This window comes from Eulemur rufifrons, chromosome 7, assembly GCF_041146395.1.
Source record: "Eulemur rufifrons isolate Redbay chromosome 7, OSU_ERuf_1, whole genome shotgun sequence".
Lineage (NCBI taxonomy): Eukaryota > Metazoa > Chordata > Mammalia > Primates > Lemuridae > Eulemur > Eulemur rufifrons.
The window spans coordinates 4700630-5854062 of record NC_090989.1 but is presented as its reverse complement, the minus strand read 5'-3'; the positions used below and the strand labels follow the sequence as shown (position 1 = coordinate 5854062).

Genomic DNA, 1153433 nt, shown 5'->3' with positions numbered 1-1153433 from the left:
GTGGCCAAACTCTCACAGTTGGTAAACCACAGGGCTCAGACCAGCTTGAAAACCTAGTTTCTTCACCAGCCCTTGGGAAGCACCAGTCCTAACCATCAGACACCAGAGGGAATGAAGACACCTCCAGGTGCCACTGGCCAAGAAGCAGACAGGCATCGTGTGTCTCAGCAGATGCCAGCCCCAGCGGATGACACCTGAGCACCAGGTTCTCCCTGTCATACCAAGATGCTATCTAAGACCCATGGTGATCGGATGCCACCCTGAGGACGAGGGCGGAGGCAATTAACCCCTGGTTGACTGAGTTTACCCAGAGGTAACTGAGTTGACCTTAAATTATCAGTACTAAATATTCTTTTAGGAGGAGGTCAGGGAGAGTGTGAGATAGAATTTAAAGTCAGGCATAATAACCATATAAAAATAAGAGCTGTTCCATCTGTTGCCCACCTGAGTGCTGTGGATTGTGACATACTTTCAGGGCGGTAGCTCCATGCCAGGCACTGTGCTGAGTCATTCGCTCTGATTAGACTGTTTAATAATTACTACTGAATGGATCATAGATGACTGTTGTTTCATTGTTTTGGATGAGAAGCTCAGGAAAGTCAAGTAGTAAATGGGCGGATGGGTGTTTCTAAGATGCATTTCCCTTCTGAACTTTGAACAACTGAAAAACAAAAGTAGAGTCAGATAGACATGACGCTGTTAGCTTTATTCGCTGGGTAACAGGGTAGAGAGAACGTGTCTTGGGTCTAAGCGTTAACCCTCCCGCTCCTCCATCCACCCCCACCTCCACGTCCAGACTTAGCCCTTGCCCTGGATCAGGACCCTGGAACACAGGCTCTGAGGGGGAGTGTGCTGCAGGCGGTGACCGCGGCAGGGCTCTCGGGAAGAAGTGAGGGAGCAGGACCCGGCAGAAGGAGAACTTGGGCCGTGACGGAGATGCAGTGGGGGCCTCGGCTGAGCCCGGGAGACTCTGAAGCCTGGATGGCATTTCCGAGATGCCTCGAATTCAAGTGAAGGGAGCCAGGCCTGTGTCTCCAGCACCAGTGAGTCACTGGATGCAGACTTCCCCAGGGAGGACGTGCAACCTTGCACGGCAGCTCCCTCTGGCTGAGGACAAAGCTGAGGAGCCCAGCTGTGAGCCATCAGCAGGAAACACTCCCAGCCTCTGAGAAGATGAGTGCCCTGAACTGGGGGCGGGAGAGTCGGCCACACACCACTGCAGCCGCTGCAGCCCACCTGCTGCACCGCGTCCTGCACAGTGAGCTGGCCCCACCGGGGAGGAGTGCTCCAGGTGCTGTGGCCTCTTTTCCTGAAGGAATCTACAAAAGGTTATTGGGACAAACTACTGACGCCATGCTGCTGTGGTCTTGGGACAATGACTGTTACACTGACCTCCCTCCTCTACTGCCCAGCCTTAGCTGTCCTCACCCTCCCAGCACTGCTAGGTCTAGACCGCTGTGGTCCAGGGTGGGGGGCGGCCCAGATTCCCACCCTGGGGTGCTTTCTGCAAAACGTGCTGCTGCACATCTCCGTCTGCTGCCAACATCGGGCCCGGGAGGACTAACAGACACCCCAGTGGATCACGTGGGTGCCGGAACTACTCTCCCTTCCTTCCATGTGTAACGGCAGCCTCTTTTTTACAATTACGGCCAATTAGTCCTGCCAGAATGGTGACACCGTTTCCTGCTGCTGGCTATGTGGCACACGGAGCCTGAAGTGTGAGGGAAGCAGTCATAGCTCAAAATTCAATGAGATTCTCACTGTCTCCCTTAGCGGAAAGGGGCCCCTCTGGGAAGCAGGACCTCCCCCTGCAGAGTCTAGCGTTGCGAGGAGGGGAGGCACAGTTCCCCAAATGTCACTGGGAGCAATGACAAGTAGGGCTGCCGCTCCGTCCACCCACTGAATGCCATGCTGTCATACCTACGGTGGACACAGTGCCAGGTCTTGGTCATGGATTTAGAGACAATATTGCATCTTGGAGCACAGCGCCCATCCTTGCAGGCGGGCATCGCCAATCTGACTCTTTACCTGTGTCTTCAAAGGGTTGCTTCACTGCCGTCCGGTCAGAAGCTGCAGGGCAGTGCGGGATGTGGTAGGGCCAGTGAACCCAAGGTCGTTTGCCCACCGTCAAACCTCCTTTTTGTAAAACGGATCCCGGGGTCCAGTGACATGTTATGTAGGATCTGTGTTGGTGGAACAGACATTTTTTAAACCCTCACACAAGCAAAGTCAAAATGACTCTGGAATGTGAGTTAACTCCAGCCTCATTCCCTCCCCGGGCGGCTGCTTGGTCTCTAGTAACTGTGTCATGTTAGGGTCCGGGGTCGGTCTCTGCTGCCTGCAGGCTGGGTATCCGCGGCAGTCGTGGCCAGATCAACCTCGGTGAGTTGGAGACCGTGCTGTTGGGTCTGTGCATAGCCTCCTTCCCTGTCACCACACGGCTCTGTCCACGCACCTTGTGCCAGTACTGGTGTGGGCAACTCGTGAAGACGACTGATCTAGGTGGGCTGAGCCACTCTGCCTGCTTGGTGGTTTGACGTCCCTTCCACGGTGGGTGAATGCTCTCTGGAAGATGCTAACATAGGACACAGAGATCTTTACACCGAATGCCCTCTCCCATAAGGGCCACCCACAGATCTCCTTGTGCCCGATCTCTGAATCTTTCTTCTTCCAAGCCACTGAACAACCAGCCACTCACTACTGCCACTTGGGCCACTTTTGTTTCTGCTCTAGGTGATGACAAGGACACAGCTCAAAGCTCTTCCTGTTGGGAGGAATTCCCCCAGCCCTGGGTGCTGTAGTGCAGCAATAGTCCAATTTCAGCCGGTACCGCATAGCAAGCTGACCCGTCTGCAAACCAAACTTAGCCTTTTCTCTCCCCACTCAGCAGGTAGTAAGGAATAAGGCCTTTCCTGCCACCATGTGTGACAGGTGTGAACTGAAGGAAAGACACTGGTTTAGCAGTGGTGGACGACCTGGGCGTCTGGGCCACCTGCCTGTGCCACTTACGTGTGCCTCCTTGCCCCGCCGGTGCCTCACCTGCCTGTGCCACCTCCGTCATAGGCATCATTTGCAGGTTGCTGGCCTGGCCTTATCAGTTAGTGGGTCCTGACCTGAACCGGGCTGTGATGGGCAGTTGTGGCTGTGTGCCCAGGTTCAGGCAGCAGGACAAAAGCTGCTCTTCAAATAGTGCCACTTCCCTGCTGCAGATGGCCCTGTGCTTGCTCTAGACTGAAGGGTCTGCATTGTGGTTCTCCTGTCGAGCCTCGTCTTAAATGGCACATGGCGTCCTTTCCCACGAGGGTCTTCCAGGCCGCGTGGGCCAAGCACTGGGGACACTTGTACCACAGCCTGGACCTACTGCCCTGCCCCTTCCTTCTCCAGGTGTCGCTCAGTGCTGGCGCCTCCCGTGTCTCGTGGTAAAAGTGTTTGAGCGATGTTCCCAGTGTGGGGCACGCTGCGTCCAGAGCCCAGAGACATGTGCGGGCTGTGCGCTTCCTTCTTAGGGTGGGAGGTGTGAGATGCAACAGTTTATATTTCACTTTAGAGGGACGACCCAGCAAGCCCCAGACCACGGGAGCCTTAGAAACTTACTGCTGTCCTGGGCCCCTAATTTCATAAGGGTTCTCTCCCACCTTCTGGGGCACAGACGTGGCAACATACTTGCCACCTTTTGTTCATTCAGTCAACTTAACATGTCATCCACTTGGCAGAGCAGCGTGATGATCCGCGGAGTGTCCAGACGGTTCAGGTCTTCTCTGTTATGACGGAGGGCAAGGGAAATTAACAGCCCCGGAGCGAGCTGTAAATAAATACCGCTGTGCATCCCATGTGAACACGAGCTGCTTCCAATCCTCTCTCCTGACAAAGATGGAAACAGCGTGTTCATCGGACCCTTGGCTGTGAGCCACGTCTGTGCCCCTTGGCTCGAGCGGGAAAAGGTGCCACGTGGGGCTCAGCTGCTGCATTTGGAGCTACCCCTTGGGCGGGTCTACAGTGGTTCACTTTCACCTTCTCAGACACACACGCCTTGGAAGGAGCCCAGTGGGTGAATGACACGGGGGTGTGACGGAATCCACTGCCCCTGCAGTGGTCTGCAAAGGTCTGTTTTTCTCCCAGACACAATATTGGATGTGGTTTGCTACCTTGGCCTGCAGGCAATTTCGTACGTCTCTGCTTGGCCTTCCCCCCTGTGCTAGCTCTTACCCCAGAACACGAATCCACGTGGAATGTTAGTGCACGAGGCTGGCATAACTGAGCACCACAAACCGGGCAGCTCAAATAGCACAAATGTATCGTCTCACGGCTCTGCAGGACGAAGTCTGAGATCAGGTGTCGCAGGGCAGGTTCGTTCCATGAGTCTCCCCTAGCTGCTGGCGGTTTGCCGCAACCGGTGGTGTTCCTTGGCTTTTAGAAGCATCACCCAGACCTCTGACTTCATCCGCACATGGCGTTCTTGCTGTCTGTGTGTCTCTGTGTCTAAATTTCTCTTTTTATCGGGACATCAGCCATATGGATTAGGGCCTACTCTAAGGACTTTATCTTAACTAACTATATGTGCAATGACCCTATTTTTAAATACGTTCACACCCTGAGGTGTGGCAGATCAGGGGTTCAGTATGTGATTTTTGGTTGGGGGGGGAGCACCATTCAGCCCATCACGGGTGGGTTCCGCCAGCCACCAGGGACGTCCCCTGCTCTTGCACACGGTGGGCAGGGAAACACCCGCAGGGTGAGTCTGTGGACCTGCTGGGCTGGGCCAGGACCTTTCTCACCCAGGCCCAACATGCCCCCCTCGACCAGGGACACACTGGTGACGCACCCGGTCCCCAAGTATCATTGTTACCTGTGCACAGCCGTCCTCCCTTCAGTGGGCAGTCACACATGTAAATGGCTGGAAGGCCCTTTGGGGGTGAACACCAGATGGGTTTGCTGTGGGGTTGTGGGATCCTTCCTCCCAAGAACAACCCTTTCCTCAGTCAGTGGTCTCAGCCCCGAGAACCAGCTCAGGGATAGAAACCAGGCAAAGGGGTTGTGACTTGTTCCTGCAGTGGCTGCCATCAGCGTGCTGCTCATCCAGCCTTGATTTGGGTTGACTGTGCAGAGAGGGAGACGCACTGGTCGACACGTTGGTGGCTGCTGGTCTGTCTTGGTCCTCGGAGTGCTGTTCTAGGAACCGTCCCCAGGGCTCTGCGTGGCTCAGGCTGCTGCAGCTGCTCCAGTCTTGCCACCTGTTACGATGCCTGCACCCACCTGGCTGCTGATGGTGACGCGCGGCCACCTGGCTTCTCCTCCCCATGGCTGCCAGGGAGCCCAGTCCTGCCACAGCACTTCCTGCTGTCAGCCGCCACTCAGCTTCCTAACAGCGCCACTGCCTCTCAGCTGGGATTTCTTGCCACTTTGTAAACAGAGTGTCCTCAGGTCCTTGTGCGGAACACAGCTGGTGCCGGCCACTTTCTGGGACTCGTGCGGTGTGTACTTTCTGGCGTGCACCCTTTTCGGAGCCTTTTGATCCTTCTCCCATCTTCTGTCACTGCGATTCTGGCGTTTCTACTTCACTTAATGTGGGTCATGGCTTCCTCCGGGTTCCCGAGAGCCGTCCCATTAGGCCCCTCTCCTGGGGGCCTTGCGGGGTGTCCAGTATGTATCGCAGGAAGGTCCTGTGTCAGTAAACTGCCCCTGGCCTAGGTGGACTTCTCGCAGGGTGGACGGGCATCAGGCCACCCTGAGGCGGGTTCAGACGGGCCAGGGGGTGGGGGGCATGCAGGCTTCAATCTTCTCTCGCCTTCCTGAGGGGAGAATGTGCGAGAGGCGGAGGGGAGAGGGGCACATCTGCTGGACACCCCCAGTGAGGGGAGGAGTTTCTGCTCTATGGGCAGGCAGGCACACGGGGGAAAGAGAAGGCGGGTCTCCCAATCAAGCCCAGCAGCGGTGGCGTTGCTGATGTTTCCTCACCCAGCATCCACTCCCACCTCTGAAAAGCACCTCATGTCCTTCTGGAAAAGCCTGTCTCTTCCACAGTGTGGCCTTTCTGGGGCTGTCCTTCAAGGCACTCTGCTCGGCTCTAGCTGAGGGGCAGGCACGTGACCCAGAGACCAAGCAGGGACTTGACACCTTGAGGGGAATCGGACAGGGATGGAGAAACATGGTGGAATCACATTCGTTCCAGCGATCATGCCTGAACTGGAGGCTCGGGGAGTTCCTGCTGCATGGACCCCAGGACCTGTCCTGCCTCGTTTTGAGCTGCCCAGTGTCCCCCACATTTTGCTTGTGACCCAGAGTTAGCTGCTGTTGTTTATATCATAGCCAAAGAGCCCATATTGGCTACGAAGTCTATCCTAATTCCTTTGCAGATCTGCGGTCTTCTTTACTGACTCCAGGTGGTTTTGGAGAAAACTTACTGCTGATGGGGTGAAGGAGGGAGTGAGCCAAGTTCTTTTTAAAAGAGATAGTAAATAGATTCAGACTGAGGAAAAGTGTCATTATGCTGAAATAATCATTCCTTATGAAGTACTTTCTTCTTTGATGATAAATTTAGATGTTAGGCAGGCATGGTGGCTCACACCTATAATCTTAGCACTTTGGGGGGCTGATGTAGGATTGATTGAGGCCAGAAGTTCAAGACCAGACTGGGCAACATAGTGAGACCCTATCTCTACAAAAAATAGAAAAAATTAGTCAGGCCTGGTGGCACGTGCCTGTAGTCCCAGCTACTCAGGAGGCTGAAGCAGGAGGATTGCTTGAGCCCAGGAGTTTGAGATCGAAGTGAGCTATGATTATGCCACTGCACCCTAGCCTGGGTGACAGAGAGAGACGCTGTCTCAAAAAAAAAAAAAAAAATGTAGATATACACTTGATTGTGACAACTCCTCTTCAGGCATCAATATCAGTTAGCATTGGTGTTGACCACTGAAATTAAATTCAGTCTTCCATCTGCTTTCAGTTTCTCAGATGCCACCGGGAGGTTATTGTAGATTTTCTGGTAATGTTAGCATTTTATTATGATCATATATTCCTTTTGCATTAAAAAATATGCATATGTAGGATTATCATGTGAAATTTTCTTCTTGGTAAACTTTTACAAGCAAAGGGAACCCACTGTTTGAAAATGCTTCTCCTATTCTTCCGTTTTGCTGACTGATATTTTTTGACACGCTTTTTTTATTGGTGTAGCTTATTTATCCATAAAACTGAAAAAGAAATGAGTTACTGCTTTTCTCAGTACTCTGGCCTGGAGAGAGTTCTATCTGTGATTAGTTTGTTGCTGGAGACATGCTGTCCCCTGAGGACTGGATCTTAATAAAAATCTCCCCTGAACGTGTTTTTCTCTCCACCATAAGGGAATATAAAACCCTTTATTTTCATATTGGGGTTAGAATCAACAAAAATGGAGATGTGAAAATGTTAGCCTTCTATTCTAGTTGAGCTTTTTTTTTTTTTTTTTTTTTTTCCCAAAAGAGCATTTGATTCTTTCTTTTAAGACACACAGTGAATATAATCTCTAATGCTACGAAAGCCTCTTTCTAAATGTGAATACGTGCGTCATTCCAACTTCCAGAAAGTTTCAGTCCCAGCTATGGAGGCCCACATGTTTATTTTCTTGGCAATCATCCCAGGCATCCATGCATTCATTCCCCACCGAGCACCTGTCCGTGACAAGCAGTGTCCTAGGTTCTGAGGATACACTGCAAACAAACAAGAACATAGCTCCCCGCTCTTGTAGAGTACAAACAGTGTTCTCGCTAATTTTAGCCTGAATTATGAAGGCAGAAATACAATTTCATTTTATTCACGAAGAAACTGTGGCTGGAGGATGATCATTCATGGATTTCATAATTAGCATAATTCAGCCTTCGCTTTCTGTGTTCCAACTTTAGGGTGAGCATTCACAGAATTACTGAGTCACCAAAACTTACTGAATAAAATGAAATGTGGGTGTGTATGGGGGTGGGAGGTGGAGAGGGGACCAACGCAGGGATGTTATTAAAGTAAAATTTCGAGTCTTTCTCGTTCGGTTCCCCACCCTGCAGTGCCATCTGGTGGTCAGAGGAAGGAAGACATTTCAACCCATACCGAAAATTATGCGAGTTCAAACATTTGGTCTTTGTCGCGGTGAGGACCATATAATTTATCATCCAAACTCGGATAGTTTTGAATGTAAAAAGATAATTTCCCAGGCCAACAAGCATAAACTAAGATGGTCAAAAGCAAACCTAAACTGATGCAAGAGTAAAAATTACAACATATTGAGCATTTATGATGTGCCAGTGCTTTACATGTGTTATTCCATAAAATCCACACAGTAACCCCATGAAAGGTGAGTTCAATCATTATCTTCATTTTTCTGTTGAGGACATGGGGCTTGTAGGGTTTCCAGATAAAATATAAGATGTTCAGTTAATTTCAGATAATCAATGAACAACTTTTTATGATAACCATGTCCCAAATAAAGCATATCCCAACATAAGCAATGAATAATTTTTAGTGTAAATATTTCCTAAATATTGCATGGGACATACTTATGCTAAAAATATTCATTGCTTATTTAAATTTCAGATTAAACTGGAGGGTCTGTTGTTGGTTTTGTTTTTTTTCCTGCATCTGACAACCCTAGCTTAGAGAGTTTGAGTAACTTACTTATGACCACAGAGAAGGCCGGGCAGAGCTGGGATTGCCAACCAGCTCTTGCTTAGAAGGACGCTGAGGCTGTTTCTGGTGACAACAAGCACACGTTTGGTGGAAAGGCAGAAGCCCAGCTACTTAACTGTGCTCCTGCTTCCCAGTGTATGCGTGGGGAAGGACCGTCAGTAGCAACATCATGGTTTGTTTTAATTCAGTGAACTTCACAGCATTTTGGGGCAGAAGTTGCAGTTGGGCCAAAAGAGGGGCCAGACCCACGCACTGGAAGGTGTGGAAGATTTGTGAAGCTTTTCTCATGGTCAAGCGGACATGCCACGTGGAGCACAGGGCACTGTGCGCTGGGTGTGAAGGCTGGAGCGACCCGTCCTGATTCCTGCAGGACTCCCCCACTCACTTCCCATCAGGGGTCCCCGAGGAGGGGCACACGCTGAAGCCCAGGTGACTGACGGCTCCCCTGAGCAGGGGGTGGGGTGGGCCAGCCCAGCCAGTGGCCGGAGGCCAGTCTCTGCTGCCAGCCTGGGTCTGAGCTGAGCCGCTGACTTCTAGAAGGTGTGTTTGCAGGAATGCTTGGTCCACAAATCCTTCTTCTGACACCTGCCCTCCTCCCACAGAGGGGCCCTGGAAGCCAGTTTTGTACCTTGTGCTCCGTGCCCTGGGCAGTGAGAAGAATGCAGGGAGACTTTGAAGTCAGAGTTAGGGGCAGAGCTCCTGGCTACGGATGGCACAACTCTTGGCAATACTTATGGAACCATTAGAGTCCCAGTTTAGTCTCTGTAAAATGAGTATCATAGTACCCTCCTCTCAGCACTGTTGGCCCGACTGAATGAGACTGCAGGTACGGCCCCCTCCGCAGTGCCTGGCATAGGAAAACCACCATTGCACCCAGGCAAGTCAGAAATTTGGAGCACAGACCCTCAGGAAGGGCAGCTGGAACTCGCAAAACCAGCGCAAGTTCAGGTGGAAGGTGTTCTTTTTCTGGGAAACCTCCTTTCTGCTCCTAACGCCTGTCAATTGATGAAATCAAGCCCACCTGGATTATCTAGGATAATTACTTTTACTTCAGATTAAATTAACGTTAATCACATTTACAAAATACCTGCACAGCAAAACTTAGATTAGCATTCTATTGAATCATTGGGGACAATAGCCTGGCCACGGGGACACAGAAAACTGACTGTCTGTCTGACTGTCATGAACACTGTCCTACTGTACATTCTTTTATATAAACCATATAAAAGAATTCCTGGCTGTTTTCTTAGAAAAGGGCATCACTGAATGAAAGGTCATGCTCATTTTTAGAAATTCTGAATCGCAGGGATCAGAGTCAGCAAACCTTCTCTGCAAAGGGCCAGACAGTGAGTATTTTCGGCTTTGTGGTCCCTGTGTCTGTCACGGCCCCTCCGTGCTGCTGCTGTAGTCCAAGTCAGACACAGATGGCTCACGAGCGCGTGGGGGTGGCTGTGTTCCCACAAAACCTCGTCCACAGAAACAGATGCAGGAGGGACGTTGCCCACTGGCTGTGTCTTGTCGTAGACCAGTCGCACAGGGGTGTTTTCAGAAAGTGCTAAGTGGAAAGGGAAGCTGGCCAGAGAAGCTGCCTGGGGCTGGTCTAGAGGACAGAGACCGAGGACAGAGCCCTTCACGAGGGCTCAGAGCCAGGGCAGGAGAGCTGCGCTGAGAACCGCGTGAAAACCACAACAGCCGCTGAAACCAACGCGCCTTCAGCAACGCCGTCACCGTATGCTGGGTGTTCCTCCTTCCAGGCACGTGGGCGTCTCTGCTCCTTTTGAAGGTAACTATCGCCATGGGGTTTGCTTTGGACAGGGAAATACGAGCAGAAATAATGTGTTACTTATGGGAGAAACTTTAAGAGCCAGCACAGGATTTGTCACATTTTTTTTTGTCCCAATGCAGCAGTTTTAAGATGAGGTTTCTATCAGCCTGGGTGTCTGAGTCAATAAGGTGAGCAGAATTCCCTTGTCCACCCATGGCATGTGGGTAAAATATAAACTTTGGTTGTGTTAAGCCAGCAAGATTTTGGGACTATTTATGACCGTGACAGAACCTGCCCTGTCCTGACTGATACACCTAACAATGACACTTAACTAAAATAACATCCCTTGTTACCATCTATCTTTTGTACCCGACCTTAGTTGTCTCACTCCTTCTGCTTCCTCTCTCTTGCTTCCTGGGGTCACCTCCCAGATAAGTTACCTGCTCACTAAGCCTTTTTGTTTTATCAGGGCTTTCTTTCTTAGAAACCCAAGCTGAGACCATCCTATGCTGTGTGAAGAAGGATAAGCTAGTGTCTAAATGAGACCTTAGTTTCTGAATAGAATTTTGTGTGTGCGTGTGTGTGTATGTGTGTGTTAACAATGAAATATAATTACACTTGCCATTTGCTGTGCCTGGCACTTCACAGACTGCAAATCTAGCCCAATACGATCGCACGTGGTAGATATTGTCGCTTTACAGATGAGAAACTGAGTCTGGTGGAGGTTAAGAGACTTGCACCATTTGTGCCCCCAAATCCATGTTCTTTCTAATTACCTAGGACCCCAGCTTTGCCCAATAATTTCCTATAGTTTTCCAGCTGTTATCCATGTATCTACCGGTATGAGTTCATGTCTAGGTCTGGCTGCTGCAACAGATACCAAAACATCAGCAGCTTAAACAAGATAGAAATTGATTTCTCTCTACAAAAAGCTACACGTGGGGCAGTCCTGCTCTTCAGAGCTCTCGAGGGCTCAGACTCTTTGTGTCTACCGCTCCCTGGGGTGTTGTTTCTGTGCGTTACACTCCACTCTCCAGCCAGTGGGAAGGTGAGAAAAGGGAAAGAGAATAGAATTGTCTTTCAGGCAGGATCTATGCACATCCCCTTGATCAGAATTTGCACCACGGCCACACTTACTTCAGGGAGAGCTGGGAAACGCAGTCTGTCTGTATTTTGCCCAGGTAAATGTAGGGCTTCTAGTGCCATAGGGCAGGGAAATGGGTACTGGGGATGCCAGCAGATATCTGAGGGGCACCCGTTGTGTATGTCGCTGTGTCAAGCAGTGTGTGGAAGATGAAGATGGGCACGTTGTAGTCCCTGAATTCAGAAGAGGCCAACAATAAAAAGTTTCCTTAACAGAGAGAGAGAGGGCAGCTGAGCTGTGGGATGGCAAGAATACATTAAATGCGGAGCACAGATATCCAAGTCAGCAGCTCTTGGCCCGGAGGATGCACAAAATAAACAAACAAGTAAAGAAGGGAAGGGAAAGGAATATTAAGCCAGTTACAGACTTGGAATATGGACATCCTAAAAACAGCCCTTTGGAATCTTGGGATATTACAAGGAACCCCAACAACCCACTGACCCGGATTTGGATTCCTGAAGCAAATACGCCAGGTAAGAAAGGGAAGTGAGACACGAGAGAAAGGAGACCGGGAAAGTTCCCTGGACCCCAGTCCTTCCCGTGACTGTGGGGAGCAGCTGGAGAGCCGAGTTCAGTCCTCACTTGCACATCGGTGTCCCAGGGCTGCCACCAACAGTGCCACAGCCTGGGAGGCTTAGAACGACAGAAACGCGTCCCCTTACAGTTCCGGAGGCTTGAGGTTAGAAATCAAGGGGTCGGCAGGGTCGTGCTGCCTCTGAAACCTTAAAGGGAAGGTTCCTTCCGTGCTCTTCCTGCTGCTGCCCAGACGGTCCCCCTTTCTGCCTGCGCCAACGTGGTGTCTCCCGGGTCCCTTCACACGTCCTTCCTCTCTGTGTCTCCGCCTCGGAGCCCGAGTCTCCCCTTTTCTAAGGACACCAGTCACACCGGATTAGGGCCCACCCTAAGGGCCTCCTTTTAACTTTGTTACTCTGCAAAGGCCCCAGGATCTCCAAGTAAGGTCACATTCTGAGGTACTGGGTGTTAGGGCTTCAGCATGTCTTTTTGGGGGCAAACAGTTCAACCCATGACAGCTTGCTTGATGGATATTAATGGCTGAAGTCAAAGTAAATTTAATTCTCATCCTCAGAAGCAAGAAAGATTCCACAGCTAAAGTCATGGTAGCAACCAGGGAGTTTTACCAGCCCTTTGCACAGTGACAATTGCCAAAAAAAATTAAAAATAAAAATAAATGAATATATCAGCCACGTGGCCATTTCTCAGCGGCGCACACCTGCGATGCGGCAAGCCATTTTGGCATGTTGAAATGAGAGTTCTTCAGTAAAACTAAAATAGAGTAGATTAGATTGTGATGTTCCAAAGGCAATTTATACTTTTTTATGCTTCGGGATTCTTTTTCAAAATGTGTTTTATTTGTCTTTGAAAATCTCAGTTGACTTTCGAGGCCCACTTTTCGTTTGCTTTTTGCCCAACTGTCAGTGTGTGAACCAGCACGCTATGCTACGCACAGTGTAATCACTGGGTGGGCAGCTCCTGGCCTAGGGCCAGGGTACCAACAGAAGGCCCCAAAACTAGTGCTTTTAGAATATTTTGCGCATTTTAAGGCCCTCTCATTAGCAAACATCACTCTTTCCCCATTGACAAAACCAGATTGTTCTGGCAAGGCCTCCTTGTCACCTGGTGGGCAGCTGAGGCCCGAGGTCAGGCTGGGAGCCTGCTTGTCTGGGACGTCTTTGTAAGCGTGGGCCACCCCTCCTCACTCCCCCACACTCCCCACTCACAGCCTGAACAATTTGAGGATGTGGTTATTTTAAAAGATAACCCCCAAATTCTTCCATACTCTTCCACTGAGAGGCAGGTTTATTTAGAGGTCTAAGTCCCCTCTCCCTGTGTCTGGACGCTGTGACTGCTTGGCCAATAGAGTACCCTGGGTAGGCAGACTTTTCATATGACCCCCGATGACGCATGTCCTCACATAATCCCCTGCCTTCTGAGTGCAGGAGAGCCTGGGAATACAGTGCCATGTCACTCTTGTGATTTTGCTGTGTTCTAGAGCAAAAGGGCCTTGTCTAACCACATGAGCCTTTTAATAGCAGAGAGTTTTTCTTTGGTTAGAGGCAGAGAGGAAGTCAGAGATCTGAACCAGGAGGAGCTGATGGCTCATTGTTGCTGGCTTTGAAGATGGGGGAGCTACATGCCAACCAATGTGGGTGTCTTTAGGAGGTGAGAGCAGCCCCTAAGTGAATTCAGCTCACAAACTGAATGAACTTGGAAGTGGCTTCACTCTCAGAGCTTCTAGAGAACAACCCAGGCTAGCTGACACCTTGATTGTGGCTTGATGAGACCCTACGCAGAGAACCCAGCCAAACCTGCCTGGACTTCTCCCCACAGAGCTATGAGACAGTAAACGGATATCGTCTTAAGTTTTCTGATAGCTTAAGCCACTAAATTTTTGACAGTTTATTATTTGGCAATAGAAAACTGATACAGTGACAGTGTGTCAATTTCTAGGTCCAGGCTGTTGAGGACTAGAGCTTTCATTTATTGTTTCTTGGCGCAGTTGCTCCTGGAGCCGCTGCCATGCTGCGAGGAAGCTCAAGCAGCCCCACAGGGGGCCCCGGGGGAGAAGAGTCCAGATCATCTGCCCAGCCACGACAAAGCCCCTAGTCAGTGGCCAGGACCAGCTTCCCAGCACGGTGGATGAGCCACCTTGGAAGCAGGTCCTCTAGCCCCAGGTGATGGGGGTGAAGGCCAGACAGCTGACACTGTGAAGCAGGACAGGCCTTCTCCACAGAGCCCTGCCCAGATTGCAAAATAAATGATTCTTCCTCCTTTAAGCCACTAAGTTTTGGGGTGGTCTAAACAGACGGTGAACTTTCTGCTGCTTGCTCTTATACCACAATTGCTAATTATGTCTCTGGTGATAAGATAACTTAAATAAAATCATCAAAGTCATTGCCTGTGACATTCCTACCCCCCATTCCAAGGGGCAAATGCCCCCTGCAACTTTAAGAGCGCACTGTTTTGGCCCACTGTCCTCATGGGGTTTTGTGACTCAAGGAGAGTGCAATGGACAGAGAACATTTTGCAAATTCTTAGCTATAGGGGGATTTATCAACTTTGTACCCAAATATACCACCCTCACAAAAACGACAATACGCAGTGCTGTTGAGAGTGTGGTGAAATAAGCCATCTCTGTCACTGCAGGTGGGACTGCAAATCAGCATTGATCTGGAAAACGACTCAACTCTATCAATAATTTTAAAGTGATCAATGCTTTGACATATAATTCTAATTAAAGGAGCCTAATATAAGATATAGTACCAAAGGCAAAATAGAAGGAAAAAACCCCAACAATCCTCTATGCATAAATCCATTAATCTCAGTATTATTTGCAATATTGAAAAACGGAACACAGCAAACGAAATGCTTAACCACATGGATATTCTTACAGTGATTACACTGCATTTATAATGATATTTATGTTACGTATCATAATGTAGCGTATTATTATGAAGCCATTAAAACAGTGTTCATGAATGGCTTTTAATGATATGGAGCAATGTTTATACTGTAGCGTTAAATTAAAAGGATATAAAATTTTATATATAACATTGTATTCCACTGTATAATACATGAAAATATATGATTACTGAAGTGAAATATTTCTAACAGCTAAAAGATAGGTGTAATTTAATGTTCAATAATAAAGAATCCTTTAAATAACTAATGGTACATCCATAAAACATAATATTGTTTAGTCACTTAAAATTGTTTCACAAGAACACAGAAATTTATGGGAAAACATTGAGGCCATTTGGTTAAATGGGTGTATTATTAATGGTTTCCCACGGATGCTGTTACAAAGCACCACAAATTAGATGACTTAAAACAGCAGAAATTTATTCTGTCACATTTCTGGAGGCTACAAGTCTGAAATCAGAGTGTTGGAAGGGCCAGAAGCCCTTTGAAGGCCCGAGGGAGGAATTCTTCCTTGTGTCCTCCTAGTTTTTGGTCACTGCTAGCCATCCCTGGCGCTCCCTGGCTTGAAGCTGCATCATTCTCATCTCAGCTTTGTCTTCATGTGGCCTTTTCTCCCTGTGTGTCTCTGTGAGCAAATTTCCCTCTTTGTATAAGGACCCCGGTCGTAGTGAATTAGGGCCTGCCACACTCTGGTATGACCTCACCTTAATTTAACTAATTACATCTGCGATGACCCTTTTTCCACATAAGGTCACATTTGGAGGTTCTGGGTGGATGAGAATTTTGGTGGAGACTTTTCAACCCAGTAGATGAAGTGAAAAATGAGATTTTTCAATATAAAATTACAGTAAAAAGTTAAAAATTACACACAACACACTCAGATGCATAGATGTACACACACAGAGACACACACATGGAGTGGAAGACTTTGTCACAAACCCTTCATTGAGGGTTTTTCTGAGTGTCACGGTTGTGGGTTCTGCTTCATGACCTCTGTGTATTTTTTTTGAATTTTTTACATTTTCTACATTGAAAACATACTCCTTCTGTAATTAAAATAACATGAATTTTTTATTTTTTGCCATTCAACTTGTCAAAAATGAAAATAACCGATGGTGTTGAGCACACTGGACATGACTTGCTAGGCGGACTATAACCATCTTGGGTGAGTCTTGTCTAATATTAAATATTTCAGACTTCTTAAAATGTGCATGTCTTATGACCCAGCAATTTCATTTTCTAAAAAAAATAGAGTTTATTTTTTAGAGCAGTTTTAGGTTCACAGCAAAACTGGGCAGGAAGTACAAAGTGCCCACGTACCCCTCCGTCCCCACCCACGCACAGCCTCCTCCATCAACGCCCCCGCAGAGCAGCGCATTCGTCCCACGGAGGAACCTGCACTGACACACTGTATCACCCAGAGTCCACAGTCCACTCAGGTTCACTGTAGGTGTGCACTGTGTGGGTTTGGACAAATGCATAAGGACACGTGCCACCATTACAGTGTCAGACAGAGCAGTGTCACTGCCCTAAAAGTCCTCTGCGCTCCGCCTGTTCATCCCTTGCCTTCCCTGACTCTGGTAACCACTGATCTTTTTACCGACCGCACAGAGGCAGTTGCATTTTTCAGACTCAATCGTAAGAAAGCATTAGGTGTGTCCTCTTTGATTCAGCTATGAAGTGTTCGCCACCACGCCCAGCGAAAAACCCGCACCGCAAACTGCCCGAGGCTGCTCTGTGGGAAGCTACTCAGGCGAGTCCTGTTACCTCCAGTTGATGGGACTAAGCTTAGTCACTAAAAATAACATCTTGAGTATTTATTGATGGGGGTTTGGGGTGAATGTTTGTAATATGTTAAGTAAATAAAATCTGGATACTAAACAGTGGGTACAATACGAACGTTTTAAAACAGGTACATGCCATGCCGTTAAAAGTGCTTGTCTCTGCGGGGTGGTCTTATGAGCAATCTGTTTAAAAATTTTCCTCCTTTTTGCTTTCCTGCATGGCCTAATTTTTTTCTGTTTGACTATGTATCACTTTTGTAACAAGGCAAATCATAGCGGATATTCATTAAAAACTCATAATGCTTATCTGTGGGTGATATTGAGATTACAAATGGTCTTTGTTTTCTTCTTTATATTAAGTTGAGCCTAATAAGAAATTGCTTTTTCTGTAGGCGAAAAAAGTTAAATATCAGCCTTTTAAGTTATTTTAACCTATTACCTAATATTTTCTAAATATTCCACAGAGATTGTGTACCTAAATTCCTCATATGCCTGAATTCCTCAAAAGGCTCCTGTTGAAAGATTTGTATGGGGTAAATATAACATCATGGCTGTCATACAAATCTACAGTGAACTTGTTTCAGAGATTTTGTTTAACTCCCCAATTAATGAAGGAACGAGCAAGATATTATAACAGACTCAGTGGAGAACTCAAAGAATACACATATATATGACATCGTGAATGCTGAAAATTTACAAGTAGAAGCAAAACTGGTCAATATCTGCAGGGTAAGAATCAACTGCGTCTCCACCAAAGTTCACTTGCATCTCTGTGTGTGAGAATCATTTGCATTGCTCTCCGTGTCTCACAGCTCAGAGCTGTAAATCGCTTAAGGCCCTATTAAGTCAGATAGCCCCACAATCTTCTTTGCCCATTTCAATTTCTTTTCCATAGCTTTTCCCGACATTCCTTTTCATAACTGAAGATAAAAACCAAGCTCTTGAGTGCGTCCTCTGGTCTGGCTTCTAGGGGTCTCATCTGAAGCCGCCCCTGGCTCCTTTCTCCTTGCTCAGGACCCACCCACCTCTAGAATTTCCTCAGGGGTCCCCGGCCTCCTTCCGGCCACCCTGCTGCCCAGATACCAAGGCATATTCTCATCCCAGTTAGCCTAGAGGTTCAAATTTTTTTTTAAATCAATAAATGACCCATAAATATTGCTAAAAACTAAATAATTTATTAACTCAGAGGGATCTTCTGAAGGGGGTTGTCTCTCACCATGCTCTTGCCTCAATTTACTTATTGATAAAATGCAACTGATGAGCTCATGGGACTTTGAGAGGCTTCACTAAGGCCAATAATGTAAAGGTTTCAGAGTCATGACCCAGCATACTGTACATGCTCCAAGAGTGTTTGCTGTTGTTTTTGTTATCATTATTAACTATCATTATTATTATTGCTTTTTATTATGATTTCTAATACACCCCTATCCACCCTTCAAACGAGTAACATATTCATCAGGCCTTGCCTGGCAAGAGCATTTCTGGGAAGCTCCTAGCACACCCTCAGTGAAGGGGACCGTGTCTTTCTCTCCACCAGAGTGCAGGCGCTGCGAGGGCCGGCACTTGGCTCAGTTACATGCCTGGGAGACTGTCTGGCAAATATTAAGCGCCATCGAAAGATTCACGGCATGAAATTAGTGGGCATTACAACTAACCCAGCCTATGGGTATTAGGAACTTAGCAGTGGACTTGGCTATGTAACTGTGAAGGGGATGCCCTCTGCCAGCACTGACGTGGCCAAACTGATCACTGAATTAATTACCTAAGAGTGATGAAAGTTACATGCAAATTAATAAGGATTATGGAAACTCATTATGTGCATAAACAAACCCACAGAACCAGACAAAAGACCAGAACTGTTAACCTAAAATTCTAGAGTTCTTTGAGCAAACCAAATGGATGGTTGTATGATTTTAAATTGATAGGAATAGAAAGGAAAGTCCAGGCCATTAACATAACTTGTGCTTTCAGTTCATTTTTCAAGTGGACTTCCTATTGCTTTCTTTTCCTGATTAGATTGACCTAGAGTGACAACTCCTGAACGTGTGATATTTTTAGCTGATTGCTAATGTCCAAGGACAATGCAATTCAGGAATGCAAATGATTTCGGTAAGGAGTAGGCAGAGAAACACAGAGCGCGGATAAAAAACTCAGGCAAAAAAGTTATTCCTATTATAAGTGGCTTTTATTTTAATACGAAAGCTCTGAAGGATAAAATATTTATAATTTAGTATTGGTGATTATACCTCTCAAAATAGAGATTTTCAGATTTGGTCATTTTCTGTGGAGCAAGAAGAGCTAGTATCTTAGCTTGGGGTGCCACAACAAAATACCACAAAGAGGATGGGTTAAACAGCAGAGATTTACCTCTTTTCTCACCAGCGGTCCAGTCTGGACTCATGTCTGGTGTGGACTTCCTTCCTGTCTTGTAGGTGATCTCCTTTCCCTGTGTGCTCACCACACGGCCTTTCCTCGGTGCCTGTGGGCGAGGGGGAGAGCTAGACCGATCTCTCTCTCTCTGTCTCTTCCTATTTTTACAAGAGCACTAATCCATCATGATACAGTTGAAACTGCAGGAGGTTTCTGTCTAGGTCCACTGGATTGTCACACAAAGACCCAGTTATTGAGACAATGAGGATTGCCAAGGAAGAAAGGAATTTTTTAATACGGCAGATGTCTTGTAGGGAGAACGGGAGAAACTGCCTCAAATCCGTCTCTCTGACTCATGGAGATCGTGGGCTTTTTGAGGAGCGGCCATGTGCTTCGGGGCAGGCTGAGGGGGTGGCATCATCAGCTCCTCTGTCTTGCAGGAAACCCATCATTTCAGGCAGAGGTGGCTCACAAGCACTTTGGGAGGCCCAGGCGGGAGGATCACTTGAGGCCAGGAGTTTGAGTCCATCGTTTCTGGGAAACAACTCAAGAGGTCAAGTATTCATAGTTCATTAAGGGAAAGGATTATAAAAAACACGTAAGGGTCATTGAAATTTGTTCATGGAGCCAGTTACAATGGGGGCTCCACCCTCATGACCGAATTACCTCTCAAAGGCCCCATCTCCAAATACCATCACATTGGGGGTTAGGGCTTCAACATATGAATTTTGGGGAGACATGCAGAAGCTAACAAATAATGTCCTAGTTGTAAAAGGGAAGATGTTTCAATATGACTTTTTTTTTTTTTAAACGGCGTGGTTGTGGTTTTCTGAGGTTCCACACAGCCAGTGAGGTTAGGGGAGGTAGCCAGGGTTCACCAGATGTGAAGTTACTTGGGATGCCTAAAAAGGATACAAATGAGACCAAAATGTCCAGTTACTATGCAGCAGGAGAAAGAAATCATTTTCCCCTGTCCTCTTAGGTTCAGTGCCTGGGGCCTGTGAACTAAACTGATATTTGAAAGACAGATTAACAGGAGAAAAAGGTTGATGTCAAATGCATGCGGGAGCCAACAGAGAAAGTGAGTGTCTCATCCAGTGGTTAGAGTCAAAGGCTTGTATTAATGTATCTAAGTTGGCAGGAGAAGGGGAAGGGGGAGAAAGGCTTCTCATGGGAAGAACAAATGGGTTTCTTTAGGAGAGACAAACGGGTTTTTAGCAGAACGGATGAGAAATAAAAATGTTGGTGATAACATTTGCAAATGGTTTTTCTGTCCTCTTCAAGGTCATGATGCTCCCCTGGAGAAGGGGTTTTGGGCAGGTTTTATTCTCATTCTCTTTTCTGGGAGTAGAGCCACCCTGAAGAGAAATTTATGGCAGCTTTACTTCCCAGAAGTTTCTGCTTTTAGTCACATAAGGGAAGTTCTGAGAAGGCTTTTTTTTTTTTTTTTTTTTTGCATCTCTTGAATCTCAATTGTTTCCAACTTAATCTCTGTGCCAAAGTGGCATATTTTGGGTGGTGTGTTCTGATCCCCTCCAACGGAAGGAACAGGATTCTATCTCCTCTGCCCCCATTTATTTGCTTTTGGGTCTTACTTTATTTTTATTTTTCAATTTTTTAAATTTATTTTTTACCTGCATTGCAATGCATGCAAATGTGTCTCACTTTATGTGAGCTACAATGTATATAGTGCCTATTATGTGCAGATGCCCTTGACTCTGAGTCCCCTGACAAGATTAAAATGGAAGGGGGGTGACAAGCCAGGTATTCACAAAGACCTGATAAAAAAGCAGACAGTTGAACACAGTGCTGACTCCCAGGGTTTGAGGAGACAGGCTTTTCCAGAAACAGTCACGGGCTCTGCAGAGCCAAGGCGCCGGGAACCTGCCCTCCCCAGCAGTTCTCAGGCGAACGTCCACAGCACACTGTGCTTCAGTCCCAAGGCTGTCACAACGTTCCAGAGGACTTCACCCTCAGGACATTTTTTCTTTCTTAAAAGGACTTGTTCCTGTGGATATCCAGGTGGCTGGCTGGGAGAAGGAACCGGTTTCTCCAGCCCCTGGGCCTTTACAGGCCGGCTGGCCAGCCTCTGTGGGCGCTGGTGGGAGCCAACAGTGGGGCCAGGGTGGGACTGAGCGGGGTCTGGGCTCTGGAGGACTGGAGGAAGTTTGCCAGGAGGAAGAGGAGGAAGAGGCCGTTGAGGCCCAGCCGGGAGGACGGGCGGCCGGAGACCCTTGCACGCCCAGCCTGGGCCTGCACTTCCTGTGTCTGCGGCCTGTGGGGCTGGCTGATGATTAACGAGGAAAGCTGCCCTCTCAAGCGCTCACACCTTCCTGGTGTGTGGGGCCCGTGGGGGGGCCCTTCTGTGTGTCTAACACAGCCCGTGACCTGACAGAGCCACTGCGTGAGAACTTCCGGTTCCCAGCTGAGGAGGGATCAGGATCTCTAGTGGCCGGACAGAATCCGTTCCCACCTTTGTGTGGAGAGCGGACAGCAGCCAAGAGGCCTTCAGGAAGCGGAGGACCTTCGCTGAAGCCCCGAGGAAGAGATTTACCTGTCTGAGGTAAGACAAGTCGGGTCTGCGGCCCTCCTGTGCCGGGCCTTTGCCTCCTGGGCTTCTCCACAGGCCCCGGAAGGCGGCTGGGTTCCGGGGAAAGAGCTGGGAGTTCACACACGTGATCTTTGTCTTGCAGCTTCCACAGAATTAAAAATTAAAGGAGTGGGCTTCTCTGAGAGCTCAGAAATGTGAGACGATTTCTCATTAGTGCGTGTCACTTGGGGATGGGCTGAAAGCTCAGACTGAGCTGGAATTTGGGGAGTCAGGAGTCAAACGCTGGAAAATCACTGTGACGCAGGACCCATGCTGTCCCCTGGACAGACTCGTTCCTTTCCAAAGGGAAGGGCTCATGGAATGCAGAATCCTTCTGAAGTTTCTGGAAGTTCTGAGAAGGCGGGCCCTGAATGGAGGGGCACACGGAGCTGGAGTCTTTGGGAATTGGTGTGGGGGTTAAATCCTGCATGTTTCCTACAATCTGATAAGACTGAGGACTTTAAGAAGACTTTGCAGTTTTTTAACTCAAAGTAGGTACTTCAAGTGTTCCATAATGAAATGAATGAGAAGTTAAATCTCGGGTCCTGCTCAAACTACCCCACAGAGATATTAATGAGCAATACCTGGCGTATGTTCTCATTTAATCAAAGCAATTTATCTGGTTTCAGTTAAACTTGAAGTCAGCTTTGTGACAATGTCCCAACTGCACACACCCTTCAAATGCCACCCTCTCATAAATCCATGTGGTAGTAATCTTGTGACTCAGTTCCCGGGGCTCCCAGCGTGTCCCCACACCGCCTGCCCTGTGGGTTCTGCCGGACTCTTCTCTCTCGCAGAGATTAAATGTCGTGTGAGGCTGTTGGCAGAACGAGCGTTTAATGAGTTAAGTGATCTGTTTTCCGTCTGCGTCTGCCTCTACTTGCTTATCAGTGACGAGAAGTATTTCCTGATGGACCTTAATCTATTGCTGCAGTTTCAACAATGCCAGGTCCACGCTTGGTATGATTGCTTTCGGTAAAATGTGTAAACTTTCATAATGAGACGGCTTCACTTTTCCTCCTTTCTCTGCCAGAGCCTGGAGTTCCAGGTGACTGGTAGAGCAGTTTGCTTCTGGAGTTGTGTTAATTGAAGCTTGAAAATTGGTAAATGATTTATTTGGCACTTAATGATCCTGGATCTCGGGTCAATCTCGGGAGGCTGCGATTTCATTTTGGTTGTGTGCAGCTGCTGCCTGACTTGCTATTGCAATCTATTTTTAAGGATTTGCTGAGTCTATTTCAGACTATTACAAGGGGCTAGGTTCCACAGTGTGAATGGTACTGCGGCACAGTTATTTCAAACCTTAAATTATGGCATGCATATAGTTTAGTGCACCTGCTCACTTTTGCTTTCCAAAGACATGATAGAAACGAGGGGTGGAAACTCCACGCTCCTCCTCGAGAGCAGTGAATGCCCAGAAACGTGCCTTCGTGCATGTCCAGCATGGGGTGTGGGCTCGAGCATCTTTGCGACCCTTCTCACTCTCACTCTCACTCTGTTTTATTCAGCAACTCGGTGAGATATCCGCGGGCTGATGTGTGGCAGTTGTTTCCCATCCTGATTTCAGTTCTCGTATTTCTGCTTCTGGGTTGGCTGTGGGGTCTGCCTTCTAGGGCCTGCCCGAGAAGACAGATCGGAGCCCTGGATGTGTGTCAACACATTATAAAATCTCACTTTGGGGTCTCCGATGGGACTTGGCACCTCCTATTTCAGAGAGACAGGTGGCTTCCCCTAGCAGGGCTGTGACATCTGTGTGGATGCGACAGCCAACGTGAGAACCACCCGGGTCACTGGGCTGCACGCGTCGAGGGGGTGGAGGGCTGTTTGAAATGAGGAGACCCTTTCCTGAGGCCGAGGAGCATTGTTTTTGCAGACAGGTCCTGGTGTGCCAGCACAGAGGTGATTTAGCCCTAAATGTTCCAGTGAGACCAAGCAGTAGTGGCGAGTGCCTTGAATAGGCCAGTCCCAGGGGAGAAGGGAAAGGCAAAGAGAAAAAATGCAGGGCTGCAGGGGAGCAGGAGGGTCATCAAAGAACAGAGGGGATTGGAAGGAAGGACCAAGAGGTGTACACGGCAGAATCCTCAAAGGCAGGGCAGCCGGCCAGGCCTAACCCAATCCACCTTGACCTCCCTAACTCTGACCTTACCCCTCACCCCCACACTCTGCCATGAGCCCTCTCTGCACTTCCTCAGATGTGCCAGATATGGTCCCACCCCAGGGCCTTTGCCCCTGTGGCTTCCTCTGCAGGGAGAGCTCTTCCCATAGATGTCGGGGGAGGTGGCCATGGACCCACCTCATCACTGTCCCTAGCGCAGCTTCTCAGGAGCCTGTCTCTGACCACCCTGCAGAAGTGATAGCCAACCCACCCCCCGCACACCCCCTCTTTCTATTTTCTCCACACCTTCTGCCACCTTCTAATAGGCTGTGTAATGTATTTATTCATTGTGCTGCTTGTCTTCCCTTTGGAGAATGTGAGCTCAAGCGTGGCAGGATGGTTTTCTCAGTGACGAGGGACTGAAATGAGTAGCAGCGAGCCCAGGCCATGCAGTCTGGTCAGCAGCTCAGAGCTAAGGCTGCTCCCTCTGCACCCCCATGTGTATGCGAGTTTACCGGGGAGTGAGATCATTAATTCAGTGATTCTCAGACTTGGCGAGCACCAGAGTCTCCCAGGAGGCTTGTTTAAATACGGATTGCTGGGCGCATCCCCCAGAGGTGGTGGTCCGAGGTGGGACCAAGAGCACGCTTTTCTGACGCATTCCCAGGGGAGGATGCTGCCGACCACCCTGAGACACGTGGATGCGCCGTGTCCATGGGCACACGTGAGCTGGCAGGGCACAGAAGACCTCTGCAGGGCAGACACTCATCAGTGTGGGCTTTTACCTGCTTGCTTTATTTTCCCAGGGCGAGGAAGACCATGCGGAGATGCAGGGCAGCTGGGAAGGCTTCCTGACCGTGCTGGGCGTCCTGGCCGGGCTGGCAGGTAGGGGTCACCTGGACTGTTCGTGGGCACCCAGTTGGACCATGCCCAGAGGGGCTGCCGGGGCACGCAGCTGCCAGAGCGTCTTCCTTAGGCATTTCTCGCTGCGTCCCTTCCCTTGGCCATCTCTTCGGGGGGGTCTGTTTCCTCCTGCAGCATCCGGACTCCAGGTGCTCTGGAACCCCCACCATCATCACTGTCCTGGGAGCCTGCCTCAGGTTCCTTCCCACAAGTTCTTGCACCTGTTGAGATGTCCCCTCCCCCACCTGGGTTTTCACCTGAAGAGGTCTTTTTCTGCCCTCCAAGGAAGACCTGCCTCATACATCACCTCCGCCCTGAAGCCCACCGGACCCTGTAGTTCTCAGGCTGAGAATCCCGGTTCCTGTTTATTGACTGGGTGAGGAGCCTGTTGCCTGCGGCGCCTCCCCTCCCTCACCAGCCCAGGTGTCGGTGGGAATGGACTCCAGGGTGTGCAAGGCCTGGGTCTCCTGCACAGACTCTGCTTTGCAAAAGACACAGCGTGCAGGCTGGAGGCTCCTTGGTGGGGCTGGAGTCTGTACAACCAGGTTTAGCTTTAAGTAGCTCTTGTCTCGGTTCCATTGCTGCAGGGGTGTGAGTCTTCCTGGGCTAGATTATAAACCCCTCTTGCGTTCTTTACTGCAGTGATTTGAAGGCGTGTGTTGAGGAATAATATATTAAATACATACAGGAAAGGGCACATGTCCTAAAGGTTTAGCTCCATGAGTTTCCACAAACTGGGCACATTCGTGTGATTGATGTTGAGACAGAAACATTCCACGAGCAGCTCCTTCCGGTGTCTTCCCGCCCCTCCCCAGAGGGACCATCGTTCTGACTTCTCACTGCACGGACGAGTTTTGCTTGTTCTGTACTTTACGTGTGTTCTCTATTTTGGATGGCTACACAGTGTGTTTTAGAACTCTGGTCCAATAAAATGGAATAAAATAGAACAGGAAATATCAGAGTGTGTTGCATGCAGAACTGTTTTGTGAGATCTTGGTTTGGATGCATTTATACATTAGTCTATGAGCGCCAGGCTGTGGTGTCAAACTGCGTTTGGGGGCAAAGATGTTTAGAAGTCGTTATGGTAAACAGTGCAAGGCGCTCCGGGGGTGCTTGCAAACAACTGTTTGCAGAGTGGAGGGGAAAACAAGGTCCCTGCTTCTGTAGAGCTTAGGGGCTGAGGGTGGGGTTAGCAAACCACCCTCGATATACATCTTGGGCACAAGGTACCATAGGGCCCTATTTTGGTCATGGTGACGAAAATCTCTTCCAAAGGTTTGGTGGGCAACTGATGGACTCTGGGTCTGGTGTTTCTGAGACTTTTTCCTGGGGAAGCTGAGCCTTAAGTACTGTTTTGAGGGCAGAGAGGCCCTGGCTTGAGGCCTGGAGATGGTTATTCTCAGAGAGGAGAGTATTATGGGCTAATTCCAGAGCCCCCAGGGAGATGGGGTCATCCCCAAATTTGTAATGAGCACTGAAGCTCTCCAATGATTCATCTTGGGAAGTCCCGTGAGCAGAGTCGTCTTCATTTATAGACTTGGCTCCGAATAGCCAAGAGCAGCCTCTGTGTGCACCCACATGGCGCTTCCCAGCCCGCCCCCCTCCACCCTGCCTACCGTACAAGGGGCTATACAGGACTCAACCACCTTACTGTTCACTCAGTGAGTATTCACTGGGCCCTTGTTATACACCGCTTAGTCGTAGGCCCTCGGACAAGTAAAACCAGGCGTAGTCCTTACAAACACAGAGCTTAGAGCCTGGTCAGGAAAACAAGCATGAAATTGTGAGCAAAAATAAATATAAAACCTCTCTGTCACAATTCCTTTGCTGCTTTGAGACCCTGTTCTAGAATAGTAGGCTAGATAGGGTAGTCTGGGAAGGCTTCCCTGGGGAGGAGATGATGGGGCCAGTAGCTGAGGAGCAAGCGAGGCTGGCACTCCAGGCTGGTCACCGCATGTGCAAAGGTCCTGAGGCCAGAAAGAGTTGGTGAGTTTGATAAATAAAAAAGGTCCAGTGACTGGAGGGTGGAGTTTGGTACAAATCGAAGCTAGGGAGAAAGTTGATGTGGGGCTAAGTTGGGTCTTAAAATGTGATAATGTTAAGGATTATCTGTTTTTTATCCTAAATGATGTTGATCTTTCAAAGTGAGAAGGTGGAGGTGGGGAAGGGGTCCCAGCTCAGATTTGTGTTTTGAGAAGCCCCCTCTGGCTGCCACAGGTTAGGGTGCTGGGGGTGGCTCAGTGGGACACTGGCTCCTCCTGCCACCATCAGTGAGATCTGGGGGTCTCGGGCCAGCCCAGGACCCTCCCTCGCTTCTTGGTTTCCTTCTGTGGGTCCCCACGTCTGACACATCCTGACTCCCATTTCCTTCGAAGCTGCGTCACCAAAGCCGTTCTCCTCTTCTGCTGTCCGTTTCATTTCCCTTCCTCCTTTCTGACTTTCCACCTCCATCTCCGGCCCGACATTCTCACTCATTACAAACTCCAGGGAAGACATGAGAGGTGAGGGGTCCTCAGGTGTAGCCAGGGAGGCCAGACAAGAAGATAGTGGAGAAAGAGGTGAGTGGGTGTAGACCCTTATGCCCCGGACCGGGAGCTAAGAGCGGGCGTGGCAGAAGAATGACACTTGTATTTAGTGTCAACTTACGGAGGACAGGCAGGAGCTACGGAGGCTGGCAAGCGTGCTACCGTGTGGGTGATTTAAGCTTTGCAGATGTTAGGGTGGAGTGAGTGGAAGAAAGGGAATCTTTGCAGTCCTGGTGGGCAGCCAGTCGTTCACCAGGGTGCCGGGTAGGGCAGGAGAGAAAGCGGGAGGCCAGGGCCACAGATGTGGATTTGTGAGCTGGGGAGAGTTGTCATGAACCGGAATCTTCCAAGTGGATAACCTCCTACAAGGGAATCACAGGGACGGCAGAGGCTGGGACCTGGTATTGGGTGACAGTGTCTGGTGGCTGCAGGGAGGGTCCCGGGTGGGAGCTGTCTCACTGCCCTGCCCCGTCTGCCTCTTTGCTCTACAGAGGAGAAGGGGGAGCAAAGGCTAAAGGGAGGTTTTGAGGTGAGGTAGGCCACTGATAAAGGTCTTATTTGCTGTTTTCGTGTATTTGCTCTGTGTAGGGCAGGGTTACACATCCCACCGCTGATAAGACGCAGAGGAGAGAGGAATGAGGTTCAGGACTTCAGATTACCAGAAATACAGCCTCGGAGTCTCCAGGGATAGCCAGAAGGCAGTTTACCTACAGTAAGGGCAGCTCGGTGTTTAGGATTTGGTACCTGGTACCGCCTGTTTAATTGAAAGGTCAAATCCAACTCAAGGACTTTCCTTCCTTCCTCCCTTTCTTCCACCTCCCCAGCTGCAGCGTAGGGTACGGAGGCTGCATGTGTTAATATCTGATGATTCCTTGGTCACACGTGCAGTCTGTGGGGTAGGTAAGGACTGGCTTGGGACCGAAATAATCTCACCACCTCACACAACACAGTGGAAGGAACTACAGTTTCAGAGGGTTTGCTAATTCTGCTGGAGTTGCCTGGGCGGAGGTCCTTGGAGGGCCAGCCTGGGGCCCCTCATACTGTGGGGCTCTGACCATGTGACCGCCATGACCCGAGGCAGGGGTGGAGGAGGAGCTGGGTCATTATAGCAAGGAATGAGAAGTGGCTTGTCCTTCTTTCCGTGGGGTGTAGTTTTGGCTATTTCTTTTTTTCCCCCTCTTTCTCTTCCTCCTCTTTCTTCTCCTTCTTCCTCTTTTCTCTTTTTTATTTCTTTCTTTCTTTTTTTTTTTTTTTTGAGGCAGGGTCTTGCTTTGTTGCCCAGGCTGGAGTGCAGTGGTGTCATTATAGCTCACTACAACCTCAAACTCCTGGGCTCAAGTGATCCTCCTGCCTCAGCCTCCTGAGTAGCTGGGACTACAGGTGCGCACCACCACATTCGGCTAATTTTTCTATCTTTAGAAGAGATGGGGTCTCGCTCTTGCTCAGGCTGGTCTCAAACTCCTGACCTCAAGCGATGGTCCCACCTCGGCTTCCCGAGTGCTGGGACTACAGGCGTGAGCCACTGCGCCCAGCCTCCTTCTTCTTAACATGCACTTTGGGGTTCACCGAAAGGGCCGAGTTGGCCCAGTGGCTGTGGCTTCCCTGGGGAATCGGTTCTGACATTCCTTTCTCAGATTTTTTTTTTTTACATCAAAGATCAAAGGGATCTTGGAGCAGGGAGACCTGCCCCAGGGGTCGGGCAGAAGACCTGATCTGAGTTGTGTTTTAGAGTCACTGCTTCTCTCTTCTCCTGTCTTGCCAGGGACAACACAAAGAGTAGGGATCATGTTTACCGGGACACCGGGTTGGCTTAGTGAATTCCGCCTTCCTCAGTTCTGCCTCTGCCGAGCCAGGGCCCCTCCTCGACCCTGGCCACCATGCGGGTCCTGCTGTGGTGGGTCCTGCAGCTCACTCTCTCCCACCAGCGAGTCCCCCCGAGGGAGGCAGGTCCGTCCCACTGTGTGTTCCCTGCACTCAGGGGAAGTGTCAGTGAGTTACTGTGTGTCCGCCAGGATGGCTCCTCCCCAGAAACCCCGAGGGCTGTGGTGAGACTGTTTTAGAACCAGCTTTATCACTGGGCCTTGCAAGGTCGGAAGGAAAAGGGGTGCTGCACTTATCTGGGGACACCCGACCAATGCATATGGCAGGCTACCTGGCCACAGCCCTGGATCACGCAGCACCAGAAACTAAGAAGAATGTGTTGGAGTCTTACCGATGCAGGGTTGAGAAGAAAGCAAGGCGTGTGGTCCGAGTGACATCAGAGGGGAAAGAGCATGGAATTCGGAGTGGAAAGGTCTGATTGGGTCCAAGCTCCTCCACTGCTATGACTTCAAGTCCTGGGATAGTGCTAGGCGACAGGGTTGTTTCCTTACGGAGGCTCAGAGGAAGGGTCTGTTTCCGGCAATCTCTGGCCTTGCATAGCTTGCAGATGTATCACTCCAATCTCTACTTCCGTCTTCCCATGTGTTCTTACCTGTGTGCTTCTGTGCCCAAATCTCCCTCTGCCTTTCTCTTGTAGGGACACCTATGATTGGATTTAGGGTCCATCCTAAATCCAGGTTGATTTCATCTTAAGATCCTCAACTACTTGCATCTGTGAAGACCGTATTTTCAAAGGTCACACTCTGCGGATCAGTGGACGTGAACTTTTGGGGAACGCTACTCAACCCAGCACAACCATGGATTGGGGGGAGTGGAGTGGAAAGGGGGGACGCCAGTGGCTTGTGTCTGCTGGAAGAGGGGATGCCTGGTGCTAGGACCAGTAGGACTCATGTAGTCTGAGCCATCGAATGGGGACACCCATGGCGTTACAACTGTGAATACAGAAGGGTGAAACCATACAGTTGATTTACGTAGATTAATTCATTTAGCAACTGGAAAACTTGGTTGTCTTCCAGCTTCTGGATCCAGTTATGAAATTGTAGAAGGTCCCAAGAATGTGACAGTCCTGGAGGGCTCGGAGGCTCGCTTCAACTGCACCGTCTCCCAGGGCTGGAAGCTCATCATGTGGGCTCTGGAGGGCACCGTGGTGCTGAGCGTGACGCCCACAGAGCCCATCATCACCAACGAGCGCTTCACCTCCGAGAGCTACGACATGGGCGATACCTTCGTGTCTGAGATGGTAATCCACGACGTGCAGTTCAACGATTCGGGGCAGGTCAGATGCAGCCTCCAGAACAGTAACCGGGATGGATCTGCTTTTCTTTCGGTCCAAGGTGTGTATGCAGGTGGCTCCAACTCGGAGCATCTGGAGTCCGTTGGGTTAAATGTCAGAGGGCCGGCAGGGACCTTCTGAAGTCCATGCCGTATGGGATGACACACGGTCCACCTTCGGTTGGTGTTACACTTACAATTATGCTGAACTGGCGAGTGTTTTGTGTTTTGTTTATATGTCACCTCTTTCCCCTCTCCCTTACTTCCTTTTTTCATGTATGATCAGCCTCCAGCTGGCAATAGGCTTAGGATTATTCTGAACGGACTAATGTTTATTAATTTGTTGACTTCTCTCCTTTCTTCCTCACTCCCTTTCTTCCTTACCTTTTCCCAGCTTGGTTCTCTCTCTATTTCCTTCTTTCCTTTCCTCTTTTCTTTATTAACACCGTTAGAGACGAATTTTATCATTTCTCCATCTAATCCATCTCAGTATCTAGTAGCCTTTCTGGAAATACATCCTGCAATTCTTCTGGGGCCAGCTGCAGCCACTTTTCTTTGATTTAGAGATAGTTGGCGGTCGCTGCCCCTTCTCTGGTTTTTCATATACTTGGCTGCATTTCTTTGCTTACTCATTTATCAGCTTTGGAGCATGCTTGAACTTTTCCTCTTCCCAGCGGAATTTCCCAATCTATTTCTCTTCCCTGCCCCCAGCTACAGTGGTTATTATAGCCAAAGGTGTGTGTTCACCAAATACACCAAGTTGTTGAGAGAAAAGACAAGAATATACAAAACTTATAATACGGGGTAACTTATTTTTCATTTTTAAAGATAATTTTGAGGTGCTGAAGATCACGTTGCATAATAAAAAAAAGTAAAGGAGTGCTTTCCAAGGATTTGGAATAGTCTCACCAAAATTGAATCACTGTATTTTTGTAAAGTATATTTAGACTCTAATATAGATGCATTGGAACTAGTAGAATTCCTAATTTCTATGGCAGTGTTTCTGACAAGAGACTACATTATGTCTTTGAAATAATTTCTTGTATCAATTTATTTACTTGTCTAGAAAAAATTCCCAAAGATTCTGTCCATATTCATGTTGCTATCAAATCCGATTTGATAACATTTGGTGGAGGCATTTCTACCTATTTCTATTTGTATCTTCAAAATTCTTTTTTACTTTAGAAATTTAACTGAATTCGTGTACCTTTACTTTTGTGTGTCTTTAATTTTGTGTGGTTTAGTTGGGGCACAATGATATTTTCTAAATAAATGATCTTATAAGGCTACCTAAGACTATTGGCCTAGTTTGCATGACCAGATTTTTGTTACAATAATTTGTAGTATAAGGGAAAGAATGCAGGAAAAGGAATCAAAGTTATAAATTCTGGTTTCGACTTCACCAGTTATCTCCCAGAGAGACTCTTGGGATGGCCCAATTTCTTCATCTTTAAAATTGAGATAAGGCTTCCTGCCCACCTCACCTATTTGCTGTGAGGATCAGGTGAAAAACTGAGGATGGTTTGAAGACTCCAAAGTTCTCTTAATTCTGCACATTAAATTGGGAGCCAGAGCGCTCTAGCGGTTAGCAGTGCACACTCGGGGGCCCGGCTGCCTGGGTGCACGTTCCCTCTTTATTACAATCTGCGTGACCTTGGGCACGTTACTTGATGACCTTGTGTTCCAGTTCCCTCATCATACGGCCGTTGTGCTGTCAAGGGCATGGATGTGTAAAGCCTTCACAGCAGCCACAGCATCACCATGTGGCCACGTGCTGTTATTGATTGCGTTCCCAATGAAAGCATGCCGTTGTGTCAGGCATTTAGGGGTCACTCAAAAAAAAAAAAAAAAAAAATCAATAGAATAAGACACAGTTCCTGTTCTCAAGAACCTCAAAAGAAGAGTGGATAATGCAAGCCACACAAATAATTGGAGTGCCACGGCAAGTGCAGTGGACGGGAGATGACAGTCAGCAAAGCCTCCGTGGGTGATTCCACGGAGAAGGTGCCATTTGAGATGTGCCGTGCAGGTATGTAGGTGGTCGGCAAAATGAGGACACGAGAGAGCAGGAGGGCACCCCTCGGTCAGGGACACACAGGATCAAAGGCATGGCTTATGATTGCTACAATTATGACGTATCAAATTCATCAATCCAAGTGGTTTTGTAGCATCTTTTCCCAGAGCCATAAATCTACCAATTTGTCTGAATACCCTCAACATGCATTTTGATATATTGGTGATTATGGTAGTTTTTGGTGTTAATACAGATGGAAGAACAGGCGTCCAGGGAAGTTAAAGGCTCCTCCAAGGTCATGCGGAGGGAACCCAGAGAGCTGGGACAGAACTTGGTCATTTTGTCCTGGTTTCATTGGTCTGAGTGGCACTTAGTTCCCAGAGGAGCAAGTGTTCTCTGAGCAGCAGGGTCTCCCTCAAGGGAGAGAGAATCTTGAAAAAAGAGGAAACGCCCATGAATTATCCAATGATTGTTTTTCCCTCCTCCTTATGTGTCAACAAGAAAAATAAAGAGAGCTGACATAACTCCAGACTGAGTCATCTAAGATCCATGTGAATACTCCAGTAAGCACTTTTGTGTGACGTGTTTGTCATGCCACCAGATAACCTTTGTGAAAGCCAGTGGGGAAAAGTGGAATCCTGATTGTATACAGAAAAAAAAAAAGTCTCAGACTGCTCCATTGGTCTATTTATGGCTCAGTCCACCAACTGATTGCACACCAAACTCTAGATCTCTTACGGTTTGCGGGCCACAAGGACTTGATTAAGTTCAAGATTCTCTGTTACTAACTGAGGCAATGCCATTCCTCCCAGTTCCTGTCGTCTTAAACCACCTCTCCACTAAACAAAACAAAACAATAAACAAACAAAAGAACAATCACAAAACCTTTTAGATTTAAGGAACAAATCCTTTTTCTACTTATTTTTATTTACAGTGGCCCTTGATTTAGCCAAAGTGCCTTACCTATTTTAAGAGAGCATTTCAGGAAAGGAATAATTGGAAATCTAACATTTCAGAGTGAAAAGATCTTTCTGAGCTGGTCGAGCTCTGAGTAGTCTGGGGACTCCTGGGCACACCCTTAGACCCTTTCGGGACGGCCCGTGTGGTCACAACTGTTTCCATAATGATACTAAGACATGAGCTGCCTTTTTGCTCTCATTCTCACAAGTGTGCATGGGAGCTTTCCACTGCACACTGGAAAGGTCTGGGTAACTCAGTGGACCAGCATTTTCCAAATGACTGAAGTATAATGATACAAAATCACGCAAGGGTAAAAGATCCATTCAGAATGCCAGATAGTGCAATGGATTTTAATGCAACCGAGAATGAAAGTTCCAGACTCCACAGTGCAACCAGCCTTTAAGAAACCATTACTTGTTGAGTATCTAAGAATATCCACAATTATCTGAAAAAGTTATTAAAGCCTCCTCACTGTTTCAGCTACGTATTCATATGAGTTTAGATTGTCTTTACATCTTTCAAAGAAAGCAGTATATGGCAACAGATTGAATAAAGAAACAGATATGGGAATCCAGCAGACAGTAGAGATTTGCATAGGTGTAAAGCAGTGTCACTCTCTTTATTAATTTTTTTGGTTTAAAAATATCCTTTCCAGCCTGAGCAAGAGCGAGACCCCGTCTCTACTAAAAATAGAAAGAAATTATCTGGCCAACTAAAAATATATATAGAAAAAATTAGCCAGGCATGGTGGCACATGCCTGTAGTCTCAGCTACTCGGGAGGCTGAGGCAGTAGGATCGCTTAAGTCCGGGAGTTTGAGGTTGCTGTGAGCTAGGCTGACGCCACGGCACTCACTCCAGCCCGGGCAACAGAGCAAGACTCTGTCTCAAAAAAAAAAAAAAAAAAAAATATATATATATAAAATCCTTTTTCATAAAAATATGTTAGTCTAAATTAACATGTAATGAATTATTATTGTTATGTTTCAATATTTTTAAATAATTATTTAATTTTAATTTTGAATGTGATAAATATTGATAGGTACAGCCCACAGAAATGAAAGGTCTTTGGAGTCCTCGATGACTTTGAACAGTGTAAACAGTACTGAAACTGACATGTTTGAGAACTGCAGATCTGGTCGAATCATCTCACCCGATAGGCAAGGAACAGGGAACCCCACAATTTCCGTGACTTGCCCAAGGTGACGGCAGTTTTGTGGCAGAGCCAGGATTGAGAATAGATCTTTTGATTCCTAGTCTGGTGTTCTTTCCACTATACTGTGCAGCCGGCAGTTTTAGCGTGTTTTAATTGGGACATTTCACTGAGGCTGTGTCTTTCCTGGGACCAATCCTTAGGTTATTTCAGTAATACTTGTAAAAACAAGCGCTATTTTCATATGAGCTATTTACAGTGTCAACACTGCCCTCTGCAAGTGGGTTCTTAACAAAAATTTAAAAATAATTTACCTAAGTTATTCTGATATATGATCTGGGTTAGTTATTTCTGTAATTAGATTAGATGTTGATTTAATTTGTAACAGGAAATATTTTAAGGCAATATCATAGGAAGTTAGGTTCAAAAAATATGTGACCTCCAAAATAAATAAAATGAATCTGACTGACCAAAACTCCAGGGCGGACTTGCCTCCCACTCTGGTATATGTCCTCCTTACATTGAAAAGAAGGTGGAGATTGTTTCCCTTTTTGCCTTTGCTGCCGGGACAGCCCAAGGCAATTTTGTAGCTCCACTTCAGTGATTGTGTAGCCTCCTATGGCACAGACATCTGCCTTCTCTTTCCCATATAATTATTTTCCTCTGGTTCCTGATTTTCATTTGTTCATTTTCCATGTAATTTTATGTTTTCTTGGGAGCAACTTCCCCTTCTTTGAGAACTCAGCAGGTATAAAAAATGACACAGATAAAACCCGAGTTAAGGTTTCCTGGTATAGACACAGCCTTTTGGGGTTGGGAAAATAGGTCTCATGAAATGTGATTTGAAGCAAAAATTAAAAAAAAAAAAAAAAAAGAAAAGAAATAGAAAACCTGGGAGGCACCGTCATTTCTCCAGAATGTTTCTCTCTTTTTCCTTTAGTTATGGGAGCGTTGCTCATTCCCAGTGCTAGTCTTGTGGTCACTGAGGATGAACCTTGTAATGTTACTTGCCGAGCCTTGGGCTGGACCCCACTCCCGGAGTTTTCCTGGGAGGTCGGCGTCCCCGTCAGCCAGGCAAGCAATTACTCTGTGCTGGAGCCCGGAGACCTTCACAGTGCACTGAGCATCCTGGCTCTCACGCCACAGGGCAATGGGACCCTGACTTGCGTGGCTACTCTGAGGACCCTGCAGGCCTACAAGTCTGCAAGTGTAAACCTTACTGTGGTTCAGCCTTCCCCGGGTAAGTGGAGACTGTGCTTTATATCAGGTACAGTGTTATTGCATGCTTATATATGATGTCATTCTCCTTCATTAACAGTGCCTAGGAAAATCATATGGCGACCTTAATTTTCAGGTAGGGGTGCTAATGAAGGCAAATCACATCTGCTGTTAGTTTGATGACCCTGTCAACTCATCTGCTTATTAAATTCCATCTTAATGTTTCTCTCTTTTCTCTTTTTTGTTTTTTTGAGACAGAGTCTCACTCTGTTGCCCGAGCTAGAGTGCCGTGGCATCAGCCTAGCTCACAGCAACCTCAAACTCCTGGGCTTAAGCGATCCTCCTGCCTCAGCCTCCCGAGTAGCTGGGACTACAGGCATGTGCCACCATGCCTGGCTAATTTTTTCTATATATTTTTAGCTGTCCAGATCATTTCTTTGTATTTTTTTAGTAGAGACGGGGTCTCACTCTTGCTCAGGCAGGTCTCAAACTCCTGACCTTGAGCGATCCTCCCGCCTCGGCCTCACAGAGTACTAGGATTACAGGCGTGAGCCACCATGCCCGGCCCCATTTTTCTCTTTTCTAATTGCATTTGAAAACCATTTAGAATCTTGCTGATTGTTTATCATAAAAGAGAGTCAGATTCAGAGACTAATAGTTGAATTAAACATTTTCCTCCAGCTCTTACCCACCGCTGCTCCAGTTTAACCCCACCATCTGAGACAATAGGAAGCAAGTCCTAATATTTGAGGAAGGTGTTCAGGTCCTGCTGGATTTCTTCCAACTCAGTGCAATTATGGTGCTTCATTTTTTACCCAGCAAATTCACAATGTATTTCAAAGTATCGAGTCTCTAGACATTGTTTAACTTGACTAAGTGACATAACTTGAATGTTCACATCCCCCCAAAGAATCTCCTGTAGGGTTCTTGGCATACCAGAAACTGTAACCACGTTTCCTGAAAGGTTGCATAGAGCCTGTGAGCTCCGAGTAGGCCTGGACGGGGTGGGGGTGGGGGGGGGGCGCTGGGGTTTTACTTTAATTTCTTTATTTTCCAAAAGAGGAAGGGAGACCTAGAGAAATGCCATGGTTCTATCCAGGTCACATAGCTGATGGGGGCAGAGCTGGGCCTAGAAGCTAAGAAGAGCTTTTCTTTTGGTATAAACTTTTCCTGCTCTGAAAACACCTTTACTTGAGGTCTTTCAAAGGGCAGAACAAAGCTACAACCAAAGCAAAATAATAGTAGTAATAATAATAAACAGCACTATATAGCACTTACGAGTATCGGGCACTATTCTAAGCCCTTCTCAAATATTCACCAAGTTAACCTGACAGCCCCGTGAGTGGGTGCTGCTCTTAGTCTATTGTCAAGATGGTGACAGGGACAGCCTGGTTTAGATGTTGCCCGTGTCTGTAGAGTGAGAAAATGGCAGGGGCAGCCTTTCTCTAGGATCTGCTCACCTGTCAACTCTGTACACCATGTGAGCAGCCACTTGGGGGCATAGGGGTGTCCTGTGGCTGCCGTAACAAAGTGCCACAGACTGGGTGGCTTAAATGACAGGAATTTATTGTCTCATGGTTGTGGAGGCTGGAAGCCTGAGCTGTCAGCAGGGTTGGTTCCTGTGAGGCTGTGAGGGAGAACCCGTTCTGTGCCTCTCCCTTCCTTCTGGAGCTTTGCTGGCGACCTTTGACATGGCTTGGGTTGCAGGAGCATCACCCTGGCCTCTGTCTTCACCATCACACGGCATTCTCCTATCTTTATCTTTCCTGATACAAACATTTCTGAAGGGTCCAGGCTATTTCTGCAAGATGTCTCTTAATTTCACTCTGCCTGAATTTTTCTCACACACTTTGATTTAGGCTAAACACTCTTGGCAAGATATAGGCAATGCCATGTGGGCACAGGGTGACAATTTTCTCTCTTGTTGGTAGTAAGTTTATGGTTCGGTTAAGGTGGCATCTCCCAGATTTCTTCATTGTTAAGGTACTTTTGGCCTTTATAATTAATATGTAAGCTGTAGATACTGTGGGAGTATCCTGTTTGCCCACAGTCTTTCAACAAATAACTTGCATTCATTATGTCATTGCCTGAATTAACTATGTCTATGGTGGTTGTAAGAGTGATTTCCTGCTTCCATCACTCTTGCCTTGTTTAGTAGTTGGCCTTGTTCCATCGAGAAGAAACTTCCCTGGGAATCCCTTCAGGTTGGCTCTGGTGTCCTTCTGGCATGCCCCTCTTAGTTTTTGAGCACTTGGTCCAACGAGATATCCCAGACTCAACTTTGTATTCCCCTGTCCCAGCCTGGAATCAGCCATTTCTCCAAGGAGCCAACCTTAAATATATTTTAAGCTATCTAAATATGATAAATTATGGTCCAGGCTTTGAAAGGGAAGATTTAAAAATTTGCATTGACACTCAATGGGTGAAACTGTCTAAAGCGCACGTCTTAACAAGGTAATGATGTGGCCAGAGCTCCGGCCTGATTGGTGGTAGCCCATGGAAATGGATTTTAGAGATTAGCTTGCCTGCACCTTTTTTCCTTTGTAGGGGAAGGGAAAAGGAAGGGACACTTCATTTCCCTTAATCAGGTTTAATTCAGCTGAATTCTTCTTGGACTAGGGCTGGCGCCTTAATCACGGTAGCTAGAGGCGTGACGGGCGGGGAGCTAAGGCCAGTGGGTGCCCTGCGGTGAGTCTGGCTTTATTGGACTCATTTGGAAAAGGGTAATTTGTTTCTAAATTATTCATCAAGGTCTGGAGCAGCTGGTGCTGGCTGCGTGTTGTGTGTTTTATGGAAGTTTTATTAGCCGAAGACCTCATTGCAGCCTTGGCTCGCGGAGCTGGTGACCAGAGGAAGCTTTAAGGAGCACGGCCAGGCCGGGCTTACAGAGAGCCAGTGAGGCTGGGCCTGTTTTGGCTTCTTCGGGAATGGGATAAACTTCGATTTTTCCACCCATTTCCTAGAAGTGCAAGAAATTTGTTTTCATTTCCAGAATGAAGCCTGAATGCCATTTAAAACAGAATGACAATAGTAGATTAGGAAGCCTGACCAGGTGGTCAAGCCAAAAGGTTGTAGAAAGTCCTTGCTGGTTCATAGTTCAAAAGGCTTCTTTAAAGAAAAGCATATTGAAAGGGTGAACACTTATCTTCAGATCTGTTTTTCTAGAAAGCAATTGTCTTTTTAAAAATTTATTATTTTTAATTTCAACAGGGGTGGGGGCAGGAGTATTTTTTGTTACAGAAGTAATATGAGCCTTGCTCATTGCGGGCACACCTAAAACTGGAGAGGGAGGACCCCTCGCGCCCCTGTCAGTGCCATCTGCGCCCCTCTGGGATGTCCTCTTTGTGCACTTATTTGTGTCTAAGTTGCGGAACGATTAAGTGAAGCGGTATTTCTAGCACCATGTAGGATGTGGTGATTTCTGGTTATAATCTCATTTTTTTGAGAAGTGACAATTTGGAAGGCAGGGAAGAGTGGTGGAAGGACGGTTCTGTGTCTTTGCTCTGGCGCCGATGGTGCAACTTTGGACAAGTCACTGACCTTCGGGCTCAGTTTTCTCACTTGTAAAACGGGCAGGAGGAGAATAGAAGTTCTCTGTGTGTCACCGTCGCTGGAGGAGCCTTAACACATGTGCAGATGCTCAGGCCGCTCCCCGGAGGTTCTAGTTTTGTTGGTCTTCATGGAGCCTGGGAATTGTGATTTTAAAAAAAGTTCCCAAGTTACTGTAATGGGCAGCCAAGACTGGGGGCTACTGGGCTAAAAACGCTCTAAGACCCTGCCTTTCATCCAGCCTCATCAGGTGCTCCTGCCCACACAGACTTGTAGACGAGACAGCCTGGGTTCGGATCCTAACTCACCCACTCATTAGCTGTGTGACTTTGGGCAAGTTACTTACACTCTCTGAGCCTCACTTTTCTCATCTATGAAACTGAGATAATAATATAGGGATGTTGTTGGTGTGAGAATTAAGTGGGTTAAAATGCCTAAAACACTTAGAACTGTCCCTGCCCCAGAGCACATAGGACAGGAGAGTGAGCGATTCATTATCATTTATTTTATCGATTCAGAGATCTCCTGTGTCCCCTCCAATGGGCACAGGAACATCCTTTGCACGTGCTGCTGGTGACATTTTGTGTTAATACACTTGAGTTTAAGAAATTTTATGCACTCTTAAAAACTCTGTGCATTCCTTTGAGAGCATCTGGGAAATACTATTTTCCTTTTCTTCACAGATGGGGAAAGGACAATCTCGAAGCTGAGATTAAAGTACACAGTAAAGTCAGTAATGCGGCCCTAACAGCAAACTGGTGTGAAGGAACATAGGGAGGAAGGCAAGTGGTGTTGAACTTGGAGATCTAGCACCACAAAGTTCAGCCTCTTTGTCCTGGTGTCTTAGCTGCATAATGAAGAGGTTGGATTGTGGATGAGATCATTCCAAGAGTCTGTTTTTTCTGTTCACTGTCATGATCTCTGACTTATCAATATATGGCTATTATTTATTTTTTCAATCTACTGTAAATGCACTAATTTAAAAAAGCCTCATACTAAAGAAAAATATCCATGATATATACACATACACACATATATATGTATATATATAGAGAGAGAGATAATGTGTGTATACATATGTAATATATGATAAATTAAAATGGTTATCAAAATAAGAAAGGTTCACCTGTGTAGCTCCAGCACAAAGTCATGCCTCTTCCTGGCTCATACACGACACTTTGGGCTCCACTGGATTAGAGGGAGACTTAAGCTTAAATCTCACCTGGGTGTGAAACTCCCTGGGAGATTTGCCTTCCAATGGAGTGTGGTCACAGCAAGTAGGAAGTGAAAGAATGAGCAATGTGGTTCCTGGTACCAGTTGCCATTTGGGTCAGAGTTCAGGCCCTGTAACAGTGTAGGCATCACTTTGCTGAACTTCGTGGTTAAATCTGAGGACAAGAGAGTGTGTAAAGCCACAATGTCATGGACTCACCTGTAGTGAAGGGGCCCTCCCCTTCCTTTAAACAGGCACTCCCTGAGGATAAAGTAGTGCTAGATTAAAGGTTGTTATGTCCAGACCCAAGAAGTTGACACAAGGTCGGCACGCTAATATGCTAATATTTCTCTCCAGTGGGGAAGAAAAGGCCCTGCTAGGGAATGTTTGAGTAAGTCAATAAGCATGTTGTCTTATGCCAGTGAGAATTTCAAGCCAATCTCTTAAATCTTGATCTAGACCTTAATCTTTAACCCCAGCCTGCTCCCTTATTGTGAAAGCTTGTGGTATTTTCAAACTTCAGTTTGCAAAAGAGTCCATGAAACTAGATTTAGGATGATCGCGGCAATCTTGAACTCATGCATTGTGCCTTACAGCAGTGGTCCTCAACTTTTTGGCACCAGGGACCAGTTTCACGGAAGACAATTTTTCCTTTTCCCACAGACCCAGGGTGTGGATGGTTTGGGAATGATTCAAGCCCATTGCATTTATTGTGCAAACCTCTCTGCGAATGATGATCTGTATTTGCAGCTGCTCCCCAGTGCTAGCATCACCTCCTCAGCTCCACCTCAGATCATCAGGCATTAGATTCTCATAAGGAGCATGCAACCTAGATCCCTCGGATGCGCAGTTTACAGTAGGGTTCAAGCTCCTATGAGAATCTAATGCCACCGCTGATCTGACAGGAGGCGGAGCTTATGCAGGGATGCAAGTGATGGGGAGCGGCTGTAAACACAAATGAAGCTTTGCTTGCTTGCCCACGGCCCGCCACTCACCTCCTGCTGTACAGCCCGGTTCCTAACAGGCCACGGACTGGTAGCAGTCTGTGGCCTGGGGGTTGGGGACCGCAGCCTTACAGCATTCTCCAAACTTTCACACACACTCCTGAACAGCCCGGTGGGATAAGAGCTATTTCTGGCAGACAAGCCAGATGCCAAGGTAATAGGGCACGTGAACAGCGGCCATGGGATTTGATGGGCTCCACTGACAGGAAGCCCAAAGCTCTTGGCCAGTCACGAAGCTTCCACACAGTGGTCTGATTTCAACTCCAGATGGTAGATATCATTATATCGTATAACTTATGATATCGTTATGTGTAGGTCTGGGCTTCATCATTTTATTACCACACCTGTGGTAGGGGGCATATGGGGACACCCTGTATTTTGGGTTGTTGCTTGGGCAGTGTTGCATTTTGGCTGCATTTTGGGGATTGCCAAAGTGTGGGTCACAAACCCACATCGGAATCACGAGAGAGGCCATTCCAGATCCTCTGACTCTGCATCACTGGAGGTGGGAGTTGAATCTACATGTGCAACGAGGACTCCAGCTGATGCTTGGGAGTCTGCCCTTTGTGGAGAAAGGGGATACACTTGCTCTCTGTGAAGGGACTGGCTTGTGTTAGGGCTCTAATTCTGGGGCTGGGGAGGTGTGGAATGGGAAGGGTATATATACAATCCTGTTCCCTCCCCCTTCACCTTTTTTGGGCGAACCCTTTTCCTGTCTCTCTATATATCCCAGCTCATGTCAGAAAGATGGTGGGTAAAGTGGACATAGACAACATTAGGAAAGCAGTTTGGATTTCCTACAATCCTACAATTCTGCTCTGGGAATCTCAGTATGGGGAGAAAGGTGAGCAGTAGGTCTGGTGCAGCTGCGATTGACTGCCTGGTCATAGACTTCTCCATGAAGAGCTGGAAAGGAACTCAGCCTCTTCATCTGTATCTCCATGCATCCATCCATCCATTTATAAATTCATCCATCCATCCATCCATCCTTCCATCCATCCATCCCTTGTTCCTAATATGTTCCAGGTGCTTGGGATATAAGAAGAATAAGACATAGCCTGTGATCTTGAGGGGACTAAGTCCAGTGTAGATAGTAGCAGATGTAAGGAAGAAATGAAAGCAACAACAGTTGATTTCATAGACATTTGAGATGACAACAAATGTGAGATATTAAAAAAAAGGAAACTTGAAATCATTTAGCATTTCTTAATGCCTTAAGAGAAAACTTTGAAAACCACCTCAGGTAATGTAGAGAAGCTTTGCACAAAGGGCAAAAGACAAATTTATAATATATAATTCTTCAAAGCATGGCTTTCCCTGAATTTTAGCACTTGTTTTTGGACAATCCTGTGGATTACTCTGCAGTTAGATCCTTGCCTGTGAGTCAGCATTTGGGTGGTTGAGGAGTGTAGACACCAGGGCATGAGTGATCCTCTCTAACCATTCCTATAACTTATCTCTGAGCATGTAACTCTGACCCAGGAATAGCAAACTACACTTGCGAAGTAAATTTTCAAGGGAAATTCTAAGGAAGAACATCCAAAGGCTGTTTTTCAACTCTAGCTTCTGGTTCCAAAGTGGTGAGTGGCTGTTGATTTCAAAGCAAACCCCCTGTCCTTCATAGGAAATGTATTATTTTAATATTTTCTAATGACTAGCATCTAATAAAATAGTATGCATTTACATTGAGATACCACCCAAGCACTCAGGGTTGAGTGACAGACTTGTGTTGAATAGCAATTCACAGTTAAACAGATCAACTTAAATGTTTGTAGTGTGACTTCAGCGTGGTTCAGTAGGGAGGAGCAAAATGTCAGATAAGGACTTGGGAACATCTGTAGTTCCATAAGCCAGCAATTAGATGGCACTATCCAACAGGACTTTCTGTGACGATGGAAATGTTCTACCTCTGCAGCGATTGAGGATTTGAACTATGTCTACTGCAACCAAGGCACTGATATTTAATCACACATAATTTTAATTAATTTAAATTTGAGTTTACATAACCACATGAAGGCAGTACTGGATAGCTCTGGCTAAGACACGATAGCAAAAAATCAAAATGGCTTTTTCTTCTCTCTCTCCTTCTCTCCCCACCTCTCTTTTATTTCCTGCTCGCTCTGCCTTACCTTACCCTTTTTCTCTCCCAACTGCATGGCTACTGGATGAAATTAGAGGGCAAAGCAGATGCTAAGCAAGGTGGCTCCTGAGGATCTGTGGAAAGTGCAATTGCCGTGTGAGGAATGAGTTTGGCCGTGGGGTTTGGGTGGGGCTGCAGTAAAAGCCACGTGCCTAAGTTCCTTTAGAGGTCACCCTCCCTCCGTTTGTGCTGATTTCCTTTGGGCTCTGGACTGTCAATGGGTTGGGGACATGGAAGCAAGAATCGAATGTCACTCTTCCAGTCTAGTCCAGCAGTAGCTTCCCAATAAGTATTTCTTGACTAGAGGATGTCTGAGCGTGACATCACTCCTGCCACCATGGGAGTTGCCAGCCGGCCCAGCCTCACCTATCTCTCAGGAATGCTAGAGGTGTTAACCAGCTAACACCTGCACCAGGTGACTAAGCAGTTATTTACTGGCAGGAATAAATATTATGATGGAAGATACTGTAGAGTTTTGAGTAATTAAATACACTAAAGGGAAGTTAGCTGGTGACACTTAGCTGTAGCAGGTGGAATTGTAATTGTTGTCATATTATTAGAAAACAATAATTTATAGTGTGGCAGAATCTGTGAGTCTAGACCGTGCAAGTATCACTGAAATATTTTTTTCCTCCTTTTGACCTTATAGGCAGTATTGATAATCCAGATACATCATTGCCTACCTGGGCCATAGTTCTACTTGCAGTATCGTTTTCATTGCTTTTGATCCTGATAATTGTTTTGATTATAATATTCTGCTGCTGTTGTGTCTCCAGGAGAGAGGAAAAAGGTAATTTTTTTGTTCATATAGAGTTGTTTATATGTTTGAACTTTTGCTATGAGCAATTGAAGTTAATGAGCTTGTCAGCTCTTTCCAAAAATGCATTAACCACCATGAGGTCTCACCTCCCACCTGTTAGAATGGCTATTACAAAAAGGATGAAAGACCAGCACTGGCAAGGATGTGCGGAAAAGAGGACCCTCACGCACTGTTGGTGGGTGTGTAAATTGGTACAGCCATCATGGAAACCAGTATGGGGTTCCCCCCCAAATTAACAATAGAACTGCCACATGATCCAGCAATCCCATTGCTGGGTCCACATCCAAAGGAAACGAAATCAGTTGTGTCCAAGTGTTCTCCGTTCATTGCAGCATTATTTACAATAGCCAAGGTAAGAAATCAGCCTATGTGACCGTCAGCAAAAAAATACATAAAGTGCGGTACATATGCACAATGGAATACTATTCAGCCTTAAAAAAGAAGACAATCCTTCTTAGGTAGCATGAGGAACAAAAATTAAAAAACCCAAAAACCAAAAAACAAAGAAAATTCTGTCATTTGTGACAAGATGGAGAAACCTGGAGGACATCATGCTAAGTGAAATAAGCCAGACACAGACAGACAAATACAGAATGATCTCACTTATATGTGGAATATAAAAAAGTCAAACTCATAGAAACAGATAATGGAATTGTGGTTACCAGGGAATGGGAGTCGGGGGTAGTTGGGGAGATGTCAGTGAGAGTAGAAAGTTTCAGGTAGACAGGAGGAATAGTTTCTGGAGCTCTGTTGTACAGCATGGTGGCTATAGTTAATAATGGTGCATTGTATACTGGAAAATTGCAAAGAGGATAGATCTTAAATGTTCTCACCACAAAAAAATGGTAAGCCTGTGAGACGATGGATATGTTAATTAGCTTGATGTAATCATTTTACAGTATATGCATACATCAAAATAGCACATTGTACATCATAAATGTATGCAATTTTTATCAGTTATATCTTAATAAAGATGGGAAAGCAACAGCAACAAAACAAAAACAAAAACGCAAAAGGTACATTGGCTTTCGGAGTCCTTGATAGGAACTATGGGAAGTTTATAGGGAAGGAAAGGACTTTCTTAAGAAGGGAAGCCATTCCTCTGTGGCCTGATGCAGCCCCCTCTGGAAGACCAAGACCTCCCCACTTTTGAGAAGGTGATGGAGTGATGCCTTTCTCTCCAAAGACACTGATTGGTGGATTTTTGTTCTTATTTGCAAGGATATACAGCTATTATAATCTGTTGTTTAGATGCTATGGCTTCTCTAAAATGGTCCCTATGTATCTGAGCACTTTAAAAGATTGTTTCCTATTTTGTAGAATTTTAACTCTCTCGTTGTAGGTGAGTGTTGATGGATGTGTGGTAGAAAGGAAAATAAGATCTTCTGTTAATAAAAAATAGTACTAATAAAATTAACAAAATTAATTACTTATTTCCTTTGAATGAAGTTCTCTGAGATACTCCAAGTTACATGAAATCAGTGGCCTTGTTTGGAGGTTGGGCTCAAGGGTTGGCTGGGCCCATCAACAGTGTGGTGTGCTTGTGGAATTTTGTGACTTCAGAAGTTCAATTTGTGACTTCAGAAGCCAAAGGATGCTTTGTCATGTGGACGGCCCAGGACTTTCCATGTGCTGAGCATCTCTCTGTCCTTATCTTTCTTTCTTTCATAAAAACTTAACCTACTCCTATTGAACATTTCCTACAGTTAAATTATTTTTCTTCAGAGTTTTGATGTTATGCTACATGTCAGTTGACTTGCATTTTTAATGTTATTGACACTAACTGCCATTTGATGAATACTCTTTGTGTGTATGCAGGCACTGGGCTAACTCACTCTTTTACATGGAATATTTCACGAAAACACATGGGTTAGCCTTAACTAGGCTAGTGGTCTAGCCTTAGCTCCTCCATGGATTTGGTTTCTGATTGGAAGGAAGTGTGAACTGTAGGAAGATTAATTTTGTGTTACAACTTCTTAAAAAATTGCAGACATGCATATTTTCTTATATGCCTTTCTTACATGAAAGCTAGCACACTCTAGATATTCTTTTCACTTTGCTTTTTTCATTGACAATATATTCTGGAAATCAGTCCATATCAGTTCATTAAAATTTCCTTCATTCCTTTTTATAGCTGCATAATAATCCATTGGGTGGATGTACCATGGTTTATTCAACCATTTTCCAATATATGGGCATTTTGGATATTTCCAGTATTTTGCAATTACAAATACTTTTGCAATGAATAATCTTGTGTGTTTGTATGTCCATATTGATGGAGGTGTAGCTTTTGGGTAAATTCTTAGAAGTGAGTTGCTAGGTAAAAAGGCAAGTCCATACGTAGCTTTGTCAGCTATTGCCTAGTCTCCCTCTAGAAGGGTTGTACCATTTTGCATGCCTACCATTGGATTGTACCATTTTGCATGCAGGCAATACAAGAGTGCCTGTTTCCCCACAGCCTTGCCAAAAGTGTGTTATAATATTGCTTCATTTTTTGCCAGTCTGGAAGGTAAGTACATAAGAAATGGAATCTCAGTGTAGTTTTAATTCTATCTTATTATAAATGAAGTCGAGTGAATATCTTTTCCATTTTTTCATATGATTAAGGACAACTTTTATATATTTTTGTGACTTGCTTATTTATGTCTTTTCTCCATTTTTTTCTCTCTCAGATTTTTGGGCTTTTTGTTCCCTCTAATTTTAAGGGCCCTTTATATATTAGTGATAATGGCTCTTTATCTGGGATATACTAAATATATCATACATATCTCCCCCTGGTCTGTCAGTTGTATTTTGGCTTTGTTTATGGTGATGTTGCACTATAATAGAAATATTTATGTAGACAACTTTTTAAATATTTTCTTTATTGCATCTTGATATTAAGTCATGGAAAGTCTTTCCTTATATTGAGTTTTTTTTTTCTCTCCCCTTTGGTTTCATTTATTTGCCTTTATATTCTTGATTCAATCTTATGTATGATGTGTGGTACAGATCTAATTTTGTTTTTTCCCAGATGACTAACCAGTTGTCCCAGCAGCATTTATTAAAATGTCCATATTTGGCCCAGTGATTTGAGATGGCATTTTTATCATACGTTAATTTCCATGCACTTGGGTCTCCTTCCAGGCTCTCTTCTATAATTGGCCTGTCTATTCATGCACTACTGTTTTAGTTACAGAGGTTTTATAGCAGTTTTAACATCTTCTAGGGTGAGTTCCCATTGCAGCTTTTTCCTTTTAGTGTTTTCCTGGCTATTCTTTAAGAAAATTTTTTGATTGATACATACTATTTGTATGTATTTTGTTATATTCATAGGTTGTGTCATGATCAAGTTAGGGCCTTTAGGGCATCCATCACCTTGTTTATTTATCACTTCTATGTGTGGGGAACATTTCAAGTCCTCTCTTCTAGCTGTTTTGAAATATAAAACTCATTGTTGTTAAATATAGTCACCCTATTCTACTATTAAACATTAGAAAACTTATTCCTTCTCTCTAATTGTATGTTTGTATCCATTAACCAACCTCTCTTCATCCCACCGTCCCACACCCTTTTCAGCCTCTGGTAACTGTCATTCCGCTTTCTACCTCCATGAGATCAATTAGCACTCACATATGAGTTAGAACATGTGATGTTTGTCTTTCTTTTTTTTTTCTTTTTTTTTTTAATGTGGAATATGAGTGTGTGTGTGTATGTGTGTGTGTGTGTGAGAGAGAGAGAGAGAGAGAGAGGAGAGAATATATTTGTTTTATTGTAAAATTATCTTTTGTCTAAAGAAGTTTTTTTTTTTTATTTCAGCTCATTATGGGGGTACAAAAGTTCAGGTTATATATATTGCCCATGCCCCCCCATCCCCCTGAGTCTGAGTTTGTATTTCTGTGCCTGGCTTATTTTACTTAACACAATGACCTCTAGTTCCATCCATGTTGCTGTAAATGACAGGATTTTATTCTTTTTTATGGCTGCTTAGTTTTTCATTGTGTGTATATACCATATTTTCTTTATCAATTCATATGCTGATGGACACTGAGGTTGATTCCATATCTTTACTATTGTGAATAGAGTTGACATAAACATAGACATGCTGGTATCTCTTTGATACACTGATTTCCTTTCCTTTGGATAAATACACAGTAGTAGGATTGCTGGATCATATGGTAGTTCTAATTTTAGTTTTTTGAGAAATATCCATATTGTTTTCCACAGTGGCTATTCCAATTTACATTCCACCAACAGTGTATAAGAGTTCCCTTTCTGCATATCTTTTTTTGTCTTTTTGATAACAGCCATTCTAACTGGGGTACGGTGATATCTCATGGTGGCTTTGATTTGCATTTCCCTGATGATTAGTGATGTGGAACATTTTTTTCATGTACCTGTTATCATTTGTGTGTTTTCTCTTGAGAAATGTCTATTCAGGTCCTTTCCCCAATTTGGAATGAAATTATTTGTTTTTTATTGTTGCATTGTTTGAGTTCCTTATATATTCTGGATATTAGTTGCTTGTTGAATGAATATGTGAATATTTTCATCCATTGAGCAGGTTGCCTCTTCACTTTCCTGATTGTTTCCTTTCCTGTGCAGAAGCATTTTAGTTTAATATAGTCCCATTTGTCTATTTTTTGTTGTTGTTGCCTGGACTTTTGAGCTCTGAGCCATAAAATTTTTGCTTAGACCAATGTCCTGAAGCATTTCCCCTGTTTTCTTCTAGTAGCTTTATAGTTTTGGGTTTTATGTTTAAGTCTTTAATTCATTTTGAGTTGATTTTTGTATGTGGTGAGAGATAGGGTGTCTAGTTTCATTCTTCTGCATATGGATTTCCAGTTTTCCTGGCGCCATTTATTGAAGAGACTGTCTTTTCCCCAATGTCTTGGCACCTTTTTAAAAAAATCAGTTGTCTGTAAATATGTAGATTTAGTCCTGGGTTCTCTAGTCTGTTTCATTTCTGATATAACTTTATGCCCTGGGAAGCAGAAATTGAAAGGTGAAAACTCCTGTTGATCTGAATTAGATGGGAATTGGTTTTCACCTGGGAGTTATCCCATATGCCACAGATGGGTCAGTCAAATGAAATACACTGGATTTTACATGAAAACTATTGAATAACTTAAATTTTAATCGAGACACGACTATGAATTGTGCAGTGCCTTCAGATTATTATTTTCAACTGTAGCCTTTGTGGAATAGTTGGAGAAATTCTGGTCATTTGGACATTCTGCCTCCCCTAGGCTGTTGTCTGTTCTGTACTAGCTTTGTAAAAAGGTTAATTGACAGTCATTGGCTCCCACAGGATGTGCGGGGGGCAATTTTTAGTTTCCTCATTTACAAAATTGGAATAAGTAGTATTTTATAGATTGATTGTAAGAATTAAATAAATTGCTATATTGAAAGTTTCTGTGATCCATCCTAGATTTTATCCTTTATTTATCTTTGAGATGAAAAGCCCATGTAAGAGTGAGCTGTCCCACCCTACCCCTTCATAGTAAGTCCAGGTAAGGGCTACAGACAGGGCTTGCCATGACCTACTTACAGAGCCCACCTGCCCCACCAGGTGTGATTCACAATGGAAACCATACTATACCTTAACATAAATGTGAAGATCAATAAAGGTCAGGATTTTCCTGTGAGGATTATTTCAATGCTTAAAATATATTAAACATCAAATTTTTCCAGAAATTATTTTCTGGTGCTCTGCTGGTACCCAGAGAATTCTCAGTGTGCTGTCTGGTTAATTGAGGACCAACTGAGAAGAGCTGAGGTCTTGGGATGGCAGCATTCCAGAGAGAGGGACCAGAGGTCCCTGTCCTCCCCATTGTGGGGACATTGGAGGCATTCCCCTATCACTGGGGTATTCCACTATTACCTGACAGTCTCTCTCTTGTAATTCAAATAAAAATCTTTCCAAGGTTCGATTTGGAGTGTGAATTGGTAGATGTTATTAGAACTGAAAATAAGTGAGAACATTATCTAAAAAATAAGGAAGATGGAGTTTTTTTAGATCTCAGTCAAGCTTGATATATGGAAGCCTGGACCGGAAAGGAGAGCTGTAATGAACACAGGCTTTGGAGATGGACGGGTGGGGACTTGGTCTGTGGCTTGTTCCTCTCTGTCTCCAAATTCCAGATTCCCTCTCCATCAGTCCATTGATTAAAAACATTACCGATTTAATGACAGCTTTTTTGGGGGGAGAGAACAATTGTATAAATTGATACCATTGGTTCATACTGATTGGAAATATATCTTAGAGTTAAATAAATATGGTAATACTAATGTAATAGTGCCCAGTCTGTTAAAAATATAACAGTAATGCCTACTCTTATGTTGTAACAATTAAATGAGATATACTTCGCACAGAGCCAGCATGGCACTGGCTCACAGTAGGTGATGAATGAATAGCAGTGATGATTGGTAGTGCAGAGCAGCTCCTCTTGGTGAATGGAGTCTTTAAAATCTTGCTAATCAATTCAAATTCAATATTCACTAAGTACTTACTGGGAACCTACTATATTTCCGGTATCTAGGGATTATTTTTATGATAGTTAATAGTGAATTTTACTTTCTTTATGCTTGGAAGCCACTTGATAATTTGGTGTGGGGAAACTTAATAATACCTATTGGCTCACAAATATGGGGTCTATTAAAATCAGGGAGTCTATAAAAATCAACGAGGTTTCTATACATTTTTTTTTAGAATAAGTATCCTGATTTTTCTAACGTGATGTTGTTCTTTTTTGCAGAATCTAGTTATCAAAGTGAAATAAGGTAAGTGTGAAATCGTATCTATTTTCTGAACACAGAACCAAACAACCAAACAACAGCAACACACGCGCACACAACTGTGGGACTTTACGATTTATGTTACTCAACATTAAGTACTGAAAATAGATAACTCTGAAAAACACGTATGTCCGTCACAAACTCAGAGGGCAAGATTACTTGTGGGGTGAAATAGATGGGTTGCTGTTACCTACCTTTGACTTGCTCTGGCTCACTTAGGGGAAGGATTTTCTTAGTGTTTGGCATTTGCAAGTCTTTCCACAAGAGGACACTGTGCACCGTGCCTGTCATCCTTCCTGCACTGAGTCCAGGCTAGGGCTACCCGCAGAGGCCCCGTCGGGATTTCTGGGGCAGCGAAGAACAGGGAGCCCAGCCGGATGCCTGCCAGGCACATGGAACTGTCCAGGTAGACAAATTAGGCAGTTTGTTCAAACAAGCCAGGAGGGCAGGAGTGAAAAATTCCTCTCATTCCCAGGCTGCCCAAAAGTGGCTGCAAGCACTTTTAAGGTAACTATGTCAAGGACTTGCAACTATATACAATAACCACTTAAAACGTCTGCACTGTTTACAAAGTCATAAATGCACCAAGGGGAGTGGTTCGGTGTGGGTGTTATAACAACCACATCTTGTTTTCGGTATTTTATTAGATAATTTAGATTTTTTTAAGTGCTGAGATTTTAATGCCTCTGGCTGCAGACTGTGAATGAATGTGTATAGCCACCGTGTGACAGACACTATCCATTCCCCCTCTGACCCCTGGTAATAATGAAGCTTTGATTGAGGACATCACAAACCAGCAATTTGAAAACAGACCTCCCGTGGGGCCTGACTCAGGGCAGAGGAGGAAGAGGGAAAACTGACCCTGATGATTATTCTGGCTTTTCTGATTGCTGCTACCAGCAGGATCAAAGCCTGCATTCTTTGGTTCACCATTATGGACTGCACCAACGTCTTTCATTTCTGTTTCCTGGGGTCTTAGGTGATTTCAAAGCACAGTACGGTGATCAGCAGCTCTTCAGGATAATGAGTACAGAAAAACAACAAAACCAAAAATAGTCTGACAGTGGTAGTGATGATAGCTAGCATAGCTATTAGCACCTAATAGATAGCTAATAGTGTAATAGTACCTAACGTGCATGCTAGGTACCGCTCTAAGCTCTGTAGAGGTTTTTATCCTACTTAATTCTCACCATGATTTTATGAGGCTATGTTTCCATTTTGTAGATGAAGACGCTGAGATACAGAGAGGTTAAGTAATATTCCCCGTGTCTCCTGCCCAGACAGTGGGCAGGTCAGAGTGCGACTGGAGCCCTGTGTCGGGGCCTGGCCTTTCATCTCTGTGCAGCCCTCCTCCTTGGGAAGACGGGGCAGCCCACTGGCTGGTCGCGTCCCCCCTGCTTTTCCCTTCCCGTGTATCCATGGTGCTAACCCTAGCTGCTTGAAGACTTCTTTTGGATTAAAATAACATATACATCTCTTCTTATAGAATCAACGCATGTTTATTGTAGAAAAATGCTAACTATAAAGATAGGTTTAAGAAATAGTTTTAAAATCCCCCACAATTCTCTTGTGCAGAAGTAGTTATTGTTACCTAAGTACGTAAGCACGTACATGCACATGTTTACCCACAGATGTGCACATCTGCGTATTGTGAAATTCGCATCATAATAAACATCATTTTATAGCTTGCTCTTTTCACTTGGCACATTCTGAAGATTATTTCTGTTAAATACTTTCCCACACAATTTTGTTTCATTTGATTGATGAAGTTTTTTAATTGAAATGTAACTTAAGTACAGAAAAGTGCACAAATCATGGGTGTGTAGCTCGATTAATGTCCACAAAGCACATAAGTCGGGCCTTGACGGAACATCCTCAGTGTCCCAGGAGCTCCCCAGACCCCCGTCCAATTGCTGCCTGCCCCTCCACCCCAAAGGTGATGTTCCTCTGACACCTTTCCCCACGTGTCCAGAGATTAGATTCATATAAACTTTACGTAAGTGGGATCATAGCGTGTGCTATTTTATATCAGGGACTTGAACATCTGCAGACTTTGGCATTCATGGGGGCTTTGGAACCAACCCCCCCCACAAATACAAGGGAGACTGGAAACTGGGCCAGAGGGTAGGCGTATGCCCAGCCCTAGAGGACACTGTGTTTTCCAAAGTAGATGTATCAGTTTGCACTTCCTCCAGCAGTGCTTGAGAGCTCTCATCTGCGATAATTTTTACAGGTGGTGTGGAATTCCATTTTAGAGATGCATCACCATTTATTTTACTAATCTGTTATTGTTGGGCACCTGGGTTGTCTGCAGTTTTTGCTTTTATAAATAGCTCATGAATTAACATTCTTTCAAGGAAATCTTTGTACCTATCCTTGATTATTTCCCTAGAATAAATTCTTAGAGGTCAAGTATGAATATTTTTAATTCTTTGGTTATCCATTGCCAAACTTCCTCCCCCTAGGAAGCTGCACCGATTTTTGCTTTACTTCAGGAGTGGGCACACTTTTTCTATAGCGGGCAACACAATAAATATTTTTAGTTTTGTCAGCCGTAGGGTCTCTGTCACTCACAACTACTCAACTTTGCAGTTATAACAGCCACTGACAATAAGCAAGCAGGGAGGCATGACTGTGTTCTAATAAAACTTTATTTATGAAAACTGGTGGTGAGCTGGATTTGGCCTGTGGGTCATAATTTCCTCCCCCCTCTTTATTTAATTAGTGGTTTCTGGTTTCTGAGCATTAAGTACTCACTGGAGAGTGGAGTTCATGTACCTATCATGAGAAAGTTCTATTTCTCCCCATCACGGGAATGTGTGAACAGGTAGGCTGTTTATACCTGCTGCACTGAAGCCAGCGGCAGAGCTGGAGACCTCCTGTAGCAAGGTCGGTGAGTAACGATGCTCTGAGTGTAACCATGTGGACCAGGTATCCATTGCTGATTAACACGTGACTTTTTAAAACGGTCTAATTCTAGGAAATCTGCAAGTGTAAAGACAAACAAAGGAACTTTTGAGACAAAGTTAAAAAGTGGAAACGAAAACTATGGTTACAGTTCAGATGAACCAAAGACCACACGTGAGTAGAAAGTGGGGTGGTAGAAAGATCTGGAATGAGAGTGTTGGCAGAAGGGCTGGCTTCCTAGACACCAGCTGCACAGGAGGATAACTTAGCCATTGGTGGTGATTATTTTTTGGATACTTTTTAGAAGAAGGAGAAATTCCAGAACTAGGAATATTCTAGGAGTATGTTAACAGTAAAAATCCACCTTTTTGTCTAAAGCTTAAAATAGAGTCAGGTGGAAACCTGAAAGTTTTAAAACATAATTTTCTGGCTTCCCCCACCCATGTTTTCTCTTTCTTTAAAGGCTTCCACCTTAAAACGTGTGGGGAAGCATTTTAATACACTGGGGGTCATTTCCTCCAAACCTAAACTAGATTCAAGTTAAACAGAAACCCAGCAAGAAATCTGTTCCTCTTCAACTCAACAGGGTGTCGGGGGATGTTGGGAGTCTAGACCCATTTCTGAGGAGTCTTGCTGTGGAATCTCACTTTCCTGCCTTGAGATGACACAGTCACAGTGAGGTGGGGGCGTCTCTGATGGCAACATCACTGTCACAAGGCAGCAGCAGCCTTCAGATTTCAAAGGCTGACGAGGGAGGAAGGCTGGACATGTCGCTCCCCTTTGAAAGGGAGACCTGGCCCTAACGAGCCGCCTGGCAAAACAAATTCCATGGAAAGATTTGCAGCCGATCAACTGTTGCCAAGGGGCCCGAAAACGTCTATTTTCACTAATCTCTGGAGTCTGTTCTCGGCAGCCCCATTCCCTGGGTTACACCAGGGCTGCTTTCCACGTTATACCAAATCATGTGCTTCAGATTTTTCCACATTCCACAAAGTATGAGCTGTTTCTGTTGATAATCTGACCACAGCTTCTTGCAAAGTTTCCTGTGAGTGAATATTTATTCATTAGCATTTTGAGCAATAAATCAAGTATCTTGACTGAAAAATCATGACCCAAGTCAAACCTCTCTGCCTTCCCCCCTGACCCTACTTGTCCGGTGTTTGTTTTTCTTGGTCACCTATTGCAGCTGTGGACTCATCTCTTCTCTGGAGAAGACTAATGTGTCAAGAAAGAAATTGATTTTGAGTTAGTTTTCCATCTTCTCATTTAACTAAAAATATCAAGTTCTAAAAGTATGGAATCCCAAGGGAATTTTTTAAAAGGTCTATTTATGGTTAAGGATTATTTTATGCCAGGGGTGCTACACAGAAACAAACATGTTTCTTTATAAATCGGGAGTGTTAGGCTGTGTGGCTTGGTTTTGGTCACCTGTGACTCTAAAATCATTCTTATGTTGCAGAGATTGCTTCTCCCCGTCCCAAGGCCCGTGAAGTCAGTGTTCCAGAACGAAGTAGCAGTAGACATGCTTACCAGGTGAGCCAGACCATTTCCCCTGCTTTTCGGAATTTTTTTTTTGGCCATTTACAAATCCTTACCTCATGGTAGCTGATTATAAAATGGTGCACGTTGTACAGTCATGATGCAAGAATGTTGCCTTTCCTCACCTCCGTGTCAACTGGTGGGCCAGGAGGGGTGGGTCTGAGATGTGGGGAATCTCTTGCCCACTGTAGCAGTGGCTCCAAGAGCAAGGCTGGTGCCGTGTAAAGCTCTGTGTGCATGTTTTGGGAGGATGTGGCTTGATGTGGGACATATTCCATCTGGATCAGCCTAAGAGTGATCACCCCGTATAATGTTCCATTGGTTCCGTTTGAGCCAAGTTCTCCCAGGACTCTGGTCAACTCTGCCCTCCTAGTGACCCAGCACCCACACGATGCGCTTCTATAGTTGGAAGGGTGCTGCGTACTGGGTTTGAGGACCAGGACAGAGAAACGTGGTTTGCTCTCCCTGTGAGATCTGTGCCCGTGAGCTCTAGAGCTGGAAAAATCCTGCCGGGGGTTAGAATTTTATGGGAGGGGGGAGGAGTCCCTGATGATTAAGGAATGTGGCCGGAACCACCAGGAGGCTGGAGTTGCCACTGAGATGGGGAATGTTGTGGGAAGTGTAAGTTTTGGGGGAAAGATCAGACATTTAACTTGGAGCTTGTAGATTTTGCGGTATGTATTAGACGTTTACAAGGAGACATGGAGTGTGCAGTTGGATGCACACGTCTGCAGTTCCAGCGGGAGGCCTGAGCTGCAGATAATCTTGGTTGCTATGCAGTGTTTTCATGGCTACTGTCCTTTTGCAGGCCAGTTAACTTAAAGATAACAGTCAGCTGGGAGTCCCTGAGGACAGAGTATGCGAATTTTCTGATACAGAGTCAGCACTGGTTATCATGCATGCACGCATTAGAGCTTGTATGCAGAAAATGAGGTTTTTTTTAACATCCAAAATTATATTATGTAAAATAGGTATAACCAGCATCCTTTTCTGACCCGTACAAATGCAACCTCAAACAAGAAGTATTTCCACGTGGTTCTGTGGTGGTGTTCTCAATAAGTGTGGATGTTCTCCCCTTTTCACTTTTGGAAAAGCTCAACCTGCAGACTGGATTTCTGAGAGCAGGCTGGACCAGATGGTCTTGGGTTTGCTCTGCTGGGAGTCGCTCTACTCAGGGGCACGTGCCTGTGCAGCCCCTGACCGTTCTTTCCCGGCATAGACATTCAATCACAGTGCCCGGCAGCTCCGGGGTGTGATGTTCCTCCCTGCAATTAGGATTTGGCTCAATGCATACGTCTTGCCAGGGACGTGCGCCTTTCGGGCCTGTCCGGAGGAAGGCAAGTGCTGACTGATGCTGGATCGTGTATCGGGAGGGGCCACGTGATGTTATCAGTGGCAACACAGGCAGCCAGGCGGAAAGACATATGAGGGGTCTGGGGCACAATAGAAGACGGGCCTCAGTGACAAATTGCTGCTCCCAGTGTGAGCTCTAACTACCCTCCTCAGGCGGGGTGTCAGGAAAATGGAGAGGTCAGTCTCTTTCCATCACGGCTGTTCTCTTTGGCGTATGTGTCCTTAATGCATCTAATTTGGAGCTGGGAGGGTTGACTCTAGGAATCCAACAGGTTTCCTTTAGAAGGACCAGTCTCTGGCTGAGTGGTGGTGGGTGAAACGGAGTGACTGTCATGCCGGGAAGGATGTCACGCATCGGGTCTCCCATGGAGACCGTGCAGGGGCAGGGTTGGCTGAGGGGCTCTCTCCCACCCAGCTCCAAGCATGGACACCCCAAGAACACATTTAAGCCAACTGTTATTTCTGTAGCCTTTCCGTGGTTACCTTTTTGTGTCAGATGTGTTTCTGCTACACAAGCCAATGTGTTCAGGTCTGGGGTGGTGGGGAGAGGGGTAGGCTGAGATTCAGCATAGGGTCATTTCACATAATTCCCTTTGCAACACATCGAGTGTAAATGAGGACAAGGGAACTCTAGGTGCCTTTGGATACAGAATGACGTTTCGGAACTCTGAGTGGATGCTTCTTAAAGCTTGTAGTGTTGTTTTGAAACTACGCAGGGAGAGAAATTTAAGAGGTTTCTGCTACTGAATCATGTAACCAGCTAAATAATCTATTGGTGGAAAAAGAGCAGTGGCCATGGGGACTGGTAACACACACTGGTGTGTCCTGCAGTGGCTGTAGGTCTTCTCGGGTGGCTGTGCATCTCGGCATCACGGTTCTTAAGAAACCAGTCAGGGCTCCCGGAGGATGAATTGTCTCTGCCTGTGCTGGAAACTGCTGAGGGTCATCAAATAGCTGGATCTTTCTAGTTACAGAGGGGGACCTTTAACAGAAGCACAATTCTGGGGAAGTCAGTCTTCAATTATGACCCAAGGGTGCATTTGCCGGCACGGGCCAGGCTCTGTCTCCAGGTTGCCCATCTGGGGAACCTGGACCCAGGATGTGCCCTGGCTGTGCTTCTCGGGAAGCACCTAGAGGAGGAAGGGCTGGGCCCAGGAACCCAGCCACTCCCTTCCCTGTCCTCGGCCCAAAGAGGGCAGAGTCCTTTTTGTGGTCCCCTGACTTCCTGGGAGCTGCCAGAGTCACCAAGCCACAGCTTGCAGAAGCGGGTCAGCCACCTGGTCTATGTTGCCGCTCCCGTGCTGTGCAGGGGGATCCTTCCGCAGGACCCCTTAGTCCAAGGTGGAAGGACAGTGCAGTTGGTGCCTTCTCTTCTCAAAACCTCTCTCCGTCCTGCATGGAGCCTTTCTCCCTAAAGGCCCAGAAGAGGCAGCTGAGAGCTATTCTGAGCTCCTTCTCGTCCGTCCCTTCATCCTCTCCACATGCCTCAGTGTGACTCCAATTTGTCACTGAGACCCCCACGCTGCTGCCGGGTGCTCCCACACCCATGCACCTCTCGGGCCCAGACCTGGTGCCCAGCAGGACTCCTGCCCGAGAAGCCGGCGCGTTAAAGTTCAGGGTGGTTGACTGCAGATTGCACTATTTTGTAGAAAAGGCTGTCGATTAGATGGAAAGACCTTAAGCCTCGAGTCAGCCCACAGCAAACGCTCTCGCCTGCCTTGGTTGCTGTGGAGCTGGTTGGCCGGGTGAACGGCCTCTCCGTGGAGACGCTGCATGCATCGTAGCAACTGGGGCTCCTGCTCTGTATGTCAGGGCAGGACGGCCTTGGCTTTACACATAGTACAGCAACGGTTGAACACCCGCATTTGCTCTCTGTGCGTGCTGGTATTCACCTCTGCTCAACCTGGGGATCTGTTTGCTCTCAGCATTTTCAGAAGTTCTTGACTAACGGATGGGCTTTGACTACGCACAGTCTAGCACAGCCTTCCTAGGTGCCCAGCAAACAGTTATTCATGAAAATGGACACTGTCTTCCACGCCCAGCACCATGCTGCCACAGGCCAGGCACTCTAAGGAGCATGCACGTGCTTATAGACATAGTTCCTTTGCTGCCAGTCGCAATCCAGTTATGACAAAAAGTATTATTAGACCACCATAGAGGAACATACAACCTAAAAATAACATTATGTTTTGGGTCAGTGAAAAAAGTTAAATAATTTCATATCAAATTGCCATTTCACTCCTTCATGGTCTGGGGCACTTTGGTTTTCTTTAAGGGTCCCCTATTTAAATGTGCCCCAAGGCAGGGGAAGTCTGAAGTGGCAGGCGCTGCCCACAGGAGTCATCGGTGAGGCCTTTGGGGTGCCCGGATTTGTGGTTCTCACCCTCCGACATCCGGGCTCGCAAGGGCCAGGGAGGCGTCTGAGCTCCTCTGCTTTTTAGTGCAACTGGATGCAGTTATGACACGTGGCCAGGTGTAAGGGTTACTGGTTACCTCGCCGCAAGATAGGAATGGGGATTTCTGGGAAGGGAAGAGTGGCAGGTCCCCAGACACCAGCGCACCTCCTTTGGGACTTCACCCTGTCTGACGGGCACTCAACGATTCTCACCTGCTCGGCGTCCCAGGGCACTCGTGATGAGCTGAGCTCAGCCACGCTGGAGAGGCTTGTGCTGGACCCTACCAGGGGCTGATGGTGCCTGTGCTCTTGCCCCTCTGCCTGGAATCCTGCAGACTCCTACAGGCAGAGGGGAGTCCAGACGCTGAGCCCAGGAGTCTGCGATGACACACAGCTCAGGCTGTGCATGGCATTGTGAGGAGCAGGCAGCATTTCTGGGTTCTTCGTGCCCCAACCTTCAAAGCCACACCCTCCAGTCCATCCTCCCTGAGTTCTGCACATCATTGTCTACATCTCGAGGCTGCTGTGAGTCTCCGCATGCCACATCTTTATCATGAATCACCCAGCACAATTTTAATTACATCCAACCATTATTAAAACAGAAAATTAGTATTTTTTTTTTTTTTTTTTTTTGAGACAGGGTCTCACTCTGTTGTCCAGGCTGGAGTAACTGGGACTACAGGCACATACCACCATGCCTGGTTAATTGTTTAAAAAATATTTTTGTAGAAATAGGGTCTCACTATGTTGTCCAGACTGGTCTTGAACTCCTGGCCTCAATTGATCTTCCTGTGTTGGCCTCCCAAAGTGTTGCTGGGATTACAGACATGAGCCACTGTATCCAGCCTGGAAACTGTAATTGTAATGTTTTAGGAAGGGGTAGAAAACTCCACTTGCTGCTGCACTAGCCTCCCCTGACTCTTGCCCCTTCGTGTCTTGTTGGTTAAGGTCCAGAACACCATGGAGGAAGCAAGAAGGGATGTGGGGGTGAAACCCTTTGTTGTGCCCCGAAGCTTCCGTGCCGGCCATCCTTAGGGAACTTCAGAAGGGTGGGGCTTGCCTCGGGGCAGTGTCACAGGACAGACTCTGGGTTGGAGCTTTGTCCCACAGAGGGCCAGCGACTGTGGCCAAGAGCTGTGTAGATGATGGCTGGCATAGGTCAGGTCCATCGGGTGACGCTGGGGTGCAGACAATGGGGAGAGACACCACTTCCTAAGTACTTAGCCCCTTGCGTGGCCTGGAGCCTCCTCTCCTGGTCGCCCCACCTGTCAGCCCCCTCCCCTGCCAGGTTCTTCCCGGAACATGGGACTTTCTACTTGCGAAATGGGGCAGTCCTTGTTTCTGCCACCACCTGGATCCTGGTTTTCCCAAGGAAGGCTTGCCAAACACGGAGATGCCCTTGGTACCTATAAATACCTGTACCTTGGGACCCTGCCAGCTTGGTGGGCGTTCTCAACATAGCATACACCAGAAGCACACTGGGTACGTGTTAAAACGCACACTCTCGGGCCTCTTCCGGACTTTCTGGATCAGAATGTCTGGGAGATAGGGCCAAAGAATTGGTATTTTTGCCACGTTTTCCAGGTGATCTGCTTTGGGGAAAATGTTTCTGTGAAAACACAACAGACATGGATAGCATTGTTTCTAAGGAGAGTATTCTCTGATTTCTAGACGTTTTCTTACAACTGTGCGTTTGGAATTACTTGTACCTCATGTCCCTGCCACGCTGACCTTGCTGCAAAGCACAGGGAAGAGTTTGAGATGCTTATGGTGCTGTGATCAATGCTAAATGAAAGGTCTTGGCGCTATGTACTCCACCTTCCGCGTGGCACCGCGCTGGGGCACGCTTTTTAAACCTCCCATATTTTAGATGGGTCCTAAAGTGCATGACATTCGATACAGATGAAAGAAATAGGATTTGAGGCCATAGAGACCCCAGGTTATGCATTAAATAGTAGGAAGGATCAGAAGGAAAAAGATAGATGGGTTTTCAAAACTGACATATACAAAAATATGACATTTTTCTTCTCTGATTATTTCCATTGTGATGGAATCTAGAGTTAGGATATATAATACTGACGTTATTTTCTAGACAAGGGTTTCTGTTGGTAAAATAGAGTTAACTCAGGTGTGACAGCAGCTAAAATACATTAGGACAAAACTAATAAATAAAATTAGAAATTCTTACTAAAAATTATAATCAGTAAATGGGAAAGGCAAGCTTTTTAAATTTTTATATGAAGCCATGGTGTTTGCAAATGTTTGTATCCTGATGAATATTTAAAGCAAATAATCCTCCTTTTCCTCTCCTCTTCCCCTGCCCAAACTCACCGTCAGTGGTTTTTCAGGTTGTTCGAGGAACCTCTGTCTCTATCAGTTTTGGAGGGTGAGCGTATGAACAACCTGAAACCTGGATAGAGCCTGCCCCACTAATCACTCCCCCATTGAGATAAACAGAAACACAGTCTTGATACATTTAGAAAACAGCAGGACAATTGTGCAACCCAGCAGTGAAAACAAAAGCGAACAACAGTAACAGTCTCAAGCGTATTCGCAGCGGAAGGCACAGCACGTTGCTGAAATAGCTCCATCAGCCGTCGGTTTTCCTTGCGTTCTTGGGAGTCAATAAATTAAAACCATGAGCCGGAGCGACTCTATGTTCAAGACTTACTAGCATTGCATTGCCATGTGAATAATTTATCATGCCCAGTTGTATTATTTAAGATGTTAAATGTAGCTACTGTGCCTTGGAATCTGAGCTGGCGTTCTCAGGACTGGCAGGAGAAACACGGTACACACATTTTAATAGGGCCATATGATTCGACAGGCATTGGCCGCTCTGGAGGGTTACCTGGTTTGTTTGGAATCACCTCTCCGAATGAGAGCGCAGAGACTATGCTCCTTCCTGATGAGGCAAGCAGCAGGCACTGCCGGAAGAGACGGATGGGCGATCCATTTGGACTCGATTCTTCAATTTTGCCCCCCTCCTCTAGAAGGAATGTATGTTATTTAAAAAAGTTTAGAAATATTTATTTCCGTTAAAATGCAAGAATTTCCATAGGAAAATTGAAAAACAAAACAACACAGTGAATCTTCGCAGCAATTTGCCTTCATAAAAACGAATATGAGATTCTTTGAATTGGATTGCTCTGTAGGCACTAAACTTGGAAAAGTTCTGGAGTGTGTGTTATTGGGAATAAAGAAATAAAGAAAGGACATGTTTTTAACATTTTTGCTCCTCTCTGCCCCTTAATGTTACCTTAACTCATGTTAATGTTATCTTAACTCATGAGTGAAGTTTCCTTCTCAAGCGAGCATTTGACAGTGATCTTAACCAACAAAGTTGACCTTTTCCCCTTTATTCCCAGGAACCTGATACTCATCGGTCCAGCCCAGCAAGTCGTCCACAGGTTTCTTTTATTAATCTGCCCAGTCCCAAGAAGGTCAGGAATGTGACTCTGGTATAGCAGAGACTTCCCTTGTGCTCCATTTGCACTTGGCTGACGGTTTACAACACAACGATGCCATCAATCCTCTCCGTCCTGACACTGGACTCCAGCTTTGCCAACGTTTCCCGAAGAGGCGACGTGGCAGTCATTGGAACTGATATTTTATATAGAGAGAAGGAACTGATTTTCCCAGATTTCAAAGTAGAATTTGAGTTTTAAAATGTTTCCAGGTTTTAGTGAAGTTCACCAAGTCACTAAGTAAAAGCCGCACATTTATCGTGGTGGTGTTTCTCAGCACTCAGCACTCCCGCTTGCTAATCCAGTGAATGGTCGGTAAGTCTATGATCTACTAGGACTTTTAAAATGTTTCTATTGTCTTAAATCATATTAAGATGATATCTCTGTATGTTTCACATGTGGTGGCATTATTGCATATTATCAGGGAAATAAGAGGATGAAACTTAGGGTCAATCAGAAATCTAAAATTGACGGGCAAATCAGAGCTCCACAGGTTAAAAGTAAGATGCAATTTGAACACTGGTGCACACGGGCCTAAATGTCTCATGATTGAGTGTTTACATGAAGACGTTGGCTTTTATCTGCTTTCTTGTTGGGCTTGTTCTCCTCTCCTCAAACGAATGAAATGTGGATCACACCACAAACTCAATGAACAAACTGGAGACAGGCAATGTGTTCTTTAATAAAGAAAAAAGAAAACACCAAAAAATGGGTATTGCTTTTCTTAACTTTTTTCTATTCAGGTGGCAGTTGAAAGAATCCAGCATTTTCCAAGAAGGACAACAGAGGACTTCACTAAAGCAACCCCCCCCAATCTCCATGTATGTCTTTGCCTCTTGTGTGTTTGCCCCGATTAAAGTTTGCATGAACGTCACCGCCTTTTCCAAATAGTTTTCTTTCCTTGTGTAGATAAACTCCGTGAATTTCACTGCCCACCCCACCCTTTCATGTTGAACCTAAAGGCAGGACTGACGATGATTTGACTGAGCTCTGAACTGGTTGGTGCAGATTTCTCTGCCGACTACTAATTAGCAACTGCTTTGCGTCCCTCATGACCAGCCATGCTTTTGCTAAAGTAGCATGTGACTTTTAAAATGTGTCAGGATTTTAGTGACTTCTCTAAAATTGCTGAGTAAAAGCTGCAAATTCATCACGATGATGTTTCTCAATATTCAACACTCCTGCTTGCTAATCCAATAAATGGCAGACGAGTCCTATACGACCATGATTTATAAGGTACTTTTATGATCTTAAATCATATCCAGCCCCTGCCCTGGACCTCTTCCTATGAATCAGCAACTAACTCAAGGAGTGTTTTCTGGTGTGGCATGGGGCTGTGGTGGGCGTCTCTTTTGATTGGCTGATGCTTGGATAGTATCCATTCTGATTGGTTGGTGCACATACAGTATCAATTCTGATTGAGTGGTGTTCACGCCTTACTGGTTGTCAAATATTTTGAATATCACCGCTGCTTAGAGGATCTGAAAAAAAATGTTAACTCTTCTTGGACTGTGTCCCTAATGTGAGAAAATTGGCTACCTATCTTCTTGAGAGTAGAACTGCAATGCAGAATCTCAAAAAGCCATAAATATTGCCATCTCACTTTCCTAAGTGTCCTTTCTCTGGAAAAAATTACCAATTCAACTGCATAAAAATGAGACTTTTGCTTATTATACTAATTTCTTTATTCCCTGCCAATATGGTTCTGTCTCCCCACCACCATCCTTTAACAAGTACAAGGGGAAGGGAAGGAAACACAAGAAAGTTCATGAGTCTCTTTAGGCAGAGCTAATACATGAACCTCACATTCTTAATAGTTTCTTCTCCTTAAACCACCACGGAATCCAGATCCGAAGACAAGGCAAATGTCATGTCATTTATACCTTTTGTAACCTTTGTGGCACCGACTCTACTGCAAGTGTTCAGTAAATATTCACATCAAACAGGTCAATACTGAGAAAGGCACTAGATTGAATAGAATGAATATGTGCTATTAGCCTGCTATAAGAAAAATGTTTTTGTGGTTATTTTAGGGGTTAAAGGAGTTGCATATAGAATATAATCGAAATTTAAGTTTTGAACTCTGGGAAACAATGATAAATGATTTTCATAGCAGTTTCTCCAACTAAGTTGAATCACCCTCAAAATATTTTTTCATTTATCAGACAATGGAAAGTTTTGTGATGTCTCTTAAGAACAAGTTTTTCTTGCTGTATCTAACTCCAGGAGTAAGGTTTCTTAAAGGGATCCCCTGGCCAGTTTTTATTTCAAAAGAGGTAGATATGCTATTTGAACAGAACTGTCTAGAGCTGTACTATCCTATACTGTAGCCACATGGGGCTATTTAAATTTAAATTAGTTAAACTAAATAAAATGAGGGTTCATTTCCTCAGTTGCACTAGCCACATTGCAAGTGCTCAGGAAGCCACATGTGGCCAGTGGCTACTGTATTGGACAATGCAGATGACAGGCTTCCATTGTTGCAGGAGTTCTTTAGGACTTCTAGAAGGCTGATCTAGAGGCAGCTACTTGGAAATGACCTTGATGAGTCAAGCATGGGCTCTTTTACACAAACACACAATCCGTGTTTTTTTTCCAGCATTTATCTGTGCACTCAGCCAGTTTCTATTTAAGAGTCCTGCAACCCCCAAGGCAGCTCTCAACTGAAAATGGTGTTTTGCTGATGTGGAAAATTCTTCTCTCACTTCTGCAATGCAGAGAGCTGAAGTAGGCTCAGAGGTGGAGTGAGAGGAGCCAGTCACAGCAAAACATCATGGTCAAGGTTGTTTGTGAAACAACAGAAAGGTAGATGCAGCTCTCTGCTAATGACTGGCTGATCAGGCCACAGATGTATTTAAACCAATACCCCTCAAAGCTCTGTGTCCTAAAATCCTGGCCAGGAAAGCCACACATGCCCTTCCCTCCTGGGGTCATTGAGCTTGGTTGGTCTGTCAGATTCCAAGCCTGCCCCATGAAGTCAAGGATCTTCCATCATTTACTTAGGGTAGGTCTCAAGTGGTAATGTCAACACCTTGAAGGCAACAGGTGAGCTTGAATAGAAGCATTTCCTTTGCTCTGTGTGATCCTGACCTTGGAAAATTGTCAGGGGCATTTGTAAAGTCTGATTGCACGTTCCTAGGAGTCTGATGATGTTAGAGGTCAGTGGGAGAGTCAGGTTTCCTCTCGGCCTCTCTGAGCAGCGTCCTTCCTTCTGGGAGTGGGCAGGGCCCTCTCTGGAGTTGGGGTTTTCTGACCTACGGTCCAATAAGGTCAGACAATTTCTTTATGGCCAGTTTTTACATAGTGTATTTTTAGGTTTTATGGCTGGCTTTGGAAAATAAGGGTTCTGGTTTCTAGGACTTGTCTCGGGGAAGAGGGAGTCTAGTTTCTATGGCTAGCTTCGAGAGAGAGTGGGCCTGAGAGACAGGAAGGCAGGAGAAGGTCAGAGAAAAACTTTTGCTTCCGAGGCCCTCATGCCGGGGCGCTGCTTCCTGAGTCCTAACCGAGGGCAGCACGGGGAGGGAGGGAGGCGGCTGCATTGGACTCGAGTAGCTCACACCCAGTTCCACATCAGTGCAACAGCGGGTAGGAGGATGGACCCCTGAAGTCCCTTCTGGCATTTACCTTCACACACACACACACACACACACACTCACACGCACACCCTCCTCACCGACATGGCCCAGCAGTCAGGACTGAGGCTGTTCCGTCTGAGCGTGGGGAGGCATTTTTGCAGATGGGACATATTTAATTCTCACCTCGCACAGGCTGTGTCATGCCACAGGCAGCGACCATGGTGGGGGGACTCACTCTCCAGTGTCCACGAAGCAGGTGCTCCGACCTCGCGCCCACACCTTGCAAAGCCACAGTGGGAGGTGGCGGCTGGGTCCCCAGCTGAAAGCAGCCCGGTCCTTGTCTTCCCCCTTCCCTTGGGGGAGCCCTATCATTTCTGAAAACACAATGGGACTCAGAACCTGGGGACCGGAGGGCAGATTTGCGGGAGTTCTTGCTGGCTCTGTGGCGTCACACGGAGATGTTCACGCCCTGCAGCGTAGCAATGTCGGGTCGACACAGCAGAGAATCGAAAAGGTTCCTGCAAACTCCACGAGAAAACGTGGCACAGGATGTATTGACCAAATTTCTCTTCAGAAACATTAAGAACGTGTGATATTTCACAGGGTAATGTAATTTGGGAACAGCTGGTAAAATGAAGCTTCAATTGCGTGGATAAATAAAGCCTGAGGAAGTTCAAATAACAGCAAATTATTTTCTAAATCAAAAACTAATTTTAAAAATTGCAGTTGATTGAGATTTTTTTCTTTTCAGAAAGTGCAAATAGGCCTGGGTGAGGTGAAAGGTGGTCAGACCAAAGGGTCCTGTCATGGCAGTAGCAGGGGGTGGAAGAATATGCCCACCTCTTCCTCCTCAAGGCCGGCGTGGCATGTGCATGTGTGCATGTGTGTGTGTGTGTGTGTGTGTGTATGTGTGTATACACATGGTATGCGTGTGTATATATGGTGCCTATGTGTATGTTTGTTCCTGTGTCTGTGTGTTTATGCATGTATGGCATGTGCATGTGCATGTGTGTGTGCATACATGTATGTGAAGGGCAAGGGAAGTGGGGAGACACTTGTTTTGTGTCTACCACAGGGGTTAGCAAACTACAGTCCCCGAGTCAAATCCAGCCTGCTGTTTATTTTTATACAGTCAGCAAACTAAGAATGGGTTTTATATTTTTAAATAGCTGAAAAAAAATCAAAGTAAGAGTAATATTTCGTGACATGTGAAAATTATACAAAGTTCACATTTCAGTGTCCCACAAGTACAGCTTCACGGGAACGCAGCCCGTGCTCATTCACATACAGTCTGTGGCCACCTTCGTGCCTCAGGGGCAGAGCTGAGTGGTTGTCACAGAGACCGCGTGGCCCAGAAAGCTTGAAAATGGACCGTCGGGCCCTTCGCAGAGAAAGCGTGCTGGCCCTGTCTCCCCAACACCGATTTATAATCCTCACTTCATCCTGTTCGTCTTTTGTCTCCATTGTACCAACAAACAAGGTAAGGCCAGGAGCCCACGGTCACAGAGATTTTGGCCCGGTGTTTCCAACTCCAAAGCAGGCATACTGTCTGCTCTCCCTGCTGGTGACACTTCCCCTGGGTCCCCACTGCTCTTCTGACAAAATCTAAAATGCTGCTGTGGCCTAGGAGGCCTAGGATGCCTGGCCTGGCCACGTCCACCCCAACCCTCCCCTGGCCACACCTGCCCCTCCCCACAAATCACACTCTGATCCCTGCAGGGCTCCACACCCTGCCTGTCCCCTCCCTTCCCAGATGCAGAGGCAGCAGCTTGTTCCTTCCCCAGCACATGCTATGATCGTGTGAGGGTGATTCCTATTCCACGTCACTCACGAGTAGTGCACCTCTGATGGGGCTCTAACTGACGCACCCGCTCTGTGTCCTACCGACCCCCAGACTGGGTTAGCACCTCTGTTAACATGTCTCCTGAGACTTCTCCTTCGTGGTGCTGATCACTAATGACATAGTGTTTGTTTGCATAGTTATTTATGGAATCCCTATTTTGCCATCAAATTCCATGAGGGTGAACAGGCTCCGTATCTGCCTTGTCCCCCGTGTGGCCCTGGTGCTGCCTAGATGAGGCACGAACATTCCAGGTAGTCAATACATACATGTAGAATGAGTGATTTATTCCAAAAGCATAGAGGAGACATGAAAACCAACTTTGCATTTAGCCAGTCATTCACATTGTTTTCGGAATCTCTGGGCTGTCCAGGCCCGATGTCGTATAGGCACTTCAGTGGTCAGGAAGTCACTGTACAGTTAGATTCTCTTTTTGGGGTCTGAGGTCCCCCAGAAGTAGGAAGCAGAGGAACGAGCACAGAAAGAAGAGACTGAGCTTGGCGCCAACTTGCTGTGTAGCCTTGGACATGCCACCTGACTCATCTGCACAACACGCTTATTGGTGAAAGGTCTGCTTCGTCTCCCAGGGCACCTGTGGGTGGTTGAATTTCTTGATGATTGACAGGTGCTAGTGACTTTTAGTTGGAGGGAGGATTCCTGGATGTCCTACGATACTTGGGAAAAGCCTGCAAAACTTTCAGATGTCCCCAAAGACATTTGTGTAAATGATAAGTCTGTTTATCTGAGTCAATTTGTCACTATACATATTTTAATAAATATAAAAATATAAAATATATTGGTCACACGTGTAAAGTATTCCAAATTTTCCCTGAATGCAACTACCTTGAAAATCGAGGTGAGGTTAAAGTTAGTTTTGTTAGGAACCTCATCAAGAGTTGTTTGAAAACTATGGAAAACTATGTCACCAGTGGCACTTCCATCTGTAGTCTTTGAGTTTGATAATAGGACACAGATAGATCCATCCAAATTTATAGCTGTTGCATGTCTGGTGGCTCCAAGTACAGATCTGATGACTTCATATGTCTGCTGGTACAGTCCTACTGCAGACTGCATTTGCTAGATCGTAAACAATTCCATTGTATGTCTCCTTTGTATCACATATAATGCATCAAGTTGGAATTTTTTTTTGTCTTGAAGCTTAGGTATATAGGTAAGTTACATCATCTACAAATTAACTTCAGAATAATAAAATGGGCCTTACAAAATAATTGGCATTCAAAATGGTGCTGCATTTGAAAGGGTTGGAGCCTTGAGACTATCTGATTGTGAACATCTTTTTAGCTTTAAAACATTCCTGCCTTTTCCCCATTCTGCAATGCCACATTTGAACTCTAAGGGAGGCTTGGCAAAGGGAAAAGAGAGAAAACCTAAAATTAGCATGTTCAGGTATCGATTTCTTCTCCTTCCATCTGTTCTTCTTAACTGAATATTCACATATTTCTTGAAAATTTTTAGAATAATGGAGGAATATCAGTGATATCAAAGCTCCATGGTAATGATAGTGCTGTGTTCGATGTCCAGTTTGCAAAATAGATTTTTGCAGGTGCTGAATTCAGCATTTAAATGCAACAAAATCTGCCATTTAAAATGGGATATGGATTCCACTTCTGCCTAGGATGTAAGAAACTGGAAAGAACATCACTCAGACTTTAATGAGAAAAAGCCAGATTACTATCAGATCGTGGCTTTTCCTGAACCCATTAGAGAGCCAGAGAGCTGAGATTGAGGGGCAGTCCAGGAGCCAGACATCTAAGGAGGGAAAATCTCCCCCCACTGAAGAGGCAGCACATAAACACTGAAGCAGAACGCAGGAGGAAGGCTCCTGTGCTGTAAAAGGGTTTCCAAGAAACCTGCTAAAATTTTAACAACTTACCAAGGTCTAGTGTGATTAGCAGGACAGCAGAGACAGCCGGCAACTGAAAATCCTTTTTGAAAACTGTAAGATCTGCCTTTGTCTGTGTGTCCGTATGTTTCTATGTCTATATGTGTTAGGTGTATGTGATAATATTTGGTAAATAAAGCTAGTTTTAAAATTTTTAGTAAAACAAAATAGAAATGGCTTCAGAATTATCAGTTAAATATAATTCAAACATGTTTGCCTGGGTCTACGGGTAGACAGATTTATGCTGTATCTCGGCTCCATGTTTTAAGGTCGTAAAACTGCTTCTTTTGTAATATTTTTGGTACTTGCTTGATTTGTCTGTGAGCTTATGTTTCTGGTTTTGAGCCTCTGGATTCTGGGGTCTAAACAAGTGGCCGTGGTGAGGCCTGGGGACGGGCTCTCAGTGCCTGGACCACCAGCTTCCTCCCTGGCCCGGCTGTGGCTCCTGGCTCTTCTGGGAGGGGTTGGTCCCACCGGCATGGTCTTCATAGCTTTGTCTTCTGTCCTGAACGTTACACCTGGTATGTATATTCAGGACCCAGACAGGCTCTGGTCTAAGCCACCCCAGAAGCCATGTTATGTTGCTACTTGACACCTAGGAAGACTGGGGAGGACATTAGGGAGGGTACCCGTGTCGTAGTTTCAAAATTCTTTTTTTTTTTTTTTGAGACAGAGTCTTGCTCTGTCACCCCTGGTACAGTGCCGTGGTGTCATCATAGCTCACTCACTACAGCCTCCGGCTCCTGGGCTCAAGCGATCCTCCTGCCTCAGCCTCCCGAGTTAGCTGGGACTACAGGTAGGCACCACCACACCTGACCTCTTCTGAAAAATTTAAAATCTTAAAGTCATATTATATTAAATTAAGTAATAGATAATTGTAAAATATCTAAGGCATTTGTAAAGAAGTTAAAATACTGAAACATTAATTATTAGACTTAAGTTTAAGTTTATATACTTTGGCATCTTAATTTTATATGGTATAGAAAAGCTAAATACATTTAGATCTGTTAATAAACAAAAATTTGAGGAAACATCTTTCTAAAAAATTATAAAATGGTATTGATGTGTAAATACTGATACAAAACAGTTCAAAATTATTCCCTAGGGCTTTCACTGGAAATTAGGGTCACTAAGAATTAAAACGGTAGTTAATATATGTAATTAAAACTACTAGGTATAAGAAAAACAATTCTGGGTAACAGAATGTGTAAACAAAAGCAAAATATGCTTTTGGTGAGGAAAGTTGGAAAGGCATGAAATGTGTGTTTGTTGAGAAAAAATAATTTCATCTCATTTAGAAATTACCTAAAGGTTGTTTCAAATTGAAGAAATAAAAAATATAGATAAAACTAAATGATTATAGAAATTCAGGAAGAAAAAGAATAAAAAAATTTATAAGGCAGTATAAAAGGTTTTTAAAAATCTTGTGTAGTCAAAACCTAACTGAGATTGAATGGATTTATTTATAATGTTTTATTAAAATTAGCTTTAGTATTGATAATACACTAATACAAGAGTAAAATTTAGTTTTTTCTTTGGAACAAACATTTCACACAGTATTAATAAGAGACAGTCAAATATTTTTGTTCACCTTTTGAGTAAACTACAAAGAAAAAAGAGAAAGGAGAGAACATGCAGATTCTGTCTCATGCTGCCTTTCTCAGTTCTGTTGATGGTTTGGAAAATTCAGTCTTCTATCAAAGAATAAGGGTTTTTGCTTTCTAAAACCTTTTAATTATCACTTTGGCTAAATGAATACTATTATTTTATAGTGACTTGTGATCCTATTTTGGTCAAGTGTTTTAAACCTTTGACATATTGGACAGGCTTCCTAAAATCATTGCCATTTTCAAGTTCAAATTTATGCCTTTTTTTAGAGGTCCCCTGCAGCATCCAAAAGAGAGATAATAAACAGGCTTATTCAATATATTAAATTATGTGGGAGCCATTGTCAAATAAGAAATAATGTTTAACCTTCTTTGAATTATATTTTTATGGATATGTTATTAATATATGTTCCAAAATTGTGTGGGATTCCTAAAATTCCAATGTATCTTGGTATGTGCTATCAGTCATAATTACAGTTTTTATGTTAAATCATTGTAGGCCACAGAAATAACCAAATTTCCTTGTGACTTATCTTTATGACCATTTTAAGTTGTTTTCACAGTTAATTGCTTAATTCTGATGCATTTTTTGAAAGTTCTTTACAAACAAGTCAAATCCTAGAATGTTGTATCTTCCTGAATCCTAGAAAGCTTGAAAGGGACCCTGACAAGCACTTTTGAATACAAGTTTCTGATAACTTTAGGATCATATCATTTGGACTGGGTAAGAATTCCCAGAACTCTAGCGAAGAGAATGACTGGTTTATAAAACTGCTAACCCAAACAGGACAAGAATTAATTGAATATCAAGAAAATGCTTTGCAAGATTTTCATGCTAAATCAGCCAGTACTGTAATTATTTAGATATGTAATTTGAATGAAGTTCATCATCCAAGTCAAATTATCTATGATAACCCATCTATAATAATAAACAGTGCTGTGTGCCTGAATTAAAGCAACAAAATTGGTATTTAAGAGGATATAAACCCAATGTTAAGAGTGGACTCATGGAGAACCTGAACAGCTACAAAGTCCTTCCTGAGTCCTTAATGCTTCCATTATTAAAAGCTCTGCATTTCATGACTCATCACAGAAGAGATAAGATGATCCAAATTAAAATACATGTGTGTTTGTGTGTGGGGGTGAGTGTTCTAAATTACTAAAATGGTTTATAGCCGGGCGCGGTGGCTCACGCCTGTAATCCTAGCACTCTGGGAGGCCGAGGTGGGCGGATCGTTTGAGCTCAGGAGTTCGAGACCAGCCTGAGCAAGAGCGAGACCCCATCTCTACTAAAAATAGAAAGAAATTATATGGACAGCTAAAAATATATATAGAAAAAATTAGCCGGGCATGGTGGCGCATGCCTGTAGTCCCAGCTACTCGGGAGGCTGAGACAGGAGGATCCCTTGAGCTCAGGAGTTTGAGGTTGCTGTGAGCTAGGCTGACGCCACGGCACTCACACTAGCCTGGGCAACAGACAGAGATTCTGTCTCAAAAAAAAAAAAAATAAAAAAAAATAAAATGGTTTATGACCAATGTTTGATTCATCAAACCCATAATGCTGGGAAGACAACCAAAACTTCAGATATATTTCTGGTACCTAATGGGCCATTAGAATATTTATAGAGGGATTTCATTCAATTGTCATTTTCAGTGAATGCTTTCTGGTTGTATAGAAGCTTTCCCATGCAAAAGTGCCAATGCTGTAGCAATAGCCAAAAGGTTATTAGGAAATGTGTCTCTGTCATGGGACATTCCTGGAGAAATCTCCAGTGATAGAGGTACTTGTTTCACTGGACAAGTTGTAATGCAGTTAAATAAGGTATTACAGATACAATAGCTTTAGACAAAGCTAACCGATCTACTGGATTGCCTTGGTCAGAGGTATTGCAGACCGATGACAATCAGATCCACTTTCAGTGGAAAACATAAGTTGATCCCTTACGAGATAGCCACTGGAAGGCCTATGCTCCTAATAATGAAACTCAGGTATCTTCCACTTCTAAACTTTGATGTAGCTAAATACTGCAAGGCTTATGCCAAGGTGTGTTTCCACCAGGTGAAGAGAGCTTTCCATGGTCCACTGACCCGAGGACCATCAAACCCTTCATGATCTAGACCCCAGAGATTGGGTCTTCTGGAAATGACATCGGAGAAAGATTGTCCTTGTCACCCGCACTGCAGCAAACTGTGGGACTTTGAACCGTGGGTTTGTAACCTCACAACTCAGAAGGGCCCCTGCAGACTCTTGGAAATGTACACCCATTGGAGACCTTAAGGTAAAGTTAACCAGGGAAGCTTCTTCCCAGAAGTTGGCATCCTAGAGGTGGACAGCTTTCTCAAGATCACAGATCAAGTCTTCTCTGCTGTCATGAGACTCTTACCATTCAGTTTTCTCCTTGCTTATGCCTCTATGAACTATAGAACTGGAATGGAGTCTCATGTGCACCCATGGGGTATTTTACTTGTGCAGATTTCACAGCCAGCCTTATACATGGACAACCTTGTGCCCTCATAAACGGAAGATAAAGAAAGGGCCAAGGTGGGCGAGAAATGTTAATGCTCCTATGTTGCTTCACAATCAGTCAGAAACAGAGCATTTGTCCTTTCCTCTTGGCCTTCATTATAGGTTGAAGAGAACATTGTCAGGAGGCCTTCACCCTTCTGGATGATACCATGTGTTAGGTCACTTTTTCCATGGTTTGGAGTAAATGAAACAATGATTAAAAATGTATCTCTCATGGTAGAATTTATAGCAGATCCTACTGCAAAGGCTATGGTTCTTACCTTATAAAACTCACATTTCTGCTATTTCCCAGTGGGATTTAAGACCAAATAAGTGCATTTGTGATGGTGAAAGAGTCACATCAATGCCTAAAGTTTTGGTCCACCTCGCAAAGCTGTGTGTCCCCTCCAAAATTAAGAGGTTGACCGAAAGGGAGGAATTGTTAAATTGAGTGTAGCTTAAATCTGCCTTCTTACATATTTTAAGTTTGGTCTAAGTTTCTTTGTATACAGGGAACTGTAACCTAACTGGGTATGTAAACAGACTATAACCTAATCTTATACCAGTCACCCAGTTTCAGACAATCAAAGGCTGCCAACCCTTTCAGCCACGTTCCAATAAGGCCAATGTCAAACCATGACCAATCCAACTGCTTCTGCACCTCACTTCTGTTCTCTGTATGTCACTTTTCTTGTTCTGTGCATAAATCCTTTCTGATCACGTGGCAGCAGGGAGTCTCTTGGAACCTACCCTTACTGGCAGCTGCCCAATTCCAGAATCATTCTTTGTTTAATTAATCTGTTCAGTTTAATTTTTCTGAGGTTTTTCTTTTAACACCACTGACAACCAGCAGATGCAAAAAAAGCTCTAAACACAGGGGAAAGTTTTCTTTTCATAAAGGAAATTTCCATTGGTAAAGGTGTTTTCTTCTCCCTTACCAGGAAGAGGAGGGCTTTTAACAATTCATCGGTAGGGAAGGCATTGACTTAAATTTACATAACAAATATTACTAAATAACCTTTTTTAAAAAAAACACTCTGACTTTTCCTGGTTGTTGTTCCATAACTTGCCAACTCCCCTCTCTCCAGAAGCCCCAAACCCCTTTTCCTTGATTTAGGTTAATAAACCTCCATCATCTGGTGACTTCTTGAGATACATTTTGTTTTCTTTGTGAACTCCCCAGTACACCTTCATAATTAAAACTGTTTTCTTCTCTTGTTAATCTGTCTTTTAACAGCTTGGTTCTCTGGCCCCAATCATTGAACCTAGGAGGGTAGAAGGAAAAGGAGTTTTCCTTCCCTACACTAAAGTCTTAAGTCCCAAACACACAAGAACTATCTAAGACTGATGCAGGCCTAGGATGACAGAGATCCCCCTGCAACGTACCCCAGCCTAGCAAACACTGCGTAACAAACAGCAGCATCTACTGATGGGGAAGGACAGAGCGTGAAGAAACATCTCTGTGGCAGGACAGTTCTGGAGGCTGAAAGTTTGGGATTGTTGCAGCCCAACCAGGTTCATTGCCCGCTGCTCAAGAGGAAGCCAATACACTGAGACAGCAGGGGTTACAGCAGAGAAAGTTTCAAATTGCAGGTGCCATGTGAGGAGATGAGAGGAATTTCTCAAATCCTGAGAATTTGGGAGAAAGGATTTGTAAAGATAGTTGGTGGGCAAAGGGCTATGGAATTGGGTCTGCTGATTGGTAAGAGATGGACTCATAGGGTGGGGCAGCAGAGATTTTCTTCTCAGCTGGGAGATTTCTGGGTAGGGGAAGTCTCAAGGCTGTTGGGTCTGTTCCTACATCTATCCATGGGTCTGGTTGGTGTTAGCCGGTCCCCTCGGAATGCAGAGTCTGAAAAATACTTCCAAGACCTGTCTTAGGCTTTATAATAGCAATGTTATAGAAGCACAAGTCCTTGGGCCTGACAAGGGCAATGTTATCTACAGAAGTAGTGGGGGAGTCACAAACCTTGCACTTGTCAGGGAAGATAATCCCATTAAGCAGTAACTGGTTACAGCAGTAAGGCAGTTAAGGAACAATGGCTGGTTAACTTCTGGGTATACCTATACTTTTATAAAAATTTGACTTTGATTACTATTTGTACCTTATGGCTCTACATTATTTTAATATAGATGGTTTGAAGATCAAGGTGTTGGCAGAGCTGGTTTCCTCTGAAAGCTCTCTCCTTGGCTTGTGGGCAGCTGTTTCTCCCTGTGTCCTCACATGGCCTTCGTGCAGCGTACATACTTCCCTGTCCTCTTTTATGAAGCCATCAGTCAGATTGAATTCTGCCTTAATTATTACCTCATTTAACTTTAATTACCTGTTTAAAGACCTGTCTCCAAATATAGTAACACAGGGGGTTAGGACTTCAACATATGAATTTACTGGGGTGGGGGGGACACAATTCAGTCAATTACAGTAACCATAACTACAACAAACCCGAGTTCAATCCTAACTGGATTTGTTCAACCCCACTTCCCCCCCTTAACAAAACCACCTACCATTATGAGTATTTTCCCTATTGCTACATAGTTTTAGCGGCTGCCATTTTTAATGGCTATATAATATTTCTTTGAGTGGATTTATTGTTCTTTACTTATGCCCTTCCCTATTGTTGCATTTTAGTGTTTTTTGAGTCTCGCTCTGTCATCCTGGGTAGAGTGCAGTGGCAGCATCGTAGCTCACTGCAACCTCAAACTGCTGGGCTCAAGAAATCCTCTTGGCTCAGCCTCCCAAGTAACTGGGACTATAGGCACGTGCCACCACAGCTGGCTAATTTTTCTATTCTTACTAGAGACAGGGTCTTGCTCTTGCTCAGGCTGGTCTCAAACTCATGACCTCAAGTGATCCTCCAGCCTCAGCCTCCCAGAGTGCTAGGATTACAGGCGTGAGCCACCACCCCCAGCCCCAGTTTTTTTTTTTTTTTCCTGTAAGGAAAAATCTCGATGTACTGTTTTTCCATAGTTTGGAATATTCCCTTAAAATAGGTTCAGAAAGAGAAATTGCAGCATCAAAAGGCATGACCCCTGTCATGGGCTGAATTGTGTCTCTGAAAAATTCCCATGTTGGAGCCCTAGCTCCCAATGTGATGGTATTTGAATGTGGGGCCTTTGGGAAGTAATTGGGGTTAAGTGAGGTCATAAGGGTGGGGCCCTAAGCCAATGGAATTGGTGTCCTCATAACAAAAGGGGGATACACAAGAAAGCTCTCTCTTTCCCCCTGCCATGTGAGGACACCAGCAAGAAGGTGGTTGTCAGTAAGCCACGAAGAGGATACTCACCAGCAACCAAATTTGCAGGCATTTAGATTCTAGCCTTCAGAAATGTGAGAAAGTAAACTTCTGTTGTTTAAGCCACCAAGTCTGCAATATTTTGTGTGGCAGCCCAAGCAGACTAATATAACCTGCTTTACTTGCATTACTTTTCTATAAATGCATTAGCCTGTTTTTGACTATATTACAAGCCATCTGTCTTTTTTTCCTGGCTGTTTATATAAACTTCTTTATGCCTATCCCTTCTAAATTGACTTTTCTGTCACTGTAAACTTAAGAGATTCAACTGCACTCCCTCCTTTAAATAATTTACAAAGATAAAGGACATATTGAGGCACTAATATCCAATAATGCAGAATGGTGAATTTGGGGTTTTTAAGCCCATGAATAGCAAGTAGTCTCTCTAAGTCCGATGTTTTCTTTCTTGCTCTTTTTTCAGGTCACCCCTTTCATGCACCAGGAAACATACACATGATAAAAATGATTCAAACCCCAAACATCCAAACCAAAAAAAAAAAAAAAAAACCAGAAAAAAAAAACTCTATAAACTCTATAGTTATAGAAATTCATGACTACTTTCTATAAATATTTTAACAAAGAAATTTTCCAAAGTTTATTTATATGTATCTTAATACATAAAAAGTGTTAGTTCAATACTTGTTGCTATGAAATGATTTGTGTTAGTTTAAAATATAGAGAGGGAAACTTCAATAAAAACACATTTTTCTGTCATGTGAGTCAGCAAATACCATGAGTTAAAATTATATGAAAATTAAAAATGAATGGTCAAGGAGAGATTTACCATGGTTGGATGATTTGACTTCTAAGATAAATCCTTGATTCACGCAAGTATATGGTCTTTATGGGACCACAGAAATATCACATTGATGTAGGCTCAAATTTGCTTCAGAACATTTGCTTTGTTATCTCTGATAGAAGCTTCAAAGTCAGGCAATAAATATTTATTGATCTTCCACAGTGTCGTAGGACATAAAGAATAAAATGTTCTCCCCATAGAATTTTAAAGTTATTGGTTTGTCAAAGTGTTGTTTTAAGGTTGAATGTTGATTACAATTTTCCCTGTGGGCTTGCATTTGAGTTCTCACATGAGCTCATGTTTTCCAAAAGAGAGACACATCTTTGCTTCTCAAGTCTGTCTACTTTATATTTTTCCATATAAGGACTTTTGGAGTTATAGTAAAATGCTCAGATAATTCATAATTGTCACTGTCTTAGTTCGTTTTGTGCTGCTATAATAGAATATCCAAGACTGGGTAATTTATAATGAACAGAAAGTGATTTGGCTTATGGTTCTAGAGGCTGGGAGGTCCGAGAGTGTGGTTCTAGGCCCTGGTGAGGGACTCCATGTTGCATCATCTCCTGATTGAAGGTGGAAGAGCAGGAGAGGGAGACAGCAAGCAAGAGAACATACTGGAGAGAGAGAGAGAGAGAGAGAGAGAGAGAGGAGTGTTGAATTTAGCCTTTTATCAGGAACCCACCACTCCTTCGCTAACTAACCCATTCCTGTGATAAGGTCATTAATCTATTTATAAGGGCTCTGCCCTCACAACCTAATCACCTCTTATGGGTCTCATCTCTTACCACTGCTGCCTGGGGGATTACATTTCCAACATACGAAGTTTTGGGGACATAGTCAAACCTTAGCAGTCACTTGGAATTAAAATTGGCTCATAAATTCAGTTATTTCATCAATTTCCTGACTAGACATGTGACCCCAGTTGTAGCAAAATTGATGGAGAGGAGGGTTTTAGTCTGAGCCTCCTCCCCCACCAGTGAAGGTAATTCCAGGAAGCAGGTGGAGAGTAGGGAAAGTGAGGCAAACAGGGAAGAAAAGTGAACACGAGGGTACGCATGTTGTCAATAGAATACATGAAGCCAGTGAGAGCGGTTCCTGCCGGCAGTGAGGGCCCAAGCCAGCTGGGGCTCCTGCGAGGAGGACGGGACCCCTCCCAGAAAGGTCTACTTGAAGGACAGGGGGCTGCAGCATTTAGTCATCTGTTCCCATTCCCGTTGATTGGAGACAAAACCTCCTCCCTCCCTCCCACACAGGGCACCGTCAGCCTGGCCAGACTGCCCTCTCCCAGCCTCGCTACCTCTGTCAGCTGCCCGAGGACATAATCAGAGCCACCCTCCCACTCCCTCCCGGAAGACCATTTGGAATAATCCCATCACTCCATATATCTCAGCCTCGACGGAAATGCAAAGCCTTTCAGACGGCCCTTTTCTACCTGACTTGTGGCCCTCTGAGGTTGTTTACATCCCTTAATAGGACTCAAGCCTCCACTACTTTCTTATCACTCCAACCTTCCACTGTGTCCTTTGGAATCAAGACTATCCCCAGCAAAATCCCCTGCACCTTCACTCTCTTTGGAGAAAGTTCTCTTCTTTCTCTGAGACCTGTTCTCCCAGAGGACACGGTTGTCTCCTACAGTCCTCTGGAGCTGTGGCTTTTTCCTCTCCCATTCCCTACAGAGTCCAGAGCCGGGAGTGAGGTAGGCATTCTTCTCAATTTTCATGGCCTCTTGACCATTTTCTTCCCCCTTTCCTCAAAAACTCTGGTCCTTTGAGGTGACTGACACTACCATATATGTTAATATTAAATATTAGTCTGGGTTCTCCAGAGAAACAGAACCAAAGGAATATCTATCTATCCATCTATCTATCATCTATCGTCTATCAGGAGATTTACCATAAGGAATTGGCTCATGCTATTAGGAAGGCGAAGTTCAAGATCTGTGGTTGGCAAGCTGGTGGTCCCGCAGAGCCAGTGGCATGGTTCCTGCCCACGTTGGAAGGCCTGAGAACCAGGAGTGCTGCTGGTGTAAGTTCCAGCCCCAATCCAGGACCCTGACAGCCAGGAGGGCTGATGGCATATTCTTCAGTCTGAGTCCAAGTTCGAAGGCAGGCGAGGACTGATGTCCCAGCTTCCAGACAGCCAGGCAGAGAGAAGGAATTCTTCCTCAGCCAGCCTTTTATCCTGTTCAGACCTTCAATAGGTTGCATGAGGCCCACCCACATTCAGGAGGGTGATCTGCCTTACTCAGTCCACCAGTTCCAATGTTAACCTCATCCAGACACACCCTCACAGACACCCAGAACCACGTTTGACAAAATATCTGGGTGCCCTGCAGCCCAGTCAAGTCGACACATTAAAATTAACCATGTCTGTGTAACGTCATATGATCTGGAATTCTTCCATTCTCCTTCTCTCTGGTTTACTCCAACCCAACTGGTCTTGTTGCAGTTTCTCAGCTACACCAAGCTCATCCCTACCTCAAGGCTTCTATCCTTGTGGTGCCCTTTTCCTTGAGTTCTTACTGCTTCTCCAGATATTCAGAGGTTGTTCCCTCACTTCATCCAGGTCTGTGCGTCCCTGGCTCCTGCACAGGCAGAATTCTGTCCTCCACATGTAAAATTGTACCATGTCCCACTCCTGCCACCACTGTTCCCTCCTCTGCTGCATTGTTCTTGATAGCATCAGTAAGTATTTGAAATGAGTATTATGAAGTCATTCCTTTACTAGTTCGTTGTCTGTCTGTGCCCCTAGAAAACTAGCTTCATGAGGGCCTCCCCAAAAGTTTCTCTTGTGTGTTGTTGTGTCGTGTGTTTCTGGCTAGAACAGCTGCTGGTGTATAAGGGGGGTTCAGTATATATTTGTTGAATGATTGGGAAAGGGAAGAGTGTAGACGGGGCATCCGAGTCTTTAATTCAATGAATCCACCTCTTCCATACCTCGTGTGCATGGGGAAGGAATGGAGAGAGATTCAATCTTCTAAATGATTAATTATTTATCAGACTGATCACTGCGTCAGTGAGTTCACTGGGCGAGGGGTCTCTGTAGAGCTGTGGAAAGCAGTGGTTCTGGACTGGGAGGGCTGGCACACTGCGCGTGTCCCAGTACGGCAGAAGCAGGGTCCAAAGGACAGGTCCAGTGGGAGCACCTGCCGGGCTGGTCGGCTGCTGCCTCAGGGGTTTGGGGTCAGGCTTGAAGGGTTCATGGTATTTTGCACCTTTGGTTTCTACTGAACCCATGTGCTTCTTGAATATAATGACAGCTGGAAGAATGTTCTCTCCTCTTCCTTTTCATAAAATGAGGTGGTTCCATGCTGTTATGGCCTGGAGGAGAGGTCACTGAGCATGACCTTCTGATTAAGTCACACATCTAGTAGCTCTTATTTCTGACGCCATCACTAAAGTGTTGAGACATCACCTTGACAGGGCATATGTTGTTAAAAAATACTTATTCACAGAACAGCCCCCTTTGTTTAGGGAGGAGAGGCCAGTAGATGTGTCCTTGGGCCTCCGTGACCAACAGGACTTTTCCATCCCCCACCCACTCTTTCCCGCCTGCGCTTCAGGACCCAACTCGCACAGCAGGACTCAATTCTGTAGCTGCTCCTTTGTTCACGTCTTCAGTTTGTTTGTAAGTTTGACCAGATTTTTTTCCTACGGTTATAGAATAGAAAGCAACTTTTCTTTTCTTTTTTAAAAAATTTTAAAGAGATACTTTGTTCTGGTGAAGTGACTCTGTTGGTACCCTTTTCCTGAATGAAGTGCATTTTGTAGTGCATGTTGACTTTAGTATTTATTTATTTTTTCTTTCTTTCTTTTTTATTTTTAAAGATAAGATCTTGCTCTGTTGCCCAGGCTGGAATGCAGTGTGTGATCATAGCTCAGTGCAGCCTTGAACTCCTGGGCTCAAGTGATGCTCCTGCCTCGGCCTCAGCCTCCCATGTAGCTGAGACAACAGGTGTGAGCCACCACACCTGGCTGACTGTTTTTTATTTTTTGTAGAGACAGGGTCTCGCTATATTGTGCAGGATGGTTGACCTTAGTGTTTCCATCTGTAGTGATCTACAACTCAGCCGCCATGTTGAACTGCATACAAGAAGTGCCTTGGCTGGGTGCAGTGGCTCACACCTGTAATCTGGGAACCCAAAATGGGAGGATTGCTTGAGCTCAGGAGTTTAAGATCAGCTTGAGCAAAAGTGAGACCTCGTCTCCACAAAAAATAGAAAAATTAGCCAGGCGTGGTGATGTGTGCCTGTAGTCTCAGCTACTCAGGAGGCAGAGGCAGGAGGATTGCTTGAGCCCAGGAGTTTGAGGCTGCAGTGAGCAACAGGGATGCCACTGCACGCTAGCCACAAGCCCAGAGGCTCATTGGAGTGTACCGTGTGCCAGGAACCGTGTAAGAACAGCACTTCATAGGCACAATCCCTCCTCTTCCCCTCTCTTTCTGCCCACTTCATTCCAGCTTCTGTACCCCTCATGGCACTGAATTCACTCAGGTCAAGGTCACCAGTGTGACCAGCATCTTGTCAAGATCCAAGGGACCCACACAGGTCCCCTCCCTGGCGGCATTTGATCCGGTTGAACTCCTGCTTCTTCTGAACCGCGTTCTGTTTGGCTGTGGTGTGGCCTCACTCTCTTGATTTTCCTGCTACTTCAAACCGCCTTCTCTACCGCCTGTTTTACAAGATTGCATGTTGGGGAACCCCCATCCTTGACCTTCTTCCCTTCTCTGTTTACACTCTTTCCTTAAGTGATTTCTCGTGACCCCACGACTTTACGTCCCGTCAGTGTGCTGATGACTTCCCGTCTGTCTTAGCCTTGTAGATGCAGCGGCCACCTGGACAGTTCTATTTAGGTGTCTACTAGGCTGCTCAAACCAAAAAGTCTGAAGCAGAACTTTTGACCCCCCCCCCCCCCACTGTAAAATGTGAAGAAAATTCTGGAGTCATCTTTGATTCTTCTATTTCCATTACTGCTGCATCCAGACCCATCTCTACCTTTGTCACTCCCCGGACCATCCACGTGGCTCCCTCCCTGGTCTAAGCCCCCACTGCCTCCTGCCTAGGCAGCTCTCTCAGCTCTCTGAGGTCTCCTGGCTTCAGTCCAGCTCCAGTCTAGCCATCCTCCTGTTCACACACTAACCAGCCCAACCCTGCGCAGCTGCCAAGATCAGACGAGATCGGTGTGCTCAGGGTGGTGTGGCCGTAAAAGCTATGCCATTCTCTAAGCAGGAGGAAGACTCTTCAAACATGTCAATCAGATAATACTTATTCTCTTATTAAAACTGTCCAATAGCTTCTCATTATACTTAAGGGGAAAAAAAAAAAAAAACCCTCTAAGCTGTCTTAACCTGGCTCTGCCCCATTACTCTGACTTCCGCTGCTCCCCGGCCCTGCCCCACCTGTCAACACACACGCCCTGCCGCAGACCCTGCCGCAGCCTCCCGGGCCCACTCGCCTTCCCCACATTGGTTGTTCTTGTTTCCACCCCAGGGTCTTTGTATTTGCTGCTCCTCTGCCGTGAATGCTCTATGCACACACCTTCACATCATTTAGGTCTCACATTTACACTGCCTCCTCGGAGACGGCTTCCTTGCCTGATGGGGAAACTGAGGCTCAAAGGTCCAGTATCTCGAATGAGGCTACCACGCTAGTAAGCAGCGCACGTGTGATCTGAGCCCAGGTGGTCTGACTCCACGTACTGTGTCTTGACCGCTATTTTATCTGTCTTTACTCACTCACCACAGGAGCGGGAGAACACAGAACGGTGTGGGGCTTGCTGGGGCCACACGTGCGAGAGATACAGGGATGGAGGGAGACACGGAGCAGAAGGAGGAAAGGAGCCCGTGAGCATTGCTGGCAGCAGCAGCAGAGCCAGTAACAGAACAGCAGGATGTTAAACAAAATGCAGGGGGATCGATCCATTAACTGCTCAGTATAGCCGAGAATAAGACAGCAGATCAGGATCCAAAGACGGTAAGATCAGGGCTGCAAAACCAACCTGCCGGAGAAGTAATATTTATTTCCTAGGGAAGTAAAAGCAGCGTAAAAACCCAACTCATACTTGTTCCGTGATTAGCATCTTATTCTTGATTTAATGACTCAGGAAATACCCTCAGTAATTTATCACAGGGTGATTGTTATTCTCAAGGATGTCCTTTAAGTGTAAATATTACTATTAAACTAATCTCCATGGGTATTGGTTAAAGGAGAAATATCTGAAACTGGTGACCAACGTGTCACAGGATCGGGACTGAGCAGGGAGAGATGTGGGAATGATAACAAGAAGACTGGATATCGACGCTCCCGTGAGGCCGCTTAGGTGGCATTTTGGGTGCTTCCTACCCTAATCTTCCAGGGAGAAAAAAGACAGGAGGCCCCAGTGATGGGGCCAGGAGAGAGGGTAGTTACATAAGCACTCTTGGACACCAGCATGAGCTTTAGTGCACGCCCTGAGTGCAACAGTGCCCCCCCAAATTCATGTGCATTCAGAACCTGTAGAAATGACCTTATATGGAAATAAGGTCTTTGCAGAGATAATCGAGTTAGGATGAAGTCATTACGGCTGGCCCTAAATCCAACACGACTAGTGTCCCTACAAAGGGGAAATATGGACACACACACACAGACACACACACACACACACAGGGAGGATGGCGTGTGAAGAGAGAGGCAGCGCCACATCTGTAAACCAAGGAGCACCAAGGGTTGCTACAGCCACCAGTGGCCGGAAGAGATGAGGAAGGACCCTCCCCTAGAGCCTTCGGAGAGAGCGTGGGCCCTGCTGACACTTTGATTTCAGACCTCTGGTCTCCAGAACTGTGAGAGAAGAAATGTCTGTTTTTATAAACCACCCAGCTTGTGGGAATTTGTTCAGGTGGCCCTAGGACACTGGTACCACCAATCTAAATATTTGGCCAGCATCAGACGCTTACTATGAGTAAAAATATTTCTTTTCCTTTTGCTGAAACAGCTTATTTTGATTTCAAACAGCAGTTTCTAGTGATCCGTATGAAATGACAGTGCCTTCACAAGGTTCCCAAGTGAAAACCCAAGCAGGGAAGGGTGTGAAAATCCTCCTCCTCCGCCCCTGACCCTGTTTCTCCTCGTCACAGGCAAGACTTTTTTTACTAGTTTCTTGTGATTCGTAAAGGAGAATTTTGTGCATCTGCAGACCATTCAAGGACACGTTCTCTCCCATTTTTAACCACAACTTACAGCGTACTGTACTCTGCATCACACCTTGCTTTTTTCCATTCAAGTGGACATCCTGGAAAACTTTCCATATGAATATATAAAGAGCACCTCAATTTCATTTTTCAGCTGCAAAATTTTCCACTGTGTTCTTGGAATGGTAATTTATGCAGTTGGACCTCTCACGTAAGCCATTCAGATGGCTTCCAATATTTTGCTGTTATCAACAAAGCTGTAGCAAATAACTTTATGTATAGAAATGCCCCTTGACTTAACAAGGGGCTCTATCCTGATACACTCATTGTAAGTCGAAAATTGTAAGTTGAACTATTGCAAGTCAGGGACTGTCTGCGTGCCATTTTATGTGTTAGTGATTATGTAAGTAGTAAAAATTCCACAAAAGTGAAATAGAATCCTAAGGGCATGTGCATTTGTTTTTTTTTTTTTTTTTTTTTTTTTTAAATGTGTTTATTTTGCTGTGGTAAAATATACATAACACAAAATTTTCCATCGTAGCCATTTTTAAGTGGTATTAAGTGCATTCGCATCGTTGTGCAACATCACCACCATCCATCTCCAGGACTTTTCATCTTCCCAAACGGAAACTCTGTAACCATTGCACGCTAACTCCGCATTCCCCTCCCCCTGCGCCTGGCCCCTGCAGTTCTCCTGCCGGTGATCAGCTGCTCTGGGCAGAGCCCACGGTGTCCTGGGGAGTCCTTTCTAACATCTTAAAACCTTTGCTGAGGCCCTAAACTATTTAAGAGAACCTAGAATTAAAATTGACGGTCAAACACAGAGAAGTCTCCTACTTTGTAGTTATAAAATCTAGCATAGTTTCCACTTCATAAAAATGTACACTTGAACTAGGCTTAAGAGTTTTCATTTTCTTCTGGCCAGGTTTACAAATGGCTTAACTCAATCTGAGCCCTCAGAGCTTGGATTTTAAACAGTTCAATAAAAATAGTGACTTCATGCTGTTCATTTTAGAGCTTTAATTTATTTTCTCTGCTTTATGAAATGATGGGCTGGATTCCAAATCCTGCTAAGACCCTGAAATTCCCATTCTGTTCCAATGGATTTGCTTTGTTGAGTGTTTTCTCTCTCTCAATCAATCTCTCCGTCCTGCCTCCCTTTCTCTGCAAAATATAGAATTTAAACCCTAAAAAAAAAAGTTAGAATCTGTCTTCTTTACTAACACACCCCATGAAGTATCTAGTTACCTCTAGCATAAGACACCTTTTTCCTAACAAGAATATTGTAAGAAACAAAAATGTTTAAATATTTAATTGTTAGTAATTCTCTCTTCACATGAGTATAACATTGATTCTAAGGCCATCAATATTCAGTCAATTTTCCATTTGCTTTTGTACAGTCAAGTCTGCCCATTATCTATTTTTCATGCCTGGTTGCTGAGCTTGGTGGCTTACTCACTGCCGTGACTTCGGGCAGTTTCTCAAATGCCCGTCCCAGAGCTGTCTCCGCAGCAGGAGAGAGAAGCTTTGTGTCTCTGGGATTCTGGGGGCTTCCCAAAGCCCGGAATGGCTCACCAGGAGCCTGGGTCTTTGTGGGATCTCATGTTTTAGCTTAACATTTTGCTTGAATTTGCATTCTAATCATATTCCTACTTGTTTTGATATAAAATATCTATTTTCCTCAAACCTTGGAGTAACACCATTGCTTTGAGACACTGTGGCAAGCTGTCTGCCCTGCAATTGTGTGTGTGCGCAGAATGTGGGGGACTTAGCCCAGAGGAGCAGCTGGGTGTCAAGGGTGGGATTTAGCACAAGGTTATCGAGGGCTCCGCACATGAGGGCAAGGACCGGAGCCTGAGCCTCTCTTGTTGCCTCAGGAGCCCAGCAACCTGTGGCCCTGATGGTGACACAGGGGACGCTAGAGTCCCACTTCCCCCGACGTGGCTCCTCATGTGTGTCCACACAAACCAGGGGATGTGAATTAACACCTGGGGAAATGAGGCCACCCAGGCCTAGCCCTGCCAAGACACCCTGTTTGGGTTTTGGGGGATACCTGCTCTGAACATAAGGCATCAGCTGCAAATTTTGAGGTCTCCTTCCTCATCTTAAATGCCATCTCCTTCCTAGGTTCCCTTCATTCCCCTCCTTCAAATCCATATGACACAAACAAAACAGAACAAAATGAGAGGAAGAGAAGGAATTAGATGGAAAATGATGGAGTGGAAAAAGTCATTAGTTTGCAACCACCACTGTAACGGAGTCGGGTGAAAATCACGGGGTGAACAGTGGTTGGGAACAGGATAGTCACCGTCTCAGACTGTCACCCTCAGGGTTACTTATTAATTACAAGGGAAAATGTTCCCTCCCAACGGAGAGGTCTGGTGACACTTAGCACAGCCGTCTGTCGACATCACGGCCGGTCACAGGAGAAGCTGACGTCATGGGCTGCCTGCTCTGACGCAAGGGGAAGGGCACAGCATCAAATATTTAGCATTCAGGCCCAAACCGCTTAACCTGCATGTAGCAGTGAGGACACAGTCAGACAGATCCAGACTGTAGGACATTCCGCAGAAACAACTGGCCTGGACTCCTAAAAAATATTACTGTATGACAACAAACAAACAAACAAACAAACCAGAAACACAGGCAGAGGATCTGCTCTAGGTCAGAGGACACTAACGAGATGTGACAATCGAATACGTTACATGATCCTCGATGGTCTTGGACAACTGGGACATTTGAATCTGAGCTGTATATTCAATAATACTATTTATTATTTATCAATGGTAAATTTCTTGGGTGTGATAATGATATTCAAGTTATGTAGGAAAATTCTCTTTTTCTTGGAGAACTATTTGGGGATGAAGTGTTACAATGACTTCTTACTTTTAAACAAGGGTATCGAGGTGCTTGTTGCACTCTGACTTTTTCCATAGGTCTGAAGTTTTTCAAATTTTTTCAGGAAAAGAATTCACACAGCAACATACCTACCTACAACTCTAACTTGGCAGTTTTAATCCTGTGCTCCAGTTGTTTGTGGGTTCCTCTGTCCCTAGTTTATTTGTGGGATGTTGGCTTTTCTATCTCCTACATCCTACAAGCACCCACAGAGGTTAGTGCATAGCTTTTCACATAGCACGTATGTAATTAGTATCACTCGCATGAGTGCTGAGTACTAACGGCTTACACCCATGCACGGATGAGAGGGGTGGGCTTCCACCCTTGCTGGGGCCATAAAGCGGGTCCCTCCCTGCTGAAAAGAGTAAGGAATTTTAACCCTCGTGGGTCACGAAGACCTTGTGAGTCCTTCCAGTTTGTAAGCCCCACATTTAGGATGCTGGACAGGTTGGCCTTGAAGGCCTGACCTTCATCTGCGCTAGACGGTGGGAAGTTTTCTTTTTTGCGTCCCGTGTGAAGGAGGGAGCCGCACAAACCAGCTGGGAGTCACGCAATAACGAGGCCCTCATAACGCAGAAGGAATGATGCACCAGGCTCCAATGGTGCAGTGTTTACCAGGTTGTTTTTCAAGGATCCTGGGCATACGTACTAGGAACAAAATGCACAGTTAAGTTGGAGAAATCACATTGTTTTCAAAACTGTATATTTATTTAAGGTCTAGGAACATCGTGTGTTTTTCTCATTTCCATTTGATTTGGGAAGCGGTGGTTTATCTTTGCGGAGGGGCCCTAAATCTTCGCGTCAGAGCCCAGCAAAGTCTGTGGGCCTTTCCCATGTTTTCCTTGAGTGCCTGTGGTTTGCTGTCTTTCTGAACCCATCCTGGACGGCGAAGGAGGTACATTGGTTTTTCACGGAAGGATCAGGTCGACTGGGAAGAGCAGGGCAGGGTGGGAAGAAGGAGGCTGAGATTCTGTCCAGCTGGGGCGCTCCTTTCAGCATTGTGGGAGAGCCGTGAGGACGGTGACCCAAGAGAGGAGGCTGCCCCTTGGTCCCTCACCCTGGCTTGTGCTCCCCACAACACAGGCCCCCTTGAGCGCCCCACTCCATTGCACCCCACTCTCCCTCCGAAGCGCCCGAGCTCCCCTTGTGAGGACTGGGTTGGTCCCTCCTGTGTCTTGGTTTCTGAGCATCTGCAGGTTGGGAGATTCCTGCTGCCACCGAGGTCCCCGGTGGGACGGTCTGTTCCAGGGCGAGGGTGAAAGCAGACACCTCACCTTTGGTTGGTCCCACTGCCAGCCAGACGGGCAGCTGACCACCTTCCACTTACCGGCAAAGTGGGTGCAGCTTGCCAAGGTGAGCACTGCTTCTACCTGGAGACAGTGTGGTCAGTTTCACACAATGAAAGGGACATCACTCCTATCACACAGCCTCAGTGTTGCCCCTTGCAAAACTCAAACCATCACTGTGCTCTGGGCTTTTGGCGTCTTCCCAGGATGGGCTTCCCCTACAGGCGCCTCCTCGCTGGCTGTGAATGGGTCTCCCTTTGCCGCTCGGGGAGGAGGATACTGCACTAGGATTGTTTTACCTCCAAACCCTCCCCTACCATTCCAACAGTGGCGGCGGTTTCCAGTTCATACGCTTGGAACGTATTAGGGGTCCCCCACTAAATCCTATGTTCCACTCTTCGTTTGTGTTTCCATTCTCATGTTCTGATCCTACTCTGGGGCTTGCACAGTCCCCCCTCCCCTCCCCGCTGCGTGGACCGATGGGAAGGGGCAGATGGGCAATCCCATAAGGCACGCTGTTGTCTCTGTCATTCTGGGTCCCGCTGCATCCCAGTGACTGACTTATTGGACTACTTTAGCTTTACTTTATATTTAATTTTTTGAACAGAAAACACATTTGCATGATTCAAAATTCAAACGCTATAAAAGGTGTACCTGGCTCCATTCCACGCCTGCCCCGTCTCCTCCTCTTCACCCACTCAGCCCTGGACGCGCCCCGTGGAGCAAACCCACCCACCCTGCTTCTCGGCTCTGGTTAGCCAGTGGGCCATCCTAACAGGGGACCGGGCAGAGTGCCGGGGGAGGGAGCCCAGAGTGTTCCAGAACTCCCCTCCATGCCTTCCTGGCCTCACCGCAGGTGGGGGTGGCTGCATCCTTGAGGGGCCACAGGTCCCCTGGGGGGCTTTCCTTGGTGAATCCCTTCTCATGACTCACGTGACTGCTCCTGCCCCTCGGCCCGGGTGGGGTGCAGGAGGAAGGGGTGGCGGGCTGTAAGTCCTTGGCTGTCTAACTTCCTCTGCTGTTCTCTTAATCCTGCCTACAGGATTGGCATATAATCTCTCCATTAAACTGGTATTCATGGGTTTAGTCTCCACAACTCTTCGGTTAAACCCATCTGAGTGTTCAAAGAGTTTGTGGTCAACCCTGAATGACACGTATGTGTTCCCGATGCCCTATAGGTAACTGCTGTGACTGGTTTTTCTGTATGTAAATATGAAACATGTGCATATACATTCTTTTATTTTATTTCAGCATATTATGGGGGTACAAATGTTTAGGTTATATATATTGGCCTTGCCCCCCCCTCCCCCTGAGTCAGAGCTTCAAGTGTGTCCATCTCTCAGATAAGTGCATAAACATTCTTAATTCCCCCTCCTTATACGAAACGGAGCACACTTTGCACTGTACATTTCCTGGAGGCATATTCGCATTGCTGCAGAAAGAGCCTCCCTTTCTTTTTTGTTCCTCCTCCCCCCTTTTTGACAGCGGCAGAGTGTTCCATTTCGTGGATTTACCGTGGTTTGCTCTGTACATCCTCTGTGGACGGACACTTTCCCACGCCCCTACACCGATGGCTCTCACTCGGGTGCAGGTAGTAACATGGTGTCCGCTCCCAGGAGTGGGGAAATGCTTTTGAAGTTTTCCCCTGCATTGCCAGGTGCTCACGGCTTCTCTGCTCTGACCCTTGTTAACGTCCTCCACGCTGCCAAGAGAGCGCCTTCCTGCAGCACCCCAAAACAATCAGTGGCTTCCTGTTCCCCACATTGTCTTCATAGAGGAGCATAGGTGGTGTCTTTCGCCCTCTGATTCTCTGTTGAGCCAGGGTGGCTTCTGCCTCCCCCGTGCACCACGCGCTCTGCTCCACAAAGCTGCGCCGGGCAGTGAACACCGGGATGGTCGGTTCTGTGTCTTTGGTCACGGTGGTCACTGGGTGGTCACTGGGCCCGCAGAACTTCCTTCTCCTCAGGCTTTGTTCACCCTCACCCTTCACCCCATTCTTCCTGTGGCTCTAGATGACAAAATACAACGTGACATTATGATATAGAATGAATACACTAAAATGTCATATAACTCTAGGTGACTCTGAGACCCAGCTCACAGGGCAGTTTCCCTGAACCTCAAGGCCATTTGTGCTTCCTTGGGCCACTCTGTGTTATGTGCCACAATACACTCACTCATCCACACTTGTACTGTCTTCAAAACTCGTGTGAGTCCTTCAGGGAGACAGACTAGGGTTATTCCCATTTTCTAGCAAGGAGCTGGCACAAAGTAGGTGTTCTAGGATTTTTCGTTGTTGTTGTTGTTGCTTATTTGCTTGTTTTTAAAATAGTGCATTTCCCATTTCTTGCCTAACAGCTGTCTAATCCTTTTATTTCCAGGGAACAGAGACATAAGCAAAAGATCTAAGTTGAGGAGAAGTGCAAAAGGAAAGTTGCAAATGGGAGTCGAAGGCTGAGAAGGAACCCGGCTCCTGTGCCCCCCACTCTGCCTGGCAGGCGCTGTGGGTCCCCGGGAATCTGGCCGGCCTAGGTCTCAGGCCAGCTCCAGCACTTCCTGAACTAATGAAGTTTCTGTCCACACCGGCTCTCTGTGCGTGTGGGTGTTGGTGTGAGTGTTTTGTCATCTAGGGTGTTAGGTTGCATGTCCCCTGCTCGGCCACTGAGTCGGGGAGGGAATCTGTGATAGTGTTTGGGTGTCCCCAGATCTACCTCTTAAGGGATTCAGCAGCAGGTGGTTTGGGGTTCAGAGAGGAAAATAGGTTGGCAGAGCAGTAGGGAAGGAGGGAGGCGAAGGGGAAAGGTAGAGGGAGAGAGCGGCCAGTGGCCACTGGTCTGGGGTGTCGCCCCATGACTTGGGAGGTTTAGCAACTCAGGTTTAGTGGTGCCACAACACAGGAAAACCTAGAATATGAAGTTTCACATTAAGGGCCTGAGTTAGGCAAGAGGACTTATTTTAGTAACTTACCTGAGAGAATATTCGTTTCCACTGGCTGGGAGACTGGTGTTCCATTCAGCAAGGAGAGCAGACGTGATCGGGTGTGCGCTTCGTGAGCCTAGAACCAAGCCAAGTGAATTGCATTGTGTACGCAGTGCTGCACCTGGGGTTTCCGTCCTCTCGGGACGTCGGTGTTCTGGAGATGTGTTTGTGGGTGTGGGTGGGCTCCTGGACAGGGTCTTCGCTGGGTACCCACCACGTGTCTGGCTGGGGCGTGGTGCTAGGGCATGAAGCCGGCCCATTCCCAGGGCCTGTGGTGCGGCGGGGAAGGGCCGTGACTGTCGACCCTCTGCTCTCCTGAGGCCGCCTTGGTTCTCCTGGGAGGTCGGTGTTTCCCGTGCTGGTTAATTAAAGGGAGGGAGAGTAAGGCTCAGAGAGGTCACCCAGCTCCCCCAAAGTCACATAGGCCCCAGAGCACAGGCAGGCGTGAGTCCGACTGACTTAGGCCTCTCCCTCTTCCTGAGGTCAGCAGGTGTGTGGGATGGGGCACCAGAAGGTCTATAATTATGAAAGAAACTCGCAAACTGACGCTGGCTCTGTGGAGACGTGAGCCCCTCAGTGACAGGCTGTCCCCCAGGCTCCCCTGAGCGGACGGTGGTGGCAAGGGAGGAGGGGAGGGGACATGAGTAGGGTTTGAGGACACCTGGACAGGCCAGGGGACGGGCTCCAGGCCGAGGGAGCCACTCAGGTCCACAGAGGCTCTGGGCTGCTGGGAATTCGTCTCCCTCCTTCTGGGGGACGGACGAGCGCCTTTGACGGCAGCGGCCGGTGCCGTCTGTCACTTCACCTTTGCGAAACTTCCTCCTCGGCCCTTCAGCCCGCACGGTCGGAGCCCCAAACAGCCCTCAGCTCTGCGACCCCGAACTGCGCGGGGGGCGGGTGGAGAAGCTCAAAGACCAAGCTACACCAGGCTCATTCAGATGAAAAAAGGAATTTTTCTTTGCTCTATTTGACCCAGGTTTTAATTTATTCATGGGTGGTGACCTCACAGCGTGTCGCCATCTGGCACAGCTATCTTGGAGCAATACTGAATCCCAGGAGCTTAAAGCCTTCTGATCTCCCTTTGACTGTCCATCCTCGGCAGCTGAATAATTCAAGTAAGACTTACCTGTTCAGTTTTCGTTCCAAGGGAAGGAAGGAAGGAAAGAAAATGACCTTCTGGAAAAAAGTGGGAGAATATCTCAGAAGGAGGTTTTAGAGAGAAAAAAAAAATCCCAAAGTATAAAGAACTCAACAAGAGTGTAGACAATTATTGTCCAACACCAAGAAATTCTGCAATGTGACGACCACAGGGACGTGGTGCTAAGAGGACACCAATTTCCCCTTCCTGGCATACAGGTGTTGGGTGTGGCTGTCCCTGCCTCCAAGTTTCCCCAAACCAGAAGAGAAGAGTGTGGGAAGAGGTATACTTTTGTCTTCACGCCTTTTCTAAACTTCAAGAAATAATTATTGAGGCCTTTTTTAAACACATTAATTCCCTTGTCTGAATAGAGATTGAAATTTGTTAACTGATAATTAATGTCTTTTTTGCCTTTTAATTAAAACTTAATTGCCAGTGGAAAGAGCCAGGGACAATCCTCATGCTGTGCCCAGGCGGCTCATGCACTCGGAGCTTTGCTGGCCTGCTGGGGTTCAGAACCGGAGTGGTGGAGGGCCACAGGGTGTCACATGCATGCAGGTGACAAGCTAGGGAATCGGGGAGCTTGGAATAAGAGTTACTTCTTCTATGCAAAATTCAAGGTAAGGCTGAAACAGTCAAAAAGCGAATACCATCCAAAGTCACCCACCCCGTCAGCCACCAGTCCCTGCCCCACCTCCTGCTGGGGGCCCTGCCTTGTGTTTCTGGGGATGACGGATGTGTCTTGGCACAGAACTGCTTTCTCCAGTGTCTTCTGTAAGCAGAAGACAGCCTGGCCACCAGGCTGTCCGACTCCATCGGGACGGTGCCTCCTTTGTGCCCTTCTGATTGTCATTCAGATACCTTTCTTTGAGCCGTCACAGATGGTGTTTAATTAAAATTTCCCCAAAGGATACTGTCCTCCCACCACTGTATATCCCTTAGCTAATGTCATGTGCTATATTCTGTCCAAGGTTGGGGCCGGGGTGGGGAAACGGTGCTCTTTTATGGAAGTTATTTTTTATTGCTGTTTGCATAGCCCACTTACTTTGCATGCGTGTAGGATTCATATTTACCATTTATTGACTCTCACGATGTGTTAGGCACCGAGCTAAAGCCTTAAGTGCTAGTTAGAACCACGTGAAATTGAAGATATTCAACTGTTTGACCTACAAAACTGGACATTTCATATGGTTCAACTTAATGCTGATTTCACTTAATCCTCACAGTAAGTCTATGGAGAAGCAGCATTTAAGTCAGTTTTTGGATGGTGAAGAGCCACGGTTCGGGAGGTTAAGGTGTTTGCAGAGGTCACATGGTTAGCAGGCTGGCGGGCAGCTGTCTGTGCTGAACGGTCTGTGCCGTTCTGCACCTGCTCTGCTCTCGAGACCCTCACCTGTGTGTTTCCAAAGGCTTGGACCGACACCTGGTGCTTTTGAACAGCAGGCAGCACTGTGCTCTGAGCAGGCACCTAAATGAAGGTGGCTGGTTGAGTGTCAGTGACGGGGGCTCTCTGGCATGCAGCAGGGGGACCAGGGGTGCTGTGCATCCTGCCAAGTGTGGGTAGGCCCGACTGATGAAAGTCAATCTTGTCCTGATGCCTGTGGCTTCCTCTGTAGACACGTGGCCCACCTGAGCCCTGGGTTTCTTCCACAGTAGAATCCAAGCATTCAGAGCCTTTGCTGAGCTCCACGCAGATGTGGGACGTTCCTTCTTGTGGATTGACACCCGATGGTCTGACCAGCCCCCTTTTGGAGGATGTCCTGGCCCCATGGGGCTCAGGGCTGGTCCTGGTCATGATGCTGTTGTGCACCCACATCCCCCAGTTATGGTTGATCCAGTCATGGGTGGGCACATGGCCAGACAGGGCTAACATCTGGGCAGTCTGGCAACATGTACACACCGGAACCATGGCACATGAACTGGGGGTTGTGGGTGGTCATCTTCTGCCTACCATGTGGCCTGCAGTGGCTGAGTAGGGCAGTTTGCAAAGAAAGTGGGTGGAAGCCGACCATCCTCACTCCCTGGTTCCCCAGGGGCCTTCCAAGTCGGTCACCTGCCTTCCTGCCCTTGATGTCCACGAGGCACCCATGCTCTTTGGTGTAAGCCAGCTGGGAGTGTTTGCTGTTTTCGGAAATTAGAATAAGTGTAAGCAAGAGAACTCTGTCTGCTTGACCGTTGCTCACGCATGAGAGGAAAATGCAAAGTGAGCCACACTTCAGACCCCTTAGAAAATAAAGTTACAAATGATGCAAATGTGAAGGTGCTTATCTTAATTTGACTCTGCAGGAGATTAACATTTTTAGAGTAGAAAAATTTAGCTTTCATTGTTCAAGGTGAATTTTGCACAATTAAAATTCAAATTACTTATGAAACTGGAAGCTATTGTTAATTAAAACAATTTCAATAAGAAAATTTCCTAGTTTTCCAACTTTAAAAATTTTTTTTGTGATCCTTCTTTGAAATTGGTCTTTCCGTTTGCCTTGAAATGTAGCCAATATTTACCTATTTATTGTGCAGCTAATTTTAATAAAATGGAAATGCGTTATTTTCATTGAACTGCATTGAAGTAAGAATCTGGGTGCTTCCTATAGCAAATAACTATTGCCTATGAATACTTTTCAATCCTGTGTATTTTCATGGGCAATGAGAACATCTATTTTTCTTGTATTCAGGCCTTCATTGCTTAAGTATTTCTGCTTAATTATCTTCAAAGTTTTATCTTCATAAAAGTCACTGAACTACTTGGAAATAATAATTTCAGCATCCACTAATAGAATTATACATGAAAAAATTTTCATCCTGCAATGCTGAAAAGAATCACGACAGCATTAGACATCTATGCTACTCTCCTTTTGTTTTTATAAGTATGAGATCCCATCATTATGAAAAAATAATAATTTATTAGGAAAAAACTGATTGTGTCTATTGCACAATGAGAATCAGATTCTCAACCCATCAAACACTTAGGAAAATTCTTTGAGATGTGGGAATTTCCTCGATCTTTTCTGTCAAGTTGACTTTCAAGGTGACTCATCAACATGTTAGAGAACTTTGAGTGCTTTGGAACTGTGACCAGGTCCTGCAAGGGCCCCTGCTTGACCCAAGGCCTAGTCTGAAATATTAGTGTCTGAATCCACTTCATACCCCTGGGGGCCAAGAGAAGGGCCCATTCAGGAGAGTAGGGCATCTTGTGGCCCAAAGCCTGGCGTTGGCAGTGCATATGGGTGAGAGAGATGGGGTGAGGAGAGAGACACAGAGACACGAGAGACAGAGAGATGAGAGAGAGAAAGGTTAGAGAGAATTAATTTAAAGGCAAGGGCACAGTGGGTGAGGGCGTAGACTATGTGCTGGCTCAGCCCAGAAACCCCGGCTCACCCACGTCTATGCAGGTACCCCCTTCAGCTGCTGCGATATTGGCCCTTGCTCTTTCATGTCTGGGCTGTGAGGCTCGGGCAGTGTGGGCGGAAGAATAATGGCACCTCCCACACGTGTCCACGCATGAACCCCCAGAACCTGCACGTCTGGGACCTTATGTGGTGCACAGGGACCTTGCAGGTGTGGTTAAGGATTCTGAGATGAGGTTTCCGGGGTTGCCCAGGTGGGCCCAGTGTGGTTACCAGGGGTCCTGAGGACAGAGGAGGGGAAGAGGGCAGAGATGGAGCTGAGACGGCAGGGGCGGGGGCAGGGTGATACAGGGTGCACCCCTGGGGTTCAGGTGGCTCGAGAGGCTGGAAGGGCAAGGACACAGGTGCTCTCCTGGAGCCCCCAGAGGGACGAAGTCCTACAGACCCAGTGTAGACTGCTGACATCCAGAACTAAAGAGAACGGATATGCGCTGTTTTAAGCCACTAAGCATGTGGTGATTTGTTACAGCGGCAAAGAGAAACTAATACAGACGGTTCACTAAACCTCAGATTTTTTCATACTTAAAAATGGGGCCAATGATGCTCAGATCATGGTGGGGTTAAATGTCGTAAGGCATGGGGATGTGCTTTAGAAGGCAGAATGAGATAGTTGGCAGCTAAAACCTTCACAGTGTCATCTTTCTTTGATGCCAAGAGACCATCGGGTACAGCCATGGGACCAAACCAGACACTGGTCCCCTGATGTCTGGCTTCTGTGCTGTGCTGTTCCTCTGGCTTAGTGGGGCTTTCCCTGTGTTCAAAAAGCAGCAGGCAAGGACGAGGGCAAACCCACACAAAGATTACGGAGGCTGAGACAGGCTGGCTGAGGCAGAGCAAACAGTGGGGAGGCTTTGGAGCAGCCCCCCAGCCTTGGAGTCCAACCCCCGCCTGCTGGCCCTGGAGCCGTGGCAGTGCCCACCAGCCTCGCGTGTGAGTGCAGGGGAGGCTCCATGAGGACTGACCATTGCTGGGATCCTCCCTGCACACATGCCCTGCTCCGGGGCGCACCCTGTCACGCTCACCATGGCCCACGGGTTTGAGCACCACCCCTCACTCTCCCAACTCTGCTGAGCTCAGGGCTGTGGCAGTGGCTGGGTGGCAGGGGATGAAACAGGACGACAGCGCCATCGGCTCCCACAGGGAAATGGTTATCCTCTTAGTCCGCGTCACAGATGTGAAAAGGAAATGTCATTCTCCCAAATGACATAAAATAAAACCCAGAGTCCCCAGGGCTGACCACGGAAGGAAAATAAAGCCCTGTTTCCTTTTCCAGAGGAATCCACCTTCCCTTGAGCTCTCAGGCCAGACCCCAGCTGCCCATGTGGGGCTTTGGGCACACTGCTCCCCCTTTGCCATCTGTAGGTAAAAATCCTTTCCGTAATCTCTGCTGCTTTGGCAGGAAATTAATGTTCAAAAAGATTACTGAAAAGGCTGGTGCAGATCACAGTGGGAACACAGCCAGGAGGACCTGAGTCTCATGTCTGCGTCAGGATACAGTGCTCGGCTGAGGCTGGCAGGACCCGTCCTGTCCACTGTAGGCTTTGACCTCATCTAGCCTTCTGCTGGCTTGCAGTGAACATAGACACCCCAGGACTCAGCAGCCTGGGGCTCACAAAGTAATGTCACACTCCCTTGCAATGATCAGTTGAGTCGCTTTATCCCTGCTGGCGTGAGGCTGTGATGGCTGGAGATGAGCAGCTGTCTAAGCGCTCCCCAGGAATTCCTGGGCGTCTCTGGAGGGTGGCTCCTGTGGCTCGTGGCTGAGCGAGTATCTGTGTCTGTTCTTCCCTTCCTCTCTGGCTCCCTCTTATTCACAACCGCTGCATGGAAATCATGTGTCACAGGTGCACCACCGTCACCACCCACCACAGGAGGCAACGTCCTAGCCAAGGAGATCTCGGCAGATGTGCTCTGAGCATCAGACCCTGCAGGTGCTAGCTCCACACGCAGGCAGGAACGGCCCCTGCTCTGGTCTGAGCCACTTACTGCCACCCGGCTCCCAAGGCAGCCCTTCTCTGCTCTTGGCTTCAACAAGTGTCCTCTGAATGTGTGTACCAGGCAGTGACTGACCGTTACTCCGTGTCTAGGGTCTCCCCAAGGCGGTTCATGGAGAAGACGGTGCAGCTCGCAGAGATGATGATGCAGGTGGCAAAGACTTGACCTTTTTCCAAACACCAGCTGGCTCCTCGGAGCTCTGTTCTCACCAGGACGCAACCTTGGCCTGTGAAAACTGCAGACTCTTGGCGCAAACGAGTCCTCCCACCCTCCATGCTAAGAGACTGAAATAAACACTAGCGTGGTTTTGGACATAGTTTCACTGGGATGACTCCAGCCCCTTTAAGTTCCTGCCTGGGAAAGGTCAAGGCTGCCAGAAGAATTTATTGTTTCTTCCAACCAATCCTGGTGATAGGCAGGTGGCCCCCTGAACCCCCTCTTAGAGCAGGTACAGTTAGAAACTTGCGATTATAAATCCTTTCTCTGCCCCTTTGAGATGTAAACTGTCTTCTCAAGGATATGAGAGCCAACTCTTTGACATGCAAACATCCTGGGAGATAACGTCCTCTGGTCCCAGTCTCTGTGGGAGGGCGAGGGTCTGACTTTGGTGGGCACCTTGCTCTCATTGGCCCCACTGCCTCCTGTCACAAAGACACGTTTGTGTCTCCTCTGGATTCATGACTATTAGCAAACCCAGCTGTCCTGATCACACGGCCAACCCACCTCGCACCCTCAGTGCCTTGTGCTCTGCATGCTCCAGCCTTTACCAAACCTCCTCAGGGTTGTTTTGGCAAAGCTGAGCTTAGTTCACACTAGGTGCTCTTCCCCACTGCGATAGTTATTGCCGAATAAAGTCCATCCTTACCACTTCGGCCACTGTCTGGTTCTGCTTATCTCTGACAAGTTCATGGAGAAGACAGGGCCATTCCACCAGTTCCTGGCACTCGCACTGCCAACCAACCCCTGCTCCAGAAGACCCGAGAGGGACAGGCTCTCCTTGGTTCCCCCTCACTGCAGGAAGTCTCACTGGAAGCTTCAAATCACAGTCCCTTTGCATGTGAATACGGTGAAAAGTCTTAGCCACCCTGGGGAGGGAGGCAGGGCCTGGGCAGCCAGGCACAGTGACCTCCTCGCTGCCTACACTTCTGGGTCCAGAGCGTGAGAGAGATTCCTTTCTGTCTGCCCTGGGCACGCACACAGGACTTCCTGACGTCTGGGTGAGTGACAGCAGAGCCATCCTGGCACAGCATGATAACTGTACCACACGTCCATCCGGAGAGACACAACTCAATCCTCATCCAGCCGCAGATGACTCGTTCCCAGCCGATGTCCCTGGACCAGCTCTCAGGCAGCCAGTGCCAGTGTCCCCGGATGCCCCTGCCCCCGGTTCAGCCCAGCTGGGAGGATTCTCCACTCCTAATAGGACGACCAGGGTCTCGTAAGATGCAGCTTGTCTTCTGCAGACCGAGGCCCCGAATCACCTCACCCCGCCCTCGCACTGCAGCCTGGCCTCCCGCCTCTTCCCAGCCCCTCACCAGCAGCACGACTCGCTTACTCACGGTCTGAGCTCTTTTCCATGACTGGGCTCTGGGTCTCCCCGTCTCCTGCACCCAGTGATTCCTGGGGAGACCTTCTGGGAAAGGTCTCCCCTGGCTCTTCCCTTTCTGTGTCTGGACCCCACTCTCTCACCAGTCTTTTCTCACTGGGGGTCCTCCCAAAGCACAGTTTACACGCAGTAGGCACCACTGGCTTCCTGCAGAGCCTCCCTCCGTGTCCACTGTGACGCCTCCTTCTCTGGATCACAAAGCCCCTTCCTGTAGCTATCAATGCCCTGGTATTCCAACCGGCAATCCCAGATGTCTCTGGCCCACTCCTGTAGCGGTGCTGGGTCCTTACAAAGTCTCAGGTATTTTTCTATGGCCCTAGAGACCAAGGGGTGCACAGGGCCCTGAGGAATGACATGGGCCTGTGGACTGTGTTAAAGGCATGTCTATGACACACACACATATGTATGTGTGTTTATGGCCGAGTGGGCAGGGAGCCACTTTAATGTCCAGGGTGGAGATGATGCTATCGATGACATTCTGACCTTTAGAATAGTCAGGCCAAAATAGGGGCAGCGAATAGAATGTTATTACCCAATATATTTTTGGGTGATATTTGTGGGCACCTGGTTACAAAGGCTATTTTTCAGATGAGGAATAAAGTTTTTTTTTCCTTGCTAATTTCTGTTCATGATGAAAACGCTCTTGCCTTCAGGGATCCCAGTATATGATGGCATTTAAGCATTTTTCAGCTTTCTTCTCCTCGATTGTGCCTTCGCGGAACTCTCTCATTTACGAGGTTAGTGACTGTCCCTGCTCTGCGGGGAACATCGCCGCGGGTTTGCTGTTTCAGCCCCTGCCTCTGGGCTGCTCCATTAGGGAATTGCATTTTTCTGAAGACTTTGAGTTCCCTGAATTTAATTGACTGAGAATTTTTCTAATTTTACCATATTGGTGATAAGTTCTTCAGCATGATTTAGTATTTGGAATTATTTAAAGCAAGTGTTCCTATTAAGTGGAATGAACATGCCGCTTTTTTATGCTAATGTTCTACGGTCTTGAAATAAGGAAAATGATAGGAATGTTTTACAGGACATCAATTTCGGATATCATTTTTTCTTTATTTGGAAAGACGTTACCGTAGTTTCACAGCATTTTATTGACATAGGCATTAAGCCCAGAGAGTGATAACTATTTACAGTTCTTTTGTGAACTATTTAAACGCTGCATAATTCAGTCCAGTAGGAGGAACCGCGGGGAATGTATAGTGGGTTGTTGCTTTTTGTCCACCCCTTCCTCCAGCTTCCATCCCTGAGATACACACACACACCCCCCACACACATGCATATACGCACACACCACACACACATACAGACACATACACATCACCCACCACACACACGCACCACACACACATACACACACAAATACAGACACACACACATCACACACACCACACACACGCATACACACCACACACACATGCACACACCATGCACATGCATACATACACACATACGCACACACACATGTCTTTGTCTTCTTTGTTTGCCTGGCATAACCCCTGGAACAGAGAAGGGATTTAATTTTAGAGTATGAAAGAACAATGGTTTCTACTATATTAATATACCCAAGAGGGAAAAAAAAAACCCATGATAAAACCTTTAAACTTTCTAACCATACCAACTGCTTTTCTCAGAGGAAAATAGTTGGATTGTCTGAATTCAGGGGATTAGAAGTTAATATTGAGGGTAGCAACTGCTAACCCACCTGTCTCACTGGTATTCTTCATCCTAGATCACTTGGGATCCTCATGTAGATATTTTCTGAGATGCAAGACTCGTTTCATCTCAGGCGGCCCACCTGAGATGGGCCCACGTTGCTTTTTCCTGCAAGCTCCTGTGACCAGGGACTGGCCCTAGAATATTTAGGAGTCTTGCTAATCTCTTCAAGGCCACCGGCTGGCATTTCCCTTGCACCAGCGGGTCCAGGCGTATTGGTGTAGGTCCTGCTGTGTGGTCAGGTGCACAAATTTTGGGTTCTGACTGCTTGTCTCTAGAAAAAAAGGCTTCACAGTTACTTACTGGAATTTTGGGCAAAGTACTAGCTTCTCTGAACCACGTGTTCTTTGTCTGTAAAAATGAGGTTAATAAAATGAGTTACCTCATTAGGTTTGGTGAGCACTAAACATAATGAAGCACAGAAGTGGCTACACAGACAGGCTTCAGGAGGCAGAAACCACTCCAGTTTTTGCCCAGACAGAATTTCATATAGAAATTGATAATGAAGTAGCAAAGTTATTGGCTCATTGACCAGGTAAAAAGAGAACTATAAGGTATCAGAGAGGTAGCAATTGCAGGAAACAGTTACCACCCCTGGGGCTGCGGGGAACAAGGAGAGAATCTGATTATTCAAATTTAGAAGCTGACGGCAAAGACCTTAGGGAAACCAGAGTTCAGACTTCTGTGGTGGTGGCGGAGCTCGGCAGGTGTAGCTTGGCAGGTGTAGCTGGGCTGGGGGAGCTCGGTAGGTGTAGCTCGACTGGTGCAGGTGTCTCCAGAGTCATGAGGTTGGTTCTGCAAATGTTGGCAAAACCACAAAGTGGATTCAGTGGGGAGGAGCTGCCACTGCCAGGGTGAAGGAGTGCACTGCAGCAGGGACAGGAATCCAACAGGAAGGGGCAAGAAGACAGCAGGGACCACACCTCTCCTTCCTCCTCCAGGCTTGAGGGTCCCTACTGAGGCTGAGTCCCCTCTTAGCAGAGCCAGGCAGGCTCAGCCTGGGATGCACTCTGCATTAGTTTCTATAAAATAAATGAATTGTATTTTTCTACCCCCCTTTTTTTGCAAGCCTAGCAATTTTCGGATGCCAGGCATTGTGAATTTCCTATTTTGGGGTGCTAAATTTTATTGTATTTCTTTAAAGAGCATTGGATTATTTTTCTGGCATGCAATTAAGTAACCCATGGATCATCTTGATTCTGTGGGGGCTTGATCTTAGGCTTTGTTATGGTGAGTCAAGAGCAGCCTTTATTCTAGGACTAATGTAGACCTAACATGAACACATGTAGGACCTCTGCTCAGTGCTTGAGTATTTGGGGGTTGCTCCACTTTGGCTGGTGGGAACATGAGTGATTTCCAGCTCTCTGGGAGCCCTGGGAATTTTCACAAGGCCTTTTCCTTGGCCTTGGGAGGTTTCCTCCACTTTGGCTTTGGGGGGTTTTCTTGCTTAGATCAGTATTCCGTCAGAGACTCGAGGGAGCCCTCTGCCGCAATCTCTGCATCTCCCCCTTTCTCCATGGCGTCCCTGGTAAAGGTGATGGCCTCACCGCATTTCCCAGACTACATGGTACCCCACTCTAGCAAGCCCTCCGTCGTACCTCTGTTGACATCGGATGGGGCCCTTAGTTCAGCGTGATGTGATGCAATACCCTGCATCAGTGGGTCAAACACTCGTTACGCCCTCAGACGGCGGTGCTGGACTTGGCCGGATAGAGCCCTGTGGACTGGAAAGGAAGCTCACATCAGAATATGTGTCAATGCCAGTTAAGGTGAATTATTGCCTTCTCCAGGGTAAGAGTCTAATGACCTCAACTTGCAACCAAACGCGAGTCTCCTTGAGAGCGGGTGTCACGTCAGGGGCTCTCACCCTCTGATCCTCCTTCCTGATGATGAAGGAAAGGAGATGTTTGCCGTGTCAGTGACCGTATACCACACACCTGATGCCACGCTGCTCCCTTCTTGCAAAGACACCGCCTCTGGCACAGCAGATGAGGTTGGGGCTGCAACTGATGGAGTTTGATCTACTCTGCTGGCATCTTCCAGGGTCTGTCTGGTTTTTGTAGAGACCAAACTGGTGAGTTAAATAACGATAAGTTGAGGATCAATACCCAGCATCCTTTAGGTGTTTAAGGCTGGCATTAACTGCTGCTGTTCTATTGGAATATGATATTATTTGTTATTTATTATTTTGGCTGAAGTAGGGGAAGTTTCAGAGCTTCTTCTTGACCTTCCCCACTAAGAGAATCACCACAGGCTGAGGACCCAGTGTGGCTGTTCTGCCAACTGCCCAACATGTCTGTTTCCAGTGGACCCACCTGGTGTTGAACCTGGGCCAGGACCCCCTTAATTTAGCCTGCCCATGGCCTCACTCTACCAGGGGGGCTGATACTCTGGGCCCCCAATTTCCATCTGGACTCTGTAGTCAACGATCTTCCAAAGGTGTGGCTGTTCCACCTGCCTAGTGCATTGTTATTCAAGTAAATGGCTGTGGCCCTTCTGAGGAATGACTGGGAAAGTGAACGCTGCTCACTGTGGCCAGGACGTAGGTCGATCCTTTCTCCTGGGCACCTGGTTTCCCGTTCAGTCAGTTGCTCCTGGATCGGAAAACTGGTTCAGATGTAAAACTAGGCAAGGAACAAGGAACCTTGACTTTTTATTGAGATGTCTGCCCTCAGCCTCTCAATGATTTGGCTTTGGTTTCTTGTATAGATTTATAGATCCTTGTGTAGATGTGTTTGTATGGATCAGGGTTTCTCAACCTTGGCACTATTAACATTTTGAGCCAGAGGGTTCTTTGCTGTGGGGGGGCAGTCCTGAATATGTTGTGGTATTTAGCTGCACCCCAGTCTCGACACACTAGATGTCAGTACAACCTCCTCCCTGCTCAGGTTGCAACAACCAAAAATATTTCCCCCAGCTGTGACAACCACAAATGTCTACAGACATTGCCAACGTCCCCTGGATCAATGGGTGTGTGGGGATCACAGGAATAGAGCAAGTGCCACGTTGTCAGCTGTGCTTCTGCCTTGTCTCTGTAGTGCTGTGTTCTGTTCGCACCTGCTAACATAGAGCTGTGCAAGTCAGACCCGGACCTTTGCACTCACTGCAATCACTGCACCCACCTTGCTTTTGGTGGTTGCCTGTGCCACCTGGCCTCTCGTATTTCTGGATCCTCCCACGCCCATTGCTATCGGAGATCCTGGCTCTGTAATGGCTTCCCCTGGCCTGTGGGGGATGGACACCGCCAAGGTGCTCCATGGTGCTGGGGCCCCTCTCGGCAGCACATTCCTTTTGCTTGGTAAAGGTGATGCCCTCACTGCATTTTTCCAGGCTTCCATGCCCTCTCCTCTTATCTTAGCCTTTGTTCCCCAGGGCCACCTGTTGCCATTGCAGTTCTGGCATCGCTGGAACTCAGTCCATGTGGGACACCACTTTCTCCACCCATCCCAGCAGCTTGTTGGGACTGCTCCAGGGGTCTGTCCCAGAGCGTCAAGTCCTGTGTCATAGGATAGTTTTCCCATATCAATGAATGTTCCCCTGTCCGGCTTTATTTTCTGCTCTCACTTGTGTCTTCCTGCCTTGATCTGAGGCTCAGAATCTCTCAGCACAGGCTCCGGCCAGTGTGCGTGGGCCAAGCCGTGCAGCTCCCTTGGGACAGCGCTTTTCTTCCCTCATGGGGCTCTGCACTCCTCCCACCAGCTTGTGGGGTGATTTGAGCCTTGTCATGAGTTCAGCGGTGGCGAGGGGAGGTGGAGCATGTCATGGGATAGGCGTATATCGCCTCTCCAGGCAGAAGCCCCTGTGACGTCTTCAAGCACCAGCGGCTGAGCCTTCGGCAGGGAGGAGGCGGCCAGTCCCCCGGACCCTGCCGGGATCGGAGAAGCCAAGGTCTCCAAGCTCATCCACCCCGACTCAGGATCCATTTCCCCTCCAGCCAGACCCTGACCTTGGCATAGCGCACCTGCTGGTGCTGAGAGTGTAGCCTGGCCTGGGGCTCCGCCGCACTCAGGATTAATCCCTGGGCCTTTCTTCAGCTCCGTCTGCCTGCAGCCTGCAGGAAACGACAGTCTTCCTTTTTAATATGCTGCCCAAGTGGCCCTGGTGTCATCCTTAGCCTTGAACTCCTGCTTGCTCACCCCCAGCCTTGCTTTCTTTCTGTCCCCAGCAGCAGCCATCCCACGCCATTGTCCTTATAATTATCTTCCCCACACATTTCTTGCAGGTCTGACACGTGGCTCCCAGGTGACCCAGCTCTGAGCCCCGTGCCAAGGTCTGCTCTCTCCTGCTGCTCCTGAAGTGACTGTGCCGGGTCAGCTCACCTGGAAGCAGACTCTGGGGCGAGAGTGGAACGCAGGATGACGAAATGCCTTGGAATCACCCGTGTGGGGGAGAAAGGGGCAGGATGGGGCAGAGGGAGAGTTTAGGCCTTGATTCAGGCAGAACAACGTCTCTCTTGGTCTCATAGGAAGATTTGGAGCCGGGATGGATGATCCTAAAGAGTTGTTCCAAATTGGGGAAGGGGGCCAGAGCTTTATTGGATGTTGCCCGCCCTCTGCATGGCGCCGTGACGTGGGTGGGGCAGCTCCCTTTGGCAGAGAACAATCTCCTTGGGGGGATGAACCGAGAGTGCCACCACGGCCCTCTTGCAGCCGAGAGAATGAGCACCTCAGCCCCAGAGTGGAGGATTGGGGTGGCCTGACACACTGTGCCCTGCAGAAGCCAGCCAGCTGCTGTCCAGATGTGTAGTTCAGGACGCCAAAACAGAGCACTGTGGACGGAATGGTAAACAACAGAAACTTAACCATCTCACGGTTATGGAGGCTGGAAGTCCAAGGTCAAGGTACCAGCAGGTTGGTTCCTCCTGAGACCTCTCCCGGTGGCTTACAGATGGCGTCTTCTCAGGGTTGTCCCTCTGCAGGTGTCCGTGTCCTCATCTCCTCTTGTGCGGTCACCAGTCATAATGGACGGGGGCCCACCTTTGAGACCTCATTTAATCTTGACCTCTTTAAAGGCCCTATGTGCAAATGCAGTCGCGGTGGGGGTCAGGGCTTCAGCATACGGATTTTGGGGAAACTTGATTTAGTCCTCAGCACCAGACAGGCGGGCTGGCTCTGCAGACAGCAGCATCGATCTGGAATCTTGGAAACAATTGCTGGAGAGTGAATTGGATGAGTTCACCTGTGTAGAAAGTGGGGACAGGGAAAATAATTAGGGACTCAACAAAGCACAAATCTGAAAGCTGTCAGGCTGCAGAGAGTCGGAAGTCCTATCAGGGGGCCCGCAATGCGGCCTTCTGCGCCTGGCGGCGGCTCTTTGAACGCAAACACTCGCTGGCTGACCTTTCCATCAGAGAGAGGCCGGCGCGGGCGACAGCAGGCTCTGCGGGAGAGCCAGACAGTCCTCGGCAGCGGGGCAGGCCTGGGCACTTAATTGGGCTGGAAGGGACTGCGGGTTATACAGTGACCTTTTCATCAGTGAACAGTTTCAACCTTAAGAATAGCAGCAGCTTCAGGTAAGACTGCGGCACTAAGCAGATGAGACAGACCGAAGTCCGCAGAACAATGGCAGGTGGATTTTACCTGCCCACGACTGTCTCCCAAATCAGTCCCTCTCTTCTATTGGCTGGGGCCTTCTGAAGGGAAGGGTCACCTTGCCTGGTGTCAGGATGATATGGAAAGTCACATACAAAGAACATAAGGTATTTTAGATGAGAGAGAGACAGGGAGAGAGGGAGAGAGAGAAAGAGAGAGGGAGAGAGACAGGGAGGGAGGTAGAGAGCGGGAGAGAGACACAGAGGGCGAGTGTGCGCACAAGCTCGAGCAGACCGAGTTTTCAGTAACTTCCAAGAAATGACAACACATCCACAGGTTATCCCAGTGGCTGATGGACAGCAGCCTCAGCATGTAGGAGAGACGGGGCAGGGCAGGGAGGGGGTAGAACAGCAGCTGCGCCGTCTTATTTGCTAAAACCCAGGACAGCCCACAGTCTAATAGTCCTGTTAATCAATTTTTTTTTTCCCCTTCAAAAAGGCAGTGAAACCCAACCATCTAGGTTTGAAACAGATTCTTTTGCCATAAATTGTTTTTAACATTTTCAAAAGCTGGATTAAAATTTGACAGCATAGAGATTTTTGAAATACCTTTTTTTTTTGTTTTTTCATTTTCAAGAGAGAAAATTCTTACATGTTGGCTTTCAAGCAAAACTAATTTCATGGAACAAAAGAGCTTCTTTCTTACAGCAGCATTCACGCTTAGTAACCACCAGGATATTTATTTATTCAGAAGGAGTCCTGGCTGCCAGTTCGGAGCCGGGCGCTGTGCCAGGTCCGGGCAGTGAAGGACCAGGCGGGGTGGTGTGGCCTGGCCTCCCCTCGCCACAGGCTTACAGCGCAGGAGGCGAGAGATGAGACTTCAGTAAACAAGTGTGCACATTAATGCATCATTAAAACAAATAACTCCTTCCAGGAGGGGCTTATAGAATTATGTTGCATGTCCACATGGGTGGCTAGAACCAGGGTAGCCTGCTGGCTCCAGAGCTACGTCACATCCAGCAGGTGAGCTGCGGGATAGAATCTGCAGGGGAGATTCAAGTTCAAGGCAGCAGGAAAGGAGTTGGGACGTCAAAGAGAGGACCCTCTGGGTCCACGCATTAGGGCACGCCATGCTGAGGCCGGGGGCTGCGTAGACACCCAGAGCTATATTTGGCATCTGGTTGGGGAGCAGCGGAGGCAGAGAGAGGGGGAGCCTACCCATGATCTGGGCCAGTCTCCGTCCATGCTGAAGTAAGACTGCACCATGCGTGCACGTGGCGGGCGCCAGGGGCTTCGAGCCTGAAACAGCAAAGGCAGGAAATGAAGCAGGAGGTGGGTTCTTTTTAAAAGCCTCCACAGCCCTGAGATTGTACAGAAATGATGCATTTGGTAGGAAAGTCTGACGGAAGACAGTAGGTCATCAGTGCATAGTGTCCCCATAAATCATCCCGAAGACAGCCTGGCCCAACTCTGCTCCTGCTAGCAGGATCACACTTCCAAGAAGATGAAAATAATATGTCCCTATTACATACATTTTTTCCATAAATTATGGAGCCACATGTCTGTATTTTAATTCAGCCAGGCTGATGTGTTCCCTGCGATCTACTATATGAAGCTGCAGCTCTCATTCTCCTGAAGTTCCTCCAAAATTTATTTCCCAGCTCAATATATTGAGTGTTTATATTTTTGCTTAGGTTGGCAACATAATATTTTTGTATCCCCGGTGACGGAGATGGACACTGAGAGGTGGTGAGCCTTCGCTCTCACTCTGAGGACTGAGGTTCTATGAGCTTCTGGTTTGAGATTCCATCCACTAGGTGATGCCGTGTTTGGCTAATCTGAGGAAAGTCGTGTGATGGGTGCGTTGAAGCTGTTTAACTAGGACTGATGTCTGTGTATAAATGGCCAAGCAGAGCCTAAAAGGAGGCAGGAGGAGGGAGCCTGGAAAGTTCGGAGGGAGCGTGTGTGCATGTATGGGCGTGTGTGCACCTGTGTGTGTCCTTTGGCTGCTTTAAGCAGTGATTCCCAAACTTGACTGCTTATCAGAACCACACGGAAGGGTTTCATGCCACACATTCACTGTCCTTGACCTTGGGGCTCCTGAGAAGAGCTCCAGGTAGTCTTCGCAATCCTTGGTCTGGTGGCTGGTCTTGTTGAGGCACTACTGTCCCGAGAGAACCCGTGGGGCCAGGAGCTGTGGTCCGAGGGCCACCTGTCAGGAGATGACGGAAGGTGTGCCCAGGCCAGAGAGCCGGTGAAGCTCACCACCAGCACAGCCTGCAAAACCACATGCAGGGCCATGCGGGGGCTGCCACCGGGAGACCTTGTCCTCCACCTTGAGGCTCTGGGTGCCCCAAACCCCCACAAGACAAGTGTCCCCTGGGGGACGGTGTGCTCTGCTCCTCAGAAATTATAGGTTTCTCTCAGTATGGGCAAGCAAGCTCCCCTTCCTCCTGTCTGTTATATGTCACATGTGGTGCTGTGGTCCCAGCTCCTGACCTTGGCCTTCCTCCTCCTCTTCTTCTTCCTCGGCCTCCCACTTCTAACTACCTGGGGAACCCTGAGGACCCCTGCCTGGCCTTTGCAGCTGTGAAACCGGGCAATGAGAGGGTAAGGAGCAGGCTGCCTTTGTCAGCTTGCAAGTGACTCTCGTGGTCAGGAGAGTTTATACATATATGCACATACAATGCATATGCACATTATACATGCATATAATATGTGCAATGTTCATTTCTGTTGCTCTGTGAAATATGAGTTATTTTCTAATAACTCATCTACCAAACTTCCCATTGAAAGAGCTTGTCTGTAGACAGACCCCATGTCAAGTGGCTGTAAGTTAAGAGGACTTGTTCCCACCGGCAGCCACAGGAAAGGCTCTGTCCTACTACTTTGTGCCCACACTCCTGTCCGTGCTGCGTGGCCAAGGGCTCCCAGCCGATGCCCATTTGGGGACGTGTAGCCTTTACTCACTCTCCGAGCTGGACCCGAGGAGGGCTTCAGTGTGGGCTGCAGTCCAGGGCAGGAAGGCGCAGGGGCGCCGAGGCGAGGAGAGAAGAGGGTTGCCGTGCTGGGATCAGGGGGCCCTGCCGCGCAGGGAGAAGACGGGCGCTGGGGAAGGCGTCGGGGGCACTGGGATCGGGGCAGGGGGCCTTTGGCCAGATGGAAGCGAGTCCCCTTCCCCGCGCTGGTGTGGCCGTGACAGCTCGCACGACTCAGGCGGAGGGGCTGCTCCCCTCTCTTGTCAAAATCGTGGACTCCAAATCCTAGTCCCTCCGCTCTTTACAAGCAGGCTGCGGTCGCAGGCTGCGGTCGGGAGAAGGAGCAGGAATGACAAAGGGAAGGGAAAGCAGCTCCTGGGAAAACCAGGAGGGACAGGAGCGTTTTCAGAGCCTCCCGTTCATAGAGAAACAAAGCCCCTTTCCACGGACACAGGAAAAGCATTTTTATCTGTGTAAATCCTGTACGCCTTGAAAAAACTGCACGGGGGCCTCCCTGTGATGATCTTTGTCCCTCTGACTTTTACTTTTGCTTTTTCTTTAATCTGGCGCTTCCTCCTGTCCCTGGCGGAGTCGGGAGCAGGGACCGAGCGCGCTGTCCTTCTCTGCGCCACCAGGTGGCGCCTGGCGCCCTCCGATGCCGGCCGGGCCTCCAGACAGGTGAGTGGCTCTCATTGGCTCTCGGGAGGCGTGATGCCACCAGGCAGCTCTTTTTAAGAGAAAAGCCAGGACCGGTGCAGCAGCGACCCCTGAGCAGCGCTCTCTGTGCCGAGCGGCGGGACCCAGCTGTTGAGTTCGAGCCAACATGAGCGAGGTGAGTGACTCCGCTTGCAGAGGCAAACTTGGGAGCGAGGGCTGCACGGGTGGTCTCAGACTTGTGGGGCTGAAGACCAGATTAATCCTGTCATTATTTGCTTGCAGGACTGATGCTGTTGATAGATTGGTTTGCATGGCAAGTGCAGAAATGCACTTGAATAGCAAGTGCAACTTTTAAAATTAGCCTTAGAAAGGGATTCATTGTTTGCAGCTGATCTAATTGTGACTTTGAAAAGTGCTTTGGGTTTTAGACCTCAGAGGAGAAAGCCGATTGTTCTATTCTCTCCTGAAGATTTGTGCCCCTTCCAGCCCTGGTGTCTTCACGCTTCCTTTGATGCCACCTTTCAGGATGTGAGCAGGCAGGTGGTCGTCTGCGGCAAGCAGGCCCCCGCAGGGAAGGGGAAGGTGGGAGAGGGCTTGCAATTGGGCGGCATTTCGTGGCCCCGCCGTGCAGAAGCGTCGCCTGTACAAACTCCATCTGCAGTTAATCAGAGCAGGGGAAGAAATGCAAACAAATGGGAAAAATCTGCGTGCAGAGATAGGTGTCTCTAAGTCGGGAGGTAGTGTTGGCAGAAGAGGAGCCACAATTTCAAATCAAAAGTCACTTCTCTGAATATATTGCTACAAAATATGTTTTGTTGGGGAAAACTGATAGCTCATTTATTTTCTTTCTCTTCTGTGAGGTAGATTTGGGGTTATTTACCACCATCCTCTCATTCAACTCTATAATCGAGCCAAATACATTTTTATTTCCTCTTGGTTGGCACTTCAAATAATTACTTTTAAAATTTTTTTATCTTCTCTTTCTTTTTTTTCTTTTGACAGATGGGTGATCTTTTTTTGGAAGTCTAGAGTAAAATTAATAGCTTAGAAATAAAATGCCTCCTCACTTCTTTTATCTCTCTGATGGGTGACTTTTGGTATCAACATGGCAGGAAGAAGGGCAAAGCGCCATAAAACTTAAGAACGAGATCTGGGGCTGAGCCCAGGGCTTGAGGTGGGAAGAAGGCGAATGCGGGGTGGAAGACCGGGCGTCTCCTGACAACACCACGGACAGAAACTGCAGCAGCACGGACATGTGCCTAATGGTCTGCGTGCTGACCCTGTCACCAACTTTGAGCCTCCCGACAACTCTGTGCACTAGGCTGCATTATTTTTCCCAATTGACAGATGGGGAAACTGAGGCACGGAGCCATGAACTAACTGGTTCAAGGTCACCAGCTAGTGAGCAGCAGAGCCAGGACTTGGGTTGCAATGCTGGGTGATCAACCGCCAGGTGGATCTCGATGTCCAGATGTGTATGGGATTTTCTGAACAGCTGGGTGCCAGAGAGAGGGCAGGGAGAGTGTGTGGGGGGGGAGGAGTAGGAAGCTGAGATATAGGGTGATGAGGACGAGGCCTCCGTTTCTCACGTGCTTGGGTGAGGGGCTTTCTGCTGGACGCTGCAGAGGTTTCAGAAGCTGCTGTGTTTGTGTCAGCTCACCTTGCTTGCAACAAGAAGGGGATGGCCTTGGAAATGGTTTTCTTTACTTACAACTTAACAGTTTCCTATAGAAGAAGGACTTGGAAACCAGCATAGCCCTGGGAGCCCCCTTTCTTGGGTCAAGGTAGCTACCTGGGATTCTGGCCCAGTGACCCCATCTCTTGCCGAGGCTCCTGTACAGCTGTGCTTGTGAGCTTTCCAGGGTGCTCAGCTGGGTTGGGTTCGCTTAACTGTGTGGGTCTCCAGGGAAAGAGCGTGTCCCAGAGCTCACCCGTGATTAGGGTCACAGCCTCGTTCCTGCTGAACGTGTAATTAGGGCAGCTCGGCAGTTGCCGCCCCACCCCGGCGTTGGACACGTGTGCAGGCTGTTGCGGGAGCTCTGGCCTTAGTGCCTTTAATGAGCATAAAAGCCCACAAGACGCAGATCCCTCCCCGGGCTCCCTCCTGCACCGTCTCCCCCTCGCATCACATGCCGCCCCCTTCTCCCCACCCGCGTGGCCACCACTCCTGGCTGATCTCCAAGTCCCTGGGTGTGTGTTCCTTGGAGAGCAGGAATTTGTCCTTTGACTAAAACTTAAATCTGCTTAAGGCATTTAATAAAGTGGAACACAAGCTCCTTTCTAGGTGGAGAACTGAATTACCCTCCTGTCCCCAGCCCCTGAAAAGTTTTCTTTAGTTGGGTGAATTAAATGTGGCTTCTAGTTTTTTTTTTAAATAACTCTCAGGCGGGAATGGATTTTAGATGATCACTTGCTTGCTCGTGTGACTAATTACCAAGGGGCCAGAGCAATGGACTTTGTCAGACGTCCCTCTGACCTCAGGATTTCTCTGGGTCTGGTGGGCAAGTAGCTCCTGCTGCAGCCTTCGGGGCTTAGAGCCCGCTGCAGCCCCCAAGCTCGCTAGGTGCTGCTCCAGCCCGTGCAGGGGCCAGGCTGGGCAGAGAGGACCTCAATAGCGCAGTGCTCCCTGGGGTCGGCTCTGCTCTGTGCTGCTGGGCCTCCCAGCCTTCAAGGGGAAGGCCTTGAGCTGGCTTTACAAACTGGGCAACTTTACAACACGATGTCTCTTCCGTCCCCTGCAGCAACACTTTTTAGGGGGAATGGCGTGATTGAAAGGAGCAGCGAGGAAAGTCAAGTCCAAATTTAAGGCAATGTGAGAGAGTGGAGGTGGTCTGCGGGGGTGTCTCATTTACATTTCAGTATTAAAGTATGTCACATGTGCCTGGAGCAATGTATGAGATGAACTAGAAGATGATTTAGCAGGGATCAAAATGCAGGCTTAAGAATATTAGCCGGATCAGAAATCCTAACCTCCACGGCCCGAGTTTACGAAATGCATTCTGCTCTCTCCCCATCGACCTCATCGTACACAGGAAAAAAGGCTCCCTTTGTTTAGTGACTTAAGAAAGAGTCCCAGGAACAATGACAGTCAGTCCCATGTTCCTGTTTAGGTGTCTGTTTTTAAGTTGCCTTTGAAAGGAGCTCATTTAGGAGAGCTAGGAGCAAGAGTTTAATGCATGCAGGCAAACATCTGGAGAGTCAGTTTAAAACAGGACACACCATCACCTTGCTTGGGAAGGGTGTGGGGAGATGTTCCCAGTTACATAATCAATTGACAGCTATTAATTAGGCTTGAGACCCCTTTGGGAAAAGTCTCCTCCTAACCCCAAATTTCACTGTCATGGGCTTTCTTCTTGCTTTGGCTTGGATGGGTTGCAACTCGGTGCCAGGGGTATGGGTCTTTCCTTCACGTAGCCTTTGCCATAGTGAAAGGAGTGTGCCATCAAAGGTATGGTTTGAACAACACCAAGGACATTCAAGGGCAAATCTTCAGATACATGTCTATCCTTAGCGCTGAGACAAAATATACTGTCTGTTTAATTTATTGTATGCATGAAAACATACAGTGATCTCTAAGGAAACAAGAAAACAGTGAATGATACTGTTCTGGGCAGAGATTTCCAAGGGGAGGCTATATACACTTAAATCTTGGGGTGGGGGTACAGAAGAGACATAAATTTTAAAACGATATTTGTCAATTGATCAAAAAATATCATACAACATTGATTTGGGGCTTACATAGTTAGCCATCATGGTAACCCAGTGGAAAGACAAATGATACAATGAAACAGTCCTAAGATGAGAATGATCATAGTTTTGTGCTTCTGATGATGTAATAGTAAACCAAAACAGATGCTAATGGATGGGTGGTTAGATTTGTAAGGAACTGTATATTCTAGCCTAGTGTTGAGCACAGATTCTGGGGGTAGCCGCATAATATCTGGAGTTTGCAACTGGCCGCAAAGGTCTAGCAACAGGTCAAATGACAATTCAATTTCTTATGTAATTTTAACTTCATTTGGGGGTGTACCTGCAGCAAAGATGTAGAAAGATCCAGGAAGATCTATTTGGCTTTGTTGAACCACACAATGCCAACACTCTCTGCTCTAACTGGGAATAGTAAGCCTAGACAGATACCAATCACAACTTGAGTTTAAAGTTTGACTTTTCCTAACAGGGAAGAGGCCAAAATTAAGCATGAAAATGTGTTTTCTGGGCCAATGATTGTAAGGGATTACAATAAAATTTATTTCCCTGATCCTGTATTTCATTAACTAATGCTGTGGCTTTAAAAAGTTTCAGTTTTTCTCTTTTGAATGCTAAGAATGACAGAATGCAAGATGGATTTTTTTTTCAGAAAGAAAATAAATGACTCACAATTGATTTTACTAAGGGTTTACTGGAGTAGTGAGATCGAGAGGAAGAGAAAACAAGGATTTTTGTAATGGAAAGTCCCTTGTATTTATGATGAATGCATTCTCTGCATTATTTTTTAAAATTCCAATTTCTGCTCTCGGTGCTTCATGAGAGATGTTATCATAGGTGGAAGACATCACAATTTGTCTGCGGTCCTGCTGTTCTTAGTCCACTTGGCACACTGCACTATCTGGCACGCAAATGATACCATCAGCCCAAGCCTGGGGCTTCTCATTAATTCAGAATGACTTTCCAGAAAGGGCTTCATGCTGGAGGAAAAGAAGGGTTTTAGGGGAGGCACACACACAGGTTTGTTGCTATTATATCCCACTGCTGTTTTTATAAAAAACCCTGTAAAGATCATGCTGTTAAGGCCTTATAGGTTGCATGTTGCTAATTAGGAGAGCTCTGCCTAGACTGAATTTCCTGACAGGGACAATTCTATGTCATCCACTAGGCCTGGCTGCTGGTTTGGCACTCGGTAAATGTCCAGTTACTGAATGAATCAACAGACTGTGGGGTGTGGATTTATGAGTTCATGTAACCAGTGGTCTAAACGTTGAGACCTGTGGTTGGGACACCTTGGGAGAGGACGCGTTTTGTCTTTCGTTCTCCACTCCTGGTTTGGAACCTGCGTTTGCCATTTCAGTCCTTTTAAGTGGGTAATAGGTGTATTGTTAGATACACAAAATAAATGCTCCCATGACAGTGAAAGAAAATGAGAAAAAATGGGAAGAATCTCAACAGAGAGAACTCTTGACATTTGGGAAAATGTCAGAGAAAATATGAGAACGGAGCGAGGGCCGCAGAACCCTAATACCCTGTGTTGCGGTGTTGTCTCCGTTGAGACCACCTGGCTTCAGATAAGTTCAATGGAACTCAAATAAAAGGGACGGGGGCCAGAGAGGCAGAGCCTGTGAGTACCTGGAAACCTGGTTTGCGGTATTGAAATAGAAAACCAATTTGAGTGTGACCAGAGGAGAATAAGAAAGAGTCTAAGCAGATCTTTAGTAAGTTAGCTCCTACTTCCGAATCTCAAGCAGCCTAGTTGTAAATTCCGGCATATTGTTGAAGGTAAAATCTATCTAGCACACAGAAAACAAGTCGTATATATAAATATCTTAATGATCATTTAAAAATTAATTATCAATGACATATGCATATTATTAATATTAATCACAATACATTTCGTATTAATTTATATTTGAATATTTAACTATTTTAATTCATTTGTACTTGAAACAGCAATGTATGAGAATTCATATGCAAAGAGGAATTGACGCAAATTTGTTCTCCTGTGGAGACAGAGATTGAATCGCGCATCTCCGCCCCTGCACAGTCGGATAGGATCTCTGCTTCCCTGTAAATGCCAGGCATAAACTGTTTACCATCCTTCTTCCAATCTTTGAAACGAAGTGAAGGATAGACAATGAATAAACACTTTCCATTCACTTGGGTATAGGTGCCTTTTGGGTACAGACGCGAGAATGTCTGACAGGTCATTGTTTTGTGCCACAAGCAAAGGCAGGTTCCATGCCTATCAATAGCTTAGTCCTGTAATCTCAACATCTTTTTCTGGGCTCTTTTACATAAAACAATTCAGCATGAGTTACACATTCCAGGCATCTATCTGCTCGTATCTGCCTTGCAAATAGCTCTAAATTTATGCTTCAGAATCTCACTGAATTACTTCTCATTCCATTTCTGAAAGGGAAACGCTTGGCTGTATTTGTGGCATTGCTAGTGGAAAAATCAATCACCCACTAAACGCCATTATTTTGCATTTTACTCTTAACCTGCCATTTCATAAATAAAAGGAAGACAAATGAGCCTCATAAAGCAGGAGGGTAATCATCCACAAATTGAACAGCTAAGGGAAAGGAAGCAAAACGTGTGAACTGTTCAAACCGTTCAAATGAGGCAATTTTCCTAGCAAAGGAACTAGAACAGAGGGCAAGGAAGCCCCTTTGCTCTGCGAGGTTTCTGCCCTCGGTTTTAGGGCAGTCTTGGACTTGGACAATACTAAAGTGTCTCTAGTCAAACACACTTTGGACTTCTGTCCAGTAGTCTGAAAGATGTGTCTTTTGAAAGTTAAATATTGTTTATTACTATTTGGTAGCTAAATTGTGATCTGGATTGGTTTTAGATTGCACTGTGTGTGGTGATACAATCCAAATCTATCGTAAAGTGGCACAACAGAAGAAATGGTCATCTGTCCCCATAGCATCACACCTGTAGCTTGGCCAATAATCTAATGAAGTGACTAGTTATTTTAATTTTATATTACCCCTGAAAAGAGGACCCCAGAGGTTGGCAATACCCATTAACAGTTTGTCTTAATCAAATAAAAGTAAAAATATAACAAGGAAGTATGTTCTCCCTTTCTCAAAGATCATTTTGTTTAAACAAATACAAGTATCTGTTTGTCACGTGGCTAAGTTTCAATATTAAGAAAGTTAATTAAGAGATTGCACCTGTTTTACAGTTTAAGATCCTTACATACAGCAGCCCCCCCAGTCTTGGGGTGAGACATTCCAAGGCCCCCAGTAGAGGGCTGAAAGTGTGGATCATACCAAACCCTGCATAAACTGTGTTTTCTCAATCTGACAACTGAGAGGGCTACTAAGCAACTAACAAGTGGGTAGTACAGACGGCGTGGATTCACCGGACAGAGGGACGACTCACGTCCCAGGCAGAACAGAGTGGGGCGGCAAGAAATCTCATCACGCTCCTCAGGACAGCGTGCAATTGAAAACGTAGGAATTGCTTATTTCCGAAAGTTTCAATTTAATATTATCAGCCTGTGGTTAATTGCAGGTAACTGAAACCTTGGAAAGTGAAATCAAGGATTAAGGGGGACTACTGTGGATAATTTCCTTTCAAAGTAACATCCACTGTTTCATTAGGGATTGTTAGAAAAATATCACTTTCTTTTTTTTTTTTTTCCTTGAGCCCGACAAAAAGGCTAATTGTACTAAGGGTTTTCTTTTTCTAATTACATTGCCTCACACTTTTTTGATGTGCACAGAAATCCCTGCCGACATGGGCTGTTCCCCTTTGGAGCCTGAGGGTGGTCGTGCTGGAGCCCCTGCCTCGGGCTCCTCAGGGCTCGCCTGGCACCTGCAGCCTGACGCTGGCTCGAGCTGCCCACAGCCGAGACGGGAGATGACGGTGTGGACCCCTCCTTTAAAAATCTCATCTCTCTATGTTCCGAAGAGTTTTAGATGAAATAGCGACAAGCAAAACTTCAAACCATTATGCTTTAGTATTTTACTCTTAACAACCTGCCATTTCATAAATAAAAGGAAGACAAATTAGGCTCATAAAGGGTAATCTTCCACAAATTGAACATCGGAGGAGAAGGAAGCAAAACGTGTGAACTCCTCAAACCATTCGAATGCGGCAATTTTCCTTGCAAAGGAACTAGACTAGAGAACGGGGAAGCCCCTTTCTCTGTGAGGTTTCTGCCCTCGGTTTTAGGGCAGTCTTGGACTTGGAAAATACTAAAGAGTCTTTAGTCATATTAGTCTTTCCTATCCACCCAAGGATAATGTCAGTATCATCTTCTCTTCCAAACAGCTAAAGGTGATTTGGCATGATTGTTGTCCTCTTGCCTAGAGAAACCATTGTCATCTGTTCTTTCCCCTTCTCTGATTTTTCCACAATTAGCTGTCATTTTTCTAACAATAACTGTCTGATTCAGCATTTCAGGTTTTAGGGAACTGTCTCCTCCATCCTCCCCCAGATCCATGACAGAACCATGCAGTGGTGTCACCGATGATCATGGGTATCAACACTCTTCAACAGTGGTCTCCAAAGTTTTTAACAGTGCACCCTAACAGAAAAAATATTTGAGCTTCAAGTATGTCCATTCCCCAGACTGTGCACATCGCACTCATCATGTAGGTATGCACCCATCCCCTCCCCCACCCCATCCCCCCCAGTCAGAACTTCAAGCGTGTCCATTCGGGGATGGGGAGGTATGGGCAATATATATGACATGAACTGTTGTACCCCCATAATGAACTGAAATGAAATAAAAAAAAAGAAAAAATATTTGATCATGTATGCACAACAAATTTTTATTTATTTTAAAATTATGGGCTTGGTGTGGTGGCTCACACCTGTAATCCTAGCACCCTGGGAGGCCAAGGGGGGAGGATCGCCTGAGATCAGGAAATGGAGACCAGCCTGAGCAAGAGCAAGACCCCATCTCTACTAAAAGTAGAAAAAACAAGCCAGGCATGGTGGTGCACGCCTGTAGTCCCAGCTACTCAGGAGACTGAGGGAGGAGGATCCCTTGGGCCCAGGATTTTGGGGTTGCTGTGAACTAGGCTAATGCCATGGCACTCTAGTCTGGACAACAGAGCATCACTCTGTCTCAAAAATAAAGAAATAAGTAAAAATAAAATTCTGTATATGTGCTAATATATTAAGAGTTAAGTGTTCATGAAAGAGTATGGAAATCTATACTTCAAATAGTCTTTTTGGTAACTGCACTTTGTTTTGAGTCTAATTTGACGGCTGTGGTTTTTAAGCTTGTGTTGGTGGTCGTGAAGGCATCCTAATAATAGGAGGGTTGCTTAGCACTTCCATTGTTTCCTTGTTGTTTGTCCTGGCAGTATTAGTATTATTTTGAATCTATGATTTTATGCAGGAATGTTTTTATCTTGGTAAAAAACATATAAAATTTACCATCTTCACCATTTTTAAGTGTATGGTTCAGTAGCGTTAAGTCTATTGACATTGTTGTGAAACAGACCTTCAGAACTTTTCCATCTTGCAAAACTGAAACTGTCCCCATTAAACGACTACTCCCCATCTCCCCTCCCCCAGCCACTGGCAGGCACCATTCTGCTTTCTACCTCTGTGAATTTGACTACTTTAGGGACCTCATATAAGTGGAATCATACAGTGTTTGTCTTCGACTGTCTCATTTTTACCTAGCATGTCTTCAAGCCCATCTATGTTGTGGTGTGTGACTATGTAGGAAATTTTAGAAGGTGTGTACCTACTGTGGGAAGACTAAAGGTGGATGGAATAATCTGTAAATCCTCTATGATAGAGCAGAAGGAACTGCAGTGCAGCACACGGCGATAATCTGAGAGCAAGTCAACAGGGAGGGTGTCTGGGAGGGTCGCCTTGTGGGACTCCCACTCCTTCTTATCCACCAGAGGATGAGGTCAGTATCAATCCCTTTATTAGCTATTAGTAAAATCTAAATTTTTAATTGATCTTAGATTCTAAACAGATATAAATAAAAATTCTAAAGTTGTCTTCACCATGTGTGGTTGTGACAGTGAAGCACCTACAACCCCAGAGGTGCCATTTACACTGTGGGCCATGTCAATGGCACCCCCTGGACTTGTGCTGTGCACAACCTGTGCAGCTGAATGCGGTAGCTCAGCCCCTCCCTGAGGTGCAGTCAGCCTGCGTAAGGACCATCAACCTAGAGAAAGACTGTCATTTCTACAGTCCCACTTAGAATTCAGAAAATTGAAGGAGGCCATAGTTGTCATTTCATTCAAAGTAGTCATTTTAAAATATGGGACCGAATGCCCAAAGTTTAATCTTGTTCAAAATCACAGAGCTTCTTGAGGAAAAGCCAGTCTAGGTTTCACTTCCACTTTTCCTATCCTATTAAATTTCTCATTTTCTGTCATATTCTGGGTACAACCCAACTTCTTTTACACTTGTCTACTTGTCCAAATTCCACATAGGGCTTATACAAGAAATATATTAGAAATAACCTTGTCTTGGCTATGTTTATTAGTCTTGAGTGAGAAAAGAATAACACCAGAGATCCTGACAGAGCCATTCCTTTCTTCACCAGATCTTCAACTCTGTTTCTAGGGATTCAGATTTTCTTTCTGACCCCTCATGCTACATCCCAACCACACGTAGAGAAGTTGATAAATGTTGGTATAGCTACTCCTGTGGAATATTTCATTAAGAGCTTTTTTGGCAAAGTTTTCTTCTGTCTCGCCTAGTAGAGTTGCCTTGGCTTTGAGGTTACAACGATCACCGTTATGCCTTGCTGACTCTCCAGGGCTCTGTTTGAAAAAGAAAGAGCATTCTGAACCCCAAAGTATAAAACTCTTAGAAAATGTTTGCCCAGAGAATAGAGGCCCTTGCTACAGTCAAAACGATTACATATATAATTGGTATCCACATATTTTGTCATTCATCCATCTTCCTTCCTTCCTTCCTTCCTTTACCTTTCTCCCTTTCTTCTTTACTTTCTTCTCTTTATTTCAGCATACTATGGGAGTACAAATGTTTAGGTTACATATATTGCCTTTGCCCCACTGGAGTCAGAGCTTTAAGCGTGTCCATCCCCCAGACAGTGCACACCGCACCCATTAGGTGTGAATATACCCATCCCCTCCTCCCCCCACCACCTGCCCGACACCTGATGAATGTTACTACTACATGTGTACTTAAGTGTTGATCAGTTAATACCAATTTGATGGTGAGTACATGTGGTGCTTGTTTTTCCATTCTTGGGTTACTTCACTTAGTAGAATGGGTTCCAGCTCTATCCAGGAAAATACAAGAGGTGCTATATCACCATTGTTTTTTTTGGCTGAGTAGAACTCCATGGTATACATATACCACATTTTATTAATCTTTTCATGTATTGATGGGCACTTAGGTAGTTTCCACATCTTTGCAATTGTGAACTGTGCTGCTATAAACATTCGAGTGCAAATGTCTTTTTTATAGAATGTCTTTTGTTCTTTTGGGTAGATGCCCAGTAATGGGATTGCTGGATCAAATGGTGGTTCTACCTATAGCTCTTAGAAGTATCTCCAACCACAGAGGTTGTACTAGTTTGCAGTCCCACCAGCAGTGTATAAGTGTTCCTGTTTCTCCGTATCCATGCCAACATTTGTTGTTTTGGGACTTTTTGATAAAGGCCATTCTCACTGGGGATAAGTGATATCTCATTGTGGTTTTGATTTGCATTTCCCTGATGATTAGAGATGTTGAGCATTTTTTCATATGTTTGTTTGCCATTATTCTGTCTTCTTTTGAAAAGTTTCTGTTCATGTCCTTTGCCCACTTTTTGATAGGTTGTTTGGTTTTTTGTTGCTGATTTTCCTGAGTTCTATATAGATTCTAGTTATCAGCCCTTTGTCGGATGTGTAGCATGTGAATATTTTCTCCTTCTGTAGGTTGTCTGTTTGCTCTCACGGTTGTGCAGAAGCTTTTTAATTTGATCAGGTCCCATTTATTTATTTTTGTTGCGTCTGTGATTGCTTTTGGGGGTCTTCTTCATAAATTCTTTGCCTAGGCCAATGTCTGTAGGAGTTTTTCCAATATTTTCTTCTAGAATTCTTATAGTTTCATGCCTTAGGTTTAAGTCTGTTATCCACTGTGAGTTGATTTTTGTGAGAGGTGAAAGGTGTGGATCCTGTTTCAGTCTTCTACATGTGGCTATCCAATTTTCCCAGAACCACTTATTGAATAAAGATTCTTTTCCCTAGTCTATGTTTTTGTGTGCTTTGCCAAAGATTAGATGGCTACATGAGGATGGTTTTATATCTGGGTTCTCAGTTCTTTTCCATTGGTCTATGTCTCTGTTTTTGTGCCAGTACCATGCTGTTTTAGTTACTATAGCCTTGTAGTATAGCTTGAAGTCTGGTAAATTGATGCCTCCCAATTTTTTCTTTTTTGCTTAAGATTGCTTTTGCTATATGGGGTCTTCTCTGGTTCTATACGAAGCATAGAATTATTTTTTTCTAGATCTGTGAAAACTGATGTTGCTGTTTTAACAGTGATTGCATGGAATCTGTAGATCACTTTGGGTAGTACAGACATTTTAACAATGTTGATTCTGCTGATGCATGGGCATGGTATGGTTTTCCACCTGTTTTCGTCCTCTGCTATTTCCTTCCTCAGTGTTTCGTAGTTCTCCCTGTAGAGGTCTTTTACCTCCTTAGTTAAATATATTCCTAGGTATTTTATTTTCTTTGTTGCTATTTGTCATTCATATTTCTTTTTGTCTTTTAGTTTATGAAATTTTAAAGGTCTTCTATACGTTTTCATCTCTCCACCATATACACTGAGCTCACATTGATGGAGAATCCATTATGTGTTGGACATTGTGCTGCATCGGTGAATAAGACATGGTCCTCAGCCCTCGAAAACCTTATAGGCAAGTGGGGGAGACAGAATCACATAAAATTAACTCTGCTACAGGATCCGTACAGAGTATAAGTTGTTCTTTGTATAAACCAAATGCCAGGGAAGCATTGGTTAATTTGCTAACGTGCAGGGCTGGGATGGGGAGAAAAGAAAATAGTCAGAAAAACCATCTCAAAGGAGTCACTGCTTATAGAAGGCCATACTGCTTGAAGAATAGCACCACAGAACTTTTGGTTGATCTTAAAAGTCATTTATTTTAGAATCATATGAAAATTTAGTCATCTTCAAGTTCAATGCATATATATGTATCTATTGTGATGCTATAGTTAATTTTTAACTGCTGCCTAGTGACAAAAATTGCTTTAAACATGTCAGACATTTTCCCATCCTCATCCATGAATATTTGGGCTCTATTGACTTATTATATTTTTCTTTAAAAGTTTAAAAAAAAGTCTCTTCTGTATACTGGAAATAGATTACATGAAGACAATTATATTTTTGGAATTATACACATAGTTTTATTTTAAAATTTACATGTTCCAGTTGTGAGACTTGTGTGTGAATTTGGCCATGGCTGTAACTTACCTTGTGTGAGAGTCCCAGTGTTTGTCCCTGGTCGGATATCTTTGCGCTCCATATCTCAGAGCTCCTGGTAGCGCTCTCAACCATTATTATTATTTTCTTCTCTTTGAAGGTTGTTCAAGGGATGGGCTCAGCCTTATATTTATAGCTCTGTTCTCACATCTGCATAATTTCTGTCAAAATATCTAGATAATACAGTGCCACATCTCAAATATTATTTCTGGCAATGTTCTATACTTCAGAAATGTGGGCTATTTTACCTCTTTTTTGAAGAAAATTTCTTAAAATAGATGTAGCAATTTGTCAAGCAACTCCACCGAATACCTCCTTCAAGTTCATAGTTAGTTTTTCATCTAGAGTTAATCTTTCTCATCTTTAAAGCTGATTTGTTTCATTTTTTCAGCCCTATTTTATGAATTTCCATGTCATCATTTTTTTGCTGAGTTCTTGGTGAGAGCCAGATTTGGCTGAAATTCATGTGAGAGTTCCCCCACGGTTGAATTTTGGATGAGGCTTTTGAATTTTCACATGACAAAAATATAAATTCAGCCTAAGGTAACTTTAGCGCTACAAGCAGTGGCCTCAGGGGACCCAGCTCAGGCTCCTTATGTCCTGTCAGTATCACAAGGAGGAAGGAAGGCATGGCTGAAGAGTCCAACAGAGCTCCAGAAAAGTGAGGCAATTTCAAAAAGAGCCACAGTTCTGTATCCTTCCCCCTTGCCTGCCTCTGCCTTCAACCTCTTTTGAGGTGACGTAGCTCAGAGGTGGGATGCCCATGAGAGTCTATCATAGGGGGAAGATAGGACCAGTAGCACAATTTGTGGGCCCAGTGAAAAATCAGTGCGGTGCCCTGGTTAAACTTTATTAAGAATTTTATGATGGTGACAGCCACGCATGAGACCAAGTGCGGGGCCTTCTAAGCGTGGGCCCTGCACCACTGCATGGGTTACCCGCCCATGAGGCCAGCCCTGGGTTAAGGTGGCGAGTGGCCTGACTGCTGCGTAATGAGAAAAAAGGAGACAGAGCTGATGAAACACAGTCCATCATCCCTGCAATGTCTGGAGCCTTATGTGGATATATCTTTTCCCCTGTCCAAGCAGAAGCTTTTGAGATGGCCGAGCCTGACTATGGAGGTAGGCGGATTGAGGGACTTTTCCCCAAATCCAATGGAGCTTTCAGGCTGGCTTTGAGGAAGCCAACCTAGTGTGTGCTGCAATAAGAAATCGTCATGTTCAAGGGTCAGCTTGGCTCACACTGAGGACTATTTTGATGACAAAATAAAATTGATTCAAATCACTGGGAGTGCGTGTGTGTGTGTGTGTGTGTGTGTGTGAGAGAGAGAGAGTGAGAGAGTGTATGTGTGTATATTTTTTAAAGGCCCATATGAATGCTAAAATTTAATTGAAAATGTCCTTGAATTCTAATTCTAAACATCTCTACTGAGTATTTATCGTTTATTCAGATGAAAGCTTCCAGTGGCCAGTTTCGTCCTGAGACTTTTCATGCCGTTTTTTGAAGCTATTTTATATTATTTGAGTGGGGAAAAAGACCCCCAGCTGTTTCTTTATTACCAAAAAAGAAAGTCTCTAGCTTCCAAAGCTTGCAACACTCCCTCTTGGAGAAACACAAGAGTAGTACATGGTGCCAAATAAACATCTGCATTTCGTCACAAGGAGTCATTACAGGGAGAGTGGGCATTAGTTTTCACAGGAGGAGTATTCGCAGGAGAGTCTAAGAAGCAAGTTAAACGCGTAAAAGCCAAATCGGGACACACACAGTGAATTCTGGAGTAAGACCTGCTTTTATGGTCTTGGGCCCCTTTTCTCATTATAGATGCATGAAACGTGTGTCTGCAGATCTGATCTTAAGCAGACTCCGGACACTGTATGATGCATTATCAGGTTCCCTGACAATCTTGTGAAATGTATTCATCCCATCTTTTTTCTAAGATGGCCCAATTATTTTCACATGCAGAGTTTTGTGTGCTTTGTAGAACGTGTTCCACAAGGTTGCTTTAAAATAAAGCATGATCCCCACTGTGTGACCAGGTGAACTGAGGCACACAATGTCTGCATCGTTGGTGGCAGAAAGGGTCATCAAAGTCAGGTTTTCCATCTTCTCAGCCAATGTTTTCCCCTCTAGACGGGCAAGATTGAGTGGCCACTGTTCAGACTTCCAAGTAAGTCTACCCAGATTCAAATTCCATCCCTACCCCGCCTCACTTAGTAGTAACATCCTTGGACATATTACTAAACTTCTCCAATTGGGATAGTGGTAGTATCCACCTCATAGGATTGTTTCTACAGCAGCGCTAAGCTGTTGTTATTGTGTTGCATTTGCAGGCAGAGCCTTGTGCCTTGTTGCAAAGAAAGGAAAATGTCTTTGGCAAACTTGGAAGTGACATCTATTCATTCAGCTCTAAATATGGTCTTCTCTTGGATAACAATGGATTTGGCTTGTGTCTTTTCTTCTCCTGCACACCTTTTTGTTCACTTAACAAGGAATCTGAGCACAGCAGTAGGTTATGAGTAGTTCAACTGTGTTAGAGCCCGTGTGGCCATGGTGAGAGATCTTTCAGGATAGATTACTGCTTAGGGACCCACAGGGCAGGATTCTCCTGGCTGTAGGGGCATTTTCATTCTGTGGTTCTTGTTCATTCTTTTGCCTTTATTTGATGACAACTGGCAAGGCATTTTATTAGCTATATGGGGGAGGGATAGGGAATGGAATGCTGGTGTTACTGTTGAAAGCAAAGAAAAGACATGTCTGTCTCTATGGCCAGTTTCCATCATCAGGGGAGACCACATGTGGGTTTTCTGATCTCACTTCAACTTCTCTAGCCTTTGAAGTGTAAAAGTCCTTGAAAAATCACATCATTCTAGGAAGGACAGGCAGGCGTGTTGTTCTCAAAATCATTACATTATGGGTTCCCTTCAGTTCTAGAAGACTAGCCCTGCCTGTTGGTTTTTTCCCTAATCGTCTGTAAAAGGCAGACTTGCCCTTAAATGAGTTAGTTCCAGGCACAGTTTCTTTTATGATGTTGACCTATTATTGACAATTTTCCAACCTCTTTGTTACTCTTGGCATCTTGTTAGTCAGCCATAACTTTTCAGGGACAGGAAGAGAAAACAAATCTCTTCTTTCTTCCTCTACCCTGCTTGGATCTGGTACCTTCTGTGTACTCTGTGAGATTATACTCCTGTGAGAAGCTTTTGGATATCTGTGCCTTGTCCGAAAGCCTACTGTTGTCATTTTCCAACCACGGCAGCTGTTCTGGCTAGCACCTGGCCTCTATACCAGTAGCCTTTCTTCTGAGGCTAATCTAAGGAACTGACACAAATACAGGAGGACAATCAAGGAAGTGGGGTGGATGCAGAAGCATTTCTCTGGGTGCAATTCGGATGCAGAGGGTGGGTAGACATCTTCGTTCGCGCATTGTTCTAGCACCTTACAGATCCATGGGGCTCCCAGCGCTGGCTGAGGGTGGGTTAATGTGGCTGTTGCTGCGTAAGTGGAGATGTTGATTCCTTCATCCTTTTGTCCAACCTCAGGCCTGTGGAGGGTCTACAGATAGAATCAGATACACAGACGTCGTATGGCGCCACTAAACTCTCCCAGCTTCCGCCCACTTCCAGCCAGTTGCTTCTGTGGTCATCAGTATACTCTCCTCTTGTATCTTCCTTTTCTAGAAAAACACAAGCTGTAATTTTTACCTAACACACAAAATGTATCCACTGGAATCAGAGGCCTGAGAGACCAATGAAAATTAACAACTTAGTAACAGGTAGAGGCTGCATCCTTTATGAGAAAAATGATTGCAAGTATTAATATTCTTCCCTTGTATTCTTATAACAGCCACGTGACATACATATTCTATTTTATTTAATTTATTTTAATTCACCATGAAAAAGAGACTGGCTAGATGAAGAAGCTGAAGAGTGAATGATCACTCAGCCACACGTGCGATCTGGGCTTTGCCGCTGGTCTTCAAACTGCTGAGCACAATATGCTTTTTTCTTTACCTTCACTGTACTGCAAGTTGAATACAATGGAAAAGAAAGAGGCATATTTCTTTTTAAGTCTGTTTTACCATGACTTTGCTGTCTGATTTCCTTTAGGAACCAGATTCATGCAATGTGAGCATTTTTATCTCATTTAATTCTCACACCCCAATGAGGTAGATATATTGTTCTTCCCATTTTATAGAGGCAGAAACTGAGGCTCAGAGAACTTAAGTGACCTGCACACAGTCACGACACTGCCAGGTGACAGGGCTGGGATATCCTGTACAGTCTGATTCCGAGACATTTTTTTTTAAAGCCAGAATTATTAAGGTGTCATCTATATATAGTAAAATGTACCTCTTTTAATTGTACAGTCTTATAATTGAGACATAGACTATCTTGTCACCCTGAAAAGTTCCTTTCTGTGCCTGTGGAGTTAGTCCCTTCCTTCCACCCTTAGCCCTAGGACCCACATCCTCCACAGCACGCCCTAAATAAAAGCAAGTCCAATTATGTTGCAAGGTTTTCACACGGTTTTGAGAATAGCATGATCACATAGGCTTGTAAATAAATTACATTATACAGAGCAACAATTTCTAAATGGTGCTTTATAACGAATAGCTGAAGTGTTAGAAAGGACATGAAAATGACCCAGGTTCCTGGTCCTCGTAGCTCATTCCAGAATCTCAGACAGCAGGGGGCATTCACTGAGTAGGAGCCTGTTTGCTTCTTCAGGGCAGCTTCAGCCCGAAACTTTAATTGGGTTTCTGCCCTGATCTTTCTTAAAGTGGCAGAACAAACACCAGCACCCGCTCCTGCTCAGGGGGCTACTAAGCCACATTCAGCAGAGCCAGGGTTGCGGGGAGGCGTGTAGCCACGCGGCAGCCAGGGACGGAGCATGAGTCCCAGCAAAGCTTCTGGCTGTCACCACGCTGCTCTGCCCACGGCTCGTGCCCCTGCGGGGTACTGCCCTCACGAAGGGGGTGAGAGAGTGACATCATACCAGGCAGCTGGGGAAACCTCTGGCTCTGAGCTGGAGAAGGCATTCCAGGCGTGCGGTTTAAGCAGGACACCTCCCTTGTTTCCAGCCCATGGTCAATGTTCTGCCTCCATGCGGTTGGGGGCTCAGGAGAGAATGCAGCCCGTGCCCATAGAATCACACCCCCTACAGAGGGCACGCACCCCGTGTGCTCTGGGCCCAGAGGCTGGGGCACCTCCCTGTCCTGTGGGCCGGGGTGCCAGGGCAGCCTCAGGGGCTACAGAGCAAGCCTGTGCCCGGCTTCCTTTCCTGAGTGTCCTTTTATCGGCGCACGTGGAGAAGCTTGTCCTTCACACATTGCTGTCTGTGCCTATCACTTAGTGTCTAGGGCAGCCGTCACAAAGTACCAGAATCTGGGAGGCTTAAGCCACAGAAATGTGTTCTCTCGTAATTCTGGAGTCCAGAAGTTTCAAATCCAGGTGTCTGGCTGGGCACAGCGGCTCATGCCTGTAGTCTCAGGCCTGGGAGGCTGACGTGGGAGGATTGCTTGAGGCCAGGAATTTGCAACCAGCCTGGGCAACATAAAGAGACCTTATCTTAAAAGAAAAAAAAAAAAGTTATTACAATATTCCTTTCCCAAATACCTAGAATACTTTATTAATACTGTTTTCAACTACCATTTTATTTATTTTGATCACCACTGTAGACTACTCTGTTATATATACTGCATTTTAAGACAGCATTTGTGTTTGTTTTTGTCTAACTTGTGGACAAGGACTTACAGACAGGTGCAAAAAATAAATCCTCTTTTGCAACCCAGAAAAAAAAGAAAAAAAAAGAGAGAAAAAAAAAGAAAAAAAATTAAAATTAAGGTATGTGCAGGGTTGGTTTCTTCTACGAGCTGTGAGGGAAGGTCTGTCCAGGCCATCTGCACCCTGTCTCTTCACAGCCCCTTCCCTCTGTGCATGTCTGTATCCAAATCGTCCCCAGTCGTACCGGATTAGGGCCACCCTAATGAACTCTTCTTAACTTGATCACTTCTGCAAAGACCCGGTCTCTAAGCAAGATGACATTCTGAGGAACTGAGGGTTTAGGACATCAGATGAATTTTTTGAGGGAGGTCCCAATCCAGTCCATAACACGCAAAAGTTGTAGTGGCCTTTGCCCAACTTCAAGGACCATTCAGAACCTTCTGCGCCCTTTGTTTTCAAAGACAATTGACAGCAACACACACCTCCCTGCAGCTCTTTGTTGAGCTGAGTTGAGTAAACAAAGCAAAGTGACTTTATTGGCCTGGATGAGATACAGAGGATTTGAAAAGCTCCAAATGAACTCAACAGAGAGGGCTGGACATTTCACATTGTCAAATCTGTGAAGTTGGAAACTTCCACACAGAGGTCATTAGAGAGCAACTATCCTTTAAGTTGCAACATATACCTGTTATGAAATTATGTGTTTGGCATATGGCCATTTTTATAAAACAGAGACTATGTTTATGTTATGTCTGCACAGAAAATATCCTAAAGTATTAACAAGGATTGACTCTGATCAGTTGAATTAGTTTATTGCTTTCTTCCTTGTGCATTTATTTTCCAAAAATTTCACAATGATCATATTCTACTTTTGCAAATAGAAAACAGTGTTCTTTAAAATGAAAATTGGCACAAAGAAGGTTTTATAGGGTAGAAAATACTAATTTTAATAATATGACTGTGGGATAAGGAAGAAGATGGATTTCAATAAAGGAAATCATGAATACCTGAAAGTGACGGTCCCTTCCTGAATGGTTTGCCTGAACTGCAGTGATGCTAATTAATTCTCTTACCATAAAGGTCAGGATAAAAATGCTAGGAATAGAATATAGTGTTTGAGGCAGAATTTCAGCCTGTGGGTCTTTCACAGGTGAGAGCAAGAGTGCAGAGCAAGCACTAGAAAGGTTAATGCATTGGAAGATCCCATCACTTTATTTTTAAACCAACTTAAAAAAAAAAAAAAAAACCCTTCCAGCTGAAGTTTTCTTTTGACATTAGTTTCTACACCTTTAGGGATTAAATTAATTCTCAATTTTTGGAATGTTAGTAGGAGAATTTCATAGATGATCTAAAAATATCAGTGGCAAGAAATTAAATCTATTCTGTCCTTATCACAAAACGTTGGCATAAAAGTCTCTTCTGCTCTTCAGACAAACTCAGCAGCTTTGATTTGGAAAGTGCCTTTAATGATGCGCCTTTGATGTTCCAGAGAAGCCATTTGCTTAATGACTCTGGTGGCCCAGGAGCCGATACCTGCGGCCCACCGGGCTGCTCCTCTGCCTGCACAGCTCTGCTTCCCTGTTCGTTTAAAGACTGATCGTCCAAGAGACTCGTGATCCTTTGTCACTCAAACATTAAATATAGAAACACATCTTTTTGTTTCTTCATAAACACGGTGATCAAAAGCAAGCACACGAGAAACTTACTGGGGTAATCGGGGACGGTTCTCCATTTGATGTCTCTCCTGCGTGGGGTGCTGATGCTGTGAGGAATATGCAATATCCGAAACTTTGTGGTCCCCAAGTGCAATATATGCCAAAGATATGCAGATTTGTGTTATTTTCTCTAGTTACGACCCATCTGAGGAACTGCTTGTCGAGATGCTGCCCTTTCAGGGGAGCTAGAAACCCCGAAACCATTAGAAATGAAAATACCAGGATGCTACCGCAGGAACGGAAGACAGCACCACGGAGAAAAATAACTTCAGAGCAAATGCATCACTGGGGGGTAGATGGCATTAAGCAGCGCCTGCTAACAAGAGCTTTTGAGCCACTGTGAGAACGAGATGGAGTTTTCCTTCCTTCTTGTGTGAAATCTCTGCAACCACTTGGTAGACAGGGGCCAACAGAGGCCAGATGTTGGGAACAGAGAGCAAAATGCTAACGAGCACTTTGGAACAAATACTTTCCCTGCGCTTCATCCACTTGAAGGTGTCCACTCCACAGTCAACGAGTGATGACTCTGTGGAAAACACCATCGTTGGTGGACGGGTCGTGGAGTCCCCCTTAGATGTGGCCACTGGGGGTCATGGACAATGGTTTCTCTCTCACAGGGAGGGGACTGAGACCCTGGTCAGGGATGTCTCCTGTACCCCACAGCTGGGGGCAGCCGGTGGCTCACAGCCTCCCTCCAGACCTGCCTGCAGCGTGAGATCGGGGCCCCTCGCCTGTGCCCCCCACCCCGGTCATTCTTGGGTCGCTCCTCCCCACCCACCGTGTTGATCTGGTCGCTTTATTCCCTGCCTGCCCCTCCAGCCTGGGAGCCGACCAAGGTGGGAGCATGTGCCCTTCTCCTGGGGCCCCACCCAGGGCCTGGCTCAGCAAGGACAAAAGCAAATGGTCCCGGAGTGAGTCCCCTCCCCCAGCCGTGTCCGGGCATGTGACACCGTGGCCATGGCCTTCACTGCTGATGGCTTTGCACAGTGGTGAATGTGCCTCGTTTTGATAATCTGCTCTGAAAAATGATCTTTTATTTCCTGGCCTGGGAGACACCACAGTCCTGTCCCTGTCCCTGGGGATCACCCCTGAGCGGCAGCAGTGAGAGGCTGGCACCAGGCCTGGAGGAGCCCGTCTCACTGTTGTTCCCGAAGGGCTGAGGAGGAATGTCATTGTGAGCTAGAGGGTCTGTGGGTCCCTGTGTCCCTTGTCCCCTGCAGACCTGGCTGCTTGAGGACACTATTTTCATTTCTCTAATGTTGTCGAAGCCAAATTCTTGTATTACGCTCTTTCCAATCTTTGGTGACCAAATGGGCAAGTCTGCTGGGGAGATGAGAAAGAAGGGGTGAAGTGTGGGGGCCCTGAGGGATCTGGAGATGGCCTATGTCCTGCTGATTCAAGAGGCTCCTTGTCCGCTAACCCTAAGGAGGCTTTGGAAGTGGGGACCCTCTGGTCAAGCCATATCTCACCAAATGAAATATCAGGTCACGTTCTTAGAGTGAAGATGAATTTACCCACTGGAATGCCATAGGTATAGATTCAGAAAATATTCTTGGACTGCAACTTGGATCCCAAATTTAAGCAGCTATAGTTCATATCACGTTTCACACTCTTCAACCTCTGGAATAAAAAATAAATGTCTTTTAATGTGAAACTTGTGTTTCATCCTCAAGATACAATACGTACCACGCTGAGAGATTTTCCAAACAGGCATGATCTGCCTCGTGTTCCGGGTTAGGATTAGTGATGAGACAGGTTTTGGTAATTTGGCTTCTTCCGTGACATGTAAACAGCACACTGATTTTGTGAACACGGACAGCAACGTGTGAAAGACGGGATCCTCCACCGCAGCGTTCTAGAAATCACGTCATAAACACTCACACAATGACGGTGTGAGTTCTTAACATGTAGTCACGGCCCGTAAGGTAGTGAAAGGGTTTCAGTGACTGCATTAGAACAATTTTCCAGTCCTGGGAATTGCTGGGTTGCTCCAACTGTTTCCTCACTTTAGGGCAACACGGTGACTGGTGTTGGGTTGAACCACACTGGAGCCTGTGGCACAAGGACATATCATCGGTCATCTCAATCCTGTCTTTATTTAATATTTTAATATTAATATTTGTTTGATTTTAAAATATTATTTGATTACTGAGTTTCTTCGTGCCCCTTATATTTTGTGCCCGTGGCAAATGCCTCGTTATCTTTACCCCGTGGTGACTATTCCAAGAACACTTGATTTCGTAATAGATTTCACGAGGAAGAATAGAGGACTGACACATAGTCGAGTCCCTTATTTTCAGAGGAAGCATAAGGAAGCTTTTTAAGAGACAGGTCCTGAGAGTGTTTGAGGCTGTTGGCGATGTTCAGGGTGCGAGCACTCTTCTATTCCAGCCCCGCTGCTGAGACAGGAGCATTAATGGCGTGTGCACAGCTCCTAGCTGTAGCATAGACATGGTCAGCTGTAGCTTTGCCTCCATTCTAAGCTCAAAGTACAGAAAGAAATGGATCCAAATCCAGTTATATACCTGGAGCTTAGTGTGGTCTGCTCAGCTAGGGAGGCATCTAATACGAAAGGGCTCTCTGTGACTTTGCAACGTGGTTGAAGAAAGAAGTCACCCAGCCATGTTTGTGTGCTGGGTCAAACACCGCTCACCTGTCACTACAGACCCTCTCTGAGGACCCTCAGGAGTGGCCAGCTCAGCCTGGGCTCCACAGACTTCAGGCAGGTGCAGAGGGACAGCATGTCATCCCTGCCCGTGCTGAGCACCTCCACCTCCACTCCCCCATCCCGGGACTTCCTCCTCGGCCCCGGGCGGGTGCCGGGTGCAAGACCTTGCACAGTCCAGACCCGTTGGGGACCAGTGCTCTGCAGAGCGTCTTAGATCAGTGAGAGACAGGAGCTGGTGGATAAATCGTTTGTGGCTCCCCCAAGGGTCTGTCCTCAGACACAGTTCACACAGCTCTTGCGGGCCACCCCACAAGGGCAGCGTTTGGTTGCCCCCCGCAAGGGCCGGTTTGATGAGGAGTCCTCACGGTAGCTCGCTCTCTGCCCGCTTCCTTCCTCCCCCTCATTCTTGGCATCGCCGCTCTAATAAAATTCTAGACCGACGACACTTGCCTCAGGCTCTGCTTTCTGGGAAGCCAGACTAAGACATATTCTTTGTTATTTTCCTGCAGACCTCAGTGCAACGGGACTGTCAGGAAAGATCACTACAGAAATTATACCTTTAAATGCATTTCTTGCCTTTTTATGGATGCTCGGCAAGTCCTAGGTTATCAGAAGAAACATTTCAAGGCATGAGGATCTTTCATATACTCATTTGTTATTTCAGTTCCTTTTAATTATGGTCTTATGAAATTCTGAAACGCTGTATTTTTATTAGTGAGCATTGCCAAGAAAGGAAACCTCCCTGAGTCCTTGTGTTTCATCCTTAGATGGGTTTCTAGTGCATCCTGATGGTGAAAGAAGGGCGGTATTGAATAAGGCCATTTTGAGGAGAATGTGTCTGTGTTCTAAAGAGCCAAGGAGTTGTCCTAGTTGTGATCATAAAGGCAAGTCTGAGTAGAATACACTGTCCCACAAAGGGACCTCTGTCCCTTGAAAAGGTCTCTGAGGATGACCACAGGGACATTGCTTTGACATGTTTGAAGAGGGAGGGCCAGTCCGAGGGAACAGACACAGAGCTGGCACCAGGGACACTGACTTCAGACGGCTGGAGGAGGAAGGGATTGTCCTTCTAGACACTAGGGTGAGCATGGAGGAGGACGCTGTGTCTGCAGGGGACAAGGTGATACGGAGGGTCCAAAACAGGAACATTTTATGAAAGGGAACTTGTTAGGAGAGGACTGGGGTGGAGATGACCAGGAGAGGACCTGAAGGAGAACCTTGCCAAGCACCATGACAAGGGGCAGACTGCAAGACTCGGGCGGGATTCTCCCGGGAGTGTAATTAGGAGGACACCTGAGCTCTGGTTTTGCTGTGGCTGAAATTCATGCTGATGTTTTGCCTCTATTACCACCCCTGCCCCAGAAGAGAAGGTAAACGAAATCTTGTGTGTTATCAACCTCTGCTGTTCTTCACGGCCAAGGCCATTGTCTCACTCTCTAGATCCATCAGCAAACACCTGAGCAAGTATCTGCTGACAGAATGGTATCGAATGCCACACTCCTGAAGCTCTCAGGTACATGAGTGCTTGGTTTTCTAGGGAATGCTGACAGCATATTTGCTACATCTGCATTAACCTGGTAATTGTGGCTGTGTGTATTTGGCCAGAGAACACTTGCTCTGCCTTCTGCATACTCTCATATATTAAGTTACACAGATATCTAAACTGAATAGCACGGTGGTGGTATTCAGGACACCACCGAGCCATTGCCGAAATTCCTAGGGAGGTGCTCAGAATTCCAGAATCTCATGTCAGGGTTTGTCCTGAAGTCAATTTATTGTGCCCTTTTCCTTCAACACTTGATTTTATTTATTAGTCCAGTTATAATAGATGATGCTTTTGAGGTGTGACTACTTCTGTTTGGTGAGCAACGTGGGTTCTCAGGATGATGAACTCATGGTTGCCGCTGATTTAGGGTGGAGGGAAGAGGTCAGATCTTCTCAGCTCTGGATAAAGTGGGGTGGAGAGAAAAGGCAGGCTCTTCCCCAGAATGCTAACCTCTATCTCCTCGTGAAAAGAACCTTTCCCCTAGTGGCCTTTTGGAGAATGATCTACATTCTCCCATCCATCCATCCATTCATCCATTGATGTTGGCATAGCCTGGCTCTTGGTGCCTGTGTTATTTAAGCACTAAAAAAAGATCTTATAGCATTTCTGCAATCGAGCCGTTGGCTGTTGTTTGACTCTGCTTCTTCCTGTAAGCCAAGTGTTCTCAGAACTCTCAGCCTGTGGTGCTAATGAAGCCGCGTTAACCTTCAAACCCGAATCTCCCTGCCTCATTACTCCCTGCACACAAGAGGGAGAGACATCGGCACAGTGGTTAAGGGGGGAGATGCTAGAGCCAGGTTCTTTGGGTTTGAATTCTGGCTCTGCCTCTTCCCTACTATGTGTTCGAGTAAGTTCCCCTCTGCACCTTGGGATACGATGGGGACAGCCAGGCTGATGAGGATACTTAGGGTTTCCACTTTGTCAGGGACGCTCAAGAGCCCTGGGCCCTGGGCTCCGCAGTGTGAGCCGTGATCACCCCACACCCAGCCCAGCCCAGACTCGCTCCATGATCAGCTCAGTGAAACTCCAACTGCCGGGCCTGGTGTGGTGATGAAACAGTCCCGTGCACAGACCAGACCCCAGGGGAGCTGTTGGAGAAGTCCCTTTAGCTCCCGGCCGTCCCTTGAAAACGTCGTAAGGTCTCAAAGAATTCTGCAACGAGGTGCTTTCGATGACTAGCTCTTTTTTCCCAGCATCATTTCTGATCTAAGACGCTGTCTCCTGTGACATCAATCAGCTTCATTGTGCCTCCATTAAATAAGACTGACACAAGAACCCTGTCTTAGAAAGCCTGAAGAATGACTCCTTTTCTCCCCATGCACATTTCATTCTGGTTTTCCTCTGGTTTCTAGAAAGTGGTCTTTTAAGCAATGAGGTATTCATGACATTTGAAAGGTGTCCATGTTTAATGCATTTAAAGATGGCGGGGCTGTGTGTGCGCCTGTTTTGCACTTGGATTGCATTTAACTTGACTTTATTCTACTCTAAAACATGGTCCTTTTATTCCATGGAATTTTTGCTTTTGCTGAGCCTTCTTTGAATTATGCGGGGAAGGATACAGGGTTCAAATGCTGGAGGAGTTCAGTCACCTGGGACGGCTGTTGCCTCCCTGGCCCCGTCAGATTCCCGTCCTGTGCAGCCGGCTACCAGCTTTGTGACTGAAAAGAGAAGCCATCAAAATAGGGACAGACAAGAAGAAGGAGGCATTTTTACTTGCAAATCTACTAAATTTAAGAAATATGTTATCTCGTTTAAATCATTTCATTCTAGCTAGGGCGGAGAGTGAGGGGTGTTGCTAAGATGTAAAAGGCTTTACTTCGCTTCTTTTGGGGTATCATCTGCAAAAGGCAATAAGCACACGCAAGTTAATTTTGTTAACATAAGTCTTTATCCTTCACCCTATTTGCTTACATTAACCAGAATCTGGAAGCAAGGTTTTCCCAGATGATCCGTCTGCCATTAATCAAGGGGTGACCAGTGATCTGGGAATTTCTCATGACAACACTGAACACCAAAGGGAACTGATTATTATTTTTATAATATTGTTCTTAGTCCTGGACCCAAACTGAATTTTGAGGGTACTTTCCTCCCATAGTGTGGTCACCTGCAGTAATTTTCTCCTTGCCTGGTGCCCTGTCTCCCTTTCCAGGGTCCCCCCAGACAGTTATGTCTCCATAGCGATTCCTGAAGGCAAGGAGGCCTCTGCCATGCATTAGCCGAGATGATGTAGGTCTTGGACGAATCATGCTCCCACCTGCCTCATCTTCTTCACCTGAAAGTTAGAGACTTTATAGGCATATTTTTTGATAATGACCAAAAAGTTGGATTGAAAGAGTGCTTCTCCCTCCGTGGGCTAGAATAGTTTGAACATCATGTTAAGCTTTGAGAAAACACGCTTTGTATGTAATACATTTCACACAGCCCCCTAGCCCTCACACCCAGAGAATCTCACCCAAAGATCCAAGTCTGTGCATAGAATTCTTTATACTTCCAGTCAAGCTGGTAAAATAAAATTCACAGGATAGGCATAAACAATGGCAGAAAAAATATTTCAACAGTAGGAGAAACTCTAACATTAGAGTCTTGTAGTTGATTAAAATTTACTTAAGGCTGGGCGTGGTCGCTCACGCCTGTAATCCTAGCACTCTGGGAGGCCAAGGCTGGAGGATCACTTGAGCTCAGGAGTTGGAGACCAGCCTGAGCAAGGGCAAGACCCCATCTCTACTAAAAATAGAAAAATTAGCCGAGCACAGTGGCACGTGCCTGTAGTTCCAGCTACTCGTGAGGCTGAGGCAGGAGGATTGCTTGAGCCCGGGAGTTTGAAGTTGCTGTGAGCTATGATGATGCCACTGCACTCTAGTTGGGGTGACAGAGCAAGACTCTGTCTCAAAAATAAATAAATAAATAAAATTTAAAATGAATATATTGGAAATAGTGACTAGAATGAAAACATAGCAATGTAATAGCCATCACTGACAAAAGTTTAAATTCTGATCTTCTTGTAGTTGACACAAACTCTTGGCTGTTTCCCTCATGTTTTCAGTGGGGTTATGCTTGATCAACAACAGTCTTCATCCTGGTTCCTTTGCTGCTCAGTGAACTGTGTTTACACAGCAGCAATGTGGCCCAGGGAGGTGATCTGTGTGACTGCAGTGGATCCTTGCCTTGGTCGGTCTTTCTTGCTCTCGTGAGCATGATGCTTCAACCATCTGAGCTAAAGTAACACAGAACTCAATACAATGCAAGAGGTCTTTAAAATAGTGAAAGAGACAAAAATAATCCTAGATATACCTGATAATAATTTCTTTCTCTTTTTTTTTTATGCCTTTAGCGACAAGGTGCTGGGGCAACCAATGGAAAAGACAAGACATCTGGTGAAAACGGTAAGAGGACGTGACTAGTGCAGCCACGTTCTTCCCCCCTGAGCCCTGGGCACGCAGCAGGGGTGGGCGCTGCCTTCCATGCCGGTCTGCCTACTGTATACGTCTGTGCTCCGGTTCACAGTGGAGTTTAGCAGTTCTCAGGGAGCACCGAAGGCTGGTTTCACAAAGAAAACCGAGCTAGCTAAACACAGTGATAAGAACGGTTTCCCTCCCAGAGGAGGACTCCCATTTTGGGCAACATGATAATTACAGTGCAAATATAGTTCTCTGCTTTCTTCATTAGGGTTGGTGAGAATCATCCAAGTTGTTGTGAGGATAAAATGAGATCAAATGAGATAAGTGCTTTGAAAACTGTGAAATGCTCAACTCCTGAAAGGATGCTGGAAAACTCGCCTCAGCCCTCGGGAGCACACAGAAGCAGCGCGGGTCCCAGGGAGGAGCTGGGGCGGCGGGTGTCGCGGCAGCAATGCCCCAGCACACGCAGCTGACGGCTGTGACGGGGCATCACATCCTGCCTCTCTGGCCCTAAGTCGTAGGAACGATCGCCCTATTTTTATGGCTCAGGAAACAGGACTGGTGTTGGGGCTGGGATGTGGCCGCATGTGGCCTGGGGCGGGAAGAACACGGATCCTGAAGGAAATAGAGCCGGTTTAAACCCCAGGTCCCTCATGTTAGCAGCGGCCATGGAGGACAAAGCGTAGCAACAAACAGTCCCCAGCTGTATGCACCAAGGGCTACAGGACAGTTCTGGCGAGGTTAGACTCTGGGTGTTCTAACTTTTAATTAACTCAGAACAAACTCTTCTCTTGTGGAAAACTACTCTTGCTTCCAACGGAATGGAATGTATGCTAGTGCCCACTAATCAAACTGTGGGCAATGCCAGCCTCAAATACCACCTGTAACAATCCCTTAGAGGCCTGAAAGCCACTTTGGTACCTCTGCAGTGAGTCTGAGCTGGGGCCTCAGCAAGACTCGAGTGCAAGAATGTTGCGTCTCCTGCCCATTTGGGGCCATCTTATAGGGCAGGGTCAGCGTGGTGACCCCTGGGGTAGAGGGGCCATCATATCAGTAAGAAGAGAGGTTGGTGCCTTACAATGTCCCAATCAGAGCTGGGGGCAGGGGAAGGAAACAAGGTCTTTCAGGAGCTGGATGGAGCTTACTTTGCTGTCGGGGCTTTTCCCGCCCCCGGGTGTGAGTTGGGGTGGATGTGCGGTGTGGCAGGGGACTCAGAACGCAGAAGAGGGAGCAAAGGATGGAGCTTAAAAGGGAGGAGCAAAATTATAGCTGCTTAAACGAGGTGGGACACAGAGGAGCATCCCCGTGTGGGGTGCTGTGGGCCGCCACTGATTTTCCTGGTTCGTACGTTCATAGTTCATTTCCGTGGAATCTCACACCCTTAGAATCATAGAGGTTTACAGTCGAACTCCTTCTCGGAGATCCTGCACTGTGGCAGTTCTCAAATGCTTCGCTCTCACCACTCCTTTCCGTTCTCAAAAATTCTCGAAGACCCCAGAGAACTTTGTTCATGTTGGTTCTGTCTACGGAGGGTTCCCATATTAGAAATTAAAATGGAGAGCTCTAAAAAAGTTTTATTTATCAATTCATTAAGAATAAAGTAATAAATCTACTACACGTTAACATAAGTAACAATTGTTTTTTTTTTAAGAGAAGTAATTACATTTTCCAAAACAGAAAAACATTTAGTGAAGAGGGTTAGTTTACACTCTTGCAGATCTCTGTGATGTCTGGCTTCGCAGATGCCAGGTGGGTTTTCCTATCTGCTGCGGCATCCACTCTGTTGCCGTGTAGCCTATGGGACATTCCACTGTGCTCTCGTGAGAGATTGGGTTAAAGAAAGCAAATGGCATCTTTTAAGATCAAACTATATCTTTTATAATAATAATGATGATGATGATGATGTGTTTTATAAGATCAAAAATGGTTTTGATCTTGAGAGCTCCCTCAAAGGAGGTGGGTACGCCTAGGGTCATTGTTTCACACTTTGAGAACCGCCGCTCTAGTGCAAGTCCCGTGTCGTGTCCGGGGAGCCTGCAGCCCAAAGACCAGGCAAGCTGGTGGCAGAACCAGGTCTATGTCTCATGAGCTTGATGCCTCTGCACCTGAGCCTTATCCTGGCATCCTGTCGGTCCTTCAGAGCCTGCCTGTGTGCTCGGTGATTTGCACCAAATGGAATTATCAGCTATTACAGACGAGGCTACTTTCTGCCCTTCAAAGGCATCGAATTTCTTTCAGCTGAAAACTGGTCCACACGAGTGGAAACAGTCCTTTATGGGGATGTAAAAGGTAATTGTATGGAAAAATTCAAGATGCTATGAATAAGCCTTTTCATTATAGAATTCAAGGTACTGAAAGATATTTATTTCTGAGTAGAAAAAAGGAAGTAGAGATTATTTGATAGTTACAGAATAATGGCACTGTATAAATCTAAATTATTAATGTGCTATAATTTAATTTCAGGTAAAACTGCTTCTATATATTTGTACATGATACTTTATTATAATATTGGGTTTGGGCTTTTGCCTGTAAAAATGAGTAAAGATGAAAGCCAGAACAGCCCAAGAAAGATGAGGGTAAAACTTCTATAAGTAGACAAAAAGATATTTTCCTAAAGAATCCATGTCACTTAATTTTTTATTCTTAAATTCCTGATATGTGAAGATTATCTTGGAATTTCTGTTTTAACCTAATATTTCATTTTATATTTCATTGAAATTCAAATTATTTTACTCTGTCACCACAGGCATCTGGGGAGATCTATTATGACAATGTATATTTCCTGTTAATATCAAATGAAGCTGTCTACACGTGTTGGAGGAGCAAGGACCCACGAGAATAGAAATATGAAGTCTAAAACATCAAAATGCTATGAGATTTGGGTGTCAGTCACTTAATCATAAAATGAATGTTCCCAAATTTCATTAGTTGTCCACACGAAGCAGAGTGTTCTCATTCCAAATATTATAAATTTAGTTGAGGTCTCCATTCAACATAAAAGCAATAAGGTCTGTGGGAATGCCTTGAAATTATTCGGATCACAAAAGATCCAAGTCACGTATGTTAAAACTTCATACAGAAGGTATTTAAATTGTTGGGCTCTTCTGCAATTTTGTTACATTAAATATTATCTTGAGATTGTCATTGGCTGGGAATTGGGTTTCCCGTAATCCCAAGATTTATTTTTGTTGTTGTTGCTGTCATGGCATTTACTGATATGAAATATGACATATATACACTCTGTACCACCCAGAATGTCCCTGAAGTCCTCATTCCCCCAAGACGTCAACCTCTGCACACACGAGCCAGCAAAACAGATGTTCCCCTGGCTGTAGACTTTGTGGTAGCATCTGCGGTAAGAAGATACATTTTTCAAAAATATTAGGGTTACAATTTTTTTTTTAATTAAAAAAATAAATTTATCAGCATCTGGATGGTTCAGAGATTTTCATTCCTACGCTGAATGTCCTTTGTTATCCGATTAGCTAGGCCAAGGATTTCATTTGTTTCTTGATACAACTTTCTACTTCAGTGAAACAATAGTTTATAGCTTTAGTTACAAATCTCATCATCTGGTTTAGCTGGCTTTATTAAATTCAATCATGCTTATAAATACAGACCCGACCATCTGAATCTAGATTATCCACCACAAATTAGCAGGCTGGACACAACCAAAAGATGTTTTTGTGCAACGATCCTGTGCTGTATATCTTGATCCGTATCTTGACGTGGGTTATTCAGAGAGACTGCAAGAGTTAAATTTCTTTATTGACACAGGAAAGTAGAAAAATACTGGGAGGAAGGAGAGTGGCTGCTGGGAGACTTCCAAGCTGAAGGGAAAATTTATGAATAATAAAGCTCCTGACGGAGCTTACTTTCAGAGCTTGGAGGCTTACCCAGACTAAATTGAATTTCTAAAACTGGGATGGATTTCTCTTGACTTAGTGAGCTGTGATACATTTGTTTCCAAAAGGCTTTGTCTTTGGGGGTGGAAAGCATATGAACACACCTGATTTTAAGAAAAGACTCCCATCAAATCCAGGTTGTAGCCAAGTGCCCCGAAGGAAAGTATTACTCTGAACCACCCGTGACTCTCTCTGCAGCCATGGTGCTTTTTTGAGCTGTGAGTAGCCTGGCCCGGGCTCCAGCTCGATGCGTGCACAGGTGTGCCCCTTCTTTGGAGAGAGGCTGTGGCTTGAGAAGTTTCTAGTAGGTGTGGGGATAGTCTAGGAGTACTTAAGATTTAGTTTGATTTCATATGATTATATGATTGCTAACAGTGAACAAGATAAAATGTTATACTTCGTACTCTCCTCTCCTAGTTTTAAATAAAACCCCAAACTATAGAAGTTTATCTCACCTTTTGATTTTGAAGAAACACATACACACACATACACACACACACACACACACAGCAATTTTCTTATTTTTCTGCCATCAAATAGGTAGAGAGATTGACCGAGAAGGACCTGTGTTTATAGACAGATAGATATGTACACGGCCATTCAACTGAATGTGACATTTCAAATAAAAAATAAAATTCAAATACTTATTCCCAAAGCACTGTCACTATTCCCTACCCCGCCCCATGTTAGCTCTGTATCACCCAGTAGACACGAAATTTTTAGTTGTAGTTTTTGGTGTTCTTGATGTACGATGATCTTTCAAGAGCTATGCACTGACTTGGGCAGATTTTGCCTGGGATACACTTAACCTGTCACCTCTCCTTGGTGGGAGGGTGACTGAGCACTCATTATCTCGCCCAGGAGGGAAAGTCAGTTTTGGCAGAAGTGCCTACTTGGCTGATCTTTTTTTTTTTTTTTTTTGTGCCACTTGCGTGAGAGACGCTGTGTTTCATGGCTGGGCTGTGACACTGGCTGTGTGGGTGGGGGCACCAGGAGTGAGCCAGTCGTGGCCAAGGAAGAAGCCCAGTCTCCAGTCTCCTCTTGCTTCCTTTTTTTTTTTTTTTTTTTTTTTTTTAATTTCAGCTTATTATGGGGGTACAAAAGTTCAGGTTATATATATTGCCCATGCCCACCCCATCCCCCCAAGTCTGAGCTTCAAGCATGTCCATTCCCTAGACAGAGCACATCACACTCATCACGTAGGCATACACCCATCCCCTCCTCCCACCCCCATCCCCTGATCTTGTTCCTGGGCACAGGCCGGCTGGGATGGAAGGCGAGAGGAAGAAATGCAATTTCTAGAAAGGCTACAGAGGGAACGTGGTCTGCACCTGCTGACAGCAGTGATGCAGCTCTGTTCTGCTTCAGATATGGGCTGCGATCAGATCAGCGTTTGAGGATGGCAAGAGGGAAAACCAGGCAGCCTGTGATTCACGTTTTTGCTATTCCCATGGGCTGGTGTGTCCAGGTGTGTGGAATCCAGGTGGGTGTGAAACTCTTGCATCCTGCACCAAGCGTCAAATATGCCAATTTGGCATCAATCTCAATAGTTTAGGTGGAAACTTACCATGCTAAGATAAACCTCTTTGAAAAGGGACAAAGACAACTTAAGAGTATTGAGCTGTGACATGTATCGGAAAGCACCTGGCTATGGAAAAAGCACCTCCCTAAAGCCATCAGTCTCTAAAGCGTGCAGCATTTCCCAGGCCAGAGAGCTCTGAATCTGTTTCCTGCTAGTGCAATAAAATCGCGAGCTGCACAGAGCCCAGAATCCGCCGTGCTGGTGGACTGTGAGCGTTGCTATGAATACCAGAGACGCATGAAGCTTTCAAGGTGAAAATCAAACGGCTCTGCTCTCCATCTGGGATCTCTTGGCCCTTTCTCTTCTTCTTTTTACATATTTGAAGTAACCAGAAAAAAAAAAAAATCAAAACAAGAGCAGCTGAAGCTCAGGAGAAAGACTCCTTTGTGCTTTTGGCTTCAAACGCCCTAAAGAATCTATATTCCAGAAGGAAGGGCTGGATACGCACAGTTGCTTCTGATATTGATCCAGATGGGGAAGGAATGAAATTGGAATTGATTATTAAGCAGGCCTTTAAACCATCAGAGTCTCCAAAAGACCCTGGTCAATGGGTAATATTGTTCGACAAGAGAGTCGATTCCGTGTGAAGGTTATTTTAGGGATTAGTGCTGACAGGGAATTCGGTGCCATCAATCTAAGTTATAAGAGCAACTTTGCTTGTTTTGTCCTTCAGCTTGAATGTTACAATAACTTCACTGAGCAAGTACCACCTTGGATGAACACGAAGCTTCTGATCACTGTCTGGCGTAAACACGCTTGAAGCATTGTCCACAGAAGCAGAGATTCATACCCGCCCCCAGTTATAATTCTTTGCCTCTGTGTGGATTTGCATAGTTTAAAAATGCTCTCCCATGCTATCTTCCCTTCGATTTTGCTCCAACCTTGCCAGGTGGGGCAGGAGACTGTCTCAGGCAGGGTTCCTCGTGAAGCTAGGGGATTTTCCCAAAGTCACATAGACAAGGAGGATAGTTTGGTCACCTGGCCCACTGTCTAAACACACCAGGTTGTCTCCATTTACTTTTTCTCCAAAGTTCCCTCTTGACCAGGGTCTAGTTTATAAACTGGCAGCTTCGGTGGGGCGTGGTCTGGGCCCATGAAACCAAATGAGGTAATAGGTCTACACCTTGGCCACGCCAGAAACCGTAGTGTCAACAGCACCGTTATCTCAGTTTAGTTAACTAGGCTCTGGCAAACGCATGTGATCTCAGACTAATGACAGTGACAGCCACGTTAATTTTCAGAATTAAAACATTAAAGTGATGTACTCATTTACAGGCTTAGCCATATTTTCCCTCCCTTCTCCTTCCTCCCCTTCCTTCATCCTCCTTCTCTTTCTCTCCTTTCCTTCTTTCCTTCCTCCCTTTCTTCCTTCTTTCCTTTTTCTTTTCTTTTTTTTTTTTGAGATTGAACACTGGATAACTTTAGACCAGCTGAAATAGAATTTTATTCCACGCCATATGGGGAAGGCCAATGTACCTTAGTGAAACACTGAAGTTATACATTATGCTAAAGGAATTGCCCTTTAAGATGTTTTTAAGCCGATGAAGCAGCTTAAGCCAGGAAAATGTTGATCATTCTATCCTTGGGAATCCTGCTCCAATTAAGAGATAGGAATGTTTCAGCTTCTGCTTATCAATTATTTGTATGGAAATAATAGTTTTTCACATGCTTGAAAGCATTTTGCTCTCTTAAGTAGGTGAAACACTTATAATCTTATTTATAGAATTAATTTGCACAGCAGGCAGTTTTTCAGAGGCAGGAACCAACCTGAATTTCAGCTTGGACTAAATGATAAGATGGTTTAAATTTGTAGGTTTCATATTAGTGAAGTTCATCTGGGATTACGAAGCGTGTAGAAATGCTAACAGTCCTCCCTGGGAAGGAATGTTCTCAGTAGATAGAGTGGCCTGAATTATCTTCATCAAGTAGAGCCCCCACTCTGTCTAGAGCTGTTCTCCCACCCACATCACCCTGGGGAGAGGAAACCCCCTGCCCTGCCCATGTCTCCAGGACATCCTTAGAGCAACCGCAGAGCTTACTGCAGACCCCAGCGCAGAAGTCTTTAGGGGTCGCACGAGAAAGCTCTCTGCCAGCTAGTCTAGGGCATTCCTTTGGGGCAGGCGCCTGGGGACTGTTTTGAGTTTATGTAAATTCCGTTTCACCGATTGATTGGTTTCTTCCAGCATTCTTAATCAGTAATGAGTTGGAGTTTCCGATCAATACTAATTAATTGTGAAGATTTGGCTCTATCCTATGGACTATCCATTCAGTCAAGAAACGGGTGCTATTTAGCTCTAAGTATGGTTCTTCATTCTCCCCTAAATGAGACTCTCCTTGTTTTCAGGGAAAGACCAATTTTCATTAACTTTAGGCAAGCTGAGAATTTCATTAACTTTAGGCAAGCTGGCTCTGAATCATCTTTTTAAGAGTTACTTCAAAATGTGATAGTGGATTTTTCTGGCCCTGCACTAAAGCCCAGCCTAGCAGACTGGCCGGCGTCACTGTGGCTTTGCGTGTCATGAGCAGGTGCAGCCCTGGTTGCCTGGCCGTGACGCCAGTCTCTGAAGGGTGTCACATGCAAACTTTTTTTTTTAATTAAAAAAAAATAAAGTATGTATCACTCATTTCACAATACATTTTCTTTCCAGCACTTCTAAACTACTATCCTGGTTTAAGCAGATAGATAATTGGAAACTTTTTGGTGTTAAATATTAATTTGAATTTAATTAATTTCCCAAAGGAGGGGCATAAAACTTCCTTACTCCTTTTAGTTTTCCTTACTTTTTCATAGGTTTGGCTAAAATTCCTTGGTCACTTTATATATTGGTTATAATTTTAAATGATCTCTTTTTTGGATCATACCTTGTAGTGGATTCAAGGCCACTGCAAATTCTTTGCCATGTGGAGAGGGAGTTCTAAGTCCCCTCCTCTGGCATCTGCGCAGACCCCGCAACCCTCCGGACCAACAGAATGTGGCAGAAGGCGTGCGTGTTAGTTTCTGCGCCCAGCCTTAAGAAACCGGCAGCTTCCACTTCCCTCTCTGGAAGGCTCACCGTGTTAGAAGCCAGTTGTCATGTGAGAAGTCCAATGCCCTGGACCCATCATGCCGCGAGGAAGCTCAGGCTAGCCACGTGGAGTAGCCACATGGACAGGTGCCCAGCCAGCCACGGACCGTGCCAGCTGGCCTAGCTCGGGTGCCAGACGTGTGGGGGAAGAATCCTTCAGATGGCTCCGGCCCTGGGACCACCTGCCTGCAACTGCAGGGGGTCTCCGAGCAAGAAGTGCCCAGCTGAGTCTGTCAACCCACAGAACTGGGGGACAGTTCTTGTGTTTCTTGCTGTTAAATTTTGGGATAATTCATTCCACAGCAATAGTTAAGTGGAACATAACTAGATTTCTCATCCTTGCTAACCCATCTGTTCTCCTCTCACTCCAGCCCTCCCTCACGTACCTCCTGGACTGTTTCCTACTCTTCGCTGGTTAGAATACGGTTTCTTTGGGCACTAGTAATAACCAAAAAGGGGATATTGCAACACAGTGCAGTCTCTCTTTTCTCTCTGTCATTCATTCAAGAAATGTTCACTAAGCACCTACTGTGTGCTAGACGCTGTAATCAGAACGGCTGATGGACTGTTGGGAGAGAGCAGTGCTGGGAGCATGGGGTGGGAAGTCTGTGATGACATGAGTGTCAGTCATGGTCCTGGGAGAGAATAGCGGGCACACACCAGCTGGGTGATTTGAAGAGCGTTTACTACAAAGGGACTATTTGCAAGGTGCATGCAGGGTGCTGGCAGTTTGCATCTGCAACTGAGATGGCAGGGCCTGAGGGGGAGGAACCAGAAGCCCAGAGAGGGCCACCTGGTGGGCAGCGGCCTTCTGTTGAAGGGCACAGCTGAGCTGCGGCAACTTCGCAGAGACTTACAGGATTGCTAGAGTCAGCAAATAGAGGTACAGGATGCCCGCTTAAGTTTCAATTTCAGATGAACAAATTTAAAAAATGTTTAGTATGAGTATATCCCATGAAATGTTTGGGATGTGTACTTATGCTAAAAATTTTTTGTAACATAAAATTTGAATTTAATTAGACATTCCACATTTTATCTGAAAACCCTGGCAGAGAGGGAGGCAAGGAAATAAAATACCCAGACCTGTCTTACTGCCTTCGATCGGATCACCTCTAGGGCTACCCACCGGGGGAATCCAACCCAAACCACAGAGCAGCGTGGAAAAGCACAGAGAGTGAAGCTGCAGGGGGGAGACATGAAACGTTGCATTGGATCAAGGGCCCTTTTTTCAGACCTTGCCAGTGCACATCCCTCACTGAGCCTATGGGCCGGGTCACCTTGTGCCCCTCTTAGTCCCTGAAAATTAAAAAAAATGTAACCTATTATACTATACGTGATTGTAGCTTTGTGAAAACAAAGTCGGCATGATTTTTGCATGTAAAGTCTGGATTGGTTTCAGCAAAAAGAAAAAGGAGGAAAAGCGGTCCATCGATAGCATCCTTTTATTTTAACTGCGCAGTGTCATTGGCTGGCTTAATATTTTTAAAGGAAGGAAAGCTGTCAGATCTCCTTTTTAAAGATGACAAGTTTGACACTCCTGGAGTGATGAGGCTGTCCCCGTGAAGGTTAATGTGTGTTCCCCACAGTTCGAGCCCCTCATCCCTCCTCAGGTGTCATTAAGGGAGCAAAAGGAGGTGGCCAAAGAGGAGGGGAAGTAATAGAAAGGCAGCTGGAAAGAGGGGGTGAGGGTGGGTACAGAGCCATGCACACCTCCGCCCAGTCTGAATGAAACCCTGCCGGACCCCAGGCCACCTGGAAGGGGGCGGGGGGCAGAGCAGGTGCAGTTCTCTCCAGAAAGTCAGGGTTGTCAGAGCAGGAGGGAGATGGAGAGCAGCTTCCAGCCTCCTGGGATTTGGGGCCACCAGGAACTGAACACGGGTGGGGTGTGGTTAGACACCTCAGTGGCTGGGGCAGGAAGGCACACACCCATGTACCACAGGCTTCCAGAAAGGCTGCCTTCCCAAGGGTCCACCAGGAGCCCCAGACTCTGCTCCCACTGAGTGAGTCTCTAGATGACTCCTGCAGCTGCCCCTGCCCCCAGGAAAGATGGGGAGAAGCAGGGACCATCGGCTGCTCTAGGCGCTCCCTGGGAGGCTGGAATAGCTGCTGCCCCCGCCTGGGGCTTTAAGCGTGATCTGGCCGAGCACGCGGCACTGAGCCCCCCCAGCCAGCCTGTCGGATAGAAGAGGCTAAATCTGCCTCCACCCCTATGGAGAAGCACTAAGGGGCCGATTTGCTTTAATTCAGGTCCTTCTTGGATTCTTTAGCTTCAGAACCTTAAACTTCAAATTTGTGACTGCAAGATCAGCTGTTTAAAAATATGAGAAATGACCACCTCGTCCTTTAAATCAAACACATCTCCTTTTAATATTATCCCTCTGCTTCGCCATACAACCGGGAGAGTTGTTCTTTCCTGCACCATGGGGAAGAAATGAGGGTCAGGGCTCCTTCAATGTAAACTGTATTCTGAAAGTTCAAGAAGGAGGAATAATAACAATATGATAGGATCACTGAATTTAAAATGCAGTAACTTGTAGACTTCACTTTTTCCAGCATTGGTTGGAAGGAAATATTCATTATTATTATTATTATTATTACCGTTTTTTACAGGAAGTGTGGCTTGTTCTTCTGTCCTTTCACTGTTGCTTCCCCCATGAGCAGATTAGCCGCTGTGGCTGAGCACTGCCCTCTCTTCACAGTCTGCTGTCCTGTCCTGTCCTTCCCCTCATTGTCATTGTGATCAAGAAGGCTAACTATTTGCATATCACTAGATTTAACTTAATACGACATTTAAAAACATTATCTTTCCCTTGAAAGTTACCCCCTCTTCTGAACAACTAAATAGTAAGTGTTTCTTCTTATCAACCCACTGGGCTTCTTTTGGGTTCTGGTCATAGTCTTCCAGCTGCCACTTCCTTTTTCCTCTTGGGATCTGCAAATGTGTAGCCCAATGACGGGCTAAAATACGTATTGATCAGATAGACCCAGATGGAGGACCAGGGGAGGAGGAGGATGGGAAGATGATAAGGCCTCCATCACCATGTCTGTGAAAACACTCCTTCCAGTAGTCTGTGCATAGTCTATGAGACATGAAATGGAAGCTTGCTGCAGCTTTTGTGTTTGGCAAGTGGTTTCTTCAATGTTTCTGAAGTGCAATTCTTCTCTCTCTACTATTTTACCATCCCAGACCCTGAAGATAATTGAAAATTGAACCATGCTCTGGCACTCACTTCGAAAGCAAAGCCTCCTGGGCTGTCAGAGTGGTGCTTTAGTGGCAAGGCACAATGTGAGCCAAGCAATTCCTACCTCAGATTCTCCGGTTGCAACCAGCTTACAGAATCCCAGTGCAACCGAGCTGACCTCTGTGGGAGGGCAAACTCATTTCCCACAGCACCGTCCTCGATAATGGTGCTAATCACAGTTAGGTGATGACTCTTCCTCCCTCCAACCTCTCTTAGATTTAGAGTGTCTATGTTTCCATGCAAACATAAACCTTTTGCATGGACTGATGTGCACTCGCCGAAACTCAATTTCCCACCAGTCCATTAAAAAAGGGGGGGGGAGAGGTTTTACAGTGTGCTTTGAAAACGGGCTGTCTAGGCCATCAGAAACAGCCCATGAAGATGCTCTTTGTAGATGATAATGCATTTGCTGGTTGGGAAATATGCTTTGAATGTTTCCCCCAGCTAGCTCTGAGCTCAGTAATTATTTCATAGAAAGTTCAGAAGGAAATAGAGAGATGTTTGGCCTCAAATTTTTGCTGTTTTTTTCCCACAGATTAGCTGACACTGTGCTGCCTCCTAACCACCAGCATGTGGGCATTTTAGCTGATCACTATTAGGTTCTTTCTTTCTCTTTAGCTGTTCCCTGACTGTAACGTCTTGAACCTGCTGGCCTGCAGGCCTGGCCAGTAAACCACGTCTGACTCTTGGTTTGCTCACGGAGGGGTGGCACTTGGGTGAATCCCAGAGTTCTTCTGTCTCTGCCGTTCTCTCTGCTCCTGGTTCCCCTGCAGAGAATTGTTTCCTCTCTTTGGGTCCCAGTGTCTTCACTGTGGGGTGGTACGGTCTTTCGGCTCTTTTCTCATTCTGACACTTTATGATTCTGTGGCTGTCTCTTTCCGGGGACAGTATAGGACATTTGACTTTTGATTTTATTTTCTGTACATGTCAAAGAACTATTGCCTATGAGTCCAGAGGAGAAATAAGATTTTTCTTGGTGGAGGCAGCGGAGGGGAAAGAAGTTACAATGGACAGCATCTGAATAGGATTGTCACCGGCTGTGAACACATGATAACAAATGGTTATGTTTTTGAAATAATTATTTCAACCAATTGGGTGAAAACGGGAAAATTCAGTCTTTTATCTGGAAAAACTGCATTTCCAACCAGCTTACTGCAAAACATGGAAACAGGGCTTATTTCCTGGACATTCCCATAATGTGCATTCAGCTTTGCAAGGAGGCGGCTGGGCCAGGGACTGGCCCCCGGGTGAGTGTGAGTGAGATGCTCCACTCATCATGGAAACACAAGAAAAGTGGATGCCTTCTTTTGGCAGCAGTTGGCACCCCTGAAATTAAATTGTGACTACAATTTTGCAACCAGAAGATATTTCAGTTTTCTTCTGAAACTTTGTAACCATTTCACTTTTGGGCCTAGGCAATGCCACCCGGTGCTCAGCACTGTCGACAACGTGCCTGAGGTTGCCTGGGTACATTCTCTCCAGCCCATGGCAGCTGAATATTGAGTTACAGCTACTTCTTTAAAAATCATCACTTTTTCTATAAATTGAACCTACTGGCACCTTAAACTATGGTACGTGCGGAGGAGTCAAACTGTGATTTTGAAATTATAAGCCAGATTAGTTTGTGGGAGAATAGGACAGAGACTTGGAAGACATGATAAGCTACCTGTAGATAAAATGTTCAGTCTTATTCTGCTCACACACCTCAAAGCTTGAACAAAACTATAAAATCTTGCCAATTACATATCCGAGCTGGAAACAGCCTATTAGTTCACCCTGGCCATCCACAGATGGTGAAATAGAACTCCCTGTCGTATATTTCCTTGGTTCAGCTTAAAATGACTTTAGAAAAGGTCAGATGCTACCGCCCCCAAGAGATGCTTCCCTTCTCTACTAGACTGATGTTAGACTTTTTTTTTTTTATTCTAACACTCTCTCTAAATTGGTTTCCCCATCAGTTTCTTGACATCAGCCTCTGTTAACACTCCCTTGAGCTACTGCCGCCAAAAATGGATATTTTATCACTGCTTAAATTTCTGCTCCAGACAGAAATGTTTCGACTACCTCTGTGGGTAATGAGAATGCTTCAAGAGGTGATGTTTCAATGTTGGTCTTTCGAAAAATTATTTTTTTTAACTATTTCAAATCCGAATAATTTTCAATCGTGTCACCTGACACTGGAAATTTCTTTCTGTCTTTGGAATTCTTGAAAGAAATAAAAATGCTCCACTTTATTTTTGGTCTGTAAGAACTTTTGGGATGGGGAGGCTTCGACGGCACCCAAAGAGGGCAGGGACCTTGCTGTCTTGCCACAGTGTCGCATGAAACAGGTCTTGGTTAAACGGTCCTTTAAGCAGCCCACATCTGGATTCTGCCCAGGTATCCATCCACCTGCACCTGTAGGACAGAAGTCTGGAGCTTCACAACCTGGGAAAGCACTTATTTCCATTTCTTTTTGGGAGCAGTTGTCAGAACGTTATTATTTGCTGCTTAAAACTAAAAGGCAAACTCTGTTCTTAGCTAATCTCTTTGAGTCCGGGGTGCTCTCTGTAGTTCAGCTACTAGTCCAGAATATCACATAATTTTATTCCTTCTTGGGCATTTAATTTTATTCTCCTTTTATAAATATGTGAACCCATCTTCCTGGGAGGAAAGCCCAAAGCTTAAGATGACCCATCTCTAAATAGCTGTAAAATCAGCAAGTGCCTGGCCATGAGCGCTTAAGATAGTGCCATTTAACAGAGCCAATGGAAGTGGTATGTCTTCCCTCCGAGCATACTAAGAGAATGGATGCAGAGGACCATGGCTGCAGGTCAGGAAACGGGAGGGTGTGAAGTTTAATTGCCACCACCTGGCAGTTCCTGGGGCTCAGCACACATCTTTGTTGATCCATAAATCCACATTGACGAACACAGGCACACACCTCTGTGCAGCATCCCTCCCTGCCCCTAGGACACTGCGACACGGAATGCTTGGTCATGTCGCAATGTTCGAAGGGTGTTCTGAAACATGGGAAGCTGGAGATGCGTATGATGATGTCTGTTTCTGCTCCTCTGTTTTCTGTCCACACACAGGAGTGTGGAAAGTGAACAGTGCATGATGCGTGGCTGAGGGGAGAGTCAAGGTTGGTGGCAGTCCTGGGTTGGAGATTTTGAGCGGTAACGGGCATTCGTCAGCTTGGCTACAGCTAGTCCCAGACAGACTTGGCCCTGGCTTTGCTTCACAGACCCCCTTTCAAGGTGCCGATCAGAGGTTTGTACCCAATGCCAAATTCCATACACAACAGACTCATTTACCAAACAGTCTTATGCATTTAGGAAAGCTCGTAATCCCTGCAAATACGCAAAGGACAACACCTGTCGGCCGGGATTAGACGCCCAGGGCCCAAGAGCCAGAGTGGGAAGGTGTCCTGTGACAGTGTGGTCCAGTGGCTTGGTTGACAGCCAGGGCCAAGAAGGACACAGTAACACGTGCCAGGGAGGAAGCCAGACACCCACACACTGCCAGGGAAAGGCATTTTAAATCAGGCAGTGCCACAGAGAACAAAGGCAAGGGAAAAAGGCCCAAAGTCCCGACTTTGGAGAACAGCGTTGGCCCCTTTCTGGTGTGCATGTGATGACGTTTCTAGCCACGCTGCAGTTTCCTTTCCACGCTGTTCACAGAGCTCTGGGGCTCCCATCAGCCTTCCCTGCGCCGAGTCTTGGAACACGGTCCATTTGCCCGGCTTCCACCTTTCCTCCTCGAAGTCAAATTCCCCCGAGAGTTATGGGGCGAGGAGAATCAGAAGAAACTTCATGGGTTCAAGTCAGGGTTTTATATTAATTAGGCTAATTGATGTTCCTTTGAGGCTACTTAAAAATTGTCCTGTAATTATGATTGAATTGGACTTTTCTTTGTATTTAAAACTGGGGACTTTATGAAATTCTCTGCAGGGTTGAAATTTTTAGAGTTTAATCCTTTCAAACTGGTATGGGAATGTTAGAAACCGGGGGCAAAAGTGAACCCTGGAAGGGAGTGAACACCCCCAAAAGGGCAATTTGATGCCTGGTGAAAGCAGGTATTGCAAAAGAAAGGAGAAAACTCCAGTGATTGCAAAGCTACAAAAGGAAGGAATAAATAGGCCTAGAGCAGAATGAAGGGGGTAGGGTAAAGCCTGATTAGAGAAACTGCCTTCCCAGGACCTCTGTCCACTCACATTTATTCTTGCATTGCCAGGCACTTAAAAAGCTATGCACTGTTATCAGCTGGAAGGGGAAGGGCGTGGAGCTGGAAGCAGATGCCCCATAAGGAGAAAAAGAACATGGGGCAGGGAAGCCTGACAGTGACAGTTGGGAAAGGTTACTGAATTTAAAGGAAATATTTCTGCAAAAAAAATCTAGCCAGGCACGTTGGCTCATGCCAGTAATCCTAGCACTGTGGGAGGCCAAGCCTGGAGGATTGCTTGAGGTCAGGAGTTCAAGACCAGCCTGAGCAAGAGCAAAATCCTGTCTCTACCAAAAATAGAAAAAACATTAGGTGGGCATGGTGGCACCTATAGTTCCAGCTGCTTGGGAGGCTGAGGCAGGGGGATCGCTTGAGCCCAGGAGTTTGAGGTTGCTGTGAGCTACGATGATGCCACTGCACTCTAGCCCAGAGTGACAGAGCGAGACCCTGTCTCAGAAAACAAACAAACAAAAAACCACAAAACAAATAAACAAAAAAATCTGAGGTTTTTAAAGTATATTAAATGCTGTGAAGAAATGACTATTCTTATCAGGAATTGGACAATTGAGTGTAGCTGAAGAGAGAAAGCAGGTAGTTCAGGGGAAAAAAATGAACCCATACAATGCACAGTGATGTGCATCTGAATTTTTATTATTGGCTTGAAATGAAATGTTTCCAGGTGAATTATACACTGATTGTAACATATATGTAAGTAGATCAGGCTCATTTACAAGAAGCTGAAAGCCCCAGATAAACAAGAGCTTGAACAATAGAGAAGTTTACTTCTCTTTCATATAAAAGGAGTCTGGAGGTAGATAATTGAGGGTAGTCAGGGTGGTTTCAAGGAGCACCAAGCATCTGTATTACTGTTTTGCCATCCTTGGCATAAGACCTCCACCTTATGGCCTAAGGTGGCTGCTTGAGCACCAGCCATTTCATCTATATTTCAGCAGCATAAAGCAGATAGGAACAAAGGGTGTCTTTCCACTTCATTTTAAGATTTCTTTTTTTCCACTCACATTATATTGAACAGAACCTAGTTATGTGGCCCCATGGAACAGCAAAGAGGCTGGAAACATTTTTTCTGGGTAACCATATGCTTAGCCCCAAGTCAGTGGTTTATAACTAAGCAAAAGGGGTAAACTAAGGCAATGAGTAGACTCAGCCACAACACATTTCTGCTCATGGAGTTTCTTGGAAATGTACGTAGCTGGTTAGCTTGCATGGAGGGCTTTTCTGAAATGTTGGATGATTCATTTGTTATCTCCCCCGTCAGCCCAAAGCAGGCTTTCATTGTCAGAGAGTGAGGGAGGGCAAACGGTGGCTTCTCTGTGGTTTGCAGTTAGGGCAGGCAGCTGCTGACTCCGGGGAAGGAATTTCAGTTCTTTCCATGTGTTCAGAGTGGAAGGAAATACCTGGTGTGCTCTCCTCACCTCCAGAGGGGTTCTCATTCACCCGCTTTGCTTCCATTTACTCTCCAGTAAGTGCTGAAGTATCATCTATGCCAAGGACATGAAAGCTTCAATCTGATCCCTAAAAGCACAGAATCACCCCTTTTCTTTGTATAACATTCCTCTCCTCCCCCAGCCCTGATGTAAACTGAGCATGACCGTAGGAGGTGGTGGGGCAGACACAAGACTCTACTCTTGCTACATGCGGCAGAAAGGGCTTTATTATAGGGCATCAGTGCCTTGAAGAAGTTCTGGGAGGCAGAGAACACGGCCAGATGACACCCGGCCAGGAGCAACGCGTATGGAAGATACCTGAACACACAACAGACCCTTCTAGCAGAAGCCCCGACTGCTCCTAACGCCGCCTGGCACACGGCACTGGGCGCTGGGCAGTGGGACGTCACCACAGCCGCCCCAGGGAAACCCAGTGCCTTGGCGCTGGCCAGGTGGGATCTTCCTCTGTTGCCCCCACCCCAGTGCTCACTGCTGCCTTCTCAGGTGCTGCCAGTGCACCTGCCTGGCCAGACCCACCGCGGGCAGCAGAATTCCATGCCCAGGACAGGTGGGAGCCAGCTTCCTCCGGCTTCCCAGCCTCGGTGGTAGACGGAGGAGCAGGAAGGGGAGGGCAGTGGGCGAGCCCTGCCGCCTGCCGCCAGCCCGGGCAGAGAGCCCTGCATCGGGGACGGCCCTTCACACCTTACAACGCGGGCCGTGCAGTGCGCATGCTCTCCTTGTCCCGCTAAAAGATCTCTAGAAAAAAGCAAGCCCAGGAAAAGATTTGAACCTCGGGAAGGCAAACCTGACCAAAGGCAAGAGTCAAGCTGTCCCCAGTCAAGCTGTTTCTCATCGTACCCCGCTATCTTTATTTTTTTCTTAAAAATGTAGATATTTTGACCAGTGTTATGGGCTGAGTTGTGTATCCCCCCCGAAATCCACATGTTGAAGACCTAACATTCATTACACAGAATGTGACCCTATTTGGAGATAGGGTCTTAGCAGAGGCAATTATTAATAAATTGAAATGAGGTCATTAGAGCGGCCCTAATCCAACATACCTGGTGTCCTTATAAGAAGAGGAGATTAGGACACCGACATGCACAGAGGGACGACCATGTGAGGACACAGGAGAACATGCCATCTGCAAGCCACGGAGAGAGGCCTCGGAGGAACCAGCCCTGCCCACACCTCGACTTTGACTCCCAGCCTCCAGATCTGCGAGAGGCTGTATTTGTGCTTTCAGAGCTGCCTAGTGCATGGTATGTTTATAGCAGCCTGAGCAGACTAGTACAGCTGGGAATGAATTTTGCCTTTCCAATAGAAAAGTTATTATTTTTTTCCGTGATATTTATGTCTTCTTTTTTTATTCCCTTCCTCGGCTTTCTGAACTTGGAGGAAGGCTTGATCCCATTAGTGCTTATTCTTTGTGATCGATTCCCATGGATTTGTGCTCATTTGATTACCTAATGCTGCAGCTGGGCAGTCATTTTATAGAAGCCAGGATGCGTCTAGGTGAGAGGCAGAGAAACAGAATAATTGGAAATAGATGACCCAGAGGAGCAGCGAGTAAACCGTCCCTTTCTGCTGACCAAATTAGGCTCTGCACTAACCAGAACCCGATTGGAACAGGCGAAGATTGTGGGTTTCAGAGCACCTCTATTTTAGGACAAAAGTGAATTGCTCTGTCTTGGAAAAAGCTGTAAGTGCCAAAGAAGGTGCTAACGTGGTAGATGGAGAGTCAGAAGAAACGGGAATTGTGTTTTTATTTGATTTGGAGAACACAGTAGATGTGGAAAGTCCCCTTGCCTGGCCCTGCTAATGCCTGACCTGGCCCATTAATCTCTGCCTCTTAGCCAAGACCTGGAAAATTGCAATTCTCCGCACCAGCGGCCCCCGCTCAATAATACGGAGCCCGCGGGCAGGAGCGAGAGGGGGCTCGCTGGGGTCCCGCGCTGCTCATGTGGAGGGACCCCAGCTCGGGAACTGGGCAGGAGGACACTGGGGCACTCTGCAGGCCTTATTCCAGCTTTTTAAAGAACGTATTCTCTTTGTTTCTTTGTTGGCATTTCATAAAATGTGATGCTCTCTGCCAGCATTATTATGTACTAGGTGTATAAATTTATTTTTATTATTTTGTCTCTGGGGGAATTGCCCTTTTCCCCAACACTAGATGCTTTATTTGAGGCGTGAGGGATAAAAATTCCAATCCTGACTTGCTTTTCCCACCCGCCTCTTTGGCTTCCCGGGACCAAGGGCAAGGGCTTGGGTCCCTCTGCAGGGGACCACACTGGCCCTCCTGAGCCTGTGGGTAGCCCTGGTGTGGAGGAGGGACCCCGGCTAAGAGGGCCCAGCCGCGCAGGGCTAGTGTCAATTAGCTTAATTATATCAAGGCCAACACAAATGACAGATGTTAATTCTTTCAAAGTTAATATTACACTGTGAAAGAAGGTAGGACATTCTAAGAACCTTGGCATTAAAATGCCCCATTTGCAAGGCACACTTAAGTTAAATGACTGTTATTTCTTTACAGCGTGCTAAAATTTAGGTCCTTTTATAGTACGCTGTGTGCTTCGACTCCTAATGAAGGAAAACTCCCACTCAGGACAATTATATCCCAATTTACTGCTTATGCACAAATTTCTGATCACAGGATCAGGCCTTGGGAGGTGATTTGTTTCTATCAAATAAATCTTAAAATATGGAAAGCTATTAATATGTAAATGAAAGCTTTTACCTATTTGTGTGTGTTTGTGGTGTGTGTGGTATGTGTGTATGGCGTGTGGTGTATGTGTGTGTGTGGTATGTTGGGTATGAGCATATATGTGTCTATGATGTGTGTGTGTGTGGTGTGATGTGTATGAGTGTATGTACTGTGGTGTGTGTGGTTTGTCTGTGTGTGGTATGGTGTTTGTGTGAGTGTGTGGGGTGTGTGTGTGTTATATATTTGTGTGTGTGTGGTGTGTATTTGTGTGTGGTGTGCATTTGTGTGGTCTGTGTGTGTGGGGTTTGGTATGATGTGTATGTTTGTGTATGTGGTGTGATATGTATGTATGGTGTGATGTGTGGGGTGTGTGTGGGGTGTATGATTTGTACGTGGTGTGTGTGTGTGTGGTGTGTATGAATGTATGTGGTGTGGGGGGTGTGTGTGGTGTGTTATATGGGGGTGTATGTGTCTATGATGTGTGTGTGTATGTGTGGTGTGTGTGTGGTGTGATGTGTGTGGTGTGATGTGTGTGTGTTGTGTGTGTGGTGTGTGTGATGTGCATGTGGTGTGTGGAGGTGTATGTGATGTATGTGTAGTGTGGTGTGTGTGTGTTGTGATGTGTGTGGTGTACGTGTGACATGGTATGTGTAGTGTGTGGTGTGTATGTGGTGTGATGTGTGTGGTGTGTATTTGTGGTGTGTTGTGTGTGTCTGCGTGTGTATGTGTGTGTGTGTGTTAAAACTAAAAGCTACTGCTCATGATTTATCACCAGCACCTCTAGGCAATGACCTGACATTGTCATCAACTTGGAAACAAATATATTTAAGAGTTTCCTTTCCCAAGCGTAGGGGTTAATATGATGAATTTTTGAATTATGCTTCCTTGCAAACTTTTTATCCTATCTGGGGCTGTTGCAGGATCCATGAATAGCTCTGTCATGCCCTGGATGACTTCTCGTGTCTGTTAATTTCGGAGGAATTTATGTTAATTATTCGAAGTCTGCCACTTAGATTGTGAATGCACAGCTGAGGAATAAGTTTTCAGAAAGTGCATTTTCTCACCTCCCCAGGAGCCCTTGCCTCCTCCTCCTCCCTTGGAGCTGGGTTCTAGCCTCCCCTTGGGAATGTGCTGCCTCCCTGCTGTCTGCTTTGCAGGGGCCCCTCCTGACCACCCGGACTCAGGCACACTGTCTTCGCTTTTGGAATCTCTGGAACTCCGTTGCGTATTTGTGCGTTTCCCTTTCTGCTTCTGCGAGCAGAGACTTCCGTGTGTGCCGTGCTCTCCCGGGCCCCGGAGCACGGCCGGCTGCCCAGGGCAATCCAGCCCAGCTGCCGAGTGAACGAATTCAGTGTGAGCTCTCCCCGAGGCCTGGTGAACGAGCAGATTTTGCAGGCTGGTTGACTGTATTACATGTTTAGACTTGGGCCATTTTTCCCCAGAGCGACATTAGCTGGTCCATACAAAAGCCTGTCAACGTGGCCTCCACCTAAGGAGCAGGAAGTAGTGCAACCTGCAGCATGAAAACAAGATTTGGGCAAGACCGGGATCTTGTCAGCCAGTATTCATGAAGTGACCTTGGGCGAGGTCCCTGTAAAACAGACAATGAGAAGTGAAGCAAGGTAGAGAATACAATGCGATTTTAAAGCCTGCAAATCCCAGAAGTTAGGGTAAGTGCTGTTCCACGCTGAATTGTGCCCTCCCCTGCCAAATTTATACGTGGAAGTCCTCACCTCCAGTATGCAGAATGTGACTGTCTTTGGAGACAGCATCTTTAAAGAGGTGATTAATGTTAAAAGAGGCCATCAGGGCGGGTCCTTATCCAATAGGACTAGTGTCCTATTAAAGGGGAAATCTGGACACAGTGAGACACGAGGGCCGTGTGTCTCACCACGTGAGGACGCAGCGAGGTGGCCGTCTGCAAGCCAAAAAAGAGGCTTCAGGAGAAACCAGCTCTGCCAACACCTTGATCTCTAACTTCCAGCCTCCAGAACTGTGGAAACATAAAATTTCTGTTGTTTAAGCCACCTGCTCTGTGGTGTTTTGTTATGGCAGCAGGAGCAAATGAATACTGGTACCCAGTAAGTAGCTGCTGATGGACTGCAAGGCTGGTTTGAGAAGCTTCACTCCAGCACTGGACTCTGTGTTTATCAGAACAGATAAATGCAAGGGGAATTTTAGTATTAATGTATCAAACCATTTTTCTACCCTTTGGATTTTCATGACAATATCAGAGACTGGTAATAATATTCATTTGGGATTGTCTTCAACTGGTAGCACTTATTACTTTTATATTTATGACTCTCTACCTAACATTTGCCCATCAAATGATCTGTAAAAGAAAATTCGCTTAAGTATACGAGGGAGGATCTATTTAATGCTCAGTGAAGAGTGGTTCTTATTACAATTCCATCTTTAAGACGGGCCATCTGAACGTTTCTCTTATGACATAATAAATCACATAACAGCAGAGGCCACTTTCTGTCCCAGTTTCTGTAAGGAAAAGGCCGTATTTCAGGGAAGTGGCACAGGAAATAGCTGGACTAATGCAAAGCACAAACCTGAAGTGTACTGTGCAGCTTCCTCGGGGAGGTCATGGCAGAACCGAGTCAGGAGACATCTAAGCCTCAGGAAGCATCATTTCTTCATTATGCTGGGGCTGTTGCCAGAGCTCTGTGTCAGGCCCTGCGGGTCTATGAAGTTTCTGCTCAGGGGAGAAGCCGCAGTGCTTGGGGCCATTTTGTAGCTGTGCTCTTTGGAAGGGGGTGGAGAGAGAGGGAGAGAGAGAGCGAGAGAGAGCACACAATATAATAGGTAGGTAGACAAAAACAGGAAGATAGGTAGATGGGTGGATAATAGATAGATAACGTAGCAGTTCATGTCAACTTCGCAGCCTGGGAGACTTTGAGACGAGGTCTTCCAGGTGCTGGAGTTGGCAGAGTAGGGTGACATCCAAAGGGCTTTTGGGGGATCCCCGCGCACCCAGGCACACAGGACACTGCAGTTATGGGGACTGTCCTGAGCTGTAATGGCCAAGCAGTCGGGTTTCCCTTCATCCTCCAGTGGCGCTGGAATCGCCATCTTCTCACATCAAACCAGCTCACTGGCATGAATGTCCTCTTGACTGTCCTTGTGGTCGGCGGGGGAATTTCAGAGTGACCATGCAGAAGGGAAAATGGTCGTGTTCCAGAACCCCGACAGACACATGTACTAACTGCATAGTCCTGGACGGTTTACCAAGGGTTTTGGGGAAATGTTTTTGTTAAAAAGAAAAGGCTTAGATAAGTTAAATTTAGCAAAGAACGATTTGAGAATTGGGCGGCCCTCAGAACCAGAACCGGTCCTAAGACCCCCAGCCTGCGACACGGGCAGCGGCTGGGTATAGACAGAGAACGGCAGTGAGGTACAGAAACAGCCTGCCTGGGCATGGCCGGCGCTTCGCCCTGTTTGCTCAGGTGGCCGCCGGCGGCTCACAGAGGTGGCTGCTGTAACTGGCGGAGACCCAGCTACTTGTCACCAGGATGTTCCTGTGCAGGACTCCGAAGTTTCGCTCCCGGTTAGTTTTCATACTAAGTTAGGTTGCAGCTTGTTCAGTAAGAACTCGAGCATGGAGTCATCCTCAGGCCAAATTCAGTTTAGTTCAGTACACTGCTTGCTCAGACTGACAAAAGCCACCATCGGGACCAGGTGGCCAATGTGTTCTTTCAATTCAGGCAGCAAAATCCTACATAAAAATGTCAGGGAGAGGCCACCCAGCCCAGATATAAACCTTCAGACATATGAAGGAACAAATGGGAATATAAGAGAAATGGTCGTACTGTAGTCTGGAAATGACAATGACACAGGTTTTATCGGTTTCACTAGTTTAGATGTGCCGCTCTCTCCTGGGTAGCGGAGCTGTGCAAAGGTCCCTGGCATGGTCTCGCCCTCCTCGCTATGGGGACGGCGAGACTCTTCTGCATTGTTCAAGCTTCTATTGCTGAGCTGGGGTCGTCGCTGTGACCAGCCGGCAAAAGCAGCTGCCCACACTGACCGTGCAGCCAGCCGAGGTGGAAAGTGCCCCCTCTTCCCTGAATTAGGGGCCAGTGATCTGCGAATCTCACCACTGAGCAGGCGCAGGGACCCCGAGGCCGAGGAACCACGTTACCACACCCGCCCCCCTCTGCAGCTCTGGCCACGTCCAGCCTGATACAGTCTGCCCTGCAGTTTAACCTACTAAGGCATTGATCTTCACGTCACGCTGGGAGGATTTTACATCCCCAGTTTGTAGATAAGAAACCGAACACCAGGGAAGCAGAGAATCTTTCCCAAGTTGCAGAGCCGTGGGGGGCAATCCCCAGGTGCAGCTGTCCCCTGGACGCCGCACCCCGGCTTCCGCAGGTCGCCTTGTTTGGTGTGGGGAGGATCTCAGAGCTCAGTGTTAGGAGGAGTCAGCTGAGGGTGGGACGTGGGGCCTGCGTTCGTCTACTCCCTGGCCAGGTGTTGGTGGCAGGCGCTGTGCGAGGCGTTGCCGGGGCTCCCTGGCGTGACAGCCCGTGTCAGTGGGATTGCGCAGCAGCCCGCGCCCACCCAGGGCTTCTCCAGCTCTGCTGGGTCCCCACAGGCTCCCACAGGGTCACGGCCCTGGGCTTGGTGGGGTGGGGACACATCTGTGCCTCCCTGAGGGTCTCCGGACGCCTGTGCCTGTGTCACTCCTCTCTCCCCCCGAGCCCCGACCTCTTCCTGAGCCTCTGCCCCGTCACATAACAGGTGCCACATCTTCCATCTTCTTCACGGCGTCATCTGTGGGCTGTGCCCCTCTGGCTGGCCCCACAGTGGCTTTGCCACAACACCCCTGTCACACGCCACAGAGGCCTGTTTTTAGACTCTGTGACAACTGTGGGGAAGTGAGGGTGAGGAAACACCCCACAGGGTGGAATTCAGGGGTCACTGCGGAGGGTAACATATCTGTTGAGTCCTCCAGGTGAGAGTAGGTGCTCAACTGCTGCCTGCCATGTTAGTGAATGGATTTAATTGAACACCTACTGTGTGCTGGGCCCTGTGCCAGCTGCTGGAATGGGCAGATAAAGTCCCTGCCCTCGCAGAGCTCACACTCCAGTGGGGGACAGTGAGGACAAAGCAGGAAAGGACAGAGGGAAGTAGAGTACAGGCTGTGATTGCTCCGTGAAGAGCCCAGTGCAGGCTGAAGGTGGGTGTGCCCTGTAGGGCGACATGTTCAGGGACTCCGCCCTCCTGGAACCCTCCAGACTCCCCTGCAGGCAAGGCCCAGGGTTCCCTCTGGGAGTCAGCAGCAGAAACGGCCCCCTGGCACTGCCGGTGGCCCGTACCTCTGCCCTGGAGCGATGGGGCCACCTGGACCCCGTGCCCTTGTCACTGTCCCTAGGGTCGTTCGTGGGGAACCTTGTAGGCTCTGAGGCTCTGAAGAGTGGCTCTAGGGGCGAGTGCCCGGCCGCGGTCCCTCCCCAGACTCTCCTCCCACATCCCTGCGCACCTGCTGAGTCTGAGTGCTCAGCACTGGCCTTCCCTGGCTCCCAGGGCCACGTCGAGCCATCTCCACACCCTTAGATCATTTGCACTGAGCCCTGTGCCATGCAGTCTGCTTAGCTGTCTCTCCTCCTCTGCCTTGCACGTTTTTGTCCCTGCTGGCTCGGTGGGAGGAGCCCTTTGTCAGTCCTGTAACAGCGGCAGACCTGTGTTCCAGAAATAAACAGAAAGTAGCCATTCCTTAAATATCAGTGGTTTCTTTCTTAAACGCTGTAATATTTTTCAAACTAGAGACGAATCAATAAATCACTTTTGGTGAGATTAGTTTAACAGATGATTATTATATTAATATATAATTGATTTTTATGACCTGTCCTCACTCTCATTATATATTCCCTGAATATACATAATTTTCTGTGCCTGCATTTATCATTTCTCAAAAAACAATATTGCTGCTTTCTTCCATTATTGCAAAAGGGAAAAGATGAATCAGGCCCTTCAGAAGCTTCAGGCTGCAGCAGCATTTTCAATGTAAAAGAGAAACCTCCCATCCTAGTTTGAATCGGAGTGAATTTTTCCCCTTCGCAATCGCTATATAGTCCATGCAAAGATTCCTCCGGGGGTAAAAGGATTTGGGGCCACCAACCATCTTATGAAAAATGACAATTTCTAGTGCTGTAGGTGCTACCTAACTGCAGGTGTTGTTGGCACTAACGGGTCTATTGCTATTAGCACGAGCAGTGGGGACATTCGCACTTCAGGTCTGCTCTACACTTGTCCCCGGGGTGTGATAATTCTAATTAGACATTTGTAAAGCATCCACTTGAGCCACAGGAAACTCCTGCCCCTCCCAATTCTCCTACGCCTTAGTACTCCCTGAAGAAAGAGCTGCTGCAAGGAGACCAGCGTGTGGATGGCTACCAATCGCAGGAGGAAAGAGCTCCACTTGTCCCTGTATCATCTGGGCTCTCAGGGATTGAAAAGGATACCCCCAAGTATTCCCCAAACATCGGTGTCCTCAAAATCTCTGCTTGTGTAAACATTGGCAGCAAATCTGAGATGGAAGAAAACAGTTCTTTGATTTAGGTCACGGCCCCATCAGCTCAACAAGGCTTGCGAAGGTAGAGCCAGCGTCCCCTCCTCCTAGATGACCGTGTGATTGGAGGGCTCGGGTGGAACCTGCCTAGTCTCTGGGAAAAGTGAGAGGAGCTTGCTTAAGGATCTGCAAAGGACATGTCACACAATAAGGTGCATCTGGAATAAGTGCTGATTCTCACCTGTCTATGTAACCACCACTCCATCTATCTATTTATGTACCTATCTATCATCTACCTATCAATCATCTAAGGTGGGTCAGAGGGAGGGAGGGAGGGAGGGAGTGGTGACTGAGCAAGCAGAGAGAACAGCTGCCTTACTGCAAGGAACCCCAGCTTCTTCCACTCCCGCTGTTAGAGCTGGTGCCCGAGCGTTACCATGCAAAGTCACTGGGAGAGGAAGTGGATGGACCGTGTCTAGGTTGAATGATGAACTCAGGCTGCCTGGTGACAGTCAGGAAGAGAGCCCACTCCCTGCTCCCCGGCTAGGACTTTTTCTTCTTCCTGCAAAGGCCCCTGATTCTCCTGTCTCCCAGCTGGATGAGCCCTTGGCATGGCCGGCCTCCTGTGAGCCAGGTGCAAGCCCAGGGTGGCAGCAAGGTTCTTGGCCTGGGTCCCAGGAGAGGTGGCTCCTGTCGTCAGTTCTGGCTTGAGCTAACTCCAGGGGCTTATTTGTCACTTCACCTGCAGACAGGGAGTTGGATCTCAACTCTGGCTGCACCTGAGAGCCTTTGTATAAAGTGTAGCTGTCTGGCCTCCCCCCATGAAAGCCGATTTCTCTAACTCGGTCTTGCTGTCAGGAACACCCTTCCCACTGGGGCTGTGCACGGAGGGGCCCTGAGTCTGGGGTGGGGCCCCAGTGCCTGTATTTAAAAAAGAAAGAAAAGGGAAAAAGATGCCTTTGATTTTTCTGATGTTCAGTCTTCACCGGACTGGAGGATTTTTAAAAGCTTTTTCCCTTCTACGATCGGAGCATTTTATTCATGTATTTGTTTTTACTACTTGGCTGCACACTGACCAGTGCTCAGTAAGGTATACAGCACAAAGGGACACCCAGCTCCAGCCGTTACTTCTCTCTGGCTGACATCCCGTCTTCAACGATCATTCCAGTGTGAATTAGTTAGATCCTTCTGCTGTAGCAAGCAAATCGCTAAGCCTACCCCGTAGGAACAAAATGTAAGACTTGTGAAAGTTCAGTCTGACTGTGAAGGTCAGGTGGCGTCTTCGGTCTTGCCGATGATAGAAACTGAAGACCTGATTATCGTAAGCAAATCTCACAGATGGTAGAAGAGCACACAGAAACCCAGCACATTACTTTGTTAGCTCTGAGCTGCTGTGAATATCAGCTACCGTAGGGTCAATACTTGCAGCACATTTAAATTTTACATACATGAGATAGCAGGAGAAAGTAACAGCACAGTTAAGATTTTGACAACTATATGTAGACTGTGGCCATTTGGAACAGAAAAGCATGTGCAGAAAATATATGAAGTGTTGAGACTGTGTCCTTGAGTTTCATGGTCCCTCCCCGATGCGGATTTCAGGCAGTGGAAGGCAGTGATTTCTGAGCTCTGTCCAAACACTCCACTGGGTTTCACTCTGCAGCGGAGCAGAGCGCTTGTCCTGGGTGGCAGCCAAGCCCTGGGCGGGGGTGGCCCTGCACACCGCTCGGCTTCTCTTTCCCAGTGCTCTGTCTGCTCTCCGATTTTCAGCTCGGTGACTGCCTTCTGTTTGTGTGTTTCTTGCTACAGATGGGCAGAAGAAAGTTCAAGAGGAATTTGACATCGACATGGATGCGCCAGAGACAGAACGTGCGGCGGTGGCCATTCAGTCTCAGTTCAGAAAATTCCAGAAGAAAAAGGCAGGGTCTCAGTCCTAGCGGGAGAGCCCCTTCCTAGTCCTCGAAGACACCGAACTCAACCATCATCTGTCAAGAAATTAAGAGAACAACACCCTAGAGAGAAGTCATCCATACACGATACACACGCGCACAGCAAACCTACAATGCATGTACAGAAACCTGTGATATTTATGCCCTGGTAGGAAGGTGTAGACGATGAAGTTGTGAGTAGCTTAATCTCTGTGTTTCTCTCCATTACCATTCCCCCTGCAACTATTTTCCTTGACATTGTAATAAAATGGAGTTACGATGAGTGATTCAAGTGTCTGCCTTTGCCTCTTCCTTTCTATTAATCTGGGAAGTTATAGTGTTAGTGGGGACTGCAAACCAGAAGTCTATTTTCTCCGTAAGAGTTAGAGATGTGATACGGAGCCTTCTGTTAGGAGCTTTTGTGTGAGAGAGAGAGATCCATTCTCAGCCGTGCCGGTCTCATTTGGAGAGTACTCAGTGCCGACTGCTGATGGCAGTACACTTTCTTCTTACCATGGGAGCAGAACCCTGTCTCCTGGGGAGCCGAAGAGTCACAAGTTTCCCTGGGGAATTATGACTGATCCAGGGGAACGGAAGGGGGAGGGCCAGGTATCTGGGTTTGGAGCGTCCCCAGGTTTGCTCAGCAGGACCATTTCCCATCTCCAAAGGGGACGCACCAGCCTGTTGAGGGCCATTCTGCTGCCTGCCTGCAGCCCCTGCACCTGCGCGGCTCCCAAGGTGGGTGCCTTCTCCAGGCTCCCCACCTCCTCTGTGCCCCACACTGTGCTTTGCTACCTTTTGGGGTTACTTGCTGCAACCTGAAATTTGGAGAAGCTCTCACCCCACCTCCTCCCCTGCAAACCTCAAAGGTGAAAAGCTCTGCACACCCCGCAGTGGCTTTGCAGGCGGCGAGGGGAGCTCCATCACGTGGAGAGGACCACGCCACCGAGTCAGGAGCCAGGCGGATGGGTGCGTGCCTGCCTTGGGGCCACATGTGGTGGTGGCCCCCAGCCCCTGGGTCACGTTGTGGCTTTCGTTTGAGCTCTGCCACATGAGGACCTGTTATGGAAGCCACATCTCTCTGACATCCCGAGATACTCCGTGGCAGCACCATGTACACCGTGGGGCGTCACATGTCTTCCCTTTGCCAGCTCCTCAACACGGGATCAGGTGCAGCAGGAAGACTATGGGAGAAGAGGAAGGGATGCTGCTGTGCACACACGCACACGCATGTGCCTGGGTGTGCAGGTGGGAGGTGTGGTGGGAGTGAGGCGTGAGCGGGGCAGTGACTGGGGTGGGTGTGACACTGTTCCTTTGGCAGGGTCCCATTTGTTCCACAAGGGCACAGATGAAGAAAGATTGGCATGTTGGAGATTTACTGTTATAAAAAATCCCTCTGAAAATGTGCGCATTGTCTATTGTAAGGCAATCCCTCCTGCCAGGGATTCTCTGCAGCTGTTAGGAACAGGGAAACACCTGGGTTCCTCTGACCAATTTCCTGTCAGCGGAGAGCTAAGTAGGATCGCTCTGGCCCTGACAGCCAGGCAGGGCTCCCAGAGGCTCCCAGTGGTGTGGTCCCTACTGAAAAGGGGACCACAGATCGAGGGGACACTCCAGGAAAATCTTGCTGAGACAGTGGGTAAAATACCATGAAAATCAGATGGGCTGTGATGTAGCCTTCTTTGGAGTTTCCTGAAGCTACCAAAGTAAAGCAAGCCAGGAACAAAACAAACACTTACACAGTTCATTGTAATTCTTCCACACCTTGTTTTCCAAACACCCTATTGTCCCCTCGTCCTCTATTTCCCATAAAGCAAGTGGGGGGCTCTCCCTACTGGTGTACCAGTATTGGACAGCCAGGGTTTGCCCTGCTCTGACCTCTGGGAGCTAATCTGGTTTATAACAAGAATGCTCCCGTGCAAAGCAGAGGGTTGAGGGACTGGAAACACTCCTTCTGTCTTCAACAGCAACAGTGGCCCGTTGGGGGCCAAAGGGTGAAAGTGGGGTGGGGGCTGTGAAATTTGGAGAGGCCCCTCAATGACTGTGACATGCCTCTTTTGTCCCAATCACAGGACAAGAGTATAACTAGTTCACTTTGAGCCACAGGGATGAGTTTCATTGTTCACTTCCCAGGTGGACTCATGAGAGTCTAGAACTTGAGCTGACAGCGAGGGGGGATCCCCTGTGTGCCCCCTCAGTGTAGGAATCCGCACTTGAGTCTGTGGCCTCGCAGAGCTGGGGGAGTGAGAAGTGCTTGCGGCTGAAGGCTTAGAGGGCCTTTTCCTTCCTTCCCGCGGGCTGCAGCGCTCACCCAGAGAGGAGGAAGGAACGTCCTCAGCATGTGACACAGGTGTCAGCAGTCTGGAGCATCACCAGTCCAATTTCACTTCACTCATGTTTATTAACTCCCTACTGTGTGTGGACTTGGTGCTGTGGCACAAGGCAGGACAGTCCTCATGGAGGTGCTGGTGGGGAGAGACAGAGACACACAGAGGCTGGAATGGAAGGAGGCGCAGAGCAGGGCGCTGCGGCAGAGCAGAGCAGCATGGAGAGTCACTGGAACCTCCCCCCAGGCGCTGCCGCCCTCGGCAGGACACTGAGGGATGAGGGGAGTTCCTGGGTAAGTAAGGGCCGGGGGTGGTGACGTGTCTGGGCAGGAGCCTCGAGGAGGACGCGCTCAGCTTGGCAGTCTCGGAGGCTGCAACCTGGGGGATGTGGCTCTGCTCCCTGAACTTGGGGAGCCCAGGAGGCAAGGCCCCAAGCACTCGAGACTCGGAACTGGATTCCTCTTTGACTACAGGATGGGCAAGTGACCATAGAGCAGCTACCTTCCTCAAGTAGCCAGTTTCCTTAACACTGAAGTGATAACAAAGTCTGCTTGGCAAGGTGACTGGCGGAATGTTAGAAGTTTGAAATGAGGTCAAATGCACGAGTGCCTGGCGCGTTGCAGCTGTCTGATAAATGGAAGCTGTTGTTATTGACAGACCAGAGCGGTGAAGAGGGTCACTCCTGGCCTCCGTTACCAACGCCCTTTTTCCTGATTCTACCCAAGCTTCAGGACTCTTCTTCTCTCGGCTGCAGGAGGTTGGCCCAGTGGTGGGCGGGCACCTGACCCCAGGGGTGGGCTCAACCAGGCAGGGTCTTTCTCTCGTGAATCTGAGCTCATCGTCCTGGGAACTGATCCAGAACAGGAGGGAGATGTTGAGTTGGAGCCGAGGCTGGTATTGTGACAAGTTGAAGCTGCAAAAAAAGCTTCAAAAAAACTTTGTAAGAAGCTGTAACAGCTTGTCTGGGGAGAGCTGGAGGGCGATGCAGGACAGGCATTGAGTCCCAAGATACACAGGCCCAGGAGAGACGCAGGGGTAGCCTGGGTTGAGTTAGTCATTTGGTTGCAATGAACAGAAACCCACTCGCGATTCCTAAAGAAAGAGAGAGAATTATTAGGTCTCACAGACATCCAAAAATAGAGCATCCAAGACACCCAAGGAAAGAATAGAATGCCAGAGGCAGGCAGAATTACATGAGATTTATAAATAAACTGGGGCACAGTGGGGAAGAATTGACGTCTTTATAATATTGTCTTTGTAGCATTTTATGACGTTCAGTAAAGTTTTATAGTTGTCTTCAAATAGTTCTTTCACATTTCTTTTTGTTCTATTTCTAGGTATTTCGTAGTTTTTGTTGTCCTTCTAAGAAGAGTCCTTTTCCAAAGCATTCTCTAGTTGTTTTTGCCGTTATCTAACAGAACTACTGATTTCTGCATATTTAACTCTGTAACTGTTCATCTTACTGAACTACGTAATACCTGATCATTTCTCAGTAGACTTTTTTGGATTTCCAAGTAGACAGTCTTATCATCTGGAAATAATAACTTTGTCTCTTCTTTTCCACTACTTTTCATTCCTTCCTTTATTCTTGTCTTTTTTCCTTATAATTCATCCTCATGTATTGAGGGAGGCTTAGGCATTATTTCAGTTGCAACAGTGATAGTCACAGATAATTTCCTGAGGTGGTCATTTGTGTAGGTTATCTATTTTGAACTGATTGCTTTTAAATTCATAGGATTATATTTTCTTAAGTTTTGGGGGCCTTTCATTGTACTTTTGAATGCACAGATTAATATTAATATTAACCCAGATAAATTAGTATACTTGTAAGGGGAGACTGGACAGGGAGAAAGAGTTTAGGGTTAGAGCTTATTTAGGATTTGTATTTGAGGTGAGGATTCACATTAATGTCATATTAAGGAGACTTCACTTGATTCCAACTCTAATCATAGGTGATGGAGGTAGGGTCTCTTGGCCACTCTGTGCTGTGCAGTGTCTTAGTCAGCTAGGGCTGCCATAACAAAATACCGTAGGCTGGGTGGCTTAAAGCAACAGACCTTTGTTTCTCACAGTTCTGGAGCCTGGGAAGTCCAAGTCAAGGTGCTGGCAGACGTGGTTCCTGGTGAGGGATCTCTTCCTGGGGTGCAGACCCCTTCCTGCTGTGTCCCCACATGGCAGAGAGAGCGAGAACTTCCTCTTCTTATCAGGGCACTAACCCCACCATGGGGGCCCCAGCCTCTCCACTTCATCTAAGCCTAATTACCTCCCAAAGGTCCCCCCTGCTAACACTGTCATCGTGGGGCTCAGGGCTTCACCATGTGAATTTTGAAGGGACATAAACATTCAGTCCATTACATCTGGTTTACCTTTGTGCTTCATTTGGCTGCATAATAAATTGGACTTTATTTACTGCCCAGTTGATTTACGGCACAACTTGGGTTCACACTCACTGCCTGCCATGCTTTTCCTCTGGCTGCTGTTGAAAGTTGGCTCCATTTTCCTTGCGGCTGTGGCAGTGCCCTCCCTCCCGTGCCACCTCGCCCTCCTGGGAGTCATTTGCTCTCTTGTTAGCAGTCACTTAATTGAGTAAGAGTGAAGGGTGAGCAGAGCGCAGCTGCGCTTTGTGTGACCTCCCTGGAGCCAGGCGCCGGCGGAGCAGGGGTAATGACGGGTCTGGGCCGACCATGTGTCCCGGGACGGCGGAAGGCCAGGCTCGGTCAGGCTTCGTGGCTCGTTCAAAGCGGAGCCCCTGCCCTCTTTGCTCTCTGCCCGGTAAAGCTGATTTGAATATGACATTTTTGAAACCCCAGAGAGTAACCACTGTCATTATTTCTCTGTGCCTGCGCTTCGGAGTTTCTCTGGCACCCGGGGGCCTAAAGAGCTGCCGCCGTCACACGCACAAAGGATGGAAACGCGCTTCTCCGTTAGTACTTCCCACGCATCGGCTGGGGTCTTTCTTACAGTCCCCCAGCTGAGCACTCCTTCCCTCGCCGCCTGCGGAACCAACTGCAGGGCTCGAGCCATGGTTGTCTCGCCCAAAGCCAGGCGGAGCCTTCGACTAAGCGAGACGGATTCCTGCGCAGAAACACCCAGGCCCGGGCGGAGTCGCCCAGTTTGCACTGACGCTGGGAGTCCACGCTTCCCCACGGCGTTGAGCATCTTACCGATGCCGACAACATCACCCTGGCTGTCCTCTTCCCTCTGGTGCAGCCGTGGTCACCCGTGCCCAGGCCCTCTGACCAATCGCTGTGGCCTGGCAGCCACACGTGGCATACGTCCGCCCGAGACAGAAGAGCTTGCAGCTGACTCTAACTGCTGACGGGTCCAGAGGCTCAGACAGCGTTGGTCACGGGGAGAGTCCTAGCCCAGTCCACGCCTGGATGCTTTCCGTGGCCATCCCTCCCATTGTGCCATGTCGTACTTTCCTTTTTCTAGTACATTCTCCTGTAGAAGCCAGAGTAATCTTTAAAAAATGCAAATCTGACCATGTCATCTTTTCCACGTCTCCCTGCCCCCAAACTTAGAATCCTTCAGTGGCTTCACTGTGCCCTTAGGATAAAGCCAGCTTCCTTGGGGACCCTCCTGCCTCTGAATACCAGAGTGGTGGTCGTAGATAGAAAAAGAGCCAGCGAGGACCCACACTGCGCCATCTCCCCTCACGTTCTGGATGTTTCCTCCGCATACTCTTCTCCCTCCCGCATCGCATCGGGGCGTGTGAGTCCGCCTCTCCGGCTTCCACTCCGCCCCTCCGGCTTTGTGACTGGCTAATCCCTTTCATCTTTGGCTCTGAGTCGACACATTACTTCCTGGGGTAGTCGAGGTAAAACTGACTGCTGGGAAAGACAAACCCCCAAACCCGGTGCCTGCACCCTGGATTTTCTTTCTCACTCACAGCAGGGTCCAATACTGCAGCTCCTGAGCCATCTCCAGCCCCTGTGTGGGTGGCGGTGCCACAGGTTTGTGATGGGCCAGCCCAGAGGCGCTTACATCAGTTCCACTGGCCTGAACAAGGCACCTGGCCTCGCCTCTGTGCAAGGAAGCTGGGAAATGTAGTCTACCTGTGTGCCCAGGGCGAGGAAACAGGTTTGGGGGGAAACTCATTGTGGTTTCTGCCACAGGCCCCTGCCTTCACCCCTGCCTCCTCCCACACATCTACCCCCTCCCCAGTAAGGTCCTATTCTTCTTTTTTTTTTAATTTTTTTTTTTTTTTTTTTTTTTTTTGAGACAGAGTCTAGCTCTGTTGCCCAGGCTAGAGTGCCGTGGCGTCAGCCTCACTCACAGCAACCTCCAACTCCTGGGCTCAAGCGATCTTCCTGCCTCAGCCTCCCGAGTAGCTGGGACTACAGATGCATGCCACAACGCCATCACGCCCGGCTAATTTTTTCTATTTTTAGTTGCCCAGCTGATTTTTTCTATTTTTTTTAGTAGAGACAGGGGCTTGTTCTTGCTCAGGCTGGTCTTAAACTCCTGACCTCAAGCGATCCTCCAGCCTCTGCCTCCCAGAGTACTAGGATTACAGGTGTGAGCCACTGTGCCCGGCCAGGTCCTGTTCTGGATGGCACTTATTTCTGTTTTAATGTCACATGCAACACTATGATTCTTTGATGAACACTTTTCTCTTCCACTCAGCTCCATGGGGTCAGGGACCCCCGTTTCAGTGGCAGTTTAAGTGCTGTGTAGATACTTGCAGCAAGAATGAATGAATGAAAGCGTGCCCAAGTGTGTGGTATGCACGCTGCAGAAATCCTCCCCCCTGACTATCTGCAGGCAGAGGGACATAAAGAAACCCCTGTGTTTTCATTCAGTAAACACCCAAGGGAGCCCTTGAGTTGGTCAGAGTTCAAAGTCAGCTTGTACGCTTCAGGTTTTCATTTTCTTTTCTAAAGAGGGTCCTAGAAAGCCAACTGTGTTATGGATTTTTTTTGGTCATCTCAGTTTATAAGGGATAGACATAGGGTGGAATTCAGGACAGGCAAGCATCAAGGTACATTTCTAGGTCTTTCTGCATCCACCCCCCCCCCAAAAAAAAAAAAAGCTGAACAAATACTGAAGCCTAGGATGGCCTCAAGGTCAACAGGTGCCTGAATATTACAAAGCCAGGATCCTGCTTGTCATATATTTTAATGTCAGTTTTTTCCATGTAGAACACAGCTCTTCCTCTAACCCACCCTCCCCGTGGGGAGTGGGCGTCCTGGACTTGCCGTCAGCCCAGCCAGGCATTGGCCCGACTCCGTCACTAGCACTGGGGTTGTCCTGGGAAAGAGCCACAGCTTCCTCTGGCCTCAATCTCTTCCTCTGTACAACGGTTATGATAAAGCTCCTAGGGTGGCAGGGAGGGATTAAATGTCACCTGTATGGAATCCTTCCAGTGTGTCAGTTTGTGGCAAGCCACTAAGCACTTTACACGTATTATTAAATCTTAACAGTTGCAAGGGGTATGTACTGTATCCCCATTCTATAGATGAGGAAACTAAGGCTCAGAGAGTGTGAGGCAGGCACTGGGGGCCATGCAGCCAGGGAGGGAGGAGGTTGAGCTCCTCAGCTGGTCTGACTCGAGAGCTCGAAGTCTCCGACACCCATGTCACCCAGTAGGAGGCATTGAATGCCAACGTATTTTGTAACTTAGGATACTTCCTGTCCACTGGGGCACAATCTCCGGTGACCCACATGAGGACTCCCTCAATGACTTAAGTCCTTTGGGGACCCTCCTGCCTCTGAATACCAGAGTGGTGGTCGTAGATAGAAAACGGGCTGCCAAGGATGTCCTAATCCCCAGGTGTGTGAACATGTTGCCTTCTATGCCCAAAGGGGCTTTGCAGAGGAGACTAATTTCAGGATTTTGAGGTGACAGATCGTACTGGACTGTCTGAGCTGGCCCAGCTTTGTAACCAGAAGGCAGGAGGACCCGTGTCAGTAAAACGAGCTTTGATGGTGGAAGCAGAGGTTGGAGGGATGGGCTTAGATCAGGGGTGGAGAACATGTGGCCTTCTAGGTCCTTAAGTGCAGCCTTTTGATTGAATCCAAATTTTACGGAACAAATCTTTTTATTTTTATTAATACATTTTTGTTCATCTTTTATATTTTTATTTTATTTTTTAAATGAACATATTTAAAACACCAAAGAATAAAATAAGTTTCAACAAAATAATCCTCCCAGATTGATCAGCACAGTTAGAACATTAGTAAGCCACAAGGGCTAAGTTGACGGCTGCTATGCTCATGATTTAGTTCTACCTTCCCCCATCCAATCGGCACCACTACTGTAGGAGGCTGGTTGGCGAGAGTTTATGGGGATTGAGTACGCCAGTCTGTTATCAGCTTTTGACAATGGTGCACTGTGTTTCTGTTTGAAGTGGAATTTGAAAATAGTTGCACAGCTTGACAGTATTTTCTAATTCTGTCTGCTTAACAGCCCAGAATGTCAAAGAAGACCAAGAGAACACTAAAGGCAGAAAACAGATTTTTTTAACGAGGCTTGGGAATTGCAATCTTATTTCTGCTAAAGATAGGATGATTTGCTTGCTTTGTGATACTGCAATATCAACATTAAAGAAATTCAATGCTCATCAGCATTATAACACTCATAAGGACCACAAATATTTTAAATCAGAGGGAGAGGCATGAAGGTTGGATTGCAGAAATTAAAAGATGAAAAGCAAAAGCAAAGACAATTTTTTTCAAGCAGCAATAAGACCTGGAAATAAAGCCATTGAAGCAACTTATGAAGTAGCTTATATACTTCGGGGAAAAGGGAAGCCATTCAGTGATGTAGAAACTGTGAAAGAATGTGTTGTCGAAGTTGTAGGGTGCTTAGACCCCGATAACATTTAAAAGTATTAATACAAACAATTACCTCTTTCGTGGAGAACTGTAACTGATTGGCAGCATGAATTAGCCTTCAACTTAACATTATTCATGCAACACCTCAAAAGCAACATATATATTATTCAATCACTTTGGATGAATCAACTGATACTACTGACTCGGTGCAGGTTTTATACTTCATCTGGGTCATAACAGAAGATTTTCTTTGCTATGAAGAGTTACTCACTTTGGGCACTCTTGCAAAGAGAACCCAAGGAATATATATCTTCAACAAGTTTCAAGATAAATTTCATGAAGTTGTACTGAATTTGGTAAATTTAGTGAGTGTATGTACAGATGGTGCACCTTTCATGACAGGAAAACATGGAGGGTTTATTACACAGATAAAAAAAGTATTAACAGATCAGATGCTCTCATTTCTTTTCACTGTATCTTGCATCAGCAAAATCTCTCTGCTAAAGCTACCATTTTAAGTGACACTTGGCAGTAAGTTGTAAGTACTGTTAACTATATTCATGCAAGTGTAACATGGCATCATCTGTTTTGTAACATGCTAAAGTTGACCAACAAGGTATTTTCTGTATCATTCTAAAATGCATTGGCTATTGCAGGGACATGTGTTAACCAAAATTTCATCTCTGTGAGAACAGAGTTAAATTTTATGAAGAACAGAATCACTAATATGAATTATTGCAAAAAGATTTCTATGGGAATGCAGCATTTCTGTCAAAGCATTTTCATGTCAAATCAAAACAACTTGAATATTTCTTTGCAAGGTAAAACTAGTGTATATATGACATGTGGCAAAAAATCCAAGCATTTTGAAAAAAGCTATCTTTTTTCAAAACACTTCCTCTTCAAAACGCAATTTCGGGTGAACATTTTCCCTAGTTAGTAAAGGTCACTGATGAGCAGGATGACATATGTGAATCATTTGAAGAATATGCAGCTGTTATAGACCTGTTAATTGGAGAATACAATGAAACGTTCACTGACTTTGAGAATCATGACATCACACTCAAATTAGCATTTCAGCCTCACCTAGTTGACATCACCAAGGCACTTAAAGAACCACAGATGGAATTAATCGAGCTCTCAGTAGATGACATTTTAAAGTCATTGTTTGATGCTATGAAAGAGCCAATTGAAATATGGAGAAATGCAGTAGAAGACTCACACCTTTGGCAACATGCCCGAAAAATGCTTTCTTGCTTTTCTACCACTTACTGCTGGGAATCTACATTCTCCTACCTAACCCAAATCAAGATGCCCTTAAGGTCACAAATGACTGACACCCATCTAGAAGATGAACTGAAACTGTGGACCCTATGCTGCAACCAAATATTCAGATGCTTTCCAACAAAAAGCAGACACAACAGAGGCATTAAAAGGTTAATTAACTTTAAAATTAACAAACAGTTTTAATTTTTTGAAATTATTAAGTATATAGTAGTTAGACTTTTACAAAATAATGTACATTTTTAAGTATATCTAATTGAAATTTCTTGAATGTGGTCTTATTTGATTACAGCTGAATTCATGTGGCCTCCAACATGAAAATGTTCCTGCCGCTGGCTTAGAGGATGGAGGAAGGGGCCCCAAGCCAAGGACACTGGAAAAGGGGGGACACAGATTCTCCTGGGTGCCTGGAGAGGGAACACAGCCCTGCTAGAACTTTGATTTTACCTTCTAAGACTCATTCTGCATTTCTGAGTCCCAGAACTGTAGCACAGTAAATCTGTGTGATTTGAAGCTACTAGGTTTGTGGTTATTGGCTATAGCAGCAGCAGCAACTATAATACAGTGGTATTTCCTGTGCCATGTCTCTTGTACGTGAACTCTAGGTTTTGGCTTGCAGCTTACCTGTTCTACATATGTTTGTTATTGTCGCCCCTGCTCGTGGGGAACCCCTTGAGAAGAGACACCTCAGTTTTATCCCTCTCTCTAAGGACAGAGCAGATATGTAAGAGGGCCAGGGAAATATCTGGATGCAAGTGAGATGACCCACAGGTCACTGCATCACCAGCCCCGGTCTGGGGCCAGAAGTTGCGGCAACATGATCACAGCACAGTCTTCACGGGACCCCCTGGGACAGGGAGGTGCTGAGGGCTGAGGCAAGCCAGCAGCATCGTGGCGTGAGCCGTTGCTGTGACCTGACAACCGCGGGTGAGCTTTGGAGGCTGGCCCATGGCCAGCATTTGCTGTCACCGCAGATTCTCTCATTGTTCAGGTGTAGCTCAGGCTCTTTTGTGCCATTTGTTTGCAACCAAGCTAGCAGCCTCTGCAACGCCAGGGCACTGAGCCAAGCCCATAACCACTGCGGCGTGCACAGCATGGGCACTGCAGAGCTGCGGCTGACAGGGAGCACCGGGGCTCTGCGCCGTCCCTATTCCTGCCAGAGCACCCCCGGTTTCCCAAGCCCCGACCTCCACTGCAGTCCAGCTCCACGGGGCGTGGGGGGGGGGCACGAGCGGCTCTGCCCATCCTCCCGCTGTGGAGGAACAGAGGGGTGGTGGGGCAGGAAGCAGGTGTTTTCTTGCTTTGAGAACCTCTGAGGAGGGGTGAGGGTGAGGGAACTCCCTGGAGAGGCTGCTATCACTGGGCTCGCCGTGCGTGTTGGGCCCAGGAGCACACACCTTCTGCAGCAGCCTGGGGATACCTGGCTCTCACCCTCGTGTGTCTCTGTGGCCATAAATCAAAGCGTGTTAGTGCTTGAGCTGCCTTGGAGATCCCACCCACTCTTGCATTTTATAAACAAAGCAAAGCTCCGAGAAATGGAGTGGCTTATCCTCGACCGCATGGTCGCGGCCTGGGCATAGCGTCCTTCAGGGCCAGCACATCCCCTACAAAGGTTAACCCACAGCGAGGCTGACGTGACCCAGCCACCCTCTCCATCAGAGGTCTGAGGCCGCGAGAGGCCCGTGGTGGCCCGGCTGCCCACGCACCTGCTCTGTCCCTGAGAGTGGAAGTGAGGGAAAGATCAGAAGCCAACAGACAGCGGTGCGCTTCCTCGCTATTTCAGTCTGAATTTAGGACAGAAGATGGAGGGGAAGGGGCGTGGCAATGAGCCTTTACACTCACACTGCTCTAACCAGCACCTCAAATAACAGTGGCTTCAGCAGGAGGGTTTGTGTGTCTGATGCGTAACGTTCTGGATGAAGCGTCCAGGGCTAGCACCAGGAACAGGACTTCCACCTCGTCTGGCTGTCCTTAGGCTCCTGCCTTTCCCTTCTGGTCTGAGATGGATCACGCCTGTGTCCGTGTCCAACCGCAGGAAGGGGACAAGGTGACAGACTACTGGGAGGGTGGAGACAGAGGGGCAGCGCACGGTCTCTGGCACATGGCCCCTCTTTCGTGGCCTAAGCTAGGTAGATGGGCATGCGTGTGGCCCATGTTCCATGGGCAGTTGACACTTGTCCACTTCTCCTGGTGTGGTGTGGCCTGGGGACGTGTGACGGGTGTGGCAGCAGGTGTCTCCATACCTGTCCTCACCTTCCCAGCACTCGTCCTTCCCGTTAGTGCTGGTGCTTCTCCTGGGCTGCACACAGGGCCGCTGGAAGGGACCACGCTCCTGCTGCTCAGCTCCGTCCATCACCACACCTGGTGGCACGTGGAGGGTAAACACCCCAGCTCCCAGCCCCAAGGCTGTTCCCCCCATAGTGGATGTGAGCTAGTTGGGGGAGCCCCAGACCTCACAGAAGACCCTGCTCGAGGGAGCGCTTTTTAGGGACTGTGCTTCCTTCTCTGTCTCACACCCCTGCTGCCCTCCCCACGCTTCCCCGGGTAACCTCCCGAATAAGCCACTTGCACTCCCATCCCTGCTTCAAGGTTTGCTACTGGGGGAACCCGATCCAAGACATATGGCAAAGGAGACGTGTAGGCATTTTTAGCTAAAACTCCAGGTTCCAAGACTTCTGGATCATATGCACCATCTGTTTTGTTTATATCATAGTTTTTCACAATCTCCTTTTATTAAAAAACCAGCCTCTAAAGATCAAAATGGACAAAAATTGACATAGTTTTTGCCCATCAAGAGGTGTTTCCTTTCCTTGAAGGAAAACCTTGCTTGCGAGGGAAGGAGGGCGGAGTAGGATGGTGCGATCAACATGCTCTGTGTTGGCATTCATCTGAGTCCTGGAGCCATGAGGACGAGGGAGATGTGCTCTCCACCACTCCTGAAGGTGCGTTCCAGCGGGAGAGTTACGATGTCAGCATGTGAGATGGCGACTCAGAGCAGGAGAGCAATGCAAGCTCTGTCACATGGAGCTCACATTTATGAAGAGGTGACTGTGTCCTTGAGAAATGGAGATGTCTCCGTGAGCAGCCTGAAGGCTGAGCTTCCTGGGAAGGATCAGGGGGTGGGGAGGAGGAGAAAGGATGTCCGGGAATGAGGGTCTCACCGGCCATAATGAGACCACATGTTTCTGTGCCACACTCTCCTCCTCCACCACAGCAACTTCAGCCACAAAACCCTCCCTTCTGGCACCCCAGGGATTGCAAATGCGCTTTCCCTCTGCTTTCTCAGGCTGGTGGAACACGAATTTCAAGTGGCTTCAGGGACGTTGCTTTCTTGATTGATTTGTGTGTTAGGACTTGGTGCTCTGCTCTCTGGGACGTGCTGGCATCTGGGGTCAGCTTCGGCATCTCGGGTTAAAGCAGGGATGTGCTCTCTCCCCGTGACCGGGTCCCTGTGTCTTCCACGTGCTGCCTCCTTGTACTTTGTGGGAGCTCCCTCTGCCTCTACCCTCCAGACAAGTCTCAAAATAGTCCTCACTCCCCAAGAGCAACTCCTTGTGGTTGGTCCAGTATTCGTCACCTCAAAGCTCTCTGCCCTCAAGATACCTGCTTGCCAGGGGGCTTCCTGATGTCTTGTGCCCATACTTCTCCGGTGGACACGAGCGGCCCCGGCTGCAGGGATGCTGGACCCTACAGCCTGCACTCAGCAGCATCTGTCTCCTGGCCCCGGTGCTATTCTAGGACTGTGAAAAGCTATTTCAGCTGGAACCAGTTCTGCTTGGAGTGAGATTGATTGCACTGCAGCCCCTCAAAGTTTTCAAGAGTCCTGTCTTTCCTCTTTTCTTGTAGTTTCTAAGCCCCAGGCTATGATTTCCCAATTTTCTGAATGAGCAATTTAACGAGCTGAGTTGCCTTCCAGACGGATTCCATCATCTCTATCTTGCTTTAAACTGGATGCCCAGTCTGGATCAAGCCAGCCCTGTCGTGGGCCTCTTGGCTCCCTCCGCCCTGGGAACACAGTCTTCTCGAGTCTCTCCAGCACAGTGGCTCTCCATGGGGTTCATGGGCTCTACCACTCTGTTTTGTAATAAGAAGTCTGATTTCATCTGTGAGCCAACGGTAACTCCAGTAGGTTGCAGGGATAAGGTGGGATTACCAGCACTTTGTGTGGGTCACTCTATCCTGAACCCACATCTGCTAGAAAGGTCCAGAACTTGATGCACCACTGAGGGTGAGGGGCTGGAACTGCCTAACTTCGCTTCTCTCTACCCTTTCTGACACTCAGGCTTCTCCGTTCTGTCTCACCCAGGTCTTACTTTAGACTCCGTAACAGTAACGGCTGAGTTGCTGGGGATAATCAGTGCTGGCTACTGCGACGCGCAGCCCTGCATCCCAGTGGGTTGACACTCGAGCAGTGCAGTTCTCACTCCCAGACAGTCTGACGAGAAGGTGCAGTGTCCCCGGCAGCTCCCACCCAGGGAGGGACTCAGGGCTCAGACGCCATCCCTTGGTGACTTTGCATCTTCAGGTCACTTTCTTCTGAGAGAAAGAGCTTGGATGCCTGCAGGTGTACAAGTTCCCAAGGGTTTCCTTAACAAATCACCACAAACCAGGAGGCTTAAATAACAGAAATTTATAGTCTCACAGTTCTGGAGGTTTGAAGGTGTCAAGGTGATCAAGGTGTCAACCAGGTGGGGCCCCTCTGAGGCTCTGAGGGAGAACCTGGTCCCTCTTTTAGCTCCCAGTGGTCACTGACAGTCCTGGGCATTCCTTGGCGTGTAGATACGTAGCTCCTGTGTCTGCCTCCATCTTCACACAGCCCTCTTCACCGCGTCTCTGTGACACCTGTCGTTGGATTTAGGGCACCTTAAATCCAGCGTGATCTCATCTTCCCATCCTTAACTTATTTACAGCTGCAAAACCCCGTTTTCCAGATAAGGTCCCCTTCACAGGTGCTGGGCTAGGACTTGGATATAGCTCTCTGGGGACTGCTCTTTAACCTGCCACACACTGTTTGTCAGGCCTGGGAGTGGCACACACGTCCACCCACCTTCACGTGGTCACATCAGGCCGCACAGCACAGCCCTGGTTTTGAGGAGGGCTGGGAAGACAGTCACCCTGTTTGCGCAGGGAAAGGAACTGGAGGTGGGGGGCGCCTGGCCAGTCTCTGACACGGTGGCCCAGGCTCAGGACCACGTCCTCTGTGCTCGATGCCCTGCTGCGGCATGTGCAAGGACTGCCTCATTTTAGTCCTCACAGGAAGCCTCTGAGGTAGACACTCTCAGTTATCCAATTTCCAGATAGGTAAACAGAGGCACAGAATCATTTCATGAATTTCCCAAGGTCATTTGTGAATAGTGGAACCACCGTTCCCAGCTGAGCAGACTGTTTTCAGACCTTTGCATTTTGCCCCGTAGGATGCTCTGCCTCCCACTGCGCTGACTCCTGGACCTTGTCCTGTGGGGTGGTTGTCACTTTCCCTTCATGTCCTCAGACCTTCTTTTGCTCATCTCCGGGGGCCGAGCTGGCCTGAGCTAGGTGCCTACTGGGTGCTGCCTTTCCCCAGACCCGTTCTTTCTCTCACCCTGGCAGGTGTTTCCACTTCCTTCTCCCCACGGTGCCTTGTTCAAAGACACACCCAGAGACGGAAGACACAGCCAAAGTTCTCACCTTCTGGTCCAGAAACTGGATGACTTCAATTGACAGGAATGACAATGCAGATGTCCCAAGCTGATGAACGCAAATGTTGAAGGGTTCATCTGCCAGAGAGGCGAAGTGGATAGGTGGAGCCTGAAGCGCATTCTTCAAGCACAAATATGGACTGCAGAACGCGAGGATGCTGCAAATTTATTTCTATTTTAGCTCTCCCAGAACTGCACTTCAGCAGCTCCGGCATAATCTACACTGAGCTGCAAAACATCAGTTGGCAGCCTGTTTGAAGCGGGTCCAAACTACCTTGTCCGAGCAGAGCCACACAGCATATTTGTAAGCAGGAAGGCCCCAGATCCTTGGCAGGTGGGAGGGAACGGGGGTCACTTCCCCACCCCCTGCTACGCCTTCTGTTCTGGAAAATTTTCTGCTGGCTTGCAGAGGGCCAAAGAGGGAAAAGCAAGCTTGTGTAATTTTGTACTTACTGATTATTGATTCAGATCTGTCTTGGACACACAGCAGATAAAATAATAAATATTTTTTGAAAGAAATAAAGAGCAGGAGAAGGGTGAGGTTGGAGGAAGGGGAAGATGAAGGGGAAAAAGAATCAAAGAAAGGAGAAAAGGCCAGAGGGAAGAGAGAAGAGGAACAAAGTGAGCAGGTAGGAAAGAAAATAATCTCCCTCCAGCTTGGTCTGGAGACAGGAGAGAACATCTCCCACCGTGCCCATGACCAGTGCACAGTCAGGGGTAGGTGACCATCTCTGCTGAAGCTCCGGTCCCCGTGTCTGCAGGTGCAGCAGATTTCATTCAGGAGCTGGAGAGCTGTGGCCAGTCTGTGACGGGGGCGAAGTGAGCGCTCGTTCACTCTGCACCTACCACGTCCAAGGCGCTGTACCAACTGCACGGGGACACAGCGTGAAGGACGCAGTTAGGCACGAGAAGCTCTTGTGTGTCTGCTTCAGCCAGCACAACGTCAGGATGTGACTGTCTGTCTGCGAGGAGTTTGCTTCTAACAGAAGTGACAGACATTCCCACTGATAAGGTGAAAGTGCAAGTTCTTTGAGAGGCAGAGAGATGAAGGATGGGGAGAGAGATCGACTTCAGTGACTAAGGGATGGCTTGGTGAAGCAGTAGGGTCTTGAGGACAGCACAGAACTTGGATGTGTGGAGACAGGGAAGAGGCCACTTCAGGAAGGGCAGACGCAGGCACGGAATCCCTCTTCCCTCGCGGCAAGCATGCAGGGAGCTTGGAGTGGTGTGGTGGAATGTAAGCCTGGAGAGGGAGGCCGGGGCAGGCGGATCACGGGGGCCACTGTGGTGGAGCTGGCTGACAGCCTCCAGTCTGTCTTTTCCTTGTCTTGGGAACAGCCCGCTGACACTTGCCAGTCTTCCTGGCAGCAAGATGTGGACATGTGACTGAGTCCCGGCCAAGGAAACCACAGGGCAAGAAGCCACATGAGCCACTTTCAAACCATGCTCATTAAAAAAAAAAAAAAAAAAGGTTGGGCTCGATGGCTCACACCTGTAACCCCAGCACTTTGGGAGGCTAAGGCAGGAGGATCACTTGAGGCCAGGAGTTCAAGACCAGCCTGGGCAACATAGTGAGACCCTTTCTCTTCCAAAAAAAAAAAAAAAAAAGATCTATGTGCGTCTCTATTCTGTTTTCCTCTTAGAGCTGGAATGGAGATGTCCACTAGGGTGACTTTGGAACTGGTTTAAGATGGCTGCCAGTATCTGAATGTTTGTGTCCCCCCAAAATTCCTGTGTTGAAACCTAATCCCTCATGTGATGGTATTAGGAGGTGAGGTCTTTGGGGTGATTAGGCCATGAGGGGGAAGGCTTTATGAATGAAATTCATGCCCTTATAAAAGAGGCCTGAGAGAGCTCCCTTGCCCCTTCCACCATGTGAGGACACAGTGGGAAGGTGCCATCCGTGAGGCAGGAAACGGACCCTCATGGGGTCAGAACTTGCCTTCACCTTGATCTTGGACTTCCAGCCTCCAGAGCGGTGAGAAATACATTTCTGTTTATGAGCCACCTAGTTTGTGGTAGTTTCGTTACAGCAGCTGAACAGACTGAGACAACGGCAGGGCCCGGGATGGAAGGAACCTGGCCCTTGAGTGATCGTGTGAAAGACTGTCCGGCGTTCAGGAACACTTCTTTTGGATTTAACATGAATGATAAATAAACTTCTATTGTGTGAATGTCTGAGATTTGGGGGTTATCTGTTACAGCAGCTAGCACCACTCTAACTCATACATCATAAATGGCAAGTGGGGAGTCTATACTTTGTCAGCAGGCAGTGGGATGCAGGAGTCCATGTCTGCCCCCTTCGGGGAGGGGAGCACGTCTAAGGTGGGCCAAGTCCAGTGGAGGAGGTAAAGGGACGTCCACAGGCTCCTTACTGTGGAGCCTCAGAAAACGAGTTCTCTGTCACCCTCTGGGGTGGACAAACATCCTGGATGCCGGGCTCTGCTCATTATCTCACAAATTCATTATTTCACCGAAGTGTTGAGCTCCTACTGTTTTCAAGTCCCGACTCCACCGTGTTGAAGGATCAGAGGTAAATGAGATAGAGTTCTTGCTCTTTAAAACATTTCTGTCCAACGAGGAAGAAAGTCAAGATCACACTAAAGTGCATTACACGGTCGGGTGCAAACCTGCTGGACACGAGAAGCAGACACTGTGTGCGGGTGGAAGGTGAGACTGACCAACTGTACCGCCACCTGCCGCCATGCCAACCGCCACCAGCAGCACCACCACTGCTCCCGCCACTACTGTGGACAGGTATCCAGCACACGTGCCGTGCCAGGTGTCACGCTGAGTGCTCTCACGTTCCATCTCACTTAACCCTAACACTGACCCCATGGGGTGGGCACTATGATTATCTCCATTTGAAGATGTATTTAATGCCCTTGGTTGTGTTCTGGATTCAAGGATCTTAACCTGCGCATTTGAAGTTCTCTGAAGCCAATTCTTAAAGCATGGTGTTCACGTAATGGTTTCGGCTGTTTTCTTAATCGTGTTCATCTTGAGTCTTGCAGACAGGATATGTAAAGACAAGCACATTTGTCTGCCAAAGGCAGAATTTCCAGCAACGTGCTGCCGCACATAAGCTCTTAGTGCCATGTGTCTTTTGAAAACTTGGGCGGCAACAGGACTGCCTTAATAACCGTTCATCATTATTGTTACTCTTACTCTGGATAAAATTGTTTCGAAAGAACATAAGAGACATGTTGTTTGAGAGATATTATAAAATGCTTAAAGACTTTACCTACGGAAGAACAGAAAATTGATGCAGATGGTTTCAAAACACCATGTTCTGATCTGAGTGCTGAGTTCCACCCTAGTCCCCTGTGATGTCCATGAATTCCTGCCACATCTCTGCAGGCCCTGCCACTCGCTGACCTTGCTCTACAGCCACTGTGAACTGCTCTCTGTTCTTTTCTCCCAATGACACCCATTTTACCTTCATTTCCTTTCAGCCTCTACCTCTAACTGGGCCTAATTTTATCAGAGCACACATTCCCCTTCTCTCCTGATGCATTACCTGTTTTTTGGTTTTTTGTTTAATTTTACTTTTGAAAATGTTACATGGTTCCACAAAGATTATGACAAAAACAGCAGTGCTCTTCCTGATACTTTCCATCTCCGGGTCCTGTTTCATTCACCCCGCAGAAATCTCTTAACCTTTTCAGCTGTTTCTTTAAGAATTTACCTTCATATTTCTAAAACATACTCACCTAGCTCTTTCCTAATTTTGCAGTTTCAGACATTGCACGGTGACTTCCTAAATGAAGCATGAGGAGTTAACTCTTCTCATCTCTTCCTTCTCCTATTCTCTCAGTATAGTTTATGTTTTGGTCTTTTTGTTATTATGTCTAGGTTAATATAATCCACAGCTGAGCCATTTAACATACTGCCGTTGTGTTTTCTTTTCTGGAGTTAATAATTGTGTAATTTTTCGTTTGCTTAGTTTTTATATGCTTACCACTATGATAATGCTAGACTTTCCACCAAAAAGGTATTTCTCCTTAATATATTCAAATGCCTCAAGCAATCTGCAGTTTCCATTTTGTTTCAGAGACATTCCTTCATCTTCCTGTTCCAACAGGGCTACAGCACAGCTTCCATCCTGGAGTGTCCATTCGTCATCCGTCAGGGAGTTGCTCAAACTTTCTCCTGTGTTGGAGTTCCTGTCTCTGGTTCTCACAGGAGTTCCTGTGCTCTGGTCCTCATATGTTCCTCTGTCTTGGTTATGTTCTTCATGCTGATGGAATACATCTTTGGTGTCCTAATGAGAAAGGGTACCTAGAAGATATTGAACTTTTGCACTGTTGAAGATATATTTTTCTTAACTCTTTAACTGAATGATAGTTTGATTAGGTATAAAATTCTAGGTGGTGAATAATATTTTTGATTTTTTTATACTGCTTTTCACCAGCTTTATTGATATACAATTTATAAACAACAAAATGTTCACTCATTAAAAAGTGTACAGTTTTATGATTTTGATAACTGTATACAGTTATATAATCACTACTACAGGATAGTTCTGTTACTGTAGAACATTTCCTTGTGCCCCTCCATATTTGAACCTCAGGCAACCTCTGCTCTGGTTTGTGTCACTATAATTTTTCCTTTTCCAGAATTTCATATATAAGAAATCATGTAATATATAGACTTATAGACAGAGTAATGTTTTTGAGGTTCATCTATGTTGTTGTGTATATTAATATTTCATTCCTTTTTATGGCTGAGTAGTATTCTCTAGTATGGATATACTGCAATTGTCCCTTCAGCAACCAATAGACAATTGGTTTATAGCAGTTTTGGAATTTTATTAATTGTTCTGCAACAAATGTTTGCATACATGTCTTTGTGTGCACATATGTTTTTATTTTATTTATTTTTCTGTGAGTGAGATTTCTGGGTCATATGGCAAGTTTATAAGAAATGGCCAAACTGTTTTCCAAAGTGGCTGTATCACTTTGCATTTGCACCAGGAATGTATGAGATTTCTGGTAGCTCCACATCACTGTCAGCACTTGGTCATGTTTCTTAAGACTTTGAAGGTGTTTTTTATTATGTTATTGCCTCCATTATTGCCAAAGAGAAATCCAATACCATTCTGATTTCCAATCCTTTGTGCCCTGGCTTCTGCTCTGGAATCTTTAAGTTCTTCTCTGTAGTTGTAGTTTGCTGACATTTTACATTGATTGCATTGAGGTAAGTGTCTTTCATCCAGTTATGCTGGATATTTAATAAGAACTTTCCACTTAAAGTCTCATGTCCTTCAGTTCCTGGAAAATTTCTTAAATTATTTATTCGATATTTTATTACCCCCTATTTTTCTCTGAACTCATTTTCTAGAATATCTATTATTTGGATTGTGTCTTCCTGGAATGATCCTTTCATTTCGTTTATTTTTCTCTTCCATTTTTCATTTCTCTATTACTTTGTTTTGCCAGCTGGAAGATTGTTTTCAATTTTGCTTTTTAATATATCTATTGTACTTTTCATTTTGACATCATAGTTTTAATTTCCTAATTCTAATATTTTTTTGCCTGAATGTAATTGTAATCATACTTTATTCTTGTTTTATTAAAACAGTATCTACCCACGTCCATCAGATATTAACTAAAGTTTTTTTCTCCCATAGATATATTATTCTCTCTGTATTACTCTTTTTTTTCTATGTCTTTGTTTTAGAATTTGTCTTTTCTTTCATGCTAGATAGGTGATTCTCAACTGGATGGAAGTGTGTGTGTGTATGTAGATATTTTATCCTCAAGGGATATTTGGCGATATCAGGAAATATTTTTGGTTGTCACAACTGGGGTGGGGGTCTCCTGGCATCTAGTGGGCACTGGCCGGGGATGTTGCTAAACATTTCACAACCCACAGAATAGTCCGGCCACCGAAAAAGGATTATTTAGCCCAAAATGTCAAAGTGCTGAGGTTGAGAAACCCTGAGATCGTAGATGATTTTGTTAAATGTCTGCTGATATTAATGGTTCATATTTAAAGTGTAGTGCATTAAAAAGCATTTATGGACAAGGCTTGTTGGCTGGTGGTTCAAGGTAGAGGTTTGGCTGGGTCTTTCCATTGCTATGTATAGACCATCATCAGGGCTCAAGAGAAATCTTCAAACTCCTTCTAGAGGGAAGGTGTGGGAGATGCGTACCAGTCTGGCAGCCCATGTGCTCTGAACTGAGGGGGAAAAGGGGCCCAGGGGTCTCACCCTGTAGTGCGTAAACTTTCATTGAATTCTCCTGACCTCAGCTGTGCTTCAGTTTCAGTCTCTCCAGAGAATAAATGTTATCTGTGTGCCAGGTGGGAGTGGGTAGCTCACGATGTAACTGACCTTACATGGGCTTTCAATCAATGCTCCTGTTTTGGGTGACACCTGCTCCCCCAGCAGCCCCCAAGCGGTAATCTCTGCCCATCCTCTCTGTGACCCATTTCTTCTTTCAGACTCGACTCTGCTGTTTTCCCCCAACTGTCTCACACCCATCCCGCTGCCAGCTGCCCCTGAAGTCTTAGCAGATCACCTTGCCTCCCATCTTACTGAGAAGACCGAAGCCCTTCCAACGTATGTAACTAACTTCATCCCTCTTGTGGACATTTCTTAGCCCCCATCTCTCTTCTTGCTCCTGTTTATGAGGAAATACCTGCTCCCTTATAACGGCACCTGTTGTCCTGTGTGTGGGTCTCACCCCTTCCAGCCCTTCAGGAACAAACGGTGCACCACGACTTCACCCCTTCTGTTGGTCATTGAGTTTCTTCCTTATTGTAATCCTCCTTCTCCCTGTAAAAATATGCACAAGTCTGCTGTGTCTTTGAGAACAAAATCATCCCATGATCCTAGTATTTCTGGAAATTCTTATCCTTCTCTTCACGTCCACTCTTGCTTTGAAGTTGTCAGCGTTCATTGGAAGCACTTACCCGCCCGGCGTTTGTGGGCTGCCCTCACGTCCATCCCTCCAAGTGCCACTGGCCACCACCTTGGCTCATCCCACTCAGACAGACAATTCCCTGCTTCTCCACTCTCTTTTCTCTCTTCCTGCTCTTTGCCACTTTCTTCTCTGCCCTGGCTGGGTCTTCCTCTCGCTCTCACGCCCTAACAAATGGGGGTCCCTCAGGCTCTGCACGAACCTTCACTCTGCTCTCCAGATTAATCGCATTCACTCAGTTGGCCCCAAATCTCCCTCACCAGCCTCCTGGTTTGAATTGCTTAGGCTCCATAGAAGGCCCAGCTGAGGGAAAGAGCCCTTTGATTTTAGACCATGTGGGTATACTAATCACATTTTTATTTTCTGTTTTTTATGATGCTTTGATATCTGGGTGCCTGGACTGTCCCTCCCAGGGCTGGCTAGTTCCTAGAGACAGCAAACATGCCTTCCTCACGCACACCAACCAATCCAAAGGCCAAACGCCCACCCACCTCCTTTAGGTAACCAGGCCGATATTCCCCCCGGCCTGAATCGCCCACGGCCAGGTACTGGCCAACTAGGACCACCTCTATAGAGGCCGAAATTGTTCAAACTATCCAATCCTAACCTGGCTCAGACTTGTCTGCTCTGCGTCACCAATGGTTTCCTGTCATTTCTTCAGCCTCCTGACTAGCCCTGGCACTTCTTCATGTGGCCCCGAGTGGCTTCCTGTGCTCCCTTCTCTCGGGAACATGAGTAAATCCTGGGTGTAGCTAAAGCAGGGGAAGAAAAGATGGAAGCTAAAACATTGCTGCCATGGCTACAGATACACACACACACATACATGCTCACACACACATGCATGCACACACATGCACACACATGCATGCACACACGCTCAGGCAGAGGGTGGCATCTTGTCAGCCCACAGCAGCTTCCTGGTGAGCTCACGTTATTACCACGTGTGGAAATAGCTTCTCTTCTCACCTCAGCAGAAAGATTCCGTGTTTCTTCCCTTCTTCCACATCACCTCTTGGCTTTGCTTTGTCTTAATTTGGGGCCTTTTTTAAATTTACCCCTAAGCTATTCACATACTTCTATTTCTCAAATTACCCTGAAATTACATTTTGTAGTCCGTCTGTAGCTGTAGGCCAAAGAAATATGGCCTTTCATTCTTTTCAAGTTCAAAATAAAAGCCAAGTGTTCATTCTGTGACTTGGAGACAAAGGAGCCCGCAGACCTCTCCTGAGCCCAGCTGGCCCATTGTGCTGCCCCCAGGTGAGATCCCGGCTTAGGCTGGTCCGGGCATGGTTATCATTACCTGGGGCGCTTTTTAAAAACACCAGTGTTTGGGCTCCTCCCCAGACCAATTACGGGGCTTGGGCATCAGTGTTGTTTTTACAGAGCTTTTCATGTGATTCAAATGAGCCGCTGGAGCTGAGCACTGTAGCTCCAGTCAGGTTTTTCTTTGCTTTATTGTTCTTTTTTGTTGCCAAGATTTAAATCTCACTCAAGTGGTCCTCAAACTTTAGCATGTGTTAGAATCACCTGGGGAACTTGTTAAGCTGCTCACCCTTCGTGTTTCTGAGCAATAGGGCTGGGCAGGGCCCAAGAAGTCGCCTTTCTAACAAGGACCCTGCCGTGTGGAGCTGCTGCTAGTAGCAGGACACACTTGCACAGCCACCCAATTCCACGAAGGGCATTATTCTGGAATCTGCTTCTCAGAATTAGGGGAACTAGCTAGTCTCCATTTGGGCAGTAAAAATCCTGTCCCAGGAAACCCTTTAGTCCAGGGAAAACTGGGAAAGTTTTTCACTAAAAAGGTACCTCCACATCCTAATTGCCAGAAGTCATAAATGCGATCTTGCTTGGAAAAAGAGCCTCACATATGCAATGAAGTTAAGGATCTTGAGATGAGATCATGCTGGATCATCTGGGTGGGCTCTAAATCTGATGACAAGTGTTTTTATAAGAATGAAGCAACGGGAGATTATACAGACGGAAGAGGAAGTGGCCGTGCAGCCCTGGGCAGGCAGCAGAGAGGTGCACCAAGTGAGGAACGCTGGCGGCCGCGAGAAGCCGGCAGAGGGAAGGACTCAGTTCTGCCCTGGATCCTGCAGAGAGAGCACAGTCTTGCTGGCGCCTTGATTTTGGATTTCTTCTCCAGAACTGTGAGAGGATCTGTTACAGCAGCTACAGGAAACCAATATGGCCGCCCTAACTAACCGCTACTGTTCTAGAGGGTACGCTGGGGGGGTGGGGGTGGGGGGGGTGGGGGGAGGAGTGTTTCTACCTCTTGTGCCTATCAGAAGTGAGACAGTGAGACATTCTAAAAGCACATTGCCTTTATGGAGACTGGATGATTGACTAATGAGTCTATAACCACACTTTCCAGTTAGAGTGGGCTGGAAATCAATGGAGTACAGCTAATCTGATCTATCACCAGTATTGAACATTATCTACGGAAGGTGGTTGAGCAGCAAATGATGTAAATAAACAATCTATGAATATTAAGTGTGCCACTTTGTTATGCAGGGTATGGCAACTTGTTGGAAATGCTGCAGAGTAATTATGCCCTGGGTACCAAATGAGATCATGTAGAGACCTGGAGAGGGTTAGTCGAGCATCCTCGACCCCTGGGAAAGTACTTCAGTCCTAGAGACAGGTGTCGATGGGCTTTCTGTGCTCTGGGAAGGGGCTGGCACCTTCACACTCTTGGAAAGGCTGGGCCACAGCCAGACCCCGCCCTGTCCACCCCAGCTCACTCCCAGATCCTGTGGCCGAAAAGCTTGGAAGACAAAGGGCAAGATACACACGAAAAGCTCCAGAAATGGCAGGTTGCCATCCTACAACCAGACATGGGCCTATTTGGGGCCCCGACGGGCGCGCTGTGTTTTCTGTGTTTGACTTCTGGCTGTTCACCCGGCTGCTTCCGACGGTTTTCTGGCTCCTACACCTTTGCTGAGGTTTGAGTCTTGGTTTCCTCTTGACCCTCATCTTCTGGACTATTTGCTGGTGTGCCACTGTGTGAATCAGCCTGCGTAGGGTGCCCGTACTTACATATGTCCAGCGTATGCTGTTATGTATTGTTCTTTTTTCATGATTATTCATCAGATGTCTGATAAGAACATTTTACTGCGTACAGAGATCACAAACTATTTTTTCTCTTTAAAATTTATTTTTATCGTCTGATTTAAGGTGTACAATGTGATGTTTTGATACACATATACATAGTGAAGTGATAACTACAGTCACATAAATTAACATATCCATCATCTCGCATGGTTATCTTTCTTTTTTTCTTTTTTTTTTTTTTGTGGTTAAGATTACCAAAAATCTACACTCTTAGAAAATTTTAAATAGACAATACAATGTTATTAACTGTAGTCCTCAAGTTATACGTTAGATCTCTAGACGCATTCATCCAGCTCACTGCCTCTGTGTACACGCTGACGTACGTCTCACATTTCTGCCAAACCCAGCCCTGGTAACTGACTTTCTACTCTTATTTCCTTCCCTCCCTCCCTCCCTTCCTTCCTTCCTTCTTTTTTTTTACAGTCCACATAGAAGTGAGATCATGTAGCATTTTTCTTTCTCTCTCTTATTTCACTTAGCATAATGTCCTCTAGGTTCAGACATATTGTTGCAAAGGGCAGAATTTCCTACAAATTATTTAAGGAGAGAATCAGGCAATCTGCTTTTTCTCACTTTCAAAACAGCCAGGCCCAGCATCGGCATACAGTAGGATCTTATCTGGCACTGGCTTATTCAGAGTTCCCCACCATTAAAAATTACTACTGAATCTAAATACTAATGTTATTAAAACTTGGTTCAGCTTTGAATGGAATGGGGCCCCCTGAATGGGTCTCAAAAGCTGGCTGAATGTTCTAGAACAGGAGGCAAGAGGACCCACACACCACACCTGGGAGAGGGCGGTGGAGCCACAAGCAAAGCTCAGTACCGGGCGCCCCTGTAGACACTTGGGGGAACCGGCAGTACCCGACGTCTTGTAGTAGGAAGAATACATAGGGGTGTTTTTGCATCATAGAGAGAATCTATTTTGGGAAACTCAACTTTTGCAGTGACTGTTGGTATCAGATTGGTTCCTGAGCTCATAGAGGAGAAACTCTAAATAATGTTTAATGTCATGTCCAGCCCAGGACATGACTGAGCCAAAGGCCTCAGACGTGTTTGAAATCTGGTGTTCTAAGCCTGTGGTCCCCAAACCCTGGGTCCCAGACCTCTACCAGTCTCGTTAGGAACTGGGCTGCACAGCAGGACGTGAGCAGCAGGCTGAGCGGCAGCTGAGAGAGAGACACTTCATCTGTATTTACAGCCGCTCCCATCGCTCGCATCACCGCCTGAGCTCCAGCTCCTGTCAGATCAGCAGTGGCGTTAGATTCTCACAGGAGCACAAACCCTACTGAAGCTGTGCATGCGAGGGATCTAGATTGTGTGCTCCTATGAGAATATAATGCCTGATAATCTGTGAGCTGAGGCAGTGATGCCAGTTCTGGGGAGCGGCTGCAAATACAGATTGTCATTAGCAGAGAGGTATGATGCACAATAAATGTAATGTGCTTGAATCATCCCGAAACCATCCTCATCCCACCCCTGGTCCATGGAAAAATTGTCTTCCGTGAAACTGGTCCCTGGTGCTAAAAAGGTTGGGGAGCGCTGTTGTAGCCTAAAATGAATGTTTTTGGTTTTAAAGGTAGATGTTGGCTTTTAAGTACTCAATTTAAAGAAACTTAAAGGTAAGAAACTAAGTTTTATAAAAGCTGTGGCACCGCTAAGGAAGAGTTAAGTTTATCTGAGTATAAAGATATTTCTGTGAACACGTGGCTAAATTAGGGAGCTCCATTTTTGAGGGGCATCTAATATATCTTCTGTTAACTGACTCTCAAAGGGACATGTGGCCGTGTGTTTACCCAACACTTCTCACCCACAAGACACAGATCACCATTAAGCAAATGCACAACATTTTTAACTGTCACAGCAGGGTGGAAGGGGAGGCTTTGGGGTGACTGGCATTGTGCAGGTGTCCTTGTTGTATTTTCTGAGTTACATTTCCTCTAAGCTGTCCCCAGAATATGTTTCTATCAGTGTTGATGTTTTATGAATAAGCTGAACAGTCCGGTTGAATCAGATGTTCTTACCTGCTGCTTTTTAAAAAACGAACTGACCTGACGTTTTCCACCTCGAATTTCAAGAGCCAGGTGGATTTTTTTTTTTTTTGGAAGTTCAAATTCTGTCAGTTTGTCTGCTATTTTTAGCTGGGGCTGAGAAAGAAAATAGGCAGGCAGTTATAAAATAGAGTGACTTTTCAAAAAATGTTATTTCTATATTTTTATTTTTAACAGGTTGAATAGAAATTTTCAAAGGCTGCTTCATGTTAGCACGGAAGCTTACAGTATGGAACTTTTCTTAAAAATTGGAATTTAACCAACAGTCCCAGAACACATTTCATTTTAGCTTAAAGTAGGAGAGGAGAGGAAAGGTAGTGGGAGGAGTATGGGTCTGTGCTGGGGCCTACCTCACCTCGCAGGAAGTGAGGGGACGTGTGGCTCCACCGTTGCCCAACCTTTTTGGCATCAATAATCTTCCCTTCCATTTCATTCCAGAAACTGTCATTCATGGTCTTTTTCTGGATCTTACAATCACCCAGAGTTACTCCGCCTACAAGAAGGGCTCATTCCTCACCTTGGCTATGACCTTTGGTTTCGTCTGCTCACTTACTTCTATTGAATGTTCTTTGTTTTTTCTTCTACCAAAACCATCCATCCTATAACCTTACCTTAGTGTTTACAGCCTGTCAGCCCCTTTTTTTCTTATTCTTTCCATGTGGCCTGGATCAGATGATCTGCTGTCTCAACCAGCGTCGTAATGTTCAGTATTTCCTTGAATTTCCTCACCACTCAACCTTGCTTTTGCCTAACATTGATTAAATTCGTGTGTGTGTGTGTGTGTGTGTGTGTACATGCACACGTTTCTCCTGCCTTGATGTTGAGCTTCTTGATGTTACTAGGGAAAGATACTCAGTAATGTTCATTGCTCTCACCACAGACTTACGGTATATAGCCTCAGCTGGGGCCTCCTTCCCACGTGACATTTCTTATCAGTTTTCCCAGTTAATTCCTTGGTGAGCTACCCACAGGGGCTGAGCCAGCCCTTTCCTATTCTCCTCTAGTTTCAAACTTCCTTCTTAAATCTCCTCCATCTCTGAAAGTCAACTTAGGTCCTGATTCTCTGAGAAGACATGACCGTTTAAATTCTCTTGGCCTCTAACACCTCAATATCAGAATTCCCCACAGCCCCTGTTCTCTTCTCTTTTGCTAACATTTTGGAAGATGAAGTATCTCTTTTTCTTTTTTATCACTGGAAAATTCTCAGCCATTATCCCCCTGAATATTACTTCTGCCCAATTTTCCCTCTTTCTTCTTTTTGGGACACAAAATATATGTATGTTTGACCTTCTGTGAGGATCCTATGTGTTGTTTATGCTCTTAACTGTTCTTCCCACTTTTTTCTCTCACTGCAATTTGGGTGGTTTATATTAACTTTTCTTCCAACTCACTAATACTGTGTCCTGCTGTGTCTGATCTGCTGTTAACCTATTCGCTATTGTCTCCACTGTCGATATTATACTTTTTCAATTGGATGTCCATTTGATTATTTATAAACTTCAATAATTTGTCAAATTCTCTATCTTTTTGTCTATTTTATGATTCTTTTCCTTCATTTAAGGAAACATATTAATCAAGTTAAAGTCCTCATTTGCTATTTCTAATATGTAGCTTATCTGTGTTTTTACTTCTATTGAATGTTTTTTTCTCCTGATTGTTGGTCATATGGTCTTCCCTTTTGTGTGTCTAAGAATCTTCTTCTTCATGTACAGTAGAGACTCCAGTTGTTGTTCTCTTCCACCAAAGAGATTATTCTGTTTTTTTTTTTTTTTTTGTTAGGCGGAAAGTGTAAGAGACTATTTGTCTTAATACAGAGATTGAGGTGGGTTGGGTTTGGAGCTGCAGTTTTAGTAAGTCTGAGTTTACATCTGGTTCACGACTCTTCCAGCCTTTTCACTGAGAGCCCATCCAAGCTTTATCTCAGCCCTGCAAGATTACAGGAGGTTTAGTTCTGCCCTTCAGAGGTTCCCAGCTCAGCTCTTTGACTTCACCCCTGTGTTAGTGATCTACTTCTGCATAGCAACAAATTACCTGAGTTTAGAAGCTTAAAACAACAAACACTTATTACCTCATGGATTCTGTGTGTCAAGAATTTGAGAGCAGCTTAGATGACTGATTTTGGCTGAAGGTCTCATAAAGTCAAGCTCTTGGTTGAAGATGCCACCAACGTGAAAACCGGGCTGAGGCCGGAGGACCTGCCTCCAGGCTTAGCCACTGGTGTGGCTGGAGCCTTTCTTCCTTTTTGGCTGCTAATCAAAGGCCAAAACCTTCGTTTCCTCACCATGAAGCCTCTCCGTAGGCTTCTTGTGTGTCCTTAGGACATGGCAGGTGGCTGTCCCCAGCATGAGTGATGCAAGAGAGAGAGCAAGTCACAGTGTCTTCATGACTTGGGCTCAGAGGTCACCCTTCATGATCTCTGCCACATTTTGTTCGTCAGAAATGAGTCACGATGTAGGGTACACACTCAAGAGGAGGGAAATTAGCGCCACCAAAGGGGAGAGTGTCAAAGAATTTGTGAACATTATTTTAAAACCATCACACTTCTGCATATATCTTTCAAAATCTGGAAAATATATTCAGGGGAGACCTGCCTTGTGTTTGAGGTAAACCGTGTACATTCTATTTCTCAGGTACCAAGAGAAGGCAGGAGAATTCACTTTGTGTGGAGAGTCTGGCGGAGCTCCCCCGTCTCCCACATAGTTGCAGAACTCAGCAGATACTCCGAAGCCCGTGTCATCCCCAGTGTGTCACGCCAGCCTCGCTGGCTGCCAGAAGCTTTTCTGGTTCTCTGTTCTCACAACAGGAGTTCTCTGTGTATCCTCATCCTAAGCCCCAATATGGAAATAGAAAATCCCCCAGGGAAAAAAATGGATGCCATGATGATGTCAACTCAGAATGGTTTTCCCACATCTGGAATTTTCGTTCATCCAGTTCTCATAGTTCTCTAAGGCTTTTAAAAAATAATTTTGTAATTTATCCACCTTTCTGTAGTTGTGCAATAGGGGCATGACCTGCCATGACTGCCGCATCCCACCCTGAAGCAGAAGCCTGTCTCGCTCCCTTTTTAAGGAAAATTCTTTGTCTTGTTTCTGCATCCTCTGAGGTCCTGGTCCATATATGCTCTTTCCCTTGAATCTTCCTTTCTTTTTGTTCTTTTCATTTAGCTTGCAAACATCTTTATGTCTTTTCTCTTCTAAACACGTTTTTTAAAATCCTGACACCTCCTTAAGCCTCTCCCCCTTACTCCAGTGTTTGGGTGGCCTTTGCGTCCTCACCTCCTGCGAGGCCCCTTCACACCTGGGCTTCTGAAAGCTCTCTGTAAGGCCCTCACATGCCCTCTTGGTGACAAAATCCCAAGGCTTCCTCTCAGTTTGCCTCACACCCAAACATCCAGCCACTTTTGCTGTTAAAGTTCTCACTCTGGTCTTTCCTTTGGCATTTTTTTTTTTGAGATGCCCCCTTTTTTTTTTGGCACATCTTTTTCCACTTTCTCTGCTCTTTTCTCTTATTCCTGGAAATTCTCTGATAATTTCACTACAACCCAGGGCTTCTACTTCCAGTAGTCTCTTACCTTTCCCTCGGGCAACAAACCTGATTTCAAGTGCTCATCAGACACCTCCACAGAATTGGCTCATTATCACCCTAAGCACAATACTTTAAACTGAAACTTGAATTTTCGTAACTTCTGTTCATTCTTCAAGACTCAAGTCCTGTTTCTCTTCCCCCCGGCATCCTTCCCCGGCCACTCAGGCTACAGGGGTGATGGGAGGCTCTGGCATGACATCATGACATTCATCGTTGGACATGGCATTTTCTTTTAACTGTCTCAACCGGTGGGATTCTGCTCTCAGAGGGACATTTGACAATGTATGGAGACATCGTCTGTTGTGACTATTTGGGGCTGTCGCTGGCATCTAGTGGGTAGAGGCCAAGGATGCAGCTACACATTGTATAATCAACATCACAACCTCCACAGTCAGGGATGATTTAGTCCCAGACGTGAGCAGTGCCGAGGCTGAGAAACCGCGCTAGACTGTGAGCCTCTCAGAAAGCGGAAATGTGGATTCCTGATCCGTGTACCTGGAACACCTCGCACGTTATATACACTCAGTAAGTGTCCATTAAATGTCTGAAAGAAAAGAACCTCATTACATACCTCCTCCTGCCTTACCTACTTTTTTAGATGGTGCTATCTTACTGCCTTTTTGTTTTCCAAAATCTTCTCCATTCTTTATAATCCAGCTCAAACACTAGCACCTGCCTGAGGTCTCTCAAGATTCCTCCAGAGCCCCCCTCTCTCGTCTGTGCTCCTTGGCAATCTGCCCGCAGAGTTTTTCGGCTCTTCTGGAGTCATATGCTTATTTTCATCCATGGCCACCTCTCTAAGCAATTCGTAAGTCCCTCGGGAGCACTGTTGGCCAAATGCTCTTTGATGAATACTGCTCAGGGCCGGTAGGTGCCTCAGGCTCGGAGGTTATTTATTTCATTATTGATGAATTGGCTTCTGTTACCAAATGGTCCCTGGTCTTCTCTCAATTCAGAGCACTTTCCAGACTGTCCCCCCTCAACTGATGCAGAACCCAGTGGATTATTTGGACCCCCTGTTTTCTCTTGTTTGTTGTCTTATGCTAAATGCCTGATTGAGAACTTCTGGGAGGCTGGTAAGGCCTTACAATATTTATTAAACAAATTTCAACAAAATGACTCCCCAAAGCATCTTATGCAACAACACATCACTGGCATTACTGCACATTAATGCACATAATGATGCACAATTTTTATTTCAATGTATAAGTATCAGTATATTTATTTAAAAAATCGAGCATATTGCTAAAGAGACACATTTGGCTTAAAGTACACACCCAAACCATTATAAAGAAGTTCTGAAGTACGGCCATTTATTTAGCAAATACTCTGAGCTGCCATCAGGCATGGGGTGATAAACAAAACATTCTTTCAAAGACAGCACCTTCTTTTCACTGTTTGCAAATTCTTTGATGGTAGATTTGAATTTCTGAAATTGTCCAAAATCAGTCAAAGTTGAGAACAGTGAGTGAAGGGGATTATGCTAGTTCTCCTCTGCTGTTAGAGACAGGGTTTAAATAAATAAATAATTAAGCCTGTATTTTTTTTCTTTGATTATTTATAAAGACGTTCAGAAACCCATTTCAAAATGGCTTTCTATGTTCCAGCATCACTGGAACATAACTTTCACAGTCAAACTCATTTTGATACATCAGTGCTGTCCTAGTCTCATCATCTCTTATTCATACCTTGCTTTGAAAATATGTATGAGCCCCTTGTGAGGAAGGCAACGGTTCCCACTCCCTTAGCGAAGTCTGTGATATTCAGAAGAGCAGGGGAAAAAGAACATTCAACATCCTTCTTGTGAATGGCCTCTTAAAGATTTCTGTTGCTTTAAATGACAGGTCTCCTTTTTGCCGCTGGCTAGGAATCTTCCAGGCATTTTAGATTAGGTTTCCTGTGCTTCCAACTCAAGCATATCATTGAGGAGCTAAATTACATTTAGAAGCTGCATTTTTATCTTAATGATATATTGTTGATTGGCTTTGCACTCAGTTTAATAGAGTAATCATCTTGTTCCTGAGTGGCTATGACATGCTCAGTGCCCCAGGCCGTGAGCCAGAATCAAGATCCCGTGTGGGAAAGTTACCAGCTCTTTGTGGGAGAAGAGAAAGGTGATAGACTCCCCGCTCCACGCCCTCCACTCCCAGCTGTTTGAGCTCATTTTCATTTGGATTCCAAAATTAAGGAATTGTCTTTTCCAAAACAGCAATACCAGTTTATACAAACTGATTTGTCCTCAATGGACAAAACAGGTGGTGTTCGTGCGTTTGTGTTGCCGTAGGAAAGTGGCCAGAGAGTGGCCGGGAATTGAGCACAAGTCTTTTGACCCAGGTCTCCTGCCCCTTCATTACAAGAGCGTTCCTCAAACTCAAGTGCTGTGGGGTCTCCTTTGGAAGGGAAAAGCCTTTGTACGGATCCCTGAGACAAACACTGGAGTTAAATGCCGCCACTTTTGGTGATTGCCCGAACGGAGAACATCATAAATCCAGAGGCTGCGTGAGCATCCAGCTGTTCAGAACCAGGCTTTGAAAGGTTATCATCCAAGTGAAAACACACAACACAAAATATATTAATACATATAATTATAGGATTTGAGGGATCCCTGCAAATTTGGGGGCTCCAGATTAAAAACCATAACCACTTAGAACAAAGAATATTTTGTACCTTTTCTGAGTGAAGATGGACAACTTACCATCTCGATGCTCAGTGTTCTTCAGAGAAGACGCATCGCAGTCCTCAAACCCAAGCAACCAAAAATGCAACCTGGTTTTCATATTTATATCCCAAGCCACCACCTGATGGTGGAAACAGTCCCTGTGAATTAAACATAAACACAGCCAATTCACCGTTTCTTTCTCTTCTCCCTATAGTGGTGTGTAAGTTCAAGGGTGGTGGGTTTAGAAAGGGCCACATCCCTGCGGGAGGGGACACCTTGTCCTTGTATGTCATGGTCTGTTTCTGTGAGCTTCTGAGACATCCGTGTTCCCACTGGACCAGGGGTCACTGGTCCACCCAGATCTTTCTGTGTCTGCTCTGTCCTGAGCTTGAGCCCTCGGCAGATCTCCTTGCCCTTCAGCATCCACTGAGCAATTCTCATCCAGGAAGGGACACTTTCCGGGCTGCCAGGAACTGCGTGGGGCTGTCCCAGCTGTCACTTCTGCTCTCCTGCCTCACACCACCCTGGGTGGGAGGAAAGCTGGCAAGTAGGGCACAGGTTACCTCTATTCTTGGATCCCCAAACTTCTGCAGCTGGGGGGGGGGTGTCTGTCACTTCTCCCTTATATTAGCCAGGGTTCTTCAGAGAAGCAGAGCCAATAGCATCCACCCATCCAGCTGTATCTATGTCCACATCTGTATTTATGTTTATATCTCTGTCTCTAACTGTATCTCTTTCTATCTCTGTACGTATCTGTATCTACATTCAGGTACGTACAGAGGAATTTATTTTAAGGAATTGGCTCATGTGACTGTGGGGACTAGCAGGTCTGAAATTGCCAGAAATTCAGGTGAGCGCTAACGTTATGGTCCTGAGCTGGGGTCCTTGGGGCAGTAGGCTGAGGATACAGGCAGGATCTCTATGTCACAGTGTTGAGGAGAATTCCTTCCTCTCTGGGAAACTTCAGTCTTTTCTCTTAAGGGCCTCAGCTGAGTGGAGGAGGCCTGCCCACATGATGGAGGGTGATCTGATTTACTCAAGATATACTGGTTTCAATGTTGAGCACATCTATAAGATACCTCTGCAACGACATTGAGGATAGTATGTAACCAGGCCTGGAAACCAAAGCCCAGCCCAGAGGGCGCTTAACCTCAACCATCTCACCCCTCCCTGCACGACCTGGCTCCAGAGGACTGGAACCTGCCTGGGGGCAGGGTCCCCTCGCAGGACACCCTCAGGCCCCCAACCATCAGGCTTCCTTCTTGTGCTCCTTTGCATAGGCTGGGGACATTTAGAAGTTCACCAACGGGGCAGGAAAACCTGGCTCTCGCCTTATCCTATGTTCTCCCAAATCTATTAATTCGGGTATAAAATATATTTCCCCAGCCCTTCAGGATTGTAGCTTCTGTGACTCAAAACTGGTTTTGCATGTCATCTTTTCTCCGGGAAGGATCCTGCAGGGTCTCTGCTGCTGCCCCTACACAGGGGGAGCCCCCAGGGCCCAAGCAGAGTCACTGGGAATGAAATGCCGAGGTCAGTTCACTGCCACGTTAAAGGCTGCATTTCCGGGATGTCGCACAGTTACTGCTGTGCACGGGTGAGATCACCTGTGCACGTGTTCACCGGCACCAGAACAACCTCCACCACCATCTGCATCGTACTCATCTTGCTTCTGCTGATGCCTTAATCTGTTTGGGATGCTGTAAAAAACACTGGACACTGGGTGGCTTATGAACAGCAGAGATTAACTTCTCACAGTTCTGGAGGCTGGGAGGTCTGAGATCAAGGCTCTGGCAGGTCTGGCGTTTGGGTCCATTTCCTGATTCACAGATGGCACCTTCTTGCTGTGTCCTCACATGGTAGAAGGGACAAGGGGTCTCTCTAGGCCTATTTTATAAGAGCGCTAATCCCATCACAGGGGCTCCACGACCTAATCCCCTCCTGACAGCCCCAGCTCCGCACACCCTGGGGGTTGGGAGTTCAGCAGATGAGCCTGGGGTGGGGGGTGTAAACATTCAGTTTACTGCAGTCCTGGGTCAATGTCTACCACGTCATTCCCTTTCACTGAAAGAAAAAAAAAGTTGAATGGAACTGAAGGAAACTTCCAACTTTTCCTCAAATCTGAGACAGGAGAGGGAATGTCTCAAGTATTAATTTCTTCAAATATGAGCAGAAATTTCTTGGTAATCGCTGGCTGGCACTGTTCTTTAAGGAAGTTGAATATTTTTGCATCTATGAGGGCCAAGGCTTAATGAATTTGCACCTCTCTGTTTATCAGCCCTTTTCTGTGGTTTGATCCTAAAGCCAAAGCCCATCTATTTTGTCACTTAGATCAATTATTATAATTATGGTTTGAAAAATTAGACTTTTGAAGCACAGACGTAGAATGAGGATCTGGCTGTGTCAGAATTATCGTGAGTCCTGTGTGTCCTCTAGTGAGCTTCTAGTCCGTCTCAGAAAAAGCCGCTTCTGTGAAATTCCCACACATTTCAATTGCTGATTAAGACTCACATAAATCCCAGGCTCTGTTTCTTTGTTCAAAGACATACCATCTTGAATAACCGTCATAGAGGGGGCTCTCAATAGTGTTTGTTGAATGAATAAATGCATGTCAACAATATCGATGCCCATATAAAACATAGAGTAGTCACTGCGCCCAGGCAGGACGCTGTCCATGAGGTTTAAACCTCAGGGCATCATTGGCCCAGGTATTACCATATCCATCTGATTCCTGATCTTGGAAACCATATGGTAGGTGAGTGCCTTGTCCGAAGCTCCAGGGTAAAGCAGAAGCCACCTCTGCCATGGAAGCAGAGAGGAGTACACTGGAAGGTTCCAGAACTGAAAGGATGACTGGAGAACTTGACTCAGAGGAAGGGCAGGGACCATGGCAGGTGCAGCAGCAGGGACGGAGCCAGGGCCTGCCAGTCTGGACCTTGTGGTTGGCGCTCTGGCTACCACAGGGTGCCCAGTGTGTCCGCCGGACATCTGCCTTCGTATGGCAGCCGCCGTGAGCAACTGTCTCCACCATCCCAGCACCCTTGGGTCACTCTCCTGACCGTGAAGCCTGGGAAGGAGCTTCTGCATGGCTGGGTGGAAGTCCCAGGCCCACAGGGCAGCCGTTAGGATGGCACGGCCGCTGTGCCCTCTACCGCGGGTCACACACTGGGGAGATTCCGAATCAGAGTGGGCAAAACCCTCACTGCTTTTCACTGCTGTGTTGCAACTGAGTTATAAACAAATGGAAAGAAATTGGTATAACGCCATGCCAAGCAAAATTATGTGTACATGAGTCTTCCTAGCTCAGAGTTGGGCTTGTAATAAGCACTTGAAAAATACTGTTTATTATCACCCTTATTATTATTTTTAGTATGATCATTATGAATAGTATGGAATTAGCCCAATTTTTAAAATAATAGGCAAAGACTAACTGTCCATGGGCTGGCCCTTGGTAAAATTTGAGAGCAGGGGAGCTGAGCCTGGGGTTTTCCACATTCTGTCCATCTGCCTCCTTCCCTGCCTGCCTTCTCTCCCGTGTCACCTGCTCTCTCCAAGCGCCACCGGGTTCTGGGGTGGTGATCAACTGACGTTTACTAAAGTAGTTAAGGCTGAGAGTGGCTTAAATGCCAGCTCTGCAGAGCTACTTGTATTTGTACCATTCATACTCACACAGATCCTGAAGTTTGCAAGGCCGAATGGATGAATCTTTAATGATGACACCTGACCACACTAGGGATAACTGGCATTCGTTAAATAAACACTTATGTGTTGAGCACTGAAGTCAATGCCTTAAGTACATTATTTCCTGGGCATTAATGCATTTGATACTCATAACTCTTTGAGATAGTTACGTTATTGTCATCCCGATTTTCAGATGGGAAAATTGAGGCTTGGAGTTCAAGACTTGAACCCAGCACTTTCTGACTCCACAGCTCATGCTGGGGGCTGGGAACTGACGACCTCACTTCCACCTACTTTCGCATATTCCCAGCGCTGGTTCCTGACACTGCTGCCTGCCCAGATGATAGCGAAAGTAACTCAGGAGCACTGAGGAGCCCTAATCTAAAGTGCTCTGAGCTCATTGCAGCCAAGAACTAATTTTTTTTTTTTTTTTTTTTTAGCGTGAATGAGAGGAGTTTATTTCCTGGTGGTTACATTTAATTGATATAGAAAATATATGAAAGATAACTGAATCATTGCCTTAAACTATGACAAAAACTTTTTTCTTTTTCTTTTTTTTTTTTTTTTGTGTGTGTGTGTGTGTGTGTGTGTGTTGTTATTTGCTAACATTCAGCGCCTGACTAGCTGAGTTGAGTTGAATGACTTTGCACCAGACCTAACTTCAGCACTTGGGGACAATCCCAGTGGCTTTAAATGAGGAATCCTGTGCCCAACACGCCCAGAGTGTAGGAGCTGGAAGAGTCTGGTTTCCGGTCTTGCCTCTGCAACTAAGTTAATAAATCACCATCTCTAAGTCTCATTGTTTCCTCTGTAGATTAGGGGAAAACAATGTCTATCTCCTAGGTTTGTGGTACAGTCTGGAGAGTATGCAGGGAAGGTGCCCAGCACATAGCAGGCCCACCATAAATGGATGCTGTTAGACTTAGCAGAGGAGGAAACCCAGGTAGATTTTCCTGGCCATCATCAAAGATGGTAGCATTTTACTGATAGTGCTTCAAAATAATTTAGGGAGAGGGTCCTCTCAAAGTCACCGTCATCAATTCGGCCATTATAGATTATTTTCACAATCTGTTCCGGATGGCTTCATTTAAAAGACACCCAGCGTGCATCCCTTGAAAAGATAAACCACGGAAATTATGACCTTTGTGTTCTAAAGCAGCTTTTATCTGGTGCAAACAAAATATTCGCAACGCAGAGGAAGCCTTTTAAGTGGAGGCTGAGGCCTGGCACAACCAGGGCTGATTACCTTGTAATTAATGGGCACCAAGCGCCTCTGAAAAATCAAGTTCAAAGTGAATTTGTCAAATGAACCTTCATTTAAGGAGTTGGAAGCTGTGATTTCTTTCTTTCTCACAGCAACAGGGGTCTCTTACCTTTCTTTTATAGCAGAGTATTCACTCCGTCTTTTACATCTCTCCAAGCCCAGCATCTCTGAGGCTTTGACACACAAGTTGCTTCTCTGGGGGTCAGGGCCTCTGCCCTGGGAAACAGATTAGCCTTCGAGACACACAAAGGTTTACAAAGAGCTCCCAGAGATGCAGGAGGAAAACGCTGGGTTCGACTCTGCCAGTCCCTGAAAATCGTGTTGCTGTGGAGTCTTGTGCCGAGTCCTAGAGGAAAGCTTGCCCTCTGGCCTTTCCAAGGCGAGCAGAAGAACCGGTAGCAGGTGTGGTCTGCAGGGGTTTCAGGGGACTCCAAGCAGACTCTAACTACCCGTGCCGGCCCAGCAGCCCTTCAGTTGCACACGCTCTCGGCTCTCGGCTTCCCTGTGCAGCCTCTCTCCTCACAGCCCGGCCTACCAGCTTATTTCCAAGCATCTATTTTGATTGGGGGGCGGGGAGTGATGTTCCTCTCAGTCACCAACATCTGTGCAAATATTCAGATTTGTTTGGTTTAGTGTGTGTGTTTTTATCCAATAGCATATTTGGCTGTGTCGGGCTTCTAGATAGAATGTTCCATGTACTGATGGGTATGTTTCCTGCCTCTGCTTTCTGGGAGTCCAGAATATACCAGGCATACGAGTGCAGATGGCCTGGGGTTTGTCCCGCCATCCCACACCCGGCCAAAGGCACAGACTATGGAATGTTCCCTGTTCATGGCCCCCTCTAGCCTGGAGCCCCCCTTTCCCAGGAAAGGGTCTGCTTCTCCTCAGCCCTGCGTCGCCCCCGCCTCCGAGTGGCCCACTGAGGCAGGTGCAGGAGCTGCTGTCGGTGCCTGGCCCCCCACCCAAAGCTCTCCTGACCCAAGAGCCCTCCCCGGGGTCCTGCCATGGCTTGAAAGCGTGCACAGTCAACTTCAGATGGAGGGAAGCCAGACTCCAGACTGCAGCCCAGCATATTTTTGGCTCTAGTTAGCTAAGAGCCATGAAATGCTGATTTTTTAAATTTTTCACTTTTTGCCAGAAGCATATAACTGCCTCTTTAAATTATTTCAGCTAACTTATGTTGTTGATTTGTGAATAAACAAAAGTGCCCGCTGAACTGAATTTGTAGGGTGGTTTCACAGAAAAGAGGCAGCCACAGCCGTAAGTCGGAGATCCGTGTTCCAGACCATCTAATTAGGGAAGCCCAGCAGCGGCCTCCGGCCTCCGCACTGTCTCCGGGGAGCTGCAGCTGCGCTCCGTGCACCAGCTGCGTGTTAAAGATTCATGGCTTGTGTGAGTCAACAAAGGTGCGTGCGGCTCTTGGGGAAAATGGAAGGCACAGTTTGGGGTTTAAAATAATTTGCTCTATTAAGAGTGTGTGTGCACAAGTGTGCATGAGCGTGTGTGTTTGTGAGATACGTACAAGTTCAGCAGGTGACCTCTGCCAGTGCCTCCCCCGTCCTTGTCAGGCCCCTGACCTCCACCTTGGGCTCTGGGGCTTCCTACAGACATCTAAATGGAGTCCCATGCCTATAGCTTCTTCATATTTTGCTAGTTGTCATGTTTAGAAAATTAATATCCACTCAGCTTTTTAATGGCTTGTTACCACATTTTATTATGCAGCTTCTGAATATGGAAAAACTTTCAAGATCCACAAAAATTCGTGTCAAGGAATGGCATGTGGGTTTCCTAAAGAGTTCACGGGAGGATGGTGGTGGTTGTCCACACCCCGTGTTTGAGTTTTCTGGGGCTGCCATACAAACCGGGTGGATTGAAACCACACAGATTTATTCTCATGGTTCTGGAGGCCAGAAGTCCAAAATCAAGGTGTCAGCAGGGCCACGCTCCCTCCAGAGGCTGTACGGGAGGGTCTGCACCACGCCTGTCTCCTGGCTTCTGGTGTCGCTGCAGTCCTTGGTGCTCCTCGATTTGCAGACACATCATTCCAGCCTCTGCCTCTGCTTTCACATTGCCTTCTCCTCCGTTTGTGTCTCACATTGCCCCCAAACTTTCTCTTACAAGGAAAGGTGTCAATGGATTTAGGGCCCACCTGGATAATCTGGGATGATACCATCTCAAGATATTCATCTTAATTACATCTGCAAAGACCCTTTTCCCAAAGAAGGTCCCACTTACAGGTTCCAAGTAGACATATCTTTTGGGGGTGTTAGGTAGGGGTGAGGGTACACAGGTGGCACGGACCAATAAGGATAAGGAGTAGAAAACACAACAGCAGCAACTTGAGATTAGGGACTTTTCCCAACCGGGAGCATGTGCAGAAAGTGGAGATTATGACCTAAGGTGAACTTTTCACCTACTTTCCCTCATTAGCACAGTAAAACTCACACCTCTTAGAGCCATGACAGTTCTGGAGCCAGCCCTAAGAGGACAGAAAATGGGAGGGTTCGTTATTCTGGGGATCTCCACCCTCTTCCCCCAAAAGACATGAAGATTCTACCCCCAGCTTAGCATATTATTAGGGATTAGTTTAAAGGACAGACCCTAACCCTGGGATGACGCTGTTCCTTATTGGAGCAGTTGCTCTCTACTGACCTTGAGAGTGTATTATACTTTCTATGCTCTGTCTTCAGGGTCTTCTCCACCCATGGGGACAGACCTGTTCCTCTCTTTAGAACTCACTTTCACTTTGCAATAAAAGCTGCTTGTGTAGAAGTGCTTCATGTCTGTCATTGCTCCATCACACTGGCCCTGCTTGCGATTCTTCCAAGCAAGGAGCCAAAGAACCAGGACAGCTGTCTCTCTCAAAACCCACCCTTACAGGGGAGGGCACAATTCAACCTTCCAACCACAATACACAACAAAGAAGGGCCACAACATTGTTGTAACTCAATTTGCAGGAGATATTTGTCAGCAAGTCAAAGCCTATACCAGCAAGAGCATCACTCTGTGTTGACATGACCCCTTTTCTTCCCTCCAGGATAATGCTTTCAAATTCCCTGCATGGTGGCTACAGGGTGGCCCTCTGGAATTCTCCACATTTGCCTATAAAAATTGGGACTTGAGGATAAATCCTTGAATTAGACAGTACTACTCAGACAATTTCACACTTAAGGGATTTTTAAAGTAAAAATCCAAAAGAATTAGCCCCAATAACAGCATTTTGGCTCCCTAAAGAGTTGCTGGGGAAGCTCTCTGTGGTCAGAAGTGACTTCTTGCTCCTCAAGCCATGTGTGTGGACCCCCCACTGCAGACCCACCAGGAGGGCCAGCTGGGGACTGATGAGGAGACAGCACTGGCTGCAGTGCAGGGGAGGTTGGGAGAGGCACAGGGGACATGCAGGGGCCACAGTACGGCAGAGCTCAGGGAATGGGCCCAACCAAGGTGGACACGGAGCTAAGAAGCAAATGTAGGCTCTGGAACAAAGCGAGTGAGGAAGGCAAACTTGCTCTTGTTCATGCTGCCTTCCAGAATTTTCATGCTACTGGAAGTCAATGAAGATGGTGGCCCAGGTGGAATAATATCCGTCTTCTGGGGGCCTATAATTCAGATTGGGAATCTTCAGTGGGAACCTGGGCTTGGTGGGGGGAGGGCACAACCTGCCATCAAGGTACATATTCATTTGTTTTCTTGCTCACCCTCTCCCTCACCCCTGTGAGGTCAGGGGCCTTGTCTGCCATGTTCACTGTGGGACTCCAGTCCCTATTGTGGTGTATGACATGTAGCAGGTACTCGGTAAATATGTGATAAGTGAAGGAATGGATGGTGACCATCAGGCTTGGTTTATATGTGTTTTGTTCAAAAGTGAATCTTTGATCTTTTTTTGACTCTTATTACTTCCTTATCTCCAGGGCTTTAATTGGACTCCTGTTCACCCTGTTGGTGAGGGAGGGATTCCCACCTTAGGATTATGGATATGGCTAAAGACACTGCACCTGACACTGGACAGTGGAGATTGACAGCCATCTCTATTAGTTGTAGGTACTCACAGCCCAGGGGAGGAGGACGCTGCCATGCAGGGACACTCAAGGACAGAGTGAGTGACCAGGGGCTGTGGGAGGCAGGCTGTGTAGTAACAAGAGGGTGCAGTGTCTCCCGGTTTCTGTAGGAGGATGTGACTGGCTCATTTGAGTAATTCCTCAGGCTGGCAGGTACTGAAAGTCCCTACTCAGGGATAAATAGGCAGTGTGTCTGGTCCCTTGATAAGGAGGGCTGTTTGGCTAGAGAACCTTATCTGCAGGGGCAGAGTGGGGAGGGGAGCTTGTGGTTAGGCCACTGAGGCCCTTCTGATTTTGCCAGCTGTCAAGGAAGCTCATAATATTTGGCCTTAATTTAAACCTTAGACCATCCCTAGTTACAAGAGCAGGCTCCAGAGTCAGTCTGGATGGGGTCAAATCACTTGCCCAGTTGTGTGTCCTGAAGTTACGTACCCTCTCTCTGCCTTTCCCTACCTATTAAAGAGGGATGATAATAGCATCCATTTTACAAGGTGATGTCAGGAATAAGTTGATGCATAAAAGACACTCGAACCCTGCCTGGGATGAACAAAGCCCCTAGTCAATGCTAGTTCTCATGGTGACAGAAGGAACATGGATGTGGAAGCAGACGCACTCAGATCTGAAGCTGTCTCTGCCACTAGGTCTATTTCACTTCTCTGAGCCTCAGTTTCTCCATCTGTAACATGGGAGTAATTGGACATATGCAAGGCTATTGGGAGATTATGGACAAGAAACACTTTTCATGGCACCTGGCCCCTGCATAAGCATCCACTCACTTTACCACAGGTCATTCTATTCATGATAGAAGTGATCTCACTTACCGAATGCCTACTTTGTGCTGGGTGCCAACCCAGGCACTGGCACAGGGGGCCAAGGCCCTGGGAGGGTGCAGGCTGGAGAGTTAGGACAGGTCAGAGCATGAAGGATGTTGTAGACTGTGGGGAAGAATTTGAAATATGTCCTAGTCCAGTGGTTGTGAGCCTGGGTCCTAGAGTTATGGGATGGAAAAAGAATGTAGAAATTACTGATGGGGGAAGGTCAAAATTCACATGACTCCTAGAGATTTGACCACTCCGGCCATTGGAAAACGTGCACATCCTTCCTCCCCTCCCCAAGGCTCTGGTCTTGGCTCAGTGAGAATCTCTGCTGTGAGTACATCCCTCGGGTGTCTCAGGGTAGAGACAGCGTGGAGAACTATGCCAGGGAGGGACACAGAGCCATGCGAGGGTTTGAGCAGGGAGGAATGGGGCAGGGTTGGGGTACAGTGAGTATCTGGCTGCCATGCTGGGAATGGACTGTAGCTGAGCAGGACCCGAGAGATGGAACAAGAATGAGAGGGATGATGTGACCACATTAGGGAAGGATGTCATGAGTGGGGGCACCAAGGAGAGGAGGAGAAGGACTTGTGACTTCAGGGCCTGCTTCCCAACCCGTGTTCCCCCTGTGTGAATACAAGTGCCAACACCTTTGCTCTGCTGTCTGGGAGAATCTCACTTCTGGTACCTATAATATAGGAGTTGCTGCTGTGAATAATTTCTGAAAACAAGTCAAAGTGCAAATACATAGTTTTGCACTGAAAGCCTTGGGAGACGGAAAGGACCTTCAATCCACCCTCATGGGGCAGGTGTGGGGGTGTGGGTGAGAGGGTCCGAGGGCAGGGACTGTGGCCTGGAAACATGGAGGGCTTGAGAGACATCTGTTCTGCCATTATCAAGGAAATATTCCAAAGTGTATCAAATACTCATGTCATTTAGTGTCACTGGGGCTGTGGAGTCATGTCGAGGTTAGAACTGAGCCCTGCGGTCAGAAGTCCTTGAGAAGCCAAGCAAGGCATCAGAATGAACTGCTGGAAGAAGAGCTGCAGCAAAGCAAAGTGAGGTTAAAAGCAGCTCATGGGACCCAGGCCAGATGGAGAATTTAAGAATTCCCTAGCAAGCAAGGGAAAATAAATGGAAACAAATCTCCCTGTAAACAACATTGCTAATTTAAAATGTTTAAATGCTATTGACGATGGGAAGTTTTGTTGTTCTACATTAGTGAATATAAATATATTTACATTTGCTTTCAAGTGTACTTTCCTTTCTGAATCCTTAATTTCAGATTCTACAATCAAATTCTATGGTGCATGGGTCTGAACCTGAAGTAGTGGTGTAGAGTATTCTGTAGTATTTTGGGGGCAGGCTCCGCAGAACTTAGTGATGTACCTGGTGGTGGGGACAAGGAGGTGGCTGTGGTGAAAGTCAGGGCTGGGGAGGGCAGGCCAGCTGCATGGGGAGTAGTGTGGGCAGGTTTGGGGCTCCACGCTGGACAGGCAGAGTTGGACAACTCTGAACAAGAGGCGTCTAGTAGGTAGGTGGAGCTCTCCCAACAAATCCTTTAGGCTCACACTACCCATGCAATTCACGTGGTAGATGCTCAGTCACCTAGGTGCCATCTTCCCTGGTGAGAAAACAACCAAATAACCATTCAGTAATATCATTATTAATTTCTTTTTTTCAGGACAGTGGATTATATTTGCCAAGAAAAGAGACCCTTGTCTTTGGAGTCAGACTGGGTGGAGCTCCAACATAGCTCATTTTCTTGAACTGGGAAAGTCATTTCTCTTAGCCTCAGTTTCTCGTCTGTCACGTGTGGACAGTCATATCTACAACACGGACTCAATGTTAGGAAGCAGCATGACATACCAGACATTCCACCATAGTGATGATCACATGGCTGGTTCCTCTGAAATATCTTAGCATGAAACATCTATATGGCTCTTTTTGAGAAAGCACTGGTTTATTTGCATGCGGTTTAGAAGATGAAAGGCTGCTAGAGTTGGGGGAGCAGGTGCCATGGCCGCATTCTAAATTATAATGCTGTGCTCCTTTGAAAAAGGAGCTGCGGGGCTTCTTCTTCCTTCATAATCATGCCTACCTTCCCGATTGCTTGAGCAGAAAGGCCAACGTCCCGTACATTTTATTAGTCCACATATTGGCCATAAAGGATGGGGCAAGTTCTCCTTACAGGGTCCCGGGGAGGAGTGCCTTGAGTTAACCCATGTTCATTTTCTCACGGCCTTAGCACCTCTACTTTCTTCTTTCTTCTTTCTTCCCACTTTTCCTAGGCAGGGTCCTCTGAGAACAAAATAACCAGATTACATTAGTCTGAGGGAAGATGAAAAGAAACAAATGGTTATGGCCTTATGGTACACTTGGGAAATCGATGTCCTTTTTCCAGGAGTTTCCAAGTTTAATTTTTCTTGTTCAATCTTTTAACATTCTGAACTCGCTGGCAGGCAGTGAATTTCTTTTAAGTCTGCTGCAGCATGGAGCTTCTGCTGGCAGAAACAATGTTTCAGAGCTATAAAAATCTTGGCAGAGTTTGAGAGACATCCTGGTGGTCCCAGCCCATCTCCAAGTGACCACTCCATTAAATCCCAGGAAACAAATATTAATAGTTTGGTCCAGACTCCGTTGACTTCTATCGTAAAGTTGAAATTTATTATACAGTTCAGAAGTCCAACGACCCTGGGAAATCAAGAAGAAATAGAGATGAAATTCCCAGCTCTACACCGTAACTCTTCCAGTAAATGGATCCAATCCTGTCTCTTATTTTGAGCTCAAAAGACCTTCTTTGAAGAATCTAGAAGTTTCTATTATTGATGCTACTTAAAAGAAGCTGGTTGCAAAATCATCAAGTGCTCTATTTGCAGAACAAATGGAGTTTTAATGGCCTGTGGTGCCATTTGAATATGCACGCTAATACGTATTTTTCATTTAGGAAATTAACTACATAGTAACCAAGAATTAATTCTAATGGCTGGCCGTTGATATAGGCAACTAATGTATGTTGATTCTCGACTAGAAAAAGCACATCTATTGCCACATCATTAAGGAAATTAAAGAAAGCTGCTTTTTTTTCTTCACCTGCACCAGCCGACAGGCACCCACGTCTGCTGAGCACTCAAATGCCTTCCAAATGCATTTCCCAGCTTTGTTCAACCAGTCCGTGTTCTGTTTCCCAGTTACTGTTACTCGGTTAACAATATGGAAAGCTTAGACTAAGTGTAAACAGTTGAATACTTACAGCACCTTTAACTAGGTCCTTCCGATGACAATGAGGCCTTGCGGATGTCACAATAAGTCTCCAGTGGGTCACGACCGTGTAGAGCAGAACAACTGCTCCTGATGCTATTAAGTGTGTAGACGTCAAAGCTGGCTGGGTGAGGGGACAGCATACTTTTTGCACACTCGGACAGGGCGATAGTGAAGGATTCTCGAGGAGGAAAAGGACAGCCCATTTATTTTCTATCAAGACCATAAGACACTGGTCACAACCCAGCATCTTCCCTCAAGATCAGCGTGTTGCATGTCACAGCCGCTCCTTACAGAGCCTGCTTAAGACAGTGATTTTCCTGAGAGTGTCTTTGCTTTTTTTGTCTTTCTAACCAAGTGTTGCAACCTTAAATAAGACCACCAGGACTGAAAGTCAGGATACTTAAAGCATCATTTCTTCCCTTAATTAATACATTTTTCAAAAAATGCCAGCTACTCAGGAGACAGAGGTGGAAGGATTGCTTGAGCCCAGGAGTTCAAGTACAGCTTGGACAACATAGTGAGACCCCGTCTCTTAAAAAAAAAAAAAGGGATCTATGTGTCAGGAACTCTGTTTTATGCTGGAAACTAAAAGATGCTTCAGACAGGATTCCTCTTCCCAAGGATGGGAGGCCAATCATGGCTCATCGTTGTTTGAGGAGTCATGACACAGACTCGCAGACTGTATTAGGGGAGTTTACCCTCAGTCTCAGATTCAGACCCAGGACTGAAATCACATTGGACTTAGTTGTCTGTGTCTCCTTATCAACACCATGTTCTCTGTGCCATCGGTGATGCAGCAGTTCTGCAAAGAGTGGTCCAGCAGTCTTGCCCAGATTTTCTGCAAGTTACAATGCGGTGCTCACCAGGACAAGCCACACGAGATTTCTCATGGACAGTGGTACTTGTTTCCATCACTAAATGACCGCTAAAATGTCTGAGGATGAAAACATCCAAGAGAAAGAAGGAGGCAGTGGCATGGCTTTGGAAACTCCCTAAATTCCCCTAAAAAACACCCAGAGCAACTAGGATAACAAAACTAACTGCCCACGTACACTAGCTACCATGAGACTCGGCAAGAGGGAGTCCCACAAATCCTAACACCTGAAAGAGTAGAAGCCCAGGTCACCAGATGCCACCACCTCACACCTTCTGCTAATCATGTCTTGCCCATGAACCTCCACCATCATCTCCCTCCCCTTCCCCTCCTCTCTCCCTCCCTTCCTCTTTCATTCCTCCCTCCCTCCCTCATCCATCCATCCCTCCCTACCTACCTACTTCCTTCCTTCCTTCCTTCCTTCCTTCCTTCCTTCCTTCCTTCCCCTTTGTTCTCCAAAACTGAGGGAGGAAGAGAAACTGACATGTATTGGGCCACTGCTCTCTGCCCACTGGTGGTACCCACCGGAAACTCTCAAATCTCAGGATGGGATTTTCCAGAATCCCTATGGTTTCATCTAATTTTGTTCTTTTCAATAAAGTCAATTTGTGGAATGCACATAACTAAATGTTATTTTTTTGGGTATGCTTGTAAAACTTCTCATACATAAATTCATATGCCATAAAAATAATCTTATTTCTAAATGTGTAGCATGATTTTGGTTTAGGAAATACAGTTTTACACAAAGGGACAAATTTAAATTGAACAGCTGGAGAAACAAGCTAGGAAAAAAATCCTGTCTCTAAATAAAACAGAAGGATTTTATGGTGAAATGTAGCTCAATGAAATTTCAAATGATTGCATATGGACTTTCGTCGTGTTGGTTTGTGTTCCTAAGACATTACCCGGCTGGGATTAAAATTTCAGCGGTCCAGGGCTGGATCTAGTTCTCTGATGTTGGGGGCTTCTCCTTTGCTCTGCTGGCCCTGTCCCCCTGGCCTGTGGACCACATGTGGCCTCCCAGGTGCCCTCCCCAGCCTGTTGTGCCCCTAGTATCCCCGCTTCCCTGGGAGATGTCTTCAGTGCTCACAAGCTTGGACAGAAACATGCCAGAGATGCCCATGTTCACTTCTCTGGCCCTGACTATTCCCTGGAAATCCACACCCACATTTCCAAATACCGGTAGGACAATGCATGGAGACTAGAACTTTGCAGCCTGCATCTAGGGACATTTGATGGAATCCAGGGATGGCCACAGGGAGCCCACAGGTCCTGGGAAGTTTTATGCAATATTGAGTGCGTGTGTCTGTGCGGTGCGCATGCCTGCGTGGGGTGCACATGCATGGTGCACTTTTCCGTATGTAGATTTTTATCAGGTTTTGCAGCATTCCTCAGTGCTCCTCTCCCGCGACAGTAGCTAACGTTCCATGAGGGCTTACCTGGCGCCAGGCATTGGGCCAGGCAGTTTACTTGTATTATTTTATTTAATTACCTTTAAGCCATCTTTTAAGGTTGACCTGTTAGTGCTAGTCTCTCACTGCGGAGATGTGAAGCGCTAGAAGCACAGTGAGATGAGTGAAGTCCAGGGTCATAGTCAGCAGACGCTGGTGATAGGATTCAAGTCCAATCTTTCAGGTTTTCAGTCCAGGGCTATTTCTCCCGTCTCCAAGGTAAGAACCTCTGCTCCTGATCCATGTTCTCTGTGACACTGTGTCATTGTCACCTAACTAGGCCCTACCTGCTCCGTCGTGGATTTGGGTGTTTATTTTGCTTTTTTTCACTCTGCCTCCCGGATGTCTCTCACAGCCTCTTCCAGTCAAGCCCTGAACATGACGTTCACATGGCCTGTGGAGGCTCCGCCTGTCTCAAGACGGGATCACAGCATCCTCCCCCCACCCCAGCCTCCTGCCACAGGCCTCTGCTCAGACCCCTCTGTGGGACCACAATGCACAATGCTGCCCTTCAGCAGGATGTCACACTGTCCCACGGTCAGGGTCACTCTGACCTTCCCAGACACAGCTCTGAAGGGCTCCTCTGTAGACACTGCACACACCACACACACACACACACACACACACTACACACACCCCCCACACACCCACACTACATACATCACACACACACTCTTACACACCAAACACTCACACACTACACACACCCCACACACACCCACACTACATACACCACACACACTTACACACACACACTGGACACCCCTCACACCATACACACAACAGACACACACACTCACACACCACACTCCAAATACACACTTTCACACACTTGACACCCCCGACACTATACACACCACACACACAAACCACACACCAAATAGACACACATCAGACACCTCCCATAGCCCCACCACCACTGTACACACCACACACACGCCACATACACCACATGAACATACTTACACTCACATAGCAGACACATATACAATAGACATTCCCCACACATACACACACCAAACACACATACACACATACACACACACCATACACCACACACACACACAGGCAACACATACACACACACATCAGACACTCCCCCCGGCACACACTCACACACCAGAGACTCATGCACTAGCACCCCCTATATTCCCACACTATGTGCACACACACACACATGCACACACACCCCAGATACCTGGAATATCTTTAGGATCCACTGGGACAGCCCACGGGCATCTGGTACAATTTTATTGACCTTGAGCTTGAAGGCTGAGGTATAGCTGGAATATTGGAGAAGGAACGGGGCGTGACAGAGAAGGCTTTGGGGCAGCTTGGCTTGACTTTCGGCGTGGGGCTGTCTCCGTGCAGGCAGAGATGGCCATCCACAGACGAGGACGCGGTCCCACCCGCTTCTCCCGCGGGCCTCTGTAGTGGACAGGTGTGGGCCCCTGAGATTGCCACGTCTGACTCTCCCAGGTGCTGGCAGACACCCGATGTGGCCCTTCCTCGCCGTCTGGGTCTGGAGGTGGCCTCTGGTTCATCTGGCCAACGCTGTTCATCAGCGACCCTGTGCTTGGGTGCGGCGGGCAGGCAGTACTGAGGGAGGGCTGCGCTGAAGAGAAGTCTGGGAACTCCCCTGGCAGACCTGCCACCCTGCAGTCCCACCTGGTGCCTGAGCCTGGCAGGTGGAGTCGGTGGGCCCTGAGCCCCTCAGGGAGGAAGGGATCAGCTCTGAGGGAAAGGAAGGGGCAGAGGGGCTGGGGGCGGGGGCCTTGGAGGCCATGGGCAAAGACCCCCCACCAGCCCCAGCTTCCATCCTCCCACATCCAGGTGGTGACAACACGTCCCCAAACTCCAGCCCAGGAAGCTGCGGTGCCTCACAGCACATTCAGGCAGGAGAGCCCCGAGCTCCCACAAGCATCCTGCTCATGCAGGAAAATGTCACCTTGTGCCACCTGCTCTTGCTTGCAGGTGACAGTGGGCGATGGTGCTGCTGCCTCCCTTCCTCCCTGTGGGAGAGGCTCGCACCACCTGGCCACGCCCGCACCTCTCCTCTCCCCGACCAGCACCTGTCCCGTCTCCCTCTTTCCACTCCTCTCCGCAGAACTGCCGTTCCCATTGGAGGGGTGTCTGCCTCAGGGTGGGGGGTCCAGGGGTCCAGATGCTGAGGCAGAGACGAGAAGCTGTGGGGCCACCCAGGTGGAAGCAGACGGTGAGCCCTGGCTGGGGTGGCTCTAGAGGTGGCCCCCTCGAGGCAAAGCAGCTGGGTCCACCCCTCCCTGTGCAGGCCCAGCGCCACGTGCAGGCTGCCTTCGAGGGCCTGACCCGGATGAGGGGCACTGGTGGGCCAGCTTCCCTGAGACCAGCCACGCCAGCAGTCTCAGGCCTCAGTCTTGAGGGGGCTTCTGGGAGACCACCAGGGCACCCCTGTGCCTCCCTAGTTAAAACCCTTTGAAACCCCACACACAATCAGTAAGGAAAGGAATGGTTCTCTAGCCCAGATGCCTCATGCCGTCCATCAGAAAAACGAGGTCCCAAGAGAGGTACAATGTCTGCCCCAGTGTAGGGGCACACGGTCCTCGGTGCCTGAGCCAAGACTAGAGCCCTCCTGGTCCACTTGTTGGCCCAGTGCTTTCTTTGGTGTGCAATAACAGACACGCACTCCCAGAGTGCCCAGAGCAGCACCTCCATTGCTTCTGGCTGGCGCTGGGTTATGAGTGTGTGACAAACCACCCGTTGTCACCTTGCAAGATCCTCCCTCTGTCCCTGCCAAAGGAGAACAGCTTCCTCTCATAGGAGCATCAGGATAGGCTGGAGACTGTGCAGGGTATGCGGAAGGCTCTAGAAGTATTGAGCTTCCCCGCAACCTCTCTGACCAGGATGCCCAGTGGCCTGTGAATCCTGGAGGGCAGGCCCCTGACCTAACCCCGGGCCCACCTGCAGCACCCAGCGCAGACCTGGCCCACCGAATGCTTTCTGAACAAATGAACCATTTGCATAGCCGACAGCTTGCTCCTCCAACCTGCTGACACAGGCGTTCCTTCTTCAGAGTTCCCTCGGGAATTAGTGTTATCTTCTCAATCCTTATTTATATCTGAACTTTTGGGGGAAACAAAGCAAACAGTGCTATAAAATGAATGCCCTGATCCCATTCTTCTACAATTCACCAATCTTCTATCTTCCTACTGTGATCATTATGATTTAGCATCTAAAGAAGTCCCGGGAAGCTGGCCTGCCTTAGTCCACTTGGGCTGCTGTAATCCAGTGCCATTAACTGGGTAACTTCTGAACAATGGACATTTACTTCTCATAGTTCTGGAGGCTGGGAAGTCCAAGAACAAGGCACCAGCAGATTCAGTGTCTGGCAAGGGCTGCTTCCTGGTTTATAGATGGTGCCCTCCTGCTGTGTCCTCACATGGCAGATGGGGAGAGGGAGCTCTCTGGGTTCTCTTTTACAAAAGCAGTAAAGCCATTCATGAGGGCTTCATCCTCATCACCTAATCACCTCCCCAAAGTCCCACCTCCTAATATCATCACAATGGGGATTAGGTTTCAACATAGGAATTTTGTGGGGACACAAACATTCAGACCATAGCAAGGCATGAGAAGGGGTGGAGTGCAGGAGGCTTGTTGGGGCGTATTCTTGGGAACACCTGCAAGGAAGGGAAGGAGGCAGGAAGGTCTGGGCAGAGGGAGATGTTGAGCCGAGATGCAGTTGCAAGAGATGCCTCAGCCAGTTGCATGGGGACCTCTGGAACTGGGGTGTCTTCAGGATTAAGGCTAAAGCTGAGGCCTCTGTACCCTGCAGTGACCAGTCCTTGGATGCCAGCTGGAGCAGTCATGGAGAACATCTCAGCTGGGATCCTCGGCTTTGGTTCTTAGGAGGACTGGGTGGCACACACAGTGTCCTCTGTTCTTAGTGATTTGTTAATTCATCCAGGTATGGCAGATGGACTGCAATGTGGTTTTCCCAGCATCGATTGAAAAAAAGAGTGATATTCTCAGCACATGTTGAGGGTTATGGTACGGTCTGTTCTGTGGACATAAAGTCTTGACCCTGTTCTCAGCCTGTCCACCCACGCTCCTCCCCCACACCTGCATTCCAAAGGTCTATTTGCAAGATCAAGACTCTTATACATTAAAAATCCCTCCTTAATGCCCATCCCTCTGTGTGCAACTTCTATCTTTCCCTTGTCACCCAGACTTCTTTCCATGTAATCTGTGCTTCCTGGCTTCACTGCTGCAGTGGTTGTATGTTTGTTCCCTCCAACACTCATGCCGAGACTTAATCCCTGATGTGGAAGTATTGAGAGGTGCAACCTTTAAGAGGAGATTGGGTCATGAGGGCTCAGCCCTCACAAATGAATTAATCCATTCAGAGATTAACATATTAAGGGGTTATCATGGGAGTGGCATTAGAGTGTTCATAAGGGGAGAAAGACAGACCTGAACTAACATGCTCAGCCCCCTCGCCACGGGATACCCTATGCCACCGTGGAAATCGGCTGAGAGTCCCCACCAGCAAGAAGACCATCACCAGATGCACTCCTTTGACCTTGGACTTAGCAGCCTCCATGATTTCAAGAAATAAATTTTGTTTCTTGTAAATTACCCAGTTTCTGGTATTCTGCTCTAAGCTACAGAAAATGGTCTAAGAAAACTACTTCACTTTGACATTGAAACTCCGCTCAACAATAAGAACAGCTGTGGGGAAAAAGGACTCTGTATGTGGGGGGATGTCTCTTCCGCCAAACAAACAAACAGACAAAGAAAAAACCAGACAAACAAAAACAGTCACAGCTGGAAGTTCTGTAGCCGTGTGTCAAGCTCCTCAAATAGTCTGTGGAGATCATGAAACACGAATCCGGATCTAATCTGATCTGAAGTTTCATTAAGACATGAAATAAAAGCCTAGCACTTCCACAATCTTTGGGCCCCTCCAGATATTTCAGTCCCACCACACTTGTGTCTCAGCCCGCTGTCATCTGGCTCCTGAATCTCCGCCTGACTGAAGTCAAGCTTCCCTGTGGTCCAAACACTGCTGAATCCAGAGGGTATTTTCCCTCCTTTTTCCCTCTTGGCCTCTGTGTTGACTTTCACTCTCTTTTGGTGTCTTCCTTTGGAAACTCTCTCCCTGGCTATCGGGACACTTGACTTTCACTCTCTTTTGGTGTCTTCCTTTGGAAACTCTCTCCCTGGCTATCGGGACACTTGAATCTCCTGGGTCTCCTCACACCCCATTTACACTCTCTCCCCGCCCCCTCCCTCTCTCATCCTTTTCCCATCACCTGTTAAAGTGTCACCTGTTCTCTTCCATCCCACCTACTTCTCAGGATGATGCCATCCATTCCTGTGGCTTCGGATGCTGCCTTTAGGTTGCTGACACTCAAACTCCATCTCCAGCCTGGACCTCTCCCCTCTGCCCCAAACTCGGATGCAAACCCCAGCTGCCTTCCGGATCTAGAGCCACCTGGGCCGCTCCAACAAATATGACCAGACACAAATGTTCTCCTGCTGAAATCCTCCCACCCCTAGCAATATATCATTTCGTTGGAGCCATCACTCTTTCAGCAAACCTGAGGCACTAAATTTTTCTCTCCTTTGCCTCTCACCCCATTCCTCCTATTTTGCCTCTTAAACATTTTTAAGAGTTCTCCATTCTTTCAACTAGTATTCTCATCGAAGGCGTTGACTTCTGTAGCTGTTGTACCCAGATGAAGGCCGGGCATGCAGGAAGCTGGGTCCATGCACAGAAGGGGTGGAAGGGAGCTATCTTCGTAGCCGTGTTCTTGGCATGTACTTGGGTAGGACTAGTCTCCCACTCCGTGATGTTCATGTGCACACACACTCTCTCACCAGCTCACACCCATCTGACACAGCTAGTCCTGCCTGAGAGGCTTGGAGATCAGTGTCTTTACTGAGGCTTTCTTGGAGGGACAAGGAACTTACGTTACACCCAGCACAGCGATTCTTCCTTACGATCCTCTTCCAGAGTCTTTCTCTTTCCCTGAGTGCCTCTCCGTGGACATTTCTGCACCCTTCCTTCCTCCCTGTTCACCTCTCTTCTCCTCATCTCGCCACCTCCCCCCGCCCAGGTCTTTCTGGTGCCTTCCATATTTTCCAGATAAAGACATCCGGCCTGTTCCAGTCTCCCACCCTCCTTTTACCCATCACTGCTGTCAGTGAATGCTGAACACATAACATGCTGAGAAAAAGAAGGGCTGTTGTTTCTCAGATAAATGCGTTAGTTTGCAAGGGCTGCTGTGACTAAGTACTGTAGACTGTGTGGCTTACACAGCAGAATTTACTGTGTCACAGTTCCAGAGGTTTGAAGTCCAAGATCAAGCTGTCAGCAAGGTTTGTTCCTTCAGAGACTGTGGGGGAGACTGTTCCAGGTGTCGCCCTCACTTCTGCTGGTTCGCTGGCCATCTTTGCTGTTCCCTGGCTTCTAGATGAACAACCCCATCTCTGCCTTCACGCTCACACGGAGCTCTTCCTGGACACAGATCTATCTCTAAATTTCCACTTTTAATAAGGATACCGCCCTAATGCTGTCCTTACAATTTCATAAATTTTCCACCTCCCACTCCAGGGAATAAGTCTTGGAATCCCAACCTGCCCTGCACACGGGCAGTGTCAGAGGTCAGAGATTTCCAGTGGTGGCCTAAGGGTCCCTGGGCCAAAGCAGGGCTCCTGCCTTTTACAATGAAACAAGCCCCTGGAAGCCTCCTTAAGGTCAGAGCTCTCTGAAGCAGAGAGAACGGCTACTGCTGGGTCCCCCGGCGTTCTCGGCAGGGCTGCCTGCTTCTCCCGAGTGTGTGTGGTGCTTTGGAGGTCGAAGGCTGACTGAGGGCCCGGGTAGCCTCCACAGTTGGCGAGTTTTGTCATCATTTGTTAATAGCGATAAGTGACAATAATAATTAAAATGACCTTAACACTTATGAGGGCTTCCTATGTGCCAGGCATTGGGCTACGCATTTTACATGTGCTATTTCACTTATGTTAGATGTGGAAACAGGCTCAAAAAGGCTGGGACACGTGTCCAAGGAGTGTGACCCCCAGTTCCCTGGCTCTGCGGCCCCCCCATGCACTGGGCATCTGTTGGGCAGTAGTGTGAGGATGAGACTCACGAGTGACTCACGGGAGGTTGGGGGGGGGGCGGGGCTGCCACGTGAGAAACGAGACCTGGATTCTGCCTCTGTCCCAGCCGCACCTGCACACCTGCCTTCAGGTGCCCTCACCTCTGCTCACCGGTGCCCCCGCTCTGCTCCCCAGGTGATTCTGTGCTTCTCAAAGTGGGGTGCCTGGGCCAGCAGCAGCGGCAGCCCCTGAGGACTTATTAGCAATGCAGGTTCTCAGGCTCCACCCTGGGCCTTCTGAATCAGACACTCTGGGGCGGGGCCCAGAAATCTCTGTTTCCTGGAGGCCTCCAGGCAGTCTGATGCACTCACGTCTGACACGTGCTGAGCCCAAATGTCAGGTTTAAACCCTCTGCCAAGAAATGGCTGAGCGGAATCCAGGTTCCTAAAGGGCTGGGCTTCGTGGTGAGTAGGGACGCCCCTGCTCTGCCCAGCGGCCACCACAGACAGCCCCTGCGGAGGGGTAGTCCTGGCCCTGGTGGGACGCAGCCTGCCCCTTCCTTCTCCCTCGTACCACTTCCCATTGCGCTCATCGTTCCATAGTCTTTCCTAAAGCCTACCTGTGCAACGAGCATATTTCCTTCCCATCAGCAACTGTATTTTAATTTTGGTTCTGAAATTAATTTTAATTGATGGAAGCCCTTAAAGCCTACAACGTGTGCTTTCACGTTCCCAGGTGAGTGTCAGGTAGGAATCTTATGGTGAGTCAGTTGACATTTTGCAATTGCTTTAGAAGTTCCAGTTTCTAAACACTGGACTCCCAGGAATGCTGATCACATCCCTTTCAATAATTTATCCTGTGGGAGGGAGTGGCCTGTGATCTGGCCGGGACGGAAAGCACGTTAGATGTGTGCATTTCTTTTTGCCACGTCTATAAAAGGTGCCACCACTGTAGAGCTGTCTCACCAACCACAGGGCAGGGGGAATCCCCAAGCCACCTGGCCAGGTGTGGGTCAGGGTTCGGGCCTGGAGGAGCGAGTGTGGCTGGGAGGGGAGATGGCCCAGCTGTGCCTCCCATCGGAGTCTGTGGCTGTCCTCAGCCCACCCTGCAGTTTGTGGCCAGGAAGGGAGCAGACTCAGAGTCTCAAGTTCCTGACCTGCTGGGACGTTGCCTTCCCACCATGCTGGGCGAAGGGGCACGGACAAGGCCCTTGCATTGGATGCTGATTTTGTTATTATATAATTTTGAAACCCGGAAGCTATCAATTTAACTGGGCTATTTGATTTGAGTAAATGCTCCTTCCCTGAGGGGCTTTTTGTGAGTGACGGGGGTCTTGCATTCCCTGCAAGTCTCCAAGTTGAATGTGGAGCTGATGGGAGCTATTAGACTCCGCAAGCCCACAGGCCAGGTGGGCTGTGGTTTAGGGAAGACAAGGTGTTCCAGTGGTTAGGGGCGTTGACCCTGGAGCTGCCGCTGGGTTTGAATAACATCTCTGTGTCCCCAAGCCAGTTCCTTAATCCCTCTAGGCCTTGGTTTCCTCATCTGTAGACTAGTGGTGATGACGATACCTCTCTCACAGGGATTTTACATGGAATACACGACTTAATATTCACAACATGCCTACAACATGCCTGGCAGAACAAGCACTAGGTAAGTGTGAAAGATAAAAAAGAACAACTCGATGATGTTGATTTGTTTTCTTATGATTTTTTTTCTCCCAAAAGCATAGACAGAAGAATCATTCTGGTTAATGGAATTAACCCAAGGTTTGGAGGTGACATCTGCGTTAGTTTGCTAGGCCTACATGAACAAGCTGCCACAGACTGGGTGGCTTAGAAAACTGAAACTTATGGTCTCACAGTTCTGGAGGCTGGAAGACCACGATCAAGGCGAGTCTTGTTCAGGGCTGGCAGGGAAGGACCCATCTAGTCCAGGCCTCTCTCCATGGCTTGTAGATGGTCATCTTCTGTCTATGTCTTTTTATATCATTGCTATGGTTTGAACGGGTCCCCCAAAATCCGTGTGTGAGAAACTTAGTCCCCAATGCAACAGTGTTGGGAGCTGGGCCTTTGGGAGGTGTTCAGGCCATGAGGGCGCCACCCTCATGAATGAGTTAATGTTGTTATAAAACGTTTGACGGAGGGAGTTTGGTCCCTTTCTGTCCTTCTGCCTTCTGCCATGTGAGGACACGGGATTCCTCCCCTCTGCAGGACGCAACGTTCAAGGAAGCAGAGACCTGACCCTCGCCAGACAGTGAACCTGCTGGCGCCTTGATCTTGACCTTCCCATGCTCCAGAACTACGAGAAACAAATGTCTTTTCTTTGTAAATTACTCAGTCTGTGGTGCTCTGTTATAGCAGCACAAAGGGGTAGAGTCGATTGTCTTCCCTCTACGTGTATATCTGTGCCCCAAATTCTCCTGTTTGTAAGGACACCAGTCATACTGGATTAAAGTCCACCCTACTGACCTCACTTTAACTCGATTACTGCTGTCAAGACCCTATCTCACAATAAGGTCACATTCTGAGCTTTCAGGAACACAATTCAACCCACCACAGCACTGGATCATTCTCTCGGTTCCTGCAATCATGCCCCCTGTCAGCAGTCAGCCCTGGACGGGCGTTTCTTCCTGCCACCTCTTCCTTCTCCCACATGGATGGTTTACATTTTCCTCTGTGCTCTGATGGCCTTGGTCTCCAGGGGTTTAGAATCCTGAAGGAACCCAGTGTCTTCTCACAGATTTTTACAAGAGAGCTGTTCTTCCAGTTTTGAAGTCATCACAGAGTGGTTTTGTCTTAATTGATTTACTTTTCTCTTGTCTCGCCAGACTACACCTAAAGCTTGGCTTTCCAGAAGAGGTTTTCGGATGCTCACATGTACCCAGTGGGCCGGAATCTGGCCATGTGGAGGGTGCTGCTGGGCTGGAGATGCGGCATGACTGTTAATAATTATCACAGGGTCACTCAGAGTCAGCACCTGCTCCCTTGATATAGCGGTGTGGGGTTTCTAAGGAACCAAATACTCAGAATACGCCTTTCTTCTCCCCACTTCTGAGGAGCTCAGATCACTTTGTTGTTAGTGCTAATGCAGCTCCTTGCTTCTCACAGGCCCTTTGTGACACTGTGGCAATTTGGTACCCGGGGAACTGGGTGTGGTTACACTGAGGTTCCTGGAGTCCGGACAGGCAAAGGTGATGTCCTGCAGATGCACCGCGGCTCAGCCAGGAGACAGAAGCAGGGCCAACATCTCGGCACCTGGCCCCGGGTTCCCACTTGTAACCATACTCTACCGAGGCGGACCAGCTTTGAGGCCTCTGTCACTGCCGTGCCAGTGCGTGGGCACTGACGCACGTCTTCGGCAAAGGCTCCACATAATTTTGTTTGATGTGCTTTTTAGTATCTATTGCTGTCCTGAAGTACACACTGGGTTTGCAAATCCCTGACCTTTTTGGATGGCTCTGCATTGGCCGAGCAGATGCCAGGGACGTTCAGTGGGCAGGATCCAGGTGTGCGGGGGCTCCGTGGGTCCAGGTGTGCTTCATCCTTCCACAGGAGTCCCATCGCAGCCTTGAGCCGGAGAACATAAAATGAGGGGCTGCAGGGAGGGGTTGAGGGGATCGAATTTTCACTGCCATTTATGAGCATCAGCAAAGGAGAAATGGAAATGTCAGTGAGCTTCGCCACCTTTGAAATACGTGCATTCTAATGAGCAACATTGAAAACAAACAAACAGAAAAAGCTGGAACCTGTATTAGTTTTCTAGGGCTGCTGTAAACAGTAGAAATTTATTCTCTGATGGTTCTGGAAGCTGGAAGTCAGAAAGTGAGGTGTCAAGAGGACGGTGCTTCCCCGAGACTCTGGGGGGAGCCCTCCTTGCCTCTCCCAGCTGTGGGCGGTGGCGGTCATTCTCAGCGCTCCTTGGTCTGCAGCCGTGTCACTGGGATCTTCTCCTGCCTTCGCATGTGCACTCCTCACATGTGTCTATGTGTTCAAATTTCCCTTTTCTTATAAGGACACAGTCATTGGATTTAGGGCCCACTCTAATCCAGTATGACCTAATCTTAACTTGCTTACATCTGCCAAAACCCCATTTCCACATAAGGTCCCATTCACAGGGGCAGGAGGTCAGGACCTCAACACGTCTTGTCGGGGGACACAGTTCAACCCAGTGCACACTCCATTATCCTCACATGGACTTATTGGTCTGCCCGGCTTTCAGAAGCTCTATTACAAGAATGTGAAGTCTTAGGAAATAGTGAAAATTATCTGACCTTGGGATTTTGAAGTTGGGTTTGTTGCCCTCAGATGTTTTTGTTTGTAGAGATAAAGAAACAAACTTTGGAAAGGGTTTTGGTTTCTAGGAATAAGGTAAGTTGCCTAAGAGACAGCTCCACAGCAAGTTGGTCCCCGAGCTAATATCATCAGAACGGTAAACACCAGATTCCTCCAGCCCAGACCCACGCAGACCCACAGCTGTGATTCATGTCAGTGGCATAAAAGATTCCCCCGTGTTTCTGTGTGTGGACGGGGATGTGGATGGGATCAACCCTGAAATTAAGCAGTCTAGCTAAAGCGCTGATGTTTAATAACCACATCCTTTAGCTTTCATTGGGAATTGACAAGTCTCAGAAAGAAAAAATTGAATAACTTCGGTGGTTGACTCATGTCTACCATTCTTCAGAACGGGCTGTCTATTGTCCAGAGTCACAGCTGGCAATGTCTCCAAAGACCTTGTCCATGTGGCTTCTCTGTCCTCTTGACATCAGAGTAATAAAAGGGATGGATTGTCACGGTCCCCACTGTGTTAAGAAGCCATCTGTGTGGACACTGGGCTGACCACAAGAACAAGAGAACAGCCACTTCATGTTTTTATTGGTTAAACCATATTTAATGAGAAGGTTTTATGGAACCCAAGAATTCTAGAAGTACTGATCATATTGGTGACATTAGGTAATATATTGCATGCTGGTTATATTTATCAGACCATTGAATACTTACAAGGTAATGCAAAATGCAATGGAAAAAACATACCAAAATGACACATTTTAATATCTATGATAAATCATTTGTAATATTTTACTCCCATCAGAATAGAACAATATAGTCAAGAAATTTAGGAACATGGAAGTATTGACATTAAAGCATGATCTTCCACATTTAGAGAAATAAATCATTATTTCTGCAGTAGTACTAAAATCTGTAAAAATATAGGCAATTTGAAAAAAAAATAGTAACCATAATGCTTTATTGACTCTTACTGGAGTAGATGTTCGGGAATTCTTTTGTCTTCTTTCACTGATGTTCTCAAATAGTCCACTTCGTTTGTGGTTGCAGGGGTTTGGTTTCCTGATCCCGGGCAAAGCCATTCAGCTCCCTCGGTTTTGCTTCTCTAGTTGTGAGGTAGAGATCACGGGAAGAAAGCCACACAGGAAGGGGCCCCCTTGGCCACATGCCCAAAACAAATAAGCAGGACCTGGGAGCGGGGTTGTGAGGTCTCCTACGCATGATGCTGTCAGCACCACACTGAACCTCGAACATGCTCATTAACGTCTTCAGGGTGCCAGGGCATTATTGAGTAAATTGCAACTTTAGGCATAAAAAAATAAGACATAACTGAAAAATAATTACAAAGATCATAACAATTTTACATGAACTTTCAAAAAATATAGGTAATTGTAACTTTTTGAATACATGAGATATAATGATCCCCCCATTCCAATAATTTTCCCACAAAGTAACTGAAATGGTAGGTCCTGAAATTTGCTTTTTAGCAAATGGCTTAGTTTAAAGGATGCTTTTTAATGTAAACATGAATTTTTGCATATATATTCAATGCATCTTTGTAGCGTGAATGCAGCCCTCACTGAAACCACCACTATTTGGGAATTTTCCTTCAACTGAAACTGGGGTTGCTGTGAATCAGAGAAAATAGCTTTTGTTGTCACTTAGGACCACGGAAGGGCAAAAAAGAAAACAGCATTGTGTCTTGTTCCCAGTCAAGCTAATGCTTTGCTCCTTCTTTCTTATTCCCTGATAAGAAGCACCTGTGAAAATACTGATTGCACTCGAGCCCAGGGTTATGGACGAGCCTGAAATGCTAACTTGGAAATTTGAACATGTTCATTTCTCACAGATTCAAATGAAATTGGCTTCTTGTGAAGTGTCAGCTCCCTGGGACGATGAACAGGAAACCCTGTAGTCTGACTTTTTCCAGTATCTGCCCCTCCCAGCCCTGCTGGGAGGAAACCTCCCTCCCCTCCTGCAGGCACTTGCATCCTGAATGACTTCCTGGCCGAGCCTGCATTTCTCAGCCCCACTGATTCCTAGAACAGCCTCACTTCGTACTCAAGGTTCAGTGCTGTTGCGATGCAAACTTCACTCTCAGGTTTGGTCCAAATCTCTCTTCTGCTCCCTGAAGAGCAGGTCACACCTCAGCTGCCTCCTCCTGGTCTCCTCCTCCTCCTCCCCTCCCTCCCTCTCTGTCTTCCATGCACTGCATCCTCTGAGGATGAAGTCAGGAAAAATGTTCTCTGGATTCACCAGGTGACATTATCGTCCACTCTGCTGGCTGTTGTGTCCTTTCTGGCTGACGCTGAGAGGACTCTGATGCTCTTCATAAGCTGAGAATCCAAATGTCCCTCATGGGTGGACGCCCACATGGTTCTCTGGAGCCCCTGCAGGGATCTCCATCGCCTTAGCTCCCGCCACAGGAGGTGCAGGAAGTCCTGCCCTCGGCTTCTTGCCCCCAACACCCACCCCCTGCCTGGGAATCCGCAAGTCAGAGCAGCCTTGCAGGAACTCCTGGACTCCTGCGACGTCAGATGGCAGGTGTAGGCTGCTCCCAGCACCCAGGCTTGAGACCCCTCCCTGGTCTTCATGGGGGCAGAATGCTGACCTGCTTGGGCTGCAGAGGGTGAGGGGCAGGGTTGCAGAAGCTGTAGTCCGGGAAGGGCAGGGGGACTCCTCTCCACCAAGGAAAGCCAGGGGGCAGCAGGCTCCCCCTGAGGGAGAGAAGCTTATGGGCAAATCTGCTGTTGGTGCAGGGCATCCTCCTCCTGAGGACCCCGTGGTTTCCGACTTCATCACTGGGCTTGAACTGAAACACACTATCTACCTAAGTATCTTTGCTCCTCAGAAAAACCCCAGGAAGCTGATGAGGCCAATGCTGTCCTCATTTGACAGCTGAGGAAACGTTCCTCAGACCACACCACCGCTCTCACTTAGCATTTCCCTCCGCGATCACTGTCCTCCGGAACTTCCTTCTCTCCTGCATTCATCCGAATCAGGCCTCCTTTTAACACCGAGATGACGACATCCTCGCGGCTCCTGCGGGGAGGCTGGCCTTTCCGATCTCTTCCTGAATGCATAACGCAGCACTAAATTTAATCTGCCTTGTCTTATTATACATGTGAAGTCTATTCATCTCATTTCTTTAACCAGATGATAAAATTTTGAAAGTGGGAATCACATTTTCCAGGACTGACAGTGTCCTCTTGAGTAAAAAATGCTGAACATTTGGTAGGTACTTAAAATATTTCTTGATTGATTGGAAAGGGCAGCTCAACCTCGCGGTGGCAGCTTGAATTATTTTGGTATTTCCTTTTGTCCTTCTTTTCTGGGCAATTGTGATGTGCTTGAAGACATAGATCCCTGGCTGATGGATGCTCCTCACTTCCCTTGTTTCATTTTATGGACAAATATATGACCTTAGGACCCATCCAGGAATGAGCGCCATTCACAAGCACTAATGGGGGAGATGTCTCTATTCTACCTGTTCTGAGACCCAGAAACTTAGCAGCGGACAGTGGCCTCTCCTGTTCTGCATCCTCCCTAGTCTCCCTGGAAGGGATCTCTTGATAATGCCTTACAGCAGTACCCAAGGAAATGGGTGGGAAAGGCCAAAACCACACTAGGGAAAATGTCTACATGGTTCACTAAGCAGGAAACTTTGGCTGTGATATGTGCATAAGATACCCAAATCCCTGTGCACTGTAAGAGCAGCCTGGTTCTGGTTCCGAGCACACATCCAGTCTCCCTTAAGAGTTGGGGCAACCTGAGAGACCCCATTTCTTGCCCTCTTCCTTCCCCCCATCTAGTTCAGTGATGTCCCTCTCCTCTCTCTGGCCTTTCACTGGCCTACCTTGGATGGACGACCACTTGTGTTCTGGCTCATTTAAAAAAGGCAGATTAAAAAATGCCTCTGCACCTGCAGGCATTATTACTCAAAGTACTGACCTTAAAATACGGTGGTCATGAATATACTCCTAGTGCCGTTTGTGCTTCGGCAGAGGTCCCTTAAAGGAACCCAGAGAGGTACCATTTCCTGCAGTCGAGTTCTGCGTGGCTGGCTGCTGTCCCTGACCTCCGCCCCAGGAACGGCTCGCTTCCCCCGGGTGTTTCAGGGGCTGGGTTCTGCCGTCCACTCTGGGTTTTCAGCAGACGAACCTGGAGCCAGTCAGACGTGAGTTCCAGCCTCTACTGTGGACCGGAGATGTGTGACTTTGGTCAGCTCGTCTGATCTCACGATGTCTTCACATTGGCTTCTGCCTCTGATCTTTCCTCTCCATGGGGAGGGGGATCTGGGGGCTAAATTATCAAAGGTCCCCAGGAATGGGGGTGAGGACAAGGACTGCTGTTGCTGTTTAATGGCTTTGTGTCCACTTACGGCGGCTCACTTTTGCACAACACACTGAAAATCGTGTTGCTGCATCTGAGGCAAATATCCAAATATTGATGGGAACGATGAGAAAATCTGATGTTTTTACACACAATATTTGCACATCTACCATGAGTTGGATTGTTTTATATTATTATTGATTTTTTCTGAGAGAATCTGACAACATTTCCATGAAGGCATTCTTGTGGATGTCTATAAGCTCATATCCACCCTTCACTTGAGTTTTAAGTGACAAGGATGTGACATCCTGGTGATCCCTTCTTGGGCTCAGGAAGCCGTGAGCCCTGCCTCTGGTGAGTCTGTTGTGGGGAACAACTGTAGCACCTCAAATAGGGGGACGAAGGGGAGTAGTTAAAAGAGGAAGCGGAAGGCACACCAGCTTTTTAATAGATATTAATCAATGCAAGACCCAAGGTAAAAAGAAAAAAAAAAAGTAAAACTATTTTTAAAAATCCTCATGAAACCGGAGGCATTTGGACAAAGCAAGTCTAAGTCTTTTGTAAATTGCTCATTTGGTCCTAAACCCAAGAGCATCCTCCGGCTGAAAATATCAACTTGAATAGTCACTTGAAAGTTATGAAACATTAGCAGTGAAACTTTGACTAAAAATAGCCATTGCTTACCACCGCGAGAGAAGGTCTCTCTTCACGGGCACTCCGGAGGATCTTTAAATAGTTTACAGCATCAAATTTGCTTTCATCCTAATAAGAAGCCTTAGAAACTTTCAGAAAAATAACCAAAAGAAGAAAACCGACTTCATTGTCTCACAGGGCTGTGTGTGTGAATAGCCTCGTCCGCAAGGGCGGCCGGTCACCCATTTCCAGAACCCGCCAGCCCTGAAACTTTCGTTGGAGCATATATGCCTTCCTCATGGAAACTGGTATGAATTCCTTTCTATTAACCCTGGGGCTCTCTGTTAAAAATGTGTCATTGTTTCTTGTTCATTAAGCAGTTAATTGTCTTTGAGGCTGGAGAGATTCCCATGAGTTTGTAACTGGATCTGGAGTTAGGAGCTGGCTAATCCCTGCAGTCCGGATCCTGGAACTGCCCCTGCTTAAACTACACCTGCTGTCTTCAAAGGGGCCTGCAGTGCGGCTTATTGCAGGTAAGTTAACCCTTGCTTTGCCGTGGGTCCCAGAGCACAGCTTCCCATTGCCCACGGTGCAGCTGAGTGCTCAAAGCCCTGCACAGTCAGCTTGGGGCACATGTCCTGGTTGGGAACCCAAGCTGTGGAGGCACGACTCCTGCCCTGCCACTCAGGAGCAGTGTTGGAGCAGTTACCGTAGCTCTCTGGCTCTCTGCTTCCATTTCAGCATCTGTCAAATAAGGATTGCTATTGCATACGGTTAGCAGGAGGCTTATGAAGGAACTCAGAAAATTTCACGCCAAAATATGACTCCTTGGTATAAAGAGTATTTTGAATTACAGGCCCTTGGAGATCAAAAAGCATCGGAAGGGGCTTTCCCTTTATCTGCATAGAGGGACTGCCAGATCAAAAGAGCAGTGGGCCTCCCTTCCTCTCCCTGTCATCTCAATAGATTGCAGGAAGGAAGATCAAGAATTCAACCAGATCTGGTCCAAATCATTTAAAACATAATACCTGTCTCTCAGGTTAATTTACTAGCCAATCTGTTTCCCCATCCATTCATCCTCCCTAGCATCCATGTATTGCCCCTAAATGGAATTACCTGTATTCCTCATATCCCCTCTCCCCTCTAAAAGGCAAGTATAAAAATATCTGGATCCCACTGGGATATTTGGGTAATCACTGCGATTCTCCCCATGTGCATGGTAAATAAACCTTTCTCTTATTAATCTGCCTTCATTGTGAGTTGATCTTTCAGGGAACTTTAGGGGCAAAGGGGGGGAGTTCCCCTCACCCTTACAGTTACATGAGATAATGCCTGGGTAGGGTATTCTGGATGTCTGGCATGTGATAAGGGCTCAGTCTGCAGTGGCTGTTTCCTCATCTTTTTCATTCCACAAAGCTGTACTGAGACCCTCTTATGCACCAGGCACTGGGCTAGACCTTTCGATGCCAAGATGCACAGATGAGCCTCTTGGTCCAAGAAGCCCAGTCTGGGTGGTCAGCAGAGCCAAATCAGAGTGTCAAGTCTAGGGACAATAGGAAGTCACCAAAAACTGTCTGTAGAGGAGTTATTTGATTGGATTTCCATTTCTGGAGGATAGGTTTTCCAGGAATGTGGAGGCGGGGCTGGAGGGAGGAGGAGTGGAGTCCAGGGGGCTGGTTGAGAGCAGCAGTCAGAGAGAGAACGTGTACCTGGCCATGGTGGTGGCTGGGGGGACGGGCAGGAAGGCTCAGATGCAGAGGAGGAGTGTGGAGTAGACAGCAGGGGCAGCCCCTGATGGCAGGAGCCGAGGTGTCTGGAGGAGAGAAGGGCTGTGGGACATAAGTTAGAACTTGGCAGGTGGCACCAGGTGGAGCCCACTCCTACCTGTGACAGGGCTTAGGAGCAGGAGCAGCCCCTGAGATGGAGATGAGAATTTCTGGGTGCTCAGAATTCCAGCTTCTATTCTTTGTAAGTTCATGACTTTGGGCGAGTGACTACCGGCAAGTCTCAGATTCCTCACATGTAAATGGGGGTGGAAACACCTTCCTCAGGGGCTGTAGTGTCATCAAACAAGGGAACGTATGCACAGAACACAGTGCCAGGGGCTGAGGCATGCTCAGTGGGTCCAGATCCAACACGGGTGAAGTGTCACCGGAATCGCTTGGGGCTGTGAGGATTTAGAGGGCCAGTCAATGACGACTGCACGGTGATTTGAGGTTTCACCAAATGTAGTTGTGGTCCCTATAAAAATGGGTCCTTTGCCTCCCACACAGGAAAGGGATTTGAATGGATCCAAAGTGGGTTCCTATTCTGTCCAAGCTACAGAACTAGTGAGCATGAGAGTCACATGAATAAGGCACATGAATAAAGGCTGCTGAGAGCGGGGGAGAGGCTGGGGTGCAATCTGAGAAATCTGGCTTTGACTCTCAGCGTCACTGCCTCTTCCTCCTTGCGTCAGCTCAGGGAGCTTCTCACCTCCCCCTGGTTGTGTTTCTTTACCTGGAAAAGGGGGGGTGGTCATAACGCTTGCTTTCTGGTCCCTCAGAGGATTACAGGTGACACGGTATATGAGACTTGGCACACAGCGGCTTAGTTATCATTATTAGGGAAAATGAGATGTAATCACAGTGGTTATTATCTGGCACAAAGTGAAAAGCACCATTAGAGAAGGACAAGGTGTCCTGGAAGTTGGGAGACCATTTTCAGCTGAGTTAATCAGGAAAGCCTTTTCCTGCAGGAAATGGAACTTTTGCAGGGCCTGGGAGAAAGGCGGGATGGTGTGGTGGCTTCCCCAGTTGACCTGGCTGAGCTGGAACATTTCCCAGAATTCCATTCTCCGCAGAGGATGGGGTTGGGGCGGGCCACGGGGCCTTTGCATGAGGTTTCCAAGGTGAAGGCGAAGCAGCAGCCATGTTCCTCCAGACCTTTCCCCTGTGCACAGGTCCAGGCACTGTCACTGCTTGTGCCCTTTGTCCTCACCTGTTGGTCCACCTGCGTGGCTCAGCCACTGGCTCCTGCTGAATGCCCACTCTGCTTCTCCAAGCCCTGGGCTGGGGCGGGCTCAACTTCACCTCAGAGGATGCCAACTTCTCCTGCAGACACCGCGCCCCGTCACTGAAGTTGCGTGTGCCTTCACATCTGGGGGAACCCAACTTCAAGTTACCTGCTCTATTATGCCCCCATGGCAGGACCCCCTAGCTAAGCCACTCTCCTTGTCACTGGGGCAGGCACAGGGCCTGTTTATTTCGGGCAGCAGACTTTCGTCCCTGCTATCCCGTGAAATTATTCAAACAAGCCCACCATATCCTCCCGAGGGAGCCAGGGAGCACCACACCCTCTGGATATTACAGAGCCTGCCTCCCTCAGCCCCAGCCCGTTCCCCCTGCTCCTGAGTGTGCAGCCCCGTGTCCCAGCATGGTGCGCGGTGTCCTCGTCCCCAGGCTGAATCTCACTGACCAGCCTGGGCTAGGACTCCCTCCCGCACCGAGAGGAGGTGCTTAAAACAGACTCCCACGAGGATCCCAGTCTGTCCTCACGGATGCCAGTTTCTGCTTGTGGGATGCACTTGTCCTCACCCTCCCCCATTTCCAATCCATCCTCCCTTCCCCACGGCCTCCCCGTGGACCTCAGACACCAGCTCCAGACACAAAGGCGACAGCCTTGCAGAGCCTGCTTAAATAGCTTCCACAATCGCAGGGGTCAGGTCCCTGTAATCATTTCATAAAGGATCAAAGCCCATGTCATAAGAGATTTATTAGAGGGACTTGACTCCACATAATTATGGAAGCTGGTTAGAGGGTCTCCCTCTCTCTCTCTCTCTCTCTCTCTGTGTGTGTGTATCACTCTTGCCTGTTTTGTTTCTCAGGTCTAACCCAGACTTTACCGACTCCAACAGGTACCAGGCTGAAGGACTAACAGGACCTGAAACCATAGAGGTGCAAGGAGAAGGCCTGTTTCTGCGATTGTCGGGGATTTCTCAACGCCCCTTTTCTGCAAGGAGCAGAAACGAAATGTCCCTAATTCAGCAAAAGCACAATTACAGTTCAGATTACTCTCCTCTTCCTTCACTTCAGAGCAGGGCAAAGTCCTTCCAAGGACTAAGTTGGGGGCGTCTCCACAGGGGGAGACTGGCTCTTCCTTGGCTTGTATAGACATGGCCTCCTCTGCAAAGTGCACTGTTCCATTGGCACTTCCTGGTCCAGGCTGGCCAGTCCACCCACCCGTAGGACTGCGTCCCCTCCCCTCCACTGTGTGCTGCTGCACTTGGCTCCTCTGCACCCCATGGGGCAGTGGGGGTGCCTCTGTGAGCCTCAAGCCCTTGGCCCTTGGCCTCCGCCTCCCGGCAGATGCCTGTTCCTCCTCATTGGTGCCCAGGGCTCCTGACTCTCAGATCATCAAACACATTGTTACAGCCAGTGTTACAGCAGGTGGTCCCGAGGACAAACTGAGCGGCATACCAGAGAATCAAAGTTTATTCGAGAGCAAGCTCAGAGGGGTCTCGCCACCAAATTCTGAGCCTCCTCTACTCGATTTTTACCACTTTTATTAAGTTGGGGTGGTCCGAGGGGTGGGATCTCAGGTGGCTAAGGTAATAGGTTAGTTGATGTGCCAGGTAACAGGTGTTTCATGTTATGCTGATGCACCAGGTAATAGATTAGTTGATGGGCCAGGTGATATGTTAGTATTATGCTGATGCAGGTCTTCCGTGAGGGGTGGGGGTCTCAGGTGGCTGATGCTCCACATAATAGATGAGGGTTTTCCTTATCAACATCAGACCTTTTCTTTCCCTTGTGGCTGGTTGTAGGGGGGTTCATGGTTCCTTCTGAGAAACCCCATGTTCATTTAGCTCTTTTCCTTACCCTCTCTCTTTTGGCCAGAAGAGAGCATGTTTCCTTGGGAGGAGCGAGTAGTTTAGAGATCTTTTCATCTTTTCCTTGGGCTATAGCTTAAAAGAAAAATTCCAGACATTAAGAACATGACATCTTTCTTGTTTCTTTCCAGCTGACCTGGTGGCCCTGCTTTGGAGACCCGGCTGGTGGGGGATGGGTGGGCCCTGATCACGGGGTCCTTCACACCCCAGGTGCAGGGTGAAGCAGGTGCAGAGCCAGGGTGGGGCTCAGGCTCAGGGAGGGGCAGTGGATAGCCTGACACCTTCTATACTCAGGCTGAGACCATGGCCTCAAGAAGGGCCATTTGATCTGACATTTGAGAGATGCTTGGGATCTTCAAGAGGGCAGCATTTTGGGGAGAGTGCCAGAAAGAAAACAAGGCTGTAAAGGGAGAGGCGGTCAGTAAGCAGTGGGGATACAGGAAGTTGAGTGTCGCCACTCACTTCTATGAGATCCCAGCAAATAAAGGGGGAGACAGATGGCGGAGACTTTAGGCCCGCAGGGGCACTGGGGTCCAGGCGGGGTGGGGGGAAGGGTGTTTTTAGGATGAGAGAGGCTGGGTGTTGTGGTTGATGGAGGACAAAGAGCCAGGGCAACTGAGATCAAACATGTACAGTGAAAAAGCTCAGTGTTTGGAAGTGAAAAACCTTTCGGAATCTGGGCTATGCTTTTTGCTGATTTGGTGATCTCGGAAAAGATTCTAAACCTCTCTGGGCTTCACTTTCCTCATTTGTGTCACTTCTGGGGATGGCAAGTCTGTGTCAAAAGCTTGTTTTGAAATGTTCTACTATTAATGTGAAAGAACTTTGCATAATATGTGCTACTTTATAAACGGGTATTGGGTGATCACTACACAGTAGGCCTTCCTCGCCACATTTCACGTATGTGAACTCACTGAACTGCATGCAGTTGGCATCTATTAAGTCACTTAATTCTCAAAGTCACACCACAAGGCCCATGCTTTTACTATCCCCATTCTACCAGTGAGGGCACTGAGGCACAGAGAAATCAAATAGCTCTCCCAAGAACACAGAGCGAGCCACTGGCAGAGAGGCTGGCTTGGGAATCTCTGCTCCTAACCCCTGCACAGCACTGCCTCGTGCTGAATGAGCTTTCAGGCTAAAAGTTGATTATTGATTGATGGATTTGCTGAGCAAAGAAAGAGGAAGGAAAACTGGTAGAAGACAATAACAAGGAAGGAAAAAAAGCATAAGATTAACAGACAAAGTGGAAGGGTGACCTGGGAAGGACAAGACCAGCAGAAGACATGGGGCTGTAGGGTGATGGTAATGCCGTTTGAGCCTCTGGATCCAGCCACTCCTGATGCTGGTGAGCTCTAGTCCCAGACCTCTGGTTAAGCCAACAAATTTCCTCTCTTGCTTAAACCAAGACGGGCTGGGTGTTCACCCTCTTGCATCTGAAAGGTGATTCACTAATATGCTTGTCCGTCTTAGAGTCTGATAGCAGAGAGCCGAGGTGGGTGGGCTGCCACTTCATGTAGTACGAGCCCCTGTCCACCTCCTTGTATCAGTGTCCTAGGGTTGCCATAGCAACTTACACCAAGCCGCGTGGCCTAAAACAGCAGAAATTTATTCTCTCTTAGTTTTGGAGGCCAGAAGTGTGAAATCAATGTGTCAGCAGAGCCATGCTCCCTCCCAAGGCTCCGGGGGAGAAGAACTCCTTCCTTCCTCTTGGCTTCCGGCGTTGCCAGCAAACCTCAGCGTTCTTGGCCTGCAGATGCATCACTCTAGTCTTTGCTCCCGTCTTCACATGGCCGTCTTCTCTGTGTCTGTCTGTGTCTCTTCTTTCCTTATGAGCACACAGGTTTTACGGAACGAGGGCCCGCCCTCATCGTCACGTGACTGCATCTGCAGAGAGCCCGTTTCCAGATAAGGTCACCTTCACAGGCACTGGGGTCAGGGCTTCAACATACTCCCGGGGCCCCCAGAGCTGTTGTGCATGGCTGCGCACGGCAGAGGATCGTCTTGCTATGTGCCCACCGGCCCCCCTCCTTCCCACCAGTGTTCAGACAGCTTTCTGCCCCTCAGCTCTCAAGGGAAAAGATGATAATGTCTAGAACAAAGACCAAATTTTTGATTTTTGAGTTCAAAAACAGGCTCTTGAAATCCACCGTGAAGATAACAGTCTAAAAACCAAAGGATTTTTGACTGATAAGAGCTGGACTTTGTTGAGAGACAAAAGGACTTGCGGGTTCTGGCAGGAAAGCTGGAGGAAGCTGAGCACAGAGAGCATAAAATGAGTCCGGGGGAGGGGAGGCACCTGGGGGGACGGGGGTGGGGTGGGGAGCACAGAACATGACGCAAGGGCAGCTTTTCAACTACCTGCAAAGGAAAATAGGACGTCAGCAGGCAACACGCTCAGGAGGCAACGAGGCTGGAACCAAGCTGCTGGCAGGTGTCTTAGAGGAGGCCCCCCCCCGCCCCCCGCCGCCACGTCCTGCCTCCTCCCAGAGTGAAGATGCTCTAGAGGAAGAATCATGCAGGGAGGGTTGAGGAACCCGCAAGCCTCTTAGGATGGGGCCGGGCATGTGGCCTGGACAGCAGACAGCGGAGGCTGGGGTGAGCCTCCAGCCGGGGAGCCTGACACAGCCTCCGGGCCCTGCCCCAGTGAGGAGCAGGCCTCCAAGGTGGACCCGGCACCCAGAAGTTCAGAGCAGGATGCAGAGACCAGGGCAAGGCCCGTGGATGTCAGCCATGGCTGTCAGCCTAGGATCCCCAAAGACCACAAGGGGTGGCTTCATTGAGACACTGGCAGCAGCCAGGGCAGAGGCAGCCCTTGTCCCAGGCCCCCTCCCTGAACCACGAGCTAGTTCTCCTCCGCCTCCCTCCCCCAGATCTTAGATGGCTCCAAAGGCAGGAGGGAATCCAACGTCTGGAAAAGCCTGGACCAGCAGGCCTCTGCAGGGACTTCTCAAAAGGGTCACTTCCCTGCCTGTCACACCTCCATACGGCACTGGGTTCCAGCCGGATCTCTTCCTCTATTTACTGAAGTGCTTCTCAATATAATTTGGCTATTAAAAAAACACATTAACTTTTGAGAAACCAACACTTGCTTTTATTACTTTTATTAAGTCTCATAAATAAGAAATAAATGAGAACATGTGGCAACATGGCAATAATGACTATTTAAAATTTTAAACACGTTTCTTGTAGGGTGATAACAGGACAGTTTCTTTTGAAGCTTAAGCTATCAACGCTGCCATTTAGACATTTGTGGTAGAATCCTTTAGGAGGTGCCTTTAATTAGCTGCTTCTCTTCTACTTTCCTCCTCCTCCTCTTCCTGAAATATATGTGGATATCATTAACTTTATGAACCAAACTGGCTCAAACGATCAGAAGACACGGTACATTCTGGGCAAGAAGCTGCATGATGAAACACTGGAGCATGATTGAACACACACACAGATGCTCCCAGGCTAGGAATTGATTTCCCCATCCCTGGGCATTCAACCAATCAACAGCACTATGGGAGTGTTTGCCTTGTGCTGATAAGTACAAATCTGATAAAATAACCCTTTTCAGCCCAAATGTGGAAACAGTGCTTAGACTGTCTGAGTGGGATGTTTGTTGAAATATTCTCCATGGGCAGGTGTTACTCAGTCTGCATGGTCTCAAGTAAGAGGATTGAAAAGGGTTGCTAATCATAATCATTAACATTTATTGAGAACTTATTATGTGCCAAGATGTCTTAACTGTTCTAAGATGTCTTAACTCATTTCATACGATGTTTCTAAATGGAGCTGCTATTGTTTCCCGGGCTTTATAGATAGGGAAACTGAGACATGGGGAGTGCCTTGCCCATGGTTGTGAGCTTACCCACGGTACAGCCCAGTTCTGAGTTCAGCCATCTGACCCCAATCCCACGCGCGTACCTTTGGGGCAGGTGGGAAGTCAGTGCAAAGGTCTTTGGGATGATGTAAGCAAAGCATGCAACCCCCTCGGAGCTGCTCCATGAAGTCTCAAGTTTGCCTGATGAAAAGACCCCGGTGTGGTGCATCTCCAGGGTCTCAGACTGGTTTCTGCTCTCTGATGGGAAGGTTCCAATGAAACCCATTCTGCTGTATTTATTATTTTTGGTCCAAAGACCAGCTCATATTAACTTTGTGTGAAATGCCATTTATTTTTGGCCCTTGTTTGAAATATTGTACTCAGTTCAAGCCAACGAGTTCTTGCCCCAGGTGTTAGAAGAAACGCTGGACTCCTCTTAGCAGGAAGCCGGGAGCAAGAATCAGCTGCAAAGAGGTAGCAACGGAACCTAAAGGAGGCCAGACTCAGATTCCTGCAAATGTGTTAAAGGTTCCACGTGTATTCTAAGGCCTATAAATATCTTGTCTTCTATCTTTGAAAGCCCTCACTGCTAGTGCCAATGTAAATCCTCATTAGGTTAGAAAGCACGAAAGGATTTGTCATCAAAGATAGTGCTAAAATTAGGGGCTTCCTGCCTGAGCCAATCCTGCTTGCTGAAGAAACCAAATGATTTCCCCTTCCCTGGCTTCAAAGTCCTGACTGATCCACCTTCCCCTCAAACCTGTCAATCCAGATGAAAAGTCCTTCGCTGAGGACCTGCTTTGTCCGTGGCCTGGCGGTTCTTCACCTGTGAGAGGGCCTGAGACAGGGGTAATCCCAGGGCAAGCCTCCCCAACCTGTGCAGGATGCAGCAGCAGTGGGCTGCCCTGCCACTTCCCACGCACTTCTCTGGGCTCCCAGGCCACTGCGGAGGGGACGCCCAGGGCTGCATCGTGTCCCTTTGAAAGTACAGCAGAGAATTTTGCACTTCAAGAAGATTCCATCTTACACTTTCTCATTTACTTCCGGCCAAGATTTACTTGCACTGTGCATTGAGAAGATCAGATAGTATTCAGTAAGCAACTGCTCAGAGTAATCTTAATCGGGGAAAACAACAACGGGGATATTAACATTTGCAGTGCTATCTACTCCTATTCATTCATTCACTCACCCACTTACTTATATATTGCCAAACATTCACTGAACATCTGATACATGCAAGGCACCAGGATGGGTGCAGGGGTAGAATGAAGAATAAGAAGTTGCACTAGCCTCCCAGAATAGAACTTGAGCTGTGAATTTATGTGCAGTGATTTATTAAGGTGCTACCAAGAGAAACCAGGGAGACAGTGGGGGAAGAAGGGTTGGAAAAGGGAAGACGCAAGGATGGGATACCTGGTGAAATTCTGGCTTTGGGCTGATCCTGCATGGAGTCCTGAGCGTAAACTGCAGCGAAGATTTTGTTCCCTCTTGCAGCTGGGCAGCTGGGCTTGCAAACACCTGCACTTGCCAGCCACTGGCGAAGATCTCTCTAGAAGGATGGCAACTTTCAGGCATTTCGACTCTCTGTGCTTGTGGGAAATGCAATTTCCGTAGCTCAAGGGCAGTCTACTGAAGGAAGTTGCAGGAAAAGCACACAGAGGCTGGGATGTGGGCAGGTGGAAAGCATGGCAAGAGACTGGAAGGATCTGGTGGAGCAATAAAGCCCATTGAGGTCTCCCCTTGCCCGGCTTGGATCTGCTCACTGATTCTCATGTTAAGTTCATTTCATGCTGCCAGGGCTTCGTCAAGATGGTGCTTGATTTCAGCTTCTGTGGACGACCCTGTGAGAGGACAGTTAGTGGGACATTGTAGCCCCTGCTGCTGCGGTTGGCCCCAAGGCAGTGTCTGACATTCACCCCCTCTTTCTTCTGCAGCTGTTCTAGGTTCCCTTACCCATCGGAGAGCATTTCTCCTTGTCGGGCTGGCTGGTTTGATGAAGTCACCAAGACCTTCATAGCTGAGAGTGTGGAGCCCTGGTCGCCAGGCCCATTTCCGGTCACGGTTGTTGTAACTTCCGGTGCACAGTTAAAAATAGGTATGGGAGCCACAAGAGACACCCTTGTGAGTCACTTGAGTGCCAGACATGTTCCTTTCTTCACCCATCGCATGAAACCCTGCCTCTTCATGACAGCCAAGGCCAGTCATCCCTGCAAGTGTGGGGACACCTTTATTTGCCTGCTGGTCTGCTGTTGGGAAGACCCCAAAGACCAGGCAGCAGCTGTAGCTTTAAGTGTGATGTGAGCCTTATTGTGTCTCCTGGTAGAAGCCTCTCCCTCTGGTCACTGGGGCTGCTGACCCCACAGAGCCTAAAGTTGTGGGGATAAAATCACAAATTGCCCTGTGAGTCACTAGGACTAGTGGTGAGTAAGGTCACTTCCAACCCAAACTTCAGTTTCTGGACACATGCATCCCACCAGGGACAGAGCACCACCACGTAACGGCTGTAGGTTTAAGACAGATACTGCATCCGGAGGGACAGCACCCCAACCCCACAGGGTGAGGGCCCAGGAGCAGCGGGCAGCATTGCAGAGGTGGAGCTTGAGGTTGGCATGGGACAGCCAAGCGGAGGTGTCTGGGGGCTGTTGGCTGAAGGCTGGGAGCTGAGGGCAGGAGTTCAGGCTGGACATACAAACTTAGGAACCATCAAAATATAGATGGTAACTAACACTGTGATTGACTATGAGACACTAAACTTGCCCAGAGTGAGAAACACACAGAACTGAGGGGGGAAGTCTGGCAACATACACATTTGGTGGAACTCTGGAGAATGAGGACCCTGTCAATGAAATTGAGAAGAATTAGCCCAAGGGACAAAAGAACCAGAAACCAGGAAGAAGACAATTTCTCCAGTGCTGCAAAAGGGGTTAACCAAGATGAGGGTTTCCAAGGGGCCTGGGATCCTGCCACAAGGAAGTCACCTGTGGGCTGGAGGACAGCAGCTGCAGGAGGGGAGGGAGGAGACCAGGAGGAAAAGAGGTGGGGAGGATGTGAGTCTACAGGATGCATCTCTTCTGGATGCTCCTCTGTGAAGGAAGGCACTGTGGTTTGAATGTCTGTCCCTCCAAAGCTCATGTTGAAATCTAATCCCCAATGTGGCAGTGTCCAGAGGTGGGGCATTTAAGAGCTGATTAATCCATGAGTGAACTAATCCATGATTAATCTATTCATGGGTTAATGAATTAATGGGTTATCATGGCAGTGGCATGGGTGGCTTTATAGGAAGAGGAAGAGAGACTGAGGCATGCTTGGTCCCCTTATCCTGCGATGCCCTGCACCACCTTGGAACTCTGCATAGAGTCCCCACTAGCAAGAAGACACTCCCCAGATGTGACCCCTCGATTTTGGACTTCTCGGACTCCATAATGGTAAGTACTAAATTCCTTTTCTTTATAAACTACTCAGTTTTAGGTATTCTGTTATAAGCAACAGCAAATGGACTAAGACAGATGGAGAAACTGAGGACAGTGTCTAGAGTGAGTGGAGGGTGAAGGAAGAAACAATTTTTCATTGATGGGCAACACCTGAGTATATTTACACGTGAATGTGAGAGGAGATACAAGAGTAAGGAGGTCGTGAGAGTCTCGTAAGGCCGGGAGAAGCTGGGGTCCCGAGCGCAGGTGGAGGGTGAGCTGCGGGCAGGAGACAGGCGCTTTTCCCACTGTGCTGGAGAGCAGGCTGGGGAAGGATGCGGCCCGGAGGAGTTTGGGGAAGCAGAACGAGGAAGACACACCTCTTTGGTGGCTTTTGATTTCCTGAGAGTCTGTCCGCTGAGAGTGAGGGAAAGAGACAGGGTGGGAGTTTGGGGAGGGTCCTGAGGGTTTGCCCGGTCCATGTAGAATGTGTTGGCACCAGACGTGCCGGCCCCACGGGAGCCTCAGCTGGCTGCAGCATGCTGGCTGGCTCCACTCTGATCATCTGGTTCACATTTCCAAGGATGAGACACGCTATGCACCTGTCGCCACTGTGCTGTGGCAGGAGCGGTGGCCGGGGGCAGAGGGAGTTGACCGACCACCAGCCTTTTTACCACCACCAGCAAAAGTCCCTTTTCTGCTGACTCTCACGCAAGGATAACCAGCACAAACTTAGAAATCTGCTAAATGGGACGTTCAGGTAGAGCCCTACCTAAAGAGATGTTTTCATTTAGAAGAGACAGAGGGAAGGTCGAGCCTTTCAACACCAGTGTGTGAGGTTTTATGCAACACTCAGGTGCCTCCAGGACCTGAAATCTGAAAATAATTAGGTTGTTTCTTTACCTTCCTTTTCCCTTTAGGGTTAATAGCAAACACACACCAATTAGCTGAGTTTAAGGTTTTATTAAAAAGATTAAAAGCTGTCTTATACGCTGGGCTCATGGACAGTTAGAGTATCCTTCTTAACATTCCACGGTGCACCTGCACGCCTACATTCACAGCACACGCATCTTTGTTGAAGACTCACCAGTTTGGGCCGATGCCTGTGCTGGGTGCCTGGGGTACAAAGAAGAAATAAATGAAATGCAGCCTCAATGCCCGCCCCCCCTACCCTGCACCCCACATGCTTCCAAGAAGCTCAAATATTCATTGTTGAGCCAGAAGGGCCACAGAGACCTTCTGCTTCCCTCAAGTCTGTTTACTGATGTCCAAACCAGCCGGCCTTGCCAGAGCCCTCGTGGGGAGTTCCCGGAGGCGTGGGTGCCAGGGCTGAGCCTCTCGGTGCAGTGTTCCTGCCACTGTGCCACGTGCCTCGCTAACCCCAAATCCTCCTAGGATTTTACACCATTAAACAGACACAGTTGTCATATTCTGCAGAATGGGCACGTGAAACGGGGAAGCAAACACATCTTGGGGATGGGCTTTGGAAAGGACGGACACCCGTTAGCTCCGTAACGAGCGAGTTCCCTTCCTGTGCGCTCCGGTCACGCTTCTCGGAAGCATCGTCGTCATTCTTGGCTCCGTGCAAAGCACTCTTACTCTTCTTACTGGAAATGTCAGCACCTAGATGTTGAGGCCTAACCCCTGCTGCAGAAGTGGGCAGACTGCCATCCACTAACTTAAGGACCATAAAAGAGCTTTAAAAGAGAATCAACTGGAAAAGGTGAGCAGAAATTTCAACGAGGCAGGAGTGCTCTCTTGCCACATGGCTAAACAGTCAGAGGAATAGGTACAGCATTGGGCTGAGACCACATCAAAGTACGATCAATTCTAACGTTTGCATCTTTCCCTGGCTAGGGCTTTACTTGGCATGGGCAGAATGTATCTCCTGGACTGCCATCAGTCACCTTCCTGGGCCACAGCCGAGCCACCTCTCGCCTGGGATGGGGAAAGAGACAGGGGCCTGTTGGCGTGGAGTGGGGGACGTACTGGATTTGGGTTTTACCGAGTGTGGGCAGGGGCTGCATGGAGGACTGTGCTCCTGCTCAGGGCAGGGTCCTGAATGCCGGATCAGGGCCCCACAGCACCATCTCTCTGAGAACTCGCACCTTTGTAAGACACTTACAATTTCAGATCCAGAAACAGGAAATGTCTTTTTAATAGACTGCTAAACCATTTCCCCATAGCGTAGCAAGAGGAGGTCCCCTGTATTTAGTGAGGTGCTCAGACCTTAGGGGAACCTCAGAGGATGAAAGATTGAGGCAAACTCTGAATTAATTCTTTGAGAGTAGCATCCTTGTCCCCAAAGCCTTTCCTTTCACCGTGATGCCCGGGGGGACGTGGCAACCCACCTCGGTGGCAGTGTGGCCCCAGGACTGCTGTTCCTAAGGACATCTGTAAGCATCCCCCAACCTCCCCACCCCCCACAAGAATGTGTGTCCCAGATGTTTTTTCTCCTTGGAAAGATTATCTTCTTGAGGCAGAACGCAGCCCTCTCTGGGGAGACCCAGTGCTAGAGATAATAAACATTGTCTTTTCTTCCTACACCTCGTTTGAAGTTTCTGGGACACAAAGGGCTTTCTGGCTGTGCCAAGCGTGTCTTGAGAGATGGAACAGGCCCTCCCTGCCATGTGTCAAAGTCACTCTTTCCAAGTGTTAAATTTTTCTTTCTTTCTGAGAGATTAAGGAGAGAGGAAGAAAAAAAAAAAAATAATAACGTTCCCACCGACCTGCAAACAATGTGTGAGTAGCTCACACTTGTAAGTCTAAGCTGCAGTTAGTCCTTCTGGAGAGCGGGGAGGGGCTGGCGCTGCCCCCGCCTAGTTTGTCATCATCCAGGACTGTAGAGAGTCAGATTTTTACCCGATTTGCAAGTTGCAGGTGGGCCTGCCGCAGCTTCGTAGGTGCTGGCAGAAGACACGAGACTCCGGGGTCAGACAGTGACGCGTTATTTCTCCCGGAGAGCACTCATCGTGAGCGCCACATTCCCCTCAGTTCCCCTGTGCCCCCAGGACCCATGGGGTGAAGTGGGGTGATGCAGAGCAGTCCAGGCGGACGCTGTGCACAAACTGGGTTTGCGTCAAGGCTGAGGAGCTCTAAGCCTTGGAAACCCCAACCTTTCTCCGCCCATCAACAAATCCTTATAGGATGCCTACATTCACCAGGCACTGTCCAGGAATGGAGGACAAAACAATGAGCTCTGTCCTTGTGGAGGTGGCATTCTAGAGAGGGAAACAGGTAATAGACAAAAACCATCATAAATAAGTAAATTATAGAGTAAGTTAGGAGATGATGAGGGTATAGAAAAAGAGCTAGAGCAGATATGAGGGGCAGGAATGCGGGGGCTGGGGACTGTGGTATTAAATAGGGGGCTCAGGGGGCCTCACGGAGAACATGAGATTGGGCTGCAGATGGCAGGAGCTGCGGGAGCCTGCCCGGGCCACCCGGATGTCAGGGACCAGTGAGGGTGTGAACCCAGACTGCCTGTGGCTAATGCCTAGGAATCTTTTAAAGGAGGCTGTTGGTAAACATGCCCAAACTCTGCCTCCAAGAAAGACATTGTTTTTCTTATCCAGGTCAGCAAGCATCTGCCTTTTGCTGAGCAGGGAGATGCCATCTCTACCTTCCAATGTGATCTGCTATGCAAACATCCTTGAAAGCAGTCCAGAGCAGAAGCCACCAAAGCCCCAGCTCAGAAGACAAGCACAAGTGCAAAGGCACTTGCAGGGAATTGTCTTCCAACAGTTGTGTTCCCCTCCTAAGCTCGACGGCGCTGGGTGACCCACGCTAGGCTGAGGCCCATCCAGTCTTCAGCCCCAGCTTGCCGGGGGTGAGGGGCTCAGCTGGGATCCTGTCCGTAGTCGCCATCCGGCCCTGCCGAGGATCTGGCATGTTGGGGCCATTTCGTAGGTTACCCAAGGGCTGTGCCATCACGAGTCTTCTCATGCAAACAAACGTACCACAGCAAAGAGTTAGTTTTTATGCAGGCTGGAAGATTCCTTCTTGATGTGCGCCCTTGTTAGGGATTACAACAGCTTGGTTTTCAAGACCTACAAAAAAATCTTTCCTTCACTCAGCCTCACTCCTTCTACTCTGTTTGGTGGGTCATTTTAGACCAACGGGTGGAGAAGCAAGGTGGGGTTCAGGAGCCCTTGAGATTAAATTGTGAATATTTAGTCTTTCCGGGTGCTCTTCAGAGAGCTGAGATACGCTTTGGGCCACATTCTTTAGAAAGTTAAAAGAGACTTTTAAATATGAACATACTGTTAGGTTCTTTTGAACCTTTCCAGGGTAGGTGGCCTTTAATAAACTAGTCTTTGGGTTCCTAATCTTATGCCAGTCCCCAGATGGTGTGCACCATTGCTGTGAACTGACTTCTAGGCTTGCAGAGCCTGGGAGATCTCAGCCATGCCCTTAAACATCGCATGAAACTTCTGTCCTATGGGTGATTCAGGGATTGTGGCACCAGGTCAGAGGGACCTTAACTGAGTGGTGGTCTGCTGCTTATTTCGAGAGCAATTTAAGCAACAGTGTTTTCTGTACCTTAAGATAGTATCAGGAGTCCCTGCAGCAAGGCACGAAGACGACGGGTGGAATTAGAGATTACTCAGTTGATCTGGAGACCAGCTTCATGGCATGTGTCTGTTCTGTCTTCTCAACTTTTCCTCCCTCTTCTCTTCCTGGGTCGCCAGGGTGGAGGTGGCATGACAGGCTTGTGAATTGAACAGAAGCACCAGGTTCCTGGGGACAGTACGAGTGCCGAGTGCCGTGTGGCTCGCTGGCCGTGTATTGAGAGGAGCCCTTGCTCACTTCGGGAAGGTGGCGTTTTTCGGGCTGCCAGCCGGCTGGGCGCTGAGGAGGAAACCCTCCATGCACCCGGTAGCTACTGGCTGGAGGATAAAAAAATGTATCTGCATTTCACCCTTCTAAGATAAAATATTCTGTTTGCAGACTTGGGCTAATAGGATGATTCCCCCCTAAGCAAATCAGATTAGAGACAGACAGCAGTCCAGAAGAAATTAATTATTATCACTTTTAATAATGGTCTTGTTAGCACACAGTTCCCCTTTAATCTACAGCTCGGGACCCCTTTGTAGACAGTGATCCCGGGCTTCTGTCTGGGAGATACAGAGGTGAACTTTTCCATACAGCGCTTGCATTTTGAACTCACTTTAATGAGTATTTCTAAGGCAGACGTCTTGAAAGCAATCCATTCCAGAGGCAGACAGGATGTGGGATTTTTTTATTTTTGTACAGCTCGAGAGAAAAATTTTAAAAAGGTCAACCTCTAAGTTGGGGAATATAGAAGTTTTAGGCTGATGAAAGACCGAGCTTTAATTTTGTTTCCCCTACAGAAAGTACCATTTCATTTCTTTTGCATAAAAAAAGCAGTCTGTGAGTATGCAAACATGTCTGCATGGATTAAACTCTGAAACCACGGCAAGAAAAACTGCGCCCCTCATGTTCACGGAGACGCCTAACGTTAGAGCCAGCGGTGGCGTCTTGACACGGTCCTGGGCTCAGGCTGTGTCACTGACTCTAAGAGGAAAATGGGCCTGCCTGCCTGGAAAATACATAGAAGGGAGAGAAGATGGAGAAGAAGGAGGGAAGGAAAGACATTTCTGACTATGTTCCGAGGTTGTAACAATCAGCACCAGTCTACGCGGGTGGGCATTTGATCGCGTTTTCGGGTCAATGCCAAAACTGACAGGAAGACGCAGTTATGCTTCCTGTTTACTGGGAGAGCCTGAGACGGGGCCCTGGGGCCAAGGGAGGATGACTGGCTGTTTTGAAAGCGCACTGGGCAAGGGTCTTGGGGTGAAGAATGCAGTTTATACTCCTTATGAATTAAGTTCTCTCTGAGAATGAGCCACATGGTAGATAATTTAAAGTGAGAGGAAGGAAAATAAAACCTTAGATGTCAGAGCAACAGCCCTTACTACACACTAGCTTCCCTCTGGGTATAGAGGAGTCTAGTGGAGACCACACGCTCTAGGATGGCTTATTGTGCATTTGGATGCCAGTCACAGCACAGATAGAACAAGTCATGGAGGGTGGGACGCAGGGTCCTCCTCCAGGGGCTCCAGCTGGGGCTCAGTGACTCCAGGCCAGGTAGGAAGCATTTTAGGTTCTGCGGGCCATGCTGTCTCTGTGGCAACCCCGCATCTCCGCCATGGTGGCACAGAAACAGCCACGGACAACAGCAAACAGTGCATGCAGCCTTGTTCCAATAAAACTTTATTTACAAAAACAACAGGAGGCCGGGTTTGGCCCACAGGCCATGGTCTGCTGATCCCTGGCTGTGGGCAGGCAAGAAGCAGAGCCTTGCAGGGGGCTTGGAAGGCTCGGGCCGGCCCTGCATTATGACGGAGACCAGCCCACGTTTTGTCACCTCCAGCCTGACAGCAGAAGCAGTACCCTCTTTGCTCTCCCCAGCGATGCCTGAGGGGTTCGGGGCCTTAGTATCTTCTCTGATTGACTGAGTTGGGCTCTGGGTTCAGGCCTGGTGTTTCCAAACAGAAGTACCAGTAGAAGACATGGCCCGGCAATCCGTAGAAGACAAGAGAAGCAGACATGGAAATAAAGGCAGACGACCTTTTCTTTTTTATTTCGCTTAGACAAAATGCAAAGAGTGTCTCATCAAATTAAAAAATAAACAAAAAAGAAAACCAAATTGATTCCCCCCCACCCCTTCACTGACGGCACTCATCCTAATTAACAACGAAAGAAGATCAAATCGAGGACCCGGTTTCTAATGGGAAAGAAAGGTGTGCGAACGTGACTGAAGTTCCCCCGCCCCCAAATCAATGTTCCCTTTCAATTCACAAATCGGCTGATCTCCCCCCTCCCTGTTTTCTTTCTTGACTCTTGTGTGATAGAACTTCCAGTCAGAAGGTTGAATGAGTCCCCCATGCACTTTGTAGAAAATCAGTAAAAATGCAATAGCCTGTGAAGATCATAAAACTGGACTTCTTTCCCAAAAAATCAGATGCCCAGGCAGATGGAGCTCACACTCAGACAGAAAAAAAGCAGGAGAGTCTTTGCACTGTCTGTGGTTTCAGTATTTTCTCTTTTTTTTTTTTTTAATATATTTTGGCAATTTTCTTTAATTATAAATATTGGAATTTCGTAAAAAAAAGGTAGCTTTGATTGAATTGTTTAAATTGTATTTACAACCACGGTCCAGTCATGCTGTTTGTTATACCAGGGTGTACGACTTTGCGTAGGGGTTGTTCCCTTTCAAATGGCCCCGAGAGTCGAGCAGTGATTCCTGGGAGCTGCTCATTTTAGCTGCCTGTCCCAGCTCTGCCCCCTCTCGCTGAGGTAATGTGGCCACGGCCCCCGGCTGCCTCGCCTGTCCTTCTCTCGTGGAGGAGGTGGAAGAGGAGGCTTCCATCGGGATGGGCTCGAGGACCGTGGGGCGCTTCAGGGTCCGAGTTTTCTGAGGTTCCAGGCACGCCTGTCCTAAACTCAGGTCCCTGCTGGTGCCTGGACCACCTCGATTTAATAAAAAGTCCATTCTAAGGTATGGAGGCAAATGTATGAGGTCACCTGGAAACAAACACAGAGCAATTAGTTGGTTTCTTCATTTGGTAAACGCACGCAGAGGTGGAAATGCCACTGTGCCCAGGGGCATTTTCCGAGACACCTCAACAGAGCCCACCACAAAGATGGGTAGAATTGTCCCCAAACCTCTCCTTGGACACAGGAAGGGCTCACTTCCCCACCGTGCACTAACTTAGGCTCTTCGATGTCATACTTGAACCAGAGAAGTGGAGGTAACAAGAGCCTTCAAAGCACCACAATTGAAAAAGTATATGTATCAAAGGCAACAACAGTGTCCACTGGGTACAAACTGGGATGGACTGAAGCCAGCATGTGACTGGGGGTAGCGGGAGGGCACAGGGTATGAGGAGACGGCCAGAGGTGCTGAGGAAAGCATCACGGAGAGCTGGCACTAGTCTTGGCAATTCTATAAAACCACGTGACCTAGGCCAGCCACTTGGTTATGGGTTTCTGTGATGGCATTGAAAACACCTCCTCACCAGGCCTTGCCTACCTGCTACCCTCCTCCTTGTCTCTTCTGTGCTGGGTACAGAGGTAACAACAGCTCAGAGGAGTTGTTAAACAGAGTATTGGTGTTTCTACTCCCTTCTCAACATCCCTCACTTTGGCCTCTCTGGTGCCATGGAAAAGGACCCTCAGGTCTCCTTCAGGAACACCTGCTGCAGGGGGACAGATCGCTGATGGTCTCCAGCTGCATCCCCCAAACGCTGAGCCTACCCTTCCTCTGGGCTGCTCCCAGCCAGGGACGAGCACGACGGGGTCCCCTGGAGACTGCTGCCCAGCGAGGGACTTGCTCACAGGTGACGTGTGCCCAGTGGTCTTGCTGCAGCCATCTCAGAAGCACATTACAGCCTGAGGCTCTTCCTGCCCAAACCCGACAGGTGTCAGACCCGAGTCGTGGTCCCTGGACGCCCCCTGACTCCTCCTGCTGCCTGTCTCTCTATGCTTCACAAGAGTTTCCCCAAGTTTCCCCAAGGAACCCCTTGCACAGCTAATCTGCCCAACACCCGCTTCTTGGAAACCCTGACCTGACACAGATTCTATCAGCATCAACTATTAGAATCGTTCTTTTGAAGGTTGACTATGACCTCTGAGTGCTAAATTCTACAGTTTCTTCTTGGTCCTCATCCTACTTGTATTATTACAACATTTGATGCTGTTGATGCTTTTGTTCTTGGAACGCTGAGCTGCCGTGGCACTATGGTCTCCTGGTCTCTTCCTGTGTCCCTGACGGCCACTTCTCACTTCCCTTCCTGAATCTGTTTCTCTATCTACCTCATAAATACAGAGTTTTCCAGGTGGCCTGCTCTCAGCTCTCTCTCGGGGGGCCTGGCTGCTTGTGGCATCTCTTTATAAACAGCTCTCACATCTACCTTTTCCATTTTGCTCTCCTTCCTGAATTTCAGATGCTTTGCTAGGAATTTACATGAGTGGCTATCCATCCTGGATTTTGAACATCATGGTCTACAAACTCAGCTCATGAAGGCCAGCCTCCAGGCCCCCCCATCCCCAAATGCTGCTCTCTCCTGCATGCCGTTCTCTAGTAATGTCCGCACCCTCCTTCCATCCTTGAAACCTCAGAGTCCTCATTGATACCTCGGGTTAATTCTACTGCAAAATATCTCTGCACTCCTTTTTATTCCCTTCTTGGCCCTGGTTCACTGCTTTAATGCATCCCATCACCCCCTGAAATGCTTGAGCACAGTTAGAGCCCAGCCACTTTGCAACCAACACTGGCCGGCTTGAGCTGGGCTGACCCTAGATCTGAGCTTCTGCTATTTTAGTACAGACAGCGCACATTCTCCGGCCCAGTGCATCCTCATTTCTCACTTCCAAGGCATGTAGACAAGGGGTATTTGTGCAGTGCACTGGGATGAATGCAGGGGGCCTTTCCTGGCCATCTCTGCATCTGAGGGACCCGCCTGCTTGGCACATCTGTAACTCATGGCATACCAGGTGAGAAGCTCTGGCTAGAGGACAGGCTGAGGCACACAGTCCTGGGGCCGAAGGCCCAGGGAGGAGGAGGTGCAGGGGGAGAGATGCGATGATGGCCTGAGCTCAGGGGCAGATGTGGGATGTAGAGGGAAATGAAATCGCGAGATATGAAGGAGACCCGAGGAAGACGGCTTCAGAATTGATGACAAGTGGAAGTGGTGAAGCAGAAGGAAGGGTTGGGGTGACTCCTTCTGGGTTCTAAACTCAGGAAACTGGGGGGACAGTGGAACTGTTAACTGTGTAAGGATGCATAGGGGAAAGGTCATATTTCAATGGCAAAGACAATGGTTTTGGTTTCAGAGGTGTTGAGTCTGATGTGGTTGGGGGACATCCAAGAGGAGGTACCTAGCAGGCATTTTAATCATAATAACACATCTCTAGCACAACGCATCACTCACTTTCTGAATCTAAAACAACTGAAAATTCTTGTATTTTTTTGCTACAAAATATTCCCTACTTTCCTTATTTTCCTGTTGGCTCACAGTAGCCAATCAAGCCTTCTTTGTCCAGGCCCTGGACTCTGAAGGTGCGGGGCTGGGGTTTGCAAGACCCCTTGTGCCACGTGAGGGCTGCCATTGGCCAGCTGCCGTGCTAACAGGGAAATGGAAGTGACGTGTGATTAAAGCCTAGAACCTTAGAAAATGCCTACAAGTTTACCCACTCACAGAGAATAACCAGTATAACAGAAGGAAAGGACTACTCAAGGGTATAAGAGCACTAGAAATAAATAAAACCAAGACAAGCACTGAAAAATGCATCTCATACAATTTAAATGAGCATAAGACTTTCCAAAATGCTCTTATTTTTCTTAACATTTTCTTCCCAGGACAAGAGGGATGGTGACCTTATTCCTGGGAAATTTACCAAATGATTTGCATGTCCTTGTGTTATTACATTGCCATGCCGCTGGGTATTATATACGATTCAGAAATTCACTTAGCATTTTCTCATTGGCTTTTTCAGGATGTCTTTATTCTATTAAGCGATGCTGGGTAGTTATATGATTTCATTAATAACTGCAGCATGTAATTTGCTAAAATGACCCCAGTGACGCTTTGGGTTTGGCTCAGCGAAATCAAAGGCACTCTAATTGAATGTTGGCTTTATGCGGCCAACTGGATCAAAGGGAAGCCCAACAATAAGTACCTAGAAAATAAATTGGCCATAAAACTCTTATAGAAAGAAATTACATAATTTGGCACTCTCGTGAAAAGGGTTTTGGTAACTTGATGCATCTTGACCTTGGCTTAGAAAAATGATGGCATGAGGCTTGCCATTACAGACTCTGATGGTGAGGGTTCAGGAACATCTCTCCATATCAGCTTTGTTCCTGACAGATGCAAGTATTTAATTCTTAAACCTTTATGACACTTTATGGCATTGAAAATTATTGATATTCATTTATGAATATAAATATTCATGGATATTTATGGATATAATCTTCAATTTTCTCTCTCTAGGGGTTAACTATTCACAAACAAATGTCACGAGAGCATTAATAGAGCTGTCCTTAAGAAATAAATCAGAAAATTCTTTTGTAATGTGAAGGCCATCTTGCATGTGAATCAATACACACTAACTGAACAATTTTGAAATTTGTGTATTTTATATATCCAATTTCCTACAGGTGATTGATTATCTGTCATTATTTTTTAAGAGCACAGTAAATAAATTATATTAATTTGCTTTTTTACTTATTGACATGAGTAATATCATTTTTATCATGTTGTTCAAATATCTAAGAAAATGTGAAAGACATTTACCTCCAGGGTTATTTCAGAATGTAGGTCAAGCATGCCTCCCGCTGCTTCTGAGGCCCAACTCAATCAGGAGCACTTGGCATATTTGTAATGTGTTGTAACCGATTTGGGGATAAATCTCTATTCCAGCAACTCTCCATTGAATGCACAGGGCTTATTAAACCCCTAAAAAGCAACAGCATCTTGGTCCCAGCTGGATTACAGAATGCTCAGGGCTTACGTTGGACGGAACAAACGTATTTGAAATCAAAAGACAAGGCTCATAATATCTGCATCCTGCCTCCAGGGGCTCCCTGGATGTAGTGATCCAGGGGTTCAAGTAACTCAAATATAGATTCGTGAGGAATGAAAATCATCCATAATGGAAACAGCTCAGTGCTACGTCTTTGCATACAAGGACTCCTTGTGTTCACATACAGCAGGTCTGCCAAATATCTCTGAGCACCCAGTATCTCTGAGTGATCAGTTGTCAGGCAAAGCTTTGTGAAATTGTAGGGTGCTCTAATTAGCTCCCTTAGACAGTGTGTGTTTCCCGATTAGCACACGAAGCAGGCCCTCTGACTGTGTGTGTGCTGAAAATGAGCTCTCGCAGGAATTCACACATTTACGGGGAAGAAAGCACCGGAGTGATCAGTGGTGAGCTTTGCCCATTAAAATCCCAGCCCACGCGCTCATCCAAAGACCCGCTGGGAAGCTGGAGTCTCCAGTGGCCTGTGCATTTCCCGTGTTCTGCAAATGCCTACATATGCCGGGACAACGCATGCAATCACTGCTTCAGGAAGAGACGTGAAGTGGGAGACGGCAGATGTTGGCGCGCCGGCTTTTCTCATCACCCCCACCCCGCCCTCTGCCTGCCTGTGTCACATGGGAACCTCGACTCCACGTGTGGCGATGAGGAGTAGAGGTCAGGATGACATTGCCTGCATTTGTCTGACTGGTATAGATGTGGGCTCAGTTTCCTTATCCATAAAATGGGAATAATAGCGGAATCTACCATCCAGGGCTACGGTGAAGATTTAATTAGATAATGCACGTAAAACTTTACCTGGATGAGGGGATCTGTCCTCACAGGCCTTTACAGTTTGGTCCAGCCCTCCCCAGCTGACCCACCCCTGGCATGGAGCGATATGCCCCATAGCTAATTGGCCAGGGCCCTCTTGAGATCTCCCACGCATCTGAACGTAGCAGTGACCTGGAGAAGTTCAAGGATCCTTTCTGCTTTGAACTGCAGTCACCACACGAGGTCACCATGCCATGGGTGCTCACCTCCAGCAGGTACAGGTGCCCTTGGCATCCTTGTGTGCTAAATCCGTCTGCCATATGCACCAGCATAACCAAAGTCCACTCTTGGTACTCTGTTTCCAGTAAAACCAGCTCCTGTGGAATTCACTAACATTTTTGGTAATGATTTGCACACTCTATTATGTTACTTCCCTCTGGCTTACATTTCTCCACGTTTTCCCCTCCTTCCCTCTCTGCCTTCTTCCTTCCTTTCCTCCTTCCTCTCTGTCTCTCTCTCCTTTCTCTCTCTCTCTTCTCTCTTTCTTTCTTTCTTTTTTGCTTGTTTCCTTGATTTCTTTCCTTCTATTTTATTTCCCTGGTGCTGCAACTTCTATCCATAAAATCAAAAGGCAAATAGAAGGCAAAGACACAGGTAGGAGAGGGATGAGGAGAGAGAAGGGAGGGAAAATCAGACCAGAAAAGCAGTGGGATTCGGCCCGCCTTGTGACAGTGGGAGGGGCTGGCCTGGCCTCCCCCACGTGCCTCCTCTCCCTGCTCACCAACTGCCTGACTCCCAGCTCCTTCCCGGCCGGCTGAACACAGCTCAAGTCTCCTTCCCAAACCCAGCCTGAATACAGAGGCCAACAGAGTCCCACCTGGGCCTTTGGGATAAGGTCCACCTGCTGACTTTTGTGGGTTGTACCTGCACATCTGCACACCCTGAGCCCATGTGCTCTGCCCCCGAGGCCCAAGGCCTTGGAGAGAGAGGCAAACAGTGAGGGCTAAAGGAGGTGGGGACATCTGTGGGGAGGGGAGAGCTCTGAGGACTGAGTTCAGAGTTGAGATGCTGGGGCAGACGAGTGTCAGAGGAGGCTGAGCTGGATGGGGCGGGAGGGTGGCTGGGGGATCAGAGAGATGGAAACACGCATACATACACAGACACACACAAACACACACACACACACACACACACACACGCACAGAGGGTGGCAGAAGGAAAGAAACAGGCCATGCAGATCTATGGAAAGATGAAAACTAGACACAAAGAGTCACAAATAGTGCAACCCCTGTGGAAAGCATTATGGAGGTATCTTAAACAGATTCAAGTAGACCTGCCATTTGACCCAGCAATCCCATTACTGGGCATATACCCAAAGGAAAAAAGGTCATTCTGTAACAAAGACACATGTACCCGAATGTTTATAGCAGCACAATTCACAATAGCAAAGATGTGGAAACAACCCAAATGCCCATCAATACATGATTGGATTAGTAAGCTGTGGTATATGTATACCATGGAATATTACTCAGCTATAAGGAATGATGAAGATACGACATCTCTATGGTTCTCCTGGAGAGAATTGGAACCCATTATATTAAGTGAAGTATCCCAAGAATGGAAAAACAAGCATCACATGTACTCACCAGAAAATTGGTTTCCCTGATCATCACCTAAATACACATCTGGGAACGACACCAATTGGATGTCAGACTGAGGTGGGGGGCGGGGGAGGGGATGGGGGTATGCCTACACAATGAGTGCATTGCGCACCGTTTGGGGAGTGGTAACACTTGAAGGTGTTGACTCGGGAAGGGGGGGTGGGGAAGGGAGGGATATATACCTACATGATGGGTGCAATGCGCACGACCTGGGGAACAGACACGCCTGGAGCTCTGACTTGGGGAGAAAGGCGGTACAGGAGCAACGTATGTAACCTGAAATTCTGTATCCCCCATAACAAGATGAAATAAAAAAAAAAAAAAGAGTCACAAATAGAGAACAGCAGATGGAAAAGGGGGACCTGGGAACTGAACCCCACAGACAGTGGTAACAAGCAGCAGAGAGAGGGAGAGAGGTCCCAGAGAGGCGGGCACGATGAGAACACACGTGCATTACCGATGATGAAACAGCCCTCGGGGAGCCCTAGAGATTCCAGTGCCCAAGAGCAGCCAGCAGCCTGCCCTCCCTGGGGCGCCCGATTGCCATCCAGGCAGACAGACCAGAGCTGCACCCGTCACTGCCCTGCCGGAGGGAGACGGCCTCGGCTCTGACTCCTGCCTGGCAGGGTGAGGACGAGGTGGCCGCTGTTGCCATGTTATGCCTGATTCCTGGACATAACGCTTCATTCTCATCCTCCTGCCACTGCCCTGGGGGACCTTCAGTGCCACTGTCTCTGAAAGTTCTGATTTCTCCCCTGTCCCTAACCACTCTGCATCATTAACACCCCACCCCCATCCTGAGCCAGAGCAGATTCCCCTGCGGTCCCCACACCCACCTGCAATTCGTGCCCAGAGCTGGCCACCCCCTATTGAGGCCACATCTGAGCCACAGCTGGATGATGGTGTAAAAACTGCTGGATTAAACCTGCCCCATTTTAGCTGAAAACCAGAAACCCAAGACTTCCAGAACTTTCTCAATGTATTCAGATTCATACACAGTTTGAATGTATTTCAGCTTTGGGAGAAGGATGGCAAAATCAATACTGAAACAGAACAAGAATGAATCGATTCAGAAAATCTATAACGCGTGTGCATCCCATTCATCCATCCTCAAGCAACGGCTCCTGCCTGTGCCATGCACCGCACCAGGGGAAGGTGTCTGAAGACCAGATGGGTGGTTCTCCCCGAGAGTGATTTTGCCCCCGAGGGGACATGTGGAGATGTCTGAAGACGTGTTTGGTTGTCACGGCGGAAGGGGGCTGCTACTGGTATCTGTGGGTCCGAGGCCAGGGGTGCTGCAGGACGCTGAGCAGCACCCAGGATGCCCCCCCACAAAGCACTTTCCTGCTGCAAATAGGAACTTTGCTATTTGCAAAGGAGAAACCCTAGTTTAGATGATCAAAGTTCGTATCTCCAAGTGGATCCTCATTTCACTTTCATTTTACTTACAGAATGTTGAATTCAACCAGGATAAGGAATTGTACTCTTCAACCTCAGAATGCTAGTTCATGAGGAGTTATGGACTCAGTTTTTGGAAGAAAATAAGGGATGGTCCCACAGAATGGTGGTCAGAAGACAAAACACAAAGTCTTTCTCCTTCTGCACCGGATGAGGTGGGAGCTGATCACGATGGAAAGAGCACTAGTTAGAGAACTCCACGTTGAAATCCTGCCTCTGTCTCCGAATAGTGCTGTGACCCTCTGAGCCTTCCTGCCCTCATCTCTACTCAGATGAAAGGGGCATGATACTTTGTAAGGACACCTTTAAGCCTAAAAGGGTTGTTCTTATGCTCTGGGCTTTCTCACTTATGAAAACTGGGTAAGTACATCTGCACTGGACATTTGGAGATAAATGTGGAACAAATGAATGCATTCGTGGGGGCCCAATATTCCGAGGCACTTTGCAATACCTGTCTTCCTCCTCCTGTGCAATACTTTGCTAGTCAGAACCTGTGAAAACGCACACCTGTTTTCCCAAGTTTGTGTGGAATGAAAGCGAATCACAGTCCTTAGGGGCTTGAATCTCCTCTGGGGACACATAAAAAAGAACTTTCATCAATTTCTAACAAGGTTTGACATCTACGCTTGGATGGAGCTGGATATTGATGCAAAAGTTAGAAGCAAAGGAGGAGTTCTTGAGTTCTAGCAATTTCAGTGAAAACCAGAGAGATTCGACTTACAACAACATTGCAATGTCAAAGAGCTGGTTCTCAAAGGGGAGCGTAGCGTCCGTCCATACCAGAGGCAGACGGGTTCTAACACTCCTTTACTTTAATATTAATGTTGCAGCATGGTAATGAAAACTAGTAAATGAATCCCTCTTGGTAAATGAATCTTCACTCCCAAACAGCAACCAGGAAAAACCCTAAATAAATAATGTGAGATGCATATCAGAGGTCCATGTACACGGATGCTATTGCCATTCTTGGGTTGTACTTAGGAGGCTTCATGCATTTTTAAGAGCTCATCGATATTATGATCCTCCTACTTGCTGGTGAACTTTAAAAACCGCACCGAGATATGAAAGTAGGGCTTTGAGTTTGTTGCAGCTCACGAGTCTTCTGAAAGAAAGTAGCTCTGAATAAAACCAGGGTTAGAAAAATCTTCCTGGATTTTAGACAAGCTTAGAACTTGTTAGCAGGGATTTTGGAGCACCCACTGGGGAAGGATCCATTAGGTTCAAAGACAGACGCAGGTCCCACATGAGACCCCTGAAGAAACACACATTGGGGGCCACCCCAAGCAGAACCCTGGCTGGGGGCTGGTCCCTGCTCTGGCATGACGCTGGCAGACCCGTCTCAACAGCACTATAATCATGCCAAGGAAGGAGCTGTGTCAGGCTGGAGATGAGAGGGTGCCGGAGAGAGGAAATGTGCATTTGTGGGGTTGTGGGAGGCCGGAGGGATGGAGGCTGGAAACCAGGGGCCAAGGCTGTTGGGGAGACAGGGCTGATCCCCCAAGTCCTGGAGGTCTCTAGCCTGAGGGCAGTGGGAAGCCACGGGGCGGGGGCTACACGTGACAGGGTTGGCTCTATCACTTGAGACAATGACTCGTTTCTTCCTTGCGTGGCAAACAGGATGCATTGGAACTTGGTGCAGGCAGTGTCCGCACAGGGCCTCGTCGGACAGTGATGGTCTTTGCTGTCCCTTCTTACCTTTTTGCGTATTCCCTGGACCTTCATGTTGCTTTGGTTTGTCACGACATCTCACTGGGCTGTGTGTGTGTGTGTACGGGGTGCTGTCTTCCATGAGCTGAGCATTGTATTATTTCTTGGTTTCTTAGACCTTCTCAAGATTTACATATTGTGTCATGTCCTTCGTGTCCCTTTGCCTCTCAGAGGCCTTCCTTGGCCATCCTTCCCAAAATAACCTTGCTGGATTTTATCCCCTTCCTTGATTTACTTCCCTGCCCAGTGCTTAGCATGATCTGAAACTATACTACTTGTTTGCTTGGTTAGTGTCTGTCTCCTTTCCAGCAATGTGAGCTCCTTCAAGGTGGGGTTCTCTGTGGGTCTTGTCTACTGCTGCACCCCCAGCTCCTAAAACAAGGCCAGTTATTCGGGGGGCACTCAATAAATGTCTGCTAGAGGAAGACAGGGAAGCAGGGAGGTTGGGAAGGAAGGAGCAGGGCTATCTCTGGAAGGGCAGAGCCCAGAGCCATGCAGGTAAACGTGTGTGTATATGTGTGTGCACCCATGCAGATGTGTGCTCATGTGCCCATGAACATATGCACATGTGTGCACATATGCCCATGCATGTGTACTCGTGTGCGTGTGCACCCATGTGCACATGAGTAGGCATCAAAGACACTTGCATTGGAAAGGAGGCCCCTTCCACAGCCCTTAGAATAACACTCATGATAGAAATTTCAAAATGGAATGTTAATGATGTGCAAAAGAGAGGAAGAGGATGCCGGCCTCAAGGCTTGGGTCCCAGCTGCCCGACCCAAAGGAGAAGGAGGAGGAAGAGACATGATTGCTCGAGAGAAATAATGTGTGAAGCCTTGGCTTTGAGTTGGGAGCAGCAGTCTGAGCCAGTGTTCCTGCCGGGAGCAGATCTCGAGTCCTCGGGTGGTGAGAGAGATTCAGGTACAAGAAGTTGTGGTTATTTTGCACTGAAGATTTCTAGAGTCTAATTTTGATTCAAGAGCCACATAGACTTCAGAGAGAGTAAACAGCATGATCAAAATGACAACTGAGAACAAGAAGGCCAACTTTAGCCACGACAGCACCGACCTGTAGAGAGGTCAGCTCTCCTTCAGGTAAGGGCCCCTGCAGGTAAGGGCCCTTAGCCTCTCTGCTTTCTGGGGCCCGCCTCTCATTCTCCATCCTCATTTATTAAACACACACACTCAGGAGAGAGTGCTGTACAAGATGGATGGATCCTAAAATTAAAATCCAATAACTGCTTCAAATAACTGGTATCCAGTGAATCAACAAGTTGGCACCAGGCAGTGAGTAAGCATTTCTGGTTGGAAAACCTCGAGTGCATTAGTCTAGGGAGGGGCTGAGCTGCATAACTTTAAGGCTGGGCCCCAGAGAGCACAAGTGCAGAGCTCCAAAGAGGCTGACACGTGCCCCACTGCTTTCGGGCCAGGCTGCACTGGGGTGCATATTTGAAGCTTTAAGAGATGCAATGGCATCTCGATTACCGAGGATAAACATCATGAATAAAGAAGGAGCTGTAATCCAACAGCGCTAGAAACTGGCTCAAAATGCCACCCGAAACCAAGAATGGATATCAGAAGCTCCCTTGACCCAGAGGAAGAAGAGCTGTTAAACTTTCCAGTTACTTTTCAGGGGAACAGAGAGTTTTGTTTATTTTAGCTTGTTTTCTGTTTTTAAAGATGGGAGTGGTCATTGCTTATTGAAGACAAGATGGTCACGTGATTAGCATTTTATGTTATGTCCAAGTTCTAAAAATACAGCAAGTTCGAAGCTAGATTCTGCTGTCTGCCTTGTGTACAGCCATCCACCATTCACGGGGGAGCACCCCTTTACCTGTTGACGAGATTTCCTTTTGATTTGTAAAGGGCAAGAATTGAAAATAAATCACGTTGTCTAAAGTAAAGCTGAAAATGGAGCGGACTTAAATGTTCTCTTGTATTTGACTAATCATTTCTAATAACTGAAATATTATAACCTATCAGTTAGTCTTGTGATTATCACAACCATAATATATTCATTAATTCAATCATGTTTACAAAACACCTACTATGTGCCAGACACAGTGCTGGATATAAACATAAATATATATATAAATACTATTAAATCATATAAAAAATTTCTTGAACACTAACTACGTGACTACCAGGTAATTGCTAGGCCCTGGGAAAGACATATGCAGATGAGTAAGGCATGTTTTCTGTTTTCCTGGAGCCACAATCTGGCCAAGTTCATGTAACTTGGTCCTGATTTGTAGAGAATTTAAAAGTTTGGGATTGTGACTGCTGGTACTAAAGATGGAAAAAAGAAAAACAGGTAAGAGAAAAAAAGGGTCAACCGAAAGAAGAAGAGCTAATAGTGAGTACAGAGGCAGAGGGATCCAGAGATTCTGAAGACTGTGAACAGAAACAGATAGTGAACTGACACCATCTAAAACCAAGAGGGTGCACAGGTAAAGAATGTGATTTAAAAGCACAGGGCTGGGTGTGTGGCTCACACCTGTAATCCCAGTACTTTGGGAGGCCGAGGAGTTCTAAACCAGCCTGGGCAACATAGTGAGACCCCATCTCAAACAAAAAATTAAAAAAAAATTAGCTAGGCAGCCTGGGTGACAGAGCAAGACTCTGTCTCTAAAATAAATACATGAATAAATAAATAAATTTAAAAATTTAAAAAGCAAAGCTCAAGAAGCTGCTCATTTTGATACAGCCTCTAGTCAGCAGGATAATAAATCGCAACCTTGTGTTTTGTGCCCAATGTTGAATTTAGTTGCATTATAAAGGAGCAACAGAAAGGCTTCCAAAGGCTGAAATATTTTTCTAAAGCATTGGTCCCCAACCTTTTTGGCACCAGGGATGGGTTTCATGGAAGACAATTTTTCAACAGACCAGGGTTAGGGTAGGGGGATGGTTTCAGTATGATTCAAGCACATCACATTTATTGCGCAGTCAAACCTCTCTGCTAACGATAATCTGTATTTGCAGTCACTCCCCAGCACTAGCATCACCGCCTCAGCTCCACCTCAGATCATCAAGCATTGGATTCTCATAAGGAGTGCGCAACCTAGATCCCTCGCATGCAGTTTACAGCAGGGTTCATGCTCCCATGAGAAGCTAATGCTGCCACTGATCTGGACAGGAGGTGGAACTTACGCAGTGATGTCAGCGATGGGGAGCGGCTGCGAATACAGGTGAAGCTTCACTCACTGCCTGCTGCTCACCTCCTGCTGTGTGGCCTGGCTCCTAACAGGACTAACAGAACTTGTCCCCAGCCTGGGGGGTGGGGACCACAGCTCTAAAATGTACCAAATGTTCCATAATGATACAGTCATCTAGCGTAGACGAAACAAAGTTTGTAGATATTAGAACTCACCTTGATTTAAGAAATTATTCATATCTATAATTTAAAAATCATTTTACTCTAAATAGTATATTAAGGCAATAGTAACTTAGCTGTGCTCTTTCAGCTGTTCAAATGGATCCAGGCAACAATGCCAGGAACAAAGTCCAGCTTTTTACAAAGTATTAATCCAGCCATATGAACAACATGCCGTCAGAAAGAAGCTCTAAACCTTTAATTATTTAAAGGCCAGCACAAAGGGGATGGTCACTTAACCTAGAAGCTCATTTATGCTCTAAATCACACACGAAGGGGAAATGGTGACCATGTCATCTTAGGTGGAAGCACAAAGCACTAAACTGGGTGACGTGAGAATGAGGTGGGTGCCTTCCGGGACTTCCAAGGCCACTGGAGGAAAATGAAAGCAGGCAGTCGGGAGAGGGGCGGCCGCACACCTGGAGTCCCCGTGGATTCCAACAACCGCCTCCAAGAGGCAACAAAGAAGCCACTCACATTGCTGGGCCCTTTCTCTGCAGCTGCTTCACGTGTACTACGCCACATGTGTCTTACACAACCCCAGTAGTAGGCACCAAAGTTATGCCCATTTTACAGATGCAGCAATGAAGCCAAGCAAGGCTAAGCAACATGCCCCAGGCTCATTTTCTCCTCTCCTGTCCTCTTCACCTTCAGGCTGAATATCCACAGAAAACCACAGCAATTATCCTGGGTTTTTCTGCATTTGCCTTGCAAATCAATGCCAATACCACCAAAAACCTTGAAATATTGTAAAAACACCCATAAATAACAGCTTGTCCTGTCCTTTGCCCTGAGGGGGTAGACAGAAGGAGGATAAATGAAGCCGTCATGCTTTATTGTAAGCTGGCCTGAATCTTGAGTCAGTTTGGAAGATTACTTGCTGGATAGACAATTCTTATTTTATATATTTTTATGCATTTATAAGGCTCATTTCAGCTGGGCCTTATGCCATAAAAACCCCAGGGAATGGCTGTAATTCAAAAGCGAGGATAAATTTTTGAAATGAAACCAACACAATAGTTCAGAAAATGGATAAAATGAGAAATGAAACTGAATTCAACAAGATTGGATAGGTCAGTCCATGAAGGAAAGTCTACAGGCAGCTATTTCAGGGTGGAAAAGAAAAAGTGATTACTCCGGTGGGAACTCCAACTGACCATCAAGCATTGGGTTCACTCTGAAGATGTGTTTTACTTGCCCTGTATAAAGGTTTCCAAATACCCGAGCCAACACTTAAAAACTTGAATTTTCATATACAACCAAGGTTTCCGGCTTCTCTTAAAACACTGACCCATCCTAGGTCCGTCATTTCGAGTTGAGATTAATTGGCAGAGCCTTCTGGGTGGAACCTTTTCCTTTAGACACCCATGGCCTCTGCAATCGCCAGGTCTCCATCGCCACTGTGACCCTGCTTCCTGAACTCTTCACTGATTTACATTACCTGCCAGGCCCTGCAGACCTTAGAGTTTGCGGCTGTCTATTCACATGTGCTCAAGTTGAAGAACAAACTACCGGCTGGCCTAACATTAGCCTGTTACTGACCTTCACGCGGCCAAGTTCCAAACACCGGCTACTGGGAAGACCTCTCTCCTTTCCAAAACCCTCAGTGCAGCAACTTTAAAATACAGTCTGCACATTTTTGACACTCATCAGCAGGGGTGTCTCCTTCTCTTGAATCTGGGCTCTGTGACTGCTTATGCAACAGAATATGGCAGAAATGACCCTGTGTCATTTCAGGGCCAAACTGAAGAAACTGCCTGTTTCCACAGGCTGTGTCTTGGGGTACTTGCTATTAGAACAGAGCCACCATGCTATGAGGAAGCTCAAGCCACTTTGTTGGGGGCGGGGGCGGCACAGGGAGGACACAGCCAGGTCAGTGATCACTTCCCTGATTGAGCCTCCCCAGCTTGCTGTTCTCACTAGGTCCTGACCAGATTTCAGATTCAGAAACAAAAGGAGTGATTGCTATTGTTTTAAGCCAGCAAACTTTTGGAAGGTTTGTTATGTAGCAATCAATAAACAGAACATCCGCTCGGTCTGAACACTGAGAAGGGCTTTCGTAGCACACAGGTGTGAATGAGGAAGATGCAGCTCCCTACGGGACAGTCCCCACCCTGTGGTTCTCACCTGGCCGATGTGCCTTTGGAACTGCCATGTTCATCACTCGTCCTCCATCCTGAGGTTTGGGGGGAGATGCAGTGAACCTGCAGATCCCCGATTCTGAAGGGGTGCTGGAGGTCAGACTGTCTGTGTACTCGTTTGTCCCTGCCGTCAACTGTTCGGATGACGTGTCTGAGATGAAGCACTCTGTGATGGTGAACTTGGCGTGCCTCAGTTGTTCTTCCATCTTGGCGTGTTCGTAGGCCCTGGCCAGTTCTTCGTAGGTGGAGGAGGCACTTTCTGTGGAGACCATGCTGCTTCTTGCTCGATCTACACCAGGAAAAAGAAAAATTGGGATGGGTGAGTCATCATCACAAAATTGAACCAACTCAATGACCCTTTCTGTCTGGTGGCTCTTTCTTCCAGATCACCATGGGATCTGGCAGGAGCTCCAGCTTTTCGCCAGAGGGCTCTGCCCCTGCCACTCTGAGGTCAGCTTCATAAGCCTCAGCAAATTTGGCTCAGGGAGCCTTTGTTTCAACTGACTCACTGGAGTCAGATGTCCCCAGCCTGGGACATTTCCATAAATAAGTAATGCATCTTCCTTAAAAAATTCTGCTTTTAGTGGAACCAGTTGGGGATGCAATGTAAATGAACTGCAGCTCCCCTCCCTGTGCTGACTTGCAAACCAATCTGCGCCATGGAGACTCTCTAATTGGCATGAATGATTTGGGCTCTGCAGTTCAGCTCCTCGGGGCTTGGCGTGGGAAGGAAGAAGCGATGATGCCTAGAAGTGAAGACGTGACTTGGCATGGAACTCGGCCACTGGGCAGAACGGTCCTCGATCCCTGGGACTCATCCTTTGCTGTTGCCACCCTAATGGGGACTAGGCAACAGCAGGACAAAAAGTGGTGCCAATTTGTGCCTTTGAACTGGGCCACATCATCTTGGCCAGAGAGATCTCTGCATTTTAAAGCCACTAAAAATTTTGAAGTCACCTCTGTGGAACTCTGAGACTCTGCTCAGAGAAATAACAGCCATAAAAATAAATTCACAGGCCAACGCTCCACCTTTGGAACACTGTTTTTGAAGCATTTCATCAAGAACAAAAGAAAAATGAGTACTAAAATTTCCTACAGCTATTAGGTTCAGATATAATTTCTTTTCAAAATTTAAGGGGGGGGCGGGGTTTGGCAACCTGGAGCTATTCTTGGGCCCTGTCTTCTCTCTGAAGTGAAATCGAGGTGGTTGATGGCATAGACTAGATGACTTACCTTATAATCAACCCCTGTTTAATTGTCAAACGGATCAGCCTATGTTCCCTATAGAGGGTCTGTGACCTCGTCATGTCACTGCAAGTGCAGTGTCTTAATCCTGGAGAGGGTGGTGGGTCAGACACCCTCACAGTGTAATCAGCAATTATTGCCATCATGTGGGTGAAAATTTAAAACTGTCTCTATTTCTCCCAGTAAGGTGGGAAGTGAGAGCAGAGAGAGCAGCCTGGTGCTGAGGTTCATGACACCCTGCAGGATACACACATTTTGGTTTGGGTTTGCAGAATTTACCGGGCCCTGTACGAAGTAAAGGCTACACAGTTGTGTTGGTAACTGTTAGCTAAACAGCTTAACAATTTGCAAGTGACTTCTCAAAGAGAATAGGAAGACCTTTCTCCCCTGCTCCAAGGAGACCTAACCCGAGGGACCGAGGCGGAGGCGTGCAGGGTCATACCTGTGTCTTGCGAGGGGCTGACGCTGTAGCTGTCACTCTCCTTGTCTACCGACCCCGCAGCCCTGGGCGTGGGCAGCCTCCAGTCTGTGGTGAGCGTGTGTGCGGAGATGGTGGGGTGGGGTCTGTTGAGCGTCCACTGGCTGGCATAGCGGTTTCTTGCTGTGGGCCCCGCCTTTGCATTCCTCCTGGTGGTGGGATCTGCGGAGAGCCAAGAATCACATCTGTCTTAGTCTCCGGAGCAGCATGGCCAGTGGGAGCAAGCATTCAGGGCGGCTCTGCCCACCCAGCCTTGCCCACCAACCCGAGCCCCCTGCAAAGCCAACCCTGACTTTTCCTGTGTGGAGTGTGCTTTTCCTCTGCCTATGTCCTGAAAACCTTCATCTGATACAATATAAACCATGCTGTAGGAGAAAGAATACTATATTTGGATTCAGAAGTTATAGATTTGAGCCTTGCTCTTGGCGCTTAATAATTTTGTCACGCCATAGACATCATTTGAACTTTCTGGCAATGACCATCTGCTGTAAAACAAGGGAGCTCTGCCGTGTGTCCTAACATGGCTTTCTTTCCAAAGTTCTTCTTCCTTGAAGCGTGCTTATGAATGATCATGTTCCCTCAAAAGATAGGTTCATGCCCTAACCCCCAGTAGCTCAGGATGTGATCTTATTTGGCAATACGGTCATTGTCAACGTAATTAGTTAAGATGAGGTCATACAGGAATAGGGTGGGCCCTTCGTCTGATACGACTGGTGTCCTTATAAGAAGAAGAGACAGACACGGGGTGAGGGAGGCTGAGAACTACAGGGCAGTGGAGGCAGAGACAGAAGTGTTACAGTTGCAAGCAACTAAATTTCTGTTCTGTGAGGCCACTCAGCTTGTGATACTTTGTTACAGCAGCTCTAGGAAACTAATACGGGTGTCTCCTGTGTTACTATTGCCTTATGTTTACTCATTGTTTCAATTATGACTGTTGTATTTCCTAAATTGAAAGCTGCCAGAGCAGAGGGACCAAACCCCTTTGTCTGAAACTGTCTAAGCGCTCTGCACATGTTAGCACACCTCTTCGATGGAATTGTCTGAACTGTAACAAAGACATTAGAATTATTTAACATGGAGAACAAAGGGTTAGGCTGGTACCAGATGAGTTTTACTTTCTCTAGATCTGAGACAAAGGCAGCAAGGCCACACAGTGGACCAAGTTCTTGGCTCAGCACTTCGGTGAGTGAAGAAGAAGGATATTCTACCAGCAGAGTAGGCCTCCACATTGCCTGTTCTGGAATTCTGTGGAGAAGGTGAGAGGTTCCATTACCCGGAATGACTTTTCTGAGGCTCCATCCTGAAAGCAACATAAAATACTGGATGGGTCTTTCCCACTTTTGAATTCTCTGCTGCTCAGAGGGGAATTTTATGCAATTTTATCTTTCAAAATGGTCTGGCCACTTCTAAACACAGCAGTGTATTCACTGCTCAGCTGTCATGAAGTTGAGAAGGAGTCAAACCGAGAGGGCTGGCCTGTGACATGCTTGCACTGACTTCTGTATGTGCTCTCACTAGCCTGGAAGTCTCCCTGGGCAAGGCCAGTGGTATTCCTCTTTGGCTCCACCCACAGAGCTTGCAGTCATCCCTGGCATACAGAGAACTGGTGCAGCTATTACATGATAAAAAAGAAAACCCATCCCTTCTGCCTTCCAGTCCAGATAGTGCCTGTTACTTCACCACACCTGGCTTCATCCTGGGCATCTGAGGTTTCTACTGCAGTGTCTGAATGACAACAGCTTGTTTATAATTCCATGTCAGGACACGAGAGGCTGACACTGAAAAGTGGCAAAATGGCTTTCTTTTTAAATAGAAGATTTTCTTCCTTGCAAGTTTCTAGTTATTGTTCTTTGAACCTCATCCATCATTCTATGATGCTGGAGAGGAATGCTAAGATGACAGTCAAATAGATACATTTTAAGATTTCCTGGGTCATCAAAATACTTGGTCTCAGTGCATATTCTCTGGGGCATTGATTTTAAGACACATTTCATCCCTTCTTTGCAAAATTCCACAGAAGACTTTATTGGAATATTTTCTGTGCCTCAATTAGAATGTAAATGAGTTATGCTGGAGCTCTCTAGACAACAAGGTGTGAATGATAATCATGTTTCTTCCCTGAGATGCTAGGAGAGAGGGCCTCAAAGAGATAGGAAGACAATATTCTGGGTAGGAGGCTAAATGTCTTCCAGGCACTATCCACTTCAAAAGTGGAGCTTGTTATTTAAATGCTAATGAATCTTTTCCAGGAAATTGCCCAACCCCTTACATAAGTGTCCAGGGTTCTCATTTTTATTCTTCTTTAAGTTTCTTGCAACTACAACTGTAGATCATTTTGAGCAAGTTTACCTCTGGATACTTGGGGGGGCAAGGGGGTTTGATAGTCATGCTTCAAGGATACAATTATTTTCTCGAACACCCCAAACCCTCACCCATGTTTCCTTCACTTGAGCTCACCTGGTGGGGCAGAAATCTTCACTCCCTCAGTCCCTTTCCTAGTTGCGATCACCCTATTTGGAAAATTCCCTGGGAAAATGGCACGTGCCAGTCTCTATTCAAAGCCAGAACTCTTTTCAAGTTAATTTTACTCATTATCTCTTTTTTCCTAGATGAGGACAGTTTTGCCAGTGGCCTGATAATGTTGAAAATATAGGTCATGATATTATTTCCTTGAACCATAGCCTGCAGGTCTGTTCCGCATTGAACAGGCATCCTAGAGTCAAAAGTGTCTCAATATGTAGAATACCGGGGTACTTGACACATTTCTTTAATAATCAGGTTTTTGGAGCCATTGCTTTGTACCTGAACTGAACCCTGCTGTATCATAGCTTCTGAGATAGCAGCTAAAATAGAATTTTTACTTGGATTCCCCTGGGTAGGCTCCTTTGTGTAATTCACTAGCTCATCTCCTAAGCAAATAAATGCTGGGATTTACTGCCCCTGCATGGAAAGGATTTTGTTAGGCTCCTCAACATTCTAATATAAATAAAACCTGGTGATTAAGCATCATGCTTGCTAAACGGCTGAATAGTTAGAGGGTAAGTGATATAAATAGTTCTCGGCCTTTCAACATGGGGTCTGGACCCGAATTAAGCTTCTGCTCATTGAATCAAATTATTTTAATTATCCTGAATTTGGGATAAGAGAGGATTTTGTGGATAATAGGGTTACAAAACATGTCATGTGTGCTGTGATCACAGAATTAATCTGCTTTCATCCCCTGCTATTGGTTTCCAGATCTTGTAGATGCTGAGGCCTCAGCTTTACATAATGAGTTCACCAGTTGTCCCATAGAAAGGATGAGACTGGTAGATCTGAACATTCCCTCATTTAACTAACAAATATTTACCAAGAGCTTATTACACACCGGACAGCTGGACGCACCTCGTCTACACCAGGTATTTCCCCCGGTACTATCTCCAGTACCTTTCTGGGTGATAGTATAGTTTTCTTCAAAGTCTCAACAATAAAGTTTTAATTTGTGTTGTAAGCTCCTGTTACTTAATGTGCATACATGTGAAGTGTAATCTTTAGTCAATCTTTAGACATATCTAAAAGATATGTCATCCTTTACCCACAGGTACCACAGAGGGGCTGAGCGTGAGAGCTTCGGCTCCAGCTTGCCTGGGCCTGTGCTCTGTTTCTCTACTCACTGGCTGTATACCTGGCCAAGTGACCTCACTGGATGTGCCTAATTCCCTCCTCTGTGAGACTGAGTGGTGTCACCACCCACCCTTAGAGCTGTTGTGTGAGTTCAGTGAGATTAACGTGCTACAGCACCCGGGCACGGTGGCAGGGATCAATAAACCTTGGTTCACCTTGCCCATGGCTCCTGCACAGCAAACACCGGGCCAGGGATGGAGCACAACCTGAACTTATCGGAATGATGGAGGCAGGAGATTTAGTGGGTTGTTCAGGAAGGCTGAAGATTCAATTTAGAGGGTTTAACAGACAACACCCATTAAAAATCATAAAATTAGAAGCCAGAGAATGTTTGTGATGCAGAAAGGAGCTGAATAGTAGAGGTATTAAGAGTGGGAACTATGTCCTATTCCTTTCCCAGCTCAGTGATATATATATCACGAGTGCTTGGTAAATGCTCTCTGCACGAATAAATGACTTCCAGGTAAATACGACCAAAAAAAAAAAAGTCAAGACTAGTACTTATTATTTCGTATGTCTTCACACCTTTTGCAAGTAGAAAAGTTGACCTAAGCCCTCCTAGGTAGTGGTCTTGCTGGGAAGCTCTGCAGAGTGTGCCGGCACAGACTACGTGCATGTTACAAGAGACACCTCTCACCGGGGAGACACACGTCCACCCAGATGACCAGGTATCTCAGGAGACAGAGGACAGACAGATGGGAATGAAAGTGATTGCCCAAGTCCTGTTTAAGCTACTCCACATCCTTCCTTTTCTATTCCCACTGCTCAGCTCTGGGAATTTGCTAGTTGATCACTGTTTATTTGCTGAATGCCTACTGTGTGTCAGACACTGTGGCTGGTGTTGGGGATAAGGACATAAATACAGTGCCAGTTTTCAAGTGGGACCATAATCCACAGGACAGACAGGGAAGTAAACACCATAGCAGACACAGCCAAGGGATGTGTTTTCACACACTGACACAGACAAACAGCAAATTGTTGTGATTTCTCCCATCCTCATAAGAATTTTTGTAACCCTTTGGCAAACTAATAAATGCTTAGAAACATAACTTCTACAGTGCAATCATTCTAGTGTACAAATAACATATTTTAGATGCTCTTCTTAAGAATAAAGAATTCCTGCAATGACAACAGTTCTAACATACCAGAGAGAATAATAACATCTTTTGTAGTTGAGAAAATAGAGGATATGAATGAATCTCTGCAAATATGACAAACTGCAGGGAGAAGAACCTGCTCCCTGGGACCGAGTTAACACCTGGACAGAGGTGACAAGCTCTGGGGCACCAAAAGTGGGCAGGGGACTGGGCTTTAGAAAGTTCATGGGTTTCAGACTCTTGCAGCCGCTGTGGGGACAGTCCCCCACCGTTTCTAATTCTAAATAAAAAATGGAATGTTGTCAGCCCCTTGCACTGTGGCTTTGGAGGAACATTTAATCAAAGAACGATCCTGCAGATTTTTACTAATACAGAGGGTTGTGCAGACGCTAAATGAATAACCTCATTTTTGGGGTATAGGAGAGCCAGAGACTGAAGCATGAATTTGAGTGGATGTGCCTGATGTTAGCAAACATTATTTAATGAAGTTCATCACAGAGGAAAGAAACGTTGCTCTGTAAGCTGTAGTGTTTCTGTGTGATTGACTCTCAGGCTAAACCCCTGGGAGAGCATCCCGTCCCTCCCAGAATGAAACGTACTTGCAGGATGCTGGCTTTTGAGGCCCTACATGAAGAGAATAGCTGTTCTCTGCCTCAGCCCTCACCACTTTCCCTGCCTCGCTCTGCATTCCAGTGACGCTTCCACCCCCAACACGCTGGAGAACCTTGGGAGCTTTTCCCTTCTGCCCCCTCTGCCTGGCTGGCTCTGGTCTTGGTCCGTATCTTCTCCTCCATGGACGTCTCCCCAAAAGACTCAGATCCAAGGCAGCAGCCCCACCACCCCCAAACTCCTGCTGACTCGCCATCACTTCATTCTGTTCTACTTTTGTCTAGTACTTATTGAGAAATGAAAAACACCTCAGTCCTTTGTTTTCCAGCTGCCTTCCCCCACTGGAATGAAATGAATGTCTTTCTGCATCTTACTCATGACATAACCCCATCACGGAGCACTGAGCCATAGATGTAAAGTGAAATGTTAAGAAATATTTGTGAATGCTGAATGAATGCATTCTTAGACTTCCCCAGCTATGCTTCCAACTTTTCAGCCATGAGATACACATACCTGTCCCTCCCACATGCATTCTGCCTGCCACTCACCAACCACTGCTTTATAGTCTCTGCTCTGACTCAAATTCACGTCTCTGTTGATATTTTAAATGCCATCAAACCAACTTCTCATTATTCTGCAGCTGGAAGTTTGCCGGTGCTTTCATTTTGCTGCCTCTCCCCCTGTCTTAACTATTTACGATGAGCCTCTGTGCATTTCTCTGCTGCTAGCTGAACACTGGCAGGGAAGTGGAAATGCGTGTGTGTTGCTTTGTAGCAGAAAGAACTGGTGTGCTGGAGGGATTCTGCACCACTGTGTCACACGTCCTCTCGTGTTGCACAGGACACATTTCCAACCTTTGGGGAAGTGTTTCTCAATGACAGTCCAAACAACCAACATCAGAACCATCCAGAGTGTCTGCTACAATGCAGATTCCCAGGCAAGAACCTCTAGGGTGGAGCCCCAGAATTGATGTTTTAAACAGGTGCCAGGATGAGCTGATGCACACAAAAAGTTGAAAATACTCCCTGGAGCATCTGACCTGCTGTCTCTGTCTTCTTCTTCCTCTTCTGTTACTTTCTTCAACAATCCCCATGCTGACTGGGCCAAGGGAACGCTGACACCAGGGATTCATCAGTCTAAAAGTGCAATCCCTTCAGAGTCTATGTAACCCTTTCCTGACTTAACGGCAAGAAGTGGCTCAGAAACCCATCCGAACAGTGCCCTGAAGTAGTCGGAAGCCAGGCCAGGCAGATCATAAGAGAGAAGCCAAAGCTCTTGAATCACGTTTTAAGAACAAGGCTCTCATACACGCCCCTTTGCAAAGCTAATTCTCTCTCACGACCCGCTCATGTCCTCAGAATGTACGAATGTCATTAAAGAGGAAGGAGGTGAGGTTAGACAGAAGGAAGAAGGCAAAGGCTTCTTTAGCATATTTTAAAAACATTTTTCAAATGAATTTCAATGCCTGTTAAAACTGTTTCCTGTATATTATAATGTTATTTAGTAAGCAGCTGGTTAGTTTCAGGAAGCTCATTGCATTTCACAAATACGACACAGGTTAGAATTCATGAAGAATAGCTTTTAACATTATAATATTTATTTTCCTAATGATAACACACTACTCTGAGAATGTAAATTTTTGCAAAGAAACTGATTAGAGGTTTGAAAGCTAGACATCAAAGCTTCCAAAATGATAATAATCGGGACATCAATTTCTCAGTCTTTAAAGAGATTTAGGGATAATTTCAATGATGAAAAACAAGACTAATTAATAGGCTCTAGATACATATTAGGGGATTTAACTTCATTGCAGTAATTAATTTCCATATATTAGGGATGCAAATATTAATAACTAAATCCAACATAATCTCCATGCTAGCCAGAACTATAATATTCCTCAAACAGTGCATTCAGGGGGAAAATCATAAACTGAGGACAGACAAATCCACAGTTGAATCTTGGTTTCACTACTTATTATATGTACTTTTTGGGCTGCTCACCTAACTTCGCTGAGACTCAGTTTTCTCATCTGTAGACTAGGGTCTATAATATCTACTTTATGAGTATGTATCTTACAAGGTTGTTGCAAGGATAACATGTGTGACATCATTTTTCTAACCAAATACTGGCACATAGGAGACACGCGCTAATGTTGAATACCTTCCCCTTTTCCTATGTTGCCTAAACAAAAAAATAAATAAATAAATTGACCTGAAAGTTCTAGGACTTTTCAGAGTAAACCAATACCAAGAGTTATTGGCTTGAACCAACATAATTTTAATCATAGCTAAGACCAAACAATAAAAACTCGTTATCCCAATTAAAGATGTCATTATACCTATTTGTTTCTTAGGCCTGGGTCTGGAAAGCCCTGCATTTTCATTTGATAGTGACAGAGTGTTAATACGTTTTCATCATTGCTAACACCCCACGTTTTAAGTGTCGTTGACCACTCACTTGTTCCCGGCCGAGCGTCCGAAACATCCACTAAGGGCCCGGTGGCCTGAGACACTGACTGGTAGTGGACCGTGTGGGTGACCGTCAGGGACTTCTGCTTCGCTGCCTCTCCGAAGTCGGCGTCTGTCAACAGGACAGTGGAGCGATCGTCTGCAGGACGGCAGGACACAGAAACCAGACACGTTACCCCCTTTCGGGGACTCCCTGGCCTTCTCCCTCCATCGGCACTTGTGCTACTGTCAATGACAACAACGATAGTGGCCTCCACGACAGCAACACACGTGACCACAGATTCAGGTGCTGTGTCCGCATCACTCTAGAGCTTAGGGTTGACTTTGGAGCATGAGTGGGAAAGGAGGGGTGACCACGAGGAGAAGGCGCTCCGCTCTCTGGGTGCGGTTTCTTTCCGTGAAGCAAGCATTGGTTTGAGGAGCTTGCTGTTGTGGCTGCCCACACGATAGAGCTTTGGACTCCTGTGTTTGTCAAAAGCTCATCTGAGACACTGTCAGCAAGGCCAGCACCACCCAGTGATGGGGCTGCCTGTCAGAATGGGTCCCTTTGGCTGCTGGGATGCTCTGCTTGCAGCACTGGGACTGCACCACTGCAGGGCTCTACACTGGGGCGGGCTCCATTATGAACTTGGCAAACGTTTGCAGGGAGAAAAAAAGAAGAGAAAAATCCAATTTTCCAAGCTTATCGATTCCTCTGTGGTAAAGGATTTGAGGTACCTTCCTTGTCTTCCCACCTTTTGTGAGCTTTCAGCACTCTGGACTATCCCTTAATTGACTTCCCCTAAAATGACTCACCTGTCAGACTCCGGAGTCCCACCAGTGCAGACACTCGGAGGTGGGAGAGGCAAGAGCCTGGGTTTAGCTGGGTTCTGAGCATCTTGGTGCTTGGAGAAGGAGCAGCTGCTTGAGCTACACCATTATTTGGTTGCCTTGGGATTTTCATTACTTTGTGGTGATACTTTTCACACTTTCTTAAGAGCTTTTGTACTCCAAGGGAAACTTAGGTTAGGGTATATGGATTTCTCATAAATTTGCAAGGACTGCAGCCTAGGATGCTGTCCTATGAGTTTATCAGTCAGCCGGGACCATGCCACAGCCTGCCCCGACACCGCAGCAGAGATGTGAAAGTCGTAAACAGCACAGCTAGGCTTCTGTGCCCAAAAAAGGCTCTGAACAGAATGAACCCTACAAAATCCAATTACTCAAGCTCTGGCAGGAAAGGAAAGCCTCTTGAAGTCAGAACAAAATTTCTTGGCAGAGGAATAGAGGGAAGGCTGCCAAGATGTCTGCGAGCATCCCAGCGCGTGGTGCAGAGCAGGTTGACACCACCACGGGCCCCGGGGCTTGGCTTGGAGGTCCGGCCCCTCAGTCATCCCTTGGCCCCTCAGTGAGGGTTTTTCCTTTTTACAGAGACAGTTTCTTACAAGTGAACGGACCTGGCACCAGGGGCTGCCTGTCTACATTCATCTTTCATCAATAACGTGGATGCATCATGGTTTCTAGCACGCAGCCCTTCTAAGAGCACACTAGCTGATCTGCGGGGCTAGGTTTCCCACTAGTATTGGGAAATCTCAGCGCCTGTCAGGGCGTGAGGTTGACCATTCATTCTGGCTTGAGATTAATGTCCCTCTAATATTAGATTCTTGTAGTCAGAGCCCAGAGCGTTTTAAAGCACCGCAGTTCGACTTCCCTAATAATTAGAAAATGCCATCGACCAGCTGTCAGGCATCACCAGAAGGTAAACCACTCTTGGTGATGGATGGTCTTGTGTGCGCTGTGGTGTATCTGCAGCCGAGGGTCATTACTGCATACAGAAGTGAGTGACAGGCTATCTCTGGTGTTGAGCCAGCAAGGACTAGCTCTTGCAGGCCATATGCTGCTCCCGGGATCCACCTAGTATCTATTTTAACAGCCTTATGGAGAATGATGAACAGATCTCATGAGGCTCATTTAGCAAACATGGTGACCTCCACAAGGTACATAACTTCCACATCTCAGTTGCAAAAGTAGCACCTTTTTATATGTTGGTTGGAAGGGTTAAATTAAATAATACAGGTAAGGCCTTGGCTTATAAAATCACAGGGTCAAAGGAATTACATTTTGATTTTTGAACTCATGTTTCAAAGGAAATTTTAGTTTTAATACCCAATCTACTGAGTTCCATAAAAGGTTCCAGGTATACCTCTAAAAAAGAAAAGGTATTGAAAAGCAAAACGTGGTGCCTTATCCTGATGTGAGCAAACTAATAAAATCTCGTGCATTTTAGGGCAAGTAGTGGCTCCTCGTACAACATGGGTGGTGAGTCTTCAACTCAAGTCAGTTAACCGAGGGCACGTTGGACTCGATCAACCTTTCTCTAAGTGCTGCTGTGCCTGAACCCACGTGAATCCAGCGAGGGAAGCCCAGGCTTTAGGATTTCAGAGCCATAAGGCCAAGATGTCTCCACTGGTGGGTGGAGGAGGTGCTCTGCCCAGCTGGCCTCTTGCTCCTGGCAGGAGGTGGCTGTGGTATGTGGTAGGAGGCAGGCAGTTTTGTCCAGACCCCAAGAAAGGGTCACCCAGGGACGCATGCCAGCAAACACCTTCCAAAATAAACAGAGCGAACTTTCAAAAGAGGCAGCTTAGGAACCTGCTGCAGAGTCTGTTTCCATGGATACTGGAAAGCTTGGGGAACCTCTAAGGCCAGGACTTATTGGAGGTAACCTGTCAGTATCTAAGCAGGTGACAATAGCCCATCACCACGGTGATGACATGGCAGTGAAGCAGGTGGCCAGGTGGGGACCCTGGCTCTGCTCCTGTCTGCGTGATCTTGGCAAGCTACACTAACCTCTCTGCATCTCAGTTACAAAAAGAGTACCTTTTTCACATGTTGGCTGGAAGGTTAAATTAAATAAGGCACATAAAGTGCTTATACAAGTGTGTGACATTTAGAGGGTTCTCAATAAATGTTAGCTATTCTATTATTGCAATGAAAATATGAAGTCTCTGTTTCTGGAACAAATGGCACTGTCGAGGCAGGCACTGTGGAACAGTGGTCTCTGAGGGAAAAGAGCCTGGAAACTGTCAAGTCACCTGGATTCCGGGTGATTGAGCCACAAAACCTCCCTGCGGCTGCTGTAAAACCATGACACAAGGGGGCTGGGTGTTTCCCAAAGTGCTGCAAAGGAAACAGTTCCAGGATATTTCTGGGGTGCCAGGGATGGATGGAGGATACCTTGTACAAAGACATTTGTTTGTTCTGCTGTTAAGTATAGTTTAAAGGTTCTCTTTAGTGGAGGCTGCCTCATCAGAGTTGCCGAGGAGAGCATAGAGTGGATTTCCAACCTGTGCGGGCCTTCTGGGCTTATGTGCATTTGACTACAGATGTAATCCTTGCAGTGGCAACAGTAGCCTCCCTGGGAAAGACCCAGAGTGATCAGAGTTGGAGACCTCCTGTCCCAGATGACCACTGAGCTGTGTATAAGTCAAATTTGTAATAAGTATACTTGCAGATACTTATTCTCCACGGTAGCAATTCTCTACCTTCTAACTTTTATACTCATGTAGCGTTCAAGATGCTTTCCCATCTAATATTTCCCATGCCCTAGGGTGTGGGCTGAGAAGGCATGGCTGTGGCAGCCACACTGTGTAAAGGGGCAAACGGGGCACCTTACCGATGGTCTCCATCGTGTCTCTCTCTTCGATCAAAAGCTGAGCTCTGGGTATGTCAATGTGCATTCTCAGGGTCTGTTGTTGCTTGCTCAAAGTGTCCGAAGTCCGAGTATTCTTACTGGGAATGAGATGGGTGGATACAGTAACAAATCCAGTTCAATGTTACATTGTGCCAACTGAGTTTATTGTCTAATTACACAAATTCCTTAGGGGGAAGGGAAGGGAAAAGTACACGATATGAGATTTTTTTCTTTCATTTCACCAGACTGGGGAGGTTTAGAAAATACAAATTATCAATAGAGATTTATTCCATATCAATAGCACCTTTACAAAGTTCCCATTTCTTGTGTAAAAGCTAGATGAAACAAATGCAAAGCGATTTTAAAACCAACAACATTTTCGTTTGTCAGATGTGAGATATTGCAGCAAGGGTGAGGGGGAAAGCAGCTGGATGGAGGTTTTACTAATGGATCCATATGCATATCTGGTGCTATTTTATTATGTTTTAGTGACAAATCACAAACCTTGTTAACTTTCCTGACATTAGTTTAGTTTTCCTGATAAGGCATTTTAGAATAAGGGAAAAAAAAGCAATTACTATAATAATTTTATCTCAAAATTTGTGTACCAGAAAATTACTCTTAGAGTGAGCTGTTCTCTAAATGTAAATGAAAATAGGTAGTAAAACTGCTTGGTATAATCATAGCCAGTTACAGCCCGCAGTAAAAAAAAAAAAAATCCACATTGCACAAAAATTTTTTAAAAAGTCAATAAAGGCCTTAATTAGCAATCCTCATTAGAAGGATGGTTGTTCAGTCTTTACAGAATTATAAGAATTCACTAGATGTTAAAATAATGTTTGCAGAAACATCCTCTAACAAGCAGTAGTCATTTGGACACTTCCATCAATGAGATAATCTATGGCATCTATAAACCCAGATCAACAATTGTCAAAGTCTGTTTTGGAAAAGATTTCTGGAGCCTAGTTCACTGAATGATGGTTTATCTCTGTGTTGGTTACTTCTAATAGAGAACAAGAAAGGGGTATTCCCACTGCATCTCAAATACTTTCCCTTCCGGCCAAGCAATCCACATTGTGTCCCAAGGCTCTGCCTCTACAGATCTTTCCTTGTCAATGAGGACTTGTCCACTCTTGAACCTTAATAATCCTAAGGCCAAGTTCACTCAGATGCCTCCCTAGATGTTTGCCTGATGTGTATACTCTCCATCTGAATATAACCAAAACATCCTGCTTAGGAGTTGACCTTGAACCGGATTTCTCGTTCTGCCACGAGTAACTGGGTTATGTACCTGGATCATGCTAATTACGCAGAGCCCAGATTCAAACGTTTTGGCCTGATTTTTTTCACATGGTCTCTATACTCTTTCAAAGTACTTACTTAACTAACTTATTTTGTTTGTGGTTAAAAAAACAGAGAGAAGAATGCAAAAGTTAAAATACTTGCATGAAAGGAAGAGCATCTTGGGTGATTGGGGGGCTGCATTCATGTCATGCTTAGACAAGCTACATTTCCACACAAGCATATGGGGAACGACTCCTCTGTGAATATCCGCGAGAGCTGTTTAGAAACTTCACTGGGGACTTGAGCTTGTCCTTGCACCAAAAATAGAAGTGTGAGCTAGTTCCTTCTGCTCATCATGAATAGTTATGAGGCAGTCAGCGGCTGCTCTATTAAATAGTGATGAACACCAAGCGCAGGCTATACTTAAACAACAATGAGGGGTCTGCTATCAGACTGGCGCAGGAAGCCAGCTAAATAATGGCTGTGAACCGTGGCGACCGCACCAGGACTTAGAATATGATTAAACCTCAAGAGCCAGGACAATCAAAGCTGGAGGTAAAGTCCTCCTTCTCCTGGAAAGACTGTAGGAAAATGGCCCAAGAAACCTTGAGATTTCAGGGGCCCGTTGCTCTTCCCTTCCTTTGCACTTGTTCTCTTTGCTTAGAACGCCCCACCCCACTGCTCCCCAAACCCTTGTGGCCGGTTCTCGGCCTTCCTGCGGGGCTCAACTCAGACGCCGCAGGGTTGGGCCAGGTTGGGCCTCTCTGCTAAATTTTTTCTCCTCGGTACTTATTACTCCCAAGCGTATGTTACATCAATTAAATATATTTAATTGATTTATCTTATTCATTATCTGTGTCTCTCACTGGAATATACACGCTGCAGGGGCTATCTTCATCTGTTCTCCTTGCATGTCCCTAGAACTTAGGACCGTATTTGGCCACGGTTGGTGCTCAATAAATATTTGTTAAATAAATCATGTTATTTTGAGGGTAAAACGTGAGCTGAGTGGCACGTCCCTAAAGGCTTTGCTTTGGGGCAATAGTGTCCTTCTCATTCTAAAAGGGTTCATAGGTCCCAACTAAGTCATTTCATTATGTTAATATTTGGGGTCATATTTGATATTGTATTGTTATATAGAGGATGCCCCTCGAAAACTATAACAATTGGTCATTAGAACAGCAGCAAACCTTCAAAAAAAGTAGTTTGAAGAAACCTCATTTGTGACCTGGAAAAAGAGTCTGAATGTTTTCACTGTGGAAGCAAAATTGCATCTTTTGTATGGTATAGGATCATGCTAACTATATTAGTTATTAATAAAATATAATCTTGGGTTACCCATTTGTCATTTGGCTGTTGGATTAAAATGAGCGGAGGAGAGGGGGAGGGCTGTTTACCAGGCAGAGTATCTCCCAGCTCAGCCAGTTAATCACTGGTCACTGCAACTCTCCCAAATCTTAGTGTTTCCTTAAGGGTGGAGGGTGGGGTGGAGAAAATGAATAAAGATGTCTGTACAACCTCTCTTCCTCCAAATAAGAATCAGAGCATTCTTTAAGTGTAGAATAACAGTCAGACTGTTAGGAACATAGCTCATTCTAATGCTTGAGTGAGTATTTTTTTATTATGTGTACAAAAACATGAACATTAAAAAAGTTAAAGTAACTTATCCTCTCAATTTGAATCTTTCTCGGCTTAAAATCAGCTCACTCACTAACACTAATCCTTGAACCTTAAACATGTGTTTGTTAGTTTTTTAGAGCAAGCCTGTCTTACCTCTTAGGAGGCTGGCATTTTTTTTTTTTTTTTTTTTTTGAGACAGAGTCTCATTCTGTTGCCCAGGCTAGAGTGAGTGCCGTGGCGTCAGCCTAGCTCACAGCAACCTCAAACTCCTGGGCTCAAGCGATCCTCCTGTCTCAGCCTCCCGAGTAGCTGGGACTACAGGCATGCGCCACCATGCCCGGCTAATTTTTTCTCTATATATTTTTAGCTCTCCATATAATTTCTTTCTATTTTTAGTAGAGGTGGGGTCTCGCTCTTGCTCAGGCGGGTCTCGAACTCCTGAGCTCAAACGATCCACCCACCTCGGCCTCCCAGAGTGCTAGGATTACAGGCGTGAGCCACCGCACCCGGCCAATGTTTTTAATAAAATAATAATCTTGCCTAAACATATAAAAGGACAATCTTTCTGTCTGGGTGTGGTGGATGCAGTCTCTCTTCTCAGGGGTGACACGGGCAGATATCTGGAAGCAGGAAGCACAGCGATGAGAGGTGGCACCATGCACAGGGTCCCTTGGGGGTCGAGGCCGTCTGTGTCCTGCAGGCCCATCTGCCTTTCTGGCCTGGGCCAGCTAATCCTTCTGAAATACCCTGATACTTCTTGGTGGAACATGGTTGGAAAATAAATGTTTCGTCCACCTAGATCACAGAATGATAAAGCTAGGAACAATTTTGATTTTCTTGTATTTTAGATGAGGAAAGCACTTTGCCACGCGAAGTGGCAAAATCACTTGCCTAATATCAGAAAACCAGCCAGAGGCCACCTGAGGCTTAGAACATAGGCTGTGGGTTCCATGTTCTTCTCATGGCACCAGGCTGCCAACTCCCCAGGCTTCCAGAGAAAACAGCAACAAAGACAGGGACAGTAATTCAGTACTCTCTGTGCCAATGGACATGGCTCGCCTGGACCTCCTGGGCCACATTGGAAATAGGGTTGATCCTAAATTGACAAGATGTGTGACAAGGTGTTTGGTTGCTTGACCGGTTCACCTGCCAGGCTTAGATCAAACCAAACTTTCATGAGTAATTCTAAACTGATCCCATACAAACTCAGCTATTCAAGGAGCTTGGAAATCCTCTTCCTTCTCAATCACTTTCACCCTTTGAAGGGAAATCACGTTAACTAGTTTAAGTGGTAGTGATTACTGGTTTTACTGTTCCTAATTTCATGCTGACAACTGTCAACCTTAAAGACCATAATTGATTCCTGCTCCTGTCAACAGGTGGTCTTCGAGGACAGTCATTGCCCTATTAATAGAGGATGCTTTCTAATGTCTTGCTCAGGGGCTAAGGAGGGGTAGGGGTGCATTCTAGGAGATCAGGAGAAGTGGAAAGCAAATCAACCTAACTGAAGAAATGCTGAACATGTCAGAAAATAGCCCCCAGCCTCACGGCCTTGGGGCGAAGGCGTGGAGGAAGGGGCAGGCGAGGTGGCAGAGACCTGGGACAGGGAGGGAGTGGGGAAGAAAAGCTTGGGGCCCAGAAGCTCTCTGGGGGCCGCAGGAGCCCTACTGGGGGTGCAGACTGGTGAGGTGGGATGAAGGTGGCCTAGGGGCAGGGGCTGCCATGGTGAGCAGAAGTCACCCCCCGTCTAAAGGGCACTGTGCACACCTCCAGCACCTTCCCTACCTGGGCGGTGCCCAGTGTGGCCAGGACCTTTCCAGGAGAAATCAGAAAGCCAAATTTTATGTGAAATTGCCTCATTTTAAAAGTCATCAACTTATTTATATTTTTAAAGTCTACATTGGAAAATTTATTTTATTTGGTAGATTAGTCATTACAAGCCCAGTGATTCTGGCGTCTTTATCCATTTTTCAGATGTTTTATCAGATCCGCTCAACACAAGTGCATGTGTGTCTGGATGTGCTCCACGTGACCTATAAATGTCCTCACACTTGCTCAAGAAATGAGTACAGACTTCCGCCAGAGCCTGGACTCCAGGTGTTACACACACACCTTTGTAATCTTCTGGTAAGTTTGGTCTAGCGTGGTTAGATACCCACTATAAAGGAGGATTGTACAGGCTGTCTCAACCTCTTTGCCTCTGCTCTGAGCTCAAGATTCCTGCCACCAATTGCCTGTTTGACACCTCCGTTGGGTGCTTAAAATGAATCCCAAATGCAACACGACCCAAATAGGTCTTTTCATTCTCATCAACACCTCCCTGCAACCCGGCCCTCCAAAAAAACAAGTCCATACCTTGCCTCTATCTTCCCAATCTTTGCAGATGGCACCAACGTTCATCTAATTACTCCCACCAAATGTCTTTCAGAGTTACCCTTAATCCCTCTGTATCACTGTTTTACCTGTGATGCACAGTGTTTTAAAATACAAGATGGCCAAACAAAGATGTCTATGGGAATGCAATCCATGTGCCAATGGTACTTGATTTCTGCCTTTGATCTTCAAAGACGTTGGTGATAGGGGACATGGGCTCTTTGTGAATAACAAAACAGTCCTAATTTTATATGTATAGATGGGGGAGGAAGACAACTGTGATGGAAATGGGAGTGGGAAGAGACCCATCCTCTTCCTCTCTCACACAAATCATCCTAAAATGGCAACATCAAGTTCACCATCAGGGTTCTTGACATTTTCCTTACTTTTTTCCTTGCTCACTTTTCATTTAATCGTTACACTATGAAAGGCTTAAAATACAAATATCCAGGTGAGGTAACATGCCAGTCAATTAATCCATGAGTATAAATGTGTACTATTAGAGTGTTCTGGTTTTTACGGAGTAAGGAGGTTGGACAACATGAGGAAACCGAATATTTGGAGAGGGGCTGAGTGGAAAATAGTGTTCAGAGACATGGAAGGAATGCACACTGTCCTTGTCATGTCTTTGCCTCTCACAAACCCTGTGACGTGCAAAAGTGAAGCTGTGAAGGGTGCCCTGTTGTCTTCCATGGCTGTGAAGCTTCTCTTACTCATTCAATAGCCGCTATCCACCCATGGCCGCAAGGAGGACCATGCCAGGCACTCCTAGCAATGGAAGGTGAAGGCTGTGTCTTCCAGACCTGGCAGTGAGTAGGCAGTGGTGACAGGAGTGGAGGCTCCCCAGGGTCAGCCCATTGCCTTTGAAGAGCACAGCCCATTTCCCACTGTGGTTTTCTTTTAACTCAGCTGTTAGGTGGAAGGCTTGACCTCACAAGGAGTATATTTGGGTGGAAGCAAAACGAAGCCTGCTTACTTATAACATGTCTCTTTCTTCCCAGTTTCATGGGAAACATTCCACTGGTTGAGTGCAGCCAAGAAGACAACTACTTATTGCACATCTCAAAACCTATCTTTCAGTATCTCCATCTATAATGAGGCATATGGATATTTTGGAACGTAAATGGAAATTGTATGTTAAAGAGAAAATGTGTAAGTCAATTTCAGACTGTCATCTTTAAAAAACAAATCATCAAGGCAAGTTCAAAACTGTTCTTTTAAACATGATATTTGGGGTGTTAGATCTTGTTCTTACCTCATGAGCATCTCAGCTAAACTCTTTGCATCTAGGGAAAGAAAGTTAATATTAGTACATGATAAATAACTCATTAACATTCACTTAGGCATTTATGGCAAATATTCTACAATCAGATGACTACTGCCATTTTAAAATATAATCGTATACTCAGATCACTACTAATAAACTACAGTTTTATGGATTCCTTGTTTCTTCTACATGGAACTTTTTTATATCCTTTTTTTAAACTTACAAAAAGATATCAGAACTATTCTGTGGCCATAAAATTCTCAGACATCTATTAAAGGTTTTATTACAAGTGATTTATTAGTCACTTCTAGAAAGCCCAATTTTATTTTCAGCAGTCAGAAAATTAACATTTTGAAAGTAAGTCATTTATATTGTACAACCCAATCCTTTTGTTATCAAAATACCAGAATTAAAAAGCTTATGACACTGTAAATCACTTACAAATCGCATTATTATAGAGCTCTGAGTCCTTTAGGTTGATCAAAGAATTGTATAATAAATGACATATCACTGTTTCTGGAAACTTAGGTGCTTATTTCAAATTCACAAATGAAAACTATATTTTTTTCCTCTGAGGACACTGTTTACCAAGACCTGACTCCCACTCCTGACAGAAGAAATCCTGCCTAAAAATGTTGTAGGAAAAAAAAATATCTACCTTTCTGGTGGCACTGTTTTATAATTCTCATTCAATCTTAAAATATAATTTATTCTTTTTACACATTTTGTCCTGGCAAAATCAATGTTTTCTTTCCTAGAACACAAAAGCCTTCTTTCTGTTTTGCTTTCATTGCTCTTTAAAAAGTCTTGATGCTAAGTATGCGGTTCAGTGCACAGAACTTTCTGGAAATGGACTCAGCTGACTGTATGACTGGCTCTGTAGTGAATAACCACATGTGTTGGAGCATTTCCATCTCATGCTTTTGGGGGCTGACATTTAAAAGCAGGTTGGGGGCACATGCTGCTGCTGCACAATGTGGGTGGTCACAGAAAGACCACCTGGAGGCTGGTCCCTTGAACCTGAGCTCAGTTGCTCACGTCGGCTACGCCAGGTCCCATTGGTAACCTCAGACGGGGCCCGGTTTTGTGCACAGATGGGCTCAGTCTGGAAAATGAAACAGGTCCTGTCTACCCCACCCACATGGCAAAGCAAAGAAGGCAAAACAGCACTTGATTTCCCAGTTCATGTCTTTATATTTATCCAGAAAGACAAAGTAAATATGATGCATTTCCTCTCTCCTTGAATGATTTAACACTTACCAAGTAAATCTGTCTATACTGAATGCCAGAAGCTTGGGATTAATTAGCTCCATGTAATAACCAAGCAGGGCTAGTACAATACTCCAAAAAAGAAGAGAAAAATTCCAAGGATTAAACATCTTACACCAGTTCACATGTTGAGGGTTTCTCAGACTCAACTCTCTTTGGAATCGGCTGCTTTCCTTACTGTGCCCAGCACAATTCCTCCCTTTTCTGTTCTTGGTCAGCCATCAGTTTTCTTTCCTGTGGTCTGTTCCTATCCACCACCTGAGTCCCGCCATGAGCACCAAGCTACCCGCGGTACTGACGAGCTCTGGCGGCAGATTCCCCTGGCCGTCCCTAGCAGGCATCTTCCTGGAGGTTGGGCTCATCCGTGGGTTTGGCCCAGAGCCATTCCAGACAACGGCTCCCTGTACTTGTCACTTTCTGCCACTTCCGCAAGAATCAGAGCCCTACCGGGTGTGGAGGGTTTGGAGACAGGAGCTTCAGGGAGTCCAGGAAGTGGGCAAGATCTAGGATGTGCAAGGCTGGGTGCCCGGTGGCACAAATGACAGGAACAGTGGTCTAGGAGGACATGGAAGCAGCATTTGGGGAGAGCTGAGGTGTCTGTTGTCAAAGTTGGAGGATGTTAGGTGACCTTCTCAGAGGCAGATTTGGAATCACGTTTTGGAGCGATGCCAGCGCTGAGAAGAGGCCTGGAGTTAGTCAGGCTCACATCAGGAGAGCGCAAAGAGGGGATGGCCAGCTCTCGCCTGGGACATACTTTTGTTTAGGGGTGAGAAGAAAATCTGGGACGGAAAAAATTTTTAAAGTCCTGGAACCGTAGAATCTTAAGTGCAATACAGACTTTTCAAATCAGCCTCCTAGTGAACGTTGGAATCCCTTCCATGGAGTCTTAGACAGACGTGCAAATGTGCTGTGTCTACACAGATCCGGAGCTGAAGCCACTGGCCACTTCAAAGAGGGGGTCAATGCTGTGGGCACACATCAAGTGCCCTCCCTCTCACTCCCAGTACTGACCGGCTTTCCAAGTGTGCGGGTCTCTCACCTCAACACGCCCCCGCAGGATCTCCCCTCAGTCCAAACCGCATTTACTAGTCAATGCCCTCTTCCCTGGTCTGCCCAGCTCCAGCCTCTCAGCTCTCTGAGGGTCACCCACGCTGCAGGAAGGGTGACAGGTCTGAAACCATCTTGCTGAGTCACACCTGTACTTGGAAACTTTCAAAGGGACCTCACTGCAACAGCACAGAGCACGGCCTTCCATGCTGGTCCAAGCTGTCTTCTGGCCTCTTGTCCCTCATGTGTGACCTCCAAGCCTCTCTCTGAGTTTCCTGCACTTGCCACTTTCTGCAGAGACGCCCACGATTTTGCCCCTGTAAGGGCCTCAGTTGACCCCACCGCCCATGCAGACACATGAGCTCTGTGCACCCGACGGCTGGCAGCTCCCTGGCCGCTGCACTACAGCTGGGACTGCCTTTCCAGCTCACACTGCCACTGCCCGTTTTCAGGGCCCTTGGTTTTTACCTCCAGACATAGCCCAGTCCCTGGTATACAGAGAAGCCACACAAAGATTTCCTTAGGACACATTTAATTGTGAGAAACGTCTTCCTTGTCTTGGGTTGGAAGCCCTCGATGTACTTTCTGCCTGTATATGATGACGGCGCCTGCTGGAACCACTGGCAAGCTATGCAGATGTTTCCATGTAGCTGCCGTTCCCCTGCTTGGCCTCAGCTTTCTCTTTTCCAGGTTAAATTCTTCTCATGTGGCATAATTTCCAGGTAATTCCCTATTTGGAACTCTCTTCTATAAGAGACATGTGATTTCTTATTTCTTTATTAAGTGGGTCTGAGCACAGACACTGGTAATTTTTGATATCCTCCTAAGCACACCAGTGAGAGAGCTCATTGTATGTGTTGCAAATGAAGTTTTACAAGTTATATAGAAGACTTCACAACTACCCCTATTAAATTTTATCTTCCTGGTTCCAGACTTTCAAAAAATCTCTTAAAATTTGGATTCTTTCCTGTGATTCATTAGTTTTCCCACCTGGATGTGTGTCACCTCCAAGATCCGATCAACCTGCCAGCGTTTTCAGCCATAGCCTGGTGCTCCCACATCCATCAGCCCTGTCAGAACACATATGGTTCCTCCCAGCCTGTGGAGGGCCCTACCATTTCCAGATTGCTCACAAACCATCCTTTCTGTAACCTAGAATAATTAGTCTCGATCTATAATGTGCAGGGTCTATTGTTTTTGGAAATGGCTACAGAGTAGAGATGCTCAGCTTACAACAACGGGGCTACCCAATAAACCCAACAAAAGTTGAAAATATCACAAGTTGAAAATGCATTTAATACACCTAACCTACCGAACATCACAGCTTAGCCTAACCTATTCTAAGTGTGCTCAGAGCACTCGGATTAGCATACAGTTGGGCAAAATCATCTAACGCACAGCCTATTTCATAATCGAGTGTTGAATATCTCATGTAAGCTTATCTATCATATCACATATCAGTAGCCTGGGGGGAAAAATCAAAATCTGGAGTATGGTTTCTATTGAATGCCTATCACTTTTGCACCATAGTAAAGTGGAAAAATCTTAAGTTGAACCATTGTAAGTCTGGGACCATCTAGATAATCATTTTCTAATACCTCTAATTTGCCTTTGATTGTTCAATAGTTATTCCCAAAAGTCCTGGAATCGTGTCTGGAAAAATTTTATTCAGAACCTTCAGATGTTATCCTTTGGCGTCTTGGGACTGGAGTCCCACAGCACTTTTCTGACCTTTCCAGTGGTGCTGGGCATTGGGGGCAATCTTTCCCTTCTGTGAAGTAGCATTTACTGGTGTCTACATTGCACCACTTACCCTTTGGAACCTGTGTGATAGTTCTTTGCCAACATTGTTTGCAAAAAGCAGCATCTCCACGCCCTTCATATGGCTAGTACTTAGTAGGTTTTGAAAGCATAAATCAATTTAAACTATCAGGGCTCTTATTATTTTCTCAAACATCCTGAGTTTTACTCCTCCTCCCATTTCTTTCTTTATTCTTTTTCTTTCTTTCTCTCCTCCCTCCTCCCCTCCCCTCCTTCCCGTCTATAATTCTTGTTCCACATTTCCTGGTTCGAATAGCATTTCTCCTGGTGCACATCAAGCAAAGCAGATGTTGTGCTGCTCTCCTTTCTACCTGCCATATGTTAACATGAGAACAACGTGCAAAGCTTGTTCTTCTTGCCCAGATACAGCTAACAGCCCTTTGTGTTGCCTGTCACATTTTTTTCACAAATTTCAGATCAATCTGAGATTTAGATTTTGTGACATCTTTCCTGAAGCCCCTCGCTACTCCTACGTATCCATCCTTGGCTCTGTGAACACTTTAACGGGCTGGGAAATGAAGGAGAAGTGCCACCAGGATGGTCTAGTGATATTGACACGTGGACGGATGGAGTTTCAAAAGACAACATTTGCTAACACTCCACATGCTGCAAAGAGGGCTAAAAGTGGTGGATGAAAGGAGAATTTGGTGATCAGAAGGTAACTGATCATCTGTCTCTAGGAGAGCAGTTTCATTTGAGCAGAAGGGGTGGAATGAGAGCATTTGGGAATGGAAGAAAGGTAATGTAGCTGAGCATAGAATACTCTTCCAAGTAGTTAGTGGTGAAAAGAATTAGGGAGGACAGTGGGTTGAATATATGCAAGCTAGAAGGAATATATATTTTAATATATATTGGAGAAGGCTGAGGGGCAGTGAATATTGAGATAAAAATGAATACACCAAGTAGCTTGATGGACAAACATAAAATTATAGAGTAGCTACTGATACTATGTTAATGTATCTTCTTATTCCATGTTTAATTGACAAACCTTTTAAAGCTTAGTGCATATCCATGGGACAGCCTATTTGTTACTTGCATATTCCAACACCTGCAGAAGTTTCCTGGAGAGAGGACAGTGATCCAGGCTCCCCTTCTAGCTCTGCCCCAACTCATATGTGATTTTAGATGAGTTCTCCAGTTACTTTTCTGAAGGCTTTCTGTCCCTCACTTTTGATGTCAGCAAAATGTGGCATCATATTGCCAAGTTCATAGTTGACCTTTCTGCACAGCTTTTGAGAGACTAAAACAAGAAAGTGTATAGAAAAGAAAGAGGAGAAAAAAAGGGGGAAATGTTGGCACTCTGTAGATTAATACATGGTTCAATCAATTCTTGGGCAAGGCCACCTCCAGTTGGATTAGGACCACAGCTATGTCCTGCCCAATTTCCATGTTGTTTTTGCTTTTATCTTGGGTTTGCACACGGTATGAAGGTGCATGTCAATGAGGCAGCGAGTGCCACATGATGGCACACCAAATCCCATGCACTGCAGCTGTGCAAGGCTTGAAAGTCTGAATTGTTTTGTATTCTACACATACAAATGTTTCTTTAAAAAAGAAGAATCTTACTTACAGCCACATAACTATGTTTTCATGTCTGAAGTTCTAGGTAAATTCAGGGGAGTATGCTTAGGTTGATACCTCTGCTGGGCAGTCACTTGCACACACCCACAAAAATACATTTTGGGGGTGGCAGATTTGACCTTGCTTTACCCTCCATCAGAAGCTTTTATTTGCAGGCTCCCCACACACTCTCTGCTTTTCTGTGGAACTGAAATGGGTCTCATAAAGTAGCTATTTTCGTGAGGGCTGTAAACCTGCATTTAAGTTTTTACAAGATCCCAAATAGCACTTTCAATCATCAGCAGGCTGAAATGAAAGCTGATTCGAAAACCATGGCAATGTGTGCACTCAAAAAAAAAAAAAAAAAAGAAAAAGAAAAAAAAAAGAAATCCATATATACTGGTAATCTGAGAAGACTGCAAGAACAAACACAGAATAGGACACCCAAGCAAGGCAGAGTTCCGGGGCCAGGCTGACACCCAGGACTGCCCCCCGACTGCCCACTGCCCGTCCCTGGCCCCACCCAATGTTCTACTTAGCTCTACCATTACAAGTTTGGAGTTTTAAAAGAATAACTTTATTAAGATACTAAGGCAGAAAAAGAGAGAGAGAGGAAGAGAGTGAGAGGGAAAGGAAGGAAGGAAGAAAGGAGGAAGGAAACAAAGAGGGAAGAAACACAAAGCATAGAACTAAAGAGTGTCAAGGGACAAGCGTCTAATGGCATCTTAACCACAGTTTGGTCACTTATTAGCTTGGCAATGAAACCGTGGGGTGCACACTTCCTGTTTCTTCACTAACGAACAGCACATTTACGGGGACTCTATCCATTAGTGCTGGGGCATCTTTACTTACTTCGAGGCTGCCTCAAGTTTAAGTGTCATTGGGCTCCTAGATGTATATTTCTCCTTTAGGTAAGTGAAGTTCCAGTTACTTTTTGGTTTTACAAATGAGGAGAGCGTTGGGCTCATTTGCAGAACAGCTAAATGGCTGCTCAGAAGCTGTGACGACTCCTCACTGCTCACGCCTTAAACTGGGACTGCCCAGCACCAAAGCCCAGATGTTCTCTGCAATGGTCTTCTGGAGTTTATCAGTTTTATGATATTAATCCATTTCAAAGCATGTTTAAAACAACAAATACATTTCTGATCAAGAGAAGAAGAGCATTTTCCCAAAAGAGCATGATCAAATTTTGTATCACTCATTGATTTTCATCTTTAATTTATTTGAAGTCTTGGAACTTGGGGGCTGGCACTGCCAGTACTGACTGGTGCCGACAGAAGCTTGCACCTTATTGAGGAAATTCGTACTAAAGGAAGAGGCTTGTAGAAATATTGGAGCTGATTACTTGATACGGGAATCACACTTTTATAAGGTTGGGGCTTCCGGGATGTCGGGCCCAGCCAGTGACTTGCCCTATAACCTTGCACTTCAAAGGATCTAGAAGTTGGGTGGAAATGAGGGCACCATTAAAAGCAAAATGCTTCTAAACTCCTGGATAAGGTTATAGATTAAAAAAAAAAAAAAGTAGCACTTGCAGGCAATTTAGAGTTTAGGAGGTCGCTATGCTCTAAAATTAGTCAAGTACTCAGGAAGAAAGAATATAGGTTGGCTAAACTGCTTCAGTCCCATTTTCTTTCTTTCTTTAAACATTTTTTTACATAAAACAACATTATATTGTATCCACCCAACTAGGTTGTTTGTCTGTATAGCAAAACACTCTTCTGGTAAACGTTTTGGTATTTTCCAGCAATCAAACAAGGTCAATCATATGAGGTTGGCCTTACATAATCACTCTAAAAACATCCGTGAGGGACCCCTACAAATTCTTCTATAATTTAAATTTTCTTATCTACGTGTCTGATCTTGACGGGTGGCTTCTCAGGCAATGCTGACACGTTACTAGAAATGTGGTCCTTACTTTGGACAATTAAAATATCGTGTGCAGCAATTCTCTCCATAGAATCTGTAAATATATTTGAACTTCTTCTAACACAGGCACAGAATCTTTGCCTTATGTGGGTCAGGTTGTAATTGGGTGATTCTACTGATGAACTCTGGGATGTTTAATAGATAGGAATCTATTGCTTTAAGCTGCAGCTCCTCTCTGTGAGTTGGAAATATTTCATGTCATTAATGAACATTTCAGGGCCCTGCAGGGCTCAAAGACAAAGTCCCTTCTGGGCAAGGCCTGGCCTTTCCTTGATTCCCCTTTCTGAGCCCCCTGCTGACTGTCCTTGCAGGGCCACACTTCGCACAGCTACAGAGAGATGAGTCTGTCCTTTGTGAGCCTTGGTCCACGATCGCTGCAGTGTGACCTTCTACAGTTCTGGAACAGGGTCTTAGAAATCTTTTTTCTCCCCTGGACCTAGCCAGACTCTGGTGATGGAGTAGAAGTGATTAATAATAAGCAAATGTTACTACTGGAAATGCTGGGCCCTGTAGATAAGCTACAATGATTGGTTGAATGGATTTATTTCAGTACATCCACAGTGAAACTTGCCATTCGGAAGTGGTATGGAATTGAATACCTTTGCATGCTTGCTGTCCTCCTTTCAGATTCCTGATTTGAGAAGTCTTTATTACGCATGTACAAAATGCAAGACTGCAGGTACCTTGGTACCACAGCAAGCTACTTCTCTGGAATGTTTTGCTCTTTAGCATCTCACATGAAAACATCCTCTTTGCCACAGTGCTTATTTTCTTCCTGCTGAAACCTTTGTGTTGGCGCTACCCTTTCTCTGGCACAGAGAAAACAAAACCATTTCTGGGGAATGAAAGACCAGGTGCTCTGATGTGATGTGCTGCTTTCTTCACTAAACCCAACTAAAGGACCCTAAGCATCTGGAAGTAGAGATGCCAGAGATTAAAATGTTTCCTTAGCCCTTGCAAAGCAAGTAACTAAATTACAAGGAACTATTAAGAATGGAAACAAAGGATGTGTGGGTCTTCCATCATCCTAACCCAAAGGCCTCAGTGACAGTCAGCAGCATCCTTAGCTAGAAATGCCCTTGGCAGGGACACACGAGGTTGCAGAGCTTAAGCTATAAGCAGAATGGGAAAAATGAAACAATACCTGAGGAGGAAAGAGCAAGCAATAGGAGCCAGGGACAGAAACAAAAAGCAAATTTGGCAGAATGGGTAGACTGCTGGAAGGACTGCCAAGAACCTTAACCCATTTGCTGCCAAACTTTTGTGATCAAATAGAAATCATTACAAAGAAACTTCTACAGTTGGTTTTAAGAAATGTTATATGGACAATCTAAAGCCTCATAAATGAAACTAGTTAGATACAGTTGTCTAAAAGCAACAAAGACAGACCCTCTTGGCACCTCAATAACAACTGCCCTGAAGTCTAGGCCACTGGATTCCACTAGCCCTGAGAGACGATTATAAAAACATCCTTTTGGTATTTTAGTGATGAGCACACGTGAATGGAATTCAACACAGTCTACTCCAACACACTGGGCAGTGCTGTACTTTTGTAGTAATATTTTATTTAGTACTTGGGTAGCCTCCCTTTTTCTCTCCACTTGGAATTGAACCATCACTGTTTTTCACTTCTGTAGAATTTGTTTGAAGTCCTATTTTAGCATTCATAACATTTTTTGTTGTTTTGTTGGTAGCTGTTTATGGGCCTACCTTCTACCTAGAGTTTAGAAAGCTCTTTCTTTTCAAGTTGGTATATCGAGCACCTAGTACGCAACACAGGATATAGATATTCAATCAAGTAATGTTGGCAAAATTCAAAGATAATTGGTTAGCCTGATTGAGAAAGGACATTTCGATGAGACTGGTAGTTCATCTGAATTCTTGGGCTGCAGGAGACTTAAATGGACAGACTATTAATTATAAAGTACAGATGGAGAGTGACGTATTTCAAATATCTTAATTTGTTGGCAGAGTGAAAGCTAAGGGATAGTAACATGTATCTGAGTCCCATGAAAAGAACTGCTTTGGATAGGTGAAGACAGCTGAAAATATCTCCATGTTGACGGCTCTAACTGGATTATGGTCAAGTAGAGTATTTATAGAAGAGGTCGATGTTTCTAAGCATATCAGCAAAGTTTGGGGATATTATCGGTCTATTTTAGAGGACGTGCTTCCAGACTTGCTCCTTGAATGTAACTTGGAAGAATATATAGGATACAGTGTATCAATACTCTACAGTGCAGTGATACTAAAATGCAGATACCTTGTATATGCAATTTAACAAGAAAGTAGGTTGGTTAAATACTGTCACCGGTAAAGGGCAAAAGACTCAGGAACATTTCTCCTACACAGTGTTTGTTTAGAAGAACTCCTTGTTCTCACATTGCAGAGCAAGGGCAAGTGAGGGCTGCTGGCCAGAGGCTGAGAATAGCCTCATCACGCAGAACGACAGAGCCGGACACTGTAATCATGGTGCCTGTTAACAATGGATCTCATTTGGCCTGGGTTCTCCACCGTCCATTATTTTTTTCCTTAGTTCGACTGAAACTCTTACACTGGGCTTCAGCTCAACTTTCTAATTTGGGAAAGCGTGTGTTGTCTGCCTCTCAATGCGTTTCCAGGACCGTAAGCCCTCAATTTCCGCTTCCAGGCAATGCAATAATTCTCATTCCCAGAGCAAATCTGATAGGTCTTTTCAGAGAAAGCCATAATTGGTGGCTTTGCTGGAACCACTGAAAATTAAAGAGAGTGGAGTTGAAAAACCCATGTGAAATTAATTTTCTTTGCCTACCGACAGCTAGGATTTAGAGGACATGCCAGAGGTTGCCTTCCCTCGACTTCTGATTTACTGAGATAGGAATGTTTTTGCTGCTCTCTCCTAAGACGCTAGAGTCTTGCTGAAGGACCGTCAGGGAATCAGGCAGGGACCTGGCTGGGAGAGGGAAGTATCATTCCCCTCTGGGCCTGTTCTCTGGCTGTTCTCTCTCCCAGTGGCTGGGCTCCGCAGCAGGGGGCCTTTGGGGTGGACGCAGCCACCAGCCCTTGACCTACCTCTCAGCCTCTTCAGCCTCTGCTCCCTCCGCCTCCTCCGCAGCACCAGCAGGAGCACGAACAGCAGCAAGACTCCCACCAAGATACAGGAGATGGTCACCAGCATCTTGAGCCCTTCGTTGGTCGTCAGCCCTTCTTCACTTTGGACAACTGACTTAATGAGTGGAGGAATCGTACCTGAAAGCAGGGCCACGATGTTAGATGGCTATTAATTAATTAATAGATGGCCATTAATGAAGATGGCATGGTGGAGTTTTTAGGGATGAGGGGTTACAAAAATCTCGCTGTGTGATCCAAGGGTGTTGGAGGTGATGGGAATGAGAGGAACTCATTCTCTAGGCCCTTGCTAACTTATTTTCTTGTACATTCCCCTTCCTTTGCCCAAACTTCCAACTGACTCCACAGCACAGCACATCTTTGAAAGGGACTTCATTTTGCAACGTACTACCGGGTGTAGGCCCTTGAAAGCACAATGCCCCGGCTCGGTACTCACAAAAGCCACATGCATTTACCCAGAATTAAGTGTCCTTTTGACTGTCACCCACAGCACAATTGACAGAGAGACTAGTTGAAAAATTGCAAATCAGAAAAAGAACAATAGGTTTGGCAAATGGACAGCAGAGAGTCTGCAGGGAGACTGTACCAGATACACCGGCTTAAAGAAGCTTAAACCCCTTTTTATTTGGTTATCCTTTTGCTTTTTATCACAGGTGTAAAATGAAATCTACTTTTAAAAAACTGCCATTTTAGAGTATAAGAGCTACAGACAACTTTTCAAAGGGGACCAATCTAGGTCTCTAAAGCAAACTACTATTGATCAGGCAGTGTTAAACAGTGCTATGAAATTCAGTTATTTAGAATCATAAGGAAACACTGAAGGGAAATGAACTCTGAGCTATTATATTTTAAGCTGCCCTCTACCCCGATGCTGAATGCAATGGGTGTAGAGATTTAAACACAGGCATCTACTTTTTATGGAACATGGATTTTGCCATCCTCCATTATGTAAGAGGCTCCATCCCACCATATATTCCATGTAAAATAAGAGCTAGAAAGTCAGTGCTTTAGGAAAAAGAATGCAAAAACAATATAATTTCCCCCAGAGGAAAAATGATCTTCATCTTGCATTTAGTAAGTAGAGCAGGGATAATAGAATCCCTAGTCCCTATGATCTCTGCTAAAGACAAGAAGAGTATGGTTCCAACTTTACAGTGTTTTTGCTGGAAACCCATCTCCAAATGCTCAGAAACCAGGTAAAGGGCACTTAAGGGATAGCTGTGAGAAGGGGTCCACAAAACCAAGACAAAGACAAGGATGAGCGGAAACCTTTGGCTAAGGAAATGGCAGAAGAAAGTCAGATCAAGGGAAGGAAGACTCTGAAAGCGAGCGGTATAAATGTGAGGCTAATTGGTGATGCTTGTTTTCCCCAAAATAAAAAACATCCCTTAGGCAGATGTGACAGAAGATATATTAAAGCTATCTATCCATCAGAATCATTCAAAGAAATCTGTAATTCCATGCAAGGAAAATATATATAAGCATTCTTATTTCCTAGTGTGCTAAAATCCTTTAAGATTTCAGAAATTTAAATGTAGCTCACAGGACTTTTTGGTAATTTGTGAGCCTGGATAAAGTGAGAACATTTTATATTTTTTAGAAGACAAACACTTAAGAACTGCAGAGCACTTTGTGAGTTAGAATCACAGTTTCAAATGCTATACATGTATAGCTGCTGATGAAATTATTAGCTGTGAGCGTATCACCAGTGTACACCTCGAGCTGCGTGCTCTGACCTCAGCACTATCGCGGAGGAGCTCTGGGTCAGAGTGTGCATGTCAAAGGTCAGTAATCTAAGGGAAGAAATACACTTACTACCCAAATGTGTACATGTTAACAGAGGACTTTGGTAAGTATCAAAGTTCTTTATTTTGTAAGACCAAATAATAAAACCACTTTCGGGGGAGAAACCAAGTACTTTGTGACGGGAACACCTTTGAATGAAGTTGCTCACAACTGAGGGCTAAAAACGGAGAAAGGCAGCCCAGGAACAGCATCGGCCTTGAGAAGAGCAGTCCAGGAGCAGCACAGACTCCTCCAGGACCACGGGCCGGAGCCGCAGCAGAGGCCGGGGTCTCGGGTCGGGTCGGGGTAACCAATCCAGAGAGCTTCCGCTAAGGACCCTCCTGCAGCCCTGGGACCCGGCTGGATGTGCCAACGAGAGCCTGCTCTCTGGTGGAGGAGGACTTCTCGCAGAAATGGGCTGGGACAGGAGATTCAGGGCTGGGTCTACACTGTGTGCCAGAGCAGGAAGAGCCAGCTCTGGGCCCTCTGGGACATTCAAGGAGAAATCGACCAACTGAGGATCCCAGGCAGCATCACCCTGAGCCCCTTTCGGTCGTTTCTGAGGGTCCTTGGATTTATGGCCACTCTTTTCCTAGAATGGTATAAACCGTGCTCCAAGGAAGCTCCTGCCGGAGCGTTAACACCAATCCGAATGGACATGGCAGAAGAGGCATCGCCCCTGAGCCTAACGGTGAATAAAGAATTTGGGCATTTCTTGGTTAAATCATTCAGCACCGTGGCCCAGCCTGACCAGGGGGGCATGGGCAGACGGCTTGGAGGGGAGCTACACCAGAACTCCAAGCATCCCGAAGGATTGCACCGGTGTCACCTTGCAAGTAGAGCACCGGATTCAGTCACTGCTGTTGCAAGGGTGAAAATCACTGCAAGGCTGCAGATCAGCACCAACATGCTGCAACCGAGCACTTTCTGAAGTTCCCTCACTAATTAACATCTAGGGACACACTCCCTTTCAGCGTCGTGGGGCTGGGCATTTCTTCAGATGTCAATCAGTGGCCGTTGATACTAGACAAAAGCTTAAAAATTTAAATCATTTATTTTCAGTCCCACAGATGTCAAGAGACACCTCGCCTGGTTTCTGGAAAGTTCACACAAGCACGCGAGTGCGTGCGCACACTGATACTCTACTGTTACTCTGTTTTCCCCAGTGGCCCTGCTTCTGCCCAGAGACTAACATAAGCTCCTTTACCATGGAAAATTGTCTTTGCACATGCAGTTTAAGGGCTTAATGAGTGCAAAAAAGAAAGTTGTCATGGGGGTTGGGATGGGGGGAAAGGGTGGGAGACAACAAAAGCAATGTTAGCTCACGGTCATGGCACAGAACCACATGGTCAAGACTCCTTTCAGAGAAATCACTCCTGCACCAAGACTCCCAGTGACATTCCCTTTGGCCTTCTGTCCCTTATTTCTGGGCACACAGCTGTGGTCATCTGGAGACAATGGACTAGGGACCCCCAGAGAAAACCAACTGAATGCCCCCCCTCCCCCAATCTACTGGGCTCTGAGGGCACTGGTCACACTGTGGCACTGGTCACACTGTGCCCCGAGACACAAACACAAGGGCCACGGAGCCAGCTTACTGCCGTCGTAGTTGAGCGTGGCGAAGTTGGCCTGCTTCTCGGCACAGCCGGCGCTGTTGCACACTCGCATCTGCAGCTCGTACCACGTGGCTTCCTGCAGGTCGTACAGAATGTAGGACTTGGACAGCGAGGTCCGCTGAGCCGTGGTCCAGACCGTGGTCCCGAAGGGCCTGTACTCCAGCGTGAACGAGGTGATGGGGCAGCCGCCGTCATTCCAGCCGATGAGGTTCAGCCTCACGCGGGTGGTGTTGATGCTGGCGAACAGCTCTTGCTCCTTGGAGAACTGGGGCTCTGCAGGAGAGCGCACACAGGGGTCGGTTCCTGGGGTACACGGCTGAAAGCCACCCGAGCCTTCCCACGTTTCCCTCGAGCTGCCTCCTCCACCAGGCTGGGAGCTCAGCCCAAGTCTGGGTCACAGGCCACTAGCAACTTGTCCGCTATTAATAGAGACCTCACGGACCAACGGGCTTTCTCCACCTGGGTGTGAGAGGGAAACTTGGAGGCTATTACTGTGTATCTTAGAGTTCCCTGTAGAGCAATGCTGTTAATATTTCATGGATGGGTTTCCTTCAGAGTTCACACACCGCATTGTGATGGGCTGACCTGTTTTCACTCTCACACGATGGACCTGCCTCAAGAGAGGACACGGTTGCATTTGGGAAGCATCGATCGATGTCCCTCAGTATCCAAACACGTGGTCCTGCAGCCCAGGGACCTGACGGATGCATTTCTGCATACTACACTCTGCACTCAATCCCTTATCATCTGAACACTTACCACTTGTTATCCAAAACCCAGGCTGCAGGCCCAAATAACACCCCTGCCGTCTCATCTCTCACGCCCCTGCCGTCTGAGCCCACCCACTGGCAGGTTTTGGATGTGAGGGACACCTGCAAAGACCTTCTCTTCACCTCCTCACGATAGCCACAGACAGCTACATCCCTCCCTCTTTCTGGCTTTCCCGGGCTGCCTGCGAAGTTCTCTTCTGCAAGTCATTTCCCTGAGGTTCATCATCCACATATTAGATACAATCCCAACTCACACCAAAGTGTTCATGACTTACCCCAGTCATCTCCCACCTGCAAAGTGGGCACAATGAGGTGTGTGAAGACTATAGAAAGAAGGGGGTGGGGTGACTAACGGTGCCTAAAAAGGGCTGGGAGGGCAGATGTCACCATTCACAGCTGCCCACCCTTGGCACCTTCCTTTGGCCCCAACACCTTTGATTTTCAAATGACACTCTTCTTTTTTTAATTGCAAATGAGATAATAATAATAAAAAGAGAATGAGAATGCTTGCCAAGGTCCAGCCATCTCTCTCATTACGCTGTAATACCGCGGAACCCGTGTTAGAAATAACAAAGTTCAAATACACGAGCAAACACATGAATAGATGGCAGAATTTATTCACATACGATTGGAATTTAGGATTCCAGTCCCCACTTCTCATAGGAAAACGGAGGACATCTAGAAGCGAGGGAGGCATACCCACCTTTCCCCAGCGTCTTTGCCTCTATGATTTCACTGATGCGCCCGGGGCCCACTCCATTTTGGGCGGTGAGAGTGAACTTGTACCAAGTCCCACATTTCAGGTTTTCTAAGCGGTAGGAACGCTCGCTTGGGCTGATTGGAAAGCTCCCCCACTGCTCGCTGTTGTCCTCGGAGTACTGCAGAATGTACCCTTCGGAGAAGGAGAAACAGTCACGTGAGCCTCGTGTGCTCCTGCCAGAGGCAGACCGGGGGTTGCATGTCGGAGTGGTAAAGAGATGCGGGTTCTGAGCATTGGAACAGCTTCAGGAGGGAGCATTTTAACACCTCCTGATTCTGGGAAATTGAACCCAGCCTGGAAGGAGTGCCGGGATGCATTCATTAGTGAGGTATTTGGGCCCACAGCAGACGTTATTACTGTGGCAGTATTGCCGGACAGTGTGGTGCACATGAAACCACTTTCTGCTCCTTCCCTGTTAAAAGCCATATTGGGCAGCAGGGAATAAACACTAAGTTGCTAAATAAATATCGGCCTTTTAGAGCATAGGTGCCTGAATCCTTGGGCACAGACACGGCTGAAGCCGAGCTATTTTTAGAGAACCGAAGCCCTGGGGAAGGCATGGCTACCTGTGGGGTAGGGATCTCCTGAGCCAGCACCTGGCCATCTGCTCCTGGTCTGCCAGGGCACAGACACTAGGGGACTGGCTCCAAGTCCTGCAGCCACGCCAACAGTTCCATGGTGACCTGGCTTCTCCTGCCTTTGAAAATGCCCTCCAACTATTCATTCCCCAACAGGACCATTTTTACCTCTTTTATAACAACTAACAACAACTGTGAATAGTGATCACCATCCTGCACCATGGATGAAGACACTGGGGTCCAGAGGGCCAGGGGAAGGGTCCCAATTGCTGTCAGAAAGATGCAAACTGTCAGCCTGAAGCCAGGCTCTCCACCCCGTGATGACGGAAACATCCTTCCTCTTTGCCCCTCCATCCCCATTATCTGCAGCCACAATTTCTGGGGGCAAAGGTGTCACTTCTGCTCTGACTGGCCTGCCTGGTACACAGTGTCCTTGCACCAATGATTGGAATGTCTCACCCTGCCCTGCAGAACTCCAAGGCACTTGTCATCCTCCACACTGCAGTGTCTCCTGACCCCAAACAGGCAGCTTTAAGTGCTCTCCGGACCCCTCCCGTGGAGATCACTCATCTCTGATTCCTCTGGTGGCCATGGTCAACACCTTCCCTCCTCCTTTCAGCCTTCCCTCCCCTCCTGGCCCTCTATAGCCGTGGGGTCCTTTCTCCCTCCCAAGCCTCATTTTCTCTCCTTTGAGTTTCTTATCTGAGCTCCTCAAAGCTCCTTTGATACCTGGCAGGTCACACCTGTGCACTCTGTGATCCCACGGTCACATCCGACCTCTGCTCCAGCTGCCATACATGTCATGCAGACTGCACCTCCCTCCCGTTGCCCGCCATCTAAGCCACTTCTAAAAACCCGTCCAACCCTTGGCGATGGGCCTGTGTGGTTCCATGTTCCCTGCTATCATCCTCAGTGACGTCAGTGTCCATCAGTGTGGGCACACCAGACTTACAACACCTCTCAATGCCAATGGCTTTAGCCACTGCTGCATTTCAGGGACACCTTGGCGACCTTTGTCTTGGATTCTCTACATCACTAAACTTGACTTCACCTCTAAGCCCTTGCACTCTGACACTCTTCTTGTTCTATTTCTCCCCCAGTCCCAGGGTCGTGCTTGCAGAATCCAAACCTCATTTCATTTGAGCCTACAGCCTAGGGTCCCCTGAGGCTTCCCTGCATGTCCCATTTCTGTTTTCCTATGAGAAGGTTCTCTAACCAGCCTAGACCATTTCAACAAGGAGCCTGGTTTCCCTCACTCTTTGGACTTCTAGCCACACTCCTCTTGCCAGATATCAGCTTTGGTAACCTGTGATCCACTTTTCTTCCCAGCTACCCAGCATCATTTAAGAAAGTCACTAAATTGTGATAATTGTGACCACTATTATTTTTGCTACTTATCTGCAGCTGGGTCCTCGATGCTGCTTGGCCATGACTTTGTTCATCTATTAATGACTCCCTGTGCATTTCGCAAGGCAGCTGTTACAAATCCATCCCACGCTCCTCAAACCCACAAACACATCCTCACCCCTAATCATCCAACTATTTTTAAGAAATAGCCTCACCTTTTTCTTTCCTATAAAAAAGGAAAATACCCCCTTCACCCAGTGGAATGATGGTAAATGTTTAACAGTTGGCTCTTGGAGAGAAAAATAAAAAAACCCTGATTTGTAGCATTTCTGATCCCTGTGATGTGTCCCAGCGTGGCTGCAGTCACTGGGTGCAAAGCTGGGAAGAGATGGGACAGCTTGCACTCTGGAGCCGGAAGGAGCTGGCTCCAGAGACCACTGGCTTCACCCTGAAGTGTCCCTGTATTTCCAGCTGACTTCTCATCCTTACTCTTCTCTCAGAAGAAAGGATGTTCTCTGCCTTCCGAAGTCTAAGCCCCTCATCCTCTCTCACCATGTTGAGACCTCTTTTGTGACTCAGCCCCTCTTTCCTGTCTCTTCTGTCTCTGGCCCTGGATCAACTTCCTTTCCTTGGTCTGCAAATTGCCCAGAATGGAGTCTGCCAGCTCCACTTCTGCTAGAATTATCACACTGTCCCATTCTCTTGGTATGAACCTCATTTACATTTACCTGTCATGCACTAATTTCAAAGGCTTTGTGCAAACAGATTGATTCCCATCGAAACCCTAGCTTCTCTATCTGTTACTACCTTATATGTCAGAACAGTAAGTGTGGTTGCTTGAATGAATGGTTGACAGTGTTGACAAAATGGAGAAGAAACAGTATTCAGACTCTCAGGGAGAAGTTTACCAAATGTCTTTTTTTCTTTCTTTTTTTGCATTTGTTAATATTTCACTCTGACAGGATGCACCAGAATAATTTGTGAATGAGATTCTTTGGAAGAATGACTTTAGTTTCAACAAATACCCTAAAATTAGATATATGGTTTCTCGCTTAGGTAACAGAGAAACTAATTATAGGATATATTCTTGGGGAGAGTAAGCTAACACATACCAGTTACTTGATGGAGAGGAGTCACTTATTGGGCTCTGGACAATACAATTATTCAACTATTGTGAAAACCTGTGTCTTATTACCTCTGATGGAACTGCCCCCGTTGTCTCCAGGGAGCCAGGAAAGGGTGATGGAGGAAGACGTGGTTTTGGATACTGTAAGTCGAGGCTGATCTGGTGGCACTAGGTAGGGAACAGTTTTTAGAAAACAAGAATTAGTTTTTCACATCTTTAATCTTCTTGAACAGTCATTTACCAAATCATTTTTTAACAGCCATTTATTAAATAAGTGTTTTAGGTTGCTAAAATATGCAATTCACTTCTGTCAAACTGTCTGTTTAGCTGATATCCCAGTTAAAGAGATAGAATAGAGTGAATCTATTATTTAAAGGAAATTCAAACACATTTCTACTTGGATTCATATCTAACTCATTTCTTCCCCAATTCCTTGAACTCCTGAGTTATTCATCACTAATCAAAATCTTCTTTAAACTGTCTCAGGATACATGCATTATTTTACTCTGAATTTCAGTCATGAAATTCAAGTGAAAAAGATAAAAAGCATCCAGTTAACTGTTCTGTTCATCTCAGGGAGGAGAAAGGGGAAGGGGAAGAAGTAGCTAGTGTGACAAAGAAATGCAAAAATGTCCACCTTTTTAGCTACTTTCCCAAGATGAAACATACACACACACACACACACACACACACACAGCTCTGAACATCACAGCGGTGCCACTGGGCTACAGCAGATGAACTAAACCTTCCTGTAAGATTTGCAGACTATAGTACATACTTCTAAACTATGGGTCTCAGTATAATTTTGGACAGGTTCTGAGGACAGAAACACTAAAGAAATTTAAAACCAGATTATCCAAATTATGCACAAAGCTTCGTATAAAATGTCTTTCTCTTTTCCTCTGAGGGAAGCTTGATATATTGACCCAAAGGCCTGAAAAATTGACCCATCTCTTTAAAGTCATATTATAGTGCCTATCTTCCAAAATGTTCTGGAATTCTCCTGACTTCAATTAACTTGAAATTCAAGATCAATTTTGCAGTGATTTAAAAAATATATAGTCCTTCTCATCCCCTTCCATCCTGCTGAGGACAGTATTGATTTTATTTTTACTTGCTGTAATCTATTAATGTGACAACACCTAAACCCAAAGAAGCATACACTTTGATTTTTCTACCAATAAAACATCACTGTGCATCCCAATCTGAACCCACTCAGTAGCTGTTTGGGATTTTACACAGCATTTTAATATGACAGTCTTTTGAAGATGTTGTGTACCTTTTGTGTATGATATCAAGAAAAATTAAATTGTATTAAATATATAGCTAAATATTATAGCAATTTTCTTAGAGTTTCAGTTAGTGTCATTTTTACATACATTACATATAAAAATTGAGTTAATTAGCAGTCATAAAAGACCACAGTTCAGACTTATTTTTTGTTTGTGTTTTCTGGGTTATACTTATACATATGTAAACAGTGCAATTAGTAGAAGTTAATAAGAGGGACTTTTTAGAGATGCACACATAGAGAAAAAACAGACTAGGCATTTTATATGCAAAAATGTATTGCATCCCAATATCATCTCTGGGACTGTGAGTGCTTTTCATTTACTTTGGTTTGTTTAGTTATATTTTCCAAAATAAATTTTTTTTTGGAATATGAAAATCAGTGTTGGCTGTTTATAAGGGCCACTTTTTTAAACTTGTTCAATTTTATTCTTTGCATGTAAGGCATACGTGCTAAAGATATTACAAAGAGTTCCCAAGTTCTGTACCTTGCACTTGTAAATTTAAAATGATTTCATCAGACCCCCAGTTGTTATTGGCGATGCAGCTGTAGTAGCCGGAGTCTTCCGCTTTCACCGTGCGGATGATGAAGCTCCCATTGCTAAAGATGCTCCGCCGCCCATCAATCGTTACCAGACTGGGTGTCCCGTTACTACCTCACAGGAAGAAAAAGGCACAGATTAAAGAGGTTACAATCCAGATTAGCTGAGATTGGGGAAAAGCATGAAGACTCTCCCTGAAGCAATAATACATTTGGCAGCGTAATATCTCTTGTATAGTGAAAGAATTAGAATATGGTTATACAATAAAAACCAGCAATAGCTGAGAAGCTGAGTTTTTTCATTGTAAAAAAAAATGCTATGCTGAAGACTAAGCCTGTATCAAGAGCATGGATGCCGGCTCGAGTCGGTGGCCCCTTACACGTGCCAGGGATAGTCACACCCTGGATGGGTCTCTCTTTCCTCCACTCTGTGGACACTGGCAACTTCCTCTTTTGGGTAATCCTGGGAATTCCGTCCATGGGCGGAAATGCCAGTTTGACCAAGTCATTTATGGAAAACACAGTCTTAGGATCTCTTATAGATTCACTTAAAGTCACAGTTCTTAATGGTTTTGTCATTAAAAAAATGAAAGGTGTTATCTCAGGAGGGTGATGAATTGACCCTAGGAAAGAAAGAATTCTCTGGCCACCATACCCACTGCCGTGGTGGCAGACTGTCCAGTCACCTGAGGTCATTCTCACCGCAGGCAGGATGCCAGCTTGACCTTGGGGCTTACATGGTTCCTTTGGATTAACTTTAAATGCAATGAGAAAAGTGGTCACTGGATTGAGACAATTATTTCAATAGTTTATGTCTTTTAATGCTTTTGTTTGAAAATAGGCACTCTTCTGAATCCATTATTTCAAATCTCTATGCTCATAAATGAATTTTCAATTCTTTATTTATATCCTAACTTCTTCCTCGGAATAGAGATGAAGCACTTTGAAAAGTTACACAGACAGAACGCATCTCACCCACTTGCTCCCTGCGACCTTGGCTCCTATTAGTTTAATAATTACTATGGAGCGTGAAGAACCAGATTTTATATTAGCAAAGTCCTACTGTATTCCATTTCTTAAGGTTATTTCTCAGAATATTGGAGGTGGGGTTATTGGTTCCTTATCTCTGAAGGAGAACAGATAGGTGTTAAATCTCACCATGATCTTGGGTACATTCATTTCAGTTATACAATTTATCTGATAAGGACAACAGACTTTCACAATGATTGTTTTATTTGGTTAGACTATTTTCCTTGTAAGCATTCTCTTATGAATTTAAAGGCTCTGAATTTATATAGAGGACTGATGCACTAGATCACACCCTTCAGTGGTAAAGATGAGGTTCCTCCGCTACCTTCATCTCGGAAGAAGTGGTAGCTTCCCTTGAGCTTTCACTCATATAAATAAATACAAAATTAGAAGACCACTAGACCCAACACCAGTATGTCATATGCAATCTTTTAGAGTTTCACTAAAGGCATACATTGGGTTACTGGTTACCTGTCTTTCATCCATTTCACTGCAGGTGAAGGGTCCCCGACAGCTTTACAAGGCAAGACAATGTCCTTCATCCATGGAGTGGTCACCGTCCCACTGAATGTCAGGATTCGTGCAGGAGCTGAAGGGCCGCACAGAGCAGAAGCCCAGTTATCCCACAGACTTGTCTACACAGAGATGACCTTCCCAAGTAGAGCAACACCCCAAAATAGCAAGTGAAGCCAATTAGCATCACAACCGTCAGAGCTATTCTCTGGTACCAGGATTATGAGGGATTTTTTTTGTAAGAACACACAACTATGGAAAATCCCCATTATAGCATTTTTTTCTCCTATTGACTAAGCATGAGGAGTCCAAATTAAATATTTGGGGTTTCATAAGCCAAGCAGCTCTAAGCTATGTTTTCTATGAGCACAATTATAATATTTCTCAAAGCACTTTATGAAACAATTTGTCTCAACACCAAAACTGCACATTAAAATATACTTTTAATATCCGAGAGAGTAGTAGACAATACAAAACATAAAATCCCCAAAGACAAGAAGAAGTAAAACTGGAACAACTTCTATTTGTCAATTTTGTGGTACTTTCCTCATTTTATTATATCACCTTGATCTTCAGCACACACATTAAGGAAAATGAATGTTTTCAGAACAGCCTCTCTTAAAGCACAAACATTTGCTTGGGACAGTGACTCAGATGCCCAGGCAGGAACACCTGCTGGGGCATCTGGCACTGGCACAGCCCCAGTGTGGCAGAAGTCCCAGGAGACAGACAGGAGAAAGGCAGGGTGAACCTGCCCAGAGAAGGGTCTGCGCAAAGACCAGAGTGGCTAATGGTGACAGGTTCCTAGTGCTACCTCCTTGAGTGAGTCACAAAAGCTGGCAGAAACACCAAACACAAGTCTTCCAGAGGAAAACCATCTGCCTGACCTTGGACATAGGTTGGGATGCTACTTTCTGGGGTGGGAACAGGAGCCAGAGGCTGCACCCTTCCTTTATTTTAGCCAACAAGCTTCAGGGCCTGGGGACACAGGAAACCCGCGCTCCCTCTGCGACCTCAGCCTGGGGAGATGCACCAACACAGAGACCGCAGTAGAAGCAGCCCTAATCTCATCTTGGACCCACTAAAAAACGGGACCGGTTTTGGGAACCCTGCACCAATTTGGGCTTGAGGGTTTGCATTGGCAAAGGGAAGTGTGGAGAAGGCTCCCCAGGGAAGCCCTGGAATCCCAGGCCAGGCGGGATCCCCAGAGCCAAGTCATTATGAAGCCCTCCTTAATGCCGACTGCGGTCATTAAGACCTACAAGACCGTCTGATACCACCACTGTTTTATAAGCAAAAAGAATCTTAACATTAAAAACTAGCAAAGATGTCATCAAAAAAATAAAGACAATTCCTCAAGTGACATTAGTTTTATGAAATTCATTCTACTGGCTTTATTCTTCCTTCTTTGTTGTGGACTGATAAATATTCTTCACAAATCAACACAGGGCTGCAGTTAGACACATAGGAATCTTTGATCTAGTCTAGGCTAACTGGTTTACGTGGTATGCTCAATTTTTTTTATGAATCTTCCCATAAGATTTGGCATCCAGAAAGTTCTTCCTCCTTCTCTGCCGCTCGCCATTCAGCGCCCCGCTCACTGGTAGCAGAAGTACAGGGTCCTTCCAGCAATGACCTGAATTAAATGCTGGGCAATTGGTTTTTAAAATGTACCTACCCTATGTCCATCCCCTGTAATTGAAAACAATATTTTTACTGATCCATAAATTCTAAAAATCTAGGAACCAGTGGCTCTCAGAGGACTTATGGGTGGAGGGTGATGGCAGAAGGGGCAGAAGAGCAAGGCTAGATGGTGGAAGGCCTTGATCTGTACGCTCTGCGACATCAGGGAGCCATACCATGGTAGCCCTGGGTTCTAGCCATGAGAGTTGATATATCTTCTCTGCAAAGTAAATATTTGAGACTTTTTGGACCATACTGCCTCTGTCACAACTATTTCTGCTCTCTTGGCATGAAAACCCCTATAGATGATGATATGTAATTGAATATGCAAAGGAATGCATGTGAATATGTTCCAATAAAACTTTATTTATAAGAAAAAAAAAAGACCTACAAGACCAGTTCCTACTCCTGTGGTTCCCAGCACTGTGGCGAGAGTCGGGAGAAAGAAGAAATTCTAGAAATCCAAAAAGCTGGATTTGGGGTTTTGAGCAATAAATACTGCACTGAAACCCATGTTTGAAGCGACTTCCTCTGATTGAAGCAGCGTATTCTGAGGTAGGGTCCACATTATTGGACATTGCTGATCTTACTTCGTAATAACTAAAAGATCCTGGTCAGGTAGCAGTAGATTTCTGGCATTGGTAGCTTTTAGTAGTCTTTTTTCAAACTTCTCAGACTGTCCTTTATATGGTGGGGAATGTTCTCAGCAGTAAAATGGGGGTGATTAGGGAAATTCAGCAGAAGTTAGGGGTTTTCAAGCTTTTTAACAGTTACTCACTTTAAGAAATACATTTTACATCAAAATCCAGAGAGTATACATATATTGGGATGTTTGTGTGAATGAAAACAAAATTGTACAAATGAAAACTTTATGTGATGCATTCTGATTATTTCCTACCTTTTCCCTAGTTTAGTCTATTTGATTTTATTCTGTTTTATTCCACTGTAGTTCTTTAATATGTGGGTCATAACCCCTTAAACTAATTCCAAGACTTATGAATGATTTCCCGTCAGCAATTTCCAAAGTGCAGGCTAGATCTACTTTGTCTTCAAGCCTAACACATCCTGTTTCTAGAACTAACTGCCCATTTGAGGCAGTTGAAATTTAAAGGATCCTAGCTGGAAATTCCATGACCTGTGGTTCTCAAAGCAGGCAAGAGAATCACCTGGAATCTTTATTAAAAATTCAAATTCCAGTGTTGACCTTATTGATTCAATGGGTCTTTGGTAGGCTCAGGGAGTTTGCCTTGTAACAAGCATCCAGGTGATGCTGATGAGAACCTCTAGTCCACCTGCCACCTGGACTTCCCTCAGATTCTGGTCCTGTTCTCGGTCACATGGCCACACTCTCTGTGCCTCCCCCTGCCCTAGACTTCTTCCCAGGAGGGGGTTCCTCCAGCACCGGTATGGCGGTTGCACACTACCATGCCCTCCATAAAAGCCGCGGTCCTCTTCTGCAACCTAATCCTGCATTTTGGACCCTGCTGTCTGGCAGCAGAGACAGACTGCTGCTGTTCTGCCTGCAACTCCCAACAACTTCCCGTAGTGATCTCCTCTGCCTGTGGGCACCCGGCCCTCCGGGTTGGCCCTTCCAGTCTTAATGGTTTGCTGGTGTCCGGGCCTCTGGGCGGCGGCTGCCAGACTGAATGTCTGCTCCATCCTGAGGTGGTCCCTAGCTCAGCCCTAACTCTCAGCGAACCTCCCTTGAACATGAGAAGTGGAGCGTGTTTCTGGAGAAGCAACAGAGTGCTGGGGACCACTGTGCATTTCTGGTCCCCAACCTCAGCTGGACTCACAGCCCTCCCTGCTGGGCTCACTGTTTCTTCAGCACCTTCCCTCCTCCTGCCTCCCGCCTCCACTTCCCTGCTATGACAATTCCCTACTGTCCCTCCTCCTCTCACACTTCTGACCCTCCCCCCACGATCCCCAAATCGCCTAAGGCTTGATGGAGGAAACGAAACGGAAGGCATGTCTGGGGGCTCCGCGTTTCCCACCACCTAATCTGTGAGCCCACGTCTCCTTCTCGCAGCCACAGTCCTGTCATCATCGGTTCCTGTCCTGTGTCATCAATTTCTCCCTCTCCACTGAGTCTCCCCATCACCGCACAAACGTGCCTTCACAGCAGCCCTAATGGAAAACACAAAACCAGGACCTTTCCTCGGGTGCGAGCCTGCCCTCCCTCCTCTTCTCCTCTCGTCACTTCTCCTAGGCACTGTGTCACCAGCATTCTGCCGGGTCTTCCTGCCTCCTCACCTCCATCGCGTTCTCACCTGGCCCCGGCTCACTCCTACAGGCCCCTCTGCACCGGCCGGAGCTGCCCTCAGGAAGGTCCACGAGGTCCTTCCGTGGCCAAACCCACGAGAATTTTCTGCCTTGTTCTGCTTGGTCTTCCCAGGCGCAGTCCCCTGACCCCCTCAGATGCTTCCTCCTTTTGGAAGCATCGGTCCCGAGTTCCCAGCATCGTGCTCTCCTGGGTCCCTGCCTCTCGGGCTCACCCCTTTTCCTCTGCCCGCTCTCCCTCCTGTCCCTCCTAGGAGCTGACCCTGGGCCCTCCCCTCCCGGCTCCCCTCCGTCTCTCAGACCATCGCATCCACAGCCCAGCTGTTCGGGAGGTCCAGGTGCCAACCACTCTGTGTGTCTGCCTCCTGCCTGGTGTCTTGCGAGTGCCAGCACGTGTCCCCTGCACAGACACCTCCCAGTGGATGGCTCTTGCACCTCGAGTTGAACACGTCCAAATGTGCACATCTCCTTGCACCTGCTTCAAACGCACGTTGTCCACGGTTGGCCACACCAGTGAGTGACAGCCCCCGTCATGATACTGGGTCCTAGAATTCAGGGGTTCATTCCTGCCGTCTCCCTCTCCAGCCTCCTCCATTTCTGCCACCAAGTCTCATCAGTCCTGTGCCCACGGCATAGCCTGGGCCCGTCCACGTCCTTCAACTCACTCTGTGCCTCCGCCAGTCTCCATGTCACTGGATGGCCACCCAGCCTCCCCACTGGTCCCTGCTTCCCCCACCCTTCCCTCTCTGCAGTCCCTTCGGGAGAGAGAGATCAGTTTGGTCTTAAAAACACACTCGCCATTAACTGTAACAAGTGCGCCATTTAATCACAGAAACTAGGCGGGAGGCAAATGGCAACTCTGCACTGTGCACGATTTTTCTGTAAACCTAAAACTGTTCTGAAAATAAAGTTTATTGCACACACACTCACACACACACATAAATAAGATCATGTGCCTCGTTGGCTCAAAACCCCACGCTGTCTCCCTGTTTCCTTTCCAGGAAGATCTGAAATCCTGAACACAGTCTCTAAGGCCCTACGTGACCAGGCCTTGCCTGCCTTCCCCTGTCCTGCCAGGGCCAGCGTCCTGGACGCCCCACACGCTCAGCTCTTTCCCGGCTAGGCCTTCTGACCTTGCTTTCTTCTTCCCCGTTCCTATCACTGCACTTACTCATCCTCGTGGGGCCAGGTGATCCCCCCCCCCCAATAACACTCTGAGTGAGTGAGGTCCCCTTACAGCACGCACTGCAGTTTGCAATTACACATGTGCTTTCGTGATGCCTTGTTTACTGACAGTCTCCCCTCCAAACTGCAAGCTCCGTGAGGGTGAGCAGTGAACATGTCAGTTTAGATCATCTAAGAAGAGATCTCTGTGCTCACCAAACCTGTTTCCTTTTCCTTATGGCCATCACTGACTTCATTTCCCAGCCCTGCTTTGAAAATGGGTAGGGTCCACGCCTTCACTTTATACAATGCCGCGTGGGTGAGAATAGTGGATGCACTTCCGTGCCTGGTCCACAAAAACCTCCCATGAGCTCCTCCATGCTCTTTCCCCCATCTGTGTGGCTGGAAATGAGAGAACCCAGGGCTGTAAATCACAGGGTGGGAGAGGTCTGGATCCCTGCACCCCTGTGTGGAATGGGCCACCCAGGAGAGCCACCCGGCCAAAGCGACCTGTGTTGGGCAGTCATTATGTGAAGCCACTGAGGTTTAGGGAATATTCGCTTCAGCAGCCAGGCTCACTGGACCAAATCCCTGGTACATGCAGCATAGTGCTTGACATATAACAGGCACCCAGAATGACATTAAATGACTGAATGACATTTAATCTCCCCAGACAAGACCTGCTCCTATGGAAGTAGCCAATTTTCAGTCGCTCCCCTCCAAGTACGCCATGGCCTTCTTTCTATACCTGCCAGTCCATTTCTGTTATGTCTGGAGATGGAACTTTTTGAGAGCACAAAGGAAAGGAAGAGAGAATGTTATTGCTAATCCTACACCTTTTGTTGACGTTTCTTTTTCATCCCACAGTGCAGTTTTTACTTCCAGAATTGTCTTTGATAATCACTGTTTTCTCAATGTTAGGAGTGTCTGGATATCACGACCAAAGAGTACCACAGCCAAACAACTCCACCAATTCAGTTCCCTTCCCAGCTTACTTATTTTCCATCTGTATTTATGTTCAGAATGTGACACCACTCTCTGTTTCCCCTCACTATTTTATTCTGCCTATTTCTTAGCTATCACATTAACTAGTATGTTACCAAGAATTCTTGGAGGTAACATTGGAATCTTGGAATGTACATTTTTCTCTCTTGGGCACTCAGAGGCCGTATTAATAATAAATTGCCAATACTCTGTACTCCAAAATCAGGGGCAACTCCCGCTGACCTGGATTGTGATGTAAGAAAGTTGACTTACTGTGAGTGCTAATTTAGGGGGCCCTGTAAACACTGGATGGTGGAAATTACCAGAAGTATAATAAGAATACTCTGTGCCTATAAGTACTTTTTAAGGACCAGCCTAACACTGAACTGTGAAGATATTACATTCACTTTTAGGAACTTCTTATTCTTTGGTGACTCCCACTTTCCAAGGTCCCTTACAGACTTTGTTTAGAGCATGCTATCACAGATAATAGCTAATGATTTTCTTATATTCATAAGGTCCCAAATTCCATAGATCATAAAATAGACATTTCTTTTTAAGAAGTATGATACCTGATTCTGATGAAAACAGAACATCCTGGGAAAATGCTACGTAGTAGCTTTCACCTACTCCAAGCAAGTGGGAGCTCCTTTTCCTCATTTTCCCAAAGGCACTTCGTTTGTGAAGCCACTTTCCTCAGTTCTGTTCTCTGCTAGGGGAGTCCTTTTCTGATTGGACAAAAGCTCAGGGTCTGCTAAAAGTAACCCAACCTCTTGCACTAAAGCGTGATGTTCTGGTTTACTTAATTTTTAGGGCAATGTAAGTTTTATTTGAGATAGAACAGAGACTTAAAAGTGGTCGAATTACATTGGGAAATGAGGTCCTTACTACCCTTGCGCACCTTTGGCTAAGGGCTCTACGGTGATGATTTCACTGCTGTTGCCTCTTCCAGCTGATGTCACCGCCACCACCCAGACGCTGTACTGACGATTCCGACTCAGGTTAGGGATTCTGTAGGAAAATGAGTCAGGGGAGGCTTCAAATTCGCTGATCACCTGGGAAAGGAGACAAAAGTTCCCACATTCAAAGAAGCATATGGCACAGATGAATTCTCCAAAGGAATTGTTATTAACACATCACCTATCATAACAAACAAAAGTCACAACTCACCTCCCTCTAAAAGGCTGGCTTTGCAATACGAAATATAATTAGTAAGTTTAGGGGACCCAGAGTTTTTAGTTTTCCCTGCAGCAGCTTTGATGGCTGCCAATAAGTAATTTAACCCTTTAAATTATAGGCCATGGTCCTTCTGGCTTTGGCTGAGGTGGAATAACAAGAACTGGATTTACTTTCCCACCTGAAACAACTGAGAACACACAAAATATATGAAACAATGGTTTTTAAGGCATTGTACACCAAGCAATGAATGACGGTGATCTTTGAAAGATGGGAAACAAATGAAGTGAGCCCCACAATTGCAGGGTTGTTGCATTTCTGAAAGAGTTTCCAGGCATGGGACAAGGGAGGGGAGTCAGGAGGAGCCCAGCAGCCTTTCTGAGTTGGGAAGACAGAACGGAGAGACCAGAAGGAAGCCATAGTTCACAGGGAAGAGTACTGGAAAGAGGAGAGCAACATGCAGAGAGAACTCCAGAGATTTGAAGAGGGTTCCACCTGAGTATTCAGCTGAGCAGATCTGTGTTTATATGTGAGGAAACTACCCAAGGCCAGGGAAAGAACCACTTGAAGTAACTGGAGATCACAGTGCCTGACACTCACACAGGGCTGGGAATAGTGCCTGCTCCCACCAGCCAGACTGCAAAACATCAAGATTCATGGACCATTGGGTATAGTACACAAGGGTCTTACCTTGAAGGTAGGAAACAATTAGCCCTAGATTGAACGCCACTCTAGTCCTGCCTAATGATTCTTAAAAGCAAGATTTAGAAAGATCGTATTTTTACTTAATTGTATCCCAGAACAAAGGTCAAGAATATTTATAGGAATTAAAATATCTAGTATTCCAAAAGGTAAAGTTCACAATGTTTGAAATCTAATAAAAAATTTTCAGATATGAACAACACAAGTATCTTTCAGCTGATGAATGGATAAACAAAACGTGTTGCATCTATACAATGGAGTACCATTTAATAATAGAAAAGAATGAAGTACTGATAAATGCCACAACTTGTATAAACCTTGAAAATATTATGTCAAGTGAAAGGAGCCAATCAGGAGAGACAACAAATTTATTATTCCTTTTATATGAAATGTCCAGAATAGGCAAATCTACAGCATCATAAATTAGACTAGTGGTTGTCAGTGGCAGGGTGTGGGAAAGGGAGAATGGGCAATGGCTGCTAATGTGCATGGAGTTTCTTTCCAGGGTGATGAAGATCTAAAATTCAACAGTGGTAAGGGTTGCATGACTCTATAAATACAGTATAAGCCACTGAATTGTACACTTTTAAAGCATGAACTTTATGGTATATGAATTACATCTCAGTAAAGCTGTTATTAAAAATTTCAGGAATATAAATAAACAGGAAAATATGAAGAAGAAATAATTAAATAAATCAAAATTTCTATGATTATATGACTCATAATTAATACAGATATTAATTTTATATAGACAGGGCAATGGAACAGTTATAATTATATTAGCTGTATTATGTTCAAGAACTTAAGTAGACACATGAATGATATAAAAAGACTTAGGTGAAACTTGAGACTATGATGTGTGAGATTTTAAAAAAATGGAGTAGATCAGCAGCAGAATAGATATTTCAGGAAAAAAGATTAGTGGACTTGAACACATATTGATAGATGAAACACAGAAAGAAAACAGATTAAAAAATTAACAGGGCATTAGTGAACTATGGAAAAATATCAAGCAGCCTAACATACATGCAGTTGGGGTCACTAAAAGAGGGGAGGAAGACAGGACAGAAAAAAAATGTTTAAAGAAATAGTGGCTGAAAATTTCCAAATATGATGAAAACTATAAACCCATACAGCCAAGAATCCCAGTGAACTCCAGCCACAAGAATATTAAGAAAATGACACCAAGGCATCTCATAATCAAATTGTTCAAAACCTGTGATAGAGAGAAAATCTTAAAAGCAGCCAGAGAAAATATGGTTATGTGTGTGAGAACAAAGATAAGAATGGCAACAGATTTTATTTTAAAACCAATACAAGTAAGAAGACAGTGGAACAATATCTTCAAAGTACTGGAAAAAAATCAACCTAGAATACTATACTCAACAAACATATTTCAAAATGAAAATGGAAAATGAAATAATTTTTAACTTATACAAAACTCTGAAAAAATTAATCACCAGCAGACCCACACTAGAAGAAATGTTAAAAAAGTCATTCAGGCAGAAGGAAAATGATACCAGATATAAATATAAATGTACACAAAGAAGTAAACAAAAATTGTAATTACATATATAAATAGATATGATTTTTCTTATTTAAATGTCTTTAAAATATAATTGATAGTTTACAATAATAACAATGCAATGTGGGTTTGTAACATATATAAAAGTAAAATGTATGATAATAGGACAAAGTTTGGGAGGGAAGTAAACGGAAGTATACTACTATAAGGTTCTTGCACTATATATAATATGTATTATATCACTTGAAATTAGACTATAGTAAGTTGAAAGTGTTTGTTATTAATCTTAAGAAAACCACTGAAATTATATTATAAAATAAAGCTAATGAATCAACAACATAAATAAAATGGAATTATAAAAAAAACTTAGTTAATCCAAAGGAGGCAGAAAAGGAGTAACAAGGGGAACAAACAGGACAACAAAAACAAAACCCAAATAGCACTATCATAAATTTAAATTTGACTATGTCAATAATTGTTTTCAATGCAAATGGCCTAAACATCTTAATTAAAGATTGTCAGACATGATATAAAAGCAATACCCAACTCTATGTTGCCTACCAGAAGTGTATTTCAAATATAAAATCACAAATAGGTTAAAAATAAAAGGATAGAAAAGACACCCCATGATAACCCTAACCAAAAGAATATGGAGTGGCTACATTCATATCAGACAAAATAGCTTTAAGAGCAAAGAATATCATCAGTGATATAGAAGGCAATTTCATAATGATAACAGGGGTCAGTTCATCAAGGGGACACATATCTGGCTCATAACAAAGCTTCAAAATACATGAAACAAAAGTGATGGGACAATTTTTCCTTAAAAAGCCATGTGAAATAGGTAGAGCTGGTATTGGATCCATTTAACAGACGAGGAAACTGAAGTCCAGACAGAGTAAGTGACTCACTGAAGTCACAATGCCAGACAAGGGCAAAGCAGTGGCTCAAGCTCAGTGCCCTGGTCCCAAGTCCAGCTTCCTCTCACTCCATGCTGCCAATTATGAGCAACCAAACACAAGAAGGACTTGCTTTTACCCTTGCTAGCTGTTGAGTAAACCTCATTTCGCTCAGTAGGGTGCATAAGCTACAACACCAGCTCTGCAATTGAACAGGAGGTTCAAATCTTAACTATACCTCTTAATTGTCACAAAATCCCATGCTTCCTCAATAAAAAATAATGTCTGAGAATCGCCTATTGTCAGATATTTCACTTATAGAACACAGTGTCAGACAGGTAAGGAGAGACCCCCTTGCACAGCTTCCTCTGGTGCATATGTACATATGTACGTTCTCAGGTGCATCTGCACCCCACTTCCCCCCCACCCCCATCCCCACAACACTCGTGTCCTGTCTTCAGAGTATTATGGGAAAACTAGTCCCTCCAGAAGTTCAGAGGGAATCTGGCTTGTTTCCTGGCAAGCCGAAGAGATAATACCAAGACTGTAAGTGCTTGTATTGTGTAATGCTCCAAGGCTATGTTGCTGCCAAATTAATTTGACAAAGCTTAATGACATGCAAATTATAACAATTGCTCTCACTGAACATTAAGCATCAACAAAGCATTAGAATATATTTATAAAACAAGGATTTTCTGTGTAGAGCACATAGCTTTGAGTTAAAACTCAACACTCATGCTCTCTATGAGGTACAATTGCTCCTATGTTACCTCTAAAATACACATTTTACTTAATTTTTGCCTACAATGTAAAGCATGGCTAAAATCAACAATAAAAATATGATTTCGTATGTAACAATATTTGTTTCATCATTTATATAGATTAGCCAAGATCTGAAGTAAAAAAAGGTACATTTATGGAAAATTCCTTCAGTTGGGATGACATTTCTCTATAGATTAGGATGCAAAATAACAGAGTCAAGCTGTTTGGTGGTTCCTGTTGGCTATTTGGGAAAGTCACTTGCACTGCTGTTGCCATGCTTTGACACACTATATTCCCATGATGACTGTCATAATTAGGCACCATTTTCCTGGTCTCAGTAAGAAGGGCAAGCAGAAAGCTTCCAACTGAACAATTTAAACAATTTTCTTTGGAATATATACCTATCTATCTCTGTGTGTGTGTGTGTGTGTGTGTGTGTGTGTGTGTGTGTATTTTTTTCTTTTCTTTGGAATACAGTTACTATCCATGTAACTGGATATTAAAGGTGACCTTTCCTGTTCTCTTGAAGTTTTAGCAATGATCATAAAGTATGAGACTACCCCCAAAGATGCCAGTATCTTTTTCCTAACAAGAGCTGTGAGGCCACCTACGCAGGACTTACTGGCTCTCATGTCCTGCCAATCAACCATTTCTGGGCTCCAAAAGAGGCTGAGTCAGGCATAAGGATTTTCTGGGATGTCTGTGTGCATTCCCACCTGTGGGCAGGACAGAGCTATGAACTCCAAGAGAAGCACCTGGAGAACTTGGGGTCTGCAGGAGTCGGGGTCATACAGCTTGGTAAGTGAGTCACATCCGAGAAGGTGAAAGGGTCACTGCAGTGACGGAGTCTTACTCTGCTCACAGCAGAAGAGAAGGCTGTGCTGGACTGGCTGCCACCTCCGGAGTTAGGTGGGGTGAGAATGCTCACAGGTGGACCGTAGGGGAGGGAGCAGGACTGGATGTCTAAAGAAGGAGGCCCGCAGGCATGAGACGCCTCCAATAGAGGGAGGCAGTGCAAATTGTACAGTGTTTGTTGTAAACAGACTCCCTTAGCGGTAGATGGTGATAATTCAACCATTGGTAGCCATTTTAAGAGGAAGTAGCAGGAAAGGGTGAAAAAAAGAGCAAAATGTGAAAAAAATGATAATCAGAAGCTCATACAGGGTAGTGAAGTAAATCTATTTGATTAAATCCTCCTTAATGCTCAACCAAAAATGCTTGTTCTGAAAAGAAGGGATGATGAATATTGTTTCCTTATGAAACATTTTCCTCCATATTTCAGTGAGTTGTAATAGCAGTGACTATATTTACATTTCATTAATTTTCTTTTTATTGTAGATACCAGGTTTTCCAACACAACAGTCCAATAGTGCACAAGCTGCTTTGCTAACTTCTACCTGCATTTCATCATGGGGCAGTCTCTTCCAAATACCGTGGGAACGTTTGATGAGAAGGGATCATTTGTATTTCCAGATCTCTCTCCTGATGCTTCATTTGGGTTAATATGCAAAGACTTTGCATCATTAAAAAAAAAAGGGGGGGGCAGAGCAGGGTTCACCATGAAGGGCAACAGGCTAGAACATTGCAGCACAGAGAAAGGCAAACTCACAGTGGAGGTTCTTAGGGAATGAAGAACCAAATACGGCACAAGGAGAAGTTTATGGGGAGGCAAGAAAGACACTTTCCTCAATATTTAAATATTTAAGTATATAGATACTTAATTTTCTTCAGGTCGATTTTCAGCTCTCTAGTCTCCTCTTCCTCAGAGTTGACATAGATATTAGTCATCCTAAATTTCATTATGCCTACAGGGTGAGTCAATTTTGAGTGGATTGCTATAACTGGGCTAAACATTTGTTTTAACAAAAGACCGAGGAGTTAGCTCATGACCTGCGGAAACAGAAACAGGCAACCTTCCCACAGCTCCAGGGCCAGGCGTGGACCTGAGCGTGCTTCACGCTTGCCGGGGACTCTGTCCCACGGCTTATTTTTAATTCTGCTTATTTTAGTCTGTCCAGCTTGATGAAGCAGTTGAACGCTCTGGAGTGGGATTGCAAACGGCTCTGCCTCGACCTAAGTTCCTGCGTGCCATGTGAGAAAAAAGTCTGCTCTTTCTCATCTAAAAAGTGTTTGAGTATAGCCACTCTATCAGAATCCAGAGTTAACCTAACGTGTCGTTAATTAATCACTTTTCAGTTGAGCTGGCTCTAAGTGGCAGCCAAGTTACTTCTTTCTTGGTCCATCAGAGAAGGTGGTAGGCGAGAAAGAAGGGCTCCTAGAACATTCTTAGGGGAAGACTTTGATCTTCTGTCTGAGGACACACACTTGAAAAATATAAAATATGCATATATCTTATCTAATGAACTATCACAAATGCTGTACTTACAAATGGAATGTTCACAGTTTTTACTGTGGGAGGTGGCTGAGTGGTCACTTGAACACCAGTATTGGAAGTACAGAGGTCCGGGGTGAGGGGTGAGGGTGAGAGTTACAGGACTCCAGGGGTTGGCCACCTTAACTTGCTAGACTGCAAACAGTTCTCTCCTTTGGGCCAGGAAAAGAAAATCTATGCAAAAGCTCTTAGCTCCATGCCTAGTAATAGTAAGAGCTCATAAATATTGCTGAGTTTGAATTCACAGTCATGTGTTGAGCTCAGTTCCAGTGTGTCAATTATAAGATAAGTTCCTGCCCACAAGGAACAAGACGGCCTGGCAAACAGAAGATTAATTAAAAATGAGGCACAGTAAGACTGACCAACTTCTATGCAAGTCTAGAAATAAAATCATTTATATTCTCTTTCTAAAACTATCCCTGTCATAAATGAGGACATGGATTAATATTTGCAAAGTGCCTGGGAAAATAAATGGAAACTTCATATATTTGATTTTAGAAATATTTATAATAAGCAAGGTTTTACAAGACTTCTGACATGTTTGCCTTCCTAAAACTGTATCCAGAGTGGAAAATGCAGATAGTGGCATAAATCTTGTGACGTCAAGCCAGACCGCTCACATTTCAAGTGTTCTGCCTTTGAAATGTATGCTGTTGCTTCAGGTCTGCTGGATGGGCTCATGGGTTTCCAAGGAAGTCAGCAGTGTGCTGGCCACGACAGCATGAGGCTCGCTGGAAAGGCGGTCTTCCCTCATGCTTCAATGTCAACCCTGAAAAGGCTGGCGCAGTGTCTTCCAGACCTACCTCATCCCACAATTATTTTTGCCTTGTGGCATTGATGTCTTTTTTTCCCTTTTATATTTAAGATACTTTTTACCAGCAGATAAGATACAATTAGCTGTGATGAGCTACTTCAAATGCTCTTTGATAGTTTCTATAAAACTAGATGTTTACCCAGTGATTGTTGAATTCATTTCCAAATCCCTCACCTTATTTAGCTCAATAGCTGAACTTGCAAAGCCCTGGAGAGCCTTCTGGAGACCCTCCATCAGGGGCCATATACGCTTTTCGTTTATTCTCTTTTATGGCCCTTGCCGTTACTCCACTGTGGGTCATGGTCTTGCAGGTGCTTACTGTCTCCCTGGGGTCAGGCTGGCTAAGAGGGGACGTGCCTCACCCCTCCCTCTACTGAACTCCCCAGTGATCCTAGTTTGAGCGTTGCCCAAGCAGGTCCCACTAGCCAGTGAGCAGAAAGGACTGAAAAAATTCTTGTTGTATTAGCTGAGTTTAATAATGACCTAGAAATGATCTAAATACAATAGAAAATAATGAGCAATGACTACGAAGTCTCAGGCTGCTCAGACCAAATGATTCAGCCTGTCTGATGCAAAAAGAATTCTACTTTTAAAATTTTCAATTAACTTTTTAATGAAGAACTAATTCTATCAAAGAAATATGGTGTTTTAAAAAGCTCTGATATCTAATTACCAACATGCAGTTTTTTAAAAACTTGAGTGCTATGATTTTATAGATCACATGTTCACAGCCATGATAAAAAAAATCCTCCCCCAAAGCAGAATAAACAAAACAGATAGCTCTTTTAATTATAGCGTAATGACACTTTCAGAATACATAAAATCCCTTTCTGGTTAGTAGCAGAGAACGGCCTGGATTCCATTAAGAATAGGAAGTTTGCTGGATCAATGTAAGATTTTTAAAATTCCTATGTATAATGCATTTTGATCCAATTTCATTTTATTTCATGATTTCCATCTCTAAGAGAAGCTACTGTTATGGCACAGAGATCTTCCTATAGGCATAGGTTGGAGAGGCCGAGTTAGTAAGAAGAGTGACATATTAGAGCTATTGGCTTTGTCCCAGTCAATTTTGGTGGTTTCTTCTGAGCTTTACTGAGATTACTGTAGCTGCTGTTACACATATGACTATGGACTACTTTTTAAAAAGCTTTTCATCTTTTTTTAATTTATTTCAGCTTATTATGGGGGTACAAAAGTTCAGGTTATATATATTGCCCATGTCCCGCCCATCCCCCTGAGTCAGAGCTTCAAGAAGGATCTTGCTTTGGCTACTTCTTCCAAGAACATTCTCTTGTGATGATCCCCATGTATGTGTAAAACTAGTAACATTTATATGCTTTTCTCTTGTAAAAAAAAAAAAAAAGCTTTTCAAATGTAAAATATTTGATTTTTTGGCCCTAGAAAATTATTATTATAATGTTTTGCAAGTATGTTAAAGTTGCTATCCAGAAAAGGCATGGAAGAAACTAGTTTCTTGGTGCTACTGTTTAGAATCAGAGGCTCCGTCCAGTTAGACTTCAGGCAGGTATTACAATATCCTCTTTCCAACACAATATAACCTTCCTTTGCTACGTTGCGCCTCACCCCTTCTCCACGTCACACCACCTGCCGTGCAAATGACCTGGGTGTCAAAAGTGCATTATTAATTTAACTTGATTGCTATCACCTATTCAATAAATTCTGCACAAAAGAACTAGTTTAGCATCACATAGGTTCTCACATGTAAGAAGGAAATTAGTGAGCAAGACTATTCTTAGTAATAAAAATACTACATACATAATACATAGTGTTGGAAAAACAGCTATTTCCATTAGTCTCAGTTAAAAAATGATTTAAAGCCAATTTATTTCTTTAAATAGTACAACATGTCTGTGCCAGGCCAGGTCAAAAAGAGAAGAGTCTTTCAAAGGCTCCATAAGGTAATTAATCAAAAAGGCATTTTAGCAAAACTATGGGTAGAGTGAAAAGGTCAGAGGTTAGGAGGGAGGGGAAGGGGGAGCACAGAACCTCAGGGAGGTGAAACTGTTCTGTATGATACTATAGTGGCGGAGCCATGTCATGATACATTTGTCCACATCCAAAGAATGTACAGCACCAAGAGTGACCCTAATGTAAATGGTGGACGCTGGGCAATTGTGATGTGTCAACGCAGGTTCATGAATTGTAACAAACGTACCCTCTGGTGGGGGATGTTGATAACAGTGGGCCCAGCGGGTATTTGGGATATCTCTGTACCTTCTGCTCAATTTTACTGTGAACCTAAAACTACTCTAAAAAAATAAAGTCTGTTTATTTTTTTCAAAAAAGGCATTAGAATCTGTGGATACTCAGAAAGCTGTAGGCAGCGGTGAGAAGTGCCTTCAGGGATGTGCACACTGGGCTGTCGGGTCTGAATGAACGCCGTCTTAAAGCCGGAACGCACACGGGCAGTTTATCTGCCAAGTTAGGCAGGTAATCTTGTGAGACCGGGCCTCAAGAGAAATTTCTAGGGCTGTTTCCGTACAAAAACTCCACTGGAATATGTGCTTCTGTTTTCCTTTGCTCTATAAATGACAAGATTGGGCCAAGCTTTCCCCTACCCTGAGAGTACAGGTCATCTGCATTTTGACCCATTGCAGAAATTGAATGTCTTTCCATGTTGAAAATGGTGACTAGTTCACTGGGCATCATGTGAGGCTATTCAGTTGCTATAATTGGTCAAAATGCAGATGACCTGTACTCTGAAGGTGTCTTTATTTTATTTATTTATTTTTACCGTGCAGTGGCTCATGCCTCTAATCCCAGCACTTTGGAAGGCCAGGTGTGAGGATCGTTAGAGGCTAGGAGTTGGAGACCAGCCTGGGCAACATGGTGAGACTCTGTCTCTACCAAAAAGAAAAAACAAAATCAGCAGGGTCTGGTGCCATGCGCCTGTAGTCCCAGCTGCTCGGAGGCTGAGGCAGGAGGCTTGCTCAAGCTGGGCAGTTCCAGGTTATAGTGAGCTGTGATCGTGCCACTGCACTGCCCAGTCTCACAGGATTGCCTACCTAATCTATCTGCCAGTAAGGAAAGAAAACTAAAGTACAGATCCCACAGAAAGATTGAACAGTTATTGGCTAGTTCACCAGGGATAGGTTAAAAGGGAAAGAAGACCATTTTTAAGGAAGAGCTTATAAAAGATAACATAGACTTCCAATCTACTCTCTCAGAGAATAGAAGTCTAATAAATAGATGTAAACATAAGCACGAAAAATTGAAAGAAGTTTTAGAACCACATTCCATTAAAATTGGCCATGAAATGCAAAGGTATTTGCAAGGAAGTTTTAAGAATATACTTCCCGAGAATTTTTATAAGACCAGAATAGATTTTCATACATCTGGGATGCCTAGATGTAGCCCTGCCTCAGAGAAACTTTTCTAGGCTTCTTCCAGCCGTAGGATTCCACGACAAGATGCCGAGGGCTGGAGAAAGTTTGGTTGATCACAAGGGCGTAGAGAGCTGAGCGCAGGCCTCCCACGCAGAAGGATTGGACAAAGATCTCATGAACATGATTATTACATGTGTGTAAATGGAACATGATTGTCTATTTTAAGCCAACCTGTGGTATCTCTATAATTTTCAGATTTGCCATTATTAAAAAAAAAAGGAGATCCACCTTTAGGTCATTTAGATAGAATTATGGAAAGTGATTTCCCTGCCAGTGATTTAAAAGCACAGACATGTGATCTAAATCCTTCTGGGACACAAAGCATCCCCAAGTATATAACACACTTTCTTGCCTTATTAAGCAGCAGCTTCATTATACAACTTAACCTCTTTTGGATGACTCACGGTCATGATCTGTAAAATTTAACTCAACACAACATTTGCTGACCAGCCACTATTTCACCCTAACACCAGGTTTTGTGAAGGCCCCACAGCCACTAAGCATGGTTCCTGCACTTAGGAAACCGATAGGCCACTATGGAGGCCAAACCGTGCCCATGTCTAATGACAATGCAAGAGATTATGGGTATGACAAAGTGAGGTTGAAAATTGATGATGAGGACCACTGAGGTGGGATGGGGCCGGCTCCCCAGGGAAGGCGGTGGGCCAGCCGGGTGAAGGGCTTGGACTCTGTGCAGACCCCTCCTTCCCCTTGCTGAGCTGCATGAGTCTGGCCAGACTGTGCAGTCTCCACTTCAGTACCAGTAAAATGCAGGTAACTGTAACAGCACCTCCTGCATAAGGTAGTCATCAGAACTAACTGATGAGAAGCAGTATTTTTTGAAATGTGGCTCCTAGAAGCAAGTTAGAGGAACATGACAATCATTTTAAAAAGTTAATTAAAATAGAACAGAAAAAAAAATCCACAGAGCAGAAAATATCAGAGAGCATCATGTGTATGTAGTAGGTTTTGCTTACATAGCTATTGTGTGTGCACTGGATTGTGATTACAACATATATCTCCTATTGTGGGTCATAGTAAAGCAAGTTTGAAAACCAGAGGTATAAAGCATTTAGTGCATAGTGGCTAGAATATAGTCAGTCCTCAAAAATAGTGGAATAAATGTATACCATCTTTGAATACTATGCAAAAAAACACACATGCACACAGGCACACACATGCATATGCACACACACGCGTGTCACGGTGGCTGAGATACTGGATGGAAGAAGGTTAGTAGACTATGAAACTGGACAGGGTTAGAGCTGGACTGTGGAACCTACATAGGTCATATTGAGAATTTTGAATGTTTTTAGGTAAACAGTGAGAAGTCATCCAAGAAATTCGCACAACAGAATAACATACTCAGATTCAGAGCCATAAAGAATTCTTGTGACAGGGATGTGGACAATGGATTGGACATTGAGCCTGGCAGTGGAAAGTTTCTCAGTTTTGGATCCCCAGGTGAGGACCGGAACCGAGGCAATGGCAGTTGGAGTGAAAGGAAAGCAGAGGATTAAGAAGTTGCACAGAGAGAATCCCCATGACACAACGTCACTTTGCAGATTTCCTCTCATCAAAATACGCCTTCCTGCCCCTGATTCTTCAGCTACAATTCCTCTCCTCCCGCAAGCCAGGGCTACAAATGTGTCCAGAGAAGCCATCTCTGGCCCCACATCGGAGCAGCCCCCAGCCAGTGCTCCTGTGCCATGCTGCACATACGACTGCCGTGTCCTTTGCCACATTGCACAGAAGGGTGACAACCTGTGGCATTTTCTGCCCTCCCTAGAACTTCTGGGTGCATATTTGAATTGTACTTCCAGGTTCCTTTGTAGTTGAGTGAAGCCACGTGACAAATTCACCCAATGGGTTGTGCTGGAGCATTTGATGCTACTTCAGACCCTCTGGGGATTTCTTTCCCTCTTTCATAAAACCTGCTTGGGCCCTTCCTGGAGTGAAGGTACCACGGAGCCACAGAGCAGAGCCACCACCAACCCACAATGGGCACAAACATGAAAGAAAAACAAAACCAACTATCGGTGGGAATCACTGAGGTTTGGGCTTATTTGTCACACGGCATAATTCAGCTCCTTGTGGTCCATGCATCTTGGGATCTGGCTCGGTTCTCGGTGCAGAGCAGTGCCCTACATATATTTGTGGTATAAATGGATACATGATTTGGTAACCAGCAAGACAGCGGTGGAGAGGGAGGAGAGGAACCACAGGTAACACTAAGTCAGAGGACAAAAGTTCTGTTAGATCATTAGCCAAGCTGGGAAATAGGAAGAGAACGGGGAGGCAAGAAAGAATTTGGTTCTGGGAGTGTTGACTGTGAAGTTCTGGTGGGGTCGTGGTCGGGACACGGCTGGCAGGAAGGTGCAAATACAGGACTGATCAGTTCTCTAAGACTGCCAGAGTTAGCGAGAGAAAAATTGGACTCCTCAACTTCAGATGACAGTTAAATTATGGGAATAGAGTCAATGATCCATGGACATAGTAAAGAATATGAGTAGGGGATAAAGGAAGAGTCCTGGAAATGCCTGCAGGTGAGGCTGAGAGCAGAGGGGGAGAGCACATCGGAGGGGAAAGAACAAGAGGACAATGGGAGCCAGGAAAGGGAGGATTTTAAAAGCAAATATTTGTGTAACAGTGTGCTATGCTGAAACTAAATAAAATAGGGAGAGACTGGGAAGAGGTAAAGGAATTTTACAGCCTGAGGTCCATGGTGACTTCTGAGAGAGGGACATGGACATCGTGATGAATATCATTGTAAATACGGATGCCCAAGTCAGCTGCTGCTTGCCCACTCCATGTCATAGCCCTTGTTTGCTTCTTGAGATTCCCGAACACTTCTGGTGCCCTGAAGCCCCCTCTCGTCCTCAGCCCTCCACAGCTTTGTCAGAGGGTTCCGGGGCAGGCTGGGCGGCAAACACACACCTGCTGTCTGGGACCTTCCTGGACTCACAGGAGACTTGTTTAATTCTAAGTTGTGGGCTACATTGTGGAGAGTTCAACTGCCCAAAGTCATCTTGTAGATAAGAAGGGCTCTGGTATGCTTTCATTTGTTCACGCTGCAACATTTATTGAACACCTACTATGTGCAGAAACTGGATAACACGTGGATCACAGCTGATTGATATGATTTTTTTATACCTTCTGATTCTCATTCTTCATTAATGAGAAATCTGTGCTACCTGACTTTACATTTCTAAGTTCTGTGTAAATGAGCTTAGCATTGTAAAGTAGACTATTTCTGTATCATAGTGCTTATTCAATGTGTGCGTGTGTGCGTGTGTGTGTGTGTGTATAATTTTGCATAGGATGCTTTTACATATGGAGAAGTGTCATAAAGAAAATGCAGCTTAGCCACCTTCTACCTGGGACCTTAACAGGTTATCTTGTTGCTTTGGATTTTCATTGCTTGTAATAGTTTGTGAACTGATAGCTCAAATCATTATATGTTAACATTAATAGAATCTACAGTTTGTGTGAATAAGACCCCGTACAAATGAGGTTAGAGATTTTGCTGTTGGAATCTCTGATCGGGGAGGCTGACGTCTCATGGCAGGACCCTCGCGGTGAGAGGAGCATCATCCACTCAGCACCGTCTTCAGACCACCCTCTTCAGGTTCATTTTCAATTGATTTAACTTGTCTGTTCATGAGCAAAGTTTCAAATTCTAATGCCTTTTACTAAGCTGAACTGAGATAACACCGTGGAATTAACACCTATTATTAGACAGTATACCTTACACATTAGAGAAAAAGGCTTTTGCCTTTAACAAGGTCCTTTTGCAAGGGAGGGAGAGGAATCGGGGGATCCTGGCATCGGCGGGGTTAGCTGAGGGAGTCCTAGAAAGAAGATCAAATAGCAGGGCATAGCGTGTCCTGATTTATCCTCCCGTGTTCTACATTCGACTATGTAGTCATTTCAAAGGGGAAAAAAAAATCGGATTTATGAACGAGGAGCATGCACAGAGCCAGGGCTGCCCTCTGGTGTTCACTCTGACGCATAGGCAGAGATGCGGAGCCCCAGAAAACGGGACAGCATCCAGTTTTCTGACTTTAAGTTAAATTACAGAAACTGAAGATGAAAGCAAAATCTCCCTTTCCAGTAATTTTTAGTTTCTTGTTCATTCCATATTAAAATGGAATAATATATGGGGTTTACATGTACTCACCTCTGAAGAGGAATATATTTATTCTCTCTGATCTTGACTCATAATGGTATTATTTTATGTAAAAAATAGGTCTGGTGTTCTTAAAGGATGTTTGAAGTAGGGGACTAGGAATGTGGCCACAGAGATGGGATCCGACAGATTCGAGGTCACTTTAGTGAGGACAGCCCTGGGGTTCTGGGCTGTCCTTGCAAAACCCAGTAAAGGGCATAGAAGACCACAGACTCCTGTGACTATCGGATTTCTACATCTGCAGCATTTTTTAATAGGGTCTAAAGGCACCACAGAAACACCCGGATAGAAGCTCTGTCATTTCTCACCCTTTCTAGTTGGTTTGATCTCATTACTGCCACTTTCGAAAGGGTGTTTTTGAGGAGGTGCTGGTGGGTCAGATCCTATTGTTGCTGTGTGTGGAGACAGCGGGAATCCCTGGGAAGAGGTTTCTGCTCCATCTTGCAGTCTGTTTGATTCTTTCTCAGAATTTGTAACTGTTCCTATTTTGCTTCGTGTCATTCTTAGGCAGAGCCCCCTCACATGGCATCTCCAAACAGGCGTTTGCTCAGGTAAGCATCAGTCACTAAGGACGTATTTCCAGTTAGCCAGGTCGGGACTTCTCGTGCAGAGATAAAGACGGGATTGGGAGGATGAGATGAGAGTTAGTCACTGGCGTTCCCTTCCCCTGCCAGTCACCTTCCAGCTTGTTCAAGTGGAAATAACAGATGTGAGCCCCACAGCAAAGAGACGAGTGAATGAATGAATAAAAATAAACAAGCCTTCAGATTCTAGTGGAAAATGACTATTCTTTACATCAGCAATCATTTCGTCTCTCCTAAGTGTGGGGACGGGTCGGGGCTAATGAGGAAGTCAGAACCTGCACTGAGGGGTCCTCAGGGGACTGCCGGGTTTTCCCTCCGTGTCTACACTGCTTTGCACCCCTGGGCTTGGATGCGGGATTCAGCAGGTGGGAATCAACAGCGTATCTGAAACCAAACAAGGAACCTGCACAAACATTCTGGAACCCAGCTCTGAGCATTTTACACTGAAGTCCGCCCTCGCGAGGCAGAGGCGCTGCTGCTAACGCACAGGCAGCGTGGAGCACGACTTGATTCTTGCCGCAAAGGGCTGGACCGCGAGAGCCACACTCGGCCCTCGCCCCGGCTCCCACCGTCACTCACACTCCCTGTCGGGGACGCCAGGCCTCGGGGGCCCCCACAGACTCTGGACTTAAAAGATTAATTAATAAATTAGTTTGGGAATACCGTTTGGCTTTAAAAGGAAGGAGGCTGTGACACATGCCGCAACACAGACGAGCTCAGGGTGTACGTGAAACAGGCCTGTCGCTAGGGGACAAGTGCGTGAGATTCCACGTGCGTGGGGTCCCTGGAGTGGTCAAATTCATGCAGACAGAAAGGAGAACGGCGGTCGCCAGGGGCTGCAGGAGGGGGAATGGGGAGTTGGTGTTTACCGAGGACAGAGTTCCAGTTTTGTAAGAGTTCTGGAGGTGGACGGTGGTGATGGTTACACACCCATGAGAATGTGCTTAAGGCCACCGAACTGGGCATTTCACAGTAGTTAAGACGGGAAGTTTTATGTTGCGTCTATTTTACAATAGAAACAAAGTTAGTTTGTGTATTCACTCCACCAACGCTTACCGAGTGACTACCCGTGTCAGGTTCTATGCCAGATGCCAGGAGACACAAAGAGGAACCAGACCCAGTGCCTCCCTCAGAAAATGTCATAAAATTTCTACGAAGGCATCATCCATTCTGATGTGCCATTTCAATGTTTTCCCTTCTCTAGAATTTCCCTTTGTGATGTGCATTTGCATCTGGTTTCAGAGACCGTTTGGCTTTATAATTACTATTCAGCAGTGATAACATGAAGGCTGGTAAGTGCCCCATGTTGAAACAGTGAGCACTTGCACATTTGATCCCTTCCCAGTGACCTGGGCTGAGGGCCGTAACCGTTAGGGTCACAGAAGTGCATTAAAGCCCCTCACTTCTCACAAAGGGGAGTCTGCCTGCTGCCCGGGTGCCACGTGGGATGCGGGGAAGGGGCAGGGGAGAGGGAAGGGGAGGGAGAGGAACCGCGTTTGGTGACGGGTCCAACAGGAAAATCAATAGGTGCTGTCCACTGACTATCCATTAAGGCACAATTAAGGCCTCTGGGTGCTGGTTGTGATGCTCCTGCTGGCAGTTCGGTGGGAACACTCCAAATAAAAAACAGTTCTCGACAACGTGTCCCTTCTAATGATTCAGGAGCATGTCTTCACATGAGGTGTAAATGAGGGCTTTGCTTTGCGTGTGGAGACAACAGAGGAGAAATCAAACCGCTGGCAAGACCCAAGTAGGTGGGAAACAAAGGAGCAAGCCTGTCCCAAACCAGCACCTGTGGCTGTTTCTGGAAAATGCGTGAAAGGCACTTGGTTATTTACCAACTTACTGTGGGGTAGGGGTGGGAGCAGAACACAGTGTACTTCCGGATGACGCCGTTCAGCTTGAGCGGGGGCAGCCAGGACACGAAGACCATGGAGGCAGAGGCCGCGGCTGCCTTGACGCCCGCGGGAGGACCTGGAACTGGAAGAGCCGCGTGTTTAGTCACAGAGGGGACCCCCACGGCACGCGGCCACGCTCCCCGGCACCACCCCGCTCCTGTGTCGCTGGGCGGCTCTGCAAGGAGCCTCGTTGTGGGCTCCGCTGTGTCGCCCAAATCCATACTTCTGAGTCCTAACCCTCGGCGCCTCAGAATGTGACCTTATTTGGAGATAGGGGCTTTACAGAGGAGCAGTCAAGTTAAAAGGAGGTCATGAGGGTGGCCCTAATCCAGTACCACTGGTGTCCTGATACAAAGGGGCAGTTTGGACGCAGATATGCACGGAGGGAAGATGATGTGGAGACACAGTGACCAGACGGCCACCAACAAGCCAAAGGGAGGAGCCTGGGACAGACCCTTCCCTCTGAGCTCTCAGGAGGAACCAACCCTGCAGACACCTGGATGTCGGGCTTCGGGCCTCCAGGACTCTGAGACGGTAAGTACATTTCTGGTGTTGGTGTCACCCAGGCTGTGGCACCTTGGGAGGGTGGCCCTAAGAACTAAGACACTCGGGTCCAGCCCCTGTTTTCCCGGGAGCTTCCCTACCCACCCGAGTCCCTGGTGACGCCCTGCCTCTGAGCAGCTGGGGGTTTCTCTTCCGGGTCACTCTTACCTCTGCTACAGCTCTGGCTTTGAATGAACTGGGGGTGTTCAGAGAGGCACGAGAGCCATCAGAGACCCCACCCTCCCCAAACACTTGTAACAGCACCTCTCTGGGCTCAGGGGAGGCACGGAACTGGTTAATGAGTACGGGATTCTCAGTCCGTGTACATGACAGACTCACCCCTGGAAAGCATCTGGGAAAGCGGAACTCTGCGGTAACAGGGTTAAGCATCGTTTGGGAGTGAGAGTGAATGCACGACCCCCCCCCCCCGCCCCGTTCTTTTGTCTTCAGGTTGCAGAGGGTGGATGGAAAAAAAGGTGGGTGAGACCCAGAGGAGGAGAGAACGTCAGATCCGCCACCAAGGGAAGGCTCATGGCTCTCGCTTTGTTCCTGCCTGGTCTAACTGTCCACATGGAGGGCGGCTCCTCCCCAGATGGGGGTCTCGAAATTCAAACCAATCTAAGTCCCTTGTGAGGTCCTGAAATCTGTGAGTCTCTCATTACTCTGACGACACGGGGAGTGCTCAGTAAATATTTTGGAGTTGAATGTGTATCTCACAATTGTCACCCTGACTCTTCAAAGTCTGAACGACACCAACAACTCTGCCGAGAACTGACTCAGGTTAGTGGTCAAGACCACCGAGAAGAATGCGACACATGGAAAAAAATCAAGACATGGTCTTGCTTTTTATTAGCAAACAGATTGCCGGCAAATGCTCTTACTCTACTTTCGAGAAATGCTGGAAATGGCAGATGATACACGATGAACACAGTTCATGGGACGAAAGATGGCTCAGAACTCTACTCCCTTCACAGTCACCATTTGAAATATACAGTCTTGGTATCAGTGTTTGACAAGTCCCACTGGCAACAGAATGGCTAAAAAGGGGAACACATAAAAGCGATAAAGCCCTGGTTAGTAACTCCCTTGGGAACAAAGCTGGGTTGTCCCGGACATTTGTGTTTAGGATTCCTACAGGCGAGGGCTGTAGCCAAAGCACCCACCACCTGGTTCAGAGCCATGAGGGCAGAACACCAAGGGCATAGTGAGCATTCACCGGATGTTTTCATCCTAACAGACACCACAGTGGCCAACACTCTCCATTCCCGCTGCAAAGCAAGCCACCTGGCTGGTGTCTACCGTGCTAGCGACTCCCTCTGGCTGGCTTCTGTCTAAGAGACCACGTACTTCAGCCACGACCAGTTGGCCGCTGAAAGGGAGTCGGTTGTGTTTGTTTCCAACCTGTTTGTGACTATTACATCTGTCGTGGTAATGTCAGAGGTTAACTTATTATGTAAACCAATGAAATATGAATATAAAAGAAAACTGTTTCTATGACAATTAATGGAACTTCTTTGGAAAGGCTTCATTAAAGGCAAGTTAAAAAGAAAGAAAAAGAAGAAAGGCAGAGAGGAAGAAAAAGAAGGAAGGAAGGAGGGAATGAAGGCAGGAAGGGGGAAGGGAGGGAGGGAGGAAGGAAGGAAGGTTCGTTTATCTACTTTTGGTCAAGACCACTGAGAAGAATGCGACACAGTCTTGCTTTTTATTAGCAAACAGATTGTTGGCAAATGCTCTTACTCTACTTTCAAGAAATGCTGGAAATGGCAGGTGATACAAGATGAACACAGTTCGTGGGATACAAGATGGCTCAGAACTCTACTCTCTTCACCCCAAAGCTAAAGGAATGATCCTGGATCATTTGAATTGAGAATGATTAGAGAATCAATGAATATTTATGTGTTTTAAGTTAAAAGGCAGTGTTTAAGGTATGTCTTAGTCGCTGTCAAGTTCAGCGATTCCTTGCTGTAGTGATTATTTTCATTAACATGTCTGCATAACATCGGATGGAGGGGCCTTTATTGACTGCACTGTCTAAACCCCCATTGGCTCGTCACCCACAGATTTATGATCAATCTTGTGCAATCTTTCTTTGTATGATTACTGGAATTTTGTATAATTAACAGTATAGAAACTTTGAGGAAACAGCTATTCTGGAACAGTTTTCTGGATTGTGGAGCCTATCATTTCAAGGCTAGAATTTAAAACTTTAGTTCGGGTTTGGATTACACCATAATGGTTAAAGGTCTGAGCCCTGGAGCGTCACCCCTGCTTTTGCCCGCTCTACCACTGAGTTCTATGTCCAGGGCGAGTTAATTGACTTCTCTAATAAAACAGTTTCCTCATCTATGAAGCTGGAACAATAATTGTACTTACTTATGGTTATTTTGTTAGGATCATAAAAGATAATTCATGAAATAATTTATTTGGGGCTCTGTATACAGTAAGCCCTAAATGAATTCTAGCTGTCATCTCTAATAACCATCATTATCTCCTCAGATTATAAAAGATGCAAGCCTTTATTTTGTGACTCAACGTTGGATGATAAGCACCAGATATTGAGAGTTGCCGAAGACAGAGATGGCACAGGATGGTCTGCCTGGGATAGAATTTATTGAAACATTCCTAGTGATCACATTGCATCTTGGTCACCTGCTTTTATCTTATGAAGGTTTAGGCAAGTTTGGGTAGTTTTCGTGAATTCCATTGTGGAGTGAATTTCTGACTCCGGGTTTAACTGATTGCAGTAAAGAGTGTAGCCTCCAGAGAACTCTCCCTTCTCCATCCTACCAGTTTGCCTAGACACCCCACTGAGCTGCAGATACTCTCATATGTCCAATTGCCTCGAACACCTCCGTGAAGCGTCTCACAGGCACCTTAGGCCGATTGTATCCACAGGATAGCTCACCACCTTCTCTCCCAATCCTGCCACCACCCTGCCCCCACCTCAAGAAGTGTCCCAGCCATCTTCCCAGTTGCAAGAGCCAGAATCTAGAATTCTCCCCCCATGGTCATTTGAGGAGGCTTTTAGAGCTCTGCGTGGACACGTCTGGTTAGCTGTTGGGCTCTCCCCTTGGTTTGGTGTTGGTCCCAACACTGTGCTCCTTTTAAGGTCCCTGAGAGTGGTCTGCTTCTACCACGCAGAGCCTTTGCACATGATGATCTAGGGCCTTGGGATCCCTCTGTCTGGAATATTTTCCCACCCTCCACCTTTTCCCCAGCAACTCTTACTCATCTCTCATGTTCTACCAAATATCACTTCCTCCGGGAAGTCTTTCTTGATCACCAGCCTAGATTAGGTGAGGGTTCCCATGTTCTCTCTCAAGACTCTTATCTTTCATTGTACTTGTCATAATCTACTCAGGAGTAATTTGTCAATGTCTGTCTCCCCCACCAGCCTGCATGCCTGCCATGCCCATCCTGTTCTCTGCCATGTCTCCAGTGCCTGGGCCAGGGTCTGGAACATACTGGACCTTCAGTACGGATTTCTGAATAAGTGGGCAAATGATTCCATTAGCTACAGTGTGGTAGGCAGAGTTCTAAGATGGTCCCCAACACCCTCACCCTGTGGTGTGCATACCCGGGTAATTCCTTCTCCTTGAGTGGGGGCAGTACCGTTACTAGGATGGATGGATCACACCCATGATCTGGTCACGTGATGTGTCAAAGATGAAGGGATTCTGCAGGTACAGTTAAGGTCCAATTCACTTGACTCTAAGTTAATGGAAAGGATGGTTTCCTGGGTGGGCCTGATTTAATCTCATGAGCCCCTTAAAGGAGCTGGAGGTCAGAGACAGAAGTCAGGGAGAGACTGGAAGCTGTAGAGACACTCTCCTGTTGGCCACGCTGTGGAGGAGTCGAGTGACAGGAATGGTGGGCCGCCCCTGGGAGCTGATGACATCAGCCCCATTACTACAAAATCAATCCCAGCCATCACCAGGGAGCTTGGGAAAGGACCCCAACCCCAGACGAAACCACAGCCCCAGCCTGCACCCTGACTTCACCTGTGGGGCCCTGGGCAGGGGGCCCAGCTGAGCCAGACCTGGACTCCTGACCATGGAAATGGTGAGAGAACACACTGGTACTGTTGCAAGGTGCTAAAGTTGCAGCAGTTTGTTACACAGCATAGGAAATGAATACATGCAGGTAAGCCCTCTAATAATGTATCCTAATGTAAAGCACCATGGTCAGTGTTCTGAAAAGGTGTTGCAGTGGTTTGAAGTATGACTGTCAGACAGCAGCCTGAACCCCCACACAGGCACTGTGGGCAGCTCGTTTTGTCATCATTGTTTTTCTGGTCTTGGTGATGAGCCACAGGCAGGGGTGTGTGTGTACACATAGTCACCATGGTGACCACGTCCATCTGAGCCCCAAATTGCACAGTGGCCTCTTCCCAGATGCCATTATCTTGAAGGGACACAGCCACATTCATGGCTGTCATCTTGCCAAGCAATGCACACACCTCCCGTTTCTCGTCCCAGTCTCGTCCACAAGACTTCAACATTTTTGGCTTTTGTTCTCACTAGAGCAGTGGTTTCCAAACATTCTTCTAAATAGACAGATCCTTTAATCAAAATATCATGGTGGGAAACCAGTAGCTAACACCAGTGGAAGTGGGGTGGCTCTTGTTAAAGTGGGGCTGGGGGTGAGGATAGAGTCGCCCACCAGACCTCTCATCACTGGGCACCTCGGAGCCTGCTCAGGAACCCTTGGGCATTGTAGGAACCTAGTTTGAGAACCACTGCAATAGAGGGATTTTTGAAAGCCACTTGGTAGAATCTCTGCTAGCGCGTTCTGGTCTGCTGTGTTGCTGGCATACTTGCCACCGCACAGGGCATGCTCTCATAGGCATATGACCCTGGAATCCAACGCAGGCCAAAGAGATCGCTGACTGAGTGTGCAGAGAGAGCAGAGGTCACATGTTCCACCTGTGGGCCACCTTCTCACATGTGCCTTCAGAGTCACGTGCATTAGTGATGTACTCAGAAAATATTTGAGCTCAAACACAACTATCTCTATTTGTACATGTACAACATTTACTTTTGCATAAAGGGATCAAGGCTCAAACTAGCTTATACCCGCAGAATGAAAATAACAATTGGAAAATCAATAGATTGCGTTTTGTTTGGGTCCTCCTTCCCTGCTGCTTGGTTCAGATTATAATATCAGTGAATAAAAGGGTATTAGGATTTTACAAATGTTTTAGAAGTCCAAATGAGTTGTCTTGTGCTCAAAAACAGAAAGCCAGATCACGAAATCAACTTTCACGTTCTTGCAGCAATAACAGAGCTACAAGTTCTCATTGATCGAGCAGTTGTGGGAAGAGAATCTGAAACTCGACCAATTCTCACAGACCCCAAGAATATGTCCTCGGATCTGAGACTATGTCCATGGACCTGAGAGTCTGAGACTATGTTCATGGACTTGAGGATATGTCTATGAGCCCAAGAATCCTTAGGTAGAAGCTGAGAAACTACTTAAAGCACAGGAGACTTGTTCTCTAAACACATAGTTCTATTGCAAATAAGCCCTTGTGAAAGCAAACTTTTTGTCTTTATTAATTATAAAATTTCCCTTTTTAGGATGACCAGTGACCTAATAACATAATTTAAACCTTTAGGACCCTTGGAGTTAGAAAGACTAGTATAAGAAATGTGTCCGGCATGGAGGACTCAAATCAAATGTTTGTTGTTAATGTATTAATCATTCCTTACTTGCAAGAACATTGATAAACACTGAAACTTCAGCCTATGCCTAAAATAGTGCCTCACTAAGGAAGAACTTAACAAGTGTTGGCAATTGTCATTTCATTAATACTAGAAATCCATCCATATTTTCATAGTTTAATTGAAATTGGCAGCGTGACCTAAATTTCAACATTACAAAGCTTCTAGAAGTATAAAGAGGATCTGTGGTCTTAATTTGATTAAGCATTTCTTCTCTGATGATTAGCCTTTGTCCCTTCTTCAACCAGATAAAAAATTGCATTTAATTCTATAAACTGCTCAAATGCCCATTTATATTAGCTGTTGAGCCTACAAAAGTGGCTGGCACAGTTTCTCGCCGTTTCTAAATTAGTGAACTTTTCCTGTGAATCTCAGAGATAAACTCATTATTACACTGTTTTTTTCTCTTCCTCCACCCAATCTCTGCTCCACTTCTTTTTGAAAATACCAATTTGTTCTAAATAAATGTTGACACTCAATTCTGCATGCTCTTTGTTGCACGCCACCAGCACGCGTGGAATTCATTACCCGCTCCCTGGGGTGACCGTGCACCCAAGGCAGGGTCTTTCACAATCGAGCGTATCTCCATGTGTTATCAGCACTGGATATAAAAGCAGAGACTAATTCACTGACAAATTAGACTTTGGGCCTTGAGGTCGAGTTTGACATAGAATTCTATGATTTCTAATACTGGAGGATTAATTAAAAATTGATCCCAAATCGCCAATGAATAAGGAGCTGTGGAGAGCCTTCCCTTCTTATTGGATTTCTGTACATCCTTCTAAAAAATGCAAATGTAAAAATTTTTATTGCTGATCAATTTGCTCTTTAAATAATGATTCCAGTGACATTTGTGTTATTGCCTAGCAAAGCAAAAGAATATTCCACCCCCGCTCTGAAGGAGTGGAGAGCAAATAATCAAACACTGAGTGTGAGGTGGGATCTCACTACGTGTCCTGCCAGGTGTGTTCACACATCACTTCAGCTTTTACACATTGACTGTGCAGTCTGATTATTACAGTAATGTAGGAGAAGAGGACAGTCCAGTTCAGAGATCAGGTAAGGTGTCCAAAGTCCCATGGGCAGCAGGCAACAGAGCCAGCATTTGCACCGCTCTTTGTCTATTATATTTTTAAAAATTAAATTATGGCTGTCTTCACTTAGGGCTTAGCTTTGTGGCTATCTCTATTGATGTGTGACTTTCTAATGGCATTATCTTTTGACCTTAGATTTCCCTAAATAATCCGATTTCTTTGAGCAGAACTCGCTGACACCTGCACATTCCCAGGAAGAACTTCCTGTGTGTTCTAGAAAAACTAAAGCAAATGAGGATGGATTTGTGTGCAGGCACTATAACACACAAAGGTTCGCAGAGGTGGTGAAGATATCGTGTAAGGGTGGCTGGAAGGGACCGCTCCAGGCGGCAGGGCCTTGCTTGCCAAGGGGAGCATAGAGATGGGGGTGGAAGCTGTGGACAAGCTCTGATTCAGGGGCAGAAGGGCTGAAGAGCCTCTCCTGGCCTCTGAGCATGTGTCCTTAGCTTTGCATCCACAGGACAGATACGGGATGAAACAACAGCATCTTTGATCCTGCAGTCATGGAGGAGGGACACTGACCTCACACCTGCCAATACTTGGGAGATAATGAGCAACGGGTAAGAGCTCTCCCACCCCGCGCTGCCCAGCGTCCTGGGGAACAGAGCCCTAGCAAGTTGCAGAGGCGAGTCGGCACGGTGTTTAGGTACACTGGTGTCTCGTCCACCGCTACCTCTGCTGTGCTGGAATATTTTAGGAAGGTTCTACAGCGGGAGCAATTTGACATCAGTTGCTCCTTCCTTTATTAAGGTACCTGGAGGCTACTTTTCTCACTGCTGTTATGCTATTTATTAGAACTTAAACTGTTCCTCAAATAGGCTTAGGTAAGCCCCCCTCAGGGTCTCCCTTAAAATAACACAGAAACTTTGCTGTCTGGGTTTTGTAGATTTGGGTAATAGCTACATAACCAAATCCAAACTGTACGGAACAACAAGAATTAATGGTCTGAAACTACGAGCAGTGATTAAAAATTTTACTAAATCATCAGGAATTCTTGTAAGAATTTTTAAAAAATTAGCATAAAGCTCTCAAATCAACGACTTATTCTAAGGTGATTCAATTGGCACAGAATAATAGGACTCAGACCAGCACATTATTTTCAAGTGGAAGGGTGGATTTAATCAGAGCTTACACTAAGAGCTAAAGAGCCGCTAAAATTATTCTAACAGGATACAAAACAGGTATGGCAAGTATTGCAGCTCTGGGAAAAAAAAAAAAAAAAACAAAGGAAAAAAGAAAGAAGGAGAAAAATTATAGGGGAAGAGGAAAACAATGGATTGGATACAGAAACAAAAGCGACATAGGAAGTTGACGGTCTGAATTGCACTGGAATATTTTGGTAGGGCAGCAAAGGTTAGTCCAAGCAAAGCCAAGAACAGCCTGATGAACTAAAGCTTCAAGGTGCTCTCTGACCCAGCCTTTCTGCAATTGTGTCATCCCAAGGATGCGGGCAGAAGCCTGTGTGCCCCTTGGTGTTTAAGGCGGGAGCAGAGCTTTCCACCCACCCCCGCCATTTCTCACCATCCTCTTTGGTCCGGGTGAAGATCTGCTCACTCCTGACTCCGTCTCCCGCGCGGGTAAAGGCCAACACCTGGATGCTGTAGTTGGTGTATTTTTCCAGCCCGTCCAGCTCCAGGGAAGGCTGCGTGGTGGTGACGTTTTTAATCTCGCCCAGCTCTGGAGGACAAGAACAAGAAAACACGATCCCATTACTGAGCTCGTCGATGCTTGTGTTCCCACACTGTCCTAGCTGGCTGGCACTTGCCATCAGCTGCCAGACACTGGAGTTGCTGTTAATAGATGGGACTGTGCACAGTTATTGTGCGATACCGACACTGCGCGGCCATTTGGAAAAGATCCCTCACGCCAAACTGCCCCCGAACACCAGGCAGAACACTGGTGTGGAAAACAGAGCAATTCTTCCCAAGATAAGTGTTATAAACCCAGCGCCAACACCACGGCCACCACTTGGAAAGCCCTCGCGCTGGTAATGTGGCACACTCCTCGCACTCAACACCAGCAAGCTTAGGACCACATGCTGCGCACTCTGTAGATCCATTCTAACTGTTCATTATGAAGCTTCTGCAAGTTGGGGTTTTTTTTTTTTTTAAACAAACTGTAATATACTTGTATTTTTAAGTACCTAACTTGGTCTCAAATATCTGAACTAAGATCTACCCTCTTAGCAAATTGCAAGTATACAAAATAGTATTGTTAACTATAGTCATCACTTTGTACATTAGATCTTCAGAACTTATTCATCTTGCATAACTGAAACTTTGTATCCTTCAGGGGCAAAAAAGAAGACAGTAACTATGTGAGGGGAAGGATGTGTTAACTAGCGTGACTGTGGTGACTGACAGTGGCTACATCTGTCCAAACAAGGTGCACACCTTAAATATATACAATTTTAATTTGTCAATTATACCTCAATGAAGCTGGAAAAATAAAGCATTTAAAGTAGAATAGAATACATCTGTGCTAAGCCGAGTGGCTGAGCAAATTCCTCTTTTTACCTGGAGTGAACTCCTCCCGGCATCACTGCTGAAGTGACATGCGATGTGTCAGAAACTTGGCGTTGGTTAAAAATGCTTCGCTTTGTGGAGTGGGATCGACTAATAATATTCAAAGATGGAACATTATGCACTCTCATCTTTGTCATATTATACATGGCAATTTGAGGAAACTTACAAATGATGTGTTAAGTACCTCCATGGGGGTTTGGCGGTGGGTTTGAAATGAGTCACCTACAGAGCCAGAGAGGGAGCCTGGGAACTGTCGCCTGTGGGAAAGGGCTGTCAGCAGAACGCCGGGTACCCCAAGCGTGCCCGTTACCCCCAGAACATGTGAGGCTGAGAGCAGGGGGGCTCCCTGTTGAGTGGTGGGCTGCAGTACAGGCCACCTCTGGACCATGCAGAGAGCAACAAGGGCTGTCAGTGTCTCTAGCTCTCTGCAGTCTCTGCCTTAGCAAAGGTAGCTGGTGTGCCATGCTTGCATGCAGAGCTCAAGAGCTTTACAGATTTAGAAACTTTTACATCGTGTGTCAAAGATCACACACACACACACACACACGCACACACAATCAGCAGAAATGCAGCTGAGGGGAGGGCCCCACAGGGGGAGTGTGCCCGGAGCTGGCTGTGAAAGCTTGACTAAGGTCTGTGTCCTCATCTCCAAGAAGGGCACAGAGAAAGTGTGATCCTGTTATGAAACAGGGCACAGCTGTGCCCACCCGGCGGTGCTGTTCGGAATCAGACACACTGAGGAGGATGAGGCTGGTGGAGAGGGACAGGGCCATGTGGTGCCCCCTGATCTTCTTAAAGACAGCCACGATGGAAGCAAAAGAATTAAATCTATGGATGAATTACAACGAACTCATTAGAACTAACATTTGGATGTGTACTCATTTGGAGGTTCGTATCATTTTGAGTAACTAATCTGTCAGGAACCGTGAATGGCGATGCAGTCAAGACCCCAATTCAAAGTTATCCCCCAAAGATTTCTAAAACTACTTGAGCACCAGAACCAGATCTTTCCACACGAACACCTCAGTGTCTCTGAAGGAGGGGTATTTTCCTGACCACAGACACTGAGTGATTAGCAGATACAGGAGAAATAAAAGGAAAATGATAAAAAAGCCAAATACAAAACTGTGCTTCATTTGCCATTCTTTTTAACTCTTTTTTTCCTTTATGGCTTAAATATAGATTTCTATCATCAAGCTCGGGATGTTTAAATATATATATATATATGTGAATTAAAGTATTCAGTTGAGGTCATGAGTAAAATAAAATGAAACAAATATATAAAAATAAATGTAGAAATCATATTCTTTCTATTATAAAAATTTTTTAAACAAGATGGTTTTATGTATTTATTTATCATGCCCCATTTTCAAAGGATTTTAAGGCAGAAAACAAAATAAGGGTGGAAATAACTTCTGAAGCACCCCCAACCACCCTGCACACTCCAGTCAGCACTTAAATGTCTCTGCCCTTCAGAATCTACCATCTGAAGAAAGACAGAAGAGATGAACAGTAGCTAAGATTTGGATGAAAATGGTGACTTCTCAAAGTGTACAATTTTCCTAGCAACCTCAAATGAACTGTTTCTGTCAGGCCTTACAAATTATTTAATTTTCTGATTCTGATAAAATACTCAGAAATTTTACAAAAATATTGCATATTTAACCTGCCCTATCAAATATACTAACCAATTTTATTTGATCTTATCACATTAACAACAAAATGCTTTCTTATACCTATTTTGGAAAGTATTTGGGTCAATTACTAAGCACAGCAGTAGTAAGAACCTGTCTCTCAGTCTCTGTGTGTGGTGTGTGTGTGCTATGTGCATGTGTGTGTGGTGTATGCGGTATACATGTTGTGTGTGGTATGTGTATGTGTGTGGTATGTGTGGTATACATGTATGTGTGGTGTATGTGGTATACATGTTGTGTGTGTAGTATGTATATGTGTGTGTGGTGTGTGTGGTATACGTGTGTGTGGTATATGTGTGTGGGTAGTGTATGTGGTATACATGTGTATCAGTATGCATATGTGTGTGTGGTGTGTGTGGTATACATGTAGTATGTGTGGTATGTGTGGTATACATGTATGATGTATGTGTGTGATGTATGTGGTATACATGTTGTGTGTGTAGTATGTATATGTGTGTGTGGTGTGTGTGGTATACGTGTGTGTGGTATATGTGTGTGGGTAGTGTATGTGGTATACATGTGTATCAGTATGCATATGTGTGTGTGGTGTGTGTGGTATACATGTAGTATGTGTGGTATGTGTGGTATACATGTTGTATGATGTATGTGTGTGATGTATGTGGTATACATGTTGTGTGTTGTGTGTGTGTGGAATATGTGATGCCTTTTCAAGGTTAAGCTGGTGTAGTTCTTTACACAGTCATGATGTATTCAATGTCTATGAGAATACAGCCAACCCCCAAGGCCACAGCCTGAGGAGTTTGTGTAAATGCTTCCAGTAATTACACGAAATGTCCCGCTAATTCATAAATGTCATCTCCCAGGGAGCAGGTAGGGAGGGACTATTCATAAACATGTATACGTTGCTGAGGATTTCTTGCTTTCCTTTGGAAATTAAGTGTGGAACTTCTACATTATACATTAATCACATCACTTTGATCTTAATTCCATGAATAAAAGTATGTTTAAAAAAACTGTATGCACTCCAAGCATTCTTTATTTAAAGAATTACATGTTTTTTTATTAGTAAAAGTATAAAGCCACATCATGCATTTTAGAAATTAAGATGCTAACAATGTTAGTAAATATTAGGGATAGTTGAAAATATGAGTAATATGAATCAATGGTCACCACTGGATTCCGGAAACATTTCCAACAAGAACAATAAAAGGAACAGTTTTAGTGTAATACTGCCTTTAGGTAAGTGTGCTAGCGTATTTATTCAAGATGAAAAGCAGAAATCGGAACAAGTATGTGTGCTGATATCCTATGGTATTTTGTCAATAAAATACATGACTTTTGCAAATGTCCATTGTTCTACACTCTGAAATTTTTTTAAAGATTTTCTTTGGGGGGTGAAGTTGTTACAGAATTAACCACTTAGTCTGCCCCTCGGTGGGGCTGCACATCACTGGCATTGTGGTTTCTTATGCATTAGAGTCCCCCTTGTTCACTGCTCTAGAACCTCGAGCAGGGCAGACCAGGCATCCCTGGTGTCTCCTACGAGCTCAGCACAGAGCAGGTGTTCAGTTAACATGTCTGCTGCAGGACCCAGTGGGTAGATCTTTCTAGAAGGCCTCTCAGTGTTGGGTGGTGTGGGGTACTACACTCCGCATCAAGAGGAGTCAGGTCTGGTCCTCAGCCCCGAGAAACACATCTAGTTAGAGATATGAATAGCTAAGGCATAAACACTGGTGTGTTCTTAGCAAATGATGCTTGCTTTGCTAACTTGTCTTCTTTCCTTTATTCTGGAACCAATAATGGAGTCCCCTGCAGCCTTTGAGGCCCATGTGTTCCGCTTACCTGTCTGGGGACAAGGGACCTGCTGGGGAGAACAGCCCCAGGTGATCCTGAGTAGGGATGGGATAGGCTCTTTGCCGTATCTCCCCAAACTTAGAGGCGAGCACCTGCCAAGGGTCCACACCCAGTCGGGGGGCTGAAAGAAGCCCCACATAAGAGGGGTGGCCCCATCCAGGGGCAGGGGGCCCAGGAGGAGTCTGGAAAGTGTGAGCAGGGGGGATGCAGCAGTGGCCGCCTAAGCTCTGGGACAGAAAGAGTGAGGCCTGTCCTATGATGGGCTGCGGCCCTGCCGTGCACCCAGCATGCTCCACAGCAGGCTCAGCGGCTGCAGCATCCACAGCCTGAAGGCAAAGGCACCGCGACCTGCTCCCCTAGGAAACTTCTGGCCCCAATCTTGGCGCCGCCTGAGCAGGTCTCTTATCAAAGTCTTGTGCCAAATGAACAGGATCTTTTGCCCTACAACTTGAAAGACACACACACACACACACACACAAACAAGAGAAAGAACAAAGAAGAGAAGGAGGAGAAGAAGGGGAAGGAAGAGAAGAAAAAGAGAAAACAGAAATGGAGGCTCTGGATTTAACAGCTCCTCCTGGTGGGAGATAACATTCCTCTCCCGTGTTCTGGCATGCTTCCTCAGCCGTCCTGCTGTTCAACGATAGGAACTCGAAAGTTCCCTGCTATTTGGGGAATAGGAAGAGGCCAGCTTTTTGGGATACATATCATAATGAATGTTCTAGGTAGAGATCAAGGTTTTGGTGCTGCCTGCAGAACCTCGACATAGATACTCATCGTGAGGAAAATACACCCAGGTCTAACTTTCCCAAGTGCCACTCCCCTCCTACGCTTTGAATTGCATTTCAAAGGTACATGATGTTTTAGACAGCGTTATGCACCTATTTGCATGTTGGATGAGAGACGACAGAAAAGAGGAAAGTGTCCATTTATAAACAAGTGCCCGCTGCATCCTGAATCAATCCCACGTTAGGAAGGGGATCTGCAAATTCCATCCTGCATCCTTTGGAGAAAAAAAGTCCTAGTTTAATCCTCTTACCTCCGTCCATGAGGTTGGCCCAGTAAATGACCCGGAAGCCCTGGAGAATTCCGTTCAAGGCTTCCTTGGACAGCGTGGACCAGGATATTGATATGCTCTCTGGTGACGTTGCTATGGCTTGGACATTTTCAGGGGGGTAACTGGGCACTGAAATTAAATAATCAGAATTTGTAATAACTGCCAGTGTGGTTTTATTTGCAAAGCAGTATCAAAAAAAGCAACGTAGTTTAAGATTCAGTGTGCAAACAAAAGAAAAAACTGCACTCAATCCCCAAAATAAAAGAGAAAAATACCACTTCCCTATACAAATATTATGGTAACTCGGTAAAATATCATGAGTTTATGCATATGCTCTAAAGGATTCCGTAGACTCGAACTTAATTGCCTCATTTCAAAGGAGGTTATCTAGGCTTAAGTTGAGTACGCTTTTGATTTTATTGCCCGAGTAGAAGACCATTGCTTGTCTGATTTACATTCCCATTATTCTTGCAAGTTATTTAAGTTACATTCACTTTATACAGTACACTCCCTCCATATTTAGTGATATCTGACATTTAAATCGGAAGCTCGCCTAGGAGAAGTGCTACAAGGCAGAAATGTAATCAGTGTTTCCACTGCCTCATCTTCACCAGCCCGCCTTTCCATTCTGTAATAGTTTGTCAGAGGGAAGAGAGACCATGGACTAAGAAACAGGTTTGAAGATTGAAGTAGTTTTAATACTGAGCTTACACAGACCTTCAAGGTTGGAGCTGGGTGACGTGCAAAGTATTGACTGAAACACGCACCTCAATAAAAAATGAGTATTGAAGCAAAAACCAAAGATGTATTTAACCACTATCGCAAAGATTATTAAGATAGGAAGAAGGTCCTCGCGTTCAAATTTCTAGTTGGCTAAGACTTCTTTCCCGGTTAAAACTGCCAGACATTACAGATGCAAGTCATAATTTCCTCCTCAAACCTATGACCCAGGGGCTAACTGCACAAGAGGAAATTGCCGTGCAAGCTTGCTGCCTTCAAATCTACCACTCATGGCTACAATTAACGCCCTATCTTATCTCTCCACCTAAAACATTGTGTCTCTAGACACCAGGGTTCCCTATATTTGAACTTCTAGGTTATTTTCACCGCTAAGGTGGAAGGTGAATTAATTCGTCACGGCCACTAGGGGGCGCTCGGTCACTGTACGAGCTGCTGCGGGAGGCCTGAGACTCGGTTCTCTCTGGTCGCTGAATGCTGGAAATAGAAAGCAATCCAAAAAAAAAAAAAAAACTTCTGAACATTGATTTGGGAGAAATTCTTAGGAAATCGGATTTCTGCATTCTAGTCAGACTTCTGCAGTAGTGGGAAGAGCCTTGGTTTCACAATTGGCAAAAGCCCAATTCTTGTGCTTGAAATGAATGAGGAAGGTTCCAGAAGGGAATGCATTTTGGCTTTGCAATGCAGAGCGAGGTGGGGAGGTCATCGGGACAGGCTTTCCCACCCGAGACCTGAGATCAGGGTCCCTGCAGGTCCCTGCAGGTCTCTCCACCTCAGTCTCTGCAAAGTCAGCGGGGAGCCAGGCTGGGGGGGCCCGAGAGGCACAGGAGCCAACCGTGGAGGGCCGAACTTACCATCCTCGAGGGTGGTGGTGATAATTTCCTGAGAAGAAGGTCCCGTGCCAGCCCGGTTGCAGGCCTGCACCACCAGGCCGTACTGGGTGAACTTGTTCAGGTTGTCCAGGGTGTAAACCTCGCTGTCCCCGGTGGTGTCGATACTGATGATGTTGAACTGGAAGTTCCCGCCAGTGCTGTACTCTCGGTAACCTATTTGGTAGCCACGGATAATCCCATTTTGCAAGTGTTTCTTGGGAGCCTAAACAGGAGAGAAAAGAACACACTAAAGAAGTCTTGAGGCAGCACAAGAGCCAAAGCAACACCCACAGCAACTTAGGGAAACAAAACCAGAGTGACAATCACAACCGTGGTGCTGGAGAGGCAGCAGTGTTCCTCGCAGCCAACACACCCATGGTGCTCGTTCTTCGCCAGACACCCTTCCCGGGCCTGTGTTGTCGCACCCGACCCCTACCACCCTCCTGAGACCACACTCCGATGACCTTTGTTTTACACAGGAGGTCACCCGCGTCCCAGCGGCTGGAGGGGAATCTGAAAGCTGGCGTCTGGCCCCAGTCCATGCTCTCAGCCCATCCTTCGTGCTGCCCTGGTTGACCTGTCCAGCTGATAAGAAAGTTGCAAAAGACATTGTGTTTGTGGCATCTCCAAGGACACTAATGCTCAGCCGTGACACTGATCCTCACGCCTCCACCCTGCAGTATCGATTGAGCGCCCCGCTCTGTACTGGGCATTGCTCTAGGCACTGAGGAACAAAAGTGAGTTAAAAAATGAAACAAAACAAAACAAAAGGATCCCTGCCCTCATGGAGCTTGCAATCTAGGAGACTGTCCCAGAACAACAGTCTTTGCACGTTGAACATTGGCATGTGCAGGGGAATTCTGCACAGATAGGAAGGTAAACCTCTTTCATCAAGCCCTAACTTGATTCATCTTGGAATGGTTTTTGTGGTGATTACAATGAGAAAGGGAGAGGCTGGAGCTAGCTCCCCTCTGCAGAGGTTTGAAAAGGGCCCACCGAGTCGGAGGCAGTACAGAGTGGGCCAACATATGCGGCTTAAAGAAACCAGGCCCTTCTCAAGTGTGGCAGAACAACGTCACCAAGATGACACTCTCAGTCACAAAGGTTTTGTAGACTTTCGGGCAGTGAGCAGATGTGTGTGCATGTGTGTGTGTGTGTGTGTGTGTGTGTACAAACTATGGGTCCTGGTCTCCCAGGGCTGTGAAAAGCTTTCTCTGCCCTGCAAGTGCCTGCCAATGCCTGCAAGTAAACACTTGAACCATGGAGAACTGTGAAGTGTCAAATGCTCAGAGCAGGAAGGTGAAGGCTGCCGCGGGCATCTGGGAAGTGGAGGAGAGTGGTGTGAAGTGGGGAGAAGAGGCAGAGCCCAGGTGGGCTGGGTGGGACGGCCAGGCTCAGGGAAGGAGGTGCGGATGTGGTGGGCGGGGCCTGCAGAGGGTGCCCACCTGCCCAGCAGCACAGGAGGGAAGCAGAAGGGGCAAAGCGAGTCCTTGAAAACCAGCAGAATGTGACAAGCAGAGTGTAGACTGTAAGTCAGAAAAGGGTTTTGAGCAGAGAAGCAGCACTGACGCATTCGGCAAATGTTTATGGATTGCCCCGTAGTAACGGGATTCAATGCCTCCGGCTGTCTTTAGCAGTTAGTCTGAGTTATACAAGACCAGTAAAATCACATTTCTTTTTAAAAGCAAGTTTCTTTATGGTTTTCTTGGACTCCAGTTGCTTTTCTCAACAACCAGTCTGATTTAGTACATCTGTGGTGCTAATAGACATCAATGAAACAATTATATAAACCACTTATTTGTATCCTTAAAACAGTGAATGTTAAGGTATGTTAGTTGTATCTCAATAAAACTGCTTTTAAAAAGGTACTGTGCGTAGCAGCTCTAGGCTATTCATTGTTCTATTTCAATTACAACACTAGCCTCCACCCCCCACCACGATGACCATGACCACCAGTCAATACTCTCCACTCTGCCACCACCTCTGTACCGTCACCATCACCACCGCCAACAGCAGCACGGCCACGGCCAGTGCCACCACCATCACCGCCAGCACCACTGTGACTGCCATCGCCACCACCTACAGCATCTCTGCCACCATCACCACCAACCTCACTACCATCAGAGCCAACATCCCTGCCACTGCCATTACCCAATGCTATGGCCACCTAGGTCACCTCCACCACTTTTACCACTGCATTCATCACTACCTCCACCAACAAACCACTGCCACGACCTCCCATACCTCCACTATCATCATCCCTGATGTCACCACCACCATCACTATCACCACACCCACCTCCCCCTCCATCATTGTCCCAATGCCACCATTGCTGCCACCACAATTACCCCTCCCACTGCCACCATCTCTACCATTTCTACCTCCATGCATTGGACACTGTATTTTTCCAATTATCGTAGTAGGTGCTTTATATATATCATCCCATTTGCTTTCTCAATAACTCCAAGAAGTCTCATTATCCTTCACAGATGAAGAAACTGAAGGTCCAAGGGGTTAAAACATCTTTCTCAAGGTAAATACAGAGGTGGAATTCTAATGCAAGGCTTTTCTAAAAGTTGTGTTTAGTTTGAACCACTCACAGAGCCTTAGATAACTTTTCACCTTTTTGCAAAGCTTGTTAATTCAGTTTGTAAAGTCATAGTAAACAAAGCATTTCTGATTGCAGAAACATTTAATGGATTATATGAAGAGAAAATATTACATTTTTATGCACAAAAGCAAGCAAAAATTCTCACTCTATCAGGCGAAACTAAAGTTCTTTTATTAATTTGTAGGCAGAATAGTCAGATTAAGATTTAGAGATGTGTTTAAATTAAAGAAATCCTTGGGCACATATTTAGAAATACAGACCTCTGAAATACATCCACAAAGGCAGGAATTTTGCCCATCAAGTATAGGGAATTTTAGGGGTTATGTGCAGGTTTTTGAAAGTGAACCGGAGGCCCACTCTGAGTGTGGAGGCTAAGCCAGTCTGGGTAGGGTGTGCCTGAGTGGAGGCACTTCGACCCACTTGTCTGGCAGCTGGTTTCATATCATCCCAAGAGACGTTAGCGCGTGAAACCCTTTACTTGAAAAATTGTTCAGGATGATGCTTTAGAGACATTTGTGCTTAGAGCGTGTGTCTACTTTCAATAAAGGAAGACGGTTGGTGGGTAGGTAGAGAAGGCATCTTCATGGAGAAGACAGTTCTAGAATACTGTTCTGTGGCTGTTAACTAGAACTGAAGAACACTCGATAAAATGGGTGGGAAATAATGACTCACTTTCATGCAACTAAGTGGGGCTAACGGTGGGCTAAGAAGAAAGGAAAAAGAAGAAATCAGGTGAGGATCTTGAAAATATTTTGAATCTGGGTTGCATGATATTATGCTATTAGAGAAGACGTATTTCCTAAGCAGCCACTCTGAGCATGCCCTGGCCTTCTCCAGGTCTCAGCAGTACCTGTTGCGAGATCTGATCTTGAAGACAAATGTCTCCTGGACGTTCCTTGCTGACCTGAGTTCCTCTGTCACTGCCTGAAAAAGAGTGGGGATCCCAACCCTCTTACAAATTCCCACCTTATGAAAGTCCCTGTCAAGGAATGTTGTTTTTCCTCCTTTCAACTAACAACCCCGTACTCGTTCTCTGCAGCCAGCCGAGCTTCCAACTCACCAGGGGAGCCCTCTCCCTCCGTGGGTCTCCACTGTTACTCACCGATCCACACTGACTGCAAGAACTGATCACCCTGTCTCTTCTGGTGCCCACCACTGCATATGAAATGTCTGCCTTTCTACAACATGATTGAAAGCTCTGGAATGCAAGGATTCCCACAGACATGAAATGTCTCCCACTTTTTTCCCAATCCAAATCAGAGCTTCAACACAGTGGACATTCTAGGAAGATGTTTTTGCAGATGGAGAAGAGAATGGCTTTGAACACGTGTGAGGAGCAACAGAGGGAGGGGTAGGCGTGAAGGCAGGTGCAGGTTGACAATCCGCCTGGATAAAGGGCGATGGAAAGGGTGTCAAGCCAGAAGAGCGGCCTGGACTGTAGACCCACGGTCTGGCTGTTGAAGAGACGTCTGGCTTGGCCACTGCGGAAGAGAACTCAGCAGCCCAGTGGGACAGCCGGGGAGGGTGGATTCAACTGGAGGGGCAGCTTCTGTGCTGTCCCCTGGCCTGTGAGCCCCCACATAAGGATGACAGGTCGTTGACGCAGGACTTGGAGGGGCTCGACCTCATTTCCCAGGTTCCATCAGGGCCAAAAATACCTTCCGAAGAGCCAGTTTATTTGGACACTGACATTATTTTTTTCTTCTTCTTAAAAAGAAGGATTTCGGAAAGAGAGTTTGTTCACTTATTAAACCCAGCCAGTGAGTTACCTGTTTTTACAATAAGGACAGAACTGCAGATTTATAGAAAATCTCACCTGGCAAACAGTCCTCTTAATAAAAATTGAGGAGTACTTTGGAAAGTAAGTGTATGGAGAAAAACAACAAACAAACAAACAAAAACAAAGCTAAGGGCTCCCTTTTCTGTACTGGAGAATTCAAAACGAGTCCGTTTCCACCAGGGAAAATGTAGTTATTTACAGACTGCTTTCATAAGTGAGTGTTCTCTTTCTACCTTTTCTCAAATCCCTTTGAATGCACTACAATTCTAGAAGAAGGTCGTGCCCATTCATTGTCCGGTTGCTTGTGTAAAGATTGTTTTTCTCGTGTTGAATTTTACTCTTCCATTCATTTGGCTTTGCATGTCTGTTCCCTGCTGTCTGGGGAGGGCTCCCTCCCCTCCAGGCCTGGCAGGTTCTCTCTCCTGCCGACTCCCTAAGCAGCCTCCTCCATCCCCCAGTGCCCTTTCTCCAGCCTCCAAATCCCTCCCAACCGCCTCCTCCTTTAAGAAACCTTCTCTTCTGATCTCCATGACAACAGTAGCACCATGTCAATTTATTTGCACAGTTTGCCAGTGACTGTATTTTACGTGTCCTCCCCACCAGCCTGCTGCAAGTTGCCTGTGGCAGATTCATCTGCCCTTTAAAGAGACAGTAAACAGCGATGTGCAAAGGCTCACAACACCTTTCAGGATGTGAGTAATTAGAACAGCCTCTCTTCTGCAGAAAACCACCAGCTACATGCTGTTTCTGGCACACCCTCCTCCTCCTGCCCGCATTGCAAGGAAACGGACAGTGCTGGGCGCTCAGGGTTCACCTGTTTCCTGGACTCAGCCAGAAGCCCTTGCTGCAGAATTCTGCCTTTGAAGAACACTGCCTTTCTCAGGCCTGTTGACTAATCCAGTTCAAAAACGAATTGAAAATTTTTCTTTAGATTTCTCATTTCCCTTACATTACAGGGGTGGCGGCTGTCTCTTTCATCTTTGCGCATTTCACACATTTCACGCAGCCCCCTGGCCTGCTGTGCAGCATGAACGCAGCCCCTCCATAGGCTTGCTCCGTGAACAGGAGCATCTCACTGAGCTAACATTAACTGGGGGCCTGTATACAAGGCGCTGAGCCTCAGGGACACCTGCAAGTGAATTGGAGACTAGAATAGAGCACAGGTGCTTGCAACCAGAAGGCTTGCCGGGGGTACTGTGGAGGGGCCCAGGGAAGGCATAAGTGTGCCAGAGAAGGGGGCACTTCCTCTGAGCCTAAGGGACGGCCAGACATTGCCCTGGAGGGGTGATGCTGTAGACAAAGCAACCAGCATATGCAGCTGCACCCAGGTGAGAGGACAAGGACACCCAGAACTGAGAATAGCTCAGAGTGACCCTGGGGCGAGGAATCCCTGGTGACCGTTGGGGTGGGGGATGGTGAGAGCACAGTGAAGCCGGAGAAATACTCAACGGACAGAACCTGTGGAATCTGTCCACTGTGGTTCTCAAAGTCTGCTGTCCCTGCCGGCAGCATCAGCATCACCCGGGAAACCCTGACAGAGGCAAGGACTGGGGACCCACTGAGACTTTCTGAATCAGAAACAGACACGAGGGTGGGGCCCAGGGATCTGTGCCTTGACAAGCTCTCCAGGGGATGCTGGAGCTCCCTCAAGTCTGAGAACCGTTGTCCTAGTCACTGGGGAGTCACTCAACAATTTAGAACTGTGCTTGCTTGGGAAGGGCAATTCTTGTTAATATCTAGTTAAAAAGCAGTGACTGAATTTCTGCACTTTTCAGGTGAACCAGTAACCCACTTCCCTGGTCTCTTCGTCTGCAGAACAGAAGGGAATGGATGCAAAAAATCCCCGCAAGACCTTCTTGGTCCTGGGAGTTACCTGCAGACTTGCCTGCACAGTGCCAGAGCGAGTCTGTCTCACAGTAGGGGTGCGGGTGCAGTGTGGACACACAGGCTGTCTTCACAGATGGACGACAGATTTCGAGGGAGCAATGGCAGAGAGGGGAGAACTCTCATAACACCACCTCAAAGGATATTTTCATTCATGTTTCTCTCCTTAGAGTTGCATTGCAGTGAGTACCACTTCTATGTCCTAGGTCTCGCAAGAGGATCTGCATGGCCACGTGACGCCCTCCCCCAAAGCTGCTGTCAATCTCGGAGCTAGGAGAGAATGAGGCATCCACATTATATGAAATAACAAATGGACACAGGACCTGGCAATGAGAGTGCTTAGAAACAAGGAGCTGCTCAACTCGGGTTTGAGAAGTGAACGATGAGTGGCAGATTATTTGAAAAAGACACTGTCTTGAGAGGCCAAGAAAGTCGACTTGCAGCCTGTAGCCACCACAGCTAATCAGACTTGAGTGGCAGCCAAGGCCGCGTGTGGGCTCTGCCCCAAAACTGCTAAATGGAGAATGTTAGAAACAGGCTCATTATTTTACGGTATGAAATTGAGATTCACTACTGCAAAACGAGACTCTGTGTATTCCATTTCTAAAGCGTAGACTGGCTTCCATTTCATTCATCCAACCAACAGACATCTGTGGAATAGCCACCCTCGTTGGGCCTTCTCTCTGAGCATTGCTGTTCTCCACCTAGCGCACCACCTGCTGACACGCACGGCATTTCTTGATGTCCACAGAGGCCTGTCCGGTGCTTTCTGCCAATGACCTAACAGAGGAATCCAGGCTTTATTTGCACACAAATCAGCCCTGAGAGCTGGTCTCTGGGAATATCCCCACCTGACACCAGGGCCTGCCTCTACCGGACCCTCCCTAAGCTTCTCTTGCCCACTCAGGTCATGGAGAAGAGGAAGAGGTGGTTGTTGCTGCAGCTCAGGGACTCTGGGGTGACTTTTGAGAAAGCCAGCAGGCCGGGAGGGTGACCGCTCAGTGTCCCAGAGCCTGGGGTCGAGTCAGGGAGTGTCGAGATGCCTGAAGAGGCTTGAGGAGGGGATCCCTGGGCCAATAGGGGTGGCAGGGCCCAGTCAGGAAAGAGTCCACCTGGGGACCATGAGGTCCTGGAAGACTGGGGCCGCCTGCAGCTCTAGGCTGTCTGCAGTCAGTGGGACGCAGGGGGGAAGCTCCAGTACCAAGAGAGGTGTGTGCTAGGCTGTGAGCATAAGGCCAGGCCCCAACCGGGTAGTGGCAGCTGAGTGATCCCAAAGGGCTTGGCACCACCTCGCACATCTGCAGGACCCAACCCGGTAGCTCCTCTGCAGGTAATGGGCGCCCCTGGGATGGCAGAGATGAAGGGGGGGATGGGCGCCCCGACCCAGACCTGCTAAGCAAGTCCAGGAGGCAGGATTTCAGAGGCACGGCCACAGGGTCACAGAAAATGCTCAGAGGTGGTTTTGTCAGGTGGGAGCAGAAAACATCTAAGACCAGAAGCTTTGTAAGAAAGCCCCCAGTGGAGGGTGGGCCCTGGCCCAACACTGGGGCCAAGGGGCCAGGCGGGGTGGAACTGAGTGAGAAGAAGGCGGATCCTCCACTCCTCAGCCCACGTGACCATCCCATTGGGTCTCCATGCTCTGAGAGCACCCTGGGGTCCCAGGAGGAGGGAGGAAAGGAAGGGAGGTGAAGCAGAAAGTTCCTTGGGACCAAGCCGTTACCAGAGCAGTTTCCCCCCGGGCAGGGCAGGTGGGGCGGCCAGAGGACCAGGGCAGGGAGCCAGCGCTCTGACACGCTCCCAGGGCAGCCTCTGTCTCCTTGCGTGTCTTTACACTGGAACTTCCTCCGTCTCTCCCCCAACCTTGCTAGCAATAAAGATCCTAGAATCACTAAGAGAACCTGTAAGCAGTGCGGGAAGGGAGGGCTAGTGAGGAGACACACTGAGTCCTGGCAGTGGGTGACGGTGACCCCTGGCTGGAAGGGTCACAGGGATGGGGACGGCATGGCCAGGAGGCAGCTGGAAGCTACGGCAGTCAAACTAGAGAGAGAGACAGACAGACGGACAGAAAGGGGCTTAGTAAGGGAATGACCTGCATCAGTCATAGCACATGTCACAGTCTTTGTGACTTGTGCTAAGTAGGGTCTGTCTAGAAGATCCAAAAAGGATCCAGGTCTCAGAGGGGACCTGCCTACTGAGAAGCTGGTTTTAACTCACAGCTGGAAAGAGTTCCTGAGTGTTTTAAATCTATGTCAGAAGAACTGGTGAGCAGGAAGCCATTTGTGACACGTTTCAATTGGATGTGGCCATTTGCCGAGGGATCATCCCGGTCCAGGAACTGTTGTTGACAAACCCTGGTCTCTGGGCCCAGTCTGTGTGGCCGCTTGTTTTCAGATGGCTCTCAGCTAAGAATGGTTTGTTGCTGCTGTTGTTGTTTACATTTTTACGTGGTCAAAAAATCAACAGAGGAAGAATATTTTGTGATGTGAAAATTACATGACTATGAATTTCCACGTTCCTGAGTACAGTTTCACTGGAGACCAGCTCGTTTACCTGCATGTCGAGAGAGGCTGCCTCCCTGCAACAGCAGCGGGTGGATGGGTGGAGACTGAGGCTGCTGCGTGGCCCAAAAAGCCTAAAATATTCTCTCTCGGGCCCTTCACAGAAACAGTCTGCAGATCCCTGCAGGACAGCATCGTGGACTGAGAGGGCGTGAGGGAGGATGGGGGGAGGGAGGAGAGGCACCACCAAGAGGGAGGGCGGAGAAGGGCGGGGCGAGGGCGGGGTGTGATGGAGTCGGTTCCTCTCTGCCTATCCCTGCTGCGATGCCAAAGTCCTAACTCCTGTTCTATCACAAGACCAGTGATGTCTGTATCAACAACAGGTCTTTGGTCATGGACTTAATTATCTTCCATGTACGCCTTCGTGGGGGTTTGAGTAGGACGGCTTCCTTCTGCGGAGCTATTTGCCTTTGTCTCTTACCTATACTTGGGTAATGAAAGGCTTTAGCCTTAACTAAAGGAATTTTACACATCAACGTACATTAAGTGTTCTGGGGGAGAAGGCTGAATATAATAGGCTACTCTTTCTGCCTCGTCAGAACATGCTGGAAGCATTCAGGCAAGCGGATCTTAGCAAACATTCTGACTTTTTAAAGAAGGATACACCCAGCACAGGTCTAAATGCAGAGAGATTCTGTACAGACCCACTGGAGCGGCATGAGGCATTCCCTGAATCATTCTTTCTTTGGGAATTCTGGCTTTTTAAACTCACTAAGGATCTGCCACCCAAATTTTTCTGTTTATTTATAGAAAGACAAACCTTATTTCCCACTTTAGAGTGTTACTAGCAGGTAAAGCAAGAATGATAATATATTTAAAAAAGGTAAAATTGTTTTATTTCCTATACATCTGTAATTACTCTAGGCACACGGAACTATCATTTTCAGTCTCCACTTATATTTTTCAGAAGAAGGGTCCATTCCATTCCAGGAATTGAAAGAATTTAAATTAGCTTCCAAAGTTTTTAATGCAAAGAGGAGTTTGGCCTCAAAATAATTCACAGGTGATCTTGCAACAGAGTGAGTTAGTTACATGTTAGTATATTAACATCGATGTATTTGAATTACTGAAAGAAGCTTGAAAGCACATATTGTGTTTTTCTGTCCTGCCTCTTGCTGCCTCAAGAACAGTCTGTGGAAATTAGGTGGATGTACGAGGGAAGTTAATTCCTGCGTCCTTCAGTAGACCCCGGCCAACGATGTCCAGCCTAGTTTCAAATGATAAAGGTCATGTCAAGTTTCCTCCCGTGTCTAAGGAGGCATGCCCATGACATAGCAGATGCCATTGGATGTCTTTGTAGTCCTGGATCAGATATGTTTTCCTTTGATTTTTCATTATGACATCTGTGCCCAGTTTACTGACCTATCTATCTTATTTGATTTCTCTGAAAAAAAAATGGGAAATGTCATAAGTAAGTTGGCTTAGTAACTGCTAAGAAAGTTGAGCACATTAAATAGTGTATACTCATCTATTCGCTCACTGGATGGATGCCATCAACTCATTTATAATGCTCAATGCCATATTCACTTCCTATTTATTCACTGTGAGCCAGTAAAACTGTACGGCAGTTTTCTGAATACTTTTATTAAATTACTACCTATCCATCTATTATTAGATTATTTGAAATAAAACTTTTCTTTTTTCATTAGGAAAATGACACGATATTTACACTTAAATGGCAGTGCTACCCAGAGCCGAGGGTGGAGCAGGATTTGTGGCTGGGATCGCAACTGGGTTGCTATTCAAGGGACCACCGTGCTCACCCAGAGTGGGCCCATATCCACCTCCTCTGGGGTTATCACGTCGGGCTGTAAGGTGAGCAGGGAAGAGAATGTGTCACTAAAATGTACTGCTCCTTATTTGTCTATGGCATAATGAACAGGACACTCAAATCAAAACTAGAGAAAAGGGTTCAAATTTCAACAAAGAAAAACAAAGTGACTTGCTGAAGGTAATTTGTGTTAGGTATAGATAAGAGAGTAGTATCTAATTTTCCTAAAGTCTAATCTAGTATTTTTATATTGGATTTTCATTATATACAATTTACTTTTCGTAGATGCATTTAACTTAAGCTAGTCTCACTTTGTGCATAATGTGATGAAATACAGTCAAATTGCATTTTCACACATACTCTCCAGTTTTCACTTTGAGTATTACATACCTATAAATACCTATAACTGTAAGGTTTCACGTGCATAGTAGACTAAATAGGTAATGTAAGTCATTTTCAATATAATTCTGACCATAGGCAATTTGTGTCCCAATGTCCCAACTTTAGGACCTAATCAAATGTAACATGTAGTATTTATGTACTAAAAAAAGACAGACCTAAGGGTGATCATCAGCAAATGTCCAAAATGATTTTTTAGTTGCAACATTGTGGCTTCTACCCATTACTCTTATTTGCACTTCTGATAATGTGTTCTCTAAATCAAGGCAAAAAAAAAAAAAAATACAAACATTGCCTTCTAACCTATTGTAACCTAACAATGTATAACCTAACAGTTATGAAACAGACAAATGAAAATGTCTACACTTAGATTTCCTGTATTCACCTAAAGAAACCATCTTAAACGATTTCCGGTTTGATGACTGCAGATGGCCTTGGTCCTAATCCTCAGTCCAAGTTCAATTCATGTCCTGTCAGGGTCAATCACCTGGAGAGGTACAGCCTCATCAGGCGGGATTGTCACTGCACTTTGAAGCTGGGAACCAAGAGAGCTGCCTGCTTTGGTCCGGAGGCCTGAGGGACCCTTTGTGCAAGCAGGCTGGTGGCTGTGCTCTGGGACACAGAACCAGAGTCTTTGAAGAAAGCCAATCACATGGGTAAACTGAGAGGGATAATCCAGTGGGTAGACGAGAGATGCAGACTGCATCCCTAATGGTGCAACTTAGCAACAGCTGGTTTCATTAAAGGGATATGTATTTTTTATATAATCCCAAAACTAAGATGCGAATTCAGTCACCTATGGCTTTCTAAGGAGTCCCAAGTTTTTCAGGAATAAAGGCACCACTTTGTGATATGAACCTTCTAATATAAAAGGGAACAATGGCAAATGGTTCATGCATTTATTTAACAAATATTTATTGCATTCCCACTGAGGGTATAAGAACAGGCTAGACATACCCTCAACCCTCACAGAGCCCACAGTCTAGCCTACTTTAGGAAGTTGAGAGAGAGCAATATTACTCTATGTGGATGACCAAGAGATTTGAAATCGGTTTGGTTTTTTCTTTTCCTGTCATAGGGGAGAGAGGTTAGACTCGTTAATATGAGAAGGGCCGACAACTCCTTGAGTATTTTTAAGACATGTTGGTCTTCAGGAATTTAAATAAAACTGTTATAAAACCAACACTAGATCCAATGGATTAGTTCATAAAAGCAAATACAAACCTTTGTAATTTTTCATAGCCTAAAGTGGTAGTTAAAAAAAATAAGTAAAATGTATTTCAAGGCCACCCTTTTGAATTGCAATTGATATAGGGAAAAAGGGTATTTATTCACTACTCAAGTTACTCTAAGGTTAAGTTTATGATTTGAAAAAGAAATGGCAGTAGGTAAAAACTTAAATTTTGTGTGTCTTCTCTAATTTTAATAGGGCTGGTGTAATTTATAACATGAGCTTGGAAGGAATAGTAAAGGGAATTAACATCCGTTGAGCCAAAAGACACTCAAACTACAATCCTGGCCCTTCATATTCATCGACCTGCGTAGAAACCCAGGAAACAGAATCAGACGGCCTCAATCTGACAGTCAGGATCTTTCAGACCTCGGGCAAGTTCCTCTAAGTTTGGGGTCTCCCTCAGCACAAAACTGGATGCTCCCACACGCATATCAATTGAGACAAAGCAGCAAAAGTGTAGCGCCGTGCCGTGCCTGGCAGAGAGCACATGCTCCAGAGGACAGCTGTCCCCACCTAGGAAACACCGGTGCTAGAAGGTGCTTCTAGAGCTGCCCTTGCCAACTCGCGGGGCTGTTTCCTGGAGGTAGCGGGATTTCAATGTGGGAGTCAAGTAGAGCTTGAAGTTCATTAAACCATTACCACGGAGGCCACTGGCAATATGGCAATTTTGTTTCTAAATGACAGATTGAGCCATTTTCCCATTGTATGAGCTCATCTCTGAAACATAATAGGTTGTAATGATGCCTCAATTAGTTGGAATTATTAGGGATTGCAGAGATGTGGTGTTCTGGCTAAAAGTATTCTTCAGATTGCTGAAATTTAATTAAATCCCTAAATACTCAGCTTTAATGTTTTATGGAAACAATACCTCTTTTTTGTAATTCTAAATGAGGATTCTGCTCGTTCTAAATAAAATTCTCAGCCAGATGGTGTGATACCGAGGGGCAGGAAAGTGGTGAAATCATTCTCAGGATTTTTATTCTGAGTCATCAGTTCGATAATTGTTCTCAGCACAGCAGTATTTAAGCAATTGAAAATTTCATATTTTGGGGACAGCCTGTGGTTCTACAAAGATTCCTCATTTAAAGCAAAAATAAAGCAACAACAAAAAGTTTACATCAATAGGAAACATCTCTGCTTTAAATTGTTTTCTCTGGATAAGTGTTTTGAGATGTCTATAATAATTAAATATTCAAAATAATGTTTTTATTTTGTGAATGACTATGGCAATACGCACATACACAGGCCAATAACTAGAATCAAACTGTCCTTAATTTGCATAAAAAGGGGTCAGTTCATTCTAAAACTGACCAAAAGACAAGGTGACAGGCATTGTTAAAAGAGACACTTGAGGATAGATTAAAATTGGAATTTTCTGAAAATTCAAAGAATTCTTTAGTTCTATGATTTTCAGGTAACTTTATCAAATATATGCTATCAGTAATCTATAGCTTTAAATAATTCTTTCTTATTTCAAATCAGAAATAAAACATGCTGTAAATTACATTGTATTTGCTTATGCAAACCTGTTTGTTTTTCAAAGGATGAGAAGCAGGAGGTAGAAAATGAAACTTATGTCATTTACTTTATTTTTATTTTATTTAGAACCATTTGCATGGTCTCTTGAGTTTCTGTTAAGGCAGCAGCTCACATTTTTATCTAACTCAGAATATGTAAAAGTATCTAGGAGCCTTTTCTGAGCCTTCATTTCGCATAATATAGACATCAAATATGGTACTGGTTCTTGGACATCTTCCTATGGGCTTACATCTATGATGTGCAGATGCCCATTTCCTATAAAACTCACCACAAATTTATTGGACCATTTCTGCCCTTTACATTTAAATAAATTACAGTAGAAACTTGTGTGCAAAGTGGTTGGTCTGTCTGGTACACTGAGCGTGGATCACATCTTTGGGTGTTACCACTGTACCCCCTGGGGTATTTCACTGTACCATGAGTAAGACCATCACATTTTACAGTCTGCTGTTTGGAGACCTACTAGCTCAGATGCCGAACACTCCCAAGGCTACTGTGAAATGGAACACTTGTCTCTTCATTCCGAACTCACGTAGGCGCTCACTCACTTCTTCCCTGCTTCTGTCATTCATCTATTCACGTGACATGTTCAGAGCTGGATCAGACCCTCTCCCTGCCTTTAAGGAGCCTGCAGAACAGCAGCAGAGATGCACGTAAAACAGACCGCAGAGACCGTGGGATGGGGACCTCACTGAGCCATCGCCAAGAGCAACAGGGAACACAGAGGATGAACTACTAATTCCACTTTGGAGATTCACCTGTTTTCACAGCGAGAGTCACGCACACCTGAGCCTTGAATAAGCAGGACTGGGCAGGAGAGCTGGGCATGACCTGGAAAGATGCCACCTGTGGGCCTGCCACCCGGATGGCCAGGAACCCCTGAGTCAGGAGTCTGAGGTGCTGCAGCCTGACATCAGGTGACCTTGAGTGAACTACCGGATTGTGCCATATTCAGTAGGCCACGGGCAACCATGAAAGAAATAACTAAAATACAAAGGGACAGTTGTTTATTTTGTTCAACAGAAGGTGTTGCTGCAGAAGTGTTGCCTGTGCGAGGACAATTAAATGAATTTAATATCTATCTGCAGTGTCACGAAAAGACTGCTAGGGTGCCCCTTACCTTTAAGAGGTTTAGAGCCTACAATGGCTGTTTTCCCACCAGAACCCCGGAGCTCTTCTCTCCTTCACCCCGCCTTGGCTGCCCACTACTCCCGAAGTTCCCACCCTCGCTGACGGATGTGGGGCTCCCTCTTCAGGGCTAACACATTTCTCTGTCTTCTCTTGCCTCCTCCTTTCTTCCCCCTTCCTCGGCAGTCTCCTTCCACAACATGCATATTCTGAACTTTAACATCATAGAATAGAGGCATGTTGTATGCAGCGTATTGCACTTTACATACACTCTAGGCGACGCACAATAGCACACAATTTGATTGAATCAGTGATGTGCTTTAAAAGCTCATTACATAAATACGCCAACGTGCAATGGAAAGCCGGTGACAGGGCTGTCCTTCCCTCGTTAGGCAGGTAGATCACAGACATGCCTGCCTGCTGACAGGCCACGCCACAAGGGCCCATTACACTGGGACGGATTCCACTCCTCCACGAACACATAGCACGATCCGTTCACAATCTAATGAGAGCCAGGCTTCCTCTTAATAGCCCACAATGTGTTCATCCTTTCAGCACTGAGACGAATTTTAACTGCAATCTACCGACTTTTGCTGGTGCTTTCGACAAAGAGAGAAAGGACACAATGCCTTTGAAAGCCTCAGGAGTTTCCATTTTTAGTCATCAGAGCTAGATACTCTGCAGACAGACACCTCTATCAGGCAGGACCCAAAGAGCATTCGAGGCCACAGTAATGCCTGGTTTTTTCAGTGACAAAGCAGAAGAGAATGTGCAGGGCTAGTGGGCGAAACTTCACAGCATCTTTAATTCAAGACAGAGTGAGTCAGCACCGCGTTTGTAGCATGGCAGGGATGCGTGTGGGGTTACGGCTTGCCGAGTGCCTTTCTTATACGGTGTGTGTGATGCTCGCGGGTGGCGGACGTGCTCACAAAGACCGACGGCACCTCTGCCCACACTCCTCAGCCCGCACTGTCTGCAGCTGCACGCTCATGCCACGCTGCCCGCTGCACACACCACTCATCGGCTGGGGTTGAAAAAAGCTGACACAAAGGGGCTGGCTGCATTGCCATGTGTTAATACCAAAGGTGGTCTCCACCCTGACAAGGAAAGTCCATTTTTGTTACAGATGCTGGTCACTTTATGACAGAGCCAATACTAGAAGGAAAACAAACCAACGGGCAAACAAAGAGGTGCAATGGTTACAAGAAGTGTGTCATCTGAAGACCTCACTGTGGTTCTTGGCTGCCTTCTTCTCTGAGTGAGGATGCAGAAAAAAGGGTGAAGAAAGAAGTAATAAAAATATTGCATGCATGTAATGACAGAAATCCAGAACTAGAACAGTAAGTGCGACCTTACAGAGCTTCTGCTCTGATCATAGCACTCCAGATACAATGGAATTGGGTTAAGCTAGTTATCTCCAAGAGCACATTCAAGAGGACGACTAATTCCCAAGGTAGTTTCACCTACCACGTCAGTGCCACACTACTGTCTGGAAGGTCGTGGGATAGGGGTGCCCCAAAGTGCTAATGTGTGACAAGATTGCACCAGAATCAACACTGCTTCCTTCATTGAGAAAGTTTGCTATGGAAACCACGGCAGCTGAGCAAAACAATGTGCTTAGTGATGAAGCTGTTTACACGACGAGTCAAGCTTTTATTCTCTCCCCCCGGCTGGCAGCCGACACTGAGCTGGCCAGCAGCCGGTCTGCATCCGAGGGCCACACTCGGGTAGCACTGCCTGGGGAGACGGCCGATGCAGCGGTTCATCTCAGCGGCCAGGAAATTAAGGGGCTTTCTTGAGCACATGGCTAGTTAGCGGCTCAGCCAGGACTTCTCTGCTTTCTGCCAGCTTTCTACCACACCACGCTTTGCCACTAAGAAAACGCAATCAGGTGAAGCATTCGCTGGGATGAAGTTAGAGATCACAGTCAGGGACATAAGTTTCACAATTTACATGGTGACCAATACTTAGGACCGTGATCAAGATTCAAAGGATGAAAAAGGACACATAATTTAGTTCTCTGTAGACACAGGATTTGCTGTAAAAGTATTCAAAATATAAATAGAAATATTGATTTTTAAGAAAAGGGATTTTAATATAATTTTGAAAAATAAAAGTTTCTTAAAATGTTAGTGTCTTGTAATCACAGCACTTAACATGAGTGAAGGGCTCGCCCCCTGGGGAAAGTGCCCGGAATACAAGTGTTGGCTTGGTTTACCTTCCAGGTGACCCGGATGCTCTGAGACGATATGGGCTCCAGGTGAACTTCCTGAGGTGGCCCATCAGGAGCTGTAAGGACCAAAAATCCCACAGGCAGGTTAGAAATGCGTTCCAGAGTAGATTGAAAGCTACACAACCACATGTGGGCCCGGACAACACTCCCGTGTTTGGCACAGGGAGGGGAGTTTTCGGTGGCAGTGGGCAAGACTGATTTTGCACAGTCACTGTGTGCAAAGTGTTCCCTGTGTTTACTTGTTCTTCCGAAAATGAATCTTGGGGCCCTGCCATCGTATTCCTGCTCACCATGTCTGTGACAACTTTATTACTCAACCCTGACTTTGAGCAAGTTAAGGGGTACAACAGCAAGTTGTAAAACAAAATTTCCTTTATAAAACTCTGTCTATGATGTGTGTTGAAAATCCTCCTCTTCCCTTTGGAAGCTCTGTTGAGGGATGGACCATTGGGCTTACTCAGTTGCTCAGAGCTACTTGGGGCAAAAATAGTCAGGGTTCTTCTGACTCTGGGTTTCTTTGATCGCTTTAGTTCTCCACACTTTCCGACTGAAACCCCTTGGGAAGCAGGGGCTCTCGACACAGGTGGCAGAAGCAAAGCTGAAGAGACAAGAAAGCAGGCCACTCGCACCCACCTACTTCCAAGGGCTGAGCAGGCCACTGGGGAGTCGCTGAGGGACAATTCCAAATGCTCTCCAGTTAGAGCAGATCGGCACGTGCTAGGTGCATGGCGCAGAACTGAGAGGTATGAAACCTTTCACCCACTGAGAATGTGATCAGAGCCATCAGATGCACACACTGAGGGGAAGACCGCAAGACAAGCCCGTGGGGACCCAGGGATCTGAGATGCGGAGGCGAATGATCACAAAGGAGTCAGAGGGAGAGACCCCTTTCAATCACACAATGCTTTAGGATTGACAATTTTGAAATTACCGCTGAACCACAGAAGAGTCATCCATTTCCGTGGACATTTGCAGAAGGTTGAATAGCACATGGGAGATAAGAAAGCACACGTGGTAGATATTAGCTAGTTTTGAAGAGTTTGGAAATGTTAATAAGAGGAAAGGGAGGGATACCTGAGAGATAATCAGTAGACTGGAGGAGGGCATGGCCAAGGGGAGGCTGGTTTCCTTTCTTTCAGAGGAGCAGGAAGTTTTGAGCCAACGTCTCTATGGAACCAAACACACCTGACGCCGGGGCAATCGGAGCCTTTGCTATGGAGCTTTCTTCTGTCTCCATCAGAGTTTCCTGCCAGTGCGTGGGCCCCCACGGCGGTTTGTCCCCACCTGAGCTTGGGGACCCTGTCGCCACAGTGCTGTGCACACGTCTGCACATCAGACTTTGCACATGTCTGGTCACCCGGCAGACTGTGTGGCATCAGGAACTGAGGCCAGAGTCAGTCCTTGCTCTGAAGGGGCAAAGCAACTTGAGGACGCTGAAACGCTGAGCAGGTCCCCTCCCCAGCAGGTCTGTGGGGCCGACGCTTACCTGGGGTACCGCAGCGTCTCGGATTTGTTCATTTCAAAAGTGCAAAGGCTCCGCTAGCACCAAAGTTAATGTCCGGAACAGAAACCGAGGCAGAGCCTGGCATCCAGCTAACTGCTGTAATTACTGTTAAAGCTCTGAATCTAATTTCTGCTTGCAGGGTCAGGCCCTTTATGCAAGAAACTTTTGATATCGGATCCAATAAAAACCCATGGAACAGATTTCTCTCCCACACGGATAATTCTGTAGTCGCTGAGAAGCACACGCTTCCTCCATAAAAATCCTTCTTGAAAAATTATTTTGAGGTCTGACAGCTGCACTAATGCTCGGTTATTTTAATTTAATTGTGTTAGCAAGAAGTCAGTCTTTTGGGGATCAGCGGCAATGTGGGGACACTGCCTCATCCTGAGTCCCTTGGGTGTGGCCTTGGGTGTGGCCTTTGCAGGATGACAGCAGACAATAGCCACAGCCTCTGTTTTCTTGTTGAGATAGATTCATAATTAAAACACAGGTACTGGCATAGTGTTTACAAAAACGCCCTTGATCCTATCAGAAAACAAAGTCCATGATGTCACGAATTGGGGACGATTTGCTCCCCCAGTCTGGTCTGGTGTTTTATGAAGGTCCTCAGCGAAGTGGAGACAGGGGTCAGTTCCTATTTCTAGGACAGAGCTATCATTTTTAAGAATGTAACATGTTTATTACTTAGCCCACCAATACTTTGGTGGTTTGTTGGTAATTGTGTATTGGTCTGCCTGCTTCCTCAAGTGAATGCACTTGGATCTCTCCTCTCGGAAAAAACAGTGACAGAAACAGTCCAAACCAGCCAAAAGAATATAATTTGTACACACACATTAGGGCTGTGCCCAATATAATTAGGAAGGTTATTTTGGTTTGCTTGTTTTTTGCAAAGGGCACTAAATTTTCTGCTATAAGTTTCTAAAACATGATAAGAAAAACTTTTTAAATTATAAAAAAATTGGTCTACTTTCAGAATGTTAGTGCTTTCCATACAGTTCCTGAGCTGTAATGTTTTCATAAGTTCTCATGTCATTGCAGATGACTTCTTTAAAATTACAATCCCAGGGAGAGTGAATTCCCAGTGCAAAAAGTATTGAGGATCAATAATGGAGAACTATAGAGGTAATGATTAGCAATGAAAATGATTTTCCAAAATAAATGATCTCTGCACTTCTACAGAAGTCAAAACCATTCAATCTGTGAAGCAGTAGTAAGTAAAGAATATATTTACAATTTCTAGCATTTTTGCAAGGTGAAAGGCAAGGCGACTTTTACTAATTCTGTTTGGCTGAAAACACAGCGATGACAGACACGTGCCTCCTAATAGCCAGACCCGTGGATCTCCACTCCTGCTTCCCTCCTGGGCCTTCAAGGGTGGCTGGCTCTGTGTCTGCTGTCCCTCCTGTGCTTGCTCCTCCCTGCCAGTTTGATGCCCGGGCAACCTCCTGCTGCTCGGACAGCCCCTGTGTCCCCACTGAGAGTCAAGCCTCGGGCTCCATTCTGCTCTCAAAGGAGCCCCTCCCTCCCCATCTGTCAACGTCCTGGCTTCAACCTGGGTCTTGGGGGCCACATTGTTTATTGAACTGGGTGGAATCACCCCGGTGGGAATCACCCCTACATTTCTATCTCTGGTTTCCTTATTGGGAGATTTACTGAGGACCTACTATGTGCCAGGTTCTAAACTCGGCAAAGACTGGGGTTACACAAGTGGAATAAATTAATAAAATAGGGAGGTGCAGCTGCACGATCTCACAACCACATGTTTATCTTCCACAGACGTTGGGTGGGTGAGAGGCATGTGCTTTGCTGGGTAAAGGGGACCAAGATAGTGTTCAGTAAAAATCAAAATAAAACAAAGAACAGCTGTAACTATTAAATAAAAATTTAGCTCATTCATTCAACTATTATTTAATTAGGCAACTATTCTCAACCTTGTGGGAGCAGACCAGAAATAGACCATAAAAAAAGTAAATTGGGCCGTGAGCGGTGGCTCACACCTGTAATCCTAGCACTCTGGGAGGCCAAGGCAAGACGATTGCTTGGGGCCAGAAGTTCGAGGCTAGCCTGAGCAAGAGTGAGACCCTGTCTCCACTAAAAATAGAAAAAAAATTAGCCAGGCATGGTGGTGTATTCTTGCAGTCCCAGCTACTCAGGAGGCTGAGGCAGGAGGATTGCTTGAGCCCAGGAGTCTGAGGTTGCTGTGAGCTATGATGGTGCCACGGAACTCTAGCTCAGGTGACAGAGTGAGACTCTGACTCAAAAAAAAAAAAAAAAGTAAATAGACAGCTTACATGGTATATTGGGTGGCGATACATGTTTGAGGAGAGTGTTAGCGGAGGGAGGGGACCAATTGTGCCAGAAAGGGCAGTGGGTTGAATTGTAATAAGGTAGACAGGAAAGGATTATTGAGAAGATGATATCTGAGGAGCAACTTAAAAGTGCCAAGAGAGGAGAGGGAAGAACATTGCAGACCATTCCAGAATAATTCCAGAACTTTCCAGGATAACCAATAATCGTATACTTAGTGTGTACGAGAAACAGCAGGGAGGCTGATGATTTCTTTAGGTTTAATTTCCAAAATTTCTTCGAAAGGAAGATGGAGGAGCATGACAACAGCCCACAGAAGCAGATTGCTGACGGCTGTGTCGGGTGCAGGCCGTGCCTGGTTTTACCCACTGGACGGACGCTGAGCCTTTGACTCTCTTATCGGAGGATACATCGATGCCACACTCTGCCTGGCGTGCACCACTGCCCCCGTGTTTGTTTCCTGTGTGCGTGCCTGTTAGGCCATCAGCCCTCATTCTAGCCTGTCCCCCTCAGCTCCACCTCGACACACTGGAAACTTCCATGAGACCAGAGTCACTGCTCTACAGTGTGATGAGTGGTGATGCAAGGACATAACTTAGCGCCAGATCCACTGGACACCCAGTGACTCCATGTCAGGACCCTTTCATAATCCAGACCTTCCGTTCTTGATGGTCTGTGGAAATTCACTGGTGTTCCAACGAGCTCCCACACAATTGAACTTCCACATTCTATGCACAGATTCATAATGAAAACGATGAAGGGAACAGCCACCCCAAGCTCGGTCACATGGCACTAAGTGACACGCGACCTTCAGGGGGCAGCTGCTAATGGGGAGGTTGGTCTGCGGCGAGGGCCAGTCGCCCATGCCGCATGGCTGATCATGTCAAAGAGACCCAGGGAGTCAGACGCACTTCTGGTCCATTAAGAGCTGATCTCACTGACTCTGACAGTGTCTCCACTTACTCTCTTGACTTCTCCTTCTTTGGGGGGATAAGGGCTGTTAAAGGGAGTTGAGAAGACTGTGCTAAACAGTGTGATCTTTGCTTCATGGCTGTTTTCTGAGGCTAAGTGCATTAAAGTGGTATAATAATGCATTTGTGCACCTTTACATGAAAATAAACAGTATTGTGGCATTGGAACCACAATATTTTCCAGCAGTAGGCAGGGATGCTGTGTAAACCCAGCAGTGATTCCTTCTTTACGACGCTTTGCACTGGGAACAGCAGGGATCCGAAACTCAAATTTCTGTGGTGGCAAGACTTATCCAGAGATCACAAACTGTTTCTGTGAAGGTTGAGATAGTAAGTATTCTAGGCTTTGCAGGCCACATGCAGTCTCTATTGCACGCTCTTCTTCTTTTTAAGATGAAAAAACTATTCTTAGTCTGAGGTCTGTAGGTGGGATTTGGCCCACAGATTGTATTAATAGCTTGCTGACCCCTAAATGAAGGTAGGGTGGAGCTATGGTTCACTGGGGGTGTGTGGCCAGCCTGAAGGGTGACCACTGCATGCTTAACACCAGCTCATTGCTGCCAAGCAGGAACTCAAGAGCAACTCAAAGTTTAGTTGATCTGAAATTTGCAGATTAAAAAAAAATGACACCTAAGTCAAAAGTTGTGCACAACAGTAGGCAGACCCAAACCAAACACACCCATGGGCCTGATCCGCCGTGGGCTGCAGTTTATGACCTGGGACCTGCTCTGTCCATCAGGACGGACTGAGGGCGCCGCAGGCTGCGGGTGCAGCTGCTTCCCGTGGTCGGGCGCTGGGGCTCTGAGGGAGGGTCTTACTCTTTCTCCCTTCGTGTTTTCCCCGCCTTCCAGTCCTACCCTCTCACTTTTCTCTGCTTTTCTTTACAAAGCCCTTGTCTTAGTCCTTTTGAGCCACTATAACAAAATACCCTAAACTGGGTGGCTCGTAAACAACAGAAATGTATTTCTTACAGAAGCTGGGAAGGCCAAGGTCCAGGGGCCAGCAGGTGTGGTGTCTGGTGAGGGCTGGCTCTCCCGGTTCATAGATGGAGGCTCCTCCCTGCGTGCTCTCACGGCAGAGGGGGCGGATGGGCTCCCGCAGGCCTATTTTATAGGGGCATTGATTCCATTCTCGAGGGTCCACCTTCGTATCCCAATCACCATCTGAAGGCGCCACTTCTTCATGTTAGTGCATTGGGAATTAGGCTTTGGCATATTCATGGGGGGGCACAAACATTCAGAAAATAACACCCTTCAAAATTTCAGCATGGGTTTAATCAACCATACATTTTCTCAGTGCGCGCGCGCGCACACACACACACACACACACCCCCACACACACTCTTTGTTCACTGTAAGACCCGTGCTGGACAGTCCTTTGAGCTGTGTTTATAAATATTCATCTCACACATACTGTAGGAGACACCAAGAGCCGAGCCCCTCACAGACCCACTTCCTCAGCCAGGTGGGTGGTGAGAGGTGTGCTCTGGTGCCCAAGACACAGGCCCTGCATTACGGTCCAAGCGAGTGGGTCAATACATCCCAGAAGCTTCCATCTGAAGACTCTCACTGCTTGGGAGGTGACCTCCTATTTGGGGGGAAAGGGAGCTGCAGGGGTGGGAAAAGGTCACCTCAAGATGGCTGCCGTCCTAAAATGACGTGCCTTTGGGCTTCCCTGCTGGGAAGTGGCAGCAGTGTCCACAGCTCCTGCGGCAACTCCAACCCGGGTGTCTTTGGTCAGGGTAGTTGCACTCGGGCCCGTGTGAGTCACACATGGGAAATGACCTTTTCATTTCGGTCATGCAAACCTATGCACCCAGACAAAGACAAGTTCTATCTTTGTAGTGTTCCTTTGCTCTAGTCTGTTCCCTTCCATTCTTTTCTCCTTAGCTCGTCTGAATACTAAAGGAGAGAGGCTTTGGGGGGCTGCCCCAGCCACACTAGGTAAAATCCAAAAGGCCTGTCAGGAGCCAGGGAGGTGGTGTCTGCATCTGTCTGCAGAGATGCCAGGCAGCTGCCCTGCAGACTAGCAACCCGGGGGCTGTTCACCTGGCCTCCTGGCTGGGAAGAGAGATGCTGCCATGGCAACTGCCAGCCGCAGCGGAGGTCACAGAGGAAACGAAATGAAAAGCAACAACAGCAGCATTAATAATGACAATCAGGGAAGCAGCTGCAAGTGCACCCCCGGAAGAATGCAGTCATCCTGGGGCGGCTGGCGGGATCGGGCAGGACTGCAGAAGGGGCGGGGAGGAAAGGAGAAGGCTGAGCAGGGAGTCAAAGATGACATTTTGGGTTGAAAGATGGGGACAGCTTATTTTCCCTAAATATCCAGTATAATAAAACGCCAGGAAGTTAGGGGGTTGTTTAAATAAATAATTCAATAAGATTCTATTTTTGCAGGAGCACATTAACACGCATTTCCCACTTATTTCTGAGAAGTGCAAAGTACTTTTAGAGCTGGGGATTTTTTTTTCAAAGATCAAATATGTCTGTGTAAAGAGGAGAAAGGCATCATTGTGTCCATCTTGCAAACAAGAAATGACGCAGAGAGCATCCCAGCATCGGCAGTGGCTCACTTTCAGACACTTGAGCATAAAGGCCTTTCTGTCCGCCACACTTGAAAACAATGTGCAAGTGGGAACATCTTCCAGCATTAGGAAGTAGGCACTCGTGGGCGGCTCGGGAAGAACTGCACATTTTAACCTATTCCTGTGAGGGTAACATTGACGACACATATCAAAAGAGTTAAAATGTCGCATTGGATTTGATCCAGCCATCCTGCTTCTTAGAATTTAACATAAGAAAATGATGTTGGAAATTGCAAAAGATACCACCAGGATGTTTATTGCAGTGGTGCTTATAATAGTGAAAATTTGAAAACATCTGACACATCCAGCAATATGGGATTTGTTATACAAATGGTGGGAGATGCCATTACAAATTGTAGAAAAGTACTTAAGAGATATATAAGTTCAGTGTCGATTTGGAACACCGTTAACAAGGGTAACAGAGAAGGAGGTGATGGGAAGAAAGTCAAGAACAACTCCTACTGAAAGGAGGTTTGTTTCAACTCTTGGTCATCTGAGGAGGATGTTGATCACGTGAATCGTGATTATGGAGAAACAGGGATCTGAGACTAAGCTTCCCACTGCACCGCAGTAGGGAGTGGCTGATTAGCTCTGACCGTGGGCAGAGCTAAAAGGAAAGGAGGGTTTGGGAGCTGGACACACCTTTCCATCCAAGACGTGAGCCGGGCATCCTCAGCACCTTACGTTTCTCCTAAGAGAAGCCCAAGGGCAGTGGCTTCCTCTACTGCCAGGAGGTGGGCTGACCACCAGCATCTATGCACCACTGCCTAATTGCTCAGTCCTCTGCAAACCAGTTAATTTCACCCCCAGTAACGATGAATGGACTGCAGTGTTAAGGGGTGTATATACACTTGCGCATGTCTGTGTGTGTGCACATGTGTGGGTGATGAAACAGGTTGCAAAAATGATTTAGTAGGTTACATCAACATGCTCTAGGTGGATGATGCAAGCTGTTTTGCCTTTTTCAAAATGCTTATCTCTATCTTGTGATTTTCAACACTGAATATGAAATTCTTTGTAATAGAAGAACGAACAATAAATTTATTTGAGGTTTCTAGTCAATAAAATAATCTGCACCCCTCCTCCCCCTACAGAACAGGTGCCTGCTGTTTCCTAGTTAAATGTTCGTACATCCTCCCACACTGGACTGCACAGGGTCTTAGGCAAGAAACACACTCATGCTTCCCCCCTCAACCTGGATTCCATAAGTCCAAACAAAGGACTTGTAAAACGGCATGATTCTTTGAATCTCACCAGATTGTTAGCCTCATGCGTCTTTCTTTTAAGTCTTGGCTATGAGAACCTTGAACTAAATTCTATTTGAAGAGCAGTGCCTTCAAAGTAAGATGCTGGGCACTGTCTGTGGTTTTTCTAGGGCATGGAACTATGGAGAGCACGCATCAAAGACCTCCACCCAGCGTGGGCAAAGGTCTGCTTCTGCATTTAAGCATCTGAGCCCTCAAGAGTTAGCTCCCCGGCTCCTCTGGAGCGAGATTCCACCCAGCGCCACGCACCTGCTTCGTCCGCTGTGATGGTGAGCTCGTTGCTGGGCTCGCTCTTGCCAATCCGGTTCTTGGCGTACATGCGGATGCTGTAGGTGGAGGAAGGGTGGATATCAATGATGGTGGCCGAGTTCAGCTGAGGGGAAACATCTTTGGTTCTCTGAGCAGAATCCCAGGAGTCTTTTGGGTTTTGTTTTTCAAAAAAGAAGAGATAGAGACGTGAGTTTTTTTTCTCTGCCTTTGAAAGTTCACAAGCAGGAATAAAAAACAGAAAAGAAAGAAGGAAAGAAAGAACAATGACACCCCAAGTGACTTCTCAATGCGCCGTTCCCAGTTTTCTGGCAGAGCTGGCAGTCAGAGGGGATGTGACCTCCCGCACACATCACCCACACTGTGGGGATGGACGGCAGGAGGCCGGCAGGGTTCAGGGAGGGGCGTCGGAAGAAGCACAGATCTGGCCGCTGGGGGAGGTCACAGAGGAGAAATACTGTGGTGGCCGCTCAGGCCAGTGGAGTGGAAAACGACCACTTGTAGGCACTCATTGTACAGGTCGATAAAGTGAAGTGTGGTTAGGACACTCTTGCCTCTCAGCTCCCTACAAATCCCTGGTTCTAACAGGTATTTGAAAATCAGCAAAACCTTGAGCCATGTCCGAGTCTTTCTTTCCCATATAGAGAGTGGTGAAAATGAGATAATCCCACATGAACCTACCTCAATTTCCAGTATAAACCTTGCTTTGCTGAACATATGTCTCAATTCTACTTTTTGAAATCATGTAGCCTCAAATTTTTTGTTGTAGGAATTATTTTCAGCTACAGATAATTTTAACCACAGCACCTGCCTAGTGTGAAGCATCATCATTGAATCTGTGACAGTTTGTACCTGGTGATTTTAGGGCTCAACCAAGGCTGAGAATGTCAGAAAATGATTCTTATGTCAGAGTCTGGGCAGTTGTTGATGGGGGCGGGGATGGTCAAGAGCTGGTGTTGGTGGCAGAAGAGCAAAGAAGCTCCCAAGAGAGTGGACAGAGAAGATGCCCAGGTGTTCCCACCACCCCAGGGCCCTCTTTGGGGGCTCATCACACTTGTAAGTCTTTCATGGATAATCTGTGTTTCCTGCTGGAGTCTAAGCTCCAGGAGGGCAGAGGCCATACTCCCCATATTAAATTTTGCGTCCTTTTGCTAGCACGGTGCCTGGCTCAGAGTAGACAAATAATAAATGTGTGTTTAACAGATGAATAAATAAACGGCAACTACAAGGACCTCTGAGTCTTGGGAGCGGGCTGCTCACCTTGTCACACTAATGGTGAGTGTGGCCGTGCGGAGGCTGCTCTGTCCAGGGGTTAACACAAATGAAAGTGATTCTCTGGACTTGAAAACAAAAGGATGTGGCTTAAAGGCTGCTTTTGAACGCTCTAACTTCTTCCCAAGCAATGGAGCCTAATAGAAACTGAGGATGAATCTTGCAGTTAGGGGGAAAAGCATCCTTTGAGCCAGGGAGACTGGAGGTAGAAGAACGTGACACAGCAAGAGAAGATTCAGCAAAAATTCAAATAAGGAGGGATGAGAAGAATGCGATTTGATAAAGGACAAATGAGGGAGGAGGTTTTATGCCAATGCAGTGGCAGGTACACAGGAGCCTTCTCCACAGAGAGAAAGCCAGCCTCCTGGATAAGACACTTAGGACGACAGGGAGGAACCCTGGTGCTGCCAGGTGCAGAGACACTTGCTGACTAACTACCCCCAGGAGGAGGTGGACACTTGTGGTTGATGGCTCTGCTCAGGCAACATGGAAGTTTCTGGAACTGACAGGGCCAAAGAAGTCACAGCCTTCTTCACTGGGGTTGTGTCTGGGAGTGGCTGACAGCCTGAAGAGGCTTGTGGACATCTGCTGACCACCTCCTCCTGGCACCAACCCCAGCCGTATGAGGGATCAAGGCAGGGAGGCCACAGCTCTCACCTTGCAGTCACTGGGCTTCAGCATCCGTCCCTCGGAGGTTGCTTCAGCCCAGCCCACGCCTTGGCAACTAGTCCTCTTGTTAAACAGTCTTCCAGTGTGACTCATGAACCACCCTTGATGCTACCTTCGCTCTCTGCCTCTAGAAACCACCACCCATGCCCACTGCTGGGCCAGAAGACCTGTTGCAAATCCCTGAATTCCATTCCTTGTCCTTCCTGCCTGTGTCCTTACCAAACACCCCCCGTTCACGCTTGTATCCTCAGGCTCTTGGACTTCTGTGCATACATTTCTGTTTGTGACTTGCTCCTAAGAAGTTTCTTTATTTTGTCTATGGTACATTCTTCCTGGTTATATTCATAGTTTAATTTTCAATTCCATCTTCCCATCAAGGAGTTGTGCTAGGCATTTTAAAACGTGACTTCTGTGGTCCCCAAATCTGTGGGCACATTGGAAGCATCTCAGGGCTTTTTGACAACTGTGTTTTAGACCTATAGAATCAGACTCTGGGGGAAGGTGCCCAGAAACCTGTGCTTTAAAAAAAAAAAACTCTCTGTCTGGGTCATTCTGATGTGCAGTTTGGACAGGCTGTTTTATTTGACTAAATTTTTATAACATCTTGCTGAGGAAAGGATTTTTATTTTCTTTGTGAAGGTAAAGACACTCAGGCCCTGTTGCATAGCTGGTAAGAAGTAGGGCTGGGATTTGACCTGACTTGAGTTATCCCCAAGCTCAAGATCACTTTCCTGTAGAGTATGACCTGCACATATTCTCTGAGGACACCTAATGAGACTGGATTTCAACATTTCCAGACACCTGCTGAGTCTCCTGTGCTTAGAAGACCTTCTGACAAGTTCTTGACTTGGTTACAGATGAGGAGGAGCAATGCAGAGAAAGAGTTTGATGCAATGCAAGAGAAGGGAGCTTCGGCCAAGAAGTATTGTAGCATCTCTGAGTTTGCAGGAAGTAAGACTGAGAGGGCTGTGTAGGTCAGACTTGCAGCCTGGTTTAGAAAAGAGTTACCAGGAGCATTCACTGGAAATGTGGGCAGGATTCCACACCATGCCCCAGGGGGACCAGTGGCATAAGACTGGGGTGGGAAGCTGAGAGTCCCACTCTTCCTCTGCAGTTCCAAATAATCCCTGTGAAGAAGGACTGGGGAGCTCACAGGAGCCAGTGTGGTTATACTGGGTGCTCACCAGGGAGCCCACCTTGGGGGCCAGACACCCCAAGGCTGGAGGATGGCAGGTCACCGAGGACAACTGTAAGAGGGTGGACGTGATATGAAGAAATGCTGTCAGAGGCTGAAGGCCAGAATGAGTGTGGGTCACTGAAAGTTCTGGAGACAGAATTACACAAAAGGTTTACAGATGAAGAGGTCACTTGAAGGACCAGGCCTACTGTGTTGGCTAATAGAAGGGAGGCACAGGGACCCAGGGAAACCTCTGTCTTCTTCTTCATGGAGGAGAATAATCCTCAGGGAGAGAAGGGCTGGAAGAGGGCACCCCGCTGTGGAAAAGCCTTTGTGCTTCCTGGCCTGGATGGTCACATTGCAGGATGCAGGGGAGCTAGCCAAGGTGCTGAAGCCCATTCACCGACCCGTGAGGCGCTGTGGGGAGGGGGAGATGCGGGAAGCCCAGCCGTGGGACAGGCAGGCTGTTCCACAGAAGGAAAGGAAGCGGATGCAGCAAACTGCAGACTGGTTATCTGGGGTCCCCAGGACAAGATGCTGAAAGGGGTTCTTTAAAGGGGCTCATGGGCCCATGTGGAGGACAAGCAGTAGTCACTAGTAGCCAACAATGTGACAACCAAAGCACCCCAAGGAATTGTGGGTGACAGGAAGAGAAGAACATTCTGTATGAGGTAGGCAACAGCTCCATGGTGCCTGCACCTGGTCCGGTGGTACCTGGGGATTGCCACTGAGCACGACCAGAGTGGGAGGGCCAGGGGACAAGTAAAGGGACTTGGGATGTTTCAAGTTTCCTGCAAACAATAAGCCCAGGAGAGTCATCTGTCTTCAAATCCTGGGCAAGGTATTATTTGGCCAAAGAGTTTAGGTGTGGGAAGAGTGCCACTGAATTCAGGAAGGCCTATTTTGGTACAGTAAATGTAAGAACTTGTAAGAGTTGCAGCTGGCCAAAGGCAGAGGTGTGCTTCCTCAGGGTTAGTGAGTCTCTATTTCTGGGATTGTTCAAGCATAGACTGAATGATCACTTGCAGAATTCTCTGTTAAGAATGTTAAGTACTTTAATATGTTGGTAATATATTGCTTTCTTAGGAAACTAACAAAAAGTAGGGGAAAGCATCTTTTGGGGATGATTTCACCATTGCCTAAAACAAGGGTTGAGGGTATAGTGTATGTGCCAGGCACTATGTGGGGTGCAGGGACATAGTGCAGGGCTTGTCAGACAGTCCCTGCTCTCAGGGGTCACTAGGGCCTGCAGGGGGACAACTGCCCAGTGTGTGTTTGTGGGGGGGTGGGCAGACGCTAGAAAGGCAGAGCACTGGGCCTGTCCCTGATTGAAGTAGAGCAGGAAGGATGGGAAAGGCATCCCTTAATCCTGACTGTACCCAGATTTATAGATAAAGAGCTTTCCTGCTTTGGTTATGTAGAGTCCAATTAATTTGTACATTTAAAGATGCTGTTGATGATAAAGATGATTCTTAGATTTCAATTGCATGTAAACTAAATGCAACAAATATTTATAGCACACTCTTCACATACAAGGCAATGTGATGGGAGCTGGACATCCAGGGGCATCCAAATCAGAGTCCCTGCCTTGGGGAGCTTGTGGAAGGCAGGGGACACCAAGGACTCTTACATGGTGCACAAGCAGTTCAACTAACATAGACAATTTTAGGCATTTTATTTTTCATGTATGTTTGAGCAATACTGCAAGCCACCACTTGTTAGACATTGTCTATGTACCAGACAATGAGTAAAGTGTTTTAAATGTATTCCCTTCTTACAGAGTATTCATCAATATCCATGGAGTGCCTGCCACATGTTAGGCATGGTGCCAGGTGATGGAGAAATGGGCTGGGCCAAAGTAGACCGACTAAGCACAGGGAACCCCAAGGAGCTTCCAGTCCAGTGGAAGTGAAATGCATTAATCAATATATTCATCAATAATCATGTGACACATATATGATGACATACAATGGCACCTGCCAGGAGCAAAAGGGAGATGAAGTCATGTGAGCACATAAGAGGTGGGATTGAAGGAGGGCACAACTGCGTGGTCCCAGGAAGGGGTCACCTTCCAGCCAGAGGCAGCAAGCGGCCTTTGAGGGATCCTCACCAGCCACAGTCCTCTGAGGTAGGTCACCCACTTCACAGATGAGACCAGAAGGTGGGAGGCAACCAGGCCAAGGCACAGGGCTGGTGAGACACAGCCTGCCGCTGACATAGCACGGGCTGGATCCCAACCCTGCTGAGCCTGGGACAGTCACCAGCATCTGGCTAGGACTGACCCTCCTGCAAGACAGTGGGGGCCCTGAGCTTCTCTGCTCTGGGAGGCCACCAGAGCACTCTGATCCCCAGAGCACTCCAGCACCAAGGGCTGGGGCTGCCTGAGCTCTCTTTGCCACTGGCATGTTCCAGACCAATTTCTGCTCGAATTGTGCCTGACTCACCTAGGAAGCCCTTTTTTTTTTTTTTTTATAGCAGGCATTTAAGTTTTTTTTAAATTTTTTTTTTAGCCCAAAGATTTATGCCTGACTTTTATTTTTTTAATTTATTTCAGAATATTACTGGGGTACAAATGATTTGTTTACATAAATTGCCTCTGTACCGTGCCCGTCCCCCAGATAGTGTGCACTGTATCCATTAGGTGTGATTTTACCCATCCCCTCCTTCCCCCACCTGCTTGATTTCCAATGAATGTTATTTCCATATGTGCACATAGCTGTTGCTCAATTAGTTACAATTTTCTACTCTTCAAGACCAGTATCTCAGAATTTTCAATTCTGTTTATTTAAAACAAAGGCAAGGTCACCCTCTTCTCCCCTGGCCTTTGGGAAGTGGTTTGTCCTGGTCCCTGTTTTGTTCAGCACTATCTCGGCCTTGCCCACCAGGGTCACTGAGCAGGCCCCTGAGCCCCAGACACTGGCCCTGCTGCATTTCCCTGCAACAGTGTGACTCAGGGCCCCATCGCCCCCTGAGAGTCTTTCCTTGGGCCTCGTGTATGCACCAGCTCATCTGGGGGCTCTACGTGCCACTCTGAGATGAATGACCTGAGATGTTCCGTCTTTTCTTACACGCATTTTTAACTCAGCAAGTCTCAGTCACTATTTCTCAAAACACTGTTCTCGATTTGATCCATCTTCGTTTTAGTCTCCAAATTCTGCTTTCCCGAATTCCTTAAGAGCCACCCCTCCCCCCCCGGGGTTCTTTGCAATCCCACTTGCACAGCCCTGGGCACGTTCCTGCTGAAACGTTCCCTCACTCTTCACCCGCTTTTCCTGCTGCCTCGAGCTGACTTTTCGCTACGGCTTCACCTAAAGGCTATTGAATGAGTCACAGTGTGTAATCTGAAATAACATAAGGTGCCAGGAAGTGGAAAATAAGGCCACTTTTGTGGCCTCTAAGAATCTTTATTAACCCTTCCCATGCTGCCAGTGCTCGAATTCCTCGTATCTTTTATGAGACACGGTAAAAACTCTGACTAGAGGCCACAGCGGTGGTTTTCCACGGGCTGATGGATCACACTGTTCGAAATGGCCCTGCCATTGTCCCTGGAAGGTCATCAAAGGGCACCCCTGCAGTGGCCCTGGCAGCGGGGAAGTTTTATTTATGGGCTCTCGGCCAAGTGCTCCCTGTGCAGCAGTCAGTGTTGCTGGCGGTCCCCGGGCATTTCTAGGAGGTGTCTGCAGAGTGAGTTCTCCTTTTTCTGCACAAACCACCACTACACAGCTCACCCAGCAGAGCCCAGGTGCAGCCAGGGCCGAGCACTCTGGGCACAGGACAGGGACCCATGCCCTAGAGCAGTCGTCCAGCGGGGGAAATGGGAAGTGAAGAAACGGGTGAGAAAAGGTCTCAGCGGGGGCCTGGCTCTGTCAGCAGCTGCCTGTGTGCCCACGGGTGGCAGCAAAGCCACAGAGGCCGGCAGGAAGCACGAGTGAGGTCTGGGCTGGCTCAGAAGCAAGGGGCAGAGCCGGGCTCCCTCTGAAGGAAGCTGGAAGCACCTCGTGCAGGGGGGGACCAGCTTGTTCAAAGAGCACCCTCCGAGCTTCCCTGAGGTGAGGTGTGTTCTTAGGAGTTAAATAAATTAAAAAGGAAAAAAAGGGCTTTTTGAAGTGAAAGTAAATCTGGAGAACATAAAGAACTTACCTGATTTATTTTTGCATTCAATGTCATAGCCGGTGATGGGGCTGTTTCCATCAAACCCCATGGTCCACCTGAGCGTGATTGTGCGTGCTTTGACATCTTTGATCTCAATTTCGGGAGGGTCGGGGGGCTCTGCGCCAGCAACAGAAAGACCCAGGGTTAGTTCAAACCGAGTTCAGAAGAGATAGCGCTGGTGGAAATGCAGAGCATGACTCAGACACAATTTTTCATCATTAGACAAGGACAGATGCTTTTTATCTGGGAAGATATGTTTCCTAATCCCATTTTAGGGAGGGGAATTTCCACTTTCCCGGGACGTGCAATTTCATAGCACTCATAGAACTGGGCCAAATCTAGGTGATACAAATGCCACTATTCTACTTTGGATCTCTAATTGAAAACACATTTTGGTCCCAAATGTTAACCTTCCCTTTTCATTCTGATTGTCTAGTATACAGATTCCTAAAATTGAACAAGAAAGTCCACCACGGTACTTCTGCACACCCAGCGTGACTGCCAGGAGCTCGTCATCTGACTTCATTCTTTAAGGGCTTTGTTCCCTGTTTGGGGGCTGCACTTTGACATAATCACAGGCACTGCATGATACTGCTTTAGTACTGGCTTCATTCACTTCAATTTTTTCTGAGAATTAGGAAGTGCTGGACGGCAAGCTGAGTCCACACAGGTGCCTGGGGCTGGGCTGCACTTCCGTCCCGGAACACCTGTGCATTTTCCCTTGTGCCATCTTCTCCCTACCTTGCACGGTGAGCTGAATTATTCCACGGTCCTCCCCGTAAGAATTGATAGCATGGCAGGAGAAGAAACCGGAATCTTCTCTCACAGTTGGCAAAATCTATGCGTAAAGCAGAAAGGAATTCATCTTATTCAGTAGCCAGAATGCCTTTTGGCTGTAATACTCTCTCCCCACTCTTCCTTCCCTTCTGCCATGCCCAGCATGCACACACACATAAACTCACAAACAGACAACACACCCACACACCGTTACCCACACCCACACTCACTCATTCACACACACGTGCACACACGTATCCCTCTGAGGGCGAATTATTTCAGCACAATGGTAAGTGTGCAGATGGATAGGCCCATGTGCATTGTCCACATCAGTTGCAGCTCCTTAGACTGGGTGTGTAATTTATGTGGGATGTCACAGTCTAACATATATTCCACATATACGCCTTTTTCATGGTATGCCCTTAGAGCATCTAAAGCAGCCATGCCTGCAGAAACAGTTCTGTAAACACTGCAATCAGGGCCTGGAGACAGCACCACCCTCAACAGAGCTCTGCCCAGAGGATTCCAGGATTAGACCCTCGGGAGAGAACCAATATAAATGTTTCAAATCAGATCCTTTTCTCTCCCATGTGTATGCTACAGCATCATCTCCCATCCCTGTAATAAAAGCATTGCTCAGTTAACTGCCAATAGTGTTAAAAAACATAGGAGAACACAATATTTTTTCCTAGCTTTTGTGATCCTGGATTAATGAAAGTTTTTTTTCTGTTGGATTTTTCGAAAGAAGCAAATTATTTTTATTATAATGTTGTTTGTCCCAAAGGCTGTGCCATTTTTCTTTTTGCAGGAAGTTAAAACATGTGCACAGCACAGGCTGTCATTCCTCCAGGATTAACTGCCATTAAGAAGCCCTATTTCTCACTTTTTTATATTATGGTTGGGTTTCCTGCTGTGTTCATAATAATTCTACTCTTAATAATACTTATGATGAAGCACTATTTTTGAAGGCTACTCAGTAATCTCACTGTATGGAAGGGGAGAGAAATGGTGATTCATGAATAAACTCCAAAAGATTATTTGCTACTTATCACCCGCAAGCACCCACTTGTGTGAAAGGACAGACATAGTCTTCCCATAACATTTCTAGAGTCCACTGTGCGGATCTGTCGCGCTCTTACCTGCAGAGTGGAAATCACCTCCTCTCCCACCTCCTTGGTGGACACAAGGTACCGGGCCATTTCGGGGTTGATGATGCGGTCCTCCTTCTCCCAGCGCACGATGATGGGCTTCTCGCCGTGGGCTGTGCAGCTCATCTCCTTCTTTTGGCCCTGAGTGGCCAGGGTGGTATTGGGGTAGGATGTTATCATCGCAGGGACTGAAAAACCAAAAGGGCCCAGCTTGTTCAGCAAAGCGGGGTTCTTGATCCTCCCCGGCATAACACTCAGGGGTGTTTCTTTGAAACAAAATTTATTCGAGAAACTGCTGAGCAAGAATCATGAACAAGATAAAGGGAAGGAGGCAGCAAAATGAAACTTGTCCAAAGGAGCCCTCGGCAGAAACTGCCGTGTGGTTTCATGTTCATGGGGATGCTGTTCTCTTCCCGTCCCTCTATGTCCCTTAGAACAGGAAAGTGATTTTACTGGCTGATGAGTCTAGAAATGAGACTTAACATTAAGAATTAGGCTCTTCCTTCTGTAATCATCTATATTTCTATCATTTTCAACACTGGCGATGAAACTTTCACTGCTAGTCAGTGTAGGTGGATCCCTTGTTGTTGCTAACTAATCCTTACAATTATTTCTCAACGTCCCCACCTCCCACAGTTGTTACAAACCTTGCCAACCTTTATCGGTTACTTGGGGACCTGAAACCTGTCCTTCTTCTATAACTTATAGCAAAGAATCTCACCCCCAATTTAACATAAACCTTTATTTGTGAAACTTCTCAAGTTCTCTTTCTCCACCTCAAAATTATTATGCATATTTCTGTTTTTGGAAATGGAGACGATCCCACCACAATTTCACAAACCACCTAGAAATTCTGAACAACATATAATGAATACCTTTTTAAATGCATACTAAGTTTATAAGAAATTGACAGAAAAACCGTGAGCCAAAACCAAAAGTGGATGTTGAGAAGGCAGAGGTAATATGATGCTGGTGCTTTGACTGTCTGAGAGGCAGGGAGTTAAAAGTGAGACCTCCAAAGCCAGGCTCCTCAAAGGGCTCTCTCTTGAGAGAAAGTATATAACTAAAACATAAAAATAAAAATCCACAGATAGCAAAGAGAGAAGCAAACTGCCTTGGCTTGTGTTATGAATGTAGAAGAAAAATCTCTCCCCTGAGAATCTGCAACTGGCCTGACTACACAGGCTTGGAGTCAAATTCATGCTAAAGAGCCCACATGGGGGTTGCCCTAGTTCAGCGATAGGTCTGAGGAACCTGACAAAAGCAAACACACTCTGGAAGAATGTGTCCCCTCTCCAGGCCCAGTGGCATTCACCAAGATAAAACTGCTAAGCATGAGCTCACAAACCAAAATTATAAAATGCAGGCAAAAGCAATCCACCACGACTGAGATTCAGCCTCCCAAGGACTTCGGGTGATGAAATTGTTAGACACAGACTGAAAAATAACTACCCATAAAATGTTCAAAGATATTTTTAAAACATGATAAAGGAAAAAAGTGTTATCAAAAAGCGCTAGGAAAATTTGAAAAATGACCAAAACAAATCCATATTTGTACCTGCTTTTTACCTCATTTCCCCAATCACAGGAAGAAAGGCCCACCCTCATTTCTGAGGTCACGCTCCCACCGTGCCCAGGGTTGTCTGCCCCAGAGGCCCTCCAGGGCTCCCTGGGCTCTTGACCACAGAAACATTGCGGGTTCCTCCAGGACTGGCACATACCATGTCACACCTTCCCCCATGGCTTCCCAGGGAGGTTTGAGACTATCACAAAAAGTCAAAGATCTACCAGTTCTATAGCCTGGACCCCCACCGAAGAACCTACACTTGGGGGTTTCTGCAGAATCAGCAGCCATGTGGCAGAGATGTGCCTCACAGCACTGACCTTCTAACAAGATGTGGAGCAGGCGAATTGGTGACCAAGGAAAAAGGTACTACAAGTCTTGCATTTGAAAGAGAGTTGCCCACAACCGTTGCAAGATTCCTCTTCCAGGATTTCTGAGAAGCAGCCGATATGGTTTGCATGTTCAGCCCTTCCAAACTCACATTGAAATTGGATCCCCAGTGCTAGATTGGGGCCTGGTGAGGTATCTGGGTCATGGAGGCAGATCCCTCATGAATGGCCTGGTGCCCTCCCTGCAGTAATGAGTGAGTTCTCGCTCTGTTGGTTCACTTGAGAGCTGGCTGTTTAAGAGAGTGGACACTCCTTCCTCTCACTCGCGCTCTCGCCATGTGACGAGCCTACTCCTTCTTCACCTTCTGCCTTGAGTGGAGCTCCCTGAAGCCCTGACCAGAAGCACATGCTGATGCCACACGTCTTATACAGTTTCAGAACCATGAGCCAAATAAATCTCTTTTCTTTATAAATCACCCAGTCCCAAGTGTTCCTTTACAGCAGGGCAAGTGGACTAACACGTCACAACTGCCTCTACCAGCCCCAGCTTTTGGTTCTGATTCCTTCTGTCCCCAGCCTATAAAGAAAAGTGTTTATTTTTATTAACAGCTTTATTGAGGTATAATACACATATGATAAAATCCACCTGTTGTAAGCGCACAATTCCCCTGTACACTGAAAACTGCATTAGCTTCCCAGGATGGCTGTAGCCAATCACGAGAAGCCGGGTGGCTTATGAGAACAGAAGCTTCTTCTCTCATAGTTTTGGAGGCCAGAAGTCCAACATCAGGTGTCGGCAGAGCCACGTTCCCTTTGCAGGTGCTAAAAGAGGACCAGCTATTGTCTCTTCCAGCTGCTGGCGGCTCCAGACACTCCTTGTCTTGCAGCAGCACAACTTCAACCTCTGCTTTTGTCTGCACCTGGAGCTCTTTCCTGAGGCTTCTCTGTCTTCACGTGGACTTCTCACATGGACACCAGTCACTGGATTTAGAACCTGCACTAACGCAGTGTGACACCATCTTAACTAATCATATTTGCAAAGACCCTATTTGTTTTCACAGAAAGCTGTATTCCAAGGTTTTAGGAGATATACTATTCAACCCAAACTAAGTATATTTACATTACCCAATACATATAAATTCATACATACTAATATAACCTGAATACAAGATGCAGAGGTGTATAATCACCACATCAAATCTTAAAGCATTTACATTACCCCAAATGATTCCTCCTGCCCATTTACAGTCCCTTCCCTTTCCCATCTTAAGTTCTAGGCAATTGCTGATCTATTTTCCTTACCTATATCACCTTTTCTGGGCATTCTGTATAAATGGCATCCTATGGCAGGTGTTTTTTTGTGTCAAGCTTTCTGTATTTTTTCCACTAAGCCTGATGTTTCCAAGGTTCATCCATATCGTACTGTGTATCAGTATTTTGTTCCTTTTATTGCTGAATAATATTCCATTGCATGGATATGTAACATTTTGTTTATCCACTCATCCACTGATGCACATTTGATGTGTTTTCACTTTTGGGCTATTATGAATGATTCTGCTAAAAACATTTGTGTACAAATTGTTGTGTTGACATATGTTTTCATTTTTCCAGGGTAGATTCCTAAAAGTGGAACTACTGAGTCATATGGCAATTCTGTGTATAACATCTTGAGAAACTGCCACACTTTTACCAAGTGGCAGCACCATTTTTCATTTCCTAGGTAAGAGACTGAGGAGAGGAGAAGAAGTGAGAGGAGGAGAGAAATTAAGTGAGAATCTTAACTTTGTCAAGATCCAGAGTTTGTGTTGAGGGAACGAGAATGTTCCCCTTCAACCATGTGATGGGGGGAGTCAAACAGTAGCTATTGGGTCACCTGCAAAAGTGAGCTGGCATCTTCCTTTCCAGCTGGACGCGTACTGGCTGCAGAGACCCCAGAGTCACATGGTGCTGCCACCACAGAGGAGCTGGGGATGGTGGCTCCTCTACTGGGACCCCTTCTGTTTGGGCTCACATTCACAAATCAGATTTTTTTTCTCATAAGGGCCGAGAGCTAACTCATGATAACTAGAGATCTCAAAGCCAATAAAAGTGACCTAAATCGGAAAGCTGTAAATAAATCTACAGTAGGCACAAAAAGAAGAAAATATTTATTTCTCAGTCTTCTTCTCAAAGCAGAAACCACGAATCCCACATAGAATTTAGCTTTGAAAGGTGATCCCCGTTCTTTCCTGATTCCTGATGAGACACCCATGTGCTTAAAACAAAAGATGGAGACTCCGGTCGCAGAACCGTGTTCTGGAAATCAATGCATGCTTCATGCCCCCGGTCTCATGGGTGTCTAAAGGCTGTGGCCGGATTTCTCACTGTGCAGTATTTGTGAAAAGGAAAAAGAAATCCATAAAATGGTAGGGCATGAAATAAACACAAATTTCCTAGGAGGACTCGCAAGTGTGAGCATTTCCCAAGTCCAGTGAGCGTGAGCCGATTCTGAAATAAGGGTCTCTGCCCTACCTTAGGAGCTCCTGGCAGGGAGCAATGCATTGTGAAGGCTGGGGTTCCCCTGGAATGTAATTTCCTGGTAATTTAAAACAACAAACTAGAAGAACTGCTGTCTAAAAACTGCAGTGTTCCTTTGAGGACTTATTTGTTTTCTCCTCTTTTCTTTCTTTTTAAATTTTTTTTTTAATTACAAGCTTTATTGTATTCTACATGGGAGGAATAATCTTGACTAAATCATAGACCTCTGGTTTGTTTATAATTTGCCCACCTTCCTGTGCAATAAATGTTCCTCATTTTTCCTCCCATTCTCCCTTGAAAGAGAGCCCCACCAAAATGGGTAGTTTAGTTCTGGTTAATAAATTCAGCATTTAGGTAGAAATGCTCTGACCAGCCCATGTTCTCCTATCCTGCTAGCCTATTTTCAGACCATTTCTTAAAACAATGGTCAAAAGGACCGTGAAAAATGAATCATTATCACGGCTTCTTTGCAATGCTAATGTTTGAAGTCACGACCTTTTCACATGTCACAGTCATGGGTGCTGAGAAGTGACAACATGTCAGTGTAGCAGCCCATTCTGCAAGCGTTTCTGAAGCATTACGGATGGACGGGGTAATGGAACAAGGATTGGTACCAGCGACAGGCTGTGGGCAAATCTTGCAAGCATGGCCAAGGGGCTTTGTCCAAAGAAGGTGTGCTGTGTGCTTCTCCCACAAAATTACCCATTAAGGAAGGTACTGCTTTATAGCATGATATATCCGTTTATAAATTTCCTTCATAAACTATGATATTACCTGATAGCACCTTTTCTGCTGAGCAAACCTGCATTCTTATGACACAAGGAAGCAGCGTCTGAGCTACTTTCTCGCAGCATAAAGATGCGGTGGTGTAGTGTAGCTGCTGCCCCCGGCCAGGGAGAGCTGACCGTGCACATCTCTGCCCAGCTGTGCAGCGCAGGGATGCTGCCTGCTTAGCCTGAAATTGGCAACAGTGGGAGTATTTACACCACTGAAATTGGCAAAGGCTATAAATCAGGGCTTTCTCCATAGCTAATTGTTAAACACTTACCAGAACACAAAGAGTGTTTCACTGTATTAATAATTTGAAAGTATGTTCCCATCATACCAGAGACTGAAAAGTTGGAGATTTTAACTTAAGAACGATAATTAACTTATTCATAAAACAACCCCAAAATATGAACAGTATATTACCATGGTTTTCACAAGTAATTCAATACATTGATATATCCATTGATTTTTGTCACACAAGGATACAGAAAGAATGGAAATTTATATTAATAAATCACTGATATTAAAGATTAGCTCCAATTTTTACTCTCAAGTCTTTAAATGACACTACCAATAATACAAAATTAATCCTAACGTATTTTTAGTATTTTTTAGTTCTTTTGTTCTGTCTCAGTGCTGCTGAAAATACCATTGGAAAGTACCAGCAGCCTGGATAACTCCTAACTAGATGAGATTCCTGTCATGATCATCTGGTTCAATCCCTTCATTTTACAGGGAAGAAAAGAGAAAACCAGAGAAGAACAGGTGTCCAAGGCCCAAATGCAAGAGTCAACCAGGATCTGACTTTATGGGTCGTGTCATCATCATCACGGACCCTGACACAGAGGGGACCAGCTACCCCAGGCTGCCCAGGACATCCTGTGCTTTAGCCTGGAGAGCCTGTGTCCTGGGGGGTCGCTCAGTCCCTCCACTCATTCAGAGCAGAGGTGGCAGAGGGGGCATGAGGCCAAGGATGAGGCAACACAAAGCTGGCGCAACACCCAAGATGGGAAACTGAGGCAGGAGATACTGGGGTTCCCAGGCGAGAGGTCAAGGGAGGGAGATGGTCTGAGACATGAACGTGTTTCTGAAGCTACTTCTTCAGCTACCTTTTCTTTTTACACCGCCCCCCCCAAGATTTCATTATGAATGTGTTTCATTCATACACAAAGCTGCACAGCCACATGTCCACGGCCTGGATTCCACAATTAACATTTTTCTGCACAGATTTGACTCAAAGTTTATTTTCACTGTTGTCAGTAAATCAAAATGTACTGAAAACATCATTTTCATTCTTCTACTTTAAAATGATCTTAAGTAAAAACATGAATCAGCAAGAGAGCGTCTCAAAGATCAGGCTTCGAGCAGCCCTGACTCTGCAGCTCAGGGTGGAGAATCCGGAGCTCACGTCCCAGGAACAGAACTGCCGCACCCTGGACTGCAGATGTGATGTGGGGTTGGCAGCCTTTGGGTTACTGCAGTGCCACTCACACGCGTCACATCAGAGGAGGCGGCGAGAAAGGAGCCTGGCCCCACCTCACGCCACCGTGAGTGGGCAGGACCCTCGCTACCCTGGGCCTCCGTTCTCTGACCTGGCTTGCGGGACAGCCCAGTGGGATCAGGCGCTCCTAACCTGGGCGCATCTCAGAGTCGCTGAGGGGTGATTAAAGTAGACCAGTGCCCCGCCCCACCACAGACTAACCGAGTCAGAGGTTCCAGGGGTGAGGCTTTTGCATGGATTAATTTAAAGCCTCCCAAATGATACTAATATACATCCTGGACTGAAATAGCCCCAACCCAACCGGATGATCTCCAAGGCCTTTTCCAGTGCTAATTGTCTTTTTTTCTTTTCCCCCTTTTATTTCTTTCCTTCTGTCTTTCCCTCCTTTTTTCCTTCCTTTTTCTCTTCTTCCCTCTCTTTCTTCTTCTCTTTCGTATTCTATTTTTCTTTCCTTCTCCCTTTTCTCTTTTTTTCGCAATGTCGTAACAGCAACAGCTGCCTTTTATGCATGCTGGCTGTGTACGAGGGAACAGTCCATGTACTGTGCGAGTATCTAATCCACACACAGAACGACGGGATCAAAACACAGCCATAGAAACGACCCAAGACACGTAAGTGCCACTTTGAGTAGATTCTAAATTATGCTATAAATATAAGTGAGAGATGTAGAAATATCACTTCCGGCAGATTCACTGAATTTACATTTATAGTAAAAGATATCTCTACAGACAGTCAATGAGAAACCAGACAACAAACACCCGTTTGAAGGGGCAAAAATACAGATTAGAATGTAAGAGAATTTGGGGATTAATTTCATACCTGACATCTCCCCTTTCACCTGTATTTCTAAGTAAGGAAACAGAGAACTGAAGGGTTAAAGACTGGAAAAGACTAAACCTATCCCCTTTGTGTCTCTCCTATCCCTAATCCAAAGCTCTATTTTATCTAGAAAGGTTTTTGAAGCAAAAACACCATAAAAATAACCCAGCGAAGTTGTCTTCATTAACCCCTGAGGCAATGAGTCTCTCCCTTCCCTTCCCTTCCCTTCCCTTCCTTTCCCTCCTTCCCTCCTCCAGGGTCTGGAAAGCTAAACCAGTCAAAGTCCACACTACAGTAAGTAAATAATGCATCTGTCCTTCTATCTCCCTCCGAGTTTCGTATCACTTTCCCATGTATGATCTCACAGCAACATACGTGTTCTCAGTAAGGAAGCGAATTCTTAATCCTATTTACCTATAATAAAACAGGATGCGGAGAGTGAATAATTAGCCTAAAGCCATGCACTTAGTAAACGGATGATCTAGGAGGAGAGCCCAGATCTGACTCCATGTGCAAAACCTCTTTGCCTGATTGCAGTGAAGGAGGCCGGGGCTGGGCCACAGGACCCCGGGCATCTGACCGCACGGGTGCCCAGCAGCCTAACTCTGTCCTCGAGGCCGGAGCATCCTTGGAAGCCCCTTGATCTAGGGCTGAGTCCCTTTAGAGGAGACCCCCGTTGTTTCCTCAGCTGCAGGGAGGATCCCAGTCCTCCTGCAGGCTGACTGCATACCTGTGGAGTGCTGCAGCAAGACCAGCTCCATAATTGGCAGGACCCAGAGCAAAACCAAAGTGTGCAGCCCAGTGTTCAGAAAGCAGGAAAAAAGGTGCAATTAAAGTTCTATAATATAAAGCTTTTCTCTTTCTTCTGTGGTCTCTCTCTCTCTCTCTTTCTCCCTCCCTGTGTCATGATGGTTTTTATTTTCCTATTTAACGTCTCTCTCCCTCCAGCATGGGGATACTGGCTGGGCAAGTGTCTATTCTCCTAGGCACCCAGACACGGCCCTGAGATTTGGCACACTCACGGGCCCCGCCAGCTGCCGGCATCTCCCCCCACCAGACTGACTTGCCACATCTTGGCCGAGGTGGGGACGTCGAGTCAGACTTCTCCCGGTTAGATGGGTGACCCCAGTCACCCGGAGGCCCACCCTGCAAAGCCATCCTCTGCAAGTCTGGGTGCTGCTGCCCACCGCAGGGAGGCTGCCCCACCCAGGAATATCACCGGGCCGTCCCTGTGCCTGGTTTTCCCCTCACACTCACCCGGATCCCCAAGGGGATGCAGGGAAGAGGAGGCCTGGGGCCCAGGGTGGGAGAGTGGACAGCTGAGCGTGTGTCCTGGGGCGGTGGTGGGAGGGGGGAGGCTGGCTGTGGAGCTTCAGCTCCACCCACTGTCCCACCGGAATTCACTTGCAAAACACAATTTCAGAAAAAAAAGTATTAAGAATTTCACCATGGCGGCCACAGAACATCAAGTGCCAGTGGAGGACCCTGTGGGACGGCAGTGGTCTCATCCCCAGGACACTGTCCCTGGGGTACCCCCCTAGGTAGCACTGCTGTCCCTAAGAGAGAAGCAGCCTGTTTGCCCTGAGCTGGGAGGAGCAGAGTCTTGGGGAAGACTCAGACGTGACCAACCACACGGGACGGTGAAGTGGGGAGCCCGCTGCTTCTTCCTCTGGTCAAGGCCATGCGCGCAGGGCAGACCTCAGTGCGGGAAGTGCTGCTCCCTGTTCAGTCCGCACCATCCCCAGCCATGCAGCCCTGGCAGGCAGCCGCATCTTCCACCTCCCTTGAGGTTCCTGTTCCTCACACCCCCGGCAGCCGGCAGGAAACCACAGCAGTGTTTTCCCCATCACAGCAAACGCTTTTCTCCCAGAGCACTTCTTTTCCTTTTTCTTCTTCTTCTTTTTATTTCTTCTTCTTTCTTCTTTTTTTTTTTCCCTTCTCCTTCTCCTTCTTCTTCCTCCTCCTCCTTTTCCTCTTCTTCTTCTTTTGGTAAGATATACATAGCATAAAATTTGCCACTTTATTACTTTGAGTGTCACTAAGTACATTGACATCACTGTACAGCCTTCATCACAACTTACTCCCCAAACTGAAACTTGGCACCCCTTAAACAGCAACTCCCACTCCTCCCTTCTCCCAGCCCCGGGCCTGTGGAAGCCCCCCTTCTACTTCCTGTCTCTGCAAATGTGACTGCTCTAGGGACCTCATGTAAGTGAAATTGTACAGGATTTGTCCTTTTGTGACCAGCTCGTTTCATTGAGCATAATGCCAAGGTTCATCCCTGTTGTAGCGTGTGCCAGAATGTCCTTATTTTTCAAGCCTGGATAACGTTCTAAGATATGTATATGCCACACTTTCTTTATCCATTCACCTGTCGGTGGACACTGGGGTTGCTTCCACTTTTTGGTTATTGTGAAAAATGATGCTAGGACCACTGGTGTGCAACATATTGTTCTTTAAAAATACGTAGAACTTTGCTAGAGAAAGTGGACGGCAGTGCTTTGCCTGTTCCTTCTCAGGTGTTTCCAAGGCCAAGCAGCAGTTTCCCTGTTTGTGGTCTCTGCCTCTCATTTTCATCTCTGTTTCCTCATCTGTAAGATCAGTGGGACCTGCAGCCTCCCAAGGCCGTAATGAGGATTAATGAGATTATGTTAGCGAAGCCACTGAGGGTGGCAGAAGAAAGGCCCCACAGAAACACAAAGTGCTATTACCACTGCTGCTGAATCAAAAATTCCTCCTGTCCAAACACTTATTGTTCATAAAAGTTTCAGCAAGTGAGGCTGCCTACTGGGCAACTCTAATCCCTATAAAGAAAATGATTTCTCCAGCCAGGAATTAATAAATTCTTAGCACATACTAAAATATCTCCTTGGCTGGGTTATTATGCTTACATAATGAAGTTGCTTTGATTATAACCATTAATCAAATCCATGTTTCCAAGCTAGAGTGGGATATATTTGATGTTAAGCTTTAACGAGAATGACAACACCTCCACTTCCTGGCAGCTTTGCCAGGGCCTCGTGACATGATTAAATGTGTCAGGGGAAAGACTGAGGACATTTAAGGTTCATATTATATTCACTCTGAAGTTGTTTCAAGTGACATACTGGAAGAAAGTTGATTTATTTTGCAAGACAAGTATGAATATTAACCAAAAGATATTAAAAACAGTATTTTCCTCCAATTCACAGGGAGACAGGCAGATCATTTCTTCCTATTTTTTTCCTGTCTTGTCATGTACACAGATGCTGTATTTCACCCAATAAGAAAACTTCCTAGCAATTATGTAGAAAAAAAAGAAAACAGGGGCTGGGCGCAGTGGCTCACACCTGTAATATTAGCACTCTGGGAGGCCGAGGCAGGAGGATCGCTTGAGCTCAGGAATTCGAGACCAGCCTGAGCAAGAGTGAGACTCTGTCTCTGCTAAAAATAGAAAAATTAGCTGGGCATGGTGGTGCGCACCTGTAGTGCCAGCTACTTGAGAAGCTGAGGCAGGAGGATCACTTGAGCCCCGGAGTTTGAGGTTGCTGTGAGCTAGGCTGACACCACTGCACTCTAGCCCAGGCAACAGAGTAAGACTACATCTCAAAAAAAAAAAAAATCAAAAAAGAAAATCGGAAATAGACTTTGATTTCCTGCCAACAACAATGGTAAAAACTAAATGAAACATTGCAAGAAAATAGACTATATCATCATGAAAAATTGGGTGAGGTTCAAGATATTAATTAGAAAAAATAAATTATGAGCTATGTGTTAGCCAGTCCCCAAGATGACCCTGGCAAGCCTGACTTCTGGAATGCGAACCCTTTATAGTCCCCTCCCACATTTTACCGATTATCTGCGTGACCTATAGACTATGGAGGAAGTGGTTGTACGTCACTGTCACTCTGATAGTACATTATAAAAAGACTGCAGCTTCTATCTTGGGTGCACCAATGCTCTCTCTCTCTCTGATGATCCATTATTCCAGGGAAGACTGTCACGATGTCACCAGGATACCCAGGTGGCCAATGGAGAGGACCTTAAGAAAGACAAGTGTCAGGCCTGCCCACAACCCTGTGCGGGAGCTTGGGAGTGAATTCCTCCCTCTCTCGCCCCAGGCACCTTCCCCCTTACAAAGTATTCAGATACAGCTCTGAGAAGGCAAGCAGTTTCCATGGAAACAGAACCTGCAGTTTCCAAGTGGCTTGGGGATATACACACAGAGTAGCTAGGTCCGAAGCCATGTTCTAACTTTTGAGCAGGTGTCTTACATACAGCTGTTTTTCATGGAGAAACAAAACAGAGAGGGGATACACCATCATCCCCATTAACACTTAATGGGGTGGTGACTTACATCACACTTTGTTTATATCATCAGCTGCCACAGTACGTTGCCTGTGGCTCCTTGGAAACTGTGCTTGTGTTCCCCCCTCCTTGGGGTATCCCAGGGGCTTCCTCCACCTGAATATTCTTGTCCAAGATGGGCCCAATGCCCAGGACTTTGATCTTGCCTTTCACCCTGTCAGCCCCACCGTATTTTTAATTTCTGAAGTTTCACCTTTCCCTTGAAGCCACTCTGAACACATAGTCTCCATCTGCGCAATATTCATTTCCCACCGTGCCCTCTTCATTCAGCCATTGATGATATGTTCCCATTGGCTTGTATGTGACGCCTATGTGTTTTTTATTTGGTTATCTGGATTTGTATCATTTTTTTTCTGCATGGATTAGTCATTTGATTAGGCCAGTATCAAGGACATTAAATGCCCCTTTAAGAACACCTGGAGTAATACTGGTGATGGTAGTTATAGCCAACATGTTTTAGGCCCTATGTACTGTATTAGCTTTTAATCTTTACAGCAACCCTAAGTGGTAGATACTAGCATTACCCTGATTTTATCAGTGCAGAAACTGAAGCACAGAGAGGCTGAATGACTCGTTTAAGGTGATATCGGTGGTAAATGGTGGAGCCAGAATTTTAGCCAATGCAGCCCACACTTTTTCCGCCTGTGTGTGAATTCACAAACAGTATAGTATCTATAGCCTCGCCTATTTTTAATTGTATATAAAATGTCATCAAACTCTCTCCATTCTTTTATATCTTGCTTCTCTCATTCTGTTATTTTTGAATGATATCTACAACATACATATATTGCCTGCCATTTTTTAATTGCTGAATAATATTTCTTTGTATGAATATTCCATGGTTTACTTATTTGGAAGGCTTCAGATGTCCACCATTGAAAATGACACAACTAAGAACATTTTGGCACATGAACCCTGGTCACAAATGCATGGAATCTCTAGAATACACCCAGAGGAGTGAAATTTCCAGCTATGGTATACGTATATCTTTAAATGTATGAGACTATGCCAAACGGCTTTCACAAATGGTTACACACATTTATAGTCTTACCGGCAGTGTTTGTTACTAATTTGTTTAGAGTAGTTATTCTTCAAAAGTGGTCCCTGAGCCAGCAGTGTAGGCATCACCTGGGAACTTGCTAGAAATGCAAATTCTGGGGCCCTACAAGCTGCTTGAAGAAGGCCACCCCCCCCCCCAGCGAGTTCTGGTACGTGCTAAAGGTCCAGAACACTGCTGTAGACCTGTTCATTGTGCCATCCCCCCACCCCACCCATCGCCCAGAGCCTTAGTCTCTAGTGTCTTGTGTGGGTTTTGTGAAATAGCTCAGGACTTAGAATCAGAGCTGACTCTGAGCTTTTTCATTCTGCAAATTTCATAACCTATAAAATTTGGCTGGTATTTATGCTCTGACTCTGATTCCTCATCTGTCAAATGGGTACAGTGGCGATGTCTACTTTAATACAAAGAAGCTAAAAAATCAAATACATGAAAAGTCCTTATGGACTATGAACTATTTGTAATGCTAGTTATTTTTTTCTCTAGCAAATATTTGCATCCATGACTTGATTTCTCGACTTCACTCCACATTCCTCTAAAGCTAGAGAGCTTTTCATATATACGTATATAGGCAAGGACTGTAAGGAAAAAACAGTGTTAATGTGCTGGGATCTTTATGATTGTAAAGATTTAAATATATAGGGTGGTATTTATAAAGCTTGAATAGTAAATAAAACATGCTTAAAAGCAAATTTCACTTAAGTAGGTTCTAAATGAAATATTAATGAATTTGGTAAGTAATATAATGTTCGTATCCATCATATCATTAGAAAATTGACAACACAGGGAAAAGAAAAAAAGGGAAAAGGGGATGTTTTAAATGCTAATTTCTGTTAACTTCTTATGAAGAATGGGGTGATGATATATTTACTTTTCAAGAGAGTTTCAAAGAGATTATTGCTACAGATCGATAGATGGGCCCATATGTGTACATGTGTGCATGTGTGTGCACATATGTGTGCAAGAGTGTGCCTATGTGAGCATGTGTATGACTGTGTGTGCATGTATATATGTGCAACATGTATGTGTATGTGTGGTTATGTCCACACATGTGTGTGTGTGTGCGTGTGCATTGGCAGCATAGAGGGCAGTTCCTGGGCCACTGAAGCATTTGAATTGTATTAAAATCTTTCTCTCAAATTTTATGTGAAAACCAAGACGATGTGTAGGTTCTACCATGTTTATTAGGAAATATATGATTGTACATTTCTTTCTCATTTAGAACTTTCTCAGAAGGGAAAACTTCAAAATTCTGAAATGGTCTCTACAGTCTTGCCCTATTTTGTAGGTTTGCTGAAGGGATCATTTAGAAAGGCTTGGAGATACAAAATAACACCGACGGTTTGCAGACGGAAAAGCACCTCTTCTGAAAGAACAAGAAGCACAGCTCACACCCAGCCTGTGGAAGCCAGAACTGGCTGTCTTTTCTTTCGTAATTCAAAGTGGAGGAAATTCTTGTCACGTACTGAATTGTAGTATTAACGATGCTAAGGGATGGAGGTCGTGTCCTAGCTTTTGAGTAAATGCCAGGATAAGCGAGTGCACACACACACACACACACACACTCCCCTAAAATGTGTGCTTTTTCTTGCTTTGTGATGTGTGTCTGTGAGCCCTGTATCCAGGAGTAAAATCAGTAACAGAAGCGACACATTTGCAGGAATATTTTCAATGTAACTGTTGGCAGGCGTCTCTTCAGTGTCTTCTGTTTATATCTGCGGATACATCTTTAAAAAGGAAGAAGAGGAAGGAGCAAGGATTGCTGGCAAGCAGCACCGTTAGTCAGGAGGTATTTTATGACCCAGAGCCTCTCAGGGGTTTTTAGATTTCAGAGGCTTGTGAAGCGACATGTGTAACTGTCCCTCCCAGGGGAGGCAAGCAGGCACTAATTGAGGTATTGACGGCTCTAAATGAAGCAGAAACCTGCTAGGAAGATCCGGCTCCGACGCAAATGAGCGCTGTGGAGCAGTGCATGCCGGGACCTTAGCGGTTCCATTCACTGCTCCTTCATGCGAGTAAGTGCACCTTAAACACAGGGTCCCCTGCACAAGGTCCCCAGCTAAAGAGCCACAAAAAATGACCTGGTAAAGTATTAAAAACATTTTCTTTGTCATTTCCCCAATTCTTTGTCTCTATGGATGAATATTTATATTGCATATTTCCCCTTATGCACATATAAAACAGATACAGGATATATTTAATGTTTCAAAATATTTCAAGGTATTAAATAATGTTTAATAGCATCACATAGTTTCTCATGAGGAAAGATTGTAGCATTTTTCTCTCTACCCCTTTAGGAGAGTGTTTATGCAACAGACACTGGAGGTTCACCTCATTTGATCTTTTCTATTTGGCACGGAAGCATCTTGCCCATAGAGGCTTCTTGGTGCTGGCAGCCGCACCTGCGTCCTCTCAGAGAGCCCTGGATGTCCAAAGGGGAGGGGACTGTGAGTTCTGAAACAGTGTTTGACCTGTGCGCTAACTGTATCTCTCTTCTGAACTCCATCCGGTTCTAAGAATAATATCAATGCACATAGGTAGCTAGCGCTTGAACACGTGTGACTTTGTGTGTGCCTGTGTGAATAACAAATGAGTTGTAACCAGAATGCCTTCATCTGAAGGCATCATGTCATTAAGCATGTCCCTAATGACAGGGACGGGATGTAAAATTTAATCCACCGGAAACTTCTTAGGGAGAAAGCATATGAGATTGGGGTCAGGGAGGCAGCTTTGCCTGGGGTGGCCAGAGTAGATGTTCTCAGGGTCCGTGGAGGCATGTTAAAGCACAGGTGCTGGCCCTACCCGAGTGGCTGATCCAGTAGGTCTGCGGGGCGTGGGTCCGAGAGTTTGCATATCTAACAAGTTCCCAGGAGACAGTGGTGTTGCTGGTCTGGGGACCACGCGTTGAGACCGCCTGTCACAGAAGAATGAGTGATTCCAGCATCAACCGTATCTCCTGAGCCATTTCAACATGGCCATTTAGATGTGTTATTTCAAAGGAGTTTAAACACTGCTTTTATTTAAAAAAAAAATCCAAATAATGTGTGTAACAAACATCCTTAACCCTTGCTTTACCCCTAAGAGTTACAAAAATATTCAAAAGAAGTTTAGGTGAATACTTTCAGGAAAAGAAAGAAATGGTGTGCATGATACCCAAGACAGGAACCGTAAAGGAAAAGCTTTGTGGATTTGAGAACATAGCGTTTAAAAAATTCTGTATGGTAGTACACAAGCAAAACAAAATTAAAAGAAATATGGCGAACTGGAAAAATATTGTAATGTATAAGAAACAAAGGATTATTATGCCATAACAGGAATTTATAAACATTGAGAAAAATAAAATATTGCAGAAAAAATGAAAAAGAATGCAGAGAGTTCATTTTTAAAAGGAAATGGAAATTTCAATACTAAAATATCAAAATACTCAACTTCTTTTGTTATGAAACGAAATGTTCATTTTTGCCAGCCATTGCAGAGCAGGTTAAATACGAAAAGCGTCCAGTTTGGTGGGAGGTGGAGATGCCGACGCTCAAATCCTGCAGATGGAAATGTCAATTTTTATAGCCTTTGGGGAAGCCAGTTTGACCATGTGAAAAAAAAATGTTGTATGTTCACATCTTTTGACTCTGCAATTCCTTTTCTTGTATTTTATCCTAAGAAACTGATTAGCTGTATGTGTGCAGTTTATGTATAAGGATGCTCAGTGCAACCTTATTGATAATAGGTGCCTTTAAGCACAACAGAAGCAGCCACACATTTAAATAAGTAATTACACATCTACAAATTGAATATTATTCAGCCATTAAACCATTGGAAACTATACTTAAAATTTCAAAAAGATGCCGGTATTAGTTTACTAGGGCTGCCATAAAGAAATACCACAGATTGGGGAGGAATATACAAGAGGAATTTATCATCTCACAGTCTGTAGGTCAGGAGTCCACGGTCAAGGTGTTGACAGGGTGGTTTTCTTCAGGAGCCTCCCTCCTTGCCTTGCGGATGCTGTCTTCTCCCTGTGTCCTCACAGCACTTTCCCTCTGTGTGAGTCTGTGTCCTAATTTCCTCTTCTATAAGGACACCAGTCAGATTGGATTAGGTCCCACCCTCTGAGCAGTGTAAACTTAATTACGTCTTTATAGGCCCTACCTCCAAATACAGTCGCATTGGCAGTTAAGGCTTCAACATATAAATTTTGGGGTGGGGGAGTGCAAAATTCAACCTATAATATTAATAATACCTGTAATACATTATCAATTAAATAAAAAGGGCTGTGCAGATAATAATTTTTTGTTCTTAAAAAGCATGTTTATGAATTTCTCTCTCCCCTAACTTCTCTCTTTGTGTATAAATAAATCTATGTATCTATACAGAGGAATGCAAATTAAAATGTCTTAAAAGATAGTAAATATGTTAACGGTGTCAAGTAACTGGTAAAATTCACATCCTGCTTTTTTTCTTTCTGATTTGTCTGAATCTTTTATAATAAACACATATTGCTTTTCTATGCAGAAAAACAAAACTATTTTGTTTTTGACAAAATAATACAAGAGTGATGGCTTGAGTATAATTTACCATTAACAAATACTCCTGATTCAGATTAAAGCAGCACAGTGTCCACCTGAAAAAGGTTCAGGGAAATGTCTTTCAGCCCTGACCGAAGAGTCTTGCAGAGGCTACATCTCGAGGCTAAATTAGGCCATGAAACCATTGTCAGAGCAAATGGCAGAAAAATCTCAAAATGTTTCCTGTTGGGTCCGTAGAATCGCAAGTTGACCTATTGCTTTCACACACCTTTTTCCAAATATTTTAAAGTGCTGCCTACCCTCGTCTTCCCATGTGGTCAGGGATCCTTCCCCAGCAGGGAAAGCTGGGAAAGAAGCAACATTTCCTGTCCCGCTTACTCGTGAGGGAACGTTTATGTTTAGAGGAGGATGAGAACACATGGAAAGAGATCCCGACATAACGATTCTCCACAGGAAGATAGGTGTCGCCCCATGTGACATGCCCTTGGGCTGTGAGGTGGGAACATGGACAGGCAGCTGCATCCCCCTCTGCACTCTCCCTCCTCTCACCCCCTCATTAAAAACCTAAAATTTTGTGGTTTTAATTTGCATTTCTCTGCTAATTAGCGATGTTGACAATGTTTGGGCATTAGTCTGTCTTCTTTGGAGAAAAACCTGTTCATATCTTTTGCCCACTTTTTGATGTTTTTTTTTTTCCTGTTGATTTCTTTGAGTTTCTTATAGATTCTGGATATTAGTCCTTTGTTGGATGTATAGTCTGTGAATATTTTCTCCCATTCTGTAGGTTTTCCATTTACTCTGTTGATTGCCTCCTTTGCGGTGCAGAAACTTTTTAGTTTAAGTACGTCCCATTTATTTATTTTTGTTGTTGCTGTATTTGCTTTTGGGGTCTTACTCATAAATTCTTTCCTAAGCCAATGTCTAGAAGAGTTTTTCCTACATTTTCTTCTAGAGTTTTTATGGTTTCAGCTAGTACAACCACTATGGAAAACAGTATGGAGGTTCCTCAAAGAATTAAAAGTAGACCTACCATTCAATCCAGTAATTCCCACTGCTGGTTATGTACTCAAAGTAAAAGAAATCATTGTATAAAGACACCTGTACCCAAATGTTTATAGCAGCACAATTCGCAATTGCAAAGATATGGAACGAACCTAAGTGCAAATCAATTGATGAGTGAATAACGAAAATGTAGTGTGTATCTATATATATATGGCTGAGTACAACTTGGCCATAAAAAGGAATGAAATAATGTCTTTTGCAGCAATTTGGATGGGACTGGAGACCGTTAATCCTAAGTGAAGTAACTCAGGAATGAAAAACAGATACCACATGCTCTCACTTATAAGTGGCAACTACACAAGGGATATATATGGTCATAAAGTGGTGTAATGGACATTGAAAACTAAGAAAGAGAAGGGTGGGAGGGGAGCTGAAGGATAAAAATCTACCTATTGGGTACCATGTACACTATTCTGGTGACAGGTACACTGAAAGCCCTGACTTCAGCATGTTACAATTCATCCATGTAACAAAAAACATTTGTACCCCCTAAATTTTTGAAGTAACAATTAAAAAGACAACCTAAAACAATTGACCTGATCCTCAAGGAAGACTTAAAACTCTTCTACTGGCGATGAGAAGCATCCCTTCACCTCCAAGTAAGGAAAAAGCCCTGGATTAATTGTAGGAGCGAGGTTCCGGGGCTTCAGGGAGGCTGCCTGTAGCCACCTGGACAATGAATGATTTTCCCCTAATCTTCTTCCAATGGGGACCCTCCGAGCTGGTTGCCATGGATGACAGTGTGTAGCAGAAGGTTGCTAAGGAACCAGTGGAGGAGGGTGATCGAGAACGTTATGCAGGGTATGTGTCCAACCCAGGACCTGCCCAGCATGGCGACAGGCTTGGAACAAAATGACAAACAGAGGAAGAAAATGGGTGCAGTGGGGAACTGCACAGCCAGGGGCTCCCCCACCTCTGTCCTTCATCTTCTGCCCTCTGAGCCCCTCTTGCCCTTGCTGATCCGGTCTGCTTGGGTTGTTTCAACGATTTCTTATAAACCCCGACCATCCTCTCCCGAGCTGGGTCTCCCATCGCTGCAAGTCAGCCTTCCATTTGGATGGCAAACCATCCCCGCACAATCAACATGGGCAAAACAGAATGTGGCACCTTTCCCCCCAAAATCCCTCCCTCTCCCTATTCCTGTGTCCCAGGCTCAACTTCGGATGGATTGCAGGTCCCCTGCAATGAGTGACCTGCTCCTTTTCAGTCAAAGTTCATAGCATCTTTCAAATCAGACCCGTCCTTTCTAGTCCCACAGCTGTCACCTTAGTGCAGTCCTTAATGAGGATGTCCACACGGGGCTGTGCAAGAGTTCTAACTGTCCTATCTCCTTCCTTCCTTTCTCTATTCCAATCTGTCCCAGACCCCTGCCAGACTCAGCTTCCTAACATGCTACTTCCAGTCTGATATTCTCTTGCTTGCCATTTGCAATGGATTCTTGCTAGCTACAGATTAAGCTCAATTTCCACAGCTTAAAATTTAGGACATTTTATAATCTTGCTACAACATATGTTTCCAGTTGCCAACTAACTCTGCCTTTACACAGACGTTACCTCAGCACTTGCACACACTTTGCAAGTTCTTCCACCTCCTCCCACCCCATATTTTGTGGTCTGGGAACATAGTTTTCCCTTCCTGGGGCTGGCTGACTGGCATGGTTTTGCCTTTCTGAAAATTGTCTCCATTCCTCCAACCTGAATTTCACTTGTCCTTCCACGTCAAACTCATCATGTTCCATCTCTTCCATAAAGCCCTCCCTGACATCACCTCTCCAAGATGAGTTCTCTTCTCTGAACTCCCACAATATTTTAGTGTACGGCTCACATTTATTGCACGTATCCATCTGTTGGGTTCTAACATTGCTTTTAAAAAACTAAAATTTTGAAATATAGACTCACAGGAAATTGCAAAAATAGCAGAGTCCTGTGAGTCCTTCACTGGCTTGGTCCCAGCTGGAGATTTTTCTGTAGCTGTGGAGCAACATCACAACCAGGAAACCAACATCAGAATATTGCTAGTTAGCATTATTAACTAGACTATACGCCTTCTCCATTTTTAACCTGCATTCGTTAGTGTCTCTGTGCTTGTGTGTGTCTGTATGTTTGTGTGTCTGGTTCTATTTAACTTTGTCTCATTATAGATTATTATACTCGCCACCTCAGTCAAATACAGAACTGTTCTATCCCCACAGAAGAACTACCCTGTCCCTACCTCTCTATATCTGCACCAGCCCCATCCCCTCTTTGTCCCTGTCCCCTGGTAGCCACTAATTTATTCTCCACCTTTGCAGTTTTGTCATTTCACAAATGTTTTATAAATATAGCCTTTTGATGTTGACTTTTTCAGTATGCATAATGACCTTCAGATCCATCCAGGCTATGGTGTCACTAAAAGTTCATTTCTTTTTATTGCTGAAAAGTACTAGTCCAATCTATGGCTGGACCAGAGATCTCTCAACTATTTACCTGTTGAAGAACATTTGGGTTGTTTGCAGAATTTGACTGTTATGGATAAAGCTGCTATAACTTTCCTATACAGAGTTTTTTTTGTGTGTGAGCATTAATTCTTATTTCTCTGGGATAAATGCCCAAGAGTATGATTGCTGGACAATGTGGTGAGCCCATGCTTACTTTTATAAGAAACTGCCAAATAACTTTCCAGAGTGGCTGCACCATCTTACATCCCACCAGCAATGTGTGAGAGATCCAGTTTTACCACATCTTTGCTAGCATGTGGCATTTTAATTGTTTTTTTAAAATTTTTGCTGTTCTCATTAAGTGTGAAGCAAGCATTACATTTTTAATGTGTAGTAGACCTACCCCTTATAAATCAGGGCGTGGGCTGCACATTTGCAAAGGCTGTGATGTGTTCTGCACACAGACCATGGTGCTGTAGACACGTGTGTGCTCCCCACACAGCAACCGCCCAGCTGCGCCTTACCTGGAAGTGCTGTCGTGCTTTCCATACTCTGTCAACTAGGCGATTAATCCCCACGTCATCCCTCTCCTCCATCATCCCCTCCGGATTCCCTGAGGTCTAAGATTATGTCTTAACTGTGCAGAACCCAATTGCTATTACACAGTAGCTACTACACAAATACATGTGTGTGTATTTAGTTGTGGGAGACTAAGATTCTGAAACTTTTTTGCAAAGGAGGAAGGGCATTCAAGACAGAGAGAGGAACACAGAGGATACCCTGTGTGGCACGCGGAGCTGGTGCAGGGGCGTCCCTGCAGCTACACTGCACACTCGAGGCCGAGCAGAGATAAGAATGAGGCCACAGTGATCGAACTGAACATGAAGTCGGGGGTGACACTTAAGAATTCCAAGCGGAAGCCATACATTGCAGTCAAAGAAAAAAGCCTGTGGAATGTGTTTTATTTGATTTCTTTAGTTTGAAATGGAGTTTTTTATTTAGTCTTTGATATTCTGTTGGTATTTTAACTTTACTAATTAAATTATTTCAGTCCTCTGTGCCCTTGTTTCTGTTTTGGTCTGTTTGATCTGCCAAAGGTTGGGAGGCATGTGTCGACAGCCCTCGGCATCCTGTGTCTTTCACTTCTCATTGTAGTCGAGCAGAGTTTCTTGTGGGGACACAATGGCAGTGTGTTAAGGCTCCTACCGCACACTGCGGGCTATTGTCTGTCCGCCCAGACAGCATAGGACCATTTTCTCTGTCTGGATAAACACTTTCTCCCTGGAATTCCATCCTGTTTGAAATAAAAATTGTGTCACCTGCCTTTGTGTGTGTGTGTGTGTGGCTTCCTGGTATCTACTGGGGTGGGAATGTGGGGACTACACTTCCAGTGACAACATGAACACACACACAATTTGTTGTATGTTTATATCAAATACTATTACAGGTACACTTATAATTTATTAGGAAATATTTCATTCATATGAAAAGAAATAGAGAATGATACAATGAATATTCGTGGCCCTAGTGGATGAATGACACCACCAAGCAACACCAGGTGACTGCCTGACTCTACTTCTCTGACCCTCAGTGTTGATGGGAACATCAGGGCCATGTGGTCTGGGGCTGTGCAGTGAGAAGCAGCCACAACATTTATTCACCACTGCAGTCTTCTCGTGTGACTTCTCTAAACCACATGGCACTCATCAGACGTGGGCTCGTGCTCTGTTCTAGGGTCAGTTGTTTCCGGTCCACACCTGGCTTACCCAGGTGGAGGTAAACTAGCACGGGTGGGAGCAAGAGAGCTCACCCCGCCCCTTGGCTGTGTCCAAGGCTCATGATATATTGGCCACGGCTAGGCGTGTGTTGACCATGTGATAACAGAGTGTTCATGCTTTGTCTCTTTAGAGCACTCTGTCATGCTTCTAGAATGTTCTTCCTAAAATTATATCTCAGCTCCCATACTATACTCTCAAAAGAGTTAAAGCTTCCTTTCTTCTTTCTGTCTCCCATATGCAGAAGTGAAACTGCACATAAATAAGTTTGTTAAATGCACTTTATTTTAATTTATGTATCTGAAAGTCCAAAGGGAAATGGCTCTTCATACGTCTCTAGCTTTATCTACCAGCCAAGGGAGTATGTGGGGACAAAAAGGAATGCCCCAGGAATCACAGAGATGAGGCTCTTGTGAAACAGCCCATGCTGGCTTGTAGCAGAAATATCCACCTCATAGCAGGGATTTGTAGCCAGGGTTCCGTGGCTTTTGGGTGGTCACAGATGCAACTCAGGTGACTGATCTGTGGCATATGTCGGTAGGTGGTTTGCTATGGCAAGAATCCACAGCTATCTGATGCTCAAAGAAATCCACGACTCCCAATTTTCCAAGTCTTCACTGTAAGGGCACAGATTGGTCCCAGAGTAGCAAGATTTGGCTGTGACCCGACTGAGCACATTAAGGAGTCTGGGGAGGGAAGATAGCAATCTGAAGGGGGTTGAAGATATAGAAGCAAAGAAAAAAGAGCAAACGTGGGTGAGAGAAGGTCTTTCCATGTGCTGGCCAGAACAGAGGCTGTCCTGGCCAGACAAACTTACGCTTGGGGTTGGGTTGGCAAAGCATCCCCAGTGGAGAGTGGGCAGAGCCTCCAGTGTGGGCCGTGCTAGTCAATACCATGACGGCTACTGCTGCCCTCTGGGGATGGCCCTGGGGCTTCACGAGTGGGTTTGTCTACCGAGAGGGAGGAAGGGTGCACTTTGCATTAAGGAATCTGTCTTGCATGTTTGGTTGATTTGAGGACAAATCCACAATCAAGGCACAAGCGCAGTTGCTGAGCTGAGAAGCAAGGACTGTGGCAGTTTCAGCAGAGCACTGAGTGATGCCCTGTAGGTCCTCCTGGGAGGAGGTGATAGCAGTGGCCCTTGGCATTACTGTGGGGTGGGCACTTCTCTAGAAACTTCCATGAGTGTACAACCACATAAAGGGAGCCACATAGTAACAGGCAGCTACTGCTGTTCATAGACCTGACATTCACGTCATCTCGTAATAAATAATCGTGGGAATTCTGGAGACCCTAAGCAAGGACGCCACTTTGAATGGACTACGAGCCCTTTTCTCACTCTCCCGCACACAGGATCCTAACGGCCAATCCATCCCACTCGTTTTCCCAATGAATCTAGTGAAGTTAAATTGCTCATATAATCAACACAATACCAGCGGGACAAGACAGTTAACTGCGAAACAAGGCTTGAAAACGCCCTAATCGTCCCAGCATTTTGTGTTGGATTTTCGGGATGCTGCATTAAGACAGCTGCTGTTGTGTTTCACCACCAGCCAGGAACCCAGCAGTTCATCCTTCCCGGCAACAAGACGGCAGCCCCCGTGCGTGCGTTAGGCTGCTTTCCCTCTGCTTTCACACCATTCTCGCCCCGGGAACACAGATCTGCCGGTGAGGCCTCTGTTATATATTGTGACAGTGAGGAATTTATGTGCTTGGTAATAAAATGATTCTTTTTGGAAGTTGATATTTTCCACTTTAATGTTCATCGTCATGGTGGGTTGAATTGTGGCCCCTGTAAGACACATCAACATCCTAACCCCTGTGATCTCAGACCGTGACCTTATTTGGAAATAGGGTCTTTGCAGATGTAACGAAAGTAAGGGCTCTAGATACAGTAGGATCATCCTGGATCAGGGTGTGTCCTAAGTCCACGGAGGAGTGTCCTTATAAGAGACAGAAAAGGGCAAGACCCAGAGACACGGGAAGACGGAGGCAGAGATGGGAGTGATGCAGCCACAGGCTGAGGAACGCCACGGATTGCGGCAGCCACCAGGAGGCCGGAGAGAAACGGCACAGTTGCTCCCTCAGAGTCTCCAGAAGCCACCAGCCCTGTGGACACCTTGGGTGCAGACTTCTGGTCTCCGGAACTGTGTGAGAATAAATCTCCGCTGTGATAAGCCACCCAGTCATGGTACTCTGTCAAGGGTAGGCCTAGGAAATGAATGCCATCTTCAAGATGACGTAAATAATATGGGAAAATTTATTTCAAGAAACTTTTACTTATTATTTTAATTTTTTTTTTTACTTTATATTACACGTTTTGCTTTCTTTTGTGTATCAAGTTTCTAGGGTACATTTTTCTCACCCCAGAAGCACAGACATAGCAATACTGACGTGGTTAAAAATTGCCCCGAGTGCTAGTGATGTGGGGGGATCCTGCTGGCGCGGCACAGCCCCCGGCACGCCCTGTGCACACACAGGTTTGGTGTCAGGTGCTCACTGCGGGAGGGGAATGCAGTTTGCATGAACAAAACAGCTTTAGAAACAGCTTTTAAGTTGCCACCAGAAGAGATGTCTTAAGAAGTCTTGTTTCCACCGTAAATGAATTCCTTATCTTTATGCATACATCTGGGTACCTCTACATGGTACAGACATGAGTAATACACGGTGACTGCAGAAAAAACCCATTTAACTTATTGATGTTTTATTAATATTTGGGTCCCATGCAGAAGTCATCTAAGGCAGCCACTGCAGAATATTTCTAGAAGCTAAGAGACACCGCTGGGTGGCCAGCTTAGAGACGGAGGGGAGCAGAGGCTAGAATGGAATGGGTTAAGACCGGGAGAGATGGATGGGCTTCTTCTCCATGAACACAAGCTGACTCAAGGCAGGCTCCCAGAGGCAGCCCCCACAGACCCACATGATCACAGGTTGTGCCTTTGGGAATTGTCTGATGTCCCACGCAGAGGGATACAGAGGCTGGCTTCTGGAACAAGGTTCCTATCCCCAAGACAGAACCCCTGGGTCCCTCACCCCATCAACACCTTCTGCTCTGTATTGGTACCCCAAGCCCCTTGGCCCAGACGTTTAGGGTCCACTCAAATCCCCAGCCATGTGGTGCGAGATATTGGAAGACAAATACTCTTTAGCAAATTCTGAGGTTAAGGATACCCAGCCCTGCAGTTTCCAGCAACTTAGCACAGGTTGGAAACACAGCACAGCGCTCTTCCTTTTCCACTTTCAGAACCTCCTCTCCTGCCTCCTCCTTCTACTTCCACCCAATAAGCCACTGATAGTGTCTTCCTGAAGCCCATCGCACGCAAACTGGGGGTTTCTGAGCTCGGCCTTTACCCTTTGACCTGGTCAGACCTCACTGGTCCTATAGCTGCTTGGTCACACTGGCCCCGCTACAGTGTCCATGAGTCCTGAAAGGGGAACTTACCTTCTTGTTAATGTCCCCATGACAAGCCCTAATGACACAGGGACCTCCCTCAGCAAACACTCTCTTCCCTTCTGTGGAGCTTCCATGTGAGGACCGGATGTCACCCGAGCCAGAAAGAGGCTCCTCCTATCTTGATTAAACCAGTGTTAATTCAGCTTTAAAAAAATGGTTGCTGAGCTTGTATACTAATTTGTATGGCATTACCTACTTTTGTCTTGGTTTCATCCTATTTTGGGGGGTGGGATAGGGAAGGTTTCCCCTGTGAAGGGCACACCCCTGGCTCTGTGGGTCCCATGCCCCCCCAGTCTGTCTTTCTCCAGTGACCTGCCAGAGCTTTGCCCCTTCTCCGTCTACTGCCCCACGGACAGATAGACTTTCTGACTTTGGTTTGGGGCTGAAATGCTAGAACAGGCAGCTGCCGGGCCACCACCAGTAAGCAGACCCGTGCTGGTCTGCAAAGTCTTGGTGCTGGGCCCATGGCCCCACATTTAGCCAGTAAACGAGGCCACCTAGTTCCTCATTCATTGATTCATTCATTCAATTTTACAAACGTTTATCCAGTGCCAGCAATGCCAGGCACTGAACCAGGCGCTGTGGCTACAGCAGTGGTAAGGTCATCAGAGTCACTGTCCCCATAGAGCTTCCTTTCCTAGGTAGACAAAGTCCCAGCAAACACATGGAGTGTGAGACATCAGTCAGCGAGTGGTACCTGGGCCTGGGAGACAAGGCCTCCTTTCTGTCTTTGCTCTCAGGCTTTCAGACGGTTTGCTGCCCAGCCCGCTGTGGCCGGGTAAATGCTGCCTTCTCTCTGGCTACTCATGGCCGTCAGCCTGCCTGGCCACCTCTGAAGAAAGAATATTTAAAGTACTTATGAAAACGGAAGCCTGTGTTCTAAGACATTCTCACTCAAAAGTACTTAGGTGAGACTCTAAAGAGTGGTGTATATATAATCAAGGTAAAATATCAAGTCTGGGTCTGCTATATTTTGGAACTTATAAAGAAAGGTTCTGTACTGATTATATTTAAAGTAGAGGGACCCTGCATGGCTAAGCAGGTAGAACAAACCAATCATAAACTGTTACCATTTGTCTCCATGCTTTATAAAACGGAAGAAGATGCCCCTTTCTTCTCCTTTCTTAAAAAGTTTGATATTTTTTATTCAGGACTCCAGGGAAGGACACAGCCATAAAAATGCATTTCATGCTGATATTCCTTTTGTATTAATAGAATAAGTGATAAGCAAGTGGATATAGGCAATGGTTTCTTTTGGCCTCCTATCAAAAACGTGACCCAGTTTAGGAAATTTATATGAAATCAGTTGCTTCCTAAAAAGCTTCTTAAAACTTCTGGAGGCAAGATCTGCCTATTTTAGAATCTTGATGGAATTCAGAGACTTATATATATGTGAATATCTATAATCAACACCTTCCAACAATTGAGAATCAGTTACAAAACCAAAGTGAGAGCTGCAAGGGATTGAAACATTTTAATACATTGTGTAAACTGGATTTATGCAACCACAATCAAAGTCACTTGAATAGTGGATCACAGGGGAGCAGGTTTGGCACCTGGCAGACAGGTATATGCTCCTGGCAGCACAGGTAACACCTGGCTGCCAGGTGCAGAGGCTGCCCCCACAGCCGACCAGCGCCTTGGACACGAAGGCAGCTGGCGGCCGCACCTCTGTTCTGGAGCTGCCACCCTGCTCGAACATGATGGCACATAGGAGGCACCACGGCAGGGCTGAAAGACAAATGTTTTTTCCTGGATAAGAATTTGAGGTCATTTTCCTTATTTTTCAAAGTTAGTTACTGTAAGTGAAAAACAAAGTTCACTGGGTCTGAAAAATGGAACAGAGCTTATGATCGTGCTCCCGGGCCAGAGCAGAACCCGGGGTACGGATTTCTCTCATCTCACTCCCAAACACAACCTGACTTCCTACAAGAGAGTATCTCTTATTCCTTTCTCAAAAATGCCATGACAAATATTTTCATCATTTTGAAATCACTTCATATTTGGCGTCTCAGAAGACGATGTGTATTTCTTAATATTTTATTCCCTTTCTTAAGTTTTTTCTGATTGCAAACTATTTGAAGCTTGATGTAGAAAATTTGAAAAATGCAGAAAGGTATAAATAAACACAGAAATATATCACCCCTAGCTGTAATCCAGAGAGAAGCAACCATTTTTAACACGGGCATTTTCTTTCATCTTTTTTATATGACTTCTACACTTTGTCCAGATTATACTGCCCAAATCCTGATCTTTAAAAATTTAGCTGTATCGTATGACTGCTCTTTACACTAAGAAAACTTATTTAAGCCCATAATTTAAAATTACTACATAACATTTATTTAGGTTGATGCACTATAATTCATGTAAGCAGTTACTTAATCAGGCTATTTGGAGAGAAACAATTTTTTATTATGATAAAGGCCTGTGTTGACTCTTTTTACATAAATCTTTGTCTACACCTTTTTTTTTTGGGTATGGATAAATAAGGATGAAATTAATGGATCAAAAGAGTTGAACTTTTTATGGCTTTTGATATGTGTTGTCCAATTGCCTTATAGAAATTTTTCCACCAAATAGTCTATCAGAATACAAATATTTGTGCATCTCTGCCAATATTCCATATTATCATTTTTGTTTCTCTATATGTTTATTGATAAAGCTAATTCTCAAGAAATTGTGACATTTTTAAAGATAGCATCATGCTTCATAAACAATACTATATTGTTTGTAAATTAATACAAATGCCAACAGGTTGAAATCAGCCATATGTTTTTTGTTATATATAACAAATACTGTTTTTCTGAATGCGTTTGATGCAGTCCAGACATAAATATTTTTTCTTCCATAAAAGATGCTGAACAGTTGTGGGCAGCTAGAAAACTGGAACCACTGGAGTCTGAGTTAATGTCTAAACTTTTTCTAACAAATAGCTGTAAACTGTTTACGGAATTTTGCTGGTGTAGATTTTATCATTTTTTTCTTAACTGTGCTATGAAACACTGAGCGACATGACTTTGTCTTTCTGCCTGGCATCCTGTCTCCTGCCCATCCACTGTGGCCTGGGGGCCTGGAAGCAGGTGTCAGGAAAATGTGAGCACCTGGTACACGTTCTATAGGCAGCCTGTGTCCCCGCGTCTGTGTGTGGCCAGCCACACTCCTTCTCCATGAACCAACCTCAAGTGGTAAGTTCCAAGCTTAGCCAAGTTAAGAATCAGAAGAGTTTCATTTAAACTGAACATACCCTATCACTCTGGGAGGCCGAGGTGGGCAGATTGAGCTCAGGAGTTCGAGACCTGCCTGAGCAGGAGCAAGACCCCATCTCTACTAAAAATAGAAAGAAATTATATTGACAGCTAAAAATATATATAGAAAAATTTGCATTGTGGCACATGCCTGTAGTCCCAGCTACTCAGGAGGCTGAGGCAGGAGGATTGCTTGAGCCCAGGTATTTGAGGTTGCTGTGAGCTAGGCTGACGCCACGGCACTCTAGCCCGGGCAACAGAGACTCTGTCTCAAAAAATACCTCCCATTTTGTTTTTGTTGCTTAAAATTGCTTTTGCTAAATGGGGTCTTCTCTGATTCCACACAAAGCGTAAAATTATTTTTTCTATATCTGTGAAAAATGATGTTGGTAATTTAATAGGGATTGCATTGAATCTGTAGATAACTTTGGGCAGTATAGACATTTTAACCATGAGCATGGTATGGTTTTCCACCTATTTACATGCTCTGCGATTTCCTTCCTCAGTGTTTCGTAGTTCTCCCTGTAGAGGTCCTTTACCCCCTTAGTTAAATATATTCCTAGGTATTTTGTTTTCTTTGTTGCTATTTTGAAGGGTATTTTAAGCAACAAAAACAAAATGGGAGGTATTAATTTGCCAGACTTCAAACTATACTACAAGGCTGTGATTATTAAAACTGCTTGGTATTGGCACAAGTGCAGGGACACAGACCAGTGGAACAGAACAGAAAATCCAAATATAAAACCATCCTCATATAGCCACTTAATCTTTGACAAAGCAGACAAAAACATACTCTGGGGAAAAGATTCCTTATTTAATAAATGGTGCTGGGAAAACTTGATAGTCACATGTAGAAGACTAAAACAGGACACACAGCTTTCACCTCTCACAAAAATCAAATCACAGTGGACAAGACTTAAACCTTAGGTCGGAAACTATTAGAATTCTAGAAGAAAATGTAGGAAAGACTCTTACAGACATTGGCCTAGGCAAAGAATTTATGGAGAATACCCCTAAGGCAATCACAGCAACAACAAAAATAAATAAATGAGACCTGATCAAATTAAAAAGCTTCTGCACAGCCAAAGACAGTCATGAGAGTAAACAGACAACCTACAGAATGGGAAAAAATTTTCGCATACTACACATCAGATAAAGGACTGATAACAAGAATCTATTTAAAACTCAGGAAAATCAGCAAGAAAAAATCAAATGACCCTATCAAAAAGTGGGCAAAGGACATGAATAGAAATTTTTCAAAAGAAGATATAAAAATGGCTAACAAACATATGAAAAATTGTTCAACATCCCTAATCATCAGGGAAATGCAAATCAAAACCACAATGAGATATCACTTAACTCCAGTGAGAATGGCCTTTATCAAAAAGTCCCAAAACAATACATGTTGGCGTGGATGCGGAGAGACAGGAACACTCATACACTGCTAGTATGACTGTAAACTAGTGCAACCCCTGTGGAAAACAATATGGAGATACCTTAAACAGATTCAAGTAGACCTACCACTCGATCCAGCAGTCCCATTATTGGGCATCTACCCAGAAGAACAAAAGTCATTCTACAAAAAAGACACCTGCACCTGAATGTTTATAGCAGCACAATTCACAATTGCAAAGATGTGGAAACAACCCAAATGCCCATCAATTCATGAATGGATTAGCAAAATGTGGTATATGTATACCATGGAATATTACTCAGCTATAAGAAATAACAGCGATATGGCATCTCTTTGGTTCTCCTGGAGAGAGTTGGAACCCATTCTATTAAGTGAAGTATCCCAAGAATGGAAAAATAAACACCACATGTACTCACCAGCAAACTGGTTTCCCTGATCATCACCTAAATGCACGTTTGGGAATAACACCAACTGGGTATCAGACAGAGGTGGGGGCTGGGGGGAAGGGATGGGTGTATGCCTACTTGATGAGTGCGATGTGCACTGTCTAGGGAATGGACACGCTTGAAGCTCAGACTCGGGGGGATGGGGAGGACGTGGGCAATATATATAACCTGAACTTTTGTACCCCCATAATGAGCTGAAATTAAATAAATAAATAAATAAACTGAACATACCTATTTGAATTAATAAATAAAATGTAAAAGAAACATGCTGAATGGAGAGCACAATGAAATATTAACCGGACTCATTGTTTTGTCTCTTCTGAAAACACTGTGTTCGTAAGCATGACCTTAGCCTGGCCTTCGAGGTTAAGAAATTTGGTACTCAGGAGAGAAATTAGCTCTATTTTTTTTTTTTTTACATTTTATTTAATAGTTAAATTTGTTTTCCTCCATGATTCATAAATAGACAATAAAGGTATTTGATGTTATGCAAACTCTGCTATGATAAACTTCAATACTTCATAATCTTTTTTTTTTTAATTTTTTGTTTGTTTTTCAGCTCATTTAAAAAAAAACTTCATAGGGTTGTGCCATGCAGTAATAAGAATGTATTGGGACAGCTGTATGATGTATACGAGAATCTCCCCGTGAGCGCCCACTGTTCAACTGTGAACGAGGAAACAGACGAAGGACCCAATTTCTTCCCTCACACACCAAAGTGGGTGGGGCTGTTGCACACATAGCACAAGCTGGAGGAAGCGGAGCAGCCGTCACCCGCAGGCCCAGCCACCACCCAAACAAAAGCTGGCCATTTGTCCTTCTGCGCTCATCTCCGCACTCACTAGACCATGAGGCTGGACAAGGCGACTTTTACAACTGGTTTTCTGAGGCCCCTCCATCAATGGGATTTTAAATTTCATTAATCTAAAGTCTGGATTTACATGCATTTGTGTCTGACTGTAGGACCTCTGTTCATTATCATGCAAAAGCTATGCAGCCTCATTGGTATCACAAAAATAGTAGATGAGTCCCTCTCCGAGCTACCTGCCCACCCATGCTACCAGCACCCTATGCAGAGGGTAAGGCAACTGGACGCCTGGTGGGATTACTCAGATTTGAGATCTGTATAACATGAGAAATATATGTATAAACATGTGCGTGAACATACATATAATACACACATGTATATAAAATAATCATAGGGTTATTCTATATCATCTGTTCTAGGTATGGTCTGCAAATACCTGGGGTCTCTGAGAATTTTTCAGGGGTTCTGTGAGATAAGAGCTATTTTCAGAATAACACTAAGAAGTTATTTGCCTTGGTAAACCGATGGTGCAAAAGCAATAGCAGGCAAACCTGCCGGGGCCTCAGTCTGAGCCACGGCAGTGTCACCAAACTGTCCTGTGGTCCTTGTGTTCCTCACTGTCAGCACTCGCAGCAGAAACACACACACAAGTGGCCAGCTTCTCTTAAGTGTGTCCTTGACAGGGCAGTAAAAACGTTTCATTTTATTCCATCTCAACCCTTGAGGACATGGATTTTTAGCATTCTGTGTGACAGAAAGGCAGAAACACGCCAAGTAGTCCTGTGTCGTGTGCTCAGGGAAGAGCCCTGGCGTGGGGACTGAGCTTCAGTCCATGAAAATGGAGCACGTTTTTATTGGGAAAAAAAAATATCTGACAAACGCTTTCTCAAAAGGCATGATGTGAGCCCATCACTTCAGGGAAAACAACTGAGAGCATTTGTTGTCAATGATAAATTTGAGCTTTCAAGACACAAATTTTGGAAAACTTGCATTCTCTACCACACACTTAACATGCCTTCCCAATATTTAAAGACTTTTTGGATTATATTGGTGGTGATATTAAAAATGTGATTTTAAAAGATACTGTATAAAGGAATGTGTCCACATTTGGGGTATCCACATAACTAAGATAATCGATATTGTCCAAAAACCAACACATGGTGTTACAAACCCCTGCACGTGTAAAACATCTGCTCCTATGCAACAAGGTAGAAAAAGGTGTTGATAGGTTTCTGGTTTCACATCAACTAACTAACCTTTAAGAACTACCACTTGCCAAATTTTGGTGTGGTATCAAAGAGGAATAGCCACAGTAATGTGAAAAGGCTACCATGCCTCCCTTTTCCAGCTACATCTATATGTGAGCTATACTTTCTTCACGTACCTCAACACAAACAACAGGTTCCAACAAATTGAATGCAGAAGCAGGTACCTGTCCAGCTGCAAGCCAGACATTAAAGAGATTTGCAAAAATGTAAAATAATGCCCGTCCTTTTCATTACATTTTTATGTTTTGGAAAATATATTTTTCATTAAAAAGTGTATTTATGATAGCATGTCATGACTCTTATCATCGCTTAAATATTTTTTAAAATTCTCAGTATAATTTCTAATACAGCAAATATTGACAGATATAACCCACATATACAAAAACTCTTTGGGATCTGTGATAATTTTTAAGAGTAAAAAGGAGTCCCAAGACCAAAAAGTTTGAGAAGTGCCCTTCTATATAATTGAGAAGATTTAAAAGTTTGAAATCCATATTGATACACTTTAAAGGCTTAAAGTCTGATGGAAGTTTTGTAGAATCAAGGCCAACCCACCAAAAAACTTGAATCCCTGGGAATGCTCTTTACTCAATATTCTTTTACCCCTCAGCACGGTCTCTTCAGCATCCCTTCTCCTGTGTGTCAGGTGGGGCCCCTCTCTCCCCGCCCCACAGCGGGAGCCCTGCATGGCAGCCTGCCCGGAGGCTCTGCTCCTGCCGTGGGAAGCAGGAGGAAGGTGCAGAATGGGAGTTACCTCCTGAGAGTCACTGTCAGAGCAGCCTTGTGGAGATCCCAGGGCTGCACTGCCTTGAACCCCAGGTGACATCCTGGGACCCAGAGTCCAGCCCATCGCTGGAGCCTGAGAGCCCTCATTCAAGTCACTTCAGAGCCACACCTTACTTGGCATCGTCACTACTTTTGTTCCAGCTGCTCCTGTCCTAAGGGAAATGCCGTTTTCAACTCTTAGAAACATTCTTAACTTTCTTGCATCATGACATATGGGCTTCATAAACACCGGTAAAAAATAGCTCAAATACGTAGGACAGTCATTCTCAGAATCAGAAGAGTATCTTTAAACATCTTCAACCAAAAACCAAGTTGATTTCTTTGCAGGCATGTCACACTTACGCATAATAGTTAGAAACACACACGCACAGACACAGCCATGTATCTATCTACGTGAATTTTCTGTTTATCTTTTATGCCATGAAGAGTGGTTATTAGCAGGATATAACAAAATTCCTAGGCAAGTTTTTCAATACGAAATTTTAAAAAGTTACCAAATTGATAAAAGCTCACTCTCACTCACTTAGGAAGATTAGAAGTGTGTCTGAGTGTAAGAATGAAAACATCTATGCAAACACATTTAAGGGCCTCTCCAAAGCAGGTGGCACTCAGAAAAGCCACCTCACACTCCCACCTGCTCAGACACGCCAGAAGGGGGGGTGTCTCCATCAGGAAGGATGGAGCTTCAGGATATGCCCCCAACCCTGCACGCTGGGGTCCCTGGAAACCACACTGGCATTTCCTGGATTCCAGGTAAGTGCAGAATAAATGACATCGGAGGAAGCTAAATAGATTTCTCAAAATAACCCACAGTGTCATAACAACATCTGTGCTAGGGAATGGAGAAAACATTTGGCTAAGTACAAACATGATATTTTTTTAACTGAAAAAGAAAATCTGAACTCTTTAAATATCCTATAACCCAGTCTATTTTCCTCCCCCAGGGAATCGAGGCAGGATAGTCTTTCATTAACTAATCAACTATCGCTGATGCACAAGTTAACACCAACACTGTTTCAAACAAAATTTGGTTAAATTACAAATGTAAATAAACCTGGTGACACATGGATACATATTAAATATCTCTGGCAGTTTTGTACTTAGTCAACTGTTTAAGTGGATTTTTTTTATGTGTTCTCTCATCCATTAAAGGTGCTGACTGCCAATGCTTTATAATGTGCATCATATATCATAGTATATCACAGTATGCTTATATTATTAGAAATAAATACACACCCAGATATTTACTGTGGTGCATGATAAAGACATATTTGGAGATTGCTGCTTTGGAGGGGCTTAGGCGTGACCTCCTGCCTGGGCCCTGGGTGGCCACAGGTCCTGCAGGCTGGCAATGTTGGGCTGTCTGTCCTTCCACACCGTCAGGTAGAAGGATCTGCCACCCCAGGGCTGGCCACACTCCTGGCCCTGGTCATTCAGCAACTCCAAATTCCTGGAAAAGTCTGACCATGCACTCTGAAACCTACCCACACCCACTGTGTCCACTGTGTAATGGCACGAGATACACCTGGGTTCACAGAGACGAGCCCTTGTGTTAAAATTACAGCAAAACCATTTTCTTTTTTCTTGCTTGTGTTGAAGCAGAAACAGATACTACTAATGATTTCAAGCTGGTGAGAGCTGTTATAAATTCAGCTTGAGCCACTGGACTGTTTTTAAATCTGCTGCTTGGATGTTTAAGAAGAAAGGAAAGAAAGATTTGATCCTCTGTGAAAACAATCACAGTTGCCTTGCAAGAATCTGTTTATCGCTCACAACATTTCACTGGAAATGTAAGGTGTCCGGAGAGGGATAGAGACTCTGGCATTGAGGGCAGAATCCCTAGGATGGGGAAAGGTCCCTCGGAAATCCAGCCTTCCACTGTATACACCAGGATTATCTATAGCATTGCTAAAGAGAAATTTAATTCCATAAATTAATATTGATTCATAAACAGGCAGAGGGCAATAATTGGCAATAAATGATGTTTTAAATTTGAAGATTTTATGATAATCATAACTAAAAAAAATTAAAATTGGCTTTTGTAATTTCTAAAATGGGTGTCAGAGACATTGCACCCTCTAAAATAACACCCATTAGGACGACCATCTTGAAGACCACATCTTAAATTTTATATTTATAGGCCAGAGAATTTCCAAATTACAAATGACACTTCAAAAAAGATAAGAAGGCAATGTTTCTTGTCCTCAATTGAATTATCAGTCACCTAAATAGTCGACTCCAAATGCAGATGACTCTATGGACTCTTGATGAATGTAAGTGGGTTTGAATTAGAGACTACCTTTTTTAAGGAGGTGCTGTGCCTGCTGTGATGTGACAGCCATGACATAGGCACAGCACGCACACAACACACACTCAGGTTGTTTACTGGTAAACACTGAAACTTTCCAGTCCAAAGGGGTTTGAACAGGCATGAAAGACATTGCTCATTCTCAGACTCGGAGCCTCCTCCAACAATGCCCATAAATGATAAATAAATGCATACATATGTTAATACATATTTATTTTCCCTCCTGTTTACTTTTTTTGTTTTTATTTGCAAAACCTGCCCTGGCCACTCAACCTTGGCATCATTTGGCGTCTGTACATTGTCCTGTGGACCAGGTCCAAGACATGCCTTGTCTTTGAAAGCTCATCGCCATCCCAGGCTCTTCCTCCAGCTGCCTCAGGCACAGCCTCTCAAAACCTCCCGGCCACACTCACTTTCACCCTCACTCTACAGGTTGTCATTTTCCCACCCTCGACCCTTAAGCCTCCTAGAACTTCAAAATGCCTAAAATCCTGCCCGATGTGTATCATGGTGTCTTCTCTTCCACCCCAATCTGCAGACTCAACAGCTGCCCTCCTGGTCCCTCAGCTAAGTGTCCACTCCATCAACACTGAGATATGGCAGATCTTGGTGACAGAAGTCTCTGTAGCCCAGGAGGCAAGGTGTTTCTACCTCCCCTGCCCTCCCTCTGTCCCTCTGGGGTCCATGTCATCTTCATGGGAACCATGAAGACAAAGGTAACAACCTCCTTCCTTAGTCCTCTGAGGCTCAGTTTGTGCCGACAAATGGGAGAAGGAAGTGGAGGGCAGAGAGATTCCTCCTCTCCCCAAACACCTTGTTGGAATCCGACATGGCACGGCTCTATTCACAGAGACCCCAGCGCCATTGCTGGCCTGATGCATTGACATTGGAAGATGATGATTCCAACATAGAAGCACTCATTCCTATGTGGGTTTGATAGTAAGTCCTCACATGTAAAAGCACTTGTGCATTAACTCTTTCACACCAACCTATCAATCCAGTGAGATGGGCTCTTTTATAATCCCTGCTGTACAGTGGGGGAAACTGAGGCTGGGAGAGATGAAGTTAGTAAATGGCAGAACCGGGATGCAAAGCCACGCAGTGGAGCCCCGGACCTGTGCTCTTGGCCTGTCTTCAAGTGGTAGCTCCCTCTGCAATAAGGGATGTAGGTAAGACGCACAGGGAACCTGGGGACAGAGTGTAAATGTAAATGTGGAACACGTCATTTTATGTATTACCAGGTGGATAATTCTTTGTAATTCAGTAGGTTCTTCTGTTTTCTTAGATTGAAACAGATATTTCTCCCTTGAGCACTGAGTTGATGATAGCTCAGTTCCCTGCCCTGAATTTCTTTAGGGATCCATATTTCACTGCAGAGAGATATGAAGCAACAGAAGATATCCGATATTAAAATGATCTAGATTATTCTATTTGGTTATGAAACAAAGGGAAGATGGACACAGACAAGAGCTGGGTGAGGAGGCCTGGAGGCAACAAAGTGTCTTAAACCCATGCAGCCATCCACAGAGACCTCATTGGGTCAACTCGTAACAAATGGACCCAGGGTCATATTCTCATGTTTAAATACCTCCTCCAAGTATGGTGATATACATGCTTTAACCTCTCCAGAAGTTAATTTGCCATTTATGTTGCTCATACTTAAGCAACCTCTTAGGCTTTGGGGAGGGAAGAAATCCCTTAGGGATCAAAAACCAATGTTCAGGTAAAATGTGTCATGGTGAACTCTGGACCATTCTACGGTTCAGTTTATTCTAGAGGATGCCACACTAAAGTGTTCGGAGGCACCAAGGTTTCCAAGGAGACTGGTGCGTCACATGAGAACAGCAGCGTAATTACACAGCCTCCCCAGCTCCTACTTTCTTGAGATAGCACAAGGCAGCTTATAACTTGTTAACCAAGTCTGTAGAAAAGAGACATTTTTGTGGCCTGCCTCAAAACTGAAGCTTATAGGAAATGCTACTTTACTAATACTAGACAACATGTGGGGTAAGTTATTTTATAAATGCCCAGTAGTTGCCAGAAGCCCATCCATTGCATTTCTCACAATTTGCAATGAGTCAATTCTATCTTAAGGTCATATAGGTATTTCAAAGTCTATAGCTACAAAGTCCCACCTCTTCCCCGCACCGCAGCCCTCACCGGAGTACCTGCGGAGGATGCCTCCTCTTCTATACTGTTTTTTAAAAAATAATCTTTAAATTTTAGAATCTGTTCAGATTTACAGACAAGTTGCAATGATCACACTGAAAGTCCCTATTTCCGTCACATCCGGTTTCCCCTATTATTTATTTACATCTTGTAACAGTGTGGCACATTTGTTATAATTCGTGAATGACTATAGATAGATACATTATTAACTAGAGTTCACACTGTATTCAGTATTCAGTAATTTCTTTAGCCATGGTCCTTGTTTTGTTCCAGGATCACATCCAGGGTACCACACTACATTTGTTGTCGTATCTCCTTAGGCCCCTCTTAGCTGGGGCAGTTTCTCAGACTTTCCTGGTTTTTGATGACCAATAGGTTTGAGCAGTACCAGTCAGGTATCATGTAGAATATTCCTCACTCAATTGGGGTTTGAAGGACGTTTTCTTCATGATGAGACAGAGATTATGAGTTTTCAAAGGGGCAAAACACAGAAGTAAAGTGCCCTCCCCATCACATCCTATCCAGGATTCCTACTCTCAGCATGGCTTGTCACTGTTGATGTGGCCCTTGATCCGCCAGGCTGCTTCCCTGTAAAGTGGCTCTTTCCAGGTTGTGCTCTCTGGAAGGAAGGAGGGAGAGTTCTGCTCCACCCCCTTGAGGCAGCCGGTCTACATACATTATTTGGAATTCTTTTGCCGGTGAAATTTGTTTATTGTCACCCCTTATTTATTTATTCAATCATTTATTTATATCAGTGTGGACTCATGGGTATTTATTTTATACTTTGAGTTACAATCCAATACTACCTTATTTGTTTTGCTGCCCAAATTGTTCTGGATTTAGCCACTGAGAACTCTTTCAGGTGGCTTCCATGTCCCTTTGAGGTGTCACCATCACTGTGTGTTTTCTCTCCTTTCTTTCTTTTCCTCTCTCTCTGTTTTTCTTTCTTTCCTTTTTGCTCTTCCTTCCTTTCCACTTCCTTACTTTCTGACACTACAAGAAGTTCCAGGTTCATCTTGTGTATTCCCTTGCCTGTCCTAGAATTAGCCATTTCCCTAAGAAGCCCTGGTTCATTTTACTGGAGAACGGTATCAGAAACCAAGATTTTGGCACAGTCGTGACCATTGCCACTGTGGCATTTTTCTTGCTTCTAGACTCTCTTAGCTGGCAGAAAAAAAAAATGTGTGTGTACTAATCCATGTACATACTCATATCTATAAATATTTCTATATGTGTCCATCACATCTATATTAAGCTCAGCATCAGTTCACACTGATGTCTCTAACTCCAGTCAAGTACCACGTGAATCATTCTAGCCTCCTGTCCTTGCTTGTCTGTAAACTCCCATCCCAGCAGTGAGAACACTGGCATGAATGATCTTCTACCCATGGCCTTACTTGTTCAATTGCTACAGATGTGTATAGTGGTTTCGGAACGGTAAAGGCCCTGTGGGAAACAACTTCATCCACCAGAGCGCAGTGTTTATGTGCAGTGCCTTGTGTCTTTCGTCTTATAGCCTCCACTCATTTCCAGAGTTACTTAGGTCACCACTTTATCACCACCCCTTTAGTGAGGTTATATAATCCATTTGTAATAAAATTAGATTAATTTTCACAGTCTGTGCTTCACCCTGAAATCCCACAACCTCTTAAATCATATATTTTTTAGAAATTTTAACTAAATTTTAATTTGCCTGCATTAAAATTCATTCTTTGTGCTGGAAAGTTCTATAATTGTGACAAATGCATGGTATCATATATTCACTGTTACATTATCATACAGAATAGTTTCTTCTCCTAAAAAATATCCCCTGTGCTTCACCTGTTCAACTATCCCCTGTCCCCAAATCCCTGGCAAACACTGATATGTTTACTGACTCTATTGTTTTGCCTTTTTCAGAATGTCATATAAATGTAATTATAGAACACGTAGGCTTTTTAAACTGCTTCTTTTACTTGTCAGTATGCATTTAATATTCCTTTAGTGGTTTAACTGCTCAATTTTATTTTATTGCTGAATAATATTATATTGTCTAGATCTATCAAAGTTTGTTTATTCATTTACCAGTTGAAGAACATCTTGATTGGTTCCAAATTTTTGGTGATTATGAATAAAGCTATTATAAACATTGATATGCAGGTTTCTGTGTGTCTACCAATTTTCCATCAGTTGGGCAAACACTTAGGAGTACAACTGCTGGATCACAGGACAATGCTATATTTAGCTTTGTAAAAAACTGTCACACTGGCTGTATGATTTTGTACTCCTACCAGCAATGAATGAGAGTTTCTATTATTCCATATCCTTGCCAGCAATTGATGTCTGATTTTTATTTAGTTATTCTAATAGATGTATAGTGATATTTCATTGTTGTTTTAATTTTCATGCCTCTAATGATAAATAATATTGAAAATTTTTTACTATACTTATCTGTCATCATAAGTTATAATGTTTTTTCATCTGTTTTCCATATTAGAGCTTAATATGGAATATTGTAATATTAGAGTAATATTAGCCTAATAGAATGAGTTAGGAAGTGTTCCATCTGCTTTTAATTTCTGTAAGATTGTGGGGAATAGGTATTAGGTCTTCTTCCTTAAATGTTCAGTAGAATTCACCAGTGAAGCAATCTGGGCCTTGAGCATTTTTTTTTTTTGGAAGGTTTAAATTATTTATTCAATTCCTTTAATAGATATAGGAGTATTCAGTTTATCTATTTCTTTCTTTTTGACTTTTGGAATTGGTCTGTTTTAATTTGAATAATTAAATCTGTGGTCATTGAGTTGTTCATAGTATTGTCCTTTGAATATCCATGGGATCAGTCATAGTGATCGCTCTTTCATTTCTTTCTCTACTGTGCTGAAGTATAGGCTTAGGCTTCTGATTTGAGATCTTTCTTCTTTTTGAATATATGGATGTATTGCTAGACATGTTACTCTGAACACTGCTTTTGCTGCATCCTACAGATTTTACTAAGTTGTATTTTCATTCTTGTTTGGTTCAAAATATTGTTTAATATTTCTTGATGCTTCTGCTTTGACCCATGGGGTAATTTAAAAGTGTATTGTGTTGTTTAATTTCCAGATATTGGGGGATTTTGCAGCTACCTTTCTGCTACTGACTTATGGTTCAATTTCTTTGTGGTCATAAGGTTTGGGGGTTGGAAGTGTTCTATAACCTCATGACTGAATCTCAGTGTTTTAGTGGGCCTGTATTTCAGGGCTGTGTTCTTCACAAGTGTTTGTCCCTCCTCCGGGCACATAGCTGTCCTTGCCCCATCCCTCCTCCCTGGCAATAGCATTCTCAATACATTTCTTTGAAGCCCTGGCCCTGGCCTCTGTTGACTATACTTTAGTTTTTCCCCCCTTAGATCAGACAGGAAGGCTGAAGGAGGCTTGAGTGGAAAGGATTTTTTTTTTCCACAGATGTGACAAAATTTCAAAATTTAGCTCTAGAAAAGTTCTTTTCCATGGAGAGTGGGCCTTTGTAATGGAGAAGGTTCTGCACACATCTCACAAAGGTTACTGCCGCCTCTCCCTGCTGGGGTCATGAAGAGAATCATTCCCTGATCATCACCACGAGAGCCCGGTGAGGTCCTAGAGGGAAGGTCCATGAATGCGTGAAGACACCCCTAAGACTGTGGCCCTCAGGAGTCACTCTCACCCTAGTCAACGCTCAGCCTCCAGAAGGTCACTGCAATTAACATTCAAGTATTCCTGCCACTTTCTGGGTCCAGCAGCTTCCGCTTCAGGTAAGCAGATCTCGGTTGACATATCTCTTTGTATGACCTGTCGCCCTAGATTTCAGGGTCGGGGTTTTCTCCGTGGCCTCAGTTCTCTGATAGATCCAAGAAAAGTTGTTGATTTTCCATTTTTCCATCTTTTTCTTATTGTAGAGATGGCCTACAAGCTCTTCACGTGTCAGAGCTGAAACTGGAAGTGGATGCCTCCTCTTTTATGACCGAACATTTTGTTTATCAATCTGATGGACATTTGATTAACATAATGATGAACTGGTCTGAATGCCACTCTTGGAGTTTCAGGTGCTTAATACTTATTTTACATTCTAGGAATCATCTAAATGATTCCCAAAATCTCTCTGAAAAAAATATCTCCCCTCCACCCACCATGAATATAGTGGATTCTTTTTCTGATTTTGCAAATGGAGCATGTTTACAGAATGGAATTCCACCCCTTCTGCATTGACAGACCTAGAACTGTAGCCAGGAGTCAGACAGAGCCACGCATTATGCACTAAGATTGAATTTCTAGTTGCAACCTTGAAGACAAGAGAAATATGAAAGAATTCAAATATAATGGAGCCAAAAGTGGATCCATTTAGTCAATCAAGTGGCTAAGCAAACTGTGTGGCCTGGCATTTTCCTCAGTTGATAAGCTTCTTCTAGCTCCAGAAAGATTTAGCATTCAGTGCAGAAATTTTTTAGAGAAGAAAATCCAGGCATTACTATTTTTGTGGTAAGATATTTATGTAGTTTAACTGTTTTTAATGCTTATGAGATACATCATATTGGTGTTTCACATCAGATTCATAATTCTAATTTGAATGTATAATTGAGTAATTAATTTAGAAAGGTGATATTAAGTAGGACTTTTACTGAGATTAGATACATTAAGGTGATATTTAAGAAATTATAGAAATAATAAATTATTCATAAGTTTAATTTATTTTATTTATAAAAGTTATTCGGATGCCCAGAAAACTTTTGTCAATCAGATAATTGGAGTACTTAAAAAGGAAATCAGATACATGTAATTTATAAATATAGTCTAATGTACAAAGATGAAAAGTGAACTAAGCTTATGGTACTCAACATTAATAAAAAATTTCCTTAAAAGTACTTGTTAAAATTTGCTAGATACATGTATATATAATAGAATAACAAGATTTGGAAGTTGCCCTGAAAGCTAAAGAAATAGGGTTTTTGCATTTATAAGTTTAATAAATAGCCATATTAATTTTTAAAACCAAAGTAGTATTTGGAATAATTTTTCATCACTCAAAAACACCTGAGGGCTCCAAAGAAATTACTTAAGCAAATATACTTACATTTGATGAAGAAAACAAAGGTTGCAAAATTCAACCAACCACTCTGAGTCAATTAGGGTCATGCTTTTGCTGACCATGTTTGTATTCACTTTTATGTCCACACACATACACACATATACACACACAGTTACGTAATTTTGCATAAGTGGAGGCACATCATGTCTGCTGTTTATCTAATTACAGACATTCCTGTCCTGTGTCTGTTTTCCCTTTCCCTCCACATGAACACACTCCCACGCTCAGCCCTGTCCTTCAGGCAGGCTCTGTCAGTAACTGGTGTATGTTCTTTCATATTTTCTCTGTAATCATGTAACTCTATGCACACATGCAGACACAGATACACACACGTACACACATATGTTCATTTGACAAAAAGACTATCTACTGCACATACCTCTGCATGTAACTTTTCCCCAACAGCAGTAACTCACGACACCTCCACGTAACCTCCAGTTCCCTTTCTTTTTCATGACTAGGTAATAGTCCTTGCGTGTTAAGGTGCCTCCAGGCTGTGTGAACATCTGACAGGCTCAGTAAGGGCTGCACACTCCTTCCTGCCTTGCCTTGGCGGACGCATGGTCCTCCAGGCCCAGCCTGTGTACGCAAATCTCGGTTCCCAGGCTAAAGATGCTCACACCCTTACCCAGAAGGCCCAGATCTTGCCATGAAGTCAACCTATAGTGCCAGGTGGGACAAAACGTGGCTGTGTTCTCATAATATCAAGACCAAAATATTGTTCTTAGAATATCGATTTGGTTTATATTTTCCTCTTTAGTCATGGCATCATTTTTTAGATGACTTAGTGTTCTGAGTCAAGGCAAACCGAGGTAATTCTAAGGCCATATGAGGTGTGAAGAGGGTGGACTTTGGACCTACACAATCCTGGCACTACCTGCAGTATCTGGTATAGCAGTGGTCCCCAATCTTTTTGGCACCACCACGGACCAGTGTCATGGAAGGCAATTTTTCCACAGATGGCGGGGGAGAGAGGGTTGGGGAGAGGCTGTAAATACAGATGAAGCTTCACTGACTTGCCGGCCGCTCACACCCCCTGCTCACCTCCTGCTCTGCAGCTCCCCACCCCCCGTTTCTAAGTTTCCTGGAAGAGAATTTTTCCACGAACCGGGGGTGGGGTGGAGTGCGGAACTCTGCAGCCCTGTCCCTAACAGGCCACAGACTGGTATTCAGGGTTAGGGACTGCACTGATATAGAACAGTTCTGCAGCTTTGGACGAGCCGCTTAACATCTCTGAGCCACAGTTTCTTCATCTGGGAAACGGAAATCATAGTCATGTCCACCTCAGAGGAGGATGAAAGGGAAAATGAGATTATAGACGCAGAGCAGTTCCCATCGGGCCTGGCTCTTGCAATTAATCAGTAAAAGTGAGCCACTATGTGCTTCTCTTGACTCGGTAATGGTGATACAAGGTGTGGCTGATTTTTGAACTTTGGGCAAATGCAGCAGATGAAAAACTCCGTGACCACTCTAACTCCCGTCTGATGCAGCCTTAGCATTCTGTTTCCTGCCTCCTCTCTCTGAGCCTTGCTGTTCTGTGATACCCCTGGTCCAGTTCACTCTCCCACTTTGCTCTCATTTTCCTGCAATCGCCTGGTCCTTTGACACCCCTTCCTGGTGCATTTAAATGCATCCAGTTGGCAGTTCTTTGGGTGGGTATGTGTTTTTATTTTTTGGTGATATAACCTCACATACCCTGAACAATTCCCTTGAGTTGTTTTTTTCCTAAGGTGCAATGTGAGTATTAATAAAATTTATATCCCTGAAGCCCAGGGCTGGATGCAGGTCTTAACCCGAGTGCTGGTCTGGTCTGGGTGTCAGTCTTTCTCTCTCAAATAAGAGGCTTCTTAGTCTCTACCTGACTCCAGACCTTCATAAGCACAGTGGGATATTAAGACTTTGTTGTCCTATGTCTGCAACGATAGTAGACCTTGTTAACAAAATCACTGCCAGTATTTTCTCCATTTATGTGAAACTAGCCTCTTTGGAAATGCAATAGTGTTAAGAATAATTTATTTGCCTATGTAATTAAAGACTCTACTACAGACTATACATTAGAAACCAAAATTAACAGAGCAACTTTTTATATCTTTCTATGGCCATGGTGATAATGGCTACGGAGTTACCCACATTCAGCTCTACCAAGGCATCAAGTCAGGGGGTAGACGGTGGCATAGACACAGAGCAGACCCCACACAGCAGCCTCACATGGGTGAGCCTAATGTTCCACAACAACCAGCTGTACCAGCCCCACAGAGAAACACGTCTTACCTGATGAAGTAGTAAACCACATGAAAAAGAAGTATCAGGTTTGCAAAACATGGAATAATTTCTTTTTTTCCCCTTTTTTATATTTAATATGAAGAATGTTACACACAGGCCAGTAAGTAAGACTACAAAGGCTGCTATTTAGGTCTGTGAAGGCCTCTTTCTGAGCTCCTTAATTACCCTAGCCCTCCTCAGCAAGACAGCCCAGCCAAAGAAAAGGGAAAGAGTTCAGTCCTCAAGGATCATTTGGAGGGAAGAAAATGGTATCACACCTGTGAGGGCCAAACACGGCCTCCCATTCGAAATGCACCTTCTCCTTCCCTTCTAGGATCACCTGATTTGTTGCTTCTTCAAATGTATCATCTGCAAGCAAATTTAGCCTCCCTTCCAAGGGATATGCAACTAAGAAGTTCATGATGATGCATCATCCAGCTTGCATCTCTTTCTAGGAAAAGAAATCAGACCCACTTATCGTGCACCAGAGGCCATGTGATTGCAGAGAGAGTGCTCGGACACTAGGTGTGATGAACACACGCTTGTGTCATCAGTGGGAGTGAAGAAAAGAGCTCACTGTTGCACAGGTGACTTTTCTGTGATTCAAAGTAAGGCTGTTTTACTAAAATAAAAGTCACCAAAGCCCCAAGTGATGAAGTACAATGTGGCTCTATTATCAAGTCCTATATCGAGTGTAGAAGCACTGCAGCTGGAAATAAATTTCCTCTGTACCTTGCTTCAATCTGCACACCTAAATATTAATATATAAAACAGCTTGTTTCTTCCTATGCATCCGCATATGTCAAAAAGAGTTTTAAGCCTTGAGCTTGGCTGCCCATATTTCTTGCCTGCATTCTAGAACTGTTTTCCAAGGGTAGACAGCAGGATATCTAGTTCCGTTTGATATTCCAAGCACTGAGCCCAGGGGTCTGGCCCAAAGTGGAGACTTGGTTGACATATGATGAATGAATAAGTCAAAATGTGCTTCCCCAAATGCCCATTCTGAAGAGCACCTGAGCTTCTGGCATCTTCTCGCCATGTACAGTCAACTCAGCTCATGGTTTTCTGGTTGTTTCCTGTTCTGATGAGTCTCCATGCAGGTGGGCTAGTTTATCTCCCAAACATTTTACAGAACTTCCATCTGTGGGGTACATTTTAGTGGGGAATGCCCCAGCCCTGGGCAGGCAGCGTGGTGAGCGTTCACAGCAGTCCTGGGGCTGCTTGGACTTGCAGCCTGGCTCTGCTTGGACTTGCAGCCTGGCTCTGCTTCCGACAAGCCTAATGGTCTTAGGTGAGTTCTCTGGGCCTCAATTTCCTCATCTTTAAAGTGGAGTGAATAATAGTGCCTGTGTCTTCGTGTTGGAATAATTTTTCAAGAAGTAAATATTGCTGCAGAGTGTGGCACAAGGACTGGTACGTGGTAAGCAGGGGATCCGTGTCTGTCACATTATGCTCAGATAAGGGAATCAGAGATGCTCCATCTCAACCATGCCTGAGTGGAGGCTGCCAGTGTCACTGGGCAGGGTGTATAAGGAGAACAGGATGAGGAGCCATGGGACAGCTTTGTCACAGCACGGCCATCAAACTTGAGACAACCGAACGACTACTTTCCAACTCTCCCATCAACTCCTAGAGGGCAGGCGCCTAAGGCTGGCCCGTCGACCGTTGTGTGAAGACTGTTCCATCCAGGTTTGCTGGAAGAATGCTGCAAAAACGCTGGGAGTTTGTATACATTTCCTGTGCCTGCTAGAATAAGTTACCACAAACTTCGTGACTTAACGATGCCAATTTATTTTTTTAGGATCAGGAGTCTGAAATCTAGGTGTCAGCAGGACTGTGTTCCTTCTGGAAGCTCTAAGGGAGATTCTGTTTCCTTGCCTTTTCCAACTTTTACTGGTCACCTAGATTTCTTGGTCCTGTGTCTCCCCTAGGAAGACCGCTGTGATTACATGGGGCCACCTGGAGAACAGGGTGATCTCTCCGTCACAAGATCCCTCACTTAATCACCTCTGCAAGGTCGTCTTGCCATGTAAATTAACATATTCACAGCATCCATGGATTGGGGCTCATTATTCTGTCTACTCGGAGCTTTTGGAAGTTTGGGAGAAACATCGAATCAGATATGGACCATGTGAGAGAAGACGATGGAAGGATGACCCTCTGCAGTCGGAACACTTCTGAGGATGGATCTGAGGCCGGGATTTCCCTGAAGCCATAGGAGTGACGTGGGCCCCGCCTCTGGCCCAGACAGCACCTCTGTGCAAGGGAGACCAAAGCCCACCATGTCCATAGGCCCCCGGCCGCCATCTGCCTGGAAACTGTCACGAGAAGTGGACTGACTGTTAACATGTGGACCGTGCTCTGAACAGCACCCCGGAACACAGCGCACAACCTGTGGCCCTGGAGAAATGGGGTATAGGAGAATTTCAAAAGACTCTACTCTTTCACATTCATATTGTATTTTGTTTCAAAATATACCAAAAAGGAAAAAAACAGTTCCCAGGGCCTTGAAAATTCCAGATTTCATCACCTCTTTGCTCAAATGTCAGTAAACATGGATTTTTTTTTTTTAACTGTACCACCCCAAGGAATCAGTTGAGTAGCCTTAGAGAATGGAAATTTGAGGCTCCAGCCCCAGAGTCTGGTTCTGTGGGTGAGGAAAGTGGAGCAGGAATCTGCATTCCTAGTAGCTCCCTTGTCCCCAGTGAGGATGGTCCCCAGACACACTCGGAAAAACATCTCAGGATGTGGCAGCCCAGACGAGGAACTGGAAATTGGGCCAGACTCCAGGTCCGGAGGGCCTCCTCTTTCAGCGGTGACCCACAGCCACAGGCACTGGGTTTTAGAACCAGGGTGGTAGGAGAGCTGGACAGCCTTGGGGGACCTCGGGACCCAACAGTGAGTAGGGAGGGGGAGGGGTGTTTGCCTCTATGCTCCACCTGGGGGTGTGGTTGGCCTAAGCGGCTGACAGGAGGGAGGAAGATGGAAACAGTCAAGTGCTCCCAGTGGAACAGCTCTGTGTCCTTTCTCACGCATGCCACAACTGACTCGTGTGTGTCTAAATAAACAATGCCATCAAGAAGCTTTTCCCTCCTTTTTCATGTCTAAACTAACCACTGGCTTTGCACGGCCTTAAACGAAATGCTACTGTTCTGGAAGGAATTATAAAAGCCTTTCCATGATTTCTAGAACTTTACCGCTTTCGAGGGAGAACATAACTGTGCCCTTCTCACTTGAGTCCCGACAGTGATATAAGCCCCCGTGTAAGGTGATGTTGCCCCTTCTCATTAATCGAGAGGCAGCGGCAATATTCTCTGAGAAAGAGCAGATTCTAATTCGTCAATCGCGTGTGTCAGCCACCATGTACTTTACAATCTTTTAAACTCTCCCCATGAATGACTGCGGAGATGGGGACAGCCATGTCCAGAGTGGAACCAGGCAATCACCACGGGCTATCATCGTCTCTCCCCATCTCTAGATCTGCTTCAAATGTCTCTTCTGCAGAGAAGAATACGCAAAGTATCAGGATGTCAAAACCCCAGGTACCTTGAGACGGAAAGATGATTTAGGCCCTAGGAAAGGAGAAGGAAATTAGTTTCTCTTTTTTTTCAAGTGAGAAGAAGTGATGACGGTACATGCTGGAAATAGAATTTTTGACATCACAAATTTCTCAGGAAGAGAGAATAATAATAAAGAATGTTGAAACCTCCAGCAACACTGCTGTGGATCACAAGATGGAGCAATGGGCCAACTTCGTATGTGCTGCTTTGGAGACACGGCTCCTTAGCACGAGTCAGCGGCAAGAAGAAATCGGCAAAGAGCAGTGATGAACTGAGAAGCACCTTCTACGTTTTTAAGGGACAAAGGAAGTAATTACAAGAAAAAAACAGAATATAATTCTTTTTCCAGCCTAAGGTGGATTAGACCATCTAGGCTAGGTTGGAGAGTTTTTCTGTGCCGGGAAGATGTGATGAAGCAAGTGAACATAGGTACCTAGAACCCTGCAGGAAACTTCCAGAGGCACTTGATTTAGAAGGACCAGTGGGGCCAGTTGTGACATGTTTCCTGAGGAGCGGCACAGACGGCAGAGGAAGTAACTTAATCCAGGCCCTGAAAGGGTCCCCAAAGCTTTCAAAAGTTGCTAATCGCAAATAGAGAAAGACTTAGCAAACCACACTGGAGATATTTGTACAGTAACTTCAGATTCCCTCATGCTACCTTCTCTTTACTGTGTCCCGTACTTGCCTCGCACCTGTCAGTTTCAGGGGTCTGTGTGCAGGGGGCTCTCCAGCCGAGCATCCCAGCTGTACGTCCACCGGGGCCTTGCAGAAACGCCAGCACGAGGGACAAAGTCCAGCACAGCAAGCACCTAACCACAGCTGCTCCGACTTTAGCGTGCGCACAAATCGCCCAGAGATCTTGTTGAAACGCCAATTGCCACACACAGCCCAGGAGAATTTGCATTTCTAACAAGATCCCAGTGATGCTGACGACATGGGTCCCCAGGCCTACTCTGTGTGGCGCTGACCCACACAACCCTATGAGGGAGCCCTCAGGATTAACACCCGGCTCCGGCTGCGGAAAGTTGGCCATTTCTACGTGCCTGTCCCACAGACACCTCCAGCTTCCCTCTCTGTTCCCACCTTACCTCCGTTTAGTGGGCTTTTGCCACCTGGTGTAGACCACTGCAACAGCTTCCTCACTCCTTTCCTGTTCCAGCCACGCTACCCATCCTAATCCATACTGCATAGAGATGCATGTTCATTATTTTTCCATAAACACTTCCCTGATTATATTTTCTCTATCTTTAATAGCATTCAACATCTTATACAAGGTGACAGTAAATTACATGTGCTCCTTTCCCTAAATTACCTTATGTTTTCCAGACTCTAGGTTTCTGTTAGGCGATTCCCAATGTCAGAAATTCCTGCCTCGTTCCTCTCCTTATCTCTGCTTACTGAAACTCCTAAAGTCCCTGCCATGCCGCTCCAATGTCCCCTCTTCTATGAAGCATCCACTGATCGCACTGTGCGAAATACGGCTTCCTCCTCAACATTCCCTTAGCAAACTGCCTGTCGGACACACACAACCTTTGTGACAAATGATACTGATCCCCTTCTCACGAGGTATTTGTAGCTTCCCCAACATCTACGCTCTTTGGATGCAGAGACATGCATGACTCTACTGAGGTTTTACACAACGTCCTGCACACAGTAAGTGGCTATTGGTTAGACGGACTCCTGAAGGAATGAATGAGGGGACGGATGAATGGTCAAAATAATCAAGTTTTAAAAAGTCATATTTTAGGCTCTGTGGGGGTCATGAGTGCTACTTGCCACATGCTTCTGGTCATCCACCTTCTGAACACCTGGGAGGCTTGTTTTCCAGTCCCTTTGGTCGGATGGGGAACTGTGACTGGCTCAAGACAATGAGCTGTGGGCAGAGGTGCCATGTGTGGTTTCCATGCTAGATCGTCTGCTTATTAGGGTGAAACCACCCAGAGCACCCCTTCCTAGTGACATGGTGGCAGGCAGCTTGGAGACGGTGCCTGCCTTATTATCTGGGGCCCAGAGGGTACAATGCACAGACCTCATACCCCTACAATGGGCATATTGTGGGGGGTAAATAAAGAACTCTTTGTTTTAAGTAGCTAAGAATTAGAGGGTACTGGGTACTGAGCCACAACCCCTCCGTCCTTGCCGACACAGGCCCGCTGGTCTCTCTTCCCCGCTACTCACTTCCGCCCCCTGCACAGCTCCTCCAGCCATGGACGCGCCCCTCTCACCAACTTCTGTCCTTGATGGTGACTTCTTATTACCCATCTTACTTTAGTAACATGGTAACACTCCTCTGCGTCTGGGGCTTTGATTCCTATTTTTGCTTTACAAGTGATGGTCTCTGGTCTCCCAACTCAGAGCTGGGCAGTCCAGCCTGAGCTCCGGACTCACCCCTGGGTTTGTGTGACGGCAACTGTTCTTATGTGTTTACCCCGACTCTGGAACACCAAAGCTTGGGAGAAAAGGTCTTCCTGCAAGACTCTTGTTACATTTCACAATTTAGAGTGAAAGCAAATGAACAATCATAGAGAAAAAGAAAAAATAATGAAGTGATTTTTTTCAGAATAAAAAGTTAAGTCTTTGGGGTGAGGCGATGGTTGAACGTCGCCTTGGTTGGAGTGTTTTGCTTTGATAAAAAGACCTGGGGCTCAAAGGCACAAAATCTCTTCTTAAATGCATTCCTTTTTCTTTTTTAACTAGTAAAAGGTAATGGGAAAGGAACAAAATGAGCATTTTTAACAAGGCTGGTTTCACACATATTACCTGTAAACAGGAGATATAAGTTGCAGGGCTCAGTGCAAAATGGAAATGTGGGCCCCTTTGTTCAAAAACTATTAAGAATTCCTAGATGATGACAGCAGTGTGCCAATCAAGCACTGGTCCCTTCCAGGTGGGGGGCCCTGTGTGGCTGCACACGTTGCACCCCATGAAGCCAGCCCTGCCTGTAACAAGGAAGCCTTTTGTGAATATTTTTTGCTCTTGCACACTTTGTCTCTGCATTATATTTCATGACCCACACAGATGTGGAAATGGACCCTTCTCTCCCACTGAACGAATATCCTACTACGTCATTTATCACACTGGCTCTGGCCAGACTGTTACTAAAATTCACAACTGTGCTGCAGTAGACTATTCTCTGTTTAATCATTTTCTTAAGTCCCTGGGCCTGTTTTGCATTTGGTTTTTATGATGCAGATCTAAGAGGCCTCAGAGATAAATTCCAAGGGAATAGGGTGGGGGTGGGGAATGCTGCCGTGTTCAGCTGCTCCATCTCTGAGTCCCTTACAGCACCAGCAGGGAGTCAGGAGCCCTGCTCAGGTGGGGCAGCAGGGGTGGAGGTGAGATAGAAAAGCCCCAGAAATAATCTGACGTGCAGTTTGCAACAGACCTCATTTTTCTCAGAAGCCAGGGGTGGGCTGGATGCAAGCAGTGTGTTAAAAAGCCAGAAAGCTCAGCGCTGTTATGATTTGCATGCAGAAGTGCTTGAAATTCTGTACTGGCAATTAGCTAACAAGACAGTGTTCGTTTCCGCCGACTGCCAAGGGCTTGGCGTCGTGGAGCGCCTGCCAGGCATTAGGAATTCATGGAAGGAAACCAAGAGAGAGTGGGAGGGATGCTCCCTATTTCTACCGGCTACCTTGAATCTACTTCCTTCCATGCCGCCACCGTGTTGTTCCGGTGATGGCCCAGCTGCCATGGAGTAGCTGTGAGAGAAAATCAACAAAGGATGGTCTTTCAGTGCGATTTATTGGCACTTGTGTCTTGCGGCTGCCGCCGCCTGTCAGGGTAATGACACATGATGGGTGATTAAAGTGCACGTCCTTAAATCAAAGCTGTGCTGATGGTCTGCAGAGGCAGCAAACAGCCCTCGGAGTGGGAGGACCTCATTAGGACCAAAAGGGGCTGTTATCCTAAGAGGAGCGAGTCCTTGTATCTGGGAACCTTTTCATGTTTTCAGGACTTACCCCAGCTCCTCGCTGATGCATGAGAAGAAACCAGAGCCAACAGTGTGGCCCAGTCCATCACGACTTGGGGGCGATTAGCATGAGGCTCCCAGGGCTGGGGAGGCCTCTGAAGACACCCCCACCTGCACCTCTCCCCACAGGGAAGCCTGTTAGGGAGCAAGTTGGGGAAATTTTGCAGGTGTCTTGATTACCAGTCTCTGCTGTTCTCCCTTTCGGGGTTGGTGCTGGCAGGGAGGCCAGCTTGGGTGGGTAAAGCTCATGATCCCTTCCTTCCCTCGATCCCAGGAGCTAACAAGTGAGGAAGGAATTGCACACGAGCCTCTCTGAGTTGCGGGCCTTACCCCTCTGGTTTGCCGTTGGCTTTTATGCTTCTCATTATTCTGAACCTGGGCAGGCCAAGGAAGCTTTCACACTTATCTAGCCAGGAGGAGGAACAGGGGTGGTGGATAAAGAACAGTCTTTGAGTTCGAGTGAGATCCAGGTTCCTGTTCCTTAAAGAATCTTCGAGAAGCATGTCCAGAAGGCCTGAGTGAGCAAGAGTCCCATATGTACTTTCCAAACAGCCAACAAGAAGCAGGTGTCCACAGAAAAGAGGCCCCAGGAGAGTGGGACCTTGGTGTGGGTGGACGTGCCCTGCTCAGGGCTAACGTGCAGAAAAACACCTAACGGTGATTAAGACGAACTCCAGGCTACTGTAAGAGGCAGAACTAGAAAAGCAGGCAGAAGTCCATAGTGTGTCACCTGGAAAGAGCAAAGGTTTAAATCTCAGCTCCTTAACTTCCTATTGTGTGAGGAGTCCTCAGAATGCAGGACTTTCCGTGTCAAAACCAAGAGAGTCCCAGGGAAACTGGGACAGTGGGTCACCTCTATGTGGCCTTGATGAGCATCAGTTTCATCATGTGAAACACGACAGATTCAGTGACCCAAACAGCAGTGGTGCCGGATATTAGTGCAGAAATACACTCAAATATAGCAACTGTCAAGAGCGAACAGGACAGTTTGGAAGCAACATCACAGCTTGTCTGAAGAGGTTGTTCATGAAGGCAGCTGTCCCTTCTCTTGGAAGTGTGTGATGTGTCCAGTGTCAGGGTCAGACGTGGGCTCTCTTTGCAACCTGGGATGCTGGGATTTAAGCTTTAGGAGCACAGATCTGAGGTAGTTATGCTCCATGGCGGAGTTCCATGCAGCCAGACGAGAAGAGAACAACTTGCAACACTGCAGAGGTGGATGAGGGAAGCAGGTGTGTGGCCCCAGCTGCCCACCAGGAAGAGGCCTTGAGGCTTTTTGTCTGAGAGCAAGGCCTCCTGGCACTGTCCCAAAGGGTGGGGGGCCGCAGGCTGACACAAACCTGAGGCCCGGGGGGAGCTGTTTTAAAGGAAGCGGAGGTCTCTCTGTTGACTTTTAGGCTTTGGAACACAGTCACCTTGAGCTGTGTTTGCAGATTCTGCTCACAGTGACCTTGACTTCATGACCTTGAAATGCAAACATGAGACAGGGTGTGGCAGCTGCAGAGCCCAGGCTGGCAGAATGACCCGTGAAGGTGAAGGTTTGGGGTTCACAGATGCTGCGGCGAGCTTAAGTCACTGCAGCACCTGGGCTCCCCAATTCTCTTCCTGTGGTCTGGGACATCCCTGAGAAATTCCTACAGGGATGAGGATTTTGGTGCTTTAAGGCAAAGTCAAGGGCATGGATTAGAAACACCAGTAAAGGTAAATGAAGGCCACAGCCTCTAAGGATGTATCAGAGCAGGAATGGAAGACAGAAAGAAAGAATAGGTGGATGGCACTGCGAGGTAAGCTACAGATAAAAATATCTATTTAGCCTGATGTATCTTCTGTGGTTTGTTTATAATTGTTTTAAAATTTCACACGTATGGTGAACATTCACGATGGAGAGCTGGCTAATATAGTGCAAAAATGTGGCCATTTTACATTTCCTTACGAAGAAATCAACTCCAGTCTTTCTGACTCCCCTGGCTGTGGCCTCCTTTTTTCTCTGTCGCTAATCTGTGAAAGGGCAGCGCTCACATTAAGACACTCCTGAAGTGGCAGCGACGGCTCGGTGATGGCTGCTGCGCTGCGCTGGGGCGGGGTTGACGTTCCCAGCCTCACTGCTGATGAGAACATCTGAAAGATTACTGACACGTTCGTGTCCACGGAGACGGCCGGGAGTAATTAAGTGCTGCTTCAAGGAAGGGCGACGTTGGCACATTTACGACTTGAACTGGAAAAGAGTTCTTAGGCTGTGTCACCTGAGTCTCCAAGACCTTGTCCTTCTTGGTGTCCTTCCCTGCTTATCAGGCCAGCTCTAGGGACTGATAAGACCACGGAGCATTGGCTCAGCCTCCATCCCGGGGTATCCTGAGAAGGCGGCAGAGGCCTTCCTGCAGGTTTCTGGGCTCCGCACTCCTTGCTCTGCCATCAGTGAATACAGTGCAGGAAGCTGTGCTGCTGACGCAGCTTGGAGACCGCAAGGCACCAGAAGGCAAAATGGGCCACCAAGGGCAGGGCTAGTCACCGGGCGGCCAGGTGACGCAGAGAGCAGAGCACTAAGAAGCACATAGCAGGAGAAGACCAAACGACATGGGAAAAATAGACACCTATGCATCAGAATAAAGGGCAGGCTATTAAACAGTACGTTCAGATGTTTCCAGTTATAGCATGCATAAGCACATGTTAGCAGAGAAAAAAATAGACCACAAGGAGATTCACCAATATGTTCAAAAATTTTTTGTGGAGGGAGTGTTCTTCTCACCTCTCCTGATGTTTCCTTGGTGGGACACTCCTCACACCTTCCTACTCCTCCCCTGCTTCAACTCAGGGGGAAGGAATGGCTTGCCCTGGATAGTGGTTTGGAAGGAGGACCTGGACGCGTATAGCTCTGGCCTTTCCTCTGCTTTCTACTAGGAGAAGCCAGTCCCTCGGAAACACCCTGCAGTGGGCAGACTCAACGATGGCCCTCACTGATCCTGTCCCCTGGCATTCATGCCCTGGTGGGACCTCTTCCTCTTGAGTGTAGGCAGGACCTACCTGTGACTTGCTTCTAACCGACCGAATATGGCAAAGATGAAAGGACGTCACTTCCATGATTTGGTTACACGGCTTGTCACTTTCATCTTGCAACTCTCTCTGTTGCCCCCTCATTGTGCATGTTTGCATGGAGTGAGGAGCTGGGCTGGAGACACCCTCACGGCCAAGAACTGAGGGTGGCCTCTGGCCCACAGCCAGGCAGGAACTGAGGCCTTCAGTCCAACAGTCCACAAGGAACGGAATCTCAACAGCTACATGAACTTGGAGGCAGAGCCTTGCCTCCTTGAGCCTTCAGATGAGACCTCAGCCGTGGCTGACACTGTGATTGCAGCCTCGGGGGGAGACCCTGAAGCAGAGGGCTGGACACACTGTGCCTGGACTCCTGGCCCACCTTAACTGCGAGGTAGTAAGTGTGTGCTGTCTTAAGCTGCTGTGTCTTGATAATCTGTTACAAAGCTAAACATAATTAACCACACCTTCATGCCATGGGGTTGCATGGGCAGCCTTGGCCTTGGCAGGTGCAGGGGCAGCCAGCAGTCCAGTGGTGCTTAGGACTGTCTGGGTAAGTCTGTTGGATTCTTAGCTCAAGTTATGAGGCTCCTTTGCCCATAGATACGAACAGCATTGTCCAACACGAACTCTGTCAGTGACAAATGAGATTCTCTTGTTGCACTCCTTTGTTTCCCTCATATTTTTCACATCTTAAGCAGGGGAAATAGAAATACTTCTATCAGGTCTTTCTTAAAGCACTGTCTTTGAGTGTTGCCATCAGGGGAGATTTTTCTTCCTTTTCACGTCATTTATAAAAGATCTGGGAACATGTGTAATTGTTATAATCAGAAAAAGATTGAGTGAGATGAGCTAGCTAGGTGGTCAGTACATGTCGAGGAGGACTCTTACTAGCCCAGACTTGGTTTCTATGACCGAAGCCTGAGGATCAAGGTGTCACATCCCTGAACTTTTTAAAGAGTTAATGGGACCAGATTCCCATTAAGGGTTTATTATGTTCTGCCACTTCCAGTCATCACCCCAGTGCTCACTCCTTGCCAGTGCATAAAACAAAATCAGGGGGATGGGGGAGAAAGAGGACATTGTCCTGGGTTGCTAGAGAGTGCTAAGGCTTGAGTTGCTTGTCCCCCCAGACCCGAGTGAGGGAGGCTACAAGCGAATCACTCATAGAGGTTGGGAGGGCTTGCGAAAGTAAGGAAATGGAACTTTTATTCTCCAATTGGCTGTTTTCATTGGAAGGTGACATGTTTATCTACCGTACACCTACCTGAGCAGGAAGAAATAAACCAGAAGGAGAGAGATGTCAGATGGAGTGTGGGCACAGTTAGGACAGGATGTGTGAGTTTCCATGGACACTGCAGAAACCACCTGGGCTTGGCTGGTACCTTAGCTAAGACAGCTGGTTACTGGTGAGAGGTCCCAGCAGCAAAAGTCCCTGTATGGGATTGGGGTGCATCACAGGAGGGAGGAAGACGTTTACCTCCTTACTATTCCCTAACTCAGCCAGGGACTGTATAGCAGAGACCCCGACGATTCCCTGCCAAAATAGTCACATATATTTGGTTATGCAATACCATAAGGAATATATCTGGTCTTTGTTCCTGGTCCATGGACAGAGCTTCAAAAACCCTTGGAATTTCCTGCGTGATGGGAGTGCCTTTTGTTATTCATGACAAACCCCTTTCTGCCTCTGTGGTACCACTGGAGCTTATGCTAATGAGGTGGCTCCTAATGGGCCCCCCAGATAATTTCCAGGGAGGAGCCGGCATGCCAGGAAGGGCAAGCATGTGATTAGAGCCCTGGGATATTCATCCCCCAACTCCGCCTAATGTCTGAGGAAATAAAGAGGGATAGAAATTGAGCTCAGTCCTATGGCCAATGATTTACTTAATTGTGCCTTAGGTAAAGAGCTTAGATAAAACTCTGAACAATGGGGCTCAGAGATCTTCCTGGTAGATGGACACATGGAGGTACCAGGAGGGTGACACACCCCAACTCTGCAAGGTCAGAGGCTCCTGAGCTCATGGCCCTTCCGGACCTTGCTGTACAACCCGTGCATCTGGCTGTTCGTCTGCATCCTTTTAAATCAGTCATTGTTAAGTAGAGCACTTTCCTGAGTTCTGTGAGATGTTCTAGCAAATTGTCAAACCTGAGGAGATTGTGTGGCCTTGACTTTGCAGCTGAGCAGGCAAAAGTGCAGGCAGCCTGGGGACTCCACTTCCTGCTGGTGTCTGGAGTAACTGCAGTCCTGTTCGGGACGTTGCCCTTTAACTCATGGGATCTTATGCTAATTCTGGGTAATTAATGAATTGAATTCCACTGTAGAACACACCATTGGTGTCAGAGAATGGTGTAGGAATGTAGGCCTTTTGCCATACAGAGACCTCCGCTGGTCAGTAAGTATTAGAGAAACAGCCACAGCCAAGATAAAGGAGAGATCCCTTGTTTCTCAGCGTCTGCGCATATTCTATCACCCAATGCAACGGGAGTAAGTGATCCAGAATGCAAAGCCCAGGCACCCCGGGCAGGGGCAGGGGGTGTTGCAGTGCAGGCTGGACTGGCCATGATGCTGTGAGAGGCGGTGGAAAGCTCAGAGCCCAGCTGAAGGCAGTGATGGGAGAACATTAAACTTGCTTCATTGTGCTCCTCAATCCCCCAACCAAGGCCAGATTTTTCAATATTCTGATGCATATAAAATGTGCAGTTGATGATATTAAGTGTATTTAATGTGTGTAATCATGAGATTTTCTAACCATTCAAAACATATGTCACACCCGCCTCCAGAAAATTTGAGGCACATCACAATGGGACACACAGAATCGAGGTAACTGGCCAGTGGGGGTGGGTGTAAAACCCAGGCCCGGCCCCAGCTCAGGCCACCTGAGGGGCCGCTCCAGCCTCAGAGCTCTCCGTGGGGTCGGCTGAGGCCCTGCTTGTGTCTGACCCCTGCTTCCCTCTCTGCCGCTCCTGCTCCCTTCGCTCCCACGCAGGTGCCGACCCCAGGCAGCCCCCACAGGCTCCCTGCACACAGACCCCACCTTGGAGGCCATTTCCCCAGAGGCCAGCCCAACACAACTCTCCCCTTCTGTCAGCTTTCCACTCAAAAATCAGCTTCTCCTCATCCCTCAGATGACATCTATTAAGTGTCCTCGTCACATTTAGTGCACATTGCTAACTGTGCATTCATTCACCTTTTTAGACAGTTAGTGTCACACTCTGAGCTCCATGAGGGAAAAGGCCCCCCGGTCTCACCTTCACATCTCTGGGGCCCAGCATTGAAATCGACTAGGTTTTCAACATATAACTATGGAATAAACAGATAAATAAAGGATGTTAAATCCTACTGATAAGATAATTCAATTTTTTTTAGTCTTTCACCCAATTTTCCTCTAGCTCCATTCATCCATTTAACCACTGAGGACCGACTCTGTGTGTGGCCACGTGCCAGGGCTGTCGGCGGGACGGTGGTGACTCAGACAGTCCCTGCTCTGCTAGTGCCGTGCGACTCATGGAGCCGGGCTCTAGTCTGCAATCCCTGTCACGGCCGGAAAGAGCGTTATGAATAGTCCACTACAAGCATGTGGCTGTCTCCTCCAGGGAATTTCTAAGGGACTCAAAGGCAAGGACAGTCACAGTCTCTGCTCATGATAGGTGCAGTAGGCAGAAAAACGGTGCCCCAAAGATGCCCACAGCCTAATCTACAGAACGTGAATGTGCTATTTTACACAGTCAAAGGGAACTTGTAGATGGAATGCTAATCAACTGACCTTAAAATGGGAAGAACATCCAGAACTGTCTGGGTGGGTCCGCTGACATCACACGGACTTTTAAGAGCAGATTAAGAAAGCAGAAGAGTCAGTCAATTAGACGCGGCAGAAACAGAGTCAGGAGAAATGAAGCAGAAGGAGAATCGGGGAGATGTGAAGTGGCGGAAGGACTCACTCTGTGCTTGCTAACTCTGAGATGCAAGTGATCACAGGCAAGGAGTAGGAAAAGGCCTCTAGGAGCCCAGGGCGACCTCGAGCTGACAGCCAGCCGAAAAACAAGAAAAACAAGGACATCAGCTTTACCACCGCAGGAAATGATCGGAAGGAGCTGGGCAGCGAACTCCCCTCCGGGTCCTCTGGAAGGAGGAGCCCAGCCTGTGGACACTCAGCTTCAGGTGTAATACAAGAAGCAGAGACACCGGCCACACCCACTGGCTTTCTAACCTGCAAAACTCTGAATAGCAAAAGAGTGGTTTTTTAGTTGCTAAGTTTGTGGAAATTTGTTAGGGTAGTTAGAGAGAACCAATACAGGAGGTGTCCAATGAATGTTTTTGACCTGAGTTTTTAAAATTAGGTATTTCCAGATTAAAAGGCAGCATAGCCTGAAGCATTCATAGCGAGAACATTCCCAGTTTCTTTATGAAAACAGCATGGAAGTTTCATGGCATGATAAAATGTGTAATTTTGTCGAGGAAGATGTTTAGGTGGTGAATGTGGCAAGGCGTGTAGGCATGTGTGTGTGGAAATATGATCCTTCCTGAACTTCTAGGCCACAAGATATGTATGGGTCAAGGCTTTTGAGGCACATCACAGAGAAACAGAACCAGTAGAGTGGAGACAGACAGAGAGTGATAGATTGATTGATTTATGTTAATAAGCTGGTTCATTTTATTGTGGGGACTGGCAAGTCCAAAATCTGCGGGGCAGGCTGGCAGCCTGGAGCCCAGGGAAGAGTTATGCTGTAGCTCAAGTCCAAAGGTGGCTGGTGGGCAGAATTCCCTCTTCTTCCAGGGATTTCAGTCTGTTTTCTCTAAAGGCCTTCAGCTGTTGAGTCCCACACACACTATGGAGGATAATCTACTTTGCTCAAAGTCTACAGATTTAAATGTTAATCATATCTAACAAATGTCTTCACAGTGACATCCAGGCTGGCGTTTGACCAAATATCTGAGTACCATGCCTAGCCAAGTTTGACACATAAAATTAGCCATCACAAATCCATCCCTTGTCACCTTGGCATCCATACACATCTCCTTAAGCCATACTTAATCTCCAAATAAAGGCAGTCACGAAGTCATATGTCCACCCAATACGATACAACTATCCTGCACACAACTAAAAATGCATTAACCTTATCCATAGAAGAGGTTGCAAAGTCCTTGGGTGATGTTCACTCTTCCTCTTAATGTCATGTAGCTTAAATACCATGACATAAAGTCAATGCATTATACGTCATACAATAAGGGGCTAAGAAAGGGAAGAAAATAAAGGCACAATTGTTCCTCAGTATCTGTGGGGATTGGTACCCCACCCAGCCCAGGATGCCAAAATCCTCAGGTGCTCAAATCCCTTATAGAAAATGGTATAGTATTTGCATATAACCTATGCACATTCTCTGTACACTTTAAATCATCTCTAAATTACTACAATACCTAATAAAATGTAAATGCTACGTACATAGTTGTATTTTAAATTTTGTATTATTTTTATTATTGTATTGTTATTTTTTATTCCCCCCCCCCCCATATATTTGTGATTTGCAACTGGTTGAATCCAAGGATGTGGAGCCTGCAGACACGGAGGGCTGCTGTACTCTGAGCACACACACATGCTCACACACAAATGCTAAGCCACTGCCTGGCACTTGCCCCTCCCCGTGGCTGCACTATTTTCATTTAATGCATCATACCCAGCCTTTTACAGTGATTACCTGGAGGGACAGGATTGAATGAGCAGCATAGATTTACTCAGAATTATTACAATCCCAATTGTTACAGTTGGAGAAATAATTTTATAGTGGCACATGAGAAAGAAAAGCTTAACAGAGGTCTCAGAAAGTAATCGTGGAGACAACTTAGGGCTTCCAGACATTTTTTTTAATGGTTACACACTTATCCTTGTCTTTTCCCCGCCTTCAATACATGGCCAAGGCAACGCAGAGCTGGCTGCATGGAGTGATGACAATGACAACAATCATGGTATTATGTGCTATTGATACAGTTTATGGTCACAGAATGCCCCCTTTCTCCTCATTCTTTTCACAGAGGAATGTCCCTTCCCCTCGTGGCGTTAATAGGCTTTAAGCAAAAGCACTCTTCTCCTCTCTTGCACGTTCACGGTGAATGGCTATAGACTCAGAATTGTGAAGCGCTTTCTGATGCTATTCTGTTTCCATTCTCTAGCAATGGCCCATTCTGTATCCAGTCTATAAATGAGCCACAGAGGACTTGGCATTTGACCTGCGTCTCTGGGGAGGAAGTATTGTCCTCTAGCAGCACTCAGCATACGGTATATGAAAAGTGGAGAAGCGATGACAACCTAAGAATGTATCTTCCAAAACCTCCCCCCAGAGGGTCTTCTACAGTCTGACATCAGCTTTTCTGCCCTTTCCTTCCTACATTACTTCTGCTGCAAAAACTGGTTGGGAACCTACTACTTACAAGGCTCAGAAACGCTATTTCAAGGGACATGAACACATGAAAATGTTTCCAAGCTGAATGTCCAGTAAGATAATGGTTACAAAAGTGATGCCAAACCATAGAGTTAATATGGTGTACCCATTCAAAAGGACAAAATGAAGGTATGCGTATTTATCTAGAAAGACAACTGTGATATATTGTCAACTAGAAAAGCAAATGCATGCCAATGTATACTGTGTGATTTCCCTTTTTTGAAGAAAAAGCTGATGAATGTGGATATGCTCATTAGGATAAAGGAAAAATGAAAAGGCTGGTAACGTACCCAGCATGCAATGCAAAGTCCTCACTGGCCTATAAGGGCTTCATCTCCTCTTCCTTGAACTCTGCTCTCTCTACCACAGCAGCACCACTGATGGAACACATCAAATTTTCCCCTGCCTCAGGACATTTGCACTGGCTGCGCCATCTTCCTGAAGTGCACCTGGCTTCCTCCCTTCACATTAACAATAAAGACTCTGCTCTGAGCAAGTATAGAAGCTAAAAAATTAGGGACAGGAAGCAAGGCAAGGGCTTCCCAGTATGGACCAGATCCCACAGCACCACCCAGGGATGAGAATCCGGCCACACCAGCAGAGAAGTGATGCCTCTGGGCCCATACATTAAAGGTTATCTCCGTTTCCTTAGAGAGAAGACTAAAATCAGGTGACCTGCTTTGCTTGTGCATCTTTAGAATGAGGAGGTTGTTATTTGCATGTGTGTACATGGGCTATACTCCTCCATAATGGACCTTAAAATGAGTAGTTAAATTGGGTAGTCACATAAAGATGGATGTCTAAGTTGAGGTTCTGGAATTAATTGACTTAAGGGTGTGAGGATTGAAAGAAATAGGTGGGAAAATGGTATATTCTAAGATATACTGCCTCCATCCCTGACTCTGTCTTTCTGCCTCAACCGTGGCTGAAATGCAAAGAGCAGATTGTTGGTCACTGCCCTGGTGTCCACAGGCACCTGCCATGACCTGCTACTGCATTACAAACATCCATCAGCAACTCTGCTCTGGGGCTGTTGTCTTTGGATGTGTCCTAACATGACTAGTTCAGATCGTCCCTGCAGAGGGTCACACCTGGGAATCCTCAAGAGAAAAATGAACATCACAGCCCAGGTACCTGCACTCTATAAAGAATAAATTATCTGAGGAAAATCTCTAAGCCTCACCTGTCCATGAGCTTATTTCCATGCACCTGTTCACAAGGTCCATGGCAGATCAGATGACTCAGGAGCTTCTTTCAGCTGAGCTTGCAATAAAACTGGTCTAGTGGCCCTTGAGGACAGCATTTATGTGTAGCTGCTCTTCTTTAGTTAAGGCTAAACAAAACTATTTGCATTGTCTTCTGCATCCTTTCCAAGATGAATTATGTTAAAATTCATGATATGGTAAGAATGAAACTAGAGAGAGGAAAGCAGCCTCTGACATCCCATCTGGTCTTGGTGTTCTCCTATTGAATGTAAACAATTACACAAACACCAGCCTCAGACAAGACCACTCTACAACCAAGATGGATCAAGATGAAAACAGGACTTCTCCATTATCATGTCTGAACAGGCATCAACATTGTCCAAAGAAACCATGAAAATGATAAAACACCTGCTATCCTGGCCAACATGAGTGATCACTGCTTCTTTACCCACCCCAGCTTCAGCCTGGCCTCATTCCTTTTATGGATAAAATTTAGGTACCTGCTATAGTTTGAATGTCTGTGCTCTCTGAAGCTCATGTTGAAACTTAATCCCCATTGTAACAATATTAAGAGGGTGGTAAATCAGACTATGGTATTTGAGAGGTGGGGCTTTCGGGAGACAATTAGGTTAAATGAGGTCATCCCCCTTACCCTGTGATGCCCTGCACAGAGACTCTGCAGAGAGTCACCGCCAGCAAGAAGGACCTCGACACACACAACTCCTCAACCTTGGACTGCTCATCCTATAGAACTATGAGAAGTAAACCCCTTTTCTTTATAAATCATACAGTCTCAGGTATTCAGTTATAGCAACAGAATATGAGCTAAGACAATACCCAATCATAGATTACTCCCACTTCCCAACAGCATCCACTTCAGAACTAGTCTCTGGTTCTTTAAACCTTCCCCTAAGTCACCTCACACAGCCCAAGTATATAATACATCCTTTCCAACACCCTGTTATGGAGGCACCCCATTGCTCTTCATGGTGTGTGTCCCACCTCATGACAAGAATAAACTCGACTTGTTACCCTAGAAGTCCATAGCTGGTGGGCTTTGGCTGGAGGGCATTGATAGAAACCAGGTAGGAGCATTTTTTCATTTGTTTGTTTGTTTGTTAGCTCATCTCTAATCATCAGGGAAATGCATATCAAAACCACAATGAGATATCACTTAACTCCAGTGAGAATGATCTTTATCAAAAAGTCCCAAAACAATACATGTTGGCGTGGATGTGCAGAGACAGGAACACTCATACACTGCTGGTGGGACTGCAAACTAGTGCAACCACCGCGGAAAGCATTATGGAGATACCTTAAACAGATTCAAGTAGACCTACCATTCGATCCAGCAATCCCATTATTGGGCATCTACCCAAAAGAACAAAAGTCATTCTATAAAAAAGACACCTGTACCCGAATGTTTATAGCAGCACAATTCACAATTGCAAAGATGTGGAAACAACCCAAATGCCCATCAATTCATGAGTGGATTAGTAAAATGTGGTATATGTATACCATGGAGTATTACTCAGCTATAAGAAATAACGGTGATATAGAATCCCTTTTGTTCTCCTGGAGAGAGTTGGAACCCATTCTATTAAGTGAAGTATCTCAAGAATGGAAAAATAAGCACCACATGTACTCACCAGCAAATTGGTTTCCCTGATCATCACCTAAGTGCACATTTGGGAATAACACCAATTGGGTATTGGACAGAAGTGGGGGTGGGGGAGGCGATGGGTGTATACCTACGTGATGAGTGCAATGCGCACTGTCTGGGGAATGGACACGCTTGAAGCTCTGACTCGGGGGTATGAGTGGGACATGGGCAATATATATAACCTGAACTTTTGTACCCCCATAATAAGCTGAAATAAAAAAAAAGAAATAAAGTAATCAACATGATGAAACTTATTTAAGGGGAAAAAAAAAAAAGAAAAAGAAAGAAACCAGGTAGGAGGACAGCTATTTGGTAATCCCAGCTCTGAGGCTTGGCTGACTATGCCTAGCACAGTGCCTGGCACATAATAGGAACTTAGCAAATGTTCCTTGAATGAATGAAAGAACCAGGCAACTCCTGTGTAACCTGATCTGCACATATCTTAGAGCTTTCTTGCTGATGGTCATCTCACCATAAGGCTGTTAATGTTGTAAAAACATCCAAACACAATTAAGAGTCCAGTAGTATTAAATTATTAAGAACTTTGGCTTAGGTTATACAAATAAAAGAGAAAGGCAAAATATAAGTAAACTATCATTAGAGCAAATACACAACCTACATACAGACTGGGAGAAAATATTTGCTTTCTACAATCTGATAAAAGGCTGATAACAAGAATCCATATTGAACTTAAGAAAATCAACAAGAAAAAAATTGAACAACCCCATCAATAAATGAGCAAAGACATGAACAGAAACTTTTCAAAAGAAGACAGACTAACGGCCAGCAAACATATTAAAAAGTGCTCAATATCTCTAATCATTAGGGAAATGCAAATAAAGCTACAATGAGATATCACCTAACTCCAGAGAATTGTGAAAATGCCCCTTATCAAAAAGTCCCCAAACAAAAAATGCTGGCATGGATGTGGAGAGATTGGAACACTCTTACACTACTGGTGGGACTGCAAATTAGTATAACCCCTGTGGAAAGTAATTTGGAGATACCTCAAAGAGCTAAAAATAGAAATACCATTTGATCCAGCAATCCCACTACTATGCATCTATCCAAAGGGAAAAAAAGACATTCTAAAATAAAGACATCTGCACTTGAATATTTATAGCAGCACAATTCACAATTACAGAGATGTGGAAACAACCCAAGTACCCATTAATACATGAGTGGATTAATAAAATGTGATATATGTAATACTACTCAACTACAAAAAACAATGGTGTTCTAGCACCTCTTATATTATCCTGGCTAGAGATTGAGCCCATCCTTCAAAGTGAGGTATCACAAGGATGGAAAACAAGCACCACATGTACTCGCCATAAAATTGGTACTAACTGAACAACACTAAGGTGTTCACATCGTAATAATAGTCATTGGGTGCTGGTCCGGGTGGGGTGGGGTGTAAAACCACAACTAATGGAAGTGGAACACACTGTAGTGGGGAGGGACACACTTGTAGCCCTGGCTTGGGGGGGACAAAAGCATTACATGTAACCAAAATGTTTGTACCCCCGTAATTTCCCAAATAAATAAAAAAATAAAGATAAAAGATACAAACCTCAAAAACATAAATAAATGACATACAAAATTAAAAATTCTGTGGGATAAATTAATAAAATATATCTGAGTTGCAAATGAAGAAAATTGTACCTCTTCATTATGGGATATACAAGAAGATGAAGGAAAATGAAGAGAAGTTTCATCTTTCTGGATGTGATGGTTCAAAATTGTAAAGAGGTGAGTCTTCCACCCCAAATTATTCTATAAATTTAATTAAATTTTAATCACTTCCTCAATGATTATTTGTGAAATAGACAAAATCATGTTTGTATCTGGATGCATAAACAAGTGAGCAGAGCAAAGAAAAATTTAAATAACAGTAAAGGGGAAGGTTCCAAGTGGAAGGGTGGAGGGAGAGGCAGATCTTTCCCTATCATAACTTTAACATATTATAAAGATACAATTAATTAAACCACATGTGGAAATTTTAGGTGTGGAAATTTAAAAACATCAATACAAAATTATACATGAGCATATAGGATGTGAGCATGGCAGCTTCCACTAATTAAGAGCCTATCTCTATTTGACAGGCACTCTACTGTTAGAAGATTCCATCATTTGTAAATACCATGAAAATCTCTATTCACATAAACTTGAAAATCCAGAGGAAATTAACAAATTCCTGGAAACCAACCAAGACTCAATCAGGAAGAAATAGAACTTCTGAACAGACCAATAACAAGCAGCGAGATTGAAGCAGTAATAAAAAAACTTCCAACAACAAAAAGCTATAGACCAGATGGATTCACAGCCAAATTTTACCAGACCTACAAAGAAGAGCTGATACCCATACTGAAGAAATTATTCCATACCATTGAGAAGGAGAGAATCCTTCCCAACTCATTCTGCAAAGCCAGTATCACTCTCATACCAAAGCCAGGAAAGGACACAACAAAAGAAGAAAACTACAAACAAATATCCCTTATGAATATAGATGCAGAAATCCTCAATAAAATACTAACAAACCAAATTCAACAGCACATCAAAAAAATAATCCACCATGACCAAGTGGGCTTCATACCAAGGATACAAGGATGATTCAACACACATAAATCAAGACATGTGATTCACCACATAAACACAAGCAAAAACAAAGACTATATGAGCATATCAACAGATGCAGAAAAAGCATTTGACAAAATTCCTCACCCTTTCATGATAAAAACCCTCAACCAACTAGGCATAGAAGGAACATATCTCAAAATTATAAAAGCCATGTATTACAAATGCATAGCCAACATCATACTGAATGGGGAAAAGTTGAAAGCATTCCTACTAAGAACTGAAATAAGAAAAGGATGCCCACTGTCACTTCCATTTAACATAGTGCTGGAAGTCCTAGCCAGAGCAATCAGGCAAAGAAAGAAATAAAGGGTATCCAAATCAGGAAAGAGGAAGTCAAACTATCCATTTTTGCTGATGATATGATCCTACCTAGAAAACCCCAAAGACTCCACCTAGAGACTCCTGGAATTGATAAATAAATTCAGCAAAGTCTCAGGTTAAAAAATCAATGTACAGAAATCAGTAGCATTTCTATACAACTATAACAGTCAAGCTGAGAGTCAAATCAAAGACTCAATACCATTCAAAATAGCAAAAAAAATTCACAAAGAAAATAAAATACCTAGGCATATACTTAACCAAGGAAATGAAGGATCTATACAAAGAGAACTATGAAACACTAAGTAAAGAAATTGAAGATGACACAAACAAATGGATAAACATATCATGCTCATGGATTGGCAGAATCAACATTGTTAAAATGTCCATACTGCCCAAAGTGATTTACAGACTCAATGCAATCCCCATCAAAATTCCAACATCGTATTTCACAGATCTAGAAAAAAATAATTCTACTCTTTGTTTGGAACCAGAAAAGAGCCTCAACAGCCAAAGAAATCTTAAGTGGAAAGAACAGATCTGGAGGCATATAGTTACCAGACTTAAAACTATACTACAAGGCCATAGTAACCAAAACAGCATGGTATTGGCACAAACATAGAGACATAGACCAATGGAACAGCACAGAGAACCCAGATATAAAACCATCTACAGTCAACTGATCTTTGACAAAGCAGGCAACAATATACACTAGGGAAAAGAAGCCCTATTCAATAAACAGTGCTGGGAAAGTTGGATAGCCACCTACAGAAGAATGAAACAGGATCCATATCTCTCACCACTCACAAAAATTAATTTAAGATGGATAAAAGATTTAAATGTGGATACAGAGATACCTCAAAGAACTAAAAATAGAACTACCATCTGATCTAGCAATTCCAGTACTAGGCATCTACCTGAAGGAAAAAAAAAATCATTCTACAGTAAAGACATCTGCACTCGAATGTTTATAGTGGCACAATTCACAATTGCAAAGACGTGGAAACATTCCAAGTGCCCATCAATACATGAGTGGATTAATAAAATGTGGTATATGTATACCACAGATTAGTACTCAACAATAAAAATCAATGGTGAACTAGCACCTCTTGTATTATCCTTCATGGAACTAGAGCCCATTCTTTGAAGTGAAGTATCACAAGATTGTAAAAATAAGCACCATATGTACTCACCATCAAATTGGTACACTTAAGTGCACCAACTTAAGTGATCAACACTTAAGTGCACACGTGGAAGTAATATTTATCAGGTGCCAGGCAGGTAGGAGGGCGGTGGTGGAGATGGGTAAATTCACAACTAATGGGTGCAAATGGGGGATGGGCACACACTTGTAGCTCTGGCTTGGGCGGTGCAAAGGCAATATATGTAACCAAAATGTTTGTACCCCCATAATATTCTGAAATTTAAAAAAAGACTTAAATGTAAGGCATGAAACCATAATAATTATAGAGCAAATTGTAGGAAAAACTCTTCTAGATATCAACTTAAGCAAAGGATTTATGACTAAGACCCCAATAACAATTACAGCAACAACAAAAGTAAATAAATAGGATTTGATTAAATTAAAAAGCTTCTGTACAGCTGAGGAAATAATCAATAGTGTAGGACAATTCACAATTACAAAGATGTGGAATCAACCCAAGTGACCATTAATTCATGAGTGGATTGACAAAATGTGGTGTATGCATACCATGGAATACTACTCAACCATATAAAAGGATTAATTAATGCCTTTTGCAACAATTGGGTGGAACTGGAGACTTATCCAAAGTGAAATATCTAAAGAATGGAAAAACAAACACCACATGTACTGTTAAATTGGAATTAACTAATGAGCACATGTGTGCACCGAGGGAAGTAAAGCTCAGTGGAAATCAAGCAGGATGAGGAGGTAGGAGGGGATGGATGAAAACCTACCTAGCCAGTTCAATGAACACTATCTGGGTGATGGTCACACTTACAGCCCTGATGCAAACATTAAAAAGTGATCCATATAACCAAAAACATTTGTACACCCATAATATTTTGAAATGAAAAAAAAAAAAAGAACGCAAAAAATATTCTGTCACTTGCAAGTCTAGAAAGTGTGCATAATTCGCTTCGTTTTTCAGATGAGGAACATGATGCTGGAAATATTTAAAACCTTTGCCCAAGTTTATAGAACTAATAGGCAGTGGAAGTGGGATTTAAAACAAGATTATCTAACTTCATAGTCCAATCTGGTAGCAACTGTTACAAAACCCTAGGAGAAGTTGCCAAATGTTCCGGAAATTATTTTTGTAATACCTTTATTGAGGTATAATTCACATAGCATAAAATTTGTGATTTAAAACACACAGCTCAATAATTTTTAGTGTATTCACTGAGTTGTGCAACCATTACCATAATCTAATTCCAGAACATTTCCTTCACCCCAAATGGAACCTTGTATTCATTGACAGTCACTCGCCATTGTCCCCTCCTCCCTGCCCCTGGAAAACACTAATCTACTTTCCATCTCCATGAATCTGCCTATTTTGGACATTTCATATAAATGGAATCATAAAATATATGGTCATTTGTGCCCAGTTTTTTTCAGTTAGCAGATTGTTTCCAAGGTCCATCCACATTGTAGCACATAACACTAACGCATTTTTTGTATGGTTGAATAATATTCCTTTGTACAACAAAGATATTTTGTTTATACTTTCACTAGTTGATGGGCATTTGTGTTGTTCCTATTTTTTAGCTAGTATAGATAGTGCTCTTACAAACATTCATATACAGGTTCTATGTAGACATATTTTTCTTAGGTATATACCTAGGAGTAGAATTGCTGGGTCATATAGCAACTCTATGTGTAGTTTTTTGATGAACTGCCAAGCTGTTGTTCAACGTGGCTGTACCATTTTATATTCCCACTTGCAATGTATAAGGGTTCCAATTTCTTCATATCCTCTCCAATGATTGTCTTCTTTTTAATTGTAGCCATCCTACTGAGTGTGAAGTGGTATCTCATTGTGGTTTTGATTTTCATTTTCCTGATGAGTAAAATGTTGAGCATCTTCTCCTGTGTTTTATTGGGCACTTGGATATCTTCTTTAAATAAATATCTTCTCAAATACTTTGTCTGTTTTTAAGTTGTGTTTCCATTTTTATTGTTGAATTGTAAGAGTTCTGGATATAAGTCCTTTATCAGATATATGATTGACAAATATTCTCTCCCACTCTCCAGACTGACTTTTCATTTTCTTTTCTTTTTTTTTTTTTTTTTTATTTCATCTTATTGTTATGGGGGATACAGAATTGCAGGTTACATACGTTGCCCATGTACTGCCTTTCCCCCCAAGTCAGAGCTCCAGGCGTGTCTGATCCCCAGATAGTGCACGTTGCACCCGTCATGTAGGTATATATCCCACCCTTCCCCACCCCCCCCTTCCCGAGTCAGCACCTTCAAGTGTTACCATTCCCCAAACGGTGTGCAATGCACTCATTGTGTAGGCATACACCCATCCCCTCCCCCACCCCAACATCAGTCTGATATCCAATTGGTGTCGTTCCCAGATGTGTATTTAGGTGATGATCAGGGAAACCAGTTTGCTGGTGAGTAATTGTGATGCTTGTTTTTCCATTCTTGGGATACTTCACTTAATATAATGGGTTCCAACTCTCTCCAGGAGAACCATAGAGATGTCGTATCTTCATTATTTCTTATAGCTGAGTAATATTCCATGGTATACATATACCACAGCTTACTAATCCAATCATGTATTGATGGGCATTTGGGTTGTTTCCACATCTTTGCTATTGTGAATTGTGCTGCTATAAACATTCGGATACATGTGTCTTTGTTACAGAATGACCTTTTTACCTTTGGGTATATGCCCAACAATGGGATTGCTGGATCGAATGGCAGGTCTACTTGAATCTGTTTAAGATACCTCCATAATGCTTTCCACAGGGGTTGCACTAGTTTGCAGTCCCACCAGCAGTGTATGAGTGTTCCTGTCTCTCCACATCCACACCAACATGTGTTGTTTTGGTTTTTTTTGATAAAGGCCATTCTCACTGGGGTTAAGTGATATCTCATTGTGGTTTTGATTTGCATTTCTCTGATGATTAGGGATGTTGAGCATTTTTTCATATGTTTGTTAGCCATTCTTATATCTTCTTTGAGAAGTTTCTATTCATGTCATTTGCCCACTTTTTGATAGAGTTGTTTGATTTTTTCTTGCTGATTTTCCTGAGTTCTAAATAGATTCTTGTTATCAGTCCTTTATCTGATGTGTAGTATGCAAATATTTTTTCCCATTCTGTAGGTGGTCTGTTTATTCTCTGGACTGTTTCTTTGGCTGTGCAGAAGCTTTTTAATTTAATCATGTCCCACTCATTAATTTTTGTTGCTGCTGTGATTGCCTTGGGGATCTTCTTCATAAATTCTTTACCTAGGCCAATGTCTGTAAGAGTCTTTCCTATATTTTCTTCTAGAATTCTGATTGTATCACGTCTAAGGTTTAAGTCTGTTATCCACCGTGATTTGATTTTTGTGAGAGGTGAAAGCTGTGGCTCCTGTTTCAGTCTTCTACAAGTGGCTAACCAATTCTCCCAGCACCATTTATTGAATAGGGATTCTTGTCCCCAGAGTATATTCTTTCCTGCTTTGTCAAAAATTAGGTAACTACATGAGGATGGTTCTATATTTGGATTTTCCGTTGTGTTCCACTGGTCTGTGTCCTTGCACTTGTGCCAGTACCAGGCTGTTTTAAGAACCAGGGCCTTGTAGTATACTTTGAGGTCTGGCAAATTAATACCTCCCATTTTGTTTTTGTTGCTTAAAATTGCTTTTGCTATACAGGGTCTTCTCTGGTTCCATACAAAGTGTATAATTATTTTCTCTATGTCTGTGAAGAATGATGTTGGTAATTTAATAGGGATTGCATTGAATATGTAGATCACTTTGGGTAGTATAGACATTTTAACAATGTTGATTCTTCCGATCCACGAGTATGGTAAATATTTCCACCTATTTGCAAGTTCTGCTATTTCTTTTCTCAGTGTTTCATAGTTTTCCTTATAGAGGTCCTTTACCTCTTTAGTTAGGTATATACCTAGATATTTTATTTTCTTTGTTGCTATTTTGAAGGGTATTGAGTCTTTAATTTGGTTTTCCGATTGACTGTTATTGGCATATATAAATGCCTCTGATTTGTGTATATTAATTTTGTAGCCAGAGACTTTGCTATATTCGTTAATCAATTCCAGGAGTCTCTTGGTTGAATCCTGGGGGTTTTCCAGATATAGCATCATATCATCAGCAAAAAGTGAGAGTTTGATCTCTTCCTTCCCTATTTGGACTCCCTTGATTTTGCTGTCTTGCCTGATAGCTCTTGCAAGGACTTCCAATACTATGTTGAAAAGTAATGGGGACAGTGGGCAGCCCTGTCTGGTTCCAGTTCTAAGTGGGAGTGCTTTCAATTTTTCCCCATTCAGAATGATGTTGGCTGTGGGTTTGTCATATATGGCTTGTATCATTTTTAGGTAGGTTCCATCTACGCCTATTTTTTTAAGCGTTTTTATCATAAAAGGGTGTTGAATTTTGTCAAATGCTTTTTCTGCATCTAATGAGAGTAATATATGGTTTTTGGTTTTGCTTCTATTTATGTGGTGAATTACATTTATAGATTTACGTATGTTGAACCACCCCTGCATCTCTGGGATGAAGCCCACTTGGTCGTGGTGGATTATTTTTTTGATAAGTACTTGGATTCAATTTGCTAGTATTTTATTGAGAATTTTTGCATCTATATTCATGAGAGAAATTGGTCTGTAGTTCTCTATTTTTGTTGCGTCCTTTCCTGGTTTTGGTATCAATGTTATATTGGCTTGGTAGAACGTGTTGGGGAGAATTCCATCCTTCTCAATATTGGAGAATAGTTTATGTAGGATGGGCACCAGTTCTTCTTTGTATGTATGGTAAAATTCAGGTGTGAACCCATCTGGACCAGGGCTTTTCTTTTTGGGAAGGTTTTTTATTGCTGTTTCGATTTCAGTTCTTGATATTGGTCTGTTCAGGTACTCTATTTTTTCCTGGTTGAGCCTGGGTAGACTATGTGTTTCTAAAAATTTGTCCATTTCCTCCGCATTCTCCAGTTTATGAGCATAAAGATTTTTGTAGAATTCATAGATGATATCTTGTATCTCTGTAGCATCGGTTGTGATTTCTCCTTTCATGTTCCTAATGGAGGTTATTAGAGATTTTACTTTTGTGCTCTTGGTTAGTCTAGCCAGAGGTGTGTCTATTTTGTTTATCTTTTCAAAGAACCAACTTTTTGTTTTATTAATTTCCCTTATAGTTTCTTTGTTGTCCTTTTCATTTAATTCTGATTTGATCTTAGTAATTTCTCGCCTTCTGCTGGGCTTGGGGTCGTTCTGTTCTTCTTTCTCCAGCTCTTTAAGTCTATTTGTTAGGTTGTCTATTTGCAGGTTTTCTGTCTTTTTGATATAGGCATTTATGGATATGAATTTCCCTCTCAGGACTGCTTTAGCTGTGTCCCATAGATTTTGATAAGTTGTATCTCCATTGTCATTTAATTCAAAGAAACTTTTGATTTCCATCTTGATTTCTTCCTTTATAGAATAATTATTCAGGAGAAAGTTATTTAGCTTCCATGACTTTGAGTAAGAGTGAGGGTTTCTGTTTGTGATCATTGTTACTTTTATTCCGCTGTGATCTGAGAAGATGCATGGTATAATTTCTATTTTTCTGAATTTTTTAAGACATGCTTTATGTCCTAGGACATGGTCAATCTTAGAGAATGTCCCGTGAGCTGATGAGAAGAATGTATATTCTGTGGACTTTGGGTGGAATGTCTATAGATGTCAGCCATGCCCATTTGTTCTAGCATTCTATTTAGGTCCATTATGTCTTTGTTTATTTTCTGTTTAGAGGATCTGTCCTGTACTGTCAGTGGGGTGTTAAAGTCTCCAGCTATTACAGTATTGTTATCTATCATTTGGTTGAGATCTAGTAGGGTTTGCTTTATGAATCTAGGTGCACCTAGGTTGGGTGCATATATATTGAGTATAGTCATGGCTTCTTGTTGAATTGTGTCCTTGACCAGTATGTAGTAGCCATCTTTGTCCTTTATTATTTTTGTTGGTTTGAAAGCTAAGTTATTGGAAATTAAGATTGCCACACCAGCTTTCTTTTGGTTACCGTTTGCTTGAAATACCGATTTCCATCCTTTTATTTTCAGTCTAAATGCATCTTTGCAGGTTAGGTGGGTTTCTTGAAGACAGCAGATACTTGGATTGTGTTTTTTTATCCATTGGGCCAGTCTATGTCTCTTGAGCGGGGAATTCAAGCCATTCACATTTATTGAGAAAACTGATAAGTGAGACGGTTTTCTTAATGCACAAAATGTTTTAATATTTATAAAATTCAAATCATGCATTTTTCCTTTTGTTGCTTATCCTTTTGGTGTCACAGCTAGGAAACCACCGCCCAACTCATGAACACAAAAATTTACTCCAATATTTTCTTCTAAGAGTTTTATAGTTTTATCCCAGAGTTAAGTCTATGATTTGTTTTCAGCTAATTTTTGTACATGATGTGAGGAGGGATCCAACTTCTTTCCTTTGTTCTGGGAAATTTATATTTTTCTATTTATTCATTTAAACCCTGTAATATTATACTGAAGTGATTAGAGGATTAAATAACCAAGGCACAGAGAAGTTATGCAGCTTGCACAGGGTACTCAGCTAGTAATTGACAGAGCTAACCAAGGAGTTTTCCTTGAGAGTCCATTTTTTAAAATATCTTTCCTTAAAATGAAATTGAAATTTCAAAAAAATAAGAACAGACTGGGCTGTTTAACAAAGACGTTAGAACAACTGACTGACCATTTGTGAAAAAGATATTAGCTCTTACTCATAATTTCCATCACAATAAGTTCAACAAGTATTAAAGAATTAAATGACAAATATAGAATATTAATATTCTTGGGATAGAGGGTAACTTTCTAAGCATGGTACAAAAATGGGGAAGACCCTAAAGGAAAACTGTTGGATTTAGCAACATAAATTTTTTAAACCTGTAGATCAAAACACCACAAAATAGAATTAAACTTTTTCAGACTTGCAGTAAAGGCAGAGAGCTTGGATAAACCAACCTTTCCACATACAGTCACAAACCAGTTAACGGCGGGAATATGTTCTGAGAAATGTGTCACTAGGTGATTTTGTTGCACAAATATCCTAGAGTGTACCTGCACAGATCTAGATGGTAGAGCCTTCTACACACCTAGGCTATACAGTCTAGCCTACTGTCCTAGGCCACAAACTTGTACAGCATGTAACTGTATTGAATACTGTAACACAACAGTAAGTATTTGTGTCTCTAAACATATCTACATATAGAAAAGGCACAGTAAAGATAAGGTATAAAAGATAAAAATGGTACCTCTGTGTAGGGTACTTAGCACGAATGGAGCTTGTGGGATTGCAAGGGCACTGAGTCAGTGAGTGAGCGGTGAATGGGTGTGAAGGTCTCGGACACTACTGTGCACTATTGCAGACTTTGTGAACACCGTACTCTCAAGCTACACTAAATTTCTCATCCTTCAATAATAAATTAACCTTAGCTTACTGTAACTTTTACAGTTTATAAACTCTATAATTTTTTTAAGTTTTTGACTCTTTTGCAATAACTCTTAGCTTAAAACACAAACACATTGTACAACTATGCAAAAGTATTTTCTTTCTTTAAATCCTTATTCTATAAGCTTTCTTCTATTATATTTTTTTCACTTTTAAAATTTTTGATAAAAACTAAGACACAAGCACACACATTAGTCTAGGCCTACACAGGGTCAGGATCATCAATATTATCATTTTCCCCTCCATATCTTGTCCCTCTGTAAGGTCTTCAGGGGCAGTCACAGGCATGGAGCTGTCATCTCCTAGATGGCAATGCCTTCTTCTGGAAGACCTCCTGAAGGGCCTGCCTGAGGCTGTGTTATAGTTCACTTTCTTTTTAATAAGTAGAAGAAATATAGGCTAAAATAATGATAAAACGTATAATATAGTAAATACATAAACCAGTAACACAGCAGTTTATTATTATAATCAAGTATTATGTACTATACATAATTGTATATTTTATAATTGTATACACTGGCAGCATAGTAGGTTTGTTTACTCTAGTATCACCACAAACAAGTGAGTAATGCATCAAGTTACTACGCTGGCATGGCTATGACATCACTAGGCGATAGGAATTTTTCAGTTTCATTATAATCTTACAAGATCTTATATGTGTCCATCGTTGACCAAAATGGCTCTATGCAGCCCATGACTATATAACATTATAAAATATAAATTTTATATTTATATTTAATTTTATATGTAATTTTAATTAAATTTTAATTTATTTAATTTTAATTAAATTTTAATTTATTTAATTTATATTTATATAATATTATCATATTTTAACTATTATTTATTATAAATTAAACATATTTATGAAAATTTGTAAATATTTATATATATTTATATTTTATATATTTATGTTATAGCTATACGTATATACACACACAAACATATGCATACACACATACACATACACTAATAAATACACACACATATAAATACCCATTCTCAGCAAATGGTTCCCTTGCTGCTCCCCAAATGCGACCTATTTCTGCTTTGGGCCTTCACACTTGCTGTTCCAGTTGTCTGACGCGCTCTCTCCAGGACACATGCACGCCTCGTTTCCTCCCTTTGCTCTGGTCTCTGCCAGACGTTGTGTTACACACCCACCTCTGTGTCCTTCTCAAGGGAACACGTGCTCTGTGATGAACTAACACTTGGTCTTGTTCAGCACATGCAGGGTCTAGAACAGTCCTTGGCACTGGGGGTGCTCAGGGAACCCTGCTGAACGGGCACATGGACAGATCCGCCCCAGGCCTGCCAGAGGACGCAGAGGGTGCTCCCTGGGCAGCGAGGCAGCGACCCCGCCCACGGACCAGACCCAGAGGGGAATGCAGGCACCTCTGCAGAGGCCCGAGTGGAGGGCGGCAGCTGACTGGGGGACACTGATACCGCCACCCACTGGAGAAGCCTGGGGAAAGGGAAGGACATCAAATCAACTGCGAAACCTTGAAAAACAGCTGAGATGAAATAAGTTTTTAGCTGTTGAGTAGAAAGGAGCTTCAAAACATAAGGAGGAAGAAGAAGGAGGAGGAACTGGAGAAGGAAGGGAAAAGTAAGTGGGAAAAATAAGATGTTTCCTTGGAGTAGTACTGGCCCCAGTAGCATTTTTTAAAAGGCTGTTGGTGTTTGTCATTCTCCCTCTGCCAGGCGCAGGCCTCCCTGCTCTGAGCCACCAAATGTGCCCGAGGTCCCAGTGCTGCCATCAACCCTCGACTGTCCTCACACAGGCCTGTCCTGCCCCAAACCAAAGCACCGTGTGCTACAAATTTCTATAGCTTCTCAACCCAGATGAAGCTCCTCATTCCCTCAGAGCTGTTTATTTCAGCCTGACTTACTGGTGGGAGCCGTACGAATTACGTTCTACTTTGGTGATGACGCTGTCTCCTGACCTACATTAGTCCAGCTGCCTCCAGCTGCCTCCATACGGGTGGGGACAGGTCATCTCATGCAACCGCAGGTTCACGGGTGGGGGTTCCAGGTGCGCTGCGTCAGGCACACAACTTCACTTTTCTGGTTGTCTTGACTCTCCCTTCCTCTCTGTGTTGGTTTTATCCATGGGATGATACCAACATAGCTGCTACAGATCAAGGTGTCACTGAGATGACACCTTAAATGAGATGAACCCCTTTAGCAGAGACTCCTATTAAGAATAAGAACATCTTTTCCAGAAATTTCTCAGAAGGTGTCTTCTTACATTTCCTTGGCCAAAACCTGGTTGCCTGCCCATCCTTAAACCAAAAGGAATGGGTTGCCTTTGACTGGTTCAGGCTTGGGCTGTCTTGGGTTTAGACGGATTAGGATTTACCCGCTTAAGGAGGTGATCTTGCTTGTGGTCTCCCTCAAACACAAGACTGCAAAAGAGCTCTGTTGTCACTGAGTGTTATCAGTGTCCTGGGGCCACCGTAACAAAGTACCGCAAACCAGGGAGCTTAAAACAACTGAACTTTACGCTCTCACGGTTCTGGGCCAGCTGCAGTCCCTCTGAAGCTTCTAGGGGAGAAACCCTCCTTGCCTTACCCGGTGTCTCTTGGCTTTTGGCACCAGCACAACTCCAATCTGTCTCTGTCTGCACCTGGCCACATTCCCTCCGGCTGTGTCCACATCCAAATTTCCCTTTTTTACAAAGACACAAGTCCTGTTGGACTAGGGGCCAACCCTACTCCCGTAAAAGCTTATCTTAACTCATTACATCTGAAAGGACTTTGTTTCTAAATACAGTCTCACAGTGAGGTACGGGGGGTTAGAACTTCAACAGATAAATTTGGCGGGCAGGAATACAAGTCAACCCCTAACGCTGAGGGAGGAGGGAAATTCATATTGGGGCAGGCAATGAACAGCCTCTGCTATATTAACCTTTCCATTTTACAGATTCCTCATTACCCCCTAAGAATATTTAGCTGGTTGAATTTCAGGCTGACGGAGGAAGTGAAATGCACATGTTTATGGGGAGGACAGGACGCTCTACCTGGAAGGAGACACCTTGGGCGTGGCAGCCACTGAGGGGCTTCTGAGCTGAGTCACCCCTGCACTTACTGTCCCTGCTTCATCCCACTCTCTGCCTCCGCACCCAGCCATTCCTGGGAAAGCTGCCGATGATTTGACAACTGGGCTTCGGAGGGAAGCAGGAGGGTGGGGGGATGGTGACTCTGATTTCATGAAAATGTGGAAATTGGGTGTTTCTTAACCTCGGACACCTTGCATTCTATTCTAGGTACCAACCTGTCATGTCTGGGAAGGCCTTAAACTGCAGTTCAGGAAAGATGATGATGACGATGATAGCATTAGCAACATCAACCATCAATAGCTGATGTTATTCTGCTCCTACTATATGTCGGCATTTTGCTAGGTGATTATGTGATAGCTCATGGTAGCCCCACAAGCGCCCCATGCGAGGGGTATTGTCACTATCTCTGCTTCACAGAGGCTTAGAGAGAGGGCAAGTGACTTGCCCCGGGTAACCTGGCTGGGAACCCAGGCAGAGTGAGTCTGGGGACCACTGTTGACTGCAACGTTGTATCATTTTGATTCATTTAGGTCACATATGCCTCAAGGCTGCAATAAGAGTATGGACGTGAAGCAAAGGTAACGAAATATCAAGACCTAGTTTTCAATAAACCTAGCCTACTGCCTGATTTATGGGCACTCATTCCTCCCTCCTGGGTCGTCCTGTGCTTGGTTGCATTCAGTTCGATGCTCTGAGACAGGCTGCACGAAAAGCACAGCCTCCGGTCTTTCTCTCAGGCCATCCAGGGTGTGATTTTCTGGAATAATAGTTCCTGATCTTCTTTGCATCATGAAATCCCTTGAGGCTATCATGAAGGTTACAGTTTCTTCCTAGAAACATACATACGTTTTTGCATATGATTCCCAACGTTCCTCATGGGTCATCCCCAGATTACTGGGGTTCCCGAGAAGAGGTTTGGAACCCTTGATGTACAAGCTCTTGAATGTAAAGCAGTGGAGGGAAAATAGTGTTGGCTGTCTGGCATATTCAAGCTATCTTGGCAGTTTAAGGAAAAACAACAACAAAAAGCAATTTAATGATGTTATATTTTCAAACTTTACTTCCTCTTCCTCCTTGAGAGCAAAACAAAGAGAAAACAAGGCCTCATCTCTTGTTCTTAGAATAAAGGGTGGCCTGCCAGAGTGACTATCAGGAACCTGGAAAACCTTACGTGGGACTGACTAAAGGCCACCACAGCTTCACCCCGCGGGGCAGCTTGGGGCTGTGCTGTTTCCTCCTAGAAATATCACAGAGCCACGCTGCAAGGATGAGAGATTTCGCTTTTGCTAACTAGGTGTTAGGGTAAAGTTCTGTGGGTCCAGGTGGCAGTGGCGAGGGCAGAAAGCAACAGGGGTTGACTGGAACATCCATGGATAGACACAGATTCTTTCCAGGGTAGGAGACAGACTTCTGTATGCCAAGCCCAACACACCTGCCCTGGCAACAGCAAAGCGTAAGAGTGGCCTGAGGTTGCTATGGGTACGCACGGGCATACAGAGTGGTATAATGGACATTGGAGATTCAATGGGGAAGGGACGGGGCTGAGGGATGAAAAATGACCTGTTGGGTACAATGTACACTATTCGGGTGATGGGTACATAAAAGCCCAGACTCCACCACTATACAACTCATCCATGTAACCAGAAAATACTTGTACCCCTAAGTCCATTGAAATTTTAAAAAGGTTGAATCACACTGTGGCTATCAGTCCGGAAAAAGCCAAGACCCCGAGGACAGTAGGATCAAATCTGAGTGAGCTGGTGCATGCACACATGTGCACACGCATGTGCACACTCCCTCTAACAGCACAGAGATCTGACGGCACGACAGCCCATGGACCTGCCCAGCGTGAGCAGGAGGAGAGGGAGGCTGCAGGGCCTGAGTGGACTGCAGCCTGCCGTGGGCCAGCTCCGGGAGCCGGGGGCGTTCATTAGATTCCAAGAGTAGCCGACTCTCCAGGGAAGCGCCTGCCCTGTTTGATAAGCGATGCTCTTTTATGCTGCGTGCAGGGATCAGAAAGCACCTATGCAGAGCAGCAGACAAAAGAAGAGCTGCCTGTTCGTCATGGGCTACAGATTCACGCTGAATCGGTCTTCCTGGGAATACATGGCTTCAGATCAGCTAATAGCAGGTAGTTGGGAGCAGGGAGGGTGTAATTTTGGCACCTGAGACAAACATTCGGGACAGCCATCCATTTATGAGATCCAGTGGTTTTGGGAGCTATTTTCTTAGCATAAAAGACCACGTTTCCCAGACCTCAAATGGTCCCTGGTATGGGGAAAGAGTCCTGATCTAAGGGTGTGGTGAGGCTTCTGCAGCCCCAGTGGGCCTGGGATGAGCGGTGTGATGTCATCGTCGGACACCAAATCTGGGTGCAAGCAGAGCCTGCTCCCCTGCCCTTTCAACCAAACTGGAAGGATCTGCACAGATTAATTTTCTATCCCACTGATTGCTTTCCATGGTAACGTCATACGTTTGCCAGCTCTACTCTTTGCCCACAGCCTCCGCATGTCTGATTCCAAAACAAACAAACAAACAAACAAAACAAGATACTTGGCTTATATTTTTTTATCCATTGGGCCAGTCTATGTCTCTTGAGTGTGGTATATGTATACCATGGAATATTACTCAGCTATTAGAAATAATGGCGATATGGCATCTCTTTGGTTCTCCTGGAGAGAGCTGGAACCCATTCTATTAAGTAAAGTATCCCAAGAATGGAAAAATAAGCACCGCATGTACTCACCAGCAAACTGGTTTCCCTGAGTGCACATTTGGGAATAACACCAATTGGGTATCGGACAGAGGTGGGGGCTGGGGGGAAGGGATGGGTGTATACCTACTTGATGAGTGCCATGCGCACTGCCTGGGGAATGGACACGCTTGAAGTTCTGACTGGGGGGTTTGGGGGTAGGGGGAGGGGATGGGTGCACACCTACATGATGAGTGTGATGTGCACTGTCTAGGGAATGGACAACTTGAAGCTTAGACTCAGGGAGATGGGGGGGCATGGGCAACATATATAACCTGAACTTTTGTACCCCCATAATGAGCTGAAATAAAAAACAAAACAAAACAAAACAAACAAACAAACAAAAAAACAGGTGTGTGTGGTGGGTATTTCCTGTTAAAATGCTTTATTGTGGGGAGTGTTTTTTGAAAGCTGTGAGAAAACTTCCCAGATAGGAGACTCAGCTCATGCATGATTTCCAGCATTAAATTATTTTTTACTTTTTAGAATTTGAATATTAAGATTTTCAAGAATTAAAAATAAGAGGAGCTTGAAGCTGAAATGGTTTGTAAAACCAGCCATGAGTTATTAAGAACTGGTAAAATTAACGTATTTAAAGGCATCTCTCCCCTAATCGTTCATATTGGTTTCAGAATCTAAGAATCATTTCTCCTTGGAGTATGGTCATTTGCAATGTTTCCCTCCCTAATCTCCTCCATGTACTGTATGACACTCGGAATCACCTCCTGACTTGGATCTTTCAGTTTCTAGTATCTGAAAGATATAGGAGGAAATACCCCTCCTAGCCCAATAATCCTACCTTTTGAAGAAGTCCCATGTATCGTTTAAGACTGGTATCAGATGCTATAATAGTCTTTCAGTCAACTCGCACTGCTATAAGCAAACGCCATAAACTGGGTGGTTTATCAACAGTAGAAATTCATTTTTCATATGTGTAGACTGGAAGTTGAAAAACAAGGTGCCAGTATGGTCAGGGTCTAGCGAGGGCCCTCTTCCCGGCTGCAGACTACAACCACCTACCTGTGTATCCCCATGTGATGGAAAGAGAGTGAGAAAGCTCTCTGGGGTCCCTTTCACAAGGGCACTAATATGATTCATGAGGGCTCCACCCTCGTGACTCAATCACCTTCCAAAGGCTCCACCTCCTAACACCATCACATTGTGGGGTAGGATTTCAACCTATGAACTGGGGGGACACAAACATTCAGTCCACTGCATAAAGTCACTGATTCTACAAGCGAATGCAGATCACACTCTGGTCTGCTTACTCTCAGCGTGCTGTGCTCTATTCCGACACGTGTGCATCTGCCAGACAGGAGCTGCACACACACGTGTCCAGCTGCCCCCAAGAAAGCTCCCCTAGGCAGAGGCCAGGTCATCTGCTCAGTTCTGCCCCATGCCCCAGGACCAGCACCTGGTACCAAGGTATGGAGAAAGGAGATGTGGGAAAATCTTCAACTTCTGCATTTTATAATTCTACCCATTCTTTAAGATTTTTTCCCCTGAAGCTTTTCTTAATTCCCTCAAGCTGACAGTTCTATCCTCCTCTGAAAATCATAGATATAGTACATGTTACTCTTCACCTTGCATTCGGATTAGTAGCTTCTGTCTTCTTCCTTCTTATCTCCCTTTCCAGAAAATAAGCTCTTTCATTCACAAGGATAAGATCCATGATCGACTGTATTTACCTCTTTCATAGCACCCTGTGCACATCAAGTTCTAGATATGTACTTGTGGAATAGAAAAATGTCTTATAAATTTAAAATGTATGGCTGTAAACCTATCATTTTGGGAGGCTAAGCAGGGGGATCATCTGAGGCCAGGAGTTTGAGACCAGCCTGGGCAACATAGCAAGACACCATTCCTAAAAAATATTCTAAAAATTAGCCAGGCATGGTGGTGTGCGCATCCAGTCTCAGCTATTAGGGAGGCTGAGGCGGAGAGATCACTAGAGCCTAGGAGTTTGAGGCTGGAGTGAGCTATGATTACACCACTGTACTCTAGCATAGGTGACATAGCAAGATCCTATCTCAAAATAAAATAAAATAAATATATTAGAACAACTGTAATATATATTTCTTTTGTTGGGGAAGGATGGACCAACTTTGGTCAACATTGGTCTTCAGCTTTTGGGTTTCTTTACTATTTTATCGATTTATAATTTTTAAATATTACAATTTCAGCTTTGGATTTAAATGATAACACAATTTGGCATCAGATTTTTATGAATAAGTTCCTCCAAAGCATATATTTTAGAACTCAAAAATTGTGTATTTAATATGTGCAAAACGTATTTCAAAACAACCTCATTTCAGAACCATAATCGGTTTTACAATACTTAAGTTTAGCAAATAAATACTTTGATATTCTTATTGTTCTGTCCAAATAATTAATTAAAATAAATTCTTAGTGAATTATGATGCTTACTGAATTGAGTAGCTAACCTTTAAATATCACACACACACACACACACACACACACAAACATACACATCTCACTGAAATTCACTTTCAAATCCACTCCTCCAAATAAATGATATGGTAGAAATATTTCCAAACTATTAATAGCAGAATTAATATTAAACATAGAGGAAGTCTTAATAAAGCCTTGTAGTCAAGAAGAAATCACAATTTAACCAATAGAAAATTATATAAATGGATATAAACCACTGTAAACTAAACGCACAACCATTTGTTAATAAGCAGGCTTCCGTAAAAGTTGGTTCACTTTATATCCTTTTCTTGGTGTCAATTTCCAAAGTGTGAAAAACACTTTATCACAAGGGACATTTTCCTGTAAACTGGGCCAGCAGCACAGACCCTAAGCCTGGTGCTGCACATGCCTGTCTCGTAGTTGTTTGCTGTTGGTTATGAGATTTCCAGTCACTTGATTTTATAATAATCTTTAAAAAGAAAGCTATGAACAAGCCAGCTTGCAATTAATAAAATGCACAAAGAAAAGCTTTAGTAAAAAACACATCTGAGACCATGGATTGGGCTTTTCCACAGTAAAATCAATAGTATGTAAATTTGGGCACTAAAGGCAGAGATCTACTCATCTGCTAGGTTTCCCAGAACCAATGGCTCTGAGAACCATAGGGAGAGAAGAATGTGGCTGCTCCCTGCTCTAGGCACGAGGGGCCCCTGGCATGCTTTTGACAGCTGGCTGGACTTTCACCATGCTCTTCAATTGTTTTTCTAAAACAGCAAAACTGCGAACCCAGCTATGGCGAACCATTGGTCTTCTTTTTTTTGTTTGTTTGTTTTTCCCCAACAGGTATGTATGGAGACAATGGAAATATCTAAGCCCCCAAAGACCTATGTAGGTAAAACGAAGCATTTCTTCTTCCTTACTTTTAACCGTGAGGTACATGGACTTGCTGACGTCTGCGCCCACATCGTTGCTGACCTTGCAGAGATAGTAGCCGCTGTCTTCTTCCACAACATGCTTGATCAACAGCGACCCATTGCTGAGAACCTGGATCCGGCCGTTCAGGGCAATTGGCTGGAACTGGGGAACCCCAGCACCTGGGATAGAATAAAAGAGAAGAGGAATGATGATGCAGACATGAATAAATATGGAAAAACAATGAACTCAAATTTACCAGCCTAATAAAGAGAAGCAATGTGTGCTTAATATATATCATATTGGGCCGTCATGAGATGCACCAGGTTTTTCTTTCTTTCCTCCGACATTGAAATTCTTGTTTAGAGAGAAACATTTATTTATAATGACAGTATTTCAAACTCTGAGTTAAAAAGTAAGAGAGCTTACAGATAGTTTCTACATAAAAAGCCAAATGTGATGAGTATTAAGTAGCTGATAAATTATTCAGAGAAATCACAGTAGAACAACCACAGAAGCAGACATCTCTCATGGTACTAAATGAACTCCTTGTGTTCCCAGGGATTTAATATGAATGTAAACGAGTGCTCCAGGGACATGGCATTTGAAGTCCTTGCTACTGCACACATCTGAGGATGCAAAGAGAATAGCAGTATTGCAGATTTATCTTTTCAGTGTGCTTATATTCCAGTCTAGAGACACAATGTACTGCCAATATCATTTAATGTCATTTAAATAAATAAGTCAGGCTATTGTATGAAGACAACACAGAATTAAAATACCACTCTCCTCAGAATGCTTACATGCAGAGAGAGAATGGCACTGATGTGATATGCTGTGATCACAGATGTGATATGATTCATATGGGAGAGCCATGGTAAACTATGTTGAAAAGAAAGTATTTTAGAAATAATGAAACAGAGGATTAAGGTCCTGGGAAATTCCCAAAAAGGTGGTGGTTTAGATTAACCTGCCATGCTGCCTGCCTTTCTCCTGGGGGCACTGGCTGGGACTAGGAGGATGTGACCCAGGGCCTGAAAGGCTCTCTTAGGGCTTCTTTCTTCTCTAACTCGGGAGCCTGGGACCCAGGGGGAAAGCCCTGGTGTGGTAACCATTGGATCTTCCTGGAGGAAGCTCAAAGCATTACCAAGGGTGTGTTCTAGAGAGGAGCTGCTAACTCACCGGCCCCAGAACCTGCACGGGAGCTGAACAAGTGGCTGTCTCCACACTCCTCATGCAGGAAACTTCAGATTTTGTAACTGAGGACACTAGAGGGGGAGATACTTCCTCCCATTGTCTCCACCTGCAACTGTGAACCTGCCTATTGGTACCCTTAAGCTCACAGTGGCAGAGACTGGCTGTGCCTTCCCTTCCCTTGTTTCTGGTCCATGTATCTTGGCAGTTGGACCTGAGTCCCACAAAAGAGACAAAGGAAATTAATAATGTACCTAAGGGGACCTTTCACACTGAATAAGAAGAACAAGCAGGTGGTTTGTATCAAAATAGAACTGCTCGAGGGGACATATGATAACTTGAATTTTTTTTTAAAAAAAGAGTTCCACTTCTGCTAAGGATGTAGAAATCCACAAAAGAATGTCAGTTCCACTCTAACAATGAAAAAAGACCATTAATCTACAAAATCATGCTGTATTTTTAATGAATCAGGTAGTTGAAGTCAGGGATAACTAGGTAAACTTAGTGTCAAAGAGTTAAAAGCCCTAGAGAGGTGTGGGCCATATAAACAAATTCACCTTTGGCACCGGATGACAAGAAGAGAGCATGGGCAGAAAAGTGAGTGAGAGGAAAGAACTAGAAATAGCTATAACTTTCCTCAGTTTCTACTCTTCTTTATATACATAATGGCCAGAATGCAATAAAAATTATAAGACACATACCAAGAAAAGCAAGGAAAAAGGACCATAGAATAAACAGTCAACAGAATCCTATAAAGATTAGCTGGAACTATAGGACATAGACTTACACTAGTCATGATTAATACGCATGATGGAAGGATTCAGATGAAATATTAAAACTATAAAAAAGAGAAAGATAGACAAATAAAATGATAGAAGCAACAAACACAAAATTAGATATGAAGAATTAGTGAAAGGGGAAAATCAGCAGAGAAAAAAATTGGGCCAACAGAAATTATCCAAAGTGAAACAAAAAGAGCAAAAGTGCCTATTGCACTTTTACAGAAGAGATTCTCCTAGAGCTTTGGAACAATCAAGTATTCTAACATTGAGTAATTAAAGTTTCAAAAGGAGAAGAGACAAAGAAAGGGGAAGAAAAAAATAATATTTGAAACATAAAAGGCTTTACTACTACTAAAAATCAACTTGACTTAATTGACATTTGTAGAAGTCTACACTCAACAATAACAGAATACATGAGTTTTGAACGCCCATGAAACAATCACTGCAGTGGATTGAATGCTTATGTACCCCCAAAGTCATATGTTGAAATCCTAATGTACAATGGAATGGTATTAGGAGGTGGGGCCTTTGAAAGCTGATTAAGTTATGAGGCTGCGGCCCTCATGAATGGGATTAGTGTCTTTTTAAAAAGAATCCCCCAAAGCTTTCTTGCTTTTTTTCCACATGTAAGAGTATAAAGAGAAAAATGTAGTCTTCAACCTGGAAGTGAGCTATCACCAGAACCTGACCATGTCTGCACCCCAATCTCAGACTTTCAGCATTCAGAACTGTGGGAAAGAAGTTATTGTTTAAGCCACCCAGTCTATGGTAATTTGGTATAACAGCCTAAGCAGACTAAGACAGTTACCAGAAAAGACAATCGTGGGCCATAATACAAATTTCAACAAACCTAATAAGATAAAAATAATACAAAGTATGTTCTGTTTCCACAGTAAAATTAAAATTAAAATCAATAACAGAAATATACCTGAACAAAGTCCAAATATTTGAAAATAAAACAGCATACTTTTAAATAATTTATGGGTCAAAGAAGAAATCACCAGTGATATTAGAAAAAGAAAATTTTGAGTTGAATGAATATGAAAATAAAAGAACATGTTAAAATTTGTGAAATGCAGCTAAAAGAAAGACTTAGAAGTTTGTTGCATTAAACGTCTGTATTAGAAAAGAAAAAAATATCATACAATGATAAATGTTCACCTTAAGAAGCTACTACAAGAAGTGGAAATAAAGAAGAAAATTGAAATCAATGAAATACAAAACAAAAAGAGAAAAATCACTAAAACCAAAAGCTCTTTTCATGATAAAACCCTCAACAAACTAGGCATAGAAGGAACAAAGCTCAAAATAATAAAATCCATAAATGACAAACATACAGCCAACATCATACTGAATGGGGAAAAGTCAAAAGCATTCCCACTAAGAATGGGAAACAAAACAAGTAAAATACCTAGGAATATACTTAACCAAGGAGGTGAAAGGGGAATCCTTTCACCACTTCTTTTTTTTTTTTTTTTTTTTTGAAAGAGTCTTACTCTGTCACTCAGACTGGAGTACAGGGGTGTGATCATAGCTTACTGCAGCCTCAAGCTCCTGGATTCAAGGGATCCTCCTGCCTCAGCCTCCCAAGTAGTTGGGACTACAGGCATGTACCACCACACCTAGATAATTTTTTATAGATAGGGTCTTGCTATGTTGCTCAGGCTGGTCTCAAACTCCTGGCCTTGAGTGATCCTCCAGCCTTCGCCTCCCAAACTGTTAGGATTACAGGTATGAGCCACCATGCCAACCTCACTTTTACTACTTCTATTCAACATACTATTAGAAGTCCTAGCCAGAGCAATCAGGCAAGAGAAAAAAATAAAGAACATCCAAATGGAAAAGAGGAGGTCAGATTTCCCTGTTCTCTGATGATATGATCTTTTATCTAGAAAATCCTAAAGACTCTTCCAAAAAATTCTTAGAATTGACAAAAAAAATTCAGTAAAGTCTCAGGTTACAAAATTAATGCACACAAATCATTAGCATTTCTGTACACTAATAACAGCCAAGCTGAGAATCAAATAAAAAACTCAATACCATTCATAATAGCTGAAAGACAAGTAAAATACTTAGGAATATACTTAACCAAGGAGGTGAAAACTCTCTACAAAGAGAACTACAAAATACTATGAAAGAAATCAGAGATGACAGAAACAAATGGAAAAACGGAAACAAATGGAAAAACATCCCATGCTCATGGATGGGAAGAAACAATATTGTTAAAATGTCTGTCCATATTGCCCAAAGTAATTCACAGATTCAATACTATTCCTATCAACATACCAATGTCATTTTTCATAAAACTAGAAAAAACAACCCTAAATTTCATATGGAATCAAAAAAGAACTCAAATAGCCAAAGCAATCCTAAACAAAAAAAAAAAAAAGCAAAACTGGAGGCTCCACATTACCTGACTTCAAATTATACTATTAATACAAGGCTACTGTAACCAAAATAGCACAGTACTTGTATAAAAACAGACACAAAGATCAATGGAATATAATGGAGAAATCAGAAATAAAACCATATACTTACTCACTGATCTTTGACAAAGTAGGTATAAACATACACTGGGGAAAGGATTGCCTATTCAAAAAATGATGCTGAGAAAATTGGAGAGCCACATGCAAGAGAATGAAACTGGATCCCTATCTCTTACCATATACAATAATTAACTCAAGATAGATTAAAGACATAAATGTAAGACCTGAAACCATAAAAGTTCTAGAAGAAAACATAGGAAAAACTCTTCTGGACATTGGTCTAGGCAAATAATTTATGACTAAGACCTCAAAAGCAAATATAACAAAAACAAAATTAAATAAATGGGACTTAATTAAACCAAAAAGTTCTATACAGCAGAAGACATAATCAACAGAGTGATTATTTACTACAGAATGGGAGAAAATATTTGCAAAGTATATATCCAAGAAAGGACTAATATCCAGAATCTACAAGGAACTCAAACAAATCAGCAAGAAAAAACACATAACCCCATTAAAAAGTGTACAAAAGACATGAAAAGGCATTTTTCAAAAGAAGATCTACAAATGGCCAACAAACTCATGAAAAAATGTTCAACATCACTAATCATCAGGGAAATACAAATTAAAACCACAATGGGATACCACCTAACCCCTGTCAGAATGGCCATTAATGAAAAGTCAAAAAACAATAGCTGCTGGCACCGATGTGGTGAAAGGGGAGCATGTGTTCCACTGTTGGTGTAAACAGTGCTTCCACTGTTGGTGGAAATGTAATTTAATACAAACTCTATGGAAAACAGTATGGAGATTCCTCAAAGAACTAAAAGTAGACCTACCATTGGATCCAGCAATCTCACCACTGGGTATCTACCTAAAGGAGAAGTCATTGCATCAAAAAGACACATGGGCTCGTATGTCTATTGCACCACAATTCACAATTGCAAAGATATGGAATCAATAAGTACCCATCAACTGATGAGGGGATAAAGAAAATGTGGTATATCTCTACCATGGAGTACTACTCAACCATAAAAAAGGATGAAATAATGTCTTTTGAAGACATTATTTCAATGGATAAAATATTCCACCCATTATTTCAATGGATGGAACTGGGTTTTAAGAAAGTGTTTCTATATTCTTATTTTATAAAATTCTTTTTTTTTCATGGTTCTTGTTGTTTTAATCAGAATTGGGTATTGAATATTATCACCTACCTTCATCATCCATTGAGTGGTCATGTGGTTTTTTTTTTTCTTCTATGGAAGTGGATTGCATTTTTAAAGAACTTGGTTTTATAATTATAAAATTACTTCTTATGGAGAACATATTTGTTAGTATAAGGATAAGGATTTTATGGAAATGTAAAAATCAATGAAAAAAGCCTTCTATTTTTATTTAAATACTTAAATTTGGTACACATTTTGAAATTTTGTAAAGTCTATTAATGGCTTTCTCAAAGGTGACTGTAAATTGGGGCTAGATCCAGTCTAATACATACAACTTGAAAACTCAGCCAAATATAGGATTTAAAAAATATAGCCATAAAACAGAAAGTCTGGAAATCTCGAATTATGTAAAACTGTTTTCCAAAAATTCTGAAAAATCTAACGAAATGCTGGTACAGTTTGAGTCAGTTACAGGATTGTCCATGTCAACAGCACAATTTTTTCCTTTCCTTAAAGAATTTTAACCAGCAAAATACTTGTAACAGTTGAAACATTTATATTAAAGGATTATAACATAAAATTGAGCCACATAGCTAAGTTGTCTCAATTAAATAGCAGAAAAGGATGATTTTTTAATTCCTATTTGGACCAAGATAAGCCTCTTCATTACTAAAAGTTCTCAATGAAGACAGAAATAAAGTATTAAGTGCATTTAAAAAACATTAAATCTTTTTTTCATCAGAGAAATGAACCTAAGTTGAAGGGTTACTGCATCTAAGGATCTAAATCGTGCTTGCTAAATGGAATAATAGTGAACACACTACCAACCAATTCATCTATTATGAGGATGATAGTTCTGAGGGTTCTCACTCCTTTGAGAGACTTGGACTTTGCCATGGTTTGATAAACTTATCGGTCATCTACTTTAGATTCATCATTATTCTAAAGAGTAACATTTAACCCAGTGTATTAATATGCAAAATCCTGTAATCTTCGTAGCACAAGGTAAGCACTTTGGGTAATTAGCTAGAAGATACAACATAGCAACCAGGAGTCATTAATTAAAAAGCTGTCAATTTTCTCTGGTTAGCTGAGGTCAAGTGCAAATAATTTTAATGCTCCATCACATGAAAATAAACTGCTAAAGCAGGAAGTAAGGCACATACTGAGTTACTGGGTTACGTTAATACGGGGCGACCCTTCATATTTATTGAAAAGATATGCCTAGCTGTGTTCCCAGGGACTGAGGGTGTGGTGATAGCGGAAAAAGCATAGCTGAGTGTCACCAAGTGAGCCCACTTCAAAGGCAGCAGAAAATAAAATAATGGTTTCAACTTTTCTTCCACCCGTCTTTGCTGGTCTGTAGAGGGGCACTTGGCTGAGAATCAAAGGCGTTGGGTTCAAATGCCCTCTGAAACCTGTGCCTTTGAGTAAGTGGCTTATTCTCTCTGCATCCTTCATTTCTTTATTTTTTATTTTTTTATGCCAGGCATTGTACTCCAGGGATGCATCCTTAATTTCATCATATATAAAATGAGGAGAAAAATCAATTTACATATGATAGAGGATTGCCATTCACATCCAGGGAAAGTAGATCATATGAATGCCAGTATAAATGCCTGTATGTAAGGACCAGAAGAAGTTGGCCAATGAGCATATTCAGAGAGCCCCTCTTCCAGGGTGGAATAAGACTGATGTGAAGTATAACAAAACAGGGGAAAGGAGAGCTCTGTATACTCCCGGGTTGCATCCCAATGGCAAAGCTGTAGCCATTTGTTCTCCTCACCAAGGAATCAAGAACACATCCCTTTCTTCCCCATGGAGAAAGGGGGCTTTTCCTGAAGGATAAGTTTGTTTTTCTTCTTCAGGGAGAGGCTTCTCCTTCTCTCAGAACAGTTGGTGGGTTGCAGGGAATCAGTAGGTGCAAACACAGAGGTGGAGGTGTGAAGAGAAGACAGCACATAAGAATAGAACCAGCAGTTGCACCTCATGAGGGTGCAGCAGCTAGAAATGGAACTCTCGTTCCATGGAGGAGTGCTGAGGGTCCTGGGTGTCCTGTTATAGTCAAGAGCCCAGAAGGGGACAGGGCAGGGGCACAGTCTCGAGATAATGGTCTGGTTCTAGCCTGGAGAGCTATTCCCTATCCCAAAGAAAGAAGCGTCTGTCACTGTACAGTATGTGCCTGTAATATTTGTGTCTTGTAAATATTGTGTCAGATGTTCTATGTTGATCTTTAGCACTACCACTTTCCCTTGAAATTCTTCCCTAAATTGCAGGGGCTGGAAGCCTGAAAACTACATTTCCCAGCTGCTTTCTCACCAGATTCTGGTTTACATTTTACCAGTGAGAAGCACTTAAACACGATTTGGGAGGTGCAAGGAAGGAGAAGACATCATTTTCCTTCAGAAGAAGCAAACTGGTGCATACGCAGATGCCAAGGTTCATAGCTGTGTTTGGGAGAACTACAAATTACTGCTTTGGTGCAACAGGTAGCTGTGACCACTGATGACGGTAGCTTCTCATGGTTCCCACACTTCCCAAGTACCCAAAAGGCAGCTGAGTTCATCCCATCCTTCCAAAAGTGTTGCATGCATCTAATTCCCTGTATTAAATCCCTTCTTGATAAAACACCACACTCTAACCGAGACAGAATCCAGCTTACTTCTTTTGTAAATTTGCACATAATTATGTTTACTTTGCAATCCAATTATCTCCTGTTAATCCCTTTATTTCTATGTTGAAGAATCCTGTCCATCAAAAACAAGCACACTTAAAAAAAAAAAAAAAAAGCACACTTTCATGGACTAGATTTGTGCCTGCTGAGGGGTTGTTAATGACTTGGTAGTCCACCAGTTTAGCACATCAATGTCATGTCTGTAACTCTGTACCTAATATGCAAGGATCTCTTTCTAACAGTAAGACGGGCATTGCCCTTTCACTCACTTATCAGAAAATTGAACCGTGAACTGACCATTATTCAGCACTTGCCAATGTGATACCAGAAGGCACTGAGGTGGCTAAATTATGCTGATCCCACCAGGGCTTTGCACTGGGACTGCAGGCGCCCTGCAGCTGTATCCACCATCCCAGGTTTCCAGCTACCACTTCCCTGGAGCAAGAGCTCCCCAGACGTTTGCCTTCCTCTACCCACAAGATTGCTAGAAAGGTCCTGGAGAAAGAAATGAGAGGGAGGGAATGTGGAGGAGTAAAAGAAAAGAAGGAAGGTTGAGATGGGTCCTGGGCTTATTGTCTCAGTGGCCCCACCAAGGTGCAGGGTGATGGCAGCTTCCTTGGGTGAGGAGTCCACAAAAATCCTACAGCAGATCCCAGGGACACTGAGACTTCAGTTAGTGCAGAGGAAGGCAGGTTTTAATCTCTGACAAAGTTTTTTTTTCTACCATCAAAGGAAGAAAATAAACGTATGTTGAACATCCACCTTCTCTGTCCTGCTTACAACCTTTCCCCAAGAACTCACAATTGCTTAATGTGGCCCACTGTCCTTACTTGGGGAACATGGGGAACAAGCAGAACTTGGGGACCCATGCTGGACTTTGAGCTTGGGTTTATTTTTACCATTTATGCCACAGGGAGAGGTCGCCTCCTTCTCCTTTTTGTATTATCTGAATTCTCTCCTTGTGTTAATTCAGGATTCATGTCTTATCATGTAATCAGGTTCCGGGAGAACAAGGTACACTGGGTAATAGCTGGGACCTGATAGCCTGGATCAGACCATGCACTGGCATGGAGCCTGGGTCACACAGACACACTGATGTGGAGCCTGGGTCACACTGGCACACTGATGTGGAGCCTGGGTCACACTGGCACACTGATGTGGAGCCTGGGTCACACTGGCACACTGATGTGGAGCCTGGGTCACACTGACCCTCTGGCGTGGAGCCTGTGTCACACCAGTGCAGTGGTGCCAGGAAGACCTGAGGGGATCTCTGCTGTTCCAGGAAACTAATGGCATGGAGGAGGTCTAGCCCACAGGACTAGAGGCTTGGGTGTCCTGACAACACAGAGCAGGACAAATGGAGAGTCCTGCGACAGCGGGGCTAGAGCACGGAGTGGTGCGCAGACAGACAGGCAGGCAGGGAGGTGGGATGGTGGGCGGGCAGCAGCCTCTCGGGGGTGGGGGGGGGAGGGTTGCAGTCAGAAGTTTGATTCTGGTGTCCACACTGAGAAGACTAGGATGAGGCCGGGAATGGAGGGTCCCAAGGAGATGACCAAGGCTAGGCTTAAGGACAGCGCAGAGACCCAGTTTCTAGAACGGGATGTGAAGGGGACGCATGTTCTGAGCAAAGGCTCTGGAGCTGGCATTCAAGGTCAGAGAGTGGCTGGCTGGAAGGGGCCGAATGCTTTGGCCAGTAGACCTGGGGGACACTGGGGCCTCAGGCTGGGAGCAGAGTGAAATGTTCCAGAATGGATTAAGAGACCAGAACTCAGGGAAAAACTTTGGAGGACTAGAGAACTGAGGATCACCAGCCTGTGCCATACAAATCTACCCCCTCTGAGTTATATTAAAGTAATAAAAGAAGATTTTATTTAAGGGAATGTTTTTCTCTTGACCATTTGCCCCTTTTCAGACTTGTCTTTTGAACAGAAAACAGCTGATCTGCTGAGGAAGGAATGGCCTGAGTCATCTCACCAAGGAGGTCTAGAATGGTTGTTGGCAGAACATGTGTCCCATAATTGACCTGCTCGAGAGCCTCAGGCTTGTCCCCTTCCATGTCCTTCTCATGGTATCCCCAGACATAGGTTTTGATGACTATAAATGGTCCCTTCAGGATGTTACCTTGACCTTGGGAGTGGAGGTGGGGCGGGACCAAGGTGTAGCATTCCAGGGAAGGTTCCCACAGTAGGAGGAGGCTCCAGAAAAGGTCAACTCAGAGGTTTGACCTTGTGTCTTGAGCACAATATTTGTTTTCCATCCTGGAATTGAGCACCTTGTATGGAAATGTCCAAGGTAACTGTTGTGACTGGTTTTATTTCTATGGATTTCTCAACAAAATAATCAAGTCCCCATTGGTCCTTATGAAGAGTCTATAACCAGCAGGGAGGATTTTTGCAGGTGGGGGAGGACTCTTCTGGGGCCCAGGTGGCAAGGGACAGCCAAGACCCATGGTAGACGGTGTGTGGTGGGTGCAGAAATGACAGCAGGAGAAAGCGGAGCCAAAGCAAAATGGCGAGATGGATTCTCTGGAGCCTCCAGGGAAAACTGGGGTTGGGGAAACTACGTTGTATGAATGTGCTACAGCTAAGAGCAAAAAGGACACAGGAGAATGGCAGGGAGAAAGCCAACCTGGAGAGAAGCAGGCATGAAAAGGAGGGTCCCATCCCAACTGAAGCTCTCTGTACGTACTAAAGAATGGAGAAAACAGGAACTTCCTAAACCGAGGACAGCCTCTCCTTTGCTGGGAGAAGACAGACATGTGGACAGTTGGAGAAGGGAACGAGGTCCCCTCTGGATGTCACACTTGTCCACCCAGAAAACCAAAGAGGATCAAAGGAAACCAGAGGCAATAGCTTATAAATACTCACTACCACAGCCCAATGGAAAGAAAGCAATAAAATTAACAGTGGACATTAAAGAAAACTTGGATAAACGGAAAGACTCTCCATGGTATTGGCTGGGAAGGGTCAATATTTGAATGATATTAATGTTCTTCATGTTAACCTTTAAATTTGCAATCCTCCAAATTTTCCAGAATAATTTTTTGGGAACTTGATAAAATTATCCTAACATTCATCTAGAAGGAACAAGTAAATAAAAGTCCATGTAAGAAAGCAAGGGAATTTTTCCAAAAGAAAAATAACGAGGGGAGTATCGTTATACCAAATATTAAAATATATTAGAAAGACATAAACCTCTAATATGTGTGATTCTGATGCCACAATGGACAGTTCAATGTCACAGAGAGAGGGCTAAAAAACAGACTCTAGTATTCACATTTTTTCCTAGACTTTAGAGCATTTCAAGTTAGTGGGGAGAGGTTGGGCTATTCAATAAATAGTTTTAGGACAATTGGCTACCCATGTAAGGGGGTGATAATGGCAATAATGATAATGCCAGCTAATATGTATTGACTAATTGCTACATGCCAGGAGCCATCAAAAATGCTTTCTATGAGTCATCTTACTGAACCTTCACATTAAACCCTCATTTTACCTGCTTCATATGCAAGAAAGCTGTGGTTCACGTAGGGTAAGTCATTCATGTGCAGTGACACAGCCAGGCCTGCTGTGCTGGGGTTTGAACTCACAGCCTCCTCTCCTCACTGATGATTCTACTGCTCCTGTCATTAATAGATTCATACTTTGCTTTTATTTTCTAAAATAAAAGTCCAAATTTAAAGAAGCTTTGTACATAAACAGCAGCATTTCAGATTTGAAGATGGAGGCATAAACCAGCATTCCTTCTTCTCTTCCTAGGAGCCGTACAACAGCAAATGGGGGAAGGCCTAGGAAATGTAAACTCCACTTTCTATGAAATTAGAAAATAGCTAATGTTCCAACTACACAGTGGGAAACTGGGCAACCCAGTGTGGACGGAGCGGAGGTGCACGCAGAAAGACAAGCAGGCGCGGGCTGGCGCTGCGACTCTCGGCAAGCACCGCAATGCGGATGGCAGGTGAGGGCGAAGCCTCCATCAGGGAGACGTCTGCACAGGCGGGTGCGGAGGGGCTGCCCTGGGCCTGGCGGGGTGAGAGTCAGAGAAGGAGGGTTAAGTGAAGAATCGGATATTTGCACAAAGTAATCTCTTTCTGGGGACGTGGATTTTCTCCAGATGTGAGTACAACAGTTTCCCCGTATCCGTGGTTTCAGTTACCTGTGGTCAACCATGGTCTGCCAATAGGTGAGTATAGTACCATAGCCTCATTTACATAAATTTCATTACCATATATTGTTATAATTGTTCTATTCTATTATTAGATGTTGTTAATCTCTTACTGTGCCTAATTTATAAATTAAACTTTATCATAGGGATATATTAATATGTATCAGAAAAGACACAGCATATGTGTCTATTCAAGGTTTCAGGCATTCACTGGGGGGTCTTGGAACGGATCCCCCAGGGATGAGGGGACCACCATAGTCAAAGGGAAGCCAGGATATAGCCAAGATACTATAAGAAAAATGGAAGAAAGAAATAGAAAAAGAAACCAGGTGACAAAAATCTCACCAGAAAGTATTGTCATGATTTAGGTGAAAACTGTGAGCAAAACAGTCACTTGTCTATGAAGCCAGAGCTCAAGGAGTGAAAGGTGAGGAGCTAGCAGAGCTGGAGGGAGAAGGGAAACACAAGATCACAGCAAGGAGGCAAAACTGGAGACAGCACAGAGGGGAACAGACTGCGTTGGGGGCAAAGACACAGGGAATAGAATTTGGAAAATACCGAACAAATTAAAATGGGAATAAATGGGTTAAAAAACCTGAGAGAAAATGACCGCTGTGGAAGGTAGGAGATGAGCCCACCGAACCCTAAAGGGGGACATGAAAACATGGAAGAGAACAAACGCTTAGAGGCACAATTCATGAAAAGAATAAATAAATAAAAGACGACTTGAATTGACATATTAAATAGGCACATCAAGGCTGTGGGAAAATTGACCCCAAATTAATGACACCAAAATGTAGACTGTAAATTACCAGACTTCCAAGTCAGCTCTTTGGTGCACAAAAGCAGGAAGATGAATTCCCTTGTACAAGGAAATCAGGCGGGCTGGGTTCCCTCCCAGGAAATCGTGTGTAAAAAGGCAAGGAACGAACCACTGTAAACAGGGAAGAGTCTGGAATAGCCCTCACTGGGACACTATGACCAAAGGACGAGCACAAATCAGTCCAACACGGACCCGCGGTGAGCACGCAGGCGGGGCACATGACGGCAGAACAGAAAGCAGGTCTGACAGTGGAGGAAGGATTTGTCAAACAAATAGGGTATTTAGAAATGTAGCATTACTTATATTGGAAACTGACAGCTGTGTCTACAGAGAGAGGGGCCCAAGTCCCTGAGCTTGTCCGGCCTCAGATCTGCCCTCCTGGAGTCGCCCCATCTCGGGCAACAGCACCTCCACTCTCCTCATTGCCCGGGGCTCCCCCCCTTCTCTCTCACCCACAGCCCGTCCATCAGCCCAGGACGTTCAGAATCCAACCACGTGTCTCTCCTCTGCCACCCTCACCCTGGCCCCGGCCACATCCCATCCAAGGCCTCCCAAGAGGTCTCCAGCTGCAGTCCCTGTCCTCGGCACAGTCTGCTTTCAGCGCAGCTGTGCCACGGTGATCCTTGCAGAGCACCGGGCAGATCGCACCACCTCTCCTGGGTTCCTCCCCCGCCCCCGGCTCCTGGTTTCGGCGCAGCAGCAGGGGGAGAGCACCACCGTCACAATCCTGCTGCCCACCCCCATCTGGGCAGAGCCACATCCTTACAGTGAGGGATGAGGACCCAGGACCTCTGGGGCTTCCTCTGGCTCACTCTGCCCCAGCCATGGGTCCTCCTTGGTGTTTCTGGACCATTCCAGGCATAACCCCACCCTGCCCCTGGCTTAGGTGCTAGTTGGACCCCTGACCTTCAGCTCATGCCCCTTGGATACACACGTGACTCATTTCATGTCCTTCAAGTCCTGCTCACAGGTGACCTACTGCAGGGGAATGCTGACAATGCTATTTTAAATGCAAACTGCTCCCACTGTCCCACCCCCACCCCTACCCCAGGCAGGCTCTGACTCCTGTCCTTGGACTTTCTTGGGACCAAAGTTCCCTGGAGGTCAGGGAATCTGGGGACAGCCAGAGAGAGCAAAGGGCGCCAGGGCAAGCTGACGCATTACCTACTCTCTGGACTTCGCAGCCGCTTTTGGCTTCTCAGCACCTGACAAAGGGATGGTCCTGGTCCTCAGGACACCAGTTGAAACCAGTTTCCTTCCACTGTAAATGACACACATGTGGAAGAATGGCGTTATGCGTGGGAGCACAAGTGGGGCCCACCACAGTATGAAGCCTGATTTTAAAATAGAGAAGAGGCTTCATTTGTTCATGTGAAAGAAAAAAAACCAGGAGACAGAATTGAATGTCTTATACTTTGTGTATCTAGCCCCAAGGTCAAAAATGTAGTAAGATTATTTTTCAGCAGAGATTGTTTCATTTCTGCAATATTCAACCTTAAACTACTACGATTTACTCTGGAATTCTGCAGCACCAGGATTAAATTGTTGCATCTCTCAGAGAAACAACTCAAGTGTGTTGAGTTTGTATCTTTTGTCATATGTAGGGGACATTTTTGCTCTTAGTGACTATGTTGATTATAGGAGACATGTTGCATAAGTAAGGCCAAATTTTCCTTAAAAAACATCTTCATTACTTTCATAATTAAAATAATAATATTGATATCCCTCTATTGGATTGGAAAATATTTTAAAAAGAAACATAATATCCAATATTATTTTGGTTATAAGAAACAGGCGCTTCTGAAAACTGTGGGAGGATGTGTAAAGGAATAAAATTCTGGGAAACTGTCAATGCATATTGAAAGCTATAAAAATTGTTCACTCTTTGAGCCAGCAGCTCTACTTATAGAAATGTATCCACAGGGAAAAATAGATACATATACAAAGACAAATGGGATACAATTCATTATGATACTTTTGTAAGAGTGGAAAATCAGAGAAAAAACAACAATACAGCATTCAACAATGTTGGAGATGCCTAGGTACCCTCTGACTTAGTAAAATAAGACAAGTTGTATTGCTGATGGCTTCCAAACCCCCTCATAGCTAGGGGTGACCTGGGCAGTGATCCAGGGACATGTCAGCAGAACTGATCGTGACAAATCCCTGGAAAGGCCTGTGAAGGGAGCTGACTCAGAATTCCCTCAGGTGGGAGAGGGAATTCTCCCCTTTGCTTTTCTTCCTCTGTTGAAATGTAGAAGTAAGTCACTGATGGAACCCATTGGCTATCTTTTGAAGGTGAGAAACTCTTGCTAAAAGTAACAGAACTCTTCTTAACATTTAAGAAGTTTAGGTCCTTGATGACGTAAGAGAGCCAACAAACTAATCCTGCACTTTCTACGTCCTGACTCCTCTTATGAGAAAATAAACCCTTGTGAATTTAAATGGCTGAACTCAATCTTAAGTAAGGCAATAGATAGTTCAATGTACTTATTGTTGTATTAATATAAACTCTACACAGACATTAAAAAGTCATATAAAACATCCATATATTTTGCCATGGAAGAAATTAATAGCATATTGCTAACTGAAGAAAGAAGATTATAAGCCAGGAACAATCATATGATCAAAACCTTTTTAAATTTGTATGTGTATCTATGGGAATATAATTGCTTGGGGACAGGCCTGAGAGGCTAGACAAAACATGTTTGCAGGAGTTATTATCTTCGGTTATTTTTGAGTATTGTTATTTGAAAGGAATGTAACTTTTTAAAATTTTGCTTTCTCAATTTCTAATTTTGTCTTCAATTATTTGATATAGTACGTGAAATTTAAAGATAAAAAAGCTAGTATAACTTAATTTGCAAATCAGTGATGAGAAGGGATAAAATGTCAGTGACACACAGACAGACTAAGGGTTGTTTAATCTACATGAAAACACTGTTACAATAAATAAGACATAGAGACAAGTGTGCAAGTAGCGTGAATGAGAAATTTCCCAAAGGGAAAAAAGAAATGGTCAATAAACATAAGATAAAACCTTTTCATCATTAGTAATCTGAATATGCAAATTAAAAGGGTAAGCCATTTTCACCTCTCAGGTTGTAAAGATTAAAGAGAAAGCTCTAGCTGGGCAGAATGCTGGGCCATCACACACCCTCACTGCTGGTGGCCGAAGTGTCACCAGCAGACTAAGAGCCTTATATGTGGTCATGCTATTTCCCTTCTAGGAATTTGCAAGAAAGCAATTGCACGTATTAAGTTACCTTACAGGGATGTTCTTTGCTGCACTGTTTTTCACCATAATGGAAAACTGGACACAACTTAAAGGACAGAGCGTGAATATCTGCATCATGGCAGGCATTGAAAATAACTTTGGAGAAGAACAATGTCCTGGAAAATGTCCTTAATATCAAATAAGCTCAGTGATATAAATGAATTAAACTTATTCTGCTTATCTGTTTCCATGTAATAATGCAACATGGGGCTTCAAGTATGGCCTAAAATAAAAAGTCATGGGGGCAGATACCCTGGATAACAGGCTTCTATTCGTGAACGAAGTGCTTTTCATGTGGACCACGGATGTGGTGGGCTACAGGGAGCTGCCTCGGGGATTTCTTAAAAATTTAGTTGTTCTCCTGATCAAACAGTGTCTAGCACCCTCTTCTTCCCCTCTTTTCCTTCTTTCTCAAAAAAATAGATGCCAGAAGGGTCGTGGCAAGTGTGCCATTTGTTTTCCTTTGATTGTTAGTTTTAAATTGAGAAACTTCAACATGTTATTTAAAAAATATATACAGATTACAAACCACGACAGGTAAACAAAAAAACAAATACACCCACAACTAGAGATATGTATGAAAGTAACATGAATAAGAAATTTCCCAGAGGACAAATAGAAACCTATTTGGTAGGTCTTAGGTTGCTGGAAAAAAATGCCATGATCGATTGGTTGATTGATCTCACTGGTACATATTTGGCCCTCAAGTGTTTGATAAATAAATCATTGATTTCAGATGCCTGTGTGAGAAAAGAAAGAGAACTTCCAATATTTCTGCAGGCACAATTAAGGAACTTTTCTGAAGAAGCCACTATGATGAACATAAATTACTTTTCCAGGGTCTAAAATGGTTCCACCGCTAGTTTCCATGTTACACACTTCTACGTATGTGATGGCTACAGTGTTACCTAAAAGCCAGGAAGCATGCTTAGGAGTAGAATCGGGGAACACTGGACACTCACAATAGGATATTGGATGTATTTGTTTTTAAAAGAGCATAAGGGGATGGCACAGGACTTGTATATTATAAGGTAACCAGGGATGTAGAACACTCAATGATTTTATTTTTAACTTTCTAAAATCACTTAATTTTATATATCTAATTACTGGGGAAATAATTCTTCCAACTATCAGTAATTCTTACAATTTAAACTTCCATCTCCACATGTATGGATTTGCAGAGGTCTCTAAGCAGATCATGGTTATCTGATACGGGGGCCAAGTTAGTACTTCCCCAAGTGCGGAAGTAACCTGCATGGATAACCTGCCTCCCCTTCCTGGTCCTTCCTAGGGAATGCTGTGTGAGGACAGACACTTGGTTGGTCTAAATAAAAACACCTAGGTGGGTGACTAGGGGTGTATGTGAGAGAATGATAGGCTTGGTGGAGACAGGGACATATGTCGACTTACAAAGAACATCTCTGGAAAGACTAGAAATGCTCATCCAATCTTTTAGAGCATAACGCGTAGGTTTAGCAGCTACGAAGCAAATCATGTCATACCTTTAGAGAATTTCCACACGATGGTAGGCACAGGATAACCCTCAGCCGAGCAATTGAGAATGACAGCTTTGCCGTAAATCCCGTCCTGGTCCCGTGGCTGAACCACAAACTTTGGAGGAACTGAAAAGAGAAATGTCACCAGTAAATCCAACAAGACCGAGATTGAAGAAATGTCTGATTTTAAGAAATTGGATAATTTTAATAAACATTAAAATACAAATAATGTTTTATATATTTGGGAAAATAAAAACATTATTTGCAGTTTAGGACAAATTAGGGGAGTAATCTCAGTGCTAGAAATATTTCTGAGCCTTATTAATGAGCTTTTAAAAGCAATTGCTTTTAATTTTCTAGCCTAGCCTTTTGTAGGAAGCTTTGCATGTGGAGAGGCAACAGAAAGTGATGGCTACCAGCATAGAGCCAAGTGCTGAACACCTCAATTTGATCTCCAGCTCTGCTACTTCTTGTTGGATGATTTTGTGCAAATTATCAAATGTCTCTTGGCCTCAATTTCCTTATCTGAAAATTGAGGATAATTACAGCACCCATTTTAAAGGATTGTTATGAAGATCAAATGAATTAAGATTAGAGAAGTTCTCAGAACAGCGCTGGAAGTTATTAAGCACTGTAGGAGGGTTGGTTAACTTAGTAAATGCAATATGTCTAGCTTTGACATATCCTTAAGGAACAAAATATCCAACTTGCAAATGGAATAAATAATTTACACAGCCAACAGGTCTCTGAGATATTGCTTAACTAGTAAACAATTTTACTTCATGTAGATGGTATTCTGGGACAAATACATTCAATAAAATGTAAATATATGTAAAATGTGATAATAATGAATGATTACATCATGGTGAAGAAATTATTTCAAGGAAAAATGCTAGAGATTATATAGAGTAAAATTTTCTAGTAAAAATGATCAATCAACCTCCAGGATAGACTGCAAAGTTTATGACATCATACAAAAATCGTTCTCCCCAGGGTGGAAGGCAAATCTGCCGTTTGTCCACATTCTATATTCTATTTGGCTCAAATTCTGCTAAGAGCAAGAAATCCCTTGTCAGATGGATAGGGTAGCCACACTCTTGCATTTCCTCTGGAATAATGTCTAATTATAATTGATCCATGACCCCCTCCCCTCAATTTGGTTCTAATCCAAAGAAATGTTACTTAAAAACTGATCAAAGAGGTTTATATGGCAAATAACCATTAACATAGTGTAAGTATAAGGTAATTACAAATGAAAATGGCCCTTAAATTAGTAGAATAATTCTACTATATTATTACTGAAAATTGTTTCAGAAACTGGTAGGAGTAGCCAGTGGATTCCCCGTGTACAGCCCTTTGCTCTCAGACTAGGATTCTCTCTCCAAACACACACACTGATCCACAGTCATAAGAAAATCTAAGAAAGAAGCTTCAGAAATAAGTGATATTCTTAATTTTTATGGCAATGAAACTAATTAATAGCTCAGTTATTTGACTTTAACTTCATATAGTATGCAACTTGAGATAATCTTGAGGAAACTTCTATATATTACTAAGTGCATGAATAAGACAAATCATATACACCTTCTTTAAACATTGATAGAAGATGGTCATGAATTTAAACATTTAGTGCCTAAGTGTTCTCTTATCATGTACCAGCAAATATGTAGGTCCTTTTCATGAAAGTGAACTTGTGAGTTACAGTAGTTGCAAAATAATTCTCAGCAGTGGATCCCAGAGAGAGATTGTAGAGGTTGTATTAGCTTCCTTCCTTCCTTCCTTTTATCCTTCCTTCCTCCCTCCCTCCCTCCCTCCCTCCCTCTTTCTCTCTTTCTTTCTTTATTTCCTCTCCCTTTCTCCCTCCCTTTCTCTCTCTCCCTCCCTTTCTCTCTCTTCCTCTCTTTCTCTCTCCCTTTCTTTCTCCTTCTTGCCTTCCTTTCTCTCTCTTTTCTTTTCATTTCCTTTTTTTCCTTTTCTTTGTCAGAGACAGGTTCTTGCTTTGTTACCAAGGCTGGACTGCAGTGGCATCATCATAGCTCACTGCAGCCTGGAACTCCTGAGCTCAAGTGATCCTCCTGCTTCAGTCTCCTGAGTAGCTGGGACTACAGGTGTGCACCACCACACCAGACTAAGTTTCCAAATAAATTTTAGTTGCCCACCCAGAGCCTAATGTGGAGATAAATGCTATACCTTTGGAGGTTTTCATCACTTTAAGACGGCAGCAGCACCAGATAAGATTGAAACTCTAGAGCAGGAAGAGGGTCTGAATGAGGACTCAGTGTATAAAATGCAACTGATGATATCCATTCTCATGTGCTCTGAGCACTCGAAATGGCCAACATCTCCAGGAACAATAGAGTGACCTTTTTTTTTTTTTTTTTTTTTTGTAAATAGCAGTTTATTAAAAGAAGTGAAGACCTTTGTAAAAGGACTACTGCCTGACCCAGGCATTTTTTTCTACAAAGTAGCAATCCAAGAAGTTGTTCTTAGAAAAGCAGGAGTTCCCTAAGTAGTCACTTAGTGGTAAAAGTGAACATTTACTGAGTACTGAGTATGTTTCAGATACTCGAAGTCACCTCATTTGGCCCCTCCCTGTATTCCCCTCAAGATAACTCTTATTTTACTTGTTTATTAAAGAGACTATTCCCCACTGTTACCCACTCCTGCTTCTCAGGGTTTCACCTCAATCTTCACATCTTACTCAACATACCTCCTGAGACATTGTGCCCTCTCTCATCATGAAGATTGCCTTTTTCCTTTCTTGATGTATAGACCACCACATCCCACTGATCAGTAGATATTTCACAGACACCTTGAACTCAAGCCTCCAAAATGGTACCTCCTGTCACCACCATCAATCAAAGTCCTCAAGAAAGAAAACTGTGCATTGTCTTTCATATCTTCCTCTTTTATCTTCTTGTATCAGGTACTGATTATTCCTTGAAAATGTATCACACATCCACAAATTTTCTTCATCTCCACTGCCACTCCCTAGTCACAGTGGTGTCGGTGTGTGGGGAAGTGCCATATGCCCTCTGTCCACCTGGTTTCAGCACCACCAGGACGGACAGCTCCACACACTTCACCAGGTTACTGCCCTGAGGGCAGGAGTCTCTCTCCTCACTGTCCCACGCCTTCTCTGAAGTCATGACCCTTTACTGCTCTCCACTGGGGCAGCCCTGACATGCGGAACAACTGTCCATCAGTGAGTGACAGAAGTCAGAGTATAAATGTTTTGCCTCCCTATCCTCCAACCCAGTTACAATTCTGAGGCATGTTCCATGCTGTGCTTCTCAAACATTAGAGGGCATCAGAATCGCCTGAAGCACTGATTAAAATGCACATTGCTGAACGCTGTCCCCAGAAATTCTGACTCAGTAGTTCCATGGTGGGATCCTAGATCCTGCATTTCTAATGAGCTCCCAGGCAATGCTGCTAAGGCTGGTGCAGAGACGCACTTTCAGAACCACTGCTCCACTCCAATCCTCAGAGGGTTCCCCGTAGGGAAGAGCTCTGGTAGCACATGGCAGCAGCTTGCTCATTAAAACAGCTTTTATTGATTTTTTTTCTCTCTGAACTCATTATTTCCCATTGTCTTACTCTGGGACCCAGGAATTATATCCCAAATAAACCATCAGAGACAATTTGTACCTCACACTCTGCTTTCAAAGCAACTCAATTTAGGACAAGGCCAATATTGTCCTTTACCTGGATTTCTCAAACAGCCTCATAACTGGTCTACCTGCCACCAACTGTCCCACTTGAATCCATTCTGCACACAGTGGTCTAAAGGATCCTTCTTACACACAAATCAGATGATGTGACTTCCCTTCTTAAAATCATCATGCATTCCTAAAGCCCCTCGCTACAATCCAGACTCTTACACTATCTGCAGGGCTCTTCATTGCTTTAGTCCTTGGTCTCCTGCTCCACTTCTTGACATCCCCCTCTTGCAGGCTTGCTCCAGCCATTCTAAAACCCTGTCTGTTCCCCCATCACAAGGCTATTCTTGCTGTTTGATCGTCACACATGCTTCTGCATCTCTTTATTTAACGAATTCCCACTTATTAAGCTTTGCATCTCATCCCACGGCTCAGTCTGGGACACCTTTTCTCATGCTGTGGATGAGATTCAGTGCTTCTCCAAACCCTCAATTTCTCTATCACAACCTTTATCACACTTGTTTGGTATTGTCTGTTGAACTGCCTTCTCCCAGATCAGGCTATACACCCTGTGAGAACAAGAACCAACCCTTTCTCACAGACCATTGTGCCCCCAGCATGTAGCACAGGGCTGGAGCACAGGAAGCACCCTGCAACTATGTGTCAAATGGACAAATGAATGACTAGTTATTATCATTTCAGTTTTACAGACTAGGGAAATGGAGCATGGCCAAGTTAGTAACTCAGAGCAGGGAGACCCCAAAGCCCAAGGTCTTTGAGTAGGATGGACCCAACCGAAGTGCCATTGAGGGAGAGCAAAGAGAGCCCCATAGGAAGATTCTGGCCAATGAGATACAGAACCCGAGATGGGTGCATGTGGAGCCTGCAGGATTGCTGCAGTTTGGACCAAAACTTATTATAGGCCCTAAAGATCCTGCATACTCTGCATTGTTTTGGTGTATAATCTCCCAAAGTTGCCGGTTTCCTTTTTTAACAATTATGTTTTGATTTTTTTGTTTGTATAACACATCATTTGCTATATTGCAGTGAGCATGCTTGCCAATATCGCTGGTTTTCCAACAGTGCAATTTCTCCAGTGGGGATGAGGAGTGATTAAAGAGATGGAGGAATAGGTTCAACAGAATAATTATGTCACATCCCCAAGCGCAATGTAGGGTATTCTTGCCTACATTTCCCTGAATCATAATTACACACACATTATCCAGCACTCCTGTCTCTCTAAAAATAGTAATTTGATGTATATTCTAAAATACCAGAATCCTGTCATGGGATCCACATAGGCTGACAGTATCTGACGTTTCAAAAAGGTTCCTTTGAGGGAGTTTGCTCTTGATGCAGCCAAAAATGAGGATTATTTAAAGCATACTGATATTTGGCTTGATCTGTTTATTTGGGGGGCAGAGATTATTTTTGTTGTTATGTTTATAATAAAACAGGCATTTTTCAAGTCTTAGATGTAGTCCAGTGTTTTATGTTTGGAATTCATGGCTTCTAAGTTGCCATGTATTTCAAAAAAATGAATGTAGTTTTCCCTAACTGTAAGCATGGATAGGGATTCAGTTTTATTGAAGATAAAATATCTGAAACTATTTTGATGGTGGTGGATGGCATTTAGTTGAGATGGTAATTGGTCTAAGTCTAGGCAATATTTAATTTATGACACTGGAAACCAAAATTGAGTGGGTTCCCATCACTCTGAGAATAGATGTTCTGGCCCGTGCTTATCTCTCTGCCTTACGCTTTTTGTCCTCTCTTACTGAACAAGGGGAAAACTGGTCTTCTTTCTGTCCCTTGAACACACAAAACTCACTCCTGACTCAGAGTCTTCATACTTGCTGGTCTTTCCACCTGGAACTTGCTTCCTGCACATCACTGTGACTCACTCCCTCATTTCACTCACGTCTCTGCTTAAATGTCTGTTTTGCATAGTACTTGTAGGTATCTGACATTGTTTGCTTGTTTGTCTGCTACCTCTCTCCTTCACTAGAACTTTAGCTCTCTGGGGCAGGGACGCGGTCTCTTTGTTTTGACCACCATGGTAGCCCTAGAACCCAGAACAACATCCATTATAAAACAGATGTTTAATTAATATCTGTTGGAAGGAAGAATGAATATATGAATGAATGAAGTAAAATCATGGTATGGATGTGATATCAAAATTGGATCAATAAACAGAGCAATAAGATGGTGGCCTTGAACAATTTTTGTTTTTCGTGTCAACTGATAATCAATCACAGGTCTTTTTGTTAGTGTGTTTGTTTCTCTAGGTAGCAGCTTGTCATTAAAAGCCAGAAACAATAGATTCATCATAAGATTTAAAGAAGTGTGAGGAAATGGACCTCCTCTGGTGTCACAGGCAGGAACCAGTGCCTTGGCAGCTTTCCTGGCAGTGGTGCAGTAACAGGAACCAAGGACAGGTGTGTTCTGTGTTACATCTAGTACTTTTCCCCAGAATGGCTTCATTAATGCCACGGTCGCCCACTGAGCATGATATCACGGAGATCACTGGTCCACTGTTAGCGTCAGTCATGGGCACAGACATAAGAGCTAGGGATTTCTGCTTTTTTGGTTTTTTTTTGTTATGCTTTGTTTTGTTTTGATTTTTGTTGTTAACATTTGCCTATGGTAACAGCTAATTTATTTTACAGTTAGTCTTCATAAATCTTCCCAGTGACCCAGGATATCAAATAACAAGCTAAGTTTTACAATAGCCTAAGGTTGGGAGACTCTGATATAAAGAATAGCTAAGAATTGGGCCCCCAATTCCATTTCTTTTGTACCCATTTATTCTACTTCTCAGCTTAAATTCCTTAGTTATCCCCTCCATCTCTGACATGCAATTTATCAACTCATGTAGTTTCTTCAAAAATATGTTATCCTTTATATTTGCCTTTCTGACTATTCCCACTTTCTAATTAATTGTCTCATGCTTCGATCACCCATGGCCTCTGATGTGTGATGTCCCTCGGTGACATTCCAAAGTCACGTAGATGTGCGTGGAAGAGAAAGAAAGAGAAGGAGGTGCAGATGCCACCCACTGAGTGCTGATTATGTGCTAGGCTCCATGATGAACATGTTGCTTGTTTTATTTAGCCCTGAGAAAGCCCATATTAGGTATTATCTCATTTTGTAAATAAGAAAACTGAGGTAAAGAGAGGCTAAGGCATTTGCCCAAGGTCACACAGCTAATAAGTGTCCACACCATGATAGGGATGAAAGGAGGGAGAGTGTGAAGGGGGAGCAGGAAGGGGGCCCCAGGCCAGGCTTTCAGGTGTGTGGGCTTCCCTTGCTCCATGACCTGTGGAGCCACAGCCACTGACTGCTGCCAGACCATCTTCTTCACTAAGGCAACTGATTCCAGGACGCTGTGGTTCTCCATCTTCCCGCATCTATTAATAGCAAGTACCTGTTCGTGGCAACAATCAGATGGGCTAACTCTGACCACGGCACAGCCTCTACATCTCAGCTAATGCTGTTTATTCCTCACTGACCCCAGAAAATATACCCAAGCATGTCTGTGCTCCTCTTAGTGATGCAGTAAATGGAGAGTAATTGAAGAATTCTGTCACCAGCACTAAGGCAATAGCAATTGTCACCAATGATTAAACTCTCCGAAACTCCAAGAGGTAGGTCTCACCATTCCTATTTTATAGGAAGGAAACTGAGACTCAGAGAAATTCATTCATGTTCCCCAAGTCACATACAAAATGAACAAGCAGAAATGTGGACCATGAGTGGTCTTCTTACCGAAAGTTCCAGTGTTGTTTTTGTGTCTACTTTTTCTTTCTAAACACTACTTACACATCAAGGCTGATGGAGCTCACTCCTTCCATGAATCCTTCTTCAAACATATCAAATAACACTGATCTCTCCCTTATCAGAGTTCATTTTGCTCTTGTCATTTATATTCTGTCACTTTGAGACTTCCAAACCACCCTCACTGTGACAAGGCAATCTCAGGGTCTCCAAACTCCTCATTCTGTTTCTATTTTTCCCGAGATACATCCCAAGCCAAAAACTTCAAAGCATCTAAGAGAGAAGCATTTCCCAATTCCAGTTAAAGCACAAAATAAAAACTCATACAGTTACTGACTAATGTTGCTTGCTGTTTTCACGTGGGTTTTGTTTCCTCAACTGTATCTGTGCAGTCTTTCATGAACCAAATGGCGGAGTGTGTTCCAAAGTTAACTGATAAGTCCACAGTTTGCAATGTGGAACGCTCTTTATTCTAAACAGTAATAATAAACAGTCTTCATTTCACCTAAAAGATCAATTTAGCTTATTCAGTGTATGATATAGCTTAAGTAGTGATAAAAGTCAGCAACTTGACCGTTCACATCAAAAACTGGAATTCTGAAAGCAGCTCCCTGATCTCCAGCTATCACAGGGAAGGGGGGTTGTCCCGCACAGCAGAAATTAGCCATTCAGGGAGAAAGTTCCTTGTCCCATTTGTTTTGTGCTAAGGACAGAGGAAAAATGGACTACCAGGAAGATTTCCTGGAGTCTGGAGAAAGCACCCACTCAAACATCCCTCACTGTCCATGGCGGATACACTCGTGGAGAGGATGTTTGCTATCAAGCCGTCTCACACAATTCCCTACCACAAGTGGTCAGTACACCCTGCAAAGAACCTTCCATACTGGTGCCCTCCTTGTCATCCTAACCACCACCAGCTTTGCTCCGACTGTTATCCTTCTCAGGTGGGTTACAGAGGCTTCCACTCTGGGTTTTTGTGCGCCTCCTCTCCCTGTATTCTAAGACATGACTCACCGTGACATTGGCCATGTGATTCCTCTGTTTTAAATCCCCTAATAGATTCCCATGGCCTTTGGACCTCTTTCTTAGGACACAAAAGCTTTAAGGTGTGAAGAGAATTACTTCTGTAGTCTTATCTTTCTACACTTTCCTCCCCAGCCAAACCATTCCCTACATAAGTTAAATAAGTATGTTCTTCCCAGCTTCCCTTCTGTTGCAGGTAAGAGTTCTTCCAGGAACATGTCTTTCTTTCCCTCTTCTTATTTAGTTGCTGTATTTCCTAATTCTCTGGGATCCCTCCCGCCCTCCAGGAATCTGCCTCATGTATCCCCTATTTTACATTAGGTAACTCTCTTTCTTCTTTCATGGTGCCCTACAGCTTGTCACACCACCATGTGATCTGTCACCTGTTTCTCTCCCACTGACTGGGGCTCTAGATGGGAGAAGATGAACTTTCATCATCACAGGGACTATCCCAGGGCCTGGCATTGGAGCATGTTCTGGGTACATTGTTGCTCAAGGATGAGACAGGAGAAAGATGAAGGAATAAAGAATGGAAAAATAGTCACTTGAGAGCAGGTATAAAACACATATATTTGTAACAACCCATTGATATTTTAACAATTAAGCATTTTTTCTTTCACTAACAAGTACAGAAAAAAAAATTTAAACTCATCACTGGAAAGATTTTGTGAAAACAAAATAAAGATTGCTGCAGATAAAGACTTAAAAATAGCAAATGCATCATTAGAGAATGAAGTGTATCTTGTAGTTCTTATCTAATTAATTCATTTTAGTCATTATTTTACCAACTGAAATTAAAAGAAAAGTAGGCCCTAAGAAAGTTGCTTTGACATAAGTTAGGAGTGATTTAAAGACAACTGATTTTCTGAAATCAGAATTATGACCTATTATAGACTGAATCTATACAATGAGCCCCAGAACTAGTCCAGTTTTAAATTTTAGTCCAATTTTAGTTAGATAGTTTAAGTCCTCCAGGTTTGTTCATCCTTTAAAAATTGCTTTTGTTATTCTAGGTCTCTTTCATTTCCATACACACTTTAGAAAAGCTTTTAAATTTCTATAGCAAAGCTTGCTAGGCTTTTGGTTAGGATAGTTTAATTTCTCAGCAATATTTTTTATTTTTCAGTGTACATTATGCTAAATGTATTCCTAAATATTTGATGTTTGGACGAGTATATTTTCATTTTTCAATTGTGTTCACTAGTATATGGAAATACAATTAATTTCTGTAGATTGGCTCTTGCCAATCTTGAACTTGCTACATTTGCTTAGTAGTTATAATACACATCTGCAAATGTAGGCATATTTGTGCCTTTCTTCGCAAATGTAATGCCTTATATTTATCTTTCTTGCCTAAGTGCAAAGGCTATGACCTCTAGAGCAATGCGGAGCAGAAGTTTTAAGAGCAGGCATGCCTATCTCACTCCCAATCACAAGGATGGAGAGCAAAATATACTATAATATTTGTCAGAGGTGCCTTTTATTATTATATATTGAGGCTGTTGCCTGCTACTGCTTATTTGTTAGAATTTTTTTTAATCAAGAATGGCTGTTGAATTCTGGCAAATTCTTTTCATTTATTCTATTCATTTCTATGGATTTTCTACTTTATTTTGTTAATATTCTCAAGTTTATTGATTGATTTTTTTTTTAATTTTGAATTTTTTTTACTTTTAAATAAGTATATGCAAATTTTACTTATTTGAAATCTGTATGGGTCTACATCTAGGAATGTCAATAACATACCAGAGTTTGTTATAACCATCTTCAGACATTTAAATAGTAAATGGTACAACAGCTGTTTTGGAAAATAAAAGCTGTGTCATCTTGTTGATCTTTTATGCCCTTTTTTTCCTTCAGTTTTCACATCTGGAATATCCTCTTTTTCCTAGTAGACAATTTTTGTCATAAAATGAATGAGATTTTCACAACATTAAAATCACCTCTGACAGTCCTTTTGAAAGTGTTCCTTATCATTGGTACCACCCTTTGGGATTTCATCAATTGGGAAGCCCAGGTGACCTATTCACATCACTATAAGCTTTATATTCTAGAAGATCATTCTATATCAAAATGGATGTTTACCTAAAAAACCTTTTTGAAGAAGTTCTGATGTATTTAGATCCTCAAATAATATTCTACTGTATTTCCTATATTTTCTTGTTACAAGGAACAAAAACCCTTTCCAACTTAATAGAAGGATAAACATCTTTTATTTTGTGCTTATTTGGTTATTAAGACTATTTTTCTTCTGTGTTTCAATTTCAAAATATTAAGGGGGTACAAATGCTTTAGGTTCCATAGATCACCTTTGTAATGCTTGAGTCAAGGCTGTAGGGGTGCCCATCACCCAAATAGTGCTCACAGTATCCATTAAGTAGGTTTTGTTCCCCACCCCTTCTCCCTGCTCCTCCCTGGTTGATTTTGACTGAGCTTTATTTCCCTCTGTGCACATGTGTGCTCATCAGTTAGTTCCAATTCTGATTTTACAAATGATTGATGCTTGGGTCCCACCTCCAAAGATGGTTATTTAATTGGTAGGGGCTACAGCCTTCACACCAGGCCATTTTTTAAGTCCCACATACAACAGTTTGAGAACCACTAACCAGCGGTTTTTTAATTAAAAAAAAAAAAAAAAGGAGGAATTCCCCAGGAGTCTGGAATATGGATCTACTCCCAAAGATCATGATTTATTTGGTCTGGGTTTGGGACCAAAACTGCACATCAGCATTTTCCTAAATCTCCCTGGAGACTGCACAGTGTAGCCCAGATTGAGAACACCTGGCCGTGCCTGCTTCTCAGTTGTGCTGATCTGTTTGTGAAGCACATCTCCTTCCTCAGGGCTATACCAAGTACCTGGTGGCTTAATGTTAATTTCACAGAAGCTTATTTAGTATATGTGAAGAACAATCACATGGAGCCATGAATTATATTGTGATCAGCTACCTTATCCTGAATATCTGGGCTCAATTTCAGTTCATTTGACCTTTGCCTTAGTCAGAAAAGTCCGGTTGCCTTTCCTGCAAGGGCAAGGGATACAAAGAGCAGCCATGTGCATTTTAATCTAACATTTCTGATCCCTGACCTGGTTCCTTCAGAGCAGATTATATAGAAGACAGGCTGATGTAGTATTTTGCCCTTCACAAACCACAGCAAGAGTCAATTCAGCTTATAAGAAAACACTTGGGAGACAGATACTAGATCACCTCCCATTTTTATGGATCTTAAAAAAATCGGGAAAAAATCAAGTATCCCAATTCTTATACTCAAAAGTGCAAGGTAGAAAGAGAAAAATGTCATGAGTATCTTTAGTTTGTGTCTGACTGAAGATATATTTTCTTACTCATTCACTTGGAGAATTTATTTTTTTTTTTTCAGAAATACCATGCTAAGTCAGTATCATGTTCTTTTTCAGGCAAGTAAATAGAAAGTGAATTCCTTTTCGCCAGAAAGGAAGGAGAGATGACAAGGGAGCAGACTAGGGACTGAGGAAGGACCTGGGAGCCCACCACTCGAGAAAATCCACACAGATCTGTTGATTATCCTGGAGATAGTGGAAACATCCCTCTCCTGGCGCCAACTCTCTGACAACAAAGTCTGGGAATTTTAAATGCAAATAATCAACATTAATATAACTCTCTGATTCCGTGCAGTTACTTTTGCAATGTGGCTGACTACTGCACTGGTAGATAAATGCATGCTTTGGGGAATCATGAAGCCACAGAATGTCCATGTCTGACAGACTTCAGAGAACCCTAGCTGCTTATTTCACAGGTGAAGAGTGTGAATCTTAATGGGAATTTGGTGACTTGAATAAAAATTTGAACTAAGACCAAAGCCTACATTTTAGATGTAATGAGACTACTGCCAATCTTTTCTATAAGTTAGACTGCTCATTTTAAATTTTTCTGTAAATAATACCACACTCTGCTTAGTTTGAAAAATGTTGCAACAGCTTCCCTATCAAAATAATGATAGATTTGATGCTAAATAGAAGAGATGAGCAAAGAAAACCATATTCCTAAAACGAAAATAAAATATACAAAAGCTACTATTTGATAACTCTTTAGAAAAACCGTGATATATATTTGACAAATATTTTATTTTCAAAAGCCATTTAATGAGTGCATTGCGCACCGTTTGGGGAATGGTAACACTTGAAGGTGCTGACTCGGGAAGGGGGGGGTGGGGAAGGGAGGGATATATACCTACATGATGGGTGCAACGCGCACTACCTGGGGAACAGACACGCCTGGAGCTCTGACTTGGGGGGAAAGGCGGTACATGGGCAACGTATGTAACCTGCAATTTTGTATCCCCCACAACAATAAGATGAAAAAAAAAAAAATAAAAAAAAATTTAAAAAAAAGCCATTTATCTAAATGATGACAGGTATTCTACAAAGTATTATATACATGCTTTGGTTCCCAATGACCACTGGGTAAGCAAACATAAGTCCTATTTTATGAATTCAATCCGAGGGCTCCCATGTTTCATTCACATTATTTGAACTATCATATTTTAGATAAATGAAACCTTGTCTTGGAATTCAGGGGAATTCATGGTTGGTTTCTATAGTTGTCTGTTTTTTAGTGGGATAAGAGTGAATTTCTAGGTCAAGCTCAACTGCATTCGTGCCGTGTGAAGCACCCCCCTCTGCTTACCTCTCACGATCAGCTGGCTTTGGTGCTCCACAGCCGCCGCCTCGTTCCGGGCTATGCAGGTGTAATTCCCATTGTGCACCAGGGAGAGGTTGGAAATCCTCAAGGAGCTCGTGAAGTCAATGTTGTCGATGGTCACCCCAAGGCTCCCGGGGATCGGCCGGCCATCCTTCTGCCAGGTGATGGTGATGGGCAGGTCCCCTGAGACCACAACACACGGGATGAAGACCCGCTGCCCAATAGAGAATCTTGGAAACTCAAAAGGTTGGATAAAAGGCGGAACTGAAAGAAAAGAAAAAAAAGTAATAGAGGAAAGATAACAAACCACGTGCATAGTCTATGTTCCCTTTTCGTTGAGCCCTTTCACATGGCATTGAAAGAATAATGCCATCATTTGAAATTAGGCTCCTGTTATTTGAATTTTCTCATTATTCTAAGTGAAAAGCATGGCTCGACTTGTACTTCAGCTAATATGCTTAATCTAATTTAGTTCAATAATTTTTTTTTAATTCAACAATCATTCTTGAAAGGAAACATTTCAGACTCTGTGCCCTGCAGTGTAAATACTGTGAAAGAGGGATTTGGGTTTGGTTTTCCCTTCAGAGCTTTTCAAAATGATGTGTTCAAGAGCAGATTTCTTTCCTGCTTTGCTATCATAACACTGCAATTACTGCTTCTCCTTCCAACCGCTTCCTTCCTCCCCAATAGGCATACTCTAAAACTGCTGGAGAAGCAGACATTCCAATTTTGTTGTTAAAGTTCTTTTTTATGTCCAGCTAATAAAAAGTGTTAATTACAAATATTTTATGTTACAATAATTGAATCTTTACTTTGCATTCCTTCGTCTTACACATTCTCTGTGACTTTTCATTATGAACTGATCCGTGGAAGTTGTCTGAGCTGCTGAGAGGTGTTGCTAATGAAAACAAGCTCACACCCTCCATCCTGGCCAGCCGTGCACACCGCTGACTCAGGCAGGAAGGCTCTCTCTTGATTTAATTTCTCTGCTAAACTCCTATTTGCCCTTTTGGCCTCAGGAGCACTCTTCCTTGGTGCCATCCTAGATGATTCCATAGGGTCTTAGCATCCTAGAATGGTTAAAATGGAGCCAGAGGAGCTAACTTTGAATTCTACCTCAGTTAACTTATTAGTTATGGGTCATGGCTAAGTTATCATACTAATATGCTGTTTCTATCAGCTTGTGGGAAAATTATTTATAGCCTCACTTTGCAGATGAGGAAAGTGATACTCAAAGATGTTACTTTGCTCTTGTCTTACAATTAGTTAATTGTTCTATGAGGGCTTAATCAAGTCTATCTAGCTAATATCAGAGCCTGTCTTGTTAGCTTTTGTTGTGTTTTTTGCATACATTTTTTTAAAGAAGAAAGTTTATTTTTATGCAGGGGTTTGGAAATGATGAAGGGTACAAACTAAGATGCTTAAGCAGGTAATAACCTAATATTATATAAACCAATTATTATACTAGGTGATTTACAGAATGAAGTTATTAAATAGCAAGATGTCTGCAGAGTTTTTTTATTAATCAACTGTGGTTCATTTCAATTATCAAGTCAGGAGAGATGTAAGGGATCCCACTGAGAAATCTGAATGGAAAACCACTTGTTCATGTATTCATTAATTCAAACAAGTAATGTTTATTGAGCACCTGGTGTGCGCTTGGCAACACTGTATGGGCTGGGCAAGCATCAATGAACATAGTACACCAGTCTCTACCCACTGCAGCTTTCATGTATAGCCATAGGCGGCAGGTAGCAACAAAGCATAGCTATTCTCTTATTTAATATTATTGCTATTACTACTATATGCCTTTAAAAGCAGTTGGGAGCTGGAACTCAGAATTGCGAATACAACCACAGTTAGAGAACTACTGCACTGGTGGCTCAAGTTAGGTCTTGCCTGAGAAGTTAAAAAAAAACATATAAAAATGGCTGAAGGTACCAACAAGCACACTGATGTCATAACTGCTAATGGATTCTCAATGCAAAGTTAGAGCTTTGGGTTTGAAGTGAGTCAATCTGATGCTAAGAGAAAAAGATTTCAGGATGAGGTTCTACCTGGTGCTGGCAGACAGAATCAGGTCAGATTAAGGTGTGATTGTTTACAGCTGGAATGTGCTGGGGACAGTGCCAAGTTGCACCAAATGTGCTTATGCTTCTTTAACTCTTTCCCCAAGTTGTGTCAAAGTTTACTATGTGTGTAAATATTATTAAAAACTAATAAATTGCCATGTTTTATTATAAAAATATTGTATTTCCTATGTTTTGTTTTCTTGCACACAAAAACCTGGTTGTCAGCATACTCAGACCAACCTTGGCACTTCTCTTGGCTTGGTGCTTGTTGCCTAAATTGCAGATCATTTTTCTAAGATAAGAACTTGGAGCCAGACTACTTGGGTTTAAGTCCAGCTATGCTATTTACTATAGTTACTTAAGCCCTCTCTGGGCTTCAGTTTCCTTATTTATAAAACAAAGAGTGCTTCCTTGAGTTCTGAGTGAGTTAGCTCAGTGATTTACAAACTTCAGCATGCATCTGAATCAGTTTCTTAACATTAGTGCTATTTCACAAGCCTTTAACATGAGGAAAAAAAAAATAGGTGAATTGAAAGGTACTGGGCTCATTTTCTCTGCCATTTACAATAAGGAGAAGAAATATGTAAAGACTAAGACTTACTTTCCATTCTCTAAATCAAGAAGGAAAGGCAAGACACAGTGTTTTTTGACCTACTTATTGAATAAGAAAACAAACCAGGGTCTAGGCTGTCAAAAATTGTTACATATAAGAATGTTTCTTACAGCATAAGACAGTTATAGGATCGAGGAAGGGCGTGAGCACACTATTTTTCAAGAACAGAGGCAAGAAGTAGCTACAGAAGAATCAGCATTAAAAACAAAATAAAAAACAAAACGCTACGTTTTCCATAATTCTGAAATAGTTGTGACTCATTGGCTTATAGTATTCTAAGGACTATCATCATAGCTACTTTTGTCACAGAGCAGCACAGCTGAAAATCCAGAAGTGTGCCTCCAAAGCACCGAAACCAAGGTCAGAAGTAACACGCTAAACCTCACGCACATCGCTCAGAGGGTAATTCCTTGCTTTGAACGTCTTATTCTAAATCATCACGACACTCTCAGTTTCCTCATTTCTTGAGCTAAACCAGATCCCGAGAGTTCAGGCACGCTGACGAGAGCTTAGTGAGAAGCCACAATTGGCGAGCTAAAGACGGGCAAGAAACTAAACTGTAAGGAGCAGACACAAAAAGGCAGCAGGCACAGCAGGTGGGGGACACTGTGCACACTGCACTCTAATTACTACAAAATCACAGAGCTTCACTAAAACAGTGAGTCGTAAGTTACGGTTAACATATTAAATGGAAAAAAAGATATAGTTAAAATATTTTAAAACGTATTTACCAAAAAATTCTATCCAAAATAGTTAAAATAAAAAAAAAATTAGGAAGGATTTAGTTAGAGGGAAAAATCCTTTTCCCAGAATAAGGTCAAAACGAGGTCTGTTCTGTGTTGTTTTACCTGCCACATGACATCAGGATGCGTGTCCTGGTTAATGTAAATTAAATCACCAGACCTATTTGTCAACCACGTCACTTTCCACTGCTTAGGTTGCCCGTCTCGCAGCAGTTATGAGTCGCAACTCTGCTGCATAAACATGCTTAACATTTTTGAGGGGTCCAAAATCTTATATTTTATACTCATAAGATATAAAATGGGAGGAAAAAAGTCAATCAAGTGATTTAGAAACTCCTCTCATGATGTTGGGAAAGCTGAGCCGCCTGTGTGAGACACTGATTGCTTTATCTGGTTCATTATGTCACCCAAATACGGTAAATTCCCTAAATCTTGTTGACAGGGAAAGTGTCTATATTACAGGAGCAGAAATTCCGAATATGACATACGCTTTCTACAAGAAGAATGTAAATACCTGCTAAATGTCATTTGTTACCACATTTGTGTGTTTCTCTCTATATTATGGCGGGGGCCCTTCTTTGAGGCAGCTCAGAGCTGCTGAGTACCACCAAATGTCAATTTAGACTCTTATTCTTTCTACACCCTTAATGAAAATGTAAAATCAGGCTAATGTACTTCTGTGTCTTACCCCTCAAAAATTAATTGTATATTCTTCTTCATCGGGGGGAATTTTTTAAAATTTTTCCCTTGGAGGAGCATGACATATTGATAAAATCACAGTCAATCTTGGGACACAAGCAGTGGTATTTTGATCTGGTTTCTTTAACTCTGATTCTATTTCTTCCTGTGTAAAATGGTGACAGGGAAACGTAGCTCATGGAAGCGTTGGCAGAGAGCTTTCCATACATAACACGCCCAGCACAGAGCCCTGGGTGGTAAACAAAGGATACTCAACCCACATCCTTCCACCTTCCCTCTGTCTATTCCGTTTTTGTCCCACAGCCCATAATTCACTGGAAAAGCAAATATATCCCATGGATGTTGAGATGTCCCAAGGCCCTATTTTCATTGCCACACATGACTTCATTAATTCCGCATTTTGTCGTCTCATTTCCAGTGCTGGTTTAACCTTGTGAGTCTCCATACAATTCTTAGGATGACTGATCTTGGTCTCTCACTGCTCAAAGAGCCTCGCCTTGAGCCAAAGGCTCCTAAGACCTAGCAATGGATATTTCCATCTTCCCAGCCCCTTTCTCGCCCGCCTCCTTTTCTCTAATCCAGCTAACAATATCTTTCTTCCCATCCTTTAGGAGGTTCCCTTTTTAAAACGTCTTACCTGCTTCATGAAGTCTCCAAAATTGCATCTCCTAATCCTGCTCATTACAGGAAAGCAAGTCCAAAGACCAGTCTCTGAGAGTTTAGTCCCAATTATACACCCATCTTAAGTGTCATATCCACGTGGGACATGCCTGTGACCTGCATAACCATAGAGCTACAAACTGTCCATTTAAATGCAAGCTGTGATTCCAAAAGGATGAGGCTGATGAGTCCGTGAGATTTGTGAGTCCAAATCTCATCATCTCATCACTTCCTGGTCTTCTCACTCACAAGACTGGTTATTTGTCCAGTTCTGCTACTACAACATGCTTTAGCTTTCTCAAATTGTGGATTACTGACCCAGTGTGACAGAGTGCTCCACTCTGCACATACAACACAATCAAACTTCTCCACTCACTCCTCTTGTTCAAAACTCTGCTATGGAAACTATGATGTTTATGACTCATGTGAGTATAGTGACTTATGTACATGTCAGGATTGTAGGAGCTGTATTTAGTTGATCGTTTTTATTTCCCATGAGTAGTGGAATAAATAGTACCTTGTACATCTTAATTGCATAATTTTTTTTTAAATATCTAGAGTGTAAACATATGATGAACTTTAGATGACCCTGAAGTCATTGAGAATGACTTAACAGGGACAGTAAGGCAGACACTTCCAGACATCGTAATGCCAACACAGCAGGGACAAGAGAAGTTCCTATTCACAGCTGGTTAGCTTAGGGCCTCAGGGCTTCTACATGGTGGTTCCACAGAGCCAACCTTCCCCTGCATTGCAAGTTGGGTGACGAGAGTCAACACCTGGCCTTGCTTATGCAGGCATGGCATTTGTGCCAACTCTGAATTGTTCTGTGAGTTTGTTTCCCTGAGATTTGTGACTTCCAGCCAACAGCAGCCAGAGCTGCTTCTGCTCTCCATGAACTCGGCTGCCAGTCCTGGGGCCTACACCTGCTCTGGGAGGAAGGGCAGGAGGCCAGGACCTAGGGAGGTATGCTGAGGGAGTATGCAGGACATTGCTGCAGCCAGCAGGTGCTGAAAGAAATCAGAGGCTTTCGTGTGTTCACATAAACGTGGCTTCCCCGAGTAGCCTTTCTGGGCCTCTCACTCTTAGCTCCCTGTGCGGTTCAACATGAGCTGACACTAACTGACATCCAGCCGCTGACCTGGGGGAAAAGGCAAGAGTGAGCCATCGGGGGTTCTCTGGCCCTGCCTGCAGGCTGGGAAGGACAGAGAAGGACAAGGTATTGTCCTTGCAGCGTGGTGGAGATGACTTTTAGGATCTACCCTTAAGGTTTCCTTAAACAATCGTGTCTTAGGCATATTTTAACAGCCCAAACTATGCAAAATAATTTTTAAAGATGTTAAAAGTATCTATTTTTCTCTAGACATAGACTGGAAATAACACATTGGATATTTTGTGGTTGAATTAAGTAGGGGCTTGGGGTGTATTTCATATTTTTGGGATGATTTAAGGCTTACTCAAATGAGAAGTATTTCTCCTTTAAGGCAGGAGTTATAAGCAAAAACAGTAACTGGCATTTGCAGTGTTTACTTGGCTTCATTCCAAATTATAAAGAAACATTTTTTTCTCCATGGACAGAAAAAAAAAAAAAAAAAGCTGGACTAAATCACCCATATTTGTCCCAGTTTCAAAAAGTCCCAGGTTACTGAGCCTGCCATGACATGGAGAACTGTTTATGATTAAAGACAAACAAAAAAAGTTGGATAACATTCCAGTGTGAGTGTGTGTGTGTGTGTGTGTGTGTGTAGGCGCACATATGTAGGTATCACATTTTCCTTGTTCACTCCTCTGCCGATGGACACATTGTTTTCTTATCTTGGCAACTGTGAATGATGCTGCAATGAACCTGAAAGTGCAGGTATCACTTCACCATACTGATTTCATTTTCTTTGGACATATACCCAGTCATGGGATTGCTGGACCATATGGTAGTTCTACTTTTAATTTTTTGATGAACTCCATACTGTTTTCCATACTGGCTGTACCAGTTTACGTCCCCACCAACAGTGCACAGCGATCCCTTCTCTCCACATCCTCACTGACAGTTGTCTTTTGGCTTTTTGATAATAGCCATTCCAACAACACAATCATGCAGACAGTATTTCACAATTCTCACTAAAGATGAGCACCGAAAGTCTAGAATCTCAGCATGTTTGACCTACTATCCTTAGAACATTATCTCTGCTATGGATACTGCTGTGATAAACTCTTTTCTTCAGATTACATTGTAATTTTAAACAAGAGGTTGAACTATTTTATTTTCTGGTGTCATTTGATAATGCATGTTTTTTTTCCATATAGAATTAGTGTCTTTATTTTACTCAGTAAAGGTTCAAATATGACCAACATACTGTTAGTTTTCTCAATGATTGGAACCCAATTACATGATATTTGTATGGTACACATGATTTAAATTATGGTTAAAGTAATTAAATGAACCAGTAATATAGTCTCAAAAATAATAAATTTTTATCACTATCTGTGCTCACTTGTATGTATTGATTTTAAATATCTAAAACCTAGACAAGTACTTTATAAGAGTTTATAAGAGTTCACTTATTTCCGGGCAAAGGATAATATGGGTGGATGTCTCATTCATCTGTAGAATCACACAACAAATTAGGAAAGAGACTGAAAACCTTAAATAAGTAGTTCAGCAATTCACACGGAAAGGCGAGCCCCTTGCTAACCAGGCCCTAACTGAACATCGTCCCCGGTGTCCTGGCCTGGCCGTGCTCCCTCCTTCTCTGCCCCTTGGGTCCGGCTGTCAGCTCGGTGGCATTGATTCCTTAATCTCGATTTTCAGCCAAAAACTCCTTCGCAAGTTTCACGCACGCTTGTTCAGTAGACTGCTAATATCTTCGTCCTGACGTCCCAGAAGCATCTCAAATCCCAAACCAAACATGCCATGTTTCCCCTTAGTCTAAGCTTCATCTTCAATTCCTGGTAGTGACAGCACCATCTCCCAGCTGCAAGAAGCTCAGAATGACAACAGTGTTCCCAGTTGTACATTTCTCTTTGTCTCCAGCCACTGCTGTGGGTTGTCTCGTCTACTCCACGTCTCAAAGTTCTCATGTCTGGTTCGTCTTTTCCAGACACGTTGTCATTACCTTTGACTGCAACGTTTTCAACAGTGCTCTAACTGGTCTTCCTACATAGCCTTTATAATCTTTCTGCACTGCAATCCATCTCGCATACCTCAACCAGAACAATTTTCTGAAACGCGGTGGCGATCCTGTCCCTCTGCTTCAGTGGCTTCACCACCTCTAACATAATGCGGGAGGGGCCAGACTCTACAAGGTCCCACGCCTGTCTCTGTGCAGACTCAGGCCTTTGACTACAGCGACTACCCTTTGTTTCAGCCACGCTGCCTCCTGCACTCTGTCCCCTTCTCCATCCCCATGCCCTGCCCTGGCCCCATTCTCACCCCTACCATCTTATAACAGGAAACCTGGCTCGGTTGCCCCTGCTTTTGGAGACCTGTTCAGGACCCAGCCCTTCTGAGACCCAGCTCAGTTTCTCCTGGACATTCTTTTCTGACTCTGGACTTCTAACCCCACCCCCTGCCCAGAATTGGCTCCGTCTGTCCACGTCCACTTTCTCTGCTTCTAAAACACCTAACACATATTTCTTTGACGGTGCTGTGTTGAACATCAGAACTTTTCTTATTTGCATCCCCACTGTTCTCCCACAGCCAGTGGTAATGGTTTCTGTTTCTGAACCTGCATGACCCTTTTCTCAAGACATTTGAGACCTCTCCTGCCACACGCTGTGGTTATTGGTAGGTCCTCCCACTGACCCCACGCTCTTGTTGGCAGTGACCATCCTATAAGCACTTGATCTCATTTATGGCAGATGCACAAATATTACCTGAACAATTAAAAAAAAAATCTTAGGACTCAACAAAACTAAAGAGATTTTTTTGAGTTAAAAATTGTGATGACAAAGACGTAGTCCAATTATGCTGCAATCACATACTGTGATTTCTTATGTCTAGTTTGGAATATTGGACTAATGTCATTATAGAAAGTGGGAGCAATTTGATCACAAAATGTTTTCTGAAAAAGACATTTAAAATACACATCTGTAGCCATTTGACATTTACGTGAATGACAGGAGTTGATGAGCATGGAGATGCATTGCCCAGATTCCTGTTCAAGACAAGACACGTTACCCTCAATGCAGGGGGTGATGTCAGCCGGCACCCTTTTGTTATCAGCCACTTCAGGTATTGTCTTGGTTGCAGGGGTCCACTTCACCCTAGGACAGGACCTTTTTGGAAAGCCCTACATCTGGTGGCTGACTGAGGAGGGCAGTTGTGCCCAAGGTCAGGACAACTCGGAAGGGCTGTTCTTGCTCCACAGCTCTCTGAGGAGTCAGCTGAGACTGTCATTGGCCTGCACCTTCTTTTGTCCAATTCTTCTTCCTTTCCTTCCCTCCATCAGTGATCGGAAAGCACTTCTGTATAAACATCCTGTACTCTAAACTCCAGTCTGCTTCCTCAAGAACCTGACTGCAACAGTGTGTTCCATCTAAAGCAAAAATTTCATGCACTGTTCATAGCAAAACCGGGTCTGTTTGTGACACTATATACTCCCTCCATCCATCCCTGTCACTTTTATTCATTTTATATTGTGACTAGAGGACAATTATCGTGTGTGCTGAGTTCTCATTCAATAAGACCCATCTATATGTGATGAACAGTATCTTGCTATTTTCCTGCAAAACAGAAAAGGAAAGACAGAAGCAAGGAAAAAAAAATAGTTTGACAGTTTGGTTTTAAGATTGCTGCTTATGACCTAAAAAAATTCTGTGTGTGTTTGGTTGCTTTTACCCATTCAGTTATCTCAAATTCCGCCAGTGTTCAAGCTAAAATGTTGTCTTTATAGCGAATACTTGGAATAAATCAGGGATAATAGTAGCCAACCCTTCTATGATGATTTTTAAATAAGGAAGTTCTTATGTAGGATGCTTATTTTGGATGGCTAGATTGTAGGAGGAGCTATAGAGCCATAAATAAGACAAGATAAGGAGAAAGGTAAGAAAAATAACCTTTCTTTCAAAAATTATGTAAAATTACCAAGTAAGTTTATGGGAGGGAAAAAAACAATTAAAATGTTTCAGGTAAAAATTCATCCTCAAGGTATAATGTAGACATATAATGAAAAAACACAGGAACAATTATTTTCCTCAGTAGAAAAGATGCAAGTTAGACATGACAAAGAGAAAAGATGAACTGCTTGCAATTTAGGTATATAAAACAGAACAAGCTCTGAGAAACATAACTGTATCTCCTGCCAAGGCACTTTCAGAAAAAATTGATTGCCTATACTATTGTCAAGCAGCTGCTCGAAGGGGGATAGGACGGAAGAAATTGCATAGCTTCTTGGGATGATTCTAGTCTTCAGCCACATAAGATGTTTCTTTCAAGTTTTTTTAAGGAAGGTATTTTAGAACCATGATCACATTAAATTGAAATGATTTCTTTACCACTTTAAAATGATGAACAACTTCACAACTCATGGCAATTTCTGTAATTCAACAATTAGAGTCACCACAGTCTGAGGAGGATGGCAGGTTATGTTTTCCTTGGTTGAGGGCAATGGCATGTTTATACAGAAGGGTTTGTAATAAAACTGAGTAACTTTTCAGATTCACCCAAGCTGTATCTATAATATTAAAAGAAAAATCCATTTGAATCCTCAAGGCATCAAGAAAATGAGACATAGCTCATGTTGTACTTATCTAGGTGGAGAAAAGTCTCATCCAGATGGGTTGCAATTTTTTTTTGTTTATATGGACTTTTGATAGAAACAAAGCCATGTGACTTCAATCAGAGGCGATGATAGCTACGCTAAATGACAGAGATAAACAAGATTCATGAAATCACTGACATGCATTTTAAAATTTAGTTGATTTTTCCAATTATCTTCTTTACAAGAGTTGTTTGTAATATCAGATTGTTTACTTGAGAAATATTTTCCATAACCTTGACTTAAAAAAGGTCATCTCTCTTTAGAAGCTTGGTTATTAATCGTAACTGACTTGAAGTGGCTGCATTTTTTTCAGTGCTAAAATATGTCATAGTGAAGATAAGGGTATAAAAAGGTAGCTATGATGTTTCAACAAATCTTTAAGTCAACTAAGTTATTTTGACAAGTTTCAGGACACTGAATTAGTGATACAATGAAGGAAAGATATTTTTAAATAACTTAAAATAAACCACTAAGAGACGTGTTCCCCTACACTCCATCCACTCAGTACTCACATCAACATAAATCTGTGTAAAACGGATTACATGGACCTACTCTCTACTCTCGTAGGCCAACTGTATGTCCCTGAGCAAGTCTCCATACATCTCTCGGTCTGAGTTTCTTCATGAGGATTCAGACAAGAGAGTTTTCAGCATGACCCATTCTGATTCTTTCAATGAAAGGTTCAGAGTGAAATCTTCCAGGTATTTATTACTTATAGATAACTTGGAAAATTCAGGTTGGCAAAACCAAGCTATTTTATTCCCAAGCCTAGATCAATACAAATAACAAGTAACTAGTTCTTTCTTGAATAAATTAACCAATTCTTTCACCTAATTGAACTTTGCACCATGAAATTCAGGTCCATGGATATGTAATACCAGCATATGTATGACCACCTAGTATAAACAGAACTTACTATAAATAATTGAGAGAGTCTAGTGCAAACCAAAGAAAGAACAGGAAATAGAAATGGAAAATAGGAAATAATTTGGGTAAAATAATCGCTGATATAAGATTAATTAAAATAAACATATATGTAAAATGTGAATCAAAGGTCTCACACACACAGGATTAAAAGTTGGGTTCAAATAACATCATGAAACAAAGGCTATGGGAGATGAAAAAATGGGAAGAGGAACCCAGCGAATGTGAGATGAAACTGGCAAGAAGAGTAATTTGTCAGTCGTATAATTCAAGACAAAAAATCAGAGATTATAGCAGAAAAAATGCAAATCAATTATATTTCATAATATCAACACCTGTTTTATAATTGATCAATGAAAGGAATAAAAACTAAGCAAAGCTAGAGATGAAACATAATATCATTATTAAATTTAATCTAACACATGGATAAAAGTATGCCTAACAACTGGAAGGAAAAAACAAACATTATTTTTAAAAATAGATGAAACATGCATAGAGAAAGCTTTAATTCATTTCACAAAACTGAAATTATCTCTGACAGCACCATCATGGTATCTCAGGATATGGAGAGGAGAAGAAAACATGGATCATTTAATAAAGAGTGTTGAGGAAACTGACTCAATATAGATGAAGGAAAAATTGGCCCCCTACCTCTATGATGTCTATGAACCTTAATGTGGGTCAAAGACCAAATGTGGACAATGGAAATATAGATACACAGCAAATACAGAAAAAGACAGGAATGTGTCTGCATGAACTCAGTGACTTCTTAAACAAGATTCCAGTGAGGACACTCAAAGACAGAGACAAGAGACAGTCTGGGAAACGATATTCAAAACCATTTCTAGCTAACAAGAACTTCGTATTTACATTAGAGAACTACAGTACAGCAGGAGAAAATAACAAGATTGATGGCAAATGGGAAAAGAAAATGCTTAGATGGGATGCTCAACGTCTGACGAGAGTATAAACAGGCATTCAACCTCAGTAGTGATGGAAGAAAAACAATTAAAATAAAGCACTACTTTACATCAACTAGATTCACAACAATTAGAAACATGGATAATAGCAATTATTGGCTGGGAAGTAGGGAAATGGGATCTCTCATGCATAGGTGGTGGTAGCGTATACTGGTATTAGGAATTTTGGAGAGTGGCTATGCAATTATTAATGAAGTTCAGTTAAATTCTATGACCTGACAATTCTACTACTGGCCCTGTATTAATGCTACACATGGACACATTTACAGGCTATTCACGGTAGCAGTTGTAGAGTCAAAGAGCTGGAGGGCAACCTAAGTGTTTACTTTTGTACATAAGTGTGTCTCATAGGTACACACTTATGTACAAACGCTCCCAAAATTGGTGTATCCCTATGAGACAAACGATCCCAAAATTGGTAGATGGTCAAAAAAAGAGACAAAGCAAAATAAAACAAAATAAGGAACTTGCATGGACCAATGATAATGGTGTGGTGGAAACCAAAATTTAACAAAACAAAAAGAAAAATCCCAACTGATCAATGGACAGCATCATTAGGGGTTTTTGTTCATGAGTGCAAAGCTGTGACTCAACAGTGGGACAAGGGTTCCAACAGAGAAGTCTTATCTCCAGGATGGAAGTGGCACTCTCATTTCCCTCCTCTGTTTATTAGAAAATGCCAGAGCTTTCAATTTTTCCCCATTCAGTATGATGTTGGCTGTGGGATTGTCATATATGGCTTGTATCATTTTTAGGTAGGTTCCATCTATGCCTATTTTGTTAAGCATTCTTACCATAAAAGGGTGTTGAATTTTGTCAAATGCTTTTTCTGCATCTATTGAGAGGATCATATGGTTTTTGTCTTTGCTTCTATTTATGTGGTGAATTACATTTATAGATTTACGTATGTTGAACCACCCCTGCATCTCTGGGATGAAGCCCATTTGGTCGTGGTGGATTATTTTTTTGGTAAGCACTTGGATTCAATTTGCTAGTATTTTATTGAGAATTTTTGCATCTATATTTATAAGAGAAATTGGTCTGTAGTTCTCTATTTTTGTTGCATCCTTTCCTGGTTTTGGTATCAATGTTATATTGGCTTGGTAGAACGTGTTGGGGAGAATTCCATCCTTCTCAATATTGGAGAATAGTTTATGTAGGATGGGCACCAGTTCTTCTTTGTATGTATGGTAAAATTCGGGTATGAACCCATCTAGACCAGGGCTTTTCTTTTTGGGAAGGTTTTTTATTGCTGTTTCGATTTCAGTTCTTGATATTGATCTATTCAGGTACTCTATTTCTTCCTGGTTGAGCCTGGGAAGGCTACGTGTTTCTAAAAATTTGTCCATTTCCTCCGCATTCTCCAGTTTGTGTGCATAAAGATTCTTGTAGAATTCACAGATGATATCCTGTATCTCTGTGGCATCGGTTGTGATTTCTCCTTTCATGTTCCTAATGGAGGTTATTAGAGATTTTTCTTTTGTGCTCTTGGTTAGGCTAGCCAGAGGTGTGTCTATTTTGTTTATCTTTTCAAAGAACCAACTTTTTATTTTACTAATTTCCCTTATGGTTTCTTTGTTGTCCTTTTCATTTAATTCTGATTTGATCTTAGTAATTTCTCGCCTTCTGCTGGGTTTGAGGTCATTCTGTTATTCTTTCTCCAGCTACCAGACAGGGCTGCCCACTGTCCCCATTACTTTTCAACATAGTATTGGAAGTCCTTGCAAGAGCTATCAGGCAAGAGAGCAGAATCAAGGGAGTCCAAATAGGGAAAGAAGAGATCAAACTCTCACTTTTTGCTGATGATATGATGTTATATCTGGAAAACCCCTAGGATTCAACCAAGAGACTCCTGGAATTGATTAACAAATATAGCAAAGTCTCAGGCTACAAAATCAATATACACAAATCAGAGGCATTTATATATGCCAATAACAGTCAATCGGAGAACCAAATTAAAGACTCAATACCCTTCAAAATAGCAACAAAGAAAATAAAATATCTAGGAATACATCTAACTAAAGAGGTAAAGGACCTCTATAAGGAAAACTATGAAACACTGAGAAAAGAAATAGCAGAACTTGCAAATAGGTGGAAAAATATACCATGCTCATGGATCAGAAGAATCAACATTGTTAAAATGTCTATACTACCCAAAGTGATCTACAGATTCAATGCAATCCCTATTAAACTACCAACATCATTTTTCACAGACGTAGAGAAAATAATTATACACTTTCTATGGAATCAGAGAAGACCCCATATAGCAAAAGCAATTTTAAGCAATAAAAACAAAATGGGAGGTATCAATTTGTCAGACTTCAAACTATACTGTATACAAGGCTGTGGTTCTTAAAACAGCCTGGTACTGGCACAAGTGCAGGAACACAGACCAGTGAAACACAACAGAAAATCCAAATATAAAACCATCCTTATATAGACACCTAATCTTTGACAAAGCAGGCAAGAACATACTCTGGAGACAAGAATCCCTATTCAATAAATGGTGCTGGGAAAATTGGTTAGCCACATGTAGAAGACTGGAACAGGACCCACAGCTTTCACCTCTCACAAAAATCAAATCACAGTGGATAACAGACTTAAACCTTAGGCGTGATACAATCAGAATTCTAGAAGAAAATGTAGGAAAGACTCTTACAGACATTGGCCTAGGCAAAGAATTTATGAAGAAGACCCCTAAGGCAATAACAGCAACAACAAAAATAAATGAATGGGACCTGATTAAATTAAAAAGCTTCTGCACAGCCAAAGAAACAGTCAAGAGAATAAACAGACCACCTACAGAATGGGAAAAAAATTTTTGCATACTACACATCAGATAAAGGACTGATAACAAGAATCTATTTAGAACTCAGGAAAATCAGTAAGAAAAAATCAAACAACCCTATCAAAAAATGGGCAAATGACATGAATAGAAATTTCTCAAAAGAAGATATAAGAATGGCTAACATACATATGAAAAAATGCTCAACATCCCTAATCATTAGGGAAATGCAAGTCAAAACCACAATGAGATATCACTTAACTCCAGTGAGAATGGCCTTTATCAAAAAATCCCAAAACAACACATGTTGGCGTGGATGTGGAGAGACAGGAACACTCATACACTGCTGGTGGGACTGCAAACTAGTGCAACCCCTGTGGAAAGCAATGTGGAGATATCTTAAACAGATTCAAGTAGACCTAACATTTGATCCAGCAATCCTATTATTGGGCATATACCCAAAGGAAAAAAAGGTCATTCTATAACAAAGACACATGTACCCAAATGTTTATAGCAGCACAATTCACAATTGCAAAGATGTGGAAACAACCTAAATGCCCATCAATACATGAATGGATTAGTAAACTGTGGTATATGTATACCATGGAATATTACTCAGCTATAAGAAATAACGAAGATACGACATCTCTTTGGTTCTCCTGGAGAGAGTTGGAACCCATTATATTAAGTGAAGTATCCCAAGAATGGAAAAACAAGCATCACATGTACTCACCAGAAAATTGGTTTCCCTGATCATCACCTAAATTCACATCTGGGAATGATACCAATCAGATATCAGACTGAGGTGGGGGGTGGGGGAGGGGATGGGGGTATGCCTACATGATGAGTGCATTGCGCACCGTTTGGGGAATGGTCAAGCTTGAAGGTGCTGACTCGGGGAGGGGGTGGTGTGAGGAGGGGATGGGTATATACCTACATGATGAGTGCAATGCGCACTGTCTGGGGAACGGACATGCCTGGAGCTTTGACTTGGGGGGACAGGCGGTACATGGGCAACGTGTGTAACCTGAAATTCTGTATCCCCCATAATAAGATGAAATAAAAAAAAAAGAAAAGAAAATGCCAGAGCTGTGTTTCTTTGAGAGTAAACAGACATAGCAGTGTGTCCTTACAAACGAAAAGAGCTGCTGAACTCTGCTGCATACAAAGTAGTTGAACAAACAGGGGTGTCAGAGATGGTTAGGCAGGAAGACAGGGGCTCACTGTTTTGCACAACTGGGAGCTTTACGGGGAGAGAGGGGAGCTATTAAGTGTTAACCTCGGGGGAATAATGGGACCAGAAAGAAGGGAAGAGCTAGAGAAGGCAGATTTGTATCCCACAGGAGGAAGAACTGTCTGGGGATCACACCCATGTAGAAACAGAAAGGGCTTAGAGCTTAGTGAAGTACTGCACAGACTGTGTAGGCAGAGCCTAGAAAAATGTGGAGTGCAGTCCAGGGGCACAATGAGTATCACATGCGAGGCAGGTCTAGATGAACTCCAAGTTCATTTATAACCCTAAGATTCTATCATTGTATCATTTACATTTTCATCTGTAATCACATATACAATGAAGTGTGTATATATATTCATTTATGTCTATCTGTACCTGAATATAATGCACATAAATGTATGTATATTTAACACATGTGTGTCTTATATTCATATATATCTTTATTATATATACATATAAATGTAGGTATGTGTGCATAAGCTATACAATTCTGAATTTATATATTTAAATAATTACTTGTGTTTTGTATAATCCATATAAAATATCATACTGCATGATTTTGAATAATTGAGAGTTCTTCTTTCTTATTTAAAATATCATTACTGGAGCATTATTACTAGCACTACCAAAGGCATTTTTCCTGTGTGTATGCACATATATGTGTGTGTACTTGCAAAGAGACTAATTATGAGTTATGCAGAGAAAGTGTAAGTAATGTTCTCAGCATTCTTTTTCCTTTCTCATCTCTACTTAATTCTCTCCTTCTCTAAGTTTCCCATGTCTAGCAAGCACAACAAGTATTGCAATACATAATGTCTTCTACAATTTTAATTTTAACTAAGAGAATTTTGTTCTTATATGATGATTTTGTATCCTGAAACTTTGTTGAATTCATTTACTAGTTCTAATATTTTTTGGTGGAGTTTTTACAGTTTTCTACATATATATGATCATGTCATTTGCAAACAGAGACAATTTAACTTCTTTCTTTCCAACTTGGGTGCCTTTAATTGCTTTCTCTTGCCTAATTGCTCTGGCTGGGACTTCCAGTACTACACTGAGTAGAAGTGGACAGTGGGCATCCTTCTCTTGTTGCCAATTTTAGAGGAAAAGCTTTCAACTTCTCTAAATTGAGTATAATGTTAGCTGTGGGTTTGTTATATATGACCTCTACTGTGTTGAGGTATATTCCTTCTACATCTAAATTGTCAAGAATGTGTATCATGAGATGTTGAATTTCGTCAAATGCTTTTTCTGTATCTATCGAAATGATCATATGCTAAAGCTGCTGGATGTGAAATCAATGTAAAACTTCAGTAGCATTTCTATGGACTAACAATGAACTATCTGAAAAAAAATCAAGAAAACATCCTCATTTACAATAACTACACAAAAATAAAATAACTTAGGAATAAATTTAACCAAGGAAGTGAAAGATCTCTATACCTAAAACCATAAAACATTGATGAAAGAAATTGAGAAAGACACAAATAAATGGAAAGATATCCTGTGTTGATGAACAGGAAGAATTAATATTGTTAAAATGTCCATACTACCCAAAATTATCTACAGATTGAATACAATCTCTGTCAAAATATCAATTACATTCTTCACAGAACCAGAAAAACAATCCTAAGATACAGATGGAACCACAAAAGACTCTGAGTAGCCAAAGCAATCTTTGCACAAAGGACAGAGCTGGAGGCATCCCACTAGCTGACTTCGAAATATACTGCAAAGCTGCAGTGACAATACAGCGTGGTGCTGGCACAGAAATAGACACACAGACCTGGAGAATAGGATGGAAAGCCCAGAAATGAACCCACACATTTACAGCCAACTGATTTTCAACATAGGAGCCAAGAACACACAATGGAGAAAGGACAGTCTCTGCAATAAATGGAACGGAGGAAACTGGATTTCACATATGGAAGAATCAGATTAGACCCTTATCTTTCACCATATTCAAAAATCAACTCAAAATGGATTAAAGACTTAAATGTAAGACCCTAAACTATGAAGCTACTAGAAGAAAAAGCAGGGGAAAAACTCCATAACATTGCTCTGGGCAATGATTTTTTGGTTATGACCACAAAAGCACAGGCAACAAAAGCAAAAATAGATAGAATTATATCAAACCAAAAAGCTTCTGCACGGAAAAGGAAAAAAAATCAACAGAATGAAGAGAAAACTTACAGAATGGAGAAAATATTTGCAAATTATCCATCTGATAAGGAGTTAATATCCAAAATATATAAGAAATTCAAACAACTCAATAGCAAGAAAATAAATAACTGAATTTTTTAAATGGGCAAAGGACCTGAATAGACATTTCTCAAAAGAAGACATACAAATGGCCAAAAAGTATATGAAAAAAGGCCCGACATCACTAATCATCAGGGAAATGCAAATTTTTAAAAAATACAATAAGCTATCAAGTCACACTTGTTAGACTATTATCAAAAAGACAAAAGATAAGTATTGGCAAGGCTGTGGAGAAAAAGAAAGCCTTTGTACACTGTTGGTGGGAATGTAAATTACTACGGTCATTATGGAAAACAGTATGGAGGCTCCTCAAAAATTTGTACCCCCATAATATTCTGCAATAAAAACAAAGTAAAATAAAACAAAACTGCCATATTATCCAGCAATCCCACTACTGGGTATGTATCCAAACGATATGAAATCACTATGCCAAAGAGATATCTGTATGTCTATGTTCACTGTAGTATTATTATTCACAATAGCCAAGGCATGGAATCAACCTCAGTGTCTATCAATGGATAAACGAATAAAGAAAATGTGGTATATGTGCACAATGGAATGCTATTCAGCCTTAAAAAATTAATGAAATGCTGTTTTTTGTGACAATATGGATGAACCTGGAGGACATTATATTAAGTAAAATAACCAAGGCACAGAAAGACAAACAACATAATCTCACTCATAAGTAGATTCTAAAAAAGATTGATCTCACAGAAGTAAGGAGTGGAAGGTAGTTATCAGGGGCTGGGGTGTTTGGGGAGACATTGGTCAGAGGACACAAAATTTCTGTTAGACAGGAGCAATAAGTTCAAGGGATTTTATTGTACAACATGGCAACTACAGTTAATAATACATTGTATTCCTAAATGTGCTCTTAGGTGATGATCAGTGAAACCAATTTGATGGTGAGCACACGTGGTGCTTATTTTTCCATTCTTGAGATACTTCACTTAGTAGAATGGGTTCCAGCTCTATCCAGGAAAATACAAGAGGTGCTGTATCACCATTGTTTCTTATAGCTGAGTAGTACTCCATGGTATACACATACCACATTTTCTTAATCCACTCATGTATTGTTGGGCACTTGGGTTAACATTGATCGGGTGTCAGGCAGATGTGGGTGGGGGAGGGGATGGGTGTATACATACATAAAGAGTGCGATGCGCACTGTCTAGGGGATGGACACGTCTGAAGCTCTGACTCAGGGGGTGGGACGGCAAGGGCAATATACGTAACCTAAACTTTTATACCCCCACAATATGCTGAAATAAGAATAAAAAAAAAAAAAGAATTTACAGTGATGAAAAAAACCAGTATCCAAAAAAAATAATAATAATATATTGAAAACTGCTAAAAGAGTGAATGTAAAATGTCCTCACCACAAAAATGATAACTGTGTAACGAATGCATATGTTAACTAGCCATATTTCATCATTCCATAATGTATATACACTTCAACACATCATGCTGTACATAGGAAATACATACAATTTCATCTATCAAGGTAAAAAATTATATATATATATATATATATATTTCTTTTATGTCACAACAGATCCTACACATGGTCTTTTTTTTTTCCCCCTCTAGTTAAGGTAAAGCAGTTTGAGATAGTTACAAAACATTTAATAAAGTGATTTTTTTTAAGAAAGGTACCTGCTCCATTTTCTAGAACAGAAGAATTATAAGTCATTCTATGTCCAGGACAAACCTGTCTGAAGGAGAGTGTAGCAGCTGAGTTCTGAGCTCAGTCCTGACATCCTACATCGCTTCTGTAGACACTCGGGAGCATAAACCCCCCGGTGTGCTGAGCAAACGCATCCACTGAAGAACGCTTACCCATGAGAGCTGCCTCTGGGAGTTTAGAAAGGAGAGACAGTGAAAGTTCCCACTTCATTAGCCTTCTTTCCTCACGTGAGGGCCTTAAATCAACAAAGAAAATTTAAATTCCTATTTGAAATCGTAAGTACCTACAAAAGGATGATATATTTAATGTATTACTCTTATATTCTCCCCTGGGTCTGTTTTTCTCTTATATTATTTATAATGAAAACTCTGCATTCCCTAAGTAGTTGTTGAAAAATAAATATAAAAATTTCAGAAAAGACTGTAATGTATGGCCACACACAAACGATGCCAGCAAATAGGACCCTCAATTAAACACTGTCAACTTTAGTGAGGGAATAAAGAGAAAAGTAACCATGAGATGTTGTACTTTCTATGAACAGTAGTGACTCCAGTAGCTAGAGAGGCAGCCTTGAGGGACTGCAAGAAAGTGACAGATGAAGAGAGAAAGATTCTTCCTCCCTGGCAGAGTTGAGTTGGGGACTCGGTGGAGGCTGACGGTGCTCTGGCAGGAACAACAAAGGAACAAATGCCAGAAAATGGGAGTGGGGGCACTGCCAAGGGTGCTTCTGTGCACAAAGCTGTCCCTCCCCCTGGGCCAGATGACGTTAGTCATCAGGAGCCCTGCAAGAATGATGGCATTAGAAGGATGCATTCCCGGCTATTCACATAGAGACGGAAAAACAGACCCACTGCCGGTGCCATTTTAAATTTAGCACCCACTCCCCCGACTGTACCACCAGCAATGCAGTGAGACAGTGATGGTGACAGATGAGATGCAGCACAGGACAAAAAGCTGCCGTGGAAGCAGGACTTTTTTGTCAAAATGTGCAGAACAGTGTCCCTGTTAGGCTACGGCATACCAAGGGCCACTACCACCAGAGTCGGGAACCCTGGCAATGACATCTAATTCTCCCTTCTCCCCTGAAGGAGGACCTGGGGAAATGTTATCTTAAATTAGGTTGGGAAAGCGTTGCAAATACAGAAACAGAATGCAGTATGGAAAAGTGAACGTTCACGATTGCTCTCTGCATTGCTAGCATGACCATCTTATCCTATCACTGACAAACGTTAGTTTAAACTATCCATAAAATATAATTCTGAAAACTTGATGGATGCATCTTAGACACTCATCCACTTACAGTTTCAACTGTCTTTCTCTGCTAATGTTAGTTACCCGGCTCCCCCTAATCTACATTTCGAAATTCCCATGGTCTGAATCCAGAAGGGTGGTCCACAGACACTTTCTACCAGCCCTGTCCTCCGTAAGATTTCCCCCAAGCCACTCAGACTCCGGATCACGTGCCTCGGCCTCCCCATCACTCAAGCTCGAACTTGTGGTGTCACTGCGTGGGCCTCACCTGTCCTCTCTCACCAAATCCAGTGCCTTCCTTTTATAATATCTCTCCAAATTAACTCTCTCTCTCTCTCTTATCTTAGTCCCTGAATATGTTTTGCCTACTTTTTAAACAGTCTTCTCTCTTGACTTTTTAAATAGCTCTCTTCCTGGGTTCTTTGTCTTCACTCTCCTGACCCCCCCACCCCGCATGGCTTTCCCCTGCAATATGAGTAACTTTTCTGAGTCACCACAGGGTCCAGTTGGAATCGAAAGATCTGCACTTGAGCCTTGACTGTGTTACTGGACGACTTTGTGCAAGTCTCTCTCTCCTCTGTTCTGTTTCTCTGATTGTGCTTTGTCTACATGACAGAGTCAGTGCTGAGTATTAATTAAGGTGACACATATGAAAGTGTTTTGTAAACTATAGTGTTTCGTATCCATATAAATAGAAGGTGACATTTTTATCTAGCAGCCAATTAACTTTCCTGGAAGTGTTGGTCCCTAGCAATTAAAACATTCAATTAGGCACCGTTCAAGTTCAATGTGGCACCTAAAAGGGGAAAGACGAAGCTTTGAAATGTGTTAAATATAAAACTGCTTGTGGAGTTGAAGTGAAAGAAGGGATTTTGACTTTTATTTCTGCCTATCTGTTTGGAGGCAGCAAAACTGCACTTCTGGATAGTTAAATATATTTCAGAACTGCTTAAGTATCAGCCACCATCAATAATAAGCATGTTATTTATATCAATATTTGGGTTTTATTTTCTAATTTTCCCAGTATATGCTGCAAAATAAGTAGAAGGGTCATGATTATTACCAAAAAAGATATGACAGAAAGATAATATTGTTTCCAAATGTCACCTAGACACATCTATACACACACTTTACCACTATATTCAGTGCGAAGGAAGAACCTCCTGGAAGCAAGATAAGAATGACTGGTTTGCTCAGTTGCTGCAGTATTGCTGAGATGGAGCGGGTCCACTTCCACTTTCAAAGTGAGCCAACGTCTGAGGCACCAGGTCTGCTCTTCTACAATTACCCAGATGCAGTCTCCTCTAGTCTAACAGGAAAGGTAACGGAGCTGCACTTAGATGAACAAAATAGGAAAGACTGTTTTTCAGTCCTGGTCCATAGGGAGAGCCAAAATGCTAAGTTTTCTCTTACAATTTAATCCATTCCTTATCTTCTTTCCTAACATCCCATAATAGGAAATAGCAAAGGTTATTAATTTCTAAAACGTCCCGATGAACTGTAATCCTGGCCACCGGAGTGTGATTTAATTTACACATTTCATTTCAAAATATTTTAAAATGCAAATGTAACTGTTCAGAAGTCAGTTTGGTTAAGATCTTTCTAACATGTGAGTAAAGGCTAAAGTTGTTAATGGTGTATAATTGTTACCAGGTACTGAAAGTTAAAAGTCATCTTAAACAAGAAATTTAAGTGATAACTTAAACAAAATTGCTGCAAATATCTTTGCCAGGATGCCACGCATGTGAGCATGGAGGGCAGAGGGAAAGATGCCCTAGGCCAGCATGGAGAAATTCAGAACTTGCTATTTTGCATTAGGTAAGTCCTAGACAGGCTTACGCAGAAGTATCCTATCCACCCAGCTTGCAGTTTCCCATTTCAGTATCTAAAGTTTCATTTGTCTACACAGAAAAGATGAAAAATAAAAATAAGATGGTATACCCTGCAGTATTGACAGCCAACAATTATATTTTAGTGTATAAAACACTCCTTAAAAGAAAACACATTTTGAAGCAACGATTAACAAAAATGTATGCACCCTCACTCTGCTCAGACATGTGAACAAACAATTTATATCTCATGAACACTAACTAGACACATATGTTCTGAGCAAGTTCTGTCTTCCCAGCTTCTTGGCAAACCTACTGTTGAAGTCCTTCCAACTGTGTGTCTGTTAGTGCATGATATTCTCATACTTCAGGGCCACAGAGTGATCCAATCTGCCATCTAGAAGGCTCTTACTAGCGATTGCCAGAGATGTCTCTAATTTTGTATATTTGGCTGTTGTAAGTTTCATAGAGATCTATTTGGTTTCATCATAATCTTGCATCTGGAGAGCTTCCTGCTTTCTTGGTGGTCATGATTTGATGGTCACACCTGGTATCTCCTTCTACTCTGCTTCTCTCTTCCCTGCCCTCCCATATTCATGGTTTTGCTTGGCTTCTATTGCCCAATGCAGTTCTTTTTAATCCCTGTGGTTGGTTTCCTTTAGGGAGAATTCTTAGCAATTGGATACAGTTTATTTTCTGAGGTATTGACCTGTTCAGGGCTTTTCTTTATTGAGTACATTTTAATGAGGAAAGAGAGAAAACGTTTTGAAGTAATTATTGGTCCTGCTCCTATTTAATTCACTGTCTGAAAACAGCTTGGAATGTCTGTTGTTTTGTTTCCCTCCTTCTTTGGAAGGCTCAGTCTTCTCCCGGCTCTGGTGGTGGGCGGAGGCAGCAGCCTGTCCAGGCACCCCATGGCTCTGGCACAGAAGCTGGTCCAGGAATGGGCTAGTGGCTTAGAGAGAGCCAGCCAGTTTCTCTCTGGGATTATCCTATATGGATTGTCATGGAGGAGCTCTTTCCTGTGCAAGTTGCAGACGGGCATGTGAGTCTAGAGAGATCCTAGCTCAGTGTGCCGTCACGCGGAGAAAGCGCCGTGAGGGAAGTAGGCTGATGTTCAGAGGGACGCACAGCAGGGAGAAGGTTCCGGCAGCAGTCAAGGGTCCAGGTCAGGCCTCCCGAAACCTCTCCTGCCTCGGCCTCTCCCATACCTTGGCTTAACTCATCCCTGCATCTCCAGCCCTGTCTCCCCCCAACACACTCTTGTAACCGTGGTTGTTTTAGCCAATTTGATTTGGGTTCCTGCACTTGGCAACTGGTAGGGTCATGCTCCATACATTGATTAGTGCCAATCTAGGAAATTTAAAAAGGGATAAATTTAAATTTCAAACAGTCCTTGTCTTAACTTTTGCCAGACTTTATTTTTAGACTCCTGGTGAATAGGTTTTAATGTGAGTCTGACCGAGAGATTGGTAAGTCTGTCCATGCAAAGGTAAAATCCGCAGTGAAGCACACAAAGTCCCCTGAGGGGCACATCCAGGACGGGGCATTGCACGACGTCTGTTCCCTGGTATCGCCAATCTGCAGCCCAGATCCCTGAACTCCAGGTTCACACATCTGACTTCCTTCTCAATGTGTCACTTGTTTGTCTAACATGTATTTCAACTTCAATGCATCAAAAACTAGAGCCCTAACTTCCCCCCTCAAACCACTTCACCGTGTCTTTGCTGACTCAGTAGAAGGTGGAGCCAGGCTTTCCACAGCTCAGGCGGAAATCTTGGTATGACCCTTGATATCTTCATTTCCCTCACAGCCACATCCAATGCATTAGGAAATCCTACTGACTAGGCCTTCAAAGGCACCCACAATCTGTCCTCTACGCACCACCTCCACTGCTCTCCCTCTGGTCCAGCTACCCCCATCTCTCACTGGACTTGCTTTCCAACAGGTCACTCTGGTTTGCCGCTCCTTCCCCTGTACACTGTGCTCAGCACAGTGTCAGATGTATCCTTTATTTTTATTTTTTGAGAGACAAGTTCTCACTATGTTGCCCAGGCTGGAGTGCAGTGGCTATTCACAGGTGTGATCATAGCTCACTGCAACCTTGAACTCCTGGCTTCAAGGGATCCTCCCTCCTCACCCGCTCTAGTAGCTAGGACTACAGGTGCACACCACCATGACCAGCTGGAAGCATCCTTTTAGAACCTAAGTCAGGCCATGTAATTCGGAGAAAAACCCCAACTCCTTAAAACCCAAGTCCTGGTCTACTAGGCCCTCCATGAAAAAACCCTCCCACTTTTGAATCAAGGCTTATTAATTTCCTCTTGTTCGCTTGGCTCCCGCCACACCAGTCTCTCTGTTATTCCTCAAGTTTGCCAAGACACCCTGGACTCTCGTTGTTCTATCTGATCCCTTTGCCTAGAATGTCCTTCCCTCAGATATCTGTTTGCTATCTTGCTCCCCTCCGCATCTTTGTTGAAATCTCACTTTGTCAAAGATGCCCTTCCTGATCACCCTGTGAAATTTTGCAAACCCCAAATCCCAGCAACTTCCCCACTCTCACCAGCTATTTTTCACCAGACCACTATAACGAAACACCGCATAAAGCAGCATTCTCCTTCTTTTGTTTGGAAGTCCTTGAAAAAGAGCTGGCAACTTGTATACTACAGAATGCACACCTGGACGAAGAGAAGCTCCTGAAAACAAAACTATTTTATTGAATTATTTCCTCAAATCCTAATAGATGCATAGGTTACAAAAGACAGTAAATCCTTCTTTTGGACATAAGCTAGTTTGAGTTGATTTCTGTCACTTCAAAAAAATCAGTATCAATACACAGATTTATACCAATCTGATAAATTTGAGGATTAAAAATCCATGGTTCAAATGGACTTTGTGTAAATTTATGTCTCCTAAAATTTAGCATTAGATTATTTATACTTATTTATCCAATGGTCATACTTCTGACAATTTTTCTTAAAAGAAATCTTAAAAGCCAAAGCCAAAGGCCAGTGCATACAGAAGTTCATTTGATACATCATGCATAATCATTCAACATTAGAAATACATTAAATTTTTAGCATTAACTTAGATATTTTCAAAATGTAGCTCTCAGACCTCTGGGGATCCTCAAGACCATTTAGGGGGTTTGCAAGAAGAAAATCTTTTTCATTATGACACTAAGACATTATTTGCCTTTCTCTTTGTGTTGACATTTGTACTGCTGGAGCAAAAACAGTGGCGGGGTGAGACTTCTGGGGCCTCAGCGCAAATCATGGCAGTGACAGCAAAATGTACTAGTAGTCATCATGCTGTTTACCACCACACACCTGAGTTGTTTTTTTTTTTTTTTTTTTTTTTTTTTTTTTTTTTTTTGTTGAGACAGAGTCTCACTTTGTTGCCCAGGCTAGAGTGAGTGCCGTGGCGTCAGCTTAGCTCACAGCAACCTCAAACTCCTGGGCTTAAGCGATCCTACTGCCTCAGCCTCCCGAGTAGCTGGGACTACAGGCATGCGCCACTATGCCCGGCTAATTTTTTCTATATAGATTTTTAGGTGTCCATATAATGTCTTTCTATTTTTTTTTTAGTAGAGACGGGGTCTCGCTCAGGCTGGTCTCGAACTCCTGACCTTGAGCAATCCACCCGCCTCGGCCTCCCAGAGTGCTAGGATTACAGGCGTGAGCCACCGCGCCCGGCCCTGAGTTGTTTTTTATCAGGACATATTCATTTAAAAACACTTGATGAAGCAACAAAAATAACACTGTTATTAAATCTTGATCCTTAGGCTCATGTCATTTTCAATGTTCTATGTTCTTTGTGATAAAATAGGAAGAACACACAAAATGTTTCTGCTGCCAACTGAGCAGAATGTTTGTCTTAAAGCAAAGTCTTTGTGTGCTTGTTTGAGTTACAAACTCAACTACTTGCTTTTTTTTTTCCCCCATGAAATTCCAGCTACCTAAAAATTATAGTTATTCAGACTTGTCTATTTGGTAAACATTTTCTTGAAAGAGAGAGAAATGAGCCCGTTACTCCTAAGATCACAATTAACAGTGCTTGCTGCAAATAATAAAATTCAAACTCTCAAGCCAAAAATAGAATTTTAGAATACTTCTGTCTGCCACCATGACATTGACAGCTTACCAATACTTGAAGACTTTTCTGATAAGATCATGGTGACATTTATAAATGTGATGTTTTGATATTGTATAATGAATTGTGTCAACATTTGGAAGATCTAATCATACGTGGGTAAAATATTCATTCAAAAGGTATGATAGACCAATGAACTTTAAGATGGTAGAGTACAAAAAATTTATTGATATGGCATCTGATTCTCCATTGCAACTGTTAAAATATTGCCATGTTTTCGTTCTATGCATAGTGTCAAGTACTCTCAGGTATTTTCTTGCTTTATTCACTTGCTTTATTTGTTTACTTTTTATCTGTCCTGACTGAAAAAGAGAGCTCTGTGAGGGAAAGGACCTAGTCTACCTTCTTCATCACTGTATTTCTCAGTGCCTGGAACACCTGCATGGATCAGGTGTTCTGTAAATGATGGCTGAAGAAATAAATACAATCACAAGATGAACTTTTATGCAGCTATTATCAGCCTGGCTTATCAAGACTTCCTAATGATTGGAGAAAATTCTTGAGATACGTGGTTATTAAAAAAAGATTCAAAATTATTTGCAGGCAAGTGTATCTAATATATAATACATAGCATATATTCTATAATATAATGCATAACATCATATATATTATTTGTGTGTGTGTAGGTATTTCTAAAACAGTAAAATTAATAGGGTTTATGGGGGAAAGAAAGGTTAAGGAAAACCATGGAAACCTATGCAACTTTGTAACCAGGGCACTAAAAGACAACTATTGCTAACCTGGGAAGACAACTTGGGCAGCTCAGACAGGCATCTCAGCATATCTAGAGATTGCTTCTGCAGAGTTTGGAAATTGTTTTATAACATGTTAGATCTATTTTTATGACCTACTTCATGTAGATTACTTATGTAATTAGTTTTTTTTAAATTTTATATTCAGCTAAGGAAACTGACTTGGGGGAATAGAAAAAACGAGTTCTTCTCAGGGTTCACGTCCTTGGGTGGGTCTTGTCATTCCTGTCACTTTATTGGTCTTTACTGGTAAAGAGATTGGGGATGAATTGCAGCATCTCCAAAGCTCATCCTGACAGATTCCATAACAATCCACATCATGATGTAAAGAATAATTTAATCAGGATGACTTTCTGTGGCACCCTTTAAACATATACTGCCTATATTGTTGCTTTGATCTGCTCATCTACTCTGGATGGGAAGTTTGTTTGAAATTCTCATCCATTAACAGAAAATCTCTTCCAGTTGGGTTCTATAAGAACTCACTTTTAGGAGGTTTTAGGAAAAGAAATACTTGTGTTTTAAAGTTATCTGACAGATAACTAGATGCCCAAGCCAATGATGGGCTTCTTTTTTCTATGGTAATGTTAACAACACGTGTCCTCTGGGCAACCAAGCTAAAACTTCACATGGAGAGAAAATTACATCAACCATAGGTCCTGCAAAAATTCAGTAGTAAAGAGAACATCTGCTGTAACATGTCATTCTTCAGTCTTTTCAGCTCTCTGACTCTAAATAGGCAGATTCTTAGATTACTCCTCTCCTAATTGCTGGCCTAGTGAAACAGCTGGGCTACGGCACGGGCGGTGTGGAGACGGGGAGAGCATGGTTTACCTTTCACCGTGACGTGGACGCTCTGGCTGGTGGAGAGCTGTGGCTGAACCAGCACGTTGCACGTGTACTCCCCCTCGTCCACTTCCTTTTGCACGTCGGAGAGCTTGAGGGTTCCGTTGTTCTCAAATGCCACTTGGCGGTGGTTAAAAGGAAGCAGATTAGAGTTCTTGTACCATTTGATGGAGTAATACGGATAGCCAATCACTCGACAGTGAATGTACGTGTCCCGTCCTGCTATTGCTGTGATATTTTTCATTGGTCGAATGCTTGCAGGCCCTGGAGAGACACAAAGAAACTCTTGAAAATAATTTAAGTGTACATGTCATGTGGGGAAATGGGTACACTTTTCCTTGAGTTAAAGATGCAGATTATTTTCATGTAAGCATATCTTTTTCAGTGAAATAAATATTTTTGCATGTGGTGTTTTCTCCTAAGAGGGTTATTTTTTTCCTTTTCTTATTTTCAAATGAATTGGATGAGTGTTAAATACTTTATCAGCTACTTCTATTAAAATGTGAATTACAAGATAAAAGGCAATCTAACCAGTAGAAAATAACTAGTCTACACTGAACGACCATGCATTCTTGGTGAAAACACTGGTAGCAATCGATCAATTGTTTAACTCCCTCTATAAAATATAGGATGAAGATGGAGGTTATGCCATGTTGCACTATGAATGTCAGTTTAATACCATGTACATGAAGGGTTACCATGGATGTAGTAACAGAAGAAAAGGAGAAAGGAAGAAGCATGCACAGCATAAACCAGGACAGGAAAGATCGAGTGGACAACTCTAGGAGTAGAAAAAGGGAACAAGCTGACTAAAGAAACCAAAATGTCATTTCCAACATGACCCAGTCAGTGCCATTCCTGAGTAGGAAGGAAAGGGTAGGAAATGGGAAGCAACAGTTAATCCGTTTTGGCATTCCAAGACTCAGCTCGGTGCATGCAGAAACCTTCTCCTCCACTACAATGAGTTATGTGTGTTTTTTTGAGGAGCTGATTTGACAAGCACCTCTTACGTTTATTCGAGCCTGGTACAGGACGACTCCCGCTGAGTTGTTGGCCGTGCAGCGGTAGACACCCCCGTCCCGCACCTGGGAGCTGGAGATGTTCAGGTAGCTGACCACGTTCCCCTCCGACGTGATCATCTGGCTGATGCGGTGACCGCCACCCTTAAGGATCGGGTCGTCGTCCAGCGTCCACGTGATCGTGGGCAGAGGTGTTCCCTTCACGTTGCACATGAGGGAAACCGGTTCTGCTGGACTCACCACTTTTTCACTGAAGGCAGAAATAATTTTGGGAGTTCCATCTGCAGGAAAACAAATTGTGGAAGGAAGTGGCACATACAGATAATTAACTCCCAAATACGCTTACTCGGTGGTTAGGCGGCAGGTGCAGCGGTTGTTAGACACTGCCTATAAAGGTCTGGTTGTATTGATAAAGTGAAATCCCAATCAGAATGAGATTTCACTATTTTCAAAACTGGTAAGCAATGCATTAGCAAGCTTCTGTAAATCACTTTCCTATTTCCTGATTGTCATAACAAGAGCAACGATAATGCAACCTAGATATTCAGGATAAACAATGGCAGCTCCCAAGAAGTCTCCAGTTCAAAACTCGTCTATCCCCACCCAAAGTTATAAACAGAGAGGAAATCCAGCCCACCCTCCAAAGAGAAAAAAAACAAAAAACAAATTAACAGTCACTTTAGCTTTTTACTTCCCTCAAGTTATGTAGGGATTTCTCACTAGAGAATTGTTTAGAGGAATAAAGGAAACTACTGGGAGACTGATTATCCCATATTCATCATTTTCTCATAGGAAATAATCTTTTATGGTTTTAATTACAAATGGTAATTACATGTAAATTTCCATGAAGTCTCTGAGAAGGGGTAGAAGCTAAATAAAGTTTGTATTAAATATTATGTGTTAAATATCTCTAAAAGTATTTTAAGTAGGGTGGCCATATAATTTAACATCCAATCTGGGACAATTTTGAGAGTGAAATGGGTACTGCTAATAAGTATGCCAAAAGGACAGGCATGACCCAGAACTGTCACAAGCAAACTAGGATCTTAATCTTAAGAGATGTTTCCATAGGAATTTCTCATATGTTTAACAAAGATCAAATTTTCATATTCCATTATTTTTCTGTCACATAAATGGACTATTTTCTTGTTATTATATGATAATAATCACAAATGCATGTTTCTTTTTAATATGTATTTCCACTAAAAAAGAGATACATCCATGTTAAAGAAAATATATGAAAATCAAAGGAATAAAAGTTACCAATAGGCCAACCAGCCTTAGGCATACAAATCAACATTGTGACACATTTTTTTCTTGGCATAAGTGGGTCATTTTGACATAATTGTGACCACATGCAACAGGATTTCTGAGTCTGGTAATAAACCTTGCTAGAGGGGATGTGTTTTGTTTTATAAAATAATTTTTGTGCTCCCTTAAAGAATTTGTCCTATAATGATTAATAGATTTTTTTTTAGCTTTTAATTTTGACTATAAAAGTAATGTATCTTAGTTGAAAAATTGGAAAGTATAGATAAAAGGAAGAGGGGAAAACAAAATTGAGGATAGGTTGTAATTCCATCAGGGAAAGATAACCCTTAATAGTTCCAAACAACCCTGGGGAAAGTGTCACTTTGCAGCTTGGTTCTGTGGCCGGCAGGCCAGCTGTGGGGGTCCTCGTGGTGGTCCAGGCTGAGCTGCTGCCCTTCCCTACGTTCCTCTACATCTATTCGCTCCCAAATTCCTGCATCTCACTTCTTCACTCCAACTCTTGTCTCAGGTGGCTGCAGAAGGCCCCCGAGCACGATTTTTCCCCAGATACATTCCTAAGTAGCATACTGCAGTGTCCTTGGATTGCAGGCATTTGTCTTTTACTATCAGAGACGAAAAAAGAACTTTAAAATACTAAAATGAAAAATCCTGTGCTTTTGCCTTTAAGAAACTGCAGACATTGCCTCATCATACTCTGTATTTAAATCTACAGAGGCGTTAGATGTCATCGTGATTGTTATTCCTGGTACATAACCCATCCTTAATGCTTGGGAGGACTGAGGTTATTTTTATTTGTCCTTCTAATTCCACGGTTTTTGTAGGCTGTGTTTAGCTGTAAATTTTTTTGCACTGATTTTATAGTAAGCACTGTAAATTCAAGTGTTTTTATCTGTTTAGGAAAGTGTTCTTTAGCATAATTTTTTGTAGGTATAGCTTACATACAATGAAATGTATAGATCTTAAGTATACAAATGAGTTTTGGAAAATACGTACACCTGTATATCCATGAAAATGATCAAGATATAAAACATTTCCATCCCAAAAGGTCACTATGGGCTCCTTTCAGTCAATCTCCATCCACCATAGGTGACTACTGTTCTGATTTCTATCAGAAATATGTGTTAATTTTGCCTGTTCTTGAGTTGTAAATAAATGTGATAATAGAATATGTACTCTTTTATAATAAATCCATATATTCTATCATAAACACAGTACACTTAATAAAATTATGAAACATAACTTTGGAACAGCACTATTATCTAACGCACAGTCCATATTGACATTCTGCCAATTGACGAATAATGTCCCTTTTCTCCAGTCCAATCATCACTGCACATTATTCATTTGTCATGTCATTTCAGTATCTTTTCATCTGGAATAATCTTTAATCTCTTTTGTGTTTCTTGACTTTGATATTTTTGAAGAATAATTTTGTAGTCAGTTGCTCAAATTGGGTTTGTCTCATATTCCCTCATGATTAAATACAGGTTGTACATTTTTGCCAGAAATAGCACGGAAGTGATGTTTTTCAAGTGCTTATTGGTAATCTGTACATTTGCTTTTGTGAAGTGTCTGCTCAAACCTTTTGCCCATTTTTTAAAATTAGACTATTGGCCCTTTTGTTATTGATTTGTAGAATTCTTTATGTATATGAAATACGAGTAAATATGAACACTATATGTGTCAGATATCTTATAATGGTCCCATATATTTGTCAGATATCCACTATAGATTATATTTAATATCTGTCAGATATATATACTACACAGTAAATATTTGTGTGTGTAAAATGATTTTCGTCCAGTCTGTGGTTGCCTTTTCGTTTTCTTAATAACATTATTGACATTTAGTGCTTTCTGTGTCCTAAGAAATCTTTGCCATTCTGTGAGTAATGAAGAATCTTTCCTTTTTCTTTTAGAGACTTTACAGTTTTAAATTTCACATTCAGGTCTGTGTAAGGTATGAGGTGTGAGATAAGGATTGATATACATTTTTTGACATACATTTATTGTTTCAGTGCTATTTGTTGAAAAGCCTTTCCTTTATTAAATATTCTGAGCCCTTTTGAAAATCAATTCATCACCTATCAAGCTATATATTTGTCTTATTTAATGTAGCTTTGTAATGAGTCTTCAAACCTAGTAGTATGAGTCCTTCAAATTTACTCTTTTTTTCAAGACTGACTTGTTCTCAGTCCTGTACTTTCCATATATATTTTTTAGATCAACTTAGACTATAAGACTTCCACTTTTCCACATAAAATTTAAAATAAATCTACAAACACTATGGGATTTTTGATTGAAATGACATTGATCATTTTAGAGAAAGTCATTAACATAAAAATATTTAGTTTTCTAATCCTTGAATATGCTATATGCTTCTAATTTTTTAGGTTATTTGAATTTTATATTAGCAGAGTTTTATAGTTTTACATGTTGAAATATTTCACACTTGTGTGGCATTTATTCCTAAATACCTTACATTTTATGCTATTATAAATGAAAATTTCAAACATTATTTTCCAATTGTTTGTTCCTACTATGCATTTTGTATATTGTTTTTGTATCCTTTGACTTTCTAAACCCAGTTATAGGAATTGCTTTACAGTTTTCTTGGTATTTTCTATGTAAACAACAATGTCTGTGATTAAAGACAGATGAACTTTTTCCTTTCTAAATTTTATGCATTTTGTTTCCTTTTCCTGCCTGACTAGGACTGCTAGTATAATGTTTAATAGAAGTGGTGGGTCTGAACATCCTTGCCTCGGTCTCAATTTTAAATGAAAAACATTTAGTGCTTAACCATTAAGTAGGAGTTAGCTGTAAATTGTTAATGGATGCCCCTTATGAGGTGAAGGAACCTCCCCACATTCCTTCTAAATACTTTGATGAGTTTTTAAATTCTGAGTGGACACTGAATTTTGTTAAATGATTATTTCCTTTATATATTGAGATGATCAATTGTTTTTTCTCCTTTATCCTATTAATATATTGACTCACACAGATTAGATTTTTAATGTTTTGGCAATCTTGCATTTATAGGATAAACTCCAACTGATATATATGTGTATGTGTATACATATACATATATGTATGTATATGTTTACATCTACTAAAAGTTAAAATTGTAGTCCTTTATGTGAAATGTAAGAACCTTGCAACAAATAATTTTAAATAATTTAAATCAAATTCTGCTCTTTGTGTTATTACATCTATTTATATTATAAACTCTATGACACAGTGTTGTGATTTTATAATATTATAATCCATCAATTGTTGTTTAAGTAAATTAAAAGAGAAAATGTAATTTTGCTAAATGTCTGCTAACATGTTTACCATTTCTCATGCTCTTTACTCCTATAGATCTGAATTTCCATTTTATGTCATTTTCTTCACTCTTCATGACTTCATTTATTATGTATTTATTATGTATTATGTGTCATGTATTAATGTGCAGGTCTACCAACATCACATTCTTTCATTCTTCGTTTTTTGAAAATAAACTTTATTTTGCTTTAATTACTAAAGACTTTTTTTTTGCTATAGACTTCTAGATTGGCAGGGCGATGTTTTTGTTTGTTTTTTATTTTCTCTTCCACATTTTAAAGATGCTGGCTGCTACATTGTCTTCCTTTCTGCAAAGTATCTGATGAGGAGTCATCCCCATTTGTGTTACTAATAATATACTTTTATATAATATTTTCATCCTCTAGATTTATAAAATTTTCTCATTATCTTTGGTTTTCAGCACCTGGACTCTGATGTACTCACATGTAATTTTCTTTATATTTATTTTTGGGTTTTGCTGATTTTTGTGGCTCTGCAACTTTATTTTTTATATCAAATTTGAAAAAGTTAAGGCCATTATCTCTTTAAATACTTGTTTCTTCTCCACTTCTGTCTCCTATTTTCCTGGGCTTCCAATCATATGTATGTCAGGGCATCTGACAATGTCCCACTTGTCACCGAGACTCTAATCATTTTCTTTGCAGCCTTTTGTCTCTCCATGCTTCAGATTGGATAATTTCTTTTTTTTTTTCTTTTAATCTGTCTTCAAGTTCACTGATCATTTCTTCTTCCTTCTCTAATCTTGTATTAAAACAAACAGAGTGAAGTTTTCATTTCTATTGATTCCTTTTTATACTTTCCATTTCTCTGTTGGTCTTTCCCATATGTCCACTCATTACGTCCATGTTTTTCTTTAGGTTATTGAACATATTTGAAATAGTAGCTTTAAAGTCCTTGTCTGCAAATTCTAACATCTGGTTCCTCTTGTGTTCTGTTTCTATTGCCTATTTTGTCTCTTGTCCTTTGGTCACAGTGCCCTGTTTTTCCTTTGCCTAGTTATTTTTTATTGTAGACTTGGATTCTCCCCCGCAGTTTTGCAGTTCAGGTGTCAACCAAGTTTTCCATGGAGGTTTATTTATAGGTTTGTGGACTTTCTACTGCTATTTCTTCTTTTCTGGAATTTCTGCCCCAATCCCTCAATTTGTAGGTGTTTTGCAAGAGTAGACCTCTGTCCTCTGATACTTCCATATTATAAGACTACATCTCTCCACTTTTCTTTTGGTGTTTTTCACCCTCCACCTCATGGACTGGGGAATGTCTTCAGGGGGAAAGTTGTATCAATGTAGATGTCATCTAATCCTCTTCCCTTCTTTCAAGGGTCACATCCTTTCTGGCTACTTTTGGTGTCTCACTAGTGTTTACATATAGCTTTGCTTTTCTCAAAGTTTATAATTTTTATCAGCTTGCGATTTAGTCTGATACATGCTATTTTATCATTTCCAGAACTAGAGACTATTATTATTCTAGTTTATTTCATTTTCCAAGGTATTATGGTTTTACCCTGAACCTATAATTATTAGATTCCATTTTTTGGCCTCATAGGACATACTCCCAGATTCTCCATTATATCAGTGTTCATTTCTAGTTTATAGTATTGTGAATTTTTATAATTCTATTTTAATCCATAGCTATTGGAATGAGAATAATGGAAGGTTTTTCTCAGAGGAAACTAGCTAGATACCATTTTAAAGCAGGTACTAGATATGCATTTGTAATTCCATTTCTGCTCTCTTTTGCTACATTAGCACTGTCATCTCTCAGAAGGAAAAAAGTAAAGTGAAGCTTCTTGTCCTGAATGGAAACTGACATGCTGCAAATAAATCTGTGAATATGTTCAGTATGCTCCTCTGCTCCCTTTTTTGTTCCAGTGACAGCCTTTTTTGGAGATGAAAGCAGACATTATTTTCCCAGGGAGACCTGAGCGTCTTTGAAATCTTTCTGGCTGTCACTCTGATAACCTGAACTCTTTTGGCATCATTATGGATTATCAATATGCTTTTTAGGTTTTCTTAGTCACACGAGATGGTTGCCGAGGTAACTAGGCCTAGACAGGTAATCTCTTTTTCCTACAAAGAATCTAAAAATAGTGACTATGGAAGGACTAGAGGGTGCATCATCATTAGCAAACTGGCTCTGTACAAATTGATTACTTTCTATGCTTAATTATACTGTGGAACATGGTGTCAGGCATTTAATATGAGTGCCATGCCTTCAGCTAATTTCCCCTCTGCTTTAAAAAAACCTCACTGTCTGCAGTGAAATGCTTGAATCAAAATAGGAATCTCTTGCTAAGCCTGCTACTGCTTATAAATTAGCTAAGGTTAAAAAAAATAACAGAAATATCATCTTAACATCAAGACATATTTAAACTTATTTTCATATATCAATGAATTTTATTTGTTCTCCCTTCAGGTTATACGAAAATCATTTAATTATTTTAATCAATTGATAACAGATGAATTTTAAATTATATATAAAGACATTAATTTCCAAAAAACCACATAAATACACAGAAACTAGTTAAGTCTCTGGTGATAAACATATGTCTTATTTAAATATTACCTGTGATAGCTTCTTTCCCTGGCTGATTGATATGCTTGAAGATGTTAGTATGCAGTAAGCAGTTAAGAAAAGCAAACGATATAACATATCTAAAACCTGTTATTGTACCACAAAGTAATTCTTCACAAATACCATTCACTCAAATCTGTGAACATTTGGACCCAACTACAGACAACTGTATCACCCAGATGCCATCTTCTCAGTCCACCAAGCACTATACTGAAATTTTGCTGTGCACTTACTCTCTAAAGTCATCTTTCTCCACTGGTGGCTATTCCCCCCACCCCACCCAGGGAATAGCTGGTAACGTCAGGAGATGTTTTTGGTTGACACAACTGGCAGGGGGTGCTACTAGCCCATCTCTAGTGCATAGAGGCCAGAGATGCTGCAAAACATCCAACACTGCATAAAATAGTCCCCAAAACAAGGCGTTATTGAGAAACCCTGGTCTAGAAAGTTAGTGAATTGTCAACAAAACTATAAGTTTTGAGCTTCTGAGGTTATATCTTGACAAGCAACTTTAAACACATGAGTGGGCAATGTTTCTGTTACTTAACTTTATGTTACTTCTAACATAATCCGATTTCATTCTCATCAGAACTTTCTCCCTTATTTGCCTGATTTAGCTTGAAAAACGAGGGTGAGGTAGAGACCTGACACCAGAGTTGTCAGGACTGCTTCGCTCTTTATTCTTCTCTCCTGAGTGCTCTGGGTTTGGGTTCTTTTTCAGCCGTACCCTATAACGAGGCCCACTGACCTTCAAGGACCACCTGCACATAGTCTTGAGCGGACAGCTTATCCTTGCGCACAAAGCACTGGTACGCGCCCCCGTCACTTTTGACCATGTGATCCATTATAAGGTTTTCGTGGTTGATCCCTGTGATCCTCACATTTTTTCCAGGGTTGAGGATTTCACCATTGCGGTACCAGGAGAGTTCCTGGTCCTCAGATCCTGTCACGCTGCAGGACAGGGAAACCTGGCTCCCCACGCTGCTTTTAACCTTCCGGGGACTGATGGTAGCTTTCAGTGGCTCTGGAGATTTCGATAAGAGAGAGAGGAAAAAAAAGGTAAAATCATCACTAGATATCATTTCAACAACATGCTGGACTTTCGACAGGGCAAAACCCTCCATACAGTTGGTATGTTCAGCATCAGTTTATAGTGCACCATTTTGTTCAGGAACATCCTCTTTGTGGGTTTTCTCCCTGGCTTTCTCTATACAGCCAATATGATAATGTTGGTCAAACTGCCTTCTCACTGAGGACATGTGAGGGTGACAGAATTAATTGACTGATGACAAGAAATGCAACGTGCTGGTTACTGATAGGGACCATAAGTATTTGAATATACAAGTCCTAACTTGCCTTATCCCAAGGCAGCACTGACAGGTTTGCTCTGGGCTATTTTCACACACAGATATACTCACTCACATGCTGTATGTGGCTTAACCAGGGCCAGTACCACACAACTGTGAAAAAGCAGGTTGATGTTAGAATTTGTGACCACGAAACAGAGTTTTTCTTTAAAATGAGGCTAACTGATCTGGACAGTGATGCAACTCCCATATTGACTTCCTATGTTTTCAGTTCAACATACCCAATTCAATGTAGAAAGCTTTTACTAAACATCTACAATGTGCCAAGGATGGGGTCAAATGCACAGATGAGACAAAAATGAATGCGGTGCAACTAGCACATGCCATAAGATTATCAAATATCTTTCATACATTAAGTCAGTCTTCTCATACTCACATAAATTTTGTGCTATCTCCATTTTACAGAAGAGGAAATGGTTATTCAGAGAGGTTAACTAACTTAACTAAATCCACTCAATAGTTAAAAGGCAAAACAAACAAAAAGCCAAACAAAAAAACAGTTTTTTACCCCAGTTGCTCCTTACTTCTCATCTCACCACACTGTAATGTCTTTGGTTCTAAGAAGCTCAGTCTTCAGGATTGGTAAGACAAGTACAAAAATGGTTACAGTGACCGAGCAGAGTGACGGAGGAGCCTTTGGAGACATACCATACGAGTATCTACAGGAAGAGCAGGAAAGGCCCCAGATGTCAAGGATGGACAGAACTGAAGCCAACGGGATGGAAAGAGGGCATTGTGGAAAGTGGTAACCACGAGAATGAAGGCCCAGTGCACAGGTGTGTCTGAGGAAGTGTCTGATTCAGTTTGGATGCGACCATGAACCCCTGAAGGAGAATAATGGGAAAAAAATGACAAAAGCAGTCTGAGACATGACTGCTAAGAACTAGGAGATTTTGGAATCAAAGCAGAGATAACTAAAAGAAGCATTCAGGAATGTATAGTGAGCGAGTGCCATAGTCAAACATATTTTTAAGAAAACTGATTGATCATATGGAGTTTGACAAATTAGAGTGGGGGAAACTGGTCAGTGAAGGCATCGCCAGTGTCTAGTGTAGGCACGATGAAGACTCACTCTAGGACAGGCTGGTGGTTGAGACCAGAGCTGAGAAGCTCTGTGAGATCCAATCTCTAGGACTCAGCAGGACTTGACCGTAGAAAGGAAAGGCTTAAAGAGGACCCAAGATTTAAAGTTTGTATTGGGGAATGAGAGAAAGGAAAATGTTTCTAATAATAACAAGAACCATCTGGAAGGAAGAGAGGTGGAGAATTCAGTTGGTATCCTACATTGTTCTCTTAAAGTGCCAGCTAAACATTTGAAATAAAACTAAATTCACACCTAATAGGTACAATGCGCACTATCTGGGTGATGGGCACATTTATAACTTTGACTCAAATGGTACAAAAGCAATTTATGTTACCAAAATGTTTGTACCCCCATAATATTCTAAAATAAAATAAAATAAAAATAAAAACTGGGAGACATGCTTGTCTGACACTCATGCAAGATGCTGAGGCTAAACATACAGATTCAGAACTTATTTTCAGACATGAGGAATCTGAAGTCATATGGATGACAGAGAGAGTCAAAGGAAAACAGAAGACTTGCTTGAAGAGAAGAAGGTTCTGAATTTGGAACCCAAGAGACTGCTTTCCATTTACAGAAGAGAGACAAGAATGAAAAAGTAGTTCTCTTCTGCACTCAGAAAGAGTGGGCAGAACATTCAGGAAGCCTCAATGTGGCAGATTACAATTATGAAAACAGGCATAGTCAGAATTAAGACTTTTCCACAAATCACTTTTAAGATATAGTTCTTGATAAATGCCTTTAAGAGAGAGACAGAGAGAGAGAAAGAGATAAAAATACCCCGAGAGTGGAGCAGAAGCCAGGTGGGAAAGGAGGAACATGTCCCTGGGGATGGAGCAATACCTTAGGTGAAGAAAGATGGGAAATGTTAGACAGCCAAGTATTAGAAAATAATCTTCCCATGTGAATGGAGGGACATTAATAATGGGTCTTTCAATCTGGAAAGGAATGAGTTTGTACAGGGATTAGGAAGACGTTGGATTTAGCAAGATTAGGTTTCTATTGAAGCAAAGCAATGGGAAACAGGACCATAAAGGTTTGCTCAAGATGGCTTCTCTACTACAAGCTTTATTCAGTGGAAATTAGGGAGCCATGCAGGGAAACACAGAAGATATTTCGAGCCTATGGAGATAATTCTCACTGGTTGTCCAATGCTGGGTTACTTCATCTACGTGATTCTTCGACTATGGAAGTGTAACTGTGCAGACTTTATCTTCTATTTCTAATCCCAGTCTAAGCATGTTCGAATGACATTTGCAGGACTCATGCCATATGTGGCTTAACTAGGGAATTGCCGGTCAACTGGTTCCAGAAAGGCATGTGGATATGTAATTTAAATGTATTTTCTTAGGTAGGCACAGTGCTAAGGCACGCTACACTCGGGTGGACACTGAAGAGACAGTTCCATAAATAGGGTTGGGGCTGGGGGAAAAAATAGAGAAATAAAACGCCTCCCCTCTCAGTGTGAGATCCCTGAGGTTTAGTTTGTTCAGTTCAGTTCATCAAATAAAAAATATGAGCTAAAAAAATAAAAGAAGCATTATATTGGCAACTAAGACATCCTGTCTGACCATGGCTCTGCCACCCCATCCTGGCCACGTGACTTGGGTAATGCAGTTTGATTTGGCTTCTGTGTGAGTAAAGTTGAGGGTGTTCGACTAGAGTGTGCCCCCTGAAATCACACCCCTCCTCCCTCCGAGTCTTCCTTCAGCTCTTCTTCAACACATTCCTCGAGGCAGCCACTCCTTCAATTGAGAAATGAAATGTAGCCACCATATTTGGACTACATAAATTATCTAAAATACTGAGTCTTTAGTCCATTATTTGGGTAAATTATTTATTTTTTGTTTCAGAATATTACGGGGGTGCAAACACTTTGGTTCCATATATTGGCTTTGCACTGCCCGAGTTACATATGGAAGTAACATTCATCAGGTGTCAGGCAGGTGGGAGGAGAGGGGGGCTGGGTAAATTCACACATAATGGGTGAGTATCTGGGCAATTTAGAGCTCTGTACTTCTGCTGATATTAGCCCCATTTAGGAATTTAATGTAGAAATAATCTGGAAACAGACCAAGTACAACTACTTTGGCTGCCACTACTTGTGCTGTAAGAACAGTCCTGCCCTTTCCGGTCTATTTTTAGAGAGTTTGGCCATTCTGAATCCACCAGCCAGGTAACGTTATCTTGCAGATGTATCTTGGAGATGTAGCAGTCCTGCCACCTAATGGAAATCTCAGCGGTCTGAGGATCAGACAGACTTGAATTCAAATCCCACACCCAGTACTCCCTAGTTGTATAACCTTGGGCAATTCGTCTGAGCATTCATTTCCTCATCTGCATAATGGGGTATAATTTACTACTGTGAGAATTAATGGGAGGCTACACAGATAGCCTGGAGATTCGCTCACAACAGAGCTCCATCGACGGAAGCCAGCAGCACCTTTGCAAGTTACCGTCCAACTTACGTTTCACGTACAGGCGGCCTATCACCTTAGCAGTGCCGTATCTGTTGGACACTTCACACACATAGCTGCCTGAGTCCGAGGGGCGAGCATTCTCAATGAGCAGCCCCGTCACGGTCTTCTGGAACCTCCCAGAAAGTTCCAGGGGCATGTTGTCCTTTAGCCAGCGGTAATCTGGCTCAGGGTGCCCAAGCGCTTTGCAAGGCAGCTCCACACGCTGCCCTGCCATGGCTTTGCGATGATCAAACCCATCCAGGATGGACGGGGCTGAGTTCGCTGGGTCTGTGGAAGAAAGAAAAACTCTTAGAGGCAGTGAATGAGAAATTGAAGTGGCCATATAGAATTGCATGGCTTCACGTATAATTTAAATCCTATATGTCGGACCAACTATTGATATAGGTCCTTAAGGTTTTATAGGTGAACAGAAAAAAAGTGCCCCATTCTTACAAATTCTTTTTGCTCAGAATTTGTAAAAGGGTCAATGAACACTGGTCAGAGCTTCTGCTTGTCCTTCCCTACCAGTAACTGAAAGATTCAGAGTTGGCATACTTCAACAAGAGTGGTCAGTTCAGGGCAAGAATTGGATTGTCTTTTTATAAATAGGAACATCAGACTGCCCCTTTCAAAAGAGCAACAAGTCGGGTATTGGTGGCTCACACCTATAATCCCAGCACTTTGAGAGGATCTCTTGAGGGCAGGAGTTCAAGACCAGCCTGGGCAACATAGCTAGACCTTGTTGCTACAAAAAAAAAATAAAATAAAATAACCAGGTGTAATGGCACACAACTGTAGTCCCAGTTATTAGGGAGGCTGAGGCAGGAGGATTGCTTGAGCCCAGGAGTTCAAGGCTGTAGTGACCTATGATTGCACCATTGCACTCCAGTCTAGGCAACAGTACAAAAGGAGTAGATCTTAAATGTTCTCACCACACACACATGAACACACACACATACACTTATACAAATAGTAACTATGTAAGGTGATGAATAAATTATTTAGCTTGATTATAGTAATCATTACAATATATGTTACCATTGTATTATAAACATTTATAACATATAAATACCACCTTGGACAATACAAATATATACAATTTTTATTTGTCAAGTATCCTCAATATCACTAGAGAAAAAGAAACTCTAGCTAATGAGATGTAAGAGGCAAAAATGTGTGGATTTGTAGGAAATTTTGCTTAAAGGTAACTTAGCTGGCAGAGGTGTCCTTTCACATTTTCTCTTTCCTCCTTTTCACCACCTGGAATGTGGATGTAAAGGCTGGAGCACCAGCAACCATTATGGCTATGAAATCAGATTGAGAATAGAATCATACATGAGGATGATGGATCAGAAACATAAAATCCTGGTCCCTGGCAACCTTGGAGCTTCCAAACCACCTTCTGGACTTCTTTCATGTGTGTGAGAAGTAAACTTCTATGTTTAAAAAAAGGACAACAAAAATCTTCTAGAAAGACCTCTTTAAAAGGTTGCAGTTCCATAATGAGCCACTGAGACAGTCAACAGGCACCATTGAAAACCGAGAATAAAACATTTAGCTGAAACTTCTTGTGCTTTGGATTTCCTTTGTGATCATCAGAGACAGAAATTCATTATAAACTCACTGCTCTTTTCACTTCGCTGGTGTCTCCAGAGAACAATGTGAAAGCAATATGATGAGGGAACTTAAATAATCTAAAGAATATGTGACTGGGTTTCCAAGACTCTTCTGAAATGTCATCATTCATTAACTGAAGAATACTATGTTCCACAATTATTTCCATTCACACGTTTGACTCTGAGGCTCCAGAGGGAGATAGAGATATAAAAGTTTCACGGTAGCAGGCACAGAGCCTGTGTTAGGAAAAACCTCATTGCTTCATTCCGCCTGATTCTAAAGGAAATTGCAAACAGGCTTTGGAAAGTGTTGCTTTGAAGATCAAGTTACTTTCTTACAGACAGAATAGCTAAGAAGAGACAAGCCTAAGATATGATGTCTCACTAATCCCTGGCATCCTCAAATGTTGACTGAGAATCTGGGAAAATGGCTAGCTGTCCATATCCATTTTACTAGAAGTGTCATCACCTGCACACCCCAGTGGATATGATGAACGAGAAGGAACAGGAATGTCCCTAGGGCCAACTCCAAAGATGATCTTGGACATCCTCAACCGTGTGTGATTTTATTACCTCTTCGTACATCAACTTGTAGACAATACAAATACCATGGGGATATTGTTTAGTAAGAAGAAATTATATCTGAGATATATGCTTTGAAGTAAGCTTCTCTAATGTTATTCTGAAATCTGCCTTCATTTATTTAAGAACATGGGAATATAATAATAGCTCTTGCTCTTGAGCAACACATTTTAGTCAGAACAGAGTAGAAGAATGGAGATATTACAAAGTAATATGAAAAAATGTTATGAAATCTGTCATTTTGCTTAGAGCAGAAGGTAACATTAGACTTGGAGAAAGTAGCACAATGATGTCACCCTTTTGGCAGGGGTGGCTAGTAACCAACACCACAGTGTGCACCTCTGGTATGTTTTTTTGAGACAGAGTCTCATTCTGTCACCCTGGGTAGAGCACAGTGGTATCATCACAGCATCACAGCCCACTGCAACCTCAAACTCCTGGGCTCAAGTGATCCTCCTGCCTCAACCTCCCAAGTAGCTGGGACTATAGGCACACGCCACCTCGACCTGCTAATTTTTTCTACTTTTAGTAGAGACAAGGTCTTGTTCTTGCTCAGGCTGGTCTTGAACTCTCAAGTTCAAGCAATCCTGCTGCCTCAGCCTCCCAGAGTGCTAGGGCATTGATTTTTTTTTGCAGGATAATCCCGCAATCTCAGGAAAAAACATGTACCCACTTCTAATGCTAGTCATAAAAAATCAATGCCCAATGATGGCACTTAAAAATTTATATTCTAACTAAAATTAACTACAGACAGAAATTTTTCAAATACACTTAAAATAGTGCTATATAATTCTGATGACATGTAATCCCAGTGCTTTGGGGCACCGAGGTGGAATGATGGCTTGAATCTAGGAGTTTGAGGCTGCAGTGAGTTCTGATGACACCAGCACTGCACACTCTAGCCCAGGCAACAGAGTGAGACCCTGCCTGAAAAAAAAAAATGGATGAATGGCTGGGACAGTTGGATATCCACATCAAAAAGAAGAATTTAGAGCCTTTTCTTACACCACCTACAAAAATTAACTCAAAATGAGTTATAGACCTAAATGTAAGAGCTAAAACTATAAACCTTTCAGAAGAAAAGGTAGAAAAAATATCTTCATGATCGTGGGTTTGGCAGATTTCTTGGGCATAACACCAAAAACCATAAGCAACATAAAAATGATATAGCCATCTTTTTCAAAATGAAGAGCTCCAGCACTCTCAAAGGCACCATCAAGAAAATGAAATAAGAAGTCACAGGCTGGGATAACATGTTAGAAAACATATTTCTGATAAAGGATTCATATCTACAACATATTAAAAATAAACCCTTGTATCTCTATAATAAAAAGAAACAATTCAATCAAAAATGGGCAAATATTTGATGTCACCAAAGAAGATGCAAAAATGGCTATAACTACATGAAGAGATGCTCAGTCGCAGTAGACCTTAGGGTCATGCAAGTTAAAACCACAGTGAGGTATTACTTCACACCCAGCAGGATGGTGTAACAAAAAACATAAACAGTAACAAGTGCTGGCGAGGACTTGGAGAAACTGAAATCTTCATACATTGCTGGTGGAATGTAAAAGGGTGCAGGCACTTAGGAAAATAGTTTGGGAGTATCTTAAAATGTTTAAACTTCTATGTATTGTAGACCCCCAAATTCTAGGTATCTATGACAAATAAGAACATATGTTCATTCAAAGACTTGTATACGTAAATGTCCATAGCAGCATTATCCAAAATAGTCATAAAGTAGAAACAACTCAAATGTCCATCATCTAGTGAAGGAATAAACAAAATGCGACATATCATACAATGAAATACTATTTAGCCACAGAAGAGTGAACTACTGATACATGTTACAATATGGATGAACCTCAGAAGATTATGCTAAATAAAAGAAGCCAGATACAAAATCCATATATTAATTTCATATGATTTAATTTATATGAAATATCCATAAAATGTAAATCTTTAGAGACAGACAACAGATTAGTGGTTTCCTGGAACTGGGAATAGAAATTCAAATTGATAGCAAGTGGGCAGGAGGAATCTTTGTGTGTGATGAAAATATTCTAAAACTGGATCACTGTGATGGTTCCACAACTCTATAAATTTTGTGAAATGATTGAATTGGATGGAGTTTATGGTTGGTAAATTATATCTCAATAAGACCGTTTTACAAAAAAGGAATGGGGCATTTCTTTTAAGTACACAATTTAAGCAATGCTTGAGACAAGCTCTTATGGGGATATTTGATCGTATATCAAATTTGAACAACCAAATAGCATTGTTGGCTTTACTTTTTATGATCTTGTGTTCAAACTTTTTAATGTACATTTACAAAAATTATTTTTATCACAAAATTGGAAAACTCACACAAAAGTAGAGAAAATAATATAATGTATTCCATATATACACCATGCAGATACTGCCGGTACCAAAATTTTTCTATCTCCATCTGCCTTTTAATTTCTTTATAGTCTTTGTTTTTAGTGCTACAGTATTTGCAACAAGTCAGGGAACCTATGTAATTTTATCACTATATCATTAGCATGTTTCTTTAATAAAAATAGAGGTTTTATAAAATATAATCACAATACCAATATCACACAATAGTAATAATAATCTCTTGGTTTCATCTATTATACACTCTATATTCATTTTTTCTTGAGCAGATAAAAAAAATTTTATTACTTAAACAATTGAGTTAATTAAGTCACGATCTTTCTACAGTTTGCATTTAATTATTGCATCTCTTGAGAGTCTCTTATAATGCAGAGCAGACTTGCCCTCCTCACTTTTTTCTCCCAGGTCTTTGACTTGTTGATCTGAAGAAACCAGGTGAGTTATCTTGTAGGACAGTGGTCCCCAACCTTTTTGGCACCATGGACCAGTTTCATGGAAGACAATTTTTCCATGGACCAGGGGAGTGGGGACATGTGGTGTTCGGTCAGTGATCCCAGCGATGGGGACCCGCTGTGAACCTTCGCTCGCTCTCCTGCCACTCACCTCCTGCTGTGCGGCCCGGTTCCTAACAGGCCACAGACCTGTACCTGTCTGTGACTTGGGGATTGAGGACCAAAGTTGTAAGAAATCCCCCATTCGGAATTTCTTTCTTTCTTTTTTTTTTTTTTAATCTTAGAACCTGACTGTAATTTACAATATATAATATTGAGTAGTATGGTATGTGGCTTAGTCATAAAAAAGGAAATACATTATCATTTTAAATTTTGCTTTTAAAAGGACAGTAAGAAGTTGTTTAAGAAAGTGATTACAGGCCGGGCGCGGTGGCTCACGCCTGTAATCCTAGCACTCTGGGAGGCCGAGGTGGGCGGATCGTTTGAGCTCAGGAGTTCGAGACCAGCCTGAGCAAGAGCGAGACCCCACCTCTACTAAAAATAGAAAGAAATTATACGGACAGCTAAAAATATATATAGAAAAAATTAGCCGGGCATGGTGGCGCATGCCTGTAGTCCCAGCTACTCGGGAGGCTGAGGCAGTAGGATCGCTTGAGCCCAGGAGTTTGAGGTTGCTGTGAGCTAGGCTGACGCCACGGCACTCACTCTAGCCTGGGCAACAGAGTGAGACTCTGTCTAAAAAAAAAAAAAAAAAAAGAAAGTGATTACAATTAAGAACATTATTTTTCAGACTAGCTTTCAGGGAAATAATTTGACAATATTTTAAATATTCTAATCTAGACATTATATATTAAACATATCAAAACAAGTTTACATATATTTTCCATAGAGGAAATTTCAATGACAATTATTTTACTATTTTCTTTGTATGCATGGGTATTTAGAATTTGCATAGAGACTAATTAGAGCATTCAAATGTAATCAGTACACTTTCTGCTTTTCTTCCTTTTTTTCCTAAATCAATATAAAATTACCTTTTTCAAGACGATGAATAAAAGTATACATTATACCATAGTAAGTATTATGATTAGTACATTTATGAGAGGTGTTTCACTTTTAAAAACAGTTATTCTTATTTTGTTGCCCAAGAGCCCTCTTGTTCTTCTATTGCCATAGCCATTTTTCCTCTAAACTGGACTTTAGTTCAATGGATTGATTAGATAAATGTTCAACCTTTTTTCTTTCTCTTTGAGAAGCTCACTATGTAATTCATAGTACATCCACATAATACGTGGCTTTCCCACATTTACTAAATTGATTGGCAAGATCAGATGTTGAAATTTAGCTGAATTGATTATTTTATTAGGGGTGGAAAAAAATGGTGATTTTCTAATTTTCTTATTTCTTTCAAATTCAGACAATGTAATTATTCTGTAGATAAGAACTTTTCCTCCTGAACTAAGGTTTGGTTATCATGAAATACAATAGCGGTAGGAAAGACAGTTGTTTCCTTTAATCACCAGGTGTCAAAATGAAGAATTGGTGCCTGGATCACCACTACACAGACCAATGAGATTCTTATTACTGCTGTTTTAAATTATAAAATGTATGTGCCTGTGTGCATATGTAAATATATGTGCACATAAAAATACATATATGGACACACGTGTGGATATACATGGGTATAAAATCATAATGAATTCATGGGTTTTTATAGTGTTTAATGGTTATCAATCACATGCAATCATACGTTTTGATGCTCAGCTTAGCCCTTTCGGCTGGTGAGAGTGTCTTCATGTTGGCTCCTGTGTCATTTGAAAGACCTCGTTAATGTTTCAGGCTCATCTTATTATACATTTCCTGCCCCAGACCTATAATGAACTCTTCTTCCAAGAAGCCCTGGTTCCTTTTAGTGGGGAATGATTTTGAAAGCAGACTATAATCTGGGTGCTAGAGGTGCTTGTTGCTATTGTGTGCTCATTCCTTCTGGGAGTTTTCAGTGGGAAGACCTTGGAAATATATATTTTTTTAGAAAGCATGTACTGATAGTTTCAATTAAAATTTGACATTTCAGGGATATTACTTAAATTCTTGCCTTTTATACTTTTATTTTTTTCTCTTACATTGAAAATCTTGGTTCTAAATAAAAATATTAAAATAAAACTAATTACTTTTCCCCTATCATACTATATATATATACATATATCCTACTAGATATATATCCTATATATATGTCCTACTACATATATTTTTTGAAATTAATATTTAAAAAATAAATCAACCAAATAAATTTTAAAATTTATTTTAAGCCATTTTTTCTTTAGAATGTGTTTGTCATATACAAAAACTGTGTCTTAAAGTTATTTGAAATATGTTTTATGTTTGATTATCTAACAACTTAATATGCATTTAGATTCATTTATTTCAGTGTATTTTCAGTTTTTAAATTACTTTTTGAATTTAATATTCTGAAATATAAAACATTTGCATGGTTCTAAAGTTGAAACTGTATAACAAGATATATTAAAAAATGTCTTATTTCCACCCATGTCCCATTTACTTTTTTCCCTAGAGGTAAACCATTTTATTAGTTTTTAGTTTACCTTTCCAGTATTTTTCACAATTATAAGCAGATCCATACATATTTAAATCCTTCCACTTTCCCTACATAACAGACACATACTATGTATGCTGTCCTGCATCTTCCTTTTTTCACTTAAGAATATAGCCCAGATATTACTTCACTGATGTGATGAGAATTAACCTCATCTTGCCTGCATGTCACTTCATTCAGTAGTACATTATAATTTATTTAATTATCCCCTATTGATGGATACCGAGGTAGTTTCCAAGATTTTGCTACTATAACTCTGTGATTAGTAACTCTATGCATAAGGCATGATTTTGACACTCCATCATTGGAAAATCTTCCTAGATTACTCACTCAAAGAAAATAAATTCATATGCAATTTTGCTAAAAATTGGCAAATTCCTCTGCATGGGGTGGGAGTATCTTTTTTAAAGTCCTCAGAAAGACTGATCAAGAAGGGAAGGAGGAAATGAGAGAGCAAAAATAACCAAAGTCAGGAATGCAAAAGGGATATCACCACAGCATTAGAATTCCAAGATCATCTTTGCCAACTGTTAAGTCCTAGAGGACAGGCTGGTTCTCACTCATTCCCAGACTGCAGCCCTTTGACTTAAGCACGTGGAGTTCACCAGGCCCCACTTCTATGGACCAAGACTCCAGTTTTATCCTACTAAGATCTTACTAGGCTTTCAGAAGAGCTGCTCAGCTTCTCAGGTTTTCATCTTTCTCCTCTAGAACCGCCCTGCTGGACAAGCAGCCCAGATACCAGTCTCACTTCCTGTGGCTGTTTTCTTCCAGAATGTGGCCCTATAACTGTTCACATTAGCTCCTGACAACTTCCAGCAGATGTTTTTGTACACATTTGACCAACCTTTCTAGGTCCTCAGAGAAAGAATGGCTCAAAAACCTAGTCCTCGTATAAAAATCAACAACATTTTAAAAAATAGGTTTTGTCTATTTTATTGATTTTTAAGGAGTAAACTTGTTTGCTTTTACTATTATTTTTGTCTATTTTCTTTTTCATTGATCTCTTTCTCTTTATATTTTCTAAGTAACTTGAGCTTATTCCCCAGATGCTGAAAAGATATTTTTCTTAACATTTACAGTTCACAAATTTTATTAGGATATGTTATGTGTCAACCACACTGGGTCCATTTCCCCAGGTATAGTTGTGCCATTTCAATATGAAGTCATTATTGTATATCATTTAATTACAGGACTCTTTCTTGAATTATTGTTTTAAATACTTGCTCTGATCTAGTGTTTGGTCTTCTTCTTAAGAGAATCTAGTTATACATGTGTCTACCACCTTTGCCAGCCAGCAGTATATCTTTCCACTAATTTTTTTTACCTCTATTTGTTGATTTTCTGCATGTGTTTTCTTACTGTTCTTTATTTACCATATTATGCTTTTTGTTTGTTTATTTTCTGATGTGTTCCGCCTCATTTTATAACTCTTAATTTTTTAAAATTCTTTCCTAAACTATGCCATTTCTTGTTTCACAGATTTTTGTTGTTTAGTCATTGTGCTTATGAACTATTTTATTTCTGATTTATGCTGCTATTTCAAAGCTTTAATCATTTTCAAACAATAAAGTATAGTATTCAGAAGATTTGTGTCTGTATTTTTTAGTTACTTTTAATTGTCAAAACATTATTTGGTTCATTTGCATCTTTTTTCTTGTGATAAAGTTGTATAGGGCTAAACCTTTTTTCTTTCAGGTCCACTTACAAGGAGGCAGCACCTCTTAGTTAATCAGGACACGCTCCCTGCAGGAGGGGAAGACATAAGGATGCTTTTCCAGGCTTTTCTCTTGATTTTACCCTGATGGACTCTAAATATTTATCCCACTTCTCAGAGCGGCGCTGGCTTGGGAGAGTGTCCGCCTTCAGTCACGCCTTTCCTCGAGCACTCCGTTCATGCTAAGGCCATTCGCTCCGTTTTCCATGTTGCGTTTTTCTTTTGTGGCATTTCATGGGGTAGAATCCTGTCCGGCCTCCCAGGCTGCAGAGCCTCCTCTCTCTGTTACTGTCAGATTCCACTCCGGCTCAGTTTCATTTCTAAATCCAGCAGTTTCCCTCAGGGTCAGTCTCTGTTCTTCTGAAAGGAGTATTCGCTGAAGGCTTCTGCGGTCTTCAAGGACGTGGACCACCAGCAGCCTGTGCGACCCTCACTGCCTACCCTGGCCGCCTTCTCTACTCATCGCCCACTCAGAGCCCACGCGGTCCTAGCCCAGCTGTGAGTCTTCGGAGGCTCAATCCCGGGCGCCCACCTGGGGGACGCTCCTCTGCTTTTGGAGGAAAGTGCTTCCTGACTGTGCTGTAGCTCAGCCAGGCCGTCCCCTGCCACCGCCCTCCACTTCTGCTGTCCCCACACCGCTGTTCTTGTCTGTCACCAGTAGTCCGTCCACACTCACCCGTATTCTAGGGTTTCTGGGGCATCTCCATCACCAAGTTGTGTTGAAAATGTCATCCATGTGCTTTTCCCTTCGCCATCCCATCTCATGTTTTAGCTTCAGGAGGAGTTTGACGGTCATTATAAACCTTGCTACTAACTAACGTGTCCCCACCATGACCCAAATTCCATGTACACAAATGTACACATGTGTAAAATGAACTTAAATCTAATTTAAAATAAAATTCATTTCTCTTTTTTCTTCAAAGCTTAGCATTTAGAATAGTACTCTGTGCTCTGTGTCTATGTCCTGATCTTTTAACAAGTTTGTCCCTCTACTGCTTTATTAAAATCTCCGTGACAAAAAAAATCATGACTTATTTGCCACATACGGCAGACTTTCATATGAGCCTTTCAATAACATGTGACTCTGCAAAACCCTCTCCTCTCCTTGTAACTGTCACCTTCCTTGTCTTCATCTGCACCTTCATCCCCAAATGTCCAGTCTCATTCCCTGGCCACCCTTCTGCTGGCGTCTCAGTGTCCGATGTCCCCTCACTCAACGGTGTCATGATGCTCTCACTTCCCCAGTGCTCACTGGGAGATCTCAGGGACTCCTGAGGCTGCCATGGCCACCAAGGACTCATGACTGCTGCTGCCAATCCTGGAAATATCAGTGAGTCCCTCCAAAACAAACAAGCATACACACACCTTGGGATTAAGAAAAGTAAACTTGCCTTTCCAACCCCGAGAGTTAAAGCTGATCTTCAGCACTTTATGATTTAGAGTGGCTATAAACAAGGTCATTTGAAGGAGAAAAATGGGCTCCCAGATCATCATCACATAAGTCATCTTTTGGATAGAGAAATGCTTATTAACTAGTTTTGTTAACCCCAAATTAATCATATACCACAATCCGTCCCCCTTTCCTCAAATCCTTCTCTTTCCTCGTCTGAAGATATCATTAGAAAGCTTTTCTTTAATGGAAAGAAGACCTTTTCTAGGATATTTTGAACCAGTAGAATATTGCGCTGTCATTGAAGCCACCATGGACTGAGATGACAGGTGTTATTCATTTTCTAATTCACTTTCCCTGACAAGACATAACTATAAAACAAGGGAGAAAGTAACAATTGACTTGAAATGCAACAGGCTAAGAAAAAAAATGCAAGTTCAGAGGAAAAATAATTTAATTCCAACTTTTATTTGTGTTGGACCTTGAAAGTCCAAGCAGGCTTCGGCTGTGTTGAGGATGTGCATGGGGAAGAGAAAAATCCCAATACTACATTATCAAGGACAATAAGTGGGGATTCAGTATGTATGTTTTAATTACCCCAATGTTCAATAACTTTCCAGTACTTCTTCCCCTAAAGCATCACTGCAAATAAAATAAGATACTCCTCAAATATTGACAGCAAACCACCTTTGCTCAATTCCATCTCTCTCTTATAACTGCATAGGATAACCATTGCATGGGACAACTTTACATTCTTAAGCTGCAAAGGCAAAAGTCAGGGATTTTGCATTTGACTTTCTAATACTGAGATGGATATTTCACTCTCCTCCACTGTTCCCCAAAGTGCTAATGCACATCATGTGAATGGATTGCTTATTTGATTGACAGGTATAAAATGACTGCACTTGGAATATCTGTATTGGTATTATTAATACATTGCACTGATACTGGTTTGAAAGACATTTTAAATTGCTGAAATATTTTGAAAAAAAAATCGAAGGCTTCATTTTAGTCATACATTCCACAATTTGGGGGGAGTCATCTCAGGACATCAACAAAGGACAAGCAGAAGCAGCTGACACAGTCCTGATGAGTTTGTACCTGATACAAAGAGTCTCGCGCTGTTGCTCTGTCTCGTCTCTCCAGTGTATCTGTGCCGCGTGATACAGCGGTAGTTATACAATCCATCTTCGTTCTGTACATCTTTAATATACAAGGCTCCAGTGGATGTGATGAGAAATCTAGATCCTGAAACAGAGGAAAGCAGTGGCTTGGTTAAAATAGAACAAAAGCAACCCAACCACATGAACAAAGTCCTTAAATAGTGTTTTTTCACCTGAAGAAATCTCATGCAAAGGCTAAAAATGGGAGGGGGTGTGTGTTACTTTAGGGTCTAAGTTGTTTTAATTTTTCAACTGTCTAAATAGTTGTCAGTAGATATGTTGCACAATAAAAATATACTTAGCAAATCTAATCTCATAAATTAATTTTTTAGGTCATGATTTATCTTACAGCAACAGAGTTGTCATATAATTCGTATATGGCTAATTAGAAGATTTTCTTGGATCATCGCTTTTTTCTTAGACTGTGACAAGTTAAGGAAGTATTAACATTGTTGCAAATTTCTACCTCATGAAGGTATAAACTTTTGCCTCAGTTTGAAGTATGTCAATAAAAACACTAAAACGTTAGACTATAAAGCAATTAAATATTCCACAAACTTCCCAAGAAAGATTGTCTCACTTCTTCATAATAATAACAACCAACATTTATCACTATGTTCTAAAACAAAGACAAAGTCGTCCCAGATTCTGTGTTTTAGAACACTTTGCTATTTCTTAATCACTAATTTTTTAAGGGACTGCTCAAATAACTATTTTCACCTCAACAAGAATATCTCATGCGCAGCCATTCCCTTTTTATGTCAGCGTAAAACAGAAGGTCCCATCTGTGACCTGTGATTTTTTTTACCTGTACAACTTTAGTTTTACAGAAATGGTTAACATTGGGATCAAATATCAGTATTAGTTTAAGAAGGGTAAAGACATCTTTCCTTTGAAAATGTAACTTTTGAAGATATTTGTCACTGTTCAATTATAATTGGGTGGCAAAACAAACTGGAGCATAAAAGCAGACCTCAAAGTGAGTCACTGCACCTTCCTGGTGGGTGATTGAGTACACTTCCTGCCACTGTTGGACGCTTCCATGAAATATTTCTGCACGTGATGTGATTTCACATGAAAGAATGTGATTTGTCTCTTTGGGAAAAGACTAAAGTGTAAAAAAATCAACTTCTTTTATTGTTTGTTTTTCTTAGGTTCAGTTGAAACTTTCTTTGGTTCATTTTATTCAGAATTGCCAGGAGTTGTGACTTTATTGTTTTGGGCTTCAAATATTTAAGTCATAAACATAATTTCTTGGTCATTTCCTGCAAGGACTATACTTTATGTATAAGTCAATTGCTCAGATGAATTAAAAATGGTTTATTATTTCTTATGGAGATAAGAGCAATTCAAAGGAACATGGAGGTGAAAAAGATCATTAAAATATAGAGCAAATATAGACCTAGCATAAGCTTTTCAAAAGAGCACAAATGATTATTAAGAATAGTATAAAATATCTTTAGTACTTACTTTAACTTTCAAAACAATTCCATTTAGATATCATTAAAATGTGTCATAAATATGCTAAATATTAGAAAAGCTAAAAAAAAAATCTCTTAGTGCTCTGTATTCTAGATAATTTTGCTTTATCCTCCCCCAAAAAGAAACTAAAAATACCTTTTACCACTTGTCATCTGTCATCACACTCAAGCATTTCTTACCAATATATATTGTATATAATGGAAACACTGTTTCTCTTTCAGTATGTTTTGCATACTTACATAATGCTTTAATAACCAGTTCTTTTAAAGGACAGCATGATAGACAGAAAAGAAGGCCAAAAAAGATAACAGATATAATTCACATAATTTCTGTCACCTTCCTGGCATGGAGTATTTTCATTAGAATCGACAGGCCATCAGTGGTGTCAAAATGTAAGTGAAAGCATTTTGCACGCCATTCTTCAGAAGGGTTGAAATATGCACGTGGATGGCAGTAGTCTGCACTTACTACCTGCTGATTCCTGAGAGGCTCTATTCTTTAGGCACATTTAATTTAATTACCCACATTGCTCTTGTAATGTCTAACTTTTTTTGTTTACTCACGTACTTGGCATGCTAAATAAGACTCAGTTAAGACATGTCCTTTAAACATTTTTTAAGATGTCCATAGGAATAGAGAAGTTGATATTGGCCGAGTTTCCGTACTGAATTTGACCTATGTCTGCCTGGCCCCCATTTCTCATTGAAAATCATCTTGAAATTGATCCATAATTTAAAACATAAAAAAAAGGTTGAAGAGTATAATCCTTTACTTATGAGTGGACACAGGAAAGCCCAGGGTCCGTGGGTACAGTCTCAACTCTGGAGTCCTGTGGAACTCTCAGGGGGGCAATGAGGGCATAGCAAAGCCATTAGAGCACCAAATGTCTTGGCTCCATGGTAACAAAGAATCATTTTAACTACCCCCTAAATCGCCACTGCACCCCACTCCCGGCCTGACATCACCAGAGGTTTTTGTGTCATACGGAGTATGTGGTTTGTTCGTGTCCTTAGGGATTAAAGAATGTGCTTCCGTTAAAATAGGCTAATGTTAAAATATAAATTATTGGTATCAATAAAATGCAAACACACAAATTCTCTCTCTGCCTGTCTCTGTGAGCCTTTATTGATTTCTCTCTCACATACACATGCCGCGAAGACACACACATGCACACACACATACTCCTTGAGTACTCAGAACTGTCTGGTAACACACAACTGTGCAAAGCCAAGAATTTCATGAGTAACTATTTTTCTTAGAAAACTTAGTATTTTAGATGGACATATTTCTCAAATATAGTTCATACTTTTTGTCATATGAAACACACTGCAAATCAGAGTCAACCAAACAGTAGTGAATGATTTTTGGATTTAGGGTCATCACCGTGGACATTAATTATTGAGCTATGCTGCTCAGTTACTAGAGTGACACGTTACAACCTATCTTCGCTTCTTGAGATGCACTAAATGTTCCCGGACTGACAGATGTTTAAGTGCCTGAGTCTGTCTTTAGTAGCCTGTCTACTTCCTCCTTTTCTGTCAGGCTATCAGCTGTTCCTTCTCTTTGTTATCAATCTCCTTGTCAACACGCTTAGTGTGATGCATTCAGTATGCTGAGAGTTAGAAAACAGCCCCACCAAATTGGCTAGCACTTTGTGTAAACCAAGAGTAAATAGGTTAGGACCAAGTTCTGGAGTGGCTCTCAATGTCAGTTAACACAAGCCTGTATGTTAGTGCCACTAAAATAAATCCACTGCTTGGCACCAGTTCAGCCAGCCTAAGTTCAGCATAGGGGCTAATGGGATAGTTTTACCCAGAAACACAAAACTACCAATGAAAATGGGGCATTTGCCCAATAAGAGAATGTTGCAGGAACCCCCAGGGTATTTATTAGTCAGGGTAGTAGTTCTACAGCCACATTCTCCCTCTGGTGCTGAGCTATGAAGAACACACAGAGAGCAACAGCTTCTGAAGTTTAGGCACGATACCCTTTTGGGTTTTCTGTATGATTGCATCAAAGGCAGAGATTAAAATAGCAACAGTTCTGGAAACCCATTTTACTGAACTATTGGTAGTTAAAGCAGAAAGCCTGAACTTCAAGATCTGAGCTGCAGAAAGCAGACACGTGTGACCTCCAGAAAGAGGCATATCAGAGCTGATTCCAGGAGGCACCATGTGCCATGGTGGGCGGGAAACAGAGCTCAGTGGTGTGTCCAGCCATTGGGCCAGCACGACCCTGGGCTCCAGAAATACTAAAAGTAATGAGACAGCCCCTGTCTTTGGGGAGCTTGTAATCCAAGCATATTTGAGCCTTAGGGTTAGGTACCTGCAATCAAGGTGAGAAAGAAGGGTGGAAGGGAGGAGCCTGGGGAGTAATCAGGGAAGAGACACTATCCTTGCATCGCCTGGATGACAGGGGCTACCAATACCCAGAAAGGAAAATTGTTATTTATCCCCAAACCTGTATTTATCCTGTGTATTACTCTGATCCAACTAATTAACTTTACAGTTTAAAGTCTTCATTATTAATTTGCTTGTTCAATCTATTTAGCTTTTTCACTGTTTCTTATAAAAAAGCAAATGAAAAGATCCTTTCCTGATACCAGGTGGAACCAGCTCATCCACTCTGAGAGATTCCGCAGGGTCCAAGAAAAATCCCGGGCTTTGGATCAAAGGATCTGAACTACAAAACTATCACTGTCACTTTTCAGCTCTGTGGCCTCGGTGTAGACATTCAATTCTCTAAACTTTGTTTTGTTCATCTAGGAAAGAGAGTTGATGAGTAATATCTTCTTTATTGTAATGCTGAAGATTAAATTAATACACAGATGTCATCTGGCATACACTCACCCACCTATTACACAGCCATAGTCACTAATAAGGTATTTTATATCTCAGAATAACTAAGAGCATAAATTTCAAGTATCTCACCACACGAAAGGGATAAGTGAGAGGATAGAAATGTTAATTAGCTTATTTTAATCATTTCACATTTTATATATACATATATATATATACATACACACGCATCAGATCAATACATTGTACCCTGTACATGTATACAATTACAATTTCTCACTTAAAATAATATTCATAAAAATAAATAAAAACTAAAATGGTATTTATATAAGCTAATGTCACATAAGTTACTCTGCTACTCTGGTCAATCCACTGGAGCATAATAATGTTGGCTGGCTGAGCCAGACAGAAAGAGCCCACGGACATATACATAGTAGGGCTCACTCTCACTTTTATTTGTTTCTGTGTTTACTTATGCAGCCAACCTCATGTGTTAGACAAAGCATCAGAGTGGAAATGACATGGATGAGTTTGGCATCACAATTCTGTCACTGGGGCTGTATCACCACAAGCAAAATACTTACCGAACCTCTGAGCCAGCGTCATGCGACAGAGTATTAACAAAATGTAGAAAGATACACAAGCCCATAGAGAATCTTCACACATCACAGCGAAAGGTGTGGGGACAGGAAGGTCACAGACATTTGCTATGAACCAAATGTCAGTGTCTGCCCAAAATTCATACCATGAAGTCCTAATCCCCAACGTGATGGTATTTGGAGATGGGGCCTTCAGGAGGTAATTAGGTTTAGATGAGATTACCAGGATGAGGCTCCAGTGATGAGATTAGTATCATCATTTTTTTTTTTTTTTTTTGAGACAGAGTCTTGCTATGTTGCCCTGGCTAGAGTGCCATGGCGTCAGCCTAGCTCACAGCAACCTCAAACTCCTGGGCTCAAGCAATCCTTCTGCCTCAGCCTCCTGAGTAGCTGGGACTACAGGCATGTGCCACCATGCCCGGCTAATTTTTTTTTCTCTATATTTTTAGCTGTCCAGATCATTTCTTTTGATTTTTAGTAGAGACGGGGTCTCACTCTTGCTCAGGATGCTCTCGAACTCCTGACCTCAAGCGATCCTCCTGCCTCGGCCTCCCAGAGTGCTAGGATTACAGGTGTGAGCCACCGCGCCCGGCAGAGATTAGTATCTTTATATGAAAAGGATGAGAGACCAGAGTTCGTTCTCTCTCTCTCCGCCATGTGAGATCACAGCAAGAAGGCAGCCTTCTGCAAGCTGGGAAGAGAGCCCTCACCAGGTACTGAATCTGCCAACAACTTGACTTTGAACTTTCCAGCCTCCAGAACTAAGAAATAAATTTCTGTTGTTTAAGCCACCCTATCTGTGGTATTTTGTCATAGAAGCTTGAGATGACCAACACATTGTCTTCAGAAATCTTTTCTGCAGTAGAAAGGGATATTTGCAAAAACCCAGGGACTTCTCCAAAATCATTGTAATGTTGCTTGAATAACAGTATTTCCTGGTATATTTATCAGTATCTGAACATAAGAAAAATACCCTAAAAAGTCCTCAAAATTAATCATTCTTCATCCCTCGTATTTTATCTAACAGAAAGGCCCTCTGCTCCTGCCTCCAAAATACATCCCGAATCCACTCACTTCTCTCCCTCTACACTGCACCACCCAGGTCTAAGCACCTCAGCTTTCTAAGACCATGTGCCCATTCCTGCTCCCCTCAACATCCATGGTTTTTTAACAAGGTACATCATAGGACATTCAGTGCCTTAATGGGGTCCCACTAGATCAAATCACTTACAATGGCCTACGATGGTTTAGGCTTTGACCATACGTCCAAAAGCCTCCCCTCTATCCTCTCCTTCCACCATGCCCCAGCCACAGGCCCTTCTTATAACTGTTTCCCTGGAGACCCTGGTCCCAGATCTCTACCTGGCTGGCTCCTTCTTGTCCTCCTGGCCTTGGTTCTTAAGTCAGTTTTCCAGCAATGTCAGTCCACATCAGTAGCATCCACGGTCACTCATTACCAGAGACGTGGCTTTGTTACATCTCTGTGTGAAGCTACCATGTTCACGTGTGTGAGATTGGTTTAGTGTTTCTCTCCTCCAACTAGAGTAGTGAGAACTTGTTTTGTCTCGTTCAACTTTTCATCTCCATTACAAGCAACGGTACTTGGCTAGGCTATCCAAAAATATTTGTTGAACGCATGGGTTGATGAAACAGTTTATCATTGCTTGTATTCAAAACATCTTTTCCTAGGTCTGGGTAAAAAGAAAGCTAAAATACCTCTTTTTAGATTTCAACATGATATTTCCTCATGTAGAATACATAAAGAGTTTTTTCCCCTTCCAGAAATGACTATAATATATTCTTATATGAAAATGAGCATATTTTAAGATTGTGATGCTAATTATTCTCTCATTATGCTCTCTGGTATTTTTTTTTTTTTTTTTAATGTGTGTGTAGCCAGGCTGTTAGAGTTTCGATAGAGGCAGTACTATTTTTAGGAAGATTTTAAAAGTGTATTTGATTTTTCACTTAGTCAGAAATATATCTTAGGGTTTTTGTTTGTTTGTTTTGCTTTTGCTATTGCAATCTATCTGAACTGACTTAATAGCAATTAAAGAACAGATGGTTCTGCTAATAAGACGCCAAATGGTCGCACAACACAATGAAACTTTTGTCAGCTGTGCCTGCCACCTCCAATGACAGCCACACTGTGTAATAAAACTGAGCTTTCTCTAAAGCAGTTTTCACAACAATTCCTGAAAAATTAGCAGGACCTAAGACTGAAATCTAAGTTCTTAGTATACAGCATTAGAAATGAGATGAGCCTCTTAGTGTTAACTAAAATAGAACTGGAATTAGAAAAAATACATATCTATGATGAAATTAAAGTTACCAATATCTCTTAATTCCGATGCAGGCTAGAAAGGAATTAATTGAAGCCCTGGTTTGATTCTGAGGTGTGTCCTAGTCTGTGACATGAGGGGTGGGTGCATGGTTAGATGCAGGCAGGAAAGAGCGATAGACATTTCTTGAGCAGTTGAATGACCTGACAGAAGTGATTGTTTAAAGAAAATGTGTGTATGCTGAAAGCTATACGTAAGAGAAAAGATCTCCCCGAAAGACAAGACATCTCCCCTGATGTCATGGTCTGATCACCCCCATGCCCACATTTTTATGTTGAAGTCCTAACCTCCAGTACCTCAGGATGTGACCTTTTATGGAAATAGGGTCATTGCAGATATGACACATTAGGACGAGGTCATACTGGGGCAGTTTGGGCCTTTAATCCAATGTGATTGGTGTCCTTATATTAATAACAAAGAGGAAATTTGGACAGAGACATCTGGGTATTAAGACTAATCCTAATTAGAGCCAATAGGTACTGGGTGCTTAGTAGGGGCCACCATTGCTCTGAGCATTATTTAATGTTTTGACCCATTTAGTAGTTGCAATGACCCAACAATGAAGATATTGTTATTCTCATTTTTCAGATGAGAAAATAAAGGAACAGAGAGGTTAAGTAACTTGCCCCTGTTCATACAACTAGGAGAAGCTGAGGCAGGGTGATACCCTGGCATGCAGGCTCTGAGCTCACGCCCTCCCTTGCCCAATACTCTCCCCTGGCTCTGGGTCGTGGTCCAAGCGTGAGGCAGCAAGCCCTGGGTAAGTGGAGGTACAGGGGTGGGGCAGAGAAGTGAGCACAGAAACATTTAAGCCAAAGGCTCAACAGAAGGGGCTAAGGGAGAAGGAGAGCATGCCAAGGGTTGGGTCTGAGGGACCTGCGGAAACAGTAGAGCAAAGAAGTTGGGGGAGGGGAGATTCTGTTTCAAAAGAGATAAAAGTTCCCCTGTGAACATGCCAAGTCATTTAAAGTCAGCAATTGTAGTCAAGCTGGAGACAGAGTTTTTGGGATCAAGCTATGTAAGTTGAAGAGGAGCCGTTTATGGGAAGTGAAGTTCAGGAATCCCCCAGGAAGGGGAGTGAAGGAGGAGGCCAAAGGACAGGGAGGAGGGATAGAGGACCCAAGACACTGCAGTATTAAGAAAGCCAGGGGAGGAGAGGACTTCCAGGAGGATGGTGCAAAGAGCTTCAGCTCTGTGTCTTCCTATTGGGATAGCCTTGAATACATAACCTAAAAGAGCCTCAGTTTTTTCATCTGTACAATGGGGCAATATTACCTTCTTGGGAAAATTGTGATATTAAATAAGAACATCCATGTAAGTGCCTGGCAGGGAAAGGTAGGCAAGAATAGCTGTAATCTGTAATAAAATATCCCCCTTGCTAGACCAACACAAATATCAACTATCCAGCTACAAAGAGCTAAATATATACACAATGGACTTAAAGAACACTAATCATTACCAAAAGACATAATAGAAGACCTGAATAAATGAAGAAGCATATCAAATTCCAGGATTAGATAACTAGATATTGTGATAATATTTTCAATTTTTCATAAGTGAAATGAATTACATTTTAATTCATTGCTGAACAGAATTTATTTAGAACTTGACCAAATCATTTAATCAAATTAAAATGAGATGTTATTTTCATCCAGGAGAGTAGAAAAAAATAAAATGTTTGATAATAAGTAGTCTTAACAAAGGATATGGGGAAATAAGCCCCTTGGGTGTGTAAATTGGTGAAGCCTTTTGGTTTTTGGAGGGCAAGCAGCTAGCATATTTCAAGTGTGACAATCGCACACATTTCGATCCAGCTTGCCACTTCAAAGACTCTTTCCTGTGGAAACACTCAGGCATGTGCACACATTGACATTTGCCCAAAACATGCACCGAAGCACTGTTTGAAAAATGAAAAATTATAAATAAATCTGAATCAAGGGGTAAATAAGTAGACAAATTAGGGTATATCCATACTCTGCAGTCATTTAAAAGACAGATAGGCATATCTCTTCTACTCTGTGAAAAGATCTCCAAGGCATAATCTAAAGTGATTACAGAACAGTTTATACTGTTATGTAACAATGGCAATGAGTATACGTGTATATGAATACATTTGTGTACGCAAATGAACAGAGAGGACCGTTTCAGCAGATACCCACCAAATCGTTAACTGTGGTTGCCTCTGAAGTCATGAGTGGATTAGGGGAAGGGAAGAGAGAATTACATGTTTCATCTCATACTGTCATATATTTGAATATCTTTTAAAAATACAGCAATAATGCACTAGTTGTGCAGTTAAAATTTATTTTGAGAAAGCAGTCAGGGCGTGGTGAGCCAAGCCCATTTAAGCAGCATAACACAGAAGGAGAGAAATTGGGGACAATATCTATATTGGGAGTAGCTGTGTCAAAGGTAGCCCTTTATTTTGCTTGCCTTTCAAGCTGGTCACTACCTGGGCATGCCAAAGAGCAGAAAGGAAAACTGTCAATGCTTACCGTGGTCTTTGTAATCCCTCCCCTCCAAATACCTGACCCAGAGGTCGAATCTGCCATGTATCCGATCTGCTTATCTTCCTGAACTACATCGATAACTCAGGATTTCACACCTACCCGCATCCCACCCAGTTGGTTGGGACGCTAGCAACACTCCTCCCAAACACCAGCAGCCTCTCCAAGGGCAAGGTCATCCTCTGCTTGCCCCACTTACCTGCTGTCTGCCTCCCACCCTTCCTCCTTACACGGTGCTAGCTTCAATGATTGTTTGGATAGTGAAGATATTGGAGTTTTTCTCCAAAATAGGATCAGTAAAATAAGGCATCGTGTTGAGGGACAGAGCCCCCACCATATCATGCCACCTAATCATTGTTGGCACCTGTTATGCTCATGAACATGTCATCAAGACATCCAGGGAACAGTGAAGCCCCAATGTGGATCTTGAGCTGCCCGGAAGAAATCATTTGTTCAGAAATATTATAACAACATCACCTTCGTACACAGCACACGAGGAATAGCTAGCAACTCTGGCTGGGACTTAGAAGTAAGTAGAGATTTGGCATATATATATTTAAATTCTCTCAAAGCAATTTCCCTAAGACATTTCTCTTATGTAAATAAAATTCTCTCAGTGAAATTCTCCTGCAGTTAAATGAGGCTCAATTATACACTACTAATTTAAGCCTGCACGCTGCATTCTGACTGTATACCTAATTACCCCATTTAGTTTGTTAATGATCAGATCTTTGCCTGTGCAGATATTCGAGCCTGTCATTAATCTTTGCTCTAGTTAGATCTCTAGTTATTTAAAAGAATAAATCCTCAGAAAGAATAGAATTTTATTTTTTCTTAAAAGTTTAAGAATTTTTTTTAAAGAACCAGAGCAGCTTATAAACATTATAAATTGTATTTATTTATTTATATAATGAATAAGATAGCTTGGCCACTGATGTCTAGAAGGAAATATTTCAATTGGGAACAGAGACAAAAAGAGTAAATTGACAAAGAAAAGAAATCAAAAACCGTGATAAGTGCATTTAAATTAAGAAATGGAGGCTGAACCCAGATAAAGAGCAGGGCTGTTCAGGCAGACGGCGAGTGCACGGGTTTCTGAGGAGGCTGCATCTCAGATGTGGCACAGAGGGGAAGAGGATGGCAAGGTGTCCTCCACGGAAGGAGCAGGGCTGAGGACAAAGTAGAAGGAACGGCATGTGCCAAAGACTGGAGGTGGCGTGTCGAAGGAACCGAAACAAGATACATTTTGAAAATAGAATTCACAGGACATTGAATTGGCCTGGATGCTGGGCTGAGGACACAGGTGACTCCTAGGTCTTGGGAGGAGCCCCAAGTGGGAGGAGAAGAGTCCCTTGCTGGGAAGAAGCAGCCCAGGATGCAGCACTGACTGTCCACCGGTGACCTGATTTCAACGTTGGGGAATGAAAAGTAGCACCTTATAGAGATGTGGGAAAAGCAAGAAAAAGAGTGTCATTAGGTGTGCTTATCATATTGGGTTGACTAATATTTAGAACAGGTACATCGGCCTAATTTCCTGTCCCATGAGGTTTCTGCAGGCTAGAAGAGAATGCATATTTCATGCTGACCTTCTGTTCTAGCTGTGGCTGTGTAAGACTGTGCTGATTAAAAGGCAACATTTTCAAAAAGGAAAACATAAGAGAAGGAAGATCACAACATTGCACTTCAATCCACAATAACTGTGCTTACCTAGTCTAACTACGTTAATGGCCCAAACAGATTGAAGACACTGTGCTTATTGGTGAAACACAGTGAAAATGAACTGTGAACTTTTTCTGCCTGATGCAGAGGACATACAGTTATGGGAAAGAATTTGGAAAAACAAGAACCATAAAGAATGAAAATAGACACTGTGTTGTGGCCACTTATTATTATGGGGAATGGTTTTGCACACTGTGGTTCACTTATTGATGGGTTGTGAAATCAACTTCATGGATCGTAACTTTATTTAAAAAAATAAAATGGAAAATTGTAGACAGTATTGGTGTGCATCAAATAGTAGTGGTAAGTATTCCGTGGTTTTGTTTTAGTTCAGATGTGCATACATAAGATCATATGTGTTTGCATATTTATACATGCATGTACATGTGTATATTACTGGGTCCCAAGATAAAAATGCTTTTACTATGTATTTCTTACTGCAAGTCAGGGTAAAAAATGTTTGAAGGGCCTTGCTCGACATCCTAGAGATTGAGTTGTTCTTTTTTTGACGAGGCTTCCATGTCAGAGCAACTCTAATTGCCCTTAAGCACATCAGCTGACATATTTGGGATTCTTAAAGTTCTCTCTTTAAGCATGCAGATTGGAAAGTCTGTAAGTCCCCAGACTTGGCTGCATTTTTAATGGGAGCAGCAGAAAAAGCAGCTGATTTTTTTTAAATACATCATTTAAAGATCTTAGATTGTATTTGTTTCCTGAGGACACATGAAGATGTCTAAGAAAATAGTAATGCATTTACTGAACCATCTACACAAACATATATACAAATATATATACTTACAAAACCACCCAAGGGTAGAAACCATGTTAGATATGGCTCCTAGCGTCATCTGCACCCCCAGACCTGCTTAGTTTTAAGTGGTCTGATCCCGTGAGAAGTTTTGAGATTGTTCCCATGTCACAGAGCCTTCCACTATGACAGTAGGTCAATTCCCTATATGACTTCCCCAGATCTAGTTTATCATGCAATCCACTGCCTTTTGGTATCTTTTGTAACACAAGAGTATTAGTAAAATCACATAGCAATTGCACACCATATACAGACCTAGTAATGCGGTCGAAGGCGACCTAAAAGGCTAATTCCTAGTTACAGCGAAAGAAAATGCACCGTAAGGTAAAAGTGTAACCATTGCACAGCAGAGTAAAGCAGTGCCAGCTGGACGTACAAGAGTGCTGAGGTGGAGAAAGACCGAAAATAACACATCTATGATGAATTAGAGTGGGTGGGAACCGCTGTTATGTGGCTGATAAGATGCTACAGAGAAATGACATGCAAACCCATAGTGAGAATTTTTTCCTCTATAAGTCTTCTCAATCCTTTTGATTCTTTCAAAGGGGAAGCCTTAAGAGGTGCCATTTATCCACCCACCTACCTATATGCGTCCACTAAAATTCTCAGCATGTTCTTGTGGAAGTAAGATATCTCTATTACCTCTCTAATGCTTCGTAATCTCCTTTTTCTTTCTTCTTTTTTTTTTTTAATACAGAGGAAAAGTAAACTACCAGCTTAGAGTTTTTAGAAGGCAATTGTATCTAGTTAGAATTTAATAATATTGTTTTGCTTTCTTTGCATTTGCATTTATATATATACATATATGTGTGTGTGTGTGTGTATATATATATAAATGCAAATGCAAATGTGTGTGTGTATATATATACACACACACAGCTAGTTATATATATATATGTATATACACACACACACAGCTAGTTATACTGATTTTTCATTTAAAGATAACAAAGCCAATTTTCTTTACAATTACACTGCTTTAAGTAAACAAGAGTTATTTAAAAGACAAAAATAATAGTGCAGCTGATATTCAGTGATTGTAGATATAGTCCTTTAGGGAAGTTCTGGCCTCGTAATGATTTCTTTTCTTCTTTACTAGAAGCTCTGAAATGCCCAGCGACTTCTTAACGGCTGGGCCTGGCACACAGTGCTGGTCACTGGTGTGGCCGAGGGGTTGGTTCTCACATGACCACTGACGACGGGTCCGAGTTCTTGTTGCTTATTTCATAAGCCCTCTGGGTCCCCTCTCACAGCTCTGTGCAATGCTTGTCTTTTCTTCAAAGCATGATATCCATTTTTAGAAAATTGATAAGCTTCTGTCAGAAAGACGTGGTTGAATTATTCCAAGTAATGGAATATGCTAAGTATGAAATAAAAGGGTCAACAGGTTCCCAACCCGGGACACGAAGCAACTTCAAGTTGGTGATATCAGCCGTGGTGCTTTAAAGCACAGTGGCTAACAAACATATGAAAAAATGCTCAACATCCCTAATCATCAGAGAAATGCAAATCAAAACCACAATGAGATATCACTTAACCCCAGTGAGAACGGCCTTTATCAAAAAATCCCAAAACAACACATGTTGGCGTGGATGTGGAGAGACAGGAACACTCATACACTGCTGGTGGGACTGCAAACCAGTGCAACCCCTGTGGAAAGCATTATGGAGGTATCTTAAACAGATTCAAGTAGACCTGCCATTTGATCCAGCAATCCCATTATTGGGCATATCAGAGGAAAAAAGGTCATTCTGTAACAAAGACACATGTACCCGAATGTTTACAGCAGCACAATTCACAATTGCAAAGATGTGGAAACAACCCAAATGCCCATCAATACATGATTGGATTAGTAAGCTGTGGTATATGTATACCATGGAATATTACTCAGCTATAAGAAATAATGATTCTCCTGGAGAGAGTTGGAGCCCATTATATTAAGTGAAGTATCCCAAGAATGGAAAAACAAGCATCGCATGTACTCACCAGAAAATTGGTTTCCCTGATCATCACCTAAATTCACATCTGGGAACGACACCAATCAGATATCAGACTGAGGTGGGAGGTGGGGGGAGGGGATGGGTGTATGCCTACACAATGAGTGCATTGCGCACCGTTTGGGAAATGGTCACGCTTGAAGGTGCTGACTCGGGAAGGGGGGTGGGGAAGGGAGGGATATATACCTACATGATGGGTGCAACGCGCATTGTCTGGGGAACAGACACGTCTGGAGCTTTGACTTGGGGGGAAAGGCAGTACAGGAGCAACGTATGTAACCTGCAATTATGTATCCCCCATAATAAGATGAAATAAAAAAAATAATAAAAATAAAAAAAATAAAGCACAGTCACTTCTATACAGGGTTTTCAGTGTCCACAGCAAGCTGCAGGTGGACGCAGCCCCACACGGCCGCAACGTTAGCTCCAGGGGTGCACTTGAGCACCATCTTGCTGCACCAAGCACACACGCTGCGATTTAATAGCCTTGTGGATCTTAACGCCGTGCTTTTATTTCATTTTGCCTTGGCCCACCTCACAGGTAAATATAAGTGAAATAAAGCATTTGAAAAAGAATAAACACTTGACTCAACATATTTATACGTATTTAACATTGCAAATTAACTCAATGGATTTTTTTGAAAATTAAAAAGGAAACATTCAGGACAGTAAATCCCTTCTTAGATTTTCAGATGCTGAGACTTCATTTGAAGGCACTTGTCGGAAGTGCAACAAGGCTGCCTCTAGACTCCCTGTGGAGGTGAATGAACGCTGTCCCTGCAGAGCTGCTGTCGCCATGCTGAGGACTCAGCCGCAGCCGCCGCCCAGGCCCCGCCGCTGCTGGAGAGCGCCGGGCGCCCCCTGCTGGTCACACTGAAGCCCAGCGGCTTGGTGCGGAGGGCTGCACCGCACACAGGCGTGCCTTGGGAAACACGCCTGGAAAATGCTCCCAGAAATGAAATAGTGAATTCCTGTGGAGTTTCCGCTACCTTAGTACTCCCCCATTAATGGCACGTGATTTATGTTTTATTCATCTGTAAGCAATTCCTATGCTTACTCTTCTTGGGCTTTGATAGAAACTAGTCATCAACAAAATGCTGGGTTTTTTAGTGGTATCTTGGCAAATATCTTCTGAGCTTAAAATGGGAGCAGTTATTTATTTCCATTTATGCATGATTATTTTTTAATTTCATTTTTACCCTAACACCATCTAATGAATTTCCTTTTAGAATATTGAGATAAAATTCCTCCTGGGATTAAATTGTGGCCATTCATTTGTCATGGAATGGATGTCATGGTATATAATTTTTATATATGCACAATATTTTTCCCATGTTTTTCACATAATTCAATATAGTCAATGACTCAAATGTGAGTTGTAGCCACTTCCATTTCTGACTATGTGAAAAACTAATTATTTTGGAACCTAGATGTGCTATATGAATATAACAAACCAAATATCCATTGAAATGAACAGCAAGGTTCTCAAGTAAGAAATATCCTTAAGACTCCATAAATGAAGAAGAAAGTGAACAAACACCTCAGAGCAAAGATGTTGATGCAATTAACAGAAATGAGGAAAGAGGAAGCTTTTAGTCCTACACAAGTAGAGGGGAACTCTGCAGAAAGCTAGAATCTTGCTAAAAGATTGGACTCGAAAAAAAAAAAAATACCCTTAGCAAACGTCCTTGACTTCCAAGCCTGGGATTTGTGTAGGGAATATGTCTAAGCATAGTCTTGGTCTTGCTCAGGTTTGGGGTTTGAATTTACACTATGCACAGGGGCCAAGAAACCTCGTTCTAGAATTTAACACACAGTGGCTCCATTTCCAAGAGCATCTGGCAGAAGCAAAGACAAACCTTCCCTGGAGGAAGGAGTCCGGAGGGATGTTTATAGATAAACCCAGCTCCTCCCTTCCAATCGTGAGCTCCCAACTCAAAACCACTGAACGTATTAGGGGACAATTTATCATAAAAAAGAGTCAGAAGAAAGAATGGAGACTTCAGATAATGAAATAACTGGATATTGGTTACAAAATAAGAATTTTAGATGTTTGCAAAACTGTAAAATTGAATAAAAATAAGAGAAAGGAACAAGATTATATCATAAAAATGGTCGATAAATTAGATAAAGAATAAAACAAAATGTGCAGAAATGAAAAATATAACCCTTGAGATAAAATATTTAGACTAGACATAGTTGAGAAAATTTAGTGAACAAGAAAATAAATCTAAAGAAATTACTGAGAATATTCCCTAGAGAGAAAAAGAAACAAAAACATGAAACAGGAGTTAAGAGACTTGAAGGAGAGCTGGTGGTCTGCATGGCTAATTACGCTTCCAGGAGCAGGAAGTAGAAAAAATGGTAGAGAAGCAGTATTTGGAGAAAAAATATGAAAATTTCTCAGAATTGGTAGGAACTGAGACAATTTGCCAATAGCAGATTCTCCCCTGGAAGTGAAGGACGTGCGTCCAGAAGGGAAATTGTACTCAAGAAGAATGAAATGCAAAACAGAAATGGTGGGCAAAGTAATTGGCATGCATGAGGAACCCCAAACAAAAAATGACTATCTCAAGTGATAATAAAGATGATGATGGATATGACAGATATAAAAATCTGGATGTACCTCAGACCCTGGACAACAATGGCCTTTCGGATGGGAGAGAGGTCACAGGAGCTGGGGTGTTGTGAAGCCTGTGTTACTCCATAAGAGGGAGGTCAGGGCATTACATTTGTACCCGAAGGAAAACAGTCTTTTTGGTACTTTTAGGATATTGATCCACAATTGCATTTCACCCACGTCTTAACCTGGCAGGTGTCTATTTACTTATAAAGCATCCAAACCTGTGCTTTGTACTTTACATAAGGTTCTCATGGCCATTACTTTGTTTAATCTTCATAGCAAAACCATGGGAATTAAGACTGTTTTTGAGACTCTCCTCCTCCACTGATCAATCAGGCTGTGTTCTCTGGAAATATTTGAGAAAACTGCAAGCATTGTCAACTTTACATCTTGAAAAGTGTGTCAAATCCTACTGAAATCTATTACAATGCATTCAAATACACATGAAGCCCTGCAACAGGGAGAGATGGTATGAATTTGCTGCTCTGGGGTGAGACAATCTTGCTTTTTTGCTTTATTCCTTATATTTTTCTCCCCACATTGTCCCACCTGGTAATTATTAATATTTATAAATTCCATGTCGAACATGTTAATTTAGTATTGGCTTTTATTAGCAATTCTTACAGTAAATACAGGGCACAGTGTAACCATCCTGTACCATTTAGAAATCGGCACAATAAAATGTGTGACGTTTACTATTCCATTCAATGTAATTCAACATGTGTTTAATAAAAGTAGGATATTCCTGCATAGAAGATGAATCAAATCCCCAGTGTTTTAAGATAATTTGCTCTCTTCCTGAGAGAGAGTACAAAAGCGTTTTCTTCAATGTACATTTTACTCATTTTGATATCCTCTGATAAATTATTCTCGTGTCATGCTGAGAAAACTTCACTTGTCATTTGAGCAAAAATGTATTAAAGTCATTATAAATGTCTAGCATTGAAACCATCTTTCTTCCATTTCTTGATATTAAATTTTAATTAGAGAATATCCTTTTAAATAACCAATATTTTATGGAGAGACATAGCAAAAATGAGGACCAACAAAAAAATGCTAATGTGATTTAAAAAAATCTGACTAGTGGGCACCACTTCTTTCTGGTACATTCAAAAGGTGTCCACTGTATTTATCAAACACCACAATGGATTATACAATACAAAACCTACACCAAATCGCCATCATAGATTTTTTTAACCATTAGTACTGTCCATGTATATTTAAAAATTTCTTCATTAAACTCCCTAAATCATTTTAGACATATGAACCAAGCTGACAAGGATCATGACCATCTAAACCATAAAATACAACAGAAGTATGGACTGTTCTGACTTGGATTAATGAAAAGGAGTGACAGAGTGTACCCACCACTCTTGTTCTGAAAAGAAGACATAACCTGTTGCAATCGCTGAGTGGAAAAGCACTCCCACATATGTTCTTCATACACATTGGCTGACTTTTTTGCCTGCACTGTTTCCTATGCTAGGACCACCGTATATGTTATCCCAGCATTCGTGCATCATGTCAGAGAAAACTTGAGAAAAGAGATTTGTTGAGGGTGTAAAAGTGAGAGAACAGATGTGTATACAAGGAGAAGGAGAATAAATGAGCAGGAAAGTGTCCCAAGAGGAGGACAGAGGTTGCTGCCAGAGCCGGAAGTCTGGATGTTCCTTCTGTTGGAGATCATCACCAGGCTCATCGAAAATAAATCTCACGGTCACCTGCTCCTCATGTGACTACCTCCTGTCCCTTTCAAAATCTCCTGGAGAGGGAGCTGTATGTGTTTGCAGGAGGGAGAGGCTGAGGGGGCCTCTGTCTGATTTTGCATAATCAACTCTTCTTTGACTTCTCTTGCCCAGTTTCATGTGCAGTGGTCTTCAGACATGCTCTGCAGGTGGGTGACCCTAATCTTAACATTCAGTCAAAAGCTAAATTATTGCATAAGAATAAAAAACTTGTAGTCTATCAGTCAGCTGTTAGCAACAATTTTAGAGGGAGATGACAGTCTCCCTTTCCAAACTGACAGGTACAAAAAGAAGATTTGAATAATTCATGGAGGGAAGTTGGGCAATCTTTGACTAGTTGATCACCAGAGCAACTTGTTCTGTGTTTTTACTTTGGCTGCTTCTTTCCATATGGCATCTGTATTATTTTCTCAGGGCTGCTGAAGCGAAGTACCACAAACTGGGAGGTTTAAGCAATAGAAATTTATTCTTTAACAGTTCTGGAGGCCAGAAGTACGAACTCAAATCCTTGGCAGGGCCATACTCCCTCCAAAGCCTCTGGGGAAAGATCCTTCCTTATGGCTCCCAGCTTGTGGTAGCCTGAGGCATCCCGTGGTTGGTGGCAGCGCAGTACCAATCTCTCTCTCTGCTCGCACATACCCTCTGCGTCTGTATCTGTTTCGGTTCCCTCTTGTTATAAAGACATCAGTCATACTGGGTTAAGGGCCCACCTACTCCAGTATGACGTCATCTTAACTAATTACATCTGTAATGACCTTATTTCCAAATAACATCACATTATGAGCTACTGGGGTGTTGGGGCTTCAACATATAATCTTGGGGGACACAATTTAACCTATCATGGCATCTTAAAGCAGCTCATTGCATGCCTCTATCAGGTAGCAACAAGCTTAACATAAGGGTGAGAAAACTGTCCCTATAGCTCTTTGCAAACGTTAGGGGTGGAGGGAGACTTTCCCCCAAGAGAATAGCTTTATTAAAGAAAAAAATCTCAAGGTATGTAACATTTGTCATTGGATGACGTAGGTTGCCTGAAATCACTGTGCTCCTACACATCATCCTGGGGCTCCAGCTGCACCCGCAGCTGCTGCCACACAAGAGTGCTCCTAACACAGGTGTGAGCTGCCTGTTACCACGGCCGAGCTCATGGCTAGCAGAACAAGTGCCAACGTGTGCTCTACTCAGTCACATAGGCTGTGAATAAAAAGCCAGTTCTATACGTAAAAATCTATCAATGCATAAACACAAAATACAGACAGCTTGAGGGAGGCTGTGTTTTACACAGTTTACCTACCTCCTCTTTGAGATAAGAATGCCTCAATTCTTTTTTTTTTATTCTTATTTCAGCATAATGTGGGGATACAAAAGTTTAGGTTACGTATATTGCCTTTAATGCAGATTATAAGCAAAGGATGCACATCGATCATAAGATCAAAGAACCCTGGACTCAGTTTAATCAAATGAAATAACGGGCTTGAAAGTAATTTAAAAGTACAATGTAAAGTATTGGAAGGCTTCTTTCTTTCTTTTTGGGGGGACACTCGTAATTGTCAGTTTTATACTCTGATTGTTCTGTCTCTCCAGGGTTTGTCCTCACCACTGAGTTTTTCTCTAGGTAAACGTAAGAACGAGCACATGTCAGTGACAGGACCTCTGCAGACTGGGGTTTGGGGTTAGGGTTAGGGTTAGGGTTAGGGTGCGTGCCAATTTCCTCTGCAGCAACCCACAGAGCACTAGGCATGTTCATTCACAAATATTCAGAGAAGTGCATCACTCCATTGCTTTTATTGCAAATATCTTGCTGTAAAAATTTGAAGAATGGCTAACTCCAAAATGCCATTTTGAGTATGGTATCTTGATACAATTTGCATGTACTGGGAGTTATAATGAGACCATGGTCATGTCAGATGAAAGGAAGTTTGACTAATCCCTTCATTCTTCCCAGAAGAAAGCACCTCTCCCGGGGGCAGGGGTGTGCAGAGGAAAGCGCAGTCTGGGCTGTGGGAACGAACGTGCTAAACACCTGAGCCTGAGTCTTCACAAGGCAGTTGCCTTTATCGCTCTTTCCAAAAGCACTTTCTTATTCCCTCATTATCTCCATGGCTATTCTACATATCCTTATCAAACATCCAGTACAGTTCTTACATCCCATACATGAGAGCAATTCCTGAATTTTAACCCCTAGTACTTCTGTAATCCTATTAATATATGAGAAATTAATGCTTGTAATTGATATTTGTATACATTTATCAAGACTCTAAAAATCATTCATTTTCCTAGAAAAGGTTAAAGAGAAACAATGCTTAATAAATGTTTGAAAAGATTGAACACTAGTAAAAGAACCCTTAGATCATCAGATCAGAGGTTCATTAGTAGGCTGTAGCCTTCCTAAAATGAAATATATTTTATAATAGTTACAGGATAAGAGTGGATTAGAAAATGGTACTCCTTTAAAGCATGAAGTTTCAACTATTTTCTAAGAAACCAATGAAACATAGAAAATAATAATCACATGAATTTATTATAAATATCCCTCCAGGTCACAAAGAAGGGTAGAACACACGTTCTTGTAATGCTGGAATTCCAGGATGGGGAATGTGTTATGTGTGTAGGACTCGGGCAGAAAAGAAAGCCACCATGCACAGGAAAGTGAAGTCTCTGGGCATATTCCAAACATGGAGTTTCCTCCCTGACCCTGCTGAGCTTTACAAGATGCAACTGAAGAGATGCTTCCCACAAACAACCAAATAGCAACATCATAGTAAATATAAACTCAGAAGCAATGTTTACAACTCAGCGAAACTTTTACAGGCACGACACAGGTGAAAGGACAAAGTGAGCACGTACACAACAAGCATCGCCAGAGGCTTCTCTTCTCAGGATGGCATAGACATGAGGTAGCCGCAAGGTCAATTTTTAATGAGAAAAAAAAATTTAAAACATAAACATTCAAAAGATATATTTATTAATAAAATTTACAACTCAACCCCAAAACAAGCATTAAAAAGAACCCTGAGCTGATAAACATGCCCAGAATTACTCGTGCACGTCCGACCTCACTCACGCTTGCGTCCTTGACATCAGGTGTAAGAGCACGTGTGACCCATGCTGCTCGAATGCCCGGTTCTCTAATACCAGCTTCAGACTGAGGCCAGAAAGTCTTCTTCGGTGAAAGGTTTGGAATGCCCTCGAACCTAAAGAGTGCAAAAACCTAAAGAAACACCACCTGGGGAGTGCACTGATTCCTCAGTCTCCTCCACTTCTGACAGCTGCACCCAGAGAACCCGGGTACATCTCCCTTCATCACCTAAGCAGCTCGGGACCCAGCACGTGGCCTCTGACGTGGGCACCACTCAGTCCATGTGAGTTTCACCAAAGGCGAGAAAATGGATGAACCCCATCAAGGTTTAAACATGAAAGGACGTGTTCCCAGCTCTTAGGAGCTTATATTTTATAGAAGGAGAAAATACAAAGAAGGCGAAAATCACTTTACTAAATTTATATGTTTATAAGCTTATATTTTTAAAAATCAAGGTTCATACTGTAAAACAATCCATTAGGTACATATATAATAATTGAATTAACCTATCTACTCCTGAGTGCTTCTAATATTTCACTATTACAATTAAAATAAAACTTTCTACATTGATCTTTATCTGCGTTTCTGATTGTTTGCTTAATATAGTTCCCTAAAGTTTCTGGGGTCAAACTTATACTCTTTTTTTTTTTTTTTTAAAGAAAGACATCAAATTGATGAATTGTTGGGATAGCTAAGGAATATATTCTACGATATACTTGTTGAGTAGTTTAATACAATGACAATCTGTTTAGGGTCTAAAGCAGCAGTGAATTCACACTATCTTCTTTACTCAGAATGTCTATCAACATGAGCAGATGAAGGGAAGAGCAATGACCTATACTGATTTCTATGCTCCAGGCATTTTGCATATTTTACCTCATTTAATCCCCCCAACACTCCTAGGAGCTGGATGAAGGATCTGAGGTTCAGCAGGGTGGTATAATTTGAGGGCTAACGTTACACAACCCAGGCTTTCGTGACTTCCAATCCCATCCCCTTTCCTCCACACCAGACCAGATGGCTTTTATAAAGTCAAGATGAAAAACAGAAGACTAGGAACTGCACTGCCCCGTGGGCTCTCAATTCTCTCTGTACACACAGTGCATCTTACTGCATCCTAACACTTCTGGAGCCTGGCAGCAGAGTATCTGGGGAGGTAGGTTTTTGCTACCCTGAGTATTCAAGCCAGGCAGGCAAACCAGACAGAAGTGGGAATGCCACGTTGAGTCATCCAAACCCTGTGCACGGACAGAAATATTTACAGAAGAGTGAGAACACAGAGAAGGGGTGAGCTATGTCCTTCTCAGAGAGAGGATGGGAGAGCCTCCATCTTGGGATGAATTTCACCAAGAGCACAAGAGAGAAGAGGATTTTCAATACTGAGCGCTGTAGGACTAAAGCTATACAAGTTCAGACTTGGATCCTTTTGTGTGTAATTGGGGAGGACTGAGGGGATTAGAATAGAAAGAAAGAAAGTCTTAGATGGAGAAGGGTTTAAAAATTAGTAAATCCCAAGACCTTTAATGTATATTAAATATTTTCCAAGAGGACCCTAACAAAATTTTAAAGGAAATAAAAGTAGAATGAGGAAATTTTTTACATGGTTATTAGGGTGGTCAAACCATGCCTATTATTATAATTGACACAAATATACTGAGTTCTGTTAGTTTAATTTGCCAAAACATTTGTGAGATTTTTATGGAAACTCCAATAAGATATGATAATATATAACATTTTAATTTCCTCTCCCCTTTATTTTCTTGCTTGGTTCTAAAAATAATTTGATGTGGCTCTGTATTTTTAACTTGAGAAGAGGCTATTCTGGAGTGTTCTATTTTATTTTATTTTTATTTTAATGAGAGAAAAGGAAAGCCAAATTTGAAGACAAGAAATTTCTGTCTTCAAAGGTCAGGTCTATTTTTACTTTCCTTCTTGATTTATTATTTTTTTTAATCAAAAATTTCAGTCTCTCTGGTATCCAGAAGGGTTGAGAGCAATTTATAAATTCACTCTTTTGGGGACACTGAAATTAGTTACAATTGGCTTAAGAATACAATTTGGACATTTGTGTGTAGGTTCCATAGTAGCCTTTGCAAGGAATTTATCTTTGCTTTCTTGTGTTTTTTCTTAAATCACAAAACTTAAAAAACATCAGAAATATTGAGACCTTGCTATTGGTTTTGTTTTCTCTTTGTAATGAACATAAAGAAAATGGATATTAAAGCAATTTTATGAAAGAATCACTCTCCATGGACAAAGTCTATTAAAGATTCTTTGTGCTTGGAGTTCATTTTAAATTTATTTTCTTTTGTTTTTTGCTTGGGGTCCTCCTGGGGAGTGGAGGGGGTGGGGAGATGTTGGCATTTACAGCGTGACCGTGTGGCCTGATGGTCTATTTGCCAAGCCTTATTAAAGCCCCTGAAGTCGCTCCCCGCCACGGCCCTCACACTCCATCAGCCATCAATTCCGAATGTCAAGTCTGATTACCAGCACTCTCCGTGAAGGCCCTTCCGAGCCATGGGTCGGAGGGAAAGCCATCTCTCTGTGCCTGTGCATATGGAAACACCCCGTGGAGGCTTCCACCTCCAGGGCAGCTCATTATGCTTCAGAACAGCATTGACAGTGTTAACTTCCCAAATCAAGGTGACATGTACAATTTTACATTTTAACTTATTAGAGAGATTTTGTTTACCTAGTCTTCACTGCTACCACATCTCACATCTAAATCAAATCTCAAAATATACATTTAGTTCACAAAAATGTGCCCAAAGGGTATTTAAATGGCAAGCAATAGGGCAACAAAATTCACTGAATGTCAACTGTAACAGATATGAGATAAAAGGGATTCCCTACAATCTTGCCAACTTTCCAGAAAAATTCTAAACCTGGGAATTAGATAAATTTCGTTAGATCAGATTGAGTGCTCATTTATATCCACTGTAACAAGGATGGTTTCCCAAAGCAAGGATGCTATTGCTTTGGCGTGGTAGTTTCCGTTGAGTGAGGAGGGGACTCTCAGGTGAACAACATCCTGGATAGCGGTGACTGGCATTCCCCGTGCACCGGTATGTTCCAGAGCCGGTGCTCAGCGTGACCAAACGCTGCACTTGCCAAGGCCACGGCCCCAGGCCTGCGAGGAGAACACTGGTGAATGAAGGCCCCTAGGGTACTGCTGCTGCTACTACTGCTGCTACTACTGCTAACACTACTAGTACTACTACCACTACTACCACTACTACGGCCACCACTCCTACTGCTACCACTACTACTAGTACTACTATCATTACTACTGCCACTATTACCACTACTACTACAATTGCCACTATTACTACCACCACTATTATTACCACTATTACCATTACTACTACTACCACTACGATCACCACTACTACTAGTACCACTACTATTACCAGCACTACTATTGGTAGTAATTCTACTACTGCTCTAAGAGCAGTGACAGCATCAGCAACTTCTTACTTTTATATAATAGTGAGTTACAGTGTATAAGTTGTATTGCATGAAATACCTCATACCTACCTAGAGGATATTTGTATTCAGGGGCTGTTGTTGAACAACTTCCCTAAATTCCCTGGTGCTGGGGCTGTCTGCAAACTACAGAATCCCCACCCTCTGGGCACATATATAATCTTAGATGACAAGTTACTTAGATTCAGACATTTTAAGAAGTGACCCAACTTTAATGGTTCCTCAGTGCTTCTGAGTAAAGTGCAGATGGTTATCCTGAAGTTCAAGGTCATTGGAAGCTTGACCTTGTCCCAAATCCTAGCCTACAGCTATACCACTTTGACAATTCATTCCACAGGGTTCCCCACATACCCTGCACTTTTCTCCCCTCTGCTCTTTCCCACCATTTGTTTCCTCTTCCTAAAATGCCTAAATACCCCCAATTCCCCATCCCATGTTTAAAATGGTACATAACTTGCTCACAGTCACACAGCTACAAAATGGTTGGAGATGGACTTAAAATAGCCTCCCAGGCTCTAGGTTCCAAGGTCCATGCTCTGCCTGCCATGCTCATTTTGGAATTATGCATGCACACTGGATCTACACTGTGAGATCAGGCTTTTTCTAAGAGGAGGCAGTGCTGTTTTCTCTGTATCTCCCATATAAGCACTTATTCAGCCAAATAGGCATCCAAAGATCCCACCTACAAATAGATATTTCACATTGGTTTGTGGGTGTGGTTGGAAAGGGGTTTGTGTGTTAAAACTGAGTCACTTCTAGTTCCTGAACAGGCTTAGGGCTCTGTTAGGGAACCCACCTGCTTAAACCGTAGAGTCAGGCTTGTTGTCCGTTCCTGTGTGCCTGCTAGTTGACTTCATAAAAGTCTTTATATTTCACTATGTTTGAGAAATTGGATATTTACAGAGAATGTGCATTGAAATTTAGAAACCTAAAGGTAACCTCCCCGAACCTGCCTGGGCTGGACAAACTTCCTGAATCTCTGAGGTCAAGAGTCACATTAACCTACTGTCCTGCCCAGCAATGTGCTCAACAGATGCCAATCACTGTTCCTCTTAGAAGCTGTTTATTTCTTTATTCGTTTTTATTTAACAAGCATTTATATAGACTTAGTAGTGACAGGTATGTTCTAAGCTCATTATAAACATTGACTAGCATAAACTTCACACTGCCCTTAAGAGGCAGGGGGAAAAATTATATCCATTCTTTTTGTTTGTTTTTGTCTGATATGGCATGTGAAACAAAGTAACAAAGTAATGTTACCGTTGATTTTTTTTTTCCCTGTCTCTGAATTTCCCTGTTCCAGGGAACATATTTCTAAATTTTACACAGATATGGAATGGATACTTCCAGTGGGATTTTATACAGAACCCTAGATGCAAAACAGCCACAAGTGAATCTATGTTTGAAGCAGGCACAGTGGGCCGGAGGTCCCCCAGAATCACCCTTTCTCCCAGCTGCTGGAGGCAACATCCTTAAATGCCTGACTGCAGCAGGTCCCAAGACCCCTTTGTACACTTTTACAAATTATTGGGGACCACAAAGAGATTTAATTATGTAACTTATAGCTATTTATATTTAGCGTGGTAGAAATTTTAAAATATTTTGAAGTATTTATTCATTAATTAGTTAAAAAGTAAAATAGTAACTCCTTTATATGTTAGTATAAATAAACTTTTTAATGAAAAATAACTACATTTTGTAAAACAAAAAATAGCTGAAAGAGTAATATTGTCTACATTTTTATAAATCTTTTTTAATGTCTGTCCCAGTAGAAGAATGCTCAGTTCTCTGCATTCAATCTCTTGTGGTACGTTGTTTTGGCTGAAGTATATCAAGACAAACTGGCTTCACATGGATATGTAGATGGAAAAGAAAGGAGTGTTTTAATAGTGTTTAGAGATAATTATGGATATTATTCTGTGGTAGTTTCCTAAAGGTTAGCCAAAATGGTATTTTCACACTCTTTTATATTAAAATCCATTGCTCTATCTTGAACTTTGAATGGAGTTATTACCAATGCATGACTTTTGAAACATCATGCATTAGTCATGTATAAAATATAGTTCAATGAGTTATGTCGATCTTTCAAATATTGATGGATTTCAATATATAATATTTAAAAATCATATTTGTTAATATCACTGATCTCATCAGAAAAGTCTTTACATATTGGAAAGCTGTCAAGCACACAATGGTGGATGAAAGTTTTCCAAATTTTAAATTTTTATTTGAAAGCTCAAATTTTACCATTGAACCAAAAACTGTCAGTTATTTTCCTTGAAGTAACAGGATCACTTTGGTTTATTTTTTGAGACACTATCTGTTAAATATCTATAAACTGCATAGCTATAGTTTTTCCGTCCATTGTTCTTTTAAGTACAAGTAGTGTTCCACGAACAAATGGGTAGTTCAGCTTGCAACTCAACCTCCCACATGCTTTTCCTTGAGATTACCATACTTTACGTGAATGGACTTTCTATTTCCTCACATAGACTATTAAATAGTCACGTACTCGGGGTTGAGATCTAATAGAATTAATAGCCATGTGGCTACATAAGGGACATTTTTAACACAACTGGATTTTGTTCCTGTGAGTGTGGAGCAGTGAAGAATATAGTATACTATTTACACAATACAAGTACAATTGGGTCCCACAGGTTAGCTTCATGCTAAGACACCAGCAGTTTTACCCATCACTGCAGATGTCAAAATAGCAAAGAAGAAAAATAATATCTCAGTATATTATTTTGACAGTAGTTTTGGCCTTGCAAACCTCTGATGGCTCTTGGAGACCACCAGGGTCCAGGGACCACCCATTGAAACTGTTGCACTTTGCATTGTGATTTAAAATGTGCTATGAATGGAATAATAACCCGCAGAGACCTAAAGAGAATAGACATGGTGATATTCTCACAGCCTTTCCAGCAGGGCTGTGTCTTCCAAACTTGCCCCATCTCCACCTGGAGACAGCCGGCCTGTTACTACTATGGGCCAGTTTTGCAAACTCTCCTCGCTATTTCTACAGGGGTCCGCCCAGCCTTGCTAGTGTATTTTACACTCGACAGAGTAGAGCAACACTGGAAAATAATCCAATGTTTCACCTTCTAAACAGCCTGTGTGGTTGACAGGGAAGCTTTATGATTTCTAAATGGTCACATAAAATTTATTCTGAGACAGATGGTATTTGATTCCCAAGAAGGAGCTAAGAGTCTTCAGCAATCTCAGATTATTATAAAAAGTATCTGCCTGGAGAAAAAGTAAACTTCTAGAGAGCTTAAATGTGAAATTATTTCTAAAAGGAGAAAAAGCCATTTTTCCAGGAAGAGTAAAACATCTGTGTATTTTTAAATGATATATAAATATATTTTTTTAAACCTAAAATTGGGCAAATTATGGTTCCTTGTAAGGTAAACAATATCAAAAATGAGACTCCCTTCAAAATTAACATCACTTTTGTTTTTAATAATAGTTTCTTAAAGGGAAAGTTTAATAACAATTTCTTAAAGGGAAAATTCAATTGACTCTAATATACATTTGAATTTCTATTTCAGAATGACAAGTCCTCATTATATTAACTTTTTTTCTTTTTAAAACACAAAGTTTTAGGGCTTAATTTTAAGGAAATGCTAAAACTCAGAGTAATGTAACAGCTGTCAATGAGTTATCTCTTCATATCACTTAAGACAGAAAAATACAGAAGAAATGAATTGATCTGAAAAAATTTGGAAGACAGATGACACCTCTACCCCTCTCCCCTGTAGCCCATAGTAATTCCCTATCATGGCCCATTTAATTATTTGTTTATCTCCTTCACTTAGGGAAAGCAGCCGCTTCCTACAATACGCCATCATTGTATCATTTCTATCAAGCACCACACTGGACACGATGTGTACTCAACATGTTCAATGATGCAGAATGATCAGAATGGACATAATTATAAAAGGTATCATTATGTGTTTGCTACGATCCTTTAAAATACCCAAAGGAAAATGTATCAATGAACTAGCATACTCGAATAGAGAATTTACATAACAAAAAATCAAAACAATTTGTAAAAGTACAAGTGATTATTAGTAAATCTATTTTCCAAAGAGTAAATTATTAAAGTCAATGAACACTAAAATTTTTACCAGAATTGGATATCAGACTTGTATTTTAACACACTACACCTTACATGACCAAGTTCTTATATGAGTGGTTTGACGGGTTGATTATTATCACCAACACACAGTCACACATATGTATGAGTGCACACACACATGCATAGACACACATGCACTTCTCTCACCAGAACCCCAAATTTTGTCCTGAGGATATCAATGACAAAATCAGGGAAAAAGCCAGTTGGGCCTAAAATGTGACCCGAGACTCTACACTTGAATAGCTGATGAGGACGTTATGCTTGGTAATAAAGCTGAAGTATTGGATGTGTCTGTGAACATTTTTCAAGCGTTTAGCAGTTAAATTTTAAGTGTTCAGAAAATTTGACTAATAAAATATCTTAGAAAATAATATGAAATCCAGGCATATCTGCTTTTGTAATGCTCATCATCATGATCGTAAGCATGGCTACAATGTATGGAACTGTTTGATCAGAATTATGCCAAGTAACTTCCACAGATTTTCTACTTTAATTCCCTTACTAACATAAGAGAAAAAGTTCTGAGATGGACTCCTGTGTCTCCTGTTGACTCTCTCTTATTTCACACCTGCATCTTACACTTCACTCATCTCTTATAAATCAAGTTCATAATACATCATTTAACAACTATCTCACTGAGGGTTAATTTCCAAGAGATTTGCCTATGGCATAAACAAAAGGCTGCTGCAAAGCACTTTACATTAGCAGAATTTTCTGGAAGTACACATAAACAGCAAAATGAGGGAGTTAAGACACCAAATTTATCATAATCTTTCAGATTCTGTCAACCAAGAGAAGGTTGGACATCTGTTAAAGATTTTAGAGGAAATTATGTGACATCAGAGTAAAATTTTGCAAATGAGCTCCCAAGGCCCAGTCTCTTGACTGGTCAGAAACAATTGTGTGCTCACACGGCCTCTTGAGAACAGAACATCAAAGGTTGAGCACAAGGCTAAGAGAGTTTCCTTGGAAACATGGTAATTCTTCAATACAGCACAGAGCCCTTAATATGTCACAGATTTTCCAGGCGCCTCCTGTGTGTGTCTAGAAATCTGCTCTGTGAACCACACTTAATTTAAACAAATAAACATAGAGAATAATTCAGCTTTTAGATATTCTCTTCACAGAGGTCTACCATTGTTTAAACTCCATTTAACAACTAGGGTCCATCATACACCAGGCTCTATACCAGGGGTTCAGAAACAGGATACTGAGCAGAGGCAGGCATGGTCCCTCCTTTATTGGGGTTCACTAAGCTATAACTGTCTAGGAAAGTCTCCTTCATTTGCACTCCTGGAATTATCTGCTTTGTATTCATTTCCATTTTGATTCAATGAATGGATCATCTTTCTTAGAGTGCCTGATATTCATGACGTCTGTAAGGATACACCCAATCACATTCCTTTTATGGAGCACAACAAAGTCATTGAATGGAATGCTGTTTCAGGCCTGCCTATCATTTGATCAAGGGGAGCTTTGCATCATGCCTCACAAAGACCCTCCAAAGGCACAGGAGGAGGGCAGCAACATTCCTCCCTCACAGAGATTGAAATACGTGATACAGGGGAACAGAACAAAATCTTAGCTGCATTTGAAAATTTATTTTTTCATGCATACACACTAGAGTAATAGACCTAGAATAGATCTAGGATCTAGGAGATATATGAAAAAAATCTAGTGTGTTTACAGCGAGGTTTTAATTTGGTTCAATACAAAACATGCCTTATTAAATTTGAGCTCTTTAGTTTCATTCAGTGAACAGCTAGATCCAATGTAACAGGAGGCACAAAATGTGGGAGATACAAAGGTGAATAGGGCATAGCCCAAGATCCCAAAGAACTGAGAATCTAGTAGAGGAGACAGTCTACTAATAAAAACAATTTTCATACGAAGTGATGCTGATGTTCTGAGAGTACTGAGCACAGGCAGACCCTGGGAAAGTGTGACAAGGCCCTTCACCCATTTAAGTTGGATCACAGCAGCCATCTGACCATCTTATCCTTCTGAGATCTCATGTATGCAATACTCATGTGTAGATTTAGAAGCTTTGCTATTTATAAAGGCCTAAAATTATAATCATGGCTACAGTCTTGGGGGTAAGGATTAGTGATATACACTAAAAATGTCCCCAATAAAAAAACTACATTGGTCTGAGCAAAGATTTTTTGAATATGATCCCAAAAGCACAGGCAACAAAAGCAAACATAGACAAATGGGATGATATCAAATTAAAATTCTTCTGCACATCAAAGGAAACAGTAAACAGAATGATGAGACAACCTACAAAATGCAAGAAGATATTTGCAAATCATACATCTGATAAGGGGTAAATAACCAAAATATATAAGAAACTCAAACAACTCAATAACAAGAAAACAAAGAACCTAATTAAAAAATGGGCAAAAGACCTGAATAGACATTTTACAAAAGAAGACATACAGATGGCCAACAGGTATATGATAAAAAGCTCTACATTAATAACCAACAAGGAAATGCAAATTAAAACCATAATGAATTGTTGCCTCATACCTGTTGGAATGGCCATTATTTATTTATTGTTTTAATTTTTAGAGGTTTATTCTGAGCTGAGTATGATTGACCATGGCCTGGAGCCACAGGCAAGAAGCCTTGAGCAACTGGTATCGAGAATGGCTATTATTAATAGAATAAAAGCCAACAAGAGTTGGTGAGGATGCAGAGAAAAGGGAGCTCTTATGTACTATTGGTGGGAATGTAAATTAGTACAGTCATTATGGAAAATAGTATGAAGTCTCCTCAAAAAACTAAAAATAGAATTAACTTATGATCCAGCAATCCCACAAGTGGATATATATTCAAATGAAATGAAATCGGTATGTTAAAGAGATATCTGCACTTCCATGCTTATTGCAACACTATTCACAATAGCCAAGATATGGTATCAAACTAACTGTCCATCAGTGGATGAAGGGATAAAGAAAATGTGGTTCATACACCCAAAAGAATGCTATTAAGACTTAAAAAAGAATAAAATCCTGCCATTTGCAACAACAAGGGTGAAGCTGAAGGACATAATGCTAAATAAAATAAGAAAAACAAATACTGCATAGTCTCACCCATGTGAAATCTAGAAAGTGGAATTTATAGAAGCAGAGAGTAGAATGGCGGTTAACTGGGGCTGGAGGGAAGGATATTGGGGGAACAAATTCAAGAGATGATGTGTACAACATAGTGGCCATAAATAATGACAATGTATTGTATACTTGCAAACCACTAAGAGAGTAGATTATAAGCGTTTTCACCACAAAAATGGTAAGTATGTGAGGTAATATATATTTTAGTTTGATTTAGCCATTCCACAAGGTATATATATTTTAGAACATGACATTGTACACCATAAATATATATAATTTTTATTTGTCCATTAAAACATAAACTTAAATAAGAAAAAAAATGGTCCTCAATAAATCAAGTCTCTCTGTGTCAAGAGTCCATCTGTGATGCTACTTTGCCTTGAATCCCAGATTCAAGTGGTGGAATCTCTTTCTCCCATCACTTGAATCCAGGATGGTTTGTGACTTGCTTTGACAATAGGATGCCGTGCAGCTGATCCCTTGGGAGTTTCAAGGCGACGCCTGTAGAGGTCTTGTTGCTTCCATGTTTGCTCAGGCAGAACCTCGGAGCCATATGAAGAAGTCAAACTCTTCTGATGGGAAGAGTGGCCACATGCAGGGGAGACTCTGGAGTACAAGACACATCATGTAAACAGAACGGTCACATGAAGAAGAAGTGGGGCTTCAGACACCAGTAGGCCTGGCCATTTGAGCTATCTCAGCAGAGCTTCTAGACAGGAGGGAGGCCACTTTGATACTTCAGACCCAGTGCAGGTGACACGATGTGGAACAGGGACAAGGAGCCCTCCAAACCCTGCTTGGTTTCCTGTCCCAAAGATTCATGAGCTACAAAATGAAGTTTACCTTATGTCCTAAGTGTCAGGGTGATTTGCTATGCATCTATTAATAATTAGTTATAACTTTTCTGGGTATAAACCAGATCCAAAAAAAATATCACTCGGTGGTATTAATATAAAACTATCTTTCAAGGAGCCCATCAAAGGAACTCTACTCTTCATAAGGCCCTCTGGCCACCTGGTGGTTTTCAGGGCACTAGAGGACTGTGCCCACTGTGTTTTAACAAGAAGAACAGCAGAGGTACCCTGTATCTTTGTCTGATGGAGGCTTGTGATGCTGCAAAGGGACACAGAACAACTTAAGCTCTGGGCTGTTCGAGTGTCCAGCATGAAAATAAATAATAAAAAAGATATTTTAATAAAGAGTATATTAAATATTAAATAAAATAAAGAATTAAGGATACTAAGCCTCAAGTCAGGGCTAGCACTGACAATTTTTATCAGTGATATAGACAATGAGAAAGGGAATGGTTACTAAGTCTGAAGGTCTGCACTAGGCAGGATGGACACTATACTGAAAATCAAGCTGGAATTTAAGGTAACTTAGTAAGGTAGAGCATATGTAGGATTAAAAACAATACAACAGGAACATTGAGGTTTCAGATACTGAAAAGCTGTTTACAAATAATGTGAGGGGGAATTCTGGTTCTGAGCTATTTGGTGGGAAAAGCTCTGGGGCTTACAGTGAATGACGACAGGTTGGCTGAGCATCACATTCAGTGTTGGGGACACATTTCACGAGGGACACTGACCATCTGAAAACCGAATTTCTTATATTTCTGACACAACAACAGACACTCATCAGTCTTGAGTTGGCATTAGTTCTTGGAGGAGATTTCTTTCATCCTAAGATTAAATTAAACCGTTTATGGATATTTAGTAGGCTTTGCTTTTGCTCTCAGCCCGCTCTGCATTTTCCTGCCTGGGCCTATTTATTCACACAGGAGGGTTGGCACAGATCACCGACCCTAACACAACCGGAGTGGTGCCTAACACAAGTGTTCACTCAAGCGTGCAGCACAGCCCTGCAGGCCCGGCAATGTCAGTCATCATTTCAAATGCTATAACTCATGTTCTCAGGCTGGTGTGGTTCTGATGAATGAGGCATTTGTTCTCTAAAAGGTAGCAATTTCAAAATAGTCCATTTTCAGTGAGTTATGAATGGGATTAGAATGTTAACATCTGACCTATCTTGGTGTTTAGTGTGGTTATTGTTTTCTCTAAGAAATAACTACGTATTTCTTTGAATAACAGTGGTATAGCCCAATACTAATGCTTACGGAGAAAGAAAAAAAAAACCAGGTAAGTCAAAAGAATAACTTAAATACTGTAGTGTAGATTTTAAAAACTGCTTCCAAATGTCCAGTCATAAAAAAAATTTCACAATAAATATAATACTGTTAGTTCCTGGATATTGAGAGTTTGAGTATTAAAAAGTTTCATTAGAATATTATTTGTATTTTTAAATGTTAAATTGCATAATTATCACTTCTACATTAAGCCTTGATTGATTAACAAAATCTATTTCATCTTAAGCAACTTAAGTAAAGGACAAAATATATGAAATAGTGATTTGAAGATTTGGTAAACAGGCAGTGAACCCTGAAATAAGTCAAAAAGCTAGGTGACATGTTTATCTTCCCTAGTCTACCACCAGCAGAGAGGTCCCCAGCCACAGGGAAGGGAGAAATAACCCAACCAGCCTGATGGTCTCTCCTCTGAGTTGAAAACACAGAGGTTCAAGTTCTAGGAGGCAAAGGAGCTAGAGCTTTTAGGGAAAAGTACCAGATGAAGATGCTGTAATAAGAGAAGGACAGATCCTGAGTTCTGCAGAGGGGTCCCCCAAGTCTTTGTTGAGTAGTATTCTGCAAATGCTCAAGAGAAAATTGCCCAAGGCTGGGGCAATACCCAGTAGAAAGGAGTGGGCAGAGTGATCACCACAACTCACACAGAGGTGGGAACAGTGTGTATTCCCACCAGCCAGTGAAAGGTCTGAATACATGAGGAATCAAGTAGTGACCAAAGAAGGGTATTCATATTGCCTTATTAAGGGAGCTGAATCTGCTCTAGGCTGGAGCCATGCAAACAGAATCATACAAACAAGAGCCCCACAAACAAGGCTTAAAGGCAAGGCCTAATGGGATCATACTGCTGCCCAGTAACTCAACTGTAGCCCAGTAAAGAGTCCCACAATATTGAAAGAAAACTAAAAACCCAGCACCCAACAACATAAATTTGGATGTCTGGCATCCAATAAAAACATTACTAAACATGCCAAAGCAATACACACACACACACACACACACACACACACAGAAAAATCAATCCATAGTAACTGTCCAAGAAATAAAAAAAAATGACACAGATGATAGAATTAACAAACAAGGAAATTAAAACAATAATTGTAAATATGTGCCATTTGTTCAGGAAGGTAGAGAAAAGGGTGAGGTTAGAGATACAAATGGAATATATAAATTAGACTCAAGTAAAACTTTAGGAGATGAGAAATTCAGTTTCTGAAATGAATAATTATCATTGCATGGGATTAATAGTAGATTGGGCAATGCAGAAAATAATAATAAGTAAACTCAAAAACAGCAATAGAAACTGTATAAAATGGAATATAAATAGAAAAAACTAACAAGGAATCAATGACCTGAGGTATAATATCAAGAAGTGTAGAATATGTGCAGTTAGAGACTTAGAAGAGGCAGAGATGGGACTTCAACATGGGTGCAACGCGCACTATCTGGGGAACAGACATGCCTGGAGCTCTGACTTGGGGGGAAAGGCGGTACATGGGCAACGTATGTAACCTGCAATTCTGTATCCCCCATAACAATAAGATGAAATCAAATTAAAAAAAATTTAAAAAAATTTAAAAAAAAATGGAAGAAAAAAAAAGAAAATATGTTTAAGGAAGACATATTTGAAGGAAGTATTAAAAGTAATAGTTCCAAATTTGATGAAATTATAAAGCCATAGATCCAAGAAGTACAATTAATTTAAAGCCAAGGACACATGAAGAAAGCAACACCAGGAAACACCATTATCACATTGCTGAGACCAGCGAGGAAGAGACAAGATGTAAGAGAGCCAGGGAGGGGGAGAGGTGGAGCGAGATGGCCAATAGAAACTTCCAGTGATCATCCCTCCAGACAAACTCTAAAGTCAACAACTATCCACGCAAGCAAGCACCTTCAGAAGAACCAAAAATCAGGTGAGAGATCATACTACCCGGTTTTAACACTGTATCAAGGAAAGGGGCACTGAAGAGGGCAGAAAAGACAGTCTTGTATTGACTACACCACCCCATCCTCCAACTCCTGGCAGTGCTGAGCCTGTGTGCTGAGTGGAGAGAGAACCTGTGTGCCCGGAGGAGGAAGAGTGAAGCGATTGTGGGGCTTTGCATTGAAATCCAGGGCTGCCTGGCACAGGGGAACAGCGCAGGGCAGAATTCTGCCGGGGGACACAAAGGGAACATTTAGACCAGACAGGCCAGAGGGAAATCCTCCACCCCAAGCCCAAGTTCTGGCTAGCCCTAGCACCAGCTGAGAAAAAGGAGCCTGGGGCCTAGACTAAATTTTTAAGGCACACAAAGGCTGCAGTCCTTGGGCAATTCCTGCAGCTGTGCTGGCTTGGAGCCAGTGGGTTTGGGGTACATGTGACCCAGTGAGACATCAGCCGTGGTGGCCAACCCATTGCCTGTGTCACCCCTCCCCTAATGCCAGGCAGTATGGCTCAGGGAGAGCCTTCTTCCACTTGAGGAAAGGAAAGGGAAGAGTTCAGAGGACTGTGTTTCACAACTTGAATACCAGCTCAACCATAGTAAAACAAACTACCAAGCAGACTAGGGAGCCCCTGAGTCCAGGCCTTAGTTCCTGGATGGCATTTCTGGACCCATCCTAGGCCAGCAGGAAACATGCTGTCCTGAAGGGAAGGACCCAGTCCTGGCAGGATTCACCACCTGCTGACTAAAGAGCCGTTGGCCTTTGAATAAATAGCAGGTAGCCAGGCAGCAGTCATCATGGGCTTTAGGTGAGACTGGGCTGGCTTCAGGTGTGACTTGGTTGTGGTGGCCACGAGGGAGTGTTTATATTACTCCTCTCCCAACTCCAGCAGCTCAGCACAGAAAGTGAGGGAAGAGAGTGAGAGACTTTGCCTGGTAACCCAGGGAATTCTCCCATATCTTACCCAAGTCCACCAAGGCAGTACCACCAGGAGTCTGCAAGGGTCACAGTGTTATTGGCCTTGGGGCACCCCCAGTGCCATTATGGCTATAGTGACTAAAGATTTAGATAACAACACTCAATTCTCTTTGAATATCTGGAGAGCCTTCCTGAGAAGGATGGGTTCAAACAAGCCCAGACTGTTAAGATTAAAATGAATACCTAACTCTTCAATGTCCAGACATTGATGGACATCCACAAGCATCAAGAATATCCAGGAAAACATGACCTTACCAAACAAAGTAAATATGACACCAGTAACCAATCCTGGAGTGATGGAGATATGTGACCTTTCGGACAAAGAATTCAAGATAGCTGTCCTGAGGAAGCTCAGTGAACTTCAAGACAACATAACCAGTCTGAGAGTACTAAAAGAAATCACTGGGGAAAATGCTTCAGGACATTGGTCTGGGCAAGGACTTCTTGAGTAATACCCCCAAAGCACAAGCAACCAAAGCACAATTGGACAGATGGGATCACATCAAGCTAAAAAGCTTCTGCACAGCAAAGGAAACAATCAACAAAGTGAAGAGACAACCCACAGAATGGGAGAAAATATTTGCAAAGTACACATCTGACAAGAGATTAGTAACTAGAATTTACAAGGAGCTCCAACAAGTTGATAGGAAAAAATCAAATAATCTGATTAGAAAAATGAGCAAAGGATCTGAATAGACATTTCTCAAAAGAAGACATACAAATGGCCAACAGGTACATGAAAAAATGCTCAACATTATTAGTCATCAGAGAAATGCAAATCAAAACTACCATGAGATATCATCTCACCCAAATTAAAATGGATTTTATCAAAAAGACAGGCAGTAATGAATGCTGGTGAGGTTGTTGAGAAAGGTAAACCCTCATACACTGTTGGTGGGAATGTAAATTAGTGCAACCACTACAGAGAACAGTATGGAGGTTTCTCCAAAAACTAAAAATAGAACTATATTACCCAGCAATCCCATTGCTAGGCATGTATTATCCAAAAGAAGGGAATTCAGTATATCAAAAAGATATCTGCACTCCCATGTTTGTTGCAGCACTATTCACAATAGCCAACATTTGGAATCAACCTAAGTGTCCACTTTTACTGAAGAATGGAAAAAGAAATTGTGGTACTTATATATAGCAGAATAATATGTAGCCACAAAAAAAGAAGGAAGTGCTGTCATTTGAAACAACATGGATGGAACATTATGTTACATGAAATAAGCCAAGCATGGAAAGACAAATATTGCATGTTCTCACTCATACATGGGAACTAAATATTAAAAACAACTGATGTTCTGGAGACGGAGTAGAGTGATGGTCACCACAGGCTGGGAAGCATAGCAGGGTAAATGGGGATGGTTAATGGGTGCAAAAATAGATAGAATGAACAGTATTTGACAGCACAACAAAATGACTACAATCAACAAAAAGTTCAAGTATACTTTAAAATAACTAACAGAGTGGAATTGGAATGTTCCTAACACAAAGAAATGAAAAATGCCTGAGGCGATGGAAACCCCAATTACCCTGATTTGGTTAATTCACATTCTATCAAAACCTCACAGGTACCCTATAAAGATATTCAACTATTATGTACCCGTAATAACTAAAAATTAAATTAAAAAAATTTAAAAAGCCAGGGTTAATATTACAAACAAATGCATATGACAACAGACTTCACCATGCAACCCAGAGCCACAGTGAATGACACCTGTAAAGTTCTGAAAGAAAAACTGTTGATGTAGAATTCTCTATCAACAACAACAACAACAACAACCCAAAGACCTCAAAAAAGGAAAGTGTAATAAAGACTTACTAAAACTAGAAAAAGGAGGGAATTCACTGCCTGCACACCTGCACTATAAAACTGCTCATGGAAGTCTTTCAGGCAGAAAGAAAAGAACATTAGATAAAAATTTCAACCTACATAAATGAATGAAGAGCACCAGAGACAGAAAATATGTGGTTAAATTTAAAAATTTTATTATCCGTTTTAAAGTATCTTTAAAAGATAATTAATCATTTAAAGTAAAACAATAACAATATATTTTGAGGCTTTTACCCTATATATAAATAAAATACAGACAATAATAATAGACAGTCTAGGAGGGGAGAAATAAAAATATACTGTTATAAGATTTTTACAATATATGTGACAAGATAGTAATGATTCCTACATATAAAATGGAGACAGTAATATATATAGTAAAGTGCAGAGAAAAATAAACAAGTGAACAATTACGATGACAAAACAAACAGAGACAGAAATAATAAGCCAAGAGTGATGACAAAATAAAATTAAAAATAGAATATACACCTAAACCAAAAGAAAGAAAGAAAAAAGGAAAAAGAGAACAAAGGGTAAATATGACAAATAGAAAACAGATAGCAAGATGGTAGATTTAAGCCACATATTGTCAAAAATCACATTAAATTTAGATAGTGCGAGTATTTCAATGAAAAACAATATTGTCAGATTGTGTAAAAAGTAAGACCCAACTAAGTGCTGTATAAAACAAACGTACTTTAATTCAAGTCATGGAAGGGTTGAAGTAGAAAGATGTTACAAAACACAGCAAAGCAAAGCCCCATATAAACATGACTCAATAGTTAAGACCATTGACATAAAAGACATAGCTGATAAAATTGATACCTTATAGCAAGGCTGACAGAGTGAAAGTGAGAGAAGACACAGATTACCATTATCAGCAATAAAACAGAATATATCATTAGAGACTTCCCAGATATTAGAAGAATAATAAGAGAATAATACGGACAACTCTATCCATATAAATTCAACACCTTAGAAGAGATGGACCGGTTTCTCATAAAACCACAAATCACCAATACTTGCCCAACATGAAATTGATAACCTAAGTAGTCCTATAACTGTTAAAGTAATTGAATGTATAGTTAAAAACCTTGACCAAAAATGGCCGGACAAAGATGGTTTCACTAGTGAATTCTATCAAGCATTTAAAAAAGAAATAATACAATTTCATACCACATCTTCCAGTAAATAGAAGGGGAAGAAACACTTCCTAACTCATTGCATGAGGTCAGTATTAACCTTATTCCAAAACCAAAGTCATTACAGGAAAAAAATATCCTCAACAAAATACTAGTAAAATGAATCCAGTGATTTTATACATATTTATTATATATAATATATATGCATATATACTTTATGTATATGTGTGCATATATATTATATATAATGTATATGCATATATATTTTATATATATGTATGCATATATATTATATATATAATAACCAAGTGAGATTTATCCTGGGAAGAGAAGATTGCATTAACATCTGAAAACCAACCATTTGCTAGATTAGCAGACTCTGGCAGCCATGGAGGTGTGTCTGTCAGATGTCCCTTCAAGAGCACCTGCTGAAGTGAAGTGGTTGGCTGACAGCCATCACCTAACACACTCTAGATTCACTGCAGCGTCAATGCTGAAACCACAGTGTACCCAGGCTGCTCTCAGCAAGTGACTGAGTGAGACGTGGTACTAAATTGGGCCATGTCTGCCTGCTCCAGGATACTTCTAACATGCAACGCTTGCTCTGGGGTTCCCCCCCGCCCCCCGGCCTATCTGGGGATTTTTCAGACGCACTGCAGACTGAGGCTTTCCTGCTGAATCCTCTTTCCTTTCTCCATTTTTCACAGTCCTCAGACTTGCACTGTGGCTGGGGGCTCTCCTCACCCACTCCTGCTTCTGCTGCCCTTTCCCTGTAACAAACATTTCCCTAGATGAATTTGTCGCACATCTCCTCTGTCTTGGGAACTTCCTAGAAGACCACAAATGGCACGCAGGCTAAATCAGAAAAACCATAGTATCCTCTCAATATATTTTAAAAAATGATAAAATTCAGCACTGATTAAAGATACAGACTAGGAATAGAAGGTAACTTCCTTAACATGGTAAGGGTCACGCATGAAAAACTCACATCTAACGTCATAATTAGACTGGAAGACTGAAGCTTTCCCCCTAGGACTAGGAGCAAGACAAGAATGTCTGCTCCCAGCACTTGGAGCCAACATTGTACTAGAAGTTCTGTCTAGCGCAACAAGGCAAGACAAAGAAAGGAAATGCTTACGAGTTGGAAAGCAAGAATAAAGCTATCTTTATTCATAGGTGACATGCTTGTCTACATAAACACATCTTAAATACTTTACCAGAGAAAATACCAGACAGAACTAATAAGTGAACTTAGCAAGGCTATAGAATCAATATACCAAAAATCTAAAATGTACTTCTATATACTAGCAAACAATCAGAAGTTAACATTTAAAAACAATTACCACCTGTAATTGGACAAATAATATGACATACTTCAGTAAAATGTTTGAAATGCACAAGACTTATAAACCAGGATCTATAAAATGTTAATGAGAGAAATGAAAGGAGACTTGAATAAATGGAGGGATAAATCATGATCATGGATTCGAAAAGCCAATGTTGTTAAGGGGTCAATTCATCCCAAATCTATCTTTTGAGTCAATGCAATCCCAATCATAGTCCCAGCAGGATGTTGACAAGCTAATTCTAAAGCCTAAAAGGAAATTCAAAAGATGGAGAATGGCTGAAACAATTTTAAATAAGAACAAAGTTAAAGGACTTTGACTACCTGGTTTCAAGACTCATTATAGAGTTACATAATCAAGAAGGCATATTAGTGGCATAAAAATAAACATATAGACCAAAGGAACCAAATAGAGTCTAAAAATAGGCCAATGCATATATATATGGTCAATTGGTTTTCAACCAATGCACCTAGGTAATTCAATGGTGGGAAAGGTTTTTCAAAAGGTAATGCTGGATCATGTAAATATCTATATAAAAAAACCAAGATATCTATATGGCAAAAATGGGCCTCAATTATTGCATCAAATCATAGAAAGGATTTAACTTGAAGTGGATCATAGACTTAAATGTAAGAGCTGAAATTATAGTATTTCTAGAAGAAAACGTTCAAGAAAATCGAAATGATCTTTGGCTAAGCAAAGATGTTTTATCTAGGACACAAAATAATTTGAACTATTAAAAAAATATTTATAATACAAATTTCTTCATAACTAAAAACCTTTGCTCTTCCACAAACACTATTAAGGATATAAAAAGTCCAACTGTAAATTAAGATAAAATATTTACAAAACATATTTATGATAAAGTCTTTGTATCTAGAATATGTAAATAAATTTTTGAACTCGACTGTAAGACAAATGTTCCAATTTAAAAATGTCTAAAATATTTGAACATTTAAAGAAGATATATGAATGGCAAATGAACATATTAAAATGTTTGATATCATTATCAGGGAAACACAAAGTAAAACCACAGTTATTTATCACTATGTACCTCCTAGATTAGTTAAAATTAAAATATCTTGGTAAGGAAATGAAACAACTGAACTTTTCATATATTACTTGTGGGAATGCAAAATGTTCATAAATCATTTACGCTTTTTACATGAGATGCATGCTGATATTGCTAGTCTAACTTTTTCTTCATCTTTTTCTTTAATGTTGGTCCTACAATACCAAATTTATTTCATAGCCCAACAATGAGTTACAACCTGCAGTGTGAAATATGCTGGCCCAGTTAGCTATATAAGCATGCCTTGAAAATCACAGATTATCATTATCAAAGTACAGAGAAGATCTCACCTGCCAACATGAACCTGCCTAAGCCTACAAAGTGTTCTGATAAAGCATCAAGTAAGTCTCCAGGCCTAAAAGCTAAAGAGATTTATCAAGACATGGGACAAAGGAAGGAAGAGAGATTTAATAGTTCCAGCCTTATTCAGCATATAGGTATTCATAAGCAACTGAGGGAAAATTTTCTCACCCTCAATAAATTATATCCATAGTTACATACAGCAGGATTTCTAATATATGCGTAAAACTTTTTCTAGGATCAAGGCTACAGAAAGAAGGCATGATTCAGTGGAAGCAAAGGAAGGAACAGACCAAGAGAAAAATACCTTGAATTTGATTTGGATGCTTTGCACTATTAGACACTCAATTTTACTTATTAATTAATATTAAAACTAAAGACTGTCATCAAAAATGAGATTGATTTTTCCATTAAAATACTACAACATAATTAAAAGAGGGTGCTAAGACCTTATAACGGTTATTACTTAAAAAAATGAAAAGACAGATGGAACTTAACTGGCTCAAGTTCTAGTACAAAATAGCAGTGCAACACAGGTGAATATAAAAGGGCATTGTCTTCTATGGTCTCCTTAACAGAACTCCCCAAAAGGTGGTAGTGCCACTGTGAGATGTGCAACTTACAAATGGAGCTAATACTAAGTTCTAGACATATTTGAAAAGGAAATGGATAAATGGCGGAGAAACCAAAGAAGAGCTACCCAGGTCCGGATGGTCAGTGTGCTCTTGCTGAGGAAAGAGACCAAATGTTTGCAGGGAGCACAGCATAGCTGGGTGCTTTGATTAGGAGACAGTGTGATAGTAACAAAAGTCTGGAATCCCTGAAGGACAAGGGAACTTGCCTAGGCCTGGACGGGGAAGTTGCCCAGTGCCCAGATAATCTGTTCTGCACAACTGCACAAACCCTCCGTCCCTGGAATGGAGATCTCACACCCTGGCAAGGTGGTCACCGCAAGGCACCATTTGCACATGCTCCCCAGTGGGCAGGTGAGACCCACCTGGGTGGACTCTCCCCACCCTCTAGAAGCCACTTCCTCTCTCTAAACTCTCCCAACCCCTGCCACAAGTCCTACGCACCCACTCTCCAACTCCCGGAAGGGCACAATCCTGTTATGCATCACTGTTGCAACTACCTGAACAGCCTTGGCTGGGCATTTGGATCACTCTCATTTTCTAGATTTTGCATATTTAACTCTTTGATTCTTGCCTGCTGGTAAAGGCTTGGCTTCTGCCCACCTCTCTATTTCTTTGTGGTGTCTTTGTGACCACCCAGCCTATGCTGGTTTCTTTCCTCTCTGAACTCCTTGGTCTCCCTTTTTTATAGCAATCTCTTGACCCACCATGTTGAGCTAAAAGTTATGTCTATTTGTCTGCATGTTTTATCAACAAAGGAGGGGAAAGCCTTGAAATTATTTGTAGAGATACCCTCGGTAGTGTCCTATGCCTGGCAGGTGCTTGTGCTTAGTAGATTCTTGTTGAATTCATCTTATAAACAAAATGGACATTCCTTTGGTCATGTCTTCCATAAATGTCATTTTACCAGAATAAACAAAGAGTGTGGAGACAGGACTGAAACACTTATTCTACTTCAAGACAAAGTTAAGAACAAAAAGAAAAATGACAGTTTTCAAGTTTCTTTCAGCAATTTGGGGAAAGAAAGAAAAGAAAATTATAGGGATTGATATTAAGTTCAATTGAGTTGCTAGAATTATTAAAATAAAAAAATAAAGATACTATATTCAAAAAATTGTAATATTTCATAACTGATTCTAAGAATATTTCATAACTGTGTCTAGGAGTGGTATTATACTACTCTCTAGTGGTTAGATTATAGAGCAGAATAAATTTAGAATTTTTTTAGACAGTGAAAGAGGGAAATATAAGTGACATTTAAGATCTCATTCTTTAATGAACATTTAATGAACAGCATTCAAGAGCTTCTCATCTAACTAGCTGTCATTGCATGTGCAAATCAAAGGACTCTGGAATGCTCAATGCTCCTTGAGATTTCATCATCCGGAAAGGTGACACTGGTCCCGCTTGGCTGAGGCATCTGATTACATCTACAACTCTAACATCCATGTTTTCATTTTTTACATGACAGTTCCAAATTGAATAGCAAATTTCCTGAAATTTTCTCTTTATAGCATTGTAAAGTTGTAAAAGTTGAGTGAATATCTATTTTATTTCATGTTTACTTTTATTTTTCATTGCCAACATATAATATTTCATACAGATGTTATTCCTTTGGGTCAAAAGCCACTTTCAAGATTTATGAAACAGAAGAAACACGGTAATCTTTAAACAGTCATTACAAAGATTTTGCAAAGAAATAGCGAATTTCTGAGTTCAACGGAACATACATTAGAATCAATTTCAGAAACATGACCACAAGGCAAGTTAATTATTGTATCTAATATAATACTGGATTTGGTATTTGATGAAGAAAAATAAAGAGCTATATAGAGCCATGTATATGTCCATATTAAACAGAAAATAACTTGTATTAATTTTATCTTGGTGCTAGGGGGTGAAATTCAGCTATGGTTCTGGTATGGTTCTAGGTATATAGGGGATATTTAATTCAGTGTAACTCAACAAAGAATAATCATTTTGCTTAATTAATATTAGGCACAAGAAAGATACAAAGACTTTTTGTAGTAAAATCCCTTCCACATAGTCACTTGAAGTAATGGACATGGATGACCAAAATGACATTAGAAACTTTGTTCATATATATAATTTATTCCTAAGGAAAACACCTACCCACTGTCATTATCCCCACGTTTGAATGAGAAAAGTGAAACTCTAAATGATAAAAGCCCTTGCCTGGAATCACTCAGTGAGTTAATGGCTCATGCAAATGCAGACCTATATCTGCTGCTTGAATACATCTGCTCTTCCTTCTGTGCAAAGGTTCCTTGATAAAGGCGGGACCAGAGAACTTCCCTGGGAGTAACCATTGAGTACTTATTGGGGTTTAGGGGGAGTAAAGAACCTTTAAGAACATGAAGTGGTCAAATGAGACCAGAGAATCAAGTGTGTTGGGCAGGAGATTTCAATGCTGTCCACCTCAGATGTCGGCAAATGGTTTGCTTGGGAAGAAAAGAAAGTAAGGTTGGCCAGAGGAAAGGATTCAGTGAAATTCCTTTAACCTTTCATATGGTACGTGCACAAAAAAACCTCATGTTTTAACCAATCAGTCAGTTTTGATTGAAGCTCAAGTTAAATATGAAGATTCTCAAACAAACTACGATATTTGTAGATCCAATTCTTACAGTTCTATAGCTGGGCCTAAAAATATTTTAGAGCATTCTAGGGAAGCTGTTTAGGTGAGGTGGGGATTATGGCTATAAGAACATGGGCTTTATTGTCAATGAAAACAAACCCTCTCTTGCTGGGGACTGGCAGTACCAAAGGGCAACAATCAGAATGTTTTAGCAAAGAGTGCAAACAAAGGAAGGTTTTAGTAAAAAATCTGATTAATCATCCCAACATACATAAAAAAGGTATTGTACATATGAAACTAGAACAATCTGCTAAAATGAATGGCCAGGCTGGGATGTGGAGAAACTTGCTAAGAATGAAAAAAACATGATTAGTGAAATAAAAATTCTAAGTAGAAGATGCAATATTATGTAAAATTGAATTAGTGGATAAAATAAAACTTTAAATGGTTCACTGACAATTCAGAGTAACAAAATAAAGCACTAATGTAACAAAAAATATCTAAGAATTGGACATGAATAGCCAACTTACTTTTGCCAGAAATTCCAGTAATTGAGAACACACACAAAAAGGAAATAATCAAAGAAAATGGTAAGAAATAAAAAGTGTTCAAGAGTTCGTAAAATCCTTTACATTTAGATAGAAAGAGCTCGTGAACTATCAGGAATTTTACTGAAAAGAGAAGAATTCAGAAACAAATATTGAGAAGACATTTTGAAATATAAGAGTAAAGAAAGTCCTCTAATTATACAGGCTGATAAAACAGATAATCTATAAATGGAAAAAAGTTGGTTTTAACATCCAAGGACAATGAAACAGAATATACATCTCTCCAAGCAAACTTCTATAGCCAGCCATCTTATCTTTCATATATACGGGCAAAGAAAGATAGTCATCTAGATTCAAGGTCTCACCAGCGATACCACTCACACCTCTTTCTTTGAAAAAATTACTCAAATACATATTCCAGCCTATCAAAGGATGAAATAGGCTAGGTGCGGTGGCTCCCGCCTGTAATCCTAGCACTCTGGGAGGCCAAGGCGGGAAGATCACTTGAGGTCAGGAGTTCAAGACCAGCCTGAGCAAGAGAGAGACCCTGTCTCTACTAAAAATAGAAAAAGTTAGCCAGGCGTGGTGGTGAACATCTGTAGTCCCAGCTACTCAGGAGGCTGAGGCAGGAGGATCGCTTGAGTCCAGGAATTTGAGGTTGCTGTGAGCTAGGCTGACACCATGGCACTCTAGCCTGGGCAGAGGAGTAGGACTCTGTCTCAGAAAAAAAAATTAAATAAAGAAAAGAAAAGATGAAATAAAGGACTCAAAAATGACTTAAACTCAGTTAAATATAAATTATGTCAATATGTGTTATTGATATTCTCATGAAATTCAATAAAATCAATTCTGTCATCATCACCAGTGTGAAAAGCTCTTCATTATTATTGAAAGAGGGAACTGGCTAGAAGAGAATAAAAAAATTAAAACCATATTAAATTACCTACTTTATACCCAATAAGCACAGAGATATTTTTTATTCTTGTCTTTTATAGCTAGAAAACTGTTTGCATATGTATATACAAAATATAATAGTAATCATTAGACTAAATACTGAATGCATGTCTTTGAAATCTTTACTGAAAAAGTGGTTATGAAAACATAGTTATTTAGACAAAGTTAAAGAAAAAGGACATATTAACGGAATGAAAATAGAATAAAGCAAGAACATTAAGTACAAAGCAAAATACAGTACCTGGAGACCAATTGTAATGGTTTTATAGTTCAGCAAACTCATATTTTTTGAGAATATTGAGTAATTTGATGAAACAATCATAACAATTGATGAAATAAGCTGGGTAAGCAATTATATATAAACAATCTCAATTCTTAATATGTTTCTCTCTCTCTTCATATATTTTTATATATGTATTTATATGATTAAAAGGACACAGGTCAACATGAATATGGCCTTTATGGCTCAAAAATCTGTGATTTGGGGTCTGTGATTTGTTTACCCCTAATCCATCTCAAAAGCGTCTAAGTTTGATAAAATGAGAATGTATTACATTTATAATCAAGAAAATCGGCTTTTTTAAAAGATGAAAATTCTGGGGATAACTGAAAGAATTAAGTTGAACTTTATGGAGCAAGCAGGAGAGTCGGGGAACAGAAAAATGCTCATGGCGTGAACCAAGTATCAACACTGCTAGGGCTGAATTGTGTCCCCCCAAATCTATATGTTCCTGTTCTAACCTCCAGGACCTCAGAATGTGACCTTATTTGGGAATACTGTCCTTACAGACATAATTAGTTAAAATGAGGTCATTAGAGTGGGCTGTAATCCAGTGTGACTGGTGTCCTTACAAACAGGGAAACTTTGGACACAGACACACACACACATCATGTGAAGATAAAGACAGAGCCCAGAGTGATGCTTCTACAAGCCAAGAAACACCAAAGATTGCCAGCAACTACTGGAAGCTAGGACAGAGGCATGGGACATATTCTCCCTCAGAGCCCTGAGAAGGAACCAACCCTGCTGTCACCTTGATCTCAGACTTTCAGCCTCCAGAACCTGGAGACAATACACTGCTATTTAAGCCATTCGGTGTGCACGCTTTGCCAAGACAGCCCTAGAAAATGAATACAGAAGTTTAATAAGGAGAAAGCCTGGGAGCGGCTACACCCTCAGGCATTAGTCTTAACATGTCACCTTCTCACCAATTTTCAATGTAATATGTTAACCTGACAATTGTTGCAGCTATGGAGAAAGACAGGAAGCTGTGCATGTTCAAGACTTTGAGAATCACAGAGAGGAGCCGGCACCACCACTGCAACAGCTCCGGCTCAGCACCGAATCCTTCCCTCCGCCATTCCTCATCTGGCTTCACCTTCCCCCTGGTGTTAGAACCCGAACATGCCTCCAAAACTGGTGAGATAGAGGAAAGAAACCAGGCGTATAGTATCTGTCCTCTCTTATCAAAGGGAAGACCGGCCTTCATTAATCTCAGTCACTGGCAAGAAGAACCTGGCCTGCTCAGAAAGCTGTGCACAAGTTCATTCTGCAAACCTCAGGCACTCTTGAGCATGCTCCTTTTAAGCAGAATTCCACGTATGCTTATGGCATTGGTGTGGGACCTCTAAGACATCTCTCTGGGCTAGAATATTTCGGATTTCAAATAGATCTGCTTTCACAGAGGCTGCCAATGCTGTGTGATTTGAGGGATACTATGAAAAATAATCTGGCCTCAGAAGCTTTCCCCGACTGCCTCTCACAGTCTTTGCATTTCCATCAAGGGTCATGTCTTTGGCTGTCAGGAGCGATAAACTTATACCATTACCAATCACTGCTTTAGCAGAATTAACACCTGAGAGGATGAAACCAAAATGGAGAGGGGAAATGAAAAGTATGTGGATTCTAAAGATAAATGTCTCCATGATGCTGCCAGTGACATTGTCGAGACAAACAGCTCCTTGGGAGAGGACACTTATCTTTTCCAGGGCCCCCTGCAAGGGAGGAGGCTTATCAGAGTTCTGCAGACCTGCCCCTCTGCCAACCTTGAGAAATGTCACACAGCGCTGTGGTTTCCCTGCCTGAGACCATTAGTGAATGAAAAGGCTCTGAGCCTGCAACGCACATGGAAGAGACAGGAGAAAAGTTTCTTCTAAACACAATGAATGCCCCATCCACACCACCACTATCTTTCTCTTTCTGTAGACTTAGACCAGACATGGCAAGTATGCACATGTCCACTGACGTGGGCCCTGCTCACACCGTGGCAGACATAACTCATCAATTACTACACTCCTTTCTGGTGAGCCCAGATAAGACCTCAGAATGCTTCCCCGCTCTGCATTCCAGGCAGTCACTACTACGCAGATGGAGCCGGCTTTCACGATGTAAATTTTCAGTCTTGACTTCAAGAGCATATGCCCTCAAAATCCAAAAGGTGTGTTGACATATTTGGATATTTTAATCTCATTTGTATGGATAGACAGCCTTATTTTAAAGTTGGTATGTAATGTCTATTTTTTTTAAATGAATACATTGTTTCTCAGGATTTTCAATAACAACTTGCACAAACCATATTTTTAGATTTTTTTCCAAATGAGGCAGCCCAAAACCCAAAATCTCCTTGCTTCAGCTTCTTCCAGTAGGTAAAGGTCTTACAGAAAAATCATATATTCAAATAAGCCATCAATATACTATGTAATAAGCCTCAATAAAATGTGCATCTATAGACATAGGATACTGTTGCCTAATAGGGTCTTTTACTAAGTAATTATAACAACAGAATTTTATCAGTAAAGGTTAAGTATCTTTATCTGAGCAGAATCCAATGAAATTAGTCCTGATGTAGTAAGTACCATTTGTCACTATTAGAGCAAGAGGTGTTGACAGGCTTGGATGTCTCCTTGGCAACCTGAGTGTTTCATTTCTTTTTTCTGTAACCTTAGACACTAACAAGGCATAAAAGTCCAGAGGGCATAGGAGGTATTGCCTGGGTAATTTATTTACCCTTTTCTGACTTTACCAGGCAGTGGCATATGTGAGCATCTGGAAATGTTTTACAGCAAATGAATATCTACTCCCAATTTTGACTCTACTGATGAACATTTTGAACAGAAATATTATATGCATGTTTTAATTAATAAGGACAATTACTAATTTTTAATTGACTCATTTACATATATATATATATATATAGAGAGAGAGAGAGAGAGAGAGAACATATGCATAAATAGAGTTAAAGGAAATTAAATGGGGAGCAGGCCCAAAGAATCTCTGAGCAGAAAAAAAAAACCAGTTAGGTTTCATAAGTGATTTTAACCTTGTTTGATTTACAGACATAAGTGAAAATTAATGAGCTATTTCTTGTAAATGTCTATGTTAAGGAAGGAATAGAACTTAAGCTCAACCAATCAGAAGCAGAAAATTCATGATGGGGCGCTAACCTCCACTCCTGTACCTCAAAATGTGACCTCGTTTGGAAAGAAGGCAAACTCATAACTGTATAAGAAGGGACATTTCGATGGGATAGACCAACTAAGGCAACTGTACAACTGTAGCCAATCAGGTATTTTCTTTGCTTGACTTCTGTGTCTGCGCGGTACAAGCCTCTCCGTGGCGCTTTCTCAGTGGAGCCACAGAACCACTTGCAGTTTGGAGCTGCCTGATTCGTGGATTGCCGTTTGCTCAAATAAAATCATTAAAATTTCACTGTGCTTCACTTTACTTTTTAATAATTGAATATAGATCATTCTATTTCCTAAATTTACAACAATAAACATCCCAAAGCATGGTCCACTAAAATGAAGCACTTTTTATGAAGGGCCACCTACAGCCACGTCTCAGGTAAGGACATCTGTGGGGCAGAGCATCCCACGGGGGCATATCTGCAGCTGTACTGGACGTGTCAGGAAACTGTAATGAAAACCGCGCCAGCGCAAGGGCACCAGGGTTTGCCCCTCACAGACGATGCTCTTGCAGGTTCAGATTCAGCGGTAGCTCAGTTTCCTGCCAGAATCACATCTGAACACATGTACGCACAATTGGAAGGCCTCTATGTGGGCCTTACTCAGTAGTAAAATAAAATTAATAACAGCATTTTATAAATTTTCCTGCTATCAATCTTAGTGGTCAGAGAGCCCAGGGTGGAAGCTGTGAGGGGTTGTGAAAAGAGAGAGGTGCTGGATACATTTTAGAGAAATATTGCAAACAAAATTTTATATTTCATTTCTTTCCCATTGTCCTTTCTCTTTTTATAAATAGCTATATTGGCTTTTCACTTTAATAAATAAGCCAATATGAAAAATATTTGTGATTTATTTCCAAAAACATGATGGTAAAAATAGAAGTGTTCTATTTTTAAATTTAGTATACATGGATAACCAGATTTGGAACATTCTTAATTTGCATATACTCTAGCAGCATGACATAGCTTTTAAAATATATTTCTTTTTTTTTTTTTTTATTTAGGACTTAAGAGTTGAATTATCTCCTTCCAGAATTCGTGGCACAGTCCTAGCCTCCTGTGCCTCAAAATGGAACGATATTTGGAAATAAGGTCTCTGTAGATGTAATCCAATTGAAAGGAGGTTATTAGGGTGGATTCTAATCTAATATGAATTTAGTCCTCACGTAAAGGGGAAATTTGGAGACAGACACAGACACCCATAGAAGGAAAATGAGTGAAAACACGGGGAGAAGCCAGACATGGGGATAGAGTGATGCACCGCAAACCAAGGGCCAGCAGGGGTGGCTGGCAACACCAGGGGCTCCGAGAGACAAGCAAGGACCCTCCCTTGGAGCCGTCAGGGATGAATATGGCCCTGCTGACACCTTGACTTGGGAGCTGTGGCCTCCAGAACTGTAAGAGAATAAATTTCTGTTGCTTTAAGCCATCCAGTTTGTGGTGATTGTTAGCCCCCAGAAACTCACACAATTTACTTTGGATTAAAGATTAAAAAACCTATTCCCAGAATATGATGCCAGCTAAGGCTTCAACAATGATGCTATCCTACCGTGTAGTATATGACAGAACTGAGATTTGGTTTACTGGAATGTTAAGATCAAAAATGATGATATAGCTAAGATTAAAATTCTCTTTCCCTAAATTTCTTGTTCATTTCATAAACTTAACAAGTAACTATGACATTTTCTATTTTACTGAATTCTAAAGTATAGTTACTTCAAATCTTATAGTTCCTAATCAACCTTTAGCACACATATATACATATACACAGCACACACATATGTATATGGATATACAAACACACATACATAATCATACATACATTTATATGCACATGTTTATATCTGGTAAACATATATGTTATATATGTATATGTATCAACTGTGTGTATATGCATATATTAATATATAGATACATTTTTATATATGCATGTACACACATTTTGGATGGTGCAAAAGGAAGGGTGAGGAAGCTAAACTTTTCAAGTTAATTTCACTTTGCTTGCTGGTCAAAAACAGCTTCTCTAAACCTTTTGTTCCTTTTGGGTTTTTTTCCATTTTTTTTTATTCTTATTTCAGCATATTGTGGGGGTACAAAAGTTTAGGTTACGTATATTGCCCTTGCCCCCCCCCAGTCAGAGTTTCAAACGTGTCCATCCCCTAGGCAGTGCGCATTGCACTCATTATGTATGTATACACCCATCCCCTCCCCCACCGACATCTGCCCGACACCTGATCAATGTTATTCCTAAATGTGCTCTTAGGTGATGATCAGGGAAACCAATCGGATGGTGAGTACATGTGGTGTTTATTTTTCCATTCTTGGGATACTTCACTGAGTAGAATGGGTTCCAGCTCTATCCAGGAAAATACAAGAGATGCTATATCATCATTGTTTCCTATAGCTGAGTAGTACTCCATGATATACATATACCACATTTTATTAATCCACTCATGTATTGATGGGCACTTGGGTTGTTTCCACATCTTGGAAAACCATATCATGCTCATTGATCAGAAGAATCAACATTGTTAAAATGTCTATACTACCCAAAGTGATCTACAGATTCAATGCAATCCCTACTAAATTACCAACATCATTTTTCACAGATATAGAAAAAATAATTTTACGCTTTGTATGGAACCAGAGAAGACCCCATTTAGCAAAAGCAATTTTAAGCAATAAGAACAAAATGGGAGGTATCAATTTACCAGACTTCAAACTATACTACAAGGCTGTGGTTATTAAAACAGCTTGATATTGGCACAAGAACAGGGACACAGACCAGTGGAACAGAATCAAGAACCCAGATATAAAACCATCCTCATATAGCCATCTAATCTTTGACAAAGCAGACAAAAACATACTCTGGGGACAAGAATCCTTATTCAATAAATGGTGCTGGGAAAACTGGATAGCCACATGTAGAAGACTGAAACAGGACCCACACCTTTCACCTCTCACAAAAATCAAATCACAGTGGATAACAGACTTAAACCTTAAGAGTGAAACTATTAGAATTCTAGAAGAAAATGTGTTCCTTTTGTAAATCTGTGCCTGTGAGCATGCACAGGTCGAGGTCAGAGAGTGTGGCTAGACCAGTACTACACTGGGAGTACTGGAAGAAAAGACGGACTCAAGGCCATGTCCTGCAACACCAGGTGCAATGGTTGGGGTTTGAGCCTGAGGGCCGGCTGGGCAGGAGGCATAGACTGCCTCTAGTGACCAGAGCTGCAGGCGCACCAAGCATGAGCTGCACGGACAGTGTTACCTACAGTAGCCATATATGTTGTCACCTCACAAGATCCATGGGCAGTTTTAAAAAAAAAACAAAAAACTGTGTTGCTGTGTTGCTTCCTTTTCTTGTCAATTCATTCTTTCATTGGCCAGTTATTCAGCTCAGCACTCCATGTGTGTTTTCACAAGTGGTAATTCCAAGCCATAAAAACAGATCACAGCATCTATTAATATATTCCTGTTTCTACTTTCTGAAATATTTAGGAAATTTGTCCTCTTTTAATACATAACAAACATTGAAAGATCGATAATGTAAATAACAACATTAAAGTTGTCAAAGTCCACATTTCACTATTCACTTTGTTCTTAAATGTCAGTGTCACTAAGAATAAGTGTTCTAGAGAGTTCTGTGACAGAGATCAGGTGAAGAACAAGATATGTTCCCAGAGGCACAACTCCAAGGGCTGGTCACAGGGAACACGCTTAGCAGGCTTCCTTCTGTGCTTCTGTGGAACACCAGCTAGAACCACAGTGAACATGGCACCCAGAACGGTGTCATTTGGGACGGGAGGCTTGGAGCAGCACACACAGGAAAATGTCCACATTCTTCTCTGTCAAACCCAGATTGCCATCTGAGCTCACATTTTGTTCTGTCTTCATTGGTACTTGGCTAACACTTGAGCAAAGAAATCCAATGTGCCAGGAGACCACCTCCCTTTTGGAGGGATATTTATTATAGGAGGTACATTAAGCCAGAGAACAGTGCCGAGCTACCCCTGGGTGTCAGCCCTGGGACCAGATGCCATAGTCATCTGCAATATGAACAGCCTGAGTGTTCTGGTTCCAGGCTCTCTGAGCAACCTTCTCGCCGCGAGGCTTTGTGCAGCGAGCCTTAAAGAGAGAGAGCTGGGCCCCTAGGAGAGGGCCTGTGTTTCCCAGCTGACCACTGCCTGGGTACAGGCCTGTGTGTCCCAGCTGACCGCTGCCCTGGGCACAGGCCATTCATACACTGGCATGTTACATTACTCAGAAGATTTCTGGGAGCTTTATTAACATGAGCCAAAATTCCTAACCCCCTACCAGTCTGGGTCAGTATCCGGATCCCTTTCCTGATTCTAGCAGGCTAATGTTAGACCGCAAGTAACAGAGATTTGCCAAACACAAGGCCGCCTGCAGTCACGCCCACTTCAGAATCACTGGCTCTCAGTCTCTCGGCGAATGAGCCCTCTGCCCCCGTGCTGCTGCCCACCTGGTGGCGTTCTGTGCAGAATCCCCAGAGCACAGTAGACATGGGAAAAGTTAAGGAGAAGATCAACTGCCCTATCTGCTTTGTCATTAGAGGAATGTCACATATCCTCATCCTGATGCATGAAACAAAACAAAACAAAAGCTAGCAGGGCCACACTCCATTGTTGTTGGCTCTATGTTGCCTGGTGGTCCTGTTTTCTTCTGTGAGATCTGATTGGAGACATCATTAAATTAAAGTCACTCGAGACAGAAAGCCCCATTTTTCCAAAGGGAATTCCCCAAACAATAATGATTAATCAGCTGAATTTTGATCCTAAATGCTTCCAGCCCTCCACAGACTACACCTCGCACCACATGGTCTCATGGCTCTGGAGAGCTCCTTAGCCCCCTTCCTTGCCTGTCCCCACAGTGCAGGTCCAGTTCCACCTGTTACCAGGGGACTCTGCCTCCTAAATTTCTGAAATCGATGCTTGGCACGTTCAGCATCATCCAAGCTCATCTGTTGTATCCCCAAATGTTTTACCTTAGATTTACCACTCTCTATTCTCCCGACCAAGGTGCTGGCCCTCAGCTGTGTGAACAAAGAGTGCAAATACTACTTTATCATCAATTACTAAACTGCACTTGTGAGTCTTTTATAGAGTCTAAGACAAGTAAGGACTAAACGGGAAGGCAAAACTATCTCTAAACGTGACATGCAAATGCACAAATTCCTTCTGAAGCAAATATCTATATTTATTGTTGTCAGTATCATGACACTTCTTTTTCATACAATGGCCTAATACACATACACACACACACACACACACACCCCATTTCATGTGACTCCTTTCATTTAGGGAAATAAGATACAATAAAACTGAAGTTCCATTAGTGTGTAGAGATTTGCATTTTAGGCACTTTCTCAGGCATCATTTTAACCCTTTGCAAGGCGATGATTTGACAGTGACCACATGGTTATTGAGCACACATTCTATGCTACACTCTGGGCTTGCTACACAGGGGAGAGAAACTGGCAAAAAGACAAAATCTTTGCTCTTGTGGAGTTTAAAGTTGTATCCAAACATTAGATGTTATTAAATAGTGTCAGAGGAAAATTATTTATTTCATTGCAAATAAAACTGCAGATTTGGCAATTTTTGCAAAATATAATTTAAATTGTTATGTTTGTGGACTCTAGAGAGGCAGTATTGCATGGAGTTCGAAAATGCAAACTCTGGACCCAGGCAGGCTGGGCTCCGTCTGGCTGCTGGAGCATTGCTAAACGCCCAGTACCTCAGGTCCTGCAATGTTGATGAGAGGGTCAAATGCGTTAGTACAAGAACAGCACCTGGCCTACTGCCTGGCACACAGTAAATGTTCAATAAATGATGGCTATTATAAAATACTACAGGATATGTCACTTATTTTAGTTATGTGATAAACACTTCCTAGGCTTTTTCTACCCTGGGAACTTTCTGGATACTGAGATACAAAAGATTATAAGGCACGACCTCTGTCCTTAATGGAAGTTCACCCCATAAAAATTAAATTTGCTAATACTCAGTTAAGAATGATCAAGCCTTCAGAGCAATTCAAACAAAAGTCATCAAGACCTTGTGCAAAACACAAATGAACAAAAACTAATTTTTTCCTAATGCCCAATAGTTAAAAGAATATCTTCACATGGGGGGGGAGGGGGCGGGGGATGGTCACTGTGTGCCATCGCTTACCAAAATTAATATCACTGTAATCAACCAACTCTCTGTAGTGCAATTTTATATACAGTTCTAGCAAGACAAAGTTTTCTGAAAGTTGAAGCAGAGGTAGTATAGAACAGTTTTTAGGGCTCCAGCTCTACCACCAGACTCCCATCTTCACTCTGTGTGGATTTAGTGCCTGCTTGGCCTCTGTACCTCAGTTTCCTGATCTGCAAATAGGGTCACAACAGCACCTACCTCAACAGGTTGTTGGAGAGTTAAAAGAGACAATGTATGTGGCTCCTATAGCACATTAGCACAAACTTAGTGGCTTAAAGCCATACAACTTATTCTTTCACAAAGTTATTCTTCTGATAATCAGAAATCTCTCCCATGGGCCCTCTTACCTCCTTTTTATAAGGCTCTCTGTGATTACATTTGGATCCCACTCAGTCTAGCACACTCTCCCCACTTCTCCAGACCCTTCACTTAATCACATCTGCAAAGTCCCTTTCCCATGTAAGGTAACGTCCCCAGGTTCTTAGAATTTAGGATCTGACATCTTTGGAGAGTGAGGCATTGCTCAGCCTGCCACGTAGAGCAAAGCTAATTATCTCACCCTAATGTGGAATGCCCTGTTTAATCAATGAAGCCAGAACACGAGCTATGGATCAGCATAGTGCGGGAAGAAATAGAAGTGCCCTTCCTTCTGCCAAGCATCAGCTTATGAAAGAGCAAAGCAGGTTTATGGACCCAGGTGAGGAAACTGAGGCTCGGAGCGTCCAGACACTAGCCCAGGTCCCAGGCGGCTGAGCCGGGGTTTGCACCCAGGCAGTCTGAGCCTGAAGTCTGTGCTCTTAACGCCAGTGACCACAGTCCCTCTTGCTGGTTCTTCTTTCCTGGCTGTGAAAGGTGACATTTCTAGTATAACTGCCACACATTTCCTATTGGTCTCAAGTTGTCAGCAAATTACAGGTACAACAAATATCAGTCACGTTTCTCCTTCGCTGATGCATCCATCAAAAATAAAATGAGTGCCAACAGCAGGCAGGCCCCGCTGCGCCAGGGCTGCGTGGGGCTGATGGCGAAGGCTCGGCACCTGCCTGGTCATAGGTTGCTCCTTCTGCTTGGACTGGGCCCATCCCCCACCCCTGCACAGGATTGCGTTTTTCTTTGAAAACTGTTTTCCCACAATTCAATTATGAATGAAGGAAAACGAAAGCTGGGAAAGGATTGGTTTTTTTGACATGGTTGGCTCGTGGCAGAGGCAAGAGTTATTTTTCCTACTTTTCCTCCAGTCTAGAGAAGTGGTTAGCAAAAGACCTGATAATATCACCTGAGGCGGATGACATCATCTGAGGTGGAAAATATCACCTGAAGTGGACAGCGTCATCTGAGGTGAACGATGTCACCTGAAGTAAATGATGTCATTTGAGGTAGATGATGTCATCTGAGGTGAACGATGTCACCTGAAGTAAATGATGTCATCTGAGGTGGACAATGTCACCTGAGGTAGATGATGTCACCTGAGGTACACCCGGGAAGGACCAGTGACTCTCAGGGGACATCTGGACCTCCTCTCTTCTTCCAAACTGGGTCTTTCACGCTAGCCCTCCCCTCCCTGGGAGCCTGTCCAAATGTGTAGGCTGCTCAGACCACTCGATTCAACAACTTTTCAATTCCACAATTTTTACCAACCGCTTCATCACTATGTTCCTTTCCAGTCTCCACCCTTTGAGCGCATAAAGCGGAGAGCGTGTGGACAAACCTTGGAGACAGAGAGAGCGTCAACGTGCCGGGTACGGAGAAGGCTGCTGAAGACCGTAAACCATCAACGAGTGTGAAACAGCACAGCAACTTCCCAGGGTCTTGGAGTTAAAGAAAATACCTTTCTTGAAAAACAGATGATTGGAAGTTAGGCTTGAAATCAAATGGCTGAACTCAAAATCTGTCTGGACCCTGGCAAGACCACTCTCTCGAGGAAACGGCTGCTCGGCTGGGAGCTGCAGACAGTCTGCGGTAGCTGTTCCCCATCACTGCACATTATGCCGGGAAAACAATGTGAGCAATTTTCCTAATCAGGCCATCGGGTGCAAATAATTAAACAAAATTGACGCAGCAGCACCTCAATTATAATTACAGAAAGCAATTCTGATATGCCCTGTGTATGAAGATGTGAAAGGATTTTTGAATTTGTATAATTATTGATTATTCTCAATACATCTATATTCACCATCAGGAATACAGCAGGTGTCACAAGTGAGATCTGATTCGACACTGTATCAGGATACTGAGGAGAGTGCACAGTTCCCTATATTATCTACAAGACCTGCTGCAGCTATCGGTGATTAGGTTATTTCCTCACCATGTTGAAAAGCAGCCACAATTATGCTTATTTGTAGACTGGGGTTAGGAGGAAATGAAGTCAGAGTTTGGCCCTAGGATGACTTGACTCTGAGGACCCATTTCCCTCGTGATGCTCCAGGAAGTTTTCCGGAAATGGAACGGATTGGTGATGCCAGATGTCAAGGGCACAGACAGGAGTTTATCCCTAGGCAGGAGTTTGGGTGAGATTACTCGAGAATCACTGTTTTATGGTTCCTAGACATAGTGGCTGTGGTGAGAGGTGGGCTGCTACGCTGGTGGCTGTGCCTTCAGCTGCTGGGCTGGATCCCTTTGGCTGAAAGGAGCGTCTCAGGAGCCAACAGCCTCCTGTTACAAACTGCTGGAGTTGGAGTGTAATCTAGTTGCTAGATGATTTGTAAAGTCCTTTTGGACTTTCAAATTCTCTAATTTTTGTTTGATTTAGTTGTGATTGTGCATCAAACAAAACAACAAATTTTATAGTTTTACATTTTACATTTAAGTCTGTGGTCCATTCTGGCCTAATCTTTATGTAAGAAATGAGGTTTAGGCCAAGGTTCATTTTTTTGCCTATGGATATCCAAAGGCTCCTGTAACATTTGTTGAAAATAAGACCATCATTTCTCCATCGAATTGTCTTTGCACCTTTGTCAAAAATCAGTTGGGCCTGTTTGTGCCAGTCTGTTAATGGGTTGTGCATTCTGTTCCATTGATCTATGTGTCTATCCTTCTGCCTCTACATAGGGTCCCCGATTTATGATGGTTCGACTATGATTTTCTACTTTACAATGGTGCAAGAGCATACATATTCAGTAGAAATCATACTCGAATTTTGAATTTTGATCTTTTCCCAAGCTGGTGACACGTGGTACGATACTCTCTTGGTGGTGAACAACAGCAGCGAGCCACAGCTCCCAGTCAGCCACACAGGCAGGGCAAACAACCAGGTGAGTAACGTGTTATTCAACACATTATTACAAAATAGACTGTGCTAGATGATTTTGCCCAAGTGCAGGCTAAAGTAAGTGTTCCGAGCATCTTTAAGGTAGACTAAGCTAAGCTATGACGTTTGGTAGGTTAAGCATATTAAATGCGCTTCAACTTGAGATATTTCCAATTTGTTATGGGTTTATCAGGACATAACCTGATCATAAGACAAGGAACATCTGTATTTTGGATTCTTTTTAATGTACCTTAGTGCCAATTTAAAGTGCTTCTGTATCAATTTTAGTGATGCATTTCTTCATCTAAAAACAGTCTTGTAACTCAGAAATTACATAAAGATCAATTTACAGAAATTTCCCCTTGAAATGCTTAGTTTACACAAATAGCACTTAAATAGTATGTTCTGGATTAAGTGTCCCATTATAGTCTAGGAAAGAACCTAGAACTCTGGCTCTCAGAACAAGGCTGGGTTGGATTCTCTTTGACGGAGCATTCAGCAGCTTTGGCTCATGCTGGCATCTAGTGGTGTGTGCATATACATTTTAGATTGGGGAATCTGATGCATATTTTTAATAATCAAGATAGATTCTTAACTCTCCACTGAGTTTGTCTCTCATTGACCTAGATGGCAGGAAGCGGACAATGGAGGCTCACCAGGTACAGTGTTTGGCAGAATGCCAGCTCTGCAGGATGTGCTCAGGGCTGTCAGGAACAGCTACAGAACTCTCTGGACCCAGTGCAAAAGAAAAATGCACAGCACCTTGTTAAAAAAATGATCAAGAATTTCAAGACAGCAACAGCATAGTGTTAATCCAAGCATTGGGTCCTTAAGAGCAGGGCCCTGTATGACTGCCCACGTCGTGCACCCATAAAGCTGGCCATGAAGGGTGTTTCTTGCCCAAACAAGTTATAGAATTCTTTACCTCAGCACCTTCCAGGGTGTTTAATAAGTTATTATAAATTTGAGTTTCTAGGAAGGGGCTATACTATTTTCTGAAATAACATGGCTCTGTGTGGATGTTGTGCGTGTGTTGTGACTGTAGTTTGGGAAACAGTGTGTTACACTCATTGCAGATGGACCATGTACCTATGATAAGATGTGGTAGCTACAGACACAGGAAATGAATCACACTGGGCTGAAAAGGTAGGAATTCATTTTCAGAATCCTGAAATGAGTCAAAAGCAGGAGTGTGGAATTAAATGACTATTTTAATGAATGGTCTCCAGGAGGCTTTCCTCTGAAGGGGTATAAATAGGTTCCTTGGCCTATTCCCCATCCGGGTCATGTTCAGGGCCACTTTTAAGCCAAGGGAGGCCTATGGCGCGGCAACTTGCACCCTGAGAACCACAAGAGCCATTCAAGAACCTAAGTCTGGGCTGCACCAGGGTGTGCACAGAGTCTCAGAGGTAGTAATAATAACAACAGCAATGGCCAAGCGTCATCAGGCACCCGCCACGGGCAAGCACGGAGCTTCCCAGGACCAGTCTCATAACCTTAGCGAAACTGCTGCGCGCCAGGCTCCGGGATTATCTCCAGCTCACAGGTGAGGGACGGAGGTGCAGACGGTGCAGACAGGCTAAGTAACTTGCTCCAGTTCACACATTTACAAAGAGAAGCCAGAAGGGGACCCCTGGCAGTCGGGCCCCTGAGGCCACACCCTCAGACTTAACCTTCAGCAGTGTTCAAACCTCATAGTCTCGTGGGCCTCCGTCTGACCCACCGCCCTGCCCAGCATTGGCCCTGAGGCTTCCGTCTCGCTCTCCTCTCTGTCTGTGGACACCAGCACCTGGTTAGAACGAAACCTTCAGCAGCAGTGACAGGCCCAGGACTAGGAGCTGGGGACACAGCATCTAGTCTGTGTTCTGCCACAGACTGACCATGTGACCCTGGGGAAGCCACTTGTCATTGAGCTTAAAATGAAAGGGATGTGATAATATTTGAGGTCCTTTCAACCCTAAGATCCTGTAATCTCATTTAATGATCAAACTCAAAGAAATATCTCTGTGACTTTGTCCAAAGCAAAACTAATCTAGAATATAAATTCTTTGAAGGCAAAGATCGTATCTTATGTTTATCTTAGTATCCTGAAGGTCTAGAAGAGTTCCTGACACGCAGCAAGCTCGTCAACATCTACTGAGTTAAATGAATGAGCGAGTCAATGAATGAATGGTGAGTGAGGGAGTTCAATCACTGAGAAAGTGCAATAACCCAACCCAGAGGCTATGGGCACTGCACACTTTTGTAAGCCTCACCAGTTGTGGCACTGAGCAGAACCTTGCAATTATAACATGGCCTGGGCCAAGCTCAAGGTCAAAAGTCTTACTAGCGTTTAGCTACTGGACCTATCATGGCCGGTAGCCGACACTCATGTGCATGAACCACACAGCGCCGCTCAGTGGAAGCTTTCGTGCAGCCTGAGAAAAGCTGTCACTGGTGGGCTTTTGTTTGATGTCAACAACAAAAGGAATCGGGCTGATTGAGAAGATGTAATTTTGCTCTCTAAAATCAGTGTGTCTCTTCCGGCACCTTTTGAAAACTAGCAGAGCCTTAATGTCTCACAAGGCGCTATGACACGGATGCCCAGAGCAGAGTTCCTGGAGTGAGACTTCATGGTTTCAGCCCCTGCACACTCTAGGGGGTGCCAAGCACACTGCAAATGTCAACATCGTAGATTCATATATTTTTATGATTTTTTTTTATGGAAGGTGGCAATGGAGTGGCATGTTTTTTTTTAAAAAGCCAGTATATTGCAATCATTTCTCAGCAGATGGAAATGAGGTATCCTGAAGCACAAATACTCTTTTCTGTTGCACAAAGTTGCCATATGGGCTGGCAGTGGCCGTGTTTACCACCCCATTAGCTGTGTGTATTTAGGCAAATTGCTGAACCTCTCTGAGCCTCAGTTTGTTCATTTGTATGGGGATGCTAGTATCACCTCCTGTATCATGGAGTTACTGTGAGATTAGATGAGAAAAGAGACATAAAGCGGCTATGACAGTTCCTGCCAATAGCAAGTGCTCAGTAAGTTAGTTGATATTAATTTCACCATGTATCCACAGGAAAAATGGAATCAGAACCCAGGAGATCATTTTTCAAAGATCTTTGTACGTAATATTACTTTAACCAAGATCAGGCCTGGATCAGACTGTTCAGTTATTAGCGTAGATGAACTAGAGTGAATTCAGAAACCTCAAGTTAAAGTCAGAGCAATTTTAAGTGAAGCGTGGCCGTATTGAAGCAGGGCCAGCAGCACTTTAGATGTTGGAAAGTTCAGTGCTGACTACTTAAGAATAAGCAAGGGTTGGGAACCCCAGACAGCTGCGGTTGCGTTCTGAGTGCCCTGCGCACGTCAGAGCAGCCATCCTGAGTCCAGCATTTCCCCTACACCTTGTCCCAGTGCTGTGGGCCTCAGTGTGAATCAGGCAGAATCTACGTCCTCAGCAATCAGCTTTCCCATGTGATTTAGTCCGTGGAGAAGGGCTCTTATCTGCAAACCCTCCAACGTCTTCTTCGACAAGTTAGACATAGGAGCAAAGAGGACAGTGGCCCCTGGAAGCTGGAGCCTGTGAGGATGGCTGCTTTCTCTACAGCCCTGGTCTGGGACGTGCCTTTGATACTTGCTCTCTGTGACATTGTGGGTCTCCTGAAAATGCCACCTTGTTGCCAAGCTTAGAGCTTAGAAAGCCAGGTGGGATGACTATTAAAAAATGTATATGTCTTGTTTAAAGAAAACCATATGAAATATGGAGAAAAACATATTTTGTAACTGTAAAGCAACCTGGGGTCTTCTGAAATAACATAATCTGTGGGGACACACGTATCTGCCACGTTAATGACATCAGTGACCGTGGTGAGATAGCATGTGGGTGATGGGCACTCAAGATGCCAATCCTTTCAACCTGTGACAGTTGTTCAACTCAGTGACAGTTCTCCAGGGAGACAGGTGGAAGGAGGCAGCATAGGAGAGGAGTAACAGCAAACATTAAAGGCTCTCAGGTCCAAAAGGCCCAGGTCTGAGGCCTGGCCGTGTGTCACACTGAGCAACTTCACTTCTCTGAGCTTCAGGGCTACTCCGTACAGCAGGAAGTACACATCAGGTGGTTCAGAGGATCGAATGAGCTGACACGTGTAAATTCTGTTTGAACAACACTTGTATTACACATCAGCTATTCCTGTTATTAATAGAGTTACTGTTAATTTTGTAGATTGCACCCCCTGGAGCCTAGAGAACACTCTTCTGATTGACGTTAGGCAGATTTGGGGTCTCCATTGGAAGGAGGCTGGGAGCCTACCCAGGTTTCCCTCCACCCAACCCTGGGCTCACGCAGTGGGATCTTCAGTTCCTACCACTCTGAGGGAAAGAACTGGCAAACCAGGGAGAACATGTGACTATGGAGGAAAAGGGAGTGTGTGTCTCTGAGTGCTAGGTAGACCGGAGCTAGACCACTGACTCCACGTTCCAAGGAAGAGGCAGCCCGGGGCCATCTTTCTTGAGAGCCGCCTAGGAAGGCAGGACCCAGGAAATCACAGCCTGTTTATTTGCTTCCCAGAAATTCTCCACCCCAACCCCATCCTGCAGTCCTCCTGCCAGTCTTTCTGTGGGTCTGGCTCCCTGGGGGCTGAGCTGGGGGTAGAGCCTTGTCTACACACGAGCTATCATGTGCCTCCAACAAGCAGGATTATCAGCTGTGACTTATTACCCGAGACATAGATGTTTGTCATTTTTCTTTTCAGTTTTGTTTTGGTAACAGAGACAACAGATGCCGAATGTTCCACAATATGGAGAAGGGTTAAATAAATAACGGCAGATCCATCATTATAAATTTATGAAACCATTTGCAAGACAACACACTTCAAAGAGCCACCACCCCCACCCACCTCCCCCTCCCCTAAGCATTCTTTTGTCAAAGTCATCAATGAACTTCTGGTTCCAAAACACAGATCTCTTTCCCTCTGTTGCCAAAAAGATATTAATGGACTTTAGGATAAAATTTAAACTCTTTGACTTGCCCTGCCAAGACTCGGGTCAACGGCACATCTCTCTCTGGTTCCTCCTTAGGTCGCTGGGCTTATCTACTCACATCTGCACACATCTCCTTCCCACTGACTGACCCACAGATGGCAAAGACCCTCCGCTCAGGACCTCTGCAACATGTGGGTCCCTGTGGCTGAGTCATTTCTCCGTTCTTTGGCGACCCATCTCAATTTTCTGCTCGGGCTCCGACCCTGACATTGCTCTCTCATGTCACCCTGTTTGTTTTTCTTTCTTAATAGTTTTTACAATTTTTAATTATGCACTTGTGTGTTTACTTATCTAATGTTTATCTTCTCTTTGAGACTCTAGGTTCAGAAGGTAGAGGTTATGAACACAACTGAATAATTTCACCTACCCCAAGGGAGAATGTATTGAAAGGGACCAAAAATATTTGCTGAAAGACTGAGCTGTTATAAAAAAAAATTTGTTAATTCAAAAAGTGATTCATAATATATGGTTGAGTAAAAGAGCACATTATAAAGTGTTAGCTACTGCACAATCCCCTTTATATATATACACACATATATATATTTATATATATATATACACATATATATTTATATATATATGATATACCCATGTGTAGAACTTATATACATATGTGTAGAAAAAAGTCTGGATGCAGAGATCAAAGCGGTCATAGTACCCATCTTAGTGTGGTGGCATCAGAGTGATTTTATTTTTTTAAACTTACTAATCTGTATCTGCTACATTTTCAATAATGAGCATGCATTACTAATGCATTCAATATTTTATAAAAATAATGAGATACAATTTAAGACCCCTGAGTTAATTTTTGATTAATATCTGGACTGTCCAACTGGAATATGCACACCTTGATGAAAGAAGTCATACGTGACACATCTATAACCCCTCCCTCTTCCCCTAGGACATGTGTTTGTGTGTGTGCATGCGTGTGCACATGAAACAAAAGCATATAAACAGCAGAGGAGAGAGCAAAATTTTTCTTCTTATAAACTATTCGATGGTGAAATGCCAAGATGAGGAAATCAGCACTGCAGATTTCTCAGTTATTTTCTTCCTTAGGTTTGCTCTCGTACCTGTGGGTATGTCGTGCTGATGATAGAAATCTATACCAGTGGCAGGAAGGCAGTGGGGCTCTTCTGAGTATTGGCTAATTTATGTACGTTACTTAATCAACCTCTTTTGCTAACCAGAAACGCTAACTCATTCCAAACTAAAAATTTTAAACATGGTTTTAATTAAATTTGTATTGCTATGAGCATATAGCCACATAACGTTTCCTACTTGGTCTACGCATTTATGCTGCAGTAATAGATCTACAAAGGCATTGAAATCCTTTATTGCATCAGTATTTTGCATCTGGCAAAACTGTAATATCTCTTAATTAAAGAGAACGCTCATATGGCTTCACTATAAGTTAAAGTGTTGAAATTGCAGGTGGCTTACAGTTGCAATCCCCAACCCCCACGCTGTGGCCTGGTACCAGTCTGGTCCGTGGCTTGTTAGGAACAGGGCCGAGAATCACTGCCTGAGCTCCACTGCTTCCCCTCCCACTGGTATCATGCTCTGGGCCTCCTCGCCTCCCCCCCCATCCCGCCACACAATGTCCATGGAACAGTTGTCTTCCATGAAACTGGTCCCTGGTGCCAAACAGGTTGGGGGCCTGTGGGTTCCACTCATGGTGGTCTGTGCTCCTGTCTGTGCTCCCGCTGGGGAAGCCAGATCCCCAAGGATCCACTTCTGACGACCAGGTTACTTTATCATCAAAATAAAATCCAGATTTGTATCATCACCTTTTAGGTCCAAAAGGAGTTTAACATTATTTTTAAAAAGTAAATTCATATTAGCAATCTCCACTGGTCAACATAACTCCACTGGTGAAATCAAGAATAACAGAAATGCAATGTCCTTGTAACAAATACTCCAGATGTAAGATGAGACTATTTTCTCTGGCTTTGTATCATACATAATCTATTTTTAAAAACAGGGTCATAGTAGAACATATCTACAAAATGAATAAGAACCAGAATGATCATCTGGTCCTCATCCTCTCCTTTGGTAGATGAGAACATCGAGGCTCACAATGTTGTCACTTGCTCCAAAGTGGAGAAGAGGAGACTAGGATCAAGATCTTCTGATTCTTGGTGCTTTTCAGACTGAACAGTGGCAGATTCCACATTACAGTGGGACTTTTTATGAACCTTGAGCGATACTGTTCACATCCTTTCCCTGTGTGCACCTTGCTCTCTGCCCAGCGTTCTTTCTGCCTGCCCCAAAACTTCTCCATCACTGACCTGTGCTTGCTCTCAGTCATCTAGGATTTCTACTAAGTCTTCTATGATTTTGTCTGTGATTGAACAGTGTAAGGCTGCTATAACAATACTTTATACTGTACAATTTATAAACAACAGAAAATCAAATGCATTATTCATAGTTTTGAAGGCTGGGAAGTCTGAGAGCAGACGCCAGCAGATTTGGTGTCTGGGGAGGGCTCACTCCCTGCTTCCAAGATGCCACGTTCTCTCTGCACCCTCACATGGGGGAAGGGATGGGCAGCTCCCTTCAATCTCTCTTACAAGGACACTAATCTCATCCATGAGAGTGGAGCCCTCACGACTTAATCACTTCCCCCAAAGTTCCCACCACTTAATAGTATTACATTGGGTATTAAATTCCAACATATAAATTTTGGGGGGCACCAATATTCAGACCATAGTACCCCAGAAGCCCTAATTGTGTGTGGTGTCCAGGCTGTGAGGCGACCCAGCTCACTCCTGCATAATGCAACGTTGGTTCTGTTCTGTTGGAGGTTGGTGACTTAGGAGAGTGGTCTCTTTCCATCACATTCTATTTCTGTTTGTTTGTTTTGTTACCACAAATCACTTTGCAAATCTCAGATTGGCAGAAAATCTTTATGAAAACCTCGAGGGTATCTTAGCTATGAAGACCGTAGTTGATCACATGTACAACATCTTTAGACAGCTAATTTTATATTTGGATAGAGTCTACAATTTAGTACAAAAGTCCTTTCTTCTAGTTGCCTCCCCTTACCCACCAACTCACTTAAGGTAAATAAGTGAGAAGACAAAATGAAACATCTGGCATGCAAGGTCATACACAAAATCTTCTGTAACCAAGTCGCTCAGAATGGTCTCTAGAAATCCAATTAAGGTTGGGAATTAAGACGGGTTCTTTCTAGATGCAAGTTAACTGAACCCTTGCTCTGAAGAGTGCCCATCTCCTTCAGAAACACTTCACTACGCAGCAACCGAGGATATAGAAAACACATTTGCTTTTCTTCAAAAGAGAATGATATTCTTATTTTTTCTAATGATTTGGGTTTTACAGTTCACATCGAATGCAGATAAGCAGACTCTATTACCTTCAATGCAAGGATCTCATGATGAGTGCAATGCGCACTGTCTGGGGAATGGACACGCCTGGTACTTCTAAAGTCCTGACCACACATGCAGAACAAGCAGTCTGGTCCTGGAGCTTTGACTTGGGGGGACAGGTGGTACATGGGCAATGTATGTAACCTGAACTTTTGTATCCCCCATAATAAACTGAAACAAAAAAAAAAAGGAAAACAAGGAACATTTTAAAAGTAAAAAAAAAAAAAAAAAAAGGGATCTCCAATTAGTCTAGGAAAATGGTTCTGCATTGGAAAATATATCCATCTGTTAAGATGGACACATTGCTTAATGAAGGATCAACTTGCCCATATGTTGATGTCTCTGTAAAATACACTTAGCTTTGGAGGCAAAAGTTAGGATACTTTCTCTTTGTGTTCCTACGTGGGACCTGATGACCCAACAGACACGGAGAAGTGACACCAAGGACACCTAAAAGCTATTCAGGTTTAAATAACTATTTAGGTTTATTAAAACCTACTTAGGCCTAACATAGCTCTTTACAGTGCTCTTGACTGGGGACTCAGTAGTCCAAATAATGAATATTGACATTCAAAAATAAGGACAGCTTGCCAATGTCATTAGTATCACTGACATGAAGAGTTTGAGGTTTAGCCCTTTAGATCCTTTAAGTCACATTAATTATGATAACCTTTCTTAACGGGACTTTAAAAGACTTCATTTCTTTATTTTATGTAAAGTTTTCTCAAGAAAACGTATAAGGAACTTTTTGTGTGTAAGACAGATGAAGACACCTCCATCTGCTGTGGTCTGAATGTGCCCCTCAGGGTTCCTATGTTGAAACCCTGACCCCCAGTTAGGAAGTGGGGCCTTTGGGAGATTAGTTTATGAATGAAGAGCCCTAACGAGTGGGATTAGTGTCCTCACAAGGGGCTGAAAAGACCAGAGACCTCCCCTTCTACTACATGAGCACACAGCAAAAAGACGGCCTTCTAGGAAGTGGGTCCTCATGGGACACTACCAGCCAGCACCCTCATCTGGGACTTCCACCTGCTGGAACTGTGAGAAATAAATCTCAGTGGTTTATAGGCTACCCGGTCTACGGTATTTTGTGACAGCAGCCCCAACAGATACAGACACCATATCTTAAAGGGCTCCTGGGGGAAAACAGCCAAGGAGCCACGATGCCTGGCAGCATTCCTGACGGAAAGCTCGTGTGGAAGTGGCCTGCTCAGACACCACCAAGGCGGGGCACCTGTGTGAGGGGCCCAGTGCCAAGGACGCCCAAATATGTGTTTGGAGCCAATTCCACTCCATTCCTTACATGCTTCAGACATCTTGGCAAATAACATCAAGCACCCTTTTCTTCAATTTCATACATCTCTGTCTCTCTGCTAGCATTTGCCTTTATCTCTAAAGAGAAATCTCTGCACTGTATGGTGTTAAGGTCACATTAATTTATAGGAGGAAAAAGAAAAGAAAAGACCTTGACTTTGGCAGAGGAGGCTGAGCAGTCTGGTGCCTGTGGAGGGAGCCCTCCCCGGGCCCCTCACCACGAACTTCCTCCAGCCAGAGCACTTTCCCTTCAACGTGGCCTCGTGTGTTCACTTGTGTGTTTCCCCAGCTGGATGCCAGATCTCGGAGGGCTGTTTACACTTCCATGCTCCTCTGCTGTGGTGGGCACGTGAACGTGCTCAGGTGATTAAGCACCTGCTGGGTGGCTAGGTGGTGAGTGAATGACACATGATCTGGTTGGCCATCACCAGGAACTGGGCTCCTTCTCCGCTTCCATCTCCCAAAGCAGACAACATCGTGTTTTGCCAGGAGAGAGGGTGAATTCAGAGGCTGACCTAGAGACGGCTGTATCTGGCACATCTCAGCTGACACTGCCCAGATGTCCCAGGGGAAGGCAGGGGACAATGTGAACATGCTACCCAGCATGCAGGTCACACACTCACTTATGTGCTTGTCCTCCAGATGTGGCTGGACTCTGTGACCCTTACTGTGCATCCTAAGTCTAAGCATCTATGACTCTAGGGTCTAGAAAATGCCTATTTCTGAGAAGTCACATAAATTTTACTTTGATCAGGAGCATCTCTCAGCATGCCCCTCCTCTGAGTGTGTTGGATGATCCTGGCGCAGGTGGGGAGGAGAAGCCATTGGTTGGTCAGGCCAGTCCTCGCTGTTTGAAGATGGTGTTTGAAGGACACTACAGAAGACTTGGGGCAGGGTCCCTGGCAGGTGAGGTCAGCATCTCTGTTCAGGCACAAGCTGGCTGTCAATAAATGGTGTGGACATGGTGTCTGCCCTCATGGAGCTTAGCATCAAATCAAGGAGACAGGATGCGATCATGTAACTTATCACATAACTAAAGATTCAGGATACCAGTGAGGGAGAATGATGGGTTAGAGGCATTTGTCCCTGAGACCTAATGGTTAAATGGTGGTGTTGCTTAGACAAACAGAGGCTGGAGGGGAAGAGATGGAGCCTCAGATGACCCTGAGCCAAGGAAGAGGTTGAAGGTGTGGGGTCCTGCAAGTTGCCAGTATGGCTGGAGCCGAGAGAGCAAGGTGTGGGGTGCTGGGGGAGGATGCTGCAGACGCAGCCAGGGCCAAATCACAGGGCCTGGTAAACAGAGAAGGTGCCCAGTATGATTTGCTTTTGACCAAGGGGAAAGGAATAATTTTAAGAGAAAACAGAGCAACCTAGAGCAGTGGTCCCCAACCCTTTTGGCACCAGGGACCAGTTTCATGGAAGACAATTTTTCCACGGACCAGGGGTGGTGGGGGCGTGTTGTGGGTGGTAGGTGGTGGTGTGGAGCTCAGGTTGTGATGTGTGGCCCATTTACCAATAAGCCACAGACTAATACCAGGCCATGGCCCAGGAGTTAGGGACCACAGACCTAGAGAACATGCCAAGAATTCAGATCAGAGGGAGGGACTTGACCTCTGCAGTTGTCGTTGAAGTTGTCCTCCGACCCAGGTCACTGCTATGTCTCTTCCCGGAACACAAATCTTTCGCAGACCTTCTTGAGGGTGATACTTTCCAGTTGTGCCTTTTCAGTAGGGTGTCTATGGGACTGTGATGAAAGATGGAGGGACCCCTGTGCCTTGTGCAGGTCGACTTAGTCATAGAAAGGGTGAGGCAAAGTCATCCGTTTATATAGAGTAAGGATCTCACGTGAACTTCAGAGAGTAATGCAACGGTGGGGGTAACTCATGCTGAAACGACACGCCTGCTTTTCTGCTTGACTTCGCTGTCAGTCAAGTCAACATTGGACTCTGCTAAGGCCACATGTCACTGGATCCAATGAGAAGGCAAAGTGCTATGGGCATGGGGCCAAGCAATGTTGGCCAGTCTCAGATGCCCTCAGTGGAAAATAACCACACGTGGCACTTTGCTGCTCAGATACAACCCAGTGTCCTTCCAATTTATCTTTTGCTAAGTGCCCTGGGCCCCTCTACAAAATAGCAAACGATCAACTGCGAGTTAAGAAAGAGCCATTCTCAGCCAATGTTTCTATGCAGAAAAAGCAAAACTGGTACAAAAAGCAAATGCACTTAGTGGGTGGTTTACAATGGCCAAGTTGCAAAGTGAATTTCATTTAAAAATCACTCCCAGCAACTTCAGGATATGGAGCTCTCCTCAAAGGAAATAATTCTACTGACTACTGCTAATAAGTAACACTCATTTCCAACATAAAATCAAGCAGCCAAACATTCCCTAAGAAACCTAGAAGTCCTTTATTGGAAACAGTATTTAAGAATGAAAATATAAATCCCTATGGCTTTCAAAGTCCTGTTGGGGAAATCCCAGACAGTGGCAGCCCTCAATGCAGCTAAGATGACACTGTACATATGCAGATGGACACAAGACTGAGTGATGCTGAACATCCAGTGTCTCCTCCTCTATCCGTTAAGCAGCCTGTCTGTCCGGGTCCCTCCTGCCCTGTCACCTCCCTTGCTACTGTGTGGTGGTTATTCCCCCATGCTCTGGCAGAGATGCTGCGGAATGCTGATGAGACCGCTTTCCCGGCAGCACAGGTAGGTGGTCACTACCAGGGACCCGCTAATGACCATCTCTTCCTTGGAACGGAGGATTTGCTCATCAGGCTGATGTTGGGCATGCACGTCAATTACACTCTCCTGACAATGACCAGAGTCTCACACCTGAGCAAGGGCTGCATTACGGAAGGTGGGGAAGATTTCTGCATGTGACACCATCATATCTAAAGCTGACAATTTCCTTCTACAAGCTCTATTTTCCAGTTTTGGTTCTAAAAGGTCTAGGATAAGTAAAGACCAAGAACAATCTAAGATATATTTTATGACACTCTCCACAGACCTCTGAAATACTTATTCTTTACTTACTGGGTACCATTACTCTTCTATGTACTTTATCGTTTAAAAATGTTAATAATTAACCGCCTCTATCCAAGGCTGAAGTGAATGAGAAATAACCTATGATTAGAAAATATTACTCAAATTGGGAAGAAAGCATTTGAGACATTCCAGAACCACTTGGAATATTGATTCCAATTTACACAGCCAAACGCTATGGCTAACTTTCCTTTTCCTTGTTTTTCTAACAAAAAAACATATTCATCATACAACATATCTCATTACTGTCGTTATGGAAATTCTGCATACAAGACACCTGTATTTTCAGCAGCATTAATCACTTTTGAAAGAATAACCACATTTCTATTGGTGTTGAGTGACATTAATGTTTTTCTCCTAAATTAGGTAACTTATTTGTGATAGGCATTCCACAAAATATAGCTGCATAACAAGAAAGTGTGTGAGGCTTGTGTCAACCAACTTTAAACTTACTTGGAATTTTTGAGGATAAAAAAGGTTAGAGCTCTATTTTTTTATGTGATTGTTTTACTCTTCTTTGCCAAAGAGCATTTTTGATCAATTAGACTTCTGTGCCTACATTGTTGGAAAATTTGCCTAATAAAATCAAGCATTTCCTGCATATCTCAAATAAAGTATAATATGAAAGCCAAGTTCATTCAACAGTTGGATCAATAGGGAAATCATCTATGCTATACAGTCTGTTAATTCTGTATCATGGTTAACTTGAGTGAGCTAAGGGATGCCCAGATAGCTGATAAAACCTCATTTCTGGATGTGTCTGTGAAGGTTTAGCATTTAAACCTAGAAGAGTTTAGCATTTAAACCAGTAGACTCAGTAAAGAAGACAGCCCTCTGGTATCATCCAATCTGATGAAGGCCAAAATGAAATAAAAAGGTGGAGGAAGGGCAAATTCACTCTCTCTTCTTGAGGTGGGACATCTATTTTCTCCTGTCCTTGGACGTTGGGGCTCCTGGTTCCCAGACTGGGAACATGAGACTTTTATACCAGTGGCCACCTGGTTCTCAGGCATCCAAACTCAGACTGGGTTGGCTCTGGTGGTTCTCAAACCTTGGGACTCGGCTGGTCTTCCTGGCTCCCCAGCTTGCAGACAACAGAATCACGAGTCAATATTCATTCATAATAAATCCATCATCTAGCTATCTAATCTCTCATTGGTTCTGTTTCTCTGGAGAACCTTAACTAATACACTCTGCAAAAATGAAATCTGTTTCTTTTGTTCTTAGGGCTGCATTCTCACCAAGGACAAGTCCAAAATATAATTCTGACAGTTTTGTCTCTGAGTTGAGGGGGAGAAAGCTGAATCTTACACCTGCATTGGTTTCCTATGGCTGCTACTAACAAATTACCACAAACTTGGTGGTGTAAAACAACACAAATTTATATCTTACACTTTAGGTGGTTAGGAGCTGGATTTAAATATCACTGGGCTAAAACCAAGGTGGTCAAGCCTGCGTTTATTCTGGAGCTTCTGAAGGGAAAATATGTTGTTGTTGTTGTTGTTGTTGTTGCCTTTTTCAGCTTCTAGAGCCTTCCAGCATTTCTTGGCTTGTGGCCCCTTCCTCCATCTTCAAATTCAGCACCGTGGCCTCTCTCTGGCCATCTCTCTCTGACCACACCTGGGAAAGGCTTTCTGATTTTCATGACGCATGTGAGGCGAATGAGCCCACCTAGACAAATTAGGATAATCCCTTCACCTTAAGGTCATTCATTCTGCCGTGACCATACTTCCCTCTTGCCATGGCCTCTACCACACTCACAAGTTTTGGGAAATAGGTATATTTGGGGGGCTATTACTCTGCCTCCCACAATATCTTTATATGCATAATTACCTTTCCAAAATACTCCCCACCTAGAAGAATCGTGTGTCCCACAATGTCAGGTTGCAGTGCATTATGCTAATCTGTATTCTCATACTATCAGAAATTAAAGATGAAAAAGAAAACACCAAGTTATCACATTCACGGTTTAGAAATCAAAATAAAGTTGCATTTGCCATAGATTTTTATATGTGGCCAAAATAAGTGATTTCACAAGTCATCTGTGATGCATTCTCTCTAATGCTATATTCTAAACAGTAATCAAACAGATAATTTTTAAGCTAGTTTTACTGCATCATATAAACTTGTGCCTATATTCTCTGTTGGCAGTTTTTCTTGAAGGCACAAAGACCTGAAAACGTTGAGTTAAGGTAATCAGCAGAGTAAACGTCTGCACATATTCTTTTCTACCTGACCTTCCTCAAACTTCCTTTGATAAAATGAACTGTTTTAAATGTCTTAATGAAGATTAGGATTACCTGTTGGGGTAGGAATTGTCACAATTACAGATTTGATTCAAACCTATTTTTCACTAACTTTGTGAATCATAAAAGTTTTAAATACAGTAGCTAAATCCACAATACCTAAACCAATTAAAATATTTCTTCAAAGGCAGAAATAAAATGAAGTATGTTGTTTGATTTTCTTTTGTTTGTTTTGAGTAAGTTCTGACTTGGGATTTACAGAATAACAACTCCATGAAATGTTTAGTGATATTTCTGAGTACACATCAACATAGATGTTACTATGCACTGAAAAATGTGAGTGCGATGCGCACTGTCTGCGGAATGGACACGCTTGAGGCTCTGACTGGGGGGGGTGGGGCATGGGCAATATATATAATCTAAACTTTTGGACCCCCATAATAAGCTGAAATTAAAAAAAATGCACTGAAAAGTCCTACGAGGCTATACAGGGAATGGCTAAGTTACTTGGAGATTTTTTTTTTGGATTTTTTAAGCCATGTTGCTATAACACCTTTATAAACCAACCAAACTAAACAACATGATATAAAAAAATATGTGTAAGGATTCCTGCTTGATTTTATTACAGCAGAGCAAACCACTCTCAGCTGGTGGAAGACTGTCCCGTCCATATTTTTCAAATGGACCCCACATGTCTCTGATGCACCATTGTTTGCCTTCAAGCTCTGTCCAGAATCTTCTCAATTCATCCACAACTACATGATGATACTTTGTTTTGGTAATACGATAAATTGTATTTAACCAGAAATACAAGTTTAATGGCCTTGGAAAAAATATTCACAGGGGTAAAGCTCTTGGTTTAAGATTCCATGTGGCTTTCATGGATAATGACTTCCAAACATTTGACTAATTCCCATATTTTTATCTAGGTTGCAATTCAGAAATGAAATTTGCTTGCAAATGTTTAAGGTTTTGTCTTTCATAGGTATTAAGTCTATCTAAGTCATCAGGGCTCACAAGGTCTATGTTATATAAAATTTTATCAAATATATCAAGATTTTACTGAAGATAAGTTGTGTTGTTGTTGCTTTCTAATTACAGACATCATTATAACACTGAAAAGAAATGTTTAGGAGGTTTCTTACTAAAGAATTCATAAGGAAAATTTCTAGCAATGATTAAACAGTATTCATTTTTTTCTTTTCCTTTGTTTGCATCTTAGGATTTTAATAGTATTTTCTAAATGTGTGAATTTCTTGTGGGTCACCTGCCCTCTTGATCAAGATTTGTCCCCTTGGTGGCTGTTCCGGCCAGTTGCCTGGGCCACTCCAGGGTGGATGAAAGTCCGTATGCCTTGCCCTTTAAGGCCAGGCCTATCCATAATCCTGCATGTTTTCCATGCAGCACACTGGAGTCTCGGGGAGGAAGGATGGAGATTTCTGAGATACTTAGCAAGTCACCTCTGGGCACTCAGCCTCATCTTCCAAAGGCTGTGCGCAGTTAGAACTTAGGGCCAGGATGTGAGAGAAGGCCGGGCTCCAGGGTTTATAAAAGAAAGCAGATGGGATTTTAACGAAAGGAGACCACTTGCTCTTGTACTCCAGCTCCCCACAACGGTTTCTACTGGCTTCCACATCCCTTCTCTTTGAAAGAAACATAAATCTTTATAAAAAGATTAGTGGGGCTGCTTTAATGGTTATGAAAGGTAACAGACTCAGGGTGGTGAAGGAGTTTCCACATCAAATGCAGGAGATAATTGAGCGTTGCTTGGTTTTGTATCCATGTGGTATATTTATACACAGGAGTATGTGTGTGTGGCTCATATCATATTAAGTCTGTACCAGGTATATACAGTTGTCAGAATAAATTGCATTAAAATTGCTTTCTCAATTGCATCAAACATCAGTGTGGCAAAGCACAATAATGATAGTAATTTAGCTACAACTGCTTCCAGAACATGTGGTGGACTGTTGGGAGTGTACAAACAAATCACTGCGCTTAGAATTTCAGGGAAGCTGTAAGACGTGTGCACACCAGAAACTATTTGGATTGGTAATGCAAATGAAATATTTAACAAAAAATTACCACTTCCCTGTGGATTATGGTGGCCAGGACAGCAAGGTCCCTCCACGGTCAGGGTCACTGCTGAAAGATTCCAGTTGATCACTTCCCTGACTGAGACTCTGAAGTACCGACTGGCCCCTCAACCAAGCAAACTTCAAAAGTAAAATTTATTTTTGCCTATTATATACAAAATCAAGATGATTAAAATATAGAGAAAATGTATCCAATGAAAGATACAGACTGCATAGATATATATAATATGTATATATGTACACACACACATATGTATATATGCAGATACCAAGAAAAAGAATATCCTGATGGTAATCTGTAAATGCATCAGTCTAACCTGTGAAATGAAAAATTTAGTATTCAAAACTGATTTCTGAACAATTATTACCTAACACAAGTTGGTTTGGGAAACAAATAAGTTTAAGATATTTAGTGAAATTAAGAAATTAAATAAAGAGTGACATCATGTGCAGTTCTTATTTTATCGTGTAAACATTTCTATGTTGAAAGATTAATTCCAATAGTTATTCTATTAGTATCATACCAAGTATGAAATATATTTACTGGATATTGGTACTAAGCTAAATTTCACATTATTTACATAATGCACACACCATGGCACTCATGCTCTAGTGAGCACTAGGATGCTACTAGGTTATGGGGTATTGAACGAGAGTGAGAGGTCTCTACCAGCAGAAAAGAAGAAATAGGAAATGTGAAGATTTTGTTTGTTTCTTTCTTTTTTTCAAATGCATGATGCAAACAATTCTCTATCAAGGCTAGTACTCAGCAATGCAGCTGCAAAGAAGATCTGATCTAGGATTTGTGCCAAATGTTATATTCTATAAAGGAAAATGGGGAAAATCTGCAAAATTCTGGCTGGAGCTGAAATTAGTAGTTTATGCTTCAGTTGTTGAATTAGACATAATTAGATAATTCCATATTGAATTCAGAATGACATTTAAGTGAGTTCTGATATCTCCAATCTTTCCCTTCCTGCTGCTAGACAGGAACAAGGTTGTCCCTCTTGTTCCTGAACTTCAAAGGCTATGTGTGTGGGGGGTGGGGCATGTGCATGTGATATATGTGTATATATACACACATGCACACACAGACACAAGTAATAGTACATGCTCATATATATCACTGCATAAAATAAAGCTTAATGTGCAAACTTTCCATCCAATTTCTGAGCTCATAGGATTGATATGTGAATAGACTCCCTATCTCTTTTGGAAGGCATTCTCTCTTGAGAAGATAAGGGTGGGTAGAACCACTGTGAAAGCAATGCACAGCTCTGTCATATTGTCTTAATGTGACAGGAAATTCCATGGCATGTCACACTGGGAAAGGTCACACTGACAGGCTGACAGCTGCAATTCTGGCAGATTCTCTCCTATGACTGGCAAATGACTTTACGTTCTCAATGCATAAAATGCCTACAAAAACAAAATGTATGTTTTCTTTGCATTTTGCAGAAACACCTCAGGAAGCTTCAATTGTCCCCAACCTTATATCAGCCTTCTTTGGGGACCATTGCCCACATCCTGACCCAGCACCACAGAATGAGAACTTTACCATCACTCTGAGCATTGGTTAGTACTAATGTCAATAAATATTTGCTGCTGTCGATGATGACGAGAGATCAATCAAAGTAGAACAGCAAAAGTGCTACAGCTCTTTTTTAAAGAACAAATAATCTTCACTTAGGAAACATTCATACAGCAACTTAAAATGGTTGAAGCACTGAGACTGTGTAGAGAGCAAACAGTCCTCAGACTCCGGTAAAATCTTTCCAACTGAAAAGATCAGGAGGTGAACTGATCACTCCCTAACAAAACTGAAAACGAAGGAAGAGGCTTGGTCCTTGAATTACCAAAGGCATCCGTCGTGCCTAAGTACAGTGAGGAGGGAGAGACAGTCCTTGGGACGATGCATATCACAGGAAGGCCATTCTGCTCTCCAGCAGGGCCCCAGTGCGGGAACAAGGTTCACAAGCCCCACGTCCCTGCACAGTCAGGACAGAGAAAATTGCATACTAATGAGCAGAGCCATAGACCGAAACAGAAAGATACATATGAACCAATTAGGCAGTCTGTCACCATGGCAAAGTCTGCTCATGATAAATAGGGCAATTTCCTGTTTTCTCTCATCTATCTCAAATGTCAAAACTCTCACCACGTTCAGGGAACCGTTTTGCCTCATCCAGGTTCTATTCCCAGTTATGAAAGGTGGCACAATGACACAACGGTGGTGTCAGAAACGCAGCTCAGTCACGTGCTGGCGTGTGACTCTGGCCACGTCCCGTGATCTACCTGAATTTCTTTTGTTTACCTGCAAAATGAAGATAACGATTCCCACTTGGAAGGATCGTCTAAAGGACAAAATGAAACTATGTAGTGGAAGTTCTCTATCAAGACTACTTACTCTGAGGCATTTGATTTTCAAGTACCAATTTCCCCACATTTAAAAATGTATGAACAAAACATAAAAAGCAGTATAACAAAGGGACTATACGAGACGTCAAGGAGCCCTACCAGAAATAAGAGGAAGGAAGGAAGGACGGCCACGCAAACACTGCTCACATGAGTAACAGTTTTCCCGTGGAAGGGGCTCAAGGCTAGTCTCAGAGTGTAGACAATGCAGCTTTGGGAAAAACTAAGAGTTCCATGAGTTCAAACCACCTGCCAAAATCAGGGGAAATCAAATGAAAATGTGGGAAGTGACCATGAAAAGATATCTGTAATATTTCAGGTAGAAGTATCCTCAAAGTAGAGGTACTACATAATAAAGAGAAAAATGACTCATGGGGCTTAGTTAATCGCAAACATTGGTAATGTAATCGTGTGCTGGCACCACACAGCAGCAGGAGAAGCCGGGGTGGGTGAATTCTATCCTGACCCCTACAGGAAATGGGTGGAGAAGGGACCCTCAGAAGTAGCAGACTGGGACCTGCTGACTTCTGTTGGCTGGACAGAAGTGAAGGCAAAACAACTCACAGAAATAACCTGACTTCACAAGGTACTTTGCTATAAACTGAGATTAATTCCTACTAATCCAGTTATGCTTTGACCCCCTCAACAAACCTTTTGCAAGTACCTGATCTAGGAAGGCCTTCCATCAAAAGGTGAGAAATAAATCAAAAAGCTCCCAGCATAGGATTTATATAAATATAATATAAGACAAGATTAGGAAGATCACTGGGGAAAAAAATGAAACAAAAACACTCAACCAGAATGAGTAGTTATCAAGCCAGTGAATCATTTGAACAAAATGTATGGCCATGAATGAAAAGAATTGAATACAATCAAGTAGCTCAAAGGGGAGGTAAAGGATGAAGTCCAGACGAGAGAAAGCTGGAAGATAAGCCACTGGAGCACTCAAAAGAAGAAAGGGAATGTACAAAAAAAAATTCACAAACCGACTGCCACGTTGTCATCAACCCAAAGCAAGGAGACACTGCCCAGAACGGGAAGAAACTAGACTAGAAAAATAAACCAAAGTAATTGGATAGGTAGATAAAAAGTAGTCAAGGGAGAAAGAGAAGAAGACAAGGAGATGCAAAATTTGCCTAAGTGTCCTGCCTGGGGAAGAGAAGTATATAAATGAAATAAAAATATTAAATATATTATTTTTAAAGCAATACAGAAATATCAGTATAAGAAAAGTTGAATATACAGATGAAAATAGTCCCAAAGTTCTAAGAATAGTTGGTACAAAAAAGTCAGCACTTTATCTATATTAGGATTTACTTTACTGAACTTTTGAAGATAAATTAAAAATATTCATAATCAGGTGAAAAGAGAAAAAAATCAAATCACTTAAAAGAAGAAAGTAAATTAAAATTACACTGATCTTAGATTTTTTTCACAGTAATACTCCACATGTGAAAATAGTGGGCCAACATCTATGAAAGACTCATTAAAATAAAATGTTATGGACAGGCAAAATAGCATTTAATTATAAGACTCCGGGCCATGTTTGCAAGTGGAAAAATAGTCAGGAATTATGGTTGCTGTTAAGTCTTCCTGACAATTAGAAAAAAAATTAGTTAATGGGAAAATAAATAAAAATCACTAATATTGAACTCTAGTTAATGATGTGTATGCTAAAGTGTTCAAGGGTAAAGTCTACTATGATCTGCAAATTATTTTGAAATGCATTGAGAAATAGGACGGATTGATGAGGAGACAGGGATCAATAAATGGATAGCTAGTTGACAAAGCAAATACAGCAAATGCTGAGTGTAGAATCTAGGTGATGGTTAATGGATGTTGCTTATACAATTATTTTCATTTTTCTACATGTTTAAAATTTTTTATAATAAAATGATAAAAAATGAATCACAAAACTGTAGCAAAAAGATTTGCTCTGCATTTATTTTATTTAGCTTTAGGATGAGGCGTAAAACAACTGTGGGAATTACAGAACAAAAACAACTGTTACAAATCATGGCAATTTAGAATTGCTATAACTAACTCAAATTCAGGGAAGGGAGATAAGAGATGGGGGTAGAGGGATGTTTATAACCAGAGACCACATACAGATCCTATAAGGGTGATAAGTCAATTCATCAAGATATAAATGTAAAGACTAAATAAACCAATAAAAACATAACCATCCTTAGGATACTTTGTAATTTCATCTCTGGTCATGATGGGGAATTGATATGGGAACAGTCTTTAGAAAAAGAAGATCAAGTGTATTATATCAGCTTGTAATTATAGAGTCAGCCATTAAACAGCCCACAACTTCCATATTATGAAAAGAAATGTATACACACACAGAGAAGGAACAAAAGAGGGGGAAAAAACAAAATAAGCACTATAAAGAAAAAGAATAACATAAAATATGATACAACAATGTAAATTTGCTAAACTTATTCCCATATTGCTAAACTTATTCCCATCACAAATTTAAGTATACGCTGTTTTTGGTGAGTTTTTAGGTGATTAAAAGAATTATTAAGGGTATGGAAAGGCAAATCAGGCAAATGCAATAAAGAAAGCAACCATTGTGCTCTTAATCAGCAGACAAAGACGTAAAAGGTTAAAAATAAGGTGGAGAGTATTTGTGTGACAAAGAATCGCCCTTTATGATGACAAAGCTTACAATATGCAATAAAGTCAGAAGAGGTATGAATATCTGCATGGGATGAAAATATCACATTAAAAATAACAAAGCAAAACCTAGAAGAAATTTTTTAAAATAGCAGAAGTATGTTAGCAGTGGGGACTTTAATTGGCCTCTCTCAGTCCATGAGTGATCAAGTGTATACATAAAAAGCAAAAGCAATGAAGATTTAAACAACATAGCTAGATCTATCTGTTTGTAATTTATCTAATTCTATAACCTGAGGGCATATAATATATCTTGCTTTCCAGTATCCAAGGAAAAAATTGCCAATCTTGAAGACATACTAGGTCACAAAGAAAAGTTCAATAAAGTTTTGCAAATAGAAATGGTACAGAACAGACTATGCCCTAAACTCAATACAACAAAACTACAATTTAACAGGATTTCCAACCTGGATGAATCACAAAGGAAACCAAAACAGAGATTGGAGAATATCTATAAAAATTGTTAATGAATACAGTTTATATCAGAACCTATATAACATGCCAAAAGCCATACTCAGAAAAAATTGTATATTCTTGTACACTTATATAAATAATAAAAATGAAAAAAATGATTTAAACATCCAATTGAAAGAATTAGAACAAAAGACCAATAAAATATATTCAAGTAAAGTAAAAGGAACAAACTAATAGAAAATAAATGCAAGATTAAATGCATTACAAAACAGGCTAATGTTTGAGCTATTAAAGAAATCTAAGGAAAAAGAAAAAAATTAAGAAAAACATAAATGCAAAACAGAATGCATTAGAAACAGACTGAGATTAGAACTATTAAATAAATCTAAAGTTTTAAAATAATTAATAAAATAGATAAGTTGTTGGTTAAACTAGCCAAGAAAAGAACAAAACACAAACAATTAGAAATGGGAATAGAGAACATATAATAGTGATGAAATTAAATGCTATAACATACAACTTGATAAGAGAAGGAAATTAGAACCATGCATATTAAAAAGGAGGGAAATTACCATTATTTGCACAAAATATAATTGCATAAATGAAAAATTCATGAGAATCAATTGAAAAACTATTACACAAGGTAAAGATAATTCAGTGAAATGACTGAGTAAAAAGTAAAAGGTAAAAATAGGTTGCCTAAGTAGATACAAACCACCATCCTTTTGGCATCAAGACTCATACACAATAAAAAAAAAAAAAGGAATAAGTATAAGAAATGTGTAAGAACCATATGAGAAACATGTTGAAATAGTTCCCTGGTACACAAAAGGACAATTGATTAAGTGGAATGGCACACCCTTTTTAAGATGAGAACACTTATTATCCTAAGGAAGGTGATTATTAAATTAATCCATACATTTCAGACCACTCTAATAAAATCCTAAAGAGATTTTTCTCCAGAAAAGTAATCAGATTTTAAAGTAAACATGCAAAAACAACTAGAAAAAAAATCTGCAGAAAAATGCGTAAATAAGGAAGAAATAGATCTTTCAGATATTTAAACATGTTTTAAGGCTGTGGCACAGATGCATGAATAGAAGAATGGAACAGAAAGAAAAGACCAGAAAGACATATAAATTTTCAGCAGGTAATAAAAGTGGTGCTGTGTATCAACAGGAAAAAAAGAAAACACAAAACCACAGTTATTTAATAAAGGCTGTTGAGGCAATAGGAAATTCTGGAAGAAATTGAAATTGCATTCCTACCTAACTTATCAAATCAAAATTCTAGACATGTAAACCACAAAAATAGAAGAATGTAATTACTAAAGAAAAACATGGAAACTAAGATAGGAAACGTCTTTCTAGGCATGATACAAAAGCAGGATTCCATAAACAATTTAGAAATTTGACATAAAAAATATTTCTGTATGGTAAAATCAAAAAGTAAACAAGAAAAATTTTTGTAATTCATATCACAGAAAAGAGATCTTTCTTTAAACTGTGATTAAATTCTATTAATTAATTTTTAGAGAAAAAAATCAACCACCCCGAGGAAAAATGGATGAGAGACATAAATTGATGGCTAATTGAAAAGGAAATATGATTGCTGAGGAACGTATAAAATGATGTTTGATTCCTTCATAACAAGAGAGATGCAAATAAAAAATACAAAATACTGTTTTCAGCTATCAGAATGGCAGAAATAAAAATGCTTAATGACAGGAGTCGGCCAAGGATGTATGGAAATGTACATCCTCATGTAGTGCTGATGGAAATGAAAATGGATGAAAGACATATAGAGACAAATTTGGCAACATCTATCAAACTTAAAAATGTATGTAACGTTTGATTCAGAAGGTCCACTTCCAGGAGTTTATATAACAGATACACAGGCACATGTGCAAACTTACTGATTTATAAGACTATTAGTTACAGCCCTGTTAGTGATTGCAAAAGAGCTACACACTAAATGCTCATCAATAAAGGACTGGCTAAGTAAATTGAAGTACATTCATAAAATAGAAACGATGTAGCTATTTAGAAGAGTGAGGAAATGAACATGAATTAAAGTATTATTCAGATAGGTGTAATATTCTAACACTTGTGCAAATAAATTATATTTACATATGCTTGTACATGCACAGAATAGGTCTGAAAGGATACCCCATAGCAGTGTTTTCTTATGAAGTGAAGAGCTGGGTGACTATAGGCAGAAACTCTTAATAAAATTGAAAATTATGACAATTACAACAATAAGATTTTCTCACATCCCTTTGGCAGGATCTGGAACGTACATATGTTATTAATTATCCATGTATGTAACCCCATCTTAACATGGCGAGGCAGATACTTTAATGCCCTGGGTTCTAGCAGTTTACAGAAGTTACATAACCTGCTCCAGGTCCGCCAGCTCTGAGTAGTAGAACTGGTTTCACGCCCAAGCATTCTGCCTCTGGAGTCTGGGGCCCAGAAGGCAGATGTGACAGGTAGAATACTCTCCACCCCGTCTTGTGGATATGTTTGGTTTCACGGCAAAGGGCAATTAAGGTTACTCATCAACTTACCTTAAAGTGGGGCACGATCCTGGGTTATTTAGGTGGGCCCAATGTAATTATAAGAGTCCTTAAAAGTGGCAGGAAGCATCAGAGTCAGCGATGGGATGTGAGAAAGACTCTACCAGCCACCGCTGGCTCTGCAGGAAGAACGGGCGTGAGAACGGCAGCTACTCTAAACCAAGCCAACAGAACTCCCCTAAATGCTCCAGAAGGGAACACGGCCCTGCCAAAACCTTGGTGTTAGACTGGTGAGACCATTTAGCCCACTGGGTGTCAGACCTTCACAATTACAAGATAATAACTTTGTCTTAAGTCATTTCGGTTTATGCTAATCTGTCAAAGCAGCAGCAGGAGTTAAGACAGCAGATAAGAACAGAAGGATGTCTGTCCATAGGAAGATTAAAAGGCAACAGGGTGCCCCTAGGATTGTAAACCCACGTCCTTCCTCTTGGAACTCCTTCCTGAAAGTGTGAGATTCCATGCAGGGAATGCATGAGATCCCAGCCGTACCGCCTGTACCCAGGAACACCAGCGCTTCTGTGGGAGCCTAACACAGTGGTTCTCATGGTCTGGTCCTCAGACCAGCAGCAGCAACAGTGCCACCTGAGGAAGGGTCAGAAAATCAAATTCTTGGACCCCTCTTCCGACATCTGGAAACAGAAACTCAGAGTGGTGGCCAGCACCCTGGTTTAACAAGCCCTCCAGTGCTTCTGGCATGGTGCACGTTTGAGGACCATTAGCTTAAGGTAGCTCTTGGTTTACACTGAGCAGGGGCTCCCAAACCTGACTGCACGTTGGAATCACTTGGAGATCTTTTAAAAATCCTGACACCCAGTTACACCCCAGATGTTGAGCCTAAGAATACTGAGTTATAGAAATGCCCCCTGTATTTCTGGAGACAAGATTTGATTTCAGAAGTCAAATAAGGCTTTGCCTTAAAGAAAAAATAAATGTGTTAGTTCAAAAGCTGCCTCGTCTCAGGAGGGCGTCTCGCTGGTCAGTAGAAGCTGCACTTCAAAGAGACAGCTGTAAACTGGGCCTTTGGTTTTCACCTATTTTGAAAGACAAGGCAGGCCTTTCCCTTAGAACCAAAAGGTTGCCAGAGCTGACAGGCAAGGACCCCCGGAGATGAGAGCTGATGAGATAGATATGCTAATGCCCAAGCCGGGCCCAGATGGAACCATGCGGTTAAAGTGATTAACACAAAGCACAGCCCATGTTGACTTCTGGGATCATCTCTGTCTCCAAGAACTCAATCACTGGAGCCAAGATGTCTCTGTTTTTTACTAAAGTAATAGCCTTATCATAAAACTTAGAAGTTTGCCCCAAGACGATTTTATAACTCATTGTTCCCCTAGTTAGAGTTAGTTAAAGGATCTGTAGTAGCCTTTTAGGAGACTTTGACCCTAAAGCAAACTGCCTGTTAGTATGAAAATCCCATTGCCCTTGGCAACCGGAGCCTGTGTCTACCCTATGTAATACCTGTGTGGAGTTTCAGTCGGGGATATATTTTATGTGGGTAAAAATATGTCCATCCGGACACCCTCCTTTATCTATTTTCATAAACCTTTACTTTATAAACTGTATCTTTGTCTCTGTGTATTATTATTGCCATTATATTATCTTTTATTTCTGTTTCCTACTATTTTTCATCCTTTGCGATGACCCCTGCCTGAGAGACCTGATCGGAAGAAAAAAACCTCTTTGCAGGGAGCGTAGCTAACTCCCTGCACCCAGACCCACCAAATTAGAATGTTCAGCTGTGGGAGGTAAGCACTGGCAGCAAAGATCCCCAGGTGAAGCATACGCACGGTGGTTTGCAAGCACTGGTTTAAAACAGTAGCTCTCAAATGTGGCACACTGACATCACCTGGAGCCAATTAAAACAGTGCTTCCTGGGCTCCACCTTCAGGTGTTCTGATTTAATGGGTTGGTTTGTAGCCTGAGCAGCCAGGAGTCTTAATATTAATAGTTCCCAAGTAATTCTAATGTGCCACCGAGGCCAAAGCCACCACAGAGTTCCCACTGCAGCCCCTGATCAGAGTTAGATGCCACCAGGTAGATGTGGGGCCAGGAGAAGGGACCATTTCCCTCACTCGCTTCTGAAAGGTCAATTGATCAGCCACTTTGCAAATATATAGGGGCATACTGAACCCAGGTCGTATTCCATATATTCAAAATATTTCAAGATTTCCTTCATTTTATCATCGCAATCATTGCTACTATTTCCTCTTCAGCATACTTCCTGCTATAAAGATTGCCAGAATGAACCGTCTGAAATTGCTTAATTAGCCCAAATTTGACATACAAAACAGCAATTTCATATCACTCAGCCTAATAGATGAGCACAATAATATACTTCCTGAGGATACCAAAATGATGGCATTAATTGAAAAGCTCATTATTGCGCACCTACTTGACAATGGCTTGCAAAGCAAGGAGTTATCTGGAAATTTCTAAAAGTACTTTTCAAAAAGAAAATGCTGAAGTCTTAGTTCATATAAACCGCGTGTGGTGAGCTGAACACCCAGTAGCAGAATTACCAGTGCCCCGACAGTCCCCTGCTCTTCTCGGCCAGTGTCAACTGCAAGCCTCACTGCTCATACAGAGTCCAACCCCATGGTGCACCGAACTCCTGCTCATCTGTCCAGTCGCCAGTCCTTCCCCTCACTGTTCCCAGTGTATTCTCTGAGAGCTGCCTCTGGGATCAACAGCGCAGCCTCTGATCCTCCCTCTTCCTCCAGGTCTTAACTGAAACTTGGGGGTCCCCTGCAGACTCAATCTCACCCCATCCCTTGCAATGCAGGCTGCTGCTCTCTGACATTCCTCAGGACCAGATGGAGAGAGGATCCCACCTGGGACCCCATGCCTACTTCCAGATCACAGATGAGCATCAGCTACCCACCTGCAGGTATAGACCCTTCTTCTTGGTGGCTGGCACCAGAAGGTCGCAAGATCCCCAACCTCTGCTACCCACTCTGTGGCATGCCTCCTCATACCCTGAGCTCTGTGCTTTGTCTTCTCTTTCCAAGACTCCGACACTGAAACTACTGGCCTCACCTCATGCTAAACCAGGAGACAACTCCAAAGGTGGGCATCTCCTTTCCTGCAGTCACTCTCTTTTCTTGGCTTCCATGACAACACTCTTCTGCCTTCTCACTGACAACGCCCACTGCTCGTTCTCCTCTGCCCTCTCATTTCCCCTGCAAACACTGACAAGAGGGGCTTGGGCCCCTTCCTGGACCACCTGGGCATTCTTTCCTGAGTAATCTCGTCAATCCCCATGGCTTTTCCATCCACACGTGGCTTTCTCCCACATTTGTATCACGTTCTCATTTGAACTCTGAAGTCCTGTATCTGATTGGTTCTTTAACAGGGGTTCCCTGAGTGCCTTCGAGGTGCCAGGACTGCTCCAGGCACATCAATGGAAATAAGTAAGTAAGTAAATCCCTGCCAATTGTGGATCTTGCTTTTCGGGTGGGGAGAGAGACTGACAAGGAACTATAAACAAATAAAAAACTGTGCATGGTGTTAGAAAGTGGTGAGTACTATGGGGAAAGATAGAGGGCAAGGTCAGAGGAAGGTGGAAATCATTCATTCACTTAAATGTACGATTTCCAAATCTGAGCTCTTGGTCCATAACTCCTCACTCTGCACCTCCCCATGTGCACGCAGGTATTGCTTCTGCATCCTACCTCTGAGTACTGTCCGAGCCAGAGGAAAAGCGGGAGTCATCTGTGATTCCTCACTTTCCCTCACTTACATCAAGCCTATCGGGCAGCCCCATCCACCCACTTCCTAGACACATTCCACCTCACCCCACTTCTCATCTTCAAAGGTGGCACCCTGCTCAGCCCCAGGTGTACCTGGACACCTGCTTCCTTTTCTGTCCCTTTGCTAATTCATCCTGCACTGGAACCACCTTTTAAACATGTACATAAGATTATGTTTTCCCCTGCTTAAAATGCGTCAGTGGCTTCTCTTTGCACCTAAAATGAAATCCAAATTCCCTTCATGCACAGACAAGATCCTGCAAGATCTGGCCTCAGTCTGCCTCAACATCCTTCCACATCACTTTGCCCATCATATACTTGGCTTTAGATGTGCTGTCCATGAAACACAGGAAATGCTCTTCTCTCTACCTGGAATGCTCTTACCCCAGTCCTTCTCATGGACAGTGCTTCCTCATCCTGCAGGTCTCGGCTTAGGTCTTCAGAAAGCCCTTCTGTGAACACCTGGCGTAGAACTGCATGTGAAAAGCCACCTTTGATGATAACTAAACCGAAGCACCAAGTGGGGTAAGTAACCTGTCCAAATGGATACAGATTAACCCTAGAACTGCATCCTGTTAAAATAATGAGATGAGTTCACTCGTTCCTTTCCCTCTAGAGAATGAAATTATGTTCTCTCTTCAAATGCCATTACAGCTTAACTCTTGAGATATTAAGAAAGGAACAATGACCCCTTGTTCTGACAACTTGTTTGACTATAAACACATTTGGTGAAAAATATTTTCAGCAAGATTGTCAGACTCTAAGGTCTGTTTGTTTTGTAAAGCACAGAAATAAAAGAGGAGCATATCCTTGATGTTTTGGGTGACAGAATCATGCCTGCAAAAATCTCAAAAAGACTGCGAAATATGCAGATGTGGTCACAAGGAGCGCAATATAAATGGAACTGTTGTTCAGAAAGAAATGCCAGCATCCCACAGACATATGTGCGATCCCATCTGTGATTCTAAATTCACTGCTCATGAACAACTAGGAGTTGCTGGAGACCAGGAACCATCTCTGATTTTATCCTTTAAGAAGTAAGGTGGCATGCAGCCTGGGTACATCTACCCCTCCTGGAACTGGAGATAATGACATTCAGCCCTGTCTGGCCCCCAGACCCCTCATGCTGACTCCACTTTTCTTTCCTAAAATGCTTTGATTTAAGCAGACAGGTTCCAATGCTATCAGTAGCTCCCACATGATGGTTGATCATTGACCCACATAGACCCAGGGTGGCAGAGGTGGAAGGGACCATGTACTCTAGACCCAACCCTAGGAGTCTGAATCCTCTCCATGGCAACTCTGACAAGCAGGTTTCCATCCTCTGCTTGAATACTCATAATGATGGGGAACTCACTAATGGCACGCCATCCCATTTTTTTTAAATATTGTTTTTGATAATAATTTCTTCCTTACATGGACTTGAAATTTTTTTTTTCAACCTCTATTTCTCCCTTTACTGGCCAGGTAAGGAGTGTAATCCTATTTCAGAGATGGTCCTTCTGACCTTTGAAGACAGCTAACACACCTCCTGTTTTTCTCCAATTGATACACAGTCACTTCATTCAGGGCAAAGTGTTATACATTTCTATGGGACTGTCTCAAAGGGCTTCTGAGTTGTTGAGAGTGGACAGCAAGATTCCAAGGATGTCGTGGCTCCTCCTCTACCTAACACATGGGTTTGGTTTCTGTTGGTTTCCAAAAACACTTACAAGAACTTGGTTAAGCTTGGCTGCCTGTCACTTACAAAATTCATATTTTCCTAATGTAGTTATATTTAAAATATTTTTCTGTTTATTTAACTTTTTCATCTGCGGATTCTTTTTTTAAACAGACTATATTTTCAGGACATTTCACATAAACAGATCTTGAGATCTTAAGCCAAAGGAGAAATATACTAGTCTGTATCTAAAGGTATTTTGGCCACCAGAGGGCTCCCATATTTTGGTCATTAATACCTTACCTGTATTTTAAAAATGAAGAAAATTAAGGGGCTTTATAGAAACAACAGTCAAATTTAAATATAAGCTGTTTCTGACACAAAGAAACATCAGGAATGTTTTTAAAAAATTTGATGTGTCTTTATCTCTTAATCACAGCACACTATCTTCTTAAACACACACAATACAAACACACACACAGTGATTTGATTCATAAAATAATTATTTAAGTATTTAATTGATCTTTGTAAATTTATTTAAATTTTTTTATTTGCTTGCCCATATCTGCAGAAATTGTCAACTGACTATGTGAAAGAGTGAATGCTCTATTTTCAGAAATATACGTCTTTCTGAAGGTATATATTTAGAAGTACAAATGATGAAATTAATTTGCCCATCAAATTGAAAATGATTTTAAAAAGAGATAATACTTAATGTTGGGAAAGGTAAGAGAAGAATCAACACTTATACCTACTTGCTAGAAATGAAATTTGATATATTTTAGAGAGTACTGTGTTAACTTCTGGTGTATCGTAAAATGTTCATGAATTTTTAATGAGCAGAAACTTATCTAGTAATTGATTAATGAGATGTACACAAATGTTGGAATTTTTATCAGTGATGTTTACATTATAATAGTGAAAATGGAGGAAGGGGGCTAAAGTCCCATCAATAAGGAACTAGGTAATGCAGTTTCACAGCAGAAAGAGAGAAGAGAGACAGAGAGAGAGAGAGATTCAGAGACAGAGGAAGAGAAAGAGAGAGGACAGGACAGAGGGAAGGGAAGAGAAACACCATTTCAGAGACGTGTAATATTTCAGGGTTTCTATGAAATGCCCATGAACTCAAGCTCAGTTCTCTGAAGTCAGGAAGCACATGCAAGAGGAGCGGTGTGTACACACAGCACTGGGGAGGAGCGCTGGCCCAGAGGACTCCTGCACGCAGAACACAGAGCCCTGGAGCAACTCAGGAACTGGAGAAACCAGACACCTGTGAAGTGTGGAGTGAGGCGGGGGCTGAACGAGGAGGGGTTGCCTGAAGACCCCCAGGTCCCCGTGCCCTGCCTGCACATTCAGGTCACCATCCCTCTTTGAGAGCAGCTGAGGAGTCTAAAGCGTTTATTATCTGGATAAACTGAAGCAGAGCTGTTGGATACTTAATATATAAGTGTAGAAATTTCTAAAAGTTAATATGAAGGCAAGAGGCAAAAGTTGAAAAAAAAAATTCTGGAATGTCAAAAAGGACATGATTTGTATAATAAAAGAATAAAGAATTAAAAATTATTATTTTAAAATAATAATTAAAAGAGCCCACTCAGTGACCAGCAGGTGAACACAGAACTACAGCCAGACACACTCATAAAATTATGGGATATCACGGATAAAGAGAAAAGTCTCAATGTTTCAAAAAAAGAAAATTAATTTATACGGAAAGATCAGGAATCCGAATTGCAGCAACTCGGGAAGCTAAAAGGCAGCAGACAAATGACTTCCTTTGAAATTATTTCAAATTTCTAAGAGAGAAATTTTTCCCAAACTTACATTCTTTCTGCAAACATTAAAAATGTCCTTCTCATGCACCCTTCCTCAGAAATGACTGGATGGAGGGTATGCCCCGCTGAAAGGAGAGAGAAAAAGAAAGGAGAGATGCAACAGGATTTACGAAATGGGGAATCCAACATAGGGGAGCAGTGAAAGGAACACTCAGGGTGGCAGCAAGGGACAGGGCTTCACAGGGGACGGCCAGGAGGCTGGCTGAGGGGCTCTAGGAGCCACCTCTGCTGGGAAAACAAAGCAGAACTATTACAATAAACTCTCTGACAAAGTTGAGCACGTAGAAAACTGCCCTGTGCTTTGGAGTGTGGACGTCTTAGATGTTTAAAGCATAAAGAAAAAATGTCATCATAGCACACAACTTGGCTCAGCACTTAATATTTATATGGTTTTAATGGAGTTGACTAAAATGTAATAAATACTGGGAGGATCGGGTTATGAACAAAGTGACCTAAATTTCTGATCTGTCATAATATAAAACCAATAGATACATGAATAAAATTTAGAAAAATTAAATACCAAAAGGAATAGCAGAAAAAAATGGCAAAAGTGATTGCTTCTGAGGAGGAAAATGGGAAATGCATCCTCACGTTTTTGTTGTTATAAGCTCTTCATGACCACATGACATTGAAACTATTTGCATGTGGTGTCTGACTAAAACACAGTAATGAGGCTTATATATTTCATGCAAAAGTGTTTTAATGGGTTCAGAGGAAAAAAAATTTTAGAATAATATAACCCCGTATAAAATCATAGGAAAATAACTGGCTAAATCTATTCCAACATGTTTAAAGTATTCATCTCTGGAGCCTAGAATTATAGGAGTCTCTCACTTTTTAATAATCGCTCCTCTCTTCACAATATTTTACAAGGCATCTATCACTTGTTTTCTTATCTGAAAAACCCACAACAATATAATTAGTCTACATGTTATAATTAATATAAAATAATTAAATTTATGTTTCATTTATTTCAGGTTTGGATGCAAAAGAAAAATGTTGTGTAACTTGTTATAGTAAAAAGAGCTTTTAAACCAATGAGCCTTCAATAACTGTGGCTAAGACCAAGCGTTCTAGTAGGCCACTAATTTCATGTGTTAAACCATGGAAACAGAATATCCAACAGCCTTGAATCCTCAAATTCATCCCAATGAAATGGGGCAGGCTTACAGTAATGTCATACCAAAGCTGCTTGTGCTATTTAGTACCTCTGTCACCAAGACAAGGATTGCTTATAAAGGGTGCTTGGAGCTCAAGTTTTATATCATCTCGTCTCCAGTGGACTTGACTCCCCTGCATTTTGAGACCAACACTAGGGTTACTCTTAGTCATGAAAGTTGGAGTGTTTTTTATTAATATTATTAATGAAAGGTAAGAAAGAACTTACAATCTTCAGTCAGTAGAATTGGAATGTTACATATATATGAAAAAAATATTATAAATTATTTTTGTTTTACCTAGCAACTTTATTTTCATTAGGTCATTTTTATGGTGGTTTTCCCTCCCTGAACTCTGGGTGTCATATTCAATTTTATCTAGACATTTCTTTACTGGTATTTTCTCCCATTAATGCATCAGAGGGGGGAAAACATAATTGGTAAAGATCTATAAATGGCAACTTTTTTTCTTAGAGGCTCGGTGTAACCGACATGAACTTTGAGCGATTATAGGAAATTATCCCATCGACGTGAGCTCTTTACTTCTAAAGTCCTGACCACACATGCAGAACAAGCAGTCTGGTCCTGCGCCAGAGGAACAAGCTCCCATCACCTCTAAGGAGCCACTTTACACCAGCAAGCAGGGACAGTTGACCCAATGAGGGGGAGGCTTTTGGACCACTCCTTGGTCGCTCATGAGACTCTGTGCCTCCAGCTACCGCAGGCTCGGGAGTGGCAGAACAGGCTCTAGCTCTCAGACCTCAGGTGCAGTGATTTTTAGCCCAGTGTTTTCAAACAATGTCAGCGACTAGTCACGTACAGAGTACTGAGGTTCTGATCTGTTCCAAGTGCTTTGCGGGGATTAAATAATGGAATCCTCCACAACGTCATGATTAGCTGGCTGCTATTTTTTCCTTGCCTTATTGATGGGGAAACCGAGGCAAAAACCTATAAACCACCTGCCCAAGGACACACATCTAAGTTCTGGAGCTGGCATTCACTCTGAGGCAGCCTGGCCCCACACCCCCACAAAGCTTGTACCAGATACTCTGACTTAGAAGGAGAAGCCACCCGATAACAGCATCGTACCCATAGGGACGGCTCAGAGGAGCAGAGCGACGTTCCAAATACCACGTTACTCGTCGAGCCATAAAGCTGGCTCCGAGCTCAGTTTTGTGACCCCTCGTCTCTGGATGGCAGCTGTGGTTCTATTACGTCATACAGATGAGTCAACGACATGAGTGTGTGTCTGTGCATAAATATAGGGAATGGGGACACTTCATCCTTCAATTCTTAAGTTGAGAACATGAGATTACCTCACTTGTCAAAGCATTTGTTCCTGAGAAGAATATTGAATCATATTTTAAATTCACTAAGAGCCATTTATAGCAATCCTGAAGTGTAAATCATTTTTTAAACTAAAGAAAACACTTGGGAAATAATCATCTTTGTATAAGTGTATAAGTTCTAATTTTCATAAATTTGTTTTATTTAAGTGGAGATGCACATGCACCTCCTTGTATTGGATCTATCGTGTCCTAAGTGAAAAAAAATTGTAAAACTTCATTTTGAAAAATAATTTTATTGTGGATTTTTAATTACCAAAATTACTCTGTAGGAGCTTAGAGATTTAACGTGGTATTGCAGATAGTTCAAGATTAAACTCACGAACAGGTGATTTGTTTTTTGGCATTGGCATGTTTTCTTTTCTTTTGAAGGGGGTGGTTTATTTAAAATTTTTGTGTGTTAAAATTTTTTTTTGGTTTAAGAAAGAGGCACTTGTACTCATTGTTCAGAACACTTATGTGATGTGTCTCCCATTCTGTCCCCTTCTGGAATACTGACTCTCCCAATATGTGTGGGATGCAGAAAGTGAGTGTCAGCTAATGCAGGTCACCGTGAGGAAAGAAACGAGGAGAAAAAACGCAGTTTCTCCGTGCTTGTTGGCACACACGCAGCAGTGCGCTTGGCATTTGTGTTGCTAAGGTCATGCATACAGGTCGGTCCTCTCAGTGGGCTGCGAACCTATTTCCCTGGCAATAAGACAGCCCAGACGGGGCCCTGATTTATTTGAGCTAAAGTGTCAGTGCTGTTCCGGGAGAAGAAGGGGGCAGTTCACCAACCGGGCAGAGACTTTACTGAAAAGCAGCCTCAGTGACTCAGTTTACCTGCTGGCAGGCATCTCAGGTAACGGTTCTGAACTTATCCACCAGACTGAAATAGAAAAACAGAATGCCCTGCAGGCAGGGGAGAGCGGCACATTCCTTTTGGATGTACAGGTGGTTCAGGTTACCCCAAATGTGCAATTGGACTGTACTGAGACAGATATTGCAATTCATTACAAAGCTTACTGGGGCCTCACCACTGAAACAGACAGGAAGTCGATGAAAGGATGATGAGTAAGAAGAAATTCTGACAATAAAATAAGCCAATCTAAAGGCGGCCGTGCTTCCCAGTGTGGTGGAAGGTGCCCCTCCCTCCTTAGGCAGCGCCCTGGTGTCACCATCAGTGTCTGCAGGACTGCAAATGAGGCCTCCGAAATTGTTGGTTCTGTGTGATACAAAATATGCACATACAGCTATTTTTGGATTTTCTTAGGGGCTAAATTGTCTCCCTTCAAAATTCGTGTTCAAGTCCTAACCCCCAGTAGCTCAGGATGCCACACTGCATTTGGAGGGAGGGCCTTTAAGGAGGTAATTGAGGTGAAGGGGGGTCACCAGGGTGGGCCCTAATGCATCAGGATGGATGTCATACTGAATAGGTGTCTACGAGAAGAGGTGTCATGCCAGAAGAGGAGATGAGGACACAGACACACGCAGACGGATGACCCGTGAGGATGCAGGGAGAAGATGACGACCCACAGGCCAAGGGAGAGAGGCCTCAGAGAACTGGCCGTGCAGGACACCTTGATCTTGAACTTTCAGCCTCCTGAACTATGAGAAAATGAATGCTGTTTAAGCCCCCATCCCGTGGCATTTTGTTACGGCAGCCCTAACAGACGAACACAGGTGATCATCAAAACAAATGCACGCACATGCAGTCCCAGAAGATTCCAGAAAATGGCACAAGAACCCTATCAGCATGCTCCTTTGCTGGATATGATATTCCATCCTATTGTTTTCTCTCTCTTTTTTAATTGACAACACTTTTCTTCATCCATCCAGAATGTCAACAAGAATTATAAACAAATAAACACACAAAATAGCTAAAAATGGAGCAGCAGCCACGGGAGCTACCACCCACCCCTCCCCCTGCCAGCCGGAGCCAGCACAGCCCCTGGGGCTCCGGCAGAGCAGAGTTTGAAAAATGCCGCTTCCATCCTGGCGCCTCACGAAGATCTAATATGTCAGCAAATTACCTCAGGTTTGCACATTATCATTAATCACGGGCGTCATGGGGGACGGCAGCATTCCCCCAGACATCGTAAATAATGATGACCTCAAGGCTTGTGCAGAGCGTGTGCGTCCTGCCTGGGAACGGGGGTCCGTGTCCATTAGAGACGGAGGGAAAAGTTGCTCTTGACACGTCCTCTGAGGGTTCCTGCAGCGAGACCAGCCGGGGAGCCGGGATTGTGCAGACACCCAGCACCAGTGGATCCAAAGTACCCGGTCCAGTGACCTTCCAAGGAGCTCTGCAGGCCCTGAAGGGCATCTGAAGACTGGCAACTCTACAGAGAAAGAAAAGCCCATCACCCCAAACAATCAGTAGGGGCTCACTGTTGCCTCACCTACCCTGGATTCTGAAGAGCACCTAGGGCTTCCAGAAGTTTCTGTAGCAGCAGGTGCTCCACGTCCCTCCTTCAGCCTGTCCTGCACAGTTAATGGCGAGCTTTCATTTCTTTCACTCTTCAGGTGCATTAGCACTTCAGTCAGCTCTTCTGGGTCACAAATCTGCTTTGATTTCGGTCTTGACTCTGGGAGCAGTGCCCTTCAGAAGGACGCAAGGGTGGTGCGTCTTCCAGGGCCATGCTTGGCCAGCACCCGAGAGCCCCTCTCACGTAAAACTCCTCATTAGATGGAGCAGAGAGGCTTCTCCTGCAAGTGGACTGGGGCCTCCTTTGTCATGTCTGTGGATTAGAGTCGGGGGCTCCTTCTGCAGCCTGGTTATGATTTGAGTCATGTTTTCCTCACTGGCACGATCGATGTGCTCATTAATGAAAGTGCTGACCTTTGCATGCAAAACACTCAGCCTGTTCAATCTTAGTTTCATGTTTCCTTCATGTCTTCGTCGGTCTTTCCTTCCATTCCTGATTTTCTAGGGGATTCACACTATTTGTCTTGTTACTAGTGATCCAATACTTTTACTCCTTACACGTTTCATCTGTGTGTGGATGTTTCTGCACTCCCTGCTGGATTAGGAAGAGAAGGGCCTGTGCCCGAAACCTCGTTGCATTTCTACTGCAGTGTCCCCATTTAAAGGCACTTCGTCAAGTCACACTGATCATTTAGGGGAAGCCACATAGCCTGAGGAAGGGCAGCCAACTCTGAGTTTGAACTTGGACCATTTCTTAACTCTCTTGAGCCCCAGTTTAGAGGCCAATAGTGCTGTTATGAGCTTTAATTATTTAGATAATAGTAATATTTGTATAATGCATGCAAAATGCACAGCTATGTGCCTGGGACATAGTAATCAATTTATAATGATAATAATATTGATGATGATGATCACAAATATTTAATAAGATGTACACTTAAAATAGAGTGTGCTCACAACTTTGTCAGCTAAAATGTTTGTGGTCTTAACTAAACAAGGGAGCTTTTGAGTGTGTTTATGGTTATCTAAGCCATATGATCCAGGCAGTTAACCATGAACTGGGAAGAAAACGTGAAGGGAAGTTCAGAGGGAGCAGTAGGAAGGTTTACTCCTTACCTTAGTCCTGTGACCATAGTTTTGCAAGCCAACATCTGATAAAAATAGTATTTATTTTTAAATTTAAAGTACAAAGTAACATATCTTTATTGTATAAAAAATTGGGATATTTGGAAGAGTCCACAAAAGTAAACAAAAGTTCTTCTCTAAAAGTATTTAAGCCAGCTCACATGCATTTAGGATCTCAACATGGAAAGGTATAAAATGTGTGTGAATGTGTAAAGAAATTTTCAAAATATATCTGTTCAACCCTCATTCACATGATACTCACAAATTAAGAGAAATATAAAAATAATCCCTTTTCACTGAAGTCTAAGAAATAAAATCAGTTCTCTGTCTGCCATAGAAAATCAGAACTTGATCTAATAAAAGATAAAAATAAAAAAAAATAGGAAGAAAGAGATCCTATTCTCATCAGAAAAAAAAAGTAAAAAACAAAAAAAAGGATAATGGCTAAAACAAACAGGTTTTATCTGCTAGTCTTTTCTCTAGAAGAACTTGGCACTTTCTCTGATGTTCAGCACCGAAGTTCCAAAAACAGATTCAATTCTGTTGATACTCATGAGTTACCCATAATTATTTCCACCGTAAGGACTTATATCCTCTCCAACAAACTTACCCATTAGAAGAGCATTCAAGACTTAATAAGTTTTACTTTTTTATGTTTTGGAAGGAAGTGATAAAACCCATACTACTTGCTGTACTCAATTACATACAGCACCTGCCAACACTGAGAAGTATGCTTTTGAGCACAAATTTATAATTATTTCAGGATATTATCAAATATATATATTTAATTTAACCCCATCAAAAAAATTCCATTCAAATTGTTAAAATTTTACTCACTGTTTTAAAAGATAAAGATGATACATTTTGCCCACTGACTTTTTTTTTTTGCTTACTTTTAGCAACACCTGTTAGCAAAGTGTAATGTACCTAGAGAAGAGTCCATTGAGGTGAATAGCCCAGTTGAATTTTTAACAACTGACCCCACCCATGTAACCAACATTTAGGTCAAGAGACAAATTACCAGCACCCCTGAACCCCACCCCCTGTGTTTCTTTGTAGTCATTATTTACCCTCCAAAGTCGGCCACTCTCCTGACTTCTAACAGCAGAGGTTAGTTTCGCCTGTTCTGGAACTTTCTATGAATAGACCACTCAGTATGGACTCTCTCCTGTTTGGCTGCCCTCATTCAACATTGCCTTTGTGAGATTAACCCACGTGGCTGTACATACTTGTTGGCAGTTCATTCTCATTTCTTAGTAGGGTTATACTGTATGAACATAATTTATCTATCCATTTAGCTGTTTGGGGGAATTTGGATGGTTCCTTGTTTGGGGCTATTATGAAGAGTGCCACTAGTAACACTGTGTAAACCTCTGTACACCTGTGAAACTGTGGTACCTTTACCACCTGTGGGCATTGGTAAAAACTTCTGTTGGGGACATATCTGGGAGTAGAATGGCTTTGTCATGGGGCAGGCATAGGAGCAGCTTTATAAGAAAGTGATAGTTTTCCAGAGTGGTTGCATTTGCCTTACCTTTCTATCCACCAAATAAAATAACAAATTATAAAAACATTACATTATATTAAAATTGTGGCAACTTCTTTATTACATGTAATCTTCAAAATATATAGAACAGCCTAAAAACTTAGTTCTTGGTCAATAGGGAAGATTTATGATTTCAGGAGTTGAACTGAGGTTGTGAACAAAGAATTATAAATCTAACAAGTACTACTGATATTAGCACTACTACCACAACTACAACAACACAACAACACCGTAGCCCTCCTCATTCATAGGGGATGTGTCCCAAGACCCCCAGTGAATGGCTGAAACTATGGATGGTACTGGATCCTTTATGCACTGTTTTTCCCCATACATACATACCGATAACCCACAGGCCACATTCTGCAGTTGACTATAAAAGTAAACAGCCTTCCTAAATTAACCCACCTTGGGGAGGTCTTGTGATTCATGGCGACTTCCTGTCCCTGAGTAAAGAATCTTATCTGAGTTCCTCAAATTGTTGACATACTGATTAATGTATGACCTACTGACATTGAAAAGAACGCTGATCTGTTTCTGAATTGTGAAGTTTTGCTGATTTCTTTCTAATTTTCCTGCACGTGGACATTTTAGCCTGTATGCTGCAATCTACGGCCAATGATTGTAACCTCTATGCTGTACCCTCCAGTGTAAAAGGACAACCTCAATATGTGGAGTCCCCACCCTTCTATACTTTCCCGTAAAAGCCTTCCAACTTGTTAGCAGACTCTGGAACACGCCCCACTTTGTTGGTGTGTCTTCCTGGGCGGATCCTCGCATTTGGCTTCCAATAAACCTTTATCAAATTGTTTCTGCCTCAATGGCCTTAATTTAATTTGATGCATGCTTACGATAAAGTTTGATTTATAAATTAGGCACAGTAAGAGATTAACCACAACAATAAAAAAGAACAACAATGCACTGCAACATACTGTAGTGAAAGTTACATGAACATGCTCCTTCTCTCTCTCCCTCTCTCTCTCTCAAAGTATCTTATTGTGCTGTACTCACTCACTTTCAGATCATGGTTGACCATGGGTACCTGAAACCACAGAAGGTAACACTGCCAATGAGGGGGGAACTACTACAATAACTGAACCCTTCTAACATGTCAGGCGCTGTGCTAAATGTTTTATTGCAATAAGGCATTTAATCCTCTCAGGAATCCTGCAGTTTCTAGGAATGTCCCCAATTCCACATGACGAAACCAGAGACAAACGCTGTGAGCAATTTGACCAAGGTCACAAAGCTCCTCACCCAGGTCTGCTGCCCAACAGATCCACCTCTGCTCACCCCATACAGCCCAGTGCTCTCGTCCACGCAGGGAAGTGCCCAGTGGTTGTCATCACACAAGGGATGCAAGGGTGGTATCTGCTCATCTGTGTGTTCTGATGTGCTTCAGTCCTTAGTCCTTCTGGAAACATCTCACAGGGGATTCTCTACATGGGTTATCCTAAGCATTTTTTCTCTCTCTTATCAGGTCAAAATGTGTAACCTAGCTGTGAAAAGAAATAAGTTTCAAATATTTTGGACCTTATTTTCTCACACACACACAGCCCCCCCCACACATCTAATGGTCTTACGTACCAGGTAACTGATGGCAGCATGCATGAGCTATAGCAAAAATGAATAAATGAGACTTTCTTTACCACGTTGCTTAACTAAACAAAATTAAATGTCGTACAACAATATTTTATCCCCAAACTTAGTCTGCTGAGACAGAAACTGCGTGCACATGCACAGACTGACGAAAATCAACTTGAATGTATGATTTTTGGTGTTATTCCTGTTTTAATTTATAACCACTATGGTGCTACATATAGTCATTTTTGCACTATCTGTGTATTTGGGGGAATATGCAGTAAAAAAGAAAGAATGCTTTTTAAATCCTGGGTTTAAGTTGACCTCACCATTATAGAGTGTGCAAATTATTCTTATTGAATAAAAGGAGCAATAAAATGTAAATCATGTCTAAAACAAAAGGACACCAGAAATGACGCAAATGGACAAATGAAAGTCAGGAGCCGTTTGTCTGCGTTCTTGCTTAAAGGGGCTCCAGCCTCATGGCCCAGATATGTTTCTTTTGTGCCGTGGTTCACTCACCTGTTAGAAAAAGGAATCCTCTTTGTCTGGATGTAGCTCTACCCATGAAAGTCAAAGAGTCACTAACTAACGCATAAGACAAAGCATCTGCCCAAGCCTGTGGGGGTCAGGGGGAGTATCAGTCCTCTTGGCCCCTCTCCCTTTTAAAATCTAAAGTTGCTGTGAACAGATAACACGGCAGAGGCCAATAAAGTCTTGTTCATAGTCTCATATACATTAAGTCAAATTCTATGCATAACAAATTGAAGCTATTTTTTTAGAAATATTATAGACTTTGTTTTCTAAATATCTAAGAGAGACATAGTTAAGAGGAATTGCAAATCTTTTAGACATTACTTATCTCTCACATACCTTCCATATTAAAACATGTCTTAACATGTTTTATGTGTTTACATGTTACAATTTCGATGGCAGAAATTTGGCATGGTTGTTGCTGAAAGTCATTAATGTAGGGCCTAGTGCTAGACTCTGTCACTATTAAACAACGATGTGCCACACAGTTTGGGGTACAGAAGGTTAAAGTGACAGTATATTGAAGCATGTGCATTAAGAAGGCCATTCACACTTACACGTTGGATTCCACATAACTGCACCTTAAAGATGATATTGGTTCAAGGACAAAGATACTCTAGATATTAATATTTATATATTTTTTTCTCTCATGCAATCGGAAAACATTTTCGTCAACCTACCAAAATTATTGATTTGGAAAAGATTAACAATGTAAATTCATCTAGGAAAAAAAAACTATTTAAAACTATTAAATTCATTTTCACCTTTCCCAGCAGAAGCTCCCTGCAACAGAAGCCCTTACTGGAGAAAGCTCTCAAAGGCAACAGGAAGCCTTGCTCGGGAACAATGAAATGGACTCAAATGCCCAGCGTTTGTCAGTATTAGCAGAAATGACAAAAAAGAATTCAACAATGCTACAAAAGTGTGATTTTCTTCCTCTGTTTTTTAAAGCGTACAATAAATCTAGAACCACATTCAATCATGCAGACAATAAATTATGACAATTAAATTTCTCAGGCTTACTCGAATGCAGTGCCCAGTTAGTTCTTAGAATTTGGATTTTGTCCCTCCCTGACAACCCCAAGAGGCAGGCAAAGCCAGTGTAAGCTTCCCTTGGAGGGAGAAGGCAGTTAAGTGAGGCACAGGGAAATTTCATGAAGCCACAGCAAATGAATGGCAAAGCAAGAACCAGAACCCACATGCAGTGGCTACTGATGCAAAGTGGATCTTGCCACCCAGAGAGGCCATTCACTGTTGCCAGTTGAGCATGAAAGCAGAAATCTCAGAAGGTGCTGAAGTCACTATAATTACTATACAGCAACAGGACTCCTGTGGGAAGAACAACAGTGGTCTCTGTTCTAAGCACTTTTTCTAACAGATATTTAACTTTATGCCCTTATAGCTGTACAATAGTACAACTAAATTGGGCATGTTTTCTTTGAACAAATTTAAACCACGTGCCTAGCACCCAACATAATAAAACTAATGATTGCTTTCGTTACATCGTCTAGATACTTTACACTAGACTTTCCTCTCTTGCCCTCTCTAGGCTCAATTTGTTTTTTATTTTTATTTTGTTTATTATGGAGAGAATTTCTCAGAAATTTTACTCACTACAACATGAACATTGTTTGGAACCATTTCAGATTTTTGGAATTGGACTACAGGAAAATTTTATTGGTTTTGAGAGTCAAGATCAGAGAAATCATTACACTTTCACATTCTCTGGAGACATTATGGCATTTCTTTGGTTCTCCTGGAGAGAGTTGGAACCCATTCTATTAAGTGAAGTATCCCAAGAATGGAAAAATAAGCACCACATGTACTCACCAGCAAACTGGTTTCCCTGAGTGCACATTTGGGATTAACACCAATTGGGTATCGGACAGAGGTGGGGGCTGGGGGAAAGGGATGGGTGTATATCTACTTGATGAGTGCGATGCGCACTGCCTGGGGAATGGACACACTTGAAGGTCTGACTGGGGGAGATGGGGGTGGGGAGAGGGGATGGGTGCATACCTACGTGATGAGTGCGATGTGCACTGTCTAGGGAATGGACACACTTGAAGCTCAGACTCGGGGGGATGGGGGGGCATGGGCAGTATATATAACCTGAACTTTTGTACCCCTATAATGAGCTGAAATTAAAAAAAAAAAAAAAAAAAAAAAAGCATTAGAGCCAAAGGTAACACATTTTCCCAGGGGCTGGGCCCTGACAGTGGAGGGCAATGAATGCTTTGATTCTAGAATGTTTGATTCTCATTATTTATATTATATGGGAGGCCCCTGTGTTTTTTCAAAGAATTTCAGCAAGACAATTTGTAACTCTTAGCACTGTGCCTCAACACTTTTAGAGGTGTAAAATAGGGAAGGTGGAGCGAGGTGGCAGCCAGCTTCCTTCCAACAGACGTGTGTTGAAAATGAGGTGGTAATTCGCAGAATGCTATCAGGGAGACTAATGACACTCAGCCGCCTAACTGTGAAAATGTAATGAAGGCAGAGTTGCCGTGGTGGAGGCTAATTATTTTTGAAAGTAGATCAGACTTGTTTTTAATGTATTGATCACCTGTGTCAGAGAAAGACAACTCACAAAATTTGACAAAAAATTACTTGAAACTAATTTTTTTAAAGTAACACATGATTCTTCTTAATTTCTAGAAGATGAGAAACACAGTGTAGTGTAGTTTAGCAGAAAAGTTAACACACATGTGCTTACACAGATAAGCAAAAATTCCTAACAATTTTAAGTCACTTATAAATTAGCAAAATCTACTAAAAAATTTCCAAAAGTGTTTTGCTACTCTGAGATTTTATTTTAATTTAAAGTTGATTTTATTCGAATAGTAAGGAAGAAAAAATAGCCATTTATTGGTCATCTATTATGGATAAGAGTGGTTTTAGGCATTTAGAATGTTTTTTTTTTTAATTTTAAGAGAAAATCAAGATAAATGGGCAATATATTTATTCAAGAGGTACGTTGGCTTGGTTTTAATGTCACTGGCCAAAACACTTTGACAAGAAATTACAATGGAAATTATACCTATACTATCTATTTTTCTATGTGAATTTTTTTATGTGGATTGACAAGCTTTGATGTCTTTGCCCAATGAAACAGCTCTACATTTTTCTATTTAATAACATTTGTTATTTTCCTAAATACTAGGCATATTATAATTAAACATAAGTTAAAACTGCTTAAACTGTTTATTAGATGCACTTTCTGTATAATTCATTTAACAACTGTGAATATCCGCTAATAAACCTAGATGACTATTTTTCCATTTCAAGAGTCCCAACCCTCAGATAGATAAGTGTGCCTGGTTCTCCGTATTATTTTAAAAATAGAGCAGAAACATGCTTTGACTGCCTTAATGCACATGTATTTTTTGAGTATTCCTAAAGTTTGCTGTGAAAAGCTTTCTATGACTGTGGTTCACACAAAGTCCGAATCCAAAGACTGTAAGTGATGGTTAAATCCAGGGTCTTCCCCAATATATCACCATCCCAAGAATGTTGTCAGGAAAGCTGTAAAAGACTGAAGTGGGCAAAAATTGAATAAGTGGGTGTTAAGTGTCCTGTCTAATTCACCCATCCTGACTACCTACACCTTTGCTTGTCTTTGACTAGGCCTAGGGCATTTACAACTCTGTAGAGGTAAAAGGTAACTAACAGGAAACTTACAGCAATGCAAACATTTCCTATCCCTAGCAGTGCAAAGGACTTCTGCTCATGGCACTGCAAACAGATTTTGTCCCATAGAGAATACAAATCTCTGTGATCACAACCTCAGCTGAACCAGTCGCAACATCCTAGCGATTCCCTCACTCATGAATGAGTTAAAGAAAATTGTTGACTCAACGTTCATTTTACATTTGCACGAGACTCATGATTTTACCTCCTAAAAAAATTCTTGGCTAGTGCTCACGGAGGCTTTTGCTCTGGTTTCCTGCTGCCCTTCCTCATCTTGTGTGATGCACGACATGAAACCCCACCTTCTCTCCCTCATTCCCCAAAGCACCACTGACATGAGGTTGCTGTGGTTACCAGGTTTAGTTGGCGGATACACGAGAAAAATTGACACACAGCACAAAAATGGAAAAGCTCAAAACCAAATGGTAGACGTCATCATCCAGAAGTTCTTGTCTATCCCTGTTACTGTGAATTTTTCAGTGGCTGCCAGCGGTCCCAGACCCCAGCTTCCTACCCTGTCATCGGGTCACCTTCTGGAAACTTCCTTGCAGCTTTTAGGAACCCTTCCCAAAGTTTTGCTCCTTCGTTATGCAGAAGAATGTAACAACCAGGTCTCAGTCCCCTCTTCCCAGTCAACCTCTTGCCTCACTGACAATACCTCACCCATCAATGCACCTCACTGTGGGAAACCCCCACGTGCCTTTGGCATTCACCCTCCAAAAAAAAAAAACAGAGTCAGCCCCACTACATCATTTTTCAATATTAAGTTGCTCTTCTCCCAGACACAGAAGGAAACAATACAGAAAGCTAATCATCCTTAAATCATTATATAATCATCATAAAATGTTGACTCTACCTATAGTAAAGAAATAAAATATATCCAAATTTAAATAATTTTACTTTATAAACTAAATTCTGTAATTAAATATAATTTAATTTAGATATTATATATTGTATATTATTTATATTTATTATTTAATTTTAAAATATTTTAAACATGTATATTTCAATATAAAGTGAATCGAATATAAATGTACCTATTGTATATTGTATATTATATATTTATATACACACATATACTCATACCCATGTATACACACTGACCTTTCACACATATACACACAGTCTGAAATTCACTTTTTGAGTACTAACATTGTTATAGTTCTACTACTTTCATTAAATGTTTTTAAACAGGAGCCTCATTCAAATCTGTTGCATTTTCTTTTACCTTGTTTGTGTATAAAAGTTTTTAAGGCAGCTTACAAACGTATGTACTATAAACTCAAGGTAGCAAAAGGAAAATGAAATCTGAGATGTGGTTAATATTCAAAACACACATCAAAAGACCCCACCCAATTCCTAGAGGTGAGCCCCGGGCGGCTGACAGTTCACAGATAAGGGAAGACCACGAGCCGCTCAGTCATCAGTGAACGTACAGCAACGCGGTCATGGAAGCACATGGGATGCATTAACCAGGATTTAACCTTTTGTAATCAACTAGCGTGGTTGATCCCGTGCTGCTCTTTCCAGCACTCTCTGCGAGACTTTCCCTTCAGGCTCTTGGTGCTGACTGGTCCTCTCCTACTGACTGTGCTAACTTCTTCAGGTGACCCCAGAGTGTCCATCCTGGCCACCACACCATTGAAAACTCAGGTCCTGGCTCTTAAATGTTAAGTAAGAGAGGAAGGAAGGAAGGGAGGAAGGGAGGGAGGGAGGGAGGCAATAACCTCAAGGGTCCTGGGGGTTGTAGCATAAGAGGCCCATGACTATGCAAGATGTTATTTTACACTTCATATTTTAGCCTCGAAATGCACACCGATCTTGCACTTTAGGCCATAACAAAGCAGTGTGTCAGCATTAAAACCAATGCTTGAACCTCCACGGAACAAACTGATATTCCAGGAAGCCGTGTGGCGCCTCTTTCCAGCTTCCCAAATCCCCCGAATGTCTGAAGCCTGCAGCCCTTGGGATCAACATCTGTTATCAAACAGAGCTTGGAGTCATCCAACATCGGGGTGACATTTGTAGGACATCTGCCCCTGCTGCTGGGCTCCTCTGAGAGTATTTCTGCTCCTTCCCAGGAGCCTGTCCCCCTTGCCTTGAGCAACTCTGCCTGTTTTCCCTTTCTGCTTCTGAGAGGCCGGGAGTGCCAGGTGAGCAAGGTGGGAACAGCCATAAGCAGCCTAAGAGAATAAGACCATGAGGAATTCTGCATGTTTGATGAGCAGGATCTCAGCACAAAGGTTTGATCCTAAAAATTGAGCCTTCTATGGGCTTTTTATGTAATTCCGGGATCTGACTCATCTATTAAATAGCTGAATAATCTCAAGGTGAGGGGTTTTCTCTCACTCTCTCCTCCATCGCTCCCTCTCCCCGTCTCCGTAACCCACACTCAAGGCATCATCAACCCCAGGAGAGTGTTCACCTAGAACAATGACTCGCAGCCCGTGCAACATCAGCACCTATTCATCCAGCACCCAGAGCAAAGCCCTCCCTGTCTGAGCTCCTGTTTCTGTGGTGAGGGATGCTCGGCGAGGTGCCGCCAAACAGCGGGGGAGTCTCCATGGAGCCCCGGGCCTCTCCCCATGCTGGAGGAGACCCAGGAGGATAGATTTTTGGCTTCTGGCATTTACTGTTTGAAGACACAGTCACATTTGAGGTTGTCTTTCAGCATCAGATTGCCCGATAGTTTGAATAAGAAACACCCGACTTGGAAGTTTGCCTCTGCTGCATTTGATGGGGGAATGAGCTTCGTATCCTTTTCTGATGCCATGGGTACAGGACAACACAAGCACTGTCAAGAAAGGAAGAAACCAGCCACCCATAGGAGAAAAGACTAAAATCAAATTATCCCACTAACAATGCCACTCTGATGAACGTTCCTTTGGGAATTAAAGCCAGAAAACCTCTAACCTGGGAGGGATATTGTAACTCGAACAGTGAAAAGGAAAGCCTTTATTCCGTTATTATCTCTTCCAACTCTTGTGCACATCCAAAAATTAATAAAACGATCTATTTTCCCTTGGTTTCATTTCCAGAATCATCTTTGCCAGACACAATTTAAATTCTAGTTATTTCCCCACCAAAAGGCAACAAAGACAAGTTCAAGAGAGTTCACAGAGATTTCAAAGAGTTTACAGAGATTCTCCAGCTATGTGCAAAGAATATTGTATCAGATTCTACCACACTATGCAATACTCATACATAATAGGATAGTCAAAAATCATGGGCCCTCATTTTCTAGGCCCACACTTTAAAAAACAACAAAAAAGTCATGCCACAAAATTGGCATAAAGAAAAGAAAACCATGGGATGGTTAATTTTATGTGGCAATTTGACTGGGCCACAGGGAGCCCAGATATTTAGTCAAACATTATTCTGGGGGGTTTGGGGATAAGAGTAACATATAAGTCAGTAGATTTTTGAGCAAAGCAGATTCCGTTCCCCAATGTGGGTGGCTTCATCCAGTTAAAGGCCTGAATAGAAGCAAAGACTAACTTTGACAAGGCAAGACAGAATTCTCCTTCCTGGGAGCCTTCGGACTTGAACACTGGCTCCTCCCTGGGTCTTTAGCAGGCTGTCGACTTGAACTGTGACATCTGCTCTTCTCTGGGTCTCTAACCTTGTAGCCCACCCTACAGATTTTATACTTAACCAGCCTCCATTATCTCATTAGCCAATTCCTTAAAATAAATATCTTTTATATATATGTGCACGTGCTATTGGTGCTGCTTCTCCAGAAAACTCTAATACATCTTCCAACCCCTAAATTTTGGAAATGAGAACAAAGACGAAAGATATATTACTTCAGCTAGGATACAATGTGAGATTTCTGTGCAGCTTGCTAAGAACAGTGTTGTCCATGACATATGCAGCTCTTTTTTGAAAAAAATTTGGATCTATGATTGGAGTGTGGACATTTTTTTTTTTTACTTACTGTGTATGTTCACATAGTACATTTTCATTACATGGATGTTAGAATATTACTTTCCCACATTGTGGCTGACTGTTCACGTACCCTCTTCTTCCCTATGCAGGAGGGACCAGGTGAGGGTGTGTGAGAGGGAGGACATTGGGGGCGGGGAGGTCCTTGTTTAACTGCCACCTCATTGCTGAGAAAAGATTTGAGAGAGCACTGGCGCTAACATCCCACCGTGACATGTCAGAGAGGCTGTGTGGAGTCATTTAACTACAGCAGGTGAAAGTTGCCGGCACCCCATAGGAGGAGAATCAGTTGTTAATTTTCTTGCTTTGCTTTGTTCTTACCTCCACATTCCTTGTCACTGTCCTGCAAAGGTTCCTTTCTCATGGGCAATGCAAAATGCACCAGTATAACACCCTAGCACTCTGTGTTAACATAAGGATTCCTTGTCATTGGGAATTTTTGATGACCTTTATTACTGTAAAAATACTTCTTTAACTTTCTCTAAAATTCCCAAACTCTGGCAAAAGAACCATAAGAACTAATTAAAACAGATTTGGGGTTACTTTTTAAACTACAGATGACAGAGATGGGCTACATTTTCCTTTTTTGTAGCATGGTGAAGCAAGGAATTTAAACATACAAGTTTACCAGCTTATAAAATCTGAGTGTCTCTGCTCCTGCTGTGTACATGTTTGTGAAATTTCTAAGTACTTGTTCTTATCATAAAAGAAAGTACAATTTTAATGTCTAAAATTATTAACTATTTACACTTCAAATATCATTTTCTTTTCAAGAATAAATATTTCCTATTGAAAAATCTATTTTTCCCTTGGACAGTTAATGATCTAAAACACTGGGAAGTTATTGTTAATTGCTCTCTTTTTCTCATGTTGCATATCCAGGTTGGCAACAAATCTTGCTCATTCTAGCTGCAAAGCAGGACCGGAATGTGGTCACTTCTGCCCACCTCCCCTGTGGCTGTGCTCCTGCTGTTGGGCACCACTGGAATTGTCCCTTGTCCTGTTTCCAGTGTTGACTCTGCCCACACACTACTGTCTTTTCTCAACTCAGCAACGACTGCAGGTCTGAAAACAGAAGTCAGATCCTCTGCTCAAATCCCTGAAGGGCCCCCCATACCATTCAGAGACATTCCAGGGGCTGCAGGACGGGGGGAGCTGGCTCCCACTTCCTCTCTGACCTCCCTCCACCTCTACTACACCCCCCCCCATTCAACTCCCAGCACACTGGCCTTCATGCTGTGTCTGCAACACGCCAGTGTCGTACTTGCCCTGAGACCTTTGCCTGGCTTTTCTCTCTGCCTGGAAAGCTCTTCCTCTAACTATATTTCACCAGCTACTTCTCTTCCTTTAAGCATTCCCTCCAATGTCATTGTCCCAGCAAGCCCCATTTTGAGCAACTTGCCCCCCCACAGATTACTGCCACCCCCATACTGTCATTCCCAACCCTCCTTCCTCTGCTCTCCTGTATCTTGTGCCATGGTATATGTCGCCTTCAACCATACTACTAACAGATAATCTACGTATTTATTAGGTTGAATGCAGTACCCTTCTTCCCCACCAACAGAAGTCCCATGAGGGAAGATTTTTGCCTTTTGCGTTCACTAAAGTATCCCAGACACCTAGAGCAGTGACCAGAATGTGATTAGCATTCAATAAATATCTTTTGAATAAATCAAATGATTTTTCCCACTGCTTTAAAAAAATGTTATTCTAGAGCTTCAGAGACGTTGATAAATTCTACTTTATAGTACACATATATTATTAGGTATAGATTATACCTAATGAGGATAAGTTCCACTTAAATTAAGAAATGTGCTTGCCTTATATTTGAATATAGGTCAGGAAAGGCCAATTATATAAAAATAAAGAAAAGGAAATAGTCAATAGTTGAGCACTATTCCCACCATCATCCCCACCCCCAGCAGGTGGCTCTCACCTTCTCTGGTCCCTTCCCTTCCATGGAGTGCCTTCCGCTCACAGGATGCATCTTCCCTTCAAGCCCTGCCTTAGGGGACCGACCAGTGAGAGTCCCCTCTCCCACTACATAGGACAGGGAATCCCAAACCTGCGCAGTACAGGGTTCTCACGTGGGTTGGTTTTAGATTGCTGAGCAGAGATTTTTCAGACCCACAGAAGAACAGCAAAGAAGCACAAACGAGAGGACCACGACCACAAAATCTACCCTCAGGGCACCTAGTGGCCAGAAGATAATAGCAACTGTCTGAATTAGAAGGCAACCATTCCCTTCACTCGAGAGCACACCAGAAATTGTTTAAACGATGTACTTCCAACAGGTCATTCTCCAACAGGCAATTAGATCATTTCTTCTCTATGACTGAATGAACATAAACAGTTCATGTTTTAAAAATTTACTAAAATTAGCATTTGTTACTTATTTTATTCTTCCCTCAACAAAAATTCAACATTGCATACTGGGGCTCCAAGGAAATCATATCTGAAGTTAATTAGGATAGGAGACCTGAGCAGGATGGTGGAAAAGGGCTCCTGGTGCTTGTGCCTCATAAGGACGGTAATGTGAACAACTTGCACACTCAAAAATACCTTCACAAGAGCTAAGGAAGCCAGGTGAGAGGCTACGGCACCTTGAGGTAGTGCAGAAATAAGAAAAGATACATTAAAGTCTGTAGGAATGGCAGCCTTACAATACCTGTGCCACCCTCCAACACCCAACCCCAGGCAGCAAAGCACGGGACAGATGCCCTCCACATGGGGGAAGGGGCAGAAAGTGAGCACCAGACTTTGCCTCAAACCCAGACACCAGGTCTTCCCAAGCAAAACCCAGTACTGGACAGGCTCACACGGCCCCAGACTCCAGGCTGCTGCCCGTGGTAACAAGCTAGACCCCACAGCACCAGGCTCCAGCCTGCTCAGGCTGGTCCCTGTGTCCCCACTCTCTAGGCTGCCTCTGCAGCCTCATGCTTCAACACACCCAGGGGCTGGGGCCATTCTAAGAGTCCTCAGAGCTTGGTTGGACCCCACAGACCAAGGATTGAGCCTATGGGCCCAGGTTTGAAGCTGGCCCCCATGGCCTCAGGACCCAGGCTATCCCTCATGGACCTAGCCCCCAGGCCAGCACTTAAACACCCAGCCTATAGGCTGGACCCACTGAGCCAGGTTCCAGGCTAGTCCCTAAGGCCCTAGGCACCAGGCCAGCACTATAGTCCCAGAGTCCAGAGCAGCCGCTACAGACCCAAGCTCTAAGTCTACCCCAGTGCCAGGCCAGCCCCAAGCTTTAGGCTGGTCTCTTTGGCTCTCAGGCACTGTTAGAAATTTAACAGTGAGATTGAAATTCTAAAATATCAAGCATATTCTGGAGCTGGAAAATATAATTTGAATGAAATAAAAAATTTAACAGAGATCATCAACAGCAGAATTGATCAAGCAAAAGAAAGAATCTGTGAACTCAAAGAGAAGTTGTTTGAAAGTATAAAGTCTGAGCAGAATAAATAAAAAAATTAAAATAAATGAAGGCAGCTTTTGGGATTATGAGACCCCCATCAAAAAAGTAAATATTTGGATTATAGAAGTTTGAGAAAAAGAATAAGAGAGAGACAAAGGGTTACAATGCTTATTTAAAGAATTGATGGTAGAAAACATTCCAAATCTGGGGAAAGAGAGATATAAAATCCAGGTACAGAAAGGTCAAAAGTTTCCAATCAGATTCAGTGCAAACCAGATTACACCAAGACATATTATAATCAAACTATCAAAAATCAAAGACAAATAGAGGATCCTAAAATCAGCAAAAGAAAACAAACAAATCATATACAAGAGAGTCTCAATAAAGCTAGCAGCAGATTTCTCAGCAGAAACCTTACAAGCAAGGAGAGAGTGGGATGATGTATGCAAAGTGATGAAAGAAAAATCTGCCAACCCAACAAAACCGTCCTTCAGAAAGGAGGGAGTAATAAAGACTTTCCCAGGCAAACAGAAGCTAAGATAGTTCATCTCCACCAGACCTGTCTTACAAAAAAATGCTAAAGGGAATTCTTGAGGCTAAAAGGAAAGAACACTAATGAATAACACAAAAATACATTAAAGTTAAAATTCGCTGGTAAAGGTAAAGACACAGTCAAATTCAGAATACCCTAATACTCTAATGGTGATGTGCAAATCACTTGTCCTTTTAGTATGAAGGTTAAAAGACAAACCATTAAAAATAATATTAGCTGCAATAATCTGTTAAGGGATACATAACATTACAAGATATAAACTGTGACTTCAAAAATATAAAAGTGTTGGGGGAGGTGGAGTGAAAGTGTAGAGTTCTAGTATGCAATTAAAATTATGTTGTTATCAGCTTAAAATAGCCTATTACAACCACAAGATGTCTAACTTATTTAAGCCTTATGGTAAGACAAAGAAAATCCTATAGTAGATACACAAAGGTAAAAAGTAAGGCATCAAAGTATATCATTAAATAAAATATGCTAATCACAAAGGGAGACAGTAGGAGAGGAAGAAAGAAACAATTTACAAAACAACCAGAAAACAAGTAGCAAAATGTCATAAGTCTTTACCTATCCATAACTACATTCAATGTAAATGGATTACATTTTTCAGTCAAAAGACAGAGTGGCTGAATGGATTAAAAAAAAAGTAAGACCCAACTACATGCTGCCCACATGACACTCACTTCGCATTTAAAGACACACATAGGCTGAAAGAAACGGGCTGAAAAAAGATATTTTGTGTAAATGGAAATAAAAGAGAACAGAGATAACTATACTCATATAAGATAGACTTTATGTCAAAAACTGTAAAAAAAAAAAGACAAGGTCATTATGTAATAATAAAGGGGTCAATTCATCAAGAGGATGTAACAATTGTAATTATATATATACCAAACATCAGAGTACCTAAACATATAAAGCAGATATTGATAGCTCTGAAGGGAAAGATAGAAGTAATAGCAAGGGACTTTAATAGCCCACATTCAGCAATGAACACATCATCCAGACAGAAAATAAATAAGGAAATATTGGGTTGAAACTATACTTTAGATCAAATGGACCAAACATACATATATAGAACATTTCTTGGGCCACAAAACAATTATTAACAAATATAAGAAGATTGAAATCATATCATGTATCTTTTCAAACACAATGGCATGAAACTAGAAACGAATAACAGCAGAAATTGTGGAAAATGCACACACACATGGAAATTAAACAACATGCCCCCTGAACAAACAATAGATAAAAGAAGAAATTAGAAGGTAAATTTAAAAAATATTTTGAGACTAATGAAAATGGACACACAGTATACCAAAATTAATAGGATATAACAAAAGCACTTTTAAGAGAGAAAGTTTTAGTAATAAATTCTTCTATCAAAAAAGAGATGATCTCAGATAAACAACCTCACATTACACCTTAGGGAACCAGAAAAAGAAGAACAAAGACTAAAGTTAGTGCAATGAAGAAAGTAATAAATGTGAGAACAGAAATAAATGAAATATAAACTAGAAAAACAATAGAAAAGATTAACAAAACTAAGAGTTGTTTTTTTGAAAAGATAAACAAAATTCACAAAACTTTAGCTAGACTAAGAAAGCCTAAAAAAGAAAGAAGAAAGAAAGAAGATAAAATAAATAAAATCAGAAATGAAAGGGGAGACATTACAACAGATACTACAGAAATACAAAAGATCATAAAAAATTACTATGAACAATTATGCAACAACAAATTGGATAATTTACAAGAAACAGATAAATTCCTAGACACATACAACTTACCAAGACTGAATTATGAGGAAATAAAAAATCTGAACAGACCAATAATGAGTAATGTGATTGAATCAGTAATAAAAAGACTCCCATCAAAGAAAAGCCCAAAACCTGATGGCTTCACCGATAACTCTACCAAACATTAAAGAATTAATACAAATTCTTCCTGAAGTCTTCCAAAAAAGTGAAGTGGATAGAAAACTTTCAACTCACTTCATAGACCAGCATTACCCTGATACCAAAGCGACACAAGATCACTCCAAGAAAACTCACAGGCCAATATCCCTGATGAACATAGATGCAAAAATCTTTAGTGAAATACTAGTGAACCAAACTCAATTGCACATTAAAAAGATCATCTATTGACCATAATTAATTGTTAATTTATCCCTGGAGTGGAAGGATGGCTGAACATATGCAAATCAATAAATTTGATAAACCACAATAAGAGAACGAAGGAAAAAACATATAGTTATCTCAATTGATACAGAAAATGTTTTCAACAAAATTCAAAATCCTTTAATGATAAAAATTCTTAACAAATTAGGTACAGAAGGAATGTACCTCAACATGATAAAGGACATATATGACATACTCACAGCTTACATAATATATAATGATGAAAAGTTGAAAACTTTTCCTCTAAGATCAGGAACAAAACAAGGATGCCCACTCTTGCCACTTCTGCTCAACATAGTATTGGAAGCACCTAGTACTGGAAGTCATAGCCAGAGAATTAGGCAAGAGAAAGAAATTTTAAAAAGCATCCATATTGGAAACACAGAAGTTAAATTTTCCCTATTTGCAGATGGCATAATCTTATATGTAGAAAACTCTAAAAATTCCACCATAAAACTGTTAGAATTAACAAACAAATTTAATTAAAATTTCAGGATACAAAAGAAACACATAAAATAAGTAGCATTTCAACTAACTAAAAATGAGCTATCTAAAAAAGAAATCAACATGTAGAAGCAAATTATTATTTATAAAAATAAATCAATTAAAACACAGATATGTGCTCTATATATAGATAATTGTCAATTGTGTATGTAAATGCACACAACCCACATGATCTTATTCTATTCATTAATACCCTTAAGGACTTCTAGGGGAAAATGATAACTACTTTTTTGATAGCCTACCTCCTCATAAAGTTGTTTGTGTTATCAGTTGTATTAGAAGTAATAAAACTGAATGTCTTTAGGAAAAAAAAGAAGTCAAGAAAATAATCCCATTTACAATAGCTATAAAAGATAATAAAATACCTAGAAATAAGTTTAACCAAGGAGGTGAAAGACCTATACACTGAAAACTATAAGACACTGATAAAAGAAATTAATGCAAATAAATGGAAAAATATCCTGTGTTCATGGATTAGAACAATCAATATTGTTAATATGTCCATACTACCCCAAATGATCTACAGATATCAAAATGGCATATTTCGCAGAAACAGAAAAACCTATCCTAAAACTTGTTTGTATGGAACCCCACAAGACCCCAAATAGCCAAAGCAATCTTGAGCAAAAAGAACAAAGCTAGAGGCATCACACCACTTGACTTCAAAATATACTACAAAGCTATAGTAACCAAATATCATGGTATTGGCATAAAAATAGACACAAAGACCAATGGAACAGAATGGAGAGCCAGAAATAAATCCACACATTTACAGTCAATTGATTTTCAACAAAGATGCCAAAAACATACACTGGGGAGAAGATAATACTTAATAAATGGTGGTGGGAGAATTGGACAGCCACATGCAGAAGAATAAATTTAGACCCTTATCTCACACCACATGCAAAAATCCACTCAAAATCGGTTAAACACTAAAACCTAAAACCTGAAAATATAAAACTGCCTGGCAAAAATAGAGAAGAAAAGCTCCATGACATGGGTCTGGACAAAGATATTTTGGATATGACTCTCAAAGCACAGGCAGCAATGACAAACACAGACCACTGGGATTACATCAAACTAAAAGCTTTTGCACAGCAAAGGAAACAGCCAACAGAGGGAAAAGACAACCTACAGAATGAGAGAATATATTTGCAAACCACATATCTGATGAGGAGTTAATATCCAAACTATATAAGGAATTCAAACAACTCGATAGCAAGAAAACAAATAACCTAACTAAAAATGGGCAAAGGATCTGAATAGACATTTCTCAAAAGAAGACATCCAAATGGCCAGTAGGTATATGAAAAAAAAAAAATGGTCAACATCATTAATCATCAGGGAAATGGAAATTAAAACCACAATGAGATTATCACCTCACTCCAGTTAGAATGGCTATTATCCAAAAGACAAAAGATAACACGTGTTAGTGAGGATGTGGGGAAAAGGGAATGCTGGCATACTATTGGTGGGAATGTAAACTGAAACAGCCATTATAGAAAACAGTATGCAGGTTACTCAAAATATCAAAAATAGAACTACTGTATTATCCAGCAATCCCACTACTGGTTATATATCCAAAGGATGAGAAATCAGTATGTTGAAGGGGTATCTATCTGCACTCCCATGTTCATTGCAATATTATTACAACAGCCAAGATATGGAATCAACCTAAGTGTCCACAGATGAACGAATAAAGAAAATGTGTTATATATACACAATAAAATACTATTCATCCTTACAAAAGAAGGAAAACCTGTCATTTGCAACATGGATGAACCTGGGGGACAAAATGTTAAGTAAAATAAGCCAGACACAGAATGACAAATACTGCATGATCTCACAGGTGGAATGTAAAAATTTAAACTCATAGAAGCAGAGTAGAATGGTGATTGCCAGGGGCTGGGGGTTGGGAGGTTGGAGAGATGTTGGTAAAAGGAGACAAAAATTCAGTTAGATTAAAAGAAAAAGTCCAGAAGATCTATTACACAACATGGTAACTATAGCTAATAACAATGTATTGTATTCCTGAAAATCCCTAGGGGAGTAAATTTTAAGTGTCTCATCACAAAAAAGAAGTATATGAGGTAATGCTTACGTTAATTAGCTCAATTTAGCCATTCCTCAATGTATGCATATCTTAAAACATCTTTTTGCACAAAATAAATATATACAAATCTATTTGTCAATTTAAAAAATTAATACAAATAAAGTTATTTAGGACATTTGATTTTTATACATTTGCCTTTGCAGAGTTTTATATCACTAAGTGGAAGCTGATTTCCAGCTAACGTTGAGAACTGCCATGCTGGGATCTAAGTAACAAGGATTTTCAAATCTTTGAAACTGTGAAGTATGAACTACTGGATTTTCCAAGGAGAGTATCCTTGGTGTATAATCCAACGTCCTTATAAAAGTTTAGCACATGGTTGGTTGCATAACATAGGGTTAAGAGTAGAGACTTTGGCATCAGACAGATGTGGGTTTCAAGTCTGCACAAGTCTTACCCTCACTTGGACCCAGTTTTGTCATCTGTAAAATGGAAATACCTCCTGCTCCCTGGGCTGGTTCTGTTGGGCACACTGTCTGCTTCCCAGCGGGAGCTCAGGAAACGTCTGCGGCTGTTATCAGGAGGGATCTCTGTGGTCATTCTTACAAGAATGTGACAATGACTCCACCATCATTAGCAGAGTAGCCTTGAAAAGCTTACTGTATTTCAGTGAGCCTCAATTTAGTTATCTAAAAGTGGGAATACTATGCCCCGCTCTGCAAGACTGCCGTGTGGATTAAACAAAGTAACATACATGAGGAACCAAACATAGTGACTAGCCCCAAGCTAGGGGCTCTGTGGGCTTCCCTTTCCTCTACAGATGGGTATTTTGGACACAACTTCCCTAAGACTGAAACAAAAGTGGTAGAAACCGATTGACTTCTACATAAACCAGTGAGATTATTAAGAAACAGCTGTCAGGCACTGTTTGGAATTTATAAGCACACATATATCCATCACTGATATATAAGAAAATGTGGCAGATATTAAAAGGAGGGTAAAGAAACACTCTCAAAATTCTCAAATAGAATTTTAGAATCCACAGAATTTTCCAATGCTGACTAAGAGGGGAGATTAAATAAAACACAAGAGAATTTCTCATTATAGTAATGTGATACACAGTCTGTTCTTTATCAAGTTAGAAAAGTTGAGGTTTAAATAACACTGTGTAGGATGAGTAATAATTCCTGAAAAAATTAACTAGGAATAAAGTAGATTGTTTATACAGTTTTAAATGAAATCACCTAAATTTACCCAAACTGGAAAACAGACTACATTGGAATAAGTGTATGAATACTTACTAATAGACTGAGAAAGTGACTATTATATCTGTTTATGTGGTCATGTAGCATGACAGAGATATGTCAGTATGTAGACAATGGATGAGGAATCCTAACAATACAAATGATTTACCAGACTTGAACATTTCTGACTAGTGGATATCTTCCACAGGTTTCTCTCCTGCTCTTCTATCACCTTACTCGGATACTCAGATTAAAACAAACAAAAAAATCAAAACTCTACTACATCTAGGATGGCAACAGCCACACCTTGCCAATTGTGCCAGTCTCTAGATCAAAGATCCCAGTTCTTATTTAAGAATCCGCCCCACCTGCAAAGCATTTCTCTTGTTAAACTGTGGGATAGGCATCCTCCAATATGCCTGCTAAATTTCTGGGAAAAGTTTAGAGAAATAATTAGGGAATTGAACTTTATTTCTATGTTGATTTTTTTTTTCCCTAACCATATCCAAGACAATTGAGTCAAAGGAGCAGATGCAATTAAATTTAGCCGATATTTTTTAAAACCTGCTAGACCCATAGAAAGGGCTTGTCCAGGTGTCTGTGCTGGAGGTGAACAGCTGAGTCCGTCCTTTGGACAGAGAGCACCAGCAGTGCAGCGAGGGAGGACAGGGGAGGGGACACTGCGAGAAAGAAAGTCACAGGACATGATTTGCTTTTTCCTAAATCATTACTAAATACTTTCTAAATATTTTGATTTCTAAGTTTTCTGAATAAACCCCCTTAAACAGGCATGTTCTATAAATGCAGGATTTATGGTCTTGTTTCATGGGGACATGAGCATTCTAGTAATAAATTGTTTATTTCCATAGTCTATTTCTTTATTTCTTTCATCTGATTAAGATTCCTACTTCTATGACTTCTTCCAGGAACCTTCCAGGAGTACATATCCATTTTAAAAGGGAGATTAAGTGACCAGCAAGACCCCACTGTTGAATGGCACGGTCAGGATGCTGAAATTTGCCATTTTCTCTCCAAATCTTATTTTTTTCTTCCTAATTCACGTCTTCATGGATGTAGATTGTACCCTTGACCTTGGACATCTATGTCATATCCTTTAGCATATTAGAGTGCCAGCAGGGGAGGGATGGTACCTTCAAGCCCAATCACTAGAATAGAATCTAATAAAGGCATAATTTACAGAACCAGTACAGTACCCAAGGACTAACAGCAGCTCAAAGTGGTCACCTCCCCTAGGTCTGGAGAGTTAATGGGAAGGAGTGTGTTCTAGAGTAACCTAACAGGGAAAGAGCAGCTGAAATACATTCAATGCCCTGACAACACTGCTCTCCTGCCTTGCAGTCTCCCACTGATGCCTCCTGTTGGAAGAACCCAACGGAAAGCCCCAGGTCCAGGGAGTTCACTGATGAAAGCAGCTTCCTGGGGCCCAGAGCAGGGTGCAGGCAGGTACAGAGTGCACCTGGACAGGCACTAGGTAGCTGCACAGCACAGGGCTGCACTTCCTCAACAGAGCAAGCTCAGAGAGAGTGTCAGTTGCAAAGATACTTCATACAATCTCTGCTACTGCAAATATCACTCCCTAGAGATAGAGTCAATAGTCTCTTTTTGGCAGGATTACCCAACTTAGCAAATAAAAATACAGGATACCAGTTAAATCTGAATTTCACATGAACAGTGCCTAATTTTTAGTATATGTCCAGAATATATTTGGAATATATTTATACTAAATATTGTGAGTTGTTTATCAGACACTTAAATTTAACTGAGTATCCTATATTTTATCTGGCAACGCTACCTGTTTGTATATTGAAATATATAGTCTTCAAATATGTATTTGAAATATTGTTATTACCTCTGTCCCAGAGGACTGGAGAAAACCATGAGTTTCTACCACGTGTGTTATATTTAGCATTATTCCTGTGAGTTTCATATTTTTGCTTCCCTTCCCATTTTAATTCTTATGTCCTCCCTTTTCAAAAATTATGCTCTCTATTTTTATTCACTGTGATATATAAAGACTGTCTCCATTGAGAATGTACTGATTTTACATCTCATTGAGGTCATCCACGAATTACCTCTTTTCTCATGAGGATACATTTTGCAAAAAGGCTAAAGCCTAGCCTAGTATTCTGTTGCAAGGCAGTGAAGTTTTCTTTCTGTGTGCAAATAGGAAATACAGATTTTAAAGATTAACCCTGGTTTAGAAGCCTTCAGTATATTTCTAAAGATAAGCAACATGAATCTATAGAAGCCGATACAAGAGCAGGCAAGACTGGGATTCCACAGCCTCAAAGGATTCTGGGGCTTTCATGAAGGAAAGGTAACCTTTTGGATGGATTAGTGCATGGACATTCGAGAAGCCAACACTGTTTCTCCCCTTGTCTAGAGTGGGATGCTGAGAGAGAAGAGGGCGTCCCCGTGGCCGGGGCTGGACGGAGAAGAGACAGGATGGGAGGACGTAAGGGGGCAGGGATGGTGCCTGCTTCTCCCTCGCATTTCACTGCTGGCAGCTCCTCAATTGACTCCATCTCACTCAGAATGATGCCCCGAGGGCTGGCCCCTCAACACTCGGATCTCTGCTCTCCTCTTCTTCTTCTTATCTCTTTCTTCTAGCAACGCTGACTTTCCCACTGGTCCTGAACTTTCCAGGCACACAACCATGGCAGGGAGTGGGCACTCGCTCTTCCCTTCTTCTCCCCATTTCCACCAGGCTCCTTCACTGGCTCTCTCATCTCCTATGGCCCTCCCTGACCATTTAAAACACTTTATGTTTCTTTTGGGCACCAATCACTGTCTCCTGAATGCATCACTATTTATCTGTCTCCCTTGCTGTAGAATATAAGCTCCATGAGACCAGTGATTTTTGTCTTTTTGGTTTTTGTCTACTGGTCTTAGCTAGAGTCTATAGTACAGTCCCTAGCACATGATGGGGCCCCCCAAACAGGTGTAACGTGTTCATCTCCCTGTGGTATCACACCATGCACTTGTTCTAAAGGTGTGCATGCTGGACTCACCAGCCGGCTTTGCCAGTGCCTCGTACTTGACAAGTTTACTTATTCATTATCAAAACAACTAGACCTTCCATTCTTTTCTTCTTTAAAATTATAGGTTAAATCAAGTTGTGTTTAAGTTGGGTGCTATCACCACCAAACACTAGTATCTGGCCATGTTGGTGAGTAACCAGTCTGTTTAATCTTTCTGTTCATTTGATTGTACACTTAATATATCGTCATATCCTTTTGGAGGTTCAATAACGGTCTTGCTGGTTCTCCAACACCACAACCACTGCATTATCTGAGCGTGATTTGCCTTTCCTCTATACTGAAAGGAGTATTTGACATCTGTTGACCCCTCTACCCACATGCCACTAAACTGTGTCAGTTGTATCATGTGGTTACTTTTATTTTCCCTGAAAACAAATGTTCATATTTACTGACGCCTGGAGAGCCACGTTCTCAGCGCCCCACCCTCATGGTTCACGTGCATGATAAGCTGATCCGGCCCGAGCACAAGGCACATCAGCCCCATCGGTGGCTCCATCAGTGTCTCTTGGGTTATTGAGAAATGCACCAAGTAATAATTTCTGACACCCATGCAGCACTTTAGAATTTATAAAAAAGCTCTGATACCTATTATCTTATTTCATCTTCACAGTAGACCCCTGAAAGATTGTTCAATTTTGAAGATGAGGAAATTTGCCAGGTTGGGAGGGGTTGAAGCAGAGCTGAGGGCACGGCCCAGCTCCATGGTGAGTCTGGGCACCATGGCTCTGGCTCTAAGTGGCTTGGTCACAAGTGACTTTAGTGGAGAAGGCAGGGCATGTGATAGAGAGCCTAATTCGAGGCATTTTTCCTGACTATCATCCATTCTTGTACACAAAGTGACAGGATCCCTGAAACAATTTTCCATGATCAAAGTGCCCCACTTGGGAGCTGCCCAGCAGACACTTATGACGAATATTTTTTATAAAGTCCAGTGAAATAGTTTCAATGGGTATTTTATTGTTACATTAACTCATTCTGGATGTGTACATTTTGTTATCCACAAGGACACAGTTATCTGGGGCCTTGCGCACAGAGACACAGTCTGGTCTCTAATGATGTCACACATCCATGAAGAGCCCTAGGATCCTACAGTCATAGGGCTGGAGGGGACCACAGACAACCCAGCCCCATGGTTCTCAAACGGAGTCCAAGTATTAGGGTACGTGATAACACGTCAGCGAATAGAAATCCATGGTGTAAGCACAATTCATATTACAAATGCCTCAAGCTTATATAATGATAAGCAATTTCAAATATTATTTCATATTAAATCAAACACACACAATGTGGCAAAGAATTAAAAATTCACATGAATTTTGAAGAAGTAACACAGGTTTCACAGATTGTGTAAGCCGGGAGTGGGCTGCACTGGGCGACTCCTAAACCCTCTGGGGTTTTATGTTATGTTGCTCTTAGGGGCAAGTGAATGAAAAGATTTGAGCAAACCTCAATCTCTTCAATTTTCAGGGGAATAAAGCTTGAGGCCCCGACAAGTTAAATGACTTATAAAGATGTTAGAATTAGCTGTAGCACCAGAAAGCCATGACTCATGGGCTTTATACAGGATAATACACCCAGTGTCTAAACCAAAGAAGCAGCTGAGGGTTGAATTTGGTTGGGGTACTCGAAAGAGGTAGTATTGGTTACTAGGAATGTCATAACAAAACTCCGCACACTGCATGGCTTGAACAACACTTCTGGGGTCTGGGAGTCTGTGATCAAGGTGTCAGCAGGGCCATGCTTCCTCCAAAGGTGCTAGGTAGGGAAGGATCTGTTCCGGATCTCTCTCCTAGCTTCTGGTAGTTTTTGGCTTGGGCAGCATAACTCCAGTCTTCACATGGCATTCTGTGTGCGTGTATGTGTGTGTGTGTGTGTGTGTGTGTGTGTGTCTATCTGTCTGCATCCCAATTTCCCCTTTTCACAAGGACACCGGTCACACTGGATTAGAGGTTCACCCTTCTCCAGTGTGAGGTCATCTCAACTAACCACATCAGCAACAACCCAACTTCCAAATAAGGTCACATTCTGAGGTACTTGGGGTGAGGACTTGAGCATATATGAATTTTTGGTGGAATAAAATTTAACCCACAACAAAGGCCAAGTCCCTGTTGGCCTAGATTCAATGAACCAAGTGGTTCTGAGAAATGGCAGCCTGTTTCAAAGACCAAGATGAGCCTGTTTGGTGTTATCGCTTAGGCCTCTTTAAGTTCAAAATGAGCAACTCACCACATCTCCAGAATTTACTGCCACCACACAGTCTAAGAGTTCCAACTCGATATCTTATCTGTGCAACACTAAAGAGCTGGTCATTGTTGAAATTTTACCAGTCCTAGGTTAAGACAAATAGGAACAAAAGCAATGGAGGTTTGATCTAGCTGCCCGGAAGAGAGCAGAAATCCACTTGTTGGTGCTTTTTGAGAGTCCTGAATATTAATTAAGTGATAATCAATAGATGGGAAGATCTCAGTCACTCTGGAGTTAACTCACCTCTTATTTTAGGACTCAAGAGTTGGATTGATTTTCACTGTATGTGCATTCTGGTTGAAGGGGTCTGGCAATTCACCATAATTGAATACTCAGAACCTGGTCTGCAGGAAGCATTTGGATACTGCACTCCACGTCTGGCTTCAGTGATATTTCAGTTTCTACTCATGTTCACGCATGCAAATGAAACCTGGCACCCCGTCCAAGGCCTGCAGTAACCATCTTCCAGCACTGGAGTAATGAGATTTATCTAAGAATTACTATTTTTGAATCTTTCATGGACTTTTTCTCCTTTTATTGAAAGTAGACATTTACAATGAGCAGATTATTGAAAATGCTGTTTCTTCTTCCAAGCCCTATTAGCACATTTTCCCTCACAATAAGCATGCCAGCAAGAAGTAAAGTTGTAATTTCAAAGCAATAACTTATGCCAATTAGATGCCAACTCAGCTATCATATTTCTATGATCTGGGCAAAGAAAATTTTGAAAAATGATCTCTTAAAATAAATTGTAATATCGCATTGGAGTATTTCAATTAACAAAGACTCAGTGACTCATCATTCTGAGTAAAAATGACCCTTTGACTCAGTAAAGTTGGCCATATTCACAGACACACACCCCAGTTTCGCCTGAAAGGATATGGAATGCTAGAGCGCAGAGACTAGAAAACAACAGTCAGACCACACACGCAAGTCCTACAGAGGAAGAGACTGAGAGCGGGAGAAGTCCTGTCCCACTGAGACCGCAGAGAGATGATGCCAGTGCTGAGGCAGAACCAGCCCTTCTGAATGCTGGTTCATGTCAGGAAAACAAGAACATGCAAGGTTAAAAAAACATTTTTTTTTAAATGAGATGCATTTGCTTTCCAATTACATAGTGTTTAAAAAAAATTTATACCGAGGACTATATATATACATATATATGTATGTATGTATTTTTTTACTTTTTAACTAAACATGGAGGCTTAATTTAAAATGAAAACACTAGAATATGTCAAAGTAGAAAAATCTGTTTATTATTGATATCAGCAATTGTTATTTGTATTTAGAGAGTTGAGATGGAAAATTGCCAAGCTTTGACCTTACTTTGGTCTGGAGTATGTTTTGCAAAGAATGTTTCTGCTTGGAAAATGAGGTTCTATACTAAGGTGGTGGCTGATGACTATTAATGTTCCTTCCAGCTGCAATGATTTTCTGATTCTGCTTTTTAATTGCATATATCTTGAAGGGTTTAGGAGACTTCTCATTTTTTCATATATCTAATCCAGGGACTCTTAATCTGGGGCCCACATACTCTTCATGCATAAAATTCAGGAAGGTCCATGAAATTGGGTGCAAGAAAAATTACTTCCTGTTTTTCACTAACCTCTAACTGCAATTTACCATTTTTTAAAATTTTAATATAGGTAAAAAAAATCACAGTAGTATTAGTGTGTGACTTCATCATTAGTAAAAATTACCAATATAAATTGTACATTTCAGATATAGCAGCTCTCTCTCTCCATTTTATCTAAACTAAGGACATCTTTAAATTTGCTATAGTTAGACACAAATATAGCTTGTCATTTAACATATTAATAAAGAAGAACATACACATCATGGATTTTATACGAATTTTATATTAATTTGACCACTACATTGTGTTAGTTTGCTATTGCCGCTGTAACGAATTACCACAAACCTGGTGGCATAAGACAACATGAATTTACCATCTACAGTTCTGGAGACCATAAACCCACAGTGGGTCTTGAGGGGCTAAAACCAAGGTGCTGGCAGGTCTGTCTTCCTTCTAGAAGCTCTGAAGGAGAACCCATTTCACTACTTTCTCCACTTCTAGAGTCTGCCCACACTCCGTGAGCCCCGGCCCCTTCCGTCTCCAAAGCCAGCAAGAGCCGACTGAGTCTGTCTCCCACTGCAATACTCTGAGCGGATCCTCGAGCCTCCTTCTACTTTTACGGACCCTTGTGATGACATGGAGCCCACCCGGATAATCCACAGCAATCTCCTCCTATGAAGGACAGGAATTAGCAAACTTAATTCTATCTCCAGCCTTAATCCCTGTTTGCCATGTAACACACATATTCACAGTTCTGGGGATTAGGATATGGACATCTTTGGGAGTCATTTTTCTGCCTAACGTACATATTAATACAAATGTGCTAAATGATTTCCTTGATAACGCTACATATTAATGTTTTGTGCATTTAAAAACACTGCTCTGAGGAGGGTTCCACAGCCTTTGTCAGACTGCCAGAGAGCTCCAGGCACCACAGGTTAAAAGTCCCTGATTTGCGACAGTGAAGGTGACAGCTACAACCACAGCACTCCTTTGCGGAAGCATCTGCCACAAAGGCACTTGCATATATTCTCCCTAATTGCTCCTTCCCCACAACCTTACACAATAAGATTTATTATACTATTCTTACCCATGAAGAAACCAGGTCTCAGAGAGTGATTTGCCTGAGGCCACACCGCCGACAAGTCACAGAGCTCCAGCCAAAGAGCGTTCCACAGTGCTCCGAGCTGAGGCTCCGGGATGCAGGTCTGTGTCGCAGCGTTTCACGTACCGCCTGACATGCTTTGACTCAGAGAAAATTAGTACTGTGTTAATATCAGTCCACGAGGTTTATTTCCCATCCTACTAATGCATCTGAGCGGACTAGAAAAGTATCTTTGAAAAATAAACTCCAGTCACTTCTGTCCTCAGCTTTCCTGCACTGTCAGAGATGACCTTATAAACACACACAACAAGAGCGGCACGTGCTTCTCCGCTGACTGTGTAGCTGGAATGGGCAAGTGAGCAGATGCCAGGGCTTTCGAGGAGCTGTCGAGTAGATGCCAATGACACCATGCGTGTCCCCTGCTTTTCAGCGTGTTGCCTTCCTCAGGTAGCCACAAGAACTCTCAAACAAAAATACACGGAAGATCTGGAACACAAAACTTCAAGTCACTGATGGACTTAACCAGGATTCTACATCCTCTGGATTTTTCAAGTCACAAAGATTAAGATCTAGCTCTGTTTTTTTTTTTGTTTGTTTGTTTTGTTGTTGGTGGTAGTGGTTTTGTTTTTTGTTTTTTAAGCTGGATAGTATCTTCACTGGTGTAACCTGGAACCCTAGTCAACATCCTAAAATTCAGCTCTGAATGCAACATGAATTTATTGTCATGGTGTGTTGGTTATCACTGGAGTTTATCATTGCTGCTGGTTCAGTGACATAAAACCTCTCTTCCAGGCTTTTAAAGGAAACGTGCTGTTGGATATTTCAAAAGAGCTTCAGAATTTCTCATTAAAAGCAGCTCTTAAAAGTTGCTGGTAGAACCAATCTGTCGGACACGGGTGTCTCACCCTGACTCACTGCTCTAGCTGACCAGCTCTAGAAATGAACAGTCTAGGGCTTGGAATAGGAGAGGAAAGAAAGAAAAGACAAAAATACAGAAGAGAAGAGGAGAGAAAAAGAAGGACAGAAACGAAGAAAGGATCTGCTCATCACCCAGTCACACCCAGTCTGTACGGGGGATGCTGGCTGCCTGCGCGGGCACATGGGCACCAAGACTGAGGTGACGATGACAGTCGTGGCCACAGGACACAGAGCTGGGGGTGACACGTCCAGCCCTTCCTCCCCACTCCTCTAAGCCCGAGCACTTCCCCTGCCCCAGCCCTTCCCCAGGCGAACAGTCTGCCTCTCACTGAGAGCAGCATTCTCGACGTGGAATTGAGACAGACAGAATCGAAGCAAGCTTTAAACTGCGGGGATGGCATGAAACCAATTTTGGAAAGCAAAATAACAACAACAACAAAAACCAAAAGTAAAAACTAGATAGGCTCTGGGAAAGACTCACATGACACATAACACAAAATGGGAACAGATACACGAGACTCCGGAGCTGTGCGACTCCAGGGCCACCACCCACATTCTGTCCCATGTGAACCTGGAATCCTAGGGATCGATCAGCACAGAGGCCCGGATTTGTAACCTCTGGGTGTGAAACTGCAAGTGGGTTTTGTTTTCTTCTTAGTCTTTCTTTGTAGGGTTTAAACTATCCAAAGGAAACATACATTATTATCAGAGAGAAAACTTTATTATTTTAAAAATAACATACAGGGGAAGTTGTGTATTATACCAGCTCTCATGTCTTCTTGCGAGCGGAGAAACCAAGCGCTGTTCATGTGGGTCTCTGGTGCCAGGTCACTCAGATTCAGGAAGGAAGACAGAGACACCCCCCCCCCACCCCAGTTGGAGGGTAAGGTTCCCCTGATGATTTGGTTTTGTGGTTGTCACTATGCGCCACTGCCTGGTTACCCATTTTCCTGGTAAGTTGGATATAATGGGAAAGCCTTGGGAAGAAGAAGTTAGAAGAACCAGCGGAAATGTCTTCAGCCCCCAGAGTCATCACAGACTGCAGGCAGACCCAAACCATTACAGGCAGCTGAGTTCAAAAACTGTCAGAAATGCAGCATAGTTTGAAAATGACAATTTTTTTGCAATTTTAGTTTGCAAAGGAAAATAGAATGGATAGAGCTATTTCCACTTAGGCAAATATTCCTATATGCGAAAAATTTCCTTCCGGTTATTTTTAACCAGTTTATTTGCTGTTTGATAAGAATAGGAAAGTGTAGTGTAGGGATGCTGGTAATTTATTCATGGCATTCTGAGAAAAAAAAAAGCCTGGTAAATTCTAAGAAAAAAAAATCTATTTGTCAGAGCTTTCTCAGTCTCTTTACAACAGCTTATTGCTTGCTGAAACTCTCTGCCTTATGGAATTTCAGAGAGCATCTCTAAAAGGTAAATGCTATAATGGGTTTTTTCTACTTGATGAACACTTGGATTCTCTTAATTTCCTCACCTGTTTACAGGGACTCTTACGTTACTAAGAGAACAGGCTGTTGCTAAGGTATGGGTTAGCCGTCAGAACCTTCTAGCTTCAAATATGCCAATTAAAATGCTCTTTGGGGGACGTCAGCTCAGCGCATAAAATCACTTAGGGAGCTGCTTCATGATGGTGATATGTGGTGTTCCTCATTTAAAATCCCACCACACTCCCCATACCCAGTCCCTCTGCGTGTGGTGATAATAACATCTTTGACTTCCAACACTTTACCAATAACTCTATTAATCAAAGTGCGTGTCTATAAGAGATAAGCAAAGTAGCTATGTTTGGCTCGTTTTCATTCAGGAAGATGTTCAAAATGATGCAAAGAACCACGAAAAACCAACAAGATAAAAGGTCACTGCTGTAAAGTAAAACTTGAATATAATACTCTAGAACTGACCTGTGCTTCTTTTTGAGATTCTTAAAGATTTACTGGAGAAGCTCCATTACTAATGCACCACATGCTTGCATTTCAAAAATATGCAACCCATTTTATAAGCTACCCTGCTAATCTCAAAGACAAATGAGCATTGTCAAGGCTTAGTTACCAACGGATCACAACCGCCAAGCTCGTGTACAGTAACAACACCCTCACATCTGCTTTTGACACAAGCAATAAAGAATGAATATTCCATCTAACTAAATCCTTAGTTTGCAGGTTTGATGCCATTTTCCAGAACTTGCTATTGCCTGGGACTTCCATGACAAACATGAGAAACACCAGCAGGAGCCGCTGACCCACTCACTGACTTCACCGAGGGAAGATGAAAGAAACCAAGGTTGTTTTCACCACTTATTTTCTTCTTCTTGCTTAACTGGAAAAAAACCAAGTGGCTCAAACAAAGTCTGTTTTATTCAAATATAAAGCGGTAAATGGTATTTGATAATTAGTTACCAATTGAGAGCAGCAGATTAGCAAGAGTTAGCAGCCTCTTCCACGTTTCTGACACCACACTGTGTCAAAATGTCGAATCCGTATATTCGGCCATAGAGAATTTGGATCTGTGATGAAGACTTGAGTGTTTCAAGATGATATAAAGCAAAGAGTCAGTAATAGCAGTTGAGTTACAATAAGAGAATCCTGGAGTCCCTAGGTGTTTCCGGGGAGAAGTGTTTCTAAAATTGCTACATGGGAAATGTCAGATTGGTGGTTACAAAGGGAAAGATAGATATTTTGTCTTACTGTGCTACTAAAATATCAACCCCAAATATAATATAGAAAATACTGGTCTGGTGGAGCTCAAAAGAGGGAAAAATTATTTTGCCCTATTGTTACTAAACATTAAGCACAAATACAAAGCATGTCATCAGAGAAGTTACAATTGATTTGAAGATAGATTTTCTATGTTAAAGGAATATTAATAATTATTCAATACCAGGATCTGATTTCAGAAAATAGTTTTATACATCATTAAATCAATACAGCTTTTCTATTTGACTTCTGTCTAAAACCCAGAGCATTCACATGTTTACATACATCCTGCTGTCTTTACACAGCAGCTAAATCCTGTGCTCTAACGTACATTTCACATTTGTTAACATAACTGGCACTGACAGAAGACTGTTGGCTGTGCCCTCTGGACAGACTCCTACGTAGCAACCTTCTCTGTAACCCTCTCATTCCTGTGCACCCTTTTCCTGAACTGCTCTCCAAGAGTTCCAGTCTGTGGACCTTTATAACCCAAACCACAGGTATTTGCTAATTGTACTTGTGGAAAAATGGGTAAAGTTGAATATTTTTTTTTAATCCTAAAGTGGAACAATTCTACATCTTGAGAGAGCATATTTAATCTGGTTGTAGGGAAGGATGTGGAGTGTGGATCCAGTGTGGATCTCAGCATATTCCATTTTAGTAATTTCATTATTGATTTATTCAATTTCTGACTCACACTGTCAGGCAGGGAAGAGACTATGAACTCTGGGAATTTACCATTCTGAGTTATTCTACTTGTGAAAGCAAACAACCACTGCTTTTGTAACTTTTGGAAAAGAACTTGAATAAATCAATAATGAAATTGCTAAAATGGAATATGCTGATATTCACACTGCATCCACACTTTAAATCATAATTAACATACTACTTAGTATCCAAAAAGAGAAGGTAAAAGATCAAAAAAGTCTATTTTAGATTGTTAGAATAAATTTTAAGTTTCAAATGCAAACTAGTAATGGTAAAAAAAAAAAAACAAAAAACCTCAAACATAGGTTAATTTAAATCAAATTAAAATACACTAATTAAGTAGTTTGGCATTTAAACATGCAGGAAAACTTTTGATAGAAATAATAATAGCAAAATGATGCATTTTTGAGGTAAAATTTTGTTTGCTGAGAATTAAAAATTTGGTAAAATGGCCTGAACATAGGGAAGCCACCTAACGTCTGAAACATAAAGTTTTCATTGCTTCCTCTTTGTATAAAATTGCAACTTGTCCTCATTGAAAAAAGTTTTTTTTTTCCTCCAGAATTTTGGAGGAATTTTCAAACTTGGTGACACTCCGGTAAAAGTCTTAGGAAAGAGCAGAACTTTCATCAGACCTTTGGTTTCCAAAAGCACAGTCATTTGTAGCCAGAGATTCCAAGAAAATAAAACACGAAGTACAATTCAAAAGGAGTACAGACAGGGAACCCAAATGCCCAAGATGTCAAACCTCTCCACCATTTCCTAGTCACACACTGATTAGCAAAGGTTCTTTTTCCAAGACCCTTCCCTTCTACACTGAAGAAACCGCTGATGGATCCTTACACGTGTACAGAGCCTAAGGAGATCTGGTTTTCTATTTTTCACTGGGTGGGGGTGGGGGTTCACGTCTCCCCTTTGTTCCTGGCTCAGAGCCTGGGGCCTGACCCGGATGCCCCAGAAGGCCTGCGTACGCTGACCCCCACAGCAAACGCCAGCGTGCAGTGGTTCCAAACTGACAGGAAGCCCAGACACAGATGTGAACCCATCATTAAGCAGCACTGCAGTGTAGCGACGAGCTGGTGAAAACTCTATGGAAGAACTCACAGAATCACAGCAAAAACAGGAATAAGGCCCAAAGCACAATGTCTGCAACAGTCTGTGAAGTTAGACAAATTTTATACATGCATTGTGAATCCAAAGAAAACTAGAACAGAAAGCAAATTTTATAAGAAATGCTACGAAATTTTTTTTTTCTGAAAGAATCCAGAACTGCCCCCTCCTCCACTCCACCACCAAGCGCGCTGCAATGAGCGACAAAAAATCACTAATGAATATAGCTAAGTCCAGTATAGAAATAAACTGTATATGGGCTCTACTTCTAAAAAAGGGGGAAATTTATTAATTTTAACACAGCTAGTATTTTTATGACAAATATTCTAGCTGCATAGCTAGACATGACCGGTTGTTGCCTTGTAATAAAGCCTCTTTTTAGGAGTTAATATATAGCTTAATATTTAAACAGCAAGTTGCTCAAAATGTTGGTATTGTCAACCAAAATTAAGGCCCTTGAGGCAGAAACAATTTGATAAAGGTTTATTGGAAGCCAAATGTAAGGATCAGCCCAGGAAGACACACCGACAAAGTGGGGCGTGTTCCAGAGTCTGCTACAAGTTGGAAGGCTTTTAGGGGAATGTTTAGAAGAAGGGAGGGGACTCCACATGTTGGAGTTGTCCTTTTTTGTTGAGGGGTACAATACAGAGGTTACAATCATTGGCTACAGATTGCAACATACAGGCTAAAATGTCTACCAGCAAGACAATCTGTAAAACTTCATGATTCAGAAACAGTTCCAGGTCCTTTTCCATATCTATAGGATATGCACTAATCAGTACATCAACAATTTGAGAAACTCACCATGAAATTCTCTACTCAGGGACAGGATGTTGCCATGAATCACAAGACCTCCTCCCCAGGTGGGTTAATTTGAAAGCCTGCCAAATATGACCTGTAGGTTATCACTATTGTGCTTATTTACATATTAGAATACAAGCAAGAAATTTGTTTGAAAAATAATGTCGTTTGTTGTATAGTTAAAAAATTCCATAAAATTCCTGTCTTGTAAAAAATGTATCAGACTTGTTTTTGTATCATGTACATTTTGGCTAATAGTAAAGTTTAGATTTATTTGGGATGATAAAATTCTATCAATTTGTGTATTTCTGTTCAAGGTATATTGCTTTATAGTTCATAAAGTACTTTCACATGTTCTCAGTTACTCTTGAGAAAGGGGAGGAGAGTAGAACAGATATTATACCATCCTTATTTTACAGATGAAGAAACAGGAATTTCCTACCGGCCCTCAAGATAACACAGCTGACAAAATAAAAGTGACATTAAAAATATATTCACATAAAGCTATAATTTAAAATATAAGAAATTCAGCTCAATGTAAATTATTCCATTAATTTTTATTACAGCAATATAAGGGAGCTCCTAATAAAAAAAAGTATTATAAATTCAGTATGTGCTACTTAATAACAAAAATAATCAAAATGAATGTGATCTTGATTGAGCAACTTTACCACTTTTCCAAAGAAAAGATTTCCTTAGCTAAAAACATGGAAATGATTGAATTAGAATCATATTGCTACTGTCTCTGTCAGTTCTATCATTCCATTTCATTGAAATTCATCATTGAATATAGTTACAATCCTGCACTTCCAGTAAAACAAGCACCTGGCACCTCTGCCTATACATACGCCATCCTTTCATCAGCCTAAAAATGTATTAGATTAGAGGTCTTGCTTTGGGGGAAAAGTCTTGCATGCAGAAGGAAGCTCTCTCAGGTCAGAACAGAGAGGGAAACAGTTTACATCATTTTGCAAGAATAGGGTATGCGGTGTGTGTGTTTGGAGGAGGAATCACATAAAAGTGATCCTCCTTTTCCAATTATACATGCTTCAGTGATCACAAAGGAGAATAAATTCATTTGTCTATGCTACCCTGAAAGAGCCCTGTTCTTTCTCATTCACAAAAGTGACTAAGTCTATCTCCTTTCCTATCTGTCTATCATTCATCCCCAAACAGTGACTTTACGCCTACTCTGTGGCGACCCACTGCACACTGGAAATACAACAGCAAGTAGACAGGCACGCTCACCGTCCTAGTAACTCTCCTATTACTTCAGGTTGTTGGCAATCATGGGCATCTTGTGCTGCTCTGGACTCTAAACTGTCAGAGACACAGGAATGAAGGAGTGAAATTTAAGGATCCTGAAAGCCCATTGGAGAAGAGGGAGAGGACAGAGTGTGAGGCTTTCTTCACGTTCGTGGTGGTATTATTCCATCTCCATCTAGTGCCACGGGCAAGTAGAGGTCAGAACATTCTCAGGGAAGTATTGACTTCTGACTATTGGATTATTCAATGATGGAAAGTTATCCATTTGTCAAATTGTGCCTTTGTACATAGGTTTTAAATCTTACTGTGTTTGTTTATTTATTTAGAGACAGAGTCTCGCTCTGTCACCCAGGCCAGAGCCCAGCGGCACCATCATAGCTTATTGAAACCTCAAACACCTGTGCTCCAGTGATCCATCCTCCTGCCTCAGCCTCCCCAGTAGCTGGGACCACAGACACACACCATTGTACCCCGCTAATTTTTCTATTTTTAGTAGAGACGGAGGAGTCTTGCTCTTGTTCAGGCTGGTTCTGAACTCCTGAGCTCAAGCGATCCTCTCGCCTCGGCCTCCCAGAGTGCTAGGATTACAGGCATAAGCCACTGTGCCTGTCTGTATTTTACCTTTTTATAGTGAATTTATACCACTTTATATTATAGTTATACGCCTTTAGAGTAATAGGGCTTCAAGCGCTTGTTCACACCTGGTCAGGGCCTCTCCTTAGATCCATTGACAGCACAAGTGCGTCCCTGGTGGCCACTGCCAGAACTGCAAGGAAGGGACCGCAGACAATTTCCTGCTGCAGCAGTGCTTGTCCATTTCCAGTATTTTCCTGTAACAAGACTCAGTGATGCGTCCACGAGGCTATCATGCTTCTCTTTTCTACCTTTTTCTGACTGTATCTTCTTTTTCCTTTCCATGCTTTGTTTGTCTTCCCGGCATCCTTCTGTCCTTCCCTAGTACCTTAAATTTCACCCTGGGCAGAGAAGTGCAATTCAGAACAAAGGATGTGGAATAACAGGGGATAGAGGTGGCTCCTCACTCAGGTCACGTGTGGTCTGTGCCAATGTGTCATTAGCCTCTGGACACAAAGGTGGGTGCTGCAGGTGTCTTCTGGCAATTGTCTAGGAGGGGAACGACCACCCCAAACATATGTGCAGTGTTTCCATCAGAGTGCAGGAACCACAGTTGAGAGAGTGAGTTTAGAAAACAAAATCCATTTTGAGAACAAACAAAAATCTAAGAACAAAACAATGCACGTGAGTGTTGAATAAATGGAGAAAACAAAAGAAAAATAACATATTTAGAGGTAGAATCTGAAAATCAGAATCTATATATAATGATGAAGAAAACATAAGTCAGTCAAAAATAGTCAAAATACCCTCCAGGAACCAGATCACAGATGGGAGCAGGAAATAGAAAGGCACTTCCTACGTTTTCGAGGCTTTGGTCTCACACAGCTCGGTAAACAGTGTGGTGAGCGATGTGCACAGAATCCGTAAGGAAGATCCGCAGCCATTTGTGTAAGCAGAGACAGGCATGAGCCCGGCATGAACTAGGAGGCGTAGGTCTTTCTTCAAAAATGTGCTAAAATGAAAGCAACCTCCTGAAATAATTTAAGAGAAACAATGGCCACTACAAAGAAAACTCAACAAATGTTGTAAACCATATTCCTTGTTTCCAAAGAGTCATATTAGAGTTGTTGCCACAGCGCTTCCTGCTCTGTTTACAATTCGTGAACCACCTTCTCCCCGCCCTGTGTCACGCAATCCTCATGGCTTCCTCATCCTGGGGATAATGAACAAGTCTGTCTTATTAATCTTACCACATACATCAAACCTATTGCTCTTTAAACATGGCTGGATCACTGTTAGGACTCTGGATTTGCAAGAAAATGCCCCAGACTCCCACTTAACACATCAGAAAAGAAGAGCTTATCTCCTTATTCAAAATAAACCCTGGCAACTTTGTTTTCTTTTTTGACATTGCATAAAACCAATAGAGATTTCCATAAACAACCAACAGACAACCCAGGTTGCGCCAGTGCATACTCTAATGTTCTGTGGGAACATCTAATGGTGGAAATAAGATGGATAACATTGACATCCATTTAAAAATGAAAGACTTTTTTTCTTTATGGAGCATAGAACAATAGACCCCATAGAACAATTTGTTTTCATTCCTTATTTTCTCTCTTGTACTAATCAATGTGAAATAAATGTATAATGTATGTTAAATAATCATAGTTATTAAGCCATTATTGATATAGGTTTATCGGTAGAACTTATCAAACCTCATGCATTTTTCTCCCATGAACATGAAGGGAGCAACTGTGATTTAGAATATAAAGCTGTGGGGTGGATCAGCTGATCCTTCCATCCCAAACTATGGCAAGGGTATGGTCTTAGAACGAAGAGTAAAAAGTGTATAAAATACTGTTTTCAAGGAGAAGGGGCAGTGTGCAGAATGTATTTTTATTTTTCCTTAAAGAATGAGTTCCCAGTTTTTATTAAGCTCTGGTACTTCAAGACTTCTAAGTTCAAGCCTCTAGTTTTCAGAATGTAGTAAAATTATCGTACTACTATTCTGAAATAGAAAGTCGCCTTTTTCGATGTGCTAATTTTTTTTAAATATTACCATTTCCAAAACAGTAGTTTCTTAACATTGTTTCTGACAAATGTGAAAATTATTATTATATCAAAAGCTATAGACTACATCAATTTTTAACTTATTATTTTGGAAAAAAATACAAACTAAGCAGCAATAGTTACAGTGACCTGCCGTATACCTTCCACTTAGACTCACCACTTGGTGACAATTCATCACATTTTCTCCATCACTTTCTCTTTTCCTCCCTCTAATAAAACAATAATTATTGTTATTGTTCTTGCTGCTGAACAATTTGAGGGCAAGATGCATACATGATGCTTTATTTCTAAATACTTCAACATTATCTTCTGAGAACAAAGACTGTCTTTCACATAACCATGGAACAATTATCCATTTTAGAAAATTAAAACTTCACTGTGAATGTCTTTGATTTTAAGAACTTAAACATAGTAGTGTTGTAAAACTCCACTGTAGGTAAATATACTTTTCCTTAATCATAAACAGTCTTTTGTGACCCCTCACTCCAAGCAACAAAACAAAGCAAAAGCTTCAGGAGGGCAAAGATGTATCTTTTTTATCCCAGGGGCCCTGGCACTCCCAGGAGAGCCGTATACTCAGGACACACATACACAGTGTTTCCTGATTTCAAAACTTACTGTTCAAACAATATTCAATGACTATTAAGTATCTTATGTAGCTAGTACAATATAGGAAGCTATTCTTGACTTTGTTTAATGTCAGTAAGGTTGCTATGATCCATGTATTTAGGCTCTTGACATATTTTAAGGGATTATATTGAACTTTTTTTTTCTTCATAGATAACCCTCAAATATTAATCAAATTCTTGAGTTATTTCGAAATATGCTTGGCATGTGTGCCATCGATTTGGATTTTAACACCCAGGGGTAACATCCAAAGATAAGGTGGTTAAAATTTTAAGATGATTAAAGGATCATTGAATAATGTTATCCTTTTATCTCCCCACTGCAAAAAAAAAAAAAAAAAAAAGGAAAGAAAGAAAAAGAAAAATCTTTCAAAAGAAAATCAAGTCTCTCCAAACTGACCTCTATTAAAATTAATTTTTTAATAACTGCTTGGTTTTATCACTACTTCCCCAAATGCTAATTAATTCTAACTCTAAACTATGTAATTATAATACTTCTGCTGAAATACAAATTATCTGGTGCCCCTGGGTGAACAAGTTAGAATATATTTCATGTTCTGTTCAACAGAGGAAAATGCATTATTTCCTAGACCGTGGAAACAATGTAGCAGGCTCTCTGGCTCGCCCCTCCCCCCCAAACATTTGCAGTTCCTGTTTCTTCCTCTTTAGTGGCAAGACGGGTATGGAGTTGACAGTTGGCATCCAGTCAGTTTAATGCCTCTCTCCATGGGGCTGTGAGAAACGGTGGCATGCCAAGTTATTTTTGGCCGGGCACTGCAACACACAGCGCCTTCAGGAGCCTTCATTTAGGCAGTGGTCTAAGTGGCAGCCGATGTACCTGCAGAATGTGAATTGACGTTGCCATGGAAATAGAACAACTCTTCCTGGTTCTGTCAAAATCCATCTCTATCTGCGACTAGGCAGGGGTCAGAAAGGAAAGAAACACAAGTACCAGGGAGAACATTCGAGAAGGGAGGGATTCTGCAGTGCCCTACAGGGTTGGAGAAATTCGATTGGCTTTTTCTGCTAACAGATTCATACACATAATGTTTCAAATTCAAATCTCCTTTTTTTTTTTCATTAGACAGACAGTGGCAAATCCAGGCATACACGTTTTTTCTTCTGGAATCCAAAGCCAGCCTTTGCAGCTGGCTCATAACATTTTTAGGGTCTCCATCTCGGCTGTCACATGAGGCTGACCCAGATGATCTCTGAGCCCTCCTGTTCTAATATTTCTAGGATGCTGTGTAACATTCTGCTCTCAGTCTTAACATATTTTAGCCCATTCTACCCAGAACTTGCACAAAAATGTCAAAACAGGACTGTGCTTACAGTAGGAACAAATAAATAGGAGCCACGAGAGGTACCAAAGCGACTCCTTGCTGCGCCCCCTCTGGGATGTGGTTCTGTGGTGTTGCTGTGCTGCCGCAGGTGTCGCTAACTCTTGAGACAGCAGGAGGAGGCAAGAGGCTCGCCATCCACGGCGGACACGGGCCTGGCTTCCATGCTCCCATCCCTGGGAATTGGTTGCCACCGCCTGTTCCTAGGTTTGGCCTGGGTTTGGCCCAGTGGTCTCACTTTAGTCACCTGTTTGGCCCTGCACAGGGCTCTGAGTGTGAGCTTCAGCCCTAATGCCAGCCCCTGGGCCCCGTGCTCTGCTGGTCCCTTCAGACTTCTGGTTCACAAAGATATTGATGCTTAATGCAGAGGGAGAGCAGACCCAGGGCCCAGTGATGCAGGGCAGCAAGCGGGGGGATGTGGAACTTTGAAGATGGTTGCTACTGGATACAGCACAAACAGCCAATGTTCTGATTCGATAGGCATCTATGTGTGCATCTAATAGATCTCAGCATAGGAGGGCATCGCCCTTGAGTTCTGATCATTTGCAAGAGACCCTAAAGACTTGAGACGTGCCTGCTCGCTGGATAAGGCACAAGCTCAGTCATCTGCTGACCTGTGACAGCCAATCTGTCACAGAGCCTCCCAGACCACCTTTCACGTATTTTCAGTGAGGCTTTGCCCTTACATGCATATATTCACCACCTAAAACATCTTTGAGATTTTACTTCATTGAATTTTACGAAGAAAATCTGCCCATCGTGATATAGTCATGAGTCACTTAATGACAGGATGTGTTCTGAGAACTGCATCCTTAGGCAGTTTCATCATGCAAACGTCCTAGAGTGCACTTTACCAAATCTGGATGGCACAGCCTGCCACGCACCTAGGCTGTACGGTGCAGCCTGCGGCTCCTAGGCTACAAATCTGCACAGCATGTTACTGTACTGAATACTGCAGGCAACTGCAACACAATGGTAAGTATTTGTGTATCTAAATATATCTAAACATAGAAAAGGTGCAGTAAAAATATGGTATTATATATAATCTTATGAGACTATCGTGTGTGGTCTATTGTTGAACAAAATGTCATTATGTGGGGTATGACTGTATTTATGAATTTGGTAATTCGAAACAAATGTCCACATAGCCCTTTATTTTACTCTTCCTAGATGTGTATATATATGTATACATGTAGTTTTACATGTCTACCTTGATAGGCTATAGTACCCAGTTATTTAATCAAACACTAATCTAGGTATTGCTATGAAGGTTCTTTGTAGATACAGCTAACATCCACAACCAGGTGACTTCTTGTAAAGGAGACTATTTGTCCTGGATTATATAGGTTGGCCTCATCTAGCCAGTTGAAGGCCTTCAGAGTCAAAAATGAGTGTTACAGTCTGAATATTTATGTCTACCCAAAATTCATATGTTGAAATCCTCACCCTGCCCCAGAGGGTGGTTTAGCAGGTGGGGACTTTGGGAGGTGATTAGGGCATCGGGGCAGAGCCCTCATGAGTAGGATTATTGCCCTCTTAGAAGATGCCCCAGAGAGACCCCTTGCCCATTCAGCCGTCTGAGGACACAGACAGAAGGAGCCATCTATGAACCAGGAAGTGGGTCCTCACCAATACAGAACTTGCTGGCACCTTGATCTTGAACTTCCCAGCCTTCAGAACTGTAAGAAATAAATTTATGTTGTTTATAAGCCACCTAGTTTGTGGTATTTTGCTATAGCAGCTGGGGTGGATTAAGGCACTCAGAGAAGAAAAAATTCCAACTCAAGACTGTAATATAGAAATCCTTCCTGAGCTTCCAGCCTTTTGACCTGCTCTGAGGATTCCAGACTTGCTAGTGCCACAATTGTGTGAACCAATTCCTTAGAATCAGTATCTCTTTTTCTCTCTCTTTTTCCCTCATACTCTCTCTCTCCCTCTTTCTCTTTCACTCTCTTTATATGTGTATACATATATATACATATATTAATACATGTCCGTGTGTGTGCATGTGTGTGTGTGTGTGTGTGTGTGTATATATATATATATATATATATATATTCTATTTCAATCTTGTTGGTTCTAGGTAACTTAAATCAGACCACAAAACAAATGACTTGCCTTCTTGCATAATTCTAGACCTCCAAACTTGTAGCTCCTGCCTCCTAATGTAAGTAAATACTTATTTGATATCTTGCATCTATTAGAAGGCATTTAACTACTCTATGTTTCCTTAGTGGCATCATTTATTTTCCTAAATTGTGCATGAAGTAGATTAGCTTGCAATAAAGGAATAAATTTCTACAGGAATAAATTTCTGCGAGTCATAAACCTACAAACTTTAAGGTGGATTTTGGTGATATACTTAAATGCCTGCATTCAGGAGGCACACAGGTCAGTAGCTCTACCTTACTTTAAATAACCTTCTTCTTCAAAAGAAAGTAATTCTCCGTAACAATTATAGCAAATCAAATAGGAGGGGCAAGATTAAATACAATGCCACTATGTTCTAGAAAATATGTGTTCATGAAAGTCTTTCAAAATCAAAGATTGCTGTGAACAAGGTAAATGCATTAAATATTTTTATATTCTCATAGGTTCTTGAGGAAGATAAAAAAACAAAACACCAACACTAAAGAATGGGCAATATATATATATATATATATATGTAGTGTGTACATAAGGCATTGCAAATAATCATATTTGAGTTAGCACATGAGAACTGAGCTTAAATGAGCCTTTGCTTTGCTTAAAATATCATATGTACCCCATAAATACGTACAAATGTTATGATTAGTAAAAAATTTAAAAAAAAATAGACTCCAATAGATTTTAATAGAATAAAATAAGATTTTGAGTGGCTGAAAAGAGAACTTCTCTCTCTGTGGTTTGACAATTTCCCCACAATCCCTACTATATGTAGAAGAACTATTGTCAACAAGAAGCAATTTTGCCCTTCAGAGAACATTTGGTAATACCTGGAGACATTCCTTCTTGTCACAGCTGGGGATGAGAGGGTGGTGGCACTAACATCTAGTGGGTAGAGGCCAGGGGTACTGCCACACATCTTAAAATGCACACGACATTTCCTTTGGACATACACCCACTAACTGGATTGTTGTATCACATGGTAGTTCTATTTTAAATTTTTTGAGGAACTTCCATGCTATTTTCTGTGATGGTTGTACTGATTTACATTCCCACCAACAAGGGTTCCTTTTCTCCACATCCTCACCAACACTTGTTGTCTTTTGTCTTTTTGATAACCCTGATGATTAGTGATTTTGAGCATTTTTTTCATATATCTGTTAGGCATTTGTATGTCGTCCTTTGAAAAATGTCTATTAAAATTTTTTGCCCATTTTTCAATCAGATTATTCGGAGATTTTTGCTGTTGAGTTGAGTTTTTATATATTCTGGATATTAATGCCTCGAATACCATATGTTCTCATTCATATGCAGACTTTTAAAAAGTTTATCTTGTAGAAATAGTGAATAGAACAGAGACTTGGGAGGGTAGGGGTAGGGGGAGAGGGAAGGGAGGGTCACCAGGTGCAAAGTTACAGTTAGAAAGGAAGAATAAATGCTGTTGTCCTGTTGCAAAATAGGGTGACTACAGTCAACAAGGTATTGCAGATCTCAATGAGGCTGGAAGAGAGGATTTTGAATGCTCCAACCACAAAGATATAATAGATGGTCTAGGTGATAAATATGCTAATTACCCTGATCTGATCATTACACAATGTATACATGTACCAAAGCATCACACCGTGCCCCATAAATATGTACAATTATTATGTGACCATTAAAAAAATTAAGCATGAATATTTTATAGAAAATAAGAAAATAATAACAATGAAGAAGAAAATCAATAATAAGATCACTAACTCACCACCCTAAGATAACTACTATTGATATTTTGGTGCCTACTCCTAGAAAGGGTTCATTTCCTGCTTTACGTATTTTTAATATTTTATCATATTATAGAAAGTGCTTTGTAAACTTTTTTCACTAACTGTTATATTATAGATTCTTATTCATATCAATAAATATATTTCTGTGACTATGAAAAAAAAATTTAAAAAAATTTTTAAATGAACAAGATGGCTGGCCTCTGCTCTCCAGAACAATAAATTATCTTGCCCCAAATGTCAATGTGCTGAGGTTGAGAAACACTACTGTAGAACAATGCTAGGCATAAAATATGTGTTTCCCATTGGTATGTGCCATATTAAACTAAAGAGAGATAGAACTCTTTATTAAAGCAAGGGCAGTATTAGGCAGTTAGTAGAGAGCAAGCTAGCACAAACTCAAAGAGCATAATGGAACATTGTTCCCCTTAGAAGCGCTAAGCAAACAAAGCCCATTTCAGCTCTGTTATCATGTGCTAACACAAATCAACAAGGAAGTATAATAGCAATGCAATTTGTTCCACTTGATTATAGTTCATTTTGCTCAATAGGGAAGTCAGATTTGATGTTCATGATCATGATCGTCAAGCACAAATCCTACAAAATGTATTTAATAAAAATGCAATGTATTTTTAAATGCCTTCATTAATTTGATTTTTCCCCTTTTAAAACAATAAATTTTGATAACTAAATCTAAGTCACGTTATCTCTCTGGGCTGCGGTCCTTCAGTTTTAAAGCAGAAGAGTTCTATTTGGGGAGTCCTTTTCAAATCAGAGTTCCTGAACCCTTGCTGACACACAACAAACACTTTCCTTTGAAAGGAAACAGAATTGGCCACCTGAAATCTATGGTCAGTCATGAGCAAAAAACTTCACTTGAAGAAATTATCAGACCTCTATATCTAAAGGAGCTTTGATCAATAGCTTGCAGGCTTCAGATGCCAAAAGCTGGATGTGGAAACACAGTCTGACCATCCCTGTCTATTCTCAACACCATCAACGCTGTGCTGCACCTTGGCCCCAGAGCTGAGAGTGGTCTGGTACCCAGGGTTGGGAGGGCAGAAGCAAAGTATAATTGTCATATCAGTGTGATGTCAGTGAATCAACAATACAATAACAGTTGACGAACACTGAATGCTGAAGGGTGAGTAAACTGTTGGTTTCATGTTTAAATTACACATAGTGGAAAGAGCTCTCAACCAGGGATCAAGAGGACAGGACTATGATGAAGGATTTGCATGTATTAATTTTACTGACCTTGGAGAAGTAAAGTTACTCTTCTGTTTGAGTTTCCTAATGAGTCAATGCTTACAGACACCCAAATATTTCATAAGCTTAAAAATGCGTACTTTCTAATTAATCAAAGAATAGATCTCAAGAACTTCTTGAATGAATGTGTGAGCTTGACTTGATGAAATGAATTTGGTTTATGATAAAAAAATGCCAGGATTTACCATTAAAAAAACCCCTTGTTATTGTCAGTTTAAGTCATGAGCAACTAAAAGTAAGTATTTTCATGAAAAAATTATTTGAAATTTTTAATGTCATTTTCTAATATAATTGCACATAAAAATCTAAAATTTGAAAAAGTACCAAAGAGATATTCCAAAACTTTTATTGTTAGCTAATAGGAGAACACCACATAAGGATTCTTTTCCTTTTTTTCCCATTTACATGTTTCTATTTCTTAAATTGTCCACCAATTTTACTTCAGCTGTACTAATGTACAGATGTAACATAATTATTTGTAGAGTGATGGAGTCTCTCTCCTTTTTTTTTCTTTTTTTTTTTTTTGCTTTGCTTGATAAAGGAATTTAAAATATTAGATCTTTTTTTATAAAGTTTAAATAATGGAAAAAGTTGTATTACATACAATCTTAAGTGCTTATACACATATATGTACATTTTACCTAGAATTAAGGTTTTTGAGCACCTCTGTGTTGCCATGGACAACAACCATTGCAGACTCTGGTACACAATATGTCAGCTAAACATAGACTCTGGACTAGTAAACTAACTCTTTTTTTTTTTTTTTGCTTAGGTTTTCTGGTGAAGGGTGACTTATTAGACTCAGGGAAAACTTTTTATAAAATGAATGAAAGGTAAATTTTTATAGGAAATGCATTATTAAAAAATTCACCTGAGAAGTTCAAGCGCATTACTTTTAATTCACATGACATTTACACCAGTAATATGCTAGAGAGATCTCAGGAAAGCTCATCAGAATTTTATAATTATTTATGTTCATACGCCCTGCCCCCAGCTCTCAGTGTACCTGCCTTTTCTTGCAGACATGGCCAAGGTTCTGCTGGTTTCTTCTCTGGCACCCAGCACCCGCCATGGTCCCACAGTTGCTTTGTGGCTGGTACACAGGGACCATGTCACTGTTTTCCACCCCTGGGCCCTGGGCCTGGCATAGTGTTTGGTTCAGAGAGGCTGCTCGGTGAGCTCGCTTAGGGCAGGGTGAGGGCAGAACTGAGTGATCCCACCAGGGAATCCCAGCCCAGAACTCTCATGGCAGCCTAAGGGAAGAATGTGAGGTGGGCAGAAAGGTTCACTCCTGATCCCTGAGCCGTTGCCATCAAAGGTGGGTGGCATGGAACACCTTTCCTGCCATCAGAACAGAAGCCATGTCATGGCCTGTGTTCAATTAAACTGATAAATCAATAAGGAGTGATATTTTCCAGGCTCTGCATTCTGCACCCCATTCGATGCTCTGCACAACCATTCAGCATGGTGGCACGTTGAACACAAGGCACTTGGGGAGAACACACAGTGGGTCCAGGGACAGGCAGAGCTGGGATCTGATCACTCTCTCAGATTCCAAAGCCCGTCATTTAAACAGCTGTGATCTTTTCAAAGTAAACATCTTCAAAAGATTTGAAAGTTTTTACTGTTTGCCTTAATACACACTTCTTTCATGCTCTCATTACTGCTTAAGAAAAGGGTCATTTAAACTAAATGGTCCAAATCAGTGTTGTGTTTTTAATACTTTATAGCAAAGAGGTTGTTTTAAAATACTTTACATAAAGAAATTCCTTTAGAATTCATACCAGTAGGGAAAACCAAAAATTAACCATGAAGCAGAAATACTAATAAGTATCAGATAAGATAGCTGCTGATTACAAGTTAAAAAACAACAACAACAAAAATATTAGTTTCATCCCTCATTCTGAACTGATTTCCCTGAACTAATTTGTGACAGAAATCACTCTGGCTCTATTCTAGGTGTTTGAGATGCCTTCCCGAATGAACAGACAATATGCTCATTCTTGAAATGTGGGAGACAAGCAACGAACAACACATAAATAAGCAAACATAATGTGTTCGGTGGTAATGAAAGCTACAGAGAAAAATCAAAGGAAAGGTGATGAGAAATGTTGCATGCAGGTCACAATGTTAGAGACAGTGTTCAGACAGGACGTACCAAGGGCATATGAAGCTCAGCGCTCCAGACCAAAGAAGAAAGCAGGGAGAGGAGGTCGTAGGTGATGGGGGTGTGCTAGTAGTACACCATGGGGAAGGCCATCCCGATGAGGTGATCTCAGAGCAGAGACCAAAGGAAAGAGCGACAGAGTCTGTGGTTCACGGGGGAGAACATTCCTGGCAGAGATACCTAAAAATGGAATGGCACGGCCCTGGTGCAGGAGAGCATGTGGCATGTTTGGAAACATCCAGAAGGCTTTGTGGCCAGAGCTGAGTGCGAGCAGGGGCATCTTGCAGGGCCCTAGGGACCACCACAAGAGCCTCAGTAAATGGTGTTGCAGTCAGATGGAAACCTGGACATGCATGTGTGTTAAAAGTGAATCATTTATTAATAACTTGACTTTACAAGTTCAATGGAAAAATATCGCCCTTGTAAGCTGGTCAGCAAAAGCAGGGAAGCTGAGTAAAAACAGACTCTGGGGGCCCTAGGATTGTCTCAGGATATCATAAGCACAATAAATGGTACTCATTGTCTTGGCTTCATAATGATCAAAACTACCCACCTCCTGCCCATGACTAGATCCACGCATGTGTGAACACTCCTAAGAATAACTTTCCTCTTACTGTGCCTAGCACGTGCAGACATGCTATATTTTAAATATTCCAAAGCTTAGTTGAAAATTAGTTCTTTCTCCAGTTTCATAATTAAAGATCTGCAGCACAAAGCTTAACCAACATACAAGCATTGTTAAAGGAAAGGAATCTACTCTCTCTCCATTTCTCCCTTTGTTGGTCCATCTGTCTGTCTGTCCATCCATCTCTTTCCCCCTCGACCTAGGCTTGAAAATAAAGCTGCAAGACCTACTTAGGTGACTAGAGCATCCCATTCATCACTCTCACTCTTCCAGCCGCTTAGAAGTCAACTTCTTCAACTGGGTGCCCTGAAATGAATCCTTTCAATCGTTTTTAAAAAATCTTTTATTATGGATACATTATAAGTACGGTCTTGTTTAAAAGCGCTTCCATATTTTCCAATTTCCTTGAGTGAATTAGCATCTACTTTATTCCTATGGAAGATTAGAAGCTTCTAAAATAGAAGGTAAAAGCTGAATACCATCGCTCTCTCTTAAAAGTCAAAATTTAAACAGGCAACCATATGTTTTTTATCCATTGAAATTAGGATATTCCCAAGTTCTAAGATGTGAAATTTTTTTATGAAAATTGACTTTTATAACTAGAATAGAAAATTTGACCCCAGGTGGCAAAATCAATTCAGATTCCTTCTGACATTTTCTAACCTTGGAATTTCTCTAGGAGTAGAGTACTTGTATAAAGATTATATTCTTGGATATTAATTATTTCGAATAGTTTCCACAGGGAAAAAAGTAAATGTCATTTGTGACAGTTCAGAAGAAAGGCAAGGATTCACTTCCTCTTATATGGATGTAAGAAGAGAAAAGAGGAAATTCGACTAGAAAATGTGCACATCTCCACGGTAGCTGGAGGGAACCTTCCCGTGCTAGGAGAGGACTTGGGAGCACGTGTGTCACCGTGTATGTGAACCTGGGGCCCCTGCAGGCACGTCCCAGAGTGCTCATTTCTGTCCTCAGGGTGGTGGCATTTGCATCAAGTGTTCGTCTTTCTGAACGTATTTCATGAACTGCTGCCTTGAACGACATTCTTTTCATTTGAAGAGAGCATTTATCTTGCTTGCCATCCAGGACAATGATATAGGAGTGATTTTTTTTTTTATCTATCATATTACTCAAAATGTTTATATAAGGTAGTTACCCCAAATAATTTTCTATATTACTTATTTTAATTTTATCTATTATTTATTATCCTCTGATGTAGAAATAGTGTATAAAATGATATCAATTCATGGGTGGTCAAAATGCTCTCTCCCAACATCGCCTCGTAACACTTTAATTGGATCTCTGAGCTTCTGTGGAGTCATTGGTAGAGGATAAGAAAAATAAAGAATTTGAGTTTGGGAGAAGAGGATGGATAGACTCTGGTGATGGACATGCCTGGGTCGGACTCGGTTCCCCCAGCAATGGTCAGGATTAAGAGTGTCACCTTTGATACCAAGTCACTAGGTTTTCATGCTGGTCAGCTACCCACTTCCTATATGACTTGCATATTTACTTACATTCTCTGCTCCCAATTATGCTCATTCTTAAAATGGATACAACGATACTCCCCATCTTAAAGGTCTGGGGGAGAATGAAATCAGATAATATGTATTCAAAGGTTTAGAGCAGTGCTTTATACAGAGTAAGCAATAAACATGCAATGTTCATTTTCTCCTTGTTACCACAAGTGAGTCCCTAGACTTACGTCTTTATCCATAAAGTCAGGCGAAAATCCAAATGAGTAAGGGTGCAGTTTCCATGCGATCGCATGTGTTGGGCTCCAGGCAAACGCCTGCCCCATTGTATCTCAGCGAGCCTTCCCTTCCTTCGAACTTTCATTCTGCAGTTACGAATCGGGACATGAGATTTATGATGTTTGATGGAGTTAAAAAATAAATTATCAGCGTCATTAATACCGTGGAAACTCAATTAACTTTAGATAGGAGAATATATTTTTCAAAAATGTATTCATCTCATTTCTTAAGGCACACTAGATATGCAGCAGGCACCGTGCTGGGTGCAGAGGGGACAGGGACAGATGAGAGCCAGTCCTTGCCCTGAGAAGCTCAAAGTCAAGTGGGAACGATGGGCAAATAAATACCTAATATGCTAAAGGTCGTTGGCTGTGAAACTAGAGGGAGATGGAGCAGGTGCTAGGAGAACCCAAGCAAGGTGACTAACTGGGCCTGAGACAGTGAGGGAAGACGCCCTCGCCAGGGGACCCACCACACTGAAAGTATTCAGAGCAGGACTGTTTCTCCCCACAAGGTCAATGTGGATTATGACGCTTTGGAAGAAAAGTATCTACCTGGTTGAGAGGATTCCCAGGCAAGAAGCTAAGAGGTGAGTGGGGTGGCCAACTCTCGAGACAAATAAGGCGCCCCCCACACGCACGTTCTCCACAGTACGGTGGCTTCATGTCATAGCTCCAGAGGGTGTATCTCAGGCCACTGATAAGCTCGTTGTAAGTGTCTCACACTCCGACAGCCAAGCAAAGGGAAAACTGTGAAAGTGGATGAGCCCGTCCTGCTTTGTTGATTGAGAAAAAGCAGAGACTGATTCCCTGTGAGGCTGATGGGACACTATTGTGGGCTGAATTATGATGCTCTTCAAATTCATATATTGAAGTCCTTATGCCCAGTACCGCAGAATCTGACTTCATTTAGAGATAGGGTCTCTATAGAGGTTATGTTAAACCCTCTAAGATCCAAAGATTTTCCAATGCTGTACCAACTGTTTTTAAAACCAGAGTTGACCACCAGATTCTAATCTAATTCAGAGTAAGGACTTGATCTTAATTTTTGTAAGCATGTAATATAATGGCTGCCACAAAAATACAGTTTTGGAATGAGTAAAGAGGTTATAGAGAGTTTCAGTGATGATTTCTGAACTTGACTAAAACATATAAAATTTAAAAACACAAGTCTGGGGCGACGGCTCTGGAGGCCGGGGGCCTGGTGCTCCCTCACGCACGCCCAGGCCAGGCCTGTCTCGCTTACCCAAGCCCCACAATCACTGTCGTGGAATTTCAAAACACTCAGCTTAGGCCAACAGTTTGGACGAAAAGTCAGAGTACTTCCTGCTCCCATTTTAGATGTCAGTCTCCAGCTATATGGTGTGAGAAATAGCTGTTGCTTTCCACGGTTTTCCAGAAGAACTTTCTCCCTGGGCCACAGGGACACCCATAAAAGTCTCTTAGCACTGAACACCTGAACAATCTAGTATCTAGCAACTTATCAAAGACGGTTTTCACTGAACAAAGCTCCCGGAAGCCTACGGAAATATCATGTCTACTCAACATAATGTGTTCAGTATGTGTTGAGAAAGGGAAGCAGGTGGAGAGAGAAGAGAGAGAGACAGAGAGAGAGAGTGGGACAGAGGAGAGGGAGAGAGGGGGAGGGAACAGATTGATACATTGATTCATGTCATGGACTATTACTGCTTTCTAGTCCTGAAAACATATCCTGACATGAATTTTACTTTTGAGAAACTAAACTCTGAGAAAATTAAAATTGTTCTTTTACTTGTGACATCTAATCTCACAAAAAGAAGTTAATGGAAGAGAATGCTACCTTTTATGGGTTGAATTGTGTCCTGCCAGACTTCGTATGTTGAAGTCCTAATCTCCAGTATCTCAGTCCTTATTTGGAAATAGGGTTGTCACAGATGTAATGAGATAAAATCGTATGAGAGTAAGATGGGTCCCTAATCCAATATGCCTGGCATCCTCATAAAAAGGAGAAGTTTGGTGACAGAGACACACGCACAGCGAGAATCCAGGTGAAGATGAGGCCAGAGACTGGGGTGACGCTGCTACAAGTCAGGGAACACCACGGGCTGCCAGAAAGCCACCAGATGCTGGGAGAGGCCTGGAACAGAGTCTCCCTCACACCTGAGAAGGAACCCACCCTGCCAGCACCTTCATCTCAGAATTCTGGCCTCCAGAACTGAGAGAGAGAAATTTCTACTGTGTGTTGTACCTTGTTCCAGCAGCCCTGACAAGCTAATGCAAGACCCAAGCACCTTTACTTCAGATGGAACAGTCCTCTTCCTTCCACACGGCTCCATGGGTCCCTAGAGTGGGGTGCAGGTGGGATTCTTAGACAGAGCGCTCAGTAAACGCCACCTGGTAGGTGAGTGGGAGGGTTATCAAGGAAGGGAATGAATGAAGGGATGGATAGAGTGTTTGTCTGACACAGAGGCAGAGCAGGAGCCCCCACTGGGGAAAGGGCTCTGGACAGTTAAATAATCTGAGGCAACCTCTCCACCCTCCATCACTCGCTCCTTCCGTCTTCGCCACTGAGAGGCCACATGTTGGGTAAAGAGACAGGGTTTTAGTGCTCCTTCTTTTCCAGTTGAGAGAGATGCTAGGATCCGTACTGAATGCAAAGCAAACCACAAGGAATGGCTGCACAGTGGGGCATTAAATGCATCAGGATAACTCAATCGATCCAGTTTTTTGGCTTCAATGAAGCCCTTCTCCAAGTATTTTCCTTGTTATAACAACCACAAAACTGTAAAATGTCCAAGTTTTAAATTATTCTTTGCAACTATGTCATCTTTCAAAAACAACTGTAATTTTTCTGTTTTGGTGCTAAGTAGACTTTGGCCCAAAACTCAAAGAGACCAATTCTTAAGCATGAAATCAAAATTTGCTTTGATACTGTGCTTACTTTCTATGTTTCCTGTCCTGTGAATTCTGGAGCAATGGTTTTAGTTTATTTTATTTTTCTGTTTTGTTTTTTTCTCCAAGTGTGGTCTTCGGGCCACCTGCTATTAAAATCATCAGGGCTGCTGTTTCAAAATTGGATGTTATGGGCAGAATTGCTGAATGAGACCTGGGGGGTGGAGGAGGGAGGATGGGGCCAGGGGAAAGGGAGAAGAACAGGACAGGATCTGCATCCACATTTCCTATTCAGGTGGCTCCTATTCAGGTGGCTCATATGCACAGAAGGTCGAGATCTGTTCCTCTGGGTTCTGCCTTTCTTCTGCAAGGCTAAGTAGTACAGAAGACAGCATCACATTATGGTAAATCATAAACTGAAGAGAAAGATTCGTCATTTATAAGGTGACAAGAAATCCAGACACAGTCTTTTTATAGTTCAGGATTCGGGGCTAGGCAGGAACCTCACTGATCACAGCCCAGTGGGTGCTGAAGGAGGCCCCACATTTTCCAGAGGTTCAGGGATCTTTGCACAAGACCACGTGGTCAGGGAGGCTCAGAGGGCCCCAGAGCACCTCTGAGGTTATCTCTTAGAAATCTGGGATTTCAAATGAGATTTTATTTGAGAAAAGGATTTAATTTCTTAAAAACAGATCTGAAAGTCTACAACCATTTGTAAATTAAAAAAAATAAATTAATGAGATGGAATACGGCTAAAATCACCTATAATTAGTGACGGAGCTGGAGCAAGGACTCTGCTGTCTTTCCTGTGTGTCTCTGCTTTCACGGGATGAGAAAGGATGTTGTAATGTATCAATTGGGGAAAAAAAAACTATTTTTTGAGATTTTTGAAACAGGAAAATATGTCACAGGAAAATATGTCACAGGTATCTACATTTAGATTAAGGCATAATCTCTATATGTAGATACAACCCAGAACTTTCCTGGTGTGTCTCCTTTTAGCTAATGGCTTTATTAATACAAAATCATTTTTCCATTTATTCACAAATACGTTTATGTTTCTGTTTTTCCCTAGGAGCTATGGAAAAAATACGGTAAAAAGACGCTGTCTTTATGCTCGTAGTACTATAATTTTATTAATCGTATAGATAACTTTTGGTAAAGGTTTTTATATTGAGTTGCATTATGCATTTGGGAATGCTTTATTTTCATGTATGAGCCTTGTTCAATGTCCTTATTAGAATTCATGAGTTCTTAAGGAATATTGACTAATTATCGGCTGTCATACTTACGGGCCATTCCTCCTGCGTTTGATGTCTGCTCACCTCCCCTTCATGTGCACAACCAAAATGTAGAAAACAGAACACCCTCTATTCATTAATGCATTCACTAGACATTAATTAGGGTCCATCTGGATTCTCAAGAAGGTAAAGTACAGATCAAACAATTCCTCTAAGAAGCCTCCATTGATTTTCCAGATAGAACCAATTTCTCTCTGCCCTACTCCCACGGGACTCAGAGATTCTATTTTCACACACGGCATAATCTTCTTTCTGTCGATATTAATTACCCACTTCCACGTCCCACCACCCCCTCCCCACACTGTGAGCCTCTGCAAGATGAGGACTGGGTTTTATTTTGTGCGTGTGTCCTAATGTCACTAAATATGGCCTTCGTTCTTCCAGACGTATGACACTTGGTAAAGGACACAACAAACAAGAATCTCTAGGAAATTTTAAGAGCTTTAAAAATGTAAATCAGAAAAAGATTGGTAATAAACAGTTATGAAAAGAAACCGTCTGCTCTGCCGCTCAGGCTACAGCCTCCTGCATCTCTTTAGCTTTGTGTCCAGATGCCCTAAAAGGGCCGGCCAGCCTTCCTGCACCACCGACCCCTCTCGGATCCGCTACAGTCTGCTTTAGCCTCATGGCTCCACCAGCAAATACTGAGCCAACCAACTAATCACTGAGAGACAATATTTTAACAACAAAAATCACATTTTTAAAAAATTTTTTGTTTGTTTGCTTTTAGAGACGGGGTCTCGCTATGTGGCCCAGACTCGTCTTGAACTCCTGGGCTCAAGTGATCCTCCTGCCTCAGCCTTCCAAGTAGCTGGGACTACAGACACATATTAAAAGACTAAATGTTACAAATGAAACAAATAAAGTGCTAGAAGAAAGTCCAGTTGCATATCAATATATTCTTGATATAGGGGAGGCCTTTTTATACATCAAAATATTAATGAGTCATTATTTTTATAGACCATTATTATTTTTATTTTTGTGTATCTGTTTTCTACATATTAGAGAAAGAACATGTGAAAATTTTCAATAAGAAAAAAGCAATTCACATTATTACAATTTAACTAACCCTGAAGTTTCTGCAAAGGAGCCTATTTCCATACCTACTTGATGACAGCCTTTAATAACAGACTACATTTAAACATCTCTTTGAAATAAGACCCATGTGGACGGTGAGTTTACACATTTAAAAAAGTACATGCTAATAAGTATCAGAAAATAAACACTATCAATACACAAGAATAAACTGCAAAGCTTAAATTCAAGTATTTTAAGGACAGAATTATGCCATAATTCTCTTCACAAATTGTTGTCTATACCAATTTTTTTTGGTTTAGTTTACTTCATAAACTGAAAGTTATTTTCTAGCTAATGAAATGAATAGTGGCCTTTCATGGAGATGAAATTTTAAAAAATGCTAAATATGTTAAATATGTGTGTATATATATAAAATTATACATAAATGCATTTAAGTGCATAAATATATAAAAGACCTAAATCTAACTTTTTATGAGTTATGTTATTAAATCTATGAAAATGGACTTTAATAAATGAAACAGTAAGATTATACTTAACAGTAAGATTATATTTAAAGCATGCTTTAACTAGTCGACTAGTTAATAGTCTTAAAGCATGCCTCTTAAATCACAAGGAACCCTTTAGGAATAACTTTGTAGCTCTGATGCTCAAAAATAATGTCATCTGCATAGATCAGTAGCTGGAAGCCGAGATGGAGCCAGGCAGGTTACACAAAAGGAAGCAGAGAAGGCAGCAGGGGAGCTCAAGGTTTTAACGAAGGAAACCTCTTTTCTGAAAGCACATGGTGTTTTTACTATGCTTCTTCATTGAGACCATCTGTCTGTGTGTTGTCTAATTGACTAACAGATTTATACTTGACTATTCAAAATATGTATAATGTTTCAAAAAATAAACATTTAATATCAAAAAGGAAAGTTAAATGCTATTAATATTTATAGACATGGTTGGAAATGACCGATTCAACATGAATTTGAAGCTGTAATACGAGAAAAAGTTTAGGGTTAAGAATGTCACAAGGAATACAGTTGGAGGCCCAGTGTCTACCACCAAGTGTTGCGGAAGTTAGATCAATGGTTTTCAAATTGTGCTCATTGCTCACTGTTATGGACTGAAAGTTTGTTTCCCCTCAAAATGTGTATGTGGAAATCCTAACCCTTCATGCGATGGCATTAGGAGGTGGGGCTTTTGGAAGGTGATTAGGTCATGAGGGTGGAGCCCTCAAGACTTGGATTAGTGCCCTCATAAAAAGACAGGAAAGCGTGCTTACCCCTCCCTCCCACCCCCCTGCCCCTTTCCCTCTGCTCTTTGCCATGTGACGATACAATAAGAAAGTTGCTGTCTGAAAATCAGGAAGTGAGGTCTCAGCAGATAACAAATCTGGCACCCTGATCTCAGATGTCCAGCCCCTAAAACTGTGAGAAATAACTCTGTTGTTTATAAGCCATCTAGTTTATGGCACTTTGTTGGAGCAGCCCAAATGGACTAAGACACTCATTTTTCCAATAAGGAAACAAAGACTCAGAGAGAACAAGATGCTTAAAGTTCCAGTTATTAGATATTGACATCACAACTAGACTTCAAGCCTAGCGTTATGTCATAATACTACATGGCTGATCTTTACCCGGAAATGATCCCAGAAAAGAGCTCTGAATAAATACTGTCTTGTGAATCACAGAACCTTGCCTGTAAGTCTGTAGTGTTCCAGATCACACTGTGTGGCGTGTCCTTTAGTACACTATAAGCTCCCTGAGATACTGATCTGACTTATTTTTAAAGGTAGACAATCAACAAACCAAATGAAATGTGATTAGCTATTTTTAAAAAGAATACAGAATATGTACCTCTTGCATGCAAAATATGTTTAAGTATTTGAAATATTTGATATGCTAAAGATTAGACAAGTGAGACTATTCTCCCTCCCTTCTGAGAGCATGTGTCCAAATGCCCTAAATGTTAAAACCTGACATACACACACAACACCTCAAACACCTAAATGTCCTGCCACTTCCCTAATTCCACCAATGAATAATAGGGATGGGGACAAGGAATGTCAAGATGGCTACTTGGAGCCACCATTTGCATCCAGGTGGCCTTTAGCCAAGTTGGCCAGAGTCCCAGAGCATTGGCCCCATGGCCTGGAAACAGAACCCAGTGGGGCTCAGGTCCCACCACAAAGGACCCTCCCTAGTGGATGTATTGAGCAGAGTGTCACACCTTTATTCAGACTCAGGGGCAGGGAAGCAGACCCAGGTCTGTGGGGAACAGAATTGGGGAGGAATCCCCCAATCTACCAGGGGACACAGAGTCCCAGCTTGAGGAAGCTTCCCGACCTGGTCCACTTGGTATTATTCTTGCACGTTGAAAGTGATACCAAATTAGTACTTCTCATGAGTCTCTGGTCACCTGGACAGCAAGCTTTACTTTCGTAATTTTAGGACCATCCCAGAGCAATGAAAGTATGACAACTTCTGTTATTATTCACGACCTCCTTTTTAAAAGTTATATTTCACATATATTTACCTCATTAAAAATCTCTGTAAATATTGCTACTCTCAGTGGTGTTTGTTAATTTCCCTCATCTACCTAGCTAAGAAGAACACTTCTTTTTTTCTCTTTCAAAAGTTAATTTTTTATCTTTGAAAATGTCTGTCCACAGAAAACAATGCCCAGTTGAGCTCTTAGGGATTGTGAGCTGAGCAAACAAAGCAGATGACGGGAGTGAGGGGCCTCGGCGTTGCGCTGGTGAACTTTCCACAGCTTCTCCAGGAGCCGAGGAGAAGCTTTGCAGTGGGGGGCGGTGGGTGGGTGCATGGTGTGCATCAGGGCTGGGGACCACCCAGAGGAACTGAGCAGACTTGGGGCACAGCAGGAAACGGGGCAGGCCTTGGAGAGGCCTTTGGAGGGGGATGCCAGAGTCAAGGCCATCTCTGTGGACACACAGCCCGTGGGATCAGGTCTAACCTGGTAGTTAGAGTCCTCTGAGCCCCAGGTCCATCATCTGTAAAATGCGAATGAAAAGGACTCACTCACAAGTTCTAGAGATAGGGAAATGAGCCCTTGATCACGGAGCGCACCAGGAAGTATGTGAGGGACTCTGCTAACGTGGATGAAAATTGCCTGGAGGAGGGTCTGGCACGTTGGGACCTCTGGACAAATTGCAGCTATGCTAAGTTGAATAGCATCACCCCTCAAATTCAAGTTCACCTGGGACCTCAGAACATGACCTTATTTGGAAATAAGTCTTTGCGGGGGTAATTAGGTAAGGTTCTTGAGATGAGATAGTCCTGGATGTAGGGTGGGTCCTGAATCCCACAACCAGTGCCATTATAAGAAGAGGAGGACACAATGAGAGACACCAGGAGGACCACCAGGTGAAGATGCAGGTACTAACTGGAGTGATGTGGCCACAAGCCAAGGAATGCCAAGGACGGAGGGGTGTGGCCCTGCTGGCATTTTGATTTTGAACTTATAGCCTCTGCAACCATGAGAGAATACATTCTGTTGTTTTAAGCCACTCAGTTTGTGCTCCTGTGCTATGACAGCCCTAGGCAACTACTGTAGTAGCCATTATTGTTCTTGTTGTTATAAATGTATCAGTTGAACTTTTCCAAAAGAAAATTATCTCTCAATTTGCATTTGATAGTCAAATTAAAGGATAATGTTTTTTTTTCCCAAATAAGAGCCAAGTATCATTTTTTTTTCCAAGAAGAAAACTGGGTCATGTGTTCACTTTCATTTAATTAAAAGCATGCCAACAACAAAGGCAAAGTAGGGGCTAGAATTCAAAATTTAAGAACCTGTTGTTTGTGTTCCTCTAAAATTCATATGTTGAAATCCTAATCCACAATAGGTGATGGTATAAGGAGGTGGGGCCTTTGAGAGGTGATTAGGGAATGAGGGAGGAACCCTCCAGAATGAGATTGATGCTCTTATAAAATACCCCAGAGCTTGAATCCCAAGGCAGGAAACCATGGAGGTTGCTGGGGTCATGCTGGTGTAGCAGCATTCCCTGGGTCCAGGCACGGATCTGGGGACGGCCACTGCCCAGGTGGAGATCTCAACCAGTGCACTGGGCAAGCTCTGGCCAGAAGCAAAATGCAGAGTGGCCAACCCTTATGGGCATTAGGTCTGACAGTCTGGATTTGAGTGACAGCCACTTCCCTGCCTCTTGACCTTGGGCGAGTCACTTGGACTCCTCTGAGCCTCGGTTTCCACATGAGGATCACAGGGTGATAATCCTGCGCCACAGGGTGCGGCTTCCCCTGAGCACGGCTCCTGGCACAGAGCGGTTAGCACAGAAATGCGCTTTCCCTCCCTCGTCCATAACTAGGCCTCAAATGGCCTTTGGTTTGTAGGTTATCTTTTTTTGAGATGCAGTCCATCCATCTTTCTTAAAAAATTGAAATAAGTTTGATTAATTTAACACAAGTCTGCAGTTGGCATTTCCTACAGTTGGATTTGTGACTCACCTAATATTTATTGGGATCAAGTCACTGCAGACCTCACCCCAAAACCCACAGAAATAAGGGAAGTCCAGGTCTTCCTAAGGGAAGTTAACCTTGTCCCTCCCTGCGGTGCCACTCCCTCCGGGAGGGGCTAGTGAGACACTGGCTTTGCTCCCAGGCCGGGCCTGGAGGGTGCTTTGTAAAGGCTGCTGTCCAGTTATGGGGCCGGGTTACTGGGGAGCATTTCTTCTTGAGGCCCCTGTCCACCCCATCCAAACTCCCTGTCACATCAAGCAAGGCAACCAAATGGAGTCCAAAGCGGCGAGCTCTTGGTCAGGGGAGAACCTTTGCCATCCTCTGTCCCCAGCCCCACCTGTCCCAGGAGGGCGGCCCAGGGGCCGAGTTTCCCTCACTGTCCCCCGAGTGAGGGCAGCAGCATTGGGAAGGGCAGATGCTTCCCCATCTGCGTCTCTTTCCCCTCCACACCCTACAACACAGCCGTCCTTTCTCCCTGCTCAAGCGCCTGCTGTTAGAAGGGTCTAAGTTCTGGTGAATTCTGGTGACTGACGGGAAATGAAATGGCAGTCTTGGATCAAATCAACCCAGAGAAGCCACCCTGCTCCCAAACCTGTCTCTGGAAAGCTAATTCCTGCACAGCCAGCCACAGCCCTCTCCTTTTCCCATCCCCGGGACTGGGCTGGGCTGTCAGGCCACATGAAGATCATTCTCCTCGGGGTTAAAATTTTAATGCACTGTTTACACACTGAAGCCGAAGAGGTTTGCATAACTGAGGGAGCACAGAAAATGGAGAGACACAACACCAAATGGGCTTTAAGGGCAACAGAAGGGGTGCAGGAGGAAGTGGCACCCTCCTGAGTTATCCTGCACAACACGGAAGACATCAGCAGCATTGGAAGGCAGGTGATGGAACCCAGCCACGGGGACCCCGTTACACACAGGGTGGGGGGGGAACAGTCCGGATGCTCAGTTTCTGGAGCAATGTTTCCACCATCTTTCAAATGTGCCTCAAATCATTCAGGCACACTCGAAAGGTCTCTGCCACATTCCCCGGAACAATGGGGTGTCCTTGCCGGTAAAGGCAGGGAGGAAGGCTGCATTTCCCAGGCAGCGTTTCCTAGGCAGGCAGACGCCGCACAGCGTCTCCCAGCCCTGAGTCGGGGAGTTGGGGGGACTTCCCCGGCGCGTTATCAGCAAGGGGTGCCCGCAGAGGCAGCCTGGCATATGGCGTCTCCAATTTTTTAGTAACAAGTGGCATGTTAGCAGAGCTGCAGAGGAGCAGGGAGAGAGCCGGTTGGTTAATCACTCCCCGTTGCCTGCACCCTCAGGCAGAATCATATTGCTTTATGCAGATGAGTTCATAACAGTTTCTTCAATTTGGCTTTTGTATAAAAAAGCGCCAGCTCCTCACACTGTGTCAACAGCCACCCGAGGGCCTACCACTTTACAAGGCAAGTGTATTACTATTTAAAGACCAGCTTTTAGCTGAACATCAGTGCTGCCTTCAGAGTTTAATTACCGCCCTCCCCATGGGGCCCAATGAGCCATCCACTCCTCCCAGGGGGTTCTGCTTGGTGATGATCTTTAACTAAGTAAGTAAATGCTAAACCAGCTCATCTCAAAGCGCTCACGTCTGATTTCCTGCTCTGCTGCGAGATTGTAGGTAACTGGTAATGGGCCATGAGCAATTGAGAATCCCAGGGTAATTAATTTCCAATTGAAAATAAACCAGTAGAATAGATATATAATATAGAAATATATTGAGTTTGTATTTCCTCTTCTGAATTATCAGAGAAAGAGCTCACCAGCAGAAGCAAGCTCCTGAAACCATCTCCACTTTTATTAAAGCCATATTTAATTCTGACGCCTTCTCCTCTTACCTCCTTTCTTAAGCTGCAGAGGTGAATGCAATGTATTTGAAAGTCCCAGGTCACAGCCTCCACTTCCTAAATAGTGGTCATTAAACTAGCCCTTTCTGCTAAAGTACCACTAAGTAGGCATGACTTTGGTATATATATTGTGTACATGTATGATATATATACAATATATATGCTATATTGTATGTGTGTATATAGATATTGTCTTTTGGAAGACAAATTAACATGTCAAGGATAGTCACTTGAAACTTTATCCAAAAGTTGTCCAAAGAGTTAAAAATATAGTGCATTTTCCAAAAGCCATGGAAGACCCCAAATAGAGTAAAACATAAAGAATGCCATGTTTTGTGAGAATACAAAAAAAAAAAAAAAGTAAAAATGCATACATTCAATTTGTAAGTAAAACGAGCTTGGCAGAACAGTCCTAAGGTATTGGCTGAGCTCCAAATAGACTAAGGTATTAAATTTTCATTCTAGATACTCCAGCAGATTCTTCAGTCATTTACTTTGAGATTTAAAAAACGCAGCCAGGTTTGTGAGGTTCCCACTACCTGTGCTGAGGGGAACAGCTGAGAAGGGTCAATGGTGGTCCTCGTGTGACCGTCCTTCCTCGTTCCTATAACCACGCTAAATAAAATAAAGTTTCCCTAAATGTGTATTTGCGGTCCTGAGTCACATCAATTACGTCTTTATTTTATTATAGTGCCAATCACATTGATGTCATCAGGCAGTGTGAAAGGACACACCCTTGGGTAGGGAAGACCCAGGTTCTAGTCCTGCCTCTTCCGTTTATAACAGTGTTACATTTGGGGACAAATCACACTCCGGCTTACATTCCTCCTTATTAAACAAAAAAACTGAATCTGTTATAAGGATTTTTTTTTTTTTGGTAGCTGCAGCTAAGCAAATAGGGAGAAGGGCTGGGGTCAAATGGTAGAGACAGACAAGCCTCTTGGAGGAGCACCATGCAAGAGATAAATAACAACAATAAATCCTGATCGGTAAGTTGAAAAAATTTGTGTCAGTGAAGTCAACATTGTACTGTGTCCTTGACATGCTGACATACAAAAGTTAATGAGTAAAATGCTGAAATGGATGAAATAATGAAAAATTAAGCAAAGAGCTTTGCTTTATTGAAGGTCTACGAAGTCTCAAGCCCTGTGCTTAGTCCTTTGAGTTCTTGATTTTATTTATGCATGAAAAGAGTCCTACCAAAATACTAGTCCTATTCTACAGGAAATGTCCAGTATCCAGCTAGTCATTGGTCACTGGGGTCCCAGCTCCAAAGCAACATCTAGCCCAGGCTTGACACTCAACGAGACTCAACCAATACCCTTTCTCCGAGCTGCTTTGTCCCCTGGGGTCTTCTGCCTCTCAGTCAAATATTTAAAAATATTTTACTGAAAACTCAGTGAAACTTCACACAGTCATTGTGAATCCTTTTGCATATAAACATTTTTTTCCATCAAAATTGCCACCAAGTGTCTCAATCCTTGCCATTCTCCCTTACGACAGTCCCTTCTTCCCATTCAAGGAGATATTCCCAAAAACCACACCATGGGCTTTGTGGAATGTTTTTGTAGAGAACTCCTGGCTGTTAAAAGAAAAACATTAGACAAAATAAATTTATCAGAATGTAATTGAGCAAGAACAATTCATGGATCAAACAGCTCTCTGAACCACAAGAGGTTCAGAGCCACTCTGGGCTGCCACATGGTTGGATAATATTTGTGGAGAGGAAAAGGAAAGCAACCTACAGAAAACAGGGAAGCGAGGTACAGAAGCAGCTGGAGTGGTTACAGCTGGCATCTGCCTTTGAACATGTTTTTCAGCAGTTGGCTGCTGTGATTGGCTGAGACTCCACTACATGTTACAAGACTAGGTCACATTCTGTTTACACACGTCGTTAGGTGACAGTTCACTATGTATCGAGAAACCTGTGGACTGAATTTAAAATATGTAAGGAGGCAGCTTTGGGCTAAACTTAATTTAACACGGCCAAGGTACACAGTTGCTGCAGCCACACCTCTAGGGATTCCTGGGAAGATCTGTCCAGGCCAGCAGGTCAGGGGCCTCGGCATAGGGAACAAGGAATGTGCAAAGTGACTGATGGGAATGGGTGGCAGGTGGACAGCTGAGCTACACTGCAGCAAGAGGCATCGCGAGGACTATACAATCAGCCAGGCCTCAGTTTCCCTACTCTGGGTTTCTCCAACAGCAGGGGAAAGTGCTGAGGGTTCCCAGAGTGGGACTACCACACTGGGTATTCATCCAGGTCTACACTTCTGAGAGAGAGGGTGTTTCTAAAGATTCTCATCCTTTAATGGGCTGGTTCAACACCTGGAGGTGAGGTTGAAGTCAGCTGCCTCCGTGGAGGGTGTGCTCCCAGGCTCATGGCCTAAAAGGCTGGTCTTCCAGGAGCACCCAAACACCGGGCCAGCCCTTCACTGGGGAGGGCGACATTGATCATCAGCGTCACAGAACATGCTGCAGCTGGGGAGTGGGATTCAGAAGGTCGAAGCCCCTGTCTCCAAAAGGCTGTGGCTGCTCTGAGGTTTTGTGACTCCATCTTCCCATCTAGACCGTGAGACTCACGAGAAGCCAAGGAGGACGTGGGCCAGGCCAAGTCAGGGCAAGAGAAACCGCATCCCTTATTTTAGTGGAGAGAATTTAATGTGAACAATTGTTAACCTGATGTTGGAGAAAGGAAAAGGCAAAAAGAAGACTCTAAAGCTTCAGAGCTAATTGCAGGACTGTAAGGTTTCAGAGAGTTCATAATTCCAAGGGAATGGGGCAGGGTTATTAGAACCTAGGGGCCTGGGGAAAGGGCCCGAGAGCTGGACTCTGACCTCCGAAGGCCATGCAAGTTTCCAACCTCAGGAGCTTGGAGAGGAGGGACCCTGTAATTTCAGACCACTGAATAGAGGATGCTGCTGGCTGGAGCTTTTACCTCTGAGGAAGTGCGATTAGGCTGATTTTGGAAGTTTGGAAACCACAGCCCTGCAAACTGACGCAGCTGGTGTAGAGGGCTGTTGCTTAGTGCTTCTGAGAGACAGGAGTTAGCAGGTGGCAACTGGCCCCTTCTCCCTCCTGCAGCCTCCCAGACAACGCCAGGGGCCCCGATTGGTCTTCAGAATCCCAGCTTCGGTTATCACAGCGCAGAGTCTAGAGGGTGGATCTGAGCTGGAATAATTAATAATCAAAGAGACATGAAATGGTCTGATTAAGTATTGATGTGCCTGTTGCCATGCACCCAATTCCCACAGGTTTGGCAGCTGAAATAAAATAGTGCCCACCGACTAGCTGATAGTTCTGCACCTCAGATGTCCACCACGGTGAGACTGGGTTCTCTGCTCAGGATACTGTAAGGCTGGGTTCTTACTGGAAGGCCCTGGAGAAAACTCTGCTTCCAAGCTCATTCTTGTTGGTGGAATTCAGCTCCTTGTGGATTGAGGACTGAGGCCCCATTTCCATTCCTGGATGTCAATGGGAGGCTGCCATCTTCTCCCTGGAAGCCACCAACATTCTTTGCCACATGTCCTCCTCCCCACTGCCCCTATTCCTTCTCATGCTTTGACCTCTAGACCCAGATTTAAAAGACTCATGTAGCTGAGGCCTACCCTAGAATCTCCCTATCTTAAGGTCAGCTTGTTTGAGACCTTAATCCCATCTGAAAAATCTCTTTTGCACATAATGAAACATAATCATGGGAATGAGATGTTGGCATGTTCAAGTCCCTCCACACTCAAGGGGAGAAGAGGGAACCATGGCAAGGGTCTTTGGAGGTCATCTTAAAATTCTGCCTGCCACAACCAGCATGTAGGAAATGCCTTCTGTTCTTTTAATTTAAAGAGTAAGGATTAATAGGAAATTTTACTGCACATACCATGTAGGCTCCAGCTCAGTTCTGGTAAAAGTGAGACCTAAATTTTTAGAAGAAATGCACTCAGATCAAAACTAACCTCCTGAAATATCTTGAATAACAAATTAAGCTGTGGTGCAAGGGAAGCACCACATCCCTATTTTGTAGGTTCCCAACGACCCCAGCAGAGTCTAGGATATGATATGGTCGTGATGTACGTGGGCAAGATCTGCACAGGCCACACCCATTTGTCTTTGCTTGTGAAAGCTGCACCATGAAAGCTGATCTGATGGGTCCAGTTTTAAAGGATGATTCTTCTTATTCAGCTGCTTTATAGGATTTAAAGGAAAAGCTGAAAAGATGAATGCCAGCGCCACACTGATCCAGGGTTTGCTATCACCATCCTGTCCTAGAAGAGGTGCTATGGTTGGAACAACAATGTGTCCTCCAAAATACATGTTGGAACATAATCCCCATGCAGCAGCATTAAGAGGTGTGGCCTTTGGTGGTGATTAAGTCCTAAGGGCTCCACCCTCATGAATGGATCAGTGCCTTATAAAAGGGCTGGGAGTTGAAGGGAGTGTTCTCTTGCCCTTCCATCCCTTTTGCCAGGTGAGGACACAGCATTAGTCTCCTCTGAAGGATGCAGCAACAGGGGCCATCTTGGCAGCAGCGAGCACCCCTCACTAAACACTGAACCTGCCAGGGTCTTGATCTTGGACTTGATCTTCTAGGCCTCCAGAACATGAGAAATAAATTTCTATTGTGTGAAATAAAATAAAATCTTAAGACCCCCAGGCAACTGAATGGACCTTCTCTTAGCCAAGGGGACCCCAGAAATACCCTAAAGCTGAGTTGCTGGCCATGGGAAGGGAGGTCTGATGTGCCTCAACTTCCCTTCTTGGACATATCTTTTGTAACTCATTAACAGGCCTAAAGCTATGCAAGGCAAAGCTTAAAGCACACCTGTAGGTCCTCAGTTTACTTAATTGTCTGGTGGCTTGTCTCTGATTAATAGACGTCCTTATCATAACTTAAAACATTCCAAACCTTTAGCTTCATTTCTTTCACCAATTACAAATCAAAGAATCTTTACACCCACCTAGAACCTGTAATGCACTGTTTCATGATGTCTTACCTTTTTGGGCCAAACCAATGCACATCTTCCATGTATTGATTTATGACTTTACGTGTAATCCCTGTCTCCCTGAAATGCATAAAACCAAACTCTAACCCAACCACAGTGAGACCACTTGCTCAAAGCTTCTTGGGCGTGGCTCTCCAGGCCATGGTTACACATATTCAGTTCAGAATAAACCTCATTTAATTATTTTACAGAGTTTGTGCTCTTTTCCATTGAAAATTGTTTATAAACTACCCAGTCTCAGGTAGTTTGCCATAGCAGCACAAACAGACCAAGACAAGAAACATCAGGTCACCAAAAGTAGAGACATCCAAATGGAAAGTGGAAGTTCCACAGAGAAAGAGCCGGAAGAATTACAGAGATTTCTTCCCACTTTCCCAGATCCACCCAATGGATGAGATGGATGCTTCAGATCCACGGTGAGAGTCAGGAAGAGAAGCACACTGCACTTCTCAATTCTGATTAAACTGGAAACTCACAGCTCCTAGAAATAGTGATTTACTGAGGAACATCTGTAGACCTACCTATTGCTCCCAGTGTGAGCAACATACAGAATCTGCCACACTGACTGTCCTGAAATTCCCTACACATTAGAAATATTTCTGTCTTCTTCAACGACCAAATATTTTATCTCAGCGATTCTACCTGCATGCTACTGCCAAAGGTTAACTGCTTCATCTGCTTTTCATCTGAACCAGATCTCAAACTACATTTAAGTCTAATACAGGTTACCAAATCTGTGGGAAAATTCTTTCTTATTTTATCTACAGAATTGGCACATATGCAATCTTTTTGTGATTTCACTTTTTTTATCTACTGTTCTGAACAAATTTCACAAAGATTTATACCATATACATAGTTTTGAGAGTACTATTATATGTAATGCTATAAAAAAGCTTTCTTTTCACCCAACATAATAATGGGCATTATTTTCCATGCTTAAGAACTGATGTATTGCAGCCATTATAGTTAAAAAAAATTACAGATCATCTGGAAACAGCTTTCTAATTTTTTTAGAGGAGGATTAGGATGCAAATCCAACCCGGAAATTGAACCATCATCACTAAGCGTCTTTGTTTATCTGATTACTGTTCAAAACCATCTGCACTTAATTGTAAAACAACAAATCGCTTAACAATCAGCTAGGATTAAAGGACAAAGCCTCTTAGGAGCAGTTTCTATTGGTGGAATTTAAAAATAAAAGAAGAAACAGCACATATCACCATATCACTTTTGTTTCTAAATTTTAGAACTCTGCCAAGTATTTTTGTTTACATACTTGAGGGTTTCTGTTATGCCAGTACTGGGGGGTTACCTCCTATATCTCAGAGGGGGCATATGCACTATCTGAGGATCGACTCTCCCCTTCTGAGAATTTCCAGTGACTTCCTGAGACTGATACAATAACAGTATCTCATTCAAATCAGTATTTCATATAGTGGAGCCTATGGTGATAGATCGGAAGTCCACCAGGGCTCCCTGCTGCATGGCTTCAAGAGGTGTCAATTATTCTGTGTAATACAGGAATCCTAGGGCCTTGTGAGGAGGCCCCTGCATTACAATGAATAACATAAGAAAATGCAGATATTGCTTAACTCTTTGCAAACAAATAAGATTTTTTACATATGCATCATTAAACCAAATACATGTTTAACTCTTTTCTGACCAATCCTTCCTCTTCAACCAAAACTGTTGTAAGATAGCTAAACGCTTCTCACTCTTGATTCTCAACACCATGCACCAGTTGGACCCAAAAGTATATGCAAAGACTTGCCAGCAATTCCTGCTTCAATTCTCAAATCCATTTCAACCTGTAATTTTTCTTCTGAGTCATTTTCTTTTAACATTTTAAGGTGGAGTCATAGTATCATTGAAACATAGCTGTTAAAAATGGAAGGTTCCGGAGAGAGATCACCTAGTTTGATTCACCCATTTAACATATGACAAAATTGAGACCCATCAGGTTGCCTGAGTTGTCCCCAAAGAGTTATCTCACTTGTCCCCGAGGAATTACCTGACCCATCCCTGTTCCTGCCAGATCAAGTGACAAAGCCAAGTGAGGGAGGAAACCAAAAATTCCCAAATCCTACAACAGCATGCTTATCACTGTTGTCACTTGAAGAGGTTATGTTTGTCTCTTTTTTGACTGCTATTTTAGTTTTCTATAATACTACCAATTGTTAAATTGAACTAATTGAATACGTTCTAGAACATAATTGTGAACTGAATAAAACTGGTAATCTCTTTTTCTGGTAATCTCTTAGGTACAAGATCCAGGGGAAGAGGGTAGTCATTATTCTTATAAAAATGAAAGGATGGTTTAATGCATCTAGGAAAAGTCTGTCTCTGACTGTAGGAATTTTTCCCCTGGCCAGTTCCATGGGGAATGCTCCTCTGTGGACCCTCAAGTCTTTCACCTCATGGGCAAGTCTGGGGAAACGGTGCCAATCTGGTCAAAAATAACAGGAATTCCATCATGTGCTGAATATAGTATTGAGTAAAGAACATGAATAGCATTCCTCCCTCAGAAAATTATATGTTACAGAGATGGTTACCCTACTCACAGCTACAGATACTCTCCCTGTGCTGGATTCCACTAAGTTGTTTTTAAAAATTACAGAAGTTATTTCTATTTTTAGGTATTGTTAGAAGATGGTAGATTAAACTCTATGCAAAATATAAAACATATTTTGGTAACCTTCTGTAGGATACTAAGTGTAATCTCTGCTCCCATGATATCTCATGGCTTTTTTTGTAACCATTAACATTTGTACTGAAATTTAACACTTAATACATTGTATTGGAATTGCATATTTTCTTGTCAATTTTCCCTATTATACTGTGAGTTTCTTCAGGACAATGTCTCAGTGTTTCTACCTAGCACCAAGCCCAGCACTGGGCACACAGAAGTCATTCAGTAAATGGTTGATAAATGAACAAATGAATGAGTGAATGAAATGCTAAATACCTTATATTCTAAAAACTTTATACATTATTAACTTGAATATTTTAATATTCGATACTAAGCTTTACTATCCTCACTTTCCAGATAGACTTTATGAGGTCAAGTAGCTAGTTCAGGTTCTTCCAGCCATTACATGAGAAAGACGAATCTAGGATCTGGGTAGCATTCCATCTACTTGGGGAACTCAGGGAAGATAAGAAGTGCTTGCCATCTTGGGTGTTAAAACACACAAGCCTTTACTCAGGCAGATATTTTATGCATATGAAAATGATTTAATGGTAAAATCCAAAGAACAATAACCACTCCTCACTACCAGAAATGTGTGATTCATCATCTCCACAGTCCTGAGTTATTGAGGCACTAATTGACTTCTGAAACCAGCTCACACTCAAGGTTCAGTTGCAGTCGTACCTTTTAATGATGCCAAAATAAGAATGAGAATGAAATTTTAGACTCATGTAATACCTATCTAATTATAGAAGATGACATATTAATTTAACTTTCTCATATAAAATATTTATTCTAAATGTGAATGCAGGAACCTTTGACAGATTGCAAGCCAACTTTTGTTCTGATAGCAGAAAATTTTCTAGTTGGGTGAGAGAGGTACCAATTAGAAAATATGGTTAGATGTTCAAGAAACAATTCTGCCAGTAAGAAAAATAGAACGTATAGAATGAAAAGTTATACATATTATTTGCTTAAATTTACTCTGAACTTTTTCCACCTCCGAGTCAAGATCACTATATAGCATAATCACCTTGAGGAAAGACATGTGTTTAATATGAATTATAATATAACATTCAGGAAATGAGATTTTATATATACAGTTGACCCTTGAATAACACAGGGGTTATGGGTGCCAAATCGTTGTAGAGTTAAAAATTTGTATGGAATTTCTGACTGCCCAAAAACTTAACTATTAGTAGCCTGCTGTTGACCAGAAGCCTTACCGATAATATAATAGAAACAGTAGATTAACACATATTTTGTATGTTATTAGTATGTGTATTATATACCATATTCATAAAATAAAGTAAGCTAGAGAAAAGAAAGTGTCAGTAAGAAAATCATAAGGAAGAGAAAAATGCATTTACTATCGTTTTAGTCCATTTTGAGTTGCTGTAACAGAATACCTGAGACTGGGCAATTGGTAAAGGAAAAAGGTTTATTTGGCTAACAATTGTGATGCCTGGAAGGTTCAGGATTAGGCATCTGGTGAGGGCCTCAGGCTGTGCCCACTCAGGGCAGAGGCAAAGGGGAGCTGATTGTTCTAGGACCACATGGCAGGAAAGGAAGCAAGACGGACGGGAAGGAGGTGCCAGGCTCTCGTTAACAACCAGCTCTCAAGGGACCTAAGAGCATGAGAAGTCCCTTCCGAGTGAGGGCACTAATCTGTTCATTGGGTCCCACCTCCATCCCTGGGGATCAAATCTCCACGTGAGGTCTGGAAGGGACAAACATCTAAACCAAACTGTAGCATCATTCATTAGGCAGAAGTGGATCATCATAGCAATCTTTATCCTCATTGTCTTCACACCGAGTAGGTTGAGGAGGAGGAGGAGGAAGCGGGGGGTTGGTCTTGATGTCTCGGGGTGGCAGAGGTGGAAGAAGTGGAGGAGGAGGAAGGGGAGGTAGGAGAGGCAGGCACAGCCAGTATAACTATTACTGAAAAAATCCCTCGCACGAGTAGGCTCACGCAGTTCAAACCCACGTTGTTCAAGGTCAACTGTGTAGCGATATATACCACTTTGTTTGGGTATAGGCTGTCCCTACAATAACTCACATTGACATTTGATCCCGATGTGGTGGCGTTAGGAGTTGGGGCCTAGTGGAAAGCGTTACAGGGCAAATCCCTCATGCATAGCTTCGTGCCCTCCCAGGGGAGTGAGTGAGTTCTCCCTCTCTGGGAGTGGATTCATTCCTGAGAGAGTGGGCTGCTAAAGAGTCTGGCTTCCCCAGTTCCTCTCTTTCTCGCATCCTGACTTCCCACGTGATCTCTGTGCACACTCACTCTCCTTCTGCTCTTTGCCAGGAGTAGAAGCAGCCTAAGATCCTTACCACATGAAGCTGCCAAATTTTGGACTTTTCAGCCACCCAAATTATGAGTCAAATAAACCTCTTTTCTTTATAAGTTACCCAGCCTCAGGTATTCTGTTATAGCAGCACAAAATGAAATAAGACACACACACACACACACACACATACACACACACACACACACACACACACATACCCCATTAGAACACGCCAAGAAAGATCCAATATGGATCAACAGGGTTTTACTACAAATGTTAAGAATACCTATTTCCTGATCCTATAGTATTTTCACGTGTAGCTTCATTTAACGTATGTACTCTTAGGCATGTACTCCAGGACAATACTTTAAAACACCTTGTGTATTTGCATAGACAATGTAAGTCTACTTGAATGACCAGCATCCAAGCATCATAGATAAATTAATGCCCATCTCTTCATTCAATCTTTCTATCAAGTATTTATTTCACTGAGAAAATTATGTCATCATTTGATTATACCTTTATCAATTGTCACCAAAATGATCTAAATTAATTTTGCTTATAAAGTACAAGACTCCTATCCATTAGGTCAATTTGTGGAATCAGTGGATTGTGTTTCAAGCAGGGAGAAAGCACTCTGCAAACTGACAACCGAGTGATCTGAGGTATCACCAGGTTTATCTCATTTATAGCGATACAGAAACGTGCATGGGCCTCTTCACAGCTTAAGCATTAATAAAAAGAAGTATGAGAACATTTCTTCTTACATTTATTTTCAAACAGACAGTCCCCTGTCTCCCTCTACATTGTAAGAGTCTTTCAATGCCATTTTTACCAAGTTTTTGTCCCTTTTCACAAACAATTCTGGTTATTTTATCACCTTTGGAAGTGATTTTGAACTTGATGTTCTTGACAGCACATGTAGGAATGCCCTTCCCCAGGAGTGCCGGGATGAAGAGAATTTATGAGCCCATAGGCAGATCTGATAAGCAGGCAGAAATCATTTTTATTATGTACATAAAACAGCGCCTGATTAAAGGACAGACATACCCTCTCCTGACAAACTCTCTAGGGCACTCCAGAAAACAGGCTTTCTTTTTAAAGGTAACCTTATAATGAAACTTAAAGTTTAAATTAGAAACCTTTAAAACTTAAAGTGTAGGATGCAATTAAACAAAGCAAACAATAACAACAAAAAACACTAATGAGCATACTTGGAAATAAACGCTCCTAGTTAAGGGTAACACAGATGTAGACAAACGACTACAAGGAGAATAAGAGGTTAAGAGAAACAGCCTCTCATATCTGAGCACCTCACAGGATCCACAACCTTTTCCATGTGAAGAATGAATTCATCCCTTCCCAGTGAAACAGTACCTAAGTGGATCTAGAGTTCAAAGTCATGTTTAGATTTGAGACTCATCATAATTTTAAGCAAATATATGACCATGATTATTTTTTTTATTTCAGCTTATTATGGGGGTATAAAAGTTCAGGTTACATACGTTGCCCATGTACGGCCCATCCCCCCGAGTCAGAGCTCCAAGCATGCCCATTTCCCAGACAGTGCGCACTGCACTCATCATGTAGGTATACACCCATCCGCTCCTCCCACCGCCCCCTCCCCGAGTCAGCACATTCAAGCGTGTCCATTCCCCAGATGCTGCACAATGCACTCATCATGTAGGCATACACCCATCCCCTCCCCCCACCCCCCACCTCAGTCTGATATCCAACTGGTATCATTCCCAAATGTGCATTTAGATGATGATCAGGGAAACCAAGTTTCTGGTGAGTACATGTGATGCTTGTTTTTCCATTCTTGGGATACTTCACTTAATATAATGGGTTCCAACTCTCTCCAGGAGAACCAAAGAGATGTCATGTCACCGTTATTTCTTATAGCTGAGTAATACTGGATGGTATACATATACCACAATTTACTAATCCATTCATGAATTGATGGGCATTTGGGTTGTTTCCACATCTTTGTGATTGTGAATTGTGCTGCTATAAACATTCGGGTACAGGTGTCTTTGTCATAGAATGACTTTTGTTCCTTTGGGTAGATGCCCAATAATGGGATTGCTGGATGGAATAGTAGGTCTATTTGAATCTGTTTAAGGTATCTCCCTAATGCTTTCCACAGGGGTTGCACTAGTTTGCAGTCCCACCAGCAGTGTATGAGTGTTCCTGTCTCTCCGCATCCACGCCAACATGTGTTGTTTTGGGACTTTTTGATAAAGGCCATTCTCACTGGAGTTAAGTGATATCTCATTGTGGTTTTGATTTGCATTTCCCTGATGATTAGGGATGTTGAGCATTTTTTCATATGTTTGTTAGCTATTCTTATATCTTCTTTTGAAAAATTTCTATTCATGTTGTTTGCCCACTTTTTGATAGGGTTGTTCGATTTTTTCTTGCTGATTTTCCTGAGTTCTAAATAGATTCTTGTTATCAGTCCTTTATCTGATGTGTAGTATGCGAAAATTTTTTCCCATTCTGTAGGTGGTCTGTTTATTCTCGTGACTGTTTCTTTGGCTGTGCAGAAGCATTTTAATTTAATCAGGTCCCATTCATTTATTTTTGTTGTTGCTGTGGTTGCCTTAGGGGTCCTCTTCATAAATTCTTTGCCTAGGCCAATGTCTGTAAGAGTCTTTCCTACATTTTCTTCTAGAATTCTAATCGTTTCACACCTAAGGTTTAAGTCTGTTATTAAAAAGACAAACCCAAATGTTTATAGCAGCAAAATTCACAATAGCAAAGATGTGGAAACAACCCAAATGCCCATCAATACATGATTGGATTAGTAAACTGTGGTATATGTATACCATGGAATACTACTCAGCTATAAGGAATGATGAAGATACAACATCTCTATGGTTCTCCTGGAGAGAGTTGGAACCCATTATATTAAGTGAAGTATCCCAAGAATGGAAAAACAAGCATCACATGTACTCACCAGAAAATTGGTTTCCTTGATCATCACCTAAATACAAATCTGGAAACGACACCAATTGGACATCAGACTGAGGTGGGGGGTGGGGGAGGGGATGGGGGTATGCCTACACAATGAGTGCATTGCGCACCGCTTGGGGAGTGGTAACACTTGAAGGTGCTGACTCGGGAAAGGGGGGGGTGGGGAAAAAAATATGAAACTATTGTTTTTAACTTGCACTGTTTACTTAATAATTTATCATGAATATTTCCCATATTATTTCATATCATTGTACAAGAAATAATGTATACATTATGAGGACATACTGTATCTAACAAGATATACTGTTAGACTCTTTGATTCTGTAAAATTAATAAAAAAAAAAACAAAAAAACAAAAAAACAAAAAAAAAAGACAAAATAAGAAAAACACATGTTTTTCTTGAGCTGGCCAAGCTGAGTGCCTCTCCTAGTAACTTTTGTGGTGCAAGAAGAAAAAAAAAAATCTTATAGATATTTTAAAAAAGTCTGTTAATAGAAAAAGCTACTTTGAAATCAACAATTAACAAGAAAAAGTAAAAAAAAAAAAAAAAGACTACAGTTTTTGAATGCCTACACAGCAGAAGAAAATAAGTGGGAAGAAATGAATTACCAAAATGGTCATGGAAACCAAGTGAACAAAATACACTGCAGGTATGTTTTATAATATTAAAAAAACAAGCACAAATATCTCACTGCTTATATGTTGAAAAAACATATGCATCTTTTCGAAATATATATATATGTACAAATAAATGCTCACAAACATTACACATGCGTATGCGTGTATTTTTTCAGTGGTCAGTGACATGACATCATCCCTGAAAAATAAATCAAGTCCTTCCTCAAAGAAATGATCAAGAGCAGAGGGTTACAGAGTTTCAGCTGGGAGTGTGTGAAAAATGTGTATTCCCAGTCTTTCTCTGAAACCTTCTGATTCAGTGTGTTTGTGTTGGGAGAGGCAGATCTAGGTATCTGCATCTTCAGAGTTCTCTGGGTGGTTGTGATGCACCGTGAAAAATCGATGTTTCAAAGATGTCAAAAGCTCACTCTGAATTTTGCTAAGACCATGCACCCACCACACTGACAGGCACAATGTCCCCACAGCAGGCAGGAGAGGGCACTTGCTGGAGAGGGATGCTCCACTCTACACCACCTGTCCCTCTGCCTTCTCCAACTGTCTAATGCAAAATATTACACTAGCTGGCCTTGACTTCTAGCAGATGATGTTGGGGAGGATTATACACACCCAGAAATTAAGACCCGGCTCTACTCGGGGCAGACTTGAGCCAGATGATTTCAGCTGCTGCCTGTTCTCGGCTCAGTGGTTGGGCTGGGGTCTGCAGCGCTCAGCAATTAGCTCTCACCCCAAGGCACCCCAATTTTTTTCTCCAGGTTTCCCAAAGCACTGAATGCAAAAATGAGCCAGTCTCCAACTTTCCATGGTCATCTCAAGGATTCAGCTTCTCATTGGTCATTTTAAGGATTCCCGATGTGATCCTTCCTTTGAGTCCTCACATTTTTTTTGTGGGAGGCTTTTCCCAATGGGATTACAAAGCCCATGCTGCAGGGAGCCTGACTCTTTCTGCCATCCAATTAAACCAGCTCAAATATCAGAATTGGCCTCATTTTCTTTTACTTCTGTTTAATAAAAGCAATGGCTGACAATTTATTGCCCTTTCCTGTCTCCTGGATATCGGCACACAGTCAAGAAAAGCATTTATCTTCTGTCTATGCCACACTACCAAAACCACACTGAAATCGCTTGAACTGTTTTTGGAAATCATGCTAAAAATTTCTTTTTCATTATTATTGTTTTTTCTTTATTTCTCTTTTGTCAAAAGTGGTCCATTTGACAAATGCGTCCACTGTTAACAGAATGAGGAAAAAAAGAAGAATTCACCTTAAAATTACTTTCTGTTTCACTGTAAACTGTAGATGATATTGAAAGTTGATACCTTTTTCTTTATGGGTATCAGTAGGAGGTATAAAAGAAAATGATGAGTGCTTACTGCCAAAGGAGTGTCAAAATAGAGCTCATTACAGGTCCGTGTTGTAGATCTGGGGCCTGATGTTTTCATTTGCACAACAGACAAAAATTTGCAAACATAAATATCAATGATTCAGGACCTACAAGTCATACAGAAGTCTTCTTATTGCCGTATCTATTGAAATGAAACAGCAAAAAGATACTACAGCACTTTTTTGACTCCCTATAATGGTTGTTTTTGTGCTTTTAAAATTTTCTGTTTTTTGAACTCAACAGTTGTGCCACATTCTCCCCCACGATTGCTCTCAGAACACCAAGACCGAGATGGTGTTGCAGCGGAGAGCTCTCTGGGAGGCCACGTGTTGCCGCAATGCAAGGAAGGCTCTTCCGTTGCTTGATGGAATGAGTTGCTCTGGGACACAGGAGTTACATAGAGAATCTCAGACAGACGCTGGAGGACAAGAAGTCAGGTAAATAAACAAAGTGGCTCTTGGAGGAAGCTGGGGAGGGTGTGATCTTGAAATTCCTGGCCAGCTCCGTATTCCACAACCCTATGTTCTGGTGGATATCCATAGAGCCCTGCTGTTGATGTCTACCTCCTGCTGAACCAGGTGTGGACGTGGGCATTTTCAGTCTACCTATTATTGTTAATACACACAGATGTTCCTCAACTCACAATGGGTTATGTCCTGAGAAACCCATCCTAAGTTGAAAGTAGCATAAGTTGAAAATGCATTTGATACACCTAACCTACCGAACATCATAGCTTAGCTTAGCCTACCTTAAACGTGCTCAGAACACTCACATTTAACCTATAATTGGGCAGAATCATATTTTAAAGAAGCTGGCAGCACAGTACACTGTGGAGTATCAGCTGTTTCCCCTCATGACCGCGTGGCTGCTGGGAGCTGTGGCTCACTGGCACTGCCCAACATTGGGAGAGGGTATTGTCTGACATATCAACAGCCCAGGAAAAGATCAAAATTTGAAGTATAATTTCTACTGAATGTGTAGCACTTTTACACTTTCATAAAGTTAAAAATTCTGAGTTGAACCATTGTAAGTTGGGAACTGTCTGTAAATACAAACCACAGAAGCAAAACTTGACCAAGTCCACTTTGTTTACATTAAGGGTCATGGGTTAACAAATGTTAATAAACACTACTTTGAGGAAAGAAGGAAAAGTCTGAAATGGCCAAATTTGACTGGTTTTGCTAACATTAAGTTAAATAGCACCCGTATAATAATTAAGGGCATAAGCTTTGGATTATTTCACCAGGCTCCATTCTCACACCTGCCTAACGACTTAAGCCAGTGAGGATGACAGCCAATCTACAATGGAAACCCCGCAGTTCAGATGAAATGTGTAAGTACCCAGCCCCCTCTGGTGGCAACATACCCTAAAAACAACAGATCTTTACTAGAACACATGAACCCTTTGGAAATAGGACATACAAATTATGTACATTAATGTGCATACGTTGATTCCATGCTGTTCCATCATTTCCTCACTGGTAGAAAGCTCTTAAGAATAATGTACACTAATTCGTTATCATTCATGTCTATTTCTGCTGACTTTGTTGCCACAGTGCAGACCACTACTTACGGGCCTACCATTTGAGACAACTTATATGGTCCCTTCCACTTTTGCTTGATGAAATGATACCTCATTTCCACTATTTTCCTCTGGGTTTTTATCAAATGGTGTACATCTCCATAAAACATGGGGTTTATGAAGGTTTGTGACAACGAGATAGTTTTCATTTCTTTCTTTCTGCCTCTCTCTCTCTCTCTCTCTTTTTTGTTTCAGTATGAGGTCAATTCCCAGATCTCCCAACGACACGCTTTCATGAAACATAATAATGACAAGCCCAGGTGGACGAAGCAGTCTTCAGTTTGGCAGCCAGAGACGAAGCATAGTTACCAAAATCACTTAAGAGAAAACAGAGCTAGTGGCAAAAATACAAAAGCAGCCTGGATTTGGGGGCCCTTTGTTCATATGCAAAATATAAACGTGGGCATCCTTCACTTTTTAAACTCTTCAATTTATTTTTCATTATTTAAAAGTGACTTCAATGATGTTTTGAAGAAGCAAACCAGCCCAGCCCTCCTTGCATTTCACTGACTTTGCCCACGTACCCGCCTCTCTGCGTGAGGGCGCGTCCCCTGCTGTGACGTCACGTTCTGCTTTCCTACGTCCACCACGCGACTCCGTGTGACGCGCGCTCCCGAGACACGCGCTCCCGAGACACGGCGCTCGGGGACGCCGAGCCTTCTGCTTCCCGTCTGATTCCGTCGCTAGTCGCGTTGCTATTTATTTCTCTCACATCACCGTCTCTTCCTGAACGATCCTTCTACTTCTGAAAATAACAGCTCATTAGAAAGTGATCAGAGAGTGAGCGAGCAATTGGATGTAATTACACAAAATTATACAGATCTTAAACCAGGCGCGCTGCTGCGAGAAGGAGCCTGCGAGCGCCGAAGCCCTGCATTTCCCGCCCTGGGCTGCCGGGGGCCACCTCAGCACTCCTGAGGGGGGAAAGCAAAATGAGCCTGGCTGCAAGGCACACAGCACCCGTCCACTGCCCCAGGAAAAGGAGCCGGGCAGCGAGTGGGGTGGGCCCACATAACACGTGCTGGAAGGCAGCCAGGAGAGAGAAGCCAAAACAGCGTCTCCAGCACTTGGCACGTGGAGGCAGCGGCCCAGGGGTGCCGAGCAGACTGAGGTCTCTCCACGCAAAGCTCACACGGAAGTGCAAGCGAGTCCGTTGTCAAGGAGGGTCATTGCATCTCAAAAGGACAAAACTTCCAGGGTGTTCTTGCAAACTGAAACCACTCACAGGGTGGCCAGCTGTCCTGATTTGCCCAGGACATCCAGGTTTTTTCACCGAAAGTCATGCAACCTGGTCAACTCCTTTCTCCCTGCTAAGCCCGAACAGCTGGTCACCATGCTTAAAGCCACCTGAGATCATGGTATCTACCAGCACATGGTAGAGAAGCAATAGAAAACCAATCCAGAAGTCACAGAGTTCTACCAGCTTAATGATAATATGGCCCAGATTTTGAAATATATATATAAAAAAAAATAAAATTTCTCAGTGATGAAAACCTCTAACTGGTTTAGTAACTGTAGTTTCCAATCACATGCTTAGATGAAGGAAAACCAAAACAAACGGAGCCTGTTATAAAAAGCGCATTTCGGTGGAGAAGTGGGGAGGTAGAGTGAGAGCTGAGCTGTGTGAAGGGCCCGGTCACTGCAGGAAACAGGTGACTGAAACCCCCTGGTCCCCAGCTCTCCTGTCTGTCTACGAGACTCCTGTTTTTAAATATCAAACTCTGCTGTTTTTAAATATCAAACATTTAACGATTACCACAATAAATGTACTTGGTCAGGCTTCCTAATAACGGAAAACGAAATCACCACGAAACGTCTTTGGCAGTTTTTCGCCCTTGAAACCTTGTGTCAGAGGGAAGCAGACAGTTCCCACGTGAAACAGGGCACTTGAGGGTACCTACACTTCAGAACAGGCCACCTGTAGGGAAAAGGATTATCCACCAGGAACTCCCCTGGGAGGAGCAAAACGAAAACATGGCACGTGTGCCTCTTCACCGTTTTTCACAGACGTCAGGTGATTATTCTTCGGAGCACATTTGGGGAAACTGTTCTGATTTCGCACACAAACAAGCCAGGTGAAGAGGCAGGTTGCTTTATTTCTCTAGCCCACCTCCTTCCTCCACTTCTCTGTGAACACCTCTGGCTTCCTTTGTCCTGTTTTGGGGTACGGCCTTAGGGCCGAGGACAGCACCAGGTGTCTCACCTGCATTCTACCAGCCCTGCCTCATGCAAAGAGGTCACTTTGAGCCACTTTGTTCTTCTCCCTGAGCCTGACTCTGCTTATGGGCCTGTTGTCAAACTAAATGAAGTAGGTATGCGAAACGTAGGCACATGCTTGGCCAGCAGGGGCAGGGTGTGCCCTGTGTGGGGTGTTGAATTGCAGACCCTGGATTCTGTACGGGCGCCATGCAAAGTCTGTGACAGAGCATGGAGCAGACAGAAGCTGACAGACAGACAGAAGGTGTGAAGCAGCAGGAACCCAGACGAAAGCGGGAAAGAAAGGGAATTGCCTTGGCAGGAAGAGAGAAAGAGAGAGGCTTAAAGAGGTTGCCACACCCTGCTGGGCTCACACAGTTCTGAGACGGTGACAGGAACCTGCTGAGGACGGAGCTTCTGGTGTCCTGTCACGGGTGCCAAATTTCTTAAACTTTTGTGTCTTGCCTTAAAAGGGCACAAACCACATTCAATCCGTAATATATGCAAGTTTATTTTAATACATCATTTGAGTGAGACGTTACTTGGCACTAAGGAGAGTTGGTGCGCCGATAAGATCAACCCTATTGATCTAGTTGCTTCATGTGCCTCCAGGGCAGGTGCCTGGAAGCCGGAGGTGAAAAGGAGGTGGGGGGGGATTAATATGTGGTGAAGAGGACAAAGAGAAGACCCCAGACGGGAGGCCAGGGGTGCAGCCTTTGCACGTGTGCCCTCTCCTGCCCGCCAGGGCACTGGCTTTTCCTCTTGGGCCAGACCTGCTCTGGTACTCCAGATGCGCTGGGCATCTGGGACCAAGACTGAGTGGCTGACGGAGTTTGCGTCTCTTGATAGTTTAGCAGCTGTTTGCGGAAATTAGACAAAGAGAGGCTTTAGCTCGGAGAAGACAGCAAAACGGAGGTTCTGCCCCTGCAGAACAGAGGAGCAGCCAGCGCTGGCTGCACCGTCAACTCTCAGCGGCCAGGGCAGGGGATCGCGGGTCTTTAACCTGACTCTGGACTAACTGGGATTTCTGAGCGATGCCGATCGCAACAAAGGAATGTGAAGATATTACTGTGTTCACGGGGAAGCCTCATGACATCATTGTTATAGAGATAGGTCACACATAAGGAACAGCCCAGGATAAGGCACATACCGAATTTAAATTGGAATTTATTCCCGCAAAGCTCAATTGCTGTCCCTCCCTTGTCAGTGGCTTCTGAATGATCCTCCACAGCCACAGCTCACACTCAGTGCCGCGTGGTCTGCAGCGGCATGGCAGTGGCACAGCACCCCGAGTCCCCGATCCCCGGAGGGCTCGTGCTGCTGGTCCACACGCATCCCTAGCAGTCTATAAAGCCGGGGCTTTACCTTCAGGAGAGGGAAACACCTCCTAGGAGATCACTCTCCGCCATGGAGAAGGAACCGGAAAGGTCCACCTTCCAAACATTGAGCTCCGATCTTATTTTGGAAAGGTGCACTGTTATCACTTCCCCCGCGTGTCCCCCAGGACATGCTCTTACACAACTGCAACATAGGTGTTTTTTATGTAAACCTTACATACCAGCTAATAGCAGCTTCGTGAGAAAAGTCACATAAACTGTAGCTAAAGTATGTGAGTTCTCAAACTGACAGTGTAGACACTGAAGTCCGGATTGGAACCTGGTTCTATCTCCCCTGCCCGCTGAATAGATCATGGAGCTTTCATCCTTTTCCCCTTTCACGAAGGTTATTTTTGTCCTCATTTTCGTGGCTCAGGGTTTTCCAATTTGCCTGCCGTAGCCCGTGCTTCAGAGTGGAAGCCTTGGTACTGTCCAGGCTCAGAAACGGCCACTCTAGACGGGCCAGTGACGTCTGGGAGCCCCTCCCGCGACAGGGCAGGGTGCCAAGTCCAACAAAAGAGTGCTAAGGTAGTAATGCTACGGCCCAACACCCACAGAAGGCAAAGATTGAAAGTAATATAATAAAACCTTGAAAACATAATCAAGGGAATCCCAGGTAATCTACTCTACATTGAAAGATAGACATGTCTGAACCTCTGAACTTCAATTGCGCCTGAATGGTTAAGACCCCCCAGGCCCTCACTGACTCTTCCTGCTTGGGTTGTCACAATTTCGCCTTTGCACACAGTTGTTCTCCATCCAAAAAACTCTTCACTACTCAAAATTAATCTGTGTTTATCATGAATTGGATTTAGCAACATTTATTCTTCACTGAGTTTTAAATTATTTCTAATTCTTCCCTGAGTTCAGAGTGGTATCTGTTATGTGGCACAGAATGCTTTGCAGACAACTTCGTCTTCTGGAACGTTCAATGGGTTGATGCCACATTTCTCAGAAAAAAGTCTGGCACAACGAAAAGGAAACAACATCCCTCCACCAATTGCACTGGCGTTACCTGGTCCACTCACACGTGCATTCATTCACTTATTTAACAAATATGTGTTGGACTCCACCAAATGCTGAGCATGGTACGAGGTGACAACCCTGGCTTTCATGTCCCTCTGTGAGACACAGGAAGGGGGGATGGATGTGGGTTGAAGAGGCTACAATTCCGTATGCATAAGCGTCCTTGTCCTTCCTTCATCGTGAAGGAGAAAAGCCCAAGCACGAGGGGGTGTGTGCAGCAGGACTGTCAGAGACACAGGGCTGCGGGCAGGGCCACGTCAAGACATTCACGGGTCCTTCCTCCATAAAACACTATCAAAGGTTACATTTCAGGACTATGTCAGCATACATGCAATCCAGGCTGGGTTATATTCATTTTTTTCCTCTGATTTTAAAAGAGATTAAAACATTTCCACAGGCTCCTAAAATTATCTTGGTGCTAGACACTGACCTTGCTGCACCTAGCAGATAGGTGACCCTGGCTTGGGACATAGCCAGGGCTTTTGCTTCTGCACCTCCTCTCCCTGCCAAATAATACTAATAATTCACTCCGAGGAAAATGGACATTCGGATGAAATAAAACTCATGAGATCTGGGCCATTTTTATTAGTATCTACAACCAAGTGCACGAAATCAAATAATCTGCACTTCAAAGAATGTAGTAGGTAGGATCTTTGTCTGTCTCTTAAAATCATTCTCAGTATACATGGAACTCCACCTCCTCATGCCCCGTTTCCCTTACCTATCGCTTTGGACATATTTTGTAACTGGCCTATTTATTAAGCCGTCATCTGTCTCCCCTCCCTGGAACTATAGCCCCGCAAAGGCAAACAAGAGTTAGTGTGTGTGTCTGCTACTGTCTTACTGTTCCTGAACTGGGCTTAGTGTCAGGCATAGCATAAGCACCCCGTGAATATCACTTGTTGAATGGATTTGAAAATTATCAGAAACACTAGCTTGAAAAACATTAAAATTCAGCCTTTAGGGTATTTTGTTATTTCAATGAGAATTTACTGTCTTCAAAACTACAACTCTTGAACTTGTATTCCTGAAAATGAAGACTAACACTTCTTTTTGTTTCTTCCTTTTCCATTCCTGATATGTAAACTATTTTTGACTGAAGTGTTCAGCAATGGATGCAGAATGCTCCGTGGACCAACCCCTTATTCCTCCACAAATTCTTTTTTATATGGCAGAACTTCTTTTCTAAATTTCTTATCATTTTGACAATTTGCCATAAAGCAAGAGGAATCAAGAGAACATATTAGCAAAGTTATTGGTCCATCCTTATTAAAGCACGTGGTGTTTTCAGAAATGATTCAAATATATACATTTTTTAAGGTTGGCTGGTCTACTTGAAAAATAGACAATAAATTTGGATTAATTGTTTCTAATATCCTGAACGTACAAACTGCACCATTTCCCAGGAAGAGCAGCCCTCCCAAATCTTAGAGAATCCTTCATCCTTCGCACAAACCACTGTGGTCACAGAGACACTCTGGGCTGCACATTCAAGATGATGTGTAAGTTAATTATAGGTGGAGACTTACAGAAAATGCAAAATATTAACAATGATATTTACATTAGGAAATATAAACTTGTCTCCATTTTTGTATAAAAGGATAGTAGTTATATTGATTTTTTTAAACATAGAATTTGTTTGCATTGTAAAAACTTCAGTAAATACAGAAAGGTAGAAAAACAAAATAAAAATGAATCATAATCTCACATTGTGAAAAACAAAATACTGTCTGTTAACATTTTGATGGATTCCCTACAGACTGTTTTGGCGCAATGGGCAGAATGTTCTGACAGGGGTCCCAAGAGCCCACTCGGGGCAGACTAGGCAATGGAAGGAGGGGCTCCTGCCTTCTGCAGGCGTGAGGACGGCATCCGAGTGACGTTTCTTCCCCGGAGAGCAGGGATTGCACCTTCCCATGGGCTTCAGGGGCTCCAGGTGCTGGGCAGCTGGCTCTCCTAGACAATGTCAGTAACAGCTGTCGTCAAAACCAAGACAGGCTGTTTATTTCCTTGCTCAGTAGGATTTCTCTTGGGTTTATAAGAAGGGAGAGTAGGCTGGGTGTGGTGCAATATGAGCACTTTGGGAGACTGAGGCAGGAGGATTGCTTGAGGCCAGGAGTTTGAGACCAGCCTTAGCAACATAGCAAGATCCCATCTCTACAGAAAATTTAAAAAGGAATTATCTGGGCGTGGTGGCATGCACCTCTAGTCCTAGCTACTTGGGAGGCTGAGGCAGGACGGTTGTTGCTCGAGCTCAAGAGTTCGAAGTGATGGAGAGCTGGGATCACACCACTGCACTGCAGCCTGGGTGACAGAGTGAGACCCTGTCTCAAGAGAAAAAAAAAAAAAAAGAAGGAAGAAAAAAGAAGAGAGAGTCACAGGGTACAGAACAGTCTCTCAACTGCACACAGACCGACCCCTGTCCAGTACACCTGGCCCCAGCACACCTCTTTGTTGGGTGATGAAAGGCTTAGGAACCCATCCCTTTCCTTGCTTTCCTTAAAGTTTATTCCTTAACAGATACTGTACCACATCGTGGACTATGTTCTTCCCCATTGTGATAATTCAGTCAGTTTTATGTGTTCACTGGGCCAGGCCATAGTTCCCAGTTAATCGATGAAACCTAGTCCAGGTGTTGCTGTGCAGGTATTTTATAGATGCGGTTAACATCCATAATCAGTTCACTTTGAGTAAAAAATATTATTTTTGATAATCTTGATGGGGCTTATCCAATCAGTTGAAAAGACTTAAGAGCAAAACTGAGGCTTCCCTGAAGAAGAAGAAATTCCACCTGCGGACTGTGGCACCAGCTCCAGCCTCAGAGTTCCGGCCTGTCCTTGCCGGCAGCCTGCCACGTGAATTTCAGGCTCCATGTCGCTCAACGTCACTACGCCAATTCCTTAACGTACTTCCCCTCTCTCTCTCTCTCACTCATATCTCTGTATCTCTACATCTCTAGCTGTCCGTCCGTATCTCTATGTATTCATCTATATACTTTACTGGTTCTGTGTCTGTGGTGGTCCCTGGCTGATGTGTTGAGCTTGTACACAGTTATATCATAGCTTTCATATCATAAGTTCCATATAAACGAGAAATGATCCTTCAGGTAAGGTTTATGAAACATAGGGATTTTTTTCTCCTACTTATTTTCTTCTTGTTTTTCTATATTCTCTTTCTACATACCAGACTTAAGATATCAACAGAGAAAGATATCATAAATTTGAAATATAAAAATAATACATGGAACACATAATTAACAAACAGCAAATGGAAGTTTATGGTAGGAAAGTAAGGAAGAAAAGCAAATTTAGTGAACAAAATAGATTCCCAAAGCTGGGAGAAGGGCAGGAGAACTGAGATGAATCTCTTCGAGCACCCCAGACATTCACTGAGTACGCTGCAGTGGCCCTCCAAAAGCTGAGGCAGTGCACTAAAGCAAAAAGGGGTCCCCTAGGTGCAGAAAGTCAGGGACAGGTCTGGAGAGCAAAGAGAACTCCCCAGATACTCACAGAGCTGGCAGGCAAGCTGTAAAGCACAAGCGATCTCCCATGGCTTGGAAAGCTGGTGGCTAGTCAGTAAAGCACAAAGATCTGAAGAGTCTGGCTGGTGCTCAGATCCTAAACCCTGCCGAAGGCAGAGTCCCGGCCCCACCTCCACAACCTGTGAAGCCCTGGCGAACTGAATCTAGCTGGCGATTCTAACCCTGCAACAGAGTCCAGAGCCATCCCACCTACACGTTAGACTGAGCCAGCCTCACACCCTCCACCTGGCAGAGGGAGACACCCTTCCTGGAAGGCAAATGTTGCTCACTTCAATCCCAACATAATGTTTAGCATAAAACACAAAGTCACAAGATACACAAAGAAGCGGGAAAACAAGGCCCATGATTAAAAGAGGACATAGTTAACAGAAGCAAATATGGACATGGACCAGATGTTTTCATTATCACTTAGGAACTTTAAAGTAACTATGGAGAAGGATCTAGAGGAAAATATTGACAATATGTGTGAGCAGATGAAGAATTACAGCAGAGAATGGGAACAGTAAAAACAAAAATCAAATGGAAATATCAGAGTGTAACTATATGGTATCAGAGAAGAATTCGTTTGATGGACTTATTGGCAGACTGGACACAGCCAAGAAAAGAATCAGAGAAATCTTAGGCACCAACAGACAATATCAAGACTGAAACACAAACAATAAAAAGTGAAAAAAATAAAACTAAGTATCCAAGACCTGTGGTATAATATCAAGCAATATAAATACCTGGAGTCCCAGAAGAAGAGAGGAGAGACATAGAAGAAAAATATTTTAAGACTCAATAGCCAATATATTTTTTAAATTAATGAAATACATCAACATACATAGATGCCATACAAGAAGCTTGGCAAACTACAACATAATAAATCATCTAGAAATTATATAAGACTGGACATAGTGGCTCATGCCTATAATCCCAGCACTTTGGGAGCCTAAAGTAAGAGGATCACTTGAGGCCAGGGGTTCAAGACCAGTCTGGGCAACATAGTGAGACCCCATTTTTACAGAAAACAAATTTTTAAATTAGCCAGGCATGGTGGCCTGTGCTTGTAGTCCCAACTATTGGGGAGGCTGAGGTAAGAGGATCTCTTGAGCCCAGGAGTTTGAGGTTACAGTGGCCACTGCACTCCAGCCTGGGTGACAGAGCACGATCCTGTCTCTAAAAAAAAAAAAAAAATTATTTAAAAATCACACCTACACACATCAGAGGCAAAAAATGGAAAATCACAAATGGAAATAAAATCTTAAAAGTAAGCAGTAAACACATGTACTCGCCATCAAATTGGCACTACTTGATCAACACTAAAGTGCTCACATGGTAGCAATATTCACTGGGGGTTGGGGGTGGGGGTCGGTAAACTCACAATTAATGGATGCGGTGAGCACTGTATGGGGGAAGGGCACGCCTCTAATCCTGGGTTGGTGAGGCAAAGTCGTAACGTGATAACATGTAACCAAAATGTTTGTACTCCCATAATATCCTGAAATAAAAATTTAAGAAAATAAAGTCAAAACAATAAAAAATAAATAAATAAAAATAAAAAATAAAAATCAATGTTGTATATAGAAAAAAAGAAAAGTAGGCAGAAAAAATAGCCCATCTTATATACAGGGGAAGTATGAAAAGAATGATGGCTCAGTTTCTTACAATGGAATAAAATTTTCAAAATGATGGGAAATATAGCTGTCAATATGGAATTCTGTATTTAGCCAAAGTATACATCAAAAATAAAAGCTATGGAAGAGAATAATTCAAATGTCCCTAGCATGAAGAAGAGATAAATATTTAAAGTGATGGATATCCTAATTACCCTGATTTAATCTTTACATATTATAAGAATGTATCAAAACATGACATTACCCTGAAAATATGTACATCTATTATGTATCAATAAAAAAATGAAAGTTAAATAAAGACTCAGAGATTTTGCAGCCAGAAAAAAACTCAGAGATTTTTGCAGCCAGAAAACTTGTACTACAAGAGATACTTAAAGAACTTCAAGCTGAAAGAATATGGTACCAGACAGAAGCTCAAGAAAGAGAAAATAAAAACCACAGGAAGTGTAATATATGTGTTAAAATAAAAGACCTATTTATTATCTTCACACATTTGTGTTTATACACACATACATGTTTGTGTAATGTATATATATATACACTACAGGTTGAGCATTCCTAATCCAAAATTCAAAATGCTCCAAAATCCAAAACTTTTTGAGCACCAACATGACTCAGTTTTCAGAGTTTTGGATTAGAGATGTTCAACCAGTAAGTATATAATGCAAATATTCCAAAATCTGAAAAAAATCTGAAATTTGAAACACCTCTGGACTCCAGCATTTGCGATGACGGATACTCAACTTGTATATGTAATATATAGAATTAAGCAAAACTAGGAACAATGTGTTATGGGTTTTATAGACTACAGAGAAATAAAAGAACACAAAAGGTGAATGGGGGTAGCTAGAATTATACAATTGTCATAGCCTTACATTTTTTCAAAAGTTTAATACAATTGGAAATTAGACTTACATACTATAATTCAGAGCAGCCCCTAAAAAATAACAAAGAAGTATATTTTAAAAGTTAATAGTTAAATAATTACTTGATCATGTAAAATAAGGCAGGAAATGAGAAAGAGAAAAAAACACCAAGATGAAAGACTTAAATACAGTTGTATTAATAATTATAGGGAATATAAGCAGACTAAACACCATTTACACACTAGATTAAAAAATAAGATTCAAATATATGACTTTTATAAGAAGCGCATTTAGAACATAAAGAGCCAGATGGTTGAAAATAAAATGTTGAAAAATGACGTACTGTCTAGCCACGATGCATCATCAATCTGGATGGCCGTGTTTATATCAGATCGAGGACAATCATGACAAACAGTACTTCCTAATGCTAAGAGTCACTCCAACAAGAACAAGTAATGTCCCTAAATTTGTATGCACCTAATAAAGAGCTTGAAAATACATGATACAAAAATTAACAGACCAAAGGAAGAATTTGTTTTTTAAAACTTACATTCATGATGAAAAATTTTAACATGCCTCTCCTTATACCTGATAAAACAAGTAGACCAAAAATCAAAGAACACAGAGCATTTGAATAATGCTATCAACAAAATTAACATAATTAACACCAGTAGAATACTCCTCTCAACAACTGTATAATACAAATTATTGTCAGGATCACATGAAAATCTTGCCAAGGTAAACCATAGTCTGGAACATTAAAAAAAAAAAAGAACACTTCATCAAATTATAATAATAATATTCATATATAACATGTTTTCTAATAATAAAATTAAAATAAATAATAAGATAGCTTTAAAAATACTCAAATATTTGAAAATTAAATAACATATTTCTAAATATATAATGGCCTACAGAAAAACCAAAGGGAAAAATAGAATATTTTTGGATTGAATGATAATGAAAACACAACATATTAAAATGTGTGCAATGCAGTGAAAGCAGTGCTTAGAGAGAGATTTATAGCTTAAATTGCATGTTCAAATTGAAAAAATAAGTTATAAAATAAAAAAATTAAGCTTTTAAGTTTACAAGCTAGGAAAAAAACAAACTAAACTAAAGTAGGAGAAAGGAAAAAATAAAAAAGGTCAGAAATTAATAAAATAAAAACAGACAAAAAATAAAGAGATTCAACAAAGTAAGTTGTTTTACCAAAAATATTATTATAATGAAATTGATATATCTCTAGCAAAATTGTTTCAAAAAAAGAGAAAGAGGAAATTAAAATTATCCATATCAGTAATAAAAGAGATAATATCTCTGCAGATCCTACAGATGTTAAAAAGATAATAAGAGGACATTATAAACAATCTTATGCCAGCAGATATGACCACTCATATAAAATGGAGAAAGTCCTTGGAAAGCACATCTTACCACAAATGAGGCAAGAAGTAAAAAATTCCAAATAGCCTAATACCTGTTAAAATAATGGAATTTGCAATCAGAAGCCTTCTCATAAAAACAGAACAAAGATAAAAACAAAAAAAAAAAATTCTAGACCAAATGCCAATGTTTAAGAAACAAGTAATGCCAATCCTTCACAATTTTCTTTTTTCAGAAAATAGAAGAGGAGGAAATACTTCCCAAATAATTTTTTTTTTTTTTTTTTTTTTTTTTTTTTTTGAGACAGAGTCTCACTCTGTTGCCCGGACTAGAGTGCTGTGGCATCAGTCTAGCTCACAGCAACCTCACACTCCTGGGCTCAAGCAATCCTCCTGCCTTAGTCTCCTGAGTAGCTGGGACTATAGGCATGTGCCACCATGCCCGGCTAATATTTTCTGTATATTTTTAGTTGGCCCGCTAATTTCTTTCTATTTTTAGTAGAGATGGGGTCTTGCTCTTCCTCAGGCTGGTACTGAACTCCTGACCTTGAGTGATTCACCCGCCTCAGTCTCCCAGAGTGCTAGGATTACAGGTGTGAGCCACCGCATCTGGCCCCAGATAATTTTTTGAGGTTGCATAACCCCAATATTAAACCCTACAAAAACATTATAAAATTAAAAAAAGAAAATATTCCTCATGATCATATATACAGAAATCTGTTAAAATATTAGCAATTGGATGCTATAAACATAAGGATTACATGTCATGACCAAGTCAAGTTTATCTTAAAATACAAAATTGGTTTAACATTCAAAAATCAATCAAAATAATTCATTACATTAATAGAATAAAGGAGAAAAGTCATATGATTATCTGAATATATGCAGAAAAAGCCTTTGACAATATTCAGCCCCATTTATGAGGAAATCCTCAGAAAACTAAGACTAGAAGGGAACTTCCACAATCCAACAAAAGGCACCTATGAAGCATATACAAATAACATCATATCTAATGCTGAAATATTTCCCCTTAGCATTAGGAACAAGGTGAAAATTTCCACTTTTACTACTTTTATTCACTTCTAATTAACATTCAACATTATACTGGAAGTCCTAGCTAGTGCAACACAGCAAGAAAAATGAGGTGAAAAAAGCTAAACAATCTCAGGAAAGAAAATCACATATAGTATCTGATTTTTATGATTGCAATAAAACGTTAGTAAACAAGACAATTTAGACAAAACAATCTCAAGAACATCGCATGATTTGATATCCAGACCAATCATAGTTAGGGCAGCGTGGTGGTCGCCTGAAAACACACAGCTCCAGGGAACAGAACAGAGATCCACACATATGGCTAACTTTTTTTTTTAAACCAAGGTGTAAAGCCAACTAACTGGGGACACAGGAAAGTCTTTTTAACAAATAATACTGTAAGAATCAGATAAATAGATGGAGGAAAATGAACTTTGAGTCCTACCTCACTTCTTATGTAAAAATTAATTGGAGATAGATCATAAGACCTGAATTTAAAAGCTGCAACCATACATTTTCTACAAGAAACCTAGGAGAATATCTTTGCTTTGTGATAGGCAAAAATTTTGCAGATAGACAAAAAGGCAGTAACCATAAAAAGAAAAAAAAAAAAGAAAAAAATTAGCCTTCACCAAATTTTTAAAATTTGCTAATTGAAAGACATCATTAATCAAATAAATAAGTAGAAAGGCTACAAACTGGAAACAAAATAGTATACCTGACAAATGGCTCATATTCAAAATGTCTAAAGGACTCTTGCAACTCAGTAATAAGACAAATAGCCCAATAAAAATTAGGCAAAGGGCTTGAATAGCGCTTCAAAGAAGATATACTTTGGCCAATAAGCACATTAGTAACAGCATAATGAGTAATGAGATAAATTAACATGAAAATTTAAAAGTAAAATACAAATTTATATCATAATAAAAATATAAATTTAAATCATAATAAAATAGCATTTCATACCCATGAGCATGGTTAAAATTAAAAAGATTGTCCATAGTAAAAGTTGGAGAGAATATGGAGCAATCTGAACTCTCATACATTTCTGGAAGGAGTTTAATTTGTCCCTTTTTAAAGTTTCTCATAAAGTTAAACATGCAATCCCACTCTTAGTATTTACCCAAGAGAAATACTAACATATGTTCACAAAAAGACTTCTACAAAAATATTCATACCAGCCTTTCACATATTAGTCAAACACTGGAAACAGCCCAAAAGTCTGGCAAGAGAAGAATGGGGAAAAAAAAAGTGTTTAGAAAAGGAACAAATTTCTGAAACCAGCTACAACACGTGTGAATTTCAGAAATATTATAATTGAGAACAAGAATTTAGGTACCAAACAATGTATACAACTTGCTTCTATTTATATGACATCCAGGAACAGTTAAAACTAATCTGCGTTGCTTGCAGCTTGGTGGGTGGAGGGAGGGACACTAACAGGTCATGAGAACAAGGGAACCTTCCATGGTGACAGCTGAAATGTTCTATATCCTGCTTGAGTTGGTGTTAACATAGGTGTGTTCAAATGACAAAACACATTAAGCTGAAAAATTATCAGCAGTGCTTTTTCTTGTACATAAATTACAACTCAAAAATCATTTAAGAAAATCTGTGGGTTTATGTTTAATACAGGAGACCACAGGCAAAGTCAAAATAATGACAATGGGAGAAGAAATTTGCAATATCTAAAATCAACAAAAGCTAACATTTATTATATCCATAGAATGCCTAAAAATCAAAAAGAAAAAGAAACCCTAATAGTGACATAGGCAAAGGCTATGAATGGGCAAGTTTTCACACACACAAAAAAAAAACCCCATAAAATTCAAATGAATATTAAAAAAATCCTAAAATTAACTGGTAATCAGAAAACAAAAGAATTAAAATAATGATATAACATTTTACAGCTTCTCATCTGTCAAAAATTAGAAAACCAGGTATTTGCAAGGGTCGGTGAGTTCATAGGAATACAGGAACCCTTATGCATTGGAAAAAAAAAAGAGTGCAGGCTAGCGTAGCCATGGAGCAGAGCAATTTGACGGTATGTAATCAAATCATTCTGCGAATATCTCCCAAAGAAACTTTGACATAGATCCAGAAAGAGATAAATCCAAGCATGTTCATCATAGCAAGGTTTGTGGTAATGGGGTCTTGAAGACAGTCTGGATGTTCATCTCTGGAAAACTGGGTAAATAACATGTGCCGGATACCGACCACAGAGTACAATGCAGCTGTTAGATACAGGAACTTAATTCACACACAGCAACATGGAAGAGTTCCAAAAACACAGCGCTGATGAAGATTAAAGATGTACAACCCCATTTGATTATGTAAATTAAAGCCCACATTTGCACAAAACAACAATACACATTACACAAAAATACATACAGAATGATTCATCTTAGCACATGTCAAGCAGGGGGGTGAGGGTGGAGGGAGAGAGTTATGGGCATAAAAGGAAATAACCCTAAGAAAGGGGAGGGAGTCTCACACAGACCAAAGACCACAGAAAGCAAGTAGAGGAGCTGAAGCTTCCAAAACCAGATTCCAACAAACACAAACCAAACCAAACTTCAGACTAGACGCAGAAGAAAAAGGAATAATGAAGAAAAAAGTCGATTTGATGAAATTGCCCGCAGTGGCACACAGAGAGGTAGAGCTGGACAATAGGAAAGAGAAGGTAAAAGACAGAGAAAAGAATAAATTCCAAGGTATTTTTACTGGGAAACCTGGATGAAGACAACAGGAGAGACAACATCTGAAGATATAAAACCTGAAGGAAATTCTAGAATGGATGGACAAGCTGAATCTTCAGATTCTAGAAATACTGCAACCCAAGCAGGAAAAAAACATACATCTTGACGCTGTAAAAATACAGACCACCACAGAGCCAGAGAAAAATACTAAAAACTATCAGAGAGAAAAAGACATATTACCGGCAAATTTAGAATAATCACAAGAAAATCTCCACAAAAATTCTGAAAGAAAATAAATGTCAATATAGAATTCCATGCACAGCTATATTATCAGTTGGAATTCAGAGATATTTCCCAACATAAAAACAATGGAAAAACTCAGTACTCTCAGACCCTCACCCAAGAAACTGCTAAAGATCCCCCTTTGTCCAGAAGGGAACGAGTCCTCCGGGAACACCTTCCAGATGAGTGTTCAGCCGACGGGCACCCAGTGGCCACCCAGAGTACATGGCCGCGCTCGTTCTGACGGCTAGGCCTCTGCTCCGACTGGCCAGGGTCCACGCCACCCTGGATTAACGTCGTATTGTCCCACCAGAAGCAACAGTGAACATGCTGTCTGTGCATATGTCGGTAAATCTCACTTTACCACTTTAAGTTAGCCTTTGCAAAGAAGATTAGTGGTGTTAAAAAGAAGGTAGAATTAAAATTCTAGTCGAAACAACATGGAGAGTAGGAGAAAGAGAATTTGCAACTTCCTCTCCAGTAGAAGAAATAGAAATAAAAGAAATAGAGATGTCCAGCAACCACCTCGTGGACAGCAGGATAGTGAGGTAGGGCAGGAGAATGTCAAAGACCAGGGTGAGAACTGGAAGCCACCAAAGACATCAGACGTCCAGGGAAATAGAAATGTGCCTACGTGACCTACTGGAGATAAACGACAGATTTCACAAGAATCTGGTGGAATGTAGCTACAGTGTGAATTAGAAATAAATGCATTTCTTAAATGCATTTCTTTTTTAAAAAAGAGAAAGACTGGAAACAAGTTCAATATTCAATATAATAAGTGAGTAGAATCAAGTAAACTTACCGGAATTAGAAGGAAGATAGTAAAATACAAAGCAACAACAAATTAGAAGAAAACAAAAGTTGCGTTTTAAAAAAAAAAAAACTAATAGAGTATGGAAGAAAACGTCAACAAGACACAAATGATCAATAGGAATGAAGAAGAAGATAGGGCTACAGGTAAATCAAGTCCTTTTAAATAAGAGAGTCCCTTGACCTAAGAAAGGAGCACGTGTAGTCCTCTCGCACACGCTCAGGAACTCAGGAGTGCCCTGCGACCCCAAGGCAGTGGCACGATGCCTAGTTTTTAGTCTTGGCCCTGGGTCACAAGGGCTGCTAGCTCTGCGTCAAGCTGTGAGCTGCAAATGTTCACTTAGGAGCACTTTAAGTCTTTGTTCTGGCCTTGGGTAAACACGCTCACCCCTGTTTCACAGACGAGGAACTAGAGGCTCAGGGATGTCCAACAGCCCAAGTTCTCGCAGCTAGTCAGTGGGGAAGCCAGGTTTCAAACCCAGGTTTGTCTCATTCCAAAGCTCTCAATCGTAAAACTGCAGCAACTTTCTCAGTTCGTCTCAGATGTGAGAGTAGGGGAGTGACCTTTGGGGACAGAAATAGGGAGGAAATGTAAGGTCAGGATTTAAGTTTTCCTTCCCACTTTCCAAAATATGACTTTCTAGCTTTGCCAGCCGGCACTGGATATTTTCCCGCTGTCAGGCGGACACACTTGGCACCTGAGCCTTCCAAGGGAGGCCAGTTCTCATCTAGAAACAGACCAAAAGGCACTGTAGTTGGTAATTCACCACTAATACTAATTTATTTTTATTCTCTTTTAAAGATATGCAATAACATCTTCATATTAGAAGCATTTATTTCTTTTAATTTTTCCTTTTAAAAGACAAACAAGTAACTCAATCAAATATATTTTCACTTCCAAAGTCAAATTGTATCTTCTAAGCCTTAGGCTAAGGATACTGTAAAATGTAATTTATTTGACCTGCTTCTTAGTTTTAATTCCCAGATCCCATATGCCGGTGAGATTAGCAAATACTAGTGAAATGTGGTTGAGTCACAAGGTAATTACTTTAGACAGATGCCATTCCGTGGTTTAGGATTACAGTCCTCAAGCTAGTATTTAACGGCACCCGATTAAGCCCTACTTGGATTGGCTATATAGTCCTGGGATTGTATATAATGAAATTCCACAAAGTAACTGATTCACAAATCAGTTCTTTTGCATGCATTCCAGTGGCTGATTTCATATCTAAATTCAAATCTTCATGTCCGGTATCAGTAAGGAAAGATGAACTGTTACTCACAATGGTGTTTAAATAATGAAATGCTTATTATTTAAAAGACACACATCAAAAAGCACTTGTATAAAATGGTTTCACTGTGAGTTTCAGTTTGTAGGTTTTTTTATTTCAGGAAATTATGGGGGTACAAATATTTTGGTTATGTTATGTTATATTACATGTTATGACTTTGCCACATCCCAACCATGATTTGAGATGTGCCCTTCCCCCCCCACAACACTCATCTCGTCCATTAGTTGTGAGTTTACCCACCCCCAACCCCCTACCCCCAAAGAATATTACTACCGCGTGAGCACCTTAGTGTTGATCAGTTTGTAGGTTTTGAATTTTTTATTAGTCCCAAAATGGGGCAAAACACACCAACACATACTCACATACATGCAAACCAGATTCAGAAACCAAGACAACAGTTAGTCCCAGCCAGGCGGAGCACGAACGGAACATTGTTAGGCTATGTACTGTAAACATATACAGTGTGTAGTAAACATATAACCTTTGTAGCAGTTACCCCAAAATTGTTTTAAAAGTGCAACACTAAGCATCTGGGGAGAGACAGCAATGCAGAGAAATAGATATAAACACTCATAACAAATATTTCAAAATATCTGGGACTCTGTACATATACCGTGCACATAAAGATAAGATCTGGAGAAAATGAACTCTGGTTAGATACCATGTGGCCTTACTCATAAATGCTTACTGCACAAATGTTGAAATGGTGTTTTGAACGTTGCCTCACTGGAAACAAGATGTCAGTGTCTAGCACAGAGGACTCTATATTTGGAAACACTAAGTGAGCAGAACCTCCCCACCGCCTGGCGGAGCACGAGGCTGTCCTTAACTGAACAAAGGGACAGCGTTTGTATGCGTCGCACACTGACATCTGAGCAATAGGAGAGCAATTCAATATTTAGGAACAGATTATTAAATCTCATCTGTCATGACTAGATGAGAAAAGTCAATTAAACTTACCATAAAATTTTAGAAATCAGTAAGAAAAAGAAAAACGATCCAGGATGACTGTTTGAATTATTGAAGAAAGACCACTTTAGGATTCAGACAATTACAAAATGGAATCACAAAAGATGTTTCTGAAACCAGTACTGAAATTTCCAAGAGACCCATTTAATAAATGGAAAATGAGAGGCAGAAGCAATGGTAAACCATGGGCACAGCCAGCAACGTTACAGAAAAGGTTCTATGGGGCAAGTACACTCTGTACCATCTGAAGCAGTCATTGGTTTCTGGGTTGAGGGCAGATAATAATATTAACAATTACAGGCTGGCTTTGTTTTCTATCTGTTTCATATCTGGCCATTCGACTCCTAGAGAGTTGTATTTGTGGAATATCGACTTGTGGAATTAAAGGCTGCGAGTGAACCCACAGACACACACGTGCTTCCTGGCGTGGTGAGCAGAACAGGAGCTGCTCCTCCACCCTCCTTCCTTCCACCACCCCTGCCTCCGCTGTCCCCACGGTGTCTTCCCACTCTCGTCTCAACTCTGCCCAACCTCAGGCCCACAGGAGGAATGGGCAGGAGAAAACAGAAAAGGACAAAGGGAGAGAGAATATCCTAGTTTTTGAAAAATGTGGATTTCCTTTTGGTCGGCAAATTGGCTTTACATGAAATCCCTTGGTCTTTCAAATGTTTCAGTGAATCCAATAGAATAATTGGATAGTCTCAGAAGGATGATGAAGAATAGTGCTCATGCTCACGTATAATCAATGAGTTCTCTTCTAGGGCCTGGGGGAGCAGGATATAAACTATTCTGGTTGTACCACCTTGTGTTATAGACGACCAGAGTTAGCAATGTTGATTGACTTGTTCTCAGTCTTCATACTTAGTGCATTATGGTGTATTAACATGGTCAGTAACAGGGCCAGAGCCCTCTTGTATGTAGAAGAAAATCATCCCATGTGTAAAAGAATATCACCAACCTAAAAAGAAATCAATCTCCAACAGCTTTATTGCCTCGTGGTCCCATTCATATCCCATTTTTGAACACATCCATAGGCACTTGTGGTGTAAGGACAATGGCTCCATCTGCACTGACACAATGTTTGGGACTCTTGGCAGCAAGCTCAGGTCATCATGTTTGTGGATTGTCACTCAAGTGAGTGCTAAGCATCTCAGCGTCAACCATCTGCCATCACTCCAACTTTGGTTTAAGAAAAAGACAGTAAAGCCATAAAAACATGGAGCTCCTTAAATGCACGTTACTAAGTGACAGAAACCAGTCTGAAAAGCCCACACACTGTACGATTGCAACTACGTGACATTCTGTAAAAGGTAAAACCATAGAGACAGTAAAGAGATCAGCGGTTGCCAGAGGTTAAGAAGAGAAGGGGGATGCATAGGTGGAGCACAGAGGATTCTCAGGGCAGTGGACCTACTCTGCATGGTACTATCATGGTGGCCCCACGTCATTATACATGTGCCCAAGCCCATAGAATGTGCTAGCACAACACCAAGAGTGAGCCCAAGTGTAAACTACACACAATGGGTGAGAATTGTGTTTCAATGTAGTTTCATTGATTATAACAAATGTACCACTCCATGGGGGTGTTGACAATGGGGAAGGCCATGCATGTATGGGGGCAGAAGTTATTTGGGAAATCTCGGTATATTCCACTCAATTTTGCTGTGAACCTAAAATGCCTCTACAGTTAAAGTTAATTTTTTTTTTTATTTCAGCTCATTATGGGGGTACAAAAGTTCAGGTTATATAAATTGTCCATGCCTCCCCATCCCCCCGAGTCTGAGCTTCAGGTGTGTCCATTCCCTAGACAGTGCACATCGCACTCATCATGTAGGTATGAAAAAACAAGACAGTAAAGGATCAAAGTGAGTAAAATTCAGTGGTGAGTTTTTCTGTTTTTTTGAAAGACAAGATAGCTATGTGTTAGCAGCAGTCCTTAACATTTTGGCACCAGGGACCGGTTTCCTGGAAGACAATTGACAATTTTTCCACCCACCAGGGTGAGGGGTGGCTAGGGGGTGGTGCACAGAGCTCAGGCGGTGATGTGAGCGATGGGGAGGGGAGCAGCTATAAACACAGATGAAGCTTCCCTCCCTCCACTGCCGCCCACCTCCTGCTGTGTGTCCCCCCACACTTCCTAAGTTTCATGGAAGACAATTTTTCCACAGATGGGGGCAGTGGGTGGGGGAGCAGCGGAGTTCTGCGGCCTGGTCCCTAACAGGCTGTGGATGGGTTGGGGACCACAGCATTAAGGAATGAGGCAAAATTGCCAGGGTGCATGGAATCATGCCTCAAGAAAACTGAGAAGGAAAAAAATTCTGTATCAGTCAGAGAAACCTACAACTTGATCCCCACTTCCCACATGTGTCATGGAAAAATCTATAAGAAAAGAAGCACAGAAGATCTGATATTCCTCCCGTGAACTTGACGGTTGGGGTCGGGTTCCACTCCTTGTGTTATATGGAGGCACAGGTAACTCCAGCTTCAGAGTCCTAGTTACCTGGTGGTAGAGGTCACCAGGTAAGGCCTGCACAATATATTTTGCAAATCCATCTGCAAGTCAGAGGAAAGGCACCTTGGAATTAGCTCAAGGTGTGAAGCTGCAGCGTCATCAGAATGACAAGGACTGAAATCCACTCCCACCTCAGAAGTGTCAATGGCAGGAGCTGCTGGGAAAACCACGGACCTATGAAATCAGGAAGAACTGCGGAATGGAAGGGTCAGGGCAGAGGGTGCCCATGGTGATGGGCGGAGCAACGGGCAGGGTACCACAGTCTGTGAAGTGCTTTTGTACCCATCGGCATAACTGGCTCTCATTCCGTTCCCACCTCTCACGGAAGCTGGGAGTCTGCAAAGTCAGGTCCACAGGCTCCCAAGACGGCAGATCAGCAGAGACCCCCAAGCAGTGATGCATAAGTACCGACTCCTGGGGCGCCTCTGCAGGTGGGAACTATGAATATGAAATTGCCAGAAATCCATCTTGCTGATTCTGATGATCCGCAGATGTGAGAATACAAAAGTGATTAGAGAGGGGAAATACTGGAACCCATCAGATCCACAAGGACATTCTAGTAAATGTTAACAAAAAATGCTTAAAGAACATATATTCAAAAATTTACAAGTAGTAATAGGTCTACAAGTGTTTTTTCTTAAGTGTTTCAATACCATAGCAAGACACATGGACAATTTCAGAGAGGATTTATGTTTCCTTGTTTAGCGTCAAAGAGAAAAAAACCCATGCACCTCTCAGCAACAGTGACTGATCCAATGTGAGGGTCTTGTCTGATTGCTCCGTGTCCCAGAGACAGAGCTGATTAAGGAGAATGACAGCATTGCATCCTAGGAGAGAGCATTTGGAAGTGCCCAGACCAAGGCTGGTATGAAGGACAAAGACATTTTAGCCCAGCGATCGTCAAACTTCAATTGCATAAAAATCACTGGAGAATTTGTCAAAATGTGATTCTGATTCAAGAAGACTGGGGCAGGGCCTGAGATTCTACATTTCAGACCAGCTTCCAGATGATGCTCACAGCCACAGACACCCTTGGGGTAGCAAGATGTTTCTGGCAACATAGCTGTAGATAATTCCAAGAAGGGAGGAGAGGTTTGGATCAAGGTCTATGCTTGAAACCCAACTTTCCTAAGAAACCCACTGAACACTACCCTGCCTTGTCAATACCTATGCAATCCTCAGTTTATTTCTAAAGCAAATTTTGGTCCCCAACCATCCAATGTAACAGCCATAATATAATAAAATTAGACTAGAGAGAAAGGCTGTACTCTAAATGGTAGCACAAATGACATTTGGGGTGGCACCACATTATGTGGCATCTAGAAACGAAAGCAAGGAACTAATTCCTTTATACAAAAATAAACAAGAGCAGATGAGGGATTCAAAGGGTCCATTAGAGGACACAACCATTTCCAAAAATTAAAAAAACTCATAAAATCATTTTAATCAACAAAAATCCAACTAACAACATACAGATCATTATTTTGGAGCAAATTAATAACAACACCTGTAATAATCTCCTCCTCACCGTTAGAGAGGTTTTGAAAAAAGATCACAGAATGGAGACTTTGAACTAGAAACTACCTTGAAATCATCTAATTTGTATCTACCCATATTTCTGATTTAAAAAATTAGGTCCACATCTGAGCCTTAAGCATATAATTTTTATGACAAAATCTAGGTTATAATTCATATAACAACATATTTTCCCAATAAAATGCTAATCTACATGCTGAATTTTAATGAGACATTTACGGTTTTTGGTTAATTATGATGTACATTCATGTTGGAAAATGCTTATTAAGTTTTATACAATATTTTATTAGTATGAGTTAAAAAAAAGATGGTGTGTAGCCCATAACTAGCTGCTTTACCAAAAGAGTGAGACTGCATATCTTTATCACAAAAAATTAAATTTTTCATTTGATAAATCCTCCCCAAATTCTAGTAAAGCATTCCAATAAACATCATCTCTTCTTAACACATCTGTCGTTAAAATGTTAGAAAATTCGTCAACTAAATTATAACTAAAATAATCTTAAAGATGCTGCAGTTCAAGTTTTAGCCCAAATTGAATATTTTTGTAAAAAAATCACTGTTTTCTCATTTACAAGCCGGAATTCTCTTTTCACGCACTTGCAGAGCCTTTGGGCACGAGCTGGAGTTCAAAGTTAAACATTGATTTGCATTGGGTTCAGGAAATCCTTGTCCCCTTTCCATGAAATTTCAGCTGTCTCGGTGGATTTGGCTAAGATCAAAGCCCCAGCACTCAGTCAGCCTGGGTTTTACTCCCTGCCAACAGCCAAGCATTTGATCCTCAAGTACAAAGCCTCGCTCCTGCGCACTGCTGCCCGCACGGTTTATGACTTCGCATGGCCTTGTTTTCACCGGCTTCTGTTCACCTGGGTGGACGCATGGGTTCTCAGTATTGCAGAGATTTGCATAGTTGATACAAGGGGCATCTAAAAGGCAGATGCGTGCTGAGAACCCAGTGACAGAAAGTGTGTGCAAAAGGCTTTCCCGTTTTTCCCTGCCTGGTGAGCAAGAGACAGGGTGCAGGGCCAGCGACGGTGCACCCACTGTAAGGCACGGGCTTGCACCACTGCTGATCCACACGCTCAGGTTGACACCCAGGGACCTTGGCGGGCCCCTCGGCCACTCCAGGAAGAGGCAGAGTCCACTGGACTCCAAAGTGTACTCTCTTACAAATCGCATCACATAATCTTGCAATATTATATATTGTCATATTTTCAGGAAAAATTACTTCATGAATGTCACTTGGTTAACATCAGCATTGGTTAAGACATCTTTAAACAGGAGGAATACCCCTGTAATTAATCTCAAACACCGACCAAGGTGGTAAAAACTTTCATAAACGTCAATGAACGCAGTAGGTTTTAGCTTGTGGAATGCGGTAGCCATGGTGAAATTGACGTTTGCAGAGCGATAGCCTCTCCTTGTTGAAATCATGGAGACTTTATTTTTATTTTACTATAGATTCATAAAATGATGAATAAAAATGGTTGTTTGGCGAGGTAACAAATAATGATAATCTAACATAAGCAGTTATACTATGGGAAGCTCATGAAGATTCTAGTTTTTCATTGTCCCATGACCTAGATGAAAGAAAACAACAGGATTTTATTGAATAATTGTGTGTTATTCAATTTTTGCTATTCTACATGTGGGAAAATGTTTACGATATAACTGAACAAAGGAAATTATGTTTACAGAGGAAGAAAAAGAAAAACTTTATTCTTATAGAAAAGAAAATGAAACCATTTATGTGAAGAAAACTAAATCACAATCAGTTATCCTTATTCTGTAGTCTTATTTTCAGGGGTTGTATTTTTCAGTTTAATAATTAGACACTCAGGACGAGTTATTTCATGTGCCGTATCACGCACGGCCCTGCTGATGTATCCCTCTGCACTTCCTCACCTCGTTTTTCAAAGACCATGAAAATAACTATCAATATTACTCACCACGGAATTGCAATCTATCAACAAGTCACTTTTTTCCATGGGATTAATCAATGAAGAAACAGAAATCTACCCTGTACCTCTCACCATCAAAATTACAGTTGCTATACTTTGGCAGCCAGTGCAATACAATTAATGTTTAATTCATGCTTTCCCCCCAAACAAAATGAGAAAAAAGCAATAAATTATCATCTTTTTAAGATATATAGTATCACAGCTAAGGAAAGTGAAAACATAAGCTTGCCGATTTTAAAATCAACAAATGGATGACACCATCAAATGGGTATAAAAGGGGAACTATAGAGCTTACACTTTGGCACCTATAACCATTACAAAATCATTCTCATTACCAAACTTCTGAACACAGACTATTTGAAAAATCTATGACACATTATATTCTCTTGTCCTCTGGTAGCTTATGTCTGGATAATGTAGCCAAAAATTACAAATAACCTGGCTTTATTTTTTTTTTAATCCACCATTCCAACTTAACATTGCCTCTACCCACTCACCCAACAGTTTCTTGAAAGAGGCAAAAGTAAATCTAAACATATATCCTCTTGCAGAATTTAATTGGTAGAGGCCGTGCCTTCAATGGATGGGGATTGGAAGGCAGCTTCTGCCATTCTGTAAGGAAGTCCAAGTGCTGATGACGAAGCCCCAAGTTATCTAAGAAATAGACCCAACATGAAACAAGACTCTCATCCGAAAGAAAGGCTAAGCCTGGAGTCAAAGGCCTAGATTCGTAAACTGAGTCTGCCACTTACACAAAAGTATAAAACTACAAAATATCAATATAATGTAGAGAATGGTACCTTGATAAATGCAAGTTTCTGATATCCCCTATGTGGTGCTCTACCATTAGGCCCACTTTCTTAACCGAGGCTTGAGCCAGAGGGGTACGCTAGCCACTCAGGGAGGCTACACGGGGCTTCCACCCGATTCATTCAAACCTGGATCAAAGCCTCACTCCACCACTTTGCTCACTTTACAAACATCGAGGAAGTTAATTAAATGCTCTGACTTCAGGTTTCTCACATAAAATGGGGAGAATAACAGGACTGACTGAACAGTGTCCCTGGGAGGTGTAATGAGACAACATATTGCAAGGATTTGGCGTAGTGCTGGTGATGGTGACCGGCCAGGAGATGTTACAGCCAGTAATAGCAATTTACCAAAAAGTCCCAAAACAATACATGTTGGTGTGGATGTGGAGAGACAGGAACACTCATACACTGCTGGTGGGACTGTAAACTAGTGCAACCCCTGTGGAAAGCAATGTGGAGATACCATAAACAGATTCAAGTAGACCTACCATTCGATCCAGCAATCCCATTATTGGGCATCTACCCAGAAGAACAAAAGTCATTCTATAAAAAAGACACCTGCACCCGAATGTTTATAGCAGCACAATTCACAATTGCAAAGATGTGGAAACAACCCAAATGCCCATCAATTCATGAATGGATTAGCAAAATGTGGTATATGTATACCATGGAATATTACTCAGCTATTAGAAATAATGGCGATATGGCATCTCTTTGGTTCTCCTGGAGAGAGCTGGAACCCCATTCTATTAAGTGAAGTATCCCAAGAATGGAAAAATAAGCACCACATGTACTCACCAGCAAACTGGTTTCCCTGAGTGCACATTTGGGAATAACACCAATTGGGTATCGGACAGAGGTAGGGGTGGGTGGAGGGGATGGGTGTATACCTACTTGATGAGTGCAATGCGCACTGCCTGGGGAATGGACACGCTTGAAGTTCTGACTGGGGGGGGTTGGGGGTGGGGGGAGGGGATGGGTGCATACCTACATGATGAGTGCGATGTGCACTGTCTAGGGAATGGACACGTTTGAAGCTCAGACTTTGGGGGATGGGGAGGCATGGGCAATATGTATAACCTGAACTTTTGTACCCCCATAATGAGCTGAAATAAAAAAAATAAATAAATAATACCACTTACCATTGCTTCGAAAAATAAATCTCAAAGTCAAAAATACTAAAACACTAACAAGACTATGCCTGGGTTACTCCTTTTTTAAGATAACTTTTGAACATGATCTCACTTCTGAAAGTCCTGTACCAATATGATCCTCATTTCTCAGAGGAGGAAGCTTTTTAGAAGGGTTAATGTTTTGTCCAAATCACTGGGTTATCTGGGTGGGGTCCAGGATTCTTCTCTTTTTTTCATTTCTGCCTTTAAAAGTGTGTGCTAAATAACCTCCTTAGTCCGTTCAGGCTGCTGTAACAGAACACCATAAACTGGGTGGCTTAGAAACAACAGAATTTTTTTTCTCTCAGTTCAAATGGCTGGGAAGTCCAAAACTGAACTTGCTATTGCCACCACTGCCAATAAAGAACTGAGCATCCACGTGTCACCTAAATACACAATGCTAGTTGTTTGTTAAAAGCCTTCTTACCATTTGGTCCCGTATGGTCAATTTGAGTGAAGTTGAAAAAAATATCATTTTAGCTTGTTTTCTATTACAATATTATAAAAATTTGAAACAGATAGAAGGACTCTACTTGTGAGTATAAGGTATATTGAGGGAAGCGGAAGTGTCCACTAGGATTAAGCCTTTTGGAATAATTCTATGCAAGATCAGCTTTGCAAGAACCAAGTGAGCTAACAGGGTATGAATATACATAAACTCTAGAGTTGTTCTCAAGAAGTAGTTATAGTTCTTATGGGGACATATTGAATTCTAATTTAATAATTTCCATTTCAATCCCTTAATCATATGCCAAGTGTGTGTTGACAATATGAATGGCCCAGGAGATTAGGAGAAAATGCCTTAGATTTATAACAGTTTACCGATCATTTCCATATGTACCAGTTTGCTAGATCCATTTTACAAAGGAGGACATTGCTTGTCACAGAAATTACATGATTTGCCTGAGAAATACACAGCAAGGAAGGGACAGGGTCTTACTCAGACCTTAGCCAGGACTCTCCTTCAGGGCCCAGCTGCCCGGTGGCACTCAGAGTTGCTAAATACGTCACGTTTAAGACATATTCAGCAAATCTGAATAGGTACCATCCAGGAAGGTGATATACCCTAATAAAGTTTTAGAACTAAGTCCAATATTGTTTTCTTTTTAAATCTGACTTTTATATACATAAAATGTTATATTTTTTCAGGCGAGGAATTACTCTTAAAATGCAATTGTTCCCTAAAGAGCTCAGATAGTTCTCCTAAGGCAGGGTACCTGTAAGGATGTTTCAAAGACTAGAAATCACCTAAAGGCTGGTAAGGAAACTCCGTTAGCTAAATGTCTGTCAAATATCACATGGTCGCACAGGCTTGTGAGTCTTCACATTTTTAATAAGTTAAAGGGACTCAAATAGGCAGCAAAATGTCAAGTTGTCATTTGGTTTGGGACAACGACTTCCTGCTGCAATTAAAATAAAATGCAAAGGCCTCACTGTGACCTACAAGGCTCCGCTTGACTTCACCCCTGCCTGTCTCCCCCATTTCATCATCCTTCCCACACACTGGACTCCTTCTTGCCTCTGGGCACTTGCCAGCGCTGACCCTCCTGCCTGGCTGCTTCCTGCTCAGTCAGGTCTTGACTCCAGTGCCCTTGTCCAGGGAGCCCTCAGTGAACCCTCCCTGGCCATCTCATCTGTCACCCAACCCCACGTCTGTCTGCAGCATCACCCCGGGCTGTTTTCCTCACCGCACTTGCCAATATCACCACTGGTTATATACTTATTGTCTTTCTCTGTCACACAATAGAAGCTCCACGAAGACACAGGTCATGTTCTTATTCACCGCTATCCCCAGCCCTTACAAGAGTTCTTAGGAACTCATCATAGCCACTCAGATACCTGTTGAGCAAATGAACTGCAGATACCGTGTCAGCAATTAAACTGAAACGGCCTTTGCAAACAGGCAAAACAAAATACATTGGACTAATTTAAATGTTTGAAGAAGCAAAATTATTCCTAAATTGTAGTTCAAAATTTAGAACTAAAAATATTTTCTGCCCCAATCTGAAGTTTCGTATTGCCTTGGAAACTTGTTGACTTAAACCACACTAAATATTTTTCAGTTAAGATGTATGTTTTATATATGGGAGCATCACAGAAAAAAAGCTTTTGTTGTTTTGTTTTGTGAAGTATGGGATATTAATAATTCTTGAAATCACTGGCCCATGGAGTAAAGTCCAAATTCTTAGCCTTATGTCATGAGTTTGTAGCCTCACCTGTCAGCATTCCAATCCCCCACCTTCTCATGATGGTTCAATATTGTAAAACTATTTGAAATTATCTGAAAGCATCATGCATCATGTTCGTGAGAGTTCCTCACCGTTATTTTGCCATCAGAGCCAGAACTCTCAGGGTAACCTGAGCCGGTCTAGCTCCCTTTACGCACATGACATACGGGTTCAGTTTCAACGTGACTCATTTCTGATGCTCATCAGTAAGTCAGACTTAGATCTCAAATAATTGTGAACATTTGCTGCCTATCTACAAATGTTTTCCACTGAATCTAATGTTCCAAAATGAAATCTTTAATCTGTTCCTATGAACACAGGTTAAATAAGGTGCTATCATTTATTATTGGTTTTATTTTTGTTTTTTCAGAAAATCACTTAGGTGCATCATAAAATACACTACATTTGATGCAAAATTATGCTATTTATTTCTCAGAAATCCTTTTTCAGGTGACCTCAGATGCTGTCATATTGAAAATTGTGGAGAATTATTTTTGTGCATAAGGCCTATAGGAAGATTCTCCTCCTGTCTCAAAACTACTGGGATAAAGTTGAGAAAGAGTCGCCCCCTAAAATGTGAAAACAGGAAAATATTAACCAAGCCTAGATTTGGAACAATCACGCACTGCATAATGGAGTCTGGAGATGTGTTGGAGATTCTGCAGAGCATAAGTCCCTGGAATGTGACCAGCACATTCATTTCACGGCATGGCATAGATGGGCACCATGGTGGGTAGGAGCCTGGGATTGGAGTCACTCACTTGGGCAATAGTGCTGGCCTGTGCCACCAGGAGTATGACCTTGGGCGAGGCCCTTACGTCCTTTCACTCTCATTCTTATTATCTGCAAAATACAAACCCTAATGACTGCCTCAGGATTATTATGGGTATTAAATAAATAACATCTGTCAGGTCATCAGTTAGCATAATGTTTGGCACAGGTGGGGGTGAATAAAGAGCAGCTACTGAGATAATGTTGGCATGATGGTGCAAAGCAGATGTTGGGCCACGGTTAGCCGTGAACGAAGCGCCACTGGTTATAACATAACCGGGCTGTCTACAATAAAATCTGTGTGTTCTCAGCTGCACACAGCAATGGGAACCAATGATTGTGATGTTGGCGTTGTTCAGGAGGGTGATGCCAAGTCTTTATGGAAGGGATAAAGGGATATCACTCGAGAATAGCTCATGCTCTTGGTCCTGACTCTATGTGCTTTCTGATGGACGGACAGGTGGGAATTGGATTAGGTAAGCAACTAACACTTACTGGGCGCACCTTCAAATAGGACACCTTCTGAAACGCCCCCAGCCCCAGGCAGCATTGGTCATGCCTTCTTTAGTGCCACCACGTGCCTTTGTGTTCCCTTCCCACTTTGCCACTCCCCACTCCTTTCTTGCCATATCCATCCATCCACATCAGCTTTTTCTGATACTGGTATGTGCCAGAAATGGCTGTTTTTAAACAATTAATCTGAAACCACACCTGGCCCATAGTAGCTGCATCACAGTGGATGAACAGATGAAAGGATAACTATATTTGCCTTCTCTGCATTAAGAAATTGCTAGGGAAAGGCATATACTGGGGGTTTTAAGAGCCATCTTCATTCAAAGGTATGCTAAAAGCTCACGTTGCTAAGGGCACAGCCAAGCGCTACCATGCAGCGAGAGCCCTGCTTGGCTCAGGAATGAGAACACACTCAAACTCAGTAAGCTCTTCAACCTGCTAACCTACTTATTTATTCTTCCCAATAACTTAATTTTACCATAAACACTAGAGCCACTTCTTTTTTTTCTTCCTATGAAATTGGCATAAGCTTTCTTTTGGGGGTAGTTTGCATATATTGATAAACATATATGAAAAGTTCTTGTTGTTAAAGACCCCTGACTTTGAATATAATTTCAGAATAATGACACAGCACTATTTGGATAAGTTTGGAATAAGGTTACTCAAAATAGATTGAGTTGTTGAAAACATCAAAACCGTACAAACACATGCACATATATGTGTGTGTATATTTGTATATTTATGTTAGAATAGTAGCATATATTTGCTAGAAAACCTTTTTGAACCAGAAAAAAAGTAACATTTGATTTTTTACTTTCATTTACTCCATTCAAACCATACATTTTATAGGTACTTCTTAAGTGAAATGGCTTTTCTTCTTTGAGAGGAAAGGTTTCAATATTTTGCTTACCAGGTCAGCTTAACATTTAATTCATTGCCTCCTCTGCTAACTCAATTTAAGGTGAGAACCTCTATCAACAGGAAAGAGGGGGCATGACTCACGCACATACTCTCGTTCTAATTTATGAGAGGACCAGCCCTAAATACTGCTTAATATTCTATTGAAAGGAATGTTCTGACCACACAGTATTTTTGAAAGAAAGAAAGAAAAGTAGAAAAGAAAGAAGCAAGTTGTAACACTATCACAGTCTTTGGATCTAAATATCACTAATGATAACTGCTTTAGGCAAAGGAAAATTATGGCTTGGATGAGATGGACCATCCGGCACCTAACATCATGCCTGTTGCTGACGGAACGTGTGGTGCAACCAACTGTGGCCTCTTTGTTCTCTGTGTGTGTGCACGTGTGTGTCTGGCCTTATTCTCACGCCCAGCTGGCCTCGGGTTTTCCTTTGGATGGAGACTAACACGGGGCAGAGCACAGTGAACAGCCCATTTTCCCTGAAGAGCTCTGCTGAGCCCATGCTCTAGGGGCATGCCTTACAATGGTGTGTGAGCGTGTAGCCAGAAGCACCCAGTATCATCATAACCACACGGCTAGCTCACTTGTTCCATGAGAATATATAGCTACTACCTAGAAAAGTGGGTGTTTTAGAAAAATGCCCAGGATAATTTTATATCTGCTGGATTGGTAACATTGTCACACTGTCTGATAGTTTCAAATGTAAGATTGCTTCTCTTGAATAACCTTTTAAGGAAGTACTGATTTAAAAGCATATTGAAGCCAATATTCTGATACTCCTTGATGGGTGGGAGTTGATGAATCTGAGGCTACTTAGAGGCCCTTGATGTTCATCCTTTGTCAAAGAGTTCTTTGCATTTTGTGGTTATTAGTTTATTCAGTTCAAGTAAAAAGAACTGAATAAACTCTTGTCTACTCAGAGTTCAACAGCACAAAGAACCAAAAGGTCTTTCTTTACAGGAGAGTTTGGAAAGAGTAAGTATGCTATATGCTTGTCAGGTAAATATCTTGGAAATAAAAACAACAATAAAAACAACAATACAAAACCAATACATGATTGTCATAATTTCTTGCAGCAAGTAAATATCTTGAACATTAGCCCCTGCAAAGTAATCTAGGTGATACCAAATGTTTACATTAAGAAAAACTATTGAATTCTATTTAGACAATTTTTAAGGGAAATATGATGCTTCTTATGTGATTTAAGGCCTGGCTCACCTTATAGTTTCATAGCTAAAAATCACTATTGGGGAAAATAAAATAGCTCATGTGTCCCTCATTTCTTAAATATATCTCTTAAATATACATGAGTATGTGTGTGTGTGTACATATACATATATATTCATATTGCTTGGTGTTCCAGAATCCAACACAGCTAATAGTTAAGTCATTACTATCTATTTTAATGTTATATTAAAAATAATAACCAGCATCATCTTCTGCACTCATCTTTACAGTTAAAATAAAACACTTTATCAATACATTTGTAACTAAGATTCTGATTTTTAAAAAGTACTTTCGCTAGTTAGTTAATTTTACCAACCTAATTAATTTTTTATATTTTCAGAAACCACAGTCTAATAATACATGCTCATTTAATAGACAGCAAGCACTCACAACATATGCAATGCATGTATGCAGTCATTTCTAAGCCAGTTTAGCTGTTACTGGCTTAAGTTAGCTTTTGTCTGATTAGAGGTCACTGCTACGTCTCAAGTGCAAATAGTACACAGGGAAAATCAAAATAATTTACTTTCCCAATGCCCTTGTATGTTTCAGATATAAGTATGATTTCTTGGAAAAATATCCTCTCTTGCTTTAATTACAGAAATGGGGTATCAAATTTTTCATACAGTTTTAGGACAAAAAGATTCATGGCTCTAGATCAGAGTTTGCAAACTTTTTAAAATTCTATCTTTTTTTTTTTTACCTAAATATACTTCACTTTGTAGAACAGTTGTAGATTTATAGAAAAATTGAACAAATAGTAGAGAGATTCTCATATACTGTCCCTGTCTCCCCTCACCCTATTATGAACATCTTGCATCAGTGTAGTAAATTTGTTACAACTATATTGATACATTAGTATTAACTAAATCCACAGTTTCATTAAGCTGGACCGTTTGTGTTATACATTCCGTGGGTTTTAACAAATGCATAAAAGGCAGGTATTCCTCATTATAGTACCATACAGAATAGATTTACTCCCTAAAAATCCCGTGTTTCAACTGAATAGTTCATTTATAATTCATTCACCCTTTCTCACTCCTCCCTTCAAACTCCTGGCAATCACTGATCCTTTCATTGCCTCCATAGTTTGTCTTTTCCAGAATGTCATATATTTAGAACCATATAGTACGTAGCCTTTGTAGACTGGCTTTCCTCATTTGGCAATATGCATTTAAGGTTCCTCTCCATCTTTTTGTAGCTTGATAGATCATTTTTAAATCACCAAGTAATATTCCATTGTATGTATGTACACAGTTCAATTATTGAAGGACATTTCTGATTGCTTTTAGTTTTTGGTGATTATGATGAATAAATACCAAGGAGCATCATCACTGCTTGGTTCTATGTTTAGTTTGTAAGAAACTGCCAAAATGTATCCCAAACTGGCTCTACCATTTTGCACTTCTATGAGCAATAGAAAAAATGCTCCTGTTACTCCATATCCTCATCAGTATTTGGCATTGTTAGATTTTTTTTGGATTTTAGTCATTTTAATAGGTATATAGTAGTATGTGATTGTGGTTTTATTTTGAAATTGCCTAATGACGTATGATGTTGAGCATCTTTTCATAAGCTTATTTTCCAACTGTATGTTTTTGTAGGTGAGGTGCTTGCTAAGATTTGTTTCCTCTTTTTATATTGGATTGTTTATTTCCTCATTACTGAGTTTTAAGGCTTCATTGTATATTTGGATATGAGTTTTTTTGTGTGTTTTTTATAAATGCTTTTCAAAGACTTTCTCCCAATCTGTGGCTTGCCTTTTAATGCTCTTAGCAGTGTCTTTTGGCCGAGCAGAAGTTTAACTTGAAAGAAGTCCAACTGTCTCAGTCAGCTGAGGCTGCTATAACAAAATACCATAAACTGGGTAATTAGTAAACACCAGAATTGTATTTCTCATAGTTCTTGAGGCTGGGAAGTCCAAGATCAAGGCACCAGCAGATTTGCTGTCTGGTGAGGGCTGGCTTTCTGAGTCACAGCTGGTGCCTTCTTGCTGTGTCCTCATCTGGTGGAAGGGGTGAGGCAGCTCTCTGGGGCCTCTGTTACAACTCATCCCATTCACTAGGGCTCTGCCCTCATGACCTAATCACCTCCTGAGACCATCACATTAATTTCAACATATGAATTCTGGGGGAACACAAACACTCAGATCACAGCACCAATTTACTAATTAGTTCTTTCATTCATCATGCTTTTGTGGTTGTACCTAAAAAGTCATAAGCAAACTCAAGGTCACCTATTTTCTCCTAATATTATATTCTAGAAGTTGTATCATTTTGCATTTTACATATAGGTGTATAATCCATTTTGAGATAAATTTTGTGAAAGTGTATTTTGTAAAATTTTTGCTAAATTGTGTCTAGATTCATTTCTTTACATATGGATGTCCAATTGTTCCAGCACAACTTGTTGGAAAGACTATATCCTCTCTCCCACTGAATTGCCTTTGCTCTTTTGTCAAAAATTAGTTGAATATATTTTGTGGATCATTTTCTGGGGCCTCTTTCTGTTCCATTGATCTATTTATTTGTTCTTTGACCAACCCACACTGTTGTGATCATTGAAAGTCTGAAAGTCAGATGCTGTTAGTCCTCTGACTGTTCTTCTACAGTATTACCTCAGCTATCCTAGGTCTTCTAACTTTCCAGGTAAACTTTAAAATCTGTTGATATGCAAAAGCTAACTTGATGAGATTTTTATTGGGATTACAGTGAATCTATAAACCAAGTTGGGAAAAATTGACATCTTAACAGTACTGAGTCTTCCTAGCCATAAAAAATGGGAAAATGGGATATCTCTTCATTTCCATAGATTTTTGATTTATTTCATTAGAGTTTTTTAGTTTTCTTCATGTAGATCGTGTACATATTAATTAGATTGATGTTTAAGTGTTTCTTTATTTTCGGTGCTAATGGAAATGGTATTGTGTTTTTAATTTTAAATTCCAATTGTTTATTATTGGTGTATAGGAAAGCAATTGACTTTTGTATATTAACCTTGTATCCTGCAACCTGCTATATAATCACTCTTCACTTACAGGAATTGTTTTCATTGATTCTTTCAGATTTTCTACATAGACTATCAAGTCATTTGTGAACAAAAACAATTTGATTTATTCCTTCCCAATCTGTAAACCTTTCACTTCCTTTTCTTGTCTTCCTGCGTCAGTTAGGACTTCTGAGACCATGCTGAAAAGGTGTGATGAGAACATCTGTGGCTCGTTCCATTCTTAGAGGAAAGAAACTTAGTTTCACACCATTAAGCATTTTTATAGGTTTTATGTATAAATAGGTATTCTTTATCAAGATGGGGAAGTTCCGCTCTATTCCTAATTTGCTTAGAATTTTTATCATCAATAGGTTTTGGTTTTGCCAAATGCTTTTCTGCATCTATTGTTACGATCATAAGATTTTTTTTTCCTCAGCCTGTTAGTATGATGGGCTCCATTCACTAATTTTTAAATGTTGAACCAATCTTCCATACCTGAATAAATGAAACTTGATTGTGGTACATAATTATTTTTATACATTGTGGGGTTGAGTCTGCTAGTATTTCACTGAGAAACTTTGTATCTAAGTTCATGAGAGATATCGAACTACAGTCTTCCTTTCTTGTGATGTCTTTATCTGGTTTTGGTTTTAGAGTACTACTGGCCTCATAAAATGAGTTAGGAAATATGCCTTCTGCTGCTATTTTTAGGAAGAGATTATAGATAATTTGTAGAATTTCTTCTTTAAATGTTTGGTAGATTTCACCAGTGAAACCACTGGGCATGCTGCTGTATTTTTTGAAACGATATTAATTATTGACTCAATTTTCAAAATAGATAAAGGCTCATTCAGATTATCTATTTCTCCTATATATAGATTTTGATAGCTTACATCCTTCTAGAAATTAATTGATTTCATCTAGGTTATCAAGTTTATAGGCGAAGGATTGTTCATACTCTATTATCCTTTTAATTATTATCCTTTATTTCTGTCAATGTCTATGGGCTTATTATAACAGTGATGAGTTCTTTTTTATTTCTGTTATTAGTAATTTGTGTCTTTTATTTTTATTCTTGATAATCTGGTTAGAGGTTTACCAATTCTTTTTATCTTTTCAAAGAACCAGATTTTAGTTTTGTTGATTTTCTCTATTGGTTTCCTGCTTGCAATTTAATTGACTTCTGCCTTCATTTTTATTATTTGTTTTTTATGCTTATTTTAGGCTTTTATTACACTTCTTTCTCTAGTTTTTAGGTGAAATCTTAGATGATGGATTTTAGATTTTTCTTCTTTCCTAATATACACATTCAATGTTATAAGTTTCTGTTGATTTCATTGCATCCGACACATTTTTATAATTTGTGTTTTCATTTTCATTTAGTTCCAGATACTTTTAATTTCCCTTGAGATTTCTCCTTTGATTTGTGTGTTATTTGGAAGTGTATTTTTGTTCTCCAAATATTTAGAGGTTTTCCAGTTATTTTTATGTTATTAAATTTAATTTGATTCCATTTCAGTTTTAGTCCATTATAGTTGAGACCATATTTTATATGATAACTATGATTTTAACTTTTCGGAGGTGTTCTTTATGGCCTAGAATGTGGTCTTGGTGAATAGTGCATGTGAATTGAAAAGAATGTGCATTCTGTTGTGGTTGATGAAGTATCCTATAAATGTCAATTAGATGCAGTTCTTTGACGGTGCTGTTAGGTCAGCTGTCTTTTTACTGATTTTCTCCCTGCTGGCTCTGTCAATTACTGACTGAGGTCTGTCAATAGTGGATTTGTCTATTTTGCTTTCCAAATTCTATTTTACTGTCATTTATTCTTATGATGCTCCTCCTTTCATTATATAAATCTGAGTTTCTGACCTTTATCATCTTCCTACTCTAAGAAATTCTGTTAACATTTCTTACAAGGCAGGTTCACTGCTGAAAAATTCCCTTAAGTGTTGGATTTTTTTTTTCAAAATCTTTATTTGCTCTTTACTTTTGAAGAATCATTATGTTGGATACAGAATTCCACGTCAGGTTTTTGCTATTGTTGTTTCCATACTTTACGTATTTCACTTCATTCTATTGCTTGTGTGATTTGTAGCGAAAAGTCCAATGTAATTCTTATTTATCCTTGTTCCTCTACAGGTAAGGTGATTGTTTTTTCCCCTCTAGGCTCTTTCAATATCTTATCTTTTTCTTTGGTTTTCTATGGTTTCAATATGATATTCCTAGGTGTAGAGTTTTTGGTATTTATCCTGCTTGGTGTTCTCTGAGTCTCTTCGATCTGTGGTTTAGTGTCTATCATTAATTTTGGAAAATTCTCAGCTATTGTTACTTCTAATATATCGTCTGCTCCTTTTTCTCCTTCTTCTTCTGGTATTCTCATTATGTATATGTCACACCTTTTGTATTTTTCCCACAGTACTTTCATATTCTATTTCTCTCTCTTTTTTCATTCTTTTTTTCTCTTTGTATTTCAGTTTGAAAATTTTCTCTTGCCATATCTTCAAGTTCACTGACTCCTTCTCGGCTGTGTCAGTCAACAAATGAGAATATCAATGGCATTCTTCATTTATGTTACATTTTTTAAAAATTTCTAGCGTTTCCTTTAAATTCTTCCTTAGAGTTCTCATCTCTCTGCTTACATTATCCATCTGTTCTTGCATGTTGTCTATTTTTCCTATTAAAGCTCCAAGTCTATTAATCATAGTTATTTTGAATTCCCTATCTAATAATCTGAAAACCCCTGCCATATCTGAGTCTGGTTCTGATGCCTATTTTTTCTCTTTACGTGTATTTTTTTCATGCCTTATTTTCTTAGAATTTTTTTTTTGAGAGCCAGACATAATATATTTGGTAATAGGAACTAATATAATTAGACTTTTAGTGTGAGGTTTTATGTGAACGTGGGCTGAATTTATTGTTTGATACAGCCGTAGGTGACAAAGCCTTTAGTTCCCTTATTTTTTCCCTGTCCTGCTGTCCTTGTGTTTCCCTGGGAACTCCCTCTCAGATGGAGCCTGTGTCTTGCAGCTCTGAGCCATAATATACCGCCATTGCTTTGGAGTCCTGCCGATGAGATGGTAAGGCGGGGAAGGGAAGCTTCCTATCATCTTATGATTAAATCTCAGCTTGCACCATACCTGAGTCCCTGGACGGTGACTTCAGATGTGCTTTCTGGGTTTTTTTAATAGCTTTTTCTTTTCTCCCTTTATGTGAGGCAGGAAAGCTAACGGGGCTACAGTTGGCCAATTCCCCTTTCCTCAGGTCAGACAAGGCTCAGTAAAGCAGTTTGCCTGGGAAGGCAGGGTCTTGTTATGGAGAAAACACTGGCTTATTTCAAATGGTTACTTTCCCATTTCCCATGTTCAAAACTGGAGAGATTTTTCTCTGGTCTCTATGTGAGAATCTGGTGAAGTGCCCGGAGGTTAAACCCAGGAAAGTGAGGGGCTTCCAGGAGATGTTTAACGCTCCAGCCACACACATTTGCGCAATTCATCAGGCTTGCTGTTTACATGCTCCTGCCCGAGCTCCACAGGCTTCTTTCCCCAGTGAGCGGACCTGAGCTGCCACTCTCTGCATTGACGGCCTTTCCTTTTCAGGGTGGTGGCTTGCCCTGTGACCTTAATCCTCTGATGGATCAAGAAAAGTCATTGATTTTCAGTTTGTTCACTATTTTTTCTTGTGAGGACGGGAGTGATGGCTTCCAAGCTTTCTGTGTGCCCTAGCTTGAAAACAAAAGTCAGCAAGCTTTTTATGTAAAACGCCAAATAATGAAGATTTCTGGCTTTGAGAGATGCACAGTCTCGACTGCAGCTACTGAAGTGTGCCACTGTTACGTAAGAGCAGCCACAGACAACATGCAAACGAACGAGCATGGCTGTTTCCCAATAAAACTTTACAAAAACAGGTGGTGGGCCGAGTTTGGTCTGGGAACCACAGTTTGCCAACCTGTGTTCTAGACCGAAGGCCATAAATTTAAATGCCATCAGGGGCCAAAACATTAGGACACGTGAGCAGAGGTGGGTGGGTTTAAAATAAAAAGTTAAATATTCTTTACTTATATATTAAACACATTTTTTAATTTCCATAAAAAAGATTTTACATCTCATTTCTCATGAAACAAATATTTCACTTTGGACAGAAATGTGGGTACCATAAATCATTTAATGCCTCTAAATTCCTATGCAGAAACAGCCACATAATGTGAACCCAATGGCAGCTAGTACTCCGTCTCAGTGCTGGGGACACAAGACGGTGGTGGGGACATTGAGGAACTTGAGTGAATAGCACCATGGCCACCACCAGCAGCTGCCGGGTGGGAATAAGAGCCGGCATTGCCAGATTTACATTTTTTCAAAAGAAGCTGGAAACCTAGATTTTTTGTTACCTTTAAAAACTTTAATGCTGGAAACTATTCAAAATAAATTCTTAAACACTGCACAGGTCAACGCTGTGCAGACTGAACGCAAGCATTCTAGCTTGCTGGCACTGGCTCTAGGACGAACCTAGGTGAAGTCCACATTTTACCAAAGGGGAGCCCAGGAGTTAAAGAACTTGCCCGAGGCCACAGAGCCAAGAGGGCTGAGTGTGAAGTGTGCTTAGCTGCTGAGTGGCCACTTCCCTGGGTCAGCTCCCAGCCCAGACCAAGTGCACCTTTCAGCCTCTGTGGAATTAACATCTCTCTGCTCTGTATTTGGGCCCACTGCTGGGTCATTTTCTTCCACTGATATTAATAATCCCTATGTTTATGTTCCTAAGTAGCTTTTGAAAATCAACTAACTTCATAATTTTTTTTTTCAAAGAGCACAATTATATTTCACCTAATCAGCAAAGAACTAATAAAACAATCACAATTATGCTTGTGCTGTGAAATCGCAGCAAGATAAATGGTTCCAATCAGTCCCAGGAAGCTTACAAAGAACCTCATATTCAAAAAATCAAAAGAAGCAAATGGGTAGAATATTCTGACAGTGACAGGTCTCATTCCACGTGTGCTGTCCCAGATGGAAAAGGAAGCCAAGGTCACTTTAATGATGAGGCTGCAGACAAGGGAAGTGAGGGAGGTGGAGTTTTCAACTAGGGAGTTTCAGGAGGACCCAGGCTTGCACTCTGTTGCCCTCATTCCTAACCTGTGATTCAGAGTTCTTCAAAATACGGAAGTATTATCTCTAGAAGGTACCACAATGGTAGGAAGAGACTGATTGTGAAACATATACAACCATAACGAACTCTGCTGAATTATTTTCCTGTCCTAGCGGCAGTGAGAAAGGAATTGTCCTATAAACCTGGTGACATCACATCTCATTGTATTTCCAGGCTACAATTTTGAAATGCCATACAAGTGTGTATTTACAGAGATAAGTATAACAATTTATATTCCAAAAATATATTTTAAACTGGAAAGAACAAAATATTCTGCGATCAAATGCCATAACTAAAATTAAGGAGACACGGTTAGTCGTGCTGCGCAAGGTAATTAAAAAAGGAACCATCCCGTTATACACCATCCATCGTTGGATATGTTAGCATTTCCTAAACTGATGTTCTAAGGAAAAATAAGAGATTCAGCTCAAACTGTTTTGTGCCCAAATAAGTTTTGCAAACGAGAGTCAGCTGAAGTGAAACAGATGTTTTGACCATAGAGTTCTCAGCACTTTCACTATGCTTGTGTGTACTACATTCTCAACAAGAGATCTCTACTATAAAGTATTTTTCACATCTATTGATCATCAAAGCTCATCTTCAAATACACAACTTTCAAATTCTCGCAGAGAAGTATTCAATGGGACATAATTTGGGAAACATTTATTTTATTTGTTGGGAAATGTATTAATAAGTAAGTTCACATATTAAGAAAGTTAAATGATACAGCAATTTTTGTTATATTGGCCATAATGTCTGACTTCTATTATGTCTTTTCTTCTCTTCTTTAAATTTCAGGTTATTAGTTCCAGAAGCTACTGCTAGTTCATACCCAGTGTCATTCTCATGCTCTTCTTTAAAAAGTTTTGAATAAAATGAATCTCTTTATATTTTTAAGTCATTGTTTTGCTTTGTTTTTCCACATGGATTTAGAAACGGTTAAAATATGCACATCATATGGAATTTTCAATGCCAGAAGAAGCAAGCAAGCAATTAAATAAAATTGTTGTCATAAAATTTATACTGGAACGAGATAGAACACCTGGTTAGTTATCAATTAATACCTTTTTATGATGTTCTGCCTGGCTTTCTTTCTCCTTATGGGTGATGATACTTGGGCTGGGGTTATTTATGATTTATAGCAAAGATGGCAATTAAGATTTATGCTCACAGGACATGCTCTGCATCTCTGCTCTGTGCAGAATAACACAATGCGATGTTCCTTCTAATCACACAGTGGGGAGGGGAGATGAACTTCAGTGAGGAAAAGAAAGATTGCACAGGAAGGGGAACACATGTTAGGACCGAATTGTTGGGGAAGGGGGTGAAAATGACGTTGGAAAATGCCAACCAGGGGGTAGGGAGGGGTGTAAAATGGAAGCACCTTATTGGAACTAGAACTCCTGGGAGGCCGGCACTGGCTTTGGCAGAGGGTGGGCCGCCCTTGCCTGGGGAAGGCTCGTCCCAGGACAGGCAGAAGGTGGTGAGACCATCAAGACTGGCTCGAGCTCCGGGGAGAATCCTCATTACTCAGTGCTCTTACACCAAGATGCTTCTGGTAACAGTCTAACGAAGAGGTCGTGGTCCATGTGGGATTAATTTATAAGAGGCTACAACCCTGCTTCATGGGGAGAATGGACCATTTTTCAAGCTCACAGAATACTTTTCATGAGGACCGGTCACCTCTAAAACAAAAATAGGGCTCGTGCCATAGTCCAAATGGACATCTTGAGGATTCTGTGCTGAGGAACAGCACATTTAAATCTCTCATCTCCCACATCAAGAACAAAATTGAGAATGCCCAGCGAGGAAATAGTCACTGTTTACTATAGAAAGAAAAACATGCCCGTATGTCTGACAGTTCAAGGGAATTGCAAGACTACATGGTGCTGTGATGACCACATAGCTCGAATTTCTTCCTTCCACCCCCATCTCTTGGACACTCCTCTCCACCACATTGTATAGCGGAAGCCGTGTGCTACCTTTTGTTTGCCTCTTCAGCAAACTAAGCAAACTGGAGAAATAAAGCAAACTGAGAAACAGCCCCAGACCCTGTAAAGGGCAGAATTCCCATGACCCTGGGCCTGGCAAGACTCTGTCCACTCTAACAGAGTGACTGTGGCTTCAGCTCCCAGTGGGGACATGAGTGTTTTCCATGACTTTATGTGTGAGGCTGTGCAATTCTGCTAGAGTCCCTGAATGTGGCTTTTCTCCTGTATGTCCCTGATTCCACACTCTCGCACACAAAGGATGCACCGACAGGCTGTGCTTCTAATCTCCAGACCATGTGGCAGGTGCCTAATCATGCTTCCCTGTGTGTGTTTCATGGCAGACGTGTACACAAGGTGTTATAACGATTGGATCCCATGCATTGTCAAATCAGCTTTGAAAAATACTGGCTTAACCTTAACAGCTATCTCACTACAGGACTTTGCAGGGTCTTTGGTATGTTCATTCTAAACATCCTAAAGTGTGAGGGTGCCTGGTGCATTTCCCTAAGCGTGTTTCACCCTAGAATCTTCTGTTTAGAGCGGCATTGTCCAATAGATATGTAGCACGAGCCATAAATGTGAGCCGCATACGTGATTTTAGGTTTTCAAAGAGTTGCATTAAAAATGCAAGAAGCAGCAGGTGAAATTAATTTTAATAATATAGTTCAGTAACCCAGTATATCAAAACTATTATAATTTCAACATGTAGTCTACATAAAATATTAATGAGACAACTTACATGCTTTGGTGTTATACTACATCTTAGAAATAGGGTGTGTGTTTAACAGGTACGGCACCCGCGAGTCAGACCAGCTCTACTGTGAGTGTTCAACACGGCACAGGGCCCGTGGTCACCCCCACTGGAGGATGCAGATCCAGGGTGTCTTGGGAGGTTATCGTTTCACAGGGTTGGTGTCATCCGGGATACAAAGATAAGCACTCTTTCCTAAGGAGGACTAATGTGACATTGACTTATCAGTAAATATTTATTAAGTGCCAACTGTGTGCAAGACAGCATTGTGCAAATAGCTTTAAACAACCGAATATGCCGCCACCTTCACGGTACTTTCATTCCAGTGATGCATGCAAGCGCTAAACCACATGACTAAGTACGTGACAACACTGGGTGCTGACACAGGGGCTCTGACTGCACCCAGGGGTCAGCGAGGGCTTCTCTTAAAAAGTAACACTTACACAGAGGTCTGGAAGATAGTTTAGCTCTAGCTAAACAATGCACAAAGAGAAGAATATGAGATGGAAAAGCCACCATAATTCAAGGAAACAAAGGAGGAGTCAGACATGAAATGCAGAACCCAGAGAGCGCACCACGAGACCACTGAGGTCAGCGGGACGTGTGGGCATCTGGGGCCAGCCTTGGGTTTGATCTGATAATCAGGAGGAAGCCGTTGAAGGTTTTATGCCGGAGGGTAACACATCCAGTGTGTTTTTGTGAGAGATTAAGGATGGCTACAAATTCTTTGCTACTCCCCTCACTGAGAGTTGGAATCCAGTTCCTTTCTCTTTGAATTCCAACTGGCCTTAGTGACTTGCTGGACCACGAAAATCTGATGGATGTGGGGTTCTGGGATTTGCAAGGTTGGCCTGTAAGAGGCCTTGCAGTCCACCCTGGCATTTGGAAAAACTCTTTCTGTTGGAGCCCTGAGACATCATGTGAGAAGTTTGACTAAGACAGCACCATGCTAGAGATACCATGTGGAGAGGACACCTGGCAATGAGTTAGAGAGAGACAGACACCAGCCCACAAATGATAACAGTCTCTACAAGTCCCTACATCTGCCTTGCCCCATGGAGAAAGAGGCTTCTGTTCTCCTGGCCATGGGTGTCACTGGAGCAGAGGTGCTCTGCCAAGTCCTGCCCCCCCAAACCTCACATTCACAAACAAAGTAAGCGGCCATTGTTTTAAGGGGATGTTTGTTACACAGCAGTGGGTGACTGGAACAGTTCTGGTGATCCCTTTGGCTGAGTGTGGAGATGCAAGGGAACAAGGACATATGTGGACAACAATAGCTGAGCCAACATGTGGTGGTAGATACAGGGAGCAGTGGATGGAGTTAAGACACACGGAAGAGCTTGAATTGCAAATCCTCCCTGCCTTGGGCGGGATGGGAGGTGTGTTGTTTTCTTCACTTTTGCTTTCTCCTCCTTCACTTTTCTTTACCATGTTTGAGAATGAAGATAGGGATCTTTACTTCTCTTTCCTTTTCCATCTTCCATATGTTTTTAGGGGGCTCAGGAGTGTCCCTGGCCAGCTGGCCATGAGGATAACACATAGGTCCTGTGATGGATCATATGACATATGTGAGCATGAAAACCCCTGTTGATTTATCCTCAAAAAGAATATTTGGGTTTATTTGAAAACTTCATATCATGGTTGAGTGGCTTAAGTAATTTAGAAAAAAATTAAAACACGTGCCTCATTGTAACTAATTAAAAACCACTAAAATGTCTTTAAGCAGCAAGAAATATTATTAATGGCCAAGTGGTAAGAGAGAAATGACATTCCATCCAGTAAATTTGTCTAGGGCTGTGCACCAAGGCAAAGCCATCTCCTAGCACCATTTGTGTCTACCTATAGTGTTTTTATATTCTTAATTCTTAAAGAAGCTTTTTTGTTGTGACATATAAGGCTAATCAAACAAGAGATTTCTCAGAGGTCCCTGAGAAAGCCTCTGTGCTGTGCCTCAACCAAGGCCAGCGTTTTTAATTCACCAGTGTCATGCAAATTAATTGCAATCATGTTTTTGGAGGAAAATTGTTGGAATAGAGATCCAGATGTAAAGCTTGCCCTAGCATGCAGCACTGCTGAGAAGAGATATCACAGCCCACTTTTCCACTTCACATTTGGGGGATCTGTAGCTATTATTTCTTCTTTAGGAAGTAAAATTGGCTGCACCTGGGCATATTATTAGCTGCTCACCACAGGGAACCGCATGCTGATGGGCTGTAATTTAGCAGAGAAGGGGAAAAAACGGCGAGCCAATTAAAATGAAGCACATCACTTGGTGCCCATTTGCTGATTGTTTGTCAGAATTTATTATCTCGTATTTAACAAATACGGGATAATTAGAAAAGGAATAAGGATGAGATAATCAAAATTTAGGGACCAAATTATTTCCCCTGCACAAGTAGAAAAAGTCTCTCTGAGTTCTCAAAATCAGTCCTGCCCAAGGAAAAAAACACCCGGACCTATACCCCCTGGTGAGGCTCACAGAGAATGTGAGAGCACTGTAAGAAGAGTCTCCTTGTCATCCTTCAACTGCTTCGACAGGGAATGCGGAGTGGGAAAGTCAGATGATAGGGCTGATCTACCATGCAAAGTCATGCCGTTTCACCCTGAGCTCTGTCGCTATCTTGAGCTGTACTATTGCTTCGTAAGAGATTATGATATGTCTTACAGACATGAGAAATATTCATTTGATACGTAAGAAAAACAGGATGCTTCCGACCACAGCGATGCTGGGCCCACTGAGTGGCCTGGGATACACAATAACATGCAGACAGATGGAGCTGGCCTTTCCTAGCACAGAGCTATCTGTCAACACAGGTCAAAAATGTGATATGGGCAAAGTCTTCGCATGTATCCTGGGTCTAGGGATCTACTAAAAAGAGAAAGAAAATATTTTAAACGCATGTTGTTAGAAGCCGCAGGGAGATAAATGTGATTCCCTATCAAACCTCTCATTGATTCATGCATAGCCTCCAATGGAGACTTCAAAGGCTTATTTTATGAGAGAAATGATCAAGATAATGATTTGAAATCAGACACACACACACACACACACACACACACACACCCCCAAATCAAAGCAATCAGCAAAAGTGGCCTTGGTTGGTATTTTGAATTACATTGTGTGTGAGCCGGCTGCTGGTTCTTGGCTGCAGGCAGAAATTACAGAATTTGTCTGATCCAAGCAGAAAGGCTACTGGAGAAAGTGCAGTGACCGGGAAGGTTTGGGGCTGAAGTGTGCAGGGAAGGGCTAGCTGCCTGATAGGCTGCTCCAGTCCCATGTCCTCAGTGTGCCTGCTTGTGTTTAATATGAGTAACGGACCCTTGACCAGCTCCTGGGGACTTAACCCTTGCAATGTCCCCTATGCTACCAATTAACAAGGTTGTTTTGGACACTGGGGGCCCTGACACATGCTGCACAAGCTTGTCTAGGCTGTTTGTATCAACAATATGATTTGTGGTGGTCACTAGCTGTCTTTCTGGCAGTAATTCCTATGTGACCACAGCACCCCCCCAAACCCCAGCCAAAGCTCTGGCTCTGAGACTCAAGCTGCCTTCGCTGGTCTGAATAATTGGCTCATGTCACTGAGGTTCATTGCTGGAGGAATGAGCTGTCTCATACAATTCCATGGGAGGACTCTGGAAGCTGCTGCTGTGTCTCCCCCAGACGGTGCCTGAGGCACCTTTTCCCCTCGCCGGTGCCCCTGCGTGTTCTTTCGCTGTGATAACCCACAGCCCTGATGTAACTGCCTATGCGTCCTGAGTCCTTCCAGGGAATCACAGAACTTAAGGGTGGTCATGGGACACCAGAAGTAGACCCAAAGAAGGCCAGACAGAACCAAAGACCCAACACAAAGGACAGGCACAGACCAGTCCTGAGTAGGTGGCACTGCTGCCATCAGTGACCACCAGGGGCCACAGCCTGCCCCTCCCAGATCCCACTAGCACCTGCACAGGGCACTGGAGACCCACAGGCTCCGAGTACTGTAGCTGAGCGCAGGGCTGCTCAACGTTGGCACCAGAGACACTTTGGGCCAGATCATTCTTCATAGTAAGGACATCCTTTGTGTCCTAGGATGTTTAGCAGCATCCCTGGTCTGTGTGCACTAGATGACAGTAGCTCCCTTCCAGTCATCAGTTAAAAGTGTGGGCTGACACTGTCACATGACTTCTGGGGGCAAAATTGTCCCTTGTTGAGGACAACTGACTTAGACGAAACTAGGTCAGGTGTCCACATACTAGCTACCAGCACATCTGGAAAGGGAGACTCTGTTGACTCAGCTTCTACAATTCTCTCCTTCCCACAAAGCCCACGGGGAAGAGCAATCTCAGGGAGGAGGAAAAGAAGCTGCCTGACTGATGCCCAGCAGGCAAGACGCCGAGAGCACCTGTCCACTCTGCAGAGCACTCAGGGCTTTCCTCTACCGGCTGCCTTTGTTAAAGCAAAGACTCAAGAACTATAGGAGCTGGGGAGGTGGAACATGCCTGCACGCCCAGCTACGCAGAAGGCTGAGGCAGAAGGATCCTTGAGCCCAGGAGAGGAGGCTGCAGTGAGCTATGATCACACCACCACACTCCAGCTTGGGGACAGAGTGAGACCCTGTCTCACAACAACAGAAGAAGGAGAAGGGAAGCGGGGAAGGGAAGGGGAAGAAGAGAACACAACAGTAGGAAGTGTTAGGTCTGCTTTCTAAAGAAAATTTTCTTTGCTCACATTGTGGGTCCAAAATGAAGAGCTGTGTGGGGCTGATTAAAAATATAGCATTGCATTGAGAAATCAAAGCATCACGTTTCAATAAACATCTCTGATAAGAAGAAAATTGCTAGTTAGTGAACATAAAATCAATGGGCTTCTTGATGCTTCTCAAAATGTGTGCTCCATTTTCATAGAACCCAAACTAACAGTGAATAAATACATTTGAAAAAGTGACCTGATAAATTCCACTGACAACACATCATGGTCTCTGCCCTTATGGAACTACCATTTGCCGTGGTCTAAAGAGGGAGGGAGGAGGGCAGGAGGGGTGCTTGCTGGCGTGGTGGCCATGGACTCCAGCACTGCATGGTCATGCTGTCCCCACAGCATGCGCCACCCTCACTGTCACCTTGATGGCCCGGGAGGGGGAGTTGTGGTACGAGGGAGAACCACTAATGTACATCCTGAGCATCTGCGTGTCTGCCTAGGAGTTTTCTGCACATGTGTGCTCTGTCCGATCTAATTTACTACTTCACTTGATAAATTCTTGGTCATTTAATTTGAATATTTTCAGTGACTAAATTACATTGGGTTAAGAACATTCCTTTGGGTTGACAGACTTAAAAAAAAAATCAATATTTTGGGGTAATATTTTTAAACAAAATATAATTCACTCTAACTATCGTTATACAGTACATATTTCTTCATTTTGTTTATAAGTATAAAACAAAATATTATATCTGTTAAATTATTCTAATATACAATCAAATTAATTCATCAAAAAGAAAGGAAATCGGGTCCCCCTGGCATAACTTATTCTTAGTGAACCCTCTGTGGCTTGTGTTGATTGTTACTTTATTTAGTATCTACTCATAAAGGATCTACAAAATATTACAGTAGCTTGTATTTCCATCATATCCACAGGCATTGTAAACATGTCAATCCATACTTTCTAGACTTAACACGTTCTTCTTTTTTGAAAGATAAAATTTGCCTTGGAAAGCTCTTAGTAAGAGCAAAAGAGCAAAAGTCCAGTCAAAAGATTGGAACAGATACTTCCATAAAGAAGATACACCAACAGCAAAGAAGCATATGAAGAAAACCTCAACATATAAATCATTAAGAAAATACTATTTCAATCATATGAGATAACATTATAACATCTAGTAGAAGGACAAGAAAGAAACAAGAAGAAGAAAGAAAGAAAGAAAGAAAGAGAGAGAAAGAGAGAGAGAAAAATAGACAATACAAAATGCTCGTGAGGATATGGAGCAACTGGAACTCTCGTAAACTGCTGGTAGGAATTCAAAATAGGTTAGCCATTTGGAAAAGCAATTTGACAGTTTTTTTAAATAAAGTTAAACATTTACTTAACATACGGCTCAGAAATACTATTCTTTGTTCACATAAAAACCTGTAAGCGAATGTTTATAATGGCTGTGTTATGGATCTTCCATAACTAAAAGTAACCCAACAACCTCATCTTCCACAAGTAAGAAAATACACTGTGGTCCATCTATACAGTGGAACACCACTCGGCCACCAGCAGACACAGAACGCCCCTCGGTACATACTGATACATACAACAACGTGATGCTTCTCAAATGCTCTGCAAGTGAAAGCAGCCAGACTCGCAAAGCCATATTGCTATGATTCCATTTATGTGACATTCTGGAAAAGGCAAACCATAGAGACAGAAACGACAACAGGGGCTACTACAGTTGGGAGTTGGGAGGGGGCACTGCCCATACAGGGGTACCAGGAAACAGCGAGTGTCTGATGGGAATGTTCTGTATCTGACTGTGGTGGTGGTTGTACGACTCTCTGCATTTGTCCAAACTCAAAGACATATACATTAAAAAGAATAAGTTTTATTACATGTAAATTATACCTTCATAAATTGAAAAAGATAAATTTTTTAAAAAAAAAAAGCACCCTGGGATGAAATGGAGCCAGGATTTCAAGGTGAGCCCACAAACAGTGATGCCAGACGGTCTCCTCATGCCAGGCATTCTTCGGGGCACCCTCAACAACTTGCCACCTTTGGGGTTCACCACCACTACCACACAGGGTGACCTTTCATTCTGGCCACTGAGGAAAACAGCAAGAAAATGAACATTCTAGGAAAGTATAACATTCCAGTGCTGTAACTGGAAGAGGCCCGAGGATCACAGTTCAGTGCTGCGATGGACAGAACTGTGCTCCCCGGGGACCCTTCCCTGTGGTGCTGGGTCCGGGCTGCCACGCGCCCTCTGCTCTCCGTTTGCTGACGAGGCCAGAGTGCTGCCTCGGGAGCAAGGTGTCTGCGGAAGTCACGTGGCGCATTCAGAGCATCCTTCCCCCAGCACACAGGTGTCCCGACTCACATCCGTCTCAATTTTGCATCAGGGTGTCTGGTAGATGCATCTGGAGGCCGTGCACAGAGACGGCCCAAACGCCAAGCCCAACTGAGCGATCAGGAATTTCTGTTACACAGAGTCCCACGTACAAAGGGATGAATCAGTGGAAGTGGTGACTGCCACTGAGCAAAGTCAAGGATCAGACTCAGAAAAAAGAACAGGAGAGAGAAGAGTAAGGAAAAGAGGAAAACCACTTCCTATAACTTACTACCACAATGAGGAAAAATCTCTAAAAAAGCCAAAGGGCTTTTAAATGCTCAGTGGACAGGTTGCTTATTTCAGGCTGTGTTTCCTTTGGACACACCCAAAACACTACCGAAGCCCACGGTTGTCACCTTCCTCCTCTGCTCCTACCCCGTGACCTCCATCTGCCCCTGAAGTCAGTGACTTTCCTAACTTGAAAGCCAAAAACAAAAGGACTTGAGTATCAGCCCCGCCGCTGGAGGTGTACAAAAGAGTGTGTGCTTCAACGGACAGCTACACAGCGAGTAGAGGTTACCAGATCCTAGGCTCTCATTGTCTTTGGGCTACTCTGCAGTTCTGTAGGTTGTAGGTAACTGATAGACGTCCCAATTCTGCCCATCTGCCGGGGGTTTCATTGATTCCCCAAACCTTCCCCACCCCATGCCCAGGGAAAAGCCAGCTTTGCCTCCGTTCAGCTACTCACTTTGCAATTACTGATGCAGGAATAGATGTTCCTGTCTGGATTCTCTTTTGAACTGAATTGGTTATAACATGGTTAGCTTCCTCACTGACCGAGTTAAATGAAATCTTTAACACGTATTCATTTTTATATCTGCATGAGGTACTTTTTAACAGAAAGGCCTCTGAGGGGGCCCCGGCCTGACACTGACACTAGAGGCTCAGCTGGAGGTTGGATTTGACAGTCCCCGGTGCAGCCCATACCTGGCCACAGCCAGGCCCCTTCTGGCTCAAGACTGGACTGGACCAAACCCAGCTCTGTCTTCCTGGGAGCGCTGTCCACGAGCTGGCTCAGGGCCAGCTCTCAGGAAACATTTGTTTAGAATTAAAAGCACTTAACACTGATTTGTATGCACCCTATAAAAAAATCAACATTAAAGGTTATAATGTACTCACTCCTTGCCATACAATTGGACCGAATAAAGAAACACCATGTTAGTTACCTAAGTTTCAATTTGTTACTAAATTAATAGCTATTCTCACATACATCAAATATTGCCAACATTTTCCTGGAAGCTTGTGCCACTCACAAATTTAACCAATTAAATAATTAACTGAAGTGAAGGGACTCCTGTCCAGCAGAATGGATGTGAGATACGTCTACTGGCTCTATCAAATACCTCCTTTGCCAAATCCATCATTTTTGGAGGAGGAGATTTGAAGCGGGGCCCCGGCTGACTGTTTCATCGAAGACTGCATAAAATATGTTGAAGCTATTCACAAAAAACACATTAAAAACAACTTTCAAGCAGAGGTTAAGTGGCATAAATCTTTATAGAGCAAAGTCCCTTTGTTTTCTATGCTATTTCCTGAGTGCGATGAACTTATTAAGCACTTTGATGTAGCAAAAAATTGTGATGTGCATATGTACAAATGATCCAAACACAGCAAAAAGTAGCAAAAGAAAAAAAATCAATAAAGCAGTTTTTTTTAACAAATGCATTCCGAACTGGATCAAAGAGATAGCCTGGCAGCTACATGCTACTGATCTAAGGCTCATTACATTTTCATTTCAAGGAAACATCTTTCACAACAGAAAGGTGAAGTCTATCTGTAATGAGCTTCTTCCAAGGCAGGAGTAAAGCTTCTTTTCAAGTAGGAACTAAATAAATATAGGGCCTGCGTGAGTCTCTGCAAACAAAAGGGTTGAGGGGGCCTCACCTCTGCAAGGAAGGCCTCTACAGATTCAAGGGGGAGCTTTGCAATGCTTTTTCTGTCTTCCTGGCTTTCCTTCCCCAGAACAGACTTTTATATGTAAATACGTGGTCAACAGAAAACACCTGCCTAGGGATAGTGGTATTTTTATTTTGTTTTGTTTTTGTTTTTTAAAGTGTAGTCAACCCCCAGAAACTGGATGCTACAAACGCTTACCTGTATCTGATTTGACACAGCCCAAGGCATGGGATCCTTTCACAACTTTTTCAGGCAGGGGCTTTTTCAAATGAGTTCACTCAGGAGGTTGGTTTGTTTTCCAGTATTCGTGTGACAATAAGCCTTGCAGGCAACTTTCCTGTCCCGTGTTCTAAGCACATTACACCCATTCCAAGCTCCCCTACCCAGGGCTGCCTGCAGAATACAGAAACGCAACAGCCTAACCAAACACTGCACGAGCCAGCTCTTTGTGCACGTCGCCACTTTGCCCCTAAACCTCCCCACATCCTCATTTTTCCATTTTACTAACATGGAAACTCATCCTCGCCTCTGTCATTGGGTTACAATGAAATAAGACGTGACTGCCTCTCAATTAGCTTCTGGCAGTTTGACACAAATAGGAAATGCAGTAGATGGATAAAACTCAGAGACAGAAAAGTCATTTTTCAGACCTGCCTTATCCAACCATCTACCTAGAATAAAATGTCACCAGCATTGCTGTAAGATAACCAGATTAAAAAAAGAGCGAGACTTTTCATTTTTTTTTTTTTTAACCAGGCCTGTAGAATGAAGGCAGAGCTGACAGAAAGTGGGAAATAGGACAGCCTCATCTCCAGATGGGGCAATGGGCACCCGGACAGCATGACCTTGAGACAGTGCTTGCAAGCAGGGTCTCTTGGAACATAGAACCTTCCTCCAGGAGAGAAGGAAGCCCAGGAAGATGAAAGTGAATACCTGGGCTTTTGTGTGACCTGAGAGGCTTCTGGTCTGCTTTGGTTTTGGCTAGAAGCCATTTGTTCTTACTGACTCTGATGGGTGGTTCTGTGTGTCAGAGCAATGTTAGATTAGGGAAGAAGAAACCTTTGTGTGCACAGACATCCACATACACACGCACACACACACATGTGCATGCATGTCCATTCATGCCAAACCTCCAGGCAACTGCAAACTGGGAAATATCTCAAATATATTTTGTAAGAGATAAGAAGATGTAAGTAATTGAATGATATTCCAAATTGCTTATTCATACCAGTCGTTACATGAGCAATGAAGAGAAAAATAATTTTGATTATATAACTAAAAGTGAGGTTTTATAATCTGGTATATTTATGATGTTAATCATTGCCGTTTTGGTATAAATAAATATTATGCAAATATATTCTCATAAAAAAGGCAAATATTACATGCATTTTAAAATTAAGTAAATTTTTATTTTAAATCTTTATTAATTAGGTGTCAAAATTTGAGAAAAGTGGACATTTACACAATTTCTGAATGAGAAATGGGTAACCTGGAAAAGTGAGAGATATTTAAGACATTTAATTGATATAAAACCCCAAATAGAATTAATAACAGTGAGAAACCACAGAGATATACATGGAGACTAACTTTGTCCACATTTTCCAAAGGAAAATGAAAGATCTTGAGGAATAAGAGAAAAATATTATATAAAGATGCACCATAATGTAGAATACAGTTATATTTAAATTCCCCAGAAACCAGCTCTCTGGGCACAGTCGCTCAACAAAGGCCCACAATCCTGTGTCTAGCAAGCTCCTGTCCTTCTCCCCGAGATGTGATCCTGGTATCTCATCTCTGTCTTCCTTCCTAAAAGCTTTCACAGCATCTTCTCTGCTCCATCTTGGAGAAGGAGACCTTGTTCTGAACTTGCTTGGTTAGAGCAACTTCTCCACCAGGCGCCGGCCCCCAGGCATCCGCTCCTGGCAGCCCCTGCTGCAGGAGCTCAGCTGCCCCCACCCTGTGGCTTCTCAGGGACTTCAGTCCTTCCATTCTTTGCTCTCCCTTGTGTCTGCACCTTGGTATCTTATTCTCTACCAGGTCACTGTACTGAGTGTGCAAACATGCTCTACTATATCTCCACTTTACAAAAAACACATGAGCAAATAACAACAGAACCAAATTTCCTTTACCCAGCATTCTCCTTCACTGCTCTCCCATTTTCCTCCTACTTTCCCCCACACAATCTCCCTCACATCTTCCTCCTCTCTGGAAACGGGGACACTATTCCCCCAGTTGCTTAACCAGGAATCATGCCTGATTTTATCCTCCTCCTGCCCTGATGCTCGTTCCTCCCTCTCACCCCACCTCAACACAGTCTTCGGCAGGTCCTACTCCTGCTAACTGAACACGTATCTCAAATCTCTCCACTGACCTCTATCTCCAGTCTAGGTCATTATCATCTCCTAAGTGGACATCTGAAATAGCCCCCTACATGGTCTCTCTGCATCCACACTTCCTCCTCTACAAGGTACTCCTGATCTTTACCAGCAAGAGTGGTCTTCACCCAGTATCAGATCATGGCATTCTCTTTCTTAGAATTCTTTGGTGACTTTCCATTGACCTTACAATAAAGCCAAAAGGCCTCCTTTGTCCCAGCCTCTGGGTGATCTGGACGGCATCTCTCTGTAACCTTGTCTTCTCTTAGCATCACTCAGTTCCAGCCATGCTGCCTTTCTGCATTCCTCATTGATGCCACCCACTGTTCCTCGTGGAGCTGGTTGTTTCTTATTCCTCAGGACACAGAAAGGCCTCCCTGCTTGCCTAATCTAACATAGAACATAAGCTCCTTGAAGAAGAGTTCATAGCTACAAAATTTGCTATTGTATCTCCAGACTGCCTATCACATAGTAGATGCTAAATAAATATTGGTTGCTAAAATGATGAAGAATTCAGAAGCCAGGAGAAATAAAACTTCTTACTGAGGTCAAAACAGCTAGTACAAAGCCAGTGCTATAAAATTTGAAAACTTTATTCACAAGAAACCACCCTGAGTTCTTAGATCCTTTCTTTACACACTAGGGAAACAAGTAAAATTAATTGGACATCTGGTTTCCAAATTCTCAGCAAAGTAGGAAAGAGAGGAAGATTGCTCCCAAATAACTCCAATTCCAAGTGAGAAGAGAGATGCATCAGTGGAGGACAGGAGCCATGTGTATTTCGCGAGCTTTGTGTCCCCAGCATCTAATACACTGTCTGACCCATAAAAGACAACCACACATTATTGGAATGAATGGACAAAGAATTCTAATAAACTTTGGTAACTAGAGGTCAATGCAAGGGACTAGGAGAGGACAGAAGAATCAATAACAAAAGTAGCTTGAGATAACTGAGTAAACCAAATCTTAAAAATTATATAGCATAGAGCTGGAACCCATTTTACTAAGTGAAGTATCCCAAGAATGGAAAAATAAGCACCACATGTATTCACCATCAAATTGGTTTCATGGATCATCACCTAAGAGCACATTTAGGAATAACATTAATCGGGTGTTGGGCAGATGTGGTGGGGGAGGGGATGGGTGTATATACACATAATGAATGTGACGCGCACTATCTAGGGGATGGACACACTTGAAACTCTGATTCTGGGTGGGGAAGGGAGGGGCAAGGGAAATATACATAACCTAAACTTTTATACCCCCATAATATGCTGAAATAAAAAAAAAATTATATAGCATTAGAACAAGCAGAACAGGCAAGAAAAGCTATCCACACCAGGGAAACCTAGGAGCAAAGCCAACTCCTTCTGCCATGGCTTTATGAGCCAATACGTGGTGGAGATACTGAACAAGTCTATGAGTCTTCTCTAAAATCACTTGGGATTTTAAGAGCTAGTCATTTTTTCTTAAATACATATTAGCAACTTGCAATTGAAAGACTCAATCGCAGTTGGTGTAAGTTTTGATTCTCCTTTCTCTGTACACAGTCGACCACACTAAGTGGCCTAGGAAAACCCCCACTCTAAGGACAATGAAGATGGCGATGACTGTACTTATGTCCATAAGGTGTTGTAACCCACCCAACACTTGTGTTTACTTAAACGCCTTTATCATTCAGTAAATAGGTACACTGTCTCCAGTTTTCAGAGGAGAAAACTTAGATGTGCAGAAGCATAGTGGTTTCTGCACGGTCACACAGAAAAACTGGCTGAGCTGTCATTTGGATTCAGATTGTCTCCCTCTGAGCCGGCTGTTCCCCTCATCCCACCAGAAGTACTCTTCCTCTCTCCTGGACAGAGTTTCTCTGCTGGGTTTTTGTCTTCTATTCTGCCCTGGTGGGGAGGCATCAGAAGGAAACCTGAATGTCCCCCAAAGTTGTGTGCCTGTGAAAGCCAGGGAGGGATCGTTTAGATGGTACATTTTCACCACTGAGTATATCAACATTCTGTTGTGTATCCAGCGTGGTGTGCCAAGGCACACAACCCCAGCACAATGAAACCTTAAATAGTTTGTGTCTTTGTTTGGAAAGCAAAGTTGGTCATCCATAAAATGACCAAACTATTAAATATCTGGGAAGCCAGTCCTCTTTCTCTGACCCACACTTTGGCAGCCTCTGCGAATCCACCAGAGCAGCACCAACAGTGAAGCACAGAATCCTAGCGGGTGGGGACATGGACCCTGGAGCCAGACTGCCTTTGTCAAAGCCTGGCCCCCCGCGGTGACCTCTGACAAATCACTCTACTTCTGCAAGCCTCAGTTTCTCTTTGTATAACAATAGGGTTGCCAGCAGGATAAAGAAGTTAACACTAGGTTCAACAAACTGCAGCTCATGGGTCAAGGTCAAAGCAGCCCACCACTCACCTCCTGCTGTTCAGCCTGGTTCCTAACAGGCCATGGACTGGTACCAGTCTGCAACCCAGGGGTTGGGGACTGCAGTTTTAAGAGCTCGTTTGAGACTTTTGGCATTCTTTTTCCCCTGTGCTCCTGAGACGTGAAATTCCTCAGACACAGGTTGCTCCCTCACGTGGAGGGGCCATGGGGAAGGACTGGTGTGGAGGACAGCCCCCACCGAGCCACCGTGGGGCACGCAGAGTGAGCAAGAAATTAATTAGCCTTTGTCACTTGACCGTACAGAGGTTATTACCCCAGCATAACCTAGCCTACTCTGATGGACACAATAATTGTTAAATATCTATCCTTTGTCCAGAGTATATAAACTGCAGGAAAAAAGAAGACAGATCGTATTTACTTAATGTTAGAGACCCAGCACCTGCTAGAGAACCAGACATAGAAACAGTGATTGATAAAAGAACAAATGATCTGATAACATGTACTAATTAACTAATACAAGAGGTAAATGGCGACATAGACAATATAACAACTTTACAATTACTATTACATTATGGGCTACAAACAAGGAGGGTGCACTTCATGTTCTGGATTCTCTGTGGGGGCAGGACGTGAATGATAACGGGTGTCTACCAGTGATCTCTGCAGTGGGGCAGAGTGGTGGCCAAGACAGGACAAGGAAAAAGGAAAAAGAAGGGTCGGATATGTGGTTGATTAGAAGCAGGAAGCACAAGGTATGTTCAGAAATTAAGCAACAGACACATCTGACAGGAGCAGAGGCAAGAGGGCTCATGCAGGGTGGAGTGCAAATAAAACTACATGAAACGCACACATCTCTGAACAAAACCCAAATTAGCTAACATTTCTGCTATTTATGTTTTATATAGTCAACACCTCAAATTGTGAATTTTATGTTATATGTATATTTTATCACAATAAAATCACATATTCTAAAAAAATGTTTGGTGTTGATCTGTCATCGCCCACCTGAATTTTGGGCAGAGAGTTACTACTCACTGAACACCTGCCCTTTACTGAGTGTGTCAGGATGGGGGATATGGAAAAGGTGCATCCAAGCCCAGTCGGCTCTCCTGGAAGCCTGGACACAATGAGAAGGCTGGAGAGAGCCTCGATGCATGTGGTAGGGTATTGCTCCAAAGTGGATAGATACTTGAAATGTAATTTGATTTTTAACTAGAACTCTTAGAGGATGCTCAGTTGAGAAATCCGGAGGATTCAGTCCTTGGTCTCTGGCCATCTGCGGGAGGAAGAAGCAGAATCAGAGCTAATGAGCCCTGTGGAGCTAGAAGCCCATGGCTGGGCCCCAGGAAACCAGGAAAAAAGATGGGCTCAGGGGCTGTCCAGGAAGAGAAGTCCCTGACTGAAGAACCCAGGTAACAGGGCCAAGAAGAGCAAGACTCTGGGACGGGGAGTACCTGTGTGGTACACCTGGAGAGCAAGTGCTATCATTTTCCAAAATTGCAGAACATTGACTTTTTCCCTGTGCTCTTTCAGCAGCTGTGGTCACTAAGGATGCCTCATCATGCAGTAGAAATCTGCATGCCAGCACTGAAGCTTCTGTGCTTACACATTTCTGCCACGTCCCTTGGAATGATCCCACAGGGCCCTCCCCCGGCTCAGAGGCTCTCCTCCCTGGCCCCACCATTCTGCAGGTCAGCTCAGCCATGCCAGAGCTCCTGCTCCACGTCACTGTCCCCTCAGTCCTTGTGTGACTCTGCCCAGCAAATCACTCCTCGAGATAATTAAACCAATTACTGAACTGCTCTACTAGCTCACATTCCCTTCTCTAATCTTCATGATCAGGTCTAGTAAATCTCTCCCACATCCTACCTCATCAAACCATTTTTTGTTATTTCTTTAAAATACGATGTCTCTGATTTTCTGGGCATGGCTTTTGGGTGGGATTCTGGGCTTACTGTGTATCAGACTGCTCACGTGAGTGGCTCAGTGTTTTGCTCCACCTGACTCGAAGCATCTTTGCACCCCCAATACTACTTCCCAGTAACATTTCTACTCTTGGGTCCTGTCTCTTGGGCCCCATAATGGTGGGAGTGGTGGGAAGGAGAGGAGACATTGGAATCAGTCATGGAAACTGACAATGGGTCTGTTCACCTAGGGACACTTAGGTGGTGTTCTATGTTTGCCAGGTTTTTAATGAATTGTGGAGATAGAATCTCAGGACGGGGAGGGCTGAGGAAGTCATCAATTTTATGTCTGTGTCAAACTAGGAATTTATGCAGCAATAACATTGATCATTCAGCCTTGGTGGGGCACCACAAGAGACCCTCACCTCACTCCACATGAGGCCTCCCCGGCTATCATGAGAGCAGGGCTTGGGCTTATGGCACAGAAGGAAAAATAAAGGGTTGACGGTGACAGAGGCCCTGGATCTGACACCACCCCTGCAACCACAGACAAGTTCTTCCAACTCTCTGCATCTCAGTGCTTTTCTCATGAAAGGGAGGCAATACTGCCAACGCCTGCCTCCCCGAGCTGCTGTGAGCTTCCCTGAGAAGGTGCATCTGGAAAGCATGTGTTTGTGAGGCTCAAGTGGGCATCCCTCTGCAGGCTCGAGTGCGCCAGGGTAGCTTCTAGCTGTGCCAGGGGCCCCCTAGGAGCTGTGCTGGCTTCTGAAGTTGCTGACACCTGTGCTGACCCAGGTGCTCCTGGATGAGGCCCGTGGCTCCAATAACTGGAGGCCTGTCGGAAATAGGAGGGCAAAAGTAATCAATAAAACCACCTCCAGCACAAATCCAGTTACTGTTGCCACTGACTGAATTCGTCTATGACTAGCCATAGGAACACTTGTCAGTCTACAAACAATTGAAGGGTAGACAAAGCGGTTCACAGGATTAAAAGGAAGTGGGAGGGAGTGAGGGGATGGCTGTTTATGTATCTATATGGCACATAGACACATTTATTAAGGGACACACAAATATCTCACATATATTGAATTAAGGAGTTGTTCTACACACAGAGAGTTGTTTTACACACACACATATTAAAGTGCTCTACAAATGCTCGATATTACAATTGTGCTTAGTACATCAAATACTGGGCCCAAAATGAAGTGTGCTTAGTAGGAGGACAAGATGGCGTCATAGCACTGAAATATGCACGAGCTCTCACTCGCTCTTCATTTCTAAACCTGTGGCTTTTATTCTGTCTTGATTTTGTGCAGTACTTTCAGAAAGAAGGAGCCACATAATTGTGTCATACTGACATGACGCCCAGCAGTTCTGGGACTGAGAAAAGGAAGCGACAGCGTGCACGTGAATCACCATGAAGAGGCTGTGAGTTCTATATGCGTCCCATCATACCACAAACACTCAATCACGTTAAGCACGAACACTCAGATCATTTCCTTAAGGTTTTCATCTGTATCACTTTTCCCTTTTATTTGTCCTAAGGGAGGTCATTCTCAGAGATTTTGCAAAATAGCATGAAGGGAAGTTAATTATCCATTTCCTGGTCATTGTCTACACTTCTTGTTCCATATTGATTTGCTCTCTAAAACCCCCCCTTAAGTTGTTTATTGATATCTTCCCAGCCTGTGGTTCTTCCCTGTTTAATACGTCATCGCCGGAGAATAAAAATAAATGCTGGATGACAGTTGCTTTAATAGATTCCAACTCTGAATGTGATATTTGGGTTTCAGAAGCAGAGAGTGGCAGTCTGAAATGACGATTGCTGTAGCATCTGTCATGTGGTCATGTGAAGAATGCATAGCCCCTATAATCAAATGGTGGTGATTCCACAAGATCAGACAGCAAGCCCCACTTCCACATGGCTCTGTGAGCCTGTGGACCCACAGTTCAGACACAAGAGGATGGCCATGATTCCAAGCTCCTAGTACTCCTACTGCTTATTCTCAGTATGTCCTCAGGATACCTCTTCTTGGCAAATGGAATCTTAATAAATCAAATGACCTATCCGTCATATAAAACATGTGGAAATCTAAAAAGAAATACTTTGGAAATTCCAGGTTAAAGAAATGTGTTAAAGTCAATGCATTCATTTGAAGTCTGCATGTCTATAGCTATGTTCTTAGTATGTGCACACAGAGATTTTTCTGTTTCGGCAATAACTGAGTAAGAAGAAAGGAGTGGGGTAGCTAGAAATTGAGAATAAGATCATTACACCTGTGGGCATTAGTCAGGACTGCAGGCTAAGGACACTTCGACGGGGACAGGTAGAGCCACAACACAAAGGCCTGGAGGGAATTGTGGGAACATGTTCGACAGCGTAAGATGTTTGTATGTAACTCCGAGACAACCATATACAGAAAATACAAGCTTATTTTCTCCTGAACGGAGGACACAATAGACTTGCTATTTTTTTTCTTGACCCAGAAACATATTAATAAATAGAAAAAGAAAACCTAGCAGCTATTTATTCTTAAGTATATCAGGATACATTCCTGTTAAAAAGTCTGAAAGTTACAAGACGTAAGCATCTCTATCTAAAGATTATTTGATGAATGGTTAATGGAGGAATAAAAGAAAAAGACCTATATTTATGGACTGTTAAAATACAGAAAGTTTGAAAATAGAAGAGGAAGGGTGTTTGAGGATTGGGATCTGGACCAACACTGCGGTCTTTGTCTTTGGTCTGTCCACAGCTTGTCCTGCCGTTGGCAGTAGGCACGAAGCCAACACCAGCCTCTCTCTGCACACAGAGGGACTTCAGGATATGGCTTTACCCCCTCTCAGGGCTTCACTACCACACCTTCTTCCAGACTTTTCTATCAAAATGCAGTAGCACTAATATTCCACTTTGCACTTATGGCTCCGTCTGCCTACAAAGCCCTCCCTCCACACAGACCCACGTCTTTTTCCTTCATCTCTTCACATCTTTGCTCTGAGTCCACCCCTCAGAGGCTTTCATGGACCACCCTGTTTAAAGCATTAAACAGCCTCAACCTGCTATCACCCTTCCTTAAGTTATTTTTCTCTGTAGCACTTATTATCAAACATACTATATTTTACATGTTTATTTTAGTAGTCGTCTACCTTCTCCCACTGGAATATAAGATTCACAAAGACGGGACATTCAGGACATTTTGTCTCTTTTATTTTGTATTATCTTCCCAGTTCCTTGAACAGCATAGACCCTTACTAGACTTTTAGCACCTATTTGTTAAATAAAAGTATGAATGCATTGGGAAGGGCCTGTAGAAAGATCATAGTTTAAGGACAAAGGGACACAGAGAAAGAGCAACATTAGCAGAAAAAAAGGACAAGAATCCCATCAACAGGAAAGAAACGGGCAATAAGAAGATAAAGGGAAGAAAAACAGAAGTAGCCAGGGAGGGAGAGGTTTCAGAAGAATAAAAAAGGCTAAGGAAGCATACCAATGCTGGTGTGTGGGCCGAGAAAGGGAAGATGATTGTATTTCAAAATTAAATGGCTTGTTGGTGAACTTCAAGAAAGGAGCTTCAGTAGAATGGTGCAGAATGCAAATCTCTAATGAGTTAAAGAAAGATTTGGAAAATAGGATTAATGAAAATAATCTACTAATAATTAGAAAAGAAAGAGGGAGGGCGGCAGGCAGGCTGGCCGGCCTTTGCAGCACAGAACTGTAGAGAAGACATCACTTTGGGAGTTGTGTGCATGTATATGTGTGCATGTGTGTGTCTGTGTCTGTCTGAGTGTATGTGTTGGTTGGGAGAGGGGTGGACAGCATCCGGGAGTAGCTGTTTCAAGTACCTAAGAACTAAATTCACCATGTTTTCTTTTTGTAAGAAAACAGGGGAAATTAACACTGAGTTAAAATGCACTACGAATTTTAGTGTCTCTCTCTACTTCAATTCCAGGAGATAAGCATATCACAATTTTCATAACTTTTATTTATTTAGGGCCTTTTCCGATAAAAATGTTATGATCTCTCAGACCTAAGCTTCCAATTCAAAAGAATTGACCTAAACATGTGCTGGTGACTCAAACAGAGAATAGTAACAACAAAGTAAACTCTTCAAAAAATACCCCACATAAAAAAAAATTAAACAAACGAAAAGCCCTGCAGGACCCAAAGACACAGGCAAAATGAATTCTCTGAAGAGAAAAATGCATTTGGTTCTAATATTCTCGTAATAGATTTTTGAAAACATGATAAGAAGATTGAGAGAAACCTGGGTAACTCTGGACAGATTATGCAAATTTTCATGTCATTTTCCTGCTTGTGGGTGAAGTATCGGCACCATTTTTGAAGCTGCAACCCCCCAGCATTCGCTATCTCTGTCCCCAGCTGGCGAGCGCGACCGGAGGCTTATGCATAACACACACGTGATCCCACAGAGCAAAGGCATTTATGCGGAGCTTAAAAGAATCTGGGATGCTGCAGTTCTCAGGGGCTTAAAATGAAGATTTTTTAAAATACATTTCCACGATTTTCACCAGCTTATCTCAACCAAGAGGTTAAATATTCTCTCTCTCAGAGAGATGGGTGCAGGGAGGAAGGAAGAAAAGGAGCAGGGTATTTACTGCTTCTGCAGCCAGGAATGGAAATGACTTTGATTCTTAGCTTATCTAATAATCACTAAGGCCTTTCTTCATCTCCTCTCTTTTTGAAAGCGTGAGGTTCACACCAGTGAGTATTCCATACCGAATTTTACTGTAACCATTCTTTTTTTCAAGGTAGTGTCTCCTAGAAAAATATACCTTGGCATCACTCAGCCCAGGAGGAATAAAATGAACACAGCATGGTATGTTTTCATTGTTTCCTCTTCTGTATAACTCGAATAACTTGACTTGCTAGGGAAAAAAATAATACTCCAGTCTGAGGGTTTTGGTAGAGGATTCTTAAGGCTTGTTTGTACGATATCTCATTCAACAAATATTCCATAGCTTGAGAATATGCCCCTCAAAATAAATGTGCCTGTCACGAGTGCTCCCAGATCAGAGGCACACGGCAAATGCGGGGTTCATTAGGCATGCCCCGAGAACCCAGTGAGCAACGCAGACTCAAGCCCATCTTAGTCACTCAAATGCTATCTTTGTCTGCAGTGAGTTACAGTTCCCTGTTTAGACCAGAGAAAGGGATCCAAATAGAATTAACCCAGAAAAAAATCTACCCTTGCTAGAACAGTCATTGGCAAATGTATCTACAGTCTTCATCTTTCTGATAAGAACATAATGGAACTCAGACTTTCTTAAGGGAACCTCAGAGATAAAACAACAGACTAAAAGAATGAATAAATCATAGCTCTGTGTGCCTTAACGCTCTGATTTGTAATAAACACGAATGATCAAGGGAGATTCTTTTTTCCTATATTTGCCCTGCTATATAACCTGTATAGTCAGGTATTAACTACAGATGTGTAATCCTGAACTTTCAAATTGTATGTCCCTGATAATAAGATGTTAACACACCTGCTAGCAGACCCCTAAATCTAAATAAACTATGCATAACTTTAATAAATATTAATACAAAGCAAAGGATGGTGGTCTACACGGGCTGTTTCTAGCAAAATGATCTTACGAGTTCACCGTTAGTAACAGAGTTAATTAAGACTTTTCACCTTAAATAAATTGTAATTCAAAACAGAATTACAAGCACTATGGTTTAATATTTGAGTGGCAAAGGAACTCAGCATTTATAAAACTCAAATTAAACAGACAGTCACAATACCACGCAAGCAGTCAGGGTTAATTCAGATCGTTTTCTGGGCTCTTGCATTCCCTGATTTCAAGCACAGCAAGGCTGGGGCTGTAATTATGGAATGGGTAGTACTCACTGCTCACCAGTTGTGTGTAAGCTTTAAACTAATAACTCAGCAATTACGAGAAAAATGAGCAGTAATTACACCCATTTTACTCGCGGCTAGACAGATGGAACATTTTCTCCTCGTTATTGGCAAACTGTCACCACACTTATTTCATTTTTACTGTTTACTATTTGTTGTACTTTGATTAAGAGTAATTATAGGCTAGGAAAATATGAAAAACATGAATGTTGGGTATTTCTTAAAAATAGAAGGAGTCCCTTCTCCCCATTCTATATTAAGAGAATCTCATTTTAGATGCTATTAAAATAACAGCATTCTCAAGATATTTTGAGGCAGCCTTCGTCTCTGTGATGGCTTTTCAGCAGGGGATTTCCATGTTTGCTAATTATTAGGATCAACATAGACCCCGTAAATGTCCTGCAATCGTTGTTGTTGTTGTTGTTTTTAAAGCAGACTTCATATCCCTTGCATGCATCCATTTTGTGTCCAGTGATCTAGCAAACCAGAAATTCACCTGCTCCTGGAACAAACTGAAAATGTAAAACTATGTCATCGCCATTGTTTTCATGCCTTTTAGGAATAGAAGTCTATTTTCCTCCCAGCACTGTAATATAATTTCATATTTATTGTCCAGTGGAACAATGATATTGACAGTTTCTTACTATAATTTCCCTTGGAAGCTCTTTAGTATAAGTGACATCAGTTTTAAGACCACTTGATATTTACATTTTAGCTACTGAAAAAATAAGCAGCACTGATAACACCAGTGGGAAAAATATACTTGAAGTCATTGTTTCTAACTGGTATTATTAATATTTAATTTATGTGGGCTAGAAATTTGAACTATTTTAAAAGAAATATTATTGACAAATTAGCACATATAGAATTATCATAATAAGCATAGGTTTTAGCTCATATTAAAAATGTTATCTATTTTAGAGTAAGGCACTCTCCATTTCTATGGCTCTTTGTGATGTGATGTGCGTGTACGTGTGTGCGTGTGTGTGTGTGTGCGCGCGTGTGTGTGTGTGTAAGACGATTAGGCTGTGGTTCCAAATTCTAAGTCCTCGAAGATACAGTCCCAGGAGAAATAAAAGCCATCATAGTCCACAATTGGCCTCCACTAAAGCATGATTTTGCAAACAAAAATGCTTTTTCCCTTCCTAAAAGGAATACTTGAAAATATCTGAAAAGTTGTTTTTGGCATCAGTTTTTCTTAATGGGAGAAAAAAGAAAAAAAATAAAAAACCCATATCTTGTTCTACACGGCTCCATATTGATCATGGAAATGCCATGTGTTAATGCGCCGAGGCGGATTGCCGTGCCTGCGTGGCGGTCTGCTGAGCTGGTGCATCGCACGGCATCGATTAGTGTCCTTAATGAGCCTGAGACTGTGCTTCCACCAGGACGGAGAATGCAGGCAGGGGTGAGGTGTGGCTGCGGAAAACGCCCGGGGAGCAGCCGCAGCGAGGAGAGTGAGGAGGAGAAGTGGCAGAAAAATGTGGGAGGTGGAGCTTGAAGGGAGAGCTGGAGACGAGGCCCCTTTTTCTTTTCTAGAAGATGCTGCAGCTTGCTCCATCCCTGGCCTCCTCCCCAGACGGAGGGACAATGCGCCACGGCGTGGAGAACCGGGATCCCCTCTTGTCTCTCCGTCCTTGGCATGGGGGCAACCCGGAGCCTCAGCTTCCCACCAACGGGAAAGAGGGGATGGAGGCAGCCATCTGCACCTCCATGTGTGTGCAACCATGTACTTTAGCCAGAAGTGAACTAGGGGAAGCGCGCAGTGTGGCGCTGTTGAGAAAGGCAGATCGGTTAACCGAGGTCTGTGCGAGAGCGAGACGCGCTGGACGGCCCGGGAAGCGGGTCAAGGCGGGAGCAGGCCGCAGGCCGCAGGCAGGGGAGAGGCGGTGGCCGCTGCCTCAGACTGTTCCCCTGCGCCGGCTCGCTCCGCCCTCAGGAATGTGCGCAAACACCCCAAGTTCACAGAGGAAGGGGGGACAGAGAAGGAACAACAGAGTCAAACAGCTCCCTCGGTTCTCTGCCCCTACCTCCTCCCCGCCACCCTCACACACAGGACACACCACACACGCCACACACATGCCACACACGTACATACCATATACCCCACACACACCACATACCACACAGACACACCACACACATACACACCACATACCACACAGACCACACACCACACACATACACACCACATACCACACAGACACACCACATACCACACAGACACATACCCCATGTATATACACAAAACCACATACCCCACATAAAAGACATCACACACACCACAACCCACCGATACCACACACAGACACCATATATACACAAACCGCATACATACCACACAGACACCACATACCACACAGACACACCACACACACACACACCACATACCACACAGACATACCACACACATACACACCACATACCACACAGACACACCACATACCACACACACCCCACACACACCACACACATACACACCACATACCACACAGATACACCACATACCACACACACATACCACACACACGCCACACACACCACACACATACACATCACATACCACACAGACATGCCACATACCACACAGACACATCACATACCACACACACACTACACACACCACACACCACACACACACACACCACATACCACACAGACACACCACATACCACACACACACATACCCCATGTATATACACAAAACCACACACACCACATACCCCACATAAAAGACATCACACACACCACAACCCACCGATACCACACACAGACACCATATATACACACAAACCGCATACATACCACACACATAGAAACAACAAATACACACCACACACACACACACCCCCCATACACCCTACACATACCACACACATACATACCACACACATACACACACACACCACACCACACACACATTCAGGAGAGAAGGAAATGTTAGATAAGCTACTATTAATAAGAACTTCTAAAATTTTTTTTTAATGGCATGTGAAAACAATTTAGGAAAACATTTCTACTTTCAGAAAGAAATATAAACAGACAATATCATTTAATCTATTGTGTTCATGTTGAAAGAGAACAACTGCATAAAAGCCCCATAGTTTGTGTGAGGAGAAACTCTATCTTCATGTAAAATACCCGTTTCAAGTAACACATAAGAGAATCATGCTGCGTGAAATTTTGTATATGTAAGTCAGTGTTTATTATTCTTCTTGCCATTATTAAATATAAAAGGTTTTTTTTTTCCAATGTGATGAACAGAGTGCTTGGAAGTGTGGATAAGACACACACAGCAAGACACTCTAGAGTCTTGGTGGTCCCACGAGTGTGGTCTGTTATGTCTGGGGAACAACTGCCACCGGTGCCAGACGAGGACAAGGACGGGGGAGAGAGAACAGAGACATGAGCCGGCTTCCACTAACTGCAGGAAAATGTATCTTGATGTAGTCAAGGATGCGTCCTCGTTCTCTAGACGCTCAAAAGGGGCTCCTTGTTTCACGTACTAAAGCCCATTTGCCAGATCACATTTAAGTCAAGCAGATAGCCATCTGAGTTTACAAAGCAAAATGCTCTTTCTGGTTTTAGTTCTTTCTTTTGGTAATCAGAGGTCACTGGCTTTCATGAGAAACTTTTTTTCCTTCTTTTAAATATGTAACAAAAGAGATTCAGTGTGACTGAAAATATCTAGAAGGGAAGTTCTAGAGCATCCTAATCTTAAGTCTTCATAAAAGAATTTATTCAACTCCAATTCAGCGAATTTATTTACTCTGACATGGAGATCCTTACAAACTGATAATAGCCAAGTTAGTATGTGTTTCAAAGATGTGCATTAGCAAAAAATAATTTTATTATACTTGAATCACTGCTTTGGCTCTTGAGAATTGTAAGTAACAGTATTTAGGTTATTAAGTATGAAATATCCAATTTCCTTAAGTACTAAGTTTGACAGGTGATATCTGACATTTCACTTTGACACTTTTTGTTTTATTTTATTGTGAAGGTGCATCCTCAGTCTTTCCAAATGCATGTTTTGGCTTATGATTGTCTTTCAATATTTCTTAGAGCAATTTTTGTGAAACCATGGGTAAGTGTTATTTTCAAATACGAATTCTGTCATGGAACTAATTCAGTGCAGGCATTGGTGATTTTAATCTTATAAATGAACCACGTGGGCGACCTGAGACCAAGGTGGACAATGATGAGCTGAAAGCTGTAGTGGAAGTGAATCCATCTCAACCTATGTGTGAATTAGCAGCAAGGTGTGAAATCACTATTCCAACAATAATGGACCATTTGAAACAAATGGGCAAGGTAAAGAAGCTGTATAGATGGGTTCTGTATAAATTAAATGAGCATCAGAAGAAACATCATCTCGAAGCTTGCCTTTCTTTGCTGTCACGACATAAAGGCAAACCATTTTTTCATCGTATTGTTACATGTGATGAAAAATGGATTCTTTTTCACAGTTGCAAATGTTCAGCATGATGTTTGGATAAAGATGAAGTGCCGAAACACAGCCCAAAACTGAATATTCATCAACAAAAGCTCATGGTGTCTGTTGGGTGATCCGGCGCTGGTATTATCCACTACAGCTTCATGAAACCTGGTCAGTTGATTACAGCAGATGTCTACTGCAACGAGTTGGATACAATGATGAGGATGCTTGCAATTAAGCAGCCAAGACTGGTCAATAGAAACAGGCCAATTCTCTTCCAAGACAAAGCTCAACCACATGTCACACAATCAACGCTGCTCAAACTACAGAGGCTGGCCTTAGAAACTCTCTGTCATCCACCATATTCACCAGACCTTGCACCAACTGACCACTACTTCTTCCAGGCTTTAGACCACTTTTTGCAAGGGAAAATATTCAATTCTCAACAAACTGTGGAAAACGCCTTTTGCAATATCATCATCACTGGCTCTCCATGCTTCTTTGCTACTGGCATAAAGAAGCCTCCATTAAGATGGCAAATCTGTGTTGACAGTTTAGGTGCATACTTTGCTTAATTGTACTGATTTTTGTTTGATATATAATAAACTACACTTTTGGTTTGAATTTGGACATTTCATATTTAATGACCTAATATCAGTTTTCAAAGCAGGCCAATGCATTATGAGGTAAGAATGTTGTACAAGGAAATTGGAAAGGTGAGCTTAACCTTGGCAGCATGTGTTCCCAGTGCCAGCATTGTCAGGTTGTAGCTCATTATTACATGCTTTCAATTATCTCACGAGGCAATCCATTTAAATAATATTTATTAAACATCTAGTATGTGCCAAACGCTTTTCCAGACACTCTTGAGAACAAACAGAAAATACAATCCACAGTTTCTCTTTTAAATGAATTTATAATGTTGTTGGAGAAAGACCAATGTTTTTACAGTTTGTTTTTTTTTTTTAATGGTTCGAGCAATTTTTAACTAGAGAAGACAGAAGGCGGTAAAAATTCCAAGGCTGCAACAGACCACAGTGGGAGGCAGGATTCCCTGTGAACTTACTATGCGCCCGCATTCTACCAGATGAATATGGGTGCTATCTCATGAAATCCTCATGGCATCTTTACCATATGAGGATTATTATTCCTGCTGTGGGTTGTGGATGGGAAAATTGAGTCTCAAAGCAGTTAAGTATTTGTCCAGGGTGACAAATCTTGGAATCACATAGAGGGCCCTGGCTGTTGCAGTCCTCAGGCCAGTAGGAACTCAGAGATGAAAAACTCAATACTTTCATCACAGAGTAGGCTTCCTAGAAAAGGAGGAGCAGATGCTAGTCTCAAAAATGAAGAATGACTAAAAGCAGAGAGCACAGCAAGGCGGGTGGTTGGAACAGAGAAGAGGGTGGGAGCTGGCACAATGGGAGGGAATGATGGACCCAGGTCACCGTTAAAAGCTCCCACTGGGAGCAGGAGGAGACGACAGAGGGAAGGGTCATGGTCTAGAACTCCAGTACATCTGGCCCAGGATCACCAGGAGGGCTTTTGAAAAGATAAATATTTCTTCCCCTACTCCTGGGAGATTTGGGTTCTGGAGGTGAGAGGAAGCCCAGGAGTATGCCTTCCCACCAGCTCTCTGGAGATTCCGGTGTGCAATGAGAATGGGAACCTCGGAGGCAGAGGGTCTCCCAGTAGAGCCAGTGACTGCTCTGGATTTGCTCTGATAAGAATATGCAGCCTGGACCGGGGGCTCTGGGGTGCAGAAATTGGGGCTGGCTTGCCTTTTCAGCACAGTCTGTGGAGTAGAATAAAACTGTCTTCCAGTGGACACATGAATGGAGGGGTGGCTAGATGGAGGAACCGTGGAGGTAATATGGTAAAGTTCTCGAATGCAGCTCACAGCTGTGTGAGTGGGACCTGCACGGCAGCCCCTGCCTGCAAATCGACTCTATGGGTTTCTTCCCGTCTTGAACTAAGACAGGCTGATATTCTCCCTTGTAACTCACACTTGGGTGGCCTTCATTAAGCGGCTTGACTTTTCCTTGTTTTATTTTCTCTAACTTGGAGAAAGGGTATATTTCAAAGAAAGCAACCTGTTGTCAATAGGAATTTCACACACACATTGGAGAATCATGGTCAAATTAGTGTAGGAAACCCTGGCTTAAATTCAGAGTCTTAAATGCACCGAAAAGCTCTCAGGGAAGAAGCCACATCCACAGGACACCTAAGAGCAGTTCACAGAGCGGACTGTGATACCCCCACTTGGGATGGCAGAGGCTCAGCTAATTTGGCCACTTCAGCCAAAAGTGGACCCTTCTTTCTGCTCTGTTGTTGGCTGAACTGTGTCCTCCCACAAAAGTCTTATGTTGAAGCCCTAGGTATCAATATAGTCATATTTGGAGACAGAATCTTTAAACAGATAATAAAGTTAAAATGAGGCTATCAGGGTGAACCCTAATCCAATCTGGCTGGTGTCCTTATAAGAAAAAATTTGGATACACAGAGAGACACCAGGGAGGTGTGCACAGAGGAAAGACCACGTGAGGACACAGAGAGAACACGGCCACCTGCAAGCCAAGGGGAGAGGCCTCAGGGAACACCAACCCTGCTGACACCTTGATCTTAAGCTTCTGGCCTCCAGAATGTGAGAAAAAAATTTCTGTTGTTTTAGTCCCCAGTCTACAGTACTTTGTCATAGCAGCCGAGCAAACTAATCCATGCTCTTTTTCGTCCACATCTGCTCAAATGAGAGACAGGCATAAAAATCATCGTGGATTTTGTCAAACTCCCAGTTCCCCAAGCCCCAGCCCAGGAATTCCAATTTAGTTGGTCCAAGACAGGGATTCTGAATGTGGGTGACTTCAGAACACCACTTGGAGAAACTCTGATTTCAGAGCTTGGCAGTGAGAAGAGCCAGCACATAGCAGGTGCTCAGTAAGTGCTTTCTGGATGGATGGATGGACGGATGGATGGACAGGATCTTCCTAATAAGAGTACAGAGCCATACCTAGACAATTTTACATCATTTCTCACTTCAGCAAGTAGTGTTTTGGGACAGATCCAGGCGATTTACGTGCAGTTAGGACCCTCATTAGAGGATGCACAGACAGGAAAGGCACAGCTGAAAACCGGGACCCATACTTTAAAATCTGATGAGATATATGGTAGTTCTTCTTTTTAAAAATATATTTTAAAAATATAACTACAAGATTTTAAAAATTATTTTCAAGTAACTAAAGCCAGGTACTTATACTCTTTAATTAAATTTTACAAATAAGGATACATGGGCAGGGGAAGGCTATATTTTATTCCAGCTTCAGGTTTTGGCCACAGGAGCACGAGCATCCTGGGAGCTGTCAAATCAAGGATATTTTCCTGGCATAACAGCATAATAGACTCTTTCATGAAGAATTTATGTACTCTCTTCTTGCATCTTTTCTTCCTAATATTCCCTTTCTCTTCCTTTGGTGGTGGTTATTTGATGTACTGAACGCTACGGCAATTAAAGGAAATGTACTTGGGCACAGAAATAGCAATCGGCACTGTTTCTTACGGTTTTGATGATTTAATGTGCTACATAGGCATTCAAAGCCACAGAGATGCAATGACTGAATATAAATTCCCTGATAAAGACCAGCGTAAATCAAGGAGCAAGAGCAAAAGATTTTATTAGAGATGATGATACATAAAGATGAAATTTAGCTGGAGTGCAGAAGGCTGTTAATTGAATTATGGTAAAGTAGTGAAACATGAAACTCATCTATATTTGCGGAACCACGTGATGCTTCAATAAAGTCCTTTTTAAGGCATTCATTATTTAGGAAAGGCTTATGTCCACAGATAATAAGACAAGTCGGTCAAAGAGTCCCCAAATCTCATGGCAAGCAGGCAGGAATACAAGGTGCCCTTCTTCCTCATTTATGTTACAAACGCACAGTCCAATTCTCTGTCTGGGGTAAACACTCCCATACTTTGCAAAACACTGTCACATTTGGTGGTGTTCGGTCACGGCCCTAAAAACCATGTGGTTATTATATAATTGTTTTACCCCATTCCCGTCTAAATTTCCTCTCAATGTAGCAAAACGGGTAATCCGAACAAAAAATTATTTGTTTTCTACAGGGAATAGTCCCAAACAATGCATTATTTAAACTGTCTTTCAACATTAAAAATATTTCCTCTACAAAGTATAATGGGTGCAGAGTGGATAACGTATAATGAAAATGACACTTATATTAATACTATAACCCGTAGCCTTCGGGCTACAAAATTAACTGCATTAACCCAAGAGAGAATCTTATGGGGAGGGAGCTGAGGATACAGTCGCCACCGTGGGGTTCAAGTCAATGAGGGGAGTCGGCCAGCATAACCATGACTAAAAGAAATACACATGGGTGGAGCATAAGGCCTAGAGCTTGTCCTGAAAATCATTAAAAGCAGTGGCCGCGCACCTGATACCCTGATTGCTGATTTCTCGTTAGCAAAGAGAAACCATGAACCACTGACCAGCCCGGAGTCTGTTGTGTTGCCTCCTGAAATTCCGACAAACTTGGTTTCTGTTCTCTAGACTCGCTTTAGTTCTTCTTCCTTGGATGAAATATTTAGAGACGACAGAACTACAGATGTCAAACATGCAGTGTCTGACGGGAAGGAGTGGCTGGCAGGAGCGGCTGCGGGAGAACACGGAGCACAGCATGAGCACAGTAAGTGCAGAGCACGTGTGGCGGAGCCTCCGTGGGACTGACGTGTCTCCCTCTCCTCCCAGGGAGCACAACAGTCCCAGTTCTTCTTCCCAATGTCTCCCAGGCCCTCCAGATGAGCTGGGATGCCCCTCAGGTGCCCTGAGTGTGAGAAACCCCACGCCCCACGTGCCCGTGTGTGTCCACTCGCACGCCCAGCTCTGGTCCCGCTTCCGAGGTTTCCTTCCAATACTTTCTCCCTAAGTTTCACTTTGCTCATTCTTGTCAAGAATCCACAGCATGGTAAAGACATGAAGTTGTTGAAATTTTGCTCTGGGATTTTAAAGGAGGAGAAGTTCAAGCCACAAATATTGGCTGGGCCATGCTAATTTGTCATTGTGAGAATAAGTTCTACAATCCGACTCTCATCACTTCATTGGTGTCTGCATCAGGGCAGTTGTGAAAGTTCAGAATGCTGACATTAGCCAAACGCTGTATAAGAATGTACACACTAATTATAGCTTAGAAAGGCCCCTAAATGATAACAACAACGATCTTTGCGTTAGTCCCCGTGTGTGAGCACTGTTTGTATACCTACACCCTTATTTCTGCAAAGTGATTCTGAATCCTCTATAATATATTTCTTCATCGGGTATATTTGAAAAAAATATCTATAAACATCCTATTAAATGTCACAAACCTAACAGTTCAAAAAGATCTGATCAAACTTCAATCTTAGATTAATTATGTAAAGTAAAACTTGAGGTATTATGGCTAATTTTATGCATGATTTTATGTTTATTAAATAAATTTGACGGACCTCTCAGAAATCCCATTACATAAACCATAGCCCAAGGTCTGGTTCCCCTGTCTAAACCGGCAAAAATTGCTAGGGATAGGACAAAATTTTAATAGTTATAAGACAGAATCTTTGGTATAGTTAGAATAAAAACTACACATTACTTGAGGAAACATGCCCATTCAAAATATGCCTTCTAAAACTTTTTAACCTTCAAACTCACCAGATAATAGTAATTGATGGCTATTTTTCATTTCATGACTCAGAAACCCTAGGACTTTTCAACATTGATAAAAATGTGGCTGAATTACATGATACCGCACATCTGCATGAAAAATATGACACCCAACACCATCCAGCTGTTTCTCAACATGCAGATGCTCTGGAACGATTCGCCCATGCGTCTTCCACCTTGAACGTGCCAGGTGATGCGGAGCGGCAGTAACGCACTGCACGGGAGGCGGGGAAAGGTATGAACCTCACTTGGAGAAATAAGATGAACTAACCTGGCGCATGCAAGAGAACACGCACAGACAGAGTGGCACAAAAAATAAATGGAGAAAGAAAGCTGGCAAAACTGTAGTACAGTTCCTGTTCTTGCAACAACAAAAAATAGGATTTTGAAAAAATAAAGTAAAAGATTCAGTAAGTGCTGCACCACACATATTCCCAGGGGTGATAAATTAAAATAATTCAACAAACTGTATAAATACATAAATCAGTAATTACATTCAAAAATTTAAAAAAAAATTTTCTCTAACTACACACATATGCCCGTACACACACGCAAGCGCATACACAGAAAATAAAACGGCTCAGCAAGTTCCTGAAGCTATAGCACCAATTGTTTACCAAATCATTTCCATACTTCTGATTTTAGAAATTGTTCTGTGACCTCTCACTTGGTACAGATGTCCCGAGCCCAGTGATGTCCCTGGCTGAGCAGTGATTTGGCCTCACATGCTTTAATGACCTCACATTAAGCCAAGAGTCATTAGGCCCCTGCACATGGCTGAAGGAGGGTCTCTGCCTGGGCTGGGCGTCCCCCAGAAGCCAGCACTGCATACGGTCTGGGCTTAAAAAACCATCATCCTGGCCTTGACCCCAATTCCCCGTGGGTACCTTCAGCCCCCACCTGTTCAGAACACTGCCTGGGGCCCACTCCAGAGCAGCAGAGGCAATGCACACGTCCTGCCCGAACTCCACCTCTGTCCACAGCCAGGACAATGTCATTAGATACTTTGTAGGTCCCAATAAACAGACTATTTCTGTTTACCAACTAGTACAGAAGAATTTTTTAAAAATATTTTAACAACAGATTATGTCACATTGTCATAATATCAGTTGAATACCTACTCAGATATATCACCCTATTTGCTCTGACAAAGAAATCCCAATGCAATGACCTGGAAAAGAGAACAACGGCACGCAAACAATGATAAGCAGTGGTAGAAAAACATGTGCTAAGGTAGTTCAATGTTAGAGAGGGTTCCAGAAGGACTTTGAGAGCTGAGTGTGCCAAGATGGAGAGAGAGGTTGTGCAGGGAAGGCTCTGTCCAGCCCGGGTGCGCCAGGGAGCTCAGAGCACCGCAGGCCAGGTTGTTTGCTCTCTGGATTAGTTGGCAGCAGTTCCACTTGGCACTTCATTTGGTCTCACCTGTTCTAATGGTTGGCCTTGCTTTCTGCAAGGAAACTTGGAGAGAGAGAGTGGAGTTCGCTCCAGGCACAAACCCGAGAGTGCAGCGGATTGGTGGCCTTCCACTCCACTTCCAGTGTGCGTCACATCCTAACGGTAGGGGTGGGCAGCTCGGAGCGGATAGTGGGGCCACAACTAGAGACAACCAGGCTTACTGGAGGGAGGGCTAGGGGGAGGAAGCTGGCAATCACCTGCCATGCTACGAGGTGCCACAAAACTGTGGCTGTGGACTTCCTCTTTCTCAGTGTGGACTGAACTGCTTCCTGAGGCCAAATGCCTAACACAAAAACCTCTTCATTTGCAGAAGGCTTTATTCTCATCCAAGCCTCCCTAAGCATTTGCTACCTACCTATCATGGTGATTATGCTGGAGGCAACATTTCCATCCATCATCATCTAAGTGCTTAGATTTGGAGTTCAGCCAGGATGTTGGTCAGCTTCACAGGGGTGGAGGTAGTTAGGCGACTTTCACCTGTGTCATTGTGATGGTTATTTTATGCCTCCGCTTAACTGGGTTAAGAGATGCCAAGATTGCTGGTTAAACATGATTTCTGGGTGTGTCTCTGAAGTTGCTTCCAGAACATCAGCATTTGAATCCATAGAATGAGTAAAGAAGATGGTCTTCAGCAATGTGGGTGAGCAGCTTCCAATTCTTTGAAGACCCAGATAGAACAAACAGGTAGAAGGATGAATTCTCTCTCTCTCTCTCTCTCTCTCTTCCTAAGCTGAGACATCCATCTTCTCTTGCCCTCAAACATCAGAGCTTTCAGCTTTTGGGCCTTCAGACCCTGGGATTTACCTTACAGCAGCGTCCTCCCAATCCCACCCCAGGTCTCAGGCCTTCAGACACGGACTGAGTCCACCACTGGCTTTCTTGGTTCTCCAGCTTTCAGAAAGCAGATGGTGGGACTTCTCTAACTCCATAATCATGTGATCTAATTCCCATAATCAATATCTCTCTCTCTCTCAATACGTCTATTGATATATACATATATATATTGATATATACATCAATAGATAGATTGATAGATCTCCTATTGGTCCTGTTTCTCCGGGGAACCCAGACTAACACAGTCATCATGCCTTGCCCTGAGGAAGAAACCATAAACGTGCCAACATATCATCATTGGGGGAGTAGGGAAAGGTGGTGAATGGAGAGGATTCAGGCAGGAGCTTGGTTTAGGAGCCTTCCCAGTTCTAGGGGAGGGTCCCTAAAGGTTGACCAGCTGTCCAGATCAGAAGCTGGAGTGTAACCCATGGCCTGGAGAAGTCCTGGTATGGCCTGAAATGTCAGGGCTGGGACTCTGGGGCCGCTTTGGGGATACACATGCCAGAGGATGTGCAGCTCAGATCACTGGCTCCTGAGCTCTGGGCACACAGACCAAGCCTGGGCCCTGTCTCCCGGGGCAGAGAAGAATCTAATACATGGACATCTTTGGCTAGATTTGGTTTTCAAAACACAACATTTAAAGGTGCAAGGGATTGAGGGTCTTCAGGAAAATTGCTAAACATAATTACGAAAGCAGGAGCCAATGAAACCTTGTACAAAGAGTAGCAGAAGTGTATTAAAGATTTACTATATTTCTTATGAGCCTCTTATTTGGGTCAAAAGTTAGCATATCCTTCCTCAGTCCCCTGGAAGTTTCAACATACCTTTCTGAACCACTCTAAGAGCAGACAAGTCTTCACTCTCATGTAAAAAGCACATATATCCTGAATATCTGTTCATATCCCGAATATTTTTTTATATCCCATCTGCATTGTCCCATCAATAATTTCCACCCCTCTGATTTACACTCGTAAAACCAACTCACTTGCTTCTTCCGACATGAAGAGTGCTGTGAAGTATCTGGTGTACGGCTCCTGCCACTTGACCATTTAAAGATTTCAATTCTCTTTATCTATTAGAAACTCACTTCCACTGCAGCTTAACCAGGGATGCAGTGTGCTATATCTCACATGTATTTTATAGCAGATGCTGTTGATTGATTACCCAAGGAAAACCTTGGTTTTGTTCTGATGGAAATATACTCAGTTTTAGGGGATGAATTATGTTTGGTTTAAGGCAAATACACCAAAACCAATTCCTTCTACCGGATTAGTCTAGGGATGAGCATGTGACCCAATTCCAGTGAGATAAAAGGGAAACCTGCTGGGGATGTCTGGGAAAGGATTTCTTCCTTAACAAGGGGCAGGCACAAGAAGATAGGGCCCCACCTGCTGACCTGGCTACTGTCCTCTAGGGCCATACTTTCTCCTTTAGTTGGTGGCATTCTTTCCTCCTGCAAAAAGGCACAGCAACTGATGGGGGAATGACAAGGTCAGATTACTTTTAGTCATACGAATCAGCCTTTGAGTTTCAAAAGCCTCAGCTCTGCATCCTTCAGGACATTCAGTGGACAACATGAGCAACAGAGCCAATGGCTGTGTGGTCAGCCCGGACAGGGTGTCCCACGCTACACTGGATGGTGAGTCCCTGGCTGACAAGGAGAGGCCCTGCGTGCGGTCCTGGGACGAGGACCTTTCCACAGGAACCACAACCCCAGCCAAGGATCGAAGAGGAAATGCAGCAGAAACCACACACGGGCTCAGCTGAGAGCCCAGGGAGTCTGTGCCTGTGCGCAGTAAAGGATCAACACTGTAGCTTTGGGTGTCCAAACCCTGCGCATTCTAAAGACAGCACCGGCTCTTGACTGACTCCTGGGGGTAACCTCCAAGCCCTTGAAAAAACCTGCCTGATAATAGTGTCACTGTATACCTAGGGCCATGCCAGATGGTTGATGCCAACACCTGGATTGTGGTGAATGTTTTTATTCTTCCAGAACCTGTGTCACACTGTGTCAGTTTGACCTCTGGGGTGAGGAAGCTGGACACTGAACAGTTAATGTCAGTCACATGAGCAACCCACATCCACATGACCAAGCCCTGAAAAGTCCCTGGACGCCACGGTTTGTGTGAGCTCTGCTGGTTGACAGTGCTCTGTGTGTGCTGCCATGCATGTTGCTGGCAGAGTTAAGCGCTGTCCCGCTGTCCGTGCAGCTCCGCTAGCCGAGGACATGGGAAGCTTGGGCCTGGTCTCTCCTGGACGCCTCCCATGCACCATTTCCTTTGCTGCTTTGAATCTGTGTCCTTCACCATAATAAACCAGACCCAGGAAAATGACAGCTTTTCAGAGTTCTGTGAGTCCTTCTAGCAAATCATCAACACTAAGGGTGGTTTTGGGGATCCCCACACAGCCTGGCTTTCCTACATGGGCTACTTTTGACAACATGGGCTGGGAGCAGCACAGAAGAGAAGGCTGCTTCGATGCATCCAGGTAGGTGAACCTAGAACAGCCTCCTGGAGTTCCTCCACCTCCGGTGGGTGTGGTGAGCAAACAAGCATTTTCAGGGTATCTCATGAGGCCACGCAGATTGCTGAGAGAGCTTCTTGTGGAGAGGCTTTATAGTAACAGTTGAGACCACAAGAAGCCAGAGGGAACCTGCCTAGCCTGATGGGGACATGGAATCTTTGGTGGATGCAGATGTCAATCAAGAATTGACATCAGGCCGGGCGCAGTGGCTCACGCCTGTAATCCTAGCACTCTGGGAGGCCAAGGTGGGCGGATCGTTTGAGCTCAGGAGTTCGAGACCAGCCTGAGCAAGAGCGAGACCCCATCTCTACTAAAAATAGAAAGAAATTATATGGACAGCTAAAATATATATAGAGAAAAAATTAGCCGGGCATGGTGGTGCATGCCTGTAGTCCCAGCTACTCGGGAGGCTAAGACAGGAGGATCGCTTGAGCCCAGGAGTTTGAGGTTGCTGTGAGCTAGGCTGACGCCACGGCACTCACTCTAGCCTGGGCAACAGAGTGAGACTCTGTCTCAAAAAAAAAAAAGAATTGACGTCAGTGATGGAAGGAAGGCCACATCCTCTCTACATGGTTTGCTCCAATGCCTTAGCCCCAGGTTAGACTCCTGAACATAGAAGAAACTCCAGCCCCTGCCTGGATAGAGGAGACCCTGAACTGACTGAGCAATCCCCAAATTGACTATGATCATCATGAACTCAATGAAATCAAGGTTTTATCACCTGGCATAATGAGGCATATATTACAGATTAACTTAAGATATACAAAAATGAAATATCAGTTCTAACACTACTATATTTATGGATTAAAAGTCATACCCATTACCCACATGAAAATGTATTAGCTTTTTAGCCCAATCACCAATGCACCATTCCTAAGGTCGGTAAACATTTTTAGTTTTTCCTTACAAATCACATTGACTGTTAGGGGGATGGATACAAACAGCAAATATGCAAGTCAAAGTCCTGTTTAATACCATGATAGAAACAGATTTCTTGTAGATGCGCAATCTATTGTTGGTGCAGAATCCACAGGAGCACTTTCTCGGCACCTCTGATCTCAGCCCAGGTTACAGGTTCTGTGAGGCAAAAGATCCATTCTATTTTGATTACTCACTGTATGAATTTCCTATTGCCAAATCACTACAAACTTGGTGGCTTAAAACAACACAAATTTGTCATCACAGGGATTTAGAGATCGACATCCCAACTGTGTCCCACTGGACTGCTGGCAGAGCTGTGCTCCTTCTGGAAGCTCCAGGGGAACATCTGTCTCTTGCCTTTTCCAGCTCCTAGCGGCCATCCCTCTCTCCTTTCCCCTTTCCGTGGCTCATGTCCCCTTTCTCTGTCTTCAGAGCCAGCAAGGCTGGTCGAGTTTTCTCTCATCCCATCATGCTTAATCTGACTGTCTTGTCTCTCTCTTTCACTTGTAAGGAGCCCTGATTTACACGAGGTCTTTCCAGCTGGTGCAGGATAATCTCCCCATCTCAAGATCCTTAACCACATCTGCAAAGTATTTGTTGCCATGTAAGGTAATGTATTCACAGGTTTCAGAAATTAGGACATGGACATCTTTGGGTCCATTATTCTCCCTACCACATTTACTAAGTACCAGAAACTAGACCAGGCGTTAAGGATAAAGCCAGGAATTGCAATATCCTCTCTGCCATGGAGGTGTTCTCAGTCTGTTCAGGGAGATAAACATGGAAATGCATGTCTATACTAGGTGATCACTGGTTTAAGCAGGTCCTGAAGCAGCCAAAGGAGGAGAGAAAACCCAGCGTCTGCTTCCTTGTAGCGCATGGTCCACACAAGCCACACTCATACACACATCTTGCCAGAAACTGGACCCTGTAGGATTTTGAGTCTCTCCTGTTCTCCCCTTCAGGAATCTAAAATATGACTTTTATTTTAGCCTGTTTGTGCTGCTGTAAAAAATACCTTAGCCTGGGTAATTTATAAATAATGTAAATTTATTTCTCACAGTTCTGAAGGCTGGGAAATCCAAAATCAAGGCACAGGCAGATCTGGTGTCTAGTGAAGGCCCATTCCCTGCTTCCCAGATGGTGCCCTTAGCTGTGTCCTCACTTGGCCGAAGGACAAAAGGCGTGAGGATGCTCCCTTCAGCCACTTGTGAAAGCACGGCTCCCATCCATGAGGGCAGAGAACTCATCATGTACTCACTTCCCCAGAGTCCTCACCTCTTATCACTATCACATTGGGTTTCAGGTTCCACCATATGAATTCTACAGGGACACACAAATTCGAATCATGGCAACTCTCATTTCATTTTGTCCTTCCTACTCCTTTTAAAGGCTACATTCCACCTTTCTAAACAGTGTCCATTTTATTTTCACATACATATCCTAATGATCTCCAGGAGCTTCATGAGTCCCTTCAAAACTCTGATGGGAAAAATGTTCATCTCTTTTTGCAAACCTCAGAGCCAAGCCCTAATGTGCGTGAGCGAAAGCTATTGTCACGTGCTCCACTAATAGCTGCGCTGTCAAACACTCTGTGTGTGTTATTTCTTCACTCTGGCCCCAAGGTGACAAGGAAAAAGCAGAAATGCACTATTAGAGGCTTCAGTACAAAAAGTGTCTGTCTGCAGAGTTCCACTATGTTTTTTTCTTTTAAAAGAACAAGATAGATCATTTCCGTGTGATCACTGTCATGTTTCTGTGCCACTTTTGCAGTGGCTTCCACCTCGAGAAAATGAATTTTAATAAGATAATGTTTCTCTTAGCTGTCTTTGATGATGGAAATTTAAAGGCTGGAGTTTAATTACATATGGCATGTGGACAAAAATGGCCATACTCACTCATTTCAGGCCAATAGCAAGGAAAGCAAGGAAGAGAAATCAAGAGAATCAGCTCAGCTTAAGTAAGGGTGTGATGGTGGAACGTATCCTATTTTATCTTATTTTAACTAAGGGAGATCAAGTTGAGAATGTGTTCATTTGTTCACTGGACAAAAAATATTGAGTGCCAACAATACATGAAGCATTCTTCTACATTGACCCCATAATGCAAGTATGAGACCCCAATCATGTTATCTGTCTATCAAAAAATGCTTTGAAAATTAAAATCTCTGCTTAATAAAGATTTTAAAGGATTTTCAAGTATTTCAAATCTTCTATTATAAGAAAGTTTTGCATATTTATTTATTTATTTTTTTTTTTAATTCTCAACATTATTTTTATTTTAATTTTGTGGGGCTATGGACCCAGTCACATTTACCAATTGTGGCTACATTCAAATCTCAGCTCTGTGACTTATCAGATTTTTTTTTTTTTTTTATTTAATTTTACAGAATCAAAGAGTCTAACAGTATATCTTGTTAGATACAGTATGTCCTCATAATGTATACATTATTTCTTGTACAATGATATGAAATAATATGGGAAATATTCATGATAAATTATTAAGTGAACAGTGCAAGTTAAAAACAATAGTTTCATATTTTTTTCCCCACCCCCCCTTTCCCGAGTCAGCACCTTCAAGTGTTACCACTCCCCAAACGGTGCGCAATGCACTCATTGTGTAGGCATACCCCCATCCCCTCCCCCACCCCCCACCTCAGTCTGATGTCCAATTGGTGTCGTTTCCAGATTTGTATTTAGGTGATGATCAAGGAAACCAATTTTCTGGTGAGTACATGTGATGCTTGTTTTTCCATTCTTGGGATACTTCACTTAATATAATGGGTTCCAACCCTCTCCAGGAGAACCATAGAGATGTTGTATCTTCATCATTCCTTATAGCTGAGTAGTATTCCATGGTATACATATACCACAGTTTACTAATCCAATCATGTATTGATGGGCATTTGGGTTGTTTCCACATCTTTGCTATTGTGAATTGTGCTGCTATAAACATTTGGGTACACGTGCCTTTGTTACAGAATGACCTTTTTTCCTTTGGGTATATGCCCAGTAATGGGATTGCTGGGTCAAATGGCAGGTCTACTTGAATCTGTTTAAGATACCTCCATAATGCTTTCCACAGAGGTTGCACTAGTTTGCAGTCCCACCAGCAGTGTATTAGTGTTCCTGTCTCTCCACACCCACGCCAACATGTGTTGTTTTGGGTTTTTTTGATAAAGGCCATTCTCACTGGGGTTAAGTGATATCTCATTGTGGTTTTGATTTGCATTTCCCTGATGATTAGAGATGTTGAACACTTTTTCATATGTTTGTTAGCCATTTTTATATCTTCTTTTGAAAAATTTCTATTCATGTCCTTTGCCCACTTTTTGATAGGGTTGCTTGATTTTTTCTTGCTGATTTTCCTGAGTTCTAAATAGATTCTTGTTATCAGTCCTTTATCTGATGTGTAGTATGCAAAAATTTTTTCCCATTCTGTAGGTGGTCTGTTTATTCTCAAAAACAAAATGGGAGGTATTAATTTGCCAGACCTCAAACTATACTACAAGGCCGTGGTTCTTAAAACAGCCTGGTATTGGCACAAGTGCAGGGACACAGACCAGTGGAACACAACAGAAAATCCAAATATAGAACCATCCTCATATAGTCACCTAATTTTCGACAAAGCGGGAAAGAATATACCCTGGGGACAAGAATCCCTATTCAACAAATGGTGCTGGGAGAATTGGTTAGCCACTTGTAGAAGACTGAAACAGGACCCACAGCTTTCACCTCTCACAAAAATCAAATCACGGTGGATAACAGACTTAAACCTTAGGCGTGATACAATCAGAATTCTAGAAGAAAATGTAGGAAAGACTCTTACAGACATTGGCCTAGGCAAAGAATTTATGAAGAAGACCCCCAAGGCAATCACAGCAGCAACAAAAATAAATGAATGGGACATGATTAAATTAAAAAGCTTCTGCACAGCCAAAGAAACAGTCCAGAGAATAAACAGTTTTGCATATTTAAAAGGATCAGCCCCCAGGCATAAGAGTGAGGTATTTACACTGGACTCATGGGTGGATATCTTTCTGGACCATAACGGAGTGGGTACAATTGCCCTGGCATGACCTTGGGTGTGCTGAAGGCTACAGCGTCATGCGCGGTATATGTTCACGGGCAGGGATGCTTTGCCTAAGCTCCCATCCCTAGAGGTTACTCTTGAGCTGACATAAGGAATACATCAATAATTAGCCCTTAAGGTGTGCTTCTCTGTTGGTCTAATTACCCACGCCATTTTCACGGGCAATAAAAGCAAATAAATGAGGGTACGAATGCTTTAAAAATATAAATGGAGTTAAATGCCATATTAGGGGGCTAGTTCAAGTGCCTTTCGAACTGCAAGAAAAAGAAAAAGTGAGATGGACCAAGTGCAGGGTTCTATTTTCAGCTGAGAACAGGACAGGCAGCGGCTGCAGGGAAGCAGAAGCAACCACATCCTTTGGTGACTTACCCTAAAGCAACATCACCGCAATTTTCTGGAAATAAAATTGACAGGCAGAAAGATATCTTCTACAATCTGGCAATTCAATTCGGGAGGACTCGGCAGGAATGCCAACGCTATGCTGATTCTTTAAGTACTGATGATTCAAAGAGATAACATTTTACTGATTGTGTGTGCATAGATAATTTCTAAAAGGATCGATGACTAGTGAGTAACAATAGGTACCCACCCGTGGACACGTGGGAATGGAGATCGAGGGTCTGGAGAGGGACTAGAATTTTCTCTACACACTTTTTGAGTTTTGAATTAAATAAAATCATAACAAACCAACAGCAATCTCCAATGCAGAAGACACTACTTTATGGAAACGCATTGTTCAGGTAGTTTTCCTTGGGTATCTGTTAAGCGATGTTGGGGACTAACACAGTTGAGAATTAACATTTGTATCGCAGACACAAGAGTCCAGGAAAAGTCCTGCAAAGGCTGTCACTACTGAAGAGATTTCCAAGAAGCAGCAGCCTGGTTTCAGTTAGAGAGAAATTGGCTCAATCTGAGATTTCTCCAGGACCAACAAGCCAATCACAGCAGCAGAAAACATAACAAAGAAAATTGCACAAATGTCACTTCCTGCCGGGTCCACAGAATTATCATTTAATCTCTGAAGCTTAATGGATCTGTGAAGACAGTGACCTTCTAGTTTTTTGCCAAGCCCTCTGGACAAAAGTGCCTCTCAGGCTGCTTCTTAAAAATTAACTAATATGTGGTTTGCACATCATAAGAGTAAACATCATGTTGAAACTGAACCAACCTGACACTCTAATAGGTCACAGTGAGCTGAGAAGAAATTTCATTGCAAATCCTCACCATGGGGCATCGTGGGAATTCTGCAAGAATCTTCATATTCATGAAGCTTAATTATAGCAAAATTGCCAATCTGTAAAATACGGCTGCATTAGAATACTGCTTTCAAGTCTGAAACGTGAACAAGGAGAGTGTGGTCCCCCTGAGATGCTCACGGAATGTGCAGAGAAGCACAAGTGAGAGGGAACTGGTGGGAGGGGGAAGAATAAAAACAGATCAAGAGGAACTTTAGTCACCTAGAAAACTAAACACGCCAGTCACAGAAAGGGCATTATTGTGCATTTGTAACCCACCATAGTATTCAAATTGGTGAATAAAGCATCAAATAACATCACAAATTTAAGGCATTAGTTTTAAAGGTAATACAAATTTTAGTTGCTGAGATGAACAGACAGTTGCAAAGGCTGTCTGCACGTCCCATCTGTTCTGATAACAGGCCAAACGAGGCTTTGTCTTCAAGCCCCTGCAGTGATCAACTCGAGATCCTAGGGGCTTCTTTGGCGAGGAGGGGAAGCACCGTGCAAGAACCAGGACTGCAGCGCTTCAGCACCACCCGGACAGAACAATCCTAAGTAACGCTGCCCCTGCAGAGGTCTGCGGAAGTGACTTCTAGGATCAAAACTGTATGAAGGTTTCTAGCCATTTGATAAAAATTGAGGCAACGAACACATTAACTGCCATGTGAGTTGTATTTAACTCACGCTAGTTTTGAGCCCGGGGCCTCATGAAGCACATGTAACTCACAGGTCTCTTCACTTTGGGAGCCATGAGAATTATTTTTCAAGTTGCATATAACTCATGCACAGAAAACCAAAAATAACAAATTTTTCATTAAGTCAGAAAGGATCGTTTTGTTTTCAAAGTTTTTATTCTATTTTAGTAATAAAATACTGTGGCCCCAAGGAAAAAAAAAATTTCTGGTGTGGCAGTCAATGTGTTAAACTATGGCAAGGCTATGATTTCCTAGGAAAGAAACATCCTTGGCCCCTACGTTTTCTTTCCCTTTCTCCTTTTGGAAAGATTCTCTGGTGTCCTGTGGTCCACAGTAAAGCCTGAGAATCATGTGATATTTCACAGCACTTCCTGTGCACACTGCTTAGTGCTCGGATGAATATCCGAATATCTACCTTCCTACCTAGCCCTTCTTTTCACACTCAGGTTGTGGTTGTACCTCACAGGGGCAGCACCACGTTCCCCACACGCTCTAGCATGGCGGTGAACAACACGGCCTCCAGGATCATTTAAAGCTAAAGCTGACAGTGGTAACCATAAGAATGATATCCTCAGACAGATATTGACAAGTAGCTTACATGCAAGCAAAGACCAGATGCATTTCAAAACTCTTAAAGAAATTAAATGTGAATAAGTTCATTGCTTACAAGAGACTAGCAAATGTAGCGTGCTGTTGTATGCTATGACAATAACCATGCGGTTGTCATTCATGGAGTGTGAGTTGCGTGCTGGGGACCATGTTCAGTGTTTCTACTTCCGTCACCTTGTTGCCTCTGCACAGCACCCGAGGAGGCAGACGTGACTGTCTCAGGACACCGCAGCCCCCGCAGCTACGTGGAACAATGGTCACACGGCTCATGAGCAGCAGAAATCGAATTTGGACACAGATCTGTTTAGCTTGGAAATGGGAATCTTTAAAGACCATGCACCCCCTCCAGATCCCAAAGAAATGCCCAAAGAGAAAAAGAGAGGAAAGAAGGAAGGCAAGGAAGAAGAAAGCAAGGAAGGAGGGAGGGAGGGAGGGAAGGTGCTGGAAAACAGGGGTGGATGCTATCAACTGGCCAGAAAGTAGATAAATTGATATTGTAACAACAACAATAATAATAATGCACATCTACAATCCCTTATCTGCAATTCCAAAATCCAAGAATACCCCCCAAATGATAATTGTTTTCATGATTCACCTGGCTGGCAAAACCTGACCCAAACGAACGTGAGGACCCATTTGGTCCCTGTTCATTCCACTCGGAATGACAATTCCAAAGTCCTGCTGCAGGAATAGTGAAGCATCACTGCTCCCACATTCCGCTGGGAGGGAGCAGAAAACATACGGAACATGTAGACGGCAGATATCTGTCTAAAATCTGAGAAATTCTGAAACATGTGGCCCCCGAGATCCGGATAGGAGCCGAGAGTGTGTAGTGTCCGCTGCCCTCTGTCTCCCTCTGCCCTTAAATGTCCTTGACAACCAAAGCAACCAGCAAACAATCTGTGCTCCAAACCAACCGACAGCAACAGAAACTTAATGACAAAAGAAACACACATCTCAATAACGGATGAAGAAAGCAGCCTCCTCTACTGCGAGGAGAGCCCAGGGCAGTGTTATCCCATTAAGATCTGACATCATCCTCTCTCCCTCGCAGGCTAATTTCTTAACTCGGTTTTGTCTGAACCCAAGCATGAGCCAATTCTGGACTCTGATTACATTTGGACGCCCCAGGCTCACTAACCCTTGGCCCTGAGGTTTCAGGAGGTAGAATATTTTGGTAAACAGTTTCCATAGAAAAGCAGAGGGAATCTGATTGAAACAATTTATAAGAAACCTAAGATGAATCTTAGCACATATCATTTCTATATATTTTAAAAACACATCAAGTAATAAGATTCTATGGTTTATGGATTTACAAATATATTGTAAAGGCTTCAAGATATGCATAAAGATGTGAGTGGGAATTTTGTTCTAGCTAATGTTATTATTTATGAAAAACAAATGAATTAAATGTGGCAAACTATGAGCATCTGTATTTGTGTTGGGTTTAAGTACCTGTTTTTATTTAACTCTCTGTCCTTTTCTGTGTATCTGAAATGCATTCATTCAACAAAATAACCCTCATGAAATGCTTAGCCTATGCCAGGCACAGAACAAGACGGGGGAATAAAAGAGACAACATCCGCATTTCAAAGGTTTCATAATTAAAATAAAAAAATATGAACTAATTTATTGTGTCTTCTTAGGATTAGAAAACAAATAGACCTTTCTTAGTATAGAGGACCATTGTGTTGATTCGCTTCTTTGCTTTTAGTGGAATTTAGACTGATAAAATAATTAGCGTTAAGAGACTGGCCTAACAGAATGGACATTTTCCCAAATTCTGCCAAGACCTCAGGGTACGTTCAGGCAGGGAGGGAAGGCAGGAATGAGGAAGCAAGGCTGTTACGATCTCTTTTGTAAGCAGGATTCTGGGGCACTGAGCTACTGCGGCTGGTGGTGAGCACTGTGTGTACTTGGCCCGGTGAGGAGTCAGCCTAACCTAGAGCTAATCCAAGTGCAGTGAGACTGACAGCAGGAGTGAGAGGTGCTCCTGTCAGCGTTTTGGAAAACCTTGATCCAGCTGGGCCTGAAGGCAGATACCCCTGGAGTTTCCAGTTCTATGAGCTAATTACATCTTTTTTGGTCCCTATTTGTGACTTGAAATCGAGAGTCCTGACTAACATAAATTATTGCCCACATTCTGAACTCAGTTTGTTGGTACAAAATAAATAAAATATAATACTTCTGAATTACAAGTTTATAACATGCTTATAAATATGTATTCAGATGTCAGCCTGACCAAAGGCTAGTCAGGCTACAGTATATGCACAAATAACATGCTCCTATTCGCAAAGCCACTCTTCCCTTGCTAAGTGTCTGTCTTCTCCTGCAAATGCCCCCGTTACCCACAGCTTGAGATAAAGGAAGTGAGTTCCTCTAACAGGCTGGGAGACACCTCCCCACCCCCATCACATAGGTAGAGAACCAGCTGTGGGCTCTGCAGGGAAATCGGTACTAACACAGGAGTAAGTGCAGACCCTCTGCCGGGACTCCCATTGTGTGTTCTCTTCATATTTGCAAAGACCTGGTCACTTTCCACGTGTGGTCATCAGGGTCTGTGTTTTGCTACCCTGCATTATTGGAAAGTGAGGAAGTGGGTTCCTGCCCCCTTTCCCCACGGATAAAGTTGCGATTACTTGCAGAGATCACAGAGGAGAGAAAAGAGAGGGCCCCTGCTCCTCACAGCACAGCACCTCTGGGTAAGTGACCAAAGCCAGCAAAAGCAGCCTAGGCGAGTCTGCTGTGCACAGAACCACATCACGGAGTCATTCCGTGAGTGGAGGTGTGTTTCATGTTTCTACATGACTGAACTCTGGCCATACTGGAAACCACTGTCCATTGCTCCCTGCTACTTCTCAGGCACTGTCCTAAAGTTGGGGGACAGCCCTGGATGTGACAAAGCACCTGTTTTAAGGGCTTTTGCTCAGAGGAGGAGCACTGGATGGCACGCGAGTAAATGTGCAAAGGAACATTAAAAAAAAATTTCAGGTGGTGGCAATCACAGTGAAGAAAACAGAGTCGCTGGGCCCCAGGGGGTGGGGGGGTGGCGAACGCGGAGTGAGTGGTCAGAGGAGCCCCGCAGTGCATACGTGCTGAGCTGCTACTGGACTGGCATGAAGGATCCAGGCAGAATATTCTGGTGGGAGACAACATGCAGACAAATCTCCAAGAGGAAACAAGGCAATGAGCCTGGGGCACAGACCGGGCTCGGCAGGAGGGATGGGAGTTGTGGGACGAGCTGCCCCTCATGTACGATGCTGCCGCCCTCGGCCTTCTGTGACTTCCCTTTCCCTGCCTCAGGGCCCTGCCACACGCTGCTCCCCCTGCCTGGAATGTGCTCTTCCCAGCTTTATCTCTTCCCAATCCAAGGGACGGACCACTTGTCACTTCCTAGGAGACAAATCCCCTGGACTCCCAGAGGCCGGGTCCCCTGCAATTCCCACTTTGCAGCCCCCATCCTCCTTGTTCATTTCTAGCACGTGTCACAATTACAACCAGATAATTATTTACATGGTTGTTTGAGGTCTTCCCCAAGACCGTAAGGCCATGAGCACAGAAACGCCCTCACGATTGTTCACTGCCCGCCCCAGCCATCCACGCCATGTCCAGCCCATGGCAATGCCCGATAAATCCTCGTGGAATGGAGCAATGAGCGAATGCCCATTGATGGACGCAGCCCATCTCATCCAGAAGACAGAAGATGTCAGTTGCCGTGACCTTGGGTGTGAAGACTGCAGAACTGTGGCTATACATGCTGCCACAGCACTCCCCGAATATCTCATGGCACTTGTCCCTTGGTCCCTGAGGACACCTAGAGTGTGGAGTCAGCCCCAGTTTCTCCTCAGCATCAATCTGGCAAACATCTCTCCTGGTTCGCATCTGCCTGAGGACCAGCGCGGGACCTGGAGTGCTTGTGCAGTTGGCTGCCTCCTCTCAAGGGGGATCCTTCGTCATCTAATGGTGACCTCCAATGTGCCAGGTGGGGAGCAAGAAGCCGACCACGGTAAAGCATCCTGATTATGACCAGGACAATGACAGTATAATCACACACCAAGCATGGCAAGCCACGATGAGTGTTTTCCATGCCATAATCTCATTTAATCCTTAAAACAACCCTAGGAAGACAATGGTATCCTCATTATTTTCTGGAAGAGAAAAGCAAGGAACAGAAGGGCTAAGTAGCTTGCCCAAGATCACAGGCAAGTGAGTGGCAGGGCCCAGGTTCCAGGCAGTGTGACTGCTGAGTCCCCCGTGCCATCGTGCCTCGCCGACGCTCACACCTGCTCTTCCTCTGCTCCCAGGTGCAGCGGGTCCAGCTCACGGTCAGCCTGGCTGGGCGTCCAAAAGGAGAGTTTCATTTATACAAGTGCAGAAAAGTCCCTGGTAGCTGCTTTTCTGGCCCTTTCATACTTGAAACACTTACACCTGGCACTCGCACCTGGCCTCTGCTCTGCCCATGTCTGGTCCACTCTAGGTCTGCAGGACCAGCGTGGGGAGCGCAAGGCAATAATGACAAAAACTGAACAAATATTCTAAGAATCAGAAGCAGGGACTCTGCAGACTATTTCACAGTGACATGCACCAAGGCACAAGAGTTGCCAAAGCCACTGTGGCTGGTTAGTCCTCTTTTTAACTTAATGTCTCCCTATTAGGTTGCTTCCTTGGATGGCCTTACGATTTCTTCTGCTCTATTAGTGACCGGCGGGTGTTTTGCAAAAGGGGCACAGTGCAGCCTCGCAAAGTTCCTAGAGCTGCCCTCGTATCGTTGGTGGCTACTTCACGTGATCTCCCCAAAAGCAACCAAAGCAACGTGGACAGTGGGTCATCCTGCTGACCCTGTACCCCCTGAAGAAGCAGTCCAACCGAGGAAAGTGTCTCCTTCTCTCCTTTGTCCCCAACAGGCATATCGGGAATGTGATTAGGAAGTTAAAACCACATGAAAGCCACTTTTTGTGTGGGTCTTATAATGCGATAAAAATAATACCTTAGGAAAAGCCAGAAAGTGCTTTCTGTTTGGATGGAAAAAAGTGCCTGTTTTCCTCCTCACCTTTACCTACACGGGGGAGGTAACGCTGCCTTAAAAGCACGTCACAGGCTCAGAAGCAAATGGTCAGTGTCTGAAATGTCGTCCTGAGCAAGAGAAATGCATCTTCATCGAGAAGTAATTTTTAAGGCTCAATTTCTGTTTTTATTTAAAAATAATATCAAAAACTTAATACTTGCTTATTTTGCTGAATGCTTGTTGAAACTATGAGCCCAAAGTATCTATTTTGTGACTTCTTTCTCTTGAAGGCTACCATCGATTTATGATGCTCCATTCTGAACTGTATATCTTCGGTGTTTTTTTCCTATTTTAACTTTCTATCATAGATCAAAACTTATTTTTCCAGAACCTTCTTTCCAATAACTTTCCCCATCTTTATCTGGGAGGATAAAACCCTATTCTCCCTCCATTAACTCTGCCATCCCATGGCCAGCATGTTTGGAAATATGAACTATAGGTGCTGGAACCCCAGACCACAGAGCTAGGATCAAGTCACTACTATAATTTACAACGTCTAAAAGTGGTCATTCACTTCCCCAGCAAACATACTGCTGTCCCCCAGTCCCTGTGCTGGGTGCTGTCTTAGGACAATCTCCCCAGACTTCTTTGCCACTATAAAATTTGATCTACACCAAAATTGCACCAGTGGCTTCAGCTACACACAGTGACAGGCAGTGCCAGTTGTGTTTGCCCGGGACAGTGGTTCTCAGTGCTGGCAGAGCATTAAACTCACTTGGAGAGCTTTTCAAAACATCAATGCTGCAGCCCAAGCCCAAACCAATGAAAGCAAATTTCTGAGGGCGCTAGTATTTGTAAAAATCTATGTTATAGCCGAGGGCTATAACATACAGCCAGGGCTGAGAACCTACACCCCTGCCACTGACAATGTGTCACTTGGACCAGCAGACACAGCAACACCAGGGGGCTCATTGGAAATGCAGTCTTTTAGGCCCCACACCATGTTACCAAGTAAGAATCTGTTTTATTTAACAAGATTCTCAGGTGATTCATGTGCATATGACAGTTTAAGAAGCACTGTTCCAAAAGATTAGAAGGTAAAATTTTATCTGTTGAGTTAACAGATTATATTACAATGGGCTGGATGTCATATCATTTTCAGGAACTAACAATTGTGTAACAATTTGCATATAAGATGAGATCACTCTGGACTACCTAAAGGACTCCATTTCCTTTCTTTAGGATAATTCCACCAAAAAAGATAGTGAGATTGGGAAAAAAATAAAGATAAAATACAAAAATTGGGCCTACAATGAGGCCATGTAGTAGAGGATAGATAGTACTGAGCTCAGGAAATAGTTATGTCACCCGCCCCAACACACACACACACACACACACACACACACACACCAGATTATAAATCCCTCAAGTGCAGGAACTGTGTATCTCTTTTATTTACAGCTACGTTCACAGAGGCAAGCTCAGGGTTGGCACACAGCAGGTGTTCGCTAAATATTTATTGCATAATTTAGTGTCCAGTTCTGTTACTCATTTATTTTGAGATAATAGATCTCTTCCCCTCTGTTTTTTCATGTTTTATCTATATATTCTACTTAAATTATTTTCTCTGAGATACAAAGCACTTAGCAACTAACAACCTCTGTGGAAAGTGATATGGAAATACCTCAAAGAGCTACAAGTAGAACTACCATTTGATCCAGCAATCTCATTACTGGGCATCTACCCAAAGGAAAAAACAAAGACATTCTATAAAAAAGACATCTGCACTAGAATGTTTATAGCAACACAATTCACAATTGCAAGGATGTGGAAACAACCCAAGTACCCATCAATAAATGAGTGGATTAATAAAATGTGGTATATGTATACCACGGAGTTCTACTCAGCCACAAAAAACAATGGTGATATAGCACCTCTTGTATTATCCTGGATAGAGCTGGAGCCCATTCTACTAAGTGAAGTATCCCAAGATGGAAAACCAAGCACCACATGTATTCACCATCAAACTGGTATTAATTGATCGATACTTATGTGCACACATAGTAGTAACATTCATCTGGTGTTGGGCACGTGGGAGGGGGAGAAGGGGCTGGGCATATTCACACCTAATGGTTATGGTGCGCACCGTCTGGGGGATGGACACGCTTGAAGTTCTGACTCGAGTGGGGCAAAGGCAATATACATAACCTAAACATTTGTGCCCCTGTAATATGCTGAAATAAAAAATTAAATAAATAAATAAATAAATTTGGAAAATTAAAAAAAAAAAAAGAATAATCATGTGATAAACAGACACAAGGAAAGCTCCTTACCTAGGGGCACGGTGTGACTGGTTGAGAAATCTACACTTCCACATGCCCTGTGGCCAAACAGTAATTAGCACATAGATATGCTGGACACGCACTCATTAGGCAAATGTTCATGGAGCTCCTACTGTCCACCAGCTACTATTATGGACATGACCAAAACACGCAAAAGTCTGTGCTTTCCTGTACCTTATATCCCAGTTGCATATCATTCAGGCACCAAAGTGTTAACGAATATAAAGGCTGGTAAAATTACCATCGTATTTTTTCCCAAATGTTGTTATAATTTTTAAGCCTACAAGTTACTTGTTTTTCATATTCTAAGTGTTGACTCTTTTCAACATATGGCTACAATAAAAAATAATCCAAATTCAATATCATTAGCCACATTCTTTAAAAATATACTAGAGCAAAATAATTCTGATGATGATTTTTGAAGCTGTTTATAATATACAGTGTCACAGTATGATACTATTTAAAGTTAATTCATCTAGGTCTTTATCTATGAACAAAATCATAGATGTGTTATTTAAAAGGAAGAGATACAATATATTTTTTTAATTTTTAATTGTAAAATACACATAACATAAACCATCTTACCCATTTTTAGAGTATAGTTTAGTAGCATTAGTTCTGTACCCACTAAACAACAACTCCCCAATTTCCCTCTCCTTCCAGTCCCTGGCAACCACCATTCTACTTTCTGTTTCTACAAATTTGACTACTTTAGAGACCTCATAAAGCAGAATCACACAGCATTTGTCTTTTTGTGACTGGTTTATTTCACTTTGGATAATATCTTCAAGATTTGTCCTTGTTGTAGCATGTGTCAGAATTAACTTCCCTTTCAAGTCTGAAAAATATTCCATTGTATGGAAACACCACACTTTCACTATCCATTCATCAGTTGATCAATATTTGCGTTGTTCCCACCTTTTGGCCACTGTGACTAATGCTGCTATGAACATAGGTAGACAAATCTCAATAATTTGTTTTTTAAAAAATTAGTTCCAAGTTGCTTTTGCATAGGTGACTCAACATTCCTGGATAGAATACAATCAGCTTAAACAATTGGAAGACAGGCCAAGTGTATATTTTTTCATGTAATTTGTACAAGAGAAAATAGTCTACCTCAAATAATCTTGCTATTCCATTATTAGAAAATGCAACCTGATTTAAAAGGACGAGCTGAGAAGAACTTCAGAATGCTACTCTGCGATACGAAAGCCTGAAATAAGCTTGAAAAGACACAATTCACATCCCTGTTCTAATCAGGAACACAAGCACATAGTCTCTGCAAAAGAACTCAATTGTAGCCTCGGACCACGTTTACTTTCTTGAAGAGATAGAGAAGTTCATTTTCCTCATTGCATGATTTTAGAAGAAAATTTATGCACTGTCTTAAATGGAAGAATATGTAGGGAGAGATCAAAGAGAGCAAAGGAAATGACCCAAAGTTTGGAAATTGTACAATTTATAAGAGGAGGTTAAATGAATTTCTTCTAAAGAAGAAAAGGCTCAGGGGCTAGCCTGAAAAAGAAAAAAATATCATCACACACTAACATGAATAGGGAAAGGATGACTACGGGCAAAATAGAAAAATAGTTTAAATTTACAAAGATGAATTAAAGCTAGACTACTTGAAAGCTCTGTGGAAACTGAGCATTGGAAGGAAGGCAAATATAAGACAGCAGTTTTCCAGAAACCCACATTCAGACAAAAGAGAAGAAAAGTGCTGTATTAGTCATCTCAGGCTGCTATAGCAAAATACCACAGACTGGGTGGCTTAAAGAACAGAAATTTATTTTTTCACAGATCTGGAGGTCAGATATCCAAGATCAAGTTTGCAGCTGGTCTAGATTCCACTGAGGGCTCTCTCCTGACCGTGCAGGTGGCACTGTCTCACTATGTCCCTACATGGCAGAAAGAGGGAGCTCTCTGGTGTCTCCTCCTCTTCTCATAAGGACAGCAGTCCTATTGGGTTTGGGGCCATCTCTACAACCTCATTTAACCTTAACTATCTTCTTAAATGGCCCACTTCTAATTACAGTCACATTGGGGTTGGGGTTTCAACATATGGCTTTTAGAGAGAGACATACATATTCAGTTCACAGCAAGTACCCTCGATGTTCTTAAATTTAGCTTAAATAAATTTACCAAAATTATAGTTCCTAATAACCACCGTAATATATCACCCACTAACATTTATAGAGTGGGGGAGCCGACTTCCCTTGTGTCTCCTCTTTTGCTTCAAATGACTAAACCGTTCTCTTTCCTTTATTTATTTAATTTTTATTTATTTATTTATTATTTTTTTATTTTTTTTATTTCAGCTTATTATGGGGGGTACAAAAGTTCAGGTTACATACGTTGTCCATGTACCGCCCATCCCCCCAAGTCAGAGCTCCAGGCATGTCCATTCCCCAGACAGTGCGCATTGCACTCACCATGTAGGTATACACCCATCCCCTCCTCGCACCACCCCTCCCCGAGTCAGCACCTTCAAGCGTGACCATTCCCCAGACGGTGAGCAACGCACTCATCATGTAGGCATACACCCATCCCCTCCCCACACCCCCACCTCAGTCTTTCCTTTATTTTGAACAACTTGACATCAGTCACCAAGAATGTAGTGAAGTCCGTAATGAGGCAGAGTTAAAGTAAGATGTAGTCAGAGTGAAACAGAAACAATAAAACAGCTGGAGCAAAGGCAGGGGGCAGGAATAGCATGTCTCTGTGAAAGTACGTGCAATGCAGGCTTCAGAAAGACATTTTTAGCGAGCTTAAGGGCCTAACAAGACATCCCTCTCCCCCAGCCACACACACACCACGAAGAGAGTGCTTAATGGGCCTTGCCTATTATTAAAGCTATTCAATTTCTGATTGATAAAATTAAATATTAGAGGTTCTACACCTATTAATGGTACCACCATGCACTGAATTCCTTAACCCAAAAGCCCGAGTCATCCTTGATTACTGTCTTTCTCTTCCTCTCACACCCAATCTGTCAACCAACATAAAAAAGCTGAAAATTCTCTTTTTATAGAGTCTAATACACAGAGGTGCTGGGTTTTGTCAGATTCTAATTCTAGTTGGTACCTTTGTGGGTATCATTTTTATCTGTACAACCATAAAACAAGACACCACCACGGCCAACTGCAGAATGGCCAGGCATGGAGTGGGAAGGAAAAGGGCCCAGTCAAGGACGTTCGATTTTGTCCCCAAACATTTCCCACGTGTCTCTTAACTATGCATCCAACAATATGCTTGCTCTCCACTCCCCGCTGTTCTCCACGCGGCATCAGTGGTCACATCAACCCCAGCCCGGAATTCTACAGTTTGCCATTATCCAAAAAATAAACAAACAAACAAAAAAAACCCAACAATGTCCTTGACTCGGCCAAGAAGGCCCTTCACACGCTGGTCCTGTCCTCTCCCCCACTCCCTCTCCAACTGACTCACATAGGGGTCCTCACGCCAGCACCCACACGAGGCCAGTCCTCTGCCTTCCTTCTCCCTTCCCGCTCCACACCCGGCCCTTCTGGAGTTGGCCATGACGGTATCTAGCTTTATGGTCATAAAGATAAAAATGATGCCCAAAAAGGTACCAAGTAGAATTAGAATCCAACAAAACCCAGTGCCTCTATATATCAGATTGTACAAAAAGAGAATTTCCAGATTCATTCTACTTATAAGTGGTTTGGTACTATGAACACATCTAGCTCATACTTAACCCTTAATCATCAAACCCAAGGCTTACAAAATCCCTACTTTTATATAAATCACCTTTAGTGGCCTGAAATTCAAAAGCAGCGTTTTCCAAATTGTATTCTAAGGATTACCATGGGTGGTTTGGGGAGATAAAATAAAAATAAAAATTAACCAAGGGTTCAAAAAATAAAAATTGCCATCATCATTTTAGGATCCCTGGTGCATGGCACTGTGTTGCTGTTGTTTAGTATATTATTTCCTAAAATTTTTTTGAACCTAGAATCCACATACCTTTTCCCTATCCTCTTGATCTCCCCATGGACTCAGCTTGGAAAATGCTGGTCAGAAGTATCTGATCTTATTAACTGAGAAGGAACACTTTCAACTTGAAGACGATTCACTAATTTTAAAGGACCATTTACTTTATGGTTTTAATCTTGTCCCAGAATTTAGAGCTTATAACCAGCAGGAAAACAACAGTTCCCTTAATGTATCATTAATTTTTAAAATATGACATTCATAATCTGCCTATTCCTAGCTTGACGACGTGCTGATTGTTCGTGCTTAATCTTGTACTCTAAAGGTTCAAATAAAAAATATGATTTTTCATACAAATGTTTTTCCTCAGCTTTTCATTACAGAATGTTTAAAACATACATGAAGGATAAAAACAAGTAGAATAAACTTCCCTGTCCCATCACCAAGCTGCAGCAATTATCAACTTAGGCCACATCCTGCCCCCTCCCCACCACCACCGATTATGTTGAAATAAATCTCAGATATCATAAAGGTATTTTTAAAAAGCTAAATGTTGCTTAATATTTGTTGCCAAGAGTCAAAAAGCCATAACTCCCACCCCACCATTTATACATGCATGAACACACATACACACACACACACACACACACACAACGCACATTCATTAAAACAAATCATTCCAGCTGCTTCTGGTTTTAGGCCAGCATCTCCAAATTTATTTCGTGGCACAGGGTAGGAAGGTGTGTTGATGGATGACTCGCATGTGTTCAGTTACTGTTGATAAGGACACGGCATAAAATATGTGTTTCAGACCACAGGGACTAATATGGTAGCACGCTTTCATCTGTCAGATTGGTTTGATCCACACAAACCTGTCAACAAAACCAGGTCAGCAGGCTAGAGCACAGAAGGAAAAAAAAAAATCAATAAATCTTTGAATTAATCATGCAGCCATCAGAGAGAATGATGGGTGCACAAAATGAAATGTATACATATGGCCTCTTTGCATGCCCTTTCTTCTCATTACTGGTTCATTTCCATCTGATGTGTGCTTCCTCCTGTAGGACCCTCACTGCAATAACTGTGCTTCTGTAATCGAGTTCAAATAACCGTCCCTAATTTACAGTTTCTGTCTCAACTAATTCTTTTATGAAGGGATTTGAGATGAAAGATAAATGACTCAAACTTAAATCACATGAAAAAGTGCCTTCTAAATTGCTGTGCAGGTTTCCCCCAGTTTTTAAATTCTGGTCACATGTGAGAGTTATTAAAAAACAAATAAACCTCACCATAAAACTGGATTTTGCATCCTGCATATAGCCTGATGTACACAAAGAATTTTACTGAACGTTTGTGGTCCTGTCACCTTGAGTATCCTTGCTGTTACACAGAGTGTAAAATGTTTGACCTTCCTTCTGCCACCTCTGTTTAACTAACTCTTCAAAACAGAAATATTCTAAATCACATGGCCATACTTCTTCCCATTCTCCTGCGTAACTATTTCACAGGGGTACCTAGAAAAGAATTACACGTATTGTAATAAGCACCATTAGTAAATCAATAGCCACTATTAATAAAAAGAGCTTCATCTTAGATCCAGAATTTAAAGTAGAAGTAACTAAGAATATTTTCCCCCACTGACAGCAAACAGGTATGAAATTTATTAGCTTAATAGTGATAAATGTGTAATAAATATATATTTTAATCACACAAAATTAGTTTTCCAGCTTCATCATTTTTCTTGAAAAGATAATAATTATCTGTGTTCTTATTAGCTATAAAGGCTTGTTTTCAAAAAATCTCAATATAAAATTAAAGACAAATACTTTCATAATTTTGATAAAGCAGCAGAGAAATATATGTATTCATCTTTTTATCAGCAAATAAAAATCAGTAAACAACAGGCAAGGGATTCAGGAAAATAAAAACCTGGACTCACATATTCAGGATCATAAATAAAGCACGTGAGGAGTCCCATGAAAATCACTCATCAGGCCTCAGGGAAACCAGAGGTCCTGTGCATTTTGCATCTAAAATTGACTTCAGCATGCCATGGAAACCGTTCACTGGGTAACCAAGGGAGGCATGGCCAGCAGGAGGATGTTTGGGTCTTCTTCACTCAGTGATGGGATGGTGTAGAATTTAGCAAAGGAAGACATGCATGAAACATCAATCTGCTCATTTTTTCTTACTTATCAGCAAGGGATAGAGCAGATTCAGCAGGAAAGCCACTAACTTGAATACAGATTGGGACGTCAACTGACATAGAAAATAATGATGCAGACTTTATAGATCTTGAACAAATCTTTGTAGATCATTTAAAAATTACCTGCAAGGCTAAGATATACTTTTCTTTTTTTGATATTATAATTTATTTATTTTATTTTATTTTTTTATTTCAGGATATTATGAGGGTACAAACATTTTGGTTACATTTTATGTCTTTGCCTCACCTAAGTGAGGATTAGAGGCTTGCCCTTCCCCTCTACAATGCTCACCACATCTATTAGTTGTGAGTTTGCCCCCCCTAACCCCCTAATCCCTGGAGAATATTACTACCCTATGAGCACCATAGTGTTGATCAGTCAGTGCCAATTCGATGGTGAGTACATGTGGATGGAGCCTATTCTTCTGATCTTGTGATATCTCACTTTGGATAATGGGCTCAAGCTCTATCCAGGAAAATATAAGAGGTGCTAGGTCACTGTCATTTCTTATAATTGAGTAATATTCCACTGTATAAATGTATCAAATTTTAATAATCCATTCATGAATCAATGGGCACTTGGGTTGTTTCCACATCCTTGCAATAGTGAATTGTGCTGCCATAAACATTCGGGTGAAGATGTCTTTATTATAGAATGTCTTTTGCTCTTTTGGGTAGATGCCTAATAGTGCTATTGCTGGATTGAATGGGATTTCTATTTTTAGCTCTTTGAGGTATCTCCAAATTCTTTTCCACAGAGATTGCACTAATTTGCAGTCCCACCAGCAGTGTAAGAGTGTTCTCTTCTCTCCACATCCTCGCCAGCATTTGTTGCTTTGGGATTTTTTGATAGAGGCCATTCTCACTGGGGTTAGGTGGTGTCTCATTGTGGTTTTGATTTGCATTTCTCTAATGATTAGAGATGTTGGGCATTTTTTATATGTTTGCTGGCCATTATTCTGTCTTGTTTTGAAAAGTTTCTGTTCATTTCCTTTGCCCATTTGTTGATGGGGTTATTTAATTTTTCCCTGTTGATTTTTTTTAAGTTCTAGGGTAGATTCTTGTTATCAGCCCTTTATCAGATGGGTAGAGAGCAAATATTTCCTCCCATTCTGTAGGCTGTCTGTTTGCTCTAATGATACGTTTCCTTGGCTGTGCAAAAGCTTTTTAATTTGATCAGATCCCATTTATTTATTTTTGTTGCTGCTGTGATTGTTTTGGGGGTCTTCTTCAAAAATTCTTTGCCTAGGCCCATGTTGAAAGGGTCTTCCCAACATCTTCTTCTAGAATTCTTAAGGTTTCATGTCTTAGGTTTAAGTCTGTTATCCATCTTGAATTGATTTTTGTGAGAAGTGAGAGGTGAGAGGTGGGGATCCAGTTTCAATCTTCTGCATGTAGCTATCCAGTTTTCCCAGCACCATTTATTGAAAAGAGATTCTTTTCCCCAGAGCAATTAGACAAGACAGGGGAATTAAGGGCATCCAAATGGGGGCAGATGAGATCAAACTCTCGCTCTTCGCCGAAGATATGATATTATACCTAGAAAACCTCAAGGATTCAGCAAAGAGACTCCTAGAATTAATAAATGAATTCAGTAAAGTCTCAGGATACAAAATCAATACACACATATCAGAGGCATTCATATACACCAATAACAGCCAAGCTGAAATTCAAATAAGAAACGCAATACCTTTTACAATAGCCTCAAAGAAAATTAAATATCTAGGAATATATTTAACAGAAGATGTGAGAGACATATACAGGGAGAACTACAAGACACTTAGAAAAGAAATTGTAGAAGATGTAAACAGATGGATAAATCTACCTTGTTCATCGATTGGTAGAATCAATATTGTTAAAATGTCCATACTACTTAAAGTGATCTACAGAATTAATGCAAACCTTATCAAAGTACCATCATTATTCTTTACAAATGTAGAAAAAATAATTCTATACTTTGTATGGAACCAGAGAAGACCTCGTATAGCCAAAGCAATCTTAAGTAAAAAGAACAAACTGGAAGGTATCAGTCCACCAGACTTCAAGCTGTACTACAAGGTTGTAGTAACTAAAACAGCATGGTACTGGCACAAGAACAGAGACATAGACCTTTGGAACAGGACTGAGAATCCGGAGATGAAACCATCCGCATATGGTAATCTAATCTTTGAGATATACTTTTCTTTAACATTTCATCATTCCTAGTAAGGATTTGTTAATACAATGTTTTACAAATCTCGAGTCCTAAAATAATATTGTACAGAACAAATTACTCCACTTGGAAATCGGAGCTGTGGCAGCATCATCACATGCATCGGGACGGCGCGTACTTTGGATCCAGCCTGGCTGCGTTCCCTTCTGGGAAGCCGCCCTCCTCAATTTCAAGTTCTTTGGCTTTTTCAATGATAGGGTTTCAGTTCAGATAACAATGCTGAGAACTAAAAATTTCACCCTCTAATTAAGGGAAGGGAAACTCAGTATGGCCCTTCTCTCCTAATATCATCTATAGTTTGAAAATGACTTGATGAGGCTTTTTGTAAAACCCCTTTACTTTTCCTGGTACAAGAACAATGCTAGTGAAAGATGCTGGAACAATGCAATGGGCATGGAGGGAGGAAAACAAAAGGCATGCATGAAAGGAGGGAGGAAGCCAGGACAAATAAGAGATCAGGGGGAAAAAGAGTGGCTGAAGATTTCAATATGCAATTTAGTTAAAAAGGGAAAGACGCTACCCAGTATCAGAGGTTTTAAGTTGGCAGGAATCCTGGCTGATCTGGCTTAGGGCAAGTAGGAATGGGGGCAGGGTGCTGATGGTGACAAGGTTGAAGGAAGCAAAAGAGGCCTGATTCATTCTGCCTTGGGTGCTCGTGTGTTTTTCTTTGTTTTTCTGAAGATCCACTGTTCCACGGCACATCCCTGATCAAAAAATAAACAGTCAAGAAACATTAATCTAAGGAACATTGCTATCTATAAAACAAATATATATCTGTTGTAAAATGAAAATTTGTTTCCCTTCTCCTGGAACTCATAGGTTGAAATCTCACCCCCAGTGTGATAGTGTCTGGAGGCGGATCCTTTGGGAAGTGATCAGTCGTAAGAATTCCTCCTGAATGGGATCAGTGCCTTTGTAACAAGAGGTCACAGAGAGACCCTTCATCCCTTCTGCATGTGCAGAAACAAGAAGACAGTCACGTGCAAACTAGGACATTACATCTACCCAGCATCTTGATCTCAGAATGTCCAGCCTCCAGAACTGTGGGAAGCAAATTTCTCTTGGTAATAAGCCACTCAGTCTACGGTAAATTGTTATGGCAACCTAAACAGACAAAGACTATATATATATATATATATATATACATGTTTTTTTTTTCAAAAGTTACAAGTAAACATTCCCAGACAAATAACATATTATTTGTATAGAAATGTATTTTAAATATTTCATGTTGAAGTAAAATTCAGAATTACAAGTCTCTTTCAAAATGATTCATTTTGGGAAGTACAGTTTTCAATGAACTTCTTTTAAATAGTTAAAAGTAGTCTTTGCAGTTCCTTCAGTACAGTAAACCTGGTGATTATAAATAAGTTATACCTGGTGTGTCTCTAGCTCACCTGTGCCCTTTTAAAACTTGTGCCTTCATATAATTTAAAAAATAGCAATTTTTAACGCAGTGTCTTATCTGTAGTAAGTGCTTAGATGATAGTAATGAAGAAATTTTAATTTAGAAACAAGGACTGGTGCAGAAACAAACACAACAGCACCCCAGGTTGGAGTTTCTGTTCTGCCATTCACTGCTCAGGTGACTTTTAACCTCTGGACTCTATTTACACCTATAAAATAATTTTTCAACACAAAATGTGATCATGCGATAGAGATGGGAGGATGTTCCAGGTGACATTCTCATGCTCACCTGGGCTCCTGTGGGTGATCCTACCGGCTAAGGAGTTGTTATTCCTGCTGTCTCCTCAACCCATGTGACCATTCCAGGGCTCAAGTATCCAGGTCAGAAACACACCTGAAGCTCTTCCGCACAGAAATTCTACTGCTTTAGATCCATCGTCATATTAATAAATTGGTGGAACCCATTGATGACTATTTGAAAGAACACGCAACCATACACAAAAACCATATGTGTAGAGTGGACTCTCTGTGTTTACCAAATGTGTATCTCCCTTTAGATAAAAGAGAAGAGTAATTGGCTCTGGATCTAGTGCATCAGGAAACGCTACAATACGCCACTAGAGTTCTTGGCAGGTAACGGTTTCCATTAACTTATGCCATCCCATTATTCAATGTGGCATTTTAACATATGCTGCAGTACAAAAGTGTAGGGGTTATGACAATAAAATCATTTCGTGAAAATAAAAGAAGAAAGCTTTTACTCTGGCAATACTAAATATTGAGGATTTTGAATTTCTATTTCCCTTAGAACAGCATCACGGAGGAGAAGTCAGCTGTAAAATCCCAGGTTGCCTCTGATTTGCCTACCCAGCCACTCTGCACTGGGAGGAGAAGCTGATGTGAAATTGCATTTTGGAGCAGTAGAAAAATATAGAAAAGTAAAAGCTCTTCTTAAAGCTATAAGAATAATTTGAAAGGAAAAAGCACTAGCATTTTGATGGAAAATTTGCTCATTCAAAATTCACTCAATAATTCCTTAGCAAGCTTCTACTATGTGTCCAGAATTGTTATATTATCCTTGAAATTGATGGGAAGGGATGATTTTAAGTAAAATTAAAACTAAGAAATTATTTTGTCCTGGGCAGTTTCCTCTATTTTGATTTTACTCTAGTTATACAATATTGCTCAAAAAACATTCAGCATATTGCCCTCAAACCACAACGAAATGCCCTACATGTGTCAAATATTTAGAACGTTAAGTCTAGCTTGGATCATATATTTGAAAATGTATTTTCTTGCTTAAATAAGTTCCTACTTTCAAGAGTTATGGCTGTTAGGAGTGGCATGTCAATCAGTTGACAATATTAGTTGTTTTTATGCACTTATGTACCATGGGAAAATGAAAGAAAGGTTTTTTTGTTTGTTTGCTTGCTTGCTTGTTTTAAGAAGGATAAAATGTCTATGTTCTAGAGCAGGAGCACTGCAGGAGACCTTAGGTAAACTGCTGAAGCTCTCAGTATGCTTAACTGCATAGTGGGGCTAAGGCCAGTAGCTAGCTAATGGGGTTGCTGTGAAGTTTTAAATATAACCTGACGCATGCTATATTCATTTGCTATTCAATAATCCAAATGTGCTACTAGCCTTTTAATGGATGCCCTAACCTTTCCTAAATATACACATACTCTCATTTGCCCAGGATGGTTAAGGCAAAACATAGGAGCCTTTCATTCTGGTTTATTGTTCCCTTTACATCATACAATTTCTTTTTAAGAAAAGTAAACATTTTGATGAGGTAGGTAAAGAGTTGTTCATTTTAATAAAATCCTACAGACTATCAGTTCATTAGTATCCTAAGGCTTTTATACTGAATTTGCAGGATGCTGGATCCTTTACCCATGACTTCTTCAGCATACCTTGCATTCTAGAAACTCTTCTCAAATAGAATTACATTTGCTCTGACTTCCTAACAAGCAGTACACAAGTTAATGCCTATTTGCTTAGAAACCATGGTGTCCTGACCTCCCAGTGTCTGGAACAGGAGAACTTTAGACAAACAGAAGAGAATAACAAGGACAGTAACAATGGCCAACATTAATGTCAAGCACTGTGCTAAGCACTTATGTATCTTAATTCATTTAATTCTTGTAACATCTTATGATGTCATTATTATTACTTCCATTTTACAGTAGAGGAAACTGAGGCATGGGAAGGTTATGTAATTAACCCAAGTTTATGTAGCTTGGTCCATGTTAGATCTGAAATGTGGACCTAGGTCCTAGATGTTGGCTTCAGGGTCCACACATGTACCTGCAGGCTTGACAGGGGAATGCGTACCTAGAGATCTAGAAGTGGCTAACTATGCCTTTCTTGGCCTGGCACTGCAGTTATGGCATTTTTTATCTTTATAAAAATACTGTAGCCAATTCCACAAAGAGGTAATTAACTACTGCAGGTCTCAGAGCTATGAGGGTGGGACCCAAAGCCAGGTCCCTCTGAGTGCAAATGTAAGCCCTGGTATACACTGTTGGCAAAATGAAAGACACAAAAAAGCCTAAAACCATCCCTGGAAGAGCATATGACCCACATATATTTGCTTATTTGCTATATTTGCTTATTAGCTTCTCTACAAATAACATTTTGACTATGCTCTTACAGAGCAGCATGTGCTAGAGATTTTCTATTGTTTGTAAAACCCAATCCTGGACAGGCAACACTGGACACCTTCACTGCATTTCCAGACGTTAAACAGACCGAAATATTCCACAGACACTCTCATTATTTCCCCAAACATGGACCTTGGACAGTTAATGCAACTTTTCAAATAGAAATTAATTGAAAAAATTTTAGCTCTAAGTGATTGTTTATCCAATAAAAATTCAGGTAGTGTGTGTGGAATTGATTTTGAAATTTGGGATAATTTTTGAGAAAAACTTTTCATTTCACGTAAGTTTTCAGACCACTAATCATTTGGGAAATTTATCATTCATAGTTCCATTAGCAAATTTCCCTCTTTTCCTTTGGAGGGAGGAAACACAGGACTCCGGCATGCCACCCCCAAATGTGGTAGGATTTGTCAAAAGTGTGAGTTGTCACTGTGTCATCAGCTGTCGTATGTCGCATCATAATGCTTTAGCATAGCCCAGAACATTTGGCAAGGGGAGCAATGAAACACGCAGTTCAGCAGACACAGAGTTTAGATGCAGAAAGTGAGTTTACATGCATACGATCCGAAAACGCCAGTCAAACAGCTTGCCTGCTGTCCCTGGTGCCCTGGCCCTGGGCCATCTTGATCCGGTCCCTGTGCTGGCCCTCAGCCCAGTTGGACACAAGGGCAGACTGCTCGCAGCTGGGGGAGAGGCAGCTGATGGTGTGGCTGCCAGCCGGACTTCTAATGCCAGCGGGGACAGGGCTACAGGGACAGCACTAGGACTTCCCACACCAATGAGGCTTTCTGCTTTTGTTTCCTTCCTTTAACATTTTTTTATTTAAGGATGTCATTGAATAAACATTTATTGGCTGTCTACTACATGTCAAGCAGGAGATGGAAAGATACAGAATATGTGTGAGAGAGGGTCAAAGAGAATTAGAAGGATTTGTTACTATAGAGGGTTGGATAGCTTCCCCTAAAAGTGTCCTTCCTGGAACCTCAAAATGTGACCTTATTTGGAGATAAGGTCATTGCAGATGTAATCAGTTAAGAGGAGCCCATACTGAAATAGGGTGGGATCCTAATCCAGCATGACTGGTGTCTTTATAAGACGAGATGAGACACAAAGATGCACACACACGCTCACACACACACACACACACACACACAGGGAGAGGCCGTGTGATCATGGAAGCAGAGACGGCACTGACGCTTTTGCAAACCTAGGAACGCCCAAGGCTGCCGGCAACACCGGACGCTGGGCAGAGCCGTAAGACAGATTTTCCCTAGAGCCTTTGGAAGCTGCGTGGCCCTGAAGACACCTTGATTGTGGACTTCTGGCCTTCAGAACTGTGCGAAAATAAATTTCTATTATTTGAAAATACCCAGTTTGTGCTGTTTTTCGGTAGTCCTAGGAAAGAAACCAGTCATCATCTAAAAAAAAAAAAAAATGAGTAAAGCAAAGGGAAATTCATTTGTGGTTGTGGGACTGTGGAGCTCTGTGTGAGGTGCGCTCTGTCCAAAGTGGCCAGAGGGGCCCAGGTACGGTGAATAAGCAAGTCCAGGAGAGAAGGCAGGCCCAAAGTTAGGGTCATCTACGTAGAAGCGATGGATGAAGACCTGGGAGACAGATAAAAATGACCAATCGAGAAAGTGGGGGGGCTGGCTGTGAGGTCAACTTACATTTCTGAGTGGGGAAGAAAAGATGTAAGGTCGAGGAAAGAGATAGCACAGAAATAATCAGAAAGAAGGTCAACCAGGGCAGTGTAGTTTTATACACATCAAAGAAGGGCAACTGCTATGAACCATCTTGTGTCCCCTGAAAATTCCTATGTTTAAGCCCTAACCTGCAATGTGAGTGGATTTGGAGTAAAGACGTCAGTAAGGTTAAATGAAGTTGTAAAGATGGGGTCCTAGTCTGATAGGATTAATGTCCTTACAAGAAGAAACATGACAGAGTGAGTCATGTGAGGTCACAGCAAGAAAGAGTCTGTCTGCCCACCACCAAGTGAGCCCTCACCAGAGCCCCACTACGCTGGCACCCTGACCCTACTTCCAGTCTCCAGGACTGTGCAAAAATACATTCCTGTTGTTTAAACCACCCAGTGTGTGGTATTTTGTTCTGGCAGCCAGAGTTGACTAATACAGCAACCAACAGAGGAGGGAGGTCAACTGTGTACATTGCACAGGGAAGTCAGAGAGAAATCGGACCAAGAGACAGCCCACAGATCTGGCATTAGGAAGTCACGGGTGAAACTGAAGCAGTAACTTTCAGTAGAATATAAGAGGCAGAGCCCAAATGATGAGGGTTAGGAATAATAGTGAGTTGGACTATTCTCTCAAAAAGTTTGGAAAGGAAGAAGAAAAGGAAGGAAGGAAGGAAGGAAGGAAGGATTGATTCAAGTTGGCAAAGGGAAAGGTTTCTTTAACATGGGGGGACCTGAGTCATAAGAAATAGAGTCATTACTAAAGAGATGATAGCAGAGATAATAGTGGTGACAACTGAGAAATGAGGTCACAGCAAAGTCGGGGGGTGCTGTGACAACAGCACTGGTGGGAGGTTAAGCTGGAAGGAAAGACATCTCTTACTGCGAGAGGAGACATCAAGTGGAACAGTGTTTGAGGTGGGAGGGGCCCCCGGGGAGAGCTGTTCTCAGACTCCACGAAGTGAAAAGCACGTGATCTTTCGAACATTGGAGGGTCGATCCAGCAGGGCTGAGAATGCAGTGCTGCAAGACGCTGAGGGAAGGCTTGGGAAAGACACCTTCAGCAACACAGAATGGGTTGGCAGGAAACACCCAAAGATTCGGATCAAAAATAAAGAGCCAGTCACAACTAAATGTCACAAATGCTTGGTGCACCCAAGTTCCAGTCTTGCTCAGCGGGCTGAGGAGGGAAAGGGGGACGGCAGTGGCTGCCTGGCCTGGGGGAGTACTCGGGGATGTGGCGACTGAGGAGAGGGTGGGTCCAGGCTGCTAGACTTGACCGTCCTGTCCCATCCGCCCAGCAGTAAAGCCACAAAGGGCTGACGGCCACGGTGGCTCTGCCTGGTGACCTGCCAACTCACCTGCTGGGGGCACTTTCCTCCACCTGGCCAGCCCAGCGCGAAGGCAGCAGCGCCAGAAGCCTGTACAATCTACGCTTATCTCTGGCTTGACAACACCTTGACTTCACACTAACCTAGTAAGTTACTCTGAGTCAAAAATTATATTTCTAAATCTTGAATCCTGTTTTCTTATACTACGGCACCACTGCCTAAGCCAATCTTGATTTTTGACATCTGATTTTAGTTTATTGATAATAATAATGTCAAAGGTGTTATGGTTATCACTGCCCAATATTTATGAAAGATCCTGTTATTCTCTCCAACTTTCCTAAATAAACACTCACAGATAAACAAGAGACCAGAGAATATGCTTGGGCCCAAATTATATCTGGTTGTCTTTGCTGGCCATCTGTTTCCTGTGCATAGAAAGGACCAGACGTCACAGGGAGTGAAGAGAAGAAGGCAGAAGACGCCTCATAGCCGAACGTAAAATGGACCACATTTACATTTAGGTGGAGAAGGAAAGAATGAGTCGATGTGTTTGGAGACATTAATTAGGGGTGGAATCGTTCCCAAGGCCGGAAGTATTTGGATACTAGGCAGTGAAGCTCTTAAAGCATACATTATCGTATTCGCTTACTTTCTCCAACAATTGGTGATGGGCATCTTCAAAAAGTGACTGTTAAAGGCATGAAAAAATAAATGAGCCACCATCATCAAAGAAAATGCATTGTACCAGAAAGAGTTAACACAGTAGGTCTGCGACTGTTGTCCTTATGAAGGCCAGTGTGCAAGGTTACCCCTGGCTGGTAACTGGGATTTGGGAAGGGTTCCCACTGTCCTCCCTGACAAGGTGGCTCACGGTGCCTGAACTGTACACATGACACTCTCCATGCCGAGCACCTGCTTCTCTCTGGGAGTCTGCAACTGGGGCACATGCCAGGCAGAGTGTGCCGACAGGACCAGCCCCCAGTGAGATCCTTGGACACTGAGTCTCCATGGGCTCCCCTGGCAGACAATGTCACATCTCCTGTCACAACTCACTGCAGGGGAACTAGTGCACCCTGTGGGATTCCACAGGGAGAAGACCCTGGGGGCCTGGGGGCTTGTGCCTGTTCTCCTCTGAACGTCAGCTCATTGCCTTTTCCCTTTGCTGCTTTGCCCCATGTCCTCCCCCTGGAATGAATCAGAGCTGCAGATACAACTCTATGCTGAGTCTTTGTAGCAAATCAAACCTTGCTGTGGTCTTGGGGACCCTTGACACATGCATAAAATAATCTGGGAGGTTAAATCTAAGAAAGTGAAAAAATAGCTTGGACAGTAGTTGGCTTGAGAGATGTAATATTCAAATTGGAATTCTAATATCGTGCCATTTTATTGTGAGAGTAAACCAGTGAAACCATTGTTTGTCCACATGAGAAAGCCAAGGCAAAGAAAAGAGAGAGAAAGAGAGAGACACCTTTCCCTGGGTCACCCAGCTAATCTGTGTCAGAGCTGAGATCAAACGTCATATTCTCCAGGAAATCAAGGGGCATTTTAGCCCAACTTAATAATGCAATACCTTCATAGCACATGGCGTTTTACACACACACATACAACACACAGCACACACATCAAACACACACCACACCAAATGCCACACACACGCCTGCACCACACACATGCACCACACCAAACAGCACACACACATACATAGACACACACACAGGCAACACACACATCACACATGCACTGCACACACACATACAACACATACATGGACACATTCCTGAGATCCGCTGGTCTAAATATGCTACCACACTTTCCTTTCTTGATCTCTCTTTTAAAGAAAAAATATTATATTGACATATCTATCTCCATGTGTCTATCGAGCAGTTTCAGTCACTCCACAGTCAAAACCTGGTTTCTGTTTTGGGGCGATAGACCACAAGGTGTAGTTTCCAATTGTAAGAATGGGGAGCAGCCTTCTCCCTGAAGGCGGAGGCTCCGCAGAGCTTGCGCTGGCTGCGCTACTGGGGTGCTCCGGGCCGGGCCGCATCTCTCATGTCCCCACTCTCAGTGTCACAAAGAGCCTCCCCCAGGGCTGGAAACTGCCAGTCTTTAGTGACTTTCAGGTGGCCGTGGAGTAACACGTAAAAACTCAGTGAGCAATAGACTTAAATGGCAAAATTATAGCATAACTGATGATTTAAAAAAGAAAAAGACCAGGACCCTCTCTTCCTGTAAACTTCCATGTGGAATAGATTTCTGTTACCTCACTCTCAAAAATATAGCATGGCCACAAAACGCTACATCTTTCCACCTTTCTAAGTCCGGTGTGGTGCAGACCTCGTGTGCTAAGAATGATTTCCGGGGTTTGAAATGAGGTTCCTAGTTACTAAACATCAATGTAAATAAAAGATTAGATGATGGACAGATAGATACGTGATAATGAATAGAAAAATGTTCCTGTTAACGTTTTCATGTGGTCCTACAAATTCCTATTTAGTGAATGTTGATGAAATGCTTCTTTAAGTCTGCAACTCCCTGGTCCTTTTAAAATCAAAGATGAGGCTATCAGGTGAGTCTGGGTTTGCTCTTTCTGTCATTTCAACGTTGGTCTCGTTCCTTTTCCTTACAAGCTCTTCCAGGGCAGCCCTGGGTCTCAACAAGCCGGCCACCTAACGGCCAAGGCACAGATGACTTTGAAAACGCTCAGCAACTAGCAGTAAAATGAAAACAGAAGTGCCTTAGAGAAAGGGAAGGTTAACTTCTGCAGTCACAGAGCGCTCAGGTGCTGACACCCCCCACAGCACCCTGCTCGTGGCCCCCAAAACTGTGCTTCTCATCTTCCAACGAGAACAGGTCGCATCCCAACTGCTCTTAGTTCAGGTTTGCCGAAACATGCTTAAGGAAAACCTTGCCTGATTTGGTTGACTGTGTCCATAATTTAATTGTTTTCCCCTCTCTAAAATGCAAACAAAGATTTTCTTTAATAACCACGTCTTTTCTGAAACCCTCCCTACTTGCCCATCTGTGTGTCTGTGGTGTTTTGCTGAGGTGTCTGCCACAGCAGGGACACACCAATAGTGACAGCTCAGGAACCCCCCACCCAGCTCCTCAAGGGCAGAAACCACCTCCGCAGGGTTCCGGGCAGGGGTTGCTCCTTAACGCCCAGGTCCTGTGTTATCTAGGGTGCCCAGACACAACTGCGGCCCTCCAAGAACTACATCAAATGCTTCACGTAAAGCGCCGGGTTTATGTCCTTTGATATTTAACACTGGCAGAAAATTATTCACTTTTACTCAAAACACAGGAAGAACATAATCATCCTTGGACCCGAATTCATTGATCCTGAGAGATAAAATTCTCCTTGAGTCATCACTAAGAGAGGTGTTCAGACAGGAAATACTGTACCAGAAAATTGGGCCGCTGCTACAGAGGGAGGCAGTTTCTCGGGGAATAGTAAAATATTTGCTTTTTCCATTTTCCAAATCCGGTTACCCTTGGGCTGTGTCTTTGATGTTAATGTAGCTAAACCCCTGGTGAGATTCTCACAATTTTATCAGAAGAAACAGAAACAGAATGCCGGGCTCGCTCGCTGCAGCCTCCCTAATCGGGAAGAAACTCACCCCCGCCTGGTCCCGGGAAAGCCAGAGACGCAGCTGGCATTATTATTCTTCCCCGGGATGGGCCTCGCCTATCTCAACATCAGCGGCTGTCCAAGCTACTGTGCTTTTATCGGGCTACATTAATATTCTGATATTTTAAAGGCTTTCATTGTGGCGTAAGGCAAGAGAAGAAGGGAAAGGATGTGTAACAAATGCGTATAAACATCTTGGCTCTTGTTTTTCCGGCTCAGTTTAGTGAGGCGAGAAGACAAACAGGTCAGGATCCATCACATTAATGGAGCAGGTTCGGTGAGGCTGGTGCTGTCCCCTAACGTCTTCTCTCTGCGGGTTTACCCGTCACCTGTCACACCAGAGTCTGAGGGTGAATGCTAACCGCGGGGGAAGAGCCCAGGCAGGCAGCAAAGGAGCATCAGACGCTGTGAACCTTTTCTTCCTCTGCGGGACTACGGGGTTCCTGCTTTCAGCCTGTCGGAGTATTTTTTTCAAAGATCGCTGAAAATAAATGAGCTCATTTATGTCCTTGATACTGGTAACCTCGTGACCTCTTACGACGAAGACGCACAACTTGATTCCTGAGTCTACGTGCAGGCGGACTGAAGCCCCCTCTGGGAAGAAGCGAGTGCGTGGTCTGCCGGGTGACACGCTCACGGAAGCCACCACCGGGCGGTCAAGGCTCACGGTGGAACCCACACAGACAGTGCGCTGGTGCTTCTCACCCTGACAAGGCTGTAACCCAGTCATTCATTTGCTCAACCAAGATAAAGGACAAAAATTAGTAAGACATGCTAATGGAAACCATTTGTTTATTTTTATCGGAAAACACCAAAATTTTTAATTTTGTTTTTCCCCGAAAAAGAATCTATAGAAGACAAATATCCATTTCCCTTAGCCAAGATTTCCAGTGTCCCTGGCCTAGAGACCCTCACTCACCTATTCAAAGCAGGACTTTGATGCTCTGGTGGTCCCCAAGGGTCCTCCCAACCCTCCAGTCTGAGCACCCAAGTATCGGGGGGGGCAGCCAGACCACCTCTGAGCAGGCAGCTTCCCACCCTGCCCCTGTGGGCTCCGCCTTTCATCAGCTCCCCGCTCCCCTGCACCCAACGCCGGCTCCCCGCTCTCTGCGGCAGCGTCCCTACACAGGCTTATTTTCATGGCTGAATAGTTAATAGCTTTTCTCCAGAGGGAGAATTCACAAGTAAAGAAAGCAATCTGTGTAGAGTCAGAATATTTCCTGGGACAAATTTCCCAGCCAGATTCCAGCAGGCAAAGATGTCTTCCTAATCCAGGAAGAGGGAGCTGGGTGATGACCAGGAATAACTCTAAAGTAGCTCAATAGGAGACACAGGGGCTTCGGTTTATTTATAAAGCAGAGGCAAGTTTACCTCTTCCAGATCATCTGCTGTGCCCACAGCAGTCAGGATGTCTTTCCTGGAGCTCAGTGCTAATTCAGTGCTAATTCTCCCCTACTCCTGAGGCCTCTGTGCTGTGCATCTGCTGAAGCCAAGAATCTCCAGCGCTTCCCTTCAGCAGCTCAGCCCCTTCAGCGAGAGTGGAGAAGGGAGGTCCCAGGTTCCTCCTCTCAACCACACACACACACACACACACACACACACACACCACCTCCCACGTGGTTGGTCGAGGAAGGCCGACCTTCATCCTTACCTGTTCCCAGTCCTGGCCACCAAAAAGAAGTATAATCCTTCTCCACCTAAACCATATGAAACTGGTTTATTTCTTAATATCCCCAATGTTTTTAACTATTTGTCACCTCCAGTGACTTCCTGACCTCCCTCTGTGGCAGTTTTGATGGGTGGAGCTCAGGCACTGGGAACAGGGTCCAACCCTGGCAGTGAGCAGTAGCAAGTCATGTCAAAAGGCTTAGTTTCCACACTTCCTGCTTGCAGATCATAACCCTGATTTGGGGCCCTGTTGTCATTTTTAATTACAGTTTTAACAGAGTCAGGTTGAACTACCTGAGTATGAAATCTCACTCTCTCTCCACCCCCCCACCCTAGGCTTACTTACCAACAAATAAAAGCCTGTTATTGATGTATTCCTCAATAACAAACATTTGTGCAACATTTGTTTTCTAGATGTCATTGCAAAGAAAGAGAAGCCAAGTGCTTATACACAGTACATGCAGTGGCTTTTAAAATTTTACCAAAAGATGAAGCTCCAATGCATGACTGAGGCAAGGATGTGGGAGCTAATGGTTCCTACCAGCAAGACACAAACTCCATGTTCTGCATGCCAGCATCCTCCCCGCTTACCAGATAGAAAATTCCTTTTTTATTTAATTAGGTTCACATTGGAAGGAAAATAAAGTCTATTCACATAGATTGCAAAAAGCTGAAACCTGCATTTGGGTCGACCACTAACTAAGGATGTCTAGGAATCAGCAGAACACACATCTAATGTTAGCTAGATAGACACACATAGATACGTAAAACCTGGTAGATATTTCTATTCCTCACCCAGATTTTCAGTTCTTCTCTCCTTTCATGCACATGCCCCACTGAAGTCACACATGGCCAAGAGACTTGCTTTGGCCAATTAAAGATGAACAGAAATGACGTATCAGCTCCAAGTAGAAGCGCTAAGAGGCAGCTTATAATTCTCCTGTGCTCTCTTCCTCTGCCAGAGCAGCCCCTAAGCTGTAAATTTGGATGGCAGTTTTCTAAGATGGTGGAGTCTCCATCAGCTTGGGCTCTTGAGTCTCAGAGATTGAAAATAGAGCCCCAAATTCTTCCCCTCTCTGAATCCACACACCTCCACTATGTAGATTTGAGGGCTATTCCCTTCTGACTCTGAGCTTAGCCAGATGACTGTTATCACATCTCTCTCCCTGTCATTATGAAAACCAAAATGACCCCTAAGAAGAGAAGATTAAGATCATGAAATTTTGAAATTTAGTGAATAATTGTGTACAGGTAAATCTCTATTCTGATTGTTGCAATCATATTTCAGTTCTTAAGCTTAGAATATTCAATACCCTAAGTTAACAAATTATGAAGATTCATCAACATAACAGCAAGGAATTTATTATTCATTGAAGCATGACGGGTTTGAAATCACTGTAAAGACAATATTAAGAAAAAGCCCTAAAAACTTCCATTATACTGTAGATTCTTTTAATGTCTTTAATGACAAAATATTTTACTTTTGATTTGGATCTTTTACATTGGCTTCTAGTCTTTGATGTGCAGTAACCTATACTCTCTAGCTAATCAAAAGCTGAAAAACAAAAACAGTATGTCACCATGAACGTTTAGTTCCAAATTCTTCCCTCTATAAATTGATCAAATATTGCTTAGTCAAGAATTACATTAAAATGCATGTTGTGTGTGTGTCTGTGCTCACACGTGAGTACGTAAAGACATGAAAAGAAAAGCAACTATTTCTGATCCACATTAGAACACAAACCATGCTCATCACCATTCTTTTCCAAAAGCATCCAGCACCTTTTCAGATATGCTGACAGTCATTACCCAAGGACATGTAAAACAGGAAAACCAAGCATCACGCCAACGGTGGCCTTTCCAGGTAAATAGTGCACAGCGAGAAATCAACTTAAATATTAATGCCCTTAGAAACAAAGAGCCCCCATTTCTTAGAGGCTAAATTTAAATTTTCTTTTCTGGACACCAAACATAAGCCAAGACATTACTCATATGCAAATATATATTTCGGTGCTGAATATATATTCTTAATAGTATCTTCAAGAAAGAAGTCATGTACAACATAACCCTTAAGACATTTGAAAGTGCTAAAAAAGCACAGAATTAGGGCTTCCATTTTCCAGGTTTTAGTTTCAGAATATCAGTCATGTTGTATCACTGAGGTCTCTCACAGACGCACAATATGACTACTTTGTTTTTAGAAGCAGAAATAAAACCACAATTTCCTCATAAAAGTTAACATAATGGCTATACGAATTGTGGGAATAACTAATATCTACCCAGCAGTCCATTCGCCCAGAATATCTGAATCGAGCCATTGTAAACCAACATAAAATCCTTATATCATTTATTTATTAAAAAAAATCATTATTTATAAAACAACATCAACCTGAAGGATACTAATTCTTAATTACAATGAACACATAAGTGGAGACCCGGTTCCATCTCTGAGATCACCTTTTTGGAAGGTGAGCCCGGCACCTGCAACCTGGAGACGCACAGCCTACCTGAGACAAGTGAAACAGTGTCTTTCTCCCATGAGACGACAGTGATGTACGCCTCCACCGAGGAGGGGATAATGCACTTGAAGACCGCGACATTGCCTCTCATGGTTTTCTGGTCCTCCACACGGACTGTATAGGGCTCCCGTAAAACTGGAAGGCAGGAAGAGACCCTCGGTAAGGCACGAAGTCATCAGACTAACTGTGAGAGTATCTCATCGTAATAGATGCATTGTAGCACACATATCAATTGCATAACATACATCAATTGGGAAAAAATTAACACCTACATTTCATGTCTTTCATCTCCCAACTTGAAAAAACATGCACTCCATTAACAATACGCTACACTCTGTACCAGAGGGGCATTCCACAGCACATTGTTTAATTTATATGTATTTGTAACTTCCAAATTTCCTGTTGTTATTGATTTCTAGTTTTATTCCCTTACATTCAAGAAAAGTTACTTGATACGATTTTGACTTTTTGAAATTTCTTGAGACTTGTTTTGTGGCCTAACACATGGTCTATCCTGGAGAATGTTCCATGTGGTGATGAGAAGAATGTTTATTCTCCAGCAGATAAATTAAATGTTCTGCAAATGCTCTTTTTTAGGTCCATTTAGTCCAGACTATAGTTTAAGTCTGATGTTTCTTTATATATTTTCTGCCTGGATGATCTGTCCATTGCTGAAAGTGAGGTATTAAAGTCTCCTACTATCGTTGTAGTATAGTCTATCTCTCCCTTTCGATCTATAAATGGTTGCTTTATATATGAGGGTACACTCATGTTGGGTGTGTATATATTTACTATTGTTATATCCTCTTGCTAAATTGACCCCTTTATCATTATATAATGATCTTCTTTGCATCTTTTTACAGTTTTTGTCTTAAAGTCTATTTTATTTGATATATGTATAGATACTCCTGTTCTTTTTTGGTTTCTGTTTGTATAGAATACCTTTTTTCATCTCTTCACTTTCAGTCTATGTGTGTCTTTATAGGTGAAATGAGTTTCTTATAGGCAGCATATAGTTGGGTCTTGTATTCTAATCCATTCAGCCACTCTATTTCTTTTAACTGGAGAATTTAATCCATTTAAATTTAATGTTATTATTGATAGGTAAGGACTTAATATTGTCATTTTGTTACTTCCATTCTATTCGTTTTGTAACTTCTCTTTTCCTTTCTTCCTTACTGTCTTCTTTTGTGATTAAATGATTTTCTCTGGTACTAACTTGAATTCACTGCTTTTTCTTTTTAGTGTTATCTTTTATAGGATTTTGTTTTGTAGTTACCAGAAGGCTTACAAAAAAATTCTATAGTTATAACAAGTTATTTAAAACTGATACCAACTTAACTTTGATGACAAATAAGAAGAAAATGCCTATTTATTAAACAAGGATCACACAGTTGCTGTTTATTACTACAGACACACATCATTTTATTTCTGTTCACTTTATTGTGCTTCACAGATATAGTGTTTTTTACAAATTGAAGATTTGTGGCAACCCTGTGTCAAGCAAATCTACTGGTGTTATTTTTCTAACATCATGTCTCTGTGACATATTTGGTAATTCTCACAATATTTCAAATTTTTTCATTGTTTTTATATCTGTTATGGTGATATGTGATCAGTGATCTTTGATGTTACTATTGTAATGATTTGGGGGTGCCATGAACCATGTCTATATAAGATAGCAAACTTAATAAATGTTTTATGCACTCTGACTCCTCCACCCACTGGCCATTCTCCATCTCTCTCCTTCTCCTCAGGCCTCCTTGTTCCCTGAGAAACAAGAATATTGAAATTAGGCCAATTAATAACTCTACAATGGGCTTCTAAGTGTTTAAGTCAAAGGAAGAGTTGCACGTCTCTCACTGTAAATCAAAAGCTAGAAATAATTAAGCTTAGTTAGGAAGACATGCCAGAAGCTGAGATAGGCTGAAAGCTAGGCCTCTTGCACAAGCAGTTAGCCAAGTTGTGAATTCGAAGAAAAAATTCTTGAAAGGAATGAAAATGCTACTCCAGTGAACTCATGAATGACAAGAAAGTGAGACAGCCTCATTGTTGATATGGAGAAAGTTTTTGTTGTCTGGGTAAAAGACCAAACCAGGCACAATATTTCCTTAAGTCAAAGCCTAATGCACAGTAAGTCTCTAATTCTCTTTGAAGGCTGAGAGAGGTAAGGAAGCTGCAGAAGAAAAGTTGGAAGCTAGCAGAGGGAGGTTCATGAGATTCAAGGAAAGAAGTTACCTCCTTAACATAAAAATGCAAGGGAAGCAGCAAGTGCTAATGTAGAAGCAGCTTAGGTTATCTAAACAACCTAGCTGAAATAATTGATGAAGGTAGCTGCAGCAAACAACAGATTTTGATGTAGATGAAACAGTCTTCAATTGAAAGAAGAAGTCATCTAGGACTTTCATAGCTAGAAAGAAGAAGTCAATGTCTGGCTTCAAATATTCAAAAAACTGACTCTCTTGTTAGGGGCTTGTAGCTGGTAACTTTAAGTTGAAGCCAATGCTCATTTACCATTAAAAATCCTAGGGCTATAAGAATTATGCTAAATCTATTCTGTCTGCACTCTAGAAATCGAACAACAAATCCTGGATGACAGCACATCTGTTTATAGTATGATTTATTAAACATTTTAAGCCCACTGTTGAGACCTACTGCTCACAAAAAAAGATTTCTTTCAAAATATTACTTCTCATTGACAATGCACCTAGTCATCCAAGAGCTCTGATGGAGGTGTACAAGGAGATGAATATTGTTTTCATGATTGCTAACACAATATCCATTCTGTAGCCCATAGATCACAGTGTAATTTTGACTTTTAAGTCTTATGATTTAAGACGTACATTTTGCAAGCATATAGCTGCCATAGAGGGTGATTCCTTTGACAGTTCTGGGCAAAGTAAATTGAAAACCTTCACCATTCTGTATGCCATTAAGTACATTTATGATTCATGGGAGAAGGTCAAAATAGCAGCACAAACAGGAATTAGAAAGATTTGATTCCAACCCTCATGGATGACTTTGACGAGTTTAAGACTTCAGTGGAGAAAATAACAGCAGATGTGGTAGAAATAGTAAGAGTAGTAGAATTATAAGTAGGATCTGAAGATGTGACTTAATTGTTGCAATCTCATGATAAAACTTGAATGGATGAGGAGTTCCTCCTCACGGATGAGCAAAGAAAGTGGTTCCTTGTGATGGAATCTACTCCTGGTCAGGATGCTGTGAGCATTGTTGAAATGACAACAAAGGATTTGTTGATAACTAAGTTACATAAACTTAGTTGATAAAGCAGCAGTAGGGTTGAGAGTACTGACTTTAATTTTGAAAGACATTCTACTGTGGGTAAAATGCTATCAAATAGTACCACATGCTACAGAGAAATCTTTTTGTGAGAGTAAGAGTCTAGTGATGTGAAAAACCTCCTTATAATCTTATTTCTTAAAAATTATCACAGCCATACCAACCTTCAGCAACCATCACCCCGATCAACCAGCAGCCACCAACATGGAGGCAGTAAGACCCTCCACCAGCAAACAGATTGCAACTCGCTGAAGGTTCAGATGAGTTTTAGCATTTTTTTAGCAATAAAGTATTTTTAATGAAGGTATGCACATTGTTTTTTCAGACATAATGCTATTACACATTCAATAGAACACAATATGGTGTAAACATAACTTTTCTATGCACTGGAAAATGAAAAAAATTCATGTGACTTGCAAAATTCAATTGCAGTATTGGCTTTATTGTTGTGGTCTAGACCCAAACCCACAATTTCTCTGTGGTTTGCCTGTATTCATCCCTCTCTGTTAGCCTTAATTCTTTAAAATATAAAAGCTTTTTAAAACACAAATATCAGTAAACACGGAATAGTCTCATTTCATGATTTACTATGAAAATTAATTTAACCAAATCAGAGCCAACTGCCTATTTTATGGGGCCCATGAGAAAATGAAAATCCAGGGTCCTTATCTACAAGGAGGAAGAAAGTGCCTTTAAACATACTAAATATTAAACTTTTTTTTTCTCTGTGTTCTCTCTCTCTCTCAACTTGTCATGTTGTTTTTTCATTCGCTATTTAATGTCACACTCCCCCCGGCAGTGATAATCTCCAGGCAAGCGCAGACCCTCACCAGCACCCAGAGCCCCCACCTCACCAGTGGACACACTCAGCCCATCAGCTGTGGGGGTCCCCTCTGGCCAGCTGCCATGCACTGGGCTGATAAGCCATCCTTGGCTGGGGATGGGAACCACAGTCTCCACCTCCCACCTGCCCATTGCCCTTACCCACAATGGACAGGCAACCCCTAAGGGACCTTGACCTCCATGCTGGGACACTCCTGGTGTCTGAGTTGGAGGCAGGCAGGAGGCTCACAATGAATGAAACCTTGGCCCACTGCCTTTTACCTAAACTGATCACACAACTACAATGCCTGCCTGTGAGCAGCCAGCAGCCTCTATTTCCTTCATCTGAAAATAGAAACAGTGTCTATCTTGCATGATTGTACAGATTAAAATAAAAAATGTCTTTAAAGTACGTGGCACAATTTCTAGCACGCAATCACTTTATTCATTGGAGTTGTTCTGATTGCTGGTAAGAGGAGCCTGCACGAGAGACCTTAAGCTGGAATAGGGGACATCCTTTAAAGACACTGGGAATGTGCAACTGGGCCTTGGGAAGGGGCCACAGCCTCCCTCTCTCTCTTTCTTTCTCTCGTTTTCTGGCTTCATCTTTCCCTTTTCCCACAGGCAGGCTTCCTCTCCTTTTCAGGTTCACATGGAAGAAAAAAGGTGCATGGCCCACGTTCCCAAGCCTCCTGAGGACACATTAACTGTCTGTCATGAGATATCCATTCTCAGTTCAGAGGGCGTCAGACACGAACTGACGGTCCAGCTTGGTCCACCTATCCCCCCGTCCCATCACCTGTGGCTGAGGGTCCAGGGATGTTTCGCATGACGTGGAAGTTAAGGGGGTTACTGTGGGCTGGGTGGGGAGGTACAGAGATGCCCACCAAATGTGTAGTTATTATTAGCTACGTTTATCATATGAACAACAAGACAAGTCTCTTAAGTAAACAGGCCATGTATAACTATGCATGTTTATTGATAAGTTTTGATATAAGTACACATGCATGAAGTCACCACCACAGTTAACGAACCATCAAGATGATGAACAGATCTGTCACCCAAAAAGTTCACGTGTTCCCCTTTAACGCCTTCTTCCCAATCCTTGCACACCCCGCCTTCTCAGGCAACCGCTAACTACCTGGCACTTTCAGAGTTTTGTGTACTGCAAATGGAATCCCATAGCACAGACTTTCTCATCTGGCTTCTTTCACTCAATATAATTATTTTGAGACTCCTCTCTGTTATTGAGTTTTACGACAGTCCATTTCGTTACACTGTCAAGTGGTGTTTAGTTGTATGGGGAAACCACAATTTGTTTACTCGTTTACCTGTTGACGGGCTTTGACCCAGTTTTGGCTCTTAGAAATAAAGCTGCTAAGAACATTCCTGCAAAAGTCTTTGTGCGAACAAATGCTTTGGGTAAGCACCTAAGAATAGAATGGCTGGAATATATGGTAGGTGTAGGTTTATCTCTTAAAGAAATTGTCAAACTGTTTTCCAAAGAGGTAGCACCATTTGACAGTCCCACCAGCAGCGAATGGGTGTCCCAGCTGCTCCACACCCTCACCGACACTTGATCGGGTCAGTCTTTTAAATTTTATATGTGTAGAGCTATCTATCTCATTGTGGCTTTAATTTGCATTTCATTAAAGATTAATAATGTTAACCATCAATTCATGTGCTTACTAGCCATTACATATCTTCTTTGATGAAGTGTCTCTTCAAAATTCTCGCCCATCTTTAAAAATAGGATTGTTTGTTTTCTTATTACTGAGTTTTTAGATTTCATTACATTTCTGGATAATAGTCCTTCAACAGATGTGTGTTTTAGAAGTCTTTCTTCCCAGGCTGTTGCTTGTATTTTTATTCTTCTAACAATGTCTTTAGAAAAGAACTTTGACATTTTAATAAAACCCAATATAGCAATTTGTTTTTATGAACTTTGCTTTTGGTATCATATCTAAATAATCTTTACACAATCTAAGATTATAAAAGTTTCCTCCCATATTTCTTCAAAAAGTTTTATAGTTTTGAGCTTATATTTAGGTCTGTGATCCATTTTGAGTTAATTTTTGTATATGGTGCAAGATATGGATTGAAACTCAATTTTTTACATATGGATAGACAATTTTTCCAGCATCATTTGTTGAAATGACTATTTTTTTCACTGAATTGCCTGTGCACCTTTGTCAATTTTTATAAATATTTATCTCTATATATGTGGGTCTATTTCTGAATTATATTGTACATTATTTATGTTTATAATAAGTTCTTTATAATAATTTTTAAAATCAGATAGTATTAGCCATTATGAATAATTGTTCATTTTTCAAGGTTGTTTTGGCTATTCTAGGTCTTTTTGATTTCCATATAAATTTTAGAATCAACTTATTAATTTCTATTTGTATAAAAAGCCTGCTTGGGTTTTCATAGGATTTGTATTGAATCTATAGATCATGTGGGGGAGAACCAACATCTCAACAACACTGAATCCTCCAAACCATGAAAAAAACTATATTTCTCCTATGATTTCCTTCTTCTTTAATTTCTCTCAGCAATATTTTATAATTTTCAGTGTACAGATCTTTCACATTTTGGGTCAGACGTACTCCTAGATATTTCTTATTTTTTTATACTATAAATTATATTTTTAAAAATTTCTACCTATAATTTGCATACATGTGTGTGTTGATTTTGTATACCTCAATCTTGATAAAGTCACTTAGTTCCAGTAGCTTTTTCGTAGATTCTATCAGATTTTCTCCATCAGTAATTGTCATCTACAAACACAGACAGGTGAACTTCTTTCTTTGCAATCAGGACATATTTTAATTTGTTTTTCTTGTTATATTGCACTGACTAAAACCTCCAGTACAATTTGGAATAGAAGTAGTGAGACACACTCTGGTATAGTCCTTCATTTGGGGGGCAAAGCATTTACTCTCCACTATTAAGTATGATGTTAGCTTTTGTAGGATTTTTGTAGTTACTTTTTATCAGATTGAGAAAATTCCCTTCTAATGCTAGTTTTTTGAGAGTTTTTTTTTTTTTTATCTTAAATGGATGTTGGATTTCATCAATGCTTTCCTGCATCTGTTGAAATGATCACATGGTTTCTACTTTTAATATGTTAATATGGTGAATTACATTGATTAATTTCAAATGTGAAACCCATCTTGCATTCTGGAGATAATCCCTATGTGGTTGCACCGTATTATTCTTTTTATATATTATTAGACTCAATTTGCTAAATTTTTAGAATTTTTACATCTGTAATTAGAGACATATGTCTGTAGTTTTCTTATAATGTCTTTGTCTTGTTTTAGTATCAGGGTAGTGCTGACCTCATAAAATGATTTGGGAAGTATTCTCACCTTCTCAATTTTATGGAATAAATTTGTTGAAAATTTTTATTTCTTCCATAAATGTTTAGTGGAATTCAATAATGAAGCCATTTGAGCCTAAAGTTTCATTGTAGGAAATTTTTACCTATAAATTCAAATTCTCTGACAGATACAGGGTTATTCAGTTTATCTATTTCATCTCGAGTGAGTTGTGATATTCTGTATCTTTCAAGGAATTTTTCATTTCATCTAAGTTGTTGAATTTATTGTTATGTACTTGTTCTTCATAGTACCTTATTATCATTTTAATATTTATAGAATATATAGTGATGTTGCCTCCTCATTCTTGGAGGTAACATCACTTGAAGCTTTCTTTCAATGCTTTATTTTAATTAGATTTTTTGATGAAGATAGTGTATCTTTTCCCATCCTTTTACCTTTCACCTATTTGTGTATTTATATTTAAAGGGTGTCACTTGTAAGCAGTGGTGAATCCAATCTGGCAATCTCTGCCTTATAATTCAGATTACTGGAGCATTTACATTTAGTTAGATGTTGATATCTGTCATCTGGCTATTTGATTTCTATTTTTACCATCTGTTCTTTGTTTCTTTCTTCCTTTTATTCTTTGTTTTGGGTTGAATATGTTTTTAATGAGTCTTTTTTTTTCTCCTTTGTGGGTTTATTAGATATAACTCTTTGTTTTGTTATTTTAATGCTTGCTTTAGGTTTTATAGTATATACCTTATAACTTGTCACCATTATATTCAGGTGATATTACACAATTTCACACATAGCAAAAGAACCTTACAATATTATATTCCCATGTCTTTATTCTAGGCCTTAATGCTATTGTTGTCATACATTTTACTTCTACCTATGTTACAAACTTCACAAAACATTATTATTTTTGTTCAAATAAATTATCTTTTAAAATATTTTAATTTTTTTAAAAAATATGATTTATAAACCCATGTGGTTACCATTTTCATTGCTCTTTTTTCCTTTGAGTAAATCCAAGATCAAATCAGGTGTCATTTTTTTTCTTCTGATTGTAGGACTTTAAGATTTCTAATAGTGAGATTCAGGTGCTAATGAATTTTCTACTTTTGTGTGTCTGAGAAAGCCTTTATTTCACCATTATACCATCATCATTCTTTAAAGAGTTGGAAAAAAATAATTCTATGCTTTGTATGGAACCAAAGGAGACCTCATACAGCCAAAGCAATCTTAAGCAAAAAGAACAAATTGAGAGGCATCAGTCTATCAGACTTTGAGCTTTACTGCAAGACTACAGTAACCAAAACAGCATGGTACTGGCACAAGAATGGAGATACAGACCTTTGGAACAGGACTGAGAATCAAGACATAAAACCATCCTCATATTGTTATATAATCTTCAACAAAGCAGACAAAAATATACATTGGGGAAAAGAATCCCTATTCAATAAATGGTGCTGGGAAAACTGGATAACCACATGCAAAAGATTGAAACTGGATCCCTACCTCTCACCTCTCACAAAAATCAATTCACGATGGATAACAGACTTAAACCTATGGTGTGAAACCTTAAGAATTCTAGAAGAAAATGTTGGGAAAACTCTTATAGACATCTGTCTAGGCAAAGAATTTATGAAGAAGATCCCCAAAGCAATCACAGCAGCAACAAAAATAAATAAATGCCACCTAATCACATTAAAAAGTTTCTGCACTGCCAAGGAAACTATTATTAGAGCTAATACACAACGTACAGATTGAGAAAAAATATTTGCATGCTACACATCCAATAAAGGGCTGATAACAAGAATCTATATAGAACTTAAGAAAATTAACAAGAAAAAATCAAACAACCCCATCAATAAATGGGCAAATGACATGAACAGAAACTTTTCAAAAGAAGACAGAATAATGGCCAGCAAACATATAAAAAAGTGTTCAACATCTCTAATAATTAGGGAAATGCAAATAAAAGCCACATTAAGATATCATCTAACTCCAGTGAGAATGGCCTGTATCAAAAAGTCCCAAAACAACAAAGGCTGTCATGGATGTGGAGACACAGGAACACTTTTACACTGCTGGTGGGACTGCAAATTAGTACAACTCCTGTGGAAAGAAATTTGGACATATCCCAAAGAGCTAAAAAGAGAAGTATCATTTGATCCAGCAATCCCACTACTAGGCAGCTACCCAAAGGAAAAAAAGACATTCTATAATAAAGATATCTGCACTCGAATATTTATGGCAGCACAATTCACAATTGCAAAGATGTGGAAACAACGCAAGTTCTCATGAATACGAGTATATTAATAAAATGTGGTATATGTATACAATGGAATACTACTCAACTACAAAAAACAATGGTGAACTAGCACCTCTTGTATTATTCTGGATAGAGCTTGAGCCCATCCTTTGAAGGGAGGTCTCACAAGGATGGAAAAACAAACACCACATATACTTGCCATCAAATTGGTACTGACTGATCAACACTAAGGTGCTCACATGGAAGTAATATTCATTGGGTGCTGGTCAGGTGGGTGGGGGGGGGTAAATTCACAACTGCAGACCACACTGTATGGGGGAAGGGCACGCCTGTAGCCCTGGCTTGGGTGAGGCAAAGGCATTACATGTAATCAAAATGTTTGTACCCCCATAATATTCTGAAATTAAAAAAATAAAAGATTTTCTGAGCAAAAACTAAATAAATAAAAGCATAGCTCCACTAGGTATAGAATTGTAGATTTACAGATTAATAACATACTTTAAATATGTTGCTACACTGTTTTTCCACATTGATTTTGACAAATCTGCTGTCATCCTTATCTTTGTTCTTTTGTTTGTAGTATGCCTTTCTTCTGTGACTATTTTTAATATTTTCTCTTGATCCCTGATTCTGAGCAACTTTATTATAATGTTTCTTGGTGTATTTTTTGTCACACGTCTTAAGCTTGGGGTTTGTTGAACTCCTTAGATCTGTGGGTTTACAGTTTTCATCAAATTTGGAAAATTCTGGTCAGCATTTCTTTAATTTTTATTTTTGGTCTCACTGTCCTTTCCCTGGGGGCTTATTTGTACAAAAAGTTACTTGAAGTCTTTTTCAAATTTTTGGAATAGACTTGAATTTTTAGAGCAATTTTAGGCTTAAATAAAAATTTCACAGAAAGTTCTCATACACTTCATTCTCCTTACCCTTCTCTAATCTCTCTCATTATTCGCATCTTGCATTAGGGTGATACGTTTGTTACAATTAATGAACTGAACTGATAATTATACATTAGTGTTAACTAAAGCCCCTAGTGTGCATTAAGTTCCACCGTATGTTGTACAGTTCTACCCCTAATGTCAGGGACACACTGTTACAGGATCACACAGAACAGGTTCACTACCCTAAAATCCCCTGAGCTCCACCTATTCACCCCTCCCTCCCCGCTGACCCCTGACAACCACTAATCTTCCTACTGGGTCTATAATTTGCCTCTTCCAGAATGACATACATGTGGAACCATACAGTATGAAGGTTTTTCAGATTTTTTTAAAATTTAGTAATATGCATTTACGTTTCCTCCACGTCTTTTCATAACTTGATAGCTCATTTCTTTCTATTGCTAAGTAATACTCTACTGTATAGTTGTACTATGTTTGTTAAAGAGAAACTATTCTAATACCATTAAAAAGGCAAGGAAGACTTTTTTTTTATTCAAGACTATTGCAGCGGGAGCCATGACTATTGCGACAGGGGAGAGTAATCAACTCCATATACAAGGAGGATGCGTGGGGGGTCTATCTCCTGTGAGCAGACTGAGGGGCCTGGGATGGAAACTGCAAGAGGAGACATCAAGGACAGGGGGTTTCTTGCTAAAGTGGCCTAATAATTACAGGAAGGACAAAAATTTATACATCAAAGGTAGGGGATGAGGAACTTGATCAGATACCAAAGGTGATCAAGTACCAAGGGTAGGAGGATAACTAAGCAGGATTCTTGCTGACTCTGGACACCCACAGACAGTCACACAAAGCCACGGATGAGGCCAAGCTGGGAGAGGGCCCAGAGGACCCTGGCCCAAGTTTGGTCAAGGACAGTCTTTGTCATTACCCACTCATGTACTGAAGGGCATGTTTGTTGCTTCCATTTTTTTGGCAATTGTGACTAAAGATGCTACCCAAATTCACGTGCGGATTTTTGTGTTCTCCATCCAGAAACTTCAGGCAGTAAATGGGGGCGATCGTGGGGCTCGCCTTGTCATTTGCAGTTCCTCCAGAGCCACTTTCCTTCACTGCCCCAGGTCCAGTCTGGAACATGGCTCTTCACATGTTCTGTCTGTGTTGGGTTTTTTGTTTGTTTGTTTCTCGGTTGTTTCAGATAAAAGGGCAAAGTTGGCCCCAATACTCCATCTTGGTCATACACAAAAGCCTCATTCAAATGTGAGCGAGCACAGTTTACTCAGGAGAAAACAATCACCAGGAATGTTTGACTTGCCCAAGATCACACAGCTAATCGCTGCCTGCTAAGTAGGACATACAGCCCAGTGAGGGGCAAGAGTTTCAAGTGGCCCGTCTGCACCTCGGCCTTAGCATAGAAAGGGCAAGAAAGCATGTTGTGTTAGAACCAGGACTGCAGATTAATGAGACATGATGAGTGAAAAACTTCTTGCAATTGTAGGCACCAGAACTAGGTCAAAACTGCTGACAATTGTGAAGAACAAGACTTCCTTGTGCTACCAATGGGAAGACTGTGAAGCCAGTTTACCTAATGGATTATTTCAGGGAAATCTCAACACCAATCTAAAGGGACATTTAGGATGACCTGATACTCGAGAGGATACCCCATGAGTGAGTGTTCACTGGACTCAAACCTGCAGTTGAGCTGTCAAAGGGTAACATGTGGCCCTGACCTGCCCTTCAGAACAACCATCCAGTTCTGTACCAGCATCTATGTTACCACGATGAAACCAGATTTCTTTCTTTTCTTTCTCTTTTTCTTTTCTTTTCTCTTTCTTTCTTTCTGACAGGGTCTCACCCTGTCACCCAAGTTAGAATGCCATGTCATCAACCTAGCTCACAGCAACCTCAAACTCCTCAGCTTAAACAATCCTCCTGCCTCAGCCTCCCGAGTAGCTCGGACTACAGGCATGTACCCCCATGCCTGGCTAATTTTTCTATTTTTTGTCTTGTTGTGTTGCTCAGGCTGGTCCAAAACTCCTGGGCTCAAGCGATCCTCCCACTTCAGCCACCCAAAGTGCTGGGATTACAGGCGTGAGCCATGGTGCCCAGCCCAGATTTTCAAGCATACAATACATAATCTAAAAGATTAGGGTAACCATAATGTGTTCATGATAGGAATCAAAATTAAATAAGTTTCATTTGGGCAACCGGATGGCCTATCGTATGTGCTCAGACTGCCACAGTAGGTGCATGTATGCTGGACTCATGTTCTGCAGGGGTTCAGATGTCAAGAATGTCAGCACATAAACAGCAAGAGCACAGCTGTGTGGAAGGAGGTGATTAGCATAGATGCCAGAAGAGACGATGTCATTCCCGTCCTTCCAAAACTTTCAGTGTCTTACAAAAACAACTAATTCCACGTCAAATCTAGAAACCAGCAGTTAGAACGGGAGGAAACACTGAATTCCCCTAATAGAAAACCCAAGGCAGAAGTAACAGATTAATATGTACAGATATAGCTGCTGGAAATTTCAGGTTTCTCTGTAAGTGGTGTTTTGTAGATTATAAATATGTTTTTATAACACATCATTAAAATGTTCAATCTGTCAGGTAAAAAGCATTCACTGCATATCCTTGTTTGTCAGGTTTCGAGATCCCTATACAAATTTTATTCATTTTATTGTAATTATTTGCCATATCAAATTTACATATATCTCGATGAAAGCCAATCTTTTCTTCCCCTTTCTTAAGTGAATTCTTGTGCACGTCTTGGAATTCATGAGAATGTCAGGGAGATCAAAATATAGTTGGGAAAATGACTAGCTAGCGGCATGAGTCATAGTCTAATGTGTGATTGCTTACATCAAAGAGATCATATGCAGGAATTCAGAAACATCTCATATTTTCTTCACGTTGTGATGTCTTCCACTAGCACCTACTCACTTACTGCAGAAATTACTGCAAAGCTCCCCAGCTACCTGGTGTATAAGACAACAATCAAAGTCACATTCTCTTTGCCCTGCCATTATATTATGTCAGTCTACACAAGTATTTCAGATCTAGGCTTAAAAAAAATTAAAATGCTGTTTTCTAACAGGAGTCTAGCTGTGAGTTTGTTTTGCAGGGCTTTGTGAAATCTATAGAACCACACAATACATCCTGTATATATATATAGCCTCTGATGTTCGTGTATCTCACACTAAGTATGCCTGGGTTGACTTGTAGCAATGGTGATTAAAAAAAGACAGTTTGTTATTAAAAGGAACATTGCCAATTTAGGATTGATGCACTGATAACATTTCAGCAACATGTGCTATAGTCAAAAATGTTAAAATAGCCTTCTTATTTCACAAGGAAAGCAAGGATATTAGATTGATTCTGTTTCTATTACAGCACACACTGATGCTATGGTTTTATTCCAGCTCAACCATTTGTCTATTCTCTCTCTTTTTTTCTCTTTTTTTTCTCTCCTAGGATGGGGTGGGGGAAGGGATAGGGAGGAAAACAGAGGTGGAAGTAAATACACTGGGTGTGTGGGACACTGGAAAGTTGAGTTAGGGTATTAATACTCAAAATATAACAAGTCTGGGATATAGTTTAGAACTTACCAACTTGATAATCACTATGTCAAGTTCTAGTTCCAACAATGAAATGCACTCTGAAATCTAAATAAGGTACACTCTGAGATCTCAAAGAAGTCACCAGCAGTGTCAGAATGAACCAATGATGGGTTTTCACTGGTTCCCAGCTGTGACGGCATCTTACCGTTCATCGTTGCACCTCGCCCCCACCCAAGCAGGCAGACAGGGAACAAAACCCAAAGAGCCATACTCACCAGCCTTGATGTGGACATCCTGACTTCTAATTTTCCCTGAAGGATTTTCAGCTGTGCAATAATAAGTATTATCATGGATTAAGGTACTGAAGCTTGAAGGAGGGAAGGGGAAAATTTGGAGAGTGCCGTTGGGGTGGACGTGGCGGATCCCGGGGACATCGTAGATCTCCTCGCCCGTGGCTAGGTACCATCTGAGAGTCACAGGAGGGATGCCTGCAGCGGGGCAGGGCACCAGAGTCCCCGTGGTGCTGGCAAACACTACCTCTTGCAGAGATGCATTGACAAAGTAGAGGCTGGAGTGTAGGTCTTCACTGAAAACTGAAAAAGACAACACAGGAATCCATGGGTAAGTAAAACACACCTTCTACGTTTGCTATACAACCAGCCTGGCCTCAGAAGGCTATTTTGAGAAATAATCATGAGGCTCAACGAAAATGAAAGAACTCAAAATTTCTCAAAATACTATGGACGGAGAGGCAGGAACTGAAAAATGAGGCATCATCCTAATTTCATAATTTGCACACAAAATGTTAAGGTTTCCTGGATCTTAACTTTTAATAGATTAATCTTCAGCCTCTGTCCCCCTGGTACTCACCACCCTTGGACTGTATATTATTAATACATATTTTGTCTTCACTTCCTATCTGTCTTCCCCCCTAGAACAGAAGCCTCCCATGGACAAGGTCCTGATTTGCTCACACTATTGCTTGAGCACAGAGCTAACTTCAGGGGCTCCCAGCAGAGACGCTAAATGAACGAACGACTGGATGCTAGTGTTGGGATCAAATTGTCCTCGTTACTAGGTACATTGAGAGTCATTCCTGAATGCAATTAGCCACAGTTTTTTAAAATTAAAATTGAAGATCATATGTAAACCATTTACAAAAGCACAAATGGATGTCAGAAAATAGGGCATCAAACCAGCAATGCAGATTTTATTGAAAACAGGTGGTAACAGCAGAGAAAACTTTGAAAAAAGCGTCACTCAGTTACACCTGCCTACAGTTTCTGTTTTGATTTTCACATTTTCCCTTCTGGTTCACCTGCCTACGTGCCTTACCTGTATAATTACACTGTGTTAAAATGTACCTATGTAAAATATGCCACCGTTATCGACTTTCTTTCATTCTCCTAATAGTGCATCACATATATAATTCCATGTTTCTATACAGCCTTCACAAGTAAACACTAGTGGATGCACACAGTATGTTTATATAAACTATTTCCCTGATCTTTTTATTTAAATTGTTTCTCTTTTAACTTTCACAAACAAAATGTCAGCAAACCTGTTCATACACATTTGGATTTTTAATTCACTTACTGAGTGCCTACATTGTACTCAGTAACTAGCATTTATGGAGTGTCGTTTATGTGCACAAATGAAACTCAAATTCTAGAATCCAAAAACTAAACAAAAAATCTATAGATACCTTGAAGACCTGCTTCTCACTCGTCTGTGCTTATGTGCGACTTTCTGAAAGCAGGTGCGTACCCAGCCACGTATTTGTAAGAGAGAAAAGAAGCCCCAAATATTTGGACCGAACGTCACTGGTCAGGGTGAGAGTAACATTTATTAAGTGCCTATTCTGTATCAGGCAATTTTATGCGACTCAAGGTATTATTTCATTGACTCTTGTGGACAACAGCTCTGCTAGGTAAGGGCAGGCCCTACTTTGCAGAAGATGACATGGAAATTCAGAGTTGTCACTTGACCACGGACACACGGCTAGGAGCCAGCAGACCCAGGATTCAGTCTTTCCGATGAAGGTTTCTGTGATTTATACTTTCTCACCTTAGAACCAAATGTGGCTAAACAGTCTCCCTCCCTTGGGCAGGGACCAGAGCCAGCTGCCCTCAGACGGGCCCTCCCGTCCTGATCTAGTCTTTCTCAGCAGTGGGGGACAGAGGGGTCCTAGGCTGCTGTAGCGCGGTGGGGTTGCTACTGAGTCCGTGTGAGGAAGTGCACGTGCCCCTCGCTTTGCACACAGTTAACTGACATGATTTGGTAAGAAAGATATGAAGGAATGAACACTGTTTGCAAATATAATTGGACTCATTTTAAAATAGCCAGATTTAACCTGCTCACTAAGGTCAGGGCGGGGAGCAGTCCCCAGCCCAGCGGTAGCACAGCTCTGAGCAATGAACGAGGCTGAGTGAGGGCGGGTGACTCTTCCCACAGCAAAACTGAGGCACGTCCTTCCTTGACATCACTTGAAATAGGTAACAGGAGCTCTCTCCAGAGTCCCTCTTGAGGGCCAACATCTCCCACCCCCAGCAGCTGGAAATGTCCTCAGCTGAGCCTCACACCTGGTGTCATTCTGAACTATAGGGAATGGCCTTGTCAAAGGCCCACAGGGCACAACTGATCAAAGGTGGCTCCAAAGGCCTGGCCTGCTCGTGCTAGGGGGGAACAGCTCGGAAGGGGTGTCCTGGCGGAGACCTCGGCTTCCCTCGACCCATTCTGCCTTCTGCACCTCCTGTCTTGCATATCTCCTGGGAACGCACCGCCAGCCTCCTGTCCAGGCAACTCGATCTGAGACGCCAGCTGAGGCTGCGCTAGTCCCCCTCCACGGTCGGGTGCTTCCTGGATGTTTTTCCCAATGTGAAATAAAATAATTGAAAAGTGCCAAGTAATATCCCATGGAAGACCCTAATAAATAAATAAGCAATAAATAAAATACAGGCAGACACCGAGATGAAAGAAAGCATAAATCTGGATCATCGCTGGATATTAGGAAAATGTTGTAAGCAATAATTCTTACATTGAATAAGGTAATGATGCAACTAAGACTCTCAGGCTGTCATTTTCTGGGAGCCCATTAAATATGGACAGTGTCAACCAACATGTAGTTTATGAATAAACATTTTCACGTAAGAATCAAACATTCATATATTACATAAACACTTCAATTTTCAGTTACATTTTACATACTAAATGAGCTAATATATCTAAAGCTTAATGCCTTGCATGCTGTACGTGCTTAATAAATGTTGGCTGGTAAATCCAATATCCTCATTTATCCATTTTCTCATCTCATATGAACGTAATATGATGTCAAAAGTCCATTGACAATTTGTTAATCTTTTGATTTTTTGGGTTTTTTTTTTTGGAATTTCTATTTCACAAAATTACTTCTGTTTTAAATAGACTGGAATTACGTCTCACAGTCTGGGAACAGAATGTTTATGGAAGTTGAGAGAGAGAGAGAGGTGCACAGGAAAGCCTCCGGCAGAGATCCCCAATATAGAGAGATGACAGACAAGCCTCGGCCCCTTCCACTGTAAAGTCTACACACCAAAGTGGATTCTGCTCCCTGCTACACTATACAGATGTCCCCAAAGTGGACAGTCCCCTGAAAAGACCCCTTTTTCCCTGATTAGGAGAAGTATCAAAAGCTAGTCTCAATCTGTGCATCTCTTTCCAGATAACTCAATATAAGACAGTGTCTTCTCCAACAATGACGGAAATGACAATGTAGAAGGTCTTATGCTTGAAGACCAGTAACTCCTTAAGGATACTGGCAGACGACATCTGCCTGACAGATCCACAATTACAGTGAGATCTAAGGGTCGCTCTGGCTGTTAGGGCCATATATGGCACCAACAGAAACTTTTCCACTTCATTGGTTTCATATGAGATGATAAGGTTACCAGTGCCAAAGGCCTGAATTGGAGTAAGTTCATCAGTATAAACACAGGGGTCAATGACACAGCACCCCACAGGGCATTGAGATGTGCTGACTCACAGTTACATTAGGGAACTTGCTCTGGTGTGCCTATATGGAATGTAGACCTCTATTTAGTAAAACCAAGAAGGTTAATTCCCAGCATCACCAAAGAAGACAAGAGGGAATTCTCCCTCTCCTTGCACAAATATACCTTACAGTGTGCATAGCACTAATTTATTCTTTACCCAAGTTTAGTAAATACATTAAAAAGTATGTCAGTGTGAGGATGCAGTGAGGTGGATGTGATGAGATTCCTGGCCTACCATAGCCCAGAAAGAAAACTGCAGTAGGAAGTGTGTTACAAAGTTATTATATTAAAGTAGCATATGGTGGTGAGCATTGACATGGTGCAATGTGCTCATGCATGTCAGCACTACTATTTGTTAAGCAACTAAATGGTTATGTGGTCAGTTATTTAAACACTAAGTACCTGTTTTAGGATGTCCCAATAAAGGAAGGGAAGGCAGGGGAGGCATTAGTCTAATAACTAGATGGCTTCAAGGTTCCTTCCACTACTCTTACTCTACCATTCTATGATGTTTCACAAGTGCTATGGTTTGAAAATCTCTGCCAAAATTCATGTTGAAATTTAATTGCCAAGGTAATGGTCCCAAGCTGGGACCTTTAAGAAGTGATTAGGGCAGAGCCCTCATGAATGGATTAATGTCATTCTGGTAAGAGTGGGTTAGTTATGGCTGGAGTGGGCTCCTGAAAAAAGGGTAAGTTCTGCCCCCATTTTCACTCTGTCTTGGGCACTTGCCTCCATTCTTCAACCACAGGATGAGCCACACCACGCTCTTGGACTTCTCAGCCTCCAGAACCATGAGCCAAATAAATTTCTATTGTTTGTAATTTAGCCAGTCTGTGGTATCCTGTTATAGCAGCAGAAAACAAACTAAGGCAACAAGACATATGGTTTCACTCTCTACAGTCACATAGAATAGGCAATACCTTTTCAAATTACTGTATTAGTTTAATTATGTGGCTGCCTTTATTCTGGAAAGCCCAGTCTTTGGGAAGCTGTGTCCATGAGATTCAGCACCCTCCAGATATCACACTTGAAACATCTGTCTTATTTCTCTTGGTCTCCATCACTGGCAGGGACCAAGAGTTTGCCCATCAGAGCCAGTGCTGGCTATGGCTAAGCCGTGAAGCAGAGTAGATGCCATTTGTTATTATAAAAGGTGGTGAAGAAAAATATATTTTATAAAAGCGAAAGATCTTACTCAAAGGGAAGAGAGGCAGAGGTGTTCCTCAAGTTTTAGCTGCTTTATAGTTTTCTCTTTCAACCTTAGCTAAAGTCTTTAGCCATGCTTCATAAGTCAGAATATGAACATTATTGCTAACTAAGAAGTCAGTTCACATCAGAAGCATAGTTAATAGTTCAACACTGCAGTTTTCAACTCAAATAAAAATGCTGATAGTAGCACTGTAATTTTACATTTGAGCTTTCTAAGAAACTGACATTACCCCAAACATATTGTTAGGAATGAGGCGACTGTCACTCTTCAAGGGTAATTAATTCCACCCAGATTCTTTTATTTTTTTCTACATCACTCTTCTGTCAACTTGATTGTGGGTAATTTTAACTAAATAAAATGTGGTCATATTTGAATTTATCCTCTTGTATCCTAAAAGTAGCCTTGTTAAGAATAGCAAGTCTTTGAAAATGTAAATGTATGCGAGAGGCACTGTTTAATTAAATGTATAGTTTCTTATTGAAAACCACATTCTGCGAGCCAGCTTGTGAAATTATTTAAATGACTGCAGGAAAAATGAAAAATAAATGTTTAATCCTAGTAGTTAAAGAGATAAGCGACCTATAGGGGATTACTGTCACTTCTCTTTATATTTTTTAGTGCATTTTACACTAGTCTTTCTCCTTTTACATTAGTCTTTCTCCTTCATAACACTGGCTTTAATAACATAACATAGACTCATTCTCTAAGATACATATCATATGGCCACAGGCAAAAGAAAACTCAAACTGTATTCCAACAGCTTTTGTTTCTTCCATCTAAGAGACCATCCATCTGCCTAAATAATAATACTTTGTTTTATGCAGTGCCTCATGCTCTTTAAATATAGCAACATTGACTCCTCCAGCAAGGGTAGAGGCAACCTTAATGTGAATTACATGTGCACGAATGGTCCTAAAAGTTAACTGCAGTTTAATAACAGAAAGCTAAGCAAAACATTTAGCACAACCTTGTGAAATTCCAGGTATAAAATCTTGGGGTACCAACACCGAGGGAGCTAACAGGTGGGACTTCGGGAGGCTGTTTCTTCAGTTGCAGATTTCTCAATATATTCTATCGTCCTAACAGATGGTATAACCAAAACTCCAGTGACAAACATAAAGAAAAATGTTACGCTAAAAAGAAAAATAAGTCAATATTTTAGTTTTCCTTAAAATTGAAACAGGGCATGGTGAAAAGGAGAGATGTGAGAGGAGTCTTAAAGTAAGCAGTGACACAATCGTTCATTCTTGCAAAAATATTCATTGAGCACCTCCTAGGTGCTAGGCCTCGTGTAAGGACCCAGAAATGCAAATTTGAACATGTCCTGGTACTGTTCTCAAGGAAATTTTATTCTAGAGGGTGCTATGGTCATGTAAAGAAATCAATGATAACTGTATTTGCTGAGTGTTGGGACAGAATTATTCATAAAATGCTTACAGGAGCACAAGTGATAGAAACACTAACTCAGCCTAGGGAAGATGGGGAAAGCTTTCTGGAGGAGGAAACTCCATTCTAGGCAGAATGCATAAGAATATCAGGACGCTGAGTTGTCACAGTCAGGAAAGAAATAAAAAAGTACTGGATAACAGGAGCTTCAGTGTGCAGATGAAAGTGGCATATGATTTTGAAGAGGGAGCTTCAGATACCTTATATTCAATTATTCTGTAAATACTCATTCAGCATCTGTGAAGTACCTGGCACCATACCAAGATCAGGGGACATACTAACAACCAAAATTTGGATCTCTGACCTCCAGGAGGTTACATGTAAGGTTCTATGTTACAAAGTCTAGACTGTAAGGAATGTCAGATACCAAGCTTAAAAGCACGTGCTTAATCCTGCAGGCAGAAGGGAGTGCCACACCTAAACACATACCCAAGGGAAATGAAAACATACGTCCACACAAAAAGTGGTATACAAATATTTAAAGCAGCATGATTCATAATAGCCAAATGTAGAAACAACCCATGTGTCTATCACTTGAAGAACAGATGAACAAAATGCGGTTTATCCATACAATGGAATATTACTCAACAGTAAAAAGGGATGAAGTACTGACAGCTACAACGCAGACGACCCTTGATAACATTATGCTAAGTGAAAAGAGCCAGCCACAAAAGCCCACACGCTGCACGATCAGATTCCTATAAAATATCCAGAAGAGGGACATCTACAGAGACGTAAGGTAGATTAGTAGTTGACTTAGGGTTAGGGTTAGGGTTAGAGGTGGAGGGGGAGGATAAGAGTTCAAGGGTACAGGATTTCTCCTGAAGTGATAAAAATGTGCTAAAATTGACTGTGGGAAAAATTGCACATTATCTATGAATACACTTAAAACCACTGAATCGTATACTTGAAATGAGTTCCTTTTGGGATTTGTAAATTATATCTCAATAAAGCTGTTAAATAAAGTAGAGAGTCACTGAAAGTTTTGTCACAGAACAATCAACTTCCCAGGCTGAAGTTTGAGAAGCAAATATCAGGTAGACAAGGAGAGAAGACTGGAGGCGGAATATCCACTTGGGCTGCTCTGGTGGTCTAGGCATTGGTGGTGCGGGGGGAGAGAGAAAGGCCTGACTGAATAGGTGTGTCTGATTCAATCCCATCAGAATTGGTGAGCAGTGGTGTCGGAGAAGTGACAGAAAAGAAAAGGAAAGAATCAATAGGATTCAAACTTAATAGTTTGCATACCTGGGCTGCAAATTTATACCATTAACAAAGAGAAGGTGCAGGCAGGGCTGGTTGGATGAAGGAAACAATAACATCACTTTTACTAAAGTTAAGGGGCACTTCCCTGGGGCCACCCAGTAGCAAGTTGGAAATAGGAGTCCAAGACCCCAGAGAGAGATCCTGCAACCCAATAACCACATGAAAAGTACTCCTAGGAGCCCACCATTGCAAACAATATCCCAAGAAAAGTGTAAAGAACAAATGGCCAAAAAGCAGAGATGAATTTTCAGGGATAGGATTCACCTATAAGGTAGGAAATGGTTATTTAATAAAAGATTTCTACAAAAATACACAAGGAACTCCTACACATAACTAGTAAAAGATAAGATGTGAATAGTCACTTCACAAAGGCCAACATATAAATGGCCAAAAAGCTGCAAAAAAGCACTCTGATGCCATCAGTCATCAGGCAATGTGAATTAAAAGCACAATGGGGTACCACTATGTACCCATCAGAATAACCAAAATGGAAAAGACAGCATATATTTAGTGTCTCAAGGACATGGAGAAACAGGACCCTCATACACTGCAGGTGGGAATGTAAACCATTAAAATCCTTATGGGAAACTGTCAGTTTCTACTAAAGCTGATCATATGCACACCCTCCCACTCAACAATTCAACTCTTAAGTATACATTCACAAAAATACATGCATATGTTCACCAAAAAACACACTGGAATATTTATAGCAGCAACTATTTGTAAGAATCACAAACTGAAAAGCACCCAAATATCAATCAATAGTAAAATTGATAAATGTATCGTGATATATTTGACATTGACTTGCTATATAACAATAAAAATGAACACTCTACAATTACAAACAAAAATACTATAAATCACAAAACTATAATGTTGAAGGAAAGCAAACAGACACAAAAAGAGTTTATACTGTATTGTTCCATTTTTACCAAACATAAAAATAGTTAAAACTAATCTGTGATGTCAAGATTCAGAATAACGGTTACCCGAGGGAGTAGGGTTAGGTGCAAAGAATGGAAAAAGGCATGGCGGACATCCAGGCTGCTGGCTGTGCTCCTTTACTTGACCAGGGCCCTGGGTACACTGGTGTATTCAGCTAATGAAACACCACATTGTGATATGCACACAGTGCCCTGCATGAATTTTATATTTCAATTAAGACATTTAAAGAGTTTAAAGAAATGGGAAAAGAAAGAACTATCAAGCAGATAAAGAAGAAATTATGAGACCAGTAATGCAAACCCTAGAGAGAATGATGTCTTAGAAACAAAAAGATAGCATTTTTAGAAGTCAACCAGTGGTTTTCAACAGTGCTGATTGCTTCAAAGAGGTCAGAGAGCATGAACACCAAAACAGGCCACTGCTTTTGCAAGTTGGGTATATTCATTTTGAATGTAATGTCATCTGGGTCCAAAAGACTTTCACTGATTTCACAGGAACATGTGAGCGTGTATGCTTACTAAAATGAACTGCTTCTGTAAAGGTCTTCCAAAATGAAAGGAAATATAACTTAGCCTTAGGTAAATATAGCTAGAAAACATAACCTTTTACTGATACTGAGGCTCCAAATGTTTTTAAATTTGAATAAATGCTTAGAAATTCAGTGTCATCTGGATCAGGCAATCTACAATCAGATAAATGATGGTCTCATAATGACTTGGAAAGCATTCCAAGCTTCTGTGAAATAATTCCAAGTCAGGTTATAAAAATACGCTCATATGTTGTAGCAATAGTGTATTTAACTCTAATGTATTTCAATCATTCTATCAGCCTCTGACACTGAAGCAATGGTGCAACTATGCTCATGAAACAAGAATTGGATAAAACTTCACAATTACATAGAATTTAGAAATATGAAATTCTGTACCTGTCTCTGATAAAACCACCACCACCAAAAAAAAAAAAAAAAAAAAAAAAAATTCCAAGAACTGAATTTACCCTCCTGTTTCCTGTTTTAAACAACTAAACATTCTGCAGTATAGAAACCATGAAAAAATGAAACAAACAAGGTGTGCCCTATAAGTGCCCCAGCTTAACCTCCTGAGAGAGTTTGCCAGATCTTTCCAAAAGAGGGAAACTCAAATAAAACTTAATGGAATTGCTGGGTTAAAGAGACAAAGCATAAGACTTGGGGAGGCTAAGGCTGCTGACATTTACAAAGCAGAGAGAAGGAAGTTGCATAGAGAGGGAGCTCCAGAAATCTGCAGAGGGTTACCTGTGATGAGTCTTTAGCTACAAACTGATATTTGCACATGTGTGAGAAAACTACCAAGGTTGGGTAAGGAACACCACAAAGAAGCAGGTGAAAAATCCCTGAAGCTCCCATGGGGGAGGATATAGTTCATGTTTCAACCAGCCAGAGTGGAAATAAAGTCTAATAAATGCAACACCAGTTAGAGCACTCAGAAGTGTATCACCACAGCACCCGTGGCCAAATTAATCATAACAAGGCTTATAAGTGATCCTAGAAGAGAAAAAACTGATCCCAAGTAATTCAACTGCACAAGAAACAAACTTCAATAATTTTTAATAGAAAACAACAAACTCCAAAAATCAGTAATGTAAAATTTACAATATCTGGCATCCAGTAAAAAACTGTACACAAACAGGATAATATAGCCTATTATCAGGAGCAAACTCATTGAATAGGAAGATACAGAAATGAGGGATGATAACATTTGCAGGAATGGACATTAAAATCACTGTTATAAATATTCTCTCAATATGTTCAAGACAGTAGGAAAAAGGAAGAGTATGTTGATGAGAGAAATGAAGAATATAAAAATAACCAAAATGGGGAAAAATAAGATAAAAATAGCCACAATGAAACTTCTAGAGATTAAAAGTGCAATACATGAAAGGAAAATGAGACGAATGGTACTAACAGAAGATTAGACCCTACTGAAGAAACTATTAATGAACCAGAAGACAAGAGCAATAGAAACTACACAAATCAAACAACAAATTAAAAAGGCTTAAAAAGAACAAACACAAAACCAGTGAGTTGTGGGATAATATTATTTGGCCTAATGTACATATAACTGTAGTTCTAAGAGGAATATGAAGTACAGAAAATAATTTTGAACAATATAAAAAATATCTAAATTTAATAAACATTAGAACCCCAAACATCTTAAAAATTCAACAAACACCAGCAGAAGAAACATGAAGAAAACCACAACATGACATATCATAATTAAACGCCTCAAATCCAGCGATAAAGAAAAAAATCTTAAAGAAAAAATCTTAAGAGTAGAGAGATTAAAAAACAAAACAAAACATACATACAGAGAAACAAAGATAACAGCAGACTTCTCATCGGAAACAATGCAAGCCAGAAGACGATGGAGAAATGAATTTAAAACATTATTTTTTTAAATGGAAAGAAAAGAAAAACTGCCAACCTAAAATTCTTTATGCAGAAAAAAGTTTCATAATTGAAGACAAAATAATGACTTTCACATATTCAAAAGCTAAAAGAATTCATTGTCAGGAGACCAACAGTACAAGAAATGTTAAAGAAAGCCTTCCAGGCAAAAGGCAAATAATACCAGATAGAAATGTGTGACTTCATAAAAGAAATAAAGAGTGGCAAAAAATGGAAAATATGTGGGTTAATATAAAAATCTTATTTCCTCATTTTTGAAAGTCATCAAAAGACAAATTACTCTTTAAAGCAAAAATAATAATGTATTGTGTTTATCATATGTAATATAGATAAAATGAATACCAATATCACAACAAAGGTAAGAGGGAGGAGAGAAATAAAAACCTACTGTTGTAAGTCCCTACTATAAATTAAGTGGTATAAGATTATTTTAAAGTAGATCATGTTACTTAAAAGTCGCATATTATAAACACAAGCAACCACTTACAAAACAAAACAAAAAACAAAATGCAAATGAAACTTAGATGTTAAGCCCTTAATGCAGAAAAAAGATCATTTAAAACATCATTTTAGAAATACTCCATTAATCCAAAAGAAGGGAAGAAAGGGAAAAATAAAGGAACAAAGAGGAGCAATTACCAAGAGGGTAAATTTAAATGTAACCAAACTGATGATCACATTAAATATAAATTTCCTAAACACTCTCCTAAACATTTATACCCCCATAAGATGCTGAAATGAAAAAAAAAAAAAAGACATTGTTAGACTGAATGAAAAATTAAGACCTAACTATACGCTATCCAAGAGAAACCCATTTTAGATATAAAGAAACTGGTAGGTTAAAAGTAGAATAGAAAAATATACCAAGCTAACACTACTCAAAAGAAAGCTGGAGTGATTACATTAATATCATAGTAGGTTTCAGAATAAGAACCACTACTAGGACAGATGGTTATTCTCTAATGATAAAGTGGTCAATTCATCAAGATGACATAACAATCCTAAATGTCTATCTAATAAAAGAGCTTCAAAGTACATGAAGCAAATCAGATGAAATTAAATTGAGAAATCTCAAATCCAAAAGGGAAACAGAGAGCTGGGTCTCTTATCTTTTTTGTGCCAACTGCCAGTAGGGTAATGCATCAGAATTTTTTGTTGAGATTTAGGCTACCTTCTTGTATGTTTGAGGTTAATAAATTGCGCAGAGAAAAAATACAGTCTCACCTCATGCCTATTATTTACTAGGGTCTAGCCACACTGGCGTCCTCAGTACCTTAAATCCTGAACCACCATTCTAAGTCAGGGACTGCACAGACACTGGATCCCTTTGCTGGGATGCTTCACAAGGCTTTGCTCAATTAGTTCCAGCTCATTCTTTGAGTCTCAGCTAAACATCAGTTCCTTAGGAATTTATTCCTGGTCTTCCACCTTCCATACTAGACCTCACGTCCTACCTCTCAGCTTCTGTATCACTTTTGCATAGCCACTTCCATCGTTGCTCAGTGTGTGCTCTCCAATATATTGGAAGCTAGAAGAGGGGCACTTCATAGGAGATGATGCAACCTTATTTTGGTACCTAGTGTGCTGACTAATACATAACAGAAGTCCTCAAATTTTTATTGAATGCATAAATAAATGTTTAAAACAAAAAATATTATGTTTTCATACTATAGATAACTAAAGAGATTCCTTTTAAGGAATAATATTTGATCTGTATATCATACACATCATCTGTTATTATCTAAATTTCATTACATAAGTGTCAAGGGACAACAGGATAAGTCACTGTGAAAAAGAATTTCTAAGATATTCTAAGAACACATCTCTGGGATTTTAGCTGCTTTGTCTAGGAATTTTTTTTTTTTATCCAATATTTGTACTGATTTTGCAACAAGGAGGGAAAGCTTGATTTTTGCTATGGGTTTTACAAAGCTCTGGAGAAAAAAAGAAAAAAAAAATGTTTGTGTTTTACCCAGCAAATGTCTAAGTACTGTTTGCAATACACTTCTAGAGAACTATTTCCATGTGTGCATAGGGAATTCATTTTAGAGATAAAAGTCTCTCTGTCCCTTTGGGTGGATGAAAGTCACTCTCATTAACATTGCTGGGGGTTAAGTGCACATTTCCAGGGAAGAATACAGACTGTAATGAAAAATAGGTGTGTGGTTTGTTATGTTCCAGCATTTACATTTTAAGCTCAAGGGTTTTAAAAGGCATGAAAGTGGCTAGTGATTTGGAAGAGGCGGAGGACACAGTGGGAATTATGATCACAAGCAGGAAATCACATGAATAAACCAAGATGATGTAAATGACTCCTTAGGATTTAAAAGCATAAAAATTTGGGAACGAGAACAGAACAAATTGATGAAGAAAGAGAGATGAGCGCAGTTTTATGTAAGGAAATATAAATGAAGAAAATCGGCAGAAATAACAGGAATAAAGATAACATTGTAATAATGTCAGCAGAACTGCCTTCTGCAGATGAAAAGGCAGCCACCTGGAGGAAAAAACTACAAAAAAAACAATGTTCCAAAAGCCCGCAATGTGAAATGGCAACAAGCAAAACAGTGACGTAACAATAAAATAAGACCATCAAAGGGAAGGGGAGGATGAAATTGGTGGAAGCCAACTGGGCCACCTGTCCTACAATTAAAGAACAAAATGAACTATAACCAGAGACAGCAATGGTACCTCAACACAGAAATGTAAAAATCCACGTCCAGTAATTAAACCTTCCTCTCCAGTGTTAAGTGAAAGCACTGAAGTGGCTTCAGTGATAAAAAGACACAAATTCTTTTTAGTTAATGCCATGGACGGAGGTAGTTTTCAGCATCATTTTCTTCTGCTGGAACTCCACGATGCTCAGGGGCACCCCATTTCCCATTTCGTTCTGACCTGAGGACTTACAGCGCCTAATTTTTAAAGTAATTTCTTTTTTCAGGTAATGCACAGGATTTACCCTGTGTTTTAGAAACAAAATGAATGACCATTCTCATAGTTGCCAATATGCCCTAAATCATAAGTGACAACGATTTTATGGATTGGAAAAATTCTTGGTTTGACTTCAGTCTCACCTGGTCCCCCCAGTTGACTCCAGTCTCTCCTGGTCCCTGCAATTCACCAGCCTTCCCAGGGCTTGCCCGAATTACAGACCTGCCCACTGGCTTCCTAGTGCGTGACTTTCTTTAGCTTTCTCCACTGTTAAATCCTAGCAGCTGGCATCTCATGGCTGCTGCTATCACATCTCTCTTCCTCTTTGTCCTCAGAGGAGTGCATAAATGCCTTTACTACCAGTCTGATGAAGTTTCAGTGGCAGGATGGGGGCACAGTGACAAAGCCTAGGTGTTCGGTTACCTCTGTCTCACCAGCAAAGTCTCACCATCTCCAAAGTAGTAATGGAAAAAAACCATGTCTTGGCTCCAGGTATGAGATACTCTTCTATCTTCCCACGGAACACTGGAGAGCATTGCACAAAACCCACCTGACTTCATCATCATCTGCATTTTCATGCCACCTGATGATCCATCCCTGTATTTTTGCCCTTGCATCACTAAGTTATTGCTCATTTATGTGACTTTATTCATTGCTAAGACTTGCACCTTGAGTGCAGCAAAGGAGGCATTATCACCCTTGTACACCATTTGCTTACACAGCACCAAGAACACAGAAAATGTAATGAACGCTTAAATGTAACTAAAGTCAGGCCTTTGTTGAGGGAGGAAGGGCGTTTCTTTGGAGAAAAGGTGCATCCTTCTTGAGGTTCTATGGTTGAAACCTGCTGTCTGGTTCTGATCTAGGAAGTGTGGAGGCCAAGGACCTGCCCTTTCCCCTTTCTGGAACTCAATGTATCCATTTACAGAGCAAGGCCTGGGACTGACCTAGAATTCTGCACCCAAAGCATCAAGCAAGCAAATGAAGACATCCTTAGGCAGTGCCAAGTCAAAAAGTTGGCCTCTCACACACTCTTGTTCCAAAAGCTACTAGAAGATGTGTAGAAAGAAACAAACCAAGAAAGAGCAGTACAGGACATTCAGGAAACAGAGGCTATAACCCAGGTGAGAAACAAAAAGAATTTCCAGAGTGACTGTGAAAGATACAAGTGTAACAAACATGTAGTGGAAACCAATTTAGATTGAAGCATAAAGAAGGCTCCTGGAGAGATGCTTCCAAGAAGAAAGTAAACCTTCAATGGCCCTAATGCATCTGAATGTATTAAGAGGAGTATTTACTCCTGTTAAGGAATTTGCGGGATGAATTAGTAACACATGCAGTGAAAACTAAGTAAACAAAGAAGGAAGTGATTACTAATCCTGGGGAAAACACAAAGCTATAATAGAAAGGAAGAGTGGCCATAATATATTATGTGGCTCAGCCATAGCTAATATTTACATAGTCATAAGAATGTAAGCCCTAAATATTGATTTAACCCAAAATGGTAGTATCATTTTATGAGAAAAAAAAAAAAAACAGGAGAAGAGGGGGAATATATTCATAATCTATAAAATTATATTAAATCCATATCTCAACCTGAAAGATTAAGGGTCTTAGTGTAAACAGATAATTTTAAAATATGGACCTGAAGACTAGAAGAAAAATAAAGGAAAATAAATTACAGAAAGCAAAATCTCTAAATGAATGTGTTTCTAGGAGTCTGTTTCAACCGACTCATGTTCAGAAGCAACCCCAACCCACTCTTACACAGAACAACGCCCCCTACGTGGACGGACCACCATGTGCCTGAGTCTCCACTGTGGTTGGAATGCTCGTCCCCTCCAAAACTCAGGTTGAAATTTACACCCCAATATTAAATTGAAGATTAATTTGAACCAGTATTCAGAGGTGGGGCTTTTAAAAGGTGATTGGGTCATGTGGGATCTGTTCTCGTTAGAGGATCTATCCATTCATGGGTTAACGGATTAATGGGTTAATAGATTAATGGGTTATCAAGGGCTAAGAAGAGGAAGAGAGATCTGAGCCAGCACGCTCACCCCCTTCATGCCCTGTGCCACCTCGGGACTCTGCAGAGAGTCCCCACCACCAAGAAGGCTCTTTCCAGATACGGCCCCTAGACCTTGGACTTCTTTAGCCTCCATAATTGTAAGAAATAAATTTCATTTCTTTGTAAGTTACCCAGTTCCAGGTATTCCTCCATAAAGAAGAGAAAATGGACTAAGACATTCTCACATATGAGTCAACATGGAGCCTAATGACACCCCACAGGCTCCCAATGATGGGATGTAGGATGTAGAAATCCCACCTACAGAGGTTTATTTAGGAGTCTCAAACACTTAAGGTTTTTTTTAAAAATCTGTTGATTGGAACCTTGGTAAATCATTGCCTTAATTTCCTGGTCCACTTAGTTACACCCCATTCTGGATCCAGCATTCTTCAAATATCCCATTGAAGTTCCTGTTCTTCAATGTGGTTCTTTTGCACATTTGTTAGTATTTCAGAGAGAGATAAATTAGAGCCACACGAGGTAATATAAAACTATTCTATTTATAAAATACAAGATTTAGAATAAAAGAGTTAACGTTCATCCATTCTTTAGTTACTCAAACCAAACATGTACAGCCCTCCTGTTTTCCTTCTATCTTACATTTAGTGCATCAAGGAAAAACTGGATGGCCACATGCAGAAGATTGAAACTGGATCCCCACCTCTCACCTCTCACAAAAATCAATTCAAGATGATAACAGACTTAAACCTAAGGCATGAAACCTTAAGAATTCTAGAAGAAGACGTTGGGAAGACCCTTTCAGACATGGGCCTTGGCAAAGAATTTTTGAAGAAGCTCCCCAAAGCAATCACAGCAGCAACAAAAATAAATAAATGGGATCTGATCAAATTAAAAAGCTTTTGCACAGCCAAGGAAACGTATCATTAGAGCAAATAGACAGCCTACAGAATGGGAGGAAATATTTGCTCTCTACACATCTAATAAAGGGCTGATAACAAGAATCTACCTTGAACTTAAAAAAATCAACAAGAAAAAAATCAAACAACCCCATCAACAAATGGGCAAAGGAAATGAACAGAAATTTTTCAAAAGAAGACAGAATAATGGCCAGCAAACATATAAAAAAATACTCAACATCTCTAATCATTAGAGAAATGCAAATCAAAACCACAAGGAGATATCACTTAACCCCAGTGAGATTGGCCTCTTTCAAAAAATCCCAAAACAACAAATGCTGGCGAGGATGTGGAGAGACAGGAACACTCTTACACTGCTGGTGGGACTGCAAATTAGTGCAACCTCTGTGGAAAAGAATTTGGAGATATCTCAAAGAGCTAAAAATAGAAATCCCATTCGATCCAGCAATAGCACTATTAGGCATCTACCCAAAAGAGCAAAAGACATTCTATAATAAAGACATCTGCATTCGAATGTTTATGGCAGCACAATTCACTATTGCAAGGATGTGGAAACAACCCAAGTGCCCATCGATTCATGAGTGGATTATTAAAATTTGGTATATGTATACAGTGGAATATCACTCAATTATAAGAAACGACAGTGACCTAGCACCTCTTATATTTTCCTGGACAGAGCTTGAGCCCATCCTCTGAAGTGAGGTATCACAAGATCAGAGGAATAGCCTCCACATGTACTCGCCATCAAATTGCCACTGACTGGTCAACACTAAGGTGCTCACACAGTAGTAATATTCTTCAGGGATTAGAGGGTTGGGTGGAGTAAACTCACGACTAATGGACGCGGTGAGCATTGCAGAGGGGAAGGGCAAGCCTCTAATCCTCGCTTGGGTGAGGCAAAGACATAAAATGTAACCAAAATGTTTGTACCCTCATAATGTCTTGAAATAAAAAAAAAAAAAAAAAAAAAAGGCCCTAGAATAGCTTTCATATTAAGTAGGGTCAATGTAGAAATTTTTAAAAGTGCAAAACTGTGACTATATAATACTGCCAATAGAAAAGGGTATGTTTATGGTTTTTGTGATCTCTAGACAATAAATATTTTTTAAAAGTCTTCATAAAAAAAAAAAAAAGAAGTCCATTAGCTGCACCTTCAAAATAAAGCCAGCATCTGCTTCTTGCCCTCTCCTCTGCCACCTCCCAGGTCCCAGCCACCATCACCTGTCCCTTGGGTGCCACAGTGGTGCCCCGTGGGTCTCTCTGCCTCTGCCCGGATCCCCTGCTCTCCTCCACCAGCAGGAGCAATCCGGTTAAAACAGGCCAGGTCATCTCTTGCCCCTGCTCTGAGCCTTCAAAGGACCCAATTCTCCAGGTAAAAGTCTGTCTTTCTACATGATCCAGCCTCACTCTTCCTTCTCTGGTCCTACCTCCTGGCACCCTCCTTGCGGATTCAACTCCAGCCACACTGGCCTCCTTGCTGTCCCTCAGCCACGCCCACAGGCTCCCACCTACAGGTCTTTGTACTTGTGCTCCCACAACCTGGGACACACTCTTCCCACGGAAACCCCCTGGCTCATTTCCTCACCTTTGCAAGTCTTTGCTGCACTGTCTCCTCCTCAGGGAGGCTTGGCCCGACCACCTGTTCAAGTCACAGCGCCTCCACTGCGGCACACACCCACGGGCCCACGCCGAGGCTTCTTGCCAGAGCACTTAGCACCTTTTGGTATACTGCATCATGTACTGATTTATTTGTTTGGATTCTCTGTCTCTACACTCACCCTAAAATTTTAGTTCCTAAGGAGTAGATATTTTGGTTGGTTTTATTCCCTGATCTATCTCCAATTCCTAGAACATTTTCTAGCATGTAGCAGAATCTCAGCAGATACCTCTTGAAGACACAGCTGTTGGACTAAACTCGACTAAATATAAACAAATAAATCTCGGTGACATACAGCATTTTAAAATCAACCTTTCGGCTGCAATAAACATGGGAGTGCAGATGTCTCTTTAACATACTGATTTGATTTTGGGGGACAAATAATAGTGTGATTGCTATATTACATGTAGTTTTATTTTTAATTTCTGGAGTAACCTCCACACTGTTTTCCATAATGTCTGTAGTGATTTACAGTCACATCAACAGCATGCAAGGGTTCCCTTTTCTCCACATCTCTTCCAACACTATCTTTTTGTCTTTTTTTTTTTTTTTTTAGCAATGAAATAGGGAATCAACCTAAGTGTTCATCATTGAATTAATGGATAAAGAAAATATGGTATAAAACCAGAATGGAATACTATTTAGTCTCAAAAAGGAAATCATGTGATTTTCCATCACATGGATGAACCTGCAGGCATTATGTTAATTGAAATAAGCCATATACAGAAATATAAACACCCCATGATCTCACACATCTGTGGAATCTAAATAAGTTTATCTCATTGAAGTAGAGAGTAGAATGGCATTACTAGAGGCTGGGGTTCTTAGGAGGGAGGGGGATTTGTGGAGATATCTATCAAAGGATACATATTTACAGTTAGATAGGAGTAATAAGTTCAAGAGATCTATTGTACAGCCTGTTGACTACAGTTAATGACATACTGTATCTTTGCAAAATGCTAAGACAGTTGATATTAAGTGTTCTCACCACAAAAAGATAAGTAGGAGATAAAGCACTTGCTAATTACCTATAATTAAGCATTTGACAATGTATGTATTCTTAAAAACATCATGTTTTACATGATAAATACATATAATTTTATCTGTCATTTTAAAATGAATAAAGTAATTTTTAAAATATCAATAAAATAAAATAAAATAAACCTTTCACTACAAATGATTCATATGCGATTGGTACATTTATAGAGCATCCTAGGCCCTTCTCAAGCATTTTCACCCACCGTTGTCCCAGTTAATCCTGTCAGTGTTATTGTTACAGACTGCACTGGGTGAGAAGTGAGAGCCCTAGAAAAGGGAAGGAAATTAGTTATCCAAGATCTCACATGGTGGTCTACATGGCATAAAGAGAGGGAGTGCCATTTGCGCTTAATAGTGGTGCATCTATATATGACATTGTTTTAATCTCTACTTGCATGGTTTGCTTGTTTCATTTCTACTGAGAAATTATCACTAATTGCATTATCAAACTTTAAATTTATTTATTCTTCTTTTTTATTTCAGAATATTACAGGGGTACAAATGTTTTTGTTACATGATTGCTTTTGTATTGCTTGAATCAAAGTTGTAAGTGTGCCCATCACCCAGATAGTGGACACTGTACACGTTAGGTGTGATTTCACTCACTCCCTCCTACCCCTTTCCACCTGCTTGATTTCTGTTGAGTTTTATCTCCATCTGTGTTCATGAGTACTGATTGGTTAGTTCCAATTTAATAGTCAGTACATGTGGTGTTTGTTTTTCCATTCTTGTGATAATTCACTAAGGAGAATGGTCTCTAGTTCCACCCAGATTGTTGCAAAAGATATTAATTCATTTTTTATGGCTGATTAGTACTCCATGGTATACATATACCACATTTTATTAATCCACTCATGAATTGATGGGCACTTGGGTGGATTCCACAACTTTGTGATTTGAATTGTGCTACAATAAACATTCTAGAGCAAGTGTCTTTTTGATAAAATTACTTTTTTTCCTTTGGGTAAATACTCAGTAGTGGAATTGCTGGATCAAATGGTAGGCCTACTTTTAGTTCTTTGAGGAATCTCCATACTGTTTTCCATAGAGGTTGTACTAGTTTGGAGTCCCACCAACCGTGTATGAGTACTACTATCTCTCTGCATCCACGCCAGCATTTGTTGTTTGGGGACTTTTTGATAAAAGCCATTCTCACTGGAGTTAAGTGATACCTCATTGTGGTTTTGATTTGCATTTCTCTGATGATTAGTGACATTAACCATTTTTTTCATGTTTATCGGCCATTAGTCTATCTTCTTTTGAAAAGCTTCTGTTCGTATCTTTTGCCCATTTTTTAATGGGGCTGTCTGATTTTTTTCTTGATGACTTGCTTGAATCCTTTGTAGATTCTGGTCATTAGCCCTTTATCAGATATATAGCATGTGAATATTTTCCCCTACTCAATAGGTTGTCTGTTTGCTCTGTTGATTGTTTCCTTGGCTGTGCAGAAGCTATACTACCCAAAGTGATTTACACATTCAATTCAATCCCCATCCAAATACCAATGTCATTTCTCTCAGATCTAGAAAAAATAATTCTACATTTCATTTAGAACCAGAAAAGAGCCCAAATAGCCAAAGCAACCTTAGGCAAAAGGAACAAATCTGGAGGCATCACTTTACCAGACTTTGTACTACAAGAAAATAGTAACCAAAACAGGATAGTACTGGAACAAAAATAGAGACATAGACCAAAGGAACAGAACAGAGAACCCAGATATAAAACCATCCACATACAGCCAACTGATCTTTGACAAAGCAGACAAAACATACACTGGGGAAAACAATCCCTATTTGATAAATGGTGCTAGAAAAATTGGATAGTCACATGTAGAAGACTGAAACAGGATCTATATCTCTCACTACTCACACAAATTAATTCAAGATGGATAAAAGACTTAAATCTAAGACATGAAACCATAAGAATTCTAGAAGAAAATATTGGAAAAACTCTTCTAGTTATCTGCCTCAGCAAAGAATTTTTGAAGAAGACCCCAAGGGCAATCACAGCAACACAAAAAACAAATCTTAAATTTAGATTAAAGCTGTTACTATTGCTTTTGTTTTTGGTATCACTGAATAGTTAGCATTTATGGAATATGTATTATATGCCAGTACTATGCTAAGTGCTCTACATACAAAACCTCATTATTTTAATCCTCAAAATACACCTTACAGGCATCTATGATTGCTCTTATTTATATTAAAGATGAGAAACCACATGAACTTTGATCTCTGTCATGAGGAACACAGATGGGATTTGGTCCTAGGCTGTCATTTGAGTAGTGACTCTGTTTGGGCTCACACTCCTTTGAAAGTGAGTAGAAAGTCTTGTGCCCTCTCCTCAGAATAGAAGGCAAAGGCACACACAGTTCTGTGTCCATCTCCTTCAAGGTAAAAATCCCCACCTCAAACACCCTCGGTCTATACATTGTTGCAGAACAATGATTTAAGAGTCTCAGAATAAGATAAGCTTGAACTAGGTACCCCGTGTGTTTTCTGGAGCTCATTGCAAATCCTTTTAAACTGGGTCTTGCTCACCTTTATAATCTCTTATATTTAGATAGATTGAGGCTCAGAGATAATATCCTTAAATTAGAGTTGTACCAAACCAAACCAAAACAAATGCTGATGTCTTTGGTTATAACATTTATGCCCTTTCATTCTTTGTCTATTTTTTATTCTTTTGTGCTCTAGAAAATCATGATTATCTACTTTCATGTACTTCTTCCCAGAGTTAAAACTATGATCAAAAATTGAAACAATCAAACCAGAAAACACGATTTGCAGAGTGACTTCCTCTAAAGACATCCTCTAGGCCCGAATTCATGGTGAAAATGTAGCATGTTCAAAATATATTGTGGCATTAATGCTAATTTACAACTGCACTAGGTTTTTCCCTAAAGGGACCAAATGAATTCCAAATCTCAGTTGGAATTCATTAATTTTGACAGTTTGCCTATCACATTAGAATGGATTCGCTGAGTCACAGAAAGTTTTCTGAAAAGAGAAGAATCACATTCTCCTTACTATTAAGTATTCATAACAGAATGGAGTGTGAACATTCTCAAGGCAACGAGACACACCATTAATAACCCCAGAACCTATGAAATGTGGCTCTGGCTCCAATAAGCAGAAATCCCAGCCACTCGGGTCCTGCTCCTGATACACCTAATATGCACCAACCAGCTGTGTAATGAGCCTGGGCACCCTCGAGGCACAGAAGAAGGTCGTAAGATAGAGTCCATTATCCCACACTGGAAATTTGACTTGATTTGGACTTGACACTTCATTTAGAGAAATGTCCCTGAGGCATATTTTTTTCTAGAAGGTTGGGGTTGGGTGGGTGGCTGACTGTTGCATATGAATTCTGAGGAACATTTTTAAACTTAAAGGAGTAAGACTTTTAAAATATTTCCTTCATGATGACTTCTGAAAATGAAATTCAGTTGTACCATCTGAAAGTTATTACTGGAACGTTTTAAATTAAACCGACCAGTATCACGCATTTCCGAGAGGGAGTATGAAGACAGCACCAGTCATAGCATTTTCCAGTATTTGATAAAAATCAAATCTTATCTGTGAAGACAAAGTTAATCTGATATGGTATTATAAGCAGGAAATAAAGCCCATATGGCCTATCAAGGATGCCCCAGGACCACAAGCTGGTGCACTGTCCAGCTTGTGATGGCTGTCTCCACACGAGGTGACCCAGGGTGACATGCTGGGAAGACTGTCGCCAAGGCAACAAAAACTGCAAGAGCGGATGGGCCAGGGGCAAGAACCCAGACTCACAATACTCCAGATCCTAAGTCAGGAGTGTCTTCATTTGCATATCTTGGGGTTACTAGTGTATCATATTAACAATATAGTGCATGCAACTCCATCAATGATTACTAAAGCCCAACTCAGATATCAGTAGAAAATATTACAAAGTGATTCTACTACCCTTAGAAAGATGTTTAGCCCATAGAACGTAAACCCATGACCACAAGTCACTCACAAGAACTGTTTTCATGTTTGCATATTTGAACCAATTCTGTGCATTCAAAACAAAATAATGTATATATTTTTGAATGCTTTTTTTTTTTTTCAAAATATGAGGGCAATAAACTAGAAGAATACCAGAGGCAACAAATCTGAACTTCTATAAGGAATGCACAGAAACAACAATGTGAGTTCTTTGAAGAAGTATTTAAGAATGGATCAAACTCAACCTTACAGAAATTCTGAAGTAACATGAAATTAGACTGGTGCTTGTCTTCTTTAACATTTTCATTAATCACTTAAGCACAGGTAACATAAAGCTAGGAATGATAATGAGAATACTAACAAGCAGCAACATTCACTGAATACAATGGCAGACCCTGCTCACTGTCTCACGGAATCGCTACCAGCCCCACGGCCGGGTGCTATCGTCACCCTCGTCATAAAGAAGACAAAGTTGAGGCTGAACACTGGCACGTTATAGCTCACAGGGAGTGCAGGGTATGTTAGCTTGCTAGGGCTGCTGTAATGACACACCACAGACTTGGGTGGCATAAATAGCAGAAATGTATTTTGTCACAGTTCTGGAGGTTTGAAGTCCAAGATCAAAGTGTCAACAGGGTTACTTTCTTCTGAGGCCACTCCCCTTGGCTTGTAGATGGCGTCTTCTCAATGAGTGATCACACTGTCCTCCCTGTGTGCGAGTCTTCATTTCATCGTCCTTTAAGGACACCAGTCATATTGATTTAAGGTAAAATGACCCTAATGGCCTTATTGTACTTCAATCACCTCTTAAAGGCCCTATCTCCACATACAGTTACCTCTTGAGGTACAAGGGGTTAGGGATTCAACATGTGAGTTTTGGGGGACCCAGCTTAGCCCATAACAGAGGGAAAAAAAGTTGGTGGAGGGATCAGAAGAAAAACACTTTGGGACAATTGTGATAGAAGAATTCTGGAGACTCTGTAATGACTGCTGTGGGCAGGAAGAGTAAATCTATTATATGTCCCTAGGACCCTCCCTTCCTTTAAGAAGGAAGTTACAGAGAGGCAAACTTTGCCTCATTGTTAGGCGGCGGAACATTCTAACAGTTAGAACTGCCCACGACTGAAGGAACTGGAATGTTTCAGAGGAAAACGGTGAGCTGCAGCGACCAAGACCTTGAGGGTTGACTTGGCTCTTACATGTCCCTATTGGGAAGCAGGAAATGATTCGAAGAATGCAAACTTCTCTGCCTTAGAACAGATACATTGATTCTATAACTTCTTAACTTTGTTTCCTTGGAGGCTCCTTTTCTGACTGATGTGAACTGAGGGTCCTGTAATTAATTACATGTTACCTTTAATTCCTAAAATAGCTTATACAATTACCGAGACAATTTCAAGTGAACCAGCTTTGTAAAATAAGTTACTTTTTGCCCCTAAACCCATCCTAATTAGCTACAGGTATCGTAAAACTGGAAAATTATAGCTTGTGTCCAAGATAAAAGCGTAAGAATGATAAATAAAAAACACTTTTTGAGAGGAATCATCAAAATGTGAAGAAAGCAATATATGTGCCTATTATTGCTATTTAATGACACTTTGTGCTAGTCCTGGGCTTGGAGCCAGCATCACGCATATGATGATCACTCACTATCTTCCTACCGTGTAGGAGCCTCTGCTTTTCTGTGCTGGGTAAGAGCCACGTGACTGGCAGCTCAGAAGAATACATCAAATGACTTGGGGGGAACTGCAGTGATAGCTGAAGGTGAATATGGGAAAATATTCACATGTATTTTTCTTCCAATACCTAGAAACTTTCTCTAAAATCAATTCCTTTCTTCCATAGACACAAGAGGCCCAAGCTATGCCCAACTGTGCCAGGCACTGGGAGGGTGCAGACATGACGGAGGCAGTGGAGGAGCACAAAGCCAGGAGGTGGCTGTCCTCGAGAACAATCCATGGCAGACACACCTACACGGAGGGAGCACAGAGGACATGGGGGAGGGGGCCCAGCAGGGAGCTGGGGAGGAGCAGAGGAGGGTGGCAGATCCCAGCTGATGGCATTGAGCAGGATGCTGCTGCAGTTTACTCTGCAGTTTCAATTCTGAGATTTACACTGGAGAAGTGGTTCTTCATTGGGGGCAACTTTGGCAATGCTTGGAGGTATCATTGATTGTTAGGAAGCTGGTGTGGGGGGTGTGGCATCTAATGGGTAGAGACCAGGGATGCTGCCAAATATCCTACAGTGCACAGGACAGCTCCTCACAGTAAAGGATTATCCAACCCCAAATGTCAACAGTGCCTCTGTGGAGAAACCCTGCATTCGAGTGTAACAGCGTGGACTTCGGGCCCTTCCCTCCCTCTGGCCTGTGAGTGACCCAGCTGAGAGGTGACTTTGGAAGAATGAAGGGGCATGCTCCCTTTTCTTCCCTGGCTGCAAGAAGCATGCCTGCTGCTCTGCTCTGCTCTCTTGGCGTGGTAAACTGAGGCAAGACCCTACCTGTGCTCAGGAGGACTCAGGAGCGTGGCTTGGCCTGGGTCTGGGTTCAGTATCAGCAAGACCATTGCTCCCCACCCCCCACCAGCACCACGTTCCCAAGCTGAGACTTTACCATAAAAAGATGACACTTTGATCCCCATCTGACTCCCCTCTGTCTCCCTCTCTTAGTCGGGTCCAGGTATGGGCGGGGACCCAGGGTGTCTCACTGGCTTCCCTAAAACCTCAACATCAGTTACCCTTGAATTTCAAATACAAGACAGACCCTAACTCAATTCTATGAACATCAGTCCTTAATAAATGACGAGCAGATTAAGCTCTGCGAGGATTGGACTAGATGTGCGTTGACAGGAGGTCATCCGGAGATCTAAGTCTCCTTGAGAAATTCTAAAGACAGCCTGGAGATGAAATTGGGAATCTCCAATCCAAAAAAAAAAAAAAAAACCCAGTGTGGGGCTCCCAGCTTTAACAACTTCTACCCAGATCACGCTATGGGTCTCTAGAAGGGCCATGGGAAATACTTCTTAAATGATCCATAGCCACCTTGAGAAAGTCCTTAAGGGACGGCTGGCCAGAGCCTGAGGTCAAGCCAAGCCATGAAAAAAGACAAAAAGGTCTTCCCAAATCCCTGCGCTTTCTCCTCACGGTGTGAGCCTCGATCTGCCTCTGCCTGTAAATAGAATTGTTGGCAAGGTCTGCAGATAATGTACCCGCAGCCTCTTTCCTAAAATCTCAGTGGAGACCTCCACCCCACCAATATGGTCTGTTCACACTTGATTTTCCACGTGCTTCTTTAATAACATCATATGCAGATGCAGACTACGGAGGTGGTTTTTCTGGAGGTGGTTTTTCTGCTTGCTTAATATGTGCAGCCTTTACTCTGCCTCTGGCTTTGCCAGCTCCACCTTCTTGGGTGCCAAAAGTTCTCATATATTTACGTAGAAAAATGTACTGTAATTTTGGAAGAAAAGAGAGTAGACAGAGTAAGGGAATCTGGGATTTTGACTCATTATCGTCAAGTGCATCTATGACACAAAACAGAAATGCTCTTTGGTTTGAAAGTTAAACTGGTCAACTATTCACAAATCAATTTTAAAAATTGCAAAGGCATCCAGAGATAAACTGGCAAAAGCAGTTCATTACTCTCCCCCCTTGCCTGGCCCACATGCTTGTTACTGCACGTGTCACCCTGAGTTGCAGTGATGCGTGTGCTTGTCTTTCTCCCAGCCTGGACTGAAAGTTCCAAACAGGAAAGTGTGGCGTCCCATCCATCCTTGCATTTCCAACACCTAGTGCAGTGCTGGTGCAACTGGATACTTACTTGTTTATTGAATTAAATTCAAAAGATACATGAGCAGACAAGTCACAAAGAGGAAATGCAGCTAGTTAAGGAACACATAGAATTGAAAGCAATGAAAGAAATGCCACAAATCACCACTGTTTAAAACATATTTGCATTCATTTCAAATGAAAATTGTGTGCATGTTTCATTAACAGAAAGCAACTTGGTGACAGGTATCAAGATTCTAAGAAAGGTTGTAACCTTTCACCCAGCCTTTCCACTTTGGGGAGCCTATTTTGTAACCCTAACATTTACCATTTGCACAGTACCTAACTACATTGCAGACACTGTGCTAAAAGATTTGAAATGTCAATGCATCCTTTAACCCTCAAAAACAACCACCACCTTATGGGTCAGGTATTAGTCCTATTTTAAGAATGAGGCGAGAGGCTACTAGACATTAACCAAGTACTAGAGAACATGAAGGCCATATGTCCAAAGAGTGGCAGAGCTATGATTCAAACTCAAATCTGTTGGGTTCTAAGCTATCTTTGTTTACACTGCTGACATCAAATGGACAGGTTTTATTCTCCTACTAACCAATGCTCCAACTCTCCGGTAACCAACTGTGTTTCCTACAATTCAATTGCATTCTACTCAGAGTGAGTGAAGACCCCCTGGGTTTAAGGCCTCAGGCCTCCATCCCCCCAGATGCCAGTCCCAAGTTTCGGGCCTCCAGGTTACACACACTTCTGTCCAACGTGGGTACAAAGTCAGTGTTCCCACAACCACCCCCGCTTCGGGTTTGCTAATTTGCAAGAATGGCTAACAAAACTCACTTTAGTTACTATTACTGGTTTATGATAAAGGATACAGCTCAGGAATGGCTAAGTGGGAGAGATGCACAGGGCAAGGTAGGGGAGGGATGCAGAGCTCCCATGCCCTCCCCGGACGCACCACCCTCGCTGCACTCAATGTGCCCACCAACCCAGAAGCTCTCCTCTGAACCCCGTCATTTAGGGGGTTTATTCTGGTTCCATTCCATAGACAGGATTCATTATATCACTGGCCATTGGTGATTGGACTCAACCTCCAGCCCCTCTCCCCTGCCCCAAGGTCAGAGTGTAAGGCTGAAAGTTTCAACCCTCTAATCCTGCCATGGTCCTTCTGGTGACCAGCCCCCATCCTGAAGCTATGTAGGGGCCCCCAGCCACCTCACTAGAACAGGAGGCTCCTCCCACCCTTATCGCCCGGGAAATTCCAAGGCTTTCAGGAGCTCAGTGCCAGGAACTGGGGACAAACACCAAACATCTTTCCATGATGTCGCGGATGCCCAAGCCCAGCTTCTTTCTTTTATAATGTATGGTGAGTTACAATCTCAAAGAGCATAGATGTTTTCTGCACTAAGTTATTCTTTTCAATCTTATTTAAAATGCTACAAATCTGGAAATTATCTAAATACTCCATAAGAAGAAAATAATTTATCATGGAGCATTAGTTTAGTGGGATAATATGGATCAAACACCATATTTAAAAAGACTATGAAATACTATAGAAAATATTTACAATGTTAAGCAGAAGGCATATTATTATTTCCATCAGAAAGCAAGTTTAAATATAGGAAAAACTGTAAGGAATATTCTAGAATTATGAGAATTAGGACTATAGAAGGTATTTTATTCATTCTAGTTTTATTTCATTTTTACTAGTGATTGTTTACTAGTAAGTTTCTTGAAATTGGACTCATATTTATAAGGTAAAAGGCAGGTTTTGATTTCACTGTATGGCAGAAATGACATATCCTATAGGATCACAAGCTTGTTTGAAAAAAGAGACACAGATTTATCAGGAGATAAATCAACATTTTACCCACCTGTTGGAGAAGTTCACTTTAAAACACTCAACAACCTCTCTGGGTTCCTGTGTCCTGGACTGGCAACTGATTACAGGATGGCACTAAGCCACAGGGTAGGGGACACGATCCTTGTGGGCAGCGACAGTACCTTATTTTCTGCTGGCTCTTGAAAGCCCAGCCCAGTGCCAGCCCCTGGCCAGCCTCAGAAGGGCTCCTGTTGATTAGTGGGCTCTGTCCCCTGGCTCCCGACCCACCAGGCTGGGGCCCTGCCTTACCTCCTGTGACACAGGAATTACCTGCCACGAAGGCACAGTCAGTGAAGACACCCTCCCTCTCAAGTCTCCCATTGTGATTCCGTTTTGGTCTGAGTGGCAACCTTCATTCCCAGGGAAGTGACAGTGGTCATAGATTTACCTGGGCTACTTCTAAAAAGAATAGTAATACCATGGCCTCACCCAGACCAAATAAATCTGAATCTCTGTCAATGAGTCCAGGCCCAGAACTTTATTTTGTAAAATCCCCGCCAGGTGGCTCTAGCCAGCGCTGCTCTGTGTACCACCAGGTGAGGAGTCACTCAGTGGTTCTTGTGTTGACTCTGCATACACTCATTCCTTTGTTTCCCTAAGTGAGAACGCCCGCTCTATGCCAGACACTGCAGTAGGTGCTGGGACTACAAGGCCGACATGGACCACACATTTCTTGAGTTTATAGTCTGGTGGGCATCAGAAAAAGCCACATGAGTTGTACACTGCACAACTCCAGCGGCTCCCCTTCACATCTTCATGTACAACCTGTACAGCCACATGCAACATCTGAGGGTGAGGTCCGAGGTAATCTTGGCATCTCGAAATGTAGAATGTATAACTTCCAAGCAGCTTCAGCCTCTACAGCTGGCACTGCCAAAGGCCTCACAGGAGGTCCCAGCAGGACCAAGGGCAGCAGATTAATTTCTGATCACTTCATGTATAACCACTGTATTTACTGTCAATAATTAATGAGGAACTTATTTGGAATATGACTTTGCTGAGCATGTTTTCTACTTTTTGTGATGAACTGTTACCAATATAAAGTGTTTGCATTTTAATGTGTGCAACTTGTCTATTTTCACTTCCGTTGCCTGTGCTTTTGGTGTCCATATCCATGAAATCATTGTCAAGACCAACGTCCCATGAAGCTTTTCCCCTGGTTTTCTTCCAGGAGGTTTATAGTTTCAGGTTTTACATTCAAGTCTTTAATCCATTTTAAGTTGATTTTTTGTGTATGATGTAAGACAAGGGCACAGTTTCATTCTTTTGCATGTGGTCATTCAGTTTTCCTAATACCATTTGTTGAAGAGACTGTCCTTTCTCCATTGTGTATTCTTGGCACTCTTGCCAAAGATCAAATGACTATATGTCCATGGGTTTTTTTCTGGGCTTTCTGTTCTGTTCTACTGGTTTATGTGACTGTCTTTATATAAGTAATACACTGTCCTCATTACTATAGATTGTAGCATATTTTGAAATTGGAAAGTGCGATGCATGCAACTTTGTTCTTTTTTCTCAAGATTGTTTTGGCTAATCAGGGTCCTTGGTGGTTCCATCTGAGTCTTAAAATTGATCCTTCTATTTCTGTGGATAATCTCATTGGGATATTGATAGGTATCTTAGTCTGTTTGTGCTGTTAGAACAAAATACAATAGATTAGGTAATTTATAAAGAACAGAAATTTATTTTCTCACAGATCTAGAGACTGGGAAGCCCGACACGAAGGCGGTGGCGGCTTTGGGCTGCTCTCAGCTTCCAGGATGGCGCCTCATTGCTGCATCCACTGGGGGGGAGAACGGTCGCGTCCTCACACCACGGAAGCTGCAGGGGCGAGTGAGCCGAGTGCTGCACGAAGTCTCCTCTGAGGTCCCAAACCCACTCACAAGGGAAGTGGCCCTTATAGCTTGATCACCACCGCTTACAGGCTCCATCCCTAATACCATCACAGTGGCCATAAAATGTCAACACCTGAACTTTGGAGGGTCACAGCCAAACCACAGCTGGGGAGATTGCACTGAATCTGTAGATCGTTCCAGTACTATGAACATTTTAACAATATTAAGTCTTCCAATCCATAAACACAGGATGTCTTTCTGTCTATTCGCGGATTCTTTAATGTCTTTCAGCGATGTTTTGCAGATGTCAGTATATAAGTATTTCACCTCCTCAGTCAAGTTTATTCCTAAGTATTTTATTCTTTTTACTGCTATTATAAATGGGATTACTTTGATAAGTTTTTTCCAGATTGTTCATTGCTTATGTGTAGAAATGCAACCGATTTTTGTATCATGATTTTTTTATCCTGCAACTTTACTCAGTTTGTTTCAAGATGGAAAACGGGGCCAGAAGCCAAGGAGTGTCAGAAACGCAGCTCTAGAGCTGGGCCACACAGGAGATGGAGTCTCCCCTATAGCTCTGCATGGAACACGGCCCTGCCAACACACTGAGTTTGGCCCCAGTGAAACTGCTTTAAGACTTCTGACCTCCAGAGCTGTGAGAGAGAATAAATGTGTGTCGTTTTAAGCCACCAAGTGTGTGATAATTTGTTACAGCAGCAATTTAAAACTGGCACACTTATGTATACCCAAATAAAGGAATCCAGAAAACAGAGTAGAGGTTTGGGAGAGAAGTTAAGGGCAGCTAACATTTAATGAAGTCTTTTTAGTGGGCCGGGCTCTTTGCTGGTTACTTCCCACGGATTATGTCTCATCCTCCCAACAAGCGCATGAGAAGGATGACATCATCATCGTCATCATCATCATCATCATCATCACTGTTATCATCAGAACCATAGTCATTATCACTGTCGTCATCACCCTCATCATTGTCATAATCATCATTATAATCATCAATAATCCTCATTTTCCTCAACATTTTCACTGTCACTTCCCTTTTAAAGATGAGGAAACAAAACTACAAAATGAGTTAAGCAATGTCCCCCAAATCACCCACCTGATAAGCAACAGAGTTTGAATACATGTCTGGTCAACTCAAAAGTACAATTTCCAAAAGGTACTTTCCACTACACAAATGAACACTTAATATTGTTGAAGAAGGCTTTTCCATTGAGTTATAAAACTCTACTTTAATTGGAGCATAGAAAGTTATTTAATGATCTTTATGGCCTGAAAGCAGAGTGGCAGAAGCAACCACTTTTGACGAGCTACAGAACAGATTTTAATGATGGCATTTTCCAAAAGGCAGTCCATCCCACAGTTGAATGAAGCGGTGATCCCACAGACAGAGTTCATAAAGAAATTAACATAGTATAGTATCACTAATAGACTCCCCATTCAATACCATCTTCCCCAAAAGAAATTGTTTCTGCATTACCAGCTCGTAGGAGCAACTTTGCTATATCTGAGTTGTCATTTCTCACAGTAATGGCCTTTTATCCCACTTGGGACCTGTCACCTGGAACAAATAAGGCCTTTACAAGGTCCCAGAAAATGAGAGAATTTTCTTCATAAATTATATTTTTCTGTACATGTTCCGTGTTCTGACATAATGAAAGAGATTAACTTGCTAGAGATGTTGAATTTCACACCATTGCACAAAATGCAATGACGAGTTGCTTATACTGGAAGGAAAAAAAATCCAATTTATATAAGAAATTAAAATCTGAGATGTAGAAAAATTATTTTTTAAAACATAAAATTTTTCCATGATGCAAGAGAATTACTCAGATAACATGTTTCTACCTGGTCAAGAGGTCTTAGGATCTTTCACAAGCTCTTCATCTGAGGAATTCTCCATATCATCCCTCAAAATTTGTTTTTGTCCTTGTGATGAGAAGAGGTCAAAATTTCCCATAATCTAATCTACTGATCGATAGATTTAAAGTAATTCCAACAAAAAAATAATAATTATGAAGGCGTGACATCATCAAGATAGTGGAATAGAAGATTCCCCTGGCATCACTCCCTCCACAAAAGTATAACCAGAAACTATGCAGAGATAGGAATGCCACCCTGACCTAACCAGAACTCAGGGAAGAGAGCAGAGAAATGCCCTGGGTCCACAGAATTGAGAGAAGTTGCAACCGGTAAAAGGAACAGTAATTTTACACTATACCAGCCTCTCCCCCAAGCTGACATAACACCAATCACAAGAATTTCCCTAGACTCACCCCTTCCAAAGTGGGGGGAGGGAATTAGAAATGGATGTTTCATCTCCCCACCAGTATGGGACTATTTGCAGGAATCCCGCTTTGGTCCCATCCCATGGGAACCACTGGAGATGCCAGGAGGGCAGAACCACCAGGGCGAATTAGGGACAAAAAGCAGGGGTGCAAATCACAGCAACTGGTGTGTGTATCTTGGTGAGTGCTGTGTGCTCTGGACAGCAGGGACACTACACTGAGAAGATGGGTTGGCACCACAGGACTGCAGGGTGCACAATATGCAGGAAGGCCCAAACCTTTGGTCAGATTTTCCACAAAGCACAGGTGCTTGTGTGGAGCTTTCCTCTGACCTGGAAGCAACTAAAAGATCAGCAACTAAGTTCCAGTTCTTATTTAAGTCTTTCCCAGATTGGGGGAAAATGGCAGGGCAACAATTTAGCTTCAGTGCAGCATTTAAGTTCCAGACTGGGAAACAATGGAAGGGCAGTGATTTAGTTCCAGTCCAGTTTTTAGGTTTTGGTGCTCACTCTAAGTCTTCCCGAGGCTAGGACGCAATAGCAGGCTACCAATGAAGTTCTGATATTAAGTACTTGAGGTCTAACATCACCAAAGAACACCTGCCAAAGCTAGAAGAGGTGTCCATCTCCTCAAATGTGCAGGCATCAACATAAGGATGCAAGGATTATGAAAACTCAGGGAAATATGACACTCCCAAAAGATGCCAATAAAGCTCCAGTAATGGACCCAGAAGAATTGAGGATCTCTGAAACTTCTGACAAAGAATTCAGAATAATCTTCTTTTAAAAGTTCAAGGAATCACAAGAAAATACAGATAGAGAACTAAATGAAATTTGGAAAGAAAATCCAGAAACAAAATGAGAAATATGACCAAAAAACAGAAATTAAAAAAAAATAGAAATCATAGAAATAAAGAATTTAATAACTAAACTAAAAAACTCTTTAGTAAGCTTCAACAGAAGACTTGATCAAACAGAGGAAATATTCAGCAAGCTTGAAGACAGAATGTATAAAATTATCCAATCAAACAGAACATATAAAATTATCCAAAAAAAGAGAAAAAAGGAGGGAAGAATGTCTATAAGAATTACGAGAGACCATTAAGTTAACTAACATTGGCCGGGCGCGGTGGCTCACGCCTGTAATCCTAGCACTCTGGGAGGCCAAGGTGGGCGGATCGTTTGAGCTCAGGAGTTCGAGACCAGCCTGAGCAAGAGCGAGACCCCATCTCTACTAAAAATAGAAACAAATTATATGGACAGCTAAAAATATATATAGAAAAAATTAGCCGGGCATGGTGGTGCATGCCTGTAGTCCCAGCTACTCGGGAGGCTGAGACAGGAGGATCGCTTGAGCTCAGGAGTTTGAGGTTGCTGTGAGCTAGGCTGACGCCACGGCACTCACTCTAGCCTGGGCAACAGAGTGAGACTCTGTCTCAAAAAAAAAAAAGTTAACTAACATTCATATAATAGGAGTTCCCTAACGAGAAGAGACAGAAAAAAATGTCTGGTTATGGTATTAAGAAAGTCATGGCCAAAAATTTCTAAATCTGGAAAAAGGTGACAGCATAAAGGTATAGGAAGCTCCTAGATCACCAATCAAATGCAACCCAAAAAGGAATCCCCCAAGGCACATCATTATCAAAAATCAAACATAAAGAAAAATATTCAAACCAGCAAAAGTAAAGAAACATATCACATTCAATGGAGCCCCAATATGGCTTTTAGTGGATTTCTCAGCAGAAACACTACAGGCCAGGAGAGAGTAGGATGTTAAATTTACAATGCTGAAGATAAAAAAAAAAAAAAAAATCACCAAAACAAACCTCAGTCAATAATACTGTACCTAGCAAAGCTAGCCTTTAAATGTGAAAGAGATACAAAGACTTTCCCAGAAAAACAAAAGCTGAGGGAATTCGTCAACACCACACCTGTCTTACAAGAACTGCTGATGGGCGTTCTCCAATCTGAAAGAAAAGGACACTAACGTATAACAAGAAACATCTGAAGGTACAAAACTCACAGGTAAAAGTAAGAATACAGACAAATTCAGAATATCCAAAAGTCAAAATGCTGGTGGGGTGTTAAAGTGTAAAGTTTGTTGTTCTCTTTGTCACCAAAGTTAAGCTGTAATCACTTTTAAAAAAAACCTGTTATGACTATAAGATATTTTTGTAAGTCTCATGGTAACCACAAAGCAGAGATCCACAGCAGATACACTAAATAAATAGCACAAAATTAAAGCATATTATTAGAGAAAATCACATAACCACAAAAGAAAACAGTAATAGAGGAAAAAAAGAAGAAAGTACCTAAAAATACAATCAGAAAACAAATAACAAATGGTAGTATTACAGTAAACCCACATATATATCATTACTAACTTTGAATGAAAATGAATTAAATTTTCCAATTAAAAGACATAAAGTATCTGAACAAATAATAAAAAAAAGATCTAAATATATGCTGCCTAGAATAAACTTAGTTCACCTGTAAAGACATACACAGACTGAAAGTGAAAGTATGGAAAAAGATATTCTATGAAAATGAAAACAAAAAAAGGGCAGGAGTAAATATACCTACATCATACCTATTAAAGTCTATACCTCAATATACTTTAAGTTAAGAATAATAAAAAAAAATATGCAAAGGCCATTATATAGTAATAAAGGGGTCAATTCAGCAAAAAGATATAATAATTGTAAATATATATTTACACTGAGGCACCCAAATATGTAAAGCAAATATTAATAAAACTAAAGGAAGAGATTGAATATAGTACAATAATAGTAGGGAACTTCAACACCTCAACTTTAGTAATGGACAGGTCAATCAGAGAGAAAATCAACAAAGAAATATTGGAATTAAACTGTTCTTTAGACCAAATGGACCTAAAAGACATTTACAAAACATTCTATCCAACGATTACAGAATATATATTTCTGTTAAAGCACATGGTATATTCTCTAGGATAGAGCAAATGTTAGTTCACAAAACAAGTCTTAACAAATTTTTAAAAATTGAAATCGTATCAAGTATCTTTTTGGAACACAGTGGAATAAAACTAGAAAACAATGAAAGAAGGAACATTGGAAACTGTAAAAATTCATGAAAATTAAACAATATGTTCCTGAACAACAAATGGTTCAATGGAGAAATGAAAAAGGAAATTTAAAAATTCCTTGAGACAAATGAAAGTAGAAATACAACATACCAAAGCCTATGAGATATAGCAAAAGAGTTTAAGAGGGAATTTTGTAGCAATAAATGCCTACATCAAAAAATAGAATAAACAACCTAATGTTACACCTCAAGAAACTAGAAAATAACAAAAGAAACTAGACCCAAAATTAGAAGGAAATAAATAACAAAGATCAGAGCAGAAATAAACAAAGTAGAGACTTAAAAACAATAGAAAAGAGCAATACAAAAAATAGTTGATTTTCTTGGGGGGGAAAAAAGCAAAGATAGACAAATCTTTAGCTAGACTAAGAAAAAAGAGAGAAGGCTCAAATAAATAAAATGAGAGAAGAAAAGGAGACATTAAAACTGATACTACAGAAATATAAAGAATTATAAGATATTATTAAGAACATACCTATGTGCCAACAAATTGGAAAATCTAGAAGAAATGAATAAATTCCTGGACACATACAACTACCAGGACTGAGTCATGAAGAAATAGAAAACCTGAACAGACCAATAATGAGTAACAAGATTGAAATCATAATAAAGACTCTCCCATCAAAGAAAAGCTCAGGACCTCACAGATTCACTGCTGAATTGGTGTTAGGAAGAACTAACAACAATTCTACTCAAACTATTTCAAAAAATGAAACAGGAGGAAATAATTCGAATCTCATTCTATGAGGCCAGCATTGCCCTGATTCCAAAACCAAACAAGGACACAACAAAAAAAGAAAACTACAGGCCAATATTCCTGATGAACATAGATGAAAAAGTCCTCAAAAAAAAAAAAATACTAGCAAACCAAATTCAGCAAAACATTAAAAACATGATGAAATAGAATTCATCCCAGGGATGCAACGATGATTTGACATACACAAATCAATAAACATGATACTTCACATTAACAGAATCAAGGACTGACCATTTCATATAACCATTTCAATGGGTGCTGAAAAAGCATTCGGTAAAATTCAACATGATAAAAACTCTCAACAAATTGAGTATACAAGGAACATATCTTAATACAATAAAGGCCATATATGACAAACTCACAGCTAACATCATACTGAATGGAGAAAAAGTTGAATGCTTTTCCTCTAAGATCTGGAACATGTCCACTTTCACCACTTTTATTCATCATAGTACTGGAGGTTCTACCTGGAGCAATTAGTCAAGAGAAAGAAATAAAGTGCATCTAAATTGGAAAAAAGGAATCCAAATTGCTTCTGTTTGCAGACAAAATGATCATGCATATAGAAAACCTTAAAGACTCCACCAAAAAAAACTGTTAAAACTAATAAATGAATTTAGTAAATTTATAGAAAACAAAGTCAATATACAAAAATCAGTAGTATATCTATATGCCAATAGCAAACTATCTGAAAAGGAAATTAAGAAAGCAATTCTACTTACAATAACTACAAAAATAACATAAAATACCTAGGAATAAACTTACCAAGGAAGTAAAAAGATCTCTATAATGAAAACAATAAAACATTGATGAAAGAAATTAAAGAAGACACAAATAACTGCAAATATATTCCATATTCATGGACTGGAAAAATTAATATTGTTAAAATGTCCATAATACCCAAAGTTATCTACAGATTTGATACAATCCCTATCAAATGCTAATGATATTCTTCACAGAAATAGGGAAAAAACACTTTAAAAATCATATGGAAATATAAAAGACCTGAGATATCCAAAGCAATCTGGAGCAAAAGAAGCAAAGCTAGAGGCATCACACTACAGGACTTCAAAATACACTACAAAGCTGCCGTAACAAAAACAGGATGATACTGCCATCAAAGCAAACACATGGACCAATGGAACAGAATAGAGTGCCCAGAAATAAATAAATGCATTTATAGTCAACTAATTTTTGACAAAAATGCCAAGAATACACATTGGGGAAAGGACAGTCTCTTCAGTAAGTTGTGCTGGGAAAACTGGACATCCACATGCAGAAAAATGAAACTAAACCCCTATATTTCACCATATACAAAAATCAACTCCAATTGGATTAAATACTTAAATGTAAGACCCAAAACTATGAAACTACTAGACAAAAACAGGGGAAATTCTTTATGACATTGCACTGGGCAAAGAATTTTTTAATAAAACTTAAAAAGCATAAGCATAAAAAGCAAAACTAGACAAATGGGATTACATCAAATTACAAAGCTTCTGCACATCAAAATAATAATCAATAGAGAGACAGCCTATAGAATAAGAAAAAGTATTTGCAAACTATGCATCTGCCAAAGAGTTAATATCCAAAATATGTAAGAAACTCAAACAACTTAATAGCAAAAAAACAAATAATCCTATTAAAATGGGCAAAAGACATTAATAAACATTTTACAAAAGAAGACATACAAATGGCTGATACATGAAAAAGTACTCAAAATCACTAATCATCAGGAAAATGCAAATCAAACATTACTGTGAGGTAGGCTCACACCATGGCACTCTAGCCTGGGCAACAGAGTAGACTCTGTCAAAAAAAAAAAAAAAAAAAAAAAAAACCTCAATGAGGTATCATCTTATCCCTGTTAGAATGGCTATTATAAAAAAGACAAAAAATAACAAATGCTGATGAGGATCTGGAGAAAGAGGAACTCTTATGCACTTTGCTGGGAATGTAAATTAATACAGTCATTATGGAAAACAGCATGGAATTTCCTCAAAAAAATTAAAAATAGAGATACCATATGACCCAGCAATCCCATTACTGGGTATATATCCAAAGGAAATAGAATCAGTATGTCGGAGAAGTATCTGCACTCCCATGTTCATTGTGGCTCTAATCAAAATAGTGGAGACATGCAATCAACCTAAATGCTCATCTATAAATGAAAGAATACATAAAATGTGACACATACACACACACATAATTGAATATTATTCAGCCATAAAGCAGAATGAAATCTGTCATTTGTGGCAACATGTATGAAATTGGAGGGCATTACGTTAAGTGAAATAAGCCAGGCACAGAAAAACTAACACCATATGATCTCACTCATACGTAGAATGTAAAAAAGTTGATTTCATAGAAGTAGCAAGTACAATAGTGGTTACCAGAGGCTTGGAAGTATAGAAAAGGGGAGATAGGAGACATTGGTCACAGATACAATATTACAGTTAGGCAGAAAGAATAAGTTCTTGTGTTCTATTATATAGTAGGGTGACTATAGCAAATAGCAATGTAGTATAAATTTCAAAATAGCTAGAAGAGAAGATTTTTGAATGTTATCACTACAAAGAAATGATAAATGTTTGAAAGGATGGATATGGTAATTATCATGATTTGATCATTATATTATGTATACATGTACTGAAACATCATACTGTATCCCATAAATGTATATAATGTCAAAATTATAATGATGACATCTTACATTTATATCTTACTTTTTTACATAGCAACTCCATGTACCAAGGAATGTTTGAGAACTTCACAGATAGTAACTCTACTCTTCCTATAATGAGGAAGTATTGTTGTAATTTGTTTTACAGATGAGGAAACTGAGGCACAAAGCTAGTAACTGGTGGAGCCAGAATTCTATGCTAAGCACACTGACTTCAGAGTCTGACTTTTTAAGCACAATGTTTTTATGCCTCATCAAAATTGTAAAACGACTCTCAGAGGAACTTGAATACCTGACTACAAATTTTACATAAAAGTTAAAGTGCAGGAAGAGCAAAGGCCTGCTCTACCAGATAACAAGACTAACTATAAGACCCTGGTAAGTGGGCCAGCGTGATTTTGGGGCAGGGACAGGGCAATGGACCTATGGAACACACTAAAGAGGCCAGAAGAGACACGCACATGGGTGGCAGCCTGATATGTGTGACAGAGAGAAATGATGGAAAATAGGATCAGTCCAGTAAATGATCCTGGGATTATTCGGTATCTACATGGAGGTAAATGACATTCAATCCCTACCTCTTATCATACAAAAGTCAATTTCAGATAAAGTAAGGACTTAGTGAAATAAAAGGCAATACAAAATTTTCAAGAAGAAAATATAGGAAAATATTCTAATCTCATGATAGGAAAAGCATTTCTCAAGACAAAAAATACCAATCAAAAACCATGAAACTTCCCAGCACCATTTATTAAATAAGGAATCTTTTCCCCAGAGTATGTTTTTTTCTGCTTTGTCAAAGATTAGATGGTTATATGAGGATGGTTTTATATTTGGATTTTCTGTTCTGTTCCACTGGTCTGTGTCTCGGCACTTGTGCCAGTACCAGGCTGTTTTTAGAACCACAGCCTTGTAGTAAAGTTTGAAGTCTGGCAAATTAATACCTCCCATTTTGTTTTTGTTGTTTAATATTGCTTTTGCTAAACGGGGTCTTCTCTGATTCCATACAAAGCGTAAAATTATTTTTTCTATGTCTGTGAAAAAAGATGTTGATAATTTAATAGGGATTGCATTGAATCTGTAGATAACTTTGGGCAGTATAGACATTTTAACAATGTTGATTCTACCGATCCATGAGCATGGTATGGTTTTCCACCTATTTACATGTTCTGCGATTTCCTTCCTCAGAGTTTCATAGTTCTCCCTATAGAGGTCCTTTACTTCCTTAGTTAGATATATTCCTAGAAGACTAAAACAGGACACACAGCTCTCACCCCTCACAAAAATCAAATCACGGTGGTTAACAGACTTAAACCTTAGGTCAGAAACTATTAGAATTCTAGAAGAAAACGTAGGAAAGACTCTTACAGACATTGGCCTAGGCAAAGAATTTATGAAGAAGACCCCTAAGGCAATCACAGCAGCAACAAAAATAAATAAATGGGACCTGATCAAATTAAAAAGCTTCTGCACAGCCAAAGAAACAGTCACAAGAGTAAATAGACAACCTACAGAATGGGAAAAAATTTTCGCATACTACACATCAGATAAAGGACTGATAACAAGAATCTATTTAGAACTCAGGAAAATCAGTAAGAAAAAATCGAACAACCCTATCAAAAAGTGGGCAAAGGACATGAATAGAAATTTTTCAAAAGAAGATATAAAAATGGCTAACAAACATATGAAAAAGTGTTCAACATCTCTAATCATCAGGGAAATGCAAATCAAAACCACAATGAGATATCACTTAACTCCAGTGAGAACGGCCTTTATCAAAAAGTCCCAAAACTATACATGTTGGCGTGGGTGTGGAGAGACAGGTACTCTCATACACTGCTGGTGGGACTGTAAACTAGTGCAGCCCCTGTGGAAAGCAATGTGGAGATACCTTAAACAGATTCAAGTAGACCTACCATTCGATCCAGCAATCCCATTACTGGGCATCTACCCAGAAGAACAAAAGTCATTCTATAAAAAAGACACCTGCACCCGAATGTTTATAGCAGCACAATTCACAATCGCAAAGATATGGAAACAACCCAAATGCCCATCGATTCATGAATGGATTAGCAAAATGTGGTATATGTATACCATGGAATATTACTCAGCTATCAGAAATGATGGCGATATGGCATCTCTTTGGTTCTCCTGGAGTGAGCTGGAACCCATTCTATTAAGTGAAGTATCCCAAGAATGGAAAAACAAGCACCACATGTACTCACCAGCAAACTGGTTTCCCTGAGTGCACATTTGGGATTCACACCAATTGGGTATTGGACAGAGGTCGGGGCTGGGTGGAAGGGATGGGTGTATACCTACTTGATGAGTGCGATGCGCACTGCCTGGGGAATGGACACGTTTGAAGTTCTCTCTGGGGGGGATGGGGTGGGGGGAGGGGAGGAGTGCACACCTACATGATGAGAGTGATGTGCACTGTCTAGGAAATGGACACAACTAAAGCTCAGACTCGGGGGGATGGGGAGGCATGGGCAATGTATATAGCCTGATCTTTTGTACCCCCTTGATGAGCTGAAAAACAAACAAACAAAAAAAAAAAAAAACCATGAAACTAATCTAAGGTCACCCATTCGTCAAGAAAACAACAAAAAGGCAAAACATAGGTCACAAATTGAATGACATTTACATTACCTATAGCTATATAACTAACAAAATATTAGAATAAAGAATATAGAGTAAACTCCTTAAAAAAGAAAAGAGATAAACAACCGGATAATGAAATGGGCTAAAGACACGCGTAAGCATTTTATAGCACTAGAAACACGGAACTACACACACGTGCAGAGGGGCTCAACCTCATTCCTTAAAAGGGAGATATAGACAGAAACTTCACACATTGAATTGATAAAAATTAGGAATAAAAAACGAGGAAGACGGGCAATATCAAGTGCTAGCCAGGACATGGAGCAATGGAAATGGAAATATATTTCTGTTGTATGTGTAGTATATATGTGCACAAACGAGCAAACCCTGGAAACTACACAAAAGCCCATCAATAATAGAACATATTTTGACTAATGTATCCATTCATATCTATCTAGCCATCCATCTCTCTCTTTATCTATCTGCCTATCCATCTTTCTATTATCTATCTGTCATGGATCATCTATCCATCCATCCATCCATCCATCCATCTCTATCTACCTATCTAACCAGGGTTATTATACAGCAATTTTCCCTTTTCTCTTTTAACTTACAGATTTCCCCCCTCTGCCAGATCATTCCCACCAGCAGGTAAGTATCTGAAACGTTGGTGTTTCTCCTATCTCACCCTCTCCCCTCAAATCCTTTGCTCCACTTTGTCCTTCAGCCTCCCAGTCTCTCATTCTAAGCGGGTTTCTGTCCCCACCACACCACCAAACTTGCTCTTCTATTACAGGGGTCACCAGTGGCCTGCGCGCTGACACCTGATCGTGCCTGGCTTCCGTCTGATGGGAAGCTTCTTGCTGCTCCTTCTTTTTTTTTTTTTTTTTTTGTTGAGACAGAGTCTCACTTTGTTGCCCAGGCTAGAGTGAGTGCCGTGGCGTCAGCTTAGCTCACAGCAACCTCAGACTCCTCGGCTTAAGCGATCCTACTGCCTCAGCCTCCCGAGTAGCTGGGACTACAGGCATGCGCCACTATGCCCGGCTAATTTTTTCTATATAGATTTTTAGTTGTCCATATAATGTCGTTCTATTTTTTAGTAGAGACGGGGTCTCGCTCAGGCCTTGCTGCTCCTTCTAAGTCTCCTTTGCTGGTTCCTATTTCCTGCTTTCTAAATTTTGAGGTGTCCTGGCATGCAGTCCTTGGACATTCTTGTTCTCTTCTCTTTTTATACTCACTTCCTTGATGATCACTCCCATTCTGAAATTTTTTTACACCATCTCTGAAATTTCTGTTTCTCGCCCAGACCTCTTATCTGAGCTCCAAACTTCTATACCCAGCAGCCTCCTCCCACCTGCACAGGGATGTCAAATTTCCGTCAGAAACTGCACACGCTTCTAGCAGAGCCCGGATCTTCCCTCCCTGCCTTCCGCCCTCTCCACTTTGTTTTCCCATAGCAATAAGCAGCGTCTCTGCCGTTCTAATTGCTGGAGCTACCAGTCCTTGATGGGTCACTTTTTCTGTCACCTCAAACCCAACCCATCAGAAAACACTACACTCACCCCTTACAACGCCCCCAGCACACAGCCACCGAACCCCACGTCTGTGTCATCTCACAGCACCACCGCAAGGCCTCCCCCGGTCCCTGGCTCCATGTCCCCCACTCTCTGTAGGTCTATTCTCAACACAGTAGCCAGAGAAATCTTGTCACAGCATAAGTTGTATAACGCCACTCTGCTCACAAACCTCCAATGGCTTCCGCCACCCACGTCCTCTCTGACCCCATCTCCTCCTGCTGCACCTCCCTCGCTAATGCTGCTCTTGTCACATAGGCTGCCACGGGGCCTGAGCACTTGCCCTTTGCTCTGCCTAGAAAGCCCCCCCCTCATCCCCAGCCCCAGGACTCCCTCCATCACCTCGTTTAGGTTTGCACTCAAATGTCCCTTCTCAGTGACTTCCACCCCAGCCTCCCTGCCCGAAACTCCACGTCTCCCCTGAAATCACTCTTCTTCATGGCTCCAGTTTTTTCTTTGCACCAATTACAATCTAACAGGCTACCCATTCTATTTATTTGTTTATTGTCCTCCCCACCCACTAGAATAAGGCTACCTTAGGACGTGGGACATCTGTTTTGTTCACTCCATATCCCCAGCACCTGGAACCCATGGGTGGCGTTCAGGATTTGTCCCCCAAAATTATTTTATTGAACAAATGAACAAACTGCAAACATAATCATGGATAAATCTCAAAGCAATAATGTTGAGGAGAACAAAGCTAGTCCCAGAAGAACTCTTCCTCTGTGATTCTAATTACATAAAGTTCAAGAGCATGCAATCTTAGCAAAATATTACTTAGGGCTACAAACACATGTGGCGCAACTACAAAGAAAATTGAAGATTAGCTAACAAGGCATTCAGGAGAGGGGTTCCTTCTGTGGGATGGGGTCGGGGAGGGGCACACAGAGGACTTTTCAAGGACACTTTTCTATTTCTTAGGTAGGATTCTACATGTTTATACTTCGTGTAACAAATTTTTAAGTTGCATTTTAAAGAGCTAAGAAAAATCGTTTTAAGTATAGCAGACTGCATCACCTCCTTGGAATCCAATATTCATAATACAAATGGCCCCATCCCCATCTCCTCTGCCACAGATCTGACGCCTCTGTTCTGTTTCCTGGCTACGTCACCAACTCATTGTGTGGCAAAATCAGGGTATTTGTCATTAGAGCCACAGCCCGACTGGATGGCAAAACTCACCCCAATGGACTGACCTCCAAGAACAGTCAAGGCAAGAACAAAGGGAAGGTCTTCTCTTACTTTGTATCCCTGACAGCACTCTGTACATGGGAATGATGAAATCATAACAATAATGATCTATTGATTCACTACACAAACACCAGGGTAGCATGAAGCATTGTACCCAGAAAGGAGAGCAGGCTCCCAAAGGCTCTGGCCAGAGTGGGTGCGTCCTTTCTGCTGCGACCGCTCCTTTTCTAAAAGCCGACCCAGCCCTTGCTGCTGGCTGAGCACAGCTGGGCCCCTCTCGGGGCGGCTGGGCGAGGCAGGGCCTGCCCCGGAGCTGAGTCCTTACTCATGCCTGCAGTGATCGCTGTGTCGAGGGGCAGAGACCACGGCAAATGATTTCCTCAGGAAAATTACCTGTGTCTCCACTGATATCTGACAGCGTGGCAAGAGGACCACCGTTTGAGGCAATATATGAGAAAACACTCGGTTATTTAAAACACCCGGTCATAAAACTGGGTAAGAATGCAGGTGTCCAAAGCAAGCCCTATGAATGGAGCTCAGAGAGGAAGCAAGAGAGAGAGGAGGGCAGGCGGCCTGCTGTCTGCATCAGCACAGCCCTAGCAATTAGCACGTAATAGACACTCAATAAACATTTGTTGAATGACTAAACGACGTGAGGGATGTCAAACAACATGAGGAAATATGCTCTTATATCTCTAACACCTTGTCAGGTAACTTTCCCCCGAATCTACACAGTTGTCCCTTCCGCCTCCTCCACGCAGCAAAGCTCAGGGCAATGTGCCTTTTGCATCTGTCTCCCGAGGGCCAGGCCCGTCTCCTTGGACACCAGCTTGTCTGTGCTCCAGCTACGTGGGAGCTGCTTGGTGAACACGGTGTTTTCTTTAATTGACATATGTTTGGGGACAGTATCTGCAAGGTGTCCTCCAATTTAGTATTTCAGAAGGTATTCCTTGATCTCTTAGTTCCTGGAAAAGGACCTGATTCTGGCTGTCCATGGTTTGTCCAATGTGGTGACACTAAACAGAAATCCTTAAAGCTACAGAAAAGACCTAAATGATTTAATAAAGATTATGGAATTTTAAAGAGTCATGAATCATAGTTCAGGAGGCCAAAACATAAGTGAAGAGACATTCAGTGTGGGAGAAGAGAGTGAGTGAAAATTCTCTGCTTAGAAACGAAACAACACATTTATTCAAAGGGTGAACAGATACAACGGACACACCTTTAGACCTACATCATACTGAATTTAAACCACATGCATTGGTAATAAATAGAATATCCATTTACAAACTGATTGGATTGTTAGGTGCACATTACTATCAGAGTAGCCCGAGGTAGCACTTCAAACTAACGGGAGTAATTGCTTTTAAATAACCTTACGATGAGTACAGTCATCTTCAATGTCCCATTTAACTTCCTTTCTATTGTAGAAATTACGCATTAGATCAGCCTAATGGGGGACACACACCTAATATGCATACAAAGGACAATGAGAAGAGTCAAGAAGTAAAAAGCAAAAGTGAAGTTTTCTGGAATGAACGAAGACAGACAACGCGCACTGCCCTTGGAGAGGAGCCGGCCCGCATCACCATTCCCGGTTCACGGTTGTGCCGCTTGCTGGCTCCGTGACCTTGCACTTAACCTCTCCACACTTCAAGTTTCCATCTGCCAACCGGAGGGGCCGTGCAAGTGTTCACGTTTCTTCCGCCGCTGTGGGCCGTGCATCCATGGACACGGCAGGGACAGAAATGGGGCGGAACAGTGGTGAGGGCTTTCTTGCGGTCAGGCAGCTTCTCCCCCCAGGCTCGGCCTCAGCTAGGGGGACCAACACCCCCCAGGCGCTACACCAGACACCTGGCTTGTCCCCTTTGCTTCTGCCGGCTCTGCTGCCATCCCAGTTCTCCTCATCGCACCAGCCCTGCTTTTTTGTTCACCCATGTCTGGGACCACGACAGCGGCCTCCTCTCAAATCCATCATCGGCTGACAATTATTTCCCTAAAACACATGCAATAGGAGTAATACTTTTGACTATTAAATCTGTCCACCTCTGGCCTCCCCCAGAAAAAGACCCTGAGACAGAGATTCAAGTGAAAGTAGTTTACTGGGGCGGTGATTTCCAGAAACACAGGCAGGGAAGGAGGCAAGTGAACAGGAAAAAGAAGATGACCAAGGAAGGACACATTATAGCAAGTCGCCACCATGAGCCACTGAGGCTTTCTCTTGGGGACATGGAGAGCCAGTGTAGAACCACCCACACCCCAGTGACTCTTCCTGAGAGCCTGGTCAGCTAAGGTCCGCATCTCCCACTCCCGCAGTCACTGGCCGAGAGCTGCTCTCGGGAGTCAATCCCAGGCCCTTCCCATGTGCCAAAGCGAGTCCTCAGCGGAGGTGTTGCTATGGGGTAGCGGACATGCACCCAGCTGCCAGGAAACGGCCAGCACCGATGGCATCTGCCACAAAACCATGTGTTTGTGTTTCGTAATTGTCTTGTGGCTCCTTCACACACTGGGTTGATGGCAGCCACTGCATCGGAAGAAAAGCAGATACAGCCTAAAATAAAGGGTCACAATTCAGCTGAGTTTCCAGTTTTGTTTCTTAAGTTCATGGTACAAGCTCAGTTTGAGAGCCTGGATTTATGGGGCAATTGAGAGAGAAAAGTGTTTTCTAAATTGCCAATGCTTCCATTGGTAAGCAAAGCCTGGAGGCCTTCTGAAGGAGTCTTGCTACAGGAGAGGGTGCAGAGAAGATAAAGTATGAAGCAGAGCAGAGTTCCTACAGCGTGGGAGAGAAATGAAGATGCGCAGTAGCAGGACATGCAGAGCTGGCAGGTTTAAGAATGAGGTTGAGATGCCGCCTAAGTCCGTGCGAGGGATCTTAGCTTGGAGGCTGGGGGTGGTTTGAGATGAGGTGGGGGGAGGGCCAAGGAGAGAGATCTCCCCACTCCGAGAGGCCAAACCAGAGTGGAAATGGCGGAGTGATATGACAGAGAGCAGGGCTCAGGTAGCACCCCTGGTGGCCCACGGCCTAGCCATGGTGTGCAGGGGGTCCCAAAGTTCCCACCTGGCCGGCCCCCTCCAACATGCACATTAGCTGACATGTGAATATAAGAGAAAAATGATATATTAATTAAAATAGTATTTATGTAGCAATTGCTCGGTGCTAGTCACTGTACTAAACACTTTTCATGTTTTAATTTACTTAATCCTGCCATTCACAGCCCTGGGAGGAAGCTATTATTATTTTCCTTTTATAAACGAGGAAACTGAGGAACAGAAAAATGGGTCAAAGGTAATACAGTTTGTATACTTTGGAGCTGGAATTGCAACCCAGGTGATAGCATTTCTAAGCCTGTGCAATTCATCTCTAGAACATTCTACAACTCAGTCCGTAAGGAACATCACCAATCGAGCGGTAATATGTACATACTTTTACTCTTCCACGTATGTAAAAGATCATGTCATTCAGGTTCTATGATAGATTCTTTGCAAAAAAAAAAAAAAAGGTTCCACTAAGTTCTCTGTCCCCGTATGCATGCCTCTTGCCATGGACTTTGCTGCTCCCTCCGTGAAAAGGTAAGGGGACTTCTCCACCCCTTGCACCTGGGCTTGGTCATGCACTTTGCTTCAGCCCCTGGGATACTGGCAGACATGATGCAAGCAGAGGCCTGGGAAGCCCGTGTGTGTTGAGGCTTGCTGCAACATGTGACACCACCAAGGGGACAAGCCCAGGCTAGCCCACAGGGGGACAAGAAACACACACAGAGGCCCAGTCGTCCTGCCGTCCCACCTGAAGCCCAGGCATGTAGGAGAGTCTAGCCTCCCAAGAGAGCTCACCCTCACTGACCCACGGAATCAGGAGAAATCACAAATGTTTGCTGCTTTAGGCCACTAAGTTTGGGCATAGTTTGTTCCACAACAAAAAATATCTGATGTATCTCCTGGAAACTTCTCGGTGACCTGCTATCTGGCGCTAGTCTGGCATTCGAGGCCCTTTGTGGAGTGGCCCCACCTTTGTAGCCCCTTCTCCCTTTGCCTCCGTCCTTGTACTCGACCCACTGGGCACAGCCTCGCCGAGGCTCACCCAACACACCTTGTGCCTCGGCCTTCTCGCTCGGCCCCAGGCTGCCCCGCAAGCCTCGGAATCTCCCAGACGGAACAACCCCGCCCTTCTGCAGTTGGCAGAATAGTGGCTCCCCACAGGGGTACACGCCCTGCTCCTAGAACCTGTGGCTACGTGACAGATGCAGCAAAAGGGACCTTGCCGACGTGACTAAGCAAAGGATTTAAAGACAGACGGTCGTCCTGGGTGCTCTGGGTGGGCCCAGTTATTCACAAGGTCCTCACAGGAGGGGAGCAGGAGTGGGTGGAGCCAGAGAAGGTGACGCGACCGTGGAAATGGAGATCAAAGCGACACAACTGCTGGGAAGAGGCCACGAGACGAGTTGCCTTCAGGAGCCAGAGAAGGCAAGGACCAGGTTCCCCGAGAGCCTCCAGAAAGGAGCACAGCCTTGCTGGCACCTTGATTTTAGCCCATAAGACCCATTTTCAGATTTCTGACCTCCAGGACTATAAGACGATAAATCTGTGGTGTCTTAAGCCACTAAGTTTATGGCAAGTTGTTAGAGCGGCAATAGGAAACTGACACGCCGTCTTCCCAGGCACGGTGCAAAAGATGTCTGCTCCACGAAGCCTCCCGAATGCCACAGCCGTTTCTGTGTCCCCACCCCTGCACTCTGCTTTGACTCCAGCTCGACTGTGTTGATTTGGAGCGAGTGACACTCCAGTCTCCTTGGTTCGCCGGATGTCTTCTTGGTAAAGTCCTATTCACGTCTGTTCCAGCTCACCCCATCTTTCTCCAAAACTGCCCCAAACATACCTGTACAGACACAGCTGCACACACACACACACACACACACACACACACACAGTTCCACCTGTCCCTGGGCCTGCAGCCCTGCGCTCTGGCGTCACTCTTGTCCACAGATGGGAAGTCCAAATCCCCACCCCACGTCTGCCTCCGGTGACCAGGGCCAGTCTCACCACCTCTCTGAGCCTCAGTTTCTTCATCTGTGAAATGAGAAGGTATTAACTGTGGAATAACCCTTTCAGCATAAACAATATTGTAAAATTTATCTTGAAGAATTATTATACATGAATAAATTTTTTAAAAATTAGAGCAAACGATGCTCTTGCCTAGAGCAGAGTCACCAGGCAGAGCTCTCAGTCCGTGCCCTGAGCAGAGCAGGGACACAGAGGGAGGCTACGGGCAGGGACAACCCTGGCAGCTCAACAGAACAGATGCACATGGACACAGCTTCACACTACCGACTTCTCAGACCTGAGCCAACGGCCAATTTGAAAACGAAAGCACTGGAAGCATTCTCTAGTTCCCGCGGGAATATGCTAGATGTCCTTTCCCTTTCAACCTAAGGCACAATTAAGCAGTAATGTGGCCTGCGTCAAGGAGAAGCCAGAACTTCTCATCGGAGGTGTTAGACGAAGGCTCCGTACAGCTCTGCAGGCTGCGTTAGGAGGGGCAAGGGGAGTGCCTGCCAGGGACGGGGCCAGGGTGTCCTGGGGCGTGTCCCTAACCTGACGTTTCTGTTTTTGCCTTGATGACAGAAACACCACACGTACCCACCGTTAAATTGGTACCAATCGATCAACACATGTGCACATACGGAAGTAACTTTCACTGGGTGTCGGGCAGGGGAGAGGGCAGAGGAGAGGATGAGTAAATTCACACCTAACAGGTGTGCTGCGTGCTGTCTGGGGGACAGGCACGCGTGTAGCTGTGACTCAGGAGGTACAGAGGCAATTTATGTAACCAAAGTGCTTGTATGCCCATAATATTCTGAAATAAAATAAAATAAAAACCTTCACAACTCCTTTATTCAAACCAGACGGTGTGAGAGTGGTCTGCAACATTCTTTTTCTTTGCTCTCTAATGCCTTGTCTCATCACGGATCCATCCATGAAGGCTTTCCTGATGAATGTGCTTAACACTGTTTTGTGTGGTGGAATGTGTGTGTGTGTGTGTGTGTGTATATACATATATATATATATATACAGTGAGATATATATATATATATATATATTTATACAGTGGGCAGAACTGTGTTCACCAAAAAGGTATGTTTAAGTCCTATGGCACTTGTGAATGTGAACTTAGTTGGAAATAAGGTTTTGATGATGACATCTTTGCAGAAAATTAAAGATTAGCTAACAAGGTATTCAGGAGAGGGGTTCCTTCTGTGGGGTGGGGTCGGGGAGGGGCACACAGAGGACTTTTCAAAAACACTTTTCTATTTCTTAGATAGAATTCTACATGTTTATACTTTGTGTAACAAATTTTTAAGTTGCATTTTATAGAGCCAAGAAAAATTGTTTTAAGTATAGCAGACTGCATCACCTCCTTGGAATCCAATATTCATAATATAAATGGCCCCATCCCCATCTCCTCTGCCACAGATCTGATGCCTCTGTTCTGTTTCCTGGCTGTGTCACCAACTCACTGTGCCCCATTTCCCGGGTGTCAAGCCCCTTTAAGGGAGTGGAAACCAACCACCCAGGGGGACTCCAGGGTCCATTCCACACTCACTCAAGGTCCGTCCTGGCTGACCCATCTCCCGTCCCACCATGCTCCACGGCCCCACATGCCAAGACACCTCACTGCCCCGTCCTGCCAAGGTCATGGCCACCTGGTAGCCAGCTGCGCCCTGGATCCCTCCTTACCCCTGGAGTCTCTGCAGGGTGGATTGCATTTTGTTGAGGCCTGAATAAAATAACCAATTGAACAATCTTTAAAGTATGGGTGATAAATGCCCATGAGGTTGGGAGCAGCCTGCTGGCTCCCGTGTCCCGCTCTGCTCCCCTAGGGGAGGGCACCAAGCCACTGCCCTGAGGATCAATGTGCGCCTACACCAGGAGGTGAGCTGCCCATACCCTCTGCGCCGCTTCAGCACGGGTCTCATCCTAGCCTCAGGTTCTTGGGCTCATTCCCAGGGCTGTTGGCCCCAAGAGCACTTGGTAAAGGAGCGTGAGAGCCCCTAACCCCGGCTCAGGTCCAGGTCTTCAAGGTCAGCTCCACGTCCCTGCCCCTGTCACCCTGTGAGCCCTCCTGGGGTGGCGTGCACAGCGTGGGGTGCTCCCCTGCTCCCAGCACTGCCCCTCCCTCCCTCACCCTCCGTCTCAGCGCCACTATCCCAGCCCCAAGTCCATTGCCCTCCACACCCCAAAGAGGGAGGTGGCAGGAGGGGCATTCACCTTCCTGGGCCCCACGGAGCCCCCCCTTTGATACTTCCACACCCATCGTTTCAGTCGGCTCTTGCCTCAACACTGCTTCAAATATTACGAACTCAGCCTATTTTTTAGACGCAGAAACTGAGAGGTGATGCAGCTGGCGCAGGACCCGGACCATGCAGAGTGGGATCTCGACTCCACCCCAGAGACGCTGCTATTTCTTTCCACCACACGGCGGAGGCCCTAGGCCACAGGCCATTCATGGAGTTAGAAAGTGTCACTTACCGCTCAGCCACTTTCAGGCAGGCAAGAGCCAGGGAGGTCACTGCAGCTGTGACATTTTGCCACCAAGGTAGAAGAATTTCACTTTTCTGTGAATCTCCCCTTCCATCACCACTGATTCATGCCTGGCTTGGCCGTCCTCTTTTCCTGGGAAGTTAGATGTGACTGTCACACCAGGTCTCTGGCTAACAGTGCATGGGCCGTGGCTGCACCATGCCTGGCCCTCCGGCATCTCTACCTTCTGTACCTGACCCCAAACCGTCCTTCCTATCCGTCCCCTAGCCTCTCAGTGAGGTCTCGTCTCCCGCTTAATTAGAACAGGGCTCCCAAGACACCTGGCTGAGAGTCAACCCAGTGTCACCCCATAGTGTGTGTGTGACACTGCAGAGCCTTGGGCTGTGCTTCCGACAGGATAGAAGGACTTACTTGAAATCGCAAGATTCCTGTATCACAATTTGGTGTTCAGCTCTCTGCCTGCCCTCTCATGGAATGCAGGAATCTCTGTTGAAATTTTACCCTCACCTGTAACCAGGTAACTCCCCATGGAAAGAGCTGGTCTGGCATCTGAACTCAGTGAGCGACTCCAAGTCAAACCTGAGGCTGCCTCCATGCTCCTTCCAAGTTGTGGGCATGATCATCCTTGACTCTGGCTCATCATGAAGATGCGGTTTTGCCAAACCCAGCACAGCTCCAGGCTGCTCCAAGCCTCCCAGCTTGGTACCTGTATGGGTTTCCCATTGCTGCTGTAAGAAGTTACCAATAGCTCAGTGGCTTAAAAATAACACACATTTATTATCTCACAGTTCTAGAAGTCAGAAGTGCAAAATGGGTGGGCAGGGCTACATGCGTTCCAGAGGCTCTCGGGGAGAAACGGCTTTCCTCTCTTCTTGCTTCTAGAGCCTGCCTGCATCCCTTGGTACGTGGCCCCTCCTCCATCTTCAAAGCCAGCAGCGCAGCATCTCTCTCTCTCTCTCTCTCTCTCTCCTCTCACTTCCCGCCCTTCTGCTTTCCTCCTTTATTTGGGCACGCGCGTACACACACACACCCACACACAGACACACACACACACACACACACACACATGCACACACACAGGGAGAACACCATGTGAACACGAAGACAGCAAGCTGTCTGCAAGCCAAGGAGAAAGGCCTGGAATAGATTCTTCCCTCACAGCCCTCAGAACAAACCAACCCTGCCGACACCCTGATCTTGGACTCACAGTCTCCAGAACTGCAAGAGGAATTTCTCTTGTCTAAGCCACCCCATTTGTAACGCTTTGCTACAACAGCTCCAGCAAACTAATACAGAAAGGAGGGAGTTCCTAATTAGAGAGTATCCAGGTACATTTACAGTAAAATAGATAAATAAATAAATAAATAAATAAAATAAATGTTTTTTTTAAAAATAACTTGTCAGAAAGTTCTGTGCACCCAAAAATATTTTACTATAATTGTGGGTTTGGAGAGGCAGAGAAGGTGGGAAGGGGGTGCTCAGGGTGCAATTTCCTAACCAGTGCTGTTGCCATGGAGATTAAAGCAAAGAACAGGGTGCATCTCCCTCCCCGCCAGTGAGGCTGGGGCTCCTGCAGGGGAAGCTGCCCAGGCTCCCCTCCCCTTCCTCCTCAGCCAGCCTAGCTCCTCCCCAGCCCAGTGTTTTGACATAGGCCATTTGCACCTTCATTATGCATTGTCTGTTCTCCGCAATATCTCTGGCCACAAGTGTGCAAGCAATACCTCCAATTAAGGACCAAAGGTTAAAAAAAAAAAAAAAAAAAAAAAAAGCTTGTCTGTGGAGGAAGAAACTTGAGGCACTGCAGAAGCAGCAGGGAAAGGACTGGGAGGCACCGGGTCCCCGGGTAAGAGCATCCTTGGTGCATGGTAAGATTAGTGAGAAGGCATTTTCTCCAGAAGAAATTAGTTCAGGGACATTTTGCTAGAAATAGGCCAATTATCTGCTGGAGGCCACCAATAAAATAGGTATTTGTTTGTTTTAATTTCTGTGCCGAAAGCCGACCCTTGCATTGTGCTGCCGGAGTCTTTTGCTAAAGGCCTTGACCTCAGCCCGCTGCCTTCTCCAGACCCCTTCTTTCCATGGCACACGCTGGCCAGTTGCAGGGGAAGTGACGAGCTCGCCTCTGCCCTGCACTAATGATCGGGCGCCTCGGTCCCCAGCCCTGCTGGCACAGCCTGCGCGGAGGCAGGCGGCGCGCTCCGGTGACAGCTGGCAAGCCAGCCTCTGGGAATAAAACATTTTAGCACTTCATAAATTTCTAACAAGGTTTCAAATTGCCGCCGTTTCCCTCCTCTCAGCTCCGTCAACTAGCAAAAGGGGGGCAAGAAAGACTAATTAAATCTACGGTGGGAAAGCACTACTGGTAGGATTGCTACTTATTGAAAATAATGAACTGTAAGGACCAAACAGCAAAGTAAGTGGAAATTCTCTGCATTTTTCCCATATATAAAATATAAAACATAGCCTTCCAATATTGTATGTATTTGGAATATATGTGTTTATATATATAAAAGAATAAAATATATATCAGTAACAGAATAGCTGATTTATGACATTCTTAAGCCGCATGGAAGGTGCTACATAATAAACTAAAGTGTTGAGAGACATTCAATAACAATATTGCACATGAACATTGAGGCTTGATATCATTTACAAAGTAGGTCATTTCAAATTCTTTCCCATGTGATTTTGACTGTAAGGAAATGACTGCTGGGCCGTCACATGGAGAGACAGCCTGGAAAGCCTCGCCCGAGTGACAATTTCTAAGTTTTGATCATGATCACTAATTTTAAAAAATAACAAAACAACAGCAGCAAAAACCCCTCTGGATTCTATGATTCCTTGTTTTAAAAGGACAGACACCTGACCGGGAACATGTGAGACTGATGGGTAGGAGGAACATTGGAGAGGGAAAGAGAAAGAAAACTGATTCACAAAGATATTTTAACTGTCAGCTAAAACACGTCCGCTGCACAGTGGGAGGGATGCACGCAGAAAACTAAAAGATAAAATTTTTCACTGTTAATTTTACCCCGAGAAAAGCAAGCAGCATTCCTTTTCCTGCTAGTACAAGTGACCACGGTTGCCCTCGTCCTGTAGTGTGGCTCACACGGGAAGCTATTCAGCCTGAAATAAGAGACACAGACTTGGTCATGTGCACGGAATCGGGCAGAACTAGGGCACTCACAGATCCTGGCAGCCACTTTGGGTCCAGATAGCTTTGAGCGAAACACACAGCGAGGCGCAAAGCAAGGCCTGGACAGCCCCAGCTGCAGCACTGAGGACTCTGGTGTTCCCTGCACTTCCCCGTGATTCCTCTTTTCTTCTTCAGCTCGAGAAGGCTGACCTTTAGGATGACATATACAAGCAAGCAGTTTCTGCAGCTAGAATGGGAGACAAAATGCCAAGAAGCACATGTGCCCCATTTGTGTTTGAGAATAAACCCTCCCATGAAGCGTCAGTCTCCCTGACGTTCAGAACAGCGACCGCAGGATTGCACTGTCTCACCACAGCTCCCCAGCAAATGCGGGATGCAAATGATGGCCGGGTATTAACTCCAGCCCTGCTAATATATGGTCCTGGGCATCACCACTAATTGACAGGATGAACTGCCAGCTTTTCTGATGGTGTCCCCTGTGACACTCAGGATCTTTGAGAGGTGGAACGCATGGTGATTTGACATTGCCAGTTTGGCCAATTATGATCCTTAGAGCATCACTCACCATTCTTTCTCTCTCTCTCTCTCTCTCTCTGTGGGTGTGCAAGTGTGTGCGCGCGCGCGTGTGTGTGTGTGTGTGTGTGTGGTTTCACTAAGGGATATACAACATTTTACTTTTCCTACATATGCAAAAGTTCAGTGACAGGGATAAAAAGAAAAAAACAAGAATAATAAAGAGTGGATTAAGTGGAAAACTACTTATAAAACACACTAATGTCGATTAATACAGGCAAACAATGTAAACGTAGATTTTACAAAAACACCAATGCTTTTAACATAGCTTAGGCTATGACCTCACTGAAGGAAACAAGGTCACCCCAGCCTGAATTGCTCCCGGATTGTACCCCAGTGGCTCTGAGCCAGTACAGCTGACCACCCTCCCCGCCTTAGCATGACATCCTCTTGGGGGCTTGCAGTAGGATCACTCTGAGAATAGCGTCATAACCTACTCGTCCTGTATTTTAGTGCAAATGTCCAGTGATCCGAGGCACGTTGCCTCATCCAAAGTGTCCCACAATTACACCTTGTCTTTCACCAACAGAACCCATTGTTCTCTGTCCCTCCCAGCAAATCCTGCAAGGCAAACCTGACCACCGAAATCTGGGCATATTGAACAAATATGCCCTGAGTTTATTTCCAACAAAACCATTTTCATTTCCAGATGTTTGTGAGGTTTGGGGAACATCACAGGAAGGCCTTTCCCTGAGAAATGTAGAAATCTTTCTGCTGTAAGAAGCACCACTGCATTCTGCCTAATGTGGAAGCGATTTGGGGTGAAAGCAGACTCCCCAAGGCACGTGTTGACAGAGATCAGGGTGCAAGTGGCAGAGACAAAAGCCAGCAGTCGCTGGGAACAGGAGCTGAGCACTAAACTTTGGGTATGGCCTAGGGGGATGGAGGAGCTTATAGAGGAAGGACAAAAACTACTTTGAAAAGAAAGGTGGAGATATGGCTGAAGGTCACCCACAAGGGGAAGGTTATCCAAGGGAGTGATGCTGAAACCTTCCTTAATGTCAGGGTGAAGTGGTTTTGGGACCAAAATATTAGACTCATCTCTAGAGGGTGGTTGGGGGATGTTTGCTCGTATTAACCCGCTGGAGTCTAGACCTGAGAGGCTCCCCAGGGCTCTCCCCGCCCCCTGCTCCCACTGCCAAGGCTCTCAGTGGCCACGATCAATGCTGAATCTCTGCCACAGGGAACATTCTAGAACAAAGGGTAATGCTTACGTCTCTGTGATAAACAACCTGTTCCCCCATAAATTATTCTTAATATTTTGAATTTCCTGAGCCAAGTATTCTAGCAAAGATGGCACAGCACAGGAAATCCTCAGGCTTCACTTTCCTTTTAGGGAACGTGAGTTCTGGCCGGTGACTCACAGATGACTCCAGCCATCAACTGGCCTGTCGTGGGGCAGAAGGAGGTGGATCCTGAGCTCTCTGACGCCCACAGGTGAGTGTTACCTGCACACTGATGCAATCACAGTGAGAGCCCCCAAATCCGAGTCAACGCTCCTTTAATCATCCCCAGAGAGGTGGATCTCACAGCAACACAGAGGCTCGTGTTCAGCCGCACCTAATGAGAGTCTCTTCGTGACCACTCTTCCCCGAACGCTCTTCCCAGCTAAGCCTCACTTTTGAGCTTCTGTGTTTGTCTCTGTGATACCCAGTTTTTGCTAGAATCCTGCTAAGTCATTGAATCACTCTGGATATCTGATCACCCTCGATATCTGGGCAGGTTCCTGACCCTCCACCGCCCACCAGGTGATGTCCAGTAAGCCTGGCCTGCCTTCAGCAAGAACCCATTAGGTTGATTCGGCAGCATGCCCTTTACTCTTGATGTTTCCACTTAATTTCCCATCCATGGACCCTCACCCTGCTCCTTGGCTATCAATTCCCACTTGTCCTTGTGTTCAGAGTTGAGCCCAATCTCTCCCCTACTGCAAAGCCCCACTGCAGTGGTCCCTCCACCTGTTGCCACAGTCCTGAATAAAGTCTACCTTACTGTCTTCAGCAAAGGTCACTGAATAACTCGTTCCTCTAACAATAACACTGAGCTCTTCCCCAAGTCAAACCAAGGGACATTCCCTAAATTTTACCCAGTACCTCCCTAAAAATAAAAGGGAGTTTTTATATAACTGGTCTTCATTTCTTCCCTAGACAAAACAGGAAGTCACCTTTAACATTTTTTAAAAAGACTGGTTTCCTTCAATTTTTTCAGTTTCTTCCCATTTTTATTGAAATATGAAAACCAAATTCAGAATCAGTTTCTCAACTCTTTTCAACATTTTTTTTCCTCTGTTGTCATATTAGGATCACAGTGTCAAGGTAGCATCATGGGACTCACACCTCCGGCGTCCAGGAAATCGGTAAATTTAAGCACAAATACTCCACCCCAGTCTGGGATCACAGAACACACTGATAATCTTGTGCTGACCTTGAAACTCACCCATAAGTAATGGTTATTTGAGTTTTCTCCCATGGAGTCGAGTGCGAGGTTGTCAAAGTCACTGGTAAAGCCAATTCTGGGCCCACGGCCCTTTGCATCTGTTCAGCACAGCTGGGGATGTAGAAGAAGAAATAGCAGCCGACACTCAGAACCTGCAACTGGACAAATGCTGCTCTCGGCCTTTGTGCGCTCGAACTCACTTAGCTCTCACAACAGCCCTGTAGGAGGTGGGTGTTATCATTACCCCCACTTTCCAGACGAGGAAATGGGGTGCAGAAATGTTAGGTAAGTAGCCCAAACCATTCGGCTGGCAAGAAGAGGAGCAGAGCTTCAAGCCCGGAAATATTCATAAGCTAATTAGGAAAAATTTTTGGTAGTTACTAAATTGAAACGAAAGCATGTTGAGAGTAAAAGTAAAATGCAAAAGAGGAAGAGGCAAAATGGTGCCAAGTTGAGGAGCACATGAAGTCTTGGGCAGTCTTTTCTGGAAACTTCCAGAAAAAGATATAGAATGTCTGGAAAGGAAGAAAGCAGCCCAGAGGGACTTGGTAAACATGAGACAGCTTGGGCCTGGGTCTGGCGTGGGCGTGGGCACGGCATCGCACCCCCAGGCTGGCTGGCTCCGGGACGTGCCTGCAGGCTACGTGCACAGTCTAACTAGACAGGGAAACAGGGCAGGAGCAGGTTAGAGAGGTTTGGGCTCGATGCAGCAGGAGACAGGCCACCTAGCTGAGTACAAGAGGGACAGAAAGCTGCTTATGGACATGACCTGTCATCAGCATAGAACCACTAGCTCACTTTACCAGGCATTTTCTTTGAGCCAGCGCTGGGCTGACCATGCTACAAGTACACCTGTGTTCATCTTCAGGCAGTTTTTAATCACGCAGTTCTGAGCTGCAAGGACGTGACCCAGATGCGGGGGTTAGTAGTGGGAATACACAGGAGTGAAGGTCATCTCAAAGCATCTTTTATCTTTTTTTCTGCAATGTGGAGTTTTGAAAGCAGAATTCCTTGACAATGTGCACCAGTGCGTGCTGCTCCCTGGGACTGGGAATAATTTCTCCTACTCACACCACTCTCGTGAAACAGGGCGGCTTCTTGACCCGGTTTCTGCCAGGAGCACTGCCATGGTCAATGCCAGCAGCACCAGAACTGCTCACGCTGCTTTCTCTCTCCCTCCGCGCACGGCTCATTTCCATCTTAACTGCATCTCTGAGTAAATCAAGCACAAGCTAAAGAAAGTAGGAAGACAGATTGGGGAACCTGGAACGATACATTTTTTATTCTCAATCACTTTAGGTAAAACTCCGAAACCAATTTATTTTATTTGTGATGATACTGTCACTGCCTCAGAACCTGTTTTTGATTTGGAAAGGCATTCCAAACAGGTATATTGGGAACTCAACCTAAAATAGCCAGTCAATTTAATTTTACATGCATGTTTTATTTCCAGGGAAAATGCATATGCTGCACAGAATAGAGAGGAAAAAATGGAGACTGGAGTTTATGATGTAATCTTTATGGGAATGTTTTTTATTATTTCATAAAATGTGACTATGTTAGCGGGAAAGACGCCATGAAAAATATTTGCTTTTGCTACACATGCTGATAACTTCAAAGGAAGACAGATGGGAATTGACACAGAATTTTCAATGTAAGGATTGGTAAAAATGTCCTGTTGTGTCAACACAAATTAAATTCCTCGTTTCTGTTTTTAAATGTTTTGTTAGTAACAGGTGAAAAAAGCAATTTGATCTCTTTCCTCTCAGTTACAGGTATTTCAGACCCATGCCTTGGTGGCTTAAAATAATAGGAATTTAATCCAAAATCAATGTGTAGGCAGTATTGGCTGCCATGCCTCTCCTTAGCATGTGGCATGTGCCGGGAACCCTTGGCAGACACACAGCTCCAGTTTCTACCTCCATCCATCGTCACACACCGTCTTCTGCTTCTTCACATCTCAATCTCCCTCTCGTTTCTCTCAAAAGGACACTCATCATCGGATTTAGGGTTCATCCTAAGTCCAGGATGGTCTCATCTCCAGATCCTTCCTTAATTATGGCTGCAAAGACCCTAAATCCAAATATGGTCAGATTCTGAGGTTACAGGAGAACGTGAATTTTTGGGGAACACTATTCAACCCACTACACCAACCCAAGACATTTGAGCAAATTGCCTACATGCCAGGTTAACAAAAGAAGGCACAGGTCCCTGGTTTTCCCTCTGACTTCATGAAAGGCATTCTGGGCCAAGACACTGTGACTGTGAGTTTCAGGAAACATCCTTTCTGCTAGGCTGCACTCATTTTTCATAGAGGTTGTGTGTGACAGTGATTGTGCACACAAGGGGATAATCAGGCAACTGGGGCACCTGACAGTGTGGGTTTGGATGCCAGCGGTTTCAGGCAGTTGTTTGGGAAGGCCAGATGCACGGACTCTAGGATGCCTGAAGACCCATTAGAAGCTGGGTTCAGGTACATCCCCTCCCCCAACCAGGAAGGAAGTCACTGGTCCCATGGGAAGCAGAAACTGAGTTGAGCCTTACCCTGGGAACAAGGGGAAAGTGCCTGGATGGGACAGTCAGCCTGCGGCTTGGCTAACATGACAACTTTGCCATAAGACCAATCTTTTTCCTTCTCTCTGAGAGTCTAATATGAGATGTAGAGTGAAAGAGCATCAGAGTGATAAGGGGAAAGAGCGAGCATAATTCATAGTGGAAAGTGAAATGAGAGACGTGTAGAGAGAGAGAAGCTGCCATGCCGAGAAGCTAACCGCACAAAGTTAATGGTGGGGGGCCAGAGTGAAGACCCAGGAAGTGCACTTGAAGGGTCAATGAGGCCACATACCCTCCAGATGCCTGGGAGCCTCAGTGACCTTCCAGCTCCAGTTTCCAAAAGGTACAGCTGGCAACAGTCCCTTCTCTTCCTAGATACCCAGCCATGTGGCTAAGGATCCGGCATCCTCATTCCCAAATGCGTCCTTTATAGCAAACTCTCATTACTTGAAGTGACATGAGTCAGTCTTATTCCAATTCATCAAGATAAGCCAACATAATATCCCATAAAGTTATAAAAATAAATTAGTCTCAATACTAAAATTTTAAAGTTCTGTACAAATGTAAAGCATTATTAGACATACATAAAGCATCTTTACACTGGCATCCACACTAATCATTACTTAGTTTTACTTCTATCTCAGATGAGGCTGAGATTCAGTTTAGTTAAACATCTTGTCATGATCACTCAACCTGTAATACTCAGATCTGAATATCCTCAAACAGCTGAGATAGACCATTCAAGTTTCTTATTGTTATTTTTTGTCTCTAATTCATTTATGTATTCATTCACTCAGTAGAGAATAAATAGGAGATAAAATGGAGAGAAGAAATCATATATAATTACTATCCTTATAGCACTTACATGGGTATGGATTGTAGTCCCAAAAGACACAAACTCGAATGCCATTATCCCTAATGTTGAAATCCTGAAAGATCAAAATCCCTAAAGGTCAAAATTTTTAGAGTCTAAATCTTGAAAGCCTAAAAAGTCTGAAGTTTAAAATCTCAAAAGTCAGGATCACAGTATAGTTGCATCAGGTTAGATTAAACTATCACCTTGTTGCTGTCTTTATTTGGAAAGTATGGTTTAAGAAGATGTGCCAAGTTGACGAGGGGTAGATTTGTGGACTTAATTTTTGGTGTCAACTTGTCTGGATTAAGGAATACCTAAACACCTGGTAAAGTTTTATTTGAGGTGTATCCATGAGGGTGTTTCCAGAGAAGATTAGTGTGTTAATCTTAGTGGACTAGGTGGGGAAGATCTGACCCCCCAATCAGCTGGGGCCCAGAGAGAACGAACACAGAAGGTAGATCCATTTTTCCCTGAGAGTTGGGACAGACCTTCCTTCTGCTGCCTGGGACACCAGGACTTCAGACTCACCAGCCCTTAGACTCCATGACTTACACCAGCAGCTCTCTGGGTCTTGAAGTTTTCAGCCACAAACTGAGAGTTACACCATCTGCTTCCCTGGTTCTCAACATAAAAATGTTGAAATTTCCTCAATAAATGAAGAGATGTCCTTTGTGTACATTTGCATTTGTGAAAGACAAAATTTCTTGAGATCTCATCAGCTCTTTGGGCAACAGCACACATGGTGGTGACCCACTGTGGTTTTTGACTGATTGATTGCAAAACTTAGACTGTTCTTCACAGCATTTCAAATGACCACAGTTATAAAGCTGGGTGCACACAATTACCAACAATTGTGATTTGCACTTAAACCTTTCCCTTTTTGACCTATTTGTTTATGAATATGGTTCATCTGCTCAGAAGTGTTAAATCTGTGGGAATATCATTAGTATACCTGAGTGTTTCTGCTTGCAAAATATGTATGTTATTATTGCATATTTTATTATGTAAAATGGTCTATGAAGTGTTCTTTCATGTTTTTATATGTTTCTCAAATACCCTTTTAAAAATGTAAATAAACATATTTTAAATTATTTTATTTTTTCCAGAATTATTAATTTTTAAAATTTTGATATTTCAGGATTGTGATTTTTAGTACTTTAGACTTTAGGAATTTTAATCTTTTGGGGTTTCCACATTTGGAATTATCGTGTTCAAGATTGTGTCTTTTGGGATTATGACCAGCTCCCCACTTATATTTGTGGGTGAGAGAGATTTAATCAAATGATCACAGAAACACGAGTAAAATCTTTGATAAGTACCACAAAAGATATATATGATGCTATGAGGCAATACAAGAGGGCACTGATCTATTGTGAGGTTGGAGCTGTGGATGAGGGTCAAGAGGACCAGAGGGAAGAGAAAGGCCTCTCAGACAGAGAGGACACAATGTGTGCATATCCCAAGATAGAGAAAGCAAAATGAGCACAGAGGTCAAAAACTCACCTGGGAAGAAATCTATTCAGAGCCCTGGAGATCAAAGAAGGGATCCTGGTCTTTGTTCGATGAGCAATGGGACGAAATTGGGATATTTTAGGCAAGAGAATAATATGATGATATTATTCTTTTTAAAAAAATCACATGGAGCTTTTAATTCAAGATGGCAGAATGAGCCTACTCATGTTCTTTCTTTCTCCTGAAGCTTCCTTAAAATAAGAGTAATAGGCCAAGAAAAGGGGAAAATCATTATGTCAAAGAAAATTTTAAAAATCCATCAGAAACCAAGAGATTTCAACAGCTATTTGCTCAATCTTTAATACAAGTAGACAGACAACAACCATCAAATATTCAAGGAATGCTTACAACATGAAAGAGGAAGACCAAAGTAAAAAAGCATAAACATATAAACCTTGCATGAAACATAATTCAGAAAACAATATCAAAACAAAACAATAATTATAAACGTAATCATCATCAAGAATGCTAGAAAATAATTCATCTGTAAGACAATAGAATAGTGATGGAGAATGTGAAAGAGACATTAAGAGAAATAAAGAATAAAACGAGAAGACCAAATATGCATCTAACTAGAACCTCAGAAACAAAAAATAAATAAGAGGAAGTAAGTAAAAAAAAAAGAAAATACTGGTTAAAATTTTCAGAACTGTCAGAAAATGTGTATTAAAATTTCAAAAATCACAACATACTAAGATAAATAAAAGTAGGATAAATAACAAGAAATTCACGCCTAAAAATACATTAATAAAATTGCAGAACATCAAAGACAAAGAGAAGATCTTAAAAGAAGCCAGAGAAAAAGGACAAACAAAAAGGGAATCATTTCAATGACTGCAGACTTTCCAACAGTGCCAATTAAAGCTGGAAGACAATGATATGGAACAAGAGAATGGAGAGAGGCAGGATGGGCTACTAAGATATTATTACAGCAGCCTACATGAGTGATGATAAACAAATTTAAACTTTTCAAGGACATCCTCAATCATGTTCATGGAATGAATTCTGAGAAAGAGAAACTTGTGGTCAAACAGAGGTCAGTATTTATAATTTTTAATATGTATTATCAAATTTCCCTTCAGATAGCTTGTAACCTTTGAAGCTATTACAATATTTATAAAATTTTCTTGTCAAAGTGCTCACTGCATAGGGACCAAGTGAAGGTGTCATTCTAGTTCATGATAGGGAGCAAGACAGGCAAAGTTACCGCCCTCGTGGGTCTGCCATTGCAGTGGGGGAAGAGGAGGAAGATAGATGGTATAAAAAGGAAGTGAATAAATAATTTCAGATAATAAAGTGTTATAAGGAAAATAAAATAGGTGAGTTTATTGGAAGTGACTTCCAAGTGTGAAGGTCCCTTAGCCAGGACTTGAGCAGTCCAGAGGAACAGCCTCCTGGGCGAAGGGGTGGCAGTGCAAAGTCTGCAAAGTGGAACTACCTGGGCTTCGTCAAGGAACAGAAAAATGCCCATGTGGCTTGTGCATCGTGAGTGGGGGCTGGGTAGTGTAAGAGAGATCAGCAAGGAGCAGATGGTAAGGATTTGTGTTTTCCTTCAAAAAGATGACTAAGGTTTATATATACGCCTACATCCGCAGGAAGAAAGAGAAGATAACTGAGCTACAGATCACACCCCTCAGTGTGTCTTCATTCAGTCAATGGAGGGATCTCACCTTTACTAAGCAGTGTTGCATGCTTGAGACCACGTGTCATCTACTCAATTACAACGTCACAGGCATAGACATCACCATCTCTACCTGAATGCTGAGGAAACAAAGTCAGAGCCAGACAATCCACACAGCTTGTAAGTAGCAGAACCTGGCTTTCAATCCAAGTTGTGCTGACACACAAGTTCTTTCCAAATAAAGCTCTGAAGCTCATGCTTTACTCCCATCAGCTAAGCAACCGCCCACCTGCCCACTGGTATCATGATGAGGCTTTAGAAACTGACATGCAAACTCTGGAGCTGCAAAGTTTTGCAGTAGTGACTTAGTTTTCGGTACTTCATTTACCATTTATAATTTTTTACCTCACTTATTTCAAAATTATATATATAATGTGTTTATATATACACACACACATAACCTATTATCTATCTTATTTATAAACTAAAAATAATTATCATGAAATACCAGAGGTAAAGTAGGTGTGGCAACATCCTGGGGTACACCTGCCATTGTAAGCAGAAATTAAGTTCATTTGTGCCAACGGTGACCACAGGAGCACAGGACTCTGAAGGGTCCAAGCCAAGCGTAGCAGAGTTGGGAAGAAAACTTGAGAAGACCTTTGAAAGGAAACCCATCAAACTTATGGGTCTGCAATACCAGGAAACTCAAGAGTTTCCATTCTGACTCAGGGTTAACTATGTGCTAAGATCGTATTGAAGGAATAATGTCTGCAGAATCCAACAGGGAGAAGACTTCAACAAAGATTTGGGTTCATCTCTCAGGAGAAGACTAGGAGAATCCTAGTGAAACAAGATCTCCTGAGAACTTGTCCTCAGCTGCAGGAGATGGATGTGATTTTTAGCTTCTACAGGATCATGGACTCACTGCTGAGGGGAATTCTAGAGCAGCTGAACAGAGAGACAGAGCCTTGATAGTGCTCCCTTTGCCAGGGCTGCTAGGAACGTCTTTCTCCCCAGACGCTGCTGCAGGGGCAGCAGCATGCTCAGCATGTGTGGTTGGACTACAGACCTCCTATTAGCAGCCATTACACTTTATTTACTCCTTTTGGAAACTAATGATTTACTTTTTTAATACTTATGGTAAAATATCTTTAATTTTTAAAGTTTTATTTATTATTATTATTTTTAGAGGCAAGGTCTCGCTATGTTGCCTGGGCTGGATTTAAACTACTGGGCTCGAGCAATCCCTCCACCTTAGCCTCTGGAGTAGCTGGGGCCACAGGCACACACCACCATGCTTGGCTCATAGTAAAACATCTTTAAAAGTACAGAAAGGGGAAAAGTGAGCAGTAAAAATTTTATATTTACATTCTCAACCTCAAGCACAAACAGAAGAAATCAGGGGTAATAGTTTCATATGAATTCTTCCAGATCGGAAGGATGCATGTACATAAAAGTAAATAATATGTATATACTTCGGAAATACACAAAGAGGCTTAAAGTATACATGATGTCATGCACTTCATTTTTGCCATTTGATAATCTATTGTTTTATGCCAGTGCACATAGCTCCGCTCATTCATTCTAATGGCAACGTGATACTCTATTTTACAGAAGTTATCATATGGTTGCTTCCTGTTTTTTATTATTAGCAAAGTTGCTGGAATGAGCATTGTTATACCCAGATCTGTGTGAGACTCCCACAGAGGAAATCCCAAGCAGAGGGCCTGTTGGGATTTTCCATTTTGCATTTTTGGAAATACTGCCTCCTCCCAGGTGCTCCCATCAACATCGCCGCCAGAAGCAGGAAGTAAGGGGCCTGTTCCATAGCCATGCAAAACCAGTAGCAAGTTTTCCATTTTCACCAACTCGATAGAGAAAACATGGCACAGGATTGTTCTTTTGATTCGCAGTTCTTTAACGGTGAGAGAGACTGAGCGTATTTTCCACCGTTACTGGACATTCAGATTTCATCTGGGGGAGCCACCTGCTCACATGCTTTGCTTGTGGCTCTACTGGGTTATTTGCCTTTTTCATAAGAGAAGAAAAGTAGTTCAACAGTGTATGTGTCCATAATTCTGCATTTTTGGTTTTATAATGTTTATTACATTATTGGTAGTCTTTGATTCTGTTGTCATGTGAAAGGAGACCTTCCTTACGACAAGATTATATTTTTGATTCAAGCATATTTTTCTAGTTTTACTTTCTAGTTCATACTTGAAATATAAATATTTCATTCATCATTCATTTTGGGCTAAGAAGTAAGGTTTTAGCTTATTCAGCTTAAATTCAGCTTTATTTTCTTCCTAAATGATAAGTAGATGTCCCAACTGTATTCACTGAAGATTCAACTCTCCCTCACCATTTGAGCTGCCTTTATCATATAACAATCCCCACATATCAGGGCTGGAGAATCTGTGGTCTTAAGTCCACATGTGGCCTTCCAGATCCTTTAAGTGCAGCCTTTTGACTGAATCCAAATTTTACAGAACACATCCTTTTATTTTTATTAATACATTTTTGTTTGTCTTCTGCATTTTTATTTTAATTTTAAAATGAACGTATTTAAAATACCAAAGAATAAAATAAGTTTCAATGACATAATCCTCCCAGATTGACTGGCACAGTTAGAACATTAGTAGCCATAAGGGCTAAACTGATGCTGCTACATTCAAGATTTAGTTCTAACTTCCCCTGCCTAGCTGGTACCACTACCGCAGGAGGCTGGTTGGTGAGAGTTTATGGGAATCCAGTACCCCAGTCTGTTACCAGCTTTTGACAATGGCACAATATGTTTCTGTTTGAAGTGGAATTTGTGAATAGTTGCACAGCTTGACAATATTTTCTAATATTGTCTGCTTAACAGTCCATCATGTCAAAGAAGCCCACGAGAATGCTGAAGGAAAAAAACAGATTTTTTAAAGAAGATTGAGAATTGCAATATTATCTTGGTTCTGCTAAAGATAGGATGATTTGCTTGCTTTGTGATACTGCAATATCAACATTAAAGAATTTCAATGCTCATCAGTATTATAACACTCATAAGGACCACAAATATTTTAAATTAGAGGGAGATGCATAAAAGGTTATATTGCAGCAGTTACATCATTTGCCTTCATGAAACACATGAAGACTCATACCCCAAACCTGTCGGGGAGGTTGTTGGTGGTATTTACTTGCAATATGCTTCATCCGTGAGACAAACAGTACAACCAAATTACTGTAGAAAGGAGACAGTGGAAGGGGTGAAAATGGGCCTTGGAGAAAGCCCAATTTAATAACAACATTCTGAACAAGGAGTCAGAAATTGCTGAGACTGTCACAGACCAACAGTAGCTCACTGCATGGAGGCAACTGAGCCTAAGTCCAGCATGGAGTTACAAAAGATGAGCAGTGGTCACAGTTCCTCCAGTCTGACCAGCAGCCACACGTGAAACTGCAGTGATACATGCAGCAACACCTTTATCTGCCATCACAACACTGTGATGTGCACTGGTAAAGCAAGAGGTAGAGAGAAAACAGATATTGTATGTGAACCTACTACTGTGTGTGTGTGTGTGTGTGTGTGTGAAAAATAACAACAAATCACTGAAAAGTTTCAGTTCTGCTTTCCGAAAAGGGTCATTCTTTAAAAGGACTTTAACTGGGAAAGTAATATCTACAGTGGGTGACAAAGGAAGGTCACATTTGTGGAACAATGTGGTGCATAGAGAGTAAGGGGCCCCAAACCTCTTAAGTCACTAGAGGGAACAGCAGGCAGTGGACTGTGTATTACCAGTTTGGTGAAACTCTTGGATGACATTTTCAACTCATCACACATAAAATTGCATTAAAATATGTTTCATACATCCATTAGCACTAAATTGTTGAAGGCAAATGATTGTGATGCTTTCAGGATGCCCAAATTGTAGAATCTATTGCATGCCAAAGACCTCTGTTTGGGAAACATATTCCAAAGTAGCTCATGAAATTGCATTGCCCTCTTTCTTCTCATACACACCTTTAAAACATTGGAAAGGTAAAATTTGATTCTGTATATGATCTAACAGATATGCAGTGTTTGGGGAGGTAAAGAAATTTTTTCTTTTAAAGCAAGTTTTTTGTTTTCTTTAAATAACTCATGTCTTATTTCATGAGATATATAAATCATGCTTTGGGTTAATATCTGGATATAAGTCAGCATTTATTAGAATCCCTTTTGCATAAATATATTTGTTATAGGCTAAATATCTGTTTCCTCCAAAATTCCCATGTTGAAATCCTAACCCCTGATATGATGTTATTAAGAGGTGGAGCTTTGGGGAGGTGATTATTTCATGGGAGCCCTCAGGAACAGGGTTAGGGCCTTTATCAAAGGGACCCCAGAGAGCTCTCTCGTCCTCTTTCCACCACTTATGACACAGGGAGGAGATGGCCACCTATGACCAGGAAGCAGGCCCTCACCAGAAACTGAACCTTCTGGTGCTTTGATCTTAGACTTCCATTCTCTAGAACTGTGAGGGGAAAAAAAAAAAAATGCTAGGTTTTTGTTTTTTTTTTTTTCAATCCATTCAGTCTATGGCATTTTGTCATAGAAGCCTGAATGAACTCAGACAGTATTTATTCTAGCCATGGCATACTCATTGCTCTGACACTTTTCATATCCATTTAAAATATACCATTTAGTCTTCAAATTCATAAAGTCTAAATGCAGAGAAAGATAGTTTCCAAATAAACTCAATGATTCTGCACTAAAAGTTTTCTTAGAAGCAGAGACCAGTACAATTAAAATGGAAATGAATTTACATTTGGGCAAAGCAATGTGTGCTGGGCCCCAACATAAACGATTCTTGGTGAGGTTCAAAGCTGTGACAAGGAACCTGCACCGCCCTGATGGGCAAGTCTAAGAAATCTCATTTGAGGACTTTCTCACCTGACTGTTCATTGTCCTCCAGGTGCTGGGCTAACAGTAATTAGAAAATTCTCTTGTGCAGAGAACTCAGGGGTGTAAGGGAAGGTACTGGATCCATCCTCGCTTCCTTGCAGGAGATCACCTTGGAGTTACTCTCACAGAAAACTGCCTTTGCTATTTCACCGTGCAACTGCTGCCCCTGACGATCTCTAAAACAAAAAGCAAGGAGGCCTCACAGGCCGGCGTTCTTGCCAGAAGAACAATAGTAAAGACTTTGAACCCACAGAAAACAGAAAATACTGTTGGGAAACAGCACACAGAACTAACGCTTCCCCAGCTACCTAAATCTTCATCTCTGCGTATTTTCCCGTTCTCACGGTCTGGCTTCGCCCCAACCCCTGGGGCGTGGCATAAATGAGACACCCAGGACAAAAGACTCTAGTCTTTTCATTCACTCATTCAGGCAGTCATTAAATACGTATCGATCTGCCCGTGCAATGCCAAGGAAAGCCTTGGGCATTGGGATACAATCGTGAGAAAACCAACACAGCAGAGAACTTACAGCACCATGGGTAGAGATCATCACATCAAAGACTTACATAAAATAGAGGGGTTTCTTTCCTCTCCACGTATCCCCACTGTTGACTTCCACTGAGACCTTATCTCGTCCCTACTGCTATGCACCATTATTTCATCTGAAGAAACTACCTACATAAAAGTTTCCGGCATACAGTCACCATGTTCACGTGCTCTAAGTCTCGTAACCTGGAAGGAGGTCCACGAACCAGCAGCACCAGCATCCCATGGGCACTTTTTAGAAACGCCAACGTCTTGAGCCAGCCCTGGACCTAGTGAATCAGAATCTTCCATTTAACAAGACCTCCCTGGAGATTCATACACACATTGAATTTTGAAAAGCACTGCTCTCAGGTTCTTTCCTCAAAGTGTGTTCCAGGGAACACTGCATCTGAATGCCAAGTGAAAAAAGAGACCTTTGTTCAAATAGGGTTGGAAACCACCAGTTAAAGCGAGTCACTGAGTTCTTGGCCATGGGGCTCATCTGAGTCCTTGTTGTTCATTTGAAAAACCCAGGAGGAAGAAATCAATACTGATTATAATAATGATAGCAATAATTAATATTATAGGTTATTGTAGGCTACAGAATAAAATAGCATAAATATGAATAGACAGATGGAATCCTGTTTAATCCTCAGGTGAACCCCCAAATTAGGTATTATTGTCATTTTTCAAATTAGGAATTTGAAACTCAGAAAGGCTAACTTACTATCCCAAGATGACACAGATTGCAATTTGTTAACCAGGAATCCAGCCCTGCCTGATTCCAAAGCCCAGGGGCTCGATTTGAAACTTATGGCAGTTTTCTAAATACATTTAATCACTGAACGTCCCCCAACATGGACACAGCTTGGTTCTGTTTTGCAAAGCTCACACAGATCTAGTCCATGAACAGAGGCTGGGCAAGTCTTTCCCAGAAACAGCATCTGCCACAGTGTTCCAGGTCCATGCCCAGGGGGAGAAGCGACCTCAAATGCATGTCAGATTGTTTGTTTTTTATTTCAGCATGTTACAAGGGTACAAATGTTTAGGTTACATATATGGCCTTTGTCCCACCCAAGTCAGAGCTTCAAGCGTGTCCATCCCCCAGAGGGTGAGCACTGCACGCATTAGGTGTGAATATACCATCCCCTCCTCCCCCTCTCATCTGCCTGACATCCAGTGAATGTTACTACTATATGTGCACTTCAGTGTTGGTCAGTTAAGTCAGTTGATACCAGTCTGATGATGTGTGGCTTGCACTCCAGCTACTCAGAAGGACACACAACAAATGTGGGTTTCTTCCAGACCTGGGATATTGGTTACATCCTGCCAAATAGTCCCTGTCTTTTTTGGCATGCCACCATCCTATTTAACATAAAAGTAGTATGTGGCCTCGTCCAGACACGCAGTGCTCTGCAGTCTCCTCCCATTGTTGCTAAACAGCTGTTACAAATGGATCCGCCACTCGCCATGTCAGGCTGCCGACTTACACCCCACACTATTTCCCAAGGAAACATTCACTTTCCTCATAATGGCCAAATGTTTGGGTTATCTTGTATTGTTTCACATTGAAGAGTGACTCATCTCAGCACCCACTCCATGGTGGTTTATTCATATTCACGCACTTCCATTCGCCCACGCCACACATATGTACGGAGTTTCTCCTGTGTGCCAAGAAGCAGTTCAGTGTCATAGGAGGCTCTTTACATTACAGTCATGAAGTGGATTATTTATGGGCTAAACCGATAATTAACATACACTCAATAATAGCAACCATTGTAAATAGATTCTAATACAATATTCTATCCGTGCATAAATTTAAGGGAGTATAAGGATCAGAATTCAAGGTCAGACTCAGAAGATACAGGGGAAAAATCAGACTGCAATATTAAACTTCTCCACTCCTCTCCCAATCTTATACTGAGGAAAGGAGTTTAAAATGGTCGTTAACAGCAAGACTGAAGCCACAAAAAAATGGACAGGGATGGTGGTACATCCAAAGCTTTCAAAGTTGGCCCCGAATTTTTCTGCTTTACAATAAGCTCTCACTGTCTGTGTGACACCCAAGCAAACTAACACCAGGGTCAAAAATGCTCTCACTCCTCTTCCAACAATTCCTTAAATATTCCCAAAAAACTAAATGTGCTTAGTTCTGAAATGAATGCATGCTATTCACTAAAAGAAACAGTATTACACGAGTGGATTTAGATTTTTTCTTAAAATTAGATTTCTGTTCCAAATAAAACTGAATGTTTAACTAGTACACATCTTTTTTTTTAAATCTAGAAAGGTAAGATTATAAAAATTCAGGCAATAATGATGTGACCCTGCCTACCCTCGTTTATTTTGTTTGTAAGTAAGTTTGGTTCCCCTTTGGGTTAAAGTGTAACTTTAGTTGACAAGACAAAGAACTTTCACTTTATAGCTTCGCTAGAGGAAATATGGTATCTGGACAGTCCCAGGCTCAATGGAAACAGACGCAGCCTCTGCGGAACCCAGGGCCTCTCTTGCCCATGTAGGTCCATTTCTTCCATTTGGTTTGGCCTTGGGATGTCTGGTTCTTGTCTCCAGCTTCCCTGACTCAGGTATTAATGTTAGGTGACTCTGGCAATAGCTACTTTCAACCACTTTCTCCAAGTTCCAGTGTCCTATAAATTCATCAACTTGGGCACAAAATGTCTAACTGCCTAAAGAATATTACATGTGGATTTCTTTAAAAGTATCAGAATTCCTTTGTAAAAGCATATGGAGGAGATTCCATGATGACTTAAGTCTAAAACCACAATGCAACTTCTAACTTAAACCAGACTATGGCAAGGACAGTAATAATCAGTCACAAAGATTAATTTAGCAATTGACCGTTTTCTGCACTGTTATGGATTCCAGCAATGCTACAGCATCAGAACTTAAGATGTAAATTTTAAAGGAGTTGTTTTCTATTTAGTAATCAGAATTTAAGTCTAGAATTTCTTCTAGACGAAAAAATTTTCATGTCACTGCTGGGCACATAGTTGGCACTTATTAAGTTAGAAATAGTAACAAAATATTAATAGGGATCTATGAAAAGCATTCCACTACAAATGCTTCATCTTATCCTTTAGAAGAATTAGAGAACATTGCACACCCACCTGTTGGAAGGATGCTGGTAGAACAGACTAGTACGAGTTTGATAACACTTTACAAAGACAGAGAATGATACCAGGGAAGCATGGAGACCATCCAGACAATGAAGAAAAATAACAGAGAGAGGAAGACAATGGACATAGAAAGGAATCATACTTTTAGAGAATAACTCAAATCTTAATCCTTTGGCTCCAAAGAAAAAATGACAGCCATGGAACAGTTTTCTGAGCTGCCCAATCAGGCTCACACCTGCTCTAGAACCTCCGCATGCTAGAGGTGACAATGAGACACTGCAGTAGCTGTGCAGCTTTGTAAATAATTGGGACAAAATTCTATAATCACAGCAGCTGCTTCATTGTGCCCTGATTAGCTGCCTAGGTAATTAAAATGTCACACATGATGCAAGGAGCAGATTGATTTTTCTGCTCTATTTCTTAAAGTTAGACGTCCATTGACAGCCTCTCAGGAAAGAATTCTACCATTAGGAGTCACAAAGTGGGTGCTGGGAAGCCTAACCACATGCCGTCTATGCAGTATGATCAGTGGCCTGGCCAATTAGCACCAGTGGGTCTTGTTCATATTTCCCATCTGGGGTTGAGCCTTTGCTGTTAAGGCTTAGTACAGGATTCCTTTTCCTTCCCAACATCAGCGGTTCATAGCTACTATCTAGAATTCACAGGAGCTGAAAACCTTGCAGTTAAAAAGCCCCCAGGATATGAATGTCTCCCTTTCTCGAGCTTCTCATAGTCGGCTTTTCTTATAGGCCCTGATTAGAGTACAATTTATCTTCTATTTAATGAAACCCGTATTGGTCCTGACAACTTGTTTTGCCCTTTGCAATTAAATTACTTTCAGAATTTCACCATCCTTCCATGTGCTTGAAATTGAAAAAAAAATACTCTATGGGAAAAGTCCTGTGAATGATTTCAGTGGAGACATTCCAATGCTCATATTCCCATCATCCTGTTACACGGGATCACCTGAATAGGCAACTGGGTTGGGGTGATTCTTGGAGAGATTAATTCTGTGTATGAGGGTGTGTGTGTGTGTGTCGAGGTGTGCACATCTGTGTGCATACACATGTAAGAATATAGTCTCTAGTGCAATAAAGCATCAAAGATATTTGGGATGCTGTAGGATAGAGCATAACAAATAAATAAAAATTCGTAAAATGGTCTAAGGCCCATATACCAAAGAAATGGTAAGGGGTCCACCTCTATTTCTTATTCCACCCAGAATGCACACATGATGCGTCATGGAATGGGGAAACATCTTCATGGAAACATGCTCAGCACTTCCTGGCTGATGAGCCAAAAGCCTTTATGAGCGCTCACTATACATACGGAGGGCAGATGCATTAATATCTATCTTCCAAGAAGCTCTCATAAATCAAGGAGGAAACACTGCAACACCTGACAATACCCTTTTATGTAGTCATAGTATTGCTAGTTATTTGTATCATAAATAGAATAATGAAATCTCAAAACAAGTAACTTTAGTTCTTGGAGTCATGATACGGTCAAATGATTTCTGGTCCTATTCCCAAGAGGCTTTGTAATCATTGAAGCTAAAAATAAATGTGACTGTCCTCACATTGTCTTAATCCCAACCTCGGGGAACCACTCCACAGAGCCCAGCACTGCAGCCATTTCCCACAGCCCACGGCACATGGATTGATTTGGGGGGTGCTTCCCACCCACGGATTCAGGAGTAGGGACGGTGTCTGCTCAGGCTGCCATAACAAAAGTCCACAGACTGGGTGGTTTGAACAACAGACACTTACTCTCTCACAGTTCTGCAGGCTGGAAGTCCAAGATCAAGGCATCAGCAGAGCAGGTTTCTCCCAAGGCCTCTCTCCTTGGTTTATAGATGGTCATCGCTCTCCCTGTGTCTTCACGTGGTCATCCTTCTCTGTGTGTCTGTGTCCTAATCTCTTCTTAACACATTGACTGCCACACTGGGAAAATTTTTTTTCCCCTGGGGCCATGGTGCTTTATTAAAACAAAACGATCCTTTCTAATGTGTTATTTTTTATTGTTTTCTGTGCATGAGTTATATGCAATGCAATCCACGTTTTTATAACTAAATTGTCAATATTAATTGTAACAATAAGAACGTCAACAAGTAAGATTTTCACAAACCAACTATTGCGTTTTGCTTCAGGAGGCCCTGGGCTCAAAACTAGCCTGAGTGAAGTATAACTCACATGGCAGTCAATGTGTTAAATACCACTTTTACGTTGGACTAGGGCCGGCCCTGGTGACCTCGCTTTAACTTCATTACCTCTTTAAAGACCCTGTGTCCGAAACCAGTCACATTAGGAGCTTAAAGTGTCAACACAGGAGAGATGACCGGCTGTGAGACTGAGAATGAGGAAGGACAGAATTCTACCCCAGGAGTCACAGAGTCAGTGTCCTGAGATGTCACCAGGATTGAGAAAAGAGAAGAGCAGAGAAGCCTGTGACACTTGGAGAGTCGGGGACCCACATGGGGGCAAATTAAAGAAATAAACACCCTGCTGGCCAAGCAAGACATCTGTGGGCTGAGGACTGTCAGCTTCCTACCCTTGCTGGAGAATTTCTGACAGCTCTCAAAGTTGGCTGAAAGCTGCCCGGACCGGCATTTGCCGCCCAGCTGGTGTTGGCTTGTTTTGTGTTTGCTTTTTCTGGGAGAATGAGATTCCATTTGTTATGGGATGGGGATGAGGGAAACCTGATTCCTAGCACACATTTAGTTCCCTCAGATGTATATTTAGGTCCAAAAGGTAAAATATGTGTGTCACATAATGTCCTGAAACATTTTTTTCCCTATGTGAAATAGAAAGAACTCTTTTCTGTAGCCTGAACTAAGACATAAGGTGATAGATGTTTGCATGTAGCTAACAAATCAGACAAATTGTTCACATGCCAGATACGATGTTACCAAACTCTTAGTCCTTCGGATCTGAGGCAGATACCAAGTAGGTTTCATTCACCATGCCTGGGAGTGGTTGCCTGGAGCCCCGTGATAAGAAGGATTCTGAAGTTTATACTGTACACACGAAAGATCATGCTCTTATCCATTGGCCAGATCTTCCAGGGGTGGGATGGAGAATTTGCAGAACCAGAGCATGAAAGTAAAGGAATCAAACCAGCTTTCCGGCATATCTTTGTCTCGGCTAAGGTCCAGTGTGGCTTCAGCCTGTTGAATCCCTCGCTTTGTAGGTGCAAGAAAGAGGAAATTGTTCTGCTGTGTTTTATGAGGCCAACAAACACAAAGAAGAATGGCATTTCCTTGGGCATATAAAAAAAAATGAAAATCATGTGAAATATAGGAAGCATACACATCTAACTCTATGATTTTAATGTGAAATCCAGAGAAAGAAATGTTTATTAGTTTTGTCATTTATGGGGTTGGGGGTTAGCATTTTGCAGTTTTGATATTTTTTTAATTATTTCTGTCATAAGCTTACTAATTTTTCCTCTTCTAATAAGCCATATTCTGTGGGAAAAGGCCAGCCTTCTTGGCACTATCTCCTTTTTCTGGAGATTATTAATTTCTTTTTAATAGAGTTCATACTGCAAAATCAAATTTTTATATCACAAAGGGATTTACATTTATCTTGAGCTTCACACTCTTCGTCGTCTATCAAATTGAGTTTAAGTTTCTAATTGAAACAATTTTTCAAGTGTTGAGCAATAAAGAGGCAATAAGTGATATATTTAAATTATTTATTCATCTTATTTATAATTAATTCGGGTTTTTTTCCTTGCTGCACAGTGAGGCTAACCCGATGCATTTGATTTTCACATCTTTTCTATCATTTGGCAACAATAGAAGTGGCTGCTTTTTCCACCCCACTTGTGTTTCACTGGCCCCTGGAGACTCAGGCAACATCAGTTTGAATCACAGTTAAATTTAACACATTAACTTTGTTTTGCAACACACTGCTCCAAGAACAAGTATCATGAGTACAGCATGCCTATTCTTAGGTAACCCCCCCCACCCCAAAAAAAAATTGCCCACCTGGTAAGATGAACCATTGCATTCACCAAGATCTTACCTCAGCATTTAATGACTGCATATCCCTTTGTCTATACTCTTCCTACACACCATGATTGATGGGTCTTTATTGTGTATTGTGTAATGCATCCTTAACTAGTCGATCGGGATAGCTGGTTTGCAGGTTATCTGAACCCCCCTTCCCAACATCTCTGCCTGGTTAGACCATTTGAGACACAAACTCCTGGCCCCAAGTGCATGTGTTACCTTCTCCCTCACCTAAACTCTTTGTGCACAATTGCTCCTTCTGGTCGTCCCAAGAGCTTCACAGCTATTGGTTATTTCCCTCGCCCACTAACACATAGCTCCACACCCCATTCTCTCCAACGTGCTCTGCTCACAGCCCTGTAATCTCTCACTTCACCAAGTGCCCGATCGCCAGCCACTCCTACAGTCTACACCTACTACCCTGAATTTTTTCTAAAGCTCAGGTCACATACTGCCCTGCTCACAAGCTGCAATGATTCCCCTGGCTCTCTGCATATGCTCAAGCTGCCCCGACTCTGATTTATTCAGGCTGGATTCCACCTTTGCAGCCTCCTCCACCATGCTTGGCAATTAGGTAATAATGAATGAATAATGCTTCTATGTAACACATGCTCGTCAGCCTTCACTCAATAGTAACCACACTTGATACGTGTCTTTGCACCTCAGCAACAGCCGGCATGCACTAGATATTCAATATTTGTCTGTAGAATAAGCGATCACAGAACAGGTCACAAAACAAAATACAGAGAATAGAAGAGAAATCAAGTGATATGAAACTCAAGCCAAAAACTCAGAAAACACTACGGGCAGGAAGATGAAGCCGCTGCCTAAAATTATTTGGAAACAACTTACTATGTGGTAACCCAGTTCTCTTTCCCTCCAGCCAAGCATCTGATTGATCAGATGGCCTCAGGTGATCTGATTGTTTGGTAGCTAGGGGGCCTTGTATGTTTCATGTATCATGAAAAGCAGGGAGAGGAGTTTTCCTCAATCCCAAAGGAGCAGTGACCCTGCAGTGAGGATCGGGGCAAGGTATAAGAAGAAAAACAAGAGCAATCTGACTACAGACATTTCTTGAGCTTCTCTTGTATGTCATGTGCTATGTGCTGTCCATTTTACCTTCCTCAATCCTCAGAACAGTCCTGTGAAAGTAACAGGTGCACATGGCTGCTGAGCTGCTACCGAAAACTGTGTTCTGGCCCCCATCCTCTCTTCCTGTCCTGCAGGAGGCAATGGGTCCCCACCTGCTGCTCATGGGAGGGGTCTACTTCTCTGCCCCCTGACATCAGGCTTGGCCATGTGACTTGCTCTGGCCAATGGCTTGTGAGGAGAGATGACATATGCAAATCTGAGCAGAAACTTTCAGAGCCACTGCAGGTTCCCAACAGATGGGGGGCGGTGAACCGCACATCCCAGATAAGGCTGCCATTAGTGTGGACCCCAGAATTAGCAGAGCTGTGGCCAACACTCAGTTCAACATGTAATGTGAGCATAAAATAAATCTTTGTTGTCATCGGCAACAGAGACTATCGGGTTGATTGGTACTTCATAAAACTTAGCAATGGTCGAGCTAAAATTCACACCCAGAGCCTGCACTTTCATCCACTGCACTCTCCTGCCTCATTAAGCACATTCCCTATTGTTAGAAGAGGTTCCAAGTCTACGTGGGTTGCGCCCTTCTGTCTCCATCCTGCAAGCTGGAAATCAGTGTGCTACTCAAAGTGTGGTCCAGGGACCAAGAACAGTATGAGTGTCACTTGGCAGCTGGTTAGAAATGCAGAATCTCAGCTCTCATCCCAGAATCTGCATTTTAACAAATCTCCAGGGATGAATGTTCACACCGAAGTATGATAAGTGCTGATTTAACACATGAGCATGAACGCGTACTTCATGAATAAGCAAGATCAAAGAGCCACGAATTAGAAATGGAAAAGCATCCATACACAATTCCAATTTCCAGACTGGAAAGGCAAGAGCAGCCACTTATTTTCCTGGCCTCTTAGAGATCAAAGGGGTTAGAAACAATGTGTTGCAACTACCATTCTATTACTGTAAAACATTCCGGTACTTGCTCTAGCCACTAAATAATGCCCTTTGATAAAGCAACTCACATCTCATTGCTGGCTATGCTGACCTCTTATTCACAACCCAACAGCTTGTTTATTGAACAAATAAACATCAGGGCCTATTAGTCCTCATTAAGGACTATAAGCACGTGAGGAAAAAAGCAACACATTGTGCTTATCTTTACTTTCCTAGTCCAAGATCCTATTATTGGTTTATCACCCTTTTGATAAGTAACATTGACCATTAACCATGACAGTAAACATCACAGATTCCCAAACATAAGTTATCATCATCATCAGGGGGAGGAACATAGCACTTAATAGATACTGCGTAGCTGGGAACTCAATGTCATGGTCTTCTCTCCTCACAGTCCTAAAACCCAGTAGCAGGGAGCCAAAACACTCAAGAAGTAATGGAAACGAGTAATGATCTTTCAAGATGGCAGGTGATGTAGGGAGAATTACCACTCATGCCTCTGAGACACATCCTCCCCAGTGAACGCTAAGGCTTTTGACAGGCTGGTTTATGAATAAATTCATGACATGAGACATTTCCAAAATGTCTGTTAAGAACTGCTTCAAAATGAAGTCATCAAAATTACTGCAAAATGTATACTTTAAATGCAAACAGCCGGGGGAAAGAGTGTGCTTGTTATGTAGAATTCATTATCGGTATTTCGGAGTGCAGCCACTATAAACATTTGTTTGGGATTGCTTTTATGCAATTGTTTGGAACATAAGCAGAGAAAAAGCTGAATGAGGAAATTCCAGAAGCCCAGAGCTTATTCAGTTTGTTTTTTTCTTTTTTTCTTTTCTACCTTGTTAGAAAGAAATCATTTTTTTCTTCAAATTTTAATACAATTAGAGGATTTGATTTTTTATAATTTATCAGTTTATATTGTTAATATTGAAGACATTACTAAAATACAGGAAATGGAAGCCACATACTAGAAACTTTCTCTTTATCATCTTGGGTAAAAAAAAAAAAAAAAAAAAAGATACTTCATTAGATGCAGATTACTTTTCTTAGGTATTTAGGTATTAACTAGGTATTAACTAGCAGTGTAAGTATATGCACATTTACAGACTCACATAGTAATACATTCCCTAAATTTATATTTGAATTCAGCCTGGAGCTGCTTAAAGGTGAATCAAACTGTCAAATTAGCCAATAGACTTAGGGTCAAAATTATACTAAGGGGAACAAAACTATTCTCATATAAAATAAATTAAGTGGTTGGCTAACGATTAAAAACACCACTGTTACACCATGAAGGAAACATTCATTTGATGTAAAAGGAAATCTAAGATCTGGTAGGCCATCAAGATGGAAGAAAACCAATCTGTAAAAAATAGAGAATAAAAATCACCACAGACACAACAAAAAAGAAAAAGGAACATAGTTTAGATTAGTAATATTTACATATCAAAAAGTCTCACACAAACAAAATTAAAAAGCAAACAAGTATCCTCAATAATTGTACATATCTGTTAAAAAATTAATAGGCCTAACATACAAAAAAAGCTTGCAAACCTAGTTTGCAAAGAACACACCACAAATGAAATGGGCAAAGCAAGTGAATAGGCAATAATAAATTCTAGGAACAACCTAAATGCATAAAAATCAGCTCGTAGTGTAAGTATAAGATACTTATAATAAAACAGAATGCTGTCATTATTATAGGAGAATATGTACTGATGTGGAGAAAATATCCATGAAGCAGTAATAAAAATCAAACAAGCACCTAATTATATATATCCAACAAAAGACACCAAAATGTTAACAGTGTCTATGTTGTAAAACTACAAGTGTTTTCTTGTTTTTTTGATTTATTTGCTTAAAGTGTTTTATAAACTTTACATATTCAATATATATTGTTTTCTTTCAATTAGACAAAATAACAAAAATTATAAAAAATTAAAAAGGATATAAAATTGGAGAAATTTAGATCAATGAATTTTTTTTTTTTGAGACAGTGTCTCACTCTACTGCCTGCACTAGAGTGCAGTGGTGTCCTCGTAACTCATTGCAATCTCCATTTCCCGAGCTCAAGCGATCCTCCTGCCTCAGCCTCCTGAGTAGCTAGGACTACAGGTGCACACCACCACACCTGGCTAATTTTTGTATAGATAGGATCTTGCTATGTTGCTCAGGCTGGTCTCAAACTCCTGGCCTCAAGTGATGCTCCCACCTCAGTCTCCCAAAGGCATGAGCCACCATGCCCAGCCTAGATCAAAGAATTTACCATAAAAACAGGGAAAAATTCCATTCCCAATCCTATAAAACTATAGCCTAAGCAATTAAAATAAATTTTACTTCTAAGAGTAAGCTGACACATTTTAGATAAATGTCATTACACTACAATGACATCCTTAAATACCAGCAGCTATGTCTGTAGGCAAAGGACAATGTTGAGGCACATATTAAGGAGAAACCTTGTACCAAAAAGAAAATTCCATTTTCTTAATTGAGAGCCTGTGTTTGCAACATCAGTGGCTCTTTCCAAATGACGTGTTGTGCTCCAAAGTGAGCTGGGTTAAAGAGACCAGACTGCCGGGGCTCTGAAGTAAATGGGGCCTCCTCCCTAACTCTGTGTCTGTACTGCCAACAGACAGAGGCAAGAGCTAAGCACTGCCTCAAGCTTATCGCCTGCATCCCCTCCCCAGGCAAGGACATCAATAATGTATATTCAACAGGATAACCCATCAATGAAACACAAGAAAAAAAAATCTCAAAATAAATAAATCTCAAAATAAATCTCAAAATAAATCTCAAAAAATCCTACAGTATTAGATTTTTGTTGTCATTATAACAAAATTATCACAAATTTGGTGGTTTAAAACAACACAGATTTATTCTCTTGCAATTCTAGAAGTCAGAAATCCAAGGTCAGTTTCACAGGGTTAAAGGCAAGATGCTAACAGGCTACACTCCCTCTGGAGGATCATGGGGAAAATCTGTTTTCCCTTTTCCAATTTGTAATGCTTTTCCCAGATTGTAAAGACAACCTGCATTCCTTGGTTTGTGATACGTAATCCCAACCTCTTGTTCCATAATGACACCTCCTACACCTTTTCTGATCTGCCTACCTCTTGGAAAGATCTCTGGGAATACATCAGGCCTAATCAATAATCCAGGCCAATCTCCCTATCCCAACAGCTTAAATTTAAATACATCTGCAAAATTGCTTTTGCCATATAAGGCAGCAGTCACAGGTTCTGGAGATAGGACATTGCTACGGTTTGAATGTTTGTCCCTCCAAAGCTCGTGTTGAAACCCCATCCCTAATGTGACAGTACTGAGAGGTGGGGCCTCTAGGGGGTGATTGGGTCTTGACAGTTCTGCCCTCATGAATGAATTAATCCATTCATGGACTAATGGATTAATGGGTCAATGGATTAATGGATTATCAAGGGAGTGGTATTAGTGGCTTTTTAAGAGGAGAAAGAGAGACCTGAGCAACAGGCGCGGCCCCCTGACCACGTGATGCCCTGCACCACCTCAGGACTCTGCCGAGAGTCTGCATAAGCAAGGAGGCCTTTGCTAGATGTGGCCCCTTGACCTTGGACTTCTCAGCCTCCATAACAGTAAGAACTAAATTGCTTTTCTTTATAAATTGCCCGGTTTCAGGTATTTTGTTATAAGCAACAGAAAACAGACTAAGACAGTCATGGACATCCTAGGATGTGGCGGTATGATCCAGCCCACCGCAGCTATCAACCAGACCGGCACGGTGCAGCCTGCAGAATTCCTCCTCTTGGGGCAGCACTCCGGTGGGTTTCTGCTGATATTTTACCATGGTGACAACCTATGCTTCTCTTTGGAAGTACTAAATAGAAGGTAAATCAGATTAGTTGGTTTCTAAGAGGAGAAGGAATACTCATTCTTAAACTTCTTGTTCTTTCCCTAAGTCTCCGATAAGTGCTGCACAGCTGAAAACTCATATGTTTTTAAAAACAATTATGGAACATCTGCCATATGGTCGACACAGATGTGATCACCGGGTTTGCTTTACAAATGCAAATGATGCCTTTGACGTTTCGTTGCCTCTCGTTGCCAAGAAGGCAGTGAAATGATGAGGACTCCACTCTGCAACGTGAGCACACATATGCCAGCCCATCACCTCCAGCCTGAGAAAACGCCCAGGGAAGACAGCAAGGCAATCAACAGAGGCAACTCACATTCTGTTAAAGAAAAACACAAACCTTCTCAAATGTGGAAGGGTCACGATATGGGGGCCAATCTATCATGAGATGATTTTTACCCCTGCAACATCCCTGAGTAACTGACCTCAGGCTCCTGTATCCCCACTTCGCTTCTCAAGTTCATCACCTATGAAGGTGACATGTTTGTGCTTCTATTATCCTTACACCTCGGAGGTGCTTGGTGAGTTAGTATTATAATTACTAGAATCCACAGACATTAGAACATGGAGACATTTGCATACGGAATATACAGAGGATGTGACAAACTCCGACTGGAATAGAGTGGGAAGCCAGGGAGAGACGGGAAGAGCCTCCCCTACACCTGTGTCTGCACTGCCGAGAGTGGCAGGAGAAAAGTCACACCACTGGGAAGATTTGTGTCACAACAAACTCAATCACTGGCCTAAATGGGCCCCTCTGTGTCTCTAAGGGGAGTCCCCTCTCCCGCTCTCCAAAATGACCATTTCACCTTCTCCAAGCTCCTCAAGCCTCAGAACCCGCAGTGCACGCTCTGTAGGGTGGCATGGCTTTGGCTTCCTCCTCATCCCAGCTTTCCCCTGTCCATCATGCCATTCCCTGTCCTTGTCCTCTCAATGCCACTGTTCCCCACTGACTCTGGTCCCCACTTAGATATGCCCAGGTCCTCCCACCTCAGCAGGCTCCCTGTATCCCAACCGCTCTCCCACCACGGACCCCTCTCTGTCCTCCTGGTCCCCAGCGAGCCCTCTCTGAGGAGTGTGGGCCTCCCCACCCCTCCCCAGTCGGTCCACAGCCCGCACTAACCTGCCTCCCACCTGGCCCCACTTGGTTTTCCACTATTTATGTCTGTTCCTTCTCAGTTGCCTTTGCTCAGTCATCTTTCTCTGTCCAGTCCTGAAATGTTGGCATTTTTAGGGATTCTATCCCAGGCCTTTGTGTCTTTTCACACTACACAGCTCTTTAGGGACCTCCGCCATGCCCACTGCTTAAATTCCCATCCACAGGCCACAATCCCCGCCACCTAGGGGCCTCCTGAGCCCCAGACCTAACTTCCCGCTCCCTGGCGCCCAGCCGACTGCATCCCTGGGCATTCCAATCGCACCATGGCCACACCTGAACTCACCCTTCCCCCCCCACCCCCAAAATTGCTCTAACTCCCATGTTTCCTACCTCAGAGAAGGGCACATCCACCCAGCTGTCTGAACTACTCTTCTAAACGTCTCTCAAATTGGCTCGCTTTCCCTCGACCCCTAGAGAGCTGCAATGACCTCCAAAATGGCTTTCTAGAATCTACCTTGCTCCCCTCAAATCTGTCCTGCAATCTGCTACTTCCTTTCCTTCCTGTAAGAATCTGATCACATTATTCTCCTTGAATGCTTTAATGACTGCCCAATGACATTTGAGTAAAACTTAATCCTTAATACTAAAAAACTGTCTCTTTATCATCTCTTTACAATCTGGCCACTGCCCACTCTTCATGAGGGTCCCTTCTGTCTGTTTTCTCCCTCTGCACCCCATCTTCTGGCCCGTGAGGCTGGCCAGCGCTGATTATGTCTACGGGTTCCCATGCCCTCTGACCCTGGTGTATTCAGGGCAAAGGGAGCCCCAACAGGAGCCTGAGTGGTGTGGGGTGGGGGAGCACAGTCCGTTATTTGTTCCCCAGCTCACTCCTTGCTGGGTGTCCTTGGCTTGTTGTGTCCGTCATCCAGGTCCCTCCTCCTTCCAGGCTGTGGGAACCGCTCCATCACCTTTTGACTCCTCTAGACTCAAGGACGGTGACAAGTCTGTCATCACAGCCCTCAGCCCTGCACCACCCTTCGTTGTCCTGACACCCAGCCCGCACTGTCATAAACGGTCCCTTTATTAAACGCTCCTGACATTTTCTAATCTGAGAGTGCCATCTGTTTCCTATTAGGAGCCTGCCTGGGATATCCTTGTTCTCTGCAGCCCAGCCCTCCCGGCGTCCTCACGGAGGTCCAAGCATGCCGCGTCTGCACAGCCCTGGAAGCCTTCTCACAACTTCCACATCCCTCCACCCTTCTGCCCCACCTAGCCCACGCCAGTCCCCGCGATGCCCTCCCAAAGTGCACTCTACTTGCCGGTAACATACTCTAAAATGTTACCATTACTGACCTTGTCTCTTTAATGCCGGCTCCACCAGGACAAGGACCAGGTCTGTGGTACCCGGATTCCCCCAGTGCCTGGCACGCTGACATGCGCAATACATAGGCACTGACCAACCAGCTCATTCTGACTTAACCTGGCAGGTATCTGATATCCGATGATATTTTAAAGTTTCATTCTAGCTTCTGTATTATAAATGTAGAACTGCTACACAAATAGCTTTGGATGACCTTGGGTAAAAAGTGACATAATTTATTTCCGAATCCTAGAGGTATTCAAAATTCATCCTTCATTTTGACAATTATGAGGTCCAAAAAATTACGAATGCTACACTATGTACAAATATATTTGAGGGCTGGATTCCTATTAGTTTTATCATCATGATGAATTAGTCTTTCATAGGAGAAGGGTAATATGAAATGAATAGCATTGTAAATATTTTATTAGTGGTTTACTATTGTTGAACTTATTATTATTGCTGGCTGACCACCTAACCATATGGTGTTCAAATTCCTTCTCTTTAAGGAAAACATGTGTGTCCTTAAACCTATGATCCAAACACAGCTTCCACCTGCCTCATTCCAGGTCAGCCTCCTGAGACTTTGGGTCTGGAGAGCCACTAAAGAGCCAGTGCCCCTGCCTGGCCTTTAGATTACCCCTTAATTGCCATCAAAGTGTGGGTTCTTGGTCCTCTTGTCCCCACATCACTCTGGAGACAGTGCTCCTGTCCACTTGCTTTGGAAAGCGTCGGTCTGCTCCGGCACCTGTTCCCTCCTGGTAAGCAAGCACCATACACCTAGTTCTTCCCAAACACACTAACAAGGGGAAAGCCTTTACTCATTTATAGCACCTGACGACATGAAGACCCAAAGGGCACAACAAAATGAAAAGGAGCCATGTTCCAAGTGGGACAGAGAAGTACCAGCAGTGAGGCTAGAACCACGAGTGGCCAAGCCCTGGCAGGAGACAAGAGAAGAGAGAGGAAAAGCAAAGAGCTGGGGAAGAGGGAGGGGAGTGGTGAGGAGGGACAAAAGCCTGAATTCCTACACACCTTCTTACGCTACCCACCTGAGTTGCATTTTTGCATATTGCAGCATATTACCGTGGGTTGTATCATAACCCACAAGCCACAGTGCTCTTTGGCTACACATTCACTGTGGCTTTTGTTTGGCTTTTGTCGTCTGCAGTAGATGCTGTGGTCTGCTGCCCAGACTCCTACTGCTGGGCTCAGGTGTGCACCCTCGTTTGCTGGGCACATTGCTTGCTAAGAGCTCCCAGGTCCTTCGGGGGAATCGACCTCAACCAAAGAAGCCTCCTCATGCATCCAAAGACTGGCCAATGGGCGATGCTGGAGCCCAACTCAGTCCAGGACTGTCCAGCTCCGGAGCTCCTCATGGGGTCAGCTACAGTCCTGGCTGCAACTTCCTCTCAGTGCAGCTCCTCCTGGGCGCCAATCCCCACTGCTTCATTTCCTCACAAGTGTTATCGTTTCTGAGAGCATCCCCCCAAAATTTCCTGCACGCAATCGTCTCAGGGTCTGTCTCCTTGGAACTGACCTAAAACATGAACCCTCCATGCTAAAAACTATTGAAGCAATGGGAGCTCCACTGTGCTTTCATAAGTCAACATCTCTACTTACCAGACCTCAGAGAGAGCAACAGGCCCACATGTGCCCTCTAAAGAGTACCACTGACCTTGAGATTCTAAGCAGTGCTGGCCTTCATGCAACCACTGTCATAAGCTTAAAGTTGAGAAACACTTTGGAGATCACACATTTACCTGCTGTTCAGTGTGGGCAGGAATCATCCCTTGGGCAAATAACTTTCTGCAGACCTCCGACAGTGCCTCACCTACCGTAACTTGCCTAGGCCATGAGGTCCAGCCTCCCCTGCCCATATTTAGCCTCTAACTTCTGCCCCAAAGACTGTGTCACACCCTCTCTGTAGGCCTAGTCCCAGAGTCAATCTGCTTGTTCCTGAACAATCTCTGAGACCCCTTCTTCATCAGATGAGACCCTTGCCCTGCCTAAGAGTCAGTCTGCACCCACCCCAGTCTGGTCTGTTGGGGTCTGCAACGGGATGCTCAGGACACCCCAGGGAAGCACAGCCACCACACAAGGGAAGCAAAAGAAAGCAGCTGCCACCATGTCCCAGGAGAGGACCAGCAGCCTGTAAGATGGGACAAGGCACAGTGTCTTAGAGAGGGTCCTCCAGGGGTAGAATCTAAGTCAAGGATTCAAGTACAAGGAAACTACTGTCCCTGCCACCCAGGAAGGGCACATTATAAAGTCTTCTACCAAAGTGGGGTGAAATTTCATCCTGCTGAGATGCTTAGAGAAACAGTGCAAAACACACACCTAGGAATTTTTACCCCTACCATTAATGGCCAGTTGTTGGTTGAGGGCTGCTATTGGGAGATGTTAATTCTCTGGCATGTCTAGCCTGTTGAAGGCTCCTAGCATACTGTGGTTGTTGGCAGAACCTAGGTATGATGGCCAATTTCAAAAACCAAGTTCAGAGCAAGCCAGAATTCAGAGCAAATTGTATCGGGGCAGATTGCTAAAATTGATCACTCGCATCTGGAGGCGTCTACGTGGCTCAACTTTCTCTACAGTTTTCTTTAAAAAATAATGGGGAAAAATGAGCAAAAGATTGGAAGACAGTTCACCTAAAAACTACACAAATAGTTAACAAGCACATGAAAAGATCTTCAATATTATTACTCCTTAGGGAAATGCAAATGAAAACCACCATTAGATACCACTTCACACTCGCTAGAATGACTACAATAAATAAGATAAACAATGCAAGTGTTGACGAGGATATGAAGAAATGTAAAATGGTGCACACATTTTGGAAAATAGTTTGGCGGTTTCTTAAAAAGTAAAACATAAGTTTACCATATGACCCAGTAATTCTACTCCTGGGTAGTTGCCCAAGAGAAATGAAAACACATCCACACAGAATCTTGTGCACAAATTTTCATAACAGTGTTGTTTGTATAGCCAGAAAGTGGGAAAAAATCTAAATGTCCATTAACTGGAAAATGGATACCCAGAAGGTGGTGCATCCATATGATAGAATGCTATGTGACAATCAAGGGAATTAAGCACGGATGCATCCTATAACATGGATCACCCTCAAAAGTATTATGTTAAGTGAAAGAAGATGGTCACAAAAGACCCCATGTTATAATATTCCATTTATATGAAATATATACACAAAAGGCCAATCTATTGAAAAAAAGTAGACAGGAGCTGTTGACTGGGGTGGGGGTTCAGAAACAGGGATGGGAAGTGACTATATAAATACACATGAGGATATTTTTTGGGGGCTCTAAAAGTGGATTGTGGTGATAGTCACATAACTCTGTAAACTTACTAAGAATCAGTGAACCGTGCACATAAGACAAGCGAATCATATGCTATGGACATTATACCTCAGTAAAGATGTTAACAATATAAAAATAAGGCCGGGCGCGGTGGCTCACGCCTGTAATCCTAGCACTCTGGGAGGCCGAGGCGGGTGGATCGCTCAAGGTCAGGAGTTCGAGACCAGCCTGAGCGAGACCCCGTCTCTACTAAAAATAGAAAGACATTATATGGACAACTAAAAATCTCTATATAGAAAAAAATTAGCCGGGCATAGTGGCGCATGCCTGTAGTCCCAGCTACTCGGGAGGCTGAGGCAGTAGGATCGCTTAAGCCGAGGAGTCTGAGGTTGCTGTGAGCTAAGCTGACGCCACGGCACTCACTCTAGCCTGGGCAACAAAGTGAGACTCTGTCTCAACAAAAAAAAAATAAATAAATAAATAAAAATAAAAATAAAATTAAGAAGTAGATAAGTGGCGAATAAAGCGAGCCTTGTGATGCCCAGCAGAGATCCCAACCTGCCTTGGAGTGGAGTCACCTCACACGGACCTCTGTCCCCTCAGAGATGTCATGCTTCTTGTCCACTGGCAATTTCATCTCTGTCATACTCACAGCGAGTCCCCTGCCTATGGTGCTCACTCAATAATTATTTGTTGAATTGAACTCTAGTGGTGGGGGAGGCATTTTTCAGGAAATTGAAATAATGTTTTAAAGAAAGGTTTACAAAAATAAAACCCTCCCCCCATCCCCCACCCCCACTGCAAGTGACTCAGAAGCACAGCGTCTAGGAAAAGTGCGATGACGTGGGTGTGAGAACGAGACATGACATTTAACTAAAGACACAGCAAATCAGTCTTTAAGGAAAAAATATCAGCAGTGCATGTGGCGTTGCTTGCTGACTTTGGGCCAGCTGACAGAGCCGCTCCAGAAGGGATGGCCGTCTCTCTACCACCCCGCAATGCCAGAGGCTGCTAAAACTGTCAGATTACAGCCCATGTGGCTGCATTTGGGGACAAAGAAGACAGCTGAAGCTGCCTTTCATTTCAGTGTAAACGTTGCTGTGAGTCTCCTTGGGGAACAACATTGACCAGCACTGCCTCCCTCCTGATAAAAATCTATCACAAGCCCTCTCCGAAGTTCCTGAGTAGCCAGAATGACGCATCCCCAGGATTATGTGCAGAAGGACGGCGTAACAATCTTCAGGGGGAAATAAAAAGTTCCCTCAGAAGAATGTAAATTGTTTTTTCTCTGGAGGCTTGCCAAAAAGGGGCACAGAACTTACACAAAAAAAGATGAATTTACTGGAAGCTCTCCTTAGCCCAGGGGTCTCTGGTCTATTCTTGAGGGATAGTTTGGGGAGCCAGGAACATGGAAGGTTGGGCAGAGTGTTTAGGCTTTGGAGTTGGAGAGATCTGGGTTTGGAACCTGGACCCATCAGTAATTAGCAGCCCCACCCCTAACTTCCTGGGACCTCAGTTTCCCACTTGTACAACTGGGATAATAATAAAGTCTTTCACTAGGGGTTGTGGTAGGTTGGAAATGAGATGGTGTACCAGGACTGGAGGCATCGTGTAGGAGATACGCAGCGAGGAGCCCTGAAACCCCAGGGAAGAATATCTCATTAAGTTAAATTAACAGAGGCCTTGGCACAGCCAGTCACCAAGTAACACGGGAAGAAGGGTCAGCGTGTCCTTGGGCAGGGTTTCCTGAGTCCTTTCCAGGGGCATTTGCCCAAGGAGAGTCCAATGTCATCACTTTCATGCTACAGAAGGCAGAGTCAAAGATGAAGACAGAAGCTCCACGTGGCATCTTGAACACAGAGTGACTTTTTGAGCATATGTATTAGCCAGAACCCCACAATTAGTATCTGTCGCCCTGTATTGCAAATATCACTTCAAATGATTGTCTCTTTTTTAAACTTTTACCCATCAAGAATAAATACTGACTTCATCAAGTATCTGATATCTACGAAACACTTACGAATGCTTGCTGGATTTTAATTGACTTCATTATTCTCACAAGTTCACCAACAGGAATCTTGAAGAGAAAGTATATTATAAAGAGGTTTAAATTTTGCCCATAGAGAGACCCAAGTGTGGCCATATTCTTTCCTCCAGGAAATGGGAAGGGGCCTAGAACAGCAAGTCAGGTGCCCGAACTGGAGAGGTGGACAAAGGCAGTCTGCAGAGAGAATGACGCCAGACACAGGGAGAAGGGGAGACATTGTGTGTGACCCTGGAGGCCGAGAGAGCCACTAGCTCAGAGTCGGGTCACTTCTCAGGCCCCACTTGGTTCCTTGAGAAATCTGCGCCTCCCACAAACCTCCCTTTGGGCTGAACCAGGCTGAGTTGATTTCTTGAAGATGACTCGTGGGGCCCCATGTGGGACAGGTGGCTGGGACCACCATGAGTCCAACATGGTTTTCAGCCTGGCTGTTCTCACTTCTTAGCCCCTTTAGCTTGAGATTCACAATCTCCATGGTCTCCATCTGAGGCATCGCTGCTTTTGCAAAAAGAGATTACTCCTTCTTCCTCCCCAACCTCCTGGTATTGGACAGCAGGAGAGAAGAACAATGAGGCAGGAAAAGGCTTCGAGATTTACAGGGAAAATATCATTGAACAAATGGGGAGTGAAGTTCTCTTTAGATCAGAGGACAAAACCAAGGAAGGGCAGGAATATATTAGTAAGAGACATAAAACCAGAGAAACAGAGCAGAATAAGAGAAATGTAACAAACCAGGTGACAGCCAGCAATCCTTAACATCTAACTTCACAGACTGCCTCATCTCAATCTCGCCAAGAACACCTCCAGTGCAGGTTCTCAGGTCAAAGCGCTACCATACCAGAGTATCTGAAAGGCGTCTTCCCAGGTAACCTAGACTCACATCTGCACCTCAGGAGCCCATGTTCTACACTCTCACACCGCCCCTGACACCCAGACACTGTCCCTGAGCCACAGCTCTCAACAAGCAATCACACCAGGGCTCTGAAGACACCTGCATTCCCTTTCACCACCTGTGCTCTTTCTGGATACACGTGGACCATTTTTACCCACACTCTCGCGGTACGGCTATCTGTGGGGCACAGAGAGAGAAGATGGAAGCTGGTTAGGACTATTAGCTTTAGAAGCGATTTTGAGCATTTCAAGTCAATACGTCTACATAGACAGTTAAATCTACAGCTCAAAGTAGAGCTGGAAATAGTAAGTTATGGGCATGCATTTATCATTCTGGAACATGGTACAGAAAAAGACAGCTTTAGGGAGTTCTAACATTTAACAGCCATGCGTGACCTGGCAAAGAAGGTTGCTACAGAGACTAGAAAAATAGGAGAAAGTAGAAGAACGTGGAAAGTCCAAAGCCAAAGGAAGAGGTTGTTTTGATGAAGAAGAGGTGGTCACTGGTGTTGAAAACTGCTGTGAGGATTGAAAATTGTCTGCTGACTTTAGCAACAGGTAAGTCCTTGGAGATCTTGGAGCAAACTCTTTAGAGAAGGGGGTGGGAGTTTGGAGTTGACTAGGTGTTGAGTGAGTGCAAGTCAAGCACATGGATCATGTGAGTGTAGATCTGTCTTTAGAGAAATTTGAGGCCGGGAACAGTGGCTCACAGCTGTAATCCTAGCACTCTGGGAGGCCAAAGCGGGAGGATATCTTGAGGCCAGGAGTTTAAGAGCAGCTTGAGCAACATAGTGAGACCCCATCTGTACAAAAAAATACAAAAATTAGCCAGTTGTGTGTAACCTGTAGTCCCAGCTACTCGGGAGGCTGAGGCAGGAGGATCACTTGAGCCCAGGAGTTTGAGGTTGCAGTGAGCTATGATGACACCACTGCACTCTAGCCTGGGTGACAGAGTGAGAGTCTGTCTCAAAAAAAAAAAAAAAAAAAAACAGAAAGAAAGAAAGAAAGAAAGAAAGAAAGAAAGAAAGAAATTTGGCTTTGAAGTGTAAGGAAAGAACCAAGAGGAAGTAAAAAGTGAGGGAAACAACAAAGAGCCGTTTGCATGAAAATGCAGCCTAATATGCAGGAAAGAGCGTAGCAGATGTGATGATTGAAAAGAGCACAGATGCACATCCTTTCACTCCACAGAGGCTGGGGGTGGGCTGTTGCACGTGAGCCCGCATCTCTTTGACCTAAAGATCAGGGCTGGGCAAGAGAACCTATGAGACCAAACATGTGGTCACTAATCTAAATGACCATGGTACATGAAGACAGGGGTATGAGGCAGCCCCGATTCACAGAAATTGTGGTCACTTGCAATTTTCCTGTGGTCACAGACACAGCTGAAATTCATTGTGGCAGCCATGCGACCACATAACACCCAAGAGGAGGCAGAAAGCAAAGGCACTAACAGAAGCACGTGTGACCGAAATGCAACTGGAGCATGTTGGAGAGCAGCTCTGTTTGTGTCCCCAGACAAGGGGCCGGGTGTGCCAACTGTTTGATTCTCCTGCACACGGGGACCCACAGAACCACGCAGACCCTCCAACTGTGTACACTTCTAGTAGCACCTTTTGCAACCCTTTTAGAAAACTTTTTCAATATTTCACCTCAAGCTAAAATTTCTACAGGCTTACTAGTGTTGTCAATGAAATCTTAAGAACACAGTGTAGTAGAGAAAGGACCAAAGTGAGGAGCGCTGAAATCTCTCCCAGAAAGATGTGCTACGACAAAGGAACGCTGCTTTCTCTCAGTTACACCTAACAGCTGTTTTAAAAGCTCACATAAACATGTGGATGATGAGGAAGGAAGCTGTCTGTCTCTATTGTGTTGGCGCTAAAGGCTTAGCAGCAACATTGACAAATAAATAGTGCATTGATGTCAAGAGATTTTAGTTAATTGTGGGGAAGAGCTGGAAAAGGATATAATGGAAAAACAAGATGGGATGTTGACCTGTACATGTGATTGACTTGGAACCACACGCTTAACATTGTACCGGCAGAAATAAAAACGCTAGGACCAACCAACCGCAAGAGGCAGCCAGGAAATCCAGCTAACAGAAGGTAGCAGTACCTGAAATGTCAGAAGCTTTACGTGCTGGCCTCCAATTATCTCATGACAAAGAAAACTATCGCGAAGGTCTATTGATCTCATATTCTTATGCATGAAAAACAGCAATTTGTGAGGCGATGGCAATGTTTAAAACTGACGGCAGTTTACCAGTTCAAAATAAAAACAAATGAAGAACGGCACTTGAGAAGAGCCACATATCAAATCTTCCAAACGTGATTTGATCTGCTGGGGGGAAAGCGCCGGAACGCCACAGCGGGGTGACTGCGCAGGCGTGACGCGGCGGTGCAGGGCTGCGCGCAGGAGAGACCTGGTCGACCCCGGCTTGTCGCCATTTGCTTAGTTCTGCTGCCGGCAACAGAAAAAGAGGAGCTTAGAGCAACCCCCATCTGAACGGTGCCTGTGCACCATGAGGCGCATATCACTTGGCAGTTTGCTCGGGACAAATAGAAGGGGACAGACTGTCACAAGATAAGGCTATTTTCCCCCCTACACAAAGCTCATTGTTTCAGCCAGCAGCCTCCACTGCCCAAGCCCACAGCCTGGCGGGCACAGATAGTGCCTCAAAGGCAGGCTCCTCCCTCGCACTCGGGCACAGATAGTGCCTCAAAGGCAGGCTCCTCCCTCGCACTCGCAGGGACCTATTCAGCGACTCTAAGCAGGGGTAGGTCCCTTTATCTCCCAGGATAAAGCTGGCACCAAGCTCTGCTGGAAAAATTAAAAGAAAAAATTTTCCAACACTAATCAAATCTCTTCTGTGTAGTGAGCACTGATGACTTCTGGGGCAGCTGTGACCCTGTCCTTTTTCCAAATGAACTCAGGAGAAAGTGTTAGCAGTAACAGGGTGATCGACATCCAGGGTGTATCTCCTTTTTTCAAGGTATTTTTACATGCATTACGGCCATTTGATTGGATGTTTACAGTAACTGCATGAGGCAGACATGGCAGGAAGTATGAGCTGGATTTTAGGCATTTGGGTTGGTAATGCTGTTCCCGGAGTTAGATGATCTGGGTTCAAACTGAACATCCACCTCCAGTGACCTTGCGCAACTTTCCCAACCTTCCTGTGACTCGGTTTCCCTGTCTGTACAGGAAGAGAGGACTGCTATGAGAATTAAATGTGATAATCCAAGATCTCAGTACAGTGCCCGGTGGTGATCACCAAAGGCGAGAACTTGGCTGAGCTCCCAAAGTCTGAGATACAACCAAAAATAGAAGCCACAGCTCCTGACTCTAGGCCAGCACCTCTTCCCATCTACCGCAGAAACAAAGTCAAAACAGAAAAAAGAAGTTTTATTAAAGGGTGGAGATCTGTGTCAAATGTGTTTATTAAATAAATGAAAGCCACAAAGGAGATATCTCAAAACAGTGGGGCTAGAAAGGTGTTATTTAATATAACCATATGAAAAATATTGAATTGGGCCCATTGCTCCCACTACTGATGAGGACAATTTCCAAATGGATTAGAGATCTCAATATAAAAAACAAACCCATGCAATAATATGACAGTGGGGATAGTCTTTCTAACTATGTCTCAAACTCCAGAAGCAACAAATAAAAGGAAAGACTGATAAATGCAACTACAATTTAAAAATATATATATATTTATTTCACAGATGAAAAGTCAATCTCCCTAATATATAAAGGGAGCTCTGCTCTAATTGTACAGCAAATTGATTACACAACCACACAGATAGAAAAATTAGTTTAAGTAACTTGGAATATAGTAGTCTGCCTGTACATCCTTCATGGAATATATTTCAAGGACAAAATAAACTACAAAGAAATCTTTAAATAAATAAAGTTAACGTGTTGCAGAAAGAGGAGTAGTGTGATTTGAAGCTTGGGCAAAGGCTTAAAAAAGGTCATGGTTTGTCCTTTAGTTCTGTCCTAACCAACGTGGGGATGAATTTGAGACTTCAAGATACTCGACGCCCTTCCAATCTCCCAGATAAAAAGAGGTGGGTGGCCGATCGTCTGCATAAAAGAGGTACGATAACAGGAGGAAAGAAATTTGTCATGATCCGCTGTAGAAACCCTCCACATCCTCCCAGAAACCAAAGTCCCAGCCCAAGGGACTACATTTTATTATTATTCAAGCAACACTGCAGGTTTGTCTTCAATATGAATCTACTTTCCTTTGAGTCTTGAAAATATATGCCCATATTTATTTTTCATACACCCAAATAATATTTCTGAGGGTTTCAACAGACTACAATTTTCCCAGGATATAACCAGAATACACCCAGGAGAAAAAAATAAAAATAAAAACAAAACCCTACACATCCCTTCCAGCTCTTGCTCCTTTTTGAATTTCTCAATATTTAATGCTAAACCTCGGAGGTGGATTTCATAGCCTTCAAAATCACTGCATTCACCTATTCAATAGGCGAGGATTGAAATCTCCTATGGCCAAATAATGGGTTATTCTTATTTAAAGATATGCAGTCAATTAGATTTTTTTTTTTTTTTTGGTGCCAACAATTAGGAATACATACTTCCTGTTTCTAAGCAATTTCAGGTTTAATTAGGATTCTCTAAGCCCCATTTGTCTTAACAATTTGACAGCTCTGGCTTCCCCTTCCACACCCACACTTTTCCTTTTTTACACTCTCCCCTCTTGTAGTATTTTATTCCATATAAATGCCAGCAGGGAAGGGGAAGCGAGCGTAAGTGCAAATCAGATCACTGTTTCTCCCCTGGAACATGCTGCTTTCAAGGCACTTATGATAAAAGGTTATTTTCCCTTGACTGACAATTATCTCTAAGCTAATTATTAAAGTGTCTTATTAAAATGTGCATGTTTGAGGGACTTCCGAGGGAGGCTGCGATGAAATCCCCTGAAAGAAGAATATGACATCACAGGAGTAATGTGCAGGAGAGCGCCCTGTTTGTCCATTTAAATTAGTTTTATCATCCATAACAAGTGTTTAAAAAGCAGAAAAGCAAGCATGATGCATAATGCATTGTGTCATGATGCATAATAATTAGGCCTGCTCCCCGCCACCCTGTCTCCCAAGACTTAAAAATCTCTCCGAGTAAGCATTTTGTTCTAAAGGCTTTGACAAAAAATGCCATTTAGGGACTTTCAAATTTACAGCTAGGCAATTTGTCATCATTTATACGAGAGGGAAGAAGGTAAAAGGAATATAACGGTTCATCACTCCACAAACCTCCTGGTGATGAAAACTGCCCGGACCTCTCGGTGGTAAAGGGGACAGGCCCATCCCTGCAGGACGGCCTGGACCCAGAGCCACTCCACTCGATACGCCGCTTTCTTTTTTAAAAATGACCATGTCACAGAAGACATTTATCCCATGCTTAAACATGAGCAGATCTAAGAGGACAACCAAATTTAGATAAGGACTAAAACATGGCTGAACCAAAAAAGGAAAAATGGTCGGTCTTTGAAATGAGACACTGTTACCTTAAAATGACCATGCCACACAATTATTTTACAAAAAAGAGCTTTTTCTAGATTTAAAATGAAACTTCGATCTGAAATCCAAATGTAACATTCCCTGTTGAAGTAGGACAAGAACTCAGGCTCTGAGGTCTGAGGAGCCACGCATGAGCGCGCTTTTTCACCGAGCCCTCCGTCAGCTGTCTGAGGACCCACCGTGTGCTGGACTCAGCTGTGGCCCAGGGCTCTTCACTCAAATAAACCTACCTGAGAGCACAAGGCTGATTATTTTAGGCCTGGTTAGAAAGGGTTAATGTAAATGATTTAATGATTGAATGATTAATGGAGTCCAAAAGGCAGACTCAAGTGACCAGAAAAATTCTCTTTCACCTAATTTAACATTTTACCATAATTGAACACAGATCGCCTCCAACTATGGCTCTGTGCTGGGCTACGCTCAGGGAGGGGAACTTTCCGGCCCTGTGTGAATCTCTCCCAGATAATGAGGGCAGTTTCTGTCATCAAAATATATTCTTGGACTTTCTCAGTCCCAGAGAAAAAAGCAAAGAATAAATATAATGGCTGTGCAGCCATATTTAGCATTCATTAACCATGCGTTTAGGAACATAGTGCTGATGCCGTGTAATTACTAATCCTCACGAACTTCTAGGATAAAGACCCCATCTCAGTCTACCAAGGAGAACTTCGTGGGCTAAGCTGTTAGGATAGATCATGAAATCCAGCATGTGCACATTGATCTGCATTGACTTATACACTAGCTTCTAATTTCTTCTAATGTCCTTCCCATCTATACATTCGGCTTGATGGAAGCTGTCTGGAGCCGGGAAACAGGTCAGCTTGGATTGGGTCCTAGCTCCATCCAAATCACATCACGTCTTACTAAAGGAGTCATTTTACATCTTTGATCCTCACTTCTCTCTCTTGTCTCTCACACAGCAGAGTCTGACAGGCAGCCACCAAACTCCCTTCCACCTCTAGCTGCTCCTGATTCCAGGACTCTGAGTCAGGGAGTCATCGTCAGAAAAGGGATGAGGTAGGCAGGTGACAGTTTGTGCAGGAAAATAACGTGTGTTGGGACATATAAATAAAGGCCCCCTGCAGGTGACCAGAAATATAAAAGGCACTTGAGTAAAAGATTAGGGCTATAAATGTATATTAAGGAAAAAAAAAACAAAAACATTATCTTAAAGTTGAACACATAACCATAAAACAAAGAAAGGACAAACAAGAGAGGGAATTGGGAAGAGCTCAACATGTCCCGAGACTGACTCCATTAGGGATTTATGCCCACATGAACATCAGAGCTCATGGGTTGGCAGATTAACATTAATTTCCTTATTGAACAATGACTTCTCTAGAGCATAATAATAGGTTATATTTTATTATGGCTATAACTTATTAAATTGCTTTAAGATACACTATCAATAATTGAGTACCGCAAGAATTTTTACCCCAACATGGTAAACACATCTATCTACCTCAATTCCTTGAATCATCATCACTGTTTTGATTTTGTCAAATTGTCTTTTTTAACCCAAGAGTTAGGAAATTTTTAATTTTATCCATTTAGCTCTGTTGCACACAACTTGTCTCTGAGAGTTTCTGTAAGCTTCACTGCAGCCTGAATTTTGCTCCTCAGTCTCCTACAGAGCCATGGGTCAGTCTCCAGATTTATGTCCATGCACCCAGGCATGTACACACACAAACACACACACACACACACACACACCCCAAGCCATCAACATCCAGCCCAATTCTCCAAGTACTGATGCATGTTCCACAGGATTCTGCTGAAACCACTTCTCTTCCACTGACGCCTTTCCTGACTTCAGCTCACAAAGCTTCCTCCTGTAACCAGCTCTATGAACAAAGTTCAATGACTCCAATGTTTTTTTATAATCCTCTCCCTTAACTAACTACTTGACCTTTTGAGTTATTTCCCAGAAATGATAGATTTCTGTAAGACAAAGGAATTGAGATTCCCAAGGCCCCTGGGCAGACTTCCTGATGCCAAAAGTCACCATCCCTGAGTGACCTGTCCCATGCACTTCTCCTTAACTTCCCCACAACCTCTCCATCCAGTAGTTTAGCTCCTTTGTTAATTTCCCCTATCCAAAAATCCTAGACTCTCCTTTAGTCTGGGAGATGGATTTGAGGCAGCTTTTCCCATTCTCCTGACCAGACATCTTTTTGTATTAAAAAATTCCTTCCTTCCTTGGCAATCTCTGTTGTCTCAATATTTCGATCTTTGTGTGGTGAGCAACTGGACCTAGGCTGAAACCTTCATGTGGTTTTGATCACATTCCCTCCTCCATTTTTAAATTAATATCTTTTTCTGAACCAGCAGCAGCTCGTTTTTTAATCTAACTAAATTAGATTACTCAGATGATCTCTTTATCTTATTAGTTCATAATACCTCGATTTTTTAAAAAATTTATCTGTTGTACTTGTCTATATCATGATTTCCCAATGAAATAGCCAACTCAGAAATCATATTCATATAAAATAAGCACCACAAATATTTTCAGGCTAATCAAGAAACACTTTCCTTCTAAGAAAGTCCACTGGTGAGTTTATGTTGGTTTCACGATGAATCATTAATAACATTACTAACATTCTGTATCACGATCAGCCACTTAATACAATGCCAGTTTGTCACAATCTGAACTTTGTAGAGATGTGGATATACAGTATTGATACCTTTACTTGTCATAATTTTTAATTTTGAAATACATCTCTATCAGTAAGTACAAGAGCAAAGGACTTTAAAATAAATTTCTTATAAGACATAATGTGCAATCAAGGACATCCACATTGAGTGTGTGTGTATGAGTAAGTGTACAAGGTGAGGAGAGAAAGGAAGGGAGACAGGGAGGCCAGAAAGAGATAAACCACAAAGGAAAGAAATAAACCACCAGTAAGTGCACAACACCACGAAACCACACATGTAAAATATGAACTGAGTTGTCAATTATTTTGAAATTGGATTCTGACAACTCTAAATTAAACTTGTTTTAAGAACAGACTTTAGAAACTCACAACGTGGAATAAACTTTTTAACTTATAATTTTATAACCCTACTGTAGATTTCTATACAGCACAGTGTGTAAATGACAGAAAATGGATACACCAGGTGATGACATTTTAAATGGGTACATCCAAAGGTTAATGTAGTTATGTTACATTACAAAAAGTATAAATATTCATACCTGTGCTTAACCCTTTCTTTTCTGGTGAATAGAAAATCCAAACTAGTGCACACTACAAAGAACCAAAATTTAGCTCAATTATCTGTAAAATAATCGATGGCAATTGCCAAAGTGAAACCTAACCTAAATATACTCTGTCAGTATTAAAGTTTTCTATGCTTTAGTGTCAAGAGAAATATAAAACCCAAAGAAATTAAAATTGTCCGTTATTACTTAAGTTGACCACCCCTTCAGGGTACAACCTCTGATCTCTACATATTTCAGTCTAGTCAGTTTGCAGCATTCTTAAGTTATGCTGTGATAACAAACTTTTAGAATGAGTCGCATCAGATGCTATAAGCCCCTCTTTGTGACTCCACTCTGGCTTACAGCAAACAGGGAGGCAATTTCATAGAGTCTCAAAAAAAAAGAAAAAAGATTCAAGTAGGCAGTATTGGTGGGAATTAAGCAAATAAGGCTGCAAACCTATCCACACCTTTAGTTTAGCAGTAAATTCACACAGAGAGCAGCTCCCAGGGGATAACCTAGCTCTGCCTTTATTGGCGGCCAAGCCTGGATCAGCCCCACTGAGCTCCCTCTCCCCTACTCACGCCTCTGTGGGTACCGCCATTGCCACTGTCCTAGTGGCAGGTCATCTCTGTCCCACTCGGTTACCCTCCCACCAGTTCTCTCTGCCCTGCAAAGTTTCCTGCTCACCACAACCAAAACACCGCACTGATTGTCCAAATGTGGATTACGACTTTAGCACATAAACCTTCACTGATGTTCCATTGATATTTGAATTCAAATCCTCCCATCATTTGCTACCTATTGCACTTTTAGGTGTATCTTCCACCATGACTTTGTCCAGAAACAGAAAAGAACATGTCTCTCCTTCCACACCTGGAACTTCACTCCTTCTCACCTTTTCTCCTGCAACCCTTTGCCCATCTTTCCCAGTCAAAATGAGCACACTCTTAAAAGCCAAGTTTTAATGTCCCTTCTCTTTGAAGCCCTTTGTAAACAGGCTAAGCAGAAGTCATTTTCTGCTTCCAAGAAACACTGTAGAACTTTCTCTGCATGTCCGGCACGGCAGTCTACCGTGCACACTCTTTTTGTAGTTGTGAGCACATCCCACCTTCCTTGAGACGTTGCTATGACCTATAAAAGAGGGAATGGTCTCATTTTTTGCACAGTCCTTGGTATACTGGATTTCACTTATTTATTCATTCAATAAACGTTTACGTAGCAACCTGTGTCCAGCCTTGTTCTAGGAACCAGAAATGCTGTGAAGCCTGCTTTCTTGTATCCTACAGTTTAGTGCATAAACAGGTGTTGAGTAAACATTTTGCTAGAAAATTTTTGAACTAAATATCTTTGTCTTCCCCAAAGTATGTGTAACATTTCTGAAACCACATAGATATTCAGCAAAGATTTTTTTTTTAAGTAGGGTGTTTTTATTGTTACATTTCCATAGGTAGGCTGGAGTTGAGTACTCTAGAGCACGATGCTGTTGACCTTTCAATTAATATGCACGTCCAGACCTTCCACATGAAGAACTACTGACACACAGAGAGACACTGTCACCCCATCAGAAAAAAACATGTCATTGGGCCCCTAAGAGCCATATCCCTCTAAACAGCACTCATTGGCTTAATAATTCAATCAGTAAATACTTACTGAGCACCTGCAGCCTGTCAGTAACTCTTCTAGGTGACCATAATACACAGGTGGGCACAACAGACAAGGTCTGGGCTTCCCCAGCTGGGACAGACACATGATGAACAACCAACCAACCATGTTATTCCAGGTACTCACAGCTACTAAGGAGAAGCATAATGCATGGAAAGGACAAATAGAATTACCAGGGAGGTCACTTTATTTTAGATCAGGTAGTCATGGGACGCCTCTTTCAGGAGGTGATGTTTGGACAGAGAACTGAAGGGCGTGTAGCAGCAGATCATGGAAAGGCCCAGGGTGGCCCATTCCAGGCAGAAAAAGCAGGAAGTGAAGTGTTGCTGAGATGAGGACAAGCTCAGAAAGTTGGAGAAACATCCAGAAGGCCAGTGTGGCTGAAGTGGAGGGGCTGAGGGGTGGCCAGCCAAAGCTAGGCCATGGAGGGCGTTGTAGGTGTGGTGGGGAATACTGTATTTACTTTTGGGATGAAGGGACACCCTTACAGGCTTCGAGGACCGGAGTGATAGGATCTGATGTATATGTTCAGCAGATCCCTGGGGCTACTGCGTGGAAATCAGACTGTGTGCTGGCAGACTACTGCAACAGTCCAGGCAAGAAAAAAGTACAGACTGAATTGAAGTAGAAGTGGAAGAAATAGATTCTGAAAGTAGAGTTTTTAGAACGTGCTCATGGTTTGCATACATGATGTGAAGGACAGAGAGGAATTCAGGACGACTCCAAAGTTTTTGTCCTGAGCTGTGAATGAAGAGTGACGCTCAACTTGGATGACAAAATATGAGATAGCAGCAGGTATAGGGAGAAAAATCCAGGAGTTCTGTTTTAATAGATAGGTTAATATTAGGGATGCCTTTAAGTTTTCTAAGGGGAGATGCTGAGAAGCCAGTTGGATTTGAGGGTCTGAATTTGAGCTGAGAGAAGAAGTCATGGATGGAGACCTGAATGTGGCAGTCATCAGCACACAGATGGCATTTAACACCTCGGCCCAAATTGAACCGTGCAGAGAGCAAGTACAGAGAGGACAGACACGCGGAGGGCAGGGAGAGGAGAGGAAAGGAGAGGAGAGGGCTGATAACTGAGCCCTCTGTGTTGCAATATTTAGAGTCTGACCAGAGGGGAGAAGTTAGCAAAAGACGCTGAAGACAAGAAGCCAGTGAAGCACCAGGGAACCCAAGGATCTCGGCATCCAGGACCCACGCCAAGGTGCATCGGCGGGGGAAGAGTGACCTGCTGTGTCACAGCTGCTGAGAGGCCCAACAAGATGAGAACTAGAAACACGGAAGTCATTGGTGATACTGACACAAGTAGATTCAACAGAGCAGTGAGGAAGACTCTGATCGGGTGTGTTCAAGAGAGACTGGAAGAGGAGGGCGTAAAGTGCGTTAAGACAGCTCCACTCAAAGTGTGCACAGACCAGCTGCTTGTTCCTCGTCTGCAATGAGGCAAACGTAGAAACTGTGGTCCCTGCAACATTCAAGGGTGTGATCAGTGGGCTCCATTCTCAGCGAGTGTGGACAATGTTGAATACTGTTGAAACCACGTGGTGAAAAGCACGTGGAACCAACTGCGTACCAGGCATGTACTGTGGGACCTCCCATCGATCTGTGACAGATGGGAAATGGAAAAACCAGTCCTTCGAGATAACCATGTGTTAATATGCTTACCCAAAAAAGGGGGAAATTGAGGCTGAGATAATAAATGCAAGGGGAAAGTCCTTAAGTGGATGGGGGTGATGGCATTCTGGACATGGATGGCGGTCTCAGCCTTCTACGGGAGCAAGGTCAGGGCCTGCACCGTCACAGGGTCTGGTAGTGTAAAGCCGGAAGCTAAGGCTTGATAGTAAGTATTTCCTTGAATCAGATAAAATCTGGAAGGGCCTCTGCAGGGGAATTGCTAGTTCAATCCTACTGCTCTGCTCCCCCGGATGGAGGCCCCCGGCCAAAGGACCCGCCTATCATGAGGACCAAGCAGCCCCTGCATCCGTGAGTAGGGGGCTTCAATCCCCCGCCAGCCTGTGGAACTACCCAAACAAGCCCCTCACGTCCTCCCTCAGCAACGGGGGCACCCCACCCTCTTGTCACTAGAAAGCCCGCCTCCCACAGTCCCTGGTCATTTACTCCGTCCCCACGTGGTCTGTATGTTCCCCCTCCCCTGGGCTGTGAGAGCAGCTGATCGACTACTGCTGCCAGTTGCATCTGCCCAGTGCCAGGTGTTCGACCACCCCATAGCCGCACCCTCCCTCACCAGTGGGGTCAAGGGGGCAATAAAAACAGGTGTAGATGCTCACAGCATGAAAAATTGAGAGAGAGAGACAGAGAGAGAGAGAGAGTTGGAGGAAGGGATACTCCAAGAGGTTCATTTGATTCTTTCGATCTCTCAGTAAATGAAATGAGATCACTGGCTGGAAAAGGAAGGGGAGTTTGTGGCGTGGGGAGGTAAGAGGTGTGAGTATTCTTCCCACAGAAGCAGGAAGCCACAGGGCAGTGACGGGGGGCTGAGGGCAGAGCTAAGGGCCGGCTTGAGGTTTGTGGTCAGACTTAAAATGAGACTGGTCAGAGCGGCCGAGTGTGTAGTGTGCCTCCAGTCAAGCACAGCAGCTCTGATGCAGGGGCAGACAGGCCGGTGTGCCCTACAATCTAAAGTCTCGTAGTCAAGGCAATTCAGGGTGGATGTGAGGCAGGTGACAGTGCCAGCCATCAGGTGATGGGCCAGACAGGATGTCAAGATCACTACAGGTTTTGGTCATCTAGTGTTGTCCACTGAAATCTGCAGGGTTTAATTTTTAGTCTAAATACCATAAAAATGGGTAACAAAAAGATGGGGACACACGCTGCCATGCTGGGAAGTGGAGGTGAGCTGGTGCTCAGGTGCATGGAATAGGCAATGTTTTGGTGACCAGGCATCCCATCTCAGGAATGACCTGAGATTCTAGAAATGCTGTGATCAAAACAAACACACCAACCCTGAGACTCCCAAACTGTTCCCACATTGCCACGTGTCTTCTAGCATCTTCCTTCAGGAAAACTTAAGGGAGCAGTGTTTGTTATCTGGCTCACCCCAGCTCTCCAGCATACCTTACATTCCCAGTGCCCCAGAGAGGCACTGCCACTTAAAACAGTACGTGTGCCCAGGAAGCAGCTGGACTAGCAGGAGCTCATTAACTGAGTATAGCCTGGAAGCCAAGTGCAGGCGTTCTGGAATTAGACTGACCAGGTTCAAACCCTGCCTCTACCACAGGCTGGGTATGTGACTTTAGGGAAGTCATTGCACCTTTGTAAGCCCTGAATTTCTCCACCTGTAAGACGGGAATACTACTGATAAGGATCTCAAGGACTTGTGTGGAGATTAAGCGGGATGACAAAATAAAGCACTTAGCACTGTTCCTGGCATATATGAAAAGCTCAATAAATATTGGCCATTATTAGAAGCAGGTACTTCCAACACTCCATAACAAAGTGACTCTATAGATGTGATCACAGCTATAAACCTCGGGTTGCTTAGCAAGCAGAGAGGAAGCGCCAAATATCTTTACATTTCTCTGCAGTCGAACCCTCTATGGGATCACCACCAAGGTTTGTGCGATGGCTGGCACGAACTCAATCTTCATGACAAGATCCACCCGGGGACCCGGGCCACGACTGCACCATGTGTGTACGAGGTACTGAGCAACACCACGCGTGTGCACAGTGCAGAGAGGCCACCCAGACAACAGGCTCCACCACCTGGCAGCCACCAGCCAAGGGAAGTCCGGGCCTTTCAAGCTCGGAGCACTGACAGAGCTGGGCTATTTTCATCACAACTGGACAAATGGACACACTCCACAGAGGGCAAAATCCCTTTCTCAGAAGAAATAACGTCATGTAGAAGTAGTTACCGAAATGTCAGAGAACAACAAGAATATCGCCATGGCGTGGCACACAGGCACACCAAGCATGCACACCAGGCATGTATCATTCTTAATTATAGTACAAGCACTTTCAGTCCAGCTCAGTAATTGAGAATGTCTAGGTAGTATTTTCTAAACTCTTCAAGACACATATCCCGTGGATAATTCAGTAAAATAATTCAGCTTCATTGAGACTCGGGCTTGTATTAGCAAAACTGACTTCTGTCTTTTTACTGAAGAGCCCCAAGTGATACAAAACTCACATCCAATTTCAGTCTCCAATTAGCAATTTCAGAAAATATTTTGACTCTAGTATTTTGGCAGTGATAAAATTGATGGTCACCTCAGCACAAATGAAATATAATGTATTTAAAGGCAGATATACAATGTAATGCAAATCTGAGAGTTGGGGAAAGAGCCCATCCTGTAATATAAACATAATGTAATTGTCATCCGGACTCCAATTTTACTCTTTACCAACAGAACACAATGTCAGGAAATAGTCCCACCACGATAGCGGATGAAAGTTAATTAATCTGTCTCTTACCTGACTTAACTCAAGTAAATGAACAAGTTAAGGAGGCAAAGTAAATGAATTTTCTGTTCTTGGACGCTGATTTTTATAAGTCGATATTGCACTTGCCCAAAACGACTCTTTATTGCTCAGCTTTAAAGCAAATTTAACATAATCATTTTCAGTTTAAAAACTTCAAATGAATAAATTGGGCTTTATTTTGAAGATTTGGGGAAGATTTAAAGCCTGTGACACCAGATGCCTTGGGCTCCAAGTGCTATTTTCCAAACAGAGGCTGATACTCAACATCTCCAAACCCTGGTTTCATAGTCTATAAAACAGAGATGAAAAATACTGATCCGTTTGGATACATAGAGGCTTAGGCCTCCATTGAACAACTGTGGGACCACGAGCACATGTTTAATGCCACCTTCCCTACAATGGTGATAATAACACCTACCTCCCAGCTTTGAGTATGGCGGGAAGTCCTATACACAAAACACTCAAAGTGGCTCCTCACAGCTTGTAATAAATCACAAACACCGGCTGTCGTCACCGTCATCATCACTGCTGCAGCTAACTAGTGTAAATCCTACAGTGACCCAAGTGTCCCCACTTTTCAGATGCTCCATAAACGTGAGTTTCCTTTTACCCTCACTCTTTTTTGAGGGAAGAATCACACATAATATTTATTTCTTCAAAGAAAACCATGAGATTTAAATTTCTACAAATGAGAGTGCACGCTAGTGGGGGCGGGGTGTGAAAACCTCTGCAGAGATTTACTCCCTCTGTTACCATTCGTTCTTGTGGCCGAGCTGTCCTTTGGATGAGGGTGGCAGGACCAGCCATGTATAGTGTCATCGTGTGGCCCACTCTTAAACGAAAGAAAATAGAAATGCCATCCAGATCAAAACACATACACAGTTTGATAGGAAAAATACTATGCATACTGTAAATACTCATATTTCTGGTAACCAGACTCCCCCATTATACTCATGTAAAGGGGTGCAGAGAAAAATCCCCTCACTGCTAAGCTCATCTAACCACACAATGATGCCGTGGTGACCTCTTATCTTGGAGTAGAAACCCATCAATACCAACGCCACTGTCAATATTTTCCACTCAAGTTCTTTCCTGTGCATTCCCAATTTTCTCATATTAGAAAGCATTTCAGAAGAATTTTAACTTAACAAACCTCAAAATCACCGAGACTAAAGTACTCCGCATACAAAAGCAAACTTAAGCTGTGGCATTAAAAAAACAAAACAAAATGATGGAATATTTTTTTTAAGGAAGCACAAACATGAAATCAACACAGAGAACATCCCTCCTAGGGCCACCACATACACAAGAGGCTCACACTCAGGTGACACTCAGAAGTGAGAGGAGTCTCCCAGAGAAAAAGGCCCAGGGACTCTGGAGCCATTATAGCTTTCTCTGCACACAAACGCTCGCTCCTCTCAAACCATTTCTCCACGTCTGATGTCTTCAAATCGTTAGTGCTTTCTAACTAGCTTTCCATATTTCCCAGAGGCCTCTCCTGTCCACCCTCTGCCAGAGAGAACAGGTCACAGAAATATCCCCTCTCCCTTTTGCCAGGCAACAAAGAGAATCTGCAGTGCTTTGAACACAGAAATCCACATCTACGGAAAAAGCAGGCCTCCGTCAGCCTGCAGAATAGGGTGCTTCAGGCACAAGGCAACCAGGCAAGAGGAAATGCGTGCGGAGAGGTTAGCACACAGGATTAATCAAATCACAATTTAATCATCTGATCAAATACAAATTAGCATAATCGCTTGAGGGGGAGATGGGTGGAGGAACCCAAGCACACATCGAGCATCCGTGTTCTTAATGTGACCACAGAGGGAACACAGGTTCGGCTTCTCTTTATTCATAAAAAAAAAAAGAAGAAAATAGCAAATAAAGGTTAATCAATGACAAGCATTGTCAGCTATGATTTTAGCAGCCAAAAGAATTGCGTCTGAGATTCAGAACGTGTTCCTTCCTGCCCTCCCTCCAGGACCACTGGAAAATCCACAGGAAAAGCACAAAACTGATCTTATACTGCAGCAACCAGGCTATCAACTATTTAAGTCAGGGTTCTCAACCTTGGCACAATTGACATTTTGAACTGGATAATTCTGTCTCGGGGAGCCGTCCTGTGCATCAGCGTTAAGAAACAGAGTGGCATCCGGGTGCTCTCCCTCCACGTGCCAGCAGCAACCTCCTATTCAGAGTCGGCCACCAAAAATGTCTCCAGACCGACCAATGTCCCCTTGGGTGCAAAGCTGCCCTCAGGTGAGAACCACTGATTTAACTGAAGAATGCAACTGGTCAGGAGCACACTTCATTTAAAAGTAATCAAGTCTTGAAAATGGGAGGAGTCTCTTTTATTCCCACCTGCCAAAAATAATGAGCCTAAAACAACATTTGCCTGGTCCCATGGAGTTTCCTTTATATCTCATGGCTCTGTTTAGAGCTTTACAATAATCCATAATGTTTATGCCTATGCACTTCAAAAAAATAATAATAAATTAAATACCAGCCTCCCCCCATTCAAAGATCTTTAGTGAGGCACACCAGCCTTCCAGGGGCACCTCTGAACAGGGACACTCATAGGCAGAAAGAACACCATACCTTGCTTTTGCTTACAGACTTCAGCTTGCTCTGAGCAGATAAGAGATGATACCAACACCTTCTACCTACCCACATGCACGCAAACCACCAGTGGCTTTGAAAATAAACAGAGCCAGCAAAGGCCTCCAGACCCCAGGGAAATATAGCTCTCTTCTTGCACTCTCATTGAGTGCACGCAAGCTCTGATATTTGCTCCTGGTTTCTAAGGAAGGAGAGGGAAAGGTGAAAATGATGAAGAGAGACAAAATGCAGATAGCTCCCCCATCTCTTGCAAATGCAGCAAATGCAACCCCCTTATAATAGATTCATTGCACCACCTGAACCTGCCTTGGCCACTAGTGAGGCTGGATCTGATAATATTCATTCTTGTGGAGAGATGTTAGAAACTCCAGGGAAAAACACTCAACACTTATTGCAGTAGATAATATTTTCTATGGGTTAAAGTGATTTGCTCCAATAATAAATCTGAGTCACACAGTCTCTCACTTTTATCTTTTATAAAGAAAGTGTTTCACCATTTATAATTACTCATGAGTCTAACACAGGTTATTAAATCTAATGATGGAAATATTTATGCCCTTTCCATGGGGGAGAGATGAGAAAAGATTGACCTACTCTACTACAAAATTTAAAAGAGAACAGTCTGTTCTGCACCATGTAGGTTGTGAAAACTCCAAATCAGAGAGGAATTGTGAGCTATTTTAAACTGGGATCTTCTTCTACAAACTCCCTTGGCAGGCAGAGCTTGTGACTTCTTAACATAAGCCCCCAACCCCCAGCCTTTTTTTAAAGGAACATAGGTGCAGGAACCTATTACTGCAAAGAAGCAGACAGTCTACCCTAATTCCTACAGTGATGAGTAAGCAGAAATTGAATTTCTTCAGCCTACAATGGCTTTTATACCGTTTTTTTTCTAAAGCTAAAATTCAAAACAGCCACTCTGAAAGATAATTTCTATAGTGAATCACAATAAAATCGCCAAAGGATTATAACATCAAACTTGTTTAAGATGCCTAGGAGGGAAAGTTATTTTTAATATTACCTAAAATAAGATCTCAGGACACCAGAAGATATTTTTAAGGCTCTGAATTTAGGCCTCTCTCCAGCACATATTCCAGTCTATTTTAGTTCAAAAATCAAGGACACAGTGTTTTGAAAGGATTATTCTGCCACCAATAACTGCCCTCAATTTTATCATATATGTAACAAGGTCTAAAATGCAAATATGCCCTCATATGCCATTTCCCCTTTTTCTGACAACTTAGCATAATGACACATACTTTGCACGATAAATACAGTCAACTAGTGATCATTTACCCAATAGAAAGAAGCAGAGGCCAAGAAAATTCAACAGAACGAATGACCCCAAAGTCCTTTAGATGTGGCTCTGGAATGAGCTTGTGCACTGATATTTGGAGGAAGGCATGTGCAGCGTCACCAGGGTGGCATCAAAGCAAAACCTCCTGCTGCAAATAGATCCATTCTCCTGTCCTATCTCACCCCATCCTCGCTCATCCTGTAAGCTTGTCCAATAGAGTAATCCAAACGGTTTCCCACTGTGGATCTCTTGCTTGGAGGATGCAGTTAGGTTTAGGTTTCCAAGGGCTTCTCTGTGAGGATCCCAACTGCTAGTGAAGAAGGGGTCAGTGCAAGAAATATAATACAATCAAGTCCAGTGATACCACGTTTATTGATAGCATGTGCTCCGGTCTATCATGCTATCAATAAACCTGGTATCAAATATACTGAAACAAGAAGAAAAAATGGCATGGACATATAGATATATACTATTAATAATATACACAGGTGATTCTCAAGCTACCAGCACCCACACTGGCAGTGCCCCAGCCGGATCGCACCTCCCTCTACTAAGAGTTTTCCTGTTACCAACTCCCAGCACCAACTGTCCCAAATCTGCCTAAATCCTACGGCAGTCAGTGAAGCCCCAACCCTGCATGTGTACACCCCCCCCCCCAGTAATCATTACCCAACACAGAGTTCCTCAATCGTGCCTGGAGATGTACTTGAAACTCCATTGCATCCACTTTCCAGGTAGCGTCCACTCCTGTGCCTCCATCTAAGACTGGGCAGCCTCTGTCCAAGCGCGTGTTTTTGCAAATGCGGATGACAGGTCATGTGGATCCGAATATCCAAAGGTATGTGTTCATAATGCAGGCTCCTAGCCATGCATACCCAGGGGTCCAGAATTGGACTCTGGTGGCCAGAGCTTGGAATCTGCTTGCCAAACTATGTAAACTATAACTCGGGGGACCCCAGAGAAGGTGGCAGAGGGGGAATGACAAAGGCACATAGAATTAGAGACACTCGGGGAGCCTTTCAAACCACAGCTCATTCCCCGGGGCACTGGCATCAGCATCCCCAGCGGGAAGCTCGGGAGGAGAAATACATATATTTTCCTCCCTCCTCCCTGACTCAGCGCACCTGGGTGCAGAGAACCAGCGTCCCTGATTTTTGCGTGGGAAGGCCCAGATTGAGGGACATTAGATAATATCCAGCTCCAGGTGTCAACAGACTGTGGTCTTCCTCCCCCACTCACACTGCTCTTATTCCGACATGGGGGCACAGCGGGTGTGTGACACAGCCTCTTCCTCCGTATTCTTGGTCTTCCCACAAACATTTGCTTCCATGGCCTCTGAGTGTCTGATCCTACAGAAGGTCACAGCATGTTCTAACTCAGCGATGGGGGGATCGAGGTGTGGGGGAGAACGTGGGGGCCCTTGTGCCTGTGAATAATAGGGGAGGTGGGAGTGGAGGGTGGGGGGTGTTGTGCTGGTGATATGAGTTTCCTACAAAACACAGATGAACCAACCACTGATCAAAATTAATTACTCAAAACCAGTCCCTAGATCACCTCTAGGTCAAAATTTTCCTACCCAGATTTCTATATAAATATCCAGTCAAGCTATGTTAAAACAGTAGCCACCAAAGATTTAATAGGCATTGATTTTGGCGCATGATAATACGCACACACACACATCTGGTAATTAACCATTCTGCCCACTTTCTGCTGCCATGCCAGGCAGGGTACGAGGCAGAGGCTGGTAACTCGGGTTGCCAACTTAAATAACTTGTGAAAGGAGAATCCTGTCTCTGAGAGAGCATTTCACATTTCTTATGCATTTTCTTTTCCCTAGCCAACAAAACAGACAAATGACAGCCCTTTCCAGGCACTGGCATTGACGAGCTCCAGCAGGAGTGATAAAGTAGCTGCGGTGCCTTCTCCACGGTGTCAAATGGCCCGTTTTGCTGGTAGAGCCAGTTGTTGTCGTTGCTGGATGTCTTCTGCTCCTTCCTGAAGTCTCACAAGTACTATTACAAAGCATTGTTATTTCTACCCTGGAAGCTACACATCAGTTATTAAAAATGCTCCACAGCTGATAAATATTCTACAGAAATAAACACTGTAATTAAGCAGCCTGGGACTTGGGGTTTTCTGCGTTCCTGTGGGAACCCAAGATCAAATCACTCCACAGTGGGGCTACTGTGGAAAGGAGAAATGAATCTTGACTTTCTCTCATGAGAGAAAGTATGTTTACTTAAAGTAAAAAGTTTCCACAATATAGCTCAGTCCTTTATACAGAGGAAAAAAGGAACAAAATTAAAGTGCACATACAATTGCAGTGGTTCTAATTATCGTCATACTTGCTCTTGTCTTATGATAAAAGCATAGAAACTTTCCCATCGGCCTGCAGTTCATGCCCCTGAGAAGAACCAATACTCTACTCCATACCAGGAAGAAGAATCATTTATGAGAGTCTGCACTGTAACCAGACATTGCAAAAGGCATAGCTGTCCACTCTCCAGTGTGTGGCCTAGGCCACCCCACAGCAGCATCCCTTCCCCTGTGGCCCACGCACACTGCTTCTAACATTGACTTAAACCTGGTCATCACCGTGACCCCATGAAGATACAGAAGGCACTTTGGGACCCTGAGGTCATCAAAGTCATCACTGGGAGTGGTATTGCCATACTATGGTTTTGCAGAAGCATCCAATTATGAGAGAGTTCAGGTATCTAGAAAGAACTGTAAACTTTCACTGTATTATTCACAGTGGGAAAAATTGTTTAAATTCTGTGGAAAACAGGCTTAAAACTGTTTCCTGTTTCTTCATTTTAATATTTAAAAAGTCAAGTCTCACGTGAATCAAAATCAGTAATTAAATAGTTCAAACATTTTTCCACCACTTTATCAATATACCCATTCCATAGTCTGGGGAGACTGGCTACAAAACAATCCATTTTATAGATGGTTCTTCATATAATAAAAGGCAAATGTGTTACATAGCATCATATTCTGGGGCAGGTCAGGATATGACTTTTGTCCAGATAAAACCAGCCCTATTTGCATACAAATTCAATGATTCCACTGTTAATAGAAAATAAGGCCCCTCCTAACTAGTAAAACCAGAATGTTATAAGGAACACATACAGTCCTAGGAGGGAAGACTGATTTCTTTTTTTTTAATTTTGAAAATTGTATTTATTTAAGGAAGCTGGAAGACATTATGCTAAGGTAAATAAGCCAGACAATACCAGAAAAATACCCAGGATTTCACTTATATATGCAATCTAAAACACGACGATTGCATTTCTAAGAGCAAGTGTGTTCTTTTTCCCTTGTCCAGTAACATTTATGTCAGTCAAGCAGCCTGGGGTGGTATCACCTGCCCCTTCCACACTGACCAATTGGAAGTGCATATATTGCAATTTAAAACTACAGAATTTAATATAAGGTTAACATGGAGGGGCCTGTGATAATTACAAGATCTTAAATCTGAACCCTCCTCTCAGTAACTGCACCACTCTAAACGTGCATGTGCATTTTGCCCTCCTACTATTCTCCTGTTGAACTTCTTCAAGAAAGGCAAAGCTTATTGCAGAAGAAACATTTCTCTCACTCTGCAAATTCAGTGTCCTCTCTTCACCTCCAGCGCCCTGTTCAGACCCACTCGAGTCATTTCCAGATACATATATATTGGCTCCCCACTCCCATCTTCCCAAGCTTAACGTGGACGTAAGCACTGAGAGGATTTCTAGAATATTCTGTGCAGAGTCCAAAAAGACTTCTCAATATGTCAAGGGTTGGTACGCCTTTTTTTCTCCTCCAAAATGCTGTAGAGTGCCAGGAAGTTAGCGGAAGCTAGCATTTAGTATGAAGGTGATCTCTTGCATTTGCAATTCTTTCTTTGACTGTCTTTGCCACTGCATTTAAAAAGGGCTTTCTATAAATAGGGCTGCTTGCTCCCTCTTAAATCTTACTCACTGTCTTCTGAGTAAAAAAATAACTTAACTAGGGATGCAGGCAAGATTCATTAATCCCTGTCATTCTAACTCTGTGTAGTAGCCTCTTTCCTTCTTCTTATCTTCTCATATATCTTCTCAATCCCATTCATCCCCTCTCTGTTAAACCATGATATTTATTTATATAATGCAGGGGGCTTAAAGACCAAAAATTAATCCAATTGGATGATTTTTTAAAAAATCACTGTTGGTCATATAAAACAAATACAGACCTCCAAAAATCAAAAGATCATAAATTTGTAAGCCACAAGACATCAAATTTGATTCTTATTTTGAATAAAAGCTGAAATTTTAGCAATGATAAAAGCATATTCCTTTCATGTTACTTTGATGAAGGTACCAGCTTTTATATTAGATTCTGCTGTAAAATAAGAAGTAAAGATAACGACGTGAAACTCATAAATCCATGGGATGTGTTAAGAAAATAGTGGTGGGACTTTTTAAATACGATTAAGGCCTAAGAAACTAAGCTTTGTTTTGATGTCCTGGGTGGCTCTTTGATGAAGAAATGAATTCCCAGGAGCCGGTGGGGAAACCTAAATGTCGGTTTGATGTTTCTGGCTGGCTTTCAGAATGTGACAGGGCAATAAACATCGTATAGGAATTTTAAATCACACCACTTAGCAGCACACACTTGAGAACAAGGGGTCCAGCACATTGAAAAAATTATTGTCTGTGACATTTGACCCACTCCACGTCAGGAAGAGCACCTAAAGCAATTATATCACTGTTGTGTGACCGTGATGAAGTCCCATCACATATTCAAAATGTGATTCCCATTTGGAAAAGAGAAGAAAACGCCCCAAGCCACAAGCATTTCTAGAAAATAAACGCTTCTATAGTCATGGAATCAGTATGTCAGAGCAAGGTGGCCGGAGCAAAGGAATCCACATGGTCGCTTAGGTAGGTTTCTCACAAATGGCTTCTACATTAGAATTAGAGATTGGGGGTTGGAAGAGCAAACCCAACAAGGAAGGCTAAGATGGGAAGTTAGGAAGAGAGAGGCAGAAGAGAGAGGCAGATAGGAGGGAGGAGGGTAAGTTTAGGAGGGGAGGAAGGCTCTGTCCCTCACTTTATCCATTCTTTCACTCAATAGGGAACATATATTTCCACATACTCCATACCATGTGCTCTGCTCTGTGCTAAGGACATGCTCATTCCAGCATCGCATGCATCTACATAGATATTACTCTCTAGTGATGGAGGCAGTCACTAGTCAAATAGGCCCCAAATGAACATAGAGTCACAGACTGCCACAGACACCATCAAGGGAAAGCTGAGGTTTTAGGGAAAGGGATAAGGGAAGGATCTAATTTTCAGGAGCAGGTCTCTGAATGCAGCCCTTCTGGACATCCTGATCAGAAGCTATCTGGCCTCTGAACCAAAATCCCGTATCTGCACCTGCTTAGTGAGGCTTCTCTCCTGCCGCCTTGGTGGACCTTGTGTCACCTGCAAAAAACATCCGTGTGCTCCACCCTCAGAATTCAGAACAGCATAGTGGATAAACTGTGGGGTTGCTGCAATCTTCCCACTGCCTTATCTCAACCCACAAATTTGGCAAGGGAAATGCAACTTTGCAGTTTCCTGCATTTTCAAAACATTAAAGAAGAAAAATATAGCTGGGGGGAGGGGCGGCGAAAGATAAGATGAGAATGTCTGCGCCCAGCTGTTTGGAACATAAAGAGTTAATGCCCCAGTCCAGAGGAACAGGTGCTTTCCGATTTGCCTAGGGGAGAGGGAAAGGGGCTCCGGTTCCCGGAGCCTTGCCTGCGGGAGATTGATGGACTGCGGAGGAGCGGGCACGTCAGCATCACCCTGTCACCATCAGCAGGAGAAGCGGCGGCTCCTGGAATGACATTGGAAGGTCAGCCAATCAGGCGCGGAGCTGCTCCCGGAGCTGCCACCTCCAGACGCGCGCGCGCCACGCCGGGCTCCCTCTCCAGTTCGGAAGCGGGTATGCAAATGCACCCCTCCGCGGACCCACCGGTCCCCTGCATCACCTCTTTTCCCTTTCTGGGCCCCTTCTAGGTTTCCAGATACTGCTGTGAACATGCATGGCCCTCCGCTGTACAATTGAAAACAAAGGCTACGGGACCCTGCCTGACCTGCCGTCGCCTGGGCATTGCTCCTGTTAGCCAAACTCCAGCCCCCGGAGTGCGGGCGCAGAGCACCCGAGAGTTCCCGGGGAGGCGCCCCGAGGAAAACCCCTGCCACTGCGCGGAGCAGTCCTTGCTGGAGGCGGCCGCCTCTCTGGCTCTGCTGCGGGCTGGCTACGCGAGTCTTGTGAGGTTTGCCGCCCACTAGTGTCCTACGGCGGGGACACAACCGACATGCAGGTAGCAGCACCTCACTCGCTCCCAGCCTGACAGTGCGGTAGCCAAGGCCCAGCATGCACTTCCGCGCAGCGGCCCAGAAAATGCCCAGACGCGCTCGTGTGCGTGGGCACACCCCAGGGTCTCCGCCGCTGCGGCGAGGTGGGTCGGACGCGCACGAAAACCGAGGACAGGGGAATGCTCGTTTCTGAAAATGCTACTGAACGCTCTGCCTAATTCAAAACGTATCCTTTTTCACTACTATTAATTATGTATGAGCCACATTCATAATTTCATCCGTAGAATTCAGCTAATTTTACGAAATCTGGATGCCATACATTTTGTACATGGATCCACCTGAGAAATCCATCATTTTATTTTTCAAACCTAAATTCCAATCTCATACAGTGATCACAGGTTTTTCTTTATAAAATGACCTCCTCCTCCCCCACTTTACATCGAGTTTCAACACGCATGGAATTGAATCTCTTTTTAAAACACTCAGTGCACCTCAGCGCAGACACATCAAAGATAAAAATACTCTGCCAGCTACATGGAGGTCCAGGAATTAGAGATTTAAATTGGCAATTATTTTAAGTCAAAATTAGTCCCCCTACCAGAATGCAGTATTGCACTGGTTCTGCCCCGTGACCCACGGATTCCCCAAGGCGGCAAACCCTGGTCACAGTGGTGAGGCAGAGGAGAGAGTCACAAAGTGGAGAAGGATCAGCTGGCATTTATTAAAGGTCTGCATGGCATTTTGTTTTCCTACAGAGGGCATCTTGTAGGGGCATGCAGCTTGAGTTAAAAGGCCTAGGAATTGTAGATGAAACCTGAAAATCTGGGGTAGAATTTTAATCTGCTTAATAAAGATGTGGGAGGGAGAGAAGCCCTGAAATCATTCACCTAATAACATTTTTTCTTACATACATTACATTTATGTGAATTAAATAAAAATCACCTGCAAAGCCCTCAAGGTGCATTTGTACTCACAAAGCTCTGCTTCTGCATTTAAATAAAATATCAGGTGTGTGCTTTGTAATTCCCTATCAAGGGAACCCTGGTGCCCAAAGGTGCTGCATTCCACCTTCGCTTTGATAAGCACATTCTCACTCCCATCACCCCACCCTCTGTAATCTCCACCATGCTTGGGCCCCCTGAAATTGGACGCAGTAAAGCTCAAAATCCCACAGCGCAGGAAAAGACCATGTCAAGGATGTGTGTGTATAAAAACAGAGATGCTAGAATACTAGCAAAAATATGTGTAATACCTCTGCCGATTCTTCACCATTCTGCTTAACTGAAGGCCCATCTATGCTTGTAACTAGGATGTTCCCTTTGGGGTTAAAACCAAGAGAAATTGTGATGAAACACAATGCAGTAGGATGCGTGAGCTGAGAAGGGACGTGTTGAGGGACGTGTGTGGGCGAGTGTCTGCACATATGTGTACCCCAGTTCCTTGCACTGTAACAGAAGCTCTTGTGTATTTCCAGAACATTGCAGAACAAGTTGACTGCTTTAACACATAAGTACTGCACCTTATCAGGTGAGGTCATTCATGCAAGCGTTTAACCCATGAAGGGACTGGTCTCAGACTTCTGGGGTTTTTTTGCCCAAAATACTGTCTGCAGCCTGTCCAGTAACCACATTTTTATTAAGAAATAAATGCTCCTGTCCACTGTTAAAATGCAGATATATTATAGGCTTATTTTATCAGCACCCCAAATATTAAGCTACATAATCTTTTCCAAACGAAAAAAATCTTTTTTATCATGTCAGGCATTTTGGTGGTTGAGGCCTAGCAGTAATCAGTTTAGGTATTAGAATTCATAAATCTTTTAATACACATTCAGAAATTTTTCAAAATTAAGGTAGACCAAAATATGACAGTTGTTGATTTAAAAAAATACTTCTCCATTTTTTTAAGTCTCATTCAGATAGGTAGGAACCATTTACTTTCACATTTTTGAAATATGATCTCATGAACAGGCAGCATTCCTAACTGGACTCTTATTTTATTTTGACATGACTATAGATTTTATGATCCTTTTCACAATATGTATTGAACATCATTCCTTAAAAAACTCCTTAAAGCTGGTTGCCCCCAAAAATGAAAGATCCCAAAGCTCTACAGTCAAGCTTTAAAAACAAAACAAAAAAAAAAAAAACACTTGATCATATAAAGAGAGGGCCATTTTTATATAAGATAGTTCCACAGCTTCCTGGCAGAAAAGATCAGAACACATAATACAGCAATGTAAAATACTCATTTTCGTGTACTGGTTATGCTTTATAGTGTGTATTCTACCTATATTCATTACAGTAACAATGATGGTAATTAGCAATTGATTTTACAAGTCTTGAACAGAAGATAACACTCACACAACTCAATACATGTATGTCTACATGTTTGTTGCATATATTTTCCATATTGGAGAAGAATATTTGAGGCTTTATATGATTTTTCTGTGATTGTTTATTTTAGTTATAAAATACTGATTTAAAAAAAAACCCAAACACATATATAGCATCTCTGTATCAGGGAAAGGTTATCATAAATTTGTCCACAATATTTTTGTCATACATAACTTAAACTGTTAATAGATATTGGTTGACTGACAACCAGAAGCACAACCTCTTTCGTCATCCTGAAACACACACTTCCCAACAGGGTAGAAATTTTGTTTCATCCTCTAACCCAGGCCTTTCTGAGGAGTCCAGAGATGTACGGCCTGACAGGCAAGACAGGCTGTCAGGGCTTTGTGGCTTAGGAACACATCTATGAGCATTTGTGTGTTTCTTATGAGGGCACATGGGCAGAACAGCAGAAAGGGCTGCCTTCTGTGACACATCTCCACATGTTCCCTAAAGCAGGTCTTTCCCCCCAGGGGAAATTCCCAGGAGGATGCAGGCCAGGTACAGTGCCCTCTGGGAAAGGGAAAGATGCGAGCCTTGTCAGAACTTGTTGCAATTCTTTCCTGCTAGGAAATCTCAAAATGAAAGTTTCAAACACTTTGCTTTAGGTTATATCAGAGAGCAAAGTGCCATTCGAATGTTAATTTGGGGAGATCCTTCTTTCAACTCTACCTTTATCTTAGTCATCATTTTTAAAAAATTTGACATTTATGCTTTTTTTTTTTTTTCTGGCCTGTTGGTATGTTGATCCTTTAAGCAATATCTAGGTAGGCAAAGAAAATGCACTGCTATGCAGCCAGAGCTTCCCTGTGTATCTTCCAGGAAAATCTTAGAGCCTCCCTTTGCTTCTGGTATTTTCTCACAAGGGCCAGATTTTCTCTCTTCTCCTCTCTTCCCTTCTCCTCTCTTCCCTTCTCCTCTTTCTCTCTCTCTCTCTCTCTCTCTCTGTCTCCCTCTCCCCCCTCCGTAGGGAATTCTGCTTAATGGTTTAATCTAAACTGTCAGCAGGTTATACACTGTATGCAGATGTGTGTTCCAAAATTTGAAATGGGAATTTAAGCTGTAGCTACTCCCAGGCAATGTCAAATGATGACAATTTCCTCTCGTTCCCATATGAGAGGAAGCCATTCATACATGTAAGTTCATATTTACGTGTGACAGGTAACCTAAGGTGCAGTCACACTTACTAACTGGGTCTGACTGAGTCAAGAGCAATAGCTTCCTAAATACCCAGGAAGAAGGCATTTCAAATTGTAATATTGGCTGGGCATGAGGAGAGGAATGCTGTTTACAATATTCACTGATTTCATTTTTACAACTATACAGGTGTTTGTTTTTTTTTTTAATTTGTCAACATTTCAGATGATGTAATGCTTATCAGTGCATATTTTTACATAAACGACCGTGAGGAATATGTAGTACCAAAGGGGGGGGGGAGCGCATAAAAGGATAGATGTTTCTTAAAGCCTTCATTACTGCTGGAGATAAATTGTAGTAGAATTAAAGCACATGTTTGGAAAGCTCAAAAATCTTTAAATCTGAAGGCAAATGTTCTTCATCGACCCCAGCACCTGCCTGCACTTGGCATGTCATATCCCTTTTCAGGTTGCAATAGGCAAAGTGGCGATCTTCCTGTCTCTCCTCCTGTCACCAAACCTGGTTTATTCTGAATGAGGCAGCTATCTAGTACTGGAGTTAGGCTCTGAGCCGTCACTTGGCTAGGTAAGCTCCTTCAAATGATTACAGAGCAATTTCTCCCCCAGCCTCTCTTCGTTGCCACCTCTCCTCCCCAAAGAAATAAAAATAATATTGAAAAAATAGATGAAAGCACGAAAATTTGAACACGGATGGGGGGCAATGGGAGAAGACTTTCCCCATGCATCCAGTCCCCCCAACCCTCCCTCCCCCCCCCCCCGCCGTGAATTATAAGAAATGAAATTCATCACAAACCGAAAGGCTCACCATTCGCGAAGCTCTGGAACAAGGAGAGAGCCAGTATCCACATGCCCCTGCCGCTCCCCGGCCTCCCGCGAGCGAGCGACGCGCCGGCCTCGCCCCCCGCGCTCCGCCCGGCCCGGCTCCGCTCGCCGCTCGGCACCTGCCCGGGGGCCGCCGCCCGCCCGCCGCCCGCCGAGGACGCGCCGCCGGCGCCGCCGCCGCTGCCGAGCCGCCCGGGCACGCGGCGCGGCCGGGCTCCGGGGCGAGGGCTGCGCTCGCCGCGCGCTGCGCTCCCGCACACCTGCTCCCGGGCGCCGCGCCCACCGCCGCCGCCGCAGCCCAGGTGCGCCGTCAGCTCAGGGGGCCCCCGGCAGGTCGGCGGGTGCAGACAGCCGCGGACGCGGGCGTGAGCTCATCCCGGGCGCCCGGCGCCCAGAACGCGCAGCCGGCGGCCTCCCGTGCGCCAGCCTCACCCTCCGCATCCAGGCAGCAGGCGGGCGGGCAGGCGCATCTTTCCTGGGCTCGGGCCTCGATCACATGGATGCCTGGGCTGCCCTTCCCTGCCTGTGAGCCCCGCGAGCCAGCGAGCGGCGCGGAGGCGAGCGGGGACCCCTCCCCTGCCTCTGGCCGCTGGGGCGCTCTGCAGTCTTAAAGCAGCAGCAGGGAAGTGCGGGCGAACTGAGGCAGGACCGGGCAGCGCGCAGCCACCGCACAGTCACGCACAGTCATCAGGATGAATTTCTTAGAGGCTTAAATAATCATTTCAACAGCCGATTATTTTCCGGTCTTTTCTTGCCGGTTGCTAGTAAGATATGGCCAGGGCGACTGTTGCAGAAGGTTGCCTGCTATACAGGGGTGACCGTGAAATGTTCGTAGTTTTAATAAAATGTGCAGCTGGATTCGGATTCCATATTTACTCTCAGAAAAGTCCAGTTCATTTGCCTAGAGGGAAACACTGCCTCCAAATCCTGGCTGCTGCTGTACAGATCTCTATGATTTCACGGGCTAATTTTTAATTATCTCGAATACATTGTGGAATACAAACACAAGCAGTTCTAATTTTGCTCTCTGAATGATGCATAAAAAAGCTGATTAAAATTGTTGATAATCTGAGTACTCCCAGACATATAACTCCTTTCACATTGCTGTCCAAACCCGGCATGATAACGTTTCCTGAATGTTCTGTGTGGTTCTTGAAGTCACAATAATATTCAAACGAAAGCTCTTTAAAGGGCATACATCCATATTCCATCCATCACTTTGCAAAATCATGACCGCCAGCGTTAGAATGCACTCAGTTTAGGATGCAAGATAGAATATCAGAGGCAGGGCAAGTAAGGACTGAGGAAAAGCTTTCTCTGGTGGGGGGTGGGGGTGGGGGGAGAGGTTTCTTGGAAAATTGGGTGGGCTTCCTGAGCACCGAGTCTCTCCTGCCTAGCCTCCGGTGCCCCTGCACACACAGAAGGGGAACCAGGCACACCTCAGGCAGCTTACAAAACAGCACAGGCAAAGCAATGGCGAGGCAGGGACAAAATGGTGCTTTACCAGGCTTGGGCACAAGATGGCCAGGCCCTGTGTACTGGGCAGGGTCAGCTGAGCCGGTGATGCTGTCCTCGCCGTCGCTCTGCATCTGCAGGTGATCACGTGCTGCCGCCCACTCAGGCTGGCCGGCCCAGCCCTGTACCACGCTCTGGAACCAGAGCGTCTTCCCGCTTCCCAGACACCGGGTGCTGGCTCCCGGGCCTGCCTGCGTGCATCCAGGAAGGCAGGCGGGGCCCGGTTCCACGCTGCGTCTAGCCGGCTGGCCCGCTCATTCAGCCCACAAATTCCTAGCTGCACGCCATTCAGCTCGCAAATTCCTAACTGCACACCAGCCATCTGCAGGCTCCAGCCAGCCTTGACCCTTCTGCGCTCAAGCACGGGGTCAGACACAGCCTGGGTCCCATCCCAGCGCTCCACTTACCAGACGTGGGGCTCGTGTGTGTGACTTGAGCCTCGTTTTTCTCCTGTGCAGAACAGAAATTATCAGAGTTCCGACACGCACGGTTGTGAAGATCTGAGGGCCTGGTGCTGGCACATGGTCACTGTAGTTATTACTGAGTTTGGGGGCAGGGCTGGCTACATGATTTGCAGGATCCACTGCAAAATGATAAAAAAAAAAAAAAATCACCATTAAAAGTACTAAAATAGAAAGCTTCCTCCTTTCTTCCGCAGGCTCTCACAACCTGGCGTGGTGTCTTTTCTTTGCTACCTAGCGCTCAGCTCCCTTGGGCATGGGAATGTTCGCGGTGAGAGCAGCCCCTCACAGGTGCCAGGGCCCTGCCAGGTGACTCAGGGCAGCATGAGTCACCTACACCTGCGGGTAGCTTCCCGCCCTTTGCTGGGCCCAGCCGAGGTTGAGGGTGGGGGTGGGGGAACTACTCCACTGTGTCCCTCTTCCACGACTACGGCCCAGTGTGCTGTGGAGCGGGGACCTCGCAGGATTGCGGCCTCCAGGTTTAGAAGCTCTCGGTACCTGGATGGGAGGTGGGCGAGAGGCTCCAGTCCCATGTGGAATGGGCCCTGGCACTGCCTGTCCGACGCGGGGACAGTCGCTGTCTGGCCTCACCCAGAGATCCCACTCAGTGTGTCCTGCACGCATGCCCAGACCCTGTTGGCAAGGGCACCGCCAAGGCGCGCAACACAGACCTCCTGTTGCCACCTATTGGAGAGCAGCGACAATTGCAGGGGCAGAGTCTGGGCAAGACCCAGGGAACACGCGGTGTGGGGTTGGGCAGCCGAGAACCCCTCCGGTGGTGGCAGATGGCAGGAAGATGCACTGCCCCAGCTCCAGTCCCCCCTGCGTGTTCCATTCTCCCATCAGACTTAGAAAACATGATTTCAAGAACAATATTATTAACAATTTCAAGATGGAGACCACAGAGCATTCAACCCCAAGTTCAGGCCCTTCAGAGTGTGGGACAGGGAGGGACCCCATGCCATTGCATTGGTGCCACCCCACGAGGCCAACCCTTTGTGGTTGTCTATCGCATGCGTCTGCCACAGGCTGAATGGGTTAAGGATCTTGAATGGGCCTAACACGCACACCAAATTTTCTTTTCATATGTATTTATTTAACATACTTCGGTAAAAAACCCACTTATATCCCACTAAACTGTGAGCTCCATGAGACCAGACTCTCTCCTGTTCCGCAAGGTATCCTCAAGGCCCGGCACCTGTATGCATTCGGTACATATCTGTGCACTGGAATGGTGATTTGTAATGCAGGTAGAAAAAGAGCCTGCCCTAAAATGCACACACACAAGTACACGTAAAGCCCTGTGAAACTTAGAAGAGAAGCAGAGAACTGTACTTCATATTCCCTCTCACAGCAGCCTTTTGGGGGAAATGACAAGTTCATTGAGTCCTCGAGCTCAGTTGTGATGTCAACATGCAAACCCAAATCAAGGAAGGGAGGCATTCTAGCCCTGAGAGTGTAAACATCCAGAAAAGCCAACTTTATATAAGAGGTTAGGTTTAACATGATTCCTCCTTTGGTATTCCTGATCGGTGTGATGCCTCGCCTCTGGAAGAGCACCCTTTGACCTGGATCAATTCCATGTGGCATTGTCTTTCCCCACCCTGCCTTTCTACGGCTCTGGGTCACCTTTCATAGCTGAAGAGAGACGAAGTCAAAGAGGCTACCTTTATGCTCACTGAACTGTTGCTAAATAGAAACAGTGTGCACTTGGGGAGCTACATCCCATTATGGTGTCTGTTTGTCTTCCACTTTCTGTTGGACAACTGACAAGAGCGTCTGAAGCAATGGCATTTGAGCCACACGCTAAAGGAAGGGGTTGGGGTAGACCGTCGTCAGGGATGAGTGAGGGGGTCAGGCAGAAGGGTGGCCACAGTGGGAAGGCTCACTCCTGCTGACCTGCATAGTGAATTCCGATCAAGACAATACGTAGCTGCCCACATGGGACCTGTATTAATTTCCTAGGGCTGCTGAGACAAAGGTCCACAAACGGAGTGACTTAAAACAGAAGTTTATTGTCTTACAATTCTGAAGGCTAAAAGTCCAAACTCCAGGTGCTGGCTGGGCTCTACTCCTTCTGGAACTTGTAGGGGACAATTCTTTCTTATCTCTTCCTAGACTCTGGTGAGTGCTGGCGATCTTGGGCACTCCATGGCTTGTGGCGGCATCACCCCAACCTCTGCCGTGTCCTCACATAGCCTCTCCCTGCGTGTGTGTCTCTGCGTCTCCTCTCCTCTTCTCATAAGGACAGCAGTCACATTGGATTAGTGACTCATCCTTCTCCACTGTGACCCAGTCTAACTGATTATACCTGCAATGACCCTACTTCCAAATAAGGCCACGTTCTGAAGTACTGTGGGTTAGGATTTCAACATATCTTTTGGGGAAAGGGGAACATAATCAAACCCCAATGGAACCCAAGATGCCTGAAATCAAAAGGCAAGAGGCAGGGAAAGGCTTCCTGAGAGGAAGGAAGGCAGACTCGGACAAGGACACCGGGGCCTTTCTCCAGGGCACACTTGGGGCCATCACGCTGCCCCCACAGGCCCAAAGAAGGAATTCAGACTTTATCCTGGAGTCTCAGTTTCTTTTCCTGGAAGATGGAATCATAACACCTGCTGTTTCCACCTTGGAAGATTGTTGAGATGATTCGTGGATCATGGGAGATGTCCCTGATCAGGGCTACACAGAACACAGCTACCTGGCACCATTGCTGTCTGCAACCAGACCTACAGAAACGTAAATATATACTAATATATATTACTCGACAAAGCCTCACTCTGGCTGTCAGGTGTTTAGATTACATTGAAACCAGGCACTATCGCACCTCTGGTCCCAGAACTGCAAAGGGCAGGGATGACCGAGAATGTCAGCAGCAACCAGCCTGTTTCTTCCTCCAGTGAACTGAGGGAGTCCTCCCACAAATATGTGGTGTGTGTCTGTTACCCACAGGTTGCTGTAATAGTTCTGGGGAGCTGAAAGTTAGTGTAGGATGGACTGGGAGGGGTATAGGGAGCCTCTGGGCTGCTTGCAATGTTCTCCATCTGGGTCTGGGTGGGGGTTACATGGGGACGTGCACATTCATGAAGCTGCACACTTAAGTCTTGCACACCTTACACACTTCACTATGTGTAAACAACAACAACAACAGGTGGCCAAAATGCAGTCCGTACTAATTTCACAATTTACTGGGGGATTCAAGTAACAGGGACAATAATTTAATGAGATAAGCTCTATAGCTGGGAACTGACACATCTAATTCAGCTAGCTAGTGTGTGTGTGTGTGTGTGTGTGTGCGCGCGCGCGCGCGCGCGCGCACTCTGGGATGAAAACTCTTGTGTGGCATGATATTGGGAGATACTTAAAGAGTGAAATGATCAGGACTTGGAAATACTTTTATAGTGATGACAGTTGCATCATTCTCAGTAGAATGGTATTGTGACTTGCCACCAGCACGTATTCAGCATCTGTATGTCTAGGTCTATGCCAAGTGCTGGACATGCTCACCAAAGTCAGTTATCATTAAGTACTGTTACCATCCTCCCCATTCTTCATACGAGGAAGCTTTGGCTCAGAGAGATCCAGAAACCCCCACTGTATACATCACCAGGCAGTTAGGGGCAGAGCTGGCCCTGAACCCAAGCCCGATAGTCATGGGTCCTGTAAGGACAGATCCCCCTCTAAGTGGGGAAGAGACAGACGTGGGGAGGGGCGGGAAGGATGCTATCATGACTTCTGAAGTTCCACAGTGGACGCTTGTGTGGACAGAGGAGACTGACCAAGCACAGGGACACCATCACCTCTCGGGGGCTTTTATGTTCCTTCCAGCTCCTACCCTCACACCCCACAGTCTAATCTCTATACAACAGCAGCACGATCCTGCAATGCACACACACACACACACACACACACACACACACACCCCAATCGAATCACGGGAATCTCTGGTCAAACTCTTCATTGCCCTCCGAACTCACACAGGGCGAGACCTCCCCCCACGTTCCAGCTCACACATCTGTCACTGGCTTCCTGGGTTTTGCTCCAACATGCCCAGCACATTCCCACACTCTCCCCTCAGACACCCCCGTGGCCTGCCCCCCACTGCCACCACTCCAGCACCAACGCCTTCTCTTCAGAGGGCCTTTCCCTGACAACCCACACCTGTAGCATTTTCTACCCCATCAGTGCTTGTCTTCTGAGCTTTGTCTTCCAAATGTTGATTCATAAATATATGTATTTATTTATTGGCGTATCCACCTGCACGAAAGCTGGGTTTTGTCTTTCCGTTCACTGCTGCGTTCCTCTCACCTGGGACAATGTTCACCGTGGTGTGAGTGGTCAATGAGTATCTGCTGAATGATGAAGAAAGATTGGATTTGCAAGAGAAACTTCAAATGAGGCAAGACACAGGAACCCTTAGTGACAGCTCCCCCACGTCACACCCCAGGAGACATAGAACTGGGATAGTGAAAGAAGATACCCAGACAGAGGGGGGATTAGAAAACAACTTCTTAGATATCACATCAACTTGCATAAACAGTTCATCAAAATAAATATTTCCTTACTCTGCACCGGGCAGGTGGCTGGCTCGTAGGCACTCTAACAAGGTATTTTTAAATGAAGACAGGTACTGAGTCTAGGGATTTGAATTATAAGAAAAGGTCAAGGCAGGGTTTGTATCAAATACACTTTAGAAGCAGAGAATACTTCAAAGGGAAACAGCCTGTGTGGAGAGAGCTGATCGCGGCCCACTGGGACTCCACGCAGGGAGGAGGCTGGGAAGAGAGGAGCCGCCTCCGGCATCCGCTTCCACCAGCCCCCAACTCCTGTCTAAAGACGAGAGGGTTGCAAACTGCCCCTTCTTGACAGAGTAGAGTTCATACCGAATTCTGGAGATGGGCGGAGCGTGAGGCAGCTGTCCCCGGTCCCCATTACGGGGCCTCCCAGCTCCCAGGGTGGGGAAGGATTCCAGGTTTTAGCGGGAGCTTTCAGAATTTGGGGACGAGACCCAGTGTGGCCCTGAGGACAGCAGATTGGGGAAGCAGCACAGAGGTCATTGCGTGGCCTCCGTGGCACCAACAACAGCAGAACTCTGTGACTTCATGGGTAACTCAACAGACACCACGGAAGGGGGCTTTGATGAGATGCCTGAGGGGTCGCTGAGGGGGCTCCATCATCACTAGGGGGAGTATGAACAGGGAAGAACAAGGGTCCCCAACACCAGATGGGGGAAGGGGAGGGGCCAGCGCCGTGCCATGTGCACCCGCAGCAGGTGACGTGGGTCTGGCACCCAGTGGTTAAGACCTGGGCTGGGGTCAGACCCTGGCAGGACCACTGGGCGAAGTGACTTGTGTGGATTATTTAGCCTCTGGCCTCCAAAGCCTGGGCTATTAACCCTGCCTATGCCACAGGCCGTGAAGATCAACTGAGTTACAACCTTCCAGGCGCCTAGAACAGTGCCTGGCATGCAGAGGGCCAAAGGCCCAGCGCCTGTAAATATTTACTACTATTGCTGCTGCTGCGTGCTGCTGCTGTCCTTGCAGTTGTCCTTAGTGAGGTTTCATGCCTTGAGGCAAGAGCAGAAGAAAAGGGTAAGATGTCAGAGACAGATCAGGAACAGGGAAAAGACAGGGGAAAAAAGTCAGTGCAGAAAAAAAGAAAAAAAAAGAACAAAACTACACGGAGATTTTTCCTTTTAATTTACTTGAACCACATTTGAGTGGCTTGAGAGAAGTCAGACAAATTAGGGATAAGATAAAACTGGATCCTTGCCTCATTTCAGGCACACTTAAAATGCTTAATTTAAAAACTGAACAAGAAAAATATTTAAATAATAAAAAAGTAAGACCAAGCAATTCAGATAGAGGAATATTCTGGAGAATGTATGTATCACCCAGGGACAAGGGATACATTTTTAAATATGATAGAAACCCAGAAGCTATGAAATAAAAGACAGTCAACTGCAAATACTTTTGAATGGCAAAATATATGAACACAAAGTCCGAAGACAAATGGTGGGTGGATTGAGGGGCACACCCACCACATGCACATAGACAAAGGCCAAATATCAATAAAAGGTGGAACATCTACCAGTTGATAACAAAAGACAAGATTCCACTATGAGCATTCAGAGGAGAGGAGAACAAAACAACCAATAAACTTGAAAAATAGCAGAACCACATCAATAGGCAGGGAAATATAAATTTAAATAACAATGGGATATTTCTTCTCACCCACCAGATAGATGGAAAGGAATTAAAAGAAGTAGAAATTCTGCTGGTGGGTTGGGGGAAAGGACACTTGTAGATGTTGCTGGTGGCAATTTGATGCTGTTGTAGCTCCATTTTTAATGCATTCTGGCAACACCTATTTACAAACAAACAAACAAAAAACCACTTACCCTTCAATTTAGTAGTCTTTCTTAGGCATCTATCCTATTGAGGTTAAAAACATAACCAGAATTTAAAGCATATGTACAATGCTATCTGCTGCTGTTTGCTGAGATGAGAGAGAGAGAGGGAGGGAAGGAAGGAAGGAAGAGGGAGGGAAGGAAGGAAGGAGGGAGGAAATCTGAGTGCTCATCCCTGATGGTTGTTGAATAAATTTTGGAACATGAAATCATCAGAACATTTTAGTCATAAAAAAATTCAATTATGTAAATATATTCTCACTATATTTAATTAATTGAGAAAAGCAAGATACAGAAGAGTATATGAAATATCTCACTGTTGTAAAGCAAACAAACAAAAACCTGTATCTGCACATGTGTGTATGTGTGTGTGATCTCATAAAGGGAAAAAATGCTCCACATCAAATGTAAACATCTGATGAAAAAATGCTACACATCAAATGTAAACATCTGTTACCTGCTTGGGCTGAGGTAGAGAGAGGGGAAGAAAGAAAGGTGAAAAAAACCTAAAACAGTGGGGGGATAATTTAGGAAAAACAACATTTATAACATGACCTCACTTATGTAACATACAACTGTTAGAATGAAAATGGTAATGGTAGTTGTCTACGTCGTGGGATATCGGGGTTTTGTTTGTCTATTATATTTTGGGGGTTGTTTGAATCTTTTTATTTTCTTCATAAAAATATCTAAAATCAAGTTAGGAGTCAATGAATAAGTAAAATCAAGTAAATTATGAAACCAGAGAAGGTTTGTATACCACAGTACAGGGAACAGGTTCTTCATGCTCATGCTAGAAGTAAATGTCAGTATTTCTCGTCTCCTCCACTTCTGACCTTTCTGGTCTGGCCTAGGGGAAATCTAGGTGTGAATCCACTTTCCTCCCCACTTGTGGGTCCGCAGGCCTGTCCTCCCCACACTGTTTGTTACTTCTCCTTCTTGCCACCCACACCCTCCTGAGAGTCCTCGCACGGACTGTGGGACTTAGGTCTCACTCTGCAGCATCCCAATGGTGCAAATGTGTTGGACAGATCCCACTGTTACCTTTTCTCATTATTAAAATCTCTAAACAAAGGAACATGCCTATATTAGTCAAGGTTCTCCAGAGAAACAGAATCAATAGGATAAATATACCCTATTAGGGAATATATTTGTGAGACCACCAATAGGAGATATATATATATATATACACATACATATATAGAGAGAGACAGAGAGAGAGAGATCTCTGAGAGAGAGAGAGAGAGAGAGAGAAGAGATTTATCATAAGGTATTGGAGCACCTGATTGGAGGCTGAGAAATCCCACGGCTCGCCATCTGCACGTTGGAGGTCTGGGAAAGCTGGTGGAGTAGTGCAAAGAACTGAGAGCTGGAGAGCCCCTGGTGTAGACCCTGGTCTGAGTCTGAAGGCCTGAGAACCAGGGGCTCTGAGGGCAGAAGTCTGATGTCCCAGCTCAAGCAGTCAGGAAGAGAACAAATTCAACCTTGCTCCTTCTTTTTGTTCTACTCAGGCCCTCAACAGATTAGAGGATTCCACAGACACCGGGGAGGCCCATCTGCTTTACCCAGCCCACCAATTCAAACAGTAGTCTCTTCCCAAAGCACCCTCACAGACACGCCCAGAAAGGACATGTAACCAGCTCTCTGGACATCCCATGGCCCAGTCAAGTTGACATGTGAAATTAACCATCACAATGTCAGGTTCTCGTCCCCACTGTCCTGCAGAGGGCTGAGCCACAGAAGCCCAAACCCCATAGAGATAACAGGTGGGTGCAGAGCAAAGGACAGGAGGAAAAGGGCCTATTAATATTTCCTGGGCTTGACTGGAGCAAGCCCTTGTGGAGGGAATGTTTCACGGGAATGGGAGGGATGTGGAGTGGTTATGGAAGAAGGAGCAGAGCGTCCGTGGAGATCTGTGGTTGGAGAGGCTGGAAATAGAGGAAGGAGAGGCCAGATCCCACCTCCACCTGATGTCTTGCCCATGGTTTCTGTCCATGGCCTTGAGAAGCATTGCATGCATGACGGTGGCCGAGGGCAGCGTTCCCTCAGCTGAAGAAGGCCCGCTGGGAGCAGCCAGGAGCAGAGCTCTCAGTCCATAGCATAGCCAGTGGCATCTTCATACCAATTTCTGTGTGATTTCAACACATTTTAAGAGAAGAATTGAAGAGCAACTCTTAATATTTGTAAGGTATTTTAACTTTTTCATTAATATTTCTCTAGAAATAGTAATGGACGTTATTCCAAGGATGGATATGAAGCAATTAGAAATTAAATAATATTTGATTGTCAGAGCTATTAATAGTCTTTGCTATCCAAGACAAATGTAACCCATTCAGTTTTTATGAGATCCTTTCCAGAGCAGGTGGAAGTCTTCAGAATATGATCCACAACGGGGACACTCACTCATTCATTGAGCAAAGATCCAGTGAGCCCCGGCTATGGAACGGGACTGTGAACAAGATACAACAGTGCACAAAGTAGATGACAGATGTTTCTCCCGTGGTGCTTATAGTCAACATCAAGCTCCTTGTCTGGAAATTATACGCACTCTTGTTTGTTTCTGAGAGCAACTCAAGGAAGAGAACTTATTAAATCCTAAATAATTTGTGCTCTGGTATTGCCTTTGTGATGTCTCTTCCCATGCAATTTAGTACCATAGGAAACACGAGGCACTCACATACATGCAACAATGGGAAGGGATGAATGGCCCGCTCAGTGATGCTTACTGCAGCAACTGGACACGAACAACCAAAGTGTCTACCATTAGGGCACCAATTAGATAAACACGGGTGCACCCAGATCATGGAATACTATGCAACTGTGTCAATGACGAGGCAGGCTCAAGGCTCAGGTGACAGTATCTCCAGATGTGCTGAAGTGAAAGAAGTAAGGAAGAGACAATAGTGGGTACCCTATGTTCCCACTTACCTAAAGAAATGTGTACACATATGTTTACACATGCAGATGACTCTTGTAGAGATATAAATGGAGCCATTATCCACAGTTGCATCTCAAAAGAGAGACTGCAGTAGGACGTAGGAGGAATACATAATTTCAGGAAGTCGTTTTCTTTATCAAATAGAGGTGTTTTTACTAATTTTACTTGATTTTGCTATGTGTAAGTATTTTTTTCAATTAACAGTTATCAGCATAAAAAAGATACCAATGAGCTTTAAGAGGTCATTAAATACAGTTCTACCGTGCTCAACGTGTCAGCTTCTAGCCTTGTCTATTTCAATTTCAAGGTGAATTAATTAAGACAAAATAAAGAATTTAGCTTCGTAGTTGCACTCACCACAGTTCAAGTGCAAGGTAGCCACACATGGCCAGTGCAGATATAGATCATTTCCATTACTGTGGACAATTTTATTGGACTATGCCAGATACTCTTCATGAACCTAGAGCCAGTGAATTTTTCATGAGATATTTGAGCCTTTGTTCTTTATACCAGAGTTGACTCGAAAGAAAAATACCCAATAGATGTGTATATTATACAAGATGAGCGTTTCCTTAAAATTAACACACATCTCTCCACTCTCCCTGTATTAACCAGCAAGAAGGAAACTCATTCCTTCCACCTGTTTGCAGTGTCGTGATTAAGGCTCTAGGTTATGTTGCATATATTTTAAGTATTACAATGCTTGGGTACTTTAGCCCCATGACAATCTAAATTAATCAATATGTATTGGATGCCATTTATAAGCATAAAGTAATAAAAAGTAAGTACAAACCAAAAATTCTCTGAATTTTTAATTGTTATATAAATACTGGTACCACCTCACTCTTTCCTGTCCCTCACGTTCTAGCTTGTTTAGGCTTCCGAGGTCCCTTCTGAAGCTGGGAAGCCCTAGTTGCAATCCCAGTTGAGAGCTGAGCTCGGGTAACTGTGGATACTAAAGGTTGTTTTCAGTATATTTGGCTCAATAAGCCAAAAAGCACCAATGAATGGTCTGGGGATTGCCCATCCATTTCTACCCTGGAAGTTTCATTTCTGTTTCTTAACCGGTCTAGTATGAATTCAAAGCTTCCCTAGGCACCAAAACTGGGGTCTTGGTCAGTTAAATGTCAAGGAAGTAACCTTTAAGACTTAGAAATCTTCCAATTAGTGAAAGATAAATGCAGATTTAGCACTTATATTTGCCCTTCAGAGTGAAAGTGGCTGCTTTTAAAATGTGCTCCCCCTCATGCCAAGCTACTTTCATGGCAGCTAATAGAATATCAGGACATCATCTGGCCTGGCCGGAGAGCTGTCCTCCTGAGACACCGCCGTGGAGCACACGTGCACTTCACCAGTTAATAATAGCATCTTCAACAAAGAGCCTGCATCCAGCCATCTGCTAGGTTGGGGCTTTTCATAACCAACCACTAGAGGAGGAAGTGAGAGTGAATATAAAAACACTCTTTCACTCCGTTTCTCTTTTCTTCATTTGGACTTCCTAGAAGAAACCACTCCAACCTGTCTCAGAGGAGAGAGCTTAGAACCTGCAGAGAAAGCACAGAACTGCTGATTTACCTGTAAACAGATATTCAGAATGACCTTCTTGCTACCAGGAGAGGAATTAAATCTCCCAATGCTGCAAGCTCTCCCTTTTCTTATTGACAGACTTTTACGAGAATCAGCTTAAAACAGCAACCTGGTCTGAACTCACTAGGCAGGAAAGTAAGTCAACACCAGGTCCAAGCCCAGACCACAAAGAACATCCTGTCCCAAGCCAGTCATTTACCAAAACAGCCCCAAGACAGGCCAGAAAAGGGAAGAGGTGGTGAAAGAGCATGTTTCTGCCAATCACTGTTACTCAGACTGGGAAAACCCAGCAAATACCATCTTGTAATGCATCTGCTTCCATTCAGAAAGTGTGAAGGAGCAAAACATGACAGCATCCCTTGTATTTTTCTCTTCATCTACCAAAGTGGTCTGAATAAAAATTAAATATCTATGGAAAATTTCACATTTGTTAACCATTGTCCAATCCATCCCTATGGGTAATTTTTAAGTAAATACATCCATGGTTCATTAACATGGCAATGATCGGTAATGACATCTTCTTCATAAATGAATTTTTGCAACAAATTTCCCTTTTATGGGAAAAAAAGAAACTTCTTCAAATAAAGATTAATATTGTCAACTTTAGAGTTGGGCAGATGAGGGTTAGAGTTTGTCCCTCCAATTACTAGTAACGTGACCTTGAGCAACTCACTTATTCTCCCTTTGCCCCGGTTTCTCATCTGAAAAATGGGAATATCAATAGAACATTATCTGCAAGATTCTTGTGAGGTTTAAATAAAGCATCATCTCTGCTCAGACCTGAGCCTGGTACATCAGAAAAACTCCATCTGGTGATGTTGGTGACTTACTATATTCAACCTTCTTAAAAAATGCATACAGAGCATGATAGAATTTTTCCTGTCAGCTTAAGGCCACCATTGGGAACAACATAGTGTGGGTCAGAGGCCTGTTTGTCTTTATAGTTAGTGATCCTGTTGAATTCGGGGAACTCTACAGTTTGTTGTTTGGGACCGGTTCCTGGTACCCTCTCCCAAATTCACTTCTGTTTTTAAATCTTCTATAAGCCAGGAACACAGATGACCAATAAGTTAGTATTCTACTTAAGATCTACGTGAATGTAATCAAAGTTATTCATTCTCCCATGAGAAGCCCCTGGGGATATTGATCTGGTGAGAAGCCAAGGCTTCAGCCTTTGATAAGTCCCCCAGGTGAGCCCAATGCCCAGGCGGGGGCCTCCGCTGTCAGTACAGTACGTGGAGCTCACTTCCCTCACCCCCTGATGGCAGCCCAGGCAGTCTGTGGCCAACTTGCACTAGGTGCAGCTTGGGGCAGGGTTGTCCAGGGCAACTTCTTATCCTGTAGAAGGGCCAAGGTCCCAGACTGCCTTATAAGTCCAAAGCCAGTGCAACCCCTCAAGGGGAGACAGAAGGAAGAAATCACAGCAAATCCAGTCTTTCAATGAGTACTAACTGAGGTCACTGTGGCTGGGGCTTGTGCTAGGCACGTAGGGTATGTTAGTAAATAAAACAGACACGGTCCCCAGTCCCCGCATGCACAGAGGGGTGACAGGAAGGCCAATGAGGACAAATAATTGCACAAGTAGTTAAATGATTAAATAACTGTATAAATAAACTGCAATTAAATAATTATACTGCAGAAAGTGCTTGGATACAAAGTGTAAGATGCAGGGACACAACACAAAGAGGTCCTTGATCAAGGGTGAGTGATCACCAAGGAGGAGGAGAGGGTGGAGCAGTGCCCTGGGGTGGCCATAACCAAGCGCCACAGACTGGGGGGCTTCAACAACACAATTCGTTGTCTCACAGTTCTGGGGGCCGGAAGTCTGAGATCAAGGCATCGGCAGGGTTGGTTACTTCAGAGGGCTCTGAGAAGGGGACCCATGCCCAGCCTCTCCCTGCCTGCGGGTGGCTTGCTGGCCACCTTCGGCGTCCCTTGGCTCCTGCTGCATCACCCAGGTCTCTGCCTTCATGTTCACACGGTGCTCTCCCTGTGCACCTGCCTGTGTCCAGATTCCCCGTTTGTATAAGGACACCAATCATACTGGATTAGGAACCACTCCGATGACCTCTTCTTAACGTGATCATCAGCAATGACTCTATTTCCAAATAAGGTCAAATTGGCTGGTAGTGGGGTTTAGGGCTTCAAACATCTTTTGGGAAGACATATTTCAACTCACAACAGGTGGTAAAGAATTGGGCTGTGTGAGGGGGTGGAAGAAGAAAGCATTACTGGAGGAAAAGCCTTGTGCCGAGGCCGTGTGTCAGGAGGGCTGCCGCAGTGACCGGGAGTGGCTCAGAGCCCACGCACCCGAGCACAGCAAGCAAGAGCAGGGTATGAGGTGCCCGCAGCTCAGGCTGTGGGAGGCTGTATGTGACATCTGGGAGCCAACATGGGGCAAGATCATAAAACTAAGGGATGTACCAGAACCAGCAAGAGGGACAGGAGGGAACCGCCCCTCTGTCACCTGAAGAGAGTGGAGGTCTAAGTCTAGTGAGGGGTAAACAGTCTCTGGACTGAACAGTGTCAGGCACAGCTGAAAACAGAATCCAAACTGAAAACAGGAGACTAAAGATTTGTTGCGGTAACAAACATTGAGAATCCCCAGCTTCCTTCCCTGCTGGGCTCTTAGCCGTACGGCAGCAAGAGATGATCCTGGGATACTGGTCAGTCCAGAAAAAGAGGCATGAAGATACTGACACGTAGATTCCCCCAGGAAGTTACAGCTAAGAACGTGAGGCTACCACTTCCTCAGTTCCCACTCAAAAGCTACAGTTTCTCCCCAGGGCAAGGAAGCAACCAGAACTTCTCATCCACTCCTTACCCCAGCTCTGTGCTGCAGAAGTTCAATTCCAAATAAGCATGTCCAAGATGTCAGGGGTTCCCAGCTCACCTGATGGATGAAGATTCTATACCAGGAGAAGCGAGTTAGGAATATCAGAGCTACCACCCTCCTCAACACCCCACTCATAGATCAGGGTGTCCCTCCAAGTGGAGGAGGCCTCTATTCCTACTGTCAGCTCAAGACCAGTATTACAGAAACTCTTCCCAGGCAAACAGGCTATAAAAACAGAGCTCTGTAGCTGTACCTAAGAGGGCTTCAAGCCAAAGGACATTGTCCAAAAATATGGAGATTTTGGTGGTGAACAATTAAGAGAAGGTTTATATTAATAGCTTCATAATATCAACAAGTGAAATAAATGGGAGACAAGCTAGAAGTTTAATATAGAGAACCATGGAGAGAGACAGTAAGAAAATGTCATCCTGAAGTCAGAACAAGCCTCAAAGACTAGCTTCAAATACTACCCCTGAAAACGGGCCTGACTAAAGTCAGACTGTGGATCAGACTGTGGAGTAATTTATGCCCTGGGGCATTGTCAAAAAAACGATAAAACAATCAGCTAGCAATTAGTGGAGGCTGATAGTTGGGTGTGATACCAAGAGGGAGAACAGCCTGAAGCTTAGCAAGAAGATCAAAGAAAGAGATGGTCAGAGAAAGCCTGGTTAAAACCACTGCCATGCTTGGGGGTGGGGGAGTGGCCAGGGGGACTTTGTGTATGCCCAAGACTGTACCTTGTGAGGGGCAACATCAAATCAGCACACTGCGGAGAAAATAGACCTCAACTCAGCTAGCCCAGCCAAGTCACTAACAGGATAAAAAAGCAAATAATACCAGCAAGCCTCAAGGGAGGGAGGTTAGTATCCAGAGTTGCTACAATATATTATCTAAAATGCCCATGTTTCAGTGAAAAAAAAAAAGAAAAGGAAAGGAAAAGAAACAGAAAATAGTGAATACATACGAAAAATTTAAAAACCAGACAATAGTCAGTGCCTTTGAGAGACCCAAATTTTGGACTTAGTAAATGAAGTCATCAAAGCTGCTCTTATAAATATGTTCAAAGAGCTAAAGGAATCATGATTTATAAACTAAAGGAGAGTATGTTATAATGTTTCATCAAATGGAGAATATCAACAAAGATAGAAATTATAAAAACAAACCAAGTGAAAATTTTGGATTTGAAAAGTATACTTGCCAAAATGAAAAATTCACTAGAGGAGTTCAGCAATTGAAACGAGCTAATGGCAGAAAGAATCAGTGAACTTGAAAATAGGTCAACAAAGATTATGAAATCAGATGGACAGAGAGAAGAAAGAATAACAAAAATTAACAGTCTCAATAAGTGTGGGGAATCATTAAACACACCAACAAACAAAGTTCAATAAACATATCAGAAGAACAGAAAGAGCACAAAAAAATTCAAAGAAATAATGGCGAAAAACTGCTCAAATTTAACAAAAATATGTATTCTGTATGTCTAAAAAGCTCAGTAAATTCCAAGTCAGATAAATGTAAGAGATCCAAACCCAGACACATTATAGATAAAATGTTGCATGCCAAAGGCAAAGGCAAAGAAAAGTCTTGAAAGCAGCAAAAGACAAACAACTGATCACATACAAGGAAGCTCCAGTAAAATTAACAGCTGACTTTTCATCGGAATCATTGGAGAGCAAAGCAGTGGCTGGCATTCAGAATGCTAAAAGAGAAAGAGAAAAACAACAACAACAAAAGACCCTTGCAACTGAGAATCTTATAAACAACAAGACAGTCTTTCTAATGTGAAAAGAAAATAAAGATATTCCCAGAAAGAAAAAGTAAGGGAGTCTATTGCTAATAGACCTGCCTTATTAAAAATATGAAAGGAAATTTTTCTGACTAAATATAATAATTGATAGCAGATAGTAATTCAAATCCGTACAAAGAAACAAAAAGTGTCAATAAACGTAATTACATGGTAAATTGTAAAAGATAGTAAATTTTATATTTCTTCTCCTTTTTTCTCTTAATTGATTTAAAAGGCCATTTTATAAAATAATATGTATGTAATTATATTATTGGACCTGTAACCTATAAAATTGTAATATATTTGGCAATAAGAGCACAAAGGAGGCAGGTGAGAACAAAAATGTATTAAAGGAAGAAAATGGCATAGTTGGTAACTAAAATCCACAGGAAGAAATAAAAACGATCAGAAATGTTAAATAAGAAGGTTAATACAACAAACTTTATAATTATATTTTAAAAGAGAAGGGAGGAATGGAGTTATATAGGAACAATGTTTTTATATTTCACTTGAGTTAAGTTAGCATAAATCTAAAGTAGAAACTGGTAAGTTAGGATGTATATTGCAAATCCTAGAGGAACCACTAGAAAAAAACACCCTGAAAAATATAGGGTAAAAAAAAATCACTGAAGAAATTAAAATACTACATTAGAAAATATTCACTTAATGCAAAATAAAGCAGTAAACAAAAAATAGACGAACAAAAACCACATGTGATGTATAGAAAACAAAAAGCAAAACAATAGACAAATTCAACCATATCAATATAACATTAAATGTAAATGGATTAAATAATCAAACAAAAAGCAAAGATTTTCAGACTAGACAAAACAAAAACAAGATCCAACTATATGGTATCTACAGAAGACACACTTTAAATTTAAAAATATAAACAATTCACAATTGCAAAGATGTGGAAACAACCCACATGGCCATCAATTCATGAGTGGATTAGTAAAATGTGGCATATATATACCATGGAATATTACTCACCTACAAGAAATAATGGTGATATAGAATCTCTTTTGTTCTCCTGGAGAGATTGGAACTCATTCTATTATGTGAAGTATCTCAAGAATGGAAAAATAATTGGTTTCCCTGATCATCACCTAAGTGCACATTTGGGAATAACACCAATTGGGTTTTGGACTGAGGTGGGGGGTGGGGGGAGGGGATGGGGGTATACCTACTTGATGAGTGCAATGCGCACTGTCTGGGGAATGGACATGCTTGAAGCTCTGACTCGGGGGGATGGGTGGGACATGGGCAATATATATAACCTGAACTTTTGTACCCCCATGATAAGCTGAAATAAAAAATAAACAAATTAAAAAAAATAAATAAATAAATAAATAAGTATATAAACAGATTGAAAGTAAGAGGATGGAAAAAGATATATGGTAATAAGAGACCTGGAGTAGTTATATAAATATCAAATGTTATAAACTTTAAAACAAAATAATTATAGAGATTAAAAAGGAAATTTTATAATGATAAAACAAAATATTCAAGAATATGTAACAATCATAAACATATATATACTTAACAATAGAGCCCTAAAAATAAGTTATGCAGAAATTGATAGAATTAAAGAAGGAAGTAGACAATGCAAAAATAATAGTGATTATCTCACTTTCAATAATGGATATAATAGCTAGTCAGAAGGTCAACAAATGTACAGAGTACTTTAACAATACCATAAGCCAACAAGGCCTAACATGTCTATAGAGCACTCCAACCAATAAAAGCAGAATATACATTATTTTCAAGCACACAGGGAACATTCTCCATATAGACCTTATATAGGACTATTTAAAAAAGTCTAAATAAATTTAAAAGGATTGAAGTAATACAAAGTATGTTCAATGACCACAATGAGATAATAGACTAGAAATCAATAACAGAGTAAAATTTGGGAAATTCAAAACATTTGGAAATTAAACAACATGCTCCTAAATAACCAATAGGTCAAAGAAGAACTAAAAAGAAATATCAGAAAATATTCTAAGATTAAAAAAGGAAGACACAGCACCAACATATATGTGATGCAAACTAAGCAGTGCTTAGGGGGAATTGTATAACTGCAAATGCCTACATTAAAAAATAAGAAAGATATAAAATTAATGGCCTAAATTTCCATGTTAAGACACTGGGGAAGAAGAAAAAGCAAATTAAACCCAAAGCAACCAGATGGAAGAAAATAATAAAGATTAGAGCTGAATTAATAAAATTAATAAAATGGAAAATCAATAAAATCAAAAGTTATTTCTTTGAAAAGATCAACAAAATTGACAAAACTTTATTTAAGATTGACTCAAAAAAAGAAGATTCAAATTTCTAAAATTATTAATAGAAAACAATTAGGGGAAATTACCATTGATCTACTAAAATGGATTATAAGGGAACACTATAAACAATTGTAAGGTAATAACTTATTTAATTTAGATGCAATGGACAAATTCCTAGAAAAACACAGACTCCTAAAACTGACTCAAAAAGAAGTAGAGAATCTGAATAGGTCTATAACAAGTAAAAATATTGAATTAAATAGATAGAGTAAAGGATAAAATGCATAAGATTATCTCAGTAGATTCAGATAAAGCATTTGACATATCAATACCTTTTTATGATAAAAGCACTCAGTAAACTAGAAATAAAATGGAACATTCTCAATATAATAAACAGCATCTACAAAAAACCCACAGCTAACAATATACTTAATAGTGAAAGATTGAATGTTTTCCTACCTGAGATCAAGAACACAGCAAGGATGTCTGCTCTCACCACCTCTAACCAATATTATAGTGTAAGTTCTATACACGTAATTGGGCAAGAAATGAAATAAAAGGCATTCGGATTGTAAGGGAAGAATAAAAGTCTCTCTATTCATAAATGGCATGGTCTTGTAGATAAAAAACTCTGAGAAATCCACTAAAAAACTATTAGAACTAATACATAATTTTAGCAAGTTTGCAGGATACATGATCAATACACAAATCTCAATTGTATTTTTATACAGTTTCAATGAACAACCTTAAAATTAAATTTAGAAAATAACTTCATTTATAATAGCATTAAAAAGAATAACATTCTTAGAAATGTAGCATCAAAAAGAAATACTAAACATGTACTCTAAAAACTATAAAACATGAAAAAAATACAGAAGACCTAAATAAATGGGAAAACACCCCATATACATTGATCAGAAGACAATATAATTATGATGGCTATATTCCCCAAATTGATTTAGAGATTCAGTGCAATCCCTCTCAAAATATTAGATGGCTTTTTTTGCACAAATTGATAAGCTGATCCTAAAATTCATATGGAAATGCAAGGGAACAGAATAGTCAAAACAATGATGAAAAGGAAAAACAAAATTGGAGGACTCACAATTCCAATCCCAAAACTTACAGCAAAGGTACAGTAATCAAGACAGTGTAGTATTGATATCAGGACAGACATAGAAATTAATGGAACATAATTGAGAGTCCATAAATAAACTTTTAACTTTATGGTTAGTTGATTTCAACAAAGGTCCTATGATAATTCAAGGGGGAGAGACTAATCTTTTTGATGCCAAACAACTTGATATCCACATGTAAAATAATAAAAGCGGACCTCTTCCTCACACCATACACTATACTAACTCAAAATAGATTATAGATCTAAATATAAGAGTTAAAACTACAGAACTCTTAGAAGAAAGCATAGGAGTGACTCTTTGTGACCATGCATTAGACAAAGTCTTCTTTGATATGCCTCGAAAAGTACAAATGACCAAAAAAGTATACATCAGGCTTCATCAAAATTAAAAGCTTTTTGTGCTGCAGATGATACCATCAAGAAAGTGAAAATACAACCCACAGGATGGGAGAAAATATTTCCAAATCATATATCTGATGAGGGACTTGTATCCAAAACATATAAAGAATTCTTATAACTCAAAGATTAAAAAATAAATGACTCAATTAAAAATTATCAAAGGATACAATTAGACATTTTTCCAAAGAAGATATGCAAATGTCCAATAACACATGAAAAGACACTCAAACTCAACATCGTTAGTCTTCAGGAAAATATAAATCAAAACCACAATGAGATACCACTTCGTTAAATGTCAAAAATACAGATGATGATCAATCTTTTTCAGTATGTGGAGAAATGAAAACGCTCACTCACTGATACTGGAAATGTAAAATGGTACATTTTGGAAAACAGCTCAGCAGTTCCTCGTAAAGTTAAACATAGAGTTACTGTATGGCCCAGCAAGTCCACTCCTAGATACCTTCCGTGGGAAATAAAAACTTGTGTCCACAAAAAAACATGTACATAAATATTTTAGCAGCATAACAGCCAAAAAAATGGAAACAACTCAAATGTCCATCAACTGATGAATAGATAAATAATTTGTGTACACACATATAATGAAATATTATTGAGCAATAGGAAAGAATAGATAACTTACTACACTGTGGATGAACCTTGAAAACACTGAAGCTAAGTGAAAGAAGCCAGTCACAAAGGACCCCATATTGTGTGATTCCATCTATATGAAATTCTCAGAATAGGCAAATTTATGAAAACAGAAAGTAGTTGAGTGGTTGCCTAGGGCTGGGGAGGTAGGGTAAGGGAGAAAGGGATAGGTAAAGGGTTCCTTTTTAAGATGTCAAAGATGTTCTACAATTAGATTTTGATGACGATTATACAACTCTGTGAATATACTGAAAACCATTCATTGTACACTTTAAATGAGTGAATTATGTGGCATGTGAATTATATCTCCATAGAGCTGTTTTAAAAATACATAAGCAAGAGGCAGATAGAATGTTACAGACTACATTTACCAAAATTTCTCAGTGAACATGGAGGCTCTGCTTATTATATAATATGTTATTGTCACCCTGAAGCCATTATACTTGTCTTAGTCCATTTGTGTTGCTTATGACAGAATACCTGAAGCTGGGTAACTTACGAAGAAAGAGGTGTATTTGGCTCACGGCTCTGCAGGCTGCACAAGAAGCCTGGGGCCAGCATCTGCTTCTGCTGAGGGCTTCAGGGAGCTTCCACTCATGACAGCAGGTGAGGCAGAGCCGGGATGTACAGAGATCACATGGCGAGAGAGGAAGCAGGAGAGAGAGAGAGAGGGGAGGTCGGGGCCAGGCTCCTTTTAACAACCAGCCCTCATGGAAACTGACCGCAAGAACTCACTCATACCATGAGTTTGGCACCAAGCCATTCCTGAGGGATCTGCCCCCATGACCCAACAAGCCCAGCTCCAACACTGGGGATTGAACTCCCACGTGAGGTTTGAAGGGACACACATCCAAGCTACAGCAATAGTCTTCACGTGAGATCAAATGTTTCCTAGCAATAACTCATGATTTGTTTATAGGTATAGAAATATAAAATGCAGATTTAACTAATTTTTACTTATAACATTAAAAATATAAGGTTGTAGACTTGACTTCTATAGCCCAGCCATCCTGTGTGCTGGCTGGTCTCCCTTTGGCCCTGTACCTTCCCTGCCCTCTCTGTGCCCTGAGCAGCTGAATTCCATGGACTGCGTCATCCAGACTCACTGATTGCATTGCCATAAATGTTTGTGTCCCCTCAAGATTCATAGGTTGGAATTCTAGCCCTTAATGTGACGCTATTAGGAGGTGGGGGCTTTGGGAGGTAATTAGGTCATGAAGGTGGAGCCCTCATGAATGGGATTAGTGCTCTTGTCAAAGAGACCCCAAACAGCTCTCTCACCCTCTTTTCATCATGTAAGGATGCACCGAGAAGTCAGAGAGGGCCCTCGTCAGACCCAGCACCCTGACCTTGAGCTTCCAGCCTCCAGACCTGTGAGAAATAAGCTTCTGTTATTTATAAGCCACCCAGTCTATGGTGGCTGCTTTGTTATAGCAGTCTGAACAGGCTAGGACACTGATGCCAGTGGGTTTGGCCAACAGAGACATGGACCAGAGTCTGGGGCCCAAAAGAGAGAGGCCTGATAAAATAGACCTCTTCCTTCCCTCCTCCCTTTCTCCTCCCTCTTTCCTCCCTCCTCCTCCCTTCTTCTCCCTCCTTCCATGATTGTGTCAGTGGCTGAGCTCCTCACGGCCACAAGCCCAGTCTGCAACTCCCTCCTCCACAGTTCTTTTGATGATCGTGGGGGTCCTCAAATACCCTTTGCTCCCCTTGCCTTTAGGAGTGAAGAAGCTTTCTGCTGGGGCCATCCTCAGTTTTGTCACCCTCTGTTGAGGGTGCCCACACCTTGGTTCGTGGTCCCTCATTCCTCCTGCAGTCTGTTTCCTGCTGGGGCCTTGGTGGAGACAGGGCATTTCGCACCAATTCCTCACCTAACAGGAACCCTCTAGGGTTAAAGGGGAGGATTATTTCTGCCATTCAGACTCATCAGGACATGTTCAGCCTTGGCATTTGTGCACCTGCCAACACCAGGTGGCCCTTGGCCTTGCAGACCCACGCCTACGCAAAAGGACGCGTCAGAAAGAAGTTCCTCTGGGTCGCCTTGCACTTCTGGTTTCCCATGACACTAGGGATGCTCTTGCAAGCAACAGAGTTTAACTTTAAAAGTCAAAATTTTTCCTGCAAAGCGAGCTAACTGTAAATATGATCAGGGCACCTAATTTATAGTATCTCAAATAAGATAGTAACAATAAAAAATATAAAAATTAGTTATGCTATGCAAATTTAATATTCAAACAATATTTAAAGCTCGCTGGATATGCATCTTTCAAGTAGCAACCTGAACCAACCAGGCTTCCAGGCCTGGCTAGGGCTTCTCTCCGAGCCTCATCTGCCCGTGTCTGGGAGACAGTTCTCAGACCTCCTAGTCTGCTGTGCTCTGCACGGCCACCCTGGTAGACTCAGTCTTTCCTCGGGCTGGGTAATAATTTATACCCAACTAGCAAGGCCACAAATAAGGGATATTTTGCTCATTGTCCCAGATCTCTGAAGGGCTGATTAAAAAGATTATATAAAATGAAATGCTGTGAGTCTCTCCTGAGTTAAGACATACATTGCACTATTTTTCACACTGCTTTAGCCATAGGTGGCCTACATTTATTTCCTTCCTTCGGGTCATATAATTGCAGATGTTTTATTAGCATGCTAGCTGGAGATGCATCTAGAAGCTTTTTCTCTATATCAATTAAGATATCCAACATAGGAAACATTTATGGTATTTCATTTATCGAGAACCGATCTTTTTGTGACCTACACAAAGACTGACTTTGAGAGAAGTCAGTCCAGGTGTGACTTGAGGGTGTGATTTGGGGAACCTACAGGCAGAGCCCTTGTCTGAGCTTGTCAACCCTGCTGCCTGTCACTCTGCTGTGATAGGGTCATGCCTTCAAACCAGGGTTTCCCAAAACGCAGGCCTACATTAGTGTGAGTGTGGAGGGAGACACCGGCCAACCTGTCGACCTTTGTTACTGCAGGAGACAAGAGTGGAAGGCACTTGGAGGGGGAGAGATTACTAACATTTTATACATTTTATCATTTCAGTTGTTGCAACAAATATGTATTACCTAGGCAGCTTTTTAAAGAAATTGGATACCGAGCAGCTGTAAGGTAAAAAGCGATAGAATGAGTGTTCTGAGAACTCATTTTGAGAACTCTGCTTTAAACTGGATTCACGCTGATCCTGTCCAGGCTCCATCTCCTGACACAGAAGGTGCTTCAGAACCACATCCCAGCCTGGAAGCTCCTCTTCTCGCCCAGACCTCCCTTCTCGCAGGCAGCCGAGTCCCAGAACCCCCAGATGTGCACAGCTCCCCAAACACTGTGAATATGACAAGCCAGGAATTCCCTTCTTGCCCTCTGCCTGGGGAGAGCCCACCCTTAACCCTTCTGGGGCTGCTGTAAATATCACCTCTCTCTGGTTCCCCACAACATTTCCTATGGGCTGTTCACCCACCTCAGGGCCCAGGGGCCATTGACGGCTCGTGACCTTGAGTGGAACTCGGTGATACCAGGTCTTTACTGAGGATCACTTGCTCTCCCATGCGGAGCTCTGTGTAGGTGTCCTCTCAATTACTCCTCCCAATACCCTATGAGGTATACAGGATTAACTTTCCCTATTTTACTGACCAGGAACCTAAAATGCGGAAACATTGCAGAACTAGCACAAAGTTTCATGGTTAGGGACTGATGTATTCAAGATGCTGACCCCACCAGGCCAGCTCTGGATGCCCACCCTCTACCTGGGAGCCTTGGCATTGAGGCACAAGCTTCTCGTGCCCCAGGAGCTGGCTGGAAGGCCACTTGGTAGGCGTTTAATAAATGGTTGTTGGACAAATAAAGGAATGTATGAAAATTGATTACTCATAAAAAACTGATTACTTTTAACTTTTCACTATTAAATAACTTCTGGGCAGGGTCCCACCTTAATCACTTATCAGCCTATCTGATGTAGCTTCTGTTGCCAACACCTTGGCAGGGTCACTGAGGTAGACACCCCTGACAGAGGGCCTGAAGCCCTGAGACTCAGCACAGGCTTGTCTCCTTGCCTGCCTTCCTCCCAGAGCCGGAGGGATGGAGGCTGGATGTGTAGGGTTTGGCAGAGTCACTGTACGCCAAGAGAACATTGATTCAGGAATTGAGAGGACATCAAAGACATCTTGATTAGCACCAGGATTGTGCACATTATTAAAAAGTCAAGGAAAATACCTAGTTCAATCCCACTCACTAAAATGTCCGCTATATGAGGTCATAAATATTTAACTTTAAAGTTAACAAACTGCCTTCATGTATTCTGTGTCAGATGAAAATCTCAGCAACCCGGCTCTAGATTTATAGGTGAAATAATCAAAACTCCAAAGGGTTCAGTGAAGATGACTCCTCCCGGTGGTGATGGAGCTGAGGACCAATCCCAGGTCTCCTGCATTGGCTCCAGTCTCTTTCATCTTTCTTCTCTTGTGTGATCTCCATCGCCAGAGTGGACAACTAGCAGGTCAAATGGTCTGACTTCTCTGTTTCCTTTTTTAGCTGTCCCCACCCCTCCGTGACCCCACTCAGTCAGTTCAAACACCAGGTAAGTAAATAAAAGAGGCCACAGATGATCCTCCAACAAAAGCATCATCCTTGTCCTCTGAGATGCTTTCCTGCTCAAGGAGGTGACATGAGCTTCTGGTCCTGTTTGTGCTCTAGGCTCTTAATTGGGCAGGACAAGGGGACTCCGTGGGACAAATTCTATCCAGGAACAAAGGCTTTAGTTGCCTTCAAAAGCTTTCCCTGTATTTCTGAGAGCATGAATGCACATAGAAACTGAAGACAGGATTAGAGAGGGCACTTTATAAATAGGCTCTGTATGCATGTGTCTCTCCTTGGGCACAGGGGAGGGGAAAGAAGTCATTTTTTCTTGGTGTTAAAATGGAGCAACCCAGAATGATGAAGTGGGGACCTTGGGACCTGGATTTCAGCTTCACCTTGGCAAACTGTATGATTGGGCATAAGACCCTTAACCTCTCTAACCCTTAATTTTAAGTGCCTATAAAACAAGAATAATACTAGTTATGCTATTTTTCTCACAAAGATATTGTTAAAATAAAAAAACAATAGAATATTTAAAAGTTATTAAGAATGTGTAAAATCCTGTAAGAATGTGAGACTGTTATTTATTTTTATTACCATAAATTAAGAAGTTGGAAGAAATATGCTTTGCATATTAACATTTAAATTCCGAGGGTTAAAGTTTTTTGAAATAATGAAGCAGTTTTTTATTCCGTGTTGCCCCAGGAGCAATTATTTATTTGTTTCCTCAGTGAAACAACTTAGAAAAGAGTTGGTGTGGATTGATTATTGCTCATCTGGATTTGTTTGCATAAATACAGATTAATATTTTCCATTGTGGAAAGAATGGTTAAAATTTTTCAAATCTGTATGCCTATGTGTTAATCCACAAAAATAATAATAGTTCTGCATTACTGTATCCAAAAGGGAAAATTCTTCCCTTAACCACCAAAGTTCTGCTTTGAGAAATAAGTGTCTTCTCCCTTTCGAACTTACATTCAATACTCCCAACCGATTATGACCTATGGAGCTAACATTTTAAATAATATCATTGTTGAGAGACAATTCATCTATCCTACACTTGAACCATTTAAGTTTCAAAAGCCAATAGTTTATCATGTTCACAGAGGGGTGCAAGCATCACCAAATCTAATTTTAGAACATTTGTGTCACCCCAAAAAGAAGCCTTCTGCCCACTAGCAGTCTGTTTCCATTTCTCTCCCACCCTGAAGCCCTTGGCAAACCCCATTCTATTCTCTGTCTCTATGGATTTACATGTTTTTCTAGATATTTTGTATAAATGGAATCGTACAATATGTGGTCTTTTGCAATTGGCTTCTTTCACTTAGCGTAATGTTTCAAGGGTCACCCATGTTGTAGCATGTGCCAGTACTTCATTCCTTTTTATGGCTGAGTAATGTGCCATCGTACTGACGTTCCACATTTCATTTCTCTCTTCATCAGTATATGGGCATTTGAGTTTCCACTTTTTGGCTATTGTGAATAGGGCTGCAATGAATATTCATGTGCAAGTTTTTGTATGAACATTTCTTTTCATTTCTGCTGGGTATATACCTAGGAGTGGAATTGCTGAGTCATATGGTAACTCTATTTTTAACTTTTTCAGGAACTGGCAAATTTTTCCAAGGTTTACATTCCACCAGCAATGTGTAAAGGTCAGGACTGAGTTTTGAAAATTGATCTCCAAGCCTCTTTCTTAGGCAACCTGTGTTCAGATCTCAGTGCTGAGTGACCGTGGGCATTTTATCTGCCAATAACTGCAGTCGCGCCTGCACCTTGGGGAGAATGGCATCTGCCTCCTGGGGGCCACGTGTGGATGGAATGAGCTGATAGCTACAGAGTATGCAGCAGGTGCTCAAGCAGTGCTAGAGGCCTGCAGTGGCTGGTTGTCAGTAGGAAAACAACACAGGTGACCAAAACATACGGATTTCAAAGCAGTCTTCTTTACCCATTTCCAAACCTGGGCAGGTCCACGTGAGAACAAGGAAGCGAGGCCAGACAGGCTCCATGCCGATAGGAATGCACTTCCAGATGAGGACAAACAGCTGCTTCTCTTTCTTATTTGCCCCAGGCTCACACAAGGGGCAGTGTGGGTCACTCAGCAGGCTTGTTCCCAAAAATTAGAGTGGGGGACAGCATTGAGAAGACTGCCCATGTGCGACCCAGGCCAGCCAGGCACGGCAAAGGGTAGTATTCCGCCAGAACTTGGAAGAACTGGTTCATCTGGCTGTGTTTCCCCGTGTTGCTTTAAGACATAGACCAGCTCAAGCCTGTGCCCATCCCGTGTTCCATGAAAGAGGAATCTTGGGGGGAAATTGACCAGAGTCCTGGAAAGACTCCCCGCTAAGGCTCTTCACCAAATTACAAAAGCAAAACCAAGCAATAGCAAAACAACCAAAATGCAGATTCAGGCGGCCACTGGGGAGGTGTCTGCTCTCATTTACGGCCAGTGTGGGGTGGGGACATCATCCTAAGGCCCCTTGCCTGACTCTTCCCCAAGCTTTTGCAACAACATGCAATTGAGCCTCCGTCTGTAGCACAGCCTGGGAGTCTGTCCCTCTTGAACTGCCACGAAGAGAAACCTGGGGAGTCATCGAGAGTATCCAGAAATGTGCGGAAAGACAGTGGGCATGCGTAGTGGCCGGTGGAGGGGGGCGTCTTGAGAAAATAAAAAGGCCGTTTATGGAAAATTAGATCAAGGCTGTGCTTTGTCGGGGAATCTACTTTGAAAGGTGACAATAGTTACGGGCAGTTTATCTATCAGTTCGAGGCACCCAAAAAAAGGCAAATCACTGAAATCCTCCTTAGAAGGCTGAGGTCCATTTTATGACATCCTTTAATTGACAGAAATTTAAAAAACGAACACCAGGAGCAGGGCTGTGGCTGCTCACCCACCGTGCGGGTCTCCACACGCCCCTGTGGCTCCCGGGCCCTCCCCGCCCGCCGCGCGCTGCGCTCCCGCACACCTGCTCCCGGGCGCCGCGCCCACCGCCGCCGCCGCAGCCCAGGTGCGCCGTCAGCTCAGGGGGCCCCCGGCAGGTCGGCGGGTGCAGACAGCCGCGGACGCGGGCGTGAGCTCATCCCGGGCGCCCGGCGCCCAGAACGCGCAGCCGGCGGCCTCCCGTGCGCCAGCCTCACCCTCCGCATCCAGGCAGCAGGCGGGCGGGCAGGCGCATCTTTCCTGGGCTCGGGCCTCGATCACATGGATGCCTGGGCTGCCCTTCCCTGCCTGTGAGCCCCGCGAGCCAGCGAGCGGCGCGGAGGCGAGCGGGGACCCCTCCCCTGCCTCTGGCCGCTGGGGCGCTCTGCAGTCTTAAAGCAGCGGCAGGGAAGCTCCAGTGCCGGGATCTAGGATCCGCATGCACACACTGGATTCAACCCGGAAAATTAAAAAGTGGGCGGGTCTGCTGCTGTTCGTGCTCTGGCGCCTACGTTGAAACCTGGTTTTACGTCATTCGTTACATCTATTTTCCAAAAGGCTGAAGCATTCTGTTGCGCTCGGAAGCATGCTAACTTTAAGACAGGTGATCAAAATAGGTTGCGCTGAACACTTTCTCCTTTTCAGCGAGTGTGAGCACCCAGCGTGGGTCCTTATCCCCAGGATGGCGGTACGATGTTGGTATGCCGCAGATCAGGCTCAATTTCCAGAGGATACAGATTCGGAGAAAGGTGACCTTCTCAGGACTAAGCAAGTGTTGATGAGCAGAACTCACTGTTCCCCACTGCAGGCCAGTGTCTGTCCCCTGGCTGCTGCTGTATGCAATGGCTGGCCTGCACTGACCTCGTGTGCCTGAAGGCCTTTTAGGACACATGCCCCAAATTCTTTACAGATTAACCCCTAAGGGCCTAAAAATATAAAATATATTGTAGAAGTTAAGGGATTCCCGCTTAACCGTGGAGAGTTGCACAAAAGACCCTCTCAGCAACTTCACTCAAATGACAGTAAAAGAATTAAGAGTCCAAAAGGGCAAAGGAAATGGATGAGAGGTGACCACAGCCAAAAGAAGCCAACAGAATTTGAAAATCATGGAAGGGGCAGTTTCCTGCTAACTGGCTTGGGGGAGGGGGACTGAAACCTTTGTGGAGAAAATACCAGCAAGAGGCAAGGTCCCTGGGCTGCACCACCCCAGAATGCTCTGGACCTGGAGGCCCCAGGCACTCTGAGGGGGTGTCTAAGGAGCAGGGCTATCTCAGGTACCTCCTCCCCCAGGTATCTTGATGTGGGGTGTCTCCCAGATCCTGGCAGGAGACTTAGAAAAGCTCCTGTGAATATCTGGAACCCTATGGACAAGGGGCTTGTCACTCTAGAAAAAAGGAAAAAGGAATTAAGTGAAAATATATGAATTGAGAGATCGTAGTTCTGTTTGAATATGTGGGACTAATTAGTGATAGTTATGTTGAAAACAAAGCAAATGAAAGAAATGAGGCACCTATTAACGTCAGGAATAAGAAAATTTGTACAAGAAAGGAAATATAATCATAGGACTCTATTGGCTCAACTGTGACTAATATTTGCACAGTGATCATGTAAACACTGAAACTAAATTAACCACAAGTTATTGCGAGGAAGCAAGAAGAGGAGGTGTCTCCTTACACAGTAGAGGGAGGAGGAATAAGAGAACTAAAATTCCACTTTCCAGAGTAGAAAGTCAATGGGTAATTTTTTTCAACTGAACAAAATGAAGGAATTATGTTGTAAACAGATTATTGGAAAATATGGAAGTAACTACCGCAAAAGGCTTCAAAAATTGGAAATACCTGTTTCTGGGGAGTGTAAAAATTTGGGGTGGGAGGGGCTGAGTAATATATACATATTTTTTACTCCAGGAATGCTGGAGTAAAATGGTGTTTAAAAATGCATAAAAGAAGTAAATGGCATGAATGCAGGGTGGTGTTCTTGGGAGGCTGACGAATGACCAGATGAGTTTGCCTGTCCTGGGGTCTGGGCACACTGGCAAAACCCAGGCTGATCCTGTGTGCGGTCAGGCACCACCTGGTGGCAAAAGTCTGCCCAGGAATACCTTTGGGTGGCAGTGGCTCCAGCTCTGGGGAAGTGGTGGCAATCCCTGGATTCCTCTGGTCACTGGGCACCTGTTAGAGGGTACTTGGTCTGAAGAGAGTGAACTGAGAGAATACTGTCAGAAAGGGGACTCAGCCTTGTCTTCTACTTTTTGAAATGGGGTCTCCTGCCATTTCCCCTCCTGGTCTCTGCCTTTCTCTGCAAGTCTTTCCTGTCCCCTGAGCAGAGGACCAGAGCTGACCGCCAATTGTGTTATATCTGGATGTTATAGAATCACTTTTTATTGCTAGCAGATTATAGGAAGATTATTGTTTTTAAACCATTCAGAGTACCTGTATTACTTTTGAAACATAATGAGGCAAGAGGCAAGACTGCCATAAGCTGGAAGCGATGTTTAAATATCAGAGGAAAAGGTAGCACCAACCTAAATGCAGTCTGACCACCAACCACGCGGTGCAAGGATGAAGTGAACATAAGTGAGACTGCCAGAGTGTCCCCTTCCACAGAGTCTTTTCTAATTCCGTCTCCTACCTTCTAGAAGCTTTCAGCTAAATTTTGTCTGTTAAAAAAAAAAAAAGAAAAGAAAAAAGTTGACAATATATTTCAAATTGTATGACTTTTTGTTATTAGTTTAGTGCCTAACTAATCTTTCCTTAGAGAGGAAAAAAAAATTTTATTGTCCTTTTATTTTTTCCTAGCTTGTTGTTGTTGCAATTTGCATTCATTCATTCAGTGAAATTCTAGAACTGGTGTCGTTGTCCATAAATGCCCTTGATGGCCTTCAGGATAGTTTTAGAGTCATCTCATCCTTCTCTCCTGGAGTGTCCCATTCCACCTGCACTTTCCTCTGGGACCCTCTCTTCTTGGATTTTAAGCATTCGAGTTGATCCCTCTGGACAGACTCCAAGCCCTTCCTTGTCCTCTTGGGCTGCAGATCCCAATGTGGGCTCGGAAAGGTCTGGCCACTGTTGGCAAAGGATGGCTTGTCATGTCAGTGCCACAGACTCACGCCTGCTGGAGGCCTCCCGGTGAGCAGTCACTGGCACCTGGGCAGGCTCAGGGTTACATAGTGGCCCAGTGACTACCTGGCCTCCACCCCGCTACTCCTGGCCTTTTCTCATGTTGCATCTACAATGCCAGTACCATCGTGTAGCAGAATAACATATTTAACCAAACCACGCATTTTACAAAGTCACTGAATTTAATGTTTTCTTCTTAGTACAGTCAAATCACTTTGTACGGGAAGACACAGTAACAAAATAGTTTTTTATTTCATTGTTGGTAAAAATCAGTATTTTTGAACTCAGGGTTTTTCTTTTTTTCTTTCTTTCTTTTTTTTATTTTTTTATTTTTAGATATATCTATATTTCTTCCACCTCTTTTCAATATCTTTTCTCTATTCCATGTATAAAATTATACATCACAGATTTTTTAAAGTCATGTAATTCAGAGCCAAGAAAGAGTTCAGGGATCCTCTTGCTCAGTGTGGTCCCTGGAGACCCAGGGGTCCAGGGCTTGCTGAAGATCCTGGCACAGTTGGCTCAGAGCCGGCCACAGCCCGCTGCTCCCAACTATCCAGCCTGGTCTCGCTAGCCGGGCGCAGCAGTGCCTTTCCTGAGAAATGCACACGCACCCTCTTGTCATCTGCTGTGACCAGCACTGCACACCCGGAACCCAGGCGAGGGGCCGGGAGAGCTGGGTTTGAATCTCATTCTACCGCCCATAATTATGAGATTTTGGCCACGTTACTTAGCTTCTCAGGGCCTTAGTTGCCTCATCTACAGAATAATAATAGTACCTACTTCACAAAGGTGCTTTTATTAATAATAATAATAAATGATATTTAGATGAAGCCCATTGAACAGTGTTTGGCTCAGTAAATATTAGCTGTTATTATTATTACTGTTGTCACTCATCATTGCCATTGTATCCCAGAAAGCTATTTTGTGTGTACAACCAACTTAATGGAAGGTCCATGTACTTTTATTTACTGCTCCCCATGTCTGGCTCAATCAGCAGCACGTATATGCCAAGAACCGTGGAGGGGCTGAGGTTCCACCCACTCAGAAGCTGACGTGGTTGCCTGGTGCTGTTTCCTGGGCACTGGCAGAAGTTCACCCGCTCAGCACGTCCAGGGGCCGGGGTGGATTCTGCCCCCAGCAATGCAGACCAGCATCACAGGCACTGGACACATCACTTTGAAAATAATGGAGCAAAGAAAATACTACGTCTAATAGAATAGCTCATCTTAACTCAAGAGTAAATTTTGCTGGGCATTTCAAATTTTATGAAGCCCAGACTCAATTAAGATTTGCCCACGATACACTGAGTGAGGCTCGCCAGGTTCATCTGCAGACACCACCTGCTTTAATCCTCACCACAAGCCAGGGCAGAAACTCTTCTCCGCCTTGAGAGGTTAAGCCTCTTGCCCAGGGGCGCATGGCAATAACTGGGGGAGCTAGGTGTGAAATCAGTCTCTGACTTTCCACCAAAGGTTTCGAGACACCAGAGTAGCGCAAAGGGGCCGAGATCGTGATCTTTAGAGCCGGTGGGTTCGGTTTCAAACTGGGTCTCTGCAACTGCCTAGCTGACCTTGGGAAATCCCTTAACCTCTCTGTGCCTGAGTTTTCTCACCTGCAAAATGGGTATAATGATGTCTCCCACTTAGAACTGAAGTGATAAATAAAATATTTGTAAAAGGTTTAAATTTTAGGGAGAACTTAATAAATGCAGCCATTCTTATTTGCTGTTCTGACTACATTTTCCAATATTGAGTCAAATCCTGAGTATCCACTCTGAATCATCCGCTGTCTTGGGATTCCCCTCTTATGCCTCATGAAACACTCAGCCACAGCACATGCTTTCTCGGTGCTTCTCACGGTAGGAGGAGGGCTATAAGAATTCAAGGCACAAGCCGGAATGATGAAGATGTGAGCGTGACGGCTGGCCTGGTGCAGAGGTTGGCAAACTTTTCCTGGAAGGGCTAGAGGGTAAATGTTTCAGGGTCGGTGAGTCATGTGACTTCCCTTCCAGCTACTCAGCTCTGCTGTCGTAGCGCAAAAGCAGCACATAGTCACAAGTGCACATGACTGTGTTCCAACAAAACTTTATTTATGGACACAAAGTTTACATCATTTCCACATGTCTCAAAATGGTATTCTTTTTTGTCCCCCCCCCAACCCCGCAACCATTTAAAAATGTTAAAACCTTTCTCATGGCTGGTAGGGTCTGGTCCTTGGGCTGAGCTTACCAGCCTGTAAACTACCGCATCGACCTCTGGGTGAGGCTGTCAAGGGGAATGACGCTCACTGGGGCAGGAGAGGCTTAGAGTAAGTTACTGAAAGGCAAGATCTGCAGGGAACGCAGAAGGAGTGGGGGCCGGTGGGGCTGTGATATCTTGACACACTCAAGAGTTTCCTTAAATGGGACAACTGATGTGAAAAGACTTAGCATGATGCCTGGCACTTTATTGATACAGAATTTAAAAAAATATATATTATCCTATATGAGCTGATCATTAATTTTTAAATGAAAGAGATTGCGCTAAAGTTATACTACAAGAAACCATTTAGATACGATTCTCTTTATGATTCAAACCACATGGTAGGGTCTTTCAGAATGGGACAGTGGTTTCTGTATCGAGGCTTCAGAGATTCGCGATCATATTCCTGCGCCCCTCCAAATACTTTTCCAATAACTGGAATTTCTTAATCAGCATTTCAGTTCTGCAGCTCAAACTCCCGCTTGCTGGTCAGTTGCAATTATGCCTGGACAGGGTTGCACGGTACACCTCCTTAAGGGTGTGCACTGACTGATGTAACACCAGGACTTTAGAGACTTAAATTCTGAGGGAGTCAAAAATAAGAAGAAAAAGAAGAAGAAAAGGAAAATACCATCCAAGAATAAGAGTCCAGAATGTCAGGTTTGGGGTCCTCAAAGTAAAATTTGACCAGCCTCACCTTGTTTTTTCAGTTCCATGATCATTATTCTGGATATCAATTTTCTTAGTAGAAAGATATTTTTGAAGAAAAAAGCTAGCAAGTGAGTTCTACTTAAAAGAATCTAAGAATTTCAGATAGTCATATTCAAAACATACCTATGATTCATAAAACCACCATTACAGATTTTCATGTATCATAACACTAATTTAACATCCCCTCTAAATTATTTGAGGTGATGGATTCATTATTCATGATTTTTATACCTAAAATATGTAGTTTAAGGTATTCATATTTAGTTATGTCGTTGAGATCATTTAGTTTTATTTTAAATGATGTGATAAGATATTTTAGGCTTCTGAATTACATAATATTAAGACCAGAGATTTGTACTCTGTCCTACCTAAGTTGATTATGAAAATCATCTTATAACCCATCCATTACCAAGTAATTACGATCTTAAATAGATCCTGAAAATAGCAGGTTTTAGCTTCCCATTGTCATAATTATTACTCTGGAGTCATCGTCGCGCACTTTCCTCGTGGCCCCATTTATTCAGGTCACCGGCTCGCTCGCTCTGTAAGAGGTCTGTCTCTGGAAAAGGAGAAGAGTCGTGTAAAGAACAGAAAACAGCTTCTGTTTGGGTCTATAGCCAAGTGCACTAAAACCTACGAGTCACAAAATAATTGTCCTATCAAACAGCAAATGCTGAGTGTGGGATTCACACTGCTCTAGTCCCTTCCATTCCTTGTACCTTTTATAGCAATGTCATTATCGTGCTGAAATTTACCACGTGAGCTCCAGAGTTCCTAACACATCCTTATGTTTTACCTTTTAAAATGACTTCCAACCTGCCATTTCTGCTTGGAATTTTATGTCAAAAGGTAAAGACAATTGAATCAGGCAGTCACCCCTGTGCCCCACCTTCTGCTTACACAGCCCCCCGAACTCTTCCGGATCCAAGTCCAGGCAGAGTGACTCGTTTCCGGCTGGTGTGAGACTAGCGTGTGGTGACCAGGCCCTGGTGCTACAGGTTAGGATCCGGGAAGATGCTTTTTTGACGTTGTCTTAAAACTTTGTTTAAGGCCTCAGGTACAGAATTATGAATCATTAGTACACTTTTATTTGACTTAGTAGAAATTTTTAAAATTTTGCTCTTAACTAATTAGTTCCCCTCAAAGACATGAGCTTTTATTTTTTTTTTTAAATTAGGGACATGGATTCAAGTATAGGAGCTAGACTTAAAAAAAAAAAAAAAGAGAGAGACATAGTATGCTATCTTGGAGTTGATATTCAGTTTTCTATTGTACGATTGCACAAAAATTTTACCAATATTTCATTTTTATACAGTTCTAATTCATGTTATTTAATATTACACTATATTATATTTTCTTATAAATGTAATTTGTAGGCTTTTTAGAACTTCTGCATGGTTGCTGGGCTTATAGAGGTTTTAGGCATTTTCCTCGAGAAAAAATATGTGACTTCTAGCATTATTTTAATTTGATCATAAAAGAAGTACAAATATTCCTAGAGGAGAAAGGACCTACAATATAGCAGTGATGATGATGATGATGGCAATGATAATATATGGCATGAATTTTAAGGGCAAATAGATATGCAAATAGGCTTAATCCTAAATATACTGAAAGCAAACTGAGACACGGAAGGCGTAAACAGTTCAGAGCAAAGGACAAACAGTACAATTGCATCAGAGCCAAGTTATCCTGGTGGCTGAGGCTGCTCTACCAGACCCAAGGTGGCACTAGTGTTAGTGAACCTCCAGCTATTACAAAGCTAAGGAAGGGTTCTGGCTCTTAGCAATTGCAAGAACTTTGTTACAGTCTCCTTTCTTCCATTCCAAGCATCCGAATGCCAGCTGCAGCGGGTGCTGACTCGGGTCACCACCCTGGGTGGAATTAAGCCTGGAACAACAGTACTTCTGTTTCTATCGTTTTCACAATTTCTCTTTTCCCCACTGATCGTTAATCCACAAAGGATTGTTGATCTCCCAGTTCTGTCACTTCAGTCTGTCCTTCTCTTGCCAAGTAATGAAATACCACCTTTAATGCCCATCTGCATAAATCAATGTCAGATTCAAGCACTAATAGCACCATAGACTTGGATTCTTTACCAAATATCACAATCAGTGGCTGCTTCTCTAGAATATTAATGATTCATTAACAACACACCAATTTCTCATTAAGTGCTGCTATAATCTCTCCATAAGAATTTATTACAATATTGTAGCCAAGCGTTCACCATCTAGGCAGGAACAAACCCGCTAAGGAGAAATCAAGCCGCACATAGAATTTCTTCATCCAACTTAGCTGCATTACCCCAACGGAGTGAGTTTGTCTGGTTTTGTTTTTGAGCTTTATGACCTCAAATAGGGCAAATCAGTTAACTCTGTAAGCCTCAGTTTTCCTGTTTGTAAAGTGGGGTTAATGACCTCACCTCACCGTATTTTGAGAGAATCAGGAGTGATGATGTCTGTGTATCCAGTTCGTGGAGGGGCTGGACTTGGGAGGGCATAATCAGGAAATAGTTTTACTTTTCACCCACGTGATCTTCAAACCTGCTTTCAATTCTCTATTCCCCAGAGCTGGATGATGTCTCGGGGAAGCTGGCTTTTCTAGTCAGTTTCAGAGATTTGTAAAGTCTCATTTTTGGATATTAAAAAGTCAGTCTAGTCTAATTCCCAAATTTCAATATCTCGTGGGTTTTCCTGCAGTTTAGTTGTGATTTAGGCTTGAAAATCTGCAAGAACGATGGCAGTGTGTCTTTTCACGCCTCCTCCACCCTTGCTGCCTCCTTGCTGTGGCCTCCAGGACTGAGTGGGAGGGAGCCATGAGAACTGGACACGCAAGAATTTCTCCCTACTCGGCAGGTGCTGTCCGCGGTCCTTTGCCACTACAGGTACTCAAATGCCAGCTCCTTCTCTCACAGGACTTTCATGGGTGTTTCAGGGCCCTAACCAGTACCGTCCACCGCCCCCACCAGCCGAGAGACCTCCGTGGTGGCCGACTGCTGTGGCTCCCCTTCAGGCATCAGTTAGCTGGTGCCGGGCCACCTTCTACGGAGGCAGCTCAGAGGGAGAATGATCGGGTCCAGCCCCTCCCTCTGCTGTTAGAGAAGCTGCCTCCTACTCCAGTGACACTCACCTCCAAGCATCTTTCCTCACCCGGACAAGGGGACAATTACAGTATCTACCTTCTGCTGTCTCCCTCCTGGGCTGCCTCGAGGATTAAGGGAGGTGGCCCAGCTGAAGCACGCTTATCACAGCCCCTGCTCGCGCCACACCTAGCAGAAAGGTGGCCACAGTGGTTAGAAGCATGGACTACACAGCAGATTACATGAGTTTGGATTCCAAACTCAGTGCTCACTTGTTGTAAAGCCTTGGACAAGTCACAAGTTAGTTGATCCTTCTGTGCTTTAATTTTCTTTCTGTGTGATGGAAATATTAATAATAGCAGTAGCTCTGCATCCTGGATATCGTGTGTCCACCTTCAGTTCTGTGCCTGCCTTCAAAATGCTCCCCTTGTCCACAGGGGCAAAGCCTGGAGACTCACTTCCCACCTTTCTGTGCCAGTGGGTCCTGGGTAGATTCTGCCAATGCCAGGCTCCCACGGGCTCTCTGGAGTTAATTGGGGGATCAGTGAAGAGCAGCTGTCTGGGTCTCAGCATGGGACAGATATGGAGGTTTGTTAGGGGTTTCCAAGCAACCTCCTGAGAACTTTGGCACATGTGACCTCCCTGTTGTCTAGCTCAAGCCCTACCAAACCCTATCTGATGCCGGGCTCCATACAGTGGCTGAAAGGATGAAGTGAGTTTGTGCACAGCAAGTGCTCAGAACATCTCTGAGCACGTTGTAAGCATTCAATAAATGTCAGTGACTATGATGTGCTCATTATTATTCCCAACACTACTGTCTTAGTCCGTTTGAGTTGTTATAAAGGAACACCTGAGGCTGAGTAATTTATAAAGAAAGAAGTTTATTTGGCTCACAGTTCTGCTGGCTGTACAGGAAGCATGGCACCAGCGTCTGCTTCTGGTGAGGGCTTCAGGGAGCGTCCAGTCAAAGCAGGAGGCGGAGGGGAGCTGCGTGTGCAGATCACATGGCAAGAGAGGGAGCAAGAGAGAGGACATGGCAGGCACGTTCCAACACACAGTTCTCATGCAAACTAATAGAGCAAGAATTCACTCACTACCACGAAGATATGACCAAGCCACTCATGAGGAATCCACCCCCATGACCCAAACATGTCCCACCAGGCCTCACCTTCAGTACTGGAGATCAAATTTCAACACGAGACTTTGGAGGTCAGACAAACCAAACCCTAGCAACTACTATCCATCTGTGCATATCAGGTCACCAAAGCTGCAAAATCACAGGGGGAAGGAAATAGCAAGACAGCTCAGCCCTTCCCCTGCAGGCCTGGAAAGAGGCGGTGGTACTCACCGCTGCTCTGGAACATGGAAGATACTGTGAGGCCGACCCACGTGGGGCAGTTTAGAAATGCGGCAGGAATAGCAACGGTATTGACAGATGACACCCACAGAAAACTCAACAGAGACTGACCTTGTTGCTCTCTCACTTTAGCTGCTCCAGAGAGAAGTTCAGCCACCAAATGCAAAGGCGGCCTCAGAGACGCCTCATTATTCAGTATCCAAATGGGGCACCCACGTGGAGGGCAAGAGTAAACTTTATGTGCTGTTGAACCACTTTTCAAATTTAATTTGAAGTCACCTTGTACGAACAAAACCAAACCAGGGAACTCTAGGTTAGATCCTCGGCAGAGGAGATCCAGGCTACGGGAGCGCTGTGACCCGCAGCTCCGTGCTAAGTGGCCCAGCTGCACCTGCTCTGCAGCCCCCAGCTGACCCCAGCGCTGGCGGTCTGCGTCACTGGCAAGACTGGCTGCGTTTCCTCGGCTTTGCAAGGCATTGTCAATGGATTCATGGCTGAGGATTGTGGCAATTATGTATCTCTTCACATCTCTGAAAGGACAAACACACATGAAACTCTATAATACAGAGTTTTTACTGGAAGAAAAACCAGTAAAACATAAAGACACTCAGACCCTACCTGGATTTTTTGCTTGTGGAGAAAGAAACTGCTCTTTCCAGTAAAGCTTCTCTAGTGTACACCTCTGTCCTGGTCCGTTTGTGCTGCTGTCACAGACTGCCTGAGACTGGGGGATTTATAAACAATGGAAATTTATTTCTCACAGTTCCGGAGGCTCTAAGTCCAAGATGGAGGCGCTGGCAGGTCTGGTGTCTGCTGAGGGCTGCTCTCTGCTTCCAAGACGGCACCGTGAACGCCACCTCCTCCAGAGGGAAGAAATGTGGGTCCCCACATGGCCCAAGGCAGGAAGGCCACACGGAGGCAAACTCCCTCTGTCACCCCCTTTATAGCAGCATTGACCCACTCAGGAGGGCGGAGCCAGCGTGCCCTAAACACCTCCCCGAAGGCCCACCTCCCGACACTGCTGTATTGGGGATGAAGTTTCCAACACATACATTTTAGGGGGCACATTCAGACCACAGAAAGCCCCAAAACTGTTTGGCCCCATGACACCTCAAAACTGTTTGTCCCAATGACACCTAAAGTATGTGTCATTTATACCTAATCTCTCTAATGATTTCTATTTGTCGTTATGGTAACTTTCCTGCTTCACCTCCAAAATCAAAATAAAAAACTTTTATTCTCATACAATCCTATTGACCCTCAAATGACCTGTCTGTGTTAAAATGGTCCAGGTCATCACACTCTGAGTCCATCGAACCCTGAGGATGAAATGAGCTCATAGCAGCAGAAGCTATTGTTCCATTTCTGGAATGATTATTATTCCCTCTCCAAAAAAAATGCTTCATTCATCATCAAAAACAGGTGTGCATCGTGTTGCATGTGTTACACTGAACCCAAAGGCCAGGAGAAAGTTCCAGTGAAACTCTGCCTTTGAGACGCCCCTGGCCATGCCCCGTTTGAGGGCCCACCCAAACCAGCCCAAACCCGTCCAACCCAGCCCATACAAGCCCGTGATGCCTGTCTGCACGCAGACTTTAAATCTCTTAACTTTCATTTCAGTCTCGTAGTTCCTCCCTTGATGTTTCTAACATCATGTTTATCCTAAATTAAAACATTAGGTAAAGAATCACAGCAGATTTGAGAGCAGTCACATTTTCTCCTCTCCCTGTCTCTCTCTCTCCCTGTCTATATAAAACTATACAGAAAGAAAGAGATTTCAGGGATTTCTACTCCACTGTGTAACAAAACTGCATGCAAAGCGTGGCTACCAAGAAGACATGGTACATCTTGTTCTGGGAGAGAAGACCAAGCCCTGAGTAGAGATAAAAGATTCCAAATCTGGACTTTCAAATCTGAGGGCTGGACCAGAGACAGGCCCCCCACACAGGAGTGAAGACACTAAAACAGCCTGTTTGTTAGTTTGCATGTCAATGTTAATGAGGTGGCAGATCCCTCGTGTGTTCTTCCAGGACCGTTGGCCGTGCCTACCAGCTAACTAGTCCTTCTCGCAACCAATACATGTGCAGCAGCTCTGCCAGGGCCCGGGGAGGCAGGGTGGTTTCTGCCTTTACAGCTAGTACTTGCTATTGGAGAAGAGACAATTACATACATAGGCAAATACTATTTGAAGTAAATTTGTGATATGGTCTCCAAGGAAGACTTCAGGCTGCTGTGAGCATCTGTAATTGTGGGGTCTCACCAGTTCTAGCCAGGCCTGTTTGGAAGGGTTTGACATAAGGCAGAATGGTGGGGATAATGAAAAACCACCGAAGCTGTAACCCAACAAAAAGTACGGCAATTCAGAAACGTTCACACTGTGCTGGCAAAACCCCAAGAGTGCCAGCAACTGCACCTGCCACATATTACCGATCTGTCCATGTAGCGTTTGGGGATCACTGTGACTGCATGGTTGCCCACACAATGCAGTCGCTGCATCCGTCTGCCTAAGAGGCATTCTGCTCTTGAATGACGACTGTGAAGCTTTTGGGTTCTCCCCAAATACTTGCTTTAACGGTGCATTCATCACCAACCTTGGAGGGGGTGTTGCCAGGGAAGCTTGTGAAGACTGCAAAGGAAAGATGCCAAGTTGGAGTCAGGCCTGCGCGTCACCCTACGGGGACACGGCTTGTTTACCTCCTACCGCCAATGGGGTCGGGGGAGAACCTTGCCAAACCACAGGAGCATTGCCAAGATTGGTAGCAACAGACCATTCACTATTAACTAAATCTGAAAAACAAGAAAGCAAAGTAAACAACTCCCCGAGTCATGCATCGTGCGACAGGAAAACCATGGTTTCGGGGTGGTTATTAGGGACATCTCAAATATGAGTTTTCAGAATGTGCCCATTTTGCCTGGGCCATATGGTATTGTGTTCCAGCATTTTGATGTGTATATTGAACAAGATAGAAAACATTTACCATAAATAAGAGGCAAAATGGTTAGGGCTGGGGTGAGAAAGGATACTTACCATAGATCCATACTTAGGGCTGAATGCTTGGTGTGACAGTGTCCATATCATCTTGGTATTTCTCCATCCACTTGGCTCCTGATTCATTTCTTATCATTTTCCTTCCATTCGCCAGAGTTTTCTCTACTCCAGCCGCTGTTTGTCTTTGGCATCTCTTTCTTCTTCCTTTTGTGGCAGGTTGGCCACCAGGCCACCCTGACAGCACTTGGTCTCCCAGCTTGGTCTCCATGTTTTTCTTCTCTCTTCCACCTAAAAGGAAAACAGCGGTGCTTTTCACTGGAGTGGCTGGCAGCCCCCTGGTCGAGCTCACAGCCGCTGGCAGGCTTCCCACGCCAGGCTTCCGACAGCCATCAGCTGCCCGGCGACTGCAGGCAGCGTCCTGGGACTTGGGAGAGGAGTTGTCATCTTGGGAGGTCAGAGGCAGCTATCTTCAACCTGCCAACCAGAACTTTCTTTAACAATCCTCCCCACGGGGGATCAGTCCTGCAGGCATGGCCCAGATGCGCCTGGACTGTGTGCTCCGTCCTCCATGGGGAAGGGCTCGTCCTCTCCAAACCCTCACCATCCCTGGGGCCAGCTCCAGGCCTGCTCCGCCGGGGGTCCTTCCAGCTCAGTCCAGCCCAGACTGTCGCTCCTCTCAGCGTCACAGCCCTCGTGGTCCAGCCACTCGTGGTGATGCCCTCATGCCGAGGGATCCCACCTTATTTCCTTGTCCAAACTGGGAGTCCTTAAAAGCAAGCGGCACACAGAACGTGGTCTGTGTCTCCCACAGCACTTAACATTACGATGTTCGCGTGGTCGGGGCTCAATTCCAAACTTGCTTTGTAATTGCTGGCGTGTGGCAGGCGTCAAGGGATAAAGAAATGACAGCCACACTCCTGCTTCTCCAGGAACCCTCTGTCCAGTGAAGAAAGTCATGGCCCAGTGGACATTTGTAACCACGGGTTTAAAAGCGCATCGGCTGTGTTTCAGAGGGTCCTAGGGGGTTGGGTCGGGCCTAGGCCCTCTCTGAGGGTGAATCAAACCGCCAAAGAATTGTGAGGCTTGCTTCTGAAAGTCTCAAATCGAAATTTCTGGGCACACACCGAATTAAACACAGTAACCCAGAGATGGCAGAGTCTGGAGCCAGGTGACACGTAAGGACAGGTTTCATTCTGGCAACTTAGAGTCACAGACCACTGATCCCAGAAGGGAATTTACAGATCGTTAATTGAAGCTGCTAGTGGCACAAAGGAACAAAAACCAAGTCGGATGAGACAACATGATTTACCCAAAGTGTAATCAGAGCTATCCATTTTGTAGGAGGCAAAGGGAGTCCCCCCACCCACCCACGGCAGGTGAGAGAGAACCTACAGCCTTGGTTTCTGCATCTGTGAAACGGGCGTGAAAACACCACCTCCCAGGACTGCTGGAGGATTCAGGGAGTCTGTGGACTTAGCAAATTTCATAATCCGTGAAGCTCCATTCAACAGTCATCTATTCTGTCCCAGGAATTCTACGATGGGGAAGACCAAGGTCAGGTCAACATCGCTCGGGAAGGATCGTTCATTACGAATCTCACAAAAGGAAACCAGACTTGGCTGCAATTACTCCAGTAGTAACTTCTGATGCACAAACATGAGAAATGAGAAACCTCACATTGTTCCTGTTCCAAATACAGGAAATACCTTGTTATTAAGCAGTGTCGGTGGTTATCTGAAGCTTTGAGTTTTAGCTTATACTTTCACAGAGCTTTCTTAAAAATTTTCGTAACTTCTTTGAGCTTCTAAATATCTCTCCAGATTGTTTTATTTGCATGTTAAGTATGCACTTTGATCCTTTTTTAAATCTGGGATTGCTTCTTAAAGGGAGGCTGAATTTAAGTGCTATTTGAATTAAGCAACTATATAATTTTTTTTTTTAAATGATTGTTCATCCTATGGCTGAGTATTAAGAATTTCTCAGTTTTTTTTTTTTTTTTTTTTTTTTGACAGAGTCTCGCTTTTGTTGCCCAGGCTAGAGTGAGTGCCGTGGCGTCAGCCTAGCTCATAGCAACCTCAAACTCCTGGGCTCAAGCAATCCTCCTGCCTCAGCCTCCCGAGTAGCTGGGACTACAGCCATGTGCCACCATGCCCGGCTAATTTTTTTCTATATATATTTTAGTTGGCCAGATAATTTCTTTCTATTTTTAGTAGAGACGGGGTCTCGCTCTTGCTCAGGCTGGTCTCAAACTCCTGACCTTGAGCGATCCACCTGCCTCGGCCTCTCAGAGTGCTAGGATTACAGGCATGAGCCACCGCGCCCAGCCAACAACTATATAATTTTATTTGAGGAGAAAAATTAATTCTTTAGAAAATGTGCCTGATGTGTTTAGTTAAAATTGTCTTTGGAATAGTTTTTAGAAGGAAGATAGGGAGCAATAATTATGCCTCAGTTGCTGGTAGAGTTTTGCAAATCAGTTGGTATTTGTTGGTCACTGGTACGACAATCTTACGAGGTCACCACTGACACCACCTTGTTTGAGAGAGGAGCAAAGCAAGGCAGAAGGACATGAGATGGTCTGGGCATCACAGCAGCAGCACTTACAAGTAGAGATCCCAGAGATGAGTACTTTTTCTTTGGGACTTGTGACACTTACTCTTGTTTTATTTCTTTTCAGATTATGTATTTAATGGGAGAGATTAAATTGTGGCAGTCTGTGTTGAGAAGACACTTGACTGTCTGAAAGTCCACAGGGTGGATGTGGTTACACAGTGGGGAGCATGTCCGTGGCAGGGAAAAGAAGGGGCTCTGCTGTAACGGGTCTTAGGAACACACCATCTGGATTGTTCTGTAGCCGTGGTGTTGGGGGCTTCGTCCTATGAGCACCTGACGGAATCTCATTCGCCTAAGTGAGAACATCTAACACATTATCGGCTTACCGCTAATGCCAAAAACTTCACCTCAGAAAACGTGAGAAGACTTAAGAAACAAGGGGACATTTACATAAGTGCCAAGAAAGGACCAGTGTGTTCGGGGACGCAGCATCCAGAGAGCAGGGCTGAGAGCACAGATGTGGGTCAGACAGTCGCACGTGGTCCCAGGGCTTGAGCAAGTCACTTGGCCTTTTTATAACCAGTCCCTCATCTGAAAATGCAGGTTATCAATAATACTTATCTCAAATGATTGTTATAAGGGTTAAAAGAGTTTAGAACAATGCCTGGCCAGTGGTTGATGGTATCTAAGTGTTTGTTGAATAAACATTTGTTACAGTAAGTTCCCAGGAATCTTGAGAGAGAGTGAGCGTGGTCTCTTAAGTCCATGATGGTATGGAGAGGGGATTCAGGGCACTTCGACATGCAAAGCTGGTTTAGAAAAGATGGAATGGAGCTGACCAGAAAAATTCAGAAGGGATGCTGTAGCACAAGGGACGGTGACACCCGGGAGGGTTCATGGTCACCTTAAGGCCTGGCGGGCAGCCCAAGGGGTATCAGGCGATGGCAGGATGTGGAGGTGGTGATGGTGGAAAGCACATGTATCACTCAGGGCCAGGGTATGGCATGGCCAGGCCACACCAGGCAGTGGGCAGCCACAGGGGAGGTGGCACCCACTCGAACACTGTCTCCAGAGAAGAGGATGCGGGACCTCCCACTGTGCAGTGTGGACGAGTAGGCAGCCCGGCTACTTCTCCTGCTGAAAACGCGCAAGCATGCTGGACACACAGAGGCCTGGAGATGTGTTTATGAGCAAAAGACAACAGTTAAGAGCAAACATGGGGTCACGAAGAGGACGTCTTGACAAAGCATTTTGGTTTTTTTTTAGCGAGATGACTGGTCTGTTAGATCAGGATGATCTGTTAGATCTCTTCTCAGAGGCAAGATCACAGGGTGACGTTAGCTTCAGCTCAGCAAGCCCTTCTACAAAGACTTCCCTGCCTTCTGTGCAATGGAAAATGATGGGGGCAAACTTAGAATAACTAGAGGAATTGTGGCCAGGTGGACAACTGCTTCCAGAACACTGATTAGTGGGTTGTTACAACGATCAACGGATTCTCTGTTGGCATGTTAAAGGACCATGATCTTGTGGTGTTCATATTTTAACCACAAGTTGGACGAAGGCCATGGGCTTATCAATCTTTCATACAGCATGTTCGTTAGACACCACCCTGAGCATTGAATCAGGCTTCAAACACATTGTTCCTGTGGGTACGTAGTTTCAGTGGGGAAGATGAAAACGTTCTACAGGTAGATGGTGGTGATGGTTGCACAGTAACGGGATGTACTTAACGAACCCCACTGAACCGTTCACCTAAAAATAGTGAAAACGATAAGTTTCTCTTATGTATATTTTACCACAATGCCGAAAAAATGCCAAAAAAAGAGATTGTTACAGCCAAGAGAAACAGGTTTATCATATGTAAATGCTTTTTTAGAGGAGGAGATAAAAGGCAAAGTATAGTGAGAGTCTTATCTCTTGTGACAAATTTTTGGTTATTAGTTTTCAGTTCACTCTTGATGGGTCTTTGAAAACAGGAATGCATTTAGAAAAGATGCCAGAGAGATTCCATCTCAGGCTTATGCTGGTCTTGGTACACACGCTATTCGAAATTCAGTGAGGACAACTCATGGAAAGGGAGCTCGAAGCCATCGTTCAACATAGAAATTTGAATAAAAACCGGTGTTAAAAACAACTATGATTGACAAATTTATTGTCAAAAAAAATTAACAAATAAATCATACTAAGAAAGCATTCAGGTAAAGTCTGCTTGTAAATTTGACCACATGTGGCATATTATCAGTATATTTCCTTTTATATTATATTTTGAATTCCAATTGCTTTAGTGAACTCCTTATATCTATTTTTAACCCAGTGTCTCTGTGAGATTAAGAAATGTTGTCTCATTATTTGTTTATATTATCATTGAAATAAGTCCAGCATCTACTAGTTCCACAATGGTGAAAAATGAAGCCAAGTCATTTGGACTATTAAAACAGTATTAAAAATATAATTGAAGAACAGATGAAATTAGATCAATGACCAAAACTGTTTTTTTTAATTTGTTTTCTATATTTAATGATGGGAAAATACTTTATCAGGTCTCAATATTTTAAAAGAACATCTACTTGGCTATTAATCTACAAAAAAAAAAAACTGGAAAATTCTGCTGAGGAAATGAAAGAAAAATCAGGGAATGAAACAATTATCGAGAGGGAAACATAGATGCGGGTGATGAGGAGGTCAGGGACCCCGGCTTCAGCACACATTCGCCGTGGGGTTGTTGATCTCAGTGCCTCGACTGCCTTCTCTGTAAAGAGCCCTCAGTCCCCAGTGGGACGAGAAGGAGACAAGGTAACACGTGTATGGCCCGTGCACTTACTGTGAGTGCCTGATTCTTGGCACAGAGAAAGGATCAGCTCTTCTCACCGGAAATCTCCCCTCCCCTATCACAATTAGAGAAGGAAATGCCTTCAGCCTTCATCTTCGTCTCCTCCACCTCTTGGAAGATGTTGCGTACGTCACACATAGAATGAAGTGTTGTGCCGTCAAAGACCTGGCGAGATCAGACAGCACCCACAAAGGGCTACTTGAAGAGAGTCCAATGAAAGGACCATTTCCTGAAATGCAGGTAGACAGGAAAGGATGCTCGGTACTCAGGACTGAAGTGGAAAGCCATTTTCTCCCCTAGACCGGATCTCTCTCTCGCTTCCATCCCCAAACCTTCCTCCCTGCCCCGTGTGGTGAAGCCCGTAGGAAACCAGAGGGCAAGGGCGCCCTGGGGAGGCATCCGTGGAGGTGGAGACCAGCCCCCAGGCTCTGCAGAAGCAGCAAAGGCACCACCACCGTGGCCACCCACATGCCCAGCTCATGGAGTGCCCGGCTCTCTTGCTCTCCCCAACAGCGCCCCCTTCAAAGTAGCAAGTCCCATACCTGAGTAGCCAACATTATTCCTATTTCTTCATTAAATTGTCACGAGGCAAGGTGTTGCAGGAAACCAAACCTACTTAACTGTCTTACCAAATGAAATAGCTTTTCCACCCAGCAGTTTTACCTCTAACGTAACCAAAGATGAAAGTAAGAAGTGGGTGTAAGGATTAAGAAAAGGAAATAGTTTTAATAACTGGGAGGAAAAGAATGTGAGCTTTTGGCAATAATAGTAAACTCAACCTTTAGACGGTTCTTATAAACTGGGAGCTCACGCCCAGCTGTGTGCTAAGCAGTCCAAGTCCTGAGGGTCCTGGGCTGGACACAGCCCTAAGGCACGGTCTGTTTCCCCTTATGCACAACCCCTTTGCTTTTGGCTGCAGCCTTGGTCATTGCAACCCCAAAGCAATGGGTCAGTGGACACACTGGAGTACATCTTTTTAAATAAAATTATGGCTTTGGGCAGGCTGGCCATCTGTGCTCAAATCCAGTGTACTACTCTGAAGAAGAAATTTTATTGTTTATCTCGGAATTCACTTAATTTCCAGTTTCATGTCTTACCACCGCACTTTAATGAACCATTCGTTATAACCAAACAGGTCTGAGCCCTGTTCTCAAGCCTCCTGGTACAGGAGTCTACACTGCTCACTGCCCAGCGTGCCTGCCTGGCTCCTGGTCCCTTTCTCATATCCTCCCTTCAGTGGGGAACCCCCCCCCCAATACTGCAGCCAGACACCACTGCGGTCATTAAACACCATTAGTGCAGTTTTGATTACATAAAGACAGACACAAGCTAAATGTGACACTGCCATAGACTAATCCCTCTCTCTCTTCTTCATAGAATTTAATGTCACTGTGTCTCATTTGGCACCTATTCAGTGTCTAAACTTCGTAAGAATTTTTTGTGTGTCTCTCCAATCAGGCTGTCAGTATCTTGAAGGTGAAAATCATTCTTAAATGTTCACAGGTCACGTTTGTTATCCACAGTAGAGCCTGCGTGTAGAGGCATTTAACCTGTGGCCTTCTCATGATAGAACCCTGGCAACGGGACTATGAGAGAGGTGTGCGATGTCAAAGTCATCGGGATAAACAGCTTCACCTCCACCAGGTGGTAACAATCACATGCCATAATTAGAGGACTGGACTCCGGAAGGCACATTTCAACTGTAGGACCATTCCAAAATCAAATGATATCGCCACCACGAGAAGTGCTCAGTGGCCCATCAGGAAAACTGATACGTTCAAAACATCCCTAGAAAATGATAAATATGTTTTAAAGTGGAAATGTTTTGAGTGTAAAAAAAGTAAAGATTGCTAGCTAAATAGATACACATTTTAGACATATATATGTGTGTGTGTGTGTGTGTGTGTGTGTATGTATATAAAATCTCCCAGGCTTCTTCACCTGCAGCAAATAACAGATAAACCTGCGAGTGAGAAAACTGCTAAGCAGAGATGTTTGCAGGTGAGGCAGGCCCAGGTGGCTCATTCACCAGGGCAGAGCCAGAGGATAAAGGTCAGGGGGCAGGTGGGAAGCTTAAGCCCAGGGTGAGCCTAAACAGTAGCAGCCGATGGAGAGGAAGCAGCAGGACACGGTTTTCCACATGTGCACTGCAGAGCTCCCGGGGCAGCCACTGCATAAACCACGGCCACGCCTGGCAGCCCAGCTGGCCACAGCCGCTGCAGAACAATTGCTTCTCTCAGCAAGACGATATAAATTTACCCAGTGCACAATGAAAAAGAAAACAAAGACAAGCTATTAGCTATGTGCAACAACTCGTCTGGCAGTGGCTTTTCACTCACGCCAGTTCTCCCCACCTGGGTTTTGTGTCTCTGCCCCCACACGTGTCTTCTGCCATCTCTGCTCCAGCTTTGTGTCAAACATCTCACCCTCCCTCGGTCACTCGGTGTTTCAGCTACAGTGTGTGGGTCCTTTCCTGGAAACTGCAGTGTTGGAAAATAACATCAAGACAGTGTGTTTCCCCCCCTGGCACGCTCCTGAGGGCTCTACTTTTCCATCAGCCATCTCTTCTTCCTCACCTAGGCCTCTTCTCCCACCTGGACCAGCATTCCTGGAAGAGGAATTCCCGTTCACAGCCAGCGCCAGGCACATGACGACTGCTCGGGATGAGCTCTGGGGGGAAGGAGGCATGAGCCACCCCTGAGCTTCCACCCTCCCAAAGGCCCCTATGCATACGTGAGTAGGCACGAGGCCCTGGGACAGCCGTGGGCACGGGCCACCCAGCTCGCCCTTCCCAAGAGGCCAGCTTGCGGCCGGCAGACAGCACGTCTTCCAGATTGGCTGCAGCGCTGGCTCTGAGTGACTCTCTCCCCAGGCTGCTCTGGTGGAGCGTAAGAGCCAGGCCACTTCCACCCAGTGCAGGCCCCTCCAAGGCAATCGCTGCTCCTGGGCTCCCCGTCAGCCTGGCCAGGACTGTCTGGAAGCTGCACCTCAGTCTGGGGCTCTTCCTACCCAATCCTGCCTCCTGCCTTCCTTCCTCGCAGGGGCCACACCCACGTGGTGTCCTGAAGCTCCCTGCCCACTTGCACTGCAGATTCCCCCAGTAAGTCTCCTGCCACCTGGCTCTCTGGACGGCCCTGAGCCACACGAAGAGCAGGGAGAGCCGGAAGCTTTGAGCCGTGAAGCCTGGTAGGGTGCCCGGCTGTGGGAGCCCTGCCTCACCTAAAGCAGAGAGGCTCCCTTTCTCTATTTATACACCGAGCTTCCGGAAGCCACCCGTCCCCAAGAAGTGCTTGGCCTCCTTTGAGACCCTCTTCCTTCTGGGCTTTTCCCCACCCCACTCTAATAAATGCTCTTTTCTTAGAAATGTTCATACTGTCATTCAAGTCACTGCTACTTTATGAATTGCAAAAGCATCTGCATGTACCTGAAAATCAGCAGTGAAAATGGGGTCGAACCAGGCCCTGGCCCAGTCCTCGGGCACCTGTGGCTCTCGGCGCCTCGCAGCAGCTCTGCAGGCCACAGGTTTGTCATTCGGTGGGCAGGAAGCTCCTCAGACACAGAAAATACTCTCCGAGTGCCAACCAGCATGGTTCACGGTTGTGGTACATGGTATCTATGAAAATCACTTTGCTAACTGTACTATGAGCAAATGTTCATTAGTAATTATCAGCCCACATCAGATCAAAGGTGGAACCGATGACAAGAGTCAGGCAGCCCCGAAACGGCGGCTGACAGCCCCAGGGAAGCAGAGAGAAAACCGCAATGAGCAGGTGCACCCTGAGAGTCCAGTGGAGGCTCCCTGCCGCAGGAGTGGCCGTCCCGCTCGCTGGCCACTGTGGGCACAGGCAGGGAGGGACGAGAGTTGAGGAGGATCATCCTGAGTCCTCGAGAAAGGCGAAAAGCCGGTTCACTTTGCAATCGGAAGACTGGAGTGTGCCTTGCCGTTGTCATTCGCTAGTGAAATTAATGAGTGTCCATTTGCTCAGGGCCTGGTCATACTGTGGGCAACCAAAGCCCATGCACTAGAGGAGCGTAATTTTAGCATTATTTCCACCAAGAATGGCTAAATCTTTCTAGGCAATGGCTTCTGCTGTCTGGAAAATGTGCTGACACAGCATGTGTCTCTCCTGAGAGGTGCTCCCTGATGGGGAAATAGTGGGGGTGCTGAGGTGGAAAGTTTGGGGATGGGGCAGGGCTGGAATAGAAGTTCTCTCTTCCCTGCAAAGATTGCCCTTGTCCTCCTCATCCTGCCATGCGGTGGGACTTCAGGCTGTTCGCCTCTGGCATGGCGTGGGCAGGTAAGACCCGTGCGTTGACCCAGTGTGAAGCGAATGAGGTCGCAGCTGACTGCAGTGACGTTGGCGATGATGGAAATCCTCACTTGGATTCAGAGGTAATAATGTCACAGACACATAGACCCAAAGAAGCCATCAGTGATGTCGGCCAAAGCGCCGCTGTCCTCACGACAATCCCGTGGAGGCAGAGCGTGAGGTCAGAGCGTCCAGGGTTGAGAGCGGGTGGCCCAGGAAGGGCAGGCCACTGGAGGGGTTCCTGACGGTGGGAAACTCAGGAACATGAATGCGCGGTGGTCAGAGCCACCCACGTGTGGATTATCGCACCGAAGAGCCTGTTCCCAACAAACAGCAGATGCGGAGGGTGGCTCTGTGGCGTTGGAGGCAGGAGGAAAGGTGATTCTTTAGGAATAAAAGGATTTTTCTTCCTTTTACTTTAAAGGACAAGTGTCGAGGACCCTTATTTGTATGGAGAAAGGAAAGAGAGGACTTGGTGCGTGGATTCGTTTATCCAGCAGGTGCGTGCTGAGCCCTGCTCCGTGCCGGGCCGTGCGTTCAATCAAGCGGGTGTGGCCATGAGTAGAACCCGTGCCACCCTCGCCGGGCCGCGCTCTGGAGGAGACGAGCAAGAAGCGTGTCAAAAGGAAATGGAAGATGTCACGGCAGATGACAACGCTATGAAGGAAAATAAAGCAAGGCGAGGGGACAGAAAGCAGCAAGTGTGTTTCTCTGCAGGGGGCCAGGCCACAGGGAGGTCCCCTGGAGACGGTGACGTGTGAGCAGAGAACTGAAAGGAGCAGAGACTGAGCCACCGAGGCTCAGGAGAAGGACGTCCCCAGCAGAAGGAAAGAGAAAGAACCCGGGTGGGTGTGTCTGAGACCAAACCGAGTGAGAAGGGCTGGAGGTCGGACGGGCGGGAAGAGCAGGCTGCTCAGGAGCTGGAGACCAGAGAGATGCGCACAGAGGTGGCTTCTGGAAGACTAGGCGAGGAGGCAGCCGGCCAGGAACGGGAGCAGGATGGGAAGCGTGGTGGGGAGATGCCCGGCGTGCCCCACGTTAGCCCCAGCTGGCCTGCGCATACGGTGCGGTCACTGCAGTGGGGCTGAGTGACGGCTAATTTTAGGTGTGACCTCCAGTGCACTGAGGGATGCCTCGACAGCTGGGGAAGCACTGTTGCTGGGTGTGTCTTGAGGGTGTCCCCGGAGGAGACTGACACGAGAGTCAGAGGCTGGGGAGAGGAAGATTCATCTTTGATGTGAGTGGCACCATCCAATGGGCTGGGGCCTGCGGGGACAAAGCAGGCAGAGGAAGGGCAATCCCTCTCTCTGCTTTCTCTCTCCCTTCGGGAATGAGCTGCTTTTCTTCCTCCTGCCTTTGGACATCACACTCCAGGTTCTTCTGCTTTCGGACTCCAGGGCTTGCACCAGTGGCGTCCCCGGGGGTCTCAGGCCTGACTGGGGGCTGTGCTGTCGGCGTCCCTCATTCTGAGGCTTTGGACTCGGACTCAGTCATGCTGCAGGGGTCCCTGCTTCTCCAGCCCATGGCAGGTCTGTCCCAAGACTTTGCCCCTGTGACCATGGAGCTGGCCCCCCTAGTAAGTCCCTTTCCATACATCCCACCAGCTCTGTCTCTGCTCCAGATTTGGTGCTGTTAGAGTAGGTGGTCAGGTACGAGCAAGGGAGGGGGGAACAGAAAACTTAGTCAACTGGCTTGAGCAAACGGGCTTTGAACAGACCCGAGGAGAAGGAAAGAGCCATTGATTTCCCAGCACAGATACAAAGTGACCTGTCCTCCATTACATCACAACTGTGATAAGTTAACATTGTGGTTTTGACCCCCTTGTGGGAAAAACAGAGGATGATGAATAGAAACAAAATGAACATTGGCTCCCCAGCCTTCCTTGACTTCAACAAATAAAAAAGGGCAGCCTCTGGGGTCCGGGGCAGTCGCTGTCTGAGCCTGCCGCTCCCTCTCTTGAGAGTGTGCTTTGCGTCTGCACAAGCCTCTCCTAGCCTGCCGCTTCCCCCCAATAAACCCGCCACTGTCACTCGGCTGTGTGCCTGTGAGTGTCCTGAAATTCCTCTCTGCAACATTAGCAAGCACCTTGACGCTGGTGAGAGTACCAGAGAGCTTCTAGAGAAACAGAATTTTAAGAATGAATTTTATCAATTTGTATTGGGGTTTCTGGAATTGGCTCTCTAATCTGATTAGACCTAAAAATGCTAGATTCTACTTCCAATAGTACAGAAAGCTGTCAGTGAACTGTTAATAGAGAGACTAAAAATAAATGAATGTGATACTCCTAATTCACTACTTCTAAGAAGCAGGGAAGTTGGTGACTGTGTAAGCGATACTTTCAAACATTTGTGGAAAACAATGTGTGAACTAAAATAAAATCTTAAGCCCCGCAGCAAACTGAAAGGACCCCCTATTGGACAAGGGGACCCCAGAAATACCCTAAAGCTGAGCTGCTGGCCCAGAGAAGGGAGGTCAGACCTCATCATGCCCCTGCTCTTCTTGGAGATGTCCTTTGCGATTCATTAACAGACCTGAGGCCATGCAAGACAAACTCAAACCACATCCGCAGGTCATCAGTTTACTTAACAGATCACCTGAGTTCAGTATATGTCCTGGTGGCTTGTCTCTGACTAACAGACTTCCTTATCTTAACTTAAAACATCAAGCATTTAGACAAAGCTTCATTTCTTTAACCAATCACAATTCAAAGGCTCTTTAAACCCACCTATAACCTGTACTGCCCCTGCCTCAAGATGTCCCTGCTTTTTGCCCCAAACCAATGCATGCCTTCCATGTATTGATTTATGACTCTATGTGTAATTCCTGTCTCCATGAAATACATAAACCAAACTGTGACCCCACCACAAGGAGGCCACTTGCTCAAGGCTTCTTGGGCGTGGCTCTCTGGGCCATGGTCACACATATTAGTCTCAGAATAACCCTCTATAAATTATTTTACAGAGTTTGGGTTATTTTCCATCGACACACGGAATAGAATGATGTTGGTTGGTTGCTCCTAACATCACTGGGCAAGGTGATGAAAGGAAAGGATGAGCTCAGGGACTGGAATCCTCTGCTTCCAATGCACATATGTAGCCTGAAATCCCTTGAGTGTGCCCTGAAGGAGAAGCTTCTCCCCCACAGCCATAACATGGAAATCACTGGAAATCAAGCCCAAGTCCTCATCCTGCGATCAGCTGATTTACAAGGAAAGCTGAGCTCTCAGCCCCGCAGGGCATCTGCCGTTAACTCGAGGACACTGCTTGGGAAGGAGTGGGACCCTGTGCGTTGGTATGGGGACATGTGGGAGGACCCTAATCACACTGGGAATATTGAGCCTAAATTCTGATGAGTCTTATTTTCCAGGGGATGTCGCCTCCCTCCCCTAGTGTATCAGCCTCCACCTCTGCTGAGGGGATGAACCCTGCATTGCCCGAGGAAACAGCAGTGGCCTCCCCTGGGGCAGCTGCAAAGGGAGACCATTCAGATTCCTTCCTGGACCTGCCCCCGCCACCCCTCTTGGCTCTTGGGCCTATAATTAGACTCAGGTCCCAACAGGTCCCAAAAGTGAGGGACATAGTGTGACCCATGAGGAGGTATATGACACTCCAAAAGAACTATTTGAGTTTTCCAATTTATACAAGAATTCCAGGGAACATGTGAGAATGGATGTTCAGGACATGAGATAATGGTAGAAGGAATATGAAGTTGGATCAGGCCAAATTTACTGACATGGTCTCAATAAGCAGAGATTCTGCATTGAATGTTACAGCTCCAGGAGTTTTAAAAGGCACTGATGGTGTGGTTGTTTGATTGGCTGGAACAAGGATCAAAAGGCGGTCTATTGTGAGTGAGCTGGAAATGCCCTAGGTTGATCTTAGCAGAGAGATTCCAAGGCTTAGGGAGATTAGAATGCTACAGTGGGTTTGTCACTTAAGACCTACTCACCCCAAGGATCCAGAAGATATACCTTTCACCAATTTTGAGAAATGGATTTGTGAAGGGAGCCCCACCATCCCTGAATAGCCCCATGATGGCTCTTCTCTGCAGGCCAGTGGGAACTGCAATCACTCAGTTGGAAAACTTAGATGCAATGGGAACAAGTGGATTCCAGGGTGGCAGGGACCAAGTGCAAACACTCACCTACCAAAGGCAAGGTGGGCATAGTTACTATAATGGACAGCACAGGCCAAGCAACAATTATAATAGTCCCACTGGTGTTGACCTATGGCATTAGCTAGTTAATCATGATGATCCTAGAAGTAAAATAGATGCAAAGCCTACTAAATTCTAACTTGACCTGGTAAGCAGAAAACTTTCAGGTCAAGTGAACAAAAATCTAACTTGTATCATAAAAACAAAGAATCACAGCCCCTCAATCAATTTCCAGATTTGAGATACTCTATAGGCCCACAATCCCTTAAAAGAAGGAGAGACTCTGTCTCCTTGAGGAAGTACCCTGCACACTACAGAAAATGGGTACAGTTAATTTTTCTCCCATCCTTTCTCTGAGGGATATCTGGCCTTTTAGCAGAGTGACTGTGTGTTTCAGAAAAGAATATAATCAGACCTTTAGGGAATTACTGAACAATAGATCTGACCTGAAACTGATTACAGAGACCCAAAACATCACTGTGGCCCTCCAGTTAGGGTAGGGGCTTATGGAGGTCAGGCGATTAATGGAGTTTTAGCTCAGGCCTGACTTACGGTGGATCCAGTGGGTCCCTGAACCCACCCTGTGGTTATTTCCCCAGTTGCGGAGTGCATAACTAGAATAAACATGCTTAACAGCTGGCAGAATCCCCATGTTGGCCCCTGAACCTGTGGAGTGAGGGTTATCAGGGTGGGAGAAGACAAATGGAAGTGGTTAGAGCTGCCTCTACCTAGGAAAATAGTACATCAAAACCCATATTGCACACCTGGGGGTGTTACAGACATTAGTGCCACCATCAAGGATGTGAAAGATATAGGGGTGGTGAATCCCCCTACATCCCTGTTCAACTCTCCTATTTGGCCTGTGCAGAGACAGATGGACCTAGGAGAATGACAGTGGACTCTGATAAGCTTAACCAAGTGATGACGCCAATTGCAGCTTCTGTACCAGATGTAGTTTCATTGCTTGAGCAAATTAACACATCTCCTGGTCCCTGATATGCAGCTATTGATCTGGCAAATGCCTCTTTCTCCATCCCTGTCCACAAGGACACCAGAAGCGGTGTGCTTTCAGCTGGCGAGGCCAGCAACACACCTTCACTGTCCTACTTCAGTGGAATATCAACTCTCCAGCTCTGTGTCATAATTGTGCTTTCAGGGACCTCAATCACCTTTCCCTTCTGCAGGATATCACACTGGTGTGTTACATTGATGGCATCATGCAGCTTAGACCTATAAGTGAGAAGTAGCAACCACTCTGGGCTTATTTGTAACAGATTTGCATGTCAGAGGGTAGGACATAAATCCAACTAAAATTCAGGGGCCTTATTCCTCAGTGAAATTCCTGGGGATCCAGTGGTATGGGGTCTGTTGAGATAGCCCTTCTAAGGTGAAGGATAAGTTTTTGCATTTGGCCCCTCCTGCAGCCACGAAAGAGGCACAATGCCTAGTGGGCCTATCTGGATGTGGGCAGTAACACATTTCTCATTTGAGTGTGCTACTACAGTCCATTTTTTGAGTGATCCAAAAAGCTGCTAGCTCGAGTGGAGCCCAGAACAGGAGAAGGCTCTGCAGCAGGTCCAGGCCACTGTGCAAACCGCTCTGCTTCTTGGGCCATATGACCCAGTGGACGCAATGGTAATGGAGATGTCAGTGACAGATAGAGAGGCTGTGTGGGGCCTTTGGCAGAGCCCTACAGGTGAGTCACAGTGGAGGCTTTTAGGATTTTGAAGCAAAGCCCTGCCACGGTGACTACTTTCACTTTAAGAAACAGCTCTTGGCCTGCTACTGCGCCTTTAGAGACTGAATCCTTGACCATTGGCCACCAAGTTGCCATGCAAACCAAGCTGTCCACCATGAGCTGGGTGTTTTCTGACCACCAAGCCCTAAAGTAGAGTGTGCGCAGCAGCACTCCATCCACAAATGGACGTGGTGTATAAGTGATCGGGCCTGAGCAGGTCCTGCAGGCACAAGTAAGTTACATGAAGTGGACCAAATGCCGGAGGTCCCTACTCCCACTACCCTGCCCTCTCTCCCCCAGCCTCCACCTGTGCCTCATGGGGAGTTCCCTGTAGTCAGATGACAGAGACAAAGAAGACTTGAGGCTGATTTACAGTGGGCTTTGTATGACATGCAAGCACCACCGCAAAGTGGATACCTGCAGCACTACAGCCCCTTTTGGGGACATCCCCGAAGGACAGTGGTGAAGAGAAACCTTCACAGTCGGCAGAACTTTGAACAGTGCATCTGGTTGTGCACTTTGCTTGGAAGGAGAGTTGTCCAGACGTGTGATTATATACCAACTCATGCACCGTGGCCAATGATCTGGCTGGATGGTCAGGGACTTGGAAAGAACACTATTGGAAAATTGGTGACAAAGAAAGTTAGAGAAGTATGTGGGTAGACCTGAGTTAGCAAAGGACCTGAAGGTTTATATTTGTGTCCCACGTGAATGCTTACCAAAGAGTGACCTCAGCAGAGGAGGACTCTAATAATCAAGTGGATGGGATGACCTGCTCTGTAGACACCACTCAGACTCTTTCCACAGCCACCCCTGTCATTGCCCAATGGGCTCATGAACAAAGTGGCCGCGGCGGCAGGGATAGAGGTGACGCATGGGCTCAGCAACATGGACTTCCACTCACCAAGGCCACCAAGGCTGACCTGGCTATGGCCACAGCTAAGTGCCTGATCTGCCAGCAGCAGAGACCAGTGATGAGTCTCTGATATGGCACCATTCCCTGGGTGATCGGCCAACTACTTGGTGGCAGGTTGATTACACTGGACGGCTTCCATCACAGAAGAGGCAGCATTTTGTTTTACTGGAACAGACACTATGAATACAGGTTCTCCTTCCCTGCACATGATGCTTCTGCTGGAACTACCATCCGTGGACTCACAGAATGCCTCGTCCACCATCTCAGTATTCCACACAGCATCGCTTCTGACCAAGGAACTCACTTCCCACGCACATGGAATTCACTGGTCTGACCATGTTCTCCACCATCCTGCAGCAGCTGGCTTGATAGAACAGTGGAATGGCCCTTTGAAGATGCCATTACAGTGCCAGCTAGGCAGCCACACCTTGCAGGGCAGGGCAAGTGCTGCAAAAGGCTGTATGTACTCTGAATCGGCATCCTGTATACAGTGCTGTGCTTCCATGGCCAGGATTTATGGGTCCAGGAATCAAGGGGTGGAAATGGGAGTGGCACCACTCACCGTCACCCCTGGTGACCCACTAACAAAATTTGGCTTCCAGTCCCTGTGACTTTATGCTCTGCTGGCCTAAAAGGTCCTCATTCCAAAGTGAAGAATGCTTTCACCAGGAGACACAACAACGATTCCATTAAACTAGAAATTAAGGTTGCCACCCAGTCACTTTGGCCTCCCTATGTCTGAGTCAACAGGCCAAGCAGGGAGTTATGGTGTTGACTGGGTGACCGATCCTGACTACCCAGGGGAAGCTGGATGCTGCCCCACAGTGGAGGTCAGGAAGAGCACGTCTGGCATACAGGAGATCCCTCAGAGTGTCTATCAGTATTGCCATGCCCTGTGATTAAGGTCAGTGGAAAACTACAACCCAATCCAGGCAGGACTTTGAATGGCACAGCCCTGGGACACTGAAGGAATGAAGGTTTGGATCACCCCACCGGGTAAAGAACCACAACCAGCTGAGGTGCTTGCTGAAGGCAAAGGGAACATAGAATGGGCAGTAGAAGAAGGTTGTTGTAAATACCAGTTACGACCACATAACCAGTTACAGAAATGAGGACTCTATTTATCATGAGTATCCTCCCTGTCTTATTAAGAACACATTTATGCATATATACACATATCCATATTCTTTTCATCAGCACATGGAACATTATCCAGGATAGATCATATGTTAGGCCACAAAATAAGTCTCAACAAATTCAAAAATGTCAAAATCATATCAAGTATCTTTCCCAACTACAATGGAATAAAACTAGAAATCAATAACAATGGAAACAATGGAAACTATACAAATACACAGAAATTAAACAACATGCTCAAGGATGACCAATGGGTCAATGAATAAATTGAGAATGGAATTGAAAAATTTCTTAAATCAAATAAAAATGGAAATACAACATAATAGAACCTGTGGGATACAGAAAAAGCAGTACTAAATGGAAAGTTTATAGCAATAATTGCCTACATCAAAAAAAAGAAAGATTTTGAATAAACAACTTAACAATGAATTTCAAAGAACGAGAAAAGCAAGCAAAACCAACTAAACCAAAAATTAGTAGAAAGAAAGAATAAAGATCAGAGCAGAAATAAATAAAATTGAGAGTAGAAAAAATAAAGGATCAACAAAGCAAACAGTTGGTTTCTTGAAAAGATAAACAAAATCAACAACTCTCAAGCTAGACTAAGAAAAAAAAAGAAAACTCACGTAAATAAAGTCAGAGATGGAAAAGGAAACATTACAATCAATACTACAGAAATACAAAAGATCATCAGAAACTACTATGAAAAACTGTACCCCATAAAATTGGAAAACCTAGAAAAAATGGATAAATTCCTGGACATATACAACCTACCAAGATTAAACCACAAATAAATAGAAAACTTGAGCAGATCAATAACAAGTAATAAGATAGAAGTAGTAATAAAAAGTTTTCCATCAAAGAAAAGCCCCAAGACCTGATGGATTCACTGCTGAATTTTATCAACACTTAAGAAGAATTAATATAAATTCTACTCAAACTATTCCAAAAAATCTAAGAGGCAAGAGTACTTCCAAACTCATTCTATAAGGCCAGCAATACCCTGATACTAAAATCATACAAGGACACAACAAAAAAAGAAAACTACAGGCCAATATCCCTGGTGAACATAGATGCAAAACTCCTCAACAAAATGCTAGCAACCCAAATTCAACAACACATTAAAAAGATCATTTACCATGATCAAATGGTACTAATCCCAGGGATGCAGGTATGGTTCAACATATGCAAATCAATAAATGTGATACATCACATCACCAGAATTAAGGACAAAAACCATATAATAAACTCAATAGATGCAGAAAAAGCACTTAACAAAATCTAACATCCTGCTATGATAAAAACTCTCAACAAATTGTGTGTAGAATAAACATATCTTAATACAATAAAGGCCATGTTTGACAAACCCACAGCTCATATCACACTAAATGGGGGAAAATTAGAAGCTTTTACACTAGGATCAGAAAAAGACAAGGATACCCACTTTCCAAACTTCTATTTAACATAGTGTTAGAAGTCCTAGCCAGAAAAAATAGGGAAGAGAAAGAAACAAAGGGCACCCAAATTCAAAAGGAAGAACACAAATTTTTTCTTGCTTGTAGATGACACAATCTTATATTTAGGAAAACCTAAAGCCCCTACAAATAGCTCTTTGAACAGGAAAATAAATTCAGCAAACTTTCAAGCTACAAAATCAACATACAACTATCAGTAACATTTTTTATATACTAACAATGATCCATCTGAAAAAGAAATCAAGAATGCAATCCCATTTATAATAGCTACAAAAGAATAAAATACCTAGAAATAAATTTAATCAAAGAATTGAAAGATCTACGCAATGAAAACTACAAAACATTGATGAAAGAAATTGAAGAGGACACAAAAAAAATGGAAAGATATCCCATGCTCATGGATTGGAAAAATCAACATTGTTAAAATGTCCATACTCCCCAAAGCAACTTACAGATTCAGTGCAATCTCTATCAAAAGACAAATGAGATTCTTTGCAGAAATAGAAGAAACAATCCTAAAATTTGCATGGAACCACGAAAGGCCCCAAAGAGCTAAAGCAATCGTGAGCAAAAAGAACAAAGCTGGAGACATCACACTACCTGATTTCAAATTATACTACAAAGCTATAGTAACCAAAACAGCATAGTGCTGGCATAAAACAGACAAACAAACAAAACAAAACAACGAAAAAGAATAAAGAAACCAGAAATAAATCCATGTGCTTATAGCCGACTTATTTTTGACAAATGTGCCAAGAACTTACATTGAGGAAAGGACAGTGTCTTTAACAAATGATTGTTGAGAAAACTGGATATCCATATGCAGAAGAATGAAACTAGATCCCTATCTTTCTCCATATACAAAAATCAACTCAAAATGGATTAAAGACTTAAAAGACTTGAAACTTAGAAACTATTAAAAGAAAACAATGGGGAAATGCTACAGGACATTGGTCTGGCAGAGATTTTGGGGGGTAAGACCTCAAAAGCATGGGTAACAAAAGCAAAACTAGACAATTGGGATCACACCAAGCTAAACAGCTTCTGCACAGCTGAGGAAACAATTAACAAAGTGAAGAGACAACCTACAGAATGGGAGAAAATATTTGTCAACTTTCCATCCAACGAGGGATTAGTAACCAGAATATATAAAGAGCTCAAACAACTCAATAGCATAAAAATAAATAATCAATTAAAAAACAGGCAAAAGACCTGAATAAACATTTCTCAAAAGAAGACACATACAAATGGCCTAAAAGTATGTGAAAAAATACTTGACATCACTAACCATCATGGAAATGCACATCAAAACCACAATGAGATATCATCCCACCCCCATTAAAATGGCTATTCACAAAGAGAAAAAAATAACAAAATGCTAGTGAGGATGCAGAGAAAGGGAAAGACTCATACACTCTTGGTGGGTGTGTAAGGTAGTACGGTCAGAACAGAAACTGGCATGGAGGTTTCTCAAAAAACTACAATTAGAACTACTGTATGATCCACAAATCCCACTGCAAAGTATATATCCAAAAGAAAGGACATCAGGATATTGAAGAGCTATCTGCACTCCCATGTTATTGTGGCACTATTCACAATAGCCAAGATATGGAATCAACCTAAATGTCAATCAGCAGATGAGTACGTAAATAAATGTGGTATATGTACACAACAGAATATTTTTTCAGCCATAACAAAAAATGAAATTCTGTCATTTGCAGCAACATGGATGGAACTGGAGGTCATTATGTTAAGTGAAATATGCCAAAGACAGAAAGATGAATGTTGCATCTTCTCACTCATAGGTGGGAACTAAAAAAGTGGATCTCAGGGAGATGAATAGAATGATGATTACCAGAGGCTGGAAAGGGAAGGGGGAAAGGAGGATGAATAGAAGTTGGTTAAAGAACACAAAAACACAATTAGATAGAAGGAATATGTTCTAGCATTTGGTAGTACACTAGGGAAATTATAGTTAACAATAATCTGTTACATATTTCAAAACAGCTAGAAAGAAGATTTGTAATGTTTCCAACACAAAGAAAAGAAAAATGTCAGAGATGATGGAGATGGATGTCCCAAATTAGTCTGATTTGATTATTACACATTTATACAAGTATCAAAATATCATATGCACAGATATTATATGTCAATAATTAATTAATTAATTAGAAAAGAATAACACAATGCATGTATGCTGCACAAATATAGGAAAAGGTAATGAGATTAAAATTGATTTTTAAACTTAAAAAAAGACATAAGCTCAATAGAAGTTAAAAATAATTATTTTGCATTATTTCATCAAGGATATTCTTAAATGAAACTTGCTTTTTTTTCCCATTCTTTCTGGGATTTTTTTTTCCTGCACTTGCTCAGCAGTGAAGAATCCACGGCCTTCATTCACACTATGGCATCAGCACTTTTAGCCACTGTTATGGTTAATCTGTGTGTCAACTTGATTAGGCTAAGTAAGGTGCCCAGTTGTTTGATTAAACACCAGTCTAGATGTTGCTCTGAAGGTATTTTTTAGGGGAGATTAACATTTAAATCAGTAGACTTTATGTAAAGCAGACCACCCGTCATAATGTGGGTGGTCTTCATTCAATCAGTTGAAGACCTTAAAAGGAAAGACTAAACTCCCCCAAGGAAGAGGGAATTCTGCCAGCAGACCCCGTTTGGATTCCAGACTGCAGCAGTAACTTTTCCCGGGGTCTCCAACCTGATGGTCTACCCTGCAGGTTTCAGACTTGTCAACCTCACAACTGCATGAGCTCATTTCTTAAAATGTCTATCTATCTATACCTATCCATCTGTCATGTATATATCTATTATCCACCCCCCTCCATTCCATTGGTCTGTCTCTCTGGACTACAGCTAATACGCCATGGTCACTTTTGCAGTATCAGTGCAAATGTCTACGTGGTGAAAAAAAAGGCAAATAGCATCTTAGTATTGTGTTTTTAAAAATCTTTTTGATGATACAATATTATGAAAGTGCTTTTGACTTCATAGTCCAGAAAAAATGGTCTCAAAGATTCCCAGAGGTCCAGGGCCCACTTAGAGAACCTCTGTCCTAACCCTTCTCATTCTGACACCTCTGCAATCTCAAACTTTCAAGGCAAGGCACATAACTGGACTCAATTATTCCCTGATTAGCAAGAGGCGCTTCAGGTCTCTGAGAAGAAGACAACAGATCCCCCCGAGGGCTTTGACTCCTGGGAGCAGCAGCTTCCTGAGCCTCACTGTCTTCCTGACACCATTTCCCTAAAGTGACCTTGGTTCAGATGGTTTTTCTGATGATTCTATTCGGGGACAAAGTCCTAACAGTTCCTGTCTCTGCACTTCAGGTGTAACAGCCATGCATATTGTGTTGCTATAAATTACAAGAAATTGATCCATCGCTGGATGGGAACAAAACAGGGCAGGTGCTTTATGCCCTTTGTGTCCCCTCAAGACCCAGCACAGGTGGGATGAGGCTGGGGAGTGGCCAGACGGCGCTCCTCCTGTTGGCTGAGGCCACAGGGAGCCCTGGACCCATGCCAGGCCACCTCCAGAAAAAGGAGAAAGGAAAAAAAATTCCACAGTTGGTGGCAGAACTGTCTCCTTGCCCGGGGGAACTTTAGCATTCAAGTTATTAAATAAAGCAGCCCATCTGGCAGTTGGCTATGAGAAGCAATTCATACCATTGTAAATGGATTAGTGAAATGTAATTCCTTTCACATTTCAGTTTCAATTATTCCAAATGGGTGCACGATTTTTAATGTTCAGGAATTGTCTTGAATGTCTGTAGAAATGCAAAACGCAAATACGGTTCCTGCTGGGGGCTCCGGAGGGTGTTTCCCGTTCTCTTTGCCTACGCCTCTCTTCAGAGCCAGGCTGACCTGCGACCTCGACCTCGGTTAGGTGAGCGGCGGGGACTCGCTGTGCTCATCGCAATAAAGGTTTGAAATGCGAGGAAGGGCCTGGCTCTGTGGGACTCCTGGCAGAGGAACAGTGATTAACACACACAGCAGCAGCAGCGTGGAAGGTGTCTGCACCGACCTGAACTCTGCAGTCAGGTGGCACCGCCTGGCACGAAATCCAAAGAGGATCAGGAGGCACGTTAGGTGGCACGAAATCAGGAGGATCACAAACTTGGGGTGCTGCTGCTAGCGGGGAGCAGCTGAGCCCAGCTGATCCCAAGGGTGGAGCCACCCCAGAGTGGCCCTGACTGCTAGACGGGCCCTTCTGCTGCTGCTGTGGGCACACGCTCACACACATGGTCCTCGAGCCCGGTGAGCGCCGGCAGGGGCAGCATCTGCCGCCCTCGCACGCTGGGAAGCTGTGCATGGCAGCAGTCGGACCACGAGCTATAAAAGTCAAGCGCAAACGCAGGAATCTATGAATTGTAGCTGTGGGGGGAAATCTCCCTTTCAAATGTGGTGCCGAGGAGTGAGGGAGGAATGTCTGTTTCCCCTGGGAAATCGTGACTCCGCAACTTTCATTCATAGAGGTTTTAGGAAGATACCAAAGCCTGGCCGAGCAGGGGAAAGGAAGACGACAAGCAATAGAGCCTGACTGATGGCGGAGGCAGGGAGGAGAGGCTGCAGGCACGGTGTCGCCATCCCCACGTGAGGCCAGGGAATGCCAGGTGCATCTTGCAGCGAGAGACCTGGGCAGGGCCGGGGGAAGGGTGGCCGTGGAGGGACTACCGAGGACCAGAACAAGTGACGGTGCAGGACAGGACACGTGTATACTCCATGGCCGCTGGATTCTGGCATAAATGGCTTTGAGAAACATGACGCCACCAGGGGTGAGTACCTGCGATCTGCCCACGTATGTCCGTTCCCTCCTTCTCTCCCGTATCCCTGTTGTGTTCACCTTGCCAGTCCTCACCACCAAATGGCTCTAAAATGCCCAGTTTAAACCAACGTATTGGGAATGTCACCGAGTGCCAGGGGATACATGAAACCTGGAGCCTGAATCCCTCTGGGCTCCTCAAGGACACGTCTGGCTCTGAGATTTGTTTTAATTATTGAAAATGGCAGATGCTCCCCGTATAAAGAGATTAGCACGTGCTCCGGGGGGCAAAGCCTGTGAAAATGCAATTGCTCCGCAATCTATAGTCTCAGTTCTTGGTTTAAACAGAGTTTGTTCTTCTAACCAGTCAAGAAGCATCTCTGGAAGTCAGAAGTAGTAACTAGGTGTTTAGCCCCCACTTCATCTCTGCCTGTGAGCAAAAAGGAGTCACTCTGGCTTATTTTCTGGTTCCACATCAAAGGACAAAATGGAATTTAAATATAACCTTTGAGGTTCTGTTTTCTCATTTTTTAAATTCTTATCCCTTCTCAAATGAGCACCACATCGGATGGCAAAGGACACTCCCCACCCCTCACCTGTGTTGACAGGTGGGGCCCGCTCTACCTGTGGGGTTTCTTCTATGTGCACGTCACGGTTCGACAGGGCTTTGCTTTGGAAGAAGGGGGGGATGCGCCTGATTGACTCTGCGGTCGTGTGTCCGAGGACCCACGAGCCCTCTATGAGGAGACAGGAGGGCAAGAAAATAGTTGGAGTTTCAGGGCTGTCATCGTGGTCTTGAGCTAGACTGTGATATTCTGTGATTTATGGTGATGCAAATAATGGGTGTGAGGGAAGGGAGAGAATGAAAGACCTTCAGAGATGAGACTAACTCATTTAAAGTCAGAACAAGGCAAAGGCCCAGGATATTTTATGATATTTTGTCCAATTTTATTTTTACATTCCCATCACAGCTGCCAGTGGGATTCATTTTAAGTGTATACTTAACTCCTAACAGAATGGAGCTCGCCATAATCCCTCCCATAATCAGATAATTATAAATTACTTAGATAGGAATAAAAATGATCCAGTTAAATGATGCAGATTAGCCATGTAAACTGCCCAACGTCACTTTCTTTCCCCCTTAGGATGCAGTGAGTCTGTGTGTGTGCGTGTGTGTGTGTGTGCACGCGTACACACGTCAGTGCACATGCATGTGTTTTCTGTGTTTGTGCGTGTTTCTCAGAGCAGTAATTCTGTCCCAGGAGTTTGCACTTGTGCTGAAATGGGGAGGTTCTTTAAAGAAAGAGATAATGCAGGTGCTTCAGGGATCCTGCAAATTTTTTCATGGTATTAAGAAATACAAATGTTCCTCGAAACTGAAAAGAAGCATCTACAATAAATCTTCTGTTATCTGATACGGTAGGAGAGGGAGTTTGTTGAGTCAAATGTTGTGATTAAGACTGAATTATCAGATTTATACCCTATGCAGATTGTCTTTTATAATATTACAATGTCTTTCTGTCTGTTCTATCAATTTTTGTTAAATTTGCATTAAGTTTTCTTACTAAAATTGTGACTATGTCACCTTCCTCTTGCAGTTTTCTGAGATGGATGGATGGAAAGATGGCGGAGTGCATTAGTTCTATAGGTTGTCATTTTCAGACATGCGCAGGTTTGTGGTTGTTGCGTGTCCTCATGGAAGTGTGTGTTTATCATTCACACAGCCCTCTTCACCGCAATGGTGCTTTTGCCTGACGTTCTATTTTGCTGACATCACCCCAGCTGCGCCAGCTCCTTTTTGGTTAGTATTGACGGCTCATCCCCCATTCAACTTTGCCGTCAGACTTTCTCCCGTGTGCTGTGTAGGTACACCTGTTGTCAGCATCATGTCGTTGCATTTTTTAAAATCCGTTTCCTTATTTGTCACCTTTTAGTGAGAAAACATAATCCCATTTATAATAAGTTTAACTGTATGCAATTTAATACTTAAATCATCCCATCCAAAAATTGGTGATGCCAAACTGTTCACCCGATATTTATTGTGGGGTGTTTTGATTTATCACTGTCGTTTTCTTTTTCATTAATCATGCTTTTTTTCTTTGGCTTTCTTTTTCCTCCTTTCCTGCCTTTTGTTCGGTCGCTTTCTTTATTGTGTTTTTTCTCTTCGACACCACTTTATTGCCATTGGTTAGGAAGTTATAAATTATTTCCTGTTCTTTGGTTGCTGCTCTTACATTGTCAATGCACAAACTTAATTATGATTCTAATTGATCTAGTTTTTTCTTTCCCCACAGCCCTAGACACCCCAATCTCAATAAGATGCAGATGATTTTCTCTCACTATTTTTGTCTATTTCTAATTCCACACTCATCAACATGAAAAAGGTAGTTATTGTTGTAGCTCATCACTACTTACATTTATCAATACCTTTTGTCACCATCTCTGCTCAACATTATTTTTTTTTTTAGTTTTTGCATTACAGTCTTTCCCTCCTGGTTCACTTTTGTTTTTGCCAAAGAATATTTTTTCAGCTGATGTTCCAGCCACAATCTGTGGTGGGAGGCAAACACTCTGCGAGGGAGGCAGAGAGATGCGGTCTTTCCTCAGGGCCGCACGGGCCTAACTGAGAGCTGGGGTCTCATCCCTTAGAAGCAGACAAGGGTATAGGGGGACAACCAGCAACCTCGGTCACAGCCCCACCATGCATCAGTGACCACTGGGTGACTCAGTGAATGGAAGGACGGTAAGGCACAAGTTCATTCTGGAAAGAGAAATCAACAATTTGAAGACTGTTTCCCTGCTTGTTTGAACAAATAAAGAATAAAGCCTAAAAGAGTTGTTCATTTCTCTGTTAACACCAAGAACACAGGTATGTGCATCACAGAACAAGCCATTTGGGCAGGAAAAGAACATTAGCAGGCATCACAAGAGTAGCCTCTCCTTCCCCCAGTGTGACAGACTGAATGTGTGTGTCTCTTCCAAAATTCTTATGTTGAAGTTCGAAACTTCAGGAAGGCTGTATTTGGAGACGGGACCTCCAAAGACGTAATTAAGGTTAAACGAGGTCACAAGGGTGGGGCCCTGATTAGATAGGATTAGCGTCCCCGTATGAAGAGACACCAGACAGCTCTCTCTCTCTCCAGGCCACGTGAGGACACAGTGGGAAGGCTGCCATCGGCATGCCGGGAAGAGCGCCCTCACCAGAAACCAAACCGGCTGGCACCTCCAATTCGGACGTCCAACCTCCAGAACTGTAAGGAAGAACCGTGTGTTGTCACAGTCAGGCAGGGCAGATGCAGACACCCAGCATCACAGCTGCTTCGGCTAAAGCATAGACTGGCCCCTCCCGACAAAGAGCCTCTGTGAGTGGGCCGAGGCCACACGCTTCCCACCTGTGTCAGGAGGAATTTGCGGTTCCACAGAGCCAGTGAGGGCAAGGCCAGAGAGATGCTGTCTGGGGGCTCTCGCTGAGACCATGTTTTCACCTGGCCGGGGACGCACAGCACACAACACTCAGTAAGATGACGCACAAATGTTGGGTGAATGAATAACAGACCATGAGATTGGCAGGAAAGACATTTCTGTCCCCACGACAGAGGCGGGAAACCTATGCTTAGGTAAGTAGCTTCCCTGGGATCACAGGTCTGTGAGCAGGTCACGGGGATTAGACCCTACATCTGCCTGGACTGTCCCTTCACTGTGATGGGAGTGGAAAGTATCATTGGAAAGGGTGAAAAGTGCCTATAACAGGGACACTGACAGGCATGGGGCTTGGGACACTCAATACCTGTGTCTGCTCTTCCCTTAAAGAGCTAATCAGCTTGAGAAAGTTGTCTGAGCCCTCGGAACCCACCTGCTCTCGTCTGTAGAGAGCACAGGGGTTGGACTGGGTGACGGCCAAGGCCCTTCTCGGTGCTGACATTTTTGGTCTCTCCCAAAATATAAACTGGCAAATTTCACTGGGATGTGCTTTTAGAAGTGGCGTCTGTTCATCAGCCCCGTCACAGATGGCCGAGTCCACGTGGAACTGCACAGGGCTTTGATGTAAAGGAGCCACAATTTCTGTCATTTGTGCAAAGTGTATCTTCTTGGCTTGGAAATCAAAGAGCTGTTCGAACGTCCCATTCCACTCCGTCCGCTTGGGATCTGACAAGCGTCTGAAATGCTGCAATTGCTCAGGGAGTCACCGGGCCTCTCGGAGTGTCCGGTGGCCAGCTGCCGGCTGGCTCCACGTCCACCTCAGGCTTGGTCCCGGGCTGTCAGAGAGAGAACACCTGTATTCCATCCCAGGTGGAGAGAATTGGAGGGTGGGGAGCACAGAGCTGCAGAAAGACAAGGGCGACATTCGACATTCGACATTCGGTTCCTCACGCCCCCTGGGGAAGGCTTGCTCAGCGTGAGACCAGCAGGCTGGGCCTGGCAAAGGGGCAGGAAGAGAGATTTTCTGTTGGTCGGAGGCCTTGCAGGAGGAGAAGCAGCATAGCGAGGGGACAGAAATGCGTGGGGTACTCTTTGAGTGAGTGCGTGCAGGGTGACACATCCCCTGGGTGGTGGGGACGGAAACCAGCTGGGCGGTCCGCAGCGGCACTGGTGCAATCAGAGGGAGGAGAGGCTGTAGGCAGGAGAGACACAATCAGATTCGCGTGCAGGAAAGGTCACTGTGGCTGTGATGAGCATTTCAGAGCAGCCAGTCTGAGGGTCTGCGAATCATTTAGCAGAAGGTGGCAGCAATCCTGGGGAGAGATGGCAGAATTACAAGGATTTAGGGATATTGAAAAGGCGGGAGAAGGTGCGCTGAGGGTGACTTCAGAGCTCTGGCGTGGGAGTTGGGGCAGCGGTGAGGCCATTCATTGCCACAGTCCACTGGAGAAGAGGGACAGGCTGGGGAGGCGTTCAGAGTCGGGTTTTGGAGAAGCTGCGTGGCAGGTGGGGGAGGGGCAGGGGCACAGCGGAGCCCCCTCAGCAGGGGATGGAGAGACGGTTGCTGGCGGCACAGGGAGAGGCCAGAGTGCTGGGACCAGAACACAGGTTTCAGTGCCTGGAGGAGTGGGTGGGAGGTGCAGAGTGGGGCCAGCGAGTGTAGACAAGCTGGCCTCTAAGGGGAAGAGGGAGACAGGGACCCATGGGGCTGGGAGGGTTGCTGTTTTGTTTTGTTTTTATTAATAAAGAAGAGATTGGGGTTGGCTCAGATGCTCATGATAACGTAGAAGTGGAGGAGAGTCCCCTTAATGTCACTCCCCTGCTAACACCACAGGCTGTCACCGAAAACACATGTCTCAGCCCACCACCTCTCGCTGACCCTTCCTCTCTGCACCCTGCACTAGTGTGGGCACCTGGCCCTGCTGCGTGCTGGGTGGCCGTCCGCTCCCAGAGCTCCCCGCACTTCCTGCCTCTGTGCCCCTCCTGGCTCCTTCCCTCCTCCTGAAATGTCTTTCCCCACCTTATCACCTTGAAAGTCTCCCCATCCTTCCAAACCAAATGCATGTTGGGCTTAAAGTCCCCACAGAGAGCCCATCTCTGTGTCCCCACGGCATCGTGCTCAGCTGTCACCTCACCTCATCACACTTTGCACATTCGTTTGTTCCGATGTGTCCTCAGCCTCACTGTTGACCTCTGAGAGCAAGACTAAGCCATGTATCTCTGCGTCCCCAACACTATTGAAATGGCGGATCCGTCAGGAAAACAAAATCCCCAACAGATGATTAAATACAGAATATATAATTTGGAGGATTAAATGCAAAAGTATTCAGAAGAATTGAAAGAGCACATAGGGGAAAGTGAGGCAATGCAGAGATTAGCAACACAAGGAGGCTGCTGCCACCCCTAGGGCCGGAGGAACAGGGGACAGGACGGGCAGGAAGGGGGCGCCAGCCCCAAGGGTGCCTGGCACCCAGCTCGTGCCCGGCTCCACTCAGCGCAGAGAGAAGGGAAGCAGTGTCCTGGCCTCTCCTGCCCCACTGCCGCACCCCAGGCTGAAGCCACAGACGGGCCAGGAGGCCTGGTCACAGGGCCTGCTGCTGTGTGAAGGGGCAGAGCCCAGACCAGCCCAGGAAGGGATCCGAGGGCAAGCACGTGGCCAGCACACATCTCAGGCCTGGACGCTTCTCGGGAGAATGAGAGAGTAACTAATACAAATATGCTTTTTTTTTTTTTTTAACTGATAATGGGTAATTTCACTCGACAAATGCTAAATGCCTATGAAAACTCGAGGTGTGCTGTGTGTCTTTTGGTTCTCTGTGGTCTTAGCAGTCATTTATTGCTACTCTGAGCTGGTCCTTTCTGATTCTGCTCATTCATTTTGCCCCGGGGCAGCCAGTGTGGAATTCCATCGCTTTGGTGTGATTTGTTCAACTTTTTAAAACTCCTGATGGGAGCGTTCCTGAAACTAACCTTATTTTGTCTAAAATTACAGCTAAAGCCACCTAATCCACATGGTTCCGGGAAAGCCATTGTCTGTAATTGATTTCAATGTTTTTTTTTTAAAGTGCAGTTGCTTTATTTTGAAAGGACAAGGCTTAACCAAATATTTCTCTAGGGTTCCATTTGGAATCAGGGCTGACGGTGCCAACCAGGGGATAATTTTCACATCACGACCTCCCAAGCCTGACACACACACGGTGTCACCGTTGTTAGCACTGACTGGTACACGGGTGACGAACAACAGGCCCCAATTAGTTTGCTGAATGGATTGCTCTACCTATATATGAGACTTTTTTAAAGTCTCTCTTTAACCACTCATTTCATCCTTTCAAAATTTAAAATGTTTTATAACAGGTTCCCAAGGTCATTGATGGCCACAATGTGCCTAAGTTTCCTATCCCTCTTTTTTATTTTTCTTGACACATTTACCCATTTTATATTAGTGATTTAAAATCCACCGGCATTGAAATTGGTTAGCCAGTTGATCTTTTAATACATTAAATCAGCTTGGCCTCTTAGGATTAGAGTAACTATGATTACTATTGCTTTAGAAGAGTAGAAGTGAATTCAGATTTTAACAATGTGCTTTGTGACAAATGGAAAACTAAATGAAACCGTCTACTGAAACAGAAGAAGAGAACCAGCAAGTACTGAAAGAAACATAGAATAAGTGGCCAAAAGCACGAGATGGCATGTGTTCAATCAACCAACTCGGCGGAGCCTGGCCCCTGGTAGGGACTCAAGAAATACTTGTTGAATGAACAGCTGAATGAATGAAAATGAATTAAATAAAAGTTATGATTTAGAAGGAATAATTCATCCATTGGATGAAATTTTAATGTTCTTCTTTGCAGTATTTGTTTTTATGGAGAGAGAAAAAAAATAAGGACTCCCTAATAAGTTGTGATAGCATTCCAGCTCCTTCCAGCATGTTTTGACATTTCTGTGGCTTTTAGCTGGAGCTCTCTGAGACGCGGCTTTCCGCCCTGGCAACCGAGTCACAGCCCGAGAGGGCAGGCAGGAGCTCTTCCATCTGCAGTGAATCAACTTCCTCTGGAGGTCCGTTCCAAAAGAAAAGCAGAGCCCACAAATCATGAATGTTTCTTCCAGAAAAGCAGAGCACTAGAGAAAATCTTAGAAAATCTGTCTTTACCCATGGAGAGACTCTAACAGGTGCCGCATGGCAAAGCGTGCTGAGATGGGCAGAGATATATAACTCAGCATCAGAATCTTATTCCTTTGGCTGAGTCTTTATGATGCAAATTCCCCAGGAATTGGGCTACACTTTTTGGCTTCTTTGAACTCATGTTGGCTGGTAGGGAAAATACACATAAATGAATGCAAAGTTCATTGAATACTTTTCTGCTTGGAAGAAATGTTGTTTCAGGCCTGCTCCCACAGCAACTGAATACACTCCATATAAAATCAGGCCTTCTTGCTCTTGCCCAAAGGGCCATCTCGATGTGGTGACAATGTCAAAGAATTACCACTGGCTACCAGATCATTATTGAAATGCAATTTAAATCTCTAAAAACGTCTTGAAAACTTGCCAGCGGGAGATTGCATTCATGATGCACAGCTGCAATGATGTGCCTTCAAAACCCCCTTCTCTGCATCTCTTTCTTTATCCCACACCCCAAATCACTCCTGTTCTTGCTCCAAGCACCTCAACACTCTCCAACCTGGCACAGCCCACCACTTTCTGCTCCCCTTCCCGCCCCTTGCAGATCTATTCTGCTCACTTCGGGGGCAAGCTCTCTTCTTCTAACTTTAATCAATCCAGTTCTCCTGGGCTCCTGTAATTCTCAGCTCATCCATCACTGAAACTCTGCAAAGAAGGTCCTCAGTGGTCCAAGCCAGAATTGCTCCCAACAGGGCGGAGAGGGCAGAGCTGCCGGCACCCGGAGGCGACACCCTTTTACACCAGCTGTTGTCCAATGAAGGCTTTGGGGGTCTCTGACAGGACACCGCGGCCTCTGCCCACGCACAGTCTCCCCTCCCTGTTCCTCCCGTGAGAGCGAAACATTGGCCACCACATGCCAGGTGGCCCACGACTGTCAGGCTTCAGAGTGGGTAAGGCGAGGAGTGGAGCCTCCATCCTGAGTTCCCACCACTCCCCAGCCTCAGGGACCAACCTCGGTGTCCTTGCACTCTCAGAAGCTCCACGCTGGCTCCTGCCTAAGGCATTTCTTGTTCACTGAGGGGCTGTGTTCCACCCTCCCCATGTAACTGTGTCATCAAATGTCTCCCTCCACCCTCTGTGTTGTCACTGAACATCTGTGCCCCATACCCTGCTGGTGTTTGTGAAAGTGAACACAGTGCTGTCACTTCCGATGGACTGTTTGTCCTGGAAACTTCTGGCTTGCAGGGGCTGGGGGAGACAGGGAAAAACCCCAAGGCCTACTGGCAGGGGTCTGATCACCAGGGGCCCAGGTGTCCCCAGTGCACACCACACCTCCTCTGCTCAGCCATTCTCATCACCGTGCCACAGTGAGCAAGGACTAAACCGAGGCTTGGTCCCTGGGAGACTCCTTCCTCTATCTAGAAAACACTCAACTCTAGTTTCTTAAGAAATTGGCTGTCAGTGGAGACGAGGTTAACTCCTAATTCCAGATGGCAGTTTCACAAGGAAGTTACTCAGCCTTCCTCAACTTGGGGAATTCGCATAATACGCTGTACTTTTGGTTCTCTTTCTGACGCGTGAATCCCTGAACGGTGCATCCCTTGAAGCATGGTCATGCCTAGCCCAGATCTGTGCTCACAGTTTTCTGCGAGCTCTGCAGAGTGACTCACAAACCTCTGCAGCTCCCCGGGTCCTGCCGGGCTCCTACCCTTCCTCCCCCCAGCAAGGCCACGCTGCCTGCAGGCCCATGGTAACCGAGGGCAGCAGGGCAGGAGCGAACTCGAAGTCAAAATCTCAGGTGACTCCCCCAAATGTAACTCATGTGAAGTTTGTCACACCTTAGGACAGTGTGACACTCAAGATAGAATGTGAGTTCCATGAGAGCAAAGGTCTTTGTAACTGTTCCGCCAGCTATCACATCCCAGGTGCCTGGGACAGCCCTAGGCATAGAGCAGGAATGTAAGGAATATACATTAAATGAATTTAAATTTTGGAATGTATTTACTAAAATCCCTTTTAAAGGGTGAGATCTCTTTACAACTCTTCATCTCTCCCTTCCCTCTCTCTCCCTCCACCCCTCTGCCCGCCACCCCATGTGGTGTGTTCGCCTCCTGGGCTGTTGTAACAACTTGCCACTAACTTGGTGGCTTACAAGAAGAGATGTTTATTCTCTACAGTTTCTGGGTGCCAGAAGTCTAGAGTCAAGGTGTTGGCAGGGTTGGTTCCTCCCGGAGGCTCTGGCGTAGAATCTCTTTGTTTCCCTATTAGCGTCTGGCTGTGGCTGGCAGCCCTGGTGTTCTTTGACTTAAAGATGTCTCTGATCTCTGCCTCTATCTCTCCACCATCTCCTCCCCCACTCTGTGTCCTCCCTTCTCTTCTCTTCTAAGGACACTCACTACTCACTCAGTGCCCACCTCACACCAGGACGACTTCCTCTTGAGATCCTTCACTTAATTTCATTTGCAAGACACTTATTCCAAATAAGCTCTCATTTATAGGTTCCATTTGGGTATATTTTTTGGGGGGAGGAGTCACCATTTGACTCACTATCCTCGGTATCTATCACATGTGTAGCAATACAATAGCTCTGACTTTTCTCTGCAAAATCCCCCAGATTCCTCCTAACGCTACCCACTATTCCTTGTCTCTCCTCCTCCCCTTCCCCACTGATTCCTGGTCCTGTCCCGTGTGACCTGACCCACAGCGTCCGGGCTCTTGGCCGTTGCCTCTTTCTCAGCAGGCTTAGAAAGGAATCCCCTTAACAGGCAGGGGAAGGCAAAGGCTGTAGAAAACTCATTTTTCTCTGTCAATAGTTTATGTTTTCCTCATAAACCAATGAGTAAGCAATTCAGAAGAAAATCTTTTCTTATACTGATGACAAGAAATATCCACACTCCAGCCTAACTGACACAGTGTTTCCGGTGGTCATAGTCACAAAGGCTGGGCACCTCTGACCACCTGAACGTCAGCATCTCCGGAATTAACACACCTTCAGGATGATCTTAGGGCTCTAATTTGAAAGCCCTTTTAGACTCTTGATATGCAGTGATGAATGTCCAACTTGATACTGTCTCTTAAAGAATAAACAATGGACTTTTTATGTTATTTTGTAACCAAGTGCAGATTTCAGCTCAAACGCACTAGGGAAATAACAGACTCAAACATTTGGAGGTTGTGTGTCTGTGTATGCATGTGGTTATCTGTTTATATTTATATGTGCATACACACACAGTTTGTTACTAGTTTATTGAAATACCAATACTTATTCTTGCATTTTTCCTTTACGTGGCTTATATTTCTATTAATTTTCCAATTACCTTCATCTCCAGTCTTCCTTACTCTCAAAGAATTTCTGACTAAGGGTCAAAGTGAGAAAGCTAGACTATTTTTAAAATATTGCTTATAGCTATCTACTCATTGCCAATCAAGATATTTCTGTAATTTTTTTTCTTGTTATCTTTTTAAATTTCTCACTTTCTTAATTCCTCTGTTAATTTTTTTTTTTTTTTTTTTTTTTTTTGAGACAGAGTCTCACTCTGTTGCCCAGGCTAGAGTGAGTGCCGTGGCGTCAGCCTAGCTCACAGCAACCTCAAACTCCTGGGCTCAAGGGATCCTCCTGCCTCAGCCTCCCGAGTAGCTGGGACTACAGGCATGCACCACCATGCCCGGCTAATTTTTTCTATATATATTTTTAGCTGTCCATATAATTTCTTTCTATTTTTAGTAGAGATGGGGTCTCGCTCTTGCTCAGGCTGGTCTCGAACTCCTGAGCTCAAACGATCCGCCCACCTCGGCCTCCCAGAGTGCTAGGATTACAGGCGTGAGCCACCGCGCCCGGCCCTCTGTTAAATTTTTATTGCTTTAATTTTCATTATGGCAATGTTTCCTTGATATTAGGTGCCTCTGAATTTGCTTTTTGTCTCGTATGATATGCAGTGTTTGAATGAATAGCTTCACTGTGACTCATTTCAAATTTCAGCACATGTATTCAAGGACCAGCCATGAATAAATCCATTTCATGTCTATTTAATTTACCTATGGGACATTTTATCATTTATCCTCAACCAGTGATTCTCCAAGTGGAATTGTGAGTGATATTTTATAATATTCTTATTGATAACATGAGATGATCCACAGTTGTGGAAAACAAATAACAACATATCACAGGGTTTATGGCTGCAGTGGTGTCCAAATGCTGTGACCACCGAGTAAAGAGAATCAAATTACTTCCTTCCCTATTATTTTTCTAAAATCAGATTCATAGAGATCAAATTGATTTACAACAAATGGACACCTGTATTCTTGTTTTACTCATTGATTTATGGACTAAAATGATACACAAGAAAAGAGAACATCTAAATGGGAAACTCATCAATGATCATTTTCCAATGATAATAGCATCTTACGATGAAGGATCCGTGAACAGACCCCTGCAACAGTCCTGGACGCCCACGAGGTTCTTGGGACACTTATCCCAGCAGAAGCACTTCCAGTGTGGACCGAAAGGGACAAGAGAAAGGACAAAATGGCAGGGGGCTTTTTGGACTCCCAAAACTTACTGGCAGGAAGCAGGTTGATAAGACTGTCCGGCTGAAAGCAGCGCTACCTGTCCTGGAAAGGGGAAGATGACACAGAACTGAGACTCCAGAGGGCAGAGCCGACGGCCATGGAGGACTTTTCCAGGCCTTGAACTCCGACAGAGTGTGCCTGGCTGGATTTCACACTTGCTTTGAATGGGCGGCTTCTTTCTTTCCATTTTCTGCCATTTAGAACAGAAATGTCTGTGGCTGCTAACCTATGCCTGTTCCGCCAGTGTAAATCGGGGGTTGGTAGCTCATCTCTTTAGAATCACAGGTCCGTGGATGGGAAATGGTTGTGCCCAAGAGCTGGATTGAAGGGATTACTCACCTGCTCCTGATTTAGCGGAGACTAGATACTTTTGAACTGATGAGATCTGGGACTATGAGTTGATACCCCAATGACGTGAGACTTTTGGGGGCTTTAGGAAGTGGGAAGGATGAGTGTGGATAATGGGATCAGCAGACAGGCAGAATTTTGGCCCCCCCATTACTTGGACCCTGGTGTCATGCCCATGAGTGTCACATTTACATGGCAAAAGGGACTTTGCAGACGTGATTAAGGCTGTTAATAAGATGACCATAAGATAAAAAAAGATATATGGGATTATCCTGGTGGCCCCCACTGTATTCACAGGAGCTTTAAAAAACAGAAGAGGAAGGCAGAGAGGTTTGAAGCGTGGGAGTATTTGATAGGCCAGGGTCTCTCAGGGCATGAGCCGTAGCCCGTGGAGGCCCCCAGAGACGGAGAAGGGCCCCTGGCCAGCAGCCAGAAAGGAAATGGGAACCTCAGCCCCATGGCTGCTCAGAACTAAAACCTTCTAACACCTGAGTGAACCTGGAAGGAAATTCTTCCCAGTTGCCTGCAGAGAAGAGCCCAGGCTGGCCAGCACCTTGACTTCGGCCTTGTGAGGCCCTGAGCAGAGAATGTAGCCGTGCTGTGCTGGGCTTCTGATCTGCAGCACTGTGAGATAATAAACTGTGGAGCGAGCCATTGAGTGAGTGGTCATTTGTCACGGCAGCGACAGGAAACTGACACACCTTCTCAGACAATGGGAGTAGGCCTCTCACTGGCCAAGACAATGCCATTGCTGATCCACCGAAAGGGGGTAGAGTAGCTTTACAAAAAGAAAGACGGGTTTGCACAAGTGACAGCGTCTGTAACGCAGTCATCATGCAGCGCAAGCTAATTCTGCCTCCTCTGTTTAAAATATGTGCACTTTCAATGACATTTTAGTTCACGCTGACATTTCCCCTCTAGCACTCACTGTTGGGTAACAAATTTTACTTGAAATGAGACTAAGGCTCCAGATTTTTATTCAAATTCTTTCCCCTTGCAAACTGCAAGCCTGGGGCGTTCACCCAGACTGGGGTCTGAATGGCTCCGTGGGAATCTCAGCGAGGAAAGAGGGAATGCTGCCACGGGGTGTGGCTGGGGACACTTACAACCGTGGTCAGGCAGGTTGGACAGCTGGGTTCAAGGTGACCCTAGCGGGTGGAGCCAGAAGCCACTCCCTGGGGCAGTGGCAGGCAGCCCAGCCGCCTCGCGCAAGCTTATTAATTTTGTGCAGCCCTACTGCCTGCCCTCCCAGCACCCACCCTTGCTCCATTGCTCCACAGCACTCAACAGTTTCTAGTTCTCTAGGGTGTAAACTCCACAGGGACAGGGATTGTGTCTGCTTCTTCTGTTGCTGTTTATATCCAGCCTGTAGAGTGGCACCCACAGTGGGCTCTCAGTAAAACAGTTACTGAGAAAAGAAAAGATGAATGATCACATTTGAAGTTCAGAAATATTGGGAGAGGCAAGAGGAGCCATGAGGAGGCTGTTTGGGAGCCTAGGGTTTGAGAGATGGTCATGACTGGACTAAGGTGGTGGCACTTGATGCGAGAGGAGGTGAGACACGTCACACATGACAGCAACAGTTCCGGGTGATGAATAGAGTCAGGTGGTGAGCAATGGTGAGTGTCAGGGTGAATGTTTAAAAACCAGCTCTCGAAAAATAAAGGGGCGTGTGTGTGTGATATATATCATATATAATATGTGAATTTTACTCTTATAAAGGACTGTAGCACATAATTTGCAAATAATAATAAATATGCAATATTCTTTATTGTAAATTCTGCACAGCTAATTGAGTCTCACAACACGGTTTCATTCATTTGGCAGAACTCTTATATCTATAGAGACCCTGTATTCCAATAGAAAATTTCAGGGGGAACTTTTCGGTAACTAAACTAAATATTTCAAAAGCTTATATGGAAAAAGAAATAAGAAAAAAAATACTCAGGGAAATTTTGAAAAAGTAACATAATGAGGGTACATATTTCTGTAAGTTGTAAATCAACATTAATTAAAACCGCATGGCATGGACATATAAACAGACAAGCCAATATAAAACAATAAAGGTCAAAAACAGACCCACATGCATGTGAGACTTTATTATATGTTTCCCATGACATTTCATATCATAGAGCAAACCTGATAGCCATCCAGAAAAAAATATTATGAATCTATCTTTAAAACCATAAATGCAAATAATTTACAGGAAAGTTTTTTAAAGTATTAAAAAAAGCGATAAAATATGATCAATAAGCATAGATGAATTGTTTTTAATTAAAGTATAAAAAGCCTTTTGATGTATGACATAAAACCTAGAAACCATAAAAGAGAAGATGGACAAATTTGACTTAGGAAATTAAAAAAAAAAACCTGCATAGCAAAACACCATCATCAAAGTAAAAGAAAAATGGAAAACTCAAAAAATATTATTTGTGACTCATATCACATTCAAAGGGTTAACTTCCTGAAAATGGAAAAATCACCTAGAAAAGTATATAAAAACCAACAGGTCAATAGAGAAATAAGCAAAGAATAATATACACTTCTCAGAAAAGAAAATTGGAATGGCTCATAAGTGACATTCAATGTCACTCCTTATGAGAAAAGAGTATGAAATTAAATACATCAAGATATTATTTTTAGGCCAGGCGCGGTGGCTCACACCTGTAATCCTAGCACCCTGGGAGGCCAAGGTGGGCGGATCATTTGAGCTCAGGAGTTCGAGACCCACCTGAGCAAGAGCGAGACCCCATCTCTACTAAAAATAGAAAGAAATTATATGGACAGCTAAAATATATATATATAGAAAAAATTAGCCGGGCATGGTGGTGCATGCCTGTAGTCCCAGCTACTTGGGAGGCTGAGACAGGAGGATCCCTTGAGGTCAGGAGTTTGAGGTTGCTGTGAGCTAGGCTGACGCCATGGCACTCACTCTAGCCTGGGCAACAGAGCGAGACTCTGTCTCAAAAAAAAAAAAAAAAAAAGATATTATTTTTAATTATCAGATTGGAAAAAAATTGCTGCACACTGAGTTTGACAAGATGCAGGGAAATGGGTATTTTCATAATTGGCTTGTTCAAGTATAAATTAGCAAAGTTTCTTTGGACAAAATGGATATTTAAAATTACAAATAAAACTACACTTTGAATTTGAATTTGTGGTTCCACTTCTGGGAATTTATTCTACAGCTTCACATGACAGTATGCTATAGTTTATCAATTGTTAAGATATATCTTGGATGTTGGGATGAGTGTCACAATTGATGCTGTGGCACATTTTAACTAGCAGTGTTTTTTTTTTTTTCTTTCTTAGTGGCCCATAAAAGTGTGTCCTTATTAAGACATCTTATATTACATGACATCAGTTTCTAGGCTATTTTTTATTATAGCAGTTTTCAGGAAAGACTGACAGTAAAACAGAAAGAATGTGTATAGTTGCTATCATTTATTCAAAATTACATAGTCTGTTTTCATAATCTATATTACACATCTTCATTATGTCTATGTTAATGAATGCATGTGTTACACACACACACACCTGTTTGCTCACATGTATGGTCTATGTTAATGAATGCATGTGTTACACACACACACCTGTTTGCTCACATGTATGTACAGTAGCCCTGGCAGGATCCTGCCAACCTTGGTTGCTTCTAAAGAAGGGAGCTGGCAGCTGGAGGAGAGAAGTGGAGGAAAATGTCACATTCCTTTTTCTATTTTTGTAAACATTGTGCCTTGTGAATATATCATCTATTTAATGAAACTGAATACAATTAAAAACAAACAAAAAAAAATCAACTATGTACACTGTAAACCCCTGCCCAGTGCAGGCTTCACAATTAAGCTCAACTTTTGATGGAACATGTATAAATTTCAGCCCCTAGGCCCGGGGAGTAAGTAGGAAAGGGAGTTTGTGCCACAAAAATACTCTTTATTCTGAGTCTGTATGTGACAGGAAATCCTCACTTCAATGACCGCATGGCCTTTCCGTAATCTCTGTAATATATTTAATATCATAAAAACCCTCTAAAAAGTATATTTTGGGGTGACTGGACTGACATTACTTAGAAATGAAAACAGTTCTAACAAAATTTTTAAAAATCTTTGTTTCTTTTCTGCTTATAAAGCAATACCTTCTCAAAGAAAAAAAAAAAAAAGAAAAAAAAAAAAAAACCAGAAATTGCTACAGTAAAAAATGGAAATACCTTTTGGCCAGGGTGGGAGTTAGGGATGTATCAGGCCCAGGAATGCCTGTAGCAAGCAGTTTATGGTATTTTAAAGAACATATTTAATATATGTTATTAATTTAATATATTTTACATGTTTAAAGAACACAGTATTTTACATGTTGACAAGGTCATGTTGACCCAGCTAATGTCAAATGGTAGCATCAAAATGTCTGCGTCAAAATGTCCCACAATCAAAAATGACACATTAAACTGTCCTCCCTGTGCAGATATTGTGCTGTGACTGGTGCCACACGGGAGGGCCACGTCTCTTTGCAAGTTCCTCGAGGCCACCTCTATACTTTCATCACCAGGTTCGGAGCCTGGCACCTGTGGGTGATCAGTGAGTGTTCACTGAATGCGTGACGAGGTGGCACGGGACGGTGGCAATCCTTCCAGCACGGGACACCAGGCACACGTCCGTCCCAAATCTCAAAGCCTGCAAGTTGTAGAGTCTTGAGTAAGTCACCCAGTACCTCTGAGCTTTTGGTCTGTTATCCACAATATGACCCTAATAACATTCTTCTTGCTGTGAAAAATTTTTAAAAATCTATGTGCAACTCTAGGAACAAAATCAGGGCCCACTAAATGTTTTTAATTGTGCCGACTAGTCTAGGGAAGGCGTCAGTGTGTACAGCCCCCCTGTGGATGGTGGGGGTGGCAGTGACTATGTTGTCAGGGCACGGTAGCCCTCACACAGGGCGCCACCTGGCCACCTCTGCAAACATGCCCAGCCCATGGCAATGGGAGACACTTTGTTAAGCAAGTCAAATAAAAGTCTGTATTGTTTGAGTTTCTGTTTAAAGCAAGGAAGACATTCGTATACCTTGTCTGCTGAGGGCTGCTGGAGAAACCACGTGTTTGACAGACTGGTGTGCCAACAAACTCTCAGACGCCAATCACACACTCGCCCCCCACCTGCAGCCCTCTGATCCTTCTGCAGGCTCCTGGTTGGAGTCCCCCCTTATCCCCTCAACATTTTATCTCTCTCTCAGCATCTTTCTCCTGGTTCTCAGGTGACACTCTCACCTTCTATTTCACAGAGAAATCAGAAATAGCTTTATGAAGACAAAAATCACATACCACACAATTCGCAGGTTGGAAGCATATGATTCAATGGTTTTAGCATCTTCACAGAATGGTGCAACTATCATTTTAATCATTTTTTGAAAATTTTCCTCACCCTAAAAAGAAAGTGTTATGGGCTGAATGTTTGCACCCCTCCAGAAGTCATATGCTGAAGCCCTAAGCTCCAGCACTATGGAGACTTTGAGGAGCTCAAGACTTCAGGGGAGGAAGTCACTGCAGATGTGGTGGAAATAAGACAACTAGAATTAGAAGTGGAGTCTGAAGATGTGGCTGAATTGCTGCAATCTCATGATAAAACTTGAATGGATGACGAGTTGCTTCTTCTGGATGAGCAAAGAAAAAGGTTTTTGAGATGGAATCTACTCCTGGTGAAGATACTATGAACATTGTTGAAGTGATAACAAAGGATTTAGAATATTCCGTAAACTTAGTTGAGAAGGCAGCAACAGAGTTTGAGAGGGTTAACTTCAATTTTGAAAAAAGTTGTACTGTGGGTAAAGTGCTGTCCAACAGCACGGCACGCTACAGAGAAATCTTTCTTGAAAGGAAGAGTCAATCAATGCAGCAAACTTCACTGTTGTCTTATTTTAAGAAATTGCCACAGCCACCCCAACCTTCTGCAACCACCTCCCTGATCCGCCCACAGACATCAACACGAGGCCAGACCCTCCCCCAGCAAGAAGATTACGACTTGCTGAGGCTCAGGTGATAGTTATTGTTTAGCAATGAAGTATTTTTAAATTAAGGTATGTTCATTGCTTTTTGGGACATAATGCTATTTTACACTTAATAGACTATGGTATAGCATAAACAAAACTTCTATATGCACTGAGAAACCAAAAATTTGCATGACTGGCTTTATTGCAATAAACCTCAGTATCCCCAAGGAATGCCTGTATTACGTTTATGAACACTGAACGTGAGGTCTCCAACAAGGTGCATCACTGAGTCCTGGATCTCATCCCAGCACAGTCTCTCTGGGACTTACTTTCCATCACTTTCTAATCCTGGCTCCCAGCTGTATCAACTACCCTAGAAAGATTCCCTTTCTGCTGGTGCTTCCAACACGAACAGATCCGCTGTTGCAGAGATTCTGAGGCAAACAGCTCAGAGAATTCTATGCTCGCATTTCCACTTTCCTCATGCCTCGCTCTGTTCTCCTGACCTGTGCTGATTACACCCACTTCACAACACTGTTGGGAGGATGATACAAACTGATACATCTACAGCCCCTAGAACAGTGCGGGCATATACTATATGCTGAGTGTTTGCCATCATGGTATTATCTTTCAAATTGCATTCATAATTTGAGTAAGTGTACAAATGATAAAAACTTTGTAGGATGTAAGTTTCTCTCCGATCACCTTTGTACAGCTTTCACACCGTTACCCACTGCCCGAGCATCCTCCCGGAAGCGCATGTTCTACGCTTACACCAGAAAATTGTGGGAGAAAAATTGCTACACCTAATGGCCTCCTGAGCACAGTATTCTTCCTCTTGATTTTTTTTTCACTTGGTATTTATTTTGGAGATGTTCCAATGTCACTACCAAAGACTCACTGTGTCCTTTTTAATAGCCGCTACTAAATGAATGTGTCATAATAGATTTAAATGCTTCCTAATACAGGTATTTAGGACTTTTTTCCTTTTAGCTGTCTATCAGTTTTTAAAAATTCTGCAAGGGCATAGGTATGAATCTGTACACGTGTGAATCCACCTGTGGATAGATGGCTAGAAGAGAAATTTCCAAGTCAAAGGAGAACTGGAATTTTATGATTAAATATTACAAACATGATATTAACATATTATTGATAAATGTTATTGATATATTATTTTAAACATTATAAACATATAATTGTAAGTATAACTAAATATAACTTAAACATGATTACAATTTATAGTGAATACTGCCAAATTTATCTTCAAAAAATCTACCAAGTGATAATTCTCATGTTGTGATTTTTATTGTGATGTTTTCTTTCTAATTTGATCTTGAGGTCTCTCTGTCTAGAGTGGCCATAAGCTGAGATAACCACTCCCTAGGAGGACCCTGACCGGCTGGGAGAGGCAAGAGTTAATTAGGTTTGGGCATATGTGTCAGGTGAGACCCAATAAGAAGGTGAAACCAAAATGCATGAAACAGAAGAAATTTATTACTTACAGATCCCAGAAAGGTTGGGGGGATGGGTGGAGGAAGAGGAAGTCTGGAGGTGGCAGGTGGGGAGGGCATCTATGGGACTATGCCTTTATTAAGTTCCTTGGCATTGATTATTCCTTAGGCTTTCCCAGGGTGGTGTGGGAATTGCCTAATTTAAAGAAAACACAAGAGGGGAACTTATTTGCATGACTCAGGGACTGACCGTTAGGTTTTATCATGGTCAGCAGCTGTGGGAGGGGTTGGGTTTGGGGTCAGTGAGATGAGGAACAGGTGAACTACATCACACACCCCCGCGTGGAGAGGAGAAGTTTTAACTGGGCCAAAGGTGACCGGTACACCACGTCGGGGTTCGAACAACTTATGTCAGGCCTAAAGATGGATACCAAGGCAGCAACTGCATTAAACAAATTTAGGACATCTCAGCTACAATATAAGGGCAAGTCGCTTTCCCCAAATGTTCCCCGTATCTTCCCTCCTTTGATCCAGGTCAATATGGTAAGTGAGCAACAGCATTGCAATGTAGGTTAAATTTGCAGGAATCTTAATTTGAGTGAGGAGGACCATTTTTCATGTGTCTTGGAGCTGTCTGTATTTGTATGTGGAGGAATCTGTATATGTATATACCCTTTGCCTATGTCCTATTTTATTACAATTATTTTCTCATTGGTTTGTTAGCACAATTAACCCATGTGATAAAAATTGTACAATTTTTTGCAAGATTGTCATTTATCTTTTGAATTTGTTGGTGGTGAAGTTTTTCTCCAGGGCTTTACATAGTCAATTTTATCAATCTAGGTCTTGTGTAATACTTAAAAAAGAATTCCTCATTCTTATGTTTTCTTTAAATGTTTTTATTGTTTCCTTTTAAATATGTTTATAGTTTGAGCTATTGAAAATTTTCTACAATTTATTTTTTCTAAATACTTTCTAGTTATCACCACTTCCCTTCTTGAATAATTAATGTTTTCCTCTCTAATTTAAAATAACATCTTTAAATTCTCATATCTGATTAGGTCTATTTATGGGCCTCTTCCATCTGTCTGTCTTCTCTAAAGCCAGCATCACATTGATTTAATTATTATGATTTTATGTAAAAATCCTTTTCCAGAAAGCTTGCTTATACCTCTCTTCAAAAATTTCCATTAGCTCTTTATTGAGATAATATTAATAAAGGAGAACCTACAATCCCGTAAGCTGAGTTTCCCTGTCCAAGTACCGAATGTGCATGTTTTAATGTTCCATAGTGCTTTAGTGTTTTCTTCATCGTGATCTTCAAGACTCCTTAGTAAGCTCATCCCCAGTTCTGTGGTGTTTTTGTTGATATTACAAATGGATCTTTTCTTTCACTGCAACCTCCTGCTGCTGGTGTATAAAACAGCTGTGTATTTACTAGTTCTATTCTGGCAGTTTCTGGATTCTCATATTGTCATTGCTTTTCAAGTCTTTCCTCTTGATTTTCTACTGTTTTCTGTAATAAAAATGTTATTTTTTTCCACTTATTTCTTTCTCCTTTCTGATTGTATTGGCAATTAGCTCCAGATAAAGATAAATAAGAGTGCTAATATTTAGCATTCTTTTGTCCTACTCTTGACTTTATGGGAATGCTTCCAATGTTTTCCTAAGAAATATTGGAGTGACTTTCGGATTGAGATGTGCATTTAAAAAATATTTTACCATAAAAATTAAAACATATACTTCCGCGCCGAGTAGGGTGGCGTGCCACTCCTGCAAAGCACCGTCCCCTCCCCACCCCCCGCCCAAGCAACACCTGCAAACACCAGAGAAAATGCACATTCTGTGTCTCTCCACTCTTTACAGTAAACCCTCTTAACATCACCCGTAGGTTCTTAGAAACTGTGACTTTAAGCAAAAGGGCATATAAGGAAACCAATTTGTTTTTCTCATTAAAGTTATAAGAAAATGATGTTATTCAAAGACCTGGTCATTTAGCTTAAAGTTGTAGTTTCCAAGAACCTGTGGATGATGCCAAGTGAGGACTTCTGTGTCTCTCCATGTTTCCCTTCCCTGTCTCACTATCTCCTCCCCGAGCTCGTGCATGCCTGACTTTTTTCTCTTGCTTTTTTCATGGTAATTAAGATTTTGTACATTTTCTGAGGACATGTTTGCCTCACTTTCCATGTGTCTATGAAACCCTTCTTCTGGTGAGTTTCTTGTCCTGCCACTTTTTCTTACTTGTTCTTGAAATACCTTTAGATGGTTTATTTTTGAGTAATCATCTTGAATGAGGGGAGTTCTTCTCAAGCCATCTATTAGTAGAGTTGCCTGTAGAGAGGGGTCCAGACTGAGTTCCAGGCCAGGAGGAAATGTCCTTCTTCCTTAGAGTAATGAAGATGGAGTAATCATTTTAGCCTTTTCTTCTTCTCGGCCAGTGGGGATCAGCAGCAACTCAAACGAAAGCAATTTCTTCTCCTGCCTGGACCCTCTTTCCCCTCCTCTGCAACTGCCCAGCTCTCCCACCATCCCTGGCCTTCCCAGGACCCCTGCTTAGCAGGTTTCTGAATGTACCAACCCCTGGGTTTGGAAAAAGTTGCCTGCTTGGGCCTAGGATGAAGTCATGGCATTCACTCCTGGCATTTGTGTGCCGAGGAAGGAAGATGAAAGACAGACCCTCCTGTGTGTGCCAGGCACGCTGCTGGGCTCTGTGTGTCTGTTATCACATGGAACTCTAAATGCATGCTGCTGGGCTCTGTGTGTGTGTTGTCACATGGAATTCTAGATGCACAATGAAGTATCATTGTCCCCATTTTCCAGATGGAGAACTTGAGGCAAAGTAGAGTGAGTTCCTCAGCCACAGTTACAGAGCCAGTGGATGGTGTAACAGGATTCCAATGACTCCAAAGTTCAAACCCCTCATGCTCTCCCCAAGGGCCCTCTAAGTGGAATTTCTTCATTGCTCCCTAAATCTAAGCTGCTGTTGTTCAGACAGAGACTCTCTCACCAAAACAAGAATCACAAAATGTTCCCGTCGCCCCCACCTCCAAAGGGGGCCATGACTCTCCTTAGCTCTTGGCCTCTCGGTTACCAAAAGCTCAGTCCTTGTCCCAGTGGTTTGAGGAAAAGGAAAGAGAAGTTTATTAACTTACTAGCAAATGAGGAGGATGATAGACTCTGGTCTTAAGGAACCATTGTCCTCCCTTTTAGCAGAAATACAGAGCTTTTAAAGGGGGGTTTAGCTTTGGGCTATTGCTGTTTAGCTATGGTTGGTGGTCCTGGTTGGCCTTATCTCTGGTGAAGACCTCCAGCCTTCTGTTCCCTTGAGCCATCTCCTGCCAGTTAAGATACTGGAAACAAAGAACAGAAAACATGCCTCTGCCCTCTGATTACTGGCCTCAAGCAGGGATGGAAGTTTTAATTCTCAAAAGGAGGGGGGAGGGGTTGGTTAAAGACACAGCTCATAAAACATGTTGCTCTTTTTCAGGCCTTTACTTCTGTTACACCTGTCCCCATTTGCCAGTCCTCAAACTCCCCTTGGCTTCATCAGTGGGACTGGCCTTCGCTGGGTCCCTGTCTGATGGAAGCAGTGCTCAGCACTGCTCCTGCTCCGTCTCTAGGAGCCTGTGCCCACACTGGCCAGTGGCATTTTATTTGTGTATGTATGTATTTATTTACGACTCTAGCCCTCTGTGCCGGGAGCCCCAGAATGCCTCCTGTCTGGAGTTTGAGATTCAAGTAGAAATGAGCCAGATGAGCTGATACATTTTGCTGCCTGGCTTCCCAACACTCGGCTCCACCCACCTGGACCCCTGGCACCATTCATGATGGCCAAAATCTAATGAAGATGATTTTATTTGTTGGGGACAGATACCTTAGAACAGGAGAAGTGCTCACACTGTCAGCTCAGGCCTTGGGTTCAGAGGGCTCTACTTAGTTCTCCTGCTCATTTGGAAAATAACCTTAAGCAAATCCTCCTGTGTTAAGCTATTTTCCCATAGAACAGAGTCTTATCGTATCCTGCCTACGATAAGACTCAAGAAAGAATTGAGATGAGAAAACATTCTGCAAATTATAATATACTGAATAAATGCTCTCTGTTACTCATAGCATTACTGCAATAGATATGAATAGGAAAATGAGTAATGAGGGAGAGTTTCACGAGTTACATCAAACAATAGCTTCCAGCTTGCTATTCGGTACGGCGGGGCAGTGGTGAGGGTGGTTTCTGCAGTCAGAGCATCCAGTTTGAATGCTGGCAACACGCTGTCCTATCTGTGCAAGGATCAACGGGACAGTCCTGCTACGACACTCATCATGATGCCTGCTCAATAAATATCAGCTATTACCATTATTGCTGCTATGTTTAATTGAACTGAGTCAATTAATAGAATTAGAATGGCCCTTACACCCTTCCCTCTGTGGTAAGGTGAGGTCTCAAGTCACACAGGTCCAGAAACTTAATGGACCCATTCTCACTGATTAAATTGACAAGAGGTCAAAGCAGCACAAGGACGTGAAACTCTTAGCCTGCAGTGGGGCTAAGACTGGTGAACGCATGGCCATGCTTAGTAGCCCTGTTTGGAGGACGTCTCCAGGCTCGCAGGAAGAGAGCACAGTCAAAAGGCTGGGAAAGCCTCAAGGCTGAGAAGAGAGGAAGGAAGATTCCTGTTGGCTCTGCCTCTGTCTCCCAGGCATGCCAATGACCCCCAAACAAGAAGGACTGAGCTCCCAAAGCATGTGTCCTTGGCTGGTATTTCCATTAGACATGGACCAACCTTCACGGCACAACCTCATGCCCCAGCGAAGTCCCTGTCCAGCTCTGCTTCCAATTTCACACCCAGGTTTCGCTCATTTCATTCAAACGCTTGGTCATTCACAGCAGCTTATTTTGGAATGATTTTGCAGAAGCCTTCGAGAGCAATTCCATTTCTAGCATCTTGATGTTCACCGCCCTGGTGGGGTCCCTTAGATCCACCTCGGTTATAGCAAGAGAAAGAGCCCCTTGATTTTCGACACTCCTTTGTTCTCTCCCTGATTCTTGTGTGCAGCAGTAACTTACTCGCGTTTTTTCCCTAAGAATATTTCATAGTATAAATTGCAGCATGGAAAATGGTATGTTTCCTCTGGTTCCAGATAAGGAAAGCTGTAAATAATTTAAAGTTCCTGCTGTGCAAAATTACCCAAACAGAAAGTGCATTTTTTATGCTTGGCACTGAGGATGGTAAAATAAGAAATTGTGCCAATTTTCCTACAGGTGAAATTTTAGCTTCTTTATAACATAAGCACTTTGACTCTGAAGTAAGTAACATAATGAGATTTTTCGCAAGGTGTGCCAGCATTAGTGTGGGGCCATAGAAATAAAAGCCCACATTAGCCTTTCTCTCTCAAGATCTTAGACACACACACACAGAGAAAATCACTGATCAACAGTCCGTGCCTGGAACCATTAAGCCATACCCCAGGGCTCAAAGACTGTGCCCTCTGCTAACATTGTGCTACCACACTGTCAGTGTAAGCACATCAAGCTCATACAAAAAGATACTGTTTCTTAGTGCAAAATTCTGATATATATGTTATTTGAATCTCTGGAAGCCACTTTAATTTGAAGCACCAGTGTGACCTATTTGCCCCCTCTTAATTAACAAGTCATCACAAAATGGGACCCTGTCTAGTGTCCCCCGGTCCACTGTGTGTCCTAAGTGCCTCTACAGGTAGCCTGCCATCTCTGCAAGGCTGCAGGACTGTCCTCCTGTGTGTCCAGTGTAGCTCTGAAGCCGCCAAAGCTTCGTTCTCAGGAACCAAAAGGTCACAGAACCAGGGGAGGACAGAAGCCGCCTTGCTGGACTTTTCCCCCGGGAAACTCGTGATGGGAGTACGGAATGCGATGAGAAATGGCTCCTGGTCTCCAATCCAGGTGCCGTTTTACAGCGAGGGCTGTTTCTCCAGGCGCCAGTGAGCCCCGCACAAACTAAGCGTTTCCAGAGCTGGTCCTTCACAGTCGGGGAAGGGATGGATCGCCAGGCTTGACAACGACAAAGCACTCGCATTAGCAGAAAAGAGCCAAATATACATCAAGGATCATAATAAAAATTGTTTGTGAACAGCTACTAACTATAATCAAATTTGATGTACGGCTGGGTCGGAATCAGCCCCTCTCCCCAGAGCGCCGGCTTCACCCACAGGTGCCAACGTTCAGTCTCTGGGCTTCCCAGCTCTCGTCTTCTGCCGGATGTGCAACTGTTGTGTGGCTATGAGCCCTCCCATCGCGGACAGCCAGTCACACCGGCCACTCTAGGCAGCCTGCAGAAGAAGGGAGCCGGACACCGTCACCCCAGGCCTTGAAGACTCTCAACACGAGGGAGTTAAAATCCACAAATAGAGTATGGTCTAGGGAGCTAGAGTAGTATTCCATGCTACATAACAAATTGCCACAACCGCAGTGGTGTCTACAGGAACGAACCCAAACTCTGCAAAATAATTTAAAGAGGTTTATTCTGAGCCGTGTATGTGCAAGCAGGCCCGGAGCCACACCCAAGAAGCCTTGAGCAAGTGGTCTCGTCGAGGCTGGGTCACAGTTTGGTTTTATACATTTCAAGGAGACAGGAATTACATGTAAAGTCATAAATCAATGCATTGGTTTGGCCCAAAAAGGCAGGACATCTAGAAGTGGGGGATCACAGAGGCAGGTTTAAAGATTCTTTGATTTGTAATTGGTTAAAGAAATGAAGCTTTGTCTAAAGGCTTGGAATGTTTTAAGTTAAGGAAGTATCAGAGACAAGCTACCAGCATAGACTCCAGTGATCTGTTAAGTAAACTGATGACATGCAGGTGTGGTCTAAGCTTGTCTCGCGTGGCCTTAGGTCTGTTAAGAGTCGCAAAGGACGTCTCCAAGAAGAGAGGGGGCCAAGGAGGCACGTCTGACCTCCCTTCTCATGGCCAGCAGTTCAGCATTAGGGTATTTCTGGGGTCTCCCCAGCCAAGAGGAGGTCCATTCAGTTGGCTGGGGGCTTAAGATTTTATTTTAGTTCATAGTGGCTTAAAACAAAACCCATTTATTATCTCAGCTGCTGTGGTTCAGGAGTCCAAGCCCAGCTCAGCTGGGTCCTCTGCTCAGGGTCGCACAAGGTTGCAGTCGGGTGTCAGCTGGGCTGTGTTCTCACCTGCAAGCTGGATGGGGAGGAATCCACTCCCAGGCTCACACAGATGGTTGGTAGGATTCATTTCCTTGTGATTGTGGGAACGAGGCCTCCAAGGTCCTTGCTGGCTCTTGGCTGGGGGCTGTTCACAGCACCTGGAGGTGCCCGTAGCTCCCTGCCAGGTGGCCTCTCCGTGGGCAGGCCACAACACGGCAGATTGCCTCTTTAGGGCCCACCGGAGAGTAAGAACGAGTCTGCAGAGTTTGCTCTAACACAACACACTGATAGCAGAGACGTCCCACCGGCTCTGCCATATTCTACTGACTGGGTACAAGTCCCACCCACACAAAAGCATGCACGCCAGGAGACGGGGACCACTGGGGGTCACCTTGGGATCTAGCATGAGAGCGAATAAAACAAAGAAAGAATTGTAGCAATTCTCCCCTGCACAGCTTCCTTGCAGCTGGTCAGAAGGGACCTAGTTACCATCACTTTGCAATAATTCTGATTAGTCCCCACCGGACGGGACAGCCAAGGAGAAAAGAGTGTACTGCAGAACACGTTTCCCCTTTGCAGGCGGTGTTGGCCTTGCAGTAGGTGTCTAGCCAGAGCTCATTAGGATTCCACTGTATTCATCACTCTGACCCACTGCCTAAACACGGTGTCTCATTCATGCACAGAGTAGGGAAGAGGGAAGAAAGCCCAACCACTTCAGAAACCCTGGATTGAAACGCCAGAGGGTGAATTCCTAAACTTTGGACATGCTGTCCTCCTTCCCATCCCTGGGCAGGACAAATGCCCTCAGCTCAACATGTGTGCACAGCCAACATCCTCTTTTACACTCCGGGTCACACGCAGAACCCTCTGCTCCTGGAAATCTCACATGCCGGGACCATATCCTCTCTGACCAGTTTCTTCTGGATTTTCTTGGGAATTCTTTCCTGATCTCATTAGAAGCAGGTTTGCTCTGTCTCAGTGGTGTGTTCCCACATCCTGTCCCTACTCACTGTCTGACTAAGCACAAAATGTTTCCTTCATCAGGCAAATTTAATTAAGAGGCCAGTCACTCAGTGAACCCAATCATCTCTGGCTGAAGGCTAAAAATAGAGGAAGAAAAACTCCTCCCAGCCAGGGAAGTAAAAGTGAACCACATTCTAAACCTCTCTGTGCAGTGACCGCTTAGTCAAGGAAGAAGTAGCCACAGTTTTTCACTACTTTTTAATAGAAGCACTAGATTCTGAGTTAGCTCTGTTCCCTCTTTGAGCTCCGTCCCCATAAGTGGGTTATTTGGCCTTACTGTGCAAGTTGGAATTGTTCTTTCTCCCCTTCCCCTACCCTCAATTCCTCAGTAGTACCACAAATGAAAACTATACCTGGCTTGGGGTCCACCATGACCCCTGCATTGTTTCCTTTTTATTCTCACAGTAGTCATTTGTAATTGTCTTACCTCCTGTTGCATATTACAGATACATGGTTCTTTTCTTAGTTCAAACCTTTTTTAAAAAAATCGTCAGGTATTTCTTTCACTTTGACAACATGGAGTCTAAGCCTTGTAAAGGTCTTCAAAGATCTCAACCCCCTCATCTTACAAATAAGGGTAGAGGGAACGAAGCAGCTGAGTGGTTGGTCTAGAGTCATAAGTGACCTTTACTGGAAGTGGAATGAGATCACACGGGAACCTTTTAATTTATTAGACACTACATTAGCTTCATGGGAGGCAGCAATGGAGAGCTGGCCACAGGTTTGATCCCTGGATTACCAGATTTATTGTGACACTATGACTGGTGAGAAGACACTGTCACAGCTCAGAAGAACCTAGAAGAAGTCCCCTTTGGGGACCAATTACAGTTCCCTATGCACATCCTGTACTTGTCATCTTCTTTCTTCTCTTCTGAGAAACTAGGCTTTCTTGCAAGACCAGTCCCAGGCTGCTCCACCTGCTAACTGCCCCCCACCGCTAATCTCCTAGCAACTTCCTTTGGTCCACATGCCACTGCTGCCCCACCCCCACCTGGAAACATCATGCTTGTAGTCCTGCCCTGATCACCCACAGCCTGATAACCCCTGTTCCCTGGGCACCACGTAATGCTAACAGCTGTCATTTATGGACTGCCCACCAGGTACCCAGCATTGCGCTTGATATTAATCTTCTACCACTAACTAAACTGCCACCAAAACCTCACAAAAGGGATATTTTCCCTACTCTACCCCGGAGGAGACAGAAGCTCAGAAAGATTAACTATTTGCTCATGCTCATCCATTTGCGAAGTGTGGTGTCAGGATTTGAACCCAAGTCTGACTCCAGAGTCCATGTTCTCTCCACTGCCCCAACACAGCATACACAGCAAATACACCTTGAATTTTCTAGAACATTAGTGATTTCAAATACTCCATCCCTTGGGACTCCTAAGTACACATATGCATATGTCAGATTATTTATTCTTATTTATGTTTCAAAAAGAGAGTACCCATGTTTATGTATAAAACTAGTGGCACTGAATTCTATAGCCTTTGCTGAACAGCACACATACACACACCCACAAATACATGTACATATGTGTAATACACCTCCATATCTTGAATAGGCAGACATTTCAACCCCAGGGAACCCCCAAAATGAACAAAGACCTATTTGTAGTCAAAGACACACACCCTCACTTCCCCCGTCTACCTTGCACTACAACCAGTTTAAAATCATACAGACTGTTTTACGGTTTTCCCAAGTACTCGGCAACTCACGTCCTTGCCAGGGATGTCGAGACATGAAAGTGGGGTTTCTGGGTTTTCCACTGCGCTGGCCTAATCCTATCTGCATTATATAATGCTGAAACATTTTGAGATTTTTTTTTGAAGTTACATTTTCTTTTTTCCTTTCGTTTCTGAGTTCCACTCCCCTGTTTACCATTTCCAGCATAATTTTTTTGGTACACCTCTAAGTAGTCCTTTGTGAATCTACCCTGGATGTTTCCTGTTCTTTGTGTTGTTTCTAAAAAAATTGCAATTTTCTGGGCTCTAATTAAAGTGCCCCACAGGATACTTCAGTTTTCTTCTGCTCCGTGTAAAATTGTGCAATTTTTTAGTTGTACTTTCTTCTCCTCTTTATGGACGCTGAATTCTCCTCTACTGTGTTCCCTTAAATGCCCATAAGAACCATAGATGGATGTATGTTTATTATACCTTTCAAAGTTTGAAATACAAATATTGGATTTCTACTCTTCTTGACAGTTGAACACTAAACATGTGGGGACAATTGTCTATACTTAGCTAATTTAATGAGCCAACAAATGAGGATTAGACAGCTTGGCTGGTGTCTACTGCTGGATGTGGTGCATACAGGCAAATGCCGAAATGGAAGAATTCTAATTTTCCTTATTAAAAAATAATCACCAACATCTTCTGCTTCCAGGTGGATGGAGCAGGGCATGGCAGACCAATACCACCTCTGCAACAGTCTTTTTAGAGCTGGGGAAATTAAATGGATGGAGCACTATGGCGTTATGGTTTTTATGTGTCCCCCAGAATTCGTGTGTTGGCAACTTAACCCCCAATGTGACAGTGTTGGGACGAGGCCTTATGAGAGGTGGGTAGGTCCTGAGGGCTCCACCCTCATGAATAGATCAGAGCCATTATCCAAAGGCTCATGTGAGAGGGTTCCCACGCTTGCTCCTTGGCCCTTCCACATTCTGCCACGTGGTGACACAGCAAGAGGGCCCCTGCCACATGCTGGAGTCTTGATCCTGGACTTCCCAGACTCCAGAACCGTGAGAAAGTAAATTTCTGTTCTTATCAAGTTGCCCAGTCTCAGGCATTCTGCCATAGCTGCACTAATGAAATAAGACACAAAGAAATGTCCGAGACAGTAAGAACAGAGGCCCCGGAGACAGAGAGTTCCTCCCAGGTGGATAGTAATTGCTGACCGTTTTCTTCTCTTTGCATTATTTGCCAATTCTGCACATGAGTTAAATAGCAGGCTTGGCCCAAACTGAGGGATGCTACTAGTAGGCTTTGGGCAGTCATTTGTGGGTAAAATGACGGCTTGGAAACTACTGTAACCCCCAAGCAAGCTTGTCTTCTCCAGGAGACGCTGTGAGCTCTGTAGCAGGGCTGCAAACTGGACAACCCAGACACAAGCACAGATTGGAATTTCCTGTGGTAATCCAGTGTTTAAGAGGCTAAGCCCCCTGAGAGGGAGGAGCCCTCAGCAGACAGGAAGCCAGTCTGGAAGCCAGCTGTGTCGGAACCCGTGTGCGGGGAGAGCTGGGCTCCAAAACTCTGAAGGGAAAGACATTCAGAGCAGAGCAAACAGAGACTCCTCGGTCAAACCCATGGGAAAGTCGTGCCCGATGAGGGGGCTGAGCAGAAACACAGAGGGAGGCATCCCCAGACTCCCATGGAGGACAACATTCCACAGGAGGGAAGGGACCTTTGCCAGACTTCTGACCATGTATAAAGTGAAAGGCTCAGGGGACAAGCTCAAAATCTCTGCGCTGAGGCAATACAGCAAAATCTAGGAGCACAAGACTAAAGGAACAGGAGGCCAGACGTGGTGGCTCACGCCCATAATCCCAGCACTCTGGGAGGCTGAGGCAGGAGGATCGCTTAAGCCCAGGAGTTTGAGGTTGCTGTGAGCTAGGCTGACACCACAGCACTCTATAGGAACACAGACTTACCAGCTATGTGGCAAATTATACTAAAATTACAAACCAGCCCTGACCCAAGGTAATTTTGATTAGATTGAGGTGATTGGCCCCTTGTCATAAATTCCCACATGAGCAAGGTGAACCCGCACTGACAGAAGGTAGTATGCAGAGCATTTATGATTTATATATTTGCAATGCCTGGGATATAATAGAAACATCACTAGATAAGCAATGGGACCAATAATTTTTTAAATGTAAAAGAAAAATTTAGAAGCTTTTGGTGTAAGCTCTGACATATAAAAAGCTTGGACATTACCATCTTATATTTAAAACAAGAAAAAACTGAACAAATAAAAAATCAATGACTTTTCTTGAACTCAAAAGAGAATTGAGGTCACAGGGAAAATTATCACCCCCAAATCTAGAGAGACAAACAAACACAGGGAATCATAGCCAAGATCTGCTTATCTGGTGGGGAAGCCACGGGAGACATGAACTGGCAGGAACCCACTGGGGTAGGGAACCCGTGGCCTTCTGATTTCAAGATTGTTCCTTTTTAAGCACTAAAGGAGGCAAGAAAAGCTTCATCTTTCTCTGCTGCACCCCTTTTAATGAAAGGATTTGTTCTGTAAAATTTGGATCCAGTCAAAAGGCCACATATGGCCTTAAGGCCGCAGGTTCTCGTTCCCTTAAACTCCTGGGAGCCAGAGGCCTTGAGTGGCCCCCACACATTTGAGGGTTTTCCTTCCTGGGACCACATCAGGTTCTGAGAGTGAAGACATGGGAAAGACGCCCTCCTGGCTCTGGCACGGCTGGGGGAAGGGCATTCCTCCCGGCCAGCCCTGTGGAGACTCCCTGTCTGGCTGAAAGGGAGAAAACATAATCGTCAGGGGTCAGAGCTTCGAAAAACAGATTAGGAATGCCCAGCCAAGGAAGACAGAAGGAGGAAGGGGAAAGGAAGCTAAGCTACTGGAAAACACCTGTGAAGGTCATCGCTTAGAGTCACGGCCACTGAAATACTGAGATTTAACCACAAGACACAGAATGCTTCCCGTCCCCTGCACCGTACTGCCCCAGCAGCAGGGCTCCAGTATTAACAATGGATTACACCTGTAAGAGCTGCAAATGCAGGCTTTCTTTATATAAGGAGCAGTACCTAGGAAAGCTCAAAGTCAACAGGGGAGAAAAAGCAATGACATTGAAGCAATCTGAAGCCTCTGGTACCTGTAGCTACAGTAAACATCAAACACAACCAAACTTCCAACAAGATCAACATAAAACCTAGCACCATGAGTCAGTTTCCCTCCATTTCTATTACCAGACACATCACACTTAGCTTTCAACAAACAATTACAAGGTCTGCAGAAAGGCCCAAAAAATCACAGTCTGAAAAGACCAAAAAAGTATCAGAATCAAACTCATATATCACATTGGAATCATCAGACTAAGAACTTAAAATAACTATGATTAGCATCTTAAGGTCTCTAATAGGAAAAAGTAAACAACATGCAATAATATACAGGTAAAATAAACAGAGAGTTGGAGACTCTAAGAAGAAAAAGAAAAAATATTAGAAGGAAAAATGCCATAAGAGAAGTTAAGGCTATTTTGATGGGCTCCTCAGTTGACATGATATGGCCAAAGTCTCAGTGAACTTTAAGATAGGTCAATAAAAACTTCCCAACCTGAAATACAGAGAAAAAGAATTTTTAAAAAGCCCAGAAACAGAACATGCAAAGTCTGGTAGACAGTAATATAGAAAGAAACAAACTCAGTTTCTCCTACTTTACTCTTAAAACACAGAACACTTCACCTCTGGTCACCAAGATGTGTGGGGATTTTTTTCCAACCAGAAACTAATTCTGCAGATTCTACCATAGATTTTCTGGCAGAAACCAGCTAAATGTCCTCTAATTCAATTCAATTCAACTCAATTCTGAGACTATCTACCTGGAAGAAGCATCAGATCCCAAGATTGCCCCTGTGTCAAATGCCAGCTGCAAACACAGGTTGTGGCCTGTGCTTCTGATCAACAGGCTATAAATCGGGATTCCCATGACCCCTCCTTGGATTTGATTAATTTTCTAGAGTGGCTCACAGAACTCAGGGAAATGCTTATGTTTACCTGTTTGCTATAAAGGATTTAAAGAGGGTCCAGATGTACAGCCAGGTGGAGAGATGCACAGGGTGAGGTATAGGAGAAGGAGAGAGGAGCTCTTATGCCCTCTCTGGGTGCACCACCTCCAGGAACCTCCATGTGTTCAGCGATCCAGAAGTCCCCCAAACCCAGGCCTTTTGGGTTTTTAAGGAAACTTCTTTATATAGGCATCTGTGATTAACTCACTGGCCATTAGTGATCAACTTAACCTCCAGCCCCTCTTCCATTCCCAGAGATTTGAGGGGTGTAGTGGAAAGTCCCAACCCTCTAGTTATGTCTTGGTTTTTCCCAATGACCAGCCTCCATCCTGAAGATACCTAGAGTCTGCCAGCCATGAGTCATTTTATTGGCATATAAAAGGCATCCTGTCACTATAGAAATTCCAGGAGTTTTAGGAGAAGTATGTCAGAAAACTGGAAGAAAGACCAAATATATATTATTTCACAACATTACAGGGATAATTTCAAAAGTGTAACATCTGTGCAACTGATATTCCAGAAAAAGAAATAGAGAACTCTGCAAAATAACTGTTTGAAATAATAATGGCCAACAATTATCTAAAATCAATGACAGACATTAAACTACAGATCCAGGAAGGTCAGAGAACACCAAGCAGGATAAATTAGCACCACCACCACCCCAAAAAGCAAATCTAAACATACTAAATTCAAGCTGCAGAAAACCAAAGACAAAGGAAAAAACTTCAAGGAAACAAAAAGCCCAAAGGAAAAGAATTATCCTATCTATAGAGAAATAAGGACAAGAATTACAGCAGATTACTCATCAGAAACAATGCAAGCAAGAACAGAATGGAGTGAAATATTAAAAATGTTGAAAGATAAAAAGAGCCAATTTAGAATTCTATACAAGAAAAGTAGTCTTTAAAAGTGCAAGAGAATAAAGACTTTCTCAAAGACTGAATGAATTCATGGCTAGCAGATCTGCCATACAAGAAATGTTTAAGTCAGTTCTTCGGGAAGAAGGAAAACGACGTAGGCCAGAAACTGGAATCTATACAAACAAATGAAAAATGTTGGGAAAAGAATAAATAAAAGCAAAATAAACATATGTATTTTTCTTTTTCTTAACTGTTCTAAAAGATAATTGTTTGTCTAAAGCAATGATAGAACAATTTATTGAGTGAGTATAGCACATGCATAAGTCAAATGAAGTCAGCAATGGTATACGAGATAGGAGGGCGATATTGGACTGTTCCAAGGTACCTCTATGGCACGTGATTTGACACAGCATTATTTCAAAATAGACTTAAATTAGTTAACAAATATATATTATAAACTCTAAACAAACCACCAAAAAAATTTAAAGAAGTAGTATTCATATGTTAAGAGAGGAATAAAATAAAATTAAATACTTGATTAAAACCAGAAAAATCAGAAAAAGAGAAATGAAAAGAAGCAAAAGAATTGCAACAAACAGAAAAAGTTCCAAACATGGCAGATGTTAACCCAACCACAATAATTTTAACTTTAAATGTGAATAATTTAAACACTTTTATTAAATGGAAGATTGTCAAAGTGGATAAAGAAAAGATCAAACTCTATGTTCTCTGCAAGAAATCACTTTAAATATCAGTGCAATCAGAGAGGTTAAAAGTAAAGGCATGGAGAAAGATATACCACTCTAATTATTTAAAAGAAAGCTGGAGTAGCTATATTATCTTCAGACAGAGAAGTCTGTTCTTCAAAGAAGGAAAATCAGCAGGGATTCGGAGGAGCTTTACATTATGATAAAGAACCAACTCTCCAGTAACATAATAACCCTATTATGTGTGCATATGTCACAGGGCATCAAAATGGGTGAGGCAAAACAATGACAGAAATGAAAGGACAATAGACAGATCCACTATTTTGTTTGAATTCAACACCCTTCTGCCAGTAATTAAAGTGTATTGCAGACAGAAAAATCAGTGGGACTATAGATAACTAAAACAGCACTCTAAATCAACTTGACCTAATTGACATTTGTAGAATATTCTATCGAAAGAGTGCAGAATACACATTCTTCTCAAGCTTACTGAACAAAAAGTGAAACTAAATAAAAGTGAAAATATAACATTGAAAGTTGCAGGACACAGTGAAAGCAGAGTTGTAAGGTAAATTTGTAGCATTGAAGGCACATACTAGAAAAGAAGAAAAATCTAAATTCAATACACTGAGATCCCATCTTAAGAAACAAGAGAATAAAGAGCAATTGAAGTATAAAGCAAGCAGAAGAAAAAAGAAAATTAAAGCAGAAAACAGAAGAAAAAAGAAAATTAAAGCAGAAAGCAATGAAATTGCAAAGAGGAAAACAATAGAGAAAATCAACCAAACCAAAGCTGATTCCTTGTGAGTATCAATGAAATTAATAAACCTCTAGGCAGGTTAAACAAGGGGCGGAGAGAGAGAGAGAGGTTACAAATGATTAATAACAAGTAAAAAATGGTCATCACTATTGATTTCACCTACTTAAAATAATAATAAATGAGTACTACAAATAACTCTATGCTCACAAAATTGATAATTTAGATTAAATGGACCAATTCCTTAAAAAAAACACAATCTACCAAGGAGAAATGGACAATCTGAATAGGCCTATATCTATTTATGAAATTGTGCCAATAATTAATAACCCTCCAAAAAGAAGATATCGTCAGGCCCAGATGGTCCACTGATGAATTCTACAGTCTTAGTCTGCTTGGACCACTGTAACAAATCACCATATATGGAGAGTCTTAAACGGCAAATGTTCATATCTCGCAGCTCTGGAGGCTGTAAAGCCCTAGATCAAGGTGCGAGCCGATCTGGTGTCTGATGAAGGCCCATTTCCTGGTTTGCAAAAGGCTGTCCTCTCCCTGTGTCCTCAGGTGGTGGGGAGCAGCAAGCCAGCCAGACCTGTTGGATCTCCTCTTATAAGGGTATTAATCCCATTCATGATGCTGTACCCACTTACCTTCCAAAGCCCCACCTCCTGATACCATCACATTGGGGGTTAGAGTTTCAGCATATGAACTTGAGGGGAATGCAAGCATTCAGTCCAGTTTAGTTGAACACAAAACCAATTCTCTACAATGTCTTTAAGAAGACAGAAGCAATGGGAAGAGTTTATAACTCACTCTATGAAGACGGCATTACCTTAATACCAAAAACAGATGAAGCCCTTAAAGATGCTACAAGGAAGGAAAACTGCAGAACAATGACTGTTATGAACATTGACTCACAAATCCTCAACAAAATATTAGAAAATTCAATCCAACAATGTATGGAAAGAATCATGCACCATGACAAAGTGGGATTTATTCCAGGTACACGAGGCTGGCTTAAAACTTGGAAATCATTCAATGTAGCCCAAAACTCCAACAAGACAAAAAAGAACAATTGTGGTTCCAGGAACTGAAACAGAAAAAATTTGATAAAGTACACCGCTCATTAAAGGTAAAAGTCTCAGTAAACTAAGAATAGAGAAAAAACTTTCTCCACTTTATAAAGAACATCTTAGGCTAACAGCATAGTAAATGGTGTAAGACTGGACGCTGTCCTCCTAGAGCTTAGAAACAAGGCAAGACTATCTGCTCTCCTCTCCTCTTCCACATTGAACGGGGAGCCCTAACTAGTGCAATAGGACAAGAAATGGAAATAAAAGGTATGGATGTTAGAAAGGAAGAACCAAAACTGCCTTTATTCACAGAAGACATGATCATCTACTTAGAAAATCCTGAAGAATTTACAAAAAACTATATTCTTGGCAGGAATAAGTGACTAGAGCAAGGTTGCAGAATATAAGATTAATATAAAAAGTTGGCAGCCTTACTGTATAACGTTTGTCTTGGTCCATTTGTGCTGTTATAACAAAATACCTGAAAATGGGTAATTTATAAAGAACAGAAATTTATTTCTTCGCAGGTCCAGAGGCAGGGAAGTTTGAGATCGAGGTGCCAGCAGGTTTGGCATCTGGTGAGGGCTGGCTCTCTGTGCTTCCAAGATGCTTCCTTATGGCTGCCTCCTTCGGAGGGGAAGAAAGCTGTGTCCTCATGTGGCAGAAAGGATGGAAAAAGAGACGAGGGGCCAAAGTCCCTGTGTAAGCTCTTTTATAAAAGCACTAATCTGTTCATGAGGGCAAAACACCTCCCAAAACCTCCCACCTCCCAACACTGTTGGGTTAGGGATTAAGTTGCCAACACACAAATTTTAGGGAACACATTTAGACCAGAGAGACATCAAAGAAAAATTGGAATTAAAATTTTTAATTAAAATAAAATCATTTCCAATACCACACCCACCTCAAGAAAAAAAAACAAACTAGGAATACAGTTATCCAAGTATGGACAAAATCTGTATGCTGAAAACTATGAAGCATGATGAAGGAAATAAAAAATCTAAATCAATGGAGAGATATTCCACGCTCATGGACTGGAACACTCAATATTGTTAAATATGTCCAATTTTATCCCAATTTAATCTATAGATTCAATGTAATCCGAATCAAAATCCCTAAAAGTTATTTTGTAGACATCTTCAACTTGATTCTGAAATTTATATGGAGAGATAAAAGACCTACAATTGCCCATATGATATTAAAGAACAAGAACAAACTTGAGGAACTCACAATACCAAATTTCAAGTTTTACTATAAAGCCTCAATAATTAGGGAAGAGTGGTTTGGAGAAAAAATAGACACACAGAACAATAAAACAGAATAGAGAGCCCAGAAATAGACCTACACACATACAGTCAACTATCTTTGACAGAGGTGGGGAATTTAATGGAGAAAGGACAAACTTTTCAACAAATTATACTAGAATAATTCTACATCAATATGCAATTTAAATAATGTAGAACAGACCTTATGCATTTCACAAAAATCAACTCAAAATGGGTTATACATTAAGTGTATCTTGCAAACTTATAAAACTTCTAGAAAAGAAGAGGAGAAAATCAGCAAGAACTTGGGTTTGGTAACAAGTTTTTAGGTACAATAACACCAGCATAATCAATGAAATAAAGAAAATTCATCAATTGCTCTTTATTACAATGAAAATCTGCTCTATGAAAACTGTTAAAAGCATGACAAGGCAAGCCACACAGAGAAGAAAATATTTGCAAAACACAAAATGTGCAAAGAACTTTCAAAATTTAACAGAAAAAAATACAACTAATTAAAAACTGGGAAAAATATTTGAACTGACATCCCACCAAAGAATATATACAGATGCAATTAAGCATGTAAGATTTCCAACATCGTGTGACTTCAGAGAAATGCATAGGAAAACAGGAGACACCACTACAGTCCTATTAGAATGGCTACAATTAAAAAAAAAATAGACTATAGCAATCACTGGCAAATGTAGAGCAACAGGAGCTCTCGTTTATGCCTAAAGGGAATGCAAAACTCTACACCACTTTGGAAGACAATTTGGCAGTTTCTTACAAAGCTAAATACTGTCTTACATATGCTCCAACAATTGTGCCCCTAGGTATTCACGCTATTCCACTGATTTGAAGGCTTGCTACCACATAAAAACCCATATGTGAATGTTTTTAGTAACTTTATTCATTGTTGCCAAAAGCTGTGAGCAACAAGATGTCTTTAAATGTATAAACGGATAAACAAATTGTGGTACATCTATACAATGTAATATTACTCAGGGATAAAAAAGAATGAACTATGAAACCACTCCGAGATATAAGTTAATCTCAAATGTACATTATAAAGCGACAGGAGAGTCTGAAAGGCTACCTACTGTGAGATTCCAGTTCCACGATTTTCAGAAAAGGTCAGTTTCGAGAGGCAGAAAGCAGATCAGTGATTCCCAGGAGTTCGGTGGGGATGAGCTGAACGGACAACGCACAGGGGATGTTCAGGGCAGGGACGCCACTCTGTCGGACACTGCAGTGGTGGGTGCACGATTTGTCAAAACCCATTCAAACTGTTTCCACCAAAAGTTCCAGAATGCAATGGCTTCCCTGGCAAATTATTCAGAATATCTAATAAATAAATAACAGCAATCTTTGCAAACAGTTTCGGAAAATAGAGGCTGAGGGAACACATCCCAAATCAATTTATAATCTTAATAACAAACCTTGACTTGGTCATTTCAAAAAAAGAAACTTTGGTGGTGTTATGTCTCCTTGGCTTTTCATGTTTCTTGTTTTTTTACACTGATGTCTGTGCATTTGAGGAAGTGGGGCTTGTCCCAGTCTTTGTAGACTTTCTCTGTCTGGGAAAGCCCTCCACCAGTCAGACCGTCCAGAGATTCTGGGCAGGCTCTCTGGTGTGGTCAGCGGGCAGCTTGATGCGGGGGCTTCAGACAGGCTGTACCTGGGTCAGCAGTTGGGCGGTCCTGGTGCCCAGGTCTGTGGGGTTGGGCCTGGATCCTGTATCTGTCGGGCCTAGCTTGAATCCTGGGTCCACAGAGGCTGACCTGGTGCTGGGTTGTTGGGGGCCGGGGGGCCTTGAACCTGAGTCTGCCGAGATCCACCAGGTACCGGGATGGGCCTGCTGCCTGGGGCCACGGAGGCCGGCCTGGAGGTTGTGCACGCAAGTGCTGGCCTGAAAGCTGGGTCTATTAGGGCTGGCCTGGAGTTGCAGGTGTTGGCCTGGAACCCGGATCCACTGAACCCCTGGGTTAGTCCTGGGGCCTGGGTCCAGAGGCTGGACCAGCACTTTGCTCTACTGAGATGGGCCTGGACCATGGGTCCGCTGAGGGTGGGGTTGCTGGAATCTGCCTGGCACTGGACAGGCCTGGAGCCCATATCTGCAGCCGGGTGACTGGGTCCAAGAGTGCTGACCTGGAGTGGGAAGGGCCAGAAGCCTGGGGCAGACCTGGAGCCTGGGGCTGTGGGATCCCGCCTGGGGCTGGGGCTGGCTTAGAGCCTCAGTCCATGAGTATCTGCCAGGAGTCTGGGGCCGAGGGACTGTCCAGTACTGAGCCTTACTGGGGTGGGCCAGGTGCCAGGGTCAGAGACAAAGTCTGACACTCACTGTCCTCTTCTTCCTCCAAGCGGAGGGTATTTCTCCCTTGCTGTGCTGCCTGGAGTTGGGTGAGGGTATCCTAAGACTCTAAAACTGTCCTTCTTACTCTCTTCAATGTGTCTTTTATTTCTATGCTATTATCCCCAGGTGCTGTGATCTCTCACCTGGTTTCTTTAGCTCTTGTGGGGGTATTTTTTTCACATGGATGGTTGTTCAGATGGATGTTTCTGTGGGGGAACAAGTATTGCAAAGCCCTGTTCACCATCTTGCTGACATCACACCTGTTTATATCCTACTGAGAAAGAATCAGAACATGAAAAAATGTAAATGATATTTCAAATACTATTTTGAAACATCAAATACTTGAGAATAAATTATCAAAAGATGTGCAATAACTCTACACTGAAAACTAGAGACTACAAAAGATTTAAAAAGATGAAATATATGTCTCTATGAAAAAACTCAATGTTGTGAAGTCTCCCCAAATTCTCTACAGCATCAACAAAGTTCCAATCGAATTCTCAGCAGATATATTTAAGGAAATTAATAAGCTGGATTTAATATTTATATGGAAATGCAAAGGCCCTAGAATATTCGTGAGTCTTCATGATCTTGGGATAAGGAAAAAAAGTTATACATGACTCAGGAAGCACTAAGCATAAAGAAAAACTTCATATATTGGACTCATAAAAATTTAGTTGTATCAATCAAAAGATAACATTAAGAGAGTTAAAGAATGAACCTGGAGTGAGAGAGAATGTTTGCAATATTTGTATCAGACAAATAATTCCAGAATATTTAAAGAGATTCTGAAAATCAATTTAAAAAGTTAAACAATCTATTTTTTCATGGGCAAAAGAATTGAATGGGCTCGTCTCAAAAGAAGATATTCAAACGGCTACCACATATACTGAGAGGTGCCAAATATCATTGTTCATTAGGGAAACTAGGGAAACACAGATTAAGAACACAAGGAGATACCACTGCACATCCACCAGGAAGGAACAAATTTGTAGAACTTTGAAATGAATCCTAGCCCTTAGCTCAAATTCTTGTAGCATCCCTGGTGAACTCTAAGGAGAGATGTGGGGGTTCATTAATCCCCACAGTTGCAAAATGAATTCTGGTATTTTGGAATTATATAAACAGAAAAATATACATATTAGAAATTTTCTTAAAACCAAAATTATATTTTCCTAAAGTAATATAGGAGTGACACCCCTATTTTTTAGGCAGCATCTGTGGTTTTTCTTGTAGTGCTAACATGGGGTAAGGGTGGGTTTTCAGAAAGGAAATCATAGCCTTAAATTACTCTTTGTAATACATTCTGGTATTTCCAAGGTTTCCCCAATCTTTATCATTGTATTTTCCCCTAACTCAAGTCCCATACTGGTAAGTTAGTTAGGGGCCAGCGTCTTGGAGCTTAGCGAGCTTCTGAGGCGCATGTCTTTGTTTTCCTTCCTTTCTTCAGCCTCCGTCTCAGAATCTCCATACTCTTCTAAACTGATGCTGAAATGAACTCCTTTCATTTGTTTCCTCTATTAAGTAGAGTTTGTATACTCTATTTGAAAATTTGAAAAGATTAGAAGGACATTTTACATATTTCTCTAATAAGTAAAGTTGCTTTTCATTTATGTGATCCTTAATTACATTTATACATATCAGTGTTACTTGATAGAAAAATTTTCACAGCTGTGATTAAAAGACAAACTGAATGATCATCTTCAGTTCTGGAGCAGGATGAAAAGACGCCCTGGACATTATTTCTTTGGGGACGAGGACACAGAATAAGTTCTCCTGGGGCTTTCTCACTGTCCTCTGCTCAGTTTCCCAATGTCAACGAGTTGTTCTCTCGATGCCCTCGGACCTTGCCCTGGGAGGGGAAAGTATGAGCACACATGCATGTGCACATACACACCCCTACACACATGCATACGCATGCATGTGCACATACACACCCCTACACACATGCATACGCATGCATGTGCACATACACACCCCACACACATGCATACGCATGCATGTGCACATACACACCCCACACACATGCATACGCATGCATGTGCGCATACACACCCCTACACACATGCATACGCATGCATGTGCACATACACACCCCTACACACATGCATACGCATGCATGTGCACATACACACCCCACACACATGCATACGCATGCATGTGCGCATACACACCCCTACACACATGCATACGCATGCATGTGCACATACACACCCCTACACACATGCATACGCATGCATGTGCACGTACACACACACCACACATGTGCACACACACACACTCATGTGCACATACACACAAACACACACACACATCTGTTACAGCAAAAAGAAAAAAGCTTACACCACTACCTGGACAGCTTCCCTCAAATGCCTTTATTTCCCTCTCGCCCTTTAACATTTTCGGGTGATCCCAATACAGGCTGAGAGGGGGATGCGTAGGGCGACAGGACTCCCTGGGAATCAGCCATTGAGCGATAGAGTGGAAGAGACAAACTTGAACGGCTCCTTCCTCAGAGTAGCTGGCGCGGGGTAAGGACAGAGCCCTTCTCCGCAGCCCTGAAGCAAAGCTGGGGAGAGGGGGGCTGGCTCTGGAGTCACAACATATCAGTTTGAGTCATTGTCCAGGAACTGAATCCCTCCGAGTCTCAATTTCTTCCCCACTAGAGTGACACTGTGGAATTAAATGGGACAGAAGGTGGGAAAGTGGCCTGTAAAATAGTTGGCTCGTGAGGGACAAAGCCCGGATGTGGTCTGTCTCCGTAATCCTGGAAAGAGAGTAGTTCGCAGACCTGATGTTGCTTTGAACCTTGCATGGTCCTCTGGAGCCAGAATACTTCTGAGGGTGAAGCCAGCGTTGAATTAGGAAGCGGCTGTGCAAACAAAACCAGACTTCTCCTCAATGCCCCCAATCACACGCACAGAATCTGGCCAGCCGGGCTCGACTCCACAGCCGCTGCAGTGGAGAAAGCAGAAGGCCCAGCGACAGGCAGGGGTGAGCTTCTTTAAGGCTTCATTGCTTTCTTCTGAAGAACTTAAGTTCTTCCATCCCAGCGCTGACGAGGTCTCAAGGGTACCCTTTTCTAGGTAAAAGCATCTTTCTCTGCTCGTTATAGACCATACATTCCAGCAATGTCCCCTAAATATTCATGTAGTGCATCCCTGGGGGACCATTTTATGGGGAAATATGTTTGCAAAAAAAATTCTAAAAGAATGATTGTAAATTATGAAACATTGTACAAAATGCATGTGCAAAGATGCAGCCTTTCCGGATATCCTTGAAGAAACTGATTTTCTTCTGAGAAAGAGCTGGATTTGGAAAATTTTGCCATTTCTGCTTTCCTAGAGGAAATGACCGAGGGTGTGATGATAATTTGTCTCTTTTGCCTTCAGGACTTTATCAGTACGGTCTGTCCCTGGGAACACACAAGTTAAATAGGAACATTTCCTTTTTATTTCATGTTGGTGTTATTTTGCATAGACGCATCATGGCACAGATTGTGATGGGTGAAGGGAACAACTCAAAAGAATGTTTTGTTAATGTTGTAGAACAGCGGGTGATATTTTTATCTATTTTTCCAAATTCTGTAACATATTGTCTCTACAGTTCAAAAGAAATATTATGATCACACTTGTTTGGTTTAGAAGATCTGGACTCACAGGCATTCAGTTCAGGGGACCGATCTTTCAGTTTGTCACACTCCTCTGCATTATTTTGGGAGCTGTGGCCCTGGCAGCCCCGTCTAGCTGACACTGTAGTCGTCTAGAGAACGAGAAAAATATCACCTCAAAGAAGAAAACACAGGGCTCGGTTTGAAGAAGCTCTCCACGAATATGACTGAACCTAATATTCGTGTGTGGAAAACAATGCAAAGTTCAAGTTTTTGCACAGTTGATATCAAAACCCACAAGTGAATCAAATAGACAAATACAGTTGACTTTTGACCACACAGGGGTTAGAGGTGCTGACTCTACACAGTCAAAAACCCACGTATAACTTTTGACTCCCCAAAAATGAAACTACCAATAGCCCACTGTTGACCATAAACAGTCCATTAACTCTTATTTTATCTGTTAAATGTATTATATACTGTATTCTTACACTAAAGTAAGCTAGAGAAAAGAAAATGTTATTAAGAAAACCACAAGGAAAAGAAAGCGTGTTTACTAGTCATTAAGTGGAAGTGGGTCGTCATGCAGGTCTCCTTCCCGTTGAGTAGGCTGAGGAGGAGGAGGAAGAGGAGGGGTAGCTCTTGCTGTCTCAGAGGTGGCAGGGATAGAGGGAGTAGGGAAGGGGGAGGAGGTGGAAGGGAGGGCAGAAGAGGCAGGCTCACTTGGTGTAACTTTTATTGAAAAAATTCGCGCGTAAGTGGACCCGCGCAGTTCAAACTCGTGTTGCTTAAGGGTCAACTGTACAGCATTTTTAAAGGCAGAAACTGAGATTTGCTGATAATTTACTCTATGCCAAGCACGTGTTTTGTTGTCTTACTAAATATTCACAACAACCCCATAATTATCACCCTCACGTGACTTATGAGGCTCAAAAGAGGGAGGTAACCAATGGGTGATAGGAATGGGTCTGGATACAGAGCATAGAAACCACCTGTGATAACACACCTTGCTATTTAATGAATACTGGAAAATTCTTTCCATTACTCTTCTTGTGGAAGACAGGAAAGTCACGTGTTGGGATGGGGATTCCGTGTATTATGCAGACAAAGTGCTTGACCCGATGGATTCACATTCTGTGGGTGCACTCTAGTAGAGAAGGCAGATTTACACACACACACACGTGTGTAGGCAGTATGTTTGTGTGTGGGTCTACATGCACCAATGTCAAGAGATACAAGCACTTTGAAGAAAAATAAAGGCATAGAGAGAGCCGGAAAGGGACTTTCTAAACAGGGAACATTTTAGCAAAATCTCATTGAAAATAGGTAAATAAATCCACGGGTGCCTGGGGAATAGTGCACACTTCTAGCCCAGGGAAGCGACTCTCGTGCTGAGATGTGCTGGGTCTGGGAGTTCAGGGGCCGCCATGACTGGGCTCACGGTGTGAGAATGGAGGCGTCTGGGATGAGGCCGGTCAGATGGAGTCCAGGCTACGTGGGGATTCAGAGGTCCAGGGACAGACTTTGGACTTAATTCTCAGCACATGCAAATGTTAGAGGGTTCTATCTACTTACGTCAAATCTTAAAACCCCAGATACACCACGGAGACTTGGTTTGGGGATGGCGAGAGGGCAAGCAGGGGTCTCCCAGTCCCAGGGAGACATAAGGGGGCTGTGAATAAAGACAGTGCTGCCAAAAGTGGGAAGGGGTGGAGTATTCTGGATTATTTTTAAATAAACTTTATTTTATAGAACAGTCTTAAACTTACAGAAAAATTGCCAAGGTAGTACAGCATATCCCCATATAGCCTGGTCCCAGATTTCCCTATTAAATCTTGCAGTAGCATATTTCACACAGTTAATGTGCCCTATTGATACATTATTATTAAGCAAACTCCATATTTTATTCAAATTTCCTTAGCTTTTACCTAAAGTGCTTTTTCTGTTATAAAACTCCACTCAGTACACTACATCACATCTAGTTCTGTCTCCTTAGGCATCTCTGGGTCATGACACTGTCATAGACTTTCCTTGTTTTTGATGATGGACAGTTTTGGGAGGTGTCGGTCAGGTATTTTGTGGAACGTCCCTCAATTGGGGTTTCCTGATGGTTTTCTCATAATTAGGTTGGAGTTGTGGGTTTAGGGAAGAAGACCACAAAGGTAAGGTCATTTGCATCATATCAAAGATTCACACTGTCAACATGTCTTATCTCTGGTGACATTGACCTAGATCACCTGGCTGGTGATAGTGTCTTCAGATTTATTCATTGTACAGTTATTCTTCCCTCTCCCCTTCCATACTGTACCATTGAGATTAATCACTAAGCATCACCCACACTTTAGGAGTAGAGAATTATGATCCACCTCCTCGAAGGTGAGATAGTTACATGAATTATTTGGAATTCTTCTACACAGATGTGTCTATAACCCCTGTTTATTTATTTATTCTATAACATGTTTATATCAGTATGGACTGATGGATATCTATTTTATACTTTAAGTTTTAATCCAATGTTATGATGTTCAAATTGTCCCAGCTGTGGCCACTGGAAGCTCTGTCAGTTGGTGTCAGTGTCCCTTTGACACAGCACTGTTTATGTGTCTGTGGTTCCCTACTTCCTAACACTGCAAGATGTTCCACACTCTTCTTGTATATTTCCTCTCCAAGTCCTAGAATGATTCATTTTTCCAAGGAGCCCTGTTTCCTTTTATTGGACAATGTTATTAAAAACCAATTTCTGGGTGTTCTGTGTGCTTGTTGCTACAGGGGTTTCATTGCTTTTTGGCCCACTGAACAAGGAAATATATGTATGCATAGTAATCCATGGTTGCACATATATCTGTAAATATTTCTACATGTAGCCATCTCTATCTCTATTGAGCTAAATGTGAGTTTATAATCATGGCTCTAACTTGAATCCATTACCACATGGATCATTCTAGCCTCCTCCCCTTGCATATATGAAATCTTTCACTTCAACAGTGACAAGCCGTTCTCAAACTTCTGCCATCCATGTACTTAATTTTTAGTTCCAGTAGCTTGTTTAATACCATCAGAATTGTTTAACCACATCCCAGTGGGAAACAACTTTATCAAATAGAGTACAGTGCTATGTACAGTTTCTTTTCCTTTAGTTGGGCAGACTCCAACCATTTCCAAGGTAGTTAGATCAGCAACTTTTCCTCATATTTCCTTCATTGAAGATGTTTAATGTATTTGTAATACAGTTAGATTCTTTTGTTACATTTTCCATTCCTTCTGGGGGTCTTCCAAACTTCTAAATTATTTTTTTTAATTTGCATACATTAAGATTCACTCTTTATGCTGTAAAAGTTCCATGGGTTTTGATCAATGGATAGTGTCATGTACTCAACATTACTGTACTATACCGTATAATTTCACTACCCTAAAAAAATCTCCTGTTATTCATGTATTCAACTTTCCTTTCCTCCCCTGCACCACTGGCAACCACTGATGATTTTACTGTCTCTATAGTTTTGCCTTTTTCATAAGGACATGAGTCAGTTGGATTAGGGAGTCTACTGTATCCAGCATAACCTCATTTTAACTTATTATATCTTCCAATGACCCTATTTCCAGATAACGTCACATTTGAGGTACTGGGGGTTAGGAATTTAACATACCTTTTGGGGGGAACACAATTCAATGCATAACTTAATGTAAATGTTTTTTTTTAGACTTTAAATTCCAATTGTTCCTTGCCAATATATACACAAGCACCTGAATGTTATATATTTCCTTGGTATCTGTGGCCTTGCCATACTCTTTTATTAGCTCCAGAGGTTTGGTTTTCTTTTCTTTTCTTTTCTTTTTTTTTTTTTTTTTTTTTGTCAATTCTTTGGAATTTTCTACATGGACAATCATGTCATCTGCAAACAAAGACAAAGTTATTTCTCCCTTCCCCACGTGTAGCTTCTACTTCCCTTTCCGAGCATGAGGTAAACTTCCAGTTCAATGCGGAAGAGGTGGTGAGAGAGGACACTCTTGCCTTGTTACTGATATTAGGAGTAAAGTGTCCATTTCTCACCATTAACTATGATGTTAGCTGTAGGGTTTTTGTTTGTCTGTTTATTAGATATTCTTTATCAAGTTGAGGAAGCCTCCGTCTGTTCCTCCTTCTGTGAGTTTTAGTAGCTTATGTCTTTCAAAAAATTGGTCCATTTCATCTAAATTATCAAATTTGTGAACATAGAGTTGTTCATAGTATTCCTTTTTATGTCCATAAGTCAATAGTGATGGTCCTTCTTTAATTTCTGATATCAGTAATTTTGTCCTCTCTTGGTTATCCTGGCTAGAGGTTTATCAATTTTTTGATCTTTTCAAAAAACTAGACTTTGGTTTTGTTGATTTTTCTCTATTGTTTTCCTGCTTAAAACATCATTAATTTTTGCTCGCATTTTTATTATTTTTTTTTTCTGCTGCTTGCTTTAGGATTAAATTGCTCTTTTTTTCTCTTGTTTTCTTAGATGGCAACCTAGGATATTGGTTTTAGGTCTTTATTCCTTTTAAACACGTACTAGTTTAAAACTAACAATACTAATTGCTGACATATAATGCTATAAATTTCTCTCAGAGCACTACTTTTGCTGCATCCAACTAATTGTGACAAATAGTATTTTCATTTACATCAAAATATTTAATTTCTCTTGAGGCTTCTTCTTTGACTCATGTTATTTAGAAGTTTGTTGTTTAACTTCCAAATACTTAGGGATTTCCCTGCTATTTTTCTGATATAGATTTCTAGTTTAATTCCATTGTTGTTTGAAAACATACTCCAAAGGATTACTATTCTTTTGAAATTTTAAGGCGGGTTTTACAGTCCTGAATGTAGTCTGCTGTGGTAAATGTTCAATGTGAGCTCGAGAAGAATGTGTACTCTGCTGTCACTGGGTGGATTGTTCTTTACAAGTCAGCTAGTTGAAGCTGATTCATAATGCTGTTCAGAGACCGTCTATAGCCTCACCTGTTTTCTGTCTGTTTGATCTATCAGTTACTGAAAAAGGAATATTGAAGCCTCCAATTAAAATAGCAAATGTCTATTTCTCCTTTCAGTTCTATTGGTTTTGGCTACACATATTTTGATGCCCCGTTGTTAGGTCCATACATATAAAGCACTTTTTTTTTTTTTTTTTAAGATTTAACCCCTTTACGATTATGTAATGTCCTTCTTTATCTGTGATAATTTTCCTTATTTCAAAGTCTGCTTTGCCTGAAATTAATATAGCTACTTCATCTTTCTGTGGTTAATGTTAGAATAATATATCTTCCTCCATCCCTTTACTTTAATTTATCTGAGTCTTTAAATTTAGAGACTTGGTTCTTGTTTTGTAACCCATCCTGACAATTTGTCTTTTAATTATATTTAGATGATTCATATTAGAGTGACTATTGATACGGTTGGATTAATACCTGCCATGTTCATAGCTCTTTTCTGTTTTTTGTACTTATTTGTGTCTTTATTTCTTCTCCTTTTCTGCCTACTCTAATTGTAGTTGAGCATTTTATATAAATCCATTTTATTTCCTCTCTTAGCATAATGATTTTCCTTATTTTTAAAAAATAAGTTTTGCCCCAGAGTTTTGAATACTGGTGATAAATTCCCTCAGTTTTTGTTTGTCTGAGAAAACTTTTATTTCTTCTCACTTTTGAAGGATAATTTTGCTGGATATAGAATTCTAGGTTGGTGTTTTGTTTTTGGTGGTTTTTTTTTTTTTTTCCTTTCAACACCTTAAATATCTTAATATACTTTCCTCCTGCTTTTATGGTTTCTGATGAAAAATAATCTTTACTTCTGTGTTTGTTCCTTTATAGGTAAAGTGATTTTTTTCCCTCTGGCTACATGCAATATTTTCTCTATATTTTTGGTTTTCTTTAGCTTGAATATGATATGCATAAGTTTAGATTTTTTTTGGAGCTTTGTGGATCTGTGGCAAGGTGTCTGTCATTAATTTTAGAAACTTCTCAGCCATTATTCCTTCAAATATTTCTTCTCCTCAGTTCTCTCTTTCTTCTCCTTTTGGTGTTCCAACTGTACGTATATTGTGCCTTTTGAAATTGTCCCACAGTTTTTGGATATTCTCTTTTTTTCGTTCTTATTTCTTTTTTCATTCTTTTTCCTCTTGTATTTCAGATGAGAAACTCCTATTGTCCATCTTTAACGACATTAATGCTTTCCTCCACTATATCCAATCTAGTGATAAACCCACCAAAAGCATTCCTATTTCTATTCCAATGTTTTGCTTTCTGACAGCTCTTTTTCATTCTTTCTTAAGAGTTTCCACCCTCTGCCTACATTACCCACATGGTTTCACATGTTGGCTAGTTTTTCCATTAGAGACTTTGGCATATTAATCATAGTTATTTTGGTAATTCCAAATCTGTGTGGTATCCGAGCCTGGTTCTGATGCTTCAGTCTTTGTCTCTTCAGACTGATTCTTTTTTCTTTAAAAATTCCTTGTAAATTGACAAGTGGACATGATGAATCAAGTAAGACAAAATGAGGCAAACAGGTCTGTGGTGCCAGGTTTTAAGTTAATCCAGCTAAGAGCCATGCTGTGTTTAATGCTTGCTGTAGCCGTAGGTGTCAAAGGCATCAAATCCCTCCAGTATCCTTGTCTTCATCCTTCCCTGCTGTCTTGGTGATGCCCCAAGAACTTTCCCTTAGCTAGGGTTTGAGTCTCACGGCTGTCTCAGCTCCAAACCACTGTCAATACACGGGAGCCCTGCTGGGTGCTGGTAAATGTGGGGTGGGGACATTCTAACATCTTGTGATTAAATGTTAGTATTTTGTGGGCCTGTGCCCTTGGCTGAGATCTTTGTAACTGTCTCTTAGCATTCTCCCCACTTAGGTGAAACAGATAGGCTGGAGAGGCCTCAGGTTGAGACAAGGCTCTGGTATCACCTTCCCCTTGCGGAGTGGGCCTTTGCTATGGGGATACCCTGAGCTTGTTTCAGAATGATGACTTTGCCTCTCCCCTTTCCAAAGACAAGAAGGGGATTTTTTCTTGGCTCTTCAAGGTGGGAACCCGATAGCATTCCTAGAGGTAAAACCTAACAAAATGTGGGGCCCCCTAGGAGTTTGTCATTCTCACTCCAGTCCATACTCAGCTTTCAGCAATTCATTGAAATTACCCAGTAAGTGCTTCTCCCCTTAGGGCACCAGTGAATTTCCCTCAGGCAAGCATATCTGGGTGGCTATATCCTTCTAGTTCTCTGATGGGTTGAAATAGGTTTTTGATTTCCAACTTTTTCAGCTTTTGTCTTCTTGGAAGGATGGGAGTAGCAACTTTCACGCTCTTTACATTTTGAAGTTGAAACTAGAAGTCCTCAATATATTTTTTAAGGTTAAAAAAAAAATTCAGGTTTCCTCCTGGGCTGGATATGGAGGTGAGGAAAAATAAACTGGAAGTTGTTTAGTATACAATATTCATGGTCTATAAACATTACATGGTGTTAGCAAAATAGTCCATGTTATCGTTTAGCTCAATTCTGAATTCAGAGGCCCCAAGCAGTTAAGCTGACACCATTTCCATTACCAGGTGGCATGGGAAACACCCTGTGCTTCTGGGTTCAAAATTACTTTGCCCTTCAGAATTACCCAAGGGAAATCTTTAGAAAAACACCCTCTAGATGGGTAACATTAACAGTGCTGTGTTATAAACATAGCCTTGGCTCCAAGTGAGATACTCTGCAGCCTGCAGCAGGTGCTGGATTCAGGATGTTCTCTCAGCTGCTCTTCGAAGCCTACTGTCTGCATGTCACTGACGGCACCCTGTGGCCCCCAGGGAGGGAGAGCTCAACTGACAGAGAGGGAAGGTGGGAACCCAAAGAGGGTGTCATCACTCCAGCAAGCCCTTAGAAAACTTATTCTACAAATGACCACCTCGGAAACATTTTCAGCTTTGCAGATGATATCTGTCATCTACTCAGTTGTGCCATTAGAGCAGAAACCTCAGACAATAAGTAAACAAGTGGAAGTGGCTGGATTCCAGTGAAACTTTATTTACAGCTGCTGAAATTTGAATTTTGTATTATTTGCATGTGCCACAAAGTATTTTTTTATTTTTTTTCAATCACTTAAAAATGTAAAAACCATTCTGAGCTCACAGATGGCACAAACACAGGCAGCCGACCCTCTCTGGCCCTGAGGCAGGGAGGGGCTCGTGGGCAGCAGTGTTCAGCAGGGCAGAAAGGCCCTAAGACGAAGAGTAAATATAACGGTGTGCCCGGACCATGCCTTCTTCCTCACAATAGATGATGCAAATTGAAACTGCCATTTTGTAAACTATTAAATGCTATATAAACACAAGGCATTCAATTACAGTTGTCTATGATCTTATCAAATGTTAATATTGGGGCCAGGAAAAGGGTATCTACGTTACCTAATTTGCATATAAGAAAAATACACCATTGCCCAAGGTCAAGGGAGTTGTCTAAGGTCAAATCATTCTTCGGAGACCTCATTTTAGACTACGGAGGAGTCATCTCCTCTGCTCTATTGATGACTGTGTCCACCAGTTCAAACTGTCTAACTGTCCAGTCTCAGCTGCTAATGAGCATCAGTTAGCAAACTATGGAGTATCCCAAGATAACATTCGTTCTCCACAGAAGAAAAGCTCAGGAAATCTGTGCACATTCTCATTAAAACAACAATTAAGGTGTCAGGTAATAGTCCTGTGCTTCATTAATTTGCATATTCGGAGGCCAGTGAGACAGCAAGGATGGACGTTCTGTGGGAGGCAAACAGCGGCAGACAAAATAGATAGGACCCTCCCTCATAGAGGGGAGACAGACACTGAATGGTCACACAAAATTACATATTTTTATAACAAAGGCAGGTGCCATAGAGAAAAAGTATAAAAAATTGTGAGGCAATTCAACAGGGCTTAGCGTTTCAGTTGAGAGGTTGGAACGGCCTTCCTCTCCTTGTGGACAAGACATTCAAGTCGTAACCCAAAGGAGGAACAGAAATTTGCTAGGCAGAGAGTGACAGAGAGGTGTGCATGTATGTGTGTGAGTGTGTGTGCATGCATGTATGTGTGTGTGGATGTATACCCATGTGTGTGATAGTGTGCTTGTGTATATGTACCCATGTGTGCGCATGCACATGTATGTGCACATGCAGGCTCTTTGTACAGTGCAGTAAGAAAAGAAGGGGAAGGAGAAAATATTAATGGGAAAAATGTAAGGTGGACACTGATCCAACAGATCTCTAAAAAATGACCTACTCAGTTTCTAACTGAGGACTTTTCCCGTCGGAGATGAGGTGACAACACCACATCTCATGCACACATGAGCTGTTCCAGGTACTGTTCTAAGAGCTTTGGTATTTTAACTCCTTACTGCCTGCACCAACCCTATAAAGAGGCACTTTACGGCCCACATTCTGTAGAAAAGGAAACAGGTCTGGAGAGGCAAGGATCACCCAGCCAGGGCGTGGGGAGACGAGGTTCCACCCCGGGTCATCTGGCTGCCCTGCTAGAGGCTGCCACGTGCCTGGCATTGGCCTGGGAGTCAGGCACTCTGCGGCCAAATTCTGGCCGGTTACCTAAATTCAAATTCAGCCAGTTACCTAAATTCTCAGAGACTCAGTTTGCTTATCTGTCACGTGTGGAAAGAAGCCGCATCGACCTCGTACGATGGCTGCTAGAGTCAAAAGTAACACATGCGGCAGAGCCGGCCCTCAGTAAATGAGGAATGCATGGTAGCTCTTCTGGCTCAAGGTGAGAACCTGAGTCATGTGTGCAAGTTGCCGGCACTGTCTGTCGCTCGCTGGGACAGCAGGGAGGACGAACACGGTCAGGGCTCACGTCATCGCACACAGGGGGCCTGTTAAACAGAAACAAGAGAAATAAAGCCAGTCCTAGAGGCACCTGTCTCTCTGGAGCAGGGCAGGTCTCTGCGGTTCTCCTCAGCCCAAGGCTTCAGTCCCCGCCTTTCAAAGCTGCCACCCAAGTTTAGGAAGGTCTTATTTTCACCTGTGCCGGTCAGTAAACCACCCTCGCTGCTCTCGGCAAAGCTGTCTTTCGGAGCAGCGTTGCTGTGAGACCCGCAGGGGGACAGACAGGTGGAGCCACCCAGCCCAGCAGCAGGTTTGGGGTCATTAAAACCACTGTCTCCCTCAGTGTTATAAAAAGAGCAAATTGTGAAAAATAGCTGCCTTGTCCTCATACCAGGCCTGGAAATGACCTCAAGAGCTGATTGGGGGACGGACACTCAGGACCTGCAGAAGAATCTAGAAAGACTCAAGAAGAGAGCTCGGCATGTTTGCTCGCCGCACACATAGAAAACAGCCCCATTCAGCTTTCCTCCTGAGAGCACGACAAGAAATTACCGCGTCGGCCAAGGGGGTCTTGCAGACGTGTCCACCACATCTGCCAGTACGAAACCCAGCGGCGGGGGCCGAGTGGGGAGCCTCTCCAGGTCACGTCGGGGAAGGCCCGGCTCGCTGCCTCTCACCTCGCTGACACCCATGCCCAGCAATGTGATTAAAAAATAAATTTACCCACACAGCCCCGTCATAGGGGAAAGACCCCAAATTTTTTACATGAGTTACAAGGTTTTGGGGTTTTTTCCCTCACAAGAGCCAGTAAAGCCGGAGCCCCTGAGCAGCACCCGCAGGCACGGGGCCTCCCAGGACCGTGCTGCTGCCGGGATGCCTAGGGCTGCTCTGCAAGGCAGAGCCCTGACAGGGAGGCAGTGGAGGATGTGGTGAATGCAGCCCCTGAGTCCCTAAAGCAGCCGCAGAAGGGTCTGCCCCTAACTATTTCTGTCCACTTCTAGGCTGTAGGAAAGTCAAGTCTTAATTCCTGGTAGAGAAATAGCATAAAAGTTTTATACACACAGACACACACACACACACACACACACACGTGTATATGTATCTATATATGCACATGCAGACATACATGCATATGAAGACATGCATGCATGCATGTATATGCGTGTACATGTGTAAATGGATAGATGGATGGATGGGTACATAGAGAGATGTAAAACATACAGCTGGCATTTTCAGAAGCTAGAAATACAGGCGCCAGGTGCGCTCAGTCTACAGGCCAAACTCATCAGAGCACACTTAGGTTTAGGCAAAATCAAAGTTCACAGGAGGGTTGGTGAAGACCGGCCCAGGAACCTCAGAAGCGCCTAATACGGCAGGTTCCAAACAGGAATGTGCTCCAGAGCCACAGAGAGCACCCCCACGAGAAGCCGGGTTCTGGGGTCTGCAACTCCAGTGCCTGCAGCGCCAGGCGGGGCCCTCCTGAGCGGGGAGACACTCTGCAGCCCAAGGATGGCCACCGCTGCACCCAGAGTACAGGCACAGAGCTGCCAGATTTTCCCATTTTTAAAGAAAATAAAGGAAAGCATTTTTTTAGATGTACCAGTTTTTAAATGTTGGTTCAATTTGTAAAAGGGGGGGACTGTTATATGGGCAAGTCATGCCCCAATTCTACAGTGGATATTGACGGAGCTTCCCGCAGTGTCCCTGGAACCGGGCACAGAATGCCGACCGGCAGAGCTTCCAGTCTGGTAAGGACAGGAAAGTGTCCCTGCAATAAACTGTGAGCACTGGCCGGGCAGGAGTGAAGTGCCTGGGACCCTGGCAGCGGTGAGGGATCCCAGACCCAGAGGAACGCGGGAGCCCGCGGGGCAGGGCTGCGGGTGCTGGGGCCGCCCGTGCCCACTGAGGATGAGCTGGAAGGGTCCCTGAGCGAAAGAGGGACAGTTTCCACCACCAGCCATGCCACCCCAAGCTTCTAGACATCTGTAGTCCCACTTCCAGGGAGAGCCCCAGGTCTTCTTCTTGTTCATACCCTGAGCCCATTTGTCTATTGCCTCATCCCCTTTTTTCTTGTCATTTTTACAAGACTTCAGAGCCCTATTTGTCATTGCCATTCAAATACATTTTCCCAAACTGTCATTGTTCTATCTTGTTCCTGGCATCTTTCTGCCGAGTGTCCCTGTGGAATGTGCGTATCCCTCATCCCACAGCTTTTCCGTTTCCCTTGTTAACGATGTCACCTCACCCTTAAAACTGCTTTTCTAATTTTTAGTGATTTTTTTAAACATGCGTCCTCAGTCCATCTGCAGTTTTATTTTTGGATACAGTCTGACATGGGGTCCACCGTTATATTGTTCCAGATGGACAGCCAGTAAGCTGTGCCAACAGCATTTTTTGAACAAGCCGATTTTTCCAAATAAAATGTCAATTCTACTTTTATCATGAATTTAATTTTCTTATATATTAGAATCTATTTCTGGATTATCTATTCTATTATGTGAATTAATTCATCTGTTCCTGTATGGAAACAATGTTGATTTGATTGCTCTCCGTGTGCAGTGTACGCCCCCCTCACTAGCGTTCTAACCGTTTTCCAGGTCATGTTCAGGCTTTTCCCCCATATGATCATTTAATTCTGCTCCAACAACAATTCTGTTCGGATTGCAATTGTGAGAGAAATGATAATTTTATCACATTATGTCTTCCTACCCAAGAACGCAATCTGTCTTTCCATGTACTCAGGGCTTGTTCAACAGAACCCAGGCGGGGCCCCAGGCCACACTCAGAGCCCTGGGGGCCACCCGCCGGCCTGGGGGAGGGGGTGAGTTGCAGGTGCATGTGGGGACACAGGCGGACATTGGAGATGCTCTGTGAATTGCCCACAGGTCCAGAGGCCAGATCCTTGGATGTGTCAGGAGTGAAACCACCAAGCACTTCGGAGGCTGGGAAAGCCCTGATCTGTCACCACGTGTCAATCACCACCCTCACACTCGTATATACACACTCACACTCAGACACACTCAGACACACACACACTCAGACACCACCCACATACACACACATGCAACACACACTCACACACTACCCACATACACATTCATTCACACTAACACACTCACACACCTCTCAATGCACACTCACACACTTGCACAATCTCCACACTCACACACAAACATGCTTACTCACACACATGCACACATACGCACATACCCCTACACTCAAATACTTAAACTCACACACTCACACTCACTCATATCCATATACACATACACACTCACACACACTGGCTGAATCTCAGAATTCAAACCGGACACTCACTTCTTTGCCTTAAAGCATTACCCTACAAAAACGAAAGATTCTCTGAAGGGGGACCAATTTCCAGGAGATTTTTGCACCTGAATGTGAGTGAACTCACGAGCCCCACTGTGAGAGGAGCTGCCAGAGCGGGAGAGAGAGCAGGGAGGAAGGCTGTGGGTCCCCGAGGGAAGCTCTAAGAGAGGACGTCTGTGCTCCCAGGAGATGAAACCTCGGGTGTGTAGGACAAACCACGTCAATTCCTGACTTGGCCAGCTCCACCTTCTCCCCAGGGACTTCCCTTCGTTTATTGCAAGGTTGTTTTTAGAATAGGGGTCAACGTGCTCTTTCCTAAAAGGCCAGATGCCCTGAGGGCCCAGAGAAAACTTGGGAGATTCACATAGGAACTTACACAACCGTTTTAAATGTAACCATTGAAAAATGTAAAAACCATCCTTAGCTTACTGGCAGGGAGGAAACAGGGAGTTTGCAGAATCTGACCCATGGACTGCAGTTTAATGATCCCTGCACTAGCACCTTTCCCAAACACCATTCCTGGAGTTTCAGAAACCAATGCTGCTGCTCCACTAAAATGTGGGCAGGTGCTTCCACACATGAAAACATTGTTTCTGTGAACAATGACATACACACACACATGCACACTACAGGTTGCAAAAGGCATCCTGAACCTGATAATACTGGCCCAGATTGACCAAGATATATATATTCTAGTAAAATTAGTGGACTTAAAAAAATTATTTAGACATCTAGACAAAATGAGCAAGTTTTCTAAAAGGGGAAATATAATATTATCATCAAGCTTTTTGACAGAAATGGTTTATGCCACAGGAAAATGGAGTAACAATTAAAATATGAAAAAAAAAGTGAGCCCAAAGTTTATAGCCAACAAACTGCCTCCCAAAAATAAAAGGCTCAGAGAAACCGTGTTCAGTGTGCATGAGCTCTTGAGAAAGTTGCTAAGGAACGAACTTCAGGAAACCAAAATGAGTAGGGAGGCACGGAGAAAAGTACTGGTCGCCAGTTTAAATAGCTACTTATACAGCCAAGTCTTAATAATGTGGATTAAAAGGGAGAGAGCATGGTATGCATTGGTTTGTGCTCTGACAAAATTGATATGGTGTCACAGAAAAATAGGGCCAAAATGGGAGGAATATCCACAAAAAAACATGATGAATGCGTTCAGCAATGATATTGGCAGTGATAGTATTTGCATTGCTATTTGAGACTTTGTGAGTGTAAGGTGGGATGAACAAAGAAGTAATTATGTAATTATGGGTGTTTTAAGTCTACCATTTCAGTGTCATTGAGAACCAGGATTCTTAGTTTGGAAGAAAGAAGACTCAAATGTAGTATGGGAGAGGTTTGGTGAACCTCCTGTTGTTTTACTTTTAGTTTGACTCAGAAGTGTCAACATGCACTCATAAGATTTTATATACAGGCAGATCTTGTTTTATTTTACTTCACCCTTATTGCACTTCACAGATATTGTGTTATTTACAAATCGAAGGTTTCTGGCAACACCGCATCAAGCAAGTCTGCCTGCGCCATTTTTCCAGCAGCAGTTCCTCACTTCATGTCTCTGTGTCACATTTTGGTCATTTTTGCAATACTTCAAACTTTTTCATTATTCGTTATGGTGATTTGTGACCAGTGATCTTAGATGTTACTGTTGTAATTGTTTGAGGGTGCCCATATAAGACAGCAAACTTAATCAATCAATCTTGTGTGTGTGTTCTGATAGCTCCACCAACCAGCCCGTCCCCATCTCCTCCCTCTCCTCCGACATCCTTATCTCCTAGGACACAACAATATTGAAATCAGGTAAATTAATAACCCGACAATGGCCTCCAAGTGTTGAAGTGAAAAGAAGAATTGCAGGTCTCTCACTTTAAATCAAGAGCGAAACTAGGAAAGACAAGGCTTAGTGAGGAAGGCATGCTGAAAGCCAAGGCAGGCTGAGAGCGAGGCCTCTTGCACCAGCTAGCCAAGCCATGAATGCAATGGAAAAGTTCTTGGAGAAAATCAGAAGTGCTACTCCAAGTGAACACACAAATTATAAGAGAGCAAAACAGCTATGTTACTGGTATGGAGAAAGTTTTAGTGGTATGGATAGAAGATCAAACCAGCCACAGTATTCCCTTAAGCCAAAGCCTAATCCAGAGCAAGGCCCTAACTCTCTCTAATCCTGTGAAGACTGAGAGAGGTGAGGAAGTCGCAGAAGAAAATTTTGAGGCTAGCAGAGGTGGATTCATGAAGCTTGAGGAAAGAAGCCATCTGCGTAACATAAAAATGCAAGGTGAAGCATCAAGTGCTGATGGAGAAGTTGAAAATCTAGCTAAAGTCATTGATGCAGATGGCTATGCTAAACAGCATATCTTCAGTGTAGATGAAACAGCCTTCTCTTAAGATGCTATTTAGGACTTTCATAGCTAAAGAAAAGAAATCAATGCCTGGCTTCAAAGCCTTAAAGGACAGGCTGACTCTCTCATTAGGGACTAATGCAGCTGGTGACTTTAAGTTGAAGCCAATCCTCATTTACCATTCTGAAAATCCTAGGGCCCTTGAGAATTATGTTAAGTATACTCTATCTGTCCTCCAGAAATGGAACAAAGCCTGGATGACAGCACATCTGTTTATAGCATGGTTTACTGAATATTTTAAGCCTACTGTTGAGACCTACTGCTCAGAAAAAAAAAAAATTCTTTCAAAATATTACTGTTCATTGACAATGCACCTGGTTATCCAAGAGCTCCGGTGGAGATGTATAAGGAGAGGAATGTTGTCATGACTGCTAACACAGCATCCATTCTGCAGCCAAGGATCAAGGAGTATTTTCACCTTTCAAGTCTTATTACTTAAGAAATACATTTTGTAAGGCTATAGCTGCCATAGATAGTGATTCCTCTGATGGATCTCGGCAAAGTCAACTAAAAACCTTCTGGAAGTGATTCACCATTCTAGATGCCATGACATTAAGAACATTTGTGGGAAGAGGTCCAAAATATCACATTAACAGGAGTCTGGAAGAAGTTGATTCCAGCCCTCATGGATGACTTTGAGGGTTTCAGGACTGCAGTGGAGGAAGTAACTGCAGATGTGGTAGAAATAGCCAAAGAACTAGAATTAGAAGTGGAGTCTGAAGATGTGACTGAATTGCTGCAATGTCATGATAAAAGTTAAACAGATGAGGACTTGCTTTTTTATAGATGAGCAAAGGAAATGGTATTTTGAGATGTAATTTACTTCTGGTGAAGATGCTGTGAATGTTGTTGAAATGACAACAAAGGATTTAGAGCATTACAGAAGCTCATTTGATTTAGTAGTGGCAGAGTTTAAGAGACCTGCCTCCAATTTTGAAAAAGCTTCCACTGTGGGTCAAATGCTATCAAATGACATCACATGCTACAGAGAAATCTTTTGTGAAAGGGAGAGTCAATCAATGGGGTAAACTTCATCATTTTCTAATATTAAGAACTTGCCACAGCCACCTCAACCTTCAGCAACCACCACCCTGATCCGTCAGCAGCCACCAGTCAACATCCAGGTGGGATCCTCCACCAGCAAACAGAAAGCTTAGATGATTGTTGGCATTTTGTAGCAATAAAGTATTTTTAAATTTTAATTGTTTTCTTAGACATAATGCTATTGCACACTTAACAGACTATAGCATAGTGTAAGAACAAATTTTACATGCACTGGGAAAATAAAAAATTTGTGTGACTCACTTTATTGCAATATTTACATTATTGCAGAGGTCTAGAACCAAACCTGCATTTCCAATGTATGCCTGTAAACACATACTACATATATACACTACATATATAGTGTATATTATATAGTGTGCATATATATATATACATATATATATAAAGGCTATAAAAAAGGCTCCAAAGCCTTAGAAACAATGGCCAACTGCAGTAGCATCAGCACCCTTAACTCAGATTGTTGTTTTGTGGTTGGAAATAACATTTGCCAGGAAGAGGAACTGGGGCTACTTAAAGAAATGGTTGTTTGGGGCAAGAAATACACAAGATAAGCCTAAAATATTTTTCACACTATAAAGAATGGAGGATACTAAAAATTACTAGGATTATATCAAACAAAGAGTAACTTAAAGAAACTTTCACTGGCCAAAGATGGAACAATTGGGTTTTAATACGAATAGCAATCACCATGGATTGAAACCTATCAAATATATTTAAATCTATTATTTCCTAATGATATTTTTAAAAAGCTAATTGATCACCTTTGGATATTGATAAGTAACCAGTATCTTAAAGCTGGAAAATAAGAAGAAACAGCATTTATCATTAAAATTTTAAAACTTTATTTCTCTTGAAAACTGGTCAATAAAAGGAAAAATACAGTATTACTGTTTATTTATAAACTAAACTACTATTGGGTAACCAAATAAAATTATAAAGAAATACAAGGAAATTATTACAGTTAATGTAAAAGCCAGGGAGCAGTTACTTTCAGGGCTTCGGTGTGGCTGGAGTGAGGAACACGGAGCAGATCTGGACTGGCTGGAAAAAGCACCATTTTCGACCTGGGTGTTGGCCACTAGCATGCTCGTGTGATAACACATAGGGAAGCTACGCATGTGTTTTGTGTTTTTTCTGGATCTCCCGTGTTGTGCAATAAAAGGTTTTAAGAAGAAAAAAATAACAATAAACTGGATGATCTTCAGTTACCTTCCTCTTCAAAGACTAAATTTGTTTTTATGTGCAGGGCTAAGTCTTTACAAGAAAAAAAAAGATAAAAGGTCAGGACATGGCCTGGGGGGAAGAGTGTAAAGCAGAAATAATTAGCACTATTCATGCAAAGCCATGTCAAAGGAGTTTCATACCGAATCAATATCTTGATATTGAGGGTTAAGATGCATGTGTGGTTAATGAGAGGTGCTTATAGCCAAAGTAGTTAAATTAAGCAAAAAGAACATTAGTGGAAAGACTGTGTGAATTTTGAGGTTTCTAACCATACAGAGTCATGCATTTCAAATATCAGATCATACCTCATTTTAAAACTCAGTGTATGTTCCAGAAATTTGGACCATCTACTACAATTGCTGATAGACTTGCAAATCTTTGACCAGGGAGTTGCAAATTGGGCCTCTGAGTGATTAGTCGTCCATCTGGATGATTGGATTGGGCTTGTCTACTCTTAGGCATGGCAGAGACTCACTTGATTTTCAACACTATCAGTCTTAGCAATCAATATTTTTGTCTTAGACATTTCATTAAAAATATTTACATGAAAAGTAATGTACAATAACATTTCGTGTGAAGATTCATACCCACAGGTAAATATATTTCTAGTTAGTTGAGTTGTTTACCTATGGCTAAAACTGAAGGGTTGGCGTGATGTGCGTGCCCTTGGAGAGAGGCAGGCCAGTGGGACCTGCATGTGCCTGAGCTCCTGGCAATTCCATTGCTGCACTGTCTCCCTGGATTAAGTGTCAGCTCAGCTAGCCCAGGCACACAGCTGAATTGAATTAATGAGGCTATTCAAAGCCTGGAATCACTATGGTAGAAGAATGTTGTTCACAGGGTAATCTTATTCCTTATTTTAAATTAGATTTTTTTTTGTTTGTTCCAAGGTAAATTAAAATGCTTTATTAAAATAAATAAAACTTTCTTAAGAGACTTCTCAGATTACAAACACAGCACATGCACAATAGACTTGTACATCCTGGTTATCTGTCCAAGGATCAAATGGAGACCTTGGGGCCGGGATTTCGAGGGCCCCCACTTCTAAATAGTCTTGTTGCCTCTGAGATTCCAGGCCAGCCTCACCTGATAGGATTTGAAGGTGGAAGCAAGGACTCAGGAATATAAAAGGAAAGTGCAGAAACAATCTATATGGGATTAGGTCACAGAATGCAGAGGAAAATGTTGGGGAGACGTTAAATAAACCCGCTATAAACTCGGGGAGAATGCATGAAGGTGCACTTGAAGATTAGCTGGTTGTATTTGTTAGATCTGACCATGAATAAAGCTTCCGAAGACCAGCAGTGGAGCAGGAAAGCTCAAGCCAAAGGCCCCGGGAAGCAGGAAGAACCCTGGTGTCGTTCGGTTCCCCACCTCCCCCGCTCACCACTCACACAGCGTCTTAGACAAGCTGTCAGCCCGCTGCCGAAGGGGGACATGGAGACAGGGGCCTAGGAGACACTAGGACAAACATTCCCTGAGCCAGCACTGGAAAAAAACGATCAATGAAGTCTACCTTCATGGCTCCCACCTTCCCTCCTCTCTGCCCTGTCTCCTCTGCAGAGCAACCTCTGCACTTGCGTTGGCCCCGTACAAACTTGTCTCCTGGCTGGAAAACTTCACCGTTATTTAGAATTCTGTAGTGGGATGTGCCATCTTGTGTAATAACAAGCTGCCTGTCATGGGAGGCGACCAAGCCACAGCAGCGTGACCTTGAGCCAGGAGCACTGTGGAAGGGCACTGCGTGGGGAAGCAGAGCCGAGGTCCTCCACCCTCACATGAGGGGCGGCCCTGATGGCATCGACTGTGTATATTATCAATTCAGCAAATCTTTATTGATCTTTTACAACAGGCCGGACACTGTGCTTGGCATTACCAGGAAACTGCAAGCTCAGAGAGTACGCACACCAGGCACGCTTTATCCAGCATTGTCACTCAACCTGTTGTCTGGAACAAAGTCAGTGCCCAGTATTTGTTGAATAAATAAATGTGTGAATGAATGGGTCATTGGTACAATGCTGACTAATTGTTAGCTAGGTGATATAATCAATTTTCTGAGCCTTCTGTGTCTAAGTTTTCATAAATGTAAAGTGGTATTAATAATACAAATCTCTTAGCATTATTATGAGAATTAAATTTAAAATAAAAATGTAGATGTCTGCTTTTGCCCATGAAAGAGTAACTGACATAATACTTGCACTCTTGCCATTAAAAACAACTAAAATAACTGGACAAAATTTATGAAATAAATGTTTTCAGACCCTGAACAATATGTACCACAGGACTATGATCCCTGATTAAAGGGGACACAGACAAGGCAAGTGTGGTGGCCATCCAGGGTTGCTGCCTGGAGGCAGTGTCCAGACCACAGGACAGAGAGGAGAAACCCAACAAATCCCAGCAGTTTCCTCAACTGAAGAAAAATAAATGATAGTTCAGGAAGCCTGAAGTGGCCAGAACTCGTGGAACAGGGTCCCGAGACAGGAAGCCATGCAGAGAAAGAACTGCAAAAATCTGCACCAGGAGTCCCTTGAATATGAACGTGCATGTGTCTAGGGTAAAATTCCATGAGGCTGAGACAAGGAAAAACCGCTGGGGAAAGGATAGTTATTTGTGGTAAAAATAAGCTGAAAATTTCACAGAGCTCACATATGACTGGGAACCATTCAAGATCCCCCCAGGCAGAGATTGTTCACCAAATACACAGGGTATGCATCGCAGAAATAAGAAGGGCTGTGCCTTAGTGGAGGTAACAAACGAGACCTAGAAAAAAGGCTACTCTAGACCCAAACCCGTTTTTTAAATGAAGAACTTGAAAGTATTAAGCAGATCTACAAGTAACTTAGCTGGTTGCTAGAACAAAGTCCAGTATTCTTTAAAGGAAAGCAACAAAATCCAGTACTCAGTAACATAAAATACAATGTCTAACTCCAATAAAAAAATTACTAGATATGTAAACAAGCAGGAAAACATGACCAAGAACCAGAATAAAAAGTCTATCAGTGACAGCAATGATGAAAATTAGTTGAAAAGGACATCAAAACAGTTTCTACTAATATTATAAATATGTTCAAGAATCCAAAGGAAAACATAAATGTGATGAGTAAGACAGAAGATGTAAGAAATAAAGACCAAGGGGAACTTTTAGATAAAAATACAGTCTCTAAAATTAACAATTCCCTGAATGGGTGGGAGTAACAGGAGGTTAGACACTACAGGAGAAAGGGTCAGTAAACTTGAAGGTATAAGAATCGAAGTTATCCAAAATAAAACAGAGAATGGAGAAAAGGCTGGAAAAAAATCAACAAAGCCCCAGTCACTTGTTCGATAATACCAAGTAATCTAACATACAGATAACTGCAGTCCCAGAAATATAAAAGACACTGGAGGGACAAAAAAAATATTTGAAGAAGTGACGACTATAATTTTTTTTACAAAATTTGAAGAAAAAAATACTTAAAGATCTAAGAAGGTCAAAAAGCCAAAATTAGGATAAACTTAAAGAAAACCACATCAAGGCATATAATAAACAAATTGCTGAAAACTAGTCAAGACAAAATGGCTAAATATGACAAAATATGAAAAGCAGCCAGAGGACGGACAAAAGTGAGGAAAAGCACGTGTGTCTGGTCAGAAAGTACAAAAGCAGAAGACAATCAGTCAACATCATTAAAGTGCTGAATAAAAACAAAAGTGACATCTTAGAATGTTATATTCAGCAAAGATATCTTCCCATGTTAAGGTAAAATAAAAATGTTTCAGGGAAAGAAAAACACACAAGAGAATTCACCTCCATTGGACCACAAAAAAAGACGTGTTAACAAAAATTCTTCAAACAGAATGAAAATAGTACCAGAGGGAAATCTTTACACAAAAGAATGAGCAGCACCGAGATGATAAACATGTGGGTAAATATCAAATAAATTTGTCTTATGTTTTAATGTCTTTAAAAAATAACTGTTTAAAGCAAAAATAATAGCAAGGTATTGTTGAGTTTATAACATTTGAAATAATGTTTACAGGAACAATCGTGCAATTGATGGGAGGGAGAAAGTGAATAAACTGCTATGAGTTTCTTAAATTGTGGCATAATGTTTAAAAATAGACTTGGATGAGTTGAAGATAAATATTTCAAACCCTAGAGCAACCAAAAGAAAAGTTTAAGAGATAAACTAAAGAATACATTGAAAGCCAGTAGAATAGCGAAAATTAAAAAGACAGACAATACCAAATACTGGCAGGAATGTGGATGGAGCATTTGCAACTCTCATACACGGCTGGTAAGAAAGTAAAATGGTTCTAACACTTTCCAAAACCAGTTTAGCAGTTTCTTACAAAGCTAAACACATACTTATCATATAACCCACAGTTCCACTCCTAAGTATTTATCCAAAAGGAATAAAATGTATATTTATGTGAAGATTTGTACAAGAATGTTCATAGCAGCTTTATTCATAATAGCCAAGGACTGGCAACAAACCAAATGTCCAAAAGCGGTGAATGGGTAAACTAGTGGCATCTACACAATGGGATATAAGTCGGGAAGGGAGGGGAGGGGAGGGGCGGGGGAGGGGAGGGGAAGGGGAGGGAAAGGGGAGGGGAAGAGGGAGGAAGAAAGGAAGGAAGAAAGAAAGAAAGACGGAGGGAGGGAGGGGAAGGAAGGGAGGGTGGAAGAGAGGGTAGAAGGAGGGAAGGAAGGAAGGAGGGAGGGAGGAAGGGAGGAAGGGAAGGGAAGGAAGAAAGAAATCAGACCAAAAGAATACATATTAGATAATTGCATAAACATAAGGTTCTAACAAAGACAAACTGCTGTATCGTCACAGAAGACAGAGGTCTCCACCCAGCCCTGGAGCCATGCAAACCCGGGGACAACCAGAATCAGAGTCCTCCCCGAGCTGCTGCGATGTGCAGCCTCCTGCAAGCTGGTCCGTGGACCTGCCTGGTGGCTGAGACCAGCCGCACTGGTCCCGCCTGCCTGGGTTGCCTTGTCTCCATCTCACCCACCCTGCTGCGCCCAGTGCCCATAGCTCTGGGTAGGATATTCAAAATGAAATTTCTTTTCTCTCCCTCAGTATCTTTTAAAGAGATGAACTGTGTTTACTGAGAGTTGTTGAAATTGCATTGTGCCGCTGAAACAACTGTGTGGACTGCCCGGAGGGGCTCCTTCAGGGAGGATTCAGTTTCTGTTACGAGCGTGGAGGGCTTCGAGGGGCCCGCAAAGGAGTGTGCACCTGCCCTTCCGCTGGCGGAATCTGCTCTCATGGAGGGGCCAGGCTGGGCACTTGGGGTCTTCCATTAAGCCCTGACTGCAAACCCGAGCCTGCTGCTTCCAAAGGTGATCACTCCTCTCTCACGGTTTTGTTGAGAGTGACTCAAGCTCTAGGAAAGGAAAGCAGAGAACAGCGAAAAACCGGTAGGTGCCGGCACCCTCTGCCTCGCCAGTTCACTGTCCTCCCTAAGGAGACCTCCCAGTATCAGAGGGGGAATTCTGGGGGGAGGAGATGAAAACCAAGCATCGTTTGGCTCACACCGAGATGACCGCAGCTCCCTTTGCAGCTGGGGAGCCAGCACATGGCGCAAGTCTCTCCGGGGACTGTGATTTCAGAAAACTTGCGTGTCGTGAGACTGCTCATATTGCTTCTGAAGATCGAGTTGCCTTAACTCATGGAGAGCCTCTGCTAGTATTGGGGGTGGAAATTATTTACTTTTTAATTGTAGAAGTGGTGGTCTTTATTCTCTTTCAAAATATCGAAGGGCATTGTTGCTGTTTTCTTCAAGGTGAATGTAGGTCATTGACTTCACGGCAGAATTTCACTCCGTAGTTCAGCCACTAATAACCCAGCACTGGAAACATCTTGGCCAGGTTTCCTAAACCCCTCTGGGACCAGGCCACAGGGGACAACTCCTGATTCCTAGTGTGGTCAGAAAGATAATGCCCCCCAACGATGCCCAGGTTCTGATCCCTGGAACCTGTGGATATGGGACGTCACTGGGCAGAAGGGGATTTGCAGGTGTGATTGACGATCTTGAGATGGAGGAATTAGTTACCTTGGGTTACCTGAGTTGGCCCAATATAACCACAGTGATCTTTATAAGAGGGACACAGGAGGGCGAGGGACACAGGAGGGCCAGAGACATAGAAAGGAGATGTGACAATGGACGCAGAGGTCAGAGTCAGACAGAGAGATAGGAAGATGCCACCTGTGGGCTCTAAAGATGGAGGAAGAGGCCCCAAGCCAAGAAACACAGATGCCTCCCAGAAGCCGGGAAAGTCAAGAAAACACATTCTCTTCTAGGCGCTTCATAAAAAACACCTTGGTTTTAAGACTACCAACCTCCAAAGCTGTAAGATGGTATCTGAATATCGTATTAGGTTTGTGGAAATTTGCCATGACAGCAGTAGCAACTGAACACACGTGGGAACGCAGAGAAAGGCGCAAAGGCCCTTTCCACACTCGGTGGCACTGGCCGCTTCCCTCGGGGACGGTCACTCACATGCAGACACACAGAAATGCCCCCCAACCGGTGAGGCTGGTTATACCTTCCTAGACTTTCAGTTTCTCAACCCAAACAATATATTAATATTTTTGAAATGTGACTGTTATTAGTATTTTTCAGGTCCACACTCCATTTCTGGTGAAGATACAACAGAATCGTGACTAAAGTTGAGCATAATGTTTTCGCTTCTAACAGACCGCACTCTAGAAATCACATGTAAGTTAATCGGGGAGGTATTTGGCCCCACCTTCCGCACGTCTGTGCAAATCAGCGCGGACTCCGAAGAGCACGCACACTCTCACCACGATGCCACGCGTGTCCTCTGACTTTCCCAGAGCTTAGATGACGTGAGAATGTGTCGCGAGGGAAGGGTGTTTCAGCCGGCATGCAAACAAGAGTGCCTTTCGTGCAGAGAGCACCCAGAGCCCGACTGGTGGGCTCAGCATTCTGCCCCGGTCCCTGGTGTCGGGGAGTCGGCACGTAGCTGGTGCACCACCCCCGCTTATCTCCTGCACACGCGGCACACGCCACCGTCGGTCACGGCGCCCCACCTGCTCGGCCTGAGCGCTGTCTCATACTCTCCACACGCGCACTGGCCACCAAGGCTAGATCTGAACTTTGGAGGAAACCTAAGTGCCAGCCTGAGAGGAAGCGTCCTCTCCGTGGAGATCTCCCGCAAACGCAAAAGCCGGCAGGGAGCATATTTGGCCCCAGGCCTTTAACGCAACCGCACTTCCAGGTGAGCACCAGGTGAGTGGCGTGAATCCTCACAGCGGCTGCGCAGGAGCAGGGCCTGAGACAGCTGAGGCGGAGCGGATAGGCCTGCTCCACGGATGTTCCCAGGTCCAGGGGCCAAAGTGGAGATCCCTGAGCAGCCCCAGCACGGTAGGATTGAGGGAGGACAGAGAAGGGAGGACAGAGCAGTGGCAGGAAGGTGTGGAAGACGAGCTTCCCAACCTGACACCCTGTTCCCAGGGCTGGCGCATCATTTCGGTTGCTATGGAAACCTCTGGCCTCATCTAGCAATAGCATCAAGTTTTTAGTGAGTGAACTCGCACAACTGTTGTCCGTGGGTTATAAGGGCTCGGCAACATCCAGTGTTTAAAGGCTCTGCTGAAGCCGAGAGTTTTCATTAAGGCTTGTTTGCTCTGTTACTAGGGAGGGCTGGCATGCAGACTGCAGCTGAGGGGCACAGAGTGCTTCAACAGCACCTCATTCGGAGGGAAACCCGACAGCCAGGTGTCTGGAGTGTGGACATCATCACACAGGTTGACAGGCAGCTCCCTCTGCCCCATCTCCAGGTCCCAGAGAACAAAAGGCAGCCAAGGAACCGGATCTGGTAAACAGGAAGGGTAAATAAAGTGCCTTCTCTAAGAAAGCAGACCCCTCCCCCGCTCGGGCACACACACACACACACACACACACACACGCTCACCTTTTTCATCCTTCCTTTGTTATCTGGGTATCTGAAGTTGAAGTAGAATTTTGGGCTTGGTCTTTCATTAAATTATAGTAATATTATCTAATTCATTTCTCACATTGAAAAACTAAATAACTAATAGAAAACTAGGGAATAGATTAAAATTAATTATGGAATATCCTTAAATGATTGCAGATATTGACAATGTTGTAGAACAACGTTCAAGTGAAAAAACGAACAAGCAACTTATGAAACTCTATACTAAGGTCCAACTCGGAATGGTTTGTATGTGTGTATGTAAAAGCTGAGAACTACATATGCAAGATTGCCTAATGGGGGAGGTAATGAGTGTTATTTTATTTTATTTGTCTTTATTTCCCGGTTCTTTTCTGTTAAAAAGATGCATGGCTCTTGTAAAAAGGAAACAAAATATGTTCTTCAATGCCCAAAAAATTTTAGTAAATCTAATAAGCCTATTTATAATAATAAGTCTGTTTTTATTGTATAAAAATAGGCAGAAGAAAAGTGGCTACACATGATCTTGGCTACCCTTTATTGCACTGATAGTTACTGCCAGGAAAATGTGCCCATGGCAAACTCAGAGTAGGGGGTGTCCTTGACACAATTATTCAGATTCCAGCTTGGTAATTTCCATCATCATCATCATCATCACCATCGTCATCACCACCATGACCTCAGGGCCCACCTTGACTGATTCTCTTGATAACAGGCACCCACTGAGTGTTTGCTGGGTGCGCCTGCACCCAGGGCAGACCTTTGGCTAAAGCCTCATCTGTTAAATGCAATCAACTGGAGAAAGCAGGCTTTTCCCAGAAACTCACAAGGATAATGCTTATTTTGCCAACATCTGCTCTACCCCCAGGTAGATGAGAACGTCGCCTATTTTTTCTGACATTTTCTGCTGGCACAAGGGGGAGGAAAGAGGAACACAAGAAGTATAATTCCACACCAGTCATCGTGCCCTGAAAAGTCAGGCCCAATCCTCCGTCCAGCGAGTAGAAAGCAGATGTGGCACTGTGGGGCCAGGATAAAACTTGGGAGATCACTGGAAGGCTCAGAATATTTGAGAAATCACCTGAGCATTTGATCTGAGCATAATGTACAATATTAGCACCTCCAAAAGGCTTGTCTGGAATCCCAGCATTTAGGGAGCTGAAGCCTTTTCTCATGAGCTTTTTTGATATGTGTCTTTCAACATGCATGCGTGTGTTCGAAAGTTTGGTTCTATTTTAGATATTTCCAAAGCTGCCGCATAAACACACACACATGCACACACATACACTGACATACCAGTTGCCTTCCTTTAAGATGCAAGGAAGTTACTCAGTATGGATTTGAACCCTGGGCAGCAGGACGACGCACCAGCACAGAGAGGTAACCAGATGTCCCCTCTAGGCACAGCCCTGCCCACTGCTGGTCCTGACAATCATCGGGCTGCCAGCCAGAGCCGGAGAGTGGTGGGGTGCAGTGCTGAGATCAGGCAGGTTGCTGACGAAGGACGGCTAAGAGGAGTTGCGGTCTTAACGCGCCCACGAAGGAGAACCCCAGCAAACAGCCGTCTTCAGATGTAGACGTGCCAATGGCAAGAATGGTGCAAAACGACAAACAACAAAACAAAATAAAAAGGGAAGTTTCAGAACAGGAAGAGAAAGATGTCTAAGGGATGTACCCTGAACTATTAAGAATATTTGCCTTTTGTGCATGGCATTTGAATGTACTTCTCAAGGATTTGTTACTTTTTGCAATGAACATGCATATTTTGAAAATTGATAGGAAAAAATATGTATTTAGATGCATATTGGAAGCCGATATGCCAATATCTGCGACCTCCTAATGGGGACACACCCCTTGCTCCCTCCCCTCCTTATCACCCTGCTCCGCACCACCAGGTCCTTCTTCGCTTGCCTGCACGTTGGGGCGGCACATGCGCACATCGCACATCTACGGCAGGAAAGGAAGGGGGCGGCCCTCCCCAGGTTCCAAGGCCACCCCTGCTTCTTTGTGGAGCTCTCACCAGATTGCCCCAGTTCCACTTTCGGCTGCCAGAGGAAGGGGCCACTCCTGCATGGGTGAGGAGGAGACTGCCCTTTCTCCCGAAGGTCGAACGAAGGTCACCTAATTCTCCTCGGGTCTCTGGCCCCTCACACTTGCCCAGCTCCTGCCACGATCGTGTCCTGGAGGAGGAAGTTGAAGGAGCCGAGCTAGATCCCATCTGGGGTCCGGATGAATGCACTTAGAGATGCCCATTTTTACTCCATGTAGAAAACAGAAATTATGGGCATGATGTTTTATGCTGCTTACATACATAACTGTTTAGCCTAGCAAACACCAGCCTCAAATACCAAGAAAGAATATTTAATATGTAGATAATAAAATATGGAGGCAAGGAAACCCAGTAACCTCCACCACACTCCATTACCCCACTGTGGGAGTACAATTGCATTCATCAGTCAGTACACCTGGATAATCACCTCCTTAGGTTTCCATTTTGAACGTGACATTTCCTGAAGAGAAAATCTGGCCAACATAGGTAATTATGCATTGCCAGGTGATGCTCTGGGCTTAAGCCAGATGCAGGGGGTAGGTCTGCAGCCTCCCTCCGCATGTGGGAATAGCCCTGCACTGTGAATACGGTGCCATCATCATGGAGACATTCAGGGAATGCAACTTTCATAGAAAATAAAGCCCCAAGCAAGAAGGTTGCATGAGTAGAAAACTATGTAAAAGGAAGGAGGCAGACAAAGCCAGGGAAATAGTCACTTTGGGCACAATCTGAGGATGACAGAAAGGGAAATATCCCAAACGAAGCCTGCTCAATAATTCCCAAGCAGAACCGCAGTTGTTAGGAAGAGATAGGGACGTCTCTGCAGAGCTTTAGAACTGCAGGTGCATCTCTGTGTAATGTCCCTTAGTGCACAATGAGAACATCCAAGAAAACTCAGTCATCGGAACACACTTACCTCCTTACTGTGGAACAGCAAGGAGATGACTAGGAAGTCAGGGATTGATTTCACATCTGGATTTCACTCTGACACTTTGCCAGACAGTTAAACTGATCTAGGTTAGTTTTATTTTCACTGATCTGTTTTCAGGGTTGGAGTTGTGTAGGGAGTTTCTCCATTATTTTATGGGGACTTGTGACTAGACTCTGGGGAAACCTGAAAGCAGAGGGCTGGAGGCAGCACATCCCAGGTAGGAAGAGCTGTCCTGGAGCCTAATGTCCATGGTGAGAGGTAGGTGGAAATGAAATTAAGAGGCAAGGGAAGAATAGGAATAGGAAAGGAAGTATGAGGCCGGTGGAATTCTACATGGAAGAGAAGTTGCTGATTTTCAAGATAACCTATTCTTTTCTCTGACACTTTATCTAGGAAGCAATAGAGTCGATGCTATTTCTTTATTTTTTTCTAATTATGCTTATGAAAGAATATTGTTAAACAATAGCAAAGTATATAGAAATTGATGTCATTACAAGTGATTTTTAGTATCTTTGTCTCTTTGGGGAAAAAAGGAAAGAAGGAAGAAAGGGAGCATATCAGTTAGTTCTTGCTTTGTAACTAATCACGCTAGGACTCAGTGGCTTAAAACAACATTCATTTATTTAGCTCATGATTAGGTGGGGCTGGGCTCAGCTGGGTGATTCATCTGGTATCAGCTGGGCTCACTCCTGCATCTGTGTGTCAGCTGCCAGGTTGGCTGGGGGCTGGCCCCTCTAAGGTGGTCATCTCTGCTCCATGTGGTCTTTCATCCTGTGGCAGGCAGACTAGCCTGGGCTTGCTTTCGTGGAAGCTACAGGACTCCGAGAGAACAACTGGAGGTGAGCAAGGTCTCCTGAGGCTTGTGGCACCCAGGTACCAGCACAGCTGCCATGTTCTATTGTCAAAGCAAGTCACAGGGCCCATCTTAATGGGAGGAACTGCAAAGTCACACTGCAGATTGTGTGCATGTCAGGAAGTGAAGGATTTGGTCCCACTGTTTTGCAAGTTACCACAGAGAGAAAGTCAAAAAGTCATTTTTGCTTTGAGTCATTCAGCTTGACTATGAAAGTGGCTTAAGTGACCTGTCACATGGAAAACAAGCCCAGCATTCTGGCTGCCCCTGACCGGGAAAATTAGCCACAGCTTTGCTCAATGCGCTAAGCTGGGCTGCTTTTCCAGAAGTGCCTAAGAGGTCAGGCATGCACTTTAAAACAATTTTTTTTTAAATTTGATCTTGCACAGAGTTCTGTTAAATATAAATCCAAACAGAAAAGACTAATTCTAGGCTGGGAGTCTAGGTGTCCCTGGAGAAATGTGGCATTTGGAAAAAAAATCAAAGGATTTGACTTCTGCTGAATGTTCCAAACCGGGATTAGATTCACATATAATTAAAAGCAAAGGAGGATCACTTTGGGACATGAGAAATAAAAGCAAAACCCTAAGCTCCCCAACCAACTGAATGAGTCCCATGTTGGCCCAGGGGACCCCAGAGAAACATTAAAACTGAGTTCCCAGACATGACGGGATGGGAGGACAGACACACCCTGTCATACTCCTTCCCTCACTAACCACCCTTAGGCTTTCCTGCCTAAGGGTTTTACAGAAACTAGCCCTTTGGAAAGATTTTCTCCACTGCCTATTTCAACCAACCTTTTGACTTCTCCCTTTTTGCAATTTTGACACAACCACCAACCAGTGTTCCTTCTTGATTAGAGACCGCCTACCACAGAGTGGTCCTGCCAGTCTACGGAGGCTGTGCACAGAGAGCCTTGGTGTCTCTGCATCATCTTTTGATGTATAGGCCTAATTGTAATACATTCAAATGTTAAGTCTCCACCCCAAAGTGAACACGTATGCATGTTGCATAAATGTTGCATGCATGTGTGCACTGCCCCTTCATGCACATTCATAGCTCTTCCTAAAACCTGTTGAATATGTATACTTAGCTATTCAGCATAAATTCCTGTCCCCTTTACCCCTCCCCCAAAGTGCTTGTTCTCAGCTTCTGCCTCAGGCTACATTTCCCAGCCTACAAGACAGCCAGCCTGCAGGCTGCAACTTTTTATGAGAAAAAAAAAACTCTCCTTTCCAAATTTATGAACGCTGTGATTCTTCAGTTGCCAGGAAGAATTTTAAATGTATTTTATTTTTTCAGAGTAATAAATGCACATGTCTAAAATGTCAAATAGTATCAATAGGTCTATAGGAAAAAACAAGAGTGTCTACTCAACTCCTCCCTGCCCCTAAACCTGCCTACCAAAAAGTTAACTTTTAATTTTTTAAAATGTGTCCATATTTAGTTCTTTATAGCTGTGGTCCCTAACCCACGGTACTGCAACCCCCGGGCCATGGACCAGTACCAGTCTGCAGCCTGTTAGGAACTGGGTGCACAGCAGGAGATGAGCAGAGGGAGGAGAGCAAGCAGGTGAGCGGCTGCTCCCCATTTCTGGCATCACCACCTGAGCTCCCCCTCTGCCCAGCCCCCGCATCCGTGGAAAAATTGTCTTCCATGAAACTGTTCTCTGGTGCCAAAAAGGTTGGGGACCGTGGCTTTATGGAGTTACCTCTATATATTATAGCAACCTCCATTGTGTATGTCTTTGTTAGGTAGACAGTGAGGGATGTCCAGCTATCCTAGGGACAAAGTCAGGCACCTTGCTTTGATGCTGCCTCAAGCATTTGCCTCACCTGGGGAAGAAAGGCAAGCGCAGGTGCCCGTCTTGGTGCTGCCCCACCTCAATCCTGCCCCAAGCAACTGCCACACCTGGGGAAGGAGGAACACCCAGCCAACCTGCAAAAGAACGCAGGGAATCCCCCAGCCCACAGGCCAGGCAGGCCAGGCAGCCCAGGCACAATGGGATCTGGAAAGTGACCTAGAGTAACCTAAGGCTAATTATCATGTCATTTACTGTCCATCAAGTGGTTCCAGGGTGATGTTTGAGCCACGAGGAGGGCCCAGTCCGGACAGTGTGAAACAGGACCCCAGACCGTAACCAGAGCCTCTTGTTATGACAGGGCCTGCTCCTTGTCTGTGGTGAGCGTGTCTTGCTCTTGCTCTATAAACCCATCTCGCTCTTCCTCGATAAACTTTGTTTCGAGCAGGCTCTGCTGTCTGTGTCTGGTCACTCTTCGGCCAAGAGCACACCAAGAACCAGGAACAAGATTGCAGACCCGACATCTTTAGTTATTAAATTTAGACATTATCAATTGGCTTCCTACAACCAGAGTTGAGGACTAAGTTCACAAGAGCATTTTAAATTCTTTTCCCTTTTTCTTCTCAATATGGTTATACCATAGGTTTTTGTTCCTTTATAAGTAGCCTTTATAGTTTTTATAATTTATCTCCTATTTGATCAACTATGGACAATATCCCATGACTCCTCCTTCTTAAATTGAGCACAGGAATGCCCCTTGCATCTCTCCCCTTCCACTTCCATCCTCCTCCTCCTAATGTCGTCCACATGCTTTGCTTTTTCATTGTCAAGCTTTTCAGTATACACGTTTTCCTACACCTCACTCGCACCTTCAAAGGCGTCTCTGAATTCAGTGCCCCTGTGGGATTCTACTGGGCACATGGGCCGATGTGGAATCAGGTCTTCCATGTCCTGATGTATCAGTCACCACGAATCCATCTACTTTTGTCTCCAGGAAATGTGTAGAAACCTGTCATTCATTGGCAGTTCCCCTCTAGTTCTCTTTATGGTTGTAAACTAATGCATTTTTTATTCCCTTACTCTCTTTGTAATAGGATCTTGAGAAAAGAGAGAAAAAATATGTGTTCCACCTGTCATCCTGAACTGGAAGCCACTTTTTGAAGGAATCAACTCCCCAAAGAAAAATTAGATTTAGTTAATTATTCAAAAATCAATGAATTCCATTCAGTGGCGTTTTCTGGGGTACCCATTTTGTTCAAAGGATAGTGCTTGACTGACTAAGGGATGCAAAATAGTAGGATTTGGTCCTTGCCCCCCCGGGACTTTACATTCTGCTAGAAATAACAGACATTTATCATCACTCTCTGACTGTACATTTGACTGCATGCTGGTTTTCAGAAATGAGTAAATATATCTGAACGCACCCAAGTACAGCTTTTAGTGCGACATTCTAATTTGGCTGCAAACACCACCACTAATGGTGGCCTTGGACCTGTGAGGATTGTGCATTTGCTACACAACACTGGGTTTTTTGCATTTCATGAAAAAAATCTCAAAATCTCTCCATATGGAGCACTCTTTTTCTTAACTTTCATGTTTTGTTACAGAAATGAGAACTTTGGACATTGTGAAATAAATACTGGCTAATGCTAGAGTCTCCCACCTCTCTCTCGAGACCCCACGAGAGACAAACGCTGCCATCAGCGTTCCCCTGACTAATTTAAAAGCCATGAGTTCCTGCTGCCTGCCCAGTCTTCAAGGCTTCTTCCCTGGAATACCACCATCTCCTCTCCCTTCTCTGTCCCTGTGCCGTTCTGGTTGTTCCAGCAACTTGTACCTATTTTCCAGAGTGGGCTAAACCAGCACCTGCCTTGCTAACCTGTCCCTTTTTCTAAGTTCTCTGAGCTTCTTAAGCACAGATGGGGGGGGGCCTCCTATGACGAGACACTTGCCGATCACTGCTACCCACCTGCGCCTCCACGCTTTCCCGCCCCTCTCATCAGGCAGGGACATCTGACCACTCCCGACCCCTGAGGGATGGGTGGAAGTGGCGTGAGTCACCGCCAGGCCAAAGCAATCAGCTGCTGGTGCACAAACTTCCAGCTCTCCGACCCACCAGCCTAGATGCCACGTGTTTCAACTGCCGAAGCCACAGGACAAGAGTGGCCTGGACCTCCAAGTCTCCGTTTGATTACCCTGGGCATGCAGCAGAACTTGTAAACAAGACAATACCTTTACAAATCAAGACAAAAAAGACAAACAAGTTAACAGAAAAAATAGGCAGAAGACTTGAATGGTCCCTTCACAAAAGAGGATCCGAGTGGCCAATACGCACATGAGAAGGTAAGCAACTTCATCCTCACCGGGGAAGAGCACGTCAACACCACAAGGAGACACCTGCCTGAATGGCTAAAATGGAAGACACTGACATTCCTGAGTGCTGGGAAGGCCATGGAATGGCTGGAACTCTCACACCCTCCTGGTTGGAACATGAACCAGTACAACTTCTTTGGGAAACTGGCGACTTCTACTAAAGCTAAACATTGCACTTCCCTAACTTAGTAATTTCATGCCTAAAAATATGCTCAGAAAATATGCATATATGTGGTCACAAAAAGACGTGTACAGGATTGGCATACTAGAACTATGTGTAATAGTCACTTGCCCATCAGTGGTAGCATGCTAAACACCTGGGGTGTATCCATGTAATGAAATATTATACAGCACTGAAAATGAACAAGCTATTTCTACCACAACATGGATGAATCTCACAATGTTGGGCAGAAGAAGACATTCTTATTGGTATCTCATTGTAATCCTCTCTTATGAAGGTCAAAAGTGTTTTTTAAAATAGTCTCTAGGCCGGGCGCGGTGGCTCACGCCTGTAATTCTAGCACTCTGGGAGGCCGAGGTGGGCGGATCGTTTGAGCTCAGGAGTTCGAGACCAGCCTGAGCAAGAGCAAGACCCCATCTCTACTAAAAATAGAAAGAAATTATATGGACAGCTAAAAATATATATAGAAAAAATTAGCCGGGCATGGTGGTGCATGCCTGTAGTCCCAGCTACTCGGGAGGCTGAGACAGGAGGATCGCTTGAGCTCAGGAGTTTGAGGTTGCTGTGAGCTAGGCTAATGCCACGGCACTCACTCTAGCCTGGGCAACAGAGTGAGACTCTGTCTCAAAAAAAAAAATAAATAAATAAAATAGTCTCTAGTGTTACTTAGGGAGAATAATAATTGGGCGAGGGCACAAGTGAGCGCTGTGTGTGTGGGAAATGTTTCATTTCTTGATCTGGGTGCTGTTACAGAGGTGTGTTGTGTTTAGGATTTGTGTGGTTTCTGCTGTACATTTTAATAACACATCTATTTAAAAAAGAAGAAATAGTAAAAAGAAAAGGGAGGACAAGATATTTCAAATATCCTTCCCTTTGAGAATGTATCCCAAAGGAAAAATCTAGGCTACAGACCATGAATTCCTTCAAAACAGGGGCTGTTCCCTATTATATTCCCAGCAGCCCACACATTGCCTGGCCCATAGTAGCTGCTCAATAAATGTTTATGGCAGGGGGTGAGAGAGAAAGGGGGAAGGGAAGGAAGGAAGGAAGGAAGGAAGGAAGGAAGGAAGTTAGTTTTATTCATTAAGATACTGAGATTTGAAGGTATTTTTTTGTTACCACAGCATAGTTTCACTTAACCTAACTAATAAATCTCCTCAGCACTTGCACGGTACTGTGTTGACACATCCATTATAGCAACCTTCACTACAGGTACACCTTGGAGATGTTGTGGATTAGGGTTCTGATTACCACAATAAAGCCATATATAGGCATATAAAGGCATATAATTTTTTTGCTTTCCCAGCTCATATAAAAGTAATGTATACACTATACTATAGTTTATTAAGTGTGCGATCACCTTATGTCTAAAAAAATGTGCACACCTTAAATAAAACAATTGGTGAATAATGCCAACAATCATCTGAGCCTTCAGGGAGCCATCACGTTTTTTTCCAGTGGAGAGTCTTCCTCCGTGCTGAAGGCGGCTGGCTGGTGTGGGTGGTGGTGACTGAAGGGTGGGATGGCTGTGCTGTGGCAATTTCTCAAAGTGAGACAACAGTGACGTTTGCTACATCAGTTGACTCTTGCTTTCACGAAAGACTTCTCTGTAGCGTGTGATACTGCTTGATAGTATCTGACCCAGAGCAGAAAGTCTTTCAGAATTGGAGTCAATTATCTCAAACCCTGCTGCTGCTTTAGCCACTCAGTTTATGGAATATTCTAAAGCCTTCGCTGTCATTTCAACAGTTCCCCACATCTTCACCAGGAGTAGCTTTCATCTTTGCTCATCCATAAGCAATTCTTCGTCCTTCAAGTTTTATCATGAGACTGCAGCAATCCAGTCACATCTTCTAATTCTACTTCTAATTCTACTTTCAATTCTAGCTCTCCTGCTATTAATATTTCCACCACATCTGCACTGACTTACTCCACTGAAGTCTTGAAACCCTAAAGGTCATCCATGAGGGTTGAAATTAACTTCTTCCAAACTCCTTTAAGGTTGATGTTTTGACCTCCTCCCATGAAACACAACATGTTCTTAGTGGCATAGAATTGTGAATCCTTTCCAGAAGGTTTTCAATTGACTTTTCCCAGATCCATTAGAGGAATCATTATCTATGGCAACTACAGCCTTACAAAATGTATTTCTTAAATAATAAGACTTGAAAGGTGAAATGACTCCATGATCCAAGGGCTGAAGAATGAATGTGGTGTTAGCAGGCATGAAAACAGCATTCATCTCCTTGTACATCTCCATCAGAGCTCTTGGGTGACCAGGTGCATTGTCAATGAGTGTTAATATTTTGAAACGTTTTTTTCTGAGCAGTAGATCTCAATAGTGGGCTTAAAATCTTTAATAATCCATGCTATTAATATAAACAAATGTGCTGTCATCCAGGCTTTGTCACTCCCGTTCTACAGCACAGGCAGACTAGATTTATTATAATTCTCAAGGACCCTAGGATTTTCCAAACGGTAAATGAACATTGGCTTCCACTTAAAGTCACCAGCTACATTAGTCCCTAACAAGAGAGTCGGCCAGTCCTTTGAAGCTTTGAAGCCAGGCATTGACTTCTCTCTAGCTATGAAAGTCCTAAATGACATTTCCTTCCAATATGAGGCTGTTTTGTCTACATTGAAAGTATGTTGTTTAAACATATGAAAAAATGCTCAACATACCTAATCATCAGAGAAATGCAAATCAAAACCACAATGAGATATCACTTAACCCCAGTGAGAATGGCCTTTATCAAAAAAACCCAAAACAACACATGTTGGCGTGGGTGTGGAGAGACAGGAACACTAATACACTGCTGGTGGGACTGCAAACTGGTGCAACCCCCGTGGAAAGCATTATGGAGGTATCTTAAACAGATTCAAGTAGACCTGCCATTTGACCCAGCAATCCCATTGTTGGGCATATACCCAAAGGAAAAAAGGTCATTCTGCAACAAAGACACATGTACCCAAATGTTTATAGCAGCACAATTCACAATAGCAAAGATGTGGAAACAACCCAAATGCCCATCAATACATGATTGGATTAGTAAGCTGTGGTATATGTATACCATGGAATATTACTCAGCTATAAGGAATAATGAAGACACGACATCTCTATGGTTCTCCTGGAGAGAGTTGGAACCCATTATATTAAGTGAAATATCCCAAGAATGGAAAAACAAGCATCACATGTACTCACCAGAAAATTGGTTTCCCTGAACATCACCTAAATACACATCTGGGAACGACACCACTCGGATATCAGACTGAGGCGGGGAGTGGGGGAGGGGATGAGGGTATGCCTACACAATGAGTGCATTGTGCACCGTTTGGGGAATGGTAACGCTTGAAGGTGCTGACTCGGGAAGGGGGGGGTGGGGAAGGGAGGGATATATACCTACATGATGGGTACAACTCGCACTATCTGGGGAACAGACACGCCTGGAGCTCTGACTTGGGGGGAAAGGCAGTACATGGGCAGCGTATGTAACCTGCAATTCTGTATCCCCCATAACAATAAGATGAAATAAAAAAAAAAGAAGAAGAAAAGAAAATATGTTGTTTAGTGTAGCCACCTTCATCAATTGCCTTAGCTAGGTCTTCTAGATGACTTGCTGCAGCTTCTCCATCAGCACGTACTACTTCAACTTGCACTTTTATGTTACAGAGACAGCTTCTTTCCTTCCACCTCATGAACCAAACTCTGCTAGTCTCAGACTTCTCTTCTGCAGCTTCCTCACCACTTTCAGCCTTCACAGAATTGAAGATAATAAAGGCTTTGCTTTGGATTAGGCTTTGGCTTAAGGGAATGGCATGGCTGGTTTGATCTTCTGTCCAGACCACTCAAACTTTCTCCATATCAGCAATAAGGCTATTTAGCTTTCTTATCATTTGTAGGTTCACTGTAGCAGTACATTTAATTTCCTTCAGTCAGTTTTCCATTGCATTCACAACTTGGCTAAGTGTGCAAGAGGCCTGCTTTCAGCCTGTCCCAGCATTCAACATGCCTTCCTCGCCAAGCTCAATCATTTCTAGCTTTTGATTTTAAGGGAAAGACTCAAGACCTTTTCACTTGAACATTTAGATGTCATTGTAGGGTTGCCCTTTGGCCTAATTTCACTATTATTGTGTCTCAAGGAATAGGGGGGCCCAAGGAGAGGGAGAGAGACAGGGCAACAGCGGGTTGGTTGAACAGTGAGAATATGCACAACATTTCTTAATTAAGTTCACCATCCTCCATGGGCGCAGTTGGTGGCACCCCAATGCAACTACATAGTAACATCAAAGATCACTGATTGCAGATCAAAGTTTGAGATATTGCAAGAAATACCAAAATGAACACAGAGACATGAAGTGAGCACATGCTGTTGAGAAAACGGTATCCATAGACTAGCTCCACTCAGCATGGTCACAAACCTCCAATCTGTAAAAAACACAATATCTGCAAAGTGCAATAAAATGAGCTGTGCCTGTATGTTGTCTCCCTCCCTTTCCCACAACATAAACTTCTTAAGGGTAGAAGCTGTTGCTTCGCAACCAAAACAGTACCTGGCTTATAATAGGTGTTCACTACATGTATGTTTAATGAAGTAATTTCTAACCCTCACATGCCAAGCACAGTGGTTTGTATGTAGTAGACTCTCAACCAACATGATAGTTGATTGACTACTGCAGGAAGTGATTTCCAAAACACTGTAAACAGGAGAGACAAATATCAGCGGATTTTCTTGGAAATTTGCTGAATCCCACTAAAAACTTCAGCTAATATGCATCTGGGGGGAAATCTCCTCCCAGAAACACCTCAGTAGCTTCTCTCCACTTTTTCCCTTCCTGCCCACCCTTGTAGCAAATGCCACCTTGCAAAAATGCAGCCTCAGAGGAAGAACAGTGACTGGGTGAGACTCAATGCATTCAGTGTGATGAGCTTTCCTTGATGCCTCCTGGAAGGAACGTGAATTCTGCCACCCACCCACCCCCCGCCCCAGGCTTGCTGAGCTGTAGCGACCTGCCTGCACTGCCGCGTGCTCGCGTGCTCTGCTCAGAGAGGCTGCAGGGCTGGGCCGCTGCATTTCTGCTCACAGGGAAAGGGGAAGGTTACTCCGAGATGAGCAGCTGTGATGTTTCCCTGGGGGTGGGGGGTGCGGGTAGCATCCTTGGGCCTGCAGAGAATTTCACAGCTTTTCTTTATGCATTTTTAATCAATTCTAAGCTACTTACAAATATGTGCAATTACTTTCTGCACTTCGCTTTGTAATAAGATTTAATGACTCCGCTGCAATCCTCTGAGTGAACATTGATAATCTAACTCTGTGATTTAAAATTTAGCTTTAGCAAAGAAGGAGAATAGAAACTGAGAGAAAGGATTTTTGAATTTTTAGCTTTTTTTTTTTTTTTTTTTTTTTGGCAATCAGAAGTTGGAATTATTTCAACCTTCAAAGTATCCCCAATACTAGAGAATGGAGTATCTCATTTATTTGCTACAGCATCTGATTAAAACATGGGGGTGGGAAAGGCCCTGGGCAACGTGAGCTCTCTTTTTCCTTAAAACGTTTTGCTGATTGTCATAAACAGAGAGGCCTGGAGGCACCAAGAGATTGTCCAGTCCATTTTCAGGCATTTAGACACGGATCAGCCTCCAAGTGCCTCTCCCAACTTCGAATCCTTTGGAAGACAAATATGTGCTGACCAAGTGGTTCTGTAACAAATAATCATAAACGCAGCTGGTATTTACCAAGTGCTTGCTCTGTGCCGGCCGCTGATCAAAGTGCCATACATCCTTAAAAACCCTAAGAATGAGGCATTATTGTCCTCCCTAGCACAGAGGAAGAAACGGAGGTCCCGGTAAGATTGCATCAGTGCCCTCGTTTATTGAGAAAGGGCCCATGCACAGACAGGATCCTGTGAACATCGCTGCAAAGCCTTTAGCTGAACTTTCCACAGACACCTAGTCCCCTTCTGTCACCATAGCAAGAAGCTGGCTCCGTCCTCTTCCCACTTTTCCGTGCAACAGCCATGACACCAAAAGCACATGGGAGACGTGGCTCATCCTGACCCACTGACCCACCCCGTGGAGTGGCTCTCCTCTGCCCAGGACTCTCAGGAGCCAGTAGCCTCCCTGGGAAAGGCGAACTGTGCAGGAAGTCCCAAGGCCCGGTGGTCACCATCAAGCTGCTCTGCAGCCAGGTGTAGAAACCAAGGGGGCGGTGTAGACAGGCTCGGCCATCCCCTCTCAGCTCGACCGTGCGTGCGGTTACTCAACAGTCGTTTCCTGAAAGTCAAGTGCATTCTGGGAATTAAAGATAACGAAGGCCTTCTCCAGGCACAGAGAAATATAAAAGTTTCTGAGTGTGCAATGGTATCCCTGTGACAAAAAGATTTAGGCTCCTTCTCAGAGGCGTCCTGAAATAAGGCAGGTTTCTTGCTTCCCTGTTCCACAGTAAAACTCTGCTGCCAGGGTCCCTTCTCCCTCTGCCCACAGTGTTCCTACTCTGGGAGCAAACCTCGCAGCGACTTCTCAAGGAAGGGCCAGCTTGGCCGTGGGGTCCGAGGCAGCTGAGGCAGGAGCAATCTGATTAGGGTTTATGAGCTGGGGGGCACATAGAGGATTTGCTCTTGCTCTATGGTGCTCTGTGTTATTGAGCCATTGCGTGCGATTACAGCCCCTCTGTAACGGTTCCCATTGTCAGGAATGACTCATAAAACATCGTGAGAACTACCTTTAGTTTCCCAAATGGAAATGCCGGGGCAAGTAGCCGTGGCATCACAAGGCATCTGCGTCAAGAGCAGCCCCTGGAAGTTGGGCAGCTTGATAAATATTGAGCAGCACTTCTAAAAGTTTTCTTCTAGAAGTGAGGAGCAACTTGATGTACTTGGCCCTTGTATTCCGAGTTGCTGAACTTCAAATTGGGGGATGCATTTTTCCCTCTTCAGGAATGGAACACTAGCATCGAGATCTAGAAAGGTGCTTGTAAAAGGGCGAAGCAGACCTGGGAAGATTCCGAGGCTCTGTGCTGTAGCGGGAGAGGCGTAGGTCATGTGGAGACTCTCCAGGGCGTAGAGGAGAGAAGAGAGCGTGAGAACAGAAATCTGTGAGCAAAGCAAATGCAGATGCCCCCGAGGGCAGAGCCACCACAGTGTGCCTGTGGGAGGAAGGCCATGGGGACAGGAAGAGTTGTGGGAGGGGGTGTCCCCAGCTGCTAGGCAGGTCTGCAGATGGATGGAGAAAGGACACTTCTGGACAAGGGCAAGGTAAACCTCAGCATGTCAGCGCCTCAATGGCCCGAGCATTGCAGTTTACTGGGCACTTAAAACCCAGTGAGCACGGTGGGGGAGGGGAGAAGCAAGGGCCCTGCCCCACCAGGACAGGGCAGGTGGGGATTGACTGGCAAAGTGGCCAGCTGAGCTGAGGAAATTAGTGCAGGAAGCTTGTTGTCCAAAATAAATAATCCACCAGAAAGCACAGCCTCCCAGACAGTTTCTTCTTGTTCTGTGAGCAATTGTCCGCCAAATGCACACTTTCCGGAAAACCCTTAAGGGGGTTGGAGTTGCAATTACTATGATCAAAACGACACCGTCTACTTGGAAAAACAATTCATGCAGAACATTTGCTCAGTACATTTGGGCACTAAGTATGTCCTAAATGGTGGAGATGAGGCAGAAGGCTTCTGCAAAAGGCCACTATTGAGTTCCTATAATAGCATCCCTGCTAGGAATTGCAAAAAAATAAATAAATAAATAAATAAAATAAAAGATAAAAATAAATAAAATAAATAAATTACAAAGTCAAGAAAACCACTCTCCCCTTCCAAAAATTTGAACACTTTAGCCAATAGCATATACTCATTCAGGCATTTGCAGGGCTGCTCTCACCTTGAAGATTTGACAATCTTGTTCTCTTGCAGAGAGAATATGGGCTTTACCAGGACATGTGTAGAAAGGAACTGATATTTATTAAGTTTTCTTCGATGCTGGGCCTCAGAATGGCCCACAACTTGCCTGGGGTATTTCATCAGCAGGGCAGGGCCCAAGTCTGCATCAGCCTGGCGCTGCTGTCTTAGTTAACCCTCTCTGTGACACAGAGCTGCAGCACCTGTTGTCACTACGTGTTACAAGTGAGGAAACTGAGACAGGGAAAGAGTCCAAGGCACATCGCTAGTCAATGGGAGAGTCGGAACTCAGGCACAGGCTTCTAAAGCAACAAATATTAATCATTTTAAAATGAATTTAAAAAAATACTGTCTACCAAAGCATCAAAAAATATCAAATACCTAGGAATAAACCTAGCAAAATCTATGCAAGAGCAATAGAGTGAAAGCTACAATACATTACTAAGAAGACCTAAATAAATGGAAAACGTGCCACGATCACACAGGAAAGCTCAATATGGTTAAGATGTCTATTCTCCCCAAGCTGACCTAGAGATTCAACACAATTCCAGTCAAAATCCCAACAGGTTTGTGTGTGTATGGAGAGAACGTGAATTGACAAGGTGATTGAAAAATATATATGAAAGTGCAAAGGACCTAGAATAGTCAAGACAATCTGGAAGAAGAACAGAGTTGGAGGACTTACACTACCCAATTTCAAGTCTTACTACAAAAATCCACCAGTTAGGACATTTTGGAGTTGGCTCAAAGAGAGACAAATAGACCAGTGAAACAGCATCCAGAGTCCAGAAAATGACCCACACGTATTCAGACCCCTGGTTTACAGCAAGGCACCAATGCAATTCCATGAAGACATGATGATCTTTAAAAAAAAAAAAAAAGAATTAGATGTCATTGTGAAGAATAAATGAGCCTCCTACCTTTAATATTATATACAAACTTTAATTTGAGATGGATAATTGCAAAAGCTAAAACTCTAAAGGTTATAGAAGAAACATGAGATGGTCTTTATGACCTTGGCCAAAATTTCTTAAATCTGACCCAAAGGGCACTGACTTCAAAAGAAACAACTGATATCTGATATATTGGACTTAAATTAAGAATTTTTATTGATCAAAAAAACTCCATTAAAAGAGTGAAAAGCCATGGACTAGGAGGCAATATTCACAAGGCATATATCTGACAAAGGGCACACACATATCAAGAATATTTAAAGACACCTATATGTCAATTAAGAAAGAGAAAGTATTCAATAAAACGTAGACAAATGCTCTTAATTGATCCCTCCCCATAGAGGATATCAAATTGGCCAATAAGTACATGAATATGTGCTGAATATCATTACTTCCCCCAAAACATAAAACCACAATGAGTCACCACTACACACTTACCCAGAAAGGCTAGTATTAAGAATGAGACTACCACATAAGTATTGGCAAGGATGTGGGGTAACTGGAATTCTCATATTTAGATAATGGGAATGTAAAGTGTACAATCACTTTAGACAAAGTTTGACATTGTCTACCGTGGGTAAACATGCCTCTAGTCTCTGACAACCCAGCCATGCCACTCCTGGGTTTACACGAAAAGAAATGAGTGCGTCTGTCCACACAAAGACCTGTACACAGATGTTCATAGTAGCTTTATTCAGAATAGCCAAAAACTGGAAAAAACTCAAATGTCCATCAGCAGGGGAATGGATGAAACAAATGGTGGCATATCCATGAGAAAGAACCACTTGTCTGACACACAGAACAGCATGGATACATCTCACAGACATGATATTGATTGGAAAAAGGCATCATCAGAAGTAGTTTCTTAAGTCTACAAAGAGACAAAATGAATCGGCAGTGCTGGAGGTGAGTGGTTATGTCTTGCAAGAGTGTTAACTGGGAAGGATCATGCTGGGGCTTCTGGAGAGATGATGTATTTTTTAACCTCAACCTGGATGGTGGTTACATAGTTTATAGCTGTATAAAAATGTATCCATTATTCACCTAAGATTTGTGCATTCCACATGCCTCACTATTTGTATTTGTTAACCTCAATTATGAAAGCCAATGCTTGCCAGGTGCTGGGGAGAGAGGAGTTGTCACTTGGTAGGTACAGGGTCTCTGTTCTGCAAAATGAAACAGTGCTGTTGACAGATGGCAGTGGCTGCACAGCAACGTGAACGAACTTAATGCCACCGAGCTGTACACTTAAAAGTGGTTAAAGTGGGAAATTTTATTTATGTATATTTAACCAAAAATTTAAAAATAATTATTTAAAAAATAGGATTGTCAGATGAGTGATTATATGGTACATGGGAAGAAGAAGACATCCTGATTGGAACATGAAATGAGAACCTCCTCATGCCAAGTGCTGAGCACAAAATATACCCCCAGGAAATATTCATCACCTCCCCTCCTGTAGGTCACTTGTCCCTGGTGTGCCCTGCCCCCTTGCCCACGCTTTCACTGTACACGTATCCCTGCTGCGTGCCCAGCACCCTGGGGATAAAGGATGACTGAGAGAGAACATCTGTGGTCCTGAGATGTACAAGGCTGTGCTGGACACAGACGAGCCTACAGCTAAATATGGCACAACGTGTATAGTGGCACATGGGTGCTGAGGAATTATGGGAGTGATTATAGAAGAACCTATTTTAATCCTCAGATACACGATTTTCCAAATTTGTATAATTCACCATCAGTTTTCCTGGGGACATTGAGCATAACCAGTGCAAGGTACACACTCCTTGCTTGGCAAACCCCTCCTTGACTCACATAGTTTTGTGACCTGTGCTGTTCTCACCTCCTTTCGGAGGTGGTGAAGTAGTTCCTGCCTCAGACGCAGCCCCCATGTCTTACGAGACTCACCTCCCTCCCATCGTGCCCAGCACAGGGCCCCAAACAGGGTAGGCACCTTATTAATGCTGGCTAAATTAAATTTCCCTGGTTTTCCTCCTGCTCCAACAATGAATCTTGAGCCCGGAAATACCCTGCTTCACATCCACTCCCCATTACGCTAATCAAGAACACCTGAAACCTAATCCTGTGCAGAATGGGCCGTTCATTCTTTCATGTACATATTCACGGATTGATTCCACAGTCTTTTTTTGAGCACTCACTACCAACAAGAATTTTACTAGAGGCCAGCATGGTTGCAATCCTCAAAGTAAACCTAAACACACTCTGAAATTCCTTGAGTTACTTAATTGGATCCTGTGATGACCCTGCTGGATGGGTAACATTCTCCCATTTCTCATTTTGCAGATAAGGGAGCTGAATCTCAGTGAGAAGATGTCATTTGTTCCAAATCGCACTGTGGCTACATCTCAGGGCGAGAGTGCCAACTCCTGAGTTGTGTCCCAGGCCCTGCTCTCACCCCTGAGGCTTTGCAGGGCATTGAAGGAGCAGCCCTTTGCTGTTCCTTTCACTCCCCACAGAGAGCCTGGCATGGCTGTGGCCTCCCCACCCATCACATCACTTTCCTTTATGCTTCTGACTGGTCATCACTAATTTTTATACCTGGGGATAAAACCTAGGGGGGAAAAAAAAAAAAGGAAAGAAATTCCTGCTACAGCACAGTTATGTGATCCTTGGCCTGCTTGGATTTAAAATATCTGACCTAACGTGAGTCAATGTGAAATGTGTTGGACTCAATCTATTGTAAAGTCTCAGAACTTAGTTTGAAGTAAAGAAACACTATGGCTCTAGTGTTTCTCTTCCCAAACCATCTCCAAGACACACTGGTCACAGGTAGAAATGAACCTTCCAAACATAGAAGCACCACAACTTCCGAGGTAATCCTTTAAAATGCACATGCTAAAAAGGAGCTATAACCAGATACTTGAAATGTGCTCATTCAGTTCCAGGAGGTACAACCAACCAACAAAACTCCTCACACAGGTTGATGCTCCATAAACCATGCAACACAGTCACTCTAAATATCTGATAACTGCCTGTTTGTACACTGTATTGGAGATTTCAAAATGGCTTGACAAAAACAAGGAGTCATACTGACAAGTTAAATAATGAGTCTAAGCTGTGAAGTAGAAAACATCCTTTTCATGAAACTATGGAAACTCTTTAATAAAATGGAGTAGTTTTCACATTTTGTTAAGACTAAGAAAAGCAAGATCATATGCATAGAAACTACCTTTTATTCATGAAGATAATGCCTTAAATATTCATCCCACTTTTATATTCCTTTAAATGTTCTATCAAAGACAAACTGATTCATACTCATCTCCAAAGTGGGAGCATCTAAGGAGAAAGCGCAGCCACCCTACCCATCTATCCACGGCACTCACCAGTGTGGTGAGACTTCGTGGGTACTGAACGAAGGTTATGGCGTTTTCAAGCCTGATTCCATCATAAGCCCATATTTTGAATAATTGAAAACCTTTCAACACATCTACCTTCAGGCAATAAACTTTTAAAATCTGGTACTATCCTAAAGGGAATGTTTACCAAGTGAATCCAGACAACTCAGTCACCCCAAATTACATGTACCCTTGAATATATTTGTACCAAAGAGGCCAACTTCACATTCATTCTTTATAGCGTTTCACTATTTTTCCAGAATATGCTTGTTCACTACAGCTATTAAAGGGCATAAAATGTCCCAAGCACAACCAAAAGGGCCTGTCAGACACATCACGTCTTTTTAGGATGAGTTGACACGGAAGGATGAAGCCCAATTTAAAACAGATCTGATCAATTACAAGCTGAACACAAATTCCATTCCTTAGTGCATGGAGTGCAGGGAAAATTATTGCATGTTATTTTGGAGAACTTTCGCCCAACTCACTAAATTTTCTTTTTTTGAGCTGCTCCAGATCTGACAGTGAAACAGTTTAAAAACCAGTGACTCTACAGGCAAGAATTTGGGTATCACACATGGGGGTTATTTCATTCAGGGACGTACGCAAGGAAAACGGTGAAACAGACAAAGATTAACATGATAGTGACGTCAGCAAGATGCCAGAATAAGGAGACTCTGCTCACATCTCCCTGGAACAATCCTTTGGAAGCCATCCACAGACAGAAGTGCCTTGGTGAGAGCTCTGAGATCCAAGTAGGAAGTTTTGAAACCCCAGTGGAGCCCAAGACCAATGAGGACTATTTTAAGAAGTCAGGCCCATGCCAGGTGACATGCTTGCTTACTGTGGTCCCTGTGACAGGCCCAGAAGCAGATCTCCCTCCCCTGCCCATGGACTCAGCTACAGCTCCATTTGGCCTTTGTCCTGCCACCAGCACCAGCTGTTAAGGGACCTGGGAAGAGCCACATCTGCCCATGCATTGGGTAAGAGGCCTCCCAACCTCAATCCTGGTTGTGGACCATGAAATAGCCCATGACCTTGCTCCAGCTCCTCTCAACTACAGTCCAGAATCAATCCTGCCTAGCTAGGGGCCCAGCAGGAGACATGCTCCTTTGTGTTCCCAAAGGCAGACCTGCCAACCTTGGTCTGACTGCAAATCCTTAAGTGGCTCCGTAACCCAGCTCCAGCCCTGCTCAGCCATGGTCTGGGGGCAGTCTGCCTTCCCAGGAACCTGGCAGGACACATGCCCATCCGTACCCCAAATGCAGGCATGAAGACCTCATTCCCAGCTGTGGACCCTGAAGCAGCCCTGTAACTTGGTTCCAGCCTCTCTCAGCCACAGGCCAGGGCCAGTCCTGCCCACACAGGGACCATCCCAGTGACTTAGCAGGAGATCTCCCAGTGACCTAACAAGAGACACCCATCTGCATACCTGCTAACAAGCCTGTCATTTGTGGACCCAGCTGCAGGCCCTGTTGTGGACCCCTGTCATAGCACCAGCCATGACTAGGGCCTTAGGAGCATTCCTGTCCACCCAGGGATTAGGAAGGACTCATATTTACTCAAGCCTCTGGTAACAGGGCCACCAGCTGCAGACTCCACTGCAGGCTTAGGAGCAGACATATGAACCAGCTCCAAGGCCACTCACCTGTAATCCCAGCGGCAATTCCATCAGTCCTGAGATCTGATAGAAGGTCTTTATCTGCCAAAACCAGTCTACAAAGATAACAAGAGGTATTTGCTCCTTGAAATGCACAGATACTAATGTGAGGCTACACAGATCATGAAGAATCAGGCAAACATGATACCACACCACCACAGGAAACAGCAAAGATCCAGTTACTTCTCCAAAGAACGGGAGAGCTAAGAATTGCCTGAAAAAGAATCCAAAGCCAGGCCAGGCGTGGTGGCTCACACCTGTAATCCTAGCACTCTGGAAGGCTGAGGCAGGATGATCGCTTGAGGTCAAGAGTTCAAGACCAGCCTGAGCAAGAGCAAGACCCCATCTCTACTAAAAAAATAGAAACAAATTAGCTGGACAACTAAAAATATACAGAAAACATTAGCTGGACATGGTGGCGCATGCCTGTAGTCCCAGCTACTTGGGAAGCAGAAGAATTGGTTAAGCCCAGGAGCTTGAGGTTGCTGTGAGCTAGGCTGACACCACAGCACTCTAGCCAGGGCAAAAGAGTGAAATTCTGTCTAAAAAAAAAAAAAAAAAAAAAAAAAAAAGAATCCAAAGCCAGATAAGGACACTATAAGGGAATAGAATTATAGGCCAATATCCCTGATGAATGACTAGTAAATCAAATTCAACAGTACATTAAAAGGATCATACACCATGGTCAATGGAGATTTATTTCTGGGATACAAAGATGTTTCAACATATGCAAAGCAATCATTATGATACACCACATTAACAGGATGAAGGATAAAAATCAGATGATCATCTCAAAGAATCTCAACAGATTAGGTACAGAAGGAATGTTCATCACCATAATAAAGGCCATATATGACAAGCCTACAGCTAACACCATATTCAGTGATGAAAAGCTTTCAGCACCGATGAAACTAATAGTAGGAACAAGACAAAGATGCCCAGTCTTGTCACTTCTATTTAATATGGTACTGGCAGTCTAAGCCAAAGCAATTAGGCAAGAAAAAGATATAAAAAGAAAAGAAATAAATTGGAAAGGAAGAAGTTAAATTGTCTCTGTTTGCTGATGACATAATCTTATATAAAGGAAACTCTGAAGACTCCACTAAAAAATTATTAGAACTAATAAACAAATTCAGTAAAGTTTCAGAATATAAAACCAACATATAAAAATCATTGCATTTCTGTATACTAACAATGAACTATCCAAAAAAGAAATTAAGAAAATAATCTCATTTACAATAGCATCAAAAAGAATAAAATATTTAGGAATAAATTGAACCAAAGAGGGCAAAGATCTGTACACTGAAAATTATGAGACATTGATGAAAGAAATTGGAGACACAAATAAATGGGAAGATATCCTGTATCCATAGATAAGAATAATTAATATTGTTAAAATGTAGATACTACCCAAAGCAATCTACAAGTTCAACATAATCCCTATCAAAATTCCAATGTTATTCTTCATAAAAGTAGAAAAAACAATTCTAAAATTTTTATGGAGCCACAAAAGACCCTGAATAGCCAAAGCAATCTTGAGTAAG

The 1153433-nt window shown here is 43.3% G+C and overlaps 3 protein-coding genes and 1 pseudogene across 6 annotated transcripts; 3 read left to right on the top strand and 1 right to left on the bottom strand.

The window, feature by feature from the left end:
- Positions 1-21556: 21556 nt before the first annotated feature.
- IGSF5 (immunoglobulin superfamily member 5) lies at positions 21557-63782 on the top strand. 4 transcript variants are annotated; one of them, XR_011233873.1, is made up of 10 exons: positions 21557-21716; positions 24645-24723; positions 30164-30481; positions 35485-35784; positions 44318-44458; positions 51226-51250; positions 54246-54346; positions 55632-55705; positions 62828-63241; positions 63670-63782. XR_011233873.1 is itself a non-coding variant. In XM_069472271.1 (9 exons), the coding sequence occupies exons 2-9, from the start codon at positions 24666-24668 to the stop codon at positions 62924-62926; spliced, it is 1116 nt and encodes a 371-aa protein (XP_069328372.1). In that variant the 5' UTR covers positions 21557-21716; positions 24645-24665; the 3' UTR covers positions 62927-63653. The 4 variants fall into 4 exon arrangements, 3 of the variants coding, with proteins under 3 accessions (XP_069328372.1, XP_069328373.1, XP_069328374.1); XM_069472271.1 differs by lacking the exon at positions 63670-63782 and having other exon boundaries at positions 62828-63653; XM_069472272.1 differs by lacking the exons at positions 44318-44458; positions 63670-63782 and having other exon boundaries at positions 62828-63653.
- A 48120-nt stretch (positions 63783-111902) lies between these two features.
- PCP4 (Purkinje cell protein 4) lies at positions 111903-168892 on the top strand. The gene is made up of 3 exons (XM_069472270.1): positions 111903-111975; positions 139945-139996; positions 168487-168892. Exons 1-3 carry the CDS (start codon positions 111967-111969, stop codon positions 168612-168614), a joined length of 189 nt encoding a protein of 62 aa, XP_069328371.1. The 5' UTR covers positions 111903-111966; the 3' UTR covers positions 168615-168892.
- Positions 130671-130767, top strand: LOC138389007 (small nucleolar RNA SNORA40; annotated as a pseudogene).
- An 85138-nt stretch (positions 168893-254030) lies between the features above and the next one.
- On the bottom strand, positions 254031-994608 carry DSCAM (DS cell adhesion molecule). The gene is made up of 34 exons (XM_069471934.1): positions 994276-994608; positions 992755-993085; positions 870460-870777; positions 855979-856125; positions 559111-559257; positions 547251-547529; positions 543080-543355; positions 535126-535422; positions 534111-534386; positions 504860-505138; positions 491740-491859; positions 473677-473850; positions 387103-387299; positions 385928-386024; positions 385175-385303; positions 377899-378066; positions 369001-369071; positions 351861-352101; positions 350251-350397; positions 344699-344854; positions 335766-335899; positions 318368-318521; positions 311314-311431; positions 309761-309924; positions 308052-308150; positions 304875-305063; positions 303384-303674; positions 299944-300120; positions 289255-289285; positions 282705-282820; positions 279042-279191; positions 271180-271377; positions 269479-269781; positions 254031-254383 (listed from the first exon to the last, which is right to left on the bottom strand). The coding sequence occupies exons 1-34, from the start codon at positions 994606-994608 to the stop codon at positions 254031-254033; spliced, it is 6660 nt and encodes a 2219-aa protein (XP_069328035.1).
- Between the last annotated feature and the right edge of the window lie 158825 nt (positions 994609-1153433).

What these genes read in the sequence shown, in the direction of transcription:
- IGSF5 (XM_069472271.1), top strand. Translation starts at nt 24,666, where the DNA reads ATGCAGGGCAGCTGGGAAGGCTTCCTGACCGTGCTGGGCGTCCTGGCC. An exon ending in CGTCCTGGCCGGGCTGGCAG is followed by an intron (nt 24,724 to 30,163) that starts GTAGGGGTCACC and finishes GTTGTCTTCCAG; the next exon opens with CTTCTGGATCCAGTTATGAA. An exon ending in AGATGAACCAAAGACCACAC is followed by an intron (nt 54,347 to 55,631) that starts GTGAGTAGAAAG and finishes CTTATGTTGCAG; the next exon opens with AGATTGCTTCTCCCCGTCCC.
- PCP4 (XM_069472270.1), top strand. An exon ending in CAAGACATCTGGTGAAAACG is followed by an intron (nt 139,997 to 168,486) that starts GTAAGAGGACGT and finishes TTCTTGCTACAG; the next exon opens with ATGGGCAGAAGAAAGTTCAA.
- DSCAM (XM_069471934.1), bottom strand. Translation starts at nt 994,608, where the DNA reads ATGGCTGGTGTGCAGTTAGGAATTTGCGAGCTGAATGGCGTGCAGCTA. An exon ending in TGTGCAGGTGGTCCTTGAAG is followed by an intron (nt 535,423 to 543,079) that starts GTCAGTGGGCCT and finishes GTTTTCCTGCAG; the next exon opens with ATGGAACTCCCAAAATTATT. An exon ending in GGCAAAGACGCTGGGGAAAG is followed by an intron (nt 303,675 to 304,874) that starts GTGGGTATGCCT and finishes GCTCTCCTGCAG; the next exon opens with AGCCCCAGTTCTCCAAGGAG.